The sequence below is a fragment of the Ictidomys tridecemlineatus genome, chromosome 2 (assembly GCF_052094955.1).
Source record: "Ictidomys tridecemlineatus isolate mIctTri1 chromosome 2, mIctTri1.hap1, whole genome shotgun sequence".
NCBI classification, from domain to species: domain Eukaryota; kingdom Metazoa; phylum Chordata; class Mammalia; order Rodentia; family Sciuridae; genus Ictidomys; species Ictidomys tridecemlineatus.
In genome coordinates, this window is record NC_135478.1 from 209021851 (window position 1) to 209922576 (window position 900726).

Consider the following 900726-nt stretch of genomic DNA (forward strand, 5'->3'; position numbering starts at 1 on the left):
ACATAACAAAAGGCCAGGCACGGGGTGGCTTAAACAACAGACCTTTGTTTCTTACCATTCTGGAGGCTACATCCAAGATCCAGGTGCTGGCCAATTCAGCTTCTGGTGAGAGTCATCTTCTGGGCTTGCAAACATCAGCTTCTCACCATGTCCTGCTCCTTATTTTATAACCCATTTAACCTTAATCACCTCCTTATGTCAAATATAGCCAGGCTGGGACTTCAACACACAGATTTTGGGAACAACTCTGTCCATAGCAGGTCCTTTGCACCAAGAGTTCTAATTGGAAAGCTCTTCCCCTGTTCTCCCAAGGGAAGTGTGTGTGTGTGTGTGTGTGTGTGTGTGTGAGATTCCTACGTTTACACCTGTTTAATTGTCACCTGTTCAGAGGGGCCTTCCGTAACCACCCACTCCAAAGTTACCACACAGCCTCCTCTGTCACATCCCCTTTTGTAAATGACATTCAACACAGTGCGCACACTTCCTGAGATTTTGAGGTACTTGCTTGAATCTAGGTACTTCGCTATCTGTCTCTGTCCCCTCCAAAGCCCAGAGGCTCCAGGGAAGCAGGGCCCCACTCTTCTCTGTCTGGAGAGTATACGGCAGCACTTGGCCCATGTCTGTCCTAAGTGCTGTTGAAAAGTAACTGGGTGAATGACAGATGATTGACAGGCCCAGTGATTTCCCTGGGGAGGCAGCAGACTGTGGGGGGTGGGGAGAGGCCGATGTGTAGAGGGGGCTGGGGTCCCATGCCTGAGGGGAGGGAGCACCTGACTTGGGGCTGTGAGTGGGGGGACTTCACCTAGGAGGTGCTCCCTGAGTTGCATCTCACGGTGACCCAGAAGAGCCAAGGGGAGGGATGATGATGTTCTGTGGAGGAGGAGGGGTGGTGGAGGGAGCCCAGGAGTGGTTTAGCGTGGGCCGAGGGTCGCATGGCCAGAAGGGAGCACGGCCAACTTGAGGCATTAGCGTTCCGTGCTAGAGAGGGTGAGTGTTGTCCTAGGAGAGGACAGGACCCACCCATGGAGGCGAGGCTCGCAGGGGAGATGCGCACGTGCTTGCTGTGGGTGCCGTGGTCTGTGTTCCCTGCTTCCCTCCGTCTCTTGGACGTCACAGGATACGTCCATTCCTTACTGCCCCCTAGGCAACTCAGATCCTTAGACAGACACATAGCTTTTATGTCTTCATAGTGTTCACTCCACGACTGGGTATCGGGGCTCAGTGTTGCCAATTCAGTGACTTTATTTGGTCAAGAACCACCCAAGTCCAACCCGGGCATCCCGAGAGGCAGGTATCTCATTTTGGGGTGTGGGAGGGACACTGGGGTAGATGGGCAGTGGCCCATTGCTGACTGGCCTCCCAAGAGGGTGGGGAAAGAGCTCTGGCCATGTCACCATGTGGGTGAATTGTCATACTGGAGAGATGAAAGAGAAAAAGAATTCATACTGAGTTTCTTACCTACACTCTGAGCAGGTCTCTCCTTACCTAGCACCAGAAGAATAGGGTCTTCTTCCTTGGAGACCTACAGTGCATCACCAGATGGCCCTTGGAGGCCCTCTGGCCAGCCTGTGTATTTGGTGCAACATCTGGGTCCCAGGGCCTGCATGCACACCTTCAGCCAGGATGCTGGAGTGACTCTCACCTGGGTTCCTTGCCAGATAAGATCAGCAGTCTGTAGAGGCACCATCTGCCCGGGATCCTGGGACCAGCAGTGAACTGGCATATGTAATGACCACCATATCTTAGCCTGACCTGGCTCTGTGGAGAGTGTCTGCAAGCCAGCCGTAAACCAAAGGCTCCTCAGAACAGTAGTGGCCTGACAATGTGGGTGGCTTGTGACTTCCGTATTGGCTTGTGCTCACACCAAAGAGCCAGTAGCCTCCATTGGTGTTCCAGGTCACTAGGTCATTCATTTTTCTCTTTAGCCCTTGGAGTAGTAGTTCTCAATTTTGACAGTTTATTGACAATATTTTGGGATCTTTGGGGAAATTAAAAAAAAATCTTGGATGCCCAAGATGCTTCTTAAACCAATTACCTGTGGGACTGGAATTTACATGTCAGCATTTTAAAATCGATTTCATCGAGGTATAATTTACATATATGTTAGTTAGCCTTCTGTTACTGTAACGAATACCTGAAATAAATAAACTTAAAAAGAGGAAAGGTCTACTTTGATTCACAGTTTTGGAGGTTTCAATCCATGACTCATTGGTCCCATGGCCTTTGGCCTGTGATTACAACAGCATACAGGAGTGCATACAGGAGGAGGCCAGCTCACCTCACAGCTGGGTGAGAAACAAAAAGGAAGAGGAGGGTCTGGGATCCCAATATCCCCAGCAAGGGCAGCCACTCGATGGCCTATGACCTCTCACTAGACCCCACCCCTTAAAATACAGTGTACACTCTAAATTATGTGATTGGAAGAGTTTTTACACCCATGTAACCATCACCACTGCAATCGAGACAGAACATTGGCACCACCCCAGAACATTCTCTCGGTCCCTCTCCAGGAAACTAACCTGCTTTCTGTCATCCTTTGCTAGGATTCCATATAAATGAAGTTGTGCGTTGATTCCTTTTGCACAGCACGATGCTTTTGCAATTTGTCTGTGGTGTCATGAGTCTCTGTTTCTTCCTTTTTATTACAGAACATTATTTGTCATATAGAATATGACAAAATGTGTTTGCTAGTTGACCTGTTTTTGGACACATGGGTTATTTCCAGTTTTTAGCAATTATAAGTATGTGGCTATAAATAATCATGTAGACTTAGTGGGAACATAAATCGTTAGTTCTTTTGAGTAAATACTTAGTAGAGGACTTGATAGTTCATATAATAAAGCACATGTTTAACTTTATAAGAAGCTGCCTCATTATTTTACACAGTGGTTCAGCATCTACTTCACATTCTTGTAAGCAACGTCTGAGGGTACCAGTCGCTCCACATCTCAGCAAGTTGGTATTTTCAAGCTGCTTAATTTTAGGTATTCTAGTGAGTGTGTAGTGGTACTTCATTCGGTTTTAATATGCATTTCTTTGATAACTAATGATACTGAGAACCTTTTAATATGTTTATTTCAATTCATATATTTTCTTTTGTGATTTATCTATTAAAAATTGAACTGTTTACTATTATTGAGCTCTAAGAGTTCTTCATATACTTTAACATTTTTTAAAAAATTGACAAATAAAAATCGTGTGTCTATGATGTACAGCATGATGTTTTGATGTAGTATACACTGTGGAGTGGCTAATAATTCTTCATATTCTTGATGAATTTTTGGAATACATTTATATTTGCATTCACATTTATATTTATATATATATATATCATACATATATTACAAATTTCTTCTTCTAGTTTGTGGCTCACCTTCTCATGTTTTAATGATGACTTTCAAAGAGCAGAAGTTTAATATTTTGATGATGTTCCATTTATCAATTTTTTCTTTTGAGATTCATGCATACTCTTTGTGTCCTAAGAAATCTCTGCCTGTTCCAAACTGCAAATATTTTATCCTGTGCATTCTTCTAAAATTTCATCTTTGAGGATTTACATTTGGGTCCATAATCAATTTCAAGTCAATGTTAGTGTACAGTGTGAGGGAGAGGTCAAGGTTCATCTTTTTCTTTCCATATGGCGATCCGATTTTTCCCAGCACATATATGAAAAGACTATATTTTCTCTATTGAATCATGTTGTCACCTTTGTAACAAATCAATTGGTCATACATATGTGGTTCTATTTCTGAACTTTCTATTCTGGTCTATTGATCTTTGTAGCGATTCTTACACTAATGAACACAGCCTTGATCATAGTAGCTGTAGGGCAAGTCTTGAAATCCCTTACTGTAAATCCTCTAAATTGCATCCCCCACTCAAATTAGTTTGGTTATTTGAAATCCTTTGAATCTCCATATGAATTTCAGAATCACTTTGCCAGTGTGTCAGTCAGTTTTCTGTCACTATAGCAGACCCTAAGTCAACTTATAAGGAGAAAAATTTCCTCTTGGCTTTCAGTTTGGGGGCTTTCCATTTCATGATCAATTGACCTGTGGCTTCGGGCCTAGGTTGAGGCAGCTCACCCTGGCGGAGCAGAACTACTCACCTCATGGCCCTGGTGTGAAAGAGAAGGAAAGGGAGGGGCTGGGGTCTCATTATCCCCTTCTAGGACCTGCCCTCAGGGACCTGAAGGCTCCTGCTAGGCCCCTCCTCTTAAAGGTGCACCACCTCACAATGGTGCCACATGCTGTTAACACATGGGTCTTCCAGTGATGCTTCAGATCCATACTGAATCAGCCAATTTCCACAAAGGAAGCCGGCTGGGGTTCTGATTGGAATTACATTGATACTATAGATGAGTTTGGGAAGAATCAATATCTTGGCGGTGCTGAGTTCTACACTGAACATGGACTCTACCTGTTCAGGTCTCATGTAATGTTTCAACAATGTTTTATAGTTGTCTGCGTGGGGGACTTAGACTAACTTCACTAGTGTTTTGTTTGCTTGTTTTTGCTAGTGTTGAAGCCAGATTTAAAGTTAGGTAGTCAGTGTAGTTAGGTAAATCGGGTCTAATACGGAGTGAAATCTAAAATGGAGGCCATACTGGGAAAGACTCAGGGAAAACACAGGACAACTCATGGAATGTTAATGAAGTCCCAAAGAGGCCCTAGGCCAAAGTCCACCTGGAAGAAGTATTAATGAATAGCCCCCAGCAGATTTGAAGATAGCCCATCACAAAGAAGTGTTAATGAAGTCCTTCCTGCTCAGACTACTTCTTTGGCCCACCTGTGTCCCACCCCTCCGGCCTTCCAACCTACGTTCCATCACCAAAACTATAAAAAGGGGAGACAACCACACTTCCACGGATTCCACCTCCTGGGTCCCCTTCTTCCTCTGGGAGAAGTCTTTTCTGCTGTCCTTTAATAAATTTCTAATTTCTACTCTGACCTTGCCTCGGCGTGCTTCTTTGGTGTTATTCTTCAACATCCGGGAAGCAAGAACTCGTCACCGGTCAACAGCGGTAACAGTATTTTATGGTTTTGGTGCCACTGGAGATGAAATTATTTTAAAATTTCTTTTTCCAGTTATTTGCTATTACCATACAAGAACACAATTGATTTTTGTACATTAACTTTGTATTTTATCTTGCTAAGTTCACCTGTTGGTTCTATTACTGGACACCAGGTACCTCTACATTTTTCACAGCTGTTTTTGTTTTTCAGTGTAGAGATCTTACATAAACTGCTAAATTTATTCCTAAGTTAGAAGTTGGACCACTAACAATTTTATTTACTTTTTTTCCTTTGTTGTGATATGTGTGTGGCTCAGATCACAAAAGCACCTGAGTTCTATCAACAAGTGGAGTCATTTGTACCTGTGGAAAGAGCAAACTCTGTGATTCCTCTGTAAAGGTCTGGCGAAACGTTGGAGGGAGAGACCACCCAAGAGACTGACTCCATGCAATTGGCAAAAGGGGATATTTATTGGGGATCCATTCCAGCGCGCTGGGACTCTGTGCTCACTCAAGAAGGGAGAGCAGCCCAGAGCCCAGAGCAGAGTTCAAGAGGAGCTTAAGTACACTTTTTGGAGAGGGTGGGGGGCTTTGCATACATCAGAACAAATCATCATGAGGCGCAGGAAAATTGAACAACAACCCTGAGTCAGGATTAGTGCATACATTGGCGGGAACAATCAGGCAGGAGTGATTGGTGCTCCTAGGTGGGGTACACATTCAAACTGATTGGTTTAGGTCCTGCAATGCCTACGTGCCAAGCAACTCGGAACCCTTAGCTATTAAACAACCAGAAAGTCAGTGGAAATATTTACTGGGCAGTTCCAGTATTGTCCTAACAACTACAGGGATTACAGGTTTTGGGGGTAGCAGAGGGACTCTAACAATACCTAGTCTTTTACTTTTTAACCCAATCCCTGCACTTTGGAAACTTTAGGATGCCTGGTCTTTTACACTTTAACTCAGGCTCTGCGGCTTAGAATCAGCTTGGAAATTTTACCTTTACACCTCTTCATGGAAAGTGCTATTGGGTTTTTAAGATGATAGGCTCCTACAGGTGACTTAGCGGATCTTGAAGTAGGTTATTGACCTAGGGTGGGCCAGGCTGCGCTGATGGGCTGGGGCTGGACTTGGGCCAGTCAGGGCTGGTTGGGTGCTGGGCATGGTGCTGGGAGGTGATCTTCATCAATGTGTGGGCCACCTGTTTCCCCCTAAGGTTGGTGGGGATGGGTGGCGAGGCTGCTGGGAGTTGTTTTTGTAGCTTTTTTTCCTTAATTAGGGGAAAAGAGATGGAGCCCCAAATGTGAGTCTGCAGCCCATTCTTCATCCTCCCCAGCACTCCAGGTAATGGTATTTAACAGGAAGACAAATCCATTCATCTTCCCGGCGTCCTGGCCCTGGGAAGCTGTGCTCGCTGCTGTCAGAAGAGATATTAGGGGCTATAAAAAGCCATTCGATTCCCTCCCTTCTTTATTCTCACTTTGTAACCCCTCCCAGGGAGACTGGTGTGGTGGTTGCCGACTCTCCATCACCTGGAAGTCTCTGGCCTCGTGGGCGTTTTATCCAGATTCAGATTGGCTTTGCCCTTCCATTCTTCTTCCTTTTATCTCCATCATTTTTTCTGCCAGGGGAGGCAGAACCATGGGAGGATTTGTCTTTCTGCTTTCTTCTGCTGATTTCTAAGAGCTGATTGCCGGGCCCCTGGGTGCAGGGGAATAAGCCAGTCCCTCAGGGCCTGTAGCAGGATCCTCACTCACCAAAGTGCCCCAGTGCCTCTGAGCCAGAGTTAGGGAGATGGGTGCCCCTGCCTGTCCTCCACACTCTTATCTCACTGTTGGCTTCTGCTCCCTGTCACCTCATCTCGCAGGAACACTAGAGCCAGGAAAGCACTGGCAGCCTTTCTCCCTTTTGATTATGAAATTGACCCAAGAAGAGGGAGATCCATTCCCTAAGGATTTTGCTCTTTTGCTCTTTGTTCTCTCATCCTCTCGGGTTGCTTTGCCCCACTCAGGTCTCTATACACACCCCTCCTCCTTCATTCCTTTTTTTTTTTTTTTTTTAATGACAGATTCAGAAAACCCAACCCCATATCCAGTTATTGAGCACTGACTTGTGACAGGGACCATGGTAGAAGGGAGGAGTATGGTGGGAAATGGGATCTAGTTGTGGTTCACGAAGAGCAAGTTCACACAAGGAGACAGACCTACACAGATGCAAACAGCTGCTACTCAAGATCAAGGTCAAGAGGGATGAATAAGTCCTTTGGATGATGGATTCTAATGAAGGCAGGCTTTGTGCACATTGCAGACCTCAAAGAATAGGTAGTGTTCCCACAACCACAGGGGAGGTGAGGGCAGGAAGGCGGGGGCAGCATGCAAATCATATAATCTTGCTGTATTAGAGTTTTCTAGAGGAGCAGAATCAATAGGAAGTATGGTTATAAAACGGCGATTCATTAGATTGGCTTACCCAACGAGAAACTGTACAGTCCACAATGGCCGTCTGCAGGCTGGACACCTGGAGGAACCAATAGCTGCACAGTTCAAGAGGCTGAAGCCCCAAAACAAGAGGGATCAACAGTGCTACCCCAGTCCTAGACCAAAGGCTTCTGGAAATCTCTGGAGAATCACTGGCAGAGTGCACTTTGGAAAAGTTAAGAAGTGAAGTGTCTGATGTCCTCAGGAGATCACAGCAGCAATCAAGAACCCATTCAAGAAGAATTAAGCTTGCATTTGCTGCTTCTTCCTTGTTCTTAAAAACTTTTATTCCATCCAAGCCACTATCTTATTGGACCGTGTGCCCATGCTTAGGGAGGGTCTCCACTTCAGTTGGCTATCCCACATGCCAATCATTCCTAGGCACACCCTCATGGACACACCCAGAAACCTCTTAATCATCAAGCTGACAATTCAAGTTAACCATTACACCTGCAGAGAGCAAGTGCATGTGGCTTGGGAGGCAGGAGGAACAGAATCAGAGCAGAGACCAAAAGGCAAGTTGGGCCTTTGTTGATAGACATCTGGATTTTTAAGGTTTTAGCTACAATGAATAAAATTGCTATGAGATTTCTTGCATGGGAGTTTTCCCGTGGGTACATACCAAGGAGTAGAATTGCTGAGTCCAATTTAACTTCAGTAGGCACTTCCGGTTTTTCAAAGTGATAATATCATTTTCCACCCCACCTGCCACATAAGAGTGATCCAGTTGCCACATAAGAGCGATCCAGTTGCTCCTACCTACACGCCGTTGTTGACAGCCTTTTACAGTTCAGCCATCCTGTTGGATGTGTAGTGATTGTGTTTCTCATTTGACTAGTGATATTGAGTACATTAAATGATATTGAGTACATCTGCACCATTTCTTGCTCACATGTATACTTGTGTTTGTGCACAAAGTGCATGTTCAAGTTTCTTGTCTGCTTTATTTATTTTTTTCTTACTTTAAAAAATAATTCTAGATATAAGTGTGCAGTTGAATACGTTTTGTGAGTAACTTCTTCCAGCGTATGGTCTGTCTTTCCTCTCAATCATGTCTTTTGACAAATTCGAGTCTTGAACAACATTTTTCAGATATCAATTGTTTATTTTATGGTTAGTGCCTTTTCTGCCCCGTCTAAAAAATATTTGGCTACCACACATGGCCAGTTGGATCCTGGAGATTAAATGAACAGTGTAGTAGCCCACCCGATTATCTTAGTTTTGCTTTTTGAGGTTTCAGTTACCCACAGCCAGCAGCAGTCCAAAACTATCAAATGGAAAATGCTATCAATTTGAAAACATTTACCTGTTGTCAGAAGGTCACAGTAGCCTAATATACATTCCTATCACCCACTGCCCTTCATCCCACCATATAGGCACTGGGTTATCTCACCTCACCACCAGAGGATGTAAGTCCAGTAAAGTAAGATAAGTCGAGAGATAAAGTACACTCATCTAACTTTATCATAGTATATTGCTATAGTTGTTTTATTTTCTTATTATAGCTGTTATTCTCTTACTCTGCCTAATTTATAAGTTAAACCTTATCACTGATAAATATGAATAGGGAAAAAAATGGTTTCAGGCAACTGCTGGGGTCCTGAACATACCTCCTTAGACAAGGGGTACTACTGTTAATGACTGGAAGTGACACAGCAAGTGACGGGGCCAGAAAGGAACCCAGGCTCCCTTTAGCTCATGTTCCTTCTGTGGGGAGATCACAAGAAGTGCTTCTCTTCATTAGTAGAGGTAGGCCCTGCACAGAAAGGAACAGCCCTATTTCACTCCTGCCCTTTGCAGGTGAAGACAATCAACCTGGCCAAGAATGTATCCAGAACCTTGGCAACATTTCTGCCCTTGAACTCCGTTGTTTCTTTAGGTTTGTAAAACTTAGACGAAGTTTGACATACAGATGTTTGTTGTGTTATTTTTAAGTGAAAAAAAAAAGAAGAAGAAAGAGAGAAAGGGAAAAAGAAGGAAAATGACTTAAGTATTCAGCTGTAATGCACCAGCTAATTAAATTGTGGCTCATCTATAACATTGAGTAGTTTCACTGTATAATATTCAATTTAAGATACTTTTGAAAGTTATTTAATGACCCGTGAAAATGAACATAATGTAGTATATATATTTTTTTCCATTTTAAAAACTCAACTCTTTTGAGAAACAATTGACATGCAAAAAATGCTCCTACTTCAAGCACACAGGGCGATGCGATTTCCCCATTTAAGACTTTCACTGAGGTGTAATTTACGTGTAACAAAATTGAACAATTTTACATGTACAACTTGATGAGTTTAGAATGATGCACACAGCCATGTAATTACCATCACAATCACGAGATAGAGCATTTCTGTCATTCTCCAGAATTCTCTCATGTCTCTTTGCACTTAGTTTCTGTTCCTTATTCAGGCCCAGGCAACCACTGATCCAATTTCTCTTGCAATAGATTGGATTTCTCTTTTCTAATATTTTCCCCTATGAATTTCATTTCAGTGGAACAATATAGTATTTTGTCTTTTCTGTATAACTTCTTTACTCTGCCTAATGGGTTTTAGGTTCATCTGTGTTGTTGCCTGTATTAATAATTCCTTTTTATTGCTACGTAGTATTCCATAGAATTTATCTATTTTCTGGTTGATGGACATTGATGTTGACACTGTGATGCTAAGTTTTAGGTTAACTTGAATAAAGTTGCTATGGATACTGTGTACAGGCTTTTGTTTGGACATATACATTCATTTCTTTAGGGCAAATACCTAGGACTGGAATTGTCAGGTAGTACAGTAGGTGTTTGCTTAACTTTGTAGGAAAACAACCAAACTGTTCCAAAATGGCAGCACCATTTTGTATCCGTATTAGAGTATGAGTTGCTCCATGTTAGTATTTGGAATGGCTAGAGTTTTTTTAAATCAGTTTTTGGTTTGCTTTTGTTTTTACTACTACATAGCTATTCGTATGCTGATAGAATAGTATTGCATTGACATATTTTTATACTTTTATTGACATATAATTTATATGCCATAAAGTTTACCTGCTAAAAGTGTGTAGTTCACTTTTTTGTCTACTTAGAGTTGTACCACCACTGACCTGGTCTAATTTTAGAATATTTTTATGTTACCAAGAAGATATATTGACTCATTAGTAATTTCTCTGTGTCTTTCATGCAATATAATATTAAGTAAAAAAAGCAACCCAAGGGACTGGGGATGTGGCTCAAGTGGTAGCGGGCTCGGCTGGCATGCGTGAGGCCTGGGTTCGATCCTCAGCACCACATACAAACAAAGATGTTGGGTCCGCCGAAAACTATTAATATATTATATATATTAAAAAAGCAACCCAAAACCTGATATTATAATTTCATAAAAAAAGATGTATATTTGTGTGTATAAAAATGACTAGTCTTGCTGAGTGTGGTGGCATGCACCTGTGATCCCAGAAGCTCAGGAGGCTGAGGCAGGAGAATACAGATTTTAAAGCCAGCCTCTGCAACTTAGTGAGGCCCTAAGCAACTCAGTGAAATCCTGCTTCTAATTAAAATCTAAAAAGGGGCTGGGGATGTGGCTCAGTGGCAAAGTGCACCTGGGTTCAATCCCTGGTGCCAAAAAAAAAAAAAAAGAAAGAAAAACTTTTTTCCATGTGGATACACTATATATATGTCTCATATGACTACCCATATGCATACATGTATGGAAAAAAGACTAGAAGGAAACACATTGAATACAAACCTTAATTGCCTTCTGGTGGTGGCATTTATATGTAGCTTTATTTTCTCCTCTGAATTTTTTTTTTTTATATTTTAGAATTCTCCACGGTGAGCACGTATTACCTTTGTAATTTAAAAAACTATTATGTATCTGGAAAAAAAAAACTCCATATTTTTTTCAGGTTGCTTTATGGAGGGAGCATATCCCAGCTACACTCACTCTATATTTGTGGTCTGATTTCCTCTGGGAAGAGAGCTTGTAGACTCTCATTCTTCTGCGTTTCTGCAGTGAGTTGGCAGCATAAACCTGCTGTTTGCAATATTTACGTGAACTGCCTGGGGGAGTCCTGTAAACTACTCTGTGAGTTGGTTTCTCCATTGACAGACTGTTGAGTGCTTAAGAAATGTGCTCTGAAAACCAAATCCATATGGGAGTAGGCTCAAGGGGTACATGTTGTCTTGTGATGTGTCGAGAGGAGTGAAGAGCAGTTGCTGTTTACTGGGGCCTCGTTCTCCTAGTTAGTTGGGCGTGTGTGTGACTGTGCATGTCTTTGCAGGTGTGTGTGCACGTTTGTGTGAATGTGTGACATTTAATTTTACAGGGTAAGTTCCTGGGGGTTGAGAGGGCCAAGCATATTCGCCTTCTGGTTCTGGTTTAATGACCGTGGGGCAGTTTGATTTAGGGTAAGTCACATTCCCATTGCTTTAATGACACTTTCCCTTTGATTCAAGGGGAAAACAAGGACCTCCGTGTCAACAGAGGCCTGCTGAAAGGAATTACATCACATCCATGCTTTGAACCAAAATGTGCTTGGCTGAGAATGGGCACATTACTTCACCTCTCAAAGGCCACTTTCTGGTGTGAAATTGAACTGATATTGAACATTTGCCAGAAGAAGAAACAGCTGGGGGAAATTTGTCTGAGTCAGGGGTTCATTGCAAAGAAACGACCCCCACCTAAGGCTGGCTCAAAGAGAGGATGGAAAGATAAACCGTAGAGACTGGATAAGGGGAGGCAATAAAAAGAAGCAAAACTTAGGGAAGTTTGTATGTGATTTTGAGTCTGTCTCAGGCCTTATGGTCTCTTGTCTGTGCGTCTCTCTTTATATACCTCTTTTTTTTTTCTCTTGCAGATGGGCTGGGAGACTCCTGTAAACTACTCTATGAGTTTTGCCCGGGGCCTAGTTTCTGCTGGCTTGTAGCGTCCTCCTGAGCATTGGTTTGCTCAGTACCTTGTGTTAACTCCGTCTTCACTTCTCTGTAACCACTCAGTTTCATTTGGCACAACTAAATGACCCATTACCTGAAGAGCAATCTGATGGGCCCAGCTTTGGTCAGATTTCCTGGCGGATGCGGTTTGAAGGGAGGTCATATATGGAACCTGACCACCTGGTCTTGCCCTGTAGGCACAGCTCAGTGGTGGTGGAGGACTACCACAAGGGCAGAAGGAGTCTGGTCAGGGTGGTGGTGGTGGTTTTGCCAAAACCTCAGGATAAAGACATGTAAGTGAAGAAGGTACAGATTGAGCATCCCTAATCCAAAAAAATCCTCAAAGCTCTAAAATCTGAAACTTGATACTCAAAATGTTTCAGATTTTGGATTTTTGGATTGGGGAAACTCAACAGGAAAAGTCTACGCAAATATTCCAGAATCTGAAATCTGAAAAACTTTTGGAGTCTGTAAGAAACACCTTTCAAAATAGCCTCATAATGGTCCCTACCTCCCTGGACTCAGGTCCTTGTGTAATCCCCTCCTGTTAAGGGTGAGCTGGACCTACTCTGACTTCTAATGAGTATACCATAACAAAAGTAATGGGATGTCACTTCTGAGTTAGTTTCCAAAAGACAGAGGCTTTCCAAAGACTTCTTTGACCTCTCTCACTTGCTCACTCTAATAGAAAAAGTACCGTCTTGCAAACTGCCCTATAGAGAGGCCCATATGGCAAGAGGATGGGGGAGGCCTCTGGCCAGCAGCATCATGATTCAACATCATGATGTTGGCAAATCCTGCCAACATCCAAGTGAGTCCCCTTGGGCAGCAGATATTCCCCAGTTGAATCTCGAGTTGACTGCAGCCTGGTGGCACCTTGATAGTATCCTGTGAGCCATACTGAGGCAGAAGCCACCAGCGAATCTACCCCTAGGGAATGGATTCCTGATGCACAGAAACTGGGAGGTTCTCAGAGTCTGTTGCTTTAATTAAGCCTCCGAGTTAGGGGATACTTTGTTACACAGTTATAGATAGCAAATACACAGTCTCCTAAACAATACTTTTGTTGAAACACAGAACCTAGGCTCACCTCAAAATGAATTTTAGGAGATGATATGACCCAAGGAGCTATCCTGGAAGAACTTGGGTAGGTCAAAGTACCAGTCTCCTCTACAGAAGGGCAAGTTTAAGAACAGTGTCCCATGTCTCCTGCATGGCCAGCTAGATAGGAAGTTAGCTTCTTATAGCGCTTGCATAGATGTGCAAGATGCAGACAAGAACAACTTAATTCTGGAGAACTCCAGAGAGCAATGGGATGTTTCCACTTGTGCTGCAATACTGAAGTGTGGAGAGAGTGTACGGTGATTCTAGCATCATTTTCAACTCCAAGCCCCTTTGCCAGTACCCAGAGCACTGGTGTGGACTGCAGGGGTTGCCTCATTCTTCTGGAACATCCCTGGAATGAAAGATTAGGATGAGAGACTGCTATGTCTCAGTCTCACTGGAGGCACAGTTAGGGTTCAGAGGTCTGAAGAGCATTCCATTCATTCAGCCACCCCAAATTCCATGTTTAGAGCTCTCGATGAGCCAGGAATTCCAAATGTCCTGTGTCCCCTTGAAGATTCCACACATGGATCGGGGATTTCTTTTGCTGGGGAGTCAGGGCATAGGCAGGGATCATATGCTCAGAGACAATAGGTTCTTGCTGCTTTTGTCTAAAGAAGTTTTCTAAACATTTTCTGAGCATCAACCAAGAAAACATTTGCACTCAAGTCCCGCTTGAGTGCAGATTGGCCCTGCTTCTTTGCCTCAGTTTGCACAAGGATGTTGGATCGAATGCCTTCCTCTTGTGCATCTTCCTCATGCCAGATACTTCTGTTCAGAATTCCTCGATGTCCTGTAGGACTACATGCCGTTGACAATACACATCTGAAATATTGAAGGCCAGTTTTATTGATGTAAGCATTCTGTCCTCACAGAAAGAATTGTAAAGAAAGTCTGCAATACAAGAGGGATTTTTCTTTGTTCTTTCAAAAGCAGAATTCCTTAGATTGCTGTATGGAACCTTTGGCCTGGAGGCTGGTCCTCATGGAAGAACAGGCGACACTGAGCTGACAGGACAGGGCAGGGTCCAGCCCAGCCAGCAGCTGCGGTGTTTGCAAAGGAGGCATCCTCCTTGGTACCATTACCCGAAGGAGGCTGTGAATGGATAAGTGTGCTTTTGGAGGGATAGTGGGAAAGGGAAGAAAGTAAATTGAGAAAAGGGACCGCTATTGTGTCTGACTTTCAAGGTTACCTGTTGAGATAGGACTGCAGCTCCCTCATGGCTTGGGAAAGCAATTCCTTTCCCATAGCTCTATGATAAAGAAGAAAGACTCCTTTGTGAACAGTGCCTTGTATTTATCTCACGTCTTCTCCAGAGAAGAGGCTAGTGCTTTAGAGATTTTATCTTTATGAAAAGCTGATGAGTAGCAGTGAAGATCTTTGGGTGAACCCAGCCCCTCTGTCCCTAATCCAATCAGTTCGATGCAGGCCTCTGACTTCTTTCAGGTGACAGTGTTTAACATGGGGTGGGGGCAGAGATTGCCACTGGAGTGGGCACCATGTGCCAGGTGCAGGCTAGCCCATTTCTACCCAGGACCCTCCAGTGCCTCTTGTGCACGAGTGCCCAGCCAAAGTCCCAGTCCAGTGGTGTTAAGTTAGGGGACTTTGTGCAAAGGAATTGCAAGTATTGCACAGAGCTCTGACCCTCTTGAAGCTATGAGACTGGTCTTGGAAAGTCATCTTTCTCTCTCTCCTTCTTGCTTTGGAATTGCACAGATGTTTTGGGGAGGGGTCTCTTCTTCTCTGTGTGCTTATTTCTTTCCTGGCTCCTCTTCCCACATGCCTTTTTCTGCTCACCTCTCTGGATTAATGGCTTCTAAAGAGAAGGCTTAACACTTGAAATTTCAGTTTTAGGACAGGTGACTTTTTAGTCTCCCCATCCAATGAGAGCAAAGGGTTGGCTGGGGCTCTGATCTGATGTCACCCTCATCAAGTCTTTGCTGGCTGGAGGGAACAGGCTGGTGATAGGAAGGGCTTCTTCCTCCAAGTATAGAAGGAAATGTACCCTTGTGTCTCTGCTTTGGTTGTGCTCTTTACTTGGAATGACCTTAACCTTGACTCCCAGATGATCTTCAGCCCCTTGTACCTTTCTGAGAGGTCTTCCAGCCTCCTTCCTTTCTTGTTGAACCGCTGCCTGCTGTGCACAGCTTGTGAACTCCTGGGTTCCTCCTATTTTGTTACCATTTGATTGTCTATCTACTCCACTGTGTCTCTACTTGCAGAGAATGCCTTGAGGGGAAGTCCTTTGGTTGTGCTCACTGTCCCGAATGCCTGTGCAGCACTCACTTTTGCTGAAGGTCGAATGCAGGAAAGCCAATGACCCCTCGCACCAAGGCTTCATGGCTTCGTGGCTTCACTCATATTTTGTTAGTAGCAGAAGAAATGTTCCTCCAAGTAAAGACTTGGGAATAAGTGCGCTTGCCTCTCCGTCCTCTTGCTTTGGAGAACAGGAGGTGTGGTGTACTGGGCTGTAGAGACAGCTTGTGGCATTCTGATGCCTCAGGTTCAGAAGTTCTTGTCCCTTCATTGCAATGAGTCTTGGGGCAACTGAAGAACGTGTGTTGGAGAATCAGCATCTGCACTGTGTGGGGACTTCCATTTCATTTTTATAATGTATGTACCCATTAGTGATGATATTAGTTTTGTCAATGTTAATTTACCATTCTGTGCCTCACACATTTATGTTGGGCCATTTCATGTTTAAGTTTGCAGTGATAACTTGCAACACGGCTAAGTCTTTATGACAGTAGTGGGTGGGGAAGGGGGAGATAGGGGAGCAAAACACTCACCTCAGGCCTCCACTGCCCTATCCACCCCCACCCCATACCCATTCCTGTCTTGCTCACTGGGTGAGCCTGGCCCTCCCCGCTGCCCTAGGTGACCATTGCCACCGGCCCCTCTTGGCTCATCTTGTCCATTTCTTTCCACCAGGCTCTGGTGGAAGTAGCGTGGAAAGGGGAAGGAACAGGAGAAGGGGTGAGTGAGCGCTAGCTCTCAGGTCTTCAAATACCTCATTATCTCTTGCTGGGGGAGCCTCCTCCTGAATCTCCAAGTCTCCCATGATCCTCCTTAGCAATAAGCTAATATCTTCGCTGGAGTATGGCAACTGCAAAGCCCACATTGAGGTGTTTGGACATAAACACCTTCTAATCCACTGTTAAGTCCTTCAGCCTGCGTTCTCATCGCATTAACCATAATGAACTCTTCACATACTGATGTCAGTTTAATATGCTGCTTCCCCAGGCCTGGTAATTTAGCGTTAATTAATGATGACTTATTGCAAATTATGTTACTGACTTACTGATGCTCCTGGGTGATACGCACATCTTTCAGATGAAGCCATAACATTATTACTTAGCATTCGCAGAGTACTTCACACGTCCCGAATACTCGGTAATTGAGTTAGCTGTATTGTCACTATCTCTCTTGCTGATCCTGTCATCTGGGTTAGTGGAGGTGTCCCTCATTAAAGGTAAACTTGACGCACTGAATTTCAAACTTGCCAACTTGATAAAGTGGAGGGATTACATTTTACCTATCTCAGAGTCAGGAATGTTAGGTATTTGGGGTTCATCAGGTATTCAAGGGGGATAGCTACCCGTGGGACATAATAGGTAGGTCAGCTCCATCAGGAATTTTAAATACCCAGAAAGAAATGGGGAGCTGGAGTCTAGGAAGTGATATATCCCCAGAAATTTAGAGAAGAGGAGAGAAGAGAAGAGAGGAGAGAAGGTGGTGGTAATGGGGACCTCTGTGATATAGAAAAGACCCAGAGGAAAAACCAACTGCTAATTTGGACCATGTTGCTAATAGACATGACCTGGGTCTTCCTTTTTTTTCCTTGTTAGACTTTTCTACCTATGGTGCGGGGTGGTGTTTTCAGTAGGGACACATCTTAGTTTCTAGATGTCCAAAGTCATTTGGAAAAAGGAATTTGCTATCAACAGTGGATGTCGCTGTGGGGACATATCTGGACTATAGACTAGGGGAGGGCAAGAATGAGGGAGTGGCCAGGCCTCACAGGACAGGCAGGAATAGATGGGCGAGAAATCTTTGGTCATGGAATTCAGGATCTCCCTCGTCTCCTCTCTAACCCTGTTGCTTGCCTCCAGTGGCTGCCCTTCTGTGCTGGACACATTACATAGTCTGAAATATTAAACACATCCATTTGAAACAATATTTTGATTTCTAATAAATGATAAGGAGAGGGGAAATGAGATTCCCCTCTGTCCAGAAAAAGGGCAATCTTTACTCTCCATGGAAGAAAGATAAGCCCAGTTGATTTGTGGAGATGGTGTCAAAATTAAATTATTTTCCAGAAACTTATATATATATATAAAAACCTAACTTGTCTTTCTTGGAAGAAACGCTATTACCATCTCCCTTTGTCGCTGTTCTGTGGCAAACTCCAGGACCTTAATTAATCCCTGTTCCTGTTTTTATTGGTTCATTTCTGTCTTGTCCTTGTCTTGCTTGCTGCCCCATTTTAAAAACACAGAAATTGGCTCTGACAACAGTCAACGAAGGATTCATTTCAAGCTTAAATATGAGAAGAGCTCCATATCAGAAACTTTTATTTATTATTCTTTGTATCAAAACCTTTTGATAGGACCCAAGCAAACCAGTGACACATTCAAATCAGATTAGCAATTTACACCTTCATGGAAGGCTTAGCAGAACTGCTTTGTTATGATGCCTTTACAAAAATCCAACTGGATCTGTCAGGAAATGTGACTTACTGGTGTTGGTAGCTATATGTCTAGGCCAGGAATGATGATAAACCAACATGGATCTCAAGCAAGGCTGGGGTGCTCCAAAGATCAGGTTTACCTAAGAGGGTAGGATGTGCCCTTGGGGTGACCTCTGCCTCTCTGGTGCACCGTGTTGCAGAAACTTCCAGGTGGGGTCAGCCAAGAGCCACTCAGGAGGGAGGGTCAATGTGGGATGCCGATTAACAAAGACTACTGTAGGGCCTGACCCTGAAATTCAAATGCTTTCTAGGTGGACTAGCTTGGGCTGGTCACCTGACCTCTCTGAGCTCTGGTTTCCTCATGGGGAAAAAGCCATCCTTATATCTACCGTAAAAGGTTGTTGCAAAGATGAAATTAAATGAGATTTTTTTTAAGGCACTTGGTGGATGATGAGCGCTCAATCCAAGTCAGTTTTCTTATTTAGATATATGGAGTTAAAATAGGGTCAGAGAAGTGGACGTGGACAAACACACAGAAGGCTGGCCCACAGGCTTCTGAGACACAGGCATGGAGGAAGACTCCCTGCTGACATCTTGTTGGGGACCCACTGAAGAGTGTAGATTAAATCTCTGAGCCATCCCCAGCCACTGTTTCCCTGGGTAGATGGCTGAGGCCCTTCTCCAGCCAGACTGTGGGTGGGAGATGGGCAGCCACAGCCTTCCAGAGCTGCTGGATGGTGAGCATGCCCTACAACATGGACTGGAGGGACCCACCCGCAGGCTCTCCACCTCAGCAGGAGGACACGACAGTATAATGAGCCCAACACAGGTGGAAGGGAAGTTGGGGACCGCTGTGGGGTTGGCTGTGGGACTTCTGACAAGTCACCCAACTCTGGGGTTCCTCATCTGTGAGTCCGCCTCTGCCTGTGGAGTTTGGAGGATCTGGGCTCCCAGGGGGAGCATGTTTGAGGCTGACTGGTTCTCGGCATGTGGAGGTTTCAGGATGAGCATGTTGCAGTGCTTGTTTTTCTTGACTATCGGCCGAGGCTGGGGTCTGTCTCCGCCTTTGGTCTAATTGTCTCTGTAGACTGTATCAGTGCCTTCTGAATGGGTCCTGGGCTTTCGTTTCTCAGTATTTGCTAGAAACATGACTGGATTTGAGGATTTAAATAAATGGACTTGAGTAGACAGACTGAAAGGGAAATCCCGATGGCTTGGGACTGCCTGTTGTCACCTTGGAGAAGCAAGGTCGTGACCTGCCTTTCTACTGTCCTCCCCTTCCTCTTGGCCACCTGACCATGCTGAGGCTTCAAGTGGGTCTTGGCCCCTCGTGGACCTCGGCCATGTGATCAGCCCTTGGTGCATCTGCTGTGTCCTCAAGACTGCGGCTTCAGTGGCTTTGGCAGCTTTGGCCAGGAAGGTGGTCCTTTCCGCACTAGCTGTGCTCTGTAGCCTGTGACTGCCATCCCTCATAAAGGGTCAGAATTTTCTGCCCAGACTCGTCTGTGTTATAGCGTCGACCTTTTCCACGGCCACCATCAGGAGATGATTGATTGCATCTAGCCTGGGAGACGGATTCTATGCTAAAGGGTCCTTATGCCTGCCATCAAAGGGTGCCACTAAGGCAGAGAGACCCTTTCTTTCCGTCGGAGATCAGGCAAAAGAAAGGCCTTCCATGACCAGTGATCGCCTCTGTAAACAGTCGTAAGTTTGGCCTCTTGTTTCCTTCATGGGATCGTTTACATTTTAATTTCAGGTGTAAACCTTTCCCCCTTTGTCCTCTAGTGGAGTTTAAACTCCTTGAATAACTCAAGGTCTTTAAGGGATCAGGTCTGCCCTTCTGCATTTGTATTCCCAATTCCTGGGAAGGTGCTGGAACACAGCAGGCCTGACTTAAGGAGCATGTGTTGATGGAATTTGGGGGTCAGGGCAGTTATTAGAGGCTCCCCAGTGTCAGGGGAAGTTGGTAGGATAGGAATTAAGTAACTACAATGCACTTTTTGCTTTACTTTACTTTCATTATACCATGAATTTCCATAGTAATCCAGACAGTTAAGAATTCTCGAAACTTTGATTTGTAGGAATTTAAGGTTGAAGAGTCCAAGTGACGTTTCTTAGGCCATCAGCTGAATTTTCTGTCCGGGTTGTCTGGCTCCGGAACAATGGCTGTCGATCTTGTCTCTACATTAAAATCAACTGGGGAGCTTCTAGACCTCCAGATGCCCAGGCTAGTCCCAGACCTGTGAAACCACAGCCTCTAGGGGGGACCCAAGCAGTGGTTTTTAAAGTTCCCTGGATGCTGACCATGGACATCAGGGCAGAGAAAAGTTGCTCTAGACTAGCATAATGGTTCTTAAAGCAGGGTTCCCAAACCAACGGCAACATTGGCATCTCTTGAGAAATTGTAAGAAGCATACATTCTCTTGCCCCAATAAGACCTTCTGGATCCAAAGCCCTGGAAGTAGGGCCCAGTGCTCTGTGCTTTGACAGGACCTCAGATTCTGCCAGTTTGAGAACAACTATTCCAGAGCAGGGCTTCTGAACCTGCAATGTGCACAGGGATCACCTGGGGATCTTACTAAGTTGAAGATTCAGATTCAATAGAGTTGGGCCAGGGCCTGAGCAGATACTGTATGTGCGAGGACCACTCTTTGAGGAGTGAAGACGCTGTGCTTCGCTGGCCAGGCTGCTTCTCAAAGTCAGGTCCCCAGGCCGTGTGCCGCAGAATTCCCTGGGACGTCTATGAACCTACAAATGTCCAGGGAGGTGTTTCTCCAGATCTACTGAATTCAAGCCTCTGAGGATGGCCCAGGCAGAGCACGTCTAAACAAACCCCACTGGGGACTTTGTCATGTTGCTAGAAAGTTTAAGAACCTGTTTTTCCAAGTACCTGATCACAGGTCACCTAGTCTTTTTCCTGAGAAGCTATTTCAACCCACAGGGGCAGCCCATCAGCTAGTCAGGCAGCGAGGGTCTGGACAGAAGACCTTTGATGTTGTCCCTTCAAACAATGAAAACAGCAACAGAATCCCTCAGGTCTCTGTGTGTGCATCTGTGGCAGAGAGCAGGGCCATACTAATCCCCTGCTCCTGGAATTGCCCAGCGCACACACCTGAGCCCTTAGGCTAGAACTACAAATCCCTTGCATGGCAACTTCCAGGCCTGCCCAGCTACCTGTTGCCCTGCTCAGGATGCCTAGAGCCAACCCAGCTACCCCTGGCCAGGCCATGGGCCAGCAGGCTGGGTGCTGGCTTGGCCTCTGTGGATATGCAACATTCTAGCCAGCTGTTTTAGCTTGATGGAGCAGAGAACAGCAGAAACCCAGAAAAGCTAGGTTTAAATTCACCTTGAGGATTGTGTTCCTGTGGGTCAAGTGCAGGCCAGAAGCAGACTTTTTATAGGCATCAGGCCTTAATCTGGGGCAGTTTAGGTTGGATTCAACACAAGATACACGCCTGTCCTGATCTCATGACCTGGTACCTGTGATCATTGCAATCCTTTTACCCCTGGGTGGGCAAGATGGGTAGAGCGGGCTTCTGCCCACAGTATATAGGGGGTGCTAGGGACTAAGCACACCCCCAGAGCCCCCACCCGTCAGGCCTCACAGAGGTCAGCCTTTCCATCTAGCTGAAAGCTTGGAACTGTCTTCTCATGGGCGTCTTGATGGTAGAATCTTCTAAGAAAAGATACAATATAAATATTCTGGAGCCTTATTCTCACTTCTGACATAGGAACCTCTAGGAAGACCAGGGTGAGAATTAGGTAGTTAATGCATGAAAGGAAAAGCAATCAGAAGACATCATGGCACAGCTTAGATCTAGGCTCCCTGAGCGCTGGCTGCTGTTATTGCCGTGATTGGCAGGTGAGGCAAAGAACTGGCCTCCTTCCTGGGACAGGAGGGTGACCTGCTTTCCTTCTCAGTCCTGGCTGAGCATGCCAGCAGGCCCAGGCTGGAGGCTTCGGTTCTGCAGTCATTTGAACCGAGGTTCAGGGAGAAGGACACTTAGATGACCCCAGAAGATCCCTTCCATCCCGAGGAGGGAGAGATTCTGATGCCTCCTTGTCTAGGAAAAGGGCATGTCCAGGAATCTTATTTGACACAAATAAAAATCACCAACTGGTTGATCTGAGTGACAGCAGCCCCCTGTGGACCAGCCTCAGGCATTCCTGAAGCGGTGCAGGTGGCTTGGTGTGGCCTGAGGTGGCCCTTTAAAGTGCAGAACAAGGTCTCTGCCTCCCCGGACCTCTGGCTGGAAGGGAATGTTTGAAAGTCATTTTCTGAGGGTCCAGTGACAGCCCTCAGGTGTGCCTGCCATGGGGCGGGGACTCTGCACTGTCCTGATCTGGAACCCTAAGGGCCAGGGAAGGGTTTGCAGAGGCGCCCGGCCCCCTGGGTCCCGCCAGCCAGGCTTCACCTTGCCTTTGTCAGCGTCATCCTGTCTTGACACCCTGGCTTCAAAGCTGCCCCCTGAGGTTCGTCCTGACCAGCTTCAAAGACTGTGTAGTTATTGTCATTGGAGCACAACAGGAAGCCGAGGGGAACAGGCGGGACACGGGAACAGCAGAGCTGGTATTGGAGGGTGCGGCACCCCACGCTTCTCATGCGTTCTTTATAGACACTGACCTTGCCGTGCCTCTGCAGAGCTCAGTTGTGCTGGGCATCTTCCACCTCCCCCCACTTCCCTCTGACCCCGTCTAGCCCAGACCCACACAGAAGGGGCTCAGGGACGTGTGACGCAGGTCCTGAACAGGGCCTGGTGGGATGCAGGGGACGCGGGCCTCAGAAGTAAAGGCCAAGCTCCTCAGGTCACCTTTCCAATGGCTTTTGAAGAGACCCATGATCTCCTGTGACCTGGGCAGGGTGGAGGGAAACTGAGCGTCAGAGAGGTGAAGCAACTTACCCGAGGTCCCTGGTTGGATCCTGAGGGACACAACTCCTTCATCATATGGTTACTAGAATGCATTTTCTGTGCATGAACCTCGTCTGTCCAAGCCAAGTGTGAGACCTCACGGAAAGATCTAGAAAGCCTGAAGAAGCATTTCCTTGTCGATTGAAATAGCCCTGTTTTGCTGGGGGTGGCTCATTCTTTTAACTTTTTCTGACTTTATGTGTTTAGCCGTTGAGTGAGACACGTGCAGACGTGCTTTGGACATGAAGGCACAGGGTTTAACTGCAAATGCAGAGCTTGACTTCTTCCCACGCAGGACGGCTCCCGGGAAGGCTGGAGGGAGGCCGTCAGGCTGAGCCTGCTCCTCTGCTGCTCTGTGGGGACATCTACCGCCTGCCCCTCCAGCTCATGCTTCTGTCCCTGCGGGTCTCCCTCAGGTCCAGGAGATGAGGGAGGCAAACAAAAGAGGTGGCAAGAGCAGGAAATGGAGAAGTGGAGACAGATCCCAGGAGAAGAAGGAGGGCCAGGGGTTTGTAGTATTTCTTTAGAGCAAACTATAATATTAATGGAAAGACCATCAACAACAACAACAACAAGAACTAGAATTTCCTGCCAGTTGCCACCTCTCTGTAAACAGTGAGGGTGGCGGTGGGCAGTGACCAGGCAGAGACGCTGGGTGTGACGGTATGACCTCCTAATATCAGCAACAGAGGCCTCTGCAATTCTGTCAGATTGTTGGCCCCAGAAGAATCCTTCTCAAGCCACACACTCTCACCTTGTTCCAGTGTCATCTGTTGGCTCATGGCTGCCGTTTCCTTTCCCTCTCCAACCTCTCTCCCTTCCGCTTCCTTGGTGAGGGGCGCTGCCCCAGAGCTCCCTGTCCCGAAGCTCAAAGGGCCACGGATGGGGGGTGCACCCCCAGAGGACAGACTGCAGACTGTCCTCTCTGTGCGAGCTGTGGTCCCTGCAAGATGCCTCAGGCTGTGAAGCCCGAGGACAGCCAGCCACCCATATGCCAAGGACATGGGGACTGAATTGCATTACGTTGCCAATGGCAACCAGCTCGGAGGCCGGTTCTGTTGTGACTTGGTGGCCTGCGTTGAGAATGACTGTGCTGCCTTCTTTTCTCAGCTTCATTTAGGAAGGATTGATTTAAGAAATTGTGTCTATTTAAGGTTTACAACATGATATGCTTGACACATATATATGAAATATATGCAAATATATGCAAAATCACCCCAGTCCAGCTAATTGCTGTGTCCATAGTCATCACCACAAGTAGTTACTTTTGTTTTTCTTTTTTTGTGGTGGAGACACTTAAGATTTATCCTTTTGGCACATTTCGAGTATACAATACAGCGTGCTGACCACAGGCACTGTCCTGTACGTCTGAACATTCATCAGCACACTTGGAGCTCTGTGCCTATCGAGAAACATCCCTCAAGTCTCCCTCTTCCCCTGCCCCTGGCTGCTACCACCACTCCACTCTCTGCTTCTATGTCTTTTTAATTCCACATGTAAGTGACATCATGCGGTTTTTATCTTTCTGTGGTTTATGTCATTGAGCATGATATCCTCTACATTCATCCATGTTTTTACAAATAGCAGGATTTTCTTCTTTTAAAGGCTGAATAATATTCCATTGTGTGTATCTATCTATCTATACGTGTGTGTGTATATAAATATATATATATATGTATATATGTATGTGTGTGTATATGTATATGTATATATATATCTCCTGTACAAATACTCATTCATCCATGGGTGGGTGGACATTCAGGTTGATTTTTTATATCTTGGTTATTCTGAATAGTGCTACAATGAACATAGGAGAGCAGATATCTCTATAAGATCCTAATGTCATTTCCCTTGGTTATATATCCTATACCTGGGATCACTGGATCGTGTGGTGGTTCTGTTTTTAATTTTTGAGGACCCTCCATACTGTTTCCCATAATGGCTGGATTAATTTAGTTCCCACTATCGGGGCACTACAGGTAAACCTCTCTATTTCTTTGGTGTTGGGTAGTTCATGGGTTTTCACTCCCTATATGTGAAGTGGTAATTTTTTCCTATCACAGTCACACTCCTTGACCCGTGGTGACACATGAATACGTATGCTCAGCTGTTGATGTTGTAGAGGCTTCTGGAACACTTCCTCTGAGCCTGAGCCTGATGGATTCGATTGCAGATCTCCAGGTTGGTAAATAAACGCAGAGAACAACAAATGGGAATGACATTTCCATGGAGTTGGAGATCTGGATCCCTCTAATTTGTTTCCAACCAGAAAGTTTCAAAATGTTACTGAGCCTCAGTTTCCTGACCTATTAATCTGACTGAAATATTGATCTTGCGAGGTTATGGTGAGGGTTAAGTAAATTAATGCTGTGGAAACACCTGTAAGGACTGATAAAAATGTCAGAGAACCTGAGTTCTCTGACCTTGGTGAGAACCTGGAGTACCGTGTGTGTTCCTGGTGCAAGGCTTTCCTGGGGAAGCCACCAAAGAAACGGGCTTTAAAAACTGTGGCAAATACATGTAACATAAAGTCTGTCATCGTAGCCATCTGTAGGGGAACAGTTTCAGTAGCATTACACACATCCACACTGCTGCACGACCCTCACCACCGTCTCCACAGACCTCTTTCTTCTTGCAAAACTGAATCTCCATACTCAAGAAATGGCTTCCTACTTCTCCCTCCCCTGCTCCTGGTGGCCACCTTTCCACTCTTTGTCTCTGTGAAGTACCTCAGACCTGTGGAATCTTGCTGTGATTGATCTTTTGTCCTTGGCTTATTTCACTTAGCAGAATGTCCTCAAGGTTCGTCCAGGTTGTAGCATGGGTCAGAATTTCCTTCCTTTTTTAAGAGTGAATAATATTCCAAGACATGGATCTTTAAAAAAAATGTCTGGATAACATAAAAACCATGCATATGAAGAATGTGAAAAACATCAAAGGAGCCTGTCTCACCCTGTACCGAGTGGGAAACAATATGGTAGCTGATCAGGGAAGCTTCTCCTGTCTCCTGGCACTCTGCTGTCCCAGACTCGGTATTCCTGCATACCTGCCTCTGGTCAAGCTACTTACTTGTGCTCACCAGAACCCTGTGGTTCCTACTGTTCGTGGTGGTGCATGCCTGTCATTCTGGTGGCTCAGGAGGCTGAGGAGGGAGGATCACAAGTTCAAAGCCAGCCTCAGCAACTTAGTGAGTTCCTGAGCAAACTTAGCGAGATCCTGTCTCAAAATAAAAATTAAAATGGGCAAGAGATACGGCTCAGTGGTTAAGGATCCCTGGATTTAATCCCTGGGACAAAAAAAAAAAAAAAATCCTGTGGTCCAGGACAGAGATTGCCAACAAATGACACCAAAGAGTGATGAATGATTTCAATATGCTCTTGGGCCTCCGGGAGTGGGGGAAGCAGGAGCTGGGGAGCAGCCATCACAGTGGCCAATTGCAGAGTACAATGACCAGCAGCTTCCTGGACCCGCTGAGTTTTGCAACAGGCGTTTCTGTACAGTGACAGGATGAGCTCCAAGCAGGAATGGAAACAGTCTTATGGTACTGAAGCAAGCTCATAATTCCTGGCTTTGATTTCTTCCCTCCCTTCCTCCAGAAAGCCCTGGTGACCAGAAATCAGCCTAGCTCGTGGGATGGCAGCCTTAGGTGGCACTTTGTCTGTCTTGCTGAGCACGGAAGGCTGGCATGAATCAAGGTTATTCATATTAAAAAGAACTGGAGATAGAATCAACAATTGCTTTTCTCAAGGTTGTCAGTAAGGTTAGTGACTTGTATTTTGGTGTCATATTTTTTTAAACTTTGCTCTTAATTAGATTTTTGATGATTAAACAGGAAATGTCATGTCATCCCCCTCTTTTTTTAAAAAAAATCTTTGTTTTATTTTTTTATGTGGTGCTGAGAATCGAACCCAGTGTCTCATGTATGCTAGGTGAGCTCACTGCCACTTGAGCCACATCCCCAGCCCCTCATTTCCCTCCTTTTATTGGTACATTATAGTTATACAATATCCAGTGGGACTGGTTGTTACATATTCGTACATGCACACAACCTAACAGTATAATGTGGTCAATCATTCTCCAGCACCTCCCCCATCCCTCCCCCCTCATCCTGCTCCCCTCCTCAGCTCTACCGGTTTCCCTTCATGTTTTCATGAGATCCATCCATCCTTTTTTTCTTCTTTTCTTTCTCCTTTCCACAAATGAGAGAAAACACTTGACCCCTGTCTTTCTGAGAACATGATGTTCTCCAGTTCCATTCATTTACCAGCAAATGACATTATTTATGGCTGAATAAAACTCCCTGGTGTATATACATCACATTTCTTTATCTCTTCATCCACTGATGGACACCTCGTCGGCTCAATAACTTGGTGCTTGGGAATTGTGTTGCTATAAACATGGGGAGGCATGTACCACCACAGCATGCTGACTGTAATTTTTTAGGATAAATGTGGAAGACTGCTATAGCTGGGTCATATGACAGTACCATGCCTAGTCTTTTGAGGAACCTCCTTATTGGTTTCCATAATTCACAATCCCACCAACATTGTTAAAGTATGCCTTTCCCCCGACATCCTTTCTAGCATTTATTGTTGTTTGTATTCCTGACAGCTGCCACTCTAACTGGAGGGAGATGAAACCTCAGGGTAATTTTGATGTGCATTTCCCTAATTGCTAAAAATGTTGAACATTTTTTTTTCATATATTTGTCGACCATTTGGACTTCTTTTGAGAAGTGTCTATTCTGCTCATTTGCTCATTTATTGAGTTATGATTATTTTTTTGGTGCTTTTTGAATTCTTTATGTATTCTGGGTATTAATCCTCTACCAGAAGAGTAGCTAGCAAAGATTTCCTCCCACTCTGCAGGGTTCTTTCTTCACATTCTTAATTGTTTAAGAATGTAATGTCTTAAATAGATGAAAACTGATTCAGTCTTAAACCTAACTCCCAGATGGTAAACAAAAGCACCCCCCTATGGAAGTTACTGGAATTCCAAGTTTCATGCCAAAGAAAAAAAGGAACCACCTGCCAGAGAATGCGTCTGGTAAAGCCATGTCTTCTTAGTGACAGCAACTATTGCAGATGACGTGGGAGGACTGGGTAGGCATAAATGGAGAAAATGTCAGAGCTAGAGAGCAAAAGCAGTCACAGGTAGAAGATAATTGGCCTTTGTCTGACCATTGAGGATAAATATCCAGAGTGTATCAACAATTACACAATTCCATATCAACTACAGACACGTCTCCAAACATGACCAAAGGACAAAGGTAAAGCAATTCACAGGAAAAGAATTCTCAATAGCCAATAAATATATAAAAACACTTAATTTTACTAGTATCTGAAAAACACAACCCCCTCAAATACCACAGTAAGATGTCATTTCATGCCTATCAATTCATCAAAAACTAAAGGTTTGATAATGCCAAGTATCAGCAACAGTGTGGAGTAATGGGAACTCTCTGGTAATGCTGGGGAGTATAACCAGTCAGGCAGAATCTAGTGACATTTATGGTGCATGACTTTGCTACTTTGAACAGTTTATTCTGAAGCAGTCACATATGGACAGAGGATGGGTTCCGAGACAGCTTCAGCCTTAGTTGTAATGGTTTTCTTAGTAAACTAGTTGCAGAGTATTATAATAGCATCAAGCCATTTTAATCTATTTTAAAAACATAAAATAATACTATATGTTTTTGTGGAAATGTGTTGCAAGAGTCAAATATACAGATGAAAAGAATATATGCAACTTCAGGAAAACTGTCTCTAGTAGGAAGTGGGATAGGAGAGGTACAGTCAATTTCACCATCCCTATAATGTCTTATTTTAAAAAACATTAAGCAAACATGGAAAAGCATACAATTGTTAGTTCTCCGTGGTGAATAGGTGGTATTTGTTTTGTTATCTCTATCCTTTTTTTAATGTTTGAAATAGTTCATAAATGACTTCATTCTTCTCAATAAAAGAGGTGATGACCAAGGAATCACACCAGAGGCCCTGTGTCTACTAGAAGAAACAGTAGGTCCAAGTAAAATCAAGAATCACTAAATGGGATAGCATCAATGAATAAGCTTCTTCACAGCAAAAGAAACAATCAAGAACATGAAGAGAGAGTCTACAGAATGGGAGAAAATCTTTGCCACCTGCAGCTCAGATAGAGCATTAATCTCCAACATATATAAAGAACTCAAAAAAACACCAAAAAAACAACCCAATCAAAACTGGGCAAAGGAACTGAATAGACATTTCACAGAAGAAGAGATACAAATGATAAACCAATAGATAAAAAAATGTTCAACATCCCTAGCAATTAGAGAAATGCAAATTAAAACTACACTTAGATTTCATCTCACTCCAGTCAGAATGGCAACAATCAAGGAAATAAGAAGCAATAAATGTTGGTGAGGATGTGGGGAAAAATGTACACTCATATATTACCAGTGGGATTGCAAATTGGTGCAACCACTTTGGAAAGCAGAATGGAGATTCTTCAAAAAACTAGAAATGGAACCACTATTTGACCCAGTTATCTTACTTCTTGGTTTATACCCAAAGGACTTAAAATCAACCAACTATAGCGATGCAGACACATCAATGTTAATAGCAACTCAATTCACAATATTCAAGCTGTAGAACCAACCTAGGTGGCTTTATCCCTTCAACACATGAAGGGATAAAGAAAACGTGTTATAGATACACAATGGAATATAATTCAGCCATAAAGAAATGAATGGAACTGGAGACTATCAAGCTAAGTGAAATAAGCCAATCCCCAAAAGCCAAAGGTCAAATGTTCTCTATGATATGCAGATGCTAACACATGATAAGCCCCGCGGTGGGGTAGGGAAGTATAGACGTTCACTGGATTAGACAAAAGGGAATGAAGTGAGGGAATAGGAAAGGAGTAGGAATAGGAAGGACAGTAGAATGAACTGGACTAGCTTTCCTATGTTCATATATGAATACACCACCCGTGTAACTCTATGTCATGTACAATCACCAGAATGTGATGTTATATTCCATGTATATACAGTGTGTCAAAACACATTCTACTGCCATGTGACTAAAAAAAGAACAAATAAAGATTAAAAAAAAATAGAGGTGATGGGATCCTTCCTAGCCTGGGCAAACCTGCCGTGTGCCCTCCTCTGAGGGCCTGCTGGACGCCTGTTTCTGTTCCTTCCTGGTGTCTTGATGGAGGAAGCTGAGGCTGCGCCCATCTGAAGGGGGGTCTGAGCTTACAGCCGTGGCCACTCCCCACGCAGGGCTCCCCCCACTGTAGGTGTCCTGCCCGCTCCTCCCCTGGGTAGTGATCTCCGGGCCGCTGCTTGCACACCTTCTGCAGGCTTCACTCCCGCTGCCTGACCCTTTGGTGCATTGCTGGGACTTGCTTGGTGAGTCCGTCTTCCCCTGAGTGGGCGGGACAGCTGTGGCCTTCACGTCGTTCCTTTGCCAGGAGAGCAGTGGCAGCCTGGGCACATCTTTATTCAGATCTCGGTGGAGAGCATTCCACATCGCTCACCACTGTGTTTATCCACCTTCAGAAGCCCCGAGAGATGGGTGTCGAGGCTGCAAAGATGAAGCACTCACCGCGAAAGTGGCCGGATTACCCCAGAGCAATCCACACGACCTGGATATTGTACCTTCCTATGATTGCTTGAGCTCTTTAAACAGCCACATCATCACCTCGCTGCATATTGGGGTTGTGACCAATGGCTGCGTAGCAGCCTCAGTTGGGCCACAAAATCCATTTTGTATAAATTGCTGCCAAATCGGTACTTTCTCTGCAACCATTCTGCATCTGCACAAGTGGATTTCGGTCCTGCTGCCGGGCTGGGCAGTCACACTTGTTCCGTTTTATCTTCTTGGTTTTGGCCAGGCTCACTGGACTGTTGAGACCACTCTGAATTTTGATTACATCATCTCTGGCATGGGCTCTCCCTACCAAGTTAGTGACATCTGAATAATTGATTGAGAGAGATTTTGAAAAGGACAGGGCCAAGGACAGAAATGTGTATCCGGGAGGTGGAGACTTTTGTCTGCATTGACACAGAACCACTCATCAACAGTCCCTGCATTGGCCATAAATTTGCCCCAAATTATTCTCATCTGGTGCTGTGGGACTGTAAGAGACACGGTGGTTAAGAATACTTAGTATTGTAGAGATATTCATCATCTTCAGACAAATCCATAAATTGGATGCAATTCAAGGCAAAAATCCCAATAACTTTTTTTTTTTCACAGAAACTGATGAAATGATAGTAAATTTTATTTGGGAGAACAAAGGAAGGACCCCAAATATCCTGGTTGGGGAATAATAATAATAATCAGGGGAATGGATCAGAAATAAAGACTTCTCTTAAAGCTACGAGGGATAGGACAGTTTAGGATCGGCAGAGAGAAAGATAAAAGGAACAGGAAAGACATCCCAGAAATGAAACTATGGATATGTGGGAATTGGACAGGTGTCAAGTTCCTTTGCTCCTCTCTTAGGAATGCAGAGCTATTGAGACAGAGCGTGGGAATATTCAGCAATCCAGAAAGGAAGAAACTCTGTCTCTTCCAAACCTCTCTTAAAATTGATTCTAAGGTGTTGAAGACCTAGACGTGAAAAGATTCAAAATGTTCGAGGAAAGCATCAGAGAATGCCTTTGTGACCTTGGAAGTGGGAACGCTTTCTTACACCAGGTGCCCAAAGCAGTAGCCAATGTGAGGACTCTGATAGACTTTTCAATATTAAAATCAAATATATTCATCCATCAAAGTATGAGTCGAAAGTCAAGTTTCATAATTGGAAAAGATGTTTTTACAGTTTATGAAATATAAATAATTAGTATTTAAAATATGAGAAAAATGTAAATAATCCAAGAGGAGAAGACATAAGGGATATTAAACCAGGGAGTTTTACAAAAAAGGAGATAACAATGGCCAGGGAATGTATGAGAAGGTATTCCTGTCATTGGTGATGCTCAGCCTCTTAGGAAACAGGTAAATGCAAACTAAAGTCACAGTGAGATATGTTTCTGACCCACCAGATGGACTGGTAATAGCAAGTATTGGTAAGATTGTAGACTAAGGGAAACCATCACACACTGGACGTTTTCTTTGATATCATCATGAAGAGAAAGTTGGAAACAGCTAGTAAAGATGGAAATGCACTCTGTGTGGACACAGTCACTTCATTCCCAGGTGTGAATTCTAGAGACGCTCACACATGCATCAGGAGGCATTTCCATTAAGTATGAATTGTGACATTGCTTGTGAAAATTAATAATTAGAAATAACAGGGAAGACCTTCAATATAATTATTTCAACCTGAAAGACTATCAAGTGAAAGAAAATAAATTGTGAAATACTCATTCCATGCTGTGGCTTCTTGTGATGGAAATGGTTGAACTAAATCCATATGCCTAAGATGAAAAAAAATCTCAAAAACATAATGTTTTTTAAAGAATTTTTATTGGTTCTTTTTAGATATTCATGAAAATACAGTATACTTTGACATATGTGTTAGGGTCTGTAAACAAGTCAGGATGGAGCCTGGCATTTTGCAGAGGGAGTGGTTTGTGAAGTAACGCCAGCGAGACATTAAGTGTGGAGATTTCTTATTGGTTGACTGCTGTATCTAGTTTATGTTAATTAAGATAAGCTGGGTGGAACGTATATATACACCCCTCCTGTCCTACAATAAAGGGCTCCCACTCCTGCTGTTTCAATGTACACAAGTTGCTTGTCACCCCCTGGCTAGTTTCCCTAGCCAGCCGGGCTGTGGCACATATGTACACAAACATGGGAATACACCTTGTTCTAATTGGGATCCCAGTCTTGAGGTTGTACATAATGGGAAGGTTCACTGTGGTATATTCATGTGTGTACATAGGAAAGTGATGTTGATCCATTCTACTGTCTTCCCTGTTCCCATCCCCACTCTGTTCCCTTTGTTTTCCTTTGTCGTCTATTCTACTGAACGTCTTTCTCTCCCACCGTATCTTGTGTTAGCATTCACATATCAGAGAGAACATTCTGCCCTTGTTTTTTGGGGATTGGCTTATTTCACTTAGCATGATAATGTCCAGATCCATCCAGATGTCATATAGTCACTCTTTTTTTCTGTGGCTGAGTAATATTCCATTGCATATATATATATATATATATATATATATATATATATATATATATAAGTTTCTCTTCCTCCCTTCATCTGTTGAAGGGCACCTAGGTTGGTTCTATAGTTCAGCTCTTGTGAATTGAGCTGCTATAAACATTGATGTGGCTGTGCCACTATAGTATGCTGATTTTAAGTCCTTTGGTTATAGATGAGGAGTGGAATAACTGGGTCAAATGGTGGTTCTATTCCTAGGTTTTCGAAGAATCTTCATACTGCTTTCCAGTGTGGTTGCACCAATTTGCATTCCCACTTTTATATGCAAAAAAGTATATATTTTTTAGTGTACCTTTTCCCTAAATCCTAGTCGACATTTGTTGTTACTTGTATTCTTGATGATTGCCATTTTGACTGGAATGAGATGAAATCTGAGTGTAGTTTTAATTTGCATTTCTCTAACTGCTAGAGATGTTGAACATTTTTAAATATATTAATTGATTGTCTGTATCTCTTCTTCTGTGTAATGTCTGTTCAATTCCTTTGCCCATTTATTGATTGGGTTATTTGTTATTTGGGGGCTAAGTTGTTTTGAGTTCTTTATATATCTTGAAGATTAATGCTCTAAATGAGGTGCAGGTGGGAGATATTTTCTCCCATTCTGTAGGCTCTCTCTTCATGTTCTTGATTGTTTCCTTTGTATCAAAGTTTTGTAATTGATACTGCCCCATTTATGGATTCTTGTCTTTTCTTCTTGCACTTTAGGGGTCATGTTGAGGAATTTGGTTCCTAAGCTGGCATGATGGAGATTTGGGCTTACATTTTCTTCTAGTAGGCACAAGGTCTCTTGGTCTGATGCCTAGGTCCTTGATTCACTTTGAGTTGCATTTTGTGCAGGGTGAGAGATGGGGGTTAAATCTCATTCTGCAACATACGGATTTCCAGGTTTCCCAGCACCATTTGTTGAGGAGGCTGTCTTTTCTCCAATGTGTGTTTATGGTGCCTTTGTCAAGTATGAGATAGTATGAGATGTATTCATGGGTTTGTCTCTGTATCTTCTGTTCTGTTCCATGTCTGTTTTGGTGCCAATACCATGCTGTTTTTGTTACTATAGCTCTGAAGTAGAATTGAAGATCTGATATTGTGATGCCTCCTGCTTTGTTTTTCTCACTAAGGATTGCTTTGGCTATTCTGGGCCTCATATTTTTCCAAGTAAATTTCATGATTGCCTTTTCTATTTCTATGAAGAATATCACTGGAATTTTAATTGAAATTGCATTAAATCTGTATAGCACTTTTGGTAGTACGGCCGTTTTGGCAAGTATTGATTCTGCCTCTCTAATAACATTGGAGATTTTTCCATTGTCTAAGGCCTGCTTCAATTTCTTTCTTTAGTGTTTTGTAGTTTTCATTGTAGAGGTCTTTTTTTTTAACCTCTTTTTTTAGATTGAGTCCCAAGTATTTTATTTTTCAAAAATATAAAGTTGATCAAAGAAATCAAGTAGCAGAAGTATACCTAGAATGTGAAACCATTTACATAATGTTTTAAAACAGGTAAATCCATACTGTTCATGAGCAGTGGCAAACTGTAGTGTATGGGTCAAATCCAACCCAAAGAATGCCTATTTTTGTAAATACAGTCTTTTAAAAACACAGCCACATCCATTTGATTACATATTATCTATAGCTGCTTTTGTGCTACCGGAGCAGAGGTGAATAGTTGACAGAGATACTATGGCCTTACAAGCCTGAAATATTTACTACAGTAAACTTTTCTGGGCCCTGGAACATATATGCATTAGCTAGGCTAATACACACTTTAGTGGTGTTCTCAAGAAAGAAGTTTATTTTTTCCCATTTGGAATGCTGGTCAGCAGTCCTGGGCTCTCCAGCAGCTCAATAATCATCAGAGACCCACGATCCAGCCACATGGTTTCTGTCATCCTCACTAGGCTTCCATCTCATGATCCAAGATGGCGCCCCAGCTCTCACAGTCACACCCCTTTTCCAGCCAGTGGTAAGGTGGTGACAAAGAAGGTTGTATAAGGATTTTCATCGAAGGCCAGACCCACCTGCAAGAAAGCTAGGAAATGCAGGCCTCACGGGGTTATTATACATTTAGCTAACAATCCCATTCGTATGTAAAATGGGAACAATGGCTGTTGGGAACAATCTGATTTCTGGTGAGAGAATAATTACATGAAAAGAAATGAGGAACACTGGTCTTCACCTTTAGGCAGGATGGGGGTCACTTTTAGACAGGAGGAAATGTGATCAAGAAGCAGGAAAATAAAAAGAGAAGAGACAAAGAGCTAGTGTCCCTGGACTATAGATTCAAGGTATAGTTTTATGCCTCAAGGTCTGGGCAGCAGAGGCTGAGTCATATCTCTATAGATTGCCATTATTCACATGCACGTTAAATGTATTGAATTAGAAGAGAGTAGAATGGTCCAGTGAAAATATCAAAGGTGGGTAAGGGAGAGATGAATAGATAACTCACTACCAAAAACACATCAAAACATGCCGAGTGAAGCACCAACGTAGAGCACGGCGTATTGTCTCAGAATCTTACTGGACTAGCAAAGTCATAGTTGATGCAAAGCCGATTTTGGAGCCGTCACTGTATTGTGGGTGTCTATGGATGTTGGTAATGGGACCTTGTGGGCCAAAGAGCTTGGAACCAGCTGAAAACACATTGCCTAACAATAGGCTGCTATTGTTTGGATTTGGAATGCCCCTCACAGGTGCATGTGTTGAAGGCTTGGTCCTCAATACAGCAGCGTTCAGAGGTAGGGCTTTTGGGAAGTGATTGGACCCGAGAGCTCTGATTCCATCAATGGATTATTAATCCACTGGTGGACTCCTAGCTGAATGGACTATTGGGAGGTGGTGGGAATTGAGGGAGATGGGACCTAGTTGAAGGGGTGGGTCCTTGGGGATGTGTCCATGGGGACTGCACTTGTCCTCAGCCTCTTTCTCTCTCCCTTCCTCTTAGAGGCCATGTGTTGAGCAGCTGTCCCCTCCCACACTTTTTCACCACGATGTTCTGCCTTGCCATAGGCCTAAAGCAATGAATCTCCAAAATATTTTCTCTCCTCAGTTGATTTTCTCAGATACTTTGTCATAGTGACAGGAAACTGACTAACTCATACACCTTAGTTATTTTGTGCTTTGAAATGAACAGGAAACACCTAGAAGCATTTTACAAACATACACATTCTTGCAGAATACTTACCTGGGGAAGAAGTTGAGCACCGCTCGTATTTGGGCTTCTGTCTGATTGCTATTAGGTGCCTGGTGTAGATGGAGATGAACTGAAAGGAGCAGAGCTTCAGATCTTCAAAAGAGAACCCTTGGCTGTTATTACGGTTTGGACATAAAGTGTCCCCCCAAAGCTCCTGTGTCAATGCAGGAATATTTATAAGTGACATGATTGGATTCTGAGAGCTGTAACCGGATCAGTACATTCCAGTTTGAATGGACTAACTGGGTGGTAACTGGAGGTAGGTTTAGTGTGACAGGAGAAGTGGGTCATGGGGGGCATGTTCTGGGAGCACTCATTTTCCCTGTAGCCCCTTTCCTGATTGGCTTCCTGGCCACCTGAGCAGCTTTCTTTCCTCCACGGCACCCTTCTGCCATGATGGTCTGCCCTATCCTGGGCCCAGAGAAATGGAGTGGGTCGACCAGGGACTGAACCTCTGAAATCATGAGCCAAAACAAATCGTCTCCTCCTCTAGGTGGCTCTTGTCAGATGTTTTGATCACAGTGACAAAAAGTTGACCAGCACATCAGCCACAGGAATCGCCTTGCCCTGCTGGTGGTGAGCCCTTTTGCAGACCCATCTCACACGATTAGGTCATTAAGAACACATTTCCCTTAGGACCTGTCTGTTTTCCTCCTGGGCACATTTCCAGGAAATTCTACCATAGTTGATAGCGGTGTGTGCGAGGATGCTCATACCCTGTTGTTTTGTGGGTGGGTGGGGCGGGTTGGTGGCAATCTCAGTTACCTTCACCAGAGAGGTCCATGCTGCAGGGTGGTGGACACTTGCCCCATGCAGTAGTTGGGCACAGAGGACAGGATAGACACATAGTAGCCACCAAGCGCTGGCTGAGGGAGATCTATGGCACAATGCTATTTATTGCAATTGAGAATACATGCATACAAAACCACAATGCTTGTTTTTTTCAGAAATATCTACAAATCAAAGAATGTACATTAGACACATTTAAAAGCTTATTAGTGAGGAGCAGAGGGACTACCCCCACGTCCTCGGGGAACTTGGTTGGGCTGTCTCTGGATTCTTCTCTGTACTTTTCATTTCCTGCTGGCTCCTGCCAATCTGACCTGGAATGATCCGGCTTTGACTCTCACACCCTCACTGGATTTGGCTTCTCTTGTTTGGCTCCCTTGGGGTCTGACCATGACCAGGCCCTGAACTCCACTCTGCCACATAGATTTGCCTTTGACATCTTGCTGTGGCTCTCTGGGTTTCCGACCATACTGCTCACCTTCTGGTCTGGCCTTCATTACCCGCGGCTCATTGCTGACAGCTTGTAGTGGTCTTGCTCCACTAGCCGGCCATGCAGGTCAACGGGTGTGCAGGAGACGGACATACTTGAAATTGTGCGATGGATCAGCGGTGGCCAAATAAAGTCATGCCTGCTTCAATCTGCTGTCTCGCCAGACGGTTTGTCTGCCCTGCCTCCTCGCTCCTCAGGTCTGCAGCTCTTGCTCAGAGAGCTTGGAGGCTGGCTAGTTTTCCCCTTTATCCCCCATGCAGGGACACTTGGACTTTTACTTAATGCTTTGACCTGTGTGGATATATTTTTAATACAAATTTCCTTTCACTTCAAATCAAAGAGTCAGAGGATCTCAAATGGATCCAAATGCTGAGTTATTGGAGAGGGGAGACCCTCCCTCATATTCCGCCCCACGTCATGAGCATCATTCTCTGTCTAACAGAACGAGAAAGCTTTTAGGTAGCTGGCAACATCAGTTAAGGGCTCAGTGGCCGTGAGGTCACCTGGAGGGAAGATACTGGTAGTTAGAGGATGTAAATCTCTGCCTTCCACCTGCTTTCAGTTGAGAATCAGTCACTTGAAACTCTGGCCTCTATGGCCCCTGGCCAAGGATACTTTCGGCATGTCTTGGACGTGGCCCAGAGGAGGGTTGTGCAAACACATGTGTGGGGATGGGCGGGCGAGGGTCTGGGCTGTCTATAAACTGCAGGACCAACAGAATGCCTGGCCACATGTGTTCCGGGCCCCAGTGGGGCCTCCAGTCTGTGTGATCCAGGCAGGTTTATGCAGGGCTCCGTGCCATGGCACAGCAGTGGGAAGGACTTGCTCCAGTGCTTTATGACAATCTGCTGCCTGTTCTCTAGGGGAGAAAATCAGGCTGCTGTCAAAGAGTAGTACTACCACCAGAAGTCCATCATGGGCAGGACTGGCTTGTGACCATGGCGGCAGTCAATAGGTATATGGAGGCTAATTAAACACCAGTGTTGTGACTGCGGAGGCTCAGCCTCAGCTGTGGTGATTACACCACGTGGCACAATCACTTTGCTAAAGTGTAAATTAGCCCCAGCCACGAGCAAGTGAGCTCAAACTACCTCATCAGGAAACGAGGGCTTGCACATGAGACCCCGGCTGTGTCTGCAGAGCCCAGGGAATTTGGAAGAGAAATCTGACAAAGGATTCGCATCCTTTTGAATGCAAAAAGCAGAGGGGGGGCGGTCTCTTATTGGAGGTGACTATGTTACCATTTCTCTAATCTACTGTGGCTTATGTAAAAAAATAGGTGACAATATTGAAATTAAGGTTAGTCTGGAACATCTAGGCCATGTGGTCACAGAGGTAAACAGTTGGCATAAAAGGTTTGGTCACAACACACTGACGAAATACCAACCATAGAACGGTGGTCTGCTGTTTGGTGAATCCCCAGCTAAACAGGGAGTCTTTCAGAAGCTGCTGTTTCTCCCAGCATAAAGAGCTCACGAAAATGTACCAAGAAGTTGTGTTTGGGTTTGGGTGGGAGAGAGAAATTAAATCCAGGGGCAGGGAGTCCCAAAGAGTCATGGTGAGGAGGTGGCACAGCGCAAAGAGGAGTTCAGGCGCTCTGGCTTTATGTCTTAGGACTAAATGGTGCGAACTTGGGCAGATAGCTCAAGTTCTCTAAGTTCTAGTTTTCTTTTCCATATGTTTTGAATATATTAAATGAGATAAATGGTGTTTAGCATGCAGTGGCTGAAACACTGGAAGTGCGAAATAAAGTTTGCAAATTTAGTCTCTTACCTTCTTATTAAACATATTAATAAAGTAAGTTTTTTTTTTTTTTTTAATTCAGTTGGACTCCTGGATGCAGAAAACTTCAATCTCAGGAGGGACAGTGGTCACGTGCAGTAATTGGCTGAAAGCTACATGGTAAGGAGGTCATGTGACCAGAATCTGTAAACTGTCCTTGAAAATCACTTCCTCTGGTGTGAACATGAGCCACAGGTTAAGTCCAGTATTTGTGGGGCTGACGCTGAGGCTTTGGGGTGCAGCAGCCCCTACTGCTGGGACCCTCTCTATTTTGCCTCTAGTTACGCTGATTCTGTTGGTGGACTGGGGAGACCCTGAAGGAGAACTAGATTTCAGGGAGGGTCAGTGGGATCCCTGGGGTGGGAGTGGGAAGATCAGGAGAAGGAAGGAAGGAATTGGTAGTGGTGGGCTGGCCAAAGCCAAAGAAAAGACCCGAGTCCTGGATATAAGGACCCTGTGTTTGAATTGACCCTGGAAGGGAGAGAGAACTAGCATAAATGCAAAGGAATGCTTCCTTTGGGATCTGAGAAACTGTGCTAGAGGTTTCAGTAGGGGACTGGGGAGAGGAGAATGCTTCCCCTCCTGCTGCAGAGAGAGAGGAATTCTGAGGTCATCCTTGGCTGTGGTCCAGCAGAGATGGTACTAAAACAGAAAGGACACAAAACGGGGGCCATGTGGAAGCAAAGCATGTTTCCAGAAGCTGTGAGGACAGGGCTGTGAGGTCAGTGAGGGGTGTTTGCTCCTCACCATCACCACCACGTTCCCACAGAGACTCAGAAAGGGAGTAGGATGGGCTTCAGCCGTCTGGAAGGCTTGGGGGCTTCCCATCTAACGGGTTGAGGGGCAAGCTGCAGGGTCCAGGGGGTATTGGGGTTTCGTTGCAAACCCAGGTGGAACAACTTGAGGGAATGTTTATTCTAAAATCCACGTTCTGTGTAGAACATGGGCCATGAAAGGTGTAACCTCCAGTGTTTCCTAGGTATCGCGAGGTTTCAGGGAGCCACAATCTCATGGGGCATCTATATGTTAAGGGCTATCTGTGTTTGCTAATTGTCCCTATGGAAGGTAGGTTCCTGCCCTTCCTGATTGCAGGAAGACCGTCAGGAGGGCTCCCAGGCCCTTGAGAAAGGTATTCCTGGGGGGTGAAATGGGACAGGGGCTGGGCCATTAACATCGTGGGGGGACAGAGGGAGACTCTACGGCTTCGAGTTTGCTAACATACATGCACTAAGAGAGCTCAGGGTCAAGACAGGAAAAATTCCATCCCCAGGTCATTGAAGCCAAGGGGAATGTGGTGGCTGGGGGCTGTCTTGATCACTAGTGACAAGAGGTGACAACTGCATGTGGCACCGCGGCAGCATTTTCTTTTGGGTGGCAGCTCTTCTCTTCCTATTTTCCAGAAGGAGCCGATGCTCCCAGAGTTGACTCAGGCCCAGCTTCCTGTGGCATCTCAGCAGAGAGCGGCTGTCTCAGTTTCTCACCCTGGTCCTCCTTGGGCGTTGACGCAGGTCCTGGGCTTCTGCATAGTCTGCTGCCCTCTGCCTGTCACTCTCTCCAGGACCCTTCTGCTCCCTGAACCACATCGCCAGGCAGCTCTCCCCTCCCTCCCAGCCTCCCGAGAGGTTTGGTAGCAGCACACTTTCCTACGCATTTATGGCAGGAATAAGAGCCGGCGGCCCCTGATGGGTGCTTGGCTGCCGAAGCGGATGTCTGAAGGAGGCAGTTTGGATGCTAATTTTGCTGATTGCCAGATTCTTCAGAGGATTCTAGTTTAAACGTTCTATCTAGCACTGGGGACAGACCCCAGAGCTGCTACCCATTTGCCCTCAGCCTTCTCCTCCTGCCATTCTCCACAGGGAGACCCATAACATTTTATTCCACTTATTACATCCCAGGCAAAGCTCTAGTCCTCATTTTGCGAATCATAGCCAAATGTCCAGATTCCAGTGCATGGTCCGAGTCAGGGAGGCTGAACAGGGCCTGATGCTGTGACAGGGCTTGCTGGCTGGAGGGACAGCCCAGGCTTATCTCTGCTGGGGAGGCACAGCCTTGGTTGTGAGCCTAGTGCTCATTCCCTCTGTCCCCCACTCTGTCCCCCCACCCCCACCCCGAACTGGGAGGTGATACTGTTGTCAACTCCAGTGTATACCTGGCCATCGTGACCAGGTTTCAAATCTCAGGATATCGCAGGATCAGGTGCTTAATTTTGCAGGAATCTGTTAGATGCAGCCTTTTTGGTTCACCCTAAACCAGCGTTCATGACCTTGGTATGCATTATCATGCCTTGGGGAGCTATAAAATATATTGATGCTTGGGTCACAGTCCCTGAGATTTGGATTTAATTGGTCCTGAGAGTGGCTTGAGTATTGGGATTTTAAAAATGTAAATCGAATGTGCAGCTATGGCCCTGAACCATACCCCCAACCCAGGTCATAAGAAACTGACTTGCAAACCCAAATGCTCATTTATTAATGCAAGTGAGAAATGTGACTGTCAAGGAAGTGAGCGATTCTGTGGTCTGTGATTCTCTCCCTGGTAGCAGAGCCACATGGAGACCCCAAGCCCTCTGGGGAGCTTGCAATCCTAGGGAGAAGTGGGGCTTTGTGGGAGCTCTGAACCCAGGTTCTGGGTCACACAGGACTTGGTTTATGTCTTAGTCCTCCTGCTTTAAGCTCTGTGACAGAAAGAAGATTAATCTTTCTAAACCTCAATTTCATCATCCATATAATGGGGATAATAATAACTACTCCAAAGAGTTGCAGGGATTAAAGGAATTAATGTATCTGAAGGAGCTAGTGGAGTGTGCTTATAGTGATTCAAGTGCTCATTAGAAGGTAGTGATTACTGCCATTATAATAAAATCTGGCGTCTTGGTGCTCGGATGGCCTGGTGCTCAGCTGTCCTCTATGGGGTGATTAAGATTCTGCTGACTACTAATGCACTTAGTATCTGCTGAACACGATTGGGAGTTCTTCACGTAAATTAACTGAGGCACTGAGAGGTTAAGCAGCATGCACAGCTAGTGAACAGTAGGGCCCAGATGTAAAAACAGCTAGACTGACTGCAGGGCTTGCCCCAAATGACCACACTCCACAGCAGAGGTGGACAGAGCACCAGGTGGTGGTCAGAGCTGTCTCCTCTGACCAGTGCCCGCAGAGACCTTGACAGCTTTAAAAGCCAACAGAGATTCCCTATCCCCCACAGCTCATTAGATCCCAGTGCTTTACTCTCTGGGGTGGCGTTCAAGAGCATGGGCAGGGAGGACCAGCCTTCCCTTCCAGCCTTCCCCTTCCGTGTTCCCAGTTGTTTCAACACGCCTTGGCCACCTGAGAAGCCCCAGCCATTTCCCGAATAGTCCAAGCTCATCACCCAGGCTGCTTCCCTCCACCGACTCTCTCAGCCTACTGCATTCCTTCTTGCCTGACAAAAACCAAAGCCTAGTGTTTCAATGTCTTTTCCTTAAAAAAGACCCCTGAAGTGTCCCCTGCTGTAACATTTTGTGACTGCTTCTTTCACATGAGCTACCAGGACAGGGCAGAAGCCGGTGGGGTCTTCAGGGACTTGGATGCATGGAGTTCTCTGGGAGAGAAGAAGGAAGAGGTGGCCCCGTCTAACAAGGGTGGTTGTGGCCCAGGGAGGGGAGTGTCCATAGAGGACAAAGGAGGAAAAAACTTGCGAGCAGGGGTGGAAGTCAGGCATCAGTGTTCTGCCTCCGTGAGTGACTCTAGAGCCACACTCAGACGGGCTCCTTCCTCCCCCCGTTTGCAGGATTCATCCCTCCTCCATCCCAGGCTGTATCCTTACAGGTGTCCCCTTAACCCCTCCTTCCTGCTTCCGTAGGACCTGAGTGCAGGTGCTGCCATGTCTTCTTACAGGTCCTCAGCCCCGGGCTCAGGGTCTTCCTGCCCCAAACAACCTCCACAGCACAAACTCCCAATTGTTCTAACCTCACCTTCTTGTCACCAACCGCGTGCCTCTTTCTCCTCCCTGCGCATGCTTCCAGAGAAGCAGCTCCCTGGCCATTCTTGCAGTGTCTGTTCTCCTCTTTGTCCAGGTCCCAACCTGGGAATGCTTGAGGGCAATGCTGGTCCTTCTCTGCCTAGCCGTTAGGAACACAGGCTTTGGAATCAGAGCATCAGGTTTTGAGCTCCTTCCCTTTATCACCTGAGTAAGCATCAGATCACTCTGAGCCTCCACTTGTCCACTCGGTGATGCACGAAGTGGGGCTAATAGTACTGTAACTACTTCATAGAGGGCGGTGAGGGGTGAGGAGCATAATGCATATGCAGTCCTAGTGTGCACCTGGAGCGCACAGTAGGTGCTCACTCTGTGTCCATGTTTGCATTATCAGCAAAGACTGTTAACGTGTGGCAATGCTTTTCTTATTCTGTGCTCAGCTTCTAGAGAAATCTCTTTTTGGAAGACTAGAAAACGCCCTTTGGTTTACTCTAGAGAAAACAGAAACAGGCCTAAAGATTTCACTCCATGCCTGCAAGGGCCCAGCTCCTCAGGAAGTGCCACCTGGTCCTTCCCAGGTGGGGACCCCACTCTGAGGCTGGACAGGTTACCAGGATGGGCCATAGGACGCCTCTTGTTTTGTGCTCATTGCACGCCCCAGCGTCCTCCCAGAGTGCTCTGCTGTCCCTCCTGCTCCAGCCATCTAGGCATGCAAGGAAGGAGCCCGGACTGTCACTGTCACATGTGCCTTTGATTGTGGCTGGCAGGGACATGTTGAGCCCAGGCTCCCAGGCCAGGCTGAGGCTCCTCCCACTGCCGTCAATGTCCAGCTGGACGTCTTCCCTCTTGGCGCCCCCTTGCCTGGGGCTGGGCCAGGAATCCCCCCCTTTTAAGGAACAGGTTTTAAAGCTGGGATTTGAGCAGAATGGCTGGGATCAGGGATCCCCTGCCGTCTCAGGCAGGGCGATGGCAGGAAGATCTCATTAACACCTTTCCACTAAGGGAAAAAATAATATTTCAGCTTGTTCCCTTTGTGTCTTCAAGCGGCGATAAGGTGCCGCCAAAGTGCCAGTCTGAGCTGCGTTCAAATGAAGGATTATTCTGATAAGATGGAGAGGAGAGATGTTCTGGGAGGGGTCGCTTCGGGAGAGGGGGCTCGCTGGCTTAAGGTTATTAAACAGGAAATGCCTGGCCGCGGCGGATCAAGGGGAAATTACACATTCTGTCACATTTGCTTATTGAATCCCAGTTCTATTGAAGCTGGAAGAGGGGGGGAGATAATGCCACCCCCATCAACCTCCTTGTAGCTCTTATTAGATTTCACAACCTTTCAATATTAAAATGTTGGTGCCGGTGGCAAAATTCCTTGTCAGTTTTTAATATCAGTAAGGGATCTCGGTATTAGGTTGAGGGGTGGAGGTGGGAGTGGGGAGAGGCGGCAGACGGTGTGCAGAATCCCCAGCACCCCCACCCCCAGCCCCGGGATCCTAGCTCCTCGGTCCACGGAAGGCCCTAGGAGCTTCTGTCCTCGCGGAGTGGGGGTGACCCTCTTAGAGGGATCACAAGTCACTCTGAGCTTTGTAGAAAAAGCCACATGCTCAGGTGTAGCTCACCCCCAAACCCTGTCTCCCCAGTTGGAAGCCTTCTTCCCTGCTTCTTCGGGCTCTGACGTTTGCCGGCATCCTCGGTGTTTCTGGACTTGTGTGATGTTACTCTTTCTCTGCCTCCAGCATCCCGTGACCATCTTCCCTCTCTGTGTCTCCTCTTCTAAGGACACCAGTCATGTTGGATCAAGGGCCCACCCTCCTCCAGTGGGGCCTCATCTTGACCAGTTCCATCTGCAGTCACCTGTGTCTCCCTAAGGTCACCTACTGAGGTTCTGGGGAGTGGGACATCAGTGTGTCTTTTTAGGGGGACACAATTCAATCCAAAACAGGCATCTTAGTTTGGGTTCTCCCCCAAATCAACCCTGAGGTGAATACTTTGGTGTCAGGACTTGGTGTGAGAGGTGATTTCAGGGGGCGGGGTGAGGGAGCAGGGGCAGCGAGGCAGTTGATGAATGGTCAGGGCCCCAGGCACCAGGCTCCAGCCCCCAGACCCCCAGAGAGGCTGTGGGCAGATGCCTCAGGAGTGCATCTCAGTGAGACCCTTATGCCTCCAGTGAGGGCTGCTCAGAACCTGCGAGCTCTTTGGCACTTCCGCTGCCCCCAAATTGTTGAACAAAGTCTTGCAGCCAGAGAATGTGTGAGCAGAGCCAGGTGGGACCGCTGGCTGTGTAGGGTGGGCAGAGGGGTACGGCAGGGATGCACAGCCTGATGGGATTCCCTGTCCGGCTGGTGGCAGAAGGTTCTTTCTATGGTCACAGTGCCCAGGCTTCTGGCCCATCATCTACCAGTCCTGTCCCTCAGTGGACAAGTTTTTGCCCAGTCTCCTAACTGAAGTGCTGGTTCTTCCAGGCTGGGAAGTTGACCTCCGAGTGTCAGGCAGAACTAGAGTGTCCCCTCCTGAAGGGTGGTTCTAATTTCTGGAGTTTCAGTGACTTAGGGTCAGCTGTGTTATGAATATATCAAATGGAAAATTCCAGAAATAAACAATTCACAAGTTTTAAATAACTGTTATTAGAGCCTATGGTTGTAGTTGTGAACGGCTTGCAGCAAGCCATGAGGTCATCACAAATAGATGGGCACTGCGTAGAGGCATCTGGGCACAACTTTGGCCACCTCTGGACTTCTGAAAGAGGAAGATGGAGGTGAAGGGACACAGGGGAGCACAAGAGTGGACAGTGCATGGCTGGCCCTGGGAAGCACAGAGGGCTGGAGTTTCGAGACCTGGTATCTAATTCTGCCTCTGTAAAGTTGCTTTGTTTTGCTATTTCCTTCCTTCCTTCTTTCCTTCCTTCCTTCCTTCCTTCCTTCCTTCCTTCCTTCCTTCCTTCCTCCCTCCCTTCCTCCCTCTCTCCCTCTCTCCCTCCCTTTCCAAGTTTCTCTTTGGCCAGGAGGTAAAATGAGGTAACATTTCAGGAACGTGGTCTTCTCAGACAGAAGCACTTACTGTGAAGTTGATAGTGGGGAAGAAAACTGACCTAATTTGAAAGAGGGCTGGGGCAGGTGAGCGATGCAGGTGACATGTCCATATTGAGCGTCTGAGTAGGTGAGGTTTGGGGGTAGGTCGAGGCAGGCCTGGGTGGAGGACAGGGAGGAGGCGCTGCCTGCCAGTCACAGGTGGCCTGTCTGCTCATCCTGTCGATTGCCTGCCTTTCCTCAACACTGTGCTCTGCCTGCCACCTCTGCCCTAGGGGAGGGCTCCAGGGGGGCTCCCCAACTCCTCCCAGGGAAATATACACCCATACGTCAATCATCCCTTTCTTTCCATCCCAGGAAAACAGCCTCCACCACCTTCAGAGCAGCCGCTGTGAGCTCAACATTGAATTTGCTGTTTGGGGCTGAGGCTGAGGCAGGACCTCTGGGAAGGAAGTGAGCGGTGGGGCGGGGCAGGTGGGGATGGTCCAGCACTGACCCCGGGTGCTGCGGACACTAGTTGGCTTTGACTTCATCATTTTATGGAGGCCTACGAGTTTTCAGTGCCAGAAGAGACTCAGCCATCTAAATGAGTTCAAATGGAAGCGATTTTCACCAGATTTCTCTTGGATACATGATTGTAGCTTAAACGTCAACTTAAAAAGCTGTGTTCTGGAGACAGATGAGAAACATCGCCCTTCCTGGTTTCCAGCTGGACAGATGGTGTGACTTTGAGTGGGGGCAGGTGGAGAGTTGAGCTGAGCTTGCTCCCTGGTGCCATCTTGAGGAGCCCTTGTATGGAACCTGGCCCTCACCTCACAGGACTGTGGTTTGCCAGGGACTGGACAGTCGGCAGTGACTTGTGTGAAACTTGTCAAAGGGCTTGTTTCACTCCCTCTGAGTGGGGAAGTCCTTGTGTCCCCAGAATTCGGCACCCCCCTGGCCCTTAGCCAGCTCTGCCTGTAGGGGGAGCAAGTGCATCCCTGCCTCTTGGCCCTGGCAACAGGCCCCGTTGAGAACCTGGGGGCGGGGACACCAGGTTGACAGCTGAGAGCTCTCTCCCAGGAGCAGCCTTATAAATCTGTTCTCATTAGCAAGAGGCCCTGGGGGGAGGGGATGTGGCGGGTGGGTGTGTGTCGCAGCGCCAGGGAGAGCTCTGCCATTAACTTGTCAGCGCCCCTCTGCTCTCTAATGCTTTGCTTCTGCTCCCGGGCGACCTGCGTTGGCAAGTGGTGGCTTTTTGGGGATCTTGGAGAAATCCTGATTCTGATCCCCAGTGTCCCGGGAGCTCGTAGTGCCCAGGCCAGAGAGCCAAGGTCTCCTCCTCAGTCCCACTTTCAGGTGCACAACTGGCTTATGTCTTGGTGCGTAAGGGTGGAGGAAGAGAGGAGAAGCTGTGTTCAGCTTTAGTGGTGGGTCACCCTTGTTCTGTGCACTCTGTCATGGTCACCAGTGGTAGCCTTGGCGGCAGGAGACATCTGGCTCTTGATCTTTAGGCCAAAAGAGCTTTTCTGCCAGACAGAGAAGAAATTGAAAAAGCGGATGTTCCATCCCACCCAACGTTTTGGTACCTTGCAGGAATGAGGTCTCCATCCGGAGAGTCTCTGTGGAGCCAGCTCCCACCCCTGGCATGCCCCCTTCCAGCACGAGGCAGTCAGAGTCCCAGACTGTTTATCCTCTGCCTACACATGTGCCCTATAAACCCCACTTACAGCGCCCACGCCAGCCGTCTAGGTGAAAAGTGCTGGCTTTCTTCTCCCTATTTCCCAACTTTCTGTTTAAATTTGCATACCATTAGGATGATAAAACATATTTCATTTGGCAAAAGCCACATCAAGTGTTTTGACATAGAAACAATAAGGGGACGCGAGATTAAGAGACCCCAAAATGGAGGGCCAGGGAGCCGCAGGGAAGAGCCATCCTGGTTGCTCTGCCTGAGCCTGAGTTTTCACCTGGTGTTATTAGTGCCTAGTGTCAGGGTCTCATCCTTCAAGTGTAAAGATGCTCGCGCCTCCCATTCCTTCGAGAAGATGTTGGCTAACTGGAAAATCGGCTCTCGGTGTGTTCCCCAGGGTCAGGTCCACACGTGTTCTCTGATTGGCTGGTGCGGCAGCTACTGGACAGGTGAGGTCACTGGGGATGCAGATGGGCCCCTGAAAGGCACCCACGGCACTGAAAGCCGGTCTTCTTGCTAGGTACCCTTGACTTCGCATAATCCCTGCCCAGACTCCACCTGGGCCCCACCACTGCCCCCTCCCACAGGCCCTTGGAATGACAGGACGAGCTATGCCCAAAATACTTTGCAAATGCTTTTGCTTTGAAAACAATTTTGTTTGGCATCTCTTTGAAAATATCATTTGTACTACCAGATAGATTGTTCCCACTGGGACCTAAAAGGCACAGAGAAGTTAGAAACAGGGGTCTCAGGCTACAAGTCTGGGCTCCCACCCTGCCCTGATGCAGAACTGATGTCAAAGATATACGAGAGCCATTTTCAAATCCATCCCCTGGGCTCACCTCTCTGCATGGAAGTGATGTAATATTGAGCCTTAGCTTCCCATTTCTAAGCTGTATGTCCCCACTTTTTAAAAAACATTAGAATAATTCGAATGGAAGATTGTTTTATTGTTGGATTTGTTTTTTTAATCCATGATACCAGCCTATGTCGCTTTATTGGAGAGTTTAAGCCATTAACATTCAGAGTGGAAGATTGTTTTAAAGATTAAATGAGATTAGGCTTGAAAAAAAATACTTCCTACAGGACTTACTTTCAATAAAATGTTTGCTCTTTTTATTATCTCCTTACTATCACAAATTTCAGCAACTTCTTTTAGCTTTACTTTTTAACAAATAATGATAGCAATATCTGCCACCAGGAGCTGTTTGTATCGTGTGAACTAATGAAGTGATATAATGTATGGAATGAAACAACTGGCAAAATGTCCAAATATCCAAAACACCAGCCTTCTCTATATGAATGGTGCAGTTTGGCCGGCAGAATTGGAATTATCTAGCACATGAATTATTGGAGCGAAGTAGAAATGTACGAGTTTCTTAAATTTTCTCCTACAAAAACGTAACTTTTGGTCAATTCATTATGGATCTTAATTATGTGGAAAAAAACAAGGGGAAACAATCTAGAACAATATTAAATAAAAATGTCTTGTCTTCAAATTAAGTACCTTTAAATCTCATGCTCTTGGGCCAATAATGACCACTTTAGCCTCATCTCGGTCTCCCTCCTCAACTTCAAAGAGAACACTTATCTTTATTTTGGGTGGTTCAAGTGTCAAAAACGCCTTCAGCCCGGTGTACAGTTTTTCAGAAAAACCACTTGTAACTGTTCTCCTGCTGATCTGTCTAATAGCTCTACTTATGCTTTATTGGAGGCAAAGTGTTAAGTATTTCATCACTTCTCTAATTAGTTCTAGAGGATAATAACAGCTCTTTCACAAAAAAATAAGCCATTTTCAAAAAATGTCGTCCACGTTTTGCTTCTAGAATACCTTACCTACCCTCCTTCTCTAGCCAACTGGAGAGGTACTAGAATATAATATGGATAATAACAGCTTTTGATGTGTTTTGAGCACTTACTTATTGGTTGGCGATTCACATTTTTGATCTTATTTAATTCTTATAAAACCCCTGTGAGACGGGGGTTCCTTGCTTCGGTAAAGATGACGATACCAAGGGTCAGAGAGTTGAAGTAACTCGCTCAAGGTCCTTGCAGAGGCACTTTTCAAACCTGGGCAAGGTCATCAGAACGTGAGCCACCCGGTGACAGAACCAGGCACACACAAATACAAAATGTGTTGTAGCCAGCCAGCCAGGACGCAGAGGCTTAGACAGAGTACACAGCATGCCCACAATTGGGTAGTTGACAGGTGGCCACGGAGCTGTGCCCCATCTTGCCTCCTGAAGTTCAAGTGAAGATGCTTGAATTAGAATCTGGACTTTCCCAGCCCACAGACAGGTGCTTTTGTCCCTGGGCTCTATTCTGGGTTCCTTGGTGGCTCCCCTTTTATTGCAGAGAAAAATCCCTCTAAGGAAGAGTGCTTGGGCTCCCCATGACCCTCCTCCTAGCCGTTCTTCTCTTTTTTTTTTACCAACGTCTTTTCATTAATGGAAACGACAGAACATCATGGTTCTCGACTAATTATAAAAGGTCTTCCATTTTCAAAAAGTTTGTTCCAGAGCCTGATGAAAAGAACAACTCGTTTCTTCAGACCGTTTTGCATATGAATACAATACAGAATAGTTGGAAACAGTTATTACACGCAAGTTAAACAGAGCAGCTTTTTTTTTTTTTTTTTTAACCCTCTGACAGCAGAAACCAATTCTGGTTAATTTAAGCAAAATTTTTTTGATGGATACTGAGGAATCTCATGAACTCAAAGAAAGGTCACCCAACTAAGACTCAGCGAAGGAGGGAAACAGAGGTACCTGACCCTCCACAGTAGGAAGACCTGGGCTTGCTCTCCTGGTCTTGATGCTGTGAAGCTTGGTTCTCGATTTCCCAGGTTGGGATCTGACCACGCATGAGATAATCCTTCATTTGGAAGAAAATCCAGTTGACCTAGATTTCCTGAGGGGTTTACACATGGTCAACAGCTCACGGTCAGCCTGAGGGTTGAATGATCACATTTGATTGCTCTCCAAGAAGGGAGTGTGGTGAGTGGGCTTTACCCTTCATTTCCCCACGTTGTTTTTGTGACGACGTGTGGCCCAGGACACTTGACCTAGTGGAAAAATTCTACTGGGAAGAAAAGCCATTCAGAGAAGCTCACTGGAGCCCTGGATGGCCCTTTGGTGTCCTCTTTTCTCCCTTGTTCTACCCCCCCATCCTGGGGAGAAACCCAAAGTCCATAAACCCAAGTGTGGAAAGCAAGCAGTCGTGGCCACTGGATGTCCCCCAGATCTCTTCAGGAGGCACAGTAATGAGATAACTGTGGCCAGGCCTCCCTTCCTGTCTTCTTCAGCCTCCATGTTGTCCAGGGACCAGGCAGCTCGCCTTTCCCAGTGTCCCCTGTAAATAGCTGGGACTCAAGCTCAGAGCATTTGGTAGCTAAACTCAGTTTTTTTAAACATCTCACTTTCAAGGCCACTGTCATGCTCCTACCATATAAGGAGAGGCCTATGGAGTGGGGCCCTTCTGTTGACAACCTGTCCCAGGCTCTGAGAGCCTGCAACCCAGCTTCAGCATGTCTCTTTGCAAGACGCTTGGAGAATGGGGGCTCAAGAAAATTTAGTCTCTTTGGCCCAGGAGCACCAGTCTGCATCCACGCCGTGTTTGCAGGTATTTGCTCGGATGCAGGACAGTCTAGGGCAACATGGCAGACTTAGTCCAAACCTGGAGTCAGGGGAGATTATTAAGGGAGAGGGACACAGATAACTGTAGGTGATGGCAAGTCTCCCTGCTAGGGGGACTCGAGTCCTCAGGGGGTCCTAGTCTTCAATCAAAGCCTTAGCAGAAGATGCAAAAGGAAGGATGCAGGCTTCAGGAGCCAGTTTGGGGGTGCCCATGGCTGGGGGAGGGGAGATGGTCATTTTCGTCCTAGCTCTGGAAGTCACTTACTACTGGATCCTTTGCAAATCTCTTGATCTTTCTGATTCTTAATTTCTTTGTTTTTATACTGAAGTGTAGAAACGTCCACCCATCCTGGAGAGTTGTTCTGAGACTGAACCCCAAAATTAGACAGGCTGTGAATTTCCAAATATTGATGACCTGGGGAAACTGAGCCACAGAGCTATTCCCCAGACTAGAATGCTGAGGGGGTACATGCGGCCCTTGGAGTGTGCCACTGTGGAGGGGTAATTAGCTGACACCCCCCCCGCCCCCCCCCCCCCCCCCCCCCCGCCGCCACTGTCTGTTCACTGCACTTTGTAGTGAAAGGTGACCGTGACTTCTGCTCGCTTTCCTCAGGATCACAGATTTCTCCGAGCAGAACTATAGCCATAATAACTTAGCAGGCTCCACTGGGTCGATAACTCTGAGATCTAAGGTCCATTCAGTGGCTAAAGGCTTTTTATTTAGCCTTTGTGTTTGGTATTAATGTTATTCCCGTGGCATCTAAATGGCAGAGCTATTTATGGATTGGAAGTCATCCCGACAGAGTGGCTCCTGGCCATCCATCATGGGCAAGAAAGAAAATCCAGGGGAGCTCAACTCCCATGGTAGACAGAACAGACGGGGATGTCTAATGCTTGCCGATGCCGTGAATTCCACCTAATTTCTTCGTAAGCAAGAGTAGCAAAGGGCAATTGGGAGATAGCATCGTTCTCTGAAAATGTAAGAGATCATGTCCGAAACTCTGGAATGGAGTTATAACATCTCTGGAATCTAAATCATTATAAAGACAACATTGGGATATGTCCTGGTACTTCTCAATATTTTTTGAGTGTCGGATCTTTTAATTGAGGGGGAAAAAATGAACCTCAATGTAGGAGTCACCACTCAAACATTCATCAGCTGAGAAGATATATAATTATTGTGAGGTACAATAATTAGTGTATTTAGTAACAGTTTCCAACGAGTTTGTATTTAAATCATTAAAATGACACACTTGAGAAAATAGTGCATACATGATGGAGGCAGATTTTCCTTCCGTTTAAAAACTGTAGACATCCCTCGCTGCTGTGAGAGCAATACCCCTGACACCCTCTGAGAGCTCGCTATGTCTCGGGCTCTGAGCATTTAAGGCCTTTCCTCATTTACTCCTGTGACGACTCTGAGCCAGGCAGCCACCACTATTTCCATTTTACAGAGGAGGAAACTGTGGATCATAGATACTCAGGAACTTTCTGGTAGGTGATGGAACAAATACTTGTCCTGAGGTGTCTAACACTTTTGTCTGTCATTGTCATTGACATTAGGGTTCTCCCAACACAGTGCCTTCCACCAGCTCTCCAGGGAGGTGGTGCGTGGTGGTGGGGGGAGGGAGTGCTAAAGCTCTGCTTGGCATGTTTCCAGGTCTGTCTCCCGGGTGTGGGCCTGCGCAGCCTCCCTCGGCTGTACATCCTGCCTCAGCCTCTCCTCCCCGCCCCCTCTCCTATCTCTTCCATTTGGCCTGTACAGACCCAGGCCCTGGAGGGGAGGGAGGCACCTGGAACAGTCAGGTGACAGGGCACAGGTGGCTGAGGGAGTGTCAGGGACTCTAAGGGATGTCATGAATCCTCTTCCTCACTGTTCCTCTCCTTGTTCACAGTCAAATGGGGAAAGGTAGCACTTTGCTGCAGATGGGAAAGCTCCTGAATGTATTCCCAAGGCTGATCTCAAACAAAACAAAACAAAACAAAACAAACAAACAAACAAACAAAAAACCCTGGTTTGGAGATTATGAGCGAGGACCAGAGGCTCAAATTCACTTCTTTTATTGAGTGGTATCTGAACCTAGAATAAAAAACTTCTGGAGAAAGTTTTGAGTCCACTTTTTAAAACCAGCCCATGAAGCAAGACTGGCTAGGCCCCATGTGTTCATCTACGTCTAATGTATTTGTCCTGTTTATTCCGGCAGAGTCACCGCGGTGTCTTCTGGGAATTGGCCTCTGCCATTTCTTTTTTTTTTAGTCATACTGGTGGAGGCCGTCAGTTACGTATCCCGTCCTTCCCCACCGTGGAGGCATTGGTGGTCCAAGGAGTGTGGATGGGATAGGGAGGAAGCCAGGCCCTAGAGACAAGCAGAGTTGAGATGGAAGGATTGGGCAAGAGAGAGAGAGAGAGAGAGAGAGAGAGAGAGAGAGAGAGAGAGAGAGAGTGTTCATGATATTCTTGAGCTCTGGCTGAGCTTGAGGTAAATTGTACTCTTGGACTTAACAGTTACTTAACAAACTGTTAATTACTTAACAGTTACTTCCCCTTTGTTCTTACCTTAAATTACTTGTGAACAGAAGTTTTGACTGCTATACTCGCCCATCCAGTTGCAGCACATTGAAGTATTCCTGGTGTCCCTGGCTTTACAATGCAGCTCCCCTGGTCACCGGTGCAGCATGATTCAGTGATTGCCAGGCTTTGACCAATGACCAATGACGGGGCGGGGGTCATCAAGAGGTGGAGTTGGGGCTCAGAGTGGGTGAGGGGCTCACACTCCTCCATGAGCTGACCTGAACATGGAGAAGGAACACATTTTGTCCTAGGAGTAAAGAGGTGAGAGTGCCTTTTGGGCCCTTGAAAGTCATTTAGTGAAGGCAAAGGGATTTGCTGAAGTTCCTGGAGGATTCCCTGTGACCGAGTTGGTTCAAGAAAGGTGATGCTGGAATATCTAGGGCTCAGCTGGTTGGATCCCCTGAGCCTATTTTTTTTTTTTTTTTTGGATAGGCATTGAGTTCAGAGGCACTAACCACTGAGAATATCCCCAGCCCTTTTTTATATTTTATTTAGAGACAGAGTCTCACTGAATTGCTTATAGTCTCACTAAGTTGCTGAGGCTAGTTTTGAACTCATGATCCTCCTGCCTCAGTCTCCTGAGCCTCTCGGATTACAGGTGTAGCTACAGCACCCTGCCTGAGCCTGCTTTTGAAACTGGTAAGAACTAGTTAGACTCTGCTAGGTGGTAAAGGGTTTGATTTATTCTCACTTGGCAATTGAAAAAGGGGAGAGTCTGTGGGCAAAGAAGAGGTTGGTGGGAGTGATATCAGGGTTAGGGATTACCAGATTCTGCTTGTTGGGAATGTCTCTCTGCTTCCATCATGAAATATCATGGCTTTCTTACTCTATCATTCTAATAAAAACTCAGTTTATATATGATTCTTGCTAAACTTGTCACCTGGGATAAAGACAAAAATCACGACGTTTCTTTCCCAGAATGCTGGCACACAGACCACTGCACACTGGGAAGGAATAAAGAGGTGATTTTAATATCTATCCAGCATCTTTCCTTTTCTTTCCCATGCTTTCCCCATTTCCTGGTATTTCTCATTCTATTTTTCATTATTTTTTCCCTGATCCATTTTCCAGATGCTCCTATAACAGGACTGTGACCTCCACTCTGTCCTCCTGTTAGCATCCTGGACAATCCTGAGGGCCTCCAAGGTGGTGGCCACTGGCTTTTTCAGAGACAAATGTGAATGCTGGGCAGGGAGTCGGGAAATCTGAGTTTCTGCTACTAATGGAAGACACTTAAAATCCACCTGTTTTCCCACCTGCTGAGTGAAGGAGTAGGAGTGGGCACCCTTCAGCTGCCTCTGGCTGTTCCTGGGGAGCCTGGGCCACCCAGCATGGCTATTTCTCTGGCTGGAGTCTCTGGTCCCACACAGTGCTGACCTGGCCTCCTTCTTGGACTGTTGACAATTCCCTTCTCCTGCTTTCCCCTCGCTTGTCCACTGCTTAGAACAGGAACTTGTTTGTTTCTGAAAGAGGGGAGGGAGAGGAGCGAAGGAGAGAGAGCAGCTGTGAGCAGTTTGCATTGTCACAACCCACACTGGGCTTGGGCACGGTGAGCCAGGGAGGAGGTCGATAGCCTCTGTCCCCTACTGGCCTCTGGGGTCCACCAGGGCCTCGCCTATGGCCCTTTTAGGCTGTCCTTTTGCCGTCACTAATGGCTCTCTATATTCTGAAGCTTGCTTTATTGCGGTCACTGTAGACAGGATCCCAGGCTTTGATGGCCGCAGCTCTGGAAAGTACCTTAGAGTGCAGCCTGCAGGCAGAGGGTTGAGGGGCGGCGTCCTTTTAGCTTTTGACCTCTTGCTGTGATCAGAAAGCAAGCAACATAACAGGGGAGACTTTGAGTTCTATAAAACTCAAAGAGGAATAAAGCGGATTTTATCCAAGGCCATAGAAAACAAACTTAGAGATCTGCACTGGTGGTGACTTCGGTGGACATTTAGTGACCTTCTATGGCTGTCTTGTGTCAGGGCTTCTGAGCCTTTTGGCGGAAAAACAAGTGTAGTATCTGGTGAAAAGAATGTGCCTTTAGGAGTTAGGACTGTTGAGTCGTAGTTAGTGACCCCCACTCCCATTCACTCCTGAGTGCCCTTGGGCCACCATTCATTGAACCTTTGTGACCTTCAGCTTTCTTGCTTGTGAATTGGGGCAATGTTTCCCATTTTGGGGGGATTGTTGTGGTAATGACATGAGATAGTGAGTGTCATGCCCTCTTGTTGGCACTTTTAGTTTTCATGGGGATACGATAAGGATTATATGAGCCAACTGACCTGGAAGCCATTTAAGTGGGAAGACCAAGCAGCACCGAGGTGACCCCGAGGAGCCAGCGGTGGGCTTGAACAGGACTCGATCTTGGTCAGCTGAGGACAGGTGCTGGCTGCCCCTCCTCAGCCCTCTTGAGGTGTGCAGAGCTTGCTGAAGTTCCGTGGGTCAGATCCTGGCAGAGATGTGCAGACCCAGGAGATGGGGCTCTCTTCTTGTCACTCCTCTGTCTCTCTCCGTGTCCCAGGCAGAAAATGGCTACAGCCTCGGTTCCTCCTTGCTCATCGCTCACAGTTAAGCAGTGTTTTATGACTGAGGTGGATGAGCACGTCTAAATATTTAACTGGCAGATCAATCTGTGGCGACAAGGAGAGGCATTAAAGGGAAAAAAAAAAAAAAACCCAAGACACTCCTGTGACATCTCCATGACTGGCAGCCTGCCACTGGGAAGGGACCGGGGTCTGTCGGGGATAGAAGGGGAGAGAGTGAAAAGTCAAACACACACTAGACTAGAAGTCCCACCTCCGGCTGGTGACCAGAGCCAGCGTGCTTAGAGATCCGCTGCTCATAGCTCCAGCCGGCCTCCTGACATCTCCAGCTTCTAGAATTGTCTGTACCCTGATTGAGCATGCAGGAGAGGTGAGGTCAGATGGGAGGGAGGAGGACAGGACAGAAAGGAAATTCCACCACATGCTTGGTGGAAGGCGGGGCTCCGCTTGTCACAAGATGGTGGCTGCCTTGGTCCTCCTGGTGGAGAGGACCAGGAGTGGGTGCCTCTTGCTGTGAACAGAGGCAGGCAGCATCTCAAGTTGGAGCGGTGTCATGAAGAAGCTGTGGACTTTATTCTAGTAGAACTGCAAGTGAGGATGTGGTCCTGAGGGATGGCACAGGCCGGAGGAGCCATTGTCAAAAAGCAAAGGGCAGTAAGAAGTGACACCTATTGGGTGCCTACTATGTGCTGGATGCTTTGGTAGGCAATTTGCATACTTATTTATCACTTATCCCTGAGATATCATAATATGGTAATGTCAATATGAACACATGCATACTACATCTATATATCCCACTCATGTGCATGTCTATACATAGACAATAACTTTGTGTTAGTCTTTCCTCACCTTTAATACAGAAATGTCTGTATCTACTCATTGATAGACTTTAAAAAGTTTTTTACGCTTTCAAAGCTGTTGTGTTTTAGATGTGGTGTCCCCCAAAAGCTCACATGTGAGACAATGCAAGAAGGTTTGGAGGAGAAATCACTGGGTCATAGCCTTAACCTAATAAGTGAATCGATCCCTGACGGGATTAACTGAGTGGTAGCTAGCGGCAGGTGGGGTGTGGCTGGAGGAAATGGTTCACTGGGGTGTGGCTGTGGGGTATATGTTTTGTATCTGGGGAGTGGAGTCTCTCCCTGATCATCTTGTGACCTGCTTCCCTCCACCACACTCTTCTGCCACGATGTCCTGCCTCACCTCCAGCCCTGAGGAGTGGAGCGGACCTTCTATGGACTAAGACCTTTGAAACCATGAGCCCTCAAATAAGCCTTTCCTACCCTATATAGCACTGGATCCCTTACCTGGTCCTTTGAGTCCCAGCAGCAGAAATTAGCTGATTAAAACAAAAGCCTTCATTCTTTTCTAGTGACACAACCCAGATCTCATATGCAATTGTGGGGAGGATCCAGTGAGGCAGAGCTGCTAACAGCACATCTTTGACCTGGGAAGAGCTGCCCTTGAACCAGGATCAACTCCAAATTCAGCTGCCCTGGGCAGCTCCCAGGCTGGTCCCTTGAGCGACACACGTCACCTGGTGCTGCCTCGTGCTGGTCAACAGGCATTAACCATACCTGTGATATTTCTTGTTGTATTTGTAGTGCTTTGAGCAGCGCCTGGCACAGAGTAGACACGTCGCCAATCTTTGCTGAATGACGGATGAGGAAAAGCAAGTGTTTCCATATTCCAGGTGAGGGGAAGAATTCAGTGTCATCAAGTTACAGAGTCGGTGAGTGGCAGAGAGAACATGCAACTCAGGGCTCTTGGCTACTGGGCCTGAATCCCAAAGCAGACGGTCTCCCCACTGGCTGGTTTGATGTTCTCCGTATGGCGACCATTGTTTTCTGCAGCTCTCTTTGTGAAATTCTTAGACTCTCCCTGGAGAGTTCAGTATTTCCTTCATGTAGTTTCCATTTCTCTTTCTTTTCTTTTTTTTTTTTTGAGAGAGAGAAGAGAGGAGAGAGAGACAGAGAGAGAGAGAGAGAGAGAGAGAGGGAATTTTTTAATATTTATTTTTCAGTTTTCGGTGGACACAACATCTTTTTTTTTTAGAGAGAGGGAGAGAGAGAGAGAGAGAGAGAGAGAGAGAGAGAGAGAGAGAGAGAGAGAATTTTTAATATTTATTTTTTTAGTTATTGGCAGACACAACATCTTTGTTTGTATGTAGTGCTGAGGATTGAACCTGGGCAGCACGCATGCCAGGCAAGCGCGCTACCGCTTGAGCCACATCCCCAGCCCAACACAACATCTTTATTTTATTTTTATGTGGTGCTGAGGATGGAACCCAGTGCCCTGCGCATGCCAGGCGAGTGCATTACCGCTTGAGCCACATCCCCATCGCTCCATTTCTCTTTCTAAGCAAAATGCAAAGTCCACTTTGAACAACGTTAGGGGAGAGGCAAACCCCACTCTCCCTGGCCCCAGTGGATCTGTGTGTGCTGTGTGTGCATGTGTTTTCGCTAAGACTACTGGTCTTGTTTGCTCCCAAACATGTTAGCTCCACAATTTCATAATTGGGGGATGCTAATGTTCCATGATTAGAAAATGTCGCCCTGCGTGACTAATTGGCCAGCAGGGCCTAATTGAAGTTCGGCATCATCTGTGGCCTCTGTAAAGTCTCTCTCCTGGAGTGTGCAGGCAGTTGGTGGCCAGGGCGGGTGGTGGCGGAGAGCCAGGATGGGCGAATGGATGGCGATTTATGGCCCCTCGTTTCTCAGTTCTGAAGGGTCGATGGGACATCAGCTGTGGTTGAAATAGGATTGGCCATAAAGGAAAAATCTGGGGCCTGGGGCTGGACTCACCCATGTGGCAGGTGGCGCTCAATAAATAGCTCAGCCTCCCCCAGGGAGAGCTGTCTATGGAGGGAGGGGGTCTTTTGTGTGGATGCAAACATCAGAGAGGGCCGGGCCCAGGGCAGCCCAAGGAGTCCATTCCCATGGCCTCCCCTAGACCGTGGAGTCCTTGAAGACAGGGGTGTGTGGCCCTATCCTGTGTTCTCGGTGCTGCCCATCAGCATGCGTGGTACCCAGAGGGCTCTGCATCCTCCCGCAGCATGGGGCAGTGGTGGGCTCTGCGTATTGAAGTCAGGGAGACTTAGCACTGGATTTCTTACCCGGATCCTAGGCAATGAGTGGGAGCAAACGGAGGAGGAGAGATAAGGGTACTTGGTGGTGAGACCCTCTTTGATCCAACAAATATTTATTGGGTATTTTCAGAGCACAAGGTCTGAGACCAGACCCTGAGTCTACCGTGATGAATGAACCCTCATGGCTTCTGTCCTCCTGAAGGTCACATTCCAGTGGGACAGTCGCCATCCAAGTAGACAAAGAACCAAGCCAAGTTAGGACAGAACAAAAAAACGACAGTGGGTTGAACAATGTGTGTGTGTGTGTGTGTGATGCTACTCTTTGTTTGGCCATCAGAGAAGGGTCTCTGAGGAGGCGGGCATCTCAGCTGACAGGAGGCAGCCCTGTGAAGAATGAGGGAAGAGTGTTCCAGGAAGGGGGAACAGCATTTGAAAAGACTATTAGTAAAAGAGGTCAACCCTTGTGAGGATCTAAAAGAAGGGTTGAAATTGGGGTGTGGAGGGCAGGTGTGAGGCGGGAACTGTTGGAGAGGTGGCAGGAGCCTGTCATGAATGAATTTAGGGAGGAATTTGGATTTTACACCAACTATGGTGGGAATTCCTTAATGAGCTGTAAACAACAGATACAGTTTGATGGAGATCATATGATTATTCCATGTATAGAAAATAGATGAGGGAATGGGAGGGGCAATAATGGAACTGGGGACCCCCGTTTGGGGGAGACTGGAGTCATCAGAGATATGTTGTGGGTCCTGGGAATGTGAAGAAATAGGAGTATTTTCCATGTAGGCACTGGGGGGGGGGCATTAGAGGTTCGCCTAGTAGTGGGTAATTGAATGCTTTATGTTTTGTAATGAGCGAGAGAATGGATTGGAAGAAGGATGGAGGAGGGCAGACTATCACATCAATTATTGTGACTCTGTGTTAAAAGGGACAAGGACAAATTGTAGCTGACCCCAGACGGCTATAGGTATAGAAATATATGGTTTGAGTCTCTCTTATTTGAAAAGATTAAGACCAGAAGTGTTTCAGATTTGGGGATTTTTTTTTCACATTTTGGAATATTTGCTTATATATATGCTGTATCTTGGAGAAGTGGACCCGAGTCTAAACATAGATTCATTTATTTTTTCATGTGGAATTTCTACACATCATCTGAAGGACTACAATAAGATATTTTTAAAGCATCTACTTTTTTTTTTTATGGTGCCAGGGATTGAACTCAGGGGCACTTGGCCACGGAGTCACATCCCAGACCTATTTTTTTAAATATTTATTTATGTTGTAGTTGGACACAGGGCCTTTATTTATTTTATTTTTATGTGGTGCTGGGGGTCGAACCCAGGGCCTTGCATGTGCTAGGCAAGCACTCTACTGCGGAGCCATAATCCCAGCCTCCCAGTCCTATTTTGTGTTGTCTTTAGAGACAGGGTCTCACTGAGTTGCTTAGTGCCTCACTTTGGCTGAGGCTGGCTCACAATCCTCCTGCCTCAGCCTCCTGAGCCTCTGGACTCAGGCGCCCAGCCTTCATGTACCTTTTTGACGGTGACCCATAACATGAGGTCAGGCATGTAATTTTCTACCTGTGGTTGTCTCAGTGCTTAAAAAGTTTCAGATTTTGGAGCATTTTGGATTTTGAATTTTCAGATTGGGATGCTCCACCTGTCTGAAGAAGAGCCAAGGGACCCAGTTTTATTTAACATGGAGAAACGTATTGGCAAGCCATCCACCCTAAAGCTTTGGTGTGACTGTCATCCAGAGGGAGGAGAGCACATCTACTGGGAGAGAGTCATGGTGTCCCTGGTTAAAGCACAATGTCTAGGAGGAACCACTTTCTTATAGTTAGAGTCATTTGACAACAAGACAGACTTTGCATATGTAGGTAGCATTACTTCTGTTCCCCCACCATATCATGTGAAAGTGGCTGGGTGAAGTTTCACTGAATCTAGAGGGCCTATGTGCTAGTCAGCTTTCTGGCACTGTGACAAAATAGCCGAGATAAGCGATTTATAAAGAGGAGAAGCTTATTTTGACTCATGATTTCAGAGATTTCAATCCATGGCCCCGTCACTTGGGACAGGGGGTGAAGCAGAACTTGGGAGGGTGTTGGGGGGCAAAGCTGCTCACCATGTGGATGGGAAGCAGAGGGAGGGGCTGGGATCCCAGTGGCCCTTTCAGGGATACCTTGGCACAACCTGACTTCTTCCAACTCTGCTCCACCACCTGAAGTTTCCACCACCTCCCAGGAGTGCCACCGGCTGAGGGCCAGGTTGCCAACACAGAAGCTTTTGGGGCACATTTAAGGTCTAAACCACAGTGGCATGTTTGGGAAGGTCTGCCTTAACAGAGAGACCAGGAGTACATTCAGGTCCCACCTTGGGGGATCTCAAAACTGGGGGACAAGGAGACATTCTTGGGGTGCATGCAGGAGCATGCTGAGTGTAAACTCCAACTTTGGGAAGAGACCATTTTCTTGTACTCCCCATTTTTTGAATGAAAAGGAAAAAAAGAAAAGGAACTACTAAAATAATCTGGATTCTAGAACGGAGCAAAAACAACCTCATGGGATCCTGAACCTGCCTTTGAGCCACACACGCAGGATCCCTTTGTTGGTGTTTTCCTCATTCTTTCTGCTGCTTCCCCCCTTTCATTCTGAACTCTTTTCCGACCTCTGTCCCCACCCAGCAGAGCCCAAACTCCAGCACCAAACTCCAGCAGAAAAGAAAGGCTCACGGAAAACCACTGCTATTGCCACCTGCCCCCGTCCCCACCCCAAGCTCTCCTCCCAGAGTTAATTCGGGAGGGGAAGCTGTAAGCTGATTTCAGGTTAATAACGTACTTGGCAGCATTATTATTCTGTTCCCTCCGACTCTTTTCTGCCTGAGCCCATGCAACTGTCATTCTTTCTCTCTGTTGCTCTTTGCATCAATTTCTGTATTGCTTTCAGACCAGTCTTTCTGCATTTGATTTCTCCACCTCCTAATATTTAATTTTAATCCAAAGCCCCCCCCCCACCCCCGCCAACCGGCTTCCCTTGCAAATCCTCTGATGACACAGACCAACCTAGTTTTCCCCTCGGATTCTTTTCTGCTTTCTTCATTATCAGGGAGTCAGATTAGCATCTGACAGGAGAGTTAAGTCACTGTATTCTGCCTTGCCTTCAAAACCTGAGGCAGATGATTGCCCCTGTTGTACATATAAAGGACATTTTAATTTTCCAGGAGTCAAGAACAGACACCTCATGCAGAGGTAAAGTGGAAGAGGGCCCCAGAGCTGCAGCCCCCCTGCTCCTTCTTCTTGGGAAGTGCCCCTTTGCCCTGCTATAGGAAGGAGGGTTCTGCTTGGCCTTGGGAGGCACCGGCTCTGGTCAGGCCCGGCAGGCCCAGGCCCTGGGTGTGAGTGGCAGCGGATAGTAACTTCCAAAGAGCTCAGAGACTGGGCCAAAAGGACGTGCTGCTGTTCCAAGGAGGGAGTCTCAGCCACAGTGGGGGCGTGCGGGCGAAGGGGCCTCCCTCCTCAAAGCTCCCCAAGCCCCTCCCTCCACCCTCCTCACCTGCTCAGGGGCCAGTACCTGGAGGGTCTGTGTCCTGCAAAGGCCAGCTCAGGGGCAGCTGCTCAGGTTGCTCGGGGGCAGGCAGGGACAAGGGTGAGACAGACCTCAGGCTCGGAGCTTCCAGGCCCCGGGTAGCTGGGGCTCAGAGGTCTGCCCACCTGTTGGCTGCTAGGAATGCAGTCTGCCGAGGCCTGGGGAGCTGACTTCCCCACAGAGGCAGCGTGCCAGGGGTGCCCCCTTCTGCAGATATCTGGCTGCCCCTTTTTGTGGGGTGGAGCTTTAGTCGAGCAGTCATTTGATTTTGAGCAATAGCCACCTGGACCCTCTTTCACCCCCACCTACAGAGATCTGAGTAGGGCTTTCATTATTTTAGTCTTAAAGGGGCACCTTGGAGGCAGGGGCTGAGCCTTGAACCACTTCCTAGTTACAAACACCTGGCCCAAGCTCCTGGCCACACAGGATAGTCATTTGGAGTTCTTTCTCAGGCAAGGAGGGCAGCGTGGCAGGGAGTCGAGCCTGGGCCACCTGCAGACCTGGGCTGCGGTCCAGGCTCCAGCATTGGTGGCCGGAAGGCAGTGGGCGAGTAGAAGGCTTCCTAGTTTCCTTCCACTACCCAAGGGGCCGAGAACCACAGAAATGGTGCTCTCTCTCCATTCCGGGGGGAAGACGTTCCAATTCAGCGAGTCTGTGGGCTGATTCCTGATGGAGGCTCCTCCTCCTGGTGATGGCTGGCCGTCCTTGGCTTGTCCAAGAAGGGATCGTCCCGTCTCTGCCCCACAGCATATTCTTCAGTGTGTCCCCGTTTCTTCACGTGCCTTCCTATAAGGACACCAGGCCGTGGGTTCACGGCCCGCCCTGCTCCATTTTGACCTCTCTTAACCTAAGGACACCTGCTGAACACGGATTTCTCAATAAGGTCACGCTCACGGATATGGTGTGTGTGGTTAAGATGTTAACAGGTCTTTTGGGGGACACAGTTTGCCTACCTTAGAGAGTCACCCAGCTTATCAAGGGGTGCTGCACCTCTGAGAAGGGTTGTGAAGGTAGACAGAGACTGGACCCCGCCTGACGGGCAGGGAGCTCTGTCATCTGAAGTCCCTCACCTTCGCGGGCCGCAGTCCCTTTGCAGGGGAGGAACACTGGCTGGATTTCCGGGGTGACTTCCAGTTTTAACGTCCTGTGACCTCACATTTATTTCTGAATTAGTCATCCTCCTGCTTCCAGGGGAAAGTCAAAGGACAAATAGACAAAATCGAGAAAGCACAGAAACAGACAAAAAATAAAGGAAAAGAAAATAAACAAAGGAGGAACATAAAGAGCAGGAGAAAGAGGAGAGGATAAAAATGGAAGTCAGAGCGAGTCCTACCTGAGGGAGAGGCTGAGGCAACGGACGTGGGTGGAAAATGGAAGCTTGTTTTCCTTTGTGTGCGAGTGTGTGCGAGTGTGTGTGTGTATGTGTGTGAGTATGTGTGCGTGTGTGTGCGTGTGTGTGAGTGTGTGTGAGTGTGTGTATGTGTGTTTGTGAGTGTGAATGTGTGTGCGTGTGTGTGAGTGTGTGTATGTGTGCCAGTGTGTGTGAGTGTCTGTATGTGTGTGTGAGTGTGTGAGAGTGTGTGTATGAGTGTGTGTATGTGTGTGAGTGTGTGGGCGTGTATGCATGTGTGTGCAACTGTGTGTGAGAGTGTGTATGTGTGTGAGAGTGTGTGTGTGTGTGTGTGCATGTGTTTGTGTGTATGTGTGTGAGTGTGTGTATGTACATCTGTGCACGTGTGTGCATGTTTGTGTGTGTGTGTGTGTGCATATGTGCATGAGTGTGTGTGATTGTGTGTGTGTCAGTGTATGTGAGTGTGCATGTGTGTGTGTGTGTGGTGTGTGCATTTAACCTTGTTTGCTCACAATCTGGCCACAGTCACACAGCTCTATGGTAAGAGGCAGAAGCTTCTCCCTGGCTGCATGCAAACTCCTGCTTTATAAACCATTATCCCCTGAAGCTATTAATTTAGAGCATATTGTGCAAAGTTCTGCTGAGGCACGACCTGCAGAGGCACTACGTGTATGTGTGTGAGTGTGTGTATGTGTGTGAGTGTGTGTGCACGTGTGTGAGTGTGTGTGTGCATGTGTGTGCATGTGTGCATGTGTGTGAGTGTGTGTGCCAGTGTGTGTATGTGTGTGTGAGTGTGGAAGAGTGTGTGTATGTGCATGTGTGTGTGTATGTATGTGAGTGTGGGCGTGTATGCATGTGTGTGGAACTGTGTGTGAGAGTGTGTATGTGTGTGCGTGTGTGTATGTGTGAGTGTGTGCATGTGTTTGTATGTGTGAGTGTGTGTATGTATGTACATCTGTGCATGTGTGTGCGTGTTTGTGTGTGTGCATATGTGTGTGGTGTGTGTGACTGTGTGTGTGTCAGTGTGTATGTGAGTGTGCATGTGTGTATGTGTGTGGTGTGTGCATTTAACCTTATTGGCTCACAATCTGGCCACAGTCACACAGCTCTATGGTAAGAGGCAGAACCTTCTCCCTGGCTGCATGCAAACTCCTGCTTTATAAACCATTATCCCCTGAAGCTATTAATTTAGAGCATATTGTGCAAAGTTCTGCTGAGGCACGACCTGCAGAAGCATTGCGTGTGTGTGTGTGTGTGTGTGTGTGTGTGTGTGTGTGTGTAGAGGGTACCTTCTTTTTCTTTTTCTCCTTTAGACGGACCAGTTTGCAGGCAGAAGCGAGGTCAGGGAGAGACCACTTTCAGGCCTGTGTTTAGCTGCCGCCTCATGATCCACTGGACAGACAGCGGGGAACAGCCTTCCCTGCTTTTGCTGGGCAGCTCTCTCCATTTCCTCACCCAGAGCCCAGTGCACACCCAGAGCCTGTGCCCAGGGAGGCTGCAGTCAGGGCCACCTCAGGACCTCTGCCCACCCCACCCTCTTTTCCTTAACAATGAAACATGCTTTAATTTATTTATTTGCAAGTTTCAGTCTCTACAAGCACTGGATACTGCTTGAGGTCTAGGAGGTGCCAATGTCCCAGCCACATTGGGCCTGTCCTCTATTCCATTTCCTAAGGTTTGCCCTTTGTAGATACACATGACAGCAGAGTGTATTTTGACGTATTACACATACATGGAATGCAATCCATTCCAATTAGGATCCCATTCCTGTGGCTGTACAGACGTGGAGTTTTGCTGGTTGTATGTTCCTATATGAACAAAGGAAAGTGATGTCCATATCATTCTGCAGTCTTTCCTATTGTCATCCCCTCCCTTCCCTTTATTCCCTTTTTTCTAATCCAATGAACTTCTGATCTTCCCATCCCTACCCTCCCTTGTTGTGGGTTAGAATCCACATATCAGAGAATATCTGGCCTTTTTTTTGTGATTTACTTATTTCACTTAACATGAGAGTCTCCAGTACCATCCATTTACCAGCAAATGCCATGATCTCATTCTTCTTTATGGCTGAGTCATATTCCATTGTGCATATACATCACATTTTCATTATCCATTTATCTGTCAAAGGACACCTAGGTTGGTTCCATATCTTAGCTATTGTGAATTGAGTTGCTATAAACATTGATGTAGCTGCATCACTGTAGCATGCTGATTTTAAGTTTTTGGGGTATAAACTGAGGAGTGGGATAGCTGGGTCAACTGGTGGTTCCATTCCAAGTTTTCTAAGGAATCTCCATACTGCTTTGCAGAGTGGTTCCACCAATTCGCAGTCCCACCAGCAATGTATGAGTGGACCTTTCTCCTCATATCTGTACCAACATTTACTCTTCCTTGTATTCTTAATCATTGTCTGGCTATCTCTTGAGGATTCTTGTGCTGAGATCTCCCAAGGAAATCACCTCATTTTTAATAAGTGATAGCCCTTAACTATTCTTTAACCATTGTTTTCAATTGCAGGTATCGAGTTGCATGCCACCTCTCCTCATATGTGCCCAGTCCACCCACTCTGTGGTTGCTGACCTTCTTTAGAGAGCTGGTCTGTAGTCATGGTGCAGCAGGCAGGGTTGTCAAAAACCCACTGGGCCCACTACATTTGAGTTTCAGATCAACCACAAAGTTTTTAGTATAAGGATATCCCAAACTAGACATACTTGCACTTAAAAAATCACACATTTGCTTTTGTGAAAATTCAAATGGAACTGGATATCCTGCATATTTTCTGGTGACCCCAGGGAAACCGTCAACAAAAGATCTTTGGCTCTATTTCCATGCTTTTGGGTCTTGGCCGCTAAGTCACGGCACTGCCATCAACTCCCTCTCCACCACCCCACACCCCCGTCATCTGACACTTTCATATAGTTCTTCCTGTTCCTGGTTATTTCTGTTTGCATAGAAGGGGTCAAGTCAACGCCATGATTCAACAGCCTTGCCTGCCACCTAGATTGGCCCTTGGGAATTGTGGCTTCTCGCCTTCATCAGTGTCCCTTGCTTCTTGTTTTCACGTGTCCCTTCATGGGTATTTATCTTTTGCCATCAGGACCCGGTGAGGGTGGGTGAGTGAGACACAAAATCCATCAAAAGGTAAACACTCCAGCAATCACACTTCTAAGACTCTGTCCCAAGGAAACCATCGGAGAGGAGCCCAGAGATTTATGTGTGAGTAGGCACCTCCCAGTGCTATTTGTAACCATGAAATATTGGCGACTCTCTAAGTGTACAACAGGAGAGTGGTGCAGGATGACACATTCTGAGCACGGAATATTATGTGACAACTAAAAATCGTGCTTTTAGAAAAATGTTTTACGGCATAGCAGAGTTAATAATGCAGAGAGTGGGAGAGGAAAGGACGCTTGGCCGTGTGATCGTAACCCAAAGTCCAGAAGGCAAGGCCCCCTCATGCCAGCTCAGCCTGCAGCACCGCACACAGTACATTTCAGATCTTCCTGTTCTGACGGTTGGGACTCCATGGTGGAAAATCAGCACACAATTGTGTTTGGTTTACTTTTATTTCCGGGACAGGACTGTTATTTTCCAGCTCCAGAGTAGAAAAAGAGGATGAAATCAGTGCTTCTCATAAAAGTCACGTCTCCCTGTCTCATTCACAGCCCAGCTATGCCAGGACAGTGGGGCAGGTGGCTGACTGGACAAAGAAAGTTCCTGAAGCAGGTTTGGGAGCCAGAAATGTTTATGGTTTATTAGGGAAAGCTTACAAGAGACCAGAGCTGCTCCAAGAAGAGCTGATTGGGGACAAGCTGACAGATAACACTCTGGCCCTCGTGGTATTTTGCCAAGCAGCGCTTCCTCTCCCTCATGGTGTGCTGAACAGGGGTGGCCAGCTAATGAGTGACATGTGTCCTTTCCACCTTTCCACACGTTCCACACGTGTCCCCACCCAGAAGGTGCTCTCTAGGACATGCTGTAGAAGCCGCGACGTCCTCAGCATCAGCTTGCTCAGTTAGCTCGTCTGACCCGCGTCCCGAGGGCTGACCTTCCTGGCTCTGTGCAAAAACGTAGCTTTTGACCAGCAACACTCATGAGCCCTGGTTCTCAGGGTGCGTAGGAGAAGGCCAGTGTCCTTCAGGATAATAGGGACTTTCTCTCCTTGTTCCCGCGCTGGCTATGTTTTTGGGAACAGAAAGGGAGCTGTGGGGGACATGCATTTTACAGTGCCTTTGGCTTCAAGGACTGGTGCCCTCCCACGTGCGTGGAGGTGAGTCTACATCTCGGGGCACCCTGGAGTGACTCGGGCTCCTCAGCCGTCTGCCAGGCTGCTGGTGAACTTCCTCAGACCCGACCCCTGTCCCCATAAGCCCCCACCCACTCTTCTGCGATGGTTTCCTGTCCCTTGGGTGGTGGTTCCCAACCTGCAGAGGATTCCCAGAGAACTGGGGCTCAGTAACTCGGATGTGTAGTAAGTACAGACCGTAGGCCCAGAAAATTCTTGTCCCACTCTGCAGGGCAGGGAAATGCTGTCGTCCTCCATACAACATAAAAAAAATGGCTAAAAAATATTTGATTCAGGGAGGGGAGGCCGTGCGCCTGGGAGGAGCAGGCGGGGGAACTCCTTGTGCCTTTCCAACCCACAGAACGAGAAGCCCAGAGTGAGCGGTGTCAGTCGCAGACTCCCGCTAGTCAGGGTGTCTGGTGGGGGTCCCATCAGGTGCACCCTAATAGGAGAGGCTAAAATAGGGGAATTGAGGTGGCAGTGAAGGAATATAGCAGAAACCCTGCCCTTCTCATTCCTCTTCCCCCCATGAACTAGAAACTGCTCCCTTCAAAGATAAGTTCAATTAATTTAAAAATTATGTATGCATCGTAATTAAGCTTTTCTTGTATCGATACACAAATATACTTTTTATCAGACGAGGTCCAGTGAAAGCCGAGAGATGGTTTGCTTTTGAAATTGAGATCACTGATCTTAGCTTCGTATTGCTGGAGGAGAAAATAGGGACTTCATACTTTTTAGGCTTTAAAGGTTCATTTATTCTGGATGAATACATATTTACCTTCATGATCGTGTGTAGAAAAGGCCTTGAAAGGGGGAGGGTGGTTCCCATGTGAGTGGTTGGGAACCAGCGGGTTGGAGATCAGAAGCCAGCACCGACAGCGTTCACCTACCTCTTGCCCCAGGCACTGGGCTCTTTCTTCGCTGACGTCTGCCTTCCCGCCATTCCTTTTTCCAGCGTCCTCTTCCACTTCTGCACCCTCCCATTTCAGTTCATGCTTTAGGGCAGGGTTCAAATGTCAGACCTTCTCTGAGGACGTCCTGTCTGTCCAGGGGGGAGCTGGCTTCTTGCTGGCATCTCGCTCACACTGCAGTGAGGCACTGGCAGTGATTTTGCTCAGATCTTTCATTCTGCTGTGAATCTTGGGCAATTTGGGGGAGGTCCCTGTTGCCTTCAGAAAAATTCCCAACTTTCTACACAACGACTAGAAATATGTTTGTTGATTGAAAGAATGACTGTGTCCCCAGCCCAGACAGAGGTCCCAGCTCCAGGGGCCTCAAACATTAGTTCATTCACCGATTCATTCTTTTTTTTAAAAAAAAATATTTTTTTTAGTTGTAGATGGACACAATATATCTATTTATTATGATGATTATTTTAAACATATTTATGTCTTAGTTGTCGATGGACACAATGTCTTTATTTGACTTTACGTGGTGCTGAGGATTGAACCTGGTGCCTCTCGCATGCTAGGCAAGTGCTCTATCATCCTGGAGACTTGTCTCACTATGTCTGATAGAAAGCCTTGGGATCTGTAAAATGGGGGTTCCAAGGAGAGAAGTTTGTGGGAAAAGTCTTCCTGGTGGATCTTAGAGAGGCCCCTGAGATGTTAGCCAAGGGCCCGGGGGTTAGATTGGAGTCGGCATGGGAGGAAACTTTGGGATTATCAACTGCTGAGATGCAGAAAAGGCTTGGTGAATCTGGGTCTTAAACTGCCTGAGGCGACCCCAACACGTTTGGCCAGCAGTCTGGAGACTAAGCTGGCTTAGGGGGCAGGGTTGGAGTTCATGGCTGTTGAACATCTCAGAGTTCTGATTTTCTAAAGTGGTTCTAAGATAAAACAAAGAAACTGGGTGACAGTCACTTGAAGGTCCCTTTCTACATATAAAGTACAATAAAGTGCTGGATTTGATGATTTCATCAAATCTTCACGGTTCTGTTAGGAAGTGAGCGGATCAAGGTCATTATCCATCAAGGGCCTCTGTGGCAGGTGGAGTTGAGGATCCGGATTGCCTGACCCCCAGCTCCAGGCTTTGTAAGGACATCTAGAGGCAACCCCTTATCCATGTTCAGTGAACCCCCAAAGCCTAATTCCTAAATCTTGGGGCCAAAGTCCTCGTAAAATTTCTTGCTCTGTCCCTCTGTTCACGCACAGGACTGTACCCCAATGGGTAGAGGCTACTTTAATTTCAAGATGGTTTGGGGGGACATACCCTAAACCTGTCTTCTGAGCTCATTCTAGGGCCATTTCCCAGTGTCAAGGAAAAGGAGGCAGGACTGGGCTCAGGGCTGGAGACCCAAGTTCCAGTCGACCTCTGCGGCCGATGGGCTGGGTGGTTTTAGGCAAGTCCTGTCTCTCTGTGGCCTGGGTGTGCTTCTCTGAAGAGTGAACTGGTGAGATGTCTCATCCAATTTTCCATGATCTGTTAGGTGCCCACTTTATGGAGATGGGGACATTGAGGCTCAGTGTCAGGCAGAGGCCCATCCTGACTAGAGAATGGAACTGCAGTCGCTCTTGGGTTCCCTGTTCAGTGAGCCGGACCCCAGCAGACGGCGCTCCCTCCCGCAGCCTCTGTTGAAAGCAGCCTGCGGAGAGCCTGGAACAAGCCCACCGGCCGTCGGCCCCGCTCTCCGTTTTCCACCCCATGGTCGGTCCTTTAGATGGAAGCTTTTCTTATCTGTTCTCCTTGTGGATTCCTTTCTTTTCTACTCAGATGCTGCTGCAAACACAATCAGAGAGGACAAATGCTATTTTCATGTGGAAACGGAAACTACTTTTTTTTCTTAAAAAAAGGAGGTGGGACCCCGGAGGGAACATTCTTTATTACTGTAGGGTCAGTGAGCCGGGGGAAGGAAGAGGGGACACTGTGATTCTGGACGCGTCACTCCCTGCTCTTGGCATGAAAGTGGACTGGAGGAGCCCCTGCCAGAAGGGGCATCGCATTTGTCCAGGAGACAGGGTCTGTCGACTGGAAGACGCGGGGACATACTAGGGAACAGTCCACAGTCTCAAAGAGCTCCTCACCCGCTGCTGATGGGGGCCATGGACCCTCTCTTTTTACCTATCCAGCGGAGGACACCGGCGACCTCCATCCACAGACAGGCCTCAATGGGAAGGAATCCGCTGACGTTTTTCAGAGGAAGCCTGGGCAGGCAGAGCGGCTTAGTTCTCATCCATTCTGCTTCTGAGCAAATCCCCCATGAGCCCCCGACCCAGAGTCACCAGCCTTGGGTTTTAGTCTTGGCTCTGTGACCCCAGGCAAGCCATCGCCTCGGCCTTAGTTTGCTTATCATCCAAATTTGTCATAGTGACCTCGAAGGCTTCCTTCAGCTCAAATAGCCTGTAGTTCTGTCACTCTTAATGGTGGGCGCTCTGAAGGGACAGTGAGACTGACTTGAAATGCCCTTGAACTCTGGGCGTGGAGGAACAGATGCAAACGGGGTAGGGTGGGAGGAATATGTGGAGAATTTCACTTAGAGGAACAAGGGAATGGAACCATCTCTCCACAGTTTCCATCTATTTGGACCAGAACTTTATTGCTTTTAACATAAGGTTATTTGAATTTTTGTTTGGACAAATCTATTTAAAAAGAAGCAACACAGCTTGGGCTTTCATTAGGGTCAGTCAAATACAAGGACAGCCCCCAACTATTAGGTGCTGAAACTCCATCATATTCTATTTCCCACTCATGTCACTGGCCAGTGCAGCTCGAAGGAGGTGGAACAGGTCTGCCCCACCAAGTCACTCAGGGATTCAAGGGTCTTTCCATTTCATGATTCATCCTTCCCTTATCCTTAAAGTTTTCCACTCAGCTGCTGGATGGAGAAAGAGATGGGGGACTGTGTAGGAGTTTGTAGGCAAAACTAGGAGGTGATGCCATAATGCTCACCCTATTTCCATTCAATGGGAGTGGTCCACCTTGATGGCAGCCTAGAAGGAAAATGAGAGCAAAGTTCTTGGTGAGAATGAGCAGTCTGCCGGTCTCAGTGCTGTTCTGAGTGTAAAGCAGAGGCCTCCCGGCTTAACTTACGCACTGTGCACCACAGTCCGTGTCCCGGCCACCGTGCAACTGTGTCCCCCAGAGGGGTACCATCCTTGGTACTCAAAGGCACTACCTGGTCTAGCAGTGGTGTGGTATGTGCTTCAAAGTCAGATACATCTTATGCCTAATCTCAGTTCCAGTAATCAACCATGTGAAGTTGAGTAAGAAATGGGTTCTCCCATGATAGACGAGACAACTGAGAATTAGAGAATGGATTCATCTGGCTCCTTAGGGTTATCATGAGGATTACATGAAATACGATTTTTAAGGTGACTGGGACAGAGTACGTACTCAAAAAACAGCATCAGGGTTCTGGTTTCACTTGCCTTTTGGGAGGGGTTTGACACCTCGAGAACGCCTATTGGGACTTTTGGTCTGTGGTTCAGCTCATTAATGAGTCTGGGCCAGTTCCAGCTCCTTAAAATATTGTCAGATCGTTTCCATCCCTGCTGAAAGGCAGGGCTAATGTGAGCTCTGAGCCTGATTTCCTTTAAATGGCAGCGTTCACTAAGACATAAAATAAAAACTCAGAATCCTACAGAAGCAGCCCAGAGGTAATTATACTAAAACTTCTTTAGTCACTGCAATGGCATATTTGAGTTTTTTTGTTTTTCTTTTGTGCTTGGGATTGAACGCAGAGCCTCGAGCTGGCTAAATACATGCTCTATCGCTGAACTACACCCAGCCCCAAACGTGTGAGTTTTGAGGTGTCTGGCAGTCCAGGTAAAAAGAGCAGATAGCAAGGATCACACAGATCTCATTGTCTCTTTGTTAGGGAACATGAACTGTTTATGTTGGGGGTGAAGCATAGAAGACCTCTCAGGTGGCACTGAGAGATAAAGACTGTGGGGCCACCTGGCCCTTCCCCTTCTCTGTGTGATTGTCTCTGAAAGCTGCCTTTAGGTTTTGGAGATCTTCATCTAGGGCAGGATGAAGAGAGATACTTGCTTCCCAGGGGATTTACTACAAGTCCAGGCCTTTCGAGTGTCATACAGATGTCTCTTGGGTGGGTGAGATTTGAAGTCCCAAGAGGCCACAAATGAAAGGGTTGTGCCTTTCCCAGGCTGGATACTAAGAGCTGGGGATTACCCCAGGCAGAGTCACAGGGCTGGAAACTCAGTGAAGGCAGAACAATACTTCAGCCGAGAGACTTCCTCCTGCCCTGCTCTGATAATCCTGCCTGACTACTGCCACCAAGGACCCAGCCAACCTGCCCAGGGTCTCCTTTGCCCTGTTTGACTATGCCAAATGTAAATCCACTTGAAATGATTCTGCATTTGCTTTAAAAGCCAATTTGCCTAATTGTAATGACAAAACAACATTATATGCAGATGTCTTACTATTTTTAAAAAACCTTTTTTGCTTTTGATTAATGCTTGACATGGCACTTGGTGGTGGCAGGCGTAGGGATACAGGGATTGGGAGACAGAGCTATGGTAAAGGGACAACCACTAAGTCAAATTGTTATTTTATTTTTTAACCCAACTTTTAGGGGAGAGGATCAAGTTAGAATCCTCAGAAAACACTTCTATGCAGAGTCGTTTAAAGCTCAGGCTAACATCAACACAGAAATGCTTTGCAGACTTTCCAGTTCCCAGAGTCCTCCACGTCACTAATAATGGTGATGACGGCTGGTATTTATAGAACACCCTTCCCGAAAGAGCTGTTAGCGCGGGTGTTTATTTCTAAGTGCTACTTGTTTACATACTTGAGCAGGGACCTTGAAGCGTTGGGAATCCTTCTCTTTTTTAATACAGGAGGAAATCAAGTCACAGTGACCAGTTGGAGTGAATTCATTAAAGTCTCGGTTTGATCCCACAGTAGAGGTTTCTGGATTAATCACGTGGGATTTCTGACATCTCCACATCTGGCTAGTGGGGGCGTGGGTTGTGCAAGGCATCCGGGAGGACCCCTGTCAGCCTTCCCTGCCTCCAGAACTTGGCCTCTTCCTCAGCTCACACAGTTGGCTCTGTCTCCCGTCCTAGCTCTGTTCTCCAACCTTCTTCAGAAAGCTCTGGATTCTAGAAAACTCTGGGCTGGTTCTGTACCCTTCATCACACTGGGCTCAGCAACTGGTGAGACTTCCAGGAACTGATGCGAGGCTGGGTGTCCCCAGACTCATGTTTGAAGCTCTGCTCTGCTATTTTTATATGGTCTGACCACGCAGATAACTTTAGTGTGGTGTGGCCTCGGAGTACTTAACTTAGCCGCGCTCCAAGTGTGGTTTCCAGGCAGCAGCAGCAGCATCAACTTATAATTCGTAAAAAATTTCAATTCTCCCAGGCATTCCCCGGACTTGCTGAGTTTTCAAGGGTGGGTGTGCTCGACAGGGTTTCAAAGCCCTCCAGGTGATTCCGGTACCTGCTGAAGTTTAGAAAGTGCTGCTGTCACTAATAATACCTTGTAAGGATGTGGCGAGGCTTAGAATGAACAGTGATCAAGTCTGCAGCATACATGAGGATGAGGTGCTCAGTAAAGTGTGGTAGTGAGAGTGGCTTATCATTACCACTGCCATCATGGTAAAGCATGAGAGGTGCCACTCACTGCCCAGAGGGGTGTGCAATTCAAAGGAGTGCCTGGCCTGCGTTCTCTTTGTTGATGTTTACCACGTGGAGACGTACACTTGGCTCCGTATAGTCCTGTTTTCTTGGCATTTTATTTAAGTTCTAGACTGGTGGGAGAAGGTTAGAAGCCACAGGGGCTGTTGGCAGGGCTCTGTGCTGCACCTGTCTCATGATGAAGGGAAGATGAGAGAGGAGAAGGACCTCACCCAGGGGTGGCAGGAATTAGGACTCCCTAGATACTGAGAGGGTAATTTGTTGGCTTGTTTTAGCTTGTTTTTTTTTTTTCCTTTTCAAAGTCTTCCTTCGACTTTCCTTGATTCTTTAACCTCCTCTACTAGGATAGTGGGACCTTGTTTTCCCTCCAAAATGATCTTTCCGACAGTCACACAAAATGCAAGAGCTCTTACACTGAGTGCCACAAACAGCCACACCCTCTGAACTTCAGAAATAGCTTATGTTGAAACATTTTTTTACCCAAAGTGCCTTCATTTTGTTCCTCAAACATCCCTTGAGATTAGGTGGAAGAGAGCGAGTGTCCAAATTGTACAGATGTGGAGTGGAGGCAGTAGGGAACCAGGTGAGCTGTCCCAGATGACACCATGGCTCTGGTGTCAGGCTCCCGGCTTCTTGACTCTCACTGCTTGATGGATAAAAGGTTCTGGGGGCCTGGGCTCCCCGAGGCTGCAGTGAACCTGGGGAAACAACATATTTATCAAGTAAGGGAAAGAACAGGCGATGTAGCAGCTTGTGGGGATGGTCTTTCCATCGAGTGCCTGGAGATGGGGACTCTGCTCTGAGCAAGATTCTGTGGATGCTGGCCTGGGAGGTCCAGGAGGAAGGACTGCTGCTTGGCATGCTTTGCACAGAATCTGAAGTTCCACCCAAGGAACCCCCGAGGGGCATCTGTCTGCATACACTGTGGCTTTGAAGTGCAGGTTCTGGTGTTTGGGACTGGTTCTCTAAACCATCTTTACACTCAACCCTGTCGCAGTGAGAGGGTTGGAGCAGCTGGTGTGAAACCCACCTAGGGACACTGGTTGAAGTAGCAGTGGGCTGGAGTTCAGGACTCTGTCACCAGGCACAGTCCTCCCATTCCACCTTCCTGAGTGACCTGCTGATCCTTGGATTTTCTTCTGTTGGCCAAGGAGCCTGGACTTCACCTACCTGGCCCCACTCCAACTGGGTCTCTGCACCAAGCTGAATTGGCTCATGTGTCCAGGTTAGAGAAAACTGAGCAAGAGAATTGGTCCAAGCAGGAGGTAGAGGTGTGGAGATCTGCCATCCCTCTCTCCTTCCTTCCAGGAATCCAGCTGGTCTCCATTTCCAGACAGTTCATGGGAGGCTTAACAGCATCTTCCACTGGATGTAGCAGCTGGTGCAGATGCTATCTCCAGAGGAGACTTAAATCATCCTGCCTGGTGCAACTGAGGCATCAGGAAGGGGAGGTGTGTGTGTGTGTATGTGTGTGTGTGTGTGTGTGTGTGTGTGTGCAAGCCTGTGTTCATGAGTGTGTGCATAAATGAGTGTGGGAAAGAACTCATCCCACCATTCTAGCCCCTCACATCCCACCAAGCAGAACGGTGGCAGCCTCTTGCAAGAGGGAAGGATGGGAAGGAGAGGAAATGAGCCAGCCATTTGAGAGGCCATCAATTACAAGTGGAGGTTTTCCTCTCTCCCAGGAAAGTGCAGGAATCGTGCCTCCCCTGTGGACGCCATTCTCATTGAGAGATGTGCATCAGCTCTGGGGTGGACCTTGGGGAGCACAGAGTCTAACCTGTTGCACTGAGGAGGGGTTGGGCGGGGCCCAGAGGGGGACCATGATTGGGGAAACTCTTGCCGTAGGAGGGCAGAGGCCAATTTTATAATATCCATACCCTGCCCTATTCACTGACCATGTCCCTGGATTTCATTATAACAACAAACATGCCTGGGGCTAGCTGATGTGTTCAATCATTTTCAATATGTGATGGTCACACAAACCTAATAATGTGAACTTTCATTCATAGAGTGATCTCTGTGCTATTTGCCTTCCTGTGGTTATTTCATTTAATATCCTAACACTTCTTGGAGGTAGACACCCTTACTCTACCCATTTTGTGGATGAGGAAACAGAAGCCTTGATTTAGATGCTTGCTTGTGTAGCTTCCATTAAGATCTGGGTGTTTTTTGGTGTGTAAAATCTCTGAAGAGCTAGGGTGAGGACAAGTGGCCTACGATGATCTTAGGCTGCTGACACCCACACAGTAAGAATTGGAACCCAAGCTGTTCATGCCCAGATCATGGATTTTACTCCCATCACCAAAGGGCTCCACTCCATGCTCCAAATATTGGTTTATCTCCTTGCATGTCATTTTGCTGGGATTTCACTTATTCCTACCCTGCACCAAGCCTAGAAACTTGTAGGTCATACTTTCATGGGTCTGGAGTCTAGTGACCCAAGCAGTTTTTGCAGCACACAACTTTTCCAGAGCTGTGGGTACAGATGAGTGAGCATCCTAAACACGGGTGGGTGCTAAATTAGTTAGGGAAAAAAAAAACAGTGACTGTGGAAAAGGGATACTGGGATGGATTGCAGTTTGTGATGGTAAATGATCTTTGGAGCTAGCGTCCCTCGTGGGAAGGTGAAAAATACCAAAATTATGTCCCCTCCTGAAGTACCTGCAGCCGTAACTCACTTTCAGGCTAAGAGCAATGGGACAAAAAAGAGCTGATGTCGTGTGTTGTAAGAAGTGCTTTTGTTGCTGTTTTCCCTAAATTTATGTAACTAGCTTTCATTAGGATCCGGCTGTTATGTAATGCGTAAAACCTCTGAAGAGCCAAGATGAAGACAAGTGGCTTCAGATGCTTTTTCATTGTTGAAACGCGGCTCCAGCTGGGAGCCCGGAGCCGTTGGCCTGATGCCAGGGGCCGTGACCTGTTCTGACCCCCAGGTTTCCCACGTGTCCATTTGCTGTCTCCTCTGCTTGGACTGCTGTCCCTCTCCATAGCTGTGTGGCTCCCTGCTCCCCTCCTTCTGGTCTTTGGGCAGGTGTGGCCCTCTCCATGGGGCACCCTGACCTCCTGATGGAAACCGAGCCCCACTACCATCATCGCTCCCTCCCATTTCCACCTTGGTTTCCTCCCCAGCACTTTCCATCATGTGGTGGATTTTACAAATGGTCTCTCCTTGAATGTTAGCTCTACAGGGGAGGACTTGGGTCCAGTTTATTCACTGCTGTGTCTCCGCTTCCTAGAAAGGGCCCCAGCACACAGTGGGTCTTCTACATGTTTGTTGAGTGAATGAATGAACGTGAATCCTTGGAGGCCAGAAGCACCGGCAGCACCCAGTGGTGTCCAGTCCTCAAAAGGGTGGGGACAGGAGCTTCTTACCCTGCGTCTTGTGCTCACGGAAGCCATGCAGGAGCCAGCATGAGATGCGGAGTGTGAAGGACCTTGTGCTAGTAGAAGTGCCAAGGTCACGTTCATGTGGCTTTGGGCTGGTGACCTAAGCTCCATGGGCTACATGGTTCTCACCTGAAAAATAGTCACAAGAGTTAGATTTGCTCTGTCAACCTCCCAGACCCACAGGCTCTGGGCCCTGCTGACCCCTGCTCCCTACCTCCTCCGTTGTCACCCACAGTGGCCTGTTGGTGTCCCTTACACATTCCAAGTTCATTTCTGCCCTAGGATCTTTACGCTCTCTGTTCACTGTCTGCAGTTTCTGCAGTGCTCAGAGCTGGCTCAGCAGGAAGGGCCCTGTCCATGACTGACACCTCTGTAGAGGGCCTTGGACCCTGCCACCTCCTGGGGCTCCAGCACACAGGTGATCACACGCTGTCCTCCTCCCCGACTGACTTCCTCAGCTGCCTTATCTGAACTGATCATGGCCCTTCAGTGGTTTGCGTCCTGTCCCCTAGTCTATGCTCACTGACAACGGGACCTCGCATGCCCCCTCTGCCCATCCGATGCCACAGTAGCTGTCTGCTAACTGAACGCATGGATCACATGAGAGGGAGACTGTGGGTGTGACCCATGAATACGTGGAGCTCCACAGATGTGACATCCTGTCATTTCCCGGCCTGACCAGTCAGTTCTTCTCTCCACCTGCCTCCAGTACTCACAGCAATGGCCTTTGCCTCCCGCCTTGGGGACAGAGATGAGCAGGCAGCTCCCTGGGTGTGGCTAACGTCACCAGGAGGAGCTGCCCTCACCAGGCATCAGACCTGTCCTTAGACCTGCTGGAGGTGGGCAGAAAGCAGAGTGGGTGGGTGGCATGGACGTTGGCTCGCCATGGGCCGAGGAGAGTGAGTGAGCTCGGGAAGGGTGCTCGCAGGGCGGCCCTAACCCGCGAAGGACCCAGAGTCCTAGCTGAGTCACCCACGGACTCCCAGGAAAGAAGGACCCGGCACAAATACCCCTTGTTCAGGCCCAAGGCATCCGTGGAGGCCAGGCCATGCTCTCCCGTAGGTGCCAAGAGCCCTGCCCAAGCCCCCGTCACATGTCACTTCACCCCAGCAAGGCTCCCTCCTGGCTGGGGCAATTGGCTTCTGTTACGTTTTGAACCTGGAACGTCCCCCTCAGGCACGCCCTGCAGGGCTCTGTCTTGTCCCTGGCCCCTTCCTCTCGGTCTCCTCTGTTACACCCTGACTTCCCCGTGGCCTGAGAGCAATGGAGCCAGCCACCCCAGGGCTGAGACCTGTGAAACTGGGCCCGAAATGACGCTTCCCCTCTAAGTTATTCCTGTCAGGTGTTTTTGTCACAGGGACAAAAGCTGATGAGGACAAAGAATCCTCCTGGCCCTGGACTTCTGAGCCCAAGATTCCTAGAGGCAGCTCAGGTTGGCCTCCTCTGGAAAGCGCTCCTGCAAGACACAAGGCGGTAGTGAAGGCCAAGTGAGGCTGCCGGGTAAGGCCGCCGTGCCGGCTCTGCTGGGGGGCGGGAGGTGCCACACACCCCCTGTCCTGGGTCCTGGGTGGGGTCAACAGTGACCACCGTCTGCCGGCCTGCAGCTTGTTTCTGGACAGTGGGGAAGTCCTTCCCCTCATCACACCTATTCACCCTCCAGAATTTTGTGGTCAACGGGCTGGTGAAGGCTAGAGGAGACTGGGACCATGAATCAGGCTGACACCATGACACAGAGGGGACTCCAGGCTGAGGTTTGTCTCCCTGAACCCTCAAAGCAGACAATGTCCTTTTCCTCCAAGGAGGAAAGTCTTTCTCTAGACCTCCACAAGAATACGTCCACAAGAAGACGTCCACAAGAAGACGTCGGAATGTTCCAGAGCCTTCTCTTGTACGTTCACAAGGTAAAGGTGGACGGAAATGGGTAGAGATAATGCCCTTTACTTTCTCATGAGGGGAAACTGAGGCACCAAGTAAGAGAAGCGGTCCTTCCAGGGCAGGGTCTTCCTGGATCCAACCCCATACTCAGACTCCCCCATGTCCCTCAGAGCCACCTTACCCAAAATGGTGCTCAGGAGCAGGAAGAGCCGAGCGAGGCTGCGGCCCAGGGGCTGATTGGAGACCTGAACTTCCCCTCCTTCCGGCCTCCCATCACCCCCAAGAGCCCACAGCCACCACCCTCCTCTCTGCCCTCTCCCCCCTTCCTGGGAGGGAGCGCGGCTCACTTGCCTGCTGCCCCTGGAAGGGGTGGTCACTGCCATTTGGGGGCAACATTCCTGTCTGCCTCTGTGGTTCCTCCCTGGGGCTGAGGCGGGGCCTGGTTTCCCTGGAGGGGGATCAGACAGCAGAGCCGCAGCGCAGCCGTAATGAGTTATTTCTCTCTCGGCTCCTCTTTGGGGATCAGGATGAAGCTGTCATTGCTCTGTGGCCTGAAGGGTCCCCAGGAAAACAGAGAGAGAGAAAACAAAGCCACGTGAATCACCTTCCCTGGAGCGGCTGCCTGTGGGGCTTAATTGTGTTTTGTTAATCAGGAAAACAATTGATTTGAAGGCTGCCTCTTTGGTGGGGTGCCTTTGAGTTCTTCATTTTAAGATGGAGATACTGCTGACACGATCTGCAGGATGGCTTTGGGGTCCATTTCCTTCTCTCCCCGAGGCAAGGGACGTCTCTCTCTGTGACACCCGCAGACAGCAGGGCGAGGTGGCGAGTTTTCCCAAGAAGCTGGTTTCTACCACTTCCTGTCTGCTCCCCAGGAGGCCCCCTCTCCCGGGCTCCCACACAGGAGCAGAGTGAGACCGAGGCCCAGGGGTGACGAGCCACCCACCCATTTTAGAGTAGAGACCCCAGAGGCTTTGCTGCCCGCCTGCCTGAACCCCACCTCTGCTCTAAGTGACAGAAATGGTGACATGGGTACCTTGCCAGGCAGGAGCCACCTGGCAGGACTCAGAGGAGCACCAGATGTAGAATCTGAAGGGAAGGGGGATGGGAGGCAGCATGGGGTGCTGTATCCCCGGGTAAAAGCCACTGAGGAGGGCCTCCCTCAAGTCACGACAATGGGATGCCATCCCTAAGCCACCCACAAGAATGACTCCTGAAGGTGCTTATTAAACGAAGTTTGCATGTTAATTGTCCTCCAAGGGCCCACGTGTCAAGGCTTGGTTCCAGAGAGGAGATGGAGATTTTTAGGAGTGGGGCCTAGTGGAGGTGTTAGGTCATTGGGGGTGTGCCCTTGAAGGATTTGGAACCCCGTCCCCTATTTCTTCCCCTTCTCCTCCTGGCTCATGATATGAGTGATTTCATGTTTCACACTCTCCTGACATGATCTACTTCCCTGCCAGAGACCAAAAGTAATGGGGCCGTTAGATCATGGGCTGGAAATTGTGAGTCAAAATAAACCTTTTTTCTTCATAACTTAATTACCTCAGGTATTTCATTATGGTGGCAGAAAACTCACCAATATATCAAGTGCCCTCAATTCATGTCATATGGCCAATGTTGTCCTTGGTATAGGACCATATAAACCTGGCATTGACAGTGGTTAAGTCTAGAAATTATGCTCTGCAAGAGCTACACCCATCTTTTTTTTTTGTTCCTATGCCTTAGAACATTCTGGCACAATATAGTAAGCCTCAAATATGGATTGAAGAAGGTTCATGGGGCCAAATCTAATGTAGGAATAATAAGTCCCTTGTTATGTGTGCCAGTCAGCTTGAACTGGAGCCGTTAGAGATGCCACTCTGTCTTCCACAAAATAACTGGATTGGGGGAAACCTTTTGACATGAGGAAAGGGCTCCTCTCTAGTCAGGTGTCAGTGACAAAGCCTTCACCAAGGAGTGAGGACGAGGGACAGGAACAAGCACTCAGCCAGAGATGCCAAGCGCCTGGTGCTGTGCCAGCGTTTAAGATGGCTCCTATTTTATTTTTCCTTAAAATGAGTGTGTGCGATATGTTGGCATCTACAGTTGAAGAAACTAAGGCCTGAGAAATTAAGAGGCACCCAGGACCACACAGCCTGGGAGCCAGGACCCACACCCAGGCTAATCTGACTTCAAGGCTCAGGGGCTTTCCACTAACCCATGTCTTTTAGGAGCATTTGGTTAGCACGAGTGGTCTGTTCTGTGCGCCTGGCTTTGTGAGGTGCGGAGGGACCGTAACTTGAATGTGCACGACCCAGTTCCTCCTCAAGGGTCCCAGACTCCTTGGCTTTAACTGCTGGTTTGTCCTGTAGCACCTCAGTCTCCACATCTGTGACTGCACAGTAATACCAATTTCACAGGGTCACGTGAGAGGTCAGAGGGTGGGGTGCTCCTAACTGCGCCTGGCTCACTGCGTGATCCATGAGTGTTAAAGCTAGTGTTGAGACGAGCTCTGTCTTTATATGCCTTGTGTCAACCGAGGGTTACCTTAGTTGTCACTCATTAGGGAAAGCCTATCCCCAGGTGTCCCTTCCAGAAAAGCCCAACTCCTAACCAGGCTGTGCTGAAAGGCTGGTTATGTAACACCAGGAGAGCACGTCTTCTTGCCCGTGTCTTATGACACCCCCAGCACGAGCTCATAGGGTGTCAGTGCCCTGAGCTGCAGCCTGTGCTGCAGGGCATGGTTGCTGCAGGTGTCCTGGGTGCTGTGGCTAAGCTCCCGGGGAGGGCTTGGAGAGGGAGGATGACCTCACCCGGATGACTTGCTTGTGAGGGGCTCTGGGGTTCCCTTCTGCTTTCCCTCTCTCCTCCCAAGGAAGAGTGGAGTCCAGAACTGGGGACCAGGGCAGAGGACCTGCAAAGTGGTGAAGATGGTTGGTCCCATGAGTAGCATCCGCCATGGTGGTTCGGGTAGGTGCTGCTTCCGTGGCAGAATCAAGGGAGCAGGCTTTAGGGGTTTATTTTTGGATGACTCCAGGAACGTTTAGGGACCTGTGGCTAATTCTCTGCACCTCAAGTCCAAACCCCCATCTTGTGGATCGGAACCCATCTTCACAACATTACTGCAAGGTGGTGGACCTTGTTCCTGTGACCCCGATGGAAGGATCAGGGCTCCAGGGAGCTGTAGGTGTGGCCTCCTCCCATGAGGAGGGTCAGTAGCAGAACTGGCCTGAGACCAGCATGTTTCCACACATGGCCTCAAGCCTAACCCCTAGACCAGGGGCTTTCCTTGGGGGTGATTCTGCCCCCTGGGGCATTGGCACATCTGGAACATTTTTGGTTGTCTCTTATTAGAGGGGCAGTCTGTCAGCCTCCAGCGAGGGAGGCAGGGATGCTGCTGCCCATCCTCCAATGCAGGGCTCAGCTCCACCACAAGGAAGTATCTGTGCCCAGCTGTAATAGTGTGGAGACTGAGAAGCTTTGTCCTAGAGGGAAATTCTTGCCACGGGAGAGGTCTCCCTGACAACTGGGGAGTGCTGAGTTGGGGTCCTATTGTGATTAAGAATCTACCCCGCCCAGATGAGGACCACTGTTCCAGACCCATGTCCCCCACACTTCAGCCACGATGAGGGTCACTAAGGCACTTGTTAGAGCTACGGTTTCTCAATTCACTTTTCTGGAAGTGAGATCTGGATCCGGCTTTGAAGAGGAAAACTTCTTTAAAAAAAAATTAAAAAAGAAAATAATTTGCAGTATAAGTGCTTATTTATTTATTTTTTAATCATCAGAAAGGTTTGGGGCCTGCCTTCAACAGCTTCAGCATATGCATACCAGTCTTGGCCGGGGCTGGGCTTCCGTCACCACTGCTCCTGGTTGGAGAGAGAACCTCCTTTCTCTGGGCTACCTTCTTTCCCACAGCGATGCTGACACGGCCCGATGGAGCTCTGGAAGAACCTGTTAAATTAATTAAGGCCTGAGTGACTCACAGGCCCCACCCTCTGGGGACACACTTCCTAGTGCCTTCCCCTCCTGTATTGGATGGCCAGAGAGGTGTGACAGGGCCACCGACCAGTGCACAACAGACCAGGATTGGAGTCCTAGATCTTAGCTTAGCTAAATATGTTACCTGGGACAAGACATCGTGACGTCCTGAACTTCAGTTTTCACATCTCCAAATGGGGTCTGATGGTATGTGTCCTGTCCGTCTTTCAGGGCAGCCATGAGGAGGAAGGAGCTGAGGCCAACCACGTCTTACGATCCGACCATCATCAGAATCTTCTGTGAGCCCTTCCACAGCCACATGAACCTGGGTCACATACCAGACCTGTTCACTGAGTCTTGGGGACATTTAAAAAGTTGTGCTCCTTTAAGAAGCTCCTCAGGTAAGTCCCCAGACACCATAAGTCTCTCCAGAAAGTACCTTGTGAACTAGAACGCGCTGTTCTGATGAAAGGACTCCACCTTGCTCCCAGATGGCTCACCCAGCCCTCAGCTGGGCCACTCCACCCTCCTGTTGGCCTGCTCACATCCTCACACCGTCTGACTACCTGAGCAGATGGTGGCATGTCTTGTGGATATTTTGAAAAAAATAGGACAGGCTCCCATCTGCCCTCAATGATTTAGGGGCCACCTGTCTTTCCCAGAGGCAGGAACAGTGGCCAAATATCCTCTTAGGATTGCTCTGGCCCAGGGAGCCTCCGCAGTGGCCTCTATCATGGGATAATGCTCAGGTTATTTTGGGAAAAGGGGGCCACTAACCCAAGCCCACCAGTGTGAGCTGGGGGAACAGGGGCCAGACCAGGGGGGTGCCCATCTCCTTCTGCCAGAGGGAGGTCCCCGGTGGATCTGAGTCTGGAGAGAGAAGGACATGAGCTGGGGGACCTTCCTCCCTTCTTTGGACAACTACCCAGGGACATGGGGGGTGGTGGTGACAAGCGAGGAAAAGGCCTTGCTAGCCATCAAGTTCTGTCCTGGTGAAAAGGATCATTCTAATCAGGTTCACGATCGGGGATAAAATGACGATAGTTTCCATCTTCTCCCACTGCGGCCAGTCTCAAGACAAGGTTGGCCCCACTGGCTGACCCTGGAGGGCGGTCATGCCCTGCTCCGTCACTCCTCCAACCCTCTGCCTAGAAGCAGGAGTTGGCCTGCAGGCTGCGGTGGGGGGATGGGATGCTGGCTGCACGCTGTCCCAGGGGAGGGGGAAATTGGTAACCACTGTAGATGGAACCCACACAGAGCTCCTCTCCTCCTGGGGACCAAGTGGAGCTGCCTAGAGGTGACCCTAGCATCTCTCAGAGGGACCTGCAGTGGGGGATGCCTTGTCTTGACTTGAAATAAGTTCCAGTCCAATTTTGGGATGCCTCAGATCCTTACTCTTTGCCTAAAAGTACTGCACGTTCATGGACCTGTCAGCTCCCAGCCACTCCTTTGATCGTCCTTGCCAGCCAACAATACCCTGACTCCAGGTTCATTGGAAAAGGCCACGTGCTCTTGGAGCCATGATGCTGGACTGGGCAGAGAGCTCTCTGCCCCTGGCCACGTACTCCCCTCCTCTAGACCTCTCCTATAAGACCCGCTTTGGGGCTGGACTCTGGTTCTTAAAGGCTCAGGAGGAATAAGGTCAGAGAGTTTCCTCCCAGGGTCAGGGTGGGAGGAGACTCCAGGGCTGTCTCTGACAGTGCGCTCCCGGGTCCATAATCTGGTCTTCCTGTTTTCCTATTTAGAAACTAGAATAATCAGGGCGAGTGTGTCCTTTCGGGATAAGAAGGAAGGACTTATTAAGGGCAGCATCTTCAGGACTTAGAATAAACTATTTAGAGGAGAGAGCGAAACAGGAGAGCCCTGGGGAGAGGCTGGAAGACTGGGCAGGAATGCTAACGAGGGGCTGTCACTCAGGGACGTGACAGGCGCTGCTCCCTCCCTTAAGCCAGACATTTATTTCAGTGACTGTGTCTGGCCCTGTCCCAGGACTCAGGGTCACCTCTCCTCCTGTCACCAATGCCCTGCAAGCTGCATAGACGGTGTGGCGAGGATGGACACCTCCCGTAGCCCTGGATGCTTGGAGCTTTATGTGGCAGTGACAGCAGCCTGGCCGAGGCTTCTCACAGCTCCTGCATCGTGTCTCTTCTCCAAGGGCAAAGGAACAGGCCCTGACGGGGAACCAGGGACGGCCTTCCCCCACTCCTGCCAGCGAGAGTGGCTACCTTGATTCTAACAAGTGCAATAAATGGAAGAGTTCATTTAGAGATGCCAGCAGCTTTTTCATCTTGTAAAAGAAATTCATGATTGTGGTAGAAAATGGGAAAATTCCAATACTTATAAGAAAAAAAAAATAAGTGCTGTAATTCCATCTCCCAGAGACACCACTATTGATACTTTCCGATAAGTACCATTTCCTTTTTACCCCGCCCCCAACTCCGCTTCTTTCTCTCTCTCTCCTTTTTCTGATAGACCCTATCATTCTACTTATCTAGCTATATTTAAACACTGTAGGATTCTGTTCGGTATCTTCTCTACTTCTGCTCAGCTCGCATATTCCACATCAATAAATGGAGCATCATTTAAAATAGCTGAGATGGGTTCTGTTCTATGACTGAATGGTAAGCAGGGATCTTCTTTTTCTTTTTTCATCTTTTGTGTTTGTCCTCCCTACCCTCAGGAGCTCTACATCCTCACTATTACGTTTCACAAACACTGGAGTCACCTGGGAGCTTGATGGAAATGCAGAGCCTCAGGTCCACCCTGGATCAGTGAGGAGTGAATTAACAAGATCCCCAGATGGTTCCTGGGTGTGTGGGGTTTGGGAAGAGCTGGACCAGCTGTGTGTGCCCAGGAAACACAAACGCTGATTTCAGCGAGTGCTGCGGAGCTCCTTCCATCCCTAGACAGCCTCCATCTGGGACAAATGTGACCACTATCCCTGCTTCAGTTGAGATGTAGGGAACTGGGCATGGAGACCTCGGAGAACTTTGACCATTTGCCCAAGGTCACAAAGCTGGGGGCTCAGATACAAAACAGGCCAGAGCTCCTTGCTTCCCAAGGACTCTACACTCTCCTCGGTGGCCCCTGGTGCCATGGGAATTCGGCCGACCCAGAGTCTGCACTTGGCAGTTATGTGAACTTGGATGAGCCAGCAAACATGGAGGGGCCTCTGTGCCCTCTTCACTCTCACACGCACTGGTCTCGCATGAGCTAACGTCAGAAAACAAGCCGCGTGCATCCCTCAATTCCCACCTAGCATTTGCTCAGCCTTCTGGAACCTCTTTCTCTCTTCACTGAGACACGAGGTTAAGGATAGATAATGACCGTTGTGTCATTCATCTCCAAGGATAGGCATACTGAGCAGAGCATAACATTTGTGTAAAACATAAGACAGATTAAAAATGCATACATAGCCAAAGCCCAGAAGAAAAAATTTCTGAGGCCCCAGGTCAGCCTTGCAATGGGCTGAGTGTGTATGAACCCCCACCCCCCAAACTCATATGTTGAAGGCTTTCGCTCCAAGGTGATTGTATTCAGAGGTGGGTCTTTGGGAGGTGATTAGGTCTTGAGGCCAGAGCCCTCCTGAGTGGACTTGAAAGAGGCCCCAGAGAGCCCCCTGCCCCCTCCACCATGTGAGGACACAATGAAACGAGCTCTCTCTGACCTGAGAGCAAGCTCTCACCAGGCACGGACTCTGTTTTGATCTTGAACTTCCCAACTTCCAGTACTGTGAGACATAAATTTCTGTTATGAATAAGCTCCCAGTCTGTGGCATTTTGTTATGGCACCAGGGACACTCTGGTCCTTTATTTTCAGGTGTTCCTTTTGTAGAATAAAAATTAGCATCCCTGCCCCTCTGGCCCCTGGGGAAGGGAGGTCTGGGACAGTCACAGCAGTTGTGATTTCACCATGAAACCAGGGCTATGCTCGGAGTAAGTCATCTGGCTAGGACCAGGGCCAGCTTCCTGGGTCCTGGGAACTCTTCCTGGCTGTTGTCCCAAAAGGCACCCAGAGAGTCAGCCCCTAGACCTTCTTCCTCACTCAACAATAATCGGCCAATGGCTGGCGCTCCTCCACGCAGGCTAAGGAAGTGCACCCATGCAAGGAGGGAGGGGCGCCTCCTGGTAATGTCCTCATTAGAGGGGTGTTCAGTTAGCTCTGCAGGACTTGTCTGTGCCTTTGCCCAAAGAAAGGCCATCTCTGCCTCCCACTTCGTCACTTGCCGGATATTTTTGCATCTCCCTTTTATTAGGCACTGTGCCAACTGTTGTCCCCAGAAAGCTCCCTAACCCCCACCCCCACCCATTACCATGTCACTCTGTATCCACAAACTGCACCCTGAGGATTCAGTCTCTTTCATAAAATAGCTGCTTTTTTCCCTAAATTCAGGCCTTCATTCTGGGGCTGGTACCTGAGGTAATATGTCACCCAGGGTATAAAATTTGTGGGGACACTCCTTTCAAGTGCTGTGCATGGACTCCCCCTGCCTCGCCCCCTCAAGCCCTGGTCATGGTGACGATGTTACCGCTGTTGACCGGTGACGAGTTCTTGCTTCCCCGATGTTGAAGAATAACACCAAAGAAGCACGCCGAGGCAAGGTCAGAGTAGAAATTAGAAGTTTATTAAAGGACAGCAGAAAAGACTTCTCCTGGAGGAAGAAGGGGACCCAAAAGGTGGAATCCGTGGAAGTGCGGTTGTCTCCCCTTTTTATAGTTCTTTCAGTGATGGAATGTAGGTGGGAAGGCCGGAGGGGTGGGATACAGGTGGGCCAAAGAAGTAGTCTGAGCAGGAAGGACTTCATTATCACTTCTTCCAGGTGGACTTTGGCCTAGGGCCTTTTTGGGACTTCATTGATATTCCATGAATTGTGGTGTTTTCCCTGAGTCATTCCCAGCATGGCCTCCATTTTAGATTTCACTCGATATTAGACCCGATTTACCTAACTACACTGGCTACCTAACTTTAAATCTGGCTTCAACGACCTCCTAACTATTCCCCTATCTCCTCTTCTGCCTCTGCCCACTATATTTTCCACATGATGACAACTAGAATTTTCAGTAGCAAATCATATCTGATTCCATTACTCTCTTGCATGGTGGGTTCTCCTTTGCTTAAACTCTGTGGCAGGTAGACAAAACTGCCATCGTCTGGCCCCTTAGTAGGATTTTTCCTATTCCTGCTATGTTTATACCTTTGTTTCCACTGAATACTGATTCATCCCAGAACAGCCTGGCCTATGAATTGTTATGGGTTTTTCTCACTTTCCACCCTTTGGGAGTAGACCACTGTTCATCAGCCTCCTCCTCCCACCCCTAACTGGCAAATTCCTCCTACTTCTATACCCAGCTCTTGTAGCACGCTTGCAACTTCCTCAGAGTCTCCTTCCCAGAGCGGGTGCCTCTGTTTTCTCATGATGCTCTGCTGCTCTCTGCAGATCCTATTATAAGAATCGTCACTCGCATTTCCGCCTCCTCCACAGGCTTCTGCATCCTTCAGAGATGCCAGCTTCTTTTGCATCTTTGCATCCAAGGCCTCTATGAAGTGGTCTGTGAGAAGACAGATCTCAAAATTGACTCCCTGAGTAGATGGAGCCTGGCTCTGAGGGAGATTCTGGAATATTGTGTCAGAGTGGGCTGGGGTAAAAACAAGAGCATTTCTTTTTTTAAGATTCTGGAGGAAGTAGAGATTAGGAAAATCAGCTCTGTTATTTTTGTGGTGCCTTGTTGAGAGTCTCACCTGATGTCTTGGTCCAAGTTACTGCAAGAGGAATTTAGGTTTGTCCTTTATACTCCTCTCTTGAGATCAAGATCTCTTCTTTCATGTCTTTTTTCTTTTTCATTTTCTATTTTGAAATAATTTCAAACAGATTTTAAAGGAAAAGTTCAAAGAATGTCCTAATGCTACTTAGTCAGATTCATTTATCATTAGCATTTGTCTCATTCTCTCTCAAGATATATATGCATCATTTGTTTTCTATTTGAGAGTTCCATACATAATGTCCCTTTACCCTGTAATAATTTATATGTATTTCCTAACATCAAGGACATTCTCTTCCATAACCTTAATGCAATAACTGAAATCAAGGTACTTAACATTGATTTCATACTGATATTTAATCTATAATCCATAATCCAGTTTCACCCATGGTTTCGAATAATGTCCTTTCAAGCAGTTAGTTTTGTCCTGGCTCGAGAACACACGTTGCCACTAGGAGTAGTTCCTCAGATTTTCCTTGTTTTTCATGACCTTCCAGAAAAGCACGGAGCACTTAATTTGCATAAAGTCCCTAGATTTGGGCTTGTCTGGACCAGAGCCTGGCTCTGAGGGATCAGGAAGGTCACAGAAGTGCTGTTGTACTCTACCTCCATGGGGAGGCACCACGCCAGGAAGCAAATGATGTGCTTTTGTCCCTTGGTTGAAGACATTCACTTCAGTCCTGGGCTAAGTTGGTATTAGCCAGATTTCTCTGTTCTTAAGAATTTTTTTCTTTTTCTTTTGTATGTGACAAGTGGGTCATGGAGGGAGACCCTGAAACTGGGTGAGCATCTGGTGACTGGACAGCTGCCTCCCTCGGGTGCTCTGTTCTTTGGGTGTCTCTCCACCCTCCTGTGCCATTGGCATCTCCTCTGTCCTCAGCACTTTCCCTCCTGGTGGCTTTGGCGAGGTGTGCAGAATAAACACAGGATCTGTACACACTATGTCTTGACCCTGGATCCCCTGAGGAGTGTTGGGGGTCCTGGTCACCTGTAGATCTAGCATCGCCAGCATCTCCTGGTGTGTGGTCCTTCTTGGATCAAGAAACCCCAGAGCGGGCTCCTCAGCCTCATGCTTTGTTGTTTGACTGTCATGGTGGAGCTCAGACCTCACTGTCCAAAGGGGAGAATGATCTTGGACAAAGAAACACAATCTACAGAAGAGGTTTGTGGGAGTGGAGAAGAAGGAGCACCTAATTCCACCTGCACCCCAAAATGCTGCATGGAAGAGGGGGCAGTAGAGCTGGTTATTGGAGGGTGAGCAGGAGTTTGTTGGGCAAAACAAGTTCCTGTTCCATGAGGCTTTGAATGTGCAAAAGCCGGACTTGAGAGGGCAGAGTGCAGAGCAGGGATGGGAGTATGGTGGGCTGGAATGTGGAGGTAAGCCTGTCTGAAGGGAGGATGGAGACACACCCTGGGGCAGCTCTGTTGAGACCTCACTTGTCCCATGGAGGAGAGTAGCACTTAGGCTCTGTGGAACCCAGGTTCAGCAGAGTAGAGGCACTGTGTGGTTTGAATTTCAGCCCAGTGCTCCTGGCGAGTGGGGAAGGGTGGATGAGGAAGGGGGGATTCGGATCAGACAGAGTTGGGGCCCTGGGGTCCCATGGATATAGGGCCAGGATGGGGAAGTCTGGAGACATTACTGGGGTAGAATCAACAGGGCTGGTGACCAATCTGATGTGCAGTGAGGAGAGGGTATTCAAAGGGTGCCTGAGATGATCCCAGTTAGTCTCTCTGGGATGGTTGGCTGTCTCTTAGAGATCAGGGTTATGAGGCAGGGGACAGGCTCGGGGTGGGTAAACGGTGAGTCCTGTCATGCTTCCTGGCTCCGCCAACAGTCATGGCACCTCTTTTTGGCTCTCCAGAGCTGCCCAAAGGTTAATGCACTGGTACCCCACTTTACCTCGACATGGTGTGGTAGAAGAAAAGGCTGACTTAGACCCTAACCCAGGTACTTCCGAAAACCCAGAAGGATCTTATTGTGAAATTTCAACCTGTGAGATGGTCCCACAGCAGGGACCCAAACATAGTGCAAGAAGATTTCAATTCATATATGCCCCATGATAGATACATATTGGGGTTTAACTGTGGCCTTTGTTTCTCAAGTCCCTGTAGGACTTGAGCAGAAGTGACGGGGTTCCTGCCTCTGTTCCCTAAGCCTGCTGGGGGGGGGGGTGTCCCCAGCCCTGGGCCCTCTTCCTGTTAGTTAACTCACATATCTAGACATTTATTCCTCTCGTATTTCTGGGTTTGTGAATCCCACATGTGAGGACCTTTTAGCAGGAAAAGGGCACTTGCTGGAGAGGAGCTTGTGATGTCCCCTGGAAGCACCAATTTCCCTCAGTGTTTTCCTCTTGGGAAGGGGTGGTGGTGAGGGGTGGTTGATTTGTCCTCCTCTTACTTGGTCCCCACTGTTACTGCTTCATCTTCCCTCACTTGTTCTAAGAAGCCACGGCCACAGGCAGCTCGTTGAATTTAAATTTTCACTGATTAAAATTAAATCAAGTTAAACATTCATTTCAGTCCCACTAGCCACATTTCCATGCTCTATTGCCACGTGTGGCTGGTGGCCACGTTCTGGACAGTGCAGACAGGGGACACTTCCATCATCTCAGAAAGTTCTCTTGGGCAACAGGGTTTCATTCCCACACCTGCTGAGGTGTCTCTTGAAAGCCCTAGGGACCAGAGGCATGCGGTCCAGGATCACTCACTTTGAAGTAGAGCTTCTCAGACACTGCAGATATACCCAGAGAGCGCAGGAAGCCCATAGGCCTCAGAAGCCTATGGGGACCATGTGTGGAGCAGCAGGACTCAGTGGAGTGGACCTGAAATAGGAAGAAGGACCCCCGAGTTAGCCCTTTGCCAAAGGCTGCATTGTAATGGCCTCTCACTCAGCTCCAGGGCCAGAAGTCAGCAGGAGTTCAGGGGTGCACAGGTGGACCACAGCATGGCCTCTTAGGGCACTTGGAGCCAGGTCTATCTGCACACGGTCTCCACCAGCTGGGTGCTATGTGGCTGACTGCAGTATTGGGGCCCCTGCAGCCAAACCCTTCCTGTCTGCTCTGCAGTCTCCAAAGCCAATCCTGCCAGCTGCTCAGAGCTGACTCCTTGTTCAGGGCCTGAACTGCTGCCTAGGGCCTCAGTTTCCCCATTTCACAAAGCACCTCCTAACCATGAGCTGAGTGTGGACTCAGGCTGAGAAGAGAAGGCCACTTCTGGGACAAGCCGCTGAGATGAACTAGGTACATACTTTGGTGGGAGAGTCTCCAGAAGGAGCTCATCTGTAGCCTGCCTTGGTGGTAGGAAGAATGACTTGCCCCTCTTGCTGGAGCTTCTCCTCTGGCCCTTCCTGCTCCTCCATCCTCTGGTCTCCTTGGCAACAGTCATGCTCCTCAGGAGCCCCTCTCCCAGGTCCTCGTGGCTGGCCTTTCTTGGCAGGGTCATGAGTGAGATGTGGAAATGGTGGAGAAATAGCAACTCACAGCCAATGCTTCCCCGAAGCCAGGCAGTGAACTTCTCTAAAGAAGTGTTTTGAGTGCTCCATTGCATGAGTCAAAGTGATCTTCTTCTTCTTCCTGTTTCTTGTGGGTGAAGAAGGGATGGGGCTTATGTACTGCCAGACCCATGCCTATAGGCCTCCTCGCCCACTTTCTCCTTCACAGGTACAGACTCTTTTAATTGGGGAAAACAGTAATCCCACTGACCAGTAGAGTCTGGCAAAATCTGCACTAGGGTAGATAGTGGGCAAGGATCCTGATGGCTGAGATGGGCAAATATCTATGGTTTAGTTAGGTAGGAGTGAGCTGCCTTCAAGCCAGAGAAATTTTTAGCTTCTGAGACAGTAGAATTTTTGGAATATCACTCTGACCTAAAATTGCTCGATAAGATCTGATCTGAATTCCACCATTAGAGATTCATTGTTTGGCTGTATAAATTATCTTTTAAAAGTAATTTAAATAAAAATCCCTATTTAAAGGTAGGGCCTCTTTTTTTTTTTAAAGCACAAAATAGGATGTAGGAAATAGGGCAGAGTACAATGATCTGGGATGAGTTTGTCATTAAAGAATTGAACAGATTTATACCTAAATCTCGATATACCAAAGACTCATTTTTCTCCTGTTCCAATTTCACTTGAGACACGTAGGTGATCTAGATTGAGCCTCTTAATCTGTGATGCAATCAAAGTCAAGGCTTTATTTCTTAATGCCTCAGTTTCTTGCATTCCATCCTGTCCAAATCAGAGTCAGGAATAGAATCAAAGTGGACCTCAGGAACACTGTGATTCCTACATTTTTTTTTCTGATAGGTCAGACACACTCACATTTATAAGCAGTCTGTTTAGCTCAATTCCAAGGGCACACCCTGCCTTCCCTATAGCCAACATTTAATCAGACAAACCCATAAGGAACACCTCCTATAGACAAATCTGCTTATCACTTATGATGTTTCCAGCTATAAAGAACAGAAAAATAAATGTAGATTAAATGATAAAAAAATTTTAAGTTAAGATAGATGGGATGGTTCCAGATTGCTTAATATCTACTTGACCTTGTTATGAAAGACTTAGGTTCTTTCCATCATTGTTGACTGTCATCCTTAACCTGTTCATCTTGCCCCCCATGGTCACATGATGGCTGGCAGAGTTCCAGGTACCCCATGTAGACGTGACACTATCAACAGAACAAAGGGGACCAACCATTTCCTTCCATAAATCTCTTTTTTAATCTATTTTTTCTTTTCTTTTTTATAGAAGTCGCCTCATTATTACTTTCCTATCTCAGTGGCCAAGACTAGGTCTTAAGCTAACAGAAAGAGTGGGATCACTACAAGGCAGTCAGCATCCATGCTTCACCCTCCCAGGAAGGGAGTAGAGATAAGATTGCCTTTCCCAAGCATATCAACTCAGAGAAAAATGTGAATATGGAAAACCAATTGGAAGGAATAAAACGGTGATAGATTTGTGATAGATTTGGCAGAAAATAGTACCTGCTATCTCAGGTACAGAGATAAGGGTACTGAAGAAAACAGCCTAGGTCTGTTTGAACTTTGCATTGCACCAAGAAAACTTGGGTCCTCCTAGCAACTGAAGAACATGGAGAATAACAGAAATGCTTGCGTGCCCAGGTGGGGGCAGCAGAGAGGCTGCTGAGTGGAACAGTGATCTGCAGTTAGATGAGGGAGGACTCACGTGGAAAGGGGCTTTGTGCTGGATACTGGAGATTAAGTTAGGCCATCACAGATTGGCAGAAAAGAAGAACAGACATTTCAAGTGGGTAACAATAGACAGCAAGGCAGGAACATAAGAATCAGTCCTTCCTACGAGGAGGTTTTCATTTGTGATGGGACCATAAGATCCATGAAGGCATAGAATGAGTCTCTCTTGTTTATTCATGGGGTCCTCAGTGCCTAGTGTGGAGTAAAGAGTAATGTTTGTCATAGAATAGATGCACGACCTTCACCTTGAGAGACAGAAGGTGGGGCTGGAGCAGGAATGAGCGGCTGGTGTAGGGCAGCCTGAGGCTTCTTTGAATAGGACCACTGTAGTCCCTGGCACCAAAGACATCCCTCTTCTACTCCATCATAGCTTTTGCACAAAGGAAGTGACTTCAACAATTAAGAGCCTCATCCAGAAAGAAATCTGTGTTCCTTCTCTTCATGAAAGAGCCAGGCTAGATTGTCAGCTGAGTTCATTCAAGTCTGGGGTCAGGTTGTTCCCTGGCTAATAGGATCTAGCCCCTTGTCACATGGTGTCCACTTTGCCACTGGAGTCAGGAGATGTCCCAACCACAGCTGACTCACAGAGAGAAGTGCATATCATTGGCAGGGCCATGTGTTAAAGGAAAATGTGGGACCCTTGTTAAAAGTCATTGAGAAATTCTAGACAGTGACATCAAGAGCACTGAACCAAGCATAAGGTGTTTCTAACCCGGGCCCTGCTTGCAGGGGACAGCTAGGCAGGAATACCAGTGCACGCCAGGACACACCAGTGAAGCTAGCCCTGGGAAAGCTTCCACAGTCTATTTAATAAAGGCCATAGGAGCAGAGGTTTCTGGGGCTATCTCAATCAAGAGCTTTGTCTCTTCACATTTCCAAATTTATAAATGTATAGCACAGCATTGTGCTGGTGAAAGTTACCATTTTGTGGATCACTGGGGCTGGTTCCTTTCAGAGGAACGGGAAATAACAGGGTGCTTAAAAGCAATTAGTTGAAGCAACAAAAAGAACAAAGGGAACAACAAGAAAGCTATTATGCAAATGTGTGTGGCCATTCACTGCCATTCTGCCTTGGGGAGTCTCCTGGTAGATGCAGAAGTTTCTGAATTATTAGTCTCCCTTATACTTAACATCAAGCCTCAGTACAATTATTTATGGGCTTTTTTCTTTCCCTCAGCACATTAGTAATTGGCCTCTCCCATCTCCTGGTCTCATGTGGGCTTAACTGCTACCTTCATGAAAAACAGCAAGAGGAGGCAAGGAGCTCAGACTCGGCAGGGGGCTCCTCCAGACAAAGGCACCGAGGTGTCATGCTTAACTCAGATCTGCCTCGTAAGGGCTCTGGACAGAAGCAGTTGGTGGATATCTTACCCAAGTGTCCTGGGTGGCGGGGTCCAGGGTGTAGCAGGCCGAGGTGGCCTGGGTGCTGTCCTTGGTCCTGAAACATGACGTCTTCTAATTCCTTTCAGACATGACTTAGTCTCACATTATGGGACTGGGTGTCCCTAGCCCTTTCAAAGAGAAGGAAGACGGAGTCAGAAGATAGGGGGGGGAGATAGAGAGGGAGGCAGGGCAGGAGAAGGATAAACAGCTACTAAAGAGCTTATAAACATATTTCAGATAGCATTTGTGCTTACACTACATACACAGAGATCTAACCAACATATGTCTTCCTGCTTTTTGATTTAAGGGTTACAGGCTCCAACTAAATGACTGTGTTAGGTATGACGAGCTATTTGGGAGAATCAACTTAAAGGAGGAAAGATTTATTTTTCATGATTTCAGGCCATGATCACTTGACTCTGCTGATTCTGGGTCTGTGGCAAGGCAGACCATCCTGGTGGGAGTGGCATAGGGGAGCAAAGCTGCTGGAGAAGGGTGGGGAGAGGAAAGAGAAGCATGGGGAGGGGACAAAGTATACACCTCCAAGGCACACGCCCAGTGACTACTTCCTCCAACTAGGCCTTACCTCCTGGAATTTCCACTACCGCCCAATAGCTCCATTTAAGATCCAGAACATAACAATTACCAAAGGGGCAGTGTTGTGCTTCTGGCCTCTTCTCGGGGTGTTTGACACATAAAATGCATTGCTCTGAGGCCCTGAACAATTGAACTTCACCTCAGCCACACCAAACTCATGTCCCTCCGTTATCAGAGTCCCAGACCAGAATGGGGCCTGACTTTGAGAAGTCCCAACAAACCGTGTTCAGCCACTGACCCCAAATATCGATGAAAAAAATGAAGGTAAAGTAGGAAAGGAGTTTAGTATTCAGTATCACTATACTGGGAAGACAGGGTAGTGATAGAGTCGTCCTCAGCCCTTTCTTTAGGGGGACTGACAAGAGCTTCAGGTTTAAATGGGGAAGGAACAGATGTGTGTGTGTGGGAGAGGGGTGGGGGGTAGTAAGAAGCATGCATAGTTAACCAGTCTTTAGCTAATTGGTCAAATGGTGGTCTGGTCCATCAATGTCTCGGGATTGGTCAGGTGGGGTCCTTGTCTGTGATAAGTTGGTGTTGCCTGGAGTAGCTTTGACTTGAGTCACTAGATGTGTAGCCGTCACATTGTTCCTGAAATCCAAGGTGGCTGCAGGGAAGAATGACTCAGAGCCACAAAGACAAATGCAAAATAGAGCAGAGACCCAAGGTTTATCCTGTGTTTGGCTACCCATTGGGCTTCTGCAGGCCCAAGCAAAGAGTCAGTAAAGGCAGCCTCTAAGTCCTTGTAACAACCCCAGGGCGAAACTGAAATGCAGGCTCAACATGTAGCTGTCCCACCACTGGGAAGCACTGTCATTAAGGGTGTGGTATGTCCGTATCAAGATCATGGTGGGATCAATTTTTCACTGGCTCTGAAATAACTTCTGAATGAGGAAGTGAAGGGTTCAGTTGTGTTCAGGCCCCAGATGGCGAAGATCTATTTGGGTGACTCGCCCCAGTGATGACCTGAACAGGTCTCCTGTATGAAGGAACTGGACTTTCCACTGAAAATAAGATGAGCTGGTTTGGTCCAGACTCTGCGACTCACCATGTGTGACCTTGGTCCTGTCATTTAGCAGTACATTTCCTCCAGATGATAAGTTGGAGGTAAGGCAGCTGGCACCATCATGAGGATGGAACCAGTCGTGTCTGGCAAAGGACTGCCCCTAATCCTTGTGGTCCCTGGGTGCTGTGGTGCACACAGGTCATTCCAGCTACTTGAGAGCCTGAGGCAGAAGGATAGCTTGAGCCCAGGAGTTTGAGACCAACTTGGGCTTCAGAGCAAGGCCCTGTTTCATTAAAAAACAAAAGAAAAGAAAAAGAAAAAAGAAAAATCACTGTAGTCATTTCACACGCTTGCATTTGGATTGTGGCTCTCCTGTCCTTCATTGCCCCAAAGGGTGGGACGGGCAGGACGAGACTGCCAGAGTCCATTGCAAGGTTTCAGGGGGTTTCTGGTGATGGGGCACTGTCTGAAGATTGGGAGCCCAGCCTCAGGGATGACCTCGTGTGCAGAGGAACTGTGTGTGCGCAGGTGTGGGCCACTGGCTCTCTCCAGGGTTGGCCCAATATCTCCTAGAACAACTTCTCCCAAACTGTCCAGTTGCGTCAGGACTGGCTTTAGGAGAAAGGTAGGCAATGATCTTGGTTTCCTTCTCTCTTGTTGCTTTTACACCCCTTTGCCTGCCCTTCATCTTGTCCCCATCCACCTCCACATACAACATCTCTGATCTGATCAAAATAGACAAAGAAAAAAAAAAGAGAGAGAGAGAGAAATCAAAGTCTCACTGCAGAGCCTTCCTGTTCTCTCAGGGAGGCCTGCCCATCTGCTGGCTTAATGGAGGTAGATGCTGGATGAGCTGCTCAGGGTTGATTTGTAACCCCTCTCAGAAAGAGCATGTGCTTTCTGGCAGGAGTCTTCTGGAGACAGTGCCGTGAGAACCACACAGATACTCAGTGTGAGGCCTTTTCTGTGGCAGCGAAGTTGACCCTGGGCTGAGCTTTGTGGAGTCTGCTCCCCCGACTCCTCTGGATTCAGGCTGAGGGGCCTTGTCTCAGCTCCAAGCTTTCTGTCCTCAAAAGGCTCGTGAACCAGTGGCCTCAGCCTCCCCAGGAATGCAGAGAACAAGCTCCGCAGGCCTGATGGCCCCATTTAGAAGAGGCTGTGGGATGAAGAGTCCCCCCTGCAGCTTAGCCTAGTCTCCTTAATGGGTCCTAATTACCCTGTCCTGCTCGTGGCTTCTCTCCAGGGCCCACCTGTCCAGATGATGGATGAGGTGAGGGGGGATGTGGCCAGCTGGGGCTGGAGGAATCCCCCCCCCTTGAGCAGGGAGGGGCGGTGGAAACCTGAGACCTGTCCTGTCCCATAGATTCCGAGGAGAGCAAGGCCTCCTGGGGCATGAGCTGGACACCCCTGAGGTCCCCTCCTCCTCTTGGGCCAGGCGGGTGTGAGTCTAGGAGGAAAGTGACGGGGAGATGGGGCCAGGAAGGATCGATGATTCTGGTGTGAAGTTTCAGGAAAACATGGAGCAGGAAGAGAAGGCTGGCAGCCTCCCGGAGGATCTGAGGTAGGGCCATGAGCTGTACTTTAGGACTCTGTTCTGCTTTTAAGTCACGTGTACTCAGAGCAAAGGACTGTGACCCCCTTTCCTCTGTCTGAAGGCAGTCCCATGTGCTCTGGGAAGTGACAATCACACTCATTCCATGCTCTTGTCATGTACCAGGTGCTCTGTCACAAGCTTCTGGCAAATAACAGATACCTTCTTCTGTGTCCACTGAGCAGTGTCCACATGGCCCCGGGCCTTGGCTAATGCCAAGTTCAGTTGCTTACACCCAAGACGGTGGCCTGGGCAACCAGGGAGCAGAACTGAACTTTCTACACACCTGGGAGGTTTGCCCAGCTTTCCACGGAGGGCATGAAACTCTTCCTGTCCAAGAGGTAAGAGAAGTGCTGCCTGCTTCTCCCTCACCCCCACGCCCTCTCCAGAGCCACCTAGAAATAGCTGAGCATGAGGGAGCCGTGAGACACAGTGACTTTGTGCCCACTGGGTTCTCTGTTTTGGAGAGGTTGTTCTGCTGGGCGGTTAGTGTGGGAGGAGCTTTTATTTGCCCATTTTTATTAGCTAACCTCCAAGCCAGCCCCCACAGATCCCCACTTGCTGGAATCCATGTACGTATGTAGCATCCTCCCGCGCTGAGTAGGGCTGCTCTCTGTGGCCAACAAGATGGTGCAGATTCAAGGATGTGTGGCTGCTGAGCCCAGTCACCGGACACCCTGCAGCCTCCACCTTGGTCTCTTGGAATGCTCATTCTGGAGGAAACCAGTCACCATTGCATAGGGACAGTTGCTGTGTGGTGAATTGTGACTCCCCAAATTCATATATGTGGCTGTTCTAATCCCCCAGGATCTCAGAATGTGATTCTATTTGGAGACAGGATCTTTAAAGAGGTGAATAATTTTGAATGGGGTCATTGGGTTTGCCCCTCTAGTCCAATGTGACTGATACTCTTATGAGGAGATTAGGTCATAGGGTCATAGGCGTGCACAGAGGGAAGTCCATGAAAAGAAGCAGGGAGAAGGTGACTTTCCACAGACCAGAAGCGAGGCCTTAGAAGAAACAGTCCTCAGATACCTTGAGCTTGGACTTCTAGCCTCCAGACTTTTGACAAAATAAATTTCTGTTGCATAAACTATCTGGTCTGTGACACTTCATCCTGACAGGCCTAGCAAATGAATGCACCATCAAATAGCCATGTCAAGAGGCTCCCCTGGAGAGCAGCCAAATTGCCCCCTGACTTGTGAGCGAACCACTCTGAGAGTGGGTTCTCCATCCCCAGTCAAGCCTTCGGATGATCCAGCCTCCCAAACACCAAGGTCTCTATTGGAGACTCTGACATCATGCAGCTGAGAGAAGAGATACCTTCCCTGTGCTTGTCTGGATTCCTGACTCACAAAACCCAGGAGATGACCAGGATTACTGGTGTGTAAAGTCGTCAACCTTGGGATGGTTTGTTTTGTAATTATGTCATCAGATATGATATGACCGAGGGGCCATTTTGTAGTATTCAAAACTTTTTGTTTTTTGGTGCTAGGATACTATCAGGAGCCAGGAAACTGAGCCAGACAGAGAGACTGGGGTCCCACCGTCCCTTTCGAGGGCATGCCCCCAGTGACCCAAGGCCTCCCACGGGGCTCCACCTCCCTGGGAATCAAGCCTTTAACACAAGGACTTTGGGGGACACTGGCCATATTCAAATGATAGCAACATCACTGATAAAGAAGAGCTGGATCGAGAGCCAGGAACCTGCCTCCAGAGCCCTGTTCTAGTCCAGGTGTTCTGGAGGGTGGAGTCGTTCAGATTAAGTGTTCTAGAATGAGACGCTGGGTTGCTCTGTTGCTCACCCGCCTTGTGACCCTGGGCCTGCAACTTCATCTCCCTCTTCCTTTCTCAAGAGGAGGTGACAGGCCATCCCTCATGGGTGGCACACTGAGATCTGACGAGTTCTGAGTTGAAAGCTCGGAATGGGGCCTGGCACGAAGGAAGCACTTTGTGAGCACAGCTGCCATTACCCCCTCAACTCTCGGGTCCCCTAAGGACACGGAGGACATGATCCTCAGAACCAGACTGGGCCCGCCCAGCTGAGGCCCAGAGAACAGCCGAGGTTGGCGAATGGATCATCTACCTGGGAAGTGCCTCCTCTTTCCCTCTCTTCCTCCCTAATCCAAATCCAAGCAGATCAAGGTGCTGAGATGGCTGATGGCTTCTAGGGCATCCAGAACTCAGTGTCGTCCCCTTAGCCCCTGGGGCTGCTAAGCTGGAGCTTCCAGGACCACAGCGTGTCCCTGGAGACAGAGTGTAACCTTCACATTCCAGTGGGAGACGGGAAGCCCTGGGCGGAGGACGAGGTGCTGAGTCCTCTAAGGACTCACCCCTTCTGCTCTGGAGGCTGGGAATGCTCGGAGCCTGTGAGGGTGGGCTTGGGGGTGTCAGAGCAGCATCTCCCTGAGGGAAAGGCCCAGGCTGGGTTTCCTGCAGCCTGGCTGCCAACCCGAAAAGAGCAGCTAAGTGTTATTGATCCAGCTCCAGGGGGAATATTTGCTAGGAGGTCTCTGGCACCACCCCATCACTTAGCTGGTATTTATTATTCAGTGGTGGGGACGGGGACGCACAGAAGGGCTGGCATTCTGCCGCCTAGTGAGCTTGGCCTCACAGGAGCAGAGATGACATGTGAACGGAGAGGCAGACACACAGCCTGGAAGAGTCAAGGACTCCATCCTGGGAGAAAGGGCATCTGTAAATGGTACCAGGAGGAATTCTGCCTCCCAGACACACGGGACCTTCCCAGCCCTGGAGGCTCTCACTTATGACTGGAGAAGGAGAAAAGAATCCTTGGGTGGTACTAGGCCTGGCTGTCCTCTGATGGACTTTTGCAGCCTCAGTTTCCTCAATGTCCACTCACACAATATGTCCCACCCATTTATAATGGTGCATTGCAATGCAACTGTGCCTTACTGTGAGGAATAAGAAGTCAGCCCAGGGCCCTAGAGCCGTCAGCGTGGTGCACTAAACAAGATCTGAAGGATGCAGATCTGGCCCCTTCCTACCCTGTGGTTGACCTACTGTTACCTGGAATTGTCCAACTAGATAATGTTGATCACAGGTATCACAGGTAACACATCAGACACATACCAGCTATCACCACTGCGTGGCTATTATTACAGTTATCATGCCACAACCTAATGTAGCCTTAAAAACAGCTGTGAGGAATGATGAGTCTCCGTCATGCACAAGCACAGTACTGTTTGGAAAGAATCCAAAAATCCATGGGGAGAAGAAAGGGTAAGAGAACTGTGACATCTTCACCCAACGGAGTATTGTTTTAGCAGAGGAAATTGAAAGAAATGAGCTTCCTATAATGACATCGGTGAACATGACGAGTGGGAAAAAAGCAAATCCTAGAAGCTGCAGATTAGACCTCAAAATTAAAACCATGAAATGAGCAACACAGGAATACGTTGAAAGGTGATAACATTGGGAAACAAAGCAAAGCAAAGAAGAATAAAAGATTTAGGATGATTGCTACCTTGGGCTGAGCTGAGTGGCGAGGGAGGGGACCAGGCTGGGTGAGGACACATTCAGATATGTTGTTCACATTGTTCTCGATTTTGAGTTGGGTGGAGAATAAAAAGGAGGGAATGAATGTGAACGAATGAGCAAACAAGCAGGCTAGGCCTGGAGTAATGTTGTCACCAAGAATTAGGATTAATCCAATTTTTAGTACCAAGAGTCCAAAATACAATTTTTCACTTAAAGAAAAGTCTATCAATGTGCGTGTATATACGTCTGTATCTATTTGGTGCTGGATTCTCAAGTTGACATTCTAGGACCAAAATGGCTTTTTTTCAATGGAGGGTGGCAGTGCCTCTCTAGAGCCCACTGTACCCAGAAATAGCCCTGCCATACACCCAGTTGGGGAGAGGTGGGCACCAGTCTCTCCCACGTGCTGGAGTGTGTATGCATGTGAAGGATTTCCAGTTGGCCCTCCATATCCCCAGGTTCGACATCCCTGGACTCAACCAAATGTAGATTGAAACTATTAAAAGAAGATGCGTCTGTACTGAACCTGGGCAGACTTTTTTCTTGTCATTATTCCCTAAAGAGAGGACTATTTACATAGCGTTTTCATTGTATTAGGTGTTTAAAGTAATCTAGACATAATTTGATGTATACAGGAGGATATGTGTGAGTTATTTTATATAAAGAACTTGAGTAAAGTATCCATGGACTTTGCTATCTGTAGGAGAACTTGAAACCAACTCCATGGATACTGAGAGACAGCTATATACCCTGGGGGCAGAATTTTAACTGGCACTAAACTATGGTCAATAATCCTTCTATAAGTATTCTTATGCTCCCTATTAATTTTTTCCTTTGACTGGCTAGGTAGTAGTAGATTTGCTGGATCCTTCGGTGTATGTATGTTCAACTTGGCTAGATAATGCCATTCCACAAAGTAGTTGTGCCAATTTATACTTTCACCTGAAGCTTGAGAGTTCTAATTTCTCCTCATTCTTACCAACACTTAATATTGTCAGTTATTCTAATTTTCATCACTGTGTTGGATGAAGGTGTCGCTCATTATGGTTTTATTTTGCATTTCTTTGAAAATGAGATGGTAAGCATCTTTTCATATGTTCATTGCCTGCTTGGGCATTTTTCTTCATGATGTGGTTGAGTCTTCTTCAATTTCCTATGGGATAATTGACCTTTTTTCTTACTGAATTTTTATATACTTTATATATTTTGTATAAGAGTACTTTTGGAAAATATGCATGTTTTAAAATTGTCTTGGCTATTCTTTCTTGGGATTTCCATCTAAATTTTAAAATAAAATTTAATTGTATCTATAAATGAAAAGACCAGAAAAGCCCATGTGCAGAAGATTGGATGAATGAATTGTGATGTAGCCACACAAAGGAATATTGCATAGCAGTCAAGAAGAATGAAACTCTCAGACATGCAGAAATACAGATGGGTATTAGTAAAATCTTAGCAAGTGAGAGAAGAAAAGGCTCAGAATATTATATGCAGCACAATGTCATTTTTATAATGGTAAAATCTACTAAAATAAAAACCTCTTGAGGAATACCTATAGATGAGTCATCACTATATTAAAAGGAAGAGGGGAACAAAGTACTTAGTAGTTACTTGGGTGAGGGTAGGAGGAGGATGGGGTGGGATATCTCCATATATTGGTAGAAATTGTTATCAAGATGCTGGGTTTCAGGCTGGTTGGTGGATTGTGGGTACCAACCCCACTGTGAAAAATATACACAGTGAATGAAGATCCAGTGATGGATGAGTCAAGGACACGATTAATCGGACTCAGTGCAGCCAAGGTCCACCTAAAGAAAAAGCTGAGCTTGAAAGATTGAAAGAGATCACCATGGTCAGACTCCTTGTTGGGGGGCCCCCCGTCTTCCCTTCACAACCCCTCACGTGCTGAGTAGCATTGCTAGTGTCAAGGTATGCATTATAAAAATCAATTGGGTTTAACTGGTTTTTGGAAAAGTCATTAGAAACATAAGCTGTGTTGTTTTCTTCCCGTACCCCAATGGATCTTGCATATTTCTGGGTGTATACTGGCCAGTTTAAAGACATCTCCCCTAAGTAAGTGACATCTTGGGTTGACTTTGATTTTAGATAGCTCACCTGTTGGTGTGGGGTAGATGAACAGAAGGGCCATAGTTAAGGCAAAGGAACACACAGAAGGCTGTCGGTGTACCCCCAGTGAGACAAGAATTTAAGGGATGGCTTTGCAAAAAAGAAAGAGGTGAGGAATTTGAGAGGTTTGTAGGAGAAGGAATTCTTAGGACTCGGTTTTCTTACCAGCGGACCATCGGGGAGCTGAAAGAATTATGAATTTATTATTCTCCTCTTGCGTTTGCCATTCCTCTCAGCCCCAGGATCTGTTTGCTCCCAGCTTGCGGGCCTCTCCTGCTCCCGTAGAACATTGACACTTTCTATGGGTCCCAGAGCAATTCCAGCCTCAGATCTGATTCTCTCTCACTGATGGGCTAATTGGCAGCACCCTCCCTGATGACAGGCTTCAGATGTTGAAGGCAAATTAAGCATTCCTTGGTGGATACTGATGTTATTGAAACCTGGAGGCTGGTGGCTTGGGGGTGGGCTTTGCATTTCAGGGACACATAGCACAGCTGCCTCTCAGCTCCCTGAGCCTGGTCCATTCTGCTGCTCCTGACAGCAGCCCATCAATCAATCACCTTGGATACCTCCTCAGGATGGTTTAGTTGCAAGCTTCACATAGATTCTGGACTGGGCTTAGAAGAACCAAGGTCCTAGAGGGTAAATCGGCCACAGGCAAGTGTCCAATCCTTAGACATCTGGTGGAGAAGGCCACATGTTTGGCCAAGGAGACCAAAGACTTAAAGCATCTGGGGCTAGAAGGGCACTTGCTGCTTTGGGGAAGCCAAAGGACTGTGCTGTTGAGACACCAACCAACACAGGCTCTGCTCCCCTCATAGCATGGAGGTATGGAACAAAATGCATCTTAGGATATGGACACAAGTGTCACTGGGAAGAAAGCAGGTGGCATGGGACTGTGCAAACCGTCACCAGCCCTTGAGAATGATGTGGCCCTGGGTGGGTTAGCATTGCACAGAGCCCTGGTCTCCTGACCTCTGGCTAGAAGGGGATTATGGGGATGAGCATGTGTGGCAATGCCTGGCCACAGAAGAGCCTCGGGGACCTCATTTTCTTCTTCATGGTTTGGTGCGGATTGGGAGGAGGTGGGAGGCTGGGCGGGATGGGGGTGAATTGCAGGATTGCAGTTCAATTGCTGCCTCCTGTGTCTCTTGAGAGCCGTTTCTCTCCAGTTGAGGCTGGAAGAGAGGCGGGAAACAAGTCGTTTGCACGACACATGGGAAATGTCTGGGGCTCTGGATCTGGAAAATGTGGGCAGCTTACGACCCGAGCTTCAGTTTTCTTTTGTATAAACTTGATTCCTTGCTTGTGTTCGTCAGCTTTCCACCTCTGTAACGAATTAATTACCTGAGGTAGCAGCTGAAAGGAGGAAGGGTTTATTTTGGCTCATGGCTTCAGAGGTTCCAGTCCCTGGCTGTGTGGACCTGCGGCGGGGCAGAGCATCATGGTGGGGAGTGTGTGGGAGAGCAGAGCTGCTCACGTCATGGCGGCCAGGAGTGGCAAAGGGGAAGGAGGGGGCAGGATCCCACTGTCTCCTTGTGATGAAGAGCCCTCAGCGACCTAACTTCTTCCACTAGGTCCCAGCTCTTTAAAGTTCCACCAGCTCCCAGGAGTGCCATCACCTGGGAGCCAAGCCTTTAACACCTGGCCTCTGGGGGACACTCCAGCTCCATCTGTGACACTCACTGCTCATGGGATTGTGGTGAAGGTGAAAGGAGATCATGTCACGGAGCTCTGGGGACACAACCCGTCATCCTCAAATGTGAGAAGCCTCCCCTGTCTGTTTCCTCGTCCTTCCCCTCAGAACACACTCTTGGGCCCATGTCCGTGGTGTCCGGTGGCAGGTGGAGTCAGAGGGTGAAGGTAGCGGAGGCAGAAGGGGGTGGGACGGAAGCTCTCCTCCATGAAGAGGTTCTGGACCCCGAGGGCCTCTTACATGGTCAGGATTCTGGATGACAAGCAGAGAAAACAGACTCACCTCCATGGAGCGCCCAGCATGGCAGAGAGACTGGAGAATGGGGATTGGGGATGGCGGGGACCAAGGCAGGGCCAAGGGTCCGGAGGCAGCCGCTGCCTGTTGGTGGCAATTGGAAAGCGCTTGGTCACAATGGCTGCCACCAGTGGTCCTCAGGGTCTGTTCCTCTGCTCGAGATTCAGTCCAGAGAGCGGGCATCCTGGGGCAGAGCCCCGTGGGACAGTATTAAGATAAAAGGTGGGTAGTATTAAGGTCATCGGGGTCCCTGTCTCACAAAGTGAGTTTTTGCAAGAGCAAGTTATTATCATTTTTTTAATAAAATAAGCCTGTCTTCTTATCTGTCTTTTCTCCCTCTTGCATGTGCTCTTATCATGTCATCAGGTTGTGAACCACACAAGGGGGTCTTTATAGGAGGCTGGGGGCACCTGACCTTGGACTTTCAGTCTTCAAAGTTGTGAAATAAGCAAGGGGCAGTTGCACATGCTGGTAGTTCCAGCTACTTGGGGGGCTGAGGTAGATTTGCTTGAGTCCAGGAGTGAGCATGGGCAACATAGAGAAACGTGATCTCAAAACAAAACAAAACAATAAATCTCCAAAAGTCTATGAGCTTAATAAGCCTTTTTTCTTTATGAAGTACCCAGCCTCAAGTATTTTGTTATAGCAATGGAAAAAGAACTAATATAATGGCAAAGAGGTACATGGTGTTTAGAATGTGGTTAGAATGTGGTGTATTATTTACATTAGCTCCTTTAACCAGCCTATAGGATATTGTTATCATCCCCATTGGACAGTTAGGAAAAATGAGATTCAGAGAAGTTAAATAATTAGTTGATGTCACATAGCTAGGAGCTAGAATTTGAATGAACCTGTTTTTTTTTGGGGGGGGGGCAGTGGCAGTGCTGGGGATTGAACCCAGGACCTTGTGCATGCTAGACAAGCACTCTACCAACAGAGCTATATCCCCAGTCCCTTAACCTGGTTCTCAATGCCTACACAATGCTGTCCACTTCACCTTTGCCCACCTGAAAATCAAGTTTGAGACCATCAAGGAATCTAGTGGTACCAAAGAAAGCTGGCTTGCTCAGGCTTCCAGGGGTGTGAGAACACTAGAGACGCCTGGTGGTCTTGCTGTTCTGGTCTCCCGCTTCCTGAGGCTTTCTCTCGTCCTCCACCTGAGCATCTGTGCTCTTCTACTCAAGGATGGGTGGCCCTGCTGAGGAGGATGGGGGAGAGGGGCAGGGAGGCAAGCCTGCGCTTCATTTAACGTGCACAGGGAGGACAGGAGGCACACAGGTTTCCGACCTCACAACAGGAGAACTACAGTGGCACTTGGTTGACTTGCAGTGGGAGTTGTTCAAGGCGGATCACTGAGGGAGGGCGGAGTTTGAGAGGCCAGGAGAGCCAAGGGGTAAGGTGAGCACGGAATTTCAGCTCTCTCTCTCTCTCTCTCTCTCTCTCTCTTCTCTCCTCCATACCCTACACAGCTCCCGGGCAACTCGGAGACTGGAGGGTGAACAGAAGCCTGGTGTTCTAGATTCAACCTCCCTACCACAGTCCAACCCCTGGGAGCTTCAGAGATGGCACCCTCCAGACGTTCAGGTAGACGAAGGGTCTTGAGGAAACCCCCTGTGGCTTCTGGTCAGGAAATGCTGCATTTCCAAATCCCTGTCTTCAGTGTGGCTCTGCGGAGGGGTGACCTGCAGGGGCCCTGGAGACGGTCCTCCCAACCTTCTTGTGGGATTGTCTTGGTGGAGGGTGGTGGTGGGTGACACGTGGGGAGGGGGACAAAACTGGACGCAGAGGAGCAGCTTGTCCCAGGGGATGACACCTCCCTCCTCTCCTCTTCTGGGAAAGTGTGGGAATGGGAGCTGGAGCCGGGCGCTATGGAGACTCTTGTCCCAGCAGCCTTTCCTCTGGGCCCCCCATTCTTTCCTTGGCACATTCTCCTTCCCTTCCAAAGTTTCGGGAGGCTGCATCAGGGTTTGGGTCACCCCCTTCTGCCCTGCAACTAACACCGTGTTGGGGAATTCCGAGGGCTCCCTGCCCCTCCTTGGCCCTGGCCTCTAAGGCAGTGGCCAAGTCCACAAGTACCACCCCAAGGGCAAATCTCTGACTCCTGATCTAAACTTTTTCTCCCCGTCAGCCACGAGCTCCCTGGGGAGACCCAGGGTGGACAAGGACATTGTTATTAAAAATGACTCTTCAGAAAGATGTGTCCCAGACACCTATGGACATCCTACTATGGAAAGCAGCATTTCAAAGCGTCCATCACCCTGATGGCTTTTCCCTCCTCCCTCATTGCCAGAGTTGAGGTTCTTAGCTTTCGGGGCATCTTCTGCGCAGCACCCCCACCCCGTCTTGACCTCCCTGCCCTCCCTAGGTTTTGCATGGACTGAGCACCAGAGGAAGAGGACGCTGGTTTAGTGGAAGAGTTGAAGGTGACCTTTATTGAGTCCTACAAGAGATAACAATCCCTGCAATCAACAAGCCTGGCTCCTCTGGATACTAAAATAGCCACTGTGGGGTAAGTGTGCCCCCCCACACTCTCCTTCTCTTCAGGACAACACAAAGAAACTCTAGGGGTGAACTGGGAGATCACAGGATCTTTTAACAGCCTGAAAGCCTGAAGAGAAAGTCCCTGTGTGTGTCATCTGCAGCTAGTCAGAGCAGAAGAGCTGATCATGTCACCCCTGTCCCCACTTCCCCGAATTCAGCAAACTCTGTCCTTTCCATAATGATCTATGTGTCCTCGGTTCACGGGGTGGCAGCAATGGTGCACCCCATTTTGGAGAGCAGGAAACTAAGGTCCAGGGAAGAGTGGTGCCCGCTCAAGGTCACCCAGGCACAGAGGAGCCAGAGACCAATGTCTGCATCCTAAGGGTTTCTGCACAGGATGTCCACGGGGGAGGGAATGTGTTCTTGGGATTGATTGCTGGACCGCGGAGCATTTGATAAAGGGATGATTATTTTCCAGTGCTCACAACCCCCACTGGCTCCCACCTACCCTCTTCTCCCCAGGCTGGGCCCGAGCTGTTGACTGACTGTTGAAGCACCCAACGGGTAGTTGCCAAGGTGGGAACAGATGGAGTGGGAGCAGAGTTCCTCCACCCTGGGAAGGGGAGTAAAAGGCTTTTCAGGTTGGAGTTGTTAGGGAGGTGACATGCAGGTACATCTGGTGACAAATTGTGGATGGGAGAAAAGAATCTTGCAAATACATTGTCTGTTTGTCTGTCTGTCTCCTCTCTCTCTCACACAGATTTGTCTTTTGGAAGGAATGAGATAAGAGGTGGGCCTAGGAAATAACGACTCTGTATTTTAGTCAGATTTCTCTTTGCTGTGACCCAAAGATCTCACCTGAACAATGTAGAGGAGGAAAGGTTTATTTTGGCTCCTGGTTTCTGCGGTTCGGTCCATGCTGGCCCACTCCATGCTCTGGGCATGAGATGAGGCAGAACATCATGGTGGAAGGCAGGGAAGAGGGAATCGGCTCCAGGCACCGAAACCAGGAAGAGAGAGAGCGCTCTGCTCGCCAGGGACAAACTATAACCCCCAAAGCCACGCCCCCAGGGACGTAAATGCTCCAACCACACCCTCCTGCCTCTAGTTAACCCACACTCTCATAATCTGATCAGCTCACCTCTGCATGATCTTGATCGCATCCCACATGAGTCTTGGGGGACACCACATATCCTAACCATGACACTCTGCATTCTGCTCATTTTAAGCATGGCAAAGGAGGTCGTTCTAAGGGTCACCCACCTTGGACAACCCTCTGCCACTTTATAGAGAATCAGGATACAGGTGGCTGTGGGTGCAGAACCTACCCATGTGATGGGGAGAGACCATAAGTGGGATTACTTTATAGACAGATTTTAGCCTCATAAACTGTTAAAGTTAGAGAGACACTAAAAGGTCATCTAGTTTAATCCTATCAATGTTTGGATGAGAAAACTGAACTCAGTGATATGCCCAAATAAACATTGCTAATAAGCAGCAGAATGGATCTGGAACTCAGGTTCCTTCTGGTCTGAGGTTCTGTCGGGCATCCCCCTAATTAGAGCCGTGTCATTCCACCAAATGCACATTGAAGGTCAGCTGAGTTCCATTCCTTGGCAGGCTGGAGAGTATAAGCTCCTAGCCCTACCTTGAGTACTGCACTATATTGAATCTCTCTTCCAGGAAACCTAAGATATGGCTGTTCAGAAGAGTCTCAGAGAAATACATAGGACGCAAGAGAAAATAATGAGATTAAGTGGGATGATGAGATAGATCAATGTAGGCAATGTGGAGATCTAGCCTTTAAAATTCCTCAACGAAGCTGGGGATATAGCTCAGTTGGTAGAGTGCTTGCTTTGCATGCACAAGGTCCTGGGTTCAATCCCCAGCACCCCCCCCCCCACAATACACACACAAAAAAGAAAATTCCTCAAAGATAGGTACTAACAGCCATGATAGAGAAGGTAGGATTGATTGATGCCCTCACCTTAAACAACTGAAAAATCAAAGCAAAGGATGGAACAATAGTTTTCAGATATTGAACAGCAGGTAGTGCAGGAGAGGGACCCCTGAGAGAAAGGAACTGAAGAGGTGCGCCCCAGGGTTGAACCTGCTCACTCCTAGAGCCCGTTCTGATGCCTCAGCGTGGGGTGAGGGTGGTGATCGTGTGCACTGGAGATAGCAGAGCCTGCCGAGGCCAAGGCCAGCACAGCCTGCAGGGCAGGTAGCTCAGAGGGTGGGAAGGAGTTACGTGGCGAGCACTAGGGAGCTGCAGGAAGCCTCCCGAAGCTCTGGCTGAGTGCTGATCTGAACATGCATAAAAGGAAACGCAGGGCCAGAGGGGAGCCCCACTGGAGAGCAGGAGTCCAGACAACCGCTCTAGCTCAGGAGGGTGGGGCAGATTCATGTTCCCACTGGCTTGAGGGGAAACATCTCATAAATGGGGCATGGAGGAGACTCCTCAGAAGAGTATCTTCTCCGTCGCAGAGCCCCAAACAGGCATGCATTAGCAGTTGTCCTGGATCTGACCTAACAAGGCTTACAAGCAAGCCTCAAAAATATCCAACTGATTCTAAGTAAGTTAAGTGTGAGTGAGAGGCAATCTAACACACATTTATATAATTAGAAGACATTAGAAAAATCCAGGATTTAGATGTAAAACTGACGGGAAATCAATTAATAGAAACGGACCTAGACATTATGGAGGATGGGATTAGCAGACAAGGATGTTAAAACAGTTATTATCAAAAGTGATCTGTATACAAACTAAGCATAGGAACATGTGAAAAGAAATAGAATATATACACACACACACACACACACACACACACACACATATATTCAGATACGCATACATATGTACATATGCACAAGAGTATGTATATAAAGGTCAAGTGGCACTTTTAGAGATGAAACCATATTTGAAATGAAAAAATACACTGAATGGAATTGGCAGTGGATGAGACTCTGCAGACATAAAAATCAGTGAACTGAAGGATGTAGCATAAAAATGGTTCCAAATTAAGCATGGAAGAAAAAGACTAAAAAATAAACCAGCACCAGAAACCAGAGATACAGTCTTAAATTTTCTACCGCATGTAACTGGAGTCATAAATGAGGAGAAAAGAGGAGGATAGAAATGCTCTTTTTAAAAATGGTCAAAATATTTCTAGATACAAAGATCCAATTGGCCAGTAATAGGAACAAGAGATGGAATTGGACATAACTTTCCTGTGCTCACATTTGAATCCACGACCAGTGTAACTCCACATCATGTTCAATCACAAAAACTGGAAGTTATACTCCGTGTATGTATAATATGTCAAAATACACTGTACTGACATGTATGTCTAAAAAGACCAAATAAAATAAAGAGATGGGACATTTCAATGGATCTTATGGGGGAAAATGAACCTCCAAATCCAGCAATTTTGACAAAGCTAACGTAGAAGAAACAAAGAAAATCACATCAGGTGGTATCATAATCAAATGGGTTAAAACCAGGAATAATCAGGAAATTGTAAAAGCAGCCAGAAGCAAAAAGACATGTTATATAGAAAGGGGCAGAGATAAAAATGATAGCGTATCTCTTGTTGCAAACTAAGTAAAACAGAAATTAAAGGATTAATACTTTTAAGTTAAGATAGAAAAACCATTAATTCCCAGCCTAGAATTCTGTACCTAGCAAAAATATCTTCTAAAAATGAAAGGGAAATGAAGACTTTGTCAGACAGACAAAAGCTGAAGAGAATAATATATCACAGCAGACCAGCACTGTGAAACAGACAGACAAGCAAACAAAAACTTTTAGCCAATCACGGTGGCACACCCCTGTAATCCCAGTGACCCAGGAGGCGGAGGCAGGAGGATCGTGAGTTCAAAGTCAGCCTCAGCAACTTAGTGAGGCACTAAACAGGGAAACCCTGTCTCTAAATAAAATATTTTTTAACAAGGCCTGGTAATGTGGCTCAGTGATAAGCACCTCTGGGTTCAATCCCTGGTACAAAAAAAAAAAATCTTTCTGGCAGAAAGAAATATGAGAATAGATACGAATTTGGATCTGTATAGAGGAGTGAAGTGTTTTCTAAGTGTTAAATATATGGATATATATAAACAAATTGTTTCGCATTTCATAATAATTGACTTCTTTAAGAAAAATATAATCAAGATGTATCTGTGGTTTATAGAAGTGGTTGAAATAAGTACATGACAATAAGGGATGACCATGTGATAAAGTGGCATACACTACACTAAGAAGCTTCTTTTTTTTTTTTTTTTTTGTACCCAGGATTGAACTCAGGGGCACTCAACCACTGAATCACATCCCCAGCCCTATTTTGTATTTTATTTAGAGACAGGGTCTCTCTGAGTTACTTAGCACCGCACCATTACTGAGGCTGGCTTTGAACTTGCGATCCTCCTCTCTAAGCCTCCCGAGCCTCTGGGATTACAGGCATGCACCCAGCTACTCTAAGCTTCTTATACTGCATGTGAGGAATATTGGATGAGGTTGAGATAAATTAGCAATCACAGAATTAAAAAGAAAAACGAGATGGCTAATATTGGAGATAAAATAATGTCATGATGTGGTTAATTAAAAGCTGGAAAAAGAAGAGAAAAAAAAGAAAACAGATGGCAGAAGGAGAAAACAACTAAATAGGGTAGTAGATGTAAATTCAACCATTTAAATAATTATGTCAAATGTAAAGACTCAACTTTCCAATTAAATGAATTGTCGGGATAAAAAAAAAAAGCAAAACCCAAACACATGCTACCTACATAAAAGCTATTTTCAATATAAAACAAATAGGTTAAAAGAATGGAAAAAGATACACTATGCTAACATTAAAAACAAGGTTGATGCCTTCATTAATATTAAGCAATTGAGACTTCAGGGTAAGCATGTCCCCAGAGACAAAACGGAACATTGGGACATTACCCATTGACTTAAGTTTTCAAATCACCAAGAGGACATGAAAATCCTCAATGCGTACACACCTAAACATACAGCTTCAAAATATATGGAGCAAAAGTGATAAAACCAAAAAGAGAGACCAAAAACTCACAACTCCATTTGAAGACTTCAATGACCTTCTTTCAAAAATTATAGAACAATTAGACAGAAATTCTGCAAGGAGCTAGAACACTATTAGCAAACTTGACCTCATAAATATTTATGTCATTCCACTCGACGGGAGCAGACTACAGATTCTTTTCAAATGCACATGGAATATTCACTAAGGCAGACTGTATCTGGCACATAAAATAAATCTCACTAAATTTAAGAGATTAAACAATGTTTTCTGAATGTGACCGAATTAAACTCTAAACCTGCAGAAGAAATATATCTTGAAAAGCCCCAAATATTTGGAAATTAATAGAGTACTTGTAGATAACCCATGGGTCAAATAAGGAATCCAAGGAAACAGAGAATATTTTGGAAAAGATGAAAGTGCAGGTGTGTGGGTTGTAATCAAAGAGGTGATTAAAAAGATGTTTTTAGCATTAAATATTATTGTTAGAAAAGCAGATTGCTTTCAGATCAGTGATCTAAGCTTCTATCTTAAGAAACTAGAAAAGAAGAGCAAATTAAGCCTGTAGTAAGCAGAAGGAAGGAAATCATCAGGGTAAGAGCAGAAATCAGTGGAATGGAAAAGAAAAATAATACTGCAAGACAAAGACGCACAAGCCTATTTTTTCACAAAAGATGAATGAAACTAATAAACCTGTAGCCTAATTGTGCAAAACAGAGAAAAGATACAAATCACCAGTAATAGGAACAAGATATGGAATTGGACCTAACTTTCCTGTGTTCACACATGAATCCCTGAGCAGTGTAACTCCACATCATGTACAAACACAAGAATGGGAAGTTATACTCCATGTATGTGTGATATGTCAAAATGCACTCTACTGTCATGTATATCTAAAAAGAACAAATAAAATAAAGAGATGGACATTAGAACAGGTCTTATGATCATTGAAAAGGTATTAAAGAGAAACAACTTTGACAATAGCAAATTTGATAACTTAGATGAAATAGACCAATTTCTAGTAAGACACAAGATGCAGAAATCAATAACCAGAGTACCCGGACAGTTATTAAGGAGATTGATTCCTAGTTAAAAATCTTCTAGGGGCTGGGGTTGTGGCTCAGTGGTAGAGTGCTTGCCTAGCATGTGTGAGGCACCAGGTTTGATTCTCAGTACTGCATATAAATAAATAAAGGTCCATTGATGACTAAAAAATTATTTAAAAAGAAAAACTTCCAAAAGCAAAATAAAAGAAAAATAAAACTTTTTTGACACATAAACAGGCTCAGCTGTTCTCACTCATGGATCCTATCAAACATTAAAAGAAAAAGTGATATTAAATCTTCCAGGAAAAAGAGAATACACCCCAGCACATTGGAGGAGGCTGGCATTGCCTTCACCAAATATTATGGAAATTAAAACTGGCATCTCCCACATGAATGGAGACACCGTCGCCTTGACAAATTTCAGCAAGTTCAGTCCTTCCATACTGCCTACGACGCACATCACGACCCAATGACATTTATTTTAGGAATGCTGGGTTAGTTTAACATTTGACAACCAATCAATTTAAAAACCTAGGAAAAACGGAAAGATCATTCCGATGAGCATAGAAAATGATGAAATGCTTATGGAAATTAAGAAAAATATGTGCAAGACCTCCACACTGAACGCTCGGAAACAATGCAGGAAGAAATTAAGGAAGACTTAAATAAATGGAGATCCGCATTATGCTCATGGATCAGAATCTGTGAAAATTAGTAAGAGCAAAGACTCAAAGAATGGGTGAAAAGATTTGCTTCAGCAAAGAAGACACACGAATAGCGAATGAGTACGTGAAAGGCTGCGACGTCATCCATCAGTGAGAAGGCAAGTGAGTACAGCGCCAAGCTGCCACTGTCACCAAACTGCAAAGGACCATTTTAGGTTTCCATGAAGATGTGGAACACCTTGAACGCTCAAACTTTGTTGCTGAAGATGCTAAATGGTATACAGTCCACCACTTTGGAAAGTACTGAAGCAGTTTCTTAAAAAATGAGACATACTTTTATTATTCACCCCCAGAAATACTACTCCTAGAATTTCACCCAAGAGAAATAAAAACATAGATCCACACAAAGATTTGTACTTGAATGTTCATGGAGGTTTTATTTCTATTGACTCCAAAGTGAAAACAACTCAGATGTCCACTGGTGGGTTTCTATTGACTCCAAAGTGAAAACAACTCAGATGTCCACTGGTGGGTAAATAAATAAACCAACTGTGGCAAATGCACACACTGGAATAGTATATAACAATGAAAAAGAATGAGCTGGTACGAGCAGCAAGGTGAAGAATCTCAAAAGCCATATGCTACGTGACAGAAGGCGGGCACCAAAGACTATATATTTAATCATTTCACTTATATGACTTTAAAGGCAAAACTATAGGGACAATGCCAGCTCTTGACTTATAGAAAATTACTCATCTTGGTGGGCAACCCTTGAGGAAGGGACTATGAAGTGGAGAAGGTGGAGGTCGGGGAGTCCTGTGTCCCTGTGTGGGAAAGATGGCCGGAGCTCGAAACTCCTCCTCAGCTTCCTCCTGGAGAGCAGGCAGTGTGACACGGGAAGCGAGGGTTTGAACTTAGGGAACGGCGTAGCCAAGGGGCCGCGGGGTGGAAAATCCAGGTAGGATGCTTCAGGCAGCTCTGCTGGTGGCATTAGAGCGTTGGGAGTGCCAGTGCAGGGAACGTTCAGTTAGAGGAGTAGGAGGCCGTTGACGTAGCCCTCATGGTTGTTTTAAGGCATTGGTGAGAAGAACTTGTTAAAGGCCAAAGTTCAGATGCAGGGGCTCTTTTTTTAAATTTCCTTTTGGTTTTGTTTTTGGTGCTGGGGATTGAACTCAGAGGTGCTTTGGCACTGAGCTACCTCCCCAGCCCTTTGTTATTTTTTATTTTGAGACAGGGTCTCACCAAGTTGCTTAGGGCCTTACTAAATTGCTGAGGTTGGCCTCGAACTTGTGACCCACCTCCCTTAGCCTCCAGAGCCGCTGGGTTTACAGGCGCATGCCTCTGTGCCAGCTTCTCAGGCTCCTCATTGGAAACTGAAGTCCCATGAAAGTCTCATATGACCTCCAAACCCCTTATTGCCTTACGGATTGAATTGCAAACTCAATTATAGGTCGGAGTCCTGGCTTCCAGTTCTACAGAATGTGACCTCTTTTTGTGCAGACAGTAATTAAGATGAGGTCATACTGGAATAGGGTGAGAAGCCCTTATGAAGATTGAGAACAAGCCAAGGAGCTACAGAAGCTAGGAGAGAGGTTGGGACAGACCCTCCCCTAGAGCCCCCAGAGAGACAGGCCCTGCTGATCCCTTGACCTCAGACTCCCGGCCTCCAGAACTGCAAAACAAAGAATTTATGTTATTCTGAGCCATGGCTGTGTTACAGAAGGCCCAGAAAACCAGTGCAGCGTGGCCCAGGACAGTACAGCCTCCTTTCTAGGGTTATGGCCTCCTTTTCCCTGGAGGAACTCTGGCCACACTGATCTCAGGAAGTTATTTGTGGGTGAGCCTTGGTGGGCTGCTCACTGGTTAGGTGTCTCAGATTGCAGGGAAGAGACAGACGGTGAGTCACAAGGATATCTGAGGCTGTGGGCCGTTGGAGAAGCCCCCCACTCCTACTTTAACCAAAGCAGATGTGTAGAGACTCCATAGAAGACCCAAGATTTGACCCCCTCCTGGAGGACCCTGAGGTTCAAGGATGTTTCTCCAGGGTAATTTCCACCAGCAGAGTGCAGATGCATGACTATTCATAAAGCACTTGGAGCCAAGCTGGCCCACCATGGGTGCTAGGTCAGCATTGCTTCCTGGCCTGGGTAGGAGACGGCTTCCCTTGAGTTCCAGCTTTCAGATAATTGCTTTCCATTTACACACTGGACCCTGGTCTCCTTCTCAAGTGTGGTGTCTTCTCTTGGACAAGCCCTGTCGACAAGTATGAGCAAACGAGACAGTGGGAAAGCCCCCTGCTTCCCTTCTTAATCAGAAACGTCGAGGGCCAGCAGTAAAGGCTTCATGGATTCGTCAAGACACCACTAAAAATCAGCGAGTCTATGAGAGAAACTCTAGATGGATGGATGGTGGGATAGACAGACCGTTGAGTGGATGGATGGGTGGATGGCCAGGTGAGGGAGGAATCTGCCTGGACTCAGGTAAGACGGTAAAGTGAGGGGTGAATTCCACAGAAGGTCTACGCACATGGGGAGAGAGAGGATTCTGGAGGATGTTAAGTGTATGTTTGTGTGTCCTTTTGATCCTCCTCGAATAAGGACTACATGATAGATTGAGATTTTATACGTTTAATATTCCCTCCCAACTCCGTGGCGCTTTACATCTGGATAAAAGGAGCTATAAATCTCTCCAGGCGGAACGTGCCTCGGCCCTGCCCGTGCCCCGTCTCGCTGAGATCTCACTTGGAAATACAGCTCCACAGTCGATGATGAATCATAGCGTCTGTGGAACAGTCCAGATAAGGGACAATTTGCATTTTCATGTGATAATTTGCTACTCTTGGCGTTTTCAAATTACTTTAGAGCCACATTAATTCTGTTGCAGAGACTGCCACTCTGTGCCCAAGTGACCGGGTGATGGGGATTCGAGTGGCAGGTTTGTTGGGCTCCTGGGGAGAGCACGCGCTCCCGCCCTGTAGGTGACACCAGGCTTCTGGGAATCCAGCCTCTGGGTCCCACAGAGCGGAGCGCGTTGGTCACAACTCCTGGGAAAGGGCTCAGCTCCAAACCTGGCTTGGGTTTTCATCCGGTGTCTGCACAACAGTTGCTTTATAATAATAATAATAATAATAATAATAATAATAATAATAATAATAATAATAATAATATAAATCACTCCACCTGCGGAGGAGACTTCCCCTCGGGTAGCTCTTTCTCCCTCTCTGTTTCAGAAACCGTTTGTGCTGGGGGACACTGGTGGCAGCCAACACCATCTGGCTCCTGTAAAAGGGGGTCTTCCAGGGAGAAGGGGGATCTTGCAGGAGTTCTCCCTCCGGCTGTTGAGCTCCCCAGCTCTGCAGAGGAAGCCACTGTTTGATGCCTGTCTGCTGACATATTGGTGGCCCCCGCTACTTCAAAGAAACCCCCAGTGGCCAAGGGGACCTGTCTACCGCCCAGCCACAGGGAGCTCTGGCAGAAGGGAAGAATGTGAAATGACAGAATCAGCCCTGATGTCTTCAGTCGGGCCACTCTCCTGGAAGAGCTCCAGAGACACCTCACAGTCTGACGCCATCTCCTCCCGCTGCCCCGTCTAACCTTGACAGTCCGGGAAGCGCTCAGGGCTCCCAGCAATGCTTCTTGCTACATACAGTGCAAAGCCATTTCCTTGCCCGGAAGCCCAGAAGAGCCATTCTCCAATTCTCCAGGCTGCACACCTCTACGTCCCTTAAACAAATTCTCAGAATGCTATCCAATAAGTTAATGAGGAGCCTTTTAAAAATGAGAAGAATTTCTGTTTCTCCATCCTAATTTACATTTGCCCATTTCCTGAGGTTCTGTTCTATTAAACTTTAATTTGCTCCCCTCTCCTTCCAGTCCTTTCTGAAGTCTGATGTTGGAGTTTATTTCCGTGTGGACCAGAATCTCTTGGGCTCTAATAGATGACACTTATGGGCAGGCAGGAAGAACTTTGTCCCCCCAAATGATTTTCAGAGTTTCACCTGCCCAGGGCAAGCTCTTCTAAAATAAGGGCATGGATTTGGATGATGGGTAAATTGCAGTATTATTTTTTAAAGTTGCATTTATTCTTATGATAATATTCTTTTATGCCCACTTATAGCAGCTGTGAATTTAAAATTGCTTTTTTTTTTTGCTCTGTTGTGGTAAGAACACCTGATCTGAGATGGACCTTCTTAAAATCTGAGGGTACGTAATACCGTATTGTTGACTGAAAGAGCAGCATCATTCAGCAGCTCTCTGGAGCACATTCATCCTGCTTACCTAAAACTTCACTCTATTGATTAGTAACACTCATTTCCTCCTCTTGCCAACCCCTGGCAGTTACGGTTCTGTTCTTTCACTCTTTGAGTCTATGGATTTGACTCTTTTAGAGAATTCATACAGGGATGCTAATATATTCTTGAGATTTTGATTTCAATAGTTTTGGATAAACACTCAGAAGTGGGATTGCTGGAATCCATGGTGGTTCTACTCTTCATTTTGTGAGGGACCTCCACCCCGTGCTGTCTGGCACAGTACCCACTGACCACGGACAAGGCTTCGAGTTCTCCACATCCTCATTTGTGTGGATTGACTTTTTTCTTGTCTTTGTTTTTTGACAGTAGCCCATCCTGACAGGTGTGGGAGGATATTTCATTGTGGTTTCCATTTTGATCTCCATGATGATTTCTGACGGTGAGCGTTTTTCCTGTGCCCAAGGACAACCCCTTCTTTTGAGATGGAGTCTCAGTGTTGCCCAGGCTGCCTCCAACTCTGGAACTCAAGTGCTCCCTCCTGCCTCAGCCTCTTGAGTAGGGGGGACCACAGATGTGCACCACTGTGCCCCACTTCCCATTAACCCTTTGTATGTTTTCTTTGGAAAAAAGTCTTAGCTCCTTTTGATTTGTACTTTCACGACTGAGTTGTTGCAGGAGTTCTGACACATTTTGGAGATGAACACCTTACCAGACACAGGTTGCTGTCCCCCAGGTCTCCTCTTCACGGTTTCCCCTTCTTTGGGCTAGTTTTTCACTTTGTTGATTATTGTAATTTTGTCCTTAAGGATGAATTATCTGAAAAGGAAATTTGCAAAATAATCCCAATTATATAGCTCTAAAAATAATAAAATACTTTGGAACAAACTTAAAGAAGGATGTGAAAGACTTTTATAGTGAAAAGTATAAGTCATTAATGGAGGAAATAAAAGAAGACATGTTCGCATGCACGCGCGCGCACGCACACACACACACACACAACCTCCTCTGCTCATGGACTGGAAGACAATATTGCTCAAATGTTCTCATTATACAAAGCGATTTTCAGATTCAATGCAATTTTGTTCAACATCCCAATGTCATTATTTTTGTTATTTATAGAAATAAAAGAAAACAAACAAACAAAACAAAGCAAAGCAATTCTGCAATTCATATGGACCCACTGTGGACCCTGAACAGCCAAACCAATCTTGAAAGAACAAAGCTGGAGGCATCACACTTTCTGATTTCAAAACAGATTACAAAGCTACAGTCATCAAAACAGGGTGGTACTGACGTAAAGACAGATATGGAGACCAATGGAATAGAGCAGAGTGTCCAGAAATAAATCCACCCTATACCACCAACCGATCTTCAACACGGGTGTCAAGAATGCACAGTGGGAAAAGGATGATCTCTTCAGTAGAGGATACTGAGAAAACTGGATATCTGCATGCAGAAGAATGAAATTGGATCTTTAATGTACGCTGTGCACAAACATCAAGTCTAAATAACCCTGGTGCAAGACACAGGGGAAAGGCATCACAGCATTGCTCTTGGCAATGGCTCATGGCAACGAACACAAAACTAAGCAGAAAGGACATCATCAAAGTACAAAGCTCAGCGGGCAGGAAGCAGCAGCAGTTCACTGAACGACTTCTGCGGACTTCTCTGTACCTGTGAGCCGAGGGCAGGTGGCTGGGGGCAGGGGCTTGAGTCCTATGGTCCAACTTGGATCTTTAAAACACAAAGAAGACACCGAAATGTGGAATGCCTTTGGGTCCTTAGAAAGAGGGACCAGAAAGGAAATACATTAGGTCAAGCTGAAAACTGTCATTTTTATAGGTTCAAAATAGTTGAATATTACCAATTTCATATGATTCAACCTAATATAATCACATCTCATTAATTCAGTCTAATCTGGGGAAGCTTGATCTGATCTCCTGAAAGTTTGAATCGTGGGATCATTTTAAATAGATGGGACTTTCCTACAACCAAGTGCCAATGTGAACAGGAGAGGGGCCCACAAACTGAGGCTGGCTACCCTGGGTGAATAAAGACAATTTATAATGACAAACTGATATGTTGGGTAATAGGTGCCTTAATCTAAGGCAGTTGTACTTGAGATTACTTGAGCAGTTTCTTCTTTTAAGTACCTTTAAATTCCTTCTGATTTGTACGTAGGATTAGCTCCTTTACAAAACCTTGATGAATTCAATTAATTAATTAACTAATTAATTAATTAATTGACTTTTGGTATTGGGGATTGAACCCAGGGGTACTTAACCACTGAGCCTCATCCCCAGCCTTTTCTATTTTTTATTTTGAGACAGGTTCTCAATAAGTTGCTCAGGGCTTTACGAAATCACTGAGGCTAGCCTCAAACTTGTGATCCTCCTGCCTCAGCCTCCTGAGTTGCTGGAATTATAGGCATGTACCACCACACCTGACCAAAATCTTATTTTAAACAAGGCAATTTACACAGCCAATTCACTTGTCTGAATTATTTCTTATTCCAAAACAGTGAATTCCAAAAGAACGATATTTGACTACTCTATTCCTGACCTCAAAGATAAACACCAGGTTAATGAAAATCAACGGAGGTCAGCACTCACCAGTATCAGGGCAGGGGGATATATTGGACAGAATACACAGGACTTGAAAAATGACGCTGGTTTTCTTGCACCCTTCATATGTTGACTCTGAAGGCAGCTCCAGAGACCACGTTCAAATCGTGTCCTCAATGGTTGTCTCCAGGAACATCAGAAAACATGAAATCAGACAGCAACATTGAAAAGAAGTACTTCAAGGAGCAACGCTAAAGTGAATGTACAAATTCCACCTGTTTATAGGGAAAAAAAATGCTTGTGTTTGCTGGATCTCCTGAAAAAATATGGAGGGTCCTTGACTGACAGCGATTCAACTTAGGATTTTTCGACTTTACAAGGTGTACAAGTGCCAGGCACCGAGTGGAAACCATATTTTGAATGTTGCATTCTCATCTTTTCCCCGGCTAGTGATGTGGCCTGTGATCCTCTCGCAATGCTGGGCAGCAGCAGCAGGCCACAGTTTCTACACAATCACGAGGGGAAGTCACCGTGGCTCATGGTGGACCGTCTCGTGAAAGTCTGACGTGCCACAGTTTGGGCGCGTTCAACGCGTTCTTGCAATTCAATATTTTCAACTTGAGGCAGGTTTATCAGGATACATTCCCATCCTAATTTGGGGAACATCTGTACTTATTCTTACAAAAAGATTTGTGGAGGTTCCTTCTGGATAATGGTATTTTGTTCATGATTTTTAAGTTTATTTGCAGGACGCGATCCATTCTCTGCTTACCTGACGTGCCTAGGTAGCTGGGCAGGTAAGGGAGAGGGGTGGGGCCTGGCGATCAGGTGACACTTGCTGGAGGCCTGCCGTGTGCCCAGGATGGTGCTAGGAGCCAGGATATAGAAACAGGACAGGGTTCCCATGCTCCAGCTGCTCTACTGGGAAGCCAGATGTGTAAACAGATAATTAGAGCACAATGTAATTAGTGCTAATGGAGGCGTGTGCAAAGAGCTCTGGGCTGGAGGGGAGGAGTGGCTGCTCAGCCTCACTCCTAATCCTCCAGCTGTGCCCAGACAGTTAATGTCGCTGCTGCACCTGCAGAAAAGAGAGTTTGCCCACGAGATTGGAGCTGCGTCACTCCAGTATGTCCTCACTCAGATGCACGCGCACATCCCATATGCGCTTCCACACCCTGGAAGCCTCCTCCTCAGCCCTGTTCTCCCCTCTGCCCTGGACCGCCTCTGCCCTGGCCCAGGTGCTGTGTGTCCCAGTCAATGCCCATCCAGGCAGGCTGGGTAATGGTGGAGGTGAATTCCTCCCTCCCACTCTCATCCTTCCTGGTGCCTTTTCCTCACAGGCTGCAGGCAGCCTCGTGGCCCGACAGTCACCATGGCAACAGGTCTCTCTCTCCATCTTCCAGGAGTGCAGGGAGCTTCCCGCAGGAGCGCCGACCTTGACCAGTGGCCCAGCCAGGACTCTGGCTGGGTGGATCCTTTCAAGGTCGGCATTTTTTTCTAGGTATCAAGAGTGTCCTAGGAGCACATGGACATAGGGAACCATTGGTCCACGCTGAACCTGTAGGCTGACCATGGAATTGAAAAAGCCACGGGCAGGGGCCTGGGGTGGTGGCTCAGCAGTGGAGCGTTTGCCTAGCACGTGCAAGGCCCTCAGCACCACTTAAAAATAAATAAAATAAAGGCATTGTGTCCAACTACAACTAAAAAATAAATATTAAAAAAAAAAAGCCAAGGGCAGGAGTGGTTCAGAGGGAAGGTGCCTAATGAAGTCCTAAATGTCCAGGTGGTCAGCTTCCAGAGACAAGATGGGCACACAGGAGAGATGAGTTGGGAACTGGTTCTGGACAAATTAGAGCATGTTTACTGTGGGGTAACCAGGATGGTGGAGTCTCAGGTGGGGTGTGAACACATAGACTAGGGATGCCTAGACTGGAGAGGAAGAATACCAGAGGACAAGCTCACTGACCAGATTTTGTACAGAGAGAGGGGGCAGATGTGATCTGTGGGGTTCCTGTGCATGGCTGGACTGACGGTGGGAGATAAGAGGCCACTGAGGTCCCCTCCCCTCTTACATGCTCCTGTAAAACCTCCACCTTGGAAGCCTTCAGGGCGGGAGGAGACCCTCTGAGGAGGTGAGCTCCTGTCCATGTGGGAAACCTCGCGTTGGCTAGATGGCCCTTGGACGTTCAAGGAGGAGACAGGGCGTTCCATCTAAATCTGTCTGGCCTGCCACTGTCCTGTGAGCAGCTGTGACACTCACCCTGTGACCCCTCTGGACTGTGAGGCCTCATCCTGAAGCCTGCTCCTTGCTCACCTGCGTGGTGCAGTGGGGATGGCAGGACGCAGCTGCAGCCAGCTCAGAGCTCTGGCTGCTTCCCTGCTGTGCTCAGAACTCGTGGTCTAAACCAGATGGCGATGGCACAAGAACTGGCTCTCTAACCTAGGCACTTCCCGCTCCCCCCCATTACTCTGTGAAGCAAAGAGAACAGGTGGGACTACAGAGGCAGGGCCCAGGGGGTTTTTTGAAGGTTCCCTGGGGAGTGAGTTAGTGGCAGCGCCAACACACATGCCAGGTCTCAGGACTGCCAGTTCAGCCACTGTCTGCCTGTGCCTGCTCAATGGCACCTCCCCCAGGGATGGATGATGCCTGGGAGAGGGGTCGGTTAGCAGAACAGAGCAGCATGCAGCATGGTGGGAATGGCACATAGCTAAAGTAAATATGGCTTCCAGAAATTAATTTTTTAAAAAATCCAGTTTGGGCTGGGTGCAGTGGTGCATACCTGTAATCTGAGCAGCTCGGGAGGCTGAGGCAGGAGGATCGCAAGTTCAAAGCCAGCCTCAGAAATGGTGAGATACTAAACAACTCAGTGAGACCCTGTCTCTAAATTAAATACAAAACAGGGCTGGGGATGTGGCTCAGTGGTTCAGTGCCCCTGAGTTCAATCCCTGGTATCTCCCCCCAAAACAACAACAACAACAACAACAACAACAACAACAACAACACCAGTTTGGCTGTTGGTTGTTTTCAACTTTGGGTTTTGCTGTTAGAGAGATTCTGAAGCCCTAAGATAAAGTTGCTAGCAAAAGGTGACATGAATACATGTAAAAGTGACTTGTGCAAATGGGTCTGGTGCCGTATCAGTTGAATAATGAAAGTGTCTGATAATCTTAACTGGTCTCCCTTAAAAGGCCTAGTGGGAGGGGCAGCGTGGGAGGGCATGGCCACTGGGCCTGCTTGGCATCTCACCCAAGCTACAAATTCAGCAGGTGTGATGAGCCTGAGAAAGCATCAAATGTCAAATAGGACCTCACTTCTCTAATTCTCCATTTAGGTCCTGACGACCCAATAAGTGCTAGGTCTTCTCCAGGTGCTATTGGAAAGTCCCCTCCTCTGACTCCTTAAAGTCACGGAGTCTTCTCTGGTTAAACTCAAGGGAAGCAAAGACTGCAAACGGGAGACCGTATCAGATATGTGTACATGGTGGCTTTTCAACGGATCACAACTTCTGACATGCAAAAGCCTAAAACTTCCCACGCCGGCCTGACCCTTGTCTCCAAGGCAACCATGATGATAACCAAGCTCCTGGCGTCTTCCCGTGGCTCTCCAGGGGCTGAGATAACTGTGTGTCTTCTTCACTAATTTGTGATGAGTGGGAAGGAGAGAAGAGTCTTTCTGTTCCTTTTAAGCATTGAAGCCCGTTCCTTGCTCACCTCCATGATGGGGAAGGGATGGTGGGTCAAGGGCAAAAGAAATTGATGAAAGAAGGATGAGGCCAAATGTTCATCAGGTGACCATCTAAACTCTTGGAGGAGCTGGAGGACACAAGCAAGGGTCCGTGAGGCTGCAGCAGCAATGACCTCTTCAGTGTTAGGATTCCAGATGGACCGGCCTGTGGACTGGACCTAAGTCACTACTAAAGGAGCCAGATCCTCAGTGAGCAGGGCAAAGATGGACATTGCTGGGCTTTGCTCTCACCAGCAGCCGGTCCCCCCAAGCCAGAGTGCTTTCTCTCCCCAACAAGGCACCCTCTGCCACTAGCCCCAACCTTTCCAGCATCTAATGTGGATGAACACAGCAGAGGCCTTTGAAACCGGTGGCTCTGTGGTCCAAGAGGACTTAGGGAGCACCCTCCGGGGAAGGGGGTAAAGAGGCAGGCAGAATATAAGTACCATAACAAAGTGCCAAGAGGTACTGGTCACTTCTCAGAACCCTGACCTTGGCACTTACGTTGAATTCATAAGGTGGCCTCAGAACACATGGCGCTCCTGGCCATCGTGGGTAGATCCAGTGTTAGACAGCTCCTTCCCTGCATGGGGCTCAGTGCCATCTTCGGGTTTCCACCTTTGTCCTGTGTCTCAATCTGGGGCTATACAAGAGAAGCTCACTATCTGCCATGAGCCGCCCCCTCAGTGCTAAAGGTCCCATCCCACCTGCATCTTCTCTTCCCTTGAGACGGTTTCCAGGGCCCCCTCCCCTTGGCCATGCTCCCCTGGGTGCGCCTGTCGCTCTTTGCTGTGTTTACATGTACGACGGTGATGAGTGTAAACTCCAAACCCTCTGACAGAGGCCTGCTGTCCTCAGTGCGCAGGATCCCGGAGCCCGGAGAGGAGCCTGCCCACCTTCCAACATTTGCTCTGGGACTAATATCCCACCCTGCAGCCTTCCTCATGAGGAAGAGGAGGGGACCCAAGGACGAGGAAGGCTTTTAGAGAGTGGAGCACTTCGAGGGCCAGTCACCAGGTCAGGAAGCCAGGACTTTGCTCTTGTGCCCAAAGATCTGATTCTCCCACAATATAGACTCTGGTCTCCCCAGATCCAACAGCCAGGATCCTTTCTAAAAAAAAAAAAAAAAAATCAATGCAGGGCTCCAGAAGGGCACAGCCTCTGCAGGTCCCCCATTCCCTCTTCCACAGGATATTTGACAGGGCGAACAGGACTCTGATGACCTCACCAGCGTGGCATGAGGCTGACTCACCCAGCGCCTCTGAGCCCACTGAGCTCACGGACTGCAGGGCCAGACAGGGTTGGCTGACGGAGTCTGAAGCCTTCTGCTGATCACATTGCTACAGCTTCTTTTTAAATGGCTTCCTGGAAACAGACTCCATCATTTAGAAAAGCTGCAGGCACGGTGCAGAAACCTCTTTTTTGCTGAACCGTTTCAGAGTAGCTGCTGAGGAGATGCCCCTCACCCACGAACACTTTAGTTTATATATCCCCCAAACGGGGACGTTCTCCTGCGGGATTATAAAATAACTGTCACAGGCAGGAAATGAACTGATTCACTGCTAGCGTCAGACTCCATTCAAGTTTTGCCAGTCGCCACAGTCGTGATGTTTAGAGCAAAGGATTCAGCCCAAGATCGCACTCTGCCTTCGGCTGTCCTGCCTCTGGGTCTCCTCTGGTCTGGAACAGCTCCCTTGCACTTTCTGAACTCTATGCTCTGGACATAGTTTGTTTCCTCATGATTGGATTCAGACTATCTGTCTTGGGCAGAAGTTTTCCAGAAACTTCTCATTGCCTCTTATCAGGCAGCGCATGATTCTGGTTTGTCCTGGAACTAGTGATGTTAACTGGGATCACTTGCTTACAGTGGTGTCTGCCAAACACCTCTGCTGTGCAGTTACCGTTTTCCTCTCAGTAAGTAACTGTGTGGAGACACGTTGAGGTTGTGTTTGCACGCTTATCTGTTTATATCAGGAGAACTCATGATTTCATATCTCATTCAGTGGATTGTAACCTATTACCATGGTATTTATTTTGATGCTCAAATTGCCTCAGTCGGAGTCCCTCCTGGCGTGTTCCTGTGTCCTTTACACACATTCTCATCCTTTTTTGAGCAGTTCCTTGTGACACAAGACCAAAGCAGCAAAGCACCAGATGAGCCCAGAATGTCTGGTACTTTGCTGCTTTGGTCTGGGATCAGGACATTCTCCAAAGTGTCCTGGCTCCTTTCAGTAGAATGATATTGGGAAACCAAGATATGGGGGTGTACTCACTGGGATTGGTGAGTGGAGTAAAGAAATATACACACGTATGTTTCCCTACAAGTATGTGTGCGCATGAAGTCACATTCTATCTATCTATGCATCTATGTATCTATGTATCTATCTATCTATCTATCTATCTATCTATCTATCTATCTATCCATTCATCCATCTGTTCTTACATTAGCAACCACGAGTTCATATAGATACCACAAATTTCAGCACCTCAGGACTCACTTTGACTGTTTTTCTTTTCCATATTTACAGTTCTCCTCTTTGATAGTAGGAAACCCAGCTCTGCTTATCTTACCTGTTTTTTCACACTGATCCATCTCCCGGTGGAGCTGATTTTTCATGGCTGCTGCTACCTTCCTGGTGTGGAAGCCCTTCTCACCAGACTTGGCCTCCTGACTGGAGTAGGGGTGTACCCCAGCCTGGTGCAGAAGTCCTTCCTCTCTCCTCAGTCCCCCCCATTCCTGCTGGGCTCCCCGTCCAGGGGCTGCTTCCTCGGTGGGCTCTTCGTCTGCTGGAGCTGTGAGGTTCCCCCCGGGTGGTCTTCTCATGCAGAAGGTCTGAGGCTCCTCCACACCCCGAGCCGAGCTGCCCTGGAAGAGGAAGCCCTCCCTGGGCTACAGGGGCTCTCACACCAAGTCTGTCCTGCACAGGGGCTTACTTTCCTTGGCTTCCCCTGAGGCTTAGGGATTGGGTAGTTTAGCAGGGAAGGAACAGGAGGGAGGAAACAGAAGCAGAGCTGGAGGAAGAGAGATGGCCTCTGGATTCTTACTTGTGGACGTCGAGTCCGTCTTCCCTCGTGACAACACAGAGGTGGGGATTCTGCCTGACTGGGGCTGGGATTTGCAAAGGTCCCGTTAGCCGGCCAACCTGTGCGTTGGCACATGAAGGTGAAGTGCGGTGGGGACCGAGGTCACCTTTGGGTAACATGTAGATTATCCCATTCTGAGGCACATTAACCAAGTGCTAATTGTGCTTTCGGAATGCAATTTGGTGCCAGTGGCAGGAATAACTCTGGCACCTGCTTGGACTTTAGACTTGCAGATTAACTCACATGGAAAGAGTGGCAAAACAGGGAATAATTTGTTCTCTAATAAGCCACTTGGAAGCCAACTCATTTCTACAGTTGGTGTCAGAAAAGTGCAGCTCAGTGATTGGAACGAAGCGGTGTATCTGGTACGCTGAGTGCTGTGCTGTTTTTGCCAGACCTTGCTGAGCGGCTCACCTCGCTTTGCATCCATTGGCCTCAATTTACCTCCCCCCATTAGGGATGAGAATAATTTGATTCAGTTTGGACAAACTGGATCTGAAGAAGCCAGTTTTCTGCTTTTGTCACTTACATTCATAGGGACAGCTCTGATACGTGTGGCCAGAAGGCAGAAGGGTGGGAAACGGTATCTCAGGGATGTGGTTCTCAAAGTGGGGTTCCTTGCCAGCAGGACTGCCATTCCCAGGGAAGGTGCTAGAAAAGTGAAGCCACAGGCCACAACAGATATACCCAATCAGAAATAAGGGGTGGCAGCCGGGTGCGGTGGCACACACCTGTAATCCCAGCAGCTCAGGAGGCTGAGGCAGGAGGATCATGAATTCAAAGTCAGCCTCAGCAACTTAGTGAGGCTCTAAGCAGCTCAGGGAGACCCTGTCTCTAAATAAAATATGAAAAAGGGGCTGGAGATGTGGCTCAGTGGTTAAGCACCTCTAGGTTCAATCTCTGGTACCAAAAAAAAAAAAAGAAAAAAAGAAAAAGAAATGAAGGTGGTGTTCAGGAGTCTGTGGCTTAACAAGTCCCACAGGTGATTCTGAAACACAATAACGTTTGAGAAGCACCAACTGCCCTAGGAAACGTGGCTCCATGCAGCCCAGCATCTTTTATTGCATATTAAGTGACTTAACAAATGGTTCCTGAGGCCAGAACCCTGCTGAGCGCAGCACTGAGGGTGGAGTGATGAACCAGAAGCCCTCAGAGCAAACACTCAGGAGGCTGGGGAGGAGAGAGCAGGTGCTGGGAGGAGAACTGGGGTGGGGAAGCCACAAGGGGAGGTGACACGGGAGCATCAGCCATCCTGAGGAGGCACCAGAGAATGCTAGATGGAGGGGGCACTCAGAGGAGGAGCTTTCCCTGTTCTGTCCTGACAGCCCAAAGAAGAGGGAAGACCAGAGCCGTCCCTGTCGGGGGCCTCGCCTGCCTCCCGGGTGGCCACTCGGAGGGGGGCACGGCTCCCGGGCACGGGCAGTCTGTCTGCCATCCTGCCGGGTGGAGATGGCATCAGCGTCATTTCCAGGGGAAAGATCTGTGCCATATTAAAAAGGTATCACGTGATCTGCTGACCGCACTTAATGGGCAGTCCCAGGGCCTGATCATTCCTGTACATCATGCATGGCTGGTGACGGGCAGTCAGGGCCCTGGCACGGAGGCGGGAGGGCTCGCTTGCCTTCAATTTGGGTTTTCCTTTCTTTCCTGGGGTGACAACTGGCGGCCAAGATCCTACTTGGATGGTGGTCATGAGTCTTTACCAGGGCCCACCTGGTGCCAAGGAGGTGTTCACAATGCAGTAGGGGGTCTCTCTGAAGGGAGGGGGCAGCCCATGGCTCTGTTGGTGGCTGAGAAATGCTACTTAGCCCAAGAGTCTGACAGAGAGGGCAGCCAGAGATGGCGTGCCCGAGCCCAACGCTGGCCAGGGACGATGTGCTTCCACTCCTCGACTTGGGTCAGAGACTCTATCTTAGAATTTTGAGAGGAGGGCAGGTCTTCACCCCTGAGTGATATTTCTCACAATGTGTGTGTACAAGTCTGTGTTTGTGCCCATGTGTGTGTACGTGCATACGTGTACGTGTGTGTGCTCTCACTGCTCACGTCCCGGGCAGGCACTTGCTTCCCCAGCTGTGTCTAGCAGATGAGGAGACAGCTGTGGGGAGGATGACGGGATGGGGACCTGCAGTGGGGACCTGCCCTGACCTCCAGGAGCACAGGTCTTCAGAGCAGGGACACAGTGTACGTTCCAGAGAGGACAGAACACCAGGACACTTGTCCTGTGCTTGGTGGCTTTACTCTGCCCCTGTTGTATTTGGACATCCGTTTTGTGGTCCCCAGCTCTTGGTGGCATGTGCTCTTGGTGCACCGGGACCGGCGCAGTGATTGCTGGGTGAATACATCAAGTCCTTTCTCAGGTCAGGGGTCATTATCTATAGCACATCCGTCTTCCTGGTGCTCGCCCTGACTGTGCCTACGGGGCTGCCGGGCCAGGCGACCCCCAGAGTGTATGTGCTCACCTCCTGTTCCCCTCGAAGGGATGCTCACAGGCAGTGTTGTGGGGTGACATGGACCAGAAGGGGTGGAGGAGCAGGTTGGTGATGTGGATGCCCAGGCAGAGGGGTCAAGGGCAAGTCTGGATCATCTTTTCCCACTTCTCTCCCTCCTTACTGCTCTAGTGTTCAGACTTCGTATTTATCTCAGTTTCCCATCTATGGGTGATCAAACCCACCAAACCACCTCGCAGAAGTCCCTGGGAGATAAAATCAGGTACCTGGTTGGAAGACACTCCAAATTAGTAAAAGGAAAAATCTAATTATTCTCATGCCAAATGGGGTGTTGATGACACTGCAGTAAAGCTAACTCAGAAGTGAAGGGGTTTGGAGCTCATGCTCCTGGTGGCTCGGGGGCTTTGAGCCAGTCACTATTTTTATGATTTTAGGCCTCATGCATGGACTTACTGCTCATTCACTGAGCAGCTATTAAGTGTGTGGCACTCTTTGGGATACTGAGAGGAAGTGGGACAGGTCAGCCTTGGAAGATGTCCCTTTTCCTACAGAGGCAGGACGGGCTAAAGGACAGGATCTGGTGGCATCTGGGGAAGACAGGGGGATAAGGGTGCCAGCCTGGCCTGACATCAGCTTGAACACTCTGAAAAGCATTGCTTTCCCACATGATACTCAGGGTCACAAACTGTCCCTTGAGCAAACATTTCATGAAAAATATCAGTTTAGCCAAAAGTCAATATCAATTTCTCTGCCTAGATCACGAAGATTTTCAAGCCTTCAAACTCCATCTGAGCATTTGTGTCCACAGGCTCAGCCGGTAGTGCCAGCTGCCTTCCCTGCACGTTCATTGCTAGGGCCCACCAAGGGGCCGCTGTCCAGCTAGCAGGTCACTGGTCCCCTTTGACGGAATAACAAGAAGGGAGGGAGCTGTATTGTTTCCCAGGGCTGCAAACTGGGCCACCTAAACCAATACAAATGTATCGTCTGAGAGTGCTGGCAGCCAGATGTCCAAGTTCAAGGTTCAGCAGGGCCGCGCTCCCCAGAGACCCAAAGGAGAGGATCCATGCCTCTTGCAGCTTCCCGTGTTGGCTGTCAACCTGCGGTTTCCATGGCTTGGAGCTGCGTGACGCCATCTCTGCTTCCATCCTCACCTGGTGTTCTCCGTGTGACGCTGCCTCTTCATGTGGCTGCCCACCTTCTGAAAAGGACATGGGTCACACTGGATCACAGACTCCAGTATGGCCTCAGCCTGACGAATCGTATCTGCAATGAACCTATTTCCAAATTAAGTCACATTTTGAAGAGCAGAAGGTTAGGACTTTGCTAAATCTTTTTCTGGGTGTGTGGGTTGGGGGCGGGTGGGGGGAAGACAAGATCCAATCCAAAACAGGAACCGAGAAACATTTGCTATCCCCAGACACAAACTGGAGCTAGGTGTGTCTGAGGCTGGGGTGTCCTCCCACAAGTGAGTGTGGAAGGAAGGAAGCTCTGTTGGGACTCAGTTGATGGGACACCGGGATCTGCTGAATTTGCCAGACATCCCCAGGGGCTATTAGACACTTCTATTCTCAAAGCCAGTCAAATGATCTTTAAAGGAGAACGTGACTTAATGATGGCCCTAAGCACATTGAGGAAGCCCAGTCCCTTTAGCCTTGCATGCTCAGTGCAGCAACCCCTTGACGGAGCTGCCACCAGCTCTGGGCAAGGCAGAAGCTCGTAACAAAAGTGTCCTGGAGAACTGAGGTCTAAGCAGGAGCAGACAGAGGGTTTGTTTCCCTTTGTCCCTGCTGTGGGCATTTGCTAGTGGTTGATCTTCTATCAGCATAAGCACTACCGATCCACACGAGGGATGGTGTGCGTGCGCGGTGTGGGCGGTGTCATTCTTTCTTCCTTCTCTCCACTCGCTGCTGGTGTGTGAGGTGTGCAAACGAGAGAAGGCACCACACATCTGGTTTGAAAACTATCTCCAAGACAATCCTGAAGCCGGAGGGAGCTGTGCCTGTCAAAGGACACACTTACGGATGGCTGTGCAGAGTGCAGCTGATGGCGTCCCCTGGCTGTGTTCCTTGACCCCGGCTATGACATGAGCAGACCTCTCTCTGCTTCTGCCCCTCTCTGGGAATCTCCTTCTCTTGTCCCGGGAGATGCCCTGGGTCAAGGGCACTTTTCAGAGTGGAACTTTCTCCTGCTCATCAACTTCTTCCCTGCCTAGTTGCTAAGCAATGATGGCGCTCAGCAGAGGGGCTGCTCCTGCGCTGGGCGGCCAGTTCCCCATCCCATCTGCAATTTAAATTCCCTGACAGGCAGAGGCAGCCAAGCTGTTCACTTGAGATTGCAAAAAGTTAGATTGAAATACAAGGAATATCCAATGCCTCGAGCCCTTCATAAATTTTGCTTTGATAGTAACTGGGAGAGAGATGGGGAGAGAGGGAGCCAGAGGAGCAGGAGAGGGAGAGAGCGTTGCAATTTACACCTAGAGAGTTGATTTACATTAGCATTGGCCCCCCCACCCCCCCCAGAGTGTGCCCTCACTCTCCATCTTCTCTCTTGTCTTCCCATTCTTTGGTTAGTGAGCTTCTGAGCATCTCTTTTGCCTTTCCCACATCTGTCTGGACAAGAAGAAGCAGGGATGTACCATTGACTGTTTACCTGGACCACACGGGGTCCACTGCAGCCAAGTCCCTTCATCTTCTTCTCCCGAAGCAGCCTGCACCCATCCAGGTCACTTTCCCCCCCAGCAGTGATGAGCTCCCTTGGTAACGCCTGAACTACAGCCATATAGACAACAGTTGGAAAGTCACCGGGGCCCCAGTTGAAATTTATGGGGTACTCAAGCCTGCTTTGGACCCCAGTAAGATCCCCAAGGGAAACTGACTGTGGCCAAGGTGTCAGGGAGCTAGGCAGCAGGAGCTCCGTAATTCTCCAGCTCAGAACTTGGAGGCATCCGAGGTGCTGAAAAGAAGCTTGCAGATGCTGTGCGTCTGGGGATTTGATTCTGTAGGTAGTTCCCTCCTTTAGTCTCTCTGCTCTTCCATTTTTACTTATGGGTCCTGTCCTTTCAGTCTTAGCACAATCCAACTTTTAAAAATCCTCTTTTATTTCTTTTTTGTCCTTATTCACCAAAACCTATCCTCGAGTCATCTGGCATTCCAAGTCCTGACAACAGGAAAGACTGCCATAGCTGGACTGGGGACCTTGCAGTGTGAAGCAGACAACCTCGATCAAAAGAGGCTCCTTGGACCACGCCCACCACGCCCACCCACCTGCTGCACGTGGGCACCCCCTGTTGGCGGGTGAAAATAATACTGCGGGGCTCCTGATCACCAGGAGCCTTCAAAGTGCATTATTTACACCCAATGTGCTACAAGATTAGGACCATTATCAGCACAAAGATCTTGGGTGTTGAGGGAAGTTAATAATGAAATGAAACCACTTCACACCTACTAGGACAGATAAAATAAGAAAAAATGGGAAAGAACCAGAGCTGACAGGGTGTGGGGAGACTGGAACCTTCATACGTTGCTGGTGGGAGTGGAAGATGGCAGCCTCTGTGGAGAACGGTTTGACAGCTCCTTAAAAATATAAGCACCGAACTGACATATGACTCACTTATTCTACTCGTAGGTATATAGTTTTAAAAAAATCAAAAGCAGGGACATGAACAGATATTTGCACACCCACGTTTTCATAGTAACCTTGTTCACAAAAGTTAAAAGGTAAAAATGACCCAATTGTCCTTCCATGTATGACTGGATACATAAAGCGTGGCATATACACACAATGGAGTACTCACCAGCTATTAAAAGGGGTGAAGATCTTACATATTCTCCAACATGGATGGACCTTGGAAACATAATGCTAAGTGAAATAAACCAGACACGGAATGACAAATGCCATATGATTCCACTTTACATGACATCTCTGGAGTAGGTCAAATTCACAGAGACAGAAAGCAGAACAGACATCCTGGGGATGGGAGGAGGGGTGGGGAGATACTATTTAATGGGTTTAGAATTTGTGATGAAAACTTTTGGGTATAGATAGTGATGATCTTTATACAATGTTGTGGCTGTATTTAATGGCACCAAATCGTACACTTACAAATGGTCACAATGATAAATATCGTATTTATTTTTTGAGTAAAAAAAGAAGAGCCGGGTGCGGTGGTGCACACCTGTAATCCCAGCGGCTCAGGAGGCTGAGACAGGAGGATCACGAGTTCAAAGCCAGCCTCAGCAATGGCAAGGTGCTAAGCAACTCAGTGAGATCCTGTCTCTAAATAAAATACAAAATAGGGCTGGGGGTGTGGCTCATGGTCGAGTGCCCCTGCTACCAAAAAAAAAAAAAAAAAAAATAGAAATGAAGCAGGTTGTATGGAGAGGCTGGGCAGGAGGGATTCTGCCAGTGGTTTCATGGGTCAGGGGAGGGGGAGGCGGCACCAGCATGTCAAGGCTGAAGGGCTGGGGCCTGGCTGAAGAAGGGCGGGGAGGCCATGCCTGGTGAGGAGGCTGAGGAGCGGGCTGAGCGAGCGTGAGTGAGGATTGGGCCGTTCAGTGGTTAGGCCAAAGACCCCTCCCCGTGCCTCCCCAATATTGGGAGGTGTCGATGGGGACTGACACCACAAAGGACTGGGACAGGGTTTAATGCTGCTAAAAGCAGCACTGTCCCTAGGGCATGTCTGCCAGGGCCTCAACATGCTCGTCTTATTTTTATCTCCTGTCCAGGGCATCCACTGTCCCCCTCCCTCCCATCTCAACTTTGAGTTGAACCTTGGAGACTTGCTGCCCCTGCGTCCTCGGTCCTCTGCACTGGACAGTGGGGACAGAAACAGCGTGGAGCTGCTCACCTGGCCAGCTTGAAGCCCAGATGAAGGAGCTCAATCAGAGATTGATCCCAGGGACCCTTAACCACTGAGCCACATCCCTGGACCTTTTATAGATTGTGTTTAAAGGCAAGGTCTCGCTGAGTTGCTTAGGCCCTTGCTAAGTTGCTGAGACTGGCTTTGAACTTGCAGTCCTCCTGCTTCAGCCTCCTGAGCTGCTGGGGTTATAGGCATGCGCCATGGTACACGGCCAGACCGTGTTCTGAAGCCACAGGTGCAGGACAGGACTGAGCGTCTGTGGTGCTCCTGGACTGGAATCATACCTGGAGCTCTCCTTCCTGTGTCTGCACCTGCTGGCCTGCATCTCTCCTCACCTGTTCCCATGTCCCCATTCCTGTCTCCCCTGCCCTTCTCACAGGAAGCCCTGGGCTTCCGAGGCAGGTGGCTGTGGATCAATGCCAGTGATGTTCAAAGCAACGAGCCCTGTTTTCTCAGGTGAGCCGGGCGAGCTCTCCTCCACCATTCGATCTTTATGCTGCTCATGTGTCTCGCGGTTACAAATGGCTCAACCTTCTGCAGGCTGACGGCAGCGCTGGGACATTACAGTAATGCACCCATTCAAATCAAGTGGATGCCAAGATTGCTACAGCAGCTTTTAGCCACGGAACATTTAGCCTTCAATAATAGCATTCGGGGTCCCTCTGGAACCTTCCTCCGCACATGCACCTGGGATACCTCGCTCCCTCCCCCCATCTCCATCCTAGGACCTAAGGAGAAACAAAGAGCATTCTGGATTCTGTTGATGAGGAAATAAATTCAAATAAAGGGACATCATGCAGAAAATAAGAGGGTTAGGACTGATAGATGGTGATCAAAATAATAATAACAATAATTTGTGCACACTCCCTCTACACTGCTTACGGAGTGAAACAGTTTCCTTGCCTTGGGTAGATTTATGGTCCTCATTTATGCAGGAGGTAAATGAAGCCGAGAGGTTCTGTAGCTGTCCCAGGCACAAGGGTGGAGCTCTACTTTGCCAGTTGTTCTCTCCAAAACCCATCATGCCCTTGGCCTCTCTGCCAAGGAAAGTCAACTCAGGGCTGGATCCAGGAAAATTATAAACTCAGAAAGCTGCCCTTCCCCTGCCCCCTCCAAGTCCTGATCTGGGCCCTTGGGCTGCCCTGGGACCTTGTTATCTTCTACCTTCCTTGAGCAGTATCCCCTCCCCTGACCCAGGTCCTCAGCATTCTGTCTCCGCAGGAGCCAGCATCCCAGAGCCAGTATTCCTGGCTCACTGTGCGGTTTGCAGGAGACTGTTACTGAAGGTGTTGCCCTCATTGCCAACAGCATTTTTATATACACAAACTGGGAAATGCCTTAAGGTGGGGGTCCTGTGAAATTGTCAAGGCTAAGAGAGAATCACCCAGAGACAATGCCCAGGGGGCATCCAGACAGGGAGAAGAGCAGGGAAGGTGTGCTGTGTTCCATTTTCCCTCTCATGGGAAGGACAAGTCCTGAGTAGGGCAACACTATCCAGTTTACCAATCTGTGCAACGTATCTGGTACCTAAGTGATTTCCCAGGACACAGAAGACCCATTTTACAGGCAGGAAACTGTAAGCCATGTGGCTTAGCCCAAGTTAAGTCAGAAATGGAAGAGATGGAACCTGATCCCAGGTGTCCCCTTTTCTAGTCCTGTTTTTGCCGCCGTGACACCATGCTTGAGCACCTTTTCCTGGCACTCAGGACGTCACTGGTAAAACCACCTCATGTACTGGGGCCATTCACTCCCCCAGCACAGATCATGGTTGAGGTAAGAGGAGTTTTTGGAAATACCTAGAGAAGACAAAGGGAAGAAGTGGGCAGGGCCTCGGCCTTTGTCCCAAGTCCCAAATGCAAGGATCTCTCTCCCTATAAAGAATTCGGGCAGCCCCATCCCTTTCTTTCCCCAGTTTCCGTGCCCTCCCGGTCTGATTTCTCATGTAGGACAGGACTGGCTTCTGGTTCCACTTCCAACAGCCTTTTCTTTAGCCCTTCCTCCCTGCTAGAGGAGGAAGAGGCAACCTTCTGTCCTTTTTTAAAGGAAGATCCTGGAACTCAGGACGCGGCTCGCAATTCATGCTTCTAACAGCAGAGGGCGCGCCTGTCCTTGGAGAAGGAATCGCGCCGGCTGCAGCCCCTTTCTCAGCCATCCTCACGGTCAAGTGCGGAGGTAGGTGCAAGCAGCGGTTTGGGGAGGGAGTGTGGCCCAGGAGGATTGAAGGGCCGGCACACCGGTGCGTAGTCCTCTGCCTACCGTCACCAGCTGTCTCCAAGGACGTGGAGGAGCAGCAATCCTGGGTGGCAAGAGGAGGGTGGCCGGGCGTGGAGAGTCTGCTGGCCACTCTAGCCCTCACCTGGGATTAGCGTCTCACCTGAGCGCAGGTCAAGCATTGTTCTCCTAGGAGTGTCAGAAGGTCCGACTCCAAATGGGAGAAGGAACGGAAATGCCCTGTCTTGTGTGACCTTGGGCAAGTCACCAGGCCCGTGTGTGCTGAGTTTCTGTCTAACAGAAGAGATTATTAAAATAAGAAGATCATCTCTAAAATGCCTTCCAGAGCCCAAAGCTGCAGCTCTGTGCCTGCATCTTCTCATCATTTCTTTCCGTGGATCATATTGGTTGACACCAGGGCTCTGATCTGCCACTTGCCAGAGCCTAGTGGGCTGGGGGTTGCTGGCGAGGAGTGAATAGCAGCAGGACCCATGGCTCCTCTTGTGTCTCACCAACCCACCTCCTCTGCTGCCCACCCAGAAAAGAATGGCTACCAGGTCCTCACACTCCAGAGCCAGTCAGTTTGAATGACAGTCTAGGTAGGAGGCTGTAACAGCTTCACTCACCAGGGACAGCCACTGGCAACACTCTCTCTGTATGCTGCTCTGAATTGAGTGTGGAAAGAGATGTTGAAATGGTTTCCTCTGCCAGGAGCATGGTGGGGAAAGCCGGGAGAAGCCACGCCTGGGTTTTGGCTCTTCTGTGACCTCCCCAAGGCACATGCGAGAAAAACCCTCAGCATCTCTGAGCCTTGGTTTGCTCATCCGTGGACATGAACTGGATTAGCTGGTATCTGCTCAGAAGTGGGCAGATGCCCTTTGAAGACTGTGCCTCTCTGTCCGACAGGTCGTGGGAAGGGTCCTGGCAAATTAGGAGAACACATCTTGGGAGCAATCTGAGCATACTCTGTGTCCATCCATCTAGGGAGAATGTGGGCTCTTGAGGTGTGTAGAAGTTGAAATTGAAACACGTGCAGTTCTGTAGGCAAGGCTCTGTGTGTGTGTGTGTCTGTGCATGTGCAGACGTACTCTCAATAGAAATGCACACACAACCACATACGCCTAGGCAGCCACCATCAGTAAACATTTATCCTGTACCTCCACCCACGGACGCACTCACTAGCTCATGCACATTTACAATCCACCTCTCCTGCTCTGCACACATACACAAGCTATCACATTGACCCCTAAGGCAAAGAACCATTTACTTGAAGAAGCATCTCTTACAAGATATTAATAAAATATATAGGCACACGTTAACTTTAAAAACTCTAGAGAAGGAGAGGAGGCTTGGGGCCGGGGACGGGGATGGAGGGAGACCTGGGGAAAGGCGTCTCTTATCACAGACCGCTTGATCCCGGGGCCGGGCTTCGGCGTCAGCACCGTACTTCATGACACCTTCAACCTGATTTTCCAACTCATTGACAGCACTTGCCAGCTGCTGCCGAGTGACTTCATTGATTGTGAACATGAGCTTGCCCTGACAGGCCCCCGAGAAGGCGGTCCTCGAGGGCAGAAACCAAGCTGGAGAACTTGGAACTGGACAAGATCTGTGGGGATTTTGATTGGAAGATTGGGGAACCCAGGGTTAGTGCATTGCCTGGAAGAGCAGGGAGGGCCATGCAGGGCAGCTGTGGGTTCTGGAAACTTCCATGGGCAATCCCGAATAGGATTCTTTGTAATGAACACTGTGAACTTTCTTCTGTCTGTATCACCCCAGATAGAGATTCATGGGCACAAACACGTGCAAAGACGGGCGAGGATCTCATACCTCTCAAGAGGGTTCCTGGGAGCTGGTCCTCTTGCAGATAACCCAACCATCTGACTCCCTGGTATCTCTGAGGACCAGGGCATCACCCTACAGGTCCCATCTGTCCAGAACACCACCTGCATGGGTCTACCAGGGTCCCCTTTCCTCTTATCTCCCAACTGCCTCATGGCTGGGTCCCTAGTGCTAGAAGTTGCTTCTCTTCTTTTTCCCCCTCCCTCCTTTAGTCTGTCCTCCTCTGCCTCTGACAGAAGCTTCTAGAAGAAAGAGGAAGCTCCGAGTTGGCCCATTCGTGTGGATGGATGGGTTGGACAGTCTGCTGGCTCATTGACTGGGACACGGAGCAGCCAGGCAGTGCCAGGGGCAGGGGAGAATTTGCGGGGAGGCCGAGGCTGCTCTGGCCAAGGCAGCTGGGAACCTGGTCAGCCGCAGGTCAGATGTTGACCCCTGTGGCTGGTTCATCTGGCCCGTTCCGGTTGTACCCCAGAGTCAGCCCATGGTCTGGGACGAAAGTCAAATGGGTTCTCCAAATCTTTCCCAAAGACTGGGGACCTGAGGTCTCACCCCATTATCAGAGGCTCCTCCTCCTTTTCCTTCAACTTCCAAGCCAGACCCAGGTCTGTCAGGGTCAGGAGGACACCTTTGGAGAAAGCCTTTCCCTCTTAGCTATCCCAGCCTCCAAACGTGGACCTCGCGTGGCTCTGGGAACCCCATCCTTGGAACCCATCCGCATTACCAGATTATCTGGCTCTGGGCAAGCCAGGTGGAGTGGGGGAGGCCTGCCTCCCTCTGGAGGGCACCTGCCAGGTAGGATCAACCCCCAGCCTCTCCTCTGGCCTCTCTGGCGCATCTCCATCAGGCGGAGGCAGGATGATCGATTCTCTCCACGTCTGCGCTGGGAACGCACTTGGCCTGCAGCCTCACTGTGACTCACAGAGGGCACCAGCCTGTGTCTCTGCTCCAAGGACCCTGGGGTGACCGATGGTGGGATGCCGTGGCTGCTGGGAGAGCCTCGTCATTCATGTCCAGAGAGTGCTTCTACATCTCAAAATGTTTTGAAATATTTTAATAATGGACCGTGGAGCCCAATATGGACGGAACTGCATGGCTCGGACCCTCTGAACACCTCTGAACTCTTGAGGGAACTAACAGGCAGACCTAAAAGCCAAGGGCAGAGGAGAACAAAGGCTTGGTCATCCTGAAGATGCATTTTCCAGAACATATTTCCTGCTAGAAAACCCTGACCTCTGTGATACAGGATTTCCGCGGTTTTCATTTCAACTTGAACTAAGCAACTTTGATGCCAGTTTCCTTTGGGGAAAAACAAAATCAATTGTGCCCAAACCTTTGTGCTCATCGGTGAAGGGCGATTGGACCATTGAGGATCTATCTAGATTATTGTGTGGGGAGGAGCCCAATGAGGCTTCACAAGACCCTTAACACCTGGGTATCTCACCAGAAGAAAACCAGACCTCTTGGGAAAGTAGGAAAGATAAGAGACATTTTCCCTGACCCTGGGTGATGGTCTTCCAGGAAAATCACCTACTAGGTATTTGCCGACAATGTATTATGTTTGAGGTATTGGGAGCAGTTAGCAGTAGGGTACTTAGAGCATGAAGATATTAAATTAGACATAGGAAGGACTTCCAGATATCAATATTGATAGAGTAGATCCTGGGCTTCCCTCTTTACAATCTTTACTTACATTTTTTTTTTTGCCTTTATAGTTCTTAGCATCAGGAAGGATGAGATCATTCTTGTGTGCATTTTAAATAAAGGCTGAGTATTTTAATATCCTGTTAACATTCCCCCCCAGCCCTTCCTCAGCCTTTCAGGATTCTACAGTCGTACGGTTTTTATATAAAGTCCTCCCCTCAGCCCCCTAGCACACACGGTTGGCAGCTCTGGGCATTGGTGGCTGCTGTTGTGCCTGGGAGCACTGAGGTGGCCTCTGTGACCATCCTGGGTGCAGAGACTGTGGATCTGTGAAGCCTCACTAAGCACCCCCTGTTCCTGGAGGGCCCCGTGCTGCCACAGGTTCCTAGCTCAAGGGGACAGGTTCCTAGTTTAAGAAAATTCTGGAAGGGATAGACCTAATTTCCTGAGTCTAAAGGGTGACAAAAGCCCCAGTCAAAACTCATGTAAGTGGCCGATAAATGGTCTATCAGAAAGACATAAATAGCATCTCCAGAGGTGAGCAGCCTCCTGCAGCCCCTGTCCCCCAGAGGCAGCTCCCCGAGGGTGGGGACTCCTGCTTCTGCCTTGGTGGCCCTGGAGGGAAGGTCTGCCTTGCTTCTCCCTGAGGTGCCCACACAAGCTGCCCAGTGCCTTTGATGGACCACCAGGGCCGGAGAGCACCCTGCCCACGCTCTGCCCACACAGGAGGCTGTGGGAGGCCAATGCCCACCCCATGCCCCATGCACACACACCCTCCCAGGTCCCTATTACTAAACCTAAGTCACTCACCAGCATTTGCCCAGCTAATAAAGGGGCAGAGCCAGAATTGAGCCTCTGGGCACCCTTCTTCAAGTCTCTTCCTCCTACCCCAGTGCTGTTCCAGATTTAATGAGCCTGAGAATCACTGGGGATGTTGGCTAAGTGTGGCTTCTGACTCCCTAGGCCGAGGGTGGGCTGGAGGTCCTACTGGGAACACAGAATAAGTGTTCTTAGTGGCGGAACACACCACGGGCAGCAGAGGTGAGCCACAGAGACGGCCGAGCTGCTGGCCTGGGGAGCACTGGCCCCAGACGGGAAGCTCAGCTCATTCTGGGAAATGGGGAGATGTAAATGCCAAGACTAGCTCAGGTCTGGGGAGGCAGGCAGGACAGGCAGGGGAGGAGGGGACAGGTCTGCAGGCTGCTCCTCCCTCCAGAGACTCCTTGGTCTGAACTTGGTCCTGGTCAGATTTCAAACCTGGATACCTAGAGCCAGGGATGACCAGGGACAGAGGGTCCAACATCTACCAAGTCTCATCCCTGGCTCAGAATTTGAACTTGCTTGTTCCTTGGTCTCAAGACTCAGACCCAGTGATAGATTGGATTCTCCAAAATGGCAGCAATATCCCCCTCCATCCCACATGGCATGCTCACAGTGGGACTCCCGCCACCAACCCCCAGGCAAGGCTTTGTGTTTGTTCCCAAAGAATCAAGTGGATGAGTGATTATAGCTGAAGGGGGCTATGCAACTTCTGAAGCTTCATAAAAGGTAATCTCATCTATCTCATTTCTCTGCCTCCCTTGGGACACTTGCTCTGGGAACCTGGCCACCATACCATAAGGAAGCCCAAGTAGCAACATGGAGCAACCACGTGTAAGTGTTCTGACCAACAGCCCCAGGCAAGATCCTGGCCAAAGCCTTGTGTGCAGGTGAAAAGGAGATTCCAACATGTAATCATGTGTTCCCAGCCTGGGACTTCCTCTAGCTGAGACCTTAGACGTGGGGACCAGATATAAGCTGCTGTCCCTCTACTCTTTTTGAATTCCTGACCAGCAGAACCTGGAAGCCCAATACAGTGGTTATTTGCAAAGCGACTGTGTGTGCTACCAGCAACAGTCAGTGGCACAGGTCCCAAAACAAGGGCTGCAGAGGCAATGTGGTGACAGGCCTCGATGGAACTTGTGACAGTGAGTCCTTCATCAGGACTTCGTGAGGTTCTTTTCTATGCTATTGACCTAAACAAACTTCGTTTTGCAGATGGGAAGCCCCATTTCCATGCTGAGATGTATGGAGGTGCCCAAGGGGTTCACGCAGGGGCTGAAGCATGCCAGGGTGACCCCCAGTCTTGTCCCCAGAGCCAAAATATTGCACACTGGAGCTGGGCCACCTCGGTCCCGCCTGGTCTCGCTCAGCCCGTGACAAATAAAATGTCACTCACCGTCTGGCGCTAAGCCACGGATGGCTGGAGACCTCCCCTCGGCATGATTAGTTCGAATTTTGTGCCTTTAGCACCCATCATATGAGAAGAAAAATCTCGAACGTTGTTTAATAAACAGAGTCAGAGGAAGGCAATTGGGTGGCAGGTGTTATTTATCAAATGTGGGAAATAAGTTCATCAGGAAAAATCAGTCCTGGGGTGACGGTCTCCTGGGAGGGTGAGCGTAAGCCTTAGTGTGGGGACTCAGCTCATTCTGGAGAGGAGGGGCGGGGAGGGGTGCTTAAGCCTCTTCTGGATCAGGAATCTTTCCGTCCCTGTAGCTGCAGAATCTCTTTGGGCCTCTGAGGCCAGCACTTCCACTCCCAGGATGTGCCTTCGTTAGCTCTGGGCGAGGTGGCACACAGGTGCACACGGTACGACTCAGGGACTTCGATGCATCATTAGGGGCCTGTGCATGGAGTGTCCCTGTGCGGTTGGCCTCTGTCCCCACCTCCCAGCTCTTTCTCTGTCCTCTCCCTGACTTGGAAGGCATTTGAATCCTGATGCCCACGGCACAGGCCCCCCTTCTTCTCATCAGGGGAGTTCTGGAGCAGAGGTGGCTGAAACCCACTCCTGAAAGACAGCCGAGAGCGGGGCAGCACCCTGGGAGGGCGTGGGCTGTGCTCTGGAAGGGTGCCACCCTAGTAATCACCCTTCCTGAGATCACAAGGAGGGGTGCTCCTTTTCTGGGGTCTTCCATCTCTGGGTGTCGTGATTTCCCTAATGTCCTTTTCTGATGTGCCTCAGAGATACAGCATTTGACATGATGTCATGGTGTTTTCTGTGTTGATTGGGAGGCTCCAATAGCTAACACTGACCCAGGTGTTTCTGTGATGGTATTTTGTAGACATGGTCAACATCTACAATCAGTTGCCTTTAAGTAAATTGAGATCCCCCTCTATAATGGAGGTGGGTCTCATCTAATCGGTTGAAGGCCTTATCAGCTAAAACAGGTTTTCTCAGAAAAGAAGAAACACTGTCCCCAGATTGCAGCATCAATTCCTGCCCGAGTTTCCAGCCTACCCTACAGATTGCATATTTACAAACCCATAATCACATGACTCAGTTCCATACAATCAACCAATGCATATTAGATACACATATACATATGTATCCCTATTGGTTATTTTTCTGGAAGCCAAGGCTGACACAGTTGAACTCAGATTCTGATGTTTTTAAACTCTTTGACTCCTTTTTGGTCCAGAGGTTACAGGTGCAATGACAATGTGGTGGAGGCAAGGATGACAGGGGGACACACACATGGATTTTCTGAGCCTATGCTGGGTGGACATATCCTGCTGTGTGCAGTGAGGAGGGGGTGGCCTGGTGGAGAGAACCCTGGGCTGGGAATCGAGGGCCCAAGGTCAGACCTTGGCATTGACTTCCTACTGCTCTTCTGTAAAATGGGGAGAGTCCCCAGGAACTAGGAGAGTGATCCGATAAGTTAGGAGAGTTGAAGCATTTTGCAAAGCAACAGACAGATGTCATTGGGTATCTCTGAATTTTTAATGCAGATCCATTCCACAAATTGTCTATGATAATTATTTGGGAGGGGGAGAATGTGACCAGCGGGTGGAAGTGAACTTGGCGCTCTCTCCTCTGAATACCAGTTCAGCACATTCTGACAAGAAGACAAAAAAATCAGGGCCATTTGTCAAAACCAATTAAAACTGTCAACAGAATTCAAAAGAGGTCCGTCAGAGATGTGAATGTGAGGTTCCTGAGCTCCTTACAAGGCAGCACCCAGGAAGCCCCACATCCCAGCAGACGGGGCTTTGGTGAAGCATTTGGGCTAGAACACAGGGGCAGGTCTAGCTTCTGGGGTCCTGTTCCCAGATCCCCATTTGCCTTGTTCACCTTGACTTTTTGGAGTCAGTGACCTTGGAGGTCAGGGGTGGGGTGCTCAGGAGCATGCTGTTGGACCTGTTTGGATCCACAGCAGAGGGGGACCCGTAAACAGATGGCAGAGCTAGGCTCGTCCTGGGGACAGGCAAGATGGCATCACCCCAGAAATGCTTAGAGAATTCTTACATTGACAAAGAATGGTCTGCAAAATGCCTGTGTCCCTGTAGCTTTTAGGAGCCCGGGGCCTGGCTCTCTGATTTATTAACTCCTTCCTGGCTTCTTAGATGAGCCTTAGAGTTTTGTGTGGTCAAAGACCATTATAGCCTTTGTCTTGGCAGCACCCCATGTTTAATGGACAGATAAATGAAGTCCCAAATGTGCTCAATGGACTGGCCACGATTTATTATGGCCACTCCTTGTGCACTATATATATCAGGGCTCCATGAGAAAATGGTGGAGGAAGTTGGGGTGGTAAGAAAAGGAAAAGGAAAATGGGGAAGTGATTGCTTAAGGAAACAGGAAAACCAATCCCTCTCCTCCAGGGATTTCCGTGGAGGAGGTGAACTCTACTCCTACAGTGTTAAGTTTTGCTTCTATAAAACATAATGAGCTTCATCTGCATCATCTGGTTGATGAAGAATTAGCAGCCAGCCTGTGCGCAAGCCCAGGGCCACCTCCCGAGGAGCAAACCTGGAGGTGCCAGGGCAGAGGGAGACCAGGTCCGATCTGCATGGGGCGTGGTCGGGCTAATGAGGGCTAAACCTGGAGGGAGACATGGCAAGGTCATCAGAGCTGGCCACTCTCTCAGCTCAGAGTCCGCTGGCAAGTTGGGAAAAAGCCCTCTCTGGATCCAGCCAAGATGGATGCCTCACATCTTGCCCATCTCAAGCTGTCAGGGACCCTCTTCCTTAGACATTCGGGCGGCACAGTCTTGCATTAATTTAGAGCTAATTGTCAGGTAATGAATTCGATTTGGCTCACCATATTGAAATCCCTTCTGCTCCCAGCTGAACACCAGTAAATCATTTGCATCACAAATCTCCTCTTCCCTGGATGCTCAGCTTGCCCAAGCTGTTGTTCAGACCCTTCCTGCCTCCCCACACTCGCTGGTCTTTGAACGCAGCTGAAAATCATCATGTCTTGTTAGAGCTGTGAAGCTGAAACTCACCCAAGAAAAGTGAGTTTGGATAAGTGACTTTGAAAAGTCGGGCTCAGGTGTTATGGTTTGGATGTGCGGTGGTCCCCAAAAGCTCCCGTGTGAGACAGTGCAGAAGGCTCAGAGGAGAAATGATTGGGTTACGAGAGGCTTAACCCAATCAGCGAATTAATCCCCTGATGAGATTAACCAGTAATTGAGGGTGGGTAGGGTGTGGCTGGAGGAGGTGGGCACTGAGGGCTGGCTTTGGGGTATATATTTTGTATCTGGGGAGAGGAGTCTCTCCCTGCTTCCTGATCATCATGTGAGCTGCTTCCCTCTGCCACACTCTTCCACCATGATGTTCTGCTTCACCTTGGGCCCTGAGGAATGGAGCCAGCTGCCCATGGACTGAGACCTCTGAAACTGTGAGCCTCCAAATTACCTTTGCCTCCTCTAAAATTGTTCTTGACACAGCAGTGAAAAAGCTGACTAAAACATCAGTGATTCTCAAAATGTGGTCCCTGAGCCAGTGGCGTTGGTGTCCTGGTGATTAGATGGAAATGCACCCTCACCCAAGGGACTCAGAAACGCAGGGGCGGGGCCAGCAGCCTGTGTTTGAACAGGCTGTCCAGGGGATGCTGGCGCACAGTCCCATTTAAGAACCACTGGACTATAGGACATTCACTAGTTGCCCTGGCGATTCAGTGAGTCTTCTAGATTCACTTCTTGCTCTCTACAAAGCCAGCTTCCCCTCTATGTATCTGAATTCTTCTTAGAACTTGTGAATTTATTTTCCTTCCACTTCTGTATTAGCTAGAATCAGGTTCAGTTGCAGGGAAACAAAACAAAACAAAACAAAACAAATATAAGTGACTTAAAATAGAAACGCATAGCTCTAATGCAAAGAAATTGGAGGCAGATAGTCCAAACTCAGTGTTGTGGCTTCATGATCATGATGTCTTACAGATGGGCCATCCTTGCTTGCCACCTCATGGCCCACGATGTTTGTTTGGGATCCAGCCATCACATCCACATTTGAGAAAAGAAGGAAGAAAGAAGGGCTTGCCCATGTATTTCAGGAAGCATTCTTCAGTCTCTGGGTACTGCTTTACCAGACTACCATTACTGTAGCCCTTGACATTCAATTTCACTTGCCTGTGGATCTACCTAAGACCTGTGGGATCACCACGCAGTGAGACTGTCGTGCCTGGTAGCAGGTGTGACAGTGATTTATCAGCAGTAGTTATGGTGCTGTGGTGAATCTCAGTCCCTCCAGGGCTGTCTCCTCTCCTGTGGGGTGATATGGATGGTACCTCAGGGTACTGTCCAGCATGCTCGTGGTTGAAGACTGTTCTGGAGCAGGAGGACGGGGGGCCTGGCCAGCTAACTGCTGGAGGAAATTGGATCCCCTTGGTGACAATGAAGGCAGGGACCACCAAGGCAGGAATCCAGCTCAGAGCTCGGTTTGGGTGATGGCTTTCAAGAAACTGGTTCTGGAAATGGGATGTGTATCCAATCAGGGGACTCTCATGGAGAGCCCTATAAGGTTGGTGCTGATAGGAGACCCTTCATTGGAGGTCAGCCTCTCTGTCCCCAGTTCTCTGTCTGCCACCTCCCCCTCATCACTCTGAAGATCAAAACCAAGCAAATAAATAAGCAAACACTGAGGCCCGTGGAGAAGGGATGCATCTGCCCAAGGACCTAATGACCAAATGGTGAGATGACAGAATTAATGGTGACTCCCTGTTGGTGGCCTGAGAGCCACTAAAAAGCCCTCAGAAGGTGCACACACATTCCTGAATGACCTGCCGACAGTGATCATGGGGGTCGGGGTGGGGGGTGGGTTGCAATAGGAGAGAAACTCCAATCCCAGCTCTGGCGTTCACTTAGGAGCCCTTGGGACACCTGATCTCTAGAAGCCTCAGTTCCCCCATCTGTCAAATGGGTGTAATATGCTCTCAAGATTCTATATTAGGCCAAAAAATTTACATAAAGTCCTTGACACTTCTGCAGATGTAACTTGATGATGATGATGATGATTTTTGAAGTGGAGATTGAACCCAGGGACACTTAACCACTGAGCCCCATCCTCACACCATTTATTTATCTATTTTATTTTGAGACAGGGTTTTGCTAAGTTGCTTAGGGCCTCACTAAACTGCTGAGGCTCACTTTCAATTGTGATCCTCCTGAGCTCCTGGGATTACAGGAGTGCACCATTGTGTCCAGATATGGCTTTTTAAGTGCATGCTTAGGCAGGATAGTTCATTAAAGAGGTTCCATGTCAGGTAAATCATAAGTAGACCTCAGTCTGCTTGAGTATCTGCTTAGGTGAGGAATTGATGTCAGGACATCTAATTCAACACATACTGAACGTGACTCCATATAGACGAGGCTGGATCCCCGAACCTCTGTCTGTGAACTGAACAGGGAAGGGCACAGGAACTCATGACTGACATCTCCATGTCCTTAGTGTGGGTTGGGCTTTGTCTGGTTTAATCATGATGTAACCCTGATATAGTGTTAGGGTCTGTAAACAAGTCAGGATGGCGCCTGGCATTTTGCCAGAGGGAGTGGTTTGTGAAGTAACGCCAACGAGCCATTAAGTGTGGAGATTCCTTATTGGTTGACTGCTGTATCTAGTTTGTGTTAATTAGATAAGCATATACCCCTCCGGTCCTACAATAAAGGGCTTCCACTCCTGCTGTATCAATCTACACAAGTTGTTCGTCACCCTCCGGTTATTTTGCGGCAGCCGGACTGCGGCAATATAGTTCATGATTCCGTCCCAAGAAAATTTAGGGTTCAGCTTAGGAACAGGGTTCAGATCAGGGTTAGGTTTGTTAGAATCATTTTACAAGTGAGGCCACGGAGGCCCAGAGACATAAACAATTACCCACATTTGGCAGAGGTGAGGGGCTTGGTTCAGGGGGGTGGGGAAAGGCCACTTTGAGTGAGGTTAGGAAGGGGGAGAGAGGGGTGTCCACAGGGGCTGTGAAGGAGCCATCACCCCCTGAGCACTGCTCTGTGGCAAGCTGGGGTCTGCCTGGGCCAGCCACTGGGCTCCATGACGCTCTACCCTGGCTGCTCCCACCCGTGTCCCTCCCAAGGGGTCTGTGCCTTCGGCATCTGTGAATTATCAGTGCCTGGAGCCCAATAGGTGCTTGTTAAGGCAAATTTAATAAATTATCCTACAACCTCTGACGTTATCTGTCAGCCAGTTGTCAACTGGTCCTGGGGGGAGGGACACAGGTGGCCAGTGAGATGTGCTTCCCGCTCCCCTCAGTCTCCTGGGAGAGAGGACTAAGGGGAGGATGAGGACTCCGACTGACCATGCTAAGTGGCACAGCCAGACCCAGAGCCTGAGATTTCAGGGGCCAACTCCTAAGCTGGGCTATGGGTCGAGTGGAGTCTTGGGGACTCTTTGGGTGTGGTCTAGAGGCAAGGCGACAGGGAGGGAGGAGGGATGGGGGGTAGCAGGGGCTGACTGGAAGGGATGGGGGGACAGGAAGGGAGCTCATGCTGGGGGAATTGAAGACCCCAAGAGGATTTTGATGCTTGGAGCCAGGGATGGCTTTCCTCTTGTCCCTCTCCACGTATGGGCAGGCTCACCTCTTCCGGTGGTCAGCATCTTGGATCCAGTACAGACATGGACGATAGCGACTCCTTGCGTTTGTGCAGTCAGCCATTGTCTCAAAAACTTTTCTGTTGATACCTACAGTGTTCCAGTTCCTATGCGGGGGGCGAGGAGGACAGGTGCAGGAACTGCAGAGAGGAAGGAAGGAAGGCACAGAGTCACCGATGAGATGACCTCTTTCACCTATGCTAAGTCATTTAAAGCAAACTTCTGGTTGAGGGAGAGAGCTTTAGTTCCCTGTTCTCACCTGCAACTCCCATTGAAGGGACCCATTGATGAACATTGTGCCCTGTCCCATGGAAGGTGAGGTGCTACAGGATGGGTATGGTCCTTGGCATGCTGACCAGGTGGAATTCCTTCCCTTGGTCTCTGCTGGCTGCAGGGCTCACCTGCTGCCTGGCCCCACCACCCCCTGGGACAGTGTGCACACTGCGGCCCCAGGGCACAATCTGCTGAGGATCCTTCTGCAGTCTCGGGCCCACCTGCTCGCTGCAGATCCCCGTCATTTCCAGAGCTCAGGAAGTGGAGCCCACTGACTCCTTCCACTCAATCTCCTCTGATTTTTCCTTCAGGCCTCGATTCTGAGACTAAGAATTAGAGCCACGCAGAAAGAGGCTGTGGACTTGGGAGCTCAGTTGTGCGCATGCGCACATGGTCAGCGGTGGGTTAGCCAAGCTAAGGTGCAACCTCTCTCCCTCCAGTGGTTTCTGCCTCCTTCAAGTCAGCCCATCAGCTGCTCATCAGAAAGCCCTTCCCCCAGAGCTCTGTGATCTGGGCAGGGACAAGCAAATGTACCAGGAAGGATTGAGCATGTTCTGCAGATTAGGCTGTGACGTCTACCCTATCCCACTCAGTCTCCTGAATTCAGGCCTCTGTTCCTGGTGCAGCCCAGAGGAGAGTTGAAACCTGGGTTTGGTTAGGAGCAGGTCTCCTCTATCAATATCCTAAATGAGGTGATGAAGTTGCATAGAGACTAAGCTGATGTCCCAAGTTCCCTGGGATCCTGGAGTCTGAGATTTAAGCCGAATCTGTCCCCTCTGGAGCTCATATTCTTTGCAGTGTTGCTGCAGAAAAGCAATCTCAGGCTCCCAGGGTTTCCCCAAGTCTGTCCCGTGTTTACCAGCCTCACCAGCTTTACATTGCCTCTGAGCTCCCTTCCCACGTGTGGTCCACCTCTGTCCCCAGCACTTACTAACTGAAGTCTGCATTAACAAAGTCTTGGAACTCTCTTTTCTATACGTAGCAACAGAAAACACTGCAGAGCACACACGGACCCCTGCAGAGCCACGGAGGAGGTTCATTTAAGTTGACATCAATTTTGCCAACCTCCTGTTGAAATATTCGCCAATCTGGCTAAGGTTTTGAGCTGCCTGGGACCCAGGAACACCTCTTCTATTCAACACTGTCCTTGAATGAGATCAAATTTCCAGAGGTTGCAGTGGCTCCATTGCATGGTTTCAGTGACCTTGGCTTTGGGATCAAAACAAGGTGATGTTCTACATGCACTGAGCTTTGCTTGCTGGCTGTCTCCTCTGTCCTGTGTTTCCAGGACAGAAAGCTGTAAGCAGAGTGGAGCTCGGCAAGGCAGAGATGCTCTGCCACAGGGTCCAGACCATGGGACCAGAACCTCCCTCTCTAGCAGTGTGTCCGCTGGCTTTCCTGGATGCTGTTTGCGAAGCTCATTCTTGTGGCTCCACGTGAGGAAAGTGAGCCAGGGATTATTCTCTCTAGTTGTAGTGGGGAAATGGTAGTCAGTAGGACTCCTGATTTTTCAAGGTCAACTCTAAGCAGGTCTGTGCTCCTTCTCATATAACTCCCTGGGCTTCCTGCAGTCACCACTGTGTGCATAACTGGCTCTGTCCTGTCCACTCTCTTGTGAACAGGAATCACATCCTGCAGAGACACGATCCCTTGTTGTATCCTCTGCCATCCCCTGGGTCCTCATTTCATTCTGGCCTTCTCCATCCTGGGGATCCTTCCTGCTGCCCACCCACCTGCTGCCCTTGTGGGACCCTGGCCTGAGTCACTGGGTGGCTGTCCTGCTGCTCAGACCTCCCTTCCCCTGCTTGCCCTACCCTGTCCCTCCATCCTGATGGAAACTGGAGGAGGTGACCTAAGGGTTAGAGGGGATCTGTCTATGATGCCTCCTCTTGGCTGGGCTGATGGTGGACTGGCAGTCTGTTGCAGGAAGAAACCCTGCGCTCCTGCACTGTGATTTCCAGCTGAACTCTGACTACCTCCATCCTGTGCCTCAGTGACATGCTCCTCCCCCTCCCCCTGCCTTTTCTCTCCATCTTGGGAATCTCTGGTGGAAGTTCTCATTTCACCTCCTGAGAAGCTCTTTATGAAGCTCTAAAGGAATGCCCCATCATATGGTTGAAAACCAGTAGCTGATGTGGCAAGTGACATAAGCAGGCCTATGGGCTCATTGTCCCCCCAAGTAGCTCACACAGTTGGCTCACACAGCAGTCAGAGCAGGCCCTCTGAGTCCCCAATATCTGGTTTTGGATCTGGGCTCTGCCACTCACTGACTCTGTAACCTTGGACAAGTTACTCCCCTCTCTGTAGCTGATGGGTAAAGTGAACAATGCTTAGTCTCTACTTCAAAAGGTTGTTGTGAAGGTCAAATGGGTTAATTCAAGCAAAACATCCTAAAGAATGTGAGCTGTTACTATAATTCTTACGTGCTTTTCTTGCTATTGGCATTTGTGACCATTTTGATAATACAGAGGTGAATACAGCACTCCCCAGTTTAATAAAAAGTGCTAATATAATATCTCATTTACTTCTTCAATGTGGGTGAAGGTTATAAGATACACCTGTGACAGTTAATTTTAGGTATCAACTTGACTGGGTCATGGGGTGCCCAGATATTTGGTTAAGTGTTATTTGGGATATGTCTGTGAGGCTATGTCTAAATGAGACATATAAATTAGTAGACTAAATAACACAGAGTGCTCTATCCAACGTGGGTGGACCTCTTCCAATTAGTTGGAGGCCAGAATCAACAGAGAAGACTGAATAAAAGAGAACTATACTTCTCTGCCTGTGGTCAAGTGGGACATCAGGCTTTTGCCTTTAGACTCAGGTTCAGACTGAAACTTATACCATCAGCTCTCCTGGGTGTTGGTCTTTAGGATTCAGACTAGAACTACACCATCACCTCTCCTGGGCCTCCCACTTGCCAACTGAAGACCGTGGCACCTAACCGCCAGAACTATGTGAATTAACTCCACATAAATAATAAATTAGTAAATGTATAGACACTTACATATCTGTCCTATGGATTTCCTTTTTCTGGAGAACAATGATTAATCCAATACTCTAGATACCAAGTCAGTGAGGTGGCAGAGCCGGTCTTAAACTTGGTTCCAAGTGTGTGTGTGTGTGTGTGTGTGTGTGTGTGTTTGAGTCTTTGTATTACTCAATGCCATTTTCTATAAAAAAGGACTAACTGTAAATGACTCAGCACAGCCACTCGTAACTGCTGGGAAGAAGAAAAATGCCCATGAAGGTATGTCATTTTGAGGGTAGTGTGTTTGGAAAAAAAAATAATAATTACAAATGAAATTCCCAAGCCCATCCCAGAGCCCAACTGCAATTCTTTGCCAGTCACTGGAGTTCAAAGAGGGAGACTTAGGGAAGGTCTTGAGGAGAATTACTTAATTTAGAGCATCGGGAACCCAACAATTATTTGCTTAAAAATAGAATTTGCTGAAACAACTCCAGCTTCTTATTCTTCTCACTGCATAATAAAGTAATTAGTAATTTGTGTCACTCTGGTAATTTTTCTCCTTCCAATAATCACCAGCAGTGACACTGTTTCCATGCTGGGGTTCCAATACATGCATGCACGTGCGTGCACACACACCTACGTTCATACCTGATCCCTGGAAGAAAGTAGAGGCATAGCTTTTGTTGTTTGTTGTGGCTGTTTCAATGAAGAGTTCTGTGACCCCCATTATTTCTCCATTGCTGTATGTAGAAGGCAATCTGTGTGGGATTGTCATAAGAAGCAGAAATAAGGGCAGAGAACTGTCGAAATAGCCCCAAATATCAAAGAAAAGCTCTTGTGAGAATAGTGGCCACCTATATATTGTCAACTACAAATCAAGACCTTTTTTTCTGACAAAAGAATTTGTTCTGAGGTGTGGATGTATTAGTGCTCGATATGATGGGTCTCACAGAGGTATAAAAAGTAAATCACATTGATTTATACATTTGTTAGACTCAAAAAGATGAAACTATAAAAATGTGTCTAAGAAAATTCAGAGTGTAAACATAAAAGAAATGTACTTGCGTCTTAATACCTACTATGTGCTAGATTTATAAACAACTCTGATATACCAAGAAAATACTCAACTATTTGAAACAAAGAAGTGATATTGGAAATTGTATTCCTAAGCTTATTAAATTTTATCCAAATTTATTGGATAAGGCAATTTATAAGAAGCTTCAGTGACTCTGGGACTGTAGAGAGGAAATTCAAAAGACTGATCCATTATAAAGAAATGATAAATATTTGGGGAGACGGATAGGTTTAACTGATTTAAACAATGTACAAAGTATACATGCATCAAAATAGAACATAGTATTGCATATGGGCAATATTTTTATGCTTATATATATCAGTTAAAAAGGTTTTAATCGAAAAAAAATTGGTTTATTTCACTGTTCACAATTGAACAATAACCTATTATGGTCAAATTATTATGCTATAATAGGTATTATTACTGCTGGCATGTATTGAATATTTGCCACGTGACAGGTGTTGTGTGTGAAGAAGGTTACTTTCATTATATCCTTTAATTCTCACATCAACTCTATAAGTTAGGTGTTGATATTATTTCCACTTTATAGATAAGGAATATGGAAGAGACTTCCACTTACCCACTATCCACCCTTTTCTTTTCAAAGTAATAAATCAGATTTTTTCAGGGTGGTAACACGGCATGCAGAAGCTCTCTGTCTCCCCTTGAAGTCAGGCGAGGCTGTGCGCTAAATTCTGCCCAATGACATGAAAGCAGAATCGTCATGTGGACCAACTGAATTCACCCAGGACCCTGATTTGACTGGGACGTGTGCCCCTTCTTGTCATTGCCCTTGCTTTGTGCTTCCTGAAGATGTGACAGAGACGTGGCATTTCTAGTAGCTGACTTGGCAATTGTGATTCCTTCTCCAGCTAAGAACAAGACAAACTGCCAGTCCAGGAAAACTCAGTGGGCCAAGTTCTGTGACAACAGGGAGGTCTGGTGAGCTGGGCATGGATTTTCTGGGTGGTTTACTCCTAAGTGTGTCTGTCAACTCCAGATGATGTGGCTGGGGAACTAAGATGCTGAGTAGAACCCCCAGCTCCCTGAGAGATGGGCCACAAATGAGCACCTGACTGGATTAAGGATGAACCAGATATTGTAGATGGAGTCTATGGGGTCTTTCTTTTGTTGGTACTTGGGATTGAACCCAGGGGTGCTTAACATTGAGCAACATCCCCAGCCCTTTTTACATTTTATTCACTGAGATTCTTAGGGCCTCACTGAGTTGCTGAGACTGGCTTTGAACTTGCAACCCTCCTGTTGGGATTACAGGAGTGCACCATTGTGCCCAGTTCCAATCTTTTTCTTATAAGCATTATGCTGGTATTTCCATTCATCTGAAATCTATGTTTATATATCAATTGATCTGAATAGTTCAAAAGGGAGATTTTGAACAATTCAAACAAGAGAAAGAATAGTGATAATCGTCTTCAAAATGTAGCAGTATCTATGTAAATAGTTTTACTTTGCTTATTTAAAAACATACCTCTATGGATACTATAAATTGTTAATAATACATATCACAAAATTTATGCAAGGAAATACTTCAGAATATTCACAGTGCTAATTCTCTGCATGTTTAGATTATGTATGCACCGACTTATACTCTGTAGTATACTGCGTGAGCATGGGTTACTTTTGTAATCAACAAAGAAACCATTAAGATTTTTTAGAAAAATGAAGTACTATATTCTGTGATTGCTCTATAATCTGGGCTCCATAGTTGGACGATATAAGCTCTGTTTCTAGAATTGTTGTTGTTGTTTTCTGGAGAAGGACAGAAATAAATTTTTCAAAATAAAATCCTAGGATTATCAGAGGATGTATGTAAGTCTGGTCTTTTAGTAGTTCTGGGAAATGGAAATCATTTCTCCTCTCCCCTGGTGGAGCATATCTGTGTCGACTGGTTATGTAGTCAGGGTCTGGTCAGGAGGACAGAAACTAAATTCACAGAGAGAATTTAACATAAGGATCTCCTTAGATGTTGGAGAACTGAAAAAGCAGAAGAGAACATTGAGGGGGCACAGAGATGAGAATTGCAAACAACAGCTGCCATCTCAGGGCTGGGGGGAGAAGGGAAGGATCTGGAAGCTTGGGCCCTGCACGCAGAATGACAGGAGCCGGATGAAATAGTAAAGTATAAAATAATTAAGAAGTCATGAATTTTGGGTAATCGTTATATTTTTTATTTTTTTCTTTTTATGGTGCTGGGGATCAAGCCCAGGGCCTCTCACATACTAAGCACACACTTTACCACGGAGCTACATCCCCAGCCCCTTTGTTAGTCTTTTAAATATATTTTTATTTTTGAGACAATCATAGACTCAGAAGGAGTTTCAAAACGAGTGCCCCTATACCTGTCATCGTCATCCAGCTTGTCCCCGTGAGGACATCTGGATATTATCAAAGCCAGGAAGTGGTTGAATGAGCCGGTTAATTGGATTACAGACTGGGATTTTACCTTCCTGCGTGTACTCTTTGGTGATGTCATAATTCCATGACAGTTTATGATGTATATGACAAATGTACAAGATTGCTATGGTTTAGGTATGAAGTTGTCCCCCCAGATCTCATGTGTGAGACAATACAAGAAGGTTTGGAGGTGAAACGATAGGTGTAAGGTTCTTGTGATCCAATCAGTACATTAATCTACTTGAATGGATTAACTGTGCTAAGGGTAGGCAGGTAGGGGGGCGTAAGGGGGGAAGGTAGGTCCTTGGGGACATAGCATTGGGGTTTGCATTTCGTCCCTCTCTGTTCCTTGTTGCCAAGGTCCAAGCTGCTTCTCTCCACACACTCTTCTGCCTTGAGGTTTGGCCTTAGATGCAGAGGCCACTGCCCCCGCCCAGAGCAATGGAGTAGGCTGTCTCAATGGAGTAGGACTCAGATCTCTGAAACCGTGAAGGCCAAATAAACTCTTCCTCTTCTCAGATTGTTCTTGTCGGGTCTTTTGGTCCCAGTGGAGAAAAAGTTGACTAGAACGTGAATGTGTATAAAACCTCTGCCGTCACTACACAGGTCCTCTCTCCTACTGCGGCCCCACCTAAGTCCCACCTCCTTCTCTGGTCACCCAGCCTCTCTTCAGTGTCCCTTATCCTCTGGGTTAACAGGGACTCAGCTGGCAAGGCAGAAATATGGTTCACAAGTCCTGAAAGAAGAAAAGAAGAACAGGTGCAGAGCTGAGAGAGAGCAGCTTACTATCACTGGTCCGTAGACTCCATTCTTGAGGTCTTTGAGTCTCATATGCAGTTCAGGTTTCCTTTGGACCATGAAGCTATTTAGCCAAGGAAATATATTTCTGGCTACTTATAGTTTATAACTTATTTTGAGAGACTTATCACTCGTACCTTATTTGACAGTCTTATCTTTTTTTTTTTTTTAAAAAATGCATAATGTTAAAAAAAAAAGTACTGTATTTTGTTTGGGCTGTATTCCCTTGAGTGGATTGACTATATTCTCTCAAGAAGGTTTCTTGATTTGGTAATAAATAAGTATGAGAAAGTAGGCTTTGGCATATGAAAAATTTAATTTACAAAAACCAACTTTTCAGGAACATGTATGTTCTTTAAAGACAGTAAGTTTCCCTTGTGATAATCTGCAAATCCACCTTCCCCTTCAAAGGAAAAGCAAGTTCTTAAATAGGCTTCGGGAGCCAGGAAAGGATTAATTCACTCAATCACAGGCTGGCTTCCTGTGTGGGTTAATTCTCTTCTTGCTAAGTAGCTCAAGATGAGTGAAATTGCTCTTCCCAGCTCCCAGAACCAGCCTCGTATCTTTCCTGCAACCTCTGTGCATGGTGTGTCCCCCAGCACATTCCCCGTAATGATCCAAACTGCTTCTGCGGCATCTGTGCTTATGACTTTTGGACTCACCAGCAAGAAGAATTCCAACCTGGCTGAGGTTTTGCTATTTGCTACGGGAGAGATGGAGCTCCTGCATTCACACTGACCATTTTCCATTGCTGTCTTCGCAATTTCTTTCTACTCTGTCTCTCAGAAACAAACGAAAGTGGTGCACCCTCAACATTATAAATGGAACACACACTTTTGTGAAAAATTTCAGAAATAAAGAAAATATAATTTGAGGGCATGTGGCTTAAGCTAACTGGGAAAGGGAACTGAATGTGTGTATTTATTTAAAAGATGATGCATTGCTATTTTTTTTTCCATGGTGGGGGAGTGAGCAAATTTTGGTTTCAAAGACCCTTTTTCTCTCTGCCTGGGCCCCTGGGAGAACCTGGTACTGCCTCAAGGGAACTGGGTGCAGGTTTTCCAGAGTCCTGCCAACAAATGTCCCTTCTCCTTCCTCCTGTTCTGTCAGTGTCCTGGTCTTTGCCAGTTTAGTTTTGAACTGTAGCCTATTCAGAGAAGAATGCTCCAGGTAACCATCAAGCCATGGCGAGAGGACACAGAGGAAGAGGGGTGCCTTGCTAGCATGGTCAAGAGTAAGAGCCCAGCAGGGATGGCTGGCGATAGGAAAAGTACCACGCTGGGTAGCAGACACCATATATTTGGGAAATAAATACAGAGTGGTGAGAACTTCTTGGATGAAGAGGCTGAGAGCGTGGGTTCTAGTTTCCCCCCTCCTTCGATGTGGCCCTGGACCAGAGAGCCTGGACCACAGTCAAGTGGGGGGCCTGACTTCCTTTCCTCCTCACCCCTCTCCTTTCCTATCTGAATAGCAGACACATTAACAGTTCAATCCCTTATCTCCAGCCAGGACCTGCCATTCATATGCAGATCTTTTCTTCTGTCAAAACTGGATTGAGATGTCGCTTTAGAGGAAGCTGGCTGGCTCTGTCACGATTTCAGTGAGGGGAGGAGATGGTAATTAATACGAATTTATTGACCTGGATGTTGCTCTTTCTCAATGAGAAATGGAGAGATGATGGAATAGCAGTGAAAGCCAGGACTTCAGGTTCAGTCCTGCATTCCCATTTCAGACCTGTCTGTGGTTTGCTCACGTCCCCACGCATCCCTTCCGTCCAGGGTGAAATAGGAGTAAAAATACTCTCTCCTCCCACCCCCTGAAGTGTTTCTGTTGCAAAAGAATAAAAGTCCTTGTAGGCCTGGTGCCTAATACAGAGCCCTCACACCACAGAGTTCACTCAGAAAATGGTAAGAAATATTTAGGACGTGATTCCGGGGCAGGAAGGGATGTTGGTAACCATTCATGCCCTGGGATAGGAGTGAGCAGCCAGGGCCAGGGGACAGGCTCAGCTCCTCATAAAAACCCAGAGTTATGGTTTGCAGCTGGCAATCTTCTTTTCAGATCTTTACTCAAATACACTTTCTCATGAAGTATCCCATGGCTCCTTTAAAAATTTTAACACCGTAAGTTTCTAGTTCCCTTTCTGTGATGGTTAATTTTAGATGACAACTTGACTGGATGGAGGGTTAACTGGGGAACTGGTTAAAGAATATTCCTGGTTCATCTGGAAGGGTGTTCCCAGAGGTGGTTGAAGGGTTAGCTGATGGACTGAGTGGGAAAGATACGATCTCAAGGTGGGTGGGCATTTTTCCATCAGCTGAGGGTCCAGACAAAGTGGAAAGGAGTTGATACTCTCTTCTACTTTCAGACATCAGAACTTTAGGCTCTCTCGTCTTTGGACCCCCAGACTTACACCAGCAGCTCCCTTGGGTTATTAGGCCTTGGACATTGGCCTGAGATTATCAGCTTCCCTAGTTCTAGGTCTTTGGATTTTGAGTGACAGCATCCTAAGCCTCCAGTTTGCAGGTGGCTTGTTGTGGGACTTCTTGGTCTCCATATTTACATCAGCCTGTTCCCCTAGCAATTCCCTGTTGTAGTGAGGGTTTTCATTGCTGTGACTAAAAGACCTGACAAGGACAACATAAAAGAGAAAAAGGTTATTTAGTGCTCACAGTTCCGAGGTCCCAGCCCATAGACAGCCCACTCCATTGCTCGGGGGCCCAAGGTGAGGTACAACATCCCGGTGGAAGGGTGTAGCAAAGAAAAGCAGTTCAGGACTTAGCCACTAGAGAGCTCTCTGCTCACCAGGGACAAAATATAAACCCCAAAGTCATACCCTCATTGACCTACTTCCTCCAGTCATGCACTCTCTGCCTACAGTTACCAGCCAGTTAAAACATATCAGTGAAGGAATCAACTGATTAGGTCACGTCTCATAATCTAATCATCACACCTCTGAAAATTCTTGCATTGTCTCACCATGATCTTTTGGGGACACCTTTATCAAAACCATAATAGTCCCTTCTCACACATCTCATATATCTGCATATTCAATTGGTTCTCTCTGGAAAATCCTGAATAATATACTCATCTCATTAATTTTTCCTCTTTATCCCTAATCACTGGTGCAATACATATTTTACTTTGTCCATCTCCTACCCTCTAGAATTTAAGTTCCATAAAGGCAGCAATTTTTTTTTGACCTCTTTGTTCATTGCTACATTTCCAGTACTGAGAACAGAGCCTGACAAAAGTGCTCAGTAAATGTTTAATGAATGAACGAATACCCCACGGTGTCTCCTCCCATTCACCTTCTCCTATAGTAGCTTTTCATCTTTATGGGGCTATGAACAGCCACTTATTCTCTTCCAACCAAGCATCCCTTTTGTCTTGCTCCTTTATCTGGTTTTGATTCCAGGTTCATGCTGTCAAAAGCTTTCTTATCAATGGCCTAAATTCCCTTGACCTTCTGTCTTTTCATTATCCCAATTTAAAAAAGAAAACCCTGCATGAACTCTTGTTCCTTTTTTTTTTTGCATTTGTGACCAAATTCTGTTGGAGACAGTTATGCCACAGGTTGGGCTGACATCACCACAAATTCATCATCGCTGTTGAAAAAGGAGATCTGACTTTTCTCTGAAATTCTCCACAGTATCTTGTGCTCCCTCTCTGGGATTCCCGTTTCAAGCCCTTTGTATTTCCTTTCAATTATGCCCTGTCCCACCCTAGCATTTGGTCCTGAGCCTGTGCTGTTTAGCAGGGCAGCTCCAGCGACATGGGTCTATTTACATCTATACTCACTACAATAAGAGAAAATGTTAAAATTCAGTTCTTCCTCCCATTAGCCACACTTCATGTAGGTGCCAGTGGCTGGTGGCTACCATATTGGACAGTGCAGAAGTGGAATGTTTCCCTCATGGCAGAAAGTTCCATTGGAGGGTCAGGAATCATCATTCACAGGGAAAATTGGAGCTAACAAAAAGGAACTTGTTCAACTTCTTATCACAGAGGTACTCATTTCTATCTCCTACCACAGAAGAGATGGTGTTTTTCCTCTGAACCAATGTTCACTGAGCCAAGCAGCCCACCTGTGCTCTGTAAACTTGCTTCTCATTTTCTACTCATTTCTAGGAAATTGTGACTATGCAATATTTTTTCTCCTTCTGATCCATTTAACAAGTTTTGTTTCATTTAGGTCATTGGTTAAAGCATTAAAATATTATCAAGTGCTTCCAGTTGAAACCAATAAATAATACAACAGAAAACCAAAATACCCAGAAGCAACCTTGGCCCCTCATGTTCCCACAGCTACCATTCTAGAATGCCCCCCCTCTCCTTTTCTACCAACATCTTATAAAAAATTTGTCTGCACTCCTTGCTTCAATATCTCTCTTTTTCATGCCAATCTGTCTTCCATCCTCTTAACTCCAATAAATGGCTTTCTTTAAGGTGCCCAATAGTCTAGTAGACATTTTTCAGTTTTTATCTTACTTGACCTCCTTGTAGCTATTGTTACTAATTATTGCTGCTTCCATATGGAACGTTCTCTTCCCCTGATGTAGGGGATACTGCACATAGTGTTTGCCTCTCCACGTGTGTCTCCATCTGTATGAGTAGCATACACATTGTGTTTTTAAGCACTGTGATCTATCACAAAGATACATTTTTACCTGGAGACCCAATTCATTCATACATAGTTAAAAAAAAAAGTAAACAATACTTACTCCTACCAATCTTGTCTACTCTATTTTATTTTATTTTTTGGAAAGACCCGGCGGAGCCTGTTTAATTGATTTCATGACTCAGCCATGCATTGCCCCACAAACTTAAAAAATCCATTGATATATACATCCATGATCCCCTAAGTTATATCTTCTTCTCAGACCTCCCTTGCGAGGTCTTGACCCATATGCACTATACCACTTTAAAAAAAATAAATCCTACGATATTTTTACTTGGATTTCTCAAAATCACCTCAGACTCAACATGCCTAAGACCAAACGCATAATCTCCCCTGGGAGGCCGTAGCCTGCCTCACATCCATTTTCTATTTATTTTATTTTAAATTTTCCCCATTTAATGAATGGCACTACAATTTATTCAGTTTCCTGAATCAGAAAAATAAAAGTTATCCTTGAGAATTTCTTCTCCTTCACTGTATCTATCTAATCCATCACAAAGTTGATTTCTAAATACCTTTCCAATCTATTTCTTTTTATTTCTGCTATCACCCCTTCAATCCAAGTTCCTGTCATTTCTCCTTAGATCCCCATAAAAGCCCTCTTATTAGCTCTTCTGTAGTCTTTCCAAACTGTTCTCTAGAAAAGCACATTGGATCATGAGACTCCCACCTCCTAACCCACTTCCTTCTCACAACTCTTGAACACTTCCCCCACACCCCCGGGAACAAACCAAGTCCATTCTCAGGGTCTACAAGGGCTGAAATGGTGCTCCCAGTCCAGCCCCCCAGCCTCATCATGCACTACCCTCAACTTCGTTCTCTGCCCACTTGTCAACTTGACCTTGCAGGCATTTTGATCCATTCTGCTGAAGGGGCTTGGCAATTGTGCTTCCTTCTGTGTGAAAAGCCACCTTCTTCCCTTTGCCTGGTTGACCTCCACTAGTCCTTCAAGTGCCAGCTAAAGCATCTCTGCTTGGGGAAAGCCTACCCACCTCCCCATCGAGCGCTAGCTTTTACTTACGTTGTGAAAGAGACATTTCTTCGCAGTACTCATGTGACTGTGCTATACCTATGCTTGTGATCTTTTAAAGAATTAACATATGCTTTCTACATTACACTAAAAGCTCTCTGAGAGTACAGGCTATGTCAGATTTTGTTCACAATTATATCTCCCGGACCTAGCTTAGTGACAGACACTAAGAAAGTGGAAAACATACTTTCAAATGATCAACTGAATACAAATTGTAATACATATATGAAAGAAATGTCCAGAGTGTAGAAATAATAAAAAAAATAAGGTAGCTATAAGTGTGTCTAAGGAAGGATCCCTCAAAAGGTACCATTTTACTCAGTTCTGAGAAATGACCAGGAGCAGCCACGGGAAGGTGGGAAATGTACCTGCAGGCAAAGAGATGAGTCTGAGCAAAGGCCCTCAAGGGGGAAGAGTTCTGCATCCCCAGGACTAAATGCTCAAGGGAAAGGAAGCTGGGCTGGCTGAGTACACTGGTCAGGTCAGGGGAGACAGCAGCCGCCATGAGTCGGGAGCATTAGTCTGAATCATTTAGAATTTATTATCCACGAGAAGACATTTGTATTTTATTTGAGGTGCAAAGGGAAATCATTAAAGGGTTATTAGAAAGTGGTGTCTTCGTATCTGAATTCTGCAGACAGCTTAGACTGGAGGGGTGCAAGAGCTTGGCCATCCAGTGAGGAGACCATTGGAGCTCTCCAGGTGGAAGAGCCAGAGAGTGGGGCTCCAAGTGTTTGGAAGGGGATGGAGGAGAAGTGGAGTCGAGGAATATTTTGGAGATAGAAACAACAGACCTTGGTAACAGATTGCTTTAGAGGCGGAGAGATTGGAATTTAAAAAGTGGCCTAGTTTTCTTGCTCAAGCAATTGTGCGGAGAGTGGTTCCATTTATAGAGATGGAGAAGACCGAGTATCGGCTTTAATTAACTGTGGAATGCCTGTGACATAGTGTGTGGGACACATGGAGGAGGCAGTTGTATATGAGAGTCCAGAATTGAGAGGGGAGGTGTGAACTGTAGCTCTAAACCGGGGGTCAAGTCTGAAGCATTGGGATTGTATATAATCACCTAAGGAGAGAGAATACAAAGAGTAGAGGACTTTCATCCTAGGAGATGCTAGCACTCAGAGGTCAGGTCAAGAAGAGAGATAGCAAAGAAGATTGAGAAGTGACTGACGTGTAAGAAGGAAACACAAGGGAAGGCAGACTGGGTCAGCAAAGACATCATGAGCTGATTGAAGCTAGAGACCAAGGGCAGAGCATGGACTTGGGGTCTGACCACTTAGCAGAGCAATGGCGGCAAGAAGATATGAGGGTGGCCAACCAGCTTGAACTGATCTGAGGAGTGCAAATAGATCATGAGGAGGTGGCCATGGTGACAAAGCATCAAGGAAAGTGATGGAGGGTCATGACCGCTGATGGTCATAAATAAGGAAGTGACAAGCGGCTCTGGAAGAGAGGCAGATGGAACAAGCTGTCCTCGACTGGATGCCTAGAGGAGGATTCCAGGATTTGTTGTCAGAACAGAGAAGGACGTGGCCACCAAGTCTGATGCTGAGAGGCTGCCTGTGATGTGATGGACCATGAGGTTTGGTGTGATGAACCCCTTATAAAAACCCTTTCGGATTAGAAGTTGGGAGGTTTGTGAAGTTAGAAGAACAAAACCAAGCCAGACGGGTCACATGGGGCCAAGTTAGATGGGACTCTTTTGCATTTTCTGTAAATTGTTTGTTAGAGTGAAGGGCAACTTTGTTATACACAATTTTAAAGTAAAGTAAGGTAGTAATTTCTATGGCCAAGGTACACATGAAAAGATGCTCAACATCACTAATCATTAGGGCGGGCAATATAGGTGACCAAATGGAACAGAAGCGAAGCGTTGGCAAGGATGTGGGGAGGTTGCAAGCTACATGCAATGCTCGGGGGAAGGAAAATGGTGCAGCTTCCCAGGAAAACGCATGGTGGCTCCTCAAAGAAATGAAAACCCAGTATTACTAGATGATCCAGTGATTTCACTTCTGGATATATATCCCCCCAAAAATTGAAAGCAGGGATTTGTATACCTATATTAACAGCAGCATCATTTACAATGGCCAAAAGGTGAAGCACCTCGAGCATCCACTAATGAATAAATGGATAAACAAATTGTGTGTGTGTGTGTGTGACTAAACATCCTTACAAAGGAAGAAATTCTGATATATGCTACATCATGGGTCAACTTCAAGAACATCATGCTTAGTGAAATAAGCAGTCACCAAAGAACAACCATTGTGTTGCGCCATTCATATTGGGCACTTAATCAGATTCATGGAGGCAGAAATAGAAGGGTAGATTCCAGGAGCTAGGAGAGAAGGAAAAGGGGAGTCAGGGTTTAACGTGGAATGGGGTTTCAGTGCAGAGGTGATGAGAAGAGACCTGGGGATGGAGGTGGTGGCACAGGTGAACGTATTTAATGATACTGAATTGTATATGTCTTTCTTTTTTTTTTTGTACTAAGGATTAAACCCAGGGGCACCCCACCACTGAGCCACATCTCCAGCCCTATTTTGTATTTTATTTAGAGACAGGGTCTCACTGAGTTGCTTATTGCCTTGCTAAGTTGCTGAGGCTGGCTTTGAACACGTGATCCTCCTGCCTCGACCTCCTAAACTGCTGGGATTACAGACGTGCACCACTGTGCCTGGCCTTAACTGTACATTTAAAAATGGTAAATTGACTTTGAGGGAGAAGGGGAAGATAGGGAGGTAGGAGGGGAAAGGGTCAGGGATGGGCCCGGGCCCTGGAGCGCAGGCTGGCTCTGTTGTAATGACCAGGAGTTGGGAAGGTAGATGTGGCAGGGGCCTCCTACTCTCTGCTCTGTGCGAGTTCACCCCAGGGAGGCAGAGCCTGATAGGGAGGCCCTAAGAGTAACTGGCACGAGGTGCTGGGATCTGAGATATGAATGGTGAAGGGGACAAGGACTGGTCAGATTTACACGTGGTGCAACTGCAGGGGAAAAACTAAGGTTTGGTAACATTTATGGAACCATGCCATGTCCTGATGGCAATCCTAAATGTGTCTTATGTGTTTAATTCTCACGGTGACTATAAAGAGAACCTTGAGAGGATCCAAGATGGTGGCAGAGGGAGGCAGCATTCTGTGTCGCCCCGTGACCCAGGTCTCAACTAGTGGGAATACTGCTTTGCTGAGAGTGAGAGGACCCCTCCACAGCTGATCCCCAGCAGGAATCCTAGCCAACGTGCTGTGCAGGGCTCTGGGCCTCGTCGTTAGAAAAGGACTCCTGACTCCCCACGACTCGCCCATGTAGGTCTCGCGGGTGACTTAACGGGACCACCAGCTCGTGCAGAATTCCCAGACGCCACTCCCATGAAGGACACACAGCCAATACCCACAAGCAAGAACTCCAGCCACATTCCTGTGTGGACCCCCATCTACCAACGTGGGGCTCCTGTGGTCGTCTCCATCTAGGGACTTGGCAGCCACCACCATAGTCCACTACTCTCCGTAGTCGGCCTGCACCTGGGGACATCACAAGCTCTGAAGAAAGTGGACAGGGCAACACTGCACCACAGAGCTCATCTCCGAACACATCGCACCAGCCATCGCCCGGCTCCCCCCACCTGACCTGACACCCCATTGCTGAAAGCAGCTGCCTCCACCTTGGGCCACCTCTATCACCATATTTAGTTGGAGCAACTTCCAGTTTTGAACACCTAAGAGCCAGGTACCCATAGTTTTCAAATTCCCCCCAATCCTAGCAGCTGCTAACTCTGCAGAGCGACTGCCCAATTCAGAACTGCCCTCCATGACAGGTGGTCAGGCATCAGAGTGCATCACACAAGACCCCTGGAGAGAAAGGTTCCTGAAGGAGAAGGAGAGGGTGAGGGCAACACACTTTAGAGACTAATGTAGAGGGCAGGAACTGTGAGGTCTACAGGCGAGACGAGGAGATAAGACCTGGAGTCCACATCACAGGAGCAGACCCCAAAGGAGATCCTTGAGGTGCAGTCTCCCAACTGCCGCAGTCTGGCTGGGCACAAAATCACGAGCCACTCAAACAGGAACAAACTTTATTTCTGAAACTCCCGCCAATGTTATGCGCGCTCCCGGGCATAATGTTATGCCGAACCACCCACGCGGCTTTCTCCCAGGCCACACTCCACCAACAGGAAATCCCTCCTCCGGAATTCCCTCCTACGGCACTTTCCCAACCAATGGAACTCTCCTGGAGTCCTGCTAGAGCTCCAAAGTAGCAGGCCGAGGTGGACAGCAGGGGTCTAATATCCATTTGAATGCAGATCTTAACATAATCATATCATCTCAATGGCTTGCTGGCATCACCTTTCAACCAAAAATGCCATGCATCATTCCTACTCAGCTATGGCTCTTAGCACCCAACGGGACCAGCAGGTGCCCTGAGCCCAAGACCAACCAACCCTTACATCCTTGGAACCCCCACCATCCTGAGGGCAGAGATACCAACTAAGAACAGACAACCCCACCTATTGGGTGAGAAGGGAAGCAGGAAAACACACTGATCTCAAACCAAAACTATCCTTGTTTCTTCCTTAGAGATGATTTTTCCCCTCTCTGTTCTCCTGCCCTCACATCCCCAACATATGTGAAACCAAGCACTTTTCATGAATTGGGATATTGAGGACTGAGAAGACTGAATAGTATATTACAGTTGTGTGGTATATTCTTTTTTCTTTTTGTTTCTCTTTTCTTTTTTATTTTCTCCAATTTTTATTATTTTAACTTTTTTTTTTACTTTTGTTAATATATATGTGTGTTTGTCTTACGTACTCAACTATCTTTCCTCTTACTTGACTACCCAAAATTACTAGTTTAGATCCTTCTCTAAACTAGACCATATATTATGCCACAAAGCAGCTCTTAACAAATACAAAATTTATAATTGTACTTCTTCTGCTACTAACTTTCTTATTTAGATTTCTCTTCCACACTTCCTGAGATATAATAACTCTATATCCTCTCTCATACCTCCTCAGCATATCTTCCTACACCTCACTCCAGGTTCTTTGTCCACCATCAGAAACTGTAAACCCTTTTACAAACCTACTGTGTATATTGTAGATAATAATTGAATTCACCATTCCTGTACATTGTGACCAAACTGTAAATGTCTTAATAACAATTATTTGTCTATAGGTGGTATTTTGTTTATATCTGTTAACATAGTTATTTCCCTCAAAGGTGAGGTATTGGAACCCTACAGGGTCACAATAAGCCTATAGGGTAAAAACGGTAACGCCTCAGATCCAGTGTGCTAGACAGGAAGACACATGAGCAACATGAAAAGACAAGGGAAGAAAGTGACCCAAGCAAATCAAGATACACATTATTAGAATCCATGGCTAACACAGCAGATGAAATTTCAAAGAAGGAGTTCAGGATGTACATAATTAAAATGTTCTGTGAATTAAAGGATGATATAAGAAAGCAAATACAGGAAGCAAAAGATTACTTCAATAGGGAGATAGAGGCTCTAAAGGAAAACTAAACAGAAATCCTTGAAATGAAAGAAACAATAAAGCAAATTAAAAGCTCAAATGAAAGCATCACCAAAAGATTAGACCACCCGGAAGACAGGACCTCAGACAATAAAGACAAAATATGTAATCTTGAAAAGAACATAGACCACACAGTGAAAATGGTAAGAAAACATGAGCAGAACATTCAAGAAATATGGGATAACATAAAAAGACCAAATTTAAGAGTTTTTGGGATAGAGGAAGGCATAGAGTTACAAAAAAAAAAAAAAAACAAAAAACAAAAAAAGGAATGAATAATCTATTCAATGAAATAATATCAGAAAAATTTCCAAACATGAAGAACAAATTGGAAAACCATATTCAAGAAGCTTACAGGATACCAAATGTACAAAATCACAACAGATCCCCACCAAGGCACATTATAATAAAAATACATAACATATAGAATAAAGAAAGAATATTAAAGTCACAAGAGAAAGGAATCAGATTACACATAAGGAGAAACCAATTAGGTTATGTGCAGATTTTTTAACCCAGACCCTGAAAGCTAGAAGATCCTGGCACAACATATGTCAAGCTCTGAAAGAAAATGGATATCAACCAAGAATTTTGTATCCAGCAAAATTAAGCTTTAGATTTAATAATGAAATAAAAACCTTCCATGATAAACAAAAATTAAAAGAATTTATAGCTAGAAAACCTGCACTACAGAACATCCTTGGCAAAATATTCTATGAAAAGGAAACAAAAAGCAACAATGAAAATCAGCAGAGGGAGACATTACACTAAAGGAAAAGCTAATCAAAGGAGAAACCAAGTTAAGTTAAATACCAAAAATAAACAAATCATGTCTCAATAATAACTCTGAATGTTAATGGACTAATCTCACCAGTTGAAAGATATAGGTTAGCTGATTTGATTAAAAAAAAAAAAAGAAAAGACCCAACAATACGCTGCCTCCAAGAGACTCATCTCATAGGAAAAGACATACACAGATTAAATGTGAAAGGTTGGGAAGAATCATACCACTCACATGGACTGAAGAAGCAAGCAGGGGTTTCCATCCTTGTATCAAATAAAGTAGACTTTAAGCTAATCAAAAGGGACAAAGAAGGACATTTCATACTGCTCAAGGGAACCAACAACACATAACAATTATAAATATATATTCCCCAAACAATGGAGTATCTATGTTCATCAAACAAACTCTTCTCAAGTTCAAGAGTCAAATTGACTACCACACAATAATTCTGGGTGACTTTCACACACCTCTTTCACCACTGGATAGATCTTCCAAATAAAAGCTCAATAAAAAAACTATACAACTCAATAATACAATCAATAGCTTAGACTTAACTGACATATATAGAATATTTCATCCTTCAACAAGTGAATACACTTTCTTCTCAGCAGCACATGGATCCTTCTCTAAACTAGACCATATATTATGCTGCAAAGCAACTTTTAACAAATAAAAAAAGATAGAGATACTACCCTGCATTCTATCAGATCACAATGGAATGAAATTAGAAATTAATGATAAGATTAAAAAAAATACTACTCCGTCACCTGGAGACTAAGTAATATACTACTGAATAAATAATGGGTTGAAAAAAACATCAAAGAGGAGATTAAAAAATTCTTAGAGGTAAAAGAGAACACTGATACAATGTATCAAAATCTCTGTAACACTACCAAGGCAGTACTAAGAACAAAGTTCATTGCATAGAGTTCATTCTTTAAAAGAAGAAAAAGTCAACAAATAAATTATCTAACGCTACATTTCAAAGCCCTAGAAAAAGAAGAATAAATCAACACCCAAAGTAGTAGAAGAGAGAAAATAATTAAAATCAGAGCTAAAATCAATGAAATTGAAACAAAAGAAACAATTGAAAAAATTAACAAAACAAAAAGCTGGTTCTTTGAAAAAATAAACAAAATTGACAAACCCTTAGTCATACTAACAAAGAAGGAGAGAGAAAACTCAAACCACTAATATATGTGATAAAAAAGGAAATATCTCTACAGACTATAGAAATACAGAAGATAACTAGAAATTATTTTGAAAACTTGTACTCTAAAAAAAATAGAGAATATTGAAGGCATCAACAAATTTCCAGAGGCATGTGAGTTGCCCATATTGAATCAGGATGATATACACAATTTAAACAGATCAATTTCAAGCAAGGAAATAGAAGATGCCATCAGAAACTTACCAAGAAAAGCTCAGGACTAGAGGCATACACAGCTGAGTTCTACAAGACTTTCAGAGAAGAACTAATACCTATACTCTACAAATCATTTCATGAAATAGAAAAAGAGGGAGCACTTCCAAACTCATTCTATGAGGCCAATATCACCCTAATTCCAAAACCAGGCAGACGCATCAAAGAGAGAAAACTTCAGACCAATATCTCAAATTAACATAGATGCAAAAATTCTCAGTAAAATTCTGGCAAATTGAATACAAAAACATAAAAAAAGATAGTACATCATGATCAAGTGGGATTCATCCCAGGGATGCAAGCTTGGTTCAACATAGAAAAATCAATAAATGTAATTTGTCATATCAATAGACTTAAAGATAAGAATCACATGACCATCTCAATTGATGCAGAAAAAGCATTCAACAAAATACAGCACCCATACATGTTTAAAACACTAGAAAAACTTGGGATAACAGGAAAATATCTCAACATCATACAAGCTATCTATGCTAAGCCTCAGGCCAACATCATTCTGAATGGAGAAAAATTGAAAACATTTCCTATAAAACTGGAACAAGACACAGATGCCTTCTTTCACCACTTCTATTTAACATAGTTCTTGAAACACTGGCCAGAGCAATTAGACAGACAAAAGAAATTAAAGGGATACAGATAGGATAAGAAGAACTCAAATTAGCACTACTTGCCAATGATATGATTATATACCTAGAAGACCCAAAAAATTCCATCAGAAAACTTCTAGAACTAGTAAATGAATTCAGTAAAGTAACAGGATACAAAATCAACACCCATAAATTAGAGGCATTTCTGTGTATCAGTGACAAATCCTCTAAAAGGGAAACAAGGAAAACTACCCCATATATCATAGCATCAAAATAAATAAATAAATAAAATACTTGGGAATAAACCTAACAAAAGAGGTGAAAGACCTCTACAATGAAAACTACAGAATGCTAAAGAAAGAAATTAAAAAGACCTCAGAAGGTGGAAAGATCTCCCTTGTTCTTGGATAGGCAAAATTGTCAAAATGACCATACTACCAAAAGAACTATACAGATTTAATGCAATTCCAATCAAAATCTCAACAACATTACTCATAGAAATAGAAAAAGCATTCATGAAATTCATCTGGAAAAATAAGAGACCCAGAATAGCTAAAGCAATCCTTAGCAGGAAGAGTGAAGCAGGTGGCATCACTATACCAGTCCTTAAACTATACTACAGAGAAATAGTAACAAAATCAGCATGGTATTGGCACCAGAGTAGACTGGTTGACCAATGGTACAGAATAGAGGACAGAGACTAACCCACATAATTACAGTTACCTTACATCAGACAAAGTATCTACAAGAATCTATAAACTCCAAAAACATACATTGGAGAAAAGATAGCCTTTTCAACAAATGGTGCTGGGAAAACTGGAAATCCATATGCAACAAAATGAAATTAAACCCCCATCTCTCACCATGCACAAGACTCAACTGAAAGTGGATCAAGGATCTAGGAATTAAACCAGAGACACTGTGTCTATTAGAAGAAAAAGTAGGCCCAAATCTCCATCAGGTCCCAACAATTAGGTCCCAACTTCCTTAATAAGATTCCTATAGCATAAGAATTAAAATTAAGAATCAATAAATGAGATGGATTCAAACTAAAAAGCTTCTTCTCATCAAAAGAAACAATCTGTGAGGTGAATAGAGAGCCTATATCTTGGGAGCAAATTTTTATCCCTCACACATTAGATAGAGCATAATCTCCAGGGAATATAAAGAACTCAAAAAGCTAAACACCCCCCCCACCAAAAAAAATAGCCCAGTCAATCAATGGGCCAAGGACCTGAACAGATACTTCTCAGAAGAGGATATACAATCAGTCAACAAATCAAAACCACTCTAAGATTTCATCTCCCTCCTGTCAGAAAGGCAGCTATTAAGAACACAAACAACAATAAGTGTTGGCGAGGATGTGGGGGAAAAGACACACTCCTACATTGCTGATGGGACTGCAAATTGGTGCAGCCAATATAGAAAGCAGCATGGAGATTCGTTGGAAATCTGGGAATGGAGCCACCATTTGACCCAGCTATCCTACTCCTTGGTCTAACCCAATGGACTTAAAAATATCATACTACAGGGACACAGCCACATCAGTATTCATAGTAGCACAATTCACAATAGCTAAACTGTGGAACCAGCCTAGATGCCCCTCAGTACATGAATGGATAAAGAAAATATTACACACACACACACACACACACACACACACACACACACACAGGGATATTACTCAGCAGTAAAAGAGAATAAAATAATGGCATTTTCAGGTAAATGGATGGAGTTGGAGAATATAATGCTGAGTGAAGTTAGTCAATCCCTAAAAACCATGTTTTCTCTGATATAGGGGGGCTGATTCATAGTGGGATTGGGAGGGGGAGCACAGGAGGATTAGATGAACTCTAGATAGGGGTGGAAGGGGATGGGAGGGGGCATGGGGGTAAAAAGATGGTGGGATGAGATGGAGATCATTACCCTAAGTACATGTATGAAGACACGAATGGTGTGAATATACTTTATATACAACCAGAGGTGTGAAAACTTGTGCTCTATGTGTGTAGCATGAATTGTAATACACTCTGCTGTCATGTATAACAAGTTAGAATAAAAAATAAAGAACTAAAAAAAGAAGGGAACCTCACTTGCAATTCACAGAAACGGAGGCTTTTGATGTGCGGTGGGTACCCAGAGCCTCGAGGTGTGGGAACAGGGCGGACGTCCTGGAAACCAGGTGGGTCCTCTCTGGAGTCTGTGATCTTGGCTTCTGCGTTACTCTGGGGAATTCCTGACGGGTCAGTGCAGAGTGGAGCTGAGATGAGGGGCCAAACGAGACCAGAGGAGGAGGGAGAGGAGGAGTGTAGGCAGATAGCTCAGGGTCTGTCCCTTCCTGACCGGGGTCTGTGTCCTGCTGAAACCTGAAGTGTGGCAGAAGCTGGGGGCAGTCTTCCCAAAGGTACCATGAGGTCAGGGACACATTCAGCCCCGTTGGGTCCCCAGGAATCCAGAGTGGAGGAGAAGGGCATTCCCTCTTCCTCTGGTGATCCTGTCCCCACGATGGCTCTGGGGCTGGTGTTCTGAGGAGTGATTCTTTGATGTGTGTCTATTTTCAGCAGCGCTTGCCTCTGGGCATTTGACAGAGTTCTGAGCTTCTGAATGAAACCCCTCCGGTGGAATTTGAATTGTTATTGCCATTACGACTTCATAAACCAGAACTGGAAATTTCCACCAGGTCACGTGGCTGGGGTGTTGGATTGAGGATGGGGGCGTCTAAAACCACAAGGTCAAATCCACATGCTGGTGTGCTGGGGAAAATGGTCCGAAATCTTTTTTTCAGCTATAAATTTATCCTGTGGCATCAGAGCAGCAATTAAGAGAGAGAGAGAGAAATGACATTCGGGATAAGTGTCCTCAGAGATAGCTGAAAACACGGGTGAGCGGGTGTGGCCAGCCTGTCCACCCTCAGGACAGAAACTGCAAAGTGGCCAGGACTGTCCCGGGAAAATGAGACGACTCTCCGCTCTTCCCACTTTTCTGCCTGTGCTCAAAAGCACCGGACCCTGCAGGAAAAGGCACACACCAGCCACCCATGGGGACCATCACCTGTCCAAGCATCGAAAAGTCTGTTCATGTCCTGTATCATGTGTCCTTCCCACCAACTCCTGATGTGAACAGAACAGGCATTTCTGATCCCCAATGTTTAAGTTTAAGAAAAAAGAAAAAACAAAACAACTGGGCTCAGCAAACATGCTCAGCATCCTTCACCACGAGGGAAATGTAAATCAAAACCACAGGTGAGACCTTGCACCTCCTCTAAAACAATCAGACTCTATAACAACAAAACCCAGAAAATAAAAAGTATTGACAATAATGTGGAGAAATTGGATCCTCTTGCATTGTGGTGGGAAGCTAAAGTGCTGAAGCGGATATGAAAAAATCCGTCTGGCTGTTCCTCAAAAGATTCAACGTGAAGCTACCATATGACCAGCAATTCCACTGCGAGGTAGGGATCTAGGAATTGAAAGCAGGGAGTCGGGGAGATATTTGTGTAACAATGTTCACAGCAGCGAAATTCACAATTGCTGAGCGCTATTTACATCTCGATTGTCCACTGATAAATAGATAGGCAAAATGTTCTGCGCTTACAATGGAATTTATTCAGCTGTAAAATAAAATTTGGACATATGCTACAACATGGATAGATTTTGAAAATGTTCAGTGGAATAGGGCAGACACGAAAGGACAAATACTCTATGATTTCATTTTTATGAGGTGCCTAGAACAGGAGAATTCAAAGAGAAAACAGAATGGTGGTTATCAGGGACTGAGGAATTCTTGTTTAATGGGGATGGGGTTTTCATTGGAAATAATGAAAGGGTCTAAGGAAAGGGATGGTTATACAACATTGCGACTGTGTATAATGCCACTGAGTTCTGCATATTTTATCACAATAAAAAATAAATCCAGAAAGGTCCCCTGGGATGCCAAGAGAAGCATGAACTGGGGTGCATGGAATAGTGATGTGGAGGCTGGCTTCAGGCTGGGGTGGCTCCAGCTGTCCACACCCTGCACCAGGACTCATCAGGTATGAGGGTACTCGCCCAGGCAGCCAGACAGTGTGGCCACAAGGAGTGGGGATCCTAGTAATGAGTTCCTTTGGTGGCCTCCATTGTCAACCACCTCTTCAGATGGATCCAGGTGGCATGATCTCACACAGAAACCAGTGTCACGATGAGATTCCAATTTAAAAGTTAATTCTCCACACCAGCCCAGGGTTATGATTTAAAAATGACTCCACTTACTTTAAACTCTTCAGGATTCTTCTTTTAAGAGAAAGCAAAACGGCTGGGGTTGTGCTCATTGGCAGAGTGCTTACCTCGTATATGTGAGGCACTGGATTTGAGTCTCAGCACCACACTTTAATAAATAAACAAAATAAAGATATGATGTCCATGTATAACTAAAAACTATTTTAAAAAAGAGAGAAAGCAAGAACACTGATGAGCAATAGAATAAGATAAAGCATCAACTTCCATACTCCCCACCCCATTTAAAAAATTGTTTCCATAATTATTCTTCCTTTATGACCCACTATCAGAAATACAGAGCACAAGCCATTTTAAAGGTTAACAGTTTCTGAATGATGTCAAATTTATATACAGATAGAAAGTCTGGAAGTTTGGAAAATTAATCAGAGACAGAAAGCCTCCTAATTAAAACAATTGGAAGGACTGATTTGTAATTAGAAGATTTGTTTCCTGAAGCCTGGAGAGGACCCTGACTGTGTTGGAGATGATGGCTTGGGATGCAACTTGGTGTAGTCACCCACTGAGTCAGGAGTGCAGTATGGAGGTCCCTGGGGGCCCTGTCTCAGGTCAACCGTGACCTCACATCCAGCCGCCCTTCACCTCTCCTCTCCCTCGGAACTCCTTCTGGCATCTCCACCCCTTCACCGTCCCCTCCAACGTGTTTGGGGTCCTCATGCTGTCACAGGGACCGGCCCCTGGGTCAGGACGCCAAGTCCTCTGTTCCCTGGTGATGCCTCAGTTTCCAAATTATCCTACCCAGATCTCCACTTCATCTCATTTAATGGAAAAACCCAATGGATAGGAGCCAATCTCAGCTCCATGCTTTAAGAGAAGTATCCAAGGAAACTGATTCCTACTTGAGCGGGAAGCACTGTTGGCACAAAGTCCTGGGAAGGTTTTGCTTTTGAAAAGGGTAACTGGTGGGTGGACACTATGGAGGAATTCTCTCTCTCTCTCTCTCTCTCTCTCTCTCTCTCTCTCTCTCTCTCTGCATTGACTCAACAAACATTTCAAATGTTTTTTACCTGTGCCAGAAGTTGGACTGGGTGCTGGGGTTCTAAATATTACTCCTTTAATGCAGATCCCTGTCAGTGTGGGAGACAGATAAGTAGACAGTGGAAATGCATTTGGATTAAGGCTATAATAATGGCATAACTGCAAACATTGATCTAGACTTTGATTATGTGAGCTGTTTAATGTCCTGTTTGCAGTGCCACTTGGACTCAGGATTTTCAATGACTCCACCAGCCCTCCTGCACTAGCACACAACTTATAAGAGACCAGAGACCAGATGTGTTCCCTGGCGTGGACCTCAAGGGCCCAGAACAGAGCCAGGCACACAGTAAGAACCAACAGCATGAACGGAGCAGCCCAGGGCTCTTACGTGTGAGCAAGGAGGGGCGCTAGAATCATTATCACCCATGGATGCACAAGGTCCTTGCAATAATCCCACCTCTCCTCTGGCAGCAATGTTTTGCTCTCTACTTGATCGTTCCATCAACACTAACTTCCACCTGGCTTATGTTCCATTTCTTTGTTCCTTTTTCCAACCAATGTCCTCAAAGAATTGTTCAGGCCATCGGTCTCCAAGTTCTTCTTTTCCCATTCTCTCTAGATCCACGGCGCTCGGCTCTCTCAACACATTCTGACTCCAAACCTGTTCCTGTCTGTCATCCGTGATCTGCATATTGCTAAGTGTCAGGAACACACTCAGCCCTCAGGTTACTTACGCAGCAGAAGCCATCCCTCCTCCATCCAGTTCCCCACCCAGCAGGTGGATATCCCTGGTTCTCTTCTTTTTCCTCTTTCCATAGGCAGTCACTAGGGGATCTACATATCACAAAGACGTCCACCGCTCCCATGTTGAACCTCTAGCTGGGTCTCACTCAGCACCACCACTGGCCACTGGCAGGTCTGTAGACCCTTCTAACCTGGCACAGCTGAAATGGAACTTCCCCCTTGTTCTGCTTTTCAATTGCTCACACCCAAGTCTTGGCATCCTCCTCAACCTCTGTTTTTCTTACATCCCACATGGAATCCATCAGGGCATCCTGTTGGCTCTGAATCCAAAACATCCAGGATCAGAACATTTCTTATCACCTACACTGGTTGCTACCACCCTGGTCCAAGTCACTGTCCTTTCTGTCAACAACACCAATAGCCCCCTAAGATAACAGTCTGTTCTCAACAGAGCAGCCCAAGCTGTCCTTTAAAACACAAGTCAAATGATGTGACTCCTCCAATCAGACTCTTGCAATGGCTTCTATTGACACTAAGCCAGTTGAAACCAGAGGGCCTAAAAGATTTCACATGAGCTGCGTCCCTCCTGGCTTGCCCCACTGAGTCCTCCTCCTATTCACTACCTGTTCCATGGCAGCTGTCCCTGTCTCCTTGCTGTTCCAGCTCCTGACCTAGGGCCTGGCTCTACACTTTTTTTTTTATAAAGGGCCACATAGCAAAGATTTCTGGCTTTGCAGCCATACAATCTCTACAATAACTCCTCGACTTTGCCACTGCAGGGAGAAAGCAGCTGTAGATAATATATAAATGAATTAATGTGGCTGTGTTCTAATATAGCTTTATTGACAGACATTGATTAATAATAATTCTGACCCCGCCCTCCCATGGAAGAGTCTTAGCTGGTGGGTTATTGTATTTGTCAGCTTTCTGTTATCATAACAAAATACCTGAGATGATCAACTTATAAAGAAAGAAGGTTTATTTTAGCTCACAGTTTTGGAGGTTCTTGTCTATGATTGGTTGACCCTATTGCTTTGGGGCCTGTCTAGAGACCTGTCTAGAATAATGATCTTTACTTTCTAACTTTGTGGTTGGGAAGTAAAAGAAAGAAGAAAGAGCCAGGGTTCTGGTGTCCTTTTTAGGTGTGTCCCTAGTGAGCTAAGGACCTCCCACCAGACCCCACCTTTGAAAGTCTCTACCACCTCCCAATAGCAGGACCCTGGGAATCAAGCCTTTGACACATGGACCCTTGGGGGCCATTCAACATCGAAACCGTATCAGTCACCTAAAAATGTGTAGCAGGTGAGATCTGGGCCACAGTTTACTGGGGCTGCTCACTGCTCCGTGCAGGGAGTGTTCTTCCTGCAGAAATGGCCCACCCACTCTGTGGCCTCTTTCCATCTTTGGTTGCATCTCACCTCTTGATGGCAGCCTGTCCTGACCTCCCTGAGAAGCCCAGCTCCGTCCTCTCCCTCCCCTTCCTCTCCATTCTCCATCCTCGGTCCCCTTTCCCCTGTTCTGTGTTTTCCTTTCTGCACATGATCATCCACCTTCAAGATACTCTAGAATGTGTTCACTGTTGGGTTACTGTGTATTGATGTGCCTCCCCCCGCCCACCCCCGGAATGTAAGCCCCAGGACAGCAGGGTGGACATCTGTCTGCTTCCTTGTACTTCATGAGCAGAGATCAGGGCCTGGTACCTAATGGGGACCTGGGGCACTCTGGTTGCTTATTTATCGTGAGTGGCTCTTTATTAGTGGGTGATTTCAGATGGAGGCCGTGTTTGCCTCTCTGAACCCTCACAGCTTCAGGCGCAATTCAGGAAAACAAGGATGCTACCCACCTGCCCAGGGGCACCAGAAGGCTCTGAGAGGAGGTGACATCTGAGCTGAGCCCAGGAGCATGTGGAGACGTCCTGGGATGGAGAAGGGGTGGGGGAGGCAGTCCAGCCAGAAGGAGCTGAGTGTCAACTTTGGTCTTGGGGGAGGGGAGGCATGGTGACTGGTCCAGGTTGGTGTGGCTGGAAGGGACTGACGGGGCAGAGCTGGCAGTCACGGGGATGGCACTGGGATGAACAACTATAGGTGGCAGCCACAGATGTCCGCGGACACAGGTGGCCTTCTGTACTGTGAGGCCAGACTTGCTCCTGTCATTGCTGTACCCAGAGCTTGTCAGCAGTCCAGGACTGTTCTGGTTTGGATGTGAGTGTCCCCCAAAAGCTCACGTGGGAGACCATGCAAGAAGGTTCAGAGGAGAAATGACTGGGTTGTGAGAGTCTTGACCCAATCAAAGAATTAATGCCCTGATGGGATTAGCTGGGGGGCAACGGAAGGCGGGTGGGTGTGGTGGGAGGAGGCGGGTCCTTGGGGGCTTGCCCTTGGAAGACATGTTGTATCTGGTGACTGGAGTCTCTCTGCTTTCTGGTCATGTGAGCTGCTTCCGCCCGCCCGCCATGTTGTCCTGCCTCAGCTCCAGCCCTGAGGAACGCAGTCGGCTGTCTGTAGACGGAGACCTCTGAAACTGAATCCCCAAATAAACTCTCCCTCCCTAAGGCAGTACTGGTCAGATATTTCAGTCACAGCAGCAAAAAGGCTGACTAAACAGTCTCCCATCCTTTCTCAAAGCCGCCCTGCCATGAGACAAATGAGCTACACGGGTCTAGGGTAGGTGACCGGGGAACTGGATGTCCCCACTCCTGGAGGACCCCGGGGTGGCAGATCACTCCCCAGTCACCAGACCCCCATGTGGACCACCCCATGGTGAGACTCGGATCTGCAGGAGGCCTGCTGAAGCAGAGGCCTCCAAGGCCCTTGTCCCCCCTCGGCCTGGTGGACAGCAGAGGCCCAGGAGCAGAGAGGTTCCCCCACTTCTTGCTTGGCCTCTTCTGGGCCAGGCCTGGCGGGGGGCTGAGGCCCGACAACATGGAAATGTTAGGTCCAGGGGGGGAAAAGCAGAGGCAGGGAGAGCTCTCTGCACCCAGCTGTGTGTGGGAGGACTCCCAGGAGAGCAGGAGTCTGGAGGGAAGAAGGACGGCTCTGGGTGGAGAGACCAGGGAAGACTTCTTGGAGGTGACAGCATTTTGGGTCCCTCTTGGCCAGCGACGGTAGGAGCTGTGTGAAATGAAACTCCACAATGGGAGCCTGGGAACTGTCCCCACGCCAGCGCGAGCCTGCGTGTATCACGGACGACTGTTTCACACAGCCAAAGCCAGGCCTGGCAGACGTTGTCCAATGTGTCCCTGTTGTCCTATGATCTTTACATGATCTTTCCATAAAGTACCGTCAGAAGGCAAGACCTCATCCGCCCTCCCCCATAGGAGGGGCATTATCTTTCTGATGCTGTCAAATAGTCCTTTTAGGTGACCTGAAACCAACCTTCAGGCCACACTGGCTTTGCCCCCCCACAGGTGCCCTCAGTACCCTTGAGAACTGCGTTTAAGGAAGAGCGTCACCTTGGAACCTGGTTCTCCTAAAATGACAGTGTGGGCTTGGGGCTGGCTGGGATCTCACGGCTCCCGGTTGGAGGGGCCTCCCTTTTCCTGGGCAAGGAGCTGGGTATGCTGGCCGTCTCTCCAGGAGCCTCGCCTTGGTGGCACTTGGAGACCATGAGAGGCAGGGAGGAAGGGAGGTCCAAGTCAACCCGGTGGAGAGAGGACCGTGCTGGGGGCCATTTCAGGGGAATGTGCTCACTCCCACTCCCACCTGCGGGACAGCCGGCCAAGCTGGGGTGGGGGCACTGAGCTGAGGTGCCCTGACGTCCTCCCTTTCCACTGTGTGGTTTCGAGAGCTCGCTCTCCTCTTTTAGAAAGTGGGAGCAACCTTAGCATAACCCTTTCACCTGAGGTGCTTACGGAGCAAGTTGGACATGGAGTAGATAGAAGCCTGGGCCAGCCCCTGAGGTGGAAGAGCTGGTGAGGACAGAGGTAAGGGGACTAAGCAAGGCTCCTTAAAGCCCTGGGTCCTCTTTCTGCCGCTCCAGCTGAGTGTCCACTCCATCTGGCAGCTTTTCTAGGACAGAACTGCTCATGAGACTGACTATCCTTTGCACTCTCTTTCCTGGTCATCCTGCAAACCTGTGGCCCTTGCTTGCAGCAGGACTAACTCATCCCTGTGCTGAATACCTTCTATTCTGCCCATGGGTTTCCTGGGCAAGATTTAGTGATCACATACTCTGTGTCCATCTGGTATCTGTCCATCAGGCACTGCCACATACTGGGGATCAAACAGGAAAGGTTGAGTAGACCCTTAAGGAGCAAAACAGACAGGCTCGAACCCCCAAAGCAGACACGGTGCCACACGGGAAGTCCTAGGTTTGCATGAAGCCTTAAAGGGTGAAAGCAGGCGATGCTCGTCATTAGAGCTATTTTAATTTTCGCAGGAGGAAGAGTCAGGAGAGGCTGCACAGAGCGTGATGAAGACTTGAGCTCACCGCGGGTGGCGCAGGGACAGCTTGCAGTAGGTGGATGCCGGGTGCGAGTGCATGTGTGTTTGGGGTGGGGCGGGGGTGGCAGGTGGAGCGCGTTCCAGGGAAAGGGAGTGGTGAGCACCACCCCATGGAGAAGCTGCCGACCTGGTTCTGTGCTGGGATAGGCGCTCACGGTGGTGGGGGAAATGCTGGGGAGTTGGTGGGAGCCAGAATGCCTACTTGTCACTCAGCTGCAAAGGAGTTAAACTTGATGCTGTAGCTCCCTCGAAATCCTTCTAAACACGGGAGTGACATGATCAGATTTTAGAAAGATAATTCTGGTGGCAGTGTGCGGCACAGATGGGAGGGGGGACTGGAATCGGGAGCCCTGTTCTGCAAAGATTGTGATAATCCAGGCGAGGGATGATGAGGGTCTCAGGAGGGCAGGTGGGTGGGAATGGGGATGAGGTGGATTAGGGGAGATTGAGAGAAGACAATCAGTCTGGAGGCTGATTGTGGCCGAGGGAAGGGAGGCGGGGAGTGGAGAGCCACCTGGAGCTTCTGGTTTGACTGAGGGGCTGAAAGATGGTGGCACCAATCAGGGATCAGAGGGGAGGAGGTGGTGGTGAGAGAAGAGGACAGAGTTATGAATTCCACTTTGGATCTATTTAATTTGAGGATTTCCAGAAAGAGAGGTTCAGCTGGAGGCTGAAAAGGGGTTTAATGTTTAGGAGAAGGGTTTGTTAATTTTTTGTGCAAAGACGTGGCAAGTGTTGATGTGTCGGGTGACTTTCTGGTGTCTGGAGGTACCATGGTGAGATGATGGACAGGTCGCTACCCTCATGGAAAGTTCTTTCCAGTGAGGGAAAACAATGTACAAATAAGGAACAAAAGCAAATGTACAGGACAATGCTATAGAGGGCTACCTTAGAGAGGGACTCAAGGAAGGCATTTCTTAAGAAAGTAATGTTTGAACCAAGATCTGAATAATGACAAAGAAACTGTCACTTGATAGATAACCTCAGGGAAAAGCATCCCAGGCAGAGGAAATGGCATGTTCAAGGGCTCTGAGGCAACAGCAAGATTGGCATGTTTAAAGAAGAGACAGAAGGTCAGAGTGACCAGTGTGCAGTGGGTGGAGGATGGAAGTTATGACACGAGGTTAAAGAGAGGCCAGGGCTTAAACTGCATTGTAGAATTCATCCTTCAGATCAGGCTGGAGTGTATGAAAGCAAATGGACCTTATATCTCAATAGCTTTCAATAAAAAAGTTTATATATCACTGTATTTCATGTCCATCAAGGGTCAGTTGCTCATCTCTGCTCCAGGACCCAGGTAGGTGAAATAACTCCTCTCTGGGACATTTCTGGTGTCCCGGAAGAGGGAAAAGAGTAATTGGAGGGCCATGTGATGGCGTTAAATGGATGTGCCACTTCCATTGACCAAAGCAAACTGCATGGTTAAGTGTGATGTCACTGGGCTGGGGACAGTAATTCTCCACGGTGAGAAGCGCAGCTGCTGAGACGAGCAGTACAACCTGCCATACGGGCCTCAGCGAGGGCATAAGATTCTGTTCTCAATAGGAGTCTTTTTTTTTTGTTTTAAAGAGGGGTATTGATGCTGGTTGCCAAGGTAGGTCACAAAATTGATCAATAATGAAAAGAAAATCGGAGATGCAAGAAATTGGGGAATTTAGAAAAGTATGTCTCAGATATTGAGCTCATGGCAAGAGTTCCTTCAGTGTGGAGCCTTGAAGACACGCCGGGACCAGGCCCTCTGTAAGGGGCACACTGGGTGGGTGATGGGCCCTAGCCTGGCCTCCTGGGTTCTCCATTTGTTGAGGACATCAGGAACCCCCGGGGGGTCTTTGAACAGGAGACTCTGGAATGCCTCCCTATGAGTCTCCTAGAGAAAGGCATAAGGTGAAAATTAGAAAAGAAAGTTAAAATAGCATCTTATTTTTCAGGAGTGTGGACCCCAAACCCCAATTCAGAGGTTAGACTGAAGGAAGTGGAGATAATGGCAGTTTGTGTTTTTCTCTCATTTCCACACCAACCATGGTGAGGGGGGAACAAGTCAACCTTCGGTCATGAATCTCCTTCCTTTCCCATGTGGAAGAAGACAAGATGGCGGGGCCTGCTCCAGGACAGTGGGTTCTAGAGCAGTCCACCGTCCACATATGAAGAGAAAAGGGGATGTGCAGACCAGACAGCAGACCCCATCAGCCCAGGTGACAGCAAGTGGCTCTACGCACGTGTGGTCCAAACCATCCAGCAGACCAGTCTGGAGGGCAGGCCTCCTCTGTGGGGTGGGGTGGATGGCAGCCTTCCTTCCATTTTTCTGCCGTCTACAGTTACCTGATCCATCTCTTCTTAGACAGGGAATGGAGAGAGCCAGACAGGAAGAGAACTTGGAGTTTTATTTTCCTCTTGCTAAAGCTCTGGCTGGCGACAGGTGGCTCCACTGTAGATCAATGAATGTTTGAAATAAGCTGGAAGTTTCTAGAAGTGAGGAGAGAACACACAGCCCCAGTGTTCAGGATAACCGATTTTCCCATCGGGAGATTGTGTTTACAACACCAAATCTTGGCTCTTCCTCGTGTAAGAGGATGCCACATCTTTTCAACTAAAATCACCCATCTATCACCAGCAGGACCTATACTTACATCTATATTTGATCTTGAATTCAGCCTCAAGGAGTCTAGCACAGTCTAGTCAAAAGAAGTAGAATACCTGTATGACTGAATGAGCCAGTGAACAAATGATTTCCCAGGAGCCTTACCCCAGAACAGAGTTGATGATCCATCTTCCCACTGGCCACAGTCTCCATGATGAACTCCCTGTGCATATGGGAATGTAGACAGAAGAGAATTTATTATGCTGTCAGAGAAGGAGAACAACAATTCCGGCTTTCAGATTCTTCCTGCTGACTGGCCAGCGGTGAGAGAATTCGCAGTGTGTCTCAATGTATCCTCAGGGGACCAAGATGGGCTCAGGCCATTACCCATGGTGCTGGCCAGGGAGAGCCTACCTGTCAAATTGGCTGGAACCTACAGAGAGAAACTCCTGGTGAGTTCTATTGTGGCACCCTGGGGCTTTGGTGACAGAGTTAATTAATCAAGACACCAGCGTCAAAATTAAAGTGAGGAGAGAAAGTCAATTAGTGATTGAATCGCTAGTGAAGAGACATATTTTAATGAGATTCTCTCTAATTTGAGCTATCCCTGCCCCTCCTTTTGGTCACTGTCTATTTTTTTTTGAGAACTGCTGGGCTTAGGAGGAGGGAGGAACTGTCTCTCTCTCTTATTTATACTCCAGGGTAGATGGAGAGAGAGAGTCCTCTGCTGTCTGTATTATGCCAGGGCCCCATGAATCTATTTATCATTTCTCTGAATTCTTTTCAGCAGAATGTTCATTTCAATTTATAGTCACCTCTTGAGCGTCCCTTCAGCAAGCTTGGCCAGATTCCTGAGAGACGGTCTCAGCTGAGCGGGGAGACACATTCAGGGGAGGAAGGTGGCTGGAGACGGGCTCTCCAGGGACGTGCCTGCCACCTCTCCACCCTCCACAGCCTCTTCCAACTCTATCTGCTTCTACACGGAGACAGGAGAGATTAGGATGTTTTGTGGGCTTTCCAAACCCTTGTCATGGTTAATAAAGGTCTGGCAGGAACAGGGACTATGATGGCTCCACAGGCTTTTGTTGCTGGAGACCAGAGGAGGGAGGGTGACACAGCTATTTGTGTGACAACAAGGAGCTCAGGGACCAAAAGTGAGAGGTCAGCCTGGGGGTCCCTGGTTCCTGTGCCCGCTGCCCCTAGGGCTGTGTGGACAGTGGGGCCGGTAGGAGCATGGAGCTGTGAGGGTCAGGGGAGTAGCACAGGAAGAGCAAGTCAAGGTCTGGTGACCGGAAGTGGAGTCGGAGCAGGAGGGGAGCTCTGAGTGACGTCAGGGCTGGCTCAGGGCTGGCTCAGGGCTTCAGGGAAGGGTGTTCCAGCCCAAAGTGGAGACTTAATTTTACCCTTTCTCTTTACCACAGATAGATGCTCACTGTAGCCAAAGCAGGCAAGGAAAAAAAGTCAGCCTTATCTCACTAAGCAGAGACTAACCACTGCTCATATTTTCAAAGTAAACATATTTAATCTTTTACGCTAATTATACAATATTTCATTACAAATCATGTTTCTGGAAGGGATATTTCAGTCATTTAAAAAGGCTATTTCTATTAAATTTTAAAAAAACTGGATATTCCTATTAAGTTTAAATTTAGTTTAAAATTTATTTTCTAGAAAATAAGAACTATTGGGCAAAAATGAATTCCTTTTCTACACCTGAAAAATAACGATATTTAGATAAATACATAGATTTCTTATGTAATAAAAGCCAATTTGAACAAAGGAGAATGACTGAAAAGTATAAATGATATGTGAATAATTAAAGAGGAATAATTGTAAAAATATCAATAAAAATTAAAATATTATTAAAAGAAAGCAAAAGATAATTAAGCTAAACAAAAACCCACTAGCCCAATACAAGCACAAATCATCATTGTGATTAATTTCTAATATTTTTGCATATATAAATTTTTATAAGAATATAACAGATTATAGCATAAATATATTTTCAGTTTATTATATAGTCTTTATGTACATAATTTTAATGCTAAAATATTCTATAAAGTGGATTAATTGCAATGTATTTAATTATTATCCAGTGTTGGATTTTGATGCCTTACAGATTTTACATATATTACAATGATAACATTTGGTGCATACACTCTTTATTATTTTGAATTATTTCTTAAAAGTGGATTTGCCTAAGTGAAATCATAGTTAAATTGTTTGAAATATTTATAATTCTTGATTAATACTGCCAAAATGCTTTATGAGATGATTGTCCAATTTATAGGAGGACTGGTTTCAGTGGACCCTCACCAGCCAAAGATAGTATTAAAACTTTAATAAGTTATAGAAAATAAAGTGGACATATTTTAAGAATTCAGTCTGGATGAATTAGATAGTTATGCCCACCTGTAAGGCCCACTCAAAATAAGACACAGACCATCTTCCTCACCCAAGGTCACCCCCTCTGTCACCCCAGGCTCATCCGGGGGCTACCACTGTTTGGCTTCTATCCCTGCAGGTTTCTTCTCCTGTTCCTGGAGTTCAGATAAACGGAATTCAATAGAATGCTTTCTTTTCTTCTTCTAGATTTTGTTGTTCAACACAGTGGTTTTGAGATCCATTCATATTTTTAGATGTGTCAGTGGTTCCTTCCTTTCTTAGGCTGGGTAGTTTTCTATTGTATGACTATGTCAGTCTGTCTATCCTCCTATTGATAGACATTTGACCTGCTTTGTTTTTTATTTATCTTTTTAAAAATTTTAAATATATGTATATTTTAGAGTTGTCAATGGACCTTTATTTTATTTATTTATTTATATGTAGTACTGAGAACCAAACCCAGTGTCTCACAAGCCAAGCAAGTGCTCTGCCACTGAGCCACAATTCCAGCCCTTTATTTATCTCATTTTATTTTTTTTAGATGTAGAATCCTTATTTTCTCAAATTATTATTATTTTTTTCCAGCCTGGATTTCATTCCAACCAGTGATTCCTTCTGGGACCAAGTTGGGGCAGCTCTCATTCCATTGGGAGAGTCTGGGTCCCTGCTGCCACAGCAGGGGGTTAGGAAAGGAGGGGACATACCTGTCCTCAAGATTGAAGAGCACTCTGACGTTTGAGTGGTGGGAAACACAGACCAAGGTTAGGCCCCGAGTTTCCATTTCTGAAAACCAGACTTTAGGTTAAAATTTTCTGTTCTATAAATTACCATTTATCAAAATACCGTAGAAATCAAATCACTGTATCTTCTCAAAAGGAGACTTTTTGAAAAAAATTTCCTCATAGGAATCCTTCCTTCCTTCCCTCCTCCCTTTTGCTTCCTTTCTATTCCCCCTCTTTTTGTTTTTTCATATCCTAAATGTTGACACACAACAACTCTGCCTTCTCTCATCACAGACCTGCACTGCTGCGTATGTTACTGCTTTGACTTCTCTTCTGGTGCTTGGAAATGAGAAATTCTCTTCCCGCCCAGCTGACCATATTTGACATTTCATAATATTAAGTACTCTCTCTTTTCCAGGTCTGGAAAATTATCAGCAGGGAATATATAGTCACTCACCCACAAGATCAAACAGAGGAGATTGGAAGTCATTTCCTCGGGTTTCTACTCCTGCTGTTTGGAGGACTCCACAGACCAGTGTCTGTCATGTAACCAAACATGGCCATCACACAGTACTGAGATGCGCCCTCCAGAGGACCTCCCATGCCTGGAACATTCCTACGTCTATTGACTGGAGGATGCTTGGCCTTGATACTAGCCCTTTGTCAGTATATAGGGAATATATTTCCCAGTCTGTGATTTGATTATATATTTAATAATAGTGTCTTTGCTTAATAGAAGTTTTAAATTTTTTGAGGGGTGGGGTACTGGGAATGAACTAGCAGGTGCTTTACCACTGTGCTACACCCAAGTCCTTTTTTTTTTGTTTTGTTTTGAAACAGGGTCTCATCAAGTTGTTGAAGGGCTAATTACGTTGCCCAAGCTGGCCTTGAACTTGCCATCCTCCTGCCTCAGGCTCCTGAGTTGCTGAGATTACAGGAGCGCACCATATGTGGCTGGAAATTTTTAATTTTTATAAAGTCCAATTTACCAATTTTTCAAAAAGATGAGTCCTTTTTGTATGCCAAGATATATTTGCTGTTCTAAAGTTGGGAAGATATGTCAATAAAGTAAAAACTCTGGTTTTGTAATAAATCTTGAAATAGGGTAGGATAATTTCTCTTCATTTGTTTTCTTGATCAATATTGTTTGGCCACTCTCTACCCTTTGTATGTTTTTATAAACATTGGAACATGCTGATGAATTTCTGCAAAAAGCCTATATCCCAGAGATGCATATTTTTCTTCTCCTTTTAAATTTTTAATCAGCATTATGTTTCAGGTATCTTTCTTAGGAATGCTGGTTGTTGAATCTTGTTTTCTTATAGTTTGCCAGTCTCTGCTTTTAAATTATAGAAGTTAACTCATTTACATTTAAAATAATTACCGGTATGATTGAATTTAGGTCTACTGTCTTGGTATTTGTTTTCTACTTGTTCCATCTGTTTTTTCTCTGTACCTCCTTTTCTGAATTTCTTTAAGTGAGTTGAATATTTTAATACATTATTTTCTTTATTGGCTTTTTGACTATTCATATTTTTGTTATAAAAATTCTATAGATTATACCATGAATCATTTTCAAACAACAGCTACTTTGTGAACAACCTAAGAACAGCACAACAGCATCATCTGCCACATCCCTGTTCTCTGTGTTCCTCTTGTGTTTTTATCTGTGACATATGCTATGGACTCTGTAATTCATTGTTGTAATTGTAATTTTAAGCAATCAATGGTCTTTTAAAGAATGAATAATATGCCCATTTGATTTTTCTTATAGTCTTCAGCTCTCTGCTAAAATTTCCTATTTTTTTTCATATATACTATAGCTTTTTCTTTAGCTTCTAAAATAGTATTTTTTCACTGACACAATTATGTTTACTTATGGCATACAGCACGATGTTTTAAAATATGTATACATTGTGAAATGGCTAAATCAAGATAAATAACATGTGTATTACCTCACATACTTACTTTTTTGTTTTGTGGTGGTGAGAGCCCTTAAAATCTACTCTCTTAACAACTATAAAATACAATGCTCTTCACTTTAGTCCCCATGTCTCACAATATATATCTTAAACTCATTCCTCCTGTCTAACTGAAATCTGTGTCCTGTGACCAACACCGCCCCGCCTAGGCTCCCCTGACCTCCATCTGAGTCTGGACTTCCTGCCATTTTATCCTGGGCATCTATGAGTATGAATGTTTTCAGGTTCCATGTCTATGTGTACTCTTTAATCTATTCAATACATTTATCCTGTTTATCTTATAGTCACTGTCTAGGTAAATCTTACATCTAGGCCTCCTTCTATTTACTGTTCCTCTCCTTGACCCTCGTCTGCATTTTCTGGCTCTCTGATGGTCTCTTAATTCTTTATTTATATCAGACATTATGTGTAAAGAAGAGCAGAGATTGAAGTAAATAATACTAGGGAAAAGGTTATGTCCCTTCCATTAGACTGCTCACGTGGAGGGCCGAGTCTATTAAGTCATTTTGGAGCAGAGCCCGGGTTTCGCTGCAGTTTGGATAGCTCCAGCTCTCCACTGCCTCTTGTTTTAGCGTGGTCTCAGGATCCGCCCTTCATCAGAGGCTGGGATCTGAGCACTGGTAAACTCTAGAAATCTCTGATGCTTCACTGCCCACTGCCAGCTTGGGTTACGGATCCCATTCCCAGATTTTGCAACTTGGAATAGCTCCCTCCAGCTCCCTGTCTCAGGAGGACCGCCACACTGCACTTGGAGAAGACTGTGTTTCTTAAGAGACCCCTCTCGGCTTTGCTGTCCTGCACCTGGTCTTCAGCAAACTACTGTCTTGTGCCGGGGGGGTTCCTGCATGTCTGTCTCAAAGGGATTCTCTTTGTTCTCCCACCTTGTCCTAGCCTTTGGTCTGCTGCTCCTTAGTACTTGATGAAGAGGTATGTGGCCTAGCCATGCTGGCTCTGTGGCTAGGACCTTTGGCTTTCTGATCTGTCACATCCAGCCATTAGAATGAGACACATTTGAAGACTCTCTCTTTCTTGGAGTTTCTTCCCACCACTTCTTCATGAATGGAAATAGCCATGGATCTTGTTTATCTTAGGAAGAGCTTGTCACTTTCTGGAATTTAGTTCATTTAGGTTTCTTTGCATCCTTAGCATTCTGATGGTTTTCAGATCATTATTTTGTGGCTTATCCAGCTACTTTTATTGCTAGGGCAGTTTCATTAGTCACTGTGGCTTTCTTCATCTTAACCAGAAACAGACGCCCCAGAGTAATTATTTTAAAATTTTATGCTAATTTAACAGCAAGAAACGGTACAGAGTACCTTAGTGTTTAATTTATATATTTTTAAAAATTCTCTAGGAACCAAACATCTTCTTAAATCTTTGTTTGCTCTTATGTTGCTTTTTTCCTGAGTATATTTTTTGCACTTCTATATGTTGGAATCATAACTTTTGCTGATCAACATTTAAGGGCTTAGGTATAAAATGTAGTGCCTCTTTGTTACATTTGCAGGAATATTTTTGTTTGTTTGCTGCTTGCTTCTATACTTCACATTTTTTTTGCAGTCAAACCTGTAAGATCTTACTTTTAATTTTTTTTAATTCCTCATATCACTTCTAAGCCTATAAAGTTCTTTTTCCCTGGAGGTTTGGGGAATATTTGAATCTTTGTCTTTCAGAGACTTTGAGGTTTAAAAAGAAAACATTTAACTCTTCCACCCAACTGGAATTTATTTCTGTGCATAACATAAAGTGAGATTCTAAAATTACTGTTTTTCCAAATTGCAACTTAATTGTCCCAACACCATTCGCTGGGTAGTCCTTGCCTTTCCTCATTGAGCGGTAATGAATCTTACATCTTTGTGCATAATCAGGTCCATTTTGGTGCCATCTGCTCTGCTTCAGTGATTGCTCTGTCTGATCCTGGGAAGATAGAGATGAATTTTTGAAATGGCAAAGCTAGGAGCATACTGTGGATTTAATATGGCCTCTTCAGGGCCCAGCAGTCAATTTCTCTCTGAAGGCATATGAGAGCTGTTACTTAACTTTTATTTATTTATTTGAATATTTGATGATTTCATTCTTAAATCCCCGAGAGTTAAACCTCTTTGAGAGCTGTGACTGTCCTTGACAGTGGGAAACCACCTGAGAACAATTTGTTCTCTAAATCCCAGCCATCAAAGATGCTACTTTGCTTATAGGTAAAAAGTTGAATTGCGCGACTAACACAGTTTATATTTCTTCGATTGTGCATGAGATTGAGTGTCTTTTCACAGGGCCATTGGTCATTTTTTATTAGATATTTTTCTTATCGGCTTTAAAGAGTCCTTTTATAAAAATGAATTAGCATGACCATCATATATGTTGCAAATGATTTACCCATTTGTCTCTAGATGTTGTAAATGTGGGGTTTTTTTGCCATAGTTTTTGGATTTTTTGCAACAGCCCAATCTATTAACTTTTCCTATTTATCTTCTCTATCACTTTAATGTATTGGTATATCACGCTTAAAGTCAAAAGGTATGAATATTTAAATTGTTTTCAATTATCTCAGCAACACTTGCGGATACACATTCCTATTCTTGGTTAACTAACTTCTTTGGTCAAATTCCTACAAGCATTATTTGGGAATTAAAAAGCATGAAAACTTTGAACACTTGATAGGTACTGCTGAGACAAGGCCACCAATTTTCTTCCTCTTTTGGGTCCATTTATTTATCACATCAATAGAAATGGCTCTTTTCAAGCTTCTGCAGAGCAAAGGAAACAAGAGTGTGAAGAGAAAACCTACTGAATGTGGGAAAATCTTTGCCAGCTACTCATAGAAGATTAATATCCAGAATATTGGAGGAACTTAGAAAGCATCACACCAAAATCCCCCCAAAATAACCCAGTTATTTAAATGGGCAAATCAAAAAATCAACAGAAACTTCCCAAAAGAAGACGTGCAAATGGTCAACAAAATGAAAAAAATGCTCAATATCTTTGGCCATTGACAAAATGCAAATCAAAACAATACCGATATTTTATCTCACTCCAATTAGAATGTCAATCATGAAGGGTACAAATAACGACAAATGCTGCAGAGGATGTGGGGGAAAAGGAACATTTATACGCCGTTGGTGGAACTGTAAATTAGTACAGTATGGAAATCAGCATGGAGGCTCCTCAAAAGACTAGGCATGGGAATGCCATGTGACCCAGTTATACCAACCCTCAGTATTTATCCAAAAGAATTAGAGTCACCATACTATAGAGTTATGAAACCAGCCTAGGTGTCCATCAACAGATGAAGGGACAAAGAAAATGGTGTGTGTGTGTGTTCAGCTATAAAGAATGAAATGATGTCATTTTCAGGAAAACGGATGAAACTGGGGGATACCAAGTTAAAGGTAATAATAATTAGCCAGTCATATGATTTCTGTCATATGTGGAAGCTAGAGAGAGGGGAAAAATAAAAAGGATCTCATGAAAATAGAAGGAAGATGAGTAATTAGAGCAAGCGGACCAGGGAGGGAGGATGGAAGGTACTGGGGACTGAAATTGATCAGGTATATGTTGTGGTGTCCCCCAAAAGCTCATGTGTGAGACAATGCAAGAAGGTTTGGAGGAGAAGTGATTGGGTTACAGCCTTTAGCCCAATCAGCGAATTACCCTCCCTGATGGGATGAACTGAGTGGTGACTGGAGGCAGGTGGGTGGGTCTGGAGGCAGGTGGGTGTGGTTGGAGGCAGGTGGGTGGGGCTGGAGGCAGGTAGGTGTCGGGCTGGAGGCAGGTGGGTGTGGCTGGAGGAAGTGGTTCGTTGGGGGCGTGGCTATGGGGGTATATGTTTTGTATCTGGAGAGTGGAGTCTCTCTCTCTGCTTTTAGATCATCATGGGAGCTGCTTCCCTCTGCCACACCTCAAGCCCCGAGGAATGGAGCTGACCTTCTATGGACAAGGTCTCTGAAACCATGAACCCACAAACATTTCCTCCTCTAAAACTGTTCTCATCAGATCCTTTTAATCAGCAAAAAAGCTGACTAAAACAGTATGTTAGGTGCATGAACCAATATGCCACAGTGAAACCCTCTATTCTATATAACTATTATGCACCAATAAAAAACAAAAGAGAGAAAGAAATGGCTTTTTTTTTCTCCCAGAAGAGTGTGATGCTGTTGGTGATAAAGGAGTGGGTGACAGGAATATGGGGCCCATGGAGCAAGAAACACTTAAAGAGAACAGGGCCTAATCACAGGTGCAAATCCAAGTTAGCCTTTTTATTCTTTAGCTCTTGCTTCTCCTGGCATAATTTGCTGTGGAGGTGGGGGTGGGGGTGGGGGGTTAATTAGAATCTTGACTTCTACTTGGGTTTGTACATAAGGAGGGAGACTTTTGTATCAGCAAGCAAGGAGGGACCCTTTCCTCTCCATTTTCCTGCTATTTGCATGCATGATCAGTGTATTTTTTGCATCCCTCTATAATTTCCTATAATCTTTTAAAATAGATTGGAATGAGGGGGAAATTCTCTCTACTCAGGGATAATGAATTTGGAGTAAGTTGGATTTCTTTCTTCTAAATACAAATGAAAGGAGAATTTACGAATCCTATTGCTGCTAATTCTACCAAGGTAAATTGCTTGGTGTCTTGCATACTTAGGAATGTGAAGCCAGAATTTCTCTATCTTCAGAACTGAAATTAGTGTAGATAGTTTAGTTAAAATGACAGGGTAGCTGATTTGCCTGATGATTCCTTTTTATAAACCTCAAATGCTTATATAATCTTACACCCAGAAACTCATTTTAATGGATGAAATCATTAACATTTGCATCAACACATACACTAGTATTTAAACCCATGCCAGCTTCCCAACAAGACTGAATTCCTGAGAGCAGGCTCACCCCGCCATTGATCATGGTGTACTCATGGTGCTAAGTATGTGTGCTGCTCAAATAGGTACTAAAGAAGTGTTTGCCAAATCACTAAGTGTACCCATGCGTTATGGAAGCCTTGTAACCATTGGTAGCTGAAAGCAGGAAGTTGAATCAATGCACCAAATAAAAACATTCATTTTGTAGGCATTTACTGCAGGGTGCAGTGCCAGAGGCCATTTGATATTATTACAGAAAGGAGGCTGACTCCTCTCCTTAGTTCCTGTGTGCCTTTGGGCAAATTTCATAACTGCTCTGATCCTCATCTATAAAATGTAGATTAGAACTATCATCTCTACCTGGCAGTTGATCTCATATATGAGAGAGTGCTTTAAGGATCATTAGGAGCACTTGTCAAATATGACCTGTATTGTATCACAGGAGCTATTACTCAGAATTAGCTTTCATTGGATCTGGGGTGTAATTTTTGTCATCTGTACCATAGTAAACTGAATCCAGTGAGCTGTGTCCCTCTCACCATTTCTCTTCTAACCACCAAAAAGGAACTGGTTTCTGCTCCCCAATTTTCTCTAGGTCCATTTAAGGGGAGAGATGCATGAAGATCTAGCTCTACAAGGACCCTCATGGATGCTCCCCAAACCTCTCAGAGCCAAAGGCTTAAATCAATCTCAAGAGCCAAGTGGAAGGGAGGCTGAACAACTCTGCAGCATCTAAACCCTCACACGTGTGTCTAGGTAAGAGCGATATGCTACGCGTTCAGCAGCCCTGAGCTTACATGTTGCATCAGGCAGTGATTACCTGGACGCAGACCAGACAGGAGCAAAGCGGTAGTGCGGACCATGAGTTCTAGGCACTGGGTGCAGGGATGGACGAGAAGAGAACCCCATTACAACGGAGACAGGAGAGGTCTGAGAGATCCCCTTACATCTGCCCACTCAAGTCTTCAACAAATGTTTATTTGCTCCAGGAGCTGCAACCCAGAGCAAGACAGGTAGGGATCTCTGCTCATCTGGAAATGACCTTTTCATGTGGGAGGACAGGAGAGGTTGGGATGTGACTAGGATGGTGGGTTAGGGAAGAGCCCCATGGCCAGCTCACCTTTGTGTGCAGACCTGAGGAGGCCCCCGTGCTAACCAGGAGAAGAGCTAGCTGGAAGGTAATGGAAAAAGAAACCGAAAAGGAGAAGACACATAGGTTTATCTAGGTGTACATTTTAAGTTCCATCTGTGAAAATAACTAAAAAAAAAAAAAAAAGCCAGAGAAACCGAGGACAATTTTGCAAAATAGAACACAAAGAATTAATGTCTTGAATATGTAGAGAACTCTCACAAATCAATAAAGAAAAGGAACCCTCCAGTACAAAAACAGGCAAGTAATGGACAATTCAGGAAAGAAGAAAGACAAATGGAAACAAGATTATATGTACTAGGTCATTTTTTCATCTCACTATCAATCAAAGAAATCCAAGGAAAGAAATTTTAAGCAAAAATTTTATTTTTAAAAAATTTTAATTTTAATTTTTTGCCTGTCAAATGTTTGGGAATTATTTCTGGTTCTCTTGCATTGACTGGAGTCTGTGTCACGTCAAGTCCTCTGCTGATGCTTGTTTGCCACCAGTCAGTTCTGGGTCACGTCTTGGCTCGGATAACCCAAGTCCTAAGTTGGAGGATGAACTTGACTTTGCACTTAGACAGGTCTTGGTTTGGGACTGCGCCATAGCTTAGCTGACCCTGCTTACACCCCAGCTCTTTACTGGAGAATTTCTCCCAACTCTGCTTTTGGTGATAGTGAAGATGGGTACGTTCCACTGCTTAGACTAAATGTCAAGAACTGAGAACACTAGGCCCGGAGTAATGGTGCACGTCTGCAACCTCAGCAGCTCGGGAGGCTGAGTCAGGAGGATCCAAGTTCAAAGCCAACCTCAGCAAAAATTGAGGAGCTAAGCAATTTAGTGAGACCCTGTGTCTAAATAAAATACAAAATAGGGCTGGAGATGTGGCTCAGTGGTGAGTTACCCCTGAGTTCAATCCCCAGTACCAAAAGCAACGACAACATCAAACCAAACTAAACAAAAAACTGAGAACATGCAAAAAAAAAAAAAATAGAACAATAAAAGCTTTGATAGAATAATTATGGTATACCCTATTGGTGGGCCATGATAAAACTTTAAAGAATAAAGGAGACTAGACGATGACTTCAGAAAATACTATAATGTAATGTTAAGAGACAAAACCAAAGAACTAAAGATTTATATTCCACAGATCACCCACTATAAGGCTGATCAATCTATCAGTTCTTGATCCATTGATGCCTTGATCCCCCCGATTTCCCGTTTCATGCACACATCTACCCTTCTCTCCCTCCCAAATACATAAAGGACTGGAAGTGGGACAGAATGTTAGTGGAGTATATTTGGGTAATAGTAATAGCTCTGTGCCCTCAATGTATACTCCAGCATATTTTCCAAATTTCTACAGTCAATGAAGAAATTATGATACTTTCATTATAGGAGAAGAAAAACACTTGCTTACAAAATTTCAAAATGTTAGAACAAAGAATAAGAACCAAGAGGGAGTAGTCCAAAGTCCAGTGTCCACTCAGCTTCTAAGGCATTGATGGTATTCAGAAGAGCCAGCTCAGCTCCAAGAAGTTTAATCTGAGTCAACTGTGTGATGTGGATGCTTTTTTAAAACAAGTGTTTATTAGATATACTCAATGGGTTTAGTGTCCAGATGAAAGCCAGTTGGTAGGCATTTCACCACAGCAGATTCCAGTTCACAATACTAATACAATCATTGATAGTTAAGGTTATCTTCAACAAACAAAAAATGGCTCCTCAGAAAATGCTCGACTTCCCAATTATAACTTCCAGCACCTGACAACTCCCCAGATGTCTTGTCTTTGGTTTCTCTAAAGTTACTACCAGGTTCTCGGTCCTATAAGGTCAGTGCCCTCAGTCTAGCCCTCCCTTAGGTCTTGGCAAACTTTCTCAGCAGAGACCGGCCAATCTTGCTTTTGAAGCCTGCCTTGGATGTGAATGGACTCTTGCTAGGAACAGGACGGGAGGCAGAGAGGATGGAGGAGTAGAGAACGAATCCTCTTTCACTCCCAGACAGCTTGTTTGACTCTCAGGTCAGCTGGGGAGCATGAGTATTCCCCAATTCCCACAAACCAATCAGGAGCAGGACTGAATGGCGGAGTCTTATAGAAAAACAGCTCAGTGAGCACCAGGCTCTGTGCCCTCGTTGCTGATGGTCAGAATTCTGGCTGGAGAACTGGCTTTCTACTCCCTGCCCTCCCTAAGCCTTGGCGTGTGGCATGGGTTGAAAGGGCAGCAGACTGGGCTTTGGGTTTCCTTACTTCTGATTTCCACTGTCGGAGCTGCCTGGGCCTCCTGAGTGACCCTTGGCCCGGCTGGCCTCAGTATCCCCCCAAATGAATGTGCATGCGGGAAGGTGAAGATCCAAGGTAAGTCGACATCTGTGAGGGGGTCAGATGCAGGAGATTAAAAATGGGCACCGAGGGGAGAGGGAGCCAGAAAGGCACAAAATTAGAGTTGGCGCATGAGAGAGAGAGATTAGACAGAAAAAGAAAAATCGCCAGCAGCTTCGGATTTACCCAGCCGGAGTTTCTCCGTTGGGCAAGGAAAGCCTAAGTAATCCAAATTAATTTCTAGTTAAAGGCAGAGCTCAGAGAGCAATCAAACAGTTGACCACAGCTGGCACCAAATTTCTCTGGGAGATAAACCACTAATGCTAAAAATAAGCCATGTGCGCACAGGAAGGACTGCTTGGGATCAGTGCCGGGGTGTGCTGCGCGGGGAGGTTAGGATGTTTCCATCACTCCTGCAACGGCTTACACCCAGCACCTGCTGCCTGCTAGGCATCGGCTTCCCGTTTGAGTCAGCCACGGTCCCCACCTTAGAGTTGCTCACAAATAAAGAGAGCCACACAGGATCATCAGATGACAGTCTCCAAAGAGGGTGATGAAGGAAACAGGGAAAAGGGAGTGGGGACAGGGAGTTGGGAAGGACCTCTGGAGGCAGTGGGAACAGCTGCTGTATTAGCAAGGTGTCAGCAGAGAGCCTGTGTGTGCTCTGGGGACAGCAGCCCTGCGTGGTGTCAGCGGGAGCCCCCTGAGAACCCTGGGGCAGGGCGGGGTCACACTAGGCTGCACGGTTTGAATTATATTTTGAAAGATAATACATCTGAAAGGGATTTAAGCAGAAAAGTGACCTGATCAGACTTAGGATTTGGGAAGATTTCTCAGACAGCAGATGGATTGGGGGCCATCTGGAAGAGTGGATCATGGAGACACAGGGGTTGTGGCCGGAGCAGGGCTCTGTCAGGGAGGATGGAGGAAAGGCTCAGGGAAGATGGCAAGTGTCACATCCCTAGACCAGGTGATGGAGTAACTATTTCAATGTGATGCATCCAAAGAACAAGGCTTATTGACTGGGTGGTGCTGTTTTAGTGTATACAGAGGAGACAAATTAGGAGCCGTGGAACTTGAGGTTATGGTAGGACTTCCAGAGGTTGGGGGTATGGGGGAGTTGGCCAGAGCCTCTCTCTTTTCCGTCACTGTTAACTCTCACCTCCCCAGATTCTGCCCGCCCTGTTCTAAGCAGTAGCTCCCCTCCTGCTGGGCACAGAGAATGGCCCAGGCAGTGGTATTTGAGATACCTGATTTTGTGCTCTCAGGTGCCATTTCTACTGGACGGGCCTTGGAGAGCTCTTTTCCAGGGCTAGTCCTTGGAGGAGAAACAGGACGGCAGTTCCCAAGCTGTGTTTCGCAGAGTCCTGGGTGTCTGGACTCAGGGTGCTCAGTGGAGGAATGATGGTGAAGAGAAGCAGGGAATCCAGGAGAGGGGAAGGGGCAGAGAGGATGGCCAGGACAGGCGCGTGTCCCTCTGAGCACTCCCGCTAAGGCTCTTTCCAAAATTTGTCTTAAAGAAAAAGACTCTTGTGTATAAATGGATGACCGAGACTCCGGAGATCTGCGCAGCCTGCTAAGGAAGCATGCAATTTGGGAGGGAGTGGGCTGGGAAGGGACCTCGGAGAGAATCCACTGAGGAATGAGTTAAGGAGCTTAACACAGCACTAACCAGCAGCCTGCGCATGTCTGGTTTATGTGCAGTCCTGGGAGGGGAGGAAAGGGAATTAATGAAGCTGTGTCAGGTTGGGTTAAGGAAAACAGAGAAATAATCTAATGCTGAGGTGGCAAACTGGAGTCTATATGCAGAATCCAGAATGACAGGTGAGTTTTGTTTGATGGTTGCACTGTTCCTAATTTTTCAATTGCCAGCATTTAAATATCAGGAGACATTACGTGCAATTTTGATTCTAGACTTTGCTTGAAAAAATAAAACAAGGCCTGATCACAGAGGCCTGGTGTTCCCACAGGACAACCAACAGCTGGGCAGCCTTTCAGGTAGGCACGTGGTGTCTGGTTTGTCCCAGCCTTCTTTTGTTTCCTCTGAGCCTACCTGGGTTGATGGTACCCAGCTGGATGTTGGAACACCTGAACTTGCAATCTCGGAGTCAAGGCATTTCCTATGGGTCAAGCAGACCAGGGGTCAGGGGCTCCCTCTTTTCTTAACCTAGAATATTTTTGCAGCACAAAACGATTGTTTTCTCTCTCCCTTTTCTGCCTCAAAGCCTTGCTTAAATCAAGGTCTTGCTGCAGGAACTCTCCCCTTTTTACCAACCTGCTTGGTACCAGGTGCATGAATAAAAGGGTTAGGAAGCCACATATTGTCCTCTGGACAGTGGAATGTAAACTTGCAAGTATGACCAATGTCATGAAAGAGATGCTTGCTGGAACTCGTGGCAGACAGCTTTGCCTCGGCAAGAAGGGGTGGGCCTGCCATGAGATAGGAAGTGTTGACTCTACGAAGATGGCAGGATAGAGGGTTGCAGATGGAGGGAAAAGCAAGGTGGAGAGCGGCTACCTGGGGGAACAGGATGCAGACAGACAAGGTCACAGACAACCGCATCTGCCCGGAAGACAGGATGCTGTCATGAATTAGAACAACGTCAGGGGATAGATTTGAGGGAATGTTGGCCCTGATGGATGGATTGGTGATGAGGAGTGAGGACAGAGGAGTGAGGTGATGGTTTGTGGCTTCTTAACTGGGGTGAGGGCTGGCATTCACTGAGCTCCTTGGCCATAGGGAAGCCCATGTAAGGAGGGACCACGAGTTCATTTCTTCTGAGTTCAAGGTGACTCTGAGATACCTAATTGGAGTTGACAAATAGACAATTAGATACACAGGTCTCGAGCTCAGAGGAGTCAAAACTCCCTGAAAAGAGCTGTTTGCTACCCAGCTGCAGGTCTGATGGTTGGCTACATCCTGGGCACTTTGCATGCTCTCCTAGAAACAATTGTGTTGTCAATTCTTTCATTGGTTCATTAATTCAATGAATATTTATTAGACACCAGTGATTGTGTGGGCTCTTTGCTAGGTGCAGGCTACATAGCAATGAGAACCAGATGCTATTCCTCCCCTCCAGGAACGAACAGCCAATGTGGTCCTGAGTGGATTCTTTCATCTTCACCTTCTCACTGGATTGAGGTTATCAAAGGTGGGTTAGGTCTTCTCTGGATTTTCCCTTCCCTTGGGTTGCAGTTAACTATTTTGAACAGATTTATTTGTGTTTTCAGACTTCACAGCTACCTTTAGACACGAATTTCAAAACTGTCTGCCATTACAACATCGATGGTGATCCACTTAGTATATTTAACTCTATACTTGAATCTGAAGATGTGAATTCTATGAGATTGGGTACCAGACCTTGGCTACCTTTCTACTTAAAGTATCATAGTTGACCCCTTATCCCCTGAATGAAGCATTTCAAATATTGTGAAACTCATCCTTTTTTCAATACTCACATCCAGAAGAAAGTAAATTAATCAGGAACATGGATTTGCTCATTTGTCTCCTTCTCTAGACCTTAAATACTTCAATTCAGGGACCAGTTATTCAACCTTGTATTTTTTTGTTTACAAAATGGTTCATGGTCCACTTTAGGCAATGAATGAATATCTGTAATTGATATTATTGAATGAATAAATGAATATGGGCTTTTTTTTTTTGGTACTGAGGATTGAACCCAGGGGCACTTAACCACTGGGTGTTTGATGATATCTTGTTCTTTAATGAATTTTTGTTATATTTAAGCTTATTGTTTTTGCCTTATCTCCTCAACTATAAATTAAATTGCTATAGGTAAGACCTTTCATTGCCAATATGGTGGTCTGTGACTGATTGCTTAGAACTAGAGGGAATTTAGCCCCCTGATCCCTCTCCTTCACCTGTGGTAATATTGTCAGTGGGTTGTGTCCATTTCCCCTGGTTTAACAGAGCAATTCCTGGTCGTGTCTAGAGTCCTCACACTGAGTAGAACTGTGCTCAAATGTTAGATGGAAGAAGGACCCCAAAGCAGGGAAACCTGGAAGAGCTCTTCAGCTGTAAGGCTCAGCACTTCCTCTCTGCCTCTTCCCCGTGTCCTAAGAGGCAGGGAGTGTGGTCATTCTTATTTTACGATCGATGATAACTGGCAGAGCAGCTTGTCTGAAGTAGGGCTCTGGATCTAGATGGTTCTGACTTCCAAACCCATGCTCTCAGGCACAGATCTGCAGTTTCAGTGCTATCATCAGAGTCACCTGGAAACCTGAGACTATTCCTGGGCTCTATTGCAGGTGGCACTGATTTAGAGGGGCCCAAGAGTCCACAAGTCCCCAAGGGGGTTCGGATGTCGTAGCTCTGCTGGCCACGGGGCCATCATTGGTGTGGGAAATGGTTGCCCGGGGTGTAGACTGGCTGTGTTTATGCCTTCCACCGATCTTTGGAGGACAAGGGATAGGACATTTTCCTACTCTGTGTCTCCAGAAACCCATGAACCTGGAACCGGGCTATGTCAAGGGCACCTCCAGAAGAGGTTGTGACATGGTGCTTCCCACAAAATTGAAAAACCATTAAGCTCCTGGTAAACAAAGTCCTCCGTCACCCTGCCAGTCAGTGAGACTGTCTTTTCCTCTCCATGTCGTCACCTTAAAATAAAACAAACGAGACGGAAAAGGTGCAGTGAAGGGATACCAACCCCAATATGGTGGTCGGTGGAGACTGGAGTCTACGAGGAACCTCAGGATACGGTCGTATAGCGACGCCCCTCCTGGTGCCCAAGGAGAGAGATGGCGGAAAGGTAATCAAGTCCTAGGTCTAGAGTCCCAACCCAGAGAGAGAAAACCCAGGGACTTTTGGAAGGAAAGAATTTAGAGTCTGGTGCTACACTGATCCGAGTCAAGTCCCGGCTCCTCTGTTTATGGTAACATCACCAGTAACTCATTTCCTCTAGCCTCAGTCTGCTTATCTGAAAAATGGGAATAACAATGCCCACTCTGCAGTGCATTGTACAGGTTAGAGACAACAGGACATCTTATTCAGTACAGTTTGACCCCAGTCAGAAGGAGCCTATTAGCATGGTCTGAGGTTTTCAAGGGGTTTCAAGGACATGGGAGGGGAAGAGTTGGCCTTCTGCTTTCTCCTCACCTTGGTTGAAAATTCTCCATGGGAAGCCCAGCAGAGTTCTGGCTCAAATCCTGACACACCAAGTGGGAATAAATATTTATTGAGCGCCATGCAACCTCACCAAATTTCTTCCCGACCCTCTGGCTCTGCCGCTTCTCTTCATAGGCAATCACTGGGGTATTCAGGAGAGAGGGCCCCCGCATTTAAAAGAGATTAGATAGAGGGAAGCAAGGCACCTGGGAGAACTTTTTAGCTGATGTGAAAGGTGCAGAACTGAAAATGCTTTCGAGCCTGAAATTGAGTAACTGTTGAGATTTGCCTCTGAGCCTTTGATTTGCTGTCGGCATATTTAGAGGAGACCTGGGCTATTAGAGGATGTGCCGCTGGGCCACCTGCCAAGGATCCTGGCTCGGTTCCTTTTGGAGCCTGCCAAGCTCATGCTGCCCCAGGTTGTAGCCTTGAAGCCAAGGGACGTTAGGAGGCCCCAAGGTAGCCCTGGAAAAATAACGTCAAAAGCAATCGCAGCTGATATTTAGGAAGGCCTGCTGCTAAGTGTATTATCTTTGTGGGCATCCTGCAGGCTGGGCCCGCTGGAGGTGCTCTGTATTGGTTAAACTCAACACCTCTGGGACGAGGAGTGCCTAAGACAGAGTCCTGATTTTTACCCACTGTGTGAGCTAGGCAAGTTCTTCACCTCTCTAAGCCTCAGTTTCCTCACCTGGAAAATGGGAACAAACATATCTATGATCTAGGATCATGGTTTTGGGGTTTTTCCAGATAAAGCCTATGTCTAGCATATAATGTCACTCTCAGTAAATTCTAGGTGTTGTTGTGCCCATTTTGCAGATGCAGACAGTGAGGCCTCAGCAGAGTCAGTGGGGAGCTCAGGTGGGGAGTACGGGAGCCGTCATTCAAGCTCAAGTGTGATTGACTGTTCTGCCCTTGCTCTACAGCACAGGTGGCAGGAGAGGCTGGGTGCCTCCATGTTCTTTAAAAAGGAGGGATCGCTAGCTTGGAAGTGTAGAGGAGAGGGTGCTGGGGCAGCCAGGCCCTGCAGGAGAGAGGCTGCCTCCCAGGGCACGTGTTGTCAGTGTGTCTCTGGCTTTGCTCCGGGGAGCAACCAGGGAGCACCCATGGTTGGAGTATGACCTTCTCTTGACTTGTCCCATAGGCATAGCTTAGGAAGGGTGTCTGAGAGGACTGGGTGTGCTGTATCACTTGAAAGGAATATGCACTGTCCAGTTTCAGGTGGAACAGCCTGCAGGACAGTCCACCAGCCTGCCCCTCTCTTTCCTCTCTCCTCCCTCCCACTCTCTCCCTCCTCTCTCTCTCTCTCTCTCTCTCTCTCTCTCTCTCTCTCTCTCTCTGCTCTCGCTCTTGCTTTCTCTAGGAATTCCCACGGAAAGAACTAGTCTGAAGTCTGTTGTCTTTTTTTAAAATATATTTTTTATCTTTAATTGACACATTTATGGGGTACCATGTGACATTCAATATATGTACACAATGTGTGATGCTCAGATCAGTGTTTGTGGAATATCAGACGTTGTTCTATGTTTGTGTTGGGAACACCCAAGGTTTTCTCTATTAGTTCTTTTGAATTATTCAGTTCACTATTTTCAATCATAGTTACCCCATGGTGCTCTAGAACATTAGAAATTATTCCTCCTGCCCAGCTGCACTCTTGTACCCATAACCATCATCTCTCCTGACCCCTTTCCTGGATTCTGATAACACTACGCTTTTCTTTATATCTACAAGATCAATTTTTTTTAGATTCTCTGTGTAAGTGAAGACATGGAGGTATTTATATTTCTGTGCCTTACGTATTTCACTTAACAAAACATCTTCTACTTCCATCCGTGTTGCAGAAAATGACAGAAATTCATTCTTTTCATGGCCAAGTAATATTCCATTGTGTGTGTATAAATATCACCCTTTCTTTAACCATTCATCCATTGATGGATATCTAGGTTGATTCCATATCTTGGCTATTGTCAACATGAGAGTAGAAGTGTCTCTTTGATGTACTGTTTTCAGTTTCTTGGATATATATCCAGTAGTAGGATTGCTGGATAACATGGTAGTTCTAGTTTTAGTTTTTGAGAAACTTCCATACTATTTTCTATAATGGTTGTACTAATTTACATTTCTAGCAATAGTATATGAGAATTCCCTTTCTCTACATCTTCACCAGTATTTGTTATTCTTTGTCTTCTTGATCATAGCCTTCCCAACAAGGGTGAGATGAGATCTCATTGCAGTTTTAACTTGCATTTCCCTGATGTTGAACATTTTTTTCATACACTTGTTGACCATTTGTTTATGCTCTTTTGAGAACTATTTATTTAACTCATTTTCCATTTTTAAATTGGATTACTCATTTGCTTTTTCGTGTGTGTGTGTGTGTGTGTGTGTGTGTGTGTGTGTGTGTTAAGGGGGTGGCTTGTTTGAATCCCTCATATATTCTGGGGCCAGAATTTTTGGTTCCATATTCTTGGTGCAGCAGATTGCAACTAGACCTGCGTGTCTCAAACTACTTGGGATGAAGGAATAGGATTTTTAAAAAATAATTGGTTGCTCAATGAGAATTTTATGAAATATTTGTTTATGTGTTGCAGAATGTTTTAACACAATATGTATTTTTATTAAAAGTATATTCTCTAGAGCATATTTTGAGGAAAATGGAATTTTAAAAAATATGAAAATGTAAATTTCTTTTTTATTATCAGAATAAAACCATCAGATGACTCTATCAGGTCACTATAAAACTTTTAAAGTGCTTTCTCTCAATTTTTGCATTTAGCTCTCCTGGACCCATAACAAGCAATTTGCAGCCAGGCCCTGATACACACTTGGAGTCGCCAGGTCTGGAAGACCTGGGGTGGGGGCCTTCATCTTGACATGGGCACCCATCCACAGATGGCAGGCCTGCCTCACAGCCAGCAGCTTCGGTGTGGACATGGCCCTTTCTGTGGCTGTGCATTGTCAACAGTGGGGATGATGGTGACCTGCAGAATGTGAAGGTTCTGTAGAGGAGGCGCCTCGACCTTTACAGGTTGCAGTCTGTGCTACTGAGGCAGCTTCCTGGGGTTCCCCTGCCAGCCTCCGTCCTGAGGTTGATAGACACCCAAGAGCGCCCATAAATAATTGCCTTCAAAGCTGAGACTGGGAGGAGGACGCAGAGTCGGCTCCTTATCTTTGTCTCTGATTGGCAGGACCGTGTGAGGCACGCTGGGGGTTTATTTGGAGAGGGAAACAGAGGGAGGCTGTGGGCCCACTCCACACAAGCCTGCCTGTCACGGACGTGAGAAGCATGATAGCGTATCAGATCTTCTCTCCCCTTAACCTTGTCAGCCTGCCTTCTAGCTCAGACAGTGCCAGCCCTGACAAGAGGAAGGGAGGATGATGGGAAATTCCTCTCCTGGAAGCAGGGGATCTGTTATGGGGTCTCTGAGGGAGGGGAGCCTGCTCTTGAGTCCTATCTATTGGCACCTTGGATCAAACTTGTCCAAGAACTGGTCCCATCCACCAATCTGCTACCTCAACCTATATGCATTCCATTCCCCTAATTTATGTTTACAATAGCTTTAGCCTGCCTGATTTTTTTTAAAAAAAATCTGGTGCAAGGAAGGAGAGACCCTTGTCACCATGGGTGGGAATGTCTGCTTCCCTGGGGGCCAGACAGGCACCTGCCACTCTGCCTTCAACCTTTCCTTCCTCTGTCTTAAAATTCTGGATCCACTTTGCACAGTGCAAACCTTCCTCCAGCCCTTGGTGTATTTTTCTAGCATAACTGATGACTGACAGGTCCTCACTCAATTAGTCAAATGCAGCTTATGACTTACTCTTGCAATCCCAGGTGGGGCCATTCAGAGTCCTGCCATTACCTTTAGGCCTTCCAAAATGCCTTCATCTCTCAGGAACCAAAGCCACAGGGAGGAAGGAGTCAAAGGTAGGATGAGATAGTGTCTGCTTGGCATCCAGCTAATGCTGGCAGGGAGGTGGGGTCAGCCAGGGAGGCATGACAATGCTCTTCCCGTGGGGGGAACAGCTGGGCCAGCCTCTGTGCTGCTCGGGTCTGAGGTTCGGAAGTATTTCCTCTTTCCCACCTTTATCCTTTATTCCACAGCATTCCTGGTACTTATTTCCCTGAGATCAAGAAATGACAAAGACCAGGCAGGTGGGAGTCAAAGGGCTTGAGTGGGGATGGAACTGGAAGGACATGTTTCAAGGTAGTCAAAGCCAAAAACGTAAAGGTGATGGCTATAATGCAGTCATTCCCGTTGGAGTCCCCTGGGCCCTGTCTGCTGGCTCAGTCGGGAAACCATATTTTTTCCCAAGGCATCTACAAGAACTCGGCTTTCAGCAAGGCAGAACTGGGCCTCAAATGTCTCTCTGCATTAAAATACCTCTTTTCCAGAGAGCTTTAAAGTCTTTCTCACACAGTTCCATTTACTCATTACCAATAGTCCTGTGGTTTTAGCAAGACAGCCAATCTTCCTATCATTTTTGTTTTATAGGCAGGGATGAAAGACTCTCTTCCTCTCCTAGCATCACTCCAAATCACAGTTGTTTAGGTATCTCATCAAGCCAAGGGTTAACCATCTATAAAAACCTCCTTAGAAAACCATCCCAAAGTGTGCAAATACCCAGGAGAAATCTCGAGAGTAATTGCAGGTAGTTGGCTCCACAAATACATTTTAAACGTAATTGGAAGGCATTCTGTGGTTGTAGCCATGCAATATAAATGCTAAGTAACTATGATGGAGTCCATGGAAATGAGCAGAACTTTCCACCTACTGTGGCTTCCCGCCTAAAACTGCAAAACTCTTGGGTTCTGTGTTCCTGGAAAAACATTTACTTGGGGGATAGGAGTGGGAGGGGATAGGATAGAGGAGAAGGCCACCTGATTTCATGTTGGGGACCCAAGCCCACCTTGTCCTTCCTTTGCCCATTGAAAAGGGCTTGCCCACCAATCCCCTTCTTGCCTTTCTGTCTCTTTTCTTCTTCTTCTCCTTCCTCCCTCCTCCCTCCCCCCTCCCTTCTTCTCCCTCCTCCTCCTCCTCCTCCTTCCACCTCCCCCTCCTCCTCCTCCTCCCACCTCCCCCTCCTCCTTCTTCTTCCTCTCCTCCTCCTCCTCCTCCTCCTCCTCCTCCTCCTCCTTCGTACTCTCATCTTTTCTTCTCTCTACCTTGGGTCTGGCCTGACTTGGAAGAGGCCAGGCGGGAGATGGCCAGTCTGCCTGGGGCCTTCTCTTATGGTATACTGAGACCAAATTGGCTACGGGGAAATTCTGGACTTACTGCTCAGTCTGAAAGATTCAGCGGTCATCAAAACTTTACATCATGAGAAAATGGAGGACCATGGGCAAGTTGGATTAAAAACATAATAGTCAGAGAAGACCCCCAAGGTCCAAGGGAAAGAGGTTAGGATGTGCTATGCCGACAGAAGGAATACAGTAGGTGCAGTTTCTGGGGGTTCCACATCTACAAATGTAGTAATCCACAGATTGAAAATATTCAAAAAATAAACACATTTACACTGAACACGTTCAGACCTTTTTTTCTTGTTATTATTCCTGAAACAATCTTGTAGCACAACCATTACCCAGCATTGACATGGTATTAGCTATTAAAAGTAATTAGAGATAACTTAAGGTCTATGGGAGGATGTATCTAGGTTATATGCTAATAGGGTGCCATTTAGTATAAAAGCCTGGAGCTTCTGCAGATTTGAGTATCTGCAGGTTTTGGTACCCCCCTACCAAGGGCCAGTTGTATCCCCCTTCCCTTCCTGCCCCTACTTTGTTTTTTCCCCCCATCCCCCAGTGCCATTTGTACTCTTCTTTGCTTATATTCATGCAAATATAAGTAGATGGGGTTGAAGGTGATCACTGGCACTCACAGCCTCAGTGAAAACCTTGAGATGAGCTCACAGGATGGGGGTCCTGCTGTTCTCTGGGTTAGGGGATTTCTCAGGCTCTTCTTTCCTAGGGTTGGGGCAGGGAATTTTGTAGAACACCATTCTCCACCTCCATTTTCTGTGATGTCGGTCCAGATAAAAATAAGTATGGTTTTATCTTTATCATAAAAATTATAATTAACCTAGATAGCAAGGAAAGTCACATTATTGATGACACACCCCTCCCATCTCCCTTCTTTTAAGAAAAAAAAACTAGCAAATATAGAAAAGCCCAAATAAGAAAATAAAAATCTCCTATAACCCAGTCAGTCAGAAATAACTAGCATTTGGATATGTTTCGCTTTTTTTTTCCCTGTCTGAGATATATATAATTTTTTTTAGCAAAAGCAAATATCAAATAATAATACAGCCTGCTTCTTGCACTTAACAATATCCATAAACATTTTCCAGTATCATTAGATACTTTTCAACAACATCCTTTTTATATTCGCAATGAATTTCATCATATGGTTCTAGCATAATTCATTTACTACTAACATATTATAAAGCATTTCCTATGGGCTACACTCTTTACATGCACCACCTAATTTATCTCTTCACATATTTCTATAAGGTAAAGACATATTGTCACTCTTTACGGATAAGAAAACAGGTTTGGAGGCAATGTTTTGTGCAAGTTCACCTAGGGTGAGAGTAGAAGAGGAATTTGAACCTGACTCCCCTGTTTCTGGCTCCAGTTTATGAGCCACCATGCTGATTGTCACCTTAGCTAAGCACTTATTGCTGGCATTTAGTTGTTTCCAATTTTTAAATCTCACAGAGCTGTGAAGAACATCTTTAGAGCTATATGTTTAACACACTCCATTGTTTTTTCAAGCATTAAATCCTAAGAAATGAAGCCACGAGGTCAAAGCAAATGCACATTTTTTTTCTGGGTTTAGAAGGTTGTTTGGGGGCAGGTAGAAGTATCGTGGGAGAGGCAGCCCCCTCTACCCCTTCCCTCTCCTCCCCATACCCACTTTTTCTCACCACCCACAAGATTACATCCATTTGGATTTCTACCACCAATTTTGAGAGTGACTGTTTCTTGGCACCCTTACAAACCCCAAGAATTCTCATTTAAGAAATGATTGCTTGGGTGGAAAAAATGGTTATTATTTTTATTTGCAAATTTTAAATTGCTAATAAGGCAAAAAAAAAACCATTCTTAAATATCAATAGGCCTTCGAATTTGTATTTCTTCCTTGTTGACATTTGTGTCCCTGCCCTTTGGGGTGAGCCATGGTTCTGACATTAGGAGCTCTTTTAGAATTTGTGTGTCCTGGCTCTTGTTCCCTTCCTGGATGGATGGATGGATGGATGGATGGATGGATGGATGGATGGATAGGTGGATAAATAAATGAATGGGCTGCAGTTCCTGGGGTATTCTCTGGGTGGTCTTTATCAAGGAAACTAATGATAACTTTCCCTTCTGCCTTATTGACCAGGCAGGACTTCTGTGAAAGGAAGCTCTGTTTTTATTTACTCTTGAATGTACTCTTTGCTAGAATCAGTTGATCTTGAGCCTCTGCCTTGGAAATTATTCTTAGGAATGCCAGACACAGGAGCTAATGACACGTTCCTAGGAACAGTGACACTAGCCACCATTTGTTGGACACCTGCCAAATGCACATTATTTTTGTCCTCAGCTCAATTATTAATGCTCCACATCCTTATCATCACTCTACAAATGAGTCGATGAGGTGCAGGGAGGTTTGGGGACTCTCACATAGCTAGTCAGTGGCAGAAGGGAGTCCTCTGTGTCATGCTATCCATCAACATAGATTATTAAGGGGTTTAAGAACTCTACTTTTTCCTTTCTTCTTTATTGACAATTCTTATATATCAAAAAATGATATAGTAGAGAGAAAAAATTTGCCCCTTGACTTTCTGAATCTGCTATTTCTGCATGATGTTCTCCAATTCCATCCATTTACCAGAAAATGCCATAATTTCATTCTTCTTTTTTATTGTATGGGAACACCATTATTAATCAGTGCAAAATTTTAATAAAGCATTCATTTAAAGCAGGACATAAGCCATATCGCTTTTTTACACAAAATCTGTGTATTATTTCCAATTCTGTGTCAGATGTTTTCTTCTTCTCTATGTAGAAGATTAAAAAACACTAATTTATTACCTTTATATATATATTTTAATATATTGTAGCATTCAGGAAGGAAATAGAGCAGCAACAGTAAAAGCCTTTCCTAAGGCCTTGGTGACAGGAGCACAGTTTTGAGTCTTTCCTCTGATACCTACTGTTGTGTGACTTTTCTTTTGCTCATATGTATATAGATAGATAGATAGACATAAATTTTAAAACTTAGACTTTGTAATGAGGCCTCAATGGACAGCAGATGAAATCAGAGGATTGTCATAGGCCAAAATAAGAAAAAACTGAAAGAGTGGAGGCTCCCATAAACCCAATTAATCGAACAGGGATAAATGGAAATTAATAAAAAATTAGATTCTGTTGGCCTCTAGCCCCTGTTATTTATTTTTCAGGCTCTACAGAACCCCAAATTAATATTTTTGAAGAGTCCATATATCAGAGATTTTAAAAATATAAAGAGAGAACATATTAAATTGTTTATTAAACTTCCGCTTAAAGATGCTCCTCTTGAATCTATTTTTTCCCCAGTATGATACTTTTTTAAAAATTTTTTTAAAAATTTTTATTGTTGGTTATTCAAAACATTACATAGTTCTTGATATATCATATTTCACACTTTGATTCAAGTGGGTTATGAACTCCCATTTTTACCCCGTATACAGATTACAGAATCACATCACTTACACTTCCATTGATTTACATATTGCCATACTCATGTCTGTTGTATTCTGCTGCCTTTCCTATCCTCTACTATGCCCTCTCCTCTCCCTTCCCCTCCCCTCTTCTCTCTCTACCCCCTCTACTGTAATTCATTTCTCCCCCTTGTATTTTTTTCCTTTTCCCCTCACTTCCTCTTGTATGTAATTTTGTATAACCCTGAGGGTCTCCTTCCATTTCCATGCAATTTCCCTTCTCTCTCCCTTTCCCTCCCACCTCTCATCCCTGTTTAATGTTAATCTTCCTCTCATGCTCTTCGTCCCTACTCTGTTCTTAGTTACTCTCCTTATATCAAAGAAGACATTTGGCATTTGTTTTTTAGGGATTGGCTGGCTTCACTTAGCATAATCAGCTCTAATGCCATCCATTTCCCTGCAAATTCTATGATTTTGTCATTTTTTAATGCAGAGTAATACTCCATTGTGTATAAATGCCACATTTTTTTTTAAATCCATTCGTCTATTGAAGGGCATCTGGGTTGGTTCCACAGTCTTGCTATTGTGAATTGTGCTGCTATGAACATCGATGTAGCAGTGTCCCTGTAGTATGCTCTTTTTAGGTCTTTAGGGAATAGTCCAAGAAGGGCAATAGCTGGGTCAAATGGTGGTTCCATTCCCAGCTTTCCAAGAAATCTTCATACTGCTTTCCAAATTGGCTGCACCAATTTGTAGTCCCACCAGCAATGTACAAGTGTACCCTTTTCTCCACATCCTCTCCAGCACTTGTTGTTGTTGGACTTCATGATGGCTGCCAATCTTACTGGAGTGAGATGGTATCTTAGGGTGGTTTTGATTTGTATTTCTCTAACTGCTAGAGATGGTGAGCATTTTTTCATGTACTTGTTGATTGATTGTATGTCCTCCGCTGAGAAGTGTCTGTTCAGGTCCTTGGCCCATTTGTTGATTGGGTTATTTGTTATCTTATTGTCTAATTTTTTGAGTTCTTTGTATACTGTGGATATTAGGGCTCTATCTGAAGTGTGAGGAGTAAAGATTTGTTCCCAGGATGTAGGCTCCCTATTTACCTCTCTTATTGTTTCTTTTGCTGAGAAAAAACGTTTTAGTTTAAGTAAGTCCCATTTATTTATTCTTGTTATTAACTCTTGTGCTATGGGTGTCCTATTGAGGAATGTGGAGCCCGACCCCACAGTATGTAGATCATAGCCAACTTTTTCTTCTATCAGGCGCAGAGTCTCTGATTTGATATCAAGCTCCTTGATCCATTTTGAGTTAACTTTTGTGCATGGCGAGAGAAAGAGATTCAGTTTCATTTTGTTGCATATGGATTTCCAGTTTTCCCAGCACCATTTGTTGAAGATGCTATCCTTCCTCCATTGCATGCTTTTAGCCCCTTTATCAAATATAAGATAGTTGTAGTTTTGTGGATTGGTTTCTGTGTCCTCTATTCTGTACCATTGGTCCACCCACCTGTTTTGGTACCAGTACCATGCTGTTTTTGTTACTGTTGCTCTGTACTATAGTTTGAAGTCTGGTATCGATATACCGCCTGATTCACACTTCCTGCTTAGCATTGTTTTTGCTATTCTGGGTCTTTTATTTTTCCATATGAATTTCATGATTGCTTTCTCTATTTCTACAAGAAATGCCGTTGGGATTTTAATTGTCATTGCATTAAGAATTTTTGGTAATATCGCCATTTTGATGATGTTAGTTCTGCCTATCCATGAACAGGGTATATTTTTCCATCTTCTAAGATCTTCTTCTATTTCTCTCTTTAGGGTTCTGTAGTTTTCATTGTATAAGTCTTTCACCTCTTTTGTTAGGTTGATTCCCAAGTATTTTATTTTTTTTGAGGATATTGTGAATGGAGTGGTTGTCCTCATTTCCATTTCAGAAGATTTGTCGCTGATATACAGGAATGCCTTTGATTTATGCATGTTGATTTTGTATCCTGCCACTTTGCTGAATTCATTTATTAACTCTAATAGTTTCTTTGTAGACCCTTTTGGGTCTGCTAGGTATAGAATCATGTCAGCTGCAAATAGTGATAATGTAAGTTTTTCTTTTCCTATTTTTATGCCATAAATTTCTTTCGTCTGTCTAATTGCTCTGGCCAGTGTTTCCAGAACTATGTTGAACAGAAGTGGTGATAGAGGGCATCCCTGTCTTGTTCCAGATTTTAGAGGGAATGCCTTCAGTTTTTTTCCATTTAGGATGATGCTAGCCTGAAGCTTAGTATAGATTGCTTTTACAATATTGAGGTATGTTCCTGTTATCCCTAGTTTTTCTAGAGTTTTGAACATAAAGGGATGCTGTACTTTGTCGAATGCTTTTTCTACATCTATCGAGATGATCATATGGTTCTTATTTTTAAGTCTATTGATGTGGTGAATAACATTTATTGATTTCCATATACTAAACCAGCCTTGCATCCCAGGGATGAATCCTACTTGATCATGGTGCACATTTTTTTTGATATGTTTTGGTATCCAATTCGCCAGAATTTTATTGAGGATTTTTGCATCTAGGTTCATTAGAGATATTGGTCTGTAGTTTTCTTTCTTTGAAGTGTCTTTGTCTGGTTTAGGAATCAGGGTGATGTTGGCCTCGTAGAATGAATTTGGAAGTTCTCTCTCTTTTTCTATTTCCTGAAATAGCTTGAAAAGTATTGGTATTAGTTCCTCTTTAAAGGTTTTGTAAAACTCTTCTGTATACCCATCCGGTCCTGGGCTTTTCTTAGTTGGTAGTCTTTTGATGGTTTCTTCTATTTCCTCAATTGATATTGGTCTGTTTAGGTTGTCTATATCCTCCTGACTCAACCTGGGCAGATCATATGACTTAAGAAATTGATGGATGCCTTCACTATCTTCTATTTTATTGGAGTATAAGGATTCAAAATAATTTCTGATTATCTTCTGTATTTCTGAAGTGTCTGTTGTGATATTTCCTTTTTCATCCCGTATGCTAGTAATTTGAGTTCTCTCTCCTCTTCGTTAGCATGGCTAAGGGTCTGTCGATCTTATTTATTTTTTCAAAGAACCAACTTTTAATTTTGTCAATTTTTTCAATTGTTTCTTTTGTTTTGATTTCATTAATTTCAGCTCTGATTTTAATTATTTCTTGCCTTCTACTTCTTTTGCTGTTGTTTTGCTCTTCTTTTTCTAGGATTTTGAGATGAAGTATGAGATCATTTATTTGTTGATTTTTTCTTTTTTAAGGAATGAACTCCTGGCAATGAATTTTCCTCTTAAAACTGCTTTCAATGTGTCCCATAGATTCCGATATGTTGTGTCTGTGTTTTCATTTATCTCTAAGAATTTTTTAATTTCCTCCTTGATGTCTTCTATAACCCATTGATCATTCAGTAACCTATTGTTCATTCTCCAAGTGATGCATGATTTTTTCTTTCTTCTTTTATCGTTGATTTTCAGTTTCATTCCATTATGATCAGATAAGATGCATGGTATTATCTCTACTCCTTTATATTGTGTAAGAGTTGCCCTGTGACATAATATATGATCTATTTTTGAAAAGGATCCATATGCTGCTGAGAAAAAAGTGTAACTGCTTGATGTTGGGTGATATATTCTATATATGTCAATTAAGTCTAGGTTATTAATTGTGTTATTGAGTTCTAGTTTCCTTATTCAACTTTTGTTTGGAAGATCTGTCCAGTGGTGAGAGAGGTGTGTTGAAGTCTCCCATGTTTATTGTATGGTGGTCTATTAGACTCTTGAACTTGAGAAGAGTTTGCTTGATGAACACAGCTGCACCATTGTTTGGGGCATATATATTTATGATTGTTATGTCTTGTTGGTGTATGTTTCACTTGAGCAGTATGTAGTGTCCCTCTTTATCCCTTTTGATTAACTTTGGCTTGAAATCTATTTTATTTAATATGAGTATGGACACTCCTGCTTGTTTCTGAAGTCCACATGAGTGATATGATTTTTCCCAACCTTTCACCTTCAGTCTGTGTATGTCTTTTCCTATCAAATGCATCTCCTGTAGGCAATATATTGTTGGGTCTTGTTTTGTGAACCATTCTACTAGCCTGTGTCTCTTAATTGGTGAGTTTAAGCCATTAACATTTAGGGTTATTATTGAGATATGGGTTGTTCTTCCAGCCATATTTTATTATTTATGTTACTAAACATGGTTTGTTTTCCTCTTTGATTATTTTCCCCCCTTTACTGCACTACCTCCCACTGTTGGTTTTCATTGTTATTTTCCATTTCTTCTTCCTGTAATGTTTTGCCGAGGATGTTTTGAAGAGATGATTTTCTAGCTGCAAATTCTTTTAACTTTTGTTTATTGTGGAAGGTTTTAATTTCATCTTCCATCCTGAAGCTTAATTTTGCTGGATACACAATTCTTGGTTGGAACCCATTTTCTTTCAGTGTTTGAAATATGTTATTCCAGGATCTTCTAGTTTTCAGAGTCTGTGTTGAGAGATCAGCTGTTATCCTGATTGGTGTACCCCTAAATGTGACCTGCTTTCTTTCTCTTGTAGCTTTTAAAATTCTCTCCTTATTCTGTGTATTGGGTATCTTCATTATAATGTATCTAGGTGTGGATCTCTTATGATTTTGCACATTCGGCATCCTGTAGGCTTCTAGGATTTGGGATTCTGTCTCATTCTTCAAGTCTGGGAAGTTTTCTCGTATTATTTCATTGAATAGATTACTCATTCCTTTGGTTTGGACCTCTATACCTTCCTGTATCCCAATGACTCTTAAGTTTGGTTTCTTTATGTTATCCCATATTTCTTGGATGTTCTGCTCATGGTTTCTTAACAGTCTTGCTGAGCTGTCTATGTTCTTTTCAAGTTGAAATACTTTGTCTTCATTGTCTGATGTTCTATCTTCTAAGTGTTCTACTCTGCTGGTAGTATTCTCAATTGAGTTTTTAAGTTGGTTTATTGCTTCCTGCATTTCTAGGATTTCTGTTTGTTTGTTTTTTATAACCTCTATCTCCCTGTATAGTTGATCTTTTGCTTCTTGGATTTGTTTATGTAATTCATTGTTGAAGTGATCTTTCATTGTCTGATTTTGCTGTCTCATGTCTTCCTTGAGACTCCAGATCATCTGAAGCATGTATATCCTGAATTCTTTATCTGACATTCCATCTGCTGCAGCTATTACCTCTTCTAAAGTTGAGTTGACCTGCATTGCTTGTGGTCCTTTCTTTCCTTGTCTTTTCATACTGCTCGCGTTTCTTTCTGCTTGGTGAAACTGTTGTGTTTTTGAAATTTTCCCCCTATATATTTATATTGCTCTTGTATAGTTGAAAAGTCTCCCTTGCAGGGGCGGGCGGCGGCTGTGCTCCTCCTACAATTGGGGTCATCTGTCTACCACGCTGGCGGGCCGCTGGGCCTGTTCTGCCAGTCGGTCGCAGGTCTGCCTACCTTGCAGGCACAGGCTTGGCTCTGCTCTGCCCTTACTCCAATTGGGGTGACGTGTCTACCACGCCGGCGGGTCGCTGGGCCTGTTCCGGGAGCGGGCGAAGGCTCTGCTCTGCCCCTACTCCAAGTGGGGTGACTTGTCTACCACACTGGCAGGCCGCTGGGCCTGTTCCACTGATCGGTCGCAGGTCTGCCTACCTTGCAGGCGTGGGCGGCGGCTCTGCTCTGCCCCTACTCCAATTGGGGTGATGTGACTACCACACCAGCAGGCCACTCAATTTCATTCTTCTTTAGGGCTGGATAATACTCCATTATGGTTATATATCACATTTTCTTTACCCATTCATCTGTTGATGGTCACCTGGGCTGATTGTGAATTACACAGTCATAAACATCGATGTGGCTGATTTTAATTCTTTTGGCCAAATACTGAGGAGTGGGATAGCTGGGTCATATTATGGTTCCATTCCTTCCTAGCTTTTTGAGGAAGCTACACAAAAATAAGTTGAAAAAAAATGTGTGTGTTTGTGTGGTGGAAGGAATACCATGAAAACAGAAGACAGATCAGTGGAGTAGAGGAAGGAGATTGAGAGGTAGGGAGGAGGGTCAGGAAAAGGGGGAATGGTGGAAGGAGGTTGACCAGACTAACCTATGGACCTGCATGAACATACCACAGTGACTTTCACCACTGTGTATATCTGTAAGTCAGTAATTTTAAAGAAACTATAAATAAATAGAAGATTAATAGAGTAGAGGAAAGGGACAGGGGAGGAAGAAGAGGAGGGAAGGAAGAAATATTGGGAACTGGATGGGAGCAAATTGCATTCCATACAGGTATGATGATGTCAAAATGAACCCCGACATTGTGTATAACTTTAATGCACTAATAAGAGAGAGAGAGAGAGAGAGAGAGAGAGAGAGAGAGAGAGAGAGAGAGAGAGAGAGAGAGAGAGAGATATGAAACAAACATAGGCCATTGTCATGGAGGATTTTTACATAGAGGGGAGTATAATTTTTTCTAAAGTCTTCCGGTTGCTCTCTTCCTGGGTTCAGACCACTTTCTTTCAAGAGCCTCCAGGAGTGCACACTGGACTCAGCTCTGTCTCCAGCCAGTCCTTGTTATTTCTGAGAGGTCATCTGGGTTCACTTTCCCAGCCAGCCAGGTGGCACAGCTCCCTCGGTTCCTGCTGAGAGATGCTGAGTCTGAGAAGACCTCTGGCTGGTGTCCCGTCAGGCCCAATCCCCAGAGATCAGCAAGCAGGCGTGGGGAGAAGAGAGGGGATTCGACAGTTATGCACACTGAGGGAAATCAGGGATCCCCTGAAGGATTGCTCAGGGCAGGAACAAAAGGAAATTAGAAGAAATCAGAATAACAGCAGAACTCTTTAGCAAGGGTTGGAGGCGTGGGAGTGGAGATTTCACAGCTGGGAACAGTTAAATAGCTATAAAAGGAGAGGCTGAAGGCAGAAGTTAGTAATTCTCACACATAAGGGAAGTCTCTGCAGGTTTCAGGGCTCTCTCTGGATCCCTGAAGTCACATGGTGGCACCCTGAGAAACCTTTGTAAGTTTGTGGGGACAGTTCTTGATTCCTACATGACTTGGAGGGTACACCTTCTTCTAGTAAGGAACAGGGTTTGCTAGCCTTCCTGTAATATGTGGGACAATCCTTAACAATAAAGGCTCTTCCTGGTTCCCAAAGCCACCGTGTCCCATTTAGAACACTGGATGACATCTTAGGATTCCTCCAGTTCTAATAAGCAAATGTCTACAATTCCATCCTGTATATGACAGTCAGATTGTTTTCCTCAAAGACAGAATGAGAACAAAATTGATCATCTCAACAGTTGCAGAAAAATGATTTAATCAAACTCAATATTTACTATGATTTGAAAAATCTCTTTAGTTAATAATGAAATCTATTATTTCTAGAAAATAATATAATTAATTATAAAATATTAGAAACATTCCCATAAAAGGGAATAAAACAGAATGCCCACTATCAATCACCCTGTGTCAGTATTGTGCGTAAGCTTCTAACAAACATAACTGAACATGAAAATAAAATAAGAGGGTAAGATTTGAAAAGATAAAGATGTGATTGTTATTTACTCATTACTTGATTTTCAATGTGAAAACAATGACTTATGGAAAGCTGTCATTTTTTATTGGTTCTTCTTAGTTATACATGACAGTAGAATCCATTTTGATAAAACTCTACAAGCATGGGATAAAACTTATTCTAATTTGGATCCCATTCTTGTGGGTGAGCATGATGATGGAACTCACTTAAGTATTTTCATATGTATACATAGGAAAGATTATGTTGGATTTATTCTACTGTCTTTCCTGTTCCTATCCCTCCTCCCTTCAACTCATTCCTTTTTAATCTAATCTACTGAACTTCTCATCTGTTTCCCCCACCACCACCTTTATTGTGGTTTATCTTCCACATATCGTTGGAAACATATGACTGTTGTTTTTTGGGATTGGGTTATTTCACTTAGCATGATAGTCTCCAGATCCATCCATTTACTGGTAAATATCATAAAGCCATTCTTCTTTGTGGCTGAGTAATATTCCATTGTGTACATATATACCACAATTTATCCATTCTTCTGTTGAAGGGCACCAAGGTGGGTTCCATAGCTTATCCACTGTGAATTGTACTGCTATAAACATTGATGTGGCTGCATCACTGCAGTATGCTGATTTTAAATCCTTCCGATATGTGTAGGATAACTGGGTCAAATGATAGTTCCATTTCTAATTTTCTGAATAATCTCCATACTTCTTCACAGGGGGCTTGTACCAATTTGCTGTCCCACCAACAATATATGAGTATACCCTTTTCTCTACATCCTTGCCAACACTTATTGTTACTTGTATTCTTGATTGTTGCCATTCTGACTGGAGTGAGATGGAATCTTGGCTTTCAATATTTTTTTAAAGTTCAGTCTTGTTAGATAGAAGATCAACACATCTAGACTTACAGCTTTGCACATCAGCATGAACCAAATGTAAAAGAAAGAGCAGTTCACAATGACAAGAAAAACTAAGACTGAAAACTAAAACTGCAAATAATGAAATAAATGTAGGAACTGGATGGCTAAAAGATAAGCCATGTTTGTGGATGAAGATGTTATGAAGACCTGGATTCTCTCAAAATTAGGTTATAAATTTAATTGCACAGATTCAATATATTAAAAAGTCTAACGTGCTTTATGTTCAGACTTAACTATTTGATTCTAAAATTTGTATAAAATAATGTACAAAAAAAGTCAAAATAATTATAAAAAAAGAGACTTGCTTTCAGAAACGTTAAGATGTATTATAAAGCTGTAGCAATTAAATGAGTGTAGCATTACCACAGGAATAGACAAACGGATCAACAGAACATACAGAGTTCAAACATAGCTCCAAGGATACATGAGCTTTTGACATTTGGTAAAGAAGGTGTTCGAAGTGGTAGAACAGAAATAATTTCTGGTGTCGCAGCCATAGAGGCTCATGTTCTATGCTGTGCCAGTGTTTCTCAGAACCATCCTGTGGTCTATTGAAGTGTTTTTCCAATTAGAAACATACCGGGCAATATTGTCTCAACCTACTTTTCAGGCTTTCCTAGAATTTTTGTAGGCCATCTAAGATCAAGTAATTAAGATGCTTTTGGCTCAAACAAGCTATTGAGAATTCTGTTGTCAGCAATCTAGGAAATTTGAAAACAAATTTGATTTCATATCCAGGTATACATCTCCAACAAATGTTAAGCAATTATATACAAGAATATCCATTTGCAATTCGATTGTAACGCTGAGAAATTGGAAACAAACATGTTTAGTAGATTAAAAGATACATTGTGATATAGTTACAGGACAGCATGTTATTTAGCATATGAATGAACTAGATTTTTATATATCAGTGTGAATCGGTTTCTGTTTTGGTCAGGTTTTTTTTTTTTTCCAGGGTGTGTGTGTTGTGTGTGTGTGTGTGTGTGTGTGTGTGTGAGAGAGAGAGAGAGAGAGAGAGAGAGAGAGAGAGAGAGAGAGAGAGAGAGAGACCAAAAGACCTGGTGAGAACAATGTAAAGGAGGAAAAGTTTACTTTGGCTCATGGCTTCAGCAGTCTCAGTCCACAGATGGCCACTTCACAGCTCTGGGCCCAAGGTGAGGCAGAACATCATGGCAGAAGGGTACGGTGGAGGAGAGCAGCTCAGGACATAATAAGCAGGAACCAGAGAGAATGCCCCTCACCAGGGACAAAATATAAAACCCAAAGGCTGCCTCCTCCAGCCTCTCCCCACCTGCCTACAGTTACACCTATTTAATCCATGTCGGTGGGCTAATCCACTGGTTAGCCTGCACTCATCATTTAATCACTGCACCTCTGAACAATCATGCATTGCCTTATACACCAGCTTTTGAGGGATACCGCATATTCAAATTGTAACATTATCAGATACATAATATTGAGTGAAATCTGCAAATTGCAGAACGATGTGTTCAATACCATTCATGTTAAAAAAATGTAACTTAATGCTATTATACATATATATGTATACATTATATAAAAACAACATTGGTAAAATGCACATTAAGTTGATAATACCTGGGAAAAGCAGATAGGAAATGGAATTGAAGATGATAAGAGAAGCAGCTTCCATTTTACTGGAATTGTTCTATTTATCTTATTTTACAAAATAAGGCATAAATTGCTTCTGGGTGTTTGGTGCCTGATATTTCTTGTTCTTTGTACTTTTCTGTGTGTCTTAATCCAGAGGAGAAGGAGGAGCAGGAGGCAGCAGAGGAGGGAGACTGGGAGGGATGGAGATAGGCCGGCAGGGAAAGGAAGGAGCCTGAAGTTCTCGTGCCCCTTGCAGATAAATAACTTTCAGATGTAAGTAAGCATGGATTTCTCCTTGAAATCAGTCACAGCACACAGAAGGAAGTACATACACACCGTTTTTAAGAGTGTTTTAATTAATTATTTTAAAAATTATTATCATTAGATAATGAGAACTATGTTTCCTTTTTATGCATTACCTGTTAGGAAGTGCAGCTACATTTTAGGCTCAGTGGTGATAATTAACTCATCTCAAGTGCTTGATAATTTCTATTTATCTAATCCTTTTGGTTTTTTGTGTGTGTTTTTTTCCTTCGAATTTTTATTATCCCATTTCTACACTGTCTCATAATCAGGGTACAAATCCTTAACCTAAAAAAAAAAAAAAAGAGAGAGAGAGAGAGAAAGAAAAGAAAATGAACAACTTCACTCTCAAAGTCTACTGTTTTGGAACTAGAACAGTTTCACCTTAAAATTTGGGTCCTGGTATGCAGTTGGAAATTACGGTGCTTCAAATGTCTTTGCCCCAGAAGCTTGTTCAGACTCTGGACATAGGTTGTGGGGAGGGAAGTGGGGACAGGGGCAGGGTCTTGCCCTCCACCGTTGGGCAGCACAGGGGTTGTTTGGATGCTAACCAGAGCTCAGGGTCAAGGCTGTGTGCAGAACCTGCTCTTGGGCCTTGATTGCATTGTGGGTTTGCTCTGCAACGCTGCTCAGTGAATATAATGGTGTCCCTGGAAAGAGGGACGTGGGTCCTGAGGCCACATGTACTTGGATTGGTGTGGTAGTCTGTTTTGTGTGGTTGTAACAGAATATTATGGTCTGGGTGATTGCTATTGAACAGACATTTCTCTTTCACAATTCTGGATGTTGGGAAGTTCCAGATTGAGGGGCTCATGTCTAGAAGGTCCTTCTTACTGTGTTATCCCACAGCAGAAGAGCAAAGAGAGGGCAAGAGAAAGACAAAGGGGGTCAAAGTTGTCCTTTCATGAGGGAATGACTCCTGCAGTAATGACATGCATCTTCTGCACATCAGGTCCCACCTCCCAACACTGCCTTGCTGGGGATGAGGTTTCCAGCTTTTGAGGGGAACCCATTCACACCTTGCAGGTAAAATCTGGGTACTGTCATTCCTACCCAAGTGACAGTGGATCACTTAACCTTTCTGAGTCAAGGTTAAATGTTTCTCAATTTTCAAGTAGAGAACTACTTCTCACAAAATCAGTGTGGGGATTCAATGAGCTCATTTGTCCTATGCACCGTGCCTGGCAATACTCTGGCAATACTGGTAACATAGTAAATAAACACTAGTTCCAATTTTGTCCCTTGTTTTCACCGTGTCTACCAGATGCATAGCTGTAAGGTTAAGATATAATAAGGGTGTGCAAAAAAAAATTTTTAAGGGAAGGTAGAGAACTATTTTAAGACGTGAAGCATTATTATGACAAATAGTTTCTGCTCCCCAGGCAAAACTTGTCAGTAATCTGTTTATCTGTTTTAAGGATGCTGCCACCTTCTTTGACCTCAGGAACAGCTGAGCAGATAGATACATGACACAACTGTGTTGTATCTGTCACTCTTTTCTGAAAACTCTGAATTTGCTTGCCTATAGTTAGGCTCAAGCTCTGGAGCACCTGCCCTCCCACCCACTCCCTCTATCCTGGCCCCACCTCTTTTGCTGGGCTACAGCACCCCAGATTAGCTCTGGTTTCTGTGATTTAGATTTCAGCCACTAGGTCATGCACACTTTTTCTCTTTCCTTTCAGAACCCCTTGGCTGGGGATCTGCCAAATATATATATATATATATATATATATATATATATATATATATATATATATATTTTTTTTTTTTTTTTCTCTAGCAACTATGGGGAGAGCCAGAATAGTCCATTTTAATCTATACACATTGGTCGGAATATTAGCAAGATGCTAAGGGTAGTTCCATCAAAGGGTGTTGGAAGTGACCATAGGAGATATCCCAGTGCCTCTTCTTGCCTCATAGACAGCAGGTTGAGGGGAACCAATGTGTCTTATCTTTATTTTTTTATTTCTTTGAACACAATACCTTTATTTTATTTATTTATCTTCATGTGGTGCTAGAGATCGAACCCAGGACCCTGCATGTGCTAAGTAAGGGCTTTAATGCTGAGCCACAACCCCAGCCCTGTGTCTTATCTTTAGTAAGATTGTCCCTCAGAGGAATCCATACATCCATCAGCAATCCCCCTCTGCAGGGAAAGGGAGTTCCCTCCAGTCCAGACCAGTCTCAGGTCTCTCTGGCAGGAGCACATTCCTGAGAAGGTTAGTAAATGGATGCTCTGCTGTTACCTTGCCCAAATGACAAATGAACTCTGCCATGGCCAGCTCCAGCTGAGACTTAAATCAGATGGGTCACCTGAGCCCGTGGGCCTGTGACACTCGTGCCCTGGGTCCATCTGCAGTGATATTTGTGTAGAGCAGGAGGGAAATATGATAAGAGGGAAAAGATGGAAAAGGTAGATAGTGAAGGTTTGCAAACTTGAATTTTTCAAGTGTGGGCTAGGCCCTCATGAGGGTAAACTTTAAGCAAAGCTTAGGGAATTTTGCACTAGGGTGGCCTAAATCATGTGGTGGGAAGGAAGTCTGTGGTTTTACACTTCAAGTCTTATTTCTCTAAGTTGGTGTTGGCTGCTTGCTTCTGCGGCTGTGACCCTTTGGAAGGTGATTGGGAACGTAGGTCAGTTGCGCCATGCTGTGCTCTGGACAGCTGTGGTCCACATCCCTGTGGAAAGGGGCAGAGGGCGTGGGGAACTCAGCCCCTCTGGAGATTCCCAGAAGTTGCACACCTCTCAGTTCCCTGTAGATGGATGGCCAGAAAGAGCCAAAGATCCCAGTTAATGAAGCAGAGCATGGACAGGCAGCCTTCTGTTGATCCCAGAACAGTGACAGGGACTTGGCAAACACAGAATATGGTCCCTTGAGTAAAATGTTTCCAAGAAGGACACAAAATGCTACCTATAGCTCAGATGACAACAGCAGCAGGGGTGGAGAAAGGGCCCTTCTTGCTTCTCCGTGAAGAAGATGTCTCTGGGAGGCTGAGGGGCGATGGAGATGGACCCCTGGTCAGAAAAGCAGCATCTTCTGGAATAGACCAGCAGCAGTGGCTGTACCGAGGGTCCAGCTCTGAATGTTTGGGGTATAGGAAATGAGCAACATCAGCAAGGACGGATGTGGGGTGTTTTTTCAAAAATCTTTTTAATAAGGTTATAATTTGTCTGAGGCCTGTGTTTCTCAATGATCTGATGAAGTGTCTGAGTTGGGAGTGGGAGACCTCCTTGTCTTCATCGACACCGTCCTATTCCAACTTTGGGAGGAATCTGTGAAGCACTAGGACACTGGTGACTCTCCGTGGAGGGATCCCGATAGTCTGATGACAGAGGACTCAGAAATGAACTTCCCTTGTTTCACAGAGCCTTCAAGTCCTCTGCATGACTCAGGACCCACCAGGCTCCTGGAGAAACCTGGGTTCTCCCTGATTTGCATGGTCTCCTTGCAGTCACGGGTTCCAGCTTCCTCACCTGGGGACGTACAAAGAAACCTGGGAGATCCTCCCCTTATTGGTTTTGGGGGTATAGCTTTGTGCTGAGCCCGGAGTTAGAGTCAGGAAAGCGCAGGTATGATCAGACATGCCAGCTGTGATTGTATCATATCATACACTCTCTCAGGGCTTCCGTATCCTCTACTGGAGAAAACGAAGCAAGCGTTAATAATAATGGATACCAGGAGAGCTAAATGGCAGGAACGCAAGGGACGCCTTAATGACGCTAAGTGCCAAGTTACCACCTTCCTCTTGTTTTGAATTTTAAAAACATTGATCATAAATGTGAAATAACTCAATGAAATTTTCGCAAATTGAGTTCATCCAAGCAACCAGCACTTAGCTTAAGAAACAGATCATTTCCAGCATCCCAGAAGCCCCTGGGTCTTGTTTCCTGGCACTACACCACCCTTCCCAAAGGACCCCACCATCTAGACTTCCACGTGATGGGTTAGTTCGCTTATCTTAAAATTTTATGTAAATGATGCAATCGGAACTCTTGAGTGTCTGGCCTTTTTCACTCTACATTTCAAGGCCCACACACGTGCCCCTTTAAGTTTTAATGCTTGATTACATCCATCTTAATAGTGTGTAGCATCTTGTACAGTCTATTTTCAGCCTCATGTTTTGTGCCCACAGAGTATTTATTTTTCCCCTTTAAGGCTGACAGCTGATGGCCTGTGGTGTTTGTGATGGGCTTTGGTACTTTTCTCCTCTACCTACGCTTTTAATGGAACGAGACCTGTGGGTCTTCAGAGGACCACAGCCAAAGTGCTTCGGTGACGGGATACCTGCGGAGGTAATGTCCTCCGCTATAAGATCTCTTCCACAGGAACTAGGATGTGAATGTCCCCCAGGGTTCATGTATGGGAAACTTAATCCATGTGGCCACAGTGCTGAGGGGCCTTTAAGAGGTGATTATGTCATGAGGCCTTTGCCCTCAAGAATGGACTAATGCCATTATCACAGGAGAGGGTAGTGACTGTGGAGGTGAGTTCTTGATAGAAGGATGGGTTCTGCATCCCTACCTCGCCTATTGCACACATCATGAGGGTGGGGCAGGGGGCACCTGTGTGCTCCCTTGTCCTTCTGCCTTCCACCATGGGATGATATACAAAGAAGACCTTACCAGATTCATGGCCCTCAGCCTTGGACTTCCCAGTCTCCTGAATTGAAATAAATCGGCCTCTCTTCTGTATAAATTACCTACTCTCAGGTATTCTGTTTTAGCCACACAAAAGAGACTAAGATAGCTGAGATGCAAGCCCCGAAGGACATTACCTTTGCTGTCCTGTTTTGGGGTGACTGCTCATTTCCAAGGAAACAAACCAAAAGTGCACTGCTTTGAAGCTCTACCTCTCTTCTTAGCAACACTGAAGCCCCTTTCCAAAAGCCATCAGATAAATAATAGATAAAATCTTCTCATTTGAGTTGAATGGCTCTTGGGCCCTCAGCATATGTCACTAAAACCCTGAAGGAAGTCCTCGTCTCCATACCCTATGGAGGCGAAGAGGGCACAGAACCACCGTTGCTCACCACTTTGGTGTCTGCAGAAGCAGGATGCAAATGAGACCTTGGGATTATGGCCACTTCTTTTTCTTGTTGTTTGGGAAGGTAGCTCTTTGTGCCCCAAGGCACCCTGCATCATTTAAAACTTTAAATGAAAAGAAAGACTGTGTAGGGGTACATTTCTGTTTACTTTACAGCACGAGTCCCATCCCCATCCCCATCCCCATCCCCATCCCCATCCCCATCCCCATCCCCCACACACAAAGACAAAGAAATGGTGGAACATAGCTTCTCAGATTTCAGAAACCATTGGCTCTGCTGTCTTGCTGCTGGATCCTTCACTGCTGATCCCTCAGTGGCTAACTCTTGATGCTCTGGATGTTAATGAAATTATGATATTGATATTTTTTAAGATAGCAAGATCATGGATGCCAGGATTTTAGAGTTCATATGTCCCTCAAATCGCCTAGCCCCTTCATCTGTTGTACCCGTCTTCTTTACTTTTTTCCTTGAAAAATTAGTTACCTATTTTTTAACTTTTCCAGGGAGGAGAAACCTACTCCTAACCTATCCTCCTTCAAGATAGCTTGCTCTCTTGCTAAGCAACTTTTTAGGAAAGTTCTTTGATTGAGCCAAAATTTTCCTCCAGTGATTTCTACCTATTTTCCTTAGTTCTTTTCCCTAGAGTGCCTCAGATCTATTCCAATCCACAGAGCAGATCTTTAACTATTTGAAAAATGGCTATGATGTATCCCCCTCAGGTTACTTTTTGAATTCTTACTTTTGACCAGAATTGAATCCTCTTTCCTCAAAGTTAAACATTCTTAGTTTTTAAAATATTTATTATAGGATGTGGTTTTCTAGCTTTACTTTTGAGTAATTTCTGGATTGTCAATGTCATTCTTGAAATGTAATGCCCTGTGTTTAAATGTATTATTAAACTATAAAGATTAGAAGATTGCAATAGCAACACAGTAGTTACACAGATCAATGGAATTCAGTAAAAACCCAGAAACAGTCTCAGGTGTCTACACACACACACACACACACACACACACACACACACACGCACACACGCACAATGATTCAAGTGTATGATTTCTTACAAAACTGATTATATTTCTATATAATCTTAAAGGTTTAGAATGGCTTTCCAAGTTTATTTCAAAAGGCAGCAACTGTGAAGAAAATAACGGATAAATTTGATGACATTAATGTGTATGAAAACATCACCAATAAGTACAGAGACAAAGGATAAACTGAAAAACATTTTTTGTAACATTCATATCAAACAACAAATATACTTCCTACACAAAGAATGCTTAAAATTAATTTTAAAATAAAAGATGAATTGTCCTAATAGAAAAAGCAAGGGAAATGAACAGGCGATTTAAAAAAGAAATTTAATATAGTGAGTATATGAAAAATGTTCAACTCCTTGAGTAATGGGTGATTTTCTCATTAAACCAAAATATTATTTTTCATCAGTAAAACTTTTAAAGATGGGGAAAAAACCCCTGCATTAACTACAGTCAGTGTTAGCAGGCCATAGATGTGAACATGCCTGCTCATATTCTGCTGCTTTGAGGGTGAATTGGTATAACTCTTCTGGAAAATTATTAGATAGTATTGAAAAGATGAATCAAAAACTTAAAAAAAATGCATACCATTTGATCTAGCAATTCTAATTCTGATATATTCTCTTAAGCAAATCATCAGTGTTTTGCATATGTATGTATATAGATACATAAATACACACACTATCATAACACATATTCAAATGCCTCCCAAACTTTAAAAATCACACACCCTTATGCATAAAAATAACGAAATCAGTAAAATAAAGCATGTGTACTAATATATCTACCCATCTTTTATCAATTATTTACTCATAGCATTATAATAATATATGCATTATCAAACATATGCATAGATATGTTAAAGGATGAATTAAATAATACAAAAAGAACTACTAATATATATTTCTTCTTGCAAATGAAAGGAATTATCTTGTGCCATTCCTGAGGTAGGGGCTTCTGACTCTGGATACCATAGATTTATTCTATTAAAAGCTTGGAAACATCTTAAATGTCTACCAGTAGTTAAGTGTTATATAATTTTTTAAAAAATATATGATCAATAGGATGAAATGAGGTATAGCATTTTCAAAGTATGATGTGGGAAAAGCAAACTATCAAACACCCCTAGAGCGCCTCCACCTCCCTGTGCAGGTAAAGGGGGCTGGCATCACCCATGATGACAGAGTCCAGCTTCTCAGGTGTCAGGGTTTTTCTTCTGTAACTTAACCCACTGGGTGTGCAGGTGCCATGTGGCCCCTTTTCTTCTGTCCTATGGAGATAGGGCTTGGGGATGTAGTGCAAATAGTGTAGCCTTTCGTTCTTCACCCAGAGGTTTTCTGCCTTCCACCAGCCCCTGTGAATTTGAGGCAGGTTACCTTGTTAGCTTGGTGGCAGGCAGAACATTATATACGTCATAAGTCTTGACAATCATCTCTTATTACAAAAACCCTAGAGGATGTTTAAAACCAAGAGGTCAGACCCCTAATCGCCACAGCCTGGCAAGCCCCCTCCTCCTCTTGTTGTCTCAAGTTCCCTGTTTTCCATACAATTTCACCCATTCATTGGCCTGCCCTTCATAATAGCAGCACAAAGGGACTAAGACAACCCTCTTTGTGGTTCCCATATCAACCACCCAATACCACACTTTGGAGAATGAGTTTTCTCTTTCTCTCCTTGACTTCTCCTGTAGTTCCTTTAGTAAGAGACCAACTGGATCTTCCAATACTCAATGACAATGTCTATAAAATGCAAGTAGCCAGCAAAGTTGTGTGCTATGTGAGGATACAATGGGGAGGGTTGGGTGTCACAGAAGAAATCAAGACCTTCCTTGTTAGGAGGGAGCAGGCAGGAAAGGTGTGACAGAGGAAGCCTAGGGTCTGTCCACTTGACATTCAGGGAACTACACCCAGAGGTCAATCCTGCCCTATGAGCAGCTGCCTGCTTCACCTCCTCATTCCATTGCTCTGCTTCTCATTCAGAAGCTGGGCTCTGATATCTGGGCTTGACTCTACGAATTCAAGGAAGAGAGAGCAGTAGCTTGGGGTTAGGCACAGCTAGTGCTGGAATCAGCAGGACTTAGCCAGGTTACCTCCTATTGCTCTTTGCTTCTGTGGTATTCACTAGGAGCTGCTCTTGAAAAAAGGCAAATGCAGAATCAGAGCTGTACAAAAAAGACGGCACTATTTCTTACACTTAAGTTGAGCTCAGACAAAGGAGACACAAACTTGATCATGTAGAAAATGAAACTTCCTGACACTTGGAAATCAAGATCTGGTAAAGATCAGAGTGGCGAGTGAGAGATTGGCTGGTACTGGACACAGGACCTAGGGAGAGAGGAGAACAGACCAGGTAATTACCCTACGGCTGGTCGGCTCAGGATTCCTTTCTCTGGTCTCTGTGGGGCTCAAGGATAAGGATGCCCTATCCAGTGCCTGGGGCAGGATGGCAGGAGTAACTGAACCACCCGTAGGATCTCCACAAGCCCACTGTTCTAGGGGACTGTCTCCTGTTTTTAGCCCTTGCTGGGGGTCAGATGGCATGGTATGAGTGACAGGAGCTGTACCATTTCCAAACTGAAACTATTAGGATGAAAACACAATACCAGGGGGTCACACAAGCAAACTTAGCATCAGAGCTTTGACCAGGTTAAAAAAAAAAAAAAGAGAGATTCAGCCAATCTGAAGTCCGGATCATTCACATTCATCAGGTGTTTTCATCTTTGTTGCATTTCCAAATATATCAACAAATGCAGATTTCTGCTCTACCAATTATCCTTCATTAGGATCAAAATGCCCATAAATATTGTCCCTCTCCCACGTCCCTCCTAAAAGTCATTTCAAGGACAACAGCAGAATGGACATTGCAAGGGATTCCTTTCTCCCATTGACTTGGTTTTCTCATTCTGTCTCTGCATTTCTTGCCTGGATCCCATTTGCAATCCAAGTCCCATTCCAAGTTTCCTCTCATGGATGTTGGTCACTGCCTGACCCCAGAGTCCAAGACATGCTGTCAGCCTACCATGCCCTAGGCTGAGCAGAATAGAGCTTGAAGTCCTGAAGCTGGGCCACAGGCTGCGCTCAGCCAACTAATTCAATACAGTGGGAATCTCAATTAAAAGAAGCAGAGGAACTTTCTAGCCGGAGGGTAGAAAGTTAGAAAATCATGGACACCTAGGAGTAGAGGTAACCATGCTGAGCAGTGGGTACATCACAGCAGCCACAGCACAAACCCCGAGTTCATCCAGCACCTTCCTGAGGCCCAGCAGTCTGGCAGGGCTGGACCTCACCTCCACCAGTCTGGTTTCATGGCTTCCAGCCGTCACTGGCTTTCGCTACTCAGCTTCCTCTGTCTCTGGACTCTTCCTCATGTGAGTAGCTGGCCAGCCGACCTCCCACTGGAGTAAATGCGTTCAATGTGGACATGTGTGTATCCATCCCTGGATGGCTGCCCCAGCACCCAGCACCTAGGAGGGGCACAGCGAATGTAGGTTGAAATGACCTTGATCCATGTGGGCTGCCACGGCCTCTTCTCCTCTCTGTCTTCTTGATGGAGCTGTGATCCTGGCAGGATGCAGTAAGAACAGGCATATTTATAGACATGAAGCCTTAGAGGGGTTCGAAATGACGACTTTAAGTCGGTCCTGCCTTATCTATTTTAAATTTTCAAGTAGAGGTCCAGGCCATGCCATGTGCAGCTGCTGAAAGCTGAGGGCCACTTCTGTAGTGAGTGGGAGTGGGGGGTGGCCCACAGGGTGGTGTGGCGGAGCAGGGAGTGCTGGCAGAGCTGGTGCAGCAGGCCCCGGCTTCTCTTCCTGGCCAGTTCTTCGTTCCTTCTGCTGATACCAGGGACTGCGTCCAGGCCCCAGGGCCCCCCCGCAGCTGAGCAGCAGCCAAATTGCTTCTTGGGAATAAACAATAAGGAAATTACCAGATTGATTATGGTGCTCTGGGTCCCTACGTCTGGCCAGAGATGGCCTGACTGGGATTGGCTCTTGGTGGATGCAGGAGTGAAGGTCAGACTGATGGAGACCCAGTCCAGATGGTGGAGAAGGGAGAACTCCAGCAAGAGGAGGGAGAGGAGGAAGAGTGTGTGGGGGGAGACCCGGGAGGGAAAGCAGGATCCAGGGGAAGAGATGTGAAGGGACAGGACCAAGAAGGAGGAAACGATAGAGGAAAGGAAAACATGGCAGGCAGGAGGCGTGGAAAAGAGCAGGCCGGGATGCGGAGAGGGATAAGGAAGGAACAGCTACACTTCTAAACATCCCACAAAAGCTGTGTGCCATTACCCACATACATGCATGCGCGCGCGCGCGCGCACACACACACACACACACACACACACACACACACACTCCCCAACATGCGCAGGTATGATGGTTTTGTACATCTTAGTGAGTTCATGGGATTTCAGTGGGTTATTAAATACATTCCTGAAACATATGGAATGGACCAGGGAATTCAGATTAAAAACTGAGGAAGAGGGACATGAAATAGAACAGTAAGGCGTATTCCAGGTAGGAGGAAAGAATGGAGAAGGAGAAAGAATCTCAGGCCTGCTGCTCCCCAGCTGTGCACCTCAGTGCATGCTGCAGAAGGGGAGGATGGCAAGTCTATAGTGCTGAGTCCCTGAGCCTGAGCTCCAAGGTGGGGTGCACCAGTCTATTCCCACAATATCCTGCATTCAAGAGTGTATGATCAGCAGGGAGTGGTGGCACACGCTTGTAATCCCAGGGACTTGGGAAGCTGAGACAGGAAGATCACAAGTTCAAAGCTAGAATCAGCAACTTAGTGAGCACATAGCAACGCAAGAGTCCCTGACTCTAAATAAAATATAAAAAAGAGCTGGGGATGTTGCTCAGTGGTTAAGCACCCTGGGTTCAATCCCCCACACTAAAAGAAAAAGAAAAGAGTCTACCTATTATCTTCATCTCTATGGATGAGAAATAGCTTTAAAATGTACACTGCAACACAATTTTGACTTTAAAATGAGTTCTCTCACTAATGGAACATTGGTTACCAACTAATTCACCCATGTGTGGGTGAAAAATACGGTTTTGTCTTTAAGTGCTGAATCTCCTCGGGTGCTTGGGTATTATTAGCATCGTCTTGCCGGCGCTCAGAAGGGAGCTTTTCTCCCTGTCACTTTGATTCTTCACCCTGGCCTTTATAATGTGTGTGAAGAAGCAACCCAGCAAAAAGGCTTCCGTGGAGACTCTGTCCCTTACGCAGCCTGATGTCCGACATACCCCGGTTGAAATCTCATCCTGCCAGTCACCGTCAAGGTCACCTTGAAAATGCCAGTGACCTTCCCTCAGTCTCAGTTTTCTCATCTGTGCAAAGGGTGCAGCAAATATAACGGGATGCTTGTGAGGGTCGAATCAAATCACAGAGGTAACGATCTACCCCGGACTCTGCCACATGGTAGGTTCTGGAACCACCAGTCCTCATGTTTTTCTTCTTTTATTAATCTGTGCTTTTAAATAGCCTTAAAATTGTAAAATAACATGTGCTTATTATAAAAACCAGACAGTACAGAAAAGTATGAAGAAGAGAAAAAGTCATCCATTAAAAAAAACCCAAAAAACACAAACACTCATAATCCCTTCACCCAGAGGCAACCGTTGATAGCACTCTGGTGTGTTTCTTCGGTGCTATTTTTAAAACTCTGTCAAGGCTCCATTCCAGTCTGGTGATCCCATGTTTAAGTTCAGCCATTGTGCCTCCCGTAGCTCAGAAATAATTTAAATGTGAGCATGAGGGGTTGTGGGTGCTTCCTCTGGGAGACAGGAGACACGTGCTAAGGGTTTTCTATTGTTTTCACCTCTGCAAGTTGGGGGGGGAGAAGAAGCTTCCTAGGGAGAGTAGCTTTTTACTTTTAAAACAAAATAAACACAGCGATCACTGCACAGGGATGGGCGATAGAGTCCTGCAGCCTCCCTCCCCAGGCTCCCCCACTGGCTGCCTTCCCTTATTTCTTATCGCTGGAAAGTTCTCTGGCTGAAATTACCAACCCTGTTGCTTAGCAGTTCATCTGCTCCTGCCTGTTCCCCTCCTGTCCCCAGGAACTCAGGGCCATGTGTTCCCTTAGCCCATCTGCCCACAGGCCTCTTCCCACCCAACCTGCCACCAGCCCAGCCACCAGCCAGGGCCACCTGCTCAGTGTCTGCCCCGCTCTGACTTCCAGATGCAAGATTTGGGAGCGGAAAGAGGTTGGGAGGATTCCTCAGACAAAGGGCCTCTAGGGCTTTCTGCAGACCTCCTTCCCAGTCCCTTCGGAGGTTCTCACCTTTGCTTTTAATTGATCTGTGCTTGGAAGATGCTTTAGGGAACAGAAGCAGGTAGAAATGGAGCTGGGAAAAGAAGGGATTGCCACCGGGAGAACTGGAACAGCCAGCCAACCTCCACCAGCTTATCAGCCTTCCCTGAACACAGGTGACGCTGAGGAATGGACCCGGGAGGACCACAGCACCTGGATTCTCTCCCCCAACCTTGTCTGCAGGATCCTGCACAAATCCTTACCTTGGTGAATGAATGAGCAATGCTTTATCATCTTAATAACCTAAAATATATGTGAGAACTTGTGTCTTTATCTAGCACAAGGCAACTCGAGTTACCTCCTAAATTGTGCAATGGTATGAATGGTAGGAAGTCATGCTTCTGAAGTTCAGGTATAAAAATACCTCCTGTGACCCAGGCAAGCAAGGCTGCCTCAGCTGAAACTGGAAAAACTGGTTGCTGAAGAACTTGACTTAGTTTCCCCAAGTAGCACAGCCTTCTGGATAGGGAAGGACAGATCTCCCAGTCCCTGCTTCCTAAAATTTAAAGGTAGGAAGTCCCATATAGCTTCTGTATGAGCCCTGATGTCAGGGAGGGGCAATAAAGGTGCAGAGAGAAACTTGAGGAAAGAAAGAACTAATGCGGAAGTGCTCAGGGTGGAGGGGAAGTTGTGAGCAGTGTGTGGCTGATCTCAGAAACCCTGCTTGGCTCAGCATTTGTGCCCTGGGGAGCATGCTGTGTCTAGGCTTGGTGTGGAAACTGAAGAGGGACTCCAGACATGGAGGACCCTTGGTTCATCCTCAATTGGTGGCTACCATGGGGATATGGGCCAAGCAGGTATCATGACAAGGGATCAATGGGCAGTCGTCAGCCTTGGCATGCCCAGTGCTCAAGACTATGCCAGTGGCCAAGTGGGGAAGATGTAGATGGCTCAGAGAGCAGCAACCTCCATACCTGGGTGAAGATGTTGAATGGATACTTCTTGACACAACCCCCACCCATTAGGTTTGGGGAAGGGAGAAACTCAAAGCAGTGTCACAGATTTTCTACTTATTTTCTATTTTCTACTTGGGTTTTATAAGGATTTAACCATAATGGCAATGTCAAAAACAATGTGACACCCCAAGAGTAGTAGCACACACCGTGTACCAGACAAAGGACTTGTGCCCTGGGTATTGTGGCGTAACTCATAGTGTGGAGTGTTTTCTTCCAGTCTGTTTTCTATACGATAGAACCACTATTTTCTGCCTGTCTTTTATGATTAAAATATGACATGGGCTAAAATTTCCTGCTTCATTTACAAAATTTCCATGTCTTTTGAAAATGGCTACACCATATTCCATTGCATTCATAGTTTTTAGCTAACAAAGTCCCTCTCATTAGACCCTGAAATTGTGACAAACTCTTTTTGTCACCAACTCTTTTTGAAAGGAGTAGAATGCCAGAAACAAAGTTGAGAAAAACAACAATAATGGAAACATAGACCTTTGATGATTGTAAATAAGCAGTGACTTTAACAAGAAATATATAGATTAAACATAAGATGAAACCAAAGTACCGGACGGCAATAAGGAACGTAGAAGATGGGAGAAGGAGGCAGGGGAAGCAGTTTTCTTGTTCAGAGGAGGGGGCAGAAATTTTGACTAACTTCAAACTTTGTTAAGTCAAATGTGCTTACAGTAAGGGTAATTACTAAAAGGAGAGAAATACTACGCATAACTTTCAAAGAAGTTGTTAAGGGATGGATGTAAAGATGTCCCCCAAAAGCTCATGTATAGGAAAATGCAAGAAAGTTGGGAGGAGAAAAATGATCAGGCCATGAGAACTGCAATCCAATCAGTAAATTGATCCCTGATTGGATTAGCTGGGTGGTGGCTGAAGGTGGGTGGGGGGTGGGTGTGGCTGTAGGAAGTGGCTCATTGGGGTGTGGCTTTGGGATATCTATTTAGTATACGTGGTCCTCTCTCTTGCTCTGCTAACTGATCATCATGTCTTGAGCCACTTCCCTTTACCACACCCGCTGCCAGGATGGTCAGCCTCACCTGGGACACAGACAATGGAGCCCGCTGCCTAGGGACTGAGACCTCTGGAACTGTGAGCCCCCAAATAAACTTTTCCTCCTAAAATGGTTCTTGTTAGGTCTTTTGGTCACAGCAACGAGAAGCTGACTAAAACAGAAGTACTGGCCAAAAAAATGAAATAAAGAAATCAAGCTCACTCCCATAGTAGGCGTGATATGAAGAAACAGAAAATAGCCATGGTAATGATCACAAGTCTGTGAAGGGCCTGGGATTTAAGTTTCTACTATTTACAAACTATTACGTTGGTCTGTTACTGTTTCCTGGGTACTGGTCAGAGGCATGAGACTCCTGGGATAGAGACAAAGGATTTTGATATTCACACACAAAGCACCATGAGCATGATGTGTGATCCTGTTTCCCTGGCCTCCCAGGCCCCATGGGGGTGACATGGAGAAGTCTGCACGATGCATGTTTAACGGGTTTATGATGCAGCCAAGGAACGCAGAGCTTGGGGAACCCACCTCTTTTATAGTAGGCTGTGGACCTGCTGTAGATCCCAAAGAAAGACATCACCTTATTCTGCAAGATTTACCAATGCAAAAACAATCCTGAGAAATGACCAGGTAATGAGCACTCAGAGCCTTACTTTCTTGGTCTTTCCAGCATGAGATGAAGAAGTGAGAGAAGCATGTTGGAGTATTTCTCTCAAACCACCAAACAAGATGATATAAATGAATCAAAATGCATCAGCAATTACCATGAACAAAAATCCATTAAACTTGCCTTTTTAAAGATAGGAACTCCAAGTTTGGGGTCTAAAATATATATACAGTCTATGAGAAGCACCTAAAATATAGCTGGCTCTTTTGGCCTTAGCTCTTTGGCCATATTCCGTTTTGGCAGATGCCTGGCTGCCTATAAAATATGAGTGTGTGTGTGTGTGTGTGTGTGTGTGTGTGTGTGTGTATGTGTGCACATGCATGTGTGTGTGTCAGGAGGCGGGGAGGACTGTGAAGTGGAAGTACAGGGTGCAATTAATTTTTTCCCTTATCCTCTTTTCCCATCTTTTTTCAGGTCCATTCACAACTCTGCAAGACAGACACAGAACATTTGAAAGTAGAAGGGATGAAGGAAGGCACTGTGCAAATACCAAAGCAAAATAAATATCAGAAAAATATACTTAAGGCAAAGCCGCCTTCCCCCAAATAACCCAACCTCCCCATTAACTCAGAATGAAGCTCATCATTACTGTGTGAGAAATAGAACAATACAGCGGCGGGGGGCGGGGGCATGAAAAGTCAAACACCAAATTAAGGCAGCCTGAGATGGGTGTCCAGTGAGTTCAGGCAGCAGCTACTGGGAGTCCAGAGGAGGGGGGATGGTCTGGCTGAAGCAATCTAGGAATGCACTCTGGACACCCTGCTTTAGGCACATGTCACATGAGGGTGCCCACGAGGCATGTAACAAGGACATTGCAGCTTGCTGGAGATAACAAAATATGAATTGTGGGGGCATCATAAACAAAGGCAGGAGGGAAATGCATCTTGGACCCCTGTGGTTGGGCACAGTCCACCAGCAGCTAAGGCAGGAAATCTCACCCTTACAAAGCCTGAGTGCTTTCCTCTGCTCTCCTAATTGAGGCTAAATTCCAGCTTGAGTGAGCCCTCTGGGAACCAGTGGTTTCAGCACTGGCCTGGGTGCTGAATGGTAAGGGTGTCCTGAATGGTAAGGCTGCTTTTCTGGGAAAATATGGATGACTTAATAGTGGCGAGAAGGACACTAATGTTCAGAGAATGAGGGTCCCCATCTAAAAAGACAGCTAATCTGGGACAGTTGGAATAAGCAAATACAAATCTCTTAACTTTTTTTTTTTAGTTGTAGATGAACACAATACCACTATTTATTTTATGTGGTGATGAGGATTGAACCAGGGCCCTGCATAATCGAGGCAAGAGCTTTACCACTGAGCCCCAGCCCCATCCCCGTCTCTTGACTCTTTATAGACTCTTTAAGCCACACGCCATAGTGGGGATGCTTTGCCTTAGTGTATTGGCCATGGTCTGTGTTGGCAGATGTGGCTGCCTATATGTGAGTGTGTATGTGTGTGTGTGTGCGTGTGTGTGCGTGTGTGGTGGTGATGTGTTAGCAGGGGTGTGCCATTCATTTCTCTCCTTTCCCCTCCTTCCTCATCCCTTGTCAAACCTGTTCACACCTTGGTAAGACAGATGGGAAGAGGCACTTCGGTGGGGGCAGACTTTAAAACCTGGCTGATGGGCATGGGACTTGGGACGCTCTGGTGCCCATGAGACAGTGATTGTTAAAAAGACTCTAACATCCGTCCAGGGGCACTGTGAACAAATGTCCTGAGAATACCAGCCCCTGCCCCCAGGGCTGAGGCAGGGCCTCATACCATCTTGGGAACGGAACCTCTTGCTCACCCAAGCCATGTGCTAACAAGCTGTTGGCAGATTTTTCAAAAACATCAGCAATAAAATTGGTAAGCCTCTCCATCAGGGCTGCGGACCTCTCCCTGCATCTCATTAGCGCCTGGAGGTGGGAGGAGATGGGGGCTGGCGCACTGTCTCTGGTGTCCTGGGAAGCAGTGCAGGCCGGACAGGACAGCAGAAGTGGTGGGTGGGAGGCTCGGAGCAGCCTGCTCTTGGCCTATGGAAGGTCTTTCAGGTGCTGTCCTTGTTTATTGGTCCCTTCTGTGTGAAGTTTTATAAAAGGTGTCGGATTCCTATCAACTTTCATGCACCACACCTTTTTTTTTTTTAACTTCTGTTCCTCCAAATGGTCGGAACCCTAAGATCTCTCCCCCACCTTTGTAACTTGGGTTTTGAATAATATCCATGAAGAAAGGCAAGTCCCCAGTCCTTTCGTTGGCCTGGAAGTTGAGTGTGAAATGGCTGTGGTCATTCCCTGTCCTGTCGTGCAAGAGCTACTGGGGTCAGTGGGAGCCACCAGGACCGGGGACTCTGCCTTCCAACTTCCCCCAGACCTTCCCTCCTGGGTTGTCCTACACTAAACAAGAACTCGAGGGGCTTCCGTAGAGATGGGTGGTGACAGCTGGCAGGAAGGAATTAGCGGTTGCTTCTCCCAGTGACTCTGTTTCCCCATCAAAGTCAAGCATGACGTTGGCTTCTGGGGCTGGCTTCTGAGGCCAGGCCCACTGGATGCAGGGCAAGCAGGGGACCATCAGTCCTGACAATGGCCAATGGTTGAGTCTCATAAGGACCTTTTAATACTAGGCTCTGGCAATGGCAATGAACCACCATGTAATTATTGTCAGAGTGCTCTGTGACCTCTGCTTATCACAGGTGGGGAGACAGTATCCCAAAGTCCATTAGACTGCGTGGTGAACAGGCTCAGGAGAACGTGCAGCCTGGGGCTCAGGATCCTCTCCAGAAGTGCAGGCTGGCTGCAGAGACAGTGTTAGCCTCCCACACTGGGAGAGACGCTGTGGTGTGACACATTCAGAAGTATGCAAGGGCACAGGGCTTGAGGACATGTCCCCAGCATCAGTGCTGCAGGGTTCCACCTGTATGAAGCTGGGGGAAAGAAAAAGGGCCAGCTGCCCCCAGATGGTAGCCTGACCCAGCGGGGAGGAAGCTGGGGAGCTTACCTTCTGCTCCTGCTCCTGGGCAGCTGGACACATAGAAGCCAGCTCCCCGGAGAGATGTCAAGCAACTCTGTGGACATCGAATGCAGACGGAGGGCCAAGGAGCTCCCGTTTCTGCCTCCTGAGTAACCTGAGCCTGCTCTGCAGTCAAGTTCACCTTTGGTTTAAGAACAAGAGACTCCACTGGGGTTGGCAGATCATTGGGTTTGAGTGACGCTCTGAGCGTCTTACAGAAGGAGCCCCTACCTGCTCTGCGCCCTTCACACTGCTCCTTTGTCACCTGGCATTTCCCCTTCTTATTTCTGTTCTCTCGCACGGAACCAGGGAAAGAGAGATGAGGAAATGCTCTGTCACAAGGTTGCCCGAGACTCAGCCCAGGAACGGCTTCCTCCAGGAAGTCTCTCGGGCCTGCTGGCTTTCCATCCTTCTGGGCCTTGCATCAAAACCAAGCCACACACGGCCAATCCAAATAGCCTTCTCCTCGGCTCCGGCTGACTAACAGCTCCCTGTGGTCCGTGTGAGAATTCAGGTCTTGGAGTCTGAAGGCAAGGATTGGAGTTCTGGCTTTCGCACCTGTGAGATTTGACATTGAGCAGTCGTGTGGCCAAGTTTCCATTTCCTGGGTCAGAAGACAGGGGGAGAACAGAGCCTGCCTCTCAGGGTATTGGGGGGATCAGACTGGAATAACGTGGAGGTGCGCGCTGGTATTGTCGGCATGTGCCAGGAGCCGGGATGACATTGCTCAGACTTGAATTGGCTCTAGCATGGAACAGGCAGACCCAGTGACAAAGGAAGGCAAGAGGGATATGCCAGCCTGGATGCCACTGAAGGAACACAGGCCCCTAGGTCCCTTCCCTCTGCCCCCCACTGAGCAAATGGCTAATCCCTTGGAGCGGCAGCCTGGGGACAGATGCCTTTGTGCAGAAGAGCCAGATCTGGTAGCCAGGGACCAGACCCCGCTGGGAGGCACAGTTGAATTCTTCCCTTCCATCTGACGGTTCAGGACTCAATGTTTCTTTCCAAATGCAGGCAGTTCTGGAAGGTCGTTGGGAACAGTGAATTGTGATTATGCTGGCACATTTTTAATTCTGTCTCATTACAGCTGCTGTTAGGGCTGCATTATAATAATTGCTTTAGTTCTGCTTTGGTATTTTCAGGCTCCTTTAATGTAGCTGTAATCTATGAGTATATAAAAGTAAGCAGAGCCAAAGAGCAGGGGCAGTCTTATTAGACCAGAGAAATGAATGGTGGGGTGGGGTGGGGTGGGGACAGGCGGGCAGGCGGGGAGGAGGGCTATGGCTGGGGATCCTCGGAACAGCAGGGCGAGGGGAGGTTCTGGCCCCGGGCCCAACACAGACTCCTGCTGTGACTCTGAGCAAGTGCAAGTTCTCCTCTCCATTAGATAAGTTGCAAATTATATCTTGGAGGTGCTGGAGAGTTCTTAGGAGAAAACCCAGAGCTGGCGAGAGCCCAGGGAGAGGACTGTGTCAGGGCCCCAGGGCATCCAGAGCGATGGGGGAGGCCACTGGAGGACTCAGCAGGCCCAGCAGAATGGCCATGTGACTCTAGGGCAGGGACAGGAGTCAGCTAGGGCATGCAGACAACGCCCCATTCCCAGGGACATTCCACGCTGGTCTTTCTTTTCACTCTGTGTTCTGGTCTCTTCTTTAGCATTTAGTTTATTGAGAGCTCAGTCCTTGCCACAGGCCATGTTAGCACTTGATGGAGACCGTTCTTGCAATCCTTGATGATGGTGGCTGCTCCTTTTTATCCCTGCCAAGGGCGGTGGGCATCAGCTGGAGGGCAGAGTGTCAGTGTCACCTGGGGCCAGGCCCTTCACATAGCGCTCTGTGCTCTAGTCTCTCCTTGGTTCCTGTAGTTCCTGTGGCAAAAGTGTCCCCTGTTCACATAGAAACGGGCCCGCAGAGTCTGTAAGTGCTACTAACTTGCCCGTGTGACCAGTGGGTGGCAGAGCACAGTGGGGACATGGGTTGTCAGGCCTGCCCCTGGCTCCTGTCCCACCTCCCTCTTCCCAGCTGCCGTGGGTATCCTCAGTTTCCCATGATGCTCCAGGGCTCCCCCTGGATTCAGTACCTTGGACTTAGAAGAAGGTCAGTGAGGAATTGGAGTTGTCCCTAAGCTCAGAGGACACAGCCCCGGGCAACGTGTGGAGGGGACCAGGGCAGAGGCCCGGATAAGCAAGACTCAGGGCCATTGAACAAAATGTCTCTTAGGTCCTCGGATCCCCCCCAGTTGTTCCTCTGCATTGTAACTGCAGGTGTCACGTGGGGGGGGGATGAGGGAGATTCCTAATGTCCCTATGCACCTGTGACCCCCACCCCCAGTGCCTGAACCAGGTAACCCCCAGATATTCCAGAAGGGTTCCTGCTGACTTGGCTTCATCTTTAGAGACTTCCACATGGACAGGGCCTGGAATTTCTCGGAGCCTTACTCCACCACTGCAGAGAGAAAACAGTCTTCAATGTAGGAATGAAATGCAGCCCGTTACCTTGAATCTACAGGCTTGGGGGATCTGATGTTCAAGGGACCTTAGGGCACTGGCCTCCAAAGCCTTCTGACTGGTGCCCTATCGCCTCAGGTCTCATTCACAGGAAAACAGTGCCACTGCTCCGCCCATTGCACCAGCAGCATGTTTCATGTCTTGAACAGTTCTAGTGGGTAAAAAGTTCTTCCTTGTTCTGGATCTAATTCTCCCCAGCTAGTCCTAATTTGGTCTCCTGGAATTAATCCATTCCCTTTCTTATGAAATACTATGTTGAATTTAGGAAGGTAGCTCAAAGTTCCTCCTGAGTTTTCTTCAGATTCAATATCCTTAGATACTTTTTCTATGGCTTCTATTTAGATATTCCTCAAAGAGAAAAGGAAAAAAAAACCTATCAAAAGGTCTTAGATTGTCTTCAGCATAAACTAGGCTCCTACAAATGTTTATTTCTCCTTCTTTCACCATGTTCCAGTCAAAATTTGTGGAAACAAATTTGTGGAAACAACCAATACCACTTTTTTTTTTTTTTTTTTTTTGCTGAGAGTTGGAGACTATCAAGAAAATAAGTCTCCACTTTTGGTTGTGTAACAGTAGCATTAACATCCACTAAATACCAACTTTGAACCGACTGCTTCCTCCTTCCTCTCTCTTTTTAAAATTAGTGTGGTAAGTACGTCCACACTTAGGTGCAAATTGTGTCCTCTTTACACTAAGAAGAACTTTGCCTACCAGGTTGACTCAATCCTATTCCTGTCTTCTGGGACATCTGCTGTCTCAGTCTTTTATCTCTATTCTTAGTTTTTCTTTATTGACCATCCAAGCACCCCGTCTAATCCTCCCCTCCCTCTTCCCCAGGAACAGGCCATTCTCCCCTCAACACTGCCCTTAATTAGTTAATAAAATTTCCTCCACGACACAGGCTGCTCTCCCCCAGAAAAGCCAGTGACAGATATGAGCACCATTTGGTCTAATTAGTTCTGATATTTCACACAACATATTTGTGAGGTTTTTTGGAGGGAGGGGAGAAAGGCAGGGAAATGCTTCTATTAAAAGAACAGCAGGGGGGCTGGCGTGCAGGAGGGGCAGAGTTGGGGTCTTCTTTTGTCCCTGCAACTACAGCCTTGGTGAAATCCATATACTGCCTGGCCGGGGATACTTGCTCCTCTGCTTCTCCTTGCTTTGCCTGCACAGGGCTGAAACCCGTGTCTCCTGATGGGGGGCTGCGGAGGGGTGCAAGGGGGGTACGGGGCGGGGGTGCAGGAAGACGAGGTCCTGGAGAGGGAACTGAGCACAGAAGGCCTGGGAATTGGGGCATGGTGTCCCCCCTGGGCCCTGCCTTGGCTTTCTCTGTGACCTTGGAACAGTTATTGAACTCTCCAAGGCTGTTTGCAGTGTAAGCACTGTGTTTTAGGGTAAAGAAGTGGAGAGACAGGTGACAGCCCTATCGTAAGCTGCTAGAATAGATGACTTTCAAGATATGGAATATGGGCTATTGTGGAGTATCTAAATTAGAAGTCGCTGTTGACATAGAAAATCAATCCTCTATTCCTCTGTCACATTGCTGTCACCTGTGTATAACCTGCAAGTTTAAAAAGGCATGTTTACCACTCTGAAGAGCTGAATGTGCACTTTGGGAACCCTCCAAGATGGGTTCAATTATGAACCCCGTTCCAGGTCTGCAGCCCGACTGGAAATCAGCTCTGGGTTTTCCACACACTCGGGGTCCCCACAGTGCCTGATCCAAGGTGGGTGTTCCACCGGTGTTGGTAGGAACCAGAGCTGGAGCCGAATCCCAAGCCTCACATGGCATCATGGAAGGAGAGTGGGGACTTTGATTCCCAGCCAGATTCGGGCACTGCTTTGGGCGATTTGTTGACCCTCTAGGCCCATCCACTCACCTCTGAGATAGGGGAATCGAGTACCTCCCTGAGATCTGTCGTAGTTCGAGTGTGGATGGTTTTATAACCAAGTGCAGAAAATGAAGTGTTTTGATGAACTTCGTGGAGCAGGAAGGGGTAAAGCCAATGAAGAAAGTCCCAGCCCCACGCTTGAGAGATCCCTGCAGAATTTCTTCCCCAAGGGCTGCCTCTGTGCGATTCCCTTGAGAATCACTGCCCTGGCCTTTTCTGCTCCCCGGGCCGTGGCAGATCTCACCTCTGGCTAAGTGGACACCTGTCCTGGCCCTTGTGGATCCCTCCCCACACTCTGCAGCTGAGCACTGCCCACTGTGAGCCTGCCCACTCTGGCTGTCCATCTCAGCCATTCCTGGGACACAGCCTGACCGCCCCACTACGGAGCAGGAGGACCAGGCGTGAACCTACCCTCCCGAGTGTGGGGAGCTTGAGGCTTAGCTCATAGGCTCAGCCCAGGTGTGGTATCCAGCTGTGCTGTCACCAGCCACCATCCTGGTGTCTCTCAGTGTCAGTTTCCTCATCTAGAAAGTGTGGTAAGAATTTAATGGCGGGGGCGGGGGATACCTATGTGAAATACTCAGCACGTTCCTCTGGTAAGCAGTCAGTTAGGGTTAGTTGTGCTGATGTTTCTGTTGGTGATAAATCCTTTTGACCCTTTCCTCAATCAGAAGCTTTCTTTGCCCATCTATGTCAATGGTATTTTTTTCCCATTGTATAGGACTAGAAAAATGGCATTTAATTAGACCCCTCCCTCTGTAGGTTCTGAATCCTTTTAGAAGTAAGCCAGAAGTCAGATCAAGATTTCAAAAGTCAGCTTCATCAGGTAAAGCTGGATTAGGAAAAGCAGATTAGGCCAAGAACCCCACTTCCAGAACTTTCCCCCAATTCTGGAACTTGAGTTGCTCTCGAGGAGAGTCGGGTGGGCAAGAGCAGAGGCTTGGAGAGGCTGAGGTGTGTGCCATCTCACACGCTGCTGGGCAGACAGAGCAGCTCCTGGGATTAGAGGTCTGCTCACCAGGTCCTTAATCACCCTCCTGTCACTGTAGGGAGGACTGATGGGAAGGGCAGAGCAGAATGGGACGGAAAGTTTCAACAGCAAGGATGGAGGGTCCCGGTTCCCGGGGTGAGGTACAAAGTAGGGAGGAGGAGTATTGTTCCTATCACAACTTCCTATTACAAATATCTTCATTTCTGCACATAGCAACTGTTCCAATGGTGCAAAGTCACCAGAAACTCTTAGAAGCCGACTCTTAAGCTGGGTGCAATGGTGCCTGTAATCCCAGCAGTTTGGGAAGCTGAGGCAGGAGGATTGCGAGTTCAAGGACAGCCTCAGCAACTTAGTGAGGCCCCATGCAACTCAGTGAGACCCTGTCTCTAAATAAAATACAAAAAAGGCCTGGGGATGTGGCTCAGTAGTTAAGTGCCCCTGGGTTCAATCCCCAGTACCAAAAAAAAACCCAAAAAAACAAAAAAACCCCAAACCAAAACAAAATTGACTCTTCCAGAAGCTTCCAGAAGTTATTTCCAAAAAGTCCTATCTTCCCATAAAACCTTCTAGTTAATATATCTTTTATGATAAAATAATATAATTATGGTAAAAAAACCTGAAACATGAAAGCAATATATAATACACAGAGTGAAAAGTCCCTGCACTGTGTAATCCATGTCCTCTACCTCGATCCCCAGCAAAAGTCCATGGGCAGTTTGTGCTCACAGAACATTTTAAAGCAATGTAGATAAGCAAGGTTTGTGGACCAAAGCATAAGTGAATTACGCCACACCCTCTTGCCAACTCAGGGTGATACACAGAACCATTTCAAGTGCCCTGAGCCGCCTGGTCCAGGATCCTGCCCCACTTCTTCCTCAGCGGGTCCCAGGTTTTGTGCTCCCCTATTTTCTTCTTGCCTCTTCAGGAATGTCTGGCTCCAGCTGGATTTCTCTTTCCAGGGTGACCTGCATGGCATGTCCCAGGGAGTCCCAGAGGCAGGCGTCAGCTATGCCCAGGGCAGCATGGCAGCCATCGTGAGCATCTGGCCCAGACCAGACGGTTCACTCAAGGCACCTCTGTCCCCCCTGCTGCAGGCCTGTTTACTCTGCTCCATGGCAGGACCTTTGCCTCCTGCCTGGGAGGGGTTGGGACCGTCCTGCTGTCCTGGCCCCGGGCTGGATTTACCCTGGAGCACGTGGCCTGGAGCGTCCTTACCCAAGTCCTACTGTTTGGTCTTCCTCCTGTGTGTCCTGGGCCCGCTCTTTCTCCTCACGCTCTGTTCTCCTCTTCTCTCCTCAAAGCAGGGATTAGACTCTGTCCCTGATCCCTGCCTGTGGGTCCCCTTACCTACTTCTTTCCCAAAGCTGGATTCAGTTTCTGGAATCCCCCATCTTGGCCCAACTAAGTGGCCAGACTGTCCACCTGATGCAAATAAATGCCACCGGTTCCAGAGCCCTGTCATGGTGTCCTGCCTCCCTCTCAGTCAGACTCCAGCTTCCTGATACCAGGCTCGAGAGACCCTGTCCTGAGCCCACCACCCCAGTCCTGGATCTTGCCCTCTGTCCCCAGGTCGCTGGGCTGTGGGCTGCAGGCAGTCCCTGCAGTGGACCCCCCACCCTCCCAACCCCGGCCTCTCCTGCCTGGCCCCTCTCCCAGCAGGAGCCCCCTGTATACTGTGTAGTGGAGCCCATGTCACTGGTGGCATGTTCAGCTGTCACTGCCGTTTCTCAGGCGACATTTACCTGTCACTCAAATACCTGCGAGTCTGCAGCCCCATTTGACAACTTATTTATTGTTACTAATACTCTGTCAGAAAAATATCGATGTCCCTTTAAGCATGGAATTTTAACAGGCATTCTCCAGGGAGTTTCTTGCATGGGGGTGGTCCCCCTAAGGGACACGACCCTAATTTTATTTTGAAATTGAATAAGAAAATAAGATGCACGCCATCGGGGCTTATTTCAGAGGCAACCTCCTTAGGTGGCAGAGTACACCTGAGCATACCCAGAGGGATGGGGGACACAGGGCATGGGTGTGAGTCACTGTGTGGGCGGTTAGAGTCCCCTCCACCCCGTCTCCAAGGTGAACTCCAGACAAATGCCTGAGTGGAAAACATGTCCCCTTCTGTACCAGGGCTTCATTTTCTTGGATCACATCAGAACCATGTGTTTCATGGAATACTTCCCTAATATTGTCACGGGCCAGGCATGCTCTAGACATACGTAAGTATTAACATATCCTTAGTTTTGTGAGATGGGTGCTGTTATTCTCCCCATTTCACAGGAGGGGAAACCAAGGGAGAGAGAGGGGCTGATGACCTGCTCAAGGTCACACATCTAGGAAGCAGCAGAAATGAGATGAAAAGCCAGTGGCCTGAGCCAGGGTCTGCATGGCCACTCCTGCAGCTGCCCCCAGACAGCGTCCTGGCTCCTGAGCTGTGCAGGATCTTCTCTTGGACTCAGCCCTCAGACAGTCTTGGGGCATCTCACCCCACGGGACGTGGCACATGTCGTACTGGACACAGGCATCTTTGCTGCCCGACAGGGAGGACTTTCCCCTTCTGGCCACTTCACTGGAAGGATGAATTCTGGGTGGTCCAGAGTCTGCTGTGTCCTCAGATAAACTTGCAGTGAAGTCACATCACGCCAGTCTCTTGGCTGCCACGAGCAGCTCCCATTCTGGTCAAAGGGCTTCATCGACTGTTCTCTTCATCTTGTCCTCGATCTACCTTGTGGCTGTGTGTGACTCTGGGATCCAGGCAGCGGTCTGGTCAGTGCATCCACTCCCCTGACATCTGGTGACGTTCGTGCCTCTCACCTCCAGACTCTAGGAAATCCTTAGATGTCACTGGTTCCCTAGCGTGGGTCCTTGTTTCTCCATTTGGTACCAAGGGACCAGGATATATGAAAAGGGGAAATGAAACGGGGCAGGAGGCTGGGATCAGATCACTTTGCTTTCTTATGATGCCCCAGCCCTCCCTCGATGCTTATGACTAGCGGATGGTGGATTGAAACCTTGCCTGGTCAGGGAAGTGGCCTGTAGTGAGTCGGGGTCTCTGTGCTTGCAAACCTGGGCCACAGCTGTGCAGGGGCCAGCTGGGAATCAGGAGAACAGAGTTCTAGCACCGGGCCTCAGTTTCCTCATCTGTACAACCAAGGTCTCAAGCCAGACATTCAGGCGTGGCTTCTGGAACTTTGAAATTGGAGGGTTACATGTGGCAGGAGTCAGTAGCATGACAGAGAGGGCAGGGAAGTCCCTCCCACCCTTGACAAATCACACAGCATGGGGCTGACCATGTGCTAGAATCAGACACTGCCAAGACCTCTCCCCTGCTCAGAGGAGGGGACAGATGCAGATAGGCACTCACAGCTGGAACTGGCATTTCTGGTGGCCGGCTCTGGCATTCATTAACGAGGCTCCTGATTAATAGCATCTACTCAATGACATTTCCATGCTTGCTTGCTCCGTATTCCATGTCTTCCGCCACATGCCCCCCAACTTTCAGGGTGCTTCTCGGTCCCTTCTTTGTCAACCACAAGTGTGGCTTGCTTGAGGCTCCAAGCATGGAGGGGGAAGACCCCTGGTACCTGGTGCCTGGCATGGAGGCATTTAATTAAAAGTCACTCATTGAACTGGGGGTGGCAGATGAGTGCATCCTCAGAAAAAACAAAGGACAGGGGTGGAGGGACTCTCTGAGCTTCCTATTTAAGAGGACAGCTAGCAGCAGGGGTGATGGGGGGAATTATGTGACGTAAAACGGAGTGATCTGGGGGACCGCTCATGGACGTGGGTTCCCCAGGACACCAACATTTGTCCTTTCCCATTCCCCCTCCTTTGCCCAGCCACCCACCCTCCACTTCCCTTCCCTGACCAGGGCATTGTCAGGCTTCCTGCCCATGATGGATTTTTCAGGCTTCATTTAGTGACATAACCATCCCAGTAAAACATACAAATGGTCTAACCGTGGATCCTAATGTGCGGTAAACGGTTTTTCACCTCCTATCATTTTTTATGGGAAGAAATTAGCTTTGTGCTCCCCCCACCCCCCCCCGCAGCCCCCTCCCCATCTGCAGGTGGACTATGGCGGAGGGAGGGGTCGCCTCCACTCCCTCGTCTGCCGGGCTGTCAGCTCTGCTCCAAACACCACTCACTCATGGGGCGGAGGTGGCTCAGCTTTGATTAACTGTCCCTAGCAATATTAATTTCCGACAAGAGTCTGGCAGTGCTGGCTCTGCAGGAGGAGGGCGGCAGGGGATGCAGGGTCCTGACGGCTCCTGATCTTCAGAAGCCTCTGCCTTCCACAGGGGCCTGTTCCTCCTGCATCCGGGCTTCCTCGCTAGGCCTCTTACTTGGTCTCAGCATGGGCAGGCTCCATGCTGCCCTCTCCTTGCTCCATGGCAGAGTTAGAGGGGATCTCTGAGCAATTTGATTAAGGGGACTAAGCAACCTCTGAGCTGCCTTGGGGACTCTTCAGACCTCAGGAGGGAGGCCTCAGGCTGAACTCAGAATCTTCCAGTCCAAGCTCAGCTCCTGGGATCTGGAAAGTCAGTCTGGGCTGCCCCCATACTCTCCTGCCCCCGCCCCACGCTGGTCCTGCCCAGGCTCCTCCATTAGCTTCTCCTCCTGTGCTCCGTGCTGACCTGAGGGCATCTCCAGGACTCAGCCTGCTCGTCTGCCCTTTCTATAAGCATTGACAGTGGACAGAGGGGGAAGCACAGCCACGGAACCAGGGGAGGGCAGGCGATTTGTTTCAAAGGAGCTTTGTGATGACGAGATGTCCCTTTTCTGCTGTGGGTCTGCCCTGCTCCCTCAGATGGCCAATCCCTCACTTCCCTGCCCCTTCCCCTGCCCACCTTCCTGCTGGCTGCCTCCTGTGTGCCCAGGGGAGGCCGCAGGGTGACCCTGTAGCCACTTACTCCCTTTTCTCTGCTGCTGCTGGGGGCTCAGCTCTCCACAGCCCAAGAGGCACCTGGTCCTCCATGGCGCCACCTGTAGGGCAGGGAGAATGTGCGTGTGCTGTGTGTCTTCCAGTCGGTGGATGGAGGTTTTGCATGTTGGCCTAGACTGGGGGGAGCTCCTTTGGCAGGGCTGCTGGTCTACCTCACCACTCAGTGGAGGGATCACCACCTGCCCTGCACAGAGAGGTGCAGATCTATGTGTCGACGCAGCCCGACATGCACCCACGCACAGAGATAGTCACTTAGAGCAATACCTGCCCATTTGACTCCCAGAATAAGTAGACCTGTACTGCAGAGAGACTCTGGTGTCGGGAAGCTGTTTAGGGAGGGTAATTGTATCCGAACAAAGGAAAAGTCCTTTGAAAATGTTAAGAAGTTCTATAGAAATGTCAGGGCTGGTAATGGCAATGATTATTCTTCTAAGACTCCTATTACTCACTGTGGCATGAGACCACACCTGCCTGGAAAGACTTGGAAAAGAGAGATCAGCTGTGGCTTCCAGCCAGCAGGGACACCAGAGTTGGGTCCATCCTGGAGCCAATGTTTATGGGAAATAGCAAGGTCAGTGATGGTAGGAAAGTGCGCCCAGGGTGGAGAGGGGTTGGACTCTTCAAAGATGGCCCACAAGAGCTGTGGGATTTGGCCTGCAGAGGAGGTGGTGGCTCTGACCAAGATCTGAAGTATTTTCATGTGGAAAAGCAACCGGTCAGCTCCACGTTGCACCAGAGGACAAAACTAGGACAGTTGTATGCTGGTATCAGAGATAGATTTTTCTCTCAACTTTTCAACTCTTATCCTCCCACAATCGTATAAGTTCTCTTACTTCCTCCTGACAGGAGGGATCAGCCAGAGTCTTGAGACCATCTGTCAGCAATTGTATTCATCCATTTTTCATTTCTATAATGAAATGCCTGAGGCTGGATACTTATAAAGAAAAAAGGTTTAATTAGTTTGAAAGGCTGAAAGTCCAAGTAGCAGAGACTCAACTCTGTCAAGGGTCCCCCTGTGCTGAATCCCATCATAGAAGATGGCACCAAAATGGCAGAGGGCATGCGAAAAGAATAGATCCCAGGGAAGGACAGGGAGCCGGAATGAGGGAGAACGTTCAGTCTTGGGATCTCCTACTAGGAACCGCCTTCCAAATTCTACCACCTCTCAACATTGCCACACTGAGGACCAGCTCCCAACTCATGAAACCTGGGGGACATACTCAAACCAGAGCCAAACAATGGGAGCCATGTTGAAGGATTCCTACACCAGGAGCAAACTCAGCAAGATGATTTGCTAGGGTCTCTCCTCCTTTTGGATGTCTAGAGTTCTAATCAATTATTCCTCAAAGAGGAAAGTTGAACCCAGGACCATAGACCTCAGGAGAAGTTCATATAACTCCTAGAACTTCAGGCTCCTCAAATCTAATGCCTCAAGACCGCACAACCTCTTGAACCCTGGACAATCAAAGTTGAAGTCACCTTCTGTCCCCTGGAGGCTAGACACCGACTCGTAGTTCTTCAGGATGACTGTCCACTGGAGATTAGGATTCCAAACCCCGAGATACCAGGATCAAGGAGGCCAACTTGCCATGTCTTCAGACCTCAGGAAGGAAGGCTTGGTGAAGCTGGACTCGGTATCTTCCCCCCTCAGCTCAGCTCCTAGGCCCTTAACCCAGTCCCCACACACCTCTGGGCTGTTCCCACCTTCTCCTGCCCACCAGCCCCGTCCTGCCCGGGCTCCTCCACTGTCTTCACTTCCTGACTCCGTGCTGACCCGAGGGGCATCCCCCAGGACCCCAGCCTGGGTCATCTGCTCCTCTGCAGAACTCTCTGGGCTTCAGAAAACGAGTTCCTCCTGTTGCCTCACCCCGTGACCTGTCCTGGCTCTCCTGCCCCCTCTGTGGGGGGCAGGAGAGCCAGGATAGGTCACTCTCCACCCCTTCTCAGGAGACAGGATCAAGAAACAAGCAAAGCACGCAGGGGATGGGGGGGGATTACACCCCTAATTTAAGAGACCAAAAGTACGGCAGAGAAAACACATCTATTGAGAGGCCTCCAGCAGATTCCAGACACCTTGATTAATCATAACTTGCTTCACATTATTTCCCTATAAACAAACTACAAAGCGACTCATATAAACAGCTTTATCTTGACAGCTGCAAAATGTCGGGATTTAATGTAGAATGAGCATAGATACGCCATATGTTACCACTCCGGGCCTGGAACACACGGATTCACAGTACATTGCCTCCCGCTGCAGAGGTGATCGTAAAAGAGGGCGGGGTCCCTGCGGCCACCAGCATCTTGCCGTCTCCACGTTCCCCGCCCCTTCTTGTCGGGTCTGTGATGACTCAGGAGCCATGAGGAAGAAGGCTCCTGGGTTCCAACAGCCACCAAATGGCCACCTGGGAAGGTGTGGGTACCGTTGTGCTGTTGTACTCCCACCAATACAGGTGGCCCACACTTGGCAACCAGTGTGGCAGTGTCATCAAACTAAACAGTGAGCCATGCATCCTGGTGTCCCTGCTGAGGAAGAAGACCCACACCTTTTCCAGCATGAAAAGAAAGTTTGCAAAAGGAGTGGATTTTTTTTGTTTGTTTTCGTTTTTGGTTTCTGCTTTGTTTTCTTTTCCCAACAGGCAGCGTTTAGTTGGGTGTCCCATGGAAAGAGTTTCCGTAAAGAGGACGCCTTCTGGTTTGATGCCTTTGCTTCCAGTCTCTCTCCTTCTGTGTCTCTCTTCTTGTTACAGTTTGGATGTGAGGTGCCCCGCCCCCAGGCTCACGTGTGAGACAATGCAAGAAGGTTTGGGGGAGAAATGATGGGGTCGCAGCCTTGACCTAATGAGTGAGTTGAACCCTGATGGGATTGACTGAGCGGGTCCCTGGAGAAGGTGGGGTGTGGCTAGTTCAGGGGGGCATGGCTATGCAGTGTATGTTTTCTATATGCAAATGGAGTCTGTCTGTCTCTCTCTCTGCTTTCTGATCATGACATGAGCCACTTCCCTTCGCCAGTATGTCCTGCCTCACCTTGAGCCCTGAGGAATGGAACCAGCCTCCTGTGGACTAAGACCTCTAAGATCATGAGCCCTCTAATAAACTTTTCCTCCCATGAAATTGTTCTGATGGGGGCCTTTGTCACAGCAGCAAAAAAAGAAAAAGAAAAAAACTGACTAAAACACTTCTACTCCGATTTGGCTCTAAACCTGTGGTCAATCCAGCTGCTGCCTGTGTTTATTCGTAAAGTCTTCCTGGAACCCAGCTACACCCTGTATTTGCTTTGGTGCTACAACAGCAGAGTTGAGTGGTCACCTTGGAGACTGTGGGGCCCGCAGGGCTGAAAATATCGACCATCTGACCCTTTGTAGGAAAGCTTATTGGACCCCATTCTGTGTTTACATCACTCCCAACTTCAACACCTGAGGGATGGCTACATACACATTTTGGCAGACCACGAGTTGATCCCCTTCTTTTGGCTCTGGAAGCCCATTTCCCTTTGGGGAAGGACCACCCGCGCTGTCTGGTCTTGGTGGGACTGGCCATCAAGATGGGAGCATGCAGACCCAGCTTGGTGTCTGCTTCCTGCCCCAGACAGGGATCGGCAGGTGGTGTGAGGTGGAGTTGGTTTACCCTGGGCCACAGCCCTACTGTTGAGCATTCCCACTGTCTGTGGCCAGAGCGGTCCTGATTCCAGTCCCTTTCCTACACCCCGGGTTGGTGATGCCACTGGTACGGGCACTGCTTGTTGGCCTGTCATTACACGTTTCTCCTTGCTTAGGGAGGTGAGAGCTGGTTGCTGTTGCTTGTGAGCAAAGACTCTTAACGAATGTTAGCAGACGCTCCAGGTTCCTTGCTGTCTTGGGGTCAGGCACAGACTCAGTCTTCCTCTATATATACTCTCTGACTCCTCTCCCAGCCTCCCCGCCCTCCACTCCTTTCCTAAAATCTGCTGGTAGCCATGAGCTGAGGATGAGCTGTGTTCTTCACAGGGCTCCACCTCCGCTCCAGGAACCCCTCAGTTGAGAACGCCTTTCTCTGTTCACTACTCAGACACGACTCAAGACACAATTCAAATGTCACCTCAGCCAGGTGCAGTGGAGCAAGCCTGTAATCCCAGGTCCTCAGAAGACTGAAGCATGTGGGCTGCAAATTTGAGGCCAGCCTCAGCACCTTAGTGAGGCCCCATTTCAAAATAAAATAAAAAGGGCTGAAGCGTAGATCATTGGAAGAGCACTTGCCTGGCATGTGCAAGGCCTTGGATTCAATCTCCAGTACCACAATCAATCAATCAATCAAAACCCAAAGAAGTCGCCACCTCTTGAAGCCTTCCCACCCTTCCCAGACAGAGTATGGCTTTCTCCTTCCTGGTCGTCTCTTGCTGTGAGCTCCTCGATGTCAGGGAATCTCCCTACTCATCTCTGTCCCAGCGCAGCAAGGCTGGTGAATGCTGTTTTTGCCGTTGGTATAATTGACTGCTGTTATCATCTTGGTCCTAGGCCAGCATGGATCTGTCCTTTCTGCTCCACTTTGACTTTATTCCCTGGCTCCAGTTACGGGTCTCCGGTTCTGGTCCACTCAAGTCCCAGACCTTAGACCCTTTTGCTGGGCAGCAATTCCAGTCCTCTTCCTTCCCCCAGGCCTGTTCCTGTGCCCTTTGTCACTGAGGTCCTCTCTGGTTATTCTCAACGCTGTTGCAGCTGACGGTTCTGCATCTGATCCCTGGGGCTCTTAGCTGGACCCCTGCCGCCTATTACCAGACAGGACAACCCCATCCCCCACAGCCATCAAGGGAGCTGTGAACCTTCCAGATGCTTCCTGCCCTCTGAGATGGCTTTTCTGGTCTTCTATATCATTTCTATAACTGGACCCCAGTGATCCTGGTTTGGCTTATTCCAATACTATCCAGTCCAGCAGGAAGGTGGTTTTACCTCGATGAGGACATAAGAAGCCAGGGTGGAAATGTGTGCTAAAGGTCACTCGGATCCTTTTGCTGAAAGGAGAGTCTGTAACTCTCTTCTTTTGCAGAGAGGAAAATGATTCTCTAGGGAGCAAACAGCTGACAAGGGTAAGCAGGATAGTTTAGCTCAAATCCTAGGGTTCCTAGTGGAACCCCTTCTCCTGGGTGGATATCTGGGGCCATCGTGGGTTCCAGAACTCTGTGCCCCAGGACAACCTAGAAGAGATCAGCATTGTGATTCTTTGCTGGCTAGTTGGGGAGAAAGATATATCACTGTCTCTGACCCACTTCGACACATTGCCTACTTTCAGGGTGGGCTGGTACTTTCTCAGTACAAGATCCTGTTTGGATGTCAGATTCTTAAACATGAACACTAGTAATTTTCTCTTTCCAGTGTTTTTATGCCAAAAGGGCCCCCAGAATGTACAAAACATCCCACATCCCAATTCTTCTGCCTGAGTCAGGAAGGGTGCTTGGTTCTTCTCCAATTGGTGGAGCCATCCAAAGAAGCAGATTGTCCTATACCAGTCCTACAAGTCCAAACATAGGAGCCTAATTATGCCCAAATAAGGCTTAATTGTCAAGATAAAGCCTCCCTTCTGGGCTTCTGAGCTCACTTCTGAAGGTAATTGGCAGACACTGGTCCCCGCTGTCAGAATCTCCTCCAGGAACCAGAAGGTCAAAGACAAATCTGGTGGGTGAGAAGGGAATTTAGTGCAGAAGAGCAACAAACATCTTAAAGCATTCAGGATAGGACTGCTCTGTCAATTGGGTTTCTGGATTGTTTCTGCAAATCTTCAGAATGTCCCTGAAGATCTGAAATTTCTAACCCCATAACTCTGTCTTCGAGACCGCCTCTCATGCCAGGAATGCACAAAGTCCTTGCCTGAGCACAAGCCTTGTGTTTGACTTGGAGTCTTGGTCCTAGTGCCCTTGGCTCAGTCCACTGCCCTGTCTCCTGTAGCCCCAGTCTGCCTTGGGCTTTGGCTAGTCCACCTCTTTCTCTCTGTGAGGCTGCCATCTTGGTACCAGAACAGGTAGCCAATGAGTTAGATGTTGTCTCCCATCTAGTTCCTCTTTCCAGATCCGAGCTTCCTGCAGAATGGGACACATTGATTGCTTTTTCTGACATTGGCCTTTTTTTCTTGTTTTAAAGACTTAACTCTAGAGCTCAAAAGACTCTTGGCACCTAAAGTCGCAAAAGAAGCAGACAATCCTTACCAAGCAAAGTGGCTTCCCTTGGAGGACCTAGGATCCGGGGATGATCTGATACATGGACTTCAGGTTGACAGAGTAATATTATTGTTCACACAATTACTCAGCGGTCATATGACCCTAGATATTTCTACACTTGTAGTGAGTGTGTGTGTGTGTGTGTGCATGTGTGTGCGCGTGCGTGCGCATGACACACACATACATATCCATGCATATATGGTGAGAGAGAGAGAGAGTACATTATGTACTTTTAAAGCAAGACATCCCTACATTCTGAAGACCTGTTGCTGAGTCCTATCTCTAACTCTTCTTGAGTTTGCAAACAATTGGCAACAGCCTAAATCCAATCCCAGGAGGGAAGCCAAGCTTTGGGTAGCTACCAGGAGTTCTGAAGTTGTTCAGGGATTTTGTGGATCCCATTGTTGGCAGGGCTGAGGATGGTGGGCAGAATCATGGGCAACCAAGGTCAATGCACAGTCCCTTGATCTTTGCATCCTGTTTTGCAACCTACCATTGGATCATTCCTGGGAGGTGTGTGACTTTCCTAATGGCAGTCTCCTTGGACTATCGCTGAAACTAGGATATCATCCTGGTGAAAAACAAAATCTGCTTCTAATACGTTGTTAAAAGTACTGCATATGACACAAAGACCTTTAAAAAACAGGATGAAAAAGACCAAAGACAAAGAAGATAAGAGGAGGGAGAGAAAGAGAGGAAGAGGAGGAGAAGGAGGAGGACAAGTAGGTCAAGGGGCTGGAGGAGGAGATTCAGTCTTTGCTTCTGATTGATTTTTCTTGTCCCAACTCAGGAAGGAGTTAAAAGTGGAGCCAGGCCTTGGGAACTAAGCCTCCTAAGCATATTTTCTGCTCAGAGGAAAACCAAGCGCCATATCTAACGTGTGTGTGTGTGTGTGTGTGTGTGTGTGTGTGTGTGTGTGTGCTGTGTACAAGAGTCCAGCCGGATGCAGTGTGTACATAAGGCTGCTATTGAGAGGCCAAACCCACTTCCCCTGGAGCTGCCTGACTCATTCTAGTCTTGGGGTTCGGTCCTAATCAGCATTTCTGTACATCTTAGTTTTAATACTCAATTTGTTCAAATAGTTAATGATTGTACTTGGAATCAAATTCAAAACATATAACACAGGAAAAATTCAGCCCCCTCCCCCCACTGTGCTGAGCCCTGATGGCTTCTTTCCAGGCTGACTGATGGCTCACGCCACCACAGCACTTTCTGGAGTGTTCCAGGAACCAAGCCCTTCTTGCTGCCTCTTTAGCACCAGCTGCTCCATCTCATCCTCTCAGTCACTTGAGCCCTGAGGCTGCTTGTTCCCTTGATATCTGGACAGCAGCTTTCAGCAAATCTATCTTTCTGGGCCTTTGGTCCCTGAGAAAAGGCACGTCTTGTATTGCTTCAAGGACCCCTGGCTGCGGGTGCACCAATGGTACAGAATAGAGGACACAGAGACTAATCCACAAAGTTACAACTATCTTATATTTGATAAAGGGGCTAAAAGCATGCAATGGAGGAAGGATAGCATCTTCAACAAATGGTGCTGGGAAAACTGGAAATCCATATGCAACAAAATGAAACTGAATCCCTTTCTCTCACCATGCACAAAAGTTAACTCAAAATGGATCAAGGAGCTTGATATTAAATCAGAGACGTGGCATCTGATAGAAGAAAAAGTTGGCTACGACCTACATACTGTGGGGTCGGGCTCCAAATTCCTCAATAGGACACTCATAGCACAAGAGTTAACAACAAGAATCAACAAATGGGACTTACTTAAACTAAAATGTTTTTTTCTCAGCAAGAGAAACAATAAGGGAGGTAAATAGGGAGCCTACATCCTGGGAACAAATTTTTACTCCTCACACTTCAGATAGAGCCCTAATATCCACAGTATACAAAGAACTCAAAAAATTAGACAATAAGATAACAAATAACCCAATCAACAAATGGGCCAAGGACCTGAACAGACACTTCTCAGAGGAGGACATACAATCAATCAACAAGTACATGAAAAAATGCTCACCATCTCTAGCAGTCAGAGAAATGCAAATCAAAACCACCCTAAGATACCATCTCACTCCAGTAAGATTGGCAGCCATTATGAAGTCAAACAACAACAAGTGCTGGAGAGGATGTGGGGAAAAGGGTACACTTGTGCATTGCCGGTGGGACTGCAAATTGGTGCAGCCAATTTGGAAAGCAGAACGGAGATTCCTGGGAAAACTGGGAATCGAACCACCATTTGACCCAGCTGTTCCCCTTCTGGGTCTATTCCCTAAAGACCTAAAAAGAGCATGCTACAGGGACACTGCTACATCAATGTTCATAGCAGCACAATTCACAATAGCAAGACCTAGATGCCCTTCAATAGACGAATGGATAAAAAAAAAAAGTGGCATTTATACACAATGGAGTATTACTCTGCACTAAAAAATGATAAAATCATGGAATTTGCAGGGAAATGGATGGCACTAGAGCAGATTATGCTAAGTGAAGCTAGCCAATCCCTAAAAAACAAATGCCAAATGTCATCTTTGATCTAAGGAGAGCAACTAAGAACAGAATAGGGAGGAAGAGCATGAGAAGAAGATCACCATTAAACGGGGTTGAGAGCGGGGAGGGAAAGAGAGAGAGAAGGGAAATTGCATGGTAAAGGAAGGAGACCCTCATTGTTATACAAAATTACATACAAGAGGAAGTGAGGGGAAAGGGGAAAAAACAAGGGGGAGAAATGAATTACAGTAGAGGGGGTAGGGAGAGAAGAGGGGAGGGGAGGGAAGGGGAGAGGGGATAGTAGAGGATAGGAAGGGCAGCAGAGTACAACAGACACTAGGATGGCAGTATGTAAAAAAATGGACGTGTAACCAATGTGAATCTGCAATATGTACATGGGGTAAAAATGGGAGTTCATAATCCGCTTGAATCAATGTATGAAATATGACATGTCAAGAGCTTTGTAATGTTTTGAACAACCAACAATAAAAAATAAAGAAAGAAAAAAGAAGGACCCCTGGCTCCGGAGCCGGTGGCCCACACAGCCCTCCTTCCCTCGTGTCTCTTCTTTAGTTCATGTTACAGGACTCGGAAGGCCCTTTCCCGCTGTCTCCTTTGGTCCCAGGCTGATGCAGTAGCTGACAGTTTTGTCTCAATGTCCCTGTGAAACCCTTACTCATCCCGGGCCTGGCACCCCTGCTGCCTCCCCAACACCCCCCCTGCCTCTGCTGACATCTTTCTGCCCCCATGCATGGGCCCGTCCTGGGACACCAATCCCATCTCTTTCCCTCTCTGCTCGTGGTCACTCATTCTCTATTGCCGAGGTGACTCAGGTCTGAAGCTCTACCTGGACCCCTTCCAGCCCTTCTGGAAACTTCCATGGCTGCCCCCTGGTCAGCTGAAGTCCAAGAGCTCTCTCTTCAAGCCCCGGTTCTTCCTCTGACCCTCTCCTCTCCTGTGGTCTTTAGGGTTTCAGAAAAACACTTCCACCATTCTTGTGGTTACCTGTGAGTCCTCCAGACTTCCTCCTTATCTCCGACTGGTCAGTTCTCCCATCATGTTTCTACATTCACCTCCCATTCATTTCAATGCCCACAGCTGCCATTTCCCGTTGACACCTCTTCTGGCCAGCACAGGGGTGACATCAGTGCCTTCTAACGGGCTCTGTTAGCTTTCGGCCTTTCTCCCCGATCTCTCTGACATGTCATCTTCGGGTAACATCCCCAAATAGGATATTATCATGTCCTTCCCTAATCTGAGTTTGGTGTTTTGTAGCCTAGATAAGCTGTTACGCAGCAGGAACAATTCTGTGGGTCCATACCTCTCCTTTGTTTTCTACTGCATACCTACTAGAAGGAAATACTAGTATATATTTTTCTTGAAAACTACATTGCAAAAAGAAAACAATTTTTTTTTGTATAATATCCAAGTCAACCTCACATGGCCCCAAATTTACTGTTTCCACGTATCTGCTCTGTTTTTGGTTTTCCGTAGAGACACTGCCACAGAGCACCTGAGACAAAGGAACCAGGATGCCTTCTGCCTGTGTTTGCATCCCAGACCTTCCAAATACCTGCTGTGTCACTTTGGAGAAGTTTTAAAATCCCCTTCCATGCCTGAATTTGCACACTTATTAATTAGAAATATTAACAAAAACATCTATATTACAAATTGTTCCATGGATTCAATAAAATATTCATGTAAAATGGTTAGCAATGGCCTGACATGTGATAGTGCCAAATAAATGTTCCTGTTCATAGGATTTCCAAAGATGAACCCTCAGCTTAAGACAGACCAACATTCCCATTCTCTCTTGAATGCTGCCTGCGTATTCCTTCCTCTCTGGTTTTGTTCATGGTTCTTGGTCCATGGGAAAATCCACTCTATAGAAACTTTTTCTTCCATGAAACCTTTTTCTGACTTCTGCTGTCATGGAGGATATGTGTCAGTATACATTTGTCCAAACCCTTAGAGTGTAAGGCACAAAGAAATGAGCTCTAGTGTAAGCAGTAGGCTTTAGTTGGTAATAATGGACCAAACTCCTCCTTTCTTCTGTGTCTCTGGGGTTTCTGAGGGAGGGAGTGTGCAGGAATTGGGGGTTCTCAGAGCAGAAGCTGCAGCAAGACTTCTGGAAATCCTTCCCTGCCACACCGTGGATCTAGTGCCATGTTGCCGTCACTGTTGGAAAGTTCTAGAATCCTGGGGAGCAGAAGGAATAAGATGATAGGGAGAAGAGAAAGAGGATAGAATGGATGAACTCACTTCAAGTCCAACTTGCACTCTGGCCTTCTATCAGAGTCAGACTCAGTGAGCACCAAGTTGAAGGATGAGCTGTTGTTGACGGTGGGCTTGGGGGAACTGTCCCTGCCACCACACCTTGCTGACCTCTGGCCTCAGGCATCATGTGAACAGAGTCTCTAAGTCAACCCAGCTGATCCCACAGAGCCTGGCATTTGCTTCCGAGACACCACGGTGGTCCCTGTGCTTCTACAGGACTGACTGACCACCGCCGGTCCATGGCCACAGCCTCGCCAACTTGGCCTTTCCCCCAGGTGGGCTCCCATCGTTGCTCAGCTCCTACCTGGCTCACAGGCCATGCAGGGGGTCCTCACCTCACCAAGAAGGTAGCATAAACTCTCACAGAGACCCCTAAGCAAGGGCGTCATGGGCAAGGGAGAGCTCAGGGCACACACACAGAGTGGACTTGGCTACCTCGCTGCCGTGGTGTCTGTTGCTGGACAAGACATACACACGTGTAAGGCTATACACAAGTGTGTGTGCGTGACCCCTCAGGGCAGCCATCTCTGTTATAACATTTCTGTGTGCAAAAGTGCATTGTCTCTGAGAATTTTCATATTTAATGTTTTGTTTCCTCCCCCCACCCCCGCCTCCACCCTGTCCTTTGGGCATGACGTTTGTTTCTGTCTTCTTTTTTCTTTAAATCATGGCCAATTTCAGATAAAAAATACCTGAAAAAAAAATTAAGGGAACCTATTGTTATAATTAAAAAATGAAAAGACGAAACGGAAAAAAAAAATCCTACATGGAAACAAAGGGATATCTTTAGAACATTGTATAGAAATAAGTTTATGTAAAAGGAAAAAATGTATCAATATTGGCCCATCAGTTAAAACAAACACACTGCATCAACTCAGGGAGCAGTGGAGGTTAGAAACAGGCTGGACAAGAGGGGCTGTGTGAAAACTCTGTGCTTTTCACTTGTTTTTTTCTGTAAACCTAGAACGACTCCAAAAAGCAGAGTCTATTAATTAGAGGGGTGTGGGGAGAACCTGACATCTTCGTGTGAGCTCCTTCAAGGCAGGGATTATGTCTTGTTCATTTCTTTATCCCCAGCCTGAGGCTTGTCTGGCTTGAAGAATCATAAAGAAGACCCTTCATCACATCATCCTGTGAATTCTACTCTATTTTAATATGACTGTCAAGAGACAAAAGGGGGAAAAAGAGACTGAAATTGGAAAGTTCTGGTTTTAAACTCTGGCTTCTATTTTTACCCAGTTACATGCCTCAGATACGTTCCTTAACTTCTTTGAGTCTCAACATCCTCATCTGTAAAATGGGGATGATCATATTTATCTGTTAGGTTATCTCAAGGATTGAAGTCTTGGGCATACTAAACCTGTAATAGTTCTCTCATTATGTCAAAAAAGCTTTCTTTCTTTATTGCTGAGTGATCCACCAAAGAAGAAAGTTCTTGAAGAGGTTATAGAAAAACAAACAAGAAGTGAATGCTTTCTCCATGAAAACATGTCACCAGAATTGGGTGGGAGATCAGATGATTAGGGATGAGGGGAGACAGATTGCTCGCTCCTCATCCTCAGCTACGGTACCGTATGGGATGTGGGAGAAGCTCCACAGATGTTAGCCCAATCTGAAGCAGCACCATTGCATAATGGCGTTCATGAGTTATTAGTGTTTGATTCAACAAAGCTTTTCACCGAGGTCTCCATCTTGCAATATAACATCTGGAACGCAGGATCCCTAAGTCCCCATGGCAGAGAACCAGGCTTGGAAATGACAGCACCTCCACCCACAGCCCCCTGGGAGAGCTCATTCCTGTGGCCTCAGCCTCCTCTCCAGGCGGCCTGGGAGAAAGGGTTTTCCTCTGTGCTGGGGAAGGGGAAGCAGAACACCGAGCACCCAGAAGAGCCCCCCACACCATCATCCTAACAAAAGCCTGCAGTTCCAAAAAATGACTTTTTTCCAACTCTATCCCATTCTGTGCCAGTGAAAATGAAATTGTCTAAGTGCATTTATTTGAAAACAAAAAATTGATTCTTTCAAATAGTGGTTGGATTGAACGGCTAAGATAAGGAGTAGTTAAAAGAGAGAAGACCAAGGTTTTTTTTTTTTTTTTTTTCTGAAATAAATTATTTGAAGTAGGGCTTCGACATTTTAATGATGATCAAGAAAACCATCTTGTTTGCCCTGGCCAGTTCCCACAGAAAATGTTCTTCCTTCAAACTACAGATGAAAATGTCAAAAGTGAAAATCCATCTCAGGCTGCTAGTTAAAGGGAATGCTGTAATATTGCCAAAGAATCGAAGCTAGGAGTCGCTTTGAAATGGAGAATCATCCAGTAGCTTCCCTAATTGACAAGACTATATACACCACATTACACATGTAGATCCACTTTACTCCTGGGGAGAGTGTCATCAAGACAACTGGATTGACAGGTGACCAGATGAGCTCCCTCCTCTCCAGCCCCCGAGGTCCAAAGCAAATACACGAATCAACAAGTATATCTTGAGGAACCAAGTGGGCTGGAATCCGTTAGTATATTAGAATTTCAATTACGCTTATTATCTGTCTGATTTAGCAAAGGTGGCCTAATTTAATTTGTAATATTTATGATAATACTGTTTTGGTGCTAGAAAATAATCTTGTAGCTCATTAGGTAAATTTTCATAACAAATATGTCATCCAATATGCTTAATTGCAGCTCAGCCATGGATGTACAGAGGTGACCAGTATGCACCTCCCCGACCCTGCTCTCTGCTCACACACAGGGGCCGCCAGGCACAGGGCTGGGTCGGGTGCTGTGGTCTCCTCTCTACTTGTGCACTGTCTCTTCTTCTAGCTGCCCCTCCTCTTCCTCCTTTACTAATGACTGAAAGCAGCATGCAGCTCCCCACTTGCAAACTGTGTCGAGAGAGTTGTAGCAGAGCCTTAGAGACATGCAGCCTGGTACCAGCCTTGCACATTCTTGGTAAATGTTATTTGCTTCCTCCCGTCTTTCCTCATCATGTCATAGTTTGGGAAAGGGGTTCCCAAAGGCAACGCTAAGCCTTCCAGAGGCCATCAAAGGAAGATGCAGGAAATAAAGCCCTCACTGAGCGCCTCTTATGGGCCAAGGGCACATCTGTTTTAGTAGTTCCCTTTATCCTCCTAAGGAACCTGAGAGAGAAGGTCTTATCTTCCTTTTCCAGATGAAAAAGATGAGGCTTAAAGAGTTTGGGAGCCTTGTTCAAGGTCACACAGCTGGGGATGGCGTGGGGTAGAGCTGGGATCAGAACCCGGCTCTTTATAGTACACTTTGTGTGTCCCCTGGGGGGAGGGGAGGAGAAATGGACAAAACCGTTGCAAAGGCAGCAGGCGCAGGTGACAGTGCAGTCCTGGCGGGAGACATCCGACACCATCTGCTCCTCTCTTACGTGCCTCACCAGCCCAGACCCCTCACCATGGAGTCCCATCGGCTCTCTTGCCTGGGAGTCCTGGGAGGACCACAGCTGGCCACACCTGTCACCCCAGGGTAGGGCTCCTGTTGCTGCCTCTGATCTTGGATTCCCGCTGGGTTTGGATGGAGCCAGGAGCAGAGTAGAGGTCAGTAGCTGCTTCTGAGAAAGGCAGGTGGAAGGACCTTCTGAGTTTTGAACTTCCTCAAGATCTGCACCGTAGCCCTTGCAGGCATTTGGTTTAGGCCACGTGACTCTCCAAAGCTAGAGTCCAGTTTGCCCGATTTTGTGACTCAGCTGTAGCCCCTCTAAAGTCTACACGGGCTACTAGGTACCCTGTAAATCCCTGAAGGCTTTTGAAATGGTATTTCCTTCAAGCTCGAATTGTCCCTTAAAAGAGGCAACTCTCCCACGACGGACTCAGCCCTCAAATTCGTTTCTCTGTCCTTGCTCTGGCCAAAGGGCTGTCTCTCCATGTTGGGGGACTACTGCCATGGTTGATGTATCCAGGTCTCCACTGAGCCAGCTGCTTTTGACCAGCTGACCCAACCAAGGTGGACTGAATACGTGTCCAGCACCCACACTGGACTCTGCCCGGTCAGGCCTGGGGTTAGCACACTGTACACGGTTTCTGCCCTTGAGGTCACAGTCTGGTGGGGTGGGAGGGTGACAGAGGTGGTGTGTGGGAGAAATGAGTCGAATGCACAGAGGGCCTTAATTCCAGGGCTGGAGGTGGTCTTTCCCAACGTCTCACAGTGGTCACACTCCCCCGGACTCTGCTGGCTCTGGAGACAGATTTTTCTGGAGAACTCAATGTCCCCCGGGACCTATCCCCATAGGATTCTATGTTCAAAGGAGAGAAAAGAAGCTCCCCCATTGTCCTGGGGCTGGAGACTTGACGACATACTGGGGAGGCTTCTGTCACAGCTTGTTCCTGGGGCTGGACTGTCACTGCAGCACCTCTCTGTGCTGTGAGGGAAGGATCACCATGGAGCCCAGAGGCCTAGGACCCAGCCCTTGCCCTGCACCCGCCGACTTCACAAGCTCTGAGATTCCGACCTCTTTAGGTCGGACTTGGGGGGCCTGGAAGAGCTCACTTCTGAGGTGCCCTCTGGATCTCCTGCTGTGTCTCCCCAAATTCTGTTCACCCCCTGAGCTCACAACTCCACATGTGGCAGAAGCCCTCCTGGCCTGCTCCTGAGTCTCTGGGGCCCTCTTCTCTGTGGGAGGATCCTTCTCTGGCTTTAGTGGAAGAGGAAGGAACACCATGGGCTCCTACGAATCTCCTGGTAAATGGTCCCCGCTGTGGCTGGTCCTCGTCCTGGCATGGCTTCCTGCCCTCCCCCTACCCCCCCTCCACATTTGTGCTGCAGGTTTGCCTTCCCCAACTTGTGTCCCAAGAGCCATGGGAGCTGCAGGGAACAGAACCTCTTTTCATATTAGGTAAAGCAAATCCCATCACACCTTTCAAATCTAATTAGTAGCATTTGAGAATGTTCTTTTTGGGATTGGGTCTCTGCTCTGCTCCATTAGAATAACTGCCATTTGCCTTGAAAAGCACCAAGTTCCCCAACACAAAACACCTCGAGGGCCTTTCGGAGGCTCTTTGATGAGAGGGATGATGTTGATGCAGATGAGCAAAGTGTAACTCAGACATGGTGGCACACCCAGAGGTCACAAATGAGTGACTCTGCAGCTGTTTTATTGAACAATGTTGTGAGCTACCTCAGGTAGAGAGGCAGGGTTGAGAATGATGGTACAAAGGATCACAGTGGGGGCAGGTGTGTGTGTGTGTGTGTGTGTGTGAGAGAGAGAGAGAGAGAGAGAGAGAGAGAGAGAGAGAGAGGGAGAATGTGGGCTGGTTAGGGGTTCAATTGCCTGGAAGAAGTTGAGTTTTTACATTAGTTCTGGCGTATTTATATAGGATGACCCAAGGTAAACATTGGTGTCTTAGCTAACTTTTTCATTGTGACCAAAAGACCTGACAAGAACAATGCAGAGGAGGAAAAGTTTATTTTGGCTTCCGGTTTCAGAGGTTCAGTCCACAGTGGACTGACTCCACAGCTCTGGGCCCAAGGTGAGGCAGAACATCATGGCATTAGGGCGTGGCAAAGGGAAACAGCTCTGGACACAGCAACCAGGAAGCAGAGAGGGCTCCGTTCACCAGGGACAAAGTCTAAAACCCAAAGGCTTGCCCCCAGGGACCCACTTCTAGCCACGCCCTCCCTGGTGACAGTAAGTTCCTATCAGGTGATTAGTCCTCTGGTCAGGTTAGGCGCTCATAACCCCGTCATTTCACCTCTGAACGCTCCTGTCTCACACATGAGCTAAAGATGACAATCAGTGGCCCAGCATCCCCTCTTTGGAGCTGGTCCCTTAGCATCCCCAGGTGGAGGCTGCTTTTTTTCAGCCCTCCCACGAGCGGCCTCCCAGAGACTTAATTGGCAATGCTTCACTGAGCACTGATATGACAGTCCTTGCTCTTTAAATGGTCAGGGAAGGCAAGGTGCTTTGAACTGCAGCTTCTGGAAGGGCAGGGACCCCACTTAGAGTCACCACGGCCTCCAGGGAGCATGGAGTAGCAATAGGGAGACAATCAGGTAGCGGGGGCACGAGACCACCTTGAGCTCAACAGGTCCCTTAATGGCAGCTAGAGACACCTGGGGAGGTAAATCTGGCTGCATCCTTGGGGCGGCGGATGCTGTGTGGGTGCCCCTGGGGTCCAGCCCTGGTGAGGTTGTTTCTCCATGACTCTGCCCTTGAGGCATGTGGTGGTGGCATCTGGTGATCCAAGCATTGATGATTCCGGCCTCTCCCTGGTGCAGGCAGCTGTCCCAGGCTGGGGTAGCAGGAAGCCAGGTGGGGGCATAGAGCTGCAGGGCTAGGCTTGTCGCTCAGTGGAATAGCACTTAATATCTGAGTCTATAGAATAGGGTATTTTTTTTTTCTACCCAGAGATTTAACCCAGGGGCACTTAATTACAGAGCTACATCCCCAGCCTTTTTTGTATTTTATTTAGAGACAGGGTCTCCCTGGGTTATTTAGGGCCTCACTAAGTTGCTGAGGCTGGCTTTGAACTTTTGATCCTCCTGCCTCAGACTCCCAAGCCACTGGGATGACAGGCTGCGCCACTGTGCCCCACGAGAATGGAGGTTTATTGTGGATCCCGGTTCTAAAGGCTGGGGCTCCCAGAGCACGGCGCCAGCATCTGCTCAGCTCCTAGTGATCGCCTCGTGCTGCTTCCACTCATGGTGGGAAGTGGAAGGGCAGACAGGCGCAGGTGGGGGAGAGAAGGGGCCGAGCTGCTTTCTTGAACAGCCAGCCCTTTCCATCCTCTCACCAGGGCTCCACCCAGGAGGCCCGCCTCCCAACACTGCCACCTGGAGAAATCGAGGATACAGTACCTGGACTTCAGGGGGGACACAGTGAGACCAGAGCACCATGGAACCGTGGGGTCAGTCCTTGGCTTTGACATTCTCCCTGGGAGCTCAGAGCAGTCATTAATCCCTACTGTGTATTCCATCTGAAACATGTTTGATTCTTAGCATGACCCTTAATCATGTGTTTTTATCATACAGAGAGGACAGGAGGTGGGCTGTGCTCATCCGACTCTCCCCTTCTCTCGCCTTAATTTTTAAACACACAAGTCTTGCCCAGCACAATGGTGCATGCCTGTAATCCCCGCAACTAGGAAAGCTGAGAAAGGAGGATCACAGGTCCAAGTCTAGCCTTAGCAACTTAGTGAGAGACCGTGTCTCAAAATAAAAATCCAAAGGGCTGGAATTGTCACCCATGGCAGAGAGCTTGCCTAGTGTATGAGTTCCATCCTCAGTACCATTAAAAATCAATCAATAAATAGCTATTTACGTCTCTTCACTTTCCTGTGTTTGTGTTAAAAGAGAAGGAGGTCCCAAAGTTAGTAAGGATGAAGAAAGGGAATAAACTGTTGTCCTTGGTTATATCAGGACAAGTATTTTCGGGGACAGTGCATGTGGCATTGCACACTGGTGAATGCAGCATCCGAGGAGAACCAAGACTCAAAATTGAGACTTCACTGCCAAGAAGACATAGAAAAAAGTACTTCTCCTGCTTTTGAACTGGCCAACGCATGGCCTCCCAGTAAGGCTGCCGGGCCTCCTCAATGGCCAACTGCTCCAGCTGCTGTGATGGTTTTGCACAAGAGTTGGGCCTGCAGGACTCGGAGCCTAGTCAGAGAATCAGGGGCTTTCACGGTTTGGTTCAGGCCTCCAGGACACATGATCCTGGAGCTGCAACATGTCCAACCCCTGACACCCCCCAATCCATCCTTGGTAACCCAATTGCTCTCTAATTACCTCCATGAGCATTTTGATCAGCTCCAGACCAGAAGCTCTGAACCTGTAGATGTTGCCCTTTGGCCATCCCTGCACCTGTGGCCCTGTCACGGCAGGATCTGGGCCTCCACATTTATGATCATTAGGCCGACTTCGATTAGCCTCGTGAGGGGAAGGAGCTCTCTGCCCCTCCTCCCCCTTGGCCTCCTCCCCACTCTTTTCTCCCTATTTCCCTCTTTTTGCATTTATTCTTCTCCAGGTTAGCTTCTGCCATGAATATCTAGCCTCACCTACCCCTGAGATTAGGCAGGAGTTTCAAAAGAATCCTGATGACGAAGACGCAAGACTATTTGGGCTGGCTGGGCTCACGTGGACAGAGTACCTCCAATCAGTGAGCTTTTGAGGCTTCCACTCATAGAGTCCATAGTGTCCAACTCTACTTACAATACGGTAAGTGCTCAATAAATACAGGTGGTCCCAACTTACAATGGTTTAACTTATGACTTTTCAACTTTACAATGGTGTAAAAGTGATATGCTTTCAGTAGAAATTGTATTTCTGATTTTGAATTTGGGTCTTTTCCTGAGCTACAATATGTAGTGAGATCCTCTTTTGGGATGTTCTGCAGCAACGCCACAGCTCCCAGTCAGCCATGTGATCACAGCAGGAAGCAGCTGACACTGAACATCGTGCCGTGGGGCTGAGCTCTGACACTTGGTAGGTTAGATATATTACATGCATGTGTGAGTGTGTGTGTGTGTGTGTGGTGTGTGTGTGTGTGTGTGTGTATAGTATTGGGAATTGAACCCAGGGCCTCACATGTGTTAGGCAAGCATTCTACCACTAAGTTACATCCAAGTCCTTTATCATGATTACTTTTTCATTTTGACATGGAGTCTCGCCAAGTTGCCCAGGCTGGCCTCCAACTTGCTATCCTCCTGCTTCAGCCTCCATAGTTGCTGAGATTACAGGTTCACACAATCATGCCTGACTTAAATGCATTTTTGACTCATGATATATTCAACTTGCAAAGGGCTTCCCATCACAAGTTGAGGGAGGTCTGCATTTGGCTGCCCTGGGAGACTTGACAATGTTCTCACTCTTTGTCTCCTTTATTCCCACATCAACATCATCATCATCACCACCACCACCACCACAGCCACTATCCCTGTGGAGTTCCACAGCCCAGAACTTGTAGTAACAATGACTGATGGGGAAAAAAAATCCACATACAGGCAAGTAATGTGACTATGTGAGCTGACAGTGCTGTGTCTGAGGCAGGGCATCCTGCCCTGACACGCCTGTGTGGACCTGCCACCATCTGCTTGCCTCTTCTCCCCCTGTAATGCTGTCATCGGGGCTAGCTGATTAGATCCTTCCGCTTAGTTGCGTCCTGACGCTGTCTTGTTGCAAAAAATACGTTCTGAGGACAGATTGCACTGATGAGCGCATTTCAGAATCTGGTCTGTTTACTTTCTTCTGCTTCCTGTTTTGTGCTGTGGGTGGTCTTACACCACTGGCAAAGCAGACAGCTCCTTCCTTCAGCTGATCCCTCCTGGAGAGCGCAGGAGGAAAACAAGGAAAACAAGGCGTCTCTCCCCAGTCACAAATGCTGCAGGGCCCTCGCTTTTCAGCTCTGATGGGATGTCCAGCGAATGGGGATCCAGGCTGGGTTTATGTGGGACTAAGTAAGTGAGGGGCCTGTCACCTTGCTTCCCTACCTTGAGCACAGCCTAAGCAGACCCTGGGGACTCTGAAAGGTCCAAGTTGCTGATGAAGCCAACATTGCGCGTAAATTAAGGTAGGACAGCGGAACTCGCCACGAGGCTCCCATAATCTGCAGCTTCCTTGGGTTCTACTGGCCTTTCCTGTAGTGGACAGTTCTGCTAAACGACTCAGCCTACAGGGAGAGTCCATCAGAATGAGGAATGGCTCAAGAACCTGGGCTTTAGGGGAAGTAAGCAGATCCCATTCTCTAAATCCATGCAAGGAAAAAAAAATGCCCAGGTATTTCCTACAATGAAGATGTAATTAAAATAGAATGAAATGTACTGCACGGTTCCATTTATGTAATGTTCTAGAACAGAATAAGATCATTTGTTGAGTGTGCGTGCGCGCGTGTGCGCGCGCGCGCGCACGCGCACACACACACGCACACACACACACACACACACACACACACGACCAGAAAGGCGGTTGCTTTGGTGGGAGTGAGGGAGAAGATGGGGAAGGGGCAAAAGAGAATCTTCTGGGTTGGTGGCCAAGTTCTGTTTCTTGATATGAATATGAGTTATGACAGGTGTTTGTCAACATTTAGCAAAGGTACACTTGAGATATGTGCATTTCCTTATTTGTAAACTTTACTTCAAAACAAAAGAAATCTGTAATGAATTTTAAAATTTAGTTAATGACATCCAAGCTGAAGTTCTTAGGGAAAAGTGGGCTGATATCCACAATTCGCTTGGAAATGCATCAAAAATAGGCTGATTGATGGATGGACAGAGGAAAAGAAAGGTGATAATGCAAGTCTAGTCAAAGAAAGAAAAAAAAGGGTTTTTTTTTGGTACCAGGGGTCCCAAGTTTGCTTAACCACTGAACCACATCCCCAGCCTCCCCACTCCTCCACCCCGTTTTGTTTTTTTTTGTTGTTATTGTTGTTGTTGTTTTCAGACAGGGCCTCACTAAGTTGCTAAGGCTGGCTTTGAACTTGGGATCCTCCTGCCTCAGCCTCTCAAACTGCTGGGGTTACAAATGTGCGCCAACACCCTTGGCTAAGTCTAGTAAAATATTAATGGGAAAATTGGATGGTATATGTGTTTTCACTGTAAAATTCTGTCAATTTTGCATTGTTCTTGACTTTTCTCATAATAAAATATTGGAACAAAATAGGATGGGGGTAACTTGAGGTAAGAGAAGATTTCTTTTTAATTTTTTTAAAAAAAATTTTTTTGGTAACACTACTGAAACTTTCAAAGTTCACGATCATCCAGCTTCACTGGATTAAAAAAGGTCAGATGTGACAATTTTATTTTAAATCATCAAGTACCAACACTAGACTCCTAAGACAAAACTGCTTCTTCATCTCATTATGGGATAAATGTATCTGTAGCCAGAAGAAATCCCAGGGCCCCATATGGCTCATTCAGCGCAACCTCAAAGCTGAAGAAATCAAGGAGATGACATGAAGCCAGAATTACAATTTGCAGGAGAAGACAGGGTTTGGAACAGGATGTTCCAGGTGGCATTGTGTGAGATCACTGAATCAAGAGACTTTTAAAAAAATCTCTTAAGAATCTAGAAATTTGTTTCCATCCTGCCTCAGTAAAATTGACTTTCTTGGGAAACTGGAGTCCTTTCTAGCCCTGAGAAAATACCAATGCCTGACCCGTTCAGAGTCACTCGAGGTAACTACTCTGCCCCAGCCCCCACACCCTGGCCCATCTCTGCCCCTTCACAAATGTGATTCTAGTAGTTGTGTAGCCATGGTGGACTAGGATAAACTTTAAAATTGTACGGGCAGCCTGGTGTGGTGGCACATGCCTATAATCCCAGTGGCTCAGGAGGCTGAGGCAGGAGGTCTCGGGTTCAAAACTAGCTTCAGCCACTTAGAGAGGGTCTAAGCTACTCAGTGAGACCCTTGCTCTAAATAAAACACAAAATGGGATGTGAATTTGGCTCATTAGTTAAGTGCCACTGGATTCAATCCCCAATACCAAAATAAATTTTTTTTTTGTACATGTGAACTGTGTCTTAGGTTCAAAAGATTCTGAATATGTAATAGTTGAATTGTTGTGGATCTTCAGCTTCATCTTGGTGTAGAATTGCTTTTAAGGAGACACAGATAGATATTGGCCAAATGGCAATATAAAAAGACTTCCAAACTTTACCTGAACCTTCTGAAGAACATTAAAGAGAACATGATCCCAGACCCACAGCGGCCACGGAGAGCTCTTCCTGTTCTGTTCAATTCTCTTCTCTCTTGTAGCTCTCCAGAACCTTCCACTGAATCCCTCCCCATTCTCTCCCTGTAGCTCTCACTCTCCTGGCTTTCTTTCTCTCTTCTAGTTGTTGTAACTCATGGGAGCTTAGTCTTTCTGGATAAATACTTTTGTTCTCCCCCTGCATTTAGTATCTCTGATTATACCTATCCATTCTCCTAATGGCATTAAAAAAATCTGAGATACTGGTGGAAATTTCTCCTCTTTTAAAATGTGTGTGTATGTGTACTGGGTGTGTGTGTTGGGGGGATGTTGGAGGAGAGTAAGGGGGATAGATAAAGGAAAATATGGGTGAACCGATGGTTGAAGGGAAAGAGGTAGAAAATCAATAGGTTAACAAATTCATTATCTTTGATGTGTAAGTTGTGTTTCCCAACCCTTTGCCTCTGATAGACATACATTGTCCCTTCTTCCTATGTCTCTTTTTATTTGAAGGTGAAAGTCTCTCCTAGAATATATTCATTGTTCAGGGTTATTTTTTTTATTTTTATTTTTTTTGGTGGTGTTAAGGTTTGGATGTGAAGTGTTCCCCAAAAGCTCACATGTGAGACAATACAACAAGTTTCAGAGAAGAAATGATTGGGTCGTGAGAGTCTTAACCAATCAGCAAATTAATCCCCTGATAGGGATTAACTGAGTGGTAACTGAAGTGGTAGGTGAGGCTGAGGAGGTGGGCATCTATGTGTGGCTTTGGGGGATATATTTTGTATCTGGCAAGTGGAGACCTTTCTCTCTCTCTGCTTCCTGATCACCATGTGAGCTGCTTCCCACGGCCACACTCTTCCGCCATGATGTCCTGCCTCACCTTGAGCCCTGAGGAATGGAGCCGGCCTTCTATGGACTGAGACCTCTGAAACTGTGAGCCTCACATAAACTTTTCCTCTTCTACAGTTGTTCTGGTGGGACTTTTAGTCACAGCCGTGAAAAAGCTGGGATCATACCATCATGACTCCTGAGGCCCAAATGACCACTAGAGTTAGGATCCTCTCCTCTTTCAAAGAAACCCAGTCAAGCGCATGGAGGTGGCTTTAAGAGAAAGTCTCTTTGCCAGTTATGAGCTGCCCAGGGTGAGAGCAGAAGTTGTTGCAAAAAAGGAAGCATTGATCTGGCTGTCAAATTGAGAGCAGGATGAAAAGCCACTAACTTGAGAGTTCAGCAGTCTTTCCATCAGGGCTGGAATTCCCTTCATCGACCCTGACTCCCAGACCCAGCGCTTGGCATCAGACGGCTGGCAGAGTAGGGAGGCAAGGCGCTGCGTCTTGCTCGTTCTGAACCAAGCTGAGGGGCTCGTTCTGAGCAACAGCTTCCAGTCTTTTGGAGTAAAAATGAAAGCCCTTGGCAGCCTGGAAAAGACAAGGAATTGAGTGGGAATCCCTGGAGCCCTGGGCTCGCTAGACTGGGCTTCTTGCTCATTTCCTCCTCAAGCCTGGTAGGATGGCAAAGCCCAGCTAGACCACAGATGTTCATGAAACTGTGCCAGCTTGTCTTAGAGGAGCTGCTTCAGGAAATGCAAAGGCATCGGGAACAACAAGCCGCTAACTCGGAGTAATCCTGTGGCACAGGACACGGGGTCTGTGCTGTGGATCAGGTACACGAGAAAAGACAGGACAAGTGGGGCAGACCTGGAGCCCAGAGAGAAAGGGCTTCTCTTCCTCTGGAGATACGAGAATTTGAAGGTACACCAGGGTTGGGGAAGTAGAACAGAAATTAGGAAGGGGAGCTGAGTGTGGCATAAAAATCTGGTAATGGCAGGAAAAAAAAATGGCAGTAATACATGGAAATCCATGCCATGCTCACGTGGGCACAAGTCTGGGCTGGAGCCACTGCTGGGCTGGTTTTTAGCACACGCTCTGATGGGCCACCCCTTCCCTTGCAAAATACAGTCCAGAGTATAGCTTCAACACCAAGCATAAGAGCAACCCTGGAGAGGGATCAGGGAGGACACTGGGTTCCAGGGCCAGGAAATCCTGACCCAGAAGCAGAAGGACCGGAAAGTGAGGCCAAGATGGAGAGACTCATGGTGGGATTGACTTGGTCTAGTCACCAGGAGTCCACCCCTCCCAGCCCCACCTCTAAGATGGAGGACAAGGCCACTGCAGGGCCCCCTCCTACTCTGGCCTTTCTTCTGCTTGGGTGTGTGAATCCAGGAGGCTTGAGTGACAATAGCTGGGCATAGCTGGTTCTCAGGAATTGGGGTGTCCCTGCTTATGACTTCTGCATAGTAGAGCTCCTAAGCACCTCCTGAGTTCTCTCACTTTAGCTAGAGATCTTACTTGGAGCCAGTGGGAGAGGGTGGTATGAACACGTTTTATTTGTACCTTGTGCCAGATCCCTTTGATTTTAGTAACTTGTTTTCCAAAATGTCCTCCAGAGAATCCTGGTTTCCTTTGAGGGTTCTGCACCTGCCTTTTCCTCCCCCAAGTCTGGCCTCCTGCAGAAGCTTCCTTCCATCCCTCCTCCTGGGGCTCTCAGCTACCCCAGGAGGAGGAGAGTCTGTGCCCCAGGGGTGACCAGCTGGAGGGGATCCCGCCTGCCGCCCGGCTCTGAGGAGGGGGCCTCCCCCCACACCTCCAGGAGGGGTTGCCCTGGGAGACGCAGGAGGGAGATGCGCAGCCTCCACACAATGGGACTCGGAAGCTCAGCGACACTTGGCTCTTCAATATTTATAAATGACAGCTCTGATGGAGGTGGGGGGGGGCAGAACATTAGCAGCAATTTTCTTCTGTGTCTCTGGCTTTTTTCCCCCCTCCTGTAAGGGAGGGGGCCCAAGAAAGAAAAGGGACCAGGAAAGATGGTTTATGTCATTTAGCTGCGGGCAAATGAGGAGAGTGCCACAGGGCCACCGATGGAGAGCACTCAGTGGGAGGACCACACACTGACACTGTGACATCCCTACCTCCTGCTGCTGCCACCACCGGGCTACTGCAGGGGATGGGTGACAGAGCCTCCTGAGGGGAATGGGAGGGGACAGACTCCACAGGACACAAGTGGGCGACGCACAGAGAACAGAAGTTCTAACATGAGACCTGCCCCACTATTGGCGGTGGACAGATTCTTCCAGATGTCAGTGCCGGTGTGTCTGTGGCTGGGCAGGGAACGTGAGCCCTGAGTCCTGGGGTGACTGCTGCCTATCTCTGATGTGATGCGATTCCCTCCTGCCCTCCATGAGGCAGCTTCTCTGAGAAGCCTTTGCAGGCTGCCCCCATCCACGGAGCCGCTCCAGCAGTGACCCTCTTCGGGTTCACGAAGCAACTCATCACAGACTGCTGTCAGCATCTTTCCTGCCACCATCAAAGTGCAGCCAGGTCATCTGTGTACCTTTCACCTTGTTCGTGGTCTAGTTAGTTACACTGTGCTCCCTGAAGGCCATGCCCAGGCCTCCTGTGGTCCAGCATCCCCTGGACACCTCAAAGACTGGAGATCTTACAGTTAGTGCAGGGCACAACGCATGCTCTCTGTTCCCTGGTGGCCTCAGGAAACCCTCATCTGGGTGGTGGACGGGGCACAGGCGATCTTTGCTCTTACCAGATAGATTGGAAATTGAGTGGGGAGACAAGGTCTTTGACAGCTGGTTCTAAGATCAAGCCTCTGCTAGCAGAGTGCCCTGGACTGGCCACAAGGGCAGGACTGGTCTGAATGCACCACAGCTTGTGCCTCTTGTGTCCTGTCCTGCAATTTCACACTTTCCAGGGCCCAGGGCTGGACAGGCTCTCTTCCCCAGGCCTCACTGCCAGAGGCCCCTCGCTTTCTTCTGCACCACGATTGGAAAGTTGGCTTCATTGAGCGCCTCCCTTCTACCCGCCGCCTGCAAGGGCAGGCAGCTATCTCGTTTTCAGAAGACCAAGTTAGCCTCTCCGTAAAACAGTGCGGAAAGAGATTCCAGTGGATACTAAAATTATATTTAAGGGGATAGAAAAAGCAGCTGAGACGATTCCAAGTTTTCCTAGAGCACTCTAGGAACTAGCAAGCAAGCTCCCAGGGACAGAGGTGGGAAAGCCACTGGCAGAGGAGAGGGGACCCAGGCCTGAAGGATGGTTTCCACATTTCACTAGCCAAGTCCGGGTCCGTCCCTGAGAACCAGCTGCAGTCTGGAACTGGACCTGGGGCGAGCTGAGAAGATGGATGGCTTCAATACAGAGCTGCCTCCTCCTCCCCTCCTCCCTACTCCTCCCTCTCTCTCTCTCTCTCTCTCTCTCTCTCTCTCTCTCTCCCCCTATGACATGTCACACTTTCCTTGAAGAAAATAAACTCCTCCTTCCCCTCCCCCCAAAACAAACAAATGAACCCAGGCCCTGCTTCAGGGCTTTGTCATCAGCAGGCAGACTCCTCCAGCTCTCCTTCCTCGAGCCCAAGCCTGTGTTTCCTGCAACCCTCAAACTGGGTAATTGCATCAGGAAATTCTCCAGAGCTCTCTCCGGAGACAGAAGAGACAGACAAAGGCCACGGCTGCTTTTGCAAAGGGAGTTGATGAGTGGGGACATGGGTAGAATAGACACCCTTTTTGTGCCTCTTGAACTGGGTACCCTGCACACAGATCACCTGTTAACAACAGCAACAATCAATGATCAATTGCGTCACCCCAATGGCGTGGCACAGGTCCAGGAGGGAGGGAGGTGCAGTCCCATCTCGGCGGGACGACTGGGCAGGCCGGTGTGGGGGCCTTCAGGCCATCCCGGCTCCCTCATAGCCCAGGGTCAACTCCACCACAGAGGGCCATCAGATGCACCCGGCAGGTTCATTTCCGCCTTCGTTGCATGTTGTGAGGTTTCTGTTTCCTTTGTTGAGAGGCTACGAGTGCAAGCAGGCGGCAGCATCCCCCCTGTGAAAGCACAAAAACCAGCCGCAATGATATAATAGCTCCAAATTATCTGAGGAAGACAAGAAAGTGGCAAAGAGTCTCATCATTTTGCTTCGCCCTGTGCTTTCCCTCCCCGTTCTTTGTTCAGTGTCTCATTCGGTGCAGTGCGTGCGTTTCTGGTGTCACCCTGGAGTGAGGGTTGGGGTGTGTGCAGGCTCCCTGGGTGGCCGGCAACCAAAGGTTTCCTAGTAAAGACTGCATGGCTCTGAAGCCCCTTTGGCACAGGATCGATGAAGATGTCAGAACTGAACTCTGTGGAGCTGTATGAGGCTGGAGGGAACCGTTAAGCAGGTATCAATCTGAGTATCTTGAGAAACACAAAAACTGGCTGAGTGTGGTGGTGCACACCTGTAATCCCAGATACTTAGGAGGCTGAGGGAGGAGGATCATAGGTTCCAGGCCAGCCTGTGCAACTTACTGTAGACCCTGTCTCAAAATAATAATAAAAAAAAAAGGGCCAGGGATGTAACCCAGTGGTAGAACACCCCTGGTTTCAAACCTCAGTACTGCAAAAACCAAACAACCCAAAGCAAAACAAACAAAAAGCTATCCCCCAAATCAGTAGCCCTTGGGAGGAACCTGGGGAACAATAACCATGCCACCTGAAGCCAGAGCAAACCCTACATCTCCTTGGGAAAGACAGTTGGGGTGGTATAGCACATATTGCCCTCATTGATTTGGCTTATTAAGAACTAATTTTTTAGACCTAAAGGGGGGATTCAAAGCATATACTTTTCCTGTAAATGAGTGGGTTTTCATTACAAAATGGAATAAAAGGCAAGAAAGCAAGCTTTCCTGTCCCTCCTTCCCTGTATCTAGGAGCAGAAGAGGGCAGGATGCGTAGCTATGCAAATCAGCTTTTTGTTGCTGTGACCAAAATACCAGACAACAACAATTTAAATGAGGAAAAGTTTGTTTTGACTCATGGTTTTCAAAGGTTTCAGTCCCTGGTTGGCGGGCTCCCTTGCTCTGGGCCTGCGGTGAGGCCGAGCATCATGGTGGAGAGGGTGGCAGAGGAGGACCTCCCAGCTCATGAGAGCCAGGAAGCACAGAGAAGGACAGCCAGCCAAGGAAAAGACACTGTCCCCAGATGCATGACTCAGTGACTTACCTCCTCCATCCATGCCCACTAGCCCAAAAGTAGTCCTTCAAATTATTAATTAATTGAATTGATTTATCCACTGATGAGGTTATAGCCCTCATCATTGCCTAAAAATCCTGCCTCTGAACCTTGCTGCATTAAGGATTCTGCTTTCAAAAAAGTGTGCTTTTCAGGGGACATTTCTAGATCCAAACCATAAGAGTAGCCAAAAGGTGCATAGCAGTTAGCAGCTTCTCACTTCCAAGGTCTGGTTGTATTTTAGGGTGGCCAAACATTCAACTGGATGGAATTACCAGGATGTGATACTTTCATTGCTTTGAACCAGGAAAGTCATGGACAAACCAGATGGCCCCTTGGTGATGCAGAGGTAGGGATGAACTTGGTTTTGCGGCCCACAGTTCTTGTGGAAGCTTTGGCCTCATGAAATCAGGAGAGAAAGAGCAGCTGGGGTTTATTGCAGCTGCATTAAAGACTGACTCATCTAGCTGTGTCTTGTTGCATCTCCAAGCTGCATGGATGAAGGGACCAATGAGACTTCTGTAATTATGGGGCTGTGATGATTCATTTTACATATCAACTTGTCTGGGCTACAGGGTGCCCAGATATTTAGTTAAGAATTATTCTGGGTGTGTCTGTGAGTGTATTTCTGAGTGAAATTAACATCTGAATCTATAGACTGAGTGAAGTAGATTGTGGGAGGGCCTCATCTAATCAACTGAAGACTTAAATAAAACAAAAAGGCTTAGTGAGAGGGAGCTGCCATTGCTTACTTGACTGCCATGAACATTGGTCTTTTCTAACCTTGGGACTGAAACGGAAACATCTGCCCATCTTGGGTTCCAAGCCTGATGGTTCTTGAACTGCAACCACATGCACTCATATACATATAAAACCAGCTCTCCTGGGTCCCTCACTTGCCAACTATAGATCTTGGGACTTTTTGGTCTCCATGGTAATGAGAGCCAACTCTTTTTGATGTAGCTATGGGTTCTGTTTCTCTGGAGAGCCCTGACTAATACAGGGGCCATGTGGGCATGTCCCATTGGAAGCAACCAATCGTTATTGCCATATTGGTAGAAGCCCAGCATTCCAAGGGTCAGGCTGTTCAGCACAAGGCTCTTACTGAACCTTTTGTAATATACTAATAACAATATTAATAGAAATCAACTGCACTCTTTCATTTCTGACATGGCACTTGTGTGAAATTCTAATGGCAGATTGTACTAGCTGTCCCTCCAGCTGCTCATTGCTATATAGTGACAGTAGCCCTTGGGAAGCCCATGACCCCAGAGCAAACTGATGTTTGGAAGGACCTTCCACAACACTGGCAGAGGAATCAGAGATCCTGATGTTTTTAATGTTTTGTGTCAAGCCTGGAGTTGCCTTGAAAACTTGAGTTTTGCTTTGAGAAGCCTGGCATACTTGCATTCAGCTCTTAATATATGTGATTGTTTCCATGTAAAATTATTTATTCATTAATAAAAGCACTTATTTTTTCTCCAAAATATTTTGAAGTAAAATTCTTGCTTGAGAAAGACCTTCCCTATTAATCCTAGGGCTTTCATTATCCCTAAAGTGCATCTCCCCCAACCTGTTGCTGGCATATGGTGAGGAACATGGAGATGCATGATGTGCATGGGGTCGAGGTTGGGATATGTGGGGTAACCAGGAAAGGTCTGTGGACTGAATCAGGTGGTGGGCAGCGTGTGATGGTTTTAAGGTGTTTTTGGAAGGGAGATAGGTTGCCCACCATTTGGGGAATATTCGACTCAGGTCCTTAGTCTTGACCAAGCTGACTCAATGCTTGCCTAAAGAAGGGAAAATTATTGGTCAGATATTGAGTAGCTTGCAGAATTGCCACAGCACATGCCTCCCCTGCCCCAGTGGCACTATCGGCCCTCATCTGGACTCTGCGTTCCCCCATTGCCATGACTTAAGCGCATCCTCCCCACCCTGCTTCTCTGCTTCCCCCTCCTTTAGCCCTCTTGTGCCGCAGGGGCTGATCCCCACAGATTGCTCTTCCCAAACAAAAGTGATCAGCTCTGGAGGGTAAAAGAAGAGAGAAGCCAGAGAGTTTCCACTCCTGCTTCCTCCTTTCTCCCTTCAGCATAGTTTTCTGGAGGTAGATGCAGCCTTCTAAGACTTCAGCTCCCCCTGAGAAGCCCTCTTCCAAGGATCCAGACTCGTTGCACTGGAGTCACCCTGTTTCCTGCCCCTTCCAGATCTGTTGGAAACGGCTTCCTCCTGTTGTTATTCTCTGAATGTCTCAGCATCCTTTATTGGTTCCCTTAACGCTGCCCACATCTCCCCAGATAGTCTTTTCATTAACTCTCAGAATCCATGTGGGTGAGCCTTCTGTTTTCCGTGGGGATTCTGATGGAGTCGATGCCCAGCTGCAAAGGAAGCTGGGAGAATGAGTATCTGGCATTTCAGCTTCTAGGTGGGGGGGGGGCAGGCTCTGCTTCCTAACACGGACCATGAGGAGGGAGATTCTTTGACACCAAAGAGGACACAGATATACTGTCAGCACTTCCATTCAACACTGTGCTGGGGGTCCTTACTACTTTAATAAGACAAGAAAAATAAAAGATGTAAATATTACAGAGGAACAGGTAAGGCCATCTTCATTCACAGATTTCATAATTGTATGCATAGACAATCCAAAAGAATCTACAACCTGTTAAAATTAATAACTGAATCCAGCAAGTGTCAGTGTAGACAAGGTTGATATGCAAAATACCAATTCTATTTATTAATATTACAACAAATAATTGGACAATGAGATTTTAAAAAATGCTACTTACAGGAAATATAAAATGGTGCTGCTGCTATAACAAATATTCTAAAGTTTCCTAAAATAAATAAGTAAATAAAATCACCATAGGATTTCAGAATCCCACCTCTGGGTATAGCAAAAGAATGGAATACAGGGTCTCAAAGAAACTTTTGCACAACCATTTCACTATGTCATTTTTTACAAAGGCCAAGAGGCTGAAGCAAACCAAATGTTTATTGATGGATCAATGGACAAAGAAGATATGGCATGCACATGGGATGGAATATTATTCAGCCTTTAAGGAGAAGGAAATCCTGTTACATGCTACAAGATGGATGAACCTAAAGGACATTATGCTGAGTGAAATAGACCAGTTGTAACAAGGTAAATACTGCCTGCTAGAATCCAAAGTAGTGAAACCCAGAGAAACATAAGAGTACAAAGTGTTACCAGGAATGAGGGGCCTGAAATGAAGTTATTCTTCAATGGGTGTAGAATTTTAGTTTTGCAAGATGAAAGAGTGTGAGAGATCTGGGTTGTGCAACATATATGCATATATTTAACATGACTGTATTATACAGTTAAAAATGGCTAAGACAGAAAATTTTTATCTTGTGTTTTTAAATAATAATAAATTCAATAAATATGTGCAAGACCTCTATACTGAAAACTATAAAAAAATATTGAGGAAAAACTGTAGAAAAGATTTTGAGGCTTACTGCAGGGCTATCATAATTAAGACAATGTTGTCCCTGGGCAAGGAGAGACAAATAGACCAGTTAATGAAATAGAACGAAGAATCCAGAAACATATCCACACGTACATGGTCATGAGATTTCTAACAAAGACTGTACAGCAATCAAGTAGAAACAAGATTATCTTTCTAAAAAATGGTGCTGGAACAATTGATATTCATATAAAGAAAAAAAAAATGAGCTCTGCCCTCTACCTCCATACCACACACACAGTTAATTTTAGATGGATCATGGATATATGTGACAGAATATCTTTATACCCAAATTTCCCAAGTAGTACCCCAAAAGACTAACCATGGAAGGACACTGATACGTTGAACTACATTAAGATTAGTACCTTTTTGCATTAAAAGGCATTATTTAAAAAGTAAATGGTCAAGCTACCTGTAAGAAGACAATAATACGTCTGATGAGGAATCTAATTGCTTTTCCTTTTAAAGGGTGAAAGCATTTAACAAGGTACTTTACAAAAGAGTATATCCAGGTGGATAATGACCCTATGAACAGGTCCTTGGAATCAATCATCAGAGTCATTTAAATTAAAATCACAATGAGATACCATTGGACCTCCACAAGAATGGCTAGTCTGAAAAGACTGAGGAAATCAAGTGTTACAAAGGCCAAAAGCAACCTGAATTCTCAGTACATTGCCAGTGGAAGTGTAAATTTGTTCGATTACTTTGGGAAACTATTTGTGAGTATCTGTTTAAAAACCTAAACACATACCTACTCTAAGATTGAGCAGCTCCCCTGTCCTATATTTATCTGAAGGAAATGAAATATATGTGCACAGAAAGGACGGAACAAAGGGTTCAAAGCAACAATGGAACACAACCTGGCAATAACACAGAGCCCAGAGACACCAGTCACAATCTGAAAGGATCTCACAGTCCTCATCCTGAGCCAGAGAAGTGAGAAACTAGGGTGCACAGTGACCCCATTTATATGCATTCCATGATAAACTAATTTATGGTGATAGAAATCAAAATAGTAGCTATCTCTGAGACTAGGTATGGGGAAAGTATTTACTAGGAAGGGATATGAGGGAAATTGGGACGCGTTGGATGTATTCTATAGCCTGGTCTGGGGGTATGCACACGTGAAACGTGGAGCTGCAGTTTCCCTCTATAGCTGTAGTTCCAGGACCCTCCTGTGCCATACCTAATTTGTGTCTGCTCAAGTCCCTTCTATAAAATGACATAGTATTTGCATATAAATATCTCTAGATTACTTATAATAGCTAATACAATGTAAACGCTGTGTAAATAGTTGTGCACATTGGTTAGGGAGTAACGATGAGAAAAACGTCTGTATGTGTTCCATAAGACACAGTTCTTTTTCATATATTTTTGATCCACAATTGGTGAATTCAGGGACGAGGAACCCTTAGACTTAGATGTGGAAGGCCAACTGTATTTACCAGGAAGAGCCTTAAGGGAACTGTCTGGGGTGATGGATGGATTCTATATCTTGATCTGGGTGTATACAGACATAAAACTTCCTAGAGCTGGTCTCTTAATATTCATGCACTTTACTGTATATAAAGTATGCCTTGGTTTTATAAAATGGGAAGGGGCTCAGAGGTCAGGCAGAAAATAAATGATGAATGTCGTGGAAACAGTAATCTCTGTTCTAGCAGAATGCACGGAGAAAGTGGTGGATTATCAGGCAAATCTTGGGTAGCGGGTGGATTATCAGGCAAACTCCATGAGATCCCTTCTGGTGACCCCTAGCCTGTGCCAGGAGACTCTACGAAGATGCCTGGCTATTGGGAAGCACGTGATCAGGATCCTGTGGCTGTTTCCCTCACACACATTTGCTCAAGGTCAAGTGCAGACCTTTCCTTGGATTGTCAGTGGTCCCCAGAGAAACCGTACCTTCTACCCTGGCACATGTTTGGGTACAGGCTCAAGCTGGACAAAGGTCAGCAGGCTTGCCTGGGGTGCCTGGAGGTGGGGTGGGGCCCGACTCTCTTCCTGGGGCTTCAGGACAAAGACATCCAGAGTGTGGTCTGTGGACCAGAGCCTGTGTACACACTGGTGCTGACCCGTGATGACATAGTGCAGGAATTGAGAGTTAGCATCCGAGAAACACAGCTATCGAAGGAATAATCTTCTGTCTATTGAATTTCCCATTAAAAAATTGGGGCTTCTGTGCTGTGTATCATCTCTTCCATTTCCTTCCTAATTTGTTTTTATTATATGTTTCAAAAACACTGGACTGCAATGAATCAGAAATTTTTAAAAAGAGAAACCGGTCCTGCCTCACTGTCAGGATCAGGAGCCTTGTCCCAGCCCCGCCAAGGGTGTGTCCTAGGAGAACATACGGAAGAGCTCAGGCGGGGTCTCTGCTAAGTCAGGGGCTGCTGCTGCCTGCACTTGGCAATTTTTAGAGACATTGAGCAAAACAGCCTAATTGTAGTTTCCATAGTTACCAGCCACCACCGACAAGAACAGGAGCAGATCTTAAAAGGAAAAGCCAGGCTCAGGAAGAAGTCAGAAAGGTGGGGAGGGAGGGAGAATGGTGGCCTAGGTGGTGTCTGGGCTGGACGAGGGGGGGGGGCGGCACTCTACACAGCTGGGGTCATCAATCGTTGTCTCTTTCCAAGGGGCAGAGGTTCTTGGGCCACCAATGACGGCACATCACCGTGGGAACTTCCCATGAAAGACACTGGAGCAGAATGGCCAGGGGCCCTCAGGACAGTTGGCAGGATGGGTTCCCACTCCTGGGTCCCTCTCTGATCCTATCCCAGCGCCAGCTTTAAGAATTCCACCCTCCTTCTCGTGCCACCCAGTGCTGGGGATAAGGAGGAAATGGCAGCCCGGCCATCCTGCGTGCTCCAGTTTGGGGCTAGGAAGTCCCCAGGCAGTCGTTGGCTTCTGTGTCTATTGAGATTGCTCCCGACCCTCCAGCTGCCTTACCTGGTCACGCCTTTGCTCCTTTGTTCCTTCCACCTTTCTTTACTCAACAAACCTTTCTGTTTAGGGCCTAATAATACAGCAGAGCCTAACTAGAGCAGATCCTGGCTTTCACGGAGTCTGTATTTGAGTGGGAGAGACAGATTATGAAAGGGCGCATATGAAGTATAATGTCGGGGGATGTTATGTTCATCCCATTGGCTGCAGGAAGGAGTGTTGGTCAGGAGGGGTCATGTTCAGTATGTGAAGGGCAGGGACAGGCACAGAAGGAACACTAGTCTGGGCAATGCAACTCACAGGGTCTGCAGGGTCCCCACTCAAGTGGGGGCCCAGCAGAAGCTTGTCAACAGAATGACACAGAGTCACAGAGATCAAAGCTTTACTAGTCCCTCTCGGTCCACATCTGCATGTCCCTGAATGCCCAGAGAGACCCTGAATGCTGCTTGGTTTGGGGCCTGCCCTGGGTTTCCGTACACCATCTCTGGGCAGAGGGTTATCACAAGGCACAGGGTTATCCCACCCGGGGGCCCGCCGTGGGACCAGGCCACTAGAGGACGCTGTTGCCACTTGCTAGTTCTGAGGGAGGCAACTGGAAAGCCAAAGAGAAAGGGTGACGTTTGCTTTATGAAAATATTTGGATTATGTGAGAGCAGAAACAGTCCCGCCTCAGAATTATAGGCTTGTAAATCATTCTGAGGAGAGAGGGGCCGGGGGACTGGGGGGACCTGGGACATGAGTTTACGATCTCTCCAGAAGCCCTTGATGGAATCACGGCCTCATAACTCACTGGGGCCTGCTCTTTGCTCCAGCCCGGTATCAGCCCTGAGTTAGGGACTGGAGAAGGCTGATCAGGGTGCCAGTGACCAGCGGCCTGTGTGGTGGGGGCCCAGGCAGAGCCCCAATGCCCCCTGGGAAGGAAAGGGGAAAGGGGCTGGCAGCGGGGACTCCGTGGAGCCATTTCGGAGTGAACTCCAGGAACTGCCCTGGAGAGGCAGGCCCAGCTACAGGCCCAGACACCAGACAGAAAGGGCTCCAGGGGGTTCCCAGAGTTCAGTGGGGGCCGCCATATCCCGCACTGTGGCCCTCTCTCTGGATGGGGCCAGTGGCATGAAGCCGCCGCCTTCCTCTCTGTCAGTTGTCTCTAGTCTCTGCCTTACAAAATGGCGGCCACCAGCTTCTCAGCAGGAAGCAAATACTCACTGGGCCTCAGAGGAACCCTCAGCCCGAGGGCAGACTGTTTGCTGGGGGGGCTGGCTCCGATGACGTTCCTCCCCGCAGGGGGGAGATGAACCTGCTACAGAGGAGGGCATGGCTATCAATACTTCCGCCTTCCCTGGCTCCAGCCATGGCCTCTGTCGTGTTCAGCATGGAGAAAGAAGGTCCCAGAAAGCAGGTTTCCAGTGCAAGTTAGTGCAGCACGGTCGAAAATCACTGCTCCTCTGGAGGTGCTCTTACTCTGTCCCAGGCTCTGTGCCCATGTCACAGGAATCCCCACAAGTTCCTCACCAATTATCTCCATTTCACCAGTGAAGGAAGGGAAGCCTAGGATGGGATCCCATCTGTTTCAGGCTATACGTAAACGGCTAAGTGCAGTATTGGAGATCTGAACCCAGGTCCTTCTGTAACCATGGCGCATCCCACCAAAAGGCTACCCGTTCCTACCCATTCTTCTGGATAAATCTCCTCAAGGTCTATTCTTCACTCTGTTTTAGCTTATGACCTAATGCCTGCTCTTGCTCTTATTTTCTGCGATGTCCTTTGCAGTTCCAATAGTATGATGAGAATCAGTGCATCCATCACAGAGAGAGAAAGGGAGGGGCTGGGGATATAGCCCAGTTGGTAGAGTGCTTGCCTCACAGGCACAAGGCCCTGGGTTCAATACCCAGCACAAAACAAACAAACAAAAAAAAACAGAGAAAGAAAGAAAGGGAAAGAGGCTGAGACTCATTCATATTTTGTTTGTTGTATACCATGCAATCATTAAAAGCATAAGTTCTGGAATCAGAGAAACCTGGGTCCTCCTCCCAACTCTGTAGCTCTATCACTTGCCTTTTGTAGAACTGGAGTTATTGCTTTAAGGCTGAACTCCTCCCTTGGAGAATGTCCTTTGGGTTTGGGAGGACATGAACCCTGATCATAGGGGACTGGAAATCAATGTCACCATTCTACCCAATATTTACAGCCTCTTCTTTACCCCCAACTATCTATTTTCCTAAGGAACCTATTTTGTTCCGTTGACAGGCTATGGCAGACAAAGATCATTTTGAAAACCTCGTCTTCAGTATCAGTTTAGTTTCATTAGATGCTCTTCTTCAGGACCCCGTCTCGTGGTCCAGCACAATAGAGGAAACACCAATCATTTATCTTATTATTGTGTATCCAACATTGAGTTCAGAATGGAAGAACTGAAAGACCCAACTCTAACAACTCATCTGAGTCGAGGAGACAGGACATAAAAGAGTGAAATTATTAGGGATAACATTGTCATATATCAGACTGTTTGCTGTTAGTTTGATTCTGCTAAAATAAAGTTCCAGGCGGTGCATTACAGGTGACCAGAGGCTGTAACCCTGCAGGAGAAGGTGCTACTTGTGTAGTGAGCACAGGAAGGCGGGAGGTGCCGGGAGGTACCTCTCCAGGTCTTCTGTGCGTTTGATGAGCTGCAGACCCAGGGGGTTTGTTCAGCCCTCACCCACAGTGTGATGCGTGTCCCTTTGATTTCCTTACTTATCTCAGTCCTCTCAAGGTGGAATAAAAACTTGGTTCACTCTGATGGAAAGGAGGAGAAAAAGCAGCAGCTGTACGTAGTGATGGAAATAATGGGAAAATGAAGAGATTGAAAAATGGGGGTGGATTCTTATCAGGAAAATACTACTTTAAATGACTTTCATCTTGCTTTCATAGACTTAATTAGGGACTGTGCAGAGTTGTGTATTGTGTTGCAGACTCCCTTGCTTCTCACCTCGTCTCTTCTTGAACTGCCTTTCTATCCCAGCGGTTGCCAAAGCAACCAGGGGGCTTGCATGTGTGTTGAGACATCATCTGCTTCGGGGACACTGTGTTTCCCTTGACTTCTTCCCGAGGGCTCCTCTCATCTATCATTTTGGGGAACCTGAGGGAGCCACTCAGCTATCCCAACAAAGAGGCCGAAGGGCCCTCTGGGCAGTCTTTGACAATAGGGAATGGAGCCAGTGGACACATCCCAAGGTGCATTCTCTAGTTCCCAGAGGCCCCGGGGGAGTAGGGTCCCAGCCGTTTGGGTCAGGAGGCTTGAATGAGTCGGTCTCCACTCCTGTTCCACCTGCTCAAAAGTTCTTGTCCCAGACACTGCTTTGGGAGGGAACTTGGGCACCTATAATTTTGAGCTGTCCCTTTCTATGCTTCATTATTAGAAGCTGCGTTCTACCCATATTTGCAGTGTAGGCTTGAGATGCTGAGAAGCTCTTTACCTGCTTGACTACATTCATTCATTTAAAAATACATTTTGAGGGCAACCGCCATATGCTGGATCCTATCCATGAGGTAGGACTAGAGAGATGCTAGGGGAAGTCTTTCCTTGAGCTTGTTGGATCATTGGACCTTTTCTAGAATCACCAGCATGTTTCTAGGCATCATAAATACTACCATCCACCTCAAAAGGTGTTAGGACGTGCACCAGTGCTTTGCAATCTTTACCTTGTTGGGTCTCTATAACGACTCTATGAGAAAGGCATTATTATCCTCATCTTTTCAGAGGAGAGAAAACCAAGATTCAGAGATGGACTTGCTCCAGGAAGAGCTGGAGATCAAAGGGCAGGAGCTGAACCAGCCGTGGTCATCCTCTACTCCGCGTAGACAGCACATTCAGGGTACAAAAAAGAGGGCTGGGCACTGATCCTAGAAATGGAAGTCCTAGCAGTGTGCGCTGTTGGGCTACTGGCCCAGCTCTGAGTCAGTGCATCTCCACTCTATGTCGTCCATGGGAATTCATAAAGCAGAAGGCAAACCAAAGTGGGGGAAAGAATGAGACGTGTACTGGGGTCGGGGGCAGTGCGGGCATATCTACGCTCCTCTTGGTGGAGGAAACAGGAGGTATCTTATGGTGGGGAATGTGTTCCTGCTGAATGGACTGAACATGCTTCCCTAGGGATCTGTCACTATTTTGTGGCTGAACTGGGGAACAATCGAAGAACGTGGAAGATAGATGGGGTACTGGTTGGCCTACATCCGGAACAGAGGTAAGAAGAGCCCCTTCTGTGTGTGTGTGTGTGTGTGTGTGTGTGTGTGTGTGGTGTGGTTGGGGGTGGGGCATGAGTTCCTCTTCTTTGTATCTTAGAAGGATCATCAGACCTTTTCTAGAATCACCAGCATCTTTGTAGACATCACAGGAAGCTGACAACCATGGCCTCCAAATCTGGCTGCCATATTGAGTAAGGACCTAGGTTGAGAACATGGGCCGTATTACTGATGATGACTTCTCAGCTTTCCTGACAAAGTGATCATTGATCAAAATCAAAGTGCACAGAAAACTGTAGGTAGTTTTTACAAGGACTTAGGTTGCATTCATCCCTAGAAGGCAAATATGGCTTCTCTCAGAGTAGTGGGGACTGGTAATGCTGCGACTTTGGCTTGGAGCTCAGAACCCTCTCCCTTTGTTTCCTTACGGTTGGTTTCCTGAGCATCTTTCTGTGCTGGATGCTGTGCTAAGCTGAGGTAGGAAATTCAATGTAGCTTTGGTCTCTGCCTTTAAGAATCTTAGTCTAACAACCTAAAAAAAATATACACATTTCATAAGGTGTTAGATGTTTGCTTTCTTTGCAGTAAGTCGATCCATTCTAAATTTGTCATTGAGGATCCAGGACGAATCTGCTCTTGTTTGTACAGTATCGTTTTTATGACTAATAAACTACTGCATGCATGCGGCATTTTATTTCACAGTGCACCAGGTCTTTTCCACTCTGTCTAAATTGGCCTGCCTGATTGCCTGGGCTTTAGGGTGCAGTTAGAATTATCCTCATTTTGAAATAAGGAAACCAAAGCACAGAGAGGGGAGTCTTCTCAAGGTCATGGCGATTGATTCTGATGAAGGATGAGATCATATGGGTAAGTGTGTCTGAGGACATGGCAAGAACTTAGTCATGTGTGGAATCTTGAGCTGAACCTTCAGAGTGAGATCACTGTCCCCATCCAGCCTGCTCCTTCACTTAGAAGGGAAGGGCATCCCTTCGTGGTCACAAACTGAATTCTACTTGTGAGTTTGCTGTAGTCTGGTTGATTTCAACCCATTCTGTTGGTCTTGAGGCCAATTCATTTCCCCCGTAGCTGTCTCCCTCTGTTCCCAGGGTTGTCCCCATGGTTGTCCCCAGGTGTTCCTGGGTCCCTCCACTGTACTGTGTCTGCCAGAGGCTGCTGCTCCTCATCTCATGGGTCCTCCTCCTTAGCAGCTCATCATATTCCAGAAGACTCTCTTCTGGAGGTAAGATGGTGCTAAGAGGCCAAGCCAGGGTGGAACACCCATTGGACACTCTCATCAGGTCACTTCCTGACCCTTTTCTCTGGGACTTTTTTCCCTAGAGGCCCATCCCTGGTGGACATCTCTGTTCATGCCAGTGAGGGTCCTACTTTGAAGGCTGGAGGGACCTGGGGGTTGGGGCTGGGAGCAGCAGGGAGACAGGGAAGGGAAGAATTTGCCTAAAATGTTATCAACAGCTGGGTGCCACCAGGTTCCCCCTTACATCTCCTATGCACTTGTCTTTCCTAACTTCTTCCTTTCCTTCTTTACCTTCCCCTTCCCTCTTTCTGCCCTAGTTTTATTCCGACTGATAAGATCATTGGCCTTTCATGGAGCTCACCTGTTCTGCCTTGTCTACCTGCACACCTAGGGCCTGGAGGTGAATGGATCTGCTCAAGGAGGCCAGTGGAACGTGAACGAGAGCCTACAGGAGTCCTTGTGCCGAGGCCCCCTCTGTGCTGTGCCATCTACTCTGGCTTCCCTTTCCCTGCATCTGCCACCTCCAAACAATATGGGCCACAGGTGGACATGGGAAGCGGGCAGGGGCGAGGCCTTCTTCCCTCCTCCATCCTTTGGACCATTTTTCTCCCCATCTTTCCCCAGGGGCCCCACTGGGTTCGAGGTCTTTACTCCCTATCAAAATGTGATGCTAAAAAATCTCTACACTCAGGTGCAGCTTGCCAAGGAAGGCGTGAAGCAGGGAGGAATGGGAACCCTGGTGTCCCCTCTGAGCCAGCTCCAATGGGCTGCCGAGGGCTGCAGGGCTGCGTTACGATGGATCCAGAGGCTAAGTGGCCTCCATGGGGACGCATCCCCTGACCACTCTACCTGGCACGAGCGGGCTGCTGGCCACCCACAATGGAGCTTCAGCAAAAGGGTCCTTCTCTGGGGGTGGAGTTCAGATGTGATGTAGCTGGAGACGGAAGGGGGTTGCCACCTACGTAGGACCCACCTTCTCCCCAGCCTCCTCCTGGCCCGTCACCCAAAGAACCCAAATCTCAAACTGAATTTTTATTATTTTTTAATAAACTTTATTCTATATTACAAATAAGTTTTTTTTGTTCTGAACTGCAAAATAGGAATGCCTTATATTTACATACACAGGTATACAATTAATTATAACAAAGGTACAGAAGCTTGCCTTTACCAAGTTACAACTGGGCTCCAATTTAAATAGCATAGGTTTTCTTTTTTAAAAACTTTTTTTAAAATCTTTTTTTTCTTGCTTAATCTTACTAGGATACTCTTCTTTAAAAATCAAACCAGAAGACCCTCTTCTTCATTCACCTGGATCTCATCCACCTGTCTTTGAGGCTCATCATAACACTGCTGTCTAAAGGTTTGTTTTGCTTTGTTCTAACAAAAGATCAGTGTTCAAGGTGGGAGCTTGATTTTGGAACAGAAGTGGGGTGTGGCTGGAAGGGGGGAACTGGAACAGAAGTGTCCTGCCCTACCCCCTTCAGTGGCCTCTCTGAGACTCAAAGACCTCTGCCAGTTCCTGAAACCACCCGTAAATCCATTCCTGCTTCTTCTCTTCCCCCTTGGCATTGGGGGGCTTAATTCTGGGTCACCTGATCAGGCCAGTACCCCTTCTCTCCCCTCATACCTCGGCTTGCTGAGCCATTGTGGTGGTACCTTGGAGTTGCTGGTTGCTATGGTAACTTGGCAGGACCCTGCTTGACGAGAGAGGCTGGTCCCTACATTCTGAAATGGGGAGGGGGACAGCCGCATCCAGTCCCTCCCTCCCTCCCCTCTCAGGGCCTGGAGGCCTTGTTCTCACTCAGAGCAGCTGAAGCCAGATGAAGCCAAGACTTCCAGGCCCCAAGGACAACAGGCCCAGACAGGGCGCAGTGGAGGGGAGGGGCGTCCTCTCTAAAACATGACCATGTTGGTTTCCAAGCGGAAACAAGATTCTTTGAGGTAAACTAGCTTTTCTCTGTAAAGAACGGAAGGTTTAACAAGCTGACAGGAACATCAGGGAAGGGGGCGGGAAGGACAGACGAGGACGTCGGAGCCCATCTCGGGCCTGGGCCGACTTCTGCACACGGAAGCGCTCTCGGTCTCGCTGGGTAAAGTGGTCTGGGTTCCTCACGTGTCCTTGGGGTTGTTCTTTGACTGTATCCTCTGCTGTGAATTCTACTCTCACAAGGAACCCTTCCACAATGTGCTTGAGTCATAAGTTCAAAGTTACTAACTAAAGAACCAGAGGGAGGTGCTGCATGGCCAAGGTCGATTTGCTTTTGCATTCTTAGGGAGGAAGAACTAGGGTCCCCCAAGCAGGGTGCTCCCTGCAGTTTGAGGGATGCTGATAAGAAAGTATAGAAAATTCTGGGGGCCCCTTGGAGAGCCAGGACCAGACAGACGTCTAAGAAGGAGGGGATGGAGGCCAGGGGAGACTCTCCAACCAAGGACCCCTGCTCACCAGGACTGCCTCTCTCTCTCTCTGCCAATATGAACAGAAAGTTCTTTTTTTTTTTTTTTCCAGAAAGTTCTTTTTGTTATGGAATTTGTTTGACTTTACTTTCTGGTAGTCATCCGTCTACTCAAAAAATTTAATGGGGGCTCTAATGAGTATGTATTACTTTTACAACCAAAAAATCCCATATAATTCAAAAATTTGGACACGCCCCTAACAAAAAAGTCGTTTTATTGGGGAGCAATGCTTTGTAGTAATTTTTTTTTTTAAGTCTCTGCTAATGTCTGAACCTTTTCCTGTAGCAACTACTTCCTCATTGGAAGGAGTGGTCATTTCATGTCCCAACAAGGGCTTTGCCACCCTTGGAGCACCGTGAAAGAAGCTCTGGGGACCCCAGCCTCTCTCAGGAACTGCCTCTTCACTGTCACCTGGCTGTACCTCAGCTGCCCACTTGTAAAATAAGGCTCTATTTGCTACATGCAGGGTGCCTTGGGGTGAGGTGGCAGGAGGCGGGTGGAGAAGGGGCGGCATCGCGACTCTGTCCATCAAAAGTGCAGGGGAAGCAGGGAGAGTGTTAGCAGCCATGGAGAGCGCTTCCCCTGGCACGTCCACAGCGGGGGACTTCCTGGCCCTTTCTCTAATCATAGGGGAGGCTGCCCCTGACCCCGGGGCGCTCCTCATCCTCTTGGAAGTCACAGGTGGAGTTGTGTGTGTCCTTCTTCCACCCCCAGGAATTTGGACTTGGCATTGACACTGGGCCTCCTTCTAACTCTCAAACACTTAAAATACACAATCAACCAACTACAGGACTCCAAATAAACAGTCCACAGCTTCTCCAAAAGGAACAGGTAAGGGTCCCTGGGTCACCTGTCCTGAGGGACTGGGAGGAACAGGACAGAAGGTCAGGGAGGAGTCAGGACAGTGGGCTAGCTGGGTGGCCTCCTCCTGGCCAGGGTGGTCCTGGGAGGTAACTCACTCCACAAATGCCCCTCAGAAGCCCTCGGGGACCTGCTCAGACTGCCCGCCAGGGTGCTGTTCCTGGGCGGGGAGGAGGCCCATCTCTAGGCCTTCTGCTGAACAGAGCCTCCTACAGCATCCTCCCTACTCCTGGCTGGCTGGGAGGAGGAGGAAATGGTACTTCTTGGTGGTAGCAGTTCTGGCTTCACCCGGCTAGACCCTTGGTGGGCCTCCTGTGCCGTCAAAGGCAGTGTCCCCTGCGTCTTGGGAAAGAAGACAGCTGGAAATGGGCTTCCCCTTTTCAGAGCCAACGGAGAGGCGTTTAAACCAGGAGGGGTCACAACACCACCCAGGACCCTCAAGAAGCGCCAGAGGCTGGCCTCTCAGAGTGGAGGTCATTTGGGACATCATTGACTGTGGCTCCTCTGAGAGGGGCCTCACTGAGGGGGGAGCCCCATCACTCAGGGAGGCAGTTTTGGGGGTGAGCTGGGGCTGAGGCCGTCTCAGAGGACAGACCTGTGAGGGCTGATCTGCTCCTGTCCTGCAATGGACAGAGAGCCTTGGGGCCGTGACTCCATGTACACAGGAGGGACAAACAGGGACAGGGAGGATACTTGCTACCAGGGGAGGGGCCTGGTCAGCAGCCAGGCATGCAAGGGGGCAGGTGAGCACCAGGGACCCTGGAGACTGGGAGAGGATGTCCTTAACCCCTGGCTGAGAGTGGAGCTGGGCTTGCGGGGACAAGGGCGAGAGAAATAACCCATCAGCAGCTCCCGCCTCTGCCCGGGGACAGTCCTGGACAGTCTGCCTCAGACTTTGGGATTTATTGAAAGGGCTTCTCTTCCTGGATGTGGCCCCACTCAAGCACCCTGAGCCCACCCCCAGAGGCACCCTAGCTTAGGTGGGAGTTGCCGGGGGCTCCTCTGGCTGGCTGTGTTACCCGGGTTATAACGTACCTTGGCCTGGGGGACACTGGGGTTATTCTCCGTCCCCAAACTTAAGACCCTATTGAAAGAAGAAGGCAAGAAAGTATTTTCCTGAGGAAGTGACTGACGCATCGCTGATTTCACCTCATGCACTATCTGCAGTGGCCAACAAATGTCAGGGACTCTCCTGACAGGGAAGGACCAAGGGCCCAAGTCCACGCCTGGAGACAGTGTGCCCCAGGAGAAGGGAGAAGCTCTCACAGCTATCTTTCTCCACCTCCTCCACCCACTCTTTCACATCCAGGACCCCACGGAGCTCCCCTGCCCCACATCCCTCCCTGACATCAGCCCCTCGCCCCCGACATTCAGCCTCTCCGCCTGGCTGGGGTATTTTCACCCTGTGGTCTCAAGGGCGGTGAAGGGGTGAGTGGAGGGGAGCTCAGGAGATTGCCTTGCTCCCCTGGTTCCTCCTTCTACAGAACTGCAACCCTGCAGATGGACGGTGACGCGGTGGGAGGCCACCAGGACACCTGTCCCACAGGGCCACTCACTCTGGGAACCCCTGTGCCCAGCTGGCCAGCTCTCTGGGTGTCTGACCTTCCAGGAGGAGCTAGAGGGAAAAGAACAGCTTTTGGACCATATCCTATCTCTCTGCTGTTGCACCTCTCACTCTGGCACCAAGAAGCCAAACAGAAGAAACAGAAAACAAAGGAAAGAAGACTCTTTATGGGCAAGATGGGTCATGGCTCTGGGAGACCACCCAATTTCTCATCCCCAACAGGCCATGGAGACCGTGAGTGAATGAAGCACCAGACACCACCCACGCCGTAAATGAAGGTAACATCTTCCCCAAAGCCCTGTCCAGGGAGAAGCGAGGAAAGACAGGACCCTGGTCTGTCCTCCTCTCCGCTTTCTTCCTGAAATTTAGGTTTCTCTGAGGTGTTCGAAGGTTTGCTTATAACAAAAACAAGCGGGTGGGGGTGTCCTGTACCGACAACGTAATAACAACAATAATAATCATCAGGTAAAAAATAAAAGCTTCAGCAAAACCATAACAGTCTTTTTTTTTCTACTTGTTCACATATTTCCTCTAACTGTGCAAAACTTAAAAAATAAATCAAAATGTATCCATATACACACACGCACACACACACGCACACACACACACCCATAGCTTCCATCCAGTAAATCTGTGTTAAATAGGTTTGTGTCTCTCTCCTCCCAACCTCTCGTATGTGCAAAAACATTTCGGTGGCTGAGCTGCCTCCTCAGCCTGCCTCCCACATGCACCCTTTCTGGCCTGTCAGGTCCCATGACTTCTTGGGAGGAAATAAAATGATCAAGAAAATTCCTCACTTCCCACCTGGCCATGTACCAAAACCTTTGGTTATTTATTTTTCCTTTCAAATGCATCTTTTTCTTCCATTCTCCTCTTCCCGTTTGTTAGGTGGCTTGTGTCTTTTTCCATATGTCCTCTGAAATGCCGTGAGATGCCCTACTCTGGGTCACCAAAGTCCAGGCCTTGGCAGGTGACCACCCTGATCGCCTATGGACAGGTCCCCTCCCCTCCCCACCCACTAGCACTCAGCACAGAAAGCAAGTGTTGAAATGTCCCGAAGCTGCAGGATGAACGGATGAGCAAGGGGACAGAGAAGCAAAACACGTCAACATCCTCCTACATAGGACAAGAAATCTCCCGGAGCGCTGTGCCTACTCCTGGGGCAGACACACGAGCGAGCGAGCACGTGCGCTCGCACACGCGCATTTATTCATATCCAAAGGGGCGAAGGGACTTCAAGCGCAGGATGCTGCATGGACTCGGCTGGAAATGATGTGGCTCCTTCCTCACTTTGATGGATGACGAGGAAGGACATCTGGTGCTTAGAGAGTGACGGTGGGATCCTTATCAACACCACCTGCCATGATGCTTCTCCTGGTCGCCCAGAATGGCCGACAACTAGAGCTCCAGAAGAGATTCCTGCCTAGGGTGGAGACTGGACCACACAGCACCGGAGGTCCCTTCAAGATGATAAGCTCCCAGGACCCACCACTGGAATACTTCTCGCCATGGCCTCCGCTTACCTAGTACACATTTCTGAGCACACATTTGCCTGACTGGCTAAAATGGGGTATCCATAGATGCAAGGATGAGTGGAGAGATGGATGCCAAGGCTGTGGTCAGTTCCATGTCCCTCCTTCCATTTCCATTCAGGTCCCTTAGCTTCATTTTCCAGTCCCTCCCAGACACAACAAGCTGGGACCACGGTGGGTGGTGGTCATGGTGAGGTTGTGCTGGGGCAGTCCCGTGAGGACTGCTGAAGGGGTCAGGAAGGAGTACGTCTGAAGACACAGCTGAGATGGTTATGAAATGATTCCCAAGGAGGTCTGGACAGCCCAGTGACAAAGTCATCTGCATAGCAATGGCACCAGATTCTGCAGGGGGGACAGGTACAGGACTGTCCGCCCTGGCCTTCTATGGAGTTCTCAAGGATGGTGGGGATGGAGCCTTGGAGACGGCTGGAGGTAGAATCTCCTGGATGCACGCTGCATTTCACGCTGACCCTTGATGAAGGGTGACCAAGGAGGGTGGAGATGCCTTCTCTAGACAGCACTTAAGGCTCTGGCCATGGACTAGACCTATGACGATGGCGGTGACACATTGGAATTTGGGGATGAATGGAGAACAACAGATGCTGCTCCCATGGTGGATGCCACTCTCTTTTCTCCCCCTCCACATGACATTCCTGCTGCTAGGAGCCAGATCTGAAGGTTAGGAGCGTCTCCGTGGTGGAATGTAAGTGCTATTCTTTCTCCTGCCTGGCTTGCCCCAGGCAGGGGAGGAGGCTGGGCAGGCAGGTCCACATGGACACTTGGAAGGGCTTCATGGAGATTGGAAAGGGACAGGAGGCCTCTGGCATCGACCCAACAGGTGGGAGGCAGCCCCCACATGTTCCCCGCTCCAGCCACATGGAGGAGGTGAGGCCTATCTTCTCACAGTCGCGAAGCACCCCGACTGACCTCTTGCAGATGGACTGTGGGAAGGGCGAGCCACGTGACATCTTCCGTGAGGACAATACTGAGCCCACTGCCTCTTCCCCAGGCCAACTTCAGGACCAAAGCCGGGGCTCTCAAGCGGAAGGTGAAGTAGCAGCATAGAAACATCCTCTGTCCACAGCTCCTCATCCACATTTGGGCCCTGTGGCGGCTGCGGCTGCATGAAGTCAGGAGCAGCTGGAAAGAGAGCCCCACTCTGATATCTTCTGGACAGGTCCCTCACTGTGGGCCTGGCCACCCCTGGCTCAGGGTTGGCGGCTTGGTCCAAGCGTGTTGGCAGAGCAACCGAACGAGAAGGGATCCAGGAAGGAGGGAGAGGCAGAGAGAGGCAGAGAGGGCAGGGGCCGGGGAGACAGCGCTGCTCAGGGGATGCTGCTGATGCCAGTCGGAACTTGCACTTGGTAAAGATGAAATCTAGACTGAGGCACGGCTTGGTGTGTCCCTCCCTCCAGGGCTGCCCTGGAAGGACGGTTCTCAGCTGTCTAAGCTCATGAGGGTTATGACTTGTTCTAGTTTGTAGGCCAATTTCTGTTTGCCACACTGGTCATCATGGTCCAGAGGTCCAAGGATCTGTGAAAGGGACAAGAACGGAGGGGTTACTAGATGAGGTGCACACCTGTGTGTTCTCGGGGCATACACAGACCAGCGGACATGGTCATAAGGGTGGGAAGTTGTGTACTCGCAGATGCACACACGACACTGCTAGGTAAGTGGCAGCCTGGGTAGCACAGGTAGGGAGGCACAGGAGGCACCTGGACACAGGACACAGCATGTGGGCGCCCACAGGCCCAGGAGCCCAGGATGCCAACACACACATTGTCATGTCTGCACAACTGTGTGCCTTCCATTGTTCATGAGAGGCAGCCGACAGAAGGCAGACGCTCTGTTGAAGATGCCCAGGGCCAGGGGCCCTGGTCACAACAAGTTCACAGCAGAGAGCTCCGTGTCTGATGGGAAGTGTGTGCTCCATGTCCAGCGGGAATGGGATTTCACAGAAATGTGATTTCATCCCTCCTTCTTAAAAAGGAGAATCTTCCCCATCAGCTGCCTGAGGCTGGATGTCCACATTTTGAAAATTACTTGGCTTAACTCTGCCTGTTAAGAAACAAATATCCCTGCAAGTGTGAGGCTGTAAGCTTTCCTGGCCATTAGCACCTAATGGATCAGGTCTGCCCAAGCCTTTCCTGGGGTCAGGTGGTTGTTAGAGGACAGGGACAGTGGTTGTGGTGCCTGGGGACAGTCCGTCAGGATTCCACTTAGACTCAGGGGATGCAGGATTGAGGAACGGCTCTGCCAGTCTCCAGCTGGATGATCTGGGGCAAAAGGTGATTTTTCTGAATGAATCCCCTTCCTTACTGGCAAAACGTAGGGACTACTCATCCATCCCTGGTCTGCTCCAGCGCAGAGGATAAAATCAGGCACACTGGGAATGCTCTGAGCAGTCCTGCTCCACGAGAGGCAGTCTACCTGCTCCACGGGAGGCACCTGGGCTGTACGCATGGTGGCTGGGGACCCGAGGGGAAGGGACAAGGAGGAGAAGGAGGACAAAGGAGGATTCTAGCTCCAGGGAGGCTCCCAGAACTTTGGATCTTATGCCAGCTGATACTTTTTAATGGAGACTGTGCAAGAGTCTACTTGTGAGCTGGCCAACAACTGCCATCATTTCATAAAGACAGGACATTTTGACACCAAGACAAGTGTACTGGCAGATGAAGGGACAGTCCTGGTCAAGATGAGGGAGTTGCACACTTACTCAGATGTATCACACACCGTCCTGACTCTCATGCTTTGCCACAGGAGGGGGAAACTCTCTCCTGTGGACTGGTTTCCAGGGTCTATCCCCTAAGAGGCTCTGCTGTTTCTTCTTTGCCTTGAGGTTCACAGACTGTACTGCTCATGACCTCTAGGACACCAGGCCCCAGGCCTGCCGGGGTTTCCTAGACTCTCCTGGACCCTCTCTGAGTGACAAGACTGTGAGGAAGGAGAGACCCTGGAGTGCTGGCCTCCAGTCTTGTTTTGATCTTCCACAGTTATGCTGTGCTCCAATGCAGGGAATCTGGATTCCAATCCACTTGGTCTACACCTGCGTAGCCAATAGGACCTTTATACTGACCAGAAAGAAGGCAGAATCTATGGTGATGACTATCCCAGCTGGAGATTTCCAACAAGGGAACCCAACTGAAAGCGCCTTCCGTTCCATTCCATCCTGCCCCTGTCTGCTGGTTTGGGTCACTTCCCTTTCTCATTCTGTTCAATTCCTTTCTCTTCTCTCCCATTCTATTCTACTTCTGTTCAGTTGCTACTGTTCTATTCCATTCCATTCCTTCTATTCCACCATATTCTATTCTGTTTCTAGTCTGTTCTGTTCTCTACAAAACTCTACCATACCCTATGGACTGTCCATGGGAGTGGGAAGGTGCTATTCAAAAAAGAATTAGAGAAATGGGGAAAATAAGAGGAATATTGAGAAGAAAATAAGAATAAATGAAAGAGTCAGGTGTGTAGATGTATGGGAAGATCAGGGACTAATGTAGAAGGCTCGGAATGACGCCTCCCTGGTGTCTCAGTCTTTGCAGCCTGGGGGTAGAGCTCCCAGCAGAGATGCTGAGGGGGTGTGTCTTGGGACTGGCCTTCTACACCGAGGCATGCGGAGCTTCTCCACCTCTGCCCTCCTCTCCCCACCAGGCCTCAGCAGGGCAGGGCGGGCTCACCTCCTCACTGTACTTGCCCACGTAGGAGAAGATCTCCGAGAGGGCGCTCATAGTGTTGAACTCGCTCATGTGCAGCCGGGACTGCTCCGCCAGGTACGCGTTCATGTCCTGGTCACTGATGGCCGGCATCTTCCCGATGTCCGAGTAATACCTGCCCAGGGACGGGAAGGGAGAGAAGCTGGAGTCATGTGGGGACCACAGTGGCCTCTGGGGCTGGGCCTCTGTGTCAGGTCCAGGAGAAGCTCTCGCAGCTCTGGAGGAACTGAGAGAAGGGTCTGGGGAGTGGCCAAGACAGTGACAGAGGGTGGACACAGGGGGCCAAGAGGAAGGGGGCCTCTGCTTAGCTTCCAGCTGCTGGTGTCCCTGCAGGGTTCCCTCCTGAGGGCACGGGTCTCCTCCAGTGGCCCCAAGGCTCTTTCCAACAGTGGCTCTTCTCCCATGTCCTCCGCTCTCTGGGGGTTAAGTGAGAGAGGGGTGGGGCTGGGGGCTGCTCAGAGAGAGAGGCTGGCAGAAGGCAATCAGTCACTGTCACTTGCAGCTGTGCACTGCTGTCAACTGGTTAATTAGATGCCAGCATTTACATTTTTAATTTCTGCAATTTGACATTTTATGCACCAGACCCCAACTCCCCCGCCAGAGGGGAGCCGCGCGGTTTCCTAATGAGGAACTGATGACGGTTCCTTCTCCCCTTTTCCTCTGGGCTTTGGGACTGTAGATTGTAAAAATGAGAACAGGTAACTACAAAGCCACGAAGCACGGCTGGCCCAGGGGCCCTGGGGTTGCCCGGCCCAGCCCACTCTAAGTCCCCGGGGCTCTGGGTTAGAGAAAGCCATTCGGAGGCCCTAGAATCAGGAACCAGGAGGAAGACTGCAGGGTGGGCACAGCAAACCAGGCACCTGGGCACCAAGGCTAAGGAGAGGCATTTGCTCGTGGGGTCGTGCTAGGGCTGGTGACGGTGACAGGCCCCGGGAGTCCCAGGACTCAAGGGTGCATCAGATGAGCATAGGGGACATTCTCAGAGATTTGGGGACATTCTTATTGTGTGTTCTGACCCTGTGTCTTTCCCAGCCTACACCCCTCACTGCTCTGACCAGGACCCATCAGTCCTGTGCTGTGTCTCTAACTTCCACCTGTCCCCAGGAGTTCCCAGGAGTTGGGTGACAAGCTGGCAGAAATGACACTGCAGGGCTCCTCCACTGTCAGCTCAAGGGCCAGCCTCAGAATGATAGCTCCATTTGCCACCAACCTTCCTGGCAGCCAAGGGCTGAAGTGGGCACCCTGCCTGAGCCACAGCCCTGGGACTGCAGACCTGTCGCTGGCTGGAAGACAGGGAAGGCAGAGGTAGGGACATGAGACTGCACTCTGGGGACAAAAGGGGCTGGTTGGGGGGACCCAGACCCACACCGCACACAGTGCCACCTGCCTTGTGGAACCGGTCACATTTGGGCTGGCCAGGAGGCCTTGGCTCATGACAGGCTGCTGAGACGGGCAATGAGGACAAGGACTAACAATATGGCCTTTCTCAGAGCAGCTGAGGGCCCTGACGATGACCTGCTGCCATCGTCACCACCCTCTCTGCCCACTGTCCCCTCCTGTCTCATCCTGCTCCCTTTCAATGCCTTTGCTCCATCCCTAGAAGAGCCTAGAGCCACCCCAAAGCAGCTCCCCAGATGCCCCATGCACAGGGCTCAGGGATCTCATGACATTCCAGGTGTAAAAGTCCAGCAGAGTCTCCATCCATGGCCTCTATTTCTGGAAGACAGCAAATGCCAGTGTCCCACCTCACAGCAAGAGAACAGCCATTCCCCAGGAGATGTGTGGCACTGTCCCCTCGGGCGTCCCACACCTGCCGAGCAAGATGGGTTCGCCCAGCCCAGGGTCATCTCGAGACGCCTCTTGGGTGAAAGGAGAAGCCTGGTTTCTCTCGCTTTTGGAACCATGGCCAGCAGCCCCAGGCCTGCTGCAGCTGAGTGCCCATCCTCTCTGCTGGGTCTGGCTAATGCCCGCTCCAGGGCTCTCCCCCGCCCACCCCTTAGCCAGCCTGGAGCCTGACAATGACTCCCACGGCACCTTCTCTGCGGTGGGTACAATTGCTTCCTTCTCACTTTTGCTGGGCTGGCTCCTGTCCTGGGACCCTCCACAGAGATGCCTCATTGACTGTGAGGAATGCTCTTAAGCCCCAATTAATGAACTTCCCACAAGTGTTCTCACCAGCTGGCTGTGTAGCGGGGAAGGGAAAGGTCAGTCCAGACCCCTCGCACTTGAACCCTACACACCCTTCTCAGAAGGGACTGGGGCTCTGAAAAGTCCCCGAGGACCCCCTGGAGCTGGCCAGGGCCTGGTAGGCGGGAAGGCTGGCCCAGGACTGGCCTTGTGAGGTGGATCTGGTCCCACCACCAGCGGCAGCCAGCTCTCCTTGCTGTGTTTCCTTAGCCCAGGGAGGAGGCCGGCTGGGGGCCTGAGGTCAGCGCTCTGGGCAAGACCTGGGAAGCTGGATTCTCCTTTGTCAACCCGTCTGCAGTGGGGTGAGGGCGTCCTGGCAGAAATCCTGGGTCAGGTGGGATGGCAGGTCTCATCTCTGCCTTTGGGAAAGCTCTCTGTGACAGAGGAGATGGCTTTGAATACTCCAAATTCTTCAAGAAGAGAAAAGAATCGGTGTCCCTCCAAACACCTCAAGGATGGGGATGCAGATGTAGAAGACACTCGGATATCCCCCAACTCCGCTTCCAAGGCCCTGCGTAAGTCTTCCCCTGGGAACCGTTGGCTGCTGTCTCCAGGCCCAGGAGAACGAGGGCCTCACTCCCAGAGCGCAGCTGTGGGCCTGGCTGAGAACCTTCCTATATTCCTCCTCAACTAGATGCTGCAGAGAAGGATCCAGTCTAACCTTCCAAGTGCCCGCCACACCCATGGCAAACCCATGACTGACCAGTGGATGGACGCATGGGTCAGGGGAACGTCTGGGTCTCACCTTTGGTACTGCTCCGAGGCGAGCTGTCACCTTTTATAAGCTTGGATGGAGGGAGCCATAGGAGGCATATTAAAGTATCTAAGACCTCAACCTTCTTCATGCCGTGACACCGTGACAGATAGCATTCCAATGTGTGGCCGACCCTCATCCAGTGCTGGGGGGCCAGCCGGGACGCGATTCCCCTCACTTCCTGGTGAGGTTCACTGCTTCCGCAGGGATAACTCTGAAGCTCTTCCAAGTTAAAATCAGATGAAACCACCACCAGACTCTGCAGCGTCCACTGCTATTGGCCACGAAATAGAGATTGTGACCGACTGGGACACAGGAGCTCACGGTGACAAGGCTGGAGTTCTGCTCTGTGAGACAACTGTTCATGGGGAACCAAGAGTCTCCTTCCTGTTTCTAGATCTGGCCACAAGCAGAAGCCCAACAGGGCTGTGAGGACGAGGAGCCTGCTGAGCACCATGGGGTGTGCCAGGGTGGACCTGTCCACTCCTCACCAAGCGCAGGAGTGCTCAGCTCCATCTCCCGACTGCCCCTGCTCTTTCTCAATCCCTCTGTCTTTCTACCCCTGCTCCCTCCTAAACAGGAGGAGGAAGGATTTGGGACATTAAGCAAGAGAAAGATGACTTTCCTGGGAGTGCCCGTGGTTGCTAAGAAACTAGTGGGATAAGAAATGGAAGCCATTACCTAAAGAGCCAATCAGCAGGCTCCTCGTGACCAGCAGCAGCTGCATGAGCCGGTCTCACTCAGAACCCACCTAGAGGAAGACCATTAGCCCAGCAGTGCACTGGTCTCACCCAGGACTGCCCAGCCTTGTCCAGGAAGTGTCCTCTACACGGATCCTTATAAATGTCCCCACCCTTCCCTGCCCTTGTTCCTTCCTCTCTACCACCCAGGGTTCTGGCTCAGTGACCCTCATCAGTGCAGGGGTGACCCACAGTCCAAATGCTGCCTCTTCCTCTTTCTTTGCAGAAAGCAGGGGCCACACACGAGGGCTCGCTCCCGGCAGCCCTACTGTGGGAAGGATGCACTGCTGTCTACGCAGAGGGCGATGAGAGCCCCCCTGGGTGACCGGGATAATCTGACATGAGGACAAAGATGTGGCTCTCTCCCTGACAGCCAGGTTGTGACATCCATCACAGGCCACAGTAGGAAAGTAGGGGAGGGTATTGAAAAACAGAACAGAAGACAAATTAAACTCTTTTAGTGAAAGAAACTGTTTCTCTGAGGTGGCCAGGACTCACCCCCTCTCAGTTCCTCCCTGGGTACAAGAGGAGGTGATGTTCTAGAATAAAGATGGAGACTGCCTTTCTCTGCCATGGGTAAAATGATATTGTTCATTATGTCTTCAATCACTAAGGCAAGAACAATTTCTGGTTTCTTTTATTCTTCCAAAGGGCACCACAAGTGAACTTCCATCCAGATTTCTTATCTTTATGCTACTTGGAAAAAAGAGAAAGGTAATCTAAGAGTAAAACGGCCATGGGGAGGTGTGCAGGTGGTTCACTGCACAAAGGTACTTAAATGAGAACTGTTTCCAACAACTAACTCCTTATTCAGCAAACCCACACCCTATGGTGGGGTGACATCTGCCTATAGAAAGGAGCCCCTTCCTTGACCTACCCAGAAGTACAGTATGAGTTGGCAGGGATTCTGTTTGAAAGCTTCATAAATAGTAAGATTTGGGAGTCATTTAAGAGGCTTGGGATCTAGTTTCATGGTGGCCACTTAGATCATCTTGGGCTAATTGCCTGGTCATCCTGTATGAATATTTCTTCACCTTGACCAGCAAGAAAGGAAGTCACAATTCCTGTCCTCTCACGTTAGGGGACTACAGGGATGCATCCAGTCCCAGTTGGCTGTAGCTCAGGTGCTCGCCTTATGGATCTGCCGCAGCTCAGATGAACCATGACATTCTCTACCAGGAGCTGGCGGGGACTGAGAGCCAGGAGCCTCAGCTGACAGGTGGGTCTGAGCCATAGCAGACACGTGACTGCCAGACACAGTGAGCAGGTGGGTGTGATGGCTGAGATCACACACCCAGGGCACAAAGAGCTGGTCAGGTGATAGTGAGGGGGCTGGGACAGTGGGAGACTGTCCAGGGGGCGGGGTTGCCACGCCCATAGAACCATGGGAGAATTGACAGATGGACAGGAAGACGGGCGGAGGCCTCAAGTCTTTTATGGCGAGACATTACTGGGAACCTTGCACATTTATGATCAAAGTGCGTGCACGTGAGGCCTGTATGCTCATATGTGCAGCATTATGTACGTCCTGTGTAGAACATGCATGTATAGGTGCATGCACCACATGTGTCTTTGCATGTAGATATGCATGTATAGATGGATGCATGGATTACGTATGGTATGTATGTGTGTGCATGTGTGTGTGTGTGTGTGTCACTGTATATAGGGCATGCATACTGTATAGCATTCACATATGGATCATGCTTGATGCATGTGCATGTATGGCATGTGTATATACAAGTGTATGTGGCATATGATTGTGTGTGTGGCATGTATTATGCACATAGGGCATGCATGTGTGTATAGCATGCATGTATGTGGGGACTGAGGGTTACAGCCGGGAACCATATCTCCTTCCTGGGCCCAGAACACACTTCAGTCATCAAGATCCAAGGCCTTCCAAACAGGCCAGCACAGCCCAGAGGCTAGTCCCAGCTGAGTTCCCGGTTCTTGTCCAGTGGACGACATCACTGGGGCTGTGGGGTGTGCCTGCCAATCTGCAGGACCAGCCTTGGGAGGTGCCAGCCTGGATTTGGGGAGGGCCTCTCGTGGGCACTGTAGCCAGGGGCCCTCCCCCTGCTGCCTGGTCCCGACACTCACCTCTCCACCCAGTTCTTGTAGCTGGGGATGTCCTTGGCGTAGAGCAGCTTATTGGAGGGCGAGTCCTTGCCCAGCCGGTGCTCCGACGTGGAGCAGGAGTCCATGAAGGTCTGGGCCACCACGGAGAGGCAGGCGTCCGTGATGCTGTTCTTATGGATGTCAAACACGAACTGCGGGTTCTTGATCATGTTGACCCAAAACCGCAGGGGGAGGCTGTGCAGAGGAAGGGGCAGAGGGTCAGGGGCCAGGGGGCAGCGAGCTGGGATGTGGCTGGAGGGTTCTCTGGAGAACAGGAGGTGGCAAGGCACCTCCTGGTGCTCAGGTGCCTTCTCTAGGCCAGAGACGGGGTGTGCAGGGATGGGGTGTGGGGCTGCTCTCCTGGGCTCCAGTTACCTCCCAGGAAACTGCAGATCAGCAAGGTGAATCACTCGTGCAGAGACGCAATACTGAAAGGTACTGGAGACCACTTGATACCCAACTGTGACGCAGGACCCCTGATCCTCCCCTTGGTGTAAGAGGCACCATGATGTGTGCTAGAAAGTGGAATTTCAAACTCTATTCCACTGTCCGCTTCCAAACAGCATTGAGTTGGAAAGCTTTGGAATCATCTGGAGCCTGGACTTGGTGTCTGACCTCCTGCCACAGACTGGATGACCCTGTAGAAGCCACCTGCTTCCTCCCACTCCCTGCCTGGTCCCACGGGCTGCTTCCTGCCTCTGAAGGCCCTGGGGCTGAGAGTGTAGCTCAGTGACTCTTCATGACACACTCAGCCCCTCATATGTCCCATTGTGTCCCCGCCCCCTTCCAGATAGCACCTGCTGCCTGCCAGGAACGAGCCAGCTGCAGAGGATACCATGAACCACACATCCCGCATCCTCAAGAAACTGTGGGCGGTGGGTGTGGAGGGAGAAAAGACCCGCCCCCAGGTGCATGCTGGGCGGTATGGGTGCCAGGACCGCACAATGTGAAGGGGTCAGTGTGGGACCCAGGGGGCACACGGCGAGGGCCGTGTCCACAAAGCCTCTGCAGAGGTGACGTGTGGCGGTCTGGGTTTCAGAAACACGTGTCGGTGTTCCCTAGCTGGGCAAGGCCTGGCGGAGAGGCGGGACAGGCTGCAGGTGCAGTCAGCACAAACAGACATAAGGAGGAGAAAATTACACGGTGTGGTCCAGTACTTAAGTCACTGTGTATGGCTAGAGAGGACCTGGCGATGGGGAGATGCTTTCCCCTGCCCTGGCTCGGGCTTTGGCCCCTGGCTTCCAGCCAGCTCGCTGAGATGGGATGAGGAAGCCGAGATGGACCCAGCATGGAGCTGCCCGTTTCCCTCCCTCTGCTCCCAACCCCTCACCTCCTGCCATTCTCCCCTGACGCTTTATTGTGGTTTTGGTGGCTGCTCTCACTGTTGGTGAGAGTCACAACGCTCTGTGTTTTGCTTGCCTCTTAGAAATCTAAACTCTCTGAATGACATCATTTCAGTGCAGCGAGGACAATATCTCTATCCTCGAAGCTGCTAGCAGCCGGTCTGTAGAGAGGATAAGTGTGTAGATCCAGTAGGACCTGACATCCCAGACTGCCGGGCCATTCACAGGTGTCTAGTAGGTCCCTGCCAAGGGTGCAGCCCAGGCACACTGAGGTCTGACAAGGTTTCGTGGCATTGCTTTGTCATTAGAAATCCAGAACAGGGAATAATGGGTTGGCAGCTCAGAGAGCCAGGGCACATGGGTGACAGAGGGGTCGTTGTCACCACCCAGCCTAACCGCTGGGTTGAGAGCCCTAAATGAGAAACTCGTAGCTCCCCAGCTCACAGTCTCCCTTCCACAGCTCTTCTTCAGTTTTCCAGAAGGCCCACCCAGGACAGGGACTCTGGGCTGCTCTGGTTCACCTCTCACAAGTCTCCCTGAAGCAGGTTGTGAAGACAGGCCCATCAAACAGGGGATGCCAAGGTGCCACGAGGTTCCCGCCTAATGAAATATTAGCATATTATTAACATCAGAGGTGCCACTAATCTCTGGCTGATTGCAGCCACTCAGGCTAAATGAGCAGGAGGTTTATTTAAAAGAGAGAAGGTGGGGAACGGTGGAGGGAGTGGGTGGGAGAGGCTGACTTACACCTTGGGCCAGGAGTAGAGAAACAATTTCTTTGTCGGGTCTGTCTGCGGATCTCATGAATCTCAACTAACTACTTCTTGCCCAGGATTGTGGGGAATGTCTTTTGAGGGGAGACCTTGAACCTGGTGCTGCCATCTACTTCCTGGGATTTCCTCTGCCTGGACCTGGAGTTCTGTGCTACAGCATCTGGGTACTTGGACCAGCTCTCCTCAGCCCGGGCCATGTGCCAGAGAAGATCTGGGTAGTGCACTTACTATATCCAGAGGGTTACAGACATCAGAGTGGGGAGACTCACCGATAGAGAGAGGAGGCTGGGGAGGCTGGGGACCTTCAGACTCTCCCCGAGGCATGCCAAGAAGACTGGGGGGAAGGAAATACCACCTCCTTGGAGGCAGGCATGGGAGAGGTAGGACTTACAGAGGAGAGCATGGAAAACCCAGCATTGCTGGTTGGAAAGATTGGAAAATTCCACCACGACGGTTCCCCCATCCATGTTAGTATAGACCTCACTCTTCAGCTCTGTGGGCCAATCCTCCCTCGGGTCTGGGGTTATAATCTCCCTGAAGGAGCTCCCTTCTCCCGGGGAGGAATGAGGAAGCCAGAGCGTGCCACAGGGAATGAGGTCCCGCACCCCAGCCTGACTCCCACTTTCTCGTGTTCTCCTTTGGCCCAGGCTGCTCGTGCACCGCCAGTCCTAGCCAAGGTAGGTGCCCAGGAACTAGCCCACGCTGCCTTGGAAGAATGATGTGGGGAAGAACGACCTGGAACATGGACCATGCAAAGCTACAGGGAGGCGATTCTGGAATGGAAGGGACTGGATATCAGCCAGCCCTGCCCGAGGTAGAACTCCCAAACAGAGGCCACCCTGGCCCTGCGTCTCATCAATATTTACTGAGTCCCACTCTGGGCAAAGCTCTGCAGCGCGTGCTGAATGCTGATGCCTGACCTTGCAATTTCAGCCTGAAGCACAGACCACACACCAATGAAGAGAAGGATGCTGTATGGTGAAAGGAGAGAGGGCCATCGTGGAGACGCCTAGAGTGCCATACGGACTTAGAGAATCCTGTGATCTCCAGGGAAAACGAGGTGGTTGTGGACAGGTCTCATCTCCAACCAGAGCTTAGAAAAGGAGTTCATGGACCGAGAGGAGAGGAGCACATAGAATAGAGTGGAAATGCCCTTGTCCAGCCAGAGACTCCCGGGTTGCTGCAAAACCCCACTTACAAGTCACCATGAGGCGCTGCCCCCTACCTCCCAGGTGAGCACAGGTACTGTCTCTCGCAGTTTGTGTCTGTCTACACAGCTGAGCCTAACTCAGAACCCTCAGTGTCTAGCCTACTGTCAAGACCCCTGGGAGGTCCCTGACAGTAAGGGTGGCCTGGCTGTGACATGAGTGTTTGCTCACTGAGATAGTTCAATAAATATGTACTGACTGATTGGAAAGAAGGAAGTACAGACAGGTTTGACCAGAAGGAAGTGAGCATAAAAGTCCAGCAGAATATGGGGTGGGGGGATGGTGCAGGGACCAGAGGATGAGCCTACAAGGGGCCCTGGGGCTGAAGCTGGAGGACGGCCAGCTCATCTCTGAAGGCTGGGGTCCTTCCGAGGCCCCCACCTCCCTTGGCTCACCAGTTGCTCTTCCAGGTGTGGCGCACGTGCGGGTCGTGAATGCCGTGCCTGTCGGCCTGCTCATCCAGGAAGTCGAACATGTACTTGATGGCCAGGGGCAGGGCCGAGCCGCGGTGGGCCGTGCTGAAGATGGTCTCGAAGAGGTCATCCACAAACTTCTGCAGAGTGCCCTGGGGAGGGGACAGGAGACCCAGCTGCACCCACGCAGCTCTGAGGAGCAGTCTGGGAATCGGTCCTGCAGAGCGTGCAGGGAGGACAGTGCACCGCTTCTCTGCTTGGGTGAAACTGCGAGAGTCCACATACTGCATCCCCCCCCACACACACCCGTCGCCTGTCTTTGATAATTGTCAATGTCCCCTGCACACTGAAAGCAGACAGGACATGGATGGCTGGACCCGAGCGAGCCTTCCTTTGCCAACCACACGTTTGGTTTCCCACCCTCTGGCAGGGCCACTTTAGCACTTTCAGAAAATGCTAATGAACATGCACTTGGGCCAGCAGACAGACACAATCTGCTGGTTCTGTTTGGGCCTAATGCAGCCCAGCTAATGGACAGTCACTCCTGGGGCCCTGCAGAGAGCTGAGCAGAGCCCAGGAGAGAGACAGGGAAACTAGAGGCCTGAACCATCCCAGAACCAGGATCAGAGACAGGGGCTGGGAAGTGGCTCAGTCCATGAGATCCCCCCGAGAAGAAGCCATTCTTCCATAAGATATGGAGGAAGAAGGTGAATAGGTGCAGTCAGCAGCTCTGTATGTGAGAAAAGGCACAGAGAGGGGGTGGGAACAGAGCTTCAGGCTGCAAGTCAACACTGACACCTTGGTGGGATTGGCCTGGAGCACTGGGCTGGGCAGGATCCTGAGGCTCTGTCCTGGGAAAGAATCCTGGCTGGTGGGCAGTGCCTACCACGGGCGGGTAAGAGGGTGGGCACGAGCCCAGTTGCTGGGGTTTGCCAGCCCTGGATTTCTGGGGTGGTAAGTCCTGTTCCATGCTTCACTGTCCTCCAGTCCAGTACCTTAGTGGCCAGCAGGCGTGTCAGGTAGATTTCAGAAACCATCTTGCTCCCCCGGTCACCCTCCTTCTGGTCCCCATGCTCATGGTTCTTCACCAGGTGCCACATCTTGACCCCGCTCTCCAGGTCGGGGGTGATCATGGGCGTCCGGGAACGGAGGCTGTCGGGACTTCCCGTGTACCGGATCATATTTTCTGCCAACGTGAGGACCACAACCCAACATGTGGGAGGCCACACAGCCCCTAGGTCCAGGGACTCCGAAGTACCCCTCGCCCCAGCCTACCCCAAGTACTGTCTGGTCCCTCCTGCAACTAGCGGGCACTGACTGACTTCTGGCCCCAGTTTTGAACATTCCCTGAAATGGGGACACTTTCTCCGTGATCTCTGGGGCTCAATCCACCACTCAGATCATCCTGGGCCCTTCCTCCCATGCTGTCCATGGAGTCAACCCCCAACTATTCAATTTGCAAAAACAGAAGCTCGCACTTCTCTTGCACGTTTCCTTGTATGCATTCTCAGGATGTGCTCTCTGTGGCCAATTATGCTCACGAGCAGGTCGCCTGTCTCCTTAATTAGCCCTGGCCACCCGAGGGACCACCCTGGCACCTGCTTGCCTCTGTCCTCCCCTCCGGCTCCCCCAGCTCTGCCCACTGATTGGCTGAGACCCTTGTCGGTATTTGTGAGATGCGGTGCACTGATGGGCCTACTGGGTGCAGGGACCGTTCCCTGTGTTCATCTGTGAGCCTCTGGAGGTGAATGTTTTTTCCATCTCTGTTTAACTGATGAGGACACTGAGGCCCACAGTGGTCAGGTGGACCGTCCAGTCCAAGCACAGAGGTAGTGGCAGAACGGCACCATCTTTGGGGCTTAGATCTCACATCCAGCACCCTTTCTCCTCCATCACAGAGCCCCAGTCGGGGGGCCGCCCCTTCCCTGCACTGCATAATGACGGTGTGACCTTTACCAGTCATTTAGCGTCTTTGCATATGAGTTATAATTTACTCATCTGCATAATAGGGGGAAATAATAATTATTTAATTCACTGGATTGTTATGAACGTGCTGCGAGATAATGAGCACCACAAAGGTGTCTTATGGGCTACAAGACTCTCGTGGAGGGGGGGGTGTCCCCCCTTGGCTCCTGGAGGAAGGTCCCGCTGATGCATCAGTCACTGGCTGGAATCAGGCGCCTCTGCCCGACACCTCTCTTCCCTGTGGCCAGCCTGCCCAACTCACCCCCGACTCCTGCCCCCGGGAGCCAGCTGCCCTCCAGCTATGCTGCTGCCACAGCAAAGCTGCTCAGGAACCCTCGCCTCCCGTGGACGCTGAGATCTCACCGTATTTACTCGCCGAGGTCCTGGAGACGGTGGAGTTGTTCACTGCATTATAGGCCGTCACCTGCTTGGACACTAAAGCTACCACGGAACCATCCGGCACCTAAGGGAAAAGGCTTCTAAGGGCCTGGGCCCAGAAATTCTGCCACCAAGGAACCTGGGGCACATGAGAATTAGCTCCATGCTGAGGGGCCATCAGCACCTGGCTGAAGAGCCTCTGAAGGTTGACCCCTTTCCTTCGCCTTCAAGGGCAGGGGAACATCTAAGGCAGGAGACTTGTCTTGGGGACTCGGCCCACACCTGCGGGAAGCACGCAGGTCAGCATCCTGGCTCTAAGGAGGCTGGAGTTCCTGGCTGGGTGGCATTAGTTTCTCCAGGGCCCCCAAAGGAACATGGACCAGTGGTGAGAAAGTGGGTTGGGGGCTTGGTGCCCAGTCTTAGGATGACCCTGTAATTTAAGGCCTGAGACATCCAAGGAAACGCTATCTATTTGTCCACTTCCTGTTGTCCACGTCCACCTCACCTGGTAATGGGCCAGGGTGTTGAGTCTCTTCCAATCGTTCTCGATCTTGGTGGTGATGTCTTCATCCTGCAGGATCATCCTCGCCCCGCTCCCTTGTCGCCACTCTGCAGGGGGAGAGGTGGCATCTCAGAGAGGCCTTCTGGCCCCTGGGGGATCCTGAGGACTGCTCTGTGGGCACCCGCACAGGGCCATCTCCAGGACGCACTCACAGGTAGACCAGGGCCAACGTGCTCCTGTGAGGACCAGTGCAGAGGTCCTCAGCGCAGAGTGGCCGAGTTCCAGTCAAGGTGCTGATCCCAACCACCATGTGCCCCAAACAGGGATAACAGCCCCTGTCCTCCCCTGCCACCTGTTTGCTGTAAGGGGCCCCGTCTGCAAGGAGGAGATGCTCAAGAGGCCCTGGCTGAATGAACGAGCACTCCACAACACGCCAGGTGCCTAGCAGAGCGGTGAGCAGGTGAGAGGCACTGTCGTCACGGAGTGCCCGCCATGTGTTTGCTTGTCAACTCCCAGAGCTGGTGAGACCAATGCTGCTAGAGTACAGGACACACCTGTTCCAAGTGTGTCCTGTACTCTAAAGCTGGCAAGTGGGTGGGTCCCCGTTGGAAGAGGGACTAGGCTAAAGCATGCAGACCCATTCTCATGACCAGAAGGACCCCTAGACCCACAAAGCTGATGCGGATAATAGAACCTTGTAACCTACCCAGTGATTTCCATGTTGTAGGTACACACCCCCTTCTCCCCAGGGGGCCCTAGAGCCAGTAACACAAGTACTCCCTGATGGGTCACACATGGGAGAATAGGGGGCTGCTTCCCATCAACCAGGTCCCAGCACCCTGCTTAGCACAAATCCTGTGCAGATGGGGAAGGGCACGTTCCGGTTTTGAAATGAACACACATGGAAATTCACGTGCACGCCAGCTCTCACGCTTGGTACATGCACACACACACCACTCTCACAAGCACGCACCCAACAGCAAAAGCAGTCTCTTAAATTCAAATGCAACATATTCCAGTGGAGAAGCCAGAGATCTGGTTTCCAGGCAGCCCAGGCCCGGCTCACTGGCTGGCAGCTATGACGAGTCTGAGACGTGCAGAAAACACCAGGCAGAGCACAAGTGGCTGCTGCCCGGAGTCGCCCGGCCGTCTCTGCCTGACCTGCCAAGGATTTCTTCCCCCAAGAACCATGGAGACTTGTTTTCATATTCCCTACCCCATTTCCCTCTGGTGAAGGCCAGCTGCGGGTCCCCTACTGGCCTGGCCACATTTGTGATACGGAAGGCACTGATCCAGTCTCCACTATGCATGTTGTGGCCGGTGCTGCCACCCGCACTGGACAACTGAATTGTGGGGCTGTGACCTGGGGCAGACCCGGCTGGGCTGAGGGATAGGGCAAGGGGCTCTCCAGCTCCAAGGAGAAGTGGCTGCATGGGGCACAAAGACATCTCTGGGGCATGGCGCAAAGGTGGCCAGCATTCTGCATCTCCTTTGCCCCCCAGATGAGTCTGAAGGAGGTCTCCTCCACAGACGGGGCCGTGGGACCTGCTAAGTCTAGATGGAGAAGATCCCCGCCCAGGGCCAGGCTCTAGTTTAGCAGCCATCCTGGCACCCCTTGATGATGGAGTTGGGGACTCTGTAACTCTGGCCCTAAGTCATGCCCAGTAATTATGTAAGCAAATGAGAGTCAGTTGACTTCCATGTCCCCATTCAAATAAGTAGGGCAGGGGATGGCCCTGTCTCCCCAGGACAGCTGCAGGAGCACAGATTGTCCTTGGATTATAAAAACAAGGCTTCTAGATGACCTCATTAGCCTGTCTTGGCCCGTGTACGGGACATAGGAAGCACTGAGGAAGTGTCAATTCAGTGACTAAGTGAATGGATGAAAGATTGGAGGGGACCAAGGATGGCAGTGCTGGCCTATTTTCCAAGCAGTAGAAAGAGGCTGTGGCATGTGTGTTTATGTCCCCCGGCAGTGGACAGGGGGCCACAGGCAGGTGAGCTGAGAGCTGCCGTTCACCAGGGTGGAAGGGATCTGAACTGAGAAACAAGACCAGGCACTTCCACTGTAGCAGCAAGAGCTCTGAGATCACTGTCACTCACTTCTCTAATTTTACGACTGGGAAAATGAAAAGATCTGGAGGACAGACCTAGAGGTCATCATGCCCGGCCACTGCTGAGCCCCCAGCCAGCTGGGCCTGCTCCATGGGCACTGGACTAGGCCATCAGGATGCCCAGGTCCCTGGAGCAGTTCCTGGGCTCTGGGTCGTCTTGGTGGGGAAGGTGGATGTGGGTGCAGCTTGGGCACTGGCTTAGGTCACCTGTCCCCTAGGTTGACCAGGGTTGACACCAGGAAAGTTACTTCACTCTGGGACTCAGGAGTCCCCAAAGGCCACTGGCAGGTTTCCCTGGGCCACGTTTCCCTTCCCTCAGTGCCTGGGCGTGCTCTCGAGGTGGCACGTGCTCCTCCGCCGGCTGAGCCTACAACCAGGGAGGCCGTGCAGCGGGCAGGCTGCACACACTACAGAGGCCAGCCCTTGGTCACGGGTTCAAGGGCTACAGGAAGGGGCCTTCTGGCTGCCCAGTCCTGCTGTCACCCCAGCCCAGCTCCCAGCCTGGGGCAGGGCATCTGCAAAGTGGTGATTTTTGTCTTTTCATGTCAAACCGTTGGGATGGTTTCCTCAAATACCAACATAAGGATCGTGAGCCGGAATCAAGGGGACCGCTTGGCCGTCCACTTAGATCTCTTAAGCCTGTTATTTTTGTGACCCTGTACACAGAAAAATTGCTATGTGCTTTTGTTCTGAAATATCAGAAAGGTTTTAAAAAAAAAAGGTTCTATGCCATCCCAGGAGCAGCCCAGTCTCCCAATCTGCATGTCTGAGCCCATGAAATCTCATTTCCACCACAGGAGGGAGGGATCCCAAGGGCAGTGGGGACGATGGGGGGAGCTGGCCTGCCACCCTGAGACATGAAGGACAGCACCCTGGTCCACTCTGTGCTCTCTGGGTCACAGATTCCGTGTAGGCTTAGTTTTATTTAATAAGAGTAACAGGAATCCGTGGAACTCGGGCCTCCTGAGCCTCAGACCTGCATTCTTGTCACCAGAGAGACCCCGACTTGCCGATAAAGAGTACTAAAAACACTTCCTTTCATGCCCACACCTTGCTCTGTGTGGGGCGGCCACCTTAGAAGGGCTGGGGGGCACTGTGACAACCCGGTCGATGGCCAGCAGGCTAGGGTGAGCGCGGAGCCTCCAGACAGAGAGTGTTGGCTGCACTTGGGGCCTAGAGAGAGACCCCAAAATGCCTCCAAGGTACCATGTGCTGGGAGATGCCCAGATCAGCCACGACGGGGTGAATCCTGGGTGACTCCTGACCAACACCTCCTCCAGACGAGGACATCCACTGTCCCATCCAAGGCCTCTCCTGGGCCACCATGCAGAAACCTGGACCCGGAAGGCCTCAGAGCCCCCTCCTCACTCATTCACAAACCACATTTAACGTCCTGGGGGCCCTCCGTGGACCAGGCCCGACACTGCAGGACACGGGACAGAGCTGAACAAGGACCTGGGATGCACAAGGCCCTTGCCCTTGAAGAGCTGCTTCCGAAGCCCCAGTGCACAGGGCTGGAGGAGGGAGACGGCGAGGAGCGTGCGGGCAGCTGGGCAGGAGGGTGCTGCTGGGCAGGAGGGTGCTGCTGGGCCGATCTGTGAAGGACAGATGAGCAGGCACTTGGCCGACGGCCAGGGCGCAGGTGGACGGGTCCAAAGGCAGCACTTGAGCACTGTGTCCTCATGGAAGAAGGAAGACCCGGGAGGCCCCAGAGGTCAGGAAGCCAATCCAGAAAGGTCCAGCGTGCCAGGCCAAGGCACCTGGACTTGAGCTAGGGCCACGGGGGTTGGGAGAGGTGATGGGAAGAGGAGGCCTCAGTGGGGCAGGACACAGGGAGACCCACTGGGGGTGGCCGCCTCTGTCCACCGTGGAAATATGAAGGCCTGGCTGAAGGGGGGGCGAGGTTCAGACTCGGGGTGCTCAGGCAATGGACCAGAAGTGCCCAGCGATGCTCCAGGGGACGTGGGAGCCCCAGGGCCGGCCCCTGAGTACGGGGGGGACGTGTGGTGGGCAGTGAGAATCCGGGCGTAGGGAAGGGGAGGGATCTCCAGCAGCCAACCTGGAGGGAGTCGCTGACTCTGAGGGCATCACTACTGGCCTGGACCCAGGAGGGGTCCCTACCCACCAGCCCTGACACCGAGAGGCAGATGCTCCCCAGGACACTTGACACCTCCTTAGCTGTGGCCGTCATGGGGGAGGTGTGCAGGGGGACACAGGGGGACCCGCACACATGCTGTCACAGGCACACCTCCTCTGGACCCACGCAATCCTGCCTGTTGCCATCCCCCTGAGACCCATCCCGGGAGGCCCCGGGGCTGAGGCAGGCAGGCAAGGGCCGGAGGAGACCCACCAGGCAGGTCCGAGCCCAGGGAATCAACGTGGCCACGGGGACCAGCTTCACGGCCTGTCTGTTCCCACTGGGGCTCTGCAAGCTCGTTCTCCCAGGGGCTCACTGCACCCCCAACACATGCACCCCAAGTCGCAGGCTGTGGAGATGACTACGGCTCCACATGAAAGAGCTGGGAGAGGCCATAGAGGGTCAGAGTGACCCCTGGGAAGGTCAGAAAATTGGAAGTGGGAGAGAGGAATGTCTGCAAAAGTATTTTAAAAAAAATTAAATTTATTGTGATGAGCTGTTCTCCAGTAGAAAATGGTTGAACATGAAAGTTGGCACTTAAAAGAAAAAAATTCCTAAATGGAAGCACACCATCTGCATTTAAGGCACTGAGTCTTTGTAAACGGGGAAGCGCCTGCCCCGGCTGGTTGGGATTTGGGGGGTCAGGCAGGGCTGACATGAGATGAGCCAGAGTCCCTGGATCTTCTGGAATCTGGAACACTGGGTTCTGGTGTCCCTCCTGGAAGTGCATCAGGTCAAAGAAGAGTTAAAGAGGCAGGTGGCCACGGGAAGGTGACCCTGGTATTCATATGCATGGCACCAAGAGAAAATTGCTAGCTGTGACCTCTCTCTCAGTGTCCCCTGCAGCCACCGTGCCCTGCTCCAGGCACCAAGCACAAAGGACAGACACACTCTCCATCCAATTTGTTATACTTCCACCTTCCAGGGAGAGAGGGAGGTGAAATAAAAAAAAAAAAAGAAGAAGAAAAAAATCCCATTATCTTTATCTGTCCTTCCCATCAGGTGCAGCGGAAAATGCAAACGGGGGACAGCTGCTGTGAACTCTTTATATTTCACTCAGAAGATGGTGTATCTTTTTATTGCATACAGGAATTACTTATTTGAAAAAAATATATCCTTTCAGGGCGACCTGAGCTGCAAGACAGAGGGGGTGGTGGTGCTCCAGGGGCTATTGATAGAGCATTTGCATTAAACTAGAGGAATCTCTGGAGGTCATGGGCAGTAGCATAGGAGAAGAAAGGCCTGAGGAGGAGATGGGCTGGGAGGGGATAGAGTTCTCTCCTTTGCCCTGCTGTGTGACCTGGGCCTGGACACTCTGCCTCTCTGAGCTGCAGATTCTCCATCCAGGCAGGAAGGGTAGAATGGCATCAATTATTTCCTCTGGGGAGTGAAAGGAGGAGACAAAGAGTCTCTTAACTTGACAGAAAAATGTCCTGCCTGTACTACTGTGCTCAGAAGTGACAACCTTGACCTCGTCTCCTGGGTACTACCATGCTGGGCACAGAGGCCGACCCAGGTAAGCCCCTGGGATGTTCGTGGGAGAGTTGAGTAGTGCAAGAAGGTGCAAGCCCTGCCCTGGGTGGAAAGAGACACAGCCTAGTGAGGACAGCTTCTGTATTCACCTGGATACTGAGCTTTGAGACCTCAGCACTGTCTCAGTCTTTGCCCTCTGACCATCTTTCCTTCCACAAATTCCAACAGACGCTGGCCCCATCTGGGTTCTGCGGACTTTATTTGTCCATACGTGGTTGGCTAGAGTGCCCAGATATTGGGTTACACATTATTCTGGATATCTCTGTGAAGGTGTGTGTATAGGAGATTCCCATTTAAAACAGGTCAACCTCATACTGTGGGTGGGCCTCGTCCAATCAGTCCAAGGTCTACGCAGAACAGAAGCCTGGCCATCCCTGAGCACCTGGGACCTCTGCCAGCAGGAGGCCTTCAGCTCTTCTTTGGCTCTCCCGCCTGCCGGCTCACCTTGGAGGCTGGCCGCCTCCATCACGTATGGCCAATTCCTTAAATGAAGTCTCTCTCGCTCTTACACATACTCCTCCATTTATGATGAGGGCTGTGTCCTTCGAAGCCACCGTAACATGAAAGTATGGCAAGTCGGGGCACCTGCACTGCTGGCCCTCAGGCTTAGGCCCCGGTAGAGTGCACACAAGCTCACGCTGGCGCACGGCCGGGCAGCGTCCCTGACACAAGCCTGCTCCACACTAGCGTGTTGAACGCGTCTGCCGTTTATTGAAGACTCCTGAAAGTGGAAAGCAGGACTGTCCAGCGGTTCCTCGTGGAAGGACCCGGCTGCTCTGCCCACGGGGACAGGGTGGAAGTGTGTGGCAAGGGCATCTGGGCCTCAGGGGGCCCCGTTTTCCTTGTATGTAAACTAAGTCTGGCAGGAAGAAGGCCAGAGTCGGGGGACAGCTCCAAATGGTGCTTCCACAGGAACAAAGGGACACTTGGAAGGAGGCCCTTGGTGAACTGAAGCTCTGCTCCGGAGCCCTCAGCTCCTTGGCTTCTCCCTCATTAGCCCTGCTCTAGGGCCTTGCTCTGGGGGTGGCCCGGCAGCATGTGCCATGGGACCGGGGCCCCTTTGTGACCCTGGGACCTGAAGCCCGAGCGCCAGGGTGAACACCATGGCCCTAGAGACTGTGCCCTGGGAGGCAGGGGGAGGTGGCCTTTTTCTGGCCCGAGCAGCCTCTGACTTGAGAGCGCGGCCACCGTCAGGCAGGCCCTGTTGGTCCAGCAGCCCTCCTGGTGGATGGCTGGAAGGGGTGGCCCTGGCTGCGGCTGGACTGCAAGAGGTACTCCACCTTTCCATTGCAGATTTGCTTTGCGGGGTTCGCACCCCCAGATCTGGAGAGGGTGTGTCTTCAAAAGCTAACAAGCAAACCAGGCGAGGTGGCGCACGTCTGTGACTCCCCCGGCTCGGGAGGCTGAGGCTGGAGGACCGCGAGTTCAAAGCCAGCCTCAGCAACAGCGAGGCACTAAGCAACTCAGTGAGACCCCATCTCTAAATAAATAAAATCCAAAACAGGGCTGGGGATGGGGCTCAGTGGTCCAGTGCCCCCGAGTTCAATCCCCGATACAGCCCCCCCCCCAAAAAAAAGCTAACCAGCAGCTCCTTGCCCCCCTCGGCACAGAGAAGGCCAGGCGGGAAACTGCTCCCGAGCACTGGTCCCCAGCGGGTCGTGGCTTCGCCAGGACACCCGCAGACAGAGAAGGGCAGCTCCTGGTTGTGCTTCAGAGGATGCGCCCTCAGCAGGGGCTATAGAATGCTGGTCACCCATCCCCCGGCTTCAAGGGCTTAAGCCACCACAGCCCCAGGAGTTCCCATTCCCTGCCCCTCCTGGTAAGGCAGAGAACTGTCCCCATCCACCCGATGCACCTGCTGTCCCCATCCACCCGATCCACCTGCTGTCCCCATCCACCCGATCCACCTGCTGTCCCCATCCACCCGATGCACCTGCTGTCCCCATCCACCCGATCCACCTGCTGTCCCCATCCACCCGATCCACCTGCTGTCCCCATCCCCCCGATCCACCTGCTGTCCCCATCCACCCGATCCACCTGCTGTCCCCATCCACCCGATCCACCTGCTGTCCCCATCCCCCCGATCCACCTGCTGTCCCCATCCACCCGATGCACCTGCTGTCCCCATCCACCGGATGCACCTGCTGTCCCCATCCACCCGATCCACCAGCTGTCCCCATCCACCCGATCCACCTGCTGTCCCCATCCACCCGATGCACCTGCTGTCCCCATCCACCCGATCCACCTGCTGTCCCCATCCACCCGATCCACCTGCTGTCCCCATCCACCCGATCCACCTGCTGTCCCCATCCACCCGATCCACCTGCTGTCCCCATCCCCCCGATCCACCTGCTGTCCCCATCCACCCGATGCACCTGCTGCTCCCGATTCCCAAGCACCGTGCACACCCGCCCACGTGTCCTCCTGCATTCCAGCAGGACCTCTGCAGACCACGGCCTTCAGGAAGGGACTTCAGTAATGGCGTCTCCTCTCCACCCCTCTCTCAGGGAATCCTTCCACTCATTGTGCAGATAATGACACCGAGGAGCGGGGTGGCCTCTTTCCTGGGCCCCTCGACCTCTTAAGTCTGGGGGCTCCTGATGGCCACAGAACAGGTGCGCATGTCCGCCCCACCCGGGGGACAGTTCCTGGACACACACGTGGGCACACTCATCCACTCCCATCCCCTTCCCCCATGTCCCCCAAACAATCAATCTCTCTTCCCCAGCACAGGGCCTAGGGCGTCCAGCCGAGAGCCAGGAAGAGGGTTAGTGGAGAGGTGAGACCTGCAGGCCGTGAGCAGAACTTCCAGCTCCTAAGGCCCCCTGGCCACCAGGGTCTGGGTGGGGGTGGCGCCGCAGAGTGGAAGTTCCCTCTGGATTTCAGCAAATAGCGCAGAGGCCCATCTGTCCTGGGTGGCTTAGCTGAAGCCAGCTTAGAGGCCAGATGGGTGGGTCAGGGGTCTCCCACCCCGTGCTGTCAGGAATCCTTGGCCTTCTCTCCTGTCCAGCACCAACGGTCAGGAAGAGCCACTGCCCTCACCAATGTTACCGTCATCCCCAGTGACAGCAACCAACACGCACAGAGGGGACTGAAGGCCAGACACTGCATGAAAAAGGCTTCTCCATGCATCATCCCCCCGGATTTTTACCATAAAACAGATTATTATTATTATGTCCATTTTATAGGCAAGGAATTAAGGCACAGAGTGGTTAAGTAACATGGCAAAGGTCACACAGCGAGGACCAAGTGGCACCACCAGGACTCCAATCCAGGTGTCCCACAATGCTGGCCTGTCTCTCTTCCACTGTGGCCTCTTCAGAGCCCGGGGCACCCCAGGAGGCTCTCCCCTGGATGACATCCTGTGAGACACTCAAGCCAGCCAGAAGTGATCTAAGTACAACTGGCCCTTGGCAGCAGGCCTGGGGCCATCTGTGGACACTTGGACACAATGTCACCCTGCTCCCCAGCAGCCTGTCCTAGCTCGGTCTTCTTATTCTTTCTCTCATTCTCTGTGCTGACCCACATCTCCGGAGCAGGAGGGATTTAGCAAAAATCACAGGCACAGGACAGAGGGGGCGGAGCGGAAGCCAGACCTCGTCTCGGAGACCAGACGAGCAGCTTTTGCCTTTAACTCCCTTCACTTGAATGTGACACCAGTACTCCCAGCCTTTGGTCACTCAAAGGACCCCAGAGACCTAGCCTGCTAGGCCAGATCACCATCAGACCATCAGCGAGCCACCACCCCGTCTCTGCCCATTGCTCACTGACCAGCTCTGGCCAACTCCAGCAGTCCATGAAGACCAGTCCCGTGGGCTCCTAGGGGACCAGCCATGCCCCTCCTCATCCACTGATTGCCCCTCCGTCCCCTGTGCCCCAGGGTTGCTGCTCCTGCCCTGAGGAAGTCCTAGGACTGGTCACAGGGACAGGCCCCTGGGTGAGGGACAGCCGACTCACCAAGGTCCATGTCTGCAGCCTTGGGCCGGTGGGAACAGGGCACGTTCTTGAAGATGGCATCCAGAATCTTCTCCTTGACCTGAGTGATGGTGTCACAGTTGAGGATCTTCACTGGGACCTCGGGGCTGTTGGCATTGTCTGGACTGACACAGCTCAGGACCTGGAGGTGGCGGGGAGAGGGCACGTGGGTGAGGCCGAGGAAGAGCTCAGGGATCCCCAGCAGCACCCTGGGGTCCTGTACAGCTTGTCCTCTCCAGCACCAGCCCTGTGTCCCCACCAGGTGCCCTGCCCTCTCTGTTCAGACAAGCAGGACAACCCCCAGGCTCCAGGTCATGGCAGGAGTGCAGGTTCCATGCTTGACTGCCTGTTGGGACGAACTTCACGAAAACTCTCTCACCAGGCGCAGTGGCCTCCCCTTCCTCTCAGCTACTGGGGAGGCTGAGGCCAGCCTCAGCAACTTAGTGAGGCCCTGTCTCCAAATGTGCCAGACGCACAATCTCGGTGGCACACTTAGACCCTCGACCCCATCCTTCTGTGTCACCCTATTTCTCATGGCTCCCTCCCAGACACGGCCACACTCAGTGCTAATGGGATCAGGGCTCCTGTCCCAAAAGCTTTAATAACTTTAACTTGGGAAGGGTTTGGGGCTTTGGGGGAAGTTGGAGAATGTACAAGAGGCTTGATGTATTCTTTAGAAACAAAAAGGTGCCCTTGGGAAAATCGCAGATTAGAGCCACCCCAGATTCCTTTCTGGCTCTGAACCTGAACCTGGTCGGAGACAAGGCCACCGTCTGGCTCCATCTCTTTGGGGAACAAGTCAGAAAAGTTAAAATGCTACTTCACCAATTTTTTTTTTTAAAGAAGTTCTGGAGTTGTCCTTTGAGAAGTTCCAGGGTTTTCTTTCCCCACTTTTTTTGCAGTGGGCTCTTTCTGCATGGATGATGGAGCCGGGGGGCCTGGGGTTCCCCGGGGGGTGGGGGTGCTACTAGGCTCTCTGGGCCCCAGACTCTCCTCTGGCTGCAGAGCCTGCGCCCTCCGTGTGCTGTTCTCCTGCTGGGGACTTTCCCCCTCCCCTTCCCCAGAACCCTTTCCCAGGGGGCCCATGTGGCTCGCAGAGCCAGACCCTAGCCCCTCGCGCTCCGTGTGTTGGCAATCAGCTCCCCGGCGCTGGACGGCTGCCTTTCATTAGCAATGGGGCTGTTTTGAGCTCAAGGGGGGAACCCGCGTATTCCACTGAGAAAAAGAATCCTCTGAATCTATAAACCACACTCGTCCTCAACGCGCCCCAAACTGGAGACATGGCGGCAGGACCCCTGGACCATGTGTCCACATGTGCCTTCGCCTGGCTACTCCTCCTCCAGAGCCTCCCAGCAGCCCTCCCTCCTGCTCAGCGGTCAGGCCTGACCCTTCCTGCTGCTCTGGCTGCCCCTGCTGTCCTGCCCTGGGGCCAGGAGTGTGGCTCCATGTCCCCCAGGCAGAGCAGGGCTTTTCCAGTCTTCTTCCCAGGAGAGACCGTGGGGCAGGGGCCGCCACCTGCGGGTGAGCTCCTGGCATCTCTCCTTTCCCAGAGGTTCAGGGGGCCCCAGGGGAACAGCTGCATAGCGTACTTCAGGGCCAGGACCAGCCTTCCAGAGCGGAGGCCCTGGCCCCTGGCCACAGGTCGCAGCACAGTCTCAGAAGTTCCCGGCCCCTGTGCTCCTCGGCTACTTACTGAACAAATGCCCTGGGGCCCTCTGGGCTGCGAAGTGCCCGTGAACTTTCTTGTGGATAGAATCTCTTGGGCAGGGCACAGATTCTGGTCCAGGAGGTCCATGGTGGGGCCTAGGATTCTGCATTCTAGCAAGTTCCCAGGAGGGCATCTGGCACCCCAGCAGGATTCCAGGTGACTGTAGAGTGCTCCTGCAGGCTCCCAGGTGAGCATGGAACCCTCTAGTGAGCTCCCAGGGGGCCCCCAGCACTCTAGCAAGCTCCCAGATGGGCATCTAGCACTTCAGCTGACTCTCAGGGGGCACCTAGCACTACAGTGGGCTCCTGGGAGAGTACCTCGTTTCCAGCAGGCTCCCAGGGGACACGTACCCTAGCAGGCTCCAAGATACTACTGACGCGGATCCTGGGGCATTCCCAGTAGCAGGGCCCTGGGACATGCCAAGCCAAGTTCTAGAGCATCAATTTAATCAAACACTTGGGAGATGCACCGGACTTAAAGAAGTGCACTTTGGTCTCCCCCTGAGTCTCTCAGAGCCACACGTTGTTCCTCCTGCCCAGGGCAAGGGTCCTACTCAAGGTTCCCCTAAAGGCTCCTCCAGCCGCTGCAGAACCCCACCAGGTCCCCTCTTCGTATCTGAGCAGCTCACCTGGACTCTGTCCAGCCTGCTGCTATGGCACCGGGCACCTTCCTCTCCCCCGTCCTCAGCAGATGGGGCTGCCCCTCCACATGGGGGAACTCCCTCCCCCGGGCCTCGAGGGGCCCAGGCAATCTCCCTGCAGCCGGGTCTCCTCCAGGAGAAACAATCACAGTTTCTTTCCGCTTTTCTCCCGCCTGTCTGTGTTTCCACCTTAATGGACGCTCGGCCCTGACCCACTCCAATTTCCTCTCATTCTCTCTGAGGCAGTCACCTGAAGCCAGCTGGGTAACTAACCGTCCTCTGACCTCGGAACAAAGCCTGCTGCAGCTTGTGGGGGAGCATTATCACCATCTTTGTGCTGCATTCAATATTGGGAGCAGGAGGGAAGGGGTGGGTGGGGAGGGGAGGGAGCAGGAGCGACTCAAAGGTAGTTTTTCCTACTAAGAAATCAGCTCAGGTCTTTGTGTGTGTGTGTGTGTGTGTGTGTGTGTGTGTGTGTGTGTGTGTGTGTGTGTGGAGCTGGAGATTGAACCCAGGGCCCTGCGCAGGCGAGGAGAGCACTCCACCAACTGAGCTGCATCCCCAGCCCTCGGGTCTCTGTTTTGCGGAAGGCCTCCCCCCAACTTTTCCATTTTTGTTGGCGTCTCTAACTGTCCTCGGGAGCAGAGGCAGCCATGAGGGCCTCCCTGGCAGGTGCTGCCTTTGAATCTTCAGGGAGCCAATCCTGAATCTGTCCAGAAATCTTCTGGGATAGCCCAGGGCTCTCAGAAGATGGGGGTGGGGTGGGTGAATTGTGGTCACAGCCCTCCAGCCAGGAGGGACAGCTATGTCCAGAGGTGGGGACCATCTCCCCAGCTGGCCGCAGGCTGTGGGGTCATCCCAACCCTGGGCTCAGACCAACTGGGGATGTCGGAGCATCTGTGTCTCCCAGCTCTGCTACACCCCCTCCCTCCCGCCACCATTGTCTGGTGTCCTGCTGATTCCATTTTAATTCCATCTATTCCCTGTCCCCTGTCCCCTGTGCCCTTCACTCCCTGGCTGTCTCCTTTGCTAACATTCTTGGGGGTCACCTGGATTTCACCCCCAACACGTTTTGTATACTCCTTCCTCCTTCCACGTCCTCTCCTCTTTCTTGGAGAAAAAGACCTGGTAGGATATCACAGTTCTCCCCCAAAAAGCCTGAGGGTCGCCCTGGGCACAGAAGGACAGTGGGCAGCCAGGAGGTGGAGGAATAGCCATGCGGGAAGGCTGGCCTGAGCCAGCGGGAGGGAACGCCTGCTTGCCATCCCCGTCTGGGCACTGGGCTCCCTCAATTCCCTGGACAGTTCCAGTCAGTAGAGCTGCTGTTATTCCCATCCCCACAGATTCTACAATCCCCTTTTGCAGATGAAGAAACATAAACTCAAAGAAGTTAGGGACCTGCCTCAATATACCCAGTCAGGGTTCAGATCTGGGTTTGTCTGATTTCAAAGCCACAACCTTTATCCATCCATCTGTTGGTGGGCACCTAGGTTGGTTCCATAGCTTACTATTGTAACACTGAGGTGGCTATGTCACTGTAGTATGCTGATTTTAAGTCCTTTGGATAAATACTGAGGAGTGGGAAAACTGTAAATGGTGGTTTCATTCCAAGTTTTCTGAGGAATCTCCATACTGCTTTCTATATTGGTTGCACCAATTTGCAGTCCCACCAGAAATGTATGAGCGTATCTTTTTCCCCACATCCTCACCAACACTTATTATTGCTTGTATTCTGGATATTTGCCATTCTGACTGGAGTGAGATGCAATCTAAGTGTGGTTTTAATTTGCATTTCTCTAACTGCTAGAGATGTTGAACATTTTTTCATATATTGGTTGACTGTTCATATTTGTTCTTCTATAAAGTGCCTGTTCAGTTCTTTTGCCCATTTATTAATTGGGTAATTTGTTTTTTGGGTGTTAAGATTTTTTTAGTTATATATATATATATCCTGGAGATTAGTGCTCTATATGATCACATCAGGTACAACCACGAGAATGGGAAGTTATACTCCATGTGTGTATAATATGTCAAAATACACTCTACTGTCATTCATACCTAGAAAGAATTTTTAAAAAGAAAAGAAAAGGAAAGCTACAGTATTAAACACTGAGCCCTGCTAAGCTCTGCTGCCTCTTCGGGCAACTGCTGCCCCAGGAGAGGAGGGCCTGACCTTGATTGACAGAGGGCATCTCCGAGTTCCCTGGACGAATGCCTCGCATTAGGCCACCTGGCCTCCCATCCCACAGTGCATCCTACTTGAACTTTGGTGGGTGGTGGGGGCTGCAGAACCTCCAGGGGCCCTTGCTAGTTCCCTCCCCTTCCTGCCCCGTGTGCTGCGACCTTGCAGGAGTGGAGGGCGGCTCACCAGGGTCTTGTACTCGATCTGCTGCCGGATGAGCTTGTCCTCGCTCAGGGAGTAGCGGGCCTCTCCCGTGATGGCATCTATGGGGCCCTTCTCCATCTGCTGCTTGATGGCGCAGAACAGGGAGAAGAGGGGCTCCCCAGCACACTCCTGGAGTGACAAGAAACACGCGCTGAGCTTCAGGACTGCAGGGGCGCGGAGCCCACCCCAGGCTCCTGTCCTGCCTTCTCCTGGACCCATCGGCTTCTTTATCCGTTTCCAATTTTCTCCTCTGTAACTCTTTACCCTTCAGACTTGTGGGCTCTTGGCTCTCTGGACGCAGGGTCTTCCCCATGTCACCTGCTCCTGCCACCCGTCTAGAGCCGGCTCTTCCTTCCTCCCTGTCTCCCTCCCCCGCCCCTCCTCCATTCACTGTCTCTGAGGCTCCACCAAGAGCAGAGCTCAGTCCTCTGTGGTCTGAGCTCTAGGAAAACAGGCTGGTCACTGGAAGCCAGCAGTTCTCCCACCTCCCAGGCGCGTCCTTGGCTTATCTGCTGTGACATGTGGCTGCTGTCCGTAACCAGGACCCTTATCAGCCTCCCTAAACCTGAGGCTGGGAGAGGGAAGAGGAATACGTGAGGAAGTAAGAGATGAACTATTTTCAGCTTAAGTGGGGACTTAGCTTGAAAGTCTGTGCAGGGCCCTCTCAGGGGCTCCTCCGCCCCTTAACTGGGAAAAAACCAGCCACGAGGGATTCCGTCCCAGAAACTAGGGCCAAATGGGATCCCTGTCTTTCAAGACGGTGATGAGGGGCAAGTCCATTTCCTGTGGGATGGAAGTGGCGAGGCCAGCCAGAATGGACTTGGGGGTGCGGCATGGAATGGGGCAGGCTGGGGAGCATGCAGGCTGGTCCCCAAGATGGGAATCACGGCAGGGCCAGAAAGAGGGCCTCGTCCCATCCTACCTTGAGGAACTTGTAGAGGAGGAAAGTGAACCAATTGGTCAACATCTTTTCAGCCACCGACTCTGTCCTGTCATCAGACGCCAAGGGAATGAGCAGAAGAGGACAAAGAGAGAAGCAGCTGGTCAGAACCTGCAGGCCAGGCCGGGTGACAGGGCAAGGAGTCTGCCTCCCTCCTGCAGCTCAGGCTCCAGGGCCCAGGTGTGAGATCCTACCCAGAGGGAGATTTCGTGGACTCCCAGCTCCCAGGGTGGTCAGAGGAGCTTTATCTCAAAGCTGGAGAAGGACCTGCCTGCTCAGAGTGGGCTGTCCAGTGCTTTGCATTGACGACGGCAGGGTTCTCCACCTGCCGTCCTGTGTGGTAATCACTGGCCACACGTGGCCACCAAAAGTGCAAATTGTGGCTGGTGTGTTTGAGGAGGGGAAATTTTTCATTTTATTTACTTTAACAAATTTAGATTTAAATAGTTGCCCATGGCTGGTAGCTCTCCTATTGAGTAGCTCAGCCTTAGAGAACTTTGCGTGAGCAAACAAAATCAGGGGAGATGCTAATTTGGCAGCGAAAATCAAAGAAAGTAGCAAGGAAAGAGAATCATGGCCAAAAAAAGGCCAGATAATCCAGACGGAGCTCATAACCCGAGTTAAAGACTCCAAGCACCGAGGGCCACATGGAGCTGTAAACCTAGTTCATCCCACGAGATGCCAAAGTCATCCTGTTTTGAAGGCTTCCATATAATTTGGAACTTCCTCTGGAAACCCTTCTAGAGTTTGATTTGCAATGAGAGGAAGTGCCTTCTTGAGTCTCCTTTTCCTCTTTCATGCTACAATCCAAGCCCATTTATTCTTTTAAGTGAAGATGCAACAGCAATGTTATTATTTGTGGTTGCATCCATTTAGAGAAAACATTCAAACTTGTGCTGAGTGCATGGCCAGCTCCAGAGTAAAACCAGCCCCTCCACCTGTTTGCCATCCACATATGTTTGTATGGAGTTTAAAGTTGCAGTTGACAGAAAATACTTAGTAACTAAAATTCCAAAGCCTTTGGGCCTCTGCCAGCCCAAAGTGAAGGTGAAGAGAAACAAGAAGAATATTGAAAGAAGTGGGCAGCCAGGGGCAAGAAGGAGAGATAGGAGGAGGAGGGCAGAAGGCGCAGGGGCATGGGGGAGTGGGAGAGGAAAACAAGCTGGGGAGACAGACCCCACCAGGAAATTGGTGGGAGCTCTGGCTGGCAGCAGCAACCTACAATTACGCCGGTGGGTGGCTCCTTGGTGGAAGTAAAACAAAAATCAAAATGATCCACCTTGCTGTTTCTAAAGCTGGATGACTGCCTCTCTATGCAGCCACCTTTTGCATCTGTGCCAGTGAGTGCCCCCTGTACCAGGAAAAAGCCTGAAGCGAACACTTCTAAAGCCAGATCTATCCGCAGGACCAAGCAGGGGCCACTGAGGCATAGCCTCAGACCCAGAGACCCAGGGTGAAAGTTAAGGGCCAGGTAGAGAGGCAGAGACCAACAGCTGGTCTGGGCAGAGGGCTGGCCGTGACCACTTCACGTGGGAGTTTTGTAACTTTAGATCCACCAAGGCAACAGACATTGGAGTCACGTAGCCCGGAGGAGCCGTCCCTCGAATAGAAGCAAAAATAGACAGAGGCTGCAGCCACAGGCCAGGGCATGGGCACGTGTGCACATCTGCCCTTTCTGGTTTGAACAGCGTGCTATAGGAGCTGCAGGTGCACCATGGACCTATTCAGAGCCTAGAGCAAGGATCAGGAAATACCTGCTGGGCTGCACTGGGTAAGTGGCTACCAAAAGGTCTGTGCTCAGTGCTTCTCAAATCTACTGCGCATTGGAACCACCTGGGTTCCTCATTAAAATGCAGATTCTGATTCAGGGTCTGGGGGAAACCTCAGATTTTGCATTTCTAACTAGCTCCTGGATGCTGTACCTGCTGTTGGGCCCTGGGCAGCAAGAAGCCACGGGGTCTCTCTCCTAATTCCAGCTCTGGCTTAAAGGAGGCCAGAGATTGGCATAAATGACCTCTGAAGTATCCACAGAGAAGAATTCCAGTAGAAAGCATCAAAATCCAGGGAGAGGAAGGGCAGATAAAGTCAAGTGGAAAGCAGATACAGGTGGAAGAAAACTAGAGGGTGAGCCAATAGGCACCCGTGTGACGGGCAGGGTCTTCTAGGAGGGCACTGGATGGTGGGTGGTGGGCGGGGTCTTGGGGATGCAGCTCAGCTTCTGGCAGCACAGTGCCTCACCCTCGGGGAGTCTGGCTGCTCCTCTTGCAGCCTCCTCTGGTCTCTGGAAGGCTCCAGGAGCCAGGTGGCTCAGCCTGGAGGAGGCCAGCAGGGAATGCTCAGACACCCGGCTGCCACCGTGGGCCACACCCTCACCTCCTGAGCAGCAGCTTGGGGTGGTTCTTGCTCTCCAGGTTCTTGTCGATGAGGTCGGCCAGCAGCTGCTTCAGCACGTCCGTGGCGTACTCCAGCTTGCTCTGCAGTACAGTCATGATGAGCGAGGCCACGTTGCCGCGGTCGCGCATGGAGAAGCTGCGCTGGGACTCGAGCGTGCGGATGAAGGACAGCAGGAACACCTTGTTGTTGATGAGCTGCGCGAAGAGCTTCAGGCCTTTCTCCACGCGCTCCTGCCGGTAGCCCGGGACCTGCGGGAAAGGCCAAGGATGCCCTGGCGACCTCCCGCGGGAGCTGGAGGGTCCCACCCCACCTCTCACCCATCGCTATAGCTGCAGCTGGCTAATGCTGTCCATCCCCAGGAGCCCGGCACTGTACTCAGCCACAACAGGTCTTTACCTCCCGTTTAGAGACCATCCAGCTGAGGACAGAACTAGCCACAGTTCATTAACGGCGCTTCTGAGATTTGAACCGGCATCTGCTGGACCCTGGGGCCTGAGCTCCTGCCTGATGGTGGTGCGGAGCTGACCAGGTGCCACGTCAGGGCTGCTGTGGCTGGCACCCTGCTGATGGGTCACCAGGACTGAGCCTCTAACTAACCCAACACCCTGCCCTCCCCTCCCCATGGGTCCTGTGGTCTGAGTCAAGATTTCTGGGTTCCACATGGACTCTGCCCCCCTCTGCTAGGTAACCATGGACAAGTCCCTTCACTTCTCTGGGGCCTAAATTTAGCCTGAGAAAAGGGGAAGATTGAGCCTGTGGTCTCGAGGACCTCACTGACTCTGGCCTGTGATGGGACACCTTCTGAGACCCACTCCATCCCGAGGAGGGGGCACAAGAGCTTTCTGCCTTCCTGCCCTCAGGGTCTGTTCCTGGGAGGCCCAGCAGGGTGCACTACCCCCTGGGCAGTCACCCGCCAGCCACCCATGGACAGTAATATGCTCGGCAGCACTGTCGGCCATCCCCCAGCCTGGGAGCTCCTGGTGTCCAGCAGTGACGGGAATGGCCCATTGCTGCCCATGATACAGGGACCAGCTTCTCCAACATACTGAATGAGAAAGATCAAATGGGCTCTTTACGTAACTCCATTTAAATAGACTTATTGGTTATTTGGGGGGTGGCTCTGTCTGGAAGGGGAATGGGGGCCCTCCCTGGAGGACTGGCACTCTGCTTCTCCACCTGGACGCTGGCTTGCCAGGTGGTCTAACTTGGGGGAAGGTCGTTGACCTGCACACTGACAACCTGTGTGTTGTTCTAGCATCTGCATCTGAGCAAACAAAAGGTGACTACAAAATCACCCCGGGGGGTGTCAGACCCCCAAAAGGGAGTTACCTCCAGTCTTTGAGAAGGACTGTCACATCGGCAGCCATCAAGAGCGTGGTTTCAGAGTTGGGGGAACTTGGGTTTACTTCTATCACCGTCATTTACTAGCAGCGGGACTCTTAGTAGACTTAATCTCACCAGCAAAATGAAGATAACAAGAAACACATCATATGTACCTGGATCTTATTCTGGGTCAGATACTGTTCCACGGGCTTTAGGAATCATTGGCCCATTTAATCTGCAAGACCCACGAGGAGGCAGGTCCTGTTAGGACCCCAGGAACCCGTGAGGGTAAGGAGCTTTCCCAAGTGCCCAAGACAGAAGCGTCAGGCCAGACCAGCAGTCGGTGTCACATCCTCGCACCTCCTGGGGCATCACAGGACTAAGAGACAATGTGCTCCTGAGGTTCAAACTGGCAAAGGCAGAGATCGCCAGAGAAAGCCTGTCTGCCTGGGGTCACGGGAGGTGGCAGAAACATTCCTGGCCCTGGAACAGGTAGGGTGTGCACAGGAGGGCATTGCTACACAGGCCCGAGAGCTGCCTGAGGCCACCGGAGGCCTTCTGTAGAGGGCGATGTGGGCCGCCCTGCACCCTGCAGAGCAGCCCCCCATGGATTCTGGTTGCCTGGCATCAACAGCTCCCGCGGATTGGAAGCTGGTGGAAAGCTTGCTCTCGGAGCAGGCTCACTTTCATTTGTCTTGCTGTGGTGCGGGTACTTGGAAGGCCAGTTCTCAGGAGAGAGATGAGAACTCACCAGAGCCCACAGGTACAGCAGGTGCTGGCCAGGGCCACCCTGCAGCTCATCCTGGCTCTCAGAACAGTCCTCTGACCCGCAAGAGTCCCTCGCTCCCCAAGGGGGGCCATCTCTGCTTGCTTCATGCCTGGCTCCCTGGTTTCCCACTCCCCCTGGGAGCTGAGGAGGAATTGGCAAGGGACCTGTGGCAGCCTCCCCTGCCATAGCCAGGCCTCAATCTGCCGTCTGACACCCTTGACCTCCCCCCAATCCTGTGGCCCTCCTACACAGATGCTTCTCCCTCGTGGTGTGGAAACATTCCAGGGGAAGCTTCTAGTTGATCTAAAGCAGTACTGCCCACCCCTTGAAGTCACTAGTCGGAAGTGTGAGGAGGGAAGGGTCCTCTTGTTCAGACTGTCCTAAGGAGTAGGTCACCAGGCCCCCCTTTTCGTGGCCTACTGGCTAAGTCCAGGCACTGTTCACACACCAATTAAAACATGGAGCCGTCAATCACAGTCTCCCAATTTCAACCCCTCATCAGCTCTAAACTCTAACCTGTTGGGTTACAATTAAAGTTTACTATCCAGTTTTATATTCACAGACTTCGACTAAATTAGAGAACCATCTGGTGAATAAAGAAAGTCTTGTTTCAGAGTGGCATTGGCCTGGGGGGAGGATGGTGGGCTACTTAGCAAATGGTTCTGGATACTCCTTACCAAGATATTTCCCTTCCATCTCCTCCGTCCATAAAATGGGGAAAAGGCATCTATCTACCTTGTGCACCCCAAGACCAGGAGTGCCATGCATTAGATGTCACGGAAACTCCTGGGCGAGAGGGATCTGTGAAATGCAGTCAATGGAGCGGGTGATAAAGCCACTGCTGTTAATGCGCGCGCGGCACCTGCCAAGCACTTTACATACATTATCTTATTTAATGTTCATAAAACATTATGACATCGGCTCTCATATTCTCATTTTACAGATGAGGCAATAGACCCCAGAGGTGATGGAGTTTTCCTCCACCCCCACGTCACTGTGGTCTCCAATTCCAAAACCCAGCCTGCTGGTCTGGATGCTATGTCCTACAGGTGGCTGTACTAAAAGCCTCCTGCCCAGGGTCCCAGGCACTTGCTGCCCAGGTGGCCTCTGTGTTTTGCAGAAAGTGCAGCCGAGGCAGGAAGCTCAGCATGCATGTCATGGTCAGTAGGGCACTTAGCTGTCCCTGTGACCTCTTCTGCCTCTCCAGGTGCCATAGTGCCAAACCTGCCCATGGCTGCTCTCTCTTGGCAGCCAGTCTGAAGATTCAAACTAGAAGATCTGGCACGGGAAAGCTACAGGGAGAAGCCAGGGACAGGGTTCCATGTGGTGAAAGGTGGGGCAGGGCCTGGTGCTAGGAAGCCACACAAGCTTGGAGATCCAGCATAGCCCTTCACCAGCTGGGTGGCCTTGGAACAAGAGTAATAACCCTGAGAGATTACTAAAAGATCCCATCTCTTCCCTGCAAGCTCATTAGAAGACTTCATTGAAATCATGTAGGTAATGTGCCCGGCACTGTGCACTACATGCAACGGGGACCCGGCAGATGGCATTTTCTGTTTTTATTAGGGTACCTTGTAGCAGTACTGCTTTGAGTGGGTTAAAGGAAGACAAGGACAAATAAATACTGTGTGGCTCAACCCATACGAAGTCTCTGGAGTAGGCAGATTCACAGTAAGTAAAGGGCGGCCGACCACGGTGGTTGGGGGTGGGGGGACCAGTAGCTAATGCTTGACTTTGGAAAGAGGCAGAGGCACTCAGCACGTGTCTGTGGCATAAATGGTAAATGCCACGTTATGTATATTGTACTACAATTTTTACAGTCATGTGACCTGTTTGTGACTGCCCAGGCCTGACGATTAGCCGACCTGTGGGCATCCTTACACACAGACAGGAGTGAAGTTGGTGGTTAGCTCCTTAAGAGCAGGAGGCTGGGGGGTCAGAAAGTCTCCCTTTTTGACAAAGTCAAAGAAAAATGGGAAGTAGTCCTATTTGCGGGGAGATCTGCAGGTGCTGGATGAGGAAGCAGGCCAGGCCAGGACGGGACACAGTGTGATCTACGCCATGGGTTTGGAGCCCAGAAGGGGCACGTCTACGGAAAGCACCTTGCAGGGAATACAGACTGGCAGGGTAATTACCAGATCCCTGCGTCCTGAGTCTCCGAGTCCCTCTCTATCCTCTGTGCCCTTTGAGGGATGTCACCCTTGGCAGTCCCTTGAGTATATGCCAAACCAGTGCCAAGCCCCAGATCTAAGAGTCTGAGACTCTACAAAGAGGCAAGAAGATGGAGGAAAGCCACAAGACAGGTGGGACCAAGTGAGGAACAGGAGCAGAGCTAACGTGGGCCACACCAACAGTCTGGATAAAAGATGGTGGCAGGGAGTGCGTGTGTGCCCACCAAGAGAAAACTTATGTGGGAGGTGACTGTCCTGCCCCAAAGTACACTTTGACACAGTCTCAGAAAATACGATTAAGCAGTTATACCCTAAAGAAAGCCTACTTAGACCTTTTAGAGTGTTGAACTAGTGAAAAAAAAAAGGAGAATAAGTGCAGACACTCATCCGAGTTGAATTCTTAGAATCTTCTCTATCCCATCCAGGGGGGTCAGAATCCCCTTCCCAGGCTGCCGAGTCCACCCTCCTGAAGACAGACAGGCAGACATTCAGTTCTGTGGTTGCTCACTGTTTCCTGCGTGTCTACTCTGCCAGGCACCCTACTAGGCTGGAAGGTGGAATCACAAAGATTAATAAAGCAGAGCGCCGTCTGCACACATCCACACACACAGCCATCACTCCGTGGCTTTTTTTTTTTTTTTTTTTGCAGTGTTCGGGATTGAACCCAGGACCTTGCTCATGCCAGGCAAGTGCTCTCCCACTGAGCTCCACACACAACCCTTTTTATTTATTTATTTATTTTTTTGAGACAGTGTCTCACTAAATTGCCCAGGTTGACCTTGAACGTGTACTCCTCCTGCCTCAGCTTTGAGAGTAGCTGGAATTTTAAGCATGTTACCACTGTGCCTTGCTCCCATTTCCCACTTTAACTAGTGCATCCACTTCAGTGCCCCAAGAAGCCTGGTGTCTTGATGCAAATAAAGGAGAGGCTGAAGGAAAGGGGAAAGGCAGGGAGAGATGAGAGGGAAAGAGAAAGGAGCCCAGCCCAGGAGCCAGGCCAGGGCCACCGTGGACACAGACGTCTTGAGACACCTGGCCTTTTTAGGTGATAGATGATTCCCGTGCAAATCCATGCATAAACATAGGTGGACAGAAAAGGTACATCACCAGCGAGGACAGAGCACCCACTGCCCAGAGCCTCTACAAATGCCTCATGGTGAGGAGCCCACGGGAGCCCCCCTAGACACCAACACCCACAGCCTCACTGTAGAAACACACACGTGCTCCACTGAACAAGCAGCATGGAAAAAAGTGTGTGCCACAAGCATGGCTGTGGAAGGCCTGCGCTGCAAAGTCACTGCCCGCCACCCTGGTAGAGCCCAAGTGACACTCTGTGGCTTTGGCTGCAGATTTTCCTTCAATCCTAGTTAAGTATCCAGAGGTCCTAGTCAGGTGACTGCGGTAGCGTCCTCAAGGTCAAGTGCCCAGGCTTGGGACAGGGAACGAGCCTGCTTGGAGTCTAACTGCCTAGACTCAACCCCTGCCTCCGTCCCAAGAGCTGCGTGGCTCCAGACAACCACTGGCTTTCCCTGTTCCCTTAGTTTTGTCACCTGTGAAGTGGGCTCACCCGCTCGGAGGGTTTTCTGGGTGGTTAAATGAATGATCTATGCAAAGCGCTTGAAGCTGTGTGCGGACTTACTAACAGCCCACTAATAGTGATCATTCCTCGGGATTATGATTATGCCCTGGTTTCCTCATTTATATTTTTCAGTTTTCTCTTGTATTTATCTTTATAAGCCATTCCAAAGCCCTTTTGGAACAAAGCATAATATGAATATATGCATAAGCCAGATACCACGCTAGACAGTAAGTGGGATAAAGTGTTGAGAAGACGAGGTCCCCGCTGGTAGAAAGATGGCTAGGATTTTATCATTCACTTTCCCCTCCCTTCTTTACACATCATTTATCTTTCCCAACGAAGCACCAAGTGGTGAAATCCCTTATACATTTATGGAGCACCCACTAAGTGATAAAAATCCTTTCTATTGTGGTTTCTTAAACAGGGGTTCGTGAACGCCCTCAGCTTATCAGCCATGCTTCTTGTTTCTCTATACAGGTTCTGTTTTTCTGGAGAGAGAGTCCTTAATGTCCACTCAATTCCCCAAGGGCTCATGGCTCCCTAGGACCCTAAGCACTGTTCACACCTGCTCTGAGGTTCCCTTGGCCCAGCCTCATCTCCTCCAGAGGCCCGGCTGGTGCCCACCAGCTGGAGGACCCCAGAAAAGGTACCTCCCCTCCCTGATCTCAGCTTTCTCATCTCCAAACGAGGGGGCTGTCCTGCTCTCACACCAGCACTGGCCACCACCTCGTACCTCGAGGTCCCGGAGCACAGGGTGGTCTTCAATTCCTGGGAACAGCACTCGCATGGTGTAGGTCCTGTAGTCCAGGAAGGGGATCCCGGCCCCGTCCAGGTCACTGGTCAACTCATGGATGTCTGTCTGCAACTCGGCAAAAGCTGGCAAGGAGAGAATCCCACGAGAGCATGGATGGCGAGGCCGAGAGTCACCTGAGCTGGGACTGCTCAGGGCCTCACCCAGGCCCCGAGGAGACGGGAGCAAGGGACCTCGGTGAGCAGGATAGGGATTGGTGGCACCCGAATGGGGGGAGGTGCACTGGGAGAATGTGCACTGGGAGCTGCATCCCTCAGGAAGGGCAGGGGGTGGCAAGGCGGCCTGCAGACCTGTGCCGGGCGAGGGAACACCCCCCACCCCGAGATGAAGGGCTCTGCTTTGCAAAACGGGCTGGGGGTGGCGGGTGGGGGAGGGGAGAGAGGTGTAGAGGAGGGACGGGAGGAGAGAATGGAGAGGGCACCGTGGCCGTCTGTTCCTGTGCTGTGTTGTATGGGGCTTCCTCAGGAAATTAAAGAACAATTTCTTCTGATTAAGGAAAAACATTTGAGGGCCCAGCTCTGGACCAGGCAGTTCAGTGGGATCATCAAACTTCAAAACAAGGCTCCCAAGGAGGGACTGCCGTGCTAGTCTGCTCCTTCCCTGTGGATACACAGCCGCTTGCCCCGTCCTTTCTGCTTCAAGGGTGTGCTACCGGGATGAGTTCTGATCCCAGGGTGGGTCCAGATGGACAGAGTTGCCAGACCCCAGCAGACTCCCAGAAAACTCTGTTACACAGCACCAAAGCTGCCACTACACCCTCTTCTGGGGTCACCCTCCGCCACCAGAGGCACTTAAGTGAGGAGCTTCCCGCTCCTCCAACTTTCTCTTTGGTGCACGCACACACACACACACACACACACACACACACACACACACACACTTACACACATCCAGGATGAAGTAACACATGTTGGCATAGAAGAACAGCCAGGGACATTGACTAACCAAAATTTCTATTTGTGTACATTTAAGGAACAGGAAAAAAAAAAATACTTTGTGGGCTCAGAAGGGATTCACAGTCCAGCACGTCTCTAGGGCCCTTGAAAAGCAAGCCCAGTGCCCCGCGGGCTGCAATACATGAACATCACTAGGCACCTCCAGAGCAGTGGGTGTGGCCCTGTCCTGCCCTTGATACTGATTTTGGGGAGCTCTGCTCCTGCAGATCTCAGGCCCAAAGCTCTCAGCCGGTCCTGGTACCAAGAGAGAACCGAGGCTTGACAGAAACGACCTGGGATAGGTGGGGAGATGTCCCCATGGCCCTCCATTGCTCCTCTCCTCCTGCATCTCCCACCTCTGCTGTCCACAGGGACACTGTTCCGGTCATGCAGTGACCCCGAAGGCAGACAGCCCTAATACAGCCAAGCAGAACTTATTCCTTTGGGAGTGTGCGTGTGCAGGCGTGTGTGTGTTCACGCAGGCATGCATGTGCAGGGGGATCGGCAGGCGTCTCTGGCTTGCACAGGCACCACAAGCCCAGCAAACACTCACCCATCCTGAGGGTAGAACATGCATCTGCATGTTTGCAGCAGGGGGTGGGAATGTGTGCACGTGTGGGAATCTAAGTGTCTGAGTGTGAGCAGGGAGTGTGGGGAGAGGGAGTGTGTGCGCACACCGGCGTGTGCTGACACATCCAAAGCTCACGCCCAGCAGGGCCAGGCTGGGTGTCTTCTGAGCTTGGGTGTGGGTGACTGTGTGGTCTTCATGACACCAGCCCCAGCACCCTGGAGAATCCCTCTTGCCACCCTGGTGGCATAGCTGTCCCCAAGTCAGAAGCCATGGCTCCCTCTCAGCCTCTACTCTTGGGCTGGATTGGCCTCTGCCTGCTGAGCCTCCCTCCCCAGGGATCTTCCGGGTGGAGCCCAGCTCCACCCTCCCCTCAGCTGCCCCGAGGAGAAGGAGACACTGGGCTTTGGATGGGTCTGCAGCTTTCCTTCAAGTCACCCAGCGCCTCCAACATTCAAAGGCTCCTGCCTGCCACACATAAAAGAGATTCTAATCACTACACCTAATTAGAGGGAAGAGTACTTTGCGGAGAAAAAAAAATTAAGCAGCATAAATATAATAAAAGGCAGTAATTAACAGTCCCACAAGGCGGATGCCAGGTTGACAGCTGGGGGACGCAGGGAGGGGGCAGAGTGGATCCAGTTCCCCACTGAGATGGGAGTGGGTGCTGGGGGAGCCCAGGTCCACGGCCAGGTCCACTCTGTGCACACTGACGGCAGAGACCCGGCTGGGATGGGTCCTCCCAGGGTCACTCAGGCAAGACGTCCTGGGGTGACGAGGTTTCGTGTGGCTGATTTCACTTGGTAGTGGTGTTTGTGACTTTTATAAACACAAGCTGAGAAACACTCTCCCTTCCCAACGGCAGATCAGCCCTGCAGCCTTCCCTTCCTGTGGCGGAAGACAGCGAGGACTGCTTGAATGGGTGGTGTCAAGACACCCCGGGTCTCCCTAGGGGACATAGGGGACCCACTCAGCCAGGATGCTGGCCCTAGAGGCTGCTCTGGTGAGGTGTAAGGGAGCCCAGCCTGAGACCCGGATGGAGCCTGGGGGGTGGCCTTACCTCCCCGAAGGCCACCAGAGCAGGACTCCAGGAGAGGGCTGTGGTCTGGGACATGCGCTCAGAGCTGGCCACAGGGCTCTGCAGCAGGGGCCTGGCCCCAGCACCCCCACCGCCGCCCAGCCTGCGGCCTAGGGTATGAGTGGCAGGTACAGCCACATGCACACACACACACACACACACACACACACACACACACACACACACACACACACAGCCTCCAGCGCGGGCTCCCGCCTCTGGTCATTCAGTTACCTTCCTTGCACTCCAGAGCCACGCGGGACTCCAGGTTGTCCATCTGCATCTGCAGCCGCTTCAGCGTGAGGTCGCTCTCGCGGGACTTGCGTTTGTAAGCGATGAGCACAGCCACGATGAAGATGATGAGGAGCCCTCCGGCCACCGCGATGCTCACGATGGCCGGCAGGCTGAGCGGGCTGTCAGGGGCGATGTACACCATCCCCGGGGAGTACTCCATGCCGCCGACGCGGGCCTGCGGGGCACATGGGGCAAGAGGGAGCGTACAGAAGGGAGAAGCTGAGAAGTGGGACGGAAGAAGGAAGTAGGATATGGGGTACTGAGTAGGAAGTTCCCAGTGAGCCAGAATCGATTCCTGGAAAGGCCCTGTTGGCCCGGATGTAGCAGGACCGCTGTCCTCTGCGTCCCTCAGGCCCACTCCACTCAGGGAAGGGTCCCACCAGCCTCACCATCACTTTGTGCCTCCCAATGAGGTTGGGGGACTCGCAGAGCAGCTGCACATCTGACACGGTCACGGTGCACGGCTTCTCCCCAACCAGCACGGTGTAGTTCAGCTTCACGTTGCCCCCAGCCACCGGTGGGATCAGGTTCTTGCCCTACACAGACAGGAAGTCCCAGTTCCCACCCCAGGGTCAGGACCAACTGACTGGCCACCCAGACACCCCATCATGGTGGTGAGTGGGTGGAGAGTCCACCCTTAGTGGTAAATCCAAACTATCTACAGCACCTACTGTGCTTCGCAGGTGGCTTGTCCCCCCCAAGGTCCACGTGTCAGAAACTTGGTCCCTGTTGCAGCAATGTTAAGAGGTGGTAGGACCTTTAAGCTGTGGGGCCTAGAGGGAGAGTATCACTTCCCTGACCTCTGGCTTCCTGTCCCTCCACATGATCTCTTCTTCTCCCACATCCTCCCAGCATGATGTCCTCATGGGAGCCAGTACTATGCTATTGGGACTTTCAGTCTCTAAAAGTTTGAATTAAATAAATCTCTTTTCTTTGGTAAGTACTCAGCCTCAAGTATTTTGTGTTAGTAACAGAAAACAGATTAATACAGCATGGACACTATCATTCTCCCTTCCTCCCAGTGAGAAATCAATAATCAAAGTATTCTTTTCAGCTGATTCCTAATGTAGCTTCAGAATCCTTCTCAACAGATTTGTAGTCAATCACTACCCATTGATTCAGATTGTCATGTGAGTTAAAATTAAGTTACAATCCATACTCCAAAGAAACTCAACTGTGTTTAGCAAAGAGCTTCACAGGAGGAGGCAGTGTGGGCCTGACTGACAAGTTTCTGGACTCTGAAGACAAAACCCTCTGAATCTAGTGACCTGGGCGGATCTGCCTGCCCTGGATGGATCAAGCCTATAAGGATTGTTCCGGACTTTAAGCCGCCTCTGCAAAGGATCCAGTCACAATATTTGGCCAGAGCCTGTGACTTCCGGCGATTCCCTGTGACCGCATCCCACTCCCTCCCTGCACGGCCTCCTTCCTCCCAGCCCTGGCTCTACCTTTAGGATGATGGGGGTGCCCGGCTTGAGCTCCAGGATTCCTGACGGACCGAAGGCTTCGAACACAGGGTTGGGATAGTAGGTGAAGTTGGTCTTATTGAGGATCAGCAGGGACTGCACATTGTCCAGGATGAAGCCAAATTCCTCAGGCCTCTCCGTGAGGTCCGACTGGTGCTCGGGACCCAGGGCGAGGGCTGGGGCCTGGCAGGTCATCTCGGTGGCATTCAGGACCTCACAGATCTGTGGGAGGAGCCAGAGACAAGGCAAGCTTGCCCCTGGCCTCCTGGGGAGCTGTCCACGCAGCGTGGGCTAACACAGGGGGGAGGCAGCCAGGACCCTGTGCTGGGGCACCCAGGGCTGCCCTCTGTGGCTGTCTCCCAGTCCTGGCTTCGCCTACGGCGACGGCTCAGGTACTTTCAGGAAGCAGCTGTGGGTTCAGAGGACGCAAGGGCTGGAAGCCCCCGAAACTGCCAGGAGTGGCTGGTCCTCCAGGCCTTATCCCTCACCTCTACCCCTGTCCCTCCACCCCAGAAGGATGCTGTAGGTGCCTGTGTTTGGGCAGGGGCTGCATGCGTGCTGAGGAAGGAAGCCCCCACCTCCGGGAGGCCGCATGCCAGGGGCAGCCCCTCCCAGCCCCAGACTCACATTGATGTGCTCCTTCCCGCCATGCTTGGCACGGATCTGGGGGTTCTGTATGAGGTCCAGGTGAGTCCCCCAGACAGCGATGGGTGTGTTCCCACTGCCCGGGAGAAAGAAAGGGGCATGTGGGTCACCGGTATAGGAAAGGCCATGGCACCCAGTGACAGTGACAATGATGAAGAGGAGGAGCTATGACAACAAGAACAGCAACAATCAGGTAGCACAACAGTGTCCCTGGGGACGAGGGTGACAAGCTGCATGGTAGCAAGGACATTCCTCAGCAGCCCAGGGGAAGACAGGCATGACCAGATGGCCTGCACGTCCTCGGCCAAGCTCATTTGGAACAGGGACACCTGTGGAGGCTCAGGTGACAGCACAGCCCCTGGGCTCTCTGACTGACCAGCTGGCTCTCTGCAGCCCAGAGCCTCTTCCTCTGGCCTCACCACTCCTGGACCTCCCTGTGTCGGCCTTGGTCAATGGCAGCCTCCTTCAGACCCTCCCTCGGGCCCAGGGTCTGAGCACAGCCCCCTCCACCCCACCCCAGGACATTTGCACCAGAGCTTTCCACCTCAGAGGCTCCAGGGAGGCTGGGGTCTGGGATGGGCAGCGGCAGGGCACAGAAACCTCCCCCAGGAATGCAAACGGGAGACGACCTGGGACACAGGCCTCCTACACCTTGGGTGGCACCGGGTCACTGATGGGGAAGACTTAGGCTATTCATCTGGGTGTAGCTTCTGAAAGATGCCACTGTCTCCAGGAGGCCAAGAAGCTGGCAGGGGTGGGCACAGCTCTCTGCTGGCTGTCCTCCTTGGGGGCCGCCCCAGGGAGAGCAAGGAAGCCTGTCTCCCAGGGGCGGGAGCATGATGAACTCAGCGGATCAGGGTCCTCAGCTCCCACCCCCACACTGATTTCTGCCCATCTATCCATCTGCCCAGCTGAACTTCCAGACAGACAGACAGACACACACACACACACACACACACACACACACACACACACTCCATCTTGTCAGTCACCAATTCCACATGCAGCTGCACATGTCCCTGTCACTTCCCAGAGGGACGCCTAGTGCAGAGCCCAACCCCATCCTCAGACTTCTTAACCCGAGTCACCGCAGGGGAGCGGCTGGTAGGCCCAGGACATGTCTCCAGCCTCTGTCCTGATATGGGTGTGACGTGGGGATGGCTGCTGAACACCAGGGAGGAGGTCACCTGTACTTCTGGGTCGATGACAAGAGGAAGAGCTGGATGAGAGCCGTCTGGGGATCCTCTAGTGGCGGAGCTTCCTTGGGAGCAGGAAGCCTGCCCCTGCCCCCTGCCTGGCTGGCCCTGGGTCAGGCCCTGGGTCAGGCCCTGGGTCAGGTCCTGGGTCAGGCCCTGCTGGCCTTCACAGGCTGCTCCCTCTCTGTGAGCCTTGTCTCCTTTACCTGCTCCAAGATCATGGCATCGGGGTGTGGGCCTTACCGAGGGACTGCGGGGACGGCCACAGCTCAGCGGCCGAGCTGCCCTTCCTTTGGGCTGAGGCAGTGGGTGGTGAGCTCTTTTTGGAAGGGCTGGAATATTCTAGAATCCACAGGCCACCCGGGCCCTGTGGTCTCACTCGGCCGTGCCCTGTAGTGAGAGAGCTGCTGCAGACAGCACAGTGGCCGTGGTCCAGCAGAACTGTGTTCACAGAAGCTGGTGGCAGCCAGGGGGAGCCCAGGGGTCCCTGGCTTAGAGACTGCTCCCTGGATGGGGCTCTTCACTGCCCCAACCCTGGAGAACACTTCGTCCCCATTCCTCCCTCCAGCCCAGCCCCTCCAAGCTGGAGCAGGCAGGGAAGGATGCGCACTGAGCAGGGGCCAGACAGGAAGCTGCGCACAGAGTCTGCATTTCATTCCCTTCTCCCAGCTGCCTTGGGAGGAAGTTGAGGCCAGAGGCGCCCCGCCTCAGGGAGGGCAGGAGGGTTAAAGTCACTTTTTGCTAAGCAGCAGAGCTGGGTTGAGCCCACTGCCCTGAGCCCCAAGCCCTGGTTCTGTTCCCCACACTGCTGTCCCCGCCCCCTGCAATGCTTTCCTGGGAGCTCTGTGGGCCCTGCAGAAAGGCTCTCTCTGCAGAGCTGCTCCTCTCTGTGTCCTCCGGGACTGGAAAAGCAGACTCATGTGCTGTCTGCCGGCAGCTCGGCTCTGATGTGGCATGTGCCACACAAGACACTAGAGACTCAGAGTTTCCAGATCCCCAGGCCAATCCCTCAAGGGGTGGAGGCCCACCCAGGAAGGGCGACTTGCCCAGGGTGAAGGGCTGAAGGGCCTGACCCCTGCCCTGGGCCTTTCTATGGCAGCAACCGATCCTGCTTCCTGGGTCACCCACCCGGTGCATGAGGGTTGGATGTTAGGAAAGAGCAAGGAAAGAGCAAGGGCCACTCTCTGCCCGGGAGTCTGCAGTGGAAGGAAGGAGAGATGGGCCCTGAATGCTGGTAGCTCCCCAGGGTGCAGGGAGCCCTGCAGGAGGGTGGGCGCGTTTGCTGGTACTTGGAGCCGACCCCTGTTCAGCAATCCCCAGAGCAGGACTGGGCCCCCAGAACCCTCCTTGGCTCCCGAGACCCGGGGCCAGGGAGACGGAGGCGCAGAGGCAGGAAGGGAGCTCGGGGCAGCGCCTACCTCACAATGCTCCACTCGGGCTCGATGCGCACGATGGTGGGGTCCTCCACGTACTGGAAGACCAGGTCTCGGCGGATCTTGGCCCTGTCCACCTGCACCGTCACCTCCATCTCCAGAACCTCCTCGGAGGACGTGGTGTTGCAGATGATGTAGGACGGAGATCGCCTGGAGGGGGAGGCAGGGCTCTGGGCTCCCGGGTGTGGAGGGGGACAGTGGTCCTGGGCCAGCCTCGCTCGCTCGCATGGCTGGCTCCTCAAGGGCTGAGTGCTGCTCCCATGTGAAGCTCAGGGACCAGGGACAGAGACCCCGCCCTTGACCAGGCTTTTGCCCACTTTTCAGTAGGACTTGTCCTTGGGTCTGGTGAGAATCCCTGTCCCCTTTGTACTGTGAGGTCAGTTCCGCGAGACTCTCCTGTGTCGCCTTACCCCTTCTCTACCCTTGACTGCCTGGTTCGGCTGCTTGGCTGTGCATCCCTGGCCATCTTTGCTGCGTGTGGAGTTGGGCTCTGGCTCCACGGCTTCCGCAGCATCCTGAAAGGAGGCCTCTGGCCTCTCTGCCTCCATCTGCCTCTACCCAGCCAACACCTCCACCGTCCTTCCCAAGATGCACTTCCTGCCCCTTTTGTACTGCCTTGCCACCTGACCCAGCAAGAGCATGCCCTTCTGGGCTCCAGTGTGACACAGAAGAAGGACAGTCACCTGCTTTGGGAGGCTACTCCAGTCAGCTCTTGGGAGCCCTATCTGGGTTCAGAGCAGGGGAGGGGGGGTACTGCCCCTGGGAGGGATTCCCAGCTGCGCTCTGTGGCAGCCCAGGGCTCTGCAGAGGGGATGCCGTGGGGCACAGGCTGAGTGGTGGGCAGCAGCATGATGGCCGTCCAGGAAAGGGATCCCTGACACTCGGAGCCACCTCTCCCAAAGAGAGCGCCCACTTTGTTAGGAGGGAGCAAGAGTTAGTCCTGAAGTCCCTGCTTTGGGCAGCCCCTCCCCACTCTCCTGAAACCCCAAGTCTCCCTGGGGCTGGATATGGGAGTGGGTTACCCGTCCTACCGCACCCCCGGGCCCCGGGGCTTACCTGTGGAAGAGGCAGGGCTGCTTTCCAAACATCACCACCACATCGCTGCCTGCGTTCAGGTTGGTGCCCGTGATGGTCACCTGGGTGCCCCCAGACATGGGCCCGCGGCTGGGCTTAAGGTCGGAGAGAGTCAGCGTCTGTGTAGGAAAGGATGCGGCCTCAGGCACAGCTGGTGGTGGAGGTGGCTCTGGACCCTCCCAAGGCCCCATGCCTGCCAGTGCTGCCCTCGGGAGTCTTTGGTGATGGTGGCCTCTAAGAGAGCTGATCTTCTTATCCTTGTACAAATAGGCACTGTTTGGGACCCTGAATTTGCATCTCTGTGTTAATAACAGCAATCATTACAGCTGCCAGTGTGGTGTGCCAGCCTTCTTTATGTTTTTACCTTTATATCCAGAGACGTTAAGTAAGTTTTCCCAAGGTCACACAGCTAGCAAGCAGCATCATCAACTCCAGAGCTCTAGTTCCCAACCCCTTCTCCAAACGGCAGCCTCTGTTGCTTTGGGGAAGGTGACTTGTCCCTTCCACTGGCATCCCCAGAGAGCTGCCAGGCATTCAGTGGCCAGAGAAGTGGGACATGAGAGAAAGCGAAGGGTCAGCAGTGTCTAAGGCCTGCCCACAGCCCCCTGCTGGAGGGACTGGGGAGCCGGGCTGGGAAGGGGGGCTGGGAAGGGAGCCCCGTGACAGCTGGGGATTTGGAGTTGCAGTTTGTTCTTTCATTAGCATTTTAATGGAAAAACTTTTCCCAGTCCCAGGTGAGAGGCCTGCATCTGCATTTAAATGAAGATCTCTCTCTCCCTTCCCCAAGCACCTCCCTCTTCAAGAATTCCACACCAAAGTGGAACCCACTGGGCCCCTGAGCCCAGGCAGCCTCTCCTAGGGGGGCCTCCCACTGGTGACACCCTGGGGGAGGCCTGGGGGAGCATGCCCCGCCACTCTCTGGCCTGCACCCTGTCCCAGGGCAGGGGTCACCCACTGACCTCAGCCAGGTCCTCCCGGGCCCTTTCTGACCTAGGTCTTCCTGGGCTTGGTTTGCAAGGACCAAGATGGAGGCTGTGGAAAGAGCTCTCCTGCTCAGCTCTGTCTGGCTCCTGCTGTGTGAGCTGAGATAAGCTATTTAACCTCTCTGATCATAAGGTCAGGGGGCTGGGCCACAAAGAGGCCCCTGAAGGCTTTCTTGCTGGGTAACTAACTGGCAGTAGCTTCCACCTTTCCAAGTGGGGCCTTTGTCTCTCTGTAAGGGGGGGGGGCTGCTGGCCTCCCCAGAGAGGGAGGGAAAGGAGGGAGGCAGACACCTCTGGTTGTCTGTCCGTGCACTTGGCTTCCAGGTGTGTGTGTGTGGGGGGTCCTAGGCCTGTAGGACCCCCCAGGGAAGTTCTGCTGGGCTGGGATGCATCCTCCCTGACTGCCTGGGGTTGGCACCCCCCAGGGGGCAGAGCGAGTCACCCCCACCACCGGGGAGCTGCTGGGGGCTGTCTGGAGGGGCAGTTACTCAGGGCTGGGGAGGGGCTGTTATGGAGCCGCGTTTAGGGTTGTGAGAAACTATTAATTATTCAGGTCGTGCTTCATAAATATTTCACGGTGGGTTTGCACAGGAAATCAAATTCGGCATCATGTGCCACCTCCTCACCGAGATCCCTGAATGGAGGCAGAGGGAAAAGGGAAGATCATGCCCAGTCTGGAGACCCGGGGACAGGGCTGGTGACAGGGGCCCTGGGCCTTTATGCATTTTGAGTGAATGAATGACCCATCAAAGCCCGGCCCGGGTTGTGCAGGGAAACTGAGGAAGGGCACTGAGAAGGGTGGCCCTCACCTGCCCCGACGGACCAGGTCCCCTGGGGAAGAGATCTCGGCTGCCCCAGGCCTCCAGAGGAGAGGCCCTTTGCGGGGGTGAGAGTTCCCGACAAGCCACTTGGCTGAGCAGAAGGCAACGAGAGCCCCGGGTGTCTGGAAGCGCGACAGAGAAAGACTGTGTCCCTTCTCATGGGTGTGAGGAGACTCGAGGGGACCCGGGCACCTCATCCCCCTGGAACCCTCGGAGCCTGCACAGGGGGCTCTGTGACTCAGCTCCAGAAGGCTGGGTCCTCTAGCACGTCCCCCTCCCCGGACGTCTTCCTCAGGGAACATGTGGCACCAGGACAGGTCCCCAGAGGAGTCCCCCCCATAGAAAGTGGCAGCGTCTTTGCGCCCAGGATCCAGTGGACCAAGCCTAGTTCTGTTTGTCCTGTGGGAGTTGTTCTTGGCTTTCCTGGTGGCTCCCTGCTCCCTCTCTCCTCCTCCTCAGCCCCTTCTCTTCCCTCCCTCAAGTCCCATCTTCTGGTCACGATGTCAGCCTTGTGCCGGGAAAGCCCTCTGCCCGAGATGCACAGGGGAGCTGCCTGGGACCAACCCTGCCTTTCCACAGCTTCCTGCTTGAGGCTTCCTCTCATGCCCTAGATTCCACCACACCCTGCTCCAGGTCAGACAGGATCTGCAGGCAGGGCTGGGCTTGAGGGGCCAAGTCTACCACGCCTGCTCTTAGAAGAGTTAGGACAGAGAGGAGAGCAAAAGGAAATGTGGTGGCTACTCAATGAACATGGTCCCTCCTGGTCAGATCCTCGGCCTGGGCTGCAGGTTAGAGCCACTGGGGAGCTTTCTGACCAAGGAGCACTTGTATCCTGCTTGCAGTCTGGCTTAACTAGGAGGGGCAAGGGCATCTGGGTTAGGGTCTGGAGGGTAATGAGCACGGTCAAGTCAGGAGTGCCCACATACTGCCAGGCACGTGCCTGTAATCCTAGAAGCTTGGGAGGCTGAGGCAGGAGGATCTTGAGTTCGAAGCCAGCCTCAGCAACTTAGCGAGGCCCTGAGCAACTGCATGAGACCCTGACTCCAAAATAAATACAAAAAAAGGCTTGGGATGTGGCTCAGTGGCTCACCTTGGGTTCAATCCCTGGTATAAAAAAAAAAAAAAAAAAAAAAAAAGGGAAAAAGAAGTGCCCACGCACGCCAGGTGTTAGCAAAGAAATAAAGCCCCAGCCTCACCTGCACAGGCTCACTGGCCAGAAGCTGAACCACCGGAGGGCTGTGCCGGAGATGCCCAGGACCCCGTGAGGGTGGGGAGCGCAGGGGCTGCGGCCTCCCCAGCACAGGCCTACAGATTCAGAGGCCAAGGAGTGGGACACAGGCAGGCTCTGAAAAGGGGGACGAGGTGGCTTGGTGCCACCAGGAAAGGAGATGGGAAGGGAAGAGGCTCAGGCAGTGCTGAGGCACAGAAATCCATCTAGGATCCAGGACGGCACCTGACAGGCAGCAGCAACCTCCAGGTGGGGCTCCCAGGATAAGAGGCTCTTTCATGGGGGAAGATGGGCTCAGACCAAGGGCAGAGGAAAGATTTAAGGAGGTCACATGGGGACAAAGAGAACAGGAAGAGGAAGACTCCAGGACATGGTGAGGATCATGTCAGGAATGAAGCTGGACCAGTTGACCAGCCCAGAGTGTGGGCTGCCAGGGGCAGGCCACCAGCAGAAACAGGCAAGAGCAGAGGACACAGGTCCGTGGGGAATGACAGCCTGTCTGGGCTACAGGGACATGATAGCTGCCATGTCCTCTGAGCAGGTCACTGAGGTGAGAGATCCCAGGAGGCACTCGGCACGGGCAGCAGAAGTCCAAAGCCCACAGGGGCCTGGACAGGTGGAGGCTGCTCTGGTCCTGTCGGCCGTCCCAGGGCCATTGACAAGGGGCACAGGGCAAGGAGGATCTGGCCAGCTGACTGGCGGGGGAAGCCCGGGCTCCCGTGGCCTGCAGTGGTTCACTCCCTCCTCTCCTGGCTGCCAGGTGGCAGTCAGAGCCACATTTCATGCCCAATACCTGGCAGGTGTCACTTGTGCGTATTGAGTGACAGCCACTGGTGTCCAGGAGGGAGGTTGGCTTCCCAGAGCAGGGGCTGGGGAGGAGCTGCGGCAGGCCAGGTGGGGAGGGCGTCCGGGCCGCCTTTATCTGAGGCCCTGCCCTGTCAAATCGGAGTCTGTCCTCAAGTCCTTGTGCATGAAGAGTCCTGCACCCCCCATCTAGGCTGGGACATCGGGGTGGGGGGGGATGGGCTGTGCCAGGATCAAGCGTCTCTGAAGCCCCCGTAGCCAGGACCATCCAATTATCAGAATGTGAACTTGATCAAACAAGTATCAATCAGAAAATCTAGCAAGAGGCCCTGTGCAGGGCCATAAATGGCTGCCAGGTGAAGGGAGAAGGAAGAAGGACCAGGAAGAAGGAGGGAGGGGGAGAAGGAAGACAGGCTGGGAAGGAGGGGGGAGGGAAGGCAGGAGGGGGGAGGGAACGCAGAATCCCCATAGCACTTCAGAGTACTCGGTGCCCAGACAGGAAAACCCATCACCCAGGTTTCCAGTTGCCCAAAGCAGCTCCGAATCCCGAGGAAATCCCAACCTCACCACCGTCATTAACCTGAGAAGTTTGGATTGGGAAACGATGGGCGTGTGTGACCCGGCATGTGATGTGCTCCTGTCTCCACCGTCCCCTTAATGACAAAGCCAAGAGATCTGCAGAGGTCCCTGCATCCCCCCAAACCACTGGCCAGGCAGCCCTTGCCGGGACAGGAAGGTTCAGGCTGCAGGGGATTCCAGGACAGTGGCCTGCACTGAGATCTGCAGAGAGGCCATGGGAGGGACAGGGGTGGGCGGGTGGGGTGTGGGGAAGGAGATGGCGTGGGTGTGCAGGTGGGAGTGGGGAGAGGAGCTGCAGGGCTAGGGAAGGACCTGGAGGAGGGAGGGCAGGGTGACAGTGAGGGAGGGTGGAGGGCGGGGCATAATGGGGCCGGGGTGGACAGGGGAAGGCCAGGGCCCAGCAGTAATGGTGGCAATCATGGAGGATAATCATCAAGGAAATGATACTAGAAGGAATAGGAAGATTGGATGCAATCTTCACAGATGCTATCATTGTCCCCATTTTATAACTGAAGAGACCGAGTGGCCATGTGCCGACAGTACCACCTGCAGTGTGACCCAGCCATTCAGCCACAAAGGAACCCGGGGACCCCCAGGGCTCCAGCAGCTGACCTGGCGCCAGGAGCCAGGCTCCAGGCTCAGCTGGACTTCAGACTGGGTCTTGTGGACATCAAAGTCTGTGCTTCCATGGCTACAGGAATGCCGGGGGGCTTGCAGGGAGCCCTTGTCCCACATCTGCCCAGAGTTCTAGAGAGTTTTAGGGGGCCCAGCCATGATGGTTGTGAAATGTGTGTGGCCAGCAGCACTCACCATGAAGTAATAGAGCTGCGAGGAGCGGGCCATGAACTCCGGCCGGCACACAGCCACACAGATCTCCACGAAGCCCGCGTGCTGGCTGGGCTTGGCCTCTCCCATCTCACACACGATCCTGCAGAGGACAGGAGAGACCCCATGAGCCACGAGCCCCCGGCCCTGACCCTGGACACTGCAGCCCCTGCAGAGCTACTCACTTTGAGTAGGATCTCAGGGACCAGCAGGGAGGGGGTGGGAGGCGTCTGGCTGCCCCCTTCAGGGGCTCCTCCTGACTCTCAGGAACTGGGAACCTTTTGAAGGATCCTGCAGAGGGTCTGAGTAACTCTGATCCCAGACACTTAGCCCTTAATTCATGTCTGGCCTCTCGATGGTTTGGAGAGTGGTGGCAAAGTTTTAGCTAAACAGTTTAGGAAACAGCTGGCAGAGCCCAGAGAGGTGCAATGACCTACCCACGGGCCCCTAGCAAGTCAGACACAGACCTTGGTGCTGACCTAAGGTTCTCAGGCCCTCATCTGGGAGCTCCCTAGGCCCAGTGCTTGGGCTGCCTCAGTGATGTACTTTCTGCTCCCAGTCAACCCAACTGCCAGGATGGACAGAGAGATGTATGTGTGTGTATGTTGGGGAGTATATATACATACATATATGTCTGTGTGTATATATGGGTGTATGCGTATATGTATATATAATGTGTGTGTGTGTGTGTGTGTGTATATCTCCTTGGAGACATGCATATTTATACTTATATCTTTTATACACACACACACACACACACACATATACAAACACACACACACATATTCCCCATTTTATAAGTGAAGAAACTGAGGCACAGAAAACACTAGGTCGTGGCCAGGCACAGTGGCACACACCTGTAATCCCAGTGGCTCAGGAGACTGCAGTACGAGAATCGTGAGTTCAAAGCCAGCCTCAGCAAAAGCGAGGTGCTAAGCAACTCAGTGAGACCCTGTCTCTAAATACATAAAACACAAAATAGGGCTGGGGGTGTGGTTCGGTGGTCAAGAGCCTGAGTTCAATCCTTAGTACTCTCCACCCACACCACCCCCCGCTAAAAAAAAGAAGAAAAGCTATGTTGCTTGCCCAAATATGTATAGTTAGCCCTCCGTATCCATGGACCACAGCTACGGATTCAACCAACTGTGGATCAAAAATATTCCCCCCAAAATTGCATCTGAATGGAACATGTGCAGACTTTTTTCTTGTCTTTTCCCTTAAACAATACAGTAGAAGAATTATTTACATAGTATTTCCATTGTTTTAGGTACTATAAGTAATCTAAAAGAGATTTAAGGTAAAAAGGAGGATGCCTGTTGCAAAGACCATGCCTTTTTACAGAAGGGAGTTGAGTATCCACAAACTCAGGTATCTGCAGGGGGTATTGGAACCAAAGTGGCATGAACCCCAAGAAACGTGCATTTACATATGCTTTGTGTGTAAATGTAAATGTTTTATATGCATGCACACACATAAACATAAGTAATATATATACGCACATATATACAATTATGTACATATATATGTATTATAATATATAGAAACATGCTTTTAAGGATAAAAGCAAAACACTGTATGCTCACTCTTCTCTATACCTCTGTTTTTACCCAACAGTACAGTATAGACTTTCTCCCTCATGTCCCTATATGCATAGATATGCTTTATTTTTTTTAACAGCTTTGCGGTATTTTGTATGGATGTACTATCATTTATGTAACCTTCTTCCTATTGATGGACATTTAATTATCCTGATTTTTTTCTTCTGCTTCAAAGAATGCTACAAAATGAGTGAACTTATATCCGCATTTGTGTGTGTCATACATTTATTAGAATAGGCTTCTCGGAAGGGAGTTTGCTGGGTTAAATGGTTTATGCAAGAAACATTGATGGTAGAATCAAATGATGCTCCAGAAAAGCTGTGCCAATTTACACTGCTGTTGGTGGTCCCCTCTTTTAGCCAATGCTAGATATCATCAATCCTTTGAAAAAAAATTTTCCAATCTACTAGGGAAGAAATATCTCATTTTAATTTTGATGTCCCTGATTACTAGTTGGGCTGCACATTTTTTTGTCTGGTTTTGATCTTACATGGCCTCCCTTGAATTTTTCTGTTGAAGCTCTCTCTTTTACAGCTGAGTTATCTTTTGTAGAAACTTCTGAACTAAGAGTATTAACTTTTGTCTGTTATGAAAATTGCAATTATTTTCTGCTGTTGGTCATTTTTCACCTTTTTCCCCAATATTTTTGGCCACACTAAAGTTTAAATTGGTTAAATTGGTTGTTTTTTTACTTTGTAGTTTCTAAGTTTTAAGTTTTATATTTCTCTTAGAAAGAACTTCTGAAGAAATGTCTGGCAAAAACACATAACTTTCTGTCTTGATACTGTAATTAATATCTTCTTGGTATAAGAAAATATGGAAAGTACATAAAAGCATGTGTTGTATGTACACAATCCCTTCCCTGCAAATTGCACCACTCAGAGCAGTCTGGTTACTTAGGGAAAGCTCTAGAAGTGTGGTACCAACCTGAAGACTTTTGACCCATATTTCCAACTGCCTTTTAGAAATTCTGTCCCAATTTACCCTCCTACTAGGATTACATGAGACTGTCACTTCCTATGCCTTGAATCTACAATGAATATTGACCTTTTGTAATTGTTTTTCATTGTTTTAATGTGCATTTCATATGCTTTTGGGTTCTTTGTACATCTTAAAAGTACACACACGTTCTTTGCTCATTTTCTGATATTTGCCTTTTTATTTATAACACTTTTTTATATGTTAAGAAAACTCTCTTAATCATGAAAGGACATACTATCTCATATTTCTAATTAAATAATTTAATCATGAAAGGACATACTATCTCATATTTTTAATTAAATGAATATAATCATTTGCATTTTTATTTTGCCTACAGTAATTTTTAATGTTCAATTTTAAAGTTTTATGTACTCAAATCCCCTAACCTATGTCTTCTTTTGCAGCGATACTTAGATCATCTTCCCCTTCCTGAAATCAAATAAATTCTCACCTGTATTTTCTTCTAATCCTTTCACAGTTACATTTTTATGCTTAATTCTTTAATCCATCTGAAATTTTTTTTGGTGTGTACTGTGAAATAAGCACCTGATATTGTACTTTGTTCAGGGTGTTAATCAGCATCATTTATTGAATGATCTTGCCAGTTTGAAATGTCACCTTTATCACATACTAAATTTGTATTATCAGGATTCTTATCTTGGGTCTTTTATCTTATTCCATGGATCTAACTACTATCAGAGTATTTTAATCATGTGACTCTATAAAAACATTTTCGATATGTTATGTAGACCCAAAGTAGGGGAGATGATACTTTACCAAATCACAACATATTGGTAGGAACTTGCTTCAGTTTGGTTCTAGGAAGGTCTCAGAAAGCTGTAGGAGTCATAGGAAGATTGTATGGTAACTGTGCAAGGATAGGCCAGGAGGTGAGAACTGGAGTGATAAATCATCATGTCTGCTCTGAACGCCTTGGGAAGCCCCTGATGGAAATCAGGAGGAATTGAAGACAGCAGCACTGGTGGTTGGGAATCACTAAATCCAGGCAAGACCCAGCCTGCAGATTTGCTAACTGCACTGATGTACCTAAGGGGGACCTTGCCAAGAGACAATAACTGATGCACATAGGATGGGTGGTAAGGTCACCCTCCAGGAGGGGCAGTAAGATGGCGTGGCATACAGATTCCGCTGTGCTGGTACACACTTCATAGTGGTGTTTGCTGGGCTGTTCTGGCAGCTAGCTATTGCAGATGGTGGGGAGTTGGGGAGCTACCCCACACCCTAGAATGTTAGGGTTGTCTTCCTTTTCTTCCACCACAGTCTGAGACCGTCCATCGGTGAACAAGTTGTTCCTAAGGCAGCATCCCTAATCTGAAAATCCAAATTCTGAAATGCTCCAATATGTGAAAAGCTTTGACTGCTGAGATGAGGTCGTAAGTAGAAAATTCCACACCATGAAATTTGTTTCATGCATAAAATTACTTAAAATATCGCATAAACCTTCAGCCTCTGTGTCTAAGCTATATATAAAACATAAATAAATTTCCTGTTTAGAAATGGGTCCTATTCCCAGGATATCCCATTATGTACAGGCAAATATTGCACAACACGAAAAATCCCCAATTGGAAACACTTCTGGCTCCAAACGTTTTGGACAAGGGGTGCTCTGCACTGACTGCTCCTCCCTCCCCTCCTGCTTGTCCCCACACCTCGGGTGGCTTTCACTCACTGTTCTGCAGGGATGTAGCCGTCCACCAAGGGGCTGCACTCCACACCGGCCACTTTGACATGGGAGGCAATGTCCCGGAATTCCAGGCCCAGGTTCTCCCCTCGGATGGTGACCTTAGTGCCCCCTTCCCGGGGGCCTGTCACTGGAATTATCTGCAGGGAAGAGGAATGATTGTAAGGGCCTAAGAGCACAGCCACTCCCTTGCTTGTGGGACTGGGGGGTGTGACCAGCTCTTCTCTCAGTGGTGCCTGATTCCTTGATGGGTCCAATCCACAGGGGCACCTGAGATCTGGGGCTACCAATGGGCCAAGGCCCTGGACACAGCAGTCAGGGTTTGTGCATGGTCTTAGGAGCTGGGTTCAAAGTCCCTGGTACATCTTCCCATCCCACAGAAGAGAGGAGGGGATGGAAAGTGACTGCATTGTCACTGGGTAATTCACAGAAAATCAGCACTGAAGCCTTCTAGAATTTTCTGATATTGGTTCCACTCTCAAGGAAAATAAAATCCTCCTATCAGCCATCCCACCTAGGATCATTTCACCCACCTTTGCAGGTTCTTCTCAAATGCCACCTTCCCATATCCAGATGCCCCCCCTCACTCCCCCCTAAAATTCCAAGGCTCCTTTTGCTATTTCATGACAAGGATTGCTTGTGTCTGGTTTCTCATCCTTTAGATGCCCTGCCCCTCCTTTCAGACCCTGTGTCTCTGGGAGCAGGGACCAACTCTCACTGTTCGGTGGCCTTGTTACTGGCAGCACCATATTGTGGATTACGGCTATGTTGAAAACCACACCAAGTTCAGCTTCTTTCTGGAATCATCGGAGCATTTGTCACTGCTTGCCCTCATGGTTTGGCTTGGTTTCTCTTGGAGACAGGTTTAATTTAGACATTATCCTGGAACACTGGGCAAAACAGCTGGCTTTCCCAGTGACGTCACCGTTGGTGTTAAAACCCAGGGTGGAAGGTTAGGATTCCACCACCAACGGCCTGCATTGAGGCAGGGGCTGAAGTTCAGTTAACAAGGGCCACTGTGACCTCCTGTAGTTCATATTCTAGAGCAGACTCCTTCCCACTCCGGGGCCTCTGAGTCCTGTGTGGGTCATGGCCCAGCAGAACAGTGGGACCCTCTAGCGCAGCACATTCTCCTGTTCCCATCAAGCAAGGATCTCAACTGATGCTCCCTCTTGGGGTGGGAGTAAAGTTGGGGAAGCAGAAGACCCTAGGCTGGGCTGTCCCTGAGTGGCAACTTTGACAGGACGGCAGCTTGTGCTTCCCCCACGCAAGCACACGTGTCTGTGAGCGAGCTTGCACGTGGGTGTGACGGTTCACATAGCGTGGCCCCACTGGAGTGGGAAAAGAGCCTTCTGGGAGGCACGGGCCCATTTCTGTGGGGGGCATCTAGGTTTTTCCCCGGTGCCTGCCCAGATGGTGGGTCCCTAGTACACCCCTGGTGCCTGGCAGCTTTGTCCACAGACACTCCGCGCTGACCTGTCATCCCGTAAAAGGAGGTTTATCTCTGCCCAGTGCAGGTTCCCTGGAGGATGGACGCCAGGATGGGAGAAGGGACAGCCTCCCTCGCAGGAGATCTGTTTAATTTGCTGTCTCTTCCCTGTGATTTTCTTGGACCCAGGCCAAGAAGAAAGCTAGTCACACCAATTGGGCCCAACACACCATGAGTCGCCACGCACCACAGCCCCAGGGAGGGCTTCTCATTAAGGGAATGGGAGCGGCAGCTCCTCGGAGGAGGTGCAGGGTGGGGTGGGCTGTGGAGGAGAGCAGACGGCATGGCCTGGGTATGGGGCCAGGGGCAGTCAATAGAGGGGTGTCCGCCTGCCCTCCTGCTCCAGGTCTGCAGGTTCAAGGTGCCAATATTCTCATCCCCCTCCTGGTGGCATTGTTTAGATTCTTCCCCACTCAGGAAACGGAAGCAGAGCTGAGAGCGAATCCCAGTGTGCAGACCAGGAAGGTGGAGAGTAAGGGGCACGTTGGGAAGCCACTTTGCTGGGTGAGGCTGTTCATTCACAAAAGCCGAGACCCTTGGTGCTCTGACACGTGCCTGGTGTGCGTGGTTTGTGAGTGGGTGCGCACTGGAGGATGGTAACCCAGCGCTCCGGAGACCTGGGAGCAGGGACATTTTCTTTACATTGTGGTCAGAGCAAATATGCACCTCTGAACACTGGGTCCCTTTGTCTGGGAAAGGGTGATAGCAACCCTGGCCTTGGCAAGTATGGAGCATTTATGTGTGTCCCCACCTCCCCCACAAATACCTATGTGGAATAATCCTAATAATCCCTTAGTAGGGTTTTCACAGAGGTTATCTAGTTTAAAGGGGGAGGGTCATCAGGGTGGACTTCAGTCCAATTTGATTGGCGTCCTCATAAAAAAGGGCAGCAGGGACAGAGGCATGAGTAGAAGAAGAATGATGATAAGGTATATGGGGGAAGACAGCCACCCACAAGCCAAGGAGCTGGGCTGGGTGCTAGGAACACGGCTAGGAGACCTGGTCCCATTGTTGAGGAGTAGAGACATGCACCTCTCCTCCTGATTTTAAGGGAGGTACAAGAAACTCCAGCCTCAGCAGGAAGGGGGACCTTCTGCCAAGAGTGTGAGTGGGGCGGTAAGGAGACATAGCTATCTACATAAACCATGGGGCCAGCGATTTCCTGGGCTTAGACATCCTTGCAGTGATTTTCATATGATGGGGATGACCAAGGAGGCGGGAGAAGCCAGAGATTCCAAGGGCTCAGCATGGAGCTGGGGAGCATTGGACATGCACAGTGTATGCTCAGCACTCCTCGTAACTGTCCTGTGGCAACACAGGAGAGGAAGGGGAGGCATGGAGGGGCTGATGCATAGCCCCAAGGCACCTAGCAGTCACCTGGCAGCCCAGATCCACAGCCTCACGTCTAGCCTTGCCCTGTCCTCCTTTCTTGGGTCTTGGCTCTAAGGCCTGCACCCCTAGGCCCTCCTGAACTGTGCCCAAATCTGGTTTTGCTCCTATAGTTCATATCTTGCTTTGGGTGAGTCCTGAGTCTTCTCCAAGGCCACCTGTCCCCCCCACCCAGGGCTGGGCTCTGCCCCTTGGAATCCTGTGCAGCCTCTACTCTTTGGCTGCAATTTAGAAGCTTCCCAGCCTTGCCACAGAGACTCACAGAGACTCAGGGAGGGGGTGACAAGAACTGTGTCCTTTCCAACCCATTCCACGTGGAGACTCCAGCTGGACAGTGAGGCCCCTCGACTCCCTTGGAAAGGGAAGGGGCTTTGAACAAGGTTCTGGGGAAGCTGGGAAGGAAACTGAGGATGCACCCAGCCAGCCAGAGCATCCGTGTCCACCTGGTGGTGACTGGCACCATGTCCAGGTGGGGTCATCAGGGCCCCCCAGCTCCCCCTCCAGGGTGCGGCTTGGCGACCTGGCGCATGCCCACTCAGGCTCACCTCTGTGATGCGGGGGTTCGTGCACTTGCTGTTGGCGCCTGAGAGCTCCAGCCAGCGGCTCTCGTGGGCAGGGCAGTGCTGGCGCAGGGTGCACTGGCCTGGACTCTGGCACCAGCCACACTCGAAGTCTGGGTCGGCCTTGAGGCACAGCCCGCAGCTCTCCCGCATGGCCCCGCACTTGTAGAGGTAGACTGCGGAGGGCAAGGGCAAGAGGCTTCAGATGGGAGGAGGGAAGGGGGCAGCCAGGGAGCAGGTCAGTCCCAGCCTGGGACGGAGTGAGGGGACCCAAGGGCAGCTTCGTCCCCTTAGCCACACAGAGAAGACAAACAAGGCAGCCTAGGCCTGCACAGAGGAGTCAACAGGGGGCTGCGGGGTCTCCATTCACTCGGCAGCTCTGCTCAGCAAGTTCACTCACTCCACTCCTGCCCTGAAGCCACCAGCCAGTGCCCAAGAAGGAACAAGGAAGTGTGGGTGGTGGCAAGGCGGCAAAGGAAGGGCTCAGAGTCCTAGGGAGACAGACAGCGGCAAGGAGTCGGGGGCATAATGAAACCTGCCCAAGAGCCCTCTGCTCTGCCCCCACCCTGGCTTCCACCCCCCAGGTCCCTGCCCCCCCCACACACACCTTTATTCTGAGCTGGGTTGTCGATGTTGAAGTGCCCATTCCACACGACCGTCAACTCCACGGGCAGGTTGTTGATCTCCATCCCTTCATAGGAATACTGCAGCCAGGCCAGGAAGAAAAGAGACATCTCTAGGGAGGCCTGAAGACTCATCCTCAGGCCCTCAGGGGTCCACAGGCCAGGAACTGGCCAGGACCTTGTTTGCATACACACGTGTATGTGTGTAACTCCCATGCGCAGTGTGAATGGGCAGTGTGGGCAAGCAGAGGGTGTGGAAGACAGCAGGGAGCCGACCTGTGCGGCTGGCTCCAGGAGAAGGCTGGATGGAGCCCTTTCCTACCCCGTGGGTCCTACCCACCTGGGCTTTCCCCAGGAAGTCTAACCAGGAAGGGGGGGGTAGCTGCAGAGAGCAGGAATGAGGGGGTTCCACTCTTAAGGGGACCAGAGTCTGAGAACATGATAGAAGAGGACCAGATGGGAGCTTCAGAGCGTGGAGGGATGGAAAATCCTGCAGGGACCCCAGCCTCAGAATCTGGGCGATACTCTAAAGCCAGGCACGGCCCGGCTTCCTGGGCCTGCAAGGGGCTCCTCATCCTGTCCCCCACCTGGCTATTCTCAGGACCTGAAGCCCCCCTGGCTGGGTGATGGCTAAGAGAGTGAGGTAGGGTGGGCCTGGCTCAGGGTGAAGTCACAGGGGCAGCCCCAGGCAGGCCAGTCCCTGCTCTGCCCTAGGACAAGACGCATTGCTGAGGGCCCAAAGAAAGAAGGTGAGCAAAGGGGAGCAAAGCCTGCTCAGGGCAGCATTTCCAGTCCCTACCTGGTGATTTTCTCATCATTCCTCCAGACTTTGCTCGCCACAGGCGGTGGGATGAAGGAAAGGAACTGAGACAGATTTTCTGTACAAGAGGGGCTGAGGGCTGGCAATTGGTTGAAAGGGGTTCAGTCAGGGGACTTATTTTGAACTTGTGTTTGCAAAGCCAACGGACTTATTAAACTCAATACTTAGGGTTTGGAGCGTCTGGGCTGGGGAGGGTGCTGGGGGACACCATGGGAGGTAATTGATACTCTCCCTCCTCCAAGCTGGCTGCAGACCTTCTCTGAGGAGGAGGAGGTGACAGCCACAGGCACTGGGAATTCAGCCTGGGGAGAATCTCAGGGGCCTGAGTCAATGCTTCCACCTCTGGCCAAGAATAAGTCTACAGCTTATTTGAAAAAGCGTCTAAGGAGATGGCATAATCTCCCCGAAATGGTAGAAATTTCTGAGTCCCCGAGTTACAAAATGTTCCACAATGTGAATATGCTGTGACATTCTCCTAAACAACGTAAGTCAGATGTGTGTCTAGGTTTCCTCAGGCTCTACTCTTGTACACAAAATGCCCTGCTAACATATCCCCAGCCCAGGAGCCACGTTCACAGTCTTTCCCACAACGGAGGTGGTCTGCAGTGTACCATACACGCAAAACCCCTCTTGTGACTGAGGCCACCTGGGCCCACAGAATAAAGCAAGGCCCCCCCCCCCACCTCCTGCCTCCATCCTGCAGAAGTTACAGCAGGGACTTTGATCATTACGTAACTCAGTTTAGTCTCCCTTATCACAGGGGATACTTTGCAAGAGCCCCAGGGGATGTCTGAAACCTCAGATCGCACCAAACCTGATTTATATATATTTTTCCCCCTATGGATACATACCTCTAATAAAGTTTAATTTATAAATGAGGCCCAGCAATAAATTAACAATATTAACTAATAAAATAGAACATAAAACAATGTATTATAATAAAAAGTATATTAATGTGATCTCTCTCGATCCCTCAATAATTCAACTGAGAACTCATCCATCAGTCCAGCTGATAACCAACAGGGATACTAAGTGACTACCAGGCAGGTAGCATTTACTGCATAGACACACAAGTCAAAGGGATGATTTACATCCAGGTGAGCTGGAGAGGGAAGACCTGAGATTTGATTATGCTATTCAGAAAGGCATATGATCTAAAACTTATAAATTATTTAGTTTTGAAGTTTTCCATATAATATTTTAGACAGATACCATGGAAAGAGCAACTATGTATACAGTGTGTGTGGGGGGGAGAGGGGAACTGCTGTAATCAACTCTCCAGAGGTTAACTCTCCACATCTGGGCCAAGCTGGGTCACCCCAAGTCGTTCTCAGTTTTCTCATAAACTTCTGACCACACAGAGTAGACTAATGACTCCAAGATGCAGATCCCAAGGTTCCACCGTAGATCTGCTGAATTCGACTCTCTGGAGACGGAGAACGTTTCAGGAAAGCACCTATTGCAAGCAACACTCTGTGGCAGACGACCAAAACTGTCTGACACAATTTGAGCTTGCTATAGCACGAGATTCTAACATATTCCTGCGTTCTTTCCTCCACGAGACAAGCTGTTATATAGACTTAAACAGTGTAAAAACAAACAAACAAACAAACAAACAAAACCCCAAACAAACCTGAGAGAGCACCTCTGTGGTTCTGGTGCTGACTACAGTTTGAGAATCCCATCTGCAAATGGCAGGGAGGCAGGAGATTGGCCCCGCGGAGGGCAGGTGTGTGGGAGAAGGAGCCAGAGCACTGCAGGCCTCCTTCCTCCTCCAGCCAGGTTCTCACCTCCTCCCACCTTCGCACCTCCCCCCCAGGAAGGCCCCAGTGGGAGAGGGGGTCCTGGCCTTGGGATCCCAGGAGGAGGAGCAGTAGGGCTCTGGCTCCTGGGGGGCTGCTGCTGGTCGCTAGGTCAGGACTAGAGCCCGTCTCTGCCTCTCAGACCTGGTCTGACTGGGACCCAAACTACAAGCAGCATGGGATGACTGGGGACAAGTCAGTCAACTGTGAATGGACCCTCAGAACCCTCTCCGGAAGGATGAAATCCCTGAAGGAAGGAAAAAAAATGAATGCGCATGCGTGCCAAGATCTGGGCACACCATGCTGATCTGGGAAAGGCTCAGTGCGTATGGCTGTGTTATCTGTATGGCCCTAAATGCGTACTCCCCCCACCCCATTTCTCTCTCTCTCTCTCTCTCACACACACACACAAACACACAGCCACAAAGCAGATCTGGCTGTAACTGGCTGCGTGAATGTGAGCACATCATCCAAGTTTCAGGTTCTCCATTTGCACAGTGAGAATTAAGAAACAGTACGCACCTCCAAGAATTACCGTGAGCATTGGCCTGTCACACAGTCTGGGCTCCCAAATATCATTATGTATTTTAACGTGTGTGTGTGTACACACCTGGGGACGCCGTGTACAATGGTGTCCCTGCTGCCTGTGTTTATGTGTCTGTGAATAAAGCAGCACCTATTCATCGAGTGGCCGTGTGCCAGACACTTGTGTGCCAGACACTTGTGAGGATGCTCGTGTGGTCTTGGTGTGCGTGTGTGTGCACATGTGGATGCATTTTCCTTTCAAAGAAAATTGAAAATCACAGGGACTTAAAGGATCCAACATGTTGGGCCTGGCTTTCTCTTTCTCTCCCCCATTTCTGGGATCACAACTATGAAAGATGGAGAAGTCATTAACCCCGGGTGCTCGCCGCCGCCTCCTGGGTCTCTGGGGAAGTCACTGTCATTCTGGAGGCCCTCTCTCTCCCAGCATGACCTGCAACCCTGCGGGAGCTGGCGGGCAGGTGCTGTCTCTTTCAACACTGGACAGCTTGGAGCCCTGCCTCCCATCCCCCAGACTCACTCCCCTCCACTCCACTTAGCATTTATATAGCTCTCTGTAATCAGCAGACAGTTAATCTGCACAAAGCCCAGCACTGCAGCGGGGCAGGACAGGTCACGGGCTCCCGGAGGCCAGGAGGTTAAGTGTCTCAATCACGGTCTGGTCCTCCACGGCCAGGCTAATGGATGACTCTACCCATTACCTCAGGAAAGTGGGACCCGCAGCTTCTCTCCCGTCTAAGACAGAGGAGAACTCTCCATAATTGAGACATTCTTGCTTCTGAGTCTTCCTTTGTCCTGAGCTCGGAGATACCTTGCTGGAAAGTTCTGCCATTGGAATGAACAAGACCCAACAACATCACGGCATATAAGATGCCAGTCCCTCTCTCTCAGACTCCCCAGGGCTCGGCGGGTCTCGGTGGAGGTCCCAGAAAGCAGGAAGGGGACACGCTCCCTTCCCCACCTCTCATGGTCAATTCAAGTGCCTGGAGAATGTGAGGCCCTCGCCAGGTGGAAGCTGGGCCCGGAGCGCCAGGCCTGCTGACCAGCACTCCAGCCTGCCAGATGCCCTTTACAGCCCCTCGATTGTGCTGCCAGGCCTTAGGGGAGGCTGCAGGCTCTATTATTAGCAGCACTTGACCTTTTCCAGGAGTCTGGGTCTAAAGTAGGCCAGGCACACCCGCAGTGGCTCCCTCCCGCAGCTGGGATGCTATGGCCCGCCCACTTCTCCTTCCCTGCCCCTAGGCCTGCAGCCATTGGCCCAGGGCCGGTCCCTAAATAGTGGGGCTGCCCAGCGCGATGCCCACAATTTCACATGGCATTGTTCCGGTCTTCCTTTGCTATGCTCTGAGACCTCTGTCACCCACCTCCTTCTGCCATCAAAAAGCCAAGGATGTCTCTCCACCCCATCCCCCAATCACACAGCCGCTCTGCATTGCTCATGGATTTAAAACAGGAGAAAATCTGTTCTACACAATCCTCCCTTGGGCTGATTAGAGATCGCCCAGGTTAACACCAAAGCTGGGGATGACGTTCTGCACGGTGGTTGTTTGTATTTTTTTCCCAAGCTTTGATGAGGAGGTATCTTAGAAAACTATGGGTTCAAATTCTGAATTTGCACTTTACTTGCTGTGTGATCTGGGGATGGCCGTTTGCCCTCTCTGTGTCTTAGAGTCTTCTCTGTTAACAGGATCCAAAGATACTCTGCCAGGTCTATATCTGCCTGATGATATAATGCATTCTATAAATACCTGATGCCAAATTATCCCTGTCCTGTTCCCACAGGTGCTGACTGGGGCACCTGTACTTCGAACCCCATGGGATCCCACGAGGGAGGAGGAAATGGGGCTCTCCTGTCTGGGGACATGGAGATACACTTTGTGCCCTTGTCCTTGGCAGGTTCTGGTTTCACCCCCTGTGACCCCTGTGGGTTCCTTGGGTCAGGCAGCTGTCTTCGAGGGAATGCTGAGCATATTCCAAAATTCCTTCTAATTCCACAGGAAACAGGACGCAGTGGGTCCCACCCAGCTTCCTGGACGCTCAGTCTCCAGGGCACCAAGGGAGTCCTGGCCACATGGTGTGCAGGACCCACTCAGGCCTTTGTCTGGTCTCCTCCATCTGTTTAACCACCTCAGCCTCAGCAGGGGACCCATGAGGCATCTTGGGACACTTGTCCCTCAGCCTCAGCAGGGGGCCCATGAGCACCTCGGGACACTTGTGCCCGTCTCTCTGGGAACTGTGGCCTCAGACTCTGTCCTTGGTCCTGGCACCTCCCAGACCCCTGGGGCAGCATCTCCCAGGAAAAGAGGCTGCTTTCTCCGCAGTCAGAAACCGCCTCCTGTACCTGCTGAAGGGCACGTGGGCCCAGGCTTGCTGTCTCCACTGGGCCCTTCTTGTTTTGGGGGCGGGGGGGGGGATTACTTGGCCAAACCCTTGGGGCTGGTCTGCTGAGCCTCAGGATTTGTGAGGAAGCAGGAGATGTTTAGTCTCCCCTTTGCTTGGAGGTTTAATCTAGAAAAATAGCCTGGCTGCCAGAGGAGGTGCAGGAGGTACGCCTGAGAAGCAGTGGGGACACATCTGGGGCTCTGGAGGTTGGGAAATCAGTTCGGCCCCTCTAATGCTGAACAAACTTGGGCAAGTAGATTGACCTTTCTGAACCCTATTCCCTGCTAGAGCACTGGAAGTGGCGGGTGTTTTTGTGAAGTCCTTTGGGTTTCTCTTGGTCCCAGACCACACCCCCAAGTACAGTTATTATAGTAGCAACCAGAGGGGTGACACGGGGGACCTGAACCCGGGCGGGGGCACTCACGGAGGTGTTCTGGCACTGCACGCTGGAGCTGTTGAAGCGCAGGGCGGGCACCCTCTGCTCACTGCCCTGGATGTTGAGGATGCACTCGTAGCCACGCTGCCCCGACTGGGGCTGCGGAAGGTTCTTGGCCTTCAGAGTGATGGGCTTGATCACCTCCACGGGCACCAGGATCTTGTCCACTCGCAGCAGCTGGGGACAGTCCTGGAGACAGAGGGCACGGCTCAGGTAGGGCCACCCAGAAGTCCAAGGAACAGGGACCTCTGCAGACCGCACTCAGATGGCCTCCTGCTCCAGACACCTCCCCAGAGGGCCATCTCATTCCTGGCCGGGCAGTGTGGGGAAGGGATGGGGCTGAGAAACGTCCGGTCCTGGGGTCACCATCTCGGGGCCACTCCAGCCTCTTCAGGTTCATCAGACTTCCCCCCTGTGACCCTGACTCTCTGACACGCCTACGGTCCCCTCCTGAGAGCCCTCCTCCCCAGGAAAGACTGGCCTGCTGCCTGGGCACCCTGTCCACTGGAGACGGATGGCTTCTTTGTCTGACAAGTTCCCCGCAGCCAAGAGCTGGACCAGAGGAGCCAAGCCTGGACCTCGGCTTGGCCTCTGGAACTCGGGTCCGAACCACAACTAAAGAGGGCGGCGGGCATCCCATATGGAGGCCGTCTGGCATTGGGGAAGGTTCTGGAACAGGTTCCAGTGACCTTTTCAGTCCAGAAGCTTCTGATTAACCCAAGGAAACAGCCCTCTGAGAAGATCCCCGGAGCTGCTCTTAGGTGCCTGCAGTGGGTGTGCTCAACCCTGGAGCTGCATGGGCCCCGGGGCCTCTGCCGATGGAGGGAATGGATCACAAGGCCCCCTGTTCCTGGGACAGTCAGCTCTGTCCAGGGAGGACCCGGGGAGAGTGGGGTCCGAGGAAGGAGGGTGTGTGTCCGCCCAGATGACACATGGCAGCTGGCGGGTGCCTGCCTTCTCTGGAGCTGGGTGGGAGGGTGGGAATCCTGGTCTGATGGCGCAGGCAGCAGGAGGTCTATGTGACGCAAGCAGGGTGTGCGGGTTTCTGCTGGGTTCCTTCCTCTGTGGCACCATCTGGTGCAGGCCAAGACTGAGGCCCATGGACGGGACAGGTTGACATCAAAACCAGGGCCCCACCTCCTTTCTGAGGAGGCTTTATCAGGGGCTCATGGCTGACTCTTGGCAGAGGCTGCTCCCCTCTCCCCAGTTCCGGCTCCCAGCAGAGTGAGGCGGAAAGCCAGCCCTGGGGGGAGGCGGGGAGGATGCCGACCAGAGGGGTCAGGGGCAATGAAGAAACTGGCCACTGTCCCTGCTGGGACCCAAAGCAAAGGTGAGCCAGTCGTTCCCGGTGTGGCTGAAGGCTGGGGAGACTGGTGCCAGCTCCAGCTCCAGCCGAGCTGCTGATGAGCCTGGGCCCCTGGGCATGTCCCCACCTTGAGAGTCAGGCGGGACTCCCAGGCCCCACCCATCTTAACCAGTCACGATTCCATGACTCGGGGTGGCCACCCTTTGTCCTTCCTGGTCACCCAGTAAGAACAGAGGAGGAAAAAAGAAGCAGGGGACATAGAGGGACAGAGAGGCAGGAAAGGAAGAGGGGACAGAGAAGCCCTCAGGGAAGCCAAGAGAAAGGAGGGGCCAGAGGACAGAGGCTGCAGACCGACCAGCAGAGGAGGCTTGCTTGAGGGAGACCCCAGGCCCATCACACCAACCCTCCCCTTCCTTTCCTCCAGGTTGTCCGCACCTTAACCTCGGTGAACAGCTAAAGGATGAGCAGCAATTTCTCTCTTGGGCATGTCTCCAAAAGAACAGAAAGAAGGGACTGGAGCAGATACCTGTCCACTCTTGTTCGGAGCAGCTTTGCTCACAGTAGCCAAGAGGCAGAAGCATCCCAAGTGTCCACGGGTGGATGAGTAGATAAACCCAACAAAACAGCAGAGCCACACACAGACTAGTACCCAGCCTGAAAGAGGAAGGAGACTCTGACCCAAGGGAGGAAAAGGGTAACGTGGAAGAGTGCTGAGCACATCGTGCTAAGTGAATAAGCCAGCCACAGAGAGGCAACTAGGACGTGGCTCCTCTTACAGGAGCCACCTAGGAGTCGGGGTCAGGGACAGACAGGAGAAGGCTGTGTCTGAAAGGAGGGGAGTGAAGAGTTGTTTAATAGGCAGTTTTAGTTGGGGACAGCGGGGATGTGAACGTCCTAGTGGCCCCCCAACTCTACGTACCATTAAAGCTGGTTAGAAGGGTATTTTATCACAAATTTAAAACAATAAAAACAAAGAGAAGCAGCGGGAAAGCAGGCAGCAGGGAGAGTAGGGGCCTGGGCCTGGACCTAGTGCCTATCCCCAAGTCTCCAAAGGAGCACAAGGATCTCTGGGAACCTCGGGGTCTCCATCTCAGCCTCCCTTGGCTGCTGCCCGAACCCCATGCTCTGGCAAGATGGGAACTGGAACCAACGTCGGAGGAAGCTTTTTGTAAAAAACGTTGAGATTCATCCTGAAGCGGGAGAGGTGTGACACTGGAGCCTCAGCGACAGCAGATCAGAAGCAGATCTGAAGAGGAGTGGGAGCCCAGGTCAACTGAGGCCGGAGCAGCTCTCCTTCCAGGGAGCAGGAAGCACTCGGAGCGGGAGGCGGGAAGTGTCTTCACCTCCTGCACCAACCTGCTGCTGCTCCGGCTCCTGCGTTCAGGGAGCCTGGAGTCCGAGTCCCCTGACCGACCTAGTGGACCCCTCCTGCTCTGCACAGGAGAAACTGAGGCAGGGAGAGGAACAGCAGTGGTTCAGCATCAGCAGGTGAACTCAGGGGCCCACTGCTCGAGTCACCTTCTGTTCCGTCATGGAAGAGCAAGTTTCCACAGAGGACAGGACCGCCACAGGGTAGGGAGCCGCGAGGCCTCCTGCCAGGCTGGACCTCTGCTTGGGGCTCAACTGTTCCCATCCAGAACATGGGCGGGAGCCAAAGCATCTCTCAGCTGTGCCCTGTGCCATCTCTCACTGGGGCTTCTTAGGTGCCCTCTGATGAGTCCCGATTAGCAGTGGCTCCTTAAAAACCTAGTTTGCATATAAAAAGGTTGGCGCTCAGTTCATTGATAGTAATTGGAGAGGCCTAGGGCTGGGCTGGGCTGTTTTCCTCTAGTGGAGCTGCTGATTGACCCAGTGCCCTGTCTAATTGAAATGTGAAATGGCCATTTTCCCCTGGGCAACAAGGCATGAAGGGCCACCACCAGGCTCCTCCTCTCACCCCTCCCCCCAGGTTCTGACCTGCCTCTTGCAAAACCACCTACAGATCGTAAACTCATGGGGAATTTCAGAGACACCTCGTGCTCCTCCGTGAGTCACACCTTATTAGTGGCCTTATTGATGGTCCCCAGGCTCAGCACCCACCTCCTCCCCCAGACCTAGGTCTTCAGCCTTTGAAGTTCCTCAACTGTAGAAAGCCTGGCTGGGGAATCACATGTGAGAGCAAGAGAAGATCCATGAGAGTCTGTCTCGCTTCTGCTAGTTTAAGGACTGGGAAAAGTGTTCTGGTCATTTCTTGGCCTGTGAGAATAAAATTATTCCTCCAAAGGCCCATTCTGGGGGATTCCATGAACCAACACTGACAAAGCATCAGGCACAGCATTCAGGAATTGCTGGTTCTCTCCTTGTCTTTCCCCAGCTCAGGCTGCAGCTCGGCCCCCACCTGCTCCCCATTCCCCACCTCGGGTCCAAAGGTCCCATCTCCCCTGCTCCTGCCTCTACCTACCTCCGCCTTTTCCATAACCACTAACCCACCAGTCCTGTTGTCAATGACCGCAGTCTTCTAGGCTTCACATTTTATGCTGAACCTGACAAATTTCAGCATCTCTCTGTGCCCCAAACACAAGAGGGGCCAGGTAGGAAGGTGGCAGTTCTGTCCCTGCTCCCCTCCATTCTGGAAGGTGACATCCCCGAGATGCATGTTCCATGTGCCCTGATAGAGCCACACCAGCCAGCCATGTGGTCTAGGGCATGCTCCTCAAACCCTCTGGGTCTCTCCACCCAGAAAATGAAGAGGTTGATTTGGATTAGATGACTTTATGTTCCCTGGAAGATTGTGGCATAATAAGAAATAAATATTGGAATTTCCTGAGTATTGCTGTTGGGTTCACCATGTGTCCATTTCAGCCACACCTGAGTTTATGCTAATGAGGTGGAAGAAGAGGAAGCAACCAGGTGATGTCACAGTTGGAACTTTCCATGCCTCTTACTAGCTTCTGGGGGAAAGGGGCTGGAGGTTGCGTTCAGTCGCCAATGATCTAATCAAAGAACCCTGATGAAGGCGATCAGAGAGCTTTCTAGTTGGGGAACAAGTGGAGGAGCTGGAAGGGGTGCACCTGGAGCTCTGTGCTCCTTCCTCCACACCTTGCTCTATATATGCCTCGTCTGGTTGTTGATCCATAGCGTCTGTAATATCTTTTATAATAAGTCAGGGAATTATACAAATGTTCTAGTTTTCCGACCCATTATAACAAATTATTAAAACTGAAGAGGAGCCTGTTGGGACCCCTGATGTCTAGCTGGCCGGTCTGAAGTGCAGGTGACAATCAGCATCATGATTGGCATCTGAAGTGGGGACAGTCTGGTGGGATTGAGCCCTTTCTCTTGTGGCGTCTGACACTAACTCTAGGTAGGTCATGTCAGAACTGAACCAAATTGTGGGCTACCTAGTTGGTTTGTGCAGAGGACAGGAGAATTGCTTGGCATGGGAAAAATGCAGAACAGTTGGTGTCAGAGTGTGACTCTAGAGAACAATTTGTTTTCCTTTCAGTCCCAATACTAGGATTATCCCAACAGATGACATGGGCTACATCATTCCATAATCTCTTCAAAGCTCAGTTTTCCTCATCGTGAAAATGGTCATAGTCATGACTGTTCATCCAAAAGTGTTCAAAATGTCAATCAACTGAATAAATAATGGAAGGAGTAAGGCCCTGGTGGACTTTACAGGGAAGGCTGGCCTCATGGAAATGGCTATTTACCTGTCAGTAGGGGAGTATTTTATTTATTTTTAATTTATAATTACATTTTATTATTATTTTGGGAGGTTACTGGGAATTGATCTAAGGCACTCGACCACTGAGCCACATCACCTACCCTATTTTGTATTTTATTTAGAGACAGGATCCCAATGAGTTGCTTAGCACCTCACTTTTGCTGAGGCTAGCTTTAAAATGCAATCCTCCTGCCTCAGCCTTCTGAGCCGCTGGGATTACAAGCACACGCAACTGCATCTGGCTTATATTTTATTTTTTGGCACCAGGGATTGAACCCGGGGCATCTAACCATTGAACCATTCTTATATTTCATTTTGAGACAGGGTCTTACTAAGTTACTCAGACCCTTGCTAAATTGTTGAGGCTGGCTTTGAACTTGCGATCCTCCTGCCTCAGCCTCCTAAGTTGCTGGGATTACAGGCCCAGCATATTTTGATATCTAATTATTGGTATGTTGCTATCTGGCATGCTCACATAGTTGGAGCTCTGGTAGTTGTGTTACTGGTATGTTTATTAACATGACAATGATTCCATTCAGTGCACATTCCACCACCTCCAGGGCCTTACAAATATCTTTTCCCCATGTGCTCTTTTTTCATAGCAGAACATGTATGTTCACCATCTTGTCTCAGTGGAGAAGACTGGGACAGCAGTGACCTCATTCAGTACCCACACTCGTGATGAGTACAATATTTTCATCCAATTATTTCACTTTAATCCACCCATGACTGATGACCCACCCCCATACAGATATCCTTCCAAACATCTTACTCTTCTCTTTTCAAGGAGGGTATTTCTCTGAACTGTCATTGGAGAGGGCCAGCTCTTGGAGAATGGAAAACACTTGTACTTAACAAGATTCTATGAAGATGCATGCAGGCAATAACAACCAGTCTCTCCCTTGGAGGCCCTTTTGCCTGGGGTGACATTCTGTAGTTGCGGCATGGACCCAGGGTGAGGAGGGACAGTGGCTTGAGGCACCAGCCAACCTCTAATGGTTTGGCACAGGAGGTGGTTCCAGCTGACTCCAGGTCAACTGATCAGCCCCGTGCATATTTTGGTCTCCACTTAACTAAGCACAAAATAAAGACAACACTGCTAATTGCAGAGAGCGGGAACACAAAGCAGAAGTCTGAAAGCTAGAGAAGCCTTTCCATCTACCAGGACCTGAGTGTCAGTGGCTGCTTTATTCAGAGGTTTCATTGCATATTTAAATAATTGAACAAGGACATAAAGAATGCCACCAAGCTGGGAGAGGAAAGGGCTGCCTTCAGGGCTTATGCTGCTGGGGAAGGGGGGCTCTCGGCTGTGGATTTACAGCCCCCAGTGTGTTTACAAGATGAGAGCTCTAATTCTGCTAGTTGTTACAGCAAAACTGAGGGAATGCAAAGCTCCAGGGGACTGCAGGACCCTGGGGGCAGTGAAGGAACATGATTTGCAGGTCACTTCTCCTCCCCCCATATCACCTTAGTCCTCCCATCAATTCCAAAGACAAGCTAGCCCTGGCCCTAACCATCCCCCACCCCAAATTTATACTCACCTTCTCAGACCCATGGTGCCCAATACAAAAATGTAACGCACCATATATTTTCTTGCTGTTCCCCAAGTTTATAATGCCATTAGCATGATCTACGATGGGGTGGTTTATGGAGAGAGCAAAGAAATAATATAGAGAGGAAATGCCCATAACCTGAAGGGGGGAGGGGCAGAAGAGATTGATGGAGAGTGCCGTGGTCTGGAGAAGGGGCAACTGCGTAATTGAATACCTGGAGTGGGGGATGGTGCAGGGTTGGAAGCAAGTTCTTGAACTGAGTTTGTCTTTGTTTTCCAAGGGAGGGTGGAGGGCATGGCAAGGCAAGGTTCTGTTCCCTTGGGTTGGAATACAGAAATGGCCCCGATGCAGGAAGGGAAGCAGAATCACTGTCAAGGTTGGCTGGCCTGAGTTCCCTCCAGAGCCCAGCCAGCCTTGGGTAAATGGGCTGTCTCTGTCTCGGGGTATTGCATTTATTTTTGCACCAGGGGCAAACAGCAGTCAGGGGCCTTTCATGCTAGGTCTGCAGTCCTAGAGTGAACTTGACCCTTAGATTAGCAGCGTTCAGGACGTCTGTCCTGTTAGTTTTCAGTAGTAGGGGATGTTGGGAGAACCCTTCAAGCACAGCTTTGCATATTGAATAGAATTCATTTCCTCCTCTGATCTTCCGACTGTTCTCAGGAGTCAGCCTACCGGTGGGACTTCAAGAGGAAAGGTGCTGTTGGGAGCCCCCCTCTGAGCCTCTACACCTGTGGGCCAGATGTACGTGGCCTTCTGGCAAAGCCTATCTATCCAGCCTGGTGCCCAGAGAATATAGCTTCAGCGGCAGCAGGGTTTGCTTTTCAGTGTGGGTGAGCAATAGCATCAGAACAGTCCACCCATAGATTGATTTTTCTTAGATAGATTTGTTTTTCCACAGAGGTCTGTCTTTGACCCACACACCTAATCACAATCACTAGGTGTGTGGGTCTGATGGAGCGGTTCAGGTGAGCTGGGGGAATTCATTCCAGGAACTCCAACGCCATGTGGGGACCCGTGGCCCTGTCAACGGTGCCCAGTGAAAGGCCATTCTGTGGGGTGGCAAGAAGCCTCAGTGGATTCTGGGAGAAGAGGTTTGAGAGCAGGAGGACAAGGTCATCCGACTTGGGTTTCATCCCCTCTCTCCTCTCTCTTTTCTGTTGGGTGCCCTGATCTGATCTGAAGTTCAAAGATTGTTAGGTGAATGCCATCAGTTTTTGTCACAAAATCATTCCCTGTGACTGGAATATACACTATATATGACGTCTGTTGTTGAGCACTCTATTTCTAATCATTGTAATTTTGCTGGAATACTTGCTGTTCATATAATAACCACGATCCACCAGCTCTCCATTCCAGACCAATAACTTTGCCTGAACGTGCTCTTTGTTCAGGAAAAAAAATAAAAATAAAAAGGAGGTAATTTAACATCCCTGGTGATAGTCAACAAAGCCAATGTTGAAACCAGAAGATGCACAGATAAAAGCTTTCCTGGGGACACAAGGTGCTGAGCAGATGAAAGCCACCTGGCTCACTCACTCTGGGCTAACAAAAGGACCCTGTCTGCAGCCTCCACTGAAAGGGTAAAGAGAAATGAGAACCTAGGGACTTCCAGAAGAATCCACTGCACCTGTAATCCAAAAGACTTGGGAGACTGAGGCGGGGGAATTGCAAATTTGAGGCCAGTCTGAACAACTTAGCAACATACTATCTCAGAACAAAATATAAAGAATGTCTGGGATGAGTGGTAAAATACCCGTGGATTCAAGCCCTAGTACTACACAAAATCAATCAATCAATCTATCTATCTATCTATCATCCATGGGGGCTGGTCTTGGTCTAGATGTCCAGAAGAGCTGCTGGCTCTAAGGCTGAGTGAGTGAGTCATCTTATTAGGCACAGCTGGGAGACTGAAGCCTTGATGTAGCACTTGTCCTATAAGAATACTTCTTGGTCATTGATTTTTCTTAGGAACTTTGCTGATTGTTTCTACTTACCATTGCAAAAATTTGGAGATCATGTGGACCAAGGGCCTCACTTTATGGATTTCTAAACACAGATCTACAGATCCCTGTACACCTTGAAACCTCGGTGGCTTGCAATGCAAAATGCTCAGGGTGATGGAGGGTTACATGATGGTTACTCTAGTTGGGATCTGGGATGTCCTCCAAAGGCCTCCATACTTAAAGGCTGGCTCCCCAGTGTGGCACTATTGGGAGATGGTGGTGGAAACTCTGAGAGGCAAGTTTTAGGTAACTGGGTGCCTGCACTTGAGGGGGATTGTGAGATGCCATTTCTTTTTCATTTCCCAGCCACCACCAGGTGAGCACTTTGCTCTACCATGTGTTCCTTGCCATTATGAGCTGCCTCACCACAGGCCTAGAAGGAATGGATCCATCCAACCATGGACTGAAACTTCCAAAACCTTTCCTATTTGTAAGCTGATTTATCTCAGGAATCTGCTGCAGTAGCAGAAAGAGGATTAACACAGTAGCAAAACTTCAGAACATGTTGTGAGTGTGTTCTTCCCCTGGAACAGAGAGAGGACATTGGTGTCTGGAGGCTTCCACAAAAGAACTTTTGGATTCATTTTATTTATTTATTCTTTTTACCTTATTCCTGCTTCTATCTCTGCCCTCAAACCAAAAACAAAAAATCAAGGAAAAAAATTTTTTAAAAAATTGCTTCACTTTCACTAGTAGCCAGAGACTTTTGAGTTTGGAAGACCATGACCTCCTTCCACTGACTCAGAATGGTCAGTCAGTCAACAGTTGACAAATATATATTTGCTTATTTCCCCTGTAGTACATTCATCAGGAAAGTAAATGTACCACGTCCATATATGGTGGTCAACTCTTGCTTCTCAAAGTTCACATTCAAAATGGCGCTGGTGTTGAACTGGATTGAATGCAACCTCCAGGGTTGGACCAGGATTATACCTTTCTCTTAGAATGAATAAACATTCATGATAAAGAGGAGCTGTCATGGGACAATATGATAAGGGAGACCTGGGTGATTCCACGTTACCCTGGAGCCTCTCACTACCATGGCCTGCCAGCCTTCCATGGTGCAGTTCCAGGGAAATGGAGGCGTCGAAGGATACCAGTGGGAGGGAAGTCCATCTCCATGTCTCTCTACCAGCCATATTTCTCCAGGCATTTCCTCTTTGAGGAAGCCTGGCATCAAATTCTCTGAGAGGCTGTGAGTCCCCCCCAGCTTTTGCCAGTGCTGGGTGGAGAAGGGACACTGTGCCTGACTCAATCTTGGCCCTGAAGGGAGCATTCTCCTATCGTGGTCCCTGGATGATGCTGGGAAACATGGTGGGCTATTGCTTTGTTCGCTTCTGCTTTTTTTTTTTTTCCCCTTCTTTCTGAGCAGCAGATGCAGGCTCCTTTAGTACATTTAAAAGAAAGAGACTTGGTATACAAGGAGCTAACGAGAAAAAAAAAAAAAAAAGAGCAGAAATTGCTAACCACCTTCAGGTAATTAAATGACCGTGGGTTTCTGAAATCCGCCCAGTGGCTCAATTGTTTTTGTTTTTATTTTAGCCTCCACACATAACACCTCCACCAGATGCACCAGTCTGGAAAAATGGAGAGAAGACACAACTGTTTTGACTCGGCTCCCGTCGAGTTCTGTGCCAATTTCAGATGCAAAGAAGAGGCTGCTTCCTGGGGCCATGTCCCCTGGCCTTGGGGGATCAACAAGCCCTTCTGCCTCTGTCCCCAAGATAAGAGGCCAGCCGGGCTGATGAGACTGAGTAGCCTTTTACCAGCTTCTCATGCCAAAGGTGTACCAGCTGCTGACCAAGTCATGTCTCTCCTATTACCTTAAATCCATCCTGTCTTTGTTAAAGAGCAGTGGACCACACACACACACACACACACACACACACACACACACACACACACACACACAGAGGAAACTCCTACTTAAAGCCACTTTCTTCCCTTTTCCTGATGACAAATCAGGGGAGCCATTTTTAGCCAGACAGACTCCACTGCAGAGGGAGAGGGTCCTGGGTTGGTGGCTTCCATACTCTCTTTTGGTTTCCAACTGAAATTTGCCAGGAACTTTCTAGAAGTCAAGACAAAGCCTCTTTCTAGCTTTCTAGACTGGTGTATCCGGCAGGGGTTGTATGTATGGAGAGACCCAAAGAAAAAATAGAATAAAAAGCAACGAGTGGGGGGATTTCCAAGGCCTCTTGTCATTTAATTGATGGAGGTTCTCAGATTTCTGCTTTTCCTTTGTTCTCCTTCTTCCCTACTCAGTGGGGGTCATTCTGTCCCCCTGAAGCCCTCACCCCTCCTTGCCCTTACCTCTAAAATGGGCTGCTCTGTCCCTCCCCCAGCCCCCAGAGGCCTCCACTCAGCCATCAGGGCCCAGGCAAAATGGGCCTTGGGCTTCGCCTTTCTGAGCGCTCTGGACAACTAGCCATGGTCCCTCTGGAACAGGTGAAGGGTCAGCAGGTGTGGGGATGCGCTGTGTATCCATCTTTCCTCTAGGACACAGGTAAAAGAGCTCCCCTCCTGCCATTAAGGGTCTGCCCAAGTTGGGTTCCTGGCCAGGTCCTGGTCTGGGAGAGGGGGTGCAGACCATGAGGGGACTCCCTGGCCTCGCAATGCCCTTGCCTGTCCCTCGGGTGTCCCTGTGCTCTCCGCATCAGGACAGTGTGCTGCGCTCACAGCCGTGGGGCTTGCTGCACGGTCACAGCACCTGTGCAGGTATGTGAAGGGGGCTGGAAGGCACTTCCAAGTCTGGGCTGGGGGTTGAAGGTGCTGGGAACTGTTGGAGTCAGCACTGGCTGAGAGAGTGGACCAGGCTGGCAGGGAAGTCGTGTGGTGTTGCTGGAGAATTCAGTGGAATCTAACCAACACCGTATACAGTCATATTTACATTATCATCTGTCTCTCCATTCTAGATAGCAGCTCTTTAAAGTGCCCACTCTGTTGAGAACAACGGGCCCAGCAATGGGAGTCACCAGACCTGGAGTTGTTCTAGAACTTTCCTGATGTGTGGGGATCCTCCTGCTGGAGTGACCTGGGATGCCCCTTTGAAACAAAACATCCAGGTGGACCCTCACCCAGTCAGTCCCCACACAGAGTCTGTCTTGTTCTCTGCTTTTGTGAAGTGTCCCTTGAAAGCCAGGCCTGGAGAGGCACAGGGGGGTGCTGGGGGCTTTCCCCTCCTTTTTCCTCCTAAAGGAAGGCCTGCCTTGGGTATCCCGGGCTCAGAGCAAGCGGTGCTCACCCCGCTGGTTGCCAAACACCCACCTCGGGCAGCTTCACGCGGCCTTCCTGGAAGGAGCAAGTCTTGGGGTCATGGGTGCAGACGTGCCGATATTTACACCAGTGGCAGCGGTACGGGCTCTCCACGCAGGACAGGCACCTGGGCACAGAGGAGAAGAGGCACAAATCATAGAAGCTGGGTGACCCAAGCCCAAGGTCCAAGACTCTAAGATCTGGCAAAACATTTTAATATTAAGAGACCCCCCCTTCAATGCTCACGCATCCAATACAGAGCCATCCCTCCTCTCCCCAAGGCCGCAGGGAGCTAATAGTGCTCAGCCTCTTGCTGTTCACTGAGAGCTGGGAATGCTGGTCTCCCCAAAGCCCCCTCATTTGTCCTCCACCTCCACAGGGTGATAGTGTCCTTTGATGAAGAAGAGAATGAGCACATCTAGAGTTGAGGACCCTGTCTAGAAGCCATAAGATCTGGGGCAAGCTGGGTGCCAGGGCACACACCTGTAATAATAGCTACTGGGGAGGTTGAGACAGGAGGATCACAAGTTCAAGGCCAGTCTGGGCACCTGAGCCGGACTTTGTCTCAAAATTAAAAATAAAAAGGGCCGAGGATGAAGGTCAGTGGTAAAGCACCACTGGGTTCAATTCCCCAGTGCTAGGGGGAAAAAAAGAGGAGTTGGAGCAAATGCAAATTCAGGTTTTAATTCAAATTAACCCTGGGTCTCAGCTGTCCAAGGTCCACATGGAGCCGGCTACAGGCAGAAGCTACAGGCAGCTCTCACAGTACATGACCTCCTTCACGGTTGTCAACTCTACTCCCACCCTTTACCTCCAGGAAACAAAAGTCACTTATAAAAGCTCCTTGTTGCTTAAAAACGTGACGAGTTTCCCTGTTGTCAAAAACTCAAATGCCTTGCTACCGGCTGAGCCCTAGCCAGAGGAAAAGCCACAGCCCACACGGGGCTGGTGCTGTGGCCAGGAGGAGACCCGTATTTCCCATGCGCTGTTCTGCTGTCTGGAGGACCTTTCTCATTCCTTCCACTCAGCCACTCCTTGACCAAGCAGAGTTGGCCACTCTGGGCCTCCTCCCATGAACCTGCATGCTGACATGGAAAGGGCAGTCCTCACAGCTCACTGTCTCCATCTTCCAAGAGTATCCTAGGCCACCAAGTCCTGGAGGGCTGGGGTTGAGTCCTTGAGATTCTTTAATTTTTGACTCCTCTGTAGCTAGTGGGTAGCAGATTGCATGGCACATAGTGATACTTAGAATCATTTTATGGGCAGGATGGAAACTTCATACAGGATTTCATCTACCTCTGCTGCTTTCCTAGGGGGAAGAAGTTGAAGGAAGCCACCAGAGGTCAAGCCACCTACAGCCCCATGGCAGGAACCAGAAGAGAATCCTGGTGCCAAAGCAACTTTCTCTGGACTGGGAGGGGCTGGATGGTTCCTTCCTTAGGGCCGCAGGTAGAGCTAAACTTGGGCCCAATATTGCCGCAGTCTGGCTGGGCACAATTCAGGAGCCACTTGTCAAAAGAAACAAACTTTATTTTTAGAACCACACACGCCAAACAAAACAGCTCCTCAGGAAAAACCCTCAGAGCCCAACTGCCACCACCGGCTTCCCACAAGCCTCTCAACCTCCCCCACTCCTCCTGCTCTTGAGGCTGATTGGCTGGGTCGTGTGGGCGGAGCCAAAAAAGTCCCCCAGTGAGCAGCTCCGTGGTCTGAAAGGGCGGGGAAACAGCCCAATGAGCATCACCGCAGAGGAGCCAATCAGCTGGCAGCTAGAAGTTTGCTGGGGCCGCTGTGAGCCAATCATCACCTGGCAGCTGGAAGTTTGCTGGCAGGTGGAAGTTTGCCGGGGCCCCTTCAGCTGTGGCTCTCAACCCAATATGTCCCAATTAGATGGACAGACTCTAAAATTCCACCAGCCTAGAGTCTAGAAATGTCATTAGTCATGTCACCCACCCATCCTGCATAGAGGAGAACACAGAACAGCATGCTAAAGTGATCAGGGCTTTTGGACATCAGGCCTGTGGTTTCAAACCATGGGGATTCTATGGAACTCATTTGGAGAACACAGGAAGAGTTTGGGCAATTCTGAGAGAGAGGGGTTCCAGGTCCCTTTGGCCCTCCACCAAGTAGCTCCTTCTGTTTTATATTTTGGATATCCACATCTACTTTCAGTTGAAGAAAATTTTCTATGATGAAAAATTAAAAAAGGCTTGTCCACCTACAACTTGGTCCAATCCCATTATTAATTTATTTATTTGTTGGTTCAGGGGATTGAACTCATAGGCACTTGACTATGAGCCATACCCCAGCCCTTTTTCGTATTTAGTGACAGGGTCTCACTGGGTTGCTTAGTGCCTCAGTTTTGCTGAGGTTGGCTTTGAACCCGTGATCCTCCTGCTTCAGCCTCCCGAGCTGCTGGGATTGCAGGCATGTGCCACTATGCCTGACTAATCCCATTAATTTTATGGAGGGAATAATAATATAATAATAGTAAAAACAGGGGCAGTGCCTAGCCAACGAGCCAGGCAGGTCTAAGTGCTGCCCTCTTACTCAGGACAAGCAGGGCCGCTATGCAGGGTGGCAATAAGCACAGTGTCCAGCCTGCTCTGTTGGGACAGTGCTCCTGTGACGTCAGTTGCTAAATGTTTGAGTGCCAGCCTTGGAAGAGGTGCTCCTAGTCCCCTGTTTAGAGAGGAACTGGGGCACAGAATGGCTAAGGTTCCCAGCTTGCCTGACTCTGGGGCCTTAGTCCCTGCCCTCCATGCGTGTCTCCTGGAGATGGGTGTTGATGTCAAACAAAGTCAGTGCCAGAACCCGGCTTCCTGGCCTCTCAGGCCAGGGTCTGTTGAGCCTGCAACTTTCTGCTCCCCTCTGGTCCTTGCCACTCTGGTCCCAACCAGGACTGCAGGTGAGTGGCTAGACTACCTGCCAGCCTTAGGACACACAGTAGACTTCTCTTCCTCCTCCAGCCCCCTTTCTGAGCATGGTGCTTACTTCTCTGTTTTTCTGGTGAGATGGATGACACCCAATAGATGATGGGAATGAAACTGGTTAAAACGATTTATGCCAGGGAAGATGCATGGAGGGATTTGGAGAGCCCACCCCTCAGGTTCTCACTCTACGTTCTTTCTTGTTTCTGTTAATCCTGTAAGTAATGGAGGAGAGCTTTGGAGCCTCCACATGGTGAGTCCTGGGAACACGGCTGGGGTCTTCTAGTCTCTGCATGAACCTTGATCCCCGGTTGCTGAGTGCGTCTGGGAACACTTACGAGTTGTGCACGCTGCAGTTGTAGAAGACAAAGCTGGTGCTGGCGAAGGTCATGCCTGTCTCCTTGGACTTGAGTTGAAGCTGTACCACATGGTGGTCTCCTACAAAACAGAGCCAGCCAAGAAGTCAGGGGGAAGGCCAAGGCCATGCCAGAGTTCCACTGGTTGTAAAGTACAGGGGACGGGGATAAGGAGATCCTGCTCCTCTAGGGTCTGTGATTCAGAAAGACCATCCTCCAGACAACTCCCAAACAGCTCAGAGAACTGTCCCAGCCTCTCCTCCCTTTTACACAGTATTGCTTGCTCCCCCAAATATTCATTGCCTGCATGTGCATGTGCATGTGCCCACACACACACAAACAGGTCTTCAAATGTGCATTCATTCACATGCATTTTGTCCTTGGCAACCTCAAAGAATTACAGACACACTGAGGAGCAACCAGGGAGAAAAAACATGGAGACTCTTAAGAATACTGTCACCAACTGCACATGTGGTTTTGCATGTGTGTGTAAGTGTGTGCACACAAGAGCTCCTTCCCCATCTCTATACAGACAGGCCCAGTTCTGATGCCCCCTCCTCTGGGGGACTCAGGGCGGGAGACATGGGGATCCTCAGCTGGTAGAAAAGAGGAGCTGGAGCCCATGTTTAATTCACAGCCCTGACCCCAGGCCCCCACTTCCAGCCTTGTTTTCTGCCTTCCCGGAGAGCCTCATTAATCAATCAGCTCCAAATAAATGTGACAAGCCCAAATGGGAGGGACAACACAGAATCAATTTGCCCAGGCCAGCCTGTCCCTTGCCAGTGCTGAACCTCTGTCCACTCCCTTCTTCCCAGTGCAGCTGGCCACAACAACAGGAAGCTGTGGGGAGGCAGGGTAGGGTGGGAGTGGGGGAGATAATGGTCCAGGGTCAGAGACCCAGGTGTGTGAGCAGAGGGATACAGAGCCAGATGACCACTGCCCACACATGCCAGGTCTTGACCAGCTTCCCTCTTCTCCTGTCCCTCCAGGCCAGCCAGAGTGGGCTGAGCTCTGGTATGCTGTGCAGCTGTCCTGGCCTGGCCTCCACCCACCCTGTCTGCAGCTGCTCCTCACCTAGGATGATGCTGGCTCTTGGATGCCAACCTGGGGCTGAGCTAAAAGGGCTGCGGCAGTCAATTCCAAGGGCAAAGGAGGGAAATTTCATTCCCTTTACTTACAACACACTCAATCACCCACTTCCTCTGGCCCACCCCTGCCTGTAACCTCCCTCAATCCCCCCACATCTGTCGTGACTTCTCCCATCCAGCAGGAGGAAGACAGGCCTGCCACCCAGTTTGGCCTCCTGGGGCTACTCACCGTTCTCTGTGATGATCCGGGGCACCTCCTTGGCTGCGGGGGAATAACACTGGATCTGATTTCCTATCACCAGCCCATCCATCTCTGACAGGTCCTCAAAGGTGCAGTTGACGCCAGCTGATAGCTCCGGGACATTGTATGTCTCCAGGACCAGCTGTGAACAGCCGGGCAGGAGGAAAGAGAAGAGGAGAGGGGGTGGGGAAAGGAAGGGTGTGGAATAAAGGAAGAAAGTGGGTGAGCAAGAAAAAGAGACAAAGGAGAGGCCATATTGACATGGAGGTTGGAAAGATCCAGTTTGTTACGAGAGACGTAGGCAGGTAGCAGAACGACAAGAGAAGAAACCTCATCAGAATCCAAATGGATTTGGCCCTAGGAGGTAGGAATGTTGAGGGATTTGTGTGATCAGCGAGCTCCTCTTCCATTATTTCCAGTTTTGGAAAAATGGCAGCACCAGTCACCAAGGACCCAGTGTTAGAGCCCAGAAGCCATCTGTGCCCTTTCTCACACATGAAATGAAGATACCTTCCGAATGTCCTCGGCCATTCTCTAGGGTCAGCTCTGGTCTGATCATTGTCCTTGTCTTTCTACTCATTTGGAGTCAAGCCTCTCCCCCCAGTGCTCCTGTCCATGTGCCCTTCTTGGGTCCTTAATGAACCCTTAGATCTCCTACCCTCATCTAAGTTGCTCTTGCCAGCTGGACTTGGCCCAGCTCTCCTGAGGGTCCCCAGGCTCAGGTGCTCTTTGAAGGGGAGAGTTCTTCCCCAGACCCCAACCCCATGGTCCTTACCAGCACGTTGTACTGAGAGACGGAGATGTTGTTGGGGTGGACTGTGAGCCGGACACACTGCTTCATCTCTGAGGCAAACCTGCGGGGTTCCCTGGACCGCTCACACCTCTCCTTCCGGGTGCACCTGGAAAGGACATACTAATGGGCTACTGAGGAGGTGACCGCTGGGTCCAGGGAGGGGTCAACACTGAGGCCAGGTCTTTCCAGCAGTTCTCAGGATCTGTCCAAATTCAAGTGCCTAGAACTGACCATTACATTTCCTTCCCCAAGCCTGGTTCTCTTCCATCCTGCCCCAATTTGGGGAAGACGGTCACTTCTATCCCTATTGCCAAATGCAGAAACTTGACAGTTATCCTAAACTCTTCTTATCTCTTCTAAACTCAGGTGAAGAGCGGCACAGTCCTGTCTACTGGCTCTCCCTACTCCCTCTTTTGGCCAAAGAGAGATGGAAGCTGTCAGGAGCTTTTACAGGACAGGAGAGAGGGTTTAGTGGGAAACAGAGCAGCCAGGGTTGGCGCATCCACACCGGGAGGGGATATGGGCAGGCAGCATCTGTCTCAAGAGCAGAAGAGTGTGATGAGAAGGAAAGGGAGCAGCACAGGGATAACTGAGTGTCTCTTGGGGTAACTCTTGGCCCTGAGAAAAACCAATGCTCCCAGCTATGAGGAGAGAAAACACCCTCAACCACAGCACGAGAGCAGCCTGCGGTGAAGAAACACCCAAGAAGGGGAAGCCATGGGTGAACTAAAGCTTCCCTCCAAGGATGAGGAGGAATGGGGAGACACAGAGACAAAGAGGACCTTGGAGCAGGCTGGATGTGCAATGCCAAGTGAAAGCATCCCTGAAGCATGCAGCCATGACTTGAGTTAATCAGTGCTTGCTCGGTTCCATGACGAGGAGTTTACATTCTATGCCATTTAAGCCTGTGACAACACCATGACAAACCCACTTCAGGGATCAGCAAAGTGCAGAAGAGGGTAGTGAGTAACTTACCAGGTGGCCAGCTAATCAGATGAACTCTGAACCTCTGCTCCAGCTTCCGGAAGCTTCTAGACTGAGAAGTGGGAGACGGTCCCCCTGCTGCCGACTATACTTATGTTCCTTGTCATCCTGATGGCCCTATCATGTCCTGAGGACAGTTTCAACCTTTCTCCTCCATCTTTTTCTCTAGATGAATGGCTATTTCCGCCTCCTCCTGCAAAGCACTTTGAATATCACTGCCACTTGTTGGACAAAGCTGAGTTCTCCAGGAGGCTTCCAAGAGACTCCAACCCAGGAGGGAAAGGTCAGATGTGACTGCTCATGCCTGTGGCCCTCCGGGCTGCTCCAACAGACTGATGGCAACAAGCTTGTCTGCCTCCAAGTCTTGGAAGTTAATTTGCCAGGCCAACTGTTCTGCAAGGACTCCATTACCTTCCGCCATTAAGCTAATGTTCGGGGCTTTTCCAGAGTGTCTGTACTGACATGGCTATTAATAGTGTTATTACTCCCATTAAGAGCAGAACCAGAGAACTGGTACGGGCTTAAATTATTCACTGACTCCCCAACTTTGAAGTTCCTATTTTCAAGAGCAATCAGTAGGTCTGAAAAAAAATGCCTTTGATTAAATTATGGAGAGGCGAGAAAAAAAAAATGAAGCTGTTTCTTGGCCAAACATCACCTGGAGTTATCAAATAAAGATTCAGATCGTAAAAGAGAAGACTCCATCTTTCTTTCAGGGTTGGGGGGCGGTGCAAAGATGTCTGGTTGGGGATCTTAGGAGAAGTCTAACCGGCATTGTTTGCTGCTTGCAAAGTTCTTGGGGCTGCATCCTGTCTCTGCCCCTGAGGCCCTCACCTAAGTACTCAGCAACTCTCCCAAATATAAGAAAGCCATGTGTAGTTTAGAGTTTCAAACATCCAAACTAGCTGTCATCTTGGCAAATTGCTTAACTTCTTGGTGCCTGTCTTCTCATCTATAAAACAGAGTCAAAATAGTACCTAATGGGATTTTTTTTTTTAAGGATTAAATGAGATTATGTTCTAAGCATTTAGAACAGGGCAGCGTTCAAAGTGAGTCCTCAATAAACATTCGCTAGTGTACATTAGCCCATCTCTTCTCTGCCTTCCCCACTCCAACCCTCCCGACTACAGCTGAAGCAGAAGCACTCATCTTGCAGACTAGTCCCCAAGGCAAATTAGAGAGAGAAGAAAGGCAGGGATGAGGCAGTCTTCCTCACAATGAGGGAGGAGAGCATCCAGGGACAAAGTGGTATGGATTGTAGCTTTGTTTTCTTAATAGCTGTCAAAGTGTATTGAGAACTCGGCTCTCTTGGTGGAAAGTCAGGTTTAAGGTCAGAGACAGGGAGGTTTTGACATTTCTACTATCCTTCAGGGCCCGGGAGGGTGGAGGCTGCCATGTCCAAAAGCACAGACAATTGACCTTAAATGTGATAGGATAATGGAGGGGAAGAATGCGTCCCTCCCGATGCCTTATGGGGTCTGTCAAGGTAATGGCCTTTTGCTTTTCTTCTAGAACTGTGATTTCCCATTAGCTCAGGCCAGAGCTGAGAAACAGGCAAAGGGTTAATTCATGACCCCAGGAGGGGCGCTGAGATGTTTCCTTTCAAGGGGCTCCAGGAACTTCTGAAATCAAGTCCCTCAGTTCCGCTGTAGGGTCAGCCTTGAGGAAGGAAGGACACTCTTGCTTCCTCCGTTTCCCAGGTAGGAAAACTGGGGCATCAATGGTCTAAGAAAATATATGCTGCATGACTCCGAGTTTTCAGAAATTGGTCTCTTCCGCCATCATTGTTAACCCTGCCCCAACCACAGGCCTGCAGGAGGAAGCCGGCCCCACAGAGACACACCAGGGCCAGAGTTGGCGTTCTTTCCTGCTGAATTCTTTCTTCCCTTCCTTATTCCCTCCTTCCCCCGGCGGCCCCTCCAGCCCCGGTGCAGAGGTACTAACAGCCCTGGAGGAGAAAGGCCCTGGGCCCCTGGAAGGGGTGATTATTCAAGTCAGTGGTTCCAATGAGATTATCCTCTCTAATGAAGCAGCTACCTCCGCCCTCCCCTAAGCCTGAACTTTCACTGCTGGAGAATTCCCAGCCAAGTGGAAAATTAGAAGAGAGAGGAATGGAGAAAGGAAGAGAGTGAGGGAGAGGGAGAGAAAGGGTGATTAAGTTCAGGAGAAATTAATTCCTAAATACAGAGATGGAAATATTAATACTCAGTGCTGCTGGCCAGGCAAACAAATTTCAATATGGAAGTGGGCTACCTGTGAGGCCAGCCTGGGTGGGCCTCCACACCGGGAGGCCCTCACTGGTGCATCTCCCCAGGCCCACCCGTGTGGACCTACTGGGCTTGGATATCAGGACTTGCTCCTTCTTCACAGATGATCCCCAGTTCCCAGGGCTTCACATGTGCCATGGCCTGAGCTTCAAGTGCACCAGTTGGGTCTTCTGTGCTTACAATGTAAGGAAACAGAAAAAGAAAGGGGACGTGGGGAGGGTCCTTCCCAAATGGACATGATGGACAAGTGAAGAGGGTTTGGAATGCCTGCTCAGCAGGAGATCATGGGAGACTCTTCAGCCATTGGCATCTCATCTGGAGCCCTTGGAAAGGAGAAAGACTGGTTTCCTAAATGTTGCCCTTGCCCTCTTCAGGAATGCCCATAGAGAAGGGCAGGTGCATCTGTGGCTTGGAGGAAGGTGGACTAGATAGTACAGGGAACGCTTCTAGGAAGATGGATGTGAAAGAGGGTCCTTTTATGAAGGATGTGGACCAGGTGAGTCCTTTCAAAGTCAGAATCCTAAAATCCAGTGACGGACACCAGGATCGCATGGAATTCTGCGTTGTTAACTTGTTCCCCTAAATACTGAGGATAAATCCCAGCACAGGAAGACTGAGGCAACGCTTTAATTTTCCTTCTACCACCAGCTGCTGGTGACTGAACCTACCAGCCCTTGGCCATTGCTGCAGATCCAAACTCAGCCTGAGCCACAACTGCTATTGGATTCATCCAGGCCTCCTGCAGGAGGAGAGCTCAGGACTCAATAGGAACCAGAAGCTGCAGGGGCTAAGTGGAGGCCATTCTGGGCTCATGTAGCAACCAAGTGGTCCTGCCTTAATTCTATCAGCTCTACTGGTGGGCTGGCTGCCTGTGTCAAGAAGCCATGCTCTGCCCTGGGGTCCAGGGTGGGTTCTTGCCTTGGCCACCTCTCAGCCTTCAGTCAAGAAACACACACATCCGCCCCACAACCAGCATCCTACACTGGGCCACATAGTGTGGAGCAGTCACAGCGAAAATTGCTTCCCTGCTCCAAGCCTGGTGACGTTAATGGACCAGACTGTTGGATAAAGTGCAGGTGAAGCAGATCAGAATCAATCAGAGTAATTGTTAGAAAGTGTCTCAAGTAATAGGCACATCCTCTCCCTTACTGTGTGCACTAGAAGGAGAATGGATGAGCAGGGAGGCACCCTGGCCTTCTCCTCCTTCTCTTTGTCTCCTTCTCCTCCTTCTCTTTGTCTCCTTCTCCTCCCTTCCTCTCCTCTAACTCTCCCTACTCCCGCGCCACTCCCCACCTCTCCCATCCTAACCTCTCCTGAACCATACGAGAAATAAATTGTCCACACTGTGCTCCCTACTGACCAGAGAAGAGGGAAACGACCCCATTCGCCTTCTCTTTGGGTAACCACTCAGTATATCAGCATCCTGGCTAATCCATTCTCTTTCTAATCCACACAGTACCCAAGAGGATGTGCTTATTACTTGAGACACTTTCTAATAGTTACTCATCCGCTCTGCAGGATGTCCACAGGGAGTCAAGGCTTAGGGAAGGGGGATCACTCAAAGTGCAAGTGGACCGCAGGACTTTTCCAATTCATATGAGAAGATGGCACTTTTGATTTACCATCTTTTAGTATCTTTGGGATCAGAGGCTAACAACTTTGAGCATAACGTCAGGAAAGAACACTGTCATGGTTTAGATAGGAGGCATCCCTCAAAGGCTCACGTGTGACACAAGGTAAGATGCCTTAGAGGTGAAATGATTGGATTTTGAGAGCCTTAACCTAATCAGTGCATTAATCCACTGATTGGGATTAACTGGGAGGTAACTGTAGGCAGGTCGGGGGTAGAGAGGAGGTGGATTTCTAGAGAGGAGTCTATGGGGTTTATATTTTTTCCACGTTGATGAGAGCTCTCTGCTTCCTGGTTCCATGTGCTGAGCTGCTTTCCTCTGCCACACACGTCTGCTATGAAGTTCAGCCCCATGAAGCACCCAAAGCAATGCAGTCGGCCATCTGTGGACTGAGACCTCTGAAACCATGAGCCTCAAATAAACTTTTCCTCTTCTATATCGTTCTTGTCAGGACCCTTGGCCACAGAGGCTACAACGACATTGTGTAGACTGTGAAGAGTCGACTATGGTGAAGTGACACTAACCATTCCTCATGACTGTGTAGGTCTGGTGTCACTAGCCCTAGGAGAGACCGTTGGCTTAGCAGACTAGCATTCCGGAGCCTTTGAATATGGATGAAGAAAATGAGAAAATAAAACAGGGCTGGGGATGTGCTAAGGAGAAGCAAGGAAGGACATGCCTTTTAGAATCAGCTTGGTTTTCCTTAAGAGGATGGTCAGCAGTGGTTTATGGGATTAGCCACCCGTTTTGCACTTTCCCGGATGGCTGGCGGGCAGGCTGCCTGAATGGCATGATTGGTTGAAGTTGCCCAAGGGGAGAGAGGCTTTCTGACAGTGGTTGGTGCCAGCCATCCAGCCACCCCACTCTGGAGAGGAAGGGACTGTGAAGGAGGATCTGGATTCCAAACTGCGGCCTGGACTGACACGGGCAGGACTTCTGCTTCAGGCCAGGAGCGCCTGCTGTGTTCTGGGGAGCCCGGGGGCTTCCGGCGCCTCCCTCCCTTAGTACGGTGCAGAGCTGTAAGACGGCTCTTTTCTTCTCTGTTCAGAGCTAAGGAAGCTGAATCCAGGTGGTGTCTGTTCCCAGACAGGTGCTGAGGTTTAACCCCTTCCTCTGCCCTGGGCAGTGGTGCCTTCCTCTCGGCTCACTCCCGTCTTGGCAGAGACTATATAAAGAAGAAGATCCGAGTCCTGGGAAGAAACTGGTGCCAACCCACCCAGGGGAGGGCATTCTTCCAACAGACGAGACCTGGAAGGAGGTGGGTCCTCAGGGGCAGAGAGGGTTCATAAGAGCTGACCTTATCTCCCTGTCACAACTTGGGTTACTTGAGCCTCCCTAGAGTGACGCTGATGACTCTTCCTAGGAAAGGTACCGCCTGGTCCAATCGATGCGGCTGGGTCTGCCGGGCGGGAGGATCCCGTTACCTGCTCACACTGAGATAGGCTTCTTGGCCTGGGCATGGAGCCAAGGGTAAGATGGGGAGGGGGCTGCGGACCTGCCAAGCCTGGTCTCTGGAGGGAATGTTCCAGGTCCAGCACAGGAGACAGCTGGGGGGGGGGGCAGACCCAGATGTGGGCTTTCTTTTACCCCCACCCAAATCAAAAGAGGTTGGCTCAATACGGGACCCGGGTGGGGGTGGGGGTGCCCTGGGAATAGAGGCTCAAGTCTCAGCACATAAATACCGAGCTTTGTTGAGTTGTCATTGCCATTAGAAAGGGCAAGCCTGTAGGCTGGGGTCAGGGACCGCAGAAGAGGGCAGCAAAGGTGACCCTCTTCACCACCAGGCTTGCAAATAGAGCTTCGCAATAATTGAGAGGGAATAACAGGAGGGAGGATTTAAATTACAGGAACATTTCTTCAACATGTTCTGTCTGCGACCCTCCCGTGACCTCTCCAGTACAAAAGCCCATTCAGCCACCTGGGCCACCTGTTCCCAGAGGCCCCACCCTCGGGCTCTCAGCCTTCTTTTCCCCTGTCTCCCTTCTCTTTCTTTCTCTCCAGCACCCTCCCTCTCTTCCTTGCTTGCTCTGCCTCTGTCTCTTACACACACACACACACACACACACACACACACACACACACACCCCATCTGTTGTCCTGTTCTTCCCACCAGGCTACCACCTCTTTGCTCCCCATGACCATAGGGAAACTTGGCAAAAGCCACTAGGGAAAGGGAGTTACCTTGACAGCTCAAGGAACCTGTTCATCTATTCTCTGTCCTAGTCTTCCTGAAGGTCAGCTTTGCTGGGGACACTCAGCAAGAGACAAGGTCACCTAGCACCAGGTCTTCCTATGATGGAAGCTTAACAAATATCATGGATTCTAGTACAGGATGCAGCCCCCACTCTGTGACTGGATTAGAGGTTGGTTCCCAAGAAACTTCAGGGCATAGGTGATCTAATGTCACCACCTTTGTATCCTTGAGTCTGGCACGGAGGGAGGGGCAGATCTAGGCACCAGAGTGTGTGTGTGTTGGATCCGGAACTCCAGGGAGCAAGAACACCTTCCACACTGTTCCCTTTCTGGTCCGCAGGGCTCCTCGTCTCGGTGATCCTGCTTGTCCCCAGCCTTCTCCTTCTCCTGCCTGTCAACTTCCTCATCATCTTTCTCAGCCATGCACATCTAGGTTGTACCCCCCCAAAACGGAGAGCAGGGCAGGCCAGGAGAAGCAATGTCTGAGGAGCAGGAGAGGACGTTCTGGAGGAAGGAAATGCTCTAGAGCTGGGTGACCTGGGTGTTCACACGTGTTCGAGCTTAGGATCTGTGCACCTTATCCTGTAAAAACTTAAAATTCTATCTTGATTGAAAACATCTCAGAAGACCCAGGGACCTTCTTGGTGGCTGATTCTTGGAGGGTGAAGAATGGACTTACTAACGTCTTGGTGGGCAGGTGCCTGGGCCTGAGGCGGCTCCAGAGCTGTGTCCTCCCCAGGGAGTTGGGGCCCCACACCATTGTCTCCCCTCACTAGGTGGTTCACTTAACCAGCAGGTTCAAGGTTACACAGAACAGAGCACCCCGGCAGAGCACCTTGGATGTTCACAACTGCTTTCATTACCTCCTTTTATCCTCCAGCCACCACCATGAGAAACACTGTGCTCCATCTTTGGGGGGTGCTGAGTTTTTTGGTGAGTTATGGTCAATCTTCATTATTTTTGGATTCCATATTTGCAAATTCAGCTCATCATTAGCATTCATTTGTGACCCCAAAACAAATACTAGTGGCACTTTTGAGCTCCTTATGGACATGCAAGGATTGGCTAAAGAGTTGAGCCACCTGGTGCATATGCTCCCAGATGAGGCTGGACAGGGTGAGGCTCTGCCTTTTATCCCAGCCCTCACATTATACAGCAATGTCCATTGAGGTTTATTTAGTGCTACGTTTTTCAAGTTTTGTGCTTTTTTTTTTTTTTTTTGCGACTTCACTGTTTAAAATGGCCTAAGTGCTGTGCTGAAGTGCTGTCTAGTGTTTCTAAGCACATGAAGGCCATGGTGTGACTTATGAAGGAAATGCACTTGTTAGATGAACTTCATTCAGCTAGGAATTTACAATGCTGTTGGTCAGAAGTTCAATGTTAATGAATCAATGCTGCATATTAAGTCAGCTGTCTCTAAACAGAAACACACATAAAACAAAGTTATGCGTTCATCCATTGATGAAAATGTCGTGACTGGGGGCTTCCGGGAAACCCAAGCCTGTATTCCTTGTAAGAGCAACAATGTCGTATTTGCTACTTCAGATTCCCAGAACTTGATAGGACACAGTGACTGCATACAGTGAGGATCTACTATAGTAGCCTAAAGCCCCACAGTTTTTCAAGGTGTAAGAACTAGAACGGCCACCCCAGGAATCTTTCCAGAGCACCCCATCCCTTTCACTTGCTGGCTCCTACTGTGGCTTCTGGGTGAGGAGCGGCCCTGGAAGCAGCAGCTCAGGGCTGGGTACCCCCTGAAGAGAAGAACCCTAGTGCAGCCTGATTCTCTGTGAGCCTGACTTCCTAAGGGCTGGCGCTTAGGCCAGCCAGGTGCCACCTTCAGGACAAGACACAATGTCAGGCTAGAGAGTAAGACACAATGCCAGGTGAGCAGAACCCAGCAGGGGTGTCCACCGTTTAGAGGAATGAGCTTGACACTGTGTCACCCTCAGGAAGAGAATCATGCCGTTAATCATGCCATCTGGAAAATCACCGGGGCAAACCAAAGTCAAAGAGGGAGGGTGCTTGGGCCCTCAGACCTTCCCCGGCCCTGTCAAGCTCCCTGCCCCACCCCACCGGACATTTCACAAGGCTCCATGGTCACCCAGCATGTTCACCTACAAAGTCTCCAGTAATTCAGTAAGTCAAACATCACCATCTCCAGTTCACGGGCCAGGAGAATGGATGCCAGGGTGTGGAGTTTGGATTTGGTGGTGGACCTCAGTTCCTATAGAGCTGCTGGCCCTGGTGTAGCCTGATGGCCTCCTTCACAGACAGCCCCTACTCTTCTTTGTCTCAGTTCACCCCTGTTTTCTGCCACTTGACAGGAGACAGTAGTGTGGGACAGGCGAGGAAACAAAGGCCGCACAGGAAGGAGTGTCTGGTACCTTCTGCTCTCACTCCTGCTGAGAGGGATGGGAGGTGGAGTATTCGTAGTCTCTCTGCCACTTTCTCAGAGCCTACGAGCACGCAGTGCTCTCCGGGTCCAGTGCCATGTGGGCTGGGGCAGCACTGTGGCAGACACTGACGTGGAACCCGCGGGACTGCAGTATTGGAGAGGAGCCTGTTCTTTGGAATGCCTTTGACTGGTGCCTGTCCCATGTGGGAGCAGCTGATCCACCTCAAAAGCCAGGTGGCTTCAAGCCCCTCAGTAAAGCAATGGGTTGGAACCCAAGTCACTCCCCAGAGGGCTCCCTGTGTGGGGTGGAGAGCATACTCTGCCTGCCCCTGGCAAAGTGCCATGTAAGGCGCTCTCCCGGGTGGGTCGGAGCCCACCTGCATACTGAGGGCAGTCTTGCCAGCCTCTTTCCATGGGTCTCTCCTAGACTCCCCCGCTCTGTTACCAGGTGATCCTGGAGTACCCTGCCTGCAGCCCTTGATCTGTCTCTGACTTCATAGGCCTCAGGGTAGCTCAGTGGTCTCCATGGTTTGCTAACACAACACACCTAAGGGATTTCAGACCTTCCCTCGCAGAACGCAAGGCCTCGCTGTGCCTGAGACTGTCGCTCAGAGATGGGGAAGGTGTCTGTTCCCTTAGAGAACTCGTGTTAGAATCGGGGAGTGCATTTCTAACTTTCAGAATTTAAGGGGGTGTTCCTCCTTAAGGCAGATGGAGACGACAAAGTGGGGAGATTCTCCACTTTTTCATGGTGACCGGTAAACGTCACTGGTTACCTACAGTTCCAGTGTCAGTGGGAAGACTAAAGTCTTCTCCTTCACTTATAATATTTGTGTCCAACTCAGAAAGTCTGAAACTTTGGGTGTTGATCTAAAGCACCAACAGCTGGACTGGGGCCAATCGCTGTTGGGGGGGGGGTGTGCAGCTACAGCTGTTACTCTAGGTAGTGATGTCAGGGTCTGGGTCCCCAGAAAGACCTCCAGCTCTCTGTCTCTGATAGTTCTGTGTATGGTACGTTCCACCTATAATATTACTGCCTCCTCTCCACTTCTAGAATTGGAGCCAGAACAAAAGGATGCATCTAGGGGCTGGGGGTGCAGCTCAGCGGTGGGGGGCTTGCTTGGTATGCACAGGCCCTGGGTTCCATCCTCAGCACCAAAGTAACTAAAGTAAAGTAAAACAGTTCTACATGATCTCAATGTGGCTGGTGAGGCCTAACTTGCCCAATCCTAAGTTCATTTAAAAAAATAAAATACAAAAGGAGGCACTAGGTAGGTGCCAGCCCTTGGGCCAGTCTTCAGTGGCCCAATGACTGCAGTCCAAGTGCATCGCCAGCCAGTTAAGGGATGTTATGATGGCAGAGAGAGGGTCCTGGGTGCTAAAACTTGAACAACATGCTCAAGTGCCAGAAAATTCTGTGAAGATATCAAAGATCATGTTGAGTGGATGCAGAACAACCTGAACGACAGCATGTACCCTGCACAGGACTTGGTGGTCCTTGTGAACTTGAGGAAAATAGCCCCATGCCTTTGTCCTGGGATTCAGTCCTGGGAAGAAAGCCTCCAGGCGGGTCACTCAGGGAAGTCCAGGAACCTCCTGTCCTCTGGCCCTCCAGGGTGCAGTTACCCGTGTGCCATTCATATCCCAACCTGTCATCATCCCCATACCGCCGTTTCTCTATAGTTCTTATGAGAATTGGAGAATTTTAAGTGAAGTCAGAAAGAACAAATAAAGGGAGATAAAGTTTGCAAAGCATGCAAGAAAGAAAAGAGCGTGATGATGGAGAAGAGGAGGAGGAAAGAAATGCCTGGAAGGAAGTAGGAGGCAGGAGGAAGGGGCTGTAGTACTCACGTGTTGTGGAGCACACACCAGCCGCAGTGGGGATCACCGGAGCCAAGGCAATCCCCGCAGCTCCGATACTGACCGCAGGACTCCACAGGAACTCTGGTGAGCTAGGACAGCACGACAGGGAGAAAGTGGTCAAGATGTGCAGAACGTCCAGTGGTCCCCTAGAAGGGATGCTATTCTAACATCACTGCATTAGTTAAAACGCTGTAGGACCGTAAAGGTGCCTAGAGACCCAGAAGCAAAGGGATTCTGAGTGATCCTGTTGGATCAGGTGGTCACATGGTATCCAGGAGACAACCACGTACCACGTTCTTAAATGTCTCGAGGAACACAGACTCCACAGAGTTCACAACAAATTGCCATAACAGATACTTACGTAATGCATATTTAATTTTCCTACTAGTGAAACAACAAACGGAAATCTCTGTGAACATTCAATCTGTCACATATTTGCTTCCATCAGTGTGATAAACCTAAATGTTTATTCTCCATCGTTTGCTTCACATTTGACAGAGTGTAAGGAAGCACTCTCTTCCCAGCCCCTCCTGCAGGTCTCAGTATTTTCAAGTTCCAGAGAGCACCTTACTCAGATCAGGTTCTGTCTCTCTTTCTCCTGGCCTTTTAACAGCCCCGCCCTGCCCTGCACGCCATGGCTATTCCTGGCCCACTTTTTCTTTCCCACACTGTTGGCCAAATGGTCTGCAAGGTTTTCAATGTGGTGCTTTCAACAGCTGCTCTTTCTCCTCCCGCTCACACGCCTATGAAATCATTACATTAGCTTTCACCGGCAGCTTTTTTTTTAAAAGAGAGAGAATTTTTTAATATTTGTTTTTCAGTGAACACAACATCTTCATTTTATGTGGTGCTGAGGACAGAACCCAGTGCCCCGCCCATGCCAGGCCAGCGTGTTACCGCTGGAGCCCCATCCCCAGCCCGTCACCAGCAGCTTTTTAATGCAAAATATTCTGCATAGCATTTTTGCTTACCCTGAATGCTTCCATTTCCTGGATGCTCTCAACTATCCTTTGAATGTCATTTTTTTCCCCCTAGTATAATTTTGCCCTTGTGTGTCTTTACATGAGTTTTGTTTTTAGAGCCTTGCTCTTTATTCTCCAAATTTTTTCCAATTTCTTATTTGTAAAAATTTTCTCTCTCTCTTTTTTAAATCATCATTTTCTATTTGGGATTGATCGATCTATCTATCTATCTATCTATCTATCTATCTATCTATCTATCTATCTATCTATCTATCTCAGGGGAAGGTCCCCTGCTCCTCTTCTGGTTGAGCCAGGAGCGTGTGCCATGGCCGTCATTTGTAGTTCCTAGCCATGGGACAGTGAACAGAGAAAACTGTAAGGCGTGCTGACCTGGCTGAGCCCTCTCTGCTCGGGAGTGAACACGGAGGCTGTGTTTACCCTGCTGTTTCATAGGCATCCGCCTCTGTAAAATTACGTGCTCTTGGCAGGGGCCACTTGTAACTCACACGCAGGCAAACTGGCACCAGAGCCCGCTCAATTAGTCTCGAGACTCTCTTGTGGAATTAATTAATAATTAATTCCAAGTCCCACACGATCTCTTTTCCTTTAATTTCCTTATTCCCTTTCCATTTCTTTGTTCTCCAAAATACACATTGATCTTTCCTAATGACCATCCTGCATTTTCACTTCTTCCAAATTACCTTTTAGTCCCCCACCCACCTCTGGTTGTTACAGCTTTGCCCTTGGCCCTGAAGGCCCTTTTCTGTTTTTTTTTTTTTTTTGCATAGTTTGAATTTTATCTTTCCATCTATTTATGACTGCTCTTGTGATCTATGTGGACCATGCGCAGTCTCTGCCTACACCTGACCTTGCTATCTTCATAATTGACCTTGACCATGGATTCCTTAGGAATTGTCCCACTGGCTCTGCATGCAGCCAGGAAGTTCCCCTGTTCCCGTTGCCTCTTCAATTTCTCCCCCAGCTCCTGAAGTGAGCACCATCATGTCAGCCCAGCCCAGAGCATCTGGACTCCTGGGAATTCAAGAGTGGGAATGAGGCCCCCAAACTATTCTATTTCCAAGAGTCAAATGTTGCTGTTGCTTGTCGAATGTTGCTTGTTGCTGTTTTATGTTTTTGTACATGCTCATCATATGTGTCCCATACTAAAAATAGGAAATATTCCATAATAAAGGCAGTTTGTTTAGTAGACAGAATCTTTCAAAACATGCTACCCAGAGGGGAAAAACAAGAAGAGGGGCCATAGATGGGGAAAGCTGGAAACCACGCAAGCCACAGACAGCGCTGTCGTCTGCTCAGCCGCTGGCCTGGCTCTCCATACTTTGCATGAGATTAAAGAGAAAATCATGGCTTGTTCCATCAAAAGCATTTTCTTGGTCTAAATTTAATTAACATCCTCCCCAGTTTCTCCTATTGACACGTTCTAATGTGCCCTGGGATTCCAGGGTGTGCCACTTTTAAGTAAAGAGCCAGCTGTTTGGTGAATCTGATATTCTTAAGAACATTTGCAACCTAAAAATAGCTTGCAACTGGTGTTTAATAATGTCAATACCCTGGAATCATAAAATCCTTCCCCTCATGATTTTAAACAGGAGTCTTTTTTTTTTTTTTGGTTGGAAAGAACATAGAAGTCTGTAGAACAAGACAGAAAGCCTGGTTTCGCTGTTTACCAGCAATGAGATCTTGTTGTCTCTGAGTCTTATGTTGATCATCCCCAAACATGGATATAAAATCCTCCATAATTCACAGGGTTTTCCAAAGCACAGATGACTCCCAGGTTATGAGCGATGATATCTTTGCCATCAATGTCGCCTTACCTCCCTGTCACGTCACAGAGAACTGCTCAGAGTCCTCCTGGGCCTCATGAGATTCACTGTGACCTGAACAGACCTGGAAGACTTGCTTTTTGAGTACCTTGATCCTGTCGTCTCCTCCTTGAATGATGACATCTGCCCTGAAGCCATTCACTATGTCACTCTTCAGATGAAACCCTGGGCTTCTCTGAGCTCCCTGACTCATTCAGTAATTCGCTTGTTCCCAGGACAGTCATATGGTTGTTCTTTGATTTCATCTAGATTCTTCTATGTGCGACCAGGGTACGAGTCCTAGGTAGTCATTATGACAGTCGGAGTCTAGCCATTGCTTTGTCCCCAGATCCCCAGGTGAAATTGAGCAGGTCTTTCTCTGAGCCTCTTTTCAATCATCGGGAAATGAGGGACGGCATGGGTCAGTTCTAAACTGCCTTTCACTTCTGATATTCTTGCTCCTTTTTAATGCCCAGACAAAAATCTTGCCCGGTGCCATCCCTTCTCCCTGGTTTAGTTTCCATGGACAACTACAAAAATGACTTCATTATTGTGCCACTCTCCAGACACTAGGCCCTGATGACTTACTTGGGCATCTAGAGCTTTCTCTTCTTGGAGGCAAACAACCCTACTTTCTTTAAACTTCCCTCGGAAGACCTTGCTATCTGTGCATCCCATCATTTTTTATCACTCACTTCTGAACTTGATGTAGGTCTTCTCCAATCTTTCAAATGCATGGAGGCTAAACCCAAGGAGCCGACAGGACAGCCATCACAAGGTGAGAACTAGGTTCACCTCTCTCCCTTTTCCAAGGAAGGGAAGGACCAGGGAGATCGCAAAGTCCATGACCAGGCAGAGCTCTTGAGCATGACTTTCACACTGGCCAGACCTCTCCCAATCCACAATTTGCCTCCCTTCCCTCTATGGGTCATTCTGGAAAGCATCAGAGACTTTCCTGACCCTTTAAACTACGTTTGAAAACTGGATTTGGTTGAGTCACTTGTCTTCTACAAATGTGTACTCTAATGTCCCTGGTTACCTTTCAAACTTCTTAGCCACTGTGCCCCCATGACTCACTCTCCCTAAATACCTGGACTCTCCACCCACATCGAACACAAAGCCAAGCCATCACTCCATCCCCCACCTCGGCTTCTCTCCTGACCCTGGAACACAAACCACTCCAGATGCAGAGCCACACGATTAATTAAAAGCACCCCACGCTGATTAAAGTCTTCAGCTTCAGTGCTAGGCATGCTAATTAACGGAGTGAGGGAATTCAGACCACAGGAAGAGGTGAAAAAAACAAAGTCACGGCGGGGTGGGTGGTGGCAGACTTCTGTTTTGGAGAATAAATCACATATCGATGTGACCTGAGCTATCACGATGATAGATGGTTTCAGAGACCACAAAAGATGGAGGTCCGTCCCCTGGTCATTGGACTCCAGGAGAGGTGTTGATTGATGTGGCTACAATATCACCCTCAATACTTCCAGAGATGGGAGCCCTACTACCTCTTGGAACTTCCATGTGTGCCTCCACTGTGCTAGGGGAGAACGTGGTCCCTGGGGTCTGTACATAGTTGTCTTGGAACATTGTCCCAATTTTGTGCAAAAATTCATCAAGCAATACGGCAGCAATTTCACCTCCAGGTACATACTCTGAACCAAAAGCAGGTCTCATAGGCATGTCTGCATAGCCAAGTTCACAGCAGAATTATTCACAGTAGCCAAAAGGTAGAAGCAAGCCAAGTGTCCATCAACAGAAGAATGGATAATGATAACGTAGGGTACATAGAAGTGGAATATTACCCAGCCTTAAAATGGAAGGAAATTCCAGATGAATCTTGAAGACATAATGCTAAGTGAAATCAGTCAAACACAAGAAAGAGGACAAATATATGGCTCAACTTATCAAGGCCCTTAGAGTAGCCAGATTCATGGAATCTGGGGCTGGAGGGAGCGAGGAGACTGTTCCTGTCCAGTGGGTACGGAGTTTCATTTGGAAAGAAGAAATGTCAGGAGATACACAGTAGTGATGCCCGCATGGCACTGGGAATGTCTGCAATGCCACGGAGCTCAGAAACAGTTAACACGGTCAGTTTCATGTTATGTATATTTCACCCACCATAAAAAAATTAAAATAGCGACCTTTTGAAAGGGCTGTGGCAAGTGATCTCATCTTGAGCATGGCAGAGGGCAGACTAGATAGGAAAACACCTGTTCTCTGCCCGACTCCCTGGGTCAAGGGGAAGCAGCTTTCTGTTGGTAGACTAATATATTCATGTTTATAAAATACTCTGAGACCCTTCAGTGAAAAGGTAGGCATCGCTATGCTTTTCAATTTAATCTCCAGTGGACAGAAGATTTGGGGATGAATGTCTCCTATTGCATATGATTATGTAAGACTCAGTCCTTCTCAAGCTCTGATTATGCATTTCCTGATCTGGAAAAATAATACCATAGCTTTGTTCTACTGAAAATCTTTCCTTCCCTCCTGCTTCCTCCAAGAAACACAGCAGGATGGGGCTCAAAATTCCAATAGTCCCCGAGTTAGAAACTTATCTGGCTTTGATTCCCAGTTGTGACTAGGGATGACCTGTGAGCCCTTCCCCAAACCCCTCCTCTTCCTCTCTGATGACGTCTTTGGGACTCATATTGGTTTTCGGTATCCTTTGCCACTAAGGTAAACTTCCTTCAGCAATACAGTGTAGTTTGTCCTGGTTTTGAACGACGGTGAACAGAGTCATTGTATACTTTTGTAAACAGGATCATCAGCAGAGCAGCGTGCCTATCCACTCTCTCTCACTCATCCAGCCTGAATGAACAAGTCAGTGGCTTAGGACAGAAAAGTGAAAGGGGCCCCACACAGGATTGCAACTCCTGGCCTTGGTCGTACAGGTTTCTGCATCTGACAGACAGAGCCACGACATGGAAGGCCTGGAGCCTGGGTGTGCTCCTGGAAGCTGGAGAAATTGTCATGGTTCCCACGAGGCCTGGCCCCCTGCTGCCCAGCCCTCGCCGGGTTTCCCTGACATTTTGCAAGATGCTCTCCTCTGGCAATTGAGTCCTACTCTGCCTGTTGCTGTTCCCGTTCCAAAGGGTGCCTGCTGCTCTGCTGATTACATTCAGAACGGTTCCACCGACGCCATGCACAGCCTCGGTGTGTATCTCTCATTTGTTTAAGCATTTGACATCCTGGTCAAAATGTGAGTTATTACTCCATCTCTGCTCTTATAATTGGATGCTAATGCCACAGTGGCTACACTGAGCCTGATGCTTGGAGTTAATTTAAATGTCCAAAAAGGCTTCTTAAGTACCCAATTTCCTTCAAAATTGTCAAAAAAGAGAGGAAAAAAGAGGCAAGACAATCCATTAAGAAACTCCAAGAGGAGGCTGGGAAGCTGTCAGGCTGCACGGATGTGGCACCTGGTGCTCTCCTCCGTGCTGTCCTCCTGTCTCCTGTTCCCGAGTGAGGGAAGCAGAGTTGGGAAAAGTTAGGCCCCTCCTGGGAAGCACGCAAGCAGCTCAGGAGCCCCTCACAGCCTCTCTGCGGGCCTCTCTTTCCTTTGTTGGCCTCTGGTTCCTCTTCAGGCCTCATTTGTGCCGACCAGGGACCCTGCGAGGATTTCAGAGGGTCTCTCACAGCCAGGGTGGACACTGTGGCACAACAGTTGCTCAGGAAGCTGTCTATCCCAAGTCACTCCAGACACCTGGAATCCCTCCACTCACAGCCTCTCTTCTCTGAGTGTGGCCAACTGGCAAGAGAGGCAGACACCCGGAGGCTGCTCACAGGTGTGGCAAGTTGGGTTACGACTCCCAGGGCTTCATTCCTAACATGGCGTTTACGCTGTGGCCTTGAGATGAAGGGGAGGGTGGAGCACAGTTCCCTATCCTGGCCTCTGGGTGTGGCCCAAGTCTTGATTTAGCCAATGGGATGGTAGCACGCACAGGCCAGGACAGGCCCGAGGTGGGCGTCTGTGCTAGTCTTTGCCTTCTTGTGCTTCTGTCATTGCCAGAGAAGAGTTTCCTCCGCTTCCTCAGATGAGCCCCAGATGAACCCACCAGGAGTAAGACCAGAGCCCTGCCCGCAGCAGGGGACAAATCCAGACAGGGCAGCAGCCGGAAGCACATCTGTCCAGCTGAAGTTGGCTGAAAGAGTGGCCATGTGATGGCTATGCCGAGCCATGGGTGCCAGCATGGATGCTGCCATGGCTATGAGTTTGGGGCTGGTTTATTAGGCAGGTTTACTGTGCAATTGCTGGTTGACCCACAGGGGCTGGGCGGAGAGTGGCCGCACCTGTGCAAAGAGGTGGAGGGGAAGAGGTCAAGAGCAGGAGAGGAAACTTGCAGTGGGGATCGACACATAGACTCTGAGGTCGGATGTGGCAGGTGTGTGTTCAGAGATGGTTCCAGGCTGCATCCAGCAGGACGAGTGCCTCTTCTTGAGTCCTCCCATGCTGGCCATGTTCTCTTAGTTCTATGTGGACCAGTAGATCTCCGCAAGGTCCAACCCCAGAGCATAGTACAAGAGAAGACTCTGGACAGAGAATACAGAGCAGGAGAGGGAAACTTGCAGTGGGGATCAACGCACAGACTCTGAGGTCAGAAGCGGAGATGCTCCTGGACCCCTGGACTGACCTCGTGGCTGCCCCAGTGTGGGGGAAACGACTTTGTCTACTTAGTAGCGGTGAGAATTCCTTGAGAATGGTTTGCTATGAGCTTTGCAATTCCTCTGCTTGTGCAGGTGCCATGGGGTAATCCAGCAGGAATTGCACTTGAGAGGCTGACACACAGGGTCAAGGATATCAGTCCTGGTTGTCACCATTGTCCCCAACTGCCTACAGGTAGGAGTCCTCAGATCAGGGTTGTCCATACTTAGAACAGCAAGGACAATATTCCCAGAGCATGAGGCCTGGGGGTCCCGAGCTCTGGACTATTCTGGATAAACAGGTGACCTTAGGCGGATCCTCCCTGTCATGAGACCTCGGTTGATTATTTTCAGAAAGGAGACCCACTCCTGCTCTGCCTCGGAGACTCGGTCACAAACTACTACTCACACAAATGGTCTGGGAAGCTTTCTGCCATCGAAAAGTAGCAGATGTTGCGGAGAGCTGCAATTTGCTGCTATTAATAAGTATAAATGCCTAATAGGAAGCCAGTTTGCTCCGGGAACTCGGACAGCCAAGGAGCTAGTGCCGACGCCGGAATCATCAACATATGCTGCTTCTCATTAGCAAACGGCGGTAGCTGAGAAGCTGGGCGAGGATTCTGCAGCCTCCAGAAATCACCCCATCCTTGCGCCTCCCTGTGGGGGCCACGGTGCAGTGGCACGCTCCTTATTAGCCAGACCCCTCACCACGCGAGAGAATGAGACCCCCTCCCTGCTGCACAGATGGGAAAGCCATGGCCCAGAGAGGCTGAGCAGCTTGCTCAAGGTCACGCAGCAGGGTGGTGGCGAAGGTGGAAATTGAAATGAAGCTGGGGCTTCTGCCCACAGTCAGACCTGCTAGATACCACTGGCTCCCTGCATGAAGCCCTGGGAACCGAGAAACCTCTGATCCCGCCACTGAACCCAGAGTCTTGGGGTGAAAATTCCATGGCACTGCAGATGGCTTATTGTAAAATCAGGAAAGTTTGTCTGAGGGGCCCCTCCTGTGGGCAAAGAATCCCAGCACCAAGTGGGGGCCCTAGAGAAAGACCACAGGACTCTCCCTGCACCTCGAGAGAGACTCCCTCATTCCTTCAAATGTGGTTGGGGAGGAAAGGAGAGTTTGAAATGGCTTTCTCTCAGTGACTGGTGAGAAGCAGGAATCTGGGACAAGACAAACCTGGGTTTGAATCTGCATCTGCCACTTCCAGTGTGACTTGGGCCACTTCCAGTGTGACTTGGGCCATTTCCTTAACCTCAGGAGCCTCCGTTCCCTCCTCTGTGCATCCTGGGTTTTGTCTTGAAAGATTAATTGCCATGGCACAGAGGAACATGTTGGTGTAATGCCGGCAACAAGTCTTCATCTATTGTCCCAGCACCTGGCACAGAGAGGAGCCGTCCCCGCCCCCTACCCACAGCTCAGGCACAATAAATGAGAATTAATAGGCTTGTGAGTGAGGGCCCGCTTGCCTGTACGAATGAATGAATGAAGTTGGTCCCTGTCAAGCTCCTACATAGTCTAAAAATCTCATTTTCTTTTTTTTTTATATTTGTTTTTTAGTCATAGTTGGACACAATACCTTGATTTTATTTATTTACTTTTATCTGGTGCTGAGGATGGAACCCAGGGCCTTGCATGTGCAAGGTGAGCGCTCGAGCACTCTACTGCTGAGCCACAACCCCAGCCCCAGCCCCTGAAAATCTCATTTTCCTTGACACTGACAATGTTCCCAGCTGCGCTGGGTCTGGGGACAACCGATTTGGTAATCTTGGTTCTACTCGAAAACCTATCACCTCTGGATTATTGCCACAAGTGCATTTCATAGCGTGGAGGGCAAAGTGTCCCCCTCTCTGGACTACCAGGCTCACGTCCCACAGCAGGTTCAGGAGACCTGGCCTCCGGGGTTGTGGTGTTGCAAGGTGCTCGTTTTCCTGGGTCAGCCCATCAGTGCACCTGATGGAGAAGACAGGCAGCCTTGCTCGTGTCCTGCCCAGAGAGCATTCCTACAGCATCAAGGAAAACAGAATCTAGGGGGTGGAGTGTTGTGGCATCCACAGAGTTAACATGCTGAAAGGGACCTTGGAGACAAATATAGCTCTAATCCCCTGGTTTCTCTGTGGCTGCAGGGATTTGTCCAAGGCCACAAGGCTACCAGCACTATTCTTTTGACACCAAATCCCTCTATACGACTGCTGGCCAAGATGCCTGTTCTTGACCTACTCTTAAGGTCAAGGCTGAAGGAAGAGGCAGACTCGGGGACCCACACACAAGTGAGGGATGCAAATATCCCTCCCCACCCCAAACCCAGCAGGTGCGAGGAGCCTTTGTCCTGGGGATCAAAGTGCTGCTCCTGCTCCAGCCATCTTTCACCCAGTGACACTGACAAAGACAATGTCCCCATCTGAGCTGGGACTGGGGACCTGCTGGTGTGAGTTTCCCAAGCTCTGGCTGCTCAACGGGTGCCTTTGTTCCAGTAGCCAAGAAGGAGAGGGTGGGGGAGGGACTGGCACTTTGACACCTAACTCCAGGCCCAGCAGGCAGCTGAGCCAAGCTGGTCCCCAGGCATATGCCAAGCCCTCTGGCAGGCTGGCTCTGGCTCTTGGTGGGAAGCAGGGCAGGCGGGGCAGGCACTCCTTCTCCACCCAGCTTCTTTCCTTCCCTAGGACTTCCTCTGTCAAGGACACTGTTGACCAGTGGCCCCAGCAGTGGTCTGTCTGTTCAAACCAAAGAGTAGCGTGCAAATGGCCCATCGACATGAGCGAGCGTGCAGCGGCTGAGGGCTTGTGCCCGACACACATGTCTGGTCAGAGTGATGGTGCTTGCACCCTCCTGTGCATTGCAGGCAATGGGCAGGTGCCTGCAGATGCACACACCTTTCCTTGCAGACATCCTGTCTGGACATGCAGCTCTTTGGGATAGGAGACAAATGTCTTCCTTCCAAAAGGAATTTGACCTAGGGAGATGTCTCATTGCCCAGAGGCATTAAAAACTGATACCCCTCAGGGAAGAACGGTCTAGGTCCTGTCAATACAAGGACCCTCTCAGGAAAATAGGTGCCACTGGCTTTAGAAGGAGGTCATAGAGACCACAGGGATCCCCGAGAGGCTTAAATCCCCCTCCTTCCCCTCTTTCCCTGCCTCAAGGTACCTGCCTCACTCTCCAACACACACATGAGCTCCCCTGTGGGTTCGGGGCTCAACCTGCTGCGGAGGGTAGAGAGGCAGGGTCGCACAGGTAAAATGTGTGCTCCTCATGAAAAGAGGCTGCTTTGAAGGCATTTTCTAGCCATTCTTCAAAATCAGGGGTGACACTGACAGTGTTCTAAAAGGCTGGGCTTTACATAGGTATGAACTTTTTGAGGAGTAATTTGGCAGTTACTACTAAAACAGATATGACCAGCACGTCTCCCTCTTGAAGTCTTTCCTACAGAAAGAGCAGCATCTGGGCACAGATGCAGGGCTGTGGATATTCATTGTATATTTTTGTGTGCTAACAACTATTTGGAAATAACCTAGGTGTCCACCCACAAGGGATTGGTAAAATAAATGGTGGCATGTCCCTACTGAGAAAGTACTGGTCTTTATCTACTGACATGAGCATGTTTCAGAAAAAACATATTAAGGCTCAATTTCATTTTTTAAAGACAGCTATGTAGCACGTATTCATATATGCAGAGACATATTTTTGGGCAAAGAATAACTTCTAGATAGTAGAACTGTTAGCAGTGGTTGACTCTAGGGAAGTTGAATTTTTCACAGACAGGATATAATTTAGAACATTTTTTAACTTGGGAAATTAAAATAATTTTTGCAAGATGCTTTGACCTTTTGTCTTTTAAACCAATTTATTTAACTAGTCAGTTCAAAATTTATTTTAGGGTCAATGCTTTATTTTGTTTTAAACACCCACCAGATTTCTAACATTCAAGAACTATGAAAAGGGTTCATGGCTGGCTGATTTCTCCTTCCTGGTCACTTTGTGACCAGGGGCACCCTGGAAGTCCACCTTGCCGCCAGACTATTTTTTTTTTCTTGCAAAAGTTAACTAGCTCATATTGCTTTGGGAATTATTGTTTGATATTGTAGTTATCAAGTGAGGTTACCTGCCCACCCAAAGGAACCCCCCCCAGGTAAATAATCCCACGCCCACCCACCATATAGAGGACTCTCATCCTCCCCTACAGAAGTTACTGAGCCAGGACCAGGGCACCTGGGTCTATGGTCCTGTGTCTATGTGGGCTGACTCCAGCACACACTGTGTTTGGATTAGTTTAGTTTCCACATAAAGGAGTCAGTGTGTGGAGCATCACTGAGCTAGGGGTCCTGAGACCTGTCTCTAACTTGCAGTCAGACCTTGGACAGGTGCCCTTACCTCTCAGGACCCCAGTTTTCAGACCTAAAGGGATCTATATCGTCCTTCCTAGTGAGGATTCCATCATGATTAACTATCTTAAGACTAGCAAAGCCTCCAGGAGTCTCATCCCAGGGTTCCCCCCAATTTCCTGCCCATCTTGGCAACTTCATCTGTCTGCATAATAGGGATGCTCAGCTCTGCCCCTGTCCTAGTTCTTTTGATCCCAGAAAAGTCAGATGACATCAACTCAACAGATACTTTGAATCCTAAAAAAGGAAATGACCGCAACTTGTGATGATAACCTCCGAAGCCACCAGTATGACCCATTGCCACTTCTCTGTCTCTCATTAATGTGAGCGGTGGATTGGGTGAGCAAGGGGTCAGCATGCCCAGTCTGACGGGAGGGAGATAGCACAGGCTTTTGAAGCCAGCCTTAGGTTCAAGCCCTGGCTCAGCCACTGGCTTTGGGTCAGCTCCTTTATGTTTTAAAGCCTCAGTTTCCTTGTGTGCTTAACAGAGTAACCATGATCCTTCCTTGATGGGTGCTAGTTAAGTTCTGTTTAAGTGGCCAAGGACATCCATCCTTGCCTTGACTAGGTCAGGGAGACAGTCAAGGACTCAACTGTACCACACCAGCTGTCAGGACACACCTCTGCCTGCCAGGGACTGACCCCGTTGGACAGGGCCAATGTTGATGAGGAGTGGGGGGAAATCTCCTCTATTCCACATGTCATGGCAGCTCAGGAATCTGATCCAGGGCAGACCAAGGCCTGGAATACAGCCCCCCCTTCCGAAATGAGAAGTGGCTGTCAGTACTATATTTAGACACCTGACTCTGTGAGGTCAGGAATAATTGCTGGCCTGGGGTGTGTGGGTCGGGTGAAGGCAAGGAGGTGTCTGTTCCTGGCTTTTGTGACCTATTCTCTGAGGCCGTGTATGGGGTGGCCTGGGGGATCCATCCAGCTTCAGACACCATCTCTGTCCACTCGGGCCTCTGCTCTAGCAACCATACCGAAGCACAGAAGATGCACAAAATTGGAGAAGGATCTGGAAGTGTAGAGCCCACTAGGATGATGGCTCTCGATGACCCTGTGCTGGGCAGGATCCAGGGGGGACCCTGGGGAGCCAGGATGTGCAGCTGTTGGCACCTGGGCTTTGCAATCTGAGATCCTTGCTTGGCCATCTCAGCTTGGTCAAGCATTTTCCATCCCCAAGCCTCCAAGAGGCATTCAATAACATAATACACCTAAAGCCCTCTCCACCTGCCCTGGCGCACGCACACCACATCCGTGGCAGCCGGCCTGCAGTCAGGACAGCCAGGGGTGACTAACGTAATGTTTTCCTCTGTTTCTCTTGAAGCAGATAATGTTCCCCTAAGTGAGAAGTTCAACTTCAAAGTTCAATTCCAAAGGCATTCAGATGCACCCTGTGTTGGCTGACTACTTCAGTGGCTTGAGAAGACAGGTGTAATGGGACCCCATGACTCACTCCCTCCCAGCCACTTTCTCCTCTCAGTGACGCTCTCGGTCCCAGCTCTGCAGAGCCCCTCCCTATTAATAGGGGTTTGGCCACACAGCCAGGTCCTTGTCTCTTTCCCTTCCCTCCTCAGCCTTTAGGAGAGCTTTTCTTTAGTTTTTAAATCACATAGTGCAGGGAGAGAAACCCAGAGAGTTCGTGGTACTGCTCCTCACCCCTCGGGCCAGCGAGGTGACAGCTGGAGCCGTTCTGTTAGTTGACAGGAGGCCAAGGTCATCCGTGGACTTCCTTTATTTGGGTTTCCCCTGACCTCTGTGAACAGGCATAATCAAATGCTGGCTGTGGGTCTGGGACAGAAAATCGAGCTCGGCTCCCAGCCAAGCACAACAGGCCATGCTGTGTGTCGGCATGTGGGGACACGGGTTGGCACGGCACGTCTGGCAGGCCAGGGTCAGGCGGCGAGTCCCAGCATGGTGGCATTGGCAGAGTCCAGCAGCCCCTGCTGTGACAGGGACACGAGGATGCAGCCTCCAGACACGATTAAGTGCAGGGCGTTTGCTGAGTTGGCAAACAAACCTGCATGCTGTAGGGCGAGGGGGCAAGGAAAACGCGAGCCTTTGGGGCAGGTAGCATGGCACGAGCAGGATTCATTCTCAGACACGCTTCCTCCTCTGTGGGCTGCTGCTGTAACACAGCGCCACCTGGGCAGGGTGGGGGCCGTTGGGGGCTGGTTTGCATCATGTGACCCTCCTGGCAAACTCCTAGACTGTCACTTGCTGAGTAGTGGGACACCTCCCAGGGATCCTCATGATGATGTAAGGCACTTGTCACGGACTAGAGAGGAGGGAAGAGAACCAGGCTCTAGCAGAGAGCCTCCAAATCTCTTTGGACATCAGAATCCACCACAGAGCCATTAAATAATGCTGACACTCAGGCTGAGCAAAGTTAGAATTTCTAAGAGCCAAGCATCTCTGTTTTCCCAAAGCTCTGTACTCCACATAACAGCGTTCCCCACGGATGACCTGACCACCGACTAGGTTTGGAACAACTGGCCTTGGCTCTAGGGAGCAGAGGTCTTGGGATCTAAGGGGGATGTGTCCTTGCCCTGGAGTTTCATGGATCTAAAGGCAGAAGGCTGCTGAGCTCAGAGGCAGGGTGAAGATGGACTTGGTAATAATACCAGAGGGCTGGACACAGCTTTGCAATTTATGAAGCAATTTCACAGCCATGATTGCACGTGACCTCCACCACAACTCGGCCAGGTAGCCAGGTCAGGGAAGATAGCCTCTATTTTACAGATGAGGACACAGGTTGGAAGAGGTTAAGTGACCTGCCCAAGATCATGCAGCTGGTGAGTGGCAGGGCCAGGACTGTAATGGGGCATCTTGTCCACAACCTACAAGTGCTCCCAGGCATGGTGCAGAACTCCCTCTCTCACAGGGGACATGTGGCCAGAGTTCCTTCATGACAAGCAGCCCAAATCAGTTGCAGGGGCAAGAGGCCTCCAACGTCATGAACGTCGACATAGGCAGAACCGTGGTTGGAGAATCCCCCTGCAAATCGCTTATAACCGTTCCTAGGCTGGTGTGTTTCCCTGATAAGCTGTGTCTCCATATACAGGACAATTTCTCCAAATAAGGCTCCATCTTCTGCACCTGGGCAGGATTCTAGGCAATGGCTGTGGGAGACGATGTCACCCCGGCAGGAGCAAGGAGGGAATGGTGTGCCTGCCTTCATGAGACTTTACGAATGTTGGAATTGTTCTGCTGGCTCTGGGGCAGCAGACTTCATAACTGGCCTGTGTCCTGAGCCAGCTGCTTCCCAGAACTTGGTGGTGCATGCACATCCCTTCTTGGCACTCAGGAGTAGGGTCTGGGGACGTGAAGCAGCCAGAGTCCACAGGGAGAACTGCGCACTGCTCCCAGCATGCTCAGGGTGAGATTTGAAGGGACTGCTGTTGGGCTGGACTCCCTGGCCATCCCCACTGAGTGACCTTTCCAGCTGTGCAGAGAAATGTGTGGGATCCTGCATCTGCGGATGGAGGACCAGTGTGCAGAGTGCAGCCTGGCTTTCTGGGCTATGCACCCCGGGTCTTTACAGCTCAGCTTCCCAAACTTGGGAATCATTCTGAAAAACCAGGGACACTGAACAACATCTTTGGCTATCAGGAACCTTAATAAATCCAGTTCTTTACGATGCAGGGTGCAAAGGGGGGCTTTTGTGGCAGAAAAGTTGGTGAGAAGAGTCCCCACGCAGGCAGGGCTGCCTGTCCTCACATCTGGTTCCGGTGGACTGAGCCAATTCCGAAGAGAGTGTCCCCGTCCCTGTGGGATTCTCTGTCCCCTGCTCCTCCAGGGGATATGAAACACTGCAGCTGTCACCTGAGTGCAAGGAGGCTGCATGCCGGCAGAGGGTGGCAGGTGACCCGCCACAGGGCAGGGCAGGTGGCTCTGCCTGCCTCACAGCCCCTGTTTGATTTCCTCTCTTGTCCTTCTCAGAAACCAGACATCCCCCAGGAGGACGGCACTCACTCCTCATCTGTCATGAGGGGACTGGCGTCAGGCTGTTTCTGGGAGCAGAGCCAGGGGCAGGAGTGAGCGTCCTGTGACCCCAGGAGCAGGGCACACTGCCTGAGAGCCTCAGCCCTTCTAGCAGCCTTTTTTCCTTTCTTCTCCATGTCCTCCTCCTTGTCCCCTGTGACCAATCTCCTGGTGACACTCACATGTGTGACTCTATATGCTGAAGTTGAGACTTGGGGACACTTGGAAAAACTGTCCCCACTTGTCCAGATCACAAGGAAAGGCATGGCAAGGGAGGGGAGGGGAAGAGAGGAGAGGAGAGGAGAGGAGAGGAGAGGAGAGGAGAGGAGGAGGGGGAGATGGAGAGGAAGAGGGAGAGGGAAAAGGAGGGGGAGGGGGAGAAGGAGAAGGAGAGGGAGAGGGAGAGGGAGAGGGAGAGGGAGAGGGAGAGAGAAACTATGAAAGCGTGAGTTTGCTGCACAAGCCTAATTCAAGACTAAGAATCCTGGAGTCGGATGGGAAATGAAGGCCACCTCATCCAACCACTCGTTGCAGCTATTTATACAGCATGCTTTCTGGTTATACTGATTTGAAGGAAAACAATAAGAATTGGGCACATCATTAACTGTAATCAGTCGTGACTTACGAGGGCGCTTGGTGCAGCACTAACAGTACTAATCTGTACTGTGGCCCTAATTTGTTGCTTCCGTGCCATGGTAATCTACTCATAATTACAGAAACAAAGGACGGTGCTTGCCTTACATTTCGTGGTGACTTAGCCCCTAACAAGGTCCCTCTGTCATCACTAGCATGCCGATATTGAGCCTCCTCAGGGATCAGGGCACAGGCTGGACCCCTTGCCTATGTTGTAAAAGGTACCTTGTCTCAAGGTTTAGACCCCCTGAAGCTCTTGTTCCCTGTTGGGTCTTCTCCCTGCAGTGGGTGGTGGTCCAGTGAGGCAGGTGAAAACCAAACTGGAATCACACACAGGATACATACATACAGCAGCTCTGATCATAAATGTGCACACTCAACAGCCACCAAGATCCCTCGTTAGGTGAAGGGGTCAAGAAACTGGTACCTCTAGACAGTGGAAGATGAGCTATCAAGTCCAGAAAGGACTGGGAGGGATCTTAAATGCCCATCACTATGTGAAGGAAGGCATCTGAACAGGCTCCATGGCACAGGATTCTAACGATATGACCCCGCAGAAGCAAAACTATGGAGACAGTAGCAAGATCAGTGGTTGCCAGGGGTTACGGGGAAGAGACGAATGAATAGGCAGAGCCCAGACGATTTTGAGGGCGGTGACACTGTCCTGTATGATACTGTGATGATGAATCCATGTCTCTATACATCATCTGAACCCAGAGAACCCACGACACCGAGAGGGAACCCCCTAGAAACTGTGGACTCTGGGGGACTGTGACGTATCGCTGGTGGCTCACTGATGGCAGAGAATGTGGCATTCTGGTGGGCCATAGCAAGTGGGGAAGGCTATAGGGGGGGCTTTAAGGGAACCCCCTCTGCTCAGATTTGCTGTGAAACTAAAACTGCTCTAAAAAATAATCTGTTAAAAATAGTAGATTAGGAAAAGAGCCAAGAAACCATTCTTCCATGTTTTACTCAATGACTGTGCCCACATTCGTGTGTCCCCCTACTGGCTCACTTATACAGGCTGATATGATGGGTCCCGAGGACATGGGGGAGGTAGAGGCAGAGCTGCCACTAGGACCCCGGATCACTGCACTCACTAAGGGACCTGGTATGAAGGTCCCTGTACCAGGGAAGGACTCAGTGCTAGGCCCCTGCCCTGCGAGGCGTTGTATAGAGGCTGCTCAGTGAACTTTGGCAATGGGCATGGTTTCCCTCTCTCTCTCTGGCTCCCCTGCAGGAAATGGTCAAGAACTGTATGTGCACACATGGTGATGCCCGTAACATCAGCCTGCAGATGTGCCTAGGTGTGTGTGTGTGTGTGTGTGTGTGTGTGTGTGTTGGTGAATACAAAACACACTCACACCATCTATAAATCCACACCTGCCACTCTCAGTGTCACAGATCCTACCCAGTAAGTCACACTGGGCTGGACACACTGCAGTCCCAGGGCATCTTCACAGCCTGCATGAGAGACATGCTGAGGCTGTCACTGACCAGCTGAAATCTAGGCGACAGGCACTGGACAATGAGGTGAGGGTCAGATGGGCACAATCCCAGAGGCTCTAGCAGCCCTTGACCAGCAAAGAGCTCACTCCTAAAGGAAATAGATCCAGGTGGGACCTCTGAACACAGTCTCTTGGTGGCTGCAGCCCTGACCTAGCACACAGGACATGACCGGAAGTCAGCCCCTACTCATCCCCTTGATGAAGTGCTCTTGTGCAGTGAACATCCTGCACGACAGTATACTGTGGATCTGTGATCACCTGCACACTCAATCCCAGGAGACCCAAATCCAGCTCCAGCTGGCCTCACCTCGCCATTTGAGGCTGGTCAAATACATCAACCTCTCAGGACTGCTATTTTCTCACCTGTAAAATGAGAGGTTCCTTCTGGTTTTAACAATCTAAGATATATGGGAAATTGAGAGTCTATTTCTTTTCTTTCCCCTGGATTTTCCCTTTTCCTTCCTTGAACTTGACCTGGCCCTGCAAGACTAGGTTAAAACCCAAAAATCAATTTTAATTATAAAAATCCGTTCACTGTATCAATAAATCATTTGGTGCTGGCTTTGGTGGTGGGAAGAAGGTTACACCTGGAGGTGGGCTAATAAGTCACGCTCTCCCCTGCCTCGCTGCTCTGGGGCTGCCACGCGTCCTGCTCCCTGCTCCCGGATTCCTCTCCGTCATTAGGCTGTGGGTTATTAATGATGCTCTGGGCTGATGGATGGGAGCCCAGATGCTCTGAAATGCACTGGGACTGGTTGTGTCCTGGTTTCCAGTGGACCCCTTGGCAGGAGACCCTGATGGGCTTCTTCCCTCCTTTCCAGTGGTAGGGGATGGGACAAGATGTGGCGGGGGAGAGTACTGCCCTTCTCAGTGGCGCCCAGGCCAAGGGTATGGCGGAGCCCAGTGGGAAGAGCCTTCCTCTCCCAGGCTGCTTCGCAGGAGACGGTCTCGTGTTCTAGGCTTATCGGGTTCCCCTAGCAGCTGGTCTTAAATTAATTCACTGATCGAGTAATATTGCTGTTGGGGTTGTTCCTGACATGCTTAAGGAGAGAGGTGCCACAGGCTTCAGATGGTTCAGGAGCAAGGGTGTGGTCCTTGGCTGGCTCAAGCTCAGTGACATACCTGGACAGGGAGCAGAGATGCTGAGTCTAAGGGGTCAAAGCAGTGGGGATTGCTGGCCCCTGGGGGCCACCTGTCAGCTGTGACTTCTAGACTCAGGTCGAGGGTTCAAGTTCATACAACTTTGCAGAGCTGAGGCTCGGATGAAGATGAGGGAAGGCAGGCCGTGGGGAGGGGCCCAGCAGAACTGGCTCCCTTTGGCAGCGGGTGGGAGGCTCACTTCCTTCCCAAATCTCCAGCGCTTTCAGTCAAGCCCTGAGGGGGACAAATGTCCATGCAGCCTCCCCAGGACTATGGACAGAAACATGGGTCCAGATGGGAGGGCGGCTGAGCATCTCCCCAGGTGCTGAGCACGTTCCTGGCCTTCCCTGCACACATCTAGTTGGAGGAGACATGAAGAGCGGAAGCTATGGGGAAGGACAGCAGCCATTAGTGTGGCTGACCGACCTATCACCAGTGGGATGAGGGCCTCAGGGACTTTGGGAAGGGAACTGCAGGGCTGATCAGTTAGACGTGTCCTGGTCATCTGATTCACTGATCCTGACCCAGGTTTACCAGGAGTCAGGCACCTATAGCGTTTTCAATGGACCAGGCCAGCAGCCCCGTGGCACACGGTCAATGAGCAGCCTTGGGCGGGGCTCCTGCCGCTGGGGAGCTACGTGCCTGTGGGTGAGTTCCTTTGTGTTTCTGAGCCTCAGTTTCTTCACTGTGAAATGGGGGGATAATAATCCCTACCTTGGCTGCTATGAGAATGTCCTAGGAGCAGGCCGCCTTGGACTACGGCACTGCCCATTGGCATCTCTTCCAGAAGATGGAAAGGGGACACCACGCAAAACCTACCAAATGGCCATTTTCTCACGTTGCCTTTGTGGCAGAGGGGGTTCAAAGTAACACCCCAAAGTGAGGTTTAGGATTGTTTATGGAGTCACTGCAGAGGCATGGAACTTGACATCAAAAGACCCGGGCCTGCCTGCCACGTATCCATGGTGTGACTTTTGAGAAGTCATTGATCCTTTCTCATCTGGTCCTGGTGCCAACTGCAGTGAGCTGCTGAGCAGGGTCAGGACGTACTGCGTGAAAAACCACTGGGGAAATACCAAGACCCAAGCTTCATTTCACTGGCGACCACTGTGCTATTAGTGACGGTAACTCAGATTTTGCGTGGATCCAGCCTTTTAGGGAGAAGAAATAATAGTTGCTCTCAACTTCTTGATTCAGGTTTTTCAGTGCCTCTTCTATTAAAGCACCAGAAATCATTCTTTTTCTTATTCTTTTTTTTTTTTTTTTTTAATAATCTGCTCATCTTCATTTCAGATATCCTGCTACACTGAGTCACAAGACAGGAAGCAAGAACACCATAGGAAAAAAAAAAAAAAGAAAAGAAAGAAGAAAACACAACTAAGCCCAGAGATTGATCTCGAAGCTGAAGATTTGGCTTGATTAAACTGACAGTTCTGATAGTTGTGGTCATTGCTATTAAGGAAGCCACATGCCCGTGAGCTTGCCCCCGACTTTCTCTGCAGCAGGTCGTAAAATGGTTTCTATCTTTAGGGACATTCAGCTTGTTGAGCCCAGGGATTACTGAGCAGTGACTGTTTTGTGTGGGTCTTGAGCAGCAGCAGCAGTAAATGCTTTCGTCTAGACCTAGGTTTTGTCCTTGAACTTCCCTAACTTGGATTTCATTGATTCTTTTTGCAAAAGCACCATAGGCCCTCTGCTTGGGCTGTTATCGGGGACATTGAAGGTAGGCAGTATTTGTTTTTGCAGTCCCTCTACCACTTCTGCTCCTGTGAGGGTCTCCAACCACCTGAACCACAGGCCCTGCCCTGTTCTACATGGCCCTGAGTCCCTGCTACCTGCTCACAGGGCACCATTTGGCTATAAGAAATACTCAGTCTGTCCCTTTTTGATGCCGGTAGAACAACTAGAATTCCAGAAATAGATAAAACAGCAAGCTTTTAAACAATTAATGTTGTTTAACACTTGAGTGTGGCAAGCCAGCAGAGGCAGTTTGGGGTAGTGGAATGAGCCCCAGAGAGACTTGGGTTTGAGTCAGACAGTTTGATTCCATGCTTTTTAAAATAAAGTGTTGCTTATCAATCTTTAGCATTTGTTGGGTGAAGTTCTGGGATATATTGATCAGGTCAAGAAACAGCATCTTCATGATCAAAGAGAAGCTTTTGCAGCCATTATTCATTCTTGAATGCCCAACTGGCACCACAAATTGAATAATTAAGAACTGGGTAGCAATGTGCAGGGGGCTATGCAGGAAGAATCAGGAGGCAAAAAAAAAAAATAGAGCAATACCCAAGGATTGGTATCATTTTCAGTCCTGGGCAAAGAATTGGGCCAGGAATAGGGCAGACAGGATCAGCAGGGTTCTCCCTCACAATTGTGGATCTCTGACCCCAAACCTGCATGGCCTGTAGCGGGGGAAAGTATACACAGTCTCTGGCAGGTAGAAAGATGGGCATGGACCGTCCTTAAAGAACAGGATCGGGCACAGCTGCAGGTGTTGTAAGCATGAACCTGCCAGCCACACACACGGGCATTCACATGGTTCGCCACTGAGGAGCCAGCAATCGGCGTAGGACAGTGGGCTAGGAGAGCCCGGAAATCCATGGGCCCAGGACCACACCCTTTGTGGTAAAGGACACGGTGAATGGTGATGCAAAGAAGTCCTTTCTGCAGCATGGAAAAGAATGAGGGGTGAGTAAGGGAAAATGGTTTGAAAAAGAAAACATTTTGAACAATTCAGAGGCCAGAAAGACCTGACTCAGTATCAGTGTGGGGTTCATCAGACCTCAAATGCCACAGCAGTGCCCCGCTGTGTACACTGGGCTGAAATCAAGCTGGATCCAGCTCCAAGAAGAGAGAGATTTGGGGTGAGTGTGTGTGTGTTTGTGTGTGTGGGGGTGTTAAATCCCACCCCAGTCAGTTACCACACTATGTCCATTTCTCCAGCCCGCCAGCCAGCGCCAAATCTTGAAATCTTCATCCTCTGAAAACACCACCGTGAAGTTGAAAGTTCCTGGCGCCTTTTGATTAAACATTGTGCGAGGTAATGGCTGTTGTACTTCTCATTCTTGTTGGCCCCCTTCAAATTACCAATTGTTTCCTGACATTGGAGCCCCGTTTGCTCTTATTCAATTAACAAGCCTACAGAACTCTTCATGAATCCTAGCTCATCAGATGTTTACAAACAACAGCAGCCTTCGCATTCTTTTCCCTTTACTCTCTCTGAGTGGAATGTCTCACTGTCCCGGGGATGTGCTTGTGTTCAGGTGGCTGCATTTGGGGAAATTAGGTTCTGATTCCTAGTCCACCTGAAGCCACAGTTGCCTACAGACACAAAAACCTGGAACTTTCCTTTAACCAGTAACCTACACGGTGCTGCATACGCTTCGACCTTTGGGCTATACCAAGTCATTTCTATTTGCCTTGTAAGGATGCCCTAGGAAGTTTGATGCATTTGAAAAGATATTTCCAGCACTGGAAAGAAAATAAAAGAAAAGAAAAGGGTACTTATGATCATCTATAGACTTTCTTCCCTTTTAGAACAACCTACCTGAACTGCTGGGGGCAAAACTTGTATAGGGGCCATGCAGCCTGCTAGGGTGGGTATCCCAGATGCCCATCTTCTCTGGATTTTTTCTTCTTTTCCAATGCCATTCAGGCAGACTATCTAGAGATTCCTGTGGTAATCTTTGGCTTTGAGAATGCTGGGGATTTCCGAAACCAGATAGGCCTTGGGGTCCAGTGAGTAACATTACCACTTGAGTCAGGTGTATCCAGAGGCAAATGCTGCATTGGCTCTTGCCCCATGAGTGAGGAAAAAATAATCAGATGGCTGGGCAGCCCTGAGCAAATGTCCATCATCATTCACCTTGGGGGTGGGGCCACAGTGTGTCCATGTCCAGGTGTGTCCACAGCATAATGAAGGCAAAGAACATAGCCCAAGGGAAATACCTTCCTCTCTGGCTGCTGACCACTGCCAAGCCTTGGATAACCAACCACACGGTCGCAAAGCCAGGTGACCTGCACACATGTGAATGGGCAAGTGGGTAGAGATGACTCTCAGAGCCTTCACCCCAAGAGCAACTGGCCTTGCCCCACTATATCTCTCAGCTCTCCTGAGTCCAGACACACATGCCCTAAATGTTCTGGTAAAGCTTCCAGGATGGTCCACCTGCTATTAGGCTGCTTGGTAGAGCGAGGAGCCACCTGACAGTCCTGGGGAGCATCATGCCATCACATGGTGATCAGGTTCCCTCAGTATTTAGAGCTTTTCCACTGGTGTTTTGTTTGACAGGGGATCTCAGATCTCCAATCTCAGAATGGGAAAAATGGACCTTTGTCTCTTGAGTTGGTCCTCTGAATTCACAAATTCCACATCCACAGAGTCCACCAACATCAGACTGAAAATATTAAAAAAAGAAACTTGCATCTATACTGAACATGGGCAGACTTCTTTCCTTGGCCATTATTCCCTAAACAATAGAGTGAACAACTATTTACATTGTATTCAATGTATTTACATCATCGGGAGACGATCTCAAGTATACAGGAGAATGTGCATAGATTATATGCAAATGCTGCATCATTTTATATAAGAGATTTGAGCATCTGCAGATTTGGGTATCCACTGGGAGTTCTGAAACCAATCCCCAGGGATACTGGGAATGACTGTAGACAAAAACCAAATACATGTTGTAGAACAAATAGCACCTTAACCCAAAGGGAGGCTGCTGCAAATTCTTGCTATAATAATGCAAAGGAAAGAAATTTCAGGGTTTTTGCCTTTGTCTGAAAGCTGGAATCCGATCTCCTGTCTCCTAACTACTCTCAGTAGCGTGATCCAAACCCTCAAGGGTTAACTCCATCTGACTCTGACGCACAGACTACCACCCAGAACAAGGAGCCAGACAACGGGAGAATCCTGCCAGAACCGTATTGATTGGCTTGCTTGATTAGTTGGTTAATTGAATATCACTGCTTTCTAATATAATTAAAACAAGATAAATACTAGGGCTTTGTCCCGTAAGCAAGTGCCATTAGTGATCATGGTGCACACTCTGATTAAAAATGCAATCGACAGGGAGGATAATTTATGAACTTGCCAGTCTCTAGTGCCACTTCATGGTCTGTGGGGCTTGAGCTACAATATGGCTGGCATGGAACTCCCTCACCTGCTGTGACTGCTCTGCTTTCCTGGGAAAGGAATTTACTCTATAGGGAATGAGGTGGGATGGCCTCTCTTTGCAGGCCACGCCACTTTGTGCTCACCTCCAGCTCCTATGTCAAGTATTGGAGAGGGAAATGCATAGCACCAGGAGACCACTGTGACAGGGTCCCCCTTGGCCTCCCTCTCCCAATCCTTAATAGAATGCTGACTCCCTGCCTGCCCTCTGTAATCCTCTGTCCAATCCTCATCCAGCAAGTCAAGGATGGCTAGCAGGAGGAGCATGAGACTCTCCCTAGGGGCCCAAGAGACCACCCTACTGGGCTGCTGTGTTAGTCAGCTTGTTTGTTGCTTTGACCAAAGGACCTGACAAGAACAATTTTAAGGAGGAAAAGTTTATTTGGGGGCCCACAGTTTCAGAGGTCTCAGAGGCTCCATTCCCTGGGGCTTGAGATGAGGGCAGAACACTATGGTGGAAGAGTATGATGGAGAAAAGCAATTAGGACCCAGCACCAGGAAGTAGAGAGAGACAGGCTCTGCTCACCAGGGATAAAACATATGCTCTGAAGGCATGGCCCCATCTCCTCCAGCCACACCCTACCTGCCGAAAGTCACCAGCCAGTTAATCCCTATCAGGGAATTAACACACCGATTGAGTTAAGGCTCTCACGACCCAATGGTTTCACCCTAAACCTTCTTGCATTGTCTCACACATGAGTTTGGGGGCACACCTCACATCTCAGCCATAACAGCTCCTAAGGGAACTAGCTCACTGTCTCACGCTTTTGCCTGATGTGCACGATGCGAGTCTCTGTGAAGTAAGCCACTCCCACTCATCCTGCAGACAGCTGGCTCCTCCAGGAGAAGAGGCTGCCAGAGGCCATGGAGGACAGGTCCAGCCCTCTTCTCTTCCCTGTCGCATGCTGCGTCCTCAGTCAACCGAGGTATGTTTTTGGCACGTCAACTGCTGGTCTTCACGGTGAGTATGTGTTGGGGAAGAAGAGTGTCATGTCACCTTGCCTGAGTCCCTCTTGTGGATGATGTCCCGGCTGTCTCCACCTATAGCCAAGGGGAGTAACTATTCCGTTAGTGCAGGTGGGACACTAGTTGGTATCCGGGTACCCCAAAGGAAGGTGCTATACACATCTGAGATACTGTTGTTCTGTGAATTTCTGCTCTTAATTTTCGGAATGTGTCCACACATGTTGACTGGGAAGTAAACATTACAGACCCCAAAGATGTTAATGTTCCACTCATGGTGCCTAAAACACAAGGGATCACCACTTTGCTCTGCTTCCCCACTTGGAGAGCATATTGGGGTCAGTTGTGTGAGAAAAAGCTTGTAGGACCTGAAGGTGCATATGCAGCCCCATTACAGAAATGACAAACAGCTAACCCAGTGAAGAGTCTCCAACTTTTATTGCTTTCTGCCAAGAAAGAGCTTTCTTTCTTTCTTTCTTTCTTTCTTTCTTTCTTTCTTTCTTTCTTTCTTTCTTTCTTTCTTTCTTTCTTCCTTCATTCCTTCCTTCCTTCCTTCCTTCCTTCCTTCCTTCCTTCCTTCCTTCCTTCCTTCCTTTCTCTTTCTTTCTCTCTCCTTCCTTCCTTCTTTCTTTCTTTTTTTTTTGTGCCAACTATTGCCCTTTTCAAAACATGCCCCTCTAGTGGTTTTATCTTATCTTTATTTTTTCTGAGAGAGTAGCTTCATTGTGTTGTCCTTTTCCCCGAGAGCCAGCCAGGTTTGGATGAACAGGGACACACTGCTGGGATGTCTGATATTTCTATCACCAGAGAGAAGAGAACGGAATGAGGCAAACAGGGAGGCCAGCCGAGGGTAGTGGAAGCTCCTCTCAGCACATTATGGGGAGTCAGTGCTGAGGTCCCCACTTTTAATGGAAAATCACAAAGAAACGTGCTTGAGGGGTTGACAGGAATAATCGAGAACACCAGCATGCTCAGAATCCATTCTGTTCACTCTCAGGTTTCTGAGAGCTGAACTCATCTTTCTAAATACTTATTTAGAAAGAAACACTATGTATAAAGAGATATTTGTATACAGAAAAATAAGAAAATATCCCCATCCACAATTTTATTTTTACCTTGCCATAAAATAAATGCTTATTAATTTCCATACCACATACAGAGGGAGCTGCAAATGTGAATTCCTTTCTCAAGTAATTGCCATGCCTGTGACTCCTTAAGCTATATGTACCATGGAGATGGTTTCCAAATAAGAACCTGGAGAGAGGGACAGATTCACAGATGATAGCTAAAAATGCCTGGAAATTATAGACTGATTGAGGTCAGCAAGAAACAAGTTATTCAATCTATCTCCTGGGGGCCAGAGCCAGACTTTTGCCTGTGATTCCAAAATTACCCGGCAGTTTCATTAGGGTGAAAGTCAGTGCAGACTAATAAACCCAGGGAGAAGAGGTTGTAGCTTAAAATTGAGACAGACTTGTCAACCAAACACTGAGAAAGGATGGCATTTAATGGTCTGTGCCTGCTCATCAAAGAAGTTACTCAAATATATGGGATAGAACAATGAAAGTAAGAAGGGGTTTAACTGCAATACTTGACACTGTGTATATATCTAGGAAAATTCTGGAAATCAGTACTTTTAAGAAACCTGATATCCAGGCTCATTTCCAATGCGGGGAGCTGTCCTCAAACTCTGGTGCTGAAATACAGAACCACAGAATTTTATCATTTGAAGCACCTCCACCATATGAACTAGCATTTTCTCCTGGGTCTAAGTAGAGTTGCTGCTCAATCATCCATGACCAATGTAAGGCTAAATGAGTGCTTGTCCAACCACTAGAGAATTAAGGGGAAAATTTTTTTGTGAACCTTTTCATTGTGGTGTAGATGAGTGATGTCCACTTGTGTCTGGTTCTTTTCTCCTCCTAGGTACATAAAAACAGAAATCCCCCACCTTCTTGCAGTTCGGTGATCTCGTGGCTGGTTTGGGCCAGAGGGTTGTGAGTCAAACTGATGTGCATAGCTGCTTCCCCATAGCGCGTGAGAGTCAGGGAGCGATTCTCCAGCTCTCTCTCCCCTCTTCAGCAATAACATAGACCATGTTTGAGGGAACAGAGCACAAGAGGGACTCAGCCTGGATCCCCAAGCTCCCACCTAAAGAGGATCTTCCCTAGAGAGCTGTAGGAGCCACAGTAAAATTTGAGTGAAAGAGAAATAAAATGTTATGTGCTTACAGTCCCTGAAAATTTGAAGCTTATTCCAATCAACCTTTTCCCATCTTGGTTGATATACTAGATTACTCCACATTTTTGTGCCCCCAAAGCAAGGCCCTCACAGTAAACCTTATGCAGCTACCAAAGAGATCAAATAAGTATATAGGAAGGAAAGAAGGTGGAGAGGGGGTATACCTGAATATACCTGAAAATGCTCCCAGAATGATCTCTCTACATTGGTTTGTTTAGGAAATAAGTGTTTCCAGAAGTTGAGCCTCTCTTTGGCATAAAGTTCCACTTCTGTGTCCCCCTGTAAATGGTCAAAGTCCATGTGCTGGACTTGTGATAGTGAGAGAACTACCCTGTGTGAAGAAGCCAAGCTGAGGTCAACATCACAGTCATGAAATGATGGATATAACCACAAAGCAGAGGTCAAGGTGGATGAGAGCTGAATGAAAACCATGGGATTCCGTCCAGAGGAGGTCACAGGTTACCTTTATAACAGAGTGGTTTCACTGGAGAAGTCAGATTGCTGATGGTTGAAGAAAGGATAAAAAAAATACAAAAAGCCTAAACCACAGAATTAAAATTATTAGGTAGTAAAGAAAATTAACAGGCCTTATTAAAAAAAAACAACAGAACTTGAATGTGATTGAAGATAGAGGTGAGACAATCAGATGACAGAAACAGAGAAGGAAATAAAGAAGAAGACTAAAGATGTGGACAGAAGACTCCTAGATGTTTAAAGGATTTAGAGACAGGTGGAAGACACTTGTAACAAAGAAGGGGACCTGAACATTTAGAAAGGCCTCTGGCTACATTTCTTTTTTGAGTGAGTGGCACTATCATGTAGCCAATTTCTAATAACCAAGAACTCCAGGAATCCGCCAGAGCTCCCTTATCTCCTTCAGTCCTGCATCTTATTATCACCAAGGCTACTTAACCTCCCAAGTACCCCTTAAGCCTATACCTTTGTCTCCACTCCTACAACCTGAAATTAGGACCTTAATTCTGATGGAACCATCATAATTACGGCTTTATTCTTTACCAGCTGGTTGACCTCAAGTAAATGACAAACCTTTTAGTTTCTCATCTGCAAAATGGAAATAAAAATAATGACTTTTTCAGCACTGCTGTAAAGACGAAATTAAATAAGTACCTGGCATTGTGATCACAAAAACTTCTTGCTTTTGGCCTTCTTAACTCTGGATTTCCCATTTTTTATTTGTTTACTATATTGCTATGAGAATTGACTGTTTGATATTCAAGTCATTCAATGTTTCACCCTGGCTTAAATCAAGTCAATGAATCTCTATTGTTCATGGAGTAAAGTCCAGAGGTTTTGTTAGCTGGACCCTTGGTACACATCATATTGTGATTCTCACCCAACACTTCTGCCTTCAGCAGTCTGTCATCTCAGTTGATGTTCCAACAACAAACTCCTTATAGCTTCCCTAAAGACACCACAATGTTTCAAAGTCACCCTTGACTTTGGCATGCTGTCCCTCCTGCCAGGGATGTCCCTTTGCTCTATGATTTCCTAAGCAAACTCCTATTCACCCTGGAAACCTTTCTTCATGACTCCCTCCTTCAGGCTGCCTCTTTATAATGTACTCTGTTCTGCTGTCACACTTAACTCACTGCATTGTCATTTGCATTTATGTGCTGATTTTCAATAATCGTGAATCTTTTGAATGATGGACTGTGTTTGATTTGACTCTCTAACTTCCTTGCCTAGACCAGCGTCTCGTACTTGGTAGGACTCATCAAAGCTTGGTAAGTGAATGATGGAATGAATGCTTTGCCTGTATGGAAGGCTCATTCAGAAGTCAAGCAACGTGCAGGGTGGCAGAGAGTAAGAGCAACCCTGGGTTGGATATGAGGTGTCCCCCAAATTTTCTGTGATAATGCAGGAATGTGCAGGGGTGAAATTTTAATCACGAGAGCTGTAAACCTAAAGAGTGAATTAATCCATTTGATGGATTAACAATTTGAAGGACTAACTGGGTGGTAACTGTAGGCAAGCAGTGCATAAGTGGAGGAAGTAGGTCACTGGGGGTGTGCCTTTGGGGTTTACGTTTGGTCCCTGGCTCCTGAATCTCTCTCTCTGCTTCCTGATTGATATGAGCTGAACAGCTGTCCTCTGCCACACCCTTCTGCCACGATGTTCTGCCTCACCTTGGGCCCAGAGGTATGGAATTGGCCAACCATGGACTGAACCTCTGAAATCATGAGCCCCAAATAAACTTTGCCTCTTTTAAGTTGTTCTGTTCAGATGTTTTTGTCACAGAGGTAAAAAGAGGAATAACACAAACCCTAACCTCTCTCTATTTTTATGGAGCAGACATTATCGGCTATAAGGAATTCAGTTTCCAGAACAAAGAGCCAGGCTTTAGATCTAAAGGACTAGCGTCAACTAGTGTCCAGAAGCCCGACCTGTGGAATACCAGTTTGCAACAGAGCCCTTCCCCTTCTGCACCCCTGTAGAAATGTGTGATGAACTGTGACTGAGCACTTGAGGAAATGTCTAACCAGGCTGCCAAAGTAGCTCCACAAAAATTAGGCAGAGGAGGCTAAAATAAACCCAGGCTATCGTTAGCAGAGTTCCCTTTTATTTTCAGAAGTGGCTGTTATTTGTGGTTAAAATGTTTTAATAAACAAGCGATCGTTTTTATGGAATCCAAAAGGCTGCCAAGCATGTTCTCAACTACAGATAAGTGTCCTCAGAGTGCTGCATGTGAAGACATCAGGGCCTCTGGTTGACCCCACCAATAAGTTCCCAGTAGTTTTTCCAGGGATCATTTTAGAGCTTGCACAGGTGGGAATGTCTACCAGGGAGCAGTAGAGCTACGAGTCTTGGTCAGCCTGATTATCCATCTATGGGACCACCTGGCACAGAGATTGTTTAGTTCAGAGGCAGCACAGCATAGTGGCTAAGAATACAGGCTGTTGGGAATGAATCTATCCTTCATCCCTTACGAACTGCGCCAATTTGGGGAGTTTGCTTAACTTCTCTATGCCTTTCTTTTCTATTCTGTAAGATGGGCCCTAAACTTGCCACAGATGGAGAAAATATTCACAAATCACATATCTAACTCTCAAAACTCAACAACAAGAAAACCATCTGATTTTAAGAAAAAATAAAGTCAAAAGACTTGAACAAACACTTTACCAAAGAAGATAGATGGGAAATAAGCACACAAAAAGTTAATCAATATCATTAGTCATTAGGAAAATGCAAGTTAAAACTAGATGAGATAGCCTTACATTTCTATGTGAATGGCTTTTAAAAAATCTGACAATACCAAATGTTGGAGAGGATGAGAAGCAACTGGAAATCTGACACATTGCTGGTGCAAATGCAAAATGGAGCTAGATTGGAAAAGTTTACTAAAAGTTCCCTACTACGGCTAGGGAATCCCACTCTTAGGTTTTTATCCAAGAGAAATGTAAACACTCAACTATCTACATGGGAGTGTTGACAGCAGATTTATTAACCATCACCCCAAACTGGTAACAACCCAAACATCATTCAACTGCTGAATGAGTAAACTGAGGTGCACCCATATCATAGACCACCACTGAGCAATAAAGAGGAGCCACAACATGGATGAATCTTAAAAGCACTGGGTTGAGTAAAGGAAGTTGAATATTAAAGTCTATGTAGTGTATGATTCCATTTATATGAAATTCTAGAGAAGGCAAAGCTGTAGTGACAGAATGCAGATCCGTGGTTTCCAGGAGCTGGAGATCAGGGAAGAAGAGTGACCGCACAGGGCATGAGAGAACTGTTTGGGGTGATGGAAATGTTTAGGTCAGAGGTGCAGTGGCAATTGCCCTATTGTATCCATTTTTTTCCCATTTTAATAACTATTTTTTAAACTAATTTTAGGCTTAAAAGTTGCACATACAGTACAGAAAGTTCCTATGTCCTCTTCACCCAGCCCCCCCTCCCACTTCATATACATAGTCCCTATCTATAATCAAAGCCAGCAAATTAATCCTGACACAATACCATGACCTACACTCTAGGCCCTATTCTTCTACTTTTATCTATCTATTTATTTTTTGGTACCAGGGATTGAACCCAGGGGGCTTCACTACTGAGCCACATCCCTAGTTCTTTTTATTTTTTTTATCATGAGATAGGGTCTCACTAAGTTGCCGTGGCTGGCCTTGAACTTGCGATCCTCCTGACTGAGCCCCAACCTGAGCTGCTGGGATTATAGGTGTGCACCACTGTGCCTGGTTCTAGGTCCTAGTCTCATTTCCCCAATTCTCCGACTTCATTTCCTATTCTTTCCCAGAGTCCCACATTCCCCATAGTTCTTGCACCTCCTTAGTTCAACCTGCTTTCCTAAAGGTCCTCCATCTTTCATTGTCTCTGGGACACTCTTCCTGAGTATTGGTCAGTTATTTCGCAGTATGCTTGTCGATTTGGGTTTGTCTGAGGTTTTGCATGACTGGAATGAGTTTATGCACTTAGGGGGGTTAAATCATGTCCTCCTCGGTGCATCTTATCAAGGAGTTCTTGATGTTGACAGGTAATGTGGATCACAGATGGCTAAGGTGCTTCCTGCCAGGTTTCTCCACTGTAAAGTTTCTATTTTTCTCTTTGTAGTTAATAAATATGCCAGGTAAATGCATGGTGACTATGCAAGTATACTGTTTCTCCTCAAACCGTTGTCCATTCATTTTCATATCTGCTGGTAGATCTTCTCTACAACAGTCATTGTGATGTGATTTGGATTCTTGGTAAATTCTTGATTTTTTTTTTTTAAATTAAGGACTTTTGTTTTGAAATACAGATTGAATATCCATTAATCCAAAGTGCTTGGGACTAGAAGTACTGATGAGGTTTGGATTTGTTTTTTATTTTGGAATATTTGCATATACATAATGAGATATCATGATAATGATCAGTGATTTCCAGGCGCTGGTGATGGGGGGAGAAGAAGAATATCTCATTCTCAAGGGATTCAGCTGTAAACATGAAATTCATTTATGTCTCATGTATACCTTATCATATAGCCTGAATTTTATATCATATTTTTAATAACTCTGTGCATGAAACACAGTTTCCACTTGGGGCATGAATTTGAATAAGGTTTGGATTTTGGATTTTCAGATTGGGAATGTTCAATCTGTAGTTCTGGAGTCATCGTTTTAAGTAGAACGAAGAGGCCACATATGCCCGTCACCCTGTTTCCTGCAGTGGTGACACCTTAGGAGAGGATACCACAGTCTCAAAAGAAACAAACAAACACTGGTACACAATGTGGGTCCAGTTCTGTTTCATCGTGTGTCTAGACTCACGTAACCTCCACTGCCACGGAGATGCGGAACAATTCCATCATCACCACTACATAACCGTGCGCTCAAAACCAGGGATGGTATGTAAATTGTGCTTCAATAAACTTGGCAAAAGAAAACAAAATCCAACAAAACTCTGCCAGGAAACATGAAGCACTGCATAACTACCAGCTCTGTCACTGTGGCGGTGCTGTCTCAGAGCAAATGTGTCCTGTTCTAGGGATGCCAGTGGCTTGGGCACCTAAGGAAGACCAGTGCAGGCAATAAGAAAAAGTGGGCAAGGGGCCTCTCTTGTGCATGACTGCACTGGATGGACTGGACCCACAGTGAGCCACCAATACCTGGGCCCAGCGCTGCTCTAGCGCTATTGGAGTGATGCCCCAAAGCTGTCTCCTACTCATCAGGGGGACTTCTGTTGCTCCTGTTTTCTCCACAGTGACCATCTTGCTGTTATTTGAATATCCCAAGTATATCCTGCCTCAGGGCTTTTGCACCTGCTGTTCCCTCTGCATTGAATGGCCTCATAGGTATCCATTAGCCAGCTCCCACGCCATTCCAAGCGCTTCCGGGGTCATGAGGTTAACCTCTGCCCCCAATCCTTAGTTTCAGTTTCTGTCTCCTGATTCCATTTTATTTCCATTATAGAGCATGTTATAGAGTTTGGATTTGGAATGACTCTGCCCCGACCCCAAAGGAGAGCTCAGGTGTTGAAGGCTTGGTCCCCAATGCTGAAATGTTCAGAGGTAGAGCTTTGGGGAAGTGGTTGGATCATGAGAATTCTGATCTCATCAATGGCTTGATCCACTGAGGGACTCGTAACTGAATGAACTGTTGAGAGGTCATGGAAACTGTAGGAGGTGGGCCTAGGGGGAGGAAGTAGGTCATCCAGAGCATACCTTGCAGGGGTATACCTTGGCCCCAGACACTTTCTCTCTCCTCCCTTCTCTCCCTTTATGCTTCCTGGCTGTCATGCAGTGAACAGCCTCTCCCTGCCTCCCCCTTCAGCCGGGACGTTTCTGCCTAACAGCAGTGGATCCACTGACCATGGACTGAAACCTCGGAAACCACGAGCCCAAATAAACCTCTTCTCCTTTCAGTTGTTATTCCCAGGTTTTCTGTCACTGTGACAGAAGGTGGGCTAGCACAGCAGGTGTCACTAGAGGAAACTGTCCTAGTCCTTCATTCTTGGCTTATTTACTGTCTACCCCGGGTCCGCTCCAGACGACACACAATGCGGATGCAGGAGCACTACTGGCTCCTCTACTGCTGTGACCCCTCTACCTGTCACGTGGGTAGAGTGAGGGATTTCTAGAACAGACCGTACACCCAGAGGGCTTCCCTGCCACCCCCCTTCCCACTCTCTCCTTCTTCTTCCCTTTCAACTCCATGTCCCCTCCCCATTGCAACGCACATCCACTGGGAGTAAAAACGAAATCTCTAACAACTGGTGGAGACACCAACAGACCCTGAGACTCCCTCTGCTCTCCCAGGCTTCTCTGCAAGGCTCCCGCCCGCCCCACCCCTCTGTTGGCCGGCTGCCTGTCCTTCGGGTGCTCGCAGGAGGGATGCCAGGAAGGAACGTGCTGATTCACAAACTGCATTTAAGCCCACAGGAAAGGTTTCCCACTCTTGTCCCTTGCCCCACTTCTGGCCAGTTAGCCCCGACGTGATCATTGCTGGGTAAAAGCATGTGTCTCCGCTGTTCATTCTTCATATTTCCAGGGGAAAAGGGATCAAGAGGAAGGAAATACTGATTATTTATCAAGGAAAAGTCATTTCTCCTTTTTCCAAACAGCCAGGTGGATTTTCTGAACTCATTTCTGCCCTGGAAATGGGACTGCTGCTTCTGAAATGAACCCTCGGTGTTGGGGTGGGCTCTGCTTTTCTGGCCAGTGGGGAATAGCATGTCCTGATTTATGAATTGGCATCTGGGGGAGGCGCGGTGCCCCTGGATGGGTTCATCGGGGGGAAAGCGGCCGTATAAATATTCCTGTCACATGAAATTATTGTTCTCATTTTGATTAAATTTGTGTGTGTGCATGTGTGTGTGTGTGTGTGTGTGTGTGTGTGTGTGTGTGTAGTGGGATTCAGGAGCTTTTAGTGGAAAAGCAGAAAGAGGAAACAGTCACTTGGTCCCATTTTTCTTACAAAGCAAAAATGCAGATACTGTCAGAAACAGCAACTTGACTAGAAGACAATTAGCAGATGGTTTAATTTGGGGTTGGGGGGACAGTCCTTCATTCTTTGGCTTAAAGTCAAATTCAAGGTTTTGGATGAGGACAGATGGAGGGAGTTCGATCTCATGAATTTGGGCCAGACTCCATGTAGGATTGATTATTTTAACTGGTTAAGAAAAAAATCATCTCATGTAAGTTTCTTCCACCTTCCCCAAATCACTGTGCCAATTCATTTAAATGCACCTAATGTTTTTTGGGAATCTGCAAGGTCCAAATCACCAACAGGGACTGCAGGACAAACGTGACCCAGGAGCCTTTGGCCTGGGGGATGTGTGTGAGGATGTCCCTAAAGCCTGCACAGGATTTCCCTGCGGAGATAAATGCAAGGCATTCTGGACAGACAGCAGAACCAAATCAGGGGTCCAGGAGGGAGCGCTCACAGAAAATGTGAACTGTTGGCAGCTTTTGCTTTAAGTGTTTGAGATCTTTTTCTGCAATAAACATGTAACCTCCCTGAAGACAGGAGCCTGCCCTTGACCTTGGGGATCAACACATAGTAGTTCAGGAGAAACCATAGACCTTTCTATCCACGGCCAGGCAGTTTACACTTTAGCGTTTGCAGAGGTCACATGGTCTCTGTTTCAACTGCAACTCTGCCATGGTGGGAAAAACAGTCATAGACCATATGTAAATGAATGGGGTGACCAGGGTCCAATAAAACTTTATTAACCAAAACAGGTGGCCAATTGGATTTGAACTGAAACTTGCCATCCCTCCCAGTAGATGAACAGTTAAGTGTGCGTTGAATGGAGGTAAAAGGATATCACTGAATAACAAGTATATCTCACTTTTAAAAAATATCAAACATGACCTGACAAAGTAAATAAATGGAGAACATGTTACAAGAGTTATTTCCTACACAGAAAGATCTCCAAGATTCATGTAGTACACCATTTATTCCAAATAACACATACACGCACATACATAGTAGCACACACAGTGCTTATCCCTTACATATCACCTGAATTTTGGAATATTCTGTAGTCTGCAAGATATGTTAAATAGACACTATAGATTTTTTTCTTTATAAGCACCAGGCTCCAGATGGAAATAAAGGAAGGAATGTCTCTTCTCATTTCAAGGAGTGATAACCAAGGAGACTGGGAGGCAGGATTCTCCTGGTGTGTGTGTGTGTGTGTGTGTGTGTGTGTGTGTGTGTGTGTGTGTTGGGGGGGACAGGGGCCAGTGCAGCTGGTGGGCTGTCTCAACTAGTATATCTAACCATGAGGCTTCTGTTCATTACTCTAATTTATTTCTTTGTTTTCATGGCAGAATAAACTTCAAATTCCAGGGGTCAACCAAGCGCCTGCCACCCACCCATGCATGGCCCAAAATACCCCTTGGTGTCATTAGTCAATGCCAACTAGTTAATAATGACCAGCCTCTTTACTAATGGCCCGAGGCAGGGGTCCTTGGGGCAGAAAAGACTCCAGGAAAGAGACCGCATGGGGACAATGGTTTTCAGGAAGCCCTTCTGCTGGCCAGTTTCAAGGGCATATCCCCCCATGCTCAGCTCCTTAGAAAGGTAGTAATTAGTTTTTTCCCCTTCGGTGCACATGGTGAATGCAGCAGGATTTGGCATTTGGAGAACCACTGGGGTCTGTCCCTCTCATCTTGACTCGCCTCGGGTTCATAACTAAAAAATAAGAAGCTTGCAAGGCAGTTTGAGGGCTGTGTTCAGCTCCCACGGAGAGAAAAGCAACTTTCAAGTGCCAGGGCTTCAGGCAAGGAGAAGCTGTACTGCAAAGCACAGCCGACCAGGACTCAGCTGGCCCCGAACCCTGGACAGCAAAGGGTCTCTTGCAAACTGCACCTGATAACCACAACCACTAAATAGTAAGCCCTAGAGGGCACAGAGCTTGCCCTGTGCATTTTTGGATATTCCTGGCATGGAAACTACACACAGAATTACAGGGACAAAGGTGTCCATCCAGGCTTGCATAGTGCACTGTGATCATATGGACAATGCTTTCCAACTGATGTCGGTGGCCCACTGTGACAGGCCAGAGTTGTGCTACCATATTGGTCCTTTTGACCACTGGGGCAGCCAGCAAATGCCCAGAGAAGAGAGAGCTCCAGAGCCTGGTTCCCTCTGGTCAAAAGTGGACATCCCTCACCCCAGGGAGCTGCACACATACCTTCATTTAATGTATGGAATGTACTAAAAGGTTGGGAAGAATTGATCTGGTCCACAAATGAGAAAACTGAAACTGAGGAGTCAAGACCTCACAAAAGACAAGGCCTTGAATCCAGAAGGCTCGACTTAGACCTTCTCAGCGGCCCCACAGCTCCCAACTAATCTGCCAACAAAGAACCATTGAAGCTGGACTGCTGAAATAGAGAAATCACTTGAATAGCAACTAGCAGAAGGACGGATGATGCTATTAGCACAGCTTGAAATGTGAGCTGGATGTCCAAAGCAGAAGTCAAGATATTGCCAGTGTATGCAAGGCCTTCACCCTGGACCAGCAGCTTCCATTCTGGCCAGCTCTCTGCAGAAATGGACGTCCTACATTTCAGCTCAGCATACACTCCCATGGAGTAGCACAAGTAGTCCTTACCGTGGCCACGTCTGACGGACAGGGTTCTATTCGATTTTATTTTATTTCATTTAAAACAAAATTCTGGTCATGACCCTTTAAATTGATTTTGTGACCCACTAAATTGATTTCTTGACCTGCTAATGTGTCATGACCGGCAGTTTGAAAAACACTGGCCTGACCCTCTTCCAGCTCCACCCCCTCCTCAGAGACGAGGGGAGAACGGAAGGTGAATCCCAGACAAGAGACTCTGAGATGGAGATAAAAGTGCAGAAGAGGAAGGGGAGAGGGAGAAGTGGGATCAGGGAAAGCAAGGGAACGAAACGAGAAGAAATGAATGAACGGGAAATGGGAAACATGATGAGAAAGGCCAATGGGAACTCCTGTCTGGGAAGCTGTCCTCCAGGCATGCTGGCCTCGTCTATGTGAGACTCTCCCAGTGTGAACAGGCGGAACTGTGATAACGCTGTGCATGTCTGGAGATTTCTCGTCTGTCAGCACCATCTCAAGGCCCTTATGTTGCTCTCAGAGAGGATCCTCCACGGGTTGTTCAGGGATCTGGGCTCTAGAAAGATCTAGAAAACAGTGGGTAAATTACCCAGACTTAAAGAAGCGGACTGCACTCGCTCTGCTCACTCTGATGTCTAGGGGGCCCTGCGCACTTGTGAGCTGGGTCTGAACTGTGAAGTTTTGGTGCAAAGAACAGTTTCAGATGGAAATATGGACATGAAAATCAGAGATTTACATAAGATGAATTTTAAAAGAAGCTTCAAGTTTACATACTCCAAAGGCCCATGGTCCCTAATATTTCCCCATAGTGAAAATATTTTGACAGACTGAGGTTGTGGCTCAGCAGTAGAGTGCTCGCCTAGCACATGCAGGGCCCTGGGTTCGATCCTCAGCACCACATAAAAATAAATAAATAAAGGCATTGTGTCCAACTACAACTAAAAAAATAAATATCTAAAAAAATATTTTGAACGTGCACCTACAACACACACATATCTATTTATTAAGAATTGTTGTTATGGGGCTGGGGTTGTGGCTCAGCAGTAGAGCACTCGCCTCGCACATGTGAGACTCTGGGTTCAATCCTCAGCACCACATAAAAATAAATAAGTGAAATAAAGGTATTGTGTCAAAAAAAAAAAGAATATAGTTGTTACGTTTATGAGCATATCACATTATAAATTCATAGAAAGTTAGGCAATAGGTGAGCTAAAAATAAAATCGTATCTTAGTTTTTATTTTATTAATGACTAATATAAAACAATTTATTAGCCAACAAAATTATTATTCATACTGATAAGAGTATTAAGATCGGCTTCATTATTTTAAAAAATTTTGGTTTTGGCACTCAGTGATATGTGATTCTAAGGTCTGGGTTTTAATTTATTTCAATAATTTGCTTTAATGGCTGTCTTTATGGAAAAGGACACTTCACATGCAAAAAGTCCATTGTCAATTATGCCAACTCAAAATAGTTATTTTCTTTCAGTTTCATGAGCCAATTAAGTAAAGACTGTTGAAATTGATTTTAGTAAATTTCCATCTCCTCTGATGACAACCAGCTGATCTTACCACAAATTAAAAGATGCTGAATTTTTATTTAGTTATTAACAAATGGGTCAAAACTCTCTGAAAATCTTCAGGAGGTTTTCAAGCAAGTAGAGGATCTTGTCCTTACATTTTATAATTTTTTTTTATATGCTGAGGATTAAACCCAGGGGTGCTTAACCACTGAGCCATATCCTCACCCCATTTTTATATTTTATTTAGAGACAGGGTCTCACTGAGTTGCTTTGGGCCTCACTCAATTGCTGAGGCTGGCTTTGAACTTGCAGTCCTCTTGCTTCAACCTCCTGATCCACTGGGATTACAGGCATGTGCTACTGTGCCCAGCAATCACGTGATTTTTTAATATTAATTCTTAAGTGTCACACTTGTTATCACCAACAAAATAAGATAATGGTAAAAGTATTTCCCAAAAGATGGTTCCTCTGTGCCATAAATTCTTATCCAAAAGTACTTACTTTCTTGTCTATTGCTAACATACTACCTTTACATCAAAGGGAAAGATTGTTTATTTTTTCAAAGTACCAGGGAACTGGTATTCTCTGACAGCTGCACGTCAAAACTGCAGAGGTCAACAAATGTGGAGCATTTTGGTTCTTTTAAAAGAAAAATGTTTCATCTTATTTCCATAAGCAGCAAACATCTCTGTTGTACAAAACAGTTTTCACTGTCACTTTCACATTTGTTTCAAGGTTTCAGAAGGATGCTACTTAAAGGGAGGCATTAACAACATTGATAAGGTCTGTCATACATAAATCCCAAATTTGTTGTAACACTATGAAACTGAATATTGTGGTAAAAATGCCGGTGTCAATCTCTCCAGAATGTGGAAATCCCAAGCACCGCCATGCCCTTTGATGTATGAATGGCTGACTCAGTATGACTAAGCATGAATGATAACAGACCAAGAGAGGGAGAGTGTAGCCAGTATCAAATGGCACATAAAATATGAGTAAAGTAGCTGAGCATGGTGGAACTACTTGTAATCCCAAGGACTTGGGAAGGCTGAGGCAGGAGGATCTCAAGTTCAAGGCCGGCCTCTGCAATGTAGCAAGACCCTATCTCAAAAACAAATAAACAAACCAAAAGGACTTGGGATGTAACTCAGTGGCACAGCACCCCTGGGTTGAGTCTCTAGTATTATAAAATAAAATAATAATAAATAAATAAAAATAAAATAAATACAAATACATTTTTTAAGTAGAATTTTTTTTTAAAAAAACTCTAATGGTTTCTTTTCTTGTGCCATTAGATAGTTCTTAGCATCTCCTAACATCAAAGTGAACTTTATGATCATTGTTTTAGAGTTTGGTCTTGCTTGGTATTTTAGAGCAAAACAATACATTTTTAATAGCCTTACCCAGATAACTGTGAATTTAGGGATACTGGGTTACCCGTATTTGGTGTGAATTATTAAAGATAAAGTGAAATATTCGAGAATAAGAATGGTCCCAACATTAAGAACCAACTATGAAGAGACAACTGGTGAGACCCTTGAGTCTCCCGTGAGAACTGTCAGTCTGCATTCTGACAGTCGGTAAGAGGCAGAGTTGTCATGGTTTTAATAAAATGACTTTTAGAGAAGGACGTGAATGATGGATTGAGGTCTAGGTCCAAGTGCAGAACTGAAGAAGGCTTCCTGGGCCTAGAATGGAACAATCGGATCCTGGAGTCTTCTGTGAGTTTGAGCAAGTCAGGTGTCAGCTGCAGAGATCTGCTGACACGACCTCATGGGAATTATTGAGGATCCGGTGGGAAGAAGATCCTTCCCTGGAATTCCAAGCATTATGCCTTGAAATGAAGAACACAAAAGAGGAGCGGGCTAGGGCCACCAGCCCAGGAAAAGGGACGAGAGACTGTGAGAGCTACAGGAAGAGAACTGTCTTTCCTGGTGAGGCTTCTACAATGCAGGGTCCACTTTTAATGAATGGCTCTGGGAGGTCAGATGCATTTGGGAGACACTGTTTCCTAAGTTGGCCACCCCACCAGTAGCTTGGAGTTTCATAATACCCACGAACATGTAAATATTCTAAGAAATGCTACAGTCAAGATATTAGGTCCACTTAGATTTCCCCAATGTATTTAATCAAAGAAATTATTTTTAAAAATATCCTGCAGAACTTTAACTCTGAGAAATAAATTTGGGAAGTTTTGGACCAACCAATGCTTAAATCTCTACCGAGGCAAAAGATGCATGTTCCCACAGTTGACTGCAATGTGGTGCCACCTCTGTCCCTAAGATCCCTCATGTCTCATCTTGTGGACAGGACAGCAGAACTTTCTTTCTTTTCTCTCACCTAAAGACAACGTCAGGCATGAAGAGTGTGACCCCTGTTATAAGTGGTATCTCAGAAAGCAAGCTGGGCACTGTCTGTTCACTAGGAGGCTCTGTAACTTTTAGAATCCCTATGCCCCCAAACAAAAAACAAAACAAACAATAGGAGTCTAATGTGCCCCAGAGGCTATAGGAGTGAGTTTATAAATTATGGAAGGAAAACATTACAGGTGGATTGCCGCAGTCCGGCTGCAGCAAAATAACGGGGGGTGGGGTGTGAAGAGCAACTTGTGTACATTGATACAGCAGGAGTGGGAGCCGTTTATTGTAGGACAGGAGGGGTATATATACATTCCACACAGCTTATCTAATTAACATAAACTAGATACAGCAGTCAACCAATAAGGAATCTCCACACTTAATGGCTCGCTGGCGTTACTTCACAAACCTCTCCCTCTGGCAAAATGCCAGGCGCCACCCTGACTTGTTTACAGACCCTAACAGTGGATTTTTTTTCAGTAAAATATGAGCAAACTCATACTAATTGTCAGTAAATTGAAGACCATAGAGATGAAAGTTAAGATTGATTGAACCCCATTATGTGCCAGGAACTGTTCTAAGAATTTTATGTAGGTTTTCTGATTGTAACCACTGAGCCAATGGCAGGAACATACCCTCCTTTTACTGTTGATAAAAATGAAGTCCTCAGAAGTTAAACGACTTTCCCAAGATTGAGCAGCAAAGCCAGGACCAAGAAGAAGAGCTGGTGGTTCCAGCTGTGACCCACCTTCCTGGCATCTGGCACATCACTGGAGAGCTGTCAGAAGCAGCAGCTTAGATTCTCCTGGTGGAGGGCACAGTCCACACATGTCCCCCGACCCCTTGATTGTTTTTCTCAAGTTTAAATAGGTATCTAGGTAGCACCTACCTCTGAGTCAGTTCAAATTCCTGCTCATTGTCTACTTGAAATGCACTTTAAAAACTCATAGGAGGCCCAGCACAGTGGCACACACCTGTAATCCCTCAGGGCTGGAGGCTGAGACAGGAGGATTGTGAGTTCAAAGCCAGCCTCAGCAAAAGTGAGGTGCTGAGTAACTCAGTGAGACCCTGTCTCTAAATAGAATACAAAATAGGTCAAGTGCCCCTGAGTTCAACGCCTGGTACCCCTAAAAAACAAAACAACACTCAACTCCTATGAGATAGTGTTCTGTCATTCGGTCATCTCTCCTTTTCTAGCTATACTGGGTTTGGGAGTGATGTGACAGTCCTGATGCCTTCTAGTTGTCTGAACAATGGGATAAATTAACATGTGTCCATTTACTCTTAAAAGTATCTGACTGATGTTCAGACCAAGTGGACAATTCAGTGAAGTATCCCATATTTCTATTCTCTCTTTTCTACAGAACTCTGGTGCCAGTTGATCAGAACTCATGGAATTTAACCATTCCCACTCAAAGGCCATGGCTAGTGGGTAGGAGAGAGAGGGATGGTGTCCTGTGTGCTTCCGTCACACCTGCCCTGTGTGAGGGACGGAGCATCCTGGGCCACCTGCAGCACTGAGGGCTGGTGGCCATCCTGGGGACACACCCCAGAGCTCCGGCCTGGAGACCAGAGTCATTGGAACACACCAGAATGTCCACTTCCAGCTGATGGCTTTTGCCTCCCTAATCCCTAACTCCACAAGAAAGTGGGCTTTCCTAAGTACTTAATTCCCACGGGAGGGAAGACTCCCTAGTCCACGCCCTTCAAGCTGGGTTTGCCTGACCCTGGCAGAGTTTCCACTACGGGGTCTTATGTCCACTCTTCTCTTTTTGTGCAATGCCAAGCCCTGTGCGGGGCATACAGTGGGCACTTAATAAATACACATAGTGAGAGGGAAATAAAAGGTGGCAGACATGCAGCCCCTGGCCCCATGTGCCCATCTCATAAAGTCCCCTCCTGTGCTGCTAAGTAGAATATCACAGGTGATTGTCTTTAACAATGGCACTGAGGGGACTGGAAGTATCGGGAGGTTGCCAAGTTGAGAGAGGAAGCCACTGTCAGGGCAACTGCCAAAGCCAGATGCTTAACGGTGTTGGGGACTAGAGGGTGGCCCTCGGATGCCTGTCTCTCTCCCGCTCTGGCCCCTTGCCTCCCTCCCTGTCCAACTTGAGTCTTGCAGACAGAAGAGGAACAAGCCATTTCCCCATCTTCCCTGCATGTCCTAGTAGATGAGGCTCCAGAAACTTATTCAGCTGCACGGTCTGTGACATCTTCGAGCCTCGGAGGGCGTTGGACACTAAGGTGTTGAAATGCCTGCCCCAAGTAGGGAAGTAGAACAAGGAAAAATCCCCGGAGCCCCAGCGAGGCAACACAGCTGTTCTGATTGGGGAGGGAGACGTGGTCTCCGGCCCCTCTGTCCCCTGCTCATGGATATGAAGGGAGCCTGCACCTTTGTGTTTCCCAAGGGACTTGGAAGAGCCAGAGAGGTGCAGCGAATCCCAGGTGGCGACAGGTGTCTGGAATTCAACTGACCTTTGGCCACCAGGCGGAGGTTTGTCTAGGGATCCCTGCCCGGCGGGGTGGTGGGGGGTGGGGGAGATGGCGAGGGGCGGGAGCTGCCCTGTCTCTCTGGGTGGGGCTGACACTGCCTGGGCTCTGTGCACCCCGATGCCCCAGATGTTTCGAGGGAGTTCCTGACCCTACTTGCATCAGGCTGAACCAGGGAACCATAGACAAGGGACCCCCCTCACCATGAAAGGGCATTTTTGTCCTCTCATTGACATCCTTCCTTCCATACTGCCACCCCACCCCTAGCAATTCCTTTTACCTTCTAGGGAGTGTTCTGACCTGTGAGAGTGCATCCATCACTCGCCTACTCCCAAGATGAGAAGGCGGATAGCATCTCTTGCTCCCACAGACAGCTCCCCTTCCTCCCTGGACAGGGACTGGGAGACATGGCCCTTGAGTCCTGGATTTGAGCTGGGCTCTGCTGCCAGCTTGCTGTGTGACTCTGGACACACTGCTTACTTCTCTGGGCTCTGTTTGCCCACAGTCATAAAGGGGAAAGGGCAGCAGGAGAAAGTTGTCTCAGAACAACTCGGGGACACCTTCAGTCCCCCGGGCTTAGGATGCAGCAGAGAATCCAGGCATCCCACATCTGGACGGTCGGAAACTGTTCCCTCCAAGTCTGTGATGGCACCGTGGAGACGTTGCACCTTGACTGAGAAGGAAGGGGACAGGGGACCTCTCTGCAAGGACACACGGGAAACTTTGGAATCTGCTCCGGCCCAGCAGGATGGCTTCCCCCTGAGTGAAACTAGGTGCATCGCTGCAGAGTTTTTCTCTTCTTGAGAATGCCCAAGGTGGCTCCGCTTCCTGTCACTCACTTCTCAGGCCTGTGCTTCAAGTCTTGTCTCCCGGGAGCCATCAGACGGAGCCCAGTCTGGGTGCCAGGAGCAAATGTCCAAACGGGCTTGTCACAGTGTCAGCCATCCAAACACAACCAGAAGGGACAAGTTGGTCCCCCACAGAGACAGAAGGGTCGATAGAGAGACGGTGGCATCACCATCAAACACACCTCCGGTGAGACAAGCGGGGGACCAGAGCCGACAGAGTGGGACTCACTCCTGCAGCAGCCCACTGCCTTTGGCTGCAGACGAGCTCCACAGCAGCACCTTCCGGAAAGCCAGGGTCTGCAGATCCCCAAGCCTGTCAGACCTCCCATCCGCTGCCCAGGAACACCCCGGGAGGCAGGCTGGGGACCCGGAGGAACACGGGGGCACAATGAAGTAGCCACGGCCTCCTGTGGCACATGGTCCTTGGCAGAGGCACTATCAATCCTGAGCCCTGATTGGCACGAGCCTTTCCTGGATCACTGTCCAACGTCCCTCGATGGGGCTTCCCTCAGAAACCCAGTGTGCCCAAACTCCCAATCACAAAGACACCTGTCACCTCCTCCCCTGGTAGGGCAGCAGCCACGCTCAGTCTCAAACCCTAAACGAAGAACATGAGGAAAGGGCATCAGAAAGTCTGGGTGCTTTGCCTTCACCTGGGTGCTTTGCCTCTCTGGGGTTTCTTCTCTGAACAGTCAGAAATCACCACGCTCTTGCCCCACGGGAGCTCCTGCAATGTTACCAGCTCGGTCTCTTTCCTGTAGCACTTGTCACCTGCCACACTCTGTGATTGATGCATTCTGTCGATGCTTCTTGCCTGCTTCCTTTGCTTTAGCCATGGGGATGTCACTCCGATGCCTTGGGTAGTGTCCAGCAAACACGAGGTGCCTACTGAATGTTTATGGAAGGAAAGAGGGAGCCAGCCCTGGGGACTGTTACCTGCTTCCCAGGTGACTCTGACTGGCAGCTGATCCACCTCCGGGCCACCTCCCAGTCCCTGACTGCATGCTGTCCTCCTGGTTCAGAGCTAGGACTTCGGTGCCAGAAGCTCAGAAGGGAGGTTGGGCTGGGAATGTCCCCAGGCACCTGGAAGCAGACCCAGTGTCAACAGAAGTCGGGGAAACCAAAGACGCCATGGAAGACAGCTTTGGCCCAGACACAGCCGAAAGCGACTCCCCAGCAAGAGGAAGCGTGTGCTGGAGGCCCTCGGCTCTCAGGCAGGGAAGCGCTGGGGTGTGGATGGTGGAGAGGGTGAAATTTGCTGTGAAATCTGCCACTTTCTCTGGGGCCTGTCAAAGAAGACACTTGCCTTGTCTAGGGGACAGCTGCTTCTCCCCCTGTGGGGGTCGCTCCAGGGCCCCGGGATGCCTGACTCTGTCACGTCATCTCCTCGTGGATCTGCCGCCTGACATCTCCTCGCACGTCCCTCCCGTTGGCTGGCAGGTTTTCCTCCCCGCGGGTTCAGTGTGTACTGACACCCCCGGGGGTTCCTGGGATTGCAGTGAGTACACACCACCCAGGCACACACACGCACGGCGGGAAGGAGGCCGGCAGAGACACATGGACGGGGACAGACGTCGGAAGGTACACACATGCATGTGTGAGTCCGTGCTCCCACGCACCCCAGAGATACCCGGGTGTGTGCAGAAGAAAGGACAAAGAGAGAAACCTGACACGACACGGAGACAGGTATATTATGACAAAATGACATTGACACCTAGCAGCATGCACTCATACAATCCAAGAAAAAGTGTCGCAGAAAGCAGTGCTTGCTGAGCAAGAACAGAGAGGAATTCACAGGTCCACGGAGCAGAGATGATGCCCTGGCCACAGAATCGCACAATTTGCAAATAACTGAGAGAAGAGCTAACGCGGGCTCCGTCTTCTCTCACCATCAGACGCCTGGCTGAACCCTTTCTAGGTGTACTATCTCATTTAATCTTGCTGCCAGCCCAGGAGGTCGCTCCTGTGTGACCAGAGCTGGCCTCTCTGCGGAGCATCACCTGCACTTCTCTCTCTGCAGCAGCCCGTGTACATCCTGACATACCCTGGTCGAACCCTATCTCACTTGCTTGCTGTCCCTTCAGCCTGGACCCATCTTCCCCTGACAGTCAGTTATGTCACTTCTGCCCTTTGCTCACAAGTCCCTTCCTTGGAGGAGTTCAAGGACATCACCTTATTCCTCCAGGGCCCGTTTCAATTTCCATCGGTATTCACCAAGACCTGAGATAAGGTCATTTCCTCCTTTGCCCATCCACCCTCTGTGCAGAGAGTGAGCTGTCTGAGGATAGGGACTTTGTCTGCCTTGTTCTGCATGGAGGGCCTAGGATCTGGAAGAGCACCCGACTCCTAATAGGTGCTCAGTAAATATTTGTTGGGCTTAGGATGAGTAAGGCACCAAGGGCTTAGTAACTAACTTGTCTGGGGTCACAGAGCCAGCAAGTGGGAAGTATGGTTTGCATGGCATACACCTATTCACACACATACCTACTCGCACTCTCCACCCACCTTGGCTAGTCATACGATCGGCCTCCTCCTCCACCATCCCTGCTTCCTTCCTCGTGCCGAGAGCTGGCCTCTTCAGTGCATGCAGGGGAGGAAGTCTGGAGCCAGAGAAGAGTTTCAAACAGCAGTGGGGAGGTGCTCTGGAACCTTCTTCAACTATGGGTTCATTGAACACTTCACAACCACTAAAAGGCAATGGAAATCATCCCCCTGGTTGTCAAGATCTCCCTCCCCGCAGCCCCGTGTGGAACGAGATAAACCGAGCGGGTGGTGGGGGCAGCGGAGGCTGGTGTCACCGTCCATAAGGAACCTAGGAGCACTTGGAGGAGAGGGCGTCCTGTCCTGGCTGCCTGCCACATGGTGAAGGGGACAACTCCTCACTTCCAGAGGTGACCACCTAAAGCTTCTGAGAGGCTGGCAGAGTCAAAGACCCATGGTTCTTCACCAGACCCAGAATCCTGCCGTCTCTAAGTCTTCAGCAGCGTCTCCTAGGAGGAGGCTCCTGACAGCACAGGGCTCCTGACCAAGGGCCGGTCCTCCCCAGGGAGGGGGACAAGGCCCATTGCTCTGGGCAAGGTCCTCTTTTAGGAGTGAGCAAGAGAAAGAAGTCCCCCCACCCCCAGGGACTTCCGTGCTAGTGTGGAAACACGGACCATGAGCTAACGGGCGACTTTCCAAGTTTCCTGGCACCAGACGGAAGAAGTGAAATGAGGTGAAGGAAGGAACCAGGAAGCCAGGGCAGGGAGGCTTCAGGGAGGGCGCTCAGCAGGGCCTCTCTGGGGATGGATAGTTGAGCCGGAGCTGCAGGCCTGAGGGAGAGCCGCTGCAGGGAGACCAGAGAGCCATTTCCCAGGAGAGGAGATGGGGAGGGAGGAAGCACGGTAGCAGGAAGAGGCTCGGTAGATCCAGGGACAGAATGCAGGCCTGTGTGCTGCACAGGGGAACCAGGAGACAGGTCAGGAAATGAACCCACGAGAGTGGCTCGAAGTCACAGCACGGGGTAGAGGGAACCGGGATGGTAGGAGAGCTCAGCCCCGACTCTCTCACGCTCTCTCCACCCCTCCACCTGCCACTGGGTTGTTTCCCTCCAAGTTCCCCATTAGACACAACACCAGGCCCAGAAAATCCTCTGGGCCACCGCCCTGCTGCAAATCCCAAAAGGTCCAAAAGAGGAGGTGGAGGAGCAGAGCGTTCTCTGCCATCGGGTTCCCTCTCGCACAACAGCCAGGAAATGTGTCCTCTGCTCTAATGGGGGTCTCTTGGGTCATAATCCAGATCGCCACTCCACCATGTTTAGGAGCAAGAGTCTTCCCTTCCGCAGAGATCTGGGAGTGCAGGTGCCTGAGTGCTTAATGGCCGGTGTTAGTGCCCAGCTACAGAAGCGGCCAGAGCAGCAGAACTGAAACAAGAGGCCCGAGGCCCACAGCTCTCTTGAGCTCACACCAGTCTGCTCATCCATCCATCCATCCATCCATCCATCCATGCAGCACGTGTGTTTCAAGTGCTTGTGTGTCAGACACTGTTCTTGGGGTCTGTGAAATATGAGTGAACTAAAAAGACTTAAATTAACAAAATTTCTGCTCTCATAGAGCTTATATTATAAATGAGGAAAACATGAAACATGCAAAAGAAATTTATGAACTATCTAGCAAATAAGAAACATAGGACCATGAATAAAAACAGAGTCACGGAGGGGTGGGTAGCTGTGAGATCTGGGTGGGGCAAGTTCCCTCCGTGCTCAGGGGAGGCCCCTAGTAAGCAGACTTGGGACAGGGATCCTTGTAGCTCTCTGGAGATGCTCCAGGCCAGGGAGCAAGCACAGCAAAGGTTCTAAGGCAGAAGATGCCTGACACAGAGCAGAACTGTCACCCAGGGCCTCTCTGCGTCCAGAGCACTGGTCCCCACCCCGACCCTGCAGAGTGCGTCTGAAGAATAAAGTAAGAGGTGATAGTGTTGGGAGGGGACAGACATGTGAATGGTGGGAACACAGTTAAGGGAATAATTCTATAAACTGGACACACTGTGCTGACTCTCCCCCCACCCCCCACCCAAAGCTTTCTGTCCTAAGAAGTCATTTACCTGCAGTCCTGAGCCTTGCCTCAGTGGTCAGGATATGTCTCATTTCTCAGCAAACTACCTGTTCACAGCAGGAGAAATGCAGGCCCCAAATAACGTTGATAAGAGGAACCTAAGTTACCCTGAAGCAGAAGACTTTTGTGACCGAATCCTGAAACTCTGGGAAAGAAGGATAGTTCCTCCTTACCATAAAGTCTGTAAAAATGTATGGTTAAGAATCCAATTAGAACCCATCAGCACGGGCCAAGGTGACCTAGAGAAGCCATGACAGTGGGGACTTGGAAGTCTGATGTTGTCCTGCTGTCAGTCAGACGTCAAGAGTGGGACCTGTGTAGAACTCTCTGGAAACTTCTCTGGGATCCCCAATAAAACCGAGTGCCCACGGTCCCTCTCGTCTATGAAAGGATCCGTTGTTTCCCTTTTTCTTTCTCATCCTGTCAATAAACTCATGCCAAATACTCTGAGTGACATGTCGGAAATTTTTCTGACTTATTGAAAGATTTGGGGTTTGGAGAGGGGGTCCTCACACGGCCCTACTTTCTTGGAAGGCCTCAGCTCTATAACAAGGTCAGATATTTCTGGGGACACAACACAGGGCCTTCTGGGTCTTCAGGAGCACTTTGGTCAATGGAGGGGTATGATCAGAAGAAAGGCATGATCTAACTTTAAAAGGTTAACCACTGCATTGAGAAAAGACTGGAAAGATAGGAGAGAATAAGTATGAAGCCTGTTGCAAATACTCAGATTCAGCTCAGGGTGGTAGCAGTAAGGTGGCGGGAAATACTCATATTCTGGAAATGTTTTCTAAAGCCAATAGAGTTTTTGGACACAGTGAATGTGAGGCGAGGGATAAATATTGTTATCAAATTTTAAAGCTGGTAAGGCTTTTGCTTGAATGACATTGTTGCTATCCTCCGTGACAGGGCTGAGTCGAGGGGCAGAGTGCTGGGGGGAAGACTAAGACCTGGGCCTTGGATGTGTGAAGCTGGAGACCGGAGACCTGCACGGAGGCAGGACCCAGGGACCTGAGGCCGAGCACTCCGGAGGTGCTAAAATCAGGGAACTGAGTGACACCGTGAAGAGGAGGAGGGACCAGAAAAGGAGACTAAGATGAAGCAGAGGAAGAAGTAACAGGAAATCCAAGGAGGTGTGGCGCTTAGGAGTGACAGTGTGAAGAAAGGCATCTCTCTGAGCTTGGATTCTAGCAGGTGAAAGGCTTCGCTCCCTGCCCTTCCCCGAGTGCTCTGCATACAGTAACTCCACCAAAGGATCCAAGTCAAGGCCCTCCGTCAACAGGCTTTCATTGTGGGCTTGATGCAGCGGTTGGAAAGCCACTGCCCACCACCTGTTTTACAGCTTTATGGCACATGGCCGCACCCATCTGTTCAGGCGCGGTCTGTGGCGGCTTTAAGTTACAATAGCAAAGTTGCACATTGCGTCAGAGGATATGTGGTCCAGAAGCCCCAACTATTCGCTATCTGACCCTTTATAGAAAAGATGTGCTGTCCCCAGGGCTCATCCGTTGGCATGCCACATCATTGATCCACATCCTTCAGGAATATTTGGGTCTTCACCTTACATCAAGAAAAAATAATAATCTGAAGGTTACCAGATATTCTTCTTGCATTATCTGGGCTCCATAAATGGAGCAGATCATCTCTATTATTCTCATTTTACAAATGAGAAAACTAAGACTCAGGGAAGTTGAGGGTCACTCCGCCAGTAGAGGATAGGTCAAGGCTTGAAATCCGGTTCTTCAGATGTCAAAACCCAACTCAGAGCCACTATATCAATCGTGCCCAAAGCAACACATGAATGAGGATTTCCAAAAATTGTAATAATTTGATTTGTAGAAATGTCAGGTTTGTTATATACAACTAGCAACTCAGATGTACATTACTATTTAAGAAACAAAGTAGTCTGTTTAATTTCAAATAGTAAATATACTTAAATTTAAAAATATGTTAGAAAATAGGACAAGGTTTAATTTAATTTTGCTACATATGGATTTCCAGTTTTGCCAGCGCCATTCGTTGAAGAGGCTATCTTTTCTCCAGTGAATGTTTTTGACATCCTTATCTAGTCTGAGGTGATCTATTTACCTGGGTTTGTCTCTGTGTCCTCTATTCTGTACCATTGGTCTACAAGTCTATTTTGGTGCCAATACTATGCCTTTTTTGTTACTATAGCTCTGTAGTCTAGTTTAAGGTCTGGTATTGTGATGCCTCCTGCTTCACTTTTCTTGCTAAGGATTGCTTTAGTTATTATTTAGCTATTTTTTCCAAATAAATCTCATGATTACTTTTTCTATTTCTATGAAGAATGCCACTGGGATTTAATAAGACTTGCATTAAATCTATGTAATGCTTTTGGTAGTATGGCCATTTTGATAATATTAATTCTGCCTCTCCAGGAGCATGGGAGGTCTTTCCATCTTCTGAGGTTTTCTTCAATTTATTTCTTTATTGTTCTGTAGTTTTCACCTCTTTGGTTAGATTGGTTCCCAGGGATTTTATTTTATTTTATTGTGAGGCTATTGTGAATGGAGTAGTTTCCCTAGTTTCTCTTTCAATGGTTTCATCACTGATGTATAGAAATGTGTCTGATTATGGGTGTTGATTTTGTATCCTGCTACTTTGCTGAATTCATTTAGTTCTAGAAGTTTTCTGGTGGGATTTTTTGGATCTTCTAGGTATAGAGCCATGTCATCAGCAAATAGTGATAGTTTGAGTTCTTCTTTACCTCTTTGTATCCCTTTAATTTCTTTCTTTTGTCTAAATGCTCTGGCTAGAGTTTCAAGGATGATGTTGAATAGAAGTGGTGAAAGAGGGCATCCTGCTCTCCAGTTTTTAGCAGGAATGCTTTCAATTTTTCTCCTTTTAGAACGAAGCTGGCCTTGGGTTTAGCATTTATAGTTTTACAATGTTGAAGTATGTTCCTACTATCCTTAGTTTTTCTAGTGTTTTAAACATGAAGGTGCGCAGTATTTTGTTAAATGCTTTTTCTGCATCTATTGAGATGATCATATAATTCTTGTTTTTAAGTCTATTAATAAGATGAATTACGTTTATTGATTTCCATATGTTGAACCAACACTGCATCCCTGGGATGAATCCCACTTGATTGTGGTGCACTATCTTTTTAATGTTTTTGTATGAGATTTGCCAGAATTTTATCGAGAATTTTTGCATCTGTGTTCATCAGGGATATTGGTCTGAAGTTTTCTTTCTTTGATGTGTCTTTGTCTGGTTTTGGTATCAGGGTGATATTAGCCTCATAGAATGAATTTGGAAGGATTTCCTCCTTTTCTATTTCATGGAATACTTTGAGGATTATATTAATTCTTCTTTGAAAGTCTTGTAGAACTCAGCTGAGAATCCATCTGGTCCTGGGCTTTTCTTGGTCGGTAGGCTTTTGATGGCGTTTTCTATTTTATTACTTGAAATTGATCTGTTTAAATCATATATGACCTCCTCATTCAGTTTGAGTAGGTCATATGTCTCTAGAAATTTGTCAATGTCTTTGATATTTTCTGTTTTTTTCGAGTATAAATTTTCAAAGTAGTTTCTACTTATCTTCTGTATTTGACGTGTCCATTGTGTGATATTTCCTTCTTCATATTTCACTTCAGTAATTTGAGTTTTCTCTCTTTTTTCTTCATTAGCACAGCCAGTGGGTTATCTATTTTATTTATTTTTTCAAAGAACCAACTTTTTGTTTTGTCAATTTTTTCAATTATTTCTTTTGTTTTGATTTCATTAATTTCAGCTCTGATTTTAATTATTTCCTGTCTTCTACTGCTTTTGGTATTGATTTGTTCTTCTTTTTCTAGGGTTTTGAGATGTAGTATTAGGTCATTTATTTGTTGACTTTTTATTCTTTTAATGAATGTACCCAATGCAATAAACTTTCCTTTTAGTAATGCCTAGCAATTAGAGAAATGCAAATCAAAACCACTCTAAGATTTTATCTCACTCCTGTCCGAATGGCAATCATCAAGAATACAGGAACAATAAATGTTGGTGAGGATGTGGTGAAAAAGGTCCACTCACACATTGCTGGGAATGGAACCACCATTTAACCCAGCTATCCCACACCTTGGTTTGTACCCAAAGGACTTAGAATCAGCATACTCAAAAATAGTGATGCAGTCACATCAATGTTTATAGCAGCTCAATTCACAATAGCTAGACTATGGAACCAACCGAGGTGTCCCTCAATAGATGAATGGATAGAGAAAATGTGGTATATGTACTCAATGGAATATTACTCAGCTGTAAAGAAGAGTAAAATTATGGCATTTGCAGGTAAATAGATGGAGTTGGAGAATATCATGCCAAGCAAAATAAGCCAGTCCCACAAAACCAAAAGCCAAATGTTTTCTCTAATATGTAGATGCTAATTCACAATAAGGCGTGGGGCACTAGGAAATAACAGTATTATCTTAGATTAGGTAGAGGGAAGTGATGGGAGGGGAATGGAGGGGAGGTGGGAATAGGAAAGATAGTAGAATGAACAGACATTATTACTGTATGAATATATGTGGGTATGTGACCAATAGGATTCTGCAACAAGTACACTCAGAAAAATGAGAAATTATCTCCCATCTATGTATGATATATCAAAGTGCATAAATGCATTCTACTGTCATGTATAACTAATTAAAACAATAAAAATTTTTAAAAAATAGGCAATGCAAAAGTCTTGATGGTAATGCTATAAGCTAAATTACGACCCCCCCCCAACACCAAATCTCCCTGTGAAGCCCCGCCCCAGCAGCCTGGCATGTCCTCTGTTGACCTCCTCTTTAAAGGGGTACTTCAGTTAAAATGAGACTTCTAAGGAGGGGCCCTCATCTAACCTGATGAGTCTTCTTATAGGAAGGGGAGATTAGGAGACATAGAGGGCCAATAGGGACATAAACACACAGAGGACATACACATGAGGACACAGCAAGGACAGCCAGCCGTCTGTGAGCCAAGGACAGAGACCTCAAAAGAAACCAGACCCACTGACACCTTGACCTTGGATTTCCAACCTGCTGAATTGTAACAAAATGAATTTCTGTTTGTTAAGTAGCCTAATCTGTGGCAAACTAATGATCATCCGAAGTCGCCTGAAGTTATGAAGCTGTTTTTTTTTTTACTTATCTATTTATTTATTTTATTGAATAGTCTTTAAATTATCTGGGCTTGGACCTGGAAATTCACATAAATAATAGATACATATTTTGGTCCCTTTCCTTTAAGTTCTGGTTCAATGACAACACGGGGGGTTTATCGTTCATTAAAAAAGGGTCAGGGTCTGTTAGGTAGGTGTCAGCAGACAGGATGCAGGATTGTCCTCAGGCTGCTGAGGGTCTGGGGTGGAGAGACAGGGGAGTCAGAGCAGACTGGTCAGAGAAAAGCTACTGCAGAGGTGTCCAACGACGGCTGGGAGGAGCCCACTGAAGAACATGGTGGAGTGCAGTGTGGAAGGACGAGGTCACAATGCCCTGGTGAGAAGGGAGGTGCTTTTCAGGAGTGCCCCACTGCCACGCACATGCAGTGGCCTGCCAAGGGTACTGACCCGTCATGGCGGAGGCTGGCCCACAGGCTAATGGAGGCTGGAATTAGTCTTGACGCACTGGCTCTGGCAAGTCCCTGGGCATGCTCACCTCGCTGCTCTTGCCCCAGCTCTACTCAGCACGCCCAATCAGGGAAGCAGCCTGGGTTCTTGATGTGCCTTCTACTGGACTTGGGTCTCTGCTCCCTTCCTGCCTCAGCCTTGACCTGGACTCCTGGGTGTCCCACTCCCAGGGCAAAATATTCCACCTCTCGACCCTGCAAGGGCCCTTCCCAAGCTACAGATTGTCCAGAACCTTGGTGCAGCCTCTGCTTGGCTCCAAACACAGTCAGTGTCTGGGAAATCCTATTGCAGTGTCACAAACACAAGAGCCTCTCCATTCATCAAGCACTCACTCTGGGCGCGCCTCGGTTCTCAGCTTATTATACGTATTATCTCACTTGATTCCTGGAACAACACTGTCTGGTATGATTAGTACCTTCACATGACAGTAGAGGAGGCTGACTCTTCAAGACACCCAAGACCTTACTTAGCAAGTGGTAGAGCTCAGTGAATGGTAGACTCATGCTCAGATATTCTGATGCCAAGACCAGTGCATGTAACCACTACCAGTGAATCTGCAAACCCAGTGGACACCAGTATTGGCCCCAGTGATGAGGCCTTGGGGTCACAATTTGCCATCCCCACCTCTGTAAGGAGCAGCTTTAGAAGGAATGAACGCCCTGGCCCTCTACGTTCCCGCCTCCCTTTCCTCTCCAATATTCCAAAGCCCAGAGCTCCCACCGTGCCTCACTGCCAAGCCTGAGTGGGTACTGACCGGACCACCTAGGAGGAGGAGGAGCTGGCTGAGAACAAAGGCAGGCAAGGGCAGGTGGGGCTGTCAGGGGCAGCGGACAATTACATCATCAGCTGATATTTCCCATCTTTGGAAGTCCTTCCATATTTTAAGTCTCAGTCGGCAAGGAATCCTGAAATGTTCAGTGCTTGGGCGATCTCAGGTCTTTTCTGAAGGATTCATTCCACCAAGGAAAGCTGCTTCCCCTCAGCTCCTAGGGCCTTGGAGGCAGGTAAGGAGTGGGGAGTGGGAATCTCATTTTCAAAAGTAAGGGATGGGGACCAAGAGAGAGTCTCGTCTGCAGTGGCCGACTCCATCGCAGACACCCCCACTCCCACCCCAAGCCATGGCAGCTTCCACAAGAGCACCACAATGGGTCCCTGTGTGGCTGACGCTGGGAGACTGGGAGCCCCACACGGAGAGACGATGTCATCGTGCTCTTAGGGAGGGTGGGGCTGCTGGGGGCTGCCCAGGCATAATGCACAAGTCCTGTGGGTGGCATAATGCGGAATTCATCTCCCCTGCTCTGCAGAGAGGGGACAGGCAGGACAATCCAGACTCTGTCAGCAAGGTCCTCCAGAGAGTTCAGGCCACGCTAATGAAGATGAATCAGAGGGAGATCTGTCTCCCAGGGCTGCTGCCTCTGCCCCTCAGAGCCAACACATCCATATTCATGGGCTGGAAGGACAACGCCCAGGGACGGCCCCTTCACCACCGAGAAGACGGGGCAGAGGTATGGCAGTGCCGACCCACGCCTGGGGTGGGTTGAGTATTGTGGGGTGAAATAATCGGGCATGAATTAGGGGACTCCGGGAAATATCCTCAGCTAGATGGTATTTCCAGAGGAAATCTCTTCCTCCACCTGCTGCAGACCCAACTCCTGGTCCGAGCGCAGGGTCCCCTGAGAAAGATAGGGCTCAACGGAGTCTCAGGACAAAGCCCCACCTTTCTATTTCCTGCTCAGCTTCCGCCAACAAGAATCCCTGTGCCCTATCTGTTCTTGGTTTGGTTTCATGGAATCTTCTGGAGGTTCCACAGGGGGTCACCGGCACACACGAAGGCTCAGAGCACATACTGCATCTCGTCCTTTCAGCACACACTCTGGCTTTAGTAAACTTCCTTCCTCTGTGTGCTTCTCTAACTCGGCTCTTATGGCAATAAATCATTGCCCATCTCAGGCCTTCAGGATCAAGGGAAGTGACATGGGTAGGAGATCATCCTCCAGGGAAATCTGGACCAAGAACATGGGCATCGATACCAGGTTTCTTCAAAGGAGAGTAAATGTCGGCCTTGAACTTAGACCCACCATTATTTTGAAGTCAGTAGATCTCTTCTAGACTCCTGGATATTTTGATATTTTAAATGTTTTATTCCCTGTTATCGCACACCTGTTTCAGTGCCCAGGCAGTGTACGGAAAGGATACACATTGACCCAAATAAATCGAATCACCTTTCTGCTGCTGGCTCCTGTGGGTTTCCACTGAGCCACAGGCTGGTACTTAGTGGCAAGACAAATGTCAAGCAGAGCCCAAAGAGCCTTACCTGCCTTTCTGACATGATGTAGAGCTGCTCATGATCCTTGGAGAAGGCCATGTCACGGAGGACCGGGCCAGGTTCTACCACCTGCACTGTCTCGTACTGCAGGGCATTGCCCCTGGGCCCATCCACCCGGATCTGCAGGAAGAAAAAGAGCAAAACCAATATGAGAACAGGCACCATGACTGCCCACAGCCCAGCTTCAGTCCAGAGACCTTCCGACAGCCAAAGGACAGTCAGTGAGCTCTGCCACCACAGAGCTCAGAGGCCAAAGCCAAGCCGATTGAGGCATCCTGAAGGGCATTCCCAAGGAAGGGGAGGGGAGAGGCCTAGCTGGGCTTCAGCAAGAACCTGGTCTTGTTCTCTCCTGTTCCTGTGCCTTGCTGAAGTCTTAGAGCCCTGGGCTGGTTTGGGGAAATAAAGGGTGGGCTGGTATGGGGTGGGGTGGTCTGGGGATTGGGCAAACAGCTCAGCGTTGAGGCTGCCTCAGATCCAGAGTACCATCCTGCATCCACTGTATCCCAGAAATTCCCATTATGCACTTTCATTTAAAAATATTAATATGTAACTGTTAATCCCTCCTGTGATCAAGGAGAAACAGTTATTGAGTGGGGGGACACATTGATGACAACTGGTCACAGTTACCCAAAAGTCCGATGGCTCTTTCTGCAGAGTTCACCAGCCTCTGATAGCTGAGGCGGTTGGTTTACATGTTTGACTTTAGTTTGTTCCAGGATTTGGTTGATTGGTTTTTCTTTGTTTGTTTTTTCCTTTTCAGCATTATTTTTAAGCTCCCTAGATATCAGGTGCTAAGAGGTGGCTTTGTACATATTCCTTATTGATATGATCCCCTCAATCCTGTGTGCTTAGTGCTCATTTGTCATGGCTTACACAGCCCCTGTCACATCTAAACCACCTTCTCCCACCTTCTGGGCAGGACTGAACCTACTCTCTGCTTCCAAGAGTTATTCTTGATGAGCAGAAACAAATCAGCTTAATCTCACTCTCTCACCACAGTGATGGAGAGAAAATTGACTCAACCCATCAACAGGTGTGATCAGAAGAGACTTTTGGAACCAGGAAATATCAGACACAGAGATGGGAAAACACATTGGCCCTTGATAATGTCCTGACCCCCAGAATCCAAATAACTCCAAAGCCTGCCCATTGTCTGAACTTGGTTGTTTCTTAAAATATTTCCTTATTGTTTATTCCTAAATCAATTCAAAGGCTTAATATCACATCAAAATCTTAGCTGATAAATTGATATTGTATACAGAAAATGAGACCCAGGTACATTAAACAGTTGCCTAGAGCTATGATATCTGCAGGTGGAATTAGAATCCAGGTCTGACTGTGAAGTCCCTGTTTATAAGAGAGGCCTTGTTCCTGGGGCTGAGGGTAGTTCGAGGTAGGTCCCGGTGGGGCCATCCAAAGGCAGGGGGGCTAAGGTCAGGATCTGCCTCTGGTCTCTTCAATTCCAGAGACGTTCACTAGTCACCCCTAATATTGATGCTCAAACTCTTGTGCTTGACAAATATTTATTTTAAAAATGAACAAATAAATGAATAAGCTTAAGACTTTGCTAATTTCAGATTAAGCTCATGAAAATAATAGCAATGAAAACCGGAAAAAGAATCGAAGAGAGATTTACCCTGAAAAATCAAAATGCCTTGGATTCCCAGAGTCCTCGCTCTGTGCCCATTCCCAAGCCACCAGATGTCCACACCAGCCAGGACCTTTCTTAATCTGAGTGAAATGAGAGTTCGTGCAAAACCAATTGGGATTACCACCCAAGTCTGACCGTGTGGTGATGACCTTGGCCCCTGGCCCAGTCAAGCTTCAGCCCCAGCTGGGAGGTGCCCCGGGGTGGGAGCAGAGAGTGATACTGAGTGCCTGGCTGCTCTCCAGTCCCCTTGGCCGCCAGTAGGATTGGGCTCCCTTAGGGAATGCTGGCGGAACTAAGCCCCATCCAGCGCCCTTGGTCTGATCCCCAAAGTAAATTAGATTCAGTGCCTGAGTGGTCTTCTTATCATTTGGTTCCAACTTCCCTGCTCCCTCAGGTGAGGTGAAAGTACTGGACATAGTGGACATGAGAGGAAGTTGGTGACCGAGGGCAGGGACAGAAGGGTGGGCGAGGGAAGGAACAGGAGACACCCATGGGGTGAGTTTTCACAGCCTGGCCTCCTGGTCCCCACCGTCCACCCTCCGCCAGAGGGTGAAAACAATCAGGAAGGTGTTTCTCCTCCCCCTCCCCCATCCACAGCTTTCCACAAAACAGAAAGGAAAGCTTTCATGTGTCCGCTTCCTGAAAGAATCTCACAAGGACATGGAAAAAAGGAGTTTATTATGTAATCTGCTGAACATTTGTTGGGCAATCCTAAAATTCAGGTAGAATGGACAGGCCGCAGGCTTTGCGGCCCCTATATGGATAAAGGACAAGAATTGTTCTTTATTAAATGGCTACTACGAATCAGGCATTTACATCTCACAAGTTCCTAAAGTGAGCACGCATATCACCTCATTGCAGGCAAGGCACAAGAGAGGTGAAATGACCCGTCCAAGGTCACACATCTAGTGAAAGGCAATCCCGGATCCACACCAAGTTCCATTTTATTTCAGCCTCTGCGAGTTTACACGCTACGCCAACACACGTCCTGAACCAGGTCCTATTGGTTATGTAAATCTGCATCCTCTCAAGCAGTCAAAGTGGTTGATGTTAAACAAACATCACTCTGAGGGGTGGAGGAGGAACCAAGTCTTTATCCACTGCAGCTCTTTTGGGAGAGGAACATGCATATGAATGAAAATGCTGTTGTAAATTTTCAAAATAATGAGCCCTTATATTTTTTGTTTTATACTTTGCAAATTCATAAATAACACTGTCTCATCTGATGGTTATGAAATTTTTATGATGTTGACTGCCGGCATAAACCTTCTCGTTTTACTGACGAAGCAACGGAGACAGGAATTGTTCTTGCCCAAACTTCAATAGTAAACCAGTATCAGACAGGACTAGAACCCAGTTCTCCCATTTGCTAGCTCAGCTTTGGCTCTTAGCTATTTAGATGCTCCAAAAGCCTTTGACAAGGTTCCACATGAACAGGTATTTAAAAATAATGAGTCTCGGTGGGACTTGGGGCAGTTTGGGCCAAGGGAAGAGAAGCAATGGAGACAGGAAAGACACATTTCTGTGTGGAGAAGTAGAGCTGAGCCACTCTCCCAACACTATTGTCTTACTTAATACTTTTTATAAAATGGTCTAGAGGAGAGAGCAAAAAAAAAAAAAATTGCAGAGGATTTTGAGCTTTGAAGCCCAACAATGCACATAAACTATAGAAAGCTGTCCACCCTGGATGGGGCTGATGGTCAAGAAGGAGTTGACACAGGAGCAGGTAGATAGTCCGGGAACTGTGGTTCTCATGGGGCAGATGTCATGCCTGTCACATTCCCTAAGATATAATTGGTTCTCAGTAAATAGTTAATAGTAAGTGAAAAATAACCACATTCTTCCAGCATTTTGATGGGCTCCGAGATGCTAGATATAATCAAGATAAGACACACATCAAGGAAAGGGACTTCAGTATCATTATTTTCTATTCCTCTTATTCCCAGGGAATTAACAAAATGTTAGGCAATATTCTGATGGGACTTTCAGGGACAAACAGACCAATGGAATCACCATCCTGGCCAAGTTCACTTCCGATATCACATTTGGTCTGCACCTCAGAAGGTAGCAACATGCTCCAGGCCAGGACAACAGCCCAGACCAGAAATAAAAAGTTGAGAGTAGAGGTGGAAGGAGACCATTAACCAATGTCCATGTGTCAGCCAGGAATGGGTGACTGGGAGGCAGCAGCCTAAACAAATGTCTTGTTATGTGACACAACGTAGGTGATATGTGTGGCTCACCCAAGCAGTGAGAAAAGATTAAAGCAGAAATCGATGATTTTTTTGAAGGTAGAAAATGTAAAGAGACCTATTGTGGGTCATGAATGTAAATATGTGTGTTTTGAAGACGTTGTAAATTTCCAAAGTTGACACCCAGGGGGTAACCACATCACAACCCTGCAAGTCCCTGAACAGAATGACACACCACACACTCGTTTATCATCTGCCATGCGTTGGTCGAATGCCTGGCTTCATACCCATGAGGCCTGGTGACAAACTCTGTGACAGAGAGTTGTTCAAAGACCTCTGTTTGTTCTCTCCAGGAGCCCTGGCTGACTGACTGGGAGTCAATAGGTATGATGTGCCCAGCCCCAAGTAAGGCCAGTGGGCAGGGAGTATCCATACGCCATATAACAATGGGCCACCAATATGGCACCTGAGGGAGCTGAACCAATAAGACACAGAGTGGGTAACATTGGATGTACTCAAAAGCTATCTCAGGAGTCAAAAATATCTCAGGACACGAAGAAGAGTGGCCCATCAGAAGTAACAAAATTAGTGGTAGTAACATCCTGATAGGAGAGAAACAGTGAAAACAGGAGCAAGAGCCTTAGAAGGGGAAGTCTTTCTTCAGCACTGTCCCGAGAAGGGAGTGTGAACGGAGCAGACCTGAATGGCAATGTGGTCTCCGAGGCAGGGAATGGTGCCCCTCTAGGTCTTGCTTGAGCCCTAGTGGAATGTTCTAGAGTAGTATAGGTATATGTGAGCCACAAATGTGGGTCACATATGTCATTTGAAATTTTCTAGTAGAAAAAGAGATGGGTGAAATTAATTTTCACAATTATCTTGTCTAACCTGTTGTGCCCTAAATATGATGTTCACAAGTATACAGATATACACGTGTAAAATTATCAATGGGATATTTTACTTTCTTTTTCTCATACCAAATCATTAAAACCTGGCATGTGCTTTACATGTACGACATCTCAACTTGGTCTTACAATGTGGCTGCTGGCCACCATATAGGATGGCACTGTTCTAGACCATTCTCTTCCCAGTATTCTGATTCTATACTCACCAATCAACCTGGCTAAGAATTTGACTTGGTGACTCTCCTCCTGGGGATGCCTCAGTGGAAACTTTGCCCAACTCCCCATCTTTACCACAGCATACTGGTGTCTCCCACCGACCCTCCATCTACAGCCTAACCCAGTGTGTCTCACCATCCTCACGTTTTTGAAGCTCATGGGATATATGCACAAGTCAGCAGCAAGGTCCCTGCTCTGCCAAGCAAGTCAGAAAACTCAGCTGCATGGACCTGGTTCTAACCTTGCACTTGCCAGGCTCACTGATCATTTCCGCTCCTTCTGGGGCTCCTGCACAGCAGGTCCCCAGGATCCTGAGTGACAGTCAAAATACTAACAGCTGCTCACAGTTGAGGACCAGCCAGTCACACAGTTGCTGTGGGAGCAGATTCTTGGAGGCTCCCAGCTGCCCCAAGTACCATTGCTAGGGAGAATGTAGAGGTGGGGGGACAACTAGATGGTGGAGGGCATGCAGGGCCTGGGGACAGCAACTAACTACCAATTAATATTACCTGGTGAGGCCACTCTAGTACTTCACAATTGTGCATCATCCTGGCTCACCCAGCCAGAGCCCTCATTATAGCGTTGAGTGTGCATTGCACATTCCTTACACACAGCTTCACAGAGACACACAGACGTGCTAGCTGGGTATCTGGGCTTCTCCTCTCGTCTTCCCCAGCCAGTCCGTCTCTATCTGAGGAGCTTCCTAGGCAGCCAGCCCCTTCCCTCCAGCCCCTCTGGCCCCCTGCCCATCCACCCGTCAGTGTAACACCTATCTCCATCCCTGGCATGGTGAGTCCCTGTGTTGCCAGGCAGACTGCTATTAAAACATCAGCAGGGTGGCCTCCGCAAAGGTCAGCCATCCAGGGAGCTCCTGGCAGCTGCTTGTTTGTTTATTGGAACATTATCTGGGCCGGGCTGTTTATTTACATCCATTGAAGGATTGAACAATAAATATCATCTCCCAGTAGCAGGCAGATGCTTGCACTAGAGCTTTCTGGCTGCTGTCTTGCTTGGAATAATCTCCCTAATGAGCAAACAGTACTATTTATCTCTAAAGATTCAGGCCACCCCTGACCTCCCCTTTTCTTCTCTCTGCACGTCGCCTGAAACTGCCCCATCCCGGTCTACACCTGCAAGGTTTCTGGGCGGGGGGCCAGGTCTAAGAAGGTCCTCACCTTCTTAGGGTTTTTCTGAAAGGCAGGGAAATAAAGGTGGAACTGGAGATAGACAAGGAGCCGGTTAAACTAACAGGCTTGTCTCAGGGCCATTCTGAATTCTCCACGTAGACCCTTAAACCTCCAATGCAGAGGCATGGGGCAAACCGGCAGGTGGTTGGGATGAGAGAACATCCAGGCCTCCCTCATGGGGATGGGGTAGTAGGGCTTGTGCAAAGACACACCCCACATTGGAGGGGCAGAGCTATTGTTGGCCCTCCAAAGTGCCCAGCATGTGAAGGGACTTTTGTGCAATGAAAGGCAAACCCACTAGTTTGCAGAATGGAGATCTTGTCCGGCAGACAGGCCTGGGTGAGCTGCCTGAGGAGGGGCCAGGGACCCAGGCCCAGCTCCTTCTCCCAGAAACCTTGCCTGTGTGACTGCAGCTGTCTTAGCTATCTTAGCCTTCACCTGGCTCTCACGGAGGCACAAGTCGTTGAGGGCCCTTGGTGAGGTACCAGTGATGAGGACCACCCCCTAACCTGCGATGCCCTCAGGAGACACATGTGAGCGACTTGGATCCTGCATCTGTACTTTATTCCATTGGCTCCCAGAGGATCTAAGTGATATAGCCATGGTCACTGTCCCTCAGCATCTTACTACACAAACCCAAAAGAAGCAGGTAGAAGGATCAATTAGCACACCAGAAGCAGGCACACAGTAGGTGCTTGTTTATGGCACGAATGTGCACGCGTGCGTGCGTACACACACACACACACATACACACACACACATTTGTTCTCTCTGGATCTGAAGATGAGGCCATGCCTCAGACTCTAGGACTGTCGCTGTGTAATTCCATGACAGAGTGATACCAGGCAGGAGATTCAACTGTGGGATGAAGCCTGAGCATCTTGGCAGGGGGCTGGCTGGGGGCTAAACATGGTGGGAAGTGTCCCCTTCACGCTCTCTGTTTCCCTGTGGAGACATTGCCTAGTTTCTATGGTGGTGGACAAGATGACCTGGAGTTCCTATCAGACTGAGGGGGGATGCAAGTGTACCCCCTGCCAAGGGGGGCGGTTCCCTCATGACCCATGTCCTCATTCGCTGCCAATATTCCCCAAATCAAAAACCAAGCACATCTGAGAAGAAAATATCACTCAAAATTATCTTGAATTTCTCAGAGCTTTTTTTTTCTCTAAATCACCAGTTCCTCCCCGCACCCCCCCACCCCCGGCACACTTCCAATCCCCCTTGGCTGGTTCTCTTTCTTTTCCTAAGCACCTGTCACCTTCTTATATTCTTTATAATGTATGGAATTTATCATGGTGGTTGTGTGACTGCCCCCCACCACACACACTAGAATGCAAAGTCTACCAGGGCAGAAACTCTTCTATACTTATCCCTCGAACCATGCCGCGGAGCAGATGCTCAAATACGTGTTGACTGACTGAAAGCCTCATCAGCATCTTCGTTTGTTGTCAGGACTCAAGGTTTCCCCTATAGAAGTAAACAGGGATGTTCCATCTGGAAGACTCAGGGGCAGCACAGAGTTGGAACCGCTCCACCCAGCCCACCCAGGTCCTGCAGCTGCAGTACCCTGTTTTTGGATCAGGGTGGACTCTGCTACACACGGTGGCTGTGCCTTCCTGCCCTGAGTCGCGGGTTTGCAAGGTGCACCCAGACCTGGCTTCCGTGCATATGCTGCTTAAGCTGCCCCAGAACAGAACGATGAAGGCGCTTTGTTTTAATTTCCTGATTCTAGCCAGGAGAAAGAGGATGCAAAAGGAAGAGCAAGACTGTAAACAGCAATTAATTAGACAGGCACTGTGTGTGCGCAAATCTGGTGCCATGTTACCAAACATTGCCGGGACAATGAGTCCCTCTGGGTCTCCCGTTACACACATTCACAAAGCTGAACCATGATTCCTAAGCTGCCTTTAAGACTTCAACGCCCAAATCAATGAAATCAAGGACAACGGCTCCCAGACCTCCCCTACCTGCTCGGGGGGTGGACAAAGGACAGGGAAACTTCCAGAAGACAGTGATGCTGAAGAAATCAAAAGGAAAGCCAACATGATTGATTTGAAGCAAGGACCAGAAGCAGTTCAGACCCTCCCATTTCAGTTGCAGAGTTTAAATAGCCCCTCTGGTTGCCCCTGCTCAGAGACACTCTGGGGATTTGCATGCTGGAGTTACAGGTTTGAAACCTTGGTGGGTCAACCACCTTGAGCCCTAAGGCACCACTTATTAATGTCGCTTGTACCTCAAAACCTTGGCTGGCCATTCCTTGTGCTCCAAAAAGGAGCCTGGACAGATGGTTCCCACTCCTAGGAAAGCGAGAACAAATGACTAGAGAACCATGCCACGGGGCTTCACCTGCATTGGCTCCTCCTGGAGCTAATCCACCTTACAAAAGACCAGAGAGCAAGCCTTTAAGCCCAAGGCACAGCATGGATTCTGACTCCAACTGGTGTTGTCTGAGACAACCTACTAAACTTTTCCAAAGATCACTTGAACAACAGAAATAATAGTAACAGTAATGCTTCATTGTTGTTGATACTGTACGTGACAATGATAATGTCCCAGGGGTCTGAAATACCCCGCAGAGTGAGGGGTAACTTTGACTTTCCATGAGTGTTAGCAGTTAGTACTGTTAAAATGGATGCATCTCTGTGATGCCCATCCATGCCCATGAGGAGCTGCAGCCTTCTGGGAGAGGTTAGAAGATGTGGCTCAAAGACTGAATGGCAACATCTGACCAGGTTATCTCAGGGGACAGGAAAGAGAGAAAGGACCCACGGTTCAACTCTGGGCTATCTGAAGTGGAGTAGAAGAGGGTCATCTTGGGACAGAGGGCAGGGGAACACGCACTGAAGAGTCTGTAACCATGGACGGGCCGAGCAGATGGGAACTCCACCAACATGGACCCAGAGACCTTGGCTCAGCTGGTCCAGCGCTGCCAGAACCGTCCAGGAGACTGAGTCTCGTGGAACTCTGCAGGGACTCAGGAAACCGACTACTTTGTGGAGGACCATGAAAGCAGCTTCTGCCTGTGGTTAGACAAAGCGCAAGTGGGAAGCCACACCCTGGCCTCAGCAAGAAGAGAGGCATCTCAGGGAGGCCAGAGCTGAGTCAGGGCTGGCCAGGCACTGCGGAGGAGCGGGCCCTGCTTCCTAAAGGGGGCAGTGACCTGGGTGGGGTCAGCACAGAGATGTGGGCAGAGAGTCAGGACCCCATCCCTCATCCACACGCCTCCATTGCCTCCTTCTATAACGTTGACAGGCCACGCTCTTCTCTGCCCTCCCTCATAGGCAGGGGGCTACCTTCCCCCAGCAGGGTCAGCATTTCTTTTCTGCTGGACTTGAGGCCTCCTGCAGTGGTATCAGCAGCTGGACTAGAATGGAAAAAAAAATCCCTATCCATCTGGAGGCCTCAAGAAAACAAAAGTGGAGCTGGGCGCAGTGGCGTACACCTGTAATCCCACTGGCTTGGGAGGCTGAGGCAGGAGGATTTCGAAGTTCAAAGCCAGCTTCATCAAAAGTGAGGTGCTAAGCAACTCAGTGAGCCCCTGTCTCTAAATTAAATACAAAAATAGGGCTGGGGATGTGGCTCAATGGTGGAGTGCCCCTGAGTTCAATCCCCAGTACCCCCTTCCAAAAAAAAAAAAAAAAGAAAAACCCATGCACACACACAAACAAAAAAATAAAAGTGGAGAGAGCCCCGGGGACCCGTGGACTGTTGCCTGAGCAGCTTCACTGTTCTTGGGAATCTGAAATGGTCAGGCCCTGACTCAGAGGGCAAACGCTTCCAACGCGGAGCTGGGCAGGGGCAGACTCAGTGATTACCTCTCCACCAGACAAGGAGAGTGCGCCTGCCTGGGTTTCATCCCAGGCTCAGAAGTAGCGTCAGCTCCCCCACCCCCTCACAGGCTGGACCTTACCAGTGGGCCTGGGCTTCTGCTCCTCCAGGCCCTAAGGCCCAACCGGTGGCTCTCCCGGGGTCCTGAGGGCAGCCTCTGGGCTGATTTCCCCTCCTCATCCCACCAGCTCCGCCTGCAGCTCTTCCTTTGCATATCTCCATGGTCATCCCCAAGGGGGCCCCCACCAGAGCCCAGGCTCCTCTTGGCCCCTCACCTTCCACCTCTTCAGCCTGACGACACTGACCGCTGGGGCGTGGCAGCACGGTCCCCAGCTGAGCCTCCACCTGGCTTGCCCCCTCTGTCAGGCCAGCGCCTTCCCTGCTTCCCAGAACTCTGTGGGTCCTCAGGTCTGTTCCCAGGTCTCGTCCCCCTTTTCCTTTCCGTCATTTTCCTCTTGGCTCTGTTCAATCTGCCCATGTCCCCGAGTCCCCTGAAGATGTCCCAGCTACTCCCCAAGGCCTTCCTCCGTCATACCTCCTTGTGTCTCTCCACCCACTTTCCACGTGCAGTCACTTAAAGCTGTCACAGGCTTTGGCTGGCCCTGAAGCCCTCGTTCTCTCCTCTCATGTTTTGAGTGTATTTGTGGCTAATACCATGGGGTCAATATTTCTAGGGCAGGGCTGTGGCATGGGGCTTAAGCCCTGTCCCTTGCTCTGGGGACAATGACTGTTTGCCATCTCAGGCAGGATGTGCCAGGTGTGTTTGGTGTCCTCAGCTGAAGTAAAGGACTCAGAACTCCCAGCTCAGAGCTGTTGTAGGACTCCATCCGGCATGAAATGCTCTTAGTCGAGTGTCCGGACCACACTGGCACTAAGTACACGTGTCTGTGAGTTGCAATTGGTTAATAGGAAATGTGCACCGTTAGTTAGTATGAAGATAGAGAAGAATTAACGGATGTTGACGGTAATGGAGTGGTCTCCCAGCCAGGCCCCAACACCTTGCTTCATAGATGTTTGGTAGAATACACAGAAACACGTGAACTCTGTTAATACTGGGAAAAGCTCAAAGGGTCCCAGAATCCTCAGACATGCCCAGAGACTCTCTCCCAAGCTTCCCTCCCTTTGATATCCTCTCCTAAAGGACCACTGGTCCCCCTAACAGCAGCAGCAGCAGCAGCAGCCGCCTAGATGGTTCCCATCCTTAGATACTGATCGGAGCTATCTGTGGGAAGTGCCAGGGGACCCAGCATTGCTCAGTCCCTAGGCACTGTTTGGCCATTTTCTTGATAAATAAATAACCCAGGGAACGTCAGACAAGTGTGTATCACCTCAACATCTGCTCTCAGTGATGAGCTCAGCTCCAGGTCTTTCCCCACAGCCTCATCAAGCTGCTGGGGCGTCAGCCCTTCCGTGGAGCACTGAGTCTGCCTTCCAGGGACAGATGTGTGTATGTGTCTGTGTAACAAAAAAAACAGCCTATGTTGACTCAGTGTGATGATGGAGGTGCAGGCTTCCCCAAAGGGGGAACTCCCCAAACAAGGATAAGGAACCTCCTTCCTTCATCCCGAGGAGCAAAGGCACCACCCCAGGGAAGTACATTGTCCAGACAGAGACCCCAGCTTCTGGCTGAATGACTGAGGGTTGCTTTGAGTTGCCATTAGATTTGCTATGCTTTGGAGTAGACAGGGATTTGAGTTTTGCTTACTCGTCATCTCTATTAGGATCTCAAAGCAGCCCTGACTCCCGGGCTACCCAGGTTATTTTTGTGCATGTGTCTAAAGCAAGGTGAGAAGTCAGCATGAGATGCAAGACTCATCGCTAGGACCCAGCTCAGGCGTGACTGAGAGCAGATGTCTCCTCTGCTGTCTCCCTGGATGGAGTCAACGCCTCCTGCATACTGTGAATGCACTCCAGGGCACCTGTGATGTCACCCATCATGCATGGGGACATGAGGTTCTAAAGGGCTCCCTTGCCTTTCTCCTACACCTGGGTTCTTCATGAGTACAGGGCTATGTCCGGTCTATCCTCCCTGAGCTCACAAAGTAGGCACATGGTGTCCCAGATGGAAGCTGCCATTTTCTGGCTTCAAACCTCTAGTCAGCAACAACACGCACAGAAGTAGGCATCGACGTTGTGGGCCATGGAGTATCCAATCCTGGAGCTGCTTTGAGGAATGGGCCTCATTCAGCGCCATTTCACAGACCACCAAGTGTGACTTCGTGCTTCCTCTCCCCATCCTATTCCTGCACATCTTGCCCAGAAGTCACTGAGCACACCTCACTTTGTGAAATTGCAGCCACCCTGGGAAAGAAACGTTTGGAACCATCACGAATGAGCACCCAGGAATTCATGAGGCTGGGAGGGTGGCGTGTGAATGGTTCATAGTCAGAAAATTTGTTCCCAAAGACACTATGAGGAAGGACCCACGCTTTAAATTCTGGAGCTGAGAAGGACAGGCCTGTCCCAGGATGACATCACCAGATAGAGCTGGAATGCACAGATGCTGAAAACTGGGGGGCCCCAGGGCCAGGGGGAAGTTCGCCTGCAATATCACAAAGGGTCTTTTGACCACCCTTTGCCCACCCCCACCCGCAGTGGAGGGGCCTAAAGACACTCTCCTCAAGTCAGAAAGTGACCTTTGATCCTGGTGAGGGACAGCCTAGAAGAGGAGGCATCAGAGCTGAAATGCCTCCAAGGGAATAATAATAATAATAATAATGCATGCCTGTGTGGGATGCCTGCTCTGCCGGAAGCATGTGAAGTTAATTGTAGAGAAATGCATTTTAGAAGAAGATATTGAAAAACCATCCTCTCCATCACTGGCCATGGTTACTATAATTATTTGCACAGCATCACCAAGGCCTATATATTTCATAGCAATTATACCATTGATCTCACGGCTCACAGGCCGAGCAAACCCCAGCCACTGCTCCTTGGTCCTTTGGGAATTGTGTCTGTCCATGCTTCTGATGGGGGACCTGAGACTAGGGAGGAAGTTGCCAAGTCTCCGAGAGTCAGGGGTTGGAATAGTAATGTTAATATCAGGGCTTATCATATTAACATACGAATAGCAAAACATTCAACTTTCCATTTTCCAGCACCTCATCTTGTGATAGTGTTCATTTCTAGGTTTTCCCAAGACATTAAACAGTGTAGAGATTAAAATGGGTTCCACGGGCCACCAACGTGGGCTCCAAACACCCCTCTGCCAGGAACTAGCTATATGGCCTTGGAGAAGTGAGTCAACTTCTTAAACCCTTGGTTTTCTCATTTGTGAAAATGCAAATAATGACATGACCAGCCCCGTTTGGCTGGTGGGAAGATGCCATGAGTTGGTAGATGAAGTGCGTGGAGCGCACCACCCGGCACGTGATCAGAGCTGAACTGGAGGTGCCAGCTGCCCAGGATACTTGCTTGTTGACCCAGGCTGCACATCTGGCCACTCAAGTTCCATAGCTACATCACAGGTAAGGGAAATGGGGAAGACTTGCTCCCCTGCAGGTCTCCACACTGAGATTGGTGGTAGGAGAAACACTTCATTTTTTTCTTGAGGCAGGAACTGAATGTCTATTTTTAAGGGCTTCTGGATGGGTAGGTGTGGTCCTTGACCTCTGACCTCTCACTCTGCCTACCCTAGGCTGCTTTAGAACATGCCCCCATGTCCCCATCCTTTTTCCTATAGCCTAGAGTCAATATTAAGCTAATAGTATTCACACAAAGGCTTATGTATTAAATGCATTAAAAGTATCATCTCATGTATTTTGAGGACATGTTGAGGGGTAAACTGTATGGAATGGGGGGAGCCTGGGACTGTATGGAAATAATTTCACTTCATAAACCTTTTTGCGATGGGAAGTTGCAAATTTCTGGAATGTATTTTTTGCATGGTGTAGAAGAGGGGAGACATCCAACACAGGATGAAGGGACGTGCCATGAAGCTCAGACAGTGGACTAGAGATGGGTGACGGAGCTTGACTAATCAGTGATATTGCTGAACTGCCTGGATGACCAAGGGATGGTGGGACCAAGGAGCAGGCTTGGGGTGGCAGTGTGGGGTAAGGACCAAGAGTGAGTATGAGACACGCTGAGCATCAAGGGGTGGTGGTGTGGCCAACGGAGGGCCTGGCTGCCTTTGGAAAATCAGGACTGGCACTTGGGTACAAGGTCACTGCTCAGGACAATTTGTTCACTACGGTTCTAGAGGTGGACGAAGAAATCATGACACAAAAACATTTCCCAGAACCACAATTTGGTGTGCCATCTCAGGCTGACCCTGTCACCCTCTCTCTTAGTCTCAAACTGGGCACACACCAGACAGTACAGAATATACATTTAGAAAGGACAGGCAAAAGGGAAGGACACAAAGTTACATTTTCCCATGTCACTTTGCATTGCCCCCAGACAACCACAAAGGGCTCACTCACTCGGTGGGGAAATGGATGAGAACGGGCTTCCATTTCCCTTCCCAGCAGCACAGGCAGGCTCTGTGCCTCGCCGTCACTTCAAGGAGCACAGGAAAGACACAGCCATGCAAGTCCCTCTTCTGTATGGTCTGGATGCGAGATGTCCCCCAAAAGCTCACGCAGAAGACAATGCAAGAAGGTTCAGAGGAGAAATGGCTGGGTTGTGAGAGTCTTAACCCCATCTGTGAGTTAATCCCTTCATAGGGATTAGATGAGGGTGACTGAAGGCAGGTAGGGTGTGGCTGGGGGAGGTGGCATTGGGGGCATGACTTTGGGGCATGTATCTGGTGAGCTGAGCTTAGACTCTCTCTGCTTCCTGATCACCATGTGAGCTGCTTCCCTCTGCCACACTCTTCTGCCTCCAGGTTCAGCCTCCCTGACGAATGGAGCTGGCTGTCTATGGACTGACACCTCTAAAACTGTGAGCCCTCAAATGAGTCTTTCCCCCTCTAAAATTGTTCTTGCCAGGGTTTTTGGTCTCAGTAGTGAAAAAGCTGACTAAAGCAACCGCCATCCTTGAATTCCTGTGAGGGATTTTCCTTGGGGTTCAGCATCTTTTAAGACATATTTACTCTCCTGAGAGACGGGGAGCTAAGCTCTGGGGAAGGGCAGAGTGTGGAGGGGGAGAGGCCCGGCCTGAAGGGAGAGCTGAGCCCCACCCCAGCTGCTGGCAGCTGTTGTGGCCTTCTGGAACTCACAGCTGTCCAGACGTCACCAGTAAAATGATGGAGTGAGACATGCTCTAAGGTCCAGATTATAAAATTAGATAGCATGAACACACATATTTAATTATATATAATTATACTTTATCATTATAAACACAGATCTCTTTCATATGCGATAGCACACACATATTTACACATTGTTGTTAGTCGCTCCAACTCCTCCCCAACAGGAGAGAATGGGGGTGTCCCATAAGACGGATGAAGGGACCACAGAAGCAGAACCCAGGGTGCTTCAGGACAGAGGAGTCATTGGGGACTTTTCCAAGAAACTGAAGAAAAATCTCATTTTTGCACCACAAATTGGCCACAATTTTGCTGGGGCTAGGTTCAGGGACTTCTTTCTAAAGTCGATGCCAGTTTCAAAACCTGAGAATACCTCTCATTATAAAAAAGCACTAAATCTCCTCTGCTGACCTATGGCTTAAGAAAGAAATATGATGTAGACTGAGGATTGAGTGTGTGGCTGAGGCCTTCTCCCGCAGACCTTCCTCTCTGGTCAGCGTTTCTGGCTGGCCTCATGCCAGTGCCCACCACCAGGGGCATTCTGCTTTTGGGGGCCTTCAAAGGTTGGCCCCAATCAGCAAGGATGGGGGAAGGAGGTGATGGAAATAGAGAAAAGGGTGAGGGTAGGGGGCTAAGGGCTGGAGAATATCAGCATGGCTGAGATTTTATAGGTTCTTACTCTGGACCTCCAAAAGAGGTCCCCACAGGGCCACCACATCACAGACCCCGTAGCTAGGTCTGACACCTCTTCCCTTTAGTCTGCAGACTTAGGGCCCATTGACTGGCCTCCCAGCCACTTTATTTGCTCCCCTCAATGCAGGCGAGGGAAAGGCATGATGGAACACTTCCATGCTCCTCTAGGGCCCAGCAGACTGCTCATGCCAGCTCATTGTGTTGCAGAGAGACAAAAAGAATCCAGCCACCAAACTGTCTCACCTCCCTTAACCTCCTCCCAGATTTGCTAAGCAGCTTCCAATGGGCTGGGAGCCCTCTTTATTACAGACACTACATAAATAAAGGTGTCAGATCCTCAATTATCTTATCCTCCACCCTCCCAACATGTCATGTATCCAGTGGGATACTGTGCTCTCCCTCTGTAGCTGTTCCTTCCTGGATTTTTCCATTTGACACCTAAGAGGAGCAGTGGGAGGACCGTCAGTGTGGGAGACGATTCTGTGATGGAGCCCGGGAAACAGAGGGTTCTCACACTGGCTGGCTGAGTGTGGCCTCCAGGATTCTCATTCTGGTTCCATGACTGAACACTAATTGAGCACCTACTGTGTAAAATCCTGCTCAGAGACTCAAAAGATTGGGAGGGAAACTGGCTAATTCCCACCCTCAAGGCCTTCTTATCTAAAACAATTAAGTTTTGCAACACAATTTAGAAAGCAGCTTCGAATTTATCTTCTAATTTAATTCACACCAAACATAGTAAGTTCACAATAAGCATTTGTTGAATACGCAAATGAGCCACAATTCCAGGGAGATAAGGAGGACAGTTATTTTTATGCATGTTCTACATATAAATAAACTAAGAGGCACAGAGGCCAAGGACACACCCAAAGCCAGATATAGCTAGCAAATGGTGGGTTCAGAATTTTCCACCAGGTCTTCTGCCCACATACCTTGCCTCCCCCCCATGCCAAGGACATGCAGATAGCGGGTTGGGTGGCGGCCATGAAAAGGAAGGAATGGTTCATTCCAAGGTGGTTGCTTCACAGGGGGGTGCCAATTTGAGCTGGTTTTTAAAGGAGGAAGAACACAGGCTCCCATGAGACAAGGAGAGGTGAGGAAGGTGCTGTTTGGACGCCATAGAGTGAGGTCGGCTGTGGCCAGGGATGTGACTCAGAGGGGCATGGTCAGAGGGAAGCCCAGGATGGTGAGTTGGATGCAGAAACAAGGAACACTCGACTTTCAAACACCTGGCTTTAATCTTAGGCAAAGAGGAGGGTGTTCTGTTTCAAAGGTGGAAAATAGTATGATCTGACTTGTATAAGGTGGAAAGAATACATAATATTCATCCCAGTTTCCCAGTTGGGAGATCCTGCCATGACATTCTTGAAGGTGAGCATTGTCATTTCTTGAACAGAGATGAACACCTACTTATTGTCTCAAATAATTAAAATAAAAAATACTTCACTACCGTGAACCTACCTACTTTGTGTTGCTCTTTGACTTAGATTCTGAGATTATATCCTGATAAACCATTATTAAGGTTTTGGACCTACAATGTCCCCAGGAAGCTCTTGTATTGTAAGATTGTCCCCCAAACATCAAGGTTCAGGGTGGGGTTTTTAGGCAGTGATTAGGGCTCTGACATCATCAGTGGATTAATCCAGCAGGTGGACTGATCCATTGATAACTGAATGGACTACAGGTGGTAACTAGGTAGGTGGAGCATGGCTGAAGGAGGTGGATCATGGGGGGCATGGCCTTGGGCTCTATCTGTCCCTGGCCACTTATTTCTTCTATGTGTCCCAACTGCCATGAGCTGAGAAGCTTTCCTCTGCCACATCCTTTGCCGTGATATTCTGCTCAGGCCCAGAGCAATGGAGTCAGCTGACCATGGACAAGACTTTTGAAAGTATAGCCCCAAATAACCTTTTTCCTCCTCTGAGCAGTTCTTGTCAAGTGTTTTAGACATGGAGATTAAAACTAACACACCTGTCTAAAATTGAAAATATCATAAAGTCAAAAATGCATCTAATACCACCTTAACCTACTGCACATCCTAGCTTAGCCACAGAGGGCACTGTGGAGCAGCAGTTGCTTCCCCTCAGGAGTCAGGGCTGAGTGGGAGCTGAGGCTTGGTGATCACCGCCCGCATCACAAATCACTAGCCTAGGAAAAGATCAAAATTCAAAACTTGAAACATTATTTCTACCGAATGAGTTTCACTTCCATAACATTATAAAAATACTATGATGAACCATCTGTATATTGAATTGTCCACATTCACCCAGTTCTTTTGGAGTCAACTTTTGTGTTTGGGTTTAGGGAATAATGCCTTTTTGTTGCTGTTGGATTTTTGGAAAACTTTTGACATTCCCAATGTAAACTGAATCAACCAATTTAGACTCCTAGAATAGTATACCTGATAACAATATTCCATTCTAGCACTCTGCCACTGAAGTGCTGTGGAATAGAAACACTACACTCTCACAAGCTTTCAGGCCAAGATTTTAGAACATGGATTTAACACTTGTCTATAAAGCATTGACCCAACTAACAACAGTTTAATGCCTCAAATTTTGAAAAGGGTTTCTGTGTATATTATATCAGTGCCTCCTCACAGCTATGTGGTGAGCCTGACTAGTTAATTGTCCTTAGGCCCCAGCCCTCCAGCAGATGAGGCACAAAATCCTGGATGTCAAGGGACTGAAACTCACGCTAATGTTATAGTTCTATCAGCCTGCTTGTTACCAAGCCTGCTGCTTTTATTATGTTGCTTTTGTCTTCATATTTTCTTATCAATAAGGGATTGTCAATAAGGGATTGAGGTGGGGGTCTGACTATAAAAACCCATCATTAATTCCCCATCTCCCCAGTTCTATTGATGCAGAGTGAAATATAAAACTATCTATTTCTTGTGCTGACTTATATTATTATATTGTATTGTGTTGTGTTGGATTTAACTGGGTTGAGTTTACTCAGATTGGATTGGATTAATTTGGATTGATTTGGGTTGGTTTGAGTAGGACTGGTTTGGATTGGGTTGGGTTGGGTTGGATTGGAGTGGGTTGGAAAGATTGGATTGGGTTGGTTTCATTTGAGTGAAGTTGGGTTGATTTGAATTGGTTTGAGTTGGACTGGTTTGGATTGGACTAGATTAGATTGTCTTGGTGAGGTTGGATTGGGTTGGGTTGAATTAACTAAACTGAATTGGGCTTGGTTGGATCATGTTGGGTTGGATTAGACTAGATTGGCTTGAATTAGATTTGGTACCATTGGATTTACTGGTCTGGGACTCAGTAGAAACTGGATCCAAAGTCTTCCCTGATTGCCTCCACTCTGTGGCACTGAGTGCCCACTTGCTAGTCCTCGCTGGGCCACAGAGGTGTCACAGCGGCCAAGTTGTATGTGGAGAGAGAGAGAGAGAGAGAGAGAGAGAGAGAGAGAGAGAGAGAGAGAGAGAGAGAGAGAGAATCATAAGCAAGGGTGGTACCATATTATCTAAACACCAGCTTTAGGAACCCTCCCAGTGGGTCCCTTTTCTCAGCTGGCTCAGGTTACGCCTGGTCAGGCAGCTTCAGAAAGGGGTAGGGAAGAGAGCCAGGAGTGGGGAGTGAGAGCAGAAACAGGCAGGCAGAGGGGAGGGGGCAGGCGGGCAGAGTCTGCAGGTCAGAAAGTGTTCTCTCAGAGCAGAAGAATCTGACTCCTGGGAAAGGCTATGATCTGTCTTCCCTGAAGATCTGAGGTCACCCAGTCAACGAAACTCAATCCTGAGCGGCCGTGACATAAGGTCATGGACTGTGTGTCAGAAGTTCATCTGCATTCAAGTGGGGCTGCAGGTGGGTGGAGGGCAGCGCAGGTGGCCGGGGGACAGCACTCCTCTGAGTGGCCCTGGGGCCATGGGGCCCTTCCCAGCCAGGCAGGTGCACCCCCCTTCTGAGTATCAGAGAAGGTCATGCTTGGGCTTAACCCTCTAGAGTCCCATCTGCTTACGACAGGGGAAACAGAGGCAGAAAAGAGAGCAGAAGCTGGAACCTCAAGGGAAGGGTGTCCTGTCAGCCTGTGCTCAACTGCTCTGGATACTGGGGAGCTGGGCTGAGGGAGGGGCAGCAGCTCGCCCTGCTCCACCCTCCCCCCACCCCGACCCCTGCAGAAGAAGCCTTTCCACAGTGCTAACATCTTTACTGCAAAACAGGACCAGGACGGAAGAGGGAAGAGGAGGCCTTTTCAGAGCCTCTGGTTATCATCATGCACTTTGCTTTCCTTTTCTTCCTTCTCCCCCACTACAATCTCATCTGTCCCTGAAGGCGGAAATCTAATGCACTGTACTTGTAACAACAGGTGATCACAGCTGCTGCTGTGGGCTGCCCGGGGCCAGACGGGGCTCTGGTTGGTGATGTGCCCGTACATACATACATGTGCGTGTGTGTAAACATGCACGTGCAGGTGTGTGTTTGTGTGTCCACAGGTGTGTGCATGTGAATATGTGTATATGTGTGTGTGCGCTTGTGTGTTTTCCAAAGCTGTTCTTCATCCAGTGTGGACTCCACATTGAATCCTGCATCTCCTTTCATAGCCAGTAGGTGGCAGAGCTGCGACAGGCCAGTGACTCTGGTCCTGTGTGGTGCTTGGCCCTATAACATCATCAGGACCAGTCCAACTGTGGGAGGGAAGGCATGTCTGTCCACACATGCACCCCAGGGTGGCCCACACATGTGTCTTGGGGAAGACAATTTTGAGGAGGGCTAATCAAAATCTGTTCTGGATCCCCCTCTCCCGCCCACTCTCCTGCCGTCCTCTTTGCTCCTGTTAATTTCATCTAGAAAGGGGAAAGAAAGCCTCCCAGCATCTGCGAAGCGCGTATTTTCAAACTCAGTTGGCATTAAATCTACCTGTGGAGTTGGTGAAAACACAGCTTCCTGGGCTCTGTGTATTCAGGTATCAACTAAGTGTCACTGGTGATTGGCAGGCCGTGCCCAGGGAACCCCAAATTGACAAATAGGAAGGAATGAAGTCCCAGGGCTTCCTCCCAGACATGCGGGCCTTGTTTCCTCCTCTTCAGTCACTCGCGGGAGCACACCCCCCTGGTGAGACTTCAGCTTTGCCCCTTTGAGCCATCTTGTTGCTCTTGGCTTATGCTAATTTCCTGGTGTCCGACATCACTGGACTTCCCCGAGGGGAAAAACCCCAAGAGGGATTTTTCATGCTGCTGAGAGCTGTCATTCTAGCCTTGCTTCCATGCCCCCATCCAACGGTTCCTGTGAAAGATTCCACAGTGTGGTGACCGAAAGTTGTGCCCACAGACACGCTTGAGGAACAGGGCATCTGCCTTGTACGTCAACAGGATGTGAGACCTTCCCGAAGTGGTCACAGGGGCTCCTAAGGACAACCTAGCCGTCCCTGAAGATCCCATGTGTCTGTTCACTAGGGCTGCCAGAGCCACAGCCACAAACTAGGTGGCCTCAAACAACAGATGCTTTGTCTCAGAGCGCTGGAGGCTTGAAGGAAGAGAGAGATGTGTGGTTAGGACCTCATGTCTCTGAAGATGACACATCTCCCCAAAGGCCCAAAGGAAGATACTTCTTGGTCTCTTCCTAGCCTCTGATGGTTGCTGGAGATCTTTGGTGCTTCTTGCCTTGTGGGAAGGGAATCCCATCCTCTGTTCTATCTTCACATGACAGCTTCTCTGTCTAATGTCCCATTTCTTTCTCTTATAGAGACTGGATTATCCTAATCCAGTCCGACATCATCCTAACTTGACTCCATCTGCAAAGACCCTATTTCCAAGTCAGGTAACATAGCGGGAACCAGAAGTTAGGACTTCAACCTTTCTTTTAGGGGAACACAATTCAACCTGCAAGGCCCCATAAACCAAAGAGGCTCCATTCAAGTCTTACCTCCCGTTTGGAGAGAGAAAAGCAGGGGTGGCATCTCAGTGCGGCCCAGAATCCTGTTCTACCTTTCACATTGAATAAAGTTGTTTCTTTCGGTGGCTACAGTATAAAAACTCAGATAATATACATCTCCTTGTGACTTCCTGGACTAGGAGAGTTTAAAGCAGGCAGCTTTGGGCTTCCCTGTGCAGTGGTTTCGGAGTATGGGCCACTGTCCAGCAGCAACTGAGACCTTGTTAGAAATGCAAATAATCGAGACCTACTTAATCAGAACTTCGAGGGGTGGAGCCAGAAATCTGTATTTCATAAGCCCCCTGGGTGATCACGATGCTTTCTAAAGTTTCAAAATGACTTTTCCAGCAGCAAGGGACTCAAGGGTGTCCCCAGCAAGTACCAACATCACTTGTTTCCCCGAGTCTCCCCATTCCTCCATACTGCCTTCCTGGCAGGGCCGCCGATGCCCTTCCCTGTGGATGCATGTCAGCGTGGCTCCCTTCACGCCCCCAGGCAGCTCCCCCACCCCGTGCCTGCTCTGGCCGTCTCTCCTCACCTGGCTGCCCACACTCACTCCTGTGATGCCCTCGCCTCCCTCCACTCTTTCTCCTGACAAAGACGAGAGCTTGGCAGGGGTTGGTGAAGTTAACTCTGATCACACACAAAACAAACTGTTATTTTTCTATCTGCCAAGCTGCTGAAGGCAAGGATGTCAAACCCAGGGTGTGCGTGAACGTAAGATCTACAGTTATCCTAGCGTGTCTGAGTTCTAGGCATATATATTTTTTTTTAATCATGGTCCAATTCCCAGGGAGATGCCAGTGACAACCTTTGGGGATGTTCATTGCGCTAGCTGTGACAGTCTACGTACACATTCCCTGACCCGGGAACAAGCAACTCCACGAGCAGCAGGCAGCGGCTCACCCCTGGCACCTGCTCAACACATCTTTGATCCACTGGAAGGGCTGGTTCCAAGCCACATGGGACTGAGGTGTCGAGTGTGTGTGTGTGTGTTTGCTTGTTGGCACACTTCAACAGACAGACCTGCAGGAGGACAGATAGACAGGCCAGAGGGAGCCCTGGGGAACAGGTGTAGACTGTGGTGAACATTTAAATCAAGGGTTTGAGTGGGGCTGGGGATATAGCCCAGTTGGTAGAGTGTTTGCCTCACATGCACAAGGCCATGGGCTCAATCCCCAGCACCACACACACACACACACACACACACACACACACACACACACACACACACAAAGAGTTTGGAGTTATTTCTGCAGCTATGGTGGAGAGGAGCACAAAGCACTCTGGAGAGAGTCAAGGTGAACATACTAAGAGGGGGAGTGTGTGCAGATAGGACCTCCCTCGCTGCCAAGGACAGTTTCAAGGCTCTGCAGGCTGGAGCATGGAGAGTAAGAGAAGCCACCTGGGGAGGAGGAGACCCAGGAAGCCTCAGAACTCCAACCCCAGAAGAAGGTGGCAACAAGCAGAGCTTCTGGGCAAGTTTGTACCCAGTTTCCATCTTTTTTTTTTTAATCCCAATTACCAAGTTGGGCACGATCACAGTAGAATTACCATGAGAAAAAAATACTATAAATTGAATGACATAGAGAAAAAGGGCTCACGGGAGGAATGTTCCAGAGGAATGTGGCCCTCTTCGCATGCAGACGTTTTTGTCTGACACACAACCTGTATCGGGAAACCAGACAAATGCTTAAGTCTAACTTCCCCTCAAGGGCTGGCTTATTTATCTCCTCTGTTCTCCTGGATGTCACATCCGGATGCAAAAAGGCTATGCCTACCAGAGGCAAGGGGGCAGCTTGGCCGTGGGTCCTGGACCCAGCTCCCTCCCAAGTCAGTGACTCTGATGCGAGGTCAGCCTCTCACAGCTACTGTCCAGCCTCTAACCCCAATAGCGCCTGGCCCTGGAGGAGCCCAGTCCCTCTCCTGCTGCTGCTCCACTTAAACAGGAGCTCTCTTCTCCTCTTTGTAGAACCTGCCGTGCCATAGGTATTTTTAAACCATCGTGACTGATTTTGCTGTGGCCATTTGGGAGATCATGAGATCCCTCTTTGAAGCCAACCAGAAATGCTCAGGAAGAAAGGGATGCCATGTGTGGATACAGCTATCCTGGGGTTCAGCTTCCTGTGACTCACAGATGTATCCAGACTAAACAGGTTGGTTGACCCCCCATGGCTCTGGAGTCCCCTCCAGACAAGGTAAGCCAGAGGACTGGAGACATAAGGTTGGGTGGGGGTGGCATTTGTCTGAGTGCATTCTCCTCTGAAATATACTGGTGACATCAATTCAGGAAGGGAAGAGATGTATGAAGGGAGAGACTCATAACTCAGGTGGCCACTGAGCTGTGATCCCCGTGAGTTCACCTTGTCCAGCCCTTCTCCCCTCCCGCCCCCACCCCAGGCTGTAAATCACCTGCCGGGCACACTGTGGGAGCTGGCACTTGATTCATGAAACCCAGGGGATGGAGGCCCTGGGGGGATCTGAAGCTGAAGGGAGAAGGAGATTCCAGGCTGTAGCTCTGTGTCCACTACGGTGCTCCTCCACAGGCCTCCTTGGAACTGGTTGTGCTCCCAGGACCTTGAAGGTTGGTCTCTCCAACAGCTGGATTTTCAGCTGGGTTAAGTCAGCCAATTGTAGGTTGGGAAAGCATGGAGGTACCTCTTCCCTCTTGCAATGGCTGACCTTCCCTGCCAGCCCTCTCAGCTCTCCTTTCTACATCCCCTCCTCTCTTTACTCCACTCCTGTAGTGGGGATTGGACTGAATACACCGATGCTGGAGGGGAGAGGAGAGGGGCCCATGGTAGAAAACTAACACTTACTTAGTTCTTCACATGATGCAAAATGTGGTTGTGTGAATGAATAGTAATAATAACCATGGTACTCCGTGGGCCATCAGGTCTCAGTTTTGCAAATGGAACTGCACTCGCCCCATCTCCTCTGGCCCCAACAATAACCAGAGGACTTAGGCGTCATTCCCTGAAAGACCTGGAGGGAGCAGCCAGGGCACAGACTCAGCACCAAACCCCAACCCTGAGGCCTGACCTAGGCCACCTGAAACCTCTCAGGACAATTCAAGGCAGATGCTCCCCCAAAAGCAGGTCTGCTGGGACCTCCTCCTACTCAGTGGCTCCACTGTGTAGGATGTCACTGCACCAGGTCCTCCTCTAGCAAGACCCTCTTGAGCCATGGTGAACAGTCCTATGATAGGCTACTAGAGTAGAGACCACCCTTAGGTCCGCTCTTCCAAGTTCTGTAAAAGGTTCTGAATTTAAGATTGAGGACATGTGATATAATCCACAAATCTATCATGGTGGGAAAGCATGCAAGTAACATTTATCATTATTCTTATTTTTCCTTTCAGTATCTGGGTGGCCATAGGAAAGATAAGGCCACGCACTGTGGAAGCAAGGGCCTCACATCCTGGAGGCTCCTCTGAGCATATTTTTTATGTAATTCTGCATGAGGTGCAAGATAAATTCAGCTGCAAATAATCCCAACATGTGCCTAGGGACTGAGATGGAGCTGGAAGGCACTGCACTGAGCCACACGGAGAAATCCAGAGGCAGCAAACAACGGGTATTGAGGGCCCCAGAGAGATGGGTACTATTTACAAAAATGGAGGCATCCTTCAAAAAGTTAGTGGAGAACTTCAGACAAGGACATAGGGTGGTAAACCCCCAACCAAGATGCTAAGATCCTTCCAGAAAAGAGCCAGGAAGGGAATGGATGGGAAGGGAAGAGGTGAAAGAAGAAGAGGGTGAAGGAACATGGGGAGAGAAAAATTGAAAAGATCTGCCAGATTTGACACTCGCGTGAAACTGTCCCAGCAGATTTGTATTTCGTGGTAACAATAATTTCTGTTTGTATTTATTCTGGCAGGATGTGTATGTCATGTAATCACTGTTTTAGTTCATTTCCCTCCAATGATAGATGGTGATAAGTCAAGTTGGTTGTTAATAACGCTACAATTTACCTAACAAATTTCGAGCTTGTAGAACAGCTTCATTAATATGTTTAATTTATCGTTACAATTCCTTCAGGTTAATGGTTTGAGAGGATGTTGGAGTTTAATCTGAGCAGTTATTATAAAGTGCATGTTTCTCGGTAAAATGTAAAACTGAGATATCCAAGATTTACTTGGGATAAACTGGCCAGAATAAATCTCTCCCTTCTTTGCACTGGGAAAAGGAATGAGATTTAGCTATTAAAATTGGAGCATCCCTTCAGATACATTTGAAGTAATTTTGCAGATTAGACAGCCTTTCCCTGGAGCGAACAGGAGACAAGCCTGAAGACAGAGTCTTATTCTGGAAGGATTTTCCAGATGCTGCACAGTGGTAGGAAAGTCAGAACGTGGATGAGAACAGAATTTTGCCAAATTAGAAGCATCAAAGATTCCTAGAAAGGAGTCCAAATGTTGGGTGATGGGTAACGGGAAACAGGATCCACTGAATGGGACTTTCTTAGGTCCTCAGAAGAAGATTAACGTCAAGACCCCCACCCTCAATAAGCACAAAACACAAGCACCTCCTCTTTTTCTCCTGGGGTTTTGGTGGTGTCCCCTGATTGGCAAACTGCCAACACTCATGACATTAGACACCTGTCCCTCCCTGCCTTTGCCTCCAGGGCTCCTGAAGCTGGCTCCCACTTCTGGTAATGTTTAGCTCCACCCAGAGGAAGAGACAGCCTCACTCTCCAGCTTCCACTGAACCACCAAACTGCTCAGAGTGGCTTCTAGGGCACCCCAAACTTCCCCTAAATGTGGGGTGTACACAAGAATGCTCCAGAGTTTTAAAGAAGCTTTCAGATGCTTGGTCAGATGGGGTTTATTGGTAACTGAAAGACAACAGCCGGATTCTTGCCATCGGAACAATGAGGGCCCCTGTGGACATGTCTATGGCTCCTAAGGGAATCTCAGGAGGACGAGGGTTATGGGTTGAATCGTGTCCCACAAATGGATATGAAGTCCCAGCCCAAGTACTTGTGAAGATGAGTCTATTTTAAAATAGGTTCTTTGCAGATATAATCAGAGGAGGTGAGGAATGCAGAATAGGGGAGCACGTGTATCAGAAGAGGGAATTGTCAGAGATTGGAGTGAGGCAGGTGGACGCCAAGTGGTGCCCAGGATGAATGGGCATCACCAGAGGTCAAGAAGTGGCAAGGAAGGTTCCACCAGAGTCTCAGATGAGAGAGAGAATACATTTCCAATGAGCTCTAGGACACCAATATAACAAGCCCTTGCAGGTGAGTCCTGGGTGTTAACGATGGCCATGTAAAGGGGAGGGTTGGACATGGCCTTGAAGAGCCCCTAGGGCATGGCAAAAACAGTGGATGCCACAGAAGCCTACTTTGAGGACACAGCTGCAGTCCCTTCCTACCACCCCCTCCATTCTCTCTTCTCTCCTATGGAAAACTGAATCCCCTTCTGTGATGGTTAATTTTATGTGCCAACTTGACTAGGTCATGGGGTACCCAGATATTTGGTTAAATGTGATTCTGGGTGTGTCTGGGAAAGTGTTTCTGAATGAGATGAGCATTTGAAACCATGGACTGAGTAAAGCAAATTGTATGAGTGGGCATTATCTAATTAATTGAGGGTTTCAATAGAACAAAAGGCAAAAGAATAGAGAGAATTCTCTCTCTGCCTGCTTTCAGGTAGGGACGTTGGTCTTATCTTGCCCTCAGACCCAGACATAGACCGAAACTACACCATTGAGTGGTTCCTCAGCTTGCCAACTGTAGATTTGGGGGTTTTCAAATACAGAGATTTTGGGTCTTTGTAGCTCCATAGTGGCATGGACCAATTCTTAAATAAATACACACACACACACAACTAATAGTGTGTGTGCATACATAATACATTATAATACATATACATGTATATACATATATAGTCATATTTGTGTGTATACGATTATATCTAAATATATATTGTTTCATTGTTTTGACCTCTCTGGAGGATATAGGCTAATATACCTTAGACTCTTTTGTCCAAAAGCACGTGATTAATGGTCCCAAGTGTTCCCACGCAATGCCATGTGGCTACCCTTCTCCACTCTTCCCAGGGCTCACTGCGCCTCCAACATCAGCCTCTGCCTGCGGATGGCTCTGTCTGCTGGGGCACCTTCCCTGAGGTCACTCTTTGCAGGCCTCTATCTCCCAGGTCGCCTCCCCTCAGAGAAGTCTTCCCTGGCTATATGAACCCTGATGGTCCCCATCCTCTAAGATATCTCCGTCACCTCACCTGGTTTTATTTCTCTTTATAATACAATCTGACATTGCAGCTGGTTATTTATTTCCTGCTTCTTCCTTGAGAACGTAAACTCCCTGGAGATAGGAATCGTGTCTGTCTGGCTCCCACAAGGTCTGTGCCCAGTGCTTGGTCAGAGTGCATATTCAACAAGTTTGTGGCAGGAAGAGGGTGAGGAAGGAGGGAGGGAGGGAGGGAGGCAGGAAGCAGTCTTGAAATCCAGGCTCTAGATCCACCATTCAAAGACGGCCTCTTGGGTGTGTTCATGCCTAGATCATTCCATAACTTGACACTCTTGGGGAAGGCTGCAGTCTAACAATGAGAAGGACTGCAAGATAGGTCAGTTGTACAAGTTACATATATGTGTGTGTACGTGTGTGTGTGTGTGTGTGTGTGTTTAATATAAACTTTCCCCTGAAGGTCAAGGAAGGAAAGGTGATGATTGCGCTTTGTCAAGTCATCTTGATCTCCTGTTTTCATTTCTACCCCCAAATTTTCTGAAGCAGGAAATTCTTCCAGAATAAGATCCATCTGCACCTGCTTGCCGGATGCTGGGCCCTCTCTGAATCATCTCATTGCACACCCATACAGCACCACAGTTGTTAAGTTATGACCCTCATTCGAAACATACAGGGCGGGTTTGTTACCCTCCGGTCCTTGGTTAGCGAAGGGAATAGTCTGGGAGAAAGGTGGATCTTTGTTGTACGTGATTATTTACCAAATTATACTAAATATCGAATCCTTTTATAGAGCTGACATATACAAGTTAACAAATATTAAAAAAAAAAATAAGATCAGAGCAGATCAGAGCTCATGGTCCATTTTGTTCCACGCAAGAAGAAGGGACATGAAGCCGGGTCCTGGTGACTTGCAGCAAGTCCTCCGGGTACCACCTCCTCACCCAACTATGGGAGGAGGAGGAAGCCAGTTCTTCCTACTGGGCTTTGAGAACACAGGAACACCTGCCCCGGCTCTTATCCATTTGGAAAAAAAGACAGAGGTGGGGGTGGAAAGAGAACTTCCAGTGCCCATGGAAGGTGGTGTGGCGGACGGGCCGAGGAGGCCCCACTGAACTGTCTTCCGCGTCCTGGCCCCGGTGACCCATTTTTCTTTAGGCATCTGACCCTGCTAACGGGGACTGAGCTCCACTCCCCATTTCCACGTTAGGCGGAGGGGTCATGGGGGTCAGGCAGGCGCTGGCTTCTCTTCCTCCTGACAGATCCATAATTAGAAGGAGACAGAGCATTCAAAGAGGAGCGTTTGGCTCGGGGCGCATCCTTGTCAGCCTGTCAAGCAGAAGCCTGTTCTCCATGAGCTATTTTGAGCCACCTTCTCAGCTGCATTTCTGATCCTCTCGGCCCGTGTCGCACACCCCCGCCACCCGGCGGTAGCCCTCCCCTCCAGGGCTCCATCTTGACATCTCTGAGACACATGGGTTCGGGGAGCGTTGCACAAAGGAGCATTTTGTGCAAGACGTTTGAGCGCAGCAGGATGGAGGGCCGCCTGACCCTGCTGTACCTCCTACCTCTGGTCCAGTAGATGTGCGCAGGATCAGAGGACACCGGGCTTGGCTCTGGGAGAGAATATCCCCACAAGCCACCAGGCCCAACAGATTTCTGCCTTGGGGAAAATAAAGGGTAAAACTTCCTTACAGAGGATTTCCCCGGAGCCAAACTAGAATGGTGAACTGCATTCCCTGGCCAGGGACTGTCCCACCCAAATTCCTGGGGACTGGGAGAAGCTGGAAGCATCCAGAAAGACCTGTGTACCAACCAGGAATCCTCAGGGCCATGCCAGCTGGAAGAACATCCCAGAAAAATGCAGCTGCCCTTTTTGTCCCTCAGGGCAAAGATGTGAGGCAAACTCCAGCACACGGCCATTGTGTCCCCATATCTGGCACGCGTGCCTCCCAACACTGGTTCCCACAGTCCCACCCACTGCTCACCCTCCAACTTGACCCCCACAGCTCACCTGGAATGGACGCATGAACAGCTCCTTAAGGAGACAGTTCTCTTTCTTCCGCGGGCACACTCTGGGAATGCTGGGGGTAAGCGAGCAAGGCCCTGAGGTCGAGCTGGGAGGGGAGGGCTGGGCGGCAGGAGGGCAGGCTCACAGGGGCGGGCTGCCATGGCACAGTGTGGGGGGTGTTAACTAGTGAATGCCAGTTTCTGGACAGGGCACATCAGCTCTGGGATGCCCACTAGACCACTCGACAGGGATGGGGCTCTAAGATAGCACTTCTCACCTTGCGTTGATCCCTGGTAGCACCTGCTGTGGGAGGGGTGGGTTTGGTGCTTCCTTCTGTATAATAATCCTTCCTGCCTCTGCCTTGTGCTGAGAGGAAGGGCTCCTGTAGCCTGGGGGCCACCCTGGAGGGCACAGCCCTGTGGGAAGAGGCTTTGTGTGGACAGTGTTCTCTTTCTGTGGGCTCCGTCCTCATGCTGGCCCTGGAAATGGGCTACGTAGAGACATGTTCTCTCCTGGGCCACTGACTGTGGATTCTCCGTGAGGGGACAAGGACCAGAGTGAGGATTCAGAACTGCCCTTACCCTGTGGCCACCTAACTGACCCTCTCAGTGCAAGCTGAAGTAGATGACAATAATAATTAATAGTCACCTTTGACTGATTACCACGCTGGCACCTAGTAAGTCCTATGTCCCATCCTGCTCCTGGCAACTCTAAGGGGGAGCAGCCCCTGCAGGTGAGATGCCTGGTGTTGGTCTTTCCTCGAGATCCAGCCCCCGGGGGTGCCACATCCGCCTCAGGGTCAGAGGGCCCTGTTTCCTGGGGAAGTGCCCTTGGTCTCTCTAGGGTGGGGGGTCTTAAGAGTGGTCCTGGCACTGCCAGCATCAGCATCACTTGATGTACTCAAAATGCAAACCCTGGGAGCCCATCCAGACCTAGGGAATGGGAGACTCTGGGGTGGAGCCTGACAGGCTGCTGTCACCAGCCCTCCAGATGCACACTCGACTTGGAACTTCTGCTCCAAGACCCCTCTCTACCAGCCCATACAGGAAACATCTAGGCAATGGAAATGGCTTCCTCTGCCCTTTACCATCAGTGAATCTGTCTCTTGAACCCAACTCTAATTTTGCCCTTCTAAGGCTCACTCCAAGCCCCTTCTGGAGTCCCCTTGTGATCTCCCAGAACACGACCTCCACCCCTTCCTCACTCCGCAACTGATTCTGACCCCTGCTGGGTGGTTTTCTATCTTCTCGTGTGGGTGGTGAGCTCCTCCTGTCTGTCCCCAAGGACTCCATCCGAAGGTGCTCAGCGCCATACCAACCTGTCTCCCTGCTGCTGGCCACATGCCCCAGGGATCCAGCAATTGTCACACACTGCCAGCCCAGAAGCCAGAGAGAATTGATTAAGCACCAGCCTTAATTGTGGCGGCATTGCCTGAGAGCTGAGAGCCAATTCCAGCTGCTTTTGCTTGTTTATATGATGGGCCTCAAGCTCCATGGCTTGTTTTTAATTACCACAGTAATAAGAATTCACGAGCCCTCTGCACCAGCCACTCTCCAGGGGTGAAGGGCAAGGAGATAAGAATGGGTTCACGCCTGGCCTCTGGATGCTCTCTGGAAATCTGGCTATACGGACCGACCTGCTTGGCCCCACTCAGGAACAGGGGTTTCAAGTTCAAGTTCTGTTGCTCCTGAATTTTTATCTGGTGACCTTGACTCAGTCACTTTAAGCCCTATGAGGAAGACGTTCTATTTACAAAATAGAAAGGTCTCCATCATTCAAGCAAGAGGTTTCTGGGGGACTTACAGAGGCCAGGTGCAGTGCTGAACATCACGTCCAAGCAAGTCTGCGGGACCTGACTCTCGAGGGGGGCTTTGCACTGTGGGTTGACTTATTGCTGAAATCCAAAAGCACTAGAGGCATGCAGCAGCCAGGGAAGGGACACAGAGATTTCCCTGAGCTGATTCTTGAGGAATAAGGGAGCACTCTCTGCAGGTGGGGAAAAGAGGGAATAGTGCAGTTTTAGGAATAGCCAGGGAAAAACACAGAGGTAGGCAGGGCTGGAGGTATGGGGTAGCCTGGAGTCCCTAAGTGTGGCTAGAGCTGAGACACATGGGGACCCGATGGAAAGAAGATGGAGCTGGGAGGGAGGACCCTTGCAGTGCTGGCCACCTCCTGTCGGGGGATCTCGGGGACATCAGCAGTGATTGAATCGATCGGCTCACAGTGGCAGGGAAACCATTGGAATGGAGCTTTCTAGCTTCGCCGGTAATCTCCCCTCAGAGCGAAATCTAACCTGCTCAGTGAATGAATGAATGATTCAGAGGAGACAGGGACAGAAAAAGGGCAGCAAAGGCCCTCAGCCCTTCAAAATAAAATGCTTCCGCTGGCCAGTAGGAGTCCCAAGCATTTTCTCAGGACACAGTTTAAAATGTGAAGACAGAAGAAGTGGCTGGCCCACGGGACTCCACCCCAACCCTCCCCAGCCACAAACTAGCTCTGCGTCTGGCCACTAGGAGGTGAAACTCTCAGGTGGACGACACGGTTGGTTGAGGGCCAAGTACCTGAACCTGCTGGGGAGTGACCTGGGTCATGAGTTGATTGGGCTCACACGGAAGGAGATATCTGGGGTCACAGACAGCACCACCAGCCCGGGCAGCCACCTGGCGAATGTGACTTGGGGCACCGTGGTCTCTATTCACCACCACAGCAGCCCAAGTCGCCTGTCAAAAGGGGTCACAGGGAGTGTTTAAGAGCATCATAAAAATGTTCTCAAATACAGAGGGAGGACAACCAGGGGCAGTGACAGAGCAAAGCCACTCCTTTTACTGCAACCCCAGGGGCCACCTTCGACTCCGAATGGCTCCCTCCGTCTCCGGATCTGCCAGGCATTTCCCAAGGTTCAAGGCGTCACTCATGTCAGGGCAGAGTGAGTGGAGACTGGGGGAGGGACGGGCTGGGACAGCGGGAGGGGCACATCAACCCCGACAGTGGGAACAACTCTCCTTGGCCATGTTAATGAGAAGCTTTGTTCTGCATCACCTAGCTGTATAATAACAGCGGGAATTAATACAACCACAAATTGATAGCCCCAAAGAGCAATCGGGAGGCAGAGATACATTCCTAATGGGCTCGCCGAGAGTGCAAAGGGATGGATATGGGGGTTTCTCCCAGCCCAGGCCCCTGAACCATGGCCGCTGGGGCTGGCAGAGGGGCCATCACACTGCTGCACACGGCCTCCCCTTTGCCAAGGACAGAGTGCTGGCCCCTGCCAGGGCACTGAGGTCTGCAGCCTGCTGCTCCCTTTCCTCATCCCTGCTCGGAGTTGCTGGCCCTGGGAGAGCAGGACGTGCTGCTCTGCTGCACGGGGACCTGAGCCCTCCCAGTCTGAGCCCAGCATCTGCCACTCCCCAGCGGAGCTGAGAGCCTTTCTCTCAATTGCCTTCCCCCAGGTCCTGTGGCTACGGAGAGTTGTCAGGAACAATTTTCTATTAGGGCCAAGTGAACTGCTTACTCAGCCATTAAATCTAATAATAACCTCAAGTTTACAGCCTCTCATAATAAGCATGTGCGGCCATGGCTCTCAGGCTTTCCTTCCTTGCCTCCCCCTCTGGGGTCCCAAAGCGGCAGCGCTCATATCTCACCTGCCCCAAGCGCTCTGCTTAGAAGAGGTGATGGGCAGAACCTGGCGTGCCCCACAGATGACAGGGAGGAGCTGAGCCGATGGGGACCCTTGGTCCTGTTGTCCCCGACCTACAGGAGAGCAGCAGTGCCATGGCAATGGTCAGTGACATTCAAGGACCCATGCATGAGACAGTGGAAGGAGCACTGGGTTCTAGACCTGGCTCAGCCACAGGATTCTGGGCAACCTTGGGCAAGGCCCCAAACTTCACGGGATACATATAGGTCATTTATGTAAAATGCAGCATGTGGGATAGAGGATTTCTAAATGCCTTCTGAGCATTCACATTTCTTAACAGTAAGTTCCCTGTGAATTGAGTGAACATTCTAGAACCCTCTAGAATCCCTGGCTCTTCCCTATGCCTTCATGAACACATGGAGTAGGAGGAAACCAATGTGTCCACCTTATGGGTGGAAAGACGGTGACAGCTCTTTGCATGAAATGAGCAAGACATTTAGGCCATGGTGGAAGTTCTAGGGGATGCACTACAGGGGGCCTGGCTTTCCTAGTACCTTCCTGGGGCCTGGTCCCCTTGTGGCTGCCGGTCTCCCTGCTTTGGGTGGAAGCAAGAACATCTTCACTCGGGTCTTGTTAGCATGAGCCAGGCTCAGCTGAGGGGCCAGCATGAGGTGTCTAAAAGAAGGTATTTCTGCATTCCTGAGACCATCTTTTCAGACCAATGAGTAGGGGAATCATCATCTATGGGAAAGTTTTTTTCTGGTACCGGGATTGAACTCAGGCACTCGACCACTGAGCCCTGGTTTGTATTTTATTTAGAGACAGGGTCTCCCTGAGTTGCTTAGCACCTCATTTTTGCTGAGGCTGGCTTTGAACTTGCTATCCTCCTGCCTCAGCCTCCTGAGCTGCTGGGATTACAGTCATGCACCACCACACTTGGTTATCTATGGGAAATTTGCCAAGTTCTTATCCGAAGAGTTGAAATTCCTAAAATATTCCTTTGGAGAATTTAATCAAGGACTATTCCACAGTCTGTGGTGGGAATTTTATAACCCAGTAAGAAGAATGGAGTCGACTTATGTTCAGACTGAGAGAGCAGGGAAGAACCTGCCGAGCAGGCTGACCGACAAATATAGCTTCCTCCTGTGATCTTTTCACACTCGTGGTTCTTACTGGTATGTGGAACTTGCACATTAAGTCACAACCCAAGGAGCTGGAGGCTACCAGCCCAGCACCTCTTCAGCTTTATGTCTGATAACTACACTTAGAATACATTGAACCCAAGACGTGCATACTATAGACAACGGGAACAGAAGTTCCATTTATAGGTGACACACATTCTGATATTTTCCCTTCTTTCTCTCTCTCTCTCAAGTAAAATGCTGGTTATGACCCATTCAACTGCTTTCATGACACTTTAATGGGTTTCATGCCACAATTTCAAAGTCATTGGATTAGATAAAAGGACAGTCCAGGTTTCCAATGCTGTGTTTGGAGGCCAGAAAGAGCCACTCTCTGGCTCCTCCCTGTCAACACGAGGTCCCACAACCATGGGGCCCAGCTGGTGGGAGGTTCCTGAGAAGAGGTTTCTAGAACCAAGACCTTGTTAGGGGATTCCCAGTCCAATGTCAACTGGACTCTGTGTGTGCCAAATGATCATGGGTCCTCCCAGCTCCTGGCCACCCTGCACCTGCTTCCAACTCTGAACCGGAGCTCCCCTGGCCCCCCAGCAAGGAGGAAGAAGAGGTAAGCAGGGAGGTGACCCAGGCAAGGGTGAGCACTCAGGAGACCAGTCAGGGAGGAGCTGGGCTGCAGCCCCAGTCCCCAGGCTTCTGCTACTCATGGCCCACCAGGGAGAGCAGCTGAGCTCTGCTGGGGAGCAGAGGTAGGCTGCTCCATTGTGCCTGTTCACAGATGCCAAGGGGAGAGCTACTGCAGGGCATTTTCAAGAGGGTGTCCAGGTACAGACGGGAGCTTCTCCATGAGGGTGGGTCTGTCAAAAATGAGAGTTAAGGCTGGGAGGGCCCTCCAAGAGAGTTCTCACATTTCCCCGAGGACACTCAGCACTGGGTCCGGCTCCCCAGGGGTCCCATGAGAGGAGACACTGTCCAAAGCTTTGCCAAGGGCCTTGTCCTATAAACTCTGATAGCGGCACTTTGCATGAGCGTCCCCTGTTGACACCGCACAGGGCTCATTCCAATGTCGGCCCCTCCGACTGCTCTTCCAAACAGAAGACTCAGCCCTCTCTGGGGTCCTAGAAGACCTGATTATTTCCTTTCTAAGGCCCTCTAGACCAAGCGGGGCTCTGTACACACTTTTAGTCAGTGGTTATGCTCATTAAATGCGTTTAGTAATTGTGATGATTTTACAACATCTGTAACTTTTTCCCCCACCACGAATTCTTGTGGCCCAGTATACAATACTGCAGCAGCAGGGATGGAAAAGTCGTCATATTTTTTTACACTAAAAACAGTCTCATGATTTTATTCAAGAAGAGGTAAGCCTTTTGCTAAAAATTATCCCCTGGTGCTTTCTGAGATTTTTTTTTTTTTGGGGGGGGGCTTATTCTAGAAAGAGACGCCTCAGATGCTGTGACCTGATTGCAAACAAGGAGGAAGTCCAAATGAGAGGCTCCATGTGGTGTAGGCTACAATCGGGGACTCGGCCGTGTGGGTAAATGGGAGGAAAGATGGCAGGCCCTAGGGCCTTCCCCCTATGTGTGTGTGGTTAGTTGGATAGAGGAGAGGTATTTTTTTCTGATATTTCTTTCAACCTCCCTTCAGGCACCCGATTGCCCTGTGTCCACGGACATCAGTATTGAATGGGACTATAACAAGGTGGCACCCCACAGAGTCTAATTTTCAGATTATAATATTATAAAACACTTCAATAAAAAATGCAAGACTGTAAGAGGATTTGTCATTCTAGGTACTTTCTATTAACCAGAATGTCTGCATGTCCACGTTGGTACGTTGGCGTTTGGGATGATTTCTCTAAGGTCTTGTGCACATCTTCAAGGTTCCCATCCCATTTAAACAAAAATTACATTCAGGGCTGGGGCTGTGGCTCAGTGGTAGCGCACTTGCCTGGCAGGTGCGAGGCACTGGGTTTGATTCCCAGCACCACAAATAAGTAAAGAAAATAAAGGTCTATCCACAACTCAAAAGAAAATGTTTAAAAAATCGCATTCAGCATAGATTGATTGTAAAGTCTAACATGACTTTTCCATCTTTTGACAGTTCATTATCTTTTTTCAATCCATGTGTCCCAAGTCTCCGGCTCGGTGACTTCCAACGCCTTGTTCCCTGAGCACAGCCTTAACAGAGCAGAGCAGGTCCCTACAGCAACCCCACGGTGACCACAAGCTCAGTCAGAAGTTAGGACTTGGGGACAATGAGCCACAGGAACATCGAGAGTCTGGAAGAAGGATGCTAAACAAAGAGGGTTCCCTCCTCTGTGACAAGGGGGTGGCCTGGTGATTGTTAAAATCTAATTATTCCCTGAAGCCGTGACTCGGAAGCCTGTGTTCTCTGCCTGAGGTGGCTCAAGTGCTACCCTCCTCTGTCCTCTGTCCCTCATCACAAGGGTTAATTCTCCCTAAAGGAGTCAGCCTTGTTGGATGGTCTCCAAGTAGTTTCCTTCTGGGCCTCCCTAGGCCAAAATAGGAACTTTTCTCATTTTTCTTTTTAAAGCTCAGGGTCATCCTATATCAGCTGATGGGTTCTGACCTTACCCATGAAATGACGAGTTCTAACTCAGGAAACAAGGGTCTCATTGTCTCTTCTTCTCTCTTGCAAACCATCAGCCAATATGACTTTGCGGCATCCCCGGGCCCCCCCAGAGTTCTTCCGCGATCGGGCGAGAGCCAGGAGACTTCCAGAAACAAGACCCCCAAGAGGAGAGATGGTGTCGCTGGGGGAATACAGCTGACCCCAGCCCTGGATCACAGGGCTGCACCCCGATCGGTCGCCTTCTCTCAGGGGTTCTCCCCATTCCCGGGGGGCAGGGGGGGCCTGCCCCAGCCAGCAAACACCATGTGGGAAAACCGACGGAGCTGCCAGGCTGCTCTGTGCCGAGAGGAAGGCACCTTAGAGAGAGAGGAACAGCCTCCCAGCCCCCAGCCCAGCAGAGGAGTTGCCAGAGCCTGGGGGAATGATGGTGGGGCCGACATATTCCTTGAAATCTGTCGGCCCTCCCATGGACGGCAGGATCCAAGGACCCAGCTGAGAAGAACAACAAGGAGAGCCATGTTCTCGCGGAAATAGCTTCTGCTCTCTCAAGTGTTCTAGTCCACACCGACTCTGTTTCTGGATTTAAGATTTAATTAGCTTCATTAGCAGTATAAATAAGAATGTTAATAGCTTTGCCGGTTCAGAGTGACTGATGGCGAACCTCCCAGTGAGCTAATGGGTTTTAGTCCTGGCCAGATTCAAGGTGCTGAGCATCCGATCCAGGAAGAACCTATTTTTGTTCTGGATTTTTCCAGAATAGTGTCCAATGATCTCATTTGTATGCTCTGATTTGAGGGGCTGGGGCTGTGGTACAGCATTTGCCCAGGAAATGAAAGGCCCTGGGTTCAATCCCCAGCACTGCAACAAAACAAAACAAAACCCAAATCTGTATGCCCTGATTCAGAGGTTCTGGAACAGAAGAGGTTTTCTAAACAGGAACAAAGACAATAAAGTGCACTTACTGAGCACCTACTATGTGCCAGGTGCTGGCCTCCCAGTAACTCTAAAGGGTGGTTGTTAGCAAGCTTCCTATTGGTGTAACAAAATGCTTCAGGTAATAATCTTATAAAGAGAAAAGGTTTATTTTGGCTCCTAGTTTTAGAGGTTTCGGTCCATGGTCAATTGGCCCTGTCATTTGGGGGCTTGTGGCAAGGCAACATGTCATGGTGATAGTGTAGGGCAGGGGAAGCCTATTCACCTCATGGCGAGGCATGAAAAAGAGAGGAAGAGGAGGGACAAGGGTCCCAAAATCCCCTTCAAGGACACATCAACAATGATCTAACTTCCTCCTCTTAGGTTCCATCTCTTTTTATTTTTATTTTTTAAGAGAGAGAGAGAGAGAGAGAGAGAGAGAGTTTTTGTTGTTGTTGTTTTTTTTTAGTTTTCGGCGGACACAGCATCTTTCTTTGTATGTCTTTGTTGGTATGTGGTGCTGAGGATCGAACCCGGGCCGCACGCATGCCAGGCGAGCACGCTGCCGCTTGAGCCACATCCCCAGCCCTGAGGTTCCATCTCTTAAAGGGCCTATCACTTCCCAACAGCACCACAGACTGGGGACGGAGGCTTTAACACATGGACCTATGGGTGACATTTCAGATCTGAGCTGCAGGAGTAGCCGTGACTGTCCCCCACTTTGCCAGTGAACATGGTAATGTGAGAGAAGGAGGAGCTCACAGCTGGGCAGAGCTGGGATTTGAACCCAGCACATTTAGACTACAAAGCTCTCTTCACCAAAACATGTTGTATTTTAGCAAAAATAGTCAAGCACCTGATGACTTCCTCATTGCCCCATGAACATTCCTCCAAAATATCCACACCATGACGGTGGCAGCCAAGCCTCCACCAACTGACTCATTCCTACAGTTACAAACAAAGGAGGTGAGGAGGCAGCCACCCCGCGTCTGCATGGACCTCGTCCCCTCCCATCCCGAGCTTCCCCTCGCTCCCATCTCACCCAGGAAATGTGGCGCTTGGTGCCCACAGAAGCCGCCTCTCTCAATCCACTCTGCTGCTGTAATAACCAACCATAAAATTAACTAAATTTCACCGAGGTGCAATGTGCCGCGTAAAAGCGGTGGCAATGTGTCTGCAGGGCAAGGAACATTCCATCGAGATCAGTTGCTCTTTATGGCGATGCCAGCATTTAACAATCTCTCCCCCATAAAGACAGAAGGGCAGCATGAGCAAAAATTAAATGGACGACCCCCCAGTGCGCTACAGATACCTGTCATATCCGCGGCCAGGGTGATGTGTAAGTAAAAACTGGCCAGAGTCACCTGTGTGTCCCCATTCATGCACACTTCCACTGTCCACGCATGTCCCCTGGCTGTGAAAGAACATGCAATCGTGTACATGAGCGCTCAGGTCATGCAGAGAAATAACCTGGGTGAAGCAGTCCACGGGAAGCTCTGTTGCACACATTCATGCTTACTCCTACAGGTGCACAACGGTGTCAGGTGGGCTGGGCACAATGGTGCACACCTGTAATCCCAGCAGGTCCAGAGGCTGAGGCAGGGGGATCGTGAGTTCAAAGCCAGCCTCAGCAACTTAATGAGGCCCCGAGTGACTCAGTGTGACCTTGTCTCTAAATAAAGTACAAACAAGGGCTGGGGATGTGGCTCAGTGGTCAAGCGCCCCTGGGTTCAAATCTCAGTACAAAAAACAAACAAACAAACAACAACAACAACAAAAAAAACATGGTGCTAGAGGGAGGGATGTGCGTTATTCCCTTTTCATCTAAATTCCACCAGTAACTTCCTCCTGGAATTCTGCAGCCAACTGCACCCTAGTTGTAGAAAGTTAAGGGCATTTCTGAGTAACAGGTTCAGAACCTGGAATGCTTTCTTCCTGACCTCTTGCTAAGAGAGGAAGCCAAAATAGCATCAGTGGTTGGCTTTATCGAAAAATGATGCAACCAGCCACTGTTCAGAAATGAGCCGGCAACAGTGAGCTTAAGGAATATGAGACTCTCCTTATGCCATGCCTCTGGCTGGGTAAACCGTGCCGTGCCCAATGACAGGCCTTCTGCACATTGGGAGAGAAGGGCTATGCAGGAACAGAAGGTCACTCCCAAAGCTGAGTGCCCCTGCTCAGCTCATAACTACCCAGCCCGCAGAGTGAGGAAGTTCACCTGACTGTCTGCCCTAAGTCCTTCCTGGAACATTTAAGTCCATTTCCTCTTATGATGAGGGAAAACAGCTGCTCATCACACTCTTTTTGTACATACTGTAGAAACCTGTCATTTACTTCTCGAGTTGGACAAGGTCCTCTCTGAAATTCACTACCACTTTTATTCCCCATAAGTCCCTATTCCCAGCTGCATACTCACGGTGGGGGCATTGCCTTCAAGTTTCTGATTTCTGAAAGGTCGGACGGAGGGTGTGTGCCTGGTACAGAGCGCTGGACTAGGAGCCAGGAGGACCGAGTTCCTGCCAGCTCTGCCGCTGGCACAGAACCAGCAACACACACAGATTCCTCCCGGCCTCTACATGAGACGGCAGCACTTTGGTGGGTCAGAGGGGTCCCTTGCCTCTCTCTGACTCCAGGATGTTTTGAGATCCACCGATGAAAGGCAACTGCCAATCCTGCTTTTACCGGAAACACAGAGGAGAAGAAAGAAGACCTCCGAGGTTGTCAGAGCCAAGTCTGGAGTCTGGATGAGAAGGATGTTGGTGAAAATGAGTGGCTTCACGCTTTCAGGACAAATTGTCTTAAAAATGCAGCCAGTGCAGTAATTACTCAGATATTTACACAGTGATTAACATCCTCACCCTCCAAATCACGGGAGGATGTTCTCTAGACAGCCAGACACTCTCCCGATCTAGCTCAGAACGTCTCCAAAGAGTTGCCCCACACAACAGTCAGCAAATCATTGTTTAGTGACCACAGAGATAAATACCAGGGTGTGGAAGGTGGCTGGCTCTGGAGACCCAGCACTGAACAAGACTCAGGACCTGCCCTTCATCCTGCCCGTGGAAAGGGATGGTTCACATCCCCCCTGCCCCGTTACGTGGAGCTCCAGACTCCACACCAGAGAACAGTCCTCTCCCAGAAGCAGAGACGTTCCTGGGCCCCAATGGCATCCTCAAGAGACTTGGATGCTGGGCTCTCTGCATGCCAAGTGAGGGGGGCAGGATGGCTGTTACCATGGCAACGCAGACCACCGTCACTGCTTCCCAGGCCAGGTCCTTTCAAGACTGGGAGGACGGCAGGAGAGGGATGGAAACCCTTAGATGTGTTCCTGGTACTCGGGTGGTTATTCACTCAGTGGATGCAGGGTAAGTGGTACCCTGGCCATTTTCTCAGACCAGACAAACTGACACCTGGTCGGGAAAGTTAAGCACCTGGAATCGCATGCTGCTGGAACAGACCCTGGACGTCAGAGGTCCTCTGTCCACCTATATTTGGCAAGAGAAAAATTCTGGTGTCGGAGAGGTGACGAGTCCTTCCAGCCCAATCCCTGGTCGGGTGCCTCCTATCATATCCCAGCAGCAGAGGCTCTACAAAGGTTCCCGTCAGGAAATAGATCTTTCAACCTCAACTTCATGCCAGCTCTAGCCAAATACTCGGCAGATCAATTTTTCATATTTTCTCCCATGAAAAGATTTGTTTTTAATAAAACCAGTGAACTAGAGATTTCTTCCATGCTCCCTTTTTACAAATCTTCCTTATGTACATTCCGTATGTAAAGCACTGATTAAAAGAATGAAAGGAGTGTTCCACTTTGTGAAAAGTAACAATTAGGAGTGTATTTTCTCACCTATAAACAAATCAACCTGAATACACCCTCGCTCCCCTCCCCTCCCCCGCTGGATGCCAGGATCACGGATGTTGAGACCTGAATTTTTCATCTGTTTTTTTTTTTTTCTTTTTGTTTAGCTGGGATGGACTCTTCCAGGACCGCATGTCTGTGTAGACCTGAATGACCTGCCCATTCACTGTGACTGCCCTGTAGGAGAATGGACTTTCACTGGACGCTTCTTTGTAGGCGTCAGAAAGTGCCTCCAATAGTTCTTATCTTTAAAAACCTGGCATAGAGGCTGAACCTAATAATAACAGAGATTTTCTGTTTTCAGCAAAAACACTATAATATATGGACACGTCGCATAAGACAGAGAGACTACAGATCCAGGCTGGAAATACTAGCTTTTCTGCCTGTCCCTAGCAGGGAAAGGATCACACCGCAGGACTGTGGGCCCTATGGATCTCATGGGGTTTTACTCACTCTCTGGTCTTATTCACCATGTTTGCTTTGAACCCGTCCTGCCATGAGCCTGTGGCACCAAGGAGATTCAGAACCTGTGAGCTCCTCTCACCCTAGTGGCCTGGACTTGAAGGGCTGAGGGTCTAAGGAAAACCCTACCAAACACTCTTCCCGATCCTCTTCACCACATTAGTTAAGTTAAAAACTGGGGCCAGGCACGGTGGCACACACCTGTAATCCCCGTGGCTCGGGGAGGCTGAGGCAGGAGGATTGCAAGTTCAAAGCCAGCCTCAGTGAGGCTCTAAGCAACTCAGTGAGATCCTGTCTCAAAATAAAATATAAAAAGGGCTGGAGATGTGGCTCAGCAGTTAAGTGCTCCTGGATTCAATCCCCAGCACCAAAACAACCACACAAAACTGGATAAAAAAGAACTTCATAGGCTGACTGAAGGGAAGTAAGGAAAAGAAGATGCTCAAGAGCTTGTATAGGAAGGAAGAGCGGAGGGCACTGTTGCTAGGCAACCAGCCCTGGTCCACCACAGGAGGGTGGGGTTTCTGTTGCCTGGAGGTTAATGACCTCAGATGTTTCGGAGCATCAGTTCATAGAATTCCCTGGTTCTCCTCACCTTCTGTCTCCCCATCTCTGTTCCTAACCACAAATGTGATGTCTCCCAAGGATGGCTTTGCCCAATGGAGAGAAACCACAAAGAGGGGCAGAGAGAAGAGCAGGAGATGGGAAAGAACACAAAAGAACCAGGGACGTGAAAATAACAGAAGATCTCTCTCCCGAGCTCAGGCCTCCTGCCCAGATTCCTGCCTAAGAGACCTTCAGCAGCACCCAAGGCAGCTGTGCCGAGAACCAGGCTGCAGGGAGCTAGGCCTGTCAGAGTTAGGGGGACTCTCGTCCTTCTTCAGGACTCAACCTGCTGGGAGGACGACTGGGCGTGTCCTTAGAGCCCTGAACAGATAGATTCCTAGACTGCAAGGGGACAGTAGCAGCATGAAGCTCCATCCACCCCCAGGTCTTGCAGCCTTTAGCACATGGCAGTTCACAGAGTCTAAGGCACCCCTTGTAGGGTACACTGCGATTTTACTATCACTAAGTCAGGAAAAAATGCTGGCCATGAACTCTGACAGAACACATCCAGTTTCGGAGATGTTTAGAATGTGCCGGGAAACGTGGGTCCCGGGGTTGCTGAAATACAGTCAAGTCTAAATCCCTCCAGTGGCTTTTGTTCCCCTCACAGAGTGGCCCTGATCCCCGGCTGCAGCCTCACTTTCTGCTGTGCTCCTTGGATCAGCAGCACGTCACCCCTCCTCCCCTCCGGGCCTGCACCCAGGCTGTGCCGAGACCCAGGAGGTGGTCCCTTGCAGTAGCTGACTCCTCCAGTTGGGCCAGTTCCCACATCTTGCTTCATCCTCTTACGGCACTTGCCCTGTCCCTGCACAGATCTAGGTGTTTGGGGTTCCGTATTTTACTCAGATGGAGAGTTCCTTAAGGAAGAACCACAGGTAACCCGCGTGGAGTATTTACAAGTATAAAGGTACTACTTGATGTATGATGGCTACATCCTGACTATCCAAAGTCCAAAACACATCGAATAAACCTCATCTATGGGTATCACAGCTTAGCCCACCCTATTTGAAACATGCTCAGGACACTTGTCTTAGCCTAGAGCTGGGCAAAATCATCCAACACAAAGCCAATGGTATGCTAAGGTGCCGAACATCTCAGGCATTTTATTGAAAAGATCAAAACTCGAACTATGATATCAAGTAAACAAACAGATTTCACACCAAAGTCAAAAAAATCATCAAGTCACACCTTGTAAGTTGGGGACTGTCTGTACTAGATACATTTCATACACAAGTGGGTACGCTATGCTCACCTAATGAGGAAAATAAGATACAGGTAATAACTTCCCCAAATTCACACTAGCTACTGACTGAGCACATCACTTGGTTAAAATGGGATGCAAACGTACTTGTGGACGACACCTGGGCCCCATTTTTAATCTCTTTGGATCTTAGTGGCCTAAGTACTGGCATCATGCTAGGCTCTGAGTGACAGGAACAAAGTAGTCCACCATGGACCTCCCTTAGTATGTAAGGGAGGCCAGCTAGTCCCACTTCATCTCCTCCTCTTCCCATAACATCAGAAAAAAATGTTCCCACCTTGAGGGAATTTACGATTATAAATAAAGTGAAGCTTTTAAGATATTATTGAAGACTAAAGAAACAGGCAACTAGATAAAAATAATAACATTGGATAAAGGTATAAAAAAAACATGCTGATAATAACAAGAGGATTCATGAGCCGTAGTAATAGACTCCGTCAAATAAAGGGATTGTGACTGTAATGACTTACAAACAGATTCATCTTGGCTATAAAATAAGAGGCTTCTGTGATTGTTGTTGTTATTATAAATTAAGATGGGCTTAAAAATATGCTGTAGACAAGTGTGCATTTTAATAAACTTGAAAACACAACCCAAGGCCAGAGTTCTGTCTGTTTATCCAGCTCAGGGATGTCCCTGGGTAGGGCAAGAGGATGAGCTTCCCTGCTGTGTGTACCCCACAGGGACAGAGAGCAGGTGACCTCTGACCTTGCAGATTGGCCTAAGTAGAAGGGAGCTGGAGGAGCCCGATTGGGTGCTATGCATTTTTCCTCAGAAGATGCTTACAGGACCAGTGAGAGCTGCAGGTACCTGGCCAAAGGCCCTTTCAAAGACCAAGCCCTAGGAAAAATCAAGGACTGCCGTATTCAAAGTTGTAGTCCTGAGGATTAATTTAAAAAATATATATACATATATTTATGTTTCTAAATAAAATGCAAAATAGGGCTGGGGGTGGTTCTGTGGTCAAGGGCCTCTGATTCAATCCCTGGTCCCATCTCAAAAAAAATAGGATGACAGAATTCACCATCCTCACAGTTTTTCACGTGCACAGTTCACAGTGTTAAGTACACTCGCATTGTTATGTGACCGTCACCCCACAAACTCCTTTCATCTCACAAAACTGGAACTCTCCAGCCATCAGACAGATCTCTGCTCCCTCCTCCCCATGCCCCGCGGCGGCCACCTTTCTACTTTAGTCTGGAAAATCCTTTTTAAGAGGACCCTTTTAAAACTAGGGTTGTGCTGTTCTTTCAGGGAGCCCTTGGAAATCCATGTCTTTTGGAAATGGAAGAGCCGTCCTTCTCCAGAGCTCTGGCTTAGAGAGTCACTGCCCGGAGGACCGAGTGGGACACTGAGGCCAGAAGAGACGACACGAGGCCTGTTCAGGACACACCGTGAGCCCGGGAGGCGCTGAACAAGAGGATCCTGCCGTCTGATGGACACTCCATTCAGACAGGACAGCCACCCTCCACTGGCCTCACCCACCACACCCGGCCAAGTCCAAAACCAGGAGTCTCCTCAGGATGATGGAGTCCATCGTGGCCTGTGGCCAGGGTAACAAGCAAAAAGCCTTTTTGAAAGCTCCTGTCCTTCATTGTGACCCAAGTTACCTTGAGTGAGTTCAGCCCAACAGCGTCAGTGGCACAGAAGGTACGGGAGTGTCAGGATAGGGACATTGTTCCCTCCGCCTCTCACCCCCTGTGGAGCAGGAAGGTGCCCCTCGTTGAAGCATGCAATGTCCCATACCCACTACTTTCTGAGCCTGGAAATGGTCGACACTGGCTTCTGCTAGCAAGAGCCAGATTCCACCCTCCCCCTCTCTGGGTTTTCGGCTGCCTCCTGCTGTCCTCTCTGTGACTTGTCCCATTCTGCACGTGATGAGCTTGATGTGGGTCCCCTCAGCTGCTCATCAAAACATGTCCATTTCTACCTCTGTCCTCTGAGCACTGTCATGTCACTACTCTGCACTACAATATAATTACGTGCCAAGAAAGAGAGCAGTTGAGATGTTACTTTTCAGCGGAAGGAGGGAACATTCGTATCTCCAAGCCACGCCAGCATTCTGGGTCAAAAGCCTCAGCAACACGTGGCACAGTGGAGAGACCTCCTTTCCCAGCAGAGAAACGAGGAGAGCTGCAGACCAGCAGGGCCCTGGAGCACCCAGCCTCAGCTCCCTCAGTGGAATTTGCTGATAATATATATTTCCCCCCACCAAAAGAATAAGGGCTAACAATTTATAGATGTTGCTGAAATATATGAATAAATGATGAATGAATGCAAATGTCTATTTGGCTAGGTCTTTCAAATAGCTCCTTTGGGGGATGGGTATAGGTATAAAAGTAGAAAATCCCATTCATGATCAGAGTTTTTAATAACCAACGAAATATAGGCTGTCAGGTCCAGATTTCTAACACATCAAGGGTGGTTACTTTGGCTACTATTAGAACTTCCAAAGCACTCAGAACTATACAGCATTGGTTAAATTGCTAAAGCAATCCTCCAAAGATTGTCATCAATCTCAGTAAATGAACAATTCTAAAAAAAATCATCTGGGTAATGGTGAACTATAACAATTTGGATACCCATGATTGCTTGTTACCCAGGCATTAAACATTAACACTTTGTTCTTGCTTATTTTTTGAGGTCAAGAAATCTCGAATTTACCCAGTGCACAGAGCTGTCCTGTAGAAAGCCATGCGCCATCTCACAAGCAGTTGAACAACAGCCTCATCTGCTCCATTATTATCGGTTAAAATTCTGCCCAATGAATGAACGAGTCAAGAAAAGGATCTATCAGAATAACGGGGAAGGAAATGATCAAATCCACGGTTCTGCTGTACATGAGTTCAGGTCAGCTCGCTGCTCTGGGAACTCCAGGGTCGTGTCCCCAAAAGCTCCTGGGGTGCACCAGCCAACCCTAGTGGCAACTTCCTCCCATAACCATGGCTACAGTATGCTGCTGGCAGGGTCTCAGGGGCTCCAAGTGCCTCGCCCCAAGAGAAAAATAGCACCAGCCTCACGAAAGAGCCCAGCTGGACCATAAATTGTACATTCAAAGATAAAGACACACATTTTCTCTCAGCTCAAAGGATTTCAGCATGGCACATTTGCCTCCCCTCTGCCGGGCCAGCGGGGCCGTTCACATGACTTCCCCGTCCCTCCACCTTTTCTCTTCTCCCGCTCTACCCCTTCCTCCTCTTTCCCCATCTGTTGAGTGAGCTCTAATTCCTGGTCACTGGAGCTGCATATCATTCCAGAGCTGGTACAGCAGGCTGTTTGTTGGGATGACCTTGAGATGACCCTGGTTCTGGGCTGTCTCAGCGCTGGGATAACCTTGTTCCCACAGACAGCTGTGGGCTAATGAGAAGCACTCAAGTTGAAGTCCGCAGATCCTGGTTCAGATATGGCTGCCTGTGTGACTTTGGACAAGTTGTTGGATGTCTCTGAGCCTCATAAAATAATGCTAACCTCATAGGGTGGCCACAAAGACTAAATGAAATGTCTCACAGTTTTAATTCCACTTAGCAGGCCTTACAGGCTACAAAGGATTCTCACATCGTTGGTTCACCTTGAGGGAAGCAGGTAAGTATTTTAACTCCGTGTTTTATGGAAAAAAAAATAAATAAAATAAATAACCCACCAAAGTTCAAAAATATTAAGTGATTTGCTAAGTCTGTAGTGAAGGATGTGGGAGTAAACCCAGGATTGCTATTTCGCTGTCCACTGCTAACTCCACATCTCTCACCAGAAACCAAATTCTGCAGCTAGAATTTTTTGGGAAGCTCTGCTTTCCAAGAAGGCATACAGCGATCAGAAAGCATGCATGGGTCTGTCCCTTTTTGACCACTCGACTTAGCCTATAAAATGTCTTGAACTTTGTGAAAAGACATGTCATCTTTTCTTTTTATTTTGTGCCTCAATGTCCCTTGTGGGTTCCCTGCAGTGGACTCAGCTGACCCTTTCCTATTGAAAAGAGTTTTTATTATGGAAGAAACTGAGCAAAGTCTTTTGTGATGTTTGGAGATGCATTGTGGGTAAATTACACTCACACCCATGCACACAGTTTGCTAGAAATAGGATGAATCCAAGCTCCTGGAGGAAGTGACTTTGCGGAGGTTCAGGAAGACTTTGATGAGCTGTGCATTCAGAGCATGGAATGAAAAGGTGAGGTGGTTTTGATGGTGCTATCGCTCGACAGTGAGATTGATCAGCAGTAAGAGGCTGGCATTAAAGGAAGGGTCAGAGAAAGACAGAAAACTGCATCCCTTTGTGAGCTTGGCAAACAGGATAAAATATAAATAACGAGGATGTTATCCCGAGTCCATTTTTCCCTTTTTTCTCTGATTACCACTTGAGATAATTAGCTAATACACAAGCCAAATAGAAACCCGCCTGGATTTTTCTTCCAGATCACTCCCACCCTCCTTGGTGGAACGACTTGGATTAAATAGCATCAAAAGCACCCTCTGCTGAATCCCCTCCCCGAAAAAGGAGATACAGAGAGCAAAGCCACGGCTCTCTTCCTTGTCTGCCCAGAGAGGTTACTGGGAAGAGCTCAAGGGCTGATGTGAGGCAGAAAGCTGGGATGCGTCTCCATGACAACCACCCAGGCCAAGGCCAGTTTCATCACCTGGATACTAAGCAAGACGCAAAATGAGGGTGTCTCTGTTGGGGAAGTTTGGACTGTTGCAAGCCTGAGCCTGTTTGAAGGCAGGTGTGTTGTGGGATGGGAGGAGAGGAACAAAGGATTCAGGACGAGGTCCAAGAAATGGAGCAAACCTAGGAAGAGGTGTTCCTGGTCGAGAGTTTTTGCTGCCCAAAGAAGTGTCCAAGATGACCAGGTAGGAAATGTTAGGTCTGGTGTTGAGTTTATCACCCACGTGGACAGGAGCTGTGCGCTCCTAGAGAAGTGCACAAACCACGCTGGGGGTCTAGGGAGGGAGGGCAGTTGCCCAGATCACAGAGACAGTGGAGGAGCCCAGGCCTGACCCATGCTCCCTGACTCCAACAGGGGCCATCTCTGGCTTTTCAACTGGTCTCAGTTTCCTTTTCCAGGAAGCACCTGCTCTTTTGAGGCACAGCTGCGCTTCATTTGTGTTCATTTTGACCAGATTTCCTTGAAGAGGACAGGGTCCAGGAGAGTTGACACTGTACGATTGGGTCACTTTTCTAGGGAATGGCTCTTCTGGGGCAGCTATGGGATACAGGATGAAAGAAGAGGGTCAAGTCTTATTTGCCCCCCCACCCCCAGATTTCTCTCAGGTTGGTGCTAGAGTCACGCTGCATGCTGCATGTGGTAGAGGTGTCCTGCACAGACCTGCCCTTCTCCCTGACCTGCCCACGGCTGCCTGGGTGAGAACTCTGGCTCCAGGAGTGGCTAACTTGATACTCTGGGCCTTGTTTTCCTCATCTTCACTCTAGGGATCCTAATAACGCCTACTCCCAAGGCAGTACATAGGCCTGAGATGTCCCTAGCACTTCTGCTGCCTCCTCGAAGGGAAGTCCTGACCAAGGACACTGTGTGCAAATCCAACAGCGCCTTAGTAAGTGAATGAAAGAAGGCTAGCCTCTGCTCACTCCACATCTGTTCTCTTCTGGCTCAGGGGTTCCCCAGTCTTTCCCACATTGTGACACAGAGAAAACCACGAACAGCACTTGCATCATGCCATCGTAAACTGGATTGGTCGTCTCCAACCACCAGCAAAAGGCCGTAGGAGCCCCCAGCTGCTTTTAGGAACCCAGGCTGCCTCCAGGCCTCCCTGGTGGCTCCAAGGGCTGCGGGGATCGATGTCTAGGTGCCCTGGAACCAAGAAAAGGCAAAGCAAGGGCGGACCAAAAATATGATGAGTAAGGTCCCAACCCCTGGTTCCAGGGACGTTCCAGACGCTAATTGGTTTAGGATCATCTGTACCAAACTCTGGAGACAAGGCCCTGGTGAATTTAGACCAATGGGAACCCACTTCTGGTCCTGGGGGTGGAGCCGTCCTCCTTAAATCTGGTTGCTATGCTACCCGAGGAAGGCAGAGTGACGACTGGGAGCTACCACGATGCCCACCACAGGCAGCAGTGCCAGGGAGAGGATACCCCAACGGGTGCCGGTTCCCAATTGTGAGGCCTTCCCTGTGTATACCTCTCGTTATAAGCAATTCCAATATGGCCCTGGGTTTGCTCATCTGTAAAACAGAAGTAGCGATCCAACCCCCCCCTCAAGCCTAAAAGATCCGGTGAGGACAATAATGAGCTGTCATGGTGAAGGGCCAAACATTTGAGCTTTTCTTGAAAGGTTTTAAAAATAAATAAATAAAAGGGTTATTTAGCTCTTTCCACCCTCTCTTAACAGCACCTTTCAACCCAGGAGCTGCCAACGAAGTCAGAAGCTGCAGCTATGTATAGAAATCACATCACTCATGACGGAAATAGAGGAGAGTGGCAACTCCCCCACTCCACTTAGAGAGAGCAGGGAGGGCAACAGGGTCCAGCCACAACAGGGAGCGGAGGCGTCCAGCGTCCATGGCGGGCTGCCTTGCCCAGGAGGTCGCCCAGGAAGGGCTACACCGTGGGTGCCCCCAGGAACTGCAGCATTTTTGTGATAGAAAGAGCCGCCTTGGGAGCATCTCATTCACACTCCTGGATGCAGTTTATCACGTTTGGAAAGGCCTCCAGGGGCAGGAAATTTGATAAATTCCCATTCCAATGTTTCACGACCCTGACAGCAGAGAAGCTCTTCCTAATAACTAAGCTACAGGCTGCTTCCTACAGTTTAAATGCACTTTTCCTTCTGATGTCCTTAGTGGAGATGGGGAACAGCTGGTCACCATCCTCCTCATAATAACCCCTCCTATGACTGAAGATGGTTATTATGTCACTCTTCACCTTTTACTTCTCCTGGATTAAAGAAAAAAAAAAAGCCAAAATCCAATTTCTTTACCTTGGCATCAAACACTCTTTTCCTTTGTCCCAACTCAATCCATCATCACCTCTTTTCTTTTTAAAATTATATTCTTTCTTCTGACCTTGTTAGAAGATGGATGGAGCACATATAAATACCATTCCCACAATCCCATCGTGATGGGGGCATACAAATCAGGAAGAGATGAAAGGAAGGAAATGAACTTGCGTGGTGCATGGACCCTGCTTCCCCAGGTCCTTTCAGCGAGTCTTTGCAACCTGGAGGATGTATTTCAACCTCAGCATCACAGAGATCTGGAAACTAGGATCCAGGATGCTTAAATGCTGCATTGAAGATAGTCTGGTTAATAATCTCCATATCTGAGATTTGAATTCAGGTCTAATGATTTAACGACTCACAGAAGAGTTTACATCAAGAGAGCCTTAACTTCATCCAGGGAAATGCAAATCAAAGCCACAGTAAGATTCCATTTCACACCTGCTGGGGTGATCCCCATAAAACTCAGGCAATAGCAAGTGCTGGCGAGGATGCAGAGAAAGTAGAATGGTCCTGCATTGCTAATGGGAATAAAAATGATTCAAAGGCTTTGAAAACAGTTTGCCATCTTTCTCAAATGGTCAAACAGATTTACTATATGATTCTGTGATTCCACTCCTTAACATATATCCAAGAGAAATAAAAATATCCATCCATGCAAAAACCTGCAGGTACATGTCCATAGTAGCAATATTCATAACTGCCAAAAAGTCCATCGATTGAGGCATGGGTAAATAAAATGTGGTACATCATGTGGTGGAATATTACTTGGCAATAAAAATAAAGTGCTGATCCCTGCTACAAAGTAGATGAATCTTGAAAGCATTAAGCTGAGTGAAAGAGACACAAAAGACCCTATATTAATTATATAATCTCATTGATACAGAATGTCCAGAATAGGCAAATCTATGAAGACTAAGTAGATTAGTGGTTTTCTAGGGCTGGGAGGCATGGGGGAGGGGGTTGTAGGGTAATATTTTAGGGATGTGGAATTTCTTTTTAGAGTCATGAAAATGTGCTAAAATTGATTGTGGTCATGGTTGTGCCACTCTGTGAATGTACTCAAAGTCATTGACACACAAAAGCCATTGAACTGTACTCTTCAAATAGGTTAATGGTATGGAATGTGAATTATATTTCATTAAAGTTGTTTTTCAAAATACACTCAATCTTGGGGCTGTGGATGTGGCTCAGTGGTAGAATACTCACCTGACATGCTTGAGGTCCTGGGTTCTATCCCCAGTACCACAAAAACAAAAAAAACAAACAAAAACACTTAATCCCCAAACTCTGCTTTTTAAATATTGAGGAATCTTTGCCTCCAAACTGAACCAAAGTTCCATAAGCAAGTCCTTGAATCAATCTCTGGACTGAGGTCCATAGCGGGGCACCCTGTCCTCTACAATGGTGAGCCATTGAGAATGCGGACAGTCAATTTCTCCATTTCTTCTGGAAGGAAGATCCAAGACCTAGGAGCGCATCCACGAGATAGGCCTCGAGGTCTCCCACATCCATCTTCCCCATTTCCATTGGAAGTACCTTGTGCAGGTTGATGTGAGTCAAGTGTAGGGCTGAGCCAGGACCAGGGGGTCCTGCACATTCCAGACCACATTCCTTCAGTAGCAGGAGCCCGAGGCTGTCAGGCAGGACCTGCTCTCTCCTTGCCTCTCCATCACCCCAGAGCTCCAGAGAAGAAGAAAGAGGAGGCAAAGAAAGGCAGGAAGAAAAGAGCATGCAGGGACCAGTTGGAAAATAAAAGGGGGCCAATTCCCTCTTATTAAGCCTGTTATTAGGCTGCGAATCAAATTAAACCACAGGGCTTTCCACTTACAGAGTGCTATTTTAAGGCTTATTAGACTATATTAGGATTGGCATACATTTCCACTGACATAATATCGGCCTTTAATTGGATTTAAGGGCGAGGAGGCTGCATTCAGCTGGAATAGGGCCCCTGCAAGGAGGAACTTGGTATTCTCCCCACAGCTTCCCCACTTCCCCTGCTGGCCGCCATCCGAGGGGCCAGGCAGCCCTGTAACCCGTTCAGACCCAAAACACAGCTGCTTTCCTCCTCCTCCTCCTCCTCTGAAAAACTGCCCAAAGCACACCCCTCTCTCACTTACGGGTGCCCGTGGCAGCCTGGCAGCCTTCCGGCTCTCAGGAGCTGCAGGAGCTTGCTGAGCTGTGGGTGCCCGCCCAGGTTGGGCAGCAGACTTCAGGCACCATTAGAGAGTCCCAGGAAAAGAGAGGCCTGCCTCACCTCTCCCGAATCCAGGCAGCTGTGGACGGAGAGGCTGATGGGCAGCAGAAGATGTTGGGGCTTTTCCTGGGGGCAGTGAGGAAGAGGGGGACTTGGGGTTGGAAACAGAGTTGGCCTTGATCTTCACCTTGAATCTCCTTCCCTCCTCTACCGTCTCAATCCTTGAATAACTCTCTGGGGGTAGTCAGGAGACTCTGAATCAGGAAGAAATGTAGGGAAGAATTCTCACATCGGAGGGGGAGGGTCCCGGACACCTGGACCTTACTTTGTCAATAGCAATGGCCCAGCCCATGGCTGCCACAGTCAGACAACCCGTGTGTGAATTCCTGCTCCACCACACACCGGCCACGTGCTCTGTGGGCAGAGTCCCCCTCTGTAAAACAGGGACACATTCTCCTCCTACTCAGGCCCCTTCTGAAACTAATTGGGAGGGTACCAGAAAAGGGGTGAGCAAGAGGCTTCATCACGTCGGCGCCTCCTCCCATCTCCTCTGCTTTACAAATTTCAAATATTTCTACGAAAAGGCACTGGAACAGCGACAGACGTCACCAATCAACCACGTTACCAAATAACGTTGGGATGAGAAATATCTTGGTACAGAGACAAGTATGTATGAAATATCACTTCCCAAAATATTGCTCAAACATGAAAAAAAAAATCCCAAATTCCCTAAGATTTTCCACTAATATATGTGAACATCGCCGGCTCCCATTGCCAAGATGCTTCTTGGCTCTACTTTGATGTCTTCCATTTCTACTGGTTTCCAGCTCTTCTGCCAGAGCCATGTGCTTGTTTATTTTTACTACATTTTTATGACGTTTCTGCTATAGCAATAAGTTTTGCATTATTAGTTTTATCAAATAACAGAATGTCTGGTGGGCTGGCTGAGATTTATTGGCCCCGATTTTATGGCTCCAGCCCAGAACACTTTGTGATTACTTTCAAAGTTGCTCTTCGCTCCCTTCTTAAATACGTGCTTCTGCCTTTATTAAATCACATCTGAGGGCTAATTGTTAGGGTATAAACTTAGCATCAGTGTGATGCCAATTGCTGTAATCTTATCATTATTACTTAATCACGGGTTTGCTTACTAGCTTCTACGCAACCCATGTGTGTCAGGAAAGTGCTTGTAAATCTAATATTTACAAGCTGAATCACTTTTCCTATTTACTAGGAAGTTTTTCCCCCCAGATACATATTATCGCACCTTAAAATGCCTAGGTGGCAAGTTTAGTTTATGTGGGATATTGAGTTTTCTGAAACGGTAGGAAAACCTTATTATAAAACCAAGAAAAAGAGACGAACGTGACCTCCTTGTGGCTTCTCCCACTGGTTCTTCTTTGACCCACTAAGTCGGTGAGGGACTCATTTCTAGCTCTGAGAGCAGTGACAGCATGCAGTCCCCCAGGTTATGAAGGGGGAAACTGAGGCCACAGGACCGGGAGCATCCCGCCCGCCCTGTGGCCAGCTTCCTGCCGTCCTGTCCCCTGCGGGGAAGGCCCTCATGGCCGGGCACCGAGTCTGTTGCTCTTTTACAGGGACTCGCCACCCCTGGGAGTCTGTGCTCTTTTCAAGTCAGATCTGTTTCCGAGCCCAGGGGTTTTTTCTCTCCCCCACCCCCAACACATGTCCTCAATGCTCACTGACCCCCAGAGAGTTCCACATCAGTAAGAGCGGGACCTCCTGGAATGTTCCCCCAAGGGGACATCAAAGGAGCAACTGTCCTGGTGGGTTTGGATTAATGGCATCTGAATCATTACAGACAGAGTCGTGCATGACTGAGAGCCCGGGGCACTGGCAGAGAGAGTACGCAGAGAGACTGTGTGTGTGTGTGTGTGTGTGTGTGTGTGTGTGTGTGTGTGTGTGTGCACCGAACCTGTGCATATTAAGGGAATCAATCAGTAATGAGTGCAAATCCACAAACACAGATTGCATCACGGTGAACTCGGGGTACTCACAACTTACCTAGTAGATTTTATTAGAAACCCACTGAGCTTTAAAAATCTTTTTAGGGCTCAGTTATCTAGAGTCGAAGCGCTGATGTTCACAAGTCTACTGCTATTCCACTGTAGCTCTTTTCCCATCGGGAATAGAACATCCCTGCGGCAGAGGGTGGTAGGCTGGAACCTTCAATAAAAATAACTTTTTGTCATAAAGCATCATCATCCTCCCCAGCACAGTTTAACACTGGCAGGTGGAGCTTCCTGGAAGGGGCAGGCTGTGGCCTGGCAAATGGTCTCGTGGACGTCTGTACACGTGTGTGTTTGTCCTCTGCAGATGGTGGTTATTAATCCGGGCGAGGAAAGCTCTTGGAGAGAGATTCTTTTTCTTCAAAAAGGAGGATGTCCTAGCTCCTCCCTCTGCTTAGCAACCAGCATATACAGTTGTAGCAAAGGCAGGGAATTAGATGAGTGTCCCTCAGTTCTGCAGAGGCCCTCTGGGAGGTGACTTGCTGACAGCCCGAGGTACCCGAGGCCCTTTTCAGCACCCGTGTGGTTCTGGGGTGAAGGAGTCCTGCAAACATGATTGCAACAAGATCCGGCAAAGGCACCGCCCCCTCTGCTGGACTGGGTTTGGGTTTGGTTTAGCGTCTGAGCAGTCTCTCCTTTGGGAACCCTCTGTCATGGGAGGTCTCAGTGGCAGCAGGACCAAGTGTCCCCACCCTGTCAGCAAAAGAGCCAGGCTCTCCCCTTCCTGCCTCTGCAATCAGGGCCTGTCCTGCTCCACGAGGTCTTGCTTCTGAGACTTCTGCTGTCCAGCAGGTGATGCCAGGGAAGGATGTTAGACACCCAGGACAGCGGTGCTCCCAGCAGGGAGGCACTTCCTGCTAGAACAAGGCTTGTCACACTCCTGGCCGCCCGAGGGCTCCTATTCCTGTTCTCGGTCCCAGTCTGCCCCGCCAACTACCCATCTATTCTGAGAGCACTGATGTTCTTCCTGTAAATTCCACTGGTGATTAGGATGACCTGGTTGGTCTCTGTTCTTGTAACGGAGACATCCACAGATACATCTCCAAGACAGCTGACGTCAGATTTCATCAGCTGAAGGGGCGAGCCCCACTGGCTGTGAGCTAGAAACACACCCATTGCCATCCCTACTTCCATCAAACACCAGGACCCATGAGACCCTCAGGTGCTGGGCAGACGCTCTCGCTCATTTGCTTAGTGTGAGTCTAGCCGTGACTGCATGACTAGCTCTTTCCTAGTGCCCGGGGCCACACACAAGTAAGAGAACCCCCTGCTCTTCTGTGGTTTCTACCCAGGCAATCACAAACAGGCATGTAAACACCCATGGCTATACCTAGGAAGGGAGGGAAGGTGACAGGGTGAGAGGAGTGGAGATCCCCTGAGGCCAGAGGTGAATTGCGTTTCCAGAAGGAGGCATGGTCTCAGTCCGTTTTCTGCTGCTATAACAGAGTACCAGAGACTGGGTAATGTATAAAGAAAAAGATTTCTCACCATATGAAGGGCTGGGGAGTTCAACAAAGTCACTCACACAAGAACTAGCCCACTCTCTAATGATGACATGAACCCATTTAAGAAGTCAGGGCCTCCATGATTTAATCCCTTCTCAAAGGTCTCAGGTCTTCATGTGGTTACAGTGGCAATTAAATTTCAGCACAAGTTTTGGCAGAGACAGTCAAACCACAGCAAAGGGATGATCACTTTGTGGAATGGAAGAGTAGGTAGGAAGACACCATCTTGTTAATTGCTAGAGTAGCAGGTTGGTAAAGTAGGAGAGGGCCAGAGAATGGCCCTGTCAGCAGCAGACAGTAAATGTTGGTTGAGGGGCCAGGGAGACGGCCTCCGTGGTAGGCAAACACAGGTAGAGCTCTTGATGCTCCTTTGGAACATGCACTAATGGAATTGAGATGTCGGTTTTCAAAGAACCACTTGAGAAAGCAAAAGCCCTTTACTAAGAGTGAGTGGAGATATTTCCAGCCAGACTTTCTTAGAAGCTCTGACACATTGTTGAAGAATCAGGGTTCCATTTTCCTTCCCACTGTGCCTCCCTGTCCTTCTACCCTGGTGCTCAACTATGGAGAGCCAGGAGCTCAGACACGGCTGTTTGTATAAATGGTGAAGTTGGGTTTATAGCAATTTAATCAGCGGCATTAATAATGTCACCTCAGCTTAATGATACCAATTATAACCACGGTAAACATCGCCAAGCAGCTTATAAACAGTGATATTAAAGATGAACTTCCTGCATTCGGTCAGCACTGTTGTTAGGAAACAAAAATTGAAGGGTGCATGTTTTGAATATCCCCACATTCTCAGTCCTACTCAGAAAAAACAGCTCCTACAAGGGCACACCCTTGCATGGTGTTTTAGTCCGCTTTTTCACTGTGGTGACTAAAGGACCCTACCAGAACAAGCGTAGAGGAGGAAAAGTTTATTTGGGGGCTCAAGGTTTCAGAGATCTTGGTCCACAGACAGCTGGTTCCATTCCTGGGGCTCAAGGTGAGGCTGAACATCATGGCGGAAGATGTGGTGGAAGGGAGCGGCTTACAGGTCATCAGGAAGCAGAGAGACTCCACTTGCCAGATACAAATATATATCCCAAAGCTACACCCCCAATTACCCACCTCCTGCAGCCACACCCTACTGCCTTCAGTGGCCACTCAATTAATCCCATTGGGTGATTGATTCATTGATTGGGCTAAGGCTTTCATAACCCAATCATTTCTTCTCTAAACCTTCTTGAATTAGCTCATGTGTGAGCTGTTGGGGGACACCTCACATCCAAACCACAGCATATGGAGAATCTTGCTCCTCTCTTCGGGAGCCATGGTCATTTCTGAAGGACAGACCTAAGGTCACTGATGTTGGCCGTGACAGAAGACCAGGGTAGGAATTTTGCAGAAGTGATCACCCTGGAATGAGGACGCAGGTGGCTCATCATGCTGGCCCAGAAATAAGGCTTCCATGTCCTAAACAAGTTCTGAAAAGTCCAGGGGAAAGCCAAAGGAACTTTTAAAGGTCTGATAGAGGACCAATTCTGGAGGCAGAATTAAACAAGAACTCTTTCTCTCTGTGTGGGCTCTCGTAAGAATGATGGGAAGTGATCTTCCTTCTTTGAGGCAAAAATATGTTTTAGGGAAGAAAAATGTCCCATGAGGGATTCACCTTGGAGAATGAGGAAGACAGGGGCACAGTGCCTGGGGGGAGGGGACTCCTGCAGAAGGGGACCACTGATTCCCAAGGGGTTCACAGTAGAGATAGCAGGTGTTACTTGGGAACAATGTGGCATCCAACTGAACAGGTGGATGTCAGGTAAAGAATGTGGGTCAGCCAGAAGTTTCTTCCACAAACAAGAGCCCATCACAGAGACACTTCCATCTAAAAACCCAAGAGTTTCTCAATCTATTGCATGGTAGCCATAGGAAAATGGCCATCTTAGTGGAGCCCGTGGGGTGAACAGAGGCGGCTCTGGTGAGCCAGACCTGCGCAGTTGAGGGCTGTGCACATACCTGTGATCCATCTATAGTACACTGAATGCCAAGCTCTGTGGCCTGCACTCTCCCTGAGAGTTCTCTTTTATTCCCATCCTTCTCACCTCCAAAATTTTCTTTCAACCTCTTTCGTGGTCAGGAGTATCATGGAAAATCACTCTTGTCCAGGATCCCAGCCAAATGGAAGGACCAATTCATAGAGTCTTTGTAAATAGTGCCTCTTGGGGTTGTGCTGTGGCTCAGCCCTAAATTCACCTCCAGTTTGGAATCTCAGGCGACCCACAGAGCAAAATCCCTGCACTTTGGTGTGTGTCACTCTACTGGGTTGCCATGAAGACAGGATCAGACAGAGCTCCCCTAATCCATCTCAGGCATGCGGGGCAGGTGCTGAGGGTGGGGGGAAACCTCAGAACTCTTCCCAAGAAGAATTAAGGGCTGTACCTCTCCCTCTTCATTCCATTTCCAGGAAGCCAGCCGGCCTTCTCTTTGCTTCTACCACGGACTTTCTTTGCAGCCCAACCTCCCCGATGACAGCAGGCTCTTCAGGGGGAGTTTACTGCAGGGTTTGGAAATTGCGTTGTGTGTTTTTATAGATTTGCACGTACGCCCAGTGGTCTTAGAACTCTGCAGGCAACTCTAATAAATACATAACAGTGCTGGGCGCAGCCCAAGTTAAAGGATTTTGTTAAGCCAAAGTCAGAGAAAGGAATTACAGGGAAATGCATACCAGAAAGCAGGAGGCTGCGGGATGCAGAACACTCCATTCCCGGGAAAGGACGATAATATATTTTTCCCCAGCCAGTGGGTCTCGGTGGAGATGAGGATTTGTGAACAAGATTCCAATTCCACTGCCACCACTAACTTGTTTTTTAGAGTCCAAAACAAAGTCTTTCTGTGGCTGCATCTATGGGGCATCTACCATCTGGAAGGGAACTGAGAAATTTAATTGCCCAGATATTTTGAAATACATAAATCCCTTTTTTCCTCCACTTTCAATTCAACCCAGATGTGTGGCATCTGTAGAGAGTGTCTGTGATTCATGTTTTTCATGTGAAATTGGGGAGGGGGATGCTCAAGTTCAATGTCTCCAAGAGAAGCCTCCCCCACTAACAGGTGATCCTGAAACCATGTACGCACATTCTTTGGGAAAAACGAGATGTCTAGAAAAAGTGTGGGGTGCAGTGGTGCACGTCTCTAATCCCAGAGACTCAGGAGGCTTAGGTAGTAAGATTGCAAGTTCAAGGCCAGCCTCAGCAACTTAGTAAGGTCCTAAGTAACTCAGTGAGACCCTGTCTCAAAATAAAGAAAAAAATTAAAAGGGCTAGGGATGTGGCTCATTGGTGAAGTTCCCCTGGGTTTAATATCCAATATCAATACCAAAAACAAAAAAATAGAAAAAGTATCCCTGGTATACCTATGTAGCAGCAGGATCTCTAAATATAGTAGCAATTGGCCAAATAATTTGGAGGAGCACGTTGGTTGGTGGGAAAGAAACCTGAGTGAGGAAATGACTATGTTTCATTAAATTTTCTGGAAGTAATTAGCCATGTAGGATCTTCGGGTAGGGCAGTTGTGAGGTTCCAGGTCATTATTTACTCACAGTTAATTTCTTAATGCATGCATTCATTCAACAAATATTAATTTGGTGCCACTATATGACAGGAAGTCTGGTAGGTGCTAAGAATAAAGGGAGAAAAACAAACTTTTGGGAAAAAACATTAACAAGTGAGTATTTAATTATGACTGTGGCTGTTCTGAGGAGAAAAGAAGGGAGATATGGCCCCTGGTTGAGGGGCACAGTCTCATCAGTATGGCCAGGTGGGCTTCCCCCAGGACAGGGCACGGCAGTGAACTTGAGTGGGGGGAGCAGGGAAAGCCATCAGGATCTTGTGGGCCACCTAAGGAGCATTTAATTTTTACTATGAACACGGAAAGTATCCACTGAAGGGCTTAGAACAAACACCCAATTTGAAAGATGTGGGGTCTAGGCCCAGCTCGCTGCTTAACTAGCCACCTGGGCCCTGAAGGTATCAGCCCCAACCCCCACCCCAGACTCAGTTTTCTCATCTGTAAAAGAGTAAAAGAGACAGACTCATGTTTAGATCTGGAAGTGCTGAGGGCCATTACCAAGTAGGAATGACGCATCGAAATTTCCTTGCCAAGCGTACCCCATGCTGCTTAGAGGACATTTGATGGGACATTGCATGCATGCTTTAATGAGGTGACCTTGCTCAAGGACCTAGGCAGATCCGGGTTTAGAGCTGATCAGGTTTGAGGAAGTAACCGGCTCCTTGAGTTTAAGGCGTTGCCAGTTTAAGATAATGGGTTTTAGGGAAGTTGGCGGTTGAAGATTATTGCTGGGATTAGGGTGTTCCTGCTGCTTGTTCCCGTTGAGTTCTCGTGAGATTAAAAATGGGATTTGGAGAGAGCCTCGTGGGGTAGGTGAATTGTGCGGGCAGACTGCAGAACGCGTTTGCCCCTGGACCTGTGTGGAGGTGGTGTGAGAGCTGGAATAAAGAATTGCTGTTTGAACCTACAAAGCTGTGAGTGCCTCGTGATTCTGGTGCCAAGCCGAGACATTGGCTTTGGCCATTTGGTGGCCCGTACTTGGGATGTCTGAAGCTTGGGGGTAAGTGAATTTGCTCGATCCTGAAGGAGAGCAAAAAAAAAAAATGGGTGACCATTTCAAAAAACAACGCGTTCTTGTTTTGATTTATTTTGTTTTTATTTCAAGTTGCCTGTTCCTAGAACTTTCTCAGGCAAACTGGGGAAAATGGTTGACTCAAGGTTTGAATTTGTTCGCCTCTGAGGAAGAGAAATTGTTAGAGGAAGGAGGCACCCGAGTAAGACCAAGAACAGCTAGGGCATATGTTGATACAATACAAAAATGTAGCCCATGGCTTTTTAAAGACGGGTTATTAAGTATATCAATGGGACCATCATGGTATCCTGTAGAAGGATTTATCTTCAACAAGAAAGAGATGGCTAGTTCTGTTTACTATACTTGTCTAAGATCTTGGTTTTTAGAGACATCTGATTAATTTGAAAAGCTACAGTGTTAAAATATCAACCACTAAATATGAAATCAAGTACTCTTTACTTATTAAGTTCCATAAGGTAATATATTTAAACATTATGTGTGTTTTCATAAATTGGTGAATGGAAAAAGGTTTAATATTGCTTTGGTCTGTGTCTTTGCTGAAACAAGGTTACTAAGTGTTAAGATTCTATCATGTGTAATTTATATACAAAGAGTATAAGAAGTTTCAGTTGGGTTTCAATTACAGTATAATAGTACCTTAGAAAACATAAAAGTATTTCATCTTATTAAAGTGGAGTAATTTTATAAGGGTTGTTTCAGAATGTGATTTTATAAAAAGCGTTAACGGTTAAAAAAGGGATATAAAAAGGTTCAAGATGTGGAAATATATTTTAATATAAAAGGTTAAAGGTTAAATAAATGTTTCTAGATGAGATAATCTCTGTATGGTAAAGTAAAAAGTTGTAAATGCCATTTAAAAAGATTTTGAGGAAACTAGACTTACTTTATAAGCTTGAGAAAAGAAGAAAGAAAAAAAAGGTATTTGTACATGGCAGATTGAGACAAAGCTTCTTAATGGAGCTAAAAAAAAAAAAAAGCCTTTGGTTGAAGGGCAGCCATGTAAACTAACATTAAGCGATTTAAACAGAATCTAAGCCTCGTTTAAAAGAATAAAGCGGTAGGTGGTGAAAAAGTACATTTAAAAGTACAGTATAGGTGATAATTAAAAGGCTTTAAAAGGTTAAATTGAAGGTGGTCGAGATACCTTCATGGCGGATAAAAGATTGCTTTACTCATCAAACTATTAACTATTAAAATATATTTATTAAACTAAAAAGAGGGAGATGAAATAATCTTTGTGAGGTAAAGTAAAAGGTTGTAAAATGTCTAAATAAGTTGCAAAAGGGTTTAAAAGGTCAAATTGAAGGTGGTTAAGATGCCTTCATGACGGAGAAAAAAATATAACCTATGAAAATGGGAAGATAATAAGAAAAAAGATTTAGATAAAGAAGATTAAAAATTTGAAGTGGAAAACTTCAAAAACAGAAGTACAGGAAGGTAAAAAAAGAGAGAAGATGTAGAAAGATAAAAAAGATATAGGAAGATAAAAAAGATGTAGAAAGACAAGAATTTTAAACCCACAAAATAGGAAACAAAAGAAAACTAGGAGACAAGAAAGCAACTAAGGGTAAATATAAAAACCTTAGAAGAAAAGTAGAAGATAGAAATAAGATAGAAAATGGTTAAAAATGTCAAGTAAAGGTATTTCAGATAGAAAATACAAAAGGCTAAGACAACTATGGTTTAAAACCACATCTAAAAATTAAAAGGACTAAAGTAATTTTAAAAACTAAGGAAAAATGCTTTTGAAAGACTTAAATTTAAAAGGATCTTAAAGGGGTATATATCCCCCAAAGATAAACTTAAAATAACCCTTTTTTTACTCTAAACTTTCTAAATTTGGATTCATCATGACTTAGTGCTGCGGAAAGACATATGTATCCGAAAAATGTACATAAGCCTAAGGTACTTTGGAAAGATATTCTAACAGGACAATGGAAAGGTCCCGACCCAGTTATTGTCTGGAGTCGGGGTTCCGTTTGTGTGTTCCCACAGGGAGAACAGCAGCCGATTTGGATTCCAGAGAGGTTAACCAAAACAATTTCTACAGAAAAAGAAGATGATTTGACTGAAATCCATAACAGCTGAAATCCAGAGCTCCAGCTTGGCTATTCTTACATCTGCGACAGTGATTAACCACGGTGCCTTTTTTCAATATCTATTTTATTATTGCATTTTTCCCACATCATAAAGTTCTATTTTATTTTTTGAGCTCATACAAACCTAGGTTAATGTTTTTCTGATCAGTTTTGTTTTTTGACTGTGTTTTATTTTTTGACTGGAGTTTTTAAACATTGCAATGGAGATTTTACCTAGGTAAAGCTATTTTACCTAGGTAAAGCTACAAGGCCGTTATTATTGTCTTATGTGTTGTATGTTATGTCTGCACTGTTTTGTGTTGCATGTCAGTATGTGTGTATGTCCATATGAGGAGCGCTCATGAAAAAATGGATCCGAATTTTCTTTTTTTTTTTTTTTATTCACGTGATTTAAGTGGTTTAATCTAATTAGGTAAACAGCTGTTAATGATTGTTTTCAAAGGTGGTTAATAGATCTGTTTGCTTACTATTGTTTTTAAAGGTGATTAACAGATCTGTTTGTTTACTTTCACTTTTCCTTTTCATTATATTTAATAATTCTGTTCAGGATAATGTCTCTTTAACATCATTACCAGAATTCCCATCTCCATCCCAGTGCCGGTGAAGACTAAGAAAACCAAACTACAGCTTCTATGATAGCTACCACAGGAAACTGTATAAACTGATGCATCAATGAATATAACTCAACAAGTAATGCTCAATCAAGGACTTGATTTACTTTGGGAGGAAATGGACATATTGATAGACTCCTCCGATTTGAACTGCCTGCAGAACTTGCCTGGACTATTTATCAGTTGCATGCATTGTGAACTATCGTCTGGTGCAGTGAATTGTGGTACTGCTGGCATATTTTTGCTGATGGTGTCACCAGTGATGCAATTTCCTTGCCAGCGCACCCCATGTTAATTGTGGTAATGCTGGCATCTTTGCTGATGGTGTCACCAGTGATGCAATTTTTCCAAAGGAGCCGTCAATTGGCTTGGTGTCGTGGCATTTCTGTATCTTCCTCCCTTCTACTAGTGATGGTCTAAAATTTGGGGGCCAACAGAGGTGAGGCAAGAACCTCACCCCCCCACTGGCACCAAGGTTAAATTTGGGGGCCAACAGAGGTGAGGCAAGAACCTCACCCCCCCACTGGTGCTTAGGCCTATCCACAAGCATGGCTGAATGCTGGACCGGTAGTCAGCGACGGGTTGATCTGATTGCAGTGGATTCAACCTAAGACAGGGGACTGACGCCTAGAGGTCAGTTCATCCGATGACGGGTAAGAACCATATGTTGAATTGGACAACCTACCAGGCACGGTCCTAAGCCGCATTGCTTGTTGTTTAATTAATCAGAAGGGGGGAGATGCTGAGGGCCATTACCAAGTAGGAATGACGCATCGAAATTTCCTTGCCAAGCGTACCCCATGCTGCTTAGAGGACATTTGATGGGACATTGCATGCATGCTTTAATGAGGTGACCTTGCTCAAGGACCTAGGCAGATCCGGGTTTAGAGCTGATCAGGTTTGAGGAAGTAACCGGCTCCTTGAGTTTAAGGCGTTGCCAGTTTAAGATAATGGGTTTTAGGGAAGTTGGCGGTTGAAGATTATTGCTGGGATTAGGGTGTTCCTGCTGCTTGTTCCCGTTGAGTTCTCGTGAGATTAAAATGGGATTTTGGAGAGAGCCTCGTGGGGTAGGTGAATTGTGCGGGCAGACTGCAGAACGCGTTTGCCCCTGGACCTGTGTGGAGGTGGTGTGAGAGCTGGAATAAAGAATTGCTGTTTGAACCTACAAAGCTGTGAGTGCCTCGTGATTCTGGTGCCAAGCCGAGACATTGGCTTTGGCCATGGAAGGATGCCTGTTTTTTGTTTTTTTTTTTAAGTCCATTTCAGAAGGAAAATAATGAAGGTTTCTAATACCTGTTCTATCTGATGCATTTGATTGTGGAGGTGATCAGAAGAAACAGTGAACCAAGACGTTTGGTAAAACAAAGGAAAATTGATACCTAAGAATTTTATTATTATTATTTCTGATGTCTTCCATCCTCAAACATTTCAGAGTCCCTGAGAGGAAGACAGAGACAGAAGTGGGTTATGCCTGCTTAGGTATTTGATGTGCACGTCTGTCTGTGCATCTGTATACTTATCTCATTATCTAGAGTAGAGAGAGAGGATGGGTGTGTGTGGGGGGGAGACAGGGCCACGTACTGCAGTTCTAAGGACTTATTTGTAATGGGGGGGGACAATCCTGAAAAATACCTATCCCCCCGGGAGCAGTGACCTAATCAAGATGTATAATTGCCTGCCTTATCTAAATGAATGCATCATTTGAGAGACAGTAATGGGCCTCGGTGTGGTTTCCATTGCAGATAGTTCTCAATTGCTATTGAGTTCTCATTTGCCATGGAGTTCATCTGCTGAAGGGTAATTATAATGTTTAACAAATATATTCCCTTTAGAGACCTGATGTGAAAGACAACATCCCTTCTCTCATCCAATCAAATGGCACAGCTCTCAGGACCGTGGCTGCAGAGCCGGGAAGCGTGGGCATTTCCACTTCCTAGCTCAATGCCTTTCATCAGGACAACATGGAGAACTGTGGTCTCAGGGGATGGGTGAGACTGCAAGGTCAGGACCTCCAGTGAGGCTGGTCCCTCACCCACGCACATGCCCACTGTCTCTCAGGACTTGCTGACGAATTCCAAGAAAGCTTGAAAGAATATGCCCAGATGTGCCATCACGTATCGTATCCCCGCACATCCCGGTCCCAGCCATCCTTCCTTCCTCAGCCCACCAAGACAAAGGTGGTGCTCACCTGAAGGTACACACAGAAGCTGTGCATTTACTCTGCAAGGGTACGGGGCTACCAAAAAATAAAGACCCCAATGGGTCCCTTCTGCAGCAGGCATATGGAAAATTCACGACAAGCCTGGCAGTGGCCTGGGAGCTGAATGATGAGTGCCACTGCCCTCAGTCGAAAGAAAAGAAAAAATTAATAATGGATGGACTTGGAAGAAGAGGTCCCAAACCCTCTACAGAGTTGTTGTGGCCAGTCTCTGTCCATCAAAGGATGACGCAGAGACTTGCTTGTGGAGAGGCAGAGTGAGTGCTACCCTCTAAGGGGGGCCGGCTGTAGCAACGCAGGCCAGCACATCTATCCTTGTCTCACCCCACTCCCATCCCTATCCCCAGGTTGGTCTACCAGATGTACTCAGCTTGAGGACAGGGCCACATGTGCCCTATGCACTCGCATCCCTGGTGGCCGGCCCTAGTCCTAACGGCCCTGTCTGAATAAACATTTGCGGACTGGATGTCAAATGGAACAAAGAAATGAGTAAAACCTATTGTCCATGGCCAGATGCCTGCCCTTCTGTTTCAAGATGCTGACATTCACAGCGGTCCTCCATGTCATCCCCTTTCCCAAGGACTCAGCCACAGTGAGGCCCAGGGGTGATTGCTGCGACACTCTAGATACAAAGTCATGGTGTACCTTCATGAAAAACTGAGAAGAGCTGGGAGAGAGATGCCTAAGGCAGAGATGACAGCCATGGGGACCGCTCGCAGTGCCTGCTCCAGTGGCCACCAGGGGCCCACCATGCCTGGGGTGAGCACTCGCCACTTTGAGCCCAGGGATCCACCTGTGTTGCCACGGCAGGTACCACAGGGGCTCACAGAAGTGATGGATGGATTGATTAGTTTATTGGGCCTTTTATTTATCATGACTAGCGTGATGGATGGAATTTAGTAGAGGGGGAAGGAGAGTGGGGACAATTGGGTTTGGAGAGCCGTCCGTCAGCTGCAGAGTGGCTGAGCCAGCATCCAGTTATTAGCTCAGAAAATAAAATTTCTCTCCCGTCATCACTTTCTCCTTTGTTGGAAAGATATTTTCTCCCACCCACATTAATAAAATACAATAATAAAAAAATACGGCCACTGAGGAGGAAGAAGGACGGGTTGGAGCAGGAAGGACGCCAGGGATTTGTTTAACTGAATCATTTCTGTGCCTCCTTGAACACTTTGATTAAAGCCAGGGGACCCCAATCAAAGCCACTGAAAGGAAATAAAAAGATGTCTGAGAACAATTTCAATTGCTGGAATTTTCCCTCCTGTGTTCTATTATGATGGGGGGTGGGCAGAGTGTGCGAAGGGGGAAAAAAAAGAGAGTTCTATTTGGCCCTCTTTTGATCTTTCAAAGAAAAGAAGAACATTTAAAAAAAGAAAAAGAAGAAGAGAAATTGACACCAATCTTGTTCCCCTTTTCCCTTCGCTGGTGTCAATAACTCAACTGGATTTGAAGAGAGATATGAACAGCTATTGAGCTCAGGCCATGCACAAATCAAAACCAGCAGTGTGTAACAAGTGGGGCTTACAAGGCCACGAGAGTCACCCAGGGCCCTCTCTCAATCATGGAACCTGTTCCTTCCTGGTCCCCACTTAAGGCATTAGATGACTTGGAAGCCTCGGTAGCATGGTGAAGTCAGGCCAGGGCTGGAGGGAGGAGATGCACAGGCTACAATGCTCAGGTCTACCTTGAAGGAGTTTGCTGGAGAGCCACCTACAGGGAAGGATGCCGTCCATGAGTAGGGCTGCTGCACCAAACTCAAAAGGTGGCTCAGGGCAGCCACAGGTGGGTAAGACCAGGACACAAGTGCTCACCTCATTTCTGGGATGGAATCAGTGTAACCAGCCCCATCCATCTCCAGGGAGGGCCACACCCTCTCTATACCAATCTCACCCAACTTCCCAAGGAAATTGAGAGGAATCAGGGGCATCTGCACTAAGAAACACTGATGCAGGTGCTAGAAGGGCAGAGATGGGAAGCCATCTGCCTGATGGGTGGTGACAGCCTGGGGTGTGGTGTTGAGAATGATTCAGATGCTGCATTTGCACTGAGTAGAAAGTGATTCGACCAAATACGTGATTCTGCCAAAGGGTCAGAAGAAAGCCAAAGTACCATGTGCCATATATATGCCACCTCTGGGACACTGAAGAAAGCCCCGGGCATGAATCCCAAAGACCACGCATGATCTATGACCTTAGGAAAGACACCTCAGCATTTCCAAGTCACAAGTGGCTGTATCATTACAATAATAATGATGAGCAGAAAACTGATATTTTTATGTGGACTTTGCAATTGCTGAAACATGTCCATTTATGCTATCTTTTTTATAGTAAAATATACATGACATATAATTTACCATTTTAGCCAAGTGGACAGGTCAGTGTCATTAAGTACATTTCACACTGTGGAGTGACAACTACCACCACCGTCTCCAGGACCTTTTCATGTTCCCAGGCTGAAAGTCTATGCCCATTCAACAGGAAGTAGAAGGCAACCACCCTTCTACTCTCCGACTGTGAATTTGACCACCCTTAGGAGATGTGTTAGGATTTGGATATGAGACACCCCCCCCCCCCAGAAAATCCAACTCCTGCATCCTACAGGACATTCAGACCAGAGTTGATTGGATTGTGGGAGCTGTAAGCTAATCCGTCCCAGTTGGATGGACTAACTGGGTGGTGACTGTAGGCAGGTGGGACGTGGCTGGAGGAGGTGGGTCACGGGGGGTGTGCCCTGGGAGGGGGCTTCTTCTCTGCAGTCCCCTTTCTCTCTCTGCTTCTCAGCTGCCTTAGCAGCATGGCTTCCTCCCACCACGCCCTTCTGCCATGATGGTCTGCCTCACCTTGGGCCCAGAGCAATGGAATTGCCCAGCCATGAACTCAATCTCGGGAACCATGAGCCAAAGCTAACTTTTCCTTCTCTAAATTGTTCTTGTCAGGAATTTTGGTCACAGAGACAACAAGCTAATAATAGATGATGATATGAGGCAGATATAATTAAACCCATTAGCTTAACCACTGCACCAAACTATGAGGATGGTGAGGAAAAGGACCATCATTTTCCACATCCCCTCAGCAAGGCCACAGAATGAAAATTTGGGGTAATAAATAAGTGGAATCCTATGGTATTTGTCCTTTTGTGACTGGCTTGTTTCACTTGGTATAATATCTTCAAGGCTCATCATGTTATAGCACATGCCAGAATTTCTTCCCTTTTTAAGACTGACTAATGTGCCATTGTATGGACATACCACATTTTGTTTACCCAGTCATCCTTCAATGGACACTTAGCTTGCTTCCACCTTTTAGTTATTTTGAATTAAACTGCTATAAATATGGATGGACAAGTATTTACTTGAGATCTTGTTTTCAATTATTTTGGAGATTATCTAGGAATAGAATGATTGGATTATATGGTAATTACATGTTTAGTTTTTAAAGAAACAACCACACTGCTACCATCTCTTTTAAAATTTCAACTATTAACGTCCATTTGGAATACTTCACGGAGGAGCTGAAGGATCCCAATGAGATAAAAGTTGAAGAAACTCAGGTTGACGTCAGCCAGGTATGACCTGGACCCGGCCAGGAACATGTGGCGAATTCCCTTCCTGGCCACTGCCCAGGCTGCAGCTGGTGGGCCACCTTGCTCTGGCAGAGCACCAGGAGGGGCAACAGCCTGAGCCCATCGACTTCATCACCGCGGGGACCAGCATTCTGGTGGGAAAGAACATTCTTGCTCTCGGCTACAATATCTCCCTTGGCAGGGGGATGGCTCAGATGCTGCCCCCTGGAATCAGACCCATCTGTGAGAGGCCTGGGGACCAGGGGAGGGAAGGAGAGGGAAGGATGGGCAGCCGTGGTGGGAGGAAACCACTGACATTTTGGTTGTGACATATTTATGTTCAGACCTTGTCATGTGGAGCTAATGATAGGATATTCTGATAGGGACTCAGCTCTCAAAGAATGGGCTAAAAAGAAAGCAATGCGCTGCCTTTCTTTGTTCCACAAAGGCCTGGCAGCTGGTGAGATCAGGGCTCGCTTGCCAGAGTACAAAGCTTCAGAGTCCTGTCCTCTCTGATGGGCAGTGGTCTAATGCCAGCTCATAGCCATTAAGAAGCCGAGCTGCCTGGAAGCGTCCCAGCCCGGGCCACCACTGGCCTCCGGGGGAGGCAAACAGCTTGACGGGGATCTTTCTGTCTCTATAAAGTTGTCTACAATTCACCAGACTTAAAAGGGCCCACGGAGGGTCGGCCCTTCTCCCACCCTCCTGCCTAGAGCAGACACGAGTGAGACAGCTCCAAACCAGCAGAGATTTTACTCATTACCCAACATCCCCATTCTGCAACCTTGCTCAGGGGATGTGGGGAATGATGGTCCTTTTCCTCCCCATCTTCAAAGTTTCATGCAGTGGATCCACTAGTGGGCTCTGGGAATCCAACTCAGATTGACTCCAGGGCGGACACTGAATAGTCTGTGAAGTTAGGAATATTATTATAATTATCACAGTGCTTCATCTTCATACACTTCATTTGTAAACTGAAGATAAAAGTATCTGCCTTATGTCATCATTGAACGATATAAGGTCCTGGTACGGAGGAGCTCAAGGTAAGCCATGAGCCTTGCTGTCTGTCCCAATGGATGGATCCTCTCTGGGGAAGATGTTACCAAAAGCCTATTGAAACAGACTTACGTGCTCATGAGTACCCTTCCTACCTCTGTAAGTCAGCTTTTCATTTCTGTGACCAAAGTGACTGACAAGAACAACTTCAAGGAGGAAAAGTTTATTTGGGGCTCAGGGTTTCAGAAGTTCAGTCCACGGTCAGCAGGCTCCATGGCTCACGGCCTGAGGTGGGGCAGATCATCACGGCAGAAGGGTGTGACAGAGGAAGCTGCTCAGCTTATGGCAAGAAGGGAAGGGGGTGTGGAGAGAGAGAGAGAGAGGCAGAGACAGACAGAAGGACAAGCCCACACTCCCAGTGAACCACTTCCTTCAGCCATGTCCCTATCCAGTACCTACTGAAATTACTAATTCAACATTCAGATGAAGCCACTGAGGAGGTCAGAGCTTTCCTAACCTAGCCGTGTTACCTGGAGCATCCCTGCATGGCCTAACTAACACAGGAGCTTTTCCGGAGACATAAAGATCCTAATCTTAATCCTACTGGTGCTCCCAAGAGCTGGATTTGGGTGTTTCTGGTAGGACAATGACTTCCCACCAAATTTGAAAATTGGGGAAACAAACTAAAAGTCTACGTCTGGCTCATTCAGCTGCAGCAGCAGTCAGCCAAGAGTGCTCTGTGGTGACTCAGTAAAGAAAACTCTGGGGAACGCTGGTCCCTTGAGTACATGGGGAAGGGGTCCTGCAAGTGTGTCCAGGCTTGGTTGCCCTCTGTTTTCTCCAACGGCTCTTCCTTGGTGGAGAGGGAGACAGGGAGGGGAGTTGGAATGGATTCTAGCCTTAATTCTGTCTTGGAGGAAACCATCCCCCACCTTGGGGATTTGGTTTCCTAGTCTGTAAAATACAGGGTTGCACAGATAAATTTCTAGAATGCCTTATACTTTATGGATCCGTGATCCTGGGGGTCTGGCTGATTGGTAGGGAAACGAGGAAAGGAAAGGAGCGCTATTTATATGAGACACAGGGTACCAGGGGAGCCCAAATCCAGGTTTCCTGATACCCAGGCCTCAGAGGAGAAGGAGATTCAGAAAGCACAGGCATCGGCCAAGAAATATTTCCTCTGCCAACTCCCCTAGATAGAAACCCACATCCCCAGAGAAAGAGCGTAACTCTCAATTCTTTTGAAAATCTTAAAAAAATATGCTGGCAAAGCACGTCACAAAGAGGAAAGCTGGGTGGCCCTGGCTTCTCCCCTTGTATGACAGTAAGCACGAGAGGCAGGACCCCTTTGCCTTCACGGCCCCCTGGTGTCTCGCTATCTTTCACCTGCAGAGAAACAGTGAGATGAGTGAGACATTATGAACCTGTCTCAATGCGACTGTGGTTACAGAGGACTCCACATGGAGAGAAAGTGGAAAACAACCTGTGACCCAGCCATGACCCCAGAGAGGGTGGCAAGTGACCCCTTAACCTCAGGTGTCGTGCAGTATCTGGAGGAGAGGCCCTTAGCTCTTTTTATTTGTACTTCCTGGACCTTAAAAGTTCCTGTCTACTTCCTAGACCCTCATAGACCTTGTGCCTTCTAAGTCTCCTACCTTTTAAGGTTTTCCTACCTTAAAAAAAAAATTAAACAAGAAGTATTTCTATTTCTGTCTCTGGTCAATCTCAAAGGTAGGAGCTTTCCAGGAAATCGAGGATAACTATCTGGAAAGAATGATATGGCTCATGTTCCAGCAAAGGAACTATAGTAAGGGGTCATTTAAAATTCACGTTGGAAAAATTAATGGAAGAATAATTGAGAAGTCCCGATGAGGTATATGATGGTCAGAACTTTAAGTAAATCAAGAAAGAGATATCTAAAATTACCTGGAACTTAAACCCTCACTAAGTGTGGGACTCCGTGTGTACGACCTTTAAGGAAAGGAGATGTAACGGTGGGCGGCACTGGGTCCCCTGTGCAGTCCAGACTCCGCTGCCTGGGACCAGAGACCACCGAGAAGATAGGTGGGTGGCCTCCGTGATCCAAGAAGCGCTCCTCCAGCACCACCACACTGACTGCTTCAGGTGTGACAGGGAGATGGAGCAGTGCCACCCTACAGAAGGAGATTCAGGGCAGCCACACGGCAGGGCTGACGCAGGAGGACATGACTTGGGGCCTGAAGGAGGATGTTGGGTGGAGGGCTCCAGTCGGGGAGAGAGGATGTTGGATGGAGTAGTGAGGAGTGGAGCCTTCAAGGATGGCTGGAGTGGGACAAAGGGGACAGAAGAGAAGATGGAGAAACAAGGAAAAATAATGAGGGGAAAACAATAAACCACCACTAATTACTAGTCCCCATCAGCAGAGGCCATGTGTCCAGGGAGAATGTGCGTGGGACCCCCTGAGACAGGAGTAGAGGGCTTTAGCGAGAATAGGGCAGACATAGGACCCTGACCTGAACAATAGCCCTGACCCTGAACCGAATGGAGCCCTTGCCATGTCCCTGCAGAGCAGGTGGTTCTTAGGGCCCAGGGAGGCTGATCCACACCCCCCTTTGTGAGCAGTGGAACTACAATTCCCACCAGGCCTGCTGGCCAAGGCCCTTTCCGTTTCTGCAGTGACACTTCTTCACCACGTCCCGATGGAGAGCAGAGACCATAAAAGGGGTGGGGCAAGAAGTTTTCTGTGACAACGCAGAGGAGACACATGGCCACCGTCAGGAGAGTGGTAAAAGGGGATGCAGGCTTGGGAATGGGCTGGACAGCAGGGTACTGACTGTCCCCAAAGTAAATCCCCTTAGCATCATCTCTCGAGAAAAGAGAATGACAGCCACAAACGGGGTCATCGCATGGCACCATTTTTGACTATTCTGTTTGAGTCAGCTTTTCTTAAAAAAAAAAAAAAACAGGCAAAAACTATTTGGTTGACTATTAAGGTCTGAAATAAAAGCAGAAAGGAGATGGACATGGAGGAGAGTGGAGAGGATGGGAACGAGAGAAGTGGCTGTCAATACCCAGGCCCTGGCTCTCTTGTCCCCCCTCCTTCCTGCCTGTGGCTCCATGGTCTGTCGCCAGGCATCCAGAGGAGCCGCTGTCTGAGCCCCAGCCCAGCCACTGGGTCCCTTGGAGCCCAGAAGAGGAGCCGGGGTCCCGCTCTTTCCTGCCCCTGCCCCTCACATGTGGGAGGGGGTCCAGGGAAGCCCTCAGGAGCCTGCACCTCGGGCTCAGAGCACCTAACGCAGGGAGAGGTCATCCTGCCTGGCTCAAGGACATGTGGGTCTGCCCTGGGCACCATGCCCATCTCAGTTGACAACTGCAGATGAGGCCGCAGCTGAGGAGAGTTGACAAGCACACTTCTGCTGAGGAGCCAGGCCCAGCCCCGAAGGAAGGAGCTCAGCCCTCCAGACAGCACAGTTGCCAGCCACGAGGCACGCAGTGACATTGGATTTGGAGCCATGACCTTGGGAATCCACATCGGATCTGTATCAGGCATGGCCTTCACCTCACAGAGCACTCTGACAATGTTGTCTGCTCTCTGGGGCCTCCTGGGAGGCCTTCCCCTGCCAGGCCTCTTTTCCCTGCCCCCCCCCCCCCCCCCCCCCGTCCTGCCCTAATTCAAACCATCCCATTTCTTCATCCCTCTGCATCCAGATCTCCATTTGGGTTTACCTGCTTGGATCTGCTCTGCTGGAGAGCCTGGCTGCTCGGAGCCCAGAGCCTCTCCCAGCCCTTTAACATGAGAGGATCCCTCCACTCGACATTCCACCAACACAGCTCCTTTCAACTTCTGTCTTCCCCTCGGGCAAAATCAGCAGCAAAGACGGTGCTAAGCTGAGTGGCCTAAGCCCCTTCTTTGATTCTCAGGCCCCAAGAGCCACCCAGGCGCCAGCAAACTGCTAAGATGCATCACCAGACCCCTTGCTGATATCATAAGCATTTTTCCCGTCTCAGCAAACTGACAGGACTTGGCTACCCCAGGAGGAGAGAGAGAGCTCCCCAGGCCTGGAGAGAACAGAGGAGCGCTGGTAGATGGCTCCCTTGTCCCCTGTCACCGACCCACGGAAACTTCCAAGACGGAGGTAGGGCCTGCACTGCCTCCATTAATGCAAGGAGCCAGAGGGCTGCAGGGAAGGATGGAAGAGTCCCTGTGGGTGTCACATACGCCAGAAAGAGAAAGCGCCTAGGATGGGTGTTGACAGGGAAACAGATCCTGCCTAGCCTCTGCCGAGAAGCAGGCACTCCGCCTATGCCCTGAAACCATCGCTTTGAACAATGATCACATCAAAGAAAGGGAGTTTTTATGGACACTCTGGAGAGGAATGGTTTTGATACCTAATCTGTCCAGCACGGCCCCCTGAGCAGTAGGTACCAACAGGTGGCACGCAGCAAGTCTAAAGCCCCCTTGCTGGGCAAACCCAAGTGTGTAAAGCCCCAGAGCCAAGTGTCAGCTTGGGCGCCTCCTCTCCAGATCCTTACCCTGCGTGGGAACAAGAGTACAGAAACCCAGGCGCGTGCCTCCCAAGTGTTCTTCTGGTGGGCGGATTCCCTGTCACCTCACCTGCTCCCCTGGGCCTGAGGATTGAGGGCAGTAGGAGGCAGCCACGTGGGGATGGGGTGACCAGGTGTCCCAGCGGTTTCCAAAGCCAGGGTCATGTGACTTCTTGGCTCCACCGTGACCTCCCTATGCTTCATGGATTCTTGCTTGGCCTTATTAGAATTCTTAGGCCTTGGAAATAAAATCACTGACCTGTTCAAGAAACTCTCTATGTCGTTATTAGTACTTGTTCTGAATCTATAGTTGGCCCTTGTATCTGGGGGTTCTGCATCTGTGGGTTCAAGCAACCATGAATCAAAAATATTCAGAAAAAAATCATATTTGTATTGAAAATATATAAACTTTTTCCTGCCATTATTCCCAAACAATACAGTATAACTATTTATATAGCATATAAATTTCATTAGGCATTATAACCAACATATAGATTATTTAAAGTTTACAGGAGAATATGTGTTGCTTATATGCAAATACCATGCCATTTTGTACAAAGGACTTGAGTGTCTGAGTGTTTTGGTGTCTGCAGGGGGCTCTGGAACCAACGTCCTGTGGATAACCCAGAGATGACTGTATACAGTGGTGCCAACTCTCTTTGATTCTGTGTGTGTGAATCCCTATTTCCATTTCGCTCATATCACTTCACATAAGAAGCACCAACAAGTGTGTCTGTGTCATGAACTCACCCAGAGGCGCCATGAGCGGAGGCTTTTCTTAGAAGGGTTCTGTGACTCATCCTTCTCATGTGTCCTCCCCACGCTGCTCAGCCCTAGGTGTTGATGGGTGTGACTGAGCCATCCCCTGTCCCTAGGCAGAACTATGTTCTTAAACAGGCATCATGCACCCCGGGAGCTGACGACCCACTTTAGCCTGAAGGGCTTCCGATGTCGCAGGTGTGAGAGCTCTGCCTGAGTGGCACAGGCACCTGCGTGAGTGTCGGTCACATGTGGACAGGCAGGCTGGTGGGCAGAGGCAGAGGTGGAGAGGGAATCGGAAGAGTGAGAGGAAATCCCAGAGGAGAAGAACAGGGGAGGGGGAGGGCACGCCTTGGGCTAGAGTCGGATCGCAGGGGCGCGTGGTGCTGGGGCTGAAGGGGTGGACAGGCTGGGGTGGGAACAAACACCGAGAGGAGGCTCTGTGTTCCACACACGGAAGGTGCACGGAAGAGAGAAAGAAGGGACAGGAGGAACACGTTTACCAACACTGCCCCTTGATCCTCTCAGATGGCCCTGGGACTCTTCGACAAAGTGACCCCACAACTTCGGGACATTCTCTTGCCTTAGAGTCTGGCCCTTTCTCCAGCTCTTTGAATCACATCTTTAGAGCTTCTCTCAAGGGCCTCTGTGTCTTCCCGATGTTGGGGCGCACTGCGGGGCTGAGCACTGTGGGTGCAGCCATGGGATGGAGACCCCATTCTCCTCTAGGAGTTCTCAGGACCCAGGCCCTGGGAGGCCTGATGGTGGAACCAGACTCACCTTGAGCCTAGAAGGGAGGAGGCCCCAGGGAGGGAGCCGTAAGTTGGGGAGTGGGGAGAGACTGTCACAGAAGTCCTTGGAAAGAAGTCATTGAAGAGAAGGCAATGGGGACAGGACCTCCTTCATCCCAGTCCCTGGTGAAGCCTCTCTGAGCTCCTCCCCACCCACATACTCACACGAGACCTGGCACACCCTGGTCACAGAAGCGCTCCGCAGTCCCTATAAACAGACTGAGAAATGAGCTTGGTAACCCCTGAGTGGGAAGGAGAGCCCAGCTGGATGTGGGGACCTAACGTCCTGCCTTCCTATGCCACAAGACACCATCTTTTGATGATCTGTCACCACTCTCGTGTGATTGTGAATCATTGTGATGGACACTCACATGACCTTGTCCCAGTCTGGCTCTTGCCTCTGACTCAACTCATCAACCACAGTCCCCCTGGCCAATCTCATGGTACTCAAGCATGATTGGCACATAGAAATGCTCTTAAAAAGACTTCAGGTGACCTGGCATTATGGTGCCCATTAGGGCTGCAGGGCAAGGGGTTGAGCAGACACTGTGCACTTGCCAGCAAGGAGCTTAAACTTTCCAATCCAAAGGAAGCAGAAAGACATGATGGAAGCCAAGTCAGAGACGATAACCTCAAGGAGTCTGCTGTTTTGATTATAAGTGTCCCCAGGATCAGAAGCTGCACAGCAGCCAGCCACACCACACCCGCCCCACACATGTTGTGGTCTGCGCCCCATTTACTCCAGCACCTTCTTCACTGAAGAGGGACCCTCTCTGGAGAGGGACTCATAGCAGAACAGCTACTGTGACCATGGGGCAGGCAGGAGCAGAAGCTCCTAAGCCTCCACACCTCCCAGGGCAGGTGTTACTCATGTTCTCTGCCGTCTCCACCCAGGAGCCCGAAGGAGGAGGTGGAAAGATGAAGATATTTTAGAATCAAAACTACAAAAGTGTATCCCCGCCCCCAATCTAGAAGTGTGCCGTACCCATGGCTGGCACTGGGCAAATATCTGATGGAGAAAATCCAGGCTCTCCACACCCACAGTATGACTTTGTATAACTTCTAGAAAGTCTTCACTTTCTCACCTCTAAATAGGGAAAGCTGGGAAGTTGCAAGAAGATAATCTTTGCCATGGGCTCAACAGAGGGCTTGGCATTGAAACCTGGGAAGCACTATGGAAACTAGCATTTCTGAAGCATGTACCAGCAAAATGATAAAATGCTTTAATGCGATGCCAATAATGTAATACTAACCATTTATTGAGTATTTACTCTGTGCCAGGCACTTTTCTAAGGGCTTAGCATCCATTATCCCTGTTAATCTTCAAAATACTGTATGGTTGGTAAATACCATTATCCCCACTCTGCACACCTAACAATGCCAAGCTTTGCAAGCAGCCAGACCACGATATGGTCAGGCAGTAGGAAGGAACAAGGAAACCTGCAGAACAGGTGGGACAAGCCCCGATTCCCTGTTGATGTCTGGCTGAGTTTTATTGTCAAGGTCTTCAACCCCAGAAACCAGAGACTTCAGGAAAGCTTCACGCAGATGGCCTGGTGGTTGGCCAAGCATGGTCTTGAAATGCTCTACCTGGAGCAAATTCAAGAGGAATCCAAAGTCAAGGTCTAGAGAAGTGCAGAGGAAGGCAAGGAAAGGCCCCAGGGACTCTCACACAAGGACACCGTGGTTGGGCCAGGCCTCCCTGATCCTAGTTGTGCTTACAGAACTAGGGAGACCACCAGGGCATCAGCAAGAGAGGCTGGATTGGACCTGCTTGGCCATCGTCCTTTTAAGGGGAGAGACCCAGAAGCACACATTTTTCCTGACTTGTCTTATTTTCCCTGTTAACGTTACCGTTATGAAGTTCAGGGGCCTTTTGAAGTCCCTGTGTTCAGATTTTAAAACACATATACTCCAAACCACTGGGCCTTCATTAGGGGGAAAAAAAGACTGTTGGATAGTTTGGCTACTAACGGCGTTTTGCTTTTTTAGCCAAGTAATGAGGCACCCATGGAAATGGAAGGACAGAGAAACGAAAACCAAAGGAAGGACTCTGGGAAAATGGGAAACTTTCATCCAAGGTAAGAAACCCTTATGGCTCTTATTAGGCTCTCTGTTCTGTCGGGGAGGTCCCTCGACTTTAATAAAATCTCATTTTCCCTGTAAATTCTCCCATGTGGTGGTGGTGGGGGGTGCAGCGTTTAATGGGGATAGAAGAGATGATTCCAACCTGAGGCTCAGGTTGGGAGGGGGGGCCCTCACTCCTTCCCAGCAGCTGGGATTGATCACCGCCTGTGCAGCAACTCTGTCCCTGCACATCAGAGAATGATCACCAGCCATTAGATGCTGACCTGGGCCCAACGAAGATGGCAGCGTGGCTCCTGTTCATCCCCAGGTTTAGGACGAAGCTCCTTCTGGTCTTTATTAAAAGCGGACCCAAGGAGTGAGTGATGAGTTTCACCATGTGATTTATTAGGAGGCATCTGCATTTGAAAGCCTCCGTGGTGGCTTTAATCCATGCCTAACTCCTTAAGGTTCCCATTAGCACCAGGCGATTGTGTTCATTAGGAGCTGCTGAGGTTGATGAATTCATCTCTCCTGTCATGTGCAATTCTATCTGGGGGTCTCACTTTCAGTTCAGAGGGGCTGATCCACTATGCCTTAATACCACATGACAGGTACCTTCAGAAAACAAGAAGGATGTCACAGGAAGCTGTTGGGAGATGCCAAGACTGAGCCAGTAAAGGCTGGAGGGAAGGCGAGGGTGAGCAGCTCATAATTGGAAGTTACTGGTGGGTATCAGAATGCATCCATCAGAAATCCACAGGGATAAACATACCCAGAGACCTCTTGGGTTGTGGGAATGGATATCGGTTCTGGGCTTTTCCTCCACTATTGCCAAAGGATCGCCCCTTGCTGAACCCTTGAATTCTAACCATCGCTTCTCCGTCTCCAAAATTTCTGTCTCACTCCCTTTGTCCCCAAGACAAACAGAAATGCCATGACGAGAAAAACAAGCCTGTGAGAAGCCCTTGCACCGACAGAGAACACGTAGCTTTGACCTAGCAATCTTAGTATCCACTCAAACAGACACACTTACTCTTCAATCCACAAAAATACGCTTCAGTTTTCTGCAGGGAGAAAACATGTGAAGTAGGTGGTGTGTGGTCAGTTCCATCCATCTTTTCTGCCCTGGGACAAGCTTTCTGTCCTTTTCAAGGTGTCAGAGAGAGATGAATAGATGGTGTGCTAACGTGTGTGTGGAGAAGGCCACCAAAAGCAAAGCTATCCCCTACCTTCCCCATCTTGGATGTCACATGGCTTCTGTGGTGGATGCTCTCCCCATCTGTGCACAGGCCTGGGAGGGACGTGGTGGGAAAGGTACCTGGTCAGACAGAGACTAGAGGGGCTTCTCAGGTGCCCACTCATCTTCCATGTCATCTCCAACCACCCCCTAACACCAGAAAGGTTTAAGACACCATTGTCAAACTCACACAGACATCTCCCTGAGGATCCAGAAGTCTGGTTGTCCCCCAAGAGGTGGGAAAGACTTTGGAGGTTCAAGGACAACACCAGGTACACTGGGTCCCTGGGCTCTAGACTCAATTCACCCAAAGCAAATGACAGAAAATCCCCAACCTAGGAATGGTTTGATTTGGGATTTTTGGACTTCGTGGTGCAGAAGCACACCATACAACCATTCTGGTGCTAGTAGTAGTCAGTTAATTACAGCAGCTACCTGACGTGCTATTATAAAATAGGCTTTGGGTATAGATGAGCTTGCTCCACCATGGGCTCATGCCAGTGTCCTGAGCAGGTTGAGGGAAGGCTAGGTCGAGGTATGATGTTTGGGACGTTATGCATCATTGACTTCAGCTTAGACTGGGGCTGTATGGACATGACTCCATCCGACGTGAGGAGCATCTATACAATGTGCATGTTCAGTGTGGGGCCCTGGGGATCCAAAGATGAATGAACCTACCCCAGAAGTCCACACAAAGAAGCTAGTAAGAACGGCAGTCAGCTGATTGAATAACCACCACACAGTGTGACCTGGGCCACCGGGCATGTAGTGGAGGGCCCAGCAGTAGTCTAGGGAAAGGAGCAATTTGGTCTGCCCAGGAATAAGGAGGAAGAAAGGGATAGATCTGAGAAGGTGACCTTTGAATTAAGAAGGATCAAGAACAGGTGAGAAAGACGCCGTGGACAGGGAAAGCAACATGTTCTGTGTGGGAGGCGGAGTTGGGTGCCTTGATGAGTAACAGAATACAATTCAGAATTGCTAGAGGGGACCTTGCATGGTATTTAGAAGGAAAACAGTTAATGGGAACCAAGAGGAGAAGGAGCAATTATTCTTTTCAGTTCAGAAAATCCCTCAAAGAAAAAAAAAAAAAAAAGATAGAAAGTGAGGTCGGAGTCCCAGTTCAGCAGGGGTGACCGTAGACAAATGCCTAGACCTCACAGCGCCTCAGCTTCCCGCAAGGCAGGAAGGGCCACACCTACAGCACCTTGCCCCCACTTTGGTTGTGAGAATCAAATATAAACACAGTTTTAGAATCACTGCTACTAGGAAGACCGCAGAGAGCTGGGAGAGGTGAAAAGCACTGTCCTGTCTCTGCCAGGCATGAAGGCATGGGCCCAGGCAGCGTGCAAAGTTTGCCCCGAAGTCCTTGGAGTTTATATACCAAGGGGAAAAGTGTCCATTGCTTCATGAGGTGAAATACCACAAGCCAAGGGCACAGGGAAAGGGCCACCTTCCCATCTGTTGTCTCCAGGCAGGGACATGTGCTGAAATGAGTCCCCGCGCCCACTGCTTCCCAGTTGAATAGCCACATCTTCTCATTTACACGCCACTCGGCTCTCACGAAGATTTTCCTTTAAAAAGATTTTTTTTTTTTTTTAAGGTCCTTCAAACTCGGAGACTATCAACAGTGACGTTAGGCAGGGCACTTTCAGCAAGAAGCAGCCGTAAGAAAATACAATTGCCGCTGTTAAATTTCTGCTCCCAGGAAGCCATTTGCTCCATGATAACCCCTTCTCAGGAGCCTGATCAACCACTGTTAAGGTAGGAGAGAAGCCCCCAGCCCTCCTAATACCTCCATCCTGCAGGGCAGCCAGAAACCATCTCCTTTAATTCCATCCAGCCGGGCCTGCCCACGGCTTTGTTCTGGGTTTGGAATCAGGAGAAATTGTGCCCGAGACTGTTCTAGAAAGGACATGGCCTGCTCTGGCCCCACCTGCCCTGGGGCTTCTATGTGCTTCCCTGCCTCTCTGTCCTGCCTCTCCCACCTCCCGTGCACACAGGGCTCTTCCTCTCCCTGTGTGAACCCAGCCTTTGGCAACGTGTGCTCATGGAAACTTCTCTCGCCTGCGTTGCTCTCTTCATCAAACATGAATGCTAGCAAAAGCTCCTCTCCCAGCCTCATGAATTTTGTAAAAAACAAAACACAGGGAAAAAAAATCTACACTATATTCCCCAGATGTTCTCTATGAGACAATTGGAGGACCTCTCTCTCTCTCTCTCTCTCTGTGTCTCTGCTGGGAAAGGCTTTTTAGGAAAAGCTGGTGAATATGAGACACTTAATGCTACAAAATAGCAGCTTAGTAGCCTTGTTTACCGGGACCCAATTGGAAAAGCACCAGATCCCAAAATAAATAAGTTCTCTCTTCTTCCAACCAAAATTGTTTCAATTGATTTCAATCCTAAAGATCATTTTTCCAAGCCAAATGCCCTTTGCTCCCCCAGACTACACAGGAGTGTGCACACAGGACATGTTCTCTGATAAGCCCAGAGCTTACCTCACACACCCTTCTTCCAGCTCTAAGGGAAAGAAAAGGAAGAGGAAGGTGAGAGCCTGAAAGATGGCTTCCTGTGACAGGTAGGTACTGTGGTATACCCACATATGTGACCAGACAGCACCCAGGAGAGGGGACCTCAGGCTCCAGTCTGGGGTGAGGCACTTCTTCCTCCCTAGCACCCCACGGCATCTGCAGAAGCAGCCTCTTTCCACCCCAGGCCCTCCCGACCTCAGGGCCTCACTGCTGGGAGAGACCCTTTGATTTCCTCCTGCCCCTCAGTGGCCACCAGCTCGGAATGAGCAAAGTAGTTCTGCTTTCTACTCGAGAATCACTTTGCTTTCCGGGGGTCCACTGTGAGCAAGAACATGTAGCTGGAGGTGCTGGCTGGAGCCAGAAAGGCCTGGGGCTAAGTAGAAGAAAGAGCCAGGGTGGAGAGCGAGGCCGAAGCCCGCTGCTTCTCACCACACAGCCTCGGATGAGAGAAAAGACAGGGAGACACACCAGGCTGCAGGAAGCCTCCTCAGGAGGCTGAGAGGAGGGAGCCCAGGCTGTGGCACGAGAGAGCCTCTGGGGCCTTCTGGAGCAATCGATCAACTGTGCTCACACAGCACTGTGCCCCTGGGTACTGGGTGACGGGGCAGGAGCAGCACCTGGGAGGCTCCATTCATGCCCCCGTCACATGCTCCTTGTGGAGCCATCTACACTGTTCCCCAATTATCTTGCTTCTGTTAGCAACACCTAGGACATTCTCCAATTGTGACGGTACCTAAAAGTGAGCACAAACCGTCACAGCTCACTGTCTCAGTGGCCAAAGTGCCTTTTCTCTCCTGTGTTAGAGGTCGGGTGTTCTCCAGCCAGGAAAATGGTCACTGTTCCCTTTTAAGAATGGGAGACACGCCTTAGAACAATGAGTAGGAGGATTTAATTTGGAGATGTAGCTTCTTAGCACCCTTGGCACATGGCTGGCACACAGTCTGTTCTGGGAGATTATTTCTTGAGTTATTGGTTAATGCCCACCTCCCTAACATGGGACAGTCCCCAGATAATAGGGGGACTCGAGAAGGAAGCGTGAGGCACACTATGGCTCTGGCTGTTCCTCTCCTCTACAGGGGCATACTTCACATCCCTGACTGCATGAGCACTGTTCTTGAAAGCTCTCCGTATTCTCAAAAACTACCAGATCTTCCAAGGAGTTTCATGAATAGGAGCCAAGGCAAATATTAACGTGGGCCAGTCCATTTACTTCTCTGAGTCTCAGATCTCTCATGTGTAAAATGGAATTTCAGGGAAGAGAATGAGAATGATCGACATTATTGAAAAGTCCTTTCCATATAGGCTGAAATTTGGAATTCTCCTCAAGGGTATAGGGCTAGTTGCAATTTAGTCTACTTTAAACAAAGATGGCAGCCAACACAATTCTGAAATGGACATTTGTCTTCTTGTCTAAAAGTTCTGAAGCAGGCATTAATTGTCTTTATAACAGGTATCCATGACAGTTGGTGCCCAGGTTCCCCAATACTGGAGATGTTTGAATGTGGGCTGGACATACACTGGGCTGCTATCTGGATTGTTGTGAGGGAAAGGGTGGGTATGGATGCTGGGAGGGGGGTATGTAAGCATCCAAAGGGTGACTAAACCAGGCCATGTACTGTTTCCCTTCTCACTGTGGGAGCCTATGACATAAGAGAAGAAGGAATAGGTTGATACATCTGGCTTTTTACAAAACCCCTGACAGGGAGGAAGAAATGGAGGCAATATTCAAGGTCTCATGTAAGAAGCAGTCTTCTCTCCAGAGCATCCATGGTTCTGTCTTCTGGTTCCTGCTGGAATTTATGCATATCTCCAAGGAAGCCCTCACTCTCTGTATTATGATCTTTACAGATAATCCCTCCCTGGACTGTGGGCTATTGAGAACAGGGACTGTGCATCCATCCTGAGCCAGGTCCAGCAACCAACAAAGTCCAAGAACATAATCAGCATTAGTCAAACCAGTTTTTCTTGAAGGAAAGAACAAAAGGATGAATGCAGAAACAATTTTGCCAAGGTCACCAGTGACAAAGCCAATGTTAGAACCCAGACTTCCAGAATCCTAGGCAATAGCTCTTCACAGTAACTGCAAATTGCAGAAACTTGAAAGATGATATTAAATAGGAGTATCCTCCTAGTGCATACAGCACTCTTAGATTTCAAGACTTTGGGAGTAAGAACCAGTTGTTTAATTCTTGCTTGACCTTTACCAATAGGAGATAGGGTCTTGAGCCTAGTGGCCACCATATCCCCTCCCTGCTTCACACCCCCAAACACAGCAGCCACGTCATGCAGTGTCACTGGCTTACCCAGAGCTTGAGAATTGGGTAAGAGCTGCTGGAACTAGTCCCAGATGGGATTCCAGGAGTAGAAGCAGTCCCTCCCCTTGGGGCTTCTGGGAACTAGAGATAACTTTTTTAATGAACCAAAATACCAAAGAAATAACCCTCCTGACAGTTGCCATCCATTGCCCAACTCCCTGCAGACAGCTGCCTGTGGAATTTGCAGTGCTGTGGTCATGTGTGAAGGGCAGCACCAGGCCCCAGCGGTGATAACGAGGAGGCCTATTTATCCAACACTCCTCCCCCAGAGAGCTCGTTTTTTCCCTTCGTTGCAATACCGTGGTCCTCTTAGCTCAACCAGCTTGTCCCTGGTGCAGATGCATGGGATCAGAGAACCTGCCCAGAGTTGAGCACAGCCATGGAGCAGCTGATAATGTGACGCGGCCCTTCATCTCCAGGGCTGGGGTTTAAGTACAGAGGGTTGCCAACCTCCAAGAATTTCATAACACTGACTTCAAACCACCTGCCAGCATTTCTGGAACCAGGAGATAGACAGCACTTCTCCGTGGGGAGGCAGAAGGAGAGAAGGTTAGATTTAAAGTACCAGGAGAAGGGTCTTTATTTATTTATTTATTTATTTAGGGGTACTGGGGATTGAACTCAGGGGCACTCAACCAAAGAGCCATATCCCCGGCCCTATTTTTATATTTTATTTAGAGACAGGCTCTCCCTGAGTGGCTTAGTGCCCCACTTTTGCTGAGGCTAACTTTGAATTCACAATCCTCCTGCCTCAGCCTCCTGAGGCCTCCCAGATTACAGGGCATGTGCCACTGCACCTGGCCAGGAGAAGGGTCTTATGCCAAAGCGTTGATTGCTCTTGGCAAAGTTCACACAGGAAATCCTGGAAAGCAGTGGTTTTCAGACCTTAACAAGCATCAATAGCAGCCAGAGAACCTGGCTGGGCCCTAACCTCAGACACCTAAATCAGTACATCTGGGGTGGGATTGCGTATGTCTACCAAGATCCAGGCCATGCTGGTGTGGCTGGCCCAGGATCCACACTGTAGGGGGAAATGGCCTTGATTCAACTCGGGAATCAGGAAAACTACCAAGAACTTCCCACTGCCAAGGTGAAGGACTGGACAGGAGATCGGGTTACTAGGGATAGGGTTACTAAGGATAGTTGCAGAAATCTCCTGGGCAGGAGACTCATGTTTCTAACATGGATCTCAATCAGTTCTGTTTAGCTTGAAGGTCATTTTATCTACCAAGGATTATCTTTAAAATCACATTCAGTACAAGATGTTAGAGTCACTCTTACATTCCAAGCACAGTGCAGGGCCCGTTACATGCAAAAGCACATGACAATCAAGGGTTAGTTGGTTGCTTTTATCGTAGTTACTAATGAGGAAATGGAGGCCCAGAGATTCCAAAGTGTCACAGATGGCCCGAAGAGGAGTCAGGACTCCCCAATATCATCATGTCTTCTTAAACATCTGAGGCAGGGAGCAGAGTTGCACCCCACAATATTTTCCTCAATTATGTACCAGAGACAGTGTCCAACAAGAATTAAGGGGGGGGATGAGAAAAAGAGGTTATCCAAAAACGTGGTCTCACAGTCAAGTAAGTTTGGAGCACTCAAATGCAAACAACAACCAAAAAGTACTATTACAATACTTAAGAAAGAGGTGGCTCAAATTTGGCCAGAGAAGCTTTTATTCAAAGACAACTATTTAAATGTCAAGTGACATCACAGTTGTGCAGAACACATCCTGGTAACCTCTGGCTAGATATTAATTAAGCCAAGATTTATAACCCTATCCCATATTCTACTGAACACACACAGGACACATTTCAGGATAAACGAGAGCCGTGAATGGTGTGATCCAAGACAGATTCGTGCCTTGGTGCAGAGTGGAGGCTTTCATGCAGAACACCAGGAGCCCAGCGCAGACCCAGAGGTAGACAAGAGTCACACAGCACTGTGGGCCCCTGCTACCCCTCCAGGCCAGGAGCCAGAGGGGCCGGTCGGCATCTGATCAGGTACTTCCCCAGGCTTTCCGACTCCCACCAGAAGAACATTTGAGCTTTCTTCAATCAATTATTCACACCTCTGTTTGCTTGCTTTGAGGGAGGAAAAAAAAAAGATAAAAAAGAAAGGTCATAGGGATGAGGAACTATAAGGAATAGGTAGAAAAGGAAGCCCAGGGACTCTCTGGGTGGAGCAGTAGGGCAGACTCCTAGGTGCACTTTCTCATGAATCCTGGCATTCTACTTTTCCCCCTGAAGCCCCCCTGAAGAGGAAGCAAGGAGAGGGTTAGAGCACAGCCAGTCTCTGGGGTCAGAACCATGCAGCCAGGACTTGAACATGAGCTTCACGCAATTGTTTGCCTTGCCTGCCTGGGAAATATTAAACCGCCGAGGAGCACAGCGGAGACACAAGAACCCCAGCTCCTGCTGTCACCCAGCCTGCTCTAGGCCCAGTTTCTTCCTGGCTAAAATGAAGATTGCTATTAACCTCACCTGGAGGCATCCAGGTGAGGACAAAACTTAAAGGTCCCAAACCTCCCCAAGCCTTTCACCCCGAGTAAGCATAATCAATTTTGGCAAAAGGATCAAGATTTAAAAATTGCTATGTGTGGCGTTCTGGAAATAGAGATTGCTACAGCTTCAGCCCATTAATAAGGGAGAGTATTGACGTGGTCTGCCATCATTGTTATTGCTATTAAAATGATCTGCAATGATACGCTGTCCTTTGTATTCAAAGACAATGCTGCTGACACAGTATAATAAGTGCTTATTTTCCATTGAACAATTATCATCTATTGTCTAAGCTAACACGACATTAGAGAGTGTTTGCAGTGTGTATGTGGGAGCGCACATATCTGTGGATGTACATGCGTGCATTTAGGTACACATACAAATGGATGCACACATATGCACGCAGACACAAATGTAGTTCTTCATGAACTGTGTTTCTTTTTTTTTTTTTTCCTGTGTGTACGTTTAAGTGTCTTATGTCTAGATAGGAATGTAAATTCTTATGGGCAATGATTTGCCTTTGTGCTTCTTTCGTATCATCCTGAGTTCAAAACAAGATGCCCTTTTGGAGGAAGTCCTTAAGAAGTTCTGATTTACTGTCCCACTTGTCCCAGCTGTTGGGGAGGACTCATGCAAGTGCCTCTCTTGATGCTTCATGCCTCTGAAGCCCCCTCATGGCATAAGTTGAGATGGCCGAGCCACTGAGCAAAAGAAACCCACTCAGAAAAAGATCCTTTCACTGCTGAGTTAATTGGGACACTGATTTTTAAAATTCGTTCCTTTTAGTTACACATGACAGTAGAGTGCATTTTGACATATTATACACACATGAAGTATAACTTATCATCATTAGGATCCCACTCTTGTGGTTGTACATGATGTGTGGAGTTTCACTGGTCGTTTGAAAATTATGTCTGATTTATTCTACTGTCTTTCCTATTCCCATCCCTCTCCCTTCCCTTCAATCCCCTTTGTCTAATCCACTGAACTTCTATTCTTCCCTCCCCCCTTGTTGTGTGTTAGCATCCACATATCAGAGAGAACATTCAACCTTTGTTTTGGGGGGGATTGGCTAATGGCACTTAGCATCCATTTACTGGAAAATGCCATGATTTCGTTCCTCTTTATAGCTGACTAATATTTCATTGTGTATATGTACAACATTCATCTGTTGAAGGGCACCTAGGTTGGTTCCATAGCTTAGCTGTTGTGAATGCTGCTATAAATATTGATGTGGCTGCATCGTTATAGTATGTTGATTTTAAGTCCTTTGGGTATAAACTGAGGAGTGGGATAACTGGGTCAAATGATGGTTCCATTCCAAGTTTTCTGAGGAATCTCCACACTGCTTTCCAGAGTGGTTGCACCAATTTGCAGTTCCTTCAGCCATGTATGAGTGTACCTTTTTTCCCACATCCTCACCAACATTTATTGTTACTTGTATTCTTGAAAATTGCCATTCTGTTTTAAAGCATCTTTGCTCTCAGATCTGGAATTATTTCTATTTTTATTTTTTACATTTTACTTTTTCCATTGTAAAAGTACTAAATGCTCATTGAAGAAAAATGTATACAAATAGAAAATAAATAAAACACATCTTATTCCATTTTCCAAGCACAACTACTATTAACATTTTCGTGTAACATTTCCTTCCATTTTTAATTTTATGCATTATAAAAAGCTCTAATTGTATCATGCTTTTTTACTTAATGTTATCTCATATGAATCAGCTACAAGATTGGCCTTTAAAGACTAAATTTTCAACAACTGCGTAATATACCAAACTACTTAACCATTCTTCTATAAATGAGTGTTTAGATCAATTCCAATTTTTGATATGCTAAATAACGTTGAAATATGCATCTTGGTGATTATCATTCTTTATTAAATTTTATAATTGATTCCTATAAAAATTATCACTAGTTCAAAGGATTTGACTATTTTTAAGGCTCCTGCTAAATATTTACAAATTGTTTTCCAAGACTGTCATGCTAGTTAGAATTCCCAACAGCCATGCTTCAATCCAGACAGCCATTCTCACTTGCACTCCTGGGACTCACTTCTCAACAATGGTTAATGCTTTCAATTATTTCAGACCCTGCTTTACCTGTCTCTATGTAGACAGGGATATTTTACCTGTACCAATGAAGTTGCAAAGAGCCCATGACCAACTTCAAGCTCCAGAATACGGACAGACACAGGGAATTTTCACTTTAACTAAAATCCACCTTTGGAACTAATTTCCAGAGCAACCTACCCAGACCCAGGTCCTCAAAAACCCTCCTGATCCATCACTGCCACAAGCTAGCAATCTATGGAACCTTGTAAAATAATGACACTGCTTTGCACCTCCCAAGAGCTCTTTGGGGCTTCGCAGGGTGATCCTTAGCCAATAAAAAAAATCCACAATCTTTCACTTGTGTTTAAATGCATCTGTCTCTCATTTCACATTTTGCCTTCATGCACTCTTTTACTAGATTTGGTTTTCCAGAGAGCTTGAAGAAATTATGGATGATCCTCACACCAAGTGTTCTTACCTCCCACCCCACTCACCTCCCTGCCTGTCCTGAGACTGACACAACCATGTTAGACATTGGCTATGCAAGAGAAGCAGCTCACGCCTGGTTGTAATCAGAGTTCTAAGAAAAGGAAATTGAACAATAACTGAATTTTGAGGGTGCTTTCCTGCACTTGAAACTAAAGGAGCTTTTGCATATATGATAGTCATCAGCATGCACTTCTGACTTCCTCTTCCTTTTTTTCCTGCAGAAGCTGGTTAGAGTTGTGAGTCCTGAGTTAGTCTCCTAATCTACAGTGAGCTCCATCCTCTCTGCTCTGCATATCCCCGACTTTCTGCCACACACACACACACACACACACACACACACACACACATTGTGCTCAGGTGACTTGGCAGCAGAGGTGGACGAGTAAGTTTGAGCTCATCCTATCACATCAGGGAAGAAATAAACCAGGCCCAAGAGACAACTGCATTCTAAGGGAGAAGCCAGTCAGGCTTGCTGACGAGAGGTAATGCCGTAAGATCTGACCATGCTGACACTCCAGAGTCTGACCTGTCCACAGGGTGCCTGGAGGAGGGACAAGAAGCCTACTACCCAGATGAGCAAAGCACAGAGGCACTCTCAGAAGAGTCTTCCTCTAAGGACTTGGGATGGCGGGATATGAGCTGTGATGTCGAGTTGGGGTCCCACTGAGGTAAGTGCTGGCTCCTGTTTCCACTTCTCAACATCCAGGGCTGATGACCACTCAAGCCCATTGAGCTCTGAAGTCCTCACTTTGGTTAGCAGCAGGGTGGTGGCTGCTCTGTGGACTTTCAGGGCCCTCCTGCAGTCGAGGAGAAAGGCAGACAGAGGCCAGCATCTGTCACAGAGCAAGGCAAATCCTTCCAGTACCTGTGAAGATGGACCATGGTGCACAGATGACATCACAAAGCCCCTTCTTCCCTTTATCCTTTCCAATTTCAGTAGGTGCCCTCAAGTTCAGTTTCACAACACATTTTGAATCCTTGGCTCTGGGACAGAATTAACAAGGCCAAATTCTGGGTACCCACTGAACACCTTTGCTTGTGATCTCTGGCCTGGATATACCAAAGCCCCAGGCACTTGTCACCCCGTCAGCTATATGGTGCCAGGTGTCTTAGACGGCGAGAGGGAACAACCAGGAAGGAGGACTCATCCCCTCCCTGAATGAACCCCTCAAAGCCACATCTCGTAGAGCATCCCTTTTATACAAAGGTGAGTGTGTGCCCACATACATTCTCAGTGACAAGTCCTCCTGCGACCAGTCTGGCACCTCACCACGAATTATACAAACTGAAAGATAAAGCAGCTTAAGGTCATCCAATAAATCATAAGCACGAATCCAAATCTAGCCACTCAATTAAATCTGGGCCTCGCTGAAATTATATCCTTTATGCACACTGGAGTGGCTGATTTCCAAAGGATGTAAGAAGATCATTCAACACATGGTTATTCAATATCAACCCCTTTTCTCTGTGATTTTTAAACTTAATTAGCATTTAGTAAAGATGGCAAGATGATCCATAAAGCAGTTATATTTGAGGGTTCACCTGTCGCTCAGAAGAGAGGGGCAAGAGAAGACCAGTCCGTCACAAAGTATTGGTAGAGGGAACTGACAAGCTGCCCGGCACTGGACCAGGCCCCATGACTGGGGGATGGGGAACAGAAACTGAGTTTGAAAGGAGACCAGCCAGTCCCTCATCCCCAGGGTCATCCCCACCAGTCCTGGCCAGCACGCAGGACGGCCCATGGCGGTCCAAGAACAACAAAGACAGCCTCAGAAGGGAGAAAACTAGACTGTTTTCATCTGTGGCCACTCCCCCAGCAGCCAGGTCCTGCCAAATGACCTCGGGTCAAACGTGGGCGGGCTCCAGCTGGCCCTGCTCCCGTTTCGACTGCGCTTGGCTTCATTAGCACCCAGTCTCACCCCAGCGCACCAGGCAGGAAGCCGTCCCCTGGTTTGTTTTCCAGCCTGGCTCTTTCTTTCTCTGAAGCAGGGCAGATGGTTGCCACGGTGGAGTAAAATCCTGCTTAGGGGAGGTGGGACTGGGCTGCCAAGGCTCCCTGTGGCCCCCCGGGGTGGTGCACTCAGGCTCCCAGCAGCCCTTCTCTTGGCATTTCCTGGCACAGCCCTGTGATAAGCCAAACCTTTGTCCGAGGTACCCAGGATTCTGCCTTGGAAAGAAAACACTGAGCTGAACTTGGAAAACAGGCGAGGTGAGGCTGTGCAAAAACCTGGCTGGAAACCCTGAGCAGGGATCACGGTCCGGAGGTCTGTCCCCAAAGACAGGATACTTTTGTGCATGAGCTGCAGAACACCAGAGAGTCTCAGAGACTGCGAAGCCCACCCATCCAACGTTGCCTAGTTCAGGGCTTCTGGAACTATCTGCGGTAAAGAGCATTCTATCAAGTGTCTAGTCCACGGTAGTTGTATACTTTTGTCAAATACCAGAAAAAAACAAATGACTAGGGAAGTAAAACATAGGACCACAAACCCAAATTCACCGACCAGGCTCTGGGTTGTTGCGGCAATATCAAATTTCTATGCAAACTTCTAAATACGCACGGTCAATGTCAGCACCTCTCGGTGCAGACCATTAACAAACGGTTTGCAAACCACACTTTGGAGAGTGCAAGTCTCAGCGTGTGGTTGACGGCAGGACCAGGAAAATCGGCACCATGTGCAAGCTAGTTGGAAAAGTAGAAGCCCACCGGACGTGGTGGCATACTCCTGTAATCCCAGTGGCTGGGAAGGCTGAGGCAGGAGGATCACAAGTTCAAAGCCAGCCTCAGCATCTTAGTAAAAACCTGTCTCCCAAAATTAAAAAACAATATAAAAAAGGCTGGGAATGTGGCTCAGTGTTTAAGCACCCCTGGGTTCAATCTCTCCTACCAAGGAACAGAAAAGTAAAAGCTCAGCCTCCACCCTAGACCTACTGAATCAGAACCTGCATTTGCAAAAATTCCCAGGTGATTTTCAAGCATGTTAAAGTTTGAGATGTGCTGATATTGACCAGGCTTCTGAGTTCATGGAGCATGAAGTTTTCTTCCCATCTGACCCTCACGATGAGTCAAGGAGACACTTTATGTTGAAGTATCCGAAGTTGGAGGGTTGAAGACTGGTGTGGAAATCAGCAGTCTTCAAACCCAGCTGTCTTGTGGGAGTTGGGTACCTGTGTAGGACTGGAGGAAGAAGGAAAGCAGAGAGGAGGGACAGCCCATTTGTGGCAGTTTGACTCTGTGGCTTCCAAGTGACCACCCAATGACAGCCAGCACCAACCAGATCTAAAATAAGCCCAACAGGATGATCATGAAGGGTGAGAGATGTTTTGAATGTGGCATCAGGAAACGAGGCACTTCACAGGGTGAAGCAGGGAATCCAAGGTCAGGGGGTTGGAGACAACTCGATTCCATGACTGGGAGTGGGGCCGGCTGGAGGGGAGACACCGGCTTGTGATTCAGATCTTGTCAGCTTAGCTGGTTGGCTGGCTGCAAGGAGTTGGTTATCAGTCACCAGGGCTGTGTGTCCTCAGCGGGAACCTTGTGCCTAGTCTGTGTGGGCCATTAAGAGCTCTCTGTGCCCTGCTCTGTCTCCAGCACAGAGCCAGAGAGGCTGGACGCTCCCAGGGGCCTCTTTCTGCACCGCCCTCCTCCTGTGTGTCTGGGTCTCTGTCTCGGGCTGCAGACCCGCTTCAATCAGCTCCCACAGCGGAGCAGGCCAGTCCTTGATTACAACATTCAGCTGCACACAGGGAGGAGACAAGACACTGCCCCGACAGTCCAGCTGAAGGAAGTCACAAGGACTCCACACTGGCTCATCAGAGAGACCCGACGTCTGCGGCACCCAGGATGCCACCCTCACTGGGCCTCTGACCCTCCCTTACGGTTCCCTGGAGGCCTGCAGTGTGACCCCCATCAGGGGCCTCTCCTCTTCCATGTCATGTCACCAACTTATAGAGCTGGGGAGACCTGTGAGCCTGAGGTCTCCCGTGGTTCAGAGTCCTGCCCGAAGTCACCCGGTAGATTGTGGCCCTGCCCGAGATTAACATGAGAAAAGTGGTGACTTGGGAGCCAGTGGCTCCTATGAACCTCAGTTACCAGACACTCACCATGGTGGCAATTTCGTACTCGATATATAATCACCTACCTTAACTCTCGGTTTTGTTCAGAAAAACAGAGACACATTTCCTCTGGCTCTGGCCATGCCTCCCTATCTGACTAAGGGGTTCCAGCCATTCAGTCCTTTGGAGAATCAGTGTGTATGAGTTTCCCCAGCTGCTTCTCCATGGGCCCCCAGGAGGCCTCAGGCCCCAAGTTAGGGCATGTTGGCTTCAAGGGTGGTAAAGGCAGGGACCATCTTGACCCTCAGGTTGCGGAATCCAGGACGGGAGCAGCTCAAGCCCGGCGCTCAGGGCATCAGCCCAATTCTCTTTTCCCTTCGATTGTGGGGGTCCTAGCTTTCATTATTCTGTGCTTCAGAGGGGGGCTTCTTTCTGTAAAGTCCTCTGACATAAAACAGGGACCTGAGTCACACATACAGAGTAACAGCAGCTCAGAACAGTGGCCGTGGCCTACCCAGAGCTGGAAGGTTTGCGGCCAACTTCTCCTTTTGACACAGTGAGCCCCCAAAGAGGCCAGGGCATGTCCCTGTGGGGCAACCACAAATGCCCCCCATCCTTGGCATAGCTGAGGCTGGAGAACCCCGGGAACTCAGTTCAGCTCACACTTCCTCGCAGCGGCTGGGCCCGAGATAGGTAACGGCTTCTTGTCTGTTCTGCTCTGGTGCTTTCTGTCTTAGAAAATGGTATCTATGATGAGGAAGGATATTCTTTGCTACTGATTCAAAAGCCAGAGAGCAGAGACATCCGTGGGGTGGGAAGGGATGGGCGCAGCCAGCTCTCACCATCCCCTCCAAGCTCCAGAGTCTTGGTGAATTTCCCCCTGGCCCCACCCTTTCCCTTCTGACCAAAATAAAGGTCACAGGGTCCTTGATTTTCCTCCCCCCAAAACAGCATGACGGGGAAGATGAGGTGCCCCCAGCGGGGAGCATGGGAGAGCACCACCCGCAGGGCAGGGCAGGTAGGTGGGTGGGGAGAGCCACCCTCCAATGTGCCTTGGAGATGCAGGAAGCGCAGGGTCATGTCCAGCATCAGGCCCAGGGCAGCCGGCCCCCTCTCATCTCTTTCCTGAGCTCCTCCATGCTTGTGTCTTCACAGGTACAAGGGGTCAAGCAGAGATCAGGAAAGAATGTCCTAGGGGACCGCGGAGCTTCCCCTGAGTCTGTTTTCTGCAAGTGGGACTGGCTTGTGCTCACAGATCTAACCGCCCATGGCTCCCCAATGTGAGCTAGAGGGGTGACAGTGCAGTACCCTGGGGCTGGTAAAGGTGAGGGACCCTCACCACCTTTCAGATCTGGGGGCTGAAGGGAGAGAGAGCCACGCAGATGGACCACGCAGCAGCCCAGGACGCAGGCAGGATGGGGGAGACCTCCCCTCTGCGCCCCTTTCCACTCACCAGTCTCCTGCCAGGGTCCTGCGTTGTTCACCTCCACCAGACAGGTGGTCTCCACAGTCCACAAAGGTACAGACAGAGGCTCTGGAGCACGAGACAGGATGCCTGGGACAGTCCACGTCACAGCACCTGGGAATTGCCTGCTGGCATTTCTGACCTACCTTTAGGCCGTAAGTCCCTTGCGGGTGGGTCCCTGTGGCATGGCACAGACCCTCAGGACACTTGTACTACGCGAACCACAGCATACACAGGAAGGAAGGAGAGGACCCGCACCACAGGTGGGAAAGAAAGGGCCCTTGTGTGGTCTCAGATGGGGACCTGGTTCTAGTTTTTCAGATTCAGTGTCCAGAAAATGGCATCATTTCTCCCAATCTGTCGCCCCGCCCCTTCCAAGCACCCCTCCCTGGGCTCCCAGCCCGTCCCAGCTCAGAGTCACTGTACTCCAAGCTGGCAAGTGGCACACCTGAGCAGTGGGGCTTCAGACGGGCAGCCAGGTGCCCCAGAGGCCCTGCAGCTGCTGTTGGGCCCGAGCGCTCCTCTGGGGCAGCAGGGAGCTCGGCTCCGTGGGTTTCCAGGCGCCTGGCTTCACGGTTACCGTGGCAACCGCCAGCATCCAGCTCCCCCAGGCCATCCCTGAAGGGCTCTGCTGATGGAGGCTGTGGCCATCCCATAAACCTCAGCTGTGCAGGTCACTGTGCAGGTCCAGAGCCCTCACACCAGGGAGTGGACGCAGACACTACAGTCCTGCGGAGCCCTGGGCCAACAGGGACCCGATCATTCACCAAAGTCCACCAGCGTGTGGTCAGACTGCCTCGACGGCTGTCCGAGGACCCAGGCTGGCACGCCCCATAGGAGGTGCTCTTCTCAGGGTGGCCTGGAGGTGCTGCATGATGCCCTCTCCATCCAGACCCTGTCCCCCACCCCCACCCCAAGCTATAGCTCCATGTACAACAGCAGCTGCCCACAGAGGTTTCCGTTTCCTTCTCTGACTCTCTCCTGGCTGTGCCCACCCTTCCCTGCCCTTCTTCTTTGCACACATCCACTTACCCTTCATAGACCGCTCATGCTTGTCACTGTCCATCACCACCACTGGCCCAGCCCCTGGTCCCAGCCCAGCCTACCCAGGGACATGCTTCCTTCCCCCTAGATTCCCACAGCAGGTTGCAAACCCAACTCCCCAACCAGCGGAGCCCTCTGAGGTCAGGGCATCTGTTTCTCCCACCTGATGATCAGCCCAGCACCTAAGGTAGTCCTTGGCTCACAGTGGTTTATTGAATGGGCTTTGATTTCAAGGGTTCAAAAAACAGAGGCATATACTTGGTTGTGATCCAGAGTCAAAGCCACATGTGAAAAGCACACATGGGTGTCAGCCTACTTTAAGCACACAGTCGATTAGCACTGGAAGCCCCAGCAAGGCCATCTCTCAGCTCCCCATTTTGTTAACTAAACATTCGTTCATTCATTCATTCATGGGGAGAGTATTGATTGAGCACCTACTACAGGCCACTGTACTAAGCACTGAGAATACAAAGGGCAGTAAAGCATAGTCCTAGCTCTCTGCAAATCCTGGGCCTAGAAAGAGAGTCAGTAGAGAGTGCAGGCATGCTGGGGGCTAGGAAGGGTGGCAGGAAGAGGCTCCCGACTGCTTGTGGGAGCAGAGAGTGCCTAGACCATGCAGAGCCCAAGCTCAGTCTGGCTGAGACCAGGAGGGCAGTGGTCCCGGGACGCTGAGCCAGACAGTGGCAGTGACGCTCTCCTCGGGAGGAGGGCTGTGCTGCAGTCGGCCACCCTGCCACCAGGCCCATTACAGATTCCAGGCACAGAGCCGTGAGACACAGGACACTCATTCACACCCCGCCTTCATTTTTCTCCCTTCCATGCTATCTGGCATCCCCGGCTGACCTTCACCAATCCTCTGACAACCTGGGTGTCTGCCTGGCCAGCAGCCATCCAGCATTTATTTATTTTTCCAAGCCCTGGCTGAGCCCCAGGACACATGGGAGGGGGCGGGAGGGGGTGCAGTTTGCACTTGGGCTGAGCCTGCTCGTCCATTTAGCCCGTGCGCTGGGACTGGGCTGAGCTGCTCTGAAGTGATGCCCAGCTGGGAGGGCTGCCTCTGTCCTACCCCCTTGAGACAGCCAGGCTGATCTGGTGCAGATGGCATCAGCAGATGCCAGTCTTAAGGGAGATCCCTCCCCCCTAACTAATGAGGGGAGCAGGTGAAAGAACCAGCCAAAGTGATCAGGGGCAGGAGGTGGGACCAACAGTTGATTAAAGTGAGGAAACTGGGGTTCCAGTTCCAACTCCGTTGCTAATGGGCTGTGTGACATTGGGCCACTCACCCCACCTCTCTGAGGCCTGTTGTCTGAGTCTGCAATTCTAGTTCTATGGAATGTCTAGGAAAAAAAAACTGGGTCCTTATTTCTGCTCCCCATTAACTTGCTGTGTGACGCTGGGTGAATTCCCTCACCTTTCTGTGCTACAATTAACCATCTTTCAGATGTCACCTTGCAAATACAATGTGGGGTTAAAATGGAGCCATTGAGAAGCAAGGACCAGGGATGAGCCCAGGAAGACATCAGGAGAAGCCATAAAGCACTTTCCCCACCTTCTCCCATTGCCCCATGCTGGATCCCAGTCACAAGGAAGCAGAGGGCCTACCATGGCATTTCCAGTCTTGCTCTTCCTCTACCTACCCAGAGTCCTCTGTGGCCATCACTGGCTCAGATGTGCCAGTCAGTGACTCTGGGACCGGCTCTGGGAATTCTCAACCTCTGGGGTCCTTCTCACATGCAAACATGGCGCTGCGTCTCAGGGGCATCGGGGCCAGCTGCACGCTCCTGCAGGAGTGAATTCCCCCCTTCCCAGCCCCACAGCAAAGGAGTCACAACCGCAGCAGCTGATAAGCAGCCCGAGGTCAATTGATCAGAGAGCCCCCGTTCTCCCCACTGGAAATAGCAGAGGAAACACCAAACTGGGCCTTGGAGTGTGGACTGCAGTGGGAGTTGACCGCAGCAGGCTCCGCAGGCTCTTGGAAGGCCCACAGCGCTGCATCTCTGGCAAGAGGACATGGGGCTTTAAAGGGGCTAGTTAGCACGGCCGAGGTCAAGGCCCCAGCTGGTGGCCCTTCAGGCAGACAAGAAGACGGTGGGGATCAGACGGGATGGAGGAGAAGCTGCGTTAGACTAGGGGACTCCGTGAAAGGAAGAAATCAATGAAACCTGGAGACCCGGAGAGGGCCCTGCTGATGGGTGCACCGACAGGACAGACAAGAGGCCAGGGGCACTGAGCAAGGGCACTGAGCAGGGGCACTGAGCAGGGGCGCGGGGGTCTGTTAAGCATTGCAGGTGCCACGCCGTGTCTTTCACGTCTGTTCTGTGGTCCCTAAGGTGCCGTGGGGCAGAAGCAGAGGGGAAGACACAGCTGCCAATTAGACCTTGTGCCCATTCTGTGCCCATCAGGGCACCTCTGATGGACAGCCCGGAAGCATGGCCCGGCTGGCAAAGGCTGGACGTGAAGCTGGGCTCGCCTCCTAGAGAGACCAGGAGAAGCACCGGATGCCCCACCTCCCAGAAAAGCAGGCAGCCCAGGGGCAAGTCCACCTGTAGTCACTGAGTCTGGAAGGTGGTGGCGTGAGCAGCAGGAGAGACGCAGAAGCCGGTTGGGGTCTGGTGCTGCTGCTATCACACCTCTGTCTGCACATGTTGGAGACATGGATTTTTTTCTTTGGTGATATTTGGGTTTTTCTTAGGGGTTTCTCAGGGGCTGGTGCAGTTTGCCTGACAGGGTGTGGACTTTCCATCCTGGGAAACTTACTGGAGATGGTGGTGATATGGCCTGGGGGCTTCCCGGATCACAGGGCTGAACCAGAGCAGACTCGGGTCAAATGCATCCTAGATGTATAAAGCTGGTGGCCGAAGTGGTCCCGTGGAGAGAAGGCCTTGAGCCCACTCCTGGGAATTCCTGACATGGACAGACGGGGCAGGACTCCAGGGACCCAGCCAGACACTGGGTCAGACACATGCAAGTCCTGTGTTTTGAAAACTGGGCAGTCCTCGAAGGGATTGGGGAGACCCTGCAGGTCCCTAGATATTCAAGGAAGTTACTAGAACAATAATGATCAGCACTTAGGTAGCACTCATATACATCAGCCTTGGTTTTCACAATAGCATTGTAAGAAAAGCACCCTTTTAATCTAGACTTTTTAATATTAAAAAAAAAAAAACCTAAGGCACAGGGAGGTTAAGTAATATGCTCAAGGTTGAACAGCAGATTAGGAGCAGAGCCGTACTCTGACTCTTTAGAAGGTTCTTTCCAAAGCTAGAGCTTTCAACAGCTATGCCCATAGCTTCTCGGGAGTGAGTCAGGATGCTGACTTCTTTAGGGTAGGACCCTGCCTTCTCGGTGAGGGGTGTATGAACTAGTAGAGGGGCTGAGCTTCCAAGGCCGGCCCTGCTCCACACCTGCCAGGTGCCTAGGGGAATCCAGTGCTAAGACCCAGCCCCAGGCACCTGCCACTCTGACAGCTGGCCCAGGGACCTCATACCATCCATTTCCTCTATAGGGACACCCAGCCAACCATGCCACACTAAAAGTGTGCCTCTCAGCCCAGCCTTCCCGAAAATTTCACAAATGCTAGAAGATCAAAGGGCAAAGGAGCAGCGTGAATGGAGAGGGTTTTTAAGAAACAACGTTGAACATCCAGATCCTTCTGATGTGAGTGATTTGGATGCTAGTGCTTTCTGGATTGTTTGTTGCATTATGCATCAGCAGCTTCTGTGGTCGTAAAAAGCGCTACCGAGGCGCGTCTGCTCGGAACCTGCAGCAATGGAGACAGTTGGACTCACAGTTTGGATACTGAGATTTGTCTTTGATGATAGCGAAGCAGCAGAAAGAGAGAAGGAGAGGGAAAGAGGAAGTGGAGAGAAGGCTGTAGGAAGAATCCGGGGAGCAGGTGTGAGAGTCACAGATCCATGTACCAGATACCCCCCAAAGTCCCCTGCTGGGAAGAAAAGACGCCAGGAGAAGGCCAGCCAACACAAACTTCCTGAACACCCAGCCCCATCTACGCACAGGGAGGGAGAGAAGAAAGCTGGAGGCACCTTAGTGCAGGGTGAGACAGCACCCAGCCCGTCAGGGGCCCACCTCTAACCCCCAAATGTGATGCTCTTGCCCATGTGGGATGTCCCTCTGATGGTGGCTTTCCTGCTTGGTCTCAGGCAGTTCCTAAAGTCATTATTATTTTTTTTTCTTAGTGTTCCTGTATCTATTGCAGGCCAGTGGCCCTTACTTTAAAAACAACTGAGAACAGATTGCTTATATGACAGAGGGCCCAGAGCAGGGAGGTAATGTACCTAAAGTCACACAGCTGCTTAGTGGATGGATTAAAATGGAACCCCAGATTCTTGACCCTCAGCCACTCTTTCCTCCACCAGCCCAGACGTCCCCATCTCAGCATTTCCAAAAGCTTATCAGATTCATTGCTTAAGCTAGAAATGCCAAGTACCCTTCCCAGGACAGCAAAGACCCCAAGACCCCAACCAAGCCAGCTGGCCCAAGGCCAAGCCCCACCCCTATTAAGGTGTGTCCCAAGCAGGTTTTTTAATGCATGTGCCTCAGTTTCCTCATGGGCCAGGTCTGATAATATTTCTTTACCTTGTTGAAGGAGATGACCCTGAGCCCTTCAGCGTGACGCCAAGAGGATGCTAAGCTGTCAGTAACCGTCATCTGCCTCTTTCCTTATTGTCATTCTGCCAAACTGCTGTGATGTTCGCAGGCTCATTCCAGAGTCACCAGGAGGATCTGCCAAGTGTCCCTCCCTCCTGAAGGAACCATGACCTCACGAGGGCAGGTTTGGTTTCTCCTCCCAAACAAGGAACCCCAAGCCCAAGGCGGCCAAGCCAGGAGCCCCAGGCTGTGCTGTACCCAGTTCCGTGGCAACGCCATCCGCACTGGTCTGGCCAGAGCATCGTTCCCTCGCTGGTCCTTCTCATGAAGCCAGTGAGCCAAAACCACCCTCCTGGGCTGGCCCAGTTTGGGTGCCTGGCTCCAGGGACCCAGGGAGGCCCCTCAGCCCAATTATAAATCAATCTAGCAGTTCTCACAGGGGCCATTGCCATAGATGCTCTAAAAGCCCAGTCTCTTTAGGCCCCGCAGGCTCGGGGCTTCCAGGATTAATGAGCATCAGCTGCCAGCAGGCTGGTGGGGACAGATGCTGACCTAATGAGCAGGATGGCCCAGCCCTCGCCTGCTGGAGGTGGGCAGGGCTGATGAGCAGGTGTGATTGTCACCATGCCCCTTGGCTGAGTGTCACTCTGAAAGGCAGGGTTGTGGTCACCAAGTGGCATCCTATTACTCCAACCTGAGATGGCCACGGGTCACACAAAAGACCACCTCTGAGGCCACCACCTCAACTCCTCACTGGGGCTTGGGGTAGCCTCTTCTCAAGGTCTCTCAGATTTCCAGGCTAAAGAGAAGGTTTAGGAACCTGGATACTCCCTCCCTCCCTCCCTCCCCATGCTACCTGCTGGGGCTGCCTTTCAGCACAGACATCTCTGCCAGAGATCTTCTCCGTCACATCCCTGGAGGAGTCACACTCCCCCCATGCAAGGGTGTCACGTTGGCCTGGAGCTGACACACACGGATGCAGGATTCCAATGAGTCCCAGAGCCCAGCATCAAGCTAGTTACCAGCGGGACACCATCTGGCCCCTGCTGACCTTGTCTGCTGGCCAAGAGCGTATGCCCTCGGGAGACTGATCATAAAGGTGACATACAACAACCAAAGTGACGATGATCGCTCCTTGAGCTCTGCTATGGCACCAGGCACTGTCCTAAGCTCCTCGTGGGAGCTCACCTGTTTAATAAGCACAGAGGAAAGACACTGAATGATAAAGGGTCACCTTATGCTAAAGGCGGTCAACGCAGGCCAAACACAAAGGAAATCATCACCTGGACCTCATGGGGAGCCTGGGCTGCCTGGGTCAAGTGGAGTGCGGGAGGAATGTTCCAGAAGCAGGAGCAGGCAAATTGAAGCCCGGGTGGGAGCCAGTCTGCTAAAAGACACAGACCTACATTTTGGACGTTTGGGGCCACAGGTGCATTCAGTTCACGGGGCTCTAGTCTATGAAAACGTTCGGATGAAATTGCACAGTCAGGGATTTTTCCCTGACTAGAGCCGTCTTCTCTTAACTGTGGTCTCATTGCTTCTTTTCTGTTTCAGTCTGCAATGGGACTTTTTTTTTTTTAAGGCAAAATTTAAAGTCAGTGAAATGTACATCTTAAGTCGACGCTTTGATGGGTTTTTGACAAATGTATTCACCTGTGTCACTAACGCCCCATCAAGATCTCGAATACTTCCACAGGGCACGAGGAATAAGGAATATGACCTTTAAAATCGAATTGTCCCTACCCGCTTCTTCTGGGCATTGGTGAATTGAAATACATCAAAATGACCAAGTTCCTTCCTCCCCGACCACGATTCACATTCCATCCCAGGAGAAAATATAAAATAATCAAGCCACATCTAGAGAGACACCTGCCTGATTGGTCTTTGTGCCAGCCATCTTTATGTCCCCAGGACCAGGCTCAGAGCGGGTTATCCAGACGTCCTTCTCTTCTCCCCCCACCCCCACCCCACTGGGGATCGAACCCAGGAGCATTCCACTCGTGGGCTACCCCCCAGCCCTTTTTATTTTTATTTTGAAACAGGGTCTCACTAAATTGCCCAGGCTGACCTCCATCTTGCAATCCTCCTGCCTCGGCCTCTGGAAGAGCCGGGATTCCAGGCCTGTGCCACTGTACCCAGCCAGGTGTATTTCTTAAATAAAGGAAAGAATTAAGATACCGAGGTTACACGCTTCCAGGAAATAAGCCTCCACTTTCTCTCAGCTCCCTTGTGGCCTTGATGATCAGGAAGACTTTCTGTCCCCTGCTTGAGATGAGGGAGGAGTCCTCAGCCACATGCCAATGAGCATCCTTCTGATGAGTCACCTGTCACAACCCTGAACTCCACTGTCCCTGCTCTAGCCAGCCCACTTCAGGCCTCAGATTGCAGGGGTTTGGGAAAAGCAAGCCAGGTGGCTTAGGACACAAAATCTGAGACCAAATGAGTCCCGGCCTCATAGACCCTCTTCTTTCTTTGTGGGTCAGACCACTCCTTGATGGCTTTCAGGCAAGAAGTCTTAGAAAACTTCTAGGAGAAAGAGGAGCCCCTGGGTGTGCTATGCATCTATCTCCCAGCCTCCTCAGCACCCGAGGGTGGTGCAGCTGGCCTCCGCCAACTCGTTCACCTTCCAAGTCCCCGTATGTGCTCCTGGGGAACGCTCCCTCTGCCTGGCTTGCTGGAGACGGGGGCCTCTCAACGGCCCAAGCCAGCATTCCAATCAGATTATTTCTCACTTGCAGGATTGCACAAAGAGAAAAAAAAAATAATGCTGAACATTCTGTTCATGGAAGAAAAAATAGCAGCAGAAAACTGTCACATTGTTTGGTCTATTTTCAATTTTATTCGGGAGGCCTACAAACAGCTATCTGTGCCAGCAGACCGGAGGAGGACCCAGGAACCCGACATGCACCATCCCAACTCGGAGACTAGGCCTGAAGTACAGGAGCGACCTTCAGCTGGCTCTCTGTGATATCACAGTCCTATAGTTATGAACAATGTCACCATGTGGGGGACACGGAGTGAAGGGCACAACCGACCTCTTCATAGTCCTTCAAAGTCCTTTACAACTGCATGCAAATCCACAATTATTCAAAGGTAGTTTTTTTATATTTTTAAATTTTTTTTTTTAATGCTGTCCAGATTTGAGTTAATGGGTCCAGAGTGCAGCCTCAGCACCAGCGTTTTAAAAGTTTCTTGGTATCCTAATATACAGCCAGGGCTCAGGACCCCTGCTCATGGTGGCTAGGAAGGGCAGGTGAACGTGTGAGTCCAAGAGACAAACAGCATGGGCTCCAGGACCAAAGGCTGATGCCTGCTGAATGAGGGAATGAGCTCGTGACAGAGATAACAGGTAGAGAGGCATTCAGAGAAGAGGTGAGGCGAAGTGCAGTTCACGGTGGGAGTGGGATCTAACCAGGACAGGGCAGAGCAGGGGATTCAGGACACGAGGGGCATGCTAGGCCATTACTAAAGGGCAAGGACCTGGAGATGTAGCTCAGTGATGGAGCATTTGTGTGAAGCCCTGGGCTCCATCCCTAGTACAAAACTAAAAAAAAAAAAAGAAAAAAAGAGGACAAATAATAATAATAAGAAGGGCTTGGAGATGGCATGGGGCATGGCCATCCTGGGGGAGAAGAGAAGGGCTGAATTTAAAGACAGTGGAGAAGTCAGGGTAGATAAAACTTTTCACCATAAACTGCTCTAACTCTGCACCTGGGCAGGTGAATCTCTCAACCACCTACATCAGCTTTCACTTTTTGTAAACCGAGAAGGGTAATTGGTGGGAAAGATCCAGTCCTCCAGGAGACGCTTGGCATCTCTCTATAACCAGAACACGGAGGCCTTGGAGTGCTTTCGAGTACAGCACAGATGGGTATAGAAGCGGCAGTCCTTGTCACGGCTTCTGTCTCCTCACCTGTCTGCACATTGGCTGCTCTGAGGTATCCACAGCTGAGAACTCAGCCGAGCACCAGAAATCACCAGACTGGGGAAAGGCTAGCAAATCTCCGTGCCCACGTACCAAAGACAGTGCACTTGACCCAGAGGATCCCTTGAGTCATCACTCAGTGCCTCTTCATTCTTATTTTACACACAAATCCAATAAGCTCAAGTATCTGTTTCTAAACCCACAGCCAATTAAAAACAAATTAAATGGGAACAGGAGAACTGCATCAGGCAGGTTTGCTGATGACAGTGAGCAATGACAGGTGACAGACAACCCCGAGGCGTATGTGTGTGTGTGGGGTGGGGGGGCGAATCTATAAAAAGTTACCTGGGGTGCTCACCTGATATAAGGAGGCCACCCTAGAAAGGAGCTCTATTAGGAAGATGGAGAAAGAGCCTTTAGATGCTCACGTCCACGTTCTCAAAGCCACGGAGTCTCTCCATGCCTTTGCCTTGTGATAGGTATTGATTCACCTGGAATGTATACAGTAGTGAGCAGCAGTATCCTGCTGCAGGCTGCCAGTGGTGAGGGCAGTGGACAGGTCACCCTTGTTCCAGCGATACCCTCGGCCCCTCTCAATGCCTGCTTTCTCCCTTCTGGCACCACCCGCTGCCATGCCAAGGCATGCAAAGCAACGGGCAGGCTGATGTGGAGCTGCTCCGCCCGCGGGATCTGTCAGGCTTCGCGGGAAGGCGGCAGAAGACCAGAAGCGGCACCTCCCACATCATTACTGGCAGCACCAGCACTCTGCGCACCAGGGGGCTGGCGTTGGACTCCAATCCTGCGGTGGTGAGAAACTGTTCATGTCCTTGACCCAGTTACTTCCCTTCTTGCACTGCACCCTCACCCATTGGCCCGCCATCCCTGGAGCTGGGTGAGAGAGCTCATTAGCAAAGCAGAATGCTTAGCTGACCTGATGCCACCATGCAAATGTGTAATAGCCAGAACTCTTCCCCTGAAACTGGCTCTGAGAGTCTCTCAACCAGCTACAGGGCCTTGGCTGGCTGTGGGGTTCAAAGGCAGGAGGGCGGGACTGCCACTGGATATGGCTGGGAGGGCTGGGGGGTGCCCCCCATGAACATGCTGGGACGTGGTACCGAGAGGAGTCCAGGGAAAGCCTGTCTCTCCTGCAACACAGGACCCAGGTCCCTCCCCAGATTCAGAGGCCTGACATGAGTGACACACAGACCCCGAGGCAGCAGGGAGCGGGACAGAGGCTGCCAATCCAAGCCTCCTGCCACTGTCTTCCTGCAGAGCACAGCACCCAATAGTGTCCTCTCTTGGGGATGCCAGGGTCCTGTTCTCACTGCGATACAGACAGAAGCTAAGTAGGAAAGAAGGACTTTAGGAAGCCCCTACACCCAGAAACAGATGGAAGCATGAGCCTAAAGCAGGCAGGAAGGTCAGGGGACCTGGGGGCCAGGTGGGGACGGGGCCTCCAATTGCTGCTGAAGATCACGGGCTGCCTGGGTGACACCTGAAAGTCTGTCCTGGTTCCTCAGGCACAAGACATAAATCATCCCTCTCCTACTCCTTCCTACTCTCGCTTTCTTGCTGTGTCAGCCGAATTCCTGAATTGGCCTGGGTTTAAATGGGGACTTTTGTTCCCTTGGCTTTTTCTCCTTTCTCTCCAACCTCCTCCCACCCCACAGGGAGCGCTGACGGGGGACTCTGCCCACTCCAAGGGAAGGTTTGCTACTTCACTTTGTAAGGAAGAAAGCAGAGCAAGGGAAGAAGGTATTTGGAGGCTGATGTCGGGGAACAGGACTGAGCGGTCAGGAGGGAGAAAGTGGGGACCTGGACCCAGCCTCAAGCCCCAGCTCTGTTCCCAGGCAGCCAGGAGTTCGCAGCAGAAGCTCTCTGGGGAGGGCAGACTTTGCCTAGTTAAGCGGGATGAGGGGTCTGTAGTGGCGCCTGTCATCCTAAGCAACAAGGCTCTGCGGGCCACTGGGAAAGAAGGGTTTCTTTCACTGCTTTTGTTTCTCAGGGTCCACAAGCACCTCCGTGGTGCACAAGGATCGGATCGCCTTGAGGAATTAGCCCAGAGGCCCGGCCTTGAAGAAATCACCAGAAGTGTGCATCTTACATAAGCCTGTGGGAGCTGCACTAGATGCTGCCTCTCGGAGGGGTCCTGCCCAGCATACTTCCAGGAAACACCCGAAAAAGCTTTCCGAAAACAGCCCTCCCTAGAGCTACGGGAGCTCACTCCAAGGACTTCACCATCCAGCCCCCAGCTGAGCTGAGGGTCTTGGCCCTCCTGGGCAAGAGGATGAGGCTTGTGTGCAGAGTAACCTGGGGGCTGCACCCATCACCGTTGGCTGCCCAGAACCCAGAGGCGGGATCAGATGTCACCCACTGGATGGCAGAGCTAGGTGGACATGCTGCCAACATGGCTTGCAGGGAACAATAGCACTTCTCACTGTTGCCTGGCAGTGAACAGGCAATACAAAGGCCACCTAGTGCAGGGTAGAGGTCAAGACGGGAGCTCCTGCATCAGTTTGCTAGATTGGCACTCGAGGTGATGGATTATGTAACTTTCCTGTGCCTTGCTTTGTTTTTTTTTTTGGCACGGGGAAATGAACTCAGGGGAACTGGACCACTGAGCCACACCCCCAGCCCTATTTTGTATTTTATTTAGAGACAGGGTCTCACTGAGTTGCTTACTGCCTCACTTTTACTGAAGCTGGCTTTGAATTCCCAATCCTCCTGTCTCAGCCTCCCAAGCCGCTGGGATTGCAGGCGTGCACCACTGCACCCAGCTCTGTGCCTTGTTTTGTCCACTGTTGAAGGGGATAAATGTACAGCACCATCTCCCAGGGGTCCAGACATCATTTGAGCTAATTCATGGAAAGTTCTTGGAACAGTGCCAACTCTGGGGCAGTGATTGCTATTCTGAAGACTATCACTTTTAAAAATCATTATTATTATTTTTGTGGCCAAGGAGACCAGAAGGCATAGAAGGAAGGCATAATAGAGGGGCAGGGACCTGCTAGTGTCCTTTCATCACCTCCCAATGTTCCCCATTAGGCTACCCTAGGGCAGTCCTGCTTGTTGTGAGGGGACCCAACTCTGACACTGTGCATCTGAGGGAACATCAGATGTCAGTTACTTTTGGAGAAAAGGAAGGGGCAGCTGAGGGGTGTGCACATGCGACTACACTTGTGTGTGTGTGTGTGTGTGTGTGTGTGTGTGCGCATGTGTGCATTAGTGTGATGCACAAGCCCCCATGAGGGATGGATGTTTTCACTCCACAGTCCTCAAAGCCATTGCTGAAGTGTGGAGCTTCATACAGGGTGAAGGCAGCCTGCAGGGCCTGGGCTTCCAACTGGCTACAGCTGCTTGTGTGCCCCGAGCCTCCAGGATTTCAAGGTCCTTGTGAACTGAGCCTATGACGCTCAGGCCTAGGATAGTTCTACAGCTCCTCCTGGTTATGAGGTTCTGGGACTGTGATTCTGACTGCCACATGGAACTCAGCAGATGTATGGCCACTCCCTCCTCTTCCTCGATTAAACTTCCTTGGTCTTCACAAAACACCAGGGACAAAAGGAAATGGAGAGTCTAGTTACCCTCTAGACTTGGAGAGATTAGCCACAGTGATTCCCAGGGGAGGAAGTATTGGCTTAACGGGTCTCCTGGGTCAGATGCCCAGGCCACAAAGTCAGGGTCAGTGGGCTGCATGGACATTCCACAGTCCTCAAAGCTGGTCACCAGCACAACCCAGGGGCTACTTCTACTTTCCCCTACACATCTCCATGCAGCACAAACACACGAGCCTCTGGGGTCTCATATCTGTGTTTCCATCCTTCAGAACTGCTTTCCAAGCTGTGTTGGTTGAGACCAACCCTGGAGATCTTACGTTGCCGGCCAGAGAGAAGCAAAACATTCCAGGAAAACAAGCCTTACTCTTGCTACTGCATGCACTCTGTTATTTTCTTTCTTATTCTATTCTATTTTTTAGCCCACTAAATTGACCCGTGGTTTGGAGAGCAGTGTTTGAGAGGAAAGTGACCATGAAGTGATGTGGCCACCACGCTGGCAGAAATCCCATTTTGCAGCAGGTCAGACTGCCCAACAGATTCAGAGACTGAAAAGTCCTTAGGGCTAAATTTCTGGGTTTAAAGGACTCCCCAGCCAGGTGAGGAGGCACAAGCCTGTAATCCCAGCTTCTCAGGAGGCTGAGGCAGGAGAATCATACGTTCGAGGCCAGCCTCAGCAACTTGGGAAGATCCTGTGTCAAAATAAAAATCAAAAGGGCTGGGGATGTAGTTCAGTTATGAAGCACTTGCCAGGCAAGAGCAAAGCCCCAGGTTCAATGCCCAGTATAGGAATAAAGAAAAGAAAAGAAAGAGAACTTCTCAGATCCCTGGGCCCATTGCTAAACAGAACCATGTCTGTACCCTCCAAGGACTAATTCTGAGCACAGACAAGCTGGCTTGTTTGAAAGGGGCAGCGTATCATTCTTGCTACACAATAGTGGGAGTATTTTCTTTGTGGCACATGAATGAAGCCTGCATTAGATAAGTCACTCACGCACTCGCTCCAAGAACTTCTTCAAAATTGTGCACAGTTACGATTCCAATGGAGAGCTTTTTCTTACTTCAGAGATTTTTAGGAATGCAGTAATCCGGGGCCCTTTCTAATTCACCCATTGTTCACCTTGAACTCTTCTTTCTGTGTCGGGATGGAAACCCAGGAGCCTTCTGACCACATGCATTAGAGGGAAATGACGGCTTCTCCAGCCTCTTAGGTTGAGAAGCTCCCTTCTGGCCAAAATATCACTTTTTTTTAGGCATACATGATTTTAATCAAATTGCAAATCAATAAAACAAACACACAGACAAAAAGGCCCAGTGTTCACCTCATCCAGCTTCCTTTCAGAAGAAGCTGACCCAGGGAAGTGTGGGACTCCCCGGAGTCACACAGATTCTGCCACGTGGGGTAGAATTCAGGCTCTCAGCCCAGGTGACTGCTCCATGAACAAGGAGGGCGGGGCGGGGGGGGGGGCATGTTGCGAACACTCCCGTGTAGGCCAACTCTCTTTGCAGGGAAGGCTGAGTGGGCCCCCAGAGGACCTAATGAAGTGGGAGATGACTTTGAGGGGAAAAAATCCAACTTTCTAGGCTTCTTCTTTTCATTTTCTGAAGATCAAGAAAATAAGCCCACATGGGATTTCCCCTTTCTTTCAAGGAATCGCTCATCCCCCATGTCCTCTCTATCTCATTGAGCTATAGGGGTCAGGGGGCTCTAAAGATACCTACCCTCACTGTCCTGGAGGCTACCTCTGGAATGACAGATGCGGACACACTTTTTTGGTTCTGAGTGGTTCCTGCCTGCCAGACCTCCTTGTGATGCCCGGCTGACCATCTCCCTGAGCCTAGGTGAAGTGCCCCAAACTTTGCTGGGCACCTGGCTCCCAAGGCTGGGAGGAGCTCTCAACAGAGGGGCTGAGAGGCAACGTCACGGACCACCAGAGGAGTGACAGGCACCATTAGAGGTTTTCTCAGGGGTCTTCAAGCCCTTTTAAAACTAGGGGAGATGTGTGTTTATGAGTCTATCAGACCAGCACTCTGGATTCCTCCAGGGATGGAGATGCTTCCTACATATGTGCACACACACACACACACACACACAATACACACCACATTCATGTACACACACAGGCAAGTGGAATGCTCAGTTTCTACATCCCAGCAAGCTGTCTGGAGACCAATCTCTGCTGTTCACTTTTATTCCCGCAGCTGTGTCAATACATCTCTCCTGATCTTGGGAGCAGGTATCAGTTGGGGGGGGGCGGCGGTGTGGCTGGTCTAGTCATCTGGGCTAAATGGGACCAATTCTTTGCTTTCTAGAGTGCATCCAGGGCGGAATGAATCTGCAGGTATGTTAAATGAAACTATTCATGTCACAATCTCTGAGCATCATAGTCACACTCAGAACACTCAGATCTTATGCATTGGAAATGAGGAATGTCTACCACATTCGCAAAGACTCAATGAAATTTCATAGCTTTCTAGTGGGAACATAAAGGGGAACAATGATTTGGGAACACAATTTAGCCATAGAGAGCCAATCTTTAACACGTTCATACCCTCTGACCTAAAAACCTCACTTCTGGGACTCTCGACAAAGGGAATGGTCTGAAATACAGGAATTAAGAAAAAAAATTACCACAAACCTTTATGCCTAAAAATTTCCATATTAGCATTATTTATAATTTGAAGATGAGAAGTGACAAATATAAAACAGTAGGGAAGTAGGTAAGTAAATTAGGATGCATTCACATAATATTAAGCAGATGTTTAAAATTATGTTTATGAAGGTTTATAATGAGTGGGGAAATTAGTGGAGTTACAAGGTTCACTAAATAAGCAGGGGAAAACCATATCTAAGGTATAATCCTATCCATGGAAAATAATTAACATAAAAATTGAAAGGAAATATTCACAATGGTTATGGGGTGGCGGCACTTCAGAGGGTGTCATTTCCTTTACGATTCATAGGCATTTCTATCTTTTTTTATTTTCCAAATAAACAAGTACTAGAAGTTTTATTTGTTTTTTAACTTTGGACACCGGTGCCCATTACTTAGGTAAGGGCCAACCTCGGCCGCAGCTCTGCAGGTGACCTCAGGGAAGTTGGGTGACCTCTCCTCCTGCCCCCTCCCACCCTCACCACCAGCCACCAGCCTGTGCCACCATCTCTGGAATGAGTGTGCTGGATCCCACCATCTCTGAACCCTTTCTGCTCTAACATTCTCATCTCGAAATATCAACCCCTGTTGGAGAAGGGGCTCTCAAAAGGGGTCCAAGAGGCGTAACCATCTTACAAGTAAAATACTATAATCATCCTAACGAGCGATGGACTTGGATGGTCCTCTGGAAGCTGCAGCTGTTCCTTTACAGTCAGCAGAGAAACATGCTGACATGATGTCCTTGGGCTTGGACATCTGGAGCCAAACATACAAATTAAGGGGGTCTCTGGCAGCTGCGCTGTGAAACCAAGAATCGTTCTTAGCTCGCGAAGTACTTAGTGGGGGCTTAGCACCGGGCTTCCATCCAAGAAGCTCGTGTCCCAGGGTGATGCTAGGTGACTTGGTGACCCATGCTGGGACAGACAGCAGGATGTACCCCCCATCCTACAACCTACCCTGAAAACTCTGGCCCCAGGCATCTGTTAACTAAACTCTACAGATTTTTCTCTTTTTTTTTTCTTTCTTTGAGTCTGTATTGAACATGGGGTAAGCTCCTTATAAACCGTCTGATTGTCTCATGTTTCTGTGTCCCAGTTCCTCAGTGATATTGACTGTGTCCCTCCTTGAAGTCTGTCCGGGCCTTGCTCATCTCATGGCAGTTGGATGGCTCCCAAGGGAGGGGAAATGAGGAGAAGCCACACACTGAACTGGCTGGCTTCCCACCTGGATGAGGGGTGGGCTGCATCTTCCCTCCTCCACTGTGGAATTCCACAATACACCACGGTATTCTCCTCCAGACCTTGGCCATCTTTCCCACAGTGTGAAGAAGATATGATATGCTCTTATCTGGTTGTTAGCCAGCATGGACCAGGACAGATGAAAGACAAAATATGGGAATATTTCCACACTGGTTGATAAGCAGCCACTGACTTTCACACTTAGAAGCCAACAGCTCTGGCTCTTCCTCTAGGATTTCCCCAATGCCCCCAAAGATGTGACATCTTACAAGGTTCATGCTTGGCCTGGCAGGGACCTTCGGGGTCTTGACCCAGCCTTAGGCTTTAATGGTTAAGTGTTTTGAATCTCACTTTCTTCTTGAGAGAGTCCATCGGGTTGAAAGAACCTGCCTGACAGTCCTGGATTGGAGAGATTTGGGGATCACAAGGATGGTTCTCATGGAACAAGGACAGATGGAGATCACCAAGCTGCCCCTATTGATTGGAGGGGACAGGCTGGGGGATGGCAGCATTGATGAGCAAACAGGGGAAGGTGGGCCATGCCCCTCCACCCCATCCCCTCTCTGCCACGTGCAGTGTTCACATTTTAGACTGGCCTGAAAGTCCCTCTGAGCCAGCACCAAAAGACCCATGAGTCGTGGTTCCCCTGCTTCTGAGCTCACCAGCTGCCACTGAGCACCGAGCACCCTCCTGCTCTGGTGTCCACAGAAGGAGGGAAGAAGAAAGGAAGCAGAGAGGCTGTCCCCAACTTTTTCCCAGTTGAGCAAGAAGCATAGAAAGCCTGAACCTCTAGCCTCGGGTCACCCTGTCTGTCACATGTGCAGCTGGGAAGACCCATAGCCTCGTCTTTCCCTCTCTGGAGAGATAATCATTAGGACTGCCATCTCCTTCCCAGTGGGCAGTGAAGAGCTCTGACAGTATGACATTTTCTTCTCTGTCAGGAGGAGATGATTATGAGATGGAGACCAGAGAGGATGGTTTCCTGGAGGGAAGTAGGTCACCAAGTGCTGCCCTTGGGCAGTGAAGTCTTTATCTTTGTGGCCATCTTTCTCAAACACTTTGCCAAAACTTACCACCAGCAGCCAGGCCATCATCATGATGCTTTATCAATCAGAGGTGTAGAAGACACTGGGGACCTGCCTGGACTCCAGATCTTTCCCCATCCATCCCTGGGTGTATCCCACCAGGGCAGCCAGCATCCTTGCTAGGAAGAGACTCCACGGAGACCCAAAACCTCAAATGTGGAGGGAAGGACTGGCACTCGCCTCCCAGGGGAGAAGAGCCTGGGAGGCAAGTGCCAGTCCTCAGCAGCATCTTTAAGGAATGTTCTGGGGCCTTAGCCAGCATCCCAATTGTGTATGCCCATGACATGATCCGACTGTCAGGCAAGAAAGAACACAGGGGTTTTAAAGCAAGGAAACATTTAGAAACAGAGCGAGGACATGAAAGGAACACGCTTACACTCACATGTTTTCACTTTAATGCATTCAGAGCTGGCAGAGAAAGGGGGACATTTAACTTCTAATTAATGAGTTGCTCCATTTGTCTAAACAACGCTCCCATCTCTCCCCTTGCTGCAGACGACGGCCCACGTTCCCTTGGAGCCAGGCGATTCTCCACACAGGCTACATTTCCCCAATCTCTGATCAGGCAACTCCCACCAGTTGGATTGGGTTCTGGCACCTCTCCACCCCATTTGGGCCTCAGCCCTGAAATCCGGCATCAACAGCGAGTTCTGATGCGTAATTGACAAGACCATAACTGACAAAGGACATTTTATGGAGTGGGCTCTCAGCATTAAATCAATCTTCAGTTGAAAGTGCTTTCAATTTACGGATACCAAAGAGTCCAGTAGGTAAGAATGGGCGGTCGTGGCAATGGTTACAGCTGTGGTTGTTTTGGTGAGGCACTGATACCAAGTTCCTTCACCATCTGAGCAGGAGCTGTTTGAGCCCCAACGCCTGGATCATGTTCACGTGCTCTCCATATCCAGTCGGAAGAACAGAAGACACTAAGGAATGATGTGTCCATCGAAATGGGAGGAAACCCAGAAATGCTGGCATGCAGCCTGGGTGAGTCCCTGTCCAGCGTCCCTGGTTCAAATTACACTCCTCTGCATGTTCCTCTTATATTTCCACACCAGACTCACCAAAGGCCCCATCCCTAAGTCATGCAGAGTCTTAGGTTTGTAGTATGAGGGGTCCCAGATTCTACCCACCAAACACATAATCACATCGGGGGTTCCTTGACCTCCCTCTGACATTTCTAAAGGTGGCTTACTTCCTGCCTATTTCTTCAAGCTCAACCCATGTGACCTCTGTTCTCCCTCCACAAAGTCCCATGCACACGGAGCCTTGCCCAGGTCAGCATCAAGGCGCCACCTTGGAAGCAGAGGGCAGCCTTCGCCAGAGCCTGGGCAGAGCTCTCCTGTGGCTTAGAAAACTCTTGCCTTTTAGCTTGTCTCCTTGTCACCAGGTCCCAGGGAGAACATGACTGCCTTCCATTCTAAGTACACCCCAAACCTGATTGTACTCTGCTTCAGCACCTTCTCGGTTTCTTTCAAAACCCTTATGACGACTTTTCATTATTGTCCTGGTTTTTCATCTTAGCTCTCCTTCGAGCGCTTGGCTTCATTTGTTGAATGAATAAGTGAACGAATTGGATGGGTGGATGGAAAGCTCATGCCGATGTGCCTGGCACTCATCCTGTACCCATGTTACAATGTTCAACAAGACACGTGTGACCTCGTGGAGCTGGTCACCTTTCAGACAGAGGCCCTGGAGGAAACTGAAATCGTGGGAGCCTGGGCAAAGATGAAGGGAGGTAGGAAGGGGCCGAAGGAAGAAAGCCGCATTTCATGAGCTGAAAATGAAATCCTGTATAAATATCACACAGAATCTATTAGTGTTGCCGGCATAGAGGGCAATTGCTTTTTAATATAATAAGATCTTCCTTGGAGGCGATTATGAGGCAGTGATAAGGATCAGGTGACATGTTGAGGTCTCGCACAGATGGATTAATTTCTGTTTACATCTAGTTGCTGGCAGAGTGGGGGGAGTGCTTGGTTTTCAGGGAGGAGGTGGGAGAGAGAGCCTCCAGGGAAAGCAGCCCAGAGAGAATTGTTCTGGATGTTGTCCCAGGGAACCCACCGCCCACTGTGGACCGTGGGGCAAGCGGGACAGAGAGCCGGGCCTGGAGTCCTGGAGAAGGACCTGTACCCGGAACACACTTGCCTGAGCTTTGGGCTGGGACCCACGTTCCCTCTCTTTCAAACCTCAGGGTGCCATTGGGTAGGTAAACTGTCACAGATATGGGGGGACTGGTGACACCAGGGGACAAAGGACTTGATAAATGGATAAATGAAGGAACTGCAGGACTGGGGGTGAGAAGAAAAGGAAGGAGAGAAACAGAAAAAGAAGGTGTTTCTCTTGCACAGACCATTTCAAATGCCGTCTCATACCGTCTGCCAGCCAGAGTTGATCCTGTTATTGGCAGTACCTTTCTTCTCTGCTGTGGTTTGACTGGATTTCAGTCGTCACCAGTGTGTGAGCATTTAAGGGGGTGGACCTCTAGGCGGTGATTAGGCCAACTTCTTCACAAATGGGCAATAGTTGCCATGTAGAAGGGCTTGGCAGAGGGAGGAGGCCTCTCTTGCCCTTCTAATTTCCTCCATGTGAGGACACAGTGCTCCTCTCCTGGGGGAAGCAGCATCAAGGCGCCATCTTGGAAGCAGAGAGCAGCCTTCGCCGGGCACTCAATCTGCCCGTGCCTTGATCGTGTACTTCCTGATATCCAGGACTGTGAGAAATCACTCTTTGCTCTTTATTACCCATTCTGTGGTGTTCTGTTGTAGCAGCACAAAATGAACCAGGACATTCCCTGAGTTTCACACAGAGGTAAACTGGAGGAAGTCATCCACAGATTCAACCACGATAAAACAACATCTTGGTCCCAACCTTGTAGTATGACCCAGGGCATACCAGAAAACACTCAGAGAGCAACCAAACATTCCCTGGACCAGGGTCAATCACTCCCTCTCAGATTATGAGGGAGAAGTCCACTGGGCCGATGGCTGTGCTGTTCATGGCTCAGGGTTCTTGGAGTGGGCACCAAAGTCCCCCAGTGGGCACCAAAGTCCCCCAGTACGCACAAATGTATCTCTGACACTGGAGAAATGAACCTGGGGAAGGGTCCAGGAGGCAGCTTTTCCCACTATGTGGCAGAGTCCTGTGATTATTATTCTGTCAAAGAGTCAACACCTGTTCACACCTACATGCTCCAAAAACCAACAGACTCACCTCCAACATAAACTCAATAAAGGAAAAACAGTGTAAAAACACACCTAAGCAATTACATGATGCCTTACATATGGAGTGACCACATGCCCCCAATTGCCAGGAACAGTCTTGGTCTGTGTGTGTGGCCCAAGAAAAACATTAATAAGCCCCCTTCCTACTCGCAAAACTCGACTAGTCTAGACCATAAATTTCAGGGTCTTTCTACTTGTGATACATCTTGAACTCAAAGGTCATGGAATCCCCAGAGATGATGCTGTTTTAAAGTGCATATACCCACTAGAATTATACACATCTCACTCCCACCCCCATGTAGACCATCCAGCAAACAAAACTCACCCCCCACACAGGATATGCAGATGTTAATCAGTGCACACATGAAAGGTGTTCACTCAGCCATCGCATGATCTTCCACTTCCATTCACCACCCAAGTCTCCCATTCACAGCAGTTTCACCTTTCTCCCCACAACGCTTCAGGTCCAGACATGATTACACATGTCTCATAATTTGGGGGAGCACAAGAACACCCACTTGCACATCCATCCCAGTCAACTAAGCCTTCGGGGATTTGCAATAGAAAGGCTCTAGTTGCTATAATGGCTACAACCTTGTAAGGACATGAGTCCAAGTTCATTAAGGAGCTGGGTGCAGATGAACCCTGTTGCCGCTGTGATTAATAATCATAATAGACAGTCAGCTGGAGGGCTTCCCAGCTGCGCCTCCCAGGGCCTTGAGCTGGGATTCCATCTCCATCCACCAGTGAGTAATGCTTTGGTTTATTGGAAACCCTCTTTTCATTTTTTATGGCTTCAATTAAGTGATGGGGAGAATCCATCATGTAACCTTTTGCTGCACTGCTAAAGACTTCCGGAGGGGAAAATATTTATCAAACCCCAAACCATCAGAGGAAAGACTGCGGTAAACCTAACAGGAGGCCAGGGTAGCAGAGAGGTGACCAAGACGATAGGAAGAGGGAGAAGGAAATAGCTACATAGAGGTTTCCTGCCTGGACAAGAGCCATAACCTCTATAAAATATCTGCTCATCTCAAAGATATCAGGCCACTGTTCCCTCCTTACCCCAAATCCCATTATCCCTAGGAAGTGGTCCACCAATCATGGCGCGGAGGAACTAACCAATGGGGCTCCTCTTCCTAGTCATGTGGATTCCTACAGCCCAGAGGTTCAAGGTGACAGCAAGAATATAGAGACAGGAGAGACATCTTTATTATGAGGGGCAAAGCACACACAACAAAGTCCACAGAAAAATGGCACCCACATGGCAACTGCCCATTTATCCCACGAAACCAGCAATCCTTGCATTGATAAGAATGACAAAGGACCCATTTTCTGGTTGCAACTACAATTTTTTTTTTCCCAACGCTAGTGTGACAACAAATCCTCTGATCAATTCATTAGAATCCACTCCCTCGCATCCTTGGCTCCAGGTTGGCCCTTCCCCTTTCCCTGACCTCTGCCACGCAGCTCAGTTGGTAAGTGGAGCTGGCTCTTATTCTCCCCCTTTAAATTATTCACACCCCAATCTTGGCCACTGGCATTAATCTTTCATTTGCTATTTAGACATCTGATTCCTGGGGCAGAATTGAAAGATGTCACTTGGGAGATCAAGTTGGTCAAAGAGGAGGTCTGAAGGGTGTTGGAGACCTGCGAAGCTATAAAGGTCTGCCTAGAATTAATGGGGTCATCACCCTGCTCCTCATCCCAGAGCGGGAGGAGCCCTAGGAGACACAGATGTATCTGAAGGAATGAAATCACAGGTCTGTCTGCTCTGTGAGAAATGTGCATGTGATTGTGTGTGTGTGTGTTCGCAGATGTGCCCTTGTGAGTGAGGGAAGGGTATGAACTCTCATATCAGCTTTGGTGCTGTGAGAGATTGGTATCAGTCCTGGTGCCGGGCACAGAGATATGAGGAATCCTGGACAATCAAACACCAAATGAGCCCCAGAAATGTGGCATGGCCCCCCTATGTTCAGTAGTACTGCTAAAGGTCAGGGAGTCTAGATCCTCAAGACTTAACTTTCTTATTAGAAGAAAGAAGATGGACGTTTATCCTCCACTTCCCTTTGTCCCTTCTCTCCTCAGCTACATCTGCAAACACAAAGTTCCAGACACTATGCTACATGCCTGTGTTCTTGATCTCACACCCACAACAGCCTTAGCAGGGAGGACTATTAGGACCACCATTAGATTGTAGATGGACACAGACCTTCGTTTTATTTATTTTTTTGTGGTGCTGAGGATCAAAGCCAGTGCCTCACACATACTAGGCAAGTCCTCTACCACCGAGCCACACGAGCCCGGCTCCAGTATGACCATCTGATAGGAGAGGAAACTGAGGCTTGAAAAAATGATATGAATTTCCCTAAGTGCCCCAGCAAAAACAGTCGAAAAGAATTAGAACCCAAGAGTTTTGACTGCAGTTCCCAATGAAATAAACTGTGGATTTCAGCCATGACCCAAAGGGACCAATCGCTGCCTGTGGCAATTTAAAGTTGAATTAAAATTACAGACAATGTAAGGCCCAGTTCCTCAGTCACACCAGCCACATTTCAAGTGCTCACAGTCATACTTGGTGGTGACCACCAGAATGACCAGTGCAGACATAAACATAGCCATTGTCACTGAACGTTCCCATGGACAGCCCTGGTTATAGGAGAATGCTAGATGTTGGCAAACGGAAATGCTCTTCAGGAAAGCCAGTTGGCAGAGGGACTGTGCTGCCTTCTGAGCTTCTCTTATCTGAAAACACAAAAAGAGGGGTGACGAGGAAAGAAGAGAGCAGAAAGTAGCAAAGTGCAGATGAACGGTTGGCGTCATTACCAAGTGAGACTTCGCTCAGTGTCACAGAAGCCAGGGACCTTGAAGATTAGCATGCCCAGTCCCTTCTCATTACAATAAGGTTGCTTAAGGCTGGGGCTTTTCCCTTCCCACCAAGCCTGTCACCCTGGGCCCTTCCCATTTCATCTTTCTTGAGATGTGTCCAGAAATATCAGAGAACCCAAAGGTGATTTTCATCCTAAATTCCCACTGTTCTGACTCTTCACAGGTGAGTTTTGCTGGGGAGAAATAACTGTCATTAGTCCCAGGGCTGCCTCTTCCTTTTTGATAATGGCACAGAGCTGCCCAAGAATGAGAAGCTGGGCATTTGTAAAATGGCAGGATTCAAAAGACGAATGGTAAACCTGGTGTTCCAGAAGCAGCCACACAGGATTCTCTCTTCCCTACTCTGTTCCCTGTGGATTAGGGGTTTCTGAGACAGTCAGTCAATAGTTCTCAAGCAGACAACTGAGGCTAGGTTGGAGGGATGGCTGGCTGGGTCGGTGGGTGCATGTTGGACGAATGATGCCTGTCCAAAAGTCCTTTGTCCAGTGCATGGACAGGTTCCCCATTCTCCATTTAATCAAACACTCACAGGTACTTCTCCGTGAGCCACTTGAAAAGGGAGAAGTCCCAATATGCAGAAGAAATCCAACGACATTTCAGGCCCCAGGATAAAAAGTGACTGGTGATAGCAGGTCAAAGAAGGGATTTCAGTCCCTGCAAAGGAAGGTGGCCAGATGCCTTCCTGCCTGCACCAAAAATCCATAGTCACTCTCCTAGGCTAAGTTCATCGCCCACTCACAGGGGCCGGGCTGACCTCTGGCCTCCTTCATTGCATGAAGCCAATCCATCCTCCTGACATCTCACTTACCAACCCAGGGCTGCGCCTATCACAGCCAGGGAGGAAACAGCAGAAGCCGCCTCACAGTGGCCAGTTCCTCTCCCTGCACTTCGGGCCTGGCGCTGCCTCCTGTGCCTCTCTTTAGATGCCTGCCCCATGGGTGCTTCCTCCAGCAACATGTTCAACCAGTTAAAAGACGCCATTGCTCTGAGACGAAATGAGAAATCTCAGGGTATAGGCTTTTTCCAGTAGATAAGGAATGAAGGAATGCTTTAGCTCACAAAGTCCTTGAGGACAGAGATTTTTATTTCTCTGTCGTTTAAATCTGAATTCCCAATGTGCTGAAAAACGTATGGCATGGAGTAACAATCAATACAACAGATGAATGAAGAAACGAGTATGTGAGTGTGTGTGTGTGTGTGTGTGTGTGGGTGTGTGTGTGTGTGTGTGTGAGAGAGAGAGAGAGAGAGAGAGAGAGAGAGAGAGAGAGAGACTGTCAGCTCTAAACCCATTACTCGGGTTCCTACCCAGAGGACCAGAGTTTATTTCCAGGTCCTGGGTCCGTGCTTTCCATCCTGCTGGGTCCCACATCAGCCATCTCAGTTCTGTGTGGCACTGTTTCTCTGCAACCCCCTGATATCCATCTCTCTTCATTTTGGTTTATTTAGACAACATGATTTATCCAAATCCATTGATTCTTGTGGCTAAGATTTTCTGAGCTGATGGAGAATTTTAGATTCTGGACACTGAGTCTTTAGTGAACATCCACCACGCAGCAGCAGCTGACTGCCCTGTGGATGGCTGGTCCTTCCCGACCAGTTCCAATCCTGGAATTGGCACTGATTTCCTTGCTGCTGCCGTAGGGCTTATTTGTTTGTTTTGAAGAAGGACCTCATTCCCTTCACAGGCTCCAAAGTGACCTGAACGTAGGAAAGGTCTTCTTTCCTGTCCGTCACAGTCCATTCATCTCACCATGCGTTTCTCCTTTCTCTAGGTCTACACAGGTCCCACAGACTCTGGTGGCATATTTGCCCCCAGTTCCTGGTGTCCCTAGCTGTCGACTGCTCCTGCTCTACATGTTGGTGTGCTCTGTTTTCCACCATGGTGTGAGAGTTGAAAGCCTCTGTAAACACAGCTCCTCCGCCTTTGAACAGTTTTGAAACCTCAGTGGACATAGTCCAAGTTCCGGAATAATGTAGCCTGATTCTGACAAAGAATACCATATGGCAATGACCTCTGCTCTCTGGAGTTTAAGGCCTGTGTGGCAGAAGGCTATAGTCAACATTGTGGAGAATGTGAAGCTCAGCTAAGGACTGACTCACTAACCCACTGCTCGGCAGACACTCTGGGCACAAAAGCTCCGGAGCATCAGTGGTTTTCCTACCACTGTATAAAGGAAAATCAGCACGCCAAGCAGGTGGCCCCCAGGAGATGAAGGAAAAAAGACAAAGAGAAAGTAGGGGAAGAAGGGAGGGACCCTGTGTAGCAATGTTGCATCCTCTATAGATTCGTCCCCTTCCCTTCCTCCAGGACTGATTTATTTTTTAATGGCTGGACCAGTGATTTGTTGCCATCGATCGCTATTGATGCTTTTCAGTTATATCCGTGACACTTCTGGCAATATGTTTGTAAACACAAAGGCGTCTTAGATCTTGCTTCTTGTCATCTTGCCCAGGAGCCAGTCCTCATCACTCCACATCAGCCGTCAATCAAAGGGTTCAGGAGGGGAGCTCTGTGTCCTTGATCCTGGGACTCGCTTTTTTTTTTTCCTCTTTCTGCCTAGGTGTGGACATTCCTCGTTCATCCCACTGGGAAAATGGAAAGCTTGTTCAAGTCAGAGAAAATCAGGTGTAAACAAGGACAGGGTTCTGCCTGGATCCAGATATCATGTTATGGGCAGAGATGACCTAGGAGAGAAAAATGGAGCAGACTCCTGTCCACAGCTTAGCTTGGACCTGAGCTGCAGGAGCAGGTGATCACATCTCTAAGGAGAGGTTCCCGGGTGACATGCATCTAGAGTTCATCCCTGGTATCTGGGTGAACCACAGCAAATGTCTTAGGTTCGTCTAGACTAGTCAATTTCCAACTTTTTGACCAAGTCCTATAAGTAAGAAAAGCAATTCACGTCACAACTGAGTACAAAGATGCATATTTAAGTGGATTAAGTTTAAGAAAAGGAAATTTAAAAAATAAACATTTAAGTACAAAAAAATAGCCTAACATCAAGTGATATTTTCTGTCCATTTTTTTCTTTTCTTTCTTTCTTTTTTAAATGCTAGTTTATGTTCTACTAAGTTGATTCATGACTGATTGTTATGACCCACAGTTTGAAAAAATAATGGACTAGACTAGAGGTCGACAAACTTTTCTGTAAAGGGCAGATAAGAAATACTTTCAGTTTTGCAGGCTGTATTGTCTCTGCTGCTGCTTGATGGTGCCACTGTAGCACAAGAGCAGCCGCCGTAGATGGTATGTAAATACTCGTGGGTGGCTGTGTTCCAACAAAACTTTACTTCCTCACACCAACACTCTTTCTCACATGCTAGGAAATATTCTTCTTCTTTTGATTTTTTTAGACTGTTAAATGCTGTGAAGACCATTCTTAGCTCATAGGCTATGCAAAGTCAAGGGCGAGCTGGATTTGGTGGCATGTATCATTTGTCAACCTCCAGATCAACCAAAGTCAACCAAGAGCCATGGGGTATTGCCAAATCCTTCTATTCAAGGGTTCTAGGGTCCACAAACAGGTTGTGGTATGGACTCTGTTACCACTGCTTATGAGTCAAGGTCAGATCCATGTTGATCCTGTGCCTCTGTGTTAGTGTTTGTGTGCTAAGATATTAATTAATGGTCCCTATTAATAGAACTGCGTCCTCAGAGAGAATATGTTTTCTTGTTCATGAGTTTCTCATGCTGCCTTGAGAGGTCTCTTCACTTGCTGTTCTTCTCTGTGAGATGTGAGCCACTGGATTCTTGATCCTGAGGGTGCACAGAAGGGCAGGGGCTCCTATAGCCTTTCCAAGCCATTGTTTGGCTCATGTACAGAATCTGCACCAGGAGTTCAGCCCCAGAGGCTTCTTGGTACCTGGTCTCAGGCGTCAACCCTGCAGCATCTCATCAGTCACTCAAGGCTCCAGAGTCCCCAGCTGGGCTCCACACGATGAAGACAGACATGACATAAAATTCACCATCTTAACTATTTTAAACATTCAATGGCATTAAGTGTATTCACTTTTTTTGTGCAACCCCTGTTACCATCTCCAGAACCTTTTCATCTTCCCATCCTGAGACTCTGTCTGCGTTGAATAGGAACTGCCCCTTCCTCCCCCGCCAACCACCATTTGATTTTCTGTCTCTGATTTTCACTACTCTAGGTACTCCAAATAAGTGGAATCATATGGCATTTGCATTTGGGGGTCTGGCTTATTTCACTTAGCATAATAACCTCCAGGTTCATCCATGCTATATAGCTGGGGTCAGAAATCCCTGCCCCCCCCACACTTTTTAAAGGTTGACTGAGAGAATATCCACTTTTAAATGCTGGGACATAAATTTTCTTAGGAGGTAAAAGTTCAGCTGGGCATTTCTCAGTTTAGACACATGACAACAAGCTCTCTGAATATTTCCCAGCAAACCTATGCTACTCCATCACCTGATCATTATTCTTCTTCTAGAATATTCCCTGGTCCTGCTCACCTCTCTGTTTCATATGGTATCAGAGAGAGAGAGCAGGTTTACTTAGGGATGATGATCCTGATTTAAATCTCAGCTGCTTCTTCACTTTCTTAGCTACTGAAGTTTTTGACTAGTTTCATCTCTAAAATGGGAATATCTGCCTTAAATATAATAATTATAAAAATGGAAGATACAAAATATCTAACATAAAGCTTAGAATTTAGTTCCCAAAATAATGGTAATAATAATTATTATTCCCATTAATCATGTTCTCCAGAGTCACAGCTTGGTCCTACTACCCCAGATAAACACAGGAGACTTCCAGAATCTTTTGTTTTGAGCCACCCATTGAGCTAACACCAAAAGCCCCACTCAGGGCCCAAACTCAGATACATCACTGCTTCCCTGTGACCCTAGGGAAGGCTGCATCGCCCTTGTCCATGAAGTAGATCAAACAATGCTTCTAAAATCCCTGCAATAAGAAACTAACATCTTTCAAGGGAAAGTCATTGTCAGATACACACTTAAAGTCACAGACAAACGCCGATGCTTTGGGACAGATTCACTCACTGAATGCTTTGAGTCTTCCTATGCCAAACTCCAAATGAGGGCAGGAAACAAGGATGAGCTTGTGAGCCCTATACCCACCGCTATGCATGGCTCTGCACGTGTGGCATCTAAAGACTCGGACCTAACTTCAGACCAGCAAGTGCCTTACACAGACCAAACTGATCACCCACCTCACAGGAGGAGGGGAGAAAGCCAACATCTGGTGGGGATCTGCTGTGTGCTACCACTCTGACTCTTGACCCTTCCCACATATGAGTGCACAAAAAGACTTATCCACTCACACAGGTGGTATATTTAAAAGCTGAGCTCAAACCCAGGTTTTCCTGCCTCCAGAATCTATGAACTCTCTGTTCTCCAAGCAGCCATTCTAACAGGGACCCCCCCTAATTATCCACCAGTAGTCCATCCAGAGGCCGATTCCTGTTGGTCATATCTATTGGAGTGGCTCTCACCCCGTTCCTCCCCTTTATGATTCATGCTAAGCAGGGATGTGCTCCATCATGCGTCCAGCCACCAGTTCCCTGGTGGTCAGGTGTGCACAGGGAAGGGAAGCAACATTCTTTGAGCACTTTCCAAGACTCAGGCCCTGTTCCAGGAGCTCCTGGATATATACAATCCGAGTCCTTATAGTAACTCTATGAAGTAGGTCTTATTACCCCATTGGAAAGCGAGTCAGAAAGGTTAAGTAACTCTGGACATTCCAGAAGATGGACAGATGAGGTGGCCAAGCACTCAGGAAACTTCTGGAGGTGAGGCCCACCAAGCAATCCTCCCCCTGCAGAAGGAGCCAGGCTTCTCCTTCTCCTCCTCAGGCTTGGAGAGGCGGGGGAGAGTAAAATGGATTGTGTGGTAGGTTTTGATTAAGGACATTTATCACCCTTGCCCCTCGAGCTCCTTGGGATGGCTCAGAATCCGTTGCAGGGCACCGTGCCACATTCGCGCTCTCCCGCCTCCTCTTGGGCGAACACTGTGGAATTAGCCAGGAAGCAGCAGAGATGAGAGCTGGCCTGAGGAGGGCCCTCCTCCCCTGCACTGCGCGAGGAACTTCACACCCCTCCTCTGTGTTTTTACGGCGATCACCTCGACTCCATATTTCAACTTTGCACAATGTGTGCATTATTTGATCTGATTCCCCCAACAGACCAAAGCTTAAAGGTGAAGTGACACTCCCAGGCTTGGGCAGGGGGTACTCTGAAGCCACCATCCAGATCCTGCTCTGCTCACACCCAGGGCTCCTAAGCAACATGTCACACGGATGCTGTAGGGAGAACGCAGGGGCTTCTCCTTTTCCCATCTTTGCTGATGAATAAAGAAAAGTTCTTGAGTAGAACAGAGAACCAGCTACAGAGATCTGGGGCTGGGATCCAGCCATACCTGCTCTGGCTTTCTTTGAGATGGTGTCAGGGCCTAAGAGAAGAGGAGAGAAGCTTGGTAACAATTAATGGCAACAATAGAGGATGCTGTTGGATTGTCCAAAGCTCCCCCTCCTGCCATAGCACAGGGTTTTAACCCACTGGGCCCCCTCCCTGGGATTCCACTCCTTCCTGAAATGATCAGAGAGCCAGGAGCTGGCTGTGATGGCCCTCCCTCCCGCTCTCTGCCACAGAACGTTTTCTCTTCATGGCGGCTCCGTCTTGTGTCTTCGTAATTGTGTTACTCGCATGGCAAGGTATGGAGATGGCAGGATTAGAGCCACCTGCACTGAGACCAAGGGGACCATGCAGCAGATCTCCAGGATTATGCACCACTCATCACCAGACTCCAGTGCCAAGGACAATGCCCCGAAGTGGCCTTCCCTCTGGACCATTTCCCAGAGCATGCTCTGTGCTTCTAAGCACGAGCCCAAGGTCACCTGAGGCCTTTTAGCTTTCCCATGGTGAACCACCAAGTCACTGAAGGCACTGAGCCCAGGTCTCCTTCACAGCAGGGTCCCAGTGGACACCCAGCCCCAAGAGAAGAGCCTTGAGCTCCCCTGAACGTGCAGGGGCGTGTGGGTTTGCATGCTGGTGCTGCGGAGTTGCCCTGGGCCCTGGGCCGGGGCGGTACCCCATCTTGGAGCAACTTTTGGAAAAGATCTAAGAAACCCGTGGTGAATGCCCAAGTCTCAAGACAGCCAGATGACCTCAGCAGGAGAATAGCAACTGCCCACCAAGAGCAAGCTGGGATGTTCCTTTTGGGCTGATGTCTTCTCTATCCCTCCATAGGGACCAAAGTCTTGAAATAACCTCCAGTGTGCCTGGCAAGTCAGAGAGTGGGGAGGACCCCTCCCCCTGCTTCACTCCCTACATCACTGCTGCCCCAGGGCTCCTGGAGACCTGCCCCTCCCTCAGACTGAGCACATGTTGCACCCTAGAGCATCCGCCTTTGGCTTCTATTTGTAACTGTCCTTAGAATGAGCAGCCTCCTCTTAATGGCATATATTGCTACGTGTAGCAGCTGTCAAATCCAATACTAAGGCACAGACCTGGCTGGGTGTGCCCTTCACGTGCCACGCCCACCCATCTGTCTTCCGTGGAGAGTCACCTGAAGGCTGGGTGGCTGGGCACCATGGCATCATGGTGGCTACACTATTCACTGCTCTGCTGCACCCTGCCACCCTCTCCAGATGCTGTGTGGCATCTCCTTTCAAGGCCACTGTCTGGACACAGACGACCCCTCCTCCCCCTTGGTCCCTTCCTGGCTGCCAAATACATTAAAGGGCAGGCGCCTGGCCCCTCTCCTCGGAGGCTGCACCGAAGGCTCAGTCTGTGTCAATCTCTTCTATGTCTCCCTGGTGCCAAGATAATAAGGGGGAAAGTTTTTTCTCCTCCTTACAAAGTGCAGACCAATTAGCATTTTTAAAATTACCATTGGAGAAATACACCTAATTAGCCACTTTAAAGGAAGGCTTTTAAAAAAAAAAGTCATAAATTTCTAACTGCCCACAGCTTGGAGACACTTTTAAAGCTAATTGTGTGTTTCTGGTACTAACAGGGGAATTGGTAAAAGTGAGAAATGGATTTTATGACCTTGGTGGGAAGGGGTGGGCATGACTGGGTGACCTCCACGGGGCACGGAAGGGTTAATGTCTAAGTACTGGATCTGGGCCCTCCTGGCTCCTCCTCTTCCTCACCCCAGCCTCTCACTTCTCTCTAGTCCCGCCCCAAGTTCTGCCCTGGTCAGGGAACAGAGGCAGGCAGGTGGGCAGACGGACAGGCAGACCCTGGCCAGAGAATCACACTAGGAGGAAGAAGAGGGCAGAGAGCAAGGAGAGAGGGAGTGGGAAAGCAAGAAGACAGAAACGTGGAGGAAAGAGACAGGAGCCACAGCCAGCTTCCAGGAGCCTGTTTCTCATTTGTACTCTCCATTAAACTCTGCATCAGGGGGTGGGGGTGGGATGTGGGTCTGCTCATGAACTTGGGGACTTACATGGTTCCAAACTGGAGGCAGACGGGGCTTCCGCAGCTCTTGGGCTCCCTGCCCAGGCTCCCTGGCCTGTTCAGTAGCCCCCAATTCCCTGGCCCTAAAACTGGGAAAGCAGTTCATAAAGTACAGACGTGGACTTTGTGGGTGCCCCATTTAGAAGGGGAGCAGAACAGTGCAATTTCTGGGTCCTCAGCCATGGCTACTCCCGGGGATTATTCCTGGCTGGGGAAGGAAGAAAGACGGCTCCAAGAGAAGGAGATCAGAGTACAACTGCAGTGTGTCAAGGAGGATAAGATGTCCAGAGCGACGGAAGAGGGCCCGGACATTCTGAAGATCCCAACGCCCTTGGGATCCTCACTCACCCTTCCATGCTCCACAGAGATGCCCTGGGGAGCCACCATGGCAGTGGGGTTGGGGATCCCCTCATCAGGCACACAGCTTCTCACCCAAGGAGGACAGTCTTTAAAAAATCACACTCTTCATGAGACCCTTGCTTCTCTAGGTTAAGTGACACTAAGAAGAAATTACACACCATTTCAAAACCTGGTTTGGAAACTCGGGGCATGCATTTTCAGGGGAGAGGATAGCGCCCCCAAGAGGACCAAAATGGCAAGGCAAAAACCCTTAGTGATGCTACCGGTTTGCTGCTCTCCAAAGCTCAACCCTAACTCCACAAATTTGCACACTGTCTCATTACAAAAAAATCCACATTAAATTTAATTTTATCCAAGGGGAAGAGAGTGATCATGAAAAATAGGTTGAGAAATGCTCACCCAGAGCTGTGGCCTCTCAGGTCATACCTGACCATACAAGCCAGGGCTGGATCCAGTCCCATTCACTGCCTTGGGACCAACCTCAGCAGACTGAACAAGACAAACGGCATAGGAGTGGCTCTTCCTGCAAATAGCCAGTGACCCCAGGTGCCCACTGAAGGCCACTGTGCAAGATGCTACAATCCTGGGTGTCCTGCCAGACTGGGGAAAGAGCTTCCCAAACACGGCAGACCTCAGGGCCTTCTCCCAGCCCTCATCCCGGACCTGAAAGCATAAGAGGAAAAGAGTGGATGTTCAAGGTGTGAGCTGCACGAGTGGGGCTGGGAGTCTCCCAGGCCTTAAAAGCAGCCAGGCAGGGTGGGTGCTGGGTGTGGGGAGGCCAAGGTGGTGACCTTTGGGTTCCTAGTACTGCACTGGCACTCCTCTGTTCTCCTTTCTCTAGCTCCAAAGGCTGAGAACCAAGGAGGAGAAAGAGCTACATAACAAATGGACAGCTGTCCGCTGCCCTGTCACATACACACAGTTAAGAAGGGATTTCCTTAGCTTCCCTCTTCATACCCAAAAGAACTAAACCTGGGTGACCTTCTCCAAGCAGTGGCTTCTGGCCTGACAAGCCTCATCTTTGATGGGCAGCTTTGGGGGCTCAGGAAAGAGCTTTGGGGGTTGGAGACACTTGGCTTTAAATGCTGGTCCCAGCACAGTGTGGGCTTCCCTGTAAACTGGGAGAGGCCACATCCTGGTGTAGACTCTATCCGACTCCAGGCTCTGCACCCAACGCTGGAGTTCCGTCACACACCAGAGCCATCGGACATGCGTAGAATTGAAGGTAATCTTCTCTCCAATGTTTTCTCAGGAGGAAGACAGAAATGATAATCTCCCCTGCCTCCAAGGGTTGCCATCAATATTAAAAGGGATGGCAGAACCTCACATTCTGTAGGCAGAGTGGCATCCCTGCCCGCTCCATCTCGCCCGCCCTTTCCAGGAAACCCCGATGTTTCTGCAGAGTAGGTGAGAAGAGGCACGGGGGAGGGGGCGGTCAGTACAGATGGAGAAACCTGAGGGACACAGTAGGACCATCTTGTAGTGACTAGGAAGCCCCCCAGCACCCCCATGAAAGCCCTGCAGGAGCTAGCTGCCCTCTACCTGGTCCCCAGGGAGGGCACTGATCCAGACAGTGAGGGGACTGCATCCTAACATTGGGGACATGCCAGGGAGCACTGAATTGGGTCCCTTTCCTGAGATTCTGACCCAAAGAAGGGAGCACCTCTGAGTCTCCCCCATGGATATCCCTCCAGGGAACCCACTTCACCCAGTAGGCCCCCATCAGGAAGTCCCCAAGCTGTCCTTTCACGAGATCTCCCTGGTTGTCTGGGGGTCATGATGGCTCCAGAGTTGCCTATTTTTTTTTTCTGTCAGGTAAGCACAAACAATTCAATGCCAGAGGGAAGCGCCTGCTCCCTATTGGCCCCTGGCAGAATCCCCAGGGAACTCAACTCACGTCACAGCAGCAACAGAGAGAGGGAAAACAGCCAGGCTCCTGGGGCTGGGAGCAGAAGGGAGACTTCTTAGTTTTGAATGATTAACCCAACACCCCAGGAGTGCTTCCTTCTTGCCATCCCCATGTTTTTGCCCAGACACAGGGAACTATGCAGGGTAGCCTGGGTGCAGTGGCTCCCTTGTGCCCACCCAGCAGCCACCTCGACAAAATGCTGCCTGCAGCAAGTGGCCGGGCTGTGGCCAGCAGCCAGGGCCTCGCCCACCTCCCACTCCATTCCCTGTCTGCAATTGTTTCCAATCAGTTTAGGAAACAGCTCTGAGAACAATTAGAAAAGATAACAAGGAAGAATTACATAATTACAGTCCGCCTAGATCTCAGGCACTTCAAAAAAAAAAAAAAAAACCCAAAACAAAACAAAAAAACCACTGAACTGAATCCAAATGGGGATCACGGAGGAAAAGGATAGTACTCTGGGTGAGCACCGAACAGAGCAAGGGGCTGGGGAAGGGGAAGGGAGAGGACAAATGCACTCCTGCATCTACCTGCTGGCCAAGCTGGGCACCTCAGAGGTCCCCAGGCAGTGTAGACCATTCTACAGAGCAGGCCATGTAGACTAGAGAACCCTCATTTGGGGAAGACAGGGCTGGAGATCCTGCAGCCCTAACTTCTCATTTCCAAGACGAAGAACAAAGACAAACGTTCTCACCCAAGCCAAACGGAACTCAAGACTCTGAACCCCAAGCTAACGCTGTGTTCATCTGCAGGATCCCGAACACTCACCAGCAGCTAGCAGATCTAGCCACTGGGAGAGCTGGGAGGTTCTTTATTCTTGGTCAAACCATCTGGGTACAGGAAGAACTTTGTCCTCTAGCACAAGAGAGGCAGTCTTGTCCTGTGAAGGACCAGATGAGTGGTGAGGCGTGCGGGCCACTCAGTCTCTGTAGCAGCTACTGTGCTCTCCCAGCCTGAACACCACCCTAGACAGTATCTGAACAAATAAGCATGAATGTATTCTAGGGAAACTCTATTTGTGGACACTAAAATTTGAATTTCATGTAATTTTCACAAGCTATGGAATACTACATTTTCCTATTTTGATTTTTTTCCCCAGCCACTTTAAAAAAATGCAGAAAGCTTTCTTCACTTGTGGGCTGTCCACAAGCAGATGATGGACAAGACCTGGCCTATAGGTTAGAGTTTGCCAATCCCTGCTCTAGTTCATTGCTAGAAGATTATTTTACCCCAGAGTGCAAACGTTTCTTGACTCCGTGAACCCAGCACAGCAGTTGAAAGGAGTCTCAACAGTTGGTCTTTGCTAGGTCAACCTGGAATGCTACCTGTGACCACCCAGCCCCCAGGAGCAGACTGGGAGGTGGATGATGGGTTTCCCCCAGATGGGCAAGCAATCCCCTCCCAAAAGACAATGGAAGAAGATTGTGTTCTGACTTGCGCTCTCTAGATAGGGGTCCCTATGGTATATAAGGTAACAAAGGATCAGCAACTTGGCTTTTATGCAACACAACTTTCTACCATGTTTCCTTCTAGCAACAAGAAATAGCAAGCATCTTCATTCATTCATTCAAAACAACTAGAATGAGTTGAAAAAATTGTTCCAGCTCAAATAGAATGAGTTGAATAAATTGGAAACTGAGCTCAGGATATCAGACACCTACTGATACCAGCCAAGTCTGCAAGCAGTTTGTTCCTTGAGGGTAGGGACACATAGAAGAGCCTTAGTCAACACTGAATGAATGAGTAAATGAATGCATGTGCAAGATGGAAATGGTTAGTAGCACATCAGATCCTATGCAAGTTAAGAAGATGAAAAGTTAGGGCTCAGCTGAGGAAATCAGGAAAGTCCCAACAATGATGGGAGCAGTTGAGTTAAGGCTGACATGAGATGTGGGCATATCCAGTTGGAGCACGGAAAGAGAACAAATAGCAAGAGCCTCACACATCATGAGGTATCTAAGAATACCGACAGCTGAGTTTTCTGATTCATGATGCAGCTTGAAGAATATTAGGTCAAATGCTAGGAGTCCAGGGTCAAGCTGTATCTAATCACCAAGGGCCATGATTGTCAGGCAAAAGAATTTAACCCTCCCCTGGAGGAATAGGAGGTGGAAGGTTTGAACTTTCTGAATAGAGGTGGTTGGGTGGCAATGAGATTAGAAAACCTCCCATAGGCTCAGAGCACTTAAGGACTAGAGTAAGCAAGGAGTTCATTTGAAGAGACCCTAAGCTAAGACAGAAGCAGGCATGTTGGACCACTCCTGGGAGAAGCAGAAGAGTGGCCTTGGGACTCAGGAAAGATGTGGGACTTGTAATTGGTTAGTGGTTATAAGCATAGAGCCTGAACTCAGCCAAACTGGCTCAAGTCCAGCACAAGGATTTAGATGCCACATATAGTCAATTCTCTCCGGGACCCAGTGTTCCTCTTTGCAAAATGGAGGTAATGAGATGGAGTCACAATTGCTTAGGGTGGTTGTGGTGTCCAATGAGGTTATTCACATGAAGAGTGCTGACTCTGGTGGCTGGCCCAGAACAAACGCTCCAAAACCATTGATTATCACTGTTCTTTTTGGACCAGAATAACTTTACAACGCTGGGTGAATTCATAGGGAAAATGCTCTTTGAGATAAATACTACATACTTCTATAGGACCAAGAACCAAATTCTGCCCATTTGTCAGCAGTGCATTTGGGACAGAGAAGCTTGTTTTCAGCAGGGGTGAAAGGGCAGCTGTCAATCACCCTCCTTTCTCACCTCCAATCCTGGGTGACAGGGCTGTTGCCACACCCCCAGGAAGTTGACATCTACTTCCCAGTTACTCCCCAGTGGTGACCAACAATCAGAAAAGTACAGTCCATGAAGGACCTTTGTCAGGAAAGTCACCATAGGCCTGTCCCAGAGCCCTTACAGAACATAGGGGGATGAAGCCAAGGCCTCTGACTGCAGGAAAGTCTGGGAATTAATGCTCAAAGCCTCTCTTTCGAGAACCTCATGATTTAGTAATCAGCTACTCTTTGAGCCTCTGACCTGCTGAGAAAATGAGCAGTATCGTAGCATAAAGAACACGGGCTCTGAATGCAGGCAGCTAAGGGTTCCGGTCTAGGCCTTGCCACTTCCTGGCCAGGTGACTGCATCAACAAAAACAATAGTTAATGAGGTTACATGAAATAAAGTGTGTTCAGCACAGACTGGCCCACTGCCTGGGACCTCCGGAGTCAGGAGAAAATAGATTTAGAGACAGGACTGAGGTTTTGCTCACCATCTGAGATAAGGATAAGACACTCCCTCTCCTAATCCAAGCCTGCCTCAGACCTTCATTTCTGCTTGGACAAAGTGGCTTTAACCACATCTAGGGCTGCTTAACACTCCCCACCCCTCAGTGGTAGAACGGCCTCTGCCCACTCCTCCTCTTTTGCTAGTCTACAATGGTAGTCTCACGTTCCAACAGTGGTAATCTCTTCTCTCCCAGGTCCCCTTATAGTCCACCCCCCTCACTCCAACCAGCTGGATACCCCATCCCTGAGTCAGAAGGGCCACATGCCTGGTAGCTTCTTGTGGGGGCAAGATGCACCCCAAGAAGAAGCCCCTGGCCAATCTCTCTGCGTCTCCCTTCAAATCCCATTTATAAGCGACTGCATCTCCCAAGAGCAAGAACGCCAGACCAGGGGAGCCAGAAAGGGGATTTAAAGAAAAGATGAAAAGGACCCTGTGTCTGTTCCCAGGGAACCTCTGCGCACAACTTCCTACTCCTGCATTTCCATCTGGTTGCTATTGGCAACCAGGCAATCATATTTTTCTAGTCCCAGATATAATCATCATAATCAATATAAGGTATTTATCCCACTCCTTGGTTTCAAGGAACTCAAAGCTTTTCATGTTTATTATTCTTTCTTCACTCACACAGGGGAGAGCAGGGAAGGGGGTCTGTCTGTGGATGGGTGGGGAGGGAGTGTTTCACAGGTGGGGAAACTAAGGCGATGGGTAAGGGACACTGAGGACCTTCCCAGAAGAAGAGAACTCTGATGTAGTGATTAGCATTTGGATACTGTTTCTCCCATGTTCTTGCCTTTAATTGTGGCATTTCTCTGAAATAGGGTCATTCCCTTCATCTTTCAGAGGCTCAGAAGAGTCAATGATTCTCCCAGAGTAACACAGTGAGAAATGGCATTGCCTCAACTTGAACTCAGTCACTGTCAGAACTTGTTTATCCCCCCCACCATAGTACCCCTGTAAAGAACTACAATGCACTCTTCGAGTGCTCACATTTATCTTACGCACAACTCCCAGGCCACTGTAAGTGCTTATGGTTATACTTATGCATCCCAGCTGTTCCTACATAAGTCATTCTCCTTTCTAGTTCTAGTTAATACCCAGGCCAAAAGGGCAACAGGAACAACAAACATGACTAACTTCAAGCATTTGACTAGTTGCACAATTTAGAAGCTCATGTCTTTCCAAAATTCTAAGAACACTGTCTTACTATAAAACTTTAGGGGGGGGAGAAAAATCAATCTTTTTGACTGTGAAATCAACTCATCCTTTTGACAACTAGGTAATGTTACATGTTTCTCCAGCATCTGGTTTGATGTCACCCTTTTGTCCTAGTGCCAAGAAATATTAGTAAAAGCATGGCTTTGGGGTCCCCAAAGTGGACAAGGGGCACACAGCCTTCATCCTGAACACACAGCAAAGGGTTTGGGGGCCTGGCTTGAGGACTCGTGCTACCCATGGGCCGGCCGCTGGAGGTAAAAGGACAACAAATAAAACAAGCAAAAGAGAAAGCATGTGATGGCAGGCAGCACGGTTCTAAAATGGGATGTGTTTTCAAGTGTTCTGCACAGCTCTCGTTTCCCTTTGGAGACGGCACAAGCCCAGCTGAAAGAAGAACGGCTGGCACGTGTCTGAAGCTTCCTCTCTGTTCTCGGAACACAGAAGGAGCTGCTCGCCACTGCTCCTCTGCCTTTCCCCCACTTGGAGGAATGTCGTTTTACCACTTGGAAAGAGAGGTCTCCCACAGAAGACCTGACCCACGAGAGCCCAGACTTCTTCAGCAGTGGCCCTTGGCTTCCTGATACCTCGTCCAGCACATCTTCCCATTCTAGAAAGAGCTACCACACTGGGAACTTTTCTCCAAACCCTGGTTCTACTCAGCTGGGTGGGCAGGGGACAACCGTCAGAAACAAAAATGCTCAGCGTGCCAAAACCCAAGCTAAGAAGTCAGGGGAGGAGCGGATGACTCGGGACCTAAGGGATGGATGGCCAGGGTCAACCAGTTAGTGAAAGTTTGTTCAGCACTGCATTCACCTGGGCCCTTAAACCAGGCTGGCCCAGCCACCGCCACGCAGCCCTGCCTGACTCCGGGGGCCTCTCCACGCCTGCCTTCCCCTCACTTCTGTTCCTATATTCCCTCATCTCCTGGGATTTTTGCCTTGGTCTCCCGCTCCCTGCTCCTCACTAGCATCATATTTGGCATCAATTCTCGCACTCCCGACATCCACTTTCAAGGGTGCATTTTGGGTACATTTGCCACCCATCTCCCAGGACCATGGTTTTTGTGGCCCCAGAAGCCAGCCCACCCTAGCCAGCTGAGTTGGCATCTCCATCAGGTCTGCCCCAGCTGTCCTTGGTGACAAGCCAGGAGAGGCAGAGGTGGGGGAACAAACTTGGGCACCATGCAGTCTCTCGTCTGGTCATTGAGTAAAACTCAAACTTGAAGTTCAGACTCTCTAAGACACAAGTTGTCTTGGGCGCTTCTTAAATCATGCTGTTCTAACTCTGTCTCACAGTAGATTCTCAACAGCAATTATTTCTTCCCTTTATATAATACTTGCTTCTTTCCCAAGAGCTTGCCATCTGTTGTCTCTTTTTAGCCTCACAGCATCCTTGGGGTGGATGCCGTCAGATCAAGGAACGTGAGCCCCATTTTGATGCATTTGGGGACACTGAGGCACGCAGCCCATGAACTATGCTATCCTGAGAGCAGATGGCAAACTCTGCTTGGCTCAGACCACCTTCAGCTGCGTGAGCTGGCCTGGCCTTGACTGAGGGCAGCTGCAAGGAAGTTGAAGGTCAGCCACTGGATGAATGAAGCACTGGCCCCGAGAGTGCTGATAGCCGCAGACCCTAGGTTGATCTTTCACCACCAACGAGGGACCCAAGTCCAGGGGCAGAAGTCCTCCTCCAGCTACTCTGCTCTTGGGTTAGCACTGGGGAGGAGATGGAGCTGAAGTACAGGTTTTCAGACTGCTCCATTTCCCCCGACTCTTCTCATAAAGGGTACTTCTGGGGTCCTCGGTCGGCCTCTGGTGTCTGTGTCTTTGGGATCTGAGAAGGAAGAGGAGAGTCTTGCCCCAGGCTTCCTGGCCACGCAGGACCATGTCCTCATTTATAAGGGCAGCCGTGTCATGGAGACTGCCTGAGATCTGCAGTCCCGACTCTCAGCTGCCGGTCCACAAACTCCTGCTGAATGTACCCACAGCCCCAGGGGAAAAAGAAAAAACAAGGAAGGAAGGAAAATAACTGAGGTGGGGAGAGGGGAGAGATTCTGAAATCTGGACAACATCAAGAGCCTGTTTCCATGACAACCACTTCTTATTACAGTTGCTCAAACTGCAGCCTGTTCTAATCAGCCCTGTGGATGGAGCCTTCAGCCAGACCCCGTGATGGCCTCCACCTGGCCTGGTTCCTCTATCAGGCAGGGAAAGTGGGGTTCCCGGGCAACCTAGAGGGCCTTTATCACCCCTGAATACTCCAATTCCCTGTAAAGCAAAGGCAGCACAAAGGAGAAGTCTGAGTGGGTACGAGAAGGTTCTGTTAGAGAGGAGACAGAAGGAGGAGTGTTGAAAAAGTGGAAAGTATACAGAAGTGTGAGATGAAGCCTGACATTACTTTGGTCTGAATATTTGCTGGGACACCTTTATCTGGGGACACTAGCCTTTGTTCTGGTCATCCCCTGAGTGTCCATGTGTGGCATGATGCTCTATTAGCTGATCTGTGGCTACCTTGGGGACATCAGCTAAGCCTGCCTCCCTTCCCCTTCCTACCACAGTGGGATCCTCCCTTCTCCCTCTCATCTGTTCTCTTGCAAAACTCTCAAGCTGAAGCTCAAGGTCAGCCTCTGTGAGGCAAAGGCCAGGGTCAGCATTCATCAAGAAATAGGCACCACAGTTCCTCGCCACTTTTCAGCCAGTCTCTGAGTCAGGAGCACGATCACACCCTGGAATCCCTGCTGCAGAGAGGGGTTTATGGCCAAGGAACTGCCCCATGACTCCTCAAGTTCCCAGGAAATGATGGGTGACTTAGGTCTTCCTCCACCCCACAGATGGGGCCTGGAGGCAAGTAACTTGTCAAAGTCACCTGCTGGGTTGGGTATCAGCCTGGAGATTGTCCCCAGAAAATTGAACTCCCTTCTCTTTGCACACTCAGGGTGGCCCCTCCTTCCTTGTGCCCATCTGGCAATCACCCCAACACACTGCAAATCTGATGACATATGACACATGGCACTCCTTGCTGCTCTGAAGGGAGTCCGTCTATGGGGACAAGGGGTCTGGTTTATATTTTAAGCAGCTAGAGTGAAAAACGGGGGGCTGATGAGGTAAGGCCGTGGCAATGAACACCATGCAGCTGTCCAAGATAATTACTTTGCTTCGCCATCCTGGAGCCGGGGCTGGAGCACAGCAGGAAGCTTTTCCCATGGATTATAAGCATGGGACAGACCCAGTCAGCTTAGAATTCCCTCCTCCACCTGCACCATTGCTGCAAGTTCACTGCCACTGCTGGAAACACAGCAGGAGGAGCCAGAGGAGTGGAAGATCCCCATCAATGTGAACTTTTCCTCCATTTCCAATCCTTGGAGAGTTCCAGAGAGTCCCCATGCAAACTCCTCCTCTGAGTTACTACCTGGGGCCCGGAATATCAGCTGATGGCCAATGAACCAGGTGACCAGGAAGACCTAAAATTGACATAGGACAGTGCTATATCAAAAAAGGACGGTGCATGTGAGGAGAGGGGGCAGGGAGAGGCTGAGAGATGTTGACACCAGCTGGCGATGACCTACTACAGGTACCACCTCCTCCCTCAAGCTGGGAACAGCTCCATGCAGTGGCTTCATGGCCACCACACTCCACCCAGTGGAGGCTATGTTGAGACGTGAGGGATTTTAGACTGTTGACTAACTCTGTGCTACCCCTGCAGGACATGTGTGGCACCCTCCAACTTGGATTTTACCAGACTTCCTGGCTGCAATGGTCCCCAAATGCTCCATGTCCACACCAACACTTGTTCAAGGAGAATGCGCATCTTGACCATGGACCCAAGAGAGTGATCAGAAGCAATGCCTGGGGGCATCCATGAAGGATCTCCCTCCCTTTGTGCCGAGTCCTCAGATAAAAATGGCTACTGCCTGACCCTGTTGGGCAAAAAATGCTCAATTCAGGTGACCCACCAACTACTATAAGGTATGCATCCTGCTCCTTAGAGAGATGCAATGGTCAGGTGCAGGTGGAGGAGGGAATTCCTAAACTGGCTGGTTCAGAAGTGCAATGGTCAGGATGTAGAGCACAGAAAAGGCATGAAAAGTCCAGAGCTTGGCTAGTTCCACTTGGAGCTTCAGTTTCTTCCTCTGTGAGATGCAGATAGTATTAAGTGACTCTCACAGGATGGCCCTTAGGACATAATCCATGTCAAAGTACTAGGCACAGTGCCTGACACTAGGAAATACTCAATAAATACTAGTTTGCTTTATTATTATTTTCTAGACCCTGCCTTCCATCATCTAGGTCTAAAATGACATAGCAAAAGGAGGGAGGTGGCTGGATACATAACATTATTATTTGTAGCATTGTTCACATTACCCAGACAATTAAAGAAATGCTAACTTTTCAACCACACATCAAACATTAGCATAGGATGATCTTTCTAGCTAGATAATCTCAATATCAGTCTAGGGTACATTTAAAAGTATCCTAGTGTGATGGTAAATCTAGAATACTAGGAGGTAATGGTGTCCTACTTTGCTACTTTGTTGGTAATTGGATTGGCTCAGCCCAGTGTCCAGCACATACTGACAATTTGATAGATGCTCAAATAACTACAGTCCTGTGAAGTTTTAGATGCAATTAATATTGATGATTCTGTTCTTTGTCTAATGTTTTTTTCAAGAGTTCTTAGAAGCGGATAACCGGAGGCTGGCGAGGGTTGTGGAAGGATGGGGAAGGGTAGACATTGACCACTAGGTACAAAGTTAGGGTCAGACAGGAGGAGTGCGTCCTGGGGTTCCACTGCACAGCAAGGTGCTATGGTTAATAATATGCTGCATATTTCAAAGTAGCTATAAGAGAGCACTTCAAATGTTCTGACCACAAAGAAAAGATAAATATTTCAAGTGATAGGTACTCGAAATACTCTGATTTGATCATTCCACAACAAATACATGTATTGAGATATCATTTGGTGCTCTATAAGTATGTACCCCGTAATTATTATCTGTCCATTAAAAATAAAGTTAAAAATGAATCCTTATGACTATCCACATAACAAAATTTTAAAAATTGCTTCAAATAAACCAGTCACTGCTAGATAGTAAGCCATCGGCAGATTTTCACAGGTTTTTACAAAACACCTGGACATACTCATCTTCAGTCAACATGGATTTGAAGCTTGTGTCCCTTTCCCACTTTTTATGCCAGGCAACAAATATTAACCTGCAATTATTTCCATACACAAAGGGCTTTACTATTCATAAGAATGTTAATGGCCTCTGGTTCATTTCAGCAGTTCTAGTATCATTCCTGAACTACAGTTCTCAATGCCTCTCTGACTTGCAAGGAACTGAGAAGCAGAAAATGTTCTCAGCCAGATCCAGCTGCCGGGACACCTGCAGCTCAGCTGGCAGGTGCTGGAGCTTCAGACATGTGGCCCATAGATGCAGCAGGTCTACCTTGAAGCCACAGTGGCCAGTACCCACCCGCCAGAGGAATTATCCTCAGGGGCCTCTGAAGATCCCCAGGCTCTCTGCAAATAGGTCTCAGGGAACATGTGACCACTTACACTTTGGGAAACATGTGATTTGGCTACTCATACTTTCACACATACACACACACAGATACGTGCAGACACATGTACAATCACACATATGTAGACACACACATTCACACAAAAAAATGTGCATATACATGCAGACTTACACATATGCACACGAATATCAAGGCTTGGCCACCCTTCCTATTCACCTTAGTGACACTTTTGCTAGGGATGTTTGTGTTAGAAGCAGGGACATTTTCTATTGCCCAAACAACATCTGGAACCAGACCCATGCAAACCGTGCTTAAGGGGCCACCCCTGAACTTCCATGTGAAAGGTGAGCAACCACGATCCGTGTGTGTAATTCATTCTCCTCTCTCCTCCCTTCTCTAAAGCCCCTGGCCAATGTTTTACTCTATTGTCCTTTTACCCAAGATCCTCTAGGCCCTGCTGATGGGACAATTACCAAGTTGAGAAGCATCTGGTCCCGGACCCCAGAAAATGTCCCAAAGCTGAATGAGCAGTATTTCACACAAAATTGTACAATATCAAAAAACGTAAGCCATCGACAGGTTTTTGAAGCTCTATGGGAGTTGGATAAATGCTTTCTGGCTAGCAGATTGGAAAACCTTACTCTGTGTATGTGTGTGTGTGTGTGTGTGTGTGTGTGTGTGTGTGTGAGAGAGAGAGAGAGAGAGAGAGAGAGAGAGAGAGAGAGACAGAGACAGAGACAGAGACAGAGACAGAGACAGAGACAGTGGGGAGGGGGGTGGAGAGATTGACTCTGACTGGACTTACATGGGTTTTTGCCACACAGTCATAGAACCTTTCCACAGTGAGGTCAATTCCGTTTCCCCACAAGTGAGGCAACCAACATGTTGCATTTCAACTTGCAGGAAAAGACCGGGATGCCTGTGTTTCAGAAAGAAGTCTCAGTTTACCTTCTCCACTGCCTTGCGGGTAAAATGTTGCTCAGACTGACACCTGGGAGAGGGCTCTGGATCCTTTGAGGTTGCTGCCTCTCCCGTGAAACTGTCAAATGGCACCATATCAACAGAATACAGCGAGTAAACCATGACACACCACAGCAACTTTTGAAAGTATTTCTCCCCTAGCCCCAGCCCCGCCTGCATGCCGCAGCCTGTGCTGCTGTCTTCAAACTCACCATCCTGAAATCGCTTAAAAGAGCCTGACAGGTCATTTATTCTGTGGCAGAGGATAGCAATTTCATTGTCCAGAGGCAAGATACCCAACCGCATCAGAAAATCTGTACACTCATGGAACACGGGTTTAATATGATAACAATTCCAAGGGTGTGTGGTCATAATTCTTTCTGCTCTTTCCTCCCTTTCCCTAAAGCGGCTCACAAATGCTTTTACACAGTTTCCTTTTTTTTAAAGCCCTCCAACGAACCATCATAAATCAAATATTTCATCATGAAGCATGATTATCAGGCACGCTTTTTGGAAAGAGCTAACTGTACAGGGGTCAGGGCTGAGCCCTGCCAGGGGATTTTTGCCCATAAGTAGAATGCTTTTTAAAAATTGTAACTGACTCTTTAGGGCAACCCTGCTGGCATCTACAGGGTTTCATGTGGGCACTGATGGAGATGGGAATGATGAGCAAGAAGGGTTAACAGGATGACACTTGCTTGAGAAGCAGAGTCAAGATCACTATGTACTTATTGCTCCATAATGTTCTGACAGCTGTTTCCACAGGTTATTTAGTGAAATCCACATAAGGAAGGTAAGCATTCTGTTACTAGTTCTATTGCATTTATGAAATCAGCCAAAGCTTACAGTATTAAACACCCAGGTTCCTCAAGCCTAGCACAGGAATAATGGAACCTGGATTTCTTCCAGGATGAACCATAGCATATGACCAATGATTACATGGTCCGTATGGGATAGAGTTAGACCCCAAGTCTCCTAACTCTTAGTCCTAGATGTCGCCCCCAGCCCTCAGGTAGCATCTGTCCCATGAGACAGCATCTCAACTGTATTGCAATAAAATGCAAATTTCAGAGGAGATTTCTAAACTTGCATTAGTTACTGAACTTGCGATGAGATCTTGGATAAGATGCTTACTTCCATTTTTAATATTTTGGAAGATTCATCTATAAACAGAATTGGGAGCTCATTAAGCCATGGTTAATGCTTTCTGGGTTTGCAGTGCCCAGATATATGGTATCCTCTATAAATGTTCATTGAATTGAATTGAGAATAACAGCGAAATTCTCTTAACTCCCACTGATGCTTTCTCTCCAGGAGCACATTGTACTTGGAAGCCCAGGACGTCGCCCATAGATCCCAGGACTGTGGAATGTAGCATTTCCATATACTCATCCCTCTAAGCTCAGCTTTTTTAGGTAGTAATGAATGGGATTCTTTTTTAAGCTCTGCTTTTAGAGTTTATTTCATGTCTTTTTATATTGCATATTATATTTATATTAAAAAAAAATCCTGACTGTACCACATTTTAGAAACCTATTCAGTCACATAATAATCCTATGGCTTGGCTGCCGGTCAGAGAAAGGAAGGCCGCTGAAAGAATGATTGACCCAATGCCAGAAAAAACTGAATGTCAGAGAAGAACGATCCCAAAGGTAGACTGAGCTTAATGGGGCCAGAGGGCTGTACGGGCTTTGTTCTGGAAAGGCCCTTCAGGGTTAGGAGTGCCAGCTGCATCAAGAAGTGGCATGTCACCAACACACTGGGTAAAAACGGCCCATTCGAGGGACTCTCCTGGCTTCTGATCATCAGTCACTCAAAGCCAGAGGTGAAAGAAGGCCCCAATGTCCTGAGGCTGGGGGACCATCTGCTCATCCTCCCTGGGAAGAGCCCCAATCCCTCAGTGACCATCACACTTGATCTTCAAGGTTGCTTCAGTGACCCAGAGACACAAAGAGGACAGAAGGGTCAGAAAAAAAAAATTATCAGGAGCAAAGATTTGGAAATGAAAAGAACACATCTAGGGTCACTGGCCTGGATTGTAGAGCCAGGGCCACAGAGGTCCCAGGATGATAAGGACAGCTGCGGTGAGCCTGTCTGTGTGTGTAACAGCAAATGTCAGCAGAGAGCTGGGGCGGAGAGGCGGGACAGCCCGGGAGGATGAAAAGGAAGCATCCCAGCCCATCCACTCCCACGAGTTCTAGCAGATGCCCCGTCCACCCCCTTTTTTCTTGGGAATGCCTCGGGAGTCTTACTGTTCTAGAATGGGCAACGTTCCCCACCACCTACTCTTTCTTCTGGATTCCAATCTGCTACTTCTCTGTGGGATTCTTCCTGTTCTGATTTTTTTTTTCTTCTCTTTTCTTTCAGATGCTCACCTTTGTCCTTTCAAATGTTGTTATTCCATTGGTCTTGCGTACAGAAGGTACTTACTAAGTGTGCTCTGTGCCCCAGGTTCTGGGCCGAGCACTAGACATGGGACAATGACTAAGACAGAAGCCGAGGCCTCCCCAGCTCACAATTTAGTATGAAAATGGGCGTGAGCCATGGAGCCAACCTGCCCTGTGAGCAATGTTCTGCATCCTGATTTTTCTGTGTGGCTTCCTCTTGGAATCCCTCTGATTTGCTTTGTCCTGATCTGGCAGACTTGAACTTCTAGGCTATTGGGATGGGTAGGGCCCAATGCTAGCTGGCCTCATGGGGTGGCTACTGTTCGTTATTGGGTCTACACCATGTTGCCTCTGGATACCACACTGGCTTTATCACCAAGGAGACCCATCAGTTGGGATCTGCCATCACGGGACAGTGGTCCCCAGGGCCAGGTTTCTCCACCACGTTTCACACACCTAGTGTCTCCCGAGGTTCAGCACCCACAGCATCCGGGGAGAAAGAAGAGTTCTGCCAGGAGAAGAATATTCCTCTGCCAACACTCTGGGCCTTTCCTTTTCCTTCAGAGGGAGTCGTTCTACTTCCAGAAATCTAAATCAACTGTCAATCATCGTCCCAGGATCCACTCTGTAAATTCCTTCTTCCCTCAGAACATAAGAAAAGCTGGCAGTGTCACAACTGTTCTCCCTGTGTCCTCTCCTCCTGGATGCTTCTAGATTTTCAGCATCTGGCCGCCTGCCACCTGTTTCCCTGTGTGTGCTCAGCCCCTACCTACGGTTCTGTTCATGGTGGTCATGACTGTGTCCCCCCTGATGGCTCTGGACTCAGCCTCTTTTCAGGTCCATCCCTCTTAATTAACCTAAAGTCTGCCTCCTTTCTTTATTACATGGAAAGGAAAATATTGTCACCGAACAATTCAGCCGAGGAAATTTCTTAAGACCCACATGTAGCATCTCCAGGGTTCCCTTTCGCTTTTCTAAATTGGTACTTCTCTCGAATTAAAATGTTTCTGGCATAGCTTCTTTTTTAAAATGTATGCTTCCATTCCAAGAAACACAATAATAGACTCATCCCATCCACAAGCAAAGGAGGGCCGTGGACTCATATGGCTCCTTACTAAAACCAGTGCCTTCCTCAGGTCTTACTATGTTCTTTCTCTCCAGATGCCCTGTTTACAAATGCCCTGAGCCAGATCCAAAACATTCAGACGAATGTACAAGCATTATCTCACTAAATTCCAGCCTTCGCTAACGTTCTTTTCTAGAAGCCAAAAAGAGTTATTCATACTGAAACTCCACACTTACTCTCTCCTCCAAGTTTGAAAAGTAAACTGAATACTCCTCACGCTCTCAGAAAGGCCCTTTCACTCAGGTGTTGTATCAGGAGTTAAATCCCATCTTGATACAGAGGCCCATGTTCCATACTTTGTGTATCCTGAGCAACAGGTGGATTGGGCCTGGAAAGGACCCTAAGCCTGGTGCACATCTGTGTGAAGTCTTGCGTTGGTTGAGAGGGTGGCCTGTGGTTTGGGGTGATGGCACACCTGTTGGTGGGATTGCAACTGTGACCATGCACTTTCTCCATCTGCCCCATCTTGGAGTACTCACCGGCCACCATCATGCTAACTTCTTTTTCTAGAAGGGATGAAGAACTGGACAGTAGCTATTCCCACTCCCACCTACTGAAGACCAGCACAATGGGTCCATTAGAAATCATCTTCTCAAGCTTGGTTCTCATTAACTTCTTGATTGAGCCAATCAAACCACATTCCACCACATTCCCCCTTACACATGTAGCCTAATAACCCAAACTCGCCACCTGTTCCATCTGTGTCATTTCTGAAGCTGATGGGAAGAGTTTAATGTGGAGTAATTTGCATCCCATACCACCCTGATTTTCTTTCGTGGGTCTTCAGAGCCCTTTCCTCATGGCAACTGAGTGGGTGCCCTGCTTTGAGGTCCACTCACTCAGCCCTGGCTGGTACTCCCTAGAGGTCTGCCTTCTGGATGAATTCACCACAGGGATAGGTAGTCAGAGACATCGCCATGGTGTGAGCCAGAAATGATTATCATGGTCACCACTTCATAGCTATAATACTCACTTCTGAATAGATAATGGCATTTTTCATACCCAAAATGCTCAAAAATTTCCTAAGTTGTGTTGAAAAAATATATAAATATAGAGTTTGGAAATCTTGCCTGATTCCATGGCCAGATCCGTTTGAATACATCTTACCTTATTGTCCAGAGGGAAAGAAAAACAAAAGAAGTCCTAGGGACTGCCTGAGATGCTGTGGACCGCTTTTAGTGTTCTGCCTGAAATTCCCACCCAATATGGTGGACAGGGCTCTTAGGCTCATGTGACGTGGTGGTAAAAATCAAGGCCACAAGTAGAGAACAAAAGCTCACAAGAATTTCTTGAGGAAGTGGGTAATACGTTATGCTCCAAAAGCTGAGCTGATGTCTCTCCCTGGTAGGTCCAGCCTAGGTCTGTGTCATGTCAACAAGAGCACAGCGGCTCACATACAGAAAGGCAAGACCGAGGCAGGGCACCTGGTGTGCCAGACCTAGATGGCTAGGTATGCTCTTGTGCATAATCAATCAATCAGACTGACTCCGGACCTCCTTGAGCCATAAATGAGAAATAGAATTAACACCTTACACTTGTTTATGGTTAAATGAGATATTGCTTGTAGCATTATTCAGACCAGAGACTGTAATTCACTCCCTCAGTAAAAGATATGTAATGACAATGCCAATCTTTCCCACATTGCTTTTCATTTCAGCCTCACAATAGCCAGAGAGGCGAGACCTCTCTTTATACAAGAGACTGCGTGCCAATAAATGTTTTCCCAAATCTACCATTAGAAAGAACTGAAAAGAGAATTAGGAAAGGGCAGAACAATGGCTGCCATCTGAAGGGACCAAAGAGGACACCTGGTAAAGGCTTTCAACTGGCCCGGCTATCTACATGATGCATGCGAGAAGGGACTCTAACTTCTCCATCTCTCTTAGCTTTCAAACTTCTCCTAAGAAGAGAAGGGGAAGGAATCCAACTTTATGCACCAGACACTGTAGTGTGTATTTTAAATAAGAAAAGAATAGCTATTTCCATATCTTAAGCACCAACTTCTAGATACCTATGCTAGCTCATGGTAGCCCCCTCCTGCCCCGATTCCTCAGGGATTTGCAGAGGAGGAAATGGAAGATGAACATAGTGAAATAACTGGGCCAAGGCCCCATATGCAGTAAGCAGTGGCCTTACAATTTCAACCCACGCTGGCTGGTCTTGGCACCGCTGTCCCTTGCAGAAAGCCGGAAGCAGATGCACACACCTGTGAGTTCCGCAGCAAGCGCTCACCTGGATTTCAGCCTCCTTCCTCTCCCCTCTCCCCCACATCTATGATGCGCATTTTCATTATGCTTCTTTGCCCAGTGATCTGTTGATTTGTTATATTAGAATTGCAAACAAATGCTCTCATTTCATCCTTCTCCCCCGCCTCCTGCCCTCCTGGCTTCTGGAATTCAGCATGGATTTTTCTGGCCTGCTTCACTGCCTGACTGACATTTCTGCTTGATTCCCCCTTGGAGACCTTGGGCTGGCTGGTCAGGCTCCCGTTGGTGCCCAGAATGGAACAGCACATCACCTGGGTAAGCTGAATGGGTCTTCCTCCACCCCCTGCTCTCAGGGGCCAAGACTGAGTGGCCCCTGGACTCTGTCCCCGTTATCCAGCTATGAATACACTCCTCATCCTTCAAGGTTCTCACCAGAGGGGAGGAGGAACCACTAGGAAATGTCTCTTGGCAGCTAGGACAGGTGAGTTTCCACTCCCAAGTCCTGATGTTGTCAACTGTACCTGGGGTAACCTGAGGGCTTGGGGATGCGGGAAGTGATTTATGAGGGATGAGGAGTGGGGAACCTGTGGGGAAGGCAACTTGGGTCCCTTGGGGCAAACAAAAGGGCCCTAATCTCCTATTCCATCAGAAGACTGCCTGGAATGGTTGATTTTTAAAAATTAGATTTAATAATCTCCAGAGGTCACCTAAATCAGTTTTCTGCCTACACCACTCAGCGCATCTCTCCTAAGTGGAGAAACCCAAACTAATATGCATACAGGCCCTCTTTCCTAACTTTCAGTTTCTGTCTCTGGTTTCGGTGGTGACCAGCTTCCCAGTAGGAGGACAACAGAGGTGCACTGACATCAGTGGTGGCCAGCTTAGGAGAGCCAATGGTAAAATTTTCAGGAATACTGTGAACTTTTTGTTAAATCAATTGGTAGTTTGAACTCATCATGTTGGGGATATTTACACTACAGAAATTGCCCTGTACAATAAATTGGGACTTTTTTTTCTTTTCCTGGAAAGCCAGAGAGCTTAGGGCAGAGGACCTCCAGCTATGACGTCAGCTTAGGTAGAGGTAGAGGCATAGAAAGAGTGGCTAAGGGGAAAGAGCTGAAGTCAAGGAACCCACACTTGGATAACCTAGAAAGTACCACCTCTAACCTAACAAACAGCTCTTTACCTAGACACAACCTCATTTCCCAAATCCACAGGTGGTTTCTTCCCTGGGGAAGACAATTCTTGGTCAGGTTCTTAGACCTAAAACTGGAGAGACAGATAGGATTTGGATCCTATCTTTTTTCAGAAGCCGTGAACTACAGAGAAAAGAACCAGCAAAGAGCTTCTGACCTTAGGCTGAATTCTATAAGCCCAGTCCTGGCTCTCTCTCTCTCTCTCTCTCTCTCTCTCTCTCTCTCTCTCTCTCTACTCCTGTGTAAATGTTTATTCTCCACAGCTAACTGATGAGTTCATCAAAAGCAGAGACTGTGCCTTTTATTTCTCATAAATCCTTGACAATGCTTGGTAAGGTACTGAAGACACAAGAAATTAAGAAACATTTAGGTTATTAATTAAATTGGTTTAGTTTGAATTGAGCTGTATTGGTGGCAAACCACCACCTTATTATCAAAGACCAAGTGTTTTGAAATCCCTTTGTCTAACAAGGTGAAAATGAACTGGCTAAGTTGACAGACATGGTTGTGAGTTAGGTGTAACCTTGACCTGATCACGTCTCTCGAGCTCATGCCTGTGACTCGGCTCCTTCCGGGTGTGAGGCTACCTGACTCCCTTCTCCGTGGTTTCCCAGGCTCCTGGTCTCTTGCTCAGATCCAGTTTGGTTGTTAGGAAGCTGATCTCAGAGCCCCTAACTACATTTGACTATGCACCCTAAACACTCCAAATAAGGACAATCCAAAGTCAAGACAGTTCAAAACAACAAAGCAGATGCCACTGGGTCTACCTGCAGAGGAGCCGGGAAGCAGGGTGGAACCATCCACTCGAAGCCTCCCCCCTGATCAGGGCTTCCCACCACGGATGATTCCCTTCAGGGAAACCAAGGCCCTGGGACATGAAGGGACAAATCCTGGTCTCTCAGCACCAGCTCTGCTCCTACAGGGACCTCATTTGGTGTTGCACTGTCATTGCTGAGTTCCCTGTCACATGCCTCCATTTCTCAAGCTTCTCTGTCCCCCTTAATGGCTTCCCCCAGAATCAGAAGCAACCCATTGATGGTGGCAGTGTGTGTGGAGGGGGGTGGGGGCCGGGGGCTGTTTTTAGGCCCAGGGCTCCAGGCTAAGGACACCTGAGGCAATGCTCCCTCTGTCACACTGCTCCTGTCCTTCCTGGTCAGCAGCCCCTTTTTGGTCAGTACTCTGGATCCACCCTCTCCTCCAGGTAGGAAGGTGACTATGAGCCCCTTCCCATGCAGATGAGCAAGCTTTTGGCCGCAGAGACCCTGCGAGAGTTGCTCCGGGAACTGATGAAGAGAGATGGGATTTTGGAGTGTGGGTCCAGGAAGCTGTGGCCCTTGCTGATACTTAATATAACTTCATAAAGTGGCTCTCCTAGGTCTCACACTGGCCACACAGAAAACCCTGGCCCTCTCCCTCTCCAGGACTTCACACCAGAAGGGAAGGGAAGGGAAGGGAAGGGGGGCTCCTCTTGGGAAGCAGGACAGAGGTAGGCAGGGTGAGTCAGCTGACATTAAAGGAGCAATATCCTAAATGCTTGGGACACCAGGCCCTCTGTTAATGGGGAACTCAAAGAGTCCATTAATTCCATGACTGTCACATCAGAGGCAAGGGACCATGTTTAACTCACTCCCCGTCCCCAGCTCCTCTGTCACTGGCCGATGAAGAAACCTGCCCTGGTTTAGTCAAACCTGCTGGTCACCAGCAGCCTCAGAAGAGAGGAACCTGCTCAGCCTACTGCAGAGACAGTGGCCACAGAGGCAGCACAGCATCCCCAAGGACTCTCCACCCTTGATCCGGGTATCTTTAGCCCTTTCCCTCAAATTCCAGAATGATCTTTGTATGTCAGTGAGTAAGGACTCTCCCACTGTGGCCTGGGCTCTCTGGGCAATCAGAGGTCCTAAGAGTCCCAATTGGCACATAAGTTCCTGGGCCTCTTGCTTCATGGCTCAGGACCCCAGCGGGGGTTGAATCTTTGAAAACCCAACCACCCAAGGCTCAGATGCCTCAGAAAGAAGAAAACTCAAGCCAGTGCCCAGGCCCTCAAGTATGGATTATGTGAACTCTAGGGTCCTACCAACTCCCCTCCCCATTGAAAAAGATAAGATTGACCCACAGGAGAACATGTCTAGAAAGAGACAAACAGCTAGAATAGACCCAGGCCTCGAGGGACCAGGCTCATCTCTCCCACTCAGGTCCCAGAAATCCTCAGCTGCTGCAGCTTGGGGGCTGCTGAGTCTCTGTGCTGGGTTCCTTCCTCTCTGCCTCCCTGTGCAGCTGTTTCTCAGGGTCACCACTGAGAGTCAGAGGCAGCAGCCACCCGCTTCCCTAGTAGGGGAACTTTTGCCTACGAGATCCCACTTGTTGAGCAACTGAGCAGGTACTGAGGGAGGAGAGTCGACCAGGGGGGATGATTCCAGTCCTCGGGAAGTTCGATTTTCCAACATATGGGTATAGACAGAGAAAAATATTAAGCAACACTAAAGCCTGGTCCCAAAGTGAAACTGTAGAGAGTTCCCCCTTGCACTGATAAACAGCTAAGAGAGGACTTTTCTCTTACCGGCACTCTAGCTCCACTAGATGCCCTGGTAGGGAAAGGGTCGAGGACGGAGTAGGGAAGGGAGCATCTCTGTCTGTGGAGGGTTTGTCTAGGAGAAAGAGGAGGCAGGAGCTGCACCTATGGGCCCAGGGAGACTCCAAGAAGAAAGGAGAAGAGATCAAGATGGAGTTCCTACACCGTCTCCAAGGCCTGGCACAGATTGGGCACACCAGAGACTGGCCGGGGAGGATCTGTGCAGGCTGACACCCTTCTGGGCAGGAAGGACTTTCCTGGAGATGACAGCCAATGATCCTTCTCTGTCTCAAATCCAGAAAATTGCTGCTTCCTTCAGGCTCAGTATGAACATTCTTTCCAAAAGGAAACTCAAAGTATCAGACACCAAAACATCACACCATACTTCCAACCCTCTCCCTTCCATGAGGGTTCCCTCTCACTCCAGAGAAGGATGTTGGAAGGACACGCAAGAGGACACTCTTGGCCTTTTCTCTTGGTTTTATTTTTGTCTTTGAGTCTGACTTCGCCACAGAAGTCAGAGTGAAGACAAGATGTTTTCCAATCCTGCTTTGACTGGGAAGGGAGACATTATTTCCAGAAGGTATTTCCAGAAGAACTTGAAAGTATATCTATCATCATGTTCTCCAGCAAGGCATCTTGGTACAATGCATTTGAGAGAAGGAAGACTCAGCATGGAGCGAGGCAGGAATAAAATGCTGGGCTTCTGCTTTCACACTCACAGCCACCCACCGGGACACTTTCCAAGTCACTTCAGGCCTTCTTGACCCAGGGAGCTTGCAATATGGCCATCTGCAACACGTGCATATTATGAGGGCTCAAAAGGGAAGGAAGGAAGGAAGGAAGGAAGGAAGGAAGGAAGGAAGGAAGGAAGGAAGGAAGGGAGGGAGGGAGGGAGGGAGGGAGGGAGGGAGGGAGGGAGGGAGGGAGGGAGGGAAAAGCAGGATTAATTCTGGGGCAAGTGCTATGCATACCCTTGTCCTTGGTCCCTGGTGTGGATGGCAGATGTTATACAGCACCACAAGGGTTGAGAGTCAGAAAGACATGGCACAGAGTCAGTTGATAGCCTCAAATTCCTCCAAGAAGTAATCCTTAGAGAGCACTCACATGCCGCAAGGCCTGGGTCACAAGGTGTGACAGCCAAGGTTCCAGCTCCCTGGAACATGATGCTCTGCCTTCTTACATCTGTGGGAAACAGCAAAGGAAGGCCACATTGGCCTCTGCTTATGAGCAGCTCTCTCCATCCCCACCCAAGCTGTCTGGTCTCAGAGGACACGAGGAGGGGAGAACATGAGCGTCCATGCAGGGGGTCGGAGAAACAAGTATCAGCTGCAAGACAGCTCCCAAGATGGCCAGGAATGAAGATCCTAATTACATTCCTCCATTGGCGATGACCTTGGGTCACCACGCACCAGCAATTATTTACTCTGGCAAAGTGATTAGGGAATTGGGACCAGGGAATTGATATGTGTTGGGGTAGAGGCACGTGGGGGTTTCAGAGATGAGGGTGGAAGTGGGAAAGATGCTCCTTTCGCATCTGCCTCCTCCTAATTGGGGTCACCACAGGCATCACTGAGGGAGCCATGTGCTCCTTCTACTTCAGGATCGTGGTGCAGTATCTGGAGACCCAAAAATGACAAAAGAAAAAGAAGAAGGATAAGGGCCAAAGAAGCAATTTCCTGCCAACACTTGCAAATCTATGCAAATCAGGGAGAAAATGGAGAAGTTTCAACCATCAGGCCCTGTCCCCAGGATGAAGCAGAGCAATCACATGGTGAGGAGAGGACGGTGGCAGGGACAGGAGGGGCTGGAGGAATAGGTGAGGCAAACCCTAAGCAGGGACAGAGGCTGAGGCAGGGTCCCCTGGCATGGCCCTTGGACCAGCAGCATCCCCTGGGACCTTGTTAGAAGTGCAAGCTTTTATTAAGCCACAGCCCTGCTCCCTGGACTCAGAAACTCTAGGGCAGAGGGCAGTAGTCTCAGGAGCGAGAGGCCCCTGGGGGATTCTGATTTGCATTCAAGTTTGAGAAAGAGCCTTGCAGGAAAAGGCACTCCGTTCTCCATTCCATCCTTTACCCACAACGAGTGTTCGCAGTTCCCCTTTGAGACTTGGCATCACTTTCCCTGGTATCCAGCCAGGTTGCCTCTGACCCACTGTTAGCAGAAATGACATCTGAGCGTGGTTAATTTTGAAGGGAGCAGGATTAATTCTGCAGCAAGTGCTATGCATACCCTTGTCCTTGGTCCCTGGTGTGGATGGCAGATGTTATACAGCAGCACATGGGTTTAGCATGTTTGTGCTCACCTCACATGCCTGTTCAGGAATGGAAGGAGCATTCACATCTTAAGCAAATATCAAGGAAGAAGGGAGCTGTGAGCAGCTACTATGTGCCAGGCACTGTCCTAGGCACTTCTTACCTAATATCTCAACCTTCACATTGGCCCCATTGCATACATATAAAGCAAGTCCTGAGAAGTGAAGCCATTTGATCAAGGCCTCACACAGACTGAGTCTCACTCTTGTTCCCTCCACCATATCACACTGCCTTCTCGTTCTATCAATATTAAAAACAACAATAAGTCTCTGCATTTTCATTGCAATTAATTTTTTAGCCACTCAACCGAAAGCTGTCTTACCATGCACACAGGAGAAGAAGGAGTGCTATGAGGGACATTCCTGGCTCCACCAGAAGCTGGCTGGGAAATGGCCTCAGGAAAGAGAGACCAAGTGGACAGATAGACAAAAACCTCACTAAGGACTCAATTGTGCCCTCCCCCAAATTGTATGCAGAAGTCCTAACCCCATGGACTCAGAATGTGACTGTACTTGGAGTTGGTCTGTAAAGAGGTAATTAAGTTAAAATGAGATCATTAGAATGGCCCTAATCTAATAGCGCTGGTGTCCTTATAAGAGGAGATTAGGAAACAGATATAGAAGGAAGACATTGTGAAGACACAGGGAAGAGAGAACCATCTTCAAGCCAAGGAGAGAGGCCTCAGGAGAAAGCGGCCCTGCCCCAACCTTGACGCTGGACTCCCAGTCTCCTCAACTGTAAGACAAACATGTCTGTAGTTGTAGGTACCCAGCCTACCGCACTCGGTGACAGCAGCCTGAGCAGATGAATACAGACCTCTTCCTGCTCCCATGGGCTGTCCATCACCCTCAGCTCCTATGGGTATCCATCACCCTCAGCTCCTGAAACTGTGCTGACCAGCACACCACCTGGCCCGGGGTGCAGCTGACCAGCAGTGCATGCTCTGAGCATCCTTATCCAGTTTGGATATTGCAGGTGGCTGGACCTCAGGGAGACAGGCAGTGCCCACTGTCTCCAGCCTCACCTGGCTCTGTCTGCACAGGCACAGCCGCCACTGCAGCCCTTCTGGTGCCGCCTCCTTCCTTGCGGGCGCTCCAGGTGCATAAAGCTGGAGGAAGGAGAGTAGAGGGAGAGCCAAAGCAAAACGCCTATTGACAGAGAATGCATTTCCCTTCAAGGGCTGGGAGGGGCATCTGCTCTCAGAATGGTGCAGAGGAACAGGAGAAAGGCAGGTGGCAGGTGTGTGGCAAAGCAGAACACTTAAGAGAGGGATGGGAGAACTAGCCCGTGCTGAAGTGTGCCCGAGTAGTAGATCTCCCTCCCTCCCTCTCTCTCCCCCCACCCAACTCTCATGCACACACATACACACACACAAACACATACACACACACAAAGAGTGAGGGGCTACTCATGTTTACACCTGGAGACGTGTCAAATCCCAGTGCACTCACATAGAGGCATGCAAACCCGTCCACCCTGGGTGACACACGGAAGCCCCGCCTGCCCGTCAGTGGGGAGCTCCAGTTAAGTAAGCAGACGGAGTGAAATGCTCCTGACGGATCCCCCTCTGCATTCTCCACACACTCTCCCTTTCTGAGCTTCAAAGCTCTGCCCGAAGCGTGAAGCTGGGAAGAGAGTTAGACAACCAGGGAGGCTGCCAGGACTGTCCACAGCCAGGTTGGGGTGTGGGTGCCAGACTCCCAGTGGACAGGCATGGAGCCTCGCTCCCTCAGCTGCTCTGCCCAGGCGTGTCCATCAACCCTCCAAGGAAGGTGGGGGATGTGCAAGGTTGTCTGGGAGGATGGAGGTTGAGGCCAGCCTCTGAAGGTCACAACATGCTCCCCCACCTCCAATCCCACCCCCACCCTGATTTGCCTGAACCAGGGCTAGGGGCGGAGACAGAGGCCAAGGAAACCATCCATATTTATTTATTGTTGAAGTGCTTGGAGATGCCGATTTGCCTCTGCTCCAGTCTCCTTTTATAAGGTCCAGAAGTCTCTGGGTGCCCCCATCTTGACCAATTTCCTTGGGAGAGGCTGGAGGTACAGAACCGTGCCAAAACAACCGGGGCGGCCAATCAACCAGGTCGGGATGGTGATGGGATTAAAGTCGGTGACAAATTTTATTACAGAGTTCTAAACAGGCCCAGATAAGTATGTGGTGAGAAGATGACGACTCAGCTGTGAGCCGCCAGGCCACTGGGGAGCCCTTAACAGCCTGAGCCCCAGGATGGGCCAAGGAGAGAGGAGGGGAGGGGCGGGGGCTGGGAGGAGGTGACGAATCAATCAGAGGCTGGGGGCAGGCTCTGCTGCTTTCATACCCAAGGACCACCCTCCACCCAGCTCCCCAGGGAGGCCTCGGATGAAACTGCTGGTGACTCATACATCCCTATGGAGATACCAGAAAAGCCATCTTATTTGTCTGCAGTCCCTGTCACCATTTCTACTTTAATGATTATGCCTTTTTTTAAACCTTATCAAACTTCCAGATTGTCTAAATTCCTTCTGCCCACACTGGACCCCGTCTTCCATGTCACATAAACACAGCATGTTTGGAGATTTTTCTCCGGTACTGAAATGGGTATTATTTTTTAACTTCCTAATTTGAAATAACTTTAGATTTTTAGGAAAGTCAGAAAGGTAATACACAGAGCTGCACCGTATCCAGCACTAGCTTCTCCTCAGGTTAACATCCTCCACAACCGTCGGGCAATTATGAAACCAGATTTACAGGGTACAGTTTCATAAACTGCAGGCTTCCACCTGAATTTCATCAGCTCCCCACCCTAATGTCCATTTGCAGTCTCGGGGTTCCATTAGAGACCCCCTGTTGCACAGAGGGTGCCTTTTACCTTGGCATTTTTCCACCCAGCTGTTTTAGAGTCTTCGTTACTAAGGAAACTAAATTACCATTTGATGAAAGAAATCTTAAGTCATCTGTGCTTTAAGTCCGAGTCCCCACCCTATCCGTCAACCTTCTCCCATGAGGCAACGGGAATGAGAGAGAGCAGCAGAACATTGGGCAGCTTGGGAAGCGGGGTTACTGTTTCTTGAAGTCAGGTTGGTGAGGAGGACATGGTGGAAATCAAGACACCAAGGCACCTGCCTGGGTGGTGAGCTAAATAATGGTCCCCAAAGATATCCCGATCCTAATTCCTGGAGCCAGTGAAGACTGTCTTTTATGTCACCTTGCAAGTGAGATCAGATTAAGGACCTTGAGAAGGGGAGATTATCCTGAGTTATCCACATAAGTCCTGAGGGTGACTAAGCCCACACAGAGAAGAAGGCAATTTGAACGGAGCAGAGAGGGGTGTAAAGGTGCTATGCAGATGGCTTTGGAGACAGAGGAAGGACCCACAGCCACGGAATACAGCTCTAGAAAATGGAAAAGACAAGGAAATTGATTCTCCTCTAGAGCCTCAGGAGGGAGTGCAACCTTGTGAACACCTTGGTTTCTGCCCAGTAGAACCCACGTTGGACTTCTGACCTCCAAAGTGTATGCAGGGAGAAATCAAGATGGCGGCTGCCCTTGGGAAGGTGGGACTGGGCTTCAGAGGGCAGGGAGAGATTGGGGGAGGAGGGATGGGAAATGTTCTGTTTGTTGATTTGGGTACAGTTTACATTGAAGGATCTGAGCATGGGAAAACTCACCAAGATGTACACTCAGGATATATACACTTTCCTTTTTATTTATACAGGAATAGAAAGGTACCCAAGAGACTCAAGTTTGGAAACAGTTCCTCTGCCCAGCCCCTCCACTCCCAAAGCTGCGTGCAGTGGAGAGGTGGGCTCGGAGCCTCACAGGACAAGCACAGCAAAAAAGGGCCTGCCTATTACCATAATTATATCTCTGCGAATGTGCAAAGCCCTCATTTTCCCTTCATGTCTATAATGTTGTGGGGACACGGGATGCAATTACAGCCCTGAAATATGCAGCTTAGGAGGCATAAATACATACATCGATGCCGACCTGGGTAAAGCAAGTACATTTACATGGCGTGACCAAGCCAGAGTCAGCACAGTTCCTACCACCCAGCCATGACCCTCTGGGCTGCTATTCAAACAAAGACTTAAGTAACTCTGGGGATAAATTCTCCTGAGCTGACGGTTTTCCGGAGCAGACCCCTGATTCAAAAGTTGCATGAAGAAGCACAGGGTAAGAACTTAAATGGTAGCTGATTTTGTTGTCTTTAGCACCAACAAGATGTTTTGTTTGGGGGAAAGAATTCCCCATCCCTTTTCTTACTGGAAATTCTGTCTCCTTGGTCATCATCTATCACTCAGAAGGAGCAGGGAGTAAACTGAGTGACTGCAAAATGTGAAACGGACCAATCCTATGTCCTCATCAGCACAGAGAGGAACGCCAGGGAAAGACCAATGAGCAATGAGAGAGCCAGAGTCAATTTGATCTTGTAGATTCCTTCAGGGTGAAGCACATTTGGGTGTTAGGGAAGTCCTAGAAGAAGATGGATGGGATCCAGTTCTGAGGTATCCTGTGTGGCTTTTCCCCCTTGGGCATTTTCAATTCATATTTCTGCTTCTCGAGACATTCAGGCCAGCGGGCAGCATGTCAGCAAATCTGGACGTGTTTTAACACCCGCCCAAATAAGCACAAATCAGAAAATAACTCTGTGTGGGGAGGGGGCTTGGACAGCCAGATCTGAAGTGGGCAAGCTCCTCTGCACTCGATACAAAGCACCCCGAAACCAAACAGGAATTATTTTCAAATTACCCGCTGATGTCAATGACGTACAATCGCATCTCCCTTCCAGAAGTGTGGATAATTGGAATTAACTATATTGCAAAAAGAGCTGATTTTCAGATGCACATTTTTTTTTAATCAAGAACTGTGCGCCCCTGCTCCATTCCTTCCTTCACCCCTCCCCCTCTCCCATCAACTTGCACAGGGCACAACACAGCCGCCCTTCTAGCCTGTGATAATAGGCATTAGTGACAGGCTTCTGTCTTCATGCAGCATTTTGCATTCAGTTAGGTTGTGGAGCAAATACACAGGTGGCATGTATGCAAACATCCCGACGTCCTGCCGCTGAAAGTCCAGATGTGGGAATCGCACAATGGTAACCGATAGCAAGAATATTCATCGCGTGCAACGTATAAAGAATTCAAAGTCTATATTCTCCAAGTAGCTCCCAAAATAGCTGCATGGATAATATTAGCTGCATGCTCAACCCTCCCTCTTGGGGCTCCATTGGGTCTACCTTTCAAGGGACAGTCACAGCCTTCCCAGAGATTTGGGTGTCAAAGGACCCAGGAGGGAGAGGCCAGCTGAGCGGTGGGATGGGGGCAAGGGAGCAAGACAGTGGTGTTGAAATTTAAAATGTCACAGCCTGCTGCTACAGGTTCCCTGTGTTCAGTTTCTCTTTCTTTCCTTCACTGTCCAGAGTGGTAAGAATAAACCCTGCTTCTGCAAATCTTGTGTGTTGTTCACCATGAGGATGAACTTGGCTTTCAGTCAAACAGAGAGAGATGGGAAGTTTAAAAAGTTTCTTTCTTTTTTCCAGAAAAAAGCCCCTGCACCATTCTCCTTAGACCCACCATCCATCTCCTTCCACCTCTCTATGTAAAGCTCCACACACAGAAAAACAGAGAACACCAATGCGTCAGAAGGTATTACACATTCAGAAAGATTTTTTTTTAATTTGAACCATCACAAGAAATAGATTCCTACTTGACAGATTTACGATAAGGCAAGAAGAAGGGAAAGAGAATGGGAAATTTTCTTACTCATTTTTTTTGTAAGATTCAAGAGGACTTTTGTTTAAAAAATTAAAGTAAATAGTATCCAGGGCAGAGGACAGTAATCTTTTTCTCTAAAAGGCCAGAGAGTCAATATGAACAGTCTTTAGGCCACATGGTCTCTTTTTGAAGAAACCAGGCTCCCCAAAGTAGTAACCGTATGTAAATAATATGCAAATTATATGCTAATGAGAGCGAGCCAGATCTGGCCTCCATTTGTAATGTAACCTCCTCCTCTCTGATAAAGGAAGCTCCTGCAGTCAGGTAAGGTGACCTAAGTGGCTAAAATTACATTACCCAAAGCATGAAGTAGCAGAATGCACATTTCAAAGAATAAAAAAATTAAGACATACTTGAAAAAGTTTCCTCGAAATCAGATGGTAGTGAGAAAAAAATGAGACCTGACTGGCCAAACCAGGGGACCCAATAAAGACATGCAAAGAATCCTTCAAGGTGAAAGCAGCGCAGAGCAGAAATAATGACACTGGTCACGAGAGTATAATAAGAAGCCTTCCTGCGCTGAGAACTTGAGTCTGCAGACTGAAAGGACAGATTTAAATACAAGGAAAATTAAGTCAACCCATATACCTGTCCTGGTAAAGGTTTCTGATATTGAGAACTTGAGTCTGCAGACTGAAAGGACAGATTTAAATACTAAGGAAAATTAAGTCAACCCATATACCTGTCCTGGTAAAGGTTTCTGATATCTAGAGAAAATTCCGTGAACCTTCAGATAGAGAAAAGGGCCAGATCACCTACAGAGAAATCAGAGTCCAACTAGAGGAGGCCTCCTCTCCTCGGGTCACAGTTCAGAGAAAATGGAATCATTCAACAACTTTGAGGAAAGAAGATACTCAGTCAAGTTTTCATTACTGTGTGAGGTGGACAAAATGACACTCTCAGACATCCAAGGGCTTAAAATAATCACATTATCAGCAGTTCCTGGTGGGGCGGGGGGTCTTAAGGACAAAAGCTGATCTACCAGGAGACAAATCAAAATGCGGAACCCACAGGTGGGGAATTTGCAACATACCAGATGTAAGAACAATGATAAGCTGATAGAGTTGTCTAAACACTCAGTAGAGTCTCAACTAGAAAATAGTAGCTATGTCAACAACAATGTTTGAAATGGATTAATACATACTGAGATTATTTTAATGTAAAATGAAACTATTCCTATAGGTCTTAAAATCCAGATCGTATTAGCAAAGATTGGAAAATAAGAGGAAGAGATAGGCATAAAACCCATGTTGAATTCTTCGCTTTGATGCTTAGGGAATATGGGCTTATATATGCTTTTAAAAACTTAGGGGTAACTGTATTATTAAGTTAAAATAGGATGAATGCTTTTCCAATCACCAGAGGGAGGGAAAGCAGAGAAAATCCCATCAATCCATATAATAAAAATTAACAGAGGATAAAAAGGAAGTAGGAAGTAATGGATTAGAAAAAAAATAGAAAGCTTAAAGAAAGGAAGAGCAAAGAGTTCACTGTGAAATATCAGGCTGCCATTAAAACTCATATTTTTGAAGGATGTTTAATTACATGAAGAAATGTCCATAATGCAAAATGGGCGGGGGAGCAAGAATACACACACATATGTAGAATTTCAACTTTCTGTATATTTAAAGTGCATGTTTATAGAAAAAAAAGGACAGGAATAAACTCAAATGTCAATAATAATTTTTGGAAGAATGTTAAGAGTCCAGGTGATATTGTTTTCTTGTTTATTCTTTTTCTGTTTTCTACAGACAGTATACTAAAAAGCAGTCCATGTTATAAAAAAATGTTGAGGGTACTGTGTAATCAAGTCAATTATTCTTCCATGGTAGAAAAGTGACAATAAAGAGGTTTTGGAAGATATTCTCCACCACAGATTAGGTTTACACAGTCAGTGGGCACCATCGAGTTAGAACCTGGATTTTCCATCTCTTGCCACTTCCAGTGAATTCTTGGCTCTCAGGATTCTCAGAAAATACCAGAAAAAAAATCACTATAAAACCTTTAAGTCCCATATTCGGTACTATATGCTTTTGTGTTATATGCATTTCTCTCATAATAACCAGAAATGTGAGTGTTACTGGCCCCATTTTACAGATGAGGAGACTGAGACCAGAGATGACAAGATACTTGCTTGAGATCACACAGCTAGGAAGGAACACTGTTGGGATTTGAACCCAGGCAGTCCTGGAGTTAGCCCATTTGTTGCATTCATACATCATTGGTCCTCTTTCTTCTTCCTTCTGGAAGTTAGGCAAAACACGTCTGGATTTTATTGCTACTATTTTCTAATCTGTTCATTCTTCACTCTGGCTTAGGGATATACCACCGTGACGGCTACTATCTCTTCCTTTCAGCTGGACCATAAATACAAATGCCCCAACTCTCTCAAAGACCCTGAAAGCCGCACCCCATGAGCTTCCCAAGCAGATATGCAGTTCCTCCAGTGTAGTTTTAGTGGGTAAAACAACTACAGCCATAGCAATTCCACCCACCCCTACTTCCCCACCCCACTCATACCTCAGCACAGAGTGGAGGCCCAGCAGCCGGTCCAGCGTACGTCACAGCCCTGAACACATCTCTCCACAGGCCTAGCACCAGCCAAAGTCAACCTGTGCTGACTGTCAGCAAAATGAATAAAATCCCTATCTCTGCCTAAAAGGCAGAAGAGGGGGTGGCGAGCTTACCTCTGAATTGCAATGTTACTAGGACACAGTTTGCTATAATAATACCAATTAACATCTCTCCCCACTTAATAGTTTCTAGTACAGGATAAAAATAGCAATCCACACGGTGCTGAGATGCAAAAAATAACAATGGGGATGTGCTCTGGAAGAGCCCTGATCTCTCTCACCTCGGGAGGATGGGGAGGCAGGCAGGAATATTATGGGAGATTTCAGAGGAGGCTGCAGGAAACCTTCTCGAAATTAAGAGTCAGTCATGATTGTGCTCCTCTCCTGACCTGAGTCACCAGATGTGCCAACGGAAGACGCGTGAGGCATGGTGAAGTGGCGTTAGACTTGGGATGAGAGCATTTGACTGTCAGGTTCCCACACTGGCTCTCGCCAGTCCCGTGGCCTTGCCTGCACCTAAACTGGATTCCTTATCTACAAGGTGAGGCTCACAGCACCCAGTCAAAGGAGCACGTGAAATTTAATTTAAAGGCAGTAGCAGGTGAAGAGGTTTTGCAGGCTGTAAGCTCCTTTTTGGATGTTAGAGAGGGTCCCTGGGTGTCTGGTGGCAGTAATGGTTTGATAGTGATTACCAAAGTGAACACTGCCATGGAGTGAGCCCTACCCTCAGCAGGATTAATGGAAGCCCAGCTCACGGGCATTCCAGGTTCAAGGTCAGACACCATTCCTGACCCTGGCACATGGAGCTTCAAGATTATTTCTTAGAAGGAAACAGCTCTTCCCAAGAGAAAATATGGCCAGATCCGAAACTCCTTTTTCTCATAGTTCTGAGATTCAGCTAAGAGAGAGGAAGGTCAATCAGGCACAAGAAAGTTCCTGAAGGCTGCCCTTCACATTGGCCATCCCTGAGAGCCCGACCCACCCCAGCAAGCCCAGGGGTCCCCCCCGTGAGGGACTAATGAGAAGAGGTCCCTCCTTTCTCATTCTCTCACAATGTCCCCACATTCCCAGCACACACCCTAGAGCACATGTCCCCACACCCCCTAACAGCACTAGACATGGGGCTTCTAAACAGGGGGTTTCATGATTCAGGCTGGACCACCAACAAGACAGGTATGTGGATGGGGCTTCCAGTTGTGCAGCACAGGACCTCTGGGCTCAGGAGGTGTCCTAGGAATCTTGGGGCACTTGGGAAGACAGAGAGGAGCTCTGAAACCATCCCCCCTCAACCTGAAATGAGGTTTAGCAGTTTGACATTTGGCTTCCAGGTAAGATTTCATATGAAGAAAAGGGTCTCTCTCTAAAATGTTCATGGTCTTTGTTCTTAAAGCCTGAGAGAGTCGTGACTGAGGTCTAGAGAAAGAGAACCTTGGTCCCTAAGCTGGAGCAACTAATGGCCTCTTCACTCATTCAAAGAAAGACCATGTTTTCCTAAGGGGAACATATGGTCCAACAATAGAACCATCTAGAATTCCCCTGGGCATGTGGCCACCACACCTGAGTGTAAGGAATTTTTTGGCTCAAAGAAAAAGAAAGAGGTAGAACTCTGTATGGGCAAGCCCAAATGCATTCTAACCTCGGAAAGGGGATGCAGAGAGGTATGGTGGGAAGGAGAGACCAGAGAGACCCAGACAAGAAGACTCCTTTCCCAAGAAGCTGGAGTACTGGGGCACTGGAAGGTCTCGCGGAACCCATCTGCTGCTTTGGAAATGCAGTTTTGCAAAAAGAGAAAGCCAGGGAAACAGAGATGCCCCCTTGGAGTCAGAAAACACGACTGCAGAGGGATTAGAAATCAACTGGTAACAACAGGCCACCATGCCATGTTCCCTCATGGGCCAGAGGACCCAATCTCCACTCAGGAAGCAGAAGGAGACCAGCAGGTTACAATGGCTTAGCTCCGTTTCTCCTCCACAGAGATGGAGAAGCTTGAAGCCACCAACCCACTAGGCAGAGAGGGGTCACTGATTACTGCCTGGCTATACAAGATCTAGGGCAAGAAGGATGCAGAAGGCAACCAACTTCAGTCCTGGGGCAATTTGAAGGAGAGGGGATGTCTGACATTTCTGGGAGCCACAGGCCTTGGGCAGGCATCATGGACAACTACCTACTGCTCAGCCTGAGCCCAACTGGGCATGACAGGTACACACCAGACCCCGTGTTCAAATCCTGCCTGCACAGCCTAACCTTGGAGTTAAGCCCTCAGAGCCTGTGTCCTCAAGTGTCTGGGGCAATAACAAGCTTATTTACTCCATCCCGCAGTTCTGAGCATTGGATGAATCAGCAGATGGAAATCACACCCAGCAACCAAGCAACTGATGTGGACCAACTCTCTAATACTTCAAATAACCTCATCATTTGGGACAGTGGTGTCCAAGGGCTTTCTGGGCTTGCAGGAAACTCGCGCTAGGGGAAGTCACCTGTCGGGGATGCTTTTTAACCTTTGAGAAAAACCTGCTCTGGGCCCACCTCTTAGCTGGCCCCATAATCCTTAAGGCTCCCTAAATGACCCTGTCAGCTCTGTCCACCGCTTATCTCACACACGGAAAAGCTGTGAGATGCCTGAGAAGTTAGTTGTTGGTGGATAAGGAGTGAAGAGCTCCCGATTCATTGAGTGTCAAAACCAGAGAAGGCGCTCCCGGCCCACCTCCCTGGACTCACCCCCACAGCTCTGCAGAGAAGCTGTTCCTGGGACAAAAAAGGTGGGAGGGTCATTGGCTTATAATGGGGAGGGCAGGGGGGTTGTGTGATTTTTCACAAATTAAATCAGTCGCATTCTCTTGTGGACAAAGCTCAGGGTTCTACCTGAGGCCAAGGACAGAGCTGTTTGCTGTCCCCGTCAGGGAACATATGAAAGACCCTGGCCTTGGTAGTACCCTGCAGCAGGTAACTTGCCCCATGGATCCCAGGCTCTAAGCCCTGGAAAACCCTGGAGCTCATCCACTGCACTCCCCAAGGACTTCCTAGGAGGTATGATTCCCAAGCATCTTGTCTTCAACACCCCGGGGGGAAACTGACAGAGAGAAAGGGCAAAGTAACTGGTCTCAAAATTAAAAGAGGGTGGCCCGGGGCCCAGACTCTCAGTCTGTACCCATGATGCCCCAAGAGAACATCCCCACAGATGGTTGCTTTAGTCTAATATTCAAGCAACCTCATCAGCTGGGACAGTGGTGTCCGAGGGTGAAATATGCCGTTGCTGGTAACATGCTGCTAAGAAACACAGCTCCTTGGCTGTGGGATCCTTGCTAGGGCACTTTGGAACACCCAGGTGTTCCAAATCACTCAAACCTCACGAAACACCTGTTCTCTCTCATGCCATCAGAGGTGACACAGGACACTTACACCCTCATGGTCACACTTAGCTCCAGTGGCACACTGGCTGCTTTGCTGGGTGTGCCTTGGTTCATTCCTTGACCAGGTGGAGTTACAAGAGCCCTTCCTGCTCCTTCACTGTCTGGAAAATATAGCCAGATACAAACCGTGGTATCCACTGGGCCTAAGACAAGCTGGAAATAATCACATCAGAGCTAGAAAAAAACTTGATATTCTGATTTCCAAGGCTTTAAATATCTGATAGACACACACACACAGAGTATTATTGAAAATGTTAAATATGATTCATATTTGGGAGGCACCATTTAGACTGATGTTCAGGTATACAACGGTATTTAACACAAATCAGTTTGCCCAGAAGTGTTCATAGCTTGCACACTCAATCCCAGTGAACTCTGAAGGAAAAAAATGTTCTCATATCTCAACAATCCAAAGAGCTGAGGTCAGATGAGGAAGTCTCGGCATTATGGTGGAAAAGAGGTGGAGACTGTTCAAAGTGCAAACAGTACTTCTAATGTCCCTATCTAGACTGCTGCCCGTGACCTCTGTCCTTGCAGAGAAGTGGAAGAGAGTGAGATGAGAGGAAAGGCAGAGGAGGCTGAGAAGAGTCACTGCAATCAGCAGGCAGGTCTCCTCGGCTTTTCCAGGAACAACCCCCCATACCCACATGCACGCACACTCTATTATGCACATGCTGCTACACATTGGAAGAGGAAAGGAATTATGTAACAGTCAGCTGCTCATTTTCACAAACCTAGCTGAAATAGAGCTCCATCCTGTGAGTACAGAAGCCCATGGTGAGAGTCCAGGCGCTTTAATGGGCACCAAGAGAGGAGCCCCTGGATGCTCAGGATCTTCCAGCCACTCTGGCTACCACACTGGCTAGCCTTAGACCCACATAAACTCCAATCTTGCCCCTACAAAGAGCTGAGTGTTTAGTAGAAAAAGTAATTGAAACACAAAGACAGAGACCAAAAAAAAAAAAAACAGTCTTTTAGATCTCTAGATGGACAAGTGGCAAAATATAATCCAAAGACACAGATTTTGGAATTTGTGCAAGAACCAATTAGCATCCTCCTTGGATTTAAGTTTGTTCGTGGATAAAACTGGAGCAAAACCGTTCACCTTGCTGGGCTGCCCTGAGGGCCCTCAGCGGTACGTGTGCAAGGTGTTGGTGGTGCACACCCACCTGGAAGCAGTTGCTCACTGTTTTGGTTTTTCTCATTTTTCATCTTCTTTCTTTCTTTCTCGTACCATCCCTGACTGATTAAAAGTGATTTCCACCTTTGCAGCAGAACCAGCCTGAGCTGTGGGATCACCTGGTAGCCAGAGGTATCTGGGACTGAAGACTCATTTCCCATGACTTGCCAGGAGCCCTGAGCTCAGTTCTGATGTTTTTGCAAAGCCAAGCAGAGAACGTGCCCTTTGGATAAGGAAGTGACGCCACAGTCTTTGTTCCAATAAATCCCCGCAGGTTCTCAAATGTGTTAGTCCCTCCTGATTTGCTCCATTTACCTTAAGTCTCCAAGAATGGAAAGGACCACTTTCCCCCTTATTTGGTCGTCTCTCACTGCCTCAGATCCTATCCTGCTCAACAGTAAATGTTAACAGAAGATGGCAGCGGGGCCAGGAAATTACAGGAAGAAGATGAAGACAGGGCACCCAGACAGGAGCATGGCAACTCCCTTAACCAGAAAATAACCGAGGCCAAAGGTGGCCCCCTTTGGGGATGGGGACACTCTTTACAGCTGTCACGTTTGGCCCCCTGGGCTGACAGTTTCTGCCCCAGATCTTCCCCCCAGGCTTCAGGGACGGACTCCACACGCAGAGGCTTTTCTGCCTCATCAAACTAAGACAGTGATGCGCTTTCCTGAAGCCTTTTATGCTGAAAGCTTTTGAAACCAAGGGAAAATAATCCTGTATATAATGAAGCCTCCAATAAAGTCAGTGAAACTGAGAAGTTTTCAGAGGGGCCCTCTTGTTCAGTGTCCAAGAGGGAAAGCTAAACGCTGGGTTTTAATCAGCATGACTTACTGGGCTCAGAAGCCTGGGGACTACCCTCACCCCATGTGACCTGAATCTGAGGACCTGAAGTACTCCAGTTAGGAGTCACAGCAACAGTTTTCTGGCATTTTTAATCTTGGCCAAACAAACAAACCACAAAAAAACTTTCCCATCTTCTTTCTGGACATGGGCCTCCCATTGGCCCTATGTGGTCGCTCAAACTTCCAGCCTCTCACCTTCCCCCCAGTGTTTTGCAGATATTTTAGAGGAATCTCTGCTGATAGTAGGAAGAATCAAGCCTCCCTCCCAAGATGGCCACATCCCAATCCCCAAAAGCTGTGATCAGGTTACCTAACACGGCAAATAGGACTCTGCAGTTAAGGACCTTGAAATGAGGAGATTGTCCTGGATCATCCAGGTGGGCCCACCCTAATCCCATTAAAAGGCATCTTTGAAAGCAAAGACCCTTTCTTAGCTGTGGTGAGAGGGAGACGTGACAATGGAAGAACGTCACAGAGACGCAGCATTGCTGGCTCTGCAGATGGACCGAGAGAGCAGGGTTTGCGCTAGGTCAGTGGTTCCCAGAGATGTGCAGCAGCAGCCGTGGAGAACGGATTCCTATTCCTGCTGGCCCCTGGCGAGGAGCTCCCCTCCCCCTCCCTTTGTGCCTTGACTTCCTACAGGTGCCACTGGCAGGGTGCTCCCCACAGGGAAGCTCTTCTGCCTCTCCTGGGACTTCGGAGGATGGCCTCCTGGGCCCAGGCTCCTCCCCAGCCCCCTTTGCCAGGACAGCAGCTTCGTGTCCCCTCCATTTGCAAATGGCTTGGTTCTTCAATGGGACTGCCAGTTCTCGTCACTAATTCCTTTGGGACACAATCTCATTTGTCAAAATGACAGACCACAGATGCCTCGGAGTGTGAGAAGGAGCAGAGCTCCTCAACTCCGGTCCCCAACCTCTCCCACTGTCCCAGATGTGCACTTGCCAAAAAATAGCCACTAGAGTCAGCTGCCGAATGACCGCCTACGTCAAGACAGGACCAGGACACGCTATGCCCATCTCGCCTTGACCAGGCACATCCTCCACCCTGCACCTCTGTTTGTTTTTCAGGATTTTTAAATACATTAAATGTGCTTTGTTTGAACTAACTACAAACCAGGGAAATACCTGCAGCATGAACTTGTTTGATCAAACTTCAGGAAAAAAAAAAAAAAGCACTTTTTCTAATACAAATTTCTTGGCACTTGTATTCAGCAGAAAACACTTGGGGACATTTGCTTGGGACCTTGTCCCATTATCTCCCAGAAAACTGAGAAGTCTGAGGCCAGCCTGATCATTCTTCCTCATCAAACTCACTTCGTTTTCCTGGGTACTTGCTTTTGGATAACTTTTTCCATATTTTCACTTATTTTTCTTGGAGCTCAGAAAGGTCTTCCAGCATGCAGATCCAGATTTTTCATTGCTCAGAAATAGTTTCCTTGCTGGATCTTGCTTATTTCTCAGTTTGCTCTGGTCAGTTGTACAAGCACAGGAATTACCTCTTTGCCAGATTTCTCACACCTACCTATCACAATCACCTTTCTGACTCCCCAACCCCATATCCCCTATCCTGGATTTTTTGCTAGCCTTTTAATTTGCCAAGGCCAGGCTGGGGCAGTGGCAGAAAAGCAAAATTTGGAACAAGGAACCCAGAGGTGGTGGTGGTGGCAGTGTGTGCTGGGGAGAGGGGGGTGACCGGAGAGAGGTGACAACTAAGGAAGAAGGAAGCCCCACTCAACAGGCATCAGAGACAATAACAGGGACCAAGCAGCATGTGGGATACACCCCAGCTGACTACCTCCCAAGCCTGCCAGGGGCCCTGGAACCCAGTTCCGGGCTGTCAGCAGAGACAAATTTAGCACCGATGATCTCATCTTGCAGAACAGCCCCAGGGCCTCAGAGTGATCAGGAAAACATCAGCTGGACAAGTTGGCCACTTCACGTCACTGCTGGCCCCTACAGAGGGGGCAGGCACAGGGCCCTTCCTTCAGCTCCCCAGTAAGGAGTAGGAGTGGGTGTGGACAACGGTGGCAGACTGAGGGTCCCAGGGCATGGCCTCCCTGTCTCCCTGGGACCCCCTAGAACCCTAGGCTCAAGGAGGTACAGCCTCAGGATGAGGCTACAGAAAACAGCCCATGGAGTTCGAGATGAGTGGTGAGTGGTGCTCGGTGCCAGGCATCCCTATTGTGGAGCGACGGCCTGTGTCCCTGTGCGTCTCCCCCGTGCCCTCTTTAGGACATTCTGTGGCAGGGTATTTATAACACAAGCAGCAGGCAGGAGGGAGGACAAGGCTGGAGCACATTCCCTCCATTGTTTACTGCCCATAAGACCAGAGCCCTGCACAGGGGGACAACTGCACTTGTCCTTTGCAGTGAGTGAGTGAGAATTTGTCACCAAGCATAAGCCCCAAATCCCGCCACTGGTTCCACATCCCCATGGCTCTGCAGTGCATGATCAGCTTTCTTAGCCGTTGACCTGTGCTGGTCAGTTCCCCTGAGGTTGATGAGTGTGTTTCAGATGCTCCCTTTGTACCCCTGGAGCAAAGAGGCCACAGGGCTTCTCTGATGCTGCCCAAAAGCAATCACAGGAGGGCAGTGCTGGGCAGGTCCTTGGGCTGGGATGAGGAGCCCTGGCTCCTGCTTCTGCATCCAGTGGACAGCACCCCAGGAATCTGATGGAGGATGGTGTGAAAATAACTCAAAAGAATGGACTTGACACTCTTAGAGAGAAAGATCCCTATTTCTAAATGTCAAATAAGCATAGGTACATCCAGAAGGTAGAGCCCACCGGAAAGAGGTCAGGACCACACAGCTCATGGTGACGGGAAGTGACGGTGAATAAATGTTGTCACATCAAAAAGGCCAAGTGTATGTTCAAGTGCACCGGAGGCCACCCCCATGTCAGTTTCAGTCCGATTAGAGGACATCAACTCCTGAGAGCAAGGGCTGGGAGTCTGATCAGTTCTGTCCTGGGAAGTGCCCAGGGAGCATCGTGAGGGGCTATCAGAGAAATCAAAACACGTGGAGAACTTGGGGTACCCACCAAAATAAAACCCCTTCTGCTAAGGACAGCACAAACATTGTTGTAATTAACATAAGCCACGTCCAAGTGCCTTAGAACTGACGGCATCTCTCCAGGCAAAGGTTTCAGGGAAAGTTGCAAGCTACTACGGGGTGAGGGATGAACACCTAGAAGGGACAATCAGGCCTGCAGAAGGGCCCCGGGGGTGGAGGCAAGGTTGACCGTGGCGGGGGGACACATCTTCACAGGAGTCGGAACCAGAGCACTGGGCCGAGGTCACATGGCACACGTGTATGCACAAACCACTTGCAGCACTGTCATTTAGAAAGGAACACAATTAGTTGGGATTGTGTACCATCATCCTTAGGGGCCACATGAGATATTTTTTTCCTGTTCTTTTAATTAAGATTCAGCTCATATATCAAAGACCTGGTTTCCAGGCTGCAGGAAGCAGTGGGAAGGAGCCTAGGATTTTCAGTGCTGCGCATGCCCCGCCTGTCCCACCCTCTTTCTCTCAGGCAGTTCCCCCAGACACAGCGCCTCCTGTGCCACAGGGGCTCAGTGAGCAGACATCCTGTCTCTCTGCAGTTCTTGCAAAGAGACTGAGAACACACATGTGTGCATGCGCGCGCACACACACGATATCATTCCCAAAGGTCTGGTGAGGGCACCTATTTGGAGCATCTAATTTTCCCCTAGAGATCCACGACCTCTGGAGACCTACCTTCTGCTTGCCTACCCTGCCTGGGTTCACATGGCTGCTTACGTCCACAGAGTTTGGAGACGCTCCACAGAAGTCTACGGGACCCACAAAGCCACGTGGATCCTTGCTATCTTGTGAATCTTTATTACTTTTGTCCTCCTGCTGTAGGAAAGACGGCTCCGCAGGTGTGCAGGCCTGTGCCACTCAGCTCATTCGTAAGAGAGATGGAGGGTGCGTACGTGAATCTGCTCCGTTTGTCCGATATCAGAAGTGCAGCCAGAACCAAAGGTGAGACCTCCCCACTGTCAGTTCCAACGTTTTACTCAACACCCAGGTCTGGCTGGAAAGAGTTCAGGAGCATGATTGGGCCCAGATGCACTCCCAAGCAGAAGCTTAGACAGGCTGGGGTGCCTAGGAGTCGTCATGGGAGGCAGCAGAGTGGAATTTAGTGGCTCTGCTGGCTCTTCCTCAGCTTCCTTGGGCTTGCTACATGGTTGCCATGACCACTGGAGGAAGTGTGTTATTTCCTAGTAGGAAGATGCCCCTCCCTGAGCATCTTAAATCCCGTGTGCCCACACCCATATGCCTTCCTACTTTGGGGGAGAAATAAGGACAGAGAAAGGAAACTCCTAAAGAGAGGGATCAACAGAGAGAAAGAGATGCGTTCTTTCCAGCTTCCTGCCCAAAAACCTCTTCATGAAGCGGCCCGCCTCTCTGTTGCTGCGTCCCCCAACCCCTCCAACAGCCCTATTACATCCTTCTGCCTCTGCCCCTGGACAGAGAAAGAGTTCATTCAAAAGCAAAGGTCAGAAAGGAGCAAAGGTCCCTTTCCCCCATCCCCAGACCCAAGTCCCTCAAAAACAATCAAATATAAAGCAGAGATTAAATTATCACTAAGCTAATTATGGGAATCACACTTAGGCGGGCTGCCAGGAAGCAAGGTCAGCAAGCAAGAGGCATTAACATGAAAGGCAGATGCAAGAAGCGCTTTAAAAAGCAACTGGGAGGCCCATTACCCCCACCCGTGGGGGAAACAGAGACCACTCTGATATTGGAGGCATTGTCCATCTGGGCAAGAGTCAGAGCATTTGACAGCTAAATAGCTGTACTCTGTCATCGTCTCGAGGCCAAAGTGGGTAAGTCAGAGGTAAACTGATTAGATGGCATGTTGCAAATGTCCCAGAGAGCACAAGATGGTACAGTGGCTCCATCGAAGGGGGCGGAGTCCAAGGGGGACCATGCTCAAGTTGCAAAGAGAAGGTCTGCAGGCTCTTAACTGTGCATGGAGGATGGGGGAGGCATGATTGTGCTGGGTAAATATAGGTACGTGTGTGAATCAGGAACTTGTGCGTGTTTCTGACTGTGAACGTGGCAGAGAGGTACACACAGCCACGCATGTTGAAGTATGTATTCATCTCCCTGAAAATAGAAAGTGAGGAGCTTGGAGAGAATCAGAGGGCCCCTCCCAGCATAACTGCAACTGGACAATCCCCTGTGAGCTTTCTGTGTTGCCAAGGCCCTCACATTGCTTCTACTAGCTCAACCATGAACAGCTGTATCATGTTGCCGGGTTATGGATGTTCGATGTTTCCTCATGCATCAACAACAGGATGCAAATTTTAAAAATGTTGGCCAAAAACACAGCAATTCACAAAATGAGATTAAGGGCTAAAAAAATCAATGTTTTTCAAGCAACCTGTAGGAGGGTTTCCTCCACTCAGCATGTCAACTCTGCCTGTCTCTTGCCTTTTCCAGAGAAAAGCTAGCTGGGGGAGAAGACTGACTAGGAGCTGGTCTAGAGTCAGGGCCTGCTGTGGGTTCCAGCCCTAAGACACTCAGTTCAAAGGGCCATGTCCTGCCTGTGTCCAGAGTGAATTTTTGGAATTCATGGTCAGCAAAGTAATTTCAGGGGAAAAGTGGGAGAATCTTTGGAAGTTCAATTGCTGAGAGAAAATGAATGTGCAAGGCTCTATCTAATTGTAGGTAAAAGAAAGGATTCAATAAATTTGGATAATTTAATTATCTCAGAGACATCTGCTGAGCACAATCTAATCATTGTATTTAAGTAGAAAAGTGCCCTCACTCACAAGGAAAAACTAAATTTGGGGTGATACAAACATCCAGAGCCTGACTAATGGAAGAATGAATGAACAATTAGTTTCAGTTTTAGGAGAAAAAAAGTAAATCACAAGAAAACCATATGAGAGAGGTTTTATTTTCTAAAAAATCTTTACCACTATGTCTGGGGTTGATTACATAAAATCTGTCATGTCCTACCTTTTGGGCATGTTCTTCTTCAATATTAAGCAAGGGGAGACCATGAGAAATTTAAGAAACACCTAGCACATTAGAAATGACCAAGGAGGTGATTTTTGGTTGACGTTTGCCATAACAATGGCTTATGACAAACTGTATTGAAATACTTTCTGCCCTCACCTCCCACCTTCCCCACACACATATACAGAAGGCTCTTCCTGGGCAGGGTTGCTCTCCTCCACCATTCACTTTGGCTGGGCCACTGAAATGGAGTGGCAATGGACAAGCACCACCTCAAGAGCAGCAAGTTTAGTAGCCATCATGGGGTTCTTCCATCTCGCTTCTCCCTCTTCCAGTGAGTTGGGTATGTCCCAGACAGGGGCTGCCCTTTGACATCTTCCCCCCATAGAGGACATAGAGTGCTGCTGCTGCCAACCCAGAGCTCATGTGAACACAAGTTAGAAATAATTTCTGTTGTTGCCAGACACTTAAATTTGGGAGTTATTTGTTACTGCAACACAACTTAACCGAAGCTAGCTGATACCCTACCAACACACACACACACACACACACACACACACACACACACACCACACACATTGACACACACATACACACACACACACACACACACACACACACACACACACACTGTGAGACCCTAAGTCCCCATGGTCAGTCTTCAAATATATTTTTATTCAGCAATTGTTACCCCCAGAGTAGTACTGTAGGGCACCTTTGGTCTATTTGGGGAAAAGTTTAAACACACTGGAAGAGAAAGATCAGCTATATTGATGAATTGTATTTTTCATGTGAAGAAATTAAGCATATTCTTTTTAGAAAAAAAATCTCAGCTACATATGTTGAAACCACCTATGGCCCATAATTTCTGGTATTAATAAGTGATTAAATAAAAAATCAAATTTTAACATTGATACATTACAAGGCTATTTATTTTAGGAAGGAATTCCTCAATTTAGAAAAAGTGCATTGGTTTCCATCAATAAACTCGCATCCCTTATCCAAAAGCTCACGAGCTTTTCATTAGCCAAAGAAGCCTAGGGCCTGGTTGAAGCAGAGAAGCAGATAGTACTGTCAGCATCCCTGAGACCATGGTCTGCCCCCATTATGGGTGGTCCCCACTGGCTCCACCCGGCAGAGGGCACTTTCAGCAAACAATAAGGAAGTTCAGGTCCACCCAGGACTGAAGCCCATCCTGCCTCATTAGATTTCATTGGATCTAAGAAAGACTCATTTTATAAGTGAGGTTTAAAGTGTATCTTCCTTTTCCAAGTCTGGTGTGTCCAAGGGAAGACCCAGAACTACTGTGATCATAAAGATCCATTAAGATATTCTGCTAACCTGATGCATCAAATATGTTTCTAATCACATGCAACCTTTCAAAAAAATCTGATTGCCCACTGTGAGAAGATGTAGTAGAAGAGTCCTGATAGAAAATTATGGATACATGCTATGCTTTTTCAGTAAGGGGAAGGTAGGACAAAAAGCAGAGAACCAAATTATCACTGGAGTAAATATTGGTAAATTACCAGAAAGATAAGTTAAAGACGTCATCAACTTATAGATCTTTCAAAATGGACCAAAGATAACTAATCACCTTCACTATTATCAAAATCCACAACATGGATAAGATTCCTGTATAATCTTGGATGTCATCCTGCCAGGGGCTGAAATCACAATTGGCACCTGAGATTCCCACGGGAAGTCCTGGAAAGCAGTAGAATTGAGTTTAAGTTTTGGACACAATGATGACAGCAAGTCATAAGGTGGCTTCAGCGCCACTGTAGCCGCTCAAGTGCAGTGATCCCAGGACACGGTCCAGCCCGGCATGCTCACATCTGGGTGGGCAGGCAGGTGGGAGCAGTTCAGGAGAAACACAATCTATGACTTTTCTTTCCCACCCTTTTATCCCAATGCCCCAGAAATCCTTTCTAGGAAAAGAATATTCTGGAAAGTGACTCAAAAGGGGTCCCAGCAGAAAACCTAAGACCAGGTGAGGCACTGGGGGAACAGGGGTGCCAGAAGTTTCAGTAGCCAGAGAGCAGTACCAAGGAGGTGGGGGTATCCCTGAGCCCACCCAATCTTTGACTATTTATTCCAAGGGCACCAATAGGCCACAGCAGGTCAGTGACATAGACCTGAGTCTCCACCCAGCTATTCCAGAAACACAGGTCGTGAGCTTAGGCTCCAGACTGAGCAACAGAGGTCATGCCCCAGCAAGGGACATCAGGGGTGGCTTGGGGGACAGGGTGTTGCTCCTTATGCATCCTCTGTACCCTTTTAAAAGGAGACTCAACTTTCCATTTAAGGCAGACACTGTGGATAGCAGCGCCTCGGGCCTCCCTTCACCCATAGTCATCCTGGGAAAATTGGTCAAGATAACGTGTGTGAAGGGATCTTTGGTACAATGTGACACACTGGCAAGGAGAACACAGTGAGGGCTGAGAGGGAAACGGTGAGGACAGAGGACAAGGGTGGAGAGGAGAGACCTGAAGCACAAGTTTGGGCTGGGAGTTTAGAAAGAAAGAGATGGTTGGATCCTTGGGTGCCGAGAGGGGCGCATGATGACCATGAGCCACACAGACAGATCCACTGTGACCCAGCTCTGCCCCAGAGGGCCTGCAGAACTGGAGGGGCTGTGACCAAGCACAAGCAGCCAGCTTCCGAACAAGTAAAGGCAGAGACCCAGATGCCGGGCAACAGGAAGGCAAACCCGGAACCCACAATTGCACAGGCTGCTGGGTGAGACTGTTCACGGGAGAGCCCAGCACACAGCAAGTGTCCCGGCCACAGGTCAGGGGTAGGTGGAGGAGCACAGAGTGTCTGCTTCCCAGAGAATCTTCCACCTCCCCACAGACACCCCCTCCCACTGCAGGATCCCAGCTGGGTGCAACCTGGGCTGAAGGGGACCTGGCCGTGCAGGGAGCTGGGCCTGGAGCAGCCGTGGAGGTGGGAATCCTGCTGCCTCTCAGGTGGGAGCCTCCTTCTCCGTGTTTAAATTTAACAAGGCTCTGGAGTACTCACAATACGAAGGCCCGGCTGACACAGGGGGCCCCATGTCCTCGGTGTGTCAGCCGGTCACACAGACCAGGCTGTGGGCAGCAGGGCTGGACAGGCAGGATGAGGTGAGTTTTGTTTTGCTTTTCCTAACTATGAGAGTAAGAGGATTTGAGCTGCATCAGGAAGATGAATCTGACATTCTTTATAGGATGGATTCAAGAAGTGAGCATCCAGAGACAGGAAAATGAGCCATGGCTCCCCAAGCACCAACACAGAGACGCAGAGACAGGGCAGGCCTGAGGGAATGGAAGGAAGGTTCTGGCCAACTGCCAGGCTGGCCATGTACAGGAGGCGGCCAGGTGACCACCTCCTCTCACAGTCCTAGAGGCAAGACTTAGCTCCAGTGACAGAGGAAGGCCTCAGGTAAAGTCCATATGTCACTATATAAATCAGCAAAGGGTAGACTTTCCATTAAAATATATGACCTCAGGGAACTCAGCCTGTCCCTTTTATCATGGGCAAAACAGAGGTTTTCAGATTTACCCCAAAAGAAACACAGAGGATGACATAAGAGGAGGTGTGTAATGTGCACAGAGTCCTGGAACAGTGCCTGTACCTCTGTGGGATCCAAAGTACCTAAGGGAGCTTCCCCCATTCTCTTTCCCACCAGCCCTAGTCAGCCCAAAGCGACTCTCCCTAAGGAGCCGGAGACCCCCACTGTAGCCCATGTCAGGAGGCTGCACTCTCTGTGGCCACACACAGCCCCTGATTTGAAGGCCAATTCTCTCTCCTCTCCCTTCACCAAGCACCACCCTTTCCCTGATGATCAGAGCCCTTGGTATGGCCCACCAGAGCTGCACTCCTTGCTAAGGATGGGGTGACTCCTGCTCAGCCCCCAATTCTCTAATACAGCTGCACAATCAGAACCTTGGGAAGGCAGAAGATGTGCCTGGGCCACTGTCATTCCAAGCAAGGCTGTGGCATCTCTAGAGCACTAAAAGCAATGGTCCAGGCACCTTCGATGGCCCCGATACAAAGCCCTAAGTGGTAGAAGCCACTACAAGGTCCCAGGGGTCCCACTTCCTGGTATTCACACCCTGTGGAATTCCTTCCTCCTGGACGTGAGCCAGGCCAAATGGGCTTCTAACACCCAGAGTACAACAAAAGCACTGACATGTCACTTCTAGGATCAGCTTTCAAAAAGATGATGGCCTTCTTCTTGCTCGCCCCCTCTCATTTTCTCTCTTTCCTCTTGCTCTGGAGAAGCCAGTGCCCTGTTTTGTTGGAGTGTGAGCAATCCTGATGGCAAAGAACTGACCTCCTCTCTGTGAGGACCTGAGGCTGGCCAACAGCCACACAAGTGACCCACACCACATTGGCCTGAGTCTTGGGCTGACTGCAGCCCAACCCAACACTCGACCACAGCCTGTAGGACCCAGCTAAGCATGCCGGGATTCCTGACCCACGGAGGCATATGGCGATAAACATTCTCCTAAGCCTCTATGTCTGGGCAGTTTGCTGCACAGCAATAGATAACCATTCCCCTGTGTCACCTGGGCCAGGACAGAAGGTATGAAATGGATGCAAGAGACTTGACGGAGCGCAAGACGTCACCAGGGAGGTTTTTACAAGAAGCCAGAGCTGTTGGAGGAAGACACCACTGAGAAGCAGCCCAGTGGCCACTTTCACCAAAGTCCCTAAAAACAAGTGGGAACTCTAAGTGGACCCCCAATCAGAGCATCAATGGTGGACTGTAAATCAGTCCAGCTGCCACCACTTTTCCCATCAAAGTAGCCACGGAAGTCTTAGCAATTTCCGGTAACGAAGCCCTCCCTTGGGTCTCTCCTCGATGAGAACCTTCACGCTACTGACATCCAGACCCTATTCCCTCCCATCCAGGGTCTAGCAGGGAAGAGCCCAGCAGTAAGGGACCTCTACAGCTGGGGCCCACCTGTCCTTTGCTTTCTGCCTCCCACCCGCCTCTGCACACCATGTCACTCATCTCTTTGTTGTCTTGGTTACATGGCCAGGCTCCTGATACGCTGCTAGTTTTCATTCTAATGATATGTTCTTGTAAAGTACAATATTTTACTTCGATTGCATGTGTCACTGGATAAATTCCTCCAGCGCGTCTGACATTTGTGTATCAGCTGATGGAATGCGCTCTATGATTTGAGGTGTTTCTGCAGCACTTTCTTCAATTTTAATGTCTTTGCATTTTAATTTACGATCAGAATCTTTCTATACAAATGAATACACACACCACACACACACACACACACACATATGATTCCAAAAAGTGGCACATGTATCAATAAATCTTGAATTGACAAAGCTCATTTCAAATGATCTCTTTAAATCACAGGCAGTCGCAATGATCATTTGGAAGAGAGGATGACAAGAGCCCTTGAAGTCGTGTTTGCTGGGGATGGCAACCTGCGCCTCAAGGGGAAGTGGGAGGAGAAGGTGTGGGTGCTCAGCCATCAGACTGGAGCCTGGAGGGGGCTGAGACCATGCTAAGGACACCTCCCCCACACTTGTTTGGGTCAGTGCTGAGTGGACACTTGAGATTCCCCCCAGAGATGTGTGGGGAAGGTAGGGGGGCCCATGGGCAGAGTCGTGAGAAAAAGGAAAGGGGAGAAGATTGGGCTGGTGGGGCCACATGTTAAAAGGATGGTCAAGTAAGGGCTTACTGGTGTTCAAGAGCACAAAATTAGTCCAGGGGGACAGTACCCAGCTTTGTGGCTCTCCTTATCAGCGTTACAAGGGGAAAAGCATATAATACAGCAGAGGAGATTGGGACGAGACAAGAGGAGGCACAGGAGGAGCAGACAGGTTGGCACGAGGCAAAACTGTCCCGAAGGGCCAGTTTTAGATCCCCAGGATGGTCAGACTAATGACGCAAGGGCCGTCTGTTCCTTTCTGTTCCTTTCTGCTCGTGCCTAACCACGTGTAAACCTGAGGCGCTCAGGTTTGAGAAGCACCTCATGCGGCAGAGCAGACCAACCACACGTGGACCAACTATAGGAACCCACAGGTTTCCAGTCAATGTGGAGATCTAACACGGGGCCTCCGTTTCTTTCCTGATCTTTTCACCCATCTACGGAGCTTTACGTGCCATGAATTTATTTTTAAAGTGGATTCATATTTCCAGAGGAGTTTTACAAAGAATTCCTGGGTGTATCTAGAAACTGGCAGAGCAGCGGCTGGAACCTCTGGTTTGCTATTGCTTTGAGACTCAAGGACTGAAAACGCACACAGAGGAGAAGGACACCAGCTCCAAGCTGTCTGTTTCCACCAACTCTGCTTCTGGCTGATTTCCCTCCTAGACTCAGAGAGCCTAGGGAACACGCGCAAATCGATTTTAAAACACATTCAAGGGGTAAAAAATTAGGATAATTAAATTAATCTGCATGACAATTGCCAATAAAATTTGATTTTTTGTGTTTTATGCTGCTATTGACTCTGCAGGTGGACGCACATGCAGTTCTCAGCCAGAGAGGCTGGTCTGGCCTGGAGCGTGCACGCTTACAGCAAGAGCACCAGAGCTCTGCCTAACCAGATCCAGAGCTCCACCCTGTAAGCACGAGCCGTTCAGCCCAGGAAAAACATCCGGGAAAGACGCAATCACAAAACGAAAGAAGCAATCACACCTCAAGTGGAAGTTTATGATGTTTTGGTTCACAATGAACGTTAGTCTCTCCCGCTAACGTCAGGCAGTAATTCACTGCTGAGCAGCCGCCATAAAATACGATCACTTAGCGAGAAGAAGCAAGATGCAGCGAGGATTTCTGTAGAAATATTTAAGCAAAGGCATCTTGTCTTTCTGAGAGCCCACTGACCTGATTACCCCAACTTGGGTCAAAGGCTTTCAGATTTGTGTGGTCACCCCAAGGCAAGTCAAGATGGTGTTTCCCTTATGAGTTTTACCTGTGGCTGAAATTTTAACAGTCTGTGGATTATTTCTAAGTTCCTAGGTACCTCCTAATGAGTGTAACGTTTCCATGCTGAATTTCTTAAGAGCACACACCTTGAACGCTCACTGTGGGAAAAGGCTGCCAATGCTGTCTATAACACACACACTCACATCAGAAAACATCAAAGACATCCAAATTGGCACTTTCCTCACCTCCTTTCCCCTTGCCTCATGTGATGTGTGCACTTGAGGAGTGAAATTACGGTCATCAAAGGCAAGGTTGCAAATGACTGGGACTCACACCTTTCAAACACAATGAAAAGTCAGTAATTTTGAGGGCAGCCTATGGATAGCTACAGTCTAGCCCCTGGGTCCCTAAAACCCAGAGCCAAACTTTCTTATTCTCAGTAAACCCCCAGCCTCCTTTCTGCCCACCCTGCCCACTTTGAGTCCCTTGTCAACTCTGAAAGGCCCTCGACACACACAGGAGATTATTACAGGGCTCAGGGACGCCAACTCTGTAATTACGGCTACCGTATGATTTCCATTATTCTCACCCCCTGATCTCGGTTGCTCACAAAACTGGCTGCAAAATCCTCCCGCAGCCCCAAGTTTGTCATGGCTGGGCCTCTGCCCAAAGGGTGGCCATGGGCGTGATCAGCTCAGGGGGAAAGCAAGTCAGATATCACAAGGAAAGGGGCGTGGCACCCAGAGAGCTGGGGCGGTGGAAAATTTTATTGTTTAGGAAAAATAAATAAACAGGCCACTTTTGCTTTTTATTATTTCAAACAACAGGCACCGTGGCCCAGCCTTCCTTCCCCACTCCGACTGTCCCCTGGGCCAGCTGTGCTGAGCTGGCAGAAGCAGTGGCTGGGCCTGAGCAGAACTATTAAGAGGCTGCCAGTCTGAGCCCACGGAGCAGAAAGTGTGGCCCTGTGATGGCGCCTCTTCCCAGGGGAACAATGGCTCGGTCCCCCCACACGACCCTTCTGCTCTTGGCTTTCAAATTTTATGCCTCAGCGGCCCCACCAATGCTCTGGAAATTAAATATAATGTCCCAAGTGGCTGAAAGAGAACTATGTAAACCCACCAAGGGAAAAGATGGGAAACGCCAGCCTGGGGTGACTTGGCTCCTGCCACCTGTCCCTGCCAGTATCTGAGGGTTGTTTCTAAGTGTTCACTCACACTCCTTGGCTGTCCTCCTCCCTACTCCTGGGATGTGCTGTGCATGAGCTCCCTGGGAAGGGACAGGGGACATTGCCAGCTGCCAGCTGCCTCAATCCACCCTTGGACCAACAGCATGCATCTGCAAGGTGACTCTCTCAGGTTTACAGTGCAACCATGACTTGAAAACATGTGTTTTTGTGGTTTTTTCCCCCTCAATGATTGCCTGTTATGTGCACTGAACTTTCTATGTTCATTTCACTGACACCGTATTCCAGCCAGGTCAGACAACGACAATAAATAAACCCTCATCCAGGTTTCATTCTGTCTTGCCAGTGAGTTGCATGATCCTCTGGCTGTCGATAGGAAATTTGGCAGATAGGACTTTGAGGTCAATGGAGGATGTCACTTTTTCCATTGCACTGAGACTGGGCTCACTGCAGGGAAGGGCCAAGCACCCCCGTAGAGTGTTGCCTATTTATTTATTCTCAGTAGTGTTTATTCCCATGGGAGCAGGCAAGATGGTCAAGGGACGCTGGATGGGATGGTAAGAGAACCAGTCAGCAGCTTTCCATCACCATAACAAAACACTGAGATAAATAACTTACGGATAAACCATTGATTTCTGACTCATGGTTTGGGAAGTGCCAGTTTAAGTTCTGTTGGCCCCATTGTTTGGGGCCTGCAGAGTGGCAGTACATGGTGACCAGTTCTGTAGCAAAACTGCTTACACCATGATCCAGGGAGCAAAAGGAAAAGGGCAGGCACTAGGGTCCCACGACCCCCTTTAGGAAGACTTGCCTCCAGAGACCTCAGGGCCTCCCATCGGCTCCCCTCCCCAAGGTTGCACCACATTCCAAAGTACCACCCCCGGGGACCAGGCCTTCAACACACGGTCCTTTGGGATTCGGCGTTCACTTTTTGCAGCCAACTGAAACCATCAAATAATAGCAAAAGCGGCCACCTGAACAACCAAGGGAAGTGTCCACCAGAGCCCTCCCTGCTCAGTGGCTTTCGCGCTCCTCCCCTCGGTGCCCGCGGAGGCTCATGGGACACAACTGCAGCAAGTCTAGAGGCTGACTGCCCGCCCACTGCCAGCCGGAAGCCGCAGACTGAGGGACCAAGGCACTGGAGTTGCCAGCGTGTCCCAGCAGCTGCAGGTGATGGGAGGAAGGACCAGGAAGGCGGCAACAGTCACACCCAGGAGCTGCGTGGGGACATCACCCCCACACCTTCCAGCATCTTCTCCAGGCCTCCACGAGACTCAGTTCAATACGTGAGTGGGCATCACAAGGAGCCATGAGCAAGACAAAGTTCAGTCGTACTTACTGTGTTCTCAGAAAAGGCAGGAACCCATGAAAGGGGATTTTTGAAGATGTGTAGACAAATGGGGAAATCGTTTTTTGGTTTTGACACAGATGACAGGACCCTAAAGTCTGGTCATTATGTCCTCCTGGGCAGTGCCACACAGGCAGGACATTGTCCGTCACCCTCACAGAGTGTGCCATGAACCTCCAGCAGTGGACACTGCCTTCTTGTCCAGATGTTTCCACTCGATGCTCCACGTGCACATCCCCGCTCACACACACGTCTTGCCTTCTACACTGTCACATTCTAGACCTACAAATGGTGCCACAAAGGTAACGAGTTCAACAGAAAGAAAGATTTCTGAGTCGTTGCATAGTTGGCTGGTAGATCAGAAATAACCTTCTAGAATATGGCACAGAACATTTCCCCTGGACCATCCAGAGCCAATGCCCAGAAATACAGCAAAGAGAAAAGTAGGGATCAAGGTTCAGTCTCCATCACACAGTGCCTCTTTACTTAGCCCGAATCACACAACATCCAGAGATTCTAAGGCAAGTCCATCACCAAAAGGTCATAGGAAAGGACTGAAGTACAACAGAATATAAGATGGAGAGTGTATAGTGTATAGTCTTAGAAAGACTTCTCACCCCATCAAGGAAGACATGCTGTGGAGCCAGCTTCAATCCAGTGAAATAGAAAACCCCGAGCAAGGAGCATCCCTGGGTGGACGGGCTCTCCCAACACTGCTGACGAGCCAAGATTATCCAACACCCCAAGGGCCAGCCAGCTTCTGCAGGTCAAGGAGGACAGTCCAGGTCCTTGAACCATATTTCCACCTCACCTTAGGCAATTCCTATTCTTGCCTGGCCTCCACATCTCCTTGTCCCACAAGTTGGCTTTTAGCCCCATTAGCAACTCTAACAGGTCTGCGTGTTCCTCCATCTGTTCCCTAAATGGATTCCAGATGGATGCACCAGCCAGAAGGGCTGGAGCAAGAGGAACAGGCCTGCCCTGCCCCCTCCTCCCCCCTGCCCACTTCCCCAGCCACCCAGACCTAATAAAGCCCTTGCCGCAGGGCACTAGCCCAAGTTGAACAGAGTACACTGTTTGGAACAACAGAGCAAGCGTGCACTCAAACCTTTCCTAGGGAAGAGTGCACCACACTCACAACAGCCTGGTTCCCACAACAACCAAGGACAAAGGCATAAAAAAAAGAAAGAAAGGCAATCGTCCTGACCTCCAGCAGCCTACCTCCCTACGTCAGACCAGTCTTACAGCCCGTCAGGCGCACAGCACAGGAGTAAGAAACCGCGAGATATCATCATCCCAGGGGAGCAGCCTGTCTCCACAACCATCCACCAGCAGCACCTCATTCCTACCTTCTTCAGCTTGCCACTCTTGGTGCCCACGAAGGCTAGAGAGTGATTCTTGTAGACGTAGGCAATGACGGAAGTCATGCGGTCCCTGTCCTCTGTGAAGACCGGGATGCCACGCACCATCTCGGACACTCCCAGGGGAGCATTCATATCCAGGCCACAGAAGTTGTCATCGATGGTTAAGAGCTGAAAGGAAAAAAGAGACGAATCAAAAAGGAGCTTCGGGGCCATTGTCTGAAGTCAGAGAACTCTAGAGCCAGAAGAATCCTGGATCTAGTACAAATCCTCCCTTTTTAGAGGGACAAGCTCAGCAGAGAGGAATTTGGTGACCTCTCAGCAGTCACTTACGGAGGCAGCTGCAGGACCATGACAAAAGAGAATCCCTAGGGTCTCCTTTCACCAGACTCTGTGACCTCTCTGCCCCTCCTTGGACCCTTCCAGGCACCATCTTGGTGGCTTTGATTGCCTGTCATCACCGGCACATGGAGAAGCATTGGGCCAGTATCTGATGAGCATGGCATGGAGAGCTGGGCCCAGGTGTAAGAGGGAAGCAATCTTCACATGTACACACCTGCTGTGGAGCAGACGTGCCAGTGGAAATAAAGAACTAGATGCACGAATGCATAACTAACAGTCACAGCGGAGGCCTATGCAGGTGATCAGCTGGGGAAAGGAGGAGCGGGAGAGGGAAGTCTGTGGAACTTCCCGTCTTAGGGAACCACGGTAGTCCCTCACCAGCCAATCCTAGGGCATCCCCATCTCTTAGGGCACAGCAAAGAGGGGCAACCATGACCTTGTCATGCTGGCAACTTGGAATCCAAGTTCCCCAAGATGCTCCACTTAGCAGGGTTCTTTGGAAACATCCTAATGCAATCTATGGCATCCATAATGGAAAGTCTTGAGAAGAAACATGTTTACCCAATCCTGGCCTATTATATGTTTCATACCAAATATAGATATTTGGTACCAGGGGTGCTTAAACACTGAGCCACATCCCCATCCCTTTTGATTTTGAGACAGGGTCTTGCTAAATTGCTTAGGGTATTGCTAAGTTGCTGAGGCTGGCTTTGAACTTGCAATCCTCCTGCCTCAGCCTCCTGGGCTGCTGGGATTACAGGTGTGTGCCACTTTGCCCGGCCCTTTTAAGCAATAACACCTGTCGGCCTTCCTTAAAGACACTCCTGAAATATCCTATGGGACACACCAACCCAACTCTTTGGTTCCAGGGAGCACAACCTCAGGGGTCAGGAGCCAGCAGGGAGAGCTTCTTGGCCAGATCCCCACAGCATTTCTGCTCAGTCTCCCCTTTTTTCCCATGAGGCCTCCAGATCCCCAATATAATGAGGGGTACCCATGCAACACTGGTGCAGAGGCTGCACAGTGACTTGCAAGGAGCCTCCGGCTCTCTCCACAAACAGCCTTGGTTTGGCTCAGGCCTCTCCCAGGCGCCAGGAACTTACTGGATTTTCCACCCTTTCTTGGAAGCACTGTGTGGCCTCAGAAGAGTTACTCCGTCTTCCTGTGCTTTTATTTTCTGCTCTATAAAGACGAAGGAAACAATCCCTGCTTTTTGATGGGCCACCATAAAGCCTATTGCGCTCATGCCTGTAAATGTCTTTGGATCTTTCAGAAAAAGGAGTGAAATAAAATACAAGGTGTCACTTTTTTAAAGGCTTCAATCCGGCCAAAGCAAGAGAAATCTGGAGAACAGCAGGCAGGCTCTTGCCAGCGCAGCTGTGTGAAAGTGGCCAATTGAGCTCTCCAGGGCCTGGGGCTCCTCCGCTCTGTTCCACGGAGGGGGCTGGCAGCCATCATCCACCTGGGAAAGGCCATGTGCTGAGCATTGAAAGCTCTCTCTGACCTCTCCCCTTTTTTCTCCCCTTCTTCCTCCCAGGCAGTCAGGATGGACAGGGGGAGAGTGTGGGCACGCTCCCGCAGCCATGTGCAGCGCAGATGTCTGCTTCATGCCTTTGATTACTTCTGGTCTCTCCTACATCATCTGGTCCACAGCCCAGACCAAACTCAACTCTCCGCTCTCCCCCTACAAAGAGCCACAGGAGTCAAATTTAGGAGGGAACTTTCCAGGTCTAGGTTGACCTTTATTGTTCTTCCCATGAAGATAAAATGAGGAAGCAGACAGGTAGTAGAAGTTAAAAGGGATGGAGAGAAGAAAGAAAGCAAAGACTCAGGAGAAGGGGAAGCGATGCCCATGCCTTGCTGGAGGTAACCATGGCAACCTGCCAGGCGTTCCCAGGGAAGCCTGGAGCTAGGAACGCTGCTGGTTCTGGCTCACAAGGAATCCACATCCCTAACTTTCCGGGGCTACACTGCTGCAGGGACCTCTGCCATCAGCAACCCTTGTACTTTGTCCATTAAACCCATTTTCCAAGGAGATGAGACTGAATGATTGACTTCTTTGCATAGGGGGAGACTGAGGTGTAGAGCAACATTAGTGTCCCCCATCACCTGGCCACACATATAACCCTCATTAACCTGAAAGTGGGAGACTTCTGGCTTCTCAGTTCCCAGAATTACCTTTCTGTGTGGTCAGATTTGCCAAACTCAATTTTTCCCTTTGATTGGGCAAAAATCAACAGTAAACTATCAAAAAAAAAAAAAAAGAGTATGCACTTCAGCAACTGCATCATCAAATCATGCTCACTCAGAGGCAGAAGGTCAGCAACCTGTGGGTCCCTTTCTCTGCAGCACCTCAGCAGCCAGGAGTCCAGGTGAGGAATTTTTTATCAAAGGGAAGTGAGGACAGCCAACCTCGCAGCCTGAGCCCAGAGCTCGCCCATCTTCCACCCATGCAGCTCCCTGTGAGCCCCTCAGAGACCCACACTGTTCTCCTCTAAACACATGTCAATTAAACATGGTATTCTAGCCTTGTTTACTACAGTATACCACCCAACATCAGGCTCACAAGATCAGATGATCAAACCTTTTATCTTGACATAGTAAGAATTACTGAAAGGGTAGGAAAGGGGGCAGAGGGTGGGATCAGGGGGTAGGAAAGGGTAGGATCAGGGGCGGAGGCTCAGTCTCCTCTCCTGTACCGCGGCAGTTACTCCAGGGTTATCATCAGGCTTAAACGAGGCAAAGGATGTGTGCTGGGACTTACAACATGGCGCTCCATGGCTCAGTTTCTCCTTGTAAATGGGGGCCCAGGTGATGGAGTTTTGACCAAGGCCTTTGACCAAGATGGCTCAGGTCAGCATGGATGCAGCGGTCCCCCAGCTGTGGTGGGGGGGAGGCCTGTTTCCTGGGGCATTAGGGGAGGGACATTGCTCATGGAAGTGGCAGGAAAGAAAATTATGAGACAGGTTTGCAGGGCAGCTCAGCTGCTTCTCATCTGGACAACTTGGTCCTATTGTTCTCTGAGCTTCACTCTCCTGGACTTTAAAGTGGAAGACAGGACCATTGTGAGGCCTGGAGGGGGCAAGGGCGAAGGGCCCAGTGGACTGGAAGCTCTTCAGCACCTGTGTCTTTCCACCCCTTCGATGCAAGAGATTTCACATTGTTTTTGAATGGAAATCCAGCCTAGAACAGGTGAAGGCTGGTGTGGATTCCTGAGCACCCTGGGCAACAGGGGAGGGTGGCAGCTGCTGACTGAGACTCCCCCTGGGCCCCATTAACAGCCAGATTAGAGCCACAGCCAGAGGAACTAGGTCCAGACTCGGCTGTGATCCCCCTTCAGTCACCCCATTGTGGCCACCATGATGATGCTTATTTATTAAAGAGCAACTTCATTCTAACAAGGGAAGCACATAAGCACCCAGGCCATGAGAATCATGTGCTACCCACTAGAGCAGCTCCATCAACATACCTAGAAGCCTTAGAACTACAACTCTGCCCCATCTGAAGGACACTGCATCTTCTTCCACTGCCCCCAAAGCCTTCATGGAATGTGTGAGGTGTCAATTAAGATGGGCGGCCATGCACTCCAGGGACTAGGAACTCAAGCACAGGGAGCATGTTTTATATTTTTGTACCTTTAGCTTAGTGCCTGGTTCATAGTAGGTTAAGATACATATGCTAAATGGATGGATGAGTGGGTGGGGGGTAGATGGATGAATGGAAGGATGGTTGAGTATGTGTGGGGATGGGGGGTGGTTAGATGGATGAATGGATGGACGGATGGATGAATGGATCCATGGAGGGGCAGGTGGTTGGACGGATGGATGGATGGATGGATGGATGGATAAATAAAAGTCTGGCTTTCACAGTGGCTCACAGTGTGCAACCTGGTTTGAATTCCATCTCTGCTACTTAATGCTGTGTGATCTTTGGAAAGTCATTTAACCTCTCTCTAGTTTGCCACCTGTTAATGGGGTTTAAAATAATACAGTGGTGACGATTAAATAATTCAATACCTAGGGAACAGTGCCACCAGTTAGGAAGAGCTATGGAAGTGTTAGCCTTTATTATGGTTTGCCGCCTTTGACGACTCAGCTAGCCTTTGTGAGTCTCAGTATCTCTGAGGAAATCCAGTGTCTACCTCAGAGGCATTATCAAGATTAAGGGGCTAGTGTGGTCAAGTGAAATAGCAAAGGGGGTTCTTCCTAAATATCTGTCAGCATAGGGTAGATATTGGGCCAACCAGGCCAGATGGAGGAGTAGAGAATTGGGATCTCAGATTCAGAAGATGGAGCACTATGCATTAGAACTCTGTGGGGCCCCATCCTGGACCCACTCACTCCATCAGAAAGCCAGAGGAAGGCACCTGTGTCTCTCCACTCCTTCAGGTGAGGTGCCGGGGTTCCAGACACCTGGCCTTCATCTCCTGATGGTTCTTTCCTAGCAAAGGGCTCTACCGAGCAGGACCCCCAACTGGATCTGGGGGCCAAGAGGCCCCACGGAGGCCTCCCCATGGCCTGCTGAGCAGCAGCAGCCCTGGTGAGGTGGTGTGGGGAGCCGGAGCTGACACTCCGAATTACAATCTAATAGCTTACCACGCTTCCCTCGCACACAGCGGCAAAGGTTACCGTGCAATTACGTGTCGCTACATACAAATGACAGAGCAGTTACGGTTACTTTACCAATTACAGGGAAATTGCTCCCACTCTGCAGAGAGACTGGCACTCTGAAAAGCTCTATCATCTCCACAGAAAGGGGATTTTCAATGCTGCCAGTATCCTTCCTCAGGCAGTGCCCCCAGGATCCCGGGCAGAGCTGCAAAGCAGCATCCAAGGAGCTCAGAAGTGTCTCATAGTCTCTGTGGGGCTCCCTGAGAAGGGCTACAGGTGGGGGCAGACCCTGGAGCCCCTCTGTAGTGACCCCCAAGTCCAAGTCCCAGTGACAGATGCTAACGGCTATGCCAACCCATCCTGAGGACCAGAGGGGATGGGGAGGATTTGGTGCCTGATCCTGAAGTCACCCTTGACCCCTGCTAGCATGGCCTCTGCTCTGTTCCTCTGGCACCTCCCCTGCCACAGGGAGCCGTTTTAGCCCTGGCCTGTGGTTGTCCCACCTTTGCAGAAACCCCCCATTGAGTCCTTATTATGGAGAGGTCAGAACTAGGCCAGAGCTCAGTGGTCCAGATGCAGTGCTAACGAGGGAGAGGTCAGCAGGTCCATCCCCCTGTGGGTCAATTAGCTGAGCTCTGGGACAGTCTCGTCCATAGCCACAGGCTGCCCATCTTACCCCAGGCATCAACTGTTAACAAATATCCCAAAGTGATCCAAAAAAGCAGGCCAGGTGAGCCAGTAGAATGGATGGATGGATGGATGGATGGATGGATGGATGGATGGATGGATGGATGGATGGATGCGGGATGCTGCCGACTGCTTGGACCGCAGATGCACCTGTCTGGCTGCCCTGAACCCCAGGATGAGAAATTCTAAGTCAGCCTTGACCTCACCTTGTTCTATGGGCAGCACCTATGGTCCAGCAAAGAGAAAGGTCCTTACCCCTGGGAGCAAACCAGCCCCCCTCTCCTTCCCAAATGGGACAGTGTTGTACAATCTCACTCATGGTGTCCTGAGCACCCCTAAATCCCCTCCAAACTGGGACACTACCCCTCCCATCCATTAAACAGGAAATGAAGGATCTGAGACTTACCCAAGCTCACCCACCATGGGGTCATCTGGGGACTTTTCCTATCAAATCCCCTACTGAGGCACTAAATGAGACAATGCTATTTATAGTTTTTTAGTTTATTAATTTGTTTTGGAGAATTTAAAAGAACCAAGCACTAGGGGAGGCTCCAGGGATATATAGATGCAAAAGTCTCCGTTTCTGCCTTAAGAATTGCCCTTTCCTAGTGATAGAGGTAGATCTAGACTCGACAGAGCTGTCCATGCCTGCTTCAGTTATGTGCCTCGGGGAGGACAGAGGGCAGGACTGCCTGGCCTTGGGCTCACCTCCCAGTTCTCTTGTGTTAGGACACAGTGCCAGACCCCCATTTCAGACAGCATGCTATTCCCAAGAAGAAAATAACTGAAGGTCACAACATCTGACAACCCCATTATACAGAAGAGAAAAATCAAGGCCTGGAGCATGAAGTGGCTCCTACAGTTACCTATCAAGTTACAGAAAAAAATAGAGCTGCAAATCCCCAGTCCAGGAGGAGAAAAGTGATCTTGTGCTGGGGCTTCCTTCCAGGTTGATCAAGGGGGCTTGGGGAGAACAGGAGACACAGGGGGATGAGCTCTCCTCTTTGTTCTCCCCAGAGCCTGGGCCCAGCCAACTCTCCCCTCTCAAGGAGGCCCTAGCCCTTCACCAGAACTGGGTTTCTTCCTTGTCCAAATGGGTCCATTTGTCTCAAGAAAGTGAGAGTTCAAATTTCCAAAAGAAACACAAGTTAGGAGAGAAAGAGGAGGGAAGCCCACAGCTTCCTACTAATAGGACCAGGAAAAGGTTTTTGAATTCTTCATGCCTTGCAGCCCTAAACTTCTTGCCATTAATTACATTTTGCACACACACAAACACACACACACACACACACACACACACACACACGCACACACACCCCAGGAGCTGACCACAGCAGGCCTCTTCTGGAAACAGGAATCAGTGAATTACGCATGTGGGATTTCTTTTTAAAGGAGATATTGATCAGAAAAGCTGTAATAGCTCATGTCTAAATACAGACTCCAGTTGTAAAGCTCTGCAGTACAGGGAGATAATGATCACCCACTTATTGGGAACCATATCTCAAATATGGCCACTGACCCCTAGGGTGTTCATAAATCTACCAGAGTCTGAAGCACAGACTACATTGGCTCCATGCACCTTCCATTCTACCTGCTCACAGGTGGAGGTAAGGTGGAGGTAAGCAGAGAGGGTCCTTCAGGAGTTAGAAACATCTCTGGGAGACTCTAGCAGGTTTAGGTCTGGCCTCATCAGGAAGCCTATTACTTTCTAAGATGCTCCCACATCAGGCTGATCCAGTAATTCTTTCTTTTTTTTTTAAATCTTTTTCTTTTTTTGGTACTGGGGATTGAACCCAGGAGCACCTAACCACTGAGCCACACCAGTGGCTTTTTTTTATTTTGTATTTTACTTAGAGACAGGTTCTCATTGAGTTGCTTAGGGCCTCTGTAAATTGCTGAGGCTGGCTTTGAACTCACGATCCTCCCACCTCAGCCTTCTGAGCCACTGGGATTACAGGTGTGCATCACCATGCCCTGCTGGGAGTGATCATTTCTAACAAAGAAAGAAATCTGAAAAGCCTGACTCTCTAGCCTTCTCTTGGCTTCACCCTTCTGCATAAACTTTCCTCTCTCCGTGATGATTCCTAACCCTCTCTGGAAGGGCTGCTCAAGATCCAAGCCAGGGAAGTGCTGCTCCAGGTGAAGCTTGTCACCAGCACCCTGGCTGTGAGCACAGATGATGGAGAGAGAAAGTGGGATTTGGCCTCACCCACTTAGTTGCTAATGTATCGTTTCAAAATGATTCTTTATTGTGTCTTTTTCAATGAGATTGTTAAAAAAAAAAAAAAAAAAGAATGTGTACAGAGAAAGGGAGGGAGATCCATCAAGCCACCGCCACAGTAACCTAGTTAGACAAATATGTTATTCAAGGGACTCAGTGAAAAGTGTCTCTGGTTGGAAAAACAACCCAACAAAATTGCAGCTGAGTTTTCCAAGAAACACAGCCCTACTTCCCGGCATCTCACAAAGGAGAGGAGGGGGCCAAAAACCATGATATAAGGTCATCACGTTTTAGGAGCTCTGTAGGGGTGCAGGGTGGCTTTTCATGCAGATATTCATTGAATTAGAGAATGCACTTAATTACCTATGCGATAAGGAAAGCTCTAGACAAAGGTAACACTTTCTTTCACATTCATTTTGAAATCTGTGCTTGGAGACCAACTGTGGTCCCATGTCACCAGATATCTAAGAGGACTTTCATGCATCATGATAACAAGCGAGCCTTCTAGTAGGGAACTCAGGCCACTAATTTGAGCCATATTCCCAGGAGAGGGGCATTAATCCAGACACCCTTTCTTCAGACCAGGCTGAAACCAATAGAGCTCTGGCCATGCATCCCTCCCCGGGCTGCAGAGCAGAGCCAACAAAGCGTAGCTCAGTCGGGATCCAGGGGGTTGGACCCCTGACCTTATCCTCATTAGCTGAGCTACTGAGAGCACTGACAAGCAGCCAGGGCCACAGCACAATGGCCTGGGGAAGGTCTGGACTGGCCAGCGCAGTGGGCCAGCCTGGCCAGAGTAGTACAACTCTGCAGGTGGCAGCCAGGCCCAAACTGGACCCTTGGGAAATTCCCGGGGATCTTCCCCACCTTGTAAGCAGTACTAACCCCAACCCACTGGGATGCTGCCCCCTGCCTTTCCATCCCCAGAAGCCCCCTGTCATGAGCAGATACATCCCACACCACCAGCCCATCAATCCCCAGGCCCCTCTCTCCCTCCCAGCCGCCACTAGAACTGTAATTGAAGCATGGAACACCACAATGATTAAGTTTGTGTGTTTTCTGGCGGGTTCAGGGAAGCAGTGGCCTGGCTCGCCAGGCTGAATTATAGGGTAGGTCATTCTCTTATTAGTGGGAATAAATTTTATTAGGCCACTCTTGTTGCCGTGTCTCTTCCTCAGGCCCATGTGAGAGTCTGGGTAATGCTGCCAGCATGCAGGGCAAAGCAGCCGTGCCAATCCCATTACATTCTGCAACTCCGACAGAGACGCAGTGACCACGCAGGAATAATGCTGGCTTTCTCCTCCCAGGGGTCCCAGTTCATATGTGGGGATAGCATCAGGGAACAAATCCACTAGGAATAAAAACCAGAGGCAGAAGGGCAGAAGGCTCTCTCTGTTCTTTCTTTTCCTCCTTTCTACTAACTTTCTTAATAAAAAAGAAATAAGTACAAGCCAGGCGCAGTGGTGCACACCTGTAATCCCAGTGGCTAGGGAGGCTGAGGCAGGAGAATTGTGAGTTCAAAGCCAACCTCAGCAACTTAGTGAGGTCCTAAGCAACTCAGTTAGACTCTGTCTCTAAAAAAAAAAGAAAGAAAGAAAAAGGCAGGGGGAGGCTGAGGGCTGGGGATGTGGCTCAGTGGTTAAGTGCCCCGGGTTCAATCCCTGGTACCGAACAAATTTTAAAAATTTTAAAAAAAGAAAAGAAAATTAGTGCAGAGTGTCAGTGTGTGGAGTTTCCTTCCACTTTGCAAAAACTAAGGGACTCCTGGGGATGACAGTGGGAGGGTGTGGCTGGAAAAGGATTCTCTCCTTCAAATACATCCACTTCGCCTCCGGAACACAGTCTTGTGGAAGGAAAACATATGTCAGGTGACAGGAGATACATCTCCCGGCCTGGGATGTTGAACCTAACATCTGGGTTAGGCATAGTCCAAAGCTCTCAAAAGGCCGACATTGATGGAGAGAGAGAAAAAAAAAAAGAAAGAAATCTAACAACTAAACCACTGTGACATCATTACACCCCTTTCTCACTCATTGGGTGTGTTATAACTGAAGGTGGACATACAGGATCATGCTGTGAAAATGTTGTGAACTACAGATCCCACATGCTCTGTGCCTATCATTAGTTATTAATTCTGGGTATTTATCATTTGTACTTCATTAAAGGCATAGTATTTTATCAGCTCCTTCTTGAAGACAAAATTTGTGCAACAGAGCAAAAGGGAAACTGCTTACCAATCCTGTTACATCTCACAGGCTGATGCTGGCTGAAACCCAAAGATGCAGATTCCCCAGTGGGTATCCCGGCCAAGATGCCTCCTTATGTGGGTGATGGGAATTGAAGGAAAGGCCCAGAAATGCACATCTGTCCTGGTAAGCAGGCCCAGTCTCTGTGCGGATGGAGAAGAGGTTCAGCTTCCCATCTGGGCTGGGCTACAGCATACTGTACAAGGTGGGCGTGTGTGAGTGCGCACGCACACGTGAGAGAGGAATCTCACTGTATCTGCTGCCGAATGTAGTGTGTGGGCGTGGGAGAGAACAAGCCACAGAATGAAGGAGATGGAGAGGAACCGGGAGACGAAAACGCACAGGGAATGTGAGTTCAATGGAGACAGGGAGAGAAGCAGAGGGTAGCGGGTAGACATCAAGCGTGGGGAGACACCTAAGAAAGAAAGCATCATCACGTGGAGAGTGGAACTCTGCGCACATGGTATGTGTACAGGTACGCATGCCTCCATGCCAGGCACTCAAAGTGATGTCTCAGCATCGCGAAGCCCTGTGTCCTAATCCCCAGCTTGGTAAACCCTATGCTGAGGTCCCTTTAGCAGCATCCTGTGTTAAAACTCAGCACATGTGCCCACTGGGTCCTACACTACCCTGTTGATCCACTGGCTCCAGGGGAGGCACCCTGGGAGAACACATCCAGCCTAGGAGGCCAACTTCAGAGCCTTTCCTCCTGCCAGGCCCAGCACGCCACCCAGGGCTCAGCCACCATGCTAGGTACCATGCATGCTTGACTGGGGTGGGTCTCTCAAAAAGGTGTTAGCTGGGTGACTTTACCTGAACACCTGGGACAGGAGCCATGGTGAGGTGAGAGTGGAAAGACTTGATTCTATCAAGATGGGGGTTGCCATACACCAGGCCACCAAATGCCAAACCAGAAGGCTGCAGGGTTGAAAGGGGAAGGGCTTGGGCTGGTATAAAAAATGTGCATGTGTCCACCAACAAGGCCACGAGAGTCCGTGTGGCTTGTTGGGCATGGTTCTGGGCTGTCGTGTGTGAAAACAGTATCAGAGATGAGAAAGGAGGGATGGGGCAGGAAAAGGAGGAGTCTTGGACTGAGGGAGGGCGGGAGCCCAGCAGGAAGAGCCAACGTTGCCTAGCGCCATAAACAACAGGAAACAAGCCCATCTAGTCAGCGCTGTGCTTCCTGCTGACGGGGTAAAGAAAACACCCCAAGTAGACGGGCAGCAGCCAGCCCCGGGCCTGGGACGGCTGCCTGGCCATTCCGGATGCTCGCTTTCGTGGAGTTTCAGGATCTCAGGCGCCAGACAAACCTGACTGTCCAGGCTGGGATGCAAGGGCAGCCTCAGTCCAAGGGGGTGACCCCGAGTCCTCCCCAGGACTGCATGCCAGGGGAAACCAGCGAGTCAAACAGCACGTGGAAATGGGGGTCCCCTCACACCTGTGAGACACAGCACGGGTCAAGAGGTGAGGCTTCAAGTGAAATATAAAAGTGCTCAGTCCCTTGCACTTTGTGATCCTCTTGCAACCAGCAGGGATGGTGGGTAAATCTCAAAGTCAGAGGAAACTTGGTCCAGCTGTGGTTCCCAGCATGGAGAGCTTTTCTGGCTGCAGTGGAACTAGAGAATTCCATGGGCGCCTCGCATTCAGGGCCTGGATCACAAATGCCCTGCAATGCCCAGACCGTCCCTGCACTAGGAACTGCCCACTCAGACAATGGCCAGTAGCACACAATGGAGATAAACCTTGGTAGAAGCCTCAGCTGAGATCTGAATGCCCAGCAGGTTCTAGTCTATTAACTACATGACACTCAGGGAAGTACTTGACTTTTCTGTCCCTCTGTTCCCCCAGCTAGAGAGCTGTCTGCCCTTTCTGTCGTCCTAAAGCACTGCTGAGAGAGGAAAAGGATCTGATAAAATCCTCATAAACCAGCAGAGAGCCTGAGCGTTATCATCAGACAGCATGCTCTGCTCCCCCAACCTCCGTCGGACAGGTGGGAGGTGGTGGTTCTGCCACAGGGACCCAAATTTTCTAGTGAAAGGTCCCTCTGAGGTCCAGCCTTAAAGGAATAGTGAAAAGCTGATTGTGGCTCACCTTCACTCCACCCCCACCCCATCCAGCCCTGCCAGTCCTCAGGCTGACCCTCCTGATGCCTATGGCCACTTCTCAATTCGTCCCAAACTTGGGAAGATTTAAGTGGAGGGAGAGATGGCCACTCCCATGAGCACAGCTTTTGTTCCTGCCACATAGGCCACATGACCCTACTCTGGACTCCTGGGGACTGATGTCATTCCACGATCTTGGCGTCCACCAGCAGGGCATCCATTGCCAAGCACTTCCCCAGGGCCAACACATTCCACCATTCAGCAGCCCATTTGGAGGCAGAGGCTAGTGTTCTGGGAACTTACCCAGGAGTCTGGAGAAAGGGAGAGGAGGTGGAGTCAGCCACTCAAAAATACCTGGACACCAAGCCTGCACTGGGCCTGTTCACAGGACAGAAACCACAGGCTTGGGCTCCTCAGCCCTCCTGTCCTGTCTCCACAGACAGAGGGTCTCAGGGATCTTGCATGGCAGCCTACAAAAGAGGCCAGAGTAGGGACCTCCTGGTGCTGAGCTAGAGAAAGAGAGAATTCAAGTCCTTGTCATTAACTCACCGGGATACCCATTAGTTAACTGTTAGTTTCCTGAGCCCCAGGATGAACTGGAACACCTGACAGGTCCTTCTAGGACTCTTCTTATGGCCAGATCCTCATGAGATCTAAGGAGCAATTTTCAGACACTTGCATATTTGTTCTTGGATACCCCTCTCCATTCTGGCTGAAGAAAACCAGCACACAGGAGAAGGAATGGCTAGAAGCCAAATTTCCCATTCCCCCAAAACACCAGAATATACCTTGTGACCTCCCCACCCTCCACACCCAGCATCTGCTCGGGGAGTTGCATTTCCAATGTGTATTTGCATCTGCAGCAAAACATCCCCAGGAGGAGGCCATTGCTGGCCCCAAGCTCACCTCTGGTGTGGGCACAGCAAGCCTTCTCTGGCTGGCCTGCCGTACAGTAACCACGGGGCTCTATGGGCCCACACCCAGGGGACTCCAGCCTCATGACCCAGCCCTTTTCCCACCTGGGGTTCCATGGAAGCCCCGTGGCATAGCAAGCTGAGTCACAGGGGTTCTCTTCCCCTCTCTATCCATCCCCGACTCAACACAGCTGGAGGGAATGCTGGGACCTCACGAGGTAGGCAGGCAGCCCGGGGGTCACAATGCTTCCATCTCTGAGTTCTGGAAGCCTGAGTTTAGGGGGGCGAATGGAAGAGTCCACAAAAGCCTGCTGGGTACCCTGGGACATGCACTGGGACTTAGAGAATTAGGACAACAGGGAATGCAATAAAGATGAATCACTGGTCAGATCCCCTTTTAAGCTGAGTTGTAACAGCCATAAAACCCACAAGGGATCCCCACCCTGCGAAACACAACCCTAAACGTCCACTTTCTGGGCCTTACCCTTCCTCAGCCCATTTTCTTACAGCGGAAACACCACAGAACAGAGGCCACCTGAGATCCAAGTGCCACTTCACAGGCCCCAAGGAGTTCCATTCTCAGAACTCCAGGGTTCATCTTGACCACCTTCTGCCTCTAGGCAGGGGAGGGGAAAAGAAACCAACCCAAAGGCCTTGGGAATGGGAAAAGGGAAAGCTGGGCTTGCCAATGCAGCAGACTCCATGGGGCAGCTCAGGAGTCCGGCCTGGCCGATGTCAATGTCGTGGTGAAACATGTGTGGTCTGAGCTGAGTCCAAATGAATTGTAACCAGAGGGCCAGAGCAAAGTAACTCGGGTATCAGCCAAATCAAAGGAAACTGATACTGTGCATTAAAAGCCAGTCTGGCCTTTTTTAGACTGGCTGGGGAGACAACCCCAGCCCTGCTCCGAGTTTCTGGCCTCCTCCTTTCTATTCTCGGCCCCGAACTCGCCTCTAACTTGAAAGGGCTAATTAAAGCCAAAAGAAAAATCAAAAGCTTGTTATCTGGCTCCATTACTCCCAGTCCTGGCATCAGTCTGTCTTGCAAAGCTGTATCGCCTCTGTGCTCTCCAAGGCTACCATGCGGTGTTAGGACCCGCGGCTCTGCTGACTTCCAGGATGAACTTGGCTTTTTGTGCTATGGCAGGGAGCAAGGGCAGGACCAACACCTGCCTGTGGCAGTCAGACAGATCCCTGCAGATGCTGCTGCTCCCAAAAGCACAGCCCAAAAGACAGTTGTGAGCAAGTTTTCTGCAGAGATTGCCAACCCCTCTGATCTCATAGTAAGCATCCTGCATAGACTTGACATCTGCTAACAAAGGTTTTAGGTATGCACACTCATGGGACTATTTATGGCATGCATGCAAGTATGTGTGCAAGGCTGTGCAAATATGTATATGGCATGCAGGTAAGGGGGGCTCTCCTTGAGTGCTGGCTCTGCCACTCATTACAGGATGTGTGACCTTGGGCAATTAGTTGACCTTGTTGGGTCTGAGGTCACTCAAGACAAAATGAGGGTTTAAACTAAGGTACTAGGGTTTGAATATTTGTCCCCTCCTAAACCCAGGTTGAAATTTCATTGCCATTGCAACAGTCTTAATAAGAAGGGCATTGAAGAAGTGGTTCGGCCATGAGGGTTCTGCCCCCGTGAAGGGATTGATTGTTATTAACACAGTAAGGTGAGTTCAGTTCCTCTTGTTCTTTCTCTGGCTTTCTCTTTGCCCTTCCACCACCTTATGGTACAGCGAGAAGGCCCTTGCCAGAGGAAGTCACCTTGAACTTGGATTTCCCATCCTCCAGAACTGTGTGAAATAAATTTCTGTTCATTATAAATTGCCCAGCCTCAGATCTTCCATTTTAGCAGCACAGGGGGAGGACCTATTTCAACATGCCAATGTGTCTCCCCAGAGACCTTTATTTGCATGTGTAATGCACATAGACATAGCCCAAAATCTGGCCGGTTACTGATTATCTTCTTTTGGGAGCAGTCTGTGATTCCCCAGATCATAATCCTGTATCACAAACTTTCTCAAGCAGATCAACCACTACCCTAAACACCAGGTCCCATTCGGGAGGCATTCTCAAAGGTGAAGTCACTGGCCAGGGTTCAACAGGTGCTGGAGTCCCCTCTGTTCTCTGGCCTGGCTCGCATTTTCCCATTGGTTGATGCTCTGCCTCTCCCATTTCCTCTGTGGCACAGGGTCTCCTGGCCTTTCCGGTCCTCCAAATAGGGATGGAATCTTTTCATTTCAGACCAGGTACCCAAAGTCTGCCCCTGGAAAACAGACTGAGCCTAGATGTCAGAGCACCAAAGGTAAACTCTGCTGGGCTCCTTCTGCTCCCTCTTCACTGCCCCCACTTCAAATCACGATGGACAGAGGAATGGTGTCGTTCACCACGCACCAGTGAAGAGGTGCCAGTGTCCTCTGAGATCTGTTTGGCAAGCAGTTATACTTTATGGAGGGAAACACACTTTTCAATGCAACCAAAATACATTTTCCTCATACAAAATGCCACCATAGTTTGAACAGGAGTCAATCACATTGGGACAAATGTATATTTGGATCTGATGGACGAATTTTTCCTCCCTCCTCTTCTAATTAGCATTACAAGATAGATTGCAAACTAAGTTCACTATTTTTAAAATGGAAATGAAAAAAGGAGAAGGAAAGAGTCATGGGCCCAGAAGATGCCAACAGAGGAATCTTGAAGAATGTGCAAAGAGAACAGCACCCTTTGGATGATCAACAGAAGTCAAGCTCAGAAAAGCAGGTGCTTTTCATATTGAAAGGTGTGGAGAGGCAGGAAGCTGTGTCACCCATTTCACCTGAGGTCCTCCTGCAAGGCCACACCTATCCACACATCAAGTCCCACAAGTCATGGGATGGCCCCTGAACCAACTGTCTTCACTCTGGGCTTCTACAGCACGTCTGTCACCTGGTGCTGCTCTCTGGCTTCCTGACTCTGGGATGCATCATTTCCAGGGCACTGTGCACACAGAAGATGCTTAATAAACACCCTGTCTCCTCCCATCCCTTTCCCAAGCAAGTTCTCTTTTCTTCTCTCTACCTTATTTCTGCTCTCCTTTGCTTCTCCTACCTGATGTCTGCCCCCACTTTTCCCATGTCCTAAAAATACACAAGGGGCTCAAAACCTAGCTTTCCTGAAATCCCACATCCATCACACCACACGCCTAGAGTGACTTCTTCCACTCTCCTGTCTCCCACCTCCGCTCTTGTTCTGAACATTCAGGAACGTGATTGACAGGCTTGGTTAATGAGAAGGGTGCTACAGCCCTCCACCAGGTCGGGTGCCCAGGACATCTCCTTCACACCCCATTCCCGTGACGCCCTCTTGTATGCAGCAAGCCAACCTGGAATAGAGAGAGACCCAGGTGGCAATGGGAAATGAATGCCTTATCTCCACTTCTGACTCTCACATACTCAGAGCGTCAGAGCCAGTGGTGGTGTGAGTCCAGTAAGGCCCAGGATGGAATATGGTTGTCCTGTTCACAAAATGGGAAGAGAAATTATAAGGCTGGGCCCTTATGCACAGCCCACCACCCAGCCCAGTGCTCCCCCCGACTCACCGCGCTGCTGCAGGGGATATCCTTCACCTTGAGCCAGGCCAGGTCCAGCGTGCCCTCGCCCCGGTAGCAGGACTGCAGGCGCTCCTTAATGCGGTCATTGATCTGCTTCAGAATAAAGATGCACAGGGCCGATTCATCCAGAGACTTCATCTTCCGCTTCTGGCCCTTGGAGAAGACGGTGAAGAGGAGGTCGTCGTCTGGGCGGACACCCAGGGTCCGGCCCAGCACAGCCCCGGCTTTGGACAGGTAGGCGGCCTGGAGCAGGCGGTATTCCACCCCGCCGCGCTCACAGCCAATGGGCACCTCCACGTACGAGTTGAAGGCTGTGTCCTCCTTGCAAAGCCTCACGAGCTTGGAGGTGTACACCTGTTCCTTTGTCGTGGAGCCTGGAGGGGACACCATCTCAGGCTGAAGGGTCAAAAAGTAGACGAAGTTGCCGCTGCTGAAACCATAGACGTAGTAGATATCAAAGTCGGGGATGACGGTGAAGGTGTCCGAGGGGATCTTGATCATGGAAGCCACAAACTCATCATGGAAGACGTAAGCGAACATGCCATCGGCCTCAGAGTTCTTGGTCAGCTTCCGGCTGGAGATGGTAGGGAAATACTCAGGCTTCCCGTCCACCGCGGTGGCGATGAAGAGCTTGTCATCCAGGTTGCTGTAGGAGACGATCACTCCGAAGACCGAGCCACTCTCATTGACCCCCGACAGGTAGTGCTCCTTCTTGTGAAAAGGCTCCCCCAACTTGAAGAGGTCCTCCAGCCTCAGGAGCTTGCAGATGCCCTGGTACAGGCTCCCGCAGGCGATCAGCCGGTTCTCCTTGTAGTCTATGAGGAGCATTTTGTTGACGTTGTTGGTGGTGGTCAGAGGCTCATTGCACGTCTGGACGATGCGGGGCGGGTAGCACTTAGGGTTGTCCTCGTCCGGCCCTGTCTGGTGGGTCACCAAGACCTTCAGGTCACTGGAAAGCTTATAGATCCTGTTGACGGCCCCCAAGTAAATATGCCCTGTCCTCTCATCCACCACCAGGTGATTGAAGCCCTCGGTGGGCTCTCCTCGGAAAGTGACAAAGGACCGCTTCTGGGTCAGTGGGGGTGGCTGCCGGGGGAGCAGAGTGGAGGAGCCCATCCCTACCACCAGGAGGTGGGACAGCAGACAAGTCCAGTTCCAAGGCATGGCTTTCATTTCAGAGAAGGGTCCTCACGGCCCAGCAGCACTTGGGCACAGCTGTCACCAGGACTCAGCAGGGCAGTCTCCCCTAGTGAGAAAGAAAAGACTGAGATGTAGGATAACCATGGTCGGGGCTTCCTGGCACCCCACTCAGCCCACTTGGCACAACCCAAATACAACTGCCCAAGGGAAGCTAAAGGCCAGCTGTGTGGGCCCCAGCCCAGGAGTGAGAGACAGTCACAGCTAGGAGGCAGTGGCTACAGGAGGACCCTTCAGCACCGATAATAACAATGCTAATGATAACGATGACAATAGCAAAGATGACAAGAGACAGCAGCACTGACCAGGTGCCTGACTTTATGTCACTCACTGTCCGGCACCTTCTGGGGACTATCTTATTTCATCTCAGTAAATCCTTTCAGGGCTGGGAGTCTTCTATCTGCTCTTCCAGATCCATGGCCTACCCTTCTCTGGCCCAGGAAGCTGACCGCACAGACCCTCTAGGAGCAGCTCCCTGGCCTCAGGCCTGGTTAGGTGCAGCCAGCAGACAGCGCTGCAGGAAGCCCGGTGGGAGGAGCAGATGCTGCACCCGCTGGGAGTCTCATGGGATATTTCCTAGTGCAGGCCCCTCCACACTGCCTCTCTGTATCCAGGTCCTGTGGGCCTTCTCCTGCCACACCCCACCTGGCCCTCACTGTGACTAACTCCAAATACTGCACTGCCACTAAGGAACCACACGTTCATGAAGAGTCCCTTTCTTCCATGACACAATTTGCACATGCTATCTATTTCCTACTGAAACCTGGACGAGTGACCTTGGAAGTGTGTACTATTTATCCTCATTTTACAGCTAAGGAACATGGGACTTGCACAGCTGAAAGTGGCAGAAATGAACTTCCACTGAAGTGGCAGTAACTCCAGAGCAGGTCCTCATTCTTAACTCTGCACTCAGTTGTCCGTCGCCTTGCACAGATGGGGTATTTCAGCACTTCCTGTTATCCACAGCAGAAGACCAAAGCTGAACCCCTTCTTGAGGGCACCCACCACAGCTGCTGCCTCTGGCCCTGTGTCTGGACCTCCTGCAGGGGAATCTCCCCTTGCAGCTGCTCTGCTGGTTAGTGTAGTGGGGCCAAATTAAAAACCCACATCTTCCCTCCCTTCTTCCTCTGGCATCCACCAGGCCCTCTGTACCCTGCCCGGTTCTAAGCCCTCATGTTATTTTAACAAGGCAGAGCTCAGCTGCCTCCCACAGTCGGGACCCTTCTGAGAGGTTTTCATGAAAGGGAGGGAGAAAAAAATGCTTTAAGAAACCAGTGGTCAAATAAATAAATAAATAACTCCCAGTGGAACCAAATCAGAGTCCACCCTAATGGTCTCCTTCGTTACATTCAGGATGCTTTCTGCCTGTTTCCAGCGGAAAGCTTCTTACTCCTTCCACTTTGGAGGCATCTGGGCAGGGACTGCCAACTTCTCATTTGGAGGCATCTCAGCTCTGGGGAATTTCTCTCATCCTCCCCACCCCCAAACTCCTAAAAAATGAGGTAGTGGAATGAGGTACATTGCTGAGTCACAGAAATCTCCCCAACAGAGAGAGGATACAAGGTTAGCTGGACACCCACAGAAGGAGAAAGCAAACAAAATGAAGACTGTCTTGTCAGCCAAAATCCAAATGAGACCTACAATCTCTTCAAGAAGATGTCAGAGGAAGAAGGTTCTGGCAGGTGGGGACCCCCCACCGCACAACCAACAGTGGTCTTGCCAGCTGACGGCCTTTATGTATTGACTCACTTGACCAATGTTTGCTCAGAGCACACACAACACAGGCAAGACACTTCAGGACCCAAGGATAAGACCCTCAAAGGACTTGTGGGCAAATTAGGCAGAAACTAACAAAACCCAAGCTATACCTAGGACGAGCAGTTAGGCTACGAGTGACGGGGCCGTGATAGAGTGCATTGGGAGTTCATGTGGGAAAAGAAGCCTTCTAACTTGGGGTAAGGAAGCAAGGCGTGGAAGGGAATGGAATTTGAGCAAGCCATGAACTTGTGGAGGACACGGAAAATTGGAAGGGTGAGACCTGCAGAGCCAAATGGGCATATAGAAGCAGGTGTAAACGAGGAAGAGGATGCCTGGGAACACAGCTCAGGAAGGAATCAGGTAGCAGATACGGCGGAAAAGAGAGGAAATGGGCCTAATCAGGATGTCACTGGACTGTCGAGACTGAAATGCAAAGAGTAAAGAGTGTAAATTTAAAAGAAAAGGGCAAAGTTTCCCAGAGAGAAGGTGCCATGTTACTGTCTATGCAGTCTTTGACTTAGCGGGAAAAAAGAGTTCATGGCTGAGGGCTTGTGAGCTCTGTGACCAAGCAGTGTCTGTTCTGCTCACTAGTGTGTCCACAGCATCAGAGCTCTGCCCAGCAGTTCACGGAGGCTCAACAGCTAGTAATTCTTGACTGGCAGAAAGAGGAACTCGCAGCAAGAAGGAATATCAATATTTGTACAGCATTTACTGCACCCCAAACCCCATGCAAATGCTTTCACATAGAGTAACTCACAAACTCATCATTACTGTTCTCTGCAGGCAGGAGGATGACTTTACCCATCTTTCAGGTGAGGAGACTTTAGCTCTGCAAGGACATGTGGCTAATAAGAGGCAGAGTTAGGGATGGACTCCAGGGTAGTAGCATTGCTATTCCGAATGGTTCTTAGAAGTGCACAGTTTCAGAGCCCAGAATATAGAGCACTTGGAAGCCCCCTTTTAAGTCATGTAAGTCTCAAGCAAAGAAGTCCCAGGAGACATCACATAGGAACACCAGGAGAAAACCGAAACCTCTCTGACCCACAAAGCATACACCTATCAGCAGGTGCTGTTGCACACCTCCAAGTGTTGGTGACTGCACAGCACCTGGCACAGGGCCTCTGCCTGGCACAGAGTAGGTGCTTAATAAATGATAGATGTGTTGTTATTGTTAACAAGATTTAATAGGATTGAAAGGATGAAGGTTATGATAATTAGATGGCTCCTGCTGGTACCTATAAATATGAGTGATGAGGAGTCAGCCCAGACAGTTCCTCTTGAGTTGCTTGTGCAAATCCAAATAACAGAGAAGATTCTAGAAGTTTTTGATCTGAAACAGTTAATCCAGTTGAATGACTCCCAATCCCTGATTTTACAGACAAGGAAGGTGATATCCAGAGAGGTCAAATGATCTCACAGGAGACCACATAGTGAATTAAAGATGGAGATGAAGGACAACTCAGACCTCTAACTCCCAGGCCAGTGGTCTTTCTGCCACATACAGCTTCTCTTCTGACTTTCTCTGCTCCAGCACCTTCTCCTTGGCCTTTGTCTGAAAGCAACTCCTCTTCAGGCTCCATGTGCTCTGCTGGCTAAGACAGCTCTCAAAACTTCTGCCAACCGCTGAATTCCAGCAGGGCTGGGAATCCTCATTCCAGACAGACAGGTGCGGGTCGGGGCTCAGGCACCGAGCCTTCTGGAGGGAACTCTCTGCAGTCCCTATGTCAGAACGTGCCACACGTGGGGGAAAGTGCGCCTGCCACAGCCCACCTTACTGTACACGCTCACAGACCCACAGCCAATCAGCGGTTCTCTCGTCTGCACGAGGCGAGACAAGGAAGCCTGTAATTATGAATTTACTGAGCAGAAAGGTGCTGTGGCTCATTCTCTATCTCCTATTAGGCACTGAAATGAGACGCAGTTATGCATCTCAAACACTTATCACCCTCATCTGGGGATGGGGAAATTACTGTGCCTGGAGTGGAGGGGGGTCTGCAGAAACAATACCGTGTGATGGGTATAACCAGCCTCTCATTTTCCACACCACGAAAGGAACTGATTAGGAAACAAATAACAGAAAAATGGAAAAAGAAATGGGAGAAAACAAAGAGGATACCTCCAGCTACCTTCACCAAAGACCCCACTGAGTACCACCCTGGAGGTGACCCAAAGACAGTTCTCCCTCCCCAGCTCAAGACCCACAGGTGGAGAGGGCCACCAGTCCTCTGTCCCCATGGTCACCAAAGGCTGCTCTGATCTGACAAAACTGGAGCTTCCAGAGAGGAATCCCTCCTAGGACATCAATAATAATAAGCCATGACCCCAACCTAAGGAGCCCCTACCTCAATTTCAGATCCTACCAACCTTTTCTCTCTGAAATCATCTTTTTGATGGTCTCAAAATAAAGCCTTGGAGGGAAGGATAATTCCCCTTGGAGGGAGTCAGCCCAACCTTGATTCTCCAAGGCAAGTAGTGGAACTGAGTCACCCCAAGGTTTCCCCCAGGGACTCCCTGAACCAGGAAAGGGGCCAGAGGGCAGGAGACCCAAAGGACTCTGAATCAAACCCGGAACATGCGGCAGTTTTCCTCTTTGAAATCAGATTTTAATTCTGAGTGGTCTCAGGGGAGACGGGAGACATTTTTAGAAGCTGATCATCATTTTGATTAAAGCAATGGGGACTGCCTTTGTTTTATATGGCAAGTTTTGAAGAGCTCAAACTAATTTCCATGAAGTAGTGCCATCCTCTCAGATTTCTGAGTGGCAGAAAGTTATTATCAAGCAGTTTAAAATAGCAATTACCTCACGAAATTCCTTCCAAGTTTACAAGGCGTTTTCACGTGTGTTACCTCATTTTGATCTCATTGTTCATAACAACCCTGTTAACTAGATGTCGTATTTACAAGTACACCCCCTCTGCAGATTCAAAAACAGAGGTAGGAGCCAGTAAAGGTCTTGGCTCAGGCCACACACAAGCATGCCGGAAACTGGAGAACTCTTCAGGTCCCCATTGTTTGCTCAAGGGACATTTCCTGGACCTCTGCTCAAAGTTTTGATCCTAGGACCCTTTGCGATGAGGTGATAAAGCAATCCAAAAATGTATTCTAGGATGTTTCAAAATACAATTCACAACCCACCCGGGTCCAGAAACCAATCAAGTGGATCATATGTGCATTTTTTTTTTCAAATGAAGTACAATGGAAAAGAAACTATTAATGTGTCACACATTGGAAAGATAGACACCATTCAGTGGGACTATGTATAGATTAAGGGAGACGTAAATGTATTTCTTACTGTTGGTCATCATGATGGTTGATTTTATGTGTCAATTTGGCTAACCACAGTCCCACAGTCAAACATTATTCTAGATGTTTCTGAGAGGGTGTCGTTAGACAAGAGATTGACATTTAAATCAGTGGATTTAGAGGGAGGCAAATTACCTTCCATAATGTGGGTGGACCTCATTCAATTAGGTAAAGGGTGAACAGAACAAGACTTACCACCCCTGAGCAATTGGGCATTCTGCTGGCTGATTATCTTTAGGTTTATACTGTACCGTCACTCTTCCCTGGGTCTCCAGTCTACAGATCTACTTGACAGATTTTTGGACTTGGTGCCTCCATAATTGCGTGAGCCAGTTCCTTAAAATCAATGTCCCTCCCTCTCTCCTCCCCCTCCCCGGCCCCAAATCCTATTGGGTCTAGTTCTCTAAAAAAGCCCTAATAAAGTCATGATCATTTGAAAGACTCTATCAATAAAGAGCACCTATTTGTTTTTGCTATCATTCATTTATCCTGGGGATCTGCCCCTTTGCCCTCTCTGAGAAGGTTTCTCATGGAATTGACTCCACCCACATGATCTGGGCAGACCAATCAGAACAGAGCAGAGGTGAGGGAAACATAGTGATTGGTTTAGGGATGTATACAGTGGAATCCAGTCTACCAAGTTGAGAGGCTTTGGACGGGAACAAGCTCTAGCTCTCCCACTGAATGTTACCTTGGAGAGTCGCAGCCTCAGAATGGCTGGGGCCCTCTTGTAACCAAAGGAGGAGGGGGGAAAGGTTGGGAGAGGATCATGCAAGAATGAAGCCAAAGTACTGAGAAGAGTGGAAGTGAGCCCAAAGATGGAGAATCTGGGTCCCAGTGACATCATATAGATATTCAGATCGTGAACATGGAGTCAACTCTATGCCTGTACATCCTAGTTGCATGACCCCCCAAATTCTCCTTTTCCATAAGCCACTTTGGTTTTAGTTTTCTGGCACTTGTTAATGAAAGGCTCTAAGCCATACACAGAAAAATCCAAAAGAATCCATTACCATATCGTCTCTAATGGGCTACCGTTCAGTGGGATTGAGCAAGCCAAGGAGATTTCTGGGTCCTACTAGCCTTGGAGATGACCTATAGTTTTACATGTAGTGATACAATATTCTAAGCGAGAATCGGGTGTGTGAGTGGGCAAGGGCACTGACTTCTCAACCAGGCAGTGCTCTCCATATCTGTGGGGCATTTACCCTGAGGGCTGTGCCCTCCTGGCTCCTGGTAAGTTATGGACCAGTTAAGCCTCTGGTGTCCAGAGTTGGATTCACTCCTCAAGGAAGGCTTCTCCCTCCCAGCACTGGCCTAAGATGCCCCTACCACAGCAACTGGTGCCCACTATAGGCTCAGATTTTACAAAACTTAAATTTGTCTTTTGATGCTACCCTCTCTAAAACCACCTTTACTTTGAGAACAAGGATTTTGTGCATTATTCAAACCACTATTCTCTCCAGTTCCGAAACCAGAGCCTGAGATGCAGTAGGTGTGTAATACATGTTTGTTGATAGATGAATGAACAATTACTCATCAGGAGAATATATGAGATGGCGGCTGGTAGCACCTATGGCTGAAGTTCAAAGTAAATCTTGGTGCTGAGCCACCAGCTTAAACAAGGGCCAAACTAAAAAAAAGCTGGTTTTACCCTGATCTAAACCAGGGCTTATAAATACTTAAAATATTTGATTTTGTTCTTTTAAAATGCAAGTTCAAATGCATCAGAGAAACTACACTCTGATATGTGATTTTTAATGTGACCAGTCCTGTCCACCAGATGGAATATCATAACAAGTCACTGCAGATTCGAATTTAAGAACCACTGCCCCAATAAACTAAGAAAATCAGTGTGGTCCCCATTAAGGAAAAGGAACGGGGCCTGAAAATAAAGCTGAAGGGAGGAAAACTCAGCATGGGAGAGAAGTTGCTAGAAATCAGCATGCATTTGCTCTTGGAGGCAGTGGCTGTTGCCTGAGCACATACCACATGAGGAGTTCTGTACTGCATGCAAGGGGCTCAGAAGCTCCAGAGCAGAAATGATGTCCCTGCTCCTCAGGTGGGGAGGCTTTCCTGGAAGTCAGTCTAGCTGTCCCTCGGGGAAGCTTCATAGAACTTCACTTTCTCAGCCTCGGCCAGATGCCAGGAACTTCATTACCTCCCTCCGTCCTCCCAACAAGGTTGTACTCTCGGTAATTTCATCTTCTTTATGCTAGTGGGTCAGGAACAGAAACTTAACTTCCTACCGGAAATGTGTGCTTCCCATGCATGAGGCTTTTGGTGTCTGGTTGTTGGCAAGAGGAGGCCACTGCTGGGCACAGTGGCACACACTTGTAATTCAGCAACTCAGGAGGATAAGGCAGGAGAATTGTAAAGTTTGGGGCCAGCCTCTGCAATTTAGTGAGGACTTAAGCAATTTAGTGAGATCCTCTCTCAAATAGTAAAAAGGGCTAGGGATGTGGCTCATGGGTAAAGTAAAGTGCCCTGCGTTCAATTCCCAATAACAACAACAACAACAAAAAAAAAGTGTGGGGGAGGGGCTAGGGTGGGGGTACTTCCAGCTACAGCTCACATCTCCCAGCCTTTATGTTTCCACACAGTGTCCAGGCATGAGCGTGTGAAAGGTGAGAGAGTGTCATGGTGGCATTTCTATGTCAAAGCAGAGAAGAAATATGTGTATCTACAAACAGTGGCTTGAATGTGTCTCCTAAATTTCATGTGTTGGAAACTTAATCCTCAAATGAAATGGTGTGGTCTTTGGAAAATTATTAGGGTGGGGTCATCAAGGTAGGGCCCCATGACGAGTCTGGAGGCATCATAAAAAGAGGAAGAGAGAACTGAGCTGACTTCCTCTTGCTCTGTCTTACCAGGTGACACCCCCGACCATGTTCTGATGCAGCAAGAAGGCTCTACTCAAATCCTAGCATCATGTCCTTGGACTTCGCAACTTCCAGAACCATGAGCTAAATAAACTTCTGTTTTTAATAAATCACTCTGTCTCAGGCATTTTTGTTACAGCAACAGAAATGGACTAAGTTACTTCTCTACTTTTTTTTTTTTTTTTTTTTTAACCACCCGGCTGGATAAAAGATTTTGAAGCTCTGCGGGATTAGGAAGCCTTATGATAGAAGATCCACCCACCTTCCAGGAACAGCGACATCAGACAAGGAAAAAATATTACTGTGACAAGGCCCTGAAATTGTGGATTTATGTGTTACAACATTTAGTGTCACCTTAACTGACACAGGCAGATACCATACAGAGAATATGCTTGCAATTCAGAATTGGCACTCAAAACTGATGCTGGGGATCTCAAGGTCTCTGTTCTTTGTAGTCTATCAGGCTATTAGCCCTGGGGAAAGTCCTCTTTCAGTGTCACCAGCCCCCTCTCTTGCTTCCAAGCTCAGAGAGATGAAGATCAACATGCAAGCATCTTTAGCGTAGAAATACCTCCCATGTTCCTGGTGGTCAGTCCCAGGTTCAGGGTCTAGGTACAGTGAGGGCAGAGAGGAGGTTGGGGCACCACCAGGCTTCTTTTTTATTACCTCCAAGAAACACTAGACCCTCATTGATCCAAACTAGCAAAATGGACAAAAGCTCTTTTTACATTTCTACCCTACTCTGTAATCTATATATTCAGAATAATATCTTAGGTAATCAGTATTTTTTTTCTATCTGCATTTTTCACATTCAACTCTTTGCCTCTAGAAGCCACGAGTTGCTATTTTATGCCATTTTGTGGAGAATGATATTTATGTGCAAATCTACGGTCCAGCTGTGCAGTTGGCTACATTCTGGTAGCCTTGGTGGAGAGCTGGCCCCCCAGTGCCCGTCCATCTCGCTACAGCCAAATCCTGTCCTTCACTGCCACCCCCTGTCACTGTCTTAAAAGTGAATGCCAAAATCATAAAACGAAAAGAGCCAGAGAATAGGGGTGTCACAGCCAAATTTGTTACAACCTCTGGATGGCGGCAGGGATCAAGTCAAAACAACATTCTTCCCAAAAGAAAGTCACAGTGCAGGTGTCTCCAATGGTCTCATGTGCAGGTGGGGCCACAAAGGGTCGGATCAGCCTGAGTCCAATCCAAGTCTGAAACCCAAGAGTCCTCCTGGAACAGGTTGCAGGTCCTCCTCCCAGGCCACTTCCCTCGGCTTCTGCTGCTGTTCTTTTGGGCAATGAGAGGTGTGAGATGGGTGGGTGATGGAAAGGATAAAGGATGGAGAAGGGGAGCCATGGGGAGTCGGGCACATACTGACAGTCTGGCGCCTTCAGCCTGGTCTGGGGGAAGTTCAGTACCAAGCTCAGCTACTGGGCTTTCCTAATCTCTACTTCTCAGTTTATTAAAAGGGTATTAAAGGGGCTGGGGAAAGTGTTACCATGGACAGAGGCTTTGGATCCGGGTTGGAAGGAGCCTGGCAGGAGGGTGAGTCTGTGAGCTACTCCCACTCAGAGCTTGGTCCTTGCTTGACCTTGAGGCCTCAGGCTATGGTTTCCACCACCTCCCTCTCCCCTCCCCAAGCCTCCTTACCCTTGGCCTGGAGGGCACTGCCCCAGGGTGCAGGACTACCTTCGCTGGCCAAGTCTGCCTTCCCAGCAGAGCCCAGGCTGCCCAGATGAAGCTCTTTATTATTACAAGGAGGTGGCCCTTTATATTCAGGCACTGTGCCTCCAAGGGGGGAGTCGCTAAGCAATGACTCTCTTCCAAGCCTGGCTGTGAGACTTTAAAACACAACAGTCTCCTGAGAAGCCTGGGTCAGGCAACATAGGATCCCTAGCTTTTTTCCAGTTTTAAAGAAATAGGCTGGCCAGGAATTTGGGGTCAGATGCTGCAGCTGGAGCCCGGCGTCAACAACTGTGCTGCAGGATGGCACACTGGCACCAAGGTGCCTCTGTCTCCTGCCCCAGCCTCTCAGCTCAGCCAGCAAGGAATGCCCTGTCCTGTCCTGGCTGGCTCCCAGTCCTCAGAGGGCCCCCGCCTTTCTCTAGATGCATAGAAATGGAGGGACATCATGAAAAGCTCCCAAGACAACCGACAGCTGTGACCGAGGGAACATTTGCTGTCAGTTTTGTTGCCCTAAGATCTAGATGGACATTTGGGTCACAGAGAAAGGGTTCCAAGTCTGCCTTTCCAGATAGCCCTGCTCCCTACATCCTGGGGCCTGCCCAGCTGACCAGTTTTCATGTGGAAATGAGTCTCTCTGCGGCCTTACTAGCCGCCAGACCCAAGCATCCCGTCTCCTCCAGCCTGTCTGACCAGACTCCCAGCCTGGCTCCAGCCTGGTCTCCCCCAGTGGGCTGCCTGCTCTCGACAACCCTTCCCCCACCCCCTGCCATCTCCTTCCATGGTCAGGGACAAGGTGGGTAAACCTAGTTCACAGCCATTCATGGTGACACCGGGCTGTCCTGTCTCTGAATCACCACAGCCAAGGACACCACAGGCTTCAGGAATGGTCATCCTCGTTGGTCATGGTCCTGTTAAGTGGATGTAGCTCTTTTATCATGCCTCAGTTTCCCTGTCTGTGACATGGTGTTTCTGGAAATAGTGTGATAAGAGAAATCACCAAGTTTCCTGTTGGGGTACCTCCAGGAGAAGCGGGGGTGAAATGATTTTGGTCTTCACAGACACAGGCCATCGTGGCCACTGGGAGGGGCCCTCGGGAGGCCTTTGTGGAGGTGCCGGGTGGAGTGACCTCATGGTAGTAATCGTAACGCCTGGGGGTGGTATTTGCTGGAAGATAAAAGGCCGATGCCTAACTTGCTCTCTAGAGACTGTTTGGTGTCTTAGCTTAAATTGGCTTTTCAGCTGCCTTGGTCCAAATTGCAGGGGGTCTCAGACGGGCCTGCTGTGGTTGGACCTGCAACCAGCCTTCAGAGAAGCAGGGCGCTCATCTGTTAAGTGGGCCCACCCCAGACTCCCTCACACAAGGAGGACCTGGGGTGGGGCACACTTCACCAGCTCAGTCCCTTTCATTGAGACCGAGGAGAGAGTTAAAGAGCTAATCCTTTGCGTCTTCAGCCTCTGGAGAACTCCACACACAGCAGGACAGTTGACGACAGAGTGGACGGGAGGCCTCCAAGCTCCATGGCTCCCCACCACCCTCAGCCAGATGTCTGTCCTCCACCATGATGGGCCCTGCATGATCTGATGGTCTATTTCTTCTTCCCTTAGCAAGTGAGAGAGACATGGAACTCCCCTTCCTCAGACTGCTGTGAAGTCTCTAACTAGACTTTTCTGACAGCAGAAAGTCAGTAAGTTGGGAACAATGATAGATGCAGGGTTTTGGAAAAGCCAGGCTTAGAGCCCATGCTCTTGGATGCTTGGCCCTGAGCACCCATCTCCCTGAGGTCCTGACCAGCCCATGAACCCTCTCACTGCCACCCCCATCAGATCACGCAAGCCACCAGCCTTGCAGTGCCAGGAGAGTTTTCACACACAAGAGCCCACAATGCCACCACACAGTGGCTGTGGGGAGCAGGCTAGGATCTGGAATACACTCCGCCAGACGCAAGCCCCTCTGTTGTCACCTAGGGTCTGGTGGCAGAGTTCTCCCTCCAGTCCCCTTCTTGTCCTTCTACCCCCTCCTTTTCTTTTTCAATTCTAGAGAAAATCAGGAAGTGAACAGTTGTCTCCCTTGCTGGTCTATATTCATGTAATTAGTGCTATTTAATTCCATGATGAGCCAAAGCTCATAAAATACAAAACATATTTCAGCTGCGTGCCGCAAATCTTGGCAGAAATCTCCACTGCAGCCGGAAGCTGAACAGAGCTATATTTGCTCCTTTAAAAAAAAAAATTCAGAATGATGGCAACAAAGTTTAGGGACCAGGCACTACTACTACCTGGAAATATATGAGGGAGTAGCAATATAGGGGGTTTTATGTGGTCAGGTTTGGAAATGATCTCCATTACTATCATAACCCTGAATTTCTAAACAATTTAGGATGGGTCATGTAATTGCCCGTAGAATAGATCCTCCTTGTAAGAGGGTCATTGTTGGCCTACTCCCTTCTTACTTCCAAGTACTGACATCTGCTTTAAGGTTGTGGGATCCCATTCACCCTGACTCTCCCACATACTGAGCACACACCTGGGAGTCAAAACGTCTAGGATTGTTACTAGCAATTGTTTCTAGCAATTATTCTAAATTAACCACACATCCCCATCTCCCTGACCTCCCCTCTATAATGAAACCTCATCTTACTTCTGGGTTGATGCAGCAACCCACGAGGCAGTCAAAGGACATCTTGTCTCCTGTCCTGCCAGCAGATAGTGAAGCCCAAAATGCCATTCAAGCAGGTATCCATCACTATAAAGAGCAGAACTGAAGCAGGACTCAATTGGGCAAACTGTGCCCCCTAACACCAGTGCCTCTCACCAGCACCTCTGGCATGACTGGTTTCCCCCCAGGACCCCCCTGTGAACTAAGTGTGCCCTCCTCCTTTTCCAGGTGACAAAAATACAGAAGGGAGCACATTAATGGAGGCCCAGGGCAAGGTCAGGCAGAGGAGGGATTAATGCTGGATGCTGTTGACACCCCCTTTCTGGACCTGCTCAGAGCTGTGTCAAGGGGGACAGAGAGGGCAAGAGGCCAGGCAGCTGTGACAGAGGGCCAAGTCCACTGCAAAGCCCAAGAGGCACCTAAGTAGACTGAGTAGCTCTTCTGAGTCTGCTTTGTGTATTGGCTCTGGAGAGAGACACAGCACGCTCTAGGCAGGGAAGACAATGCCTGCCGGCTCTCTTCCTCTTACGTGCCCCAGGAGTCCACCATGTTCATGAACACCACCACTTCTTCTTTACGCAGCACTTTGCCTTCCACAAACTCATGAATGCTGATGATTCTGAAAATATATGACAAGCCTTCCCCAACCCATTATGATCATTGTCCATGATGGGGACACTGAGGTTCAAAGAACTTCACTAACTTGCCCAAAGCCATGCTCTTCTGTTGATCCCACATTTGACCCTCTAAACCATAAAGCCACTGTCAGAGTCATCAGTGGAGATTAATATATCAAAAGTGGGAGGGAGATAAGTCTAGAGGGCTCCAGGACAAATACACAATCATTATCTTGGAGAAAAAGGGGGCATTCTAGCCTATTCGAATATAAAAACTGTCACCACCTTGATAGGACTCGAAAACTTGCCTCTGATGGAGCCCAAGATGGTGGCGTGATTGAGGAAGTTCTAGGCAGCCAAGGGATAGTAGGAAAAGGTCAGTCAGCAAGCAGGAAAGTGCCCCATGCCCATCCATGCATCTATTCCACAACATGTATGCAGCTTCCTAAACCACATGCCAGGAACCTGCCTTTGGGGAGTGCAGCCATGAAAGACAAGAAGGTCTTTGATCCTGTTAAGCTTACATTTATTATGGAGGAGACAGACAATAAATAAGAAAAGCAACTATTTTTGGTAGTATTAGGACCTCAAAGAAAAAGAGCAAAACTATTTGCTCGAGAGCAACTATTGCAGGCAGGGGGCTTTGTAGCTGGAGTAACCAGCCAGAGAGGTGACTCTGAGGTAATGCTTAGAAAGGGATGGTCAGGGGAGGCTGCCCCCGACCAAAGATTTGGAGAAAAAGCCTTTTAGACACTTAGTCAGCTTTTCATCCAGAACAACTTAGAGAGGGAAAAGTTTATTTGGAGCTCACACTTTCAGAGCTTAGTCCATGCTCAGCTAACTCCATTGCTGTGGGCCTGAGTCAGGCAGAACATCATGGTAAGGGTGGGATGGAGAAAGTTGGTTAACAGGAAGCAGAGAGATGGAGAGAAAGGGGCTAGGGGCAGATATAGTCCCAAAGCCACACACTCTACTTCCTCCCGCCACACCTCACCTGCCTTATAGTTACCACCCAGTCGTGCACTCAAATTATTAATCTATCAAATGGATTAATCCACTGCTGAGGTTGGAGCCTACAAAATCCAATCTTTTCACCCATAAGCATTGCTTCATTTCTTCACTCTTGAGCTTTGGGGGCAACATTGCAGATACAAACCACAATAGACCAATGGGAAAGCACAAAGACCCTGAGGCAGGAGCAGACTTGGAAAAGAGAAGGCAGGAGGCCACAGGGCTGGAAGGCATGGAGCAAGCACAGAAGTGTGAGTGTGAGGTCATGGAGCAAGGGAGGTGGCAGATGCTGAAGGTCACCGAAAACCACAGAAAGAAATTGAGATTTTATTCCAAACAGCATGAGAAACCATGAAGAGGACTCAAGCAAAGGAGCATCGTGGTCAGGTTTGGGACAGGCAAGCTCAGTCTAGCTGCTGTGTGCAGAATGGTCTGGGGGTGGAAGAGGAGACTGCAGCAGTCATTGGAGAGTGCTAGAGGCCTGACTCAGGTGACAGTGATGGACAGGGAGCATGGCTACTCCAATGGGGCTTGCTGATGATATGGAAATGAGCAGAAGAGAGAAGGATTCATTGTGCCTCCCTGAGTTTTTGTTCGAGCACCTGCATGAACTATGGAGCTCTCTTACTGACATGGGAAAGACTGGGGAAGGACAGAAGGACAAAGGCAGAAGGACAAAGAAGCTAAGGGCCATTTGGGATGTCAAGGGCCAGGTTGTCATCAGAGCGTACCCTGCTCAGGATGATGCTCGAGGGAACCATTTAGGGAACAGAATTTACCAAGAACCAAGCTTGTGGTGCAGAAGGCATCCCCCTGAAGCACTCCCAAGAGAATACTAATGCTACCCTTATTTTCTAGATGAGGAACTCTTCCTTAATAACTGAGGTGAAGTGAAGCTAAAATATGAAACCAATCCTGCCAAAAAGCCCACAGGGAAGACCACCTCTGACAGGGATGACACCTTGGTGGGTGCTGAGATTGAACCAAAGATCCTTGGCTGAAGGATGTGATGCCAACCAAAACATCTTACTTAGGACTCTAGAATTTTACATGTACTGTTTTGTGAAAGAACAATCACAATAGAACTTGCACTTTATCAAAGAGACATTGTGAAAGTTTACATAGTGCTGGCTGTTTTGTAAACTTTATGAATTTCCAGCCAAAATTATGATTCAAGGAGTGAAAAGAGCCAGAATGTAGTTCTTGGTAAGGAGACCTCCTTCTCCTCAAGATATGAGGAGCACCCTGGGCGCCCAGCTAGGCGGACCAGTGGAGGCCCAAAGGCAAGTCTAATAAATATTAGGTGGAAATAAAAAGAACTCAGGCTAAGGGCAAGATTTTTTCTTATATTAACATTTTGCAGAATTGTGGTAGGATATCCATGTCAAAGAGTTTACCATTTTAGCCACTTTTGAGTGTGAAATTCAGTGGCTTCAAATGCACTTGTACTGTTGTGCAATCAGCAGTACCAGCCGTCTCCAGAACTGTCCCAGCTTCCCAAACTGAAACTCCACCCATTAAACAATAATTCCACATATGTCCTTCTACCCCAGCTCTGGCCACCACCTTGATCAATCTGACTGCTCCAGGGCCCTCACACACGTGGGGCCAGAGTTGGTCCTTTTATGTCCAGCTTATTTCACTTAGCACAGTGACTTCAAGGTTCATCCGCGTGGGACAAGATGGGGTTTAATAAAGATCCTTAATGGATCCTTAATGGATCCTCCCCGCCCTAAAATGTGTGGACTTTAAGAAATTCCTACTTACACTTGCCATTTCATGGACTTAAAAATGGGAAAACTAGAGATGGTGTGGACAAAGTCCTGCTGATACTCAATGAAAGGACACCCCTCCCCCCAGCCCACAGGGTTAGACAACAAAGTTCTAGGAAGAGCCTCAGTTCCTCCCAAAGCTCAGCCCTGAAAGGGAATCCTGTTGAGCAAATTTAGGAAATACTGGGTTACCCTCTTGGTAAACCATGACTCACATTAGCTATTTGAAATCCCGAGAGGTGATTTGGTAATAAAACTTTTGGAAGAGTTGTGAACTCGGGTTTCCCAAACTTGCTTGCCTGAGGAACCCTTTTATTGCTTCATACCTGTTATCGCCAACACGGCTCCCTAGTACACACTTTGGGAAATGCTTGGTGCGTTGGTTCCCTTTTGGAAGCAGTTCTACATCTTTTTTTTTATTTTCATTTAGTCTTTATAAAAATCCTGTCATATAGACTGAGAAACTTAAGGTAATTAATTTCACTTACTGAAACAAGATTCAGGGCTGAAAGGAAAGTTTCTAGGTGAGGAGACGCAACTGGAAGAGTTGGTATGGACTCTGTCCTCCTTGGTTTTCCCTTTCTGTTTAAGGCCCATCCACGTGGCTCACTGTATCTCCATCTCCACGGCCCCCATGAGCACCCTTCCCCTTAGCCTCCGGGCAGAAGTGTGGATGCCTGTTACACCCCTTCTCCTGGTTTCTCTTAGCACAGCGGGGAGAGGACACCATTTTCTCTACGATTCTATGAATCTGATGGAAAAACAAGATAAACATTGAGAAAGGAGGAAGGATGAAATGAGTCTATCAAAGTATAGGTTTCTCTGCTTCATCTTGATCAACTCATTCTCAGACTCAAAGGCCCTGCCAAGCCTCCCCCCTGGAGAGCTGGCTCAGCTCCTAAGGAGCCCTGCTGGAGGCTTCACACAGGTGTTTCTGGCGCCTGCTTTGAGGCTACTGTTCCACTGGGGGAGGATGACTACTCTGGCCTGGTCTATTGGGTAAGGCTATGCTGGTGGGGGTGGACCGTGGCCTTCGAAGGAGGAGGTGGACATTCATAATGGCAGTCATCCAGGTAAGAATGGCTCCCCAGTAAGTCACTGTGACTGGTGGATAGAGGTAGGACAGGGGACTCCCACATCCCTCTGAGCCTCTTTATCTAAAGTATAACAAGTCTTGAGAGCCTATCCAAGGGCCAAAGATGGACACTGTCCCATGGTAGCATAGTGGATGCTACAACTGGGCCTCTCTGCAGGAGAAACCAATAAAGCTAAATAAACCATGACTTGGAAGTCACATTGACTCATTATAGTAACTCTCTCTAGTTATTTCTCTTTTATTACCCCCAGGCCCTTGGTAAATTCCTGTTAAAATGCCCAGTCTTGTCTCCGCTGTGCTATTAGATATTAATGGTCAGTTGTAAATCCACACTGAGGCTAAGGATTATCAGGAAGAAGTATTCCATCCTCTGGAGCCAACATGCCCAGCCACAGGGATGAACAGGAGACATCGGAATCTTCAGAAGAGAGTGGAGGCTGAGGGATCTCAATACCCTCCTCCAATGGAAGTCCTGCCTTCATGGCCAATAAAACTCCAGGGTCAGTCCTGCCTCCGTGGCCAATGAAACCCTAGGTCTGAGCTTTATTTTACTTAACAATTCCTTTCCTGCACAAGCCTTACCACCCACTTCTCAGGAGTGATTCTCCCAAGTATTCAGCTGTCTCCCCCTGCTCCTAGATGCTTTAGGCATAAATTACCATCTCCATTTAGAAGATAAGGAAACTGAGGCTCAGAGAGGAACAAAGTCTTTCCCAAGGTCACAAATATTCTCCTAAGAAAGGGGTGATTGACATCGACAGTGAGTAAAAGCAATCCAACAGTGGAAAAAAAGAAAAAAGAAGAAGAAAAGAAAAGAAGCAATCTCCAGTGAGCAGACGAACAAGATTCAGTCCACAGTGAAAAAATCAATGAGGCCAACGTTCAGCCTGTGAAAATCGATGACGCAACCGACCAATGACCTGAATTGACACCCAACCACATTATAGTCATATTTGTATTTGCCTAAACCAACTCCCCACTCCACCTACCAGTACACTGCCGGCTACCAGACCCAGCCTCCATGAGAGCATCCACCTGCTCCGATCTGAACAGCATCTTCACACAGCCCTGAGAGGAAGCCGATGAAGCCTTCTCACACAGGCTAAAGAAAGGAGCCCCTGGAACAAGCAGATAAGGTGACCTTCTGAGAGTTAATTTAGTCACAATCAAGACATCCGTGCAGAAGCACCAGATATCTGCAGAAGGCACCTTACAAGAGCAAAGCGTCCCCAAATCAGCACAGAAAGAGCAGGAAGCCAGAGCCCAATCAGGGTGACAAGTTCTTTCTCAGGACGACAATGTGATTCAAGAAGGCTGCAATCGAAATAGTCCAAATAAAGAAAGTGTTAACGGGCTCTGGGTGGCCGGCCTAGAGGATGGAGCAAGGAGCAGGAAATGCGTGATTTGCATTCTCACACCAACCATGGAGAGCTGTGGTGTCCCCAGGAGGGACAGCGCTCCATCATCAGGCTTCACAACACGGATGGCATTGTCCCCAAGAACAACCAGCCTCTGGTTCTGATCCCACACTCCCCCAGAGAGGCCCGCCCTTCAACACTTCTTTCTTGCTGATATATTCCCAACTTTATTAGCCTTCCACACAGGGCAACACTCACAAGGGTTCAGTGATGAGTGTATAAGCCAGATTCCCAGCCCCCTGGGCTAATCACTGGATTCAGCAATCATGGTGGTCTCCTTCTCCCTGCCTGTGATAACTTTAGGAATAGCCATGTGACCCCGACCTGGTCAACTGGACTGCACATGAAGCTTGTTGGAGCCTTCAGGGAAATATTTATTTCTCTTTTAAAAAGAAGCTGTCAGGGTCCCCCCCCACCCCCCGCCTCTCCCATCTTGTCTACACACTTGTGATATCTGGACTTGTGCAGTTTGTGGTGATCAAAGGAGACATCACTCATGTACCCAGGAGGGCTGGGCAGGGAGAAGGAAAGTGCTGAGGATAGGACAAGGTTGGGGAGCCCCATCCTGGAGCTGCCAGCCTGTGATCATCTTCTGTCTGTATATTGTTCATATCTAGTGGCTCGCTCAGCAATCCTCTGGGCTACAGAGGTGCACACCAGATACCTTGTTCCCATGAAGACCATGGAGGAGCCTAGGACAGCAACCACTCTCATTAACTTGGATAAGAACAGAACCTTTACAATAAGGAAGACAGCATTTTGCCTTACATATTGATACTGTAGGGGAATCGAGTGAGTTAGTCCTGAGAATCTGTTCATCTCTGGGTACACTAGTGAAGCCAGACCCTGGCCCATGATAACCCCATCCTGGGAGACCCACCTGGCAGCCTGGCTCCCTTCCACTGCATGGTGGTGTTACCTTGTCCAACAGCAATGGAAGGGAACAACAGAGAGCACTGGCTACCTTCCCATCCCCACCCTACACACATCTACTCAAGTCACCTACCCACTCTGTATCATTGCCCCTTGTTATGTGCAAAGCATTGGTTCCAGAGCCCCTTTTAGATACAGAAACCCAAGAATGCTCTTGAATTTTATACAAAATGGCATGTATTTGCCTATAATCTCTATGCAAACAATGTGTATTCTTCCCTCTACTTGAAATCAGCTCTAGATTACTTTATACTATCTAATACAATGTAAATGCCATATAAATAATTATCATACTATATTGTTTAGGAAACGACAAGGAAAAAATCTGTAAATGTTCAGTATAGACATAACTTTTTAAAAAGTATCTTAAATGTGCAGTTGGTTGAATCTGTGGATGCAGACTCCACAAACATGAAGGGTTCACTGGGTATTTGTTTCCTTTTCTTTAAATAAGTTCTATTGTTCTTAACTACCTCATAATTTTTTTTTTTTGCGAGGTTGAAATTGATTCAATATGAAGTATATAGAATGATATGTAAGTGATGGAATTTGGAATACTATGTTGGAAATCATCTCAACTTCAGTGCACCAGAATAACCAGGGGAGCTTTTTTTTAAGAGCAGATACTGGGATATCCTCTTCCAGAAACTCTAAAGGGTAGATATCAGTAATTTTTAAAAAGCGTCACGAGTGAACAATCTAATAGGTAGCTAGAGTGAACCACTGACAGCAGAGCCCTGTCGCAGGCAGATAGGGCAGCAGGCCCGGGGTAGGAAAGAGCAGTTTAAAATCATGCACCTGCTGCCAAGAGAGCCAGAACGCCAAAAGTCTGGTCCTTGAGTCTACCCCCAACCAGCTAACTGCCTCTCTGTGTCAGCCTCAACCACGGGGCACTCAGAGCACATTACTAATAGACACAGACAGGAAAAGCAGGAAGGGGGAATTAGAAAGGGCCCTGAGAACACACTTGGGGTGTTCATTACCTTTACTGTGGTGCCACTTTCATAAGTGCATACATGTGTCAAAATTCATTAAATTATATTCTTTTTTACAGCTGTAATCCCAGTGGCTCAGGAGGCTGAGGCAGGAGGATTGTGAGTTCAAAGCCAGTCTCGGCAAAGGTGAGGTGCTAAGTAATGCAGTGAGACCCTGTCTCTAAATAAAATACAAAATAGGGCTGGGGATGTGGCTCAGTGACCAAATGCCCCTGAGTTGAATCTCTGGTGCAAAAAAAAAAAATAGATAAAATAAAATTTGCAGTTTATGATATAGCAATTATATCTCCGAAAAACTGAATTTTAAAAATATATCTAAAGAGATAACCTACAGAATGAGAGAAAAAATTTTCAAATCAACTATCCATAAAAGTCTAGTAGACAGAATATATAAAGAGTTCTTACTACTCAACACCAAAAGATAAATTATTCAACTGAAAAATGAACAAGTGACTTGAAGAGACATCTATCCAAAAAAGATATACAAATGGCCCATGTCACATGAAGAGATGCCTTGACATCATTTGCCATTAAGGAAATGAGAACCAAAACTATAAGATAATAGGATGGCTTTAATTAAGAAAACAGAAAATAACAAGTGTTGGTGAGAATGTCAGAAACTATAACCCTTGAACATGCTGATGACAATATAAAACAGTATGGCCACTTACTTGTCAATTCCTCAAAACCAAACACTGAATTACCGTATGTTACCTTATGATCTAGCAGTTATACTCCTAGGTGTATACAAAAATAAATAAATAAGTAAAGACTTAAAAAAAAAAACCCTCATCTCTCAATGTTTATTGCAGCCAATGCTCAAGATCCAAAAGTTGGAAACAACAGAAATGTTCATTATCTGATGAAGATAAACAAAATCCATAAAATGGAATATTATTGAACCTTAAAAATAAATGAAGCTTTGATATAGGCCTCACTATAGGTGAACCTTTAAAACAACGCTGTGAAATGAGCCAGACATAAAAGGACAAATCCTATGAGATTCCACTTCTTGGAAATGTCTAGCGTGGGCAAATTCTTCATAACAGCAAATAGAACCATAGTAATTAGGGGCCAAGAAAAGGAGGAAATTGGGGATTTACTATTTAGTGGCAACAGAGTTTCAGTTGGAGAGGATGGCATAATTCTCAAGATGGGTAGAAGTGCTGGTTGCACAAGATGGTAAATGGAATTAATGCTGCTACCCAGAATACCCTTGTAGTGGTGAAACGGTAAATTCTACATTTTATATATTTAACACTGGTTTTGTGTGTGTGCCTTGTGCATAAGAGGCAAGTGTTCCACCACTGAGCTACACTTCCAGCCACCCACACCACCCCCCAATTTTCTTAATAGACATACTGCTTCCCTCTACTAACAAACCCTCTCAGTACCTCTATTTGTAAAGCATGTTACAAATTTATTAATGACAAAGATAATGCTAAGTCCACTGCACATGAATTATGTAATTTAACTTCTATGTCAATCTATCAGGTAAATAATGCTTATTATACAAATGAGAAAACTGATTTCCAGAGAAACCAAGAAGTCTGTCCAAGGCCACAGTCTGTTGTAATCAAGTAATACCTTTACCTGGGAACTTGCTGGAAATGCAAGTCCTTGGACCGATGGAACCTCTGTTTAGACAAGACCACCAGATGATTCTGAAGCACAAGCCAGCCTGAAAACTACTCTTACAGATAAGACATGGGAACCTTTTATGCTTCTCAAACTTGACCCTCTGTCAGAATCTCTGGAGAGCCTGGCCTGAGCTCAGTCATTGGTATTTTTTTTAACCTTTTTTTTTTTTTAGTTGAAGATGGACACCTTTATTTTATTTATTTATTTATTTTTGTTTACTTATTTATTTTTATGTGGTGCTAAGGATCGAACCGGGTGCCTCACACATGTCAGGCAAGCGCTCTACCACTGAGCTACAGCCCCCCAAAACAGTCATTTGCATTTTTAACCAGTTCCCAGGTCACAGTGATGCTGGTGACATGGAACCATACTTTGAGAACCACTAATATACAGAATCTCACGACCAACCCTGCATCCTAGAACTACAAAAAGAATTATTGGCTGGGCTGAGAGCCTGGCTTTTCACCACCAGATCTTTACCCCCATTGCCTGGATGTGTCCATGTGTCAACTCTACAACATCTGCCTCAAAGCCAAGACCTGTCTGAAGGCACAAAGATGTTAACTTATGTTAATAAACTGGTATCAGAATGATCCACAAAATAGCTGGCATTTGTGCAAAATGGGACAGTACTGACTGCAGCCCGGCCTGAGGACAGGAGGTAGGTACAGATGTGTGATGGAGTTGGGAGGAATCACAATATGGGCCCTTTTTCTTTGTTGTTACAAAATCCATTGCCTCTTGTCAATATGATGGAAAATTTTCTTTCTTTCATTGTCCAAAATAATGTGACTTCTTACCCTTCTATGTGTGTGCTGCACGATCTGTCACATGTTCTGTTACGGCACCTCTTAATGTCCTGTACTCTTCCAGATTCTCCTCTTTCCAAAACACTTGTCTGCTCTGATCATGACTCACTCCCACTCAAGAATCTTTGATGGCTCCCTCTTGCCTACAGACTGAAGGACTGACTTGGCCTCGTATTCAGAGACCTTCATCCAAGAGAACTACTCTCTGCTGCTCGTACACATCCTGTGCTTTTCTGTTCTCATAACTTTAAGTTCCTCCTTTACCTGGGATCCCTTCTCCTCTTTCCTTCCCTATCTCTATACTTACAAAATTGACCTTGTGCAAGTTTCTTGTTCTCTCTAGGCCTTCATTTCCTCAACCGTAAGGTGGTGACGACAGTGAGCCCTGCCTTGTTGGCTGTGGTGGAAAATCATGGAACTGGTTCTTCCATGGAACAGCTTGCTTCCTCCATGAAGCCCTCCGAAGCAAAGGAACCTGTCTCCTTCCTTAATTTCCAAAGCAAGGTGATGTGTTCAAGCACCTTTCCTTAGCATTTTCTACTCTGTATTGCATAAATAGTTGGGGCCTACTTCTCTTTGTTAAATAAACCAGATGGAGGTGAAAATGTGCTTCTTGTTTTGGGTCCAAAGCACAGGACCCCGAGCACAGTGTAAGTGCCTCCTAGGAGTCAGGAGAACAAATGATCAGTATTGCGTGACCTTCAATTGTCCCCTAGAACAGCCTTTATAGTGCTTCAAACCCCCAAGGAAGGTATCCCTATCCCTGGGCAAGATACGAATTCAGGAATTAGAGGGGTGTAAGGACCCAACATGAAAAGATTAAACCTGTCTCCAGACACCCCCTGTTCAAAGAGTTCCCCCGATTCCACAGAGGCTGGCCTCAGCCCAGTTTTCCTCCTAAAGCATCTTCCAATAATTCAAAGATTTCCTTTCCCATCAGGAGTCCCTTGTGCTTACTTAAAACAAAAACCTTGGCTCCACAAGAAAACCATTTTTCTCTTATTTGATGCTCAGGGCCTCTGTTCTCCGTTTGCTCTGTTAGTCTATGAAGCTGCAGCTGCCCTGCCTGCCGCAGGGGGCTGGACTTGGTGGAGGCTGAGGGCTTCTCAGCACACAGGCTAAAAGTCTGGAATGTTCTGCTCTCCCTTCCCCACCCACTGCCAATGCATGGCCCTTCCCCTGCTTGCTGACCCCATCCTCCATCACGACACCCTGACCCATCGCCTTAAGGAAACCATGAGGACCAGCCATGGGCACGGACTCATGTGCAGACTTAGCCAGGGGACAGATGGGATAGAAAGGGACACAGGGGCAGCAACGGGGGAAGGACCATGGCTCCAAAATGAGAACAGCCAGGAGCTGGAGCAAATGACACAGACATGTTGGTTGGCATGGAAGTCTCATCTCAGTCACCTCTAAGGGAAAAGGCGTGGGAAGAAAATGCAGTCATGTACCATGCAGCAACATTTTGGCCAATTTGGGCCACATACAGGAGGCAGGAACATTAACATGATGATAGAGATGAAAATTCCTACTGCCTAATGACATCATAGCAGTTGTGATGATGTCATGCATAGCCACTGTTCATGTGGGAGTGACTACGCTGATGTGGTATAAAAGTATAGTGCATGCGATTACATAGAGGATATAAAACTTGATAATGACCATAAGTGACTATCACTGGTTTATGTATTTTCTATGCTGCACTTTCTACTGTCATTTTAGAACATATGCCTACTTCATTTTTTAAAGTTGACTGTAAAACAGTACTATCACACTAGCATCAGCCTCAGACATCTCTTGTTCCCAAGTCTCCTGAGTGATCAAGAGGCCATGTGGAGTGATCGACCTGTGTCATGAAGTTTCTGAAATTCCACTCTAAGATGTGTGCCCCATGATGACCTTGCCTAAGGATGCATGTCCCCCAGAACATGTGTCCATCATTAAGTGTCAGGTGACTATATTGGAACTTCTATTTAAGTACCCTTGTATCTCAAAAGAATGAAAACTAATGGCTCTGACGTTCAATATACAGAACTGGCACCCTCTCAGGCTTTATATGTCAAGGGACATGGGCCCTCTAGGTCCCCTGAAGGCAGATAAGGCCATGAGGCCCGAGAAGCCCATCCATGTGATTCATTCCTTCTCCTACTCTCTTCCCCACATCACACGTTGCCCTCGCTCCTTAATTTAACATTAGTATTTTGTAAGATATTGCAGTAGAACTGTGCTACTTAAGGGAATTGTGATTTATCAAATTATTTCACTTTAATAATCCACTGTTTTAATATGTTTTTAAAAATGGGCCAGTACCTTTAAGAGATCCCTGAAAGGACAGTGTGGGGTAGAAAATTAAATGATATAAACAGTTAATGGATAACAAAATGAAGAGTTCATCCTTGACTCCCAGTACAAGCCCTTCCTTGTCCACATTACAAACCACAGGACTAACCAATAAGATCAGAAATCAGCTAGACCCCTTCCCCAGAAAAACCAAACTATTCCAAAGACCATTTTGATAACTGGACTGACATTCACCCTCATTAATCATGAGCCTACCTATAAGTGTTGATTCGCTTTGAGACATTCCCTTATGGGTGGAGGCACAAGCCAAAGACATCACACTCCATTACTCCATATCCCAGTGTGCCAGAGCTGTCCTGGCTTGTCAAGGCAGATCAGGATGGTGGCTTGGTGAGTGGGTTTCTCCTGGTAAAGACCTTCCGTGGCTGAGACCATCTCTGGGACCATTTCTTCTCTCACCCTCTTCCTCACATCAGCTGCAGAGTTTGGGCTCCATCAGAAAAGATGGGGAGGAGATTCCGTGGTATTAAGCATTTCATTCATCTTGTTACCTGAACGGCAGCCATCTCGATCCCCACACCCACTGTCCCATCACTTCACTCAAAGGGAGCCTAGAGCCTTTGTCCCCAGACTCCTGTTTGATTCCTTGGCTGAGCTGTTCTCTGCAGGCCCCAGAGGCAGGACCTTTTGTCAGTGATTGAAAACCAAGGCGTCTTCCCCTGCACAATAGGAGCTAATTACAGAGAACGGGCCTCTTGTAGGGCCCTGGTCTGTGCACTTGACCCCCATCATCTTTGTTAATTCTCACCTCAACCCAGAGGTAGGTCTTATTTAAACCCTTGGATAGAGGAAGAAACCGGGGTTCCCAGAGGACAGGTCATTTGGAGTAGAGCAGACCGACCCAAGCCCTGGCTCTGGAACCCTGCCCTGCCCTCCGCCTCCTGTGGCACCCGGGGACCAAACTTGGAGAAACATGTGCCTCCCTCTGCGACCATGGACAAGTTACTCTCTGAACTCGACTCCTCGTGTGTCAAATGGGGTTGCACCGGCACATATTGCAGGGGGCTTTTGTGAGGATTAAATAAGTTAATAAGTGTAAATGCTCCAACAGCGCGGCACACGCGACAGCTGCTGTATTCGTGTTGGCAATGAGCTGGTCCCCATTACTGGGGGACGCTGCCTTCTCCAGTGAGCTTACTTTTTCCTCTTGTGGCTCCCTGTGAGTGGCCAATTCTTTTATTCAATCTAGACCCTTGTCCTTACTGAGGGGAATGCTGAGCTACTTGCCTCTCCTCCTTCCACTTCTGCACTCGCCCATGGGCACATCCCAGTCTCAACAAACGGCACCAAGAGGTGAAGGGGCAGCAGAGAGCAGCTCCTGGACAAGGCTTCCTTTGGCCCCTGCAGGCCCCCGCCTGGCCCAGCCAAGCCATCTCCTCTGCGTCAACCTGCCAGATATAGGCTGCTCTGCCGGGGCTCCAGACACCTGGAGATTAATTAGCAGCCAGTTCTTGGGCAAATCAGCCCAGAGGCCCAGGGCAGAAGGCAGCTGCTCAGAGATTCTGGCAGACTGCAAACCCAGGGCCAGTCCAAGGAGCTACTTCATGCAGTGGCCCCTGTGACAGCAGCAACCATCAGCCATCCCTCAAGCGAAGAAAGGCCACCATAAAGGAACGGCTGATTTTGACCAGTCCAAGGTCCAGGCTCCAGGAAGTCAGGGCAGAAAGAGATGGGCATGAGAGGGGCGGCGTTCAAAAGAACACAGAGCACACTCTCTGGATGTCAATCTCTGCTTCCTGCAAAGGAAGGGTGGCTAGGTTGCCCTGACTCTCGAGAGCGTTCAGCTCAAGAAAAAGAAGCAACCCACAGGTCCAGGAAGTCTCGAAGGGACAGAATAGGTTTAAGTCAAACTTGGGGGCTCCACTTGGAGGAGAGAGCAAGCTCTCTCTCTGGATTACTCTAAAAGGCAGAAATGGGACCCAGGTGAAGGTCAGAAGGCAAAGACTTTGACCCTCCGAGAACCCTCCATCCATGGGACCTGGCCAGCCACAGGTCAGGCAAGGACACTGTATGCATGACTCCCTCCTGGGGCAGGAGGCTGGACCAGGTGATGTCCACCATGAGCACATAGCCATGTCCAGCACCTAGTAAGCACACAGCATGTGTACACTTTCTGCCAACTACTAACCAGTGATAAGATGTCAGGGATCCTTTTCGTTCAGAAATAATAGAAGTAGCCTTCATCCACAGAGTCCATTCCTTGCTCTGAAGTGACCATTTTCAGCACTATGATCATTCCAAGCACTGTTGCAAAAAAACTTTTTAGAGGTTTTCACTAGAATCCCCTAGTTTGGATGGACACCCTGTTACAGGATTGCAGGATATCTCAGGACAGAGGGTCATCGCACACCTCACCAGACCAGGGCCCAGACCTATCAGAGAGGGGGAGGTGTTTTCTTGACTTCTTCTTGAGCTTGTTATAAGAAAAGAGGGGCAGGTGCAGAGGAAGAGAGAAGTGGAGGCCAAAGGTCCTCTAGGAGTGAGGAGTCAACTCCACAGTGACAGGAAACCTCTGGTAAGAACAGAAGCCTAAAACATAAAAATAAATTAAAAAGTCTTTATGTGGCTGGAGCCCTTCCTTCTTTAAGCCACGAGTTCTGTTGTCAATTTCATGGGGAAGTGCACGGGCCGTGGGGCCACCTTGACCTGCCCACTCAGGCTGGACCCCCACCCAGGGATCATTTATCAAATCCGTCAGCACAGAGCGACCCTCTGCAGGATACAGGGCAGCACTGACCCAGCCCCTAACCAGACCTGCCTGCATTCCAACCTCTCCAGAGAAAGACATAGGTCTCTTGCTGTCCCCTCTCTCCTCCCCTTCTCCAGCCTTCCCAGAGCTGCCATCCATGTGGACAAGGCTTAGGAATGTCAGGGTGGCAGCAGAGCCCCTGCTCTGACCTCCTGGATGGGTAGAGGATGCCCCTGCCTTTTCTCCCAGGAGCCTGAGATGTGTCAGTGTCCACGCAGCAGCCTGGCGAGAGAGGAAACAGGGTTGTGGCTCACCACGGAGAGATGCTCAGGCCCATGAGGTTCTATGACCAGCTCAGTTTCATGGGCAAGGTCATGGACAGAGCCAATCAGAAGCCTGGGGCATCACCACTGCACACACTTCAGGAATAACTGCTTCTGGGCAGGAAGAATGGAACGGCAGTTAGCCTGCAGTAAGCAGAGAGTCGTTCCTGATTCAGACAAAGCAAGCACTTAGGCTGTAGGTGAACATTCTTGCAACAGGATTAAGGGTAGGGGCCTTACCCGGGGCAGCCCGACCCTCCAGGCCTGGATGTCTCATGCTCATTATATGAACCTGAGCAAATTTGTGAATCTCTCGAACTTTACTTTTTTTTTCTTTATTTTGGGGGGAGACCTACCAGGAATTGAACTCAGGGGCACTAGTCTACTGAGCCACATTCCCAGCCCTATTTTGTATTTTATTTAGAGGCAGCGTCTCACAGAGTTGCTTAGTGCCTCACTTTTGCTGAGGCTGGCTTTGAACTTGCCATCCTCCTGCTTCAGCCTCCTGCCAAACTTACTTTCTTTACCTATACAATAAATTTTGAAAAAGGACCCACCCCACATAACGAAAAATGCCCACATAAGCCATAGTACACAGTGAGCAATTAATAACTACACGCAGTGGGTCTAGTGTAAGTACAGAAAGGACATCGGGGTGCAGGAGCCGCTGGCCATGCAAGCCTAGGTGCCCTTGACAACATCATGTTCACCTCTCTTTGGGCTTCTGTCATTGTTTTATGCCAATGGAAGACTTTGCTTCCCTCCTAACGTCCTGCCCAACCACGGAGGAAAGAAAACTCCTTTCCTTGCGTCCGTTTTGACTAGGCTGACATTGTCAAAATGGTGGAATAAAAATCTGCTAATCACGAAAAACACAAATACAACAGAAACAGCCACATTTCCAGTCTCTGGTCCTACAATAATGCACCTCTTATGGGACTCCCCAACTCCTAGGTCCTGCCTGTCTCCCTGAGCCTGCTGCCACCCATCACCATCTTGCCCTTCTCTCTTCTGCCATCAGACTCAAGGGTCTAATTAGTGGATGTAGGACCCTGCCTCTCCATTCAGGGCTGAGGCACCTGAGGAGTCTTAGTGGGTTGACAGTCTGTTGCAACTCAAGGGAGTCCCTGATGTACAGATTGCTCCCTGTCCACAGCCACACCTGACCCTACAAAAATCTCCTGGTGTGTGTATTGGGTGCATGGTGAGAGGAACATACTCTCCACCTCCCTTCCCAGCACTTATAACATATTGCAAATTGCTGAGAGTCACACATTGAAAGACTCAAGTCACTGGTTCTCAATGTGAGGTCAGTCCTCAGAGCAGAAGCACCTACAGCACTTAGGAACTGGAACACAGTCAGAAACTCTGGAAGTGGCTTCTTATGAGCTCTCCAAGAAATTCTGAAGCAGGGTGAAGTTTGAGAATTATAACTGGCCTTAGTCTAGCCAGTTGATAAATATTGAGTAATACACTCAAGGCTTTGCATCTTCAGGTGGGACTAAGACAGTTCTGTCATCTGTAAAATGGGAATAATGCTGGGTCTTACTTCACTGGGTAGTTGATTACAAAGATTAGATGGGATGCGGCATGTCACAGAAATTCGCAGACTCTAAACATGCATAAGTACTTGCTAGCATTCATTTTCCAAACAAATCTAAGGGATGGTTTCTCCTACTATTGCCATTCAACCATCAAAGGCTCATTGAAGGCTCAGAGAGTTTTCTAAGTGAATTGTTCAAGGTCACTGGGCGGTCAAAGATATCTTAACAGCCATCTCCCCTGGAAGAGGCAAGGTGTCAGCCACGCTCTTCTTCCTCTCAGACTTGCAGAAGGTCTCAGTCAGGGGCAATTTCCACTCCCCATGGGCATCTAGAAATGTATAGAGGCTTTTGTGGCTGACTGAGTCTGATCAGCTCTTAGTATACAGAGGTCGGAGATGCTCTCCTTGCATTGTGCAAGGTGGTTCTCAATCATGAAGAATTATTGCATCCAAAAGGCCAGGGGCACCTCCATTGGGAAACACTGACCACCCAGAGTTCAGAGCTTCATAGGACAGGACACCAGACCAGAGGCTGCCTAGAGGATCCATCAAATGAATCACAATCAAGGCAGGGAATGGCTGGAAACTTGATAGAGTCTGCAGAACTCCTCATCCAAGTGTTGTTGGGCTAGCTTTTACTCTAGGCCTTCCGTTATTGTTTTAATCAACTTTTTCACTGCTGCAACTAAAAGATCGAAGCAGCACAATTGTATGGGAGGAAAACTTTATTTGGGTGTTCACAGTTTCAGAGGTTTCAATCCATTGTAGGCTTCATTCCTCAAGGTGAGGTCAAACATCATGGCCGAAGACTGTGGCAGAGGGAAGCAGCTCACAGGATGATCAGAGAGCAGAGAGACTCCACTCCCCAGACACAAATATATACCCCCAAGGCCACGCCCCCAGTGCCCCACCTACTCCAGCCACACCCCACCTGCCTCCAGCCACACTCAGTTAATCCCATCAGGGATTGTTTCACTGATTAGTTTAAGGCTCTTGCAACCTGATCATTTCCTCTCTGAAGCCTCTCACATTGTCTCACAAATGAGCTTTTGGGGGACACCTCACATACAAACCATAACAATTATGTCGCCTTAATGTACAGATGTTTAAATGGCCTCTATTTTCCATCACTCCTTACCAAACTGAACTAGATACCCACCTCCATGGACACATACGAGCATTTTCAGTTCTTTAGTGTTAGGGATTCCCCAAATTCTCCAATTCAGACAGGAAATTCATGTTGGGTCAAGAGAGTAGAAGGTGCAGTGTGGACCTATCTTAAAAACTTTGTGCTATATAGTATTTGTTACTCAGAGAGAAAGTGGGGGTAGGGCGAGAACAATAGTCCAATGTTGATGGTGTTCAGAAGGTAAAATACTCTGGCTGTCAACCATGCAAAGAGTGGAATGAATTAATCGAATCAATAGATTTATTTTAAAGGGTGTCCAGAGAAAAAGTGCCCAGACATAGAACCCTGGGTGGGGTGGGCGTTGCAAAAGGCACAAGACATACTCAAATTGCTGGTTTTCCCAAAGCAAGGCCAGTCTGTGACTCTGATGAAGTGGACCGTTTCTCTTAACTTAACACCTCTCTTCCCCTACACAGCCCCTTTCTCCAGAGACTTCTACCTAGTGCTTTCACCAGTTTTTCCCCTCCCCACAGAGTAGCAACCGACTGTGCTAAAATGTTCCTTGTCCCACAAACCATTAAGCTGTCAAACTGAGGTGGTGAACGGACCCAGGGAGAGCCAGTGCCGGAATGCTAATGGCAAAATTGCAATTATTCTCTCGGCCCTGGACAATTCCTGCTTCAACTTTACTGGCCTCAGGTCATATTTTGTGATCTTTGGATGCTGATGGAAGGGACACGGTTTGATGTAGAAAATAACCAGAGAGATTTTGCCTTGATAGAGATGGAAGGAACTAGTGGAGATTGTTGTGGGTTGGTTTTTTTTTTTTTTCTGTTTTTCTTTTGACATCCACACAGGTGTCATATAATGGCTTCCAGTTATAAAGCCCCATATCCAAAGGAAAAACAACCTCTCCATAAATACCTTGCCCACGTCAGGGAAATAGCTGTGTTACACACTTGAGTACCATTTTCGAGGACACTTTAAATAGAGCATCGGTCGCTGCTTTCAATTTAACGTGTGACTGGGAGCTGCTAAGGCAGGCAGAGATGATAAGGTGTGGGCACAAGCTCAAGGTTTCCATTGGTGCATCTGCTCAGACTTTTAACAGATCCAGAGCACTTTGGGTATCTGGAGGGGCAAGCCACATGCAAGAACCGCTGAACGAATGCACGAGCACCTACTATGCATGAACCAGGCAAGCGGCTAGGCACTTCCCCTAGATGATGTGATTTGCTTTGCATGCAAATTACAATATTTCAAAAAGAGATGTTACAAGTGTTCTAAGATAGCTAAAAGGCTACACAAGTTCACAGCACTGTTGGGTGGTTCCATTTTTTCCTTGTGCAAAAATTCATTCCGTGTTATGAGGGTTAAACGAGATAATGTATGGCTGGTGCCGAGGACAATGCCTGGAAAGAAATAAGTACTTTATAATGGTAGCAGTAGACACAGAAAGTAGGATGACGACTCTTGATGTTATTCTTGATCCTTTTAATTAAATAAATCTATTTGAAGATAAAAGCCGGAGGATTATCAGAGAAAACTTGGTCAATAATAGGTAATGTTTGGACAGATGATGAAAAAACACAGCAACTAAAATTAAGCATTCAGTTGATGGATTATAAAAGAGTACAGATGCAAGAAAATGGAGGTCTTTCTCAGAAAAGAAATAGTACAATGTGTCTTTAATTTCTTGCATCTTTATTATGACATGCCCAGATGCATATTTCTTTTTATTTATCCTCCTTGGAGTTTTTTTAACCATCATGAATCTGTGCATCAATACTTTTCCTCACTTATAGAAAATTCATAGCCGTTACCTCTTCCAAGGACATTTTCCCCATTCTCTGCATTTCTTTGTAGAAATCTAATTCAAGAGGTAAGGCCCTTCATGGTACCCCCTTTCAATCCCTCCTATTCTGTGCCTGTTACCCTTCATTTGGGTAATTTCTTTTGCCCTGTCCCCCACTTTATTTATTATCTCTTCAGCTATTTCTAAATTCTTTTTTTCTTAATTTCCATTGCTGTATTTTTTCAGTCGTAGAATTTATTTTCGGTTCTTGTTTCATATCTGCTGGATCATTTCCCTGGTTTCTAGTTTGCTGCCAAAATTCATAATCTTGCCTTATTTCTACTTGAAAATAGTAAACATGGTTAAAGTTAGTGCCTCATATTTTTCACACTCCCTGCCCCTCCCTTACCTTCCCTCCCCTCTGCCCTATCTAGGTTTTGTCTATTCCTCCCATGCTCCCCCTCCCAACCCCACTATGAGTCAGCCTCCTTAAATCAAAGAAAACATTCGGCATTTGTTTTTTGGGACTGGCTAACTTCACTTAGCATGATATCCTCCAACTTCATTCATTTACCTGCAAATGCTAAACAACCAGAGATATGAAAATACTGTGCTCTTTATGTGTAATATGAATTGTAATGCATTCTGCTGTCATATATAACAAATTAGAATAAAAATATAATTTTTTTAAAAAATAGAATCTAAAAATGAAGTACCTGAGGAAGTAGACATTTTATTTAAGGAGGGTGGTGAATAGCCCAACTACCCAAAGTTAATATATTTTCCTTGCTGTTTGGTGCTTGTTTTTGGAAGTTCTGATATATATTCCATTTTATGTAACATAAAGCAACAGTAACATTGTATTTCAACCACAAGTGAGAAAAATGAGTGAGTCTATGGATTATTTGAATAAATCTTTCATTATGTGATTAAAAAAAAGTTAGTGCCTCATAATCACAATATCTAGAAAACCTACAAGTCTACATTTCTGCTGATTCTTGTTCAGGTTGACTTATTTCCTTGTGTGTCAGCTGCTGGACATTGTATTCAAAAATTTGTTTGCAGAACTAATTTGAAGACTAGGATAATGTATCTTCCTCCAGATTGCACTCAGTTTCCTTCTGTCAGGTAATTGACTTGCAATGCAGTGGAACATTAATCTTATCTCAGAAATTGATCTTTTATCTCAGTTATCCAAATGATTCAAAGCCTGAATTCAGGATCTGAGAAGATGGGTTTGCTTACAGTCCAGTCTTGAGCCAAAATGTCCCCATGCTCAATAGGCCCTAGACTTCAGCTGTTGTCAAATACAATGCTGTCAAATACAATGCTCAGAGACCCAGGGCTGTCCCTCTAGAGACCAGCTAAAATCTCATTCCTCTGGTCACTTATTTCTTGATTCCCATCCTCTTCCAGAATTTGGCTCTATAAGTATTTGCTATCCAACTAGATTTTATATTTCTTCAAGCACCCTTTTGAAACCATTTCTCCCATTTTCTGCATTTTTCTCAGTAGCGGGGTCAATCTGAATGATCTAGACTGCCATCATCAGAAGCAAAAGTTTCCCAACTTGTATGTGATTTTGCTGAAGCATTGGATTTTATATTGGGGAGGAAATAAGAGTAAAAATAAAATGTAAGCTAATTACAAAACTGGACTAAACTTGAATGCTGGGCCAAAGAGGAAAGATACTCAATATGCTACAGGGCTACTGAAGATTCTTGGGGAAAGGAGTGACAAGCTGAGAGCTTCACCTGAGGAAAATGAATTGAGCCTTTCAAGAGGAGGGGAAGGAGACCAAATCCTATGGTGCCCAAATCATAATCCTGAAAGACAGAATCCCAAATGCCAGAATCCCAAATTAGTGAAAGATCAAAATCCCTGAAGTCTAAAAATCTTAAATGTCTAAAATCCTGAAAATCATAAAGCCAAAAGATTAAAAATCTTGAATGGCATCATCTCAAAAGCTGAACTCACAAAGAGATGGATTCTCATGGAAAACAAAAAGAACAGGTTCCATAATGCAGGTGGCCAGCTGGGTTCTGGGAAAGTGAGCAGTGCATTCTGGGTTGTGGGAAGGAGATCGCAGCACGTTGGGCAGATTGAACGTCCAGGACCTTGTAAAGCATTACTTTGGGTGTGTCTGTGAGGGTGTTTCCAGAGGAGATGAGTGTGTGTCTGAGTGGGCAAGGTGGGAAATCCACCATGTATAAAATAAATGTGAATGTATTTTTTAAAAAGCAGCTACTCATTGTGGTGCCAGACTTCAAAGTACAGTCAATGATCATGAAAGCCTGCATCTCTTATTACAGCTCACCTCCCTGCCATTGCCCATAATCCATGCTTACAAAACACTTTTTCACGTCAAATTTTCTTTTATCTTTTTTGCTTGTTTTCTTATTTTTTTTTTAGTTTTGTTTCCTGCTACTTAAAATTGTCAGAATTCACAATGCTATATATTTCATCTCCATATCTTCTTCAATACTGGAGATATAAATTATTTAATGACTTTAGAGCATTTAAATTTAAATTATATATATATATATAAAATTTGAGTCTCTGAAAGTGCATTATCACAAGATGGATTTTGTGTGCAAGCATTGTACATGTATAGAAAAATGTTGAAACGTCCTCTTTAAATAAAGAAGTGTTCTTTTTGAACATCTGCTCTTGTGACAGATAAAATTTTTTGAACTCTCAGCTCTAGGGGTGACTGCTAGTCATCCAGATTTTTGATTAGCAATCCATCATGATTTTTGATTTGGTCTCATTGAAACACTCAGGCTGTCCACCCTTGTATTTGAGAAGACCATCATTATAAAACTGGGTACACACCATCATTAAACATAGTAATATGCATTTATACATTTTCTATGACCTGTTTCTTTATCAGCATGGTTTTCCTGCTCATAACTGCTATACCCATGTGACTGTCATTAGCATACCAGAATGTATATTCTTGTAAAAATATGTTATCATTGCTATCTTATTGTGTGAAGTGACTGGAAAGGGTTCTTCGTGTTTTCATGCTTCTTGAAACTCAAAAATTTTAAAATGTAAATAAATGTATTTTAAATAACTTCTATCGTGTTTATCCAGAATTACATCTTTGGGATTTTGATCTTCAGAATTTCAGGCTTTAGGGGTGGTGGTTTTCAGTATTTTGACATTTGCGATTATGTCAGGCATGGCAGCATAGGCCTGTAATCCCAGCTATTTAGGAGGCTGAGGCAGGAGGATTGCAAGTTCAAGGCCACCCTTGGCAATTTAGCAAGACCCTGCCTTAAAATAAAAAAAAAAATTAAAATGGCTTGGAATGTGGCTCCGTGGTTAATTACCCCTGGGTTCAATACCCAGTAACCCCAAAAAAGGTTTATTTGAGATTATGGCATTCAGGATTGTGTCTTTTGAGATTATGACCCAAACCCCAAAGCAGAATAGGCTTCGTTCAACCTTTAGGGAAGACGTACATGTATCTGAAGCCAGGTTGTGGTCACGAGAGCAGGAAGACAGGGGCAGATGTGAAATCCAGGGCTCCTATTGACTAAGATAGAAATTGGACTATGGAAAGAAAACCAGATGAAGGACGGTAGAAGAAAAGTGGATTTGAAAAAGAGTCGAGGGTGACGCTGAGGTTTTGAGTTGCTCCAAGACGAGGGAGAAAAGATTCCAAGGTCGAAGCCACTACCACCCAACCCCCTTTCAGCCAGGACACAGTTCCAGGAAGAGATCTCAGTTTGATGTGAATGGCAGTGACCACTTTCCAACCCAGAAAACTCCCAAGAGTTAACTTCAAGTCACCATGATCAGGCAGGCTGGGCCACCTCCCAAGCCACCCACTTGGGATACTAGAGATTCTCTAAGTCAAGATGACGAGCAGCACAATTCTTTGTGGGGCAAGGAGAAAGATCCCCAGGCCATTTATAAATAAACAGAGATCCTGGGGCATCAGAACACAAGCCAGGAGGTGCCACAGAAAATAAAGGCCACACAGGAACAGACAGAAGTGTGCAGAGAGTGAGAAGGGCACACTCCATCACAGTGTGACAGGTGATCCTTGGGGACTCCCAGATTGTCATTATTGGTTCCATAGAGTGATAAAAAATGCCCACTAGGGTGAACTTCCCAGGTTCCTAGGTAGATACTGAATTCAGTGGAAATAAAAACCTTTAAACTATAATCATACCTCGTGGCCTAGACGTCTGCCTCATAGTACTGGAATTTTCCCCACCCTCCCTTCCATTTATATGAATGAGTGTCAAAAGGCAGCTATGTATGAGGAAATAACTCCTGCTCTCACTGTGGGGATCTGGAAGATGAAATGAAATAAAAGTAAAATGTTACTCGAGGAAGGGCTATATAATTTCATAAATAAATTACAGAGCTTGACATTGATCTGGGATGAAGCTGAGCTTCAGACAGAGGTGAGCAATCCAGCCATATCCGGCAACGCTGCCCATACAACCTGTTTGCTTTAGTCTTTTTTTAAATTAATTGTCTGCCCCAAATCAATAAGACCTGCAGAAAGCGAGTGTACTCTCCTCCTCCTAGCTATCCCAGGGTTCCACTCCCCCTTCAGATCCAGAAATCAAGAGAACAGCAATCCGTCTCCCAGTATCCTCTGGGCTCTCAATGTCTGACTCAAAGCTCCTTCAATTCTCTCAGAAGGACCCTACCTCTTGTTATCACTCCATAAGCTCATGTGAGTTGCCTTAATTTACCCTAGTGAAAGTCAGAATGTAGGAGTGGGTGGAGGATCTGGAAACCTCTCACTCCGAAGCGAGGCTTGAGCAGAGCCATCCCGGGAATAGAGAGTTCACTCCTGGCAGGGAGAGCCCTACTTACCAGGTGAACCACAACCCCTGGCACAGGAGACACTGGCTTCCAGGAGACACTCAATAAATACTTATTGCATTTGTTGAATGGAGAGAGATGGGATGAGGGAGTCAGCCACCTATCCCCATATCCTTCAAATAATCCCTAAACACTCACCCCCAACCACAATCCCACAGAGGGATCCAGTGTTCTCCCAATTCTTTTATGACAAGTCCCAAGAAAATTCCCCACTCCCTGGAATTGCATTCTGACATTTTTGCTTTCAAATCTTAATTCTATTAAAAAAAAAAAAGCAAAAAGCATCTGGATTTCCATAATACTGAGAAAGGAAGGGATCCATTCTTTGCTTTTGTTTTCTAGAAGAAAGGAAGAAAAGTGAGGAGAAGGATTAGTTGGGATTCAGGTATCAAGAAGTGTTAAGGGGTGGAGGGAAGTTGGAGTGTTGATGGGGGTAGTGGAAGGTGAGGCTGATTGTGTGACACCCTCTGCCACAAGATCATCAGGCACCCTGGGTCTGGACCCAGCAAGAGGTAGATGGGTGTATTTCCACCGACTGATAGAATAACTTTGCATATTCAAAACTAAGGGTGGGGCAAGACAAGGGCACAACCCAACAGCCAGTCAACTCTGGGAACTGATGAGAGCCGAGAAGCCAATCACCTTTGGTAACTCCAGGCATCACTAGCTAGTCCAATGGAGGACTGGGTAGAAAGCAAAGGCATGATCAAGGCTACCCTCAACTCATTTCTGACTTTCGGAATCACTTTCCAGCCACCCAGGCCACTGGCTCTAAGGCCGAGCTTCCATTTGGAAAGAGTGAGGAGTGGGAGATGGGTTCTGCTTCTCCTAGAAGCTCTCAGTGAGCAAGTTTTGTTCACTAAGCGTGGCCACAAAGACGTCAACACCTTCCAGACCACAGCTGACCTGTGAGAGCAAAACTCACCTTCCATCCCCACAGGAGGCCTGGACTCCCAACCCTGCATCCGTGGTGGTTATGGGGCCTCTCTTCCCGATGGGATTTGCCTGGTGTCTGTCTTGTAAGAAATCATGCCTGGCGCTCTTAGGCACAAACTGCCCCCACGTGGTTTCCTGCAGAGGGATCCCACCTGTGGAATCAGAATTTCAGAGGACCAGGGGGCCAGGATCCGATGACTTCACTGGGTGTCCGGGTAATTCCCGTGGCACAGGGAGGACCCCCAGACTCCAGAGCTAACCCAGAGAGCCAGGCAAGTAAGGGATAACACCGGTGAAGGAAACAAGTTGGGGCAGAAGAGGAGCCCCTTTACAAGCTGGAAAGCGAGTGTCCCCTGGGAAGTAGCCCTGGTTACCTCCGGTGGTTGCACATGGGAACAGAAGTTCAGTGTTCTCAGATAGGCCTGTATTTCCACAGAGGTGTAAAATCACATGTGAAGAGAAATCTCCTGCTCTTTAAATGTTGGCCACAGCAAAATGCTTTCCATGGACCTAAATGAAATGCAAATGTGATTTGGCTCGTGGGCCTCTGGTTAGCAGTCACGTTTGAAAACCACTGGTTTAGGATCCATGTGAGAGTCACTAAGCTTTGGGGGTCCTTACAGATCCTCAGATAGGAGTAGATTTGAGGCTTCCAGTTCCTTCCCCCAAGTTTCCAAAATCCACAGGAGGAACAAAACTCCTATAATTCCAGAATAGGATCCCTCACACCTGAAACCTATATTTGAGAAGCAGAAAAAGAAAAAGGCAGGGTGGGGGCGGGGTAGAGGTGGGAGTGGGGGTGGGGGACTCTGTAATTCTTAAATTTCTCCCTGCAGTGGCTCTTACAGCCATGAACAAAATCCTCCAACAGTGTTTCTGTGGTCAATCACTGGTTCCAGTTCTAGCAGGAGCTGCTGAGCACCACGGCCTGAGTATTACCCCTTCCCATGAAGAGGAGGCAAGGACATCCACCATCTCACGGTTCCCTCCATCTTTCCCTCACAGCTCCGGAGAGCCACAGCTGGGCACAAGCCCTATAAAGAGATTTGAGGACAAAAGGAAGAAGCAAGGGAAACCCACTGTACGGACTAGCTCAGGGTGGGCTTGGTCTGCTCACGCTTTGCCAGTCTTAGTGGATTCAGTGTGCTCTCCTGCAGGGCGATTGGAGCCGAAAGCAAAAAGAATTCAAAGCACAGGCAAAAATTTTAAAAGTCCAAAGAAAGTTGAATTCTGGTCAGAGCCATTTGTAAGAATATATCCAGAATGTGGTACCAGTGGGCCAATAAGGACGGCCATTACTCCCCAACCGAACACTCATTTAGACTCAAGAACAGAAGGGGACAGACGCTGAGCATCCCTTGAGTACAAACCTTCTTTTAATGATACCCTGGAGAGCGGAGGAGAGAAGAAACACCGTTAATGTAAATGACTAAAACAAACTCCACACCAGTGAACAGAGATCTTGCCCTGGGCTTCTGAAACTATCATCAGATCCACCTTACACCCCTTTCAAGAAGGCTCCCCACCCCCACCCCGACTCCCAGCACCGTTGGAGATTCTGAATCAGACAGTCCGAAAAAAATCAATGATTTTTCAAAAGTTCCTCAGGTGAATCCTAGAAGAAACAGGGCTTGGGGAATCATGGGACCAAACCCGTGAAATTCACAAAATGAAAGCAGGCAAGTCAAATGCCCAAGTAGCCCATCTGGTTTCACTCTTTAAGGAAAGGAAGCCCAAAAGGATGGCAATTTGTTACAAGTGGCCTGAAAAGTACATTTATTTTTTTAAATACTTCCTCTCCTTGCAACAGTAAACTGAATTTCAGCAGGCTAGCTCCATGGTGAGACTTCTCCTGATTCCATTCACAGAATTTAAAGTGGAAAGACTTTTCCAAAAGAGAGGTATACAAGGCCACGCTCCTCCTCGATGGTGCTTGCACTGGTGCAAATGTTAGTGCTGAGAATTTTATATACCCGTAACCTCTCTCTCAACCTGTAAGGAAGGTGCAGCCTTTTTAAAGGGGAAGAATTAGCTTTGGGGAGATATGAAAAACTTCCCTAGCTAGGAAGTGGAGAGATGCAAATTTAATCTACATCTGAGCCCAGTCTTTACCTAGAGCCAACAGTATGTTGCTTTCTGGAACCTTCCCATGCCTACATCTTTGAGCATCCCTTAACATACATCCTCTCTATGCCAATCTTGTTCCCTCGGTTCCTCTGGCGGGGCACTCCTGATTGGGGAACCAGCAGGGGACAGAAGCCAAGTGGGAGACTGGGAGATGTTTGCAATTTCCTCCGGGGATCTCCTGGTGAGGGGCAGCACTGAACCAGGGGTTCTGACTCACATGTCTACAATGCAGAAGTGAAGAACAGACGGTGAAACAGCAAGACAAGCCAGAAGCACCGAGGAGACAGGGGACAGTTAAAACCACCCAGACCCCAGAGACACAGCCACCAGGATTGTTGGTCGCCTACATTTCTACTCTTGGGGCTGCTGTACACTTCAGTGTAAGCAGCAGCTGGTAAAAGACCCTGGAGATGACAAGCAAGTAGAGAGCACCTCTCTTTGCAGCCACTACTACAGAGCCCAAGATCACCATGACCAAATTAGGACAGAAAGCCTGCATTGACGCACACACGGCCCCGGGGAGTCTGAGTGCGAGCGGATCCAATGCTGTTGAACAAAACGTGAAACCAAAGAAAACACCCAGCCACACAGAGCCCTTTGAATTGATGGCTTTGCTCCAGGGCCCTGAGTGGGGAGAGAGAGAAGAGAGACAAAGCCCGGCTTTGGTAAGTCTCAAAAGAGTTTCTAGGAATGCCATGCCCCAAATCCGGTGGGGTTGGGGAAGGGTCTGGGGAGTCCTGGTTGTTGAACTGGGCTTAGTTATCCTAGTAGGAAGTGGAGCTCCACGCTCACCCAGTCCTCGTCTTTAATCAAGTTAAATCCTAATGCAAAATTAATTCAGAGTAGAATTTAATTCTAATTGCAAGATGACAGAGAAAGAATTTTTATGATAAGCAGATGAGCCTAGGGCAATTTCAAGTGCAAGGGAGGTTTTTATTTATGTGTTGTTATTGTTTTATGTCCCGTCAATTCGCAGGCATTTTGGGGGTGTTTTGTTTTGTTTTTCGAGGAGAGAGCCCAAGGGGGGGGCTCATATATGGAAATAGACAATCATGGCAAGAGGATAACAGTGCAAGTCCTGCAGCTGAAAGGCTGCCAGGTGCTCTGGGCTCCCGGTGTCAATCACCCATCTCAGAGAAGATGTCTCACTGCGATCCCGCCGAACACCAAGACTAAGAGTTCCATTATTACACTTCGTAGTAAATACCCAACACTCTCTGGAGCTAGAAATGGGAAACAAATCATAGATCGGTTCTTTCCTAATCTGCATGAATAAAATGCACCCCATCTAAAACCTGAAATCCCAGGGAGCCTCATCTCCTCTTAAGACAAAATACTTATCAACTACTCACACCCTTTCAGGTCTCCTGGGCAGAACCACCAGTGACTCTGAACTTGACTACACACGAGAACCACCCAGGGAACATTGTAAAATCCTAGGTCCACCACAGAGACTCTGCCACATTTGGACTTCCCCTAAAATTTTTGAAACTTAGAACTACAGATCCTGAAAAAATCCTCAAAGCAAGTGAATTCTAAAATACTCCTGGAAGCCGATTTCCCTGATGTGAGGAGGACATTTACTTGACCCTCCACCTGCTTTGGAATTCTGGAAAACAGGAACATATATTGACTGCAGAAATGGGTCCTTAGCACTCACATAAATTGTTATTTGGATTAAGTTACTGCTGCATCTTTAATATTCTCTTGAGGTCAGTTGGTTGGTTGGTTTGGAGAGCAGTGGGGGCTGGGAATTCTTTTTTCTTAAAATGATTTTAGAATGCTCAGCTAATTTTTGCAAAGAGGCACATGAGTCACAGTTTGCACATTCTATAGAGAAAGGAGAAGACAAAAAAATTAGGCAGACAGGGGAGGGGAAGCTGAGCCCAAGACCTGGGTACAGCTCAGAGCACTGGACAGACCTTGGGAAATACACCACGATGGACTACTTTGTTCCACTGTTTGTGCCCTTTGGTGCCGTTAACAATATTCGCTCTTGGACCCCAGAAGAAGGATTCCCGAGGAGGGAGTGGACATTCCCAAAGAAGAAAGTGAGGGCTGGAATGAGGGTCTCCAGCTGCAGCTCAGTGTCCCCGCCACAGCATGAGGAGCCCACCCGTCCTCTAGCAGACAGGAAGCCAGGAGGCGCCTTTAGGCCCCATTATGAGGCACACTCTTGAGGACGGGTCTAAAGCTGGAAGACAATCAGTACACACTTACAGGAGATTCGACTGCAGCTCAACTGGTTTTTAAAAATCATGTACTTTAAGATTTTACTAAAATATGATTTAGTTTTGTATTTGCAAAGCACTGAGGTCTGCTATACACAATGACCTTACCTGCCCTCCTCTCCCTAGAGGATTCTGTCTGCGAGACTCACTGGGAAGAGGAAGAGGACAGTCCAGCCCTCTGCCTGCTGATGACCTTCCAAATCACCTTGGCACTGTGCTGCTGTCACCCATGCCACTGGGCTGCATAGACCACATCTCTGACTACAGCTCCTCATCCCATCCCTAGTCTGGACCTCAGTCATTCTGTCTCCCTCTGATCCCCAGGCCACTCACATAGTCACATCTTGTACATCTTCCTGCAGCGTCCCACAGGCACCTCCAACTCAGCTTGTCAAAAATGCGCCACATTGCTGTTTCTGCACCTGTCTCTTCTCCTACCTTCCCTCCCTTTGTTGCAGCACAGCCACTTGCTGGTCCTCGGTGCTTCTCAGCTGCCTTGTCTGATTACCATCAAGGCCCTGGACCACTCTCCCTGCCTCCCATCCCCTCTCTCAGCCCCAAACCTCAACACCTCTTCCCTGGACCAAAGTGATTTAACAGACTCCCTACTCCAAGGTCACCACCTCTACACCATCCACCACAGCACCATGATGATGACATTTCTAAGAATTAATCAAGTCAAGTCACCTTCCTTCTCAACCCTTCCCGCCGCTGCTCACACCCTGCAGCACCCAGAAGTCTAAATCCATCTGTGTTTTGACTTCTTCCTCTCCTCCATCCCCTGCTTCTCCCACTCCCTGCTCCAGGAGGACGTTCACACTATACATTCTTCCACGTTTCTCCATGCTCATATAATCGAACTCACACAGTCATTTACACATGTTCTCTCCCTCCACAACCCCTCACTGAAATCCCCCAGTTACTGGGTTTAGGTGTGAGTTTATTTGGGGATGGTTGTTGATATTCCCTGGTGCGGATCTAGCATAATTTCTTGAGCCGTCCTCCGATTTATGAGCATTTTCTTTAGTTTCCTCCCACTGCTTTTGGCACAAAGATTGATGCCATTATAATCATTCTTGTACAAACATCTTTAGTGTTCTGTTCTTCCCATGAGCTGTATTCCCAGGAGCAGGAATTGTTTCATGTTTCATTGGATGCAGCCACAGTGTGCATTGTGTAGCCTTCTTCATAGAAGCTGGACTGACCTCTAACACAAATAGTGCCACCAACATTCCTAAGTGGCTTTAACTGGACAGTGGTCTAGGAATCCTCCCTGTTACTAGGCAGCCAGCATGGACACAATATGGCCTTGGAGTGAAACAAGGAATGCCAGAACTACAATTGGCTTGGGGGAAAGTAAAAGGGAAAGTCACTGGGGGAAAGCAGAGGGAGGGACCTATGTATTACAGTGGTGCCCTTGGCCAAGACTCCTCACGGAACTCATCTCTTCCCAAACCAATGCATCCCACGAAAGCACGGTCCTGAGCAGCTCCCAGCATCCCATACACATGACTCTGCTCCCTATTCCAGGAGCCGAGCACTTTGGCCATCCAATGGGAATATAATCCCCCAAGACTTTTGAAACATGAATCTACTCTTTTGGGTGGAATTTTGTAAATTTTTCTTCTACTTGTTTTATTATTTTTTTTCTTTTTTCAGTTTACTACTCCTCTTTGTTGTCCATTAAGTTTATAAAATGACCTTCTAAGAAGAGTCTACCCTGTTGGAAAGTATATAGTATTGCCCCCTCAGTTACTCCTGGCTTGGCAGTGTCCTGAAGACTCTCTCAGACCTGTTCAGTCTCTGGGATGGTCTACAGCTGCACTGGGCTCCTGTACTTTGAGGCTCACAGTGTCCAGTTCCAGCACTGCTGGACTTGGAGACAGTGATCCTGGTCCAGGTCCTATTCCAGGCCCATATACCACCCCTATAACTTCCTTCACATATAATAGCCCTTTCTATCCTCTATCCAAACATATTAAATAGAAAATTCAAATATATATAAACAAAAAAATTACATGTTGTTCTGAGTAGTATGATGAAATTTCACACTGTCTCACACCATGTCACCTAGGTTGTGAATCATCCCTTTGTCCAGTGTATCCACACTGTATATGCCACCTGCTCATTAGTCATTTACTAGCCAACTCAGTTATTATCAGAATGACTGTCACAATATTAACAATGCTCATATATGAGGTTCAGACTACCCACAGTTTCAAGTATCTACCAGGGGTCTTGGAATTTTATCCCCAGAGAACTGGGGGAGATGACTATATTTTCTCTTTTCTCCATTCCTGACCAGATGTAGAAGAACCATTAGAGAATGGAGAGCCCTAGAAATGATGGAGCCACCGGATGGAAGAAACCTGTATTCCTGAACAACTTCATGGGGCAACCCCCTGCCCCCCCCCCCCCCCGCAAATTGGCCTGCAAAGTATTTACCCACTGAGAGTTGGTGGCTGTTTGTTCCAGAATTAGCATTCCCTGATTAACACTAAGCAACCCAAGATCAAAAGAGCAAGCCTGTAAGAATACCATAATGCTCATCCAATCTCAGACTTTTCCCTACAAAATGCCTGATGGCCCTAGAGCCCAAGTAGAATGTACCTCCAGGATTACTGCCTCAGGTCCAGGAAGCTCCCATCTACAATTAGAAACGTCTGTAAAAAAAAAAAAAAAAACTGTGTCCAGCCAGCCCTGCACCATCTCTGCCATCCCATATTTTCTCTACTCGAATCATGGAGTGTCTATGATCACAGAAGGAAAATGAAATATGATTCGAGGTGTCACCTTTCAAAGGGTGTTAGTGACTGTCAGCTAAAGTGATTCAAGCCCCGGAAAAACCCCTGTGTCCTCTTAACATCCAAAACGAATCCTCTTCACACCAGACATCAATGTTAAATAAACAGAGATTTCCATTAACCTGCACCTCTGTACATTTATGTTTAAAAAGCGGTGTCACTCTCCTTTAAATGAACATACTAATTAGTGTATTAATAAATAGCTGAATGGAATCAATGAGACATGTAATCAAGGTCTGACCGGGAGTCGGGGCCAGGTTGAAGGGGGTGGGGGAAGGAAAGGAGAGGAGAGAAAAGAATCTTATTAGCAGGTTTGCTGAGGAGGGACACGTAAAATCAATGCCTCACATGCAGCCAAGATGTGGCCAAAGTTGACAGTATGTGGAAAGCTAAGTGGTGGCCCGCCTCCCCCTTTTGACAGGAAAGCTCCCATTGAGAGTTAATGTGAGGAACAGGGAGGATGTTAATTGGGGCTGGAAAAGCCATTCTGAGATGATGTCCCAGATCACAGAACTTCTGTGCTGGAGACCTAACTCCTAGACCTTTATTTAAAATACTGAAAAAGAGCAAGCTGAGGAAAACTGATTTAGTTCTCTGCAAACGTTCACTCTCAAAAAAAAAACCAAAACCTGTTTCTTTAGGGCTCTTTGTTAGTTTACTCCACTCCAAAAATATTGGCTCACAAGGAAGTACTTCTGTCCCTGCATGCAGGGCACTGGGAGGTTAAGGGGTGACCCTCTGGAAGCAGCATTAGGGAGGGGAGAGGTGCTTTACTTCCAACAGCAGCTCGCAATTTCCTGCAGCACACCTCAGAGCAGGAATGTTCTAGAAGGTGAGAAAAGGAAATTCTTTTGCAGGTATGAGGTTTCCAGCTGACGTGGGGATCTGATTACCTAGACTCTTGCTGCTGGAACTCAGGTGAGCACAGAGGCTACATTTCCTCCATCCGGAGACACAACTCTTCGGCCTGCAATCCCCAAATAAAAGAAGCTTAGGTTTCCAGTTATTTCCCTGGATATGAACATAGGAGAAACACCCTCCTGCAGAGTCAGTCGGGTGCCTGGACCCCTCCCCTGCAGTTAGCTAAGGGATGCTGGCTGAGGGGGACACTGCGTTAGACTGAAAGGGACTCAAAAAAGAAATCTTGTCCTGGGCCCAGCACTGCCCACCTCGTGCCCTCCAGGATGGGCTCCTTCGCCCTGGAAAGACTGCACCGGGGCCCCACATCATGAAAATGAGGCTCGTCCTGCTGCTGGTTGCTGGAGAAGTCAGTCTGGGTGAACTTCCCAAGCAGAAAGCCTGATGCTCGCTGCTCCAGCTGACTCTCTCTGGCACCCTCATCCACACACGCAGGATCTACTACATCCCGAGGCTGACTTCTGCCAGCACCAGGTGTGGCCTGTGACCCTGAGGGCCACATTTCCTGGAATGACAGTAAGAACACATTAAAAGAAATGTGCCGATGTAGGGGGAGGCAGCACTCAGCCGCCCCTGAGCTATTTTCCACATTACTGCTAATAGTGTGTGGTCCCAGGAGGCTCGTAGCGCTGCTGGACATCTCCAGGTCCCCCAGACCTGCCCAGACCCATCAGAAAAGCCAAAGGGTGACATCCATCAGCTCAGGAGCAGGACTTCCTGACAGGATCCACACAAATGAAGTGCAGAAGGAAGGGCCAGACCCAGCTGTCCCTTAGACAGTCTGAAACAGACACATGGAGCAGAAAAGGAGAGGAAGGAGGAAAGGGTACCAACCGCAAGGTCCCCACTGATGTACCTGGATATTTAGTGTGACTTAGGGAATGCTGTGCCTTCTTTTCAACCAGATCTTGGTGGGCAGAAGGCATCTTGGTGGAAGAAGAAGGCAACATTCTCCTGAGCAAAGAGATGTAACAAGGCTTGGCCAAGGGACAAGGGCAGGATGTCAGCTCTTACTTGCCCCTGGGTCACTGGTTTGCCAACCAGAGTATAGAGCACTGGAGGTTCTGTCTAAAGAAAGAAGGACAGAGGTAGAAAGGAGACATCTAAAGTAGTTCTTACAGCAAAATTTAACTACCTCTCAGTTTTTTTTCCAAATGGACTCATTTGAATAGAGATTTTATATATATATATAGGCATTGACGTAGACAAAAGTACAGATACGATGACTATTTTCAAACCAAAATATCAGGACACGTACTCCAGGAATGGCGTGGAATATCCGGGACGGGGGCTTTCCTAGGGTGTACTGGGCCTGTGATCACTCCAGATGTGAGGGAGAGTAGAGTGGCTGGCAAGGATCCCAGGGAGAGGCAGTGAGCCAGTGAGATGCCTCCATTCCTTTGGAGACAGAGAGGACCGTCTTACTCCAGGCTGGCTGACTCTGTTCACAGAGGCTCCATCATCTTCAAAATATTCAAAGTTCCCAGCCTTTGTTCCCTCTCCACCGTGGCTAGTCACCTTTCTCGATAGTCAACCAATGGTTCCTTCCTCTCTTAACCAGAATGTTGCTGGAATAACGCAATATTTCAAGCTTAATAGCTTGTCCTCATGCAGAGATTTCACCGATTTCAGAGCTGAGGTCCCTGGAAAAATGGAGCATGCTCTGAAAACCAGGGTGTCTCGGGGCAAAGGATTCTGATTGGACAGCAGGACACACAGTGAAGACCAAGAAGACAAATCTCAGAGGCCCTTACCATGTAGTTTGGGTCTAACTTGCCAGGCAATCAGGGCCTGGGGCTGGAGACCCTGGATCCAACTCCTCTACACCCCCTGTTGGATGCAGGTGAGCATCTCCAAGTATGTGGACGCTGGGCACATTGAACACACCCCTCCGGTCTCTGCTGGACCCCTTCCGCTTTATAACTCTGTTACAGGCACACATTAGCAGATGTCTCATCCTGCAATGCTTGGCAAAAAGATCAGGTAGACTCCAAGCAATAATTACCCATTCGTTATGAGCCAAGAGTCTCCTATCTGCTCTGTCCTAAACCAGATTTAGTCTTGAGTGGCAAAACTGAAGAAAAAAAGGAACCAGATCATGGCCTGGAAAGAAAAACACATTATCTAAGATGTCTCTCCCAGTCCTATAAAAATAATGTACATCTACATGTGTGCACTGACAAACGGACAGGGGAACTGAGCACAGATTGGATATGTAAACATGGCTGCTAAATCTGGACTCGTCTTCCAAAAGTGAAGGAATTCCTGTAAATATTTTTAAATCTTTTTTAAGAGGTCATTCTGAGAGGGAGAGCCAGGATTGATGTAATGGGAGTAGCCACCTGCTCTTCCTCTCTTCCCATTTGCTGGTAGAGCCTCAAGGCAGTAGGCTCGCTAGAGCCCAGTGTTAGAAACAGATGTGACTATTTATAAACCCAGAAAACTGAAGTGTCTTAATCCAAGGCAGGGGGGTGAGAAGAAGAACTAACAAGGTTTAGAAACCTACAGAGCAGGGAATATATTCCCACAATATAATGCCTCCACTGATGAAGCATTTAATATGTGCCAGCAGCGTACGAACTAGTTCCCGTGTATTATATCTTTTAATTGTCACAGTAGTCCTTAAGTTTATTTTACCCTCTTAGTGATAAAGAAACAATATCATGGTCATGGTCACAGAGTTAAAGGACTAACACTTGATGATATCTGTACGTTACCATAGCGCCCTCCTTATTCACAGGTGTTACCTTTAGAGACCCCAAGTAGATGCTTGAAACTGCATATTGTTCTGATCCCAACATATACTATGTTTATTCCTATACAAATAGACCTATGATAAAGTTTAATTTAAAAACTGGGCATAGCCAGGCACAGTGGCACATGCCTGTAAATCCCTGCTGGGATTAATCCCAAGCTCAGGAGGCTGAGGTAGGAGTATCACAAGTTCAAAGCCAGCCTCAGCAACTTAGCAAGGTGCTAAGCAACTCAGTGAGATCGTGTCTCTAAATGAAATACAAAAAGGGGCTTGGGATGTGGCTTAGTAGTTAAGGTTTATGAAAATAAAAATTAGGCACAGTAAGAGATTAAATATAATTATTGATAATAAGATAGAATAAGTATAATGAGATACTGTAGTAAAAATAGTATAAATGTGGAAATGTGTGTGTGTTCTCTCTCTTAAAATCTTTACGTACTGTTCTCATTCTTCTTCTTGCGATGACATGAGATGATACAATGCCTATACAATAAGATGAAGTGAGGCAAATGTTGTAAGCATTACAACATGGCATTAGGCTACCACATAAGAATTACTTACACACAAGCACTACAATACCATAACCATCAATCTGATAAATGAGATGGCTGCTAAGTGATTAATGGGCAGGTAGCATATACACTGTGGCTACTATGGGCCATCCAGGAGGTCATGAGATTTCATCATGCTACTCAGAATGGGGCACAATTTTAAACTTTTGAATCATTTATTTCTGTAATTTTCCATTTAAAATTTTTTTTGGATGACCACTGATTTACAAGTAACAGAAACAGTAAAAAGTGAAACTGTGGATAAGGGGGATCACTACTATACTTAAAAATTACTACATTGTGACATGATAAGTTAGTTTTAATCCACACCCAAGGATGTTGTAATGAGAAATGAATACCCCAGCCAGGTGTGGTGGCACGTGCCTATAATCCCTGCAATGCAGGAGGCTGAGGCAAGAGGATCACAACTTTGAGGTCATCCTGAGCAACTTAGTGAGACCCTGTCTCAAAATAAAAAATGAAAAGAACTGGGAATGTGGCTAAGTGGTAAAGTGCCCTTGGGTCCAATGCCCAGTACCATATGCACACACACAAATTAAAAAAAAAAATAAGAAAAGAAAGAAAGAGATACCCAAGGAGGTAAGTTGGCTTTTGAAAGTGTTCCTTCGGCATCTACTCTGTTTTAACCACATTTTCCCCAAAAGGCACTACTGGGTTTGTTAAAGAGCATAAGAGAGGCTAGCAATAATTTTCACTGGAAGTTAAATGGTGCCAAAGACAAATGATTGTTTAGAAATACTGCCCTGGAATCTCTGCCTATGGACACGAGAATCTGGCAAACCCAGAGCCTATTGGGGCTCCGATTTTACCTAGGGTTCTATTAGTTCTGGGTTCTAGCTCTCAAAGTCCTCTGCCCTCTGATCCTAGTAGAAGGAGAACTGAAACTTGCACCAAAGTACGGTTGTAGCTGCCTCCGAAGCCTTCCCTCCCACGGCTCTGCAGAGTCAGAGATGGTGTTTCACTTCCTTCACTTGCAGAAAATGGTAATAGTGTTGCCACACCCAGGGGTCTCTGCCTGCCACATGCCCTATGGGCCCTCTGTCCGGCAGGGAGAGGGTGGGTTAAGGTGACCCACCACCTCAGCAGACTAGCTGGGGCAGACAGGAGGACCCTCTCTGAGCTTCCAGAACAGGCTGAGTGGCTGTTGTGCCTGTAGACTGAGGAAGATCCGTAGGAGTGGGAGAACTGGGTCTGCAGGGACCAGATTGCAGCAGGAGACAGTGGAGGATGGGGAGACATTCCGCTGCCACCTACCTGTAATCACTGGAAGCTGAGCCCCCAAATGATCTGACCACGGGGCATGGCCAAGCTGGCCCAGGTCGGGTGGTGCTGCCAGGCCTGTCTGACTCCAAGGAATATCCTGGGTCTTCAGGGCTCCACTGCTTCTTGGGCCCAAAGAAGGTGAATCAATGGTTACTTGTCGAGCCCAGAAGCAACACTCTCCAGAAAATGCCATGCCAAGGGGTTCTGTCCTTGGTGGCTATGCTGTTTCATATTTTTATAGGTAATTTGAATGGAGACAGGGAGTCACATTTATCAAATTTGCAGATGACAAATTCCAGGGCTTGTGAAGGTCAAATGATATAATGTGAGAACAGTCGTGTGGCATTATGGGAAGGCTCAACCCTCTGAAAGGAATAACAAAGTTTAAAGATATCTTGGCAGCCAGGAACAGGGTCCAAACCAGACCCCGGAAAGAATTTTTATGTGATTTAAAAAAAAAAAAAAAAGTTCAAAATTTAAATTTCAAAAATGAATCGATAAAGTACCAGACAGATGGCACAAGTTCACGTAAGACATGTACAAATGGGAGTGAGGTAGGGCTGCCCCTAGTTCCTGGGGAAGCTTCTGACCAAGAACCCAGACATGCGGTGACTTGACCTTGGACTCGGCGCTCTCTGCTCAGTGCAGACTGTGACCTGCCAGGCAGACGTGGAGCCAGCCCTAACTGCAACGTGGAAAGGCAATAAAAGAGAGAATCCCCCGTGGGGGCCACCTAAGTTGGGTTGTTCCCATTCCCTGCAAATGTTCCAAACTTGCCAGCCCAGCCAGGATATTTGGCTCAGAGACAATGGGTGGGAAGAGAGTTGGTAAAAGCCTGAAATTGAAGATCTTCTTCACAGAAGATGGAAGAGTGGGGGAGGGAGAACATGAAAATAGACCACCTACTGCCAAGCCACAGTGGTGTGTGCCCTTAAAGAAAAATCTCTTTATTTCCATGAATTTCATTTTGATGTTTTCCTTTATTTTTAATTTTTCACCTTTTGTGGAATCTGAGTAACTTTCTGCCCAACACAACAGGAAGTCAGTCAAATTTAGTTTTCATGTGGATAGAAAGTATCAGGAGCTCCTATGTGCCTATCAAGAAATGGGGTAAGTCTGTAGTCAGGACCCCAATTCATTGGATGCTCCATTCACCATGCATTAGGGAGCAATAATAGTCAAAAGCAAGAATAAAAGCCACAGCATAGCCATCACCACATGCAGACTTCTCCATGAAACTACTTCCGGCTTCCTGTATTCTCAGGGTTGCTACAGGATATGTAATGCCCTCTACTGTCCCGACATTCTAATATTCCTCTTTGCAAGTACCGAAAACCCAGCTGAAGGTGAAAAGGGAGAGAAGAAAATCAAACAACTTTATATTGGGTCCAAAGGGAGCTGTAACTGTCTGTGAGGCAATGACTGCTTTTGAGAAATTTGCAATTAAGTAGATGAAAATCCCATAAATATGAGTCAATAAATTACAAATTACCAGGAAAATCTTGGCAGTCTGAATTTTTCAACAGTCTCTAAGTAAACCATTGTCTTTGTACAAAAGCGCTCAGACTTGGCTAATGCCTGGAATGTGGAGAAGGCTACTTGCAAAATTGATTAGTGGGTTAAAAACTCTTCCACGTCTAGCAATACTTTAAAGTTTGCAAATATAAGTTTTAGGTGAAATGTCATTCTTTCAAAACAATATGTGCCAGGGAAATGTTATTTGACATTTCTAGAAAATTAGTTTCTATTTTTGGCCATGTGATATTCCTTGGGCTTTTTACTCTAGTTCTCGCCAACGCTCCAAAAATGGGCCTCATCAAATTAAAGTGGGAACTCTTACATCACTTTAAATCCTAGAAGCAAATAAAATACCATTTCACTTGTTAATTATAGTAATATAAATACAGTGTATACCAATTACTCCATGAGTTTCAGTATCTGCCAAGAATGGCTGGTCTTGCTAATATTTAGAAGAGGAGGATGGACGGCAGCGAGTTCCTCACGTGTCAGGGCTGGGATGGCAATGCTGGCTCTCTCCTACTACCCCCACACCCAGCTGGGGCTCACCAACAGCCCAGATTCTCTGTCCATTTTCCCCTGTGCCTGGGCACCATCCTATGTCAGAGCATTTGACTCATTTCTAGGATCTTCACATCTGACCATAGAAGCTGTCACCCGCCGAAGGCATCTAATAACCTCCCAGTCAATAAGAAGTCTTCAGATGAAAAATAAGAAGAGGATTCAAGGAAAACAGGAATAGTAGAGATTCCCTACCTTTTTGCAGGCTTGGGGATAGCCTTGGAGAGGACTCAGCTACCCAGGCCTGGAGGCCCCACCACACTGGAGCACACATGTCATTGTGGTTATGTTGCTTCCTTTCTTGGGGTCCCAGGTCCTGCCCTCTGTCCCCCTGTAAGGAAATGCTGTACCACCAGATAAACTGGGGGAAACTGCGGAGTTTCCTGAGATCAGAAGTGCAGTTACACCAAAATGCCGCGTGCTGAGAACAGTTGAGAAATGAACAAGGCTGGAGACAGAGGTGTGAGCAAGGAGGAACAGAAATCCTGCCACCTCTGTGGGGCTCTTGAAAGGTTAATGCCCCCAAAACGCCCCCATCCCTGCTCCTACCCACAAGAGAGCTCGCAGAACAGCCGTGTTCATTAGATGTTCACAAATGATCCAGAGAACAGAGCAGATCCATTGTCCCATTTGCAACTGTATTGCCATGTTGCAGCTAAAGTTATTTGATTCATTGTACACAATTGGAGCAGAATTTTTAACTTCTCTGGTTGCGCATGAAGTAGAGTCACACCATTCGTGCAATCATACATGTGCCTAGGGTCATGATATCTGTCTCGTTCCACCATCTTTCCTACCTCTTTGCCCCCTCCCAAGTTCCTCCACTCATCCCATGCCCCCCCCCCCCGTTATGGATTAGCATCCATTTACAAGAGAAAACATTCAGCACCAAAACAACAAACAACCCAATCAATAAATGGGCTAAGGAGCTGAACATACACTTCCCAGAAGACTACACACACACACACAAACATACAATCAATCAACAAATATATAAAAAAAATGTTCAACATCTCAATTAATTAGAGAAATGCAAATCAAAACTTCTCTAAGATTTCATCTCACTCCAGTCAGAATGACAGTTATCAAGAATACAAGAAACAATAAGTGTTGGCGAGGATGTGGAGGAAGAGGCACACTCATACACTGTTGGTGGGACTGCAAATTGATGCAGCCAATCTGGAAAGGAGTATGGAAATTCCTTAGAAAACTTGGAATGGAACCACCATTTGACCCAGCCATTCCACTCCTCAGTCTATCGCCAAAGGACTTGACTCTAATATGTTAACCAATCAATCCCCCCACACACATATTGGAAAGAGAAGGAATAAAAACTAGTCAAGTGTCTACTAGCACTGGGCTGTGTTTGGTATTTTAATTCAAACGTCTTCACCATAGATGTGCAAAACAAAAGTACAAGACCATAGTGTAGATCCTGTGACACCTTGGAAAGACCGTCCCTCCCAAATTTAGGCAGTAAAATAATAAAAATCTTCTTTAACACTCTTTATACCAAGCCACAGCTGTCTAGTGGCTAGATCCCTCCCATGGGCCTTGAGTATGCAGGCTGACTCCTACTACCCAGGATGTGGAATTAGACAAAGTAAACATCATTCCTCCGGAGTGAGGTCAAAATTTTAATCACCATCTCTTAGCTCATGGTGGAGGTCATTTCACTAGACCATGCCATTTGCAGTGAGTGCTCAGTGAACGTGGGGGGCACGTACCCAGAAAGGGAACAGGCTCGGGTGCAGATAAAGGTTGGTCATTTGCCACTGATGTCCTTATTAGAGTTTGCTCTGTGATAGCCAAAGTAGTATTCAGCCTCCTGGGACCTTTTCTTTTCCATTGGAAAATAGCAGGGCTCTCACAGGGGCACCCTGGAGTGCTATCAGAGTAATCTCAAGTAAATGGTTCAAGATGGTATGTTTAATTCAAAACACGGACCACTTGAAAATGTACAAATCCACCTGTGGGTCTTCTTGCTTCTTTACCAAGCTTCTGCCAGATCCCAGAGGGAACTGCTAAAGTCCACAACGGGGATCGGAAGTAAAAAGCAGGGAAGCACGGAAGGAAGCTGCCAGAAACACAAGAGCCTCACATTTGCTGGCCTGCGGTCACCTCCACCTGCAAACTCCATATGGGCCTCAATTCACCATGTCCAGAGAAGAAAGCACCACCCCTCACCTGATGCGCACCCCCAAACCTAGTCTTACTCTAGAAATTTCTACCTCCATAAACCTTCCACTAGCTGCCCAAGCTGGACACCTGCAGGGCATCCCCAACTCCCCCTCCCTTGCTCCCACCACCTGCACCACCATATTCAACATCTGTTACGGCAGAGCCTCTGTACCTCTCAAATCTGACCTTTGATCAGCCCCCTCTTGGGTCTCCCCTGGGTTGCTAGAGTTGCTTCACTGCCAACTCTCGTCCACATGAACCCCACTGAGGGCTGTCTACTACGTGAATCTGACTGTGTTAATTGTTTTACTTGGAAATCTTAGAGCCCAGCCACTGCCTGCCAGATAAATCCCTTGGCTGGACACTTACACAGGTCCTGGCACAGCCTCTCTTACACATCACACTCAGCTTTGAACTACTGCAGGTGGCCCAAGGGCTGTGTTTTTTCACCTCTTCTTACCTGCGTTGCTTCCTCCACCTGAAACCTCTTCTCCTGATTGGATGCTCCCTTCTTCTGCGTCTCAATGCTCTGCTTTTCATATCTGACAGGTGCCCATCTTACAGTTCCCAGGGTACTCTCCTCATGCCCCAATCTCATGCCACATTGCCCCTAAATTCTCTATTCACTTTTGTGCTGGGGCTACACTGCACTGTAAGCTCCTTACTAACAAGAACCATATCTTTCATCTGTGTCCCACCAACTCTAGCATGTTCAGTACCTAGCACACAGTGGGCCTCAACAAATACTGGCCGAACTCACTGATTGATCAGTTAGGTGGTTAAGCATTCCATCACATCACATCTAACCTCTCTATCTAAATTAGATGGAGCACAGTGAAAGGCAGACATAGAGGGAGAGCATGACCTCTTTTCTTTCTCCAAAGTCCGGTTTAACCTACTACTATCAGTACTGGGATCCACTCTCACCCCGCAATACGCAGGCCTTTGTCTCCTGTGCTAACCCTTCCCTCCCACTGTCTCCTGATACCCCAATTACGCTCTCCTTTCTGATCCTCAGCAAGTGACTTTTGCCCCTTATAGCTCTTCCCCAAATCAGCAAACACAGGAGCTGGTAAAGGTCTCAGGTGAGAGGCCCAGTTCCGTCTTCATTCTCTCTTTCTTGATCTTCCCTGACTCTGTGTGCAAATAGAATCTGTGTGTAAATAGAATCTAGTGACTCTCACCAGGTCCTTGAATATGTATGACCACATTCATGTTCACCTCCTGGCTGCAGATGGGGGACAGCAAGGGCTTATTTCCAGCTTTAAAGAAAGAGAAATTGAGGCCTAGGCCAGAAAGAACTCGCTGGAAGATACTCAGCAGATCTGGGATTCGAAGCGAGGTCTCCCTATTCCCTGGCCAGGACATAATACTTCTTCAATTGCTCTGAAAATGAAAACCTCAGGATTATTCTGCAGGAGGAAAAGGGGGGCGGGGCTGGAGGAGCTGGAGCCACATTTCCCACAAGCTCCATTCAGAGGACACCGTAACTTACATAAATGATTTCCTATTACACCACAATTGTCACTGCAACATGACAGTCTTTGCCGCTTCCTTGAAGTGCTCTCTTTGTTGTTCTTCTGTGCAGATTCCCCAGAAAGGAGAATCAAATATGGTCCGAGCAGGAAAACAAACCACACGACACCCGCAGCCCCAGATTCCCCTTCCACGTGATCCACCTGAGCAGGACCAAAGAGAATGCGATGAATAGTCCCCCGTGGACCTGAGCCCTTTCCCACCTGCCCTCTTCCCAAGACTCTGCTGTGTCTCTGCAAATAGGATTCCTTTTCTAAAAAAAAAAGAAAAAAGAAAGAAGGAAAGAAAGCCAACAGTTTATGAAGAAGAAATGAAGTGGCAATTTCCCAGCATGGCTGGGAATCAATACAAGCTGTTGTCAGGATTTTCCTTTCAAAGGGTGGCTGCCACACTTTTCCAAAGTCAAGAGCGACAGAGCTCCAGTGCTTGACTTACAACTGCTTCATCATAGCAAGATATTTTTAATTTAAAACTCACTGCAGTTGGGTTCGAACTCAGCTGGGACTTGATTTACTGCTAATTCATTTCTCCGATTCCTATAATTCTAAACTCAGTCACCAAACAGTTTAATGCTGATAGAATCACCAGTGCAATGCTTTATGAATGGGCACCAGGGGAATTTTGTGAGTAAGTGTGTGTTAGCAACTGTTATTCACTTTGGAATGGAGCGCAGTGCTTGGGCAGAGCAGGGCAGAGGCCCTAGAATTGGGCACGTGAGTTATTAGAGGGTGTTCCCAGATGATGCAAACCCAGACATCTCTGAAGTGATACCCTCCTTTACCCCAACTCTTTCTCTCTCACAGACACATCATTACCTATGTAAAATGGTCCCAGGCAATGACAGTGATCCCCATGGGAAATGCCTAACTTTACTCTCTGGTTCACTACCTAATGGTGAAAAACAGGAACATACCCTCTAATCAGAAACCTTCAGCCCTCTCTAGAGCAGCAAAGTCTACCCACCCCACCACCAGGAGAAAATCTGTTTCAACCACCCAAAATTTACATCTTAATCACTCAACCCTCCTTTGTTAATTTGATCAAGAACATTTATCCTTGTCAGTTATATTGAAGCCTCTTATTCAATAAGTGTAGCTGGAAAAAAAAACTGGAGAAGGTGAATGTCATCACTCACATATTTTACAAACATCCATCTTGATCTATAATGAATAATAATAATAAAAAAGAGTTCTACTTGTTGGAAACAAGTCCAGAATCTGTCAGAGCCGCATTCACACTTCTTGAAACAGTCCCTTTAGAAAATGGATACCTGAAGGCAGATCACAGAGCCACGGTCACTGAAGTTATATGGGATTTCACAGTCATCTCTGGGATTCTCAAAAGCAAATGACAAGAATAGGAGGCAGGCAGCACCTCTGAAAGTTGGGCCTCACGGGTCTCCATTATACCACCTCAGAGAATTCATTTTCCTGTTTTTCTTTTCTTCCTCCAAACTAAACTTGAACTTGAAAACTTACAGTGAAGGCCAGCATCTTCCAAAATGCTTTCTGTCAAACATTTGTTCCAGGATGTCAGCAGGTTGAAATACACCCACACAGAGGGACCCCCCCCCCGCCCCCAAATAAACCGAAAACAGCTAGCTAAGAATTAGCAGGCTTCCCAAGGGCAGGTGTACTTCACATTGAATATGCCTACTGGGCATTTCAAGTCTCCACAAAGAAGACACAACCCCAGGTAACTGCAGATCATACTTGGCCCTGGAATGTTTCCCGGGAGAGATGCCTTGTGGACTAATCTTTGGAATACCCTGGGAAATGTAGCTGGATCATTCGTCTCAATCTACTGACACCCAACCCATAGTGAGTTTCACACAGAAAGCAAGACCAATTCCATGCCCATCCATGCGAAAACACCACTGTGCCCTCCCTCCTCTCAAGCCACCCTCACCCAGGACATGGTAGGGTGACAGATGAGCTCAGCCTGAACTGATCTCCAGCTTAATCCTCTGAAATAGGTCAGTGGGTCTGCCTTGATGTGCTCCAATCCCAAGCCAGCTGCACAGCAGGGTCCCGCCATGTCCTTGCCTAGTTTTGCCTTTTTAATGTGTTCTTCTCCACCTTGTCTGCTCCAGTGTACAGAGTCAGCAAATATTTATCAATCACTTCCAGGAGGATAGGATCTGGGTTAAGCATAAAGTACAAAAAAATCTAAGAAATGATCCCTCTCAATCTAAGACATAAAGATACACAGTCATCCTTTGGCATCCATAGGAAATTGGTTGCAGGACTCTCCATAGAAACCAAAACCTGAAGATGCTCAGGACCCTTGAATAAAATGGTATAGTATTTGCACATAACCTATGCATACCCTCCTGTATACTTTAAATTATCTCTTGATTACCTAAAATACCCAGTTCAATGGAAATGCTATGTAAATAGTTGTTATATGGCATTGTTTAGGGAATAATGAAAAGAACAAAAGTCCATACACATTCAATACAGACCCAGCTGTTTATTATTTTCCACAGTTCATTGAATACTCAGGTATGGAATTCACTAATATGGAGGGTCAGCTATACATAATTTCAATTGTCATCACTGCCACTTCAGCAGCAGCTTCTTTGCCATTATGAAGTGAGTTCCTGATTGCACAAGAGCTTGCTTCAGGTAGGGGCTGGCCCTACCGCCTGCCCTCAGGAGCCAGAATGCTCAGGGAGACCCAGGTCTCTCCATGTTAGCGTGTTGCTCACATTGGTCAGCAGCTAAGGGCAAGTGCATACAGGGGTCGGTATCTAATGAGGAAGACAGCTGAGACAGAGGTCTTGAGCATAGTGCAACCATCAGTCCTTTGCCCGGGCTAACCTTCAAGGGGCTTCATAGCACACAAGTTAGTTTTTGTTATTGTTGTTTTTAATGCAGGGAAGGGCAGGGCTGGCTAGAAGCAATGACTTTTGGAAAATATTCACGCCTAAATTTACTCTGTTTGATTATATTTCAATGCTTAGAGTATTTCTTAACACCGGGAGAGTAGCAGAGGTCATTTGGCCTCAACCACTTCCAGCAGCTGTGCCCCTCAGCTAGCAGACATGCCTGGCATGTCCCCACACCACTCCATGACAGCACTCTTGGGGTTCTCATACCAAGTTAAGAAAACCTCTTGACATCTGACTGGCACTCACTCTGGATGTGGATCCTATGGCGTTCTAAATTGGGAGACCCACTATGTGGTTGGCTGGCGCTGCCATAGCTCTGGGAGTTTGGGGGGCTTCTTAATGGAGCATCCTGATCAGGACAAGGTTCTAAAGAATAACATGTCCTTTATGCAGAACCAGCTCCTTATCCCCGATTCCCAGTTGATGCACCTGCCCCTGATTTGTCCCCATGTCAGGCATCATGCCCACCCACCTCTTTGCCCTGCTTCTCGAGAAGGTGGCCCCAATGATGCCTCTTGTCTTCCTTCAGCTCCTGCTGCTTCTCCACCTGCAGAGGTAAAGGCGGGGCTCCTATAAGGGTCCCCCTTTCAGGCAACACTAGGGAGAACCCCACCTTATGGACCTGAGCTTGGAGCTTATCTTGACCTTGTATAACAAGGTCAAGTTGAAGGGGTTGGTTCCTCGTGGGGTGGCCTCTGACTAGTGAGCGACAGCAGATTGGAAGGACCCACAGATGAATGCCTGGCTGCGCCTACCCTCCACTCTGTTCTGAGACCCTGTGTTTCCATCAGACGTCTTCTTCTACATCCTGAGTGATCAAGCCAACAGCTGGGTTCCTGCTAAGCCTGACTAGCTCGGGGGTGTTTGTTTGCCTTCCTTCCCCTCTCTGTCCTTTCCCTTTCACTAGTGCCCCCCTGCAGCCCGACCCCTCAGTAAAGTGATATTATATGAGCTTCCAGGGAAGCCAAGCTGAGACTAGGGTGAAGGGCAGGCAGGCTAGGTGCAAGCCCAGCCCCCAGCTTTACCCAGAACATCTGCTGTATGTGGGAATCCCAGGCAGAATCTCACTTGACAAGAGGACATACAGATTTAAATGTTCTTTAGATCACTTACTTAGAACAACCTCCTCATTTTATAACTAGTGATGCTGAAACCCAAAGTGACTCCTTAGCTGCTAAGGGACAGAGCTGGGATTGCTACATTTACCTGTGTCCAGAGACGACCTCTTCCTACCACATCAGTGCTTTGCAAGCAAGAGAACTTATAGAACAGGGATCTTCTATGAACCTAAGAAAATGTGCACATGCTTGAGAAAGTCTACTGCCCGCAAAGGACAAGGGGAAGAGGAGGGCATGGAGACAGCTGAGCAATGTGGAGGCTGGAGGTAGATGGCTGCTTACCTGACACAATTCAGCTTGAGAACCTAGGGCCTGCACAATCCCCCAAACCCCAGACTTGATGTCATACTGAAGTTCAGCTGAAATTGCTCAGTCAAGAATGAAGGCGTGTGGACATTCGTATGTGCAGCTATGAACCTCCTTAATCCAGTGTTTCTCAGTAGATGCCACAGTATGTCTACGTGGGTGGTTTCACAATCCCTTCTAATGTGTTAAAGGCTCTGAGAAGTCCTGCAACAAGGAACTGCTTTAGGTTTGCTTTACCCCCAAGGTTTTTTATTAAACTTATTAGACATGGCAACTTTTGTGTGTGTGTTACACCAATTCACACACCCACAGAATTACTTTGGGAAAGTTTGCTCTCTTATAGACGTCACCTTCAGGACGAAGGGCTGAGGAGATGGCAAGAGAGAAAATGGACACCACTGATCTCTGCAGTGTGAGTGACACTGAGCACAGGCTGATTCAAGTGCACACCCAATGGTCTGCCATCCCACCCCCATGCCCTCCTCTCTTCCGCTACTCCCTCCATCTGAAGAAACACAACCCATCAGGTCTGCTTTGCTTAGTGTCCCTCCTCTTGACCTCGGGCTGAATCCAAGGGTCCACTTGTCCACCCTCTAGGTCTAGGCTCACATGGCTCCAGGGAAAATGAGCTGGGCTCACACAAGAAGAGCTTCATGAGTGTCAGACAGGACCTGTTTGTAAGCAGTGACCAGGAAAGCTTTGGAGTGGCTGTGATTTCCTTCCTAAATTCCCAGGACCTCTTCCTCCATTGCTTCTCTTCTCACACTCCCTAATGAAAAGGTTCTTCCCTGTAAAAGTTTGGGAATCGATTGTACGAGGCCACGGTTAGTGCGTTGACTGCAGAGACAAGATCCTCTTAGCTGGTGATCTGTTTTGTGTCGGAGTGACAAAACATCCTAAAATCCAATTTGCTGTTGAGAATCCTGGTTCGTGGAGAAGACACGGTGTAGAGGAGGGGATTGCCCATGCTTAGCAGCCCAGAGAGGATGCCCGACAGTTCAAAAACACCTGTTGGTTTAAGAAGGTGTAGTTTCTGCCACTCTGTGGCCTCTGAAGAGGCGATGAAATTCTAAATGCACCCCTTCTAGCCACTCCAAGTTTGGCAGAACTTTCTCTCACTTTACAGCAGAGAGGAGAAGCCAAATAAATAATGCATGGAATGAAAATTTATCTTTTGAAGAAAAAACAAAACAAAACAAAAAAAACGAACTAAATACCAGGACCTTACTTGTGACTACTCCCTAAAATGTGCAGAGAAGAGGGGCTGAGCTTTCACCCTGGCTTTGGGGTAGGACAGCACCCAACCTGGTCTATGGTGATCTCAGGACCTTATTGGCCACATCCCTCAGCATCGAGGTGTGATTCCTCAGGCCTCACCCCAGCCTGTGTCATCGCAGGTCCTGATTCTTTTCTCTACACTCTGGGTCTCTGACAAAATTCTGCTGGACTCTATAGGCCATTAGCACCAATTTCTAATGAGCCCTGCACCCAGCTACCATCAGGTTCGGGCACCCAGCATGGCATGACATCCACAGACAGAGATTCTTTCCTGCCTCTGGATTCCAAATTCTAGAATCCTAGAGTTAGTGAATGAGTAGAACAAAGGTAAGAATCCTTGCCCAAGAGTGAACCAGCCATGGGGAAGCTTTGCAACCTGGGGCCTGCAGCATCCCACTGAAGCCCTTTCCCAGCCTACATTCTACAACCCCTGCCTCACACAGTCACTTTCAGGATTCAATAAGAAAGCACCGTTTCCACAGCACCAGGATTTCCAAGAAGTCAGTAAGGAGAGCCAGACTCTCACCACACTTAGAGCTTTCATGAATCAAAACCAGAGATGGGGACTTCACTAATTTCCTCTGCCTTAATTTTTTCCAGGAGAAAACTGGAGATGCCAAACAGAGTAACACTCACCCTTAGGAACAGAACATTCTTTGGAAAGATGCTTGCAACTTTACACCATAGCCAAGGTTAACACTCATCTCCTTTTGAGAATGGGGTTGGGGACATTGAGGCTCAAAGAATAAATCTGGTCAGAGATAATCCAAGGGCAAAACTAGGGCCCGATATTCTCACCTGGCCCCCCCGCACACTCACCCAACACTGGGAAGCATCTTGCTGAGCACATACATTGTCAGGTGGCCAGCAGCAGAGTGACCAGGGGCCATGGCCAGGTCAGATTGCTTAGGGCTGAGCTGTGGCTCCACCACTTGGTGGCCGTGTGACCTTGGACAAAGTCCTGAGCCTCCCTCATCTCAGTGTCATCCTGGAAAACATGGAGATAGCATTAGCGATTGCCGTTCTGGACAGTTCTGAGGAATACATGAGCCAACCTGTGTGAATTACTTGAACGATGTCTCTCCCATCGCTGCATAGATCCTGGCCACCGTTATCATTATTAATTCGTATGATTTCCCATTCCCTTGTGTTCATAAGGACTAACACCAACACTAATGTCCTCACTGCCTCTTCCCCAGAGAGTGATGCCACATGATGGTAGGACAGGGATCCTCCTGTAGACTCCAGGAGCTTTGCCTGGAAGCTGCTTCATACCAGACAGAGAAGCAGCCTGCTCCCTCTAGGACAAGCCTCTGTCCTGGTCCACCTTCCCTTGAAGGTCCGTCCCTTACCACCTGGCAGCAAAGCCCCCTCCAGGCTCCCCACTGGCTCCACCTTCCTGCCACAACTAGAATGCTGCAGCCTGGGCAGCTAGGACCTGAGACCCAAGACTGAGCCTGGACCCTGAGAGGGGATCAGGTGGGCTTTCTGGGGGAGGGAGCGGTGGGACTCACAGCTTTTAAAGAGACAGTGTCCGCAGGGCTCTGTGTGGACTGAGCCTTGCTCAATGGAGCCTCCAGGGCAATTACCCTAATCACGTGCCTCTCCCAAACAGCCTTTTGATTTATTAACGCGACATCTTTTTAAAATGCCGCTCTTAAATATAAATAACACTTAATCATCCAGCTGTCGTTAAATTCATGTTATATTGATTTCTTGGAGTGCCGCAAATTTGAAGGCAAATGGGCAGGCGGAAATGCTTACAAAGCCAAGAGGTGGATTAGCAAGGGGGCAGCAGGAAACCAGGAAGAAGAAAACAGGGGTGTCATGGGAGAGAAATCAACCCTGTTCAGAAGCCCAGGGTCAGAACCAGTTTCACAATGGGTAGAACCAGACACAAATCAGAGGAGCGGAGAGGATGGTACATCTGTTGCACAGACTAATAATCGCAGTTAAGATCATGCTCGGCTGTCGGTAATGCTGCCGCCCCGTCATGGCCAGTCAGAGAGCCACTCCAACAGGTCTCTGATGTGCATTGTCTGTGCGGTGCCTTCTCAGGGTGAGAATGGGGAGAAGCAGCTAAGAAATGCCCCCTAGCTGGCTATGAGGAGACAGGCTTGCTGCAATTTCTTTGCTTCAAAGCCAGGTGATAACTATGAGCTGAGAGTAGTTACTAAGCCATCCCCCCAGTCCCCACCCCCAGGACTGCTGCTGCCCTAGAAAGCCCCCCACTCAATTCCCAGCAGCCCTCATTGTGATTAAAAGGATCCGGAGGCCAAGTGTAGGCAGAGTCTGCCTTTGCAGATTCCCCTGTCTGCAGGGAGCTGGAGCTGGGGCTGCAAGAATAGGAGAGGCACCGAGAAGCAGAAAGGAGGCAAGTTGGGTGCCTCGATTCCTCCGGAAATGTTTGCAGAGCGCGTCAGTGGGCATCCAGGATGAAGTGCGAGAGGACAGAGGGAGCCCTGGGATTCGGGGAAGGAGCTGCTATGGGGGACCCACACTTTGTGTTCTCGGGTGAGCAGCGGGAACACAATCCAGCAACAGTGAGGGGCGTGGAGAGGATCATTTGTGCCTGGGCCTTTTCCAGGGTGGCTAACTCCCTTCCTAGTGAGGAAGACCCCAGAGAACTTGGAGGGAAGGTGTCAGAAGAGGTATGGAGGGAGAGTGACCCTGTAGCATATCCAGGGCTGGGCAATGAAGCCAGGAAAAAAAAATTAGAAGATGTATACCCAGCTTTACTCAGATGTTAATTAATGCCTGACTTGGCCTAGAAACCAAACTGGTACCCTTAGAATAGTGCAGAAAGTGTGGGGGATTTTTGGACCCTGGTATTCAGCTTATAAGCAGCATAATGAGTGTTGACTTGGCATTAAAATGACAGAAAGGAAAGACAGGACGGCGGCGGGAAGCAGAGAAAGGAGCAAATCAGGAAGATCTGCACCTTAACTTTTGCCCCTTCCATGTCCCATGAGAATGTTACACTGTTGCTAGAACTCACTATTCCTACTGTAAACCATGTGCTGCCCTGCCCTATGCGTTGGTGGGATCTCCCTGTCCACGCACTCAAGGGTATGCATGTGGAGACTGCCAGTTTTCCACAGCCCAGAAGACAGAGATGGACCCCACTATCACACATGGTGGGACCGATTGAACACATTTGACTAGACTCCGAGAACACATGTGTCTATCTGCATGCGTGTGCACACACCCACCATTCTTAAAAAGAAAATAATATTTCTTCCTCCATGGACTGAGCTCTCCCCAGCCTGAGAGCTCTGCTTTATTCCATCTACCCTTTTCAATCAATCAAAGGGCAGCTCACACTGCACAGCAGGAATACAATCTCCCTCCTGGGGCGTCTGCTCTTCTCCCCAGCCTAGCCAGAAACCTTTGCAGGAACTGAAAAGTTTGAAAATAGAGCTGGGGGTACAGAAAAAGCCCTCTATTTCCACATCCATCTTCAGGATTTTTAAAAGCAACCCCAATTCTGTGCCCAGCACTGAGGCCTTCTTGTTCAAAAGAACATTTGCTCCCTGCCCCTCATGTTCCAGAAGGCTTCTAACCTATTTCTCCCATTAGTGGGCTTGTGGGACACTCTGACCACATGACTTATATAGAGGGACAGGTTGGAAGGGACAGGTTGCCCAAAAAGCCACCTCAGAGAGACAGCTATAGAAATATAGAAGCTTGTTATATGGATATTCAACCCTGAAATAATGAAATACTATTTTATTTGGCTCTCCCACTCTTCTTACAATAACTGAACCCCTAAATGAGTTACTCTTAGGCAGCCAAGATGGGAACTAAGGAAATGCCCTTCTGGAACCTCAACTACCTTCTTCCTCCTCCTGGAAAAGTTTGAAAATGAGCAGCCTGTGAAACTCCAACCTGAGAGAAAAGGAAAAGGAAAGGTTCTGGGAAATAAAACCTGGAAGCACTGGCTTCTGGAGAGATTTCTACTCTCAGGAGCAGCCAGGGCTCTGGGGGACGCTGCCAGACCCGAGAATATCGTGGGCATTGCCCACGTGGTCATGAGAGAGAGGACCTTCTTCCCCTGAATACTACTCCCCTCTGGCTCCGGCTCCTAGGTCTTTTTCTCAAACCCACACCTCCAAAGGCATGTGACAGGTGTTGGCCAGAGGCAGGGGAAAGGGTAGGGAGGTGAGAGGGAGACCCAAATCCTGAGTCCCAAGCTCTGCCTGCTTAGGTCTCCTAGCGACTGGGGATGTGAATAAGGTCAAACCTTTTAAGGAGGATCTGACCCTGACACCTTCCCTAGACAAGCAACACACACACTCCAGCGACGCGTTGCTGAAACCCCTTCCTGCCTGAAATCCCGGCGCATTCCCGGGAAGCAGTGCCACGCTTTGGAAAGGCGTTTGTGCTGCCTCTTACTGGGGAAACGCAGTGTCTTTTCCATATGCACCGCCCTACAGAACTGCAGCCCCATCCGCCTATGTGGCCTCCTCCCGGTGCGCGGGGCTACCACGCTCTCCAAAATTCTGTCCGAATATCTGTCAGTCTGCCTCTCATTAAAACCTCAGGGTGTCCAAAGGCCACGGAGTCGCGATCGCGTTGGGCGGGTCTCCCAAGACCTCCCATGACTTCTCCCGTTTTAAAAACCAGCTAGAGATGAAAGGGGCTGGAAACTGAAATATCGCTCCCTCATCCTACCCGGGTGGGAGGGAGAGCCATTCATACACCGAATCCCACCCTGAAAGTCCTGGGTAAGAGAAGTCTGAGTCCCGGAGCGTACGAGGAGAAAGAACACGGGAAATCCCTGCTCCGGCCGCGCTGCACCTATGCCGGTGTCCAGGTGGGACGTGGGCAGGTGCGTGAGCGCAGTGTGTGCCTGTGTGTATTTGTGTGTGCGTGTGTTTGTGTGTGTGCAATGGGATGGCTCCGGGGCAGCGAGGACTCCCGGACCGGACCCAATATCTTCGCCTGCGCTACCCTCGCCGCCCGCCCGGCCCCGCGTCCCAGCCGATCGGTTCCTTACCTGGAAGCACCGCGTTTCCCTCCTTCAGTGGGAGCGCCGCATTGACACTGCAGATGGTGCCTGTGCCGCTGCCTCTCGCCCTCCTCTGAACGTGTGCGTGTGCGCGCGTGTGGCTGCCTCCTCCAGCCCCAGCCCCGAACGCAAATACTCCACCGAGGCACAGGGAAGCCGGGAGCAGCCAAGGAAAGCGGAGGGGGCCAAATCAGAGCCTGCGGGGTTTGACAGCTCCTCTTGCAGCGTCCAAGGTGGGCGTAATGTCCAACAAAAAGGTCGGAAAATGTGGATGAATTCCCAGCACCCCTTTCCTCCACCTAGCCCCGGAGCCCAAGCAGCAGCGGCGGCTCTCGGGGGCTGCAGTGGCGACGCGGGGCTGCCCCCCTTCGTCCCCACCCCCGCGGGCTGAATGTCCTTGATGCCAAGCGGGCACAGCGGCGTCACTCCGCACCGCCCATGCTCGCCCGGTCGGGCCGCTGCCCGGGCGCGGCGAGTGCACTGGGGACCCGCCGCGGAGCACTCTCGGCGCCTCTGTGTGCCTGGCTGGGCAGCGGCTGCCGCCCCCCGGCAGTCCGCTGCCGATCGCGCCGCTGCTGCCCCCGCCCCTGCCGAGGGACTCGCCGGGTAGTTCCCAGGGGCTGGGTCTGGGGGGCCGCGGGAGCCACCGGCTGCTCCCCTGGGAGGCGCGGGGCTGCAGCGGTGGCGGCAGCGGCGGCTGGCGCTGCGGCGGCCGAGAGCGCGGCCGCGGTCCGAGCCGGGCCTCCCGGGCGCGCCCCCGGCCCCCCGGGCGGGCTGCTCGCAAAGTTTGCAGGGGGCAGGGAGCCGGGCCGCCGCTGGCTCGGCCGCCGCCGGAGCTCCCGGGCTGCCTGCTGCCGCCGCGGCTCGCTGCTGCTGTGCATTGAAGCCCGGCCAAGCGCTGCAAAAACTCCAGCTGCCTGGCGCTCTCTGGGTCCTCCTCTCCTCCCTCCCGCCCTCCCTGCTTCCCTTCCTCCCTCCCTCGCCTCGCCTCCTCCCCTCCCCGCCGTCCGCCGCCTGCCGCCCGCCGCCCGCCGCCGCTCCCTCTCTGGCTCGCTCTCGCTGGCTCGGAGCTCGCGGCTGACATCTAAACCGAGGGAGAACGGCCGGCAGAGGGGGCAGGGGGCGCCTCCCCACAGGCACACGCCCGCCGCCGCGGGTTTGCCCGCTCTCCCCAGCGCGGATGTGTGCAGACACCCTTCTGGGTCCCCTTGGCTTGACCCGAGACATCCTGACAGTAGTGATGTGGGATAGAGGGGTGCAGACACCGTAATACCCGCGCACGATGCGCACTCGGAGCGAGGCACATTCAGCCTCCTCCAAAGGTGATGATGTGGGCGCGGACCATCTCATCCGAGGGACTGAGGGTCAGAGATGACATAAGGCACTCCCCAACACCAAAGTATACACACATATCTAATCAGAACCTCCCAGCTCCCCGCACGAAGGCACCCCTATGTGGCACCTGAAGTCAACCCCGACCCAGGACTGAAGACCTGAGAGAGAGAGCATGAATGGCAGGTGCCCCAGAGCTCGCTGGTTACCCGACTTGTCCAGTGATGTCTACATGAAGAGGCGGGACTGGCTGTTCTCTGAAACCCTAGATCCTAGACTACATCCTAAACAATGATGGTATCAGGGTAGTTTCAGAAAGCCCCAAGAAAGAAACCAGAGATGCTCTGGTTTAAAAAGCTTTCTGACAGGGAGGAAATAGAGGAGGACAGGAAGTGAGACCCTTGCACAGACCCCCCCCCATGAGCCCCACCCACCAAAAGAAATCTCAGGGGTGCCCACCTTGTTTACTCAACTCTGGAAGGGCATCCCTCACCCCAGCTCCTACCATAGTTCAGAGAAGTGGCATAGTCTTCCCCGATGGGCACCCATCAAAGATGTCCATGGTTTCCTTTCCTCCCCACATGTCCCTTCTCCCACCTAACTTTTCCTCACACCCAGAACTTCCTGCCCACTATTCTCCCTCCCATCCAAACATCTCAAAACCTTCTTATTAGGTGGGAATGACTGACAACAGCATAAAATCCCACACCTTCCCATAGAGGTTCTATTTTCACAGAAATCAAAGTTGTAAACTGGGGAGACTTTGAAACGAGCTGTGAGATAACAGGTTATACAAGTCCCGAGGTGGGCAGCACATGTGGGTCAGGCTGGGCTTACCCACACAGGACTTTGCTGAAACTGCTCTCACCGAGAAGGTGATGAATCAAATCCGAGCAGGAGGAATCCAACATTTGATTCTTTGGTTAAAGGGTATTCCAGGAGACAGCGTGGAGCCCTGTTAGTCTCCAGTTCTCCTCTGAGTATTACGTGACCCAGAAGGCACGAGGAGTCATCTTATTAGCTTACGTTAATACATTGATCTGGCTCCTCTCTTCTCAGAAACCCTGGATCCCAGACTCTAGATAAAGCACACAATATCAAGTTAGTTTCAGAAGTACAGAGAAACATATTACAAAATAACTCAATGCTGCTGCTTCTTTGACATCCTTCTGGGGCTGACGAAGCCTGCGGCCAAATGTCTGTCTATGCAGGACAGAGACCAGCATGAGTCCAGCAAGGCACCTTGGATGGAGAACCAAAGGGGGCCCCACTCTCAGGGCTTGTAAACCAGGCCTCTGTGGGTCCTGGCCCCATGTCCAGGGGTCTCCTCTAATTGCTGCATGGCACTATTATAGGCCATGCCCATAGATGACATCAAGATAGTCCTACAGAAAACCCTATTGGGTTGCTTAAGGAATGTATATATCAATCAATGTGTGTGCAATGGAGTCTTTTCAAATGCCTGTTTGCCACGGAGCTTTTGGGATATGCTATAAAAACACTGAAAAGAAGAGGGAAGTAAGAAAACAGCCCTTGCTCCCTTCTCAGTCATTCCAGTGTGTAGTTTTAATACCATCTGATTGTCTTTTCTGCCTGTTGTAACTCTCTCTCTCTCTCTCTCTCTCTCTCTCTGTGTGTGTGTGTGTGTGTGTGTGTGTGAGTGTGTATGTGTGTGTGTAAGAATATAGCTGCAAGTTCCAGACCCACTTCCTGATGGATGGACCGGAAGTCAAGGACTTTTTTTCAGAGGTGGCAAATAAAATGTGTTTATTATTCTTTATCTGCCGTCTAGCATGTGGTGTCATTTATTTTCATTGAGGGAAATGAATGTCATAAGGTGTCTGAAGAGTCCTATCGGAGTTGAATGATGGGGAAGAAGTGTGCAGAAAGCGGGGTGATAATGGGCAGGTGAGGGACACACACCCCCTCCCCCCATGCCACCCCACATACCCCGTTCTCCTGTTCTTAATGGGACCCTACCTCACACTGCCTTTCCTGTCCTTCCATTGAATGACACAGGTGAAAGGCACGGGAAGGGGCAGTGACAGTGTAATGGAAGAGTAGGAAGGGTCACACTAACTCCCTCGTGCGGCTTGCTAGTGGCCCATTGGACTTGCTCCTTCAAGTCTGGAGGAGGGGATGGGGGGCTGAAGGTCTCGGTGCTGCAGGTAAAACCCCTGGGTCCTGTTCCTGGCTCTGCAACTGCCCAGGGCTCTCATTTGGAGCAGGCCATGTGCTTCCAGTGAGACTCCATCCCTCACCTGCCACGTTTATCCCTAGCAATGACAGTCAAGGAAAGCACTATCTATTGGTGGTTTTTGAGACCCTAAGGTAAGGACACTGCCCATGTGAGGATTTAGTATCTCTTTTCAGATGAACATGGCTTTTTTTTTTTTTTTTAAATTTCAAAGGGCACATCACAATGAGGGCAGACCTTCTGCTATTTTGACCCATCTCTGAATAAAAACACTAGGAAAAGAAGAGCCACACGACCTTTTGGGCGTAGTGGTACAAGCCCTCCAGCTCCCACACCTCTGCCACCCGTGGCAGCTGGTGAGGGGGAAGGGAGACCCTCCAGGGCAGTCTAGCTGCTCCCTGAGGGCACTGTTCTGTGAGTCACCTGCTCTTCCTCTAGCCTGTCATTGCCTGGCCCCATGGCCACAAGAGGGAGAAGTAAATGGCATTTTGCTCCACAGACTCCTATTTTCTAAAAAGCCTATTTTTGTGTGTGAGATTTTGGTTGTGGTTTATTGCCATGTTTGGGGAGAAAAGCACTGGCTCATCTCTCACAGCTGAATAGAAAGGGCCAGATTTAATAGGAGGGAGAAGAAATGCTCATTTTCCCTCACTTAACCAGCCCCATTTTATTAGCCTAGAAACAGCAACGCTGTTTTAAACCCAGATTTGCCCGTTAAACAAATCGCCAGAGCCTGGTGGTGCTAGAGAGGAATGTTTTCCCCAAGAGCTGCCCCATGACTGGGCCTGCAGGGCTCGGCAAAACCTCAGGCCGGCTGCTGCTTGAAAACCTACATTGTGGCGCCACCTGCAGGAGAGCAGAAATATCAACATTATCCCAAATCTCAGCCGGGAATGGGAGGGAAGAGGAGCCTGGCACAGTGGTGCTTCCCTGCCCACGCTAGGCCAGGGCTGTGGACAGAAAGAAGGATCCCGACTGTCCACTGACCCCTATGTCCTGCACGAGTCACCAGATGGCTTCCCTACAGCCAGTACCTTTCAATTAGCATCCTCCTTGGAAGCTGCCATTTCTAGGGATCCATCCTTGGCAGCTCTAGAGATTGCCAATTCATTCAGACAAACTGATTCTTTCCTTGGTTTACTAAGAGGCTAAGTTTCCAATCCAGGAGTTCTGTCTTCAAGACTTCAGGCCACAGGATAGTAACCCAGAAGTAACCCTTGGAAACAGGCAGGGAGAGGAACATCCCCTGGCCACCCCAGTCCCTAGCTGTGGATTGAACTCTGTGGTCCAACGGCTCCAGGTTTAACCAGCCATTGGATGTGAATAAGGACCAGATATTAACATCTGAATCTCAACCCCAGTATTTTCTGCTCTTCTAAGGCTTTGGCCCCGGGTGATGTCCCCCTACCTGTCAGAGACTCCCAGTGGTAATAGTGCTTAGGAGTCCATCATGTTAGTCTCCATAGGTCTCCTCTCTGTCTCCACTGCCCACGAGCCATTGGATGGGAGGACATCTCGATACTGCCAGCAATGCTGTGTCCTTCTAAGGACACCATGTGGCTATAGTGCTGTATGTGGTCAGCTCTGCAGCTCTGCTGTGGCTTTCTGGGCCACACTGGGGGTGGATACCAAGATAAGGAGGGTCCCCCATTCCCAACCAGAGAGGGAAAGAGAGAGAGTGTGCATAGGTCTTCGTCCTCCAGGCCTCAAACAGCTCCTGCCTCCCATGGCCCAAATCTTATTCCCTCTCTCCCCACAGCCCTTCCTCCACTACCACCTCTACACAATCATTCCTTCTTTTTCAGCTAAGAAGCAAATTGATCTTTTCAATGGCAGAAGCCAAAAGTTAGAGGAAGCAGTGGGGTGAAGGGAGATGGGAGAGGAAAGAGTCTGACCTAATTCCAGTGGCCAGAATTAACAGTGTCCCCGATCTGGCCAGATCCATGTCTTGCTACAACAAAAACCATAAATACAAATACTTTAGCGTGACCCTTCTTGTAGGTTTAATCCTTAGAAGGCACAAAGTCCCACTGTATGCCTGAATTCCAAGGACTGCATGAAGCTTCAGGCTCTTTCAGAAAACCTCCATCTTGGCATCGCCAGTTCATTTGCCAAGTGGTTTAAGTGAGACACTTGGCCTCCCTGGGATACAAATAGCATAAAGGCCCCCAGTTGTTTCCTGGTAGTGAAGATGGATTTATATTGGTGGATTGGACGCTCTTGTCTGGTAGCAGACGGAATATGGGTGACTGGGTGTTCTGACTATATCTGTCTAAGGGACTATGGTAGACAGCCTCCAAAATGGCCCCAGTGAGCCTCACCCATTGCTATATTCATGCCTTCATGCAGACCCCTCCCACACTGAATCAGAGCTGTCGTAAATGACCAAGAAATTACTGCAGAAGGGACAGTGTGTCCAAAGCTAGATTGAAAGACATTTCAGTGCCCAGCTCTGTCTTTTACATCACTTAGGGGTGGCTGTGGGGTAAGAAACTGAGGCCACCAACAATAACCAGCACCAACTTGTGGGGCCCAAGAGCGAGCCACCTTGGAAACAAATCCTCCATCCCCAGTCAAGTCTTCAGATGTTTCCAGCCTTCAAAATCTTTCAAATGAGGCCCAAGACATTGTGAAATACAAACAATATATTGTTTTAGGATGATTTTTTATGCAGCAGAACTTGGTGAATACAATGGCTTGCAGAGAGAACTCATTCCCCTGGCTTTATTCGCCTCTTTGTATTATTATTTGAGCCCACTTGGCTATAGAATAAGAAGGACAAAGGGGGCATGTCTGACATGTCATATTCCCATATGAGGCAGGACTGGACGCCAGCAGGACCTCTCTTCGGGGCTCCAGGGTTAAGCCTCTTAGCACGTTTCAGTATGCTCAGTGAAAATGAGAGAACCCAGCCCCCGGGGCTGGAAGGCACGGGCCTATAGAGTGCTGGAGTCCAGCGCTCCTGTGAAGTGGTCTATCTTCAGGTCCAGGGTGTCAGTGATCAGAGATATCCCAGAATGGTGTGGAAAGCATTCTGTGTGCTGTGTGCTTTTCAGCAAGCTGTCTGGCTCCTGCCCCTGATAGAGAGCTTTCCGGAGGCCAGGTTGCTTAGACCCTAGTGTGAGACCTTGTGTCTGCAGAGCACCAGTCCCCCTGGGGCTAAAAACTTTTCCTGCACATGATCCTGACCCTCACCATACTGCAGGGCAGGAGAGAGGTCCAAGGACACTACTGTTGACAGAAAGTACCACAAACAGAGATCAAGCAAGACTGGAAGCTGATAGTCCAGATTTTCTTCCCCCAATTTCCATGAGGACCCTCTTGCAGAGCCTTCTCTCCTCAGTCCTCAGCAGAGACTGAGAGTCAGTAGGACCAAGGCCAACACAGGGTTGGGAGGCAGGGGAAGTAAAGAGGAAGAGGAAGAAGGGGAAGTTCTTGTCCTGAGTCAGATAGAAAGAGAACCAAGACTTTCCTCAGGGAGGTCGTGGGCACAATGCTCAGGCCTAAGGTGACCCCTTCCCTCTTAAATGTCTCCACGGGCCTCTGTCCTGTCCCCATTCTCCTTCTGGCTCTATTTGTCTGGGCAGACCCCATTCCTGCACCTCTGTTTTTCAGTGCTTCCTTTCCAAACACAGGGGCTGGCTGTAGACTTTGCAAGTGTGAGGTGCCCTTGGGGAGTTCAGAGGGAGCAGTGGCCACCAAAACCCCAAGGCCACTATGGTGTGCAGAGGCAAATGAGGGTTTGGGAGAGCCAACCATGCACATCTCTCCCTAGCTCCTCTTTCAGTGGAACCCTGCTGGCCGTCAGAAACCAGCCACTGTGGAAGTATTTACATCATGGCAATCAGGTACTCTTATTTTTGTGGAGACCCAGTTATTTACCACTTGCCAGCACACCACTGGTGAGGACCAAAGACAAACCAGATAGAGTGGGTCAATCCCCATCAAGCCTTTACAACCAGTCAGGAAATTTTTCACAGGAAAGTATTATTTATTTTTTGTTATTATAATAAAATACCAGAGACTGGGTAACTTTATAAAGAAAAGAGGTTTATTTAGGTCACAGTTCTAGAGATTACAGTGCATGGTGTCTGCCTTAGCTCAGTCTTGGTGAGGACCTGGTGATGTGTGACATACAATCCCAATAAGAGTATACAAAAGGGAGAGATAGCATTGCCAGTCAGGAAGCCAAAGAGACTAGGGAGTGGTCAAGCTGATTCCCTTTTAACAACCCTCTTGCAAAAATTAACTCAGGGGTCTCAAGAAAACAACCATAATCCCTTCCCAGGGCAGTGCTGCCAATGACCTTAGAGTCTCCCACTCAGCTCCACTTCTTAAAGATCTCCCCACGTCTACACTGCATGCTGAGAACTAAGCCTCCAACACAGGAATACTTGGAAGATGTCCTCAAGCCATATCCAAACCAGAGCCCCATCAGAGACACCAATACATCAGTCTAGATCACTATTGTTATAACCAAAGTTAGGGCTCTCGTCTGCCTACACACCACATTTTCAATATAAGAAAACGTAAAAAGGTAAATACATTCTGTTTCTATTCGCTGTTTTCCCTAAGTTCTATATTCAAGGAGCCTAACTCTCATTTTTTTCACACTAGAATCCAGAAGGAACATGATTCCCTTTCATTGATAAATAAACTGAGGCAAAGGATGTTGATCTGACCTGGCTCGGGTTACACAGGAAGCTCAAAATGTAAATGTATTAATGCCTCTTGTTCCCTTCCTCCACTTCAAACTTAAGATTCACACCCTGGGTTTGGCATAAATTCTGTTTTCATTCCTTCCAAGCCCAGCTGTTAAAATTATGGTCCACCCCTACAGTAGAACCCAGTACAGATGTTAAACAAGATGAGCCGAATCCACGTATACCCCTCTGAACAACAACAGCAAGAAGTGCAGAAGAGTGTCTTGGGATAGACACTTGCCTATTTCTAAGTATACAGAAGGGCGTGCTCATATCTACATAGGCTTGTATATGCAGAACATTTTTGGAAGGGTGCAAAAAGAAGCTCCACAGCAGAAACTTCAGTGCTGGAGGCAGAGTGATATATATTTTATTGTTTTATGGTATTCTTTGTTCTTTTTGACATTTTATCATGTGCAAGTACTACATTCTCCATTTTTTGAAACGGCTTGTTAAAATATGAACAACAACAAAAAAATACTGCTGCTAAAAGGATCTTCATCACACTGCCAGTCCCCTGTTCTCTCAAATCTCAAACCCAGCCAACCACTCCTCCACCCCATCTGTATCGGATTCAGACTTGCCTTTGTTCTAGATTACTACTCTGTGATCCACGATGCTCCTCTTTTGTCGGCTGCTACGGGGGTCACACAGCAGCCTGCCTGCTCTGGTGCAATGTGGTTAATGCCCCAGAGAGGACACCCTCATCTCTCATTTCCTGGAGACCAGCCAAAGCCTGTTTGGCCTGAGGACCCCTGACTGGCACAGGAGATCCAGGGCATCCTTCCTATGCTAAAGCAAGTAACTTTAGATCAAGTCAAAGTAAATATTCTTCGCACTAGGGTCTGTCCACTCATGACAACCAACACCCAGAGACAGTACAGGCTCAAAACAGGATAAGGGCAGTAAAGACTTGGATGGCAACAGGAGAAAGCTGGGTATTGTTGTTCTTCTTATCAGGAACTGTGTAGGGAGAGGCGAAGAAAGGCTAGAGATGGGTAAATGTCATTTGAGTTTTGCAAAACGGAAAAAAAAAAAAAATCAAGTTCTGAAAACTACAAACAAATGAACATGGCCAGGAATTGATGTTGAATCTGTAAAAGGAAGGAAACTGATTCTTTAGAAACTGATGTGGTCGATCACTCGGAGTAAGCCTGAAATCTATAAGCTATAATGAAATGTACACTGGGTGGCTTGAACAACATATGTTTATTTTTTTAGTTTTGGAAGCTGGAAATTGGAGATCTGGGGGCCAGCATGGAGGGGTTCTTGGTGAAGAACCCCTGGTTATGTTCTCCCCATGCCTTGCCTTGGTTCATGCGGGTGGGGTAGGGGGTGCGTCTCAATTGTCTCTTCCTCTTTTCTAAGGTCATCAATCCTATTATAGGTGGGTGCTCCAACCTCAAGACCTCATCTAAACCTCATCTCAAGACTTCATCTAGAAACACCATCCACAGTGGGGGATGAGGCTTCAACATATGTATTTAGGGGAAACACTATCCTTCAGTTCATAGCAATCATGTCTCATTCAGTACCCCCAAAAAACTGTGAGGCTTTTAGATTAAGGAAACATAAGAGAGATTATATATATATATATATATATATATATATATATATATATATTTAAAATGCATTGATTTAACTGGGGATTTAACCTGGAGGTGCTCTTTGTATTTTTTTTTTTTAATTTCAGAGACAAGGTTTTGCTAAGTTGCTTTTCTAAATATTTTATTCAGAGACAAGGTTTTGCTTAGTTGCTGAGACTGGCTTTGAACTTGTGATCCTCCTGGCTCAGTCGCCCAAGTCGCTGGGATTACAGGCATGTGTCACCATGCCCAGCTTGATGGCCTTTTAAATAAAATTCTCATAGAACATGAAGCAATATGGGATGGTAAATTAATTGACTCAATGGTTAAACCCCAAGGATGTTCATTAAGGCATCAAAGACAACATGAGGAAAGGTTTATTTCGGGATGTGTGTCAGAGCTCTCCAAACTAATCCTCTTCTACACATTTACTGATAACTTGGATAAAGGTAAAGGAGACATGATCATCAAATTTGTCTAAGACTACAGTAAAATGAAAACATTCAGCATCAGTATTTACAATGTTTCTTCCTCTTAACGATAAAGGAAGCTTTGTTTGATATTGGGTATTTGGTGGGGGGCGTTATACAGCATTGTGGCATTAACTTGGGGTACCATATTAAGGAGCGCAAAAGGTCGAAGAAGGTAAACAGAGCTATGTTTGAAAATATATGGAGCTTTCCAGAAAGAAGAGCATTTGGTAATGGAGAGGAGTATACACCAGGAGCCAGGGAGGGAAGCAGGAGAAAGAATGGGAACTGCCAGGCAGGGCAAGCTGTGAGGACAAGGAACCCAAGGAGAGCTGAGCTGCAGCCGAGAAGGTTTGTAGGAAGTCTTCCAGAGCATACGAAGCACTCCCCCTGTTGGGTGCTTCCTTCCTTCCTCTTTCCAAGAGGATATGGTAAAGAAAGGGTCGTTTTTCAATGCTTTGAAGGGGTTGATTTTGCATTTCTTTTGGATACCTCATCAGGTTGCAGGGGTTCTTAAATCAGCAGCAAACTTCTTGCTGTTCCTTATTCAGACTCCAACTTCAGGATCAGCAATGAGGAATCAACTGTATTCAAAAGTAATTTTGCCTACTGAACCTATGGGGAAGCTTTAACAAAATGCAGTGTGATCTGGATCTAACCAAAGTCCTATATGTGGCTGTAGAGAACAACTTTGCAAGTATAGGACCAAGGAGACATGACCACAGGTTTTTTTTTTTTTTAAGTACAAGCTAAAGTTGTCAATAAGCTCAATATGAATCAACAGCGAGATGCTGCCAAAATCAATGGGCTCATAAGCTACATTAATAGAGAGTGGAGTCCCAAAGGGAGCCATGATGGTACGGCTTCACTTTGAGATAGACCATAATTGTGTTATTGTATCCTGCCCAATGTCCCTCACTTGATGATAAATTTGAGCAGATTAAGGTGACAATGGCCGAGCTCAAAAAGAAAGGAAGCAATCAAGAGAACTGAGGATGTTCATCTTGTGATAGCTTCAAATATTTGGGGATCTGCCAAGGGCAAGCATTGCTTTGTTAGTTCTACATAACTTTGACATGGAAGGAGGACCAATGAATGGCGTTTATCTTATGTAGAGACATTTTGGCCCTGTATAAGGAATATCTTTCTAATAAAGTTCTCTGAGGACAGAACAGATTTCCTTGGGTGGTAGTGAGATCTCCACAATTTGATGTGTTTAGGAAAGAGCAAGGCGGAGCTTCCATGAAGATGGGAATTTGGATTAAATGACCTCGGATGTCTCGAAGGGTCTGAAATGTTGGTTGTGTCTATGGTCGTATCCATCTCAGTACCAGAGGCTTTGCATGGTTTAACTTTGCATCTTCATTGATTTGAACTGAAATGCTTTTGAGGTAACGCCTAGGGAAGATAATTGATATCCCACCCAAGGCCACCATGAAGGAGGGAGGGCAAGGATGAAGTCAGAACCACTGAGTCAAAGAGTGAAAGGAAGCCAATGAGTGGGCACAGAGCCCCATGAGACCCCACTCTTCCCTGCTGTTTCACAGACACAATTCACCAGGCACAGGTCCCCCCTAGCACTGGCCAATGTGGAGAATTTTCCGATTACTTCCAGAGTTCTGAATATACTTGCTTTTTCCCTTTAGTTTTCAAACCTGCCCTCCATCCCATGTACCCCACGGTCCCAAGTCTTTCTCCTTTGTGGGTCCAGATTGCTTCTGTCTTCCTTTTTACGAGGTGGTGTGTCCCTTCCCTGGAGTGGGGGTGTGTCTTTCTATTCCTCCATTCCTGCTCCCCTTAGGCCTCAGAAGCTTTCTATAGTTAAAGGGCCTGAGAGTCAGGCCAGGGATCTCAGTGAGTCAGGGGGTCTCAGTTAATTGGTGTCACATCAGGTAGCTTCATCTTGTCCACTGATCATAAACCTAGAGTCAGGGTGGGCATTTGTCCTACCCCTGACCACACTGTGACACTTGAAACACTTTAAATAGTGACTGTTCCTTCCTCCTCCAGTTTGTCTCGAATGGCCTGAGCGATGACATCCTCACTTCTCTCCTGGGGGAAGTGATTCCATCATCAAGCTCTGTCTCTGGGAGGGACTGTGCTTGCTCCTGCTGCAGGAGCTCCAGACATTCAGTCTAGGTATCCCTTGGTCATCCCCAACCATGCTTCCTCCATGCCACCAGCAGTTTCAACACCCACATCATTTCCTGCGGCCATCAAACGTCCCCAGTGCTGTTATCAACACCTTTCGGGAGTGGAATCATTTTACCTCCTGATACCTCATGCTTATTCAGGCAAATAAACTAAAGGAAGAGAGAACACATCTCGAAAGAGGAAGGAAAGGAAGAGAGAGGGGAAGGAAAGGAAGAGAGAGAGACAGAAGGAAGAAAGGGTAGGATAGTGACAATGACGAAGACATCTTCCAGGCACCATCTTCCAGATACCACAGATTTTCGTGGGTCTATAAAGGCTTTTTAATTTTTTATTTTTTTACATTTCATTGTAATTGTACAGAAAAACATGCCAACAGGATATTGTGTATAACTCATATCATGTTTAGAAGCATCCATTAAGAAAAAAAAAACATTTATGGGATGCCTACCAGATGGCACTGTGCTGCAGATCAAAGCTGTTTCAGCCCCAGTTGGTCCCCTCAGGGGTTTCCAGGTGAGGGGGGACGTAAACATAAGCTTGGGCGTGGTGCTGATGGGAGATACAAGTGTTCACCTGTGGCATGAAGTTGTAAGGGAGAGTGTGTCAGCCAGAGAGCAATTCTTCTTGACTCGGACCACAATACCATATTCAAATTATAAATATATATTTTTTTATTAATAGTGTCTCTGCTATTTCAATATTTTAAAACTCATCTCAATGAAAAATAGTAACAGTAATACATGTTCTTCTAAGTTAAGGTTTAAACTGTAAAAGTTGTTGATAGCACAATATTTAATTAGCACATTGCACAGGAAGCTGATGGCGCTGCCTTTTAGTATCCCCAGTTCATAAATATTGAAGTGTTTCCTTGGGGAACAAAGCCAAGGACTCAGATGAGCTGGTACTTCAGACTCACTCACTCTTTTTTATGTCCTGGTCATGTGAACATTCTGAGCTCCTAGGCGCTGCATTAGGTGCTGGGGACAAAGTGGAGCTCACGGCCGATGAGGTCCTTGTTCAAGTGCAATGTGCATTCTGGGGAGAAGCAAGAATTAACGGGTTAAATGAAGGAGCAAGATCACTTCTGGTTGTGGTAAGTCCTAGGAAGAAAACGAGAATTTGGTTCAGTGATAAGTGGAGCCTGGCAGGTGAGGAGAAACTCCAGGCGATGACAGAGGAGGACTTAGAGGCCAGAAAGAGCCAGCCAGGCCAAGAGAATAGCAAAGAGAGGAAGGAGGGGGTTCAAAGCTCCCAACGGAGGAGGGCTGTGCAGGAAGAATAATATTTGATTCTAAGGAAAGCAAGTATTGAGATCCATCAAAGGGTCATTGTGGGTGGGAAGAACCGCACAGAGGAAAAAGACGGGAGGAACCATCAACACTCAAGTGCCCACAGAGTGATATGTCATGGAAAGTGACGAAAAAGAGTTCGAAAATCAGTCATAGCTCTAGGAAGATCTTTGGGTCACATGACTTCTTATGCCATATGGACCAAGCCTGGTTCCATAAAAATTAGTGTGTAGACAAGGCACCAAAGGAAACCGAGGAGATGGAGTAAAGATGGATGATACGAATGAGAAACAGAGGCTGGGTCTGTTAGGAAGGCTTTTTTGTCTGCACTCATCTCAGGGAAGCAGCATGGAGGTAGGTGATCTCTGGTTCAGTGCAGGGATTCGGGAGGTTGCCATGTCTCATTCTTGGCAAGTTGGCTATGTACCCTCGGACTTAGTTCCTCATGGCCAGAAGAGGACTGGGCTCAGCTTTAGGGATCCCCCACCACATCATCATATTTAAGATACACAGAGGGGAGAAGAAGGGTTTGTTTTACTAACATTGATTTGGACGAGCCAAGAGTTGGAGTCATCCCCTGCAGACACAATCAACATGGGAGCCTTGGGATGGAAATCAGAGGGAATGGTGGGCCAGGGAACCCCAGGGCTGTGCCTCAGGACCCACGTGGAAGGCAGAGGGGAGGAGCAGGAGGAGAGGCTCTGGAACAGGAAGAACAGCGTCTGCAGTCCAAAGACATGGGTCACAACCCCAGCTCTGAGCAAATCACTAAAGCCATGTCAGCCACCATTCTTCATCTGTAACACAAGAGCGACAACAGCTACGCGTCAAGCAGGCTGTGAGGATCGGAAATTTCCAGAGTGGGTGGGCTATGAGCACCTAGCATCTGCCCACAACTTCATGGGGATGCAGGCAGAAAATGTAACTTCTGTCTCTATTTATTTTTCTCAGCCTTTAAAATTACATACAGTTGTGCATATATTATAGTATACATAATACATTACAATAGCATATACATAACTCATAAATAAATACATGTACATATGTTGGGAGTGCTCAAAAAAAATTTACTCATAAAGGCCCAAAGTTTTTAGGTTTGGAAACATGTTTTAAAAAATGAAATGACATAAAGTACTTAGTACGGGAGTGGGTACCTATTGGGCCCTCCAAAAAGGCTGTCTGTGTTCTCCCTTTCAACTGTACACATGTCATAATACCTAATGGCAAGGACAGGCATCTGTCACACTCCTTTCTAACTCCACTCACAAAAACTGTGTATAATGTGCTTCTTTGGGCACCTCAGATCCCTCTCCCAGCAAAGAGGATTACAAGCCCTGTGCCATACAGACAGTCCCAAGGGCTTTATCCCTTAGCATCCCAGTCCCTAGTGTCCCCTCTTTCCACCTGCTGCCCATCTTTGGAATTTTCTTTGGCTGGTGGCATTTCCAGGAAGGGAAGGAGGTAAGGAGAGGAGGGGAAATAAAACCAGGCAGGGAGCTGACCCGCTAGCACAGGAAGGAAAAGTCCCCTCCAGGAGGGGAGGATTGAAACTCGAGATCTGGGCATTAACAGTGTAAGTCAGTTCTCCCTGGGAACCCTGCCTCCTATTAGCAGAAAAATGAGAATTTCTGGCCTCTCCTCTCCATCTGCCTCATCTTTCTCTGTAAGTACTCCAGGCTCTTCTCGTTCTTCCTCCTATCATCACCTTAATGGCAGGCAAGAGACAGGGATGGAGGGGACACACTGGAGAAACGGAATCACAAGGTCATTTGGTGGCTCCACTAGGATATGCCCAGGAGTCCTAATTTGTGATTCAAGTCACTTTTCTTATTAAAAGCACAAGGATAGCCAGGGATGGTGTCGCATGCCTGTAATCCCAGTGGCTTGGGAGACTGAGGCAGGAGGATCACGAGTTCAAAGCCAGCCTGGGTAATTTAGCAAGGCCCTAAGCAACTTAGCAAGACCCTGTCTCTAAATAAAATATAAAAAAAAGTCTGGGGAGGTGGCTCAGTGGTTAAATGTCCCTAAGTTCAATCCCAGGGCCCAAACAAAAGACAAAAATGCACACACACACACACACACACACACACACACACACACACAGATAAAACCCCTTTTATAAATCTGAGGCCCTTCCATAGTACCCTTCACCCTGAGTTATACCTGCTACATGGACACTGTTCACTTATGTACCTTCCTTCCCACCCCCCAAAAGCTTTGGGGTTTGCCATGAAAAATCCACGTTAAATTCTCAAGGAACAATTTAACTGGGTCCCCTTTAAAGGATATGCTGATAAAGAAATGAACTTGCTGAAGAAATAGAGAAAGAAGCTTCCAGAACAGCACAGTCTTTCATACTGTGGTCGTCCAGGCTGAAGCCCCTCTCAAATGAATTGAGAGATAATGCTAATGGAATTCCACATGGGACTAGATCAGGGGCTGCCACAGGAAGATAAATACCAAGGCAAGGCTAAGGCAGTTAATCAAAAATAAACCTCCTACATGTCTAGTTTTATTTTTTTCCTGAAAAGGGGGAAAAAAAATTAAAGCCAAGACCTTCCTTAGTTTGCCACAGATACCACTTCACTTGCCTTGATGCTATTTTTTTTTTTTCAAAAAATTTGGTGGAGAGGTTCCCCCGCCCATACACACACATCTCTGAAAGTGAATTAAATTAGGAAGAGTGACCCACCCACCTATGTTTACGGTGACATAAATGGCACCATGGCAAACGTCTCAGAAGATAAACCACACGCAGATTAATTCCTGGAAATGATATAGTGCTTATCTGTTTTGTTTAGGCTCAATTTTAACAAGATAAAATCACTGGGCCCTGTGATCTGCCACGGGTGAAGCTGTTTCCCCGCACAATTGACATGCAACGTGGGCTGTAGGGGAATATGAATTAGCATGTGGCAGCTGGCAGTCGCCTGCTTTCCCTACCCAGCTCCAACCTGGCTGGGTTCGTCACGCCTTCAGACAACAGGTCTCAAGTCTCTCGCAGGGAAGAAAGAAATCCATATCACAATAATTTGTTATCTTTTAGGGCTCGTGATATGTTCTGACTCATCCTAAAATTAAATAAATGTAGTGACACCTCCCCCGATGGCCAGGGACACCTCGGGTGCATCTATCAGAGCTTGCTTCTGCAAGTAGCAGAGATGGATTCCTCTCTTGGGCAAAAATGGAATTTAACTGGAAGAACATCAGGACTCAGAAAAGCAGAATATGCTGAAGAGGGACCAGGGAGACCGCCAGGAACCACCCTGCAGGCACGAGCTGGTCTAGTGCTGCCACAGCAGAAGAAAGCAGAGTGGCTTCCGTGGGCGGCTGCACTCACCCAGGAGACAGAGCCCAGGAGGACACGGTCTAAGGCACATGTCCAGCACTGGCTCACTGGAGACAGAAGGAGCTGGTAGAGAGAGAGAATAGAGTGCTTTCTGCCAAGGAAGTGCCACCCAACGGGGGAGTCCCCAAAAGAGAGATCAGGTGCTCATCAAAAGAGATTGGAAGAAGAGGCACCCCAGAACTGATCAGAGACTGATATACTGTGCCTACAAAGAGTATGTTTGAGAATCCCGTGGCGTCTGAGCATCAGGTGGGAGGCAGTCTGCAGTAATGGAAAGAGACTGAAGGACGAGTCCGGAGGTGTAGACCTACCTTGGGTGTCACTATAGTTAAACGGATTTTCTTTAAGCTCATGGTTATGGATTTAGCTGTATCTCCCCACCCCCTAAATTTGTATGCCAAAGTTCTCATGCCCCACTACCTCAGAACATGACTTATTTGGAAATAGGATCACTGCAGATGTAATTAGTTAAGATGATGTCATACTGGAGTAGGCGGGCTCCCAATCCAATTCGACTGGTGTCCTCATGAACCGGAAATTTAGACCCTGATACACAGAGGGAGGATGCTGTGCTCTGTCACAAGTCAAGGAAGCATCCAAAGCAAGATAAAAGCTTGGTAGCATGACCCTGCCAACAACTGAGCTTGGTCTTTCTGCCTTCTGACTGTGTGACAGTAGATTTCTACTCACAAAAGCTACTCAGTTTGCGTGTGGTGCTTGGTTATAAGCACCACTGGGAAACTCAGACACTCTCTATCATTAGGAGATGCTGTTAGAATAGATCTGTAGCTTGCAAACTATTTGGGTCTCCACTTGACTTTGATCTTGGGTCTCAGAGTCCTAAAGCTTCTTGGCAGCACCCTTTGAAAACCATGGGGCCAGGTGATCTCTGAGGTCCCTTCAGCTGTCATTCTTTACATCAAAGACCCTTTCAGTTTTGACAAACGATTGTTCAAAAATTTGGAAAGAATGTTCAAACACAAAGAGTGTTCTCCAGCTGTGTGGAAATGAGGCCCCTGCTTGGCCCCCTGTAGACCACCATCCACACCCATCCATCAGCTTCATCAGGCACAGGGCCCTGGAAGGAGGAGGCTACTCCATCCGTGAGCCAGAAAGTATAGAAATTCCTTGGTCTGCTCCTGTGACACTCCACCCAGACATTTAAATCTTTTCTGGGCTTGGATATCAGAGATCGGAGTTTCATTTTAGATCATGGTCCTCTGCTCAAGCTCCCCAGTGGTACAGTCAGTTGAAAGGCTCGGTCACCTACCATTCCCCTACCTCCCTGCATGACTCCCAGCATCCAGTGGTGAAGTCCAGTACCTCAAAGAACAATAGACATCACTTTGAAATTATTACTGTGTCCTATTTTTCCATCTTTAAACAGAGAAAGAAAGATCACGGTATCATCGATATTGGGGGTGGGGGATACTAGGCATCATACCAGCCTTGATTACATGTCTATCAGAATCCTGCAGATGGGAAGATTTAATTGTGGAGACTGGATTACTGATTATTCATACGTCTCCCAGGCTACACTGGGGGACCATGAGAATGGGGACCATTGTGCTCATCAGTTTTGAATCCTCAGATACAAATGGATAAACCCTAAGTACTGGGAAGACCTGAACAGCTCTCTTCCTCCTGAGGCTCATGTTATTTTATAAGCTGGGAAGGCATACATTCACATCATTCAGACACTAAGTCACAGAAGGGAGGGACCTTGTCCAGGCAGACTTGCCCAAGTTGACTCAGTCACCATCTTGATAAATAGGTGATCCTGACACAAAGACAGAGGTTGCTGATCTCTTTCCTGCCCCAAGTATTGTTATAAAATTGATTCATCCAACCATAAACAGTTTAAAAAGCAGCAAAATGAACTGATTTATGTACTCCATCTAGACCCCCAAATTATCTTTTTCCACGTTCATAGATGTCATGAAATTCCACTCAATTCTAGTTATATCAGTATGCCTCTCCTGATAATAAAACATATATACCTATAGTACCATCATCACATGCATAAAATTAATAACTCCATAGGTATTATCTAACATTCAATTTTCCCTTGTTTTATAGTTGTGTTGCATATCTCTTTTATTCAGAATGTGTTTTATAGTTGTTGCTCTTGCTTTGTCCAATCAAGATTCCAAGTTCACACATTGTACTTGGTTGTAGCATCTTTGTCTTCCAGTACAGTCCTTTCATTTCTTTCTTCATGACTATGGCTTTGTGAAGAACCCAACCTAATGGTTTTATGGGATGCTTTGCATTTCTGACTTGTTTGATTGTCTCCCCCCTGATGCTCTTTAACTTGTCCCTCAATCCTCTCGGGGTGGCTGCCATCTTGACCTACCAAAAACTCTGAGTGTGGACTTTGGTTAAGAGAGAAATAGGAGCACTAATCAATAGGATATATGAAAAAACTAAAAATTCTTATCTCTCTCACACACACAAAACAAATAACCCAATCAATAAATGGGTCAAGGAACTGAACAGATACTTCTCAGAACATGATATACAATCAATCAACAAATATATGAACAAATGTTCAACATCGCTAGCAATTAGATGCAAATCAAAATTACTCTAATATTTCATCTCACTCTAGTCAAAATGGCAGCTATTAAGAATACAAACAACAATAAGTGTTGGCGAGATGTGAGAAGAGCACACTCATACATTGCTGGTGGACTGCAAATTGGTGTAACCAATATGGGAAGCAGTATGGAGATTCCTTGGAAAACTTGGAATGGACCCACAATTTGACCCAGCTATCCCATCCCACTCCCCAAAGGACTTAAAAACAGCATACTATAGTAACAAAGTCACATCAATGTTTATAGCAGCACAATTCATAAGAACTAAATTGTGGAACCAATCTAGATACCCTTCAGTAAATGAATGGATAAAGAAACTGTGGTATATATAAATAGTGGAATATTACTCAGCATTAAAAGAGAATAAAATCTTTTATGCTAAGTGAAGTAAGCTAATCCTAAATGACAAAATGCCAAATGTTTTATGAGGATGCTGATCCATAAGGGGGATGGGGAGGGGGGGGAGCATGAGGGAAATGGAGGAACTTTAGATAGGGCAAAGGGGAGGGAGGGGCAAGGAGGGGGCAGGGTAGTAGGACAGATGGCGGAATGAGATGGACATCATTTCCCCAAGAACATGTATGAAGACACAAGTGGTGTGAGTCTACTTTGTTTATGATCAGAGACATGAAAATTTGTGCTCTATGTGTACTATGAATTGAAAGGCATTCTGCTGTAATATATTACAAATTAGAATAAATGAATAATTTTTTTAAAAAAAGAGAAATAGGACTGAACGTTCCCAGGATCTCTCTTCACAAAAACGCAGGTTCTGTGCCAGCAGTTCCCCATGACACAGCCACCCAATGTCCAGCCTTGCTGAGCCACTGCTCCAGGACACGGGGAAGAAGTGCTGAACCTTTCCAAAGCCTGGTGCCTTTGAGGTTGGAGTGAACACAGCTGGAAACATATATAATACCCCATAAAAGACCATGAAGATTTAAAGGTTTCTCAGTGATTTATGTCTCTTTAATTAAGAGCTTTTAAGCTTTAATTAAAAAGTTACAGAAGTTGTCTTTACTTCTGAAAAATGTGTTTATGGTTGACTGCTTTAGAGAATTAAGTGGCATCAGAACCCCGGGTTGGTTCTATGCTAGAGTCTTTGAGCTCATTTTCAGGGTAGAGGAAGGAGGTCAGTGAGAAATGTCATTAAAATGGGAAGCTGTGACAACTTTCATTACTTTTTGATGATTGTGCAATATTTTTTCGTGATAAATCATCTCATTAAATCTACAAACTTGGAGGCAGAATCTAAATGCCATGGTCCTGAAAAACAGAACACATATACACACATACATTGGAACCTGGTCTTACAGGGATCTATCTTCTCTCTAAGGATATAGAAAAAAAAAAGTTCATATTTTATTACTAAACTTACAGTTGGTTCTCAGGTCACTCACTTTGGTGTACCACTGTGCAGAGCTTTAATGTGGACTTCCACACACAGTCCACCAACACCAGCTTCCACTTCTGAAACCAGATGTAACCCCTGACTGGCCGATTGTCCCTTGCCCAGTACCATGAATCCTGGATTCCCTATTTGGCATTATAATCTCTTGCCTTTGAATTCTCAGTGGTATTTATTTTAATAATAATTCACTTTAACTTTTCCCTCTCCTCCTTTGCATTATATTATTTATGCCCATGCCTATCCTGTCTTGGCTTCTCTACAAGACCACACCTCATCTCTCTGGACCCCAACCAGATAGAAATGGCTACAGCAACCTTTGTATCTCTATTCTATCATGAACAAAATCATTTCAAAATATCTAAATAATTCTATTCCATTTTCTAAACAAACTTACAATTCTTCCTTATTGAATTGTAAATCCTGGTGACAACAATTTGATCATCTCTTTTTTCTTTTCTGTTCTACCTAACATTAGGTCAAAGAATTGATTCAGCCAGACTCCTAACTCATGACACATTCAATCCTGCATGGTCTATATATTTATGTGTTCCTGTTTCTCCCCTTTCCCAATCCTGTTACCTTGATCACTGACAACCATTCTAAGGAAGCGAATGAAATTCTTTTATTTATTTACATTCTTACAAAATATGTAGACCTTTTGTGCATTTAGAATTTTAATTTGCTCCATTCTGTTTCTTATTCTTTTTACTCAGTGTTATGCTTTGAAGATCCATCCATGTCTCCACATGTATATCCACTCTGTAACTTTTAACTTCTACTAGGATTCCATATTCTGCTTTTAGTGCATTGTACATTTTTCACTCCCCAGTAAGAGACACTTAGATTGCTTTTAACTCCCCTCAGGTACCTGTGGAATGGAATTTCTGGATTATAGGGTTAACAAATATTTATGACTAAGCTGTGCTATGTTGCCCTTAAAAACATCTTCCCTTAAAAACACTGAGGTGCCACGGCACCTGTGACCCCAGTGACTTGGGAGCCTGAGATAGGAGGATCGCATCTTTGAGGCCAGCCACAGCAACTTAGTGATACCTTGTCTCAAAATAAAATAAATAAATGAAAAGGGCTGGAGGTGTACCTTAGTGGTAAAGCACCCTTGAGTTAAATCCCCAATACTTACTAAATGATTAAATAAATATCTGCAATGCTATACATCCTTACTTGGAGAAGGAGAATTTTCCTTATTTCTCCACACCTAAAAAGCACTATCTGACTTTCTAATTTTTAACAGTTTCATAGACTAAAGTGATATTTTAATTCTCTTTAAAAAATTAGATTTGGATTTCCTCTACATACACTGGTTAACATTTTGAGTTTCCTCTTCTATAATTTACTGTTCCTGACTTATTCCCATGTTTTATTTGGAGTTCTTATCTTTTGCTTGTTGACTTGTAAGAATTTCCTATGAATTCTAGACAGTAGGTTTTTGTTCATTTTAGTCACAGAAAAATATCGTCTCCCAATTGTCATCTGCTAGTTAATTGTCCGTGGTACCTTCCATTCGATAGAAATTAAAATTTTTATATGAATATGATTAAATGCAACAGTTTCTGCCTAATATTTTAAATTTTGCTGAAGAAGTCTTGTCTTAGCCTGGCTCTCAAAGGTAGTCTTCTAAACCTTACAGTTTAAACTTATGCTTTTTTACTTAGGTCCTTAATTCTAATTCACTCTTGTTCAGGGCATTACCTAAGAATCTAGCTTAATGCTCTGCTGTAGTAAGTAGATGTACTCAAGTACATTAATTGACCCATCTTTCTCCACATTTATGTGAGAGCCACCTACACTGTATTTGAGTTCTCACCTCAGCACAGGGCACTTTCTGGGCCACACTGATCCACTGATCTTTGTCCTTGTCCAACTACTCCACTGGGCCTTTCTAATGTGTCTTGATATCTGGTAGGTATTCCTACTTACCCTTCCCTTTCAAAGTTGATCTAGCTTTGTGGTTGGGCCATTACCTTCCATATACATTTGAAAGTAGATTATTAAGTTCCTTAAATAAATTGAAATTTAGATTCAAAATTGCAATAAATTGGTTAATTAGACATGAATTCACATCTTTAATATGCTGAAATTTCATATTTGGGCAATGCACTTGTTTTTTTCATTCAGACTAAATTTTCTGGACCTTATGACAGTATTAACTTTTTCTCTGAAAAGGGCTCAGATATTCTTAATTCCTGGTTCCTTTTTATGCTAATAAGAATACCCTGTTTTAAAATATTTTGTATTTTATTATTGTTGTAGAAAAATGCTGTTTTAATACAGGTAGATCTGTGGTCCAAAAATCTTTTGTTTATTCTAACAGTTTTTCTTGTATTGTCAAGGTAAATGATCATGACATCTGCAAATGATAACACTTTTCTCTATTACTTTCGGCTCTTAGACCTCTAATTTATTTTCTTGATTTATAGCTGTATTGTCTTAAACAGTGACAGTGATAATGGAACTCTTTTTCTATCCTCAGTATTAAAAGAAATGTATCCAAAATTTCTCCAATGAAGATATTTACTATATACTTTAAGTGTAAGACTTTTACCAGTGTAAAGAGTTTCTATTCCATCCCAGTTTGCTAAGAGTTTTGTCATGAATAGTCATTGAACCTTATCAAATAATTTTTCTGCATCAATTAAGTTAATGGCATGAACTTTCTCCTTAACCTATTGATACGGTAAATTACATTGATAGATTTTCTGATGTTAAGCCATCCTTGCTTTCCTAGAATAAAATCTACTTGATCATGATATATTTTAATATACTGATGAATTTAGTTGGCCAATATTTTAGTTACAATTTTTGTACTTACATTCCTAAATAAAATATACCTACATTTTTCTTGTTTTTTATATTGGGCTTATCTCATTTGAAACAAAGATTACACTAATCTCAGAAATCAGGCTGTATAGTTTTTATTCTTTTTCTCTTCCCTGGAATAGCATATACATGCCCAGCAAAGTGGTGCACACCTGTAACCCTAGCTGCTCAGGAGGCTAAGAGAGGAGAATTGCAAGTTCAAAGCCAGCCTCAGCAATGGTGAGGCACTAAGTAACTCAGTGAGACCATGACTCTAAATAAAATACAAAATAGGGCTGGGAATGTGGCTCAGAGGTCAAGTGCCACTGAGTTCAATCCCTAGTAGCTCCCCCCACCCCTGAAAAAAGAATAGCATATACATAAGGATGGAATTCCCAGTTACTTGAATGGGAATTCCCAGTTACAAGAATGAAGCATAATGAAACATTAAACTATCTGGGACAGGATTTTGAAAGAATAAGAGGCTTTTGGTTACCATTCTAATTTCTTTTTATTATTCTAATTACATTCTCTAATTTTTTATCCTGAGCCAATTTTGGCATTTTATATTTTCTAAAAATGTATCCTTTATATCTTGCCTGTAATTATTCATAGTACTTTTATTATTTTGATCCCTGCTTTATCTATAGTAATTCCTTTTTATTCCATATTTTATTTATTTGTATCTTCTTTCTTTTTTCTTAAATAGTCTTTCAGAAGACTAACTATGATCTGGGAGTGTAGCTCTATGATAGAGTGTTTGCCTAGCTTTTGCAAGGCCCTGGGTTCAATCCCCAACACTTTCACCACACACACACACACACACACACACACACACACACACACACACACACACAATTTCAGAAGTCTAGCTATTTTACTAATAATATCAACGAAACAGCATTTGATTTTATTAATCTTTTTTTGTATTTTTCTCTTGTTCTCAGTCTTATTGATGTATGCCCTTTTGTTTTTTATTTACTCTTTGTTTCTTTGGTTCAACTCCATAGAATGCTCTTTTTTTGATGTTATCATCTCCAGATCTCAGCATATACTTAGTTTGCAGAAGCTTTTTATCAAATATTTATTGAAAAAATGAATAAATTATAAACACCTTGAGATCAGATAATATGTCTTGTCCATCTTCCTTGAGATCAGAAAATGTCTTATGCATCTTCAAAGTCCTCCAAATACCTACTGTACTCCCTAGTACACAGGAAACCTCAGTACTTTTGAGAATATTTACCAAGGGAATATTTAATATAAATAAATACACTTCTGTCTAGAGGAACACCCAGGGGTCATCTAATAAAACTTTCTGAGTCAAAAGCAAAAACAAAACAAAAAAAAACACAAACAAATAGCCACATCTGATGGTGATCCTCCATTCTTTTCCTCCTCGTTGGTGATAATGCCCCTAATTTCAGTCAGATATACAAACATTTGGGAGAAAGACCAAGGGACCAGATTCTGGCCATTGGGATATAAGTGGAAATTCCGGGTATGACCTGGGAAAATGTAAAGGGGAAGAGATGTGTCCTTCTTCTTCCTCTTTTCTCATCTTGCTTTCTGGAATCTGTGTACAATGATTAGGGTTCTAGTAGTTCCAGTGAATCAGGAGGCGCCCTTGGCAATAAAAGCCCTCTACATGATAGAGCAACAAGGCAAAGTGCCCAGCTTCCTTGTTTCTGGAAGCTTCCATGGTAGCCCCAGATGATCATTTTTAAGAGGGCTCCTATTTAAGACCTCATTTTGGTTCTTTCAGTGGGGAAGTAAGCAAAGCATCTTTGACCTGTAGCTGAACAACTTGACTATTTAGAATAAATTAGATTAGTAACTGATTCAGTGGGTGCATGTCAATCTTTCCCGAAAAAATGTTCTTCCTCATCTAACAAAGACCTAAGAGAAGCTGATGTTATAACCACATTTCATACATGGGAAAAGCAATGAGGGAGCTGAGAGTAAGATCACCCCTTGATCTCACTCAGACCTCAATTTGCTAGATAAATTTATTGCTTCTCAACTAAATCAATGAGAAGAAGGCTGGTCCCAAAGGTTCTCACCATAGAAGAGTCCAGGTTTCTCATGGAAACTCCCAATAATCGGTAGCTCTAGTGATTGCCAGGGCAAAGTCCAAGTGAACCTCAATTTTTCAGTCTGAAATTTCTGAATCTGAAATGATTTTTCTCTGGTCGAACTCTCTAACTAGCTAATTAGGTTCCCAGTTCTTCTTAAGAAAGTCAAAGACACTTAAATAAAAATATGAAAACCTAGCTCAACCTTTGTGGCTAATGAGCTGGACTCTCAAAGGGCTACTCCACCTCCTTTTTTATGATCTGGGGTTGGGAGTTCACCATCAGTCATGGCTCTGCAGGGAGATTTTGAAGTTCAAATCAGAACAAGCTCTCTTTCTGGATGACATCTGACGCTCCGTAATCTATACAAATCAAAAGGCCATGTTGCCTCTGTCACTCCGTCAACTTCTTCATGACCCTGTGGCCTCCTTGGGTGCTTCTTAGAATGTCTTCTCAAAGCCAACATCAAAATCAGCTGAGATTTAGAGTTAAACAGGACTTAAATGGGAATGAAAGCACGGCTTTTCTTTTAGCAGGAGGCAAGTTTAAATGCAGGATAATTCTACTCTTTCTTCCCAAGTCCCAAAGCTGGTCCTCACACACAGGGAGGTTTGGGCCTGCAGAACAGATGTCTACCTGACTACCAAGACGGTTATCCAGGATCAAAAAGGGCCTGACCACCTTCTCAGCCAGAGAAAGGAGTGCAAGAGAGACCAGAACCAGGAGAATTAGCCTTGGATGCAGACCTTATGCCATGGAGAGACACAGCCAAAGAGATGTCAGACTGTCATCACATCACCTGTTAGTGGAAGCCCCCTTTGCCCATGGAGAAGCCAGCAAGAGGTAAAAAGGTATTTCTGACACTGACAGGAAGTGTTTGTACAATCCTGTGAACCAGAAGAGTCGTTGAGAAATAAAGAGAATTTCTCCCCTACCATAACCCCAAATTCCCAATACATATGCTCCTCAATCATTTACAATTGATTAATTAACACAAAAATAAAATAGGGCTGGGGGTGTAGCTTAATGGTTGAGCACTCACCTAGCATGCATGAGGCCCTGGGTCCAATCCTTAGCACCACACAAAAAAATAAAATAAAAAATAAAGACAAATTCCCAAATACCTAGAAAAGGAGTCTTAGCCTGGAAATGAAAGTGTTAAAAAACTTGAACCAGTTCTCTTTCTTTTCCATGCCATGTTTCTATTCTTCTCATAGCCGGTTTGCTGGTTTCAATTTTCCTTCAAGTAGTTCCCACACTATTGCTGCGGCTGGAAGTTTAAATATCTAAAAGAAACGGCATAGACTGTTGGGATCTGTATCCACTTTCTTGAAAAAAAAATATCAAATGGACTGCAGAGAATTAGGTGGAATTAATTCCACCCTGGGAAGAGAGGAGCCGAGCTGCTTCTGTCTCGTGGTTTATAAGGTCACCAGAATCCCTTGTTGGGAATTATTCCTCTGTAAATCACTTCTGCCCAGCTACTTCGGCAGCCCTGAGTTGCAGATAATCCAGACAGTGTCTGGTCTCAGAGCAGAAGCTCCCCTGACCTCCCCTACAAGGATTCTGATACTAGCTTTGGCTGCAGGAAGAAGTGGGGGCCCCTAATACACACCAACTTTTTTGATCACCTTCAGACCAGAATTCAGCTTCACAGACAAATGCTTTGGGTAGAAGTCACTGCTAAAAATACAGACTCCGACATAGACAAGGGCCCCCGCACCCCAGGACCAACTTCGACAGCATGCAGGAGGGTGGAATGTGCATTAGGACTTGGGAGCTTGGGTGGCCAACTCCAATCAAGGATGCTACGCTCCCACCGCTCAGGGCTGGTGAGCATTCGTAGGTTTTCTGTGCATATGTTTTTGTGTTTAAAAAAAGTATGTCACACTGATTAATCCATCTTTAACTGAAAATTATTTGGCATTGGACAAATGGCTTTATTTTGAGTGGGGGACTTAGTTTCAAGTAGATATAAATTAAAACCCTACATCTGCTATATATCAATAATGCCTTTGAGCAAAATATACAATCACACTGAACCTGTTTCTCTACAAATATATGGAGAATGCTAATTCACACTTCACAAGGTTGCGATGAGAATTTTAAAAATAACACAGAGCCAGGTACAGTGGCACACACCTGTAATCCCAGAGGCTTGGGAGGCTGAAGCAGGAGGATATCAAGTTCAAAGCCAGCACTCAGCAAAAGTGAGGCACTAAGCAACTCAGTGAGACCCTGTTTCTAAATAAAATACAAAGGGGCTGGGGATGTGTCTCAGTGGTTGAGGGCCCTGAGTTAAATCCCCAGTACCAAAAAAATAAAAAATAAACAAAAAATAAAATAACACAAACTAGATAGCAGACCACCTAGTTGTATTAGGCTCTAGTTGAGGTGATTTGACCAGCTTTTTCTATCTGAGAAGTCTTGTATCCAGTATGCAGAGGTAGAGGGTGGGTGCTGGGGTTCTGTGGTCTAGGGTGGGCACACACACCATGCCAGGCCAATAAGAGTGCCCCCCACCACCAGATTTAGCACTGGATGGGTGCTGAGAGAGATGAGCCTCCTCTGGATAGTGAGCTACAAAAATCCACTAGCTCAGGAGACGATGGGGACCCCATGCTCTGCCAAGAACCTGGGGCAGAGGGAGAAGTCAGTCTTCAGAGAGAGAGAAGAGGATCAGATATGTAGAGAGGACAGGGGAGACGGAGAGCAGATCACCTTCAAGTTCCTGCCTTCTAATCATATTTGTCTGTGGGCTCCAGGAAGCCCACACCTGAGAAAGTTGTCTCCCTTGTTAGCTTGTGGTGGCTCTTGTTACAGGGAATAGAACACTGGTCTATCTCGTTATTCAGTAAACAGTAAATACCAACTATGTAAAATGAGAGAATTGGCCAAGAAGAGAGGCTATTTGTTCTCCACCCAGCCCCCCACCCATCCTCTGACTCGATATAACTGGTTCCTGGGAGCCCGTCACCATCTACATCTTCTACAGCTACCTCAACCTAAACTTGCTATTCACTGATTCACACATGTGATAAGCCGTTTCTCTGTACGTGGCCAGGAACCGTGACATACCTCTAGTTTCACATCAGATGGCTGCACTTCTCAGCCCTGTCCCTGCACCAGACTCTGTCCCTGGCCACAGCCCCTTGCTGGGACCTCACCCATGTGCTCCTGCACTTCTCTCTTTATCCCAGCCATTGCTGTTCCTTCTTTGTTGACTCCTGTCCTAGTGGTACAGAGCAGCCCAGCCTCGGCACCACCCAAGAAAGGGGAACTTTTAAAAGCCAAACATCCTCAGGACTCACAGTAAAATTTGCCAATCTGTGGCCCCCTGCTGAGCATTCCCCAGGACTCACCTCATTTAACTCCTGTGATAACTTGCGACACTGGCAGTCATTGGCCACATTTTGTTGAAGAAGAAGCTGAGGCACAGAGAGGATAAGTAATTTATTCAAGATCACACAGGAAATGGCAAAGCTAAGATCCAAACCCATGCTGTGTCATGCCAAAACCACTCACAGTTTTGAAGGCTGGTCAACCCCAATTTTAGGGGACCTGTGGTGAGGCACACATCATGGCAGAAACATGTGGCAGAGTTAAACTGCTCCTCTTTTATCCAGGAAGCAGAGAGAAAGAGGAAGCAGCCAGGGTCCTACTATCTCCTCTGAGGTCCTGCCCTCCTGTCCCCCACCCCATGACATAAGGGATTCCTACTGGGCCTCACCTCTCAAAGATTCCACAACCTCCCAATAGAACTACCCTGGGGACCAAGCCCTTGGCACATAAGCTCTTGGGAGACATTCCAGATCCAAACTAGAGCAGAAGGTGATCTAAAGTCAGACAGGCGGTTGTGACATCAGTTGGGACAGTTGTGGCTTATGACGTACTCAGGGAACTGAGGAAGCCCACTGCTGCTTAAGGGATGGTCCATGTGCATTTTATACCTTCTTAGAACGCTCAGTTCCGCCACGGACATTTTCTGCATTCACATAGTGCTTCTAGAGGCTAAATCACATGGAAGTAAATGTGAAATTCATGTTATGCTCAGATCATTCCTTAATCCATCAATTGCGTTGGAACAGATTTGCGTTTCCAAAACAAGCATGATTGCAGAGCCGGGTGAACATCCAAACTCACACAGGGAGTCAGTGCTAGAGCCTGGCGCAGCAGACATGTGACTCTCCTAAATCGCAGGGCCCAATTCACTTTTAGCCCAGAACCAATGGGGAGGTTCTGATAGTGTGGCAAAAGTCTCATTAGTCAAAACGCAACTCGAACTTCATAGATGGAGAATTATCTGCCTTCAACATAAGAAGAAATAAATCCCAAGAAACAAGCAATACCTGAAATTTAGCCAAACAGCATCAAGCACATGTCCCCACATGAGTTCACCCCATCCCTGAGCCTTCCACACCTAAGTGTTAAGCGTGATAAAAGTTGGCATTTCGCAATGGGATTTCTGAATCATGATCCTGGATGCATTTTTGAATCACCAAATCAAGGGTAAACAGTGTTCAACATTGAAATGGCCGAGGAAAGAAAATGGACTGATAACCTTTAAAAAGGAGTTGTAACCAGCCTGACCCAAACCAGGATTTCAGACAATCCACAGTAAACCAGAAAACCTAGGCCCGGAGCAGCCCTGTTCTAGGAGGCCAGCCGGCACCTGTCCACGGCAGGTGTGCCTTCTGAGCACACAAGGCGTCTCAGCTTAGAGTTCTAGAGAAATCTGTGTATTTCAACTGGTCTAAGGTGAAGCTGCCCCTCTCTCTCTTCCTCATTCCCGCCCACAAACCTGGTACCACTGGCTTCCCTGGGGGCAGACAGGGCTTCCCCCACCTCCCCAGGAGCAGCAGAGTTCACCACAGAATAGCAGCCACAGTCTGTACCGAGCAGATGAGGAATCAAGGGGATGTTTCATAGATGGAGAGAGGAGCGGTTCTGAAGTGTAATGAGCAGGCTAAGAGGATGGGAGCTTTCTACCTTTGATGAAGAGCCGTAACAGGGCCCCACGTGAGCTCTGATAGCAGTGATCACTGTGTAATGGGACCGTTCCCCGAGCTGATGGCTTCTTCCAACCTAGAAGTTCCAATCAGGGCACTTTACTCACATTAATTAATTAAGCCTCCTGCGTTCCCAGAGAAGCTCAGAAGCATTATGTTCTGGAAAGAGAAAGGTCCCCAGCAGCACCTCATCACCATCGATACCATCATCACCATCGATACCATCATCACCATCATCATCATCATCCCTCAGGGGCCATGCTGGGGGCTATAAAAAGCCAACTGGACACAAATAGTCCTCCAGGGATTTAAGTGTTTTAGAGGCAGAATAATAGCTCACTCCTACATGCATTTATTTACCTATCAACATATTATCTCTGTGGTCATTAACCCTGTCCTGGATTAGCATAAGGGGTACAGGTGGAATGCTAAGACAGAGTCCCCACACTCAAGGAGCACCCAGTCTAATGGCAAAGGCAAAATAAACTGCAAGCGTGACAACTGAAGTGCCCAAGAGAAAGTTGCCCCAAGATTCTAGTTACCTGAGAAAGCAATAAGGTAAGGGCCCTCTGCCTCCCGTCACTCACCGCATGTTCAGTTCACCATCAAAACTGCCCTGGCTTGAGGAGGGTGAAGGGGAGGGTAGGAATGATAGTAGCATGAATCGGACTTTATTTCCCTATGTGCATATATGATTGCGTGACCTGTGTAACTCTACATCAGGTACCACCAGGCGAATGAGAAGGTATACTCCATTTATGTATGATGGGTCCAAATGCATTCTACTGTCATGTATAACTAATTAGAACAAATTTAAAAATATTTTTTAAATACTGCCCTGTCTCTCCTCTCAAAGTGACTCACACCTGCCCCTCATGCCACTGCCTTGGTTTTAGGCCCTCATGGACCTTGGAATAGCATCAAAACCAGCCTGTCCCAGTGCAATCTGATGGAAGCAAAACCTGAAGGAGCCACTCAGTCCACTGGCCCACAGTCAGGGTAGGCCTTCCTCTGGGAATTCCGTGGGTCTCACTGCTCCCTGGAAGAGCTGGGCACGGCCACACTCCAAGGCCTTGCTCCAGCCTGTCCCGCCTGCCTGGGTGGCCCTTCCTCCCCTCGTCAACCTGCTGCAATGCCCCTTGTGCCAGAAGGCCCAGCTCAGTGCCTGCTTGAATGACATCTCCACACGGCTCCTTCCCACTCCAAGCAGGATTCAGCACATCTTGATTATAGCGTTTTAAAAGTTTTGTCATAATTATTTGTTTGAATGTCTATCTAGACTCCAAAGTCCTTGAAGGCAGAGCCAGTCTCCAATGCCGGGTCAGTGACTGACACAGAAGAGGGGGACTCAGTATTGGTGGGTGGAAGGAATGGTCAGGGACAAACTGCCTGCTCCCAGAATGTGCCCAAGGCCCCTTGCAGCACACGAACTGCTCTATCACGTGACCATAAGCCCCACAGGATAAAGAACCATCCTTCTTCACATATGGCCGACCACATCAGCCTGTGGTTTGTGGGAAATATTCTAGCAAGAAGTGGAATGTGCCCCGGGCCAGTCACACTCCGTGGTCCCTCTGCCAACCCTCCAGTCACCACTGTCCTTTGTAGCTGAAGGTTGGATGGGGTCAGAGTGGGGTTGGCAGCCATTACTAATAAGCAATGGTTACAGAAGTCCTACCACATAGGGCTCCTTTACCCTCATTCACTTAGATTAATAAATACTGTCATCACCATTTTATAAGTGAATGAGCAGCCTCTCTGGAGGTACCACAGCTGGGATTTGAAGCTGTGGTGGACTGAAGTACCGCAGCTGGGATTTGAACCCGTGGCTGCTGACTCAGAGCTGGGGTTCATTCTGCCACTCTGGGTTGCCTCCCAGCAGCAGTGGAAGGGGGCAGCCTGTGGCCTGTGGAGGGCAGTTTGGACAGCATTGCCTCTGTATCCTGTAGGGCCCAAACTCCATGAAAACTGGTTTTTATTTACCTTATATGGTGAAAAGAGAGGTGCCCATTTTTTTTTTCCCATTTCTGCAGACTCTAACAGACGGGTGCTAATTTGGTAAGTGCAAATTGTCTGGCTTCAGTTCTATCTACCATCTGCCTGCGTGAACTAGTGAAACCAGGGTGACTTGTAATTATGCCCAGTTCTCTTCCCAAGGTCCTTCCATCCCTTCAGATGAGTTCATCCTCTTCCTATTTTAAGACGAAGCTTTGCAGAGCAGGGCACTTATGGAACTCTTCCAAGGACCAGAGCAGAAAGTGATAAGATGAAACCAAAGCAGTCATGCAGACAAAACCCTTCAGCAAGATGCCAGGAGACCCAGGCTGGCTGCGCTCCTCCTAGGGATTTTCTGGAGGAGGGGCAACGAGTCACTACAACTCTCTGGGCCTCAGTTTCTCTGCCAAACCACTGGCACTTGGAGTCCCTGAAAATAGAAAGTGGAGCGGTGCTGTGCGTGTGGCCTGCCTGCCCTGCTGTTGCTGCTGATCTGTGCACAGGTGTTTGCAGGGACCACACCCCAAACTTCTCATCCTCATACTCCTAAAGGAGCCCTCTAAACTCCTCTGGAAGATTCTCTCTATTCCCCCAACCCCTGCTAAAAATAAAGGGCTGGGCTTCATCTCATTCAGAACACAGCTAGGACACAGCTGCTGGAGGTTCTACCTCCCTGCTCTCTGCAGCACCTTCCCCAGTAGCCAGCCTCCAAAATGGTAAGAGGGTGCTAAGGCTCAGAGAAGCCGTTTGCCCAACCAAAGCACAGCCTTTAAACCCCAGGTGTCATTCATTCTAATCTGAAGGAAGACTTTTCATTCCTTCACCTAAGCTCTTCCTTCCCGGCTAGTTTCCACTTCCTTTTCTGCATCTTGTAGGAAATAATCACCCATGTGATGGAGGCCTGGATCCCCCTTCAGTGTGCTGGTTCTGTTTCTCAAAGAGGCAAGGGTCTGGCTACCTGCAAGGTGGGTGAGCAGACAAGTGGGTGGCCCATGGAAGTGGTTTCCTACCTGATTCCACAAGGAAAGGAGACTTTCTCACATGCTCAGGAACCTCCTTTCCTTCCTCCTCCTGTGCTGGACTCCCCAGCCCCAGCCACATGCTCCCCCCAATCCCCCCATCTCTGAGACTGGCAAATGAACCAGTCCCTCCACCAGCCGCCAAGTTAATTTTATAAAGTCTCTCTTTGACAAACTAAGAGGGAAAGTTGGCTGTTTCATTTGGTGGTTTTCTTTAGCAACACTGAAATGTCTAACATCTAAATGTGTGGTGTTTGCGAACTTAAATATGTCGCCTCTGGACCAGCCATTCCTGAGGAACATCTGCTCTCCAGAGGAGCAGGAGTGAGAAACCACAAAGTTGCATGTCTTCTCTTTCCGTAAAGAAACGAAAGGTGTTTCTCTCCCCCTCAAAGTAACAGCTCCTTCTCCACTGCACATCAAAACTCCAGCCTTTGGCAAACACGCCTGAACGCTTCCAAATCTAAGCGCGGGTGCAGAACTTCAGGCTTCAAAAGTGACATTCCTCAGTCCCGGGCTCCATCACAACTTCCAACCATCTCTGAGGAATCAGAGTTCAAGGAGGCTACTGCACTGTGCCCGCACCACAGCTTCCACCCCAAGGCGGAGAATTCATTAAGCATGCTGACCTGGAAGACGGGCTCCAAGCAAGTCTCCCCATCCATAGCATCTGACCTAGAACTTGAAAATTCTGTCTAAGGCTGCCAACAAATTAGCATGGAAGGGAGACCAGTTCAAAGAGAAGTGCAGATGGTTACAGTGAGGACAGAGCCCCCAAGAAGAGACATGGGGCAATAGAACAGACCCTAGACTTTTAACCTTCTTGATGATACTTCAGCTAGACATAGATTCAGTGGCATGTTATAGGCAACTCAAGTAAGAGATGTCAACATGCAGGGTGCATTCTTTCATGTAAAAAAAAAATCTGAAGGCAGAGAGATAAGGAGTCCAGAGTCATCATGAAACCATCAGAAACCAAAGCTGCTCCTGACTTTGTGCTGTCATCTGCAAGGTCACCTCAAGGTCATTGGCATTCCAAGATGGCTCTTTTGAGCAACTGCTATTGCACTGCATTCTAGGGAGCAAGAAGATAGGAACACAAGAGCAAATGTCCCCTTGACACATCTGTAAGCCAAGTCAACTCCATTTTAGCAACTGGACCCCAAAGATGAGACATTTCTGCTTATATCTCAGCAGCTAGTCACTAGCCACTCCTACTGCATGGGCACTAGGGAAATAGCCTCTTAGCTGGATGCATTGTGACCTTGAAGAACTTGAGCTTCTCCTCTAAAGAATGAGGAACAATGGATAAGAAAGGCCACCTGGCAGCCTCTGTGACAGCTCAGCTTTCCATCTACAGAATATGTTCATCCTGACTCTTACTCAATGTCACCACTATTGACATTTGGGGATAGATACGTCTTTATTGTAAGTGTGTGTGTTGGAGACTGTCCTGTGTATTATGTTTGGCAGCATCCCTGGCCACGAACCACTAGATGCCAGTAGCCACACCACTGCTCCAGAAGTTGGGGCATCAAATAATATCTCTAGACATTGCTCAATGTCCCAGGGTGACAAAAATGACTCCTGGGTGAGAACCCCTGATTTATATCAAAAGGACATTATAATGAGATTATAGACACGGTATCCATAAGAAATAGTGTGTGTGAGTGTGTGTGTGTGTGTACACTTTAAAATAGTATTCAAATATATTATTACATACCTGTTTCCCTAGTAATGCATGAAAATGGAATTAATCTTTATGCTTTATTGGAAAGGACCTTGAGAGATGTTAAGTCAGATGTTCTCTATGATGCACCCAAAGTTCCAAAGAGTCAATGCAGAGGGCAGACAGGAAACTGACCTGATAGCCATTCCTCTCAAGAGGTTGCAGCTAAGTACAGTGATACACGCCTATAATCCCAACAACTCAGGAGGCTGAGGCAGGAGGATCCCAATTTTGACGTCAGCCTCAGCAACTTAGTGAGACCCTAAGCACCTTTGAGAGACCCTGTCTCAAAAATAAAAAATAGAAAGTATAGGGCTATAGCTCACTAGTAAAGCACCTCTGGGTTCAATTTCCAACATTGCATCTCCCCTCACCCCCAGGGGAAAAAAGAATCCAGAGGTTGCCCTAAAGAGAATGACCTTGGACCTCATATAATCTTCCCCCTCCCTGGACTCCAGCACACCTTGGGCTGTCCCGTCTCGGGCCTCCAGGTCCGCTACCCCTGCCTGGGCCCCTTTTCCTCTGCTCTGTGCATAGCTGAGTCCTCATCCTGCCAGGATCTGCTTCAAGGTCATTGCCTCAAATTGACCACAAATCTAAATAAACCTGCTCCCCCTCTGAATCATCCACATCACAGTTCATACATGTGTATTCATCAACTCACTTTTTATTATGCCTCTCCCCATTAGTTTGCGGCTTCTATTAAGGTAGAGACCATGTCTCTTCAGTCACCAGCATGCACCTATAGTTATCAGTACCTGGAACCTGCCAGGAAACATTTGATGAACAAATGAGCCTGGTAATGAGGGCGAGAGAGGGCACGTGTGGTGTGGGAGGGAGAGGGCGAGTGGGGATGGGAGGACCTGGAACATAGACCAGGACAAAGGCCTCACCTGAGTCCAGGATGACCAATCAGTAAGTAGCAAGGGTGAGGTTCACTCCGACTTCTTAATTCCAAGACACTGTAGATATTTGTGGGTATGTATACCTGGAATAGAAAAACAAAACATGATTACCAGAGCCTACAATATGATACAGGCAATACAACATGCATTTTTATAATTATAATTAATATAAACATGCTGAAGTGTACATATATACATATATATATATTTTTTTTTTTCTTCATTTTGGTGCTGGGGATCGATCTCAAGGCCTTGTAAATCTACCACTGAGCTACACCTCCAATCCCTAAAGTTGGGGAATGTATAATATTTTAAGATTTATTTTTATTAGTGCATTATAGTTACACATAATATTGGGGCTCATTTTGACAAAATTACACAGGTACAGAATATAATTTGCTCCAATTCATCCTCTGCTCCTTCCTCTTTCCCTCCCCTCTTCCTTCCTCCTGTCCTCTTTCCTCTACTCTGCTGATCTTTCTTCTATTTGTTTATAGTTTTTTTTAATTAGTGCATTGTGAATACACATAAAGGTGGAAGTCACTCTGGCATATTCATGTGCCACCATTCATGTGCATTACATATGTGCATAGGAACGTTTGGTCAGATCCGTTTCACCATTTCTCCCTCTTCCCACCCTTTCTCCCTCCCCCTCAATCCCCTTCCTCTACTCCACTGATCTGGCTTCTAATTTCGTGAGACTCCTACTCTCCCTTATTTAACTCTAGCTTCCACATAGGAGAGAACGCTTCAACACCTGACTATCTGAGTCTGCTTATCTCCCTTAGCATGATGTTCTCAGGTTTCCATCCATTTACCAGCAAATGCCATAATTTCATTCTTCTTTACGCCTGAGTAAAAAAAACTCCATTGTGTATATTTTAAATATAAAACAAGTAAAATAAAAAGAGAAAAAAGCACAACATTTCTGAAGGTGGAGCGTTTACTTTTAACTATGGGCATGCAACTTTAAAGGCAATGTTGGCGGGCGTGTTCTAGGATGCGTAGGAGCTGGGAAGGGGAAAGATGGAGACACCTTCTCAAAGGAAGACCAACTCGGGTAAGGCAGCATGTGTGAGAAAGCTCAGGCCTTTCCTGAGCACGTAGTTATCCCAGCACTGTCCAGTAGAAACATAGTATGAGTCACCAGGTAATGTTAAATTTTCTAGTAGCCACATTAAGAAAATAAAAAGAGGGACTGGAGGTGTAGCTCAGTGCCAGAATTCTTGCTTAGCATGATTGAGGCCCTGGGTTCAATCCCCAGCATGAGCAAGGCGGGGGAGAGAGGGCGTGGAAGAGGGAGGGGGAGAGAGAGAGAGAGAGAGAGAGAGAGAGAGAGAGAGAGAGAGAGAGAGAGAGATGAGTAAAGCCAGCTAACTTCAATGCCATAATTTACTTAACATATCCAAAATAGAACCATTCCAACATGTAAAAAGTTACTGAGATGCATACTAGCCACATTTCAAGTACTGAGTAGCTATATGTGGTAGAGTAACTATATGCAGCCATGTATTGAACCTACTAGTCCACGTGGCCCAGGCCCACCCTGGGAAGACAACAGAATGAGGCAGATGGAGAGGGAAGTTGGAACAGGCTTTTCCAATACTTTTTCCATGATGCAAGTTACCAGAAATGAAGCTCAAAGATGGGGAGGCACACAAGACTGAGGGAACATCCTCCGGAGCAGAGGTTTATAAAAGCAAGACCCACAGGGATGGTGCCCAGGCCCGGCTGAGAGGATGCAGACAAGCAGCCTCAACTGTGGGTAATGATTTGACTGCCTGCCACAACTGACAGACAGAGGGACCTGGCCCAACTGGGCTAATGAGAAATTTCCGAGGAACTTGGGACTCGTTCAGTTTAGTTGGATCTCTTCGATGGAGGAGATGTAAATACCAGGGAGGTGCAGGAGGCACCTCCCACCACAGAAATGAGCAGCAGAAAAACAAGCGGCAGAGAAAGAGAAGGAAGCAGATGTGCAGGGAGAGGCTAAGATGGCTATAAGAAGGCCTTGTGTCCCATCAGTTTTCAAGGTCAAGCTTCTGAGCATCCCCCGAACTTCTGACCTTTGGCTTTATGAGATGTCCCTTACCCTTGAGTTAAAATCAGACTAACTTCCTCTGCCTCTCTCTCTCTCTCTCTCTCTCTCTCTCTCTGTGTGTGTGTGTGTGTGTGTGTGTGTGTGTATTCTCCCTCCGCTATTTCTTTCAGCTGCCCGCCTCTTTCCTCATTTCAGAATATTGGTTTCTGTTCTTACAATTAAAGATTTAGAAAGTCCTGAAAGACTGTCCACACAGGGCTTTGTGACATTTCATGATTTTCTCATCCTGAGCTGGGCAGAAGGCAGAAGGTAGAAGGAATCCACATGAGAGGTGAAATTGCCAGGATTTGACAACTGACAGGAGAGGAAGGGGTGCCACAGAGGTGGGTGAAGTTTTCGGCCTGGGTGACTGGAAGATAGATGGCGTCCATCGTGGAGGAGAGGGAGGGAAGCCGGTCTCTGAGGGGAAATGGTGCTGTGTTCTGCACTGATGTGGACGCTCAACCTTCTGCCTTGCCTGCAGCTGTAGAGATCCTGGGAGCCTGTGCCCTGGATGAGGGGGACAAATGGGGCTGGACTCCTCCTGCTCATCCCCAGGCTCCCTGGAACCCAGGCCCGGCAGTCCCCAGGGCCCTGGGATCACAGGCTTTCATCTCCATGGTTTTGGATACAGTGAAGTGTCATTTCTGGTCCTTACTCTAGGATCTGTCTCCTGATCCACATAGCTACCTTTTTTCCTGCACCTTCTCCCCTTCTTGGTCTTCCTCTCTGGTTATGGCTTAGATATGAGGTATCCCCAAAACTCATGTGTGAGACAATGGGAAAATATTCAGAAGTGAAATGATTGGATCATGAGAGTTGTCACCTATTTAGTGAATTAACCCACTGCTAGATTAACTGGGTGGTAACTGCAGGTAGCCAGGGGTGTGGCCAGAGCAAGTAGGGCACTGGAGACGTGACTTTGGGTTATATTTTGTCTCTCTCTCTGCTTCCCGGTTGCTATGTACTGCTTTCCTTCACCACATTCTTCCGCCATGATGCTCTGCCTCACCTCGAGCCCAGAGCTATGCAGTTAGCCCACCATGAACTGAACCTCTGAAAATGTAAACCAAAATAAACTTCTCCTCCTCTATTTTTTTTTTAAGCATTTTGGTCACAGTGACAAAAAGCTAACTGAAACACTTCCCTTCAGCAGCTATGGACAGGAAATAACTGTCTTTCATGTCCCAAATGTAGAGAGCTCACTGTAACCAGAAGAAAAACAGACAGACTCTGTGATGTCAGCTTCTAACAATTTGTACAACCACACATGCACACACACACACATGCACACACACACACACATGCACACACACGAATTCATTCTCTCTCCTCCCTCCTTCAATCCCTCCACCTCTTCCCTCCCCTCAGGTAATCGAATTAGCCATAAGGCACTTCTCCCTCACTTGATCCTTCTGTCTCCCTCTCCCCCTTTTCCTTCCCTCCTCCATTACTCTCTCCATCAGCTAGATTTATACAGCAGCCCTCTTTCCTTGGAGTGAATCTTTCAAAGACTCTGGCCACTACAGGAAAAGCAATGGCAGGTGACATCTGAATTCCCTGGTTCTGCTGCCCTTGGGTCTCCAGACTGAGGCAGAATCCTCTCCCTGACCTCTCACTGCACCCACACCATGCATCTGCGTGCTTTACAAATGCACTCCACCTCTTTGCAGTGTTTCTGCAAAGTGCTCAGCTGCTTTTGCATTTGCTACAGAAAAAAGAGAGGAGAAAAGACATTTACCCTAATTCTACCCTGTCTCAGCCTCCAAGGACTTTCTGGGTATTGAGTTTATAAGCTGATGAAAAGTGAATGATGATCATGATCAGAATTTCATGGCCAAGGAAACCGAGTCAATGTGCTCTCTAGGTTAAGGATTTTCAAAGAGCTCTCAGCATTCACAACCTAAGGTTCTCTGGATTCTCTTCTCCGCCCAGTGGACTCTAAACATTTTTGATTGCTTGCCCCATCCGTAGAACTTTTTTGAGCATCCACCTCCAGCATATACATATTTATTTATTTATAATTATAATCACGTACAACCACATGTCCAAAATTATGTATATTATAAATAGACATACTCATTATAATGGAAGTAACAGACACACTCAGAAAATAGAAATTGTAAAAGAAGATAAAGAATAAACATAAGTAGACATTTCATTATGTTCTCTCTGCACCCTGTGGATCATCTCATGCACCTCCTGGGCACGTGCTAGATCATCTTGTGCACCTCCTAGGCACACATCTGCTTTGAAGCCTCTCTGGAATTGCCCATCAACCTCTTCACAGCTCCTTCACAGATAATCTCTATTTCAGTTCCCTTCCTGCACACACACTTCCCCTTGAATCTGGAGTGGCTGCATGAATTTCTTTGTTCAATCAATGGGTCAATTCCGACTGGGCATCAAGAACTATGACTTTTCTTCTTTTTTAATGGCACAACAGAGCCTGAAACCTCCTGTTGGAATATGTCTCATAAGAGGATCATCCCAGACGTCTTGAGTAGCTAAAATGAGCAGACATTGCCACCCATTTTGGATTTGAAGATTGGAAGCTTTTGTTACTGCAGCACAAACTAACTTATCTTAACTAATCCTATTTTGAAGAAACTAATCACCATTGTGATTGTGGTCTTTGGTTGTTCTCTGAGACCTGATCTCTCCCAGCAGTCACACTGAGATGGTACTCCTTGGTAGTGATGATAAGCCACTGTAACATGGAGGAGGAAGAGCAGGGAACATGGGATCAAGATGAAGAAATAGCCCAGAGTCAGAAGACCAAACACAGAGATTGAGAAGGCACCATCTGGGAAGATTTAGCCCAGGAATTGATGGGCATTTTCCACTGTGATCCAAAGTCTATCAGGATCCCTGGCTAATAAGCTCCAAGCCAGAGAGTGAAAGATGACACTGTAATCCTGGTTTCTGCATGTTGTGTGCCTTCCTAATAAAAAGAAGTTTGATTTCAGGCCAAAACAGGAATTTCTCCATTTTAAGGCTATTCTTTCAACTCCCAAGACAGTGGATCTCTGTCACTTAGAAGTTTCCAGGAGAATTAAGTAGAAAAATACCTAGTTAACTGAGGTTACCTCTCCATGGAATCTAGAACACTGACAGCCCATTTCCCAAATGCCTCCCAGATTATTGACCCAAGCTATTGAATTGCACTGTGGGGTCCCAAGTGGTTAGAAAGAGGAAATTAGGAATTTGGAATTGTCTTTTAAATCTGATAAGATTTAACATATTGGTCCAAATACCCTAACAGAAACTAAATAGCAATAGAACTTTTTTTTTTTTCTATCTCAATAAACAGACTGCAGGTCTTGGGCTGGTAGGGCAACTCCACTGCATAAAATTATTCCAAATGTGTTCTTTTTCCTCTGCTGCCTTTACCATTGAGCTTCTATCACCTGGGTCCAAAATGGCGGTTCCAGTTACCACCTCCCTACCTACATTCTAGACAATAGGAATAGGAGAAGAAAGGTATACCTTTCATGTTACAGGCATAAACTAGAAGTTATATACATTACTTCTGCTCACATCTCATTGACCAGGACTTAGTCATATGGCCAAACTTAGCTGCAAGGAAGCCTGGGAAATGTAGTCTCCTGCTATTATTTTAAAAAGAAGAGGAGAAGGGATACCTCTGGCTGGTTGGTATGCTGTGTGGCCTTCTTCAGGAAGGTTTTCTCCGACTTCCTCCTAGCCCCTGAGCTTTCATGGTGCCCAGAGCATTCATTGCAATTCACTGAGTTTTATTTACTCCTCTGTGTTCACTAGACGAAGCTCCATGAAGGCAGAGCTGCGCCATCCTGTTTATCCTTGTATCCCAGGCACTTTATAAGGACTTGATGAATGTGCATGAGAGTCCTCCCTTATCCTCACCCATGGTTTTGTTTTCCCTGGCTTCAGTTATCCCTGGCTATGGAACCCTGCCTATATAGTACAATAAGATATTTTGAAAAAGAGAACCTATGTTCGTATAAAGTTTTGTTGCAATATATTATTTTTAAGATCTTTATTAACAGATGCTTGCAGTTTGTTAACTTTTTTGAAAAAAAAACAAGTGGTAAACTTTTATTACAAATTAAAAATGAAGTTCTTAAAAATCTCAACTTGACCAGATATGAAGCAATAAATTATTATAATTGGTCTGGCTTATTATTTTTAATCTCAGTATTACTGTGTTTAATTTGTAAATTAAACTTTATCATAGATATGTATGCATAGGATAAAGCATGTATAGATTTCGAACTATCTACAGTTTCAGACATCCACTGGAGATTCTAGAGTTTAATCCCCCTTCCCACTTCTGAAAAGGGGGACAACTGTATTGACTAAGTGAATTATTATGCAAATGAGTATGTGAAAAGGCAATCCTGAGGAACCTCTGACTCTTCCTCTTCCTCTCCCTTCTCCCCCGCTTCTGTCTAGCTTCACCTACCCTATCTCTCCATCTTCCCTTCCCCTTCTCCAGGCCTGGCATCTTGTGGTGTGCATGTGTGTGGAAAGGAGGAGGAGAGAGACAAGAAGCAGAAGATGAAAGTTGGGGGACAGTGTTCAACTCATCAGGCTTCATGAGGGAAGTGGATAGGAAAGAAAAGTGGACTTACGAAGTATCAGCATGGACTTCTGGGCATTAGAAAACCATGCAGAGGATGTAAACTATTTGGGAAATGTTTAAATTTATTCACCTGTGTTTACAGGATCCAGACATCATGGCTTGGTGACTGGACAAGCTATGGCTCAGAGGGAAGGAAAATGTCAGCAAAGTAGAAATCCCAGAAAGCCTTCTTCACAAAGGTTTCTGCCCACTGAATTCTTAGGAGAAATAAACAAATCTGCAAAACACTGTCAGTGGTTCTCAACTGTTTTCAGGTTGGCTGAGCTTGGAGAGTGTGCTTGTCTCTGCAGAGCCCCCTGAGATGTTTGTATCCTTAATTCCATTTACATATCAACAATTTTGGTTAAAGACAACAGGATTATATCATAATACAAATCACAATATCATGCCCATGCATACATGTCCAAAAAGATCAGTCACCAAAATTAAACTAAAAAACGATTTCTGAAGTTTACTGTTAGTGTTCATTTGCTCCTGGTCATTGACTTTATTGATGTTTTCTGTCTTTGCTTCCTGGTTTGTGAGCAAAAATATCAAAAATCAAAGGAAAAGTATATGGAGAAACACAAAAAATGGAGAAGATTCTATTAATTCACTAATTTTTTGGCAATTAAGAAAATATGTCTAGACTATAAGCTCTATAAACAAAATGGCAATAACTGTCTTATCCATTGCTACTGCAGCTCCTAGTAGAGTGTCCACAATATTCTAGATACTAAACAAATATGTGTGACCAACTACTTTACTTTAGCTATAGAACCTCATTCCAAGTGCTGAAGCATTTGAGAACTCCTGCACAATAGCAGCAGTCCTTGACGGTTTTCCGGATGAGCTCTTCCTTATGGTTAGTAAGTTCAAAACTATAAGTCCACATTATCCCCTAAGACGAAAGGACTCTCCCAATAGGCATGATTTTCTAACCCCAACTACTCCTGTGACTTTTGAAGTGACCTTGGATAAGTGGTCTTACCGCTGAGCAGTTAGGTGGAGCCCTGATTTGGGGGTCCAGCCATTAGAATGTCAGTGGAGGGAGGTGTGCACTTCACACATGAAAACCTTCCACACACCATCTTCTACGTTCTTTTCCCCTCCACGGCTCTGATACAAATAGGTGAGCTAAACCTGGAAGCCATACATTGAAGATGGCAAAAACACAGAGGAAAGATGCCTGAGTGCTGGAAAAACAACTTGGAAGAGAGAGACTCACAATCCAAAACACCTGTTTAGATTTAATGTGAGCAAGAGACAAACTACTATCATGTTGGAGCATTTGAGGGCCTATTCATCTTCCTAGTCATCATATATAGTGGAAATTTCTTCATAAAAAGTTTGCAAAAAAACCATCAAGGCCCAGTTCTCTAACATTTTAGGTATATCTCCCAGGACAGAACATTCCACCTTAGGAACCATCTAAATATTTATGAGCTATCTGAAGTCAGAGACCCTTGGATTTTTTTTTTTCATAGTTTGGCTAAAAAGGGAATTTCATCCGTTTTCCAGTCTCTACTGTAACCTGAAAAGGACCATTAAATGGAAGACTGGTTGTGGATCAGTGCTTCAGGCTTGGGGACTGTCCCTTGGAAATGTCCTGTGAGCCATCAGGGTCAATTACTGCAGAAAGTCTGGATGCTACAAAATTGTTTCATCTGAGGTCAAAGATTCACAGAATGGCATTTGCTATTAGAATGCCGCCCACGAGCTTGGGGCCAGAGCTGAAGCTACCACATGGTTATCTGCTGAGATTGACTTTCTGTGGAGCAGAGAAAGCGCCTTAGGTAGAGTCATGGCCAGCATTTCTGAAGAGGCACAGCTGCCTAGCTGGGTAGCTATCAAAAGCTATTTGTGTAGGCTGCTGTCCTGTGGCTATCAAAGGAAACCAGCCCTCCCCTCCAGATGACCTGCCACCCACCCAGCTCCTTTCCTATTATGTGTAAGAACTGGAATTAAGGTCACCATACCCTGGTTGCATTCCAATAACAGCAACAAGCTGTCTATGCCTCTGGTTGCCACTGGGAAGGGTGAACCTTTAGAGAGTCTCACCCAAAAGTCAACTGCAAAATTTAGAAAAAGATCAAGTAGCCAAGTGATCTCACTCCTTCCACCAAAGCAGCAGTTTTCAGACAATCAAATAAAGCAAAGAGAAGCAAACCCATCTGGAGGCAGTGAGGAAGACCCAGGATCACTTACTCCCTTGTGAGCTTCAAATTGGCACTCCTGGATCCTGCAGAGTATAGTTTTTAAACGGCCCATCCGAAGACCCTTCCATGTGGCCCATCCAAAGTTCTAGCAAGAAGCAATCTCTAGTGTACACAGCTCTGTCCCCAGAAGTGGCAGCCAAGCAAATCTGAATGTGGAAATCTTACTGGTCTACAAAGACATTCTGCTTATCTGCTTTCTGCCTCTTGGATTTCCAGCATCTGCTGAGCATCCCACACAGGGCTGGTACTTCATATCCAGGGAATGAAAGAATAAAAGAAGCTTTGCTTTTATATTGCAATTGGAAACAGTCACAGGAAATTGGCTACCTAGCACTTCACAGTTGATAGGACATTTCTCACTGTATTGTCTCATTCAGTCCCCAGACCCCATTGTGAGGGAGGAAAGACAGAGATCATCATCTTGTTAGCAGAAACTGAATTTCAGAGAGAAAGAGAGGACCTACTCAAGACCACACAGTCAGGCGCAGTGGCAGGTGTGGGGTCACATCTTCAGGCTCTGAGTACCAATGATCTTTCTACCACCTTCACCACTGAGCTTCTTTGATGGTAACAAATCATAAGGTAGGCGTGCTAGTAGCCTCTGATTTATTAAGATCTCAGCAACAGGCAAAGCTCAGACGGACTCCAATCTTTGGCCAATAAGGATATGCCTGGCTGGTTATCTCATAAGCTGCAGGTTCTGTCTCTTTACACTGAGAAAAGTGACCCCAGCTCCACAAGCATAGATTACAGACCCCACAACAGAGTCTAAATGCTCATGCTAGAGGTCACTATGAGTATAGAATAGGAGCAGATCAGAACTGCCTCATCTTCCTGACATAGAAACCAACACAAAACCCAAGTCAAACTGCACATGGAAAGTCACATGTGGGCATTACTCAATCTTGGAAAAGGAAGCATCAAGCTTGAAAGCTACAATTCCTGGGTCCTGATGTAAGTCATGAACTTGGTCCATAAAACTCACAAGTTGCTAATTTAGTGTGTAGTGTCTAAGGTTTAAACAACAGCCCCATCAGCAAATTTTGCAAAGGCTGACCTATCTAGACTCCCCATAGCCTACCTGCTAAGAGTGTAGAATCAAATTCACCACAAACCCTACATCTAAGTCAGTCCTCAAGCATGAGCAGGAGGTGTGACTACAGAGGGGTCTTGTGCACAAGACAATAAAAGCTCAAGTCATGGGACTTTCATTAAAGTCTCATGTTTTTAGATTGCCCAGGGTCTTCTCCTCATCTAAAGTAGAGACGATGACTCCTTCTCCATGAACGACCAATGCTATGAATGCATTTTTGCCAACAGAAAACTGAGCCCCAATAATACAAAAATATATTTGACCCTCAAGGTCCTTCTTTCTTCTATTCTTCAAATTTCTCCTCTATTTGCTTTTTTTCATCTCAAAAGTGAGAGCCAATTTCCAAGAAACTAAATCCCTCATGATGGGGCACAGACCAATGACTTAAACTTGGAAGGATTAGAGGATGCTGAATCCACCCTCTCTGGGTTGAGAGTTGTACAATCACATAATGAAGGACACCCCCCAACACACACACACACACAGACACCTCCAGAGCCCAGAACAATTCTGGAGCTTGAAGGAACACAGTTAGGATGATCAGGGGGTCACTAGCTTTTTCTTTCTGAATTGTGCGGCCCTAAAATGCAACTATCTCCCTATCCTGCTAAGGTATACGATCTGAGCTCATCTCTTACAAAACTGACTACACAATAAGTTAAATGTTTTAAATTCCCTCTCTTTCTGGGAACCCAATTCTCACACAATTGACACAGATCCTGCAGATCACTTGGCATATCCAGCACCAGAGAGAACCTCACAGAATATGGGAACAGGTCAGAGAGGCAGAATGGGCTGTGTGGAGTTCTAGGTGACGAAGGGCCTGAAATTGCCCTGGCCAGTCATCAATTGCTTGGCTCACGTGCACATGGCATGTTGTATTCTGTGCCCAACACTGTGCTGGACGCTGTGGGATGCACAGAAGTAAAATAATTTACAACAACAGCCACAAAAGGCCTGGCCTCTTATTGAAGAGGCCAGACAAACAGAGAGACCATACTGAGGTCAGAATCCTAGATCAACAAAACGTGTTCATATAGGCTACATACTGAATATAGGATCTGCTCCAGGTACTGGGACACAGCGAAGCCCCAGACAGATAAAAATCTCCTCCCTCGTGAAGCAGGATATATATTTCAGGGTTTGATTGTTGAGTTCAGAAATAAAAAAAAATCATCAATAGTGTAGAGAAGAGATCCAGATGGCTGAGGTCAAAGTTTTCAAACAGATCTTCTTCCCTCAGCCTTTTTTTTTTTTTTAAGCCCATCTCAAACTGAATTCATCACTATGTCCTCCACCCATGAAGCCACAACCCAGTTCGAGCCATCATCATTTCATGCCTACTATGGTGGATTCTGTCACACACAGTCTAGGTCCCTCTTTAATGAAAGATTTGCTGCCTCGGCTCTGGGAGTGCTGTTGGCACCCAGCCTCCAGCTGTCAGACCCTTTGGGTTTTGCTGCTGCTGCAGAAAGCTAGCTCCTCCAAGATTCGTGCATTTCCGTTTTCATGCAGAGAACTATTTGATCCAAGGTTGGTGCCTTCAACCCAGGACGACTCCCAAGAGCCGCTATTCTAGTTCCAGAGCTTCCTGTGGGGCTAGCTGAGGCTGCCGTGGGTCCTTCATCACAGCAGGGCACGTTCTTCTGCCTCCTCCCTTCTACAGGTGCTGATCTCAAGGGTCCTCCTGAAATGAGCACCCTGCCTGGTGGAATCCAACCTGCGATTCCAAGAAAATTGCAGAGCCGCCTCCTGACTTTTATGCCTCTGCTCAACGCTTCACCAATCTCATCTCTGATTACCTACAAAACATGATATTTCTAACTTTTAAGATTTAACTTTTACTTTAATCGAAGTACTACAGAGATTATGAAATCAAATATGACTTAAGGATTAGACAGAAGTGCTCCCTTCCCTGACCCACACCTTCACCTTTTGCCATTCGTTTTCACATTTCTGAATACCGCTTATGCTTTTACTTGTTGACACTTTTTAGTTTTAGATATCTGTTGACTTCCTACTCTGGAAGATGAGAGTTTAGATCATTTAAACACACACACACATTTTTTTTTCCTCTCTTCATTCTCCTGAAATTGTTAAATCGCAGTTTTAATTGTTTTTTTCTTGTTTTGACTCTGCCTTTTCACAGCTGATCCATGTTTTATACTGTGATTTACTTCTTTTCCTGTACATTTTTGCTGGTTTGTTTTCCTGGGTTGCTTTATTTGCTTAGGTATTGTGTACCTTTCAGTATTAGAGGCTGAATGTATGTGTCCTCGCGAAATTCGTATATTGGAATTAAGACCCAGAGGGCGAGTGTTAAGAGGTGGGGCCTTCGAGAGTTGATTAGCAACAAGGACTCGGCATTCATGAGTGGGATTAGTGCCCTTGTCAAGGGTTTGAGGAAACTGCCCTTAGTCAGTTCTACCATATAAGACCCAGTGTTCATCCCTTCCACTCGGTGAGGATTCAGCAAGGAGGTGCCACCTTTGAACAGAGAACAGCACTCACCACACAACAAATCTGCTGGTGCCTTGATCTTGGATTTTCCTGACTTCAGAACTGGGAGAAAATAAATTTCTATTCTTTATAAATTATCCAGCTAAGGTATTTTGTTTTACCAGCAAGAATGGAGTAAGATGCCTTTACTAATTCCTCTCTAAACTCTCCGCCAGAATACTTCTCAATATGCCCAAACACACCTGCTAATCAGTCTACTGGATGTCTTTCTTTTTGGAGGGCTGGGGATGTGGCTCAGTGGTAGACTGCTTGCCTAGCAGGCACAAGCTGCAGTCCTGGGGGAAAATATTCTTCTTCTTGGAAACATCCTTCCTGGAGATCTTCCCTCTTTTTTTTTTCAATATGGACTAAAGCCCTCTGATGCTGCTCAATAGTCCTCATTCTTGTAGAACACATTTTCTGGCGGTTACCTGATAAGGGGTACCTAGGAGGTCATTTCATACTTTAGGTAGTTTGGCTGGATTTAGAATTCTAGGGTCTAGACCATATTGCTTCACAATGCTGAAAATATGGCTCATGTCATATTAACTTTTAATATTGTTGATGAGAAAACCATGCATGTTGACTTCTATACTTTTATGTTTCTCTCTCTCTCTCTCTCTTTCTCTCTCTCTCTCTCTCTGTGTGTGTGTGTGTGTGTGTGTGTGTGTGTGTGTCCTCTCTTCATCTCTCTCATTTCCTCTCCTACTTTTCCAAATATATTTTATCCAGATTCAGGATGTCCTGAAATTTCTTTTTATCTTTCACTTCTTGTTTGGACCGAATTTCTTGAAGGGTTTCCTCAAGTTTATCTTGTGATTTTTTGGTTAGATTTATTTCTGTTCTCTTATTTTTAATTTCTGAGAGCTTATTCTCTGCAATGTCTTGTTTTACTATTTTCTGTTCTTTTTTTCCCTTGAATACAGTGTCTTGTCTTACATCTCAAAGTATTTTAATAATAGGAATACTTTTTCCTTCTATACTAAGCCTTGAATTTGTTTTTTCTGAATTCTTTCTAGTTTGCCGAGTTCAAATTTTGTCTGTTAAAATCTTTCTTCCAATGTCTGATGTCCTTGCCTATTTATTTACATTCAAAAGTGAGGTAATCAGATGCTAACTGGAAGTTCCATTATTGTATTTCCCATTGTCTTTAGCATAGGGTGATTATTTGGGGAATAGGCCTTTTGGTTTGGAGAACCCAAATGTAGATACCTTTAGATCCTGTATCTTGGATGGATTGCTTACTCAGAGAAGAATCCTTGGAACTCCTCTTTGGGACAGATAAGCCTAAATACTGGTTTTATGGAAAGCTAAATGGGAGCAGGGGGATGAGGTTGTCTTTAACTCCCCCTATGGCTTTGAGACCACAGACTCTCCAGAGACTAAAGCTATATTCCTGTGCTGGGAATGTAGCAGCTACCTGATGTGCAGAGTTGGAAAGAGAATCTGATTGGAATTATTCCATAAACCTAATGCCGAGTGTACATTAGGATCACCTGGGGAACATTTTTAAAACTGCTAACTCTGGACCCTCTCCTGAACCAATTAAATTTGAGTACCTCCTGGGCTGGGATTTAGCTCAGTGGTAGAGTGTTTGCCCAGCATGTGTGAGGCACTGGGTTCAATTCTCAGAGATATATATATATATATCTCCCCCAGGAAAACCATGCATTCTGAGGACTGCAAACTCTGGCTCTAACTACTGCTCTTTATAAATATGTTCAACTATTTTTTCCATTACTGGCATATATATATATATATATATATATATATTGGTAGGGGGTAGGGTGCAGTGCTCAGGGGCATTTGACCACTGAGCCACATACCCAGTCCTATTGTATATTTTATGTATTTAGAGACAGGGTCTCACTGAGTTGCTTAGGACCTCACCATTGCTGAGGCTGGCTTTGAACTCACAATCATTCTGTCTCAGCCTCCTGAGCCACTGGGACTGGCCACAATATCTTAGCTGATATAATCAAATAAAATAGAATGGGTGGTGTAAACAATGAAAGGTTATTTTCTCACAGTTCTGAAGGCTAGAAGTCCAAGATTAAGATTCTAGCTAATTTGATTTCTGGTAAAAGTTCTCTTCCTGGCTTGCAGATGGCCGTATGTGGCCTTTCTTCTGTGCAGGCATGGACAGAGTTGTCTAGTGTCTCTTTTTATAAGGAAATTAAGCATATCAGGTTAGGAGTCCACCTTCATGATCTCAATTCATCTTAATTATCTCCTAAAGGTCCTATCTTCAAATACAGTCACTTTTGGGATAGGGCTTCACCATATGAATAGGGGGACACAATTCATTCAATAGCACACAGTCTATAAAAAGACGACTTCAGAGGAAATCATTACCTTTGATCCCTGGTTCTTTCTGCAAATCAATTTGCTTCTTCTTGAACTTCTCCCTAACATAGTTTAAGCTTTCTCTGCACTGATAAGTCATTTGTGCCCATTACTTTTCCCCTTAACAATTTTGTATGCATTGCTTGCCCTTTTAAAACATTCTTTATAGTCATTTCAGTGAAGTTTGGGGAAAGAGTAGAAATAAATGCAAGTGTTCAATCTGTAAATTTACCTAGTATTTCTTAAAAATGACATTTCTAAACCTAAATCTTTATTATGACTCATTCCTAACTAAAACCTTTCAATATCTCCCTGTGACATACAGAAAGAACTTTCAAACTTTTTAACCAATTCACCCATAGTGGCAGAAGAGAATTAACATGTGTATTCCCAAGTTTCTGGGATGCAGTCCAAAAAAGTCAACCACTTGCATGAAATTTCTTTGAAATCTCAAGTTTTATTTTTTTAAGTATATGCAAATTTTGCCCCTATTCCATAATAGAACTGTTTATTTTAATATAAGAATATTATTTTAAATTACTTGGCACTCAACTTGCTTTGCTTTCCTTGCCTTCCCCAATCTTCAAGTAAAATTGATGCTTTGGAAGACTGATTGTGTTTATCTCACTGCTTTGTGTATCCATGAGACACATACCTTGACTTGAGTCTCAACCCTTAATCTTAAAGTGCCTTATTTTTATTGTGTTCCCAACACCAACCAGAGTCTATGGCCCTCAGGAAATACTTAACAGGTATTTTATTCATAAACTGAATGAAATGAACATTTGGATGGGGAATGGCGAGATATGGCACATCTGGTAGATTTTAACTATGCCACATTCAAAAGGGAGGAATGAATACACGATCTAGCATGAGCTCTGGATAGTTCCCTGGGCTGGAAGCTTTTCCAAATTTTCTTACATCCAAACTTTTGTCCTGAGATCCCAGGGTAGCTGTATCTCTGGCTGAGCCTCATAACTGAAGGGTCTTACCCTATCTCCTAACCTGAGAACCTCCCCCACTGCACTCTTCCCTGCTCCTCACTTGCCCCTCCTCATTACCCTTGGGAAGATGAAACCTATGCTACATGTCCAGGCCCATGTGAAGCGGTGTTCTCGGAAGCAGGGCTGGTCTTACACTGAGGGAATAGACAGATGCAGTACTGCAGAGGTAGTCCCCTAACCTAAAGCAATCTCCTGCTGAAGTCAGAAATTCTTCCTCCGAATCACTACACCTTCCCTCTACAAATGTCCTGGGAGGGATGCCTCGGGAAGTCCTTCACATCCAGGGTGAAGAAATAGAAAGGTAAGCTACCTGTCTTCCAGGAACAAGAGAGAGATTAGAGGCCATGGAGGGGAGGGATTCCTACTGGGGTTCTTCAGCTTTTCCCGTAGCTAAGAGCCAGGTCTAGTGGGGAGGAAGAGAAGAAGGGGAAGTAGGAGGAGGAGAAAAAAGAGGAGGAGGAGGAGGAGGAAAAGAAGAAAGGTAAAAAGGAGGAGGAGGAAGAGGAGGAATAACAAGAGGAAGAAGAGGAAAAGGGAAGGGAAGAAGAAGAGGAGGAAAAGGAGGAGGAAGAAAAGGAGGAAAAGGAGGAGGAGGAAGATAAGGAGGAAAAGGAGGAGGAGGAGGAGGAGAAGGAGGAGGAGGAGGAGAAGGAGGAGAAGGAGGAGGAAGATGAGGAAGAAGAGGAAGAAGAGGAAGAGGAGGAGGAGGAGGAGGAGAGGAGAAAATAAAACAGCTCCTGGGTTCTAGGGAGTGGAGGCAGCTATTGGAGAGTCCCTTTCCCCTGAGTCTTTTATGTTGGCCCATAACAGTGACACAGTCATCCCTCCGTAGAGTATGATTGATCCTCATATACAACCAACCATGGATCAAAAATATTTAGAAAAAAAAGTATGAGTACTAAATATGCAGACTTCTTTATCCCTTAACAGTTCAGCATAACAACTATTTACAGAGCTTTTACTTTGGATTAGGTATTGTAAGTGATAATTTAAAGCATACCATGTACCCAGGCCATACACAAATATTATACCATTTTTGGAGGGACTTGCAAATCCACAGATTATGCTATCTGTGGGGCAGCCTGATACCAAAGGATAACCAGACAGGTAGTGGCTCTACAGCACTGTCTTAGCTTTTTCTTCTTTCAGTCCCCCTCCATCCTTTCCTTTCACCAAAACCCTGAATGCCAGAGAAATATGAGAGAGGTCAGATTAATCGGCTGGGGGGAAATGTTCCAAGTTTCCTGTGTAGAATTTGTAGATTACAACTTATGATAGAAAAGGAAAGGATATCTTTAATGGAACTCTTTAGAAGCAACAATAATAGAGAACAGGAACTCATTCAACCCTCCCAACCCTATAGGTAGGTTCTACATTAGTCCCACTTTATAGAGGGGGCACCTGAAGCCCAGAAGTTACCCAGCTCGTGGCTGCAGTCTGAGCATGAACCCAGACTGTGCCTCGCTCCAGAGTGGCCTTCTCCTCACTCTCTACCTTCTGAAGCAGAAATGTAGCATCTACCTCAACAGCTCCCAGGCTCGAACATTTCACATGCCAAGAACATTTCAAGATAATTTGGGGGAAGGTAGATCAACACAGGATTGCCAAGTTTATATTGCCAAATAAGCACATTAAAAATAAATCCTATTATCACTATCGTTTCATTTTTTTTAATGACTTGTTAACACCACCAAATAGGAAGAAAATAATCTCAGGATAAAAGCAGAAACTTCGGCAGAATAAATTTAGACTTATGAAAATCAGTACTTTCCCGTTCTCTACCCTATTTTGCTGAAGACCTGCAGGAACTATCCAAGACCTGCTGCGATCTTTTTGCAGCCTCCGGAGCCACAGATCCGCTTGCTGGGTCTCTGTTTTCTCAAGACACAGAGCCGAATCTTTTCTAGGCCCACTTGGAACCAGGGGTCGGGGGATACAGACCCTGGGCTTCAATCCTAGGACCATTCCCAGGAGGGAAAGCTTGTATCTGTCCCTCACCAAGGCATCCTCCATGCAACCAGACTTCCCACACTCCCATCAACTCAACATCTTCCCAGGCCAAGAGCAAGCAGCGTGGTGGGGGAGGTGGGAGAGGCGACAGAGAGGGAGAAACCAAATCAATGAAGCCAGTGTGCTGAGTGGGCAGCAGAGACCAAAGGTCTAAACATGAAATGGGAGAGTTAATTGCCCAAGACAGGGGAGAACCAACAAAATTTGCTCAAAGTGATTGAGAAAACTGGGGCTTGATGTTCTCAATCTTGGGGATTATTCCTTCTTTGTTTCTACTGCCATCAATCAGCGTTTATTCAGTCACTGAATAGCTAAAGGTGAGGCTCTGGTCCTGACTGTTTTGCTTCCTAAATCTTTTTCACATTTTCCCCCACAGCTTCCCTGACTCTGCCCCTCATCAGTTTTTTGGGTTGACTATTGAAATAGTTTTGCCCAGTGTCCCCACGGCCTGTCCATCCTCTCCTGGACGGAGCTTTCTAAAATGCGAATCTGACCATAGCATCCCCTGTGATTTAATTTCTCCTTTCATGTCTCCTCACCTGTCACCAAGTGAACAAGTCAGAGCCCTCCAGCACAGCATTCCTGGTAGCTCCATATCTCTCTCTCTCTCTCACACACACACACACACACACACACACACACACACACACACTCAGCCACAACATTCTATGCCACTCCCTGCCTGGCATTCCGTTCCTCAGGGACATGAACCTCCCTCTCCATCTCTGTAAAGTGCCTCTGAGCTGTTGCCCGAAACTGTCCTCTATGTAGACTGCCCTTGTCTCTTTCCACCTAATTCCTCTCTGCTCTTTCCAACCTCCCTGAGGTCCCTGCTTCTCCAGAAAGCACTGTGAGATCTTGGCCCAGCCCCTGCCTCTCACCTGGCTTGGTCACATGAGGGTGTGTGCATACGCCATGGTAATGGTCACTGTGCTGCAATGAACTCATGCTTCCCTCTTGGAAACAAGTCTTATCATGTTTATGTTTGCATTCTGTTTGCTGGCAATATACTGGGCACAGAGCAGAACTTAAATAGGTTCTCTTACCTGTGTTCTTGTAGGGAGCCAGATGAAAAGTGGTCTCTGTTCTTAAGAGCTTGTAAGTTAGCTGGAGAGATGGTACTCACAGGCATAAGACCACCTAGAGCTGGAATGCATGGTAAAGTACAATCCCAGCAACTGGGGAAAAAATAATATGAGTTGGGGCTGGGGTTGTGGCTCAGTGGTAGAATGCACCTTGCATGTGTGAGGCCCTGGGCTTAATCCTCAGAACAACATAAAAATAAATAAAGGTATGGTGTTCGTCTACAACTAAAAAAATATTTTAAAAATAATATGAGTTAACATTGCTCAAAACGGTTTTGTGGAGAACTGAGAAGGAGGAACACAGATACCTTCCCTCACCTGAGGACTGGCTTTCTTCCTCCACGGGTCTATACCTTGCCCCAGGCCTTTGCCAAGCTAGTCTCAAATGTTCAATCAGGTCTGGAAGAGGCAAAACCCAACGGGGACAGCATTGGGAAGCCTTTTTTGTACATTTAATAGCACAAGTATTTTCTGGGGACTGGGTTAGGCAAGGGTAAATTCTTTCCATCACTCTCTTGGGCAACTTTTAAAGAGAGGTACAATATGTGCTTATCGGCAGGCAGCAATGAGGGGATGTGACTCTGCTCCAGGCAGGCTGGGGATGAAGTGGGGCCCCAAGGTCTTGGAAAAAGAAGCCCTGTGGACTGAACTCTGAGGATCAGGAGCTTCGGAAGCTCACATCCCCTCTAAAGGGGTTGCAGAGTGGAGGAGGAGCATCCGCCATGTCTTGCCGTAAGAATGGTGTTGTGGTTTGGATGTGGTTTGAGGGTGTCCCCCAAGTCTTCATGTGTTTTGATCTGGTCCCTGTTGTGAGGAATTTCAAGGGTGAAAACTTATTTCAACTATCGTGTTTACAGGTGGGGCTTTGGAATTGATGAGGATTAGATAAGGTCATTATGGTGGTCCCATGATCACATCCTGGTGGCTTTATAAGAAGACAGACCCCCCACCACCACACACACACACGCACACACTGTGTCTCCTCCTCCTTCCTCCCTCCCTGTCTCCTGCTATGGGGTACCCTGCTCCACTGTGGAAGTCTGCCGGCAAGAAAGCCATCATTGGATGAGAATTTCCAACCTTGGGCCAGAATCATGAGCCAAAATGAACCTCATTTTTTATAATGCACCCAGTCAGAAAATGAACTAATAAAGATAGGAAATGGAGCAATAAGCCTCTGTCCCTGCACAGAAACTCCAAGAACACTGACACCTTTGTGGCCAGAAAGCAGGGGAGCTCTTTGGCAGTGGTCACTAAGAGCTGTCAGGCTTCTGGGAGTCTGAGGAACCAGAGAAACTAGGCAGCACAGAAGTGACAGGGGATGCACAGGGTCAGGGAGGGAGCTGAGGTGCCAGCAACCTGGGAGATTCCCCTCCAGACTGATGCGCTAGGTGTGGCACTTTGGGGAATGGGTTTTCCAGGATTGGTGAGCTTCAGAGACCCATAACTAGGACTCAGCCCCCAGTGGTGATGGGCAGCTGCTGTCCCACAGGCTCACCTCCATCCCATAAACGTCCTGATGCAACGGGGCTTCATGGCAGCGCCAGATGTGGCTCAGGGAGCAGGGAAGTTGCCTACAAATCCTGCTCTGGCTGTTGCTCTCCTGGATTTGCTTCAAGCTTTAACTGGCATCTGATTTGATGGGGTGTCACCACACATGTTTTTTTTTTTACTGCACCCCAAAATGGGCACCCTCTTGGAGCAGAGAAAGGTGTTCTCAGCCTACCAGATCCCTGTGATTCATCCTCTTTCAGAAATGCAACTGGCCTCAGGCACTAAATCATTCAGTCCCCTTTGGAGACACCCAAGCCAGCCCATGGCCTTTGGCATTTGAATACGGTTACAGAAGCCACAACTCACTGAACCCAAAGGACGCAGGAGGTGAGAATGGAAAGAGCTCTGCTCCATCCAGCATGTGCAACAAGTACCTCCTCCCTCCCGAGAACCTGTCCCCTCAAGCCTTCTTGGTCCTGTTTGATGCAGGAAATTAGTCCTCTGTAGGAACGTCTGCAAAGCAGGGACGAGTGAGAGAGCGCAGACATAGATGGTCCCACCAGTCTATTTCCAAAGAGCTGTTTGATCATTTGCTTGGCTCTTAGCTCCTCTCTCCCTCTCTGGCCAGGGCCACAATCTGTATGCACAATCCTTCTGCAGCCCTGCGTGTAAAAAGGATGAATTGCCTCCTTGATCTCCACGTGATGGCCCCTGTCCAAGCACCCCTCACCTGCTGGGTACATAATTGAAGTGTGGTCTCTGAGTCTGCAGCTGTCACAGAGGAATTGACAAAGAGACGAGAAGCTCCCGTGCATGCCAGGCTCTCTCCGGCTGCCGGGAGCACAGGAGAAGGCAATTTTCCACACCTTGCACAAGGGGACAGCCACACAGTGTTCTCAGACACTGGGGGTGCCCTTCATCTAGAGTAAAAAAAAATTAACAAAGATGCCCTTAGACTTTCTTCCAGTTTCCCTTTGCCTCTGCTCCTGCCTAAGAAGATTCTGGAAGGCTGCCAATCATAGATCAGGATTGCCTTTCAGTCTAAAAGAAACCTTAGCATTGGCCTGACCCGTACCTCAGTTTTCTAACCTGTGTTGCAGTTAATGGGGCAGCAAATAAATAAACGAGAAATGAGAAATGGATCTCCATGTACCATGAGTTCAGGGCCAACCAATCCTCAGAGAGTAGGAAGCTTATAAAATGGCTCAGTCTCTATTTTCAAATGGAAAGTTTTCTACTTTAGTCCCAGCTTCTAAATCCGAAATGATGGAAACCAAGCAGGGGTCTGCCTGGTTCCTTTCATTCCTGGAGACCCGCCTGGAGCCCCAGCCCTCGCCGGCCAGCTAGTGTCTGTGGTTATCCACAGCAGCTTCCTGACTCCAGTTGACCAGGGCCCAGCCTGAGGCCCATCCCCCACAGGCAGCCTCTGTTCCAGAGTCTTTTCCCTGCAGAGCTGTGCCCTGAAGGGAGACTGCAGCTTAGTTTTCACGTTTCTTACCCTGAACAAGAGTAGCTCTCGTGCCAGGCATGATCCTGTCCCCCTCCCTGACTGCCCAATGGCACCATGATATCAACAGTTGTCATGTCAAGTGTAGGCCTAGCACAGCTGTTGACTAAATGAGAAGGCATGTGTAAAACTGTAAAGGAGAATAGCAGTACCCAAGGTTACTGGGCTACGGTCGCTCCACTGTCTTTAACCTTTTTGCTTTTTTTACCCCCATAATATGAAAGGAGAAAAAGTGATGATCTTAAGAGGAATCAAGAGATGCTCTGGTGTGTGTGTGTGATGGGAATGCCTCAGCCCGGGGGATAGATGTGCATGGACATTCAGTGCACAGATAGCAAGGCCTCAGAGTCCCAGTCTGTTAACTACAGAATATCTCTTTTCCAGGTCCCCAAATATCCCTAAAGTCCTTAGAAATTGCTTCTATTGTGTCCATTACTTCCCATCTCCAGGGGCAGCCCTCATACCTTGGTCTAGGGGGTTGATGTCCAAAGTAGCAACCTTGCTACACCTTGGGTCTTTGTCAAGGCTCACCATGGAGGGTAAACGGACTGTTATACCCACATGGTGCCACATCTGGGCACCCTCGATGTTACCCAAGGAGGGGTAAGCCAGAGTAGCACGTTGGTGCCGAGACCCACTTCTATCCATCCTCCAAATCCTGGAGCCCACGCCAGGGCTTCCCCTGCTGAATGGGCTGGGATGGTTCTGAGCCCCGGGACATTCAGGCTCATTTTCTATGGCACAGTAGTCCGTGCCTCAGTTTCCATTTCCATCAAATCTCATGTTTCTGCTTCCATTTTCTTGAAAACAACTCCCAACCTCTCCTACCTGCCTATCAACATGTTTAGATAGACACTTTATACACAGTACGTGTATAAAGCAAAGCAAGAATTCAGGAAAAGCAAAATAAAATGTTTACATTCAGCCTCTCCCATGCCCCATAAAGCTCCCCAAGTTCCACTCCCTGCTCCATGACTGACATAAAATGCTCCTAAGATGAAAGTTTATCCTTTCAGGCTTTATCTCTGCATTAAGCCAAGCCTGCCCTCCCAGGTTCCGCAGCACAGGGGGATGCTGCTCTACATAACAAAGTGCCCGTTCAGGAGGCCTTGAAAACAAAGGCTAATCTTCCCAAATATAATATTAAAGTTTTCATCTCTAGCTAGGAAAAAAATGCATGCAATTTTCCAATGACAATTTTCTGGCTTCTACACATCAAATAGCAAAAGTCTCAGAGCCAGGGCATTCAGTTCCACATGACACTTGGGAGTTTCCAGGCTAGGGATCGGAGTTATGGCTTTGGGGCATTATAGAGGAGACCCAAGACCAAGATCTAGTTCTGCCTCTGACTAGCTGAGTAAGGACTTTGCCCAGCTTTCTCATCTGTGAGTTGAGAGTATCTGGCTAGATTTGTAAGGATCACCCAGCTCTGACATTCTTGCATTGTACTGTCATTCACAATTAGTAAATTATGACTGAGACAGGATTGGGTCCTGACACCAGTGTCTGAAGCACATATGGGAGATCTCTGGCATTCTTTCCCAAAGCGGAAACTGTGCACAGTTCTTGGAGAAGATCACTAAAAGATGCCAGTGAGACAACAAACATTCATGGAGCATCTACTGCATGCCAGACCATACACTAGGTGCTGGGGCGCAATGGTGACTTTATTTTAGTTTTCTATCACTATAATAAAATACCTGAAATAATTAACTTATAAAGAGAAAAGGTTCATTTGAACTTACAGTTCCAGAGATTTCAGCTCATGATTGGGTAGACCCATTGCTTTTAGGCCCGTGTTGAGGTGCACATCATGCAGGAGTGCGTGGTAGATCAAAATCACTTATATCACAAGTGAGAGAACAAAGAGAAAGGAAGAGGCTGTGGTCCTACAATCCTCTTCAAGAACCTTCCCCCAATGACCTAAAGGCCTCTCACTAGGCCTCACTTTTAAAAGTCCCATCACTTCCCAATAGCACAGATCCAGGACCAAGACTTTAACATACAAGTCTTTGGGGGACATTCAAGACCCAGACTATAGTGTGACCAAAAAAGGCGTGGTCCTCACAGAACTGACTGGCAGCTAAGGCTCCCTAATAAAATGTCACAGCCGGAGTGGCATCAACAACAGCTCCTTATGTTCTCACGGTCCTGGAGGCTGAAAGTTCAAGGACAGGCGAGGACTGCCTCCTGGCTTCTAGACCACCAGTGTCCTGCTGTGTCCTTAGGTGGCCTTTCCTCTGAGATGCACATCCTTTCTGTCTATTTGTCTTCTTATAAGGACATTCATCCTGGGACAGAATTCTTTTCACAGCAGTCCTGTAAAACATTTTATTGCTACTTTACAAGAAAATATTGAAGTAATGTTGACTTTAACATGAAAATTTGCTTTGCTTGCTAACGTCAAATGGACACTCAGCGCCGGGCATAGCGGTTCACGGCTCGGGAGACTGAGGCAAGAGGATCCTGAGTTCAAAGCCAGCCTCAACAAAAGCAAAGCTCCAAGCAACTCAGTAAGACCCTATCTCTAAATAAAATACAAAATGAGGCTGGGAATGTGGCTCAGTGGTCAAGTGCCCTCAGAAGTTCAATCCCTGGTACTCCCCTGCCCGCCGCCAAAAAAACAGAAAAATTCATGCTCAGCTATTCCTTCCTGTATGTGTGGATTTTTTGTTTCCGTGTCCAGACTGACACCATTTTGAAGGTATTTGAGATACAAATTACACCTCACACATATAATGTCAACCAGGTACCTGACCTATTGAAAGGATGACAGTGTGGATGACGATGACTGAGACTGTGGTTGCTTAGACAGTAGCAGTAGCAGCAGCTGGGACTGCCACCCAGCCCATGGTGTAAGGTCAGAAATGCTTCTAAATATGGGGAAGAGTGGCAAGTGTTATATACAATATGGTAAAATAAATTTGATTAGGATATCCATGTAGTTACTGTGCAGTTTGAGTTTTTAATAAATTCATTTCTATATAATAAATACACACTTTGCAGAACGCAACAGAGAAGGAATTTAATCAAGATTTCGAGGAAAATTTTAATGATTCATTGACTGTAATTTCTTTCTTTAATTTTCTAGGTAATAAACCTTTTGCTATATAGAATGCTTATATCCCAGTGTATCTCAAACGATGCTGGATATGTCAAAAGCCAACATTTCTATCATTAAATAGAGTACATTATGATTAAATTCTGTTTTCGTCTTGCAGATTGTTGGTATAATGTATAGGAGTGAAGTTACCAAAATCCCAAGCTGCTTAGGGCCTCCCTGTGCAGTGCTGAGTGGTTCCAAGCCTACAAAGTGCTGTGAAGGGGAAGGGAATCCGTCTGAGAAAGGACTCTGAAGCTGAGACCAGGAAAGTGAGCTAGGAGGCGGCCAGGGAGAACATTCTAGAAGGAACAGCATGCACAGAGGCCAAGGAGGAGGAGGAGACTGAAAACTTGATGCTGAGGGTGGGATCAGAAGGACAGGTCGGGATGCAGTGTGGGATGCAGGAGGAGGTCTGCTTGGTCCCTCGGGCCATGACGGGACACATCACAGAGTGTGGGGAAGTCATTCATTGCTTCATTCACTGTAATAGCAAAAGATTCACGAATTGCCTAACTCTTTTGTCAACAAGAGACTGGCTAAATAAACTTTGGATCCAGCCAAAAGAGAATTCCTAGAAAGTTGCCGAAAAAGGAACTTTGAGCCCTCTCCCTGGGGTTATACGATGATCTCCAGTGCTAGATGCAAGAGGAGTTTTTAAATGTGATTTATGTTTTTTTTTCCAAAAGGAAAGAAAAAAGATTTATATGTGCTTATATTTACTTGACTATTTCTGGGAGGATACACAAGAAACTAGAAAACTGGGTTACCTCCAGAGAGGGACATCAGGTGGCTAGGGACGGGGGGCAGGAGGGACAATTTCAGTGGTCAGCCCTTTGGAGTCATCTAAGTCTGAAATCTTGCCAAGTTACTGCCTATTAGAAGGAGGAAGAAAAAAGGAAGAGAACAAAAGGAAGAGGGAAAAGAGGGGACCAGGAGGTAGCAGAGCTGGGGGACAGGGCTAGGAGTAAGGGCACTTCATCTGGGGCTGCAGATCTTTGGGGACAAATAGCACTGGAGGTCCTCCACGTTCCCTCAGGTCTGTGCATGCCGAATACTGTCCTTCTGGTATTTCACCTGGGGATGCTGTTGAGAAAGATCATAAACTCCTCAAGGGCAGGAACCTTCCTGTGCAAGTTCAGAATCCCCACAGCACCCAGCACATGCTAGACTAAGCAAATAGCAACGGGGCGTCTTAATCCCAGCTGCCAGACTTGCTGGCTCATCTCCCTACCACAAGTCAGCCTCTGGAGTCCACCCCAAAGACAAACGCAGCCTGGGGGAGCTCAGGGATAGCTCCAGTCATACCAGCCCAGTCTCAGAGCCAGAGACACACGCCCTTCTCAGAATTGGGTTTTTATGGGTAAAACAACTCTCAGAGGCATCCAGAGAAGGATCCACAAACTGAGAACTCACAATCCATTAGTGAGTCGTGAGATCAATTTAGTGGGTCCAAGTAGCCTTTTTAAAAGAGAATGGACTTTTATTAAAATCAGAGTGCATCACATTAATAAGGATGAAATATAATTTCTCACTGTGGGTTGCAGCCAGAAGCGTTGGGAAACCGGTGGTCCAGAGAAAGAAGGAAAAGACCCTGGAGTCAAGCCAGTTGGGTTCAAATGCTACCTCTCTGATTTGTCCTCCCTGGTGAGTCACTTAACCTCCCAGCTTGGCACAACAGAGACGGTGGCCGTGTGTATCCCGTGGGTGGATGTTAGACGCTTGACCCAAAACTTGAGAAATGGGCACGAACACTGTCTCAACCACAGAACACTCCCTTGAGCTCACTCAAGCTCCTTGACCCCCGTGCAGACCACAGAGCACCCAGTGGCTTGTGTTCTGAGCAAGGGCCACCATCCCGGTTGCCTCTGCTGTCCCCTGACTAGCTGCTGCTCCTTGGCCTCCCACCACCGGCTGCCCGGGCAGCAATGGGCTCCACGGCTTCCTGCCCCTACTCCACCGACGGGGCTGTGTGGCCACAGAGGCACATCTCAACTCAGCAGAGAACATCGCTTTTCTCTAAAAGGACATTTGTTATCCTAGGTCCCTTTCAGCATCAGTGCCAGGGACATAGGTGGTCCCCCATCACTCTAATTCCTTCATGACAGACTGAAAGAGGAAGATGATGAAGAAGAAGGTGGCAGTGCATCTGTGGCTTGAAAGAATATATGCTATGCATGTCCCACCCCAAATTAAAGATGACGAATCAACGTCTCAGGGGCAGGTCTGCTGCCTACTGGGACTTTGGGCCGTGTGACTCTTCTCCCCCTGCCTCCCAGTTTCAGTCTTTGAACAAGGGTGAGGGTCGATTCCGAGTCTCTTCACCTGATAAAAATCCCCAAACTCACTTCCCTCCCTCTCACACTTCCCAGACCGGCTGCCAACCCTGCAATGCCCACCCAGGACACAGGGAAGGAGAGGTGGGCGTAGCAGCCAAGAGCCTGTGGATCTGCAGGACCACTAGCTCCTCCTTGTTGGCCACACTGAATGCCTTCCATATTAAACCACTGTGGTCTATGCAACATTCTCTCAGCCACGTGTGGCTTGCAGAACTGAGCGGGGAAGCTCATGAGCTATGAGCTAAGGAAGCTCATGAGGGACCCACATCAGGACCAGGCACCCAATCTCAATGCGGTTGCTTCCTTTCCTGTTGTTTCATGTCCCACTCTGTATAAATTCTGGCAGAGTATCTTAGGTGGCTTGGGATGCCATCACAGAATCCCATAAACTGGATGGCTTCAATGACACAGTGCCAGAGGGTGAGAAGTCTAAGATCCAAGTGTCCATAGACTCAGTTCCTAGTGAGGGTCCACTTCCTGGGCTGCAGATGGCTCCCTTCATGCTGCATCCTCCCACCGTGGATTGAGAGTGTGGGTGTCTTTTCCTGTCCTTGCAGGATCATTAATCTCATCAGGGGACCTCACTGTCGTGACTTCATCTAGACTAAAGTAACTCCTAGAGGCCCCACCTCCAGATTCCACCTCATTGGAGGTGAAGGCTTTGATAGGTGAATTCTGAGGGGCACACAGACATTTAATTTAACCCTTAACAGGGAAGACGTAGAAAACTTCCCTTGTGCCTGAGGATCTGGGGGACCACTAGATCCACTCCTGGGATCTGTGAGTGTGGAAAAAGGAGCTGGGTCAGTCCGATCCCTTGGCTACCTCCTCACATGACTCAGCCCAAGAGACTTCTTACTTTTCCTGGGAGAAAAGCACTAAGCGAGCTGGCAGAGAGGACATACTGTGCTCTATGAAGCTTGTCACCTTAATGGCCTGATGAAAGGAAGTGACAGAGATGGATCAGGATAATATTGCAGATTACTTACTGGATTGCCATTATCATTAACAGCCTTAATTAGTCTATAATATACTGTACCTCCGCCGCAAGAGCCACAGTTAGAAATGGAAATAGGCCAGCAGAGGGAAGGCGGGCAGCAAGAACACCGAGTCCACAGCTCCTCAGATCGACGCAGAAGGCGAGCCTGACCTTGGGATTCAAAGTCCTCACCCACGCACAGAATTGAGTCTTGAGTTTCTAGGCCCGACTGTGACTCTAGATCCCCACTCTCTTCTCAGGTCCGGTTCTGTCCCCTCTCTGGCCAGTAACTCCAGCTCCTACTCCCCTACTGGCCTTGAAGATGACTCCACGCTGCGTGCGCACACCACTTTACATTTTCCCAAAGTACGTTCATATTTATTTCCTCCTGCAGTGACCATGTGGGACTGAAGCCGCTCGGGTTATGGACTGAGAAATTGAGAAGCAGAATCACCGAATAAACCAAGCTTAGGACACAGTTCCAACCCACTATCTGCCCTGTAGTCACACTCCCACACTCACACAGTTGTACACCCATATACACACTCTCACACAAATACACTCACACGCATATACCCACTCACCCACTAATACACTCATGTGACACATGCACACAGTCATGCAGACACTCACACATATACTCCTGTGCACACTCACATATACATCAAGACTCTCCTTCTAACAGATTTATTTCCATTTCCATTAGTATCAAATTATTAAGATGAGTAACTTCTTATGCAACTCTTGCCAATTTTTTTCAGTGAATCAAAATATAGGATTTGGCCATTTCCCTGGGGACTCGGCCAAGAGACATCATTAAGCTGTTACTCCTGCCTTCCTCTATCACCACGCTTTCAACAGCAACCATGCTCAGTACCCCAGTGATTCTTACTAGAATGTTCCTCCACCCCATCCTTTTTCTATATTTTGGGAAATGAAAGCATAACATCAAGGTTTGGGTGCCTAATTCCATCCCCCCTTGATCTTGTTCAAGAGGAAGAAACACTAACCGGATGGGTTGTGTCCCCAAACACTGACCAGGCCATGGCTACTAGTGGACAAGATCCCTGAGCACAAACGCAGGGGGTCCGCATGGTCTGCATCCCCAAATCCCATCACCCCAGCCTAATCAGAAGAGAACATCAGACGCTCCCAAGTGGAGCCAATCCCGCCAATGACGTGACCAGTACTGTTCTAAAGGGTCAGCATCGTGAAAAACAAGGGACAACTCAGAAAACTTGACAACTCAATGTCACACGGGACCCTAGAGTGGGTCCTAGGACAGAAAAGGATGCCAGTAGAAAAGCCGGAAAATCTGAATAAAGTCTCTACTCTGGGTAATGTGATTGCACTCGTGTTAATTTCCCTGTTCTGACAATAGCATGTTGGGTATGTAGGAGGATTAGGGATGCTGGAGGGAGGGTAGACGGGAATTTTCTGTACTATCTTGGCAGCTTTTCTGTAAATCCAAAATTATTTCCAAATAAAGTGTTTATCTAAAAACAGGCAGGCCCAGACTGCAGGAACACAAAGCAGCATATTACATGTTCCCTAGGCCTTGTGAAACTGATGATTATGGATGCCAGGAGCATGCCAGGAACACATACATCTGAGCCTCGCCTGGTGGTTAATTGCTCAGAGAGGGTGTGTGTTTTACACTAATGCACTTGCTGGTACTATTTCTTGGAATGGAGACCTGCTAAATAAGTGCAGGGCTACATCCTTCCAAATCAATGGCATGTTAATAAATAGTTTATACATACACACACAGAAAGAAACATACACATACACATATCTACACAGATGGTAGGTAGAGCTTTGTTCTAAGATCTGGATAAAAAATGAGTTCCCTTAGCAAACAAAAAAATAATTGGCTTGTTGGGTTTTAATATGTTGATATTTGGCACATAACTCATCGGAGCTCTGCTTTTCTGCTACATCGATAAAAAAGTTTTTGAATAGAGTCCAAATCACTGGAAGAGAGGGAAGACCTGGGTCCCACAGCACAGTATGAGGCTCCCTGGTGCAATCGTTGGCTCTTGTGGGTGCACATCTGGGTGATCTTCACCAGGATCACATGGCAAGTTGCAGCAAGGACACAGGACTCTGGATTTCCAGTCCCAGGCTCTTTGCATCACAGATGGGTCAGGGGCAGGCCCAGGACTGGAGAGGGCCTGGTGCACGGTGGCCAAACAGGGAAGGCCAGGTTGGCTGGGGTCGCAAAGAGCATGAGACCCTGTGGCTCATGCCAAAGGGCTGCTTCTAGAAGATCACAGTGGGTAGCTCCAAAGCGGAGTAGAGCTCTCTAAGGAAGCCATCAAGTCCAGAGGAGGGTGTTGGAAGGGGGGACAAGGTATGAGGCAGCTAGAGAGTGGAAGACCACCTGCAAGAGAGTAGAAGAAATGCCAGGCCTCCCCAGGACCAGCGCACAGAGGGGCTCCCAGCTGGGCCCAGCTGCTCCTTTGACCGGCCCGTGTTGATGGACTGGGTTATCAGCTGCTGTATGATTGCATCCAGGAGAAAGGCAGGAACCTCAATGGCTGGGAAAATCCGAGGCCCTGGGGGAAGGCCCTGATGTTGGAGGAGGATAGTCAGGGACGAGCAGCCCTGCAGGAAACCACACCCCAGGTTCTCTACAAAACTGAACCCTTCTCTGATACATTTCCCAGCTGATTCCAACACCATCGGCGAAAGCTAGGTATGAAGGTGTGCAGCCAGACCCAGGTCCACTTGCACCTGAAGTGCTCAAGGCCGTGGCCCCAAACCCTCGCTGACAGACAGACAGCACCACTCAGAGCGTCAGCCCTGAGCCAGGCTGTCAGAGTCTGGACCAGAAACGACCCCGGGAAGTCTCACGTGGTACAGGCTCTGTCACCAGCCGGGGGGGTTATTAGGAGATGGTGGAATTTTTAGGACCTAGTGGAAGAAGATGGGTCACTGAGGAGTGAGTGCCCTTGAAGGACCCATTGGGACACCCCCAACAGACCCCTCCCCTCCCTCTGCTTCCTGGCTGCCCTGAGGTGACGTCTTCCTGTACCGTGCTCCCCTGCCGCCATGATGTAACGGACCGCCACAGGCCCCAGGAACTGGGCCCAGTGACTGCGGACTGAAACCCCCGAAGCCGTGAGCCCAAACAACCCTCCTTGTAAGTTCACTTTGTCAGGGATTTTGCCACAGGGACAGACAGCTGACCAACACCCAGGAGAAGGACAGACTGACAGCCAAGAGAAGGATCCTGAAACACAGGCTGAGCCCTGGGCTGGGGCCCACGTGTGCTGCTGCTGCTGCTGCTCTGCTGAGTGGCCTCGGTCTGGTCCTTCACTGTGTGACCAAGAGACCTGACAGGAGCAATTCTCAGGAGGAAAAGCACATAGTAGGTGCTCAGGGTGTCAGAGGTCTGAGTTCATGGACAGCCGGCTCCGTTCCTCAAGGCAGAATGACATGGGGAAGAGTGTGGCCGAGTGAACCAGTCCCAGGAGATCAGGCAGCAGAGGGACCCCATCCTGCAAACACACGCCCACGGCACGTCGCCAGGACCCTCCTGTCCCGCCACACCCCGCCTGCCCTCAGTGGCCACGCGGCTAATCCCGCCAGGGGACGAGTTCACTGATGGGGTCTAACCCGATCGTTCCACCCCTGAATCTTCTTGCATTGTCCCAAACCTGAGCTTTTGTGGGGACACCTCACATCCCATCCCTAGCACAGTCCCCACAGAACTGCTTCCTTGTCTTACAGAACTTGCTCCTCACCTTTTGAACAAGACGATCCCTTTCTGAATCTCAGCCAGAGCACCGTACTTCCCTGATGAACCCTCCAGTTCCTTCCCATCCCATCCAAGGAAAACCCGAGCTCCTGACCACGGCACGGGCGCCACCTGGGACCCGGCTGCTGCCTGCCTTCTCAGTGTCACAGGGCACTGCCTGGTCCTTATACCCCAGCCTCAGAGAGGTCCTCCCTGTCCCCCAAAGCACCTCAAGTTGTGCCCTTGTTGTCCCCAACTAGAGCATTAGTATTCCAACACTCCCCAGGCTTGACTCTCCCTGTCATTCATCCTTCCTCATGGAAACCTCTCCTGAGCAACACAGGTTTCTTTCTAGATAAGCGTGATTCATATCTAAGATCATCAGTTGTGAGGACCTGTGTTCCCCTCCCCACCCTGCCACCCCTAGAACGTCAGCAGCTGTCTGTCTTGCTCAGGGATGTATTCCCCGTGTCCCAGAATAATGCCTGGCACATAGTAGGTGCTCAGTAAATAGCTAGCATATGGATGGATCAATAGATTCTCCCCATATCTGATGATCCTTGGATTTTAGATTTTCTACATCAGAGACATTCCCTAGATGCATTTCAGAGACGGTTTGTCAAGAGGCGGAAGCTTTGATGGAAAAGCACTTTGCTGAGACTGTCTCCGGCAGTGGCTATTTTTCTGCCTCATTTTCTCCTCCTCATGTGTGACAGCACAGCACCACGGTCTGCAAGTCATCCTGAGACCAGGCTGAGTCTCTCCCGGGGACTGTCACGTCCACTGCATCTGGTTTACAAGCCAAACGCTGGTGTTTTTCGCGTCCTGGGGTAAACTCTAACATTTGTGTCAGATGGTTCCTGTGTCTTAGGAATTCAGGACTTTGAAAGATATCGAAAGCAGAGCCCAAGGCTAAAAGACATTCAGAGTTTCCTACACTGAAAAGGGAACTTCACCATCCCCGACAGATGGTTTTGGCATCGTGTGCCCGATGCAGGCTTCATAAGCAAGCTTCACACACAAATTGTCAGAGCTCTACGTACGTCCCAGGGATTCATGATTTAGGGCGCCAGCAGCACCATTTTTACTGTGGATTCTCAGGATCGGAAGAAAGATCTTCCTTAAGAAGAAGAAGGAAGGAGGGCGTCTGCCCCGCCAGATCTCAAGATTCACTATGTAGAGCCACGTCCTTGAAGCCGAAGGGGCCTTTCAGATCACTGAGGAAGAGACGAGTTTACAGTAAACGGTCCCAAGACTATTGGCTGGCCACGAAAGGATGGGGAGAAGGAGGGGAATGTGTGAGTTCCTAAATCTGGTCTCGCATAAAATCAATTCCACGTGCACTGAAGGCTTAATAGGAAATGCAAACACGAAAACGTTGGTAAGATGGAATCGGGGAGCATTTTATAAGATCAAGATAAGAAAGAGATTCACACACACACACACACACACACACACACACACACACACACACGACTGACAAATGTGGACCACTCTAAAATCAAGAATTTCTGTCCAAAAATTTAAAAAAGAAATTTGAGTTCTCAAAAGAGATCATTAAATAAGTAAAATAAGTAAGTAGAAACTGGGAGAAAACATTGAAAGGATGCATAATCAGCAAAGGATTGGTGTCTAAAACACAGAGCAAAGACATGAAAAGGGATGTCACTGAAGAGGAAATATGGGAAAAAGGGTCTCAGTAATTAGAATGTATGTTACAAGCCGAGAGAGACACAAGATGCACTCACCAGCCTAACAGAGAAGAAGAAATCTGAGAATAACAAGAGGGAGTTGGGGGGTGCAGCAGCAGGAGCTCTGTTTTCAGGGGAGTAAGCTAATTCAGTTATTTCAGAAAATAGAATTAAAACATCTTGAAAGCTAAAACTGTACCTACCACAGGCCATGTGATGTCACTCTAGGTATACACAATAGAGAAATTCATACCTGTGTGTACCAGGAAAAATACACACATTTCCAGCTATAATGTTCTCAAAACTATGAAACAACCCCAATGTCCACCAATAGAAAAAGCAAATATACAATATACAAATTCTGGTATATTCACACACTGGAATATTAGACAGCAATGAAAATGAATGTAATATCACTACACACAATTACAAGGATTATCTTAGAAATGTAATGTTGAATAAAAAATGAGTCTCAAAGAACAATCATTAATATATCTTTTATAAACTCAAAAGCAAACAGAATAAATCAATCAACATATTGTTTGATTCACAGAAATGAGGAAGTAAAACCATCTTCTAAAAATCCATGAAATGCTGATGGGATTGCAAATTGGTGCAATGGTTATGGAAGGCAGTATGGAGATTCCTCAGAAAACTTGAAATGGAACCACCATTTGACCTAGCTCTCCCACTCCTAGGTTTACACCCAAAGGTCTTAAAATCAGCACATTACAGTGACATAGCCACATCGATGTTTGTAACAGCTCAACTGTCAATAGCTAAATTATGGAAACAATCTAGGTGTCCTTCAACAGATAAATGGATAAAGAAAATATGGCACATATACCTGTTGGAATATTACCCAGCCTTAAAGAAGAATGAAATCATGGCGTTTGCAGGTAAATGGATGGAGCTGGAGAACATCATGCTAAGTGAAACAAGCCAATCCCCCCAAACCAAAGGCTGAATGTTTTCTCTGACATGTGGATGCTAACTCACAATGGGGTTGGGGGTGGCTCGGGAAGAATAGAGTTACTTTTGATTAGATAGAGGGGAGTGAAGGGAGGAGAGTGGATATGGGGGTAGTAGGTAGGAGAATGAATCTGACATTATGACCCTGTGTGCATACATGATCACACAACTGGTGTGATTCTACATCATGTGCAACCAGAAGAATGAGAAATTACACTCCGTTTACACACGGTGTGTCAAAGTGCATTCTACTGTCAGGTATAACTAATCAGAACAAAGAAAAATCCATGACATGATAACCACAAACCTCAGAATTCAAACCATCAAAACAGTGGGCCTTGCTGATCCATAAAGACTTATAGGGAGAATACAGGTAGCAGATTGGTAAAACTTTAGTTCTTAATTCCAGTGGTGCATTTCCACTGTACAGACACTACGTGTGTTTTGTATATGTTAAATATCATTTAATAAAAATTAAAATATTGAGAAAGAATATGAAGCAAAGCTCTGTCTGGCTCCAAATGTCATCTTCCCTAAAAGGCATTTGGCATTTGAGGGCATGTTTGGGCCGGGTAAGGCCAGATGAATCAGAGTTGTAGAATCATTGCCGATTATTCATTCCACAAAACTTAGGGAGCACCTGCCCTGTGCCCCCGGGGACTGGTCACTAAGCAGAACCAACTTGGCCTTGGCTTTTGCTCTTACAGAACTAGGGGTCCACTGCTGACCAGAGGTCTAGAGCCGAGGTGCCCACCCCAGTCCTCCTTCCTGGGTGAAAGAACTCCATTCTCTCCCTCCTCTGGGCTAATGTCTCCTAGGAAGAGTAGAAAAGAATGAGGGGTCTTGGAAGGGGGTCTAGAATATTCCTCCCAGACAAAGACCAGCCTGGAGGGAGGACTTCTTTGGCCACCAGACTATCTCCCGACATCACTGAAGCCCTGAGGCCTTTCTGTGTAGCTGGCTGCTATCATTTGTTTGGAACACAGCAGTTTGATTCTGGACGCTGACACTGTGGTCGAAATGTGAATCAACGGTTTCCAGCTGTGGTTTTCACTAGTGTGATGTGTAGCGTGTCCCAGACCCCGTCCTTCTCAATGCCCTGGTATATTTGAGTCACTTACCCCATAACACCTGGTCTCCCTTGATGTGCCCAGTTCTCCCCATCCTGACCTGCCTGCCACTCACGGTCAGAGTCTGTTGACACTGAGCAAGTTCTCCATGAAGGGAAGTGACGTCTGATGGTCTCACTCGCCAGACAGCACTAGATATTATATTTCATTCTTCTTTAAGGCTGAGTAATATTCCATTGCATATATATGCCACATGTTCTTTATCCATTCATCTGTTGAAGGACACCTAGGTTGTCTCCATAGTTTAGCTATGGTGAGTTGAGCTGTTATATACACCGATGTGGCTACGTCACTGCAGTGTGCTGATTTTAAGACCTTTGGGTATAAACCTAGGAGTGGGAGAGCTGGGTCAATGGTGCTGTCGAACCTGCTGGGACACACTGAGAGGAATCCTACCCTCCCCTGTGCTGAGGGGGAGGACCAGCTCTCCTGGACCAGTGACTGCGGGGACAGGAACGACGTCTACTCCTTTCAGCTGGAGAGGTTCCCTCCTCTGAGGCTCAAGGGGCAGCTAGAGGAGACGGCCTGAGTCCTCATCATTCAGTCAGCTTTTCACCAAGACAAGAACCATTTTTGAGGAGGAAAAGCTTTTTGGCTTATGATTCCAGAGGTCATGGTCCATAGATGGCCAGCTCCACTGCTCTGGGCCCAAGGTGAGCAAGATCTCATGGAGGAGGAGTGTGTGGTTGATAGCCAATCGGTCAACACAGACCAGTGGGATCTCTTAGACAGCATGAAAAATAATGTTTTTAAAAACTATTTCACCACATAAATGAAAGAGCAGAGCCCCACATGATAGATATTTCATTATTGAAATTTCATGGAGCAATAATCCATGCTCTGTGTACATGCACATACACTTTGCTTAGGAAAAAAGCCAGAGTGACTGTTTTGGTCAGCTTTCTCACTGTGTGACTGAAGGATCTGAACAGCACAGATGTAAGGAGGAAACGGTTGTTTGAGGGCTCACACTTCCAGAGGTCTTAGTCCATAGAAGGCCATTCCTCACGGCTCCAGGTGAGGCTGAACATCATGGCGGGGGAGTGTAGCAGAATGTGGCAGAGTGTGGCAGAGTGTGGCAGAGTGTGGCAGAGTGTGGCAGCTCACACCAGGAAGCAGAGAGAAACTGCACTCTCCAGACACAAATATATACCCAAAGCCACGCCCCAATTCCCACCCCCTCCCGCCACACCCCACCATGTCAGTTAGCCCCATCAGGGACCCACGCAGTGATCAGGCTAAGACTGTAACCCTCCAGACCTTCTCGCTCTGTGTCCCAGGTGAGCTTTCAGGGGACGCCTCACAGCCAAGCCCTAACAGTGACGTGCGCTGAAATATCAACAGGAGTCATTGCTGGGGGGTAAAATTCTGGATGTTTTTACTTCCTTTTTTATATTCATTGGTTATATTTCTCCAATTTTTTAATAACGATGATTTGTTATTTTATACCAAAAAAAAAAAATCTTGCTTAAAAGGTGCTCGGAAGAACTTATACTAATAGGGAAAATGTGCTTTGTTGATAAGGAAAAGAAGCCAGATATTATATCACCCACAAAACCAGATTTGGAAATCAATGATTGGAATGGTGGCGAAACTCTAGTGAGACTCTATTTTTCTAATACATTACTCATTTCCACCATGAGTGATTAGACATGCACGATTTTCTAAAATAGGTGAAAACTGGGAGGAGAAAAGTTCTGATGCCTCTCTGTGCGACTCAGCTCTCTGGCCCCTCCCCACCGAGCTGGGGAGCCTTGAGCCTGGTCCCCTCCACACCCTCGCAGGGCCGCAGGGGCAGGCTCCGACCTCCGTGGCCTCAGGGCACTCCCACTGCCCCCCACCCATGGCTTCTCACCTGCCCTTTGAGGTTGAGCCCTCTCCTCCTCTCCCTCCCATTCCATTACCACTGTGATTCATGGAAGGCAGGCGATCAATAAATGTGAAAAACAATTGATCTTCTTCTCCCCTCCACCCTCTTCTTTCTCTGACCTGCTAACGGGAATCCAACCAGAGAGGAAGTGCAGCCGCTTTCCTGGTGGGGCCTGGGCCGCCCTCTCCCCCTGCAACATGCAGCAATCCAGGGCTCTCCATCAACCTGGCAGAGGTGAGAACCTCTCCTGGCTCACAAGCATCTGTGCTGGGTTCCTCTCGCCTACTTCTTCTCCTGCAAAAATCCCGACCCAAGCTTCTCACCCAGAGCCAGCTGAGGCGCAGGCTGCAGCTGCCTCTCCCTGTCCTGGGAGAAGAGACCACAGCAGCTGGTTCAACAGTCTCCATGGTGCACCTCACAGCCTCAGCTTAAGAAAGGAGGATGCTCAAATAGACTCGCATTTCACTCTGGAGCCCTGGTCCCTTTATCTCAAAACACAACAGCTCAGAGCATTAATGGGACCAGAATTGTGTGGGAACCCCCACCAGACCACCTCCCTCTGGATTTTACTTCCCTACAAGGCAGAGCCTTAGCATTTACAGGTTTAATATTTGCTTTTTTGACTCAGGAGGGCTATTACTCAAAGTAATTTTCAATTTTATGAAGGCATAGATTTGAATTGTCTGTGCTGCATGGTAGACAAGGCCAAACAAAATCACAGTGGTAAATTATGTAATGCTCATTTAGAAGGGAAACTGAAGGACCAAGAGTTGAAGTATGTGCCGTTAATGTGCCCTTAAAGAGTCTGGTCCAGATGTGTAGAGAAGCTGTCTTAATCTGTTTTGTATTGCTATAACAAAATGCCTGAGACTGGGTATTTTGTAAGAAAAGAGGTTTAGTGAGCTCAGTTTTAGAGTCAGGAATCCCAAGATCAAGTGGCCTCATTTGCTAACTCTGGTGAAGGCTCTCTGGCTGCATTAAAACATAGTGGAACATTTTTTCATATACTTGTTGGTCTATTGTATATCTTCTTCTGAGAAGTGTCTGTTCAGATCCTTAGTCCATTTATTGATTGGGTTGTTTGTTTGTGGCGTTTTCTTTGGTGTTAAGTTTTTTTGAGTTCTTTCTATATCCTGGAGATTAGTGCTTTATCTGACATGCATGTGGCAAAAATTTGGTCCCCAAATGTAGGCTCTCTCTTCACCTCATTGATTGTTTCTTTTGCTGAGAAGAAGCAAAATAGTTTGAATCCATTCCATTTATTGATTCTTGATTTTATTTCTTGTGCTTTAGGGATCTTGTTAAGAAAGTGAGGGCCTAATCCAAAGTGATAGAGATTTGGGCCTACTTTCTCCACTATTAGGCACATGGTCTCTGGTCTAATTCCCAGGTCCTTGATCCAGTAGGAATTGAGTTTTGTGCATGGTGAGACATAGGGGTTTAATCTCATTTTGTTGCATATGGATTTCCAGTTTTCCCAGCACCATTTGTTGAAGAGGCTTTCTTTTCTCCAATGTATGTTTTTGGCACCTTTGTCTACTATAAGAAACTGTATTTATATGGGCTTGTCTCTGTGTCTTCTATTCTGTACCACGGGTCTACATGCTTATTTTGGTGCCAATACCATGCTGTTTTTGTTACTATGGCTCTGTAGTATAGTTTAAGGTCTAGTATTGTGATGCCTCCCTTTTCACTCTTCCTGCTAAGGATTGCTTTGACAATTCTAGTTCTCTTATTTTTCCAAATGAATTTCATGATTGCTTTTTCTATTTCTATAAAGAATGACTTTGGGATTTTAACTGGAATTGCATTGACTCTGTAGAGCGCTTTGGGTAGTATGGCCATTTTGACAATATTAATTTTGCCTATCCAAGAGCATGGTAATTAGAGAAATGCAAATCAGAACTGGGGATGTAGCTCAGTGGTAACATACTTGCCTGGCATGTGTGAGGCCCTAGGTTCGATTCTCAGCACTCCATGTAAATAAATAAAATAAAGACCTATCAACAACTAAAAAAAGAAAAAAATGACGAGAGAGAGAGAGAGAGAGAGAGAGAGAGAGAGAGAGAGAGAGAGGTGCAAATCAAAACTACTCTTAAGATTTCATCTCACTCCAATCAGAATGCCAGTTATCAAAAATATAAACAGCAATAAGTGTTGGCGAGGATGTGAGGGAAAAGGCACATTCATACGTTGCTGGTGGGACTGCAAATTGGTGCAACCAATCTGGAAACAGAATGGAGATTCCTTAGAAATCTTGGAATGGAACCACCAATTGACCCAGCTATCCCAATCCTTGGTCTATACCCAAAGGACTTAAAATCAGCACACTATAGTAATTCAGTCACATCAATGTTTACAGAGCTCAACTCACAATAGCTAAATTGTGGAACCAACCTAGATGCCCTCTAATAGATGAATGGATAAAGAAACTGTGGTGTACATACACAATGGAATGTTACTCAGCATTAAAAGAGAAGGAAGTCATGGCATTTGCAGGTAAATGGATGGAATTAGAGAAGACAATGCTAAGCGAAGTTAGCCAATCCCCCAAAAAACAAAGGCTGAATGTTCTCTCTGATAAGTGGATGCTGATCCATAGTAGGGGGGAGGGGCAGGGAACGGAGGAAATGTGATTGGCAAAAGGGAGGGTGGGGTGGGGAGGGGACATGGGGGCAGGAAAAGTGGTGGAATGAGATGGACATCATTACCCTAGGTACATGTGTGACTGCACACATGGTGTGACGCTACGTGGTATACGACCAGAGAAATGAAAAGTTGTGCTGCAGTTGTGTACAATGAATCAAAACGCATTCTGCTGTCATAGAGACCTAATTAAAATAAATAAATAAACTTAAAAAATACATGGTGGAGAAACACAAAGGAACCAGCCACATCTGTCAGGGCCAAGAACCTGGAGTCGTCTGTACAACAACTCACTCTTGCAGTCCTAACCTAGCCCACAAGAGCTAGACCTCCAGAGGACAACCCACGATCCAGTTCCCTCCCCCTAGACTCCCTCCACCTTGTCAAGAGCCCATCAGCTCCACACGGCCTCACTAGGCACCCAGTTTCCAGTGCGGGAACCCCATCCACACCCCAGGAGGAGCATCAGCCATAGTTAGAACAGATGTTGATCTTTATTTTTCTTTTTCATTTTTCAATGTCATAGTTTCTTGCCCCTCACCCATTTCCAACGCACCTGAGGGCACATCATAGTTCATTCATGCCTTTCAACGACAAGTCTTGCCTTGGCACTCTCTATTCCACAGTAGTATTCTGTAGAATTCAAATTACTCACATGGTAGAATGATCCCAGACCATCACGGGGTGGATCCTGCAGGCAACACTGCCATTGGCAGGCATCCGCCAGGGGCATCTAACCGCGGTGGTCAGATGTACTCACCCCATTCATTTTTTTTCTTCTGATCCCACCTGCCTCCATCTAGCCCCATATTTCCCCTCTCTGGCCCTTCAGCTTCCCTCTCATATCTCCGGTTGGCCTCTGTGGTTGATAAGCATGAAGCACCAGGAGGGAGGACATGCCACCCTGGGCCCCAGCCCACTTCACTACCCAAGAGCGGCCCCGTGGACCCTGGCAGGAGGAAACCCTCACATTCTGCATGAAGAGTACACACCTCCTTTTGAATGGAGAGAACAATTCCTTCTCTGTGTGTGTGTGTGAGACGAGAATTTCTTCATGCTTAGTTTACCAGTCAAGTAGTAAGTGGAGGAAGCCAAACAGATGGACGGCAAGTCATGCCCAGGTGTATTGGGGAGGATGAGTCAGAAAGTGGAATGAGGAAGAACATTTGGGAATGAAGCAGGAAGAGACCAGTCACTCGATGAGATGGAGCCAAACTCGGCCAGTCCCTGGCTGGTCATGGAAACTCTGTCATTACAAAGCCATCCAGGTGTTAAAGGCTTGGTCCCCAACATCACGCTAATGGGAGGTGGTGGCACTTTAAGATCTGGAAGTCTCCTGGTCACATGGGGTGTGCCCTAGAGAGGAATATTGGAAGGCTGGTCTCTCCCCTTTCTCTGCTCCTCAGCTGCTATGAGGTGGGCAGCTTTCTGTGCCATGTGCTCCCCACTGTGATGTGCTACTACCACAGACCCCTAAGCACAGGGCCACCTGACCACAGCCAGAAACCTCCAGATCTGTCAGCCAGAATCAATCTTTCCTCTTTTTAAGCTTGTTATCTCAAGTATTTTTGTTACAGTAACGGAGTCTGGTCTGGCTAAAATATTTATTTCTTGGCTCCTCCTCATTTACCCTCAATCAATTAAATTATGTGCAGTGTCTCCGCTGATAAAATAGGAACAGTCATGAAATAAAAAATTCTTATTCTTTTTTTTCACTCACAACCTTGAAGAAAAGAGTCTATTCTTTCATCTATAGAAGCATATTCATTTGCATTCTTCTAGGAACTCTAGGAAACCAAGTACTATTATTAAACGTACCACTGAAAGATTCAAATTCAGAGAATGTCTATTTTGTATCCCAATGCTTTGCTGAATCTAGAGATTTCTTATAATAATATCTCACATTAAAGTAAATTAATTCATTCTTCTAATTTAATGTGAGAGTATTTAGGTATATATGTGATTTTAGTTTTCTCTGGCTCATACTTTGAAAAAGAGTTTTTTTAATAAAGATTGAAAAAAACAAGACTGCTTTTTCCTCTAGAACTTACATTGTCTAATAGTTATTATGTCACATAAAGCATGAGTTGTACCAAGGATTTATAGGTGTTTTTGAGTGGCAGCATGTCATGCTAGAATGAGGATTCGACTCAAAGTTCTGACAGAATATGACTGTCGATGAACTCTGTGTCTTTTAAAGTTAAGGTTCTTTTGCAAGTCGGCACTGGAAACCAACTCTAAATGGTCATTACACTTTTTTTTTTTTTAGGAAGAATTCATTGGAAGGTCATGGGAGCATCTTGTGAAACTGAAGAAGGAGATGGATATAAAAGACTACCAGGAAGCCTGACAGTAGCTTTGGGCGCTTGGCATCAGGAGATTGGGGAAGTTCTTCCACTGGTCCTTCCCCTCATGGACCTAACTCCAGTGCTCTGTTCTGAATGTCAAACCCTTGGGAGACTGACAACCTCAAACTCGAGACCAGAAGACAGAGCTGGCAGTCTCCAGGCCTCACGGAGAAGCAGCCCACCAGCAGAGGACAAGGGCTCAGTCAGAGCCCTGGGGGCCTCCCCCAAACCACAGCCATTCTCAGCACAGAGCAAGGTCAAGAAGGCTGCAGAGTCCCTCCCAGAGGCTCGGCCAGGAACTTTTCAATTCTTTCTGTGAAAAACCAGAAGTTGGACTAGAACATTCCTCAGATCTCTTCCCGCTTCCGGATCCTGTGGCTAAGGGTTTCTGGCACTTCTTGAAAGTAGTAATGAGAATCTTTAGACAATTTTCAGTATTTCCAAAAAAATGTGACAGAAATAGTTGGTTGGCAGTACGTTTGCTCTCTAAACACACCAACACATCATGCTTTGATTTAAGGCCTGGAGTTATTTTGACCCAGGGGAATAACAGTGGTCATATACTCATCAGAAGCTCTGACTGGCAGTTAATTTTGATTGACAGAAGATGGGAAAACAATCATTATTTAATCAATGTAGCTTGATTAAAAGAAATGTCTTGTGAGATTCCTTGGAAGTGAAAGGCATGGGCACCCTTAATCTGTGTTGTAAAAAGAAGCTTAATTTATTTGTGGGAAGTTGTAAGACATTGTTTCACCCATACCTACAGACTTACAAGAGAATTATGGAAATGAGGAATTTGCAGCTACTACTACTCAACCCCTGGAATAAGAAGCCCATATGCATTTAACCATTGAGGTCAACATCCAAAGTGAGTGAGAAGAATTTTAGCAGAAAGCCTTTGAAAGAAAAATGTTAATGTTTCCTTCAAAAAAAAAAAAGCTGTTATGGATGCATTTTGCTCTCTCTTAAGGAACTCAAAAGGAGAACTTGAAATCTAATAAGCTTGTGTTATTTTTTTCTTTTACTGTGGACCCTAACGATTAAAACATGTTAAAACGACACAGAAACATATATATTTTTCTGTCTTAAATGTTCTGAATGGATTTTGACCTAGAAAGTTACACCGTTGTTTGATAAACAGCAGAAAGGAAACTGATCTCAATCTTGCACCAACTTAGCTATCAAGACGTGCAGTTTCTAACTAACTTCTAGTCAGTCGCGTTCTTCCTATAACTAGTATTGTGTGTGGGGATGAGTTCGCGCTCCTTCTGAGTTTCAGTTTCCTCCTTTGTCGACTGAGAATCTGAAATCTGTGGCTCTCTAAAGTTCTTTCTAGCTCTCATTTTCTGCATTTCAAAAAATAGCTTGCATTGCTTGATCACTTTCTGATGGGACTACTGTGATTATACACCGTGTGCCTTTTAATCCTCAGCGACAAAAGACCAGTTTCATGCTAGTTTTATTTAAAAAAAAAAGAAAGAAAAAGAAAGAAATGATGCACAGTGAGGTCAATCCAGGGAGCAACAGAGTCAGAGCTGAACGGGAAAGGCCTATGAGCCTGACCCACTCGGGCTCTGGGGGCTTCCCAGCATCCCCTGCCCCAGCTGCTTTACCGTACTCTGAGCAGACGCTTGCATGTGCGGTTCTTTTCATCTTCCCCCGACATCATCCCTAATCACCTAAGTTACTTGTCTCCAAACCGCCTGTAATTTGTCTTCATCTTTCTAGAACTGAAGAGAGGAGACAATGCGCCTTCCAGGTGCAGCTTCCTTTGGGACGCCTGAACAAGAAGATGAACTTCTTTCATCAATGCCTGAAGAAGTCTCCTACAGAAGAATAGATGATCTGTCTGAACGGTGTGGCCAGAGGGCAGAAAAGTACAGGACTCGAAGAGAGCTAGGTCCCTGGTGGAGAAAACTAACAAGTGAAGGGGCTGGGAAACAAATCTAGGGGAAAAGATTAAGGAAACTGGGATTTGCTCACCTAAACCTAATAAAACCAGTAAGTCCTGGGAGACCTCCTCCATAGGATGCTCAGGGGTTTTTTAACACATCTTACAAGCAAGATGCTAATGGACTTCTGTTCCAGATTGACTTTACTAGAATGTTTATATAGCAAACAGCCCGGAAGATAGAGACAGGGTCCACTCCAGAACACACTAGGAATGTCTACTGCCCATTATAAAAGACTTGGGTTCCCTAAGCTTAGGATTTCTCTTCTAAAACAGAATTCACTGTGTGTACAAGTGTCATCTGGCTATCTTCACTCTCATCGTGTGGGAATTGGGGCTTATACACGTAAATTGGCCATCTTGTTATTCCATTTGCTAGAAGTGATAAAATTTATCATCTCTGATACAGGAATATCATGTTTTCTGCCAACTTACAACAATAACACTTCGGCTTTAGTAGAGTAAAAGTAGACTCTTCAAGCCGTTGGCATTAATAGATTTGAAAACAAATTTCAATTTAAAAAAAAAGAATTGTACATCTTCAAAGAGAAGTCAACAAACTTTATTCCTCCCTTCATGAGAACTCATGATATTGTCTTACACTCTAGGAAGAAATGTGGATCCAGTCTTCTAGAATGTTAAATTTGCTAATACTACTATGGCTTGTCAAGAGCAATTGTGGAATCTCTTATCCTAGATTTTAAAGAATAATACAGATACCTATACATGTGATTCAGGCCAGGCCTAGATACATCTGAATGTAAAGGCAAAGGCAAATACTAGTATGGCTTTTTTAATATACAATGTCTTTAAAAAAAAACTGTCTCCACGCAAAGGACCTTAGCTTGATCCTTTTTTTCATATGAAATATCCATAACACTTAAGGCTTTCTTCAATGTGTTGGCTTAAAGTTGATCAATGCAAGTGCAAGATCTCATGATTCCCATGACCCAGTGAACCTCCTGGATAAGGCATTCTCAAGAGGTGAGTCCTCCCACTGTAGCTTTGAGTCTGCCTGATAGATTCAGGCAGAATGACGACAGATGATAGTCTGATGATAGATTCAGAAGATGACCAGAGTGCGGAGCAGAAGTGCAAATCACCAGGGACCCAGAAACTTTACCATCCCTCCTATCTTCTCTCTCTGTCCTCCCCAAAATATCCTCCCAGGGATGACTTTAGTACTATCTCGATAAGTGATTGGGCAGCTCCAATGATGCATAATTTCCCAGGTGCCAGCAGATGACTCAGAGAATAATAATGACAGCCTGGCGCTCTGAGAGCCACAGAAGGTCTTAAATGCCCACTTCCTTGCTAATCACAGGACTTTCAACGGCCACTTTACATACATCCTTTCTGATGAGGATTCAAAGAATGCCACATGAGACCTCCTACACACGTCTACTCTATTAGCACTATTTTAATTTTGTACAAATCTTTTCCTTTTTCAGAGTACTGTTATCTCCTTTGATACAAATGGCACTTCACAGGCAGGGCAAATATTAGCAAACCCATCTTACAGATGAAGAAATTGAAGCTTATAGGGGTGAGATGTATTGCTTGAGGCCACAAGGTTGCTGCTACCATTTAGCTACAAGCTGCTCCCACAATTGGCATTTGAGAAGAAAATCTTCACTGAGAGGCTGAGCACCTGACTGACTCCCCAGAGTCTGGACTCAGCACTTACAGAAGGATTCATCTGTCCTTGGTCTCTCACAAAACAGGTTCCCTCTGGCTTCACGGTGGTGGTTGGGCCTCAGGCTTTGGCAGACCAACTAGAATATGAGTCCCAGCTCTGATATTTACTCTCCATGAGCGTTGGGACAAATGACTTAATCATTCCAGTCTTTGGTCCCCTCTTCTGTAAGATGGGATGATAATAGAGACCATGTCACAGGGATATCATGAAGAAATGCAATGAAATATATAGAACATCAAATAAATTAAAACTAGTATTATCAGTCATGAAGTGAGGAGTTGGTAGAAGGTAAGAGGTCCCAGGGGTAAAAGAGAGGGAAGATAAATAAGATTGGTGACTCTGATAATGAGGCTTGCCCTAAGTGTCCTAGCCACAATGTCCAGAGCATTTGCTGAGAACAGAAATGGGAATACCGCCCTCAGTTGTCTGGGAAGCCCTGGCCCCTGACTTACCAGAGCTGGCTTAGCTGCCAGGAAATGATATGGCTCTGGGAAGCGGCCGTGAGTCAACCTGGTCTCTCCCCTGCCTCTGCCTCTGCCTCTGGGATCCCTTTCACATGGCAGCAGTGCCCAGCACAGTCTGGCAAGCGACAGGGCCCCAAACCAGCTCCAGCCTCCATCACCAGAAGAAAGCCCCATTTTCTATTGGTTGGGGCAATCAGCTGAGCCCAGGAGAGACACGAGGCAGGTGGACTAGCCTCCTTCAGTGGACACTCTGCTCACCTGGGCTCAAGGCATCCAACCATCTCAAAGAAGCCTGGGGGAGAATGTTTACAGACACAGAAAATAGAGTCTTGATCCTTCTTCAAACCACCCAGGTCATCTAATGCACCATTTCCATGGCATTTATAGAAAAAAAAGCAGTGGAAAATATTAGCTGTTGGATCCTTTGTTGAAAAGTTTGTTTGTTTGTTTTTGTTTTTGTTTTTTTGCTTAAAGCTGACAGGGACTTGTTATTTGTCTGCAAGATGAGCTCAGGCCTTAGACAGGTTCCTTCACCTACTGGATGACCAGATGGAGAGGAACCCTGCAAAACACTGCAGACCCAGGTGACCTGAAAGACTTGAAGCAATCTACTTCAAATATGAGCTTTTAGCACAGGAGAAAGATACCCATCAGAGGTCAAATGCCATGAACAGCACCACGGAAGTGCATCTTTCAGAACAGAAAGAGATTATGCTACTGCAGCACGTTTGGGCCTGACCACCCCCATACATTCATTATACACCAGCCCCCAGCCCCCTAAAACATCCTCTCTCTCGTGTGCGCCCCCCCATCACTTCATCTTGGCGGTTCCATTCAAGTCCCACTCGTCCCATCTGGTCCTCCAACAGCATTGTCCTGAGTCACCAGTATCCCTCATCCCAGCCCTCCAAACTGGGCTGTCTGTCATTCCTCTAAGGGGCTCTTGACTCATAAAAGTCAGAGCTAGAGAGGACTTTTAGAAAAAAATCCGCTCTATTTTCTTCATCTTATAGACAGGGATGTGGAGACCCAGAGAGACACAGGACTTGCCCAAGCTTACCCACCTAGGGTTGGAGAACTGGACCAAGGAGGCCGCTGTCCTGAGTACAGAGAAACGCAGTGTTCTTCCTAGCCAGCCCCCTGGGAAGGCCTCCCGCAGAGGGCTGAAAAGGGGCCATGCTTCCCCCAAGCCTATGCCTCATCTTTAAGGGAAGAGAAAAGCGAAGTGAAGTTAATGTCCATCCACCTACTTCTCTGGAAGGAAGTCTCAGAGAACAAAAACCTCTCTCTAAAGTAGGCAGTTCAACCCCCAGGGCCACATGAGCCATTAGAAATAGCAGCTGATCTCCCACATTCTAAAAAGCTTGCAGAGAAATCAGGCAGGATCTAAAAGAAGTCGCTCATCTGTATAAATAGAGGACAACAAAGTCAAGCTGGGGAGGCGTGGTGACAGAAATCCTTCCGGCTCTCAAGTTCCCTGATTCTAGGACTCTTAGAATGGACAGGATTTGGCCTGGAGAACAGAAGGCTGAGGAAGCAAGACTTTCGTAATGGGACTTTTCAAAGGGTTATAGACAGACGAGACCAGAAAAAGATGAAGGTAAAAGAAATAGGCTCCCGTTACATAAGGAAGATCCAGATCAGACATCCCTGAGAACCCCTAAACTGTGAGAAGCATGAGGCAGGAAATCAAGGAAGAATACAAGGCAGAGAAATCCAACGTCTTGACCTTGGAGCTTCTTTCAACCCGGGAGGGCAGTGCAGCTGAGAACCTTCTTCCACCATGGAGTTGAATTATGAATTTCCTGGGAGTGAGCCGTCCTTAACAATAAGACCCAGGTTCTCCACGGAAATCCAGGCCCCCTCGAGTGGTCTGCTGGCTGCCTACAGGGGTCAGTCTGTGCAGCAGAACTGGGGGATAAGGTAGTGGGGAGGGTCAGAGAATGTTCCAGCAACCAAGGGCTCCCTTTTGTTCTTTTCTCTCCCCCTCTCCCTTTTCAGCATCCATGTTAATGAAAATAAGCCTGCACAGCTTCTTCTTCAGCCCAAGAATTCGTTCAGAGCAATTTGAAGCCAATTGAATGAACAGGAATAAACGAGCCGATATTGCAGTTTATGGCTGGCTGCTCCAAGACCCCAGGCAGCGATTAGAGGCCCTCGGTCCTTTTTATGCCCACAGCAAGAAGACGGGTGAAAGCTGGTCCACTTAGGAGCTCTAAACAGGAGGTGCGTTGGTGAGGAATAAGATGGATAATTATAGTCTGTGTTAATACCCGGACGGTGGCTTTGCTACCTGGACCTGAGAAATCATTGAGTGATTGAGTAAAAGATTGAAACAGTGGGAGGCAGCGATTGCTTTGTTAGGCCCATGGACAGACAGGAGCGAAGAGTCCCCGTGGGAGGGAAAGACAATTGGTACTTCTGGTCAACCCTGGCTGCTGCTGGACGGACGCTGGCCCAACACTGATTCACTCTCCCTAAGCAGCAGGGGAGATAAGTGTGACTCACAGGCACAGGCGCACACACACACACACACACACACACACACACAGAGGCACACACACATTTCCTTGAAATGTCGCTTGCTCTCTGTTCCCCTTCCCCTCCACTCCCACTGCTGGAAAGTGACCCTGAGCGCCTCTTTGGAGTCGTACATGTTCTCTCTTCCCCAGGACAGAGAGAAGGGACAGGTTTACAGCGCTCTTTCTATGATGTGTCACCAGCTCGTTCTTGTGGCCAAGGATACCGATTTCCAAGATGGCTGTCCAGGATTCTGGGAATGTTTGAGAGGTGGAATCCACAGTCTTGAACTCAGAACTAGAGGAAAGTGTTGCACAGTTATGGTTGACCTTGACTGAGCACCTAAACATCAGTGGAACATATCAGAAAGAGGCCCTTGGGATCCGTACAAAAAGAAGAAATGCAATCTTTATCAGGACACCCTATATACCCTGAGGCATTTTGTTCCCCTCCACTATTCTGAGAATAAAATCAAAGATAGTGTTTTCTCTAAAACTCCCACCACATACCTACTTTGTTCTGCTTTGTAGCAGCTGCACTGAGGCCATAAAAATGAATAAGGTTTAGTTTCCTGATCTCAAGAAACTAAAGGCTTTTAATGGAGACAGATAAGTAAACATATCATTTCCATCAATACCCCAGAAAATCCCGTGTTGGAAGTGGGTACACGGTGTTACAGGAACACAGAAGAATGCACCGAATCCAGCCACAGGCTTGACGTGAGTGTTTCTCAAAGGCAAGGAGGAGCAGTGAGTCAAAAAGAGGAGACCAGACTGTGCTGGTGGCTCTGGCAGAGAAAACAGCACCAGCAAAAGCAAGAGGCGGGAAATTGCAAGGTTCATGTGGGGGAAGAACTGCTGGCCCAGCACTAAGCAAACATAGAACTGGTGCAGATCGGCAGGCAACATGGGATCCGCAGCAGGATTTTTCAGTAAAGATGAAGAGCCATTGAAGGGTTTCAAACTGGTGGGTGAGGGGTAGGGGAAGAGGTGAGGTGTGACCAGATTTCAATTTTTAGACCATGGATTTGAGGAAGTCTTGGGGCAAGGAGACCAGTTAGGAAGCTGTGGCAAAAGTCCAGTCCTGAGGAGGCATGATGAGGTCTGCCCTGGGTCTGACTTCACGATGGAGAGAAGGGGAAGGATGTGGGGGATCCTCAGGACAGTGAGTGGGTGCTTGACTGGATATGGGTCATGATGAATTCACAAGAGTAAGGATGGCCATCAGACTCCTGGCCTGGATGAGCCTGGCTGGATCTGACCAAGAGGAAGACAAGGTTTGGAAGAGGCTTGGGGCTGGTTCCATTTGACAGAGGAAGCCCCAGGGCCTGGAGCTGTCCTATTGGAGAAATTCTACAGAAATTTTAAAACCTAGATCCCCGTCGCAGTGCAGCTCAGTGGCTTAACAAAGGCATTCGGCGCCTGGCTGCTTCAGCTTCCCTATATGTAAACTGGAATACTCACTCTCCTCGACTCACCTTCTGCAAATAGACTGTGGAAACCAAATATGAAAATGTATTTCAAGCACTTTAGAAATAAAGTTGCTATATAAATACAATGGATTTAAAGTCTCTGTGCTGAGCATTCCCTGGTTTCCTATTGCTACAAAATAATTTAAGATGCTGAACTCATTTTGTGATTGTTCTGCTTTTCATGAGTTTTAATGTGTGTTTGAAAGATATACAAGTTCAAAAGTGCCATTTGCTTGACTTTGACTCGTTCACCCTTTGGTGTGGTGGAAGAATACGGATGCATATGGAACAGAATATATATGTACCTGGAGCTGGGAGACCTCTTGGAGTAATGTCCTCACTTTACAAATGAGGACACCATGTCCAGACAGAGAAAAGAATGCACTGGAAGAGCATGGGTCGCTAGTGGCCAAGCAGGTCCTGCATGCAGACCCTCCGACCTTTACTCTAGTCCTCCCCACCTGGCAGGGTAGGTATCAACCGCAGTGCCATAGCCAAGGCACTCCCATCCCAGCCTAGGTGGCCTCCTGTGTGCCTCTGTTCTTCTGCCTGAAGAAAGAGTTCTCTGGAATAATGGCTGCAAAGCCCTCTGAAGTTCCAAAGAATTAAATATATATAAATATATATATGGCCCAGACTAATGAGTCTCTCTCTCCTCATTTCAGGGCCAGAACATTTCTAGAGTTAAATAATGCAAGACTGAATATGGATGGGATCACTGACTGAGAGCAGCAGGGTGGAGATGTGGAACTGTGAATAAATTACGGCACTTGAGCCAGAGTGGGGTGCAAAAGGGAACCGGAGAAGCGCAAAAGATAAATGAGCCTTCAGATGGGAAGGATGGAAATGAGAAGATGAGGCTGATCTGGGAATGGGCAGAGCTCACAGTGACAGCCCCAGCTCAGGACAGGACAGGAGAGCCAGAAGCACCCACCCAGGTAGGTAAGAAACCAGGTATGCCCAAGACCCTCCGTCCTCCTCCAAGGCCTGGACCCCACGTAAGGGTGTGTATGAACCTCTCAGTCTTCTACGTGAAGCCCACCCACATAGGAGGTTCCCCAAGACTAAGCCATGAAACCCAGCTCCTGGGAGATGATTCCCCCACAAGGGATTGCAGAGTGAGTCACGTGGAAGCAACATACATCAAGACCCACATGCACACTTGTGTTTTAAAGGATCTTAGGAATCCTGCCATTAAAAGAAATAGTTTAAGTTATAACATTTCCCAAAGCTACCCAACCACAGAAGCCCCCTGCTCAGCCTCACCTGGTGAGACACAGTTGGAAACAACTTCCTGGCCCTTCGTCCTGTCTCCAGATGGCCGCTTCTCCTGAAATGACACCATGTTTGCCTCCTACATGATGGCTCTGAGTTCTGGGGCTCCAGGACCCCTAATTCATCCAGTTTTATCAAAGTTTAGTTTACCCCAATCACCCGAGCGAGACTGGGGAAGCCTGATGTCTCCATGCAGACTCCATGTCGGGCTCTGGCAAAGAGCTGGTGGAGGGTGCGGCTTGTGCTCAGGAACCTGGACTGTGGTGACTAAGGAGCTTCCCGTGGCTTCCTGACTATGGGACTGTGGCCTGGCAAGGACACCCATCCCTATTGTAAGGTAGGTTCTAGAAGGGGAATTGCTCCATTGAGAGGAATCACAACATATTCTAAGAGAAGATAGAGTGACCTGGTATCCAGGACGATCCCCTGCAAATGAACTGTCTTCTATGAGACCTGCCCCTGCAAGAAGTCACCCTGCCGGTTAACAAAGTCCCCCAGCCACCCAGGACCGACTTCTTTCTGACAGGTCACACTCCCAGGGAAATCCTGGAGCTCTGTCACATCACAGCAGTCTCCATGCTCAAGGCATTAAAAATGAAAGTTAAATACTACCCCTGCAGGCCCTCCCACCAGCCCCAGCCAAGTGACCCAATGGACTGTCCTCTCTTCCCTCCAGGGAGCTCAGCTCCAGGACCACGGGCCTGTCTCCTCTCTCACTTCCCCTCTTCACTGAACAATGGCCCTCTCATTAGTCGGCCACCTTCCCTGTCCACAGGCCTTTATTACAGTCACTGTGGAATCAGTCACTGCACTTTCCAACAAGAAGGAAAAGAGCAATTAGGGGCTTTTGTCTCTGCCTGGCGGCCTGGCTGACATCATCCTCCATTCTCCCATGTGCAGGGCTCATCGTTAACCCCCTTTTCTCCCTGCTGCCTCCTGTCAGGAAGTCAAGCCCAGGGACACACAAAGGAACAGTATAATGAGTTGCAGCCCCCATGTCTGGAAAGGCCAGGGCCTTGGAGACACTGGGAAAAGGAAGAGATATACTGGGCAGCCCAGAAGCTACAAAGAGACCCGGATAATCACTGAGGTCACTGGGGGCAGCTCACAGCCCTGCCTTGGCTGGTCCTGGCTCCAGCAGCCATCCCTTGCCTAGTTTCTAGCTCAGTGGAGAAGACTACAGGCTGATTGTTTGGGCTATTTGCACAGCATCAAGATCATCCCTAGATGTTAGCTATTGCAAAGCCTTTCTTTAGGGCCTTCTGTGTGCTAGTCAATGAGGGAAGGGCAGAATATAAGACAGACCCAGGCCCTGTTCTCAGGAAACCTCAGATAAATTCTGAGCTGGCCAGAATAACCGTGCTGGGAAACTCTACAAAAGGGACCCATAATCCAGTGTCAAGTGTCAGAAATCACTTCCTGCATAAAGTAACACTTGGTTAAAGCCAGAAAGATGGGCAGTAGTTCACTCTGGGAACATGAGCATTGGGGTGAAGTGTGAAATCGCCCTAGCATGGGCTAGAAGATGGCCTACCTGCAGAATGCCAGGGCCATGTGGTTGAAATGTGGCAGATGAAGCCAAAAACGAAGGCACAGAGTCTGCGACATCAAGCTTGCCTTCCTACCTCACAGGCACCAATGGAGAAACCCCTTAGGGGAGACCCCAGGGCTCTCCAGCTTCTGACAAAACACTCCTTGTAAAAGCACACTATGTCCTCTTATGCGGAGCTGCAGTTTCTAGAAACACCATCCTTAAATGCTGGTGAAATTGGTCAGGGTGGTGAATAGGAAAGAATATGAAGCTTTGAATTCAGGCAGGTGGGATTCAGATCCTAGGTCAGCTGCTTGCCAGATCTATGAATTGTCCACATTATACTATCCTCTCTGAGCCTTTGTTTCCTCATCTGATATGGAGAAATAATGTCTCCCTCAGTTGGGAGGGCTAACTGAAAGGATAAGAATACAGTATCTAGCCCAAATCTCACCTTTTCTTAGCCATTGGTCCTCTTTCTCCTTGTCAGAGAATATGACACTTCATCTTTATGAAGCTTCACTGCATCTCATTATTCCTAGTTCCTTGGACTCTTCCCCATATCACATGATTTCCAAGTTCTTTACCTAGTGGTTGCAGATCCCAGGATAATTCCATCCCTAAATGTCAGCTGCATGAAGGCAGGGTTCAAATGCCTTACCTCTAATACCCAGCACAATGCCCGGCACATAGCAAGCAATCGACATACACTAGGTGAGTGAATGAACACAGTCTGGACATGTTGCTTTTATTAATGCAACCCATGGTGTTCTCCATTTATAAACCATCTGTCATTGTCTTGACTCCTATCAGTCTAACAGACGAGAACCCCAGGACTTTCATCTATGAGCAGCTATTGTATGAAGCCTTTCTCATCCTATCCACATTCAGTTGGTTTTTAAACTAAAGCAGGACTTTGATTTATACCTTCTACATTTTATCTTGTTAGTTTCAGTTCATTGTTCTGCCCTGCCCAGACCTTTTTTGAATCTTCACTCTGTCATCCAACACATTAGCTCTCCCATCTCACTTTGCTTCATCTATCAATTTGCTAAGCAGGCCTCCTATGTCTCCATGTATCAGAGGATAAAATGTCAAAAAAGACAGACACACTGTATGGTTCTTGAGGGAAATTGACAAGCCTCCCATGACCTAGCAATGGACTTTCTGATCAACACGAGTTCATTCATCAACACTCCTTGGGAACAATTGTTCAATCAGTGAGGAAGCCACCATTCAACACACAGAAATATATATACAAATCCTAACTATCATGTATAGGATAGTGGCTACCAAGTGTTAGGCCTACTGTAATGGTCAGTTTGAATTGTTAACTTGATTGGATTAAGAGATGCCTAAGATTAAGCATCTCTGGATGTGTCAATGAGGGTGTGCCTAGAATGATTGGCATGCGGGATAGCAAACTGAAGTGGAGACCCTCCCTAAGCATGGGCAGCACTGTCCAATAGGATGGTGGCTTGGATGGAATAAAGTTGGAAGAACAAGGAAGCAGCAGCAGATGCAAGCTCCATTCTTCTTGAATGGGTTCTTGATTGCTGCTGCAGTTGCCTGAGGACATCAGACTCTCCCTCCTTTGATCTTCCAAAACAGACTCTGCCAGTGATTCTCCAGGGAGTTTCCAGAAGCCTTTGGTGTAGGACTGGTGTAGGACATCATTGATCCCTCTTGTTCTGAGGCTTTAGCCTGTTGGACTGTGCAGCTACTGGTGCCTCCAACTCTCCAGCCTGCAGACGGCCATTGTGGACAATCCAACTTTTGGCTGTGTAAGCCAATCTAATGAATCCCTTTCTTATAATCATACCTCCTATTGGCTCTGTTCCTTTAGAGAACCCTGACTAGTGTACTTCCTATGCACTATCTCATTTAACTACCCTACCACCACCACAAGGCAGAGGTGGCATGGAGAAATGCAGTAGGTAATAGGTAAGACAGACTGCCTGAGTTTTAGCTCTGACTCTGTCCCCTGCTGGTTGGGTAACTTCAGACAATAAATTGTCAGAGTGGGCCATTTGCTGCAACAAATTACTTCAAAATTTAAGTGACAGAATACTATGAAAGTTTATTTCTTGTGTGTGTCAAGCCCAATCCCATGAGAGTGGCCCTTCCACAGGAGGGTTTGGGGTCTAAGCTTCCTTATGTCTAATGGCTTCTTCTCAGAGCCTCCACTGGGTCTATTCTGTTTAGCCAAAGTACAAAGCGGGTAGGAAATTCCAAGACAAGTATAGTTCTGATATGTCCCTGTGTCCACTATCCAGTAGTCAGAATTATTCACAGGAGCAATCTCGAAGCACTGGAGCCTGGGAAATGTGGAGCCTGTGGATTGAGGAGGGCTGTCGTCTCGGTTTCAGGTGCAAGAGCCTGCCCCTCTTACGCACGTAAGCCATGGACATGATCATGGTCCCTGCTCCACATGTCTGCCTTAGTCGGAGGTCTCCAAAGAGAACCAACAGGACAGAGAAAGGAAGAGAGAGAAAAAGAGATTTTCCTTAAGGGATTGGCTCACATGACTGTGGTGTCTAGATGTTGGAAATGTGCAGGGCAGACTGGAAATTACAGCAGGAATTCATGATGCAGATTTGTGTTCAAGGGCAGTTTGGGGCAGAATCCCTTCCCATTGGGAGACCTCGGTCCTTTCTCTTAATACCTTCAACTGGTTGAATGAGGCCAACCCACATCACGTAGGGTAATCTGCTTTCCTCAAAGTATATTAAAATGAGTCCCACTTATATATGTAATTATAATACGCTAATTAAAATAAAATTAATAGCAATGAAGGGAGATCAATAGAGTAGAGGGAGGAGGAAAGGAAAGAAAGGGAAGGTATTAGAGAATGAAACCGATCAAATTATTGCATGTATGAGTATGGCATAAAGAATCCCACTATTATGTATAATTATAATGCATAAATTTTAAAAAAAGAGTTTAGAAAATGGTGATACTGACACTTTTTTTTTTTAGATTAGACTGGGTAAATGGCTTGAGAATTTTTATTATGCCAAATAATTTCAATTTTTTTATTACATTGAGTTCTTTATGAAAATATAAAGCCTATATAATAATAACTCAAAATTTTTCCATTAAATTGGGTTAATTTCTAGGAAAACATGAGACGTGCTTTTAGAAATTTGGGATAATAAGTAAACTATGCATTTTAATTGGTAAGGAAATATTTTCACTGGAGAAGTGTTTTCAAAGAGTTTTAATTTTTATAATTACTATAAAATAGACTTGATATCATAGGGAATCGTAAAAGAAAAACTAGAGATATTATTGAAAATTAGTTATTCTATGTAAACATAAAGATATTTGCAACAAACTGAATTATACTCGCTAAGAATTTCCACATGCAGATACATTGTAATATAATTTGATATTGTGAGGATTTTTGTACTCTTTCTGAAAAAAAGTTAGTCACATCTTTAAAACATACTTTTACAGCAACATCTAAATGATTGTTTGCCCAAACAAGGGAGCACCATGACCTCACCAAGTTGACACACAAAATTAAGTATACAATGCCTGAAAACAAGTTCCTGATACATAACACTCAGTAAATACTTGCAATTATTATTATTCCATTTTACAGATGAAGAAATTAGCACTGAAACAATTAAAGTAACTTGCCTAAAACCACAACTGCCAGACTTTAGTGCCAGTTCCTCTCGACTCCTTCCCAGGGCTCTTCGAGGCCCATTAGTTGTGAGAAACGCTGGCCTGTGGGCAGAGAGTAGGACAGAGGATAAGCCTGTGGTATAAACTAGTCAGATGGCAGGCTTTGTGCAGGCAGAGTGCCCACCATTGAGTATGTCATGGGAACTCTGAAATACTTGCCAACTAAAACATCAGTGCACCTATAAAGTAACAGATGTTATACCAGAGATAGAAGTGGCTCCTCCCCAGAACAGATGCCCAGGTATTGGGTTTTCTTTCTTGCCCCAGTCTGGCTGGGCACAATTCAGGAGCCACTTGTCAAAAGAAACGAACTTTATTTTTAGAACTACAAACGCCAAACAAAACAGCTCCTCAGGGAAAAAACCCTCAGAGCCCAACTGCCACCACCGGCTTCCCACAAGCCTCTCCACCTCTCTACCTCCTCCTGCTCTTGAGGCCGATTGGCTGGGTCGCCTGGGCATAGCCAAAAAAAAGTCCCCCAATGAGCAGCTCCATGGTCTGAAAGGGCGGGGAAACAACCCAATGAGCATCACCGCAGAGGAGCCAATCAGTTGGCAGCTAGAAGTTGCTGGGGCTGCTGTGAGCCAATCATCAGCTGGCAGCTGGAAGTTTGCTGGCAGCTGGAAGTTTGCTGGGGCCCCTTCGGCTGTGGCTCTCAACGCTTTACTGTGATCTTTTATGCCCCCGTGTTTACATCATTAGTCTAAGTTAGAGTGAGTTGGTCCAAAGTATTCATGGTGGTAAGACAGCCTGCTCACAAAGTTTCTCTCTGCTGCATGAACATTGGTCAAGAGTCATCTGGTCAGAGGATGGCAAAGGTGAGCCTGAGACCCTGAATGCAGTTCCCAGGCTGATGACAACAGAAACCTGGAAAACTAGGCTAACTGGGACCCACAGACACCTGTGAGTCATCATCGACTGCAGGACCCAGCAAGAAGCGTGACTCCCTGCCAGGGAGTAACTGAAACCGACCAGAAGCACAGACAGCAGAGAACTTCCTGTGATGGGAGTCTGAGTCAGATGCTGTTTCCTGCCCTCTGCTGCTCCACGAAGCCCCTGGCTGGCCTGTGGTGACCTCATCCAAGCTGAGCCATTAGCACCATCTCTAGATACTTCCTTCAGTTGAACAGAGCCCTGGTCTAGACATTAAAAGCCTCACATATGGTCATAAAGCCATCGATGGCTCGGAGGACATTCTGACCCATGTTGAGCCTCAGGTTTTCCCTCTGCGACGTGAGTCTAATCTCCACAAGTCCGAACAGCTGCAGGCGAGGCTGTTTCAGTGTGGCTTTGGAAACCACAAGGCATCATCCATGGGCATCACCATTGGCATTACTGTTTTCAGGAACGAGACTGGAGGCAGCTCCCATCCAATAGGGCTCTCTCTCCCCGTTCCAGCTGGTGCAGACTTTGGCAGGGAGGCACACAGACACCAGTTCCTCAGCGACTCTGCCCACGGCCATGGCCATGGCATCTCAGCCTGTGAAAGCCGATCGCATCTGGCTCCATCCCGATCCCCAGGCATTTCAGCCAAATGAAAGGAACTGGAGCAGTGAGGCTTCAGGTTATGCATTCTGTGTAGGCAAAATGATGGCGTTCCCAGAAGATCTCCTCTCACTAAGCCCCAGAACCCGTGAATATGTCACCCTTTTATGTAGCAAAAAGGACTTCCCAGGTGTACCCGTGAATATGTCACCCTTTTATGTAGCAAAAGGGACTTCCCAGGTGTGATTAGAGGTAAAGCCTTTGGATTGGGAGAGAACACTGGATCACCCAGGTAGACCTCATCTAACCATTGGAGTCCTTAAACATGGGAAGCTTTCCCAGACACAGTCAGGGGGAAGCATGACTACAGGAGGGTCAGAGAGATGGGGCCAGGCTGGCCACAGAGATGGAGGAAGGAGCCAAGACCCAAGCACTGAAGGTGACCTGCAGAAGCTGAGAAGGCAAAGAAGCCATTCTCCTTTCCGCCTCCAGAAAGGAAGGCAACCCTGTCCCCATCTCGATCCTCCCCCGGTGAGCCCCCTGGGAGATCTCAGGCTCCAGAATGGTGAGATCATAAATCAGGGCTATTTTCAGCCACTAAATGTGTGGCGATTTATTACAGCAGCCACAGAAAACTCCAAAGATGGAGACGTGGACATAAAATGAGGGACCCCAGACAAGTCCCAGACCAACTCTCCCGTCTTTCCTCCTCTGAAGCAATTTCTGTTCAGGCCTGAGGAAGGGCCGGCCGGGGTGGGGCATGATGGATTTGAAGTGAGCCATAGCCACACCTGGATGGCCTTCCTTCACAAGATCTCCATGGGTTTCTGGGGTTTGTATGTATATGAAATAGGCAGGAAGACGTCAATGCCCTTCCTACACCCAGCCCCATTCTAAGAATGGAGGACGGTCCCCTGCCTCCTCATCTCCCCACCCCCACCTCCATTCTCCAGCAGGCATCCACCAAGGGGCAGGCCATCACCCTCCCTGGTGCCTCCTTCCCACCCCGGCAACAGCCAGCAGCCACGCATTCTCAGCTCCTAGCCATCTCTTCAGAGCGATGAACGCCATCGTTAGAAGGCTTTCATTATCAGCGGCTTGCACGCAGCTGATGTTGATTTGATAGAATCCAATTTAGCATCCCACTCTGGGCTCTGCTCCATAAGCATTTGGGTTTAGCATGTACAGGCAGTTTGATGCCGTCTTGATGGCCTTTTAAGCGGCTGAGAAAATTGCTGGCATGGCAATTTGGTGGCAGGCAGGCTCCTGAAGGGTGGGGCTGGAGGAACGGGAGAAAGAGCAAGAGACCACGGGGACATTTTAGCCCCTATCTATAAAAGGCAGCTAAGAGTCTGAGAATCATACATTAAAGTGGAAAGAGAACAGACACCCCCAGGGTATCAGGATGGGGGGCCAGGGGGCTCCACACAATGAGAACATGGTGCCTCTTTCTGGTGGGCCCAGCAGTACCCCCACACCAAGTCAAAGTACCTGCACAGGGCACATCACTATTCCCAAAACCCTTCTCTACATTATCTGTCCGTTGCTTGCAGAATGGATGACATTTGTAGAGGGCAGTGATGTGCTGGTTTATGTCTAACCCCTGGATCCATAAGTTAAAAAGCCCTGAGTTGTAGCATTTGCCCATTAACCTGGTGTAAATATTCTCACTGTCAACTTTAAGCCACCAATGAGATGTCGCCGAATGTAAACTTGGGAAGAGGTGTCCTTGGCCGGTTGTATGGATTTGAGTGAGCTTCTCCTCACCAGTGTTACAAGGCTATGTGATATGCTGAATTTGAGCCCATTTTACAACCGAACAAACTGAGGCCCAAAGTAGTTCTGACTTAGTCATGAGCTAAATGCTAATGCCCTTCCCCAAACTAGGGGCCACGGATGCCAGGATGCTACAGCTCCTTCAAGTGGACAGACGCGTTGCCTGAGGTCCAGTAGAATCCAGCCTGGGCCAGAGTGTGACATGGCAGACAGGTAGCCCTGTGCTTTCCCCCACCTCGTCCACACTCCTCGTCAGAATGTGCTTGTCCTTCTGGGGTAGCAAGGGAGGCACGGGCGTCGGGTGGGGGCAGGGCCACCCGCTACTAGAAGGCAGCTCTTCTCACCTGTGCAGCTCTATTTCACTTCAGGAGGCTGAGTGGCTCTGAAGTCACTCTCTCTTTGCCATGTCACCTGGCTCTTTCCTCTGTCTAGCCAGAGACTAGACTTGAAATCGTGTGTGTGTGTGTGTGTGTGTCACAGTCTCTGCCTCCTTCTCTTCTCTGTGTACTAGCCTTTCACCTGAGAGGCCTTTTATGGAATGCAGCAGAAGCCCAGGGTCCTGTGTCACATCCCTGGGCCCACTTCTAATTTTAGTCCCAGCTGTAGTACCAAGTCACCCCACAGACACAGTGTCCTGCTTCAGGGATACACAGGCCAGCTCGCCTTCTTTGGCCCCCCAGCACCTTCTCTGTCACTGTGGCTTTAACCTGCACACAGCAGCAGCCGAAGCACAGAGGAAGTCACCCCTCCAGGGGCAGTTGTCAACCAACAAGGGCACGAGCTGGTGGGAAAATGCGCCATCATCCTCAGGCAGATCCTTCTGGGGGTCTTCACTAAGCTGCTCAAGAAACCCTAGCAGCACAGAGATTCCAGAACCTTCCTTCCTTCTGCTGCCTTCTCCTGCCTCCTGGTCATGCCCAAATAAACCACCTGCACCCAAGTCCTTGTCTCTGGCTTTGCTTGCAGATATAATGTAAGCCCTCAAGGTTGCACCATTCATATTCTCATTTTACAGACGAAGAAATCGAGGCTGTGTATCTGCTGGACTTCAGTGAAACAGGCCCAGGAATGATAGCCTACCCTCCCCGACTGCCCATGAAGATGTTGGTTCTTGGGGTTGCAGCCACAGCCCACATTCACTGGCTGGGACAGGGCCACCCCATCCCTGCAGGTTGGGCACACAGGTCTTGGCCATAATGAGCACCCTATGAGTAGCAGGTGGATTTTTCTATTAGTTCTTGACCAAATCTCTTTGAAAAGAAATCCTTTTAAGGCTTGACCTCATTTTGGTTTTGCCTTTTTAAATAGGTGTATACACACAAACACACAACATATAAAGAGGTGTAGACAAGCCATGCATCCTTCATCCAAAAATCTGAAACTTTTTGAGTGCTGACACGATGCTCAAAATGTTTTAGATTTTGGAATCTTGGATTTCAGGTTTTGAAATTAGGGGAAGCTCAACTGCAATTGAGCCTCATATACCTGAAAATGTAATAGGTCGCTTAATGAAGACGGGATGCATTCTGAGAAATGTGTTATTAGGTGATTTCAACATTGTGCAGACTTCACGGAGGGCACTTACAAAATGGAAAGAGCTTCCCATCACTAAGGGATAAGAAGTTTCAGCTCAGTTATAATCTTAGGGGAACACCATGATACAGGTGGCCTGTAGTTGACCAAGACATCATTATGCAAATAGTGAGCATCATCTTCTCAATTCCAAAAAACCTGAAATCTGAAGTACTCTTGGCTCCAAGCATTTTGGATAAGAGATAACTAACCTGTGTATCTGTATAAATATATTATATATGTATATATTGCTCTTATATATCATATATATTTTGCTCATATACATTTATACACACACACACACACACACACTATATATATATATAGTGTGTGTGTGTGTGTGTGTGTGAGTGTAGTTAAAAGGGTGGAAAGAAACTCAACAAAAATGTTAACAATACTGGATAGTAGCAGATAATTTTTTGTGCACTTTTTATCTTTTAAGTTTTTTTCCACAATGAGATATTGTCATGATAAGATGGAAAAGTGTTGTTTTTTAGAAAAAGGAAGATCAGACCTTTGAGGGAACTCGTCATTACCCTAGGACACTGGGAAGGTCAGCAGGGTGCTCGGCACACAGAAGCTGTGCCCTGACAGTGGGTTCTGTCACCTCCTAGGACAACCGACGTGGAGAAGGCAGGGAGAGGAGAGAACAGGGGAAGGTGGGGGAAAGGAAGACTTAAAAGTCAGACATGGTGCCCTCCCCCAGGGCACACTGGTGGGTTGGGGTGAGGAAGGGAGCCGGGAGAAGAGACATGGGGACCCCAGGTCCATGGCAGGGACAAGGGAGCTCAGACTGTGCAATAGTGACGGTGATTTGAGGATGGAAAGGCCTCAGTCTGGGTAAGATGCCAAGAAAGAGCTCCGGAGGGAAGGGGCAGGACCTCAGCCTTCGTCAGGCTACCGTAAATGCGCTGGGTGACACTCATCACCATCCCAGCAGGGCCGGGGGCACCAGCTCCCCTTTGCTCATTCACTCCATCAGTTTGGATGGAGCACTCCTGCTCTAGACACTGCCCCTCAGCTCAGCAAGTCCCCGCACTGTGATGGCCTTACTTACTGTGTCCCCCCACCACCTGTCAGCACGCTCACTGGTGGACATCCAATAAACACAAATTATGAGCCAATCCAAGGGGAACTCCCCTGTAGACGGAAGAGGCGGTTGATCTGGGTAGAAAGAAAACTGAGCAGAAGACCAAGTCTTTTTTCTTCCTACTTTCCAGTGACCCACCTCGTGACTTTTGGCAAAGGTCAGCTATTTACTTAGTGATCCAGTGTCCCCAAAAGAGTTTATCCTAGAAGAAAATGCAGAGAAGAAATACGCGTCGTCCATTATGTGTACCTCTACTACCTCTAACATGCTGTCTACTCTTCCTTGGGATAAAGAGCTGGCGTAAACAGTGAGCATGAGTCAATTCTGTCTCAACTCCTAGAGCCACAGGACGTCTAAAGGGGTCAGCCAGGGGGGTCCATGAGCAATGAGACTATAAAGACCAACGCGGGGCTGGGACACTGCTTGGGTGGGTGTGGATCTCTGTGCTTCTCTTCAGTGGTCTCTCCCCTGGGACCTTAGGGTCTTAATGGAGGCTGCATTAGCTAATCTAGTGATTCAATTAGTTCTAAATGCTCCTGGCCTGAGAAGCAGGGAAGGCAAGGTGGGGATCTGCTGACTCCTATTTGCCGGAAAGGGTTTCCCAAGACAATGGAGATGCAATTTGAATTCCCAAGCCCCCCACTTCCTTCTCCATCCAAGAGCCCCTGGGTCATCAACGCCAATGAGATCATGCCTTGAAAGCACTCTGTGAACTATTTCTATTACTCATTCCCTCCTGGGGGCAGGGCCCCCCCTCACCCAGAGGTGAGGGGCTGCAGTGGGGCACAAGGACCAGGAAGTTTTTGAGGGGAGGGCCCCGGCCTAACCTTGAGGGATCCCAGGCCAATGGTCTTTCTGACCACGCAGAACGTGAACAGCATTTCAACTCTCTGCAGAAAACATGGACCCTGTGTGGTGACAGCGCTGCTCAGCTCTGGGCCACACTGCTCAGAGGGACCTCCTGCACCGCTCACTAGGGACACAACCACACACTGTCCCTACCACTTCTGGTTCTGGTGTTTTGTTTTGTTTTGTTTTTGAGTGACCTAATTCCCCAAAAGAGACCTTACTTGGAGGACAAGGACCACGTATTAGGTGTCAGTGCCTGGCAGAAAGGGATGGTCTATAAAGGAAAATGTGGGTGAAGACAGGACAAAGTGGACTGGAGGTGGGTCTACCATCTGCAGGTCCTTTTTCTCTCTGGAGGAAGGTACACTTTTTCCAAAGTCCAGGAATTGCTCCTACCCCCTAGAAGATGTTGGCATTGGGAGGGGTCACTTTACTCCTCTGATTCCAATTCCTCGTATGTAAAATGGGAGGGTTAGATTGGAAAAGTGATTCCAACTTTGGCTGGGCGTGGGAATCACCTAGGAAGCCTCAAAAACTGTCCATGCCCAGGATAGGGGTGTAGCTAAATGGTAAGAGCTCTTGCCTATCATGTGAACGGCCCTGGGTTCAATCCTCATCACTGCAAATAAATTAAAAACGACCATGTCTTAGCCCCCATGCACAAAGAATCTCATTTAATTGTTCTGGGTATACATGCCTTACCTAGACTCCCTGCTTTCCCAGAGCAAGGGAGACCTTCTTCTCACCCATTCCCCTCCCCATTGGCACCCCACGGTGGTTTATGAAGTGTATCATCCTTAAAGCAAAAGAAGACATCTTCTCCTGAATGGCTCCTCCCTATTCCCAAAAATCTAGCCAAGTCGAGGGAACATGGATAACACGTCCAGATACCTATTATCTTAAAGGACCCTGGCTCTCTCATACATAGGCTGGGATGTTAAGAGCAAGTTCATGTTCCATAGGAAATCACTTTCTTGCATGAATGTCAGGACATTTGGGCCTGGGGATGCCGGTCACATATGCAAACGAAGCAAGCTAACGCTGATGACGTCACTGCTTCTGCAGCTTCTCTGAGTGGGGATGGGTGCGGAGCTGAGACCCTGTGGAAGAATGCATGTCCATGGTCCAGCTGGCTGCCCCTGGACAAAACACCATGAGGGAGAAGAGGTGCCACCTGAAAGCACCGACTGTCACCACCGAATTCTTCCTGGAGCAGTCGCTGATCTCTCGTAAGCTTTCCCCAATAAATCACATGCCTCCCATGCTGTCTCTGGGCACTTCCTCTGCCTCTCTGCCACCTACCCCATCACCCTGGCAAAACCAGGCTGTGGATGGGACGTGGAGATGAAGGGAGGAAAGGAAAGAAAGTCCAAGCGACTGCCAGAGGCTGTCACGGTCCCTCCAGGAAACGGCCTCTTATCTGTTCATCTCCTTTCTTATTCATCCGGAAAACCTCTTCACTACTGAAAGCGGTCGGCCAGATACACGAGAGGTCAATTTTTAGCACATTATCCACTTTCGCCGGCAGCAAGATCAAGAACTGTTTCCCCAGAAGACACTCAGAGCCTGAGTTGGAGCCAGGGAGGGGCGCCCAGGAAGAAGGGGCACCGCTGCCTCTCCTGGCAAGGCTGGGCTCGCGGGGTCCCACCTCGGGCCACCTTTCTCCTCACAGCACTTGTCCAAGCACACTGAGATCCAGCTCGGTGTCGACCACCTTGACGATCTGGTTTTTTAAATGGAGACCACTGCCTGGGTGGTACTTAACAACTCACAGGAACAGAGTCAAGACTCAGGGAGGAAATGAGTTTAGGAACGAGGAGTCGGGGGCGGGGGGGAACCAGCATGATAGTTGGGTGCAGCCTAAATATGAGGGTGACTGGACATTCAGAGTGTGTTCCGTGAATTTTCCATGCCCCCATCAATTTCTAAAACAGAGAAAAAGTGGATGACATCCGGAAAGACCAAGGCCAGTACAGGTCCCAGGTGGAAGTCCACTTGGTGGGGAGAGCTATGGTGATGCCTAAGGCCATCAGGTGGCCCACAGTGAGTTGACCTCAATTCTACGGGGCCTCTGGAAAGAAAGGGAACTTGGTTGTCTCAGGCAGTGACAAAATGGCAGATGTTGGACAGTTCTCTTACAGGGTCATCGGGCAGACTTACCAAGCCATGAATAATGGGTGTATCCAACTCGAAGGGGCACCTTATCTAAGTTGCTCAAAAGCAACCAACAGGCCATCAGGAGCCCCAACTCGCCACGCCACAGACCCAGGCTGCCTCACCAATGTCCAATCAGATCTCAAGGGTGGGTCCTAGTCTCCACTCTAGGATGAACAAATGTTACCGCTAATATTCAAGGATCCCCTAAAAGTGAGGGGAACATACATCTGGATAACAAATCAAATAATTGATAAACGCTTAGCACTTGGATCTCTCGTCATTGCTATCTTGGACTCACCTTAGCTTTAGGTCAATATTTTATATTCCCCAAACCCACTGACCCGCTGGTGTAAGGACGCCTGGGAAAATTATCAAGAAATACAAAATCAGATGCAGGGACTCTCTGTGTAGGTAGTTAGCAGTGGACCACTTCTATAGTTTGGATCTCAAGTGTCCCCATTGGTCCACGTGTGTTAAAGGCTTCATGGCTTTGGTGGCACTAATAGGAGGTGGTAGAAACTTTAGGAGGTGGGTCCTGGTGGGAAGCCCTTAGATCACTGGGGGCATTCCCTTGAAGAAGATTGTGAGAAACTAACCCCTTCTTCTTCCTTTCTTTTTCTTCCTGACCATGAGCTAAGCCGTTCTTTCTCCCATGTGCTCCTCACCATTGCCATCTGCCATCCTCCCTGGAGGCCCAAAGCTAGGGGCCTGCCCAGTCTTCGGTGGAACCTCCAAAACTGACCTAAAGAAACCTTTTCTCTTACAAGTTAAATATCTCAGGCATTTTATTATAGTAACACAAAACTGACCGACACCACTGCTTTCCTGAGTATGAAAACAGTGTGATTATCTGCCATCAGGCAAATCCCCTGAACCACAGAACCAACCAATAATAGAGCTAAAGGGGAACTTAGAGACGATCAGCTCAGATGATCCAATTTTACAAATGAAAAAACAAGAGTCAAGAAGGAAAGTGCCAGGTTGGGTCACATGGCTCCGTAAATGTGGACCTTGAGGACATGAGGACTCCGCTGGAGCAATCTTGAGCATTCACAAGCCCACGAGCTGTGCCTGCAGGGATATGACAGGGGAAGAAAAGGCTGAAGAAAAGGAAAGGAGTATAGAAGTGGACAGTAACGCGACACAATTCAATGGCCAATTGGGGGGCAGGGAGGAGAAAAAATTAGATTTTAGAACGAGGCAAGGGCCAGATCAGTCAAGGGTGAACAAAGAGAACTGTGAATGGAAGATGAACGGGTGCGGAGCCACCGAGGGAGACGAATCAGTGAGGTGTGAAATCAGCCCTCCTTCAGCCACACCGTACAGGGCAGCCTCCAGAGATGCCCCTCGCTGCCTGTCGCTGGGCACGGAGGCCAGGGTGGCAGTGAGGTAGGGCGTGTCTGGTCAGGACACAGCTGAGGGCCTGTGGGGAAGAACTTGACGGAAATGATGGGACTCCTGGAGACAAGGGCATAAGTCATCAGGACAGATGAGGCACGTCTTCTCTACCGACCAGGAGGGCACGGTGTCTGCCCTTCAGTCCCTGCTGAACCCCTTCCGGCAGCCACCCATTTCTTCTCTGGCTGGTTTTTGGCAGCCTGAGAGCTGGGTTTGAGAGTCAGATCAAGAGCCCAGGGCAAACCCTGCCCCTTCCCGCACAGAGCTTACACCCCGGCCCAGATCGGGAGCTCCGGGTGACTCTTCAGGGCGGCTGCCTGCCTCCCTCACAGGCCCTGTCCTCCGCAGCCCCTCACTGCCCGGGTGTGAGCTCAGGGAGGCAGAGCGGGAGCCCTGCTGTCCTGCAGGCAGACTCCATTCCAAGAGTGAAAATCTCTTTCATCCCTGGGTGGGGCAAGACACACACCTGCACAAGTCTTCCCCCGGGGACAAAGATAGACTTAAAAACTAGAGTGACAGTCAGCTGAAAGGCCAAAGTGGAGGGTGCAGGGGGCTGTGGTCACCAGCGGAACCTCAAAGGACCCAGGCTGCCTCCGACAGTGTGAGGAGGGACACAGAGGAGCCAGAGCACTCCCCTGAAGGGGGAGACAGGCTGTGCCAAGGTTTCCAAAGTCTGCCAGGCACCTGCAGAAACCAAACAAATGGACACAAACATCCACTTGCTCCCTTTAGCCTCCCTTCCCCAAGGCCCAAAACAGAGAAGGTGGGTGCTCTGCAAATGAGTTAGAAGAAGGACCCCAAGAACAGGCTTCAAGAATCATCCATGGAGCAGGTTGATATGCGGATTCCTGGGCTCCGGGGTCCCCCAGCGCCTGTTTCAGAAGGTCTCTAATGCAGCTGGTCCCTGGACCACACTTTGAAAAGCCCTGGTGAGTGTATTGTCTAAGAAACGACCAGAAGGTGAGGTTGTCAGGAAGGAAATAGGAATTACGAGGTTAAAATTGAATTGTTCATCTAAGCACGTGCATGGTCGCTTTCCTACTCATTGAGTTGGTCTCCCAGACTCCAGGATGCAGCCCAAGCACATGTCCATCATCTCTGTTGCACAAAGAAGAAACGGGCTCTGAACATGGATAGATGGTTGCCTGGGACCACAGATTTAGCTATACATCAGTGGGGACTTGAAATTAGGACGGATGTAGCTCTCTTCTGATTTCACCCATGTCTTCCCTCCCCCAGAAAAACAACAGTCAGATTGGCACTCAGACCCAGATGGAGGTGAATTAATGGAAAGGGATTGTCCTCCGAGGCTTTTGTCCCCAGGGGCCACTTCCAGTGTCATTGTGACACCTCACACACGCGTGCACCTGAGGGCTAGTGGGGTGCAGCTGTCCCGACAGGCACCCAACGTGGCTTCTGCCCTGTAGCTTCCGCTGTGACACCATGCTGTCCTGCCTACCCACTCCCAAAGAGGGCCAACTCAATGCCAGAGCCACCAAGGGGTAGGTGGAGGGGTACAAGCCCGGCAAGTAAAAATCCCCCACTCTGCAACTTAATCCAGTGTGACCTTGAACAAGGATTTCACCTTTTAGGGTCTCACTAACTCACAGTGGATGGGGACCTGGCTCAGGCCACACAGGTTTATTATGAAGAATAAATGTCAGAGTGAAGGAAGGCCTCCGTGCATAGAAATCCGTGTTGTCCCTTCTATCCTCCTCACTCTCATGAAGGGACACCATGTGAGATGTCTCAGTACTTCCCTAAAATCAGGACCGGTGTTGCCCTAAAGGACAGAGGCCGGAGCGGCTCTGCAGGACCGTGCTGTTGCACAGATCGGCCTCCTGCTTAGGAAAGCTTTCTCCCCATTTACCCCGAGCCTCCTGCCCACCACCAAACAGGATAATTGGGATCTGAGCAGCAGGATGCTGGCTCAGCAGAAGCTCCATACATAAAGATCATTCTTGATGGCTCCGATGGAGTCTGCACTGTCCAGGCCAAAATGAAATATGAAGGCGGGGCCGTGGAGGACGACTCGGTGACACCTGGGAGCCGTGATGGAATGCAGCCCGTGAGTTACATTCAATACTTATGGAAGTATAAAGATGAGCTGATGTGCCGTCGGGCTATTCTGCTTGGGTCTTCCAGATATCCTCTCCAGTGTCACATTAGGCCATTCCCCTTTCCTCTGGCACTCCCTCCCTCGCAGGGACTGAAATAGGTTCAGATGCTTCCCCAGGAATAACAACCTCCCGGTTCTAGTTTGGGCTCTGCCTGAGGATAGGGGGCCTTTGAGGGAAGGCTAGAGGAGTTCTTGGGGGGTGGGGAGACCTGAGTCCCCTTGTCCCTCCTGTACCTGGCCATGGGACCTGGAGGAGGCCACTCAACGTCACTGGATCTCAGTTTCTTCATCTGAAAAATAAACAGACTACTGCTTGCTCCAGGTAAATCCCAGAGGTGAGCAGGTAAAAGTTTCTTCATTCATCTACTGAAGCAAAAGTTGATTGAGACACCTGGAAAAAAAAAAAAAAACCTAATTGATCCCACAATGGTTAATTTGGTGTTTCTGTAAAGAGACAGCTCTAGAGGCAGGGGCGAGGCCTGGGAGGGTTTTCCAAGAGGGAGACTCTTTTTACCCAGCGTGTCGTGGAAAAGTTATAAGTACTCGGGGCTCACGCTTTGTTCTCCCGGCCCAGTGACAGATCAAAGGTGAATATCATTAATTTTGGAGGCTTTTGTTCACTCAAAACCGAGAAGCCTTTTGCCTAATGAAGAACTCTTAATCGGTGTTGTTTTTCCTAAATTATCATATTAACCGCCGATAATTAACAAGCGTATCCTTAATGCCGCAGGATACTGACAAGCCCACTGAAGGCATCTCCTTGCCTATAAATCATCCTGCCGTCCTGCCAGGCAGCTGTTTAATTACTCTGCATTGGGGAGGAGCAACACGGAGACTCTCTAAATTTGGTTGCCCGTGAAAATAAAGTCAGCAACATCTCAGCTCTTGATGGTGATTGTGGCATCTTAAGACGTCGCTGCCAGTTCTATTTATAAGGGCGAGAAACTGGAAATGACCCAAATGTCCAGCAATAGCTGGGCTAAACCCATTAAAGGGTATAAATTTAATGGGTGATGCACACAGCTACTCACATGGCGAGACTCAAATATGTCAATACATGGGAAACACGCCTCCTAAATCATGTTAAGTGGGAAAGCAACATAAAATACTGTGTACACAGTGATTACAGTGATATAAAAAGGTGTATAATTATTGACAAATAATGGGTGAGAATTTAGAGGGGAATAAAGTGTTGTGTGGAACGCTTGTTTTCTATTATAGAGTGAAATGCATTCGTTTTGTTTTTTTTTTCTCCCAAAACAGAACAGAGGCAGTTGGCCCTTTGGGTTGGACTCCAGCCAGCAGTGCTTAGGGCCCTGAAATTCCTTTCTTACTTGTAGACAGGGTCTTACGAAGTTGCCCAGGATGGCCTTGAACTTGTGGTCCTCGAGCCTCAGCCTCCTGAGTCGCAGGGTTTATAGGCATGCACACCAGGCTCATCTAGGGGCACCCTAGTCTTACCTCTGAATTTGGTAAAGCGCTTCCTTCTTGAGGTACACAGGGACCAATGAATTCCCCTCAGTCTGTCCTTCTCTAGGACTCCCCCGACCCCCAATCTAAGGGAATTTTTCCCCTCAAAAGAAGAGAGGCTGGTGAAGAAGGCAGCAAGGGACACCGGGAAGGCCCACTTTAGTTAAAATCTGGTGCTGACAGATGCAGGGCCAGCCAGCAGGCAGCCTAGATTCCCTGTCCACTTTCTTGATGTCCGTGCACCATCCCTTTGGCTTTCTGGTCAGGTGCAAGAAAAGGATCAGAGCCAAGGCCTCCGCCCGCCCCAGGATCCCAGGGCCTGCCCAGGAGCACTCTGGGCCCCTTCTCTGCAGCTTCACATCTTGAAGGGAGCAAGTTTGCTCACCGCCCAGCCCTGCCGGGGACTCAGCCTGGGCTGATGCTTGGCGTGGAGCCGGGACATGTGCCCCTCTGTGGAGACAGATGGAGGACGGTGCCTTCCCCTCCCACCAGCTCGGGTGTTTGGGAGAGGTCTCCATCTCCTCTCCCACTCACAGCTGTTTGAGTCCATTATCTCATTGGCCCTACCTCCTGCTTGCCGCCTCCTACTTGGAGTTGAAGTTTTATTTCTGGCTCCTATTAACATATGTAAGCAAAGTTAGGGATGAAGTCCTGAGGCGACCTGAACCACTACACTGTGTTCACTTCTGCTCCTTAGGGTGCCTGCGCAAGCCTTTAACCAAAGCACTTGGACAAATGCTTCAAACCCAAAGTACAACCAACAGCACGGTTAGCAAGGGGAAGGCCGGACCACCCTTTGCACATCGTCTGAATCCGAACAACAACGTTGATCGGGAGGATGGTGGGGAACTGGGTGGATAGGGACCTCCTTTGGGTAGGAAGCCAGGTCATGAACATGCAGCATTCCCAAAGCACTTGTAAAATTCCCATTTTACACACCAAGAATCTGATGCTCAAGTAACTTTTCCAAATTCACCCAGCCAGTAGTCATGAAGCCAAGATGTAAAGCGAGGCGAACTCCTAGTGCATGCGCCTTTAAAATGCTATATTCTCTCTGACCAGTGACCACTGCAGGAAGGAGGCAGGGTGAGGGAAAGACACGTAGGAAAATGCTATTAAAATCCATCCAAAGAGAGGGAACACTGACGGGTCAAATCTGTAACCCCCTCGGCATGGAATCTATGAAATTATTTTTTAATACCTTTTGCTCTGGTTTTGTGTCCATGAAACACACATCTAAGCTGTCATTTATTTTCTGAAAGGGCCTAATCACGGAGGAGATGCCTGGAAAAAAGAACTTGGCAGGTTGCTGGGCCACCGTCCACATTGTTTCCTGGTTGGTAATATAGAATCTTGTGGCCTCAGGGTGAGTGAAGTGGTGTGACCACTTCTGTCCACCTCAGCCAGGGCCAGGTAACTATCAGGGCAACTGCCCAACAAAACATGGGCCAGGGCTGATCTCAAGGTGCAGGTGGACATCCCTCCAGTCAGTGGAGCCCCTAACCGCTCATGGAGAGGACAGCAGGTGAGTTCTCACTGTGCTTGGGACGGAGGGTCAGCAGGAGGTGGCAGTTTTTCTGTCTTTCACAGGATTCAGTCTGTTTGTGCTGCTATAACAGAATACTTGAGACTAGGTGGTTTATAAAGAACCAAAATTTATTTCCCACAATTTTGGAGAACAGGAAGTCCAAGATCAAAGCCCCAGCAGGTTGAGTGTCTGGGGAGGGCTACTCTCTGCTTCCAAGATGGCGCCTTGATGCTACTTCCTCCAGAAGGGAAGAGGGCCATGTCCTACATGGCAGAAGGCAGAAGGGCAAAGGAGACTAACTCCCTCCATCAAAGCCTCCTCTAAGGGCACCTACTCCCATTCACAAAAGGAGTCTTCCTGGCCCAGTCATACCTCTGAAGTTTATCACTCTGGCAACATCTGAATTGAGAGGAGACATATTCAAACCATAGTAACCTGTCTCCCCGTCTCCAACCTCACTTACACCTTCACTCAAAACTCCTGCAAGAGCTTTCTCTACATTATTCCCAGATTTCAACTCCAGTCTGAGAAGATGTGCCCACCAAACCACTGCTTCCCACCATTCAAATAGTCCCCCAATTCTGTCCTTAACAGAGCCACAACATAAAGATGATGCACAGCTACGTTCACCAAGAAGAAAAAATGCTACAAATAGAAAATAGGATGAGAGGGAGGAGAGAGGGGAGAGAGAAGCATGTTCTGCTGGATGGAATTCCATTTGTGTAAAATTTCTAATTACATGTGTATATGCCCAGAAGGAAGTCTGGGAAACTGGTTGCCTGCCGTGTGTTATGTTATGAGGGATTTCAGAATGATTTTCCTCTTTTTTATAACTTCTCCATCATTTGGATGTTCTATAATGAGCATGGATTAACTTTCTGAACAGAAAATACACAAAAAGCTCTACATTTAAATTCAGACTCTCCCTCCTTGACCAAACCTTCTGAGATTGTCCCAGAGAAAACCAACAACTTGCAAAGGTTGCCAGGAAATGGTTATTTCCCATCCCACCGAGGCTACTCCCCAATGCTCCTCTCTCCCAAGCCAAGGTATTTTATACTCGGGGAAACTTAATGGGGTCCAGGCAGCTTGGGAGAGTCACCCACCCCCACCAGCCTACGCCTCTTCTTCAGGTGTCTCCTGGGGCTGACCTTGTCTACAGAGGCTCAGATCCAATGGGTAGACTCTCTTTGGGCTGCTCAGTTACACAAAGGAGGAATGTGATATGTCTGTTTCCCAGAAGTGTGTGAATTTTCCTTAGGATGACGGTGTATATTTCCATTCCCTTCTTCCCCCTCAGCCCAGCCTCTTCCAGAAGAGCTTGGCCAAGAAGGGCAGCCATCATCCTCTTCACCAGCACTGAGCTTGACCACAGCCCTGAGCTCCTAGCTCTTGCTGTGGACCTGGGTCTCTGAACTCACCCTTTCCAAAGGTACATCCTTATGTCCCTGTACCTGTTGGTCACTTTTAATTTCCTTAGTCAGAAGGGCTCCCCTCTGCCACATGTCTGTCCTGCATTCCACTCAACTTCCGAAGTGATGTTTTAGATTGAAATACATTCAGAGAATGGAAATACACTTAATAAATAATAGAAACCTGAGCTACAACAGTTTAAACAAACCAGGTTTTTGTTTTTCTCGAATAATAAGTCTGAAGGTAGGTGGCTGAAGACAGTGTTGAGCAGCTTAATGGCTTCAGACGGAGTTGCCCTGTAACATATTGACTTTCGAGGACCCAAAATGTCTGCCCCTGCACCAGACATCACAATTATAGGCAAGGTAGGAAGAAGAGGGTTGGTGGAGCTCAGCCCTGCCTTCCTTTTTATGAGAAAAGCCAAAGTTTCAGAGCTGACTTCCACTGACGCCTGATCAGCCTGACTGGATCATGATCATTTCTGGATGCAAGGGAGACTGGAAAACAAATATCAAGCTTTTCCAGCCTCTGGTGCAGCACCCTGTGGAGATCCTAGGGCTGGGGACCAGCACTGCTCACAGGGCCTTTTCCTGGGGAAGTGGGGCAAGCAGAGTAACAGCCTCAGACCTCCACCGAGCACTTATTCTGCACCCAGCCCTCGCTGGCTGCCCTCTGGGCGTCTGCCATCTGGGGGAGTCCTCACAACACCATAATGAAGCCACTCCGTGCCTCCAGTCTACAGATGGGACAGGTACAACCTAACGAGAGCTCGAGCACCTGTCCAGAGCGGGATTGAAGTCCCTCTGGGCCAACACTCTCTTTCTGGGAGGGCCAGATAATAAACACTGAAGGTCATCTGAGCCGTGGTCTCCGTCACCTCTACTCTGCCACGTCGAGCAAAGCAGCCCGAGCCAGCACGGACCCGTGAGTTGAGTTCCCATAAAACTGCATTTGTGAACACTAAAATCTGAATTTCACGTCATTTTCATCTGTCACAGAATATTCTTCTTCTTTGGATTCTTTTTTTTTTCCCCTCAACTATTTAAAAACGTAAAAGATCATGCTGAGCTCAAAGGCCACAGAAAAACAGGTCCCCATTTGGATTCAGCCTGTGGGCCACGGCTGCCGGCCCCTGCTGTACACGTTGCTGAAGAGGCAGGTGTGGGTCATGACATCCACCCCTCCCCACCCTCCGCTTGCCACAAGTGCCAGCTTTGGGCTCGGACCTCCCACGTTCCTGTCCTCAGCTCCTGTTCCCACGTGCCTGCCTCAGGACCTCAGGACAGGGGCCACCGCGGCCCACGCGGCCCACCTGGGCCCGGCTCTATACAAGGGCAGCTATCACCAGGGCTGGGAGAGGGTTGACACAGCCAGGAACCCGGCCACCAGGCGCAGCACTCACCTCTGAGCCTCAGAGCAGCCACAGCGGAGAGGCTTCTGGGTGGTAGTTTTCTGCCCTTCACAGCAGGCGCCCCACACGCCGTCAGGGAGGGAGAACAACAAGAGCAAAAGCCCAGGTGGCTCTCTCAGGGGTCTGAGTGGTATCAGATCCTGCTTTCACTGGGTGCTTAAGGCCGTGCAGAGGGAGCCAGGAGAAGAGGGGGCGTCTCTGCTGCCTTCCCTGGCCCTCCCAGGCACAGCCCCTCCTGGCCCAGCATGGCCTTCATCCCCCGCACAAAAAGCACCTGGGCTTCCCTCCGGCCTTGTCATTACCCCTCCACGGAAGGCACATTTGTCTACAAACGCTGCTGCTGCCTGGAACCACCTTGAGGGCAAAGACAGACCTTCCCCCTGAAGATTTCTAGAAAGTTCCACCCGTCAACATCAGAAAAGCTGGGGAAGGTTTCCCTGGCTGGAGGGGCTTCCTCTTCTCCTTGCACTTGGACTTGCTTCCCTCGAGGTGACTCCCCAGATAGTGGTGCTCCTTGGTTTCAATGGAGGTCTGGCCTCTGCAGACAGTGGCTTGGTTAGCCTCTGGGGCCTCAGATGAGGCCTCTGTAAAAATGACAGTGACCAGATCTACCTGAAGGATTCTCGCACATGAGGCTACTCTGTGATAATACCTAATGTGACCCTGGCACACAGCAGGGACTCAATCTGTGGGGTGTCCCTTCCTGCTGGGTAGCCTGAAACTACATAACTGGGGTAACTCTTCAAGACTCCATGCTCAATACCCCCGTGAACACTTAAGATTGACTCCTGCTCATAGTCCTCCGCCATCCAGCCATGAGGGGAATGGGGCTGAGAGCGGAGGAATCAGCCCCACCAGCTTCTTCACAAGAAAAATAGCTCAATGAGTGCAGATGGCCTAGGGATAGAATATCGGCTTTGTACAGGGAATTTGGCTGCTTTAGCCAATGGCTCTCGGGAACATATTAGTTTTCCATTACTATGATGAAATACCGGAGGCTAGGTACTTTCAAAGAAAAGAGGTGCACTTAGTTCACAGTTCTGTCGGTTCACAGGCAGGGCAATGGCATTCGGTTGAGGATCTCATGGCAGATGGCCCCACAAAGGTGGAAGTACACGTGAGAGGGAGAGAACTTGTGGTAACACAAGAAGTCAAAGGCCGACCCAAGAGTCAGGTTGTCTCTTATAAAACCTCTCAGAAGAACTAACTGGGGTCCACAGAAGCCAATGTTTCCCAAGGACAATAACCCCAAGGCCTTCCACTAGGCTCCACCACCACCGTCACGCCACACAGGGGCCAAGCTGCTGATGCACAAGACCCTGAGGGACAAAACTCCAAACCACAGGAGGGAGGGTGGGTTACCTGGCCCTGGAGCTCCTACCTGGACAGGTTTCCTCCAAAAGGGACAGAAACGACTTCGTGGGCCATGACTCTCTTTGACAAAGCTCCGCTCTCGGTCTAACTTATTGACAGAAAATTCATGAATGGAGAGAAATGAAAATGCAAACAAAGGAGTGGAGGAGGGAAACCAAGAAATCTAACACTTCCTCTGGGCAGGCAGAGTCGTGAGGCTGAGGAAGAGCTTTGACCACAAAGCATTTCCTGGATGTTCACGCTCCCGTTGGAAACCTCTCACCGCCTGGCTCAGCCCCTGCAGTACCTTGGCTCCGTGGAGCGGACTCTCTGGCCCAGCTCAGTGGCTCTGAAAAGCAGCTCTAGACTGGAATCTAGAAGGGATCCCTAAGCAGGGTTTGTGTCCTCTCGGCACCAGACAAGAAAAGATCAGTGAGACTTGAAATGTGGACAGCTTTGGTTTCGTGCTTGTTCATTCTGGCAGGAGTGTGGGCTGAGCTCGGTGCATGGCCACGCTGCCCAGTGCCCATTTCCCTGTGGTCTCTGGAGAGATGGTCAGACCTGGAGTGATCACACTCCTTCGCTCAGAGGAGCCAGCCTGGCCACAAGCCAGGGCAGAGGTACACGGGGCAAAACGACTTGTTTCCACTCTCCCCAAAGACCTCTGGCTGTGAGTACTGGCTTTGAAGGGAGTTTCCAGCTTCCCAGGCATTTAACTCCTCAGTGCCCAGACGGGCTCTCTTTCTGCCTGGGTCGTGTGCCCTGCTGCCTGGGGACCTTGCTTCCACTGCTATCATTAGGCCCTGTCCTGTCTCCAGGAGACACCCTCGAGTCCCCACGGTGCCTCCACGGCACAGGTTTCTGCCCTTAGGTTAGTTTCTCAGCAGGCCCCAGCTCTCAACCTGGAAGACAACGTGGCTATACCATTCCCATTCGAAAAGGAGAAAATTGATCTGAGAAAAAGCAACCCAAGTGACATCCGAGGGCCAGGCCCAAGTTGACAGAGCTATAAGAGGACCTCCAAAATGTCTGCTTTAAAAAAGTGCATTTATACTGAAGAAAGAAGTTGAGAAAAACCCTAGAAGATGGAAAGATACCTCCCATGTTCTTGGATCGGCAGAATTTATATTGTCAAGAGGACATATTACAAAATGTGATCTGTAGATTCAATGCAATCTCCATTCAAATATTAACGACATTCTTCACAGAACTAAAAGAAACAGCCCTAAAATTCAAATGAAAGAATTAAAGATCCAATATAACCAAGGCAATCCTGAGCAATTACAAGGCTTCAGGCATCACAATATCTGACTTCAAAATACTACAGAGCTACAGAAGCAGACTGTGTGGTACTGCGTAAGTAGACATGAAGACCAATGGAATAGAATAGAAGACACAGAGAAAAACCCACCCAGATACAGTCATCTGATTCTTGACAAAGGAACCAAAAACATGTTAGAGAAAAAAGACAGTCGTTTTAACAAATGATGCTGGGAAAACTGGTTGTCCGCATGCAGATGAATAAAACTAGAGCCTTGTCTCTCGCCCTGCACAAAAGTTAACCCAAGGTGGGACCAAAGACCTAGAAGTTAGACCAGAAACTTTGCAGCTGCTAGAGGAAAACATGGCCTCAAGACTCTCACATAAAAGCACAGGTAACCACTTCCTGAATTGGACCCCTCAAGCTCAGGAGATGGTACCAAGAATGAATAAATGGCATCAAATTAAAAAGCTTCTACACAGCAAAGGAGACCAAGAGCATGAAGAAAGAGCCACCGAATGGAGAAGACCTTGGCCAGCTTCTCCTCTGACAAGGGCTTAATAGCCAGAATATTATATAAAGAACTCAAATGACCCAAACACCAGAAAAACCAACCAACCTACCAGTGGGCAAGAGATATAAGAAGAGATGTCCAGTATCTTTAGCAATTAGGGAAGTGAAAATTAAAACTACACCTAGATTCTAATCTCGCTTCTGGTAGAATGTGATTTTCAAGGACAGAAATAATAATAAGTGTGGGCAAGAATGTGGGGAACAATCCAAATAGAAGAAAAATGAGTGGAGGAGGCGAGGAAGGGGACTGAGGGGGACGGGGGTGGGGGGATGGGAAGAAGAGTGGCCCGACTTTCCTCTGGACAAATCTAAATATACCACAGCGAATCCCAGCATCAGGTATAGCCCCAAGACGCTAATTTTAAAAAAAAACAAAACCGTAAGTAAATAGCAGAAAGATCAGTAGATGGAAGGGAGAAGAGAGAGAAAGAGGAAGGACTAGGGACTGAAGGGGAGCAAATTATCTTCCATGCTTTCATAATTATGTCAAAGTGAATCCTAATGTTATATATGACTAAGAAGAACCAGTGAAAATTAGTAAAGAATGTGGGGAAACAGGAACTTACACACTGTCGATGGGATTATGGATTAGTACAGCCATTATGGAAATCAGCACAGAGTTTCCTCAAAAGACTAGGAATGGAACCCCCACATGGCCCAGCTGTACCCCTCCCTGGCATTTATCCTAAAGAGTTAAAGTCAGGGCAGAGCCTAGGGCTCAGGGGCAGAGCACTTGCAGAGCACATGTGAGGCACCGGGTTCGAGCCTCAGTAGCAAATAAAAATAAATAAATAAAATAAAGGTATTGTGGGGAAAATTCTTTAAAAAAAATAAGTCCGCATACTCTAACGATACAGATAAACACCAATGTTCATAGCAGCACAATGCACAAGAACCGAACTGTGGAGCCAGCCTAGGTGCCCATGAATGGATGAATAAATAAAGAAAATATGGTATGAATACATCACGGGGTTTTATGTGTAGGTATGCATAGATCACAGCGAAGCCTACTGGTAAGTAAGATCGTAACTCACCAATAACAATCTTTTACAAGAAATGCTGGTTTTGTCAATACACCTGTCATTAACATAACCATATACTATTTCTTTTCCTCCAATTGTATATTACCTTAACATCACAGTTTGTAATATCATTGTTTATGGATAGAGCAGAAAAATAAATCAAACTGAATTTTCAAGGATAAATAAATGAAATCATGTTTAAGCATACATAAATTTTATCAGCTTAACCATGTTGGGCGTACAGTTGGGTGGCCTGAAGCACATTCACGTTTCTGTGCAACCATCACCACCAACCACCTCCAGAACCTTTTCCACCTTTCAGAACTGAAACTCTGTATCCATTAAACAGAAGCCCTCCAGACCCCTTCCCACCAGCCTCTGACAACCACCATTCTGCTTTCTGTCTCCATGAATCAACTGTTCTAGATAGCTCATTTAAGTGGGATCAAATGGAACGTGTCTGTTTGTCACTGTATTATTTCACTGAGATAATGACCTTGGATTCATCCATGTGTAGCATCTGTCAAAATCACCTTCCTTTTTAAGACTTAATATTATTCCTTTGTATGGATATACCACAGTTTGTTCATTCATCTGTGATGGACCCTTAGATTATTTCTACCTTTTGGCTTCTGTGAAGAATGCTGCTATGAGCATGGATGTACAAGCATTTGTTTGGGACTCTGCTTTGAATTATTTCAGGTGAATACTCAGAAGTAGAACCCTAGGTCACAGAGTAATTCTATTTTTAATTTTTCATGGACACACCATACTGTTTTCCCTAGCTGCTGGGCCATTTTTCATTAACACCAACAGTGCACAAGGATTCCAATTTCTCCACATCCTTGCCAGCATTTATTTTCTGTTTTGTTATTGTTTTTGTTGTTGCTTGATAGCAGTGCTCCTAAGGGTATGCTTTTCTTTAAAAGCAGTCAGATAAATGAGCATGTGTGTGTATGTGTGCACACGTGAGCACACACATCATGCCTGTGGAGAAAGGGGTAAGAAAAAGTCAGGCTAGGTATTGATCACTCCTTTGGTTTCTGAAAGTGACCTCCTCACAAATATTAGCAGAAGCTTAAAAGACGTTGATGAGGTTGTTATGGGTTGAATTACGCCCCTCCCAGGTTTATATGAAGTCCCCATCGCCAGTACCTCAGAAAGTGACCTTATTTGGAGACGGGGTCACTGCAGGGGCAAATAGTTGAGATGAGGTCATACTGGAGTAGGTGGACTTAACCCAATAGGTGAGGAGACAGACACACAGAGGGAGGTAACGTGCAAGACACGGGAAGAAAACAACCATCCGCAAGCCAAGGAGCACCGGAGACTGCCAGAGGCCTGAGCTGCAACAGACCCTTCCCCTGTTCTTTTTGGAGAAGCACAGACTTGCTGACCCTCGATGTTGGACTCACAGCTTTAAGAACTATGAGCCGATACATTTCTGTTATTCTGAGCCACCTAGATTGTGGCACTTGGTTACGGAAGCCTTAAGGAACAAATAAAGCTGTCAATCAACAAAAGTGACTGTGAGCAATGTGAAGGACAGGAACGTTGTCTCTGGTGAGGACCAGGACAGGCCACGTGCTTCTCAGCCTCAGGTTCAGTGTGGAAGTCATTGTCCTGGTCTGGGCCCAGGAGCTCTTGGCGTCTAAGGCTGAAGCATTCTGCTGAAGCATTCCTGGTTTTAACTATTCATGAATGACCCCATAACTTATGGCACAGGACGTGCTGTCATTGTCATTTTGCTAGGGCACAAACTGGATTCATGCACTCTGAGCCTGGTGCATGGACAGGGCACCTGCTGGTGGCTTTGCTCCTCTCCAGCTGTCACGGAATGCACAGCAAGTATTAAAGCTCAAGTTCTCTGGAGGAAACTGGGTCTGCAAAGAAAGGCAGCTGCTGGCGAGGGAGGAGAGGGAAGAGGGCTCATTGTGGGGAGGCGTAGGCCACGAAGCAGCTTTAGGAATTACCCGAGTCCCGTATTTAAAGATCCATTATGACTCGGAAAGAGGCACTCGGTTTTTCAATTATACTTTGTCACCTTGCGGAGGTAGAAATGGTATGACTAATGTCATTTCTCAAATGTGATAATTCACCCAGGTCTGAGGCCACATCCTTTATGAATGTCAAGGGTCTGCTGTAGAGCAACAGGATTTCACTGTATTTTCTGAACCTTCTCTGGCCTTTTGGTACGAGATTCTAATTGCTGCTGTATTATTAAACCGCCAGCAGAATAAAAGGCCACTTGTGTGGTGCCGTTTGGAGAGATTCTAAGAAGAACCTTGCACTCAGTCACCCACTCCTCAGCACATTCTTCCTGCCACCACGTGCACCCGAGGTCTGAAATTCTGACATTGTGGAGCCATTCCTTGGGGCCAAGGCATGGGCCCAATTTAAAGAGCACCCCCAGGAGAAGAGTCACCGCACTCATACCCACTTGCTCCCCGGTGGGAGTGGATTTAGTGGAGTCTTTAAAACGAGCCTCACCACCGCTTCAGGAGGGAAGCAGAAAGAACACATCACCCGGCATCTGGCCGCAGGAAGGACAGAGCTTTCTAGACTTTGCGGAGACTGACCCTGGCAGCGGCCTTCTGCATGAGGGTGGGATGGAGGTGGCTCAGACGCTGAGTGGGAGTGTGTGCTCCCTCTCATGGAAACGGACGAGGTGCAAAGAGGGTCGCAAGCAGGAATTCTTCCAGAAGCATACAATTACTAGAGGTATGATAATAACGTCTTTTATGTTGCCTTTTCAAATAAACTCATAACCACACAAATTAGCTGCATTGTAATTATCCATTTTAGAGAAAGAACACATATCATCAACACATATCTGGAAACACATATCATCAAATATCTTTCAAGGTAAGTTTGTGTATAAGAAACCTCTAGAGCCCTTCTTTTGGTATCTCTCAGTGCCCCTTGAGTTCCTTGTCTTCTGTCATGGTTCCATCCTTCCCTACCATGCCCAGAAACTTTTGAAAGTAATTCCAAACTCAAAGCCATGTCAGTACGGGCCATTGCACAGTTGGTTTGTCAGATAACCTAACCTCGTTGCTTTTTTCCACGATGGCTGCAAAGACCATTTTTTAAACATTCTCGGGTTTGTGAAAATAAGATGGATTAGGTTCAACATGAAGTAGACAGCCAGCATGTACAGTGCTAGCAATGTCACGGAGCCTGTTTACACCACACAACACCTCGGGGTGCGATTGCACCCTCAACCTTCAGGTGTTTTCGTCTGTGTGTTCCAAGAGGTTTCCTTTCTCACGGCATTATGCAATGATTGACACCCTTTCCAGAATCATGGCCGCACTCCTCAGACTTGTCCTTCAACACCGAACTCTTCAGCCAACTGATATCACCAATGATGATCATGAGGGTGACCTGTTCACGTACGTATGGACCATAGCAGCTGATGTTGTCGAGGGCTTAACCTCTAACCCCAAAGGCCTAATTAAATCATACTTCCTAAACCGGTCGTGAATCCAAGGAAGGAATTATTATCTCCACCTTACAGAAAATGGAACTGAGCCCGAGAGAGGATAGGGAACCGTTGGCAGGTGGTGGAGCTGGGGTAGAAGGCAGTTCTGTCTTATTTTGGAGTGTTGGAGGGCCATCTGCCCCTCCTCCTGGCTTTCCTCTGAGGCAGGGTCCTGAAGGAACAGCTCCATGTGCACCTGGAAGCAATACAAGCTGTACAAGGTTGAACCTGCCTAGGATGGTGATGCTTTACCTAAGCTTGTATTGGTAGGGTTCCTCCCCCACTAAACTTTATCCCCTAAGTACAAATCTGAATACAAGAAGAGTTAGAAAGACTCCAGGGGAGGAGGGACCCCAAACGTCTCCAAAAGGGCTGGCGATGTCTCCTTGGGCTGCACCCACATTCAGTGAGCCCCAGGTTCTCTAAGAGAATACCCAGTTCTCACAGCTCCCTCCACTTGAGGATCTTTGGGTATGAAGCACCCAAAGGGACCAAAGTCCAAAACACTAAAAATATCATGAGCCCTTATGTGGCGTTCAAAATAAAAATGGCACTAAACCATAAGAGTGAAAGTCCCACCTGGTTCAGACTTTTTTTTTTTTAACCAGATGATCACATAATACTGTTGATCTTCACAAGATTCTGTCAATCATCTAAACCCCTTATAAAAGAGATGTTCGTGGGCATGCACCTACTTAGTCTTCTTTTGGGGTCACCAGCTCTAAAGACTGTTCAAAGCTTGGTTGCACGTTTGTGTTCTCCACCCTAAAGCTCGTAGGTGTGCCAAGCTTTCATTGCAGACTGCTACTGTGATGCTTTGGGAAACGATCCATTTGGTCATGAGAGAAGAACTCCCCAGGGTGCAGCTGTTTCTCAAATTCACTGAAGTCAGCGGGATCCTTGTTATGGTTGGAGTATGTGGTGTTCCCCAAAAGCTCATGTGTGAGACAATGCAAAAATATTCAGAGGTGAAATGATTTGAGACGAGGAGTTGTAACCTAAGCGGTGGATTAATCCACTGATAAGGATTAACTGGGTGGTAACTGTAGGCAGGTAGGGTTGCATGGCAGGAAGAAGCAGGTCACTGGGGGTGGGGGGGCATGCCTTTGGGGTTTGTATTTTGTCCCTGGTGAGCAGAGCTCCCTGCTTCCTGGCTGCCATTCTTCTAGGACCTCACTTGGGCCCAGAGCTGTGGAGTTGTCTTACCATGGACTGAACCTCTGAAATCAGGAGTCAAAATAAACTTTGCCTCCTCTGAGTTGTTCTTTTCGGGTATTTTTGTCACAGTGATGAAAAGCCAACTAAAGCAGTCCTCAATTCCTATCCTTAGCTCTCCAGGAACAAGGGAAGGAACTGAGGACTCAGACAGAGTTATCTTTAGGGGCGAGGTGGTTAAAGCTCGTTCAGCTTTGGGGTCACACTCACACCTGCACCATCCACACTATCCTAGCCCTCTGTCACCAAAGAGGGGCCTAGTCCCACATACAGAGCGTGACTCAAGGACCTGATCACACCAGTAACTTGACTCAGGAGAAGACAGTGCCATGACTTTGGACCTGCCCCCAAATTGCTATAAAGCACGCTTTGAGCGAGCCCGAGAACCCTGCACTCAACCACCCGCTCCCAGCTCTCTCCCTGCCTCTACAGGTACCAGACTTCTGAAATCCCACAGTACGGATACTCCGCCCTCACAAAAGCCCTTTAGTCTCCCTCCTTTCCACATTGCTCCCTGAGAGCATCTAAGTTCAACTGCCACCCTCTGGGGAGAGTCCCCGGAGACGTGCCTGTCTGTGCGTGAGTGCTGGAGCTCGGTCACTGTCATTAACGAAGCTCCTTAGCCTTCTCTGTCCGGAATCTTTACACACGTGGACACCGAAAACACGCACGTCTCCACACCCCCTTCCACAGGGAGTGCTCCTCTTCCCTGTGATGCTCTCCCACTGTGAGTGGTGATGGGCACTAGAGATGATGTAATAATAATTTGATTGGATCAATATATCATTTAGAAAATTAAAGCTCTCCCCTTCATCAGGTGGTGACTAAGGGGAAATGCCTGCGTCTGGTCAGTAACTTATGTCTGTCAAGTAGAATGGATGGGACCTCTGCCTCAATTCCCTCGTGTCCCTGTGTTTTACTGTACCCCCTGTGTCTTCGAGGTACCCATAAAACATCCTTCTGAAGGACTCTGCTTTGAACAGAAAGCAGCTCCTTCCCCCACGGGTTTAGATCTGTCAAAAGGGGCGCTGCCCCGGCTGGGACTGGTCATTTTCTTGGCGCAATGGAAGATGAAGCTGTTCTTAGGCTGGGTTTCAGATGACATCTCATGTCGTCTTCAGAAGCTCCATTTTACAGATACAGAAAATGAAGGCCCAAAAGTAGACCTTTTTCCTGCAGCCCTTAAGGCCAAAACACCACCACCACCCACAATCACACCCACCAAGTCCTGAATTCCAACTGCAATTAAATCGTCTCTGTGCCTCTGTACAGTCACCAGCGGGCACCAAGCAGGAAAAAGGGGACAACGAAGCGTGTGACACTGTAGGTGACAACAGCCTCCCACCCAGGGGTACAGAGCGGCACTTTCTCCCTCCCTAGATTCCTCACCAATCCTGTAGTCTCCTCCTGACCTATGGCTTTCCCTGCCTCTAGCCCTCTTCTCCATGACAACAGGGGACCAGATCCCATCAGCGGCAGATTCTTTGGCGCTGGGTGACTCCTAAGCAGGTGTCATATTCCTTGATTCTGGGTTAGTGTGCCTCTCTGCTTTGGTGCAGGCCAGGTTCCTGCACAATAAATAGAACACTGGGAGGGAGGGGGAGGGGCCAAAATGAAGGTCAATATGCAGTGGATCGTTCGCTCAATCACGAGCTTTCGAGAAAGAGAAAAACGAGAGGAGGAAGGAAACTGTTATCTAGTGTGTGTCGGGCACTCCATTAGAACGTTCAAATACAGAAACAAAAACCCCAAAGAAATTAATTTTGTTGAAGTGTTATTGACAATAAAATAGAGGCTGTCCTTTTATATTTATAAGAACATAAAGTATATTTTATACCATATAAAAAAAAACCCCAAAAGCGTATTTTATGTGGTATCTAAGCTGAGGCACCTTCACAGCAGGTTTTCATTTTTTAACAAGAGCATCTATTTATCTGTCCATTCATTCTCTCAGCTTTCTGGGGGAGGAGAGGGATTAACCACATGGTTTATGTATTCAGACTAAAGCTTATAATTTAGAAACAAGCTCATTAGTTAATTTTGCGGGGGGCGGGGGAGTTTGGCACCTGTGATTTTAGTATAGAGTACAACTTGCTTTTTATTTAACAATTTTCTGAGCACTTACCATGTGCCCAGCAGTCTCCTGAGCACATGGGGTTCAAGGATAAGCAAGGTCAAGTCCTTATTGCCCCGGGGTCGTGACTAACAGCCAAGACCAACCCAGGGGTGGAATCCATCACTTTGACCTCACTGCCCCCAACGGAGTCAACTATGGCAGAAAGAAAATGGTTAGTTTTTTATTTGCTGGTTTTTATCTTTGAAAAGAGAATTGAAACTTAGAAGGGCAGGAAGCCCCTCAGGGACAAAAGGCAAATCCCAATCCTGTCTTCTCATCAACTTGCACGTGGCTCCTCCGACACTAACTCCAAACCCAGGAATATGTCATCCTCTGTAAACTCTGCTCCATTTAGTAAAACTCTCCAGCCACCTTCAGGATCTTCTCAATGCTGGTCAAAGATGTTGACAAGCAGAAAGTCTGGTCATGCCAGAAGCCCCCGACTCTGGGACCATAAACAAAGAATTCTTTCCTCAGGAAGGCCAAGGGCACTTGGTGGGGACGATGGGCAGTGGCTTAAGTGAAATTCACAGTCTTTTGTAAATGTCACCGAGGCTTGAAACACAGCTCTTAGATCTTCCTTCCAAAAGCACCTTAGCTCCTATTATTTAAAGTCCCATCCTCAGCACTCAGAACCAAGCCTGCCACACAGGACAGATTCGAGAAATGGTTCTGTACAGTTGCAATTCTCTGAAATGACATGAATACAGTAGCAAATCAAATCTTAAACAAGTGCTCTTTCGTGCCAAGGGGCGTGGAGACATCAATGGCTAGTGCCAGGTGGTATAACTTCCTAACAGGGATGACTGAGGGGACACTTACAGATGGAGAAGTAGTAGAGGTTGGAGCCAGGGAGCCCTGAGCCTTCTGAGGCTCTGTGGGCAGAGCAGGAGCAAAGGGCCACCCAGGAGAGGCTGGGACTTAACCTGCACCTTCGCCAGTATTTGTGGATCATTTTCTCTTCTTAGCTTGTTGAGCTTTCTGGTTGACAGAGCTGCCACATGACTTTCTTGAACACATCTCTCATAGAAGACAGTCTCTTTTTGATGAAAGGAGGTATTTCTCTCCAATTCTTTGTCCACATCTCCTGCCATCTTCCTGTAGAACTTGCACTTCGGGCATATATCACTCATGTTTCTGCTCACTGGGGGACATTTTCTCTCTATTGCTAGGCAAGGTATTTCCTCCTCAATAGATTTTCCCCTGATGTTGCATTCCATGTTCTTGATGCATTTCAAGTTTCAGCAGAAACATCTTAATATCACTGTGTGCAAGCTGTGAATTTCAGATGGCAAAGATGCTTGCTCAGTTTGGAAACTTGTTATGTGTTCCTGGACACTCTTAATTCATTTGACTTTCCTCATAATTTGGGGGGTGTTGTTTAGATTCTTCTTCCAGTCTTCACACATACACTGAAGTGACATTAGGCATCCACGAGTCTCTTCAGGTCAGCTCTGGCTTCTGGACTGGATGTCTCCATTTGTTCGGGCTTCCCTCATTTTCTCCAATTCCCAGTCGCCATCCTCCCCGCCATCTCTAAAGAGAGCAGGCAAACCTACAACCGACAATCCAGCTGCCTCTCTTTACCACTCAGAACCCATTTCATTCACACACATGTGCATCCTCAAGCCTGCTTTTCTGGGATCAGCGCCCACTTTCTTTGTCTCCATGACGCAAGCTTTGGGGCAAGCAGTTCTAGACTTTTCTGAAGATGAGTGTTTCCATTCAAACCATCCGTTGTTCTCTTCTGACATTGTTCCCCATCATTCTAAGATGACTTTAAGGTGGTTTTTCATCGTCCCTTGGAACTGAAGGGATTTTGATGCATCTTCAAAGACCATGTCTGTCCTTGAAGTTCGTGAAGGAAAAGTCCAGGGGGCTGGCTCTTCTGTCTTCTTGTAAAAAGTCTACTGCATCCTCAAGTGGAGGCCTGTCCTGACTTTTGTCCAGTGCTGCCAAACACAGAATGTGTGGCTGCAAAGGACTGGCCTCCACCACAGTGACTGGAGGACAGCACAGACCTGTGCCACCAGCCCAGGCTTCCCACTGAGGGCACACTTCAGCCAGCCAGAACACCCGGGATGCTCTTCTTCATCCTTAAAGTATGTTGGCTGTTTTCTCTAAAACCACTGTAGCAGTGCATACAGACCAGAATCTCCTGGGGAAATCAGAGACCTCAGACTTGTCTCAAACGTTCAGATGTCAGGAGCAGAGCATGCCGTACAGCTGCTCCCCAACCAGTCGGAAAGATGTTTTGGCCGCGGGCTGCAGGCCTTCCGTGGGTCTGAAGGACTCCCCAGCTCTGCCTCTGATTTCCAGTGTCCGGGAGGTCACTGCTGACCACACAAGACCCTGTGAAGTGTTCTGCCTCCAACAGGAACAAGGGCCTGGCACCTAGGGCAGCTAGGCCAGCTGGCTTTATAAAATACTGTCCCCAAACTTTGCTCTGCTCCATGGACAAATAGAAAATTCACTGGAGGAAATAGAAAGGGCTAATTGCAGCCTGAGACCAGCCTGGAGCTTTGGTCACTCCTGGTCCCAACTGCCCTACAACAATCAGAGAGGATCCAGACAGCGCTCTGTTGACGGTCATTGGCTTAACCCAAATGGCTTTTACAATCCCACTTCTTGTTTAAAATGGTAAAAAGCATCCATTGACTCACCTCTGTAAAATATGAGGATTTTAAACTCACTTAAACTGCCCTCCTTCAAGTCTAGCTCAATGTTTGTGGTTTCATAGTATCTTTTACAGATATATTTGGTTACATTATAACATTAAATTATATATGTATAGTATCTCCATTTACTATTCCATCAACTTTAATCAGTGTTTTGATTCTCCTTCACTTAAGATGAGAGTAATTATGCCCTACCTTCCTTCTCCGTCTATCTTCAACCTACTCTCAGATAAATGTTCACATTCAATGGACAGAGTCAACATTTACATTTTGCAACTACCACACCCCGTCCTCTAAGGTCGACTTCATAGGATCACTCTAAATATTTTGGGATTTTTTAAAAGTGTTTACATTATTGCATTATATGCATATTTCTTGTTGACCAAACCAGCAGGGCTAGAGGACCAATTTCTTTTCTACAAATCTGAGAACACAATTCCCAGGCCACTCCAAGAAGCATGGCCCCAACATGAAGTTCAGCGAATTTTCTTTCAGATATTCTAGCAACTGCTCAAAATCGTGAGACATTCTACCTGCTGTGTGGATGACTTCCTGGTAAGCATTTTGTTTTACGAGGAGTTTCTATATGTTTCCTTGACTCATAAATGTTTACATCCCTAGGATTTCCCATCCTCTCAAGTGAGTTCCCTTTTCCCAGACATTTCCCTTGCCTCATTCCCCTGCAGTCTGGGCTGGCTGCCCTCCAGGCTTGTCTTCCCCAGGTCTGCTGCCCACCTGAGATCTTCACTGTTCTCCTGTCTCCTGGATTCTGTCATCTCTTTCCCCCTATTTCCCCAGGCTCCTGGGGAGTCTCCCTAAGAAAGGGAATATGGGAATCACAGCTAGAGCCCACCTCTCAGATCTTTAAGGACGTTGAGAACGGAGGGTAGCAAATGAAAACTCAATCGCCCGTTTGAGTTTAGTTCCTTTCAGGTGGTCTGTCTCATCTTTCTAGATCTTAGGATTCTCCAATTATCCTTGGTGCCTTGGGGTTTTTCAGAAAAGTCTCTAGTGTGGACTGATTTGTTTTGTTTTGTTTTTATTTACTGTATTGAATACTCTGGACCCTTGGGAATTAAGGTCCTTCTTGAGCACTGAAAAAAATTTTTTCTTCTACTGTTTTTTCCCTAATTTCTGTTTTCCCCATTTTTCTTTTCTAGGATTCTTTTTTCATTTCATGTTTGACCTTAAGGTTGAGTTCTCATGTCTCTTACCTGTCTCCAATATTTTCTTCTCTTTATATTTCTTTTCTCCATTGAGAAAATTTCCCCTGACTGTATATTTCAAGTTGCTCTTTGATTTTTCTACTTTGGTAAATCAAAATTATTTATTAACCTCTAAAAACTCTCTATTCTTTGTTACTTTTTCATTATAACTTATTTTTTATGAATATCAATATACTTTTGAAGTTGAGGGTATAAATTGCATGAGATTTATGGGTTTTTTTAATTGAGTTAGTGTCCAGCAGGGTCAGACTGTCTTCGTCTGACTCTTTCATGCTTCTGGTTTATCTTTAATTCTTGAGATCCCTGGGTTGTCTTTTCCTACTTAGAAAGGTCGTGGAGGCAGTGATGTGGGGTTTTCTGCATTACAGTGGAACCCAGGAGATTTATTTTTTCTCCAGGTCTCTCCCCTAGCTCTCTGCGATGTGCCATTTGCCTGTTTACCTGATGGCAGTGTCGGCCTTCAAGAGCATGTGTAAGGAGCTGACGGGTTTTAGCTAGCTTTGCACTGCTATGACCAAACCACCCGACAAGAAGAACTTAGAGGAGGGAAAGTTTACTTGGACTTACAGTTTCAGAAGTCTCAGTCCATAGCTGACTCCATTGCTGTCAGCCCAAGGTGAGGCAGGACATCAGGACACATGGGCATGGCAAAGGAAAACAGCTGGGGACAGGGCACTCAGGAAGCAGGGAGGGGAAGGGGGGAGCTCTGCTCACAAGGGACACAAGGCAGGCCCCCAGTGACATATCTCTTCCAGCCACACCTTATCTGCCTACAGTTACCTCCCAGTTAATCCATATCAGTGGATTAATCCACTGATAGTTCACAACCCTCAAAATCTAACCTTATCACCTCTGAAAATTTCTGCATTGTCTCACTCATGAGTTTTTTGGAGACACCACACATCTAAACCACAACGAGTCTTGATAGTCAAGTGAAGAACACTCCAAATACCAGGCTGAGAAGGGCTCCGTTCTTCTCCACCAAAACATGCACTAGACGCCTTAGCCTTCCCCAGAGACCTGGTTTAAATTTAGAGATGTACTTTTTATAGTTTGTCTCAATGCAGAGACTAGATTATCTGTACCTAAGTGGCCACGGGGGCTGTACCAACTCTTAACCATTCCTTCTGCCCATTTTCCACTCCTGCCTTCGTACCTGCCAACTCTGGGTCCAGAATCCTTTTTACTTTCAAACAGGGCTACTGGTTCCCCTGGCCACTGCGGCTCCATTTTTATTCCAGGTTTTGCTTTTTTTCTAACTCCTGCACACATCAAAATCCCCTTCGTTCCATCATCCAGGAAGGTGTTGCGCTTTCCTGCCTTCTTCCTCCCCAGACTCTTCGCCATGGCAGACGTCTCAGAACCGACTGGGGTAACAGCATGGGTCCCTCCACCATCTTGAACCAGAAGTGCTCATTGAAATTTTGTTTGAATTCCACTGAGTTCAGACGACTAATGCGATTCCACGATGTGCCCAACATGATGTTTGACTTTAATAGGTTGCTGGGATCAATGTTAGACTAAAGATTAGACTGAGTCTGTTTTTATTAAAAAGTTACTAAAGGAAATTCAAGGTGGACTTGAGAGAACTGTTTCAAAAGGTCCCAGGGCTGAAAGGCCAGGGTGGGCAGCCCCTGCCTGGCATCTCCCCTGACCGCAGCTGCTGGAGCACACCAGGGTTGGAGGCCACTCAGCTCCTGCCGGGAGGATGCGGTAGCTGTCAGTCACGAGCCAGAGGACATGCCCCTGGGCTCTTATCCTGGGCTCCTCGCCAACGACTTTTTCCTCTGCGTCAGCTCAGCTGCCACCTTCGCACACACACCTGCTTCTGTTGGTGGTGCCAGGAGACACGGGCTCAGAAGAAAAGAGGCAAGGCTGAATTCCCAGCTAAGCTTGGATGTGCTGATCCACCCCGGCTCTGGGAGACAGGGAGATGCAGAATTACCTGGGCCTCCAGTTGCCAAAAACAGACAGTGATTTGTACTAGACGAAAGGTGATTTTGTCCCAAGGACCTGGTAGTAACTAATGAAACCCAGAAGTCCCAGGAAGGGTATAGAACTGAGGTGTCAAGGGCTCTGGGGATTGTCCTCAGGCCCTCACCTCCCATCTCCAGTCCTCGGATTCTTGTTTTTCCCTTCCTGCAGACTGGCTATCTCTGCAGGCTACATGGCAGAAGGTGGCTACCCCTCAGATTAGGGGTTCACCTACTCGATTCTGGCCAGAGAGGCTGACTTTCCCTTAGACCAAGGGCTGGCAACTTCACTAAGGGCCAGATATAAAATGTTTTCAGCTGTGTAGGCCACATAGTTCCCGGTGCAACTCCTCAATGCTACCGTTGTCTCCCGAAAGTAGCCATGGTCAATATGTTAGTGCTGGGCCTGTGGCTGTGCTCCAATAAAATTTTATTTACAAAAACAAGCAGATCAGGGCTGGGGAGATAGCTCAGTTGGTAGAGTGCTTGCCTCACATGCACAAGGCCCTGGGTTCAATCCCCAACACCACAAAAAGGAAAGAAAGAAAGAAACAGGCAGGCAGCAGAGCATTTTGGGCTATTTGGCTACTCAGGTAAACCCTGCCTTAGACACAACTCCAAATCTCTAGAAGAATTTGTTCAGTACAGGACAATGGTTGATGAACCCCTCAGTCAGGAAAAGAGAGTGTGCATAAGAGAGAAACAGCCAAAAAGTGGCCGCTGGTTACCAAAGGCTGACATGGGACAATCAGGCTCCAGAAAGGTCCGAGACGAGACCTCCGTAAGAATCTCTTGTATCAACACCTCACATGGAAGCCACATAGAGTAAGATGAGTTCTTCTGACGCCAAGGTAATCTTACAGAGCAGGCGGCCCACACTCCTGGCGGCATCTTGACATCCTCAAAATGAGACATCTTGGAATATTCCATTATTAAAAAAAAAAGGAACAAAATGTATGAGATAAATAGCCACATACACAACCTAGAGCTCAGGCAGTTGGTTTAAAATGTTTAGTTTCCTAAGTGGACATTTAGGTGAGATTTTTTACATTTAAACCCAAGGCTCTGAAATTGAACAAAAGTAATTTTGAGCTGTAGTTGGCTAAGAGACTCCACTACCCACCAGGGCTCACGAGCATGCAGTTGTATGGTTGAGCATTGAATTACGTGCCCAGTGTGGCCATAACTCTCTCTGTGTCTTTGCCACCCGTGGTAGCCCTGCGGCTTTAGGCATGTCATGAAAAGTTTGTGGTGGCGGTTCTAAAATGATTCAGCTTCATGGAAAATAGTACAGTGTTTCCTCAAAAAGTGAAAAATAGAATTAGCATATAATCCAGTAATTTCAAAAATTTGAAAGCAGGGTCTCAAACAGATAGTCCTCCATCCATGTTCATGAGTCAAAATATGGAAGCAATCCAAGTGTCCTTTTTTAAACAAATATACAAAATATGGTTTATACATACAATGGAATATTATTCAGCCTTTAAAAAGGAAGGAAGTTTTGACACATGCCACAATATGGATGAACCTTGGGGACATTATGCTCATTGACATAAGCCAGACAAAAGGATAAATACTGTATGATTCCACAGGCTCAGAGAAATGGAGAGTCACATGGTGGTTGCCAGGTGCAGGGACAGTGGGATATGAGGAGTTGTTTAGTTTAATGGGCGTGAAGTTTCAGTTTTGTATGATGAGAAGGTAGATGATGGTGACAGATGCACAGTAACCTGGATGCACTTAACACTATTGAACTGCACACTGAAAAATGGTCAAGATGACAAATTTGATGTAAAAAAAAATGGTGGCAATGCCAACATTTTTTCTTTACAAGTCTGTGGTGGGACTGGCCTCAGCCTCCATGAACCCTGCCTGGTGATGGTAGTGCCTAGATATGGCTTCCTGCGGGGCGAAGTGAAATGGGACTCAGACCACAGCCACTCTCCCCAAAGGCTTTCCTGGATGACATCTATTTGTCTATGAAAATAAAAATGTTTTTTTTTCTTTCTGTCCACAGAACCAGGGAGCAGGTGTTTGGAAATGCACTGCTCCGTGCTCTTCCTGCGACCCTCCTGGGGGCTTCTCCCCAGCAGTGCGCCTGGAATTCTCACCCTGGGCAGCTGGACTTCCCGGGAGCCCCTGGAGCCAGATGCTGAAATATGTGGAATGACCAGAAAACAGCAAGAAGGGCCAGGCAGGCTTCTATGGACTGCTGTTCCCACAACCCAGGCAATCTGTGGCAGCAGCTGGGACCCCTGACCCGATGGGCCTCTGCCTAAAGCCCCTCTTCCACCCCCATCCTGCCCTTCTCCAAGATCAGGGGCACCGATGGAGAGGAGGACCCCAGACAACCCCCAGAGACTCTACTCCCACAGAAGACTACAGTGTTCCCTTGGGTACAGGCAGGCGCTGGCCCAGCCCCCTGAGGCCATCCTTGACTTAATCTTGTCCCCTCTGAGCCTTTCTCCAAAGAACCATCTACTGACCTCCCATCACTGACCTTCTCTCAGGAACAAACCCCAGAAGCCATGTGAGCCGGTCCCTCCCGTCTCTCCAGCCACACACTCCCAGCAGCTCTGCACCTCTGTGTCCCCGACCCCCATCTGCTCCTGCATTTTTCCAAATGTACCATTTTGAATCCCAATCAATTAGTCGAGTGCCCCTTCCACAGAACACAGATTGTAGGACTGTTCTCGACGTAGCGGGTGGCCCATCCCTTCTAGATCCTGCTCACTTCCCCGACACCAGAGCTGACCACACACTTCAGGGTGACTCCTGTAGCGCAGAACACAATCCCAGGGTTCAGGGGATGACTTCTCAGGTCTGGGCCATCACCACAGGACAAAGACCAGAGACCACGGATCAACATGATGGAAGGAGGGATTTAAAATGAACTGCCAAACAGGACCATCTCTTTACCTCCAAAAAACCACTCAAGGGCAAGCCAGAAGCGTATGTGGCTGGGACAGGTGCAGCCTAAAGGGCCAAGAGGCAAGACGTGGTCTTGGAGATCTTCTGCCCTGTGAGCTACATGGCCCCTTCACCAAGACCACCAGTTCTCTCTCTCTATTGTCGGGGTTGGGGATAGGCTCTTCCTCCATTTTTTAGCCCTAGGAGGAAAGCTTTTAAAAGCCACTCTTATTCAACACAAATCTGCAGCCTCCTGGAGTACAGGCACTGATGCCCAGCCTGTCCACCACACTGCCACTGGCTAGTGCCCCCAGAGGAGGTCAGAAGCCATTACAACAGAAGGGAAGGGTGGGGTTTCTAACCCTCCCCGGAGTCCCTGGAAGCTGCGACGAGGAGAGGCCTTGCCAGAAGCCAGCTTCTGTCAACAAACATTTGGAATTGCAACAGGACTCCAGTTGGCCCTTCATTTCCACGGGTTCCCCCTGCCACAGATGGATGACATTCAGGGGAAAATGCATATGTACTGAACACGTATAGACGCTTATCAATATTCTCTAAATAATGCAACATTACAACTGTTTACAGAGCATTTCTATTGCATTCAACTCTGTGAGTAATCTAGAGATGATCTAAAGTACACAATAAGATGGAAGAGGCATGTGCAGATGCTGCACCATTTGAGGGACTGAAGCATTACGGATTGGGGTAGCTGTCGGGGTACTCGGTATTTTGGATATCAAGGGACAACTGTGCAATGCTAATTTCTATCAGAAAGAAGTGACTCTCCCCCGGACGGGGTAGAGAAGGAGGCTGGAATGACAGCTGAGGAGCAGCCATCTTGGAGAAAAATAATTTGAAGATGCAACAATATCAGTTGATCACAGGTTCTCAACTGCCAGGCTCTTAGTCACCCTGAACTGAGACCAGCTCTTGCCTCATCACTAACTCAAGACCTGGAAGATGTTGCCCATTTCAGGACCCGGTACAAAGGCCATCCCCAAAGGTCAGGCCCACCCATGAGTGACCACTTGGAGAACACAGAAAGAAAGCACCTTTAGCTCTTCATATGCAGCATGAGAGACGGCTAAGGCCAGGAATCCTTCCCCCTTTTCCCACTTCAAGTCACGCTGGGATCTGAGCTCAAGAGGGAGGTGCCGAATAAAGCAGTTCCCAGAGAAGCACATTCTGTCCCCAGGGCCTTGGGGACTCAAGCAATCACCAACCCCATGGCCCCCACTTTCCCTTAAGTGTGATAGATGGGCTGAGTTCTGTTGGCAGTTGAAACACTTTGCATTGATTTGTGTATTAGTTTGTATATTGTTTTGAGAGACCAATTTCAAGAGAAGCTTTGCCCATCGTCCATCAAAGCTCAACGGTGCTTTGTCTTCATTCCGAGTTGGCTGCTCATCAGACTCCGGGCAGGCTGCTTGCTGCCAAAATCTTGCAGCAGGGGACCTCCATCCATCACGGCTTGGGGAGCACTCTGTCTAGGGGCTAATAAAATCCAGGTGGAGGGAGCGACTCTCTACACTCACCCTCATTGCTCCTTGGAGAAGATCTGAGCACTGGTCTTTGGGATTCTTCCCAGAGATGAGAAATTTATGGAAACTCTCACCACCATTCTACAGATGTGGAAACTGAGTCAAGCAGGACAAAACAGGAACAGAGAGGAGGCACAGCTGCACTGTGGAGACAGTGCTGTGGAACAGACAGATGGGGACACTGAGAACCAGACACTTGCCCTGTTTCCCAGGCATCCAGGCTGAGGGCTGTGACCAGGGGCAGCCTGGAAGAAGGGACATGGGATCATGAGGTCAAAAGAAGCACCCCGTTCCCCAGCCCCACCTCCCCATCCTGTCCCAGCCCTTCACCCAGGGGAAAGGGATGCTGTCACCTGTGCAGACAACGTGCCAAGGGCCCAGGGAAACTCCCCACGTTTCTGCTACACTTTGGACATGGACCGTCCCCCCAGGGTCGATGCGCTGGAAGTTTGGTCCACAGTGTGGCAATATCAAGAGACAGCGGGACCTTTATGAGATGGGGTCAGCGCAAGATCCTCAGTGGTAGAGGGCACTTCCTTTGGAAGGGATTAATATAGTTCCCAAGGGTTCCCAAGAGAGGGGTTTCTATCAAAGCGCAAGCCTGACCCCCCCCCCATTCCCTGGCTTCCTGTCTTGCTGTGTTTTCTCCCCTCCTCCACATGCACACATTCCCACCATGATGTTATCTGCTCTGATATATTGCAGCTATGGGGACCTTTGTCAGAGCTGGCACCATGCTGTTTGAACTTCCAGCCTCCAAAACTGTGTGCTCAATAAACCTCTTTTCTTTACCAGTTATCCAGCTTTAGATATTTTGTTATAACAACAACAATAAAAACAAACAACAATAACAAAAACTAAAACAGTTACCAAGAGGGAGGCTTCCCCAGTCTTAGCATTTCTCAATGGTCTCTTCACCCCACTCTGCAAAGCAACCGTCCTCCAGGCCTCCCTTCATTTGCACCCCTTGGGTTCATACGAGAACAAAGAATGTTCTAAGTCAACTTCCACAAGGTATGTGCAGAAGGAATGAAGACAGGAGGCAGGGCCACCTTTGGAGGCAAGAGCAAGAGAGCTACAGAGAGACCACTCAGGTGGTGGACCCTCTGAGTCAAAAGCAGCAGGAGCCAGGAGAAGTGAGGCTGTGCGTGTGCCAGGAGAAGAGTTTTCTCAGACTGTCAAGGTCATATTTCTGCCTCCCAGCTTCACAGGAAACACTTGGGACACCCTTCAGGCAGCAGGAACAGCCAACGCTCATAGCATGTGCCACACAGTCAGGCTGCACTTCTGGGTTCGCCCAGCTTCACCAACAGATCAGATCATTCATCCTCCCGAAAGGGCGTCAGTTAGGGAGGCATCAGTTACCCTGAGAATGAACGCTGACGTGTTGGGGCTTAGCTCAGACCCGGAACTGGCATCAAGCCAGCTCTCAGGTGACACGCAAAGGGGCCCAGACACACACACTACTAGTGTCATGAGATTCAGACGGAAAGTTCCTGGGACATTTACAGGTGAAAAGTGGGTGACTCTCCTCATGGGGATCCAGATCCTTCAGTCTGCGGCCTCCAGTTCTCAGTGGCTGCATGATCCAACAGGGCTCCTTGCACTTCCACGGGAATGAATCAAAGCACATGGAATTTAAAGTTCAGTTTCCTGGTGGCACTCATGGCATGCCAAGTGCTCAGGAGCCACAGGTTATGGTTCGGATCTGGAACGCCCCCAAAAGGCTCACGTGTTGAAGGCTCCCCTCCATGCAGCAGTGTTCAGAGTGGGGCCCAGGAAGGAGGTGACTGGATCAGGGCTCTGCCCTCCTCCACGGGTTCCTCTGCTGAGGGATTCATTATCCGACGGCATCACTGGGAGGCAGTGGGAATGAGAGGATGTCAGGGTCTACCTGGGGGAAACCCATCACCAGGAGAGCATGTCTTCTCCCTGCCCCTTCTCTCCTTCCTCTCTTCCTCCTAACTCCACAAGGTGATCCCCCTCTGTCACACAGGCCCACTGCCACGATATTTGGCCTCACCTGAGACCCAAAGCAATGGAGCCAGCCGATCCTGGACTGAGACCAAAATGGATCTTCCCTCCTCTGGGTTGTTTACCTCAGGTGTTTTGTCACCGTGGGGGAAGAGAAAAGCTAACATGCTACTATATTTAACAGACATTTCCTTTATCCCAGAAAGTGGTAGAGGACATGGCTGCCCCAGGGCCTAGTCCCCTGCCTGCCACCAGCAAAAAATCAGAGAGTGCAGAAAGGACTTTCACCTCTTCCCTGCCATGAGCTGGAAGTGACATGGACCCTTGGGTTCACAGTCCACCCACCCCACATGCTACTCGGGCTTTCCCGCCCAGGGGCCGGGTGCTGCTGGGTTGGACACTGTCCCTGGTGGGCAGCTTGGGCTGCACCTCTATACCACAAACGGAGGAGGGCGAGTCCTGGTGACCAGTCAGCTGACTCTGCCACAGGTCTGCCTCTGCCCTCTCCCGGTGAGGAATCTGAGGATCCGAGAAGTGAAGTGGCTTCGACTGTTTTAAGAAGTAGGCACTGAGGCTGGAACCCAGGCCACCCGGTTCCCCATCCAGATGCTGTCTCCAGGACACACACTAATTCAGACATGAGAGCAGCCCCCTCCTGCCCCCGCCCAGGAGGTGATAGATGTTCCTCAGCTCACCCCTCCTGGACCAGGACCCAGGAATGGAGTATAAACAAAGAACATTTACACCTGAGTGAAAGAGTACAGTCACTCCCCATGCAAAACGCCCACTTTCAATAAAGTACCTTTCTTAACCAAATCAGCACTGGCTTGCCCTGGCAATTCCTCCAGGGAGAGGTGGTCGGCAGCTAGAACCTTAACCTCCAATTCATACACAAACAAAATAAAAAAGAAAGAAGAGGAAATAGAGGGTAATATCCTAGTCAATGCAAAATAAGATCTGGTTGAAATGCCTGAATTCCCTGGCCATCTCCCTTCTCAGACATCTATCTCCCCACAGTTTCTCTAGGAGAGTCAGGGTCTGCGGAATCTGAAATTAAGGAGAAGAAAGAGGATGCACAACACCAAGAAGGGCTGCCGTGGTGGGAAGCCATTGCAAGATCATCAGCAAAGGGAGCCCGCATCTCTGTGGTACTGATGTCACTGCACGGTACACGCTCTCCTTATGGTGCTGGGATGTTCTGTGGTTGGAGGAGGCAGAGATGGCTGCCTGCACTTCTGCATCGGCATCTCACAGCAGGACCCACTCGGTCCTTGAGGCGATGTGGTGGGGAAACACCCCTAGGAGTTCCCGTCCTCATGGTGATACTATCTTGGGGTGATCTCAGGCTGTCACTGCACATCTCTGGGCCCCATTTTCTCTATCTAAACAAGCCCCCTCCAGATCTGATACCTGAGGTGCCCAGTTGTTGGACAGAGTCCCCTGCCCCTATTTCTGTGGTATCAATGACATTCCTGTCCCTCTGAGCTCAGGACCCAGGAGAACTTCGGCACACAGTGGACACTGAATAAAAGCTGACGATTGAGCACTAAGACTGTTTGAGTCAGTGTTCTCACTACTGTGACCAAAAGACCTGACAAAAACAAGGGAAGGAGAAGAAGTGTATTGGGGGGGCTCCCAGTTTCAGGGTTCTCCGTCCACAGAAGGCTGGTTCCATTCCTCAGGGCTCAAGATGAGGCAGAACATGGTGGCGGGAGAGTGTGGTGGACAAAAGCAGCTCAGGACATTACCAGGAAGAGAGAGAGCTCTGCTCGACAAGACAAAATGTATACCCCGGAGGCACACCCCAGCGACCCCCCTGCCCCAGCACTGCCCACCTGCCTGTGCTTACCTCTCAGCTAATCCGTACGAGGGGATTAACACATAGATTGGGTCAAGGCTCTCATAACTCAATCATTTCACCTCTGAACCTTCTTGCGTTGTCTTATACATGAGCTTTGGGGGGTCCATATATCTAAACCATAACAAAGATACACTCAGATATAATTATGGGGGAGCAGCAGGCTGCCCCTCATCCATGCGCAGATAGGGCATGTTCCTTGTTCTCCAGGAGCAGATCTGTGGCACCTTGGGTAAGTAAGTGGGGTCCCCTCCCAGGGACAGCTGACCCTCTTAGCTTGGCTATTGGAACCGCTTCCTACATTTTGCCCAGAAGAGACAGAACTTCCATACCCACCCCTCGTGCTTCCCCTGGGACAGCTGGCAGCACACATGTCCTGGATTGAGTGGCCCCCAGACATAAATCCATCCACACAGTGGAGACCAACAGAGATCACTCCCCAGGAGCCAGCGCCACCTCATCTTCCGCTGTCATGAGGACAGGCAGGTCCGGCTGCTTCCTCTCCCGTCTCGGATACACACAACACTTCACTCTAGGACAGTGCCATGACCCAGGAGGCGGCAGGCACTGCACAGGTAGAGGTAGGTGCCACCAGAGGCCCAGGCTCACCTGGGATTTTGATCCTTCAAAGGACATCAGAAAGCAGTGACCAGCCACATGTAGCCACTGGGCTGTCAGCTGGGCCTTCAGCAGGTTCACCTCAGCTCACCCAAGAAACCCAGTCATGAAGGATCTTCCTTCAGCCTGAGACCCCTACTAAGGGGACTGTGACTCACTCTCCCAAGGGGTCACTGGGGAACTTGGGGGTGGGCAACAGAGGAGGTCAATGGGATGACTCTAATAAAATATGTAACAACAACAACAACAACAGTGGCCTCCTGTCCACAAGCCCCTGTTTTTGCAGAAGTGAACATCCCCTCCTCCTATGTTCCCTAAGGAATCCCAAGTTCTGGATCTTTCCATTCTCCTCCCTTCAAGACCTGCTGCTTCAAAATACAGTTTTCCAGTACACACACAAAAAAGATGCTTGACACTATTCAGAACAAAAGAAATACAGACTAAAGCTGCTCTGAGATTCCATTTAGCACCATCGAGTTAGCAAAAGGCCAAGAGTTCCATCACCCATGGGGCCGGCAACGCTGTGGGGAAACAGGTTCACTAACGGTAAGAGTGGAAGAGTACATCATCGATGTATTAGGATATTATGGCTGTGTCTGTCTTTGTCCCCAGTTCCTGAGAGAGCTCCTAAAGTCTTTGGCATTTCTTGACTGAAGGGAGACTAGGTTATTATTCAAAAAAGAAACCCCAGCCCCAGGTTGGAAGATTTTTCAGAATGGTTCACAGGAAAGCACTGTAGTTTTATGGTAAGGGATCTGACCCTGCAGGAAGAGTCAAATGGGATGGGCAAGGGATATAGGGGTGGCAGGGGTGGTGACACAGAGCTTCTGTGCCCTTTGGGTGCCACGTACCTACCCACCACATCAATGTCTACATAATAGAGAAAAAAGAAAAACCTGTGTCCCCTCAGCAGTCATGGCTGGAGGGAACTTTGGAGAGCCCACTCCACCCTCCCCCCACTTTAAAGATGTGGAAAAGGTGACCCACAGAGGTTCCTGGTCAGCCAGTTCTCAGATCCGGTACAGGATTGCCACCAGAATCCAAGGCCCTCAGCCCCCAGCTCAGTGCTCTCTTGGAGAGATACCACCACACCGTGTGCCCCTCTCAGGTAGGGCACAGGCGATGACTTTGAATCCGTAGTCCCTAACAGAGCCCCTGGCATTTGACACTATTGAGAGAAAATCGGCTTTATATGTGATTCTAGAATCAGATAGCAATATGGACCTAGAACAGCTCAGGTGCTCTGCCCCACTACACGGGCATGTTTATCTGTAGCCAGAGAAAAGTAAGTGACATGCAGAAAATAGAATTGAGGTACAGAGAGCTCAACTGGATAAAGCTTAGCATTTGCCTTATTTGAACCTGGTTCGAATAGTTGGCTGCCTGTAGTTGACTACAGCTCAGATGCTGTGATTGGCTGAGACTCAGCTACTTGTAATCAGTGTAAGTTGAAGGCTGTTTACACATCAAGTGAGGTTACTGTTTGATACAGAGGAACATTTAAGCTAAATGTGTATGGAGGCAGCTTTAGGCCAAACTTAGTTCAAACAAAGGTTTTCTGAATGAGCATTGTGCTGTACTTTCTGGGAGCCCTGGATCTCTGCTAACCTAATGAATTAACCATAGTCTGAGAATGATGATGATTTATATTCTCCAACATATTAAAGTCACATTTTCCCAGATGCCATGCATGGTGGGTTCTTAGGTTTTTTAGGCTAGTGGGGGTGGGGCCTTAGCCCCCATCAAATGAAATGCTGTAAACAGCTGCCAATATTGTGCCTTCATACGGAATCAGCCTATGTACAGAACAAGAAAGGGGAGAGAACAATTAGGTGAATACAACCAAGCTTCAACATACTTCACAAAGCATGCAGGAGAAAAGAAATTACTTATTTGCACACAGATTGTCTGACAAAACCAATTGTGTAGGCTGCAGTGTTGTGGTGATTTACTGAGTTGAATCGTGCCCACCCTCCTCTGAGGCCAAACTTTATTAAACTGCAAACACTGTTGTGGGGTAGCTAACAGATGTCCCATTCAGAAACCTGTGATGCGAGGCTTGTTAGCATCCCCCCTCTGATGGACTCCTATCCCGCCCAGACAGACATGACCCCCTCACTGAGCAGGGGCCAAACTCAGACCCATCAGAACAGGACCGTTCATCATCTTTAATGTGTGACAAACTAAGTCGTCGTGTCTCAACAGACTGGGAAAGTTCCAAGGGAGATCAGCTAAGTAACACAATAAACGTCTTAGGAAACTCACAGATTGAGTAAGGCCATCAATGATGGATGAGTGTTTAGTAAATCAACAAGATCTGGGGCTGACGAGGAGAGCCTTGTTGGAGAGCTTTTGGCCACAAATTAGAGGCATGTTTGGGTCCTCAGACACGGCTGGGTTGACTGCTGCAAGGAGGGCAAGGGCTCCCAGAGCCGCCAGAGGGAGAGTGGGTAAGTGAGATGAATGGAGACCTAATCCCATTATAACCAATCCCATTACGAAGAAATTTCCACCTTAACAAAAATATATCCAAGCCCCAGGCGTGGGCCCATAATAATCATATATTGTTCAAATAACCCAGTGTGAAGCATGCTGTTCTTCGTCCTTCGAGGTAATAGTCCCTAGCACATCCCCATTCACCACATGATGAAGTATTTGCAGTACATGACAATACCTGCACTCCTCTCCAGCCCTCGGACTGAGGGAAGTGACTTTAAGAGGCTCTGAGCGTACCAGGGTGACATCAAGGAATTGGTCTTATTAAGAACTTTTACTTCCTCTCATCCTTTTCCATCAAACTAGCCCAGCTCTGGTATCATTAAGAAGATTATTAAAAATGCTAGATGATCGCTTCCAAATATGCAGAACAGAAATTTTTTGAGGTTTATAAAAATATTGCCTTCTTATCTGCTATAAAGTTGAACCTCATCTTTTATTTACCTTCTACTTTCGATAACTTTCTCACATGCAAGAGCTATTTGTTTCTAGTTACCTGTAGGATTTTCCCCTCTTTCCTTTTTCTATTGTTAAATTTTCTTGTACATATTAGAAACATAAGACATGCTTTGATGTGCATGTAAGTAGCTAAATATTTACTGTAGTCAAGTAAATTAACATATCCATCATCCCACATAGTTACAAATTTGTGGGTGTGATAAAGAGCACCTAAAATCTGTTTTAGCAACAATCCCAGATGCATAAGAATATGTATTGTAGCTTTGCTTTTACTAAAAAGAGGATTAGAAACAACATACATGTCCGTCAACAGAAGAATACATAAATACTGATGTGTTCTTACAGAAGAAAAGTGCTAGGGAATCAGAATTAATGAACCAGAATTACATGTATCAATGTGAATCTATGGGGAGTAGGGGAAGCAAGATTTAGAGAGATACAGGCATTCTAGTACCTTGATACAAAGTTAAATGCATGCAAGAAACATGTGAAGGACAAGCGCATGGGGAAAAAAACACCAAATTTGGAACATTGGTTACATCCTGGGAGGAGGTAACTATAGTGGGTTTCAATTACACATACAATATTTTGTTTCTTAAACCGAGCACTTGATACATAGTATGTATTAATTTCTTGAAATTTTGTAAATATCTGAAATATTTCATAATTTAGAACAAAGAGGAGTCGAGGACCAAGACACATCTTGGTTTTGGCCCCTCTAAACTAATATGTTCAGGCACCATTTATGCCATGGCCCCCTCTGCCCACGGGTGCTGCAGGTGATGTGCCCCCTCCCTATTAGTACATCATGAAGCTGACAGTCCACCAACCCTGGTCTTGAGAGTAGGAGGCCAGGGTCCTCCGGGAGACAAACAAGTTCATGGATGTTCTTTATGGTACTTACATGGGCTTGCTATTCACCAGCTATCTAGTCACTATTATTTTCTCAATGTGTATTCAGAAAATAAGTTTTTAAGAGGTATTTTTATGATGACTAAAGTAATGCAATTATTATATAGAATTTTAAGAATAAGTGTTAAGAATATCAAAACCACCTCTGTTACCAGCATCCAAAGGCATTAATACCATGTATATGTATATTATAAACCCAGTGAGACATAATTGTGTAATTTCATTGTTTTCACATGGTAAGGTTTCTTTGACAACATGATTTTATTCGCAGCCTAATATTTCATCTCATGGATACACCAGTATTCATCAATCATTTCCATATTTTTAGATAGCAAAGGTATATTTTATTTTTTACTATGAACACCATGTCGAATACATGTGTTTCAAACAAAAGTGTTTCAAAGATTCACATAATTATCCTTAAGATTACAAGATCATCAAGTACAACCAACACATTACAGTGTATTAGTCTGTTTTTGTCACTAAAATATTTAACGAGAACAATTCAGAGGAGGAAAAGTTCATTCAGGCTCCTGGTTTTAGAGGTAGCAGTTCATGGTCTGCTGAGTCCATTGTCCTGGGCCTCAGATGAGGTAGGACGTCATGGCAGAAGGATGTGACAGAGGAAGGATGCTCCCCTCATGGCACCCAGGAAACCGAGGGTTTGAAGCACCAAGGACAAAATATAAATACCAAGACAAATGCCCAGTGACCTACTTCCTCCATTATGCCCATCTGCCTAGAGTTACCATGCAATTAATCCATTTACATTATTAATCCATCAAATGAAATCCAATCCTGATCCATCGATGAGGTCATGGTTCTAATAATCCAATCTCTCCACCTCTGGACATTCCTCGTTAACCTGGGAGCTTTGGGAGGACACCTCAAATCCAAATCATAACATTCTTCCCATAGTCCCCCAAAGCTTATGTCCGTCTCACAGGGTGGAATTTATTTAGTCCAACTGCAAGAGTCCCCGTGGTCTTAACCTTTCATCATGGCCCAAAAGTTCAAGTCCAAAGTCTCCTCTGAGCCTCCAAGAAAATTCCTGGAATGTGAGTCCTTATAAAGATCAAGAGTAAATGCATATCTCCAACACAAAGTGGCACAGAGTGAACACTCCCATTCCAAAGGGAGACATAGGGGCCTACAAAGAAGGAGCTGGACCCACACAAGACCAACATCCAGCTTGGCCAATGTTAGGTCACGTAACTCCATGTCTGACCTTGGGGAATGTGACAGTGAGATGTCATCTCCAGAGGGCTTGGACAGCCCTGCCCCCTAGGGCCTGGCTGGTCGCAGCCCTCTGTCTCCAGCTGGTTCTGTCCACAGCCTGCAATTTTTTGTTTTTGTTGGTTTTTGGTACCAGGGATTGAACTCAGAGGTACTCGACCACTGAACCACACCCTTAGCCTTATTTTTTTTTGGTTGTTGTATTTTATTTAGAGACAGGGTCTCACTGAGTTGCCTAGCGCCTTGTGTTTTTGCTGAGGCTGGTTTTGAACTCACAATCCTCCTGCCTCAGCCTCCCGAGCTGCTAGGGTCACAGGCGTGCACCACTGTCCCCAGCCCAGCCTGCAGCTCTCCTCCGCAGATTTCCCACATTATCCGCACGTCTTAATCTGGGGATTCTCCAGTGCAACTCTGACTTGCTCTCACATGGTCACCTTCTCACGGGCTGCCCACAGAGATTCTGACCCTGATGCACTTTGCCTGGCCTCCCAGTCCTTTCGAAATCTTGGTGGAAGCCTCCATAACCCCCTAACTCTAGCAACCTGCATTCCTGCAGATGACGCCAAGGCCTGGAGCCAGCTCCAGCAGTGGCTGGGCCTCCTGGGACCAGGGCAGCAGCAGCCTGTGAGTGCCTGGGTGACTGACCACAGTGAAGCCAATCTTAGGGAGACAGCTTTTAGATGCCCTTGTACAAGTAAGTTGTCCCCCAAATTCTCTTACATGCATTTTCTTCTCTACACCCTTGAGCCTAGGGTTGGTGCCTGGCTGATTCTTGAGGCACTTTTCCTACCGTCTCTGCACCAAGCTTCTCTTTCGTGGTGGTGATCTTTTCAATGACCACAACTTCCTTGGCCCCAATATTGTGTTCTTCTGTGGTCAAATCTGCAAGTTTCAAATCTTTCCTGTTTCCTGCTCCTGATTCTCACAATAAATCTGGCTACAAGTTTCTAGCAACATTCATGCCTCTGTCTAAATGCAACACTGCCTTGAAATTTCCTTCACCCGATTAATTCTTTCAGCACCTTTAAATTCAGCCTCAGAGAAAGTCTCAGGACATGGGCAAAATACAGACAACATTTTTTTTTTCTGCCAGAATGTTACATGACAGGCAGGTGAGGGCTTTTTCCTTCAGCAACCTCATGAGCAGAGTCTTTACTTTTTGCATTCCTATTGGCGTTCTGGTAGGAGCTCCCACCTGAACTGTTCATTACACTCTGCTTACAATATTCTAAGGCTTCTCTACCCTGCATCTCCAAATTTTTCTAAACTCCTCCTTCAAAATAATTCCAAAAGGTTCTGAACTACATGATCAGGTTAGACCCAGAAATGACCCACACTGTTGGTCAACAATTTCTGTTGGTCAGCTTTTCATCAATGCCATTAAAATACCTGACAAGAACAACTCCATGGAGAAAAAATGCATTTTGGCTCACAGTTTCAGAGAGACAGATTCATGATCTGCTGATTCCATTGCTCTGGGCCTCAGGTGAGGTAGGACACGGTTGTAGAAGTGTGTGGCAGAGGGAAGATGCTCACCTCATGACAGCCAGGAAGAATAGTAAGAGAGATCAAGGAACCCAGGACAAAGTATAGATTCAAAGGGTGTGCCCCCCAATTACCTACTTCCTCCCGTTATGTCCCCCCTGCCTACAGTTACTACCCAGTTAATCCATTGAAATAATTAATTCATCAAATGGACTAATCCATGATTAATCTATAGCTCTAATCAGTAATCTAATCATTTCACTTCTGAACATTCCTGCATTAATACAGAACCTTTTGGGGGACACCACATATTCAAACCATAACATACAGATTTGGAAAAAAACAATTGAGTGACCTCTTAGAAAGCAGGTAAGTCATGACATAGGGATGCTTCCTTGCACCCTGTTGGCATTCAGTGTGTGTTATTGAAAAAACAAGTATTGGTAACAATGTGGTTAATAGAAGGTCAATTAAGAGAACATAACTACTATATCAAAAAGTGTATTATATCGGTTTGACAGATATTGTTAATTTTCTTTAAAAGTTTGTAAAAATTATCTACAAAACATCAATCTATGAAAAGGACAATTTCTCCATTTCCTCATCATGTGGAATATTGCATTTTTATCAGATGTCCAAAAAAAAGAAAGAAATGGTATTGCACTGTTGTTTTAATTTGCATTGCATTGTTAAGAAAGTTGGGTGTATCTTCATGTTTTTCCTGAATTTCTTTTTAGGTTACTTACCTATTCATTGATGAACCCAGTATGTTTCAGAAATTCTTGACTCTTCTGATCTTTAGTAGTAACATCTCCTGATCTTTCTATCCTTTATAATTAAAAAAAAATCTTTTGTCATTTCTGCGGATTGAGGGAAGGAAGAACGATAGATTTTTATATCTAGCTTGACATTAATTTCCCCCAGATTTTTGAAATTCATAGATGTAAAATTGTAAAATCAAAAGCACCAACTCTATTTTGCTAAGCTAGGATACTTAGGGAAAAAACCTACTACCGTCTGCTTTTACCATCATTTCACTTAAAAGGGGGGAGAGGGGGTAGGGATAAGACACAGAATGTTGAACAAAATTATTTGTTTCACATTTTATTACTTAACAAACATTTATATGACAGTTGTATCTGCCCAACACTGGAAAAGCACTTTTCAAATGTTGATTCTCTCCTTTTTCCAACAGACCCCAGACATGAAGCCAGGATCCCAGCATATTCATGCTCTCTCCTGCGAGCCTGCATGCTGCTTAGAGAGATGCAGGCCCAGGAGGGCCACCAGTGGGCCTGGAAGAGGAAGTCAGTGAGAAGCTGCTGCTGGGAGTTCCCAGCCCTACCCTGTCCTGGCAGGGACTCCTGTATCTTGGAAACTGATAATGTGGATGGAAAGCCATGAAAATCCTCTTTTCTTCCCGTCTTTCCTGTCTTTTCCCATTCCTGGTCTGGCTTCTGTTATCGTCTTACCACCTGTGACCTGTGTATCTACTGAACCTTCATAGAGTTACCCCAGAATTCTTTCTCTCTACCACCTCTTCAGAGAAGCCAAAATAGAAGACCAAGACCAAATTGCAAAGTCCTGTTGATCAGGTCAGTATTAATAGCTTTCCAAAGAACCTTGGAGCTCTGCAAATTATCTTTAAGATGATCCAGTTTCACCTGCTTCCTTTCTGAAGCTCAGAGTGATAGTGTGGCTTGCCCAAGGTCACACTACTATTTAGCTGAAGAGCAAGACTCCAATTCAGGCCTCCTGTCTCTAAGAACAGAGCTATTTCTACCTTGCCAGAGAAGTCTATGATGCATCTACATTATGCAAAACCCCAAAGCATCAGCTGGAGTCCTCTAGTCCCTGTGGGGTTTCCAAAAATATCAGAACATGATTTATGCCACTTTCCAGCTCATGGGGACTCATTCTCAGGATCCCCTCCCCTGCGAGGTCAGAGCCACGCTTACCATCACAGACTGGGATGGCACCCAAGCACGCACAGTGGTGCCTAGAGAATGACAGCTTCCACATTTAGACAGTGACTCATCCTTTTGAATGTCACCAGGCTAGGAACAATGTGAAAGAGAAGGAAGAAAGGATAGGAATGTTGAAATCTCAGCCGAGCGTTCCAAAGGAGACATCTTCCAGCTAATGAAAAGCAAAAATGAATGCTTCCATTCCCTCCTCACTGGCTGATAGCCAATGATCAATAAAACTCTGGAAGCCAGGAATTGTTTTAATAAGAGAAGGACGGAGCTGTCCATGTAGGAAATATCTATGAACATCCCAAGCTTGATTGCTTTCTGGGTGAAGCTGATTTGTGCAGATCGGTGAGAAATATATAAAAGATACGAAAAGAAGTGGGTGGTCCACATTGAAGGACAGAACTTTCATATTTAAACATGCTGCAAATCACTGGAAGAAAAACTCCAGTGCATACCCCCCACCAAAAGCTCAGAATCTCATGCAGATCCAAAATGAGGATTTGGGACATTTCTGCACAGAATCATCCATCCTTAAAGAGTGTTGGATTCAAATTTGCCTAGCTTTTATCTGTGGACAAATAGGCAGGAAAATGGTATTTTACTTTAAAACAATAACATATTCTCCTGGCACTAGAGAAAAACAAAAAAGGTGATTCAGGTGAGATGGGGTTAATCAAGCAGGACCTACTGAAGGCCCAGAGGCTTGTGCCAGGAGATGATGGTGGAAAGAGGAAGAAGCAGATGGCCAAGGCACGCGATTAGTTTTGTATATGCCCAGGGCATATGATGATGGCAGCAAGTTTACAACAGCAAGATCAAACTGCCTATAGTCACATATTGTTCCAAACTCTTCAAAGCAAATGATCCCATCCAAGGTAGTTGATGAATTCAGGGAAAAGGCAGCAATCATCCCCAGTTTACCCAGAGTCAGCCTTAGCAAGACCTAGTAGCTCACCCTACAGTTAGTTCATAGGCAACAGGCTGCAGTACTAAATCTTGAATCCAGGTCTTTGGACTCCAAATAGAGAGAATGTTTTTGGCCCCTTTAATAATCTTAATAGAAACACAGACAAAGTGAGAGCTTTTAAAATAATTCAGACAGTGCAGATATGGGGTAAGGGAACGTTATATACTTCCATGTTTATGATTTTGCTCTTTTGATTTGTTGGTTAAGTCATGGAAAATTAATAGCACCAGAGTTTCAATGACTCAGGAAACAGAGTTGATATTATGGTGCAAACCACTGATTTCTTAGCTTATCAGGTACATCAGTCTGCAAAAGTTTGGGGTAAGGCGAATAATAGAGACATTGATATTAGAAAACATATCTCTCAATTCACAAGTCCTCACATAAGAAAAAAATATCTCCAAATACCCACTTAATATTGGATTGCCTGAGATCTTTTTTGCATAGAAAGGACAGCATTTTGTTGTTCACTTGAAGTTAAACTGGGCTGGACGCTTCTCTTGCAGCCTTATTTTAGGGGCTTCTGGCTGGAACCCAGCCACATCTCTGCACAAAATCATCTAATCTTAAAGAGTGTCAGATTCAAATTTGCTTAACTTTTATCCCTAATTAAAAAGGCCAGAGGAATACTTGGTAAATACTTTGGGTCTAATTAAGTCTGATTGCATTATGAAATAGAATCAGTGTATTCGACTTCTTACATTTTGAAATTCCAAAGTGATTCTCTACTCTCCATGGCCACAGATGATAGCCTCTGCATTTGGAATGCACAAAATGTTCTCTCCAGCTGGTCCACGGCTCAGTTACACACACACCATGAGACCAACTGATTCTTGGGCTCTGCAAAGAAACTGATTCTGTCACTGTTTCTCTCTGAAACACTGTGCTCTTCTCTACCTCATACACACCATGGGTTCCTGGGCATCTTCTCTATTGCTAGTTCTCAATTTGGTTGCACATTGGAACTGGGGAGCTTTAAAAAAATCCCAATGGCAAGATACCATCCCCAGAGATACTCACGTAATCAGTATGGAGAATTGCCTATGTCTGAATTCTTTAAAGCTTCTCGTGTGATTCCACTAGGCAGCTAAGGTTGAGTGACAACAACTAAGTGATCTTATTTGGTTCCTGTTCCCAATTCTATACATGGGCTATGATTCCCAAATTATAGTCTCCTGACTGAGCTCTCTCTTGAGTTTCAGAACCATTCAATCTAACTGCTTACTTGACCTGTCCCACTTGGACATCTAAACAGTTTTGCAAACTTCAGAAGATGAAAATATTACTCTTGACTTCTTCCCACCTTCAAATGTTTCTCTTCCAATGGCTCCCATTGTGGAGAAAACCAAAAACCTAGAAGCCATTCTTGCTTCCTCCCTTTTCCTCCCATATCAAATCATATTCATTAACAACCAAAGTAGATCTCATGCCCATTGTGGGTGGCAGCTCCCCAGATGACCACCAATAATCCCACTTTGGGCATTTAAACTTTCGTGGAGTCTCTTCCAACATAGTACCAGGTTGGTTTGTATGACCAACACCAGAATCGATGGTGTGTCACTTTAGACATCAGGTCATAAAAAGACTAACTTCTCCTTGTGTGCTTTATCTCTCCTCTTTCCCAGTAAACATAGAGATAAATATAGACATATTCCTTTCACTCTGAAGGAAGCAATCAATAATAAGAATAGCCCCTGGAAAGGCCCCTGTGTTAGGGAACAGAGACCTTTGGCCAACAACTTCAGGAACTGACCTTGGAATAATCATATGAAGGAGCTGGGAAGGAGATTCTTCAGTCCCATTTACCTTAGATGCTTACAGCTCCAGCCAAAAGGTTGAATATAATCTTATGAGAGACCTTGATCTAGAAACACCCAGTTAAATAGCTGTGGACTCATCAGAAGCTGTGTGATATGAGTGTTTGTCGTTTTAAGCTGCTAAACGTTGAGGCAAATCGTTACAGACAACAGATAACCTACCCAACCACATTTTTGTTGCCCAGAGCTACCACACAACTCCAAACTACCTGTATTTCTTATCTGTACTACAGATAAGCCTCTTAGCTGGTCTTTTTCCCCACTTCTCTCCAGTGATCCACATGGATATTTTAAAAATAAAATAAGTTCCCATCCTTCCCTGTTTAATACCTCATATGGCTTCCCATTTGACTTAGAATGGGAACTAGCTGCTCAGAATAGTCGATTCCAACCCACATCTCAAACTTACTCCCTCCCTATATTTCTCCCCGTTTCTTATTGTGTTTCAGCCACATTCGACCTTCATTTTATAGCAAGGCACTTGCTTTTCTTTACAGCTAAAGGGACTGAAGGAAAAAGGAAAATTTTTAACATCAGGGGAACAGAGTCTGAGTAACATTGCTGAAAAACAGAAATGACTTTTTGCTAAGTCTCTGCCAAGGGTTCATCAAGCTTCAAGGCAAAGTGGTAGAGTGTGGGAAAATAGGTGTTTTTGCTTCTGGAAATATGTTGGACTAAAGGAGTAGAGAACATCTTCCCAGAACATCTAGAAGTTCTGGAGAAAACATAAGACCTATTTTTAGATCATGGCTGAGCTAGAAAGAGAATAAGAAAAAACAAGCAGAGGAAATAAAAATAAGAAAGTAAAATTCATGGGGATAATAAGCCATACAGGCATTTTTCCTTAGGAAATTCATGGATTTCCAGGTACCTTAAAGCCACACACACACACACACAAGACTGCAGAGAAAAAAAAATCCTAGGGCCCAAGCAAAATGAGCTGGAATCCTTCAATGTGATGCTTCAGTGGCTTCACAGGAGGAGGTAGGTTTGGCTTAGGTTTGGCCTTTGGAGTAGGAAGTTGAGTGAGAGAAAAATTTTTTCCTATCATTCCCTGATAACAGCATTCACACCACATGTGAGGCCAGAGGGAAAAAATAAACAAAAATTCCAAATTTAGTTTCAAGTGGTCCCTGGTTGGTAGTGCTCCAAACACCTGGCAGAATCTACACAAATTCTCTCTGAAGAAACCAACCCTCAACCCAGGCTGTTGTACTGTTAATATGAACAGCAACATCACTGCACATTTGGAAATAGAAGCCAACATGAGCACGAGTCGGCAGAAACAACAGCAGACCCAGAAAGCCTGCAGAGATTGAATTATCAGGTAAAAATGTTAAATAAATAGGTTTAATATAGTTAAAGAAATAAAAGGGTATTTTAAGTATTACAAAGGAGCAAGATGCTGAGGGCCATTACCAAGTAGGAATGACGCATCGAAATTTCCTTGCCAAGCGTACCCCATGCTGCTTAGAGGACATTTGATGGGACATTGCATGCATGCTTTAATGAGGTGACCTTGCTCAAGGACCTAGGCAGATCCGGGTTTAGAGCTGATCAGGTTTGAGGAAGTAACCGGCTCCTTGAGTTTAAGGCGTTGCCAGTTTAAGATAATGGGTTTTAGGGAAGTTGGAAGTTGAAGATTATTGCTGGGATTAGGGTGTTCCTGCTGCTTGTTCCCGTTGAGTTCTCGTGAGATTAAAATGGGATTTGGAGATAGCCTCGTGGAGTAGGTGAATTGTGCGGGTAGACGGGAGAACGTGTTTGCCCCTGGACCTGTGTGGAGGCGGTGTGAGAGCGGGAATAAAGAATTGCTGTTTGAACCTAAAAAGCTGTGAGGTGCCTCCTGAATCTGGTGCCAAGCCGAGACATTGGCCTTTGGCAGCAAGATATGACCAATGTTGAGTAAACCTTCTTGAAATGAAAATTATTATAATAAGCTAAATGTAAAACTTAATGGATGGGTCACAGAACATGTTATACACAGCAGAAATGTACCAAGTAAACTGGAGGGGAGAGCTGAAAAGTTTCCCAGAATGCATCAGGGAGAAAAGGGTTAAAAAATGCAAATAAGAGGTTAAAATATAGGAAAAAGATGAGAAGATGCAACATAAGTATAATTGAGATCCCAGAAGATTCAAATAGAGACAAAGAGGAAGAAGAACTATTTGAACAGAAAATAAATTAGAATTTTCCAGATTGACACCACTTCTTGGTTTCAGGGAATGCAACCAATTCCAAGCAACACACATCTTAATGAAACCAAAGTCAAAAAGAAGATCTTAGAAGCAGCCAGAGATTTAAAAAAAAATTTTTTTAAAGCACTCTTCACAGAACAGGGATCACAATGATGAGCCTGATAGCTGCTCTCACAGAGAAAATGAAAGCCAGAGGTAGTAGGAGAATAACTTCCAAATCCTGAAAGAAAACCACTGTCAGCTCAGATTTTTATTACATATATGCATGGATCCTATATTTCAAGAACAAGGAAAAATAAAGCCATTTTTAGACATGCAAAGCAGAGCTTAGCTTCACAGACCTTCACTGTTGTCTGAATTAAAGGATACCCCTTAGGAAGAAGAAAAATGATACCCAAAAGTAATAATAATAAAATGCAAGAAGGACTCTTAAGCAGTAAAAATACTTAAGCAAATCTATATGTAAATAAAATAAGTATGACTATGTAAAGCATAATATATGTGTCTGATTTGTGGGATTTAGATAAAATCAACTTGAGCAACTGAAAAATGGAAAAAAAAAGATATCTTGTATTCATGGAGTTTAGTAGAGGAAATTAACAATCAACAACTAAGAAAATACAAAATAACACCACATCATGACAACAAACAGTTCATGCAAACAGTGCCAAGTGCTACAGAAAAAAAGAGGTAAAGACTTAGGTCCACTTTAGACTTGATGATTAGGGAACACTTTTCTGAGCAAGTCACATTCCAGGCATCTGAATGACAAGAGGGAACCAGTCATGTGATGTCATGCAAACATGACAGGCAAAGAGAAGAGCTAATGCAAAAGCCTGTCTGACTCGACCTCTCTGAGCCTCAGGTCCCTCATCTGTTTAATGAGGATGATATTTTCTCATGTTTGTCAGCTTGAATGAGCTTTTGTATGTAAAGTCCTTTAAAATCTTTTGAACTGTGACACACATGATAATTTTATGCAGACTGCTTAGCTTCCTATGAAGGACACAGACTTTGGACCAGCCAGAGCAAGAGTCAAGTACCACTTCCATCAGCACGACAGGGAGCCCAAGTTTGCCTCCTTTTAGATAAAAGATCTCAAGGTCCAAGGGGCTCAGTTGAGCCCAGGGCCCTGCCAATCCCCTTAGAGCATAGTCACACCAGCCCAGGTGAAACCAGGAGAAGGACCGCCTAGTCATGCCACAAAACGGTGAGAAAGAATAAGTCACCCTTATTAAACCAGGAAGGTTTGGGTCCATTCTGCAACAAATTTTTATTATTTAAAAATGTCTCCAAAGTACCTCCTTTTCACAGGTATGAGGCTCAGGAAAGACCTATATTCACCTATTGCAGTAGGCTCCCCCAGGGGACTCTAATACCTTAGTCCAGAAGCTCTGCTTCTGCAAAGCTGTTGTGCATGTGGCTTTTTTTTTTTTTTCATTTCTTTTCTTTTGGTTCTTCTTAGTTATACATGATAGTAGAATCCATTCTAATAAAATTATACAGGAATGGTATAAATCTTGTTCTAATTAGGATGCCATTCTTGTGGGTGAGCATGATGGTGGGACTCACTTAGGTATTTCTTATGTGTACCTGGGGGAATTGTTAGATTTATTCTATTGTCTTTCCTATTCCTGTCCCCACTCCTTTCCTTTTGTTCCCCTTTGTCTAATCTACTGAACTTCTCTTCTTCCCCTCCCCACCTTTATTGTGCTTTAGTTTCCACATATCAGCAAAAACATTGACCCTTTGGTTTGGGGGGACTGGTTTATTTTACTTAGCCTGATAGTCTTCAGATGCATCCATTTACTGGCAAATGTCATAAAGTCATTCTTCTTTATGGCTGAGTAATATTTCATTGTGTATCTATACCACACTTTCTTTATCCATTCATTTGTTGATGAGCATCTAGATTGGTTCCATAGCTTAGCTATTGTGAATTGTGCTGCCATAAATATTGATGTGGCTGTGTCACTGTAGTATGCTGATTTTAAATTCTTTGGATAAATGCTAAGGAGTGGGATAACTGGGTCAAAGGGTGGTTCCATTCCTAATTATCTGAGGAATCTCCATACTGCTTTCCAGAAGGACTGCACCAATTTTCAGTTCCACCAACAATGTATGAGCATTCCTTTTTCCCCACATTCTTGCCAACATTTGTATTCTTGATCATTGCCATTCTGACTGGAGTGAAATGAATCTCATTGTAATTTTAATTTTCATTGCTCTAATTGCTAGAGATACTGAATATTTTTTCATGTATTTGTTGGTCTTTCATATTTCTTCTTTTGAGAAGGGTCTTTCTGTTCCTATGTCCATTTATTGAACGGGTTATTTTGAGTTCTTTGTATATCCTAGAAATTAACACACTTTCGGAGGTGTAGGTGGCAAAGATTTTCTCCCATTGTGTAGGTTCTCTCTTCCTGCTCTTGATTATTTCTTTTACTGTGAAGAAGCTTTTTAGTTTGATGCCATCCCATTTATTGATTTTTTTATTTTATTTCTTGAGCTTTAGGAATCTTGTTCAGGAAGTCAGTTCCTGTGCCGATATGTTGAAGGGTTGGGCCTACATTTTCTTCTGGTAAATACAGGGTTTCTGGTCTAATTCCCAGGTCTTTCACCCACTTAGAGTTGATTTTCGTGCAGGGTGATAGTTAGGGGTTACCTATCTATTACACATGGACTTCCAGTTTTCCCAGCATCATTTGTTGATGAAGCTATATTTTCTCCAGTGTGTGTTGGTGCCTTTGTCTAGGGTGTGAGGTAACTGTATTTACATGGGTTTGTCTCTGGGTCTTCTATTCTGTCTCCTTTGTCTTCTTGCCTATTTGGGGGCCAATATTCCCATCAGGTGGTGGTTCACGTGGCACCCACAGTCATGAGCCCTAGGCCTTTCCCCATGAACTACTGTGAAACCAAATCTTCTAGTCCTTACGTGAAAATGACCATTTGACCATCGACGTGGCTCCCTACTAAATGAATCATAACAGTTTGGGCCAGATGGAGACTTTCTAAACCTAAATTCTACGTGACAATGTTTTTTCCTATTCTCCCTGTGCCTCCTTCTAGCAAAACACGTCCATTCTAGCTGCTGCCCCTGTCCACCCCCTCTCTTTTAGCCCATTGCTATTTCTTTGCTCAGGCTGCCGTAACGAAACACCCGAGACTGGGGTCTTCAACCATGTAAATGGATTTTCTCACCGTTGTGGGGGCTGGAAGTCCCAGGTCAAGGTTGGCATACTCCACCTCTGCGGAGACTCCTCTTCCTGGCATGCAGACGGCCACCCTCTCTCGGTGGCTTCACACAGCCTTTCCTCTGTGCATGTGGTTGAGAGAGGTGAGCAAGGCTCATCTCCAGATGTCACACTGGGCGTCAGGGCTTCAACGTATGAATTCAGAAAATGACAATTTTTAGTTCACAATATCCAATCTAATCAGGCTTTTGACTATTACACTCCATGGAAACTGCTCTTACTGATGCCACCAGCAGGCTCTGTATTGTTCAGTCCAGTGGTCAGTTCCCAACGTCCATCCTGATGTATCAGCAACATCTGACACACTCAATCACTCCTCTTCCTGGGGATACTTTATTTCTCTGGCCTCAGAAGACACCCCTCCTTTCAGTCCTCCTCCAACCCTGTTAGTTTTCACAGAAAACTAAGAAAATTTATAGGGGGACAAGTTTATTTTGGCTCATGGCTTCAGAAGTCTCAGCCTGTGGCCACTGACTTCATGGTTTCTGGGCCTGTGGGAGGCAGAACATCCTGGGGGAGGGACTTTGGGGTGGAGCTAAGCTGCTCCCCTCGTGGCAGCCAGGATGCAGAGAGAGAAGGGGACAGAAACATGACATGCCTTTCCACGGCACTTCCCCCAACAGGGCCCCATTCCTACAGTTTCCACCACCTCCCAATAATGTCACCAAATTAAGAAGCCATCATGGGATTAATCCACCAATGAGATCAGGGCCACCATGATCCAATCACTTTCCCACCTCTGAACACTGCTGCACTGGGGATTGGTCCAATGCATGAGACCTTGGGCAACATTCTAGATCCAAACTATAACGTATCCCCTTAGTAGCCCCATCTCAATCTTTGCTAGGCCCCTGAACTCCCTCTTCTTCTTTACCCACCCTCACGCTCTAATGCCATCTGAATAACTTCCAAGTTCTAATTTCTCCCCTGAATTTCACACTTATATATCCAATTGCTTACTAAATCGCTTCACAGTACAACAAGGATCTTAAATTTAACCAATCCAAAAGGAAACCTTGGTTTTCCATGCCTACCCCACCCCCAAACTTCTCCCCGTCTCTGTAAACACCAATTGTATGCTCTGTTTTCCTAAATGCACAATGCAAAGTCACAGACTCCCCTCTCACATACCACATCCCATCTACCAGCAGCTCTTACAAGTCCAATTACAACACATCTACAGAGCCACACCCTGTTCGCCACCTCTGTCACTCCCACCATTGTCCCACCTGCCCTATTAGAACAGCCGTCTGATTGGTCTTCAGCTTCTTTCCTTGACCCTCACGGTAGCCTGTTCTGCACATGGCAGCAACAGTAATCATTCAAGACACAAGTCATCACACCTCTCAGCTGCTTGAAACCTTCCTGGCTTCTCATGTCACTGGAGTACCATCCAAAGTCCTCACCACAACCAGCGTGCTCTGCATGATCCGGCCTTTGGTCCTTCCTCACCCCACCTCCTACTCCTCTCGCCCTCACTCTACCCCAGCCACGATGGCCTTCCTGCTCTTGCACACACTCTCCAACGTACTCTTGCCTCAGAAGCTTTGCATTTGCTGTTTCACTGCCTAAAAACACCCTTCTCCAGAGTCTTGGTGGGTGTCCCCTTCACTGCATTCAGTCTCAAAGGCCACCTTCCAGCCATCCCATGAGCAGCTCAGCATCTCTCCCAAGCGCTCACCCGTGTGGCACATCCGCTGTCTCCCCCACAAGGATGCACGCCTCCCATGTGAGTAGGGGCTCTGTTTTCTTTCCTGCTCTATCCTCAGGGCTGGAGCCAAGGCCAGCTCATCCTAACTGTTCAATAGTAGTTGAATAAATAAATTCATCAACACTCTCAGCTTTGGACCATCTACAAACCAGTTGTGCATGTCAATTATATTTGTCCAATAAATTGATTTTTTCCATGTGGGCAAAAAAAGATACAACCAAAAATAAGTTCTGGGTTATGAGCAACCAAAGACACAGCTGTAAAGATGGATAACCTTAGATCCAGGCTGTGAAACACCTTGAATGACCAGAGGAATCTGGATTCTTTCCACCACAGGCAGAGTATATCATTAAAGATATTTTTGTGTAAAATGATAGAAACTGTCTCATAAATAACTTTCGCTGGGTACATTTTTGTTTTTAAATCCTACTTAGATTGACTTGAAAGCAACTTGACATTTTCTTTTTTTATTAACTGGCTTTTAGAACATGTTGACAAGCATGCTTCATTTCGAATGGTCCTAAGCAGTTCTCTGGACCAGGGCTGAGACCACCAGGTCATTTGGAAACAGATACGCACGACTGTGAATAAATAGATTTCTGCATCTGGGTCTCCTGACTCCATCTTACACTCATAGCACATGCACTTCTTACGTAACACCTGTGCGCGACTATATATAGCGTGCACAGAATCTTGTTTTCATAGCATACGTAGAGGCTCTTGCCAGAACTTTCTTCCAAGCCAGGGAGTCTGAGAAAAAAAAAAAAAAAGCAGGAGGGAACAGTACGGAAGAGGGTGAAGCCAATCTGGCATCAGCTCCGCCTCGCAGACCAAACTCTGATGAGCTCACATGTGTACACACAGCCATCGCCACAGCTGCCTGCAGTGACACTTGGGCCTTCTCAGCCTGGGCAGGCTGGGGACGGAGAAATAAGGGGGTCCTTGAGGCCATGCTTAGCATCTTGTTCATGAACTTCCTCGAAGTTGAAAAAAAAGTAGCAGTTGGAGCAAAGGCTCTGGCACCCTGTCACCAGTCCCTCCAGCCATCAGGGACAGCCAATAGGCTTGGTAGGGGCAGCTCCAGGTCTTCAAGTCTAAGAAGGGTTGTCCTCACACAGGGCAGGAGGCCCACTCCACAGATCTGAGGTTCAGGGACCAAAATCAAAACCACTTCCTTCCTGGAAGTAGGAAGTGCTCCATACCCCGGGCTCTTCCCTAATTAAGCTCTTCCTGACTTTTCCTCTACTCTTCCTCCCTGGCTTCCAGATTCCACCTCTCCCCTAGACTTCCCACCCTTCCCTCCTCTCCCCTGCAGCTTCCTGGCTCCTCTGGGTGACTCCCCTTCGTCCTCCCCTTTTCCTATTCAGTCCTAGCCTCTCCCTGAGCCCAGATCTCTGCCAGCTGCAGCAGTGCCTGCCCGTGCCAAGGCTGCAGAGTCGCAAGCGTGATTTCTCATATAAACAGTTTCTACCTAAGCAAACTCTTCTGTTGATCGCAGGCTTCAACAGCTGAGAAATCTTACAAATGCTTGCTTACCACACGTCAATACCAACGTGTGGGCTGAGGGGACTCAGAGGAAGGGCCAGGTGGGGTGAGTGGAGTCTCACTCACCCACAAAGAGAGCAAAGGTCTTTCCGGGATGCAGTGTGACGTCTTGGCCCTGGGCCCCTGGGGCTGCAGGATGACTTGTGGGAACACCCTCATATCCCCACGCAACTCCCATGTTTGTTCTCCTCCAGGAGCAAGGGCAGGCCAGAGCCCAGCAGTCAGGAGGTCTGCAGCACACAGTCCAGGGGTTGCCATGACAACCCCCTTGAGCACACCCCCTGCCTCTTCACCAAATGTTGGTCTCAGAGACACTTCTGAGAGATGGCAGTGAACCCTCAGACCTTATCTGGCCCTAGAAGCCACCGTCCCTCCCTGCCCACCTCATTCCAGGCACAGCAAGACCGTCAACATGAGGAGGGTCCAAAGCTTCCATTTCACTCAAGCTTGAAATAAAATGAATGACTTCCTGAGCACCTCACGCCCAAGCCATCTGAATGGTGTTGAGGATATATAGCGTGAGGGGTCTGTGACTTCAGAAGACGGGGGGATAGGGAGACATTAAACCTGCACACTTTCAAACCCAAACTTTCATTACTGTGACCCTGGAACATTCAGTGGTCCTTCCCTTTGGAGTTGTGAATGGTGCTAACTGCCCCTGGCAATATCCATGGGGCTCTGTGAACCAGAGAAGTTAGTTCATTACTATGACTTAAAAAACAGGCTCAAAAAATGGGGTGGGGCAGGCGCATAACATGAATGAAATACCTAGTATCCACCGCTTATTTGGAATCTTTTGTTAAAAAAGAAAAGAAACTTGATTACAGACATTCAGTAACTAGAAAGTAGTAGACTCAACCAGCTTTTTGGCTAGTACCAGGGCTGGGAACACTAAAGCGATTGCTAAAAACCACCTAAACATCAGGGCATGGTGGCCCACACCTGTAATCCCAGTGGCTCAGGAGGCTGAGGCAGGAGGATCATGACTTCAAAGCCAGCTTCAGCAACTTAGCAAGGCCCTAAGCAAATCAGTGAGACCCTGTCTCTAAATAAAATATAAAAAAGGGCTGGGGATGTGGCTCAGTGGTTAAGTGCCCCTGGGTTCAATCCCCAATATGCAACCCCCCCCCCAAAAAAAAAAACCTAAACAGAAACTGTCCTGGATACCTGTATGCCACCTTTAGGGTTCTGGGCGCCCATGTTATTTTAGTGCCTACAACTATTTTTAAAACTTATTTTTCTTTCCATCAACATATCTTTAAAACCAAGGAATGATGGTGCTTTGCATTGGTAAAATATATATTTCATTTATTATAAAAATACTAGTCTTGCAGTTCCAACCTTTGAGGTCAAAAATCGTTGTCTTAAGAACACGTCATTCATGACATCCTAGGTGAATGGATGACAAAATTCATCTCTCCAATCATGGGGCGATTTAACTAGTGAACCATCTTCCTTAGAAGAGAGCAAGCCATGGAGGTGTGAGAAGTCATGGAGTTCAGTGACGTCACTCTTCCTGTGCTGCCTTCTTCCCCTCTGGTACAGGTCTGATTACCAGCATCTGGCACTGTACAGAACCAGTGCTGCCTGGTGACACTCATCATTCTTTCTTCCTTTGGAGAAACTCATTGTTGAGTTTCACTTCAGATCTTTCATAGGCATTTCTTCCAAGTTGCCCCAGCTCTCACAAGAGTCGAAGAAATTAATATACTTCTTAAAAATTTAAGCAAATAAATGCTCAAAATGTATGCAGTGCTTAGTCCCTTCCATGTTGACAATGAAGTCACCTGTGTCATTTTTGCAGCATCACTGGAAGGGAGAATATTCAGTGAGCATGTAGACTCAGCTAGCGTTTTGCCTCATAAATGCACTTTCCAAACATTGGCACAATATTTTTCATAATCTTCTCAAAGTCTGGCTACGCTGAGCCACACAAACAGGTCTGTGTCTTTGCCACGTAACCTCGCAGCCCTATGCTATGGCTTGGCACCTCACAGGTATCTATCAGACTTGGTTAAAGGGACGGGTGCTCTCCTTGGACCATTCAGCGGGGACTCCAACTTGGAGTAGCTGGTAAGTGTCAGAGTATGGAACAAGGCCAAGGCTTTAGTCTGAAAACAAGTCTACTAATGAGCTTTCCAGGCTCCTGGCAGATCATTAAGTCTTTTAAAAAAGGGAAGAGGGCAACTCTAAGAGTTCTTTGTGCTGGGTTCACAAAGAATTTCAATGCCCCAGTTGGAAGATCTTTGGGATCATACACAAGGTACAGCCTGGCGTCACGAGAGGTGGAGTTAGGAAGTCTCAGAGCCAGCTTCCATGCTGAGCTCCCCTAACGATGCCTAATTTGTGTTGTGGCTGTGAGCATTACCTGAGAAACTGGGATGGTTACCATGTGGCAACTTGCTCAGGCTATGGTGCCCAGTTATGTGGTCAAACACCCATCTAGAGGTTGCTGAATTTTTATTGCCTTATTTATTTTAAGATTGATTGACATTTAACCCACTAGACTTGGAATAAAATGGATTACCCTCCACAATGTGGGTGGGCCTCATTCAATCAGTTGAAAAGCTTTAGAGCCAAGTTTGAGGTTTCCTGAAGAAGAAATATTTTTTTTTTCATAGAGAAATAATTTTTTTTCTCAACAAAAGTAGATTTGCTTCTCTGGAAAACCTAGATTATTACAGAAAGTTAAACCCCTAGCATGGCCTTAGATGGAGCTAGTACCCAAATGTTCTTTCTTTTCCACTGTCCTCCCTGAATCCCACTTGCTCAGTCTCCGTGCTTGAAGCTGATGTGGCCTATCCTGTGGGGAACTGCTATGACGTCTGCCACTGAGACCCTGTGTCCCTAGTGCTGGTTTCTTGATCTTTTAGTTGTAGATGGACACAATACCTTTATTTTGTTTATTTAGTTTTGTTTTTGATGTGGTGCTGGGGATCTAACCCAGTGCCTCGTGTGTGCTAGGCAAGCACTCTACCACTGAGCCACAACCCAGCCCTGGTTTCTTGATTTCTAAGACATTCAGCTGGTAAAGAGTCCACCCACCTGCATCCTTCTGATCATGCTCTGAGAGCAGCCCACAGGACACCCTACACTGACCAAGGTCAGAGGGGTTCCCAAGATGACTCTCAGGTTGGCAATTTGCTAGAGGGACCCACAGAACTCACTGGAAGCCATTATACTTAGAATTATTGTTTGTTCCTGCTACAGGATACAGATTATAATCAGACGAGGAGAGAGGCCTGTTAGTCAACTGTGACCATGACCAAAATACCTGACAAGGTATTTTACAGGAGAAAAAGATCATTGGGGCTCACCGTTTGAGAGGTTCAGTCCACGGTCTACTGACTCCATTGTTCTGGGCCCAAGTAAGGCAGAACATCACAGAGGCAGCATGTTGGGGACAAGCTGCTCAGCTCACGATGGCTAAGATGCAGAGAATGAGTGTGAAGAAACAGGGACAAGATGTAATTCCCAAGGGTGCGTTCCCAGTGACCTCGCTCTCTAGCCCCATCCCACCTGCCTACAGTTACCGCCCAGTGGTCCATTCAAACCATCAGTTCACCAAATGGATCCTTGATTAGGTCACGACTCTCATGATCTAATCATCTCACCCCAGAACATTGCCGTGTTGTCTCATGAGCTTTTGGGGGACACCTCATATTCAAACCATAAAGAGGCCCAAAGACTGAATCCAGGGAAATTCCATGCATGGAACATCCCATGGTCCTTGGCTTTTGGAGTTGGGAACGGTGCTAACTGCGCCCAGCAATATCCACGGGGTATTATAAACCAGAGAAGTCTGCCTGCGCCTTGGTGTTCAGATTTTACTGGGGTTCCATGGTTTACCTCTCACATGGCTGACCTTTTAGCTCCGATCCCTCCAGACATGGAGTGAATACCACTGGCCCCAAGGCCTATCATAGATCATGTGGTCCTGTGGTCCAAGATCTCTAAGTAAACAAAGATACCCCGACAGGTAGGATCCTTGAGATCTAGAAGCTACCTCGCATAGCTGAGGACAGAACACAGAATTCTTCTGGGGACTTGAACTACACCTCCCCCATGGTGTATCAGCATCCACCTTCCACATTTATAACTTTCCAGATTTTTCCATTTGAAAGTGGCAGGAACCAGGGGAGGGACTGGTTACCTATCATCCCTCTGCTGGCATTTAATGAGATGGCAGTCCCACTGGGGGTGCTGTGGTGGATCCCTCCTAGCTCTTCAGCACACACTCATGCACGTTTAAGACCCTGCACTGGGGTTACTCAGAGTTCCTCATGCTCCAAGGAACCAGCCAGCCAGCCCTTTCCGCCTAGTACAACCCCAGCTCAACAGACGGAAGCATCTTCACTTCTGTAAAACGCCCCTTCTGGGCCGAGGATGGACCTCAGTGGAGAGCCCTCGCCTGGTCATGGCGATGCCTTGTGCTCCTTCCACAGCGCTGCCAAACTGAATCAAAAACTCTCTCTTCTTCCAACTGCCCAGTGACCACACTTATCAAGTCAGGAGGGGCAATCAACAAGATTAGCAAAATCGACAGATTTCTAACATTCAGATTCCTCTCTAACTCTCATATCACAGCAAGGGCCAAAGACATGGGCTGAGAGAAAAGCTCCATGGGGTCTGTGTGGCCATTCAAGGGGTCAATCCCTCTGTGCCCCACAGGACGTGAAATGAGTTCTATTTCCACAAGCTGTCTGATTTTTTTTTTTTTTACTTAATGAGATGGGGTCTTGCTATATTTTCCAGACCAGTCTTGAACTCCAGGGCTCAAGTGACCCCCCCATCTCAGCCTCCCATGGAGCTGGGGCCTCAGGCTTGCACCTCTGGAGGGGAGGGGCAGAGAGGAATCAGGGAGCGTTTGTAGCCACACTGCCAGCAGCCACAGAGGGTGAAACCGCCTGAGCCGTACCAATGAAGACCTCAGAGCCCTCGGCAGCTCAGACCGCCTGCGGTTCTCCTTTCCCATCATGTGAGGAGGAGAGTTCAGAGTAAGAGGACAGAGGCAGGAGAGAATGTCCTCAGTCACATGAGGAAAGCCAGGACAGATCTGAGACACAGGTGGCCCTGAAGGACGCAGTGGAGGCAGGGGTAAAAATATGTGTCTGTGTCCCGCAGGCTCAGGTGCAGGGAGAATGGACAGGCATGGGCACAGCAGGCTGGTGGATTGTGGGCATTACCATCCACAGTGTGTGGATTCTCCCAACCACAGAAAAGCCTCAGCCGAGGTCCTCATGCAAATATCCTTTCTACAGATAGAATGGGGCATCTGGTCAGGTCACCTTCCTGGCTCCCCTCCCTGCATCTCATACCTAATGAAAACAGCACCTGTCCCAAGGTCTGCCCTCCCAGGGCCCTGTCAGGGAAGCTGGGAATCTGCTTTGCTCAATGGAACCAAGGTGTTACAACTAATGACATCGCCAGGTAACATTCTCCCTTTAACAAGACTCAGGTGCCCTAACTGGAAAAAGACCAGCTGCAGATGTTTCTGCATTCGTAGGTAGTTACTTGTCCCCGTCCTGCCCTCAGAAAGAGACTCAAACAAATTGGCCAGCTCAGTATCACAAAGCCCTCTAACAAACCTGCAAGACTCATAGAGATGTAAAATAAGCTTCAATGATTCTGTAAACAACCTGAGGTATGTCATGTTCCAGGAGTTATAGATTCTGGAGAGATCCATTTACCCCTGCCTGACCTCATCTATACCCCTTTGCAGAAAACGGGTCCCTCCCCTGTTCACAGAAGTCTGCTTAAACAGGTCCCGTCCACATGTCTGCTTGCCTGCTAGCACTGTGTGAACTTTGTTGGGGAAGCAGGAACCTCGTATTTTTGTTTCTGAGTCCCACAGTGAGTTAAAATGGAATTGCCAGCACCCAGGGTTCTGCTTACCAGGCTTCAGGAAAGAGGGACAAGGCAGCCTGGCTCTCACTCCCTTCCCCATATCTGATCAGGCCTCCTCCACACTTTTGCGGAGCAAGGAGAACTTGTTAAGTGACCTGGGGAAGGGTCAGATGCAGAGCCTCGGAAATAAAGCCTACACCATGCCAGTCCACCAAGGCCTGGGCTTCAGGATGAAATCCCCACTTCCCAAATGCCGAAGGGGTCCAATGGGCCTGGGACACCTGTCACCAGGGGCATCCTGGCAGCTGAGATCAGCTGTCTCTCCCACCTGTTTGCCATGAAGGCAGAGACACCTAACATCCAGGGGCCAGGGAGACCTAGCACAGGCTTGGCATGCTCTTGACGTAGCTGACTTCTTTCAAGTGCCCCTTATCCATCATCAGAACAAAGACAAGCCCAGTGACCTGGAGTTCCTTTCAGCCAAGGAACTTTATTCCAGGGCCATGAACTCAGTTCTCCTCGTTGGCCCTGTCTCTGGGATCCAGGACCCAGGGCTAGACCTGGTCATGGCGAGGACATGCCATCTGGGTTTCGTTTCAACTCTGTCACCAATTTTCTGTGCCCTCAGGCCATCTAAACTCTCCTCCTCCAATTAATTCCTCTCTAAAATGGGAATAAACTAATTCCCGGGGAAGTCCTGTGGAGGAGCGATGTAACACGTGCCAAGAAGAGCCGGGAACACCTGGAGACGCAGCAAGCACTATTTTTATTTCATACCTGGAAGCAACAGTCTCTCCACGAGTGGGCCGAGTTGGCTCTTCCGCCCATAATGTTTGTGGACAGATCATGTCTGTATTTAAACCAAACACAATATTTAAGCCACCAGAAATAAGAAAACAAAGAGGGGAAAATTCCATCACATAGGGTTTTTTTCCCTTCAGACTATTCATCCAGATGGTGATAATTAGTGGAATCGCCTGTCTGCACCTGTTATTGTTTATGCATGCATTCCACCTATAGGAATGTGTAAGGAACTTTCTGGAAGAGTCTACCAAGTGCAGACATGGGATCAGGTACAGCCTATAGCTTTGAGGATGCACCCTTTGGTACTCCCTTGGAGTCAAGAATACAGCTCTTGGTGCTAGAGGGACCTGCAAAGGCAGAGGACTCCTTTCCCTGCCTCTTACAGTCTTGCGGTCGATTGCATCACTGTGCACCTGATTAAATGCACCTTGAGTGCTCGCTCACGGCCACAGAAGCCCCACCAGGCACCATTAAGAATCCTCACACCAGGGCGACATAAAACCCCTTGATCTGAGAACTTCGGGTGGTGCATGAAAAAAAAATCTATCTTAAACAATGGGAGAGCAAGTGGTCTGACGCTTCATTGAGTTTGGGATATTCTGGACTGGAAGGGACTGGAGATTTTCAATGGGAAGCTTGGTTGGGTTCCAGGCTTTTCCGTTAACTTCCTGTGTTTCCCGTGTGATTCTAGGCAAAGCACTTTCCTCCAGGCCTGTCTCTGAAGACTAGAATCAGCCAATTCTCACTTGTGTCCTAGGAGTCCCCCTTGGGTTTTCCTAGAAGGCTCCAGAAATTTCTAAAGGGAGAATGGTTTGAAGACATTAGGTTGGGCTCTGGCTCCCTGGCTCCAGCAGTCACAAGGGCTGCTAAGAATTTGTTTACAATCAATGCTCCCGATGGGTTCACCTTAGTGCCTGGAATGGGGCATATACACAGCCCTGAACTAGTTGAAGGTGGCATCCGTGGGTCTGGTTATTCTAAATCTCACATTCTTAAATGTTAACCCCTGAGGGAGTCAAGGACCAGGACTGTGGCATCTAGAGATCACATTATTTCTGTGAGTCATGATTTTCTCATTCTTGAATGGAAGAAGTAATGGAGACCCTGCTTAGGAGTCTAACAGTCAGCCACTCATTGGTCTGCATGTATCCACACCCCATGACCTGCCAGCAGACCTGGGTACAGTTCTCTGTGCCTTGAGCCAGGGTAGGAAGCCGAACCTCGGGAACACAATGCTGCACAGCCTTGGTCTTGCTCCCATCTGCTGTGGAGTGAATCGTGTTCCCCAAATTCACACGTTGAAGTCCCAACCCCAATGTGACATACCTGGAGATAGGGCCTTTACAGAGGGAGGAAGGAAGGGAATTGGAAGGGCAAAAGGGGAGGGAGAGACAGAGAAAAAAGAGAGATACTGTTCCTCAACATGCCCAGGAAAGGCCATGTGAGGACATAACCTGGGAAGGAGACCCACCAGAACCCAACCATGCTGGCACCTACATCCGGGTCTTCCAGGTACAGCTGGGAAACACCACCTCTATAGTTCAAGGCACCCAGGCTATGGGACTTTGCTATGGTGATCTGAGTCGTCACACTATAACCAGTTAGATTCCTCAGCCATGGTGAGCGGGGGCAGCCACACAGCTGGGAATGAGAGAATGGAGACTCTGAAGTTGGCAGCTCATGCCCAGCCCCACAGCATGGAGAGGGGACCCCGTGAGAAGAGTGCTGGGGTTCCCAGCTCTGCGCGTTTGCTGCTTCCTTCGGGGCCTAGGCTCTGACAGCACTCAAGGAAGACCTCTTGATCAGGGTCAGTGGGGAAGGAAGCAAGGAGCCTCTGGCTGCTTCTCATCTTCTGGGACCCATGCAGGTGAGGTGGCAGCTCCCATGGCTGGTGGTTGGGCGTCCTTGTGCAGTAGCACCCCCAACATGATGGAGAGTATGTCCCATGGTGGGATAGGGAGGGGCTGGGCACTGTGGAGCAGGTACGTCCATGCTCCTCCCCAGAGTGCTCCTACAGAGTGCAGATGGGACTGGCCAGGTTAGAAAGGCGTGTGGATTCCGGAACTCCAGGGCTGAGCCATGTCATGAAAACACAGTGTCAACAAGGTTACAGAGTTGGAGTCTGCTCCTGTACTAATAAACACCTTCAAATTACTTGTCCCCAGCATTTAGATTGAAGGAAGTATTTCCCTAAGTGATACTGATCCCTTCACAAGCACCCTAGGAAGCAGATCTGATTGCCCGTTGGTAGGAGAGGGAACATCCTCAGTGGTGAGTGACCAAATTCACCCCATTAATGGGCAGCAAGACTAACTCTGGGTTCCATCCCCCATTCAACATCCTACTTCATCCTGCATTTCCATCAGAAATCAGTCATAGCTACAAGCTGCTCCTCCACTCAGCTGGATGCCTCAGAAGCCCATGGCTCAATGTAGAGCAGTGTTCCCCAAATGGGGGTCCCAGGGAACCCTAAACTCCTAGCAAGATACTAAAATATACTTTTTTCTTTTCTTCTTAAGTAAGGAGTTGTTCTACAGTAAAGCTTGGACCATACTATAGTCTTTTCTTCTTAGGTCAGCTATGTTAGCAATTAAGAAGTTTCTGTAAATTTAATTCCACTAAGTTTCTAACAACATTTTGGTCCAGGGAGAAGGTGATGCAGATGTAGATATGTCAGTGGCTAAGAGCACAGCAGACACCTGTTTGCCATGCCAGAAGGAAAGGATCATTGCGGTGCAAGGAATTAAAACCACAATCATCGTCAAATAACCACATTTAACTCCTTTTCAAAAATGTGTCACTAAAAATGTTCTATTAAATAAGTCTCTCTAAAGTACTTTGTTGTTCATGTGAAAATGTATATGTTCTTTTGCTTGTAATTAGTAAACAAAACATCGATTACTTGTATCTCTTGTGTATTTTCCAAGTTTCCAAATAGCTATCATTTACTTACATAAAAAAGTAATTTGAAATCACCTGCCAGCCCACAGTCAAGACTTTAAAAGTGATTGGGGGATGGAGGAAATGCAGAAGACAGGCCATAGAAGAGGCTCATGTCATCTCTCGTGTGTAACTTGGTACAAGACTAAGTTTGTAAAACCATAAACTACAGCGTGATTTTGTAGGTCTGGAAGTTTTGGTTTTAGAAAAAGTGGGCTGGTTAAGTGCTCAGATCCCAGATCTGACCATGTCCTTGTGGGGACTGGGGACACAGGAAGGAGGACAGAAACCAACAAAGATATACAAATGGCTAATACACCCATAAAAAAGTTCAGCATCATTAGTCACCCGGCTGATGTAAATCACAATGTAAGACCACTCCATACCAACCAAGGTGGCTATGGATCAGACGAAGGCCAACAAGTACTGAGGCTGTGAAGAGAGTGAAACTCCCAAACACTGCAGATGAGAAGTTGAAATGGTACCACCACTTTGGAACATGCTTGGAGGTGCCTCAGAACCTTAAACACAAGTACCATACAATCCAGAAATCCCATTCCCAAGTAGGTACCCAAGAGAAATGAAAACCAAACTTGCACATGTTTACTGGAGTATTATTCCTAATAACCAAAAAGTGAAAACCTTTTTGATTTGTCGTTTTTTTGCTTGCTGTGTAAAAAAGTGCATATCCCACCACAAAACAGGGTGTATCCACACAGTAGCATATCTGACAATAAAATGAAGTTCTGACAAATGCGACAACATAGATGAACCTTGAAAATATCATGCTAAGCAAAAGAAATCAGTCTCTGAAAGAGCACATACTGCACAATCCATTTCTATGAAATATTCAGGACAGGCAAATTTATAGAGTCAGAAAGTAAACTCACGGTTGCCAGGGCATGAGGACTTGGGGGGAAAGGATCTGATTAATATTGACCATAGGGCTTCTTCCCAGGTGACGAAAATATTCCAAAGCTAGATTATGGTGGTGGCTGCACAATCCTGATTATACTCAAAGATACTGAAATGTCCACTTGAATGGTACAAATTGTACCAAGTAGACAATCCAAACTATGTGGTAGGCGAATTATATTTCAATAAAGTTGTCTAAAGAAATGAATGAAACTGACATAACCCCATCATAAAACTGAATAGGCCCACTTCAATTCAAATTTTGCTTTTATCTAGAATCCCTCAGTTCTGAACTACTGAGGGTCTCCTGTTGACCCCATTTTGATCAGTAGGGCTGGATGCTTTCCAAACATTTGAGTATTCTTATTTTTACATTCTGCCAAACTTTGTGTGAACATCAGTCAATTGAAGTGATAAAGGAATCCACTCAGATGCCAAAGGGGTTGTCAGACAACATCAAAAATAAAAAACCCCAGGGCCATTATGAAGCCATCAGGGTGGAACAGCTTTTATCTGGTAGGACCCTCTAGGCCAGCGGGACACGTGGCCTCTCACTTCATTGACGGGAGTTGGGGGGAAGTTATGATGCCTCTTGGCCCCCACGTGAGGCCTGGAGGGACAAGGAGACCCTCGTTCCTGCTGGTGATTCTGTGTCTCCCAACCAGCTTCTAAAGAGCTCTGAGGTTTTCTTCTTCCTGAGCCGGCACCACCTCCTTCTCAGCCAATGCCTACAGCTCTTGGCACTGGGTGAAGCTCCCCTTGGAGCTCATGGCAGCCTGGCTCTCTCCCTTGCCACGATGGAGAGAGAGCGTCTTCCACTTCCATCCCTGTTAATGAGACAGGGGAAGTGCGGTAAACAGCCAGCGATGAAATTCACAGATGATACCAATTTGGGAGGTGCGGGAAGCACCAGCTCTAAGAGGGAAAGCAAACCCTTTCTCGGAGGGAGGGTTAGCAACCCTAAGGAGCAAGGCAGCTTGGGGCTCAGTGCACATCCATCAACACTGCAGGCCGCAGAAAGGAGCAGAAGCCAGGTCCCTTGGGCCTGGGAGGCACCAGTGCTGACTTAGGTCATGACAATAACCCTCAGCAAATTGGATACGGAGGTACTGTTAGGAAGGGCCACACACTTGGAGCTGTTGGCTCAGCCAGTCAAGTACAGCCAGGACGCTGTTCTAGCAAAGGCGTTGGTGTGGCCGTGGTAGGAGCCAAGCCCTGGTTTTTCCAAGCTATTTCAATGTCTGCTGCTGGCAGTCTCCTGGGCGGCATTTACAGAACTCCTGAGAACATAAAGATGAGCTGGGACCTGAGGCTGCACACATGTTGTGCACTGCAGGTGGCCCTAGGTAACCCTGTGGCGAGTAGGGCACGGCACGGACGACCAGCATCAACAGACCTGGTAAGATGAAGAAAGGCGGCCCAGGGCTGGAGTGGAGACACTCGAAAGTGCTTAGGAGGGCAGGAGAGAGAGAAGCAGGTGGAGCTGGAGCTGGAGGACACAGGCCAGGTGCTGTGGACTCATCTGCATGCCCTCGAAATTCACCTATCAATCAAAGCCCTAACTCTGCTGTGATGATAAATCAACTCTGTACCCTTCAGCAGTCGCTCCCCATTTCCCCTGGCAACCACTGAGCCACTTTGTTTGTGGATTTGTCTATTTTGACATTTCATATAAAAGGAATCACACAATTCTGCATGTGACCTTGGGTGACTGGCTTCTTTAGCATATTGTTGTCAGGGCTCATCCACGTAATCCCTCGCATCGGAACTGCTTTCCCTTTTATTAAATAAGATTCCATTGTGTGGAAGTACCACGTTTTATTCATTCATCAGCAGGTAGGGATTTGGGGGGTTTCGACTTTTTGGCTATCATGGATTTGGTTTTGTTGTTGTTGTGCTGGGGATTGAACCCAAGGCCTTGTACCTACTAGGCAAGGGATGTCTCACTGAGCTACATCCCAGCCCATGGCTATTAATAAAATTTCTAGGAACAACTGTGTACACGTTTTTATATGAACCTATGTTTTCCATTCTCCTGTGTATATCCCTGGGGGTAGGATTGCGGGGTCATATGGTAACTCCACATTTAACCAGTTGAGGAATTTCCAGTCTGTTTTCCAAAGTGGCCACACCATTTTACTTTCCCATCAGCAATCTATGAGAGCTCTGGTTGCTCTACACTCTCACCTGTTCTTGTCCTCTTGGTGAAGGGTGGTGTGCTGTGGTTTAATTTGCATGCCTTTATCGGTTTTCCATGTGGTTCTGATGTGCCTGATTGGGGGGTTTCATTTAACACTGTTCTCGACTAGAGATGAAAAATCCAATCTTGACCAAGCATTTAATGAGAAGGAGAATCAGGTGGGAGATCATGGTGCAATCAGTAAAAACCCCAACCTGTGCTAAGGACAAAGCCTGAAGTTGGTGTCCTGATAGTGGAAAGGGAACCAGAAGAGGAGACTCCATCTTTGTCAAAGGCAGGTCACAGGGTTTTCAGCTCACAGTCACAGCAAACCCAATCCAACCCCATAAAGCAAATTCAACTGCCTCTTGCAATAAGAAGTCCAAGGGTACATGCTTTAGATGATTAATTCAGTGGTACAATATTATCAAACAATGGGTTTTCCCCATCTTTTACCTCTGCTGTCTTCCGTGCCTTCGTGTCTGTCTTCAGGCCCATCACTCCATGATGACAAGGGGGTCAGCCAAGTTCCAGGTCTCGATCACTCACACAACACCAAAGGCCATCAGAGGACCTAGGATCCAGCCTTACTAGTGCCCCTTTTAAAGTTTTGCAGAAGCACCCTGCAGACATCTCATTGGCCAGGATCATGTCACATGCACATTCCTAAACCAATCACTGGCAAGGGACGTGGGATTACTATGATTGGCTTAGACAAACCACCCTCCACCCCTGAGTGGGGCATGGGGGTTGTTTACCCAGAAAGACTTGTCTGCCCTCTGATTGAACGAACTCAAGTTGTGTCAGGAAGGGAGGCGTTAACTCTGGGCAGGCACAGTGAGCACTGTTTATTACACTCTGGACTGAGAAATTATGGAAAAGAGAAGTGGAAGAGACTTGACCCTTTTCCGCCACCCTCTGCAGGTTTATGGAGATTTCCTGAAGACTATTATAGACCATCCGTAACCTTTTTAGGGCCTAGTAATCCTCATTCTAAGGACATTATTTATGTGGCTTCAACTGTCTATAAAACAGAGGATTGACTCAAGTTCTCCGGCTCTAAAAGGCTACCGGGACCAAGTGGATAGTACTTGAAGCCTGGGAGGATTAGGTGGGTGAGGGAGGAGTCCGAAGCTCCTACACCTCAGGCCCAAGTGATGGAGACACAGAATGGTGGGTGGAGTGTCATGAAGTCAAAAGGATGAGGACTCGGTTTGAGAGAAGTGAGGGACAGGTGGGAGAATTGTAGATCATTATTGACTTTGGACAGTTGGAGATTGTGGTCCAAATTATCTAGGAAAATGTGTCAAGTTTTGAAACCTTAATTTCCTATTTTTTTCTTTCTTTCTTTCTTTTCTTTTTCTTTTTCTTTCTTTCTTTTTTTTTTTGTGTGTGTGTGGTTGCTGCTTATATCTAATCTTCCAAAAGAAAAGGGCACATGGTGAAGGCAGGTGGCAAGGGCCATGCTGGTGCTGGTTCACGGAGCCCCACTCAGCGGCTCTGGATCTGCATTGTGTAGCAGCCCCTGCTTCCAAGCCTACGGAGAAGGGCCAGAAAGTTCCAGACCAACTGTCACTTTCCTCCCAATCTTTGTGCCTCAGATGAACTTGGGTACCCAGCAGCCACGTGCACCTGGGGGTTCTACTCAGAATGGCTGCACCCTGATGGCCCACCTGGGGCCGCCTGAGCGGTTGCACCTGGGGCCCCCTCAGGAGGCAGAAGCAGTGGGCACACATTTAGCCTGGCTGGGTCCCTCCATTTCCCGCTTCCTGGGAGGCAGGCTGAGGGAAGGAAAGCGACATCGTTAGGCAGATGTCTTGGAGCTCAGGGAAAGTAAAAAAAGGAAGTAGGGAACTTGTCTGACAGACCCCAGTGAGCAAAATTAGCATCAGCCACAGGCAGAAGGCTCTCCAGTTACTTTTCCTCTGCTTGAAACTTCTGTAACTTTGCAAAGAAAAGATATTTTGTGTGACTGCATGCAATCCATGAGGGGAAATCAGTGAAAAATGGGGGATTTTATCCATTGTTTATTCAGCTCAACATTTATTGAAGGCTTATACTGTACAAATGCACTGTGGTCAGCACTAGGGGAATGGTTTGGAGGTTAGCCAGGGAGTGCCCTACAAATCCAGTACCAGGATGGGGCTTGTGCAGAGAGGAGCCCATGCAGCAGGTGAGGGCTAGATTCCTGGGGAGGGCAGGACAGAGTTGCTGCTCTCTAGTTGTTGGACTCTTGGTGAGTTACTTAACCTCTCAGCCTCCATTTTCTTATCTACAAAGTTGAGATAATAAAGGAACCTAATTTATAGGATCATTGCAATAGAAGGTAATGTGTACAAAATGTTCCATACATTGCCTGGCTCAGAACACCCCTCAATTAATGTCACTTACTGGAAGCTATCATCAAGGGAGGGGAAATGACTTTGTCATAGGGAAGATGGAACCTGTTTGCATACACTGCTAACCCTTTTTATTATGAAGAATAAGATACACAGTGAAGTGCACACAAATGTGTAGCTCAATGAATTATCAAAAATTCAACACACCATCTGACTGTGGTAGCACACGCCTGTAGTCCCAGCTACTCCGGAGGCTGAGGCAAGAGGCTCATTGAGCCCATGACTTTGAGGCTAGTCTGGGAACCATAGTGAGACCCTGTCTTAGAATAAACAAACAAAAAATTAAATACACCCACTAAGCACTCAAGCAAAGAACAGACCATTAGCAGGACCCTAGTCCCACTTGTGTCGTGTCCCCCCCCAGCACAGAAACTGATGTCCATTTATGATAACACTTCCTACCTTTTCTTAATAGTTTTGCTACAAATATATCCATTCTGGAACACCATTTTAATAAATCTATATGAATAGAAGTACACAATGTGCAGTCTTTAGTATTTAGCATATTTTACTCAACATTGTAAGAATCCTCCATGTTTATATGTATAGCCATAATTCATTAATTTGAATTATTATATAATATTCCAAATGCCTCCATCTATTTGGCCTTTTAACTGTGATGCACGTTTGATTTTTCTCCTTGTAGCTACTGTGAATAATGTTACTGGACATTGTCTAGGTGTGTGCCTAGGAATGGTATTGCTGGGTCACGATGTAGGTACGCGTTCAACTTTAATAGAGAATGCGATTGAATCATTTCCCAAAGTGGTTGTACCAATTTACATGCTCACCATGGATGGAACAGACTAGCTGCTTCACATCCTTGTCAACACTCAATATTTTCTATCTTTTTAATTTTTGCCACGCTGGGAGATAACTGGGAACTGCTTGTGAGTTTAATTCGCAATTCCCTAACGAGCAGCAGCACTGTTGATACATTTCATATGCCTATTGGTCACTTATTTACACTTTGTAAAGTGCCTATTTCAGTCTCTTGTCCATTTGTCTTCTCCATTGTCTTTTTCTTTAAGAGCTCCTTATATATTCAGGACATAAGCCTGTGGGAGTCAGCTTTTATTGCTGATTAAAATGCCAGACGAGAATGACTTACAGGAGGAATGGCTTATTTTGGGCTCCCACTTTCAGAGGTTCAGTCCGTGGCCAGCAGACTCCATTGCTGTGGGCCTGAGCGAGGTGGAACCTCATGGCTAAGGTCGGGCTGGAGACAGGCTGCTCAGCTCCTGGCAGCCACAGAGCAGGAAAGATGCCCCCTTCCAGGGCAGGCCCCCGGTGGGTGACTCACCTGCCCCAGCCCCGCCCCACCTGCCCGGCTACCACCCAATCCGTCCATTCAAAGCAGGATGGACCAATGAGGTCACAGCTCTCGTGATGGAGTCATTTCACTCTTAACATTCTGAATTAACACGGAGCTTCTGGGGACACCTCATGTCCACACCCTCAGAGAGCCCTGGGTCGGCTGGTCCACAAGCATCCTCTTATCTGAGGATTGCTTTTTCATGCTCTTTACAGTCTCTCAAGGGACAACAATCTTAGATTTTTAAAGGAATTCAATTTATGAAACTTTCCCCTCATGGCTAGTGTTTCTTTTATCTTTTTAAAGAAATAGTTCTTTATACTGAGGTCAAGGAATTATACTTCCGTAGTATTTTCTAGAAGCTCTGGCATTTTACTTACTCATTTAAATGAGGCTCCAATTGAAACTGACTTTTGAGTTTGGAGGGAGGTAGGGTGCGGCTGACCCAGGATCAATTTTATTTATTATCTATTTTTTAAGATCATTCTTCCCCGTGCACCATGAACTTGGCCTTGAATTACCTGTCCACATATGCAGGGGTCTGTTTCTGGACTCCACCATCTGTCCCTTTCATCTATTCCATGTCACACTCTTTCATTACTGGATTTATAATGATTCTTGTAGAAAAAGCCCTCCCACTTATTTGTTCATGGAGAATGTCTTCCCTCTTCCTTAATTTACTTCTTAAATTTCCTTTACCCTTGTTTATTTTCATGCAAATACAATTCTTCCCAAATTCGGAACACTTTCAAACTTACAGAAAAGTTTCAGGAAGAGTTCCAATAATGTTTTTTTTTTTCCCCTAAACCATTTGAGTGAGATGCCCATCTCCTCCACTGCCCCAAAGAAGAACAGCTTCCTCTGTGCCCACGATGAATCATAAAAATGAGAAACACAGCCGGCCACACTGTCTCCAACCACAGGCCCGGAGATGTCTTTCACAGCAAAGGATCCAGTCTGGGGCCATAGTCTGTGTGTAGTTATTAGGTCTTTTGTTGCCTTCAACCTGCACGGTTCTTCAGGATTTTCTGTGTGTGTGTGTGTGTGCTTTTCTCTCAACTTTCATGATTTTGACATTCCAGAAGGTTCCGGACCAGCCATTTTGCAGACAGTCCCTCACTTACGTGTGCCTGATGCTGTGATTAGATTAAGACTATACATTTTGGGGAGCGGGGTTAGAGTATCACAGAAGCAAAGCTGTTGGATTCTTCTCCCTGGACCTGATCAGATTTTAATGTGACCCATGGTGGAGGTCGTTATGTTAATCACTGGACTTAGGTGATGCCTGGCAGGGTTCTCCACTGTAACGTTAAAATCTGTCACACGCTTTTGTAGATCCTACATTGGGAGGTTCTGTGGTTGTGTGTGTTCCTCAAGTTTGTGTTAGAAACGTGGTCCCTAATGTGGCAATGTTGAGAGGTGATGGGCCTTTAAGGGGTGGGGCCAAGTGGAAGGTCATTAGATCACAGGGGACTCTGTACTAAGAAGGGATTAAGGCAGTTTTCATGGAACCCTGGTTAGTTCTTGTGAGAGGATTACTATCAAAAAGCAAGATTGACCCCTCTGGCTTCCTATCTTGCCACGTGACGGCTCTCATATGTGCTCCCGCTGTGATACCATCTGCCACAAGACCATCATCGTCATT

The 900726-nt window shown here is 47.9% G+C and overlaps 1 protein-coding gene, 2 long non-coding RNA genes and 2 other non-coding genes across 32 annotated transcripts; 3 read left to right on the plus strand and 2 right to left on the minus strand.

Moving 5' to 3' along the window:
- Positions 1–112504: 112504 nt before the first annotated feature.
- On the plus strand, positions 112505–112577 carry Trnaa-ugc (transfer RNA alanine (anticodon UGC)). The gene has a single exon. It is a non-coding gene; the product is annotated as a tRNA-Ala (tRNA).
- A 5257-nt stretch (positions 112578–117834) lies between these two features.
- LOC144375458 (uncharacterized) lies at positions 117835–131165 on the minus strand. Of its 9 annotated transcripts, none has more exons than XR_013435372.1 (5): positions 131010–131165; positions 130536–130830; positions 124289–129075; positions 123351–123456; positions 117835–122492 (listed from the first exon to the last, which is right to left on the minus strand). It is a non-coding gene; the product is annotated as an uncharacterized LOC144375458 (long non-coding RNA). The 9 variants fall into 9 exon arrangements; XR_013435370.1 differs by having other exon boundaries at positions 124289–124515; positions 125013–129075; positions 130536–131165; XR_013435375.1 differs by having other exon boundaries at positions 117835–120205; positions 122386–122492; positions 130536–131165.
- Positions 131166–200120: 68955 nt separating this feature from the next.
- Positions 200121–316459, plus strand: LOC110598729 (uncharacterized). 19 transcript variants are annotated; one of them, XR_013435383.1, is made up of 22 exons: positions 201664–202730; positions 203939–204058; positions 272375–272565; positions 272744–272832; positions 282336–282440; positions 285056–285233; positions 292256–292370; positions 292649–292739; positions 292838–294535; positions 294684–295352; positions 297161–297277; positions 298792–299149; positions 304052–304170; positions 305218–305418; positions 305789–307403; positions 308021–308171; positions 308446–308508; positions 308876–309013; positions 312088–312243; positions 312676–312842; positions 312962–313260; positions 313647–316459. It is a non-coding gene; the product is annotated as an uncharacterized LOC110598729 (long non-coding RNA). The 19 variants fall into 19 exon arrangements; XR_005736401.2 differs by having other exon boundaries at positions 305789–306815; positions 306935–308171; XR_013435380.1 differs by having other exon boundaries at positions 292838–293977; positions 294384–294535; positions 305789–308171.
- Positions 295018–725483, minus strand: Plxna4 (plexin A4). 2 transcript variants are annotated; one of them, XM_005331088.5, is made up of 32 exons: positions 724541–725472; positions 656062–657319; positions 639340–639522; positions 455071–455202; positions 397787–397887; positions 386445–386568; positions 385658–385811; positions 384323–384422; positions 381067–381181; positions 369217–369417; positions 363230–363326; positions 362608–362798; positions 359173–359324; positions 354889–355006; positions 349646–349782; positions 348575–348739; positions 345943–346036; positions 345298–345537; positions 344239–344385; positions 343790–344024; positions 340897–341039; positions 334301–334569; positions 331910–331976; positions 330970–331116; positions 326236–326395; positions 316498–316601; positions 315978–316077; positions 314645–314835; positions 313632–313801; positions 309895–310107; positions 304078–304228; positions 295018–301936 (listed from the first exon to the last, which is right to left on the minus strand). In XM_005331088.5, exons 2-32 carry the CDS (start codon positions 657244–657246, stop codon positions 301841–301843), a joined length of 5682 nt encoding a protein of 1893 aa, XP_005331145.2. In that variant the 5' UTR covers positions 657247–657319; positions 724541–725472; the 3' UTR covers positions 295018–301840. The 2 variants fall into 2 exon arrangements, with proteins under 2 accessions (XP_005331145.2, XP_040147347.1); XM_040291413.2 differs by lacking the exons at positions 295018–301936; positions 304078–304228; positions 309895–310107; ... (23 more) ...; positions 386445–386568; positions 397787–397887 and adding an exon at positions 452377–452622 and having other exon boundaries at positions 724541–725483.
- LOC120892105 (small nucleolar RNA SNORA28) lies at positions 365529–365654 on the plus strand. Its single transcript, XR_005736765.2, has one exon. It is a non-coding gene; the product is annotated as a small nucleolar RNA SNORA28 (small nucleolar RNA).
- Positions 725484–900726: the final 175243 nt, after the last annotated feature.

What these genes read in the sequence shown, in the direction of transcription:
- Plxna4 (XM_005331088.5), bottom strand. Translation starts at nt 657,246, where the DNA reads ATGAAAGCCATGCCTTGGAACTGGACTTGTCTGCTGTCCCACCTCCTG. An exon ending in TGCAGTGCCAGAACACCTCC is followed by an intron (nt 363,327 to 369,216) that starts GTGAGTGCCCCC and finishes GCCTGGCTGCAG; the next exon opens with TATTCCTATGAAGGGATGGA. An exon ending in TCCTCTACAAGTTCCTCAAG is followed by an intron (nt 331,117 to 331,909) that starts GTAGGATGGGAC and finishes TTGTCACTCCAG; the next exon opens with GAGTGTGCTGGGGAGCCCCT.